This window comes from Bombina bombina, chromosome 3 (genome assembly GCF_027579735.1).
Source record: "Bombina bombina isolate aBomBom1 chromosome 3, aBomBom1.pri, whole genome shotgun sequence".
NCBI classification, from domain to species: Eukaryota; Metazoa; Chordata; class Amphibia; order Anura; family Bombinatoridae; genus Bombina; species Bombina bombina.
Genome location: NC_069501.1, coordinates 1,143,252,752 through 1,144,236,920, shown reverse-complemented (window position 1 = coordinate 1,144,236,920; position 984,169 = coordinate 1,143,252,752). Strand labels below are relative to the sequence as shown.

At 40.2% G+C, this 984,169-nt stretch overlaps 2 protein-coding genes across 3 annotated transcripts in view; one reads left to right on the top strand and one right to left on the bottom strand.

Annotated features, from left to right (window-relative positions):
* Nucleotides 1-475, bottom strand: part of CENPJ (centromere protein J) — a 66,118-nt gene extending 65,643 nt beyond the window's left edge. The window contains exon 1 of the mRNA XM_053705578.1: nt 59-475. Coding sequence (XP_053561553.1) covers nt 59-475 — 417 coding nt within the window. The remainder of the gene's footprint in view (nt 1-58) is intronic.
* A 12,065-nt stretch (nt 476-12,540) lies between these two features.
* On the top strand, nt 12,541-529,245 carry PARP4 (poly(ADP-ribose) polymerase family member 4). 2 transcript variants are annotated; one of them, XM_053708536.1, is made up of 41 exons: nt 12,541-12,633; nt 40,314-40,446; nt 69,038-69,227; nt 71,705-71,765; nt 93,106-93,178; nt 101,932-102,039; nt 114,808-114,954; nt 122,983-123,120; nt 123,260-123,433; nt 124,525-124,685; nt 134,613-134,750; nt 137,482-137,580; nt 150,096-150,279; nt 152,819-152,978; nt 154,128-154,252; nt 154,812-154,943; nt 163,505-163,591; nt 164,052-164,216; nt 164,612-164,658; nt 175,986-176,067; nt 187,409-187,546; nt 189,879-190,059; nt 213,449-213,522; nt 213,638-213,825; nt 218,230-218,329; nt 232,698-232,868; nt 258,903-258,983; nt 268,431-268,511; nt 333,504-333,599; nt 353,053-353,169; nt 384,436-384,649; nt 409,383-409,465; nt 477,071-477,187; nt 480,337-480,447; nt 480,537-480,638; nt 481,700-481,810; nt 481,900-482,000; nt 485,338-485,448; nt 485,538-485,639; nt 529,017-529,128; nt 529,218-529,245. In XM_053708536.1, exons 2-37 carry the CDS (start codon nt 40,318-40,320, stop codon nt 481,951-481,953), a joined length of 4,419 nt encoding a protein of 1,472 aa, XP_053564511.1. In that variant the 5' UTR covers nt 12,541-12,633; nt 40,314-40,317; the 3' UTR covers nt 481,954-482,000; nt 485,338-485,448; nt 485,538-485,639; nt 529,017-529,128; nt 529,218-529,245. The 2 variants fall into 2 exon arrangements, with proteins under 2 accessions (XP_053564511.1, XP_053564510.1); XM_053708535.1 differs by having other exon boundaries at nt 12,595-12,665.
* Nucleotides 529,246-984,169: the final 454,924 nt, after the last annotated feature.

The following is a 984,169-nucleotide window of genomic DNA, read 5'->3' as shown; positions in this document are numbered from 1 at the left end:
TTGCAAAAGCATTACATAGAAAGTGACAAAATTCTATTATAATCAACTGTATAATTACCTGCTCAAGCTTCTTAAAAAGCGGATCATTAGAGTCTTCTCTTTCAAGATCATCTTCTCTAAAACATGGGCTAATTCTGTTTTGGTCCCATTCAACAACAGGGTTTTTAGAAGTTAACATTGATCCATTCAAAGCTACACTCACAGAAGTCAACTGATCACTATTATTAGAGGCAGCAGATGAGTCTCTATAGGTTACATCTACCTCTTCAAAGGAGTCTTCACTGACATAACTATTTGCAACATTTTCAAAAGAACGAACATGGTGTAGGGTATTGGTAGATCTCAACATGCAAATGTCTCTTTCTGAATCCAAACTAGAAAAAACAGGATTTAAAATCACTCCGGCACGAGCAGAACTTGACATATACTGTGCCATGAAATTGGGCTCGCAATTCAATTCTGATGATGAACGCATCTCTGGCATATTCTGATAATTATATATGGCTTCAAAAATAAACACGGACTGATGTCATAATTCTTTTCAAATCTGATGCTGAAATCTGAAAATAGAATACAAAGGACAGTTAGCAAATGTATTATCCAATAAAACGAAGCTTTCACTTAAAAGCTCTGAAAGATGCTAGAATTGTGTTCTCAATAAATTATCAAAACAAAAATATGTATTTTCAAATTATGTGAGTCATGAAAAAATATTGTTGGCTCCTCAATATTCTTAAAATCTCCTAAATTTGATATATATATTAACCCCTTCATTAGGCAATGTAGGCACCTGTCAAATAATGCCTTCCAGGCAGAGAACGCTTTACATATCTTAATAATTTTTTTTTTAGTTATGCATATTAACACAACTTTGTAATATACTTTCATTATTTATGTTACCTCCTTTTCATGTAATTTAGTTCTGCAACGTGTGGCTTTTCTAATTCTCAGAACTGAACAAGCAAACTGCAGTTCTCAAGGCTAACCATGCAACATATCTTCCCCAATTGTCTTTAACTGGTAAGAGCAAAACAATGAATTATGCCAACATTATGACCTGAGCTAGTCTTGTCAGCTGCAGTCTCAAGTCCAGATTGGCTCCATCAAATGAGATAAGTGGTGGGTGGGGTTTGGCTATTGAGAAACAAATGCAGCTAACAAGAGGTTAATTTGTTTTAACCCTTTCAGGTCAGATGAAACCATACTAGTTGCGATCATAAATAAAAGTGAAACAAGGAAGCCACATGATTGCAGTGACAAAACTGCACTAATTGGCCACTAGTAGACTGCATGCACTGCTAGGCTCATCGCCCAGTCAGATCCACTAACGTTTTTACAAGGAGGGGAGCTGGACTCTGCAAAAGCTAGGACGTTCCATGCCATTAAAGCCCAGCATTTTTAGGACGGCACAGTATTTTCCTAATGGTGTCTAGGGGTTACAAATGTTTTAGACTCGGCTAATATGTTATTCTATAGCAACACAACATAAATTTATTGTAATAAACAGTACAAAAGTACAAAGCTCACTTTATTGAGAGTATAAATAATAAGAAATGGTTTTGTCAAAAATGTAAGGAGTGAGTTTTTGAGCTGGCTACAGTGGGCAAAAATGTTAGTGGTTACATCACCCGGCACAAGTATATGGAAAAATTAAAGACCAGCTAAAAAACTTGTACATATGAAAACTTGCTGTATAAATCTAGACCCACTGGTAAAGAATACTGTGTTCCTCCTTCACAGCTCTTTTTTTTTATATATATATTTGATTTATCGTCCACAAGTATGGATAACAGCACAAACAACAAAGGCCAATAACATTTCTACATTTCTAATTCATCATGCAGACTATTTAAGTAATGTATACAGTACAAGTTAATATGTCTTATCTCACAAACATATTTTTTTTATAAATTAACCCTGACCAATGTAAGTGATTCAATAAAAGCCTTTTTTAAAAAAAAAAAAAACATTACCGTCCACACTAATGGATTAATTGTATAGTGGAAAAAGAAAAGAAAGAACCCTCCAATATGATCTTAAATAATTCTGTATGTCTATGTCTCTCTATATAGAGAAATCCAGTCAGAAGGAAAAAAACTAATAAAACTTAGTCTGCAAAAGAATCCAAACTCAAAAATGGAGACAGAATCTGTTTTTGAATAGTAAGTAGGTAGGCCTTGATTACTGGTAGCCAGCCATTTAGGAAGTTTTTTGGGTTTTTTTTCTGAAACGGTCTGTAGTTGAAAAGATTCAAAAATGATCTGTGATTGAATCTCTCCAAGTACAGAAGAAAAAGTAGGTGCCGAATGGCCTTTGCAGTTCTTTAACATCAAGTGTCTAACTATAAGGATAATGGTGTTGACAATATTATAATATAGACTTGAGCTCTCATGTTGAATATATAGGAAAAAAATAATTTCTAAAGTAAATCTAATTGAGAACTTATTGTCACGCCGCACCGTTGCTAGGGGCGTGGCGTCTTCCCCATGCTCGTTGCCTAGGGCTGTGTCGGCTCAGGATGCGTGCGCACGCTCCTGATGCCGGCCGGTCTCTTGGCGCCACTCCAGCAGGTACTTTAGCGGGCAGCAAGCGATCTGTCACTGCCCAAGTATAGGTGCTACTTCGTGTGCTCCTGGGAGTGACAGATCGTCTGCTGGACTGATACTTAGTTGCTGAATCCTTGCCTGTCTTACTATGCTACTTGGTTAACCTCTAAACTGCAGGACTGATACTTTGTTGCTGAAACCTTGCCTGTCTTACTACTCTACCTGGTTAACCCCTAATCTGCTGGACTGATCCTTGTTACTGAACCCTGCCTGTCTCACTACGCTACTTGGTTAACCCCTAACTTGCTGGACTGACTTCTTGTTGCTGATCCCTGCCTGTCTCATTACGCTACCTGGTTAACCCTCATTGCTGGACTGACTTCTTGTTGCTGATCCCTGACTGTCTCATTACGCTACTTGGTTAACCCCTAACTTGCTGGACTGACTTCTTGTTGCTGATCCCTGCCTGTCTCATTACGCTACCTGGTTAACCCTCATTGCTGGACTGTCTTCTTGTTTCTGAACCCTGCCTGTCTCACTACGTTACCTAGTTACCCCCTTAATTGCTGGCCTGATTTTCTGTTGCTGTATCCTGTCTGCCTTATTTGCCTTGTGCTGTCCAGCCTGTGGTGAGTGCCGCTCTCCTCATTTGCCTTATACTCTCTGTTCTGGGATATTCCCTATCTTTCCGGCTCGACGCCGGGATAACAAGACGACTGGCCGAGTTCGGTCTGATAGAGTATCCCACGAGCCTTACACTTATATAAATTGGAGACCCAATATTCTACTTTTTGCCAAAGTTGGGATATCTTAGGGCAATACCATATCATATGGCACAAATCTGCTAGTGGCAATCTACATCGTGGACATTCTGGGGTTGTGGCTGGAAACATCTTATACAATCTGTAGGGAGAGATGTAATAATTATTAATCATTTTTAAGTGGGACTCCTTCCAAGATGTAGAAATTAGACAACGATTAAGGGCTGAGAAGCTCCTAATTTTATCCGCATCTGGATCTGAAAAAATAAATATCCCTCTATTAATTATTTTTCAGAGAAAAAGGGCACTCTGTTTAGCGAACATGATGTCGTATATTAAGGAGCTAGAAGCATGGCCCAGAATAAATTTTGAGCAACATATCTCAATCTAGGTGTAAATTGCGGGTTCCCTTTAATAGGAAGAAAATCAGAAAAATGTTAATTATCTCTAGAAGATCACAGCATTTCTGCCAAGCAGAGACTATATTTTTAATTGAAATAAGGCTGTAATAATTGGCCGGTAATGATTTGGGGGAACAATGTAAAATTGCCTTTAAAGAAAACGGAGCACAGTAGTAACTTTCAAGGTCAAAAGAAGAAAAAGTGCTGGACTCTATAATCCAATCTATTGCTACCTTAATCATAGCTGCCCAATTATATAGTTTAATATTAGGTAAAGATAGTCCTGCCATTTCTTTTTTTTAACATCAGTCTATCAGGGAGATTCGCAGCTTCTTGCCACCCCCAATAAATCTAGACAACCATGAGTATAATTTATTTAAGTCTTTATTAGGGATAAATACTGGGAGATTTTGCATAGGGTAGAGAAGTCGTGGAAAGAGAATTGTTTTTATTAAATTGACCTGGGCCGTCAAGGATAATGGAAAGGAAACCCAAAGTTCTAGATCAGATTTTATTTTGTCCAATAGCGGATGAAAATTCAAGCTGTACCAATTTTTAGGATTTGTATGGAATAACATACCTAGATATTTCATAGTATCCACTGTTCTAAAAGGATATTCTTGCAAGCTAGCTACTGATTTTTTTGATCCAGACAAGCTCACTTTTCTGACAGTTGATCCTATATCCTGAAAAAAGGCTGAACTCTTCAAGACATCTAAGGATCAAGGGGATAGACTGCCTGGTATCATTAAGAAACAGCAGCAGATCATCCACATACAGTAAAATCTTAAGTGTCTGAGTGCTCATCACAATACCTTGCATCTTATCCCTTAGTTTACTGGCTAGCAGCTCAAGTGCAATATTAAATAAGAGGGATGACAAAGGACAACATGGTCCCGTTCCTCTTTTCAAAATCAATTTAGGGGATAGGAAGTTATTGATCAAAAGAAAAAAAGAGACACTGGATAGCTATAAAGTTTCTGAATAAACTGTACAAATTGGTTCTTAAATCCAAATTTATTTAGAGCATTAAAAAGATAATCCCAAGAGATAGAATTGAACGCCTTTTCGGCATCTAATGTGAGAAGTGCTAAACTTCACAGCAACTATATGTGTGTAATGTAGCCAGTCTATATTATGATGGTATGACAGTTCATCTATAAAATCATATTTATTCCACTAAGTTATTTCCATGGTCATGAAACAATGTTTTACTCTAAAACCAGTGTGTGTGACTGTCAAGTTCTGGGTACAACAGTATACTACTTGAATAATTATACACCAATATATTGTAATGTTAAGAGATTGTCATAGCCATAGACATTAGACTGACAAATCTTCATTTTGGTCATCACTGCAGTACCTTATGACCTCTGCTTTTGGGTTCCATTTAATTGAGAATTTTCATTGACTTGTAACATTCAGTACTAATTCCACTTAATATCTCAAGATACTAATCTACTCACTATTAATACCTCAACTATTCCAGGTATTTCCTCAATGAGCTCCAACCCAACTAAATGAACTCATCATGGCTCTGTTAGACTCATCTCCCTTACACACAGCTCCTCATCAGCTACATCTGTCAGCCCCATTTTGGATACCCTTTAGCCTCAGAATAAAATTAACAATTTTGACCCTAACATGCAAACTGCACTATAAAACTGCTGCCATCTATCTCTCATCCCTTTGCTACAAATATTCTCCAGCTCCAGCTATTCTGTGGAACTCTTGATTTTCAGCTGGTGTGCATGTGCAGCGGGGCTCACATGATCAAAACAGGACACTATAAAATGATATTGCGCTTAACTTGTCTCTCCTAAGGAAAACTATTTAAAACTTAAATAGGCTATTGAAACAGATCTAAAATATTCAATATAAAATATAAACTAAAGAATGCGATTACATCAATACAATATTCTACATAAAAACCTTAGTTGGAAGATGTGTACTAGCTTGAAAAGATCCCTATTTGACCTTTGAAAGATAGTGCTTATATGCAAGAGGATAATAGCATTGTTCTGTTACAAAATATTAGCAATTGAAATCACTCAAACTTCAATAATTCATATAAAAACACCAAAAATTAATAATTCATATAAAAATATCAAAATAATTTGTATAAAAATATCAAAAGCTGAAAAACATGTAAAACCAAAAACAAAGGCAGAATAAAAACCAATAATTAAATTGATAGTTCATAGTCCATGTAAACAAGAGGTTTGTATGTCACCTTATAATTGGAGTGTGAGATGTCTCCAAAAGGTATACTTATGTTCAAAAGTTCACCATTCCAATTGATCCTATAATAGGAATAATCGCCTCCGGTGCCGCTCCTGTCAGGTCAGGTAATCCTTGCTTTGACTCTGAGTATAGAACGCTGATAAGAGAAGAAAAGATAGAAGCGCACGCAGAGAGAGTACGATTCAAGTAAAATTTATTTACAACAGGTCACACGCAACACACTATGTTGCACTTACTAGCTCCAAGATAAAAACAGGCACTTTTCAAGTAAGGATGATACAGATAGTCTGTGGCAGATGTTCATTCAAAGATACGAAAACTCAATCCCAGCATATGGCCTCAAACAAGACAAACTTTTTCAAAATTGCTTATACCTCTTGAAAAAGCCCGGCCGGAGTTCGGGGGAAACGCGTTGAGGAGCGTAAGGTGAACTGTGTACTTCTCCGTGAGCACGGCTAAACAGTGTCTTCAGTAGGCAGTCCGGACGCCGAGTGGACACTGAGGCCATATGCTGGGATCGAGTTTTCGTATCTTTGAATGAACATCTGCCACGGACTATCTGTATCCTCCTTACTTGAAAAGTGCCTGTTTTTATCTTGGAGTTAGTAAGTGCAACATAGTGTGTTGCGTGTGACCTGTTGTAAATAAACTTCACGAATCTTACTCTCTCTGTGTTCGCTTCTATCTTTTCTTCTCTTATCAGGGACTCACATGATCATACATGATGTCACCAGCCCAAGCTCACTGACTGTAAAACTAGTATGTGCATACTTAGGTAAGTTTGTTAGCGTCATTAAAAGGGACATTCCAGCCCAAATTAAAAATGCACATCAATGCATTTCATTTTTAAATAAAAGCATTTTTGCAATATACTTTAATTATCAAAAATGCTTATTGTAAAAGCTATCATCGTTTTCAGAGTGAGCTTTTTCTGTGCACGTGCAAGAAAAGCATTTGTAGATATACTTCACACACCAGCATTTTGAACAGTATATCTGTGACTTGCATCACGCAAACTGACAAAATTGCCAACACAATACAAGGCACCACCAGCTCTCTGAGCAGACACACTATTTAAAAGGCTGGTGCATGAAGTATATTTACATATGCTTCCTGTGTACATGCACAGTAACAGATCTCACTAAAACAGTGATAACTTTAACTAGAGACATTTTTTATAATGTACACTCATTTCACTTTTGGCTAGAATGACCCTTTAATAATGATGATGATGATGACTAAGGGGCAGAACCATCTAGCACAGGGATGCCCAATGGGTAGATCAGGACCTACCAGTAGATCGCTGCCGATATGATCAAAATGATGTGGTCAAGTTACGCAATCTCAATACTGGGGCGTGAGTAGAGTATAGTTGCTAGGGATACCGCTTTATCTACCGCAGTGTGTGAAGAGGCAGGTCATTAAACAGTCTGATGGTCGGGCACGAAAAGTGCTACAGGATATCGATTTCAACCAATCAATGTAGATGATTTTTTAACAACAACACAATTAGCCTATCAAAAGCATGGTTTAGTGAGTACTCTCCTAATAGATATGGCGGTATAGTATAGTTAGGAGGGTAAGCGTCAATAGATAGAAAAAGTAAAGGCGGAGGCTGCTGTGCTATGCTAAAGGAACAAGTCAGATTGATGTCTGGCAAATGAACGTGTTGACCTGGTAAGAGATGGTCTGCATGATGCGCTATTAAAATGTATTTGTGTAAGCCTTACTAGGTCATATCAGGCCAAGCCTGCGGCGCAAAGTAAAGGGGTTCAGTGGCAGTAATTTGAATGCAGCGTTTTGTAACATGGTACAAGGGGTTGCTCCTGTTAACCCGAATTAAAGTCAGTGCTACTTTTGTCGTCAGGATTAATCTGTTTCATTATGGTTTTGCACATCCATGTGTTGCTAAATCATGCAAACTTAAAGGGATATGAAACACATTTTATTTATTTTTCATGATTCAGATATAGAACATGCAATTTTAAACAACTTTCTAATTTACTCCTATTATCATTTTTAGTGGGTAGATCTCGTTGAGCTGGTCATTTGAAAAGTAGATCCCAACACAAAAAAGTGTGGGCACCCTTGATCTAGCACATTATATTTTGTGTTGTGTTTATAATTACTTTACTCTGTAATCATGCATCTGTCAGACATGCAAAATATATTGGCACTTTATAAAACAGTACATCAGTACATACCATTTGCAACACTAACACAACTAGCTGAAGATACATCTAAAATAAAATGTATCAATTGTTTTACATTGATTACATGATTAATCATAATACCCCAGCACATAGCTTTTATATTACTGCTGCAACTAGGAACACAAATAGCTGAATTACAGTAATTGCCAAATATATAGGCACAGGAGCAGCAAAGCACTACTGGGAGATAGCTGGTGATTGGTGGCTACAAACATATGCCTTTTACCATTGGCACAGCAGATGTAGTCAGCTAGGTCCCAAAAGTGCATTGCTGATGTGTTTAATACATTTATAGTGGTTAACACACAATTACATGCAAACACATAACAACCTTTTCTTTTTTTGCACTTTACATCCAAATATGTAGTTTCATTGTATTACACATGCTAAATAATACTGACAGCACTGTATATAGTGCATATGATTGTATTATATGATAATGCCTGATGGTGCAAATAATAAAAACAAACGTGTTCTCTATAGATGTAACTATCTTTATATAGAAAAAAAAATTACACCTATGCAGTAAAAATATATATGTATTACCTGTTCGCTTGGTTCACTTCCGACGCATGAATGACTAAAAAATATCACATATTAAATGCCCTGCTACTCTGCCGACAGCCAAGCCCTTTACAAACAAACCGCTTTACAAAACTCGCACGAAAAGTATCATGGGAAATGTAGTCCCATGATAATACACGTCCATTGACTACTTTAGCGAGAACAATAGAAGTGACTACAAATTTCAGAATCCTCCCAAGGGTAAGTACGTTTGAGAACGCAAAGGAGGTTGGGAGATTATTTGGTTCCTGAGAGGAGAGACAGTGTAGAAGTCAGCAGGCGGGAGCTCAGTTTATAGTGGCGCTCTGGGGACTTGTGGCAGTTACTGCACCCAGAATAAATATTCACACCCTACGAATAACGATACATCTAATCTGCATTATATATGTGGGTTGCATTGACTGAACTTTTGTGGACCGTGTTTACCAATATGTTGGAAGCGAGTACGTTTTAAAATGTATTTTGTTACAGCTCTGGAGACTAGAATAGTTGTGTACAGTTATATCTTTTTTTGCAGTTTCTTACATGATTAACGCTTGGACCAGTGATGAAAAATTACATGCTAACTAATTAGATCATGTAAAATTTGTTAGAATATCAATTTAACCCCTTCACTACCAGGACTTTCAGAGAACTTGCACAAAATACAATTTTTGCTATCACTCAATTTAAACAGAAATAGAGCCTTGTTTTTTTTGTCTATGTACCTGTCAACAGTGTGTGTATATATATATATATATATATATATATATATATATATATATATATATATATATTTAAGTAGACAACCCAAGGTATTAATCTAGGGCCATTTTGGTATATTTCATGCCACAATTTCACCACCAAATGTGATCACATAAAAAAAAAATTTTTTCACAAACTTTGAGTTTCTCACTGAAATTATTTACATACTGCTGTGCAGCCATGGCACAAATGGTTGTAAAAGCTTCTCTGGGATCCCCTTTGTTCAGAAATAGCAGACATGCATGGCTTTGCCTTTGTTTTTAAGTAATTAGAAGGCTGCTAACGGGTAGCCTGTAAGGTTAATTTTAGTTTTATTCTAGAGATTATCCTTCCCACCTGCTGACCCCTCTAAAACAGCTCTCTTCCCTCCATGGGTCACCCCCATCTTTGGTACTGGCAGATAGTCTGCCAATATAAAAATGTAGGCACAATATATATATATATATATATATATATATATATATATATATTAGCAGTGTAGTATCCCCCCTTACCCACCAACCTTCCTGATCCCTCCCAAACTGCTCTCTAACCCTCCCCATCTATGTCCGCCTAGATGGTAGCACTATATCCTGCTATGTAGAGCTCCAGATTCCTTATCTCAATTCATTTTGACAATTTTTCACAGCTAGATAGCGCTAGTTCATGTGTGTCATAGAGCAGGGGTCGCCAACCTTTCAGACTTCAGGGACCACTAAACTTACAATTTTGAATCTCGTGGACCACTAACATGATTTTTTTTTTTAAAAGGTACAAACCTCTATAATGTGTGTAAATGTATATACTGTGTGTGTGTATGTATGTGTGTATATATATATACTGTACATAACTAGTATAACCATAGTTAAGTTTACATTTTATATATATATATATTTACACATTTTTAAGAATTATTTTTTGGAATTAACTGAATGACAGAAATGATAAAATACTTCTGAATGACAGATGTAAGGTGAGTGCCAACAATAAAAGTGGGAAAAAAAGAATTGTTTAATAGCACCACAAGACTTCAAAGTTACCTCCCCAGTTAGGAATTGTTCAAAACTACTTATGATCATGGACAGACATTGGAGTCATAAATTAAGTTCATATCAGAAAGCTCTTAATATGGATGTGAGCCGACCACGACTGATGTTACTGGCAATCACTATAATACTGGTGGGATATGGCTGATCTGCTGGATGGCAATTAATGGAATTCAGGTGGAAGGGATTTGTGTGCTGGAAAATTATTAGAATGAAAATTAATATTTAATAAAAAATTTAAAAAAAATGCAGGGGAGGAAGACTAACAGTGATGGAAGTCCATCTGAAGGAATAAGGAAAACTACTACAAAGAGACAGGTAAAGGGAAGAAAATAAATTTAATATAAGAGATTTTTTATTTTCTTTTTTTATAAACTATAATTCCACTATTTCAAGCCAGGACTATATCAACCTCTCTGAACAGCGCGCCGGGCAGGAGGAGTTAAATATACAATCTAGCTACGCAAGTTGTGCAGTACTACGCAACGTGCGTAATGAGATTGTAATTTAACTCCTCCGGTTTTCACTGATGTCCAGCCAGGCACTGTAGGGAGTTGTGGTGCGACGAGGGTGACACCATCAGAGAAGATTAATTCCTGCTTGATGGTGTCAGTGACCACCAACATCTTCTCGTGGACCACCAGTGGTCCACAGACCACTGGTTGGCGACCGCTGTCATAGAGATAACATTGTGCTCACTCCCATGGAGTTACCTAGGAGTCAGCACTTATTGGCAAAATATGTCTGTCAAAAGAACTGAAATAAGGGGGCAGTCTGCAGAGACTTAGATACAAGGTAATCACAGAAGTAAAATGTATATTAATATAACCGTGTTGGTTATGCAAAACTGGGGGATGGCTAATAAAGGGAGTATCTATCTTTTTAAACAATAACAATTCTGGAGTAGACTGTTCCTTTAAATTCACTTCTAGTTTTAAATGTACTTTGTTCTCTTGGTATCCATTATTGAAAAAGAATATGTACATATCCTATACCAGTGGGAGTTAGTTGGTGGTTAGTGCCTGCATACATTTGTTTCTTGTGATTGGCTGACTAGATGTGATCATTTAGATCCCAGTAGTGTATTGCTGCTCCTGAAACAAGAGAATGAAGCAAAATGTAATATTAGAAGTAAATTGGAAAGTTGTTTTAAAATGTATTTTTTATTTTATTCAAATTGCACATAAAAATATAAACATACTAAAACTGTTCTAACTTATAAATAAACCATTGTGTATCCTATATGAGGCAAGTCACTAACCCTCATCAGAAAGTACAGAAAATAGACCACTTTTGTGTCTTAAAGGGACAGTCTACTCCAGAATTGTTATTGTTTAAGAAGACAGATACTCCCTTTATTACCCATTCCACATATTTGCATAATCAACACATATTAATATACGTTTTACCTCTGTAATTACAGATCTAAGCCTCTGCAGACTGCCCTCTTATTTCAGTTCTTTTGACAGACTTGTATTTAGCCAATCAGTGCTGACTCCTAGGTTATCACGGGAGTGAGAACAATTTCTCTATATGGCACACATGAACTAGCACTGTCTAGCTGTGAAAAACGGTCAGAATGTCCTTATATAAGAGGCGGCCTTAAAGGTCTTAGAAATTAGCATATGAGCCTACCTAGATTTAGTTTCAACAAAGAATACCAAGAGAACAAAGCACATTTGATGTTTAAAGTATATTGGATTTTTTTTTATTGCATTATCTTTCTCAATCATGCAAGTTTAATTTTGACTTTGCTATCCCTTTAATGGTACATCTATAATAGATCCAGGAGTGAGAGTGTTAAACTATCTTGTACTTGGTGCTATTACATAAGGAATACAATATGGGTAGTTTGTGTTCTACAAAACTAAGGAACAATAAATGAGACATACTGGTTAGTTTTCTTTGTGTTCTACAAAACTAAGGAACAATAAATGAGACATACAAATTTTATGATCTCTGTCTCCTCCCCTTCAGGAAGTACAGGGAAGAGTATAAGATTCAGCCAATGATACACAGTCTCATATCCATCGACCAATAGCCATATAACATTGCTTGCATTTCCTACAGAAATCTGAGGTCTGACTGTAATCAGACAATCTGTTGTGAGCAACAAGATTCAGGGCAGTCGGAAGGTGAGGAACATAAATTCAAGTGCTTTATGTCTGTATGTCTAACACTTTTATAATATGCTGTTCCATTTACACACAGCAAATAGCCCAAGTTAGACTAAATTATATGTACATGATCTGTTGTGTTAAACCAATAGCAATGTGCACCAGTCAGTTTAGTGACTCAGCCATGCAAATACCTTTCAGAGTTTATACTGTGCGTATGGAATTCCCTTCCCCTCCGACTGTTTAAGGTGGAACATTTGTGCTAATTATTTGTTCAACTTTAAGAGGCATACATGCTAGATATAATGATGTATTCAAAGCAGAGATTATCCATAGGATAAACAGATACATTTTTAGTTTTAGATGATAAAATGTTGTAACCTTACATTTAAAAGTCTGTTTATATTCTTTTATCTCCACTGCTAGAGACAGTTATAAACATAGCAATAAAGTAACAATCTCAGTGTTTTCTGTCTCTTTAAAAAAAAATAAAAAACACACACAAAAACACTGTTTTGACTTGGTTAACTGTCGCTATACTGGTATATTATTCTCAAATGTTATTTTACCTTATTAAATTTGTGGAGATATTTTGAAGGTATAAAAATGTTTTATTGATGTAAAAAAAATAATAATATATATATATATATATACACACATCAATTATTTGAGTAGTTATAGAACTGAAGAAACTTGAAGAGTTATATACATATTTGTTTTGACGTTTGTAAAGTATCCAGCTCTGGGTTCATTTTTAGTTCAGTTTGCACAGCAGCCTATGCTTTGTAGAGACACTCCCAGTTCTCTGTAATCATCCTTAAAGGGACAGTAAAATTATTAGTCGTTCATGATTTAAATAGAGCATAGAATTGTAAAAAAATTGTCCAGTGTGCTTCTATTTTTAAATTTGCTTTGTACTCTCAATATCCTTTGTTGAAGAGTAAACCTAAGTAGGCTCTCTAGAAGCAATATACTACTAGGAGCTAGCTGAACACATCTAGTGAGCCAGTGTCAATGTGCAGCCATCAGTCAGCAGCTAACTCCCAAAAGTGCATTGCTGCTACTAAGACTACTTAGATATACTTTTCAACATTGCATAACAAGAGAACAAAGCCAATTTTATAATTAGATTAAAAGTTGTTTAAAATTTTGGCTTTACTGTTAATTTGCTTAGCTTTTCATAGTAAAACACACAAACAATAAATAAATGAACAGAGATATATCTAAGTATTTCCTTTGTGCATGAGGGAAGGTTTGTAAAGGGATATACTTTACATGTAACTACTGAATAGACAACCTATTGCACGTAAGCCTTAGGCATGAAATGTACTCCACTAGGGTTGGACTTTCAACACAAATAGGCCCAGGCATTTAAAAGGAAAATACACTCATTAGCCGTACAGCCCCTCTGCCAGTCACAAGTTGCATCATTGACCCTGCTGCTTCTCTATCAGCCACATGCCTACATCAAAACTTCATTCTGACCCCTGGCCATGTAACATCTCTGTTAGCCATATACCCATATCATCAGAGCCCTGGCCATGTAACACCTCTGTTAGTCATATATACCCACATCAGAGCCATGGTCATGTGACTCCTCTGTTAGACACATACCCACATGAGAGCCCTGGTCATGTGACTCCTCTGTTAGACACATACCCACATGAGAGCCCTGGTCATGTAACACCTCTGTTAGACACATACCCACATGAGAGCCCTGGTCATGTAACTCCTCTGTTAGACACATACCCACATGAGAGCCCTGGTCATGTGACTCCTCTGTTAGACACATACCCACATCATCAGAGCCCTGGTCATGTAACACCTCTGTTAGACACATACCCACATGAGAGCCCTGGTCATGTGACTCCTCTGTTAGACACATACCCACATCATCAGAGCCCTGGTCATGTAACACCTCTTTTAGACACATACCCACATGAGAGCCCTGGTCATGTGACTCCTCTGTTAGACACATACCCACATCATCAGAGCCCTGGTCATGTAACACCTCTGTTAGACACATACCCACATGAGAGTCCTGGTCATGTGACTCCTCTGTTAGACACATACCCACATCATCAGAGCCCTGGTCATGTAACACCTCTGTTAGACACATACCCACATCATCAGAGCCCTGGTCATGTAACTCCTCTGTTAGACACATACCCACATCATCAGAGCCCTGGTCATGTGACTCCTCTGTTAGACACATACCCACATCATCAGAGCCCTGGTCATGTAACTCCTCTGTTAGACACATACCCACATCATCAGAGCCCTGGTCATGTAACTCCTCTGTTAGACACATACCCACATCATCAGAGCCCTGGTCATGTGACTCCTCTGTTAGACACATACCCACATGAGAGCCCTGGTCATGTGACTCCTCTGTTAGACACATACCCACATGAGAGCCCTGGTCATGTGACTCCTCTGTTAGACACATACCCACATCAGAGCCCTGGTCATGTGACTCCTCTGTTAGACACATACCCACATGAGAGCCCTGGTCATGTGACTCCTCTGTTAGACACATACCCACATGAGAGCCCTGGTCATGTGACTCCTCTGTTAGACACATACCCACATGAGAGCCCTGGTCATGTGACTCCTCTGTTAGACACATACCCACATGAGAGCCCTGGTCATGTGACTCCTCTGTTAGACACATACCCACATGAGAGCCCTGGTCATGTGACTCCTCTGTTAGACACATACCCACATCATCAGAGCCCTGGTCATGTAACTCCTCTGTTAGACACATACCCACATCATCAGAGCCCTGGTCATGTGACTCCTCTGTTAGACACATACCCACATGAGAGCCCTGGTCATGTGACTCCTCTGTTAGACACATACCCACATGAGAGCTCTGGTCATGTGACTCCTCTGTTAGATACATACCCACATGAGAGCCCTGATCATGTAACATCTCTGTTAGACACATACCCACATGAGAGCCCTGATCATGTAACATCTCTGTTAGACACATACCCACATGAGAGCCCTGATCATGTGACTCCTCTGTTAGACACATACCCACATGAGAGCCCTGGTCATGTAACTCCTCTGTTAGACACATACCCACATGAGAGCCCTGGTCATGTGACTCCTCTGTTAGACACATACCCACATCATCAGAGCCCTGGTCATGTAACACCTCTGTTAGACACATACCCACATGAGAGCCCTGGTCATGTGACTCCTCTGTTAGACACATACCCACATCATCAGAGCCCTGGTCATGTAACACCTCTGTTAGACACATACCCACATGAGAGTCCTGGTCATGTGACTCCTCTGTTAGACACATACCCACATCATCAGAGCCCTGGTCATGTAACACCTCTGTTAGACACATACCCACATCATCAGAGCCCTGGTCATGTAACTCCTCTGTTAGACACATACCCACATCATCAGAGCCCTGGTCATGTAACACCTCTGTTAGACACATACCCACATGAGAGCCCTGGTCATGTGACTCCTCTGTTAGACACATACCCACATCATCAGAGCCCTGGTCATGTAACACCTCTTTTAGACACATACCCACATGAGAGCCCTGGTCATGTGACTCCTCTGTTAGACACATACCCACATCATCAGAGCCCTGGTCATGTAACACCTCTGTTAGACACATACCCACATGAGAGTCCTGGTCATGTGACTCCTCTGTTAGACACATACCCACATCATCAGAGCCCTGGTCATGTAACACCTCTGTTAGACACATACCCACATCATCAGAGCCCTGGTCATGTAACTCCTCTGTTAGACACATACCCACATCATCAGAGCCCTGGTCATGTGACTCCTCTGTTAGACACATACCCACATCATCAGAGCCCTGGTCATGTAACTCCTCTGTTAGACACATACCCACATCATCAGAGCCCTGGTCATGTGACTCCTCTGTTAGACACATACCCACATCATCAGAGCCCTGGTCATGTGACTCCTCTGTTAGACACATACCCACATCATCAGAGCCCTGGTCATGTGACTCCTCTGTTAGACACATACCCACATGAGAGCCCTGGTCATGTGACTCCTCTGTTAGACACATACCCACATGAGAGCCCTGGTCATGTGACTCCTCTGTTAGACACATACCCACATGAGAGCCCTGGTCATGTGACTCCTCTGTTAGACACATACCCACATGAGAGCCCTAGTCATGTGACTCCTCTGTTAGACACATACCCACATGAGAGCCCTGGTCATGTGACTCCTCTGTTAGACACATACCCACATGAGAGCCCTGGTCATGTGACTCCTCTGTTAGACACATACCCACATGAGAGCCCTGGTCATGTGACTCCTCTGTTAGACACATACCCACATGAGAGCCCTGGTCATGTGACTCCTCTGTTAGACACATACCCACATGAGAGCCCTGGTCATGTGACTCCTCTGTTAGACACATACCCACATGAGAGCCCTGGTCATGTAACATCTCTGTTAGACACATACCCACATCATCAGAGCCCTGGTCATGTAACTCCTCTGTTAGACACATACCCACATCATCAGAGCCCTGGTCATGTGACTCCTCTGTTAGACACATACCCACATGAGAGCCCTGGTCATGTGACTCCTCTGTTAGACACATACCCACATGAGAGCTCTGGTCATGTGACTCCTCTGTTAGATACATACCCACATGAGAGCCCTGATCATGTAACATCTCTGTTAGACACATACCCACATGAGAGCCCTGATCATGTAACATCTCTGTTAGACACATACCCACATGAGAGCCCTAGTCATGTGACTCCTCTGTTAGACACATACCCACATGAGAGCCCTGGTCATGTAACATCTCTGTTAGACACATACCCACATGAGAGCCCTGGTCATGTAACATCTCTGTTAGACACATACCCACATGAGAGCCCTGGTCATGTAACATCCCTGTTAGACACATACCCACATGAGAGCCCTGGTCATGTGACTCCTCTGTTAGACACATACCCACATGAGAGCCCTGGTCATGTGACTCCTCTGTTAGACACATACCCACATGAGAGCCCTGGTCATGTGACTCCTCTGTTAGACACATACCCACATGAGAGCCCTGGTCATGTGACTCCTCTGTTAGACACATACCCACATGAGAGCCCTGGTCATGTGACTCCTCTGTTAGACACATACCCACATGAGAGCCCTGGTCATGTGACTCCTCTGTTAGACACATACCCACATGAGAGTCCTGGTCATGTAACATCTCTGTTAGACACATACCCACATGAGAGCCCTGGTCATGTAACATATCTGTTAGACACATACCCACATGAGAGCTCTGATCATGTAACATCCCTGTTAGACACATACCCACATGAGAGCCCTGGTCATGTAACTCCTCTGTTAGACACATACCCACATGAGAGCCCTGATCATGTAACATCTCTGTTAGACACATACCCACATGAGAGCCCTGGTCATGTGACTCCTCTGTTAGACACATACCCACATGAGAGCCCTGGTCATGTAACATCCCTGTTAGACACATATCCACATGAGAGCCCTGGTCATGTGACTCCTCTGTTAGACACATACCCACATGAGAGCCCTGGTCATGTGACTCCTCTGTTAGACACATACCCACATAAGAGCCCTGGTCATGTGACTCCTCTGTTAGACACATACCCACATGAGAGCCCTGGTCATGTAACATCCCTGTTAGACACATACCCACATGAGAGCCCTGGTCATGTGACTCCTCTGTTAGACACATACCCACATGAGAGCCCTGATCATGTGACTCCTCTGTTAGATACATACCCACATGAGAGCCCTTGTCATGTAACATCTCTGTTAGACACATACCCACATGAGAGCCCTGGTCATGTGACTCCTCTGTTAGACACATACCCACATCATGAGACATGAGAGCCCTGGTCATGTCACACTTCTGTTAGCCACATATCCACATCAGAGCCCTGATCATATAACACCTCTGTTAGCCACATACCCTCATGAGAGCCCTGGTCATGTCACACCTCTGTTTGCCACATACCCACAGGAGAGCCCTCTCCCAGCCACATGTTCACATCAGAGCCCTGGCTCTGCAGCACCTCTGTCCACATCATACTACAGATCAGACCTCTGGCCCTGTAATACCTCTATCAGTAACATGCTCATATCAGTTCTTCGATTATAGCGCTGGCACTGCAGTCACATACCCACATCAGACCAGTGGCTCTATAGCCCATTAAGGGGACAGTCTATGTAGTGCACAATGAAACATATTAGTCCTCTGTTTTGTTTTGTTTTTCTTTCTTTTATTTGTCCATGTGGAGCCTATCTCCAGCCATATTAAGGGCTTCAGTGCAATTTGCTTGATAGCCAATCAAGGGCTCTGTGCCATAGTATATTTAAAGGAATAATGTACTCAGACGCACAGCTGTATTGTATTCAAGGTGGCTGCAGGGACAACCTTTCAAATGTGCTGGACTCTCTCATTCTGGACTGGGAGGTTGATTTATCCTGTTGTCTCTTGTTTACATAGCTTTTCTGTGACTAATATTGCAGTATTTACATTTTTACTATAGGTTGTGATTTCAGCAGGCAAAAGTAGTGTCTTCAAATGAAAAATAAAGGCAAAGTAGCTATTTGTAAAGAATTTAATACAGCATGTAAATAAATCACTGGTAAAGCATTAGTGGGCAGTAAAATGTCACTAACATTTGAAGAAGACCCACAAAATAACTTTTCAATGTTTGGGAAATGGGATTGGAGCTGGTTAAGTGTATTAAAGTAGACAAAATGTGCTTAATGGGGATGACGTACTATTCTTCATTGTGCTGCAGGAAGCAATTAGGGAAACTTGGGTTTGACAACCCCCACAACTAGTATTGCCGACTGACCGAAAAATAATGTATGACCAGTGGGAAACCTGGGTGTGGTGGTAGATGGGGCTATTGTTAGTCCTCAGATCAAACCCCAGTAGCCATCTATAAGGCACAGGTCTTACCAGACCTCAAATTTTTGTAAATGTTTTGTTATAGGGATATGAAACCAAAAATGTTTCTTTTGTGATTCAGATGGCATTTAGAGTTATAGATGCAGGTAGCGGGTGGTGATAAAGGGGATTATACACTAAAACCCTGCAGCCCATTCTGTTAGCCATTGTCACCATTACCTCTCCTGATCAGACTGCGCAGGTGAGGCTGTGACTGAGATGAGACAAAAAGGTTAAAGGAGTATCATGAAACCCAAACTTTTACTTTTGTGATTCAGCCTGAGCATAAAATTTAAAACAAAATGTTTCTAATTAACTTCTATTATCTAATTTGCTTTGTTCCCATGATATTTGTTCTGGAAAAGATATCTAGGCAGGTGTCTGGAGCACTAAATAGCCGGAAATAATGCTACCATCTAGTGGTCTTGCAAATAGATAATATTAATGTAAAACTGCTACCATATAGTGCTCCAGACCTGGGCAGGCTAAGCTTACCTACCTGCTTTACTACAAAAGATACCAAGAGAACAAAGAAAAATTGCTAATAGAAATAAATTACAAAGTTGTTTAAAATCGGATCCTCTATCTGAATCACGAAAGAAACATTTTTGGTTTCATATCCCCATAACAAAAAAACATTTACAAAAATCCCCTTTATCACCACCCGCTATCTGCATTTATAACTCTAAATCCTGCCACCACTTTAAGATCATTGGAAATCCTAAAGAACTAACAGGTTAAAAATCCCAAAACACAATTTAGTTTAAGAAAACATAGTATTATTATTACCAGTCTCTTCAAGTGACTTTAATTTAAATGTTAGATAAAAGCCAAAACTATAAGAAATATTTATTATGAACAAAGAATTAGTCAAAGTGTATTGAGAAGATTACAGAAAAATATAAAAAGGAACATTTTGCAATTACAGTTTATTTTTTATAAGAAAATGGATTTAAATAGAAAACCTATACACTCTACTCACAATCCAGCAAATGTAGAAGTTTTCCCACTCAAGGAGAATTAAGGTTTGGATCCTGGGTCTCTCGCCCACATTCAGATAAAATGCTCTCCAGCAAATTACAATTTTCTCCAACATTGGTGTGTCCGGTCCACGGCGTCATCCTTACTTGTGGGAATATCTCTTCCCCCAACAGGAAATGGCAAAGAGTCCCAGCAAAGCTGGCCATATAGTCCCTCCTAGGCTCCGCCCACCCCAGTCATTCTCTTTGCCGTTGCACAGGCAACATCTCCACGGAGATGATTAAGAGTATGTGGTGTTTAAATGTAGTTTTTTGATTCTACTATCAAGAGTTTGTTATTTTCAAATAGTGCTGGTATGTACTATTTACTCTGAAACAGAAAAGGATGAAGATTTCTGTTTGTGAGAGGAAGATGATTTTAGCAGACAGTAACTAAAATCGATTGCTGTTTCCACATAGGACTGTTGAGATGAAGTAACTTCAGTTGGGGGAAACAGTTAGCAGACTTTTCTGCTTAAGGTATGACTAGCCATATTTCTAACAAGACTGTGTAATGCTGGAAGGCTGTCATTTCCCCTCATGGGGACCGGTAAGCCATTTTCTTAGTTTCAAACAGAATAAAGGGCTTAATATGGGCTATAAAACTGGTAGACACTTTTATGGGCTAAATCGATTGCTTTATTTGGACATTTTATACATGTTTATGCTGATAATTCACACTTATAAACTTGGAACGTTTTTTAACGTCAGGCACTATGTTAGACACCTTTTCCAGTCAGGGAGGGCCTTCCCAGTTGTAGGCTGAGCCTCATTTTCGCGCCATTACTGCGCAGTTGTTTTTGAGAGCAAGACATGCAGATGCATGTGTGAGGACTTGAAAGTAGTTGGAAAAGTTTCTAGAAGGCGTCATTTGGTATCGTATTCCCCTCTGGGCTTGGTTAGGTCACAGCAAAGGCTGTAGCTGGGACTGTATAGGGGTTAAATTTGTAAACGGCTCCGGTTCCGTTATTTTAAGGGTTAAAGCTCTGAAAATTGGTATGCAATACTTTTAATGCTTTAAGACACTGTGGTGAAATTTTGGTAAATTTTGAACAATTCCTTCATACTTTTTCACATATTCAGTAATAAAGTGTGCTCTGTTTAAAATTTAAAGAGACAGTAACGGTTTTGTTTTAAAACGGTTTTTGTGCTTTATTGACAAGTTTAAGCCTGTTTAACATGTCTGTACCTTCGGATAAGCTATGTTCTATATGTATGAAAGCCAATGTGTCTCCCCATTCAAAATTGTGTGATAATTGTGCCATAGCGTCCAAACAAAGTAAGGACAATACGTAGTTCCCAAAAAAGAGGGAACCTTCAGACCAATTCTGGATTTAAAGATCCTAAACAAATTTCTCAGGGTACCATCGTTCAAAATGGAAACCATTCGAACGATTCTACCCACTATCCAGGAAGGTCAATTTATGACTACCGTGGATCTAAAGGATGCGTACCTACATATTCCTATCCACAAAGAACATCATCAGTTCCTAAGGTTCGCCTTTCTGGACAAACATTACCAGTTTGTGGCCCTCCCATTCGGGTTAGCCACTGCTCCAAGGATTTTCACAAAGGTACTCGGGTCCCTTCTAGCGGTTCTAAGACCGAGGGGCATTGCAGTAGTACCATACTTGGACGACATTCTAATACAAGCGTCGTCCCTTTCAAAAGCAAAGGCTCATACAGACTCGTTCTGGCCTTTCTCAGATCTCACGGATGGAAGGTGAACATAGAAAAAAGTTCTCTGTCTCCGTCAACAAGAGTTCCCTTCTTGGGAACAATAATAGATTCCTTAGAAATGAGGATTTTTCTGACAGATGTCAGAAAGTCAAAACTTCTAAGCACTTGTCAAGTTCTTCACTCTGTTCCTCGTCCTTCCATAGCGCAGTGCATGGAAGTAGTAGGGTTGATGGTTGCAGCAATGGACATAGTTCCTTTTGCACAAATTCATCTAAGACCATTACAACTGTGCATGCTCAAACAGTGGAATGGGGACTATACAGACTTGTCTCCAGTGATTCAAGTAGATCAGAAGACCAGAGATTCACTCCGTTGGTGGCTGACCCTGGACCATCTATCCCAGGGAATGAGCTTCCGCAGACCAGAGTGGGTCATTGTCACGACCGACGCCAGTCTAGTGGGCTGGGGCGCGGTCTGGGAATCCCTGAAAGCTCAGGGACTATGGTCTCGGGAAGAGTCTCTTCTCCCGATAAACATTCTGGAACTAAGAGCGATATTCAATGCTCTCAGGGCTTGGCCTCAGCTTGCAAAGGCCAGATTCATAAGATTCCAATCAGACAACATGACGACTGTTGCATATATCAATCATCAGGGGAGAACAAGGAGTTCCCTAGCGATGAAAGAAGTGACCAAAATAATACAATGGGCGGAGGATCACTCCTGCCATCTATCTGCGATCCACATCCCAGGTGTGGAAAACTGGGAAGCGGATTATCTGAGTCGTCAGACATTCCATCCGGGGGAGTGGGAACTCCACCCGGAGATCTTTGCCCAGTTGACTCAATTATGGGGCATTCCAGACATGGATCTGATGGCGTCTCGTCAGAACTTCAAGGTTCCTTGCTACGGGTCCAGATCCAGGGATCCCAAGACGACTCTAGTGGATGCACTAGTAGCACCTTGGACCTTCAACCTAACTTATGTGTTTCCACCGTTTCCTCTCATTCCCAGGCTGGTAGCCAGGATCAAACAGGAGAGGGCCTCGGTGATCTTGATAGCTCCTGCGTGGCCACGCAGGACTTGGTATGCAGACCTGGTGAATATGTCATCGGTTCCACCATGGAAGCTACTTTTGAGACAGGACCTTCTTGTTCAGGGTCCATTCGAACATCCAAATCTGGTCTCCCTCCAGCTGACGGCTTGGAGATTGAACGCTTGATTCTATCAAAGCGTGGGTTTTCAGATTCTGTGATAGATACTCTGGTTCAGGCCAGAAAACCGGTATCTAGAAAGATTTACCATAAAAAATGGAAAAGATATATCTGTTGGTGTGAATCCAAGGGATTCCCATGGAATAAGATAAAAATTCCTAAGATTCTTTCCTTTCTGCAAGAAGGTTTGGATAAAGGATTATCTGCGAGTTCTCTAAAGGGACAGATTTCTGCTTTATCTGTCTTACTACACAAACGACTGGCAGCTGTGCCAGATGTTCAAGCATTTGTTCAGGCTCTGGTTAGGATCAAGCCTGTTTACAGACCTTTGACTCCTCCCTGGAGTCTAAATCTAGTTCTTTCAGTTCTTCAAGGGGTTCCGTTTGAACCTCTACATTCCATAGATATTAAGTTATTATCTTGGAAAGTTTTGTTTTTGGTTGCTATTTCTTCTGCTAGAAGAGTTTCAGAGTTATCTGCTCTGCAGTGTACTCCGCCCTATCTGGTGTTCCATTCAGATAAGGTTGTTTTGCGTACTAAGCCTGGTTTTCTTCCAAAGGTTGTTTCCAACAAGAATATTAACCAGGAGATAGTTGTACCTTCTTTGTGTCAGAAACCAGTTTCAAAGAAGGAACGTTTGCTACTCAATTTAGATGTAGTCCGTGCTCTAAAATTCTACTTAGAAGCTACAAAAGAGTTCAGACAAACATCTTCTCTGTTTGTCGTCTATTCTGGTAAAAGGAGAGGTCAAAAAGCAACTTCTACCTCTCTTTCCTTTTGGCTTAAAAGCATCATCCGATTGGCTTATGAGACTGCCGGACGGCAGCCTCCTGAAAGAATCACAGCTCACTCCACTAGGGCTGTGGCTTCCACATGGGCCTTCAAGAACGAGGCTTCTGTTGATCAGATATGTAAGGCAGCGACTTGGTCTTCACTGCACACTTTTGCCAAATTTTACAAATTTGATACTTTTGCTTCTTCGGAGGCTATTTTTGGGAGAAAGGTTTTGCAAGCCGTGGTGCCTTCCGTTTAGGTAACCTGATTTGCTCCCTCCCTTCATCCGTGTCCTAAAGCTTTGGTATTGGTTCCCACAAGTAAGGATGACGCCGTGGACCGGACACACCAATGTTGGAGAAAACAGAATTTATGCTTACCTGATAAATTACTTTCTCCAACTGTGTGTCCGGTCCACGGCCCGCCCTGGTTTTTTAATCAGGTCTGATGAATTATTTTCTCTAACTACAGTCACCACGTTACCATATGGTTTCTCCTATATTTTTCCTCCTGTCCGTCGGTCGAATGACTGGGGTGGGCGGAGCCTAGGAGGGACTATATGGCCAGCTTTGCTGGGACTCTTTGCCATTTCCTGTTGGGGAAGAGATATTCCCACAAGTAAGGATGACGCCGTGGACCGGACACACCGTTGGAGAAAGTAATTTATCAGGTAAGCATAAATTCTGTTATTTGTGTAATTTTTCCCACTATATACATAAAAAAGCAGCTCAGGTTCCTAAACCAGTCTCTCTGAATTAGAGAGGATGGGAGTAAGAGAATCCACCACCAGTTTTTATGACCCTTACATTCTAAAGGGTCAGTAAACACCAAAGATGTTATTGTTTAAAAAGAGAGATAATCCCTTTATTTACCATTCCCCAGTTTTGCATAACTAACACGGTTATATTAATATACTTTTTACGTCTGTGATTACATTGTATCTAAGATTCTACAGACTGTCCGCTTATTTCAATTCTTTTGACAGACTTGTATTTCAGGCAATTAGTGTTGACTCTTAAATAACATCACAATGTTATCTATATGGCACACATGAACTAACGCCATCTAGCTGTGAAAACCTGAAATGCATTCAGATAAGAGGCGGCCGTCAAGGGCTTAGAAATTAGCATATGAGACTACCTAGATTTAGATTTCAACTAAGAATACCAAGAGAACAAAGCAAATTTGATAATACCCTATCTGAATCATGAAAGTTTAATTTGAACTTAAAGTGAAGGTCCATTTTGATGAATTAGTGCCCGGTTTTTAATAAACCTATTAAAAACAAGGGCACTTTAATTCATCAAAATTGACATTTCACTGTTTTCTTTAAAAACGTACCTTTTATTCTTGGCAACCGCTCCAGCGCTTCCTCCACCTGTCGCAAGCCGTCTTCGCGGGTACAAAATGACGAATCCAGCTTCCTCCAATCACAGCGGTGCATCAGGCCAAGATTCCCCCGGGGGGTAAGCTGTGATTGGAGGAAGTCAGATTCATCATTTCTGACATCTACAGAGGCTTCCGACGACCGAGGGAATGGCATTCAGGATTAAAAGGTAAGTTTTTAAAGAAAACAGTGAAATGACAATTTTGATGAATTAAAGTGCCCTTGTCCAAATTAAACTTTTATGATTGAGATAGGGTATTATCAAATTTGCTTTGTTCTCTTGGTCTTCTTTAATTCATCAAAATTGACATTTCACTGTTTTCTTCAAAAACTTACCTTTTAATCCTGAACGCCACTCCAGCGATTCCCCCGGCCGTCGGAAGCCTCTGCAGATGTCAGAAATGACGAATCTGACTTCCTCCAATCACAGCTTCCTCCCCAGGGGAATCTTTGCTGATGCACACTGTGATGCACACTGATTGGAGGAAGCCGGATTCGTCATTTTGGACCCGCGAAGATGGCTTGCGAAAGCCGGAGGAAGCGCTGGAGCGGTTGCCAGGATTAAAAGGTACGTTTTTAAAGAAAGCGGTGAAATGTCAATTTTGATTAATTAAAGTGCCCTTGTTTTTAATAGGTTTATTAAAAACCGGGCACTAATTCATCAAAATGGACCTTCACTTTAATACTGTCCCTTAAATTAAATAAAGTCTTGAATTTATTCCATTAGCATAATTTTTGCACAGGCACAATTTACCTGCAAGGTAGTCCAATAAAGTCTTTGAGTCGCACAGAACATTTTAATATCAAACACTATGTATTTTCCATTCTTCATTGGTCCAAGACATTAGTACTTATAAAAGTATATTTCTTTACAAGGCTAGTTATCCTGCTAATAACCTCAGAACTTTGCATTAGTTACACACTGTTGTTAATTGACTATGTCAAGTCTTATTGATCTTAAAGTGAATGTAAATTTTGATGATATAGTGCCCGGTTTTTAAATATTCGATTAAAAACAGGGGCACTTTAGGGGCGCGGAGCTTAAGCCTGAACCGATCGGACGCACATTGCCTGAGCTCCGGGACTAACTTATATTTTAAAGCTTAAAGTATTAGTAAACCTAAAAATAATGTTATATAATTCTGCACATAGTGCAGAATTATATAACATTATTTTACTGCTATAGTTATAAAACCCTTTTTTCCCTTTTAATATTTAAAAAACATGCCGCTTTTACAGACCCGCTCTCTGCTCTCTGCTGAGCGGGTCTGTTTTTTTTAGTCAGCGCATCGGGCCAGCTGTATAGTCACAACCCGGCCCGACCGCGCCATAAGACTAAGTGCAGCTCGCTCCTGCTCTGTCTGACAGCAGGAGCGAGCTTCACTTAATGCTATGGCGCGGTCGGGCCGGGCTGTGACTATACAGCTGGCCCGATGCGCTGACTAAAAAAACAGACCTGCTCAACAGAGAGCAGAGAGCGGGTCTGTAAAAGCGGCATGTTTTTTAAATATTAAAAGGGAAAAAAGGGTTTTATAACTATAGCAGTAAAATAATATTATATAATTCTGCACTATGTGCAGAATTATATAACATTATTTTTTAGGTTTACTGTCCCTTTAATACAGCTATCATACACCTTGCAATGTGACCCCTCTACCGACCATTACCCCAATGAAGACAGTGAGGGTGTGGCATTGAATTGCTTGAGAACCATCCAACACACTCACACAAACCTTATGCAGCAATCTATTACATTACGAAACTGGTAACGATCCGCTTTCTCTATATAACACAGTTACACCATAAATCCCACTGGTCAACAAATTTTAGAGAAATGGCCATACTAGCTTTTAAGATGGAGGCAGTGATGCAGCTTTGGGAGAAGACTATCTGTAAAATTCTGGAGGAGCATGTCTCCCAATTATTATTATTTTATTATTTTAATTTATTATTTTTATTTTGTGTAATTTAGTGGGGGGGTTTTGTGGTAATTTAGGTATTTGTATTTAATTTAGTTCATTGTATTTAATTTAGGTAATTTATTTAATTATAGTGTAAGGTTAGGTGTTAGTGTAAGACAGGTTAGGTTTTATTTTACAGGTAAATTTGTATTTATTTTAGCTAGGTAGTTAGTAAATAGTTAATAACTATTTAGTAACTATTCTACCTAGTTAAAATAAATACAAACTTGCCTGTAAAATTAAAAAAAACCTAAGCTAGCTACAATATAACTATTAGTTATATTGTAGCTAGCTTAGGGTTTATTTTACAGGTAAGTATTTAGTTTTAAATAGGAATTATTTAGTTATAAATAGTAGGTTTTCTTTAGATTTATTTAAGTTATATTTAAGCTAGTGGGTGTTAGGGTTAGACTTAGGTTTAGGGGTTAATAACTTTAGTATAGTGGCGGCGACGTTGGGGGTGGCAGATTACGGGTTAATAAATGTAGGTAGGTGGCGGCAGATTAGGGGTTAATAATATTTAACTAATGTTTGCGATGCGGGAGTACGGCGGTTTAGGGGTTAATATGTTTATTATAGTGGCAGTGATGCCCAGAGTGCCAGATTAGGGGTTAATAATTTTATTTTAGTGTTTGCGATGCGGGAGGGACTCGGTTTAGGGGTTAATAGGTAGTTTATGGGTGTTAGTGTACTTTTTAGCACTTTAGTTATGAGTTTTATGCTACAGATTTGTAGTGTAAAACTCATAACTACTGACTTTAGAATGCGTTATGAATCTTGACGGTATAGGCTGTACCGCTCACTTTTTGGCCTCCCAGGAAAAGCTTGTAATATCGGCGCTATGGAAGTCCCATTGAAAAAAGACTTTACGCATTTTGCGTAAGTTGATTTGTGATATGGCCAAAAAAGTGTGCGGTTCCCTTAAACCTGCAATAATAGCAGCGGTAGTGAAAAAGCAGCGTTATAACCTGATAACGCTGCTTTTTCACCATAACGCAAAACTCGTAATCTAGCCGTGTGTTTGCTCTTCAATCCACCTGACTCTCCCATATACTGAGGATATGAGATGTATTTTATACTTCACTTGCTGAAAATTAACGGCTAGATTTGGAGTTTTGTCGGTAACGACCCGAAAAACTAACGCCGGCTTTTTTCTGGCCGCACCATAAAAATAACTCTGGTATTGAGAGTCCACATAAAGGCTGCGTTAGGCTCCAAAAAAGGAGCGTAGAGCATTTTTAACGCAGCTTCAACTCTCAATACCAGAGTTGCTTACGCAAGCGGCCAGCCTCAAAAACGTGCTTGTGCACGATTCTCCCATAGGAAACAATGGGGCTGTTTGAGCTGAAAAAAAGCCGCGTTCAGCTCTTAACGCAGCCCCATTGTTTGCTATGGGGAAACACTTCCTACGTCTGCACCTAACACTCTAATATGTACCCCGAGTCTAAATACCCCTAACCTTACACTTATTAACCCCTAATCTGCCGCCCCGCTATCGCTGACACCTGCATTTTATTTTTAACCCCTAATCTGCCGACCGCAAAGCGCCGCCACCTACGTTATCCTTATGTACCCCTAATCTGCTGCCCCTAACACCGCCGACCCCTATATTATATTTATTAACCCCTAATCTGCCCCCCTCAACGTCGCCTCCACCTGCCTACACTTATTAACCCCTAATCTGCCGAGCGGATCTCACCGCTACTTTAATAAAGTTATTAACCCCTAATCCGCCTCACTAACCCTATAATAAATAGTATTAACCCCTAATCTGCCCTCCCTAACATCGCCGACACCTAACTTCAATTATTAACCCCTAATCTGCCGACCGGAGCTCACCGCTATTCTAATAAATGGATTAACCCCTAAAGCTAAGTCTAACCCTAACACTAACACCCCCCTAAATTAAATATAATTTACATCTAACGAAATTAATTAACTCTTATTAAATAAATTATTCCTATTTAAAGATAAATACTTACCTGTAAAATAAATCCTAATATAGCTACAATATAAATTATAATTATATTGTAGCTATTTTAGGATTTATATTTATTTTACAGGTAACTTTGTATTTATTTTAACCAGGTACAATAGCTATTAAATAGTTAAGAACTATTTAATAGCTAAAATAGTTAAAATAATTACAAAATTACCTGTAAAATAAATACTAACCTAAGTTACAATTAAACCTAACACTATACTATCAATAAATTAATTAAATAAACTACCTACAATTACCTACAATTAACCTAACACTACACTATCAATAAATTAATTAAATACAATTCCTACAAATAAATACAATTAAATAAACTAGCTAAAGTACAAAAAATAAAAAAGAACTAAGTTACAAAAAATAAAAAAATATTTACAAACATAAGAAAAATATTACAACAATTTTAAACTAATTACACCTACTCTAAGCCCCCTAATAAAACACCAAAGCCCCCCAAAATAAAAAATGCCCTACCCTATTCTAAATTAATAAAGTTAAAAGCTCTTTTACCTTACCAGCCCTGAACAGGGCCCTTTGCGGGGCATGCCCCAAGAAGTTCAGCTCTTTTGCTTGTAAAAAAAAAACATACAATACCCCCCCCCAACATTACAACCCACCACCCACATACCCCTAATCTAACCCAAACCCCCCTTAAATAAACCTAACACTAAGCCCCTGAAGATCATCCTACCTTGTCTTCACCTCACCAGGTATCACCGATCCGTCCTGGCTCCAAAATCTTCATCCAACCCAAGCGGGGGTTGGCGATCCATCATCCGGTGGCTGAAGAGGTCCAGAAGAGGCTCCAAAGTCTTCATCCTATCCGGGAAGAAGAGGCGATCCGGACCGGCAACCATCTTGATCCAAGCGGCATCTTCTATCTTCATCCGATGACGACCGGCTCCATCCTGAAGACCTCCACCGCGGACCCATCTTCTTCCGGCGACGTTCAACTCAAGAATGACGGTTCCTTTAAGGGACGTCATCCAAGATGGCGTCCCTCGAATTCCGATTGGCTGATAGGATTCTATCAGCCAATCGGAATTAAGGTAGGAATATTCTGATTGGCTGATGGAATCAGCCAATCAGAATCAAGTTCAATCCGATTGGCTGATCCAATCAGCCAATCAGATTGAGCTTGCATTCTATTGGCTGATCGGAACAGCCAATAGAATGCGAGCTCAATCTGATTGGCTGATTGGATCAGCCAATCGGATTGAACTTGATTCTGATTGGCTGATTCCATCAGCCAATCAGAATATTCCTACCTTAATTCCGATTGGCTGATAGAATCCTATCAGCCAATCGGAATTCGAGGGACGCCATCTTGGATGACGTCCCTTAAAGGAACCGTCATTCTTGAGTTGGAGGTCTTCAGGATGGAGCCGGTCGTCATCGGATGAAGATAGAAGATGCCGCTTGGATCAAGATGGTTGCCGGTCCGGATCGCCTCTTCTTCCCGGATAGGATGAAGACTTTGGAGCCTCTTCTGGACCTCTTCAGCCACCGGATGATGGATCGCCAACCCCCGCTTGGGTTGGATGAAGATTTTGGAGCCAGGACGGATCGGTGATACCTGGTGAGGTGAAGACAAGGTAGGATGATCTTCAGGGGCTTAGTGTTAGGTTTATTTAAGGGGGTTGTGGGTTAGATTAGGGGTATGTGGGTGGTGGGTTGTAATGTTGGGGGGGGTATTGTATGTTTTTTTTTTTACAGGCAAAAGAGCTGAACTTCTTGGGGCATGCCCCGCAAAGGGCCCTGTTCAGGACTGGTAAGGTAAAAGAGCTTTTAACTTTATTAATTTAGAATAGGGTAGGGCATTTTTTATTTTGGGGGCTTTGTTGTTTTATTAGGGGGCTTAGAGTAGGTGTAATTAGTTTAAAATTGTTGTAATATTTTTCTTATGTTTGTAAATATTTTTTTATTTTTTGTAACTTAGTTCTTTTTTATTTTTTGTACTTTAGCTAGTTTATTTAATTGTATTTATTTGTAGGAATTGTATTTAATTAATTTATTGATAGTGTAGTGTTAGGTTAATTGTAGGTAATTGTAGGTAGTTTATTTAATTAATTTATTGATAGTATAGTGTTAGGTTTAATTGTAACTTAGGTTAGTATTTATTTTACAGGTAATTTTGTAATTATTTTAACTATTTTAGCTATTAAATAGTTCTTAACTATTTAATAGCTATTGTACCTGGTTAAAATAAATACAAAGTTACCTGTAAAATAAATATAAATCCTAAAATAGCTACAATATAATTATAATTTATATTGTAGCTATATTAGGATTTATTTTACAGGTAAGTATTTATCTTTAAATAGGAATAATTTATTTAATAAGAGTTAATTAATTTCGTTAGATGTAAATTATATTTAATTTAGGGGGGTGTTAGTGTTAGGGTTAGACTTAGCTTTAGGGGTTAATCCATTTATTAGAGTAGCGGTGAGCTCTGGTCGGCAGATTAGGGGTTAATAATTGAAGTTAGGTGTCGGCGATGTTAGGGAGGGCAGATTAGGGGTTAATACTATTTATTATAGGGTTAGTGAGGCGGATTAGGGGTTAATAACTTTATTATAGTAGCGGTGCGGTCCGCTCGGCAGATTAGGGGTTAATAAGTGTAGGCACGTGGAGGCGACGTTGAGGGGGGCAGATTAGGGGTTAATAAATATAATATAGGGGTCGGCGGTGTTAGGGGCAGCAGATTAGGGGTACATAAGGATAACGTAGGTGGCGGCGCTTTGCGGTCGGCAGATTAGGGGTTAATAAGTGTAGGCAGATGGAGGCGACGTTGAGGGGGGCAGATTATGGGTTAATAAATATAATACAGGGGTCGGCGGTGTTAGGGGGAGCAGATTAGGGGTACATAAGGATAACGTAGGTGGCGGTCGGCAGATTAGGGGTTAAAAAAATTTATTCGAGTGTTGGCGATGTGGGGTGACCTCGGTTTAGGGGTACATATGTAGTTTATGGGTGTTAGTGTACTTTAGAGTACAGTAGTTAAGAGCTTTAGAAACCGGCGTTAGCCCAGAAAGCTCTTAACTACTGACTTTTTTCCTGCGGCTGGAGTTTTGTCGTTAGATGTCTAACGCTCACTTCAGAAACGACTAAATACCGGAGTTAGAAAGATCCCATTGAAAAGATAGGATACGCAATTGACGTAAGGGGATCTGCGGTATGGAAAAGTCGCGGCTGAAAAGTGAGCGTTAGACCCTATTTCTCCTGTTAAGTGTGATCAGTCCACGGGTCATCATTACTTCTGGGATATTAACTCCTCCCCAACAGGAAGTGCAAGAGGATCACCCAGCAGAGCTGCTATATAGCTCCTCCCCTCTACGTCACACCCAGTCATTCTCTTGCACCCAACTAATAGATAGGATGTGTGAGAGGACTGTGGTGATTATACTTAGTTTTTATAACTTCAATCAAAAGTTTGTTATTTTAAAACAGCACCGGAGTGTGTTGTTCCTTCTCAGGGAGAATTTGAAGAAGAATCTACCTGAGTTTCTATATGATTTTAGCCGGAGTAGTTAAGATCATGTTGCTGTTCTCGGCCATCTGAGGGGTGAGGTATACTTCAGATCAGGGGACAGCGGGCAGGGTCACCTGCAAAGAGGTATGTAGCAGCTTATTATTTTCTGAGAATGGAATTGATTAGAAAATACTGCAAATACCTTTATAAAGTAAGTTCAGCCTTAAATGCAGTAGTAGCAACTGGTATCAGGCTGTCATGTATGTATATTTTCACTTCAGTATTCTGGGGAATGGCACTTCACTGGAATGATACTGTATGAATAAACCTTAGCCTATATTGCAGTGAGAACGGCTAGCAGTAGGTTTCTGTGACAATTTATTATCAGGTTAAACGTTTTGCTGGCATGTTAAATCGTTTAATTTTCTGAGGTACTGGGTGAAAAATTGTGTTGGGCACTAATTATCCACTTGGCGGGCATTTTATTCAATTTTTGACAGTTTACTGATCTCCCTCACTGTTGTGTGTGAGGGGGAGGGGCTTAATTTGGCGCTTTTGCTACGCATCAGGAATTCAGTCACAAGTCTGTTTTTCTTCCCTGCATGATCCGGTTCGTCTCTACAGAGCTTAAGGGTCGTCAAAAGTTATTTTGAGGGAGGTAATCACTCACAGCAGACCTGTGAGATAGTGCTTGACTGTGATAAAAAACGTTATATCCTGTACTTTTTTTCTGTCATTTAAGGGTTAGTTATCCATTGCTAATGGGGACAATCCTTTGCTAAATATATATTTTTTCCGGTTAAAATTTGATTTTATTGTTTCTCAACTGTCATAACTTCTGTGCTTCTTAAAGGCACAGTACGTTTTTTTCATACTATTGAAATTTAAATTGAAAAGTATTTCCAAGCTGCTGGTTTAATTGCTAGTGTGTTTAACATGTCTGATTCAGAGGAATATCTCTGTGCTATATGTGCTAAAGCCAAAGTGGAGCCCAATAGAAATTTATGTACTAATTGCATTGATGCTACTTTAAATAAAAGTCAATCTGTACAAATTGAACATCATTCACCAAACAACGAGGGGAAAGTTATGCTGACTAACTTGCCTCACGTGTCAGTACCTGAATCTCCCGCTCGGGAGGTGCGTGATTTGGTAACGCCGAGTACTTCAGGGCGGCCATTACAAATCACATTGCAGGACATGGCTAATGTTATGACTGAAGTTTTGTCTAAATTACCCGAACTTAGAGGGAAGCGTGACCACTCTGGGGTGAGAACAGAGTGCGCTGATAATACTAGGGCCATGTCAGATACTGGGTCACAGTATGCGGAACATGAGGACGGAGAGCTTCAATCTGCAGGTGACGGTTCTGATCCCAATAGAGTGGATTCAGACATTTCTAATTTTAAGTTTAAGCTTGAGAACCTCCGCGTTCTACTAGGGGAGGTATTAGCAGCTCTGAATGATTGTAACACCGTTGCAATTCCAGAGAAGTTATGTAGGCTGGATAGATACTATGCGGTACCGGCGAGTACTGACGTATTTCCTATACCTAAGAGGCTTACAGAGATAATTACTAAGGAGTGGGATAGGCCCGGTGTACCCTTTTCCCCCCCTCCTGTATTTAGAAAAATGTTCCCAATAGACGCCACCACGTGGGACTTATGGCAGACGATCCCTAAGGTGGAGGGAGCGGTTTCTACTCTGGCTAAGCGTACCACTATCCCGGTGGAGGATAGCTGTGCCTTTTCAGATCCAATGGATAAAAAATTAGAGGGTTACCTTAAGAAAATGTTTGTTCAACAAGGTTTTATACTACAACCCCTTGCATGTATTGCGTCTGTCACGGCCGCGGCCGCTTTTTGGTCCGAGTCCCTGGAAGAGACTCTTGACTCAATTACTATCGAAGAAATTTCAAACAGGCTTAAAACCATTAAGCTAGCTAATTCATTTGTTTCAGATGCCGTAGTACATTTAACTAAACTTACGGCTAAGAATTCCGGTTTCGCCATTCAGGCACGCAGAGCACTGTGGCTAAAATCGTGGTCAGCTGACGTTACTTCTAAATCTAAGTTACTTAACATACCTTTCAAAGGGCAGACCTTATTCGGGCCCGGTTTGAAAGAAATTATCGCTGACATTACAGGAGGTAAAGGCCATGCCCTGCCTCAAGACAGAGCCAAGCCTAGGGCTAGACAGTCTAATTTTCGTTCCTTTCGTAATTTCAAAGCAGGAGCAGCATCAACTTCCTCTGCTCCAAAACAGGAAGGAGCTGTTGCTCGTTACAGACAAGGCTGGAGACCTAACCAGTCCTGGAACAAGGGCAAGCAGGCCAGAAAACCTGCTGCTGCCCCTAAGACGGCATGAATTGAGGGCCCCCGATCCGGGAACGGATCTAGTGGGGGGGCAGACTTTCTCTCTTCGCCCAGGCTTGGGCAAGAGATGTCCAGGATCCCTGGGCACTAGAGATCATATCTCAGGGATACCTTCTGGATTTCAAAACCTCTCCCCCAAAAGGGAGATTCCATCTGTCAAGGTTGTCAACAAACCAAATAAAGAAGGAGGCGTTTCTACGCTGCGTACAAGATCTGTTACTAATGGGAGTGATCCATCCGGTTCCGCGGTCGGAACACGGACAGGGATTTTACTCAAATCTGTTTGTGGTTCCCAAGAAAGAAGGAACCTTCAGACCAATCTTGGATTTAAAGATCCTAAACAAATTCCTAAGAGTTCCATCGTTCAAAATGGAAACTATTCGGACAATTCTACCCATGATCCAAAGGGGTCAGTACATGACCACAGTGGATTTAAAGGATGCTTACCTTCACATTCCGATTCACAGAGATCATTACCAGTATCTAAGGTTTGCCTTCCTAGACAGGCACTACCAGTTTGTAGCTCTTCCATTCGGGTTGGCTACGGCTCCAAGAATCTTCACAAAGGTTCTGGGGGCTCTTCTGGCGGTGCTAAGACCGCAAGGAATTTCGGTAGCTCCATACCTAGACGACATTCTGATACAAGCTTCAAGCTTTCAAACTGCCAAGTCTCATACAGAGTTAGTACTGGCATTTCTAAGATCGCATGGGTGGAAGATAAACGAAAAGAAGAGTTCTCTCTTTCCACTCACAAGAGTTCCCTTCTTGGGGACTCTTATAGATTCTGTAGAAATGAAGATCTACCTGACAGAAGACAGGTTAACAAAACTTCAAAACGCTTGCCGTGTCCTTCATTCCATTCAACACCCGTCAGTGGCTCAATGCATGGAGGTGATCGGCTTAATGGTAGCGGCAATGGACATAGTACCCTTTGCACGCTTACACCTCAGACCGCTGCAATTGTGCATGCTAAGTCAGTGGAATGGGGATTACTCAGATTTGTCCCCTACTCTGAATCTGGATCAAGAGACCAGAAATTCTCTTCTGTGGTGGCTTTCTCGGCCACATCTGTCCAGGGGGATGCCATTCAGCAGGCCAGAATGGACGATTGTAACAACAGACGACAGCCTGCTAGGTTGGGGCGCTGTCTGGAATTCCCTGAAGGCTCAGGGATCATGGACTCAGGAGGAGAATAAACATTCTGGAATTGAGAGCAGTTCTCAATGCCCTTCTGGCTTGGCCCCAATTAACAACTCGGGGGTTCATCAGATTTCAGTCGGACAACATCACGACTGTAGCTTACATCAACCATCAAGGAGGGACAAGAAGCTCCCTAGCGATGATGGAAGTATCAAAGATAATTCGCTGGGCAGAGTCTCACTCTTGCCACCTATCAGCAATCCACATTCCGGGAGTGGAGAACTGGGAGGCGGATTTCTTAAGTCGTCAGACTTTTCATCCGGGGGAGTGGGAACTTCATCCGGAGGTCTTTGCCCAAATACTTCGACGTTGGGGCAAACCAGAAATAGATCTCATGGCGTCTCGACAGAACGCCAAGCTTCCTCGTTACGGGTCCAGATCCAGGGATCCGGGAGCGACCCTGGTAGATGCTTTGACAGCACCTTGGACCTTCGGGAGAGCTTATGTGTTTCCACCCTTCCCGATGCTTCCTCGATTGATTGCCAGGATCAAACAGGAGAGAGCATCGGTGATTCTAATAGCGCCTGCGTGGCCACGCAGGACCTGGTATGCAGATCTAGTGGACATGTCATCCTGTCCACCTTGGTCTCTGCCTCTGAGACAGGACCTTCTGATTCAGGGTCCCTTCAAACATCAAAATCTAATTTCTCTGAAGCTGACTGCCTGGAAATTGAACGCTTGATTTTATCAAAACGTGGATTTTCTGAGTCAGTAATTGATACCTTAATACAGGCTAGGAAGCCTGTTACCAGAAAGATTTACCATAAAATATGGCGTAAATACCTATATTGGTGCGAATCCAAAGGTTACTCTTGGAGTAAGGTTGGGATTCCTAGGATATTGTCTTTTCTACAAGAAGGTTTAGAAAAGGGTTTATCCGCTAGTTCCTTAAAGGGACAGATCTCAGCTCTGTCCATTCTGTTGCACAAACGTCTGTCAGAAGTTCCAGACGTTCAGGCTTTTTGTCAGGCTTTGGCCAGGATTAAGCCTGTGTTTAAAACTGTTGCTCCGCCATGGAGTTTAAACCTTGTTCTTAACGTTTTACAGGGCGTTCCGTTTGAACCCCTTCATTCCATTGATATAAAGTTGTTATCTTGGAAAGTTCTATTTTTAATGGCTATTTCCTCGGCTCGAAGAGTCTCTGAGTTATCAGCCTTACATTGTGATTCTCCTTATTTGATTTTTCACTCGGATAAGGTAGTTCTGCGTACTAAACCTGGGTTCTTACCTAAGGTAGTCACTAACAGGAATATCAATCAAGAGATTGTTGTTCCATCCTTGTGTCCAAATCCTTCTTCAAAGAAGGAACGACTTCTGCACAATCTGGATGTAGTTCGTGCCCTAAAATTTTATTTACAGGCAACTAAAGATTTTCAACAAACGTCTTCCCTGTTTGTCGTTTACTCTGGTCAGAGGAGAGGTCAAAAAGCTTCTGCTACCTCTCTCTCTTTTTGGCTTCGTAGCATAATACGTTTAGCTTATGAGACTGCTGGACAGCAGCCTCCTGAAAGAATTACAGCTCATTCCACTAGAGCTGTGGCTTCCACTTGGGCCTTTAAGAATGAGGCCTCTGTTGAACAGATTTGCAAGGCTGCAACTTGGTCTTCGCTTCATACTTTTTCCAAATTTTACAAATTTGACACTTTTGCTTCTTCGGAGGCTATTTTTTGGGAGAAAGGTTCTTCAGGCAGTGGTTCCTTCTGTATAAAGATCCTGCCTGTCCCTCCCGTCATCCGTGTACTTTTGCTTTGGTATTGGTATCCCAGAAGTAATGATGACCCGTGGACTGATCACACTTAACAGGAGAAAACATAATTTATGCTTACCTGATAAATTCCTTTCTCCTGTAGTGTGATCAGTCCACGGCCCGCCCTGTTTTTTATGGCAGGTCTAAATTTTTAAATTATACTCCAGTCACCACTGCACCCTTTAGCTTCTCCTTTCTCGTTGGTTCTTGGTCGAATGACTGGGTGTGACGTAGAGGGGAGGAGCTATATAGCAGCTCTGCTGGGTGATCCTCTTGCACTTCCTGTTGGGGAGGAGTTAATATCCCAGAAGTAATGATGACCCGTGGACTGATCACACTACAGGAGAAAGGAATTTATCAGGTAAGCATAAATTATGTTTTTGAGTGACTCCAAATACCGGCGGTAGCCTAAAACCAGCGTTAGGAGCCTCTAACGCTGGTTTTCACGGCTAACGCCAAACTCCAAATCTAGCCGATAGTAAATGAATGCTTCTTTCATTCAATTTAGACTCAGGCATGAAATTATTCTTTTTTTTGTATAATTTTCTCCCAGCGTGTTTATCTTGGCTGAACTCATAAAGCCAAATGCTATTTGCTACTTAAATAGTATATTATGGATACATTTTAACCCTAGGAATAGCCTCTCAATATGTCAATATACAGAGAACTGTCAACAGTTTATCAGTGTGGTACTATCAAAAGGGCAGTCCAGTTATAAAATAATGGTACATTTTCTTCTGGATAAAAGATTTTCTTGGATTTATCAATGAGGTGTTCTACGGTAAGGATTCACCAAAGAGATGTGAAACCCAAAAACTCTATTATTGAGACAGAGCATACAATTTAAAAAAAAGCTTCCAATTTACTTCTGTTATCAAATGTGCTTCTTTCCCATGATATTCTTTGTTGGAGAGATACCTAGGTAGGTGTCTGGAGCACTACATACATACATAATATAGTGCTGTCATCTAGTGATTTTGCAAATTGATAATATTCTAGCACAACTGTTGCTATATAGTGCCTAAAGGGCAGTCAACACCAGATTTTTTTGTTATTTTAAAATATAGATAATCCCTTAATTACCCACTCCCCAGTTTTGCATAACCAACACAGTTATAATAATACAAGTTTTACCTCTGTGATTACCTTGTATCTAAGCCTCGGCAAACTGCCCCCTTATTTCAGTTCTTTTGACAGTCTTGCATTTTAGCCAATCAGTGCTCACTTGTATGAGCTCAAGGATATCTATATGAAACACATGAACTAACTCCCTCTAGTGGTGAAAAACTTTCAAAATGCATTCAGATTAGAGGTGGCCTTTAAGATCTCTGAAATTAGCATATGAACCTCCTAGGTTTAGCTTTCAACTAAGAATACCAAGAGAACAAAGCAAAATTGGTGATAAAAGTAAATGGGAAAGTTATTTAAAATGACATGCCCTATTTGAATCATGATAGGGTTTTTTGGACTTGACTGTTCCTTTAAGACACGTGCACGCTCCTGAGCTTACATCCCTGCTTTTCAATAAAATATACCAAGAGAACAAAGAGAATTTGTTAAAAGAATAAAAATAGAAAGTTGTTAACAATTGCATGCTCTATTTGAATAATGAAAGAAAATGAGGGGGTTTATGTCCCTATAAGCTTTGTTGCCTATTCTTTTATTCTAATCAATGCAATTTTCCCCCATTAGGGGATGTGTCTTTCCATACTTGACAGAATAATAGGTTTTCATCTATTCAAACAGTATTTGCTTCAAGTTTTTCTTTTAAACACCACCAAATTTGATGTTAAATATTGAAACATTGATAGTGAGTGTAATTGTATGTAAGTTTCTAAAGTCACTAGAAAATTTGGAGGGTTGTGTGTGTCAAATTAACTTTGTGTATCTCATCTTTTAACAGTAAAATGACTAAAGCCATCTTTGAAGACTGTGTGTTCTTCTTCAAAGTGAACTTACCTTTCAAAGAGAAGAGGCGCTTAAAATCTGTCATAACCGCAAATGGTGGATCTATTTCTTTTGTACTGAATCATAAGGTATTTATGTTGTTACTTTCCAGTTATTCATAAAGTCCATTGTATTAAAAAAAAAAGCTACCATTGTTAATAAGGGTATGAGATTTTATAACTTTGTTTTTTTTAGTCTGAAGGATATTTTTGAGTAGAAACACGTACATTACAACGTCCCTTTAACTGAGTATGAAGTTAAATCAAATACAAAGAGGTGTTGTCACAAATATAACTTTCTTCACCTCATATTGAATGAATTACAACTGTGCCTATGTGTCCTGATCTAATGATTATACAGTTTAGCTCCATCGGCAATCAGAAATCATTATTTCTTTCTTAAGATATGCTGAGTCCACAATGTCATCAATTACTAGTGGGAATATCACTCCTGGCCAGGAGGAGGAGGCAAAGAGCACCACAGCAAAGCTGTTAAGAGTCACTCCCCTATCCACAATCCCCAGTCATTCTCTTTGCCTCTGTTAAATGGAGTAGGTGAAGTTTTGGTGTCTGAAGAAAATTAGATTTATTTTTGGGTATAGCTAATAGTCCACATCAATCTCTTCAGTAGAGTAGTGGTGGCTTTAAAGCAATTAGGAACTTGTGAGGTGGGCCTTGCTGCATTTTCCTAACATTTTGCTGCCCTAGTATAGAAAGCCAGAGTAGGTTTACTCTGTTCTTTCTACAGGTCTCTGCGAGAAGTGGCGTCCTTTCACACCGTGTACGCTGAAGCCCTTTTGTCTTCTAGGTTGGGAGATGGGCACTTAAGTGAAGAATGAGCTGCAAATTTGTTGGGGCACTTTAATCCTTTGGTAAGGATTTTATTTAGGCAGTGGCAGGCACTTCTTATATGTGTAGGAGACATTCGAGTTTAATTCTTTATCAGATTGTATAGAGGCTGTAGCTTTATTTTAATTTAAGAGTTTTCACTTGATGTTTAACTATCTTGGGGGCAAGATCGTTATTTATCAAGTGCTTACATGTAACACTATGTGAAAGCTACATTTTCTCTGCTGCTTTTTTTATCGAGTGTTTAGTACTCATAGCTAAGTCACTGTTTAGCCTCTTAAGATGGTATTTTTATATTGGAGCGTCTACCTAATTGTTTGTTTTGGCTGCTGTGAGAATGAAGTGTGCGGTTTGCTAATTGAGCACTTCATTTCGCTGCCGATCACATGACCGTTCTTCCCTGACTTGAGAACGGAGCGGCTGATGGTGCCATTTTCTTTCTGATCCGGCTCTCGGTGTTACGTGTATCGTAACAGATTGTTGTTTACTCTGCTAAGCATTCTTTTATGTCTGAATGAAATGCAAGTCACTGCTGGTAAATCATTGTTTGCAGTAAGGAAATATTAAATCTTGTATAATTATATAATAAGTGGGGGCACTTTTATTATGAGCTGCACAGATATTATATACTGATTTTGTCTTGAGGCACTAATTGTTCTCTGTGTTCCTCAGGTTTTTAAACACAAACTTTTTAGTTTTTGAGCCTCATGTCTCTTAAGATGATACTGTTCAGGCATTGCCACAGTTTTTCTCCTGATATGTCCCAAGCCTCAATGGCTACACATATATTGCCCTGCAGTTCCTCTCAGTCTCCTGGAGGAGATGTTATTTGCCAGCAGAATTTGCTGCACAGATATCTTCAGCGGTATCTGGAGCACTATCTGCTTTTTCCTATACTGGAATACAAGGAAAATTAAAATTCAGATAGTAAGGTTTATGTTCCCTCGACTGCTACGCAAGTTGCTCTTCTTCATAAGTCTGATGAGGAGGATATGTCGGTAGCCTCTGAGGGTGAAATCTCAGATTCGGACAGTATAATTTCTTTATCTGATGCTGAATTAGTGTCCTTCAGATTTAAGCTTGAACACCTTTGTGTATTGTTAAAGGAGGTTTTGGCTACTTTGGACGACTCCGACCCGCCTGTCGTTGTCAACCCTAAGAAATCAAGTAAACTTAAAAAATACTTTGATTTCCCTCCTCTGTGGAAGTGTTTACTGTTCCAGACCGTGCAACAGAGATTATTGCGCAGGAATTGGAGAAGCCAGGGATACCGTTTTTCCCGTCTCCTGTTTTTAAAAGGATGTTTCCTGTCGCTGACCCCATTTAAGATTCATGGCGCACATGCCTAATGTAAAAGGGGCCATATCTACTCTGGCTAAGAGAACTACTATTTCTGAAGAGCAGAGGTTTTCAAAGTCTTCCACTTTGCCCCCCCCCCCCTCTTTGGTGAAAACTTTGTAGCTGAGCCCCCCTCACGTGCAAGCAAACATGCGCAAGCACACACAAAAATGCACAAGCACACAAACAAGCACAAACACACATGCGCAAGCATACACACACAGGATCTTGTCTAAGCATATGAATGTGAATTATTTATAACTGCCTATGAGTCAGTCTTCAGTACTGTGCTTGCTGTAACTAGGATTCCCCTCAGCTGGTACATGGATGCATGTGCTGGCTGTTCCCATTGTAGACTATATCTATAATATTCGTATACCAGCTGAGGGCAATCCTAGTTACAGCAAGTACAGTGCTCACTTGGCCGTCTGTACTTACTTGCGTCTGTACTTACGCAAATGATGCTCAGAAGGTACTCAGGAGATGCTCAGTCTCCCTGTCACGTTGCTGTTCGCTGGGGAGTTTAACAATGCACATGAATAAAAAAACACTTTTGCTCCTGTTCCTGCGCCTCCCCTTAATAGCTCTGGCGCCCCACAGTTTGGGAACCGGTGCTATAGAGGATAGCTGCTTTTTTAAGGATCCAATTGACAATAGGCTGCTTTTGGAAAAGTTGGAAGCTTATTTGAAGAAGATGTATGTTCATCAAGGTCTTCAATGGCGATCTGCAGTTTGTATTGCCACGGTGTCTGGTGCGGCATCTAATTGGTACGATGCCTTGTCAGATTCTCTTCAAGTAGAGATTCCTTTGGAGGAGATCCAAGACAGAATTAAGGCTCTCAAGCTAGCCAACTCCTTTAATTTTGATGCTACTATGCAATTTATTAAATTGGGAGACATGATATCTGGATTCGCTGTCCTAGCTCGCAGGACGTTGTGGCTGAAATCATGGTTAGCGGAAGTCCAAGCTTCTAGTGCTTCCTTACAAGGGTAAGACCTTGTTTGGACCTGGTCTGGCAGAAATAATCTCGGACATTACTGGTGGGAAAGGGTCTTTTCTACCACAAGACGAGAAGAATAGTCCTAAAGGACATCAAAGTAATTTTCGTTCCTTTCGTGACTTCAAAGGAAAACCTTCCTTTCCCTCTTCCAAGCAGGAACAGTCCAAGTCTTCTTGGATGCCCTATCAGTCTTGGAACAAGGGGAAGCAATCAAAGAAACCCGCAGCTGAGTCTAAATCAGCATGACGGGTTTGCCCCCGGTCGGGGACCAGATCAAGTGGGGGGCAGACTTTCTCTGTTTTATCAAGCATGGGCATGAGATGTCGCAGATCCTTGGGCTGTGAACATAGTGTCTCAGGGTTACAAAATACCTTTCAAAACTTTTCCTCCCAGGGGCAGGTTTCTCATCTCAAGATTATCTGCAAATCAGATAAAAAGAGAGGCATTACTGAATTGCGTTCGGGACTTTTCTTCCCTGGGGGTGATAGTTCCAGTCCTGTAAGAGAACAGGGCCTGGGATTCTATTCAAATCTGTTTGTGGTTCCCCAAAAAAGAGGGAACTTTTCGTCTTGTTCTAGATCTAAAGTGTCTAAACAAATTTCCCAGGGTACCGTCCTTCAAATGGAAACAATTCTGTACATTCTCCCCTTGGTTCATGAGGGTCAGTTCATGACGACCATAGACCGGAAGGATGCGTATCTTCATGTTTCCATCCACAGGGATCATCACAAGTTCCTGAAATTCTCCTTTCTAGACTCTTTCAGTTTGTGGCTCTTCCTTTTGGCCTTGCACAGCTCCCAGAATTTTCTCAAGTGTTCTGGGGGCTCTATTAGCAGTGGTCAGGGCTTGGGGAATCCCAGTGGCGCCATACCTGGATGATATATTGGTTCAGGCGCCATTTTTTTAACAAGCAAACTCTCATACAGAGACCTTGTTGTCTTTTCTACGTTCCACGGATGGAAAGTGAATCTGGAAAAGATTTCCCTTGTTCCAGCTACAAGGGTGGTTTTCTTAGGGACAATAATAGATTGCCTATCTTGCCTCTTTCTGCAGTCTACTGTTCGGCCATCAGTGGCTCAGTGTTTGGAGGTAATTGGTGTGATGGTTGCTTCCATGGACATCATTCCCTTTGCTGGAGTCCATTTGAGAGCTCTGCAGTTATGCAGGCTCCGCAATGGAACGTGAATTATTCAGATCTGTCTCAGAGCATAGATCTAGATCAGTTGACAAGAGACTCTCGTGGTGGCTCTCTCAGGAGCATCTGTCTTATGGCACATGCTTCCGGAGACCTTCCTGGCTCATTGTAACCATGGACACCAGCCTGTTGGGTTGGGGAGCAGTCTGGGACTCATTATAGGCGCAGGGACTATGGACTCCGGAGGAGTCGGCTCTCCCCATAAACATCTTGGAGTTGAGATCGATTTACAATGCTCTGATAGCTTGGCCTGAGTTGTCCTTTGCCTGGTTTATCAAATTCCAGGTGTGGACAACTGGGAAGCGGACTTCCTAAGCAGACAGGCATTTCATCCCGGGTAGTGGGCACTCCATCCGGGGGTGTTCTCCAGGTCAACCCTTAAATGGGGGATGCCAGAGTTGGATCTGATGGCATCTTGGCAGAACACCAAACTTCCAAGGTACGGTTCAAGGTCAAGAGATCCTCAGACCGCCCTGATAGATGTTCTAGCCGTCCCTTGGGATTTCAGTCTAGCACATCTGTTTCCTCTGTTTGCTCTCCTTCCTCACGTCATTGCTCGTACCAAACAGGAGAGATCATTGGTGGTTCTAATAGCTCTTGCTTGACCTCGCAGAATCTAGTATGCAGACCCAGTAAAGATGTCATCTCTTCCACCTTGGAGGCTGGTTCTGAGGAAGGACCTTCTAACTCAGGGTTCATTCTTTCATCCAAATCTCGTTTCTCTGAAGCTGACTGCTTGGAGATTGAACGCATAGTTCTGTCTGAGCGTGGTTTTTCTGAGTTGGTCATTGAGACCATGATTCAGACTCACAAGCCTGTTATTAGAACGATTTACCATAAGGTAAGGCGTAAATACCTTTAATGGTGTGAATCCAAGGGCTACTCTTGGAGTAGGGTTAGGATTCCTAGGATTTTGTCTTTTCTCCAGGATGGTCTGGAGAAGGGATTGTCAGTCAATTCTCTGAAGGGTCAGATTTCTGCATTGTCTATTTTGTTGTATAAGTGTCTAGCGGATGTGCCATATGTTCAATCCTTTTTTCAGGCTCTGGTCAGAATCAGGCCTGTGTTTAGGTCTGTTGCTCCTCCTTGGAGCCTTAACCTTGTTCTTAAAGTTTTACAGCAGGCTCCGTTTGAGCCAATGCTTTCCATAGATATTGAGTTGTTGTCTTGGAAGGTTTTGTTTCTTATTGCTATTTCTTTTTTTTTTTTTCATTTCTTTATTATACATTGCCATCATAAAATACAATACGCAAGAATCAAGACGTTCATCGTAACATAGGACTTAATACACAGAATTGGTACCTTCTCTGAATGATCCTGTTTAAAGAATAATCATCCAATTGCTTTAACACCAAGAAAAACACAGAAATAAAAACTGCAAGTTTAAATGTATTTCCGTCCTGGAGAAACAATAAACGATTAATTTAAATGAAATTAAGTGGCAATGTATTTTTTTCCTTATAAGTCTAATAATAAATAATAAATAAAATAATTAAAAAAAAAAAAAAAAAAGAGAAAATGAGGAAAGGAAGGAGGGACCTCCGGGCCCGCGAGGATCTACCTTATGAGTTGTAGCACCTACTTTTGTAATTTTATGGTATATCTCTAAAATTTCTTATCCAAGAGCCGGGAAAACTTGTAACAGGACTAGTTCTGCGAAGCTGATAGAGGAGACAAATGGAGACAGAATCTGCTGCTGCAGTTGTAATGGGTAAGTCTTGATAATAGGTGCCCAATCCACTAAAAATATCTTAATTCTTTCTCTGAAGCCTGGGATAAATGAAAAGACTCATATATAATTTGGGATTGTATCCCTTTAAGAATTAACCCTAGGCTGGGAGCACATTTAGCGATCCAGGATTTGAAAATATTATATCTGACAATAAGTATGATAGTGTTTAAGATCGAGTTTTCGAGTCTGTCCTGGGATTAAGTACCAAACAGACTATATCTTCCAGGGAAAACAAGTAAACCCCATTATAGAGTCTATTGAACCAATATTGAATTATTTGTGATTTGTTTTATTTTGGGGCAGTGCCATATCATATGCACGAGATCTGCTTTACCATAAAAGCAACGCGGACAATCAGCTCCTTTAAGAGGATAGAATTTAGCTAACCTAAGAGGAGATAAATAGAATTTCTCCAACATTGGTGTGTCCGGTCCACGGCATCATCCTTACTTGTGGGATATTCTCTTCCCCAACAGGAAATGGCAAAGAGTCCCAGCAAAGCTGGTCACATGATCCCTCCTAGGCTCTGCCCACCCCAGTCATTCTCTTTGCCGTTGCACAGGCAACCTCTCCACGGAGATGGTTAAGAGTTTTTTGGTGTTTAAATGTAGTTTTTATTCTTCTATCAAGTGTTTGTTATTTTAAAATAGTGCTGGTATGTACTATTTACTCTGAAACAGAAAAGGATGAAGATTTCTGTTTGTAAGAGGAAGATGATTTTAGCAGACAGTAACTAAAATCGGTTGCTGTTTCCACATAGGACTGTTGAGATGAAGTAACTTCAGTTGGGGGAAACAGTTAGCAGACTTTTCTGCTTAAGGTATGACTAGCCATATTTCTAACAAGACTGTGTAATGCTGGAAGGCTGTCATTTCCCCTCATGGGGACCGGTAAGCCATTTTCTTAGTCTCAAACAGAATAAAGGGCTTATTATGGGCTAAAAAACTGGTAGACATTTTTATGGGCTAAATCGATTGCTTTATTTGTGCATATTATTCAGATTTAGGCTAATAATTGGCATTTATAATCTTGGGGAACGTTTATAAAACGGCAGGCACTGTATTGGACACCTTTTTCAGTCAGGGGGCCTTTCTAGTCATAGACTGAGCCTCATTTTCGCGCCATTAATGCGCAGTTGTTTTTTGAGAGCAGGGAATGCAGATGCATGTGTGAGGATCTAAGAATCTCTGAAAAAGCTTTTAGAAGGCGTCATTTGGTATCGTATTCCCCTCAGGGTTTGGTTGGGTCTTAGCAAAGACTATATCTGGGACTGTATAGGGGTTAAATTGAAAAACGGCTCCGGTTCCATTATTTTAAGGGTTAAAGCTCTGAAATTTGGTGTGCAATACTTTTAAGGCTTTAAGACACTGTGGTAATTTTTGAACAATTCCTTCATACTTTTTCACATATTCAGTAATAAAGTGTTTTCTGTTTGAAATTTAAAGTGACAGTAACGGTTTTATTTTAAAACGTTTTTTTGGGCTTTGTTGACAAGTTTAAGCCTGTTTAACATGTCTGTACCTTCAGATAAGCTATGTTCTATATGTATGAAAGCCAATGTGTCTCCCCATTTAAATTTATGTGATAATTGTGCCATAGCGTCCAAACAAAGTAAGGACAGTACTGCCACAAATAATGATATTGCCCAAGATGATTCCTCAAATGAGGGGAGTAAACATGATAGTACATCATCTCCTACTGTGTCTACACCAGTTTTGCCCATGCAGGAGGCCCCTAGTACATCTAGTGCGCCAATACTTATTACCATGCAACAATTAACGGCTGTAATGTATAACTCCATAGCAAATCTTTTATCCAAAATGCCTACTTATCAGAGAAAGAGCGATTGCTCTGTTTTAAACATTGAAGAGCAAGAGGACGCTGATGATAATTGTTCTGTCATACCCTCACACCAATCTGAAGGGGCCATGAGGGAGGTTTTGTCTGAGGGAGAAATTTCAGATTCAGGAAAAATTTCTCATCAAGCTGAACCTGATCTTGTGACATTTAAATTTAAATTAGAACATCTCCGCGTACTGCTTAAGGAGGTGTTATCTACTCTGGATGATTGTGACAATTTGGTCATTCCAGAGAAATTATGCAAGATGGACAGGTTCCTAGAGGTTCCGGTGCCCCCCGACGCTTTTCCTATACCCAAGCGGGTGGCGGACATAGTAAATAAAGTGTGGGAAAAGCCCGGCATACCTTTTGTTACTCCCCCTATATTTAAGAAATTATTTCCTATGGTCGACCCCAGAAAGGACTTATGGCAGACAGTCCCCAAGGTCGAGGGGGCAGTTTCTACTCTAAACAAACGCACTACTATTCCTATCGAAGATAGTTGTGCTTTCAAAGATCCTATGGATAAAAAATTGGAAGGTTTGCTTAAAAAGATTTTTGTACAGCAAGGCTACCTTCTACAACCAATTTCATGCATTGTTCCTGTCACTACGGCAGCGTGGTTCTGGTTCGAGGAACTAGAAAAGTCGCTCAGTAGAGAAACTCCATATGAGGAGGTTATGGACAGAGTTCACGCACTTAAATTGGCTAACTCTTTTATTTTAGATGCCGCTTTGCAATTAGCAAAATTAGCGGCGAAAAATTCAGGGTTTGCTATCGTGGCGCGCAGAGCGCTTTGGCTAAAGTCTTGGTCAGCGGATGTGTCATCCAAGACAAAATTGCTTAACATTCCTTTCAAAGGTAAAACTTTATTTGGACCTGATTTGAAAGAGATTATTTCAGACATCACTGGGGGAAAGGGCCACGCCCTTCCACAGGATAGGTCTTTTAAGGCTAAAAATAAACCTAATTTTCGTCCCTTTCGCAGAAATGGACCAGCCTCTAATTCTGCATCCTCTAAGCAAGAGGGTAATGCCTCACAACCCAAACCAGCCTGGAAACCAATGCAAGGCTGGAACAAGGGTAAGCAGGCCAAGAAGCCTGCCACTGCTAACAAAACAGCATGAAGGAGTAGCCCCCGATCCGGGACCGGATCTGGTGGGGGGCAGACTTTCTCTCTTTGCTCAGGCTTGGGCAAGAGATGTTCAGGATCCTTGGGCGCTAGAAATAGTTTCTCAAGGTTATCTCCTGGAATTCAAGGAACTACCCCCAAGGGGAAGGTTCCACAAGTCTCACTTATCCTCAAACCAAATAAAGAGACAGGCATTCTTACATTGTGTAGAAGACCTGTTAAAGATGGGAGTGATACACCCAGTTCCAATAAAGGAACAAGGAATGGGATTTTATTCCAATCTGTTCGTAGTTCCCAAAAAAGAGGGAACGTTCAGACCAATTTTGGATTTGAAGATCCTAAACAAATTTCTCAGGGTACCATCGTTCAAAATGGAAACCATTCGAACGATTCTACCCACCATCCAGGAAAGTCAATTTATGACTACCGTGGATCTAAAGGATGCGTACCTACATATCCCTATCCACAAGGAACATCATCAGTTCCTAAGGTTCGCTTTTCTGGACAAACATTACCAGTTTGTGGCTCTTCCATTCGGATTAGCCACTGCTCCAAGGATTTTCACAAAGGTGCTAGGGTCCCTTCTAGCGGTTCTAAGACCAAGGGGCATTGCAGTAGTACCTTACTTGGACGACATTCTAATACAAGCGTCGTCCCTGTCAAAGGCAAAGGCTCATACGGACATTGTTCTAGCCTTTCTCACATCTCACGGATGGAAGGTGAACAAAGAAAAGAGTTCTCTGTCCCCGTCAACAAGAGTTCCCTTCTTGGGAACAATAATAGATTCCTTAGAAATGAGGATTTTTCTGACAGAGGTCAGAAAATCAAAACTTCTAAGCTCTTGTCAAGTGCTTCATTCTGTTCCTCGTCCTTCCATAGCGCAGTGCATGGAACAGGGTCGGCTCCAGAACGAATGAAATGGGGGGGCATTTTTTTTTCATGAGGGGGCACGCATTTAAAAAGCATGTATGAGAGTCAAAATAAGAGCAGACCTACTGTGGCAGTCCAGGGGTTACATTTATCAGATCTCTGGCTGTGCAGGAGTTAGATTTGTTTATATTTCTGGAAGTGCAGCGGTTACATGTGTCATATCTCAAGGAGTATAGGGGTTACATTTATAAGATGTCTGGCAGTGCCGCAGCAGTTACATTTACCAGATTTATGGCAGTGCAGGGGTTACATTTGTCATATCTCAGGAATGTCTCCCACATATGACACAGCCAGTGGACACATACACACGGTATATATGTATATACACACACACACATATATATATATATATATATATATATATATATATATACATACACACAAACAATATATATATATATATATATATATATATATACACAGTGTGTGTATTGTGTGTATGTATGTATGTGTGTGTGTGTGTATATATATATAATAAAACAACCTTGGGGACAAATAGGAAATGTTTTGAAACATGTAAATAATTAACATAAGGCTATTTCACTCATTGTCTCACAGCTACATTTGAAGTGTGTGTATTTGAGCACCTATAATCTGACACACATTTTACACTGATCACTGCAGATAAAGCAGGCACAATGCACACTTGTTTTGTGTGACCTGCAGTGGGGAAACCAAGGAATTCCCAATTTGCTTCTTTATCTGTGGCTGCCAGGATATAAAGCATAATAGGGAAGGGATACTACTCCCAGACACACATTGGTTATACGGCTGTGTTTTCACAAACTTACTTCTGCCTTCCCTCTCACTGACTGTTAGCTTCTCCCAGCACTTCCTGCAGAGGTCTGATGATGTCATCATCTCACTTCAGCTCTGTAGTAAGTGGGCTAGCAGGAGGAGGGGCATTGCAAGCCCTAGGTTAACTGTGAGAGCACCAGCAGGGAAATGCAACTTTATTTGTTATCTGGTTGTAAATAGAGGAGAGTAAAGAGATTAGCTGGGCCCTCCAGTGAAGGATCTGGGACCCTGGACGTTCCGTCACTTTTAAAATGTAAAAAAAAAAATTTTTTTTTTTTTAAATCACTTCTTTTGCCCTGGGGGGCATTGCCCCCCAAAGCCCCCCCTTAGAGCCGACCCTGGCATGGAAGTAATAGGATTGATGGTTGCAACAATGGACATAGTTCCCTTTGCACGAATTCATCTAAGACCATTACAACTGTGCATGCTCAAACAGTGGAATGGGGATTATACAGACTTGTCTCCAATGATTCAAGTAGATCAAAAGACCAGAGATTCACTCCGTTGGTGGCTGACCCTGGACCATCTGTCTCAGGGAATGAGCTTCCGCAGGCCAGAGTGGGTCATTGTCACGACCGACGCCAGTTTAGTGGGCTGGGGTGCGGTCTGGGAATCCCTGAAAGCTCAGGGTCTATGGTCTTGGGAGGAGTCTCTTCTCCCGATAAACATTCTGGAACTGAGAGCGATATTCAATGCTCTCAGAGCTTGGCCTCAACTAGCAAAGGCCAAATTCATAAGGTTCCAATCAGACAACATGACGACTGTTGCTTATATCAATCATCAAGGGGGAACAAAGAGTTCCCTGGCGATGAAAGAAGTGACCAAAATAATTCAATGGGCGGAGGATCACTCCTGCCACTTGTCTGCGATCCACATCCCAGGAGTGGAAAATTGGGAAGCGGATTTTCTGAGTCGTCAGACATTTCATCCGGGGGAATGGGAACTCCATCCGGAAATCTTTGCCCAAATAACTCAATTATGGGGCATTCCAGACATGGATCTGATGGCGTCTCATCAGAACTTCAAGGTTCCTTGCTACGGGTCCAGATCCAGGGATCCCAAGGCGACTCTAGTAGATGCACTAGTAGCACCTTGGACTTTTAACCTAGCTTACGTATTCCCACCGTTTCCTCTCATTCCCAGGCTGATAGCCAGGATCAATCAGGAGAGGGCCTCGGTGATCTTGATAGCTCCTGCGTGGCCACGCAGGACTTGGTATGCAGACCTGGTGAATATGTCATCGGCTCCACCATGGAAGCTACCTTTGAGACAGGACCTTCTTGTTCAAGGTCCATTCGAACACCCAAATCTGGTCTCCCTCCAACTGACGGCTTGGAGATTGAACGCTTGATTCTATCAAAGCGTGGGTTTTCAGATTCGGTGATAGATACTCTGGTTCAGGCCAGAAAACCTGTAACTAGAAAAATTTTCCATAAAATATGGAAAAAATATATCTGTTGGTGTGAATCCAAAGGATTCCCATGGAATAAGATAAAAATTCCTAAGATTCTCTCCTTTCTTCAAGAAGGTTTGGAGAAAGGATTATCTGCAAGTTCTCTAAAGGGACAGATCTCTGCTTTATCGGTCTTACTACACAAAAGACTGGCAGCTGTGCCAGATGTTCAAGCTTTTGTTCAGGCTCTGGTTAGGATCAAGCCTGTTTACAGACCTTTGACTCCTCCCTGGAGTCTAAATCTAGTTCTTTCAGTTCTTCAAGGGGTTCCGTTTGAACCCTTACATTCCATAGATATTAAGTTACTATCTTGGAAAGTTTTGTTTTTGGTTGCAATTTCTTCTGCTAGAAGAGTTTCAGAGTTATCTGCTCTGCAGTGTTCTCCTCCTTATCTGGTGTTCCATGCAGATAAGGTGGTTTTGCGTACTAAGCCTGGTTTTCTTCCTAAAGTTGTTTCTAACAAAAATATTAACCAGGAGATAGTTGTACCTTCTTTGTGTCCGAATCCAGTTTCAAAGAAGGAACGTTTGTTACACAATTTGGACGTTGTCCGTGCTCTAAAGTTCTATTTAGAGGCTACTAAAGATTTCAGACAAACATCTTCCTTGTTTGTTGTTTATTCTGGTAAAAGGAGAGGTCTAAAAGCGACTTCTACCTCTCTTTCCTTTTGGCTTAAAAGCATTATCCGATTGGCTTATGAGACTGCCGGACGGCAGCCTCCTGAAAGAATCACAGCTCACTCCACTAGGGCTGTGGCTTCCACATGGGCCTTCAAGAACGAGGCTTCTGTTGACCAGATATGTAAGGCAGCGACTTGGTCTTCACTGCACACTTTTGCCAAATTTTACAAATTTGATACTTTTGCTTCTTCGGAGGCTATTTTTGGGAGAAAGGTTTTGCAAGCTGTGGTGCCTTCCGTTTAGGTGACCTGATTTGCTCCCTCCCTTCATCCGTGTCCTAAAGCTTTGGTATTGGTTCCCACAAGTAAGGATGACGCCGTGGACCGGACACACCAATGTTGGAGAAAACAGAATTTATGCTTACCTGATAAATTACTTTCTCCAACGGTGTGTCCGGTCCACGGCCCGCCCTGGTTTTTTAATCAGGTCTGATGAATTATTTTCTCTAACTACAGTCACCACGGTACCATATGGTTTCTCCTATATATATTTCCTCCTGTCCGTCGGTCGAATGACTGGGGTGGGCGGAGCCTAGGAGGGATCATGTGACCAGCTTTGCTGGGACTCTTTGCCATTTCCTGTTGGGGAAGAGAATATCCCACAAGTAAGGATGACTCCGTGGACCGGACACACCGTTGGAGAAAGTAATTTATCAGGTAAGCATAAATTCTGTTTTATTCATTAATTTGAGATGAGATTCTTTTCAGCTTACCGAAATAGGGTAACTGGCTACCATCTCAAGACTATGGGAAATCTTCTCCTGATCAATTGTAGGGATATAAGGGCCCCAAGAATTAACTAATTTTTCCCCCGCCAGTATGCCCTGTTTAGTGAGCATGATATCATAAATAAGGGAGATTGATGTGTCTCCAGCTATGAATTTTTGGAAACAGATCTTGACCTTGGACCATTCAGACCTAGTTGAGGAGTACCAGCTTTGAGAGCTAACATAGTGACGGATTTGAAAGTATGCAAAACGATTCCCCATATTCAGAGAAAATTTTGGAGGAATCACTTCCCAAGGTATAATCTGGCATTGATCATTCAATAAAAAATCAGATATAGACTGCGCTTCTCTGACTCCACAAGAAATATTACAATATATGTATTTCAATTTCTACAAACAATAAACAATAAAATCATAAGTTATACAATTTGAGCCTAACAGACATAAAACTCTAAATAAATGAATGAATAGTAATAATCCCAGCAAAGATATTACACAATAACTATATAAAAGGAAATGTGTTTCAATATATATAGAGAATACTTCCCAGATAAAGTTAACGCTGAGAAAAGTGGGAGGGTGCTGCTCTGTTGAGGGGTGCAATGAACTGTGCTCCTGCTCCCAAGAAAAAAGCTGTAAATACAAAAAGAACACAGAGCGCAACCCACTCTGAACGTAAAACTGTTTGATAGAAGTTTAACAAGTGTAAAACAACATATACAAGCAAAGACGTACATAAAACATAAATAGTGCAGGCATTAAAAAATCACCACTCGGCAAAGACACCACTTGGCATAGACAGTCATCCGTCTCTTTCCAGCACACAGTGTTCCTCCACCGGCTATACCGCTTGTGAAATCCGCTGTGGTCCTTAGGAAACACTATCAGGGAGCCCAGGACGTAACCGGAACTAGTCACGGCAAGAGGAGCGTCACAGATTCCTATTGATTGGTTGTTACACGCTACTCCAATGTAGCTCGATCATTCACAGAACTCAGAACTCTACGCGTTTCATCAGGTTACGACGATTGGACCAATCTCCTCCCATTTTACTTCCTGTGGAGCTGTAGCTGGACACGGCCAGAGCACTGAGAGATATCAGGTATTTATGTAATTGGAGTGAATAAGGGAACCTTCTTCCTGAGCACAGACATTGGAGCCTGTTATCAGCATGAACTCATATGTGTTAGAATACTTATAGTTTTTCAATAAGGGCACGTGATGGACTTCATTGATTAGGTTCGCCCACGGACAATGAACATCAACCTATCAGATCTTTCCATATCGGGGGTGTGCCTTACCCCGCCATGTTTAAAAGGAGGCTTCCATTAGGATAAAAATATTCTCTTGATAAAGTCGGGTCGTAACCCGATGAAACGCGTAGAGTTCTGAGTTCTGTGAATGATCGAGCTACATTGGAGTAGCGTGTAACAACCAATCAATAGGAATCTGTGACGCTCCTCTTGCCGTGACTAGTTCCGGTTACGTCCTGGGCTCCCTGATAGTGTTTCCTAAGGACCACAGCGGATTTCACAAGCGGTATAGCCGGTGGAGGAACACTGTGTGCTGGAAAGAGACGGATGACTGTCTATGCCAAGTGGTGTCTTTGCCAAGTGGTGATTTTTTAATGCCTGCACTATTTATGTTTTATGTACGTCTTTCCTTGTATATGTTGTTTTACACTTGTTAAACTTCTATTAAACAGTTTTACGTTCAGAGTGGGTTGCGCTCTGTGTTCTTTTTGTATTTACAACTATTGATCATTCAATAACTGATGAATATCCTTGAGGCCTTTATCCTGCCATTCTTGGAATACTTTTTGGTCTATTCCTGGAGTAAAAGCGGGTTACCCCTGATAGATAGGAAGTCCGAGAATAAAGGATCAATTTCTAATATATGACAAAACTTTTGCCATACACAGATCGGGTTTCTGAAAGACTGTAAGATTGAAACTTTCAGAGGAAGTTTATGTATTGGGCAGTGTAGAAGAGCCTTCAATGACCATGGATCAGTCAACTGGGATTCGAAGTCGAGAGAAGCCACCCTATTAGTTTGAGCTAGCCAATCCATAGCTATCTTAACCAGTTTAGCAAAATTGTAAAATCTAATATTAGGAAGGGCTAAGCCAGCATTTGAGATTTTTTGTGACAGTCTTTCCAGTGATATACGCGTTTTTTTTTATTTCCAGATAAATTTAGAGAAACAGGAGTTCAATTTGCGTAGATCTTTATTTAGTATGATTAGTGGCAGATTTTGCATAGGATAAAGAATCCGTGGAAAAATTATGGTTTTAATCAAATTAATAGACGCTGTGATTGATAAAGGAAAAGCAAGCCATAAATCAAGATCTTCTTTGAATTTTTTAAAAAGAGCACTAAAATTTGCTGAATACCAATGTTTGGGATTTTTATGGATCTCCAGCCCCAAATATTTTATGGAGGTAACTGTACGAAACATTAAATTGTTTTGTTCATTATTATGTTTACCTAGCCACATAAATTCGCTTTTATCCAAATTAGACTTATATCCCGCAAAGGAACTAAATTCCTCCAGGGTACTTATGACCTTAGGGATTGTCTCACTGGTATTTTGTAAACATATTAAGATATCATCCGCGTAGAGTAATACTTTTAAGTTTTGGTCTAATGCTGGAATCCCAGGCAAGATTTCTCTCAGCTTGGTTGCAAGCGGCTCAAGGGCGATATTAAACAAAAGAGGTGAGAGGGGACATCCCTGTCTTGTCCCCCTCTCTAAAATTATCTTAGGAGAAAACATACGATTAACAAGCAGAAATGACACTGGGTCCCGGTGAATTTTCCGGACAAAGTGCACATAATTATTTGCAAAGCCAAATTTCGCTAGAGTCATAAACAGGTGCGACCATGCGATGCTATCAAAAGCCTTGACTGCATCCAGAGTGAGAACCGCTATATCCTTTAAGTCACTTTTCTCTCTAAACTGGTCACTGTTCCAAATATAGTCTACCAGGGTGGTCAATCTCCGAATGTTCTTGGTAGAATTTCGTGCTTTCATAAATCCAACCTGGTCGGGATGGATAAGTTTGTCCAAACAACCTGCAAGTCTACGGGCGATGATCGATGTTAGAATTTTATAATTCACATTGAGCACTGAAATTGGCCTACATGAAGCTGGATCTTCTGGGTTCTTCCCTTTTTTCAGTATTAATGAAATATTTGCTGCTGCAAAAAAACTTGAAATTGGATTATCAGAGACATAGTAACTATTATACAATTTCTCTAAAACTGGGGTTATTTCTTCCGCTAGACATTTATAAAATTCCGCTGGAAACCCATCTGGGCCAGCGGATTTATTCAGTTTGGCTAAGTCAATGGCCTTAAAAATTTCTTCAATAGTAATCGGAGCATTAAGAAGTTCTAACTCCTCCTTCTGTATTTTAGGTAAGATGATCTTATCCCAAAAGTTTTCTTGATTAGTGGAGTTACATTCCCCCCAAGAGTATAATTGCTTATAATATTTAAAAAAGACTCCACATATCTCCTCCGGATTAGTGTATCTTATATCTCCCTCCTTGATACTAGGAATAAAATTCTTCTTTTTCCTTACTTTGACCAATCTAGCCAGATTTTTAGCTGAGCTACCATGAAAGCTCCTAAAGTATAAATTAATTTTGGTCTCTTCCTCTAGATGTTTTTGAGCCAAGAATATATCCCTCTCCTTCCTATGTTCTATATACTTGTTCCAGTTACTGTTTGGGCGGTCTCTACAAAAATTCTTATAGACGTTTTTGACCTGATTAGTTAATTGTAAGTCTCGGGCCCGTTGTTTCTTGTTCCTAACATCTAAGTATGTCATAATTTCACCTCGAAGGACAGCTTTTGATGCCTCCCAGAAAGTTTCAATCTTATAAAGGTAAGATATATTGCGCGTACAGTAATCCTTCCAAGTCTGTTTCACCCAGTGTACAAACCTGGGGTTGTTATAGAGATGACGTGGGTAAAAAAATGCCCTAGGAATTTTGAATTTAGAACTGTCATGACACTTTAGTGTCAGAGATATGGTCGAATGGTCCGAGATCAAGATCTCTCCAATTCCTGCCTCTGTTTTACAAATCGATAGTGATTAAGAGATTAGAAATAAGTCTAATCGAGCAAATGTCCTCTGTGATTTAGATTCACACGTGAAACACAATGAATCGGGATTATGGCACCGCCATATATCAATAACATGTAGTTTCTGGCAGAATCTAGAGAAATATTTTGAGCTTCTCCTAATCTCTGGAAGATTTTTCTGTGAAAATCTGTCTACTTCAGGGCACAGAGTCAAATTAAAGTCTCCATTATAAGATTCTCTTTTATATGAGGAAAAAGTTTAACTTTAATATTCTCCCAGAACTCACTGGAAAATTTATTTGGACCGTAAATATTACAAAGAATAAATTTAGTATTGTTGATAATGATTTGTAACACAATAAACCTAGCAGCAGAATCTGTCTCCACCCGTAAGATCTTATAGTCAAGAGATTTACTAATCAATATTGCTATGCCACATTTTCTTCCGTTAGAAGAAGAAGCAATTACCTCCCCTACCCATTTTGTCTTAAGCTTTGCAGCTTCCTGTTCTGTAAGATGAGTCTTTTGTATAAAAGCAATGTCTGGTTTCTGTTTAGCCAATAACTTAATAATCAATTTACGTTTCATAGGAGAGACAATCCCTCCTACATTCCAAGATAAAAGTTTAATATCCACTAACGGCTCTTAAAAACAATTAAAAAATAATTCCCTTTGCGGGTCCGGAGGGGGAAGGAGAGAGGGGGTAAGGGATGGAAAGAGCAAAAAAAAATAAAGAAGGGGGAGGGGAAGGGGCGGGGAAGGGATGGGAAGAAATAAAAAAAAATAAAAAAAGGGGGGGGGGGGAAACTCAGTAAGAAGAAAAAATGCAAAATTCTACCCTAAAAATAAACCCAAGAAAAAACATAAGACTTTGAATCCTATTATACCCTCCATTTAATCCTTGCATTAACTTAAAGGAAAAAAAGAAACTGAAGAAGCTAGACATCCAGTTATTTGTCATTTAATAATTTTTTTATCTCCCCCACCTCTTGATAGGTTTTTCTGTCACCGTTATGTTCAACAATTATACTGGCAGGATAAACCATCCAAGCATTAAAGCCTTTACTAATAAGTTGCGAGCAGAACGGTGCCATTAATTTCCTTTTCAAGGAGGTTTCTGCAGAATAATCCTGAAACAACAAAATTCTGTTATTCCCAAACACAAGTGGGTCACTTCTTTTTTTAAATAATCTCAAAAATTCGATCTTATCTTGGAAATTCAAGACTCTAAAAATACACATCCTATTTTGGCGAGAACCTTCACTCTGGATTTTTTTGGAACCAGCTCTGTGAGCTCTCTCTATAGCAATTGGGAGCTTCTGCTGGGAAAAACCTAAAGCCTGTGGTAATATACATGATGTAAATTGAAGTAAATCCTCAAATTCCCCGGTCTCAGGGAGGCCAATAATTTGTATATTATTGCGTCTGGATCGATCCTCCAGATCGTCCAGACGCAATTGTAGGTTAGCAATTTTAGATTTCTGTTTGGTTATAATATCACCTTGTACATTAACTTGGTCTTCTACCTCAGAAACTCTAGTCTCCACCTCTAACATTCTATTGGAGAATTGTTTGACTTCTGTAGAGAGATTAGATATTACTGTAGAGATTGAGCCTAGCTCGGTGTTAATAATCTCAAATTGTGGCGTAAATAAATCTGTTAGATGGGTAATTAGCATCTGAGCATCACATATATTAGGCAATGCCTCATTAGAACCATTTAAACTAGACTCCCCCGGCCTAGTTTTTTTTATCTTTACCTTTAACAGGCATTCTGGGCGAAGAAGCTTTAGCTTGTGTAATGAATCTGTCCATAAAAGTAGAAAAAAGTGATAAGGTGTGTATGAAAGGAGAAAGATAGGAGGGAGGAGCGGTGGGCCAACAAAATCCTACCCTCCTCTTGGTCTCCTTCCCTCCAACTCTCCCTTTGGTGCTAAGCTTAAATTATTGTGTATTGTCCTAGGTCTCCTATATTCAAAGAAAAAAATAAAAAAAGAAAATACAAAAAAAAGGAAAAAAATATGTGAATTGTGAAAAAAAAATATCAACCTACTGTAATGTGTTAACGTTCTAGTAATCCTCTCTCTTTCATCCAGAGAGCAGTGTGAATGTGGGTGTGAAAGTTATACTAACTCCTATAAAAAAAAAAAAAAAAAGGGGTGAAATGTGAAGACAGGTATATCAACCTGAAAAAGTGAATTGGCACTCTAGTGTCCTTCTTATAAACTCCCTTTCCTTAAAGGAGCACAACAAATGTAATGCACCTGATTAGTGTGTGAGAATAAAGACCAGAACACCTGCTAGGCAGGGTATATCCTATCAGCTCTAATGAGGAAAGCAAAATTGCATTCTATTACCCCTTTAAAAAATATAAAGACTCAGGTTAACAGCAGAATTATGACCACTGTTTTGGCGGATTCCTTTGTCGGATTCTAATATTGGTCATATATCCAAAACCACATGAACACAGAGCAACAAGGGAAACACCAGCAAGTTTCAGCTTTGATTATATATACAATATGTATAAATTTCTCCCAATTAATTTATATTGTGCAATTATTTGGTGTTATAATATATCAAGTGTCAAGAATCAAATAAATGTACGCTCTGTTTACTTGGTTAACAAGGCAGTTTACAAATCTGCTAGCCTCACCTCTAACCACTATAAATCAAGAGACAGAATGTCACAATGTCTTATTTCTCCTCTTTCTTTCTCCTTTTTCCTTCCCTTTTATTTTTCCTTATCCCTCTCCCGGGCAGTCAGTCAGTTCCTGAGCAAGAGGGAGCTTCTCCCCGCACTTAACGATATTCAGACAGTAGGTAAACAAAACATCGGACCCAGGCTCAATCCACAACTCAGCAGTAATGTGGCAAAAATTATACCACTAGCGTGGAAACAGGGAAAACAAGTCAGTACCTGTAAGCTTGTTGGGGCAGGAAATCACATCTACACCTGCCGCTAGGCGCTCATCCCCCTGCGATTTCCCACAGAGACTGGGATGCAACCCCCGGCTAAGAATCCTGTAGCCACTCAATTCGGGCATTGGGTTCCTCCGTTCAGAGCTTAGTTAAATCTCGGAGTCTAAACCTCCCTTTTTTTTTTTTTTTTCCCAGTGGGTACCGCCACACAGGTAACCAACAGAGTTTAGGAATAACATAGACTTGCTGGCCGATCTCAGATGATACCGCTGTGTTATCCGGGATTCAGCTGTATCGTTCAGCTGTACGTCCGACGCTGCACTAACAATCAGCTGATCGAAAGCCGGGTTGTAAGCCCTCTGTATCTTCCCAAGGTAGGTCCCGTACCTGAAAGTACCTGAGCCCTGAAGCCGCGGTTCCAGCCCAGCACAAAGACCACTTCTTGGCAGCTAGACAACTGTGCGATGGGTATACCAGCCTCTCTCAGTCAATGGGTAAGTGCTTTCGAGCCGCTTCCCTCCTTACAGCAGCTTGCGGGGTAATACCCCGGGGAAAGTTAAAAACGATCAGCAATGAATTGCCAGCCAATTCGGCTAAGGAAGACTCCAGTACTCGGGCGGGTCGTAGCCTCTCAGAGCGCCACACATCAGCCCGGCGATTTCTCCAGGGCAAGTGGCTTGGAGTGGGGAGCGTTGGATCAGCGTCCTCTCACAGCGCAGGTATGCAGGTGTACTGCATAGCACCTCCCCCAACGGAAGTCTCCACATCAGGCCTTGTTTATTGCTATTTCTTCTGCTCGGAGAGTTTCAGAACTCTCTGCTTTGCAGTGTGATTCGCCTTATCTTATCTTTCATGCTGATAAGGCGGGTTTTTCCTACTAAGTTGGGTTTTCTTCCTAAAGTGGTTTTGAATAGAAATATTAATAAGGAAATTGTTGTTCCTTCTCTATGTCCTAACCCTTCTTCCTATAAGTATTATTATTAGCATTAGTCTTCTGCCCTGTTTGTTTGTTTCGCTGAAAGCGTAAAGGTCAGAAAGCTACTGCTACTTCTCTTTCTCTCTGGTTGAGAAGTATGATCCGTTTTGCTTATGAGACTACTGGTCAGCAGCCTCCTGAGAGAATACCAGCTCATTCCACTAGAGCTGTCTTATCTTCTTGGGCCTTCGAAAATTAAGCTTCTGTGGAACAGATATGCAAGGTTACAACTTGGTTCTTTTTGCATTCTTTTTCCAAATTGTCTTGTTATCCATCCCTAGTCATCTGTGTTCTCTAGCTTGGGTATTGGTTCCCACTAGTAATTGATGACGCCATGGACTCACCATATCTTAGGAAAGAAAAGAAAATGTATGCTTACCTCAGAAATGTATTTATATCCGGATATGGTGAGTCCACAACCCCTCCCTTAAATTTAAGACAGTTATTTTTGACTAAACCTCAGGCACCTTTGTGTTATTCCTTTTTTCCATTATCCTTCGGTCGAATGACTTAACAGCTTTGCTGTGGTGTCTCCTCCTGCTGGCCAGGAGTGATATTCTCACTAGTAATTGATGGCGTCGTGGACTCACCATATCCGGAAAGAAATAAATTTATCAGGTAAGCATAAATTTTCTTTTTAAAATAAATTACTAAGATTAGAAAAAGAAATCTATCTCCTATTCATAGATTCATGAATAGATTCAAAGCAAATTTGTTAAGATCTGGGATGAATATGTGCGTCTCACATTTATTATAATTTCCAGTAGTTTAATACTAGTAAGGAGTAACAGCAGATAAATCAGACATTAGGCTTTTGCCTACATTTTAAAGGGACATTCTAATGCAGTGATAACAAGCTGTAAATCATTAGAGCATGTCATGTTTTGCATTACTGAATCTATACTTTATGTTTAACCCTCACAAATGGGTTAAACTCATAGGTAAAATCCCACTTGGGAGTCACAGGAACTGCAGCTTCCAAGCAGTGTACCCCTGTTGATTGAAAGTTACATGCAACTGTCCCTCCTGATGGACTCACCAACACTGTTTTATTTGGAGCTCCAATCCTTGTGACTCTTGAGTAGGACTTGATTTATTTTCCAGCCCTTTGTTTAATCACTTGGGAGCTTTTAAATAGTTAATATTTATGTTAAGGAACAGCGGTACTTGAGAAAAAAAAAATCATAACTTAATGAGACCGTGCTCAGGTTTGTTTGTTTTTTAAAGGGATATGATATCCAAAACAATTCTTTGTGATTCAAATGGAGCATACTATTAAAAAAAAAAAAAATCCAATTTACTTCTATTAGCAAATTTTCTTCATTTTCATGATATCCTGTGTTTAAGAGATACCTAGGTAGGCATCTGGAGCTCTACATGGAAGGAAATAGCGCTGCTATCTAGTGCTTTTGCAAATGAATAACATTAATATAGTGTTCCAGAAATGGGCCGGCTCCTAAGACGTCTCTGCTTTTCAACAAAAGATACCAATAGAATAAAGAAAAATTGATAATAGAAGTAAATTAGAACTTTTTTAAAATTGCATGCATCTATCTTAATCATGAAAGAAAAAGTTTGGATTGTATACCCCTTTAAGGTTTTCCAAAAAAAAAAAAAAATCAATATAATGTATATAAAGCCTATATTGGCATTTCTTTCATGTAATTGGCAATAGTCCATGAGCTAGTGACGTATGGGATATACAATCCTACCAGGAGGGGCAAAGTTTCCCAAACCTCAAAATGCCTACAAATACACCCCTCACCACACCCACAATTCAGTTTTACAAACTTTGCCTCCTATGGAGGTGGTGAAGTTTCTACGTTGATATGCGCTTCTCAGCATTTTTGAAGTCGGTTTTCTCTCAGAGTACAGTGAATGTCAGAGGGATGTGAAGGGAGTATCACCTATTGAATGCAATGGTTTTTCTCACGGGGATCTATTTCATAGGTTCTCTGTTATCGGTCGTAAAGATTCATCTCCTACCTCCCTTTTCAGATCGACGATATACTCTTATATTCCATTACCTCTACTGATAACTGTTTCAGTACTGGTTTGGCTATCTGCTTTATGTGGATGGGTGTCTTCAGGTAAGTATATTTTCATTACTTAAGACACTCTCAGCTATGGTTTGGCACTTTATGTATTTATATCAAGTTTTAAATATATGTATTGTACTTATATTTGCCATGATTCAGGTTTCAGTATATTTCCTTTTGCAGACTGTCAGTTTCATATCTGGGAAATGCATTTTTTTAGAAATGTATTTCTTACCTGGGGTGTAGTCTTTTTTTCAATTGACTGTAATTTTTCTAAATCGCGGGCAGAATTAGGCTCGTGAGGGCGCAAAATGCTTAAGTTTATTGCGTCATTTTTGGCGCAAGTTTTTTGGCTCAAAGTTACGTTCGTTGATGCCGGGTCCTTTCACAAGGTTGTGTCATCTATGATGCAAGTGTGTCGTTTCCGGACTTTTTGGCGCCCAAAAATATTTTTCTGTTTGTTGTGCGTCATACTTGGCGCCAAATATTTTCATTATTTTAGACCCCATTCCTATTTGCCTCTTGCCTTTTTCTATATCAGAGGGCTATTCCTGAAACTGCCATATAAGGAAATTGATAATTTTGCTTCATATGTTGTTTTTTTCTCTTACATTTGCAAGATGTCTCAATCTGTTCCTGTCTCAGAATTCTCTGCTGGATCCCTGCTGCCTGATAACAGTTCTACCAAAGCTAAGTGCATTTGTTGTAAACATGTGGAGATTATACCTCCAGCTGTGGTTTGTAATAGGTGTCATGATAAACTTTTACATGCAGATAATGTATCCATCAGTAGTAGTTCATTACCTGTTTCTGTTCCCTCAACATCTAATGCACACGATATACCTGTAAATTTAAAATAATTTATTTCTGATTCTATTCAGAAGGCTTTGTCTGCCATTCCGCCTTCTAATAAATGTAAAAGGTCTTTTAAAACTGCTCATAAGGTTGATGAAATTTCAATTGACCAGCAACATACTGAATTATCCTTCTCTGATGAGGATCTATCTGATTCAGAAGATCCTGCCTCAGATATTGACACTGATAAAGCCTCTTATTTATTTATTTATTTAAATTGGAGTATATCCGTTCTTTGTTAAAAGAAGTGTTGATTACATTGGATATGGAGGAAACTAGTCCTCTTGATATTAAAACTAGTAAACGTTTAAATTCTGTTTATAAACCTCCTCTTTTGTTCCTTCTTCAAGGTTTAAAAAATTGTATCCTTTGCCAGAAGTTAGATTGGAGTTTTTCCCAAAGTTGATGGGGCTATCTTTACTCTTGCTAAACGTACTACTATTCCTACGGAAGACAGTACTTCTTTTAAAGATCCTTTAGATAGGAAACTTGAATCTTATCTAAGGAAAGCTTATTTATATTCAGGTCATCTTCTTAGGCCTGCAATTTCTTTGGCTGATGTTGCAGCTGCTTCAACTTCTTAGTTGGATATTGTAGCGCAACAAGTATCGGATCATGATTTGTCTAGCATTGTTAAGTTGATTCAACATGCTAATAATTTCATTTGTGATGCCATTTTTGATATTATCAAAATTGATGTTAAATCTATGTCTTTAGCTATTTTAGCTAGAAGAGCTTTGTGGCAGATTAAAAATTTTCAAAGATGTTTGGATCAATTCGGTCCAAAATCATTGGATTCAGATTATTGTCTCTCAGGGGTAAGGAATAGGATTCAGAGTAAGACCGCCTGTGAGAAGATTTTTTCTCTCACGCATTCCGGTAAACCCAGTAAAGGCTCAGGCTTTTCTGAAGTGTGTTTCAGACCTGGAGTTATCAGGGGTAATCATGCCAGTTCCGTTTCAGGAACAGGGTCTGGGGTTTTATTCAAATTTATTAATTGTCCCAAAGACCAGTTTTATATCTAATGATTTTTAATCGATATGTAAGACTACCAACTTTCAAAATCATGACTATAAGGACTATACTGCCTTTTGTTCAGCAAGGGCATTATATGTCCACAATAGACTTACAGGATGCATATCTTCATATTCCGATTCATCCAGATCATTATCAGTTCCTGAGATTCTCTTTTCTAGACAAGCATTACCAATTTGTTGCTCTTCCTTTTGGCCTAGCGACATCTCCAAGAATCTTTTCAAAGGTTCTAGGTGCCCTACTCTCTGTAATCAGAGAGCGGGGTATTGCGGTGTTTCCTTATTTGGACGATATCTTGGTACTCGCTCAGTCTTTACGTTCTGCAGAATCTCACACAAATCAACTAGTGTTGTTTCTTCGAAGACATGGTTGGAGGATCAATTTACCGAAAAGTTCTTTGAATCCTCAGACAAGGGTAACCTTCTTAGGTTTCCAGATAGATTCAGTGTCCATGACTTTGTCTCTAACAGACAAGAGACATTTGAAATTGGTTGCAGCCTGTCTGAACCTTCAGTCTCAGTCATTCCCTGCAGTAGCTATGTGCATGGAAGTTTTAGGTCTCATGACTGCAGCATCAGACGCGATCCCCTTTGCTCGTTTTTATATGAGACCTCTCCAGCTTTGTATGCTGAACCAATGGTGCAGGGATTATACAAGGATATCACAATTGATATCCTTAAATCCCAATGTTCGACTTTCTCTGACTTGGTGGTTAGATCACCATCGTATAATTTTAGGGGCCTCTTTCGTCCGTCCAACCTGGACTGTGATCACAACAGATGCAAGTCTTTCAGGTTGGGGAGCTGTTTGGGGATCTCTGACAGCACAATGAGTTTGGAAATCTCAAGAGGCGAGATTACCAATCAATATTTTGGAACTCCGTGCAATTCTCAGGGCTCTTCAATTTTGGCTTCTGTTGAAGAGAGAACCGTTCATTTGTTTTCAGACAGACATTGTCACAACTGTGGCATATGTCAATCATCAGGGTGGGACTCACAGTCCTCAAGCTATGAAGGAAGTATCTCGGATACTTGTTTGGGCAGAATCCAGCTCCTGTCTAATTTCTGCGGTTCATATCCCAGGTATAGACAATTGGGAAGCGGGTTACCTCAGTCGTCAGACTTTACATCCGGGAGAATAGTCCCTCTACCCAGATGTGTTTTCTCAAATTGTTCAGATGTGGGGGCTTCCAGAAATAGATCTGATGGCATCTCATCTAAACAAAAAACTTCCCAGGTACCTGTCCAGGTCCAGGGATCCTCAGGCGGAAGCAGTAGATGCATTGACACTTCCTTGATGTTATCAACCTGCTTATATTTTCCTGCCTCTAGTTCTTTTTCCAAGAGTGATCTCCATGATCATCATGGAGTAATCGTTTGTGCTGCTGGTAGCTCCAGCATGGCCTCACAGGTTTTGGTATGCGGATCTTGTCCGGATATCCAGTTGCCAACCTTGGCCACTTCCACTAAGGCCAGACCTTCTATCTCAAGGTCCATTTTTCCATCAGAATCTCAAATCATTCAATTTGAAGGTATGGAGATTTAACGCTTAGTGCTTAGTCATAGAGGTTTCTCCGAGTCTGTGATTAATACTATGTTGCAGGTTTGTAAATCTGTTTCTAGAAATATTTATTATCGAGTTTGGAAGACTTACATTTTTACATTTCATGGTGTTCTTCTCATAAATTCTCTTGACATTCTTTTAGGATTCCTAGAATTTTACAGTTTCTTCAGGATGGTTTGGATAAAGGTTTGTCTGCAAGTTCCTTGAAAGGACAAATCTCTGCTCTTTCTGTTTTATTTTACAGAAAGATTGCTAAACTTCCTGATATTCATTGTTTTGTGCAGGCTTTGGTTCGTATCAAGCCTGTCATTAAATCAATCTCTCCTCCCTGGAGTCTTAAGTTAGTTTTGAAGGCTTTGCACTCTCCTCCGTTTGAGCCTATGCATTCTTTGGACATTAAACTACTTTGTTGGAAAGTGTTGTTTCTTTTGGCCATCTCTTCTGCTAGAAGAGTTTCTGAATTATCCGCTCTCTCTTGTGAATCTCCTTTTCTGATTTTTCATCAGGATAAGGCGGTTTTGCGGACTTCATTTAAATTCTTACCTAAGGTTGTGAATTCTAATAACATTAATAGAGAAATTGTCGTCCCTTCCTTGTGTCCAAATCCTAAGAATTCTTTGGAGAGATCGTTACATTCTTTGGATGTGGTAAGAGCTTTGAAATATTATGTTGAAGCTACTAAAGATTTCAGGAAGACTTCTAGTCTATTTGTTATATTTTCTGGTTCTAGGAAAGGTCAGAAGGCTTCTGCTGTTTCCTTGGCTTTGTGGTTAAAGTTTTTGATTCATCAAGCTTATTTAGAGTCGGTCAAGCCCCGTCTCAGAGAAGTACAGCTCATTCTACTAGATCAGTCTCTACTTTGTGGGCTTTTAAGAATGAAGCTTCGGTTGATCGGATTTGCAAAGCAGCAACTTGGTCTTCTTTGCATACATTTACTAAATTCTACAGTTTTGATGTATTTGCTTCTTCAGAAGGAGTTTTTGGTAGAAAAGTTCTTCAGGCAGCTGTTTCAGTTTGATTCTTCTGCTTTTGATTTAAGTCTTTTCCTTCCATTTATGAGAATAAACAAATTTTTTGGGTTGTGGATTAATTTTTTCAGCGGAAAATGGCTTTTTTTATTTGTATCTCTCCCTCTCTAGTGACTCTTGCGTGGAGTTCCACATCTTGGGTATTGCTATCCCATTCATTTCTTTCATATTGGCAAGAGTCCATGAGGCCCACCCTTTTTATGGTGGTTATGATTTTTTTGTATAAAGCACAATTATTTACAAATTCCTTTGTTGATGCTTTTTACTCCTTTCTTTTTCACCCCACTACTTGGCTATTCATTAAACTGAATTGTGGGTGTGATGAGGGGTGTATTTGTAGGCATTTTGAGGTTTGGGAAACTTTGCCCCTCCTGGTAGGATTGTATATCCCATACGTCACTAGCTCATGGACTCTTGCCAATATGAAAGAAATTAATTTATCAGGTAAGTTCTTACATAAATTATGTTTTTTAATCAATGCGATTATGTGTTTTATTTTAGTGCACTCATTGTATTGTGAATACTTCCAATGATCTAAGCTCTTCACATTTGAAAAAGATAGATAAGTATCAGATTGATGTTGTGAAAATTGATTCAATATGGAAATCTATACAAAATCAGGAAACACTCCCTCCAGCAGATGTCAGTATTGTTACTACACCAGTAAAGACATCAAAGGAGCAACTACAAGGTAGGGGCATATTTCTGCTTTTGTGTGATTTTTTTCCTTTTGCTTCATCAGTTTGGGATTTGTAAAGATCAAAGGGACAGTAAAGTCAAAATTAAACCGTCATGATTTATTTCTATTATCAATTTTGCTTTGCTCTCATGGTGTCTTTTGTTGAAAAGGAAATAAGAGCTCAGGAGCGTGCACGTGTCTATAACTGTCTATGGCAGCAGTGTTTCCAACATTGTTTATCGCCATATTATGCATACTAGAGTTGCAAGCACTGTTGCTAGATGACTAAAGACACGTGCATGCTTCTGAGCTCACCCTGATTACTCTTTAACAAAGAACACCAAGAGAACTATGCAAAATTGATAATAGAAGTAAATTGGAAAATTGTTGAAAATCACATGGTCTATCCAATCAATGTAAGTTTAATTTTGACTTTACTGTCCCTTTTAAGTGAAAACTAAACTTTCATGATTCATATAGAACATGCGGTTTTAAGAGACTTTACATTTTACTTCTATTATCAAATTGTGCAGTTATTTTATATGCACACTTTATGAGGTACCTGCTTCACGATTTTACAGTGTATTCGTATACGGCTGATGGCTGTCACATGATACAGGGGCTGGCAAATTGAAGTCAATTCAGAATTTTGGCTGAAAAAAAAAATCTACTGCTCGTTATAAAAGTAACCTATAGCAAAATAGTCCATCTCTATTTGTGATGCTAAGGCTGATTATCCAGAGATTTTCTGTGGCTATAGAAGATTAGGATGCCCTTACTATGTGTCCGTAAGTCAGTAATTTCTTAGTATATAGAGCTGCCACTCTTATATTCTATTAACTCCCATACTATACAGCCATGACATTATTCGGGCGATGGCCAATATCTTTGTAAAAAACAAATTTATGTTTGAACATTTTATTTATCACTAGAGCTGTTTACTACTCGACTCACTACACTTTGATGCATGCTGGGTTCTTTTACATTCTCATTTCCAGTAACACTATAGCTGTTATATGTTCAAAGGTTCTATTATGTTTGTCAAATGTGAATTATGTTGTAAATATGTTTTTCATGAGACTCAAGAGATCTATCTTATACGAATACTACAATTTATTTAACTCCACATGGCCCCTTTCCTATGCGCCCTTAGTCTAGGAGGATCATGAGAGACCATTACTTCCTATGTGGGTTAAGTATTCTGATTAACTTTTTTATTTACAGGGGTTCTATAGAGTGTTCCTAAAGTTCACGCTAAAAGTATTGTGGCTGAGCCTGTACATATTTGTTCAAAACCTCATTTGAATCTGTGCTGTGTCAGAGAGAGCTTATATTTCAAATATATATTGAAGAGGCGTATATTTTAACTGTTTGTACCTATTTTTACATTTTTTTCACATCCCATATTTTATATCTCATCACAAGTTTTATTACAGTTAATGAGGGCTCCACAGTGCCCTATGTTTACATTACTGTCTTTTTCTAGTTCGCGCCCCTAGTGTTCCCGTTCGAGAACTTATTATATATTATAAAATAAAACAAAAACGAGGTTCACCAATTGGGACCCAAGAGTGGTCTCCTATTGTCTGTGGCTGCCTTCTGTAGCTTTACATCTTCTATAGTATTGCAAGGTCCAAAAGTGGCCTCATATATCATTAAGAAGGCAAATAGTCTGACTGGCAAACATTATGTCTACAACTATTTCTGAACAATTTCATATAAACATGATATGTCTATCGTGTTTAGCTTATATTGGTTGTATGTATGGAAACAATTTCTTTGTATAATACTTTAATGACATGAATTGATTATATGCCTTGAATTGAACTGCAATAACAAAAAAACAACAACAAAAAATATATATATACTTTAAAATAAAGATGCAGTTTTCATGGTAATAGGGTTCATGGTAATACTGGTAACTCTCATTTTGAAAGGCAAGCACAATATAATGCCCCAGTAAATGCTTTATACACACATATAGTAAACTAAGTACTGTATTGCAAAACACCTATATACAAAATAAATGTTTTAAAAGTGTTTAAATCTGTTACTTTTTTTTAATTTGCAAAACTTATTTAAAACACTGGTAAATATGTTTGTTAATTACCTTGTGGCCAGTTAGGGCTAGTTGTGAGTCTGTCCACTGCTCTGAGCAATCAAATAGCTGGTTCACAATTAAATATATCCCATCTTGGCCACTATGTTTTCAAAGAAGAGATATTTTTTTGTATGTATTTTTTTCTATAATTAGGTGATACAACCTATATATTAATAGACATATAATTGTAGTTGGACTTTGTTTTTACATCACAAAAGTCAACTTAAAAAGCTCTCTAGATAGAAAAAAAGATACAAAATATATTTGTAATTTATTTCAGTCTCTTGTATGCCCTGATTTTCAGCCCCCCCCCCCTGTAATTTGAGTACTAGTTATATGTATATATTGGAACATAGATAACAATAATTTTTTGTATTTTTTTTATCAGGTTTTCTGAAAAATCTTCCTTTAAGTGAAAGTGTGAAGGACAAAGAAGATATTCCTGAAAGGTAGTAACATTTCTGATTGCTTTGTGAGGGATATAATAGAAGAAAGGTGTTGCTTGTTTTACCATGAGTGCTGTTTGCATATGCACTTATCCATTAAAACAGTACAGACATATCCCAGACTAATAAATGTCAGCTTGGTACTTTATTTCTGCAATGAGATATTCATTGCCTGTTTGTTTATTTAAAGACAGGTCTGGCTTGGTGACCAGGCATTATTTGAGAGACGTGGCACATAGGGAATATATATGGGGGTCCATCAGCTAGATGGCATGTTTTTATGTGAAATTTCAATCTATTGAACATTACTCTTTGAAATGACTGACTATAGTTGGTTTTAGATTGGGGAATTCATGTCATTCTTGAGGTTGCCCTGCTTAAAGGGACATAATACTCATATGTCAAATCACTTGAAAGTGATACAGCATAACTGTAAAAATCTGACAAAAATATATAACTTGAGCATCTCTATGTAAAAATGGAAGACATTTTACCTCAAAAGTTCTTCAGCTCACCATAGTAATTGCTGTGTAAACAGTTATACTTTAGCTGCTGTCCAGCTGCAAGTTGGAAAAAAAACAATAGCCAATCAGCATCAGCAGTGCTGAGGTAATGTTTTGCCTTTGCTGTGATCTCATGAGATTTCACTGAAGTCTCATGAGATTTCATAGAACTTAATTAAACTGAATGGGAAAATAACATGACTGTGCCTGCACATGATAGATGCACACTCCCTAGCTTGTCCTGGGACAAACATCCTGACTGGCTGCACAAAGTCTCTTTACAATGGGGTGTGAATACTTAGGAAATTTAAGGTAAAATATATTTTTACATAGCGATGCTCAGGTGATATTTTCTAGTCAGCTTTTTACAGCTATGCTGCATCAATTTCAAGTGCTTCAACATTTGTTTGTCATGTCCTTTTAAAAGCAAACTAAATGTTCACATAACTCTAGAGCAGTAGGTTAGCTTATGAACAATACTGTAATTTATATTAAGACCTCTGTCTCAGGTCAGATATTAATGAGCTTGTACACTTATCAAACAATCACTGTGTAACGTGTTGAAGGGTAAGCATTTTGGGATCCAAATGATGCACACCTGCCTCTCTTGGGAAAGTGGAAAAACTTCAGTTAAAGAAAATTAATTAAAATAAATAATAAATGTGCTTTATAATAATTGTAAGATGCCTAATTAAATATTTTGCAGGGGGTTATTCTTTTTTTTTTTCTTTCTTTTATTTATCATTTTCAAATGAAAACAACAAAAGCGTTACAGTACAATGTATAGTATCCATAGGCAATGACAAAAACACCGTATCCCCACCTATACTGAAATAGGGCTGGGCGATATAGGAAAAAATGAATATCGCGATTGGGCATGAAATATTGCGATTTTAATCGCAATTTTTTTTAAATAACTGTTAAACATACATTTCTTTCCTAAGACATGAAGAGTCCACAAACAGATTTGAATAGAATCCTAGACCCTGTTCCCTTACTGGAACTGGAACAATTGACTGGGTCAGTGGAGTTTCTGCTGCGCCATTCTCTATGGTGTCTGGTATTTTCGGACTCTAGAGTTCCTCCCCCACGTGGTGGAGAGTTGGAGGGCTTAGCGCCTTCTTACCGCCGAGTGAGCGGCTCGGGATTGTCCTTTGGACTTGGTCCTCAGCAGCTAGTAGTTTGAAGGGTAGTTTGGCTGCCTTGCAGCGGTTAGGTTGCAGAGTGTAACCAGCTGCAGCTATTGCACATTGACTGTGTTCTGTCTAGCTGTTTTTCTGAGACTTTTTGGTCTTCCTTTGTGATCTCCATGTTAGGTCTCCTTTTAGGGGCTTGGGAGATGTTTGTTCCCTGTTAGGGACACTAGGCTTGGTCTCCTTGAGTTTGCTTGGGGTTCCTCCCGGAACTGGGGTTGGTTTGCACCCCTTTCTTCCTGTGATCATCCGCTTGTACGGTGGTGATGTAGAGACTAGCCTTTGCTCGAGTGGTTTTGACCTCAAGGTATCCCCTTGCCTTATTGTCCTGAGGCTGAGTCTAGAAGCTCTAGCGTCATTGTATGACTTTTTCTGCCTTGGCTCCTTTGGAGAGTGGGACTTCGTCAAGGGGTGGTCTCTTCCTTAGGTCGGGACTTGCAAGTTTTTCTCGTTATCCAGATTGATCTGGATAGTGCATTAGTATCCCCTGTGGTCTGGGTTGTTATTCAGACGGGGTGTTAAGTTTGTGAGTATCGTATGTCTAAACAATTGGGGGTTCGGACCTGTTCTCCCTGGGCCTTCCGGTTGCTGAGTTTCATTCAGCATTTTCCCTTGTGGATCCCGTTGTGGGTTGTTACTGGACCTCTAGGCTCCAGGGTTGGTTCGGGCAACCCCAGTTCCTGGAAACTTGGGCTATGTTCTTTTACTCGGATTACATAAACTGGTTTTGGTTGGCCAGGTTTTCTCAGTGTCGTGGCTTATGGGCTTGTGTTGCACCTTAGGCAGTTTCCCTTGGTCAGCTTGCTGTAGTATCCAGCTCTGCAGGTGAATGGACTTGCTGCGTCACTGCTGCTACTATTGTACGTTGGTTGCATGTTAGCAGGCTAGTTTTTTAGGGGAATCCCTTTCAACAGGGCTTCTGAGTTGGGGATTGATATCTCCTTTAACCTGTGACTTTGTGGCTTGTGGAAGGTGCTGCCTTTTCCCCTTCTAGGGTGATAGTTTAGTCTCCTTTTTATGGAGATGCAGTTCCTTTTCTTCAGGCTTCTCCTTGTTCAGGTGGTGGGAGCTGGGAGTTTCCCTAGCTGAAAGGGATATTCTCTCTGGGTTTGTCAGGGTTCTAGGAATCAGACTGAGACGAGAAGTGCAAAAATAATCACACCTTTATTAATAGCAAAAAATAATAAAAAGTCCACAAGTCAAATAACAAGCCAGGAGTCAAAACCAGAGCTGGTAGTCAGACGAGCCGAGTCACTAGCCAAAGCGAATAGTCAGACGAGCCGGAATCGGGAACAAGGAAAACAGCAGAGTCAGGAACAAGCCAGGGATCAGGAACCAGGAAGGACGTCAGGCAGCCAGGTAATACACAGGAACTCTCACAAACAGGTCTGAGACAACGCAAAGGCAAAGCATACTGAACAGAGGCCCTTTAAATAATAAGTGATGACATCACAATTCTGAGACTGCATCCTGTCTCACACGGATGATGCACACCAGTCTGGCCTTAAAAGGAAGTGCAGGAAATGAGCATCATCCCCCACAATGCACCATAGTCAGGAAGAGAGGTGAGTAAAATGGCTGCCAGCAGCACATGGCAAACACAACAGGGAAAAAACCCTGACAGTACCATCCACTCAACGAACCCTCCCCCGCGGGAGGACAAAAGGCTTATTGGGGAAACGGGCATGGAAGGCACAGAGGAGGGAACCCAAGAACACTCCTCCGGACTGTAGCCCCTCCAGTGAACCAAATACTGTACACGGCCCCTGGACATACGAGAGTCAATAATGCTGCTGACCTCATACTCCTCATGGTTATCAACAAAGATAGGACGGGGACGAGGCAACACAGTGGTAAACCGATTACAAACCAATGATTTCAAGAGGGAGACATGAAAAACATTGGAGATGCGCATAGCAGGAGGAAGGTCAAGAGCGTAGGCCACAGGATTAACCCGTCGGAGTATCCGAAAAGGACCAACATAACGGGGAGCCACTTTATTGGAAGGCACACAAAGGTTCAAGTTGCGGGAGGACAGCCAAACTCTCTCACCATCCTGGTAGGAAAGTGTGGGCAGATGCCTACGATTAGCCTGGAACTTTTGGCACTGCATAGAACGATGAAGGCAATCCTGAATCTGCACTCATGTGGAACGGAGTTGCCGGAGATGCTCCTCCAAAGCTGGAATACCCTGAGACATGAATGAATCAGGCAACAAGGATGGTTGAAACCCATAATTCGCCATGAACGGGGATAACTTGGAGGAAGCATTGATAGCACTATTACGAGCAAACTCTGCCCAAGGTAACAGTTCAGACCAATTATTGCAATAATCTGAGACATAGCAACGGAGAAACTGTTCCAGAGCTTGATTAGACCGTTCTGCAGCCCCATTGGATTAAGGGTGATATGCCAAGGAGAAGGAAAGCTGGATCCCCATTTGAGCACAAAAGGAACGCCAAAATCTGGAGACAAACTGGCTACCCCGGTCCGACACTATCTCCTTGGGTAAGGTAACCCATGTAAATGGAAGACCTCCCGGGCAAAAATTGAAGCAAGCTCCTGAGTGGTAGGCAGCTTCATCAAGGGAATGCAATGTGACATTTTAGAAAAACGGTCAACCACCATAAGGATAACAGTATTGCCATTGGAAATAGGGAGCTCGACAATGAAGTCCATGGAAAGATGTGCCCAAGGACGCTCACCATTAGCAATAGGTTGAAGAAGACCCACAGGAAGACGTCGAGGAGTCTTATTCTGTGCACAAACTGAGCAGGAGGCAACATACACAGCAACATCAGAACAAAGACCTGACCACCAGAATTGTCGAGTGACAGACCAAATCATTGCCTGGGTGACCTGCGGCTTTAGGATAATGGTAAGTGTGCAAAAGTTTAGCTTGAAGATTCTCAGGAACAAAACACTTATCACTAGGTTTCTCAGGAGGTGCATTGGTTTGTGCAGCCAGGATCTCCTCCCCCAAGGGAGAAGTCAAATTAGTACATATGGTAGCAAAAATATGGTCAGGAGGTATAACAGGAGTAGGTACAGACTCCTCCTTGGACAGAGGCAAAAATTGTCGAGAGAGGGCATCAGCCCTAACATTCTTACTACCAGGCAGGTAGGAGACCACATACTTAAACCGAGACAAAAATAGCGCCCATCTGGCCTGTCGGGGCGACAAACGTTTTGCTTCAGATAGATAAGTTAAATTCTTGTGGTCTGGAAGAATGAGCACCGGCAAGCTAGTACCCTCAAGAAGATGCCTCCATTCCTTGAGTGCCAAAATTATGGCCAGTAATTCCCTGTCGCCAATTTCATAATTGCACTCCGCTTGAGACAATTTCTTAGAAAAAAAAACACACGGATGCAAGGAACCGTCAGGCGTAGGACGTTGAGACAAGAGGGCACCTACTCCAGTCTCAGACGCATCGACCTCAAGAACAAAAGGCAGGACAGGGTTAGGATGCGCCAGAACTGGAGCGGCAGCAAAGGCAATCTTAAGACTATCAAAGGCCTTAATGGCAGTAGGTGACCAATGGAGTGGATCATTCTCTTTACGGGTCATGTCTTTGATAGGTTTAACCAAGGAAGAAAAGTTTTTAATAAACTTTCTATAGTAATTGGCGAACCCCAAAAAACGCTGAATAGACCGAAGACCAACTGGGCGAGGCCACTGCAGAACTGCAGATAACTTGTCAGGATCCATGGAGAACCCTGCAACGGAGATAACATAACCTAGGAAGGTTACTTGAGTCTGATGGAACTCACATTTCTCGAGTTTACAAAATAGGCTGTTCTCACGTAGTCTCTGAAGAACCCGTGTAACATCAGAACAATGAGCCTCAAGTGTGGGTGAGTGTATGAGGATGTCGTACACCACAACACACTGCTGCAACATATCTCGTAGGACATCATTAATAAATTCCTGAAAAACAGCAGGAGCATTGCATAGGCCAAAGGGCATTACAAGATGCCCACTCCTGGTGTTAAATGCGGTTTTCCATTTGTGACCCTCTTTAATCCTAACGAGATTGTACGCTCCTCTCAAATCAAGTTTAGTAAAGACCGTAGCTCCCTTGAGGCGGTCAAAGAGTTCCGTAATGAGCGGAATAGGGTAAGCATTCTTAATGGTAAGATGATTAAGACCCCTATAATCGATACATGGTCTTAACTCGCCACCCTTTTTCTTCGAAAAGAAGAAGCCAGCCCCTGCAGGAGAGCAGGATTTGCGGATGATCCCCCCCGCGACAGAGCATCGGCAACATACTCCTCCATAGCACAATTCTCTGCAACAGACAGAGGGTACACCCGGCCCGAGGAGGAATGGCTCCGGGTTGCAGGTCTATGGCACAATCGTAAGACCGGTGAAGAGGCAATATACTGGCACGCACCTTGTCAAACACGTCTAGGAACTCTCGGTACTCCTCTGGCAATTGAGATACAGAAGAAGTGCACAAGACTTTAACTGGTTTCCAAAGACAAGTGGAAATACATTGCGGGGACCACGACAACATTTCGGACCTGCGCCAGTCGAGACTGGGATTGTGCTTTTGGAGCCAGGGATAACCCAGAAGAACTGGAAAATGCGGAGAGTTTATCACCTGGAACTGGAGGGTTTCAAAATGGAGAGCCCCAACAGCCATGGACAACGGAGCAGTTTCGTGAGTAACGAGTGCGGGTTGAAGGAGCCAATAGCAAGCGGAACGGACCGAGGCAAAACAGGAATGGAGTGCTTGGATACAAAAGCACTGTCAATTAAATAGCCTGCATCACCGGAGTCAACAAGAGCCTGAGTGACTATGGAGGAGTCTACCCAGGAAAGGACAACCGTGACCAAAGGTTTCTCCTTAAGCGGTTCCGGGGACGAGGATAAACCACCCAAGGTTTGCCCCCGACAGGACCTTAGGTGTGAGCGTTTCCCGGCCGTGTAGGACAAGACTTCAAAAGGTGGCCCTGTAACCCACAATATAGGCAGAGCCCCTCCCTCCTCCTAAAGGCCCTTTCCGCCACAGAGAGACGCGTGAATCCCAACTGCATCGGCTCAGCACTACCTGGTGACTCGGGACCAGGAGGCATGGGAGGAGAGGGAGGCATGGGTGGGAACGAACACGTAGGAGACAACGGAACAGGAGGCTTCCGCAAGTGCTCCTTGAAAGAGGGCCTCTCTCTGAGTCTGTCAATTAGGATCAAAAAAGACACCAATGCCTCGAGATCCTCTGGTAAATCTCTGGCAGCAACTTCATCTTCAATCGCATCAGAGAGCCCATGAAAGAAGGCGGCAACAAGGGCTTCATTGTTCCAACCTACCTCTGCGGCAAGCGTACGGAACTCAATAGCATGCTGAGCAACAGATCTTGTACCTTGCTGAATGGACATGAGTCATTTAGCAGCAGAGGAGGAGCGAGCCAGAACATCAAATACCCTTCGAAAGGAGGCCACAAATTCAGGGTAATTGGAAATCACAGGTTTATTAGTCTCCCACAAGGGATTAGCCCAGGCAAGAGCTGTGTCAGAGTAACGAGATGAGAAATCCCACCTTAGCTCTGTCAGAGGGAAACGCCTGAGGTAACATCTCAAAATAAATGCCCACCTGGTTCAAAAACCCTCTGCACTGAATAGGATCGCCTCCATATCGCTGAGGTAGAGGTGCAGAACCGGACATGCTCCTGGTAGGCATAGGTGCAGCAGTGGAAACAGGAGCAGCCATAACTTGCGGGACACTTTGGTCTAAATGTGCAGTGCGAGTCAGCAGGGTTTGCAGGGCTAGTGCAAATTGATCCAAGCGGTGATCCTGTACATCCATCCTGGAAATGATGGCAGGTAAAGGTGGATAATTAGCAGCCTTTGCGTAATGTCAGGGTGCCAGGAATCGGACTGAGAGGAGAAGTGCAAAAATAATCACACCTTTATTAATAGCAAAAAATAATAAAAAGTCCACAAGTCAAATTGCAAGCCAGGAGTCAAAACCAGAGCTGGTAGTCAGACGAGCCGAGTTAGGAGCCAAAGCAAATATTCAGACGAGCCGGAATCGGGAAAAAGGAAAACGGCAGAGTCAGGAACAAGCCAGGGATCAGGAACCAGGAAGGACGTTAGGCAGCCAGGTAATACACAGGAACTCTCACAAACAGGTCTGAGACAACGCAAAGGCAAAGCATACTGAAAAGAGGCCCTTTAAATAATAAGTGATGACATCACAATTCTGAGACTGCATCCTGTCTCATACGGATGATGCACACCAGTCTGGCCATAAAAGGAAGTGCAAGAAATGAGCAGCATCCCCCACAATGCATTATAGTCAGGAAGAGAGGTGAGTAAAATGGCTGCCAGCAGCACATGGCAAACACAACACGGAAAATACCCTGACAGGGTTTTACGTTCCATTTGGAGTCTTGCTGGCTCCGTGTCAAAACTAATTTGGACCTTTTTGCTAGATCCTTTGGGTCTACGGTCCTGTTGTCTGTTCTAAGGAGTCGGGTTGCACCCGTGCTCTGTTGGATTGGCTGTGGCCATTCTCTGCTCGTTTTTTAGCTGGTTTTGGGGTTCTTTTGTTCCCCTGTTTCAGACCTGCGTTGCTGGGAGTGAGTTCTGAGAGTCGTTGTCATCTCCAGGATCTAGGTGGGCATAGTAGCTAGCTAGCTTATAAGCAGGGGGTCTAGGATTGCTCCACCTCGGGTTCTGGGTGTCACTTCTCTGTCTTGGGGGACCTCGTGGAGGTTATGATTCCCCCTTTTTTAGAAGACCTGTGGGATAGGTCTGGCGGCTTAGATTGCCTAGAGTGTGCCCTTTGTCTGGGAGTTGTCTTTTGCAATCTTCTTTTTTGCTGGCCGCTTTTGCTCTCGGCAAGTATTCTCTGTGTCATCCTAAGGATGGCGGCGTGTGCTTGACTCAGGGTTTTTCGTCTGGGTCTGTTACACATTTTTTTGTAGCGGAATACTTCAGTCTTCCAATTTTGGACTATGTGAGGACTCCGTCTTCTGTTGTGTTTTGGTGCTTTTGCACAACGTTTTTGAGAAAGTTTTCTCTGTTTCTATGCCTAGTCCTATACCTGCATTTTTTCCTGGTCTAGGCGTAGTCTCCCCTTGTCTGTCGGGACCCATTTGAGCCCTTGTGAGCTGGGCTCGCTTTAGGGGGTTTTCCTTTATGGATTGTGACCTTTCGGTTTTTTCCTTTGGTTCTCCTGATCCTATCCCTTTGGGAGTTTCGGCTGGTGTTCCCTTCTTTAGTGAGGGACTGACTGTTGGGACTGTCCGATTTTTTGGGACTGTCCGATTTTGCTGTCTCTAGCTAGGCTCTGGACTACCTGCGGATCAGTATCCTCAGGGCTTTTTCCTTTTAAAGTTCTTTCGGCTTCGGACAAAGCTGGGGTTTTTGTGGGCAGTGGTTTCAGGCTTGGGGCCCTCAGAATGGGCCGCCTATTATACCCTCCCGTCTTGGCATTCAGTGTCCTCTATAGCTTGGGTATTGTTCTCCCAAAAGTAATGAGGACTCTTTCTATTTAAGAAGAAAAACATGGGAGTGGGAGTGGGTTCTACAAAAAGCTTTTAGTGACTTTGTTTGGCATAGATAACCTCCTAAAATAAATAGAACAATTATGCAAACCCCCAAACTCCAAGAGGGCTTAGGGATACACAATATAGCCAAATACCCCCAAGCCATATTTTTTCAAAAGATTGTCGATTGGTTCACACATTATGAACATAAACGGTGGGTACAATTTGAACACCTAATCTCAAACATACCACATTTAGGTAAACTATGTTGGAATCTGGAGACATTAACCATTAATTTTCCGCTGATAGCAGAAACATATAAGATATGGGAAGCCATTGTAGACACACACTCCTATATATGCTCGAGACCCTCACCTTTAACATCATTAATAGATAATGGACAATTTACATTAGGGCTACATACTTTAAGTGATACTCCAGATACCTTCTATAGAGACATCCCAATACATTTTCTATTATCTAACGAAAAACTACTAACTCAACCAGAATTAATCGATAAGGGATACCAATGTTTTCGCAACTGGTTCACATACTCTTGTGTGCATCACTTTATTACACAACATAAACATTCAATAAATATGGTTAGACCACTAACTAACTTTGAAAATCTCTGTTTACGACCCCCTTCACTAACACATATCCTTTCAACAATCTACAATATATTGACATTCAACCCACCGGGATATATACCCCCCTTTCTAGAAAAATGGGAACATGAACTAGGTAGAATACTACCACAAACTAGCATATCAACTTTCCACAATGTCACAAAAACCTCAATCTCTCTCTCAATACAAGAACTTAATTTCAAAATATTACACAGATGGTATCGCACTCCAACCAAACTACAACACCTATACCATAACAGATCTAAATGTTGCTGGAGATGCGGATATGGATATGGCAATATGGCCCATATGTGGTGGTGGTGTAATACTAAATACTATCCAGAATTTCTGGAGAACTATCATAGGAGAAATAGAAAACACATTAGAAATTTAATTCCCTCTAGACCCTTTAATTTTGGTTTTTAAATAAGCCTCCTAAAATAAAAAACAAACATTACCTCAAATTATTTTACATAATGACCAACAGCGCCAAATACCTCTTAGCTCAAAACTGGAAAAGCAAGAAAGCCCCATCCATAACCATATGGATAGAGTTTCTAGAAATAGAAGAATACTACTATATCAAAAACGCTAAAATGGACGTGTTTGCAGAAATGATGAATCTTTGGGAACAATACTTTAAGAAATAAATACTCACACATAAATAGTTGCAATAGATCCGTTTAATGACAGTAAATAAATGTAAAGTCATTTAAATCAGTCACATAGTATCTAAATATATACATGAAACACATAGGATTAGCTAGGTTTGCTCTATAAAATTGGATGAGTCGTGAACCAACTTTTATACTTACAACAATACATATAAGTCAGTACTAAGCAGTAATTTCATTCTTTTCTTTCTTCTTTTTTTCTTAAAGGGACACTGAACCCAAAACTTTTTTTTCGTGATTCAGATAGAGCATGCAATTTTAAGCAACTTTCTAATTTACTCCTATTATCAATGTTTCTTCGTTCTCTTGCTATTTTTCTCTTCGTTCTCTGTATATAAAAAAGAAGGCATCTAAGCTTTTTTCTTGGTTCAGACTCTGGACAGCAGTTTTTGATTAGTGGATGAATTTATCCACCAATCAGCAAGGACAACCTAGGTTGTTCACCAAAAATGGGCCGGCATCTCAACTTGCATTCTTGCATTTCAAATAAAGATACCAAGAGAATAAAGAACATTTGATAATAGAAGTAAATTAGAAAGTTGCTTAAAATGTCATGCTCTATCTGAATCACAAAATAAAAAAATTGTGTTCAGTGTCCCTTTAACTCTCCATAAAAGACCATAGAAAAGTAAACGTAATCTTGTAAGAAGACTTTCTTTCTTAATTTTCTTTGACTGTATGTTTTATATTGTAAAACATTACTGATTGTTTTATTCTGTTCAAGGGAAGCTGCGCCTTCCACACTGTAAATTTAAACTAAATAAAATCGGTTGAAAAAAAAAAAAGTAAATTGGAAAGTTGTTTAAAATTATATGCCCTATTTAAATCATGAATGTTTATTTTGGACTTGACTGTCACTTTAAGCTTTTGTTTTCTAGGCAAATATAAGATAAGGAAGTACATGTGTGTGTACACAAAGTGATAACATAATGAGATATGATATTACCTGCAAGTCCAAACCATTTCAATAGAATGAGGTTTAAAAGCACAAAACCAGCTACTTCATACACTCAAATAAACCTGAAAATGCAATTTCTCCTACATTTTATATTCTGCAGCTGGTATAATAAGTCATTGAAAATACATTAAAGGGATATTCCGGTCAAAATTTAAATGCACATAGATTAATTGAATCTCTGATTAAAAAGATATTTACAATACACACGTATTTGCAAACATGCTTCTAGTAAAAGTTATCACTGTTTTAGTGTTAACATTTTTCTCTGCACGTGCATGTGAAGCATTGCCAGATATTTTCAGTGCACCAGCATTTTTTAATACGGCAGCTGCTCAGAGCACCAGTGGGGCTTATGTCATATCAGAAATAAACAAACTGAGTCGTTACCAGATGGTACAAGCACCATAGGCTCTCTGAGCAAGTGCTGTGATTAAAATGCTGGTGCACGGTGCATACGTAAATACACCTTTGAAACAGCTTTTATTAGAAGCATTTCTCTTCTAAGGTATATCCAGTCCACGGATTCATCCATTACTTGTGGGATATTCTCCTTCCCAACAGGAAGCTGCAAGAGGATCACCCACAACAGAGCTGTCTATATAGCTCCTCCCCTAACTGCCACCCCCAGTCATTCTCTTGCAGCTCTCGACAAGGGAAGTAGCTAGAGAGATGTGGTGAATTAATGTAGTTTATCTTCAATCAAAAGTTTATTATTTTCAAATGGCACCGGAGTTGTACTATTTTGGCTTCAGGCAGAAAGGTGAAGAAGAGTCTGCCTGCAGTTTTTTGATGATCTTAGCAGGTTGTAACTAAGATCCACTGCTGTTCTCACACATAACTGAAGAGATGGGTAACTTCAGTTAGGGGAATAGCGTGCAGGGTTTCCTGCTCTGAGGTATGTGCAGTTTTACATTTTTCTAGAGAGATAAGCTAGAAAATGCTGACAGTACCTGATTTATTTAAGGTAAGCCTGATTACAGTGATTTAATAACGACTGGTATCATGCTTGCTGTAAAGGGTAATATTTTTGTTATTTACTCTCATTACTTAATAGATATAACGTTTGCTTGATGTATATAAACGTTTACTACATATGGTCATAAAACTTTATTCTGGGGCCCAGTTTTTCCACATGGCTGACTAGATTTTGCCTAGGGATAGTTTTTTAAGGCCCTCTCACTGTGAGTACATGTTGGGAGGGGCCTATTTTCGCGCCTTAATTGCGCAGTAGTTTTTGCAGCTTGAGACATCCAGCTTCCCTGAAGGAGTCCCCTGACATATAGGACCCCTCTACAGGGTTTTTGTGCCTTCCAAAGTCGTTGTATGGGCAGGTAGGAGCCACAGTAGAGCTGTGGCAGTTGGTTGTGACTGTTTAAAAACGGATATATCGTTTTTTTTATCCGGTTTTGAAACTAAGGGGTTAATCATCCATTTGCAAGTGGGTGCAATGCTATTTCAGTATATTATACACACTGTAAAAATTTCGTAGATTTAACTGCTTTTTTCACTGTTTTGCAGTTTATGTGATTGTTTTTTTCTCTTAAAGGCACAGTACCGTTTTTATTTTTTGCTTGTTCACAGTTATTAAAGTGTTTTCCAAGCTTGCTGGTCTCATTACTAGTCTGTTTAAACATGTCTGACATAGAGGAAACTCATTGTTCATTATGTTTAGAAGCCATTGTGGAACCCCCTCTTAGAATGTGTACCAAATGCACTGATTTTACTATAGATTACAAAGACCATATTCTGGCTTTAAAAAAATTATCACCAGAAGAAATTGACAAGGAGGAAGTTATGCCGTCTAACTCTCCCCACGTGTCAGAGCCTATAACTCCCGCTCAGGGGACGCCAAGTACATCTAGCGCGCCCATTGCATATACCTTACAAGATATGGCGGCAGTTATGAATCATACCCTTACAGAGGTATTATCTAAACTGCCAGGATTGCAAGGAAAGCGAGACAGCTCTGGGACTAGAATAAATACAGAGCTCTCTGACGCTTTAGTGGCTATGTCTGATACACCCTCACAATGTACTGAAGCTGAAGCAGGGGAGCTTCAATCTGTGGGTGATTTTTCTGATTCAGGGAAGTTACTTCAACCTGATTCTGATATGTCTACATTTAAATTTTAGCTTGAACACCTCCGCATATTGCTCAAGGAGGTCTTAGCAACTCTGGACGACTGTGACACTATTGTAGTCCCAGAGAAATTATGTAGATTGGATAAATACTATGCAGTACCTACTTACACTGATGTTTTTCCAATCCCTAAGAGGTTTTCTGAAATTATTACTAAGGAATGGGATAGACCAGGTGTACCGTTCTCTCCCCCTCCTGTTTTTAAAAAGATGTTTCCTATAGACGCCGCTACACGGGACTTGTGGCAGACGGTCCCTAAGGTGGAGGGAGCAGTTTCTACTCTAGCTAAGCGTACCACTATCCCTGTTGAGGACAGTTGTGCTTTTCTAGATCCAATGGATAAGAAATTAGAGGGTTACCTTAAGAAAATTTTTATTCAACAAGGTTTTATTCTCCAGCCTCTTGCATGCATTGCCCCAGTCACTGCTGCTGCGGCTTTCTGGTTTGAGTCTCTAGAAGAGGCTCTACAGGTTGAAACCCCGTTGGAAGATATTATTGACAAGCTTAAGGCCCTTAAGCTAGCCAATTAATTTGTTTCTGACGCCGTTGTTCATTTAACCAAGCTAACGGCTAAAAATTCAGGTTTTGCTATTCAGGCGCGTAGGGCGATATGGCTTAAATCCTGGTCAGCTGACGTGACTTCAAAGTCTAAACTTCTCAACATTCCCTTCAAAGGACAGACCCTTTTCGGGCCTGGACTGAAGGAGATCATTTCTGACATCACTGGAGGAAAAGGTCACGCCCTTCCTCAAGACAGGTCCAACAAATTAAGGACCAAACAGCCTAGTTTTCGGCCCTTTCGAAACTTCAAGAGTGGCGCAGCTTCAACTTCCTCTAACACAAAACAAGAGGGAACTTTTGCCCAGTCTAAGCCGGTCTGGAGACCTAACCAGGCTTGGAACAAGGGGAAACAGGCCAAAAAGCCTGCTGCTGCCTCTAAGACAGCATGAAGGAGCAGCCCCCGATCCGGAAACGGATCTAGTAGGGGGCAGACTCTCTCTCTTCGCCCAGGCTTGGGCAAGAGATATCCAGGATCCCTGGGCATTGGAAATTGTGTCCAAGGGTTATCTTCTGGAATTCAAAACCTCTCCCCCAAAAGGGAGATTTCATCTCTCTCACATTTATCTGCAAACCAGATAAAGAGAGAGGCATTCTTACATTGTGTTCAAGACCTCCTAGTTATGGGAGTGATCCACCCAGTTCCACAGGAGGAACAGGGGCAGGGCTTCTATTCAAATCTGTTTGTAGTTCCCAAGAAAGAGGGAACATTCAGACCAATCTTAGATCTCAAGATCTTAAACAAATTTCTCAGAGTCCCATCCTTCAAGATGGAGACTATTCGAACCATCCTTCCTATGATCCAGGAGGGTCAATATATGACTACCGTAGACTTAAAGGATGCTTATCTTCACATCCCGATACACAAAGATCATCATCGTTTTCTCAGGTTTGCCTTTCCAGACAAGCACTACCAGTTTGTGGCTCTTCCCTTCAGGTTGGCCACGGCACCAAGAATCTTTACAAAGGTTCTAGGGTCCCTCCTAGTGGTCCTAAGGCCGGGGGGTATAGCAGTAGCCCCTTACTTAGACGACATTCTGATACAGGCATCGACTTTTCAAATCGCCAGGTCCCATACGGACATTGTTCTGGCATTTCTGAGGTCCCATGGGTGGAAGGTGAACGAAGAAAAGAATTCTCTATCACCTCTAACAAAAGTTTCATTCCTAGGGACTCTGATAGATTAGGTAGAAATGAAGATTTACCTAACGAAGGCCAGATTGTCAAAACTTCTAGACTCTTGCCGTGTTCTTTATTCCACTTCTCGTCCTTCAGTGACTCAGTGTATGGAAGTAATCGGTTTAATGGTAGCGGCAATGGACATAGTACCATTTGCCCGCCTACATCTCAGAACGCTGCAACTTTGCATGCTCAGTAAGTGGAATGGGGATTACACAGATTTGTCCCCTCTACTAAATCTGGATCAAGAAACCAGGGATTCTCTTCTCTGGTGGCTATGTCAGGTCCATCTGTCCAAGGGGATGAGCTTCCGCAGGCCAGATTGGACTATAGTAACGACAGATGCCAGCCTTCTGGGCTGGGGTGCAGTCTGGAACTACCTGAAGGCTCAGCGCTCGTGGACTCAGGAGGAGGCACTCCTTCCGATAAACATTCTGGAACTAGGAGTGATATTCAATGCTCTTCAGGCTTGGCCTCAGCTAGCTGTGGTCAGGTTCATCAGATTTCAGTCGGACAACATCACGACTGTAGCCTATATCAACCATCAGGGGGGAACAAGGTGCCCCCTGGCGATGTTGGAGGTTTCAAAGATAATTCTATCGGCAGAGGTTCACTCTTGCCATCTCTCAGCTATCCATATCCCAGGAGTAGAGAACTGGGAGGTGGATTTTCTAAGTCGGCAGACTTTTCATCCGGGGGAGTGGGAGCTCCATCCAGAGGTATTTGCCCAACTGATTTAACTATGGGGCAAACCAGAACTGGATCTCATGGCGTCTCGTCAGAACGCCAAACTTCCTTGTTACGGGTCCAGGTCAAGGGATCCCCAGGCAGCGCTGATAGATGCTCTAGCAGTGCCCTGGTCCTTCAGCCTGGCTTTTGTGTTTCCACCATTTCCTCTGCTCCCTCGTCTGATTGCCAAGATCAAGCAGGAGAGAGCTTTGGTGATTTTCATAGCTCCTGCGTGGCCACGCAGGACTTGGTATGCAGATCTGTTGGACATGTCATCCTTTCCACCATGGACTCTGCCGCTGAGGCAGGACTTTCTTCTTCAAGGTCCCTTCAAGCATCCAAATCTAATTTCTCTGCGTCTGACTGCTTGGAGATTGAACGCTTGATTTTATCAAAGCGTGGTTTTTCCGAGTCGGTCACTGATACCTTAGTTCAGGCTCAAAAGCCAGGAAAATCTGTCATAAGATATGGTGTAAATATCTTCATTGGTGTTAATCCAAGGGTTACTCATGGAGTAAGGTTAGGATTCCTAGGATATTATCCTTTCTCCAAGAAAGATTGGAGAAGGGATTGTCAGCTAGTTCCTTAAAGGGACAGATTTCTGCTCTGTCTATTCTTTTGCACAAGCGTCTGGCGGATGTTCCAGACGTTCAGGCGTTTTGTCAGGCTTTAGTTAGAATCAAGCCTGTGTTTAAACCTGTCGCTCCGCCATGGAGTTTAAATTTAGTTCTTAAAGTTCTTCAAGGGGTTCCATTTGAACCTTTGCATTCCATAGATATTAAACTTTTATCTTGGAAAGTTCTGTTTTTAGTAGCTATCTCCTCAGCACGAAGAGTTTCGGAGTTATCTGCTTTACAGTGTGATTCCCCTTATCTGATTTTCCATGCAGATAAGGTAGTTTTACGTACCAAACCTGGTTTTCTTCCTAAGGTGGTATCTAATAAGAATATCAATCAGGAGATTGTTGTTCCTTCACTATGTCCTAATCCTTCTTCAAAGAAGGAACGTCTATTACACAATCTTGATGTGGTTCGTGCTTTAAAGTTTTATTTACAAGCTACGATGGATTTTCGTCAAACATCTGCTTTGTTTGTTGTCTACTCTGGACAGAGGAGAGGTCAAAAGGCTTCGGCAACTTCTCTTTCTTTTTGGCTAAGAAGTATAATCCGCTTGGTTTATGAGACTGCTGGCCAGCAGCCTCCTGAAAGAATTACAGCTCATTCTACTAGAGCGGTAGCTTCCACTTGGGCTTTTAAACATGAGGCCTCTGTTGAACAGATTTGTAAGGCGGCGACTTGGTCTTCGCTTCATACCTTTTCTAAATTCTACAAATTCGATACTTTTGCTTCCTCTGGGCTATTTTTGGGAGAAAGGTCTTACAGGCAGTGGTGCCCTCTGTTTAAGCGCCTGCCTTGTCCCTCCCTTCATCCGTGTCCTATTGCTTTGGTATTGGTATCCCACAAGTAATAGATGAATCCGTGGACTGGATACACCTTACAAGAGAAAACAAAATTTATGCTTACCTGATAAATTTATTTCTCTTGTGGTGTATCCAGTCCACGGCCCGCCCTGTCATTTTAAGGCAGGTGTTATTTATTTTTGAACTACAGTCACCACTGCACCCTATAGTTTCTCCTTTCTCTTGCTTGTCTTCGGTCGAATGACTGGGGGTGGCAGTTAGGGGAGGAGCTATATAGACAGCTCTGCTGTGGGTGATCCACTTGCAGCTTCCTGTTGGGAAGGAGAATATCCCACAAGTAATGGATGAATCCGTGGACTGGATACACCACAAGAGAAATAAATTTATCAGGTAAGCATAAATTTTGTTTTTTTGCTAATACATTACAAAAATGCTTTTATTCAAAAGTTAAAAGCATCCATGTGGATTCCAATTTTGGCTGGAATGTCCCTTTTAAGGGAAAAACTATTTTACTGTGTACTGTCCCTTTAACATGTAGGTAAGTATAATCAATATCTAGTTTGGATTAGAGAGTAACTTGACTAGGTTAGAACTTGGGGTAGATGTTCATAAGGTTCAGTATATTATTACATTTTGTTTTTACCATGTGTTGCTTGCCCCTAACTAAGCCTAGCTGTATTTCATCCTTGCCTCTACATTATTGCTAGGGGCCCACTTAGTAGGCCTTATACTGCATCATTCCTCAGCCTCAACTTCTGTTACACAAAACTACTCATCAGCTAACTAATCCTGAGACGCATATCATTACCTAGTCAAGATACTACTAGCTATATCCTTCCCCAAGGATGGGCATGAGTCTTGCTGGTGACTGACAAGGCCATTTCCTTTACAAAATGTAATTCTATCCTTTCCAAACGGATTTTTTACTTACTTCAAGCCACATAAACTCATTTAAAGAGACATTAAACACTAAATGCTAGATAAATTGATGCATTGAAAGAAAAGATTAGTCTGAGAATAACATGTAGATGTATTTTTGTTTAAAGTTTCATTAGCTGTTTAAATAGACGAAATAAGTGTGTAAATCTTTAGTGTCTATAAGATAATGTGAGCTGCCATGTTGTAACTTAGGTTACCTTCTCTGCTGTGGCCAATTAGGAACAATTATAAATAGGTCACTAGAGTGTGCAGTCAATGGGTGTGTGGAATATAACAATTTTCTGCACATACATTTCTAACAGAAACTGAAAAGATGACAATTACAGAATGGAATTGAAGGAAAAGGGGACAAAATAATGAAAGTTTACTGCAGACTTTTATATATATATATATATATATATATATATATATATATATATATATATATATATATATATATATATATATATATATATATATATATATATGATTTATCATTTTATATTGCCATCTCAAAGTGTGTAATGCCCCTTTAAATCTCCCCTACAGTTATAAAATATTCTTCCCCTTAGAATAATAGATCTGCAGGTAACCAATCATGCATGTTAGGCCCTAGAACAAACATATACTTTAAGATTAATCTATAATATTCCTAGTAAAAGTGCTGCAAAATCTGAGATACATTGTTCTGTGTGGAGTGCTTGGGGGAAGATTTAGATACAAAAAACATGAAATAGACACACGTTGGACCTGTTTAAACCATCTGTCTTTTATGCTATTTTTGTGACAGCAGCAGTTCATATCCTAAAATGACTACATGAATGCATTGTCATTTAAATCTGTTTATTGCAGCCTTGTAACTATGTTATAGCAACTGAATGTTTCTGAGATCAATGTATTAACTGCAAATGAAATAATTAAAACACTCTATGCCCCAGATTACAAGTGGAACACTAATTAACGCTCTCGCTTGAGCATTAACTTCTTGAAGTTCGGCTTTTTTGCGCTCATCTGGTTGCACTGGTATTAAGAGTTGAAAGTAAACTTTTTCGCTCATGCGCTAACCCGACGAGAGCAAGAAGCTGAACTTAGTATATTGCATGTGCGTTCACATATTCCCCCATAGAAGTCAATGGAGCAAAAAAAGTTAAAAAAAAACCACCCTGCACTAACCCGACATGAAAATATTAATATTTATTAATTTATACTGTGTATTTTCTGTAAATATTTCACATTTCAATGTTCTGCACATAGCAGAATATGTTCTATGTATTTCTTAAATAGATATTCATATATATATTTTTTTAGATCAAAACGCTCCGGCACTCTTCGTTTGAATATTCACAATATTTTATTGTCATGTGACATTTATATATCTATATATAATTGTATATATATATATATATATATATATATAAGTCCAGCAAAAAAGGCACTCACTGTTCACATAAAATTTTACTTTTAATAAGTATGCAAAAATTTAAAAAGACATACCGTTTCGGTGTTTACATAACATCTTTGTCAAATGTCAGCCATACAAAGCATCCTAATCCCAAAAACTCACAATTTTATGTGAACAGTGAGTGCCTTTTTTGCTGGACTTTTTGTATACATTTTAAAGTGCACCCTGGCTGCTGGAAAAGTTGTTTGATATATATAATCATGAAACAGAATAAGAAAAGATAAACAAGAAGGAAATCTTGCTGCAAAAAGACAGGGAATTCACTCTTTTCAAAAATAAAAGCTCTTCAAATGGAAATTTAACAACAAATTTTTATTGTAAATCAGTGACATCTCGCCCCGTGAGCACACCACAAGTCTCTCAACATGTGAAAATTTAAAAAAAAGTAAGTGCACAGAATGTGTAAGCAGGTAAGAACATATATTTAAAATAAATATACATAAATCTAGATACAAAATTCTACATACAGAAAACTGACCGGTCAGGGTGAGCACAGGCACAAACTTATTTCAAACAAGTGGATAGCAGAGTTTTCTAACCAACTACACCCAACTGCTCACAGAACCCCCAGAAAAGACACCTAGGAGGTATAGCCTGGGCAGATATAAAATGGGATCTAAATCTAATATATATATATATATATATATATATATATATATATATATATATATATATATATGTGTATATATATATAGATATATATTGTACCAGATATATATAGAAAAAAATATTTATGAAAAAATAGAACATATTCTGCTATGTGCAGAACATTGTAATGTAAATTATTTAGAGTAAATGCACGGTATAACACTTAATGAATATTGCATAAATATGCTTTAATATGTTTTCATCTGCTTAACTGCAAAAGGCTCCAATCCACTTATATATATATATATATATATATATATATATATATATATATATATGTCTATATGTGCGTACATATATATTTATGTATATAAATATGTATATGTTCATATGTGTCTGTAAATACATATATACACATATAAATACATATGTAGACATATATATATATATATATATATATATACATACGATCATACATATACATTTTAGACATGTATATGTATGTATCTCTATGTTAAAGCCCTTTGGCTGCCTTTTTTTTTCAAAGACATGAAATCTCATTTTTAAATATATATATATACATATTTTAAGATAGTGATATTATGAATGTAACTGTAGTTTGTATTGTATTTTTGATATGTTTTGTGCAACTTTTTTGTTTCCCGAAACATTTAAACAGAGCTCTTAAGGATGCGGTAATCATTCTATCGTAAATTGCGATTGCAGTCAAGCGATCGCATTTACTTTCAACACTTAATACAAGCGGTAAACCCGACAAGCGCAAACACCCACAATAAACCGCTTTTCACTTGAGCGGAAACATTAACCACTCCACTTGTTATCTTGCCCTATATGTTCTTGTGAAAACTATACCAACACATTTTTTTATCTTATTATAGGACTGTCAGCGATGATGAGGTGTCCAATTTTGCAGAAGATGCTGAAGTTGCAAAATACTGTTTCCTTCAAAAAGTTAGTCTAGATTTCATTTTATTTAATACGTTTATTTGCAGTAATCATGTTTCTTTAGTTTAGTTCTTTTTCTAATCTCCTGATCATTACTGTACACATGAATTAGGGCCTAAAGTACCTGCATAATAGGTAAGTAGATATTATTTTTTTTTCTTATTTACAATTTCTCTTCAAACTATTTAAATTTTTCTTGCTACAAAACATAAATATGTCAAAAAGTTTCTATTTGGCAACAAAAATCATATAATTGTTCAATGAAGTACATCAAGCTAACAATCACCCATAGTAAAACAAAAAATAAGCTAAAGGTAACACACCAGAGACAAACCTCAAGCAGGGCCGCCACTAGAAATTTTGGGGCCCCTGACTTAACCATTGATCAGACCCCCCCCCCCCTTTTGATATGTGCAATTTTCTCTTGTAAGGTGTATCCAGTTCACGGATCATCCATTACTTGTGGGATATTCTCCTTCCCAACAGGAAGCTGCAAGAGGATCACCCACAGCAGAGCTGTCTATATAGCTCCTCCTCTAACTGCCACTACCAGTCATTCTCTTGCAGCTCTCGACAAGAAAGGAAGTAGCTAGAGAGATGTGGGGTTTTTATTTAGTTTATCTTCAATCAAAAGTTTGTTATTTTCAAATGGTACCGGAGTTGTACTATTTTAGCCTCAGGCAGAAAGTAGAAGAAGAGTCTGCCTGTGGTTTTTGATGATCTTAGCAGGTTGTAACTAAGATCCATTGCTGTTCTCACACATAACTGAAGAGAGGTGTAACTTCAGCTGGGGGAATGGCGTGCAGGGTCTCCTGCTATGAGGTATGTGCAGTTTACATTTTTCTAGAGAAATGAATATGCTAGAAAATGCTGTTAATACCGGATTTATTTAAGGTAAGCCTGATTACAGTGATTTAATAACGACTAGTATCATGCTTGCTGTAAAAGGTAATATTTTTATTACTTTCTCACATTACTGAAAAATAAAACGTTTGCTGGAAGTGTTTAAACGTTTTTTTTTTATACATATTGGTGATAAAACTTTATTGGGGCCCAGTTTTTTCCACATGGCTGGCTAGATTTTGCCTAGGGATAGTTTTGTTAGGCCCTCTCACTGTGAATACAGGTTGGGAGGGGCCTATTTTCGCACCTAAATGCACATTAGCTTTTGCAACTTGAGACATCCAGTTTCCCTGAAGGAGTCCCCTGAACACTTAGGACCTCTCTAAAGGGTTTTTGTGCCTTTCAAAGTCGTTATATGGGCAGGTAGGGCCACAGCAGAGCTGTGGCAGTTTGTTGTGACTGTTGAAAAACGTTTATATCGTTTTTTTGATCCGGTTTTGAAACTAAGGGGTTAATCATCCATTTGCAAGTGGGTGCACTGCTCTGTTAGTCTATTATACACACTGTAAAAATTTTGTAAGATTTTCTGCTTTTTATCACTGTTTTTCAATTTCTGACAAAATTTGTTTCTCTTAAAGGCACAGTACCGTTTTTATTTTTTGCTTGTTTACATTTATCGAAGTGTTTTCCAAGCTTGCTGGTCTCATTGCTAGTCTGTTTAAACATGTCTGACATAGAGGAAACTCCTTGTTCATTATGTTTAGAAGCCATTGTGGAACCCCCTCTTAGAATGTGTACCAAATGTACTGATTTTACTTTAAGTTATAAAGATCATATTCTGTCTTTAAAAGATTTATCACCAGAGGAAACTGACAAGGGGGAAGTTATGCCGACTAACTCGCCCCACGTGTCAGAACCTTTGACTCCCGCTCAAGGGACTCCCACTCAAGAGGCGCCAAGTACATCTAGCGCGCCCATGGCGTTTACTTTACAAGACATGGCGGCAGTTATGGATCATACCCTTACAGCGGTATTGTCCAAACTACCAGGGTTACAAGGAAAGCGAGACAGCTCTGGGGCTAGAAAAAATACAGAGCACTCTGACGCTTTAGTAGCTATGTCTGATATCCCCTCACAATATGCAGAAGCTGAGGCAGGAGAGCTTCTTTCTGTGGGTGATTTTTCTGACTCAGGGAAGATGCTTCAACCTGATTCTGATATGTCAACAGTTAAATTTAAGCTTGAACACCTCCGCGTGTTGCTCAGGGAGGTTTTAGCTACTCTGGATGACTCTGACACCATTATAGTGCCAGAGAAATTGTGTAGATTGGATAAATACTATGCAGTGCCTGTTTACACTGATGTTTTTCCAATACCTAAAAGGTTTTCAGAAATTATTACTAAGGAATGGGATAGACCAGGTGTACCGTTCTCTCCCCCTCCTATTTTTAAGAAAATGTTTCCAATAGATGCCGCTACACGGGACTTATGGAAAACGGTCCCTAAGGTGGAGGGAGCAGTTTCTACCCTAGCTAAGCGTACAACTATCCCCGTCGAGGACAGTTGTGCTTTCCTAGATCCAATGGATAAAAAGTTAGAGGGTTACCTTAAGAAAATGTTTATTCAACAAGGTTTTATTCTCCAGCCTCTTGCATGCATTGCCCCAGTCACTGCTGTTGCAGCCTTCTGGTTTGAGTCTCTGGCGGCTAAGAACTCAGGTTTTGCTATTCAGGCGCGTAGGGCGCTATGGCTTAAATCCTGGTCAGCTGACGTTACTTCAAAGTCTAAGCTTCTCAATATTCCCTTCAAGGGGCAGACCCTATTCGGGCCTGGACTGAAGGAGATCATTTCTGATATTACTGGAGGAAAAGGTCATGCCCTTCCTCAGGATAGGTCTAACAAATTAAGGACCAAACAAACTAATTTTCGTGCCTTTCGAAACTTTAAGACGAGCGCGGTATCATCTTCCTCTAATACAAAACAAGAGGGAAATTTTGCCCAGTCCAAGCCGGTCTGGAGACCTAACCAGGCTTGGAACAAAGGTAAACAGGCCAAGAAGCCTGCTGCTGCCTCTAAAACAGCATGAAAGATTGGCCCCCGATCCGGTAACGGATCTAGTAGGGGGCAGACTTTCTCTCTTCGCCCAGGCTTGGGCAAGAGACGTCCAAGATCCCTGGGCGTTGGAAATTGTGTCCCAGGGATATCTTCTGGACTTCAAAGCTTCTTCCCCAAAACGAAGATTTCACCTTTCACAATTATCTGCAGACCAGATAAAGAGAGAGGCATTCTTACATTGTGTTCAAGACCTCCTAGTTATGGGAGTGATCCACCCAGTTCCAAAGGAGGAACAGGGGAAAGGATTCTATTCAAATCTCTTTGTGGTTCCCAAGAAAGAGGGAACCTTCAGACCAATCTTAGATCTCAAGATCCTAAACAAATTTCTCAGGGTCCCATCTTTCAAGATGGAGACTATTCGAACCATCCTACCTATGATCCAGGAGGGTCAAAACATGACTACCGTGGACTTAAAGGATGCTTATCTTCACATTCCGATACACAAAGATCATCATCGGTTTCTCAGGTTCGCCTTCCTAGACAGGCATTACCAGTTTGTGGCTCTTCCCTTTGGGTTAGCTACGGCACCAAGAATCTTTACGAAGGTTCTGGGGTCACTTCTGGCGGTCTTAAGGCCGCGGGGCATAGCAGTAGCCCCCTACTTAGACGACATTCTGATACAGGCGTCGAATTTCCAAATTGCCAAGTCCCATACGGACATTGTTCTGGCATTCCTGAGGTCTCATGGGTGGAAAGTGAACAAAAAGAAGAGTTCTCTATCCCCTCTCACAAGAGTTTCCTTCCTGGGAACTCTGATAGAGTCTGTAGAAATGAGGATTTACCTGACAGAGGCCAGGTTGTCAAAACTTCTAAATTCCTGCCGTGTTCTTTATTCTACTTCTTGCCCTTCGGTGGCTCAGTGTATGGAAGTAATCGGCTTAATGGTAGCGGCAATGGACATAGTGCCGTTTGCCCGCCTACATCTCAGACCGCTGCAACTCTGCATGCTCAGTCAGTGGAATGGGGATTACACAGATTTGTCCCCTCTACTAAATCTGGATCAAGAGACCAGGGATTCTCTTCTCTGGTGGCTATCTCGAGTCCATCTGTCCAAAGGTATGACCTTCCGCAGGCCAGATTGGACAATAGTAACAACAGATGCCAGCCTTCTGGGCTGGGCGGCAGTCTGGAACTCTCTGAAGGCTCAGGGGTCATGGACTCAAGAGGAGGCTCTTCTTCCGATAAACATTCTGGAACTAAGAGCGATATTCAATGCTCTTCAGGCTTGGCCTCAGCTAGCGGCAGTGAGGTTCATCAGATTTCAGTCGGACAACATCACGACTGTAGCTTATATCAACCATCAAGGGGGAACAAGGAGTTCCCTAGCGATGTTGGAGGTTTCAAAGATAATTCGTTGGGCAGAGATTCACTCTTGCCACCTATCAGCTATCCATATCCCAGGAGTAGAGAACTGGGAGGCGGATTTTCTAAGTCGACAGACTTTTCATCTGGGGGAGTGGGAGCTCCATCCGGAGGTGTTTGCACAGTTGATTCAACGTTGGGGCAAACCATAACAGGATCTCATGGCATCTCGCCAGAACGCCAAGCTTCCTTGTTACGGATCCAGGTCCAGGGATCCCAAGGCAGCGCTGATAGATGCTCTAGCGGCGCCTTGGTCCTTCAACCTGGCTTATGTGTTTCCACAGTTTCCTCTGCTCCCTCGTCTGATTGCCAAAATCAAGCAGGAGAGAGCATCAGTAATTTTGATAGCACCTGCGTGGCCACGCAGGACTTGGTATAAAGATCTGGTGGACATGTCATCCATTCCACCATGGACTCTGCCTCTGAGGCAGGACCTTCTACTTCAGGGTCCTTTCAACCATCCAAATCTAATTTCTCTGCGGCTGACTGCTTGGAGATTGAACGCTTGATTTTATCAAAGCATGGTTTCTCCGAGTCGGTCATTGATACCTTAATACAGGCGCGAAAGCCTGTCACCAGGAAAATCTATCATAAGATATGGTGTAAATATCTTCCTTGGTGTGAATCCAAGGGTTACTCATGGAGTAAGGTCAGGATTCCTAGGATATTATCTTTTCTCCAAGATGGATTGGAGAAGGGTTTGTCAGCAAGTTCCTTAAAGGGACAGATTTCTGCTCTATTCTTTTGCACAAATGTCTGGATGAGGTTCCAGACGTGCAGGCGTTTTGTCAGGCTTTAGTCAGAATTAAGCCTGTGTTTAAACCTGTTGCTCCACCTTGGAGTTTAAATTTAGTTCTTAAGGTTCTTCAAGAGGTTCCGTTTGATCCTTTGCATTCCATAGATATTAAGCTCTTATCTTGGAAAGTTTTGTTTTTAGTAGCTATCTCCTCGGCTCGAAGAGTTTCGGAGTTATCTGTTTTACAATGTGATTCTCCTTATCTCATTTTTCATTCCGATAAGGTAGTGTTACGTACCAAACCTGGTTTTCTACCTAAGGTGGTATCTAATAAAAATATCAATCAGGAGATTGTTGTACCGTCACTGTGTCCTAATCCTTCTTCAAAGAAGGAACGTCTTTTACACAATCTTGACGTGGTTTGTGCTTTAAAGTTTTATTTACAAGCTACTAAAGATTTTCGTCAAACATCTGCATTGTTTGTTGTCTACTCTGGACAGAGGAGAGGCCAAAAGGCTTCGGCAACTTCTCTTTCTTTTTGGCTAAGGAGTATAATACGCTTAGCTTATGAGACTGCTGGCCAGCAGCCTCCTGAAAGGATTACAGCTCATTCTACTAGAGCGGTAGCTTCCACATGGGCTTTTAAGAATGAGGCTTTTGTTGAACAGATTTGTAAGACAGCGACTTGGTCTTCGCTTCATACTTTTTCAAAATTCTATACATTTTATACTTTTGCTTCTTCGGAGGCTATTTTTGGGAGAAAGGTTTTGCAGGCAGTGGTGCCTTCCGTTTAAGCACTTGCCTTGTCCCTCCCTTCATCCGTGTCTTATAGCTTTACTATTGGTATCCCACAAGTAATGGATGATCCGTGGACTGGATACACCTTACAAGAGAAAACAAAATTTATGCTTACCTGATAAATTTATTTCTCTTGTGGTGTATCCAGTTCACGGCCCGCCCTGACGTTTTAAGGCAGGTGTGTTTTATTTTTAAACTACAGTCACCACTGCACCCTATGGTTTCTCCTTTCTCTTGCTTGTCTTCGGTCGAATGACTGGTAGTGGCAGTTAGAGTAGGAGCTATATAGACAGCTCTGCTGTGGGTGATCCTCTTGCAGCTTCCTGTTGGGAAGGAGAATATCCCACAAGTAATGGAGGATCCGTGGACTGGATACACCACAAGAGAAATAAATTTATCAGGTAAGCATAAATTTTGTTTTTGACCAAGTGACTAAAACATATACGTACTTTTTTCTTAAGTGTAGTCAAACTTGGAAATGTTGTAAAGGTAGTAACACACAAACACACAAATACACATAAGGATTCACATATAGACAGTCTAGCAGACACGAAAAGAAACACACACTCAGACACAGACACCCAAACAGACACTAAGCCCTTGTTTACATTGACCTGACAAGTAATGAGGTAGACTACAGTTTTGTCAAAAAGGAGATTTACAAAACAAAATATGGAGTTCTGATTATCTTTTTGTCAAGGAAAATGCCAACTAAATGATGACAACAGCATGCAGTGACTGAAAGGAAGGGTCCTGAACTGCCTAAACAATAATTTAAAGGTTAAATGGTGGATTGGTGACTTCCAGAAAGGTCTCATTAGTATCAAGGTCTGTAGAAAGATGTGAATAATTAGTAGCAAGGTCAAAACGTCCTAAAAAGGAACAGACAATGAACACGCATACACACACAAACTCAAACTTGCACATACACCCAAGGAAACACCGACAAAGACAGCCTCAGAAAACACACAAAGATATGCACACACACACAGAGACACCCACAGAAAACACACAAAGACATACATACACATACACCCTCACTGAGATATCCACAGAAAACACACAAAGACATACACACACTCTCACAGACACCCACAGAAAATGCACATACCTACACACACCCTTACAGAGACACCCACAGAAAACACACAGACATATGCACACACCCTCACAGAGACATCCACAGAAAACATACAGACATACACACCCACCCTCACAGAGGCATCCAGAGAAAATACACAAAGGCATACATACACACACCCTCACAGAGACACCCATAGAAAAAGCACAAAGACATATGCACACACCCTCACAGACATCCACAGAAAATGCACAAAGACATACACACCCACCCTCACAGATGCATACACACTCATAGAGACACACACAAAGACATAAACACAGACACCCACAGAAACACTCACAGGAGGTAACATTTCTGCACATTACATCCCCTAAATCAACAGTGTGTGAGATGCATGATAAAAAAAATTGCAGAAATTAAGAGATCACTTTTTAAAGAATCATATTTGTAAATATGCAAACAAAAATACTTCTGTGAATTCAAAATTGTACATTAATGATCTGGGTAGATGGCTAGATGAAGAAAAGTACTTTTGAAAGGTTGACATATGTTTGGTTTATTTTCCCCATTTTCCCCAACCAAGAGCACCACTTCAAATATGGTGTACAAATGTTCCCACCTGTCAGCTGTACTTATGGATTTTAAAAATGCTGTACTCTATATGGTCTTGGTGGAACCATAAGCTGTGGTACTCAATCTCATACCATTAGATATGGTTAAATGCAGGATTTAGGCTTGTTTGTATGTATTTCAAAATTAAGTCAGCTGTAGTGTAAACTGAACAGTGCTAAGTTAAACTTTCTCTTTTTAAACACTGGGCAATCTTAGTCTGAGAGTATAACATTTTATGCAGATGTAAAAATCTTAGATAAAATGCCTCCTTGCATCTGGAAAGTCCTTGCATATAGGGGCAGTAAACTGGAATGTAATTAAAATATATATATATATTAATTAAAAAAACTTATATCTGCCAAAAGGGCACCTACCATTTGTGTGTTGATGAGGAAACATTTCTGCATGACTTTAAATATAGAATGTCTACAGCATTGTAAAAATAATCATAAATACACTGCTGCATATTGCTAAAAAAATGTGTTTTATGGACCCCTGGCCCCACCATATATCTACTACCACACTGAAATTACAATCCGAAATTGCACAAAGAAATTAAAAAAACATTTACTAAGTAAGTCCTACCTCCTCTGCAAATGAAAGTGATCTGCCGTCTGATTTAGGCACACACTATACAAACTTAAGTGCCAAGTCTGTCTCACACTGTGCATAGGGGTTTAGTGCACACTCAGAAATCCTCTCAAATGCTAATGCTTTACTCCTTGTAATAACATTTCCCATGCTCAATAACACTCTGCTGTAGTACCCTCTGGTTGCTGCCAAAATTATTACAATTATTATTATTTTTAAATAATAGTTGTTCTTGCCTCATGGGCCCCTGACAGGAGTCACCCCTGTCACCCCCTGATGGCGGTCCTAATCTCTAAAATACACTATGTATTCCCAATGTAGATGCCTCCATGCTGGCATTTGATTAATTACATTACAGCCTTGATTCTTAGCTTTAAGGATATTTAATCTTATATTTCTTGCCTGTGTTGCTATGTGATAATGTGTCACCTAAAATACTGTAAAGCTACACACCCTCAGCTATATACTCCGGGTCAAGCTTTTATATATATATATATATATATATATATATATATATATATATATATATATATATATATATATATATACATATATATATATATATATATATATATATATATATATATATATAAATATTTTTTTTTCTTTCATTTTTAGGTTCAGGGTAAAGACTTTGCTATAGTGGAATTACTCTGCTCTTCTCAAGTATGCCATCCTTATTCATTCAGAATTTCTACAAGATTTAGTCATCCTACTAAATCACAGGTAATTATTATTTAAATTTTTAGTATTAAATAACTTTCGTCTTTCTCCATTTTGAGGTTTTAAGTATCACTGTTTTATGTTCTAAATGGATTGTTCAACTTTATATGTAACTTTTATATTATTCCCATCCTGATATAATTTCTTTACGTGTAAATGGTATGGAAGAGTGTATTAAAATAGAGACTCCTCTCTTTTTGGAGTCTAGGACTGAATGATATTGCGTAGGGAAATCTTTTGCCCAGTACTTGAGCATAGTGTACTTGAGAAAGTGAGTTTCTTGAAGGAAAATAATAGTATCCCTCAACCTTCTATAATTTGTCATAGCCATCCGTCTTTTTATGTCAGTGTTGAGACCCAACCAGAATAATCTTAGGTAGTGTCATTATCAAGGGAGTGTCTATGCTTCCTCATCTGCTTATGCTTTGGAATGTGACTCTAGGACTGCCAGGACAATATGCGGCAAAAGGGTTGTTTCCTATCTTTGGTTTGGTTATCTGTGGTATTTCTACTCCTCTGCTCCAGGATCCCTTGGTTTGCTATAAAGGTGGTATACCCCTGGCATAAGAAAAGCTCAAATTTTGTTGGTGGGTATATAGTCTCTGTACAGTGTTTCATATATATGCATGATAAAATTATAAACAATAAAATAAACAATAACAAATTGTACTGAAATAACCTTTCAAAAAACATGTATCAACACAAACACAGTATATCTTATACCTGCAGTCATAACAGATATTAGAACATATTGCATCAATTAGTAAGTAATGGACCTTAAATAGTCCTTTAGACCTAGTACCTGAATAACCCCTCTTTCGTCCTTCGGGTTATCAAATTTGGGTAAGTCACAGATTCCTCATTAGAGAGTGAGAAAACACTCTCTTAAGAATTGCTTGTCTCTTCTCTGGGTGCTTCAAGTTTTAGTTTTTCTTCTTGGTGATTTTTTTCCATTTTAGCCTTTGAGGCCCTGCACGAAGCCGGGATGGATCAAGCGGGTTTGCCGATACCTCTCCTGTCAAGATATCAGGTGGCTCCAGATCTTGAAATTTACAGATGTCAGGGATCTCCTCTTTTGTCTTGATAGTAGCTGGTCTTCCGTACCTCACATCATGCAGCGCAAATGGAAAACCCCATCTGTATTGGATATGATTCTTTCTTAAAAGGAGAGTGAGTGGTCTTAGTGTATTCCGTCTTTGCAGGGTCTTAATGCAGCGGTCTTGGAAAAACTGAATGATGTTCCCTTGGAACTTAAATGTGGGATTTTGTCTGGCTGCTAGCAGGATCTTTTCCCTGTTAGGAAACCGTAGCAATTTAATGATCATATCTCTTGGGGGTTGATCTGGTTTAGGCTTGGTTCTAAGAGCTCTATGAGCTCTCTCTATTTGATACTCAGATTCATTTGATTCTCCTAAAATAGCATGGAACAATTGTTGGAGATAACTGGGGAGGTCTTCAGTGACTACTGTCTCAGGGATTCCTTTGAGTCTGATGTTAGATCTTCTACTCCTATTTTCCATGTCCTGCAGCTTCTCCTCCAACTCCATTATTCTTTGCTGTTGAGTTGTTAGGGATTGTGATATCATAGTAACCTCTTCGCCCATTTCATCTGTAGCAGTTTCTAAGGAGTCAACACGGTTCCCCAACTCTGAGATCTCATTTTTAATATCAGCAAGGCTAGTGGTGACCGTTAACTGAAAACTGTCCATTTTTTCCCCATAGTTTTTCGAAATTGAATGTTATATCTTGCTCAGATACCAAGGCTTGGAGGTCAGCCCTGGTCACAGGAGTCAAATCTTCGGAGCCTGCCTCATTTTCAGAATCAATGTCCTCCTCCGCCTCAGTGGTGATGGGACCATGAGATTTGGTCATTCTGGATGTTTTGAAGAATATATCCATGGACATGGGCTTCATCCCTCGGTCATTCTTGGCGTTTTTTTTTTCCTGGTGTACATAATTAATGTCAAAGGTGGAGGCCAGTATTTTTATTGTAGTTGGGTTGATTTATCTCCTGTGCAGAGATATGGAATTGATCTCCGCCTTCTTTTAGTCCCAGTAAGGAGAAAAAGGGCCATCAGTTCCCCTGACCTCTGTTAGCTGATTAGATTTGCACAACCATGTATCTCCTATTCTATCTCTATTCAGCTCTCACTCTCTGTTTATCTGAGTTCTTCACCCATTTTAATTATAATGCCTCCTTTCAGTTATTGGAAGATGTGACAGCAGCATAGTTAGGTAGCTTCCTGAAAATTATGGCTTTTTTGTATCTTTAGTAGCTAGGTCATTGCATTTCTGTCAGACTGCTCAGGTAAATGTCTCTAGGTATTCATTGCAATCCTCATCTCAATATCTCTCCCCTATCTGGCTATACAGTCATATACACTTCAGGTATGGGGCTCACTTGCTGTGTTTTTGGACTGTCCCTTCTCCCCAGGGCAATTGTCCTCACTGGACGAAGACTGAGAAGGGTAGCGAGATATGACCTACTGACATACAATTCAGCAGGAAATGGTGGGGATAGTGAACAGTCTATCAGCCTTTCGTCTGTATGAGCTGATTATTGCAGACAATTCTGTTTGTTTCTTTATCGTATTCCCTTGGAAGTGTGGGGGGGTTCGTACATGTACAGACTGCCTGCGGGCCTGTCCCCACTAACAGCTATTCTACAGTTCTCTTTCCCTCTTGGGGTTCGCTAGTGTGTCTACCCCTGTTGGGGCTTAGGATAGTGCTGCGTTATGGTTGGCTTTTATATACAACTAGTCCTAAAGCCCGTTCACACGGACCATTTTTTGCAGTACAGCGGTCCCACCTCTTGCGCTCTCTCCCTCCCCTTCTCTTTTGCTCTCTCTCCACCCTCTCTTTTGAGCTCTCTCTCTTCCCCCTCTCTTTTGCATTCTCTTTCCCCCCTCTCTCTTTTGAGCTCTCTCCCCCTCTCTTTTGAGCTCTCTCTCTCCCCCCTCACTTTTGAGCTCTCTCCCCCCTTCTTTTGCGCTCTCTCTCCCCCTCTCTTTTGCGCTCTCTCTCTCCCCCTCTCTTTTGTGCTCTCTCTCTCCCCCTCTCTTTTGCGCTCTCTCTCTCTCTCCCCTCTCTTTTGCGCTCTCTCCCCCTCTCTTTTGCGCTCTCTCCCCCTCTCTTTTGCGCTCTCTCTCTCCCCCTCTCTTTTGCGCTCTCTCTCTCTCCCCCTCTCTTTTGCGCTCTCTCCCCACCTCTCTCTCTCCCCTCTCTTTTGCGCTCTCTCTCCCCTCTCTTTTGTGCTCTCTTTCCCCTTTCTTTTGCGCTCTCTCTCCCACCCTTTCTTTTGTGCTCTCTCTCCCCCTCTCTTTTGCGCTCTTCCCCCTCTCTTTTGCGCTTTCTCCCTCTCTCTTTTGCTGTCTCTCTCCCCCTCTCTCTTTTGCTGTCTCTATCCCCCCCTCTCTTTTGCTGTCTCTCTCCCCCTCTTTCTTTTGCTGTCTCTCTCCCCCTCTCTCTTTTGCTGTCTCTCTCCCCCCTCTCTTTTGCTGTCTCTCTCCCCCCTCTCTATCTCTCGCCCATCTTCCATCTATCGCGGCGACCACGCCCGGTCACGCCCCTTTATGCCCGGTCACGCCCCTTTACGCTTGACCACGCCCCCGGGCATGCCCGACCACGCCCACTTTTGCAGTGGCGGCAGATCTTCAGCTAGGGACTCAAAGGCCAGGTGTGTTTGTCCTCGTGCTGTCTCTACTGCCCATGACAGCTTCGAACAAACACACTTGGCCTTTTATTATATAGGATATTATGGGGGCACAATAGTTGATCAGAATAACTCACACCGTGTTCTTGGTCAGCTGTTGCGCCTGTAGCTTAAACTGGGATCGTGAGCAGTGTCTGTATAAAAACTTTGGGTTACTGCCTTGGCCAGTTAATAAATTTGCTCCTCTGCATGGGAGACCAGAGTACAATATTGTATGTAGGCACACTATTATAGTGGCCGCATGTAAATTATGTATGATTTCACTGTCATGCAACAAGTGTTCCGGTAATTACTGTAGCCCCATATGTATAACCGCCCATGGCCAGGTTTGCTTTAGAGTAATGTGGGTTGCGCACTTACATAGGCTTCGCGGCGGCTTCTACTGAGGGTCACAGAGGTTTTCTTGTAGGGTCTCCGTGAAGGCTTCTTTGCTGCCAGTATGTGATCCGCTTTTTGGGCGTGGTATAAAGGTCACTTTGTCGTTGTACACTTCTCAGGATCTCCGGTAAGTATGCGGCTGCCGTTCTCATCTAGGCCGCAGTCCCTCCTGTGATTTACAAGATCTGCTGCCTACGTAGCTGGAACTGGCCTCTCTGTGATCTTTCCTGCAGTCTTTGGCCACAGGTATGCAGACCCAGGCTCCGGAGCGGAGCCCCGACCCTCCGGAGTGTCTGTTTGAGAGTCACGCTGTAATCAAGTGTAGGCCTGCCACCCAATGTGATCCGGGCAAATAGAGCCGTATGAATCGGTTAGTGATCCGCTTCTGAGCTGTCCAGTTGTGGCTAAGTTGTCCCGGATGGCTATAAGAGTCTTCTCCACTACCTTTTTAATTGATTATTATAAATTCAGGCCCAGGAGCTAAGCAAAAACATGTCTGCTACTAATGGCTGCTAGCTCTGCCCCCTACTTCAACTTTAAAGGGACACTGAACCCAATTTTTTTCTTTCAGGATTCAGACAGAAATTGCAATTTTAAGCAACTTTATAATTTACTCCTATTAACAAATTTTCTTCATTCTCTTGGTATCCTTATTTGAAATGCAAGAATGTAAGTTTAGATGCCGGTCCATTTCTCCAACATTGGTGTGTCCGGTCCACGGCGTCATCCTTACTTGTGGGATATTCTCTTCCCCAACAGGAAATGGCAAAGAGTCCCAGCAAAGCTGGTCACATGATCCCTCCTAGGCTCCGCCCACCCCAGTCATTCTCTTTGCCGTTGCACAGGCAACATCTCCACGGAGATGGTTAAGAGTTTTTTGGTGTTTAAATGTAGTTTTTATTCTTCTATCAAGTGTTTGTTATTTTAAAATAGTGCTGGTATGTACTATTTACTCTGAAACAGAAAAGGATGAAGATTTCTGTTTGTAAGAGGAAGATGATTTTAGCAGACAGTAACTAAAATCGGTTGCTGTTTCCACATAGGACTGTTGAGATGAAGTAACTTCAGTTGGGGGAAACAGTTAGCAGACTTTTTCTGCTTAAGGTATGACTAGCCATATTTCTAACAAGACTGTGTAATGCTGGAAGGCTGTCATTTCCCCTCATGGGGACCGGTAAGCCATTTTCTTAGTCAAAAACAAACAGAATAAAGGGCTTATTATGGGCTAAAAAAACTGGTAGACATTTTTATGGGCTAAATCGATTGCTTTATTTGTGCATATTATTCAGATTTAGGCTAATAATTGGCATTTATAATCTTGGGGAACGTTTATAAAACGGCAGGCACTGTATTGGACACCTTTTTCAGTCAGGGGGCCTTTCTAGTCATAGACTGAGCCTCATTTTCGCGCCATTAATGCGCAGTTGTTTTTTGAGAGCAGGGCATGCAGATGCATGTATGAGGATCTAAGAATCTCTGAAAAAGCTTTTAGAAGGCGTCATTTGGTATCGTATTCCCCTCAGGGCTTGGTTGGGTCTTAGCAAAGACTATATCTGGGACTGTATAGGGGTTAAATTGAAAAACGGCTCCGGTTCCGTTATTTTAAGGGTTAAAGCTCTGAAATTTGGTGTGCAATACTTTTAAGGCTTTAAGACACTGTGGTGAAATTTTGGTAATTTTTGAACAATTCCTTCATACTTTTTCACATATTCAGTAATAAAGTGTTTTCTGTTTGAAATTTAAAGTGACAGTAACGGTTTTATTTTAAAACTTTTTTTGTGCTTTGTTGACAAGTTTAAGCCTGTTTAACATGTCTGTACCTTCAGATAAGCTATGTTCTATATGTATGAAAGCCAATGTGTCTCCCCATTTAAATTTATGTGATAATTGTGCCATAGCGTCCAAACAAAGTAAGGACAGTACTGCCACAAATAATGATATTGCCCAAGATGATTCCTCAAATGAGGGGAGTAAACATGATAGTACATCATCTCCTACTGTGTCTACACCAGTTTTGCCCATACAGGAGGCCCCTAGTACATCTAGTGCGCCAATACTTATTACCATGCAACAATTAACGGCTGTAATGGATAACTCCATAGCAAATCTTTTATCCAAAATGCCTACTTATCAGAGAAAGCGCGATTGCTCTGTTTTAAACACTGAAGAGCAAGAGGACGCTGATGATAATTGTTCTGTCATACCCTCACACCAATCTGAAGGGGCCATGAGGGAGGTTTTGTCTGAGGGAGAAATTTCAGATTCAGGAAAAATTTCTCATCAAGCTGAACCTGATGTTGTGACATTTAAATTTAAATTAGAACATCTCCGCGTACTGCTTAAGGAGGTGTTATCTACTCTGGATGATTGTGACAATTTGGTCATTCCAGAGAAATTATGCAAGATGGACAGGTTCCTAGAGGTTCCGGTGCCCCCCAACGCTTTTCCTATACCCAAGCGGGTGGCGGACATAGTAAATAAAGAGTGGGAAAAGCCCGGCATACCTTTTGTTCCTCCCCCTATATTTAAGAAATTATTTCCTATGGCCGACCCCAGAAAGGACTTATGGCAGACAGTCCCCAAGGTCGAGGGGGCAGTTTCTACTCTAAACAAACGCACTACTATTCCTATCGAAGATAGTTGTGCTTTCAAAGATCCTATGGATAAAAAATTGGAAGGTTTGCTTAAAAAGATTTTTGTACAGCAAGGCTACCTTCTACAACCAATTTCATGCATTGTTCCTGTCACTACGGCAGCGTGGTTCTGGTTCGAGGAACTAGAAAAGTCGCTCAGTAGAGAAACTCCATATGAGGAGGTTATGGACAGAGTTCACGCACTTAAATTGGCTAACTCTTTTATTTTAGATGCCGCTTTGCAATTAGCAAAATTAGCGGCGAAAAATTCAGGATTTGCTATCGTGGCGCGCAGAGCGCTTTGGCTAAAGTCTTGGTCAGCGGATGTGTCATCCAAGACAAAATTGCTTAACATTCCTTTCAAAGGTAAAACTTTATTTGGACCTGATTTGAAAGAGATTATTTCAGACATCACTGGGGGAAAGGGCCACGCCCTTCCACAGGATAGGTCTTTTAAGGCTAAAAATAAACCTAATTTTCGTCCCTTTCGCAGAAATGGACCAGCCTCTAATTCTGCATCCTCTAAGCAAGAGGGTAATGCCTCACAACCCAAACCAGCCTGGAAACCAATGCAAGGCTGGAACAAGGGTAAGCAGGCCAAGAAGCCTGCCACTGCTAACAAAACAGCATGAAGGAGTAGCCCCCGATCCGGGACCGGATCTGGTGGGGGGCAGACTTTCTCTCTTTGCTCAGGCTTGGGCAAGAGATGTTCAGGATCCTTGGGCGCTAGAAATAGTTTCTCAAGGTTATCTCCTGGAATTCAAGGAACTACCCCCAAGGGGAAGGTTCCACAAGTCTCACTTATCCTCAAACCAAATAAAGAGACAGGCATTCTTACATTGTGTAGAAGACCTGTTAAAGATGGGAGTGATACACCCAGTTCCAATAAAGGAACAAGGAATGGGATTTTATTCCAATCTGTTCGTAGTTCCCAAAAAAGAGGGAACGTTCAGACCAATTTTGGATTTGAAGATCCTAAACAAATTTCTCAGGGTACCATCGTTCAAAATGGAAACCATTCGAACGATTCTACCCACCATCCAGGAAAGTCAATTTATGACTACCGTGGATCTAAAGGATGCGTACCTACATATTCCTATCCACAAGGAACATCATCAGTTCCTAAGGTTCGCTTTTCTGGACAAACATTACCAGTTTGTGGCTCTTCCATTCGGATTAGCCACTGCTCCAAGGATTTTCACAAAGGTGCTAGGGTCCCTTCTAGCGGTTCTAAGACCAAGGGGCATTGCAGTAGTACCTTACTTGGACGACATTCTAATACAAGCGTCGTCCCTGTCAAAGGCAAAGGCTCATACGGACATCGTTCTAGCCTTTCTCACATCTCACGGATGGAAGGTGAACAAAGAAAAGAGTTCTCTGTCCCCGTCAACAAGAGTTCCCTTCTTGGGAACAATAATAGATTCCTTAGAAATGAGGATTTTTCTGACAGAGGTCAGAAAATCAAAACTTCTAAGCTCTTGTCAAGTGCTTCATTCTGTTCCTCGTCCTTCTATAGCGCAGTGCATGGAAGTAATAGGTGATGGTTGCAACAATGGACATAGTTCCCTTTGCACGAATTCATCTAAGACCATTACAACTGTGCATGCTCAAACAGTGGAATGGGGATTATACAGACTTGTCTCCAATGATTCAAGTAGATCAAAAGACCAGAGATTCACTCCGTTGGTGGCTGACCCTGGACCATCTGTCTCAGGGAATGAGCTTCCGCAGGCCAGAGTGGGTCATTGTCACGACCGACGCCAGTTTAGTGGGCTGGGGTGCGGTCTGGGAATCCCTGATAGCTCAGGGTCTATGGTCTCAGGAGGAGTCTCTTCTCCCGATAAACATTCTGGAACTGAAAGCGATATTCAATGCTCTCAGAGCTTGGCCTCAACTAGCAAAGGCCAAATTCATAAGGTTCCAATCAGACAACATGACGACTGTTGCTTATATCAATCATCAAGGGGGAACAAAGAGTTCCCTGGCGATGAAAGAAGTGACCAAAATAATTCAATGGGCGGAGGATCACTCCTGCCACTTGTCTGCGATCCACATCCCAGGAGTGGAAAATTGGGAAGCGGATTTTCTGAGTCGTCAGACATTTCATCCGGGGGAGTGGGAACTCCATCCGGAAATCTTTGCCAAAATAACTCAATTATGGGGCATTCCAGACATGGATCTGATGGCGTCTCGTCAGAACTTCAAGGTTCCTTGCTACAGGTCCAGATCCAGGGATCCCAAGGCGACTCTAGTAGATGCATTAGTAGCACCTTGGACTTTCAACCTAGCTTACGTATTCCCACCGTTTCCTCTCATTTTCAGGCTGATAGCCAGGATCAATCAGGAGAGGGCCTCTGTGATCTTGATAGCTCCTATGTGGCCACGCAGGACTTGGTATGAAGACCTGGTGAATATGTCATCGGCTCCACCATGGAAGCTACCTTTGAGACAGGACCTTCTTGTTCAAGGTCCATTCGAACACCCAAATCTGGTCTCCCTCCAACTGACGGCTTGGAGATTGAACTCTTGATTCTATCAAAGCGTGGGTTTTCAGATTCGGTGATAGATACTCTGGTTCAGGCCAGAAAACCTGTAACTAGAAAAATTTACCATAAAATATGGAAAAAATATATCTGTTGGTGTGAATCCAAAGGATTCCCATGGAATAAGATAAAAATTCCTAAGATTCTCTCCTTTCTTCAAGAAGGTTTGGAGAAAGGATTATCTGCAAGTTCTCTAAAGGGACAGATCTCTGCTTTATCGGTCTTACTACACAAAAGACTGGCAGCTGTGCCAGATGTTCAAGCTTTTGTTCAGGCTCTGGTTAGGATCAAGCCTGTTTACAGACCTTTGACTCCTCCCTGGAGTCTAAATCTAGTTCTTTCAGTTCTTCAAGGGGTTCCGTTTGAACCCTTACATTCCATAGATATTAAGTTACTATCTTGGAAAGTTTTGTTTTTGGTTGCAATTTCTTCTGCTAGAAGAGTTTCAGAGTTATCTGCTCTGCAGTGTTCTCCTCCTTATCTGGTGTTCCATGCAGATAAGGTGGTTTTGCGTACTAAGCCTGGTTTTCTTCCTAAAGTTGTTTCTAACAAAAATATTAACCAGGAGATAGTTGTACCTTCTTTGTGTCCGAATCCAGTTTCAAAGAAGGAACGTTTGTTACACAATTTGGACGTTGTCCGTGCTCTAAAGTTCTATTTAGAGGCTACTAAAGATTTCAGACAAACATCTTCCTTGTTTGTTGTTTATTCTGGTAAAAGGAGAGGTCTAAAAGCGACTTCTACCTCTCTTTCCTTTTGGCTTAAAAGCATTATCCGATTGGCTTATGAGACTGCCGGACGGCAGCCTCCTGAAAGAATCACAGCTCACTCCACTAGGGCTGTGGCTTCCACATGGGCCTTCAAGAACGAGGCTTCTGTTGACCAGATATGTAAGGCAGCGACTTGGTCTTCACTGCACACTTTTGCCAAATTTTACAAATTTGATACTTTTGCTTCTTCTGAGGCTATTTTTGGGAGAAAGGTTTTGCAAGCTGTGGTGCCTTCCGTTTAGGTGACCTGATTTGCTCCCTCCCTTCATCCGTGTCCTAAAGCTTTGGTATTGGTTCCCACAAGTAAGGATGACGCCGTGGACCGGACACACCAATGTTGGAGAAAACAGAATTTATGCTTACCTGATAAATTACTTTCTCCAACGGTGTGTCCGGTGTGTGGTTTTTTAATCAGGTCTGATGAATTATTTTCTCTAACTACAGTCACCACGGTACCATATGGTTTCTCCTATATATATTTCCTCCTGTCCGTCGGTCGAATGACTGGGGTGGGCGGAGCCTAGGAGGGATCATGTGACCAGCTTTGCTGGGACTCTTTGCCATTTCCCTTTCGGGGAAGAGAATATCCCACAAGTAAGGATGACGCCGTGGACCGGACACACCGTTGGAGAAAGTAATTTATCAGGTAAGCATAAATTCTGTTTTTTGGTGAACAACCTGGGTTGTTCTTGCTGATTGGTGCATACATTCACCCACCAATAAACAAGTGCTGTACAGGGTCTAAACCAAAAAATAGCTTAGATGTCTTCTTTTTCAAATAAGGATAGCAAGAGAACAAAGAAAAATTGATAATAGGAGTAAATTAGAAACTTGCTTAAAATTGCATGCTCTATCTGAATAACAAAAGAAAAAAATTGGGTTCAGTGTCCCTTTAAGAAATTAAATTATCTCACACATTGAAATTTTCATTGTGTATAATCACCCATTTAGCAAGCACAATTTTTGTCTGAACATTTGGATCTGTTATTGGAAACCATAATCAGACATGAAAACCAGATATTGAATATTCACTTTTGACAGCAGTTCAGACCTGTGAGGTGCAAAAGGCTTGTTTGCTTGCAGCATGACCCACAACAGGATAGGAAAAAGGTTAAATTTATTAAAAGTGTTCATCTATATTTTAAAATGTAACATTACCTGCAAATAATGTCATAAAGAGGCATGGGTCAGAGCTAGGCTGTGATATGGGTATATAGTTGGCATAAAAGATGTGGTGCAGGGTATATCTATATATACACATCTAAACAATCAGAAACATACATTTACACATATACATTCACTATATTTATGAGAGTAATGGTTTCAAGCATTTCTTATCTCTTCATTGTTTACTCAATAGGCTCCATAAAAACCTAGGAATAAGTGAAGCTGTCAGTGTAAAAAAATATTCCTGTGTTCAAACAGGACTCACTTTAACCGATGATTGATAGTGTTATATACACAATTTGTAACAGACACTAATGCCAAATGTATGCAAAGTTCACTTCACAATCACGTTGTGCTAACCAGGGGAGCGTCTGCCTCTCCCAAAATCATCTATATAGATGCACCTGTGAGCTAGTTGTCATAATGAGACCATAAGAAACACGCACAGCATAACCACCTTAGTACTTAACCATTTCTCAGTCCAACCTTCTTAGTTGTAACCATAGGTTAAAATAGGGTAAATGTCCCAGCCAGATACACCATTGACCTCCATTAAAGGGACATAATACTCATATGCTAAATCACTTGAAACTGATGCAGTATAACTGTAAAAAGCTGACAGGAAAATCTCACCTGAGCATCTCTATGTAAAAAAGGAAGATATTTTACCTCACAATCTCCTCAGCTCAGCAGAGTAAGTTCTGTGTAAAAAGTTATACTTCACCTGCTCCCAGCTGCAGGTAAAAAAAAAAAAAATGAAGAAATGAACAGCAGCCAATCAGCATCAACAGTGCTGAGGTCATGAACTCTTTTACTGTGATCTCATGAGATTTGACTTAACTCTCATGAGATTTCATAGTAAGCTGAATAGGGAAATAATATGAGAGTGCACGATGCTCATCCTTTCAGCTGTCCCAGGACAGACATACTAATATGCTGCTTAGAAATCCTTTACAATGGGATGTGGCTACTGAGGAACTTTTGAGGTAAAATATCTTTCTTTTTTACATAGAGATGTTCAGGTGATATTTTCTAGTCAGCTTTTTACAGCTATGCTGCATCACTTTCAAGTGTTTAAACATTTGGGTATTATGGCCCTTTAACACAACATGCATTTCTCCCATGGAGCTTCAGTTTCTTGCAGTGTGTAGTGTAACAGCTACAGACACCCTATAGCCAGACACCCTGAAGCCAGCTCCCATCGTAGTAACTGGACATAGAGTTTAAAAGCCTGATTACCGTTTAACAGCACATTAGATCTTATGTATATTTCATATTATATAATCACAGTGTAGTTTTAAGGGTTTATTTTAATAAAAATAAAAAAGTATACAAAATACTGAAACCAACTGACCATAGATATTTTAGTGTGCACTTTTTTTCAGTTGGCCAAATAAACAGAAAACTTAATATCATTTTGGTTCTCTTGTCTCATTTTTTTCATTTGATTTTAAAAACTTTTGTGCCTCCTCTTCATTGTCTATTTTGGTTAATTGATCAGAGGACTATAAATGCGTTTTCATGCATAGTCTTCAACATAAGATGTCATCATCTTTTTATCTCCATAGGTTGTGAGTGCATATGAACTAAGCACTGCTGAAAAGGCCTGTGAGAAGTATGAAAAGTGCATCAATGACCTAAAAAATAAAGGTTTTATACCAGCAGACAACCTTACTCCACAAGCTGTAGTCTCTGCTTCTCGGACATTGCAAAAGGTAAACAATATGTGTATAGAAAAATGTTGTACGAGTGAAACTTTATGAGCTGACATGGACAGTGTTGTATATAGATGTTCATTGCTACTAGAAGCGAGACTCTGGCGAGCTGATACTTTGAGCTCCCTCTCTCTTGAAGCAGCAAACAGCATTATTTAATCTCTTAAAGGGACAGTCTATTCCAGATGTTTTATTGTTTAAAAAGATAGATAATTCCTTTTATTAACCAATACTGCTTGCATAGCCAACATGGTTATATTAATATCGTTTTTACTTTTGTGATTACCTTGTATCTAATACTCTACAGACTGCCCCCTTATTTCAGTTCTTTTGACAGGCTTGCATTTTAGCCAATCAGTGCCCTCTAATAAGTAACTCCATGGGGGTGAGCACATCTATATGCAGGGGCGGACTGATCAGCCGGAAAATAGGACCTGGACCTAGGGCCCAACATGTAGGGGGGCACAAATGGCATCTTCATGGCTCCTGGTATGCTGCTTAAGCTGGGGCTGACAACTACCCTATCAGTAACTAAGCAGTTAACTTTGGGTTTGGAGATTGAGGGCTCTGTCTCTTTGTCTTGACATTAGGGGTCCTGGCCCTGGAGGTTGGTGTGCCTGGTGGGCGCAGGGCAGGGAGGCTACCATGTTCATTTGCATAAATTTGAATATATTTGGGTCAGGGTGAGACAGTGGGAGCCCTTCCCTAATTTTTGCCCGGGGCCCTAATTGGTCTCAGCCTACCTCTTTCTATATGACACACATGAACTAACACCCTCTAGCTGTGAAAAACTGTAAAATGCCTTCAGATAAGAGGTGGCCTTCAAGGGCTTAGAAATTAGCATATGAGCCTACCTAAGTTTAGCTTTCAACTAAAAATACCTAGACAACAAAGCAAATTTGACGATAAAAGTAAATTGGAATTTTTTTTAAAATTGCATGCCCTATCTGAATCATGAAAGTTTAATTTTGACTAGACTGTACCTTTAATATATTTTGAATAACTTTTTACATTGATACCTAAAAGTTGCTTATAGTCCAGTGTTGAAAAAATTCTATATCCCTCTGAAGATATGTAAACAGAGCGTTGTCACCATTTTCTAGTTTAGCTATGACAACAACTACTAGTTTTACTACTTCTTTATGCTGCTAATACAACAATTAAGACATTGTTAAGATATATGTTTTAAGTGACCAGTTTTTGCTTTAGGTGGTGATTGAAATGTACACATTCTTTATTGCTTGAGTTAAGAGGCTAAATTTTATATTTTTTATATTTCGGGAATACCAAGAAAATACTGAAACTACTAAATATGGGCTACATATTAAGCAACCTTCAAGTGATAATTATTTCAGAACTGTAGCTATTAATTGTAAATCAAAGCCATTAAACTCAAGTTTTTCAATGAGTGTGGCATATCTCAAATATTAATGACAGCTATAATTTCTTTTTTAATCTTAATTACTAATGGGATATTCACCTCCTGGTCAGCAGGAGGAGGCAACCAGCACCACAGCAGAGCTGTTAAATAGCTCCTCCCTTCCCTCCCACTCCAGTCATTCTCTTTGCCTACGTTAGTGATAGGAAGAGGTAAAGTGAGGTGTTAGAAAAGTTTCTTTAATCAAGAGTTTATTATTTTTAAAGTAGTGCCAGAGAGTGCTGCTTTGTTCTAGGGTGTAGCCGTAGTCCATATCAGTCTCTACAGTAGAGCTTTTGGTGGCTTTAGAGCAATGGGAACTTGTGGGACATAATTCTCACTGTGCCTCCCATACATTTATGCTGCCCTAACCCTTATAGCCTAAGTAAGATTATTCAGGCTTTATCTTTCTCCACAGGGCTATGGGAGGGAGAGGACCTCCTAAACCTGCTGAGCTGCCCTGCTGTCAGACAGAATACAAAGGTAAGTGCTGACTTTTTATTCTGGGTCTGTGATGATCTCAGTAGAAGTGGAGCACTTGTTGATCTGGGACTTATCTCCTAAATACTAAAGGAGGGGTTTTTCAGCGACAGCACATTATAAGCAGGCACTGGGGCTGAGGAGAAAATTAAGTGATTCTTATATTTGGGGGACTTGTGTTCACTAGGGCTGAGGGAAGATAAACTCTCAGTGGGAAGTGATATGTTGTTTTCATTTAGAGGCTAAGCTGCTGTCCAGCAAACGGTAGCCCTATCTGCCCCCAGACTTCACTTATAGTCAGTTTGCTCCTGGTGGCTTATTTGTTTTTAACTTTCATAATGGCGACCGGGAGTTTAGTATTGTAACGCCCACGATGGGTGGAGCTACGGGTGGCGCCAATTTCGGCTGCGCACTTCTTCTCCACTTCCGAGTTTAGGCAATGGAAGGAGGAGTTTTCTGTTTACAATGTACTTAGCGTTTTTCCCGCTTCAGAGGCCGGACAACGTATACAATAACGTTCCGGGCCTCTTATACCTAGGAGTCTATTGACATCGTTTTTGTAAGGGTTTCGTTTTTACAAAATAAAGTTTTTTTTTTATAAAGAAGCAGTAACGTTCAGATAGGTACCTCAGCAGGATTTGCTGAGGTGTTGACAGGTTGGGTAGTAACTGTGTGATAAGGTTCTTTCCTGCAGCACCTAAAAATAAAAAATGGTGTTTTAATATTTAAAGGAACAGTAACGTTTTTCAAATAGATACCTCAGCAGGGTATGCTGAGGTGTTGACAGGTTGGGCAGTAACTGCGTGCTAAGTTACCTTCCTGCTGCACATGAAAATAAAATATTGTGTTTTAAAATTTAAAGAAACAGTAACATTTTTATGTGATAATTTTTTTCTTCTGAAAATTTAAGCTGCTTACTTCTGTTTATCTCATCCTGTAGACAGGATGGACCAAGAGGTTCCCTTGTCTTGAGCTTGATTCAAGATTGTAGACCATATAATAGTACCTTCAATCCTTTATGTTTTCTCATCTGTTGTGAGAAAATTATTTTATAAAGATAGACTTCTCCTTCTAAGGCTCATGCTGTTTAGGAGCCTATTGTCAAGGGTCAAGCTATGCCAACAATTTCTCCAGTAGAGTACCACAACATTTATAGCCCACATGCAGTGCCCTGCGGTTCCTTTCACTCTCCATTTGGAGGTACTTTGCATTTCAAACATTGTCTGTCTGTTTTTCCCACTCTGTAGGGAAAAGTGCAAGAGGATATTTTTTCAATCAGTTACGTGTGATTGTTTAGTAGTAGCTATTTTTTCCATGTAACCTGACAGAGGAAGTTACTTTGGTAGTTTCTGAGGGAATTCTTGGACTCGGATGGGGTAGTTTCCCTATCTGATTCTTAGGTTTTTTTTCTTTTAGTTGTAGCTTAATTACTTCTATTGATTACTTAAAGAGGTTTTTGACTACCATGGGCGACTCCGTCTCTACCGGCGTAGTCTATCCTAGAGAGTCCTGTTACTTATACTAATATTGTGACGCGCCCTTCATGGTGGATGTATTTCCTATACCAGATAGGGCTATAAGGATATTTGCCCAGGCATCCAAGAATCTGGTTATTACCTTTTTCTCCTTTCCTAGATTAAATAGGATGTATTATATAGCAGACTCTATAACAGAGTCATTGCAGTAGGGAGATCCTGTTCCCATAGTGGATAGTAGTCATTTTGGAACTGATGCAGGAATAGAACCCTATGACGGAGTTTGAGGGTTTAAATGGATAACCTGCGGTTGGTAGGGCTACTGTCTCCAGTGCGGCGGAGTACTGGTTTGATGTGTTGTCTGTTTCTTTTGGATAAAGGCCTTTAAGTGAGTAATCTCCTTTACTATAGAGGAGTGATGGGCACTAGGATTCAGGCTTTACCATACTGACCCGCAGAGAATTATGGTTAAGATCTTGGTCTGCAGTTGTTCTGTTAATATACAGAATAAGAAATAAGCGAGAGGACGTCAGAGATAATTTCAGTTCTTCCGAGTTTTCTGGGGAAATACTTTCCCTCCTTCTCCCAAGCAGGAGGAGTCTAAGCCTGCTGGTACCCCCTGCCAGGCTTAGAATAGGGGTAAACAGCCCACGATTCCTGCTGTTAAATCAAGGACAGGAGCAGGTTTTTCCTTCTTCGATCAAGCTTGGGGTTTGTGATTTCAGATCACTTGGGAATTTTGTGTCCCTGAAATACAAATTAGAGTTCAATACTTTTTCCCAGGTGCAGGTTTCTGTTTTCAAGATTGTAGACAGACCAGACAGGAGGAGAGGCGTTCTTACACTACATAGGAGACCTCTACGAGCTGGGAGTGATAATTCCTCTTCCAATCAGAACCAGGGTCTGGATTCGGTCCAGGAGGGTCAGTTTATTGACAATGGTGGAATTTGCTGGAATCATTTCAGTTTTCTTAAAATCCACCCCCAGGTGATGGTACTTTGTGTTGTACCATGTATGGCTGTCCTTGGAAGTAAGGAAGCTTGTGTTCAACTACAAACTTTTTCTTTAAAGGATTCTGGGATTGCTGTTGGCGATGCTTCGGCCACGGGGCATTGCAGTGGCATCTTAATTGGACGACATCACTAGTCCAGGTGCCATTCTTCCAACAAGCAAGTTTCCACACGGACATGGTATTATCCTTCCTGAGATCTCAGGGATAAAAGGTACATTTAGGAAAGAGTTCCTTGGTCCCAAGTGCAAGGATTTCTTTCTTGGGAATAATATAGATCCCATCAATGAAGATATTTCTGACAGTAGTCGGGAAATCAAAGATTTTCTAAACTCGTCTAGTCCTTCAGTCCACTCCTCGGCCGTCAGTGGTCCAGTGCATGAAGGTAAATGGGCTGATGGCGGCGGTAATAGACATCATCCAGTTTGCTTGGTTCCACCTCAGACCTCTGTAGTCAAACATGCTCAGTCAGTGGGACGGAGATTATTCTGACTTGTCTTCTCGAATAACTCTGGAGTAGGAGACAAGGGATTTTCTTCAATGGTGGTGGTCTCTGGCTCATCTATCCCAGGGAACCTGCTTTTGCAGACCGTCTTGGGTGATTGTGACAACAGTCGCCAGTCTTCTCGGCTCAGGGTGTTTGGACTCAGAGTCAGAGTCGGTTCTTCCTAAAACATCCTGGAACTGCAAACGATCTTCAATGCTCTTCTGGCCTGGCTCCAGTTAGCCTCGGTCCAGTTTGTTAGGTTCCAGTCTGACAACATACCATCAGTGGCTTACGTCACTCATCAAGGAGAAATGAGGAGTTCCTTAGCGATGACAGAGGTTTCCAATATAGTTCAGTGGGCGGAGGCCGATTCTTGCTACCTGTCGGCAATCCACACCCTAGGGGGCCTGATTCTCAAGTGGAGTCAGCCGGAATTAGATTTCCTGGCAGAGTGCCAAGTTCCCGAGATACGGGGCAGGGTTCAGGGATCCCTGGGCGGAACTGACAGATGCTCTGGCAGTTCCTTGGTTTTTCTGTATAGCATTCCTGTTCCCTCCGTTTGCGCTTCTTCCTCAGGTCATTACTTGAATCAAGCAAGAGAGGGCATCACTGATCCAGCCAGAATTTGGTGTGCAGATCTGGTGGACATGTCTTCTCTGCCACCTTGGAGACTTCCGTTGAGGAAGAAGGACCTGCTACTTCAAGGGTCCTTACTTCTCCTAAATTTAGTTTTTCTCAAGCTGTCTGTTTGGAGATTGAACGCTTAATTCTATCCAAGCGAGGTTTTTCTGACTCGGTCATAGAGACCATGATTCAGGCTCGTAAGCCTGTAACTAGAAAGATTTACCATAGAATATGGCATAGATATCTTTATTGGTATGACTCCAAGGGCTAATCATGGAGTAGAGTTAGGATTCATATATTTTTGTCTTTTCTCCAAAATTGGAGAAAGGTTTATCGATAAGTTCCCTAAAGGGTCAAATCTCGGCTTTGTCTATTTTATTTCAAAAGCGTCTGGCGGATGTTCCAGATGTACAATCATTTGTCAGGCCTTGGTCAATATCAGGCCTGTGTACAGATCGGTTGCTCCTCCATGGAGTTTGAATTTAGTTCTTAAGGTTGTTCAAGGGGCTCCATTTGAACCTATGCATTCTATAGATATTGAGTTGTTATCTTGGAAAGATTTATTTCTTGTTGCTATTTCCTCTGCTTGTAGAGTGTCAGAGTTCTCAGCATTACAGTATGAGTCTCTTTACCTTATTTTCCATTTAGATAAGGTAGTTTTATGTACTACATTAGGATTTTTTCCTACGGTTACTTCTGATCAGAACATTAATCAGGAGATTGTTGTTCTTTCCTTGTGTCCTAATCCTTCTTCTCAGAAGGAACGACTCTGTCCAATCTGGACGTGGTCCGTGCTTTAAAGTCTTCTCCTGCAGACGACTGAGAATTTTCGTTACTTTTTTTTCTTTGTGGTTTTCTCAGGAAAAAACGTAAGGGACAGAAGGCTACGGCTACTTCTATTCATTTTGACTGAAGAGTATATGCAGTGAGGTAGCTCCGTTGGTGCTATACCCTGACTACAAAAGTCTGTCCAATAGTCCCGGCTGGGCCGACTCAGCCCTTCATCCTTCCAAGGTCGATAAGATGAGTACCATTACATACGTTTTGCATATGACAATGCTGGACCGCAGTCTCCAGAAAGAGTTACGGCTCATTCCACGAGGGCTGTTGCTTCCTCATGGCATTAACGAATGAAGCTTCTGTGGAACAGTTTTGCAAGGCTGCAACTTGGTCCTCTCTTCACACTTTTTTCGAAGTTCTTTAAATTTGATACTTTTATTTCGGCTGAAGCCGCTTTTGGGAGAAAGGTTCTTCAAGCAGTGGTGCCTTCCGCTTAGGTTACCTGTCTTGTCCCTCCCGTATCATCTATGTACTCTAGCTTGGGTATTGGATCCCATTAGTAATTAAGATGATCCGTGGACTCATCGTGTCTTAAAAAAGAAAAGAAAGTTTATGCTTACCTGATAAATTTATTTCTTTTTTGACACGATGAGTCCACGGCCTGCCCTATTCTTGTGAGACAGGCTGTGGGTTATTGTAAACTTCAGACACCTCTGCACCTTGGCTTTTCCTTTCTCTTCCTAACTTCGGTCGAATGACTGGAGTGGGAGGAAAGGGAGGAGCTATTTAACAGCTCTGCTGTGGTGCTCTTTGCCTCCTCCTGCTGACCAGGAAGTGAATATCCCATTAGTAATTAAGATGATCCGTGGACTCATCATGTCAAAAAAGAAATACATTTATCAGGTAAGCATAAATTTTCTTTTTCTAGGCACTGCTATGACATAAAAGTGACAGTATTCTATGTCTGCTTTAAGTAAACACTCTATGCAGTTTAAACCTAACAAATGCTCATCCTACCCCTCTGAGCATAAAAAAACACCAACACCATTGTGCCAAACACAATGCTGCAAATAACACGAACTCCCCATCACACTAAACCTGTAATCCTACAGGCCCGATTAGCCCATCACAATTAATCCTAACCACAACCTCTTTTTGCCAAAGTTACTTGTCGTGGCTGACCCTATCCCTCCCAGCTACAATAATACCTATCTTTGGTGTCCTCCTACAACATCTCTGTAATTGGTGCTCCAATCAATCCCTTTTCCAGTTAACTGTGATTTCCACCCACCTCGATACCTTTAAATGGCTAACCAGATCCCACCCCCTCTCCACCCCACTGCAGCCTTCCCTTAAATCTAACCTCTGAGTCATCTGCCTCAATTGAAAACAACATCTCTTTATGACCCTTGTGGGTAATCCTCCCACATTTATTTTAACGCACAAATAACTCTCATCACAAACACTCCAGTACCTAACCCACCTATATGACATTTAAAAAAGGTTGTTTACTGCACAGCCAAATTAAATAGTAACAGGGTTGGCTATTGAGATATACAGTGACATCAAGAATTCCTATTATTGGAGAAGAATTTAAGTAAACATTGAGGTGTGTAAAAAGTTTATAAAGAAAAGAAAATCCTGGAAACTGATGTTTTGATGGAAATTTATTATCATTTATTAATCTAATCATAAATATGTCTATCATTCTTTGTGACACTCCTCCATGAGTTTTTCTTGTCTGTTATCTATCTAGGTCCTCCTTGAGGAAGCAATTCATGCTACTAAACTGTCTCCAGAAGTCAGACAATTTGTCGAATCTATGTGGGTAGATGCTCTTGGTCATCTTGACAATGTGCTTCGGTGTCCAGTAAACAACATCAGCCTGAACGATGTAAGCCAAGTCCCATTAGACTCTTGAAGGAAAAAGTATAAATTAAATAAATAAGAATACAAATTACCATTATATGACATTTTACTTTTTGGAGCATTTTTGTTAATATAACCTGTTCTCTCCCCTTTTTAATGTACAGGTGAGTAAGGCTGAAGGTATTTTGCTTCGAGTAGGAAATGCGCTGCACAAAGCAGAAAACCCTGATGATATAAGAAAAATGATGACTGAGTTTTATCGTCTTATTCCTCATAAGGAACATGTACTGAACAACATTGATAAGAAGATGCTGTCAAAAAAACAAGATCTATGCCAAGTAAACATTATTTTTTTTAATCATTTGAATTTTAATCAAGTGACCAGTTTGCATGTTAATTAATTGTTTGTTATTGTTGTAAATAATTTTATATAGGTTAAAAAAAGAACAAAAACAGTGTTAATATAATCAGTATTTTGTCATTGTTAATGCACAAATAGTCAAATATAAAAAGATGTACAAAAACTGCTATACAAAGCACTCAACTCAAGAAAAAGGTCAATAAATAGTAAAAAAAAAGGATTAAATAAACCAGTTTATAGGGACAGTACATTTAGTTTCATGTCCTCAAAATAAAACACAGCTTTATGTAGTCCAACTAATGATAATGTGTTTGCACTTTTAAAAGCATAGCTTATTTCCAAATAATATTCACAACTTTGTTTGCCACAGTAATAGCTCTGTACATGCCCCTTCTCTTTTAATAGTTCTCCTATAGCAATGCGCAAAATATGCATATTAATTACACAGTGTGCAGTCTCGCCCACATGCGCAATGATAATTGTTCACTAGCGCATAACTGACAAACCTACAAGCTCATTTATCTATGGGTATTAAAAAAGCAACGCTTACCTACTCCTCATATTTCAAAGCTGCAGCTTCTCAGTTGTGTTCTTGGCTAGGATGGTGCTCCCACTGCTGCTACTAGTCCTGCAACCACTGTGCGACTTACTTCAGAGTGCCATATTGAGCATGATAGATTACTGGTAACATAACCCATAAGGAAGAGTGCCGTGCGCATTCACAAGCAAAGCACCTAGGTAGCCCCGTGTAGGACTAATATAATGAATAAAAGGAACATTCTGATCCTATTGTTGTGCTTCAGATCAATACAAGACTATAGCTTATCTTATTTATTATTCTAATTTTTACTGCTTGTACTGTCATGTAGTAAAACATGAGTTTTCCCCCTCCCAAATACTAGTCTGATAAGGGCTGCAGAGTGTCTGATCCCTTAAAGTACAAAGACATTGCAGAGTACTCATAACTGCTGTCTAAGTGAACAAATAAGATAAAAATGTTGGATTTCTTCAAGATTTTAAGTTGAGGGAATTGTGTCATAATTAGCAATGTTGTTTATGTCCATTTAGCTCATCAGAGACATGGTAAACATTAGTGAAACAAACCTACACCAACACAATCCCAGCTGTTTGGCCAAATACCAAGCGCTGAGATGCAGAATAGAGCATGTTGACCAGAGTTCTGATGAGTTTCTTCAGGTGAAAAAGCAGATTCTAGAGAGTAATCACAGGTAAGTACTTTTTTTCCCAGTTATAAAATTGTTTTGATCCTATATCCGTCACCATATACATAAGTTTAACTTTGAAATTGAACATATATTCCACTTAAAATTAAAATGCATAAGTGTGTTTTTACAATACATGTGTATTTGCAAAAATGTTTCTTGTAAAAGCTTTAACTGCCTTATTAGTAGATTTTAAAGTGTACAGGGAATACGGAGTATATGTCCATAAAACCCATGCACCGGCATTCAGGCACAGTGCCTGTTCAAAGAACTGGAAGTGATATGATTTTACCTTTTTTTTTTTTTTTTTTTTAACTTTTAATTTATGCAGTGTTTATTTCTTTCTCAAGATGACTGTGGTCTCTACAAGAAGGCATATCTAGTTTGATGTCATAAATATTCTAGAGTAGCATGAGCTGGTTTACTATTCAGTGAAAGCTAGGGAGACAAAAAGTCAGTTCTTCCCCATGCTCAGAAGAGGCAGAATGCAAGTTAAGCTCTCAGCATGTCTGCTCAGTAATTTATCTTTAGTATCTGTTTCTTTTCATGTTTACTTTGATGTTTTTTTTTACTAAAGGAACATTGTTTTATATCCTTTTAATAGATTAGGTTCAGGGGTCTGTAAAGCGCCACATAATACATTTGTAGGGTAATAGGCAAAGCAAAGGATGAGAAAACACATTTCCACAATTTTTTTTATTGATGAAATTAAAAATATGTGACGAACAAATCGAGTCTTTCAAAAACCTGCTTTGGTTGCAGCCTCATTTTCATTTTTTCATTTTTTGTGAAGAAATTCTGCTGTGATAAGATTCTGTTTAAATCTAATATTTGTATTGCTGTTTTCTTTGAATTCCGAATATTTTTTTGACAGCAGCTTAAAGCAACTAGAGCGCCACATATGGTCTAAGCAGCGACTACTCAGCTCTACTGGTGTAGAATGAAATAAGACATAGATAATACGTAAAAAAAAAGAGCATTGCTGAGTTCCAATTAAACCTGATTTGTCAACACAAATTCGAATTTCATATAATTTTTATACGTTACAAAATAATATTCTTTTGATTATTTTTTTTCATGCATTTAAAAATATAAAAATATTCTTAGCTTTGGGGCTGTACAAAATACTCCGTTTTTATTATTTGAGTATTTATTTAAAAACTGTGAAGAAAATAATTTATTAAACTAGGAATTAAAATTGCCAAAAAAGATATGAAATCCTGTACCTATTAATTATTGTGTTTTTAGAGAAATAGTAGATTTCCTTTCACTTTATATATCACTAATTTTCTTGTAAATGATGACATCTGTCAATCTGCACTTCATTGCATTTAGGTTGGGGTTTGTAGATGTATTGTAAATGTACATTAAACATCTCCTGCCTTTGTGTAAAATTGTGCTTGTCCCATTTTCCCTAGGGAAGCCAAGAAGCAAATTCTGTAACCTGCCCATGGTACAAATCAAACAGATGGTTAGACAATTAGCGGTATTTTGAAAGCCTAGGTTAGTGTTTGCCAATGCCAGGCCCTAGAGCCCACTAAGAGGCCTAATCTTTAGCAGAACCTTGGGTGAAAGCAGGTTAATAACCATGGTTACTGACCTAATTACAGATTTTGGAAGTGGAGGGCCCTCTAGGGGGAATTGGACAAGAACAATTTGTACACAAAACTAACAGGTGTTTAATGTCCCTTAAACCAACACAGGGGTCAGTCAATTGGAAAAAAAAACTGTGCAAATTGTTGCCTATTTGTTTTTGTAGAGTTTTCACATTTTAGGTTATAAAAATTGTTTAAAAAGATAACGCCTTTACTGCACATTCCCCAGCTTTGCACAACCAACATTGTTATATAAATATACTTTATGACATTTAAACCTCTAAATGTCTGCCTGTTTCTAAGCCACCACAGACAGCCTTTTATCACATGCTTTTTATTAGCTTTTCACAACAGGATACTGCTAATTCATGTGCGCCATAGATAACATTGTTCTCTCTCTCATGAAACTGTTCATGACACTGCACTTATTGGCTAAAATGCAAGTGAATAGATAATAAATAAAGTCATGTGATCAGGGGGGCAGCCTGCAGAGGCTTAGATACAAGGTAATCACAGAGGTAAATTTTTTATTAATATAACCGTGTTGGTTATGCACAACTGGGGAATGGGTAATAAAGGGATTATCTATCTTTTGAAACAATATAATTTTTGGATTTGGCTGTCCCTTTAAGGCTGCCCAATGCACAACCCCCTTTGACCCACCAGTGTTTTTGTGTGTCCCTCAGCGTAACTGAGCAGAAAACAGACATCTGTATTTTTTATATAAAAAGCAGTTTCACGCTTATCTTTAGGTAATTAAGCATGTGTATTTGTACCAAATTTTGTAAATTTGTGTATCATACTGTTAAATTTAATTATTTCATAGCAACTAACATCCTAAGTAATGTGCAACTAAAATATTATTATAATCTCATTTTTATTCTGCATAATGTGAGTATAATATAGCATAACTCCCAGGCCAATCCCACCATTAGTGATGTCAGTTAAAGTCTGGTTATAGTCTTTTAGTCCTTCGGCTTTACTTTGCATTAACTTTACAGATAATTAGCATTTAGAGACAGCAGGAATGTAATCCACACAAAAACACCCTTTAAACAGGCATTATGACCAGTTTTTGGAATGGTTTCCCCCCCTATAGTTTTGACCTCTGGAATACCTATTTGAGCATCTTTTCCGCTGCTTATCTTGGCAGATTACAGGGCTTTTTAATGTTAACGTTTTTACAAATACGTGGTTCACATATTAAAAATACTAAATTCCTGGTTTAATAAGAAGTAGCTCAAATTGCATGTTTATTTATGGAAATGAATAAATTATAACATTTATTATGTTATTTTTAGCCGATAATAATTGAAAACAATTATTAAGTACTCTTCATTAATGTAGCTATCAAGTATTACTTTCACATTGCTTTTGCAAAAATGTCCTTTGAGAAGTCTGAGAAACACCACCATGATGAATAGATTAATTATTATAAACGGCTTTGTTTGGATTTCAGAATAGTTTGGATTTTGGAATATTTGCATCATTTAGGCTAAATGTACATTTTACAATACAGCTTATACATGCAAACTAGAGGTAGTTTCTCCAACATTGGTGTGTCCGGTCCACGGTGTCATCCATTACTTGTGGGATATTCTCCTCCCCCACAGGGAAAGGCAAGGAGAGCACACAGCAAGAGCTGTCCATATAGTCCCTCCCAGGCTCCGCCCCCCCAGTCATTCTCCTTGCCGCTCTGAACAAGTAGCATCTCCTCGGGGATGGTGAGGAGTTTGTGGTGTTTAGTTGTAGTTTTTTATTCTTCTATCAAGAGTTTGTTATTTTAAAATAGTGCTGGTATGTACTATTTACTCTGAAACAGAAAGAGATGAAGATTTCTGTTTGTGAGAGGATTATGATTTTAGCAGCAGTTACTAAAATCGTTTGCTGTTTCCACATAGGACTGTTGAGATGAGATAACTTCAGTTGGGGGAAACAGTTAGCAGGCTCTTCTGCTCAAGGTATGACTAGCCATATTTCTAACAAGACTGTGTAATGCTGGAAGGCTGTCATTTTCCCCTCATGGGGATTGGTAAGCCATTTTCTTAGTCTCAAACAGAATAAAGGGCTTATTATGGGCTATAAACTGGTAGACACTTTTAGGGGCTAAATCGATTGCTTTATTTAAGTATTATATGCAGTTTGAAGTTGTATTTCACACTTTTATAACATTGGGGAACGTTTTTAGCACCAGGCACTTGTTAAGACACCTTCCCAGTCAGGAAGGGCCTTTCTCTGTAGTAGGCAGAGCCTCATTTTCGCGCCATTACTGTGCAGTTAATTTTGAGTTCAGTACATGCAGCTGCATGTGTGAGGGTCTGAAATCCACTAAAAACGTTCCTAGAAGGCTTCATTTGGTATCTTATACCCCCCTGGGATTGGTGAGGTTGCAGCAAAGGCTGTGGCTGGGACTGTAAGGGGGTTAAAATTAAAAACGGCTCCGGTTTCCATATTTTAAGGGTTAACAGCTTGAAAATTGGGGTGCAATACTTTGAATGTATTAAGACACTGTGGTGAAAATTTGGTAAAGATTGGATAATTCCTTCATAGTTTTTCACATATTCAGTAATAAAGTGTGCCCTGTTTAACATTTAAAGAGACAGTAACGGTTTTGTTTTAAAACGGTTTTTGTGCTTTATTAACCAGTTTATTAACCTGTTTAACATGTCTGTACCTTCAGATAGATCATGTTCTGTATGTATGGTAGCCAATGTGGTTCCCCCTTCAAATATAGTGTGATAATTTTGCCATTGCGTCCAAACAAAGTAAGGACAGAACTGTCACAAATTGTAAAGTTGCCCAGGATGATTCCTCAGATGAAGGAAGTAGACATAGTAATACATCATCTCCTTCTGTGTCTATACCAGTTATGCCCGCGCAGGCGACCCCTTGTGCTTTCAGAGATCCTATGGATAAAAAATTGGAGGGTTTGCTTAGCAAGGTTACCTCCTTCAACCTATTTCGTGCATTATTCCTGTCACTACAGCGGCGTGGTTCTGGTTTGAGGAACTGGAAAAATCGCTCAGTAGGGAGACTCCGTATGAGGAAGTCATGGACAGAATTTACGCACTTAACTTAGCTAATTCCTTTATTTTAGACGCCGCTTTGCAGTTAGCGAGGTTAGCGGCAAAAAATTCAGGGTTTACAATTGTGGCGCGCAGAGCGCTCTGGCTAAAGTCTTGGTCGGCGGATGTATCTTCCAAGACAAAATTGCTTAATACCCCTTTCAAAGGTAAGACCCCTTTTGGGCCAGAATTGAAAGAGATTATTTCAGTCATCACTGGGGGAAAGGGCCATGCCCTCCCACAAGATAAACCTTTCAAGGCTAAGAATAAGTCCAATTTTCGTTCCTGTCGCAATTTCAGGAACGGACTGGCTTCCAACTCGGCAGCCTCTAGACAAGAGGGTAACGCTTCCCAGACTAAACCAGCTTGGAAATCAATGCAAGGCTGGAACAAGGATAAACAGGCCAAGAAACCTGCTGCTGCTACCAAGACAGCATGAAGAGGTAGCCCCCGATCCGGAACTGGATCTAGTAGGGGGCAGACTCTCTCTCTTTGCTCAGGCTTGGGCAAGAGATGTTCAGGATCTCTGGGCACTAGAAATAGTCTCTCAGGGTTATCTTCTAGAATTCAAGGAACTACCCCCAAGGGGAAGGTTCCACATGTCTCACTTATCTTCAAACCAAGTAAAGAGACAGGCATTCTTACATTGTGTAGAAGACCTGTTAAAGATGGGAGTGATACTCCCAGTTCCAACTGTGGAACAAGGTCAGGGGTTTTACTCAAATCTGTTTGTAGTTCCCAAAAAAAGAGGGAACTTTCAGACCAATTCTGGATTTAAAAATTCTAAACAAATTTCTCAGAGTGCCATCGTTCAAAATGGAAACTATTCGAACGATTTTACCTACAATCCAGGAGGGTCAATTTATGACTACTGTGGATCTAAAGGATGCGTATCTTCATATTCCTATCCACAAAGATCATCATCAGTTCCTAAGGTTCGCCTTTCTGGACAAACATTACCAGTTTGTGGCTCTCCCATTCGGACTAGCCACTGCTCCAAGGATTTTCACAAAGGTGCTCTGGTCCCTTCTAGCGGTTCTAAGACCCAGGGGCATTGCAGTGGCACCTTACTTGGACGACATCCTAATTCAAGCGTCGTCTCTTTCAAAGACAAAGGCTCACACAGACATTGTTCTAGCCTTTCTCAGATCTCACGGGTGGTAGGTGAACATAGAAAAAAAGTTCCCCGTCTCCGTCAACAAGGGTCCCTTTCTTGGGAACAATAATAGATTCTTTAGAAATGAAGATTTTCCTGGCAGATGTCAGAGAGTCAAAGCTTCTAAACGCTTGTCAAGTTCTTCACTCTGTTCTACGGCCTTCCATAGCTCAGTGTATGGAAGTAGTAGGGTTGATGGTTGCAGCAATGGACATAGTTCCATTTGCGCAAATTCATCTAAGACCATTACAACTGTGCATGCTCAAACAGTGGAATGGGGACTATACAGACTTGTCTCCAGTGATTCAAGTAGATCAGAAGACCAGAGACTCACTCCGTTGGTGGCTGACTCAGGATCACCTGTCCCAGGGAATGAGCTTCCGCAGACCAGAGTGGGTCATTGTCATGACCGACGCCAGTCTATTAGGCTGGGGCGCGGTCTGGGATTCCCTGAAAGCTCAGGGTCTATGGTCTCGGGAAGAGTCTCTTCTCCCGATAAACATCCTGGAACTGAGAGCGATATTCAATGCTCTCCGGGCTTGGCCTCAACTAGCAAAGGCCTGATTCATAAGATTCCAATCAGACAACATGACGACTGTTGCTTACTTCAACCATCAGGGGGGAACAAGGAGTTCCCTGGCGATGAGAGAGGTGACCAAGATCATCAAATGGGCGGAGGATCACTCCTACCACCTGTCTGCGATCCACATCCCAGGAGTGGAAAACTGGGAGGCGGATTATCTGAGTCGTCAGACCTTTCATCCGGGGGAGTGGGAACTCCACTCGGAGGTGTTTGCCCAGTTGACCCAATTATGGGGCATTCCAGACATGGATCTGATGGCGTCTCGTCAGAACTTCAAGGTTCCTTGCTACGGGTCCAGATCCAGGGATCCCAAGGCGACTCTAGTGGATGCATTAGTGGCGCCTTGGACTTTCAACCTAGCTTATGCGTTTCCACCGTTCCTTCTCATTCCCAGGCTGGTAGCCAGGATCAAACAGGAGAAGGCCTCAGTGATTTTGATAGCTCCTGCGTGGCCACGCAGGACTTGGTATGCAGACCTGGTGAATATGTCATCGGCTCCACCATGGAAGCTACCTTTGAGACAGGATCTTCTAGTACAAGGTCCATTCGAACATCCAAATCTAGTTTCTCTCCAGCTGACTGCTTGGAAATTGAACGCTTGATTTTGTCTAAGCGTGGGTTTTCGGATTCTGTGATAGATACTCTGGTACAAGCCAGAAAACCTGTGACTAGAAAGATTACCATAAAATATGGAAAAGATATATCTGTTGGTGTGAATCCAAGGGATTCTCATGGAGTAAGATTAAAATTCCTAGGATCCTTTCCTTTCTCCAAGAAGGTTTGGATAAGGGATTATCAGCGAGTTCTCTAAAAGGACAGATTTCTGCTTTATCTGTCTTGTTACACAAACGACTGGCAGCTGTGCCAGATGTTCAAGCTTTTGTTCAGGCTTTGGTCAGGATCAAGCCTGTTTACAGACGCTTGACTCCTCCCTGGAGTCTAAATTTGGTTCTTTCAGTTCTTCAAGGGGTTCCGTTTGAACCCTTACATTCCATAGATATCAAGTTGTTATCTTGGAAAGTTCTGTTTTTGGTTGCTATTCTTCTGCTAGAAGAGTTTCTGAATTATCTGCTCTGCATTGTAATCCGCCCTATCTGGTGTTCCATTCAGATAAGGTTGTTTTGCGTACTAAACCTGGTTTCCTTCCAAAGGTTGTTTCCAACAAGAATATTAACCAGGAAATAGTTGTGCCTTCTTTGTGTCCGAATCCAGTTTCAAAGAAGGAACGCTTGTTACACAATTTAGATGTAGTCCGTGCTTTAAAGTTCTATTTAGAAGCAACAAAGGATTTCAGACAAACGTCTTCTCTGTTTGTAGTTTATTCTGGCAAGAGGAGAGGTCAAAAAAGCTACTGCTACCTCTCTTTCCTTTTGGCTGAAAAGCATCATACGATTGGCTTACGAGACTGCCGGACGGCAGCCTCCTGAACGAATCACAGCTCACTCTACTAGGGCTGTGGCTTCCACATGGGCCTTCAAGAACGAGGCTTCTGTTGATCAGATATGTAAGGCAGCGACCTGGTCTTCTCTGCACACTTTGTCCAAATTCTACAAATTTGATACTTTTGCTTCTTCGGAGGCTATTTTTGGGAGAAAGGTTTTGCAAGCCGTGGTGCCTTCTGTTTAGGTAACCTGATTTGCTCCCTCCCTTCATCCGTGTCCTAAAGCTTTGGTATTAGTTCCCACAAGTAATGGATGACACCGTGGACCGGACACACCAATGTTGGAGAAAACAGAATTTATGCTTACCTGATAAATTACTTTCTCCAACGGTGTGTCCGGTCCACGGCCCGCCCTGGTTTTTTAATCAGGTTTGAAGAATTTCTTTCTCTATACACTACAGTCACCACGGCACACTATAGTTTCTCCTTTTTTTCTCCTAACCGTCGGTCGAATGACTGGGGGGGCGGAGCCTGGGAGGGACTATATGGACAGCTCTTGCTGTGTGCTCTCCTTGCCTTTCCCTGTGGGGGAGGAGAATATCCCACAAGTAATGGATGACACCGTGGACCGGACACACCATTGGAGAAAGTAATTTATCAGGTAAGCATAAATTCTGTTTTTATATCATTTTTAATGTACTACTACCATCAGAAAGATAGTATAGTACTGTAACCAGAAAGGTAATAGTATTGTTTTAAATAACTATAGACTAGCTTTTGCATTTTAGAAAACACAAAAAAAAAACAAAGATGCAGGCAGAGAAGATTTTGGGGCATATTTATTAAAGGGAAATTATACTCATATGCTAAATCACTTGAAACTGATGCAGTATAACTATAAAAAGCTGACAGGAAAATCTCACCTGAGCATCTCATGTAAAAAAAAGAAGATATTTTACCTCACAATTTCCTCAGCTCAGCAGAGTAAGTTCTGTGTAAAAAGTTATACTTCAGTTACTCCCAGCTGCAGGTAAAAATAAAAAAATAAAATGAAGAAATGAACAGCAGCCAATCAGCATCAGCAGTGCTGAGGTCATGAACTCTTTTACTGTGATCTCATGAGATTTGACTTAACTCTCATGAGATTTCATAGTAAGCTTCCGTTACCTGATTGGTGAAATAATATGAGAGTTCACGAGGCTTATCCTTTCAGCTGTCCCAGGACAGAGACACTAAAATGCTGCTTAGAAATCCTTTACAATGGGAGGTGGCTACTGAGGAACTTTTGAGGTAAAATATCTTTCTTTTTTACATAGAGATGTTCAGGTGATATTTTCTAGTCAGCTTTTTACAGTTATGCTGCAGCACTTTAAAGTGTTTAAACATTTGGGTATTATGGCCCTTTTAGCTCCGTATGGAGCTTGCTTCCCCGTGTTTCCAGCGAGCCTGGAAACAAAAGTTATGAAGCATCGGTCTAAAGACCGCTGCTCCATAACCTGTCCATCTGCTCTGAGGCGTCGGACAGAAATCAACCCTATCGAATGTGCAGCAGACATGATCCGCAATATCGGATCATGTCCGCTCACACCATAATAAATAGGCCCCTGTGACTTACTGGTGGGGAAAACTGTAAATAAAAAAAAAATCTGGATATTGACATTCGAGATTTGGGGATTTGTACCTGAATTATATGTTATTACACATTATACTATATTATATTTTGAGAATGTCCCATAGAAGCAAACTGCTAGCAATAAGACATGATAGTATAAACATTTTGAAGCAGAGGCTTGTGGGAATTGAAGTCCCAATGTGGAGTGCATGTAGCAGTGTTCTGTAGTACATATTTCTATACAGACTATGCACAAATTGCAACACACCAATCCCTTCATCTCCATATCAGGTGGATGGTATGGTGTTATACCATTATTTCCAATTAAGTTTGAATTTGTGAGAAATGTTTACGTGATATGTTGTTTATTTTGTTCCTTATGTTTGTATATGTGTGATATATTTGTATATTTAAGATTTCTCCCCTGTATATTAAAACTTACATTTGAAAGACAGAAAGATTGATTTCTTGCATCATATATAATAATTTAAAACCAGATCCAAAACATTGTGCTTTTTTCTTTCCTTTCTTTTTTGTACAGTGATAATTCTTTTGATATTCTAAACATTTATCGCATTGGAAGACTAAGTGAAGCTACGGATTTTCACAGCAAGCTTGGGAACATCAAGCCTTTGCTTCATGCATCTTCAGCACGGAATTTTGTTGGAATCCTCTCTCGGTAAAAACGTCTACATTTGTTTGTTTTGTACTGAATGGAAAAGGTTAGAAAAAAAAATATGAAAAAAGTTGCATTATCTGTTATGTTTAGCAACAATTTGAAGATTTTTTTTCTTTTTAAATTAAAAGTTAAAATGATGAATTAACTGAGACTTATTGCAGCTATTGCTTATAGTTTATATAGGATAAAATGTCAAGAAATACCTTTTCAACTAAATAATAAAAAAGAAAAGCGAAATAATTATGGTGTCTAATTATACCGAATTATATAACATAGTTGTCAACATTTGGAAAACAAATTTCAGGGACACTTTTATGGTTTGCATAGCTCCACCCACTCAGACCCCCAAAACAAGCGAATAAATATTAATATTGTAATTCATTCATACTGATTGCTTAAAGTGATAGGAAAGTAACAGTTAAACTGATTCAGATAAAGCATGCCATTTTTAAATTCACTTCTATTATCAGATTTACTTTGTTTTCTGGGCTACTTTGTTGAAAAGAATATGCAATGCACTACTGGGAGTTAGCTGTTGATTGGTGGCTACACACATTTATCGTTTGTCTTTGGCTTCCCATATGTGTTCAGGTATCTTGCAGTAGTGTATTCCTGCTCTGGAACTGCCTTTAATTGTGTGTGGGGTTTAACCCTTGCAGTGTTTTTGCACTGTTCTTAGTCCTTTAAGCACATAATTGTTATAGGAAGAATTCATTTACAACAAGTAAAGGTTACATTATTAACCCTTCAGCATCTGTATAGCAGGACACCACAAAGCACCCTATTAGATGTTACACAGTGATATCACCTCAATATATTTAGAGGGACAATCAAGTCAAAATGTATTTTTCATGATTCAGATGGAGCATGCAATTTTAAACAACTTTCCAATTTACTTCCATTATCAATTTATGCACACTCCTACTGAGCATGTAGAAGAGTTCACAGTGTATACATATATATGCGTCTGTAATTGGCTGATAGCTGTCACATGAATCTACTAATAATTTGAAATTTAGAGTTTGTGCTATGGCATTGTCTTTTTATTGTGTATTTCTGGATTACATAATTCTACTGTGTTTATTGGTCCTTTATATTTCTGGATTACGGAATACACATTTCATGTGTTTATTGGTCCTTTAACAGGATAACTACTGTGTTAGGGCTGCTGGAATGCAGAACAATATATGTTGATATGTTGAGGATTTGTATTTAAAGGGACACTAAATCCAACATTTTTCTTTCATAATTTAGGTAGAGAATACAAAAACATTCCTATTTACTTCTTTTATCTAATTTGCTTCATTTTTTAAATATCCTTTGTTGAAGAAATAGCAATGCACATGGTTGAGCCCATCACACGAGGCATCTATGTGCAGCCACCAATCAGCAGCTACTGAGCCTATCTAGATATGATTTTCAGCAAAGAATATCAAGAGAATGAAGCAAATTAGATAATAGAAGTAAAGTAGAAAGTTGTTTAAAATAACATGCTCTTTTAAATCATAAAAGAAAATTTTTTAGTTTCATGTCCCTTTAATGTTGTACTTTTGCTAAAACACTATTAAAAATTTCACAAGTAGGTTTTTTTTGTATGTTCTCTGAATTCCACGATCAGCTTGATGTCTTAAAGGGACATTATACACTCATTTTTTCTTTGCATAAATGTTTTGTAGATGATCTATTTATAAAGCCCATAAAGTTTTTTTTTTTAAATAAATGTATAGTTTTGTTTATTTTTAAATAACATTGCTCTGATTTTCAGACTCCTAACCAAGCCCCAAAGTTTTATGTGAATACTGTCAGCTACCTTCTCCAGCTTGCTCTTGTTTGTGTAAAGGGTCTTTGCATATGCAAAAGAAGGGGGAGGGGGGAGTGTCTTATTTGCCACTTGCAGTGGGCTTTCCAGCTACCTTTTCAACAGAGCCAAACTGACAGCTTCTAAGTACGTTTTTAAACAGTTTTATACTGGATTTTTATATCAGTATCTGTGCATCGTATTCTTTATAGTAGTGTCTATTACATGCAGTTATATGAAAATGAGTGTATACTGTCCCTTTAAGCCCCAGTATATAGATAGGGGCTATTAAACCTGTTCCTAATTGTGCAACACTATTGAGATGCCTTCCTTCTTCATCCCTTGTCTTCTACCCTCCCTGGTATTATATATCACATCTCATGACTTCCCCTTACCTGATACCTGTCTACACACTGCTTAATTTTAATAAAACAGATAAAGAAGACTAAAGAAAAATACCACAGATTAGTAATAGAGTAAAATCAAAACCCACAACAACCTCTGTGGTGGGAGTACTGCACTGCGCACAATATTATTAAAATGAATACAGACAAAATGAACAATGGACAGACTTAAGGCAGGAATAGGAAGCCAGAAAGGGAGGCTGTCCTGGGAAAAACAGGACAGGTGGCAACTATGTTATCACTTGGCTAACTAGCATGTGTACAGATAATTAAATTGTGTAGACAAGGGAACAAATGGCGACGCATACAAATTAAATGTACACAGTGTACTAATGCTTGTATATAAATGTGTTCATCTTCCACAAGAACCCTAGTGCACTGCATATCCTGAGTAGGGCATAGGCAGTGACCCAGTCAGGAGTGACACTCACCTAGTAAACAATCGCTGGCGGTTTCCTGTAGCGCACATATTGACAGTATCTGTAGACGTTTTATTATTCTCTTCTATTTTCCTTTTTTTTCTGATTAGTGGATTATTGTTACCAAAAGTAATTGTGGAAGACCATGGCCTGCAGAGGACTGATATTGGAAACCTTGGAAGTGGCATTTATTTTAGTGATTCAATAAGGTATGTAAATAGATTATGTACAGTTGTATGAATTATTACAAAAATGCACTCTCTGACTTTAGAACATTTAATTTTTTTGTCATATTTAGGTGAAAACTATAGAAGTTAACCCAATGTATCATTGCACCACTTAGCCTCTACAAAGATTAAAAAAAAATTATTATTAAGACTAACATTCAGTCATACAATGAAATTTGAAAAAAAAACAAAACAATAATCAAACTGAATCCCACCACCTGCTGCTTGGATGCTTACATAGAATTTTTTTGCAAAAGGGCCCAATTTTATTTCCAAAATGCATAAAATGAAAAATTGCAACACTCTTCACAGGAAATTAAAGATGTAACAGCATTTAATAATATCATTATAGCACCAGCTGAAAAAGGATGTGTAGTTATGAATACTGAGAAGTATAGCAGACAACTTAAGGACTAGATTAAACACATGAAACTGTCACAACTGATTAGAAAACAATGCTCAAACACATATTTAAAGTTAACCAAAATATATTAATGAACATCTCCTAACCCCAATACTTGCCTCTTTATCCTTTTTACACATTGCTGAAAATATTTATCTGAATGTTATAGAAATATATAATGAAGCCCCTTTTATTTATATATATATATATATATATATATATATATATATATATATATATATATATATATATATATATATATATATATATATGGGTGCTCTCTATGGTATGTATGTAGAAACTTTGTGAAAGAAGAGGCACTCACAGGTCTTAATAATTTCAAATATTCAGAGCTTTATTGTTATAAAACATCCGTCTTAGGGTTACATCAGTCAATGTTTCGGTCCTTGCAGGGACCTTTGTCAAAACTGTATCTAATTAAAGGAATAAGGAAAATATCATTTTTATTACCCCTAATTTTTGGTAACACACCTACAGGGTTGCTGTCCAATTTTGTAGGATATATGTATGTAAATATTTATTCACAATCTGAAGCAATTTTTCTCAGAACATTAATATGTCAAACAATAAAAAATTGTCAAATCAGCACTTTGGCTTTAAACATAAAGGTTTCTATTTTTAAGGGCGTATCATATTGAATCCATAGGTATATAACTGATACGCTTTATATTAAAATCCGTGTTTCATGTGCATACATAAAATAAAATAATATATGTCATTGCACCCCACTATGCAGATATACTGTTGTTTAAGGCATAAGATATATTCAAAGAGAGCTGATACTCTAAGAAAAGCAAATTTAAGCCCACAATACCCATCCTGCTATAAAAACATTCATCAAAATATGCACTCAAGAGGTTGAAAAAACGAATAAAAGGTACAAAAATAGGAGACAGAGCCTTAATACTGCCCATAGAAGAGCGTTAAAAGATCTCTCTGAGGATCAATCAATAGTCATACGCCCTGCCGATAAGGCAGGAGCTATTGTCATTTTACTCTGACTATTACAGAAAAGAACTTATGGGACAACTTCAAGACACAGAAGTATACAATCAATTACAGTTCAATCCCACCAGTAACTTTAAGTAACTGGTTGATGGCGTCATCACAGTGGCGGTGAACAGCAGATTAATAGATTAAAAATTAAGTGAATTCCTTACAACATAACATCCAAAATGCCCCATTAGCTATAGAGTACCGAAAATTCACAAGTCAACAGATAACCCTTCTGGAAGGCTGATATTGTCAGCCAGGGGTTCACTCTTCCAACCAGTGGACAGTTTGTAGATCATTTCCTACAACAGACGGTCAAGAAGACCAGATCATTTCTACTGGACTCCAAATCTCTGATCAAAGACATGAGTACTATTCAGAACATCAATCCTGAAAGCTTCTTTGTCACACTTGATGTAAGTAGCCTGTACACCATTATTCCTCACAATATTTGCATCATGCAACCAAAGAGTTCTAATCCAAGATACCACGTATTGTGGACCACCAATTGAATTCCTCCTGGATCTTATACACTTATATCTTATGCATAATTATTTCAAGTATGAAAATAAATATTACCTTCAACAAGTAGGAACAGCTATGGGTTCAAACATGGCACCAGCATATGCCAACCTATTCATGGCCTGGTTTAAAAACCAATTTGTATATTCAAGGAACATGGAGGACATCATCATATATCGATATAGATTACGTCTTTCTAATCTGAAATGGGCAAGAAGAAGAACTACCTGAATGGTTCAATAGAATAGACAATGCATTGTCAAATTCAAAATGGAGTACAACAAACAAAGAATACACTTTTTGTATATTGAAATTTACAAGGATATAACGAATCTAGAACTAAAAATTGGCGCTGTTTGGTACTCGAAACCAACGGACAGGAACTCTCTATTGACATCGAATAGTTTTACCCCGGCAGCCCTCAAGAAAGGAATTGTAAGAATTCAAATGTTGAGAGTAATTTGCAACAATAGTGATAAACTCAACAAGGAGAAACAACTTATTGAAATGAAAATGAAATTCATTCAGAGAGGCTATAAAGAAATAGAAGTATACATAGAGGGTCGTCTAAACATGATGATTGCATTCAACCCTACCAGCAGATTCACAAGAAAGATAATAGAAGATAATTGGTTCATAATAAACCAGGATCCCACTCTTCCATTTTTCAATAAACCACCACCAATAATGGTATATAATAGAACCAGCAACCTTCGAGATATGTTAGTCAAAACATAATTTGAACCTGATACAAGACATAACAGATGGCTACCAACACCCAAAAAGGGATGCTACAGCTGTGGCAACTGCCTGACATGTAACTCCTTCATAACTGGCCCTAAATTCCATCATCCACATAGTGGCAGAACAATTCAGATATAACATAGGATGATATGTACCACAGAATATGTAGTATACTTGATCATCTGCCCATGTGGCCTGTTCTATGTGGGGAAGACGAGTAAGTCTTTCCGAGTGCGCTTCAATGGTTAGCCAGGCGCTATCAGGAAGGCCATCAAGGACAAAGAGAGTAATCAACCTGTGGCATGCCATTTTATGCAAAATGGTTACACAGTGGCGATGCTGAGAACCGTTCTTATAGACTGGGTCCTTCCACTAAAGAGAGGAGGTGATAGAAATCTTGAGCTACTCAAAAGAGAAGGCCATTGGATCAACCGTTTGAACACATTGGTACCGAAAGGACTAAACACAAGCATTGATTATGCACTATTCTACTGACCATATAATGGACCTTTCATATGTTATATAGATGTAATTTGTAAATACAACCTGTAAATATATATAATTGACCAATATGCCTCTTCCTATACATCTAGCAAGTTTAGGGTCGTTTAAAAATGATACGTATCACCTGAATATCCTCAGAAGGTTAGATAGACCTACAAAATTGAATTGTTTGAAAGAGTTTAATTGTGGATTACACCATATTCACTGTATTGCTCTGTAAAAGTATTGTGTAGATCTCTTGTTTCATGTATACTGTTTAAATCCGTTATTATTGAATCGTCATTCTTTACTAATATGCCCCAATACTTATGTGTGTTTTCCCCCCCTGTTTGTTTATATACTAATACAATGTATGGATATGCTTGCCCATCGGAAACCCCGGCTATATTTAATACTCTGCATATTTCTTACTCGTTTTAGTTTTTTTGCAAATATGTCTTGAAAAGGCTTTACTTGACACCTATCTGCATAAAATATTAACCTGTCGTGTATTTAGACCGTTAGCACACTTATTCAAGTATCCCTTGTTTATATATATATATATTAGGCTCTTAATTGGTCCGTCATTTTCACTATTATTATTATTTTTTTAGTCTGTTGATTCGCAGCAAAGTTGTGCATCTAAGACACAACACCCCAGCATTGCATAATTGATTAGCATCATATGGATAATAACATATCTGTTTCTTTCCCTGCAACTAATGTTGCGGCGTGAAACGTCTCCATGACAACGACTCTACATGTACCACTTGGTTCATGTGCTTGTCGTACTGCTGATGATGTCATGTCTATCAGCGTTCAATCTCACATCGCTATTTAAGAGTGGCTCAAACAAACCCCTGCTCACCCTTTGAACATAAAGCCCTTTACACGAACGGTATACAAGTGTATCAGTTCTCTTTGAATATATCTTAAGCCTTAAACAACAGTATATCTGCATAGTCGGGGGCCCAATGACGAATATTATTTTAATTTATGTATACACATAAAACACAGATTTTAGTATAAAGCAATATGATATGCCCTTAAAAATAGAAACCTTTATGTTTAAAGCCCAAGTGCTGATTTGACAATGCTTGATTGTTTGACGTATTAATGTTCTGAGAAAAACTGCTTCAGATTGTGAATAAATATTTACATACATATATCCTACAAAATTGGACAACAACCCTGTAGGTGTGTTACCAAAAATTAGGGGTAATAAAAATTATATTTTCCTTATTCCTTTAATTAGATACAGTTTTGACAAAGGTCCCTGCGAGGTACGAAACATTGACTGATGTAACCCTAAGACGGATGTTTTATAACAATAAAGCTCTGAATATTTGAAGTTATTAAGACCTGTGAGTGCCTCAAAGGAATGTTGGCTGTGCGAGGCAGCCAAAAGAATGTTGGCTGCGCATGCAGCCAAAAGAATCCACCTGGATGCAGCAATGCCATTTTTGGAATCCACCTGGATGCAGCGTAGGCAAACAAAGCCTTAAAAAAAACACACAAAAAAAAAACACACAACCGCCCGCACGAAACAACGAAAAAACATGTAACCGGCCGCAAGAAATAAAAAAAAAACTAACCGCCTGCACAAAGTATAACAAAAAAAGTAACCTCCCGCACAAAGTATTAACAAACACTGAAACCGCCAACATCGCAAAATAATAAAGTAATTAATCCAAAATCCGCAAATAACATAAATAAAAATGAACCCCTAAACCGCCAACCCCCCACATTGCAATAAATCTAATTAACCTATTAACCCCTAAACCGCCAAACCCCCACATCGCAATAAACCTAATTAACCTATTAACTCCTAAACCGCCAACGCCCCACAACACAAATAACTTATTTAATTACTAAGCCCCCTAACCTAACACCCCTTAAATTAATCCCAATACTAAGTTACACTTAAATAAAAACCTAACACTAAATTATAAAAAAATAAACAAAATTATCAAAAATAAAAAAAAATTAAACCTAATCCCTATGAAAATAAAAAAGCCCCCCCAAAATAAAAACACCCCCTAATCTAAACTAAACTACCAATAGCCCTTAAAAGGGCATTTTGTAGGGCATTGCCCTAAGTTAAACAGCTCTTTTACATTTAAAAAATACTAAGTCCCCCCTAACAGTAAAATCCTCCCACCCACCAAACCCCCCAAAATAAAAAAACACTAACATTAAAAAAAATTAAACTACTCATTGCCCCTAAAGGGGCATTTGTATGGGCATTGCCCTTAAAAGGGCAATCAGCTCTTTTACGGACCATTAAATCCCTAATCTTAAAAAAAAAAAAATCCTAAAACTAAGCCCCAAATAGGTACTCACCGTTCCTGAAGTCCGGCGGAGAAGGTCTTCTTCCAGGCAGCTCCATCTTCTTTCTTCATCCGGAGTGAAGGCGGCGCAGAGCAGAGGTGCAGAGCTGGCTTCCCCAATGCACAGATCCTCAGCGGCAGGTCTCAGCTGCAGCTGTCCTCAGCTGCATGGAGGCTCCTCTTCATGGGATTGTCCGTCACACACTGAAGATTGAATGCAAGGTACCCCATATTTATTGGAGTACCTTGCAGTCCTATATGCTGAAATTTTGAAATCAGCCAATAGGATGAAAACTACTGAAATCTTTTTGGCTGATTGGAACAGCCAATAGGATTTCAGTAGCTCTAATCCTATTGGCTGATTTGAACAGCCAATAGGAATGCAAGTTACCCCAAATTGAATGCGGTACCTTGCATTCAATTTTCAGTGTATGTCGGAGATCAGATGAAGAGGAGCCTCCACGACACTGAGGATTGCCGCCGCTGAAGACCACCGCTCCGGATCTGCGCATCGGGGAAGACCGCTCTGCACCTCCGCTCCGCGTGAAGATAGAAGATGGTGGAGCTGCTTGGAAGAAGACCTTCACCGCCGGACTTCAGGAACGGTGAGTACCTATTTGGGGCTTAGTCTTAGGATTTATTTTTTATTTTTAAGGGATTTATTGGGCTGTAAAAGAGATGATTTTACTCTTTTAAGGGCAGTAAAAGAACTAAATGGGCAATTCCCATACCAATGCCCCTTTGGGGGCAATGGATAGCTTAGGTTTTTTATTTATTTTTTATGACACGATGAGTCCACTGATCATCTTAATTACTAATGGGATATTCACCTCCTGGTCAGCAGGAGGCTGCAAAGAGCACCACATCAAAGCTGTTAAATAGCTCCTCCCTTCCCTCCCACTCCAGTCATTCTCTTTGCCTATGTTAGTGATAGGAAGTGGTAATGTGAGGTGTTAGATTAGATTCTTCAATCAAGAGTTTATTATTTTTAAAGTAGTACAAGATTGTGCTGCTTTGTCCTGGGGTGTGGCCATAGTCCATATCAGTCTCTTCAGTAGAGCATTGGTGGCTTTAGAGTAATGGGAACTTGTGGGACATAATTCTGACTGCGCCTCCCATATTTAATACTGCCCTAATTCCTATAGTCTGAGGGATATGACTCAGTCTTTGATTTCTCTGCAGGTCGATGTGAGGAAGAGGACCTCTCAAACCTGTGAACTGCCTTGCTGTCAGGCAGTAAGATGAGGTAAATGCTACTTTTATTTTTCTGGGAGCAGGACAACTCAGAAGAAAGTGAGCACATTTGAATTACCTTGCACATATTATAAAGAGCTCAAGACAGATGGGGCACTTAATTAATTATTATAAACTCTCTTAGGCTGGAGAGGACTGTAGACAGATTTATTCACAGGCACTGGGGCTGGTTATAGCGCTTTAATAATGGATAATGGATAATAATGGGAGAAGGTTTTACTTTGGGCTACACCCACGATAGGTGGATCTGTCTATTCTGCGCGCCACTTCTATGCGCCTCAGTCTGGGGGACATATTGAATAGGATTAGTCTATGCCTGTCTAGGAGCGCATGTTCCGCACTTGACATGCGTTCCTAGGACCATGACAAATTTTCTTCTGGCAGTATACCGGATCGTCTGCTGCGTAGAGGGAAGTTATTCATCTCTTGGCCAGTGAGGTAGGCGCCTCAGCAGTGTCGCTGAGGTGTTGAGGTGTAACTGTCATTTCATTTTGGTGTTTATTGCTAGTTTACACAGAACGCAGTAAAATAGTTTGAATTTAAAGAAACAGTAACGTTTTTTGAGATTCAATTTTTTTATTAATTTTTATGGTTTTTATTTGAAAATGTACCCGTTACGGTTTGAATTTAAAGAAACAGTAACATTTTTTGAGATTACATTTTTTTATTAATTTTTAAGGTTTTTATTTTAAAATTTACCAAGTGTGAACCAGTATGGATCAATGGACTTTGCAAAATGTTCCTTGCTTTTTGTGTTTTAATGCCGTTGTGGAACCACCAATACCTTTCTGTCCCTCAGGTATTGAAAGGACTTCAAGTTCTAATTAAAAAAAAAAAAAAAATTCTGAGCCAACTTCTTCTAAAGTGGATGTTGTCCAGGAATCTAATGATGAAGTACAATATATGCCGCAACTTTCTCATTAAGCGCTTCAAGTTTTACCGCCCTCACAAGCAGTGCCTTGCACCTCCTCTGTAGTTCCCGCTGGAGTTACCTTAAGGGACATCGCATCTCTCATGTCTTCTACAATTTCTGATGCACTATCTGCTTTCCCTATGTTGCAGGGAAAGTGTAAGAGGAAGATAAGACATTCAGTAAGCGAGGTTTCTGATGCAATCGTTGCAGTTCGGAGACCTCCTCTAAGAAGCCTGAGGAGGGAGGATACTGTGGTAGCATCTGAAGGGGAAATTTCAGACTCTAAAAGTGTAATTCCTCTCGCTGATACTGAGGTTGTATCTTTTAGATTTAAGCTAGAGCACCTCTGTCTATTACTTTAGGAGGTTTTAGCTACTTTAGACAACAGTGACTCCACGGTGGTGGTAAAATATCCAGTAAGCTGAACAAATATTTCGAGCTTCCTTCCTCAACAGACGTGTTTCCGGTCCCTGACCGAGCTTCTGAGATCATTGCTAAGGAATGGGAGAGACAAGTATTCCTTTTTCTCCATCTCCTATTTTTAAAAAGATGTTTCCCATAGCCGACACTATCAAGGAGGCTTGGCAAACAGTGCCCAAGGTGGAAGGGGCTATTTCCACTCTAGCTAAGAGAACTACTATTCCCATAGAGGATAGTTGTGCCTTCAAAGATCCTATGGACAAGAAGTTAGAGGGGCTACTCAAAAAGATGTATGTACACCAGGGTCTGCAATGGCAGCCAGCTATGTGCATTGCTCCTGTCACTAGTGCAGCGGCATATTGGTTCGACGCACTGTCTGATGCTATCAGAACTGAGACCTCTTTGGATGAGATCCAGGATAGGATAAAAGCTCTTAAATTAGCTAATTCCTTTATTACAGACGCTTCCCTTCAAGTAAATTGGAGTTCAAAAGTTTTCCTCCCAGAGCCAGGTTTCTGCTTTCAAGATTATCTGCAGACCAGACAAAAAGAGAGGCGTTCTTACACTGTGTAGAAGACCTCTCAGGCCTGGGAGTGATTGTTCCCGTTCCAATTCAGGAACAGGGTCAGGGGTTTTACTCCAATCTATTCGTGGTTCCAAAAAAGAGGGAACCTTCAGACCCATTTTAGACCTCAAGAGTCTAAACAAATTTCTCAGAGTACCGCCCTTCAAGATGGAAACTATTTGTTCCATTCTTCCTTTGATACAAGAGGGTCAATTTATGACAACAGTGGACTTAAAGGATGCGTACTTGCATGTTCCCATTCACAAGAATCATCACAAGTTCCTAAGGTTCGCCTTTCTGGACAAGCACTTTCAGTTTGTGGCTCTTCCTTTTGGTCTTGCCACTGCTCCCAGAATTTTCACAAAAGTTCTGGGATCACTGTTAGCAGTGCTTTGTTCACGGGGCATTGCAGTGGCGCCCTATCTGGATGACATACTAGTCCAGGCACCATCCTTCCATCAAACAGAATCTCACACGAACATGGTGCTATCTTTCCTACGTTCTCACAGGTGGAAGGTAAATTTACAATGGTGTTCTCTTATCCCAAGTACAAGGGTAACTTTCTTGGGAACCATAATAGATTCTCTATTAATGAAGATCTTTCTGACAGAAGTCAGGAAATCAAAGATTATCGATACTTGCCAAGTCCTTCAGTCCACTCCTCGTCCATCAGTGGCTCAGTGCATGGAAGTAGTCGGGCTAATGGTGGCGGCAATGGACATCATCCCATTTGCTCGGTTCCACCTCAGACCCTCTGCAGTTAAGCATGCTCAGGCAGTGGAACGGAGATTATACGGATTTGTCTCCTTGAATACTACTGGAGCTGGAGACAAGGGATTCTCTTCAATGCTCTTCTGGTCTGGCACCAGTTAGCCTCGGTCCGGTTTATCAGGTTCCAGTCGGACAAAATAACTTCAGTGGCTTACATCAATCATCAGGGAGGAACGAGGAGTTCCTTAGCGATGACCGAGGTAACCAAAATAATCCAGTGGGCAGAAGCCCACTCTTGCTGTCTGTCGGCGATCCATATCCCAGGGGTGGACAAATGGGAGACGGATTTCTTGAACTGGCAGACCTTTCATCCGGGGGAGTGGGAACTCCATCCGGAAGTGTTCGCCAACCTGATTCTCAAGTGGAGTCAGCCGGAATTGGAGACAGAATGCCAAGCTCCCGAGATACGGGTCAAGGTCCAGGGACCCCCAGGCGGAGCTGATAGATGCTCTGGCGGCTTCTTGGACCTTCAGTCTAGCATACCTATTTCCTCCATTTGCTCTTCTTCCTCTGGTAATTGCTTGAATCAAACAAGAGAGGGCATCGGTGATCCTCATAGCACCGGCCTGGCCTCACAGGATTTGGTATGCAGATCTGGTGGAGATGGCATCTCTGCCACCTTGGAGACTTCCATTGAGGAAGGACCTTATAATTCATGGTCCCTTTTCTTCACCCAAATCTAGTTTTTCTGAAGCTGACTCCTTGGAGATTAAACGCTTAATTTTATCCAAGAGGGGGTTTTCTGACTCGATCATAGAGACCATGATTCAGGCTCGTAAACCTGTAATTAGAAAAATTTACCATAAGATTTGGTGTAAATATCTCTATTGGTGCGAATCTAAGGGCTACTCAGGGAGTAGAGTTAGGAATCCTAGAATTTTGTCTTTTCTCCAAGAGGGTTTGGAGAAGGGATCATCGACAAGTTCCCTAAAAGGTCAAATCTCGGCCTTATCTTCTGGCGGATATCCCAGATGTACAATCATTTTGTCAGACCTTAGTCAGGATCAGGCCTGTATTCAAACCAGTTTCTCCTCCAGGGAGTCTTAATTTAGTTCTCAAAGTTCTTCAAGGGGCTCCGTTTGAGTCCATGCATTCTTTAGATATAAAGGTGTTATCTTGAAAAGTTTTATTTCTTGTTGCTATTTCTTCCGCTCGGAGAGTGTCAGAGCTCTCGGCATTGCAGTATGAGTCTCCTTATCTTATTTTCCATTCAGATAAGGTAGTTTTACGTACTAAATTAGGATTCCTTCCTAAGGTTGTTTCTAATTGGAACATTAATCAGGAGATTGTTGTTCTTTCCTTGTGTCCTAATCCTTCTTCTCAGAAGGAACGACTTCTGCACAATTTGGACGTGGTCTGTGCTTTAAAGTTTTACCTTCAGGCGACTAAGGACTTTCGTCAGTCGTCTTCCTTGTTTGTGATTTTCTCAGGAAGACATAAGGGACAGAAAGTTACGGCAACTTCTTTCTTTTTGGCTGAAGAGTATCATATGTTTTGCATATGAGACTGCTGGACAGCAGCCTCCTGAGAGAGCTACGGCTCATTCTACGAGAGCTGTTGCTTCCTCAGGGGCATTCAAACATGAAGCTTCTGTGGAACAGATTTGCAAGGCTGCAACTTGGTCCTCTCTTCACACTTTTTCAAAATTCTACAAATTTGACACTTTTACCTCGTCTGAGGCCGCTTTTGGGAGAAAGGTTCTTCAAGCAGTGGTGCCTTCCGTTTAGGTTCCCTGTCTTGTCCCTCCTGTATCATCTGTGTACTCTAGCTTGGGTATTGAATCTCATTAGTAATTAAGATGATCCATGGACTCATCGTGTCATAAAAAAGAAAAGAAAATGTATGCTTACCTGATAAATTTATTTATTTTTTGACACAATGAGTCCACAGCCCACCCTGTTCTTGTAAGACAGGTTGTTGGTTATTATAAGCTTCAGACACCTCTGCACCTTGGTTTTTCCTTTCTTTCCTTAACTTCGGTCGAATGACTGGAGTGGGAGGGAAGGGAGGAGCTATTTAACAGCTTTGCTGTGGTGCTCTTTGCCGCCTCCTGCTGACCAGGAGGTGAATATCCCATTAGTAATTAAGACGATCCGTGGACTCATCGTGTCAAAAAAGAAATACATTTATCAGGTAAACATACATTTTCTTTTTGGGGGGTTGGTTGGGTGGGTGGGGGTTACTGTTAGGGGGTAATTGTTTGTTTGTTTTTTAAGTAAAATAGCTATTTAACTTAGGGCAATGCCCTCCAAAAGGCCCTTTTAAAGGTTGGTAGTTTATTATTAGATTAGGGGGTGTTTTTATTATTGGGGGGATATTTTTTTTTTTAGGGATATTAGTTTTAGGTTTAAATTTTTTATTTTGGATAGCTTTATTTTTTTCTGTAATTTAACTTGTTTTATTTTTAGTAACTTTAGCTTGGGGGTTTGTATTTTTTTTAAACATAGACTGCCCTCTGGGCAGGCTTATCGCCTAGTGTGTGTATGTATATATATATATATATTTTGTGCAAGTATTTCAAATGTCACAGATACACTAATAGCTTGCACTGTCACATTTTAGAGTAACAATATATGTGTGTGTGTTTTATATGAGAAATGAATATATAGGTCTAGATTACAAGTTGAGTGATATTTTGCGCAATATTTCTATCATAAATTGCTTTTGAGTGAAATTCATACATAATATTCTGTGCGCTCATATTACAAGTTTAAAGTAAAAAAAAATTCAGGTGCTAGATATCAAGCACTCCCAAAACAGCACACCAAAGGTTCATACATGCCAAGCTGATATTTACATTAACTCTAACAAGAAGTTGGTATTTAAAGTAAAAAAATGTTTATTGATGACAACGTTTAGAGTCAAACATGAACAAAAAAAATCACTTCATATAAAGACCCTTCACACCTCAAATTATATGCATGCAGCTAGACAGTGACTACACAGCTTTACCCAGAATTTGATACAAATAAACAAATGTTTATCACCTGTAATTCTAGACTACAAAAGAGCTATTTTATATAAATATATGTGTGTGTGTGTGTGTAATCTATATATCTTGATTTTCTTTTCTTACAGCACAAGTGTTAAGTATACAGAGCCCAGTGAAAACAACGGTGCACGACTCTTAGCTGTCTGTGATGTAGCTCTTGGAACTTCAAAAAAATTATACAAAAGAGACTTTTCTATAACTGAAGCACCCAATGGATATCATAGTGTGCATGGTGTTCGGCAAGTGGTAGGAGACATTTCAGACTTTAAGGTTAGTTATATGTTGCCAAGCTTTATACTCCACAGTGGGAAAAAACTCCATTACTAATAGACATTTTTGAAATGTATTTTATTACAGCTCACTGAGGTTTCACAAATCTTTACATATTTATTTTAGCAGTTGTACAATTGTAAAGGAAAATATTTTGAGTGATCATTTACGTACATCAAATTTTAAATATGATTTGGCTTTAAAGCAGTGGTTTCAAGTATAAACTGCAGAGCCATAAGCGGCCTTCAAGATAGTTTCATCTGGCCCTCCCTTGTTTGTCAGCTAAATCATTAATTGGTGCTCATAATTTTTTTTTAGGGTTCTAAGAGGTGTAACTAGTTGATGTTCTATTCAGGCGCTCACTAGATAACTATAAAGACATTCATGCATTGTCCAGTGTAGACTCCCACGAGAGAACACTTCGTCAGTGGCCCCCAGTTTCATTAACGGGACACTGAACCCAAATTTTTTCTTTCATGGTTCAGATAGAGCATGCAATTTTAAGAAACTTTCTATTTTACTCTTATTATCAATTTTTCTTCATTCTCTTGCTATCTTTATTTGAAAAAGCAGAAATGTAAGCTTACGAGCCGGCCCATATTTAGCTATCAATCAGCAATCACTATCTAGGGTGCTGAACCAAAAATGTTCCAGCTCGTAAGCTTACATTCCTGCTTTTTCAAATAAAGATACAAAGATAACATGGAGTTAGTAGGAATAGGAGTAAATTAGAAAGTTGCTTAAAATTGCATGTTTTATCTGAATCATTAACCCCTTGAGTGCTAACGACGGCTCTGAGCCATCGCAGAGTTTCCCACTCTGGTGCTAACGACGGCTCAGAGCCGTCGCTAGCACTCTCCTACCTTGGCGATCGGGCCTGCATAGTGACAGGCATCGCCGGGGCTTCACGTTATGCGCGATAGTCACGCGCAATGACGTGATGATGTCACAGCACAACTTTATTTATACTTAACAATGTTAAGTATAGGAGTAGGGGGCATGCTGCTTAGAAGCCTGTATCTCAGGCATCTAAGCAGCTACAGACCCCCAAGACCCACCGTTGGAAAGGCAATCGCCTAACCTTTCCAACAGTGTAAGTCTTGGGGATCTTAATATTTTTTTTAAAAAGTTAAAAAAAAATGTTTTACAAAAATGAAAAAAAACTTAAAAATGCTTAGCACCCAGGTGGGAAAGTGCTTAGTACTCAAAGGATTAAAGAAAAAATGTGGGTTCAGTATCCCTTTAAGCTTGATAGCCCTGCTTTAAAGGTTACCTTTCATTAAGTTGTTGCTGATATTTTCTTGTGTTGAATTATTTGTATACCAGTTAGCATTCCCTGTTACATTTGGTGATTACTGCAGGTTTGGATGAAGTTCAAGGTTATGCTTGGGCTAAATGGCTTCTTCTCCATAGAGAATGTTTTAGACCCAAGGTTCTCCTTTTCAATTTATTTAAGTAATAAGAGACACTTAAAAATATAATCCAGTTTTGCTTTAGCAGTCTTTATTCACTGCAACAGAAACAGCTGTGCCCAAGGGTTTCTGTAGATTGCTGACATAAAAGCTCAGATAGGAAAGCTTACTTGAGATTATTTTAAAAACTTAAAGTATATGTATCAATGATGCTTTCCATTTATAAGAAACCGTTCTGGAAGTAGTTTGGTAATGGTACTGTATTGTTGCTAATCTAATTTCAAGAACTACTGAGGTTAGGACCTAAGAGATATGTGTGTTCCAACCTGGTAGCAAGTCCCCAGTCAAAAATACCAAAGATACTGGTAATCAATAAACAATAGTCGGTAAGTCTTAAAGGCTGATACAGCCAGCAGGGCGGAGTAAGTTAGTGGAAGTAGGTTTGCAGGTACTCAGCAGTAAAGGCCAGTAGGTAACATGGGATTTAGAGACCAGCAGTCCAGTGGTCACACAACACTATTCAGCAGGAACATGTATATAATGGTGTCACCAGGTTTCCAAGTTGTAGTGGCCAGCAGTAATAGTAATAGAAACATAGATTTTGATGTCAGATAACCTTGTTGATAAAGACAGACTCAACTGTCCTTTAGAACACTGGTAATAGTAATCAGCAGGATACAGTCAGCAATGGCCAATGGAAACACTAGTAGTAGTGGTCAACAAGAAAATGAGCAGCAGTGGTCAATAAGAACTAAGGCACATGTAGCCAGTAGGATACACAGACAATAGAGTCCATCAGAAATACAGACAATAGTGGGTAACAGGATACATCATCCAAAGTGAGAAGCCAGCAGACATACAAACAGAAATGGTCAAAAGGAATAGAGGCATAAGGGACAAACAAGAACACAAGCAGCACTGGACAATGGGTTGCGTAGGCAATGGGGAAAGAGGGGATGAAAGGCTAACTGCATGAAAAAGAAAAAAAAAGTAAATGTGAGTGAAGGGATGTATGTAAATGTTTTTATCTTTTGTAGTATTTCCAGTCATCTAAATACATGATTAACTTTTTAAATGGCCAAATACTCTGATCTCCAGACTAATTCCATGTTGTGAATTTTTCACAGGATGATGAATTTGTAGTATACAATAAAAATCAAGTTAAATTGAAATATGTCGTCCAGTTTTGTACCAATGAGGATCAAGTGAACTTTGAACCTCAAGGTTATGCTATTGAGGATGAGCAAATAGAGGAGGATGTTGGAAAAGACTTACTGCAAGCAGATGGTGAGAAAGTTACTTTTGATTTAATTTATTAACTACCTACGGTAGGTATAGAGAGAGTTTATAAACCAAGTTGAGAATGAGATAAATTATTCTGCTTCAGCCAGTTGTGAGTAATTGCCAAGCTTATGCTCAACTTCATTTATTTTGGAGGGGGGTAAATGTAAAATATAGAATTCAATACTGAATCTGAAATCTTTTCTGGCATTTTGGGATTGAGTTAGCTCAGGCACTGGCAAACAAGTCTGATGATGGCTTGGTATCGTGATATGATTATAGTAAGAACGGAATACAATGACAAACAGTCAAAGACCCAATATAACATAAAACATATACAATGACAGATATTAAATTCCTTTATTGATCGGGAAGAGACAAACAAAAAGTCATTTACAATCCCATATATGTGTCATAGTTAATAATGGCGGAAAGACGTTTTAGTTATAGTATTTTCCTGACACACAATGAGTATCCAAATGGAAAACAAAAGGTTCCCTGAATGGATAATCTTTATTTAATCTTCCTTATATGTGTTTAGTTTATGTCTATAGCATATAAGTATAAAATTGGATAGTAACAAAAACCCTGTGTGTGAGATGTAAAGGCTGTCAAGAAACGTATTCACCAGATGCAATGGGTAAAAAGCACATGTACAAAGCACCCTTTGACTTAAAAACTGCATCCACTCTTCTAGGTACACTTGTGCAAAGTCAGAGATTTTGTAGCCATATAGTCAGGTACAAAGTTAAAATTATACCAAATAGGTGCTAAATATGTATATTGAAACAAAATCATTAACTGAAATAGAAAGATCTGTGTAGCAGGAATACAACTGAGTGAGGAACAGACAAATTCTGATAACAAGGTGAGATTGCTGAAGACCGTTTAATGTAAAACGTTGTACACCATGGCAAGCACAGAAAGACAAGACACAATGTACTGTGAGGACCGTAGATGCAGTGGTTGGTCAAGGAAACTTTACAAAAAAAATTCACACTGAAACTTTTGCACAGTAGTACATAATATAATACATAATATACACATATTATGTAGTCATTGTTTTATAAACACATGCATTCAGTCTTTCTGAAAAACTCCATAGCATATTACATATAAGGAAGTAATTCAATAAAAAAAATGTTTCCATAACAGAGCCTATGTCAGAAAATCTTCCCCCAGAAAAAATAATAAAGGGGGGTCTTCAAGGTGTCCACGGCAAACAGATTCCCTTGGAGGGGATTCATGTGAAAGCGCGAGTAATGGATTTTATATCTCAGGTATGGTTTTCAAAATGGCATGATATTTAAAGGGACAGTCTACACCAGAATTGTTATTGTTTTAAAAGATAGATAATTCCTTTATTACCCATTCCTCAGTTTTGCATCAACACAGTTATATTAATATACTTTTAACCTCTGTGATTATCTTGTATCTAAGCCTCTGCAAACTGCCCCTTTATTTCAGTTCTTTTGACATACTTGCAGTTTAGCCAATCAGTGCCTGCTCCCAGATAACTTCACGTGCATGAGCACAGTGTTATCTATATGAAAAACGTGAACTAACACCCTCTAGTGGTGAAAAACTGTTAAAATGCATTCCGAAAAGAGGTGGCCTTCAAGGTCTAAGAAATTAGCATATGAACCTCCTAGGTTAAGCTTTCAACTAAGAATACCAAGAGAACAAAGCAAAATTGGTGATAAAAGTATTCGAAAATTGTTTAAAATGACATGCCCTATCTGAATCATGAAAGTTTATTTTGGACTAGACTGTCCCTTTAAGTCACTTTTATTTTGCATATATGGTAATAATCTGTAATATTTTCATCTCCTTTTTTAGGTTGTGGTTTTTCAAACCTATAAAAATAATAGCATATTCCCTATTGAGGCCAAATATGTTTTTCCTTTGGATAGCACAGCAGCTGTATGTGGCTTTGAAGCATTTATCAATGGAAAACACATTGTAGGAGAGGTAAGACCATGCATTTTTATTTATTTTTTAAAGTTAAAAGGACATTAAACACTAAGGGCTAGATTACAAATGGAGCGCTAAATTATCACGTGCTAGCATACGGGCAAATTTTTCCGTTTGCTAGCGCGCGATAATTAGCAATTAGCGCACTGAAAATTAACCAAAGATCCAGTCTCTGGTTAATTTTCTAAAAGTGCCCCAAATGCCCTCAAAATAGAGGGCATTATAGTTTGTTTTTTTAAATTTTTATTGAGGTTTATAGTAAACAGGTAAAATCAATACAGCAATCATTTTAGAGTTGTCATACAATAAAATGTAGGAATATCTCAACATTGTTCTGAAGACGAGTGAGAGTAACATAGTTGTCACCAAATACACCATGCTGCTCTAAAAAGAAAATACACAAATAGTACAAAACAAAAAGTTATGTTAAAAAGAATGAATGTCTCGAGGTGTAATAGTCTGTACGAAAAGGGAAATAAGCACATCATATATCATCTCAGTTTTTGATTATTTATACCTCAACTATGGGTCAAGAAACTAACTAATATACTAGAGAATAGAGGTTTTTATCAATATTATATACTGTATTTACTATCATATAAAGATTTAATCAGATGTATCAACTATGGGTCAAGTGACTAACTGGTGAACAAGAAATAGCAAAGGTTCTTGTAATAACTCTGTATTATATTATAAGCAAAGTAATGGAGATAGCTAACAGTATCCCTCTATACCCTTGCTAAAAATTACAAGAAGAATATAGTAACGTGTGTTATCATCATGGTGTCACATAACTATCAACATGACTCTTTGAAAATAGTGAAATAAGCAATAAAAGAAGACGTTGAGGTTAACAAGCAACAGATAATGAACATTTGATACAAAAATATATCCAGGCAGCCTGTATTAGGGTATCTGAAAGATCTGGGACTCCTGGTACATGAGCTAGGACTAACCAAAATGAATAAGATCGCTCTCCACTTAAATGCTATAGATTACCTCTGGAGTTTGATATTTGCATAGGAGTTATATAGGAGAATGTGAAGTAAATTATAGGATTTTCAATAGCGGGAGATGTTGTGCATTTCCTTGGGAGTATGCAGTGATACAGTTTCTATAGTGACAACTAACTACAAATTTTTACACCACAGTTGTTATGATAAATATAATCAGCAGAGAGAGAATAGTTATGGTTGGTATAAAGAGAACTCACTGTATGGGGCTAGACATTACCCTCTACAAAGATCTAGATGGGTCTTCTTGCATTAGAGACCGCTATTGATTTGGGACAGTGAATGAAACGTCCGTCTTAAACGGATATTATAACCCCTTAGAAGTAGTTCTAGTTCTAGTTAAGCAATAAGAATTCAAATTGTAATATATGTTGAAGATAAGATATAACTGAAGGAAAGAGTATAGCTCTTAAAGGGACAGTCTACAATATAATTTGTATTGTTTTAAAAGATAGATAATCCCTTTATTACGACTTCCCCAGTTTTGCATAACCAACCAATGGTTACATTAATATACTTTTTACCTCTATGATTACCTTGTATCTAAGCATCTTCTGACAGCCCCCTGATCACATGACTTATTATTTATTAACTATTGACTTGCATTTTAGTAAACTAGTGCTGTGTTGTGCTGACTCTTAAATAACTCCACGGGCTTGAACACAATGTTATCTATATGCTTTTTTTATTGTTTTATAATGAAAGTTGCAACAGTGCTATCTACTATACAGTAAGAACTAGCACTATGATCAAAGATCAAACTATAAAGCTATCCCAGAATATATACCATACATAAAAAGGTAATAATAACAAAATAGCTAACAATTGTTTGTGGCTATCACAAAAAAAGAGATCAGTAGTAATACAGAACCTATAAGAAAAGCAGGATTTGCTTAAAACTTCAAACCATGTGTCACCATGACAAAAGGATCCTGCTTTTCGCAACCATAATGAATCCTCATACATATACACTTCTAAGAAAAGAGCTTTGTAACAACAAGCTCATCGATAGCATGTAAATGTTTAGCTTTCATCCGGATAGGAAGTTTCACACCAAATCCTCAAAAACAAAAATGTTCCAATGGAAAAGTCACATAGGTAACCCAGCAGTCACCTACAGCAATAGGAAGCCACCTAACTGCCAGAGTCACTAAAAATGTACTAGCCCACTCCGATCCTCCTTTCCGTGTGTAGCATCCATGAGAGCTGAAACTCCCCAACTGCTGTCTCATATCCCACATTCCTCTGCCACGGTGGTACGTCTTCTGTAAAAGCAATGGAAGTATACATACTCTGATGGCATATTGACAGGGTCCCTGGAGCAACATTACTGAGCACATGAGAGTCGCCGCTCTCCCATGCGCACCTTCTGCCCTCTTGCCTGCCATATCTGATAACTTAATAGACCGTAACTAACACTTCTGCGAGGACAGGACAGGTAAGTCAGCCAGGGACACTTTCTCCTTTGGCTCTCTCCACAAATCTTTGACTGGTGCAGCCATAAGCGGTAATTTTAAATGCAGCAAGGTAGGTGGTAGAGTTATACACGTGGGACATTTGTCAGATGTAGCTGCAGTCTTTTCCACTTGCACCATGTTCTGCACTCCGGTTCTCTTCAGAATATTTCCCGGTGGAATTGAAACAATGAGTTTGTCCATCCTCCCACAAAACTCTTCTTCAAAGTTCTCTATGAGAGCCTGGAGTGTAAGGTAGATGCCCTCCATATCCAAATCAGTATTGCAATAGGTTGCTTTTTGTGGAAATATCTGAGTGAAATGTGCAGTGCACCCTCAGCGTTGCGACACATCAGAGACCCGGAGGAGCTCTGCTAGGGGGTTGGTGTAAAAAGGCCGCAGCCTTAAAGTAGCTCCAGGCTATTAGTGCTGTTATTCTGCATCAAACAAACTTAATATGTCCTAATTTAATCTTTGATAGTTTCAAGATCATATGCATATATATTAAATATGTTTAAATATATATAATATATATATTTATGTATAAACATTTGCTGCCGTTGCTGCGCTACTTACCCACTTCGCTGCGTGAAGTTCTGATGCTGTTTCTCGTGAGCTTTTGTAAGCGCAATGCGAATGCAAGCTCACTTTTGCATTGCTGTTAACTTGTAATACCAGCGCACATTATCGTGCACTGGTATTACACAGTGGAGCGCAAATATAGCTTTCATGAAAGTGATATTTAGTGCTCCACTTGTAATCTGGCCCTAAATAATTTTATGTTAGGTTATCTTTGTGGTTATTAATGTTAATGGATTTTTAATTTAATACTAACTAAATATAATTCTTTGGTAAAACCAATAAACTATTACAACTAAGTTAAGTGAAATAAACACTATAAAGGGTCTCTATTCTTTCCAAATAATTTATGAGGAACCTATATATATATATGTTGTAATAAGAGGTATATTAACAGCTATATATACACATATATTTTACAACAAAACAGTCTGAATAATAATACAGGGCAATTCTACCTATCACAGACCCAATTTGTGCAACACTGCTAACTAAATAAAATAATCACTGTCACCTAGATTATGAGGTTTGCGGTAACAGGGGTGCGGTGTAACGCACAGTTTTCCCTCACCGCTCACCTAAAGTAATGCTGGTATTGCGGGTCTTTTTAAACCCGGCGTTAGCCGCAAAAAGGTGAGCGTAGAGCAGAATTTAGCTCCACATCTCACCTCAATACCAGCGCTGCTTACGGTAGCGGTAAGCTGGCTAAACGTGCTCGTGCACGATTTCCCCATAGGAATTAATGGGGCTGATTCGGCTGAAAAAAACCTAACACCTGCAAAAAAGCAGCGTTCAGCTTTTAACGCAGCCCCATTGATTCCTATGGGAAAATACTTTTTATGTCTACACCTAACACCCTAACATGAACCCCGAGTCTAAACACCCCTAATCTTACACTTATTAACACCTAATCTGCTCCCCCCGACATCGCCGCCACCTGCATTTTATTATTAACCCCTAATCTGCCGCTCCGGACACCGCGGCCACCTACATTATACTTATTAACCCCTAACGTCGCCGCCACTATAATAAAGTTATTAACCCCTAAATCTAAGCCTAACCCTAACACCCCCCTAACTTAAATAAAATTTAAATACATCTAAATAAAATGACTACAATTAAATAAATTATTCCTATTTAAAACTAAATACTTACCTATAAAATAAACCCTAAAATAGCTACAATATAACTAATAGTTACATTGTAGCCATCTTAGGATTTATTTTTATTTTACAGGCAAGTTTGTATTTATTTTAACTAGGTACAATAGTTATTAAATAGTTATTAACTATTTAATAACTTCCTAGTTAAAATAATTACAAATGGGGGCGGTGCTAGCCGCCAAAGAGACAAGACGCATGATGTGATAGCTCACGATTTTATTACTGAATGTGGGGGAAGTTGTACTTTATTCCCTGTCGCAGAGCCTGCTGTTCAGATCGGAGGAAGTGTTGGATGTGCTTCACTGTTTGCGGTTAGAATTGCCTATTAAGGCCTAGCTGGAAGTTGCGGCAAACATGGAGGAATACCATTCTGGCCCACTTTAAATATTATGACAACAAGCTAATGAGCCGACTAGACAGGCTTATCCAACTCAGCGGCCCTCTGGGTCTGAGGCGGGGTGCCGTTAGCCTTACCGAAGAAGAGACTCTCATCACCAAGAGTGAACCTGCTGCCCCGGGGACTTCCGCCAGTCATTTCCTTACGGGAACCGCCGCACACCTAGAAGCTCCCCTAGCTCACAGCAGTGGCGATCATCTACCATATACTTCTGATCGGGGAGATGTGATCGTCCCTCCGGGGCAGAGGGAGATTCCTGCCTGTCAGCAAAAAGCAGCAGCCGTGGGAGGCATTGCAGATGAGGCTCCCAAAAAACTGAGCGATGGGCCCGTGAGTATGTGTGGTCAGAAACTCGCAACTTCAAGGCATTTTGTTCTGACAGGAGGTCCCTTGTCCCCCACTGTCCTGATGCTGTACCGATCATCTGTCCTTCTACACTAATCTGCATGCAGGTTCCCCAAGATCCCTGGAGCTACGGTGGGGCTATGTATCAGCAGAACTGTGCTTGCAGGAAAACTGGCGTGGGCTTAGCCTACTTGTCATCTTTGGGGCTTCACACAGATACTCTAGCGAAATAATATACCCTTGCATAACGCATACAGTGACTCTTTATTCTCTTTTCTCCTACTTTATGATGGCAATGTTGCCTGAGACTAATTTAGGGAGATCATTTGTGTAATTCAAGGACGAGAGAGCTATGTTCATATAGCATACACCTTAGTGACATTCTAAGCTGCCAATATGTCCTTTGAGTGGGGTCTCTGCTGCTTGGTCTCCATGTGTATCTGACTAATTAACTAAACTAGTTAATCCTGTTATGCGAACAGACAACCACTAAACCTAGCACCCTTAGAGCCCTTATTATGTATATTTTTGTAACTTTATTCCTACTTATAGCTTGTAAAAAATCTGCTCCCTTCATATAATGGCAGCCCTCTACTGATAATGTATGTTGTTGGGTAAGAGAGTGGGTGCATCAAAATATAACTTAGGCAACATGGTTTGTTCAAAGAACGGGACTCCATCACCAGCCTTGGACCTGCCCCCCCCACCCCCCCCCCTCTCCCCCATCCCCCCCCTCCCTCTCCAAATTTACCTGTAAAATAAACACTAACCTAAGTTACAATTACACCTAACACTACACTATAATTAAATTAATTACCTAAACTAACTACAATTAATTACAATTAAATTAAATAAACTAAAGTACGAAAAAACCCCCCACTAAATTACAGAAAATAATAAAATAATTACAATTTTTTTAAACTAATTACACCTAATCTAATCCCCCTAATAAAATAAAAAAGCCCCCCAAAATAATAAAAATCCCTACCCTATACTAAATTACAAATAGCCCTTAAAAGGGCCTTTTGTGGGGCATTGCCCCAAAGTAATCAGCTCTATTACCTGTAAAAAAAAAGACAATACCCCCCCAACATTACAACCCACCACCCACACACCCAACCCTACTCTAAAACCCACCCAATCCCCCCTTAATAAAACCTAACACTACCCCCTTGAAGATCATCCTAGCTTGAGACGTCTTCACCCAACCGGGCAGAAGTGGTCCTCCAGAGGGTCCGAAGTCTTCATCCTATCCGGGCAGAAGAGGTCCTCCAGACGGGCAGAAGACTTCATCCAGGCGGCATCTTCTATCTTCATCCATCTGGAGCGGAGCGGGTCCATCTTCAAGCCATCCGACGCAGAGCATCCTCTTCCTTCGATGACTAACACTAAATGACGGTACCTTTAAGTGACGTCATCCAAGATGGCGTCCCTTCAATTCCGATTGGCTGATAGAATTCTATCAGCCAATCGGAATTAAGGTAGAAATCAGCCAATAGAATGCGAGCTCAATCCTATTGGCTGATTGGATCAGCCAATAGGATTGAAGTTCAATCCTATTGGCTGATTGGATCAGCCAATAGGATTTTTTCTACCTTAATTCCGATTGGCTGATAGAATTCTATCAGCCAATCGGAATTGAAGGGATGCCATCTTGGATGACGTCACTTAAAGGTACCGTCATTTAGTGTTAGTCATCGAAAGGAAGAGGATGCTCCGCGTTGGATGGCTTGAAGATGGACCCGCTCCGCTCCGGATGGATGAAGATAGAAGATGCCGCCTGGATGAAATCTGTCCGTCTGGAGGACCACTTCTGCCCGGATAGGATGAAGACTTCGGACCCTCTGGAGGACCACTTCTGTCCGGTTAGGTGAATACATCTCAAGGTAGGGTGATCTTCAAGGGGGTAGTGTTAGGTTTTATTAAGGGGGGATTGGGTGGGTTTTAGAGTAGGGTTGGGTGTGTGGGTGGTGGGTTGTAATGTTGGGGGGGTATTGTTTTTTTTTACAGGTAATAGAGCTGATTTCTTTGGGGCAATGCCCCGCAAAAGGCCCTTTTAAAGGCTATTTTTAATTTAGTGTAGGGTAGGGATTTTTATTATTTTGGGGGCTTTTTTGTTTTATTAGGGGGATTAGATTAGGTGTAATTTGTTTAATTTTTTTTAAAATTATTTTATTATTTTCTGTAATTTAGTGTTTGTTTTTTTCGTACTTTAGTTTATTTAATTTAATTGTAGTTAGTTTAGGTAATTAATTTAATTATAGTGTAGTGTTAGGTGTAATTGTAACTTAGGTTAGTGTTTATTTTACATGTAGGTTTGTAATTATTTTAACTAGGAAGTTATTAAATAGTTAATAACTATTTAATAACTATTGTACCTAGTTAAAATAAATACAAACTTGCCTGTAAAATAAAAATAAATCCTAAGATGGCTACAATGTAACTATTAGTTATATTGTAGCTATTTTAGGGTTTATTTTATAGGTAAGTATTTAGTTTTAAATAGGAATAATTTATTTAATTGTAGTAATTTAATTTCGATTTATTTAAATTATATTTAAGTTAGGGGGGTGTTAGGGTTAGGGTTAGACTTAGATTTAGGGCTTAATAACTTTATTATAGTGGCGGCGACGTTGGGGGCGACAGATTAGGGGTTAATAAGTGTAGGTAGGTGTCGGCGATGTTAGGGACGGCAGATTAGGGGTTAATAAAATTTAACTGTTTGGAGGCGGGAGTGCGGCGGTTTAGGGGTTAATATATTTATTGAAGTGGCGGCGATATCCGGTCGGCAGATTAGGGGTTAAAAAATGTATTTAAGTGTTTGCGATGTGGGGGGCTCGGTTTAGGGGTTAATAGGTAGTTTATGGGTGTTAGTGTACTTTTTAGCACTTTAGTTAAGAGTCTTATGTTACGGCGTTAGCCCATAAAACTCTTAACTACTGACTTTTAAATGCGGTATTAGTCTTGACAGGAGAGGCTGTACCACTCACTTTTTCCAAGACTCGTAATACTGGCGTTTGGCAAATCCCATTAAAAAGATAGGATACGCAATTGACGTAAGTGGATTTGCGGTATGCTCGAGTCGCGGAAAAAAAGTGAGCAGTACACCTGTACCTGCCAGACTCGTAATACCAGCGGGCGTTAAAAAGCAGCGTTGGGAGCTCTCAACGCTGCTTTTTAAGGCTAACGCAAAACTCGTAATCTAGGCGATAGAATTTTATCCCTGGAGATAAGGTAGAATTTTGTCTTTGTTCGAAATCATCCATCTTCAACAGGAGGGGGGAAAGAGAAGATTAATAGAGAGACTAGTTTGGTTTCCCAATTTTATGCTCAATTCAAAGGGTTTGGTCCATCTTTCTATAGTCATAAGTGTGTCGCCATGTTGAAATCTAACTTCCACTGCATCCCAGTGCTAATATGTTTGCAGTTGCACATTTGCAGCATCTCTCCTTCAGATATCTATAGTGAAATGTAGGTTCCAAAATGGTGGCACCCATAATTAGAAGGATGTGCATGAAATCTATTTAGTGTTTAATGTCCCTTTTAACAATACTTGGTTTTTGTGTCACCTTGAGTGTCGCTTATGTTAGAAACTATTTTTTTGCAGGTGAAAGAAAAAGAGCAAGCACATGAGGAGTACAGAACCGCTATTAGTGAAGGCCACGGTGCTTATCTCATGGATCAAGATGCACCTGTAAGTTTGTTTCTATTAAAAGACATTGCTAGCAACACACCAAGTTGAAGTTGTCCTATAATGTGTATAATGTAAAGGATGTTATTCCTATTCATTTTACAAGGCAAATGACAGGAAAAACAATCAAAAATAATAAATTTACCTATTTTTTTGTTTTCTTAAACATTTTATTGGAGACTTCATTTTGAGTTGTAGATAGGGTTGCCACCTCAGCCATGTTTTCCTGGACACTTATGAGTTACACATGCTGCAGGGTGTGCTGGGAGGAATATGTATTGCGTTTCTGGACAGCACTATTCATATTCCTCCCTGCACACCCTGCAGCATGTGTAACTTATAAGTGTTCTGTATTTTAAGGGACAGGTGGCAACCCTAGTTGTAGCACTGTGGGATGTGTCTGGCTTGCTTTAAATTAAATATAATAGTAATATGAAACATATTAATGTCATCTGTCTTTTAGGATGTCTTCACTGTGAGTGTTGGAAACCTGCCTGCAAATGCCACTGTAATCATTAAAATTACCTACATCACAGAGTTGGAGTTCAATATAAATTCTGTCAAATTCTTCATCCCTGGAACTCTAGCATCTTGGCAACAAGATAAAGCCCTTAAAGAAAACACACAAGTATGTAAACCTAAGCAACTGCAATGTTTTTATCAGACTAAACTCTGTAACTTCATTTTCTGCTTAGTATATTATGTATATAAATATATTATGATCAAGGTTAGTATTTTTACATAGTAATTGTCTTTCCCTAATGAACAGAATTACAGCTTTAATATTTGGGAGCTTTAAGTTCAAGTTACCCACAACTGGTAAAAGAAACCTGATACTTTTACCTCGTTTTTTAAGCTACTTCAACTGGACTGGTCGTTACACTTTGAGCTAGTAACGCGCTATTTGGCGTCACAGTAGAACAGCAAAATCGCACTATGACGTGTGTTTGTGTTAAATATATGTCTCCAAAATGAGTAACTTCTTGTTTGATCTAAAACATTTCTTCATTTTGTTTCTTACAGGATTCTGTAGCAAAAGTATTTGTTGAAGAGGGGGCTACTTCAAAAGGGTAAATGTATTTACTTAAAGAGACACAGAACACAAAAGCAATGTAGTAAAAAAATAAACAACTAATAATCAAGTAGGTCTCTGTTATACGGTCAAGGAAGAATAAGTTCCTACTTTATTTTTTATGATTTCTGCAAAAATATTTTTGTTGTTCTGCTTAAAAAGTACATTTAGCTTAGTGAGCATAAAATGTTTGCAGTGTGATACTATTTAAAGGGTTAGAAAGGTTAAAATTTAAAAGTGCATGGGTGAAGCTGATATTAGTTAGAACATGCACAATACATCATGCAGAACAAGCGTTGGGTAAATTTCAAGCATCAATAGTTGGAGCAAATTATCATCAAGCGTCACTCCTTCCTAGTCCCCTTCACGCTATGGCAACCTTTACAATTATAATCAAAACTTACAGTTCACAGTTTGACCCAAAACCATAGCTCACTGATAAAAAACAATCTCCCTTTATCATGGTGTTAATACTGTGAATATTTCACTCCACATGGAGCAAGGCGTACAAACATCACGCAGTACAGTTATAGCACAGCAGTGCCAAGAGCATCTCAGGCTGGCCCAGCTCCAGCAAAACAGCTTATGCTTGTTCACCCCCCCCAGGTAACAATCACATGGGGCTTCTTCCAGGCTATTGAGATCTAAGTGCTATTACATTGTCTTATTATCATGCATTTGTTGGTTATGTTAATCTACTGTATTAACTGGTCCTTTAATTGTAACTACCCTGACAGTGCATACTGAATCATTAAACTTTTAAACTAAATAAGTCAGTCATATATAGTATAACCTGTCACCCTGATGTTATATTAAAAGAATCAATGCAGTAGCTGAATCAGTACCCCAAAAGATTCATAAAGGGAGAGTGCAACACTCATGTCAGAGGTGCATTACATACCCTTAAGAAAAATATCACATACACTTATTTTTAGTAATAATTATAATACATTAACGCAATATGATATTTTAAGGGGACTAACTCGCCTTAAAATTCCTAAAGTCAAATATAAGGAATGTTTTACTGCCGGGCTGCCCATGTACTTTGAGAGAGAATTTAATCACCCAAAAAACACGCAAACTCCAATTTTTCATCCACCAGGAAATAACGTAACCAAGCTATATATTCAGGTATATTCCTTCTTAAGGAGATATTTGTCCTGGTCTTCCCCTTTTACATTAATTATACCTTTATCTATACCTATAAACTTAAGGGATTCGGTACATGCACTATGACAGGCATGAACGTGCCTGGCAACACTAATTCTGGGGACTTCAGCCCCAATATCCTTGTTGTGTTCTCTAATCCGGTCCTTTTAATATTCTAGTTGTTTTGCCAACATAGGATTTGGGGCATGAACAGGACTGCAAGTAAACTACCCCTATCGATTAACAAGTATTACCATTTCTGATAGTATATTAATTTTCTGATACTGTTGAAAACCTCTTTGCTCTTTTCATAAATTTACAGTAAACACATTTTCTACATGGGAAAACTCCCTTGAATCTTATACCTACCTAGCCAATTCTTACTGTTGCCGGTTAAAACATAATTACTGTGGACCAACATATCCCATAGGTTAGGGGCCATCGTGCAACCATCTGAGGGCAGGGAACTACCACTTGTTCAACATTCTCATAAGCTAGCAAAAAATGCCAGGTCTTTCACAAGACATATTTCTTACGGCATCTCACTGACAATAAAACCTAGTAATGAGTCTAGGTTTATTTTCCACACTTTTTTCAATGTAAAGAGTTGGTTAGATACTAATTTCTTCGAATAACTTCTTGACAGAAACCTATTTTTTCATATCAAGTTGTTCATCAAATTTTCTTTTTGAGCAACAGTTCTTCCATAATCAGAGGAATTGACCAGTGGGAATACCTCTAATCAAATATTTTAGATTACTACTTGAAGCAGCTAGGAGACTATTAGTACCTGTGATCTTTCTATAAATTTACTGTAACCATTTTGTTACCTTCCTACTTAATCTTGATCAGCAGGAAAGAGATTATAATGGCATCAAAATCCATGAAAGAAAAATATTATAATCTGTAGCATTTAATTTGGCAACACATTCTTGCAAATTTTTAACAGGTTCATCTCATAGAACCAAAATATCATCCACATACCTGAGCCACAACTGGACATATTCCTGAAGTTCTCAGGTAGCTAAATGGAGACAGACATAAGTGGGGGCACAAGTGCCCCCCATCCCTGTCCCTCTAATTTGCTTGTATAACTTCCCATGAAAACAAAAACATTATTCTCAAATACAAACTTGAAAAGATCTACAACAAAATCTGTACGCTGTTGATAAGGACTACCGCTACTCTCAAGAAATCGAGGCTTTTATGTCATGGGGAAAGGAGGAATACAAGCCTTCAACGTCGATAGAGACCAAAATGGTCTGTTCCATCACACATATTCCATCTAACTTTCTTAATAGGTAAGTATCCAGAACAAAAAGTATTGTTCCTTTTGGCTATCTCTTCTGCTAGAAGAGTTTCTGAATTGTCTGCTCTCTCTTGTGATTCTCCTTTTCTGATTTTCCATCAGGATAAATCTGTTTTGCGGACTTCGTTTAAATTTCTTCCTAAAGTTGTGAATTCTAACAACATTAGTAGGGAAATTGTTGTTCCTTGTTTCCGAATCCTAAGAATTTGCTTGGAAAATCGTTACACTCTTTGGATGTGGTAAGGGCTTTGAAATACTATGTTGAGGCTTCTAAGGATTTCAGGAAGACTTCTAGTCTATTTGTTGTCTTTTCTGGTTCTAGGAAAGGTCAGAAAGCCTCTGCTATTTCTTTGGCATCTTGGTTAAAGCTTTTGATTCACAAGGCTTATTTGAAGGCGGGACAGTCTCCGCCTCAGAGAATTACAGCTCATTCTACTTGATCAGTTGCCACTTCTTGGGCTTTTAAGAATGAAGCTTCAGTTGATCAGATTTGCAAAGCAGCAACTTGGTCTTCTTTGCATACATTTACTAAATTTTACCATTTCGATGTATTTGCTTCCTCTGAAGCAGTCTTCCACATCTTGGTTATTTTATCCCATACGTCACTAGCTCATGGACTCTTGCCATTTACATGAAAGAAAACATAATTTATGTAAGAACTTACCTGATAAATTCATTTCTTTTATAATGGCAAGAGTCCATGAGGCCCACCCTGTTTTTGGTGGTTATATTTTTTTTTTGTATAAAAGCATTATATTATTTTCAAGTTCCTCTATTTTGTATGCTTTTTTACTCTTTTTTTAAACCTCACTACTTGGCTATATGTTAAACTGAAGTATATGTGTGGTGGAAGGTGTATTTATAGGCATTTTGAGGTTTGGGAAACTTTGCCCCCTCCTGGTAGGACTGTATATCCCATACGTCACTAGCTCATGGACTCTTGCCATTATGAAATAAATTAATTTATCAGGTAAGTTCTTACATAAATTATGTTTTTCTAGGGCACATTGACTCCTTTGTAAGATGGTATTCCTTTATTGGGATATCTATATTTCAACAGTTTATCCGTTTCCTCTAACGGCTCTGGCCGTATGTGAGATAGTGTTGTGGCGTTTCTGCAGAGTCAATCTGCTCTCAAGAAGGGATTAGATTAATTTTATTTCATTTTGGCAATAAAACACATTCTTAAGCACTGTATTACAGTTTAGGATAATCTTCCCGCCACAAAAGGGCCATATCGTTATACTTGATATTACAAGCAATGGCGGTTTATCTGAAGTATTTTCCTCATTGACGCCATTTTGCACAGCCTCATTTGAGCTGTTTTATGTAACGCTAGAAGTAGGCGTCTCGCATAGACTGTGAGAGAACTACGCTTGCAGTTAGAAGCGCTATTTGTTTTTATTTTTGCCCTAATGTACCATGATTGTTTAGCTGCCGGTGTCTGCATTGCACACCATTAGCTAGTTTTCTCTCAGCGGCTAGTCAAAATGACAGTACAGGAATGGCAGGACTGCAAGTGCAAAGGGTATGTCCCTTTGACGAATACTCTCTAACTAGCCCATAACGGTAAGCACTTCAGTTGCACTCCCGCCACGGGTAGTGCTTTGGGCAGCCTTTCTAATATTGCATACCCCCTAACTGTCCCGATTTTCCCGTGTTGCTAGCCATCTGTCCTGCATTGCTCCATGCATTAAAAAAAAAAATTCTATTGGGCCCATACTCAGAAGCAGCTGGCTTTTCTCTCCTAGGGTTATATACCTTTTAGATTCCCTGTGGAAAAGGAATAGTGTGTGGGTTAAGCAGGAGTAAGAAGGTTGTATACCCTCTGACCTCAGGTAATGGTGACCTCTAACCCCTGGTAGTGATAACGTCTCAACCCCTGGTGATAATACTAGAATGCCTTCAGCTTTATACGATGAGCAGTGCTAACACCAGGGTAACGAACAGTGGCAGCCTCAGACTGCCAGCTAATGTGCTTGCCAACCCCAAGACCCCATACAATGAATTACAGATACCCATATATGATGTAGTGTGTGTGTGTGTCTCTGTATCTATAAGTGTGTGTGTATCTGCATGTATAAGTGTATGCTATGTAGTGTGTGTGGGAATCTGCATGTATAAGTGTAAGCTATGTAGTGTGTGTGTGTGTGTATCTGTATGTATAAGTGCGTGTTTGTATCTGCATGTATAAGTGTATGCTATGTAGTGTGTGTGTCTGCATGTATACATGTAAGCTATGTAGTGTGTGTGTGTGTGTGTGTGTGTATCTGTATGTATAAGTGTGTATCTGCATGTATAAGTGTATGCTATGTAGTGTGTGTATATCTGCTTGTATAAATGTATACTATGTAGTGTGTGTTATCTGCTTGTATAAGTGTATACTATGTAGTGTGTGGGTATCTGCATGTGTAAGTGTATACTATGTAGTGTGTGTGTGTATCTGCACGTATAAGTGTAAGATATGTAGTGTGTGTGTATCTGCATGTATAAGTGTATGCTATGTAGTGTGTGTGTCTGTGTATCTGCACGTATAAGTGTATGCTATGTAGTGTGTGTATCTGCATGTGTAAGTGTATACTATGTAGTGTGTGTGTATCTGCACGTATAAGTGTAAGCTATGTAGTGTGTGTGTGTGTATCTGCATGTGTAAGTGTATGCTATGTAGTGTGTGTATCTGCATGTGTAAGTGTATGCTATGTAGTGTGTGTGTGTGTGTATCTGCATGTGTAAGTGTAGGCTATGTAGTGTGTGTGTGTGTATCTGCATGTATAAGTGTAGGCTATGTAGTGTGTGTGTGTGTATCTGCATGTATAAGTGTAGGCTATGTAGTGTGTGTGTGTGTATCTGCATGTATAAGTGTAGGCTATGTAGTGTGTGTGTGTGTGTGTGTATCTGCATGTATAAGTGTAGGCTATGTAGTGTGTGTGTGTGTGTGTATCTGCATGTATAAGTGTAAGCTATGTAGTGTGTGTGTGTATCTGCCTGTATAAGTGTATGCTATGTAGTGTGTGTGTATCTGCCTGTATAAGTGTATGCTATGTAGTGTGTGTGTATCTGCCTGTATAAGTGTATGCTATGTAGTGTGTGTGTATCTGCATGTGTAAGTATATGCTATGTAGTGTGTTACTGTGCATTTTTGCTGACTTTAAAGGCCAGAATCTAGAATATTAATGAGGAATGCAGAGAGCAGTTTTTAAAGAATCTATTATTAAATGTCCAATTAAGATAAAACTATTTAGCACTGTCTTTGAAAAGGCTAATTAAATACAGAGCTCACATAGCTATACCAGTGGTTTGAGCTTGTGTTTGATTTGCTGCCTTAAAGTTTTAGAAGATATGACTTTATTTAGAATTGTATCTATATTATTTTGGTCTTATGATTTTTTTTTTAAGCCCCATCCCTGCTCCTGCCCACCTGCTCCTAAATGCTGGGAGGTATTTTAGTTTTGTTATGTGCAGGACTAAGGGCTCGATTTATCTCTCACAAGAACTTGCTTGCTGTAATTTAACAAGCAGCGGTCACCAGACCGCCGCTTCCCTAACCTCTTCGCCACCTCTAAGGTGGTGAAATTCAATCTCTGCAGTCTAGTCCGACCAAGGAGATTGACAGCTCCTGCCCGCGTGTGATTGGCTGTGCACAGGCAGGGGGCGGGATTGCACGCAAGCGCAAAATTGGCTGTGCACGGGCAGGTGGCTGGATTGCACGCGAGCGCAAAATTGCGCTCGTGTGCAATGGTGATTATCTGCAGGTAATTTCGCCCCGCCACATTCGGGCTGAGACGTACAGGGGCGCGTATACGCGCTCCTGTCCGCCTCAGCTTTGATAAATCTAGGCCTAAGTGTTTTTTGTTACTCTCATGTTTTTATCCCTCTCTACAGTTGGGCTTCTTTATCTCTGCTTTAGGGAGCATATTATTGTGTAGGTTCAATTTTTAGCTCTCTTTTTCTCCCATCTTTTTCATTATTTAAATTATCGATTTGTTATTCCTTGGTGTTTGTTGCCATCCTGCGGCATTTTGATGTAATTACATCTTCTTATTTTTCATTAATCTGATCTCTGTGCTGCTTCTCCTGAAGGGACATGCCTCAGTTGCTGATCCTTTTTTAATAAGGATTTGTTGTGTCTGACATCGCGTAACATTCTTATGTTTATGAGTCAGGTTAATTTAGGATATTTTATCTTTCTTTCATATCCCTTATTTATGGGATTATATTCAATTGAATAATTTTCCTTTGCTGTACTCTAAAGTAGATATTGTATTGATATAGTGTTAGTTTCAGGTACTGTTTTCTGGGTGCTGACAGTGTCAGCAGCCTACAACCTCTCCTTCCTGTTGGCGCCTGATCGTGTCTATCTCGGAAACAAGCAGGGTCTGGCATGTTTAATACTGGAATATCTCTAGTTATCCTAGTGATTTTCAGGACACTTAATTGTTTTGCGTAGGGGAGTTTTTACTTTTTCTCTCATAAGAGAAGATTTCCAGCTCTGTCTGGTATAGCTCCTATTTATTCCTATATATTCCTTAAAATACATTGACACCTGTATATATCTTCTAACATCTTTAATAGGTTTATTTTTAAACCTTCCTAATTTGTCTTTGGTTGGGTTCATGCCCAGGTGAAGCACCTGCTTTCTCGTACAGTTTGTTCTGCTGGTGTCTTTTATTTTTTCATTTTTTTATATAAAGGTGATTTCGGCAATCTTAGATTTATATGTATATGTGTGTGTATGTACTGTATGTATTCCAAAAAAATAAATAAAAAAAATATATATATAGGCCCTCTTAAACTACGTCAAGTAGCTATCTTTTCTGGAAAGACTTGCCATTGTGGCATAGTGGATAGCTGTCTTGCTGTTGGGTTTCCATGCTGCATGCCCATATAATTAACTTATGAGTGATTGTCCATGTTCCTTTGTTGGAACATGGTCAAGGATTCTATCAAACCTTTTTTGTGGTTCCTAAGAGAATCGTTCCATTCTACCTTTAGTTCAGGAGGGTCAGTTTTTGACTACCATACACCGGATGAACTCGTAACTTCATGTTCCTATACACAGGGATCATCTCCTTTTCCTGCGGTTTCTTTTTCTAGACAAACGCTTTCTTTCAATTTGTTGCTTTTCCCTTCGTCCTTGCCACGGCTCCTCTGATCTTTTCAAAGGTTCTAGCCCTTTTGGTGGTGGTCAGATCTCAAGGGATTGTAGGGGTGCCATACCTGAACGATATATTAGTTCAGACGCCATATTTCTTTTAGCAAAATCCCTTACAGACTCTCTATCGCTCATCTACGTTTCCACGGGTGGAAAGTAAAACTGGAAAAGAGTTCCCTGGTACCACACACCAGGGTATGCTTTTTGGGAACGGTCATAGACTCTCTGTCCATGAAGAATTTTCTGACTGACGTCAGACAATCCAGACTCCTTGCTTCTTGTCTTTCTTTTCAGTCCTCCGTCCATTCCTCAGTGGCTCAGTGTATGGAAATATTTGGTCTAATGGTTGCTTCCATGGACATTATTCATTTTGCTCGTTTCCATCTGAGACCTCTACAGTTAAGAATGCTCAGACTATGGAATGGAGACCTCTCAGATCTTTCTCAGAGGATAGTTCTAGGCTCTCTAACAAAGAACCTATATCTTGGTGGATCTCCCAGGACCATCTGTCTCAGGGTACATGCTTTCTGATACCATCTTGGGAGATTGTGACCACAGGTGTCAACCTGTCAGGCTGGGGAGCAGTTTGGAGTTCTTAAAAGGCTCAGGGTCTTTGGACTTGAGAAGGGTCTTCTCTCCCAATAAACATTTAGAGTTGAGATCAATCTTCAATGCTCTAACAGCTTGGTCTCAAATAAGTTCGACCCGATTTATCAGATTCCGATTGGACATCTCCTTGGTGGAGTATATTGACCACCAGGGAGTAATTTGGAGTTCCTTAGCCATGAATCAGGTGACTCTCATTCTCCAGAGGGTGGAGTCTCACAAATGTCTTCTCACCGTCATCCACATCCCAGGGGTGGACTTCTGGGAAGCGAATTTTCTAAACAGACAGACTTTTTATCCAGGGGAGTGGGCTCTCCATCCGGAAGTATTCCAAAGATAACCCCAAGGTGGGGTTTTTTGGAGTTGGATCTGATGGCTTCTCATCTAAATGTCAAGCTTCCAGGGTACGGGTCTAGATCAAGAGATCCTCAAGTGGTTCTAATCTACACTCCAGCGGTTTCTTGGGACTTTGATCTAGCGTACCTGTTTTCTGCTGCTTGCCCTCCTTCCTCAAGTAATAGCTTGTATCAATCAGGAAGGGACATGAGTTATTCTAATAGCTCCTGCAGGATTTGGTTTGCGGATCTGGTTAAGATGTCATATTTTCCCCCTTAGAGGTTTCCTCTGAGAAAGGACCTTCTACAGGGTCCCTTCCTCCTCCCAAATCTAGATTATCTGAAGCTGACTGCTTGGAGATTGCACGCCTAGTTTTGGCTAGGCGTAGTTTTTTATGTGAAGGTCATTGATACCATGCTTCAGGCTCGTAAACCTGTTACTCATAAGATTTAACATAAGGTGTGGTATAAATACCTTTCTTAGTGCGAATCAAAGGACTTCTCTTGGATTTAGGTGCCAGATTTCCATTCAATAGTATGAGGAGGGAGTGGGATGGGGGAAATCAATGTTGGGCAAGGGATCTGGGAGGGGGAGGAGGATATTGGGAGGAGGCAGCTACACTTCAGAAACTTGAGAATTTGTACAAAAAATAAATAAAAACAATTTTATTTCAGCAAACTGTGCACTGGGAGACAGCTGCCAGTACCCAAGATGGCGGCAACTAGGTAGAGGGAGGAGGGTTAGAGAGCTGTTTGGGGTGGAGGGTCAGGGAGGTTGGGGGCTAAGGGGGGATCCAACACTGCAGCATAGCTATATTAAAAAAAAAGCATATTATTTTAGTACTGGTAGACTTTCTGCCAGTACTAAAGATGGTGGTGACAATTGTGAGGTGGGGAGGAAAGAGAGCTGTTTGAGGGGGGTCAGGGAGGGATCAGGGTGTGGGATATGTCAGGTGGGAGGCTGATCTCTACACTAAAGCTAAAATTAACCCTACAAGCTACCTAATAAAACCCCTTCACTGCTGGGCATAATACAAGTGTGGTGCGCAGCGGCATTTAGCTGCCTTCTAATTACCATAAAGCAGTGCCAAAGCCATATATGTCTGCTATTTCTGAACAAAGGATTCCAGAGAAGCTTTTTGTGTCATAGTTGCACAAGCTGTTTGTAAATAATTTCTGTGAGAAACCTAAAGTTTGTGAAAAAGTGAACAATTATTTTTTATTTGATCGCATTTGGTGGTGAAATGGTGGCATGAAATATACCAAAATGGGCCAAGATCAATACTTTTGGTTGTCTACTACACTACACTAAAGCTAAAATTAACCCTACAAGCTCCCTAATTAACTTCTTCACTGGTGGGCATAATACACGTGTGGTGTGCAGCAGCATTTAGCGGCCTTCTAATTACCATAAAGCAACGCCAAAGCCATATATGTCTGCTATTTCTGAACAAAGAGGATCCCAGAGAAGCATTTACAACCATTTGTGCCATAATTGCACAAGCTGTTTGTAAATAATTTCAGTGAGAAACCTAAAGTTTGTGAAAAAGTGAACAATTTTTTTTATTTGATTGCATTTGGTGGGGAAATGTGGGCATGAAATATACCAAAATGGGTCTAGATCAATACTTTGGGTTGTCTACTAAGAAAAAATATTACATATGAAGGGTTATTCAGGGATTCCTAACAGATCAGTGTTCCAATGTAACAATTGCTAATTTTGAAAAACAATTGTTTGGAAATAGCAAAGTGCTACTTGTACTTATTGCCCTATAACTTGCAAAAAAAGCAATGAACATGTAAATATTGGGTATTTCGAAACTCAGGACAAAATTTAGAAACTATTTAGCATGGGTGTTTTTGCTGGTTGTAGATGTGTAACAGATTTTGGGGGTCAAAGTTAGAAAAAATTTGTTTTTTTTTTCAATTTCTTCATCATATTTTATAAAAAAATTTTATAGTAAATTATAAGACATGATGAAAATAATCATATCTTTAGAAAGTCCATTTAATGGCGGGAAAATGATATATAATATGTGTGGGTACAGTAAATGAGTAAGAGGAAAATTACAGCTAAACACAAACACCGCAGATATGTAAAAATAGCCCTGGGTCCTGATTCAGATATGGAATGCAATTTTAAACAATTTTCCAATTCACTTTTATCATCATATTTGCTTTGTTCTCTTGGTATTCTTTGTTACAAGCTAAATCTAGGTAGGCTCATATGCTACTTTCTAAAAAAAAAAAAAAAGCTGCCCCTTATTTCAATACATTTGGCAGTTTTTTATATCTAAAGGGCATAAGTTTATGTGTGCCATACAGATAACATTGTGACCACGCCCATAGATTTACAAGTGAGAGGGCACTGATTGGCTAAATGCAAGTCTGTCAAAAGAACTGAAATAAGGGGGCAGTCTGCAAAGGCTTGGATACAAGGTAATCACAGAGGTAAAACGTGTATTAATATAAACTTGTTGGTTATGCAAAACAGTGGAATGGGTAATAAAAGGATTATCTATCTTTTTAAACAATAACAATTCTGAAGTAGACTGTCCCTTTAAGTTCCTGCTTTTCAACATAGGATATCAAGAAAACAAAGAAAACGTGATAATAGAATTAAATTGGAAAGTTGTTTTAAATTGTAAGCTCTGATTCATGCATTTTTATTTATGTTTTCCCTTTAAATAAGTCTTGGAGAGAACACTGACTTGATTACTCTATTTCTGTTTTCTTTGTGCTGATTTTTTTCCCCCCTGTATTCTATATTTCAGCTCTTTCTGTCTGGATATGTCCATTGAAATGCCCTATGAAATTGAATCTATCAGAAGTCACACACATGATATTAAAATAAAGGCAAGTAACTGGTTATTCAAGTTCAGAATTTGTTATATAAGAACAATTCAGTATATAGAGCACAGTTTAATGGATTATAGTACTCATTATTGAGTGCACTTATATTTAAATAGAATTGGTTTGTTAATACACAGGTACTGTATAAGAAAACATTCTAATAAAAAAACTATCACTATTTTAGTGAAAGTTTTTTACACTGTATTGGTGAGCAAAGCATATTTAGATACTCTGTGTGCACATTTTTTTTTTTTAAATCTCTTTTTATTAAAAGAATAACATGATTCAAATTCACATTTAGAATTACAATCAAAACAATCTATTATATGTGATGCGCAGGTCACTTAACATGTGTCTAGAGAAATACTGAAAAAAACAAAATTTATGCTTTCCTGATACATTTCTTTCTTTCCGGATATGGTGAGTCCACAGCGTCCTCAATTACTGTTGGCAATATCACTCCTGGCCAGCAGGAGGAGGCAAAGAGCACCACAGCAAAGCTGTTAAGTATCACTCCCCTTCCCACAAACCCTAGTCATTCGACCGAAGGAAAATGGAGAAAAGGAGTAACACAAGGTGTAGATTTGCCTGAGGGTTAGACAAAAAAACTGTCTTAAAATAAAGGGCGGGGCCGTGGACTCACCATATCCGGAAAGAAAGAAATGTATCAGGTAAGTATACATTTTGTTTTCTTTCCTAAGAGTCCACGGCATCCAATTACTGTTGGGAACCAATACCCAAGCTAAAGGACACGGAGGACTAGGGAGGGACAAGACAGGTATACCTAAATGGAAGGCACCACTGCTTGAAGAACTTTTCTCCCAAAAGAAGCCTCAGCCGAAGCAAAAGTATCAAATTTATAAAATTTGGAAGAAGTATACAGAGAGGACCAAGTTGCAGCCTTGCAAATCTGTTCCACAGAAGCTTCATTTTTGAAAGCCCAAGAAGAAGAGACAGCCCTAGTGGAATGAGCTGTGATTCTCTCAGGAGGCTGCTGTCCAGCAGTCTGATACGCCAAACAAATTATACTTCTCAACCAAAGAGAAAGAGAAGTAGCAGTAGCTTTCTGACCTTTACGTTTCACAGAAAAAACAAACAATGAAGAAGACTGGCAAAAATCTTTAGTCGGCTGCAAATAGAATTTAAGAGTACGCACAACATCCAGGTTGTGCAACAAACGTTCCTTATCAGAAGAAGGATTAGTACAGAGAGAAGGAACAACAATTTTCTGATTAATATTTCTATCCGAAACAGCCTTAGGAAGGAAACCAAACTTAGTACAAAGAACTGCCTTATCTGCATGAAAAAAAGAGATAAGGCGAATCGCACTGCAAAGCTGAGAGTTCCGAGACTCTCCGAGCAGAAGAAATAGCAGTAAGAAACAAAACCTTCCAAGATAACAACTTAATATCTATGGAATGTAGTGGCTCGAATGGAGCCTGATAAAAAACTTTAAGAACAAGGTTAAGGTTCCAAGGTGAAGCAATAGACTTAAACACAGGCCTGATTCTGACCAAGGCCTGACAAGAAGATTGCACATCTGGCACGTCCGCCAGACGCTTGTGCAGCAAAATAGATGAAGCAGAAATCTGACTCTTCAGAATACTGACAAACCCTTCTCCAGACCTTCCTGGAGAAAGGACAAAATCCTTGGAATCCTGACCCTACTTCAAGAGTAGCCCTTGGATTCACACCAATAAAGATATTTACTCCATATCTTATGGTAAATCTTTCTAGTAACAGGCTTACAAGCCTGAATCATGGTCTCAATGACCAAATCAGAAAATCCATGCTTAGACAGAACTAAGTGTTCAATCTCCAAGCAGTCAGCTTCAGAGAAATGAGATTTGGGTGATGGAAGGGACCCTGAAGTTCTAGGTCCTTCCTTAGAGAAAGTTTTCAAGGAGGAAGAGACAACATTTCCACTAAGTCTGCATACCAGATCCTGCGAGGCCACGCAGGAGCTATTAAAATCACTAATGCTCTCTCCTGCTTGATACGAGCAATGACTCGTGGAAGGAGAGCAAACGGAGGAAACAGGTATGCCAACCTGAAGTTTCAAGGAACTGCTAGAGCATCTATCAGGCAGGCCTGAGGATCCCTTGACCTTCAACCGTACCTTTTGAAGCTTGGCGTTCTGTCGACGCTATCAGATCCTACTCCAGTATCCCCCATTTGATGGTTAACCTGGAAAACAACTCTGGATGGATTTAACACTCCCTGGGATGAAAAGTCTGTCTGCTCAGGAAATCCACATCCCAGTTGTCCACTCCTGGACTGTGGATGGCAGACAGCAATTGTGAGCTTCCGCCCACTGAATGATCCGAGCCACCTCCTTCATGGCTAAGGAACTCTGAGTCCCTCCCTGGTGGTTGATGTAAGCCACTGAGGTTATGTTGTCTGACTGGAACCTGATAAACCGGGCTAAGGCCAGCTGAGGCCAAGCCATCAAGGCATTGAAAATTGATCTCAACTCCAATATGTTTATGTGGAGAGCAGATTCCTCCTGAGACCAAAGTCCCTGTTCAACGAGTACAGACTGCTACCCAACCAATCAGGCTGGTGTCCGTGGTTACAATCACTCAGGAAGGTATACGAAAACATGTCCCCTGAGACAAATGTTTCTGATACAGCCACCAAGGGAGAGAATCTCTTTTCGACTGATCTAGCACTATCTTCTGAGACAGATCCACATAATTCCTGTTCCATTGACTGAGCATGCATAACTGCAGAGCTCTCAAATGGATCCAAGAAAAGGGGACAATGTCAATGGAAGCAATCATCAGACCAATTATCTCCCTTACATTGGGCCACTGATGGTCAAACAGCAGACTGTAGAGAGAGGCAAGTGGAAAGAATCTTGTTTCTTCTGACTTCCGTCAGAAATATTTTCATTAATAGGGAATCGATAATGGTCCCTAAGAAAACCACCCTTGTAGCCGGAACAAGGGAACTCTTTTCCAAATTTACCTTCCATCCGTGGGAACGAAGAAAAGACAAAAAGATCTCTGTCTGAGATTTTGCTAGTTGAAAAGATGGCGCCTGCACCAGAGAATCATCCAGATAGGGCACCACAGCAATTCCCAGAGACTGAATCACTGCTAAAAGAGCCCCCAGAACCTTTGAGAAAATTCTGGGAGCTGTGGCAAGACTAAATGGAAGAGACACAAACTGAAAATGATTGTTCAGAAAGGCAAATCTCAGAAATGTGTGATGATCCCTGTGGATGGGAACATGAAGGTACACATCCTTCTGGTCTATGGTCATCATGAACTGACCCTCTTGCACAAAAGGAAGAATAGAACTGATAGTCTCCATCTTGAAGGAGGGTACTCTGAGAAATTTGTTTAGACACTTTAGATGAAGAATCGGTTGGAAAGTTCCCTCTTTTTTTGGGAACCACAAACAGATTGGAGTAGAACCCCAGATCCTGCTCCTGAACTGGAACAATCACTCCTAGGTAGGAAAGGTCCTGTACACATTTCAAGAACTCTTCTCTTTTTATTTGGTCTGCAGTAATCTTGAGAGGTGGAACCTGCCCCTGGGAGGAGAGGTCTTGAATTCTAACTTGTAACCCTGGGATACTATGTCCACGTCCCAAGGATCTGGGACATCTTGTATCCAGGCTTGAGAGAACTGAGAGAGTCTGCCCCCCACTTGATCCGATCTCGGATCGGGAGCCACCCCTTAATGCTGATTTAGACTCAGCTGCGGGCTTCTTAGATTGCTCTTGTTCCAAGACTGACTGGGTTTCCAAGAAGGTTTGGACTGATCCCGCTTGCAAGAGGTGGGGGAAGATTTGCCTCTGAAGTTACAAAAGGAACGAAAATTCTCTGACATCCCTTCGGTCTATTTTTCTTATCTTGTGGCAGAAAAACCATTTACTACCCATGATATCGGAAATAACTTCAGCCAAACCGGGTCCAAACAAGGTCTTCCCCTTGTATGGAATCGCTGAAATTTTAGACTTGGATGAAACATCCGCTGACCAAGATTTCAGCTATAATGCTCTACTCGCCAATACAGCAAAACCAGATATTTTGGCTCCTAACTTAATGACCTGCAAAGAGGCATCAGTAATAAAGGAATTGGCTAATTTAAGAGCCTTAATCCTATCCTGGATCTCCTCCAAAGGAGTCTCTGCTTGAAGAGACTCAATAAGAGTATCAATTAGCTGCAGCACTTGTCACAGTAGCAATACACACCGCAGGCTGCCATTGGAGACCTTGATGAATATACATCTTTTTCAAGTAAGCCTCAAGCTTCTTGTCCATTGGGTCCTTGAAAGAGCAACTATCTCTGAAGGAATAGTAGTTCTCTTAGCCAGAGTAGAAATTGCCCCTTCCACCTTGGGTACCATCTGCCACGACTCCTTAATGGAGTCAGCCAACGGAAACATCTGTTTAAAAACTGGGGAAGAGGAAAAGGGAATCCCCGGCTTCTCCCATTCCCGAGTAACAATTTCCATAGCACGGTCCGGCACAGGAAACACCTCCACAGAGAAGGAAACATCAAAGTATCCAGTGGTGGCTGGTGAATTTTGAAGATGGTGGGGTGCTTGGCCCCGCCCCTGACCCCACCCCTTGAAATAAATCCCGCCCCTCAAATGGCTCCATATATTTGAACCGGTATACACCAGGGAACCAGGGAATTAACTAGGTTTCCATAATATTCATATTCCTGATAAGAATTTGTCATACATATTTCCAGTGAATTTTATTTTACATTTGATCTATATCTATATGACCAGAAGTGCTTAACCACTAAGCAGTGAGAGAGTTGCAATGCATTCATTGCAAACACCTATGCTTCCAGGACAGATCTGAATGCAGCAGGAATTACAGTAAATACCCATAAATATGAATGACATTTTTTCATATTGCAAAATACATTTCTTGACCATGTTGCACATTTTTAAACACACAGTGACATCACCTATTTCTTTCTCCTTGTTATTTTGATAAGCACATGTCATGTGCTAAGTGTGTAACTGAGTTCGGATGTATGTAAGAATTAAAACTTAGCGCCATCATTGTCTGCTGCACACCGGGGTGTTTGTATTCTTTGTAGTCTTTAATACAAACACTCCTGTGTGCAGCAGACGATGATGGCGCTAAGTTTTAATTCTTACACACATCCGATCTCAGTTATACACTTGCCAGCCCCCGGACACGAAGGAACGTAGGGGGAGGGGGCTTTTGACCCATGGGAGGAGTAGTCCCATATTTGCTGGAGTGGGGTGGGTTACAGAAGGCCATATAAGGAAGTGGTGAGACGGCCATCTTCAGAAAATGATTTCAAGGCAGCAAGAAGTTTTTCCCTCCCTCCCATTGTTTAACATTTTTTTTTTTTTAATATCATTATATGGAGATATTATTTCATCTATACTGTACTATGGGAGTGCAAATATTTCAATCTCTGTCATAACAAAGAGAGTCACATCGCTGTTGGCGGCACCATCCCTTCTGTTATATAGAATATAGGGACCTAATAGGGTACTTTTATATCCTATGAACCCAGCTGTAAATGATTTCTGAACTGTTGGTAACCGCCTTTTAGCTCAGAGGATTTTGTAAGTATTTTCACAGTTAGACAGCGCTAGTTCATGTGGTCATATAAATAACATTGTGATCACTCCCGTGGAGTTATTTGGGAGTCTGCACTGATTGGTAAACTGCATGTCTGGCAAGGCACTATGATCAGGGTGCAGACTGCAGAGGCTTGGATATAAGGTAATCAGAGGTAACATTTTAATATAACTGTGTTGGTTCTGCAAACATGGGGAACAAGTAAGGGATTATCTAGTTTTTGGAATGCTGAAAATTTCGGTGTAGTCTGTCCCTTTAAGTCTTTTTCATGTTTGTTGCCTATGGGGGACTTAATCATGTGTATATGATGTCATATACATATATTTCTAGAATTTTAGTATCTAATATGTACATTGGATATGTGGGCCATGCAATCATGTCTGGTTGGAAAATTATCCTTCTCGAAGGTTTTCCAATTTTCTTCATCTGAAGGATTTATGTCATATGGAGGATATTCTTTTATCTATACTGAGTATGGGTGTGCAATTGTTACTATCTCTTTCATAACAATGGGAGTCACAGCGCTGTTGGTAGCACCATCCCTTATGTTGTGGAGTATTTAGTGACCCTAATAGGGTTAATACGGGGAGTCACAGTGCTGTCGGCAGCACCATCCCTTATGTTGTGTAGTATTTAGTGACCCTGATAGGGTACGGTTATATCATATGAGCCCAGCGGTCTGTAGATCGCCTTCCTCAGAGCATACTGCAGCGGTGAAACTTTGGGAGGGCCATCTACCCCTTTTGATATCTATAAATGTTACCTTGTATACGGTCTAGCTTTATAGCGCTGCAATACTCTGTTGGTGCTTTGCATATTCCTGGTGATGTTGATAATATTAAATTGGATATATAGATATGGGTATATATAGATATGTATGTGTGTGTGATTATTTTTATCCCCCTCTTTTGGGGGGGTCCTCATATCTGGCATTGCAACTGTATGATTTTGCTGTTTTTGAGATCGCTAATTTGATTGTTGTATTCTCTCTGGTGGGGAGATTTCCGGGTCTGTGTCCGATCCTATTGGGGGTATTTTCCATACTTTTTGTCTCGAAGGGACAATTTACTCAATGTGTTACAAGTGTTTCCATTACCCTTATATCGGCGGATGTAAAGGGGTATTTTCCCTGTGGTATCCCCACCCATCCTTAAAGTTTTTGGCATCAAGGACAAGCTGTGTTAACATAGCTTGTAGTTGACATTGCTCTTACAGTGGGATATGGAAGAGATAAGGTTATAAAATGTTAATTTCACATTGTTCTTTACTAGTGTTGGTTATTTGTTTATGGGCAGTTATAAGATAAAGAAGCATGTATATGTACACAATGGGATACAGTAATGGGTTCTGATTATACCTACAAGCTCAACCCGTTTTGTTAGGTTGTGCCTTTAATACATGGAATCAGCTGGTTCATGTACATAAATAAGCCCTAAAGGAGCGAATTTATTACTTTTATTCTGTACGTTTTATTTTGTTTGCCTGGCCGGCCAATACCCTTGCCTGTTTATGCATCGGGGATAATTTGCTAGAATGGCTGAGGATTGTGGGGGTACCTAGCATTTCTAAGTCGGAAGACTTGCCGTCAGTGATTATTTTCTTAATGTTACTATTGTGTCTGTGGTAATGGAGTGCAGAGCATTGGGATTAAAGGTGGTCTTGCAGAAGGAAATAAGGACCTCCAGGGAGTCTGCTAGAGTCACGCTCAGGACTTTGCAATTTTGCAGGGAAAACTAAATTTTCCTGCAGCATTATCTATGGCGGGAGAATTTGCAGTTTTAGCATTGGTAGCGGCCGAGGTGAAGCAGCCCCATCATTTTGTTATTCTTTAAGGGTGCCAAACAGTGACCTTGTTTGGGTGTTTTATATTTATTTTAGTGGGTCTGCCATGATTCATGTGCCAAGATTTCTTGGTAGGTATGGGGACTGACCGGCTGGTGCGGTTGCTTAGTGTGCGCCTCACTGACCAGCAAAAACGGGAGGAGGTGGAATGGGTAATGCCTTAGTTTCTTGAGCTATTACAGTGCTGGTGGCCGTGTTTGTGTGGGCAGATTTATTTGGAAACGGGTTGGGGTTGTCCACGCTGACAACATGGAGGGGTGTCAGTAGTTGGCATATTATCTGCCCCCTCCCACCCCTAATCCCATGGTCATGGAATTGTTGAGGGCAATTGGGTTGCATTGCATGTTTCCATGAGTTGGTGGGAGCGATGCACATTTCTGCAATTCATAATTCACTGGCCAATGCCTTAAGTGTTTTTTCAATGACATTACTCCTGAGATTTCGCGCCATGGGCAAACAGTGGGGAGAGCATTCCCGGTGTGGAGGGGGTATCTTGGTACGGATGACCAGCCCACTTGGTGAGGTCTTCCATAGCGCGGACACAGGGTCTGCCTGTGCAAAAGTTGAGTGGAATGGGAAGGATTGATTTCAGTTAGGGGCATTAGAGATGGCGCAATGCATGTGTTGTGATTTTGCTTAAGAGTTGTGGAGGATGGTACTCCTGTGGGTGGTCTTTCGTAATATATGGCCCCATGTGGGGCTGGGTTATAGGGAGGTGATTTTCACGGTATCAAAAATGTCCATTTGCCTGGAGGATTTGGGCAGCCTCTGAAGCTGCTGTAGGGGGTTTGATGGCTTTATTAAAGGTGCAGGTAGGTTGAGGTTCTTCAAGTCATCTGTGTTGGGGGTGTCTGAAATTTGGGTGTTCAATTTGACAAGGATATTGGATGGTTTGGAGTACGGGGCCCCCAGATTGGCTTGCATGTTGCAGCTAGTGGTGTATTATGCTGAACTGTTCCGATCTTGGGGGTACTAGTGGTCCGGGGCGAGGTAATGTTTGGGTTTTCTTGCCCCAGAGGAGCCTGTTGAATAAGATTAAGGAGGTTTGGAGAGGTTTTGTGGGCTTGCCAGGGTTTAACGGTAGTATGGTCTGCCGTGGTTATGAGTTTGGTTGGGCCATGGTTACGAGATTGGTTGGAGGGTGGCATGGCTCCATTGTGAAATTAACAGGGGGAAGTAGGTGAACAAGCTGGTTGCAGTCTTATGCGTGGAATACAATGTGTGGTGGGGCATCAGTGATTGGAGGATGCGAGTAATGGTGAATTTTATTTGCAGGTTGGTGTACACCTTAATGTTTTAGGTTTAAGGTGGTTTCTCTTGGGGCTCCAAGAGATTTTGGTATCTATGGCGTGAGGGGTGGCGGGCTGGTCTGCCTGGCAGTCAGTCCAGTCTTTGGCGGGTGCTAGTTCCCTCACTTCTGCAATTGGACTATGGCCATAAGTGAATGGGTTAATCTCCCCACGGGGTGGGAGAGCAGGTTAAGTAGCTTCTTGGACATGGGGTTCCTTGGAGCTTGGTGGTTTTTAAAGAATTAACGGACTTATTTAAGTCCAGGTGAATTTATACACGGCCTGGTCAACAAGAAAAGGGAGCTTAATGAATTAAGTTTGGGAGCTAGCATCTTCAGAGTTAATGGATTTTATATGGTTCAAAGATTTATTGATTTGGTGTTTTAAATTTGGTATTTAATAAACAGGCTGTGGCCAGTATTTTACCAAGCAACACGTGTCTGTGTATTCTTTAATTGTTGGATGAGTTAAGGTAATTTAAGTTTATTAAAAGGGGACGGCAATCGACGACTCGGGGGGTCATAGCACATATGCAGTAGATTCTCTCTCCCACAGGGAGCTCTGCTTACAACCAGCGCTGGAAACACTCCATATAAAGATCCCTCGTCACTGGCAATGAGCTCAGTCAGTCCTAACTTACTTGTCCCTGACCGCTGCCATGCTGGTGCTGCAATGCTGTGCATTATCTAACTAAGTACATTGGAGTAGGAGGAGCTGACCCGTTGCAGAGACAGGGAGGGGTCTGGGCATATTCCGGTAATGGACAGTTTAATTATAGGCTGCCTAATTAATTTAACTGTCTGTTACCAGAATATGCCCAGACTTCTCCTTGTCTCTGCAACGGGTCAGCTCCAACTCCAATGTACTTAGATAATGCACAGCATTTTATCACCAGCATGGCAGGGGACAAGTAAGTTAGTACTGATGGATGATCTCATCGGCAGTGGGGAGGGATTTTTATATGGAGAGTGTTTCCAGTGACCGCTACGTGGAACAAAATGCCTGACTCATTTAATTCAATGGATGGACAAATAGGGATCCCCAGCACTAAATGAGGAGTCTTGCACTTATCTTACCGCTCTGCCCGGTGCTTTCCTCGCCCACGTGGAGGTGTCAAGGTTACTTAAGTGTGAAGTGATAGCAAAAATCGGAAGTCCCTTACAATCGCGCGTGCTTCTTAATTGCCTTTTATAGATGGGTGACGTCCTCTGTGTAAATCCGCCCCCCATACAGTATCATCCAATGGGTGTTTGAGACTCCTTTTTTAAAAAAATTGGACGTCTATGCTTAAATGTCCGTCATAGAAATAAAAGGGCTGGCATAATTTACATATCAAGGGGAGACTCTGCACATGTGTAAAGGGACTCTAAAACGGGGCAGATTCCAAAAATGCCCAACCTTTAAATATCAATGCTTTTAGCCTCTTATTTTTTTTTTATTATATTAAAATGGCAAGATATTTTTTACCACCCACCACAAAAAAATTTTATTAAACAACTATGCCACCAACTTTGCATATGCCACCAACTTTGCAATGTAATTTATATATATATATATATATATATATATATATATATATATATATATATAAACTTTTTTTTATTTTTTTTTAATAAACTTTTTATTCTATTTTTCCCTCCCAAAAAATTGTGGGGGGGGGGGCACTGCCCCACGTGCCCTAATGGAGGAGCCTCCACTGATCACAATGTATACTTGCCAGCATAAAATGTGAATACATTTATATATTTAGATATGAGTAAATCAATACAACATTTTTGCATAGGAAACTAGCACATCCTGGCACGTTCCCCGCTTGCTTTTCGCCAGTAAAACTCCATGTACATAGTTACAAATGCACAAGAGGATTCTGGGTAAGATATGCAAATTAGATATGCAAAGCCATTTTTCTTGCCATTCCCTCAGAAATTACTACAATTTGGCATTCCTATAGATATGATGATCACAATGTATACTTGCCAGCATAAAATGTCAATAAATTCATATATTTAGATATGAGTAAATCAATACAACATTTTTACATAGGAAACTAGCACATAGATATGAGTATAAATATTATCTTAGTGAATCCTTATTTGTAAGTGAATATCCAATTTCCCCAGATTTCCATTTGGCCATTTTGGTTTTTGTCTTGCATGTTTAAATTGTTTTGCAAAATGGCAGCACGTTTTTATGCAATTTATAGGTTCTTCGCCATATATAAAATTATCCTAGTTCAAATGTTTCTTACCTGTTTTTTTTTCCATACTCTTCAAAATACAAATTAAGACTTTAAGATATTTAAATATTACATTTAAAAGATTGAGAGATCAAATTAACTTCAGTTTGGACTATAATTCAAATTACATTCTATTCACAAAACTCTCTCCCAACCTGGGGTAATGCTTTCTCTTTGGTTCATTATAGCTGGGCAGCCATTTAAGTTTTAGCATGTCAGCTCCACTGGAAATCAAGCAAATTCGCAATGTCCATTAATATTTATTATTAATTAATCCTATTATTAGTTGTTCTGCTTGTTCTAAATGAATTAATCTCTTATTTCTAATTCAGTAAAGAATATCTGTTAGTTGAATTCAGTTATAATAGCCAATATTTTTTTGTGTGTAGAAAACGGATTGCAAAGCCGTGATACAAACTGAGAATGAAAGTTCTTTAGATGACAGTGGTTTTCATCTGGCGATTTATATGAAAGACATGTACCTTCCAAGAATGTGGGTTGAAAAGCACCCTGATCACGACAGTGAGGTAATGCACTGCCATAAAACATTTATTCATTTATTTTTTGCATTTTTACAGTTTGTTATGAAGTTGAAATATATTATTTAGAGTGTAAAATAAAAACAAATGGATTTATAGCACTATTGACTTCACCATCCAGTTCATGCTAAAGATCTGATTGTCTCTGGAGAGAGATTACACAATTTGTTTTGTGCCTGTATTATTATATTGCAATGTAAGTGCCTCTGCTTCACATCTAGAATAATGCATAGTAAGATAAACTTCTCTCAAGGTAGAATCTGCTTTCTATAACTATTTCAGGGATGTTGCATTTCTTACCAAAGCTTCTTAGAATATCTTGACATACCAGAGAACTTCAGAAAATCAAGCCCTCAGTGTGAAGAGATTTTTTTTTGTTTGGTAGAATATTTTTTGAAACAAATTCACACAAAACCCACTAATCATTTTTGAAAAGAATGTCATATTGTAGAGTTTCCACTAGTTTTAGAACAAACTTATGAGGATCATCATCATTATCAACTGCCAATCCTTTTAATCAACTCCATTGCTGTAAATACTGTGCTGCCTACTATAGGCCATTATTTTACCCACTTAAAAAGAGTGACTTTTTAATGTAAACATTTCTCCCTTTTTAATGTGTTGTCCTTTTAACAATGCCTGAATCTAGTTCAAGGCAATGCAGTTTATGGATTAGATAGGACAGTCTGGGATGCTTTCTTATATAAGCTGCATCTACTGTTCCACGCTAGTGTCTAACCGAAGTTCACTGGTTTTCAAACCTCTCCTCAAGCCTCCCTAACAGGCCAGATTTTCTGGATTACCTTGGGAGAGAGCAGGTAAAATAACCTGGTTTACTAATCAGATGATTATTTCACCTGTGCTCTAGTTCAGATATCCTAAAAATCTGGCCTGTTAGGGAGGTCTGAGGACGGTTTGAAAACCAGTGCCTTAGTTAAAGTAAAAAATGTATTCAGGCAACCATCTGATAAGTTTTTACTATTTTTTAAAGCAGCTGCAGGAAAACCCTTTGAAATCAGTTGGACTTTCTCTCTAACTCACCACTGGTAGATTGATTTCTGCTTTTCTATTGCCAATACTATTGACTTTTTCAGTATAGGTGGTGATTTCAACAGGCAAAAGCAGCTTTTTAAATGATAATGGTACTGAATCATTTTGAAAACAAGTTATACTCTCACTGATAACTCATTAGTTTGGATTTGATATATGTTTCTGTTAAAAAACAAAAACAAAAAAAGCCTGGTACCCTCTCCTTGTTCATTAAGAAAGCTCACATAATTGTAGTTGTGGTTAGGGTTAAATATGATTGTGGGTCTTGCTCGTCCATTATAACCAAAAACTGTGGGGTAATAACTGAGGTAAGAGTAAATTATGATTGTATGGTCTGCGTCAGTTATTGTAAATAATGATTGGGGAGTTGTAGCAAACAGAGTTAATTTTATTGGGGATGTTTTATCAGCTCAGTTAGGGTTAAATAGTGTTGGAGGGCTCTGGAAAGCATGGTAAGGATATTTTGCTGTGATGAAGTTTGCGGTTAGGTTTCTTGCATTGGCAGGGTCAGGTGAGCAGCTCTTTGGATTAAAGTGTGTGGAGGAGCTGTAATGGTGACGTTAAGGGCTGAAATGTAGTGGGGTTCATGTAATATGGGTACTGGTATTACTGCTACTGTAGACAGAATCTCTGTAATGGCTTATCATGGCAGCAGCCTTTAAGAACTATTATTAGTTACCAAACACAGTGCTGTTTCACTAAATAATAGTCGGTTGAGTATAATTCTAAAGAATTCCCACACATGCTTTTATTGCCCTTTCGTGATGGATGGCATTGTATGGGCTCGATGTGACAATGGATGACTGAATAAAATTTAAGTTTTATATACAGCTCCTCGGACTCAAATTATATATTTTTGAGTATGATTCTGTCATGAAAATTGAGCCACTAGGAGAAATGTGCTCCTTCTGCTAGATTTTCTTCCATACTGGCTCCATTATAGTAACTTGGTCAGAAATCTTTTGAAACATTACATTTTCTGTTCTGTTACAGTATCCTCGAGTCGCTGAGAATGAAGATGCACCTAGATTGAGACTGATCTCTACAAATTATGTGTCACCCCACTGAGCAGCTTTATTTGTTTTGTACAGCTAGGCCATGGTTTAGTAAATCTTCTTTTGGTCTTAATATAGGTATTAAACTGTATGTCTCACATGGAACTCTCACAATTACTATCTAGGAGAGTATCTCTTTGTTTTATTGTAAAATACTGTATATTTGGTTTACTTTAGTCAGTCATTGACTTGATCATATCACTGTTACTTTATAGGCATGCATGCTGGTATTTCAGCCTCAGTTTCAAAGCACAGAAGAATCTGGAGAGGTAACAATCTGCCTGGATTGCTCAAATTCTATGGCCTCTTCATTCCAAGATGCTAAACTTCTTGCATTACATGCTGTCAATGCTCTGTTTTTGACCCACAAGATAAACCTCATTGTATTTGGTACAAGTAAGTATATATTTAGAGTTTCTTATGTGCATATGATAATACTAAAACCGTGAAGAACCAGCTTCTATTTTAGGTGTAATAGGGTAACACATTGTCAGAGCTCCCTGGTGTCCTGTATTTTCCAGGATGGTGCTGCATTGAGAGCTCTGCCCTGCTGTTCTCCCTGCCACCCTCTCTTCCATATAATTTTTACATTTTCAGAAAGTCAAACTGCGGGCCATTCAGCCATGAACCTGCTCCGACTCAATTGCACTCAATTGCCCAGCATCACACACTAGGACTGCACCCAGGTTGCACTAACTCTGCACCCATATTCCTGTTTTCTGATACTTGCAGGGAAATCTTGGGATTTTGCTAGTAGGCTTGTGCATTTTGATCCTCCGGTAGGATCCAATTGCAGAAGTGCTATTCAGCTCTTTTCAGAGCCGGATTGATTCCTGGTGCAAAATCACCATGTTAAGATCTGAATCTGCACAGATCTTAATGTTGGGGATCTTGCACAGAATGAATCCAGCTCCTAAAAGAGCAGGATATCTCTAACTTCTGCATTGGGATCCCAATGAAGGATCTAAATGCACAAGCTATTGGGTGGTATGTGTGCTAGTGTAACTGGATCTAAGGATGCAATGCACTGATCCAGCAACACATTGTTGTGCAGGTGGTACATTTTGTAATACTATTTTTAAGAATGTGTTACTGTCTCAGTTGTTAACTTGGCAAATAGTGTCTGTCCCACACACTTGTATTATATTTTATTGTATTATATGGACGCTACTGTGGATTATAGAAAATCTATCTGTGTACAGTGTACCCCAGTCATCCACCCCTGATAAAGGGAATAGATCTACAGATTTTAGCTTATTTAATTTGGGGGCAGTATGAGATTCTGTTTTATTGTTTTGTTGTAAATCTCAGTTTTAAACAGAATGTCCCATTAAATACTACTTTATAAAAAAATACATAAAAATGAATCTTTCAGAAAAGAAAGTTAGTCATTTTGCTAACAAAATTTGCATGGTTTTGCTTTTACAAAGCAATTCAGAGCTACACCTCTTGAACTCCCATGCAAGTGTGACTACCTGATCTTCTTAATTGTGGCCACTGAGATGTAAATGAGCTCTGACTAAATATCATGTAACCCAGAGCATACCTTAAAAGAACATGAAACCCAAAATTATTCTTTCATGATTTAGACAGGGCATGCAATTTTAATCAACTTTCCAAATTACTATTTTTTTTTTTTTTTAATATTCATCTTTATTTATTTTGTAAAAATATAACAATAAAAGACAATAAAAGATATAGAAAAGAAACCATTTTTACATTTCACCATTCAATATAACATACAGGTAGCAACAAGTGACATGATACGTAGGGAAAAGCATCCCCCCCAAATGTCCCGTTTGTTTCCTTATTCCTTCACATATGTGCTATGGGTACTGAGAGTTCTAATTGAAAAGGAAAAGATTGAACAGACTAATCATGCCCTCAGGATGTTTTAATTATTGGGCATCCGGGAGTGGGACTCCCCCCACGAACTGCTCATAGTTGAAATTGCAATTGGCTACCCGCCCGCAATGGGCCTTACTTACACGAGGTAGAAATGGTAAGAAAAGAAAGAAAGATAGATTAGATTAAGTCACCAACTGTACCCACCACTGACTGTTTTGATTACAAGTTAGGTATTTGTGCAGAGGGCAAGAGAGAATTTAATGTGTACATATCCCTTTATCTAAATCAAAAGTTATGTACCTGCATATATATTAGATTCCCAGAGGAAGACCATGTCTTGGAATAGTGAAAGTTGGCCTAATTTAAGGTAGTAAAACCTCTCGAGCAGGAGATTTTTATTGACTAAATCTTTCCATTCTGAAATCGAGGGTATGCGAGTGGATTTCCACAATTTTGGGATCAGCTGATTGGCTGAGTTGAGCAGAATCTGAAACAAATGTTTTCTTATTTTGCAGGAAATGGGGGGGGGATGGCTCAGCATTATTATATCTGGGGATGGTGAGATATCTGTATTCAAGGTTTTATTAATGTTCTTAAAGACCCCGGACCAAAATGTTTTAATATTTCTACATTCCCACCATATGTGTGAGATGTGTCCTTCATGTCCGCAGCCCCTCCAGCACATCCCTGAGGATTTCTTGAAGATATATTTAATTCTAGCTGGGGTTAGGTACCACCTCATCATTATTTTAATGTTGGTCTCTTTTGCTTGCGCCGAGTGGCCTGAGTGAGTTAAGTTCGCAAATCTGCGAGCCCAAACTTTCAAGGATGTGTTAGTATTATGCTCTTTATCCCATCTTTTGGTGTATGTAGGAGGGTGAGGGAATGTATTTGATAGTACGATTTTATAAAGTTTGGAGATCGTCCTTTTTGTGGGGTCTCTGGTTATGCATAATTGCTCAAAGGGTGTAAGAGGGCGAGTCAGATCTTTTTTGTATTTATGGGAGATTATGTAATGCCTCATCTGATGTATGCGAAACCAGGAAGATAGAAAAGGATGTTCCAATAAACTAAGTTGGTTTTTATCTTTTATTTTACTAGAATTTTCTAGCAATGAATGTATTGGAAGCGATTGCGGAAGATCAGGGACATGTAGGTATTCTGGTAACATTCCTGGGTTAAATTCTGGATTATTTAATAAGGTGGTAAGTGGTGAATATCTGGAGGAGATTTTATTAGGAGGATTGCTAATTAGTCTCCAGTCTGACCAGGTTTCGTTAGTGATTGAAGAAGAAGAGATTGTGTACTTATTAAAGCATGCAGGGTTCCAGCATATATCTTGTAATTTGTGTGGGGATGCTAGAGCATTTTCAATGTGAATCCATCGCCTAGAGTTTGGGCCATCAAATCTACACCAATCCGAAATTCTCTGTAGAGAGATCGCTAGTTTATAGGAAAGGAGATGGGGAACTCCCAGTCCTCCTTCCAGGGGGGATTTAAAGAGAGTGTTTTTATTAATTCGCGGTGGCCTACGTCTCCAAATGTAGTCGTTAATAATTTTTTGCATAGTAGCGAGGTCTTTCTGTATACCCGAGATCGGGACCGTCTGCAAGATGTAGAGAGCTTTGGGGAGAAGGGTCATTTTTACCGCCTGGATCCTACCTAGCCAGGATATATTTTTGGGGAGCCATTTGGACGTGAGAGTCTGGAATTCTGTTACTAATTTTCCGTAATTGTGTTTTCTTAGATCTGTTTTATCTGGGGATATATGTATGCCTAGGTATTTTAGATATTTTTTCTGTTGTTTCAGGGGACATGTCCTAGTTAATATATCTAAAGAGTAAGGGGAAAGGTTAATGGGTAGATATTCCGATTTGGACAGGTTTACCATAAAATTGGATATGGTGCCGAATTGCGTGAGTTCTGAAATAGCCACTTGTGTGGACGTAAGGGGTTCTGTTAATGTCAGGAGTAAGTCATCTGCGAAGATGGCGAGTTTGTGAGTCTGGTTATCTATGGTTATCCCATTAATTTGGTTGTTGAGTCTAATTTTAATAGCTAGTGGCTCTAGGGACATAATGAAGAGAAGCGGGGATAATGGGCAACCTTGCCTAGACCCGTTCCGAATCTCAAATGGATCAGAGAGTGTACCATTGATTTTTATACATGCTGTAGGGTTGGTATATAGGGCTAAGATTTTGTGGATAAAGGAGTTTGGTATATGAAAATGTTGTAAGGTTGCCTGCAAGTATGTCCAATCTAAACGGTCAAAAGCCTTTTCGGCATCTGTGGACAGAAAGATGGATGGGATTTTGTTTTGTGTTATATATTCGAGTAAATTGAGTACCTTGACCGTATTGTCCTTGGCTTCCCTGTGTGGCACAAAGCCGACCTGGTCCTGGTGGATGATTTTTGGGAGAATTTGATTGAGTCGTGTGGCTAGGATCTTAGCATAAATTTTTAGGTCGACATTAAGCAACGAAATCGGTCTGAAGTTTGCTGGGGTATTTGGGGGTTTACCGGGCTTGGCTAAGACAGATATATTTGCCTGTAGCATGTTGTCTGGGAATTGTAGTATTTCTGGGATGGAATTAAAAAGGGACGTTAAATGTGGTATTAGGAGCTTTGCAAAGGTTTTATAGTATAGGCCCGTGAAGCCGTCGGGTCCTGGGGCTTTGTTTTGCTTTAGTTGTTTTATTGCATCTTGTATCTCAGATGCTTGGATAGGTGAATCTAGATGTTCGCGTTGTTCTGAGGTTAAATGTGGTATTGGAATTTGGTCTAAATATTGATTACATAGTTGGAAATGGGCTTGGGGGTCTCTCGCGGGAAAGAGATTGTAAAGTTTATGGTAAAATTCTTTAAATTCTTTTGCTATGTTTTTGGTATCTTCTATGTGCTTATCCTGAGTGGATTTAATGGAGTGAATATATGTTTTCTGCTGTTGGTTCTTTAGCGCCCTGGCCAAAATTTTCCCCGGTTTATTACCCTCCCTGTAAAAATTTTGTTGAATACGAAGTTGCTGTTTTTGGGCTTTAGTTTGGAGGATGGCGTTTAGTTTCTCTCTAGCTGTTTTAATGCGTTCAAGGATAGCGTTGTCTGTGGGGTTGATTTTATGTGCATAGTCCAAATCAGCTAACTCTGTGGTGATAGTTTCTACCTCTTCCCTACTTTTCCTATTGATTTGTGCTCTGGCTTTGATGAATTCCCCTCTCATGGTGCACTTGTGTGCTTCCCAAACAGTAGCTGTGTTAACATCCGATGTGTTATTTAAAGAGAAATATGATTTTATATGTTTTGTAAATTGCTTTATCAGACTTGGGTTTAGGAGCATAGAGTCATCTAGTCTCCATTGGAAAGACCGGAATGGAGCTGAGGGCCAATTAATAACACAGGTAGCTAATGAGTGGTCTGACCATGCTGTATGTTTTATGCCTGAGTGTTTGGTGTGAGAGAGGATTAGATGGTCTACAAAAATGTAGTCCAGTCTGGAGTAACTGCGGTTAGGATGCGAGAAAAAGGTATAATCTCTTTTTTGAGGGTTAAAGAATCTCCAGGTGTCGTGTAAGCCCAGTAATTTCAAATTTCCCCATATATTGATAAGGTTTGGAGTTTTGACTCTATTGTTTGGGTTTGAACAGTCCATCGATGGGTCTAGTGGAAAATTAATGTCTCCTGCTAGTATTAGGGAGCCTGTAACTTCTCCAACTAATAGATCTGTTATCGTAGCTATAAATTTATCCTGGTGCGAGTTGGGGGCATAGATATTCATTAGAGTTACTGGTTTACCATAAAGGAGGCCCTTTAAACACAAGTACCTTCCCTCTTTGTCTGAAATTAATTGTGTTTTGGTAAAGGGGATGGATCTATGAATTAGAATACTAACTCCGTTAATTTTTTTATTTGGGTGGGTACTATGATAATGTACTGGATAATTAGAGGAAAAATATTTAGGGTAGTTTTTAGCCTTAAAATGGGTTTCCTGGAGGAATAGGATGTGACCCCCTTGTTTATGGAAGTCCAACATAGCCATTCTCCTTTTATTGGGACAGTTTAAGCCCTTAGCATTTTGTGTAAAAAGAATAAGTTCCTGCTGTTTATGACTATTCATGTGTGGGAAGTGTATAGAAGCTCAATTTGGTTGGTGATTTGGGATATATTTTGCGTTTGATGTGTAGGCACAGTTGGTGTACAGAGAAGAAGAAGAGAAGGGAGAGGAGAAAGAGGGAAAAAAAAAGAGAGAAAAAAGAGGAAGAAAAAACATATTGACAACTTACAATACTAAACAAATACTCAATGAGTAACATTTTCTCTACAAGGAGATAATCTCCCGACCGTGAGAGAGCAACAAAACTCTATTAGACATCATTCCTTGGCAAAGATTGATTTTTTTTTTTTTTTTTTTTTTTTTTTTCCCCTTGCAAGGACAATTAGCAACAAACTAAGAACTCTCAACATTCAACCATTGACATGCCTAGTCTTGGAATAGTGTTGTGGATAAACTCAACATTCTCTAGCAAGTCGAGTAATACAGGAAGGCATGCAAAACAACTGTATAATATCAAATAACATTAGATAACATTAGACATCATTAGATAACCTTAGGTGAAAATAAATACCACATGAAGGGCCTTCGAGGCAGAAGGAAAGCCCTAGGTCCAGTGAGGAGTCTGAAGAAAAAGGCAGCACCAGTTAAAGGGTGCCCTTTAAAGATGAGGAAGTTCATGACCAAAAAGGTCAATTGGGGATTCATGAAATGAGTTCCATTATCAATCTTTTTCCATCATTACAGGAGATGTAGGCATGGCGGACTTCCGTGCTTTCTTTTGGATCGCCTGTTGCCAAATCCCTCTTTGAGGAAGTGGTGTTGGGGATTTCCTCCGCTTAGATTGATCTTCTTGATGAGCAGCTAAATCCTCTGTTGGAGGGGGAGGAACATCCAAGTCCTTGCATATGAGCGCAATGTCTTTAACTGATGTGCAGGTTAGCCGCCTGCCTTTCCATATAATAGCCAGGTGAAACGGAAATCCCCAGCGGTATGGGATATTCTTATCCCTCAACAGTTCTGTGAGTGGTTTAAGTTCCTTTCTTTTGAGGAGAGTACGTTGGGAAAGATCTGCATACATTTGTAACTCTGAGTTCTCATATCTTATGGGTTGCATCTCTCTGGCTAGTTTCATGAGGTTTTCTTTCACTTGAAAGTTGGTTATGCGGACGATAACGTCTCTTGGTGGTTGGCCCACTTGCGGTTTAGGGCGCAGGGCCCTGTGTGCTCTATCTATGTCCACTTTTATTGGTATTTCTTCTTTCTTTAGGAAGCCAAAAAAATCCTGTAAGTACTGTTCCAGGTCTGATGGTGAAATAGCTTCTGGGATCCCTCGAAGTCGGATATTATGGCGTCTGCTTCTATTTTCAGCGTCATCTAATTTATCCTCTAACTCCATGATAGTAGCACCTTGATGCTGTATGGTGTTGTTTAAATCAGTTAACGCTTCTGAGTGTAAATCTTGTGTATTTTCGAGAGTTTCAACCCTGTATCCAATCTCTGAAATATCTTTTTTGAGGTCTGATATTTCGTCCTTGATGCACTGTTTAACCTGAGTTATTAATGTAGAGAAATCTTTTTTAGAAGGGATAGAGTTAAACAGTGCTTTAGGAATTGTGATAGATTCAGATGTCTGATCACTGTCTGAGTCTGAGGAGCTGTGATATGATGCTTGATCTGGTGGGTTTGCATCTGTGGGGCTAGGAGCCTTAGCTTCCAAGGTCTTGAAGAAGTTGTTGACAGTGTGAGCTGGTGTCTTCAGCTGTTTAATGTTTTTACTTGGTTTGCTGCCTTTTTTTGGAGACATTATTAGGTGTGAATATACTGCCCACAGTTGGTCAGATAGTGTGGTAAACGTAGTTCATACAGATTGATTTACTCCCAAAGAAGTGTGTGTAAGAAATAGAACCTCAGTCCAAACAGACAGCCCCCCAGGGTTAGCTAGGGTCTTGTATATTTATCGACTTTTCTTTAAGCTCTAGAAAAGGTGTTGGAAGGCAAAAAGTTCATTGTGCTCTTTATCCTTGCTGTTAGTTATTACATTAAAGTTAGAAGTTAAATGGAGATATCATCCTCAAGCAAGTAAAGCCATAAACATAATTTTTGAGTTCAGTTTACACTGTATTATTAATGGTGCTTTGTATCTCTGTAGGTGAGGTTTAAGCTATCCAAAGGTATTGCTATCAAGCGGTGTATATAACCATAAGGTTGACTTATACATTTATTTCTGCACAATATATGTTTCCTGTGTCACAGATCTCACCCTTTAGATGGTTTCAGGCCTTGTCGGTGCGTCTGTTCAGGTGCGCTTAATCGATGCGCGCACTTCACTGCAACACAGGCTGTGGCCTGCACCGGGAGGTTTATGGTCGCTCCGGATCCGTAGTGATAGATGTTCGTCTGGTGACGAACAGGTTGAGGGGTAAGTCTGGTTGTGAGGTGAAGTCGGGTAAGCACTTCAGGCTGATGCGGTTCTTCTCTGTGTATCTCACAGCTTCTCCATGTTACCGCTGTGATGGCGCAGCTCTATATGTCTTGGTGTGCAGCAAACTAATGAAGAGGTCTCAAAAGACCCACGGGTGATCCGTTATCTTGTTCCATAGGTCACTATCTCACATATTAGCTTGCGGGTAGCCAAAGTAAACTGAATGGCACTAGCCTTTAACGCTCTCTCACGGATAGGGCTCAGGAGCTCAGATGAAAGCAGCCATCTCCTAGGCTGGCTAGCTCCGCCCCCTCCCAAATTACTATTTTTATCTGATTTTCTTCATTCTCTAGTCATACTTAAAATAGGCTCAGGAGCAGCAATGCATTACTGGTAGCTAGCTGCTGATTGGTGGTTGCACATATATAACCTTTGTCATTGGCTTATTCAGTTTGCTCAGCTAGGTCCCATTAGTGCATTGGTGCTCATTTAACAATGAATACCAAGAGAACAAATTAAATTTGATAATAGACGTAAATTGGAAAGTTTAACATTGTATGCTCTATCTGAATCATGAAAGAATTTTTTTTGTCTTTCATGTCTTTTTAAGAATACTCTCCATACCTTAAAGGGACATTAAACCCACATTTTTTCTTTCATGATTTAGATAGAGCATGCAATTTTAAATAACTTTCTAATTTACTTCTATTATCTAATTTGCTTCATTCTCTTGATATTATTTGCTGAATAGCATATCTAGATAGGCTCAGTAGCTGCTGATTGGTGCCAGCACATAGATGCCTCATGTGATTGGCTCACCCATGTGCTTTGCTATTTCTTTATAAAGGATATCTAAAAAATAAAGCATATTAGATAATAGAAATAAATTGGAAAGTTGTTTAAAATTGAATTCTCTATCTGAATCACAAAAGAAAATGTTTGGGTTTAGTGTCCCTTTAAATGGATACTAAACCCAAATTTGTTCTTTCGTGATTCAGATAGAGCATGCAATTTTAAGAAACTTTCTAATTTACTCCTACTATCAGTTTTTCTTCAATCTCTTGCTATCTTTATTTAAAAAGCAGGAGTTTAAAGCTTAGGTAGGTTCAGCACCCTGGATAGCCTTTGATTATTGGTGGCTACATTTAGCAAACCAATAAGCAACCATAACCCAGGTTCTAAACCAAAAATGGGCCGGCTCTTAAGCTTTAAATTCCTGCTATTTAAATAAAGATAGCAAGAGAATGAAGAAAAATGTATAATAGGAGTAAATTAGAAAGTTGCTTAAAATTGCCTGCTCTATCTGAATCATTAAAAAAAATGTGCGTTTAGTGTCCCTTTAAGTATTCACTCCTCTAGGTGGAGGAGTGGAAAAAAATCAAATTTTTCTGAATTAAATTAACAGGACAAGCGGTAGACAATTATGAATGGGCATTGTTTTATTTAGTATTTCCCTTTAAGAAATGTGGCAGATAAAATGAAAATTACAAAAGTGATACAAAACAAAATTTATGTTTACATGATAATTTTCTTTCTTTCTTTTTTTTCTGGATATGGAGAGTCCACAACGTCTTTCAATTACTAGTGGGAATATCACTCCTGGCCACCAAAGCTCTTAAGTGTCACTCCCCTACCCATAATCCTCAGCCATTCGACTGAAGGGAAATGGAAAAAGAATAACACAAAGGTGTAGAGGTGCCTGAGGTTTAGTAAAAAAATAACGTTCTTAATAAAGGGTGGGGTCGTGAACTCTCCATATCCGGAAAAAAAGAAATTTATCAGGTAAGCATAAATTTTGTTTTCTTTCCTAAGATATGGAGAGTCTTACTAGTGGGAACCAATACCAAAGCTAGAGGACACAGAATGAACAGGGAGGGAGAACAAGACAGGCAGACCTAAACAGAAGGCACCACTGCTTGAATAACCTTTCTCCCAAAAGAGGTCTCAGCCGAGGCAAAAGTATCAAATTTGGAAAAAGTATGCAGAGAGGACCAAGTTGCAGCCTTGCAAATGTGTTCCACAGAAGCTTAATTTTTGAAAGCCCAAGAAGAGGAGAGAAATTTTTCAAGTAACAGGCTTGCAAGCCTGGATCATGGTCTTAATGACCGACTCAGAAAATCCATGTTTAGACAGAACTAAGCGTTCAATCTCCAAGCAGTCAGCTTCAGAGAAACGAGATTTGGATGGAGGAATGGACCTTGAGTTAGAAGGTACTTCCTCAGCGGCAACCTCCAAGGCGGCTAAGATGACATCTTCACTAGGTCTGCATACCAGATCCTGCAAGGCCATGCAGGAGTTATTAGAATTACCAATGCTCTCTCTTGTTTGATACAAGCAATAACTCGTGGAAGGAGCGCAAACAGAGGAAACAGGTATGCTAGACCGAAATCCCAAGGAACCGCCAGAGCATCTATCAGATGTTCTGCATTGACACCATCAGATCCAACGCCGGGAACCCCCCCCCCCCATTTGAGGGTTAACCTGGAGAACAACTCCGGATGGAGAGCCCACTCCCCGGGATGAAATGTCTGTCTGCTCAGAAAATCCGCTTCCCAGTTGTCCACTCCATGTGGATGGCAGATAGACAACAATTTTGAGCTTCCACCCACTGAATAATCTGTGCCACCTCCTTCATGGCTAAGGAACCCCGAGTTCATCCCTGGTGGTTGATGTACGCCACTGAGGTGGTGATGTCCGACTGAAACCTGATAAACCGGGCTAAAGACAATTGAGGCCAAGCCATCAGAGCATTGTAAATCACTCTCAATTCCAAGATGTTTATTGGGAGGGCAGACTCATCCTGAGTCCATAGTCCCTGTGCCGTTAAACAAGTCAGACTGCTCCCTCGCCTAGCAGGCTGGCGTACATGGTCACAATCACCCAGGAAGGTCTCCGGAAGCATGTGCCCTGAGACAGATGCTTTTGAGCAAGCCACCAAGGGAGAGAGTCTCTTGTCAACTGGTCTAGAGCTATCCTCTGAGACAGCTCTGAATGGTCTCCATTCCATTGCCTGAGCATGCATAACTGCAGAGCTCTCAAATGGAATTGAGCAAAGGGAATGATGTCCATAGAAGCGACCATCAGACCAATTACCTCCATACATTGAGCTACTGACGGCCGAACAGTAGACTGAAGAGAGAGGCAAGAGGAAAGAATATTGTATTTTCTGACCTCTGTCAGAAAAAAAAATTCAAAAATAGGGAATCTATTATGGTTCCTAAGAAAATCACCCTTGTAGCTGGAACAAGGGAGCTCTTCATCAGATTCACTTTCCATCTGTGGGAATGTAGAAAAGACAACAAGAGCTCTGTATGACAATTTTCTTGATAAAAAGATGGCGCCTGAACCAATATGTCATCCAGGTAGGGTGCCACTGCAATTCCCAGAGACCTGATCACTGCCAAGAGAGCCCCCAGAACATTTGAGAAAATTCTGGGAGCTGTGTCAAGGCCAAACAGAAGAGCCACTAACTGAAAGTGTTTGTCTAGAAAGGTGAATCTCAGGAACTTGTGATGATCCCTGTGGATGGGAACATGAAGATACGCATCCTTCAGGTTTTTGGTATTCATGAACTGACCATCTTGGACCAAAGGAAGAATGGAATGAATGGCTTCCTTTTTGAATTATAGTACCCTGAGAAACTTGTTGAGACAATCTAGTTCTAAAATGTGTCAAAAGGTTCCCTCTTTTTTGGGAACCACGAACAGATTTGAATAAAATCCTAGACCCTATTCCCTTACTGGAATTGGAACAATCCCTCCCAGGGAGGAAAGGTCCTGAACGCAGTTCAAGAATGCCTCTTTTTTTACCTGGTCTGCAGATAATCTTGAGAGGAATTATCTGCCCCTGGGAGGGAGAGTTTTGAATTCTATTTTGTAACCCTGAGATACTATGTCCACAGCCCAAGGATCTGGGACATCTCGTATCCACGCTTGACAAAACAGAGAAAGTCTGCCCCCCAATTGATCCGATCCCGGATCGGGGGTGGACCCTTCATGCTGACTTAGACTAAGCTGATGGTTTCTTTGATTGCTTCCCCTTATTCCAAAATTGATTGGGCTTCCAAGAAGACTTGGACTATTACTGTTTAGAAGAGGGAGAGGAAGACTTTTGACCTTTTGAAGTTACGAAAGGAATGAAAATTACGACGTCCTTTAAGTCTGTTATTCTTGCCTTGCGGTAGAAAAGACCCTTTCTCTTGTAAGGTGTATCCAGTCCACGGATCATCCATTACTTGTGGGATATTCTCCTTCCCAACAGGAAGCTGCAAGAGGATCACCCACAGCAGAGCTGTCTATATAGCTCCTCCCCTAACTGCCACTACCAGTCATTCTCTTGCAGCTCTCGACACGATAGGAAGTAGATAGAGAGATGTGGTGAATTTATGTAGTTTATCTTCAATCAAAAGTTTATTATTTTCAAATGGTACCGGAGTTGTACTGTTTTAGCCTCAGGCAGAAAGTTGAAGAAGAGTCTGCCTGTGGTTTTTGATGATCTTAGCAGGTTGTAACTAAGATCCATTGCTGTTCTCACACATAACTGAAGAGATGAGGTAACTTCAGCTGGGGGAATGGCGTGCAGGGTCTCCTGCTATGATGTATGTGCAGTTTAAATTTTTCTAGAGAAATGAATATGCTAGAAAATGCTGTTAATACCAGATTTATTTAAGGTAAGCCTGATTACAGTGATTTAATAATGACTAGTATCATGCTTGCTGTAAAAGGTAATATTCTTATTACTTTCTCACATTACTGAAAATAAGATAACGTTTGCTGGAAGTGTTTAAACGTTTTTTTTCTACATATTGGTGATAAAACTTTATTGGGGCCCAGTTTTTTCCATATGGCTGGCTAGATTTTGCCTAGGGATAGTTTTTTATGGCCCTCTCACTGTGAGTACAGGTTGGGAGGGGCCTAATTTCAGGCCTAAATTGTGCAGTAGTTTTTGCAGCTTGAGACTTCCAGCTTCCCTGAAGGAGTCCCCTGAACACTCAGGACCTCTACAAAGGGTTTGTGTGCCTTCAAAAGTCATTGTATGGGCAGGTAGGGCCACAGCTGAGCTGTGGCAGTTTGTTGTGACTGTTAAAAAACGTTTATATCGTTTTTTTGATCCGTTTATGAAACTAAGGGATTAATCATCCATTTGCAAGTGGGTGCAATGCTCTGTTAGTCTATTATACACACTGTAAAAATTTTGTAAGATTTACTGCTTTTTATCACTGTTTTTCAATTTCTTTCCAAGCTTGCTGGTCTCATTGCAAGTCTGTTTAAACATGTCTGACATAGAGTAAACTCCTTGTTCATTATGTTTAGAAGCCATTGTGGAACCCCCTCTTAGAATGTGTACCAAATGTACTGATTTTACTTTAAGTTATAAAGATCATATTCTGTCTTTAAAAGATTTATCACCAGAGGAAATTGACAAGGGGGAAGTTATGCCGACTAACTCGCCCCACGTGTCAGAACCTTTGACTCCCGCTCAAGTGGCGCCAAGTACATCTAGTGCGCCCATGGCGTTTACTTTACAAGACATGGCGGCAGTTATGGATCATACCCTTACAGCGGTATTGTCCAAACTTCCAGGGTTACAAGGAAAGCGAGACAGCTCTGGGACTAGAAAAAATACAGAGCTCTCTGACGCTTTAGTAGCAATGTCTGATATCCCCTCACAATATGCAGAAGCTGAGGCAGGAGAGCTTCTTTCTGTGGGTGATTTTTCTGACTCGGGGAAGATGCTTCAACCTGATTCTGATATGTCTACATTTAAATTTAAGCTTGAACACCTCCGCGTGTTGCTCAGGGAGGTTTTAGCTACTCTGGATGACTGTGACATTTATAAGCTCAAACAATGCCTAAACTTTCAGCTTGTCTAACTACCTGTGCAGCTGTGCTTAACTCTGACATACAGCTTTATATAATATTATGTACTGTGAACCTGCAACAAACCTAGTTTGCATCTAAGTGTCAATCTTTTACCAGTTTACTCTGAAACCTGAACATTCCACATTGCTATATTTTTCTCTCATTGAATCCTGCAGCTACTTCTATTAACTAACTATAAGTCACAGTGAAGTCAGAATATATTGTATACAAATGTTGCACTCTCCATTTATTCTACAATAACTTCTAGCAACTATGAATCACAGAATATCATCTATCCACGTCCAGGATACTCTTCCCCGGGTAAGGGGTCGGTGTCTTCAAATCCCTACCACTGCCCCGAGGGTCTGTGTCCTGAGCGCATGTACACCGGATCATGACAGAAGGAGATCATTTCTGATATTACTGGAGGAAAAGGTCATGCCCTTCCTCAGGATAGGTCTAATAAATTAAGGACCAAACAAACTAATTTTCGTGCCTTTCGAAACTTTAAGACGAGCGCGGCATCAACTCCCTCTAATGCAAAACAAGAGGGAAATTTTGCCCAGTCCAAGCCGGTCTGGAGACCTAACCAGGCCTGGAACAAAGGTTAGCAGGCCAAGAAGCCTGCTGCTGCTGCCTCTAAGACAGCATGAAAGATCAGCCCCCGATCCGGTAACGGATCTAGTAGGGGGCAGACTTTCTCTCTTCACCCAGGCTTGGGCAAGAGATGTCCAGGATCCCTGGGCGTTGGAAATTGTGTCCCAGGGATATCTTCTGGACTTCAAAGCTTCTTCCCCAAAAGGAAGATTTCACCTCTCACAATAATCTGCAGACCAGATAAAGAGAGAGGCATTCTTACATTGTGTTCAAGACCTCCTAGTTATGGGAGTGATCCACCCAGTTCCAAAGGAGGAACAGGGGCAAGGCTTCTATTCAAATCTCTTTGTGGTTCCCAAGAAAGAGGGAACCTTCAGACCAATCTTAGATCTCAAGATCCTAAACAAATTTCTCAGGGTCCCATCTTTCAAGATGGAGACTATTCGAACCATCCTACCTATGATCCAGGAGGGTCAATACATGACTACCGTGGACTTAAAGGATGCTTATCTTCACATTCCGATACACAAAGATCATCATCGGTTTCTCAGGTTCGCCTTCCTAGACAGGCATTACCAGTTTGTGGCTCTTCCCTTTGGGTTAGCTATGGCACCAAGAATCTTTACGAAGGTTCTGGGGTCACTTCTGGTGGTCCTAAGGCCGCGGGGCATATTAGTAGCCCCTTACTTAGACGACATTCTGATACAGGCGTCGAATTTCCAAATTGCCAAGTCCCATACGGACATTGTTCTGGAATTCCTGAGGTCTCATGGGTGGAAAGTGAACGAAAAGAAGAGTTCTCTATCCCCTCTCACAAGAGTTTCCTTCCTGGGAACTCTGATAGATTCTGTAGAAATGAGGATTTACCTGACAGAGGACAGGTTGTCAAAACTTCTAAATTCCTGTGTTCTTTATTATGCTTCTCGCCCTTCGGTGGCTCAGTGTATGGAAGTAATCGGCTTAATGGTAGCGGCAATGGACATAGTTCCGTTTGCCCGCCTACATCTCAGACCGCTGCAACTCTGCATGCTCAGTCAGTGGAATGGGGATTACACAGATTTGTCCCCTCTACTAAATCTGGATCAAGAGACCAGGGATTCTCTTCTCTGGTGGCTATCTCGGGTCCATCTGTCCAAAGGTATGTCCTTCTGCAGGCCAGATTGGAAAATAGTAACAACAGATGCCAGCCTTCTGGGCTGGGGTGCAGTCTGGAACTCTCTGAAGGCTCAGGGGTCGTGGACTCAGGAGGAGGCACTCCTTCCAATAAACATTCTGGAACTAAGAGCGATATTCAATGCTCTTCAGGCTTGGCCTCAGCTAGCGGCAGTGAGGTTCATCAGATTTCAGTCGGACAACATCACGATTGTAGCTTACATCAACCATCAAGGGGGAACAAGGAGTTCCCTAGCGATGTTGGAGGTTTCAAAGATAATTCAATGGGCAGAGATTCACTCTTGCCATCTATCAGCTATCCATATCCCAGGAGTAGAGAACTGGGAGGCAGATTTTCTAAGTCATCAGACTTTTCATCCGGGGGAGTGGGAGCTCCATCTGGAGGTGTTTGCACAGTTGATTCAACGTTGGGGCAAACCAGAACTGGATCTCATGGCGTCTCGCCAGAATGCCAAGCTTCCTTGTTACGGATCCAGGTCCAGGGATCCCAAGGCAGCGCTGATAGATGCTCTAGCAGCGCCTTGGTCCTTCAACCTGGCTTATGTGTTTCCACCGTTTCCTCAGCTCCCTCGTCTGATTGCCAAGATCAAACAGGAGAGAGCATCGGTAATTTTGATAGCACCTGCGTGGCCACGCAGGACTTGGTATGCAGATCTGGTGGACATGTCATCCTTTCCACCATGGACTCTGCCTCTGAGGCAGGACCTTCTACTTCAGGGTCCTTTCAACCATCCAAATCAAATTTCTCTGCGGCTGACTGCTTGGAGATTGAACGCTTGATTTTATCAAAGCGTGGTTTCTCCGAGTCGGTCATTGATACCTTAATACAGGCGAAAAAGCCTGTCACCAGGAAAATCTATCATAAGATATGGTGTAAATATCTTCATTGGTGTGAATCCAAGGGTTACTTATAGAGTAAGGTCAGGATTCCTAGGATATTATCTTTTCTCCAAGAAGGATTGGAGAAGGGTTTGTCAGCTAGTTCCTTAAAAGGACAGATTTCTGCTCTGTCTATTCTTTTGCACACACGTCTGGCTGAGGTTCCAGACGTGCAGGTGTTTTGTCAGGCTTTAGTCAGAATCAAGCCTGTGTTTAAACCTGTTGCTCCGCCTTGGAGTTTAAATTTAGTTCTTAAGGTTCTTCAAGGGGTTCCGTTTGAACCTTTGCATTCCGTAGATATTAAGCTCTTATCCTGGAAGGTTCTGTTTTTAGTAGCTATCTCCTTGGCTCAAAGAGTTTCGGAGTTATCTGCTTTACAATCGGCTATATTTAGAGTTTTGTCGGTAACGACCCGCGTAGCTAACGCTGGCTTTTTTTCCCTCGCACCTTTTAAATACCGCTGGTATTTAGAGTTCACAGAAGGGCTGCGTTAGGCTCCAAAAAGGGAGCGTGTAGCATATTTACCGCCATTGCAACTCTCAATACCAGCGGTGCTTACGGACGCGGCCAGCTTCAAAAACGTGCTTGTGCACGATTCCCCCATAGGAAACAATGGGGCAGTTTGAGCTGAAAAAAAAACCTAACACCTGCAAAAAAGCAGCGTTCAGCTCTTAACGCAGCCCCATTGTTTCCTATGGGGAAACACTTCCTAAGTCTGCACCTAATACCCTAACATGTACCCCAAGTCTAAACACCCCTAACCTTACACTTATTAACCCCTAATCTGCCGCCCCCGCTATCGCTGACCCCTGCATATTTTTTAACCCCTAATCTGCCGCTCCATACACCGCCGCAAGCTACATTATCCCTATGTACCCCTAATCTGCTGCCACTAACACCGCCGACCCCTATATTATATTTATTAACCCTAATCTGCCCCCCACAACGTCGCCGCCAGCTACCTACAAAAATCTGCCGACCGGACCTCACCGCTACTATAATAAATGTATTAACCCCTAATCTGTCTCACTAACCCTATAATAAATAGTATTAACCCCTAATCTGCCCTCCCTAACATCGCTGACACCTAACTTCAAGTATTAACCCCTAATCTGCCGACCGGACCTCACCGCTACTCTAATAAATGTATTAACCCCTAATGCTTAGTCTAACCCTAACACTAACACCCCCCTAAATTAAATTTAATTTAAATCTAGCGAAATAAATTAACTCTTATTAAATAACTTATTCCTATTTAATGCTAAATACTTACCTGTAAAATAAACCCTAATATAGCTACAATATAAATTAAAATTATTATTATTGTAGCTATTTTAGGATTAATATTTATTTTACAGGCAACATTGAATTTATTTTAACCAGGTACAATAGTTATTAAATAGTTAATAACTATTTAATAGTTAACTAGTTAAAATAATTACAAAATTACCTGTAAAATAAATCCTAACCTAAGTTACAATTAAACCTAACACTACACTATCAATAAATTAATGAAATAAAATACCTACAATTATCTACAATTAAATCTAACACTACACTATCAGCCAATCAAATTTTCCCTACCTTAATTCCAATTGGCTGATAGAATCCTGGATGACGTCATTTAAAGGAACCTTCATTCGGACTTAGGACGTCGGAAGAAGAGGATGGATCCGCGCCGGAGGTCTTCAAGATGGAGCCCCTCGTCATTGGATGAAGATAGAAGATGCCGCTTGGATGAAGATGGTTGCCGGTCCGGATCTCCTCTTCTGCCCGGATAGGATGAAGACTTTGGAGCCTCTTCTGGACTTATGCTTGCCGCTTGATAGAAGACTTCAGCCGGATGATGGATCTCCAGCCCCCGCTTGGGCTTGGATGAAGACTTCGGAGCCTGGACCGATCGGTGATACCTGGCATGGTGAAGACAAGGTAGGAAGATCTTCAGGGGCTTAGTGTTAGGTTTATTTAAGGGGGGTTTGGGTTAGATTAGGGGTATGTGGGTGGTGGGTTGTAATGTTGAGGAGGGTATTGTATGTTTTTTTTTACAGGCAAAAGAGCTGCATTCTTTGAGGCATGCCCCGCAAAAGGCCCTTTTAAGGGCTGGTAAGGTAAAAGAGCTTTTCTATTTTAATTTTAGAATAGGGTAGGGCATTTTTTTTATTTTGGGGGGCTTTGTTATTTTATTAGGGGGCTTAGAGTAGATGTAATTAGCTTAAAATTGTTGTAATATTTTTATTATGTTTGAAATTAATTTTTTTATTTTTTGTAACTTAACTTTTTTTATTTTTTGTACTTTAGTTAGTTTATTTATTTGTAGATATTGTATTTAATTAATTTATTGATAGTGTAGTGTTAGATTTAATTGTAGATAATTGTAGGTATTTTATTTAATTAATTTATTGATAGTGTAGTGTTAGGTTTAATTGTAACTTAGGTTAGGATTTATTTTACAGGTAATTTTGTAATTATTTTAACTAGGTAGCTATTAAATAGTTATTAACTATTTAATAGCTATTGTACCTGGTTAAAATAATTACAAAGTTGCCTGTAAAATAAATATAAATCCTAAAATAGCTACAATATAATTATAATTTATATTGTAGCTATATTAGGGTTTATTTTACAGGTAAGTATTTAGCTTTAAATAGGAATAATTTATTTAATAAGAGTTAATTTATTTCGTTAGATAAAAATTATATTTAACTTAGGGGGGTGTTAGTGTTAGGGTTAGACTTAGCTTTAGGGGTTAATACATTTATTATAGTAGCGGTGAGGTCCGGTCGGCAGATTAGGGGTTAATACTTGAAGTTAGGTGTCGGCGATGTTAGGGAGGGCAGATTAGGGGTTAATACTATTTATTATAGGGTTATTGAGGCGGGAGTGAGGCGGATTAGGGGTTAATAACTTTATTATAGTAGCGGTGAGGTCCGGTCGGCAGATTAGGGGTTAATAATTGTAGGTAAGGTAGCAGCGACGTTGGTGGCGGCAGATTAGGGGTTAATAAATATAATATAGGGGTCGGCGGTGTTAGGGGCAGCAGATTAGGGGTACATAGGGATAACGTAGGTTGCGGCGGTGTGCGGTCGGCAGATTAAGGGTTAAAAAAATGTAATAGAGTGGCGGCGATGTGGGGGGACCTCGGTTTAGGGGTACATAGGTAGTTTATGGGTGTTAGTGTACTTTAGAGCACAGTAGTTAAGAGCTTTATGAACCGGCGTTAGCCCAGAAAGCTCTTAACTCCTGACTTTTTTCTGCGGCTGGAGTTTTGTCGTTAGAGTTCTAACGCTCACTTCAGCCAAGACTCTAAATACCGGCGTTAGAAAGATCCCATTGAAAAGATAGGATACGCAATTGACGTAAGGGGATCTGCGGTATGGAAAAGTCGCGGCTGGAAAGTGAGCGTTAGACCCTTTCCTGACTGACTCTAAATACCAGCGGTAGCCCAAAACCAGCGTTAGGAGCCTCTAACGCTGGTTTTGACGGCTAACGCCAAACTCTAAATCTAGCTGAATGTGATATCTCATTTTTCATGCAGATAAGGTAGTGTTACGTACCAAACCTGTTTTTTTTACCTAAGGTGGTATCTAATAAAAATATCAATCAGGAGATTGTTGTACCGTCACTGTGTCCTAATCCTTCTTCAAAGAAGGAACGTCTTTTACACAATCTTGACGTGGTTCGTGCTTTAAAGTTTTATTTACAAGCTACTAAAGATTTTCGTCAAACATCTGCATTGTTTGTTGTCTACTCTGGACAGAGGAGAGGCCAAAAGGCTTCGGCAACCTCTCTTTCTTCTGGCTAAGGAGTATAATACGCTTAGCTTATGAGACTGCTGGCCAGCAGCCTCCTGAAAGGATTACAGCTCATTCTACTAGAGCGGTAGCTTCCACATGGGTTTTTAAAATTTGATACTTTTGCTTCTTCGGAGGCTATTTTTGGGAGAAAGGTCTTGCAGGCAGTGGTGCCTTCCGTTTAAGCGCCTGCCTTGTCCCTCCCTTCATCCGTGTCCTATAGCTTTGGTATTGGTATCCCACAAGTAATGGATGATCCGTGGACTGGATACACCTTACAAGAGAAAACATAATTTATGCTTACCTGATAAATTTATTTCTCTTGTGGTGTATCCAGTCCACGGCCCGCCCTGTCATTTTAAGGCAGGTGTGTTTTATTTTTAAACTACAGTCACCACTGCACCCTATAGTTTCTCCTTTCTCTTGCTTGTCTTCGGTCGAATGACTGGTAGTGGCAGTTAGGGGAGGAGTTATATAGACAGCTCTGCTGTGGATGATCCTCTTGCAGCTTCCTGTTGGGAAGGAGAATATCCCACAAGGAATGGATGATCCGTGGACTGGATACACCACAAGAGAAATAAATTTATCAGGTAAGCATAAATTATGTTTTTCCACCCATAATATCAGAAATTATTTCTGCCAGACCAGGTCCAAACAAGGTCTTACTCTTGTAAGGAGGCGCCAAATCCTTGTATTTGGAGGTAACATCAGCTGACCAAGATTTTAGCCATAAAGCCCTGCGGGCTAAGACAGTGAAGCCAGACATTCTTGGCTCCCAGTCTAATAACATGCATGTTAGTATCAGAAATAAAGGAATTGGCTAGTTTGAGAGCCCTAATCCTATCTTGGATCTCCTCCAACGGAGTCTCTACTAAAATTGATTCAGACAAGGCGTTGCACCAATAAGATGCTGCACTTGCTACTGTGGCAATACAAACTGCAAGTTGCCATTGAAGACCTTGATGAACATACATCTTTTTCAAATAAGCCTCCAGCTTTTTATCCATGGGATCCTTAAAGGAGCAGCTATCCTCTATAGGGATCGTAGTTCTTTTAGCCATAGTAGAAATAGCCCCCTTCTACTTTAGGCACCGTGTTCCATGAATCTTTAATGGAGTCAGCAACAGTAAACATCTTTTTAAAGATGGGAGACGGGGGGGAAGGTATCCCTGGCTTCTCCCATTCCTGTGAAATAATCTCTGTCACACTGTCTGGAACAGGAAACAGTTCCACAGAGGAAGGAACATCATAACATGTATTAAGTTTAGTAGACTTCTTAGGGTTGACAACAACAGAAGTATCAGAGTCGTCTAAAGTAGCCAATACCACCTTTAACAGTACACAAAGGTTTCCAAGCTTAAATCTGTAGTTTACTTCTTCAGTATCAGATGAAGGAATAATACTGTCCGAATCTGAGATTTCACCCTCAGAGGCTACCAATGTATCCTCCTCATCAGATTTACCAGGGAGGGCAACCTGCGTAGCAGTAGGTGGAACAGAAACCTTACTATCTGAATGTCTAATTTTCCTCTTGCGTTTTCCCAGCATAGGAAAAGCAGATAATGCTGCAGATACCGCAGAAGATACCTGTGCATCAAAATCTGCAGGCAAATAAACTCCTCCAGGAGGCTGAGATGAACTGCAGGGCACTGTATGTGACCCAATAGAGGCTTAGGACGTTTGAGGAGAAAGCTGTGGCATTGCCTGAACAACATCATCCTGAGAGACATTTGGCTTAGATGGCAACAATTTATCTTTAAATTGAAGTATTCTAGCTAAGCATGCAGCACAGAATTGCATAGGCAAAACAATTTGTGCCTCAAGGCATACAAGCATTTGTCAAAAGACACAGAGTCTTGGTCCATGTCTATAATACTAAATAAAAAATTCCCCTAAATTGTAGAAATTTTTTAAATACACTGTCACTTTAAGAATTTTTAATACCACAGCCGCTTAACGTTATGCAAAAATTCTTTAAAATAATAAACCAATCAGGCCCCCTACACCTCAGACATGCTGAGGTGCCTTACCATAACACTTATACATAATTTGGCTGCCAGAAGTCTCTAAAACGATCATATAGTAGATCGACACTGAAGAGACTGAAATTCAATGATGCTGCTCCGCTCCGTGAATATCTGACAGCAGAGAGAAGTCACATGAACGGCAGAGAGAGGAAACTATGCAGCAAGTAAAAGGCGCGCGTTTCCCTCTGCCTACAACACTGGAGCTTAATTTGCACAAACGCTCAAGCAGTCTGTCAGCCTGTTCTAGCTAAGCAAGCAAAGAGAACCAACTGCCAAATTTTAAGTTTATACATAGATCCCTTTATAAAACAAACTTTATAAAGCCACACACATACTAATAAAGTGTTTCAACAAAATTTGCCCAAAGAGAAAAAAACGTCCCAATAAAGGGAAGATTAATCCCTAGTCTCAACATACATAATGTGCCTGCCCACTGCCAAAGAAAATCCTGTATAAAGGATTTTAAAAATGTCCCCATCTACTGCATATGACATATTCTTTTGAAGTGCAAGTCTCCAAGTCCTAGAAGACAAAAGCACTTACCTGCAGTCTAGCTGTCCGGTAGGGAGACAGCTCACAAGGCGTGAAAGGACACATTGAGACCTGTAGAAAAAGAAAGAACAGAGTAACCAACTCTAGCTTTCTGTACCATGGTCAGCAATGTGTTAGGAAACAAAACAAGGACTACCTCACAATTTCCTAACTGCTTAAAAGCCACCACTACTCTACTGAAGAGATTGACGTGGACTCAGCTAAACCCAAATCCTTGCTTGCCGGGAAAAGTACCCGAAAAAGGAATTCATTTCTTTAGACACCAAACTTCACCTCCTCCATTGACAGTGGCAAAGAGAATGACTGGGGATTATGGGTAGGGAAGTGACACTTAACAGCTTTGCTGTGGTGCTCTTTGCCTCCTCCTGCTGGCCAGGAGTGATATTCCCACTAGTAATTGAATGACGTTGTGGACTTTCCATATCTTAGGAAAGAAAATATTGTATTTTTAAATGTTCCTATAATTCCACAGGTCATATTGATATTCCTTTTTTTTATATATTTAGCAAACATATTAACTTATTAATATGTTGTCTTTATTATTATGTAAATTTAAAACTAATGCATTTATTTTTTATTTCTCACAGGGTATAAAGAATTTGACCTGTATCCAAAATTACAAAATAATACTACTCTGGAGAAGCTGAAGAAGTTTATCAGAGTAAGAACATTGTATTTCTGACTTGCATCAATTTTGACAGCACTGATAATTTTCTCTTTACAGCTCTGCTACTGTACATATTTAAGAAGGTGCCTTTTTATTGTTTATCTCTTAGTCAGCCAAACCAAACATGGGAAATACAGAGTTGTGGAAACCACTGCATTCCTTGAGCCTACTTGCCCCTTCAACTGGAGTGCAAAAAATCCTCCTAATATCTGATGGACACATCCAAAATGAGAGCCCTGTCTTTCAGGTTTTAAAAAGAAATGTGGGGAAAGTCCAACTATTTACCTGCGGTGTTGGGTAAGTAATAGCAATCTTGTGTTTACATTGAATTGTTTAATTGATTTAAAGGGACATGAAACTCAAATTTTTACTTTTATGAGTCAAATAAAACAAACAATTTTAAACAAATTTCTATTATCAAATTTGCTTTATGCTCCTGATATCCTTTGTTGAAGGAGCTGCAATGCAAAACTGTTTGCTAGCTGAACACTTTGGGGCCTATTTATCAAGATCCGTGTTTCTGGCGAGCCTTAAGGCTTGCCAGAAACACCAGTTATGAAGCAGCGGACTAAAGAAGGTTATGAAGCACTAAATTGGAAGGTTGTTTAAAATTGCATGCTCTATCTGAATAATAAAAGTTTAATTCTTGCTTTACATTCCATTTAAATAACTTTATATCACTGAATTATTAGGGCACATTTTAGTAAGCCTAGTATCCTTGACAACCAGTATATTAAACAGTTGATATGCAGTTTTCTAAGTAAGGGAGCTTCAAATCTAAATGCAACACTGATTGCTTTGTAAAAATGCAGCTACATTTATAAGTGACAGATTAATGTATATCATAATAATGGTGTTGGCAACTTTTTTTTAACAAGAATGTTCTATGGTAACATACCGGTTTAATAGACGTCATATAGAAAATTGTGTAATTCATAGATTTACTACCCACCCTCCTCATAAATATCTACTGCTTTTATTGGCTGCCCTTCCAATATATTTTTACATCTTCTGGGGTCAAATTCAAACTCCAAGTCTTACTGACACTCCCCCAATATATGAAGAATCAATGAGTGTGGCACTATGCTAGTAATTTGGGGCCAAAGAAACCGGTACAGTGACCGGGTGCTACTCCTCTAAAGGAAATGCTAATTAGAGAGGACGTCACATGGAATGACAATTAAGAGTTTATGAGTGCACAATCAGCTCCCTTAGGGTACAGGGGATATTAAAACTTAATCTTTAATTGAAATAGTTAAAAATGGTAGATACCTCGGTTCTAAGAACCTACACACAAATTAACACTAAAAAACACACTGAAAAACCTGTACTTGTAAGCTCCAAAAAAGAGAGATAGCTTACAGCAATACCCCCCGGTGTTCCTGGCCGATAACTGGTTAAGTCGGCATCATTTCAGGGTATGCAGACAAGTTTAACAAAAACGAAAAAAGGAAAAGCAAATGAATTGCTACGCGTTTCGGCCCATATGCGGGCCTTTGTCAAGCATATCTGGTCAAAGAATTTTGAAAAATAGCTATAGCCGAAGCCTGAAATTTAAAAACGGAGGCGACCAATCAGCAATCAGCACCTAGCATCCGTTCCCGCCCTCTTCCCCATTGATCCGGTCACGTACTAACTGAAAGAAGTCTGAGAGCTATCAATCTCCTATTGGCTGGCTATAATTTCCATTCTTAACTGTGTCATGTGACTGTTATTGGCCAATCCCAGTGTCTCCTACACGGACATTTTATCCTTATTCCGAAAGTGTGAAAATGTGTGTGTTATATGGCTACCTGATTGAGGACTAAAACAATATCTATGAAGTCTGATCACTTGACTAAGTTTGACCAATCACGTCAGTGCCTACTCCTCTATTGTAAATGTATAGGCAGAATACGATAGTGTGTATGTAACAAGGCTACCTGATTGAGGACTAAGAAAATATAGAAAAGTCCGGTCATGTGAATGTTGTTAGCCAATCACGTCAGAGCCTGCTCCCCCACTGTAACCTTATGGGCAAATGTATAAAGATATTTATATACCAAGTTAAGCTGTTTAAATGATTTATTTAATATTAAGGACACATCTTAAATGTTTTTCAACAAACTGGATTTACAAATTAGTTACAAGCACAGGTTTTTCAGTGTGTTTTTTGGTGTTAATTTGTGTGTAGGTTCTTAGAACCAAGGTATCTACCATTGTTAACTATTTAAATTAAAGATTAAGTTTTCATATCCCCTGTACCCTAAGGGAGCTGATTGTGCACTCATAAACTCTTATTTGTCATTCCATATGGTGTGACGTCCCCCAATATATCCCATAACATATCTGTAATTATTCTAACAGTTCTCTAATATTTGAGAGAAACAAAAAAAATATATATAGATTGAACATACCTTGATTTTTTACAATCTTTTAGTTAAAGGGATATGGAAGTTGAAATGATTCAGACAGAGCATGCAATTAAAAAAAAATCCAATTAACTCCTGCTATCAAATTTACTTTGTTCTTATGGTATCATTAGTTGAAGATCATACTGAGAAGATTAGGAGCGTGCACTTTTTTTTTCTTTTTATTGAGGCTTGAGACAAATGTATAATCACATAAACTCAAGGGTATTCCAAACATGTTAATACACTTCAAGTATACATAAATAGCATTCTTCCAGATGAAACAAAAGTATAAAACAATTTCTGATAGTCATCCCTGTAAAGTCCAATAAACAAATCTAGAACAGCATGGTTAGAGTATCAATCATGCCTCTATTTCACTATATCATAAAACATGGTAACAAAACCAAAATACCAGTAGTTCAGCAGGCAAGTGATAACCAATAATTTCTCAAAGATACATTTGAGCTACTACATCCATCAAATATTTCTTAGCACTATACATCAGAGGAAAAAACAGTATATAAATAAAAAAATTTAGCAATATGTTGCCTGCCTAATCATGAAAAAAGTATTACAGACAAACCTCAGTTTTGTAATAATATTTGAGCAAAGTGATCACCTACTTTACTAAATATAATCTGTAAAACATATTCCCTCAGTAAAAGAAAAACAAACAAAAAACTTGCCTATTTTGGACCAGTGTCACACATAAACACCTCAGAGGGAACTAGTGGGGAGTGAAGATAAATATGGAAAAAAATTGAATAAAAGGCCACCTTTGGGCCCAAAAACTATAATAACACATCATTACTAAAACTTTAAAAATGCTTGTGATATAATTTGTTACTGCAACTCTCTGCAATAGAAGTGGCATAGTCTAAGTTCTAGGTGGAATAATGAGCAAAATGTTTATTTTATGATTGGTATTGTTACAACTATCCATAAGACTCTAGGTGGGTAGGACTGTATAAAATTAAGTAATTCATTAACTGGGGAGAATATGAAAGTGACACGTATTAGAATAAAGCCCCAGATTAGCTAGCTTATATCTACAACAAAGTAGGTAACTCCAACTTAAATAAAATGGCTATGCATAAAAATGATACTCAGGGGATAGGCATAGCAGTGCTAGGAAATAAATCAAAATAACTTATAGTGACATAAAGCTTCAGATTTTGCTATACTAGCCAGTTGCCATGGTAATGTGATTCTTAAAGGAAGGTTACTGGAATTAGGACTGTAAAACAGAGGTGTGATATGAACAATTCACTCTGGTAAATACAGTACATCTAAAGTAAAATGATGATAGAAGATGCAGAGTCTATTCGAAGGGAGAAAACACAGAAATGCATCTCATCAAGCACAAAAACACAGCCTATGTGACAGATAAAAACGGACAGGTAGATAAGGTAGTACTGATTTCTTATAACCTAGAGGTGCTAAGTAATGTATTTCAAATTGAATTAAGAGCACCTGTAGGGGGGTAACATCACACTAAGGAGACTCACGGTAAGGTGAGTTACAAAGTATGCAACAACACAAAGAAGTGCTATTACCCTTCAGTTATATGTGGATAAATTCAAAATCAATACAAACATTCATAATACAAGAACACTAATTAAATAAACGTTCATGCCTTATCTTTATTGGCTCACTATTCAATCATACAAGTTTAAAAACACTAAAACTCTCCTGAGTACAGAATAATGTCTAGGTGGAGGATAAGATGCCATCCTAGGTAAGTAGAGAGCCTAATATAAGGCTATATAGCAGACATTTATCATGTAATTTTTGATGTATTAAGATAGGTAGAAAGCAGCTTATAATAGTAGTGTGCACAAGAGAGTAGCAGATAATAGATGAATTAATCTCTGGGATACAATGTAAAGGGATTGGAGCAAACCGCTACTATTCCCCAATCAGCAATTTAAAGTTCCTGCTTAAATGACTTGCGCATTCATTCTCATTCAATATATCTTAAGTTCTTTCTACCTAAGCCCCTTCTATAGCGGAGGCTAAATTTACATCTATCTTGCTAATGAGTCAATGTTGTCATGAAATGCCAACGTACCACATTACCATTCACACAATATTAGCATAAGTATAAACAGAGGGTTTAGCAGTTAAAAAACGAGAGTAAAACTGTCAGCAGCCAGACCCCTAAAGGGTGCTGAGAGCTTGTCTTTCGTTTTTTGTATCTTCGAAAAATTATCTAAATAATGCATTAGAAAGGGACTGTTCTGTCATTGATATTTGTTGTGCATTACATTATTCTGTGCCTTTAAAGATATACTGCATGTATTTTCAGTGGTAAAGCAAATCGACACATGCTGCGGAGTCTGTCTCAATATGGTGCTGGAGCATTTGAATTTTTTGAAGCCAAATCTAAAAGCAGTTGGTCTCAAAAGGTAAGCTAACCAAAGTGTGGTTACGTATATTTAGGTCGTAAATAGTAAAGGGGCATAGTACTATTTTTTTTCTTTGTATAAAAGAGAGCATTTAAAGGGATGTGAAAGTCAAAATGAAACTCTCTTGGTTCCAATAGCATGAAATTTTAAGAAACTTTTCAGTCTACTTCTATTATAAAATTAGTTTCTTGTCAAGGATATCTAGATAGGCTTAGGAGCAGCAATGCTATGCTGGGAGGTAGCTGTTGATTGGTTGTTATACACATATTCCTATCGTGAGTTCACTAAGGACCCACTAAAGACCTTATCAAAGATTCTTCTGCTTAGAGATACATTGTAGTACAGACTTCACAGTGGCTGAACTCACTGAATGCTCAAATAAAAAGGGCGGAACTCTCCAGCACTGCAAAATCTCTCTCATTTCTGTATTTGAAGGAGATACAAGCCCAGATGATATTAGATGTTTTATTACATGTACACTTTTTGCATTGTATTTGATTTCATTTACACTTCAAATTGGGTCCTTTCAGTATTATTACATTCAACCTCTGCGCTTTATATTTTATATTTTAATGCATTTAGATTTAGATCCAGCAGTCATTTTACAAATTCTAATTATGTTTTGAAAGTTTCTGTGCTACTTAAATCAATTAGGATCATACTTTGTATATTTCAGTGTATCTTTTACAAATCACATTGCTCTTTGTATTTCTTTCCTATAGCATAGAGAGAACACGAAACATTCTAATTACTTGTGGGATATTCATTCCTGGCGAGCAGGAGGCAGCACCCAAGCAAAGCTGTTAAGTATCACTTCCCTTACCCATAACTCCTAGTCATTTTCTTTGTTTTGATCATGGGAGGATGGCAAAGATGGTGTTTGAATATTTTAATCCTTTTAATGAGTTATTTTCCCTGCAAACAAGGATTGGGGCTATGCTGTGTCCATGTCAATCTCTTTAGTAAGAGTAATGGTGGCTATTAGCAGTTAGAAGACGGGAAGGTAGTCTTTGCTTAAACTTCCAACATTATTGCTACCCCTATTATAGAAAGCCATAGTTGGTTACTCTGTTCTTTCTTTTCTATAGGTCCCTGGTAGATATGTTGAAGCTGCCACACCTCAGAAAATAGCTCCTGCCTGACAGAGCAGGATCCACAGGTAAGTGCTTTCCCTTCTAGGTTTGAAGATACCAGCACTATAGGAGTTAAATCCTTGTGGAAAGTATTTAAATCTGTTTAAGAGGCACTGCTTTTATGTGAAAAGAGGCATAATTTTTTATTGGGGGCTCAGAGATGGGAGAGTGTATGAAGTGTTTGACAGGTGTTTGTTTTACTTCTTACTTTTGGTAATCCCTTTTCAGCTCAGCTTATTGGCCCAATCACTTTTGCTGTGTTGCTGTTGTTTTTTGCGCCGTTTTTGTTTGGCGCAATAAAAAAAAAAGTTCACGCTCCTCGCCACTTCTGGTTTTCGGCTTCTCTGTTTAGATCGGAGTTTGCCGCAGCGAGTGTGGAGGCTGCATTTTCTTCTTTCTACAGTGGCAAGTGGATTTGGGCTGTTCCGGTAACAAAGTGGTGTTTTTTGCTACCGGGTGTGTCCGGGTTTTCTGTGCTAGTGGGATAGCAACTTCTGGAGGGGTAAGTCCTCTGCAGTGCTGAGGGTTTTAAGTGCTTATTTATGTTTTATTGCTTCATAAAATTCAACTTAATTTGGCATTTAATTTTTATTGATAATTGTGGACCCAATTATGGACACTAATGCTGAAGTTGATTAATTTGAAAAATGCTTATTGTGTTTTGAGGCTAAGATAATTCCTGCTGTACAGTTTTGCTCTCCATGTTTAAATAAAACTTTAAAGTCTCTCTGAGCCTCCTGACTCTCAGGAAAGTGTTATCCTAGCTACGCCTTAGCTTTCCCCTCAAGCTTCACATGCAGTGCCCTCAACCTCCTTGGGGTGTTTTTTTACCTGGGGATTTCGCTGCACAGATTACTTATGCTGTTTCTGCAGCTTATCAGCTTTTCCAAAGGTTTCTGGTACACAAAAGAGGAAATCTAAACATATTGATGTTAGTTAGGCTGACTCCACTAAAGCTGCATTAGTCAGTTTGTCTCAATTATCTGATGAGGATGATTTGTCAGTGACTTCTGAGGGGGAATTGTCAGATTCTGATTCTGTAGTGATAAATTCTGCAGATTCAGAGGAGATTAATTTCAGATTTAAGTTAGAACACCTTCAAGTTCTTTTGAAGAATGTTCTTGCTACTTTGGAAGAATCTGAATCTGTTGCGGAGAATCCAAAGAGGTCTAGTAATCTTAAAAAGGTATATGATGTACCCTCATCTGTGGAAGTATTTCCAGTTCCAGACTGTATGGCAGATATTATAACTCAGGAATGGGATAAAACAGGGATTCCTTTTTCCCCGTGCCCTGTTTTTAAAAAGATGTTTCCTGTTGCTGACTCTATTCGTGACTCATGGCGCACAGTGCCCAAGGTAGAGGGAGCTATCTCTACTCTGGCTAGAGAACTACTATTCCTTTGAAGATAGTTGTTCTTTCAAGGATCCCAGGGATAAGAAGCTTGAGGCTTTTTGAAGAAGATATACATTCATCAGGGATTACAGTGGCAACCTGTTGCTAGTATTGCTACAGTTGCGGGGGCAGAATCTTATTGGTGCAAAGATTTATCTAATCTTATCCTAGAAGAAACTAGTATAGAGGAGATCCAAGACAGGATCGAGGTTCTCAAACTAGCCAATACCTTTATGTGTGATGCCTACATGGAAGTTCTTAGGTTGGGTGCTAAGATTTTTGGTTTTACTGTTTTAGCTCACAAAGCTCTCTGGTTAAAATCTTGCTCTGCAGATGTTACATCCAAATCCAAGCTTTTATCTTGGCCTTATAAGGGTAAAACCTTGTTTGGACCAGGTCTGGCAGAAATTATTTCTGACATTACAGGTGGAAAGGGTTCTTTCCTACCTCAGGATAAAAAATATACACCTACGGGTCGCCAGAATTCAAATTTTAGTTCCTTTCGTAACTTTAAGGGACAGAAGTCTTCTTCTTCCAAGTCAGATCAATGCAAGTCTTCTTGGAGGCCTGGTTTGCCTTGGAATAGGGGGAAGCAAGCTAAGAAGCCTTTCATTGATTCTAAATCAACATGAAGGGCCCGTCCCCGATCCTTTTGTTAATCAAATGGGGGGCAGATTTTTTTTTTCAGCAGGCTTGGATACACGATGTTCCAGATCCTTAGGCCATAGATATAGTATCCCACTGTCTCAGAATAGGATTAAAATCTTGTCTTCCCAGGGGCAGGTTCCGCCTTTCAAGGTTATCTGCAAATCAGATAAAGAGAGAGGCCTTCTTAAACTGCGTAAAGGATCTATCATCCCTGGAAATTATTCAGTTCCACTAGAGGAACAGGGTCTAGGATTCTATTCAAATCTATTTGTAGTTCCCAAGGAGAAGGGCATTTTGTGCCCCATTCTGGACTTAAAGTGTATCAATCAATTCCTCAGGGTTCCGTCCTTCAAGATGGAGACCATCCATTCTATTCTTCATTTGGTCCAAAAGGATCAGTTCATGACGACAATAGATCTGAAGGACACGTATCTTCATGTTCCTATTCACAGGGATCATTACCAGTATCTAAGGTTTGCCTTCCTGGACAAACATTTCCAGTTTGTTGTCCTTCCTTTTGGCCTTGCCACAGCTCCCAGAATTTTTACAAAGGTTTTACAAAGGCCATCTTTTCATCAAGCAAGATCTCATACCGAGATGTTGTTGTTGTCTATTCTATGTTCCCACGGGTGGAAAGTGAATATGGGAAAGAGTTCCTTTGTTGCAGATACAAGGGTTTGCTTCTTGGAAACAATCATAGATTCCCTGTCCATGAAGATTTTTTGACGGACGTCAGAAAATCCAAACTTCATGTTTCTTGCCTGTCTCTCCAGCCTGCTATTCGTCCATCTGTGGCTCAATACATGGAGGTGATTGCACTGATAGTTGCCTCAATGGACATTATTCCTTTTGCTCGGTTCCATCTGAGTCCTCTACAGTTATGCATGCTCAGTCAATGGAACGGGGACCACTCAGATCTCTCACAGAAGATAAATTTGTGTTCCCCAACAAGAGTCTCACTCATGGTGGGTTTCACAGGATCATCTGTCTCGGGGCACATGCTTCCTGAGGCATTCCTGGGTTATTGTGACCACGGACGACAGCCTGTTAGGCTGGGGAGCAGTTTGGGTTTTCTTAAAGACACAGAGTCTGTAGACTCCAGTGGAGTCGTCTTTTCCAATAAACATCTTGGAGTTGAGAGCACTTTTCTATGCTTTAATAGCTTGGCCTCAAATACTTACAAGGGGTGGACAACTGGGAGGCAGATTTTCTAAGTAGGCAGACTTATCATTCCGGAGAGTAGGCTCTCCACCCAGATGTTTTCACAATGATAACTCTCTGGTGGGGGGTTCCGGAGTTGGATCTGATGGCGTCTCGTCAAAGTTTCTTGAAACTTCAACCTAGCATACCTGTTTTCTCCGTTTGCGTTGCTTCCACAAGTAATTGCTCACATCAAACAGGAGAGAGCTTCTGGGATTCTAATAGCTCCCGCATGGCCTCGCAGGATCTGATTTGTGGATCTGGTGACTATGTCATCTTTTCCACAGTGGAGGTTACCTTTTAGGAAGGACCTTCTACTTCAGGGTCCCTTTCTTCATCCAAATCTGGTTTCTCTGAAGCTAACTGCTTGGAGATTGAACGTCTACGTTTGGCTAGACATGACTTCTCTGAGAAAGTCATAGATACTATGCTTCAGGCTCGTAAACCGTTTACTCGCAGAATTTACCATAGGATATGTTGTAAATACTTTCATTGTGTGATTCAAAAGGTTTTTCTTGGAACAAAGTAAGAGTTCCTTGAATTTTGGCTTTTTTCTTCAGGAGGGCCTGGAGATGGGTTTGCCAGTCTGTACTTTGAAGGGTCAGATTTCTACTCTGTCTATTCTTCTGTATAAACGTCTGGTAGTACATTTCTATCTTGAAGGTTTTGTTTCTTCTTGCTATTTCTTCTGCTCTCAGAGTTTCCGATCTTTCAGCTCTGCAGTGTGATTCCCCTTATCTAATTTTTCATGCTGGTAAGGCGGTCCTTCGTACTAGCTAGGGTTTCTCCCTAAGGTAGTGTCGGATCGCAATATTAATCAGAAAATTGTTGTTTCTTCTTCCCAGGAGGAACGTCTTTTGCATAACTTGGATGTTGTGCGTGCTCTTAAATTTTACCTTCAAGCAACTAAAGATTTTCGGCAGACTTCTGCCCTGTTTTTGTTTTCTCTGGTAAGCATAGGGGTCAGAAGGACACTTCTACCTCTCTTTCTTTATGGTTGAGAAGTGTTATCCGGTTAGCTTATGAGACAGCTGGACAGCAGCCTCCTGAGAGAATTACGGCTCATTCCATTAGAGCTGTTTCATCTTCATGGGCTTTCAAAAATAAAGCTTCTGTGGAACAAATCTGTAAGGCGGCCACTTGGTCCTCTTTTCATACTTTTTCCAAATTTGATACTTTTAGAAGAAAGGTTCTTCAAATAGTGGTGCCTTCAGTTTAGGTCCGCCTTGTCTTGTTTTCCCTCCCTATTCATTCTGTGTCCTCTAGCTTGGGTATTGGTTCCCACTAGTAATTAGAATGTTTTGTGGACTCTCTATGCCATAGGAAAGAAAACAAAATTTATGCTTACCTGATAAATTTCTTTCCGGGCATAGAGAGTCCACGACCCACCCTTGTTTAAATTCAGACGACAGTTTTTTTGTACAAACCTCAGGCATCTCTATATGCTTATGTTACTTATTTTTCTGTTCCCTTTGGCCGAATAACTGGGGGTTATGGGTAAGGGAAGTGATAGTTAACAACTTTGTTGGGGTGCTCTTTGCCCCCTCCTGCTGGCCAGGAGTGAATATTCAACTAGTAATTAGAATGTTTTGTGGACTCTCTATGCCCGGAAATAAATACATTTGTCAGGTAAGCATACATTTTGTTTTTCTCTATTGTAAAATAAAACCAAGCTTTAGAAAGTGGGAGGGACTTGGAGAGTTCCCTGGGCTGAACATGGGAGTTCCCAGTGTATGTCCAAAGCGCTCTCACTAGTTTTGCAAAATGCTGTAAGCATTTTAAACTTTTTAGACTGGTCTCATTGATTTTTCTTGCCAGCTGTATGCAGGCAAAAACAAATTATATTGTAGTGAAAACATTTCAGTTTAATATGTAATTGATTTGTGCAAACTTTATATCAGTCTCAGATGTTCTCCAGTTACCTTCTCTCTCCCTTGTGAAATTCTGTATCCCAGAGAGCTTCATTACTTTCTATCGGCTAGATTACAAGTCTTGCGTTAGCCTTAAAAAGCAGTGTTGAGAGGTCCCAACGCTGCTTTTTAACGCCCGCTGGTATTACGAGTCTGGCAGGTACAGGTGTACCACTCAATTTTCTTCCGCGACTCAAGCTTACCGCAAATCCACTTACATCAATTACGTATCCTATCTTTTCAATGGGACTTGCATAACGCCGTTATTACGAGTCTTGGAAGAAGTGAGCGGTAGACCCTCTCCTGTCCAGACTCCTACCGCATTTAAAGTCAGTAGTTAAGAGTTTTATGGGCTAACGCTGTTACATAAAACTCTTAACTAAAGTGCTACAAAGTACACTAACACCCATAAAACTACCTATTAACCCCTAAACCGAGCCCCCCCCCCACATCGCAAACACTTTTATAACATTTTTAACCCCTAATCTGCCGACCGGACATTGCAGCCACTTTAATAAATATATTAACCCCTAAACCGCCGCACTCCCACCTCGAAAACACTAATTTAGTTTTATTAACCCCTAATCTGCCGTCCCTAACATCGCCGCCACCTATCTACATTTATTAACCCCTAATCTGCCACCCCAACGTCGCCACTACTATATTAAAGGTATTAACCCCTAAACCTAAGTCTAAACCTAACCCTAACCCCCCCTAACTTAAATATAATTTAAAATAATCTAAATAAAATTACTACAATTAAATAAATTAATCCTATTTAAAACTAAATACTTACCTATAAAATAAACCCTAAGATAGCTACAATATAACTTATAGTTACATTGTAGCTAGCTTAGGGTTTATTATTATTTTACAGGCAACTTTGTATTTATTTTAACTAGGTACAATAGTTATTAAATAGTTATTAACTATTTAATAACTACCTAGTTAAAATAAATACAAATTTACCTGTAAAATAAATCCTAACTTAAGTTACAATTACACATAACACTACACTATCATTAAATAAATTACCTAAACTACCTACAATTAATTACAATTAAATTAAACTACGTACTAAAAACAAGAAAAAAAAACAAGAAAAACAAACACTAAATTACAGAAAATAAAAAATAATTAAAATTTTTTAAAACTAATTACACCTACTCTAATCCCCCTAAAAAAATAAAAAAGCCCCCCAAAATAATAAAATACCCTACCCTATACTAAATTACAAATTGCCCTTAAAAGGGCGTTTTGCGGGGCATTGCCCCAAAGTAATCAGCTCTTTTACCTGAAAAAAAAGACAATACTCCCTCCAACATTACAACCCACACACCCAACCCTTCTCTAAAACCCACCCAATCCCCCCTTAAAAAAACCTAACACTACCCCCTTGAAGATCACCCAACCTTGAGCTGTCTTCACCCAGCCGGGCACAAGTGGACCTCCAGAGGGGCAGAAGTCTTCATCTGATCCGGCCAGAAGAGGTCCTCCAAGCAGCAGAAGTCTTCATCCAGACGGCATCTTCTATCTTCATCCATGCGGAGCGGGCCCATCTTCAATCCAGCCGACGCGGAGCCATCCTCTTTAAACGAAGTCCAAGCGTAGAATGAAGGTTCCTTTAAATGACGTCATCCAAGATGGCATCCCTTGAATTCCGATTGGCTGATAGGATTCTATCAGCCAATCGGAATTAAGGTAGGAAAAATCCTATTGGCTGATCCAATCAGCCAATAGGATTGAAGTTCAATCCTATTGGCTGATCCAATCAGCCCATAGGATTGAACTTGCATTCTATTGGCTGTTCCAATCAGCCAATAGAATGCGAGCTCAATCCTATTGGCTGATTGCATCAGCCAATAGGATTTTTCCTACCTTAATTACGATTGGCTGATAGAATCCTATCAGCCAATCGGAATTCAAGGGACGCCATATTGGATGACGTCATTTAAAGGAACCTTCATTCTTCGATTGGACTTCGTTTGAAGAGGATGGCTCTGAGCCGGCTGGATTGAAGATGGACCCGCTTCGCTCCGGATGGATTAAGATAGAAGATGCCGTCTGGATAAAGACTTCTGCCGCTTGGAGAACCTCTTCTGGCTGGATCGGATGAAGACTTCTGCCCCTCTGGAGGTCTACTTGTGCCCGGCTGGGTGAAGACGGCTCAAGGTAGGGTGATCTTCAAGGGGGTAGTGTTAGGTTTTTTTAAGGGGGGATTGGGTGGGTTTTAGAGTAGGGTTGGGTGTCTGGGTGGTGGGTTGTAATGTTGGGGGGTATTGTCTTTTTTTTCAGGTAAAAGAGCTGATTACTTTGGGGCAATACCCCGCAAAAGGCCCTTTTAAGGGCTATTTGTAATTTAGTATAGGGTAGGATATTTTATTATTGGGGGGGGGGCTTTTTTATTTTATTAGGGGGATTAGAGTAGGTGTAATTAGTTTTAAAAAAATGTAATTTTTTTTTTTTATTTTCTGTAATTTAGTGTTTGTTGTTTTTCGTACTTTAGTTTATTTAATTTAATTGTAATTAATTGTAGGTAGTTTAGGTAATTTATTTAATGATTGTGTAGTGTTAGGTGTAATTGTAATTTAGGTTAGGATTTATTTTACAGGTATATTTGTATTTATTTTAACTAGGTAGTTATTAAATAGTTAATAACTATTTAATAACTATTGTACCTAGTTAAAATAAATACAAACTTGCCTGTAAAATAAATATAAACCCTAATGGCTAGATTTAGAGTTTTTTCGGTAACGACCCGCGTAGCTAACGCTGGCTTTTTTCTGGCCGCACCTTTTAAATAACTCTGGTATTGAGAGTTCACAGAATGGCTGCGTTAGGCTCCAAAAAGGGAGCGTACAGGCATATTTAACGCCACTGCAACTCTCGATACCAGAGTTGCTTACGGACGCGGCCAGCCTCAAAAACGTGCTCGTGCACGATTCCCCCATAGAAAACAATGGGGCTGTTTGAGCTGAAAAAAAACCTAACACCTGCAAAAAAGCCGCGTTCAGCTCCTAACGCAGCCCCATTGTTGTCTATGGGGAAACACTTCCTACGTCTGCACCTAACACCCTAACATGTACCCCGAGTCTAAACACCCCTAACCTTACACTTATTAACCCCTATTCTGCCGCCCCCGCTATCGCTGACCCCTGCATATTATTTTTAACCCCTAATCTGCCGCTCCGTAAACCGCCGCTACTTACATTATCCCTATGTACCCCTAATCTGCTGCCCCTAACACCGCCGACCCCTATATTATATTTATTAACCCCTAATCTGCCCCCCACAACGTCGCCTCCACCTGCCTACACTTATTAACCCCTAATCTGCCGAGCGGACCGCACCGCTATTATAATAAAGTTATTAACCCCTAATCCGCCTCACTAACCCTATAATAAATAGTATTAACCCCTAATCTGCCCTCCCTAACATCGCCGACACCTAACTTCAAACATTAACCCCTAATCTGCCGACTGGAGCTCACCGCTATTCTAATAAATGTATTAACCCCTAAAGCTAAGTCTAACACTAACACCCCCCTAAGTTAAATATAATTTAAATCTAACGAAATTAATTAACTCTTATTAAATAAATGATTCCTATTTAAAGCTAAATACTTACCTGTAAAATAAATCCTAATATAGCTACAATATAAATTATATTTATATTATAGCTATTTTAGGATTTATATTTATTTTACAGGTAACTTTGTATTTATTTTAACCAGGTACAATAGCTAAAATAGTTAAAATAATTACAAAATTACCTGTAAAATAAATCCTAACCTAAGTTACAATTAAACCTAACACTACACTATCAATAAATTAATTAAATAAAATACCTACAATTACCTACAATTAAACCTAACACTACACTATCAATAAATTAATTAAATACAATATCTACAAATAAATACAATGAAATAAACTAACTAAAGTACAAAAAATAAAAAAGAACTAAGTTACAAAAAATAAAAAAATATTTACAAACATCAGAAAAATATTATAACAATTTTAAACTAATTACACCTACTCTAAGCCCCCTAATAAAATAACAAAGACCCCCAAAATAAAAAAATGCCCTACCCTATTCTAAATTACTAAAGTTCAAAGCTCTTTTACCTTACCAGCCCTGAACAGGGCCCTTTGCGGGGCATGCCCCAAAGAATTCAGCTCTTTTACCTGTAAAAAAAACACATACAATACCCCCCCCCCCAACATTACAACCCACCACCCACATACCCCTAATCTAACCCAAACCCCCCTTAAATAAACCTAACACTAAGCCCCTGAAGATCTTCCTACCTTATCTTCACCATACCAGGTTCACCGATCGATCCAGAAGCGATCCAGAAGCGCTCCTCCGATGTCCTGATCCAAGCCCAAGCCGGGGGCTGAAGATGTCCATGATACGGCTGAAGTCATCATCCAAGCGGGAGCTGAAGAGGTCCATGATCCGGCTGAAGTCATCATCCAAGCGGGAGCTGAAGAGGTCCATGATCCGGCTGAAGTCTTCTATCAACGGCATCTTCAATCTTCTTTCTTCCGGATCCATCTTGGATGACGTCCCTTAAAGGAGCCTTCATTCGTCGGTAGTCCGTCAGGCCAGCAGGATGTTCCGCGTCGGAGGTCTGCAAGATGGATCCGGAAGAAAGAAGATTGAAGATGCCGTTGATAGAAGACTTCAGCCGGATCATGGACCTCTTCAGCTCCCGCTTGGATGATGATTTCAGCTGGATCATGGACCTCTTCAGCTCCCGCTTGGCTGATGACTTCAGCTGGATCATGGACATCTTCAGCCCCCCGCTTGGGCTTGGATCAGGACATCGGAGGAGCTCTTCTGGATCGATCGGTGAACCTGGTATGGTGAAGATAAGGTAGGAAGATCTTCAGGGGCTTAGTGTTAGGTTTATTTAAGGGGGGTTTGGGTTAGATTTGGGGTATGTGGGTGGTGGGTTGTAATGTTGGGGGGGGGGTATTGTATGTGTTTTTTTTACAGGCAAAAGAGCTGAATTCTTTGGGGCATGCCCCGCAAAGGGCCCTGTTCAGGGCTGGTAAGGTAAAAGAGCTTTGAACTTTAGTAATTTAGAGTAGGGTAGGGCATTTTTTTAATTTGGGGGTCTTTGTTATTTTATTAGGGGGCTTAGAGTGGGTGTAATTAGTTTAAAATTGTTGTAATATTTTTCTGATGTTTGTAAATATTTTTTTATTTTTTGTAACTTAGTTCTTTTTTATTTTTTGTACTTTAGTTAGTTTATTTCATTGTATTTATTTGTAGATATTGTATTTAATTAATTTATTGATAGTGTAGTGTTAGGTTTAATTGTAGGTAATTGTAGGTATTTTATTTAATTAATTTATTGATAGTGTAGTGTTAGGTTTAATTGTAACTTAGGTTAGGATTTATTTTACATGTAATTTTGTAATTATTTTAACTATTTTAGCTATTGTACGTGGTTAAAATAAATACAAAGTTACCTGTAAAATAAATATAAATCCTAAAATAGCTATAATATAAATATAATTTATATTGTAGCTATATTAGGATTTATTTTACAGGTAAGTATTTAGCTTTAAATAGGAATAATTTATTTAATAAGAGTTAATTTATTTCGTTAGATTTAAATTATATTTAACTTAGGGGGGTGTTAGTGTTAGGGTTAGACTTAGCTTTAGGGGTTAATAAATTTATTAGAATAGCGGTGAGCTCCAGTCAGCAGATTAGGGGTTAATGTTTGAAGTTAGGTGTCGGCGATGTTAGGGAGGGCAGATTAGGAGTAATACTATTTATTATAGGGTTAGTGAGGCGGATTAGGGGTTAATAACTTTATTATAATAGCGGTGCGGTCCGCTCGGCAGATTAGGGGTTAATAAGTGTAGGCAGGTGGAGGCGACGTTGTGGGGGGCAGATTTGGGGTTAATAAATATAATATAGGGGTCGGCGGTGTTAGGGGCAGCAGATTAGGGGTACATAAGGATAACGTAAGTAGCGGCGCTTTGCGGTCGGCAGATTAGGGGTTAATTATTGTAGGTAGCTAGCGGCGACGTTGTGGGGGGCAGGTTAGGGGTTAATAAATATAATACAGGGGTCGGCGGTGTTAGGGGCAGCAGATTAGGGGTACATAAGGATAACGTAGGTGGCGGTCGGTAGATTAGGGGTTAAAAAAATTTAATTGAGTGGCGGCGATGTGGGGGGACCTCGGTTTAGGGGTACATAGGTAGTTTATGGGTGTTAGTGTACTTTAGAGCACAGTAGTTAAGAGCTTTATAAACCGGCGTTAGCCCAGAAAGCTCTTAACTACTGACTTTTTTCTGCGGCTGGAGTTTTGTCGTTAGAATTCTAACGCTCACTTCAGCCACGACTCTAAATACCGGAGTTAGAAAGATCCCATTGAAAAGATAGGATACGCAATTGACGTAAGGGGATCTGCGGTATGGAAAAGTCGCGGCTGAAAAGTGAGCGTTAGACCCTTTCCTGACTGACTCCAAATACCGGCTGTAGCCTAAAACCAGCGTTAGGAGCCTCTAACGCTGGTTTTCACGGCTACCGCCAAACTCTAAATCTAGGCCTAAGCTTGCTACAATGTAACTATTAGTTATAGTGTAGCTAGCTTAGGGTTTATTTTATAGGTAAGTATTTACTTTTAAATAGGATTAATTTATTTAATTGTAGTAATTTTATTTAGATTATTTTAAATTATATTTAAGTTAGGGGGGTTAGGGTTAGGGTTAGACTTAGGTTCAGGGGTTAATACCTTTAATATAGTAGCAGCGACGTTGGGGGGGCAGATTAGGGGTTAATAAATGTAGTTAGGTTGCGATGACGTTGGGGAGGGCAGATTAGGGGTTAATAAATATAATGTAGGGTTCGGCGATGTTGGGGGCAGCAGATTAGGGGTTCATAGGGATAATGTAGGTGGCGGCGGTGTCCAGAGCGGCAAAGTAGGGGTTAATAATTATAATGTAGGTGGTGACGATGTAGGGGACGGCAGATTAGGGGTTAATAAGTGTAAGATTAGGTGTGTTTAGACTCGGGGTTCATGTTAGGATGTTAGGTGTAGACATAAAATTCCTTTCCCCATAGGAATCAATGGGGCTGCGTTAGAAGCTGAACGCTGCTTTTTTGCAGGTGTTAGTTTTTTTTCAGCCGGCTCAGCCCCATTGTTTCCTATGGGGAAATCATGCACGAGCACGTTTAGCCAGCTTACCACTACCGTAAGCAACGCTGGTATTGAGGTGAGATGTGGAGCTAAATTTTGCTCTACGCTCACCTATTTGCGGCTAACGCCGGGTTGAAAAAAACCCGTAACACCAGCGTTGTCTTAAGGTAGCGTTAAAAAAAAGGCTTGTTAGCAACTCAACACCCTGTTACTGCAAAACTCGTAATCTAGGCGTATGGAAGGTAACTTTCATCTCTCTGGGACTTCCATGTTCTGCTCTTTTTTTTTATAGAATTCAGTGAGTCCAGCCCCTGTGAAGTGTGCAATATAGTTTTCTACATACTAGAGAAGCTTTGTTTATAGAAAGTAATGAAGCTCTCTGGGAAACTAACGCTGTCTCAATTTTATTTTAAATAGACAAAAATACAAAGTGCAATGTATTTGGAAAAGATACACTTAATTATACAAAGTGTGATCCTAATTTGTATAAGTTGCACAGAAACATTGAAAGCATAACCAGAATCTGTAAAATCACAATCCAAAATTCACTGATGCATAAAAAATAAAATACAAAATAGAAAGTGCACACTTGCTTTGTTCTGTCACTCTCATCTACACACACTTGCCAGTTATTCTCTTTCCTAAACTTTAATTTCCTCATTCATCCATTTACTCCTCTTTCAACAGGCTGCCATTATTAATAGACTACAAAAAATTGTACTTAAAGTCATAGATCCATGTTGATTGTCTTCTTTGTTAGTTTCAGTTGGCCAAAATTTTTACTCAGCAATAAACACTTGTGTTTTGTTGTTTGTGACAAATTCTTAGGTATTTACATTCTAGAATTTTAACATAAAATGTCTAAGAAGTGGGTATTCATTTAATTTGAGTCTAATATAACTTTGTTTACTTCTTCAGCTCTACTCACAGATAAAAAGAATGGAATCTCCCGCATGCCATGCAGTTTCTGTGAAATGGAAGCGCTTTAATGTGAATGCTCCTGAGCCAGTACAAGCCCCCACAAATATCCAGGCTTTGTTCTGTGGTGAAAGACTTCTTGTTTATGGCTTTGTTTCTGATTGCACTCAGGTACAGTATTTGTGCTTATTATGTCCAGATTGGTTTAAAAAAATGTTTGTATTATTTGTTTTGCCTGTTTTCTCTGTAATTTAACTCATAAAATGTGTTTCTTTCCTAAGACATGGAGAGTCCACAACGTCATTCCAATTACTAGTGGGCATATCACTCCTGGCCAGCAGGAGGAGGCAAAGAGCACCACAGCAAAGCTGTTAAGTGTCACTCCCCTACCCATAATCCCTATTCATGTTCTTTGCCTCTGTTAATGGAGGAGGTGAAGTTTAGTGTCTGAAGAAATGATTCTTTTTTGGGTACTTTTCCCTGCAAGCAATGATTTGGGTTTAGCTGAGTCCACGTCAATCTCTTCATTAGAGTAGTGGTGGCTTTTAAGCAGTTAGGAAGTGTAAGGTGGTCATTACCTTGTTTCTTAATAGTTTGCTGTCCTAGTTATAGAAAGCCAGAGTTGGTTACTCTGTTCTTTTTTTTTTTTTTTTCTGCAGGTCTCTGTAAGGAGTATGTGTCCTTTCACGCCTTGTGAGCTGTCCTCCTGCCGGACAGCTAGATTGCAGGTAAGTGCTTTTGTCTTCTAGGTATTGGGGACTTGCACTTAAGAGGATTTCTCTGCATTATACATATATTATACATGGGACATGTTAAAATCCTTAGTGGAGGATTATATTTGGCAGTGTGCAGGCGCATTAAACTGTATATGAGGACTTAGGGGCTATTCCTTCTTTATGGTGATCGAGGAGTTAACCTTATTTCTGGGGCTCATTTTATTTCATTAGACTCTGTGTGGGTCTTATTGTTTTTATTTCACTTGTGGAATGAATACGATGGGATTACTTTAAGTGGCTGGAAAATTATTGTGTCAGTTTAATTTTTTGTCTAACGGCAGCAGCGCGCGCTTTTACTTGATGCACACTTTCTTATTCAGCCAGTCACGTGACTCCTCCCTTCCGCTCTCAAAAAACTACGGAGCGTCATTGGCTGAGTCTGTTAATCTGTAACATTGGCTAGTCTATTTCTGTCTACATTGTTGGTACTCCAGAGGGGCAGGTATGGCACCTCAGTCTGCTGAGGTGTGGAGGTCCTGATTCCGGGTACGTTTTAAGCGCAAATCGCTCTGAGTAATTTAAAGTGATAGTAGCAATTTCAAAATTTTTAATTTTCTTTTGTCATTCCCATTTCTCTGGGAATTCCCTAAGTTATAGACATGGAGCAGGAGTCTGTTCCTATGGACAAATGTTTATTGTGTCTTGAGGCCTAAATTGTTTTACCTATGCATTTTGATCCTCTTGTTTAGAAAGGACTTTGAAATGTAAAGACAAACTTTTTGTTTCTGAGCCTAATGTCTCTCAGGATGATGCTGTTCAGGCAATGCCACAGCTTTCTCCTCCAGGCAATGCCACAGCTTTCTCCTCTCATGTCCCAAGCCTCAATGCTGTCACATACAGTGTCCTACACTTCCTCTTAGCTCTCTGGAGGAGTTTATTTGCCTGCAGATTTTGCTGCTCAGGTATCCTCTGCGGCGTTATCTGTTTTTCCACTGTTGGGGAAATGCAAGAGGAAAACTAAACATTTTTCACATAGTAAGGTGTCTGTCCCTTCTGCTGCTGTGCAGGTTGCCCTCCCTCATAACTCTGAGGAGGAGGTTACCTCGGTAGCTTATGAGGGTGAAATCTCAGATTCTGACAGTATAAATCCTTTGTCTGATGCTGAAGAAGTATACTTTAGGTTTAAGCTTGAACACCTTCGTGTACTGTTAAAGGAGGTATTGGCTACTTTAGACGACTGACTTCTCCGTCATGATCAACCCTAGAAAATCTAGTAAGCTTAATAAATACTATGACGTTCCTTCCTTTGTGGAATTGTTTCCTGTTCCAGACCATGTGACAGAGATTATTTCACAGGAATGGGAGAAGCCAGGAATACCTGTCTCCCATCTTTAAAAATATGTTTTCTGTTGCTGTCTCCATTAAAGATTCATGGCGCACAGTGCCTAAAGTAGAAGGGGCTATTTAAGAGATATTTAAGGGGCTTATATAAGAGAATTACGATCCCTATAGAGGATAGCTGCTCCTTTAAGGATCCCATGAATAAGAAGCTGGAGGCTTATTTGAAAAAGATATATGTTCATCAGGGTCTTCAATGGCAACCTGCTGTGTGTATTGCCACAGTAGCAAGTGCTGCATCTTATTGGTGCAATGCCTTGTCTGAATCAATTTTAGTAGAGACTGTGTTGGAGGAGATCCAAGATAGGATTAAGGCTCTCAAACTAGCCAATTCCTTTATTTCTGATGCTAACATGCAAGTTATTAGACTGGGAGCCAAGGTGTCTGGTTTCACTATCTTAGCCCGTAGGGCTTTGTGGCTAAAATCTTGGTCAGCTGATGTTACGTTCAAGTTTCTGGCGCTCCCTTACAAGGGTAAGACCTTGTTTGGACCTGGTCCAGCAGAAATCATTTCTGATATTACGGGTGGGAAAGGGTCTTTTCTACCTCAAGACAAGAAAAACAGATCTAAAGGAAGTAATTTTTGTTCCTTTCGTTACTTCAAAGGGAAGTCTTCCTCCTCCTCTCCCAAGCAGGAGCAGTCAAAGTCATCTTGAAAACCCAATCAGTCTTGGAACAAGGGGAAGTAATCAAAGAAGTCCTCAGCTGAGTCTAAGTCAGCATGAAGGGTCTGCCACGGTCCGGAATCGGATCAAGTGGGGGGCAGACTTTCCCTGTTTTGTCAAGCCTGGATATGGGATGGCCCATATCCTTGGGCTGTGGACATAGGGTTACAAAATATAATTCAAATATTACCCTTCCAAGGGCAGATTCCACCTCTCAAGGTTATCTGCAGACCAAGCAAAAGGAGAGGCATTCTTGAACTGCGTTCAGGACCTTTTCTCACTGGGCGTGATTGTTCCAGTTCAACTAAGGGAACAGGGTCTAGGATTTTATTCAAATCTGTTTCTGGTTCCCAAAAAAGAGGGGACTTTTCGACCCATTCGTTCCATTCTTCCTTTGGTTCAAGAGGGGTCAGTTCATGACGACCATAGACCTGAAGGATGCGTATCTTCATGTTTCCATTCACAGGGATCATCAAAAATTCCTGAGATTCGTTTTTATAGAAAAGCACTTTCAGTTTGTGGCTCTTCTGTTTGGCCTTGCCACAGCTCCCAGAATTTTCTCAATGGTTCTGGGGGCTCTCTTGGCAGTAGTCAGGTCTTCGGGAATTGCAGTGGTGCCTTACCTGGATGACATACTGGTTCAGACACCATCTTTTCAACAAGCAAACTCTCATACAGAGATCTTGTTGTCTTTGCTACGTTCCCATGGATGGAAAGTTAATCTGGAGAAGAGTTCCCTTGTTTCAGCTACAAGGGTGGGTTTCTTAGGGACCATTATAGATTCCCTATCTATGAAAATCTTTTTGACAGAGGTCAGAAAATCCAAAATTCTATCTTAATCTACTGTTCGGCCATCAGTGGCTCAATGTATGGAGGTAATTGGTCTGATGGTCGCTTCCATGGACATCATTCCCTTTGCTCGATTCCATTTAAGAGCTCTGCAATTATGCATGCTCAGACAGTGGAACGGAGACCATTCAAATTTATCTAAGAGGATAGATCTAGACCAGTCAACAAGAGACTCTCTCCCGTGGTGGTTTTCTCAGGAGCATCTGTCTCAGGGCACATGCTTCCGGAGACCTACCTGGGTGATCATGACCATGAACGCCAGCCTACTAGGCTGGGGGGCAGTCTGGGACTCCTTAAAGGCGCAGGGACTAAGGACTTGGGAGGAGTCTGCTCTCCCCGTGAACATCTTGAAGTTGAGAGCGATTTACAATGCTCTGATGGCTTGGCCTCAATTGTCCTTAGCCCGGTTTATCAGGTTCCAATCGGACAACATCACCTCAGTGGCTTACATCAACCACCAGGGAGTAACTCTGAGTTCCTTAGCCATGAAGGAGGTGGCACAGATTATTGAGTGGGCGGCAGCTCATAATTGTTGTCTTTCTGCTATCCACATTCCAGAAGTGGACAACTGGGAAGCGGATTTCCTGAGCAGACAGACATTTCATTCCGGGGAGTGGGCCCTCCATCCGGAGGTGTTCTCCATGTTAACCCTCAAGTGAGGGGTGCTGGAGTTGGATCTGATGGCGTCTCGGCAGAACGCCAAGCTTCCAAGGTACAGTTCAAGGTCAAGAGATCCACAGACCGCTCTGATAGATGCTCTGGCAGTTCCTTGAGTTTTCAGTCTAGCATATCTGTTTCCTCCATTTGTGCTCCTTCCACATGTCATTGCTCATATCAAAAAGGAGAGAGCGTTGATAATTCTAATAGGTCCTGCATTGCCTCGCAGGATCTGGTATACCTAGTAAAGATGTCTTCTCTGTCACCTTGGAGACTTCCTCTGGGGTAGGACCCTCTATCTCAGGGTACTTTTCTCCATCCAAATCTCGTTTCTCTGAAGCTGACTGCATGGATATTGAACGCTTAGTTCTGGCTTTTCTGAGTTGGTCATTGAGACCATGTTGCAGGCTCGCAAGCCTGTTACTCGTAAAATTTACTATAAGGTATGGCCTAAATACCTTTATTGGTGTGAATCAAAGGGCTACTCTTGGAGGAGCGTTAGGATTCCTAGAATTTTGTCCTTTCTCCAGGAAGGTCTGGAGAAAGGGTTGTCAGTCAGTTCTCTGAAAGGTCAGATTTCTGCATTATCTATTCTTTTACATAAGCGTCTGGCGGATGTGCCAGATGTTCAATCTTTTTGTCAGGCCCTGGTCAGAATCAGGCCTGTGTTTAAAGCTGTTGCTCCTCCTTGGAGCCTTAACCTTGCCCTGAAAGTTTTGCAGCAGGCTCCGTTTGAGCCAATGCATTCCAAAGATATTAAGTTGTTATCGTGGAAGGTTTTGTTTCTTATTTCTATCTCTTCTGCTTTTCCTGTTTCTCAGAAGAGCGTAAGGGTCAGAAGGCTACTGCTACTTCTCTTATTCTCTGGTAGAGAAGTATTATTTATTTTGCTTATGAGACTGCTGGTCAACAGCCTCCTGAGAGAATTACAACTCATTCCACTAGGGCTATCTCCTCTTCTTGGGCTTTCAAAAATGAAGCTTCTATGGAACAGATTTGCAAGGCTGCAACTTGGTTCTCTCTGCATACTTTTTCCAAATTTTACAAGTTTGATACTTTTGCCTCGACTGAGGCCTCTTTTGGGAGAAAGGTTCTTCAAGTGGTGGTGCCCTCTGTTTAGGTCTGTCCGGAAAGAAAGACATTTATCAGGTAAGCATAAATTTTGTTTCTTTCTAATGACACGGTGAGTCCACGGATCATCATAATTACTATTGGTATTATATCACTCCTGACCAGCAGGAGGAGGCAAAGAGCACCACAACAAAGCTGTTAAATACCACTCCCTTACCCACAAACCCCAGTCATTCTCTTTGCTTGTATCAGTGCAAGGAAGGGGTAAAGTTAGGTGTCTGATTCTTCTATCAAGAGTTTGTTATTTTTTAAGCAGAACAGGTTTGTTATGTTTTTTCTGGCGTTTAGCTGTAGTCCACTTCAGTCTCTTCAGTAGAGCAGTGGTGGCTTTTAAGCTTTTGGGAACTGGGGGGGGGGGGTATAATCCCTTCTGTGCCTCCCAGGTTGTGAGCTGCCCTTTTGGTAAAAGACTATTGCCTAGATTACGAGTCCTGCGTTAGCTTTAAAAAGCAGCGTTGAGAGGACCCAACGCTGCTTTTTACCTAACGCTGGTATTACGAGTCTGACACGTACAGGCTCACCACTCACTTTTCTTCCGCGACTCGAGGCTACCGCAAATCCCCTTACGTCAATTGTGTATCCTATCTTTTTAATGGGATTTGCCTAACGCTGGTATTTTGAGTCTTGGAGAAAGTGAGCGGTAGAGCCTCTACCTCCAAGACTCCAGCCGCATTTAAAAGTCAGTAGTTAAGAGTTTTATGGGCTAACGCCGGAACATAAAGCTCTTAACTACAGTGCTACAAAGTACACTAACACCCATAAACTACCTTTGAACCCCTAAACCGAGCCCCCCGCCCACATCGCAAACTCTATAATAAAATTATTTAACCCCTAATCTGCCGACCGGACACCGCCGCCACCTACATTATAGCTATGAACCCCTAATCTGCTGGCCCTAACATTGCTGACACCTATATTAAATGTATTAACCCCTAATCTGCCCCCTCACATCGCCGCCACCTACCTACACTTATTAACCCCTAATTTCTTTCATGTAATTAGCAAGAGTCCATGAGCTAGTGACGTATGGGATATACATTCCTACCAGGAGGGGCAAAGTTTCCCAAACCTCAAAATGCCTATAAATACACCCCTCACCACACCCACAAATCAGTTTTACAAACTTTGCCTCCTGTGGAGGTGGTGAAGTAAGTTTGTGCTAGATTCTACGTTGATATGCGCTCCGCAGCAGGTTGGAGCCCGGTTTTCCTCTCAGCGTGCAGTGAATGTCAGAGGGATGTGAAGAGAGTATTGCCTATTTGAATTCAATGATCTCCTTCTACGGGGTCTATTTCATAGGTTCTCTGTTATCGGTCGTAGAGATTCATCTCTTACCTCCCTTTTCAGATCGACGATATACTCTTATATATACCATTACCTCTACTGATTCTCGTTTCAGTACTGGTTTGGCTTTCTACTACATGTAGAAGAGTGTCCTGGGGTAAGTAAGTCTTATTTTTGTGACACTCTAAGCTATGGTTGGGCACTTTTATATAAAGTTCTAAATATTTGTGTTTAAACATTTATTTGCCTTGATTCAGGATGTTCAATATTCCTTATTTCAGACAGTCAGTTTCATTATTTGGGATAATGCATTTGATTAATCAATTTTTTTCTTACCTTAAAATTTGACTTTTTTCCCTGTGGGCTGTTGGGCTCGCGGGGGCTGAAAATGCTTCATTTTATTGCGTCATTCTTGGCGCAGACTTTTTTGGCGCAAAAAATTCTTTGTTATTTCCGGCGTCGTTCTTGTCACCGGAAGTTGCGTCATTTTTGACGTTTTTGCGCCAAAAATGTCGGCGTTACCGGATGTGGCGTCATTTTTTGCGCTAAAAGCATTTAGGCGCCAAATAATGTGGGCGTCTTTTTGGCGCTAAAAAATATGGGCGTCATTATTGTCTCCACATTATTTAAGTCTCATTGTTTATTTGCTTCTGGTTGCTAGAAGCTTGTTCACTGGCATTTTTTTCCCATTCCTGAAACTGTCATTTAAGGAATTTGATCAATTTTGCTTTATATGTTGTTTTTTCTATTACATATTGCAAGATGTCTCAGATTGACCCTGAATCAGAAGATACTTCTGGAAAATCGCTGCCTGATGTTGGATCTACCAAAGTTAAGTGTATTTGCTGTAAACTTGTGGTATCTGTTCCTCCAGCTGTTGTTTGTAATGAATGTCATGACAAACTTGTTAATGCAGATAATATTTCCTTTAGTAATGTTACATTACCTGTTGCTGTTCCATCAGCATCTAATACTCAGAGTGTTCCTGTTAACATAAGAGATTTTGTTTCTAAATCCATTAAGAAGGCTATGTCTGTTATTCATCCTTCTAGTAAGCGTAAAAGGTCTTTTAAAACTTCTCATTTTTCAGATGAATTTTTAAATGAACATCATCATTCTGATTCTGATAATGTTTCCTCTGGTTCCGAGGATTCAGTTTCAGAGGTTGATGCTGATAAATCTTCATATTTATTCAAAATGGAATTTATTCGTTCTTTACTTAAAGAAGTCTTAATTGCATTAGAGATAGAGGAATCTGGTCCTCTTGATACTAAATCTAAACGTTTAAATAAGGTTTTTAAATCTCCTGTAGTTATTCCAGAAGTTTTTCCTGTCCCTGATGCTATTTCTGAAGTAATTTCCAGGGAATGGAATAATTTGGGTAATTCATTTACTCCTTCTAAACGTTTTAAGCAATTATATCCTGTGCCATCTGACAGATTAGAGTTTTGGGACAAAATCCCTAAGGTTGATGGGGCTATCTCTACTCTTGCTAAACGTACTACTATTCCTACGGCAGATAGTACTTCCTTTAAGGATCCTTTAGATAGGAAAATTGAATCCTCTCTAAGAAAAGCTTACTTATGTTCAGGTAATCTTCTTAGACCTGCTATATCTTTAGCGGATGTTGCTGCAGCTTCAACTTTTTGGTTGGAAGCTTTAGCGCAACAAGTAACAGATCATAATTCTCATAGCATTGTTAATCTTCTTCAACATGCTAATAATTTTATTTGTGATGCCATCTTTGATATCATTAGGGTTGATGTCAGGTATATGTCTCTAGCTATTTTAGCTAGAAGAGCTTTATGGCTTAAAACTTGGAATGCTGATATGTCTTCTAAGTCAACTTTGCTTTCCCTTTCTTTCCAGGGTAATAAATTATTTGGTTCACAGTTGGATTCTATTATTTCAACTGTTACTGGGGGGAAAGGAACTTTTTTACCACAGGATAAAAAATCTAAAGGTAAATTTAGGTCTACTAATCGTTTTCGTTCCTTTCGTCACAATAAGGAACAAAAGCCTGATCCTTCCCCTACAGGAGCAGTATCAGTTTGGAAACCATCTCCAGTCTGGAATAAATCCAAGCCTTTTAGAAAGCCAAAGCCAGCTCCCAAGTCAACATGAAGGTGCGGCCCTCATTCCAGCTCAGCTGGTAGGGGGCAGTTTACGGTTTTTCAAAGAAATTTGGATCAATTCGATTCACAATCTTTGGATTCAGAACATTGTTTCACATGGGTACAGAATAGGCTTCAAGATAAGGCCTCCTGCAAGAAGATTTTTTCTTTCCTGTGTCCCAGTAAATCCAGTGAAGGCTCAAGCATTTCTGAAATGTGTTTCAGATCTAGAGTTGGCTGGAGTAATTATGCCAGTTCCAGTTCTGGAACAGGGGCTGGGGTTTTACTCAAATCTTTTCATTGTACCAAAGAAGGAGAATTCCTGCAGACCAGTTCTGGATTTTAAAATATTGAATCATTATGTAAGGATACCAACATTCAAAATGGTAACTATAAGGACTATTCTGCCTTTTGTTCAGCAAGGGCATTATATGTCCACAATAGATTTACAGGATGCATATCTGCATATTCCGATTCATCCAGATCACTATCAGTTTCTGAGATTCTCTTTCCTAGACAAGCATTACCAGTTTGTGGCTCTGCCGTTTGGCCTAGCAACAGCTCCAAGGATTTTTACAAAGGTTCTCGGTGCCCTTCTCTCTGTAATCAGAGAACAGGGTATTGTGGTATTTCCTTATTTGGACGATATCTTGGTACTTGCTCAGTCTTCACATTTAGCAGAATCTCATACGAATCGACTTGTATTGTTTCTTCGAGAACATGGTTGGAGGATCAATTTACCAAAAAGTTCATTGATTCCTCAGACAAGGGTAACCTTTTTAGGTTTCCAGATAGATTCAGTGTCCATGACTCTGTCTCTGACAGACAAGAGACGTCTAAAATTGGTTTCTGCTTGTCGAAACCTTGAGTCTCAATCATTCCCTTCGGTAGCCTTATGCATGGAAATTCTAGGTCTTATGACTGCTGCATCGGACGCTCGTTTTCACATGCAACCTCTTCAGCTCTGTATGCTGAACCAGTGGTGCAGGGATTATACAAAGATATCTCAATTAATATCTTTAAAACCGATTGTACGACACTCTCTGACGTGGTGGACAGATCACCATCGTTTAGTTCAGGGGGCTTCTTTTGTTCTTCCGACCTGGACTGTGATTTCAACAGATGCAATCTGACAGGTTGGGGAGCTGTTTGGGGGTCTCTGACAGCACAAGGGGTTTGGGAATCTCAGGAGGTGAGATTACCAATCATCATTTTGGAACTCCGTGCAATTTTCAGAGCTCTTCAGTCATGGCCTCTTCTAAAGAGAGAGTCGTTCATTTGTTTTCAGACGGACAATGTCACAACCGTGGCATATGTCAATCATCAAGGAGGGACTCACAGTCCTCTGGCTATGAAAGAAGTATCTCGAATACTGGTATGGGCGGAATCCAGCTCCTGTCTAATTTCTGCGGTTCATATCCCAGGTATAGACAATTGGGAAGCGGATTATCTCAGTCGCCAAACGTTACATCCGGGCGAATGGTCTCTTCACCCAGAGGTATTTCTTCAGATTGTTCAAATGTGGGGACTTCCAGAAATAGATCTGATGGCTTCTCATCTAAACAAGAAGCTTCCCAGGTATCTGTCCAGATCCAGGGATCCTCAAGCGGAGGCAGTGGATGCGTTGTCACTTCCTTGGAAGTATCATCCACATCCAGATTCTAAAGGAGTGCTCGTTTGTTCTGCTGGTGGCTCCAGCATGGCCTCACAGGTTTTGGTATGCGGATCTTGTCCGGATGGCCACTTGCCAACCGTGGACTCTTCCGTTAAGACCAGACCTTCTTTCGCAAGGTCCTTTTTTCCATCAGGATCTCAAATCCTTAAATTTGAAGGTATGGAGATTGAACGCTTGATTCTCAGTCATAGAGGTTTCTCTGACTCTGTGTTTAATACTATGTTACAGGCTCGTAAATCTGTATCTAGGAAGATATATTATCGAGTCTGGAAGATTTACATTTCTTGGTGTTTTTCTCATTTTTCTTGGCATTCTTTTAGAATTCCTAGAATTTTACAGTTTCTTCAGGATGGTTTGGATAAAGGTTTGTCTGCAAGTTCCTTGTAAGGACAAATCTCTGCTCTTTCTGTTCTTTTTCACAGAAAGATTGCTAGTCTTCCTGATATTCATTGTTTTGTACAAGCTTTGGTTCGTATAAAACCTGTTATTAAGTCAATTTCTCCTCCTTGGAGTTTGAATTTGGTTCTGGGGGCTCTTCAAGCTCCTCCGTTTGAACCTATGCATTCGCTGGATATTAAATTACTTTCTTGGAAAGTTTTGTTTCTTTTGGCCATCTCTTCTGCTAGAAGAGTTTCTAAATTATCTGCTCTTTCTTGTGAGTCTCCTTTTCTGATTTTTCATCAGGATAAGGCGGTGTTGCGAACTTCTTTTAAATTTTTACCTAAGGTTGTGAATTCTAACAACATTAGTAGAGAAATTGTGGTTCCTTCATTGTGTCCTAATCCTAAGAATTCTAAGGAAAAGTCGTTGCATTCTTTGGATGTAGTTAGAGCTTTGAAATATTATATTGAAGCTACTAAGGATTTCCGAAAGACCTCTAGTCTATTTGTTATCTTTTCCGGTTCTAGGAAAGGTCAGAAGGCTTCTGCCATTTCTTTGGCATCTTGGTTAAAATCTTTGATTCATCATGCTTATGTCGAGTCGGGTAAAACTCCGCCTCAGAGGATTACAGCTCATTCTACTAGGTCAGTTTCTACTTCCTGGGCGTTTAGGAATGAAGCTTCGGTTGATCAGATTTGCAAAGCAGCCACTTGGTCTTCTTTGCATACTTTTACTAAATTCTACCATTTTGATGTGTTTTCTTCTTCTGAAGCAGTTTTTGGTAGAAAAGTACTTCAGGCAGCTGTTTCAGTTTGATTCTTCTGCTTATAATTTCAGTTTTTTTCATTATAAGATATAAACTTTGTTTTGGGTGTGGATTTTTTTCAGCGGAATTGGTTGTCTTATTTTATCCTTCCCTCTCTAGTGACTCTTGCGTGGAAGATCCACATCTTGGGTAGTCATTATCCCATACGTCACTAGCTCATGGACTCTTGCTAATTACATGAAAGAAAACATAATTTATGTAAGAACTTACCTGATAAATTCATTTATTTCATATTAGCAAGAGTCTATGAGGCCCACCCTTTTTTGTGGTGGTTATGATTTTTTTGTATAAAGCACAATTATTCCAATTCCTTATTTTTTATGCTTTCGCACTTTTTTCTTATCACCCCACTTCTTGGCTATACGATAAAATGATTTGTGGGTGTGGTGAGGGGTGTATTTATAGGCATTTTGAGGTTTGGGAAACTTTGCCCCTCCTGGTAGGAATGTATATCCCATACGTCACTAGCTCATGGACTCTTGCTAATATCAACGAAATGAATTTATCAGGTAAGTTCTTACATAAATTATGTTTTTCCGACCGGACATCGCTGCTACTATAATAAATGTATTAACCCCTAAACCGCCGCACTCCCGCCTCGCACACACTATAATAAATTTTATTAACCCCTAATCTGCCCTCCCTAACATCGCCGCAACCTACCTACAATTATTAACCCCTAATCTCCCGCACCCAACGTCGCCGCTACTATAATAAAGTTATTAACCCCTAAACCTAAGTCTAACCCTAAACCCCCCTAAGTTAAATATAATTTAAATTAAACGAAATAAATTTACTATTATTATATAAATTATTCCTATTTAAAACTAAATACTTACCTATAAAATAAACCATAAGATAGCTACAATATAACTAATAGTTACATTGTAGCTATTTTATGATTTATTTTTATTTTACAGGCAACTTTGTATTTATTTTAACTAGGTACAATACCTATTAAATAGTTAATAACTATTTAATAGCTACCTAGTTAAAATAATTACAAAATTACCTGTAAAATAAATCCTAACCTAAGTTACAAATACACCTAACACTACACTATCAATAAATTAATTAAATAAATTAAATACAATTTTCTAAAATAAAATACAATTAAATAAACTAAACTATATTACAAAAAAAAAAACACTAAATTACAAAAAAAAATATTACAAGAATTTTAATCTAATTACACCTAATCTAAGCCCCCTAATAAAATTATAAAAGCCCCCCAAAAAAATAAAATTCCCTACTCTATACTAAATTACAAAAGTAATCAGCTCTATTACCAGCCCTTAAAAGGGCTTTTTGTGGGGCATTGCCCCAAAGTAATCAGCTCTTTTACCTGTAAAATAAGAGAAATACAATACCCCCCCAACATTACAAACCACCACGCACACACCCCTACTCTAAAACCCACCCGATCCCCCCTTAAATAAACCAAACACTACCCCCTTGAAGATCTCCCTACCTTGAGCCGTGTTCACCCAGCCGGGCACAGATAGGGCAGAAGAGGACATCCGGACCGGCAGAAGTCTTCATCCTATCCGGGCAGAAGAGGACATCCAGACCGGCAGACATCTTCATCCAGGCGGCATCTTCTATCTTCATCCTTCTGGAGCGGAGCGGAGACATCTTCTATCCAGCCGACGCAGAGCCATCCTCTTCAATCGAAGTCCTAATGAAGAATGAAGGTTCCTTTAAATGACGTCATCCAAGATGGCGTCCCTCAAATCCCGATTGGCTGATAGGATTCTATCAGCCAATCAGAATTAAGGTAGGAAAAATCCTATTGGCTGATGTAATCAGCCAATCGGATTGAAGTTCAATCCGATTGGCTCATTTGATCAGCCAGTAGAATGCGAGGTCCATTCTATTGGCTGATCCAATGAGCCAATCGGATTGAACTTCAATCCGATTGGCTGATTACATCAGCCAATCGGATTTTTCCTACCTTAGTTCCGATTGGCTGATAGAATCCTATCAGCCAATCGGAATTCGAGGGACCCCATCTTGGATGACGTCATTTAAAGGAACCTTCATTCTTCGTTAGGACTTTGAGGATGGCTCTGCATCGGCTGGATAGAAGATGGCTCCGCTCCGGAAGGATGAAGATAGAAGATGCCGCCTGGATGAAGATGTCTGCCGGTCTGAATGTCCTCTTCTGCCCGGACAGGATGAAGACTTCTGCCGGTCCGGATGTCCTCTTCTGCCCTATCGGTGCCCGGCTAGGTAAACACGGCTCAAGGTTAATACATTTATTATAGTAGCGGCGATGTCCGGTCGGCAGATTAGGGGTTAATAAGTGTAGGTAGGTGGCGGCGACGTTGGGGGGGCAGATTAGGGGTTAATAAATTTAATATCATGTTGGCGATGTTGGGGTCAGAAGATTAGGGGTTCATAGGGATAATGTAGGTGGCGGCGGTGTCCGGAGAGGCAGATTAGGGGTTAATAGTATAATGCAGGTTTCGGCAATAGCGGGGACGGCATATTAGGGGTTAATAAGTGTAAGATTAGGGGTGTTTAGACTCGGGGTTCATGTTAGGGTGTTAGGTGTAGACTTAGAAAGTGTTTCCCCATAGGAAACAATGGGTCTGCATTAGAAGCTGGGCTTTTTTGCAGGTGTTAGGTTTTTTTTCACCCAGCTCAGCCCGTTTTTCCAGCTTACTGCTACCGTAACCAACGCTGGTATTGAGGGTTGAAGTGGAGCTAAATTTGCTCACAGATCACTTTTTTGAGGCTAACGCAGCCATTCAGAAAACTCGTAATACCAGCGTTGGCTTAAGGGAGCGCTGGAAAATAAAGGCTCGTTAGCACCGCAGGTCTTTACCGACAAAACTCGTAATCTAGGCATATGTAAGTTTACTTAGTCTTTTTCTTTCTGTATCCACAGGTCCATGTTAGGAAGGAAGCCTTTCAAACCTAGTGAGCTGCCTTGCTGCCGGGCAGATTATTATGGAGGTAAGTGCTGTTTTTTTATTTTTCTGAGTGTGTTCAGAAAAGGTTGGCACTTATGGGATTAATTTTTGGGATCGTGAACCTGTTTGTGCAGATTTTTATATGGTGGCAGTTTTTTTATGGGGCACTGAGAGAGGTATTATTATTAAATTATGACTCTGTTTGGAAGTGTTTTTACACTCCTTATATGGCTCATTCCTCTTTTTTTATTTTTATTGTGAGGCTGTGCTTGTACTTGTCAGCTGTAGACTGCTGGAAGTTTATTTTGGCGTCTTTATTTCTCCCAGCGACTGTTTGTTAGTAATGTCGTCCGGGAGGTGTTTGCATATGCCTACGATGGGCGGAGCTTCTGCGGCGCGAGTTTTTCACGCGTTTTTAGAAGGAAGTGTGTGTTATGTTTAACGGTTTTTCCTGTCGGCTCCTGTACTGGTGCATATGCGGGCAGTCTGGAGAGCAGGTGGTAGCAGTGGGAGAGTCCGGATCATCTCTGCTACGTTAGTTATTACTCTGATCCATGGGAGGTCAGGTAAGCACCTCAGCAAGGTTTGTTAAGGTGCTGCAGGGTCAATTTTTATATTCTTTTGTATATTTTTCTGTGTGATATGTTTAAGGTTTTTTTCTTAAAGGGACAGTAACGTTAAAATATATATATATATATTTTTTTTTTGCTGCTGCAGTTTTCTGAATTTTTTAATTTTCTTTTTTGTGTTAAAATGGATCAAGAGGACCTGCAAGATATTACTGGCACTTTATGCCTTGATGCTAATGTGGAGCCAGCTATCCCTTTCTGTTCCTCATGTATAGAGAGATCATTACAGTATAGGGATAGACTTTTTGATTCAGAGCCTTTATTTTCTAGGGAGAATGTTGTTCAGGAGTCTCTTGCCCAAGCTATTCCGCAGCTTTCTCCCCAATCATCCCAATCTCAATGCTCTTCTCATGCAGTGCCCTGTGTCTTGTCTCAGGTTTGTTTTTCATTGTAGGATATGGCTTCTCACATATCCTCTGCTGTATCTGCTTTTCCTGTTTTGCAGGGGAAGCGCAAAAAGGAAGTTTAGGGGTTCTGACTCGAATGTTTCTTCTCCTAGCTCTGAGGAAGGAGATACTTCAGTAGCGTCTGAGGGTGAAATTTCAGACTTTGGTAGTGTAACTCATGCTGATTATGAGGTGTTTTTTTTTCAGATTTAAGCTGGAGCACCTCCGTTTGTTACTCAGGGAGGTTTTGGCTACCTTGAATTGATTCCACGGTCATAGTTACTCCCAAGAAAGCTAGTAAGCTTAATAAGTTTTTTGAGGTTCCTTCAGTGGCGGAAGTTTTTCTTGTTCCAGATCGTGTATCAGAGATCAGAGAATGGGAGAAGCCTGGATTTCCTTTTTCCCCTTCTCCAGTTTTTAGGAAGATGTTTCCTATTGCGGACTCTATTAAGGAATCTTGGCAGATGGTTCCTTAGGTAGAGGGAGCAATTTCCACTTTGGCTAAGAGGACCACTATTCCTATTGAGGATAGTTGTTATTTCAAAGATCCCATGGATAAGAAGCTGGAGGCTTTGCTTAAAAGGATGTATGTTCACCAGGGGTTCCAATGGCAGCCTGCTGTGTGTATTGCTACGATTACCAGAGCGGCTGCATATTGGTTTGATGCGTTGTCTGATTCTATTTCACAGTTGGGAGCAAAGATTTCTGGCTTTGCTGTTCTGGCGCGCAGGGCCTTATGGTTAAAGTCCTGGTCTGTGGATGTGTCATCTAAATCTAAGCTTTTGTCTATTCCCTACAATGGCAAGACCTTGTTTGGGCCTGGTTTGGCGGAGATTATTTCTGATATTACGGGAGGGAAGGGGCATTCTCTCCCTCAGGATAAGAGAAATAAACAGAAGGGTTGTCAAAGTAATTTCGTTCCTTTCGTTCCTTCTCTGGTAAGTCTTCCTCTTCCTCCTCCAAGCAGGATCAGTCCAAGCCCTCTTGGAAGTCCAATCAGTCCTGGAGCAAGAGGAAGCAACTTAAGAAGCCTGCTGCTGACTCAAAGTCAGCATGAAGGGTCTGCCCCCGATCCGAGAATGGATCGCGTGGGGGGCAGGCTGTCTTTTTTCACTTAAGCCTGGGTTTGAGATGTTCGAGATCCCTGGGTGGTAGATATTGTGTTCCAGGGATACAAGCTGGAGTTCAAAAATGTTCCTCCCAGGGGCAGGTTTCATCTGTCAAGGTTATCTGTAAACCAGATAAAAAGAGAGGCATTCTTAAGTTGTGTTCAGGATCTTTCCGACATGGGAGTGATTGTTCCTGTTCCAGTCCAGGAGCAGGGACTAGGTTTCTATTCCAATCTGTTTATCGTTCCCAAAAAGGAGGGGACTTTCAGACCCATTCTGGACCTCTCTCTTTCAAGATGGAAACTATTCGGTCAATTCTTCCTCTGGTTCAAGAGGGTCAATTCATGACTACAGTAGATCTAAAGGATGCGTATCTGCATATCCCCATCCACAAGGATCATATCAAGTTTCTGAGATTTGCCTTCCTAGACAAGCATTTTCAGTTTTTGGCTCTTTCTTTTGGTATTGCAACAGCTCCCAGGGTGTTCTCAAAGGTCCTAGGTGCTTTACTGGCAGTTCTCAGATTGCAGGGGGTTGCGGTAGCTCCTTATCTGGACGACAATCTAGTTTAGGCGCCATCTTTTCAACTAGCAAACTCCCACACACAGTTGTTGTTGTCTTTTCTGCGCTCCCCCGGTTGGAAGGTGAATTTAGGAAAAAGTTCCTTGATTCCGGCTACAAGAGTGGTTTTCTTGGGAACCATTATAGATTCTCTGGAAATTAAGATTTTTTTGACAGAAGCAAGGAAATCAAAAATGTTCAATTCTTGCCTTGCTCTACAGTCCTCTCCTCGGCCGTCTGTGGCCCAGTGTATGGAGGTTATTGGTCTGACCTGATGGTTTCAGTTATGGACATTATTCCATTTGCTCGGTTCCATTTCAGACCTCTGCAGTTATGCATGCTGAGACAGGCTGCAATAGATTCTCTTCTGTGGTGGTTGTCTCAGGATCTTCTCTCCCAGTGAACCTGTTTTCGCAGGCCTTCCTGGGTAATTGTGACCATGGATGCCAGTCTGTTGGGGTGGGGAGCTGTCTGGGGTTTGCTGAAGGCTCAAGGTCTGTGGACCTATAACTGTCTTAGAGCTGAGGGCAATCTTCAATGCTCTTCTGGCCTGGCCTCAGTTGGCTTCAACCCAGTTTATCAGATTTCAGTCGGACAATATAATGTCTGTGGCTTACATCATTCATCGGGGGGAACTCGGAGTTCCTTGGCAATGAATGAGGTAGCCAGGATTATTCAGTGGGTGGAGACTCACAATTGCTGTCTGTCGGCGATCCACATTCCAGGGGTGGACTATTGGGAAGCAGTTTTTCTGAGCAGACAGACTTTCTATCCGGAGGAGTGGGAACTTCAACCGGAAGTGTTTTCCAGTTTGATTCTCAAATGGGGTCAACCGGAATTGGATCTTATGGCATCTCGTCACAATACCAAGCTTCCAAATTATGGTTCAAGGTCAAGGGTCCTCAGGCTGTACTGATAGATGCGCTAGAAGTTACTTGGAAGTTCAGTCTTGCATACGTTTTTCCTCCGTTTGCCCTTCTTCCTCGGGTCATTGCTCGGATCAGACAAGAGAGGGCATCAGTGATTCTCATTGCGGTATGCAGATCTGGTGGAGATGTCATCCTCCCCTCCTTGGAGTCTTCCGTTAAGGAAGGACCTTCTTCTTCAGGGGCCCTTCCTTCATCCAAATCTCGTTTCTCTGAAGCTGACTGCTTGGAGATTGAACGTTTGATTCTATCTAAGCGTGGATTCTCTGAGTCGGTTATTGAGACTATGATTCAGGCGCGTAAGCCTGTGACTAGAAAGATTTATTATATGATATGGCGTAAATATCTGTATTAGTGTGAATCCAGAGGCTACTCTTGGAGTAGAGTCAAGATTCCTAGGATTTTGTCTTTTGTCCAGGAGGGTCTGGAGAAGGGTTTATCTGCTAGTACCCTGAAGGGTCAAATTTCTGCTTTATCTATTTTGTTGCACAAGCGTCTGGCAGGTGTGCGAGATGTTCAGTCTTTTTGTCATGCTTTGGTTAGAATCCGGCCTATGTTTAAGTTCCTGACTCCTCCTTGGAGTCTTAATTTAGTTCTTATAGTTCTTCAACAGGTTGTTAACCAGGAAGGTTTTATTTTTGGTTGCTATCTCTTCGGCACAAAGAGTTTCAGAGCTTTCTGCGCTGCAGTGTGAGTCTTCTTTCCTTATTTTTCATTCTGATAAGGTAGTACTTAGTACTGCCCTGGGTTTTCTTCCCAAGGTTGTTTCTGATAAGAATATTAATCAAGAAATTGTAGTTCCTTCTTTGTGTCCTAATCCTTCTTCCCATAAGGAACGTTTGTTGCACAATCTGGATGTAGTTTGTGCATTGAAATATTATTTGCATGCGACTAAGGATTTTCGCCAGTCTTCTTCTTTATTTGTTGTTTTTTCTGGGAAGCGTAAAGGTCAGAAAGCTACGGCTACTTCTCTTTCTTGTTGGTTGAGTGTTATTCGCTTGGCATATGAGACTGGTCAGCAGCCTCCTGAGAAAATAACGGCTCATTCCACGAGGGCTGTTTCTTCTACTTGGGCTTTCAAAAATGGAGCTTCTGTCGATCAGATTTGCAAGGCTGCCATTTGGTCCTCTTTACACACTTTTTCTAAATTTTACAAATTTGCTACTTTTGCTTCAGCTGAGGATGTTTTTGGGAGAAAGGTTCTTCAAGCAGTGGTGCCTTCTGTTTAGGTTAACTGTCTTGTCCCTCCCTTATCATCTGTGTCCTCTAGCTTGGGTATTGATTCCCAATAGTAATTATGATGATCCGTGGACTCACTGTGTCATTAGAAAGAAAATGAAATTTATACTTGCCTGATACATTTGTTTCTTTTTTGACACGGTGAGTCCACGGCCCGCCCTGTTTTTTCAGACAGTTTATTTTTATATAAACCTCAGGCACCTCTGCACCTTATATTAATTCCTTTCTCCTTTCCCTTTGGTCGAATGACTGGGGTTTGTGGGTAAGGGAGTGGTATTTAACAGCTTTGCTGTAGTGCTCTTTGCCTCCTCCTGCTGGTCAGGAGTGATATTCCCAATAGTAATTATGATGATCCGTGGACTCACTGTATCAAGAAAGAAACAAATTTATCAGGTAAGCATAAATTTAATTTTTCCCTACTTTCTCCATAGAAGCTAGTATGTATCCTACAGGACCCAGAATCCGTAACATAACATTCTACTCAGTGCTTGCTTAAAGGGACATGAAACCCAAACTGTTTCTCTCAAGATTCAGATACAGCATACAATTTAAAACAACTTTCAATTGTACTTCTATGATCAATTTTGTTTTATTTTCTTGGTACCCTTTATTGAAGGAGCAGCAATGCACTACTGGGAGCTAGCTTAACACATCTGTAAGCCAATGAAAACAGTCATATAGATCCAAGCTCCTGAACCTACCTAGGTATAATTTTTTTTTTTTTATTTATAATTTTTATTGAGGTAATAAGTTGGCATACAAACACAAAATTGCAACAGTATACAGTAGAAATCTAGATTGGCTTATAACAGGGTACAATGCGTGGATTCTAGGTTGATAAACAGTACATATGGTCTCAATCACGCTAAGCAAGACATAAGACATATCCACCTACCGCATGAATGAAAGACAGGTAATACTGTAATTTATGGAAATGCCAATAAAAGTATAGAACCTTCATATTTATCTAAGCGGTCGCTCTTGGGCCGCATACGAAACAATATTAAACAGCTATAGCGGAAGGTTACCCCACAGGTAAGAGGCCACTTTTGGACCCCATCATGAAAACCTCAGATTTTAGTGTAATTGCACTATAGATTTGGTATAAAACACGCTTAAAAAAGTAAATTTTACCATATAGTAATTTAACAGGGTGGTTTAGCATTTAGAAAGCTGTAAGTAAGACTCTGCTTTGCGGGTGGCCAGAATATACCATTTAAATGCAGTGTAGAATATGAGACATCATAATACTTGGAGAGTACAACTATATATGCACATATTGCAAGGGGTTGGAAATACTGAGCAAATACTTATTAACAGATAACAATTTAACGAGTTAACATAGTGCTAGGGAAAGGATCATGGAGAGGCTTCTGCTACACTGGTCGCCCAGCCATACTATTTAAATGCTGTGCAGAACACGCACCCACACTGACTTGGAGGATGTAACTATGTATGTGGCTTAGGAAATAGAAGAGAGCTTAATAATAACCAAGTAAAATAAAACTGTTCTACGTGATACGTCTCTGGGGCCTAGTCAAATATGAGTACCATATGTATAGTAAGACGGGAAGACCTCATGAAAACATATTACAGAGAAAGAATTCTACCTTCTGTTAAGATATAGAAATTTTACACTATCATACTAGCCTTAACCTCTGCAACAGACTATTAAAAATTGAAAGACTGAGAAAATGGGTATCCCGCGGCCTCGGCCGCTGGCCGCAAGACACCACTTGTAAAATGTTATACTAAGTCTCTGGAGATATAAGTAAGGCGCAAGGGCTGCACTTCCCTCAAAGGCATGTATGCAGAGGTAACTGGGCATGGTCATTATTGGCAGTTAAGGAGTGGGTGGGTGGGAGAGCATTTAGGGAGAGGGTATGCCTAAGCATGTATTGTCCAGCAATAAATTATTCACACACAATCAGTCAACGCAGGGGACCTGCAACATTTCAACAAATGATCTCAAAATAAGTAAATAAATAGTATAGACACACCCTGACAGAGTGGGGCTGCACCAGGAATCTGCATATAATATGGTGCTGTATTACTAAGCTTAAGATCCCTATATAAACAGTAAAGGATAATACAAGATTACAAAGCATAAAGTCAAATAGTAAATAAGTCAATAACAGGGTAGAGGGACCTTCAAGTGTCAAACCAACATGGTATATAGAAACAACCCATAAAATTATGCAGCTTATGAGAAACAATATTTTGTGTAAAACAGTAATCATAGGACCCCCTATCTAATTGAATGAGATACTGTGTAGGATAGCTTAGAACAGGGATTGTGTAACAGGCTAAGTCCTTATGCTAAATGTGAACGCTATGTGGAAGTCCATAAGCACATAAGCAAAAGTACAGCTGTAGAGAAAAGCAAACTCAAATATGAACCCCAAATAACCATACAAAACATCTTAAAGTCTAAAGAACTTCTATGGGAGCAGGAACAGCATAACCATCTCAGATCCATTATGCCGAGCATAACTCATACTCAGCCCACTCCTGCACGGATATCTGAAAAGCAGCCCAGGCCACCAGTCATTGGTAGAGACACCGAAGGGTTCAGCCGCACAGATAGAAGGGCAAAAAAATACTGTCTCGGTTCTCGAGCGGCCTCCCAATATAGCCGCGACAGTTCAGGGCAGCAAGGGACTACCTTCATTGGAAAGGTATGCGAGGGGCAAAAGCTTTGCATTGGTATGTATTGTTGGTCCCGTAGTAGATCTTTGTCAGGGGCTCTCCCGCTCACATATAGCCTAATGATCGGAATCGGCAGAGGGGATAAGCAGGTCTCAATCGCGCATTTAATGCTGACCTGTCGGGAGTCAACGGTGCTTGCGGTGATCTCCTCAGTGATCGCGTCTGTAATCACTGCCTCTCCAGTCCCCTTCGCTGCAGTGGCTTGCGTCTTTGCTTCTGTATAAATGACCTGGGGTGTTGTGAAGCGCTGGCCTTCGCCAGAGCAGGCTCAACTTGTTCAAATTGCTGGGGCGGATTATGGGCTTTAGGTGTGTACGCCATATACAGCTTTTCAGCAAGGGCCTCATGATGTTCTGCCAAAAGATTGCGTAATGCCTCTAAAAAGTAAGCGGCGTTCGCCATAGCACCTCTCTTTGTAGATCTTTAGGCCAATCCCGCAGATAAGAATAGTGGGTATAGTAGTATGCTGAAGAGTCTATTTTCTGTCTTGTAATTATATTCGTGTTGCAGTGAGTGAGGAGATAACACTGCGTCTTAACGACAGGCCCACCAAGGGTACCCGCCGGGGGGTCTTAGGGATGGTAATATTCCTTGTAGATTGGAAGCCTGGATATAGTTAGAAAGTGTTGTAGCCACGAGGTCTTTAAGATGGCCACCGCTCATATAGATTGAAGATGCAGCTCCGGTCCTAGGTCAGAAAGGTGGCACCCTTTATTGAATGCAGCTTCATCAGCGATTAGACCAAAGTCCAGGGTATACTTGAGCAGCTTTGCAGAGCTCATCTCATCAATAAGTAGCCATTAAAGACGATTATAGTGTAACCAAAGTCAGTGCAGACAAATGGTGCGGCCATTCTCGGGCACTCCAGACTCCGCCCCCCCTAGGTATAATTTTTAACAAAGGATACTAAGAAAAGGAAGCAAATGATATAATACAAGTAAATTGGAAAATTGTTTAGATTTGTATGCTCTATCTGAATTATGAAAGAAAAATGTTGGGTTTCATGTCCCTTTGATCAGTGTAGTAGCCAATGTATGTCTTTTCCTAATTAATCATATCAAGTGAGATAATATAAATATAATCATAAAGCTTTTCAAATGGAAAGTCACTGAGCTGCTAAACAACGCAAAAACCAACTGGACTACACATATAGAGCTCACTGTTTTGTCACAGTCTTAGTGTATTTATTAAAACCTAATGCTAGATACAATGCAACTAAAATTGTACTGACACAACTTAAACTAAAGCAATGAACCTTTACCATGCTGATCTTTACCTCACCACAATTAACCCTGACCGTTACTACATAACTAACCACAAACCCCCTTACTGCAAACACACCCAATCCTCCTTGGTTCCAGATCCACTCTCTGTATGCAACACTGATTTAAAGAATTAATCTTGTCTTTAAGGGACATGAAACCCCCCCAAAAAAAATATGATTTAACTAGAACACACAATTTTAAACAATTTTCCAGTTTACTTCTATTATCAAATTTGCTTCATTCTCTTAGTATCATTTGTTTAAGGAGCAGCAATGCACTACTGGTTTCTAACTGAACACATGGGTGAGCCAATGACAATCGGTATATAAATTCAGCCACCAATCAGCAGCTAGAACCTAGGTTCTTTGCTGCTTCTGAGCTTTCTTAGATAAACCTTTCAGCAAAGGATAACAAGAGAAGTAAGCAAATTAAATAGAAGTCAATTGGAAAGTTGTTTAAAATTGTATGCTCTGTCTAAATCGTGAATATCTAATTATGACTTTACTGTCCCTTTAAGGATCCATAACGTTTTTAACATTTTTTTAAATACAGAAACAAACATCTGTTTTTTTATATATCATGCATGATACAGATTGCAATTTATGAATGTTGTATATGTTTTCTGACAATTTAGAATACATTTATTATTCTATTCATTTTTATATAACAAGTACGGATAGTTCTATGGTGGTAAGATTTTAAGCACTTTTTGAAAGAGCGCACACATTTAAACTGTTTTGTGTAACATATTCAACACTTATTCCTCCAGATGAAGTCTGAAATTAAAAACAAAAAAACTTTAGATAAAAAGAACGTTACAGTAAAATCCCTATAATGTCTTCAGACTCTTCTACCCACAGCAACAAGGTCTGTCTTTTTTAAATCCCATGATCCATTCTGAATATGTTAAGGGTTCTTCCTCTATTTATAAATGTAACAATCCTGATTGGTTAATAACTGTAGCCAGTCATGATTCTAATACTACATACAAACACAAACTGAAAAGTTCGTAGTAGATGCGCTCCCAGTAGGGGAATATTCAAATCCAATATTATATATAACTACATGTACAATCCGTCCCAAAGCAAAGTGGGGGGTCATCTGGCAGCCTAGTTTCCAAATGGGCCGTGGAGTCACATCCACAGATGAAATCTAAACAAGAAAAGAGGAAAAGGCGCCCATATGGTGTAGTATTGTGGTAAACTTCGTAAAAGTCAGTAATTAAAATATTACTCACAAGTCTCCTAGCACTACCAAAGTGCTCTTTGCGCAATCTGGACCTTACAGCCGTCCAGTAAGCTCGCTCCTCGATATGCTTGTATATCCTCCGTGTGAATCCTCCTGTGTTGTGGGATTTCACAAGAGGTGCTTGTTTTCTAATCTCAATGTGGTGTTAAAAGAGTGATCATATAGGTGCACCCAAGAACCTAAAACCCGTACAACAAGATTATAGGAACAAGGGATATATGCAACCAGATTCCCATATAACAAACCACAAAAACACGTTTCTCAGTGTTACACTGTTTCCTCAGGTGAATAGATATACAATGTTACATATCGAGCTTTAAAGACCGCTGGCGTCCTCAAATCGTTATTGCGCATGCGCATGTCAAATGACACAACTCCTCTGACTCTGATCCACAATAGGTCCAAAGCATTAGGGGGTGGATTACACATTCTACTAACCGACTGAGGAAGACACGGTGTACATATTTCATTAAGAACCAATACTCATTGAACATTCATGCATCATTTAAAAATCTTACATTAAATATCTTGAAAATAACATTTATGTTATAACAATGTCCTCTAAATACATGACAGATCAGCGATATGACCTTCTTAAAAACTAAAAATTAAAACAATAATCTTTTATCAACAAACCATTTACTAATATGCAATAATAACAACTATTATTGCATATTGGGAAATGTTTTTTTGATAAAAGATTATTGTTTTAATTTTTAGTTTTTAAGAAGGTCATATCGCTGATCTGTCATGTATTTAGAGGACATTGTTATAACATAAATGTTATTTTCAAGATATTTAATGTAAGATTTTTAAATGATGCATACATTTTCAATGAGTATAGGTTCTTAATGAAATATGTACACCGTGTCCTCCTCAGTCGGTTAGTAGGATGTGTAATCAATCCCCTAATGCTTTGGACCTATTATGGATCAGAGTCGGAGGACGTGTGTCATTTGACACGCGCATGTGCAATAACGATTTGAGGACGCCAGCGGTCTTTAAAGCTCGATATGTAACATTGTATATCTATTCACCTGAGGAAACAGTGTAACGCTGAGAAACGCGTTTTTGTGGTTTGTTATATGGGAATCTGGTTGCATATATCCCTTGTTCCTATAATCTTGTTGTACGGGTTTTAGGTTCTTGGGTGCACCTATATGATCACTCTTTTAACACCACATTGAGATTAGTAAACAAGCACCTCTTGTGAAATCCCACAACACAGGAGGATTCACGCGGAGGATATACAAGCATATCGAGGCGCAAGCTTACTGGACGGCTGTAAGGTCCAGATTGTGCATATAGCACTTTGGTAGTGCTAGGAGACTTGTAAGTAATATTTTGATTACTGACTTTTTACCAAGTTTACCACAATACTACACCATATGGGAGCCTTTTCCTCTTTCCTTGTTTAGTCATTATTCTAAGTGGGTAGATTAACTGTAAAAATTGAGCTTGACTGTTCTTGTAATGATTATTAAGAAATCCTGTGTGAGAAATATTTTTTTTATTTCAGGCAACTCTGAAAGCTTTAATTAACGATCAAGAGTTGGAGACAATGGTATCTACAACAAAATTACAGAAGACAACAGGAACTGTAAGTTTTGAATTGAAAAAAGCAATTATTGTTATTATTTTTAAGGAAGCTTTTGTTTTCCATAAAAGCAATTGTATAAGATAAACAGAATAAAAAATATAACAATGCTTCAGCAAAATATGACATTATAAATTAATCAAGTAGATCCACACTTGATTTACAAATCAAGTAATATAAAGTTGTTTTATTCTACAATGCTAGAAAAAAATTATTAATGTAGCAGACATCCCAACCTGCAAAAACTCATTTCAGGGAGGTGGCTTCACCCGCTACTGCGCCGCCACCCCCCCCTCCCAATTATATATTGGAGACCTTGAAACCCTTAATAAGATAGAGACGTATCATTAAAGTAGCTTCCCACTAAAGTCACATTTAAAAAAGTAGCTTTATTGCACACCCACATACAACAAACCTTTTTTTCCAGTGATCATACGCTTGTTGAATGCTTAAATATTTTAGAATACGAAGTTTAATAACGTGCAGTAAATTAGGTAGTATTTGTGTTTAATTTTATTAAAATCAGTGGGGGATTTTTGGTTACTGATGCACGCTTTGAAGGTTCTATAACGTCCCAGCAACTAAAGGCATTCCTTAAAAAAATACTTTTCCAGATTTGGGCCATATTGGATCATGGTACTTGGAATTTCATGGAGATTGCATTCCATTTGCTGGCATCAGGGAACCGCTATTACAATCAGGGAGACTCCCTGAACTTCAGGGAGAGTTGTGATGTCTGATGTAGTTATTTCTTTGGCATCTATACATTTTAATAGAGCACCTGCTACCTTTTTTTAATTTATTTTTTTATTGAACAAGCTTTATAGATTCATGAATTATCCAATGTATAATACATAGTAAAGAAGATAAAAGGGTGGGGGAGACGAGTGGAGGAAGAGAAGAAAGAGTCAAATGGGAGCAGATAGGTAGAGTGGGAGGGAGAGATGGGAAAAGAGGAGAGAATAAGTAACAGAGTATTGGTGGAGAGGAGTAAGTGACAATTCGGTCAAGGGGATTTTTTTCGCCAATGATTACACTAAGATTTAGTCTCTACAGAACTTAAACTTATAAGCTGCTTTTATATTGTGTAACAGCTACAGTGATCCAAGCTCAGACTTGCCTACTAAAATGTTGTGCAAAGGGGGAGAGAGAGGGCTTCAAATAAGCTAACTTATTATTGTACGTTTTTAAAAACTAACTATGCATATATTTAAAAAATATAGACTATGTAAGGGACTGGAAGGGATATGTTTAAGTTTTTTTAATATTTTATTTTACTTATGTTGACAGACTGCCCTTAGTGTCCTACAGTAAAATACAGTATGTCTGTATATTTGAACTATATAGTCAGAAAGGTCCTGCCTTAGTAAAAGTAAAATATCAGCTTTTATTTCTTCATAGGGTCCAGTTAAAGGGACATGAAACCCTTTTTTTTCATGATTCAGATACAGAATACAATTTTAAACAACTTTCCAAATTACTTCAATTATTTAATTTGTTTCCTTTTCTTGTTATCCTTTGCTTAAAGGTTTATCAAGGACGGCTCAGGAGCAGCAAAGAAACTAGGTTCTAGCTGCTGATTGGTTGATGCATATATATATAGGGCTTGTCATTGGCTCTCCCATGTGTTCAGTCAGCAACCAGTAGTGCATTGCTGCTCATTCAACAAAGCATAGCAAGAGAACAAAGAAAATGTCATAATAGGATTAAATTAGAAAATTGCTTAAAATTGCATGCTCCATCTGAATCATGAAAGAAAAAATTTATGTTTCATATCCCTTTAAATGAACAGACAATAAAGGCTATTATTTTACTCCTAAGGCAAAATTCTCCCACTCTATTCTCTCTCTCGCCTAGGCGCACATGTGCGCCAAAGAAAGCCCAAAAAAGCCCTTTTACGGTCGTATTTTTAAAAATAAGTCTTACTGGTCGCCGAAATTCAGATTTATCATTATTTTGCGCGTTAGGAGAACCGAAAATTCTCCTACAAATACAACCACGAAAGTTCTCCATAACCACTGTGGAGAACATTGAATTTACTCCACTTTTTTCGCGAGAGAAGATGGAATATTTCTTAATTTTGGCAGCTATTTCTTTGGCAAGGGGCCGTGAAAATCGTCTTAATGATGGAAATATGCCTTTTTTTTTTAATAAATATATGATTTGAAAATAACATTTTGGTGTCCTATTCATTTCTAATTGTAAAGTAAGACAAGGTTATCAGAATAAAGCTAACAATATTAGATCAAGTAGAGATGTAATACATGTACAGACTTCTTAACATATTTTTGGTCACCACTGTCATTTTTGCATATCTATAGGAGTCATAAGTACTGCAGGGGGTGTGGAAGAAGATAAAGCTATTATTGTTTGGTACAGCTATTTTTATTATCATTTTAGCATGTGTAAACAAATATAAAGCTTTCTTACACATGAGTCAAACTTAAAAAAATGCAATTATTGGTTAAATTACATGCATTAGGTTACAAGTTTTTTCATAATTAAAAAAAATATATATATTTTCTTTTACAAGATATGACGAGTCCATGGATTTCATCCTTACTTATGGGATTACGCCTCCTGGTCAGCAGGAGGAGGCAAAGAGCACCACAGCAGAGCTGTATATATAGCTCCTCCCTTCCCTCCCACCCCAGTCATTCTCTTTGCCTGTGTTAGTGATAGGAAGAGGTGTTAGTTTAGATTCTTCAATCAAGAGTTTATTATTTTTTCTGTAGTGCCTAAGTGTACTACTTTGTTAGGGTGTAGCCTAGACCAGATCAGTCTCTTCAGTTAACAAAAGAGAAGCATCTGGTGGCTCCAAAGCAATGGGAACTGGAGGGATTCTATTCTCACTGTGCCTCCCATGATGTGTGCTGCCCTTCAGATAATGGTCTTAGCATGTGGTAACTAAGACCCTGTATGTCTCCACAGCTCTACAGGAGGGAACTGCAGGAACTCTTGGTTGTGGAACTATAAGCTGTCGCCCAGCTTCCAGGTACGTGCAGCTGTTTGATTCTGGGAAAGATTCTTTAACTCAGAATGTGGGCTATATTTGGTATTTACTGTTTGTCAAACTGGAGTTTGGAGTTTGCCGTTTGTTTGGTACAAAGTCGCATAGTGGGGCTAAGAAACTAGTACAGGCTCCTGTTACTGCACTCATTAGTGGCTGTTTATCATGACGCTGGGGGTTACTTGGAGTTACAAGACTCAGATTAATATGTATCTTTATTGCTGGGGTCAATGTGTTTTTATATTGCCTTTTTGCACTTCCGATCAAGTGATTATTATTGTGAGTGTATTTTTCAGATGCGCGGCCATACTTTATGTGCGGCGGGCTTTTCCTCTGATTGCCGCCCACGAGGGGCGGGGCTTAGTTTGCGCGCTTCAGACCGGATGTGTCTAGAAGCCGCACACTTGTCTTTGACGGAGTTCGACTGAGGACGTTAACTCCAGGCGCTTGTTAGGACTGCATTGGTTGTACTTTAAAGCAGGCGGTCAGAAGCGTCAGGGAGTTTTTCATTTTCTGTGTCAGTGTCGTGGGGGCAGGTAGGCGCTGCAGTGGTGCTGTTACAAGGTGCACTGGTGGCTAGAGTTATTCTTCAATTTTTTCACACGGTACTGCTTTTGTTGTTAAAGGGACAGTCTACCGTAGAATTGTTATTGTTTTAAAAGATAGATAATCCCTTTATTACCCATTCCCCAGTTTTGCATAACCAACACAGTTATATTAATATACTTTTTACCTCTGTGATTACCTTGTATCTAAGAACCTTCTTCCAGCCCCCTGATCACATGACTGTGACTGTTTATTATCTATTGTCTTAAATTTAGCATTGTTTTGTGCTAGATCTTAAATAACTCCCTGTGCCTGAACACAGTGTTATCTATATGGCCCACGTGTACTTTCTGTCTCTTTGTGTTGAAAAGAGATTTAAAAAGCATGTGATAAGAGGCAGCCCTCAAAGGCTTAGAAATTAGCATATAAGCCTACCTATGATTAGTTTAAACTAGGAATACCAAGAGAAAAAAGAAAATTTGATGATAAAAGTAAATTGGAAAGTTGATTAAAATTACAAGTCCTATCTGAATAATGAAAGTTTAATTTATACTAGACTGTCCCTTTAAGTATACATAGGATTCACTGCATTGGTTTACTTCAATCAGGGTTATACATATTCAAAATTAAAGGAGACCAAGCTGTACTTTTGTTTTGAAGAGTATACTTATAGTACCATAATCGCTCTAAATAAGATTATGGATCTTCAAAGTGTAACATGTTCATTATGTTTAAATGCAAATGTGGAGCCCCCTGTTACTTTTTGTCCTTCTTGTACGGAAAGGACTTTACAGTTCAGAGATCACATTTTCTTTCATAAGAGTTTGTCTATAGCGGATGCTGCTCAGGATTCTGCTGAAGAGGTTCAGAATATGCCGCAGCTTTCTCCCCAAGCGTCACAGCCATTACCACTCACTCAGGCGACACCTTGTTCTTCAACGGCGTCTGCTTCTTTCACTCTGCAGGATATGGCTGCAGTTATGTCATCCACTCTTACAGAAGACAGTTTTACAGGGCAAACGCAGCAGGACAGACTCATGTAGTCCCTGCGACTTCTGATGCTTTGATGGCTATCTCCGATATACCTTCCCAGGGCTCTGATTTGGGGGGTAGGGAGGCCCTGTCTGAGAGGGAACTGTCTGACTCAGGAAGTGCATTACCCCCGACAGAGTCGGACGTCATGTCCTTCAGATTTAAACTTGAACACCTCCGCCTTTTGCTGCGAGAGGTTTTATTGACTCTGGACGACTGTGACTATTGTGGTCCCACCAGAGAAATTAAGTAAAATGGACAAATACTTAGAGGTCCCTTCTTATTCAGATGTTTTTCCGGTTCCCAAGAGAGTTTCGGAAATTGTTACACGGGAATGGGAAAGACCGGGTATTCCGTTCTCCCCTTCCCCTATTTTTATGAAGATGTACCCTATAGCTGACACCGTTCAGGACTCTTGGCAAACGATCCCTAAGGTGGAGGGAGCTATCTCTACCCTGGCTAAGCGTACGACTATCCCTATTGAGGACAGTTGTGCTTTCACACAGACCCTATGGATAAAAAATTGGAGGGTCTTCTAAAAAAGCTATATGTTCATCAAGGATTTCTATTACAACCAACGGCCTGCATTGTAACAGTCACAACTGCGGCTGCCTTTTGTTTTGACGCCCTAGAAGAGTATCTGAAGACTGAGACTCCTTTAGAGGAAATAATGTATAGAATTAAGGTAAGGCTAATTACTAATTAAGCTGGCTAATTCTTTTATTACGGATGCCGCCTTTCAGATCGCCAAATTGGCGGCTAAGAATTCAGGATTTTCCATTTTAGCGCGCAGAGCCTTATGGTTAAAATCTTGGTCTGCGTATGTGTCCTCTAAATCAAAACTTTTGGCTATTCCTTTTAAGGGAAAGACCCTATTCGGGCCTGATTTGAAAGAAATCATTTCTGATATTACGGGAGGTAAGGGTCATCTCCTCCCTCAAGACAAAACATCTAAGCAAAGGGGACGACAGAGTAATTTTCATTCCTTTCGTAATTTCAAAGGAGTCCCCCCTTCCTCATTCCCCTTCTTCCATTGATCCAGGAGGGTCAATATATGACTACCGTGGACTTAAAGGATGCATATCTTCATATTCCTATCCACAGAGATCATCACCAGTTCCTGAGGTTTGCCTTTCTGGACAAACATTTTCAGTTTGTGGCCCTTCCTTTCGGGTTGGCCACGGCACCCAGGATCTTCACGAAAGTTCTAGGTTCTCTGCTGGCGATTCTCAGGCCGCGGGGCATTGCAGTGGTGCCTTATCTGGACGATATTCTGATCCAGGCGTCGTCTTATCAGCTGACAAAGTCTCATACCGACATTGTTCTATCCTTTCTAAGGACTCACGGGTGGAAGGTGAATCTAGAAAAGAGTTCATTAATTCCACAGACAAGGGTTCCTTTCCTGGGAACTCTAATAGACTCTGTATCCATGAAAATCTTTTTGACGGAAGTCAGAAAGTTAAAGGTTCTGAATACATGCTGAACCCTTCAGTCCAATCCTTGGCCATCAGTGGCTCAGTGCATGGAGGTAATTGGATTGATGGTGGCGGCTATGGACATCATTCCGTTTGCTCGTTTTCATCTCAGACCTCTACAACTGAGCATGCTCAGGCAGTGGAATGGAGATTATGAAAATTTGTCTCCTCAGATAGATCTGGATCAGGAGACAAGAGACTCTCTTCTTTGGTGGTTGTCGCCGGATCATCTGTCCCAATTGACGTGCTTCCACAGACCCTCATGGGTGATAGTGACAACGGACGCCAGTCTACTAGGTTGGGGTGCAGTCTGGAATTCCCTGAAGGCTCAGGGTGTGTGGACTCGGTCGGAGTCTCTACTTCCAATCAATATTCTGGAATTGAGAGCAATATTCAATGCGCTTCAGGCTTTGCCTCAGTTGGCTTCGGCCAAATTCATCCGGTTTCAGTCGGACAACATCACGACTGTGGCTTACATCAATCATTAGGGAGGAACAAGGAGTTCCTTAGCGATGACAGAAGTATCCAAAATAATTTGGTGGGTGGAGGCTCACTCTTGTTATCTGTCAGTAATCTACATCCCTGGAGTGGACAACTGGGAAGCAGATTTTTTGAGCAGACAGACGTTTCATCCGAGGAATGGGAACTCCATCCGGAGATCTTTGCCACCCTGATTCTCAGATGGGGCAGACCGGAGCTGGATCTTATGGCATCTCGTCAGAATGCCAAGCTCCCGAGATACGGATCCAGGTCCAGGGATCCTCAGGCCGAACTGATAGGTGCCTTAGCAGTGCCTTGGTCATTCAACCTAGCTTATGTGTTTCCACCGTTTGCTCTCCTTCCCCGGGTGATTGCTCGGATCAAACAGGAGAGGGCTTCGGCGATTCTCATCGCTCCTGAGTGGCCTCGCAGGACTTGGTATGCCGATCTGCCACCGTGGAAGCTTCCATTGAGGCAGGACCTTCTCATTTAGGGACCCTTCCATCATCCAAATCTAATTTCTCTGCAGCTGACTGCTTGGAGATTGAGCGCTTGATTTTATCTAAGTGAGGGTTCTCTGATTCGATCATTGATACCTTGTTTCAGGCACGTAAGCCTGTTACTAGAAAGATTTACCATAAGATATAGTGTAAATATCTTTATTAGTGCGAATCCAAGGGCTACTCATGGAGTAGGGTTAGGATTCCCAGGATTTTATCTTTTCTCCAAGAAGGATTGGAGAAAGGGTTGTCAGCAAGTTCCTTAAAGGGACAGATTTCTGCTTTGTCTATTTTGCTACACAAACGTCTGGCAGATGTTCCAGATGTTCAATCTTTTTGTCAGGCTCTGACTAGAATCAGGCCTGTGTTTAGACCAAATGCTCCTCCTTGGAGTTTGAATTTAGTTCTTAATGTTCTTTAAGGGGTTCCATTTGAACCTTTGCATTCCATAGATATTAAGTTGTTATCTTAGAAAGTTTTATTTTTGGTTGCTATTTCTTCTGCTCGCAGAGTTTTCTAAGCTTTCAGCTTTACAATGTGATTATCTTGTTTTCCATTCTGATAAGGTGGTGTTACGTACCAAACCTGGTTTCCTTCCCAAGGTTGTTTCTAATAAGAATATTAATCAGGAAATTGTTGTTCATTCCTTGTGTCCTAATCCTTCTTCTAAGAAGGAGCTTCTGTTACATAACTTGGACGTGGTCCGTGCCCTGATGTTTTACTTGCAGGCGACTAAGGATTTCCGTCAATCATCTTCATTATTTGTTGTTTTTTCTGGAAAACGTAGGGGCCAGAAAGCTACGGCTACCTCTCTTTCTTTTTGGACAGCAGCCTCCTGAAAGAATTACGGCTCATTCTACTAGGGCTGTGGCTTCCTCATGGGCATTTAAAAATGATGCTTCTGTTGAACAGATTTGCAAGGCTGCAACTTGGTCGTCTCTTCATACTCTTTCCAAATTTTACAAATTTGATACTTTTGCCTCGTCTGAGGCTGTTTTTGGGAGAAAGGTTCTTCAAGCAGTGGTGCCTTCCGTTTAGGTTCCTGTCTTGTCCCTCCCTTTCATCTGTGTCCTATAGCTTTGGTATTGTATCCCATAAGTAAGGATGAAATCCGTGGACTCGTCATATCTTGTAAAAGAAAAGGAAATTTATGCTTACCTAATAAATTTATTTATTTTACGATATGACGAGTCCACGGCCCACCCTGTCATTTTCTAAGACAGGTCTTTACTTTTGTTAAACTTCAGTCACCTCTGCACCTTGGCTTTTCCTTTCTCTTCCTAACTTCGGTCGAATGACTGGAGTGGGAGGGAAGGGAGGAGCTATATATACAGCTCTGCTGTGGTGCTCTTTGCCTCCTCCTGCTGACCAGGAGGCGTAATCCCATAAGTAAGGATGAAATCCGTGGACTCGTCATATCGTAAAAGAAATACATTTATCAGGTAAGCATACATTTCCTTTTTTTATTAAATTGTTATTATGCTAGTTTTGTATTGAAATACACTTTTATGGGTGGTTTAAACACTAGACTTCCATAAGTTTGACAGGTTCTATACAAAAACCTAGTCTATTTTGGAGTATTTTTAATGATAAATAAGGCGCATATATAATACTAATGGAGAGATTTATCCTTAATCCACCGCAGCTTGGCGTGAAAATACTACAGTTTTTATGATAAATATGGGTGCACATGTGCGCCTCTCCAAAGGTGAGCTGCGGAGAACTAATAGAATTGAAAATTGTATTTCCAGAATGAATGATAAATGGAGCCCTATGTGTAATAGGTAGGAATGCCTATATATTCTATTGATATAGACCTGTGTCTACAAGCAATACATATAATAGTGCAGGGTGACTACCATGCAATGGTGAGGATAAAACAAAGCTTGAGAAACTTTTTGCAATACTCTGCATCTATAAATATGCAAAATCACATGTCTAGCTCTTACAAATTGTGTAAGGGAATTTAGGAATACCTGAGATATGCAAAAGGATGTCCATTCTAGTAATCAGTTTAGGACATAGCAGTTAACTCCCATTGTGCCTTCCTGAATAGCTTTTAGTATTTTCTGTCCAAAAAGTTAAGAGACAAAGTTTTTTACGTTGAGACCTGGATTGTTGATTACAGACAACTAGGTCGGCTGAACTTTATTAGTGGTCTATGTTAGGTTTAATTATACTGGGTATTCGGTTAACATTAAATACTCTTGGGTGGGGATGGTTAGGGTACTTAAGTATGAAGGGTTGAGGAAGGGTTTGATTGCGATGGGGGTGGTTGTGGTTTGGATTAAAGTGGTGGTGGTTCACAGTAAGATTTTCTTTAGTTGGCGAGTATAACACTTTTACATTTGATATCATTATAAAGGAGGAAATACAGAAGAACCTGATCATTTTTTTTCTTTTACAGATGCTCCATAAACTCACTGCTAGAGCTATAATCAAGGATTATGAAGATGGAATCCTACATGAGAAAGAAAATGAGCATGAGGTTTGTATAATGTGGTAACTGATAATAAACATTATGTACCTGTTGTATGGCATGTGAAGAAGACATAGTTCTCTGTTCAAATATAATAGGGACACTGGCTAAAATTCACTAAACCTTAATAAAACTTGACAAGTTCTATTTTTAAGCAAGTATCTTGTGAAATGCTTCTTTCCTCTTTGCATAAAGCTGGCTGTTGCGGTGTTCTATTAAGATATCCTAAGCACAAATTAATTTGTTCAACAAAGATAGAATAAAATATATTAGCTAATTTTTTGCTTTATGTTTGCTTAAATTTTAGCCGAGTGGTGTGACAATTAAATAGGTCCTGAGGAGAACACGGTGCCTTTTTTTTGTCTCAGTGGTTATATTACGTAATGATTAGTCTAATGTTAATTCCATTGAATTCACCTGTTTCGTCTCAAATAATATATTTACTTTGTTGACGGGAATAACTAAATTAGCCACACCAACCATTTGAAATGAAGATATTTTCATAAGCCTCATACAAAAAGAACTTCATGACTAGTATCATCATCTTAAAATCAAATGCCAGTTGGATGTGAGAATTACATCAAGATTCAAAGACACGTCAGATAAAGCCATTTTGTTGCTTATTTAAAAAGAAATGCAACAAATCAACATGAGCTGCACTTTATATTTCCGGACATGTATTTTTTGTTGTTGTTGAAATTGCTTTTATTATCATATGATATAACATACATTTTTGTAGTGTACATTTTTCTCTCTGTACAGAATGTTTCAAACAGTAGAATCAAAGTGCTTCCATCATACTGCAGTTCTGAACTTATCAAAGCACTGAAAACATGGTATATATTGACAAATACAGATATAAATGGCATTTCTCTTGTAAGGTGTATCCAGTCCACGGATCATCCATTACTTGTGGGATATTCTCATTCCCAACAGGAAGTTGCAAGAGGACACCCACAGCAGAGCTGTCTATATAGCTCCTCCCCTCACTGCCATATCCAGTCATTCTCTTGCAACTCTCAACAAGCATGGAGGTAGTAAGAGATAAGTGGTGAAATGTAGCTGTTATTTTGCTTCAACCAAGAGTTTATTATTTTTAAATAGTACCGGAGTTGTGCTATTTTGTTCCAGGCAGGAAAAAAGAAGAATCTGCCTGGGATTTCTATGATCTTAGCAGGTTGTAACTAAGATCCATTGCTGTTCTCACACATGTCTGAAGAGAGAGATAACTTCAGCGGGGGAATGGCGTGCAGGTTATCCTGCTATGAGGTATGTGCAGTTAATATTTTTCTAGAAGATGTGAAGGCTAGAAAATGCTGCTGATACCAAATTTGTGTAAGGTAAGCCTGAATACAGTGATTTAATAGCGACTGGTATCATGCTTACTTTCTGAGGTAATACTCTTTTATATTTACAATATAAAACGTTTGCTGGCATGTTTAAACGTTTTTATATATACTTTGGTGATAAAACTTTATTGGGGCCTAGTTTTTTTTCCACATGGCTGGCTTAAATTTGCCTAGAAACAGTTTCCTGAGGCTTTCCACTGTGTTACTATGAGTGGGAGGGGCCTAGTTTAGTGCTTTTTTGTGCATTAACTATTACAGACTGAGACATCCAGGAGTTCCCTGAATGCTACAGGACATCTCTAAAGGGCTCTTAGGCTTCCAAAATCGTTTGTTGGGGAAGGAAGGCTCACAGCAAGGCTGTGGCAGTTTGGTGTGACTGTTAAAAAACGTCTATATCGTTTTTTTTATCCGTTTTTTGAACTAAGGGGTTAATCATCCATTTGCAACTGGGTGCAATGCTCTGTTAGCTTATTATACACACTGTAAAAATTTCGTTTGATTTACTGCCTTTTTTCACTGTTTTTCAAATTCTGACAAAATTTGTTTCTCTTAAAGGCACAGTACCGGTTTTTATATTTGCTTGTTAACTTGATTTAAAGTGTTTTCCAAGCTTGCTAGTCTCATTGCTAGTCTGTATAAACATGTCTGACATAGAGGAAACTCCTTGTTCATTATGTTTAAACGCCATGGTGGAACCCCATATGAGAATGTGTACCAAATGTACTGATTTCACTTTAAGCAATAAAGATCATATTCTGTCTTTAAAAGATTTATCACCAGAGGAATCTGACGAGGGGGAAGTTATGCCGACTAACTCTCCCCACGTGTCAGATCCTTTGACTCCCGCTCAAGGGACTCACGCTCAAATGGCGCCAAGTACATCCAGGGCGCCCATAGCGTTTACTTTACAAGACATGGCAGCAGTCATGGATAATACACTGTCAGCGGTATTAGCCAGACTACCTGTATTTAGAGGAAAGCGAGATAGCTCTGGAGTTAGACGAAATACAGAGCATACTGACGCTTTAAGAACTATGTCTGATACTGCCTCACAATATGCAGAAGCTGAAGAAGGAGAGCTTCTTTCTGTGGGTGATATTTCTGACTCAGGGAAGATGATGCAACCTGATTCTGATATTTCTACATTTAAATTTAAGCTTGAACACCTCCGCGTGTTACTCAGGGAGGTTTTAGCTGCTCTGAATGACTGTGATACAATTGCAGTGCCAGAGAAATTGTGTAGACTGGATAAATACTATGCAGTGCCGGTGTGCACTGATGTTTTTCCGATACCTAAAAGGTTTACATAAATTATTACTAAGGAATGGGATAGACCAGGTGTGCCGTTCTCTCCCCCTCCTGTTTTTAGAAAAATGTTTCCAATAGACGCCACCACACGGGACTTATGGCAGACAGTTCCTAAGGTGGAGGGAGCAGTTTCTACTCTAGCAAAGCGTACTGCTATCCCTGTCGAGGACAGTTGTGCTTTCTTAGATCCAATGGATAAAAAGTTAGAGGGTTACCTTAAGAAAATGTTTATTCAACAAGGTTTTATCCTACAGCCCCTTGCATGCATTGCGCCTGTCACTGATGCTGCGGCGTTCTGGTTTGAGTCTCAGGAAGAGACTTTACAGGTAGCGACTCCATTGGATGAAATACTTGACAAGCTTAGAGCACTTAAGCTAGCCAATTCTTTTGTTTCTGATGCCATTGTTCATTTGACTAAACTAACGGCTAAGAATTCTGGTTTTGCTATCCAGGCGTGCAGAGCGCTATGGCTTAAATCATGGCAGCTGACGTTACTTCAAAATCGAAGCTGCTTAACATTCCCTTCAAGGGGCAGACCCTATTCGGGCCTGGTTTGAAGGAGATTATTGCTGATATCACTGGAGGAAAAGGTCATGCCTTTCCTCAGGATAGGTCCAAATCAAGGGCCAAACAGTCTAATTTTCGTGCCTTTCGAAACTTCAAGGCAAGTGCGGCATCAACTTCTTCTAATGCAAAACAAGAGGGAACTTTTGCTCAGTCCAAGACGGTCTGGAGACCTAACCAGACCTGGAACAAGGGTAAGCAGGCCAAAAAGCCTCCTGCTGCCTCTAAGACAGCATGAAGGAACGGCCCCCTATCCGGTAACCGATCTAGTAGGGGGCAGACTTTCACTCTTTGCCCAGGCGTGGGCAAGAGATGTCCAGGATCCCTGGGCGTTGGAAATTATATCCCAGGGATATCTTCTGGACTTCAAGGCTTCCCCCCCAAAAAGGGAGATTTCACCTTTCACAATTATCTGCAAACCAGATAAAGAGAGAGGCATTCTTACACTGTGTACAAGACCTTCTAGTTATGGGAGTGATCCATCCAGTCCCAAAGGAGGAACAGGGACAGGAATTTTACTCAAATCTGTTTGTGGTTCCCAAAAAAGAGGGAACCTTCAGACCAATTTTGGATCTAAAGATCTTAAACAAATTCCTCAGAGTTCCATCATTCAAGATGGAGACTATTCGTACCATCCTACCTATGATCCAGGAGGGTCAATACATGACTACAGTGGATTTAAAGGATGCTTATCTGCACATTCCAATACACAAAGATCATCATCGGTTTCTCAGGTTTGCCTTCCTAGACAGGCACTACCAGTTTGTAGCTCTTCCCTTTGGGTTAGCTACAGCCCCAAGATTTTTTACGAAGGTTCTGGGGTCGCTTCTGGCGGTCCTAAGGCCACGGGGCATAGCAGTGGCCCCTTATTTAGACGACATCCTGATTCAGGCGTCAAACTTCCAAATTGCCAAGTCTCATACGGACATAGTGTTGGCATTTCTGAGGTCGCATGGGTGGAAGGTGAACGAGAAAAAGAGTTTTCTATCCCCCCTCACAAGAGTTTCCTTCCTAGGGACTCTGATAGATTCTGTAGAAATGAAAATTTACCTGACGGAGTCCAGGTTATCAAAACTTCTAAATTCCTGCCGTGTTCTTTATTCCATTCCTCGCCCTTCGGTGGCTCAGTGCATGGAAGTAATCGACTTAATGGTAGCGGCAATGGACATAGTACCGTTTGCACGCCTACATCTCAGACCGCTGCAACTATGCATGCTCAGTCAGTGGAATGGGGATTACACAGATTTGTCCCCTTTACTGAATCTGGACCAAGAGACCAGGGATTCTCTTCTCTGGTGGCTATCTCGGGTCCATCTGTCCAAAGGTATGACCTTTCACAGGCCAGATTGGACAATTGTAACGACAGATGCCAGCCTTCTAGGTTGGGGTGCAGTCTGGAACTCCCTGAAGGCTCAGGGATCGTGGACTCAGGAGGAGTCACTCCTTCCAATAAACATTCTGGAACTAAGAGCGATATTCAATGCTCTTCAGGCTTGGCCTCATCTAGCGACAATGAGGTTCATCAGATTTCAGTCGGACAACATCACGACTGTGGCTTACATCAACCATCAAGGGGGAACAAGGAGTTCACTAGCGATGTTAGAAGTCTCAAAGATAATTCGCTGGGCAGAGATTCACTCTTCAAAGGAAAAGCAGGCAGGTGACAGCAGATGCAATATTCTTTTAAGGAGGTAAAAAAGGCAACGTTTCGGGATTAGTCTCCCTTATTCATGCCATACCTGATACAAACTAACAAGTGACTTATATACATGTGTACCACTAGGTGGCGCTCAAGTGTATTTAACTCTTTCTTATCAAACACTTAACTTACTCATAAGCTTACATTTATACATTTCCTATTCTGTATACATTGCAGTGTATCCATGATTAGTAAAATTACTAATTTCTTATCAAACTTTCACAACAGTTATAATTTACATCTTATCAATAATAATCATAGAAATACTGTGAGGTCCCAGTCTCTATTTATGAGTAAGTTAAGTGTTTGATAAGAAAGAGTTAAATACACTTGAGCGCCACCTAGTGGTACACATGTATATAAGTCACTTGTTAGTTTGTATCAGGTATGGCATGAATAAGGGAGACTAATCCCGAAACGTTGCCTTTTTTACCTCCTTAATAAAAGAATATTGCATCTGCTGTCACCTGCCTGCTTTTCCTTTGATTTATGTACTGGGGACTTAGGCAGTGGTCCCTGGGTGACGTGCAGCACCTAAGCCTGTTGTGCTGAAAAGCTATACCTAAATTTATAGTGTTCCTGCCTGTTTTCGTGCACCTGGCTTTCAAAATGGAGGAGAAACAAGATACCTGTATTACATTTTCTTACTCTGAACTAGAAGCAGCGAGAATAACAACATTAACAAAAGGGTCAAGAGACTTTCTGAAGGTAGCCCCATCTGAACATACAACTCAGGAGTATGAAAAGTTGTCAAAAAAGAACCTGGCTTTTAACCTGCATGCAAACACCCTGGCGGAATATCACCGGGTTAAGCGAATCCCAAGGGGCCTGAGAATGGGAGCAAGACCTACCCTGATGAAGGAGAACCAAGATTACTGTAACCGCTTTGAACACATACTGAATAAATGTTCAATGGATATCATTGTGCTTACCGTAGAGTGCTTGAATAAAGAAATTGAAGAGCAGAATGTCAAACTGGCTGAAATGGAAAATAGCCTAAGAAAAAACTTACCAACAGCTGAGTTGGAGAAAATACTGCAAGATACCAATATGAAGATCGCTGAGCTGAAAAAGGTAATAGAGGAGAGGAAACGCACAAAATTTGCCCGAGATGAATCGGATTACTCCACTGGTAAAGTGTATAGATGGCGCTATGACCCAGAGGGCGCCCAACGGAGATACACGCCGCGCACCAGAAGACGTCAGAGCCATGGGCCGACGCTAAGCGGCAGCAGCACAGAATCACAGGATTCATCGCCAGGGGAGTCAGACCCAGACAGAGACGAGGTGGGCGCAAACATCGGCGGCAGCTCAAAGGAAACAAAGAAGGATACCAAAAAGAAGACAGCACGACCATTACGTCCAAGACGAGGACACTAAATGGGAACCACCATGATGATAAACAAGAAGAAGTCCGGTCACCAGGGGTAAGCAATGATGTTGAGACTGTCATACCAACATACACCCCACCAGAGACATACAAGAATAACGTCATTAACATTTCTAAACATGAACTCTCTATACCTGAACTGGAATTGCTAAACAAGGGTCTCTCTTTCTGCCCAGTAAAAAATTGTAATTTTTTTCAGTTGCAAAAAGACCTGCATAGATTTATAAGAACTCTAAAGTTAAAAACTTTGAATTGGGCAGAAAATGTGAATTTAAATAATGAGAATCCAACGATCCATTTAAAACAGCTTGGGTTAAGAAAGAAAAGTAAATTTAACCCCATTGTAAATAATCACAGCATAGGGACTTTTTCAACTTTAGTTCAGAGGGATATTTTAAAATTACAAACGAAAGTGGAGAAATACAGAAAAAATGGAAACACCTTTAAACAGATGGGTAATAACATGACTGTAGACCATCATCTAGCCCTAAAGAATCTACAGGGACACCCTGAAATTATTTTAAAAAGAGCGGACAAGGGAGGAGCTACAGTGGTGTTAGATAAAAAGGCCTACATTGATGAAATTAAAAATCAATTGAATAATAAGGCAATATATAAGAAACTTAATCATAACCCTGTATTTAAATTACAAAAAGAAATTAAAATGATAATTTTAAAGGCTGAAAACAAAGGGATAATAGGTAAAGATGTTGTTTCTTTTCTGCAGGTAGATAATCCATATACACCTGTAATGTATGTTCTACCCAAAATACATAAGGACATTAAAAACCCTCCAGGGCGTCCTATTGTTGCAAGTACCAATTCAGTCTTTACAAATATTTCAATATTTTTGGATAAGATCTTACGGCCCTATGTTGAACGCTCCAGTTCCTTCATTAAAGATACTAATGATTTTTTATGCAAATTGGACTCCTTAGATCTCCCTAGTAGTAAATTTATTATGTTTAGTTTAGATGTAGAGAGTCTCTACACTAATATAAAACATTCAAGTGGCATTGACGCTGTAGAAAATACATTAAGAAATGACATTCAATACACCTCTGCACAAATAGATTTTTTTATCCAGCTTCTGACAATTATACTATGTGGGAATTACTTTCTCTTTCAGGATGACTATTTCCTCCAACTCCAAGGTACCGCCATGGGTTCCAACGTCGCCCCAAATTATGCAAATATTTTTATGAACCTCTTTGAGGAAAAATTTGTTTTTTGTAACGAATTATTTGTTCAGTATGGCGCCACCTGGTGGCGGTATATTGACGATATTTTCGGCATTTGGTGGGGCGACGTTGGAACCCTTGAAAGGTTTGTGAATGATTTAAATTCATCAACAAGATATATAAAATTGAAATTGACTTGGAGTGAGGAGGTGGTTGATTTCCTGGACGTGAGAGTAATGAAATTTGGCAATCAGTTTAAAACTGATTTATTTAAGAAAAAAACTGACCGAAATAGTCTTTTGCGCTTTGAAAGTGCTCATCCGCCTTCTCTCCTAAAGTCTCTACCCCACAGTCAAATGTTGCGAGTGCGCAAAATTGTCTCAGATGAGAAAACATTAAATAAGAGATTGACTGAGATGGGTGAGAGATTTCTGGAAAGGGGTTATCCCAATAGTCTAATAACGAAAGAAATTGAGACTGTAAAATTGATTCCAAGAATAGATTTATTGCACCCTAAGGATAGAGCAAAGAAGGAAAACAATCAGAAAGATAGACTTATCCTTGTAACAGAATATAATGCACAGAGTAATGAAATACAGCGCATCATTAGGAAACACTGGAATATTTTATCTGATTGTAACCCATCTATTATAGAATTTCAGAGCCCTCCTATGTCTGCTTTTAAAAGAAGTAGTAATATCCAAAATAAATTGGTCAAAGCTGACATTGGTCCTAGCACTAAAAACAAAAATAAACCTAGGTATATTACTACAAAAAATACAGGTTGTTATCCCTGTCTAGGGTGTTCCTGTTGTAGCAACATGAGTAAAGGGTCAGTTTTTTATCACCCTCACACTGGCAAAAAGTATAACATAAAAGGTTATTTTACATGCTTGACCACTTTCATAATATATATGATTAAATGTCCATGTGGGGGGGTTTATATAGGGGAGTCCACCAGATCCGCTAAGGAAAGAATAATTGAACATAAGAGCAATATTAGAACTGGCAATGTGAAAGCTCCTCTAGCTGCCCATTTTATAAAAGCAAACCACTCTATAAGTCAATTGAAATTTCAAATAATTGACAAAGTTGATATTCCACGTAGAGGGGGGGATAGAGAAATTCTATTAAAGCAAAAAGAAGCATATTGGATATATGAATTAGGGAGTCTGGAGCCTAAAGGTTTAAATAGAGACTGGGACCTCACAGTATTTCTATGATTATTATTGATAAGATGTAAATTATAACTGTTGTGAAAGTTTGATAAGAAATTAGTAATTTTACTAATCATGGATACACTGCAATGTATACAGAATAGGAAATGTATAAATGTAAGCTTATGAGTAAGTTAAGTGTTTGATAAGAAAGAGTTAAATACACTTGAGCGCCACCTAGTGGTACACATGTATATAAGTCACTTGTTAGTTTGTATCAGGTATGGCATGAATAAGGGAGACTAATCCCGAAACGTTGCCTTTTTTACCTCCTTAATAAAAGAATATTGCATCTGCTGTCACCTGCCTGCTTTTCCTTTGATTTATGTACTGGGGACTTAGGCAGTGGTCCCTGGGTGACGTGCAGCACCTAAGCCTGTTGTGCTGAAAAGCTATACCTAAATTTACAGAGATTCACTCTTGCCACCTATCAGCTATCCATATCCCATTATCAAAGCGTGGTTTCTCCGAGTCAGTCATTGATACCTTAATTCAGGCACGGAAGCCTGTCACCAGGAAAATCTATCATAAAATATGGCGTAAATATCTTTATTGGTGTGAATCTAAGGGCTACTCATGGAGTAAGGTCAGGATTCCCAGGATATTATCTTTTCTCCAAGAAGGATTGTAGAAAGGATTGTCAGCTAGTTCCTTAAAGGGACAGATTTCTGCGCTATCTATTCTTTTGCACAAGCGTCTGGCGGATGTCCCAGACGTTCAGGCATTTTGTCAGGCTTTAGTTAGAATCAAGCCTGTGTTTAAACCTGTTGCTCCACCTTGGAGCTTAAATTTGGTTCTTAAAGTTCTTCAGGGGGTTCCGTTTGAACCTCTTCATTCCATAGATATCAAACTTTTATCTTGGAAAGTTCTTTTTTTGGTAGCTATTTCCTCGGCTTGTAGAGTTTCCGAGTTATCTGCCTTACAATGTGATTCTCCTTATCTGATCTTCCATGCAGATAAGGTAGTTCTGCATACCAAACCTGGGTTTTTACCTAAGGTGGTATCTAATAAGAATATCAATCAAGAGATTGTTGTTCTGTCTTTGTGTCCTAATCCTTCTTCAAAGAAGGAGCGCCTATTACACAATCTGGACGTGGTTCGTGCTTTAAAGTTTTACTTACAAGCTACTAAAGATTTTCGTCAAACATCTGCTTTGTTTGTTGTCTACTCTGGACAGAGGAGAGGTCAAAAGGCTTCGGCAACCTCTCTTTCTTTTTGGCTAAGAAGTATAATCCGCTTAGCCTATGAGACTGCTGGCCAGCAGCCTCCAGAAAGGATTACAGCTCATTCTACTAGAGCTGTGGCTTCCACATGGGCCTTTAAAAATGAGGCTTCTGTTGAACAGATTTGCAAGGCGGCGACTTGGTCTTCGCTTCATACTTTTTCAAAATTCTACAAATTTGATACTTTTGCTTCTTCGGAGGCTATTTTTGGGAGAAAGGTTTTACAGGCAGTGGTACCTTCCGTTTAAGTACCTGCCTTGTCCCTCCCTTCATCCGTGTACTTTAGCTTTGGTATTGGTATCCCACAAGTAATGGATGATCCATGGACTGGATACACCTTACAAGAGAAAACATAATTTATGCTTACCTGATAAATGTATTTCTCTTGTGGTGTATCCAGTCCACGGCCCGCCCTGTCATTTTAAGGCAGGTATTTTTTAATTTTAAACTACAGTCACCACTGCACCCTATGGTTTCTCCTTTCTCTGCTTGTTTTCAGTCGAATGACTGGATATGGCAGTGAGGGGAGGAGCTATATAGACAGCTCTGCTGTGGGTGTCCTCTTGCAACTTCCTGTTGGGAATGAGAATATCCCACAAGTAATGGAGGGTCCGTGGACTGAATACACCACAAGAGAAATAAATTTATCATGTAAGCATAAATTATGTTTTCTCTCACTATTCATTCATGACGAGCTATAATGTAATCAAACTTTACCAGGTATGTTACCTGTTAGTGTAATTTCTATCTCTCCTTTACCTAGGTGTGTCTGCATCTAGCTTCAGCGTCCATAATCCAGGGCTCCCATATGGTTAGGAATTGGTCTTTAGTCACTAGTAGGTCAGCTGCTTAGCTGGACATCTTATAGAAATAATCTATTTTCCGTTCTATGAGGAAGAATCCTGGGGGTTCTGTATTCCTGTACTTGGCAAGGCACATTCTGGTTGCTGTGCATATTAAAGCTGTCAGCTTATTTTGGTTAGAGGTATGTCCTATGACTGGAAAGTGCAATAGTGCATGCTCTGGAAGTAGCTTTATGTCTTTGTCAAAAATTTTGCCTAAAAGATTAGCTTTGTCTTTCCGAAAGGGCTGTATTTTACTACAGTGCCACCATGTACGTTTCCTCCTCCTCGCAACCTCTGAAGCATAGATTATTGTCTTTTCTTCCCGTCTTGGCTAATCTGATGGCATGTAGATACCATCTAAATGCAGACTTTATATAATTTTCCTGTAATGAGGAGCTAATAGTGAACGAAGTCCCTCTTCTTAATGCTTTGACCCATATCTGGGTTGGCCATTCTTTGTCTAATTCGTTCTCCCATTTATGCATAAATGCTATGGTGTTAGTGTTGGTGTTAGAATCTGACTTATTAAATATGGGATATAGCTTGGCTATTGATCTCTTTGGTCTTTGCTTTGACAGGCAAAGAGTTTTGAAAGATGTAACACTATGTGTAGGTGCTGTTCCTAGCACATCTGCTACTCTGGATCTCATCATCTCAATTGGAAATAGTGAAACCAGGTGTTTCTTTCGGGTGAGTCTAATTCATTATATTGTTGTATCGTGAGAAGCTTACCATTAACAAGAGTATCCGCTATTCTATATAAACTTCTGTTTTCCATTTATTTTGTACTATTTTATCTAAAGAAGAATGTAGATCTATCAATGGGGCAGCTAATGAGTTAATGTTTAGTAGCGGAAAACTTTTAGTGGTCCTATCCCACATGAACAAGGTGTGTGCAATAGCTATATAGCTTTTCCCCTTCTGAGGTCAATTTGTCTTGGCTGTCCACGTTAGTTTGGCTATGTCATCTGTTCCCATTATGTCAGCTTCTAGTTGTAGCCATTGGATGTCACCCGATCTATTATGCCACAGAGAAGTTTGTGCCATTCTTGCAGCATTATAGTATGAGACTAGGTCTGGTAGGCCCAGCCCTCCTCCGGATCTATGTCTAGTTAAGATTTGTTTGTTGATTCTTGCTCTTTTGTAATTCCAAATGAAGGACTGAATGTCTCTTTGTAGGTTACTAAGGTCTGTGAGCGGTACTGAGATAGACAGCAATCTAAAAAGATAGAGTAGTCTAGGCTGGGTCATCATTTTAGTCGCCACTATTCGTCCCATAAGTGAGATTTTATATTTGGTCCATTTGGTCATAAGTTGTCTAATATATGTCATTAAGGGTTTGTAATTTTGTTGGTATAAATTATGTACTGCTGTAATGTTTATTCCTAGGTACTTGATGTACTTGTTTGCCCATTTAAAAGAGAAATTAATTTTGAGTATTTTTTTGGTAGTGTTTGGTATGTTAATGCCTATCACCTCACACTTATCATTTATTTTATAGCCTGATAAGGAGCTAAATTGCTGTAAAATGGAGTATGACGGGGGCAGTGACAGTAAAGGTTTCGTCAAGGTCAATATTATGTCGTCCACAAATAGGGCCATCTTGTATTGATTGCTTTTTATCGATATGCCCGTGATATCTATACAATCTCTTATTTTGATCGCAAGGTGTTCAATACAAAGACCAAAAAGCAATGGCGACAGTGGGCACCTCTTTCTGGTTCCATTGCAAATTGCAATAGTCCTTGATTGATATCCCGCCAATCTTATATATGCAGCAGGGGTGGAGTAAAGAGACGAAATCGCTTTATGGAACTCATCTCTTATTCTCACCTTTTCTAATAAGGCATGCATATAATTCCAGTTCACTCTATCAAATGCCTTCTCTGCATCCAGTGACAGGAGCAGAGAAGGCACTTTGTTGACCGAAGAGTAATTTATTAAGTCTATGACTTTACGGACATTATCCGAGGCTTCCCTTGCTTTAATAAATCCAACTTGATCAGTGTGGATTAGGTGGGTCAATGGTCCGTTCAGTCTATTAGCTAAAATCTTTGTGAATAGTTTGATGTTGTGATTTATTAAGGAGATGGGTCTATAGTTCTTGCAGTATTGTTTATTTTTCCCTGGTTTGGGGATCACCAAGATTTTAGCTAGAAGCATTTCACTAGGTATCTCACTACCCTTCATTATGGCATTAAATATTGAAACTAGCTGTGGTGCTAAGATGCTTTTGAGTGTTTTGTAAAATATGCCTGTGTATCCATCTGGGCCTGGTGCTTTATTGATTTTTAAACCTTTAATGACTTAATAATACTTCTGAAAGGGTTATGGGTGAGTTTAAAGTTTTTCTGTCTTCGTCGGTAAGGGAGGGCAGTGCGCTGTCATCTAGGAATTTATCTAGAACTTCTCCTGTGGCCAGTTCCTTAGATTGTGTGGGCAGCTTATATAAAGTGTGATAGAAATCCGCAAAGATGTTGGATATCTCAATGGGGTCATTTGTCATTGTACATGTGGGGGTTTGTATTTGGGGGGACTGCAGTGGCTCAGGTTACTTCCTTCAGTTTATTAGCTAGCAGTCTATCTGGTTTGTTGGAGTGTATGAAGTAGTGTGTATCTAGAAGTTTAATGGACCTTGTGGCTTCATCTGCAAGTATTTCATCTAATTCTTTGTTTTTTGTTTTAATAGTTGGGATGTTTACTTTCGTGTATTAGCTGTCTCGCTCATGTTTAGTTATTTAATTTCTGCCCTTAGTTTTTCTAATCTCGCCTTATGAATTCTGTTGTGTTTAGCAGATTTGCTTATGTTTCCCTCTTACATACACTTTAAGAGCACCCCAAAGATGCAGCAGGTTATCCGTAGTTCCCTCATTTATTGCTATGAATTGCGCAATATCACTTTTGGAGTTTTTGCAGGACTACTGGGTCACCCAGTAACCTAGGGCTAAGCACCCAAGATCGGGTTCTCTCATGTTTTATAATACCGTTAAGTTGAGCCTCTACTATAGCGTGATCTGACCATGGGCATGGGTGAATGTGTGCTTGAGTTTGTAATGGTATTAGCGTTTGACTGAAGAAAATGTAGTCAATCCTTGAATGAGATTTGTGTACTGCTGAATAGTATGTGTAGTCTCTAGATTTCTTTCATGTAATTGGCAATAGTCCATGAGCCAGTGACGTATGGAATATACAATCCTACCATGAGGGGCAAAGTTTCCCAAACCTCAAAATGCCTATAAATACACCCCTCACCACACCCACAATTCAGTTTTACAAACTTTCGGCTAGATTTGGAGTTTGGCGGTAGATGGGCTGTTAACGCTCCGCGGGCTTTTTTCTGGCCGCACCATAAAATTAACTCTGGTATCGAGAGTTCAAAAAAATGCTGCGTTAGGCTCCAAAAAAGGAGCGTAGAGCATTTTTACCGCAAATGCAACTCTCGATACCAGAGTTGCTTACGGACGCGGCCAGCCTCAAAAACGTGCTCGTGCACGATTCTCCCATAGGAAACAATGGGGCTGTTTGAGCTGAAAAAAAACCTAACACCTGCAAAAAAGCAGCGTTCAGCTCCTAACGCTTCCCCATTGTTTCCTATGGGGAAACACTTCCTACGTCTGCACCTAACACTCTAACATGTACCCCGAGTCTAAACACCCCTACCCTTACACTTATTAACCCCTAATCTGCCGCCCCCGCTATCGCTGACCCCTGCATTATATTATTAACCCCTAATCTTCCGCTCCGTAAACCGCCGCAACTTACATTATCCCTATGTACCCCTAATCTGCTGCCCCTAACACCGCCGACCCCTATATTATATTTATTAACCCCTAACCTGCCCCCCACAACGTCGCCGCCAGCTACTTACAATAATTAACCCCTAATCTGCCGAGCGGACCTGAGCGCTACTATAATAAAGTTATTAACCCCTAATCCGCCTCACTAACCCTATCATAAATAGTATTAACCCCTAATCTGCCCTCCCTAACATCGCCGACACCTAACTTCAATTATTAACCCCTAATCTGACGACCGGAGCTCATCGCTACTATAATAAATGGATTAACCCCTAAAGCTAAGTCTAACCCTAACACTAACACCCCCCTAACTTAAATATAATTTAAATCTAACGAAATTAATTAACTCTTATTAAATAAATTATTCCTATTTAAAGCTAAATACTTACCTGTAAAATACATCCTAATATAGCTACAATATAAATTATAATTATATTGTAGCTATTTTAGGATTAATATTTATTTTACAAGCAACTTGGTAATTATTTTAACCAGGTACAATAGCTATTAAATAGTTAAGAACTATTTAATAGTTACCTAGTTAAAATAATAACAAAATTACCTGTAAAATAAATCCTAACCTAAGTTATAATTAAACCTAACACTACCCTATCAATAAATTAATTAAATAAAATACCTACAATTACCTACAATTAACCTAACACTACACTATCAATAAATAAATTAAATACAATTTCTACAAATAACTACAATTACATAAACTAACTAAAGTACAAAAAATAAAAAAGAACTAAGTTACAAAAAATAAAAAAATATTTACAAACATAAGAAAAATATTACAACAATTTTAAACTAATTACACCTACTCTAAGCCCCCTAATAAAATAACAAAGACCCCCAAAATAAAAAAATGCCCTACCCTATTCTAAATTAATAGAGTTAAAAGCTCTTTCTTTCATGTAATTAACAAGAGTCCATGAGCTAGTGACGTATGGGATATACATTCCTACCAGGAGGGGCAAAGTTTCCCAAACCTTAAAATGCCTATAAAAACACCCCTCACCACACCCACAAATCAGTTTTACAAACTTTGCCTCCAAGGGAGGTGGTGAAGTAAGTTTGTGCTAGATTCTACGTTGATATGCGCTCCGCAGCAAGTTGGAGCCCGGTTTTCCTCTCAGCGTGCAGTGAATGTCAGAGGGATGTGAAGAGAGTATTGCCTATTGGATGCAGTGATCTCCTTCTACGGGGTCTATTTCATAAGGTTCTCTGTTATCGGTCGTAGAGATTCATCTCTTACCTCCCTTTTCAGATCGACGATATACTCTTATATTTACCATTACCTCTACTGATTCTCGTTTCAGTACTGGTTTGGCTTTCTACAAACATGTAGATGAGTGTCCTGGGGTAAGTAAGTCTTATTTTCTGTGACACTCTAAGCTATGGTTGGGCACTTTATTTATAAAGTTCTAAATATATGTATTCAAACATTTATTTGCCTTGACTCAGAATGTTCAACTTTCCTTATTTTCAGACAGTCAGTTTCATATTTGGGATTATGCATTGAATTATCATATTTTTCTTACCTCAAAAATTTTGACTTTTTTCCCTGTGGGCTGTTAGGCTCGCGGGGGCTGAAAATGCTTCATTTTATTGCGTCATTCTTGGCGCGGACTTTTTTGGCGCAAAAAATTCTTTTCCGTTTCCGGCGTCATACGTGTCGCCGGAAGTTGCGTCATTTTTTGACGTTATTTTGCGCCAAAGATGTCGGCGTTCCGGATGTGGCGTCATTTTTGGCGCCAAAAGCATTTAGGCGCCAAATAATGTGGGCGTCTTATTTGGCGCTAAAAAATATGGGCGTCGCTTTTGTCTCCACATTATTTCAGTCTCATTTTTTATTTGCTTCTGGTTGCTAGAAGCTTGATATTTGGCATTTTTTCCCATTCCTGAAACTGTCTTATAAGGAATTTGATCTATTTTGCTTTATATGTTGTTTTTTCTCTTACATATTGCAAGATGTCTCACGTTGCATCTGAGCCAGAAGATACTACAGGAAAACCACTGCCTGCTGGATCTACCAAAGCTAAGTGTATCTGCTGTAAACTTTTGGTAGCTATTCCTCCAGCTGTTGTTTGTAATAATTGTCATGACAAACTTGTTAAAGCAGATAATATTTCCTTTAGTGATGTACCATTGCCTGTTGCAGTTCCCTCAACATCTAAGGTGCAGAATGTTCCTGATAACATAAGAGATTTTGTTTCTGAATCCATAAAGAAGGCTTTGTCTGTTATTTCTCCTTCTAGTAAACGTAAAAAGTCTTTTAAATCTTCTCTCTCTACAGATTAATTTTTAAATGAACACCATCATTCTGATTCTTTGGACTCTTCTGGTTCAGAGGATTCTATCTCAGAGATTGATGCTGATAAATCTTCATATTTATTTAAGATGGAATTTATTCGCTCTTTACTTAAAGAAGTACTAATTGCTTTAGAAATAGAGGATTCTAGTCCTCTTGATACTAATTCTATACGTTTGGATAAGGTTTTTAAAGCTCCTGCGGTTATTCCAGAAGTCTTTCCTGTTCCTAATGCTATTTCTGCAGTAATTTCCAAGGAATGGGATAAATTGGGTAATTCATTTACTCCTTCTAAACGTTTTAAGCAATTATATCCTGTTCCGCCTGACAGGTTAGAATTTTGGGACAAAATCCCTAAAGTTGATGGGGCTATTTCTACCCTTGCTAAACGTACTACCATTCCTACGTCAGATGGTACCTCGTTTAAGGATCCTTTAGATAGAAAAATTGAATCTTTTCTAAGAAAAGCTTATCTATGTTCAGGTAATCTTCTTAGACCTGCTATATCATTGGCTGATGTTGCTGCAGCTTCAACTTTTTGGTTGGAAACTCTAGCGCAACAAGTAACAAATCGTGATTCTCATGATATTATTATTCTTCTCCAGCATGCTAATAATTTTATCTGTGATGCCATTTTTGATATTATTAGAGTTGATGTTAGGTTTATGTCTCTGGCTATCTTAGCCAGAAGAGCTTTATGGCTTAAGACCTGGAATGCTGATATGGCTTCTAAATCAACTCTACTTTCCATTTCTTTCCAGGGAAACAAATTATTTGGTTCTCAGTTGGATTCTATTATTTCAACTGTTACTGGTGGGAAAGGAACTTTTTTACCACAGGATAAAAAATCTAAAGGTAAAAACAGGGCTAACAATCATTTTCGTTCCTTTCGTTTCAACAAAGAACAAAAGCCTGATCCTTCGTCCTCAGGAGCAGTTTCAGTTTGGAAACCATCTCCAGTCTGGAATAAATCCAAGCCTGCTAGAAAGGCAAAGCCTGCTTCTAAGTTCACATGAAGGTACGGCCCTCATTCCAGTTCAGCTGGTAGGGGGCAGGTTACGTTTTTTCAAAGAAATTTGGATCAATTCTGTTCACAATCTTTGGATTCAGAACATTGTTTCAGAAGGGTACAGAATTGGTTTCAAGATGAGACCTCCTGCAAAGAGATTTTTTCTTTCCCGTGTCCCAGTAAATCCAGTGAAAGCTCAAGCATTTCTGAATTGTGTTTCAGATCTAGAGTTGGCTGGAGTAATTATGCCAGTTCCAGTTCTGGAACAGGGGATGGGGTTTTATTCAAATCTCTTCATTGTACCAAAGAAGGAGAATTCCTTCAGACCAGTTCTGGATCTAAAATTATTGAATCGTTATGTAAGGATACCAACGTTCAAGATGGTAACTGTAAGGACTATATTGCCTTTTGTTCAGCAAGGGAATTATATGTCCACAATAGATTTACAGGATGCATATCTGCATATTCCGATTCATCCAGATCATTATCAGTTCCTGAGATTCTCTTTTTTAGACAAGCATTACCAATTTGTGGCTCTACCGTTTGGCCTTGCTACAGCTCCAAGAATTTTCACAAAGATTCTCGGTGCCCTTCTGTCTGTAATCAGAGAACAGGGTATTGTGGTATTTCCTTATTTGGACGATATCTTGGTACTTGCTCAGTCTTTACATTTAGCAGAGTCTCATACGAATCGACTTGTGTTGTTTCTTCAAGATCATGGTTGGAGGATCAATTTACCAAAAAGTTCTTTGATTCCTCAAACAAGGGTAACCTTTCTGGGTTTCCAGATAGATTCAGTGTCCATGACTCTGTCTTTAACAGACAAGAGACGTCTAAAATTGATTACAGCTTGTCGAAACCTTCAGTCTCAATCATTCCCTTCGGTAGCCTTATGCATGGAAATTCTAGGTCTTATGACTGCTGCATCGGACGCGATCCCCTTTGCTCGTTTTCACATGCGACCTCTTCAGCTCTGTATGCTGAACCAATGGTGCAGGGATTACACGAAGATATCTCAATTAATATCTTTAAACCCGATTGTTCGACACTCTCTAACGTGGTGGACAGATCACCATCGTTTAGTTCAGGGGGCTTCTTTTGTTCTTCCGACCTGGACTGTAATTTCAACAGATGCAAGTCTCACAGGTTGGGGAGCTGTGTGGGGATCTCTGACGGCACAAGGAGTTTGGGAATCTCAGGAGGTGAGATTACCGATCAATATCTTGGAACTCCGTGCAATTTTCAGAGCTCTTCAGTTTTGGCCTCTTCTGAAGAGAGAATCGTTCATTTGTTTTCAGACAGACAATGTCACAACTGTGGCATACATCAATCATCAAGGAGGGACTCACAGTCCTCTGGCTATGAAAGAAGTATCTCGAATTTTGGTTTGGGCGGAATCCAGCTCCTGTCTAATCTCTGCGGTTCATATCCCAGGTGTAGACAATTGGGAAGCGGATTATCTCAGTCGCCAAACGTTGCATCCGGGCGAATGGTCTCTTCACCCAGAGGTATTTCTTCAGATTGTTCAAATGTGGGGGCTCCCAGAGATAGATCTGATGGCCTCTCATCTAAACAAGAAACTTCCCAGGTATCTGTCCAGATCCCGGGATCCTCAGGCGGAGGCAGTGGATGCATTATCACTTCCTTGGAAGTATCATCCTGCCTATATCTTTCCGCCTCTAGTTCTTCTTCCAAGAGTAATCTCCAAGATTCTGAGGGAATGCTCGTTTGTTCTGCTAATAGCTCCGGCATGGCCTCACAGGTTTTGGTATGCGGATCTTGTCCGGATGGCATCTTGCCAACCATGGACTCTTCCGTTAAGACCAGACCTTCTGTCGCAAGGTCCTTTTTTCCATCCGGATCTGAAATCCTTAAATTTAAAGGTATGGAGATTGAACGCTTGATTCTTGGTCAAAGAGGTTTCTCTGACTCCGTGATTAATACTATGTTACAGGCTCGTAAATCTGTATCTCGAGAGATATATTATAGAGTCTGGAAGACTTATATTTCTTGGTGTCTTTCTCATCATTTTTCTTGGCATTCTTTTAGAATACCGAGAATTTTACAGTTTCTTCAGGATGGTTTAGATAAGGGTTTGTCCGCAAGTTCTTTGAAAGGACAAATCTCCGCTCTTTCTGTTCTTTTTCACAGAAAGCTTGCTATTCTTCCTGATATTCATTGTTTTGTACAAGCTTTGGTTCGTATAAAACCTGTCATTAAGTCAATTTCTCCTCCTTGGAGTTTGAATTTGGTTCTGGGAGCTCTTCAAGCTCCTCCGTTTGAACCTATGCATTCATTGGACATTAAATTACTTTCTTGGAAAGTTTTGTTCCTTTTGGCCATCTCTTCTGCTAGAAGAGTTTCTGAATTATCTGCTCTTTCTTGTGAGTCTCCTTTTCTGATTTTTCATCAGGATAAGGCGGTGTTGCGAACTTCTTTTGAATTTTTACCTAAAGTTGTGAATTCCAACAACATTAGTAGAGAAATTGTGGTTCCTTCATTATGTCCTAATCCTAAGAATTCTAAGGAGAAATCGTTGCATTCTTTGGATGTTGTTAGAGCTTTGAAATATTATGTTGAAGCTACGAAATCTTTCCGTAAGACTTCTAGTCTATTTGTTATCTTTTCCGGTTCTAGGAAAGGCCAGAAAGCTTCTGCCATTTCTTTGGCATCTTGGTTGAAATCTTTAATTCATCTTGCCTATGTTGAGTCGGGTAAAATTCCGCCTCAGAGAATTACAGCTCATTCTACTAGGTCAGTATCTACTTCCTGGGCGTTTAGGAATGAAGCTTCAGTTGACCAGATCTGCAAAGCAGCAACTTGGTCCTCTTTGCATACTTTTACTAAATTCTACCATTTTGATGTCTTTTCTTCTTCTGAAGCAGTTTTTGGTAGAAAAGTTCTTCAGGCAGCGGTTTCAGTTTGAATCTTCTGCTTATGTTTTTTGTTAAACTTTATTTTTGGGTGTGGATTATTTTCAGCAGGAATTGGCTGTCTTTATTTTATCCCTCCCTCTCTAGTGACTCTTGTGTGGAAAGATCCACATCTTGGGTAGTCATTATCCCATACGTCACTAGCTCATGGACTCTTGTTAATTACATGAAAGAAAACATAATTTATGTAAGAACTTACCTGATAAATTCATTTCTTTCATATTAACAAGAGTCCATGAGGCCCACCCTTTTTTGTGGTGGTTATGATTTTTTTTTTTGTATAAAGCACAATTATTCCAATTCCTTATTTTATATGCTTCGCACTTTTTTTCTTATCACCCCACTTCTTGGCTATTCGTTAAACTGATTTGTGGGTGTGGTGAGGGGTGTATTTATAGGCATTTTAAGGTTTGGGAAACTTTGCCCCTCCTGGTAGGAATGTATATCCCATACGTCACTAGCTCATGGACTCTTGTTAATATGAAAGAAATGAATTTATCAGGTAAGTTCTTACATAAATTATGTTTTTACCTTACCAGCCCTGAACAGGGCCCTTTGCGGGGCATGCCCCAAGAAAATCAGCTCTTTTGCCTGTAAAAAAAAACATACAATACCCCCCCCCAACATTACAACCCACCACCCACATACCCCTAATCTAACCCAAACCCCCCTTAAATAAACCTAACACTAAGCCCCTGAAGATCTTCCTACCTTGTCTTCACCATCCAGGTATCACCGATCCGTCCTGGCATCCGGTGCTGAAGAGGTCCAGAAGAGGCTCCAAAGTCTTCCTCCTATCCGGCAAGAAGAGGACATCCGGACCGGCAAACATCTTCTCCAAGCGGCATCTTCGATCTTCTTCCATCCGGTGCGGAGCGGGTCCATCTTGAAGCAGCCGACGCGGATCCATCCTCTTCTTCTGGCGTCTCCCGACGAATGACGGTTCCTTTAAGGGACGTCATCCAAGATGGCGTCCCTCGAATTCCGATTGGCTGATAGGATTCTATCAGCCAATCGGAATTAAGGTACGAATATTCTGATTGGCTGATGGAATCAGCCAATCAGAATCAAGTTCAATCCTATTGGCTGATCCAATCAGCCAATCAGATTGAGCTCGCATTCTATTGGCTGATCGGAACAGCCAATAGAATGCGAGCTCAATCTGATTGGCTGATTGGATCAGCCAATAGGATTGAACTTGATTCTGATTGGCTGATTCCATCAGCCAATCAGAATATTCCTACCTTAATTCCGATTGGCTGATAGAATCCTATCAGCCAATCGGGAAATTCGAGGGACGCCATCTTGGATGACGTCCCTTAAAGGAACCGTCATTCGTCGGGAGACGCCAGAAGAAGAGGATGGATCCGCGTCGGCTGCTTCAAGATGGACCCGCTCCGCACCGGATGGAAGAAGATCGAAGATGCCGCTTGGAGAAGATGTTTGCCGGTCCGGATGTCCTCTTCTTGCCGGATAGGAGGAAGACTTTGGAGCCTCTTCTGGACCTCTTCAGCACCGGATGCCAGGACGGATCGGTGATACCTGGATGGTGAAGACAAGGTAGGAAGATCTTCAGGGGCTTAGTGTTAGGTTTATTTAAGGGGGGTTTGGGTTAGATTAGGGGTATGTGGGTGGTGGGTTGTAATGTTGGGGGGGGGTATTGTATGGTTTTTTTTACAGGCAAAAGAGCTGATTTTCTTGGGGCATGCCCCGCAAAAGGCCCTGTTCAGGGCTGGTAAGGTAAAAGAGCTTTTACATTTATTAATTTAGAATAGGGTAGGGAATTTTTTATTTTGGGGGTCTTTGTTATTTTATTAGGGGGCTTAGAGTAGGTGTAATTAGTTTAAAATTGTTGTAATATTTTTCTTATGTTTGTAAATATTTTTTTATTTTCTGTAACTTAGTTCTTTTTTATTTTTTGTACTTTAGTTAGTTTATGTAATTGTAGTTATTTGTAGAAATTGTATTTAATTTATTTATTGATAGTGTAGTGTTAGGTTTTATTGTAGGTAATTGTAGGTATTTTATTTAATTAATTTATTGATAGGGTAGTGTTAGGTTTAATTATATCTTAGGTTAGGACTTATTTTACAGGTAATTTTGTTATTATTTTAACTAGGTAACTATTAAATAGTTCTTAACTATTTAATAGCTATTGTACCTGGTTAAAATAATTACAAAGTTGCCTGTAAAATAAATATTAATCCTAAAATAGCTACAATGTAATTATAATTTATATTGTAGCTATATTAGGATGTATTTTACAGGTAAGTATTTAGCTTTAAATAGGAATAATTTATTTAATAAGAGTTAATTAATTTCGTTAGATGTAAATTATATTTAAGTTAGGGGGGTGTTAGTGTTAGGGTTAGACTTAGCTTTAGGGGTTAATCCATTTATTATAGTAGCGGTGAGCTCCGGTCATCAGATTAGGGGTTAATAATTGAAGTTAGGTGTCGGCGATGTTAGGGAGGGCAGATTAGGGGTTAATACTATTTATGATAGGGTTAGTGAGGCGGATTAGGGGTTAATAACTTTATTATAGTAGCGCTCAGGTCCGCTCGGCAGATTAGGGGTTAATAAGTGTAGGCAGGTGTCGGCGACGTTGAGGGGGGCAGGTTAGGGGTTAATAAATATAATATAGGGGTCGGCGGTGTTAGGGGCAGCAGATTAGGGGTACATAAATATAACGTAGGTGGCAGCGCTTTGCGGTCGGCAGATTAGGGGTTAATTATTGTAAGTAGCTGGCGGCGATGTTGTGGGGGGCAGGTTAGGGGTTAATAAATATAATACAGGGGTCGGCGGTGTTAGGGGCAGCAGATTAGGGGTACATAAGTATAACGTAGGTGGCGGTCGGCAGATTAGGGGTTAAAAAAATGTAATCGAGTGGCGGCGATGTGGGGGGACCTCGGTTTAGGGGTACATAGGTAGTTTATGGGTGTTAGTGTACTTTAGGGTACAGTAGTTAAGAGCTTTATGAACCGGCGTTAGCCCAGAAAGCTCTTAACTCCTGCTTTTTTCCGGCGGCTGGAGTTTTGTCGTTAGAGCTCTAACGCTCACTTCAGAAACGACTCTAAATACCGGCGTTAGAAAGATCCCATTGAAAAGATAGGATACGCAATTGACGTAAGGGGATCTGCGGTATGGAAAAGTCGCGGCTGAAAAGTGAGCGTTAGACCCTTTAATCACTGACTCCAAATACCGGCGGTAGCCTAAAACCAGCGTTAGGAGCCTCTAACGCTGGTTTTCACGGCTAACGCCAAACTCCAAATCTAGGCCTTTGCCTCCTGTGGAGGTGGTGAAGTAAGTTTGTGCTTGATTTTTATGATTTCTTCTGTGATAAGCGCTTCTAAGCATTCTGAAACCCAATTCCTCTCAGAGTACAGTGTTTGTCAGAGGGATGTGAGGAGAGTATCTCCTATTTGATTTTATGGTTTCCCTCGCAGGAAATCTTTTCAAGGGTTTTCTGTTATCGGTCGTAGGGATTCATCTCCTACCTCGCTTTTCAGATCGACAATGATCGACAATTGTATACCATTACCTCTGCTGATAGCTTTCAGTACTGGTTTGGCTATCTGCTATATGTGGATGGGTGTCTTTCGGTAAGTATGTATCATTATTTTAGACACTCTCAGCTATGGTTTGGCGCTTTATGTATAAAGTTTTAAATATATGTATTTTACTTAAATTTGCCATGAGTCAGGTCTATGTGTATTTCCCTTTGCAGTCTGGCAGTTTCGTTATGGGAATCATGAATTAGGAAGTTTGTCTTACCTGAGGTATAGTCTTTTTTTTTTCAATTTGACTTGTTTTTTCTTTGAAAAACTTGCAGACAAATTAGGCTCGCAAGAGCGCAAAAAGTGCTGTTATTTATCGCGTCATTCTTGGTGCGAGAATTTTTTTTTAAGCTAATGTGTGTCTGTAATGATGCAAGTTTGTCATTTCCTGCATCTTAGTTGACGCTAGGTTGTTTGGTGCAAAACTGTGTTTGTTATGACGCGAGTTGCGTCATTTCCAGGTATTTGTGGCTAAAGAGTTCTCAACTTCCTTTTGCGTCGTGTGTCATACTTGGCGCCCAAAAAATTAGTTTTATTTTACCTCACTTCCTATATGCTCCTTGCCTTCTTTATGCTCAGAGGGCTATGTTATTTGCTTTTTTTTTGCCAATTTTAGCATTTGCATTTTTTCCCATTCCTGAAACTGCTATATGTGGAAATAAGATATTTCTGTTTAAATGTTATTTTTTCTTTTTTTACATTTTACAAGATGTCTCAATCTGATCCAGTCTCAGAAACTTTTGTAGGAACCATGCTGCCTGAACACAGTTCTACCAAAGCTAAGTGTATCTGTTGTAAGCTAGTGGAGATTATATCTCCAGCTGTAGTTTGTAACAGTTGTCATGATAAGCTTTTGCATGCAGAAAAGGTTTCTATTAGTGCTAGTACAGTATCAGTTGTTCCTTCAACATGTAAAGTACATGATATCCCTGTTGACATGAAAAATTATATTGCTGATGCAATACAGAAGGCTATGGCTGCTATACCGCCTTCAAATAAACGTAAAAGGTCTTTTAAAACTTCTCATAATACTGATGAAATTTGTAATGACCGGCAACATACTGATATATCCTCCTCTGATGAGGATCTCTCTGAATCAGATGATCCTACTTCAGACATTGACACTGATAAATCATCTTATCTTTTTAAGATTGAGTATATTCATTCTTTGTTAAAAGAAGTGTTGATAACTTTGGATATTGAGGAGTCTGGTCCTCTTGATAATAAATCCAGTAAATGTTTAAATTCTGTCTATAAACTTCCTGTGACTACTCCTGAGGTTTTTCCTGTTCCTGATGCTATTTCTGATGTGATTGCTAAGGAATGGTCTAAGCCTGGTACTGCTTTTGTTCCTTCTCCAAGGTTTAAAAAGTTGTATCCTTTGTCAGTGGCTAAATTAGAGTTTTGGGAAAAAGTCCCTAAGGTTGATGGGGCTATTTCTACTCTTGCTAAACGTACTACTATTCCTATGGAAGATAGTACTTCTTTGTAGGATCCTTTAGATAGGAAGATTGAATCTTAGCTAAGGAAAGCTTATTTGCATTCTGGCTATATTCTCAGACCTGCCATTTCTATGGCTGATGTTGTGGCTGCATCAACGTTTTGGTTGGATAACTTAGCACAACAGGAAAAAGACTCTGATTTGTATAGCATTGTTCATTTGCGTCAACAGGCTAATCATTTTATCTGTGATGCTATTTTTGATATTATCAAGATTAATGTTAAATCTATGTCTTTGACTATTTTAGCTATAAGAGCTTTATGGCTCAAATCATGGAATGCTGACATGGTATCTAAATCTAGATTACTATCTCTATCATTCCAGGTTAATAATTTGTTTGGTTCCCAGTTGTATTCTATTATTTCCACTATTACTAGGGGGAAGGGAGTTTTTTTTGTCTCAAGATAAAAAGCCTAAGGGCAAATCTAAAGCTTCTAATCGGTTTTGTTCCTTTCATCAGAATAGAGAACAGAAAACTACTCCTTCCCCTAAAGACTCTGGCTCCAATTGGAAGCCATCCTTGAGTTGGAATAAATCCAAGCCTTATAAGAAACCAAAGCCAGCCCCAAGACTGCATGAAGGTATGGCGCTTGATCCAGTTCTGCTAGTGGGGGGCAGATTGAAATTATTTCAAGACGTTTGGGCAGGTTCCATTCAGAATCATTGGATTCAGAATATTGTCTCTCAGGGGTATCAAATAGGTTTCAGAATAAGACCTCCTGTGAGAAGATTTTTTTCTCTATCACGTTCCAACAAATCCTGGGAAAGCTCAGGCTTTTCGGAAGTGTGTTTCAGATCTAGAGCTTTCAGGAGTAATTGTACCAGTTCCAATTCTGGAACAGGGTCTGGGTTTTTATTCAAATCTATTCATTGTCCCGAAGAAGGAAAATTCTTTCAGACCAGTTCTGGCTCTGAAGTTTTTTAATCAATTTGTAAAGGTCCCAACTTTCAAGATGGTGACTATAAGGACTAGTCTGCCTTTTGTTCAGCAAGGTCATTACATGTCCTCAATAGACTTACAGGATGCGTATCTTCACATTCCAATTCATCCAGACCACTACCGGTTTCTGAGATTCTCTTTTCTAGACAAGCATTACCAATTTGTTGCTCTTCCATTTGCAACAGCCTAGCAACAGCTCCAAGAATCTTTTCGAAGGTTCTCGGTGCCCTTCTATCTGTAATCAGAGAGCAGGGTATTGCAGTGTTTCCTTATTTGGACGATATCTTGGTACTGGTTCAATTTTTTCATTTAGCAGAATATCACATGAATCAACTTGTGTTGTTTCTTCAAAAACATGGTTGGAGGATCAATTCACCAAAGAGTTCCTTGATTCCTCAGACAAGGGTCACCTTTTTAGGTTTCCAGATAGATTCAGTGTCCATGACTCTGTCTTTAACCGACAAGAGACAAATGAAATTGGTTTCTGCCTGTCGAAACCTTCAGTCTCGATCATTCCTTTCAGTGGCTATGTGCATGGAAGTTTTAGGTCTCATGACTGCCGCATCGGACGCGATCCTCTTTGCTCGTTTTCATATGAGAACTCTGCAGCTTTGCATGCTGAATCAATGGTATAGGGATTATACTTGGATATCACAGTTGATATACTTAAATCCCAACATTTAACTCTCTCTGTCCTGGTGGTTGAACCATCATTGGATTCTTCAAGGGGCCTCTTTTGTTCATCCTTTCTGGACTGTGATTTCAACAGATGCAAGTCTCACAGGTTGGGGAGCTGTCTGGGGGTCTCTGACAGCACAAGGAGTTTGAAATCCTCAAGAGGCAAGGTTACCAATCAATATTTTAGAACTCTGTGCTATTTTCAGGGCTCTTCAGGCTTAGCCTCTATTAAAGAGAGAATCATTCATTTGTTTTCAGCTATGAAAGAAGTATCTCGGATACTTTCTTGGGCGGAATCCAACTCCTGTCTAATTTCTGTGATACATATCCCAGGTGTAGACAATTGGGAAGCGGATTATCTCAGTTATTACAGCTCATTCTACTAGATCAGTCGCCACTTCTTGGGCTTTTAGGAATGAAGCTTCAGTTGATCAGATTTTCAAAGCAGCAACTTGGTCTTCTTTGCATACATTTACTAAATTTTACCATTTTGATGTATTTGCTTTGTCTGAAGCAGTCTTTGGTAGAAAGGTTCTTCAGGCAGCTGTCTCCGTTTGATTCTTTTGCTTATGATTTAAGTTTTTTTCTTGAAATTTATGTTAAATTTATGAGAGAGACTTATTTTTTTGTGGATTTAATTTTTTCAGCTGTTTCTATTTTATCCCTCCCTTTCTAGTGACTCTTCTGTGGTCTCCCACATCTTGGGTATTTCTATCCCATACGTCACTAGCTCATGGACTCTTGTCAATTACATGATAGAAAACATAATTTTTGTAAGAACTTATCTGATGAATTCATTTCTTTCATATTGGCAAGAGTCCATGAGGCCCACCCTTTTTATGGTGGTTGTGGTTTTTGTATAAAAAGCACAATTTTATTTCCAGTTCCTCTTTTTGTATGCTTTTTGCTCCTTATTTTTTCACCCCACTACTTGGCTATTCATTAAACTGAATTGTGGGTGTGGTGAGGGGTGTATTTATAGGCATTTTGAGGTTTGGGACACTTTGCCCCCCCTGGTAGGATTGTATATCCCATACGTCACTAGCTCATGGACTCTTGCCAATATGAAAAAAATTAATTTATCAGGTTAGTGCTTACATAAATTATGTTTTTTTATTCATGTTCCTCCAAGCGTCTCGTCTAAAAGTTTGTGGTTGCGTTCTGGTCTCTGGCACATAAGTGCAGTTATTTTAGATCTGTCAAGTTGATTATTAAGGGTCAAATTGAAGTCTCCTCCTATTATCATTCAGTATTTTTTCCATAGTGTAAGCTTTTTACTAATTTTGGGGATGAAGGATGACTGATTCTTGTTAGGGGCATAGATATTACAAATGATAATGGGGGTATTGTGTATATAACCCTTAACTATGAGATACCTTCCCTCTTTGTCCGTAATTATTTCCTCCTCCTTGAAATTAAGAGATGCATGGAGTAATATGGAGATTCCTCTATGATTTTTGGTGCTCACAGTATGGTGTTGTTGTGGGAATGATCTGTCCCAGTATCTGGGTGTACTAGCCCTAGTAAAGTGTGTTTCCTGTAATAGCCCAATATGTGTGTTGAGGGATTTATACTCAGTGATTGCTTTTTTGCGCTTAATATTGGAGTGTATGCCTCTCACATTATGTGATATTATTTTAATGGGTGCCATGAATAATAAGTGGAATTACGCTCATCTGTACTATATTTACGATAGCTGTTAAGTCTGGAATTTGCAGGTGGGTAACCTGAAATGGAAAATGTATCTTTCTATGAATCTGTACCTGGAGTATCAATGTATTCTGTCTTTAACCTAAAGGTAGTTACGAGAGTCATGTTAGGTGTGGCGCTTGATCCAGTTCTGCTAGTGGGGGGCAGATTGAAATTATTTCAAGAAGTTTGGGCAGGTTCCATTCAGAATCATTGGATTCAGAATATTGTCTCTCAGGGGTATCAAATAGGTTTCAGAATAAGACCTCCTGTGAGAAGATTTTTTTCTCTATCACGTTCCAACAAATCCTGGGAAAGCTCAGGCTTTTCGGAAGTGTGTTTCAGATCTAGAGCTTTCAGGAGTAATTGTACCAGTTCCAATTCTGGAACAGGGTCTGGGTTTTTATTCAAATCTATTCATTGTCCCGAAGAAGGAAAATTCTTTCAGACCAGTTCTGGATCTGAAGTTTTTGAATCAATTTGTAAAGGTCCCAACTTTCAAGATGGTGACTATAAGGACTATTCTGCCTTTTGTTCAGCAAGGTCATTACATGTCCTCAATAGACTTACAGGATGCGTATCTTCACATTCCAATTCATCCAGACCACTACCGGTTTCTGAGATTCTCTTTTCTAGACAAGCATTACCAATTTGTTGCTCTTCCATTTGGCCTAGCAACAGCTCCAAGAATCTTTTCGAAGGTTCTCGGTGCCCTTCTATCTGTAATCAGAGAGCAGGGTATTGCAGTGTTTCCTTATTTGGACGATATCTTGGTACTGGCTCAATTTTTTCATTTAGCAGAATATCACATGAATCAACTTGTGTTGTTTCTTCAAAAACATGGTTGGAGGATCAATTCACCAAAGAGTTCCTTGATTCCTCAGACAAGGGTCACCTTTTTAGGTTTCCAGATAGATTCAGTGTCCATGACTCTGTCTTTAACCGACAAGAGACAAATGAAATTGGTTTCTGCCTGTCGAAACCTTCAGTCTCGATCATTCCTTTCAGTGGCTATGTGCATGGAAGTTTTAGGTCTCATGACTGCAGCATCGGACGCGATCCTCTTTGCTCGTTTTCATATGAGAACTCTGCAGCTTTGCATGCTGAATCAATGGTATAGGGATTATACTTGGATATCACAGTTGATATACTTAAATCCCAACATTCAACTCTCTCTGTCCTGGTGGTTGAACCATCATTGGATTCTTCAAGGGGCCTCTTTTGTTCATCCTTTCTGGACTGTGATTTCAACAGATGCAAGTCTCACAGGTTGGGGAGCTGTCTGGGGGTCTCTGACAGCACAAGGAGTTTGAAATCCTCAAGAGGCAAGGTTACCAATCAATATTTTAGAACTCTGTGCTATTTTCAGGGCTCTTCAGGCTTAGCCTCTATTAAAGAGAGAATCATTCATTTGTTTTCAGCTATGAAAGAAGTATCTCAGATACTTTCTTGGGCAGAATCCAACTCCTGTCTAATTTCTGCGATACATATCCCAGGTGTAGACAATTGGGAAGCGGATTATCTCAGTTGTCAGTCTTTACATCCAGGGGAGTGGTCTCTCCATATAGATGTATTTTGTTAAATTGTACAGATGCTTACATTTTTCCGCCTCTAGTTCTTCTTCCAAGGGTGATCTCCAAGATCATATTGGAACAATCGCATGTGTTTCTGATAGCACCAGCATGGCCTCACAGGTTTTGGTATGAGGATCTTGTCTGGATGTCCAGTTGCCAACCTTGGCCACTTCCTTTAAGGAATCTCAAATCGATAAATTTGAAGATATGGAAATTGAACGCTTAGTACTTAGTCATAGAGGTTTCTCGGACTCGATGATTAATACTATGCTACAGGCTCGTAAGTCTGTTTCAAGGAAGATTTATTATCGGGTTTGGAAAATCTATATTTCATGGTGTTCTTCTCATAAATTCTCTTGGCATTCTTTTAGGTTTCCTAGAATTTTACAGTTTCTTCAGAATGGTTTGGATAAAGGTTTGTCTGCAAGTACCTTGAAGGGACAAATCTCTGCTCTTTCTGTTTTATTTCATAGAAAGATTGCTAAACTTCCTGATATTTACTGTTTTGTTCAGGCTTTGGTTTGTATCAAGCCTGTTGTTAAATCAATCTCTCCTCCCTGGAGTCTAAATTTGTTTTTGTTTTTATAATCAAGGATTTTTATTGAGGTAATTTAAAAAAAATAACATACAGTTTGCATTGTCACATTTAAGGGATGTAGAACATAAAATGTCCCATATAACCATGTTAAGTATCACATACATTAGTGCCAAACACATGTACCTATACAAGAAAACTGCCAACAACATATAGAAATCTTATGTAGTATGGTAAAACACATTACATGTACTTGTGTTAACTATGTCAAACTTAAAATGCAACAATAATATGCATACGCCCCGAACACAGCGCAAGGTGCCTTCTTCAGAAGTTTGACAAATGCAGTATTAGAAGTTGCTAAAGGCTCATTGATCGTGTGTGGTGATCTCAATTGCACACTAGACCCTGCATTGGATAATTCCACAGGGACGTCCTCCACCGCACATGCAATCATAAACAAACTCAAGTTATGTTTAAGAGAACTCGCCTTACACGATGTCTGGAGGGTATTACACGATAGAGAGAGGGATTATACATTCTTTTCCCACCCCCACGCTAGACACTCCAGGATTGACTATATTTTTGCTGACGTCTCTAGTATAGCGCTCACGATTAGCTGTCAAATACTCCCGGCATCATGGACGGACCATTCTATGGTAAGCTGCCTTATGAGATGGGACACTAGGGAGAACACTAGTTATCTATGGAAGCTGGATGACAGCCTGCTAGACGATCCTATATATACGATTAGAATAGAGACTGCATTAGAAAACTTTTTTCAAATAAATTCAGGAGTGGGGGTGGATGTTAGATATTGCTGGGAAGCGCATAAGGCGGTTTTAAGGGGAGAATTGATGAGCGTGAGGGCCCATCAATTAAAACAACAGAGAGTATATTACGAATCGGTCCTAAATAAGTTGGAGGACCTGGATAGAGAGCTTAAAAAACACCCTGAAGACACACAGACAATAGCCTTACTATCGGAGTATAAAAGCAAACTCAATGACATAATAGATAAAGATTGCAAAAAGATGGCTCTCAAACTCAAACAACAACACTTTGAGGGTAATAATAAGTGCAGCAGACTATTTGCTAGGAAACTAAAAAGAAAGATAAATAAAACACATATCTTGAGAATTAAAGACTCCAATGGGAGGGAGCAGGTGTCGTCCAAAAATATAGCAGAGGCATTCCGTACATATTACAAGAACCTTTATAACTTGCAGGAACCCCCATCAGAGCATATAGATAGGTTTTTGGATGACCTGAATTTCCCTGAACTAAAAGAGGAGGATAGGGCTTACCTGGAGGAACCTTTCACGCTTAATGAAATTAAAAAAATAATTAAGGATCTCCCAAATGAGAAAGCACCAGGGCCGGATGGCTACACAACATATTACTATAAAAAATATATAGATATACTCACACCACATTTATTGGATCTATTCCAGACGCTATCAGAACAAAAACCATTCCTAAAAGAATCCTTGGCAGCCCACATAGTGGTGCTCCCTAAGCCGGGTAAAACAAGTGATAGAGTTGACAACTTTCGGCCTATATCATTACTTAATAATGATATTAAGATTTACGCCAGATTGCTGGCTAACAGATTGAACTCCATTATACCACGCATAATAGCTAGAGATCAGGTGGGGTTTGTAGTCAATAGAGAAGCTAGGGATAACACTGTGAGAGCGGTGGACTTAATAGACTATGCAGTGTCGAGAGATATACCACTAGTGCTGATCTCCACGGACGCGGAGAAAGCTTTCGACCGCGTCCGGTGGAGATTTCTGCAGGCGACGCTTAACAAATTTGGATTGGGGAATCCATTTATATCAAAGATAATGTCATTATACAGGTTTCCCTCGGCACAGGTGCGGGTCAATGGCATATTGTCTCAACCCTTCTTGATACAAAACGGCACAAGACAGGGATGCCCCCTGTCACCTCTGCTCTTTGCGTGTGTAGTAGAGGCTCTAGCTATATCGATAAGAAAGGATAAAGATATAGAGGGAATCAAAATCAGAGAAAACAATTATAAAATCATGCTGTATGCGGACGACATCCTGTTCACTCCCACAAATCCACTCACATCGGTACCCCTGATATTAGAACACCTGAGGGAATTCCAACTGGCAGCAAATTTCCTAATTAATAAATCAAAATCGGAGATACTTAATATCTCCCTCCCACTTACACAACTCTCTCGGCTGAAACTGATTTGCCCTTTTAAGTGGCAAGAAAAATCACTGCGGTACCTGGGAATCCACCTGACAAATAACACAAAAGACCTGTTTCAGGTAAACTATATCCCATTACAAAGGAAAATTATAGCCGACCTCTCCTCGTGGAGGTCTCTTCATACATCATGGATAGGGAGAATAAATATTTTTAAAATGAATGTCCTACCGCGCTTACTGTATGTAATGCAAGCCCTACCCGTGCCCCTGCCGAGCTATTTTCTTCCGTCATTACAGGCAAAGATTTTAGAATTTATCTGGAACAAAAAACATGCCAGAATTAATAAAAATATTATGTGCACACCCCTCCACAGTGGAGGTCTGGGAGCCCCTGACATACTGAAATACAATCTAGCCATACACCTACAAAGGATCCTTGATTGGTCACATAACTTCCACAATAAAATATGGGTTCAAATGGAACATGAGATAATGGGTTTTAAACACCTGGGAACGCAGTGCTGGACCCCCCAGGGAGGTTTAATTAAGGATAATAGCATAAATCTACTGTGCGGAGAAACTTTTAGAATCTGGGATAGAGTACTACAAAAATTTCCGCACATATCATCCAGGTACTCACCACTGACGCCACTACTTAAAAATAGAGAGTTCCTACCGGGGCTGAACTTATCCTCTTACAACACGGACACAACACATAGAACTCTACAAGTATTCCAAATGGGAAATGAGATCAAACTACACACGAGGGAAGAACTGATAGCAAAAGGTCTCTTGGTTTTCAATAATTGGCTATTCCATCACCAATGCACTTCATACATTTTTAAGCATATCGATAGGAGAAACTTAATAAGGCCATTGACACAATTTGAAACGCTATGCGCCGCGTCAGAACCTACACAACACTCCCTATCGTTATTATATAAAATATTACAAATACAACCACCAGGTCATGTTCCTTACTATGTGGAAAGATGGGGAGAGGAGTTAGGCATAGATATTGACCACAGGGAAGCAAAAAACATTTTTTACAGGGTCTCAAAAGCCTCTGTATCAGCTAATATAATAGAGCTAAACCTTAAAATCTTACACAGATGGTACTTGACACCAGTTAGGATACATAAACTATTCAACAAGCAAAACGATGTATGCTGGCGCTGCGGATTAGAAAGGGGAACTATGACGCATATATGGTGGACGTGCACTGCCATAGCACCAATGTGGGCAAGCATAGCTACAGAAGCCTCTAAGGTGGTGGGCAGGGCACTACCGCTGGACCCCAAACTGTGGCTTTTTCTGCACACACCCAGAAAGGTATCAACAGCGCAGAAGAAGATGCTTCAAATATTAAGCAATGGTATGAAAGTATTGTTAGCTCATAGTTGGAAGACGCAAAACGTGCCTAGTATAGCTCAGTGGGTACACAAATGTAATGAACTATTGAAACTAGAAGAATACCATTATATGAAAGTTAAGTGCAAAGACTTATATGCACAATTGCTAACATTATGGGAAACATACGTGTCACAGAGATTCGAACCACAAGGGTTAGATACACGTGAGTAAGTCTCTTTTGGATGATATAGGCCAGGTCATGGAGGGGACAAATGTTGTTTTGTAATAAAAAGGATATCTGTGTGTGATTTTTGGGGAAAGAAAAAAAAAATTGAGAAATGAGTTTCAGCTCTTGTATAGAGATTTATGTTTATTGTTTATGTTTATTGTATAATTATATGAAAATTGTTTCCTGCACTAGGAACCTGAAGGACTATTTTCACTAACTCTTTGTGTTTGAAAGTACTATTAACCCTTCAGTTGTTACTGTATTATTTTTCTTTATTTGCTGGAAACATAATAAAGATATTATAAAAAAAAATGCAACAATAATAATTTGATACCTCTTTTTCATATGTAAAGTAACTCAAGCTAAGTACCTCTGAGACATGAAATGCTGTCTATTAGAATGATATTTTAAAATTACACCTGCATGCTTTAATATACTCTTATCACTGAGAGGTGATACATTTTTATACCCTAGTATATGTGGGTGCATAGTAGTGGATTAATACCAAATTGGGTGGATAGTAATTACCCCCCAGGCACTTCACGTTAAGCCGGGGGGGGAGATGGTTTAAATTTAGAGACAGGGTGGAACAATTATCCACTTTTCACTGATATGACACAATATATGCTTATATAGGTCTTGTTACCATACCTATGCTATGCCTAAATACCCGCAGAACCTTTTTATATCTATTGCTTCATTCAATCTGTACCCCACACACTAAGGTGACAGCTCTAAGATTGATTTTTCTCTATCTGGTCGTTTAGCCGTCAATAGTGTGAATCATTTTTACAATAGCTGGGGCTCAGATGAAGTGGGTACTCTATTTAGTATGCAGTAACTGTATATTACCCTATGATAAAAGATAAAGTAATCTGCAAATTATCTCGGGTAATCTCCCATCTCCCCCGCCGGCTGAGGCAGACAGGAGGTACAGCGAGTCCATACCTGAGAGGAACCCCCAAATATTCAATATATATACCCCCAGGAGCCAATTCATATCAAGAAATCACCATCTATTAACAGGAAAGTGAAGATTAAACCAAGCAGCCAAGAAATAACAAAGCTTCAGTATTAATTTGACAACCTATTGTGTAAAGTCTTCATATTATCTAGTGGCTTTGTGGATAATAGCCTATACACAAACTTAAGCGGCAAATGGCTGAGCTTTTATATCAATGATTAAAGGGGTTAAACACTGTGACCATAAACATATCTATGTATATCAGAATGTGATAGAACTCCAGATTGTCACAGACATAACATAAAAACATGACATCCAGCATTGGAGCAGCGGAAAAAGTTGTCTAGCTGTATTCTCTATGTGCTATTATAAATGAAGGCAAACCTATATTGATATTAAAGCCTAACATATCTAGGCGGGCTCCAAGAAGGGAAGATCATAATAGTTAAACATAGTAAGAACAAACATAACATAATATAAAGTAAAACTCATGGGTCACTACAACGTTATGGTATATAGATGGAGGAACATGATATGACCTGTACAGAAAAGAATAGTATTGAAACAGTTTACGCTACAGACCACTTTAAACTCATTAAAACAATGAGGACCCTATTGATTTATGTCATTACATGACCTGATGTAAAATTAGCAACATTCCATACTGTGTATCTGAAGTCAAAACCTTCAGAAAGCTGATTACTGCGAGTGTCTCTAATAACTTTAATTAGGCAGAAACCTATGTAAAGCGTACTTTTCCTCTGTGAAACAATGACAAAATACAGAGTATGATATATAAAAAAAAGCTTAACAAATGTCCCTGTTACCATCTATTTGTAGTTAAAGTATCGTAGTAGCTATATTGCCAAAGGGAATTAGTCACAAAGATTTCGCCACCTTAGTGACATCCATAGCGATATTTACAGTTTACAGTGCCTTGCAGATAATAATGCAAATTAAAGGTTATAGTTATTACAGCCCATTTAGCCAATTCCCCGTCTATGTGGTGTCACCGACATCGGATCGATGTTTGCAAGTGGCCCCCTCGGGAAACAAACACTACCCAGCAGCTTTCTCTGTGCAATTGCAGCAGCAGGTCCCAGCTCGGTACACATACAATACGGCATGGATACTAATGGCCGTGACAGCCCTTCCTTCTGAGACAGCCGGTCCGGAGTTTCTGCAGTACTCACGGTGAGCGTAATGTAATCAGCTGGCAGCATGTAATATTGGTCTCGTGAAGGGTAGGCTTGATCTTTATTATCGACACTACTTAATGGCAATTGACAGCGTATTTTCAGGGAATCTGCCGGTGCGAGATCTTTCCATGTGTCCCCCTGCACACTTCTGATCTCTCCTCGCATTGCGGAACTTAGCGTGTCTGCTTGATCTGTAAAGCAGGTTGTAATTTGCTGATCCAGGCCTTGTAATAAGGCAACAAGTAGCTCCACAGACTCCTCCATTTTGAGAGTAGTTTCAAGCTTAGAACTGTAGATGAGCAACAGCGGAGGTAGGCCCAAGTATCCCGCCACTCACAATGTGTCAGTTCTCACCATAACAGAGGCATCAAATACGGAGCTAGGACCCTAAGTTGGCTCAAGCAGAGTGTCTTTCTTTTATAAGTCGGCTGACAGATATCCACATAGGAATTCAGCTCATTCTGGGTCTTCAAATAGCAACTTTAATTAGGCAAGGCCTAGGAGCTCAGGGAATACACGTCCGATCACCTAGGCTGTTGGCTCCGCCCCCCTTAATTTGGTTTTGAAGGCTTTGCAGGCTCCTCCTTTTGAGCCTATGCATTCTTTGGATATTAAACTACTTTCTTGGAAAGTGTTGTTCCTTTTGGCTATCTCTTCAGCTAGAAGAGTTTCTGAATTGTCTGCTCTCTCTTGTGAGTCTCCTTTTCTGATTTTCCATCAGGATAAGGCTGTTTTGCGGACGTCGTTTAAATTTCTTCCTAAGGTTGTGAATTCTAACAACATTAGTAGAGAAATTGTTGTTCCTTCCTTGTATCCTAATCCCAAGAATACTCTTGAAAGATCTTTACATTATTTGGATATTGTAAGAGCTTTGAAATATTATGTTGAAGCTACTAAAGGTTTCAGGAAGACTTCTAGTCTATTTTGTTGTTTTTTTTTCTGGTCCTAGATAAGGTCAGAAAGCCTCTGACATTTCTTTGGCATCTTGGTTAAAGCTTTTGATTCACAAGGCTTATTTGGAGGCAGGACAGTCTCCGCCTCAGAATTACAGCTCATTCTACTAGATCAGTCGCCACTTCTTGGGCTTTTAGGAATGAAGCTTCAGTTGATCAGATTTTCAAAGCAGCAACTTGGTCTTCTTTGCATACATTTACTAAATTTTACCATTTTGATGTATTTGCTTTGTCTGAAGCAGTCTTTGGTAGAAAGGTTCTTCAGGCAGCTGTCTCCGTTTGATTCTTTTGCTTATGATTTAAGTTTTTTTCTTGAAATTTATGTTAAATTTATGAGAGAGACTTATTTTTTTGTGGATTTAATTTTTTCAGCTGTTTCTATTTTATCCCTCCCTTTCTAGTGACTCTTCTGTGGTCTCCCACATCTTGGGTATTTCTATCCCATACGTCACTAGCTTATGGACTCTTGTCAATTACATGATAGAAAACATAATTTATGTAAGAACTTATCTGATAAATTCATTTCTTTCATATTGGCAAGAGTCCATGAGGCCCACCCTTTTTATGGTGGTTATGGTTTTTGTATAAAAAGCACAATTTTATTTCCAGTTCCTCTTTTTGTATGCTTTTTGCTCCTTATTTTTTCACCCCACTACTTGGCTATTCATTAAACTGAATTGTGGGTGTGGTGAGGGGTGTATTTATAGGCATTTTGAGGTTTGGGACACTTTGCCCCCCCCTGGTAGGATTGTATATCCCATACGTCACTAGCTCATGGACTCTTGCCAATATGAAAAAAATTAATTTATCAGGTTAGTTCTTACATAAATTATGTTTTTTTATTCATGTTCCTCCAAGCGTCTCGCCTAAAAGTTTGTGGTTGCGTTCTGGTCTCTGGCACATAAGTGCAGTTATTTTAGATCTGTCAAGTTGATTATTAAGGGTCAAATTGAAGTCTCCTCCTATTATCATTCAGTATTTTTTCCATAGGGTAAGCTTTTTACTAATTTTGGGGATGAAGGATGACTGATTCTTGTTAGGGGCATAGATATTACAAATGATAATGGGGGTATTGTGTATATAACCCTTAACTATGAGATACCTTCCCTCTTTGTCCGTAATTATTTCCTCCTCCTTGAAATTAAGAGACGCATGGAGTAATATGGAGATTCCTCTATGATTTTTGGTGCTCACAGTATGGTGTTGTAGTGGGAATGATCTGTCCCAGTATCTGCGTGTACTAGCCCTAGTAAAGTGTGTTTCCTGTAATAGCCCAATATGTGTTTTGAGGGATTTATACTCAGTGATTGCTTTTTTGCGCTTAATATTGGAGTGTATGCCTCTCACATTATGTGATATTATTTTAATGGGTGCCATGAATAATAAGTGGAATTACGCTCATCTGTACTATATTTACGATAGCTGTTAAGTCTGGAATTTGCAGGTGGGTAACCTGAAATGGGAAATGTATCTTTCTATGAATCTGTACCTGGAGTATCAATGTATTCTGTCTTTAACCTAAAGGTAGTTACGAGAGTCATGTTACACAGTGAGAAAATTTATATTCTAACAAGAAATGTTATGTAAAAAATATTTTTTGACAAAATAAACATAAGTAACAGTTTTTCAACAATAACAATTAAACCACGGCAAAACAAGACAACCTCTTTCAAGAGGAAACCAAATCTTGTTACTAAGTAATGCAACAGAATATGACTATGAAATAGAATAGGCTTTGTTAGAAGGTTTATGGATGATAAGTTTTAGAGTGGCAGGGGAGAGGGAGGGCTGGATAGATAGGGAGAGGAAAGGATAGAAGTTCTTCCACCTATGTGGGAGAATGGGTGCAATAATGGACCAATTTCAAAACATTAGCAAGTTTGTAAGGGCATAAGACTTTAAAGAGAACTAGAACAGCAATCAACTTTAACCTGAGGGTGATACATGAACAGAGTGATCAGCCCTCAATCTGAGCATTGCTCATATTTAGTAATGAAATGATAAGTCATTGAATGAATGAATACTTAAGTCAAGTAGGTGGGGTCTCTTCTTCTTGTGCTTGCGCAGTCCACTCCGGTGTTTTAGGATCTCTGGAGTCTTTCTTTGACTTTTTCTGTCTGTTCACAGAAGTGTCCATTCTCGTTGAAATTTTTTCCTTTGCGGTTTGGGGAGGAGTGACAGTTCTTGCTGGTCCGGAGATAAGTGAAGTTTCTTTAGTATCCTTTGTCCTTTCTCAATCGTCGTACAGAAGTAGGTGGCATTCTGATAGTTAAATACCAATTGAAAAGGGAAGTTAAATATAGATGGAATCTGGGAGTTGTTGAGAACCATGAGGATGGGTTTTAATTCTCTGCGTCTGTGCCGGAGTGTGAACGGAGCGAGTTCCGTAAAGACTTGTATGTGATGTCCTTCGAATGTCAATGTAGAGGAGAGTCTTGCTGCTTTAATTAGTTGTTCTTTAATATGGTAGTAGTGAAGTTTCACTATGACATCCCTAGCCAGAGAGGGCTGTGGCGGTCTTGAAAGGGCCCTGTGTGCTCTGTCCATCAGGAACATCGTACTATCCACATCTGGAAGGAGTTGATGGAATAGCTTCAGCAGTGTTTCAGGGAGGTTGGTGTAGCTTACCGCTAAATTTCGTATGCGAATATTGGATCGCCTGGACCGATTTTCAAGGTCCTCGACCTGATCCTCTAATCTCTGTATTTGGATTTCTTGGTCTCGTATAATATTGTGTATGTTAGGTATTTTCTTCTACCACATCATCCATCTTCTCTTCCAGCTCAGTGGTGTGTCCACCAATGTCAATTATGTCTTGTTTTAGGTCTTTTAAGGCTGTTTTAAGCTCTTCTTGAAATAAAGCCTTTATGTGAACAAGTAGCTCCTTATTTGGCGTAGTTAGTTGTGGAACCTCCGACTGATCTTTTAAAGCCTGAGGTGAATTATGGACCGTAGGAGTTAATGAGGTCTCAATTCTTTTCTGTCTTGATTGGGACCGTGATAGGCAGACTTTAACTGTTTGCGACTTGTTCTTCATTATAAAGTGAGTGAAGAGTTGCTGAAGTGGAACCCTTCTAATGCTGCTTTATGTCATATGGTTTGCTCACTTGCTCGTGCTATGGTTTCCTCTCTTGATATGCAATCCAGTTGCCATGGCCCATCTGCTCAGCAGATCACATCTTAGTACATTCTGTCAAAATGCGCTGGAGATCTCTGGCAGCTTTAGCTGTGCTTGGTTCCTCTTATTTCTTGGGATACAGTTAACTGCTACGAGTTATATGTCCCTTTAGATTTCTCCCCCAAACTTCAGCTCAGTATCACTTTGTGCTTAGCTGATAGGGTTGGTGTAGCCACTTCTACTATAAAGGGGCAGATTTTGGGGGGCTTTACTTCCCTGTGCCAAGTGTCGCTTTACTCGGTATAGATGCCCGTTGATGTGACTGTGTGTGCTTGCTGTATACAGGCTTGTGAATAAAAGATGGCGGTTTCCCGCTTCTTGTACTGATCTATCTTTGGGGTCTGAGATTCGGTCGGAAATCCACCCAAATCACTGTGCTTTTAGGTGGTTTGCTCCGGGGTAAAAGTGTTCCCTAGTTATAGCTATGTCCTTTTTACTGTGAACCTCGATCCAGATCCCAGGCCCAAACCTCAGTCGAAACCTCCTTACAGGTCGGTTTGGGCTCCTGTCGTGATACACAGTGGGCTAGGTCGGTCTGCTATTAGGTAGTCTGTCTGAGCCTCTTACTGATTTGTTTTTTACCTCTCCGGTGCGAGTGTCAAATTTTTTTTTTGTCGTCCAGCATAGGCCTCAGCTGTGGGTTTTCCTACCTTTGCTCCCGAGCTGCTCAGGTGGTAGTCAGCGACAAACTTTCTTCCGTTATTTATTAGCGTTTTTTGTTGTCTAAAGCGTTTTGCCCCCTTTTCTTGAGCTTTTTGGCTACGTTAAATAAGTTTGTTAATCTCTTTTTAGCGGAGCTTCACTAACATGCGACTGCTCTATAGCACAGTCGGCTCCGCCCCCTCCGAACATGTATTTTACGCCACATTAAAATCAGAACTATGTGTGAAAAGTTGACTGTTCATGATAATACTACAGCTATATATGATTAATGGGTGCTTTAATGAAGGATTAGTGCCATATAACAAATGCAGATCCCTTTTCTGTGTGTGCTCCTGTCTTTCCTCTCTTAGCTCAATTGCTATAGAAACCCGGATGTATATTTACTGTAAGGTAGAGTGCAATGCTATAGGTGGTTTGTTTGCACTTTTGGAATTAATTTTACAAAATGTTTTGGTGCAATTTTATAAGGGTAAGGGACTATAAGGGGGCTAGTTATCAAAGCGTCTAATATGCAGCATGCGCGACGTCAAGTACGCTCGCCATAGTTCGACATACATCGCCGTCGCGGACCGTAATTACGTTCGCCATAGTTATCAAAAAACACGTCCAAAATATGCGCGTCAAGTACGGTGCGAAGAGAAGCGGACTCTTGTGATCGAAGTCTGAGCGATTCGAGCTTTTCCCAACTTTATTTATATATCCTGTAAATTCAATGAACAGAGCATCTACTTTTTCAGCAGATGATATATATAGATATATATATAGATATATATATATAGATATATATAGATATCTAAATATATATATTTATTTTTATTTGTATATTTATCGATATCTATATCCATATCTATGTACATATATATATATATTTTTGCCAATTTTATTTTTATTGTGCTATAGAATAGTAAATATAGCAAGTAGCTAGCTGACCGTTGAGCCTACTATGTATTTCTGTTTGTATTTTTATTCATTGCGATAAGTAAGGTCCAACACTGCACATACTAATTGTTAAAGAGAGGCATACTTGGAGCCTAATTCCTTCAAATAAAAATTTTCATTTCGTATGCTATAACGAATGCATTACATGGCCCGTCCCTAGTGTTTAACGTAATTTCTAATTAACTTCTTTCTTTTGCAGCATCATATAGATAGATAGATATCTATCTGTATTTTTATATATATATATATATATATATATATATATATATATATATATATATATATATATATATATATATATATGCAGGGTATAGGAAACGACTAATAACTACAACAGTGGGAGCTAGCTTACCATCGAGCCTTTTTTTTTTTATTTCTATAGTAATTAATTGCGACAAGTTCGGTCCCACACTGTGCTCAAAATAGAGAGACACACTTGTAGCCAAATTCATTAAAGGCATTTTTTTCTTTTTATATATTGGATCGAATGCATTTTTTATGTCGACCTCCCCCCCCCCCCCACATTGTGTACATCTAATTTTATAATAGACTTCTGTTTCCTTTGCAACATCATATCTAGATATATAGAGAGCAATACAGAGCGAGAGCAAGAGAGAGAGAGAGATGTCTATCTATCTATTTTTATATATATATTAATATATCTGTATCTATCACTTTATATTTCTCTGTATGTATGTACATATGTTTCTATGTCATTTTAAAATATAATGTTAATGTATGTATGTATGTATATATATATATATGTACATACATACAAAGAGAGAGAGATATGAAGTTATAGATATTAATAGATACTTAAAAAACAAATTCTATATATTTATATTTTTTAATTCATATATACTTTAAATTAATAAATGGAACACCAATATCATAGAATAATTTTTCAAGCGACAATAACAACCTTGAACTCTTCTCAAAGGAAAACCAAGCACATTTATGTACGTTCCAAATTATCATTTAAAATTCCATTTATAATTATTTAAAAAATTAATATTAAACTTTTTAAATAGTGCTTTTGTTACCTTTATTTTAAAAAGAAGGAATCTAGGCTGAGAATCAAGAGAAATTCAATTGAACCACCCTTTAAAATTGAATTTTGAATTGTTGTTTAATCTGCAAGGTCAACTCATGAATGATTGCCAATGGATAATTGAATTGTACTGCCAGTACAGTCAGTTTACCGTTGTCTTTTATGTCTCTAGGTAGGAGGATGAGAGTATAAATTTACTAAGCCTTAAAAAGTGCTGTATTTGATTCAATTTCTAGTGCTTGCCTTATCCTCCCCATTTTCCCCACCATTTATACAATTTATTTCCAAAATATATTTTACCCGTGTTATTGAAGTTTTTGTAATTGTTCAATAAGGGTCTAGCTCCATACTCAAAACTTAATATCTGAAGCATGAACATTAATTTTTCATATTTACTTTCACTTGACTCCTCAGATAACCTATTCTATGTGAAATAGCAATGGAGATGCCATAGTCAATCATATAACAATTCAAATTTTACAAATATCTTGTGGACCTGATACGACAGTGTGGATCAGGTCCGCAAGACCTTGCTGAATATCCTTTCTCTATTCAGCATTGCAACAGCAGGTCTTGTGAGCTCCTGCTGCAACGCCGCACCCTGCAGACTTGAGGATAATTGACGACCAGAAGGTATTGTCAATCAACACGATGGTACTGTATAATTTGTAATTGTTGCGATTACTGTCCGCCTCATAAGATCTGGTGGACAGTGTTATCAATCATCAGTCTTTATACTGCTGCTCCCTATTTTACTATTTCTTGTAATTCTTAATAATTGCCAGAAACACGTCCCCTTATGTGCTTTCATTTATATATATTTGCAGCAATATATTTTTATATACTGCAGCTATATATTTTTATAAATTGTTGCATATTTATACTTATTTACCTTTTTTTTTTCCATGTCACTATCAATTAATATTTAAATCAATACAGTGAGACAGTAATAACTGGAATAAACTAATTTTTTAATGTTTTTTTTTTTAAATTTTTGATCAAAATAAACAAAACCAAAAAAAAATCAAAGATCATGTAGCGCCTGCTGCATCTGACGAACTGCCCTAGCAACTGCACGTAGGGCCTCTGCAAGTTCATCAAACACCGGCTGCAGAAATGGTCCCGTTTGTGTCCCCTGATCTCGATCTAGAAAAATAACCAAATAATGTATGTTAGAGAAATAATTTTTCAATATTGAATTTTGAAAACAGTATATTATTTTCACTTACATTCCACTATAGGCACCTCCTCTTCTTCCTCCCTTGGCAATGCTTCGTCAACCAATAACTCCCCCTCCTCTTCCTCAAAAGGCGGCATCTCCTCCTCCTCCTCCCCCCCCCTAGCCACCTCCACTGCTGGTGGAATTGTCCCCAGTACTTGGTCGTCTGTAAGAGATGAAACATAGTAATGAATAAGTATTAGTCAGATCAATGTCCAATACCAAATTGTACGATTCTTTCATTAACAAAAATGTTCAAAGTCTCCAAACATTTTCAATTTTTTAAATAATTTTATAAATACATAAAATAATTTAAAAAGATAAATTTTCCCTTTCATCTTTTATAAAGAGATTATAAATGTTTTAAATCATGATAGTTTAATTCATTATTCTCTTTCTAAGAAAAGCATATCTAGATATTCTCCGTAGTTGAAGATTTGTTAATGATCAGAGATGTCTTGATTAAAATCAAAATCCATATGCAATGTGATAACTTCCTCAAATGATAGATATAGAATTAAGTAAATGGATTTAAACTATATTGTCAATGTTTAAAATTATTCAAATGTTTTTAGTAAAATTGCAAAGAATATTTTGGTTTTTATTGTCCTTTCAACATGCTGGCTTTAATAACATTTAAAATCTTACAAATTGTAAAGTTAGATTTTTCAAACATAGTATGATAATTTAAAATTTACCTTGGATATCAGGGACTTCAGCTCTCCCTGAATCCACATGAGGTGCTGTTATATACCTCATCGGCAACGGTGGTGAGGAGTGGTTGCTCCTGGGCGTTGCCATAGATACTGGCCGCATATATCGTGGCACTAGATCACGCCTGCGATCTGTGAAAATATAAATGTTTATGTACACATTAGATACAGGTTAGATATTATTGTTATGTATCTTCAGCATCCATGTATGTAAATTCCCCCCCCCCCAAAAAAAAAATGCGAGATAACTAGCAATATCTTGCTCTCTCTTGTCTCTCCCTGTCTCTCTTGTCTTCCACTCTCTCGTCTTTATCTCTCTCATCTGTCTCTCTTTCTCTCTCTCATCTTATCTCTCTCTCTCTCTCTCTCTGTCTCTTTCTGTCTCTCTCTCTGTCTGTCTCTCTAGATCTAGATATATAGTTCTATATACATATCAATATCTAAATATATATATAGATATATATATATAGAGATATATAGATATATAGATATAGAGATATAGAGATATAGAGATATAGAGATATATAGATATATAGATATATAGATATATAGATATATATAGATATATAGATATATAGATATATAGATATATATATAGATATATAGACAAATAAAAAATTATATTCTATATATGTTTAAACTTGAATGTATATGATGGAGCATGAACATTTTTTTTTACATTCTATATTATATATATGGATAATATAGGTAAGGTTGAACTACAAAATAGTATTGCATTGACTCTTAACATTTTTTTTTTGGCAATGAATTTTTGAATTACAGTAAATTAAATACATAGAAAGAAAAAAATGTCAGGATAAAAATTAAATTACATTCTTAAAAAAATGTAATGTAATTCCTGTAACACAGTAAAATAAAAAAATAAAAATATTAATCAATGAAGAATCAATGTAATTGATGATTGCTTGCGTCATTTAAGTATCCCTCATATAAACTTCTGATATACGTACATATACGGACCAGTGCTCTTAACGCTTCATAGCGTTCACGCTCCCGTCGCCGAAGGTCAGAAAACCTTCGCAGGCAGCTGCGACGTGTCCTGGTGATACCGGACACCCTCCTCATCCTCCGCATCATCTCATAGATGATGCGGTCTCTGTCCTCGTGTATCATCCCCCGTACACCGCCTATGCGACGGGGAAAGTACCTATTCATCCCGTACACCAATATCAATAATTCACCCTGGGTGAATGGTACAGACATTGCAATATCAATCCAAAAAAAATTTATGATTTTTTTTATCAAAGTGCGACATATATATATCAATAATAGAGAAATATCATTGGTTGTTGTAAGTGTACATAAAAATATCAATATTTGGTTGGCGGATTATATGTAGCACGTGTTCCTGACTAATAAACATGCAATTGACCTTTTCAAATGATATCATACATGCACCACTAATTACTCTCATGGCAATCACAAACTATAAATGTCAAATACGAGATTTACATAGGATTGTCTTGAATCATAATATTCCTGTTTACTGTCATTTTTGTAATCAAAACTAATTGTGGTATATTGCTGTCGCATTAAAAAATTAAAATATTTTTATTTAAAAATGTCAAGATTCACTAAGGCCTAAATGTTGTTTACAATGAATATCTTTCTCAATAAACATCCAAAAAAATACAACGATGGCGTAATTTAAATAAGTGCAAATTGTAATCCGTCATGATAGTCTGTAGGATGTCATACATGTCTACTAGTATAAATATTTTGATGTATAGAGGATGAACATTCATTCCAAACACAAACGTTAACAATTAGGCCTGAGTGACTATTGACAATATCAACTACAAAAATATCTCATATATTAGTGCGACGGCGATATACAAAATAAAGACTAATTTGATTGGTTCTTGGCTGTAAATACATGATATTCGGTTGGCTAATTGCATGTCTCACGTGTTCATTACTACCGGTTCTAAAAAATATAACAAATATTCGGTACGCTATTTAAATGTTTCACGGGTTCATAACTACTTATAACAAAAACATGCGACAGTATTAAAGCTTAACATAAAAAAATCATGAGTATTAAAGCAAGGCATATACAATTATTTTACTTACGGTTTATTCAAATATCGATTTGTGAGATTGCCTGTATTCATGCGTGTACAAAGTATAAGCAAATATTTAAAGAGATCCCTCTCCTGTCGGATAATAGACAAAAAGTAAAATAAGCTGACCCCTTTTATAGACAAATATGACACACTGTAGACACGTATGACACACTATAGACAAGTATGACACACTGTAGACAAGTATGACGGATTTATCGTCATCAAATAATTAATACTGCGACATCAATCTAATTTAAAACTTTATCGACGATAGATTTGCAGAGACATCAAAAGATTCTTATTATTCGATCATTAAAGTAAACGGGCGTCATAAATGACGAAATTATATTGATATTATTCAATTTGTTATAATTACAATAAGAAATGTCAATTGTTAACTGCTAATTGAAATTTTGGAATCTAAGTCTATAAAAGGAAATCTAAAATGGAGTCAAATCACCTATGCTTTACAAGAGCTGTAGGTGCAAGAGTTACTATTTATTGAGATAGATTATTTATTTATTCATTTATTCTCTTGCTGCTATTTTTATCTTGTGATGTCTGCGCCTGGTAAAACAAAGTCAGGGCGCAGCGTGCAATTTAATTTTGAGCAAAACCGGATTTTAGTGACCCTTGTTTTAGAACATTATGATTTTATTATTGGTTCTAAAGCCCATAAGACCTCGCTCTCCAAAAAATCTGCAATTTGGAGAGCAATCGCCAACAGTGTGTCCGCCGAAGGGAATTATCCCAAAACGGTGGACAACTGTAAGAAGCGATTTTCGGACATCAAAAGACGATTAAAGGCCAAGCTGGCCAGGGAGTTACAGTCTGCACGTCGGACCGGTGGTGGCGAGCCATATGTGGCTGAACTTAGAGACTATGAAGTTCAGCTGCGGGAGAAGCTGGGAGCAAACATGACGCTCGGTCTGGATTTAGTGGGGCATGATACTGACGAGTTAGCAGGTAAGATGATATTTATAGAAATATTCCTGTGGCACATTTTATTTAATGTTCCATCAAAGCTTTTTTAGAGGGACATAACACCAACATTGTTTATTTTATGAATTTGAAATAGAATATAATGTAAAACATCATTTTAAGTTACTTATATTATCTATTATTTGGAATATTTGTTAAAATTATTTGATGAAAAGCATATCTATATATGCTCAATAGCTGCTGATTGGATGCTGCACATAGAAGCATCATGTGATTGGAACACCATTGTGCATTGCTTTTACTTCAAATAAGGAAATTTTAGAAATTGAGAAAAAGAAAATATTAAAGTCAATAGGAATGTGTTTCACATTTATATTATCAATATGAATCATGAAATAAAGAATTGCAGTTTAATGCCCCTTTTAAGATCATTATGTGCAATATTATTCTTAATTTATTTATTTTTTGTTGTTGTTGAAGCATCTACCAGTGCAGCAGCTGCTGTCCCTGCTGATGACACAGATAGTGAAGATGCTGCTGATGGTGATGAAACACTACTATTGCCCGTCAGTATCCACACTGAATCCAGCCACAGCTTCTCCTCGGCCGCCACGCTCCCGGACATTATGTGCAGCACCCCTGATGTAGCAAGCATTGGCCGATCTACAGGTATGTTTACTATTATTAGCTTGATATCATTTTATTTTTAAAGTGGTATGATTGTTCAATTTTCTAAATATGTATATTCATTTTTATTTATCTAGTTGATGTCCGAAGGGCTTTAGGACCACCTCCAAGATCTACGATCTCCTCCTCAGGTAAAAAATATAAAATTAAATAAATTTTTTTTATAAATATTATCTTTCTTTGCAAATCCTGAATGTAAGCTTAAAAGACAGGCCATTGGGGATTTATAACCTGGGTAACGCTTATTGATTGTTGTCTATATGTAAACATCCAATCAAAAAATGGTCTACCTTTTATTGAAATTTTATGTGCCTGCTTGTAATATATTTTTTTTTTAGATTTTCAAGGAAAGACAAAAAGAAAAATAATCATTATAGATAATAGGATTAAATAATAATCTTGCTTAATATGTCATGATCTATCTGAATCATGTAAGTTTAGTTCATACTAGACTATCACTGTAATGATATTTACATATATTTTAATTTACAATTCTCTGCAAATTAAAATGAATGTAAGGTTTGTATAATCACCTGTGTATCGCATGACCATTCTTTGAGGCCTATTTAACAAATGTCTGTCGGACATTATCCAACTGTGCCGATCAGGTCTGACAGACATAGCCGAATGTGAAGAGCAATACATTCTCAGAACTCAGAGCATGTGGACAGGGTTATGGAGCTGTGGTCTTTAGACTGTTGCTTCATAAGTGTTGTTTTCCAAGAGTCTGAATACTCCCAATAAAAACTTTAAAAGCCCTTAAAGCTACTTACGGAGCTTGATAAATGGACCTCTATATCTCTCTCTCTCTTATGTATTAAACAACAAATGGAGTTGTAGCTACAAAGTTTATTGCGAGCATGCAGGATTTAAAGAAAATGCAGTTATAAACAAACGTAGAAAGAATGCTGCTCCATACCCTTGACGCTATTCACCACAATTGAGTCTGATCTTGTTTATTGACCAACACATGCTGACGGCCCATTGTCCGTTACTCTGAAGGGGCCATTCTCTACATTCAGTGAGTTATTGTGGACATGATCTGCACTGTTGGATCATGTCCAACAGAACAAAGAAAAAGACTCCTAGAATATATTCTCTGTGCATCATCATTGTCAATACGCAAACTTATCACACCATTAGTGGTGCTTGTAATCATGTCATTGATTAATCAACAATCTAATCAGATTTTGATATTGTTGAATTTCTACAATTGATGTGTTAACAATGATGTTGTACGGTGAATAATTTATTATAAATTTGAATATGAAATATTTTTGATAATAAGCCCCTTTACAAGTAGAAATGAATATACACATTCTTATTTATTTTCGACATTTAAGATAACATACAATATACAAATCAGTAATGTTAAAATTCTGTGTCTTACAAATTTGATTGTGTTATGATTTATTTAATATATCTGTTTAATATCATATGCATTTAATACTTCCAAATACATTAGTTTAACTAACAATATATTTTAAATTTTTTTTTTTTTAGATGCCGAGCGTGCATTACTGACTTCGGAGGAGATCGACTGTTGTCTTCGTGAGCTGAGAGATTTCACACAGGAGTCGTCCCTGGGAGAGACCCTATTTCCAGAATCACAGGATCAGGGAATTTCCCAGGGAACATCAGAAATAGATTCTCTCAGCCGTTCTGCCCCTCCTGACCCCGAACAACCAGCTGCTTTGGACCCTGGTGACCCTCATGCCCCTGTTGGTCATGCCCCATCAGCTCATGGCCGTGCTGATCCTGGCCACCGACTGCCTCGCATCTCTGATGAGGAGGCAGTCGGGGAAATGTTAGATCTGGCCAGGCAGTACCGGGCAGAACACCGTGAGTTGCGTGGGGCATTAAGCTTATCTATTGAGCAACAGGGGCAGGTATTAAATCGGGTCATTCAAGTAGATAGGGAAAGATTAGATATAGAAAGGGAAAGGTGTAGAATAGATACAGCAAGATTAGATCTTGAAAGAGAAAGGTGTAGAGTAGATACAGCTAGATTAGATTTAGAGAGGGAAAGATTTGAATACAAGCGACGTAGGGACAGTTGTAGAATAGAGTTAGAGAGGGATAGATTAAATTATGAAATGCAGAGGGATAGCGATAGATTAAATTTTGATAGGGAAAGATTAGCTTTTGATAGGGCCAGAGCAGCTGAAGAACAGCTAGAACGGCAGCGTCGGGAGAGGGTGGACGAAGACAACAGGGTTTTAAATCGTCAGCTGATTTTAAACTTTGGGAGAAGGGGAACAAGGGAGAGATCACCCCCCCTCTCTCCCTCACCCAAAAGAAAAAAAGATTAGGGTGTTTTAATGTGCTCATTTTATTAGGGTCTTTTATATAATTTTTATTAGGTATGTGTTTATTTTTAATTTTTTTACATTTTAAAAATATGAATAAAATATTTTTTAAAATGTATTGATGTTTTTTTAAACATTTAAAAATATGAATTAAATATTTTTAATGTTTTAAATAAATGTCTTTATGTTTTTCTTATTTTTAATTTAAAAATATGTATTGAATATTTTTAAAATATTTTAAAATGTCGATGTGTTTACTATTTTTAATTTTTAAATATGTAATGAATATTTTAAAATTACATAAATGTCGATGTTTTTATGAATTTTATTTTAAAAATATGATTCAAATATTTTTACAATAATTATTTTTTTTTTTTTTTAATTAAAACATATGATTCCAATATTTGTTTTCAAAATTATTTTTTAATAAAAATATATATCAACATTATTAATAAATGTGTTTGTTATTACTTGATTCACACGTTACAAATGACTGATGTTCTAATCGAATGCAGAAGTAAAATATTAACTACTCTTATTATTAAATGTTAAATGTAATAAACATATTATTTTTTATTTTATATAAGATTTGGAATATTGAGCTTTTGGATAAAAAACTCTATTATAATAAATTGTACTTGAATCAATATTTCTAGTATAAATATTCATTGTATAAATGTGATATTCACATTTGTTCAAATTTTTTATAATTGTCTTAATATCTTTATTTTAAAATTAAAGTCCCTACCCTTCGACAGAACTTTTTTATTGGTTGATGAATGTATACACTAATCAAGAAGAACAACCAAGGTAGTTCAACAAAATGGTTTTGCATCGAAAGTTACACAAATTATATTTATTTTAAAATATATTAATATTGTTTTAAATTTTAAAATATTAATAATTAATATTTTGAATAAAATTGTATGCTCTATATGAATAACACATAAAAAAATTTAGTTCAGTGTCTCTTTATTAGTTATAACATTATAATAAATATATTTATATATAGGAAAATCTTGATAAAGAGAGATATTGAAAGAGAGAGTGTTTGTGTGAGAGAGAGAGAGAGAAAGAGGGGGGATTGTGTGTGAGAGAGAGAGAGAGGGGGGGATTGTATCAGAGAAAGAGTGATTGTGTGAGAGAGCGAGAGAAAGAGGGGGGGATTGAGTGAGAAATAGGGGGGATTGTAAGAGAGAAGGGGATTGTGAGAGAGAGAGAGAGAGAGAGAGAAAGGGGGGGGATTGTGTGAGAGAGTGAGAGGCGGGGGATGGTGTGTGAGAGAGAGAGAGGCGGGGGATGGTGTGAGAGAGAGAGAGAGAGAGAGAGAGAGGGATTGTGAGGGAAGTTTGTGTGAGAGAGAGAGAGAGAGAGAGAGAGAGAGAGAGAGAGAGATAGAGGGGGGAGAGAGAGAGGGAGAGATTGATATTGAGAGTGAGAGAAAGAGAGAGATAGAGAAGAAATGTGATATAGATGAAGACAGACAGTACGAAAAACAACTATATACATTTATAAAACTGTAGTGCACTGCTGCTAGGTCCATTAATGTTAATAAAAAAATTTTTGGCTATTTTATATTATTATAATGTGACCGTTAAAATTAATGTACATAACATTGAGCTCATGACCAATAAAGTGATAATTAACCAATTAATTTGTTGTATTTTTTATGCAGATAGAGCATGACATTTTAATCAAGCTTTTAATTTTCTCCTAATCAACGATGTTCTTCATTATCTTGTTTGATTAATTGTAAATGCAACAATGTAATTATTGATTCTGTGACATTTATGGTGATAAACCGGTTTATTCTAAAATACAAGTATGCCTAAAGAAATGAAATAAAAAGGTCATTTTTATAAAAGGAAATGCAGAATATTAACACATAATAATAAATATTTCTTGTTATAGGCTTACAAATAACAAAAGAGTCAAGTGTAGATCTTCAAAAATGTGTTTAATGAGATTTTATTAAACATGTGTCTCATCAACTTTACATTAAACAATAGCAACATTTGCCAAAATAAACCATTTACAATCAATGCATTTACAATGATATACAATTTCATTCATAGAAACGACAATATTTGCTCAAAGGTAATCCAAAATATAGCAGCTTTTGGATTACAAATAATAATGTAAAGAAAAACACAAATAAAAACTGTATGTTGCACAATCAACCTTCTTGCCCAAAAACCCCCTGGATATAGACTGATCGAGCTTGGACACCCAGAGCATTGTGCTCCAGGTCTGGGTCGATGAATTCACCATATTCATTGTCCAAGCTCTCCATATCTATATCCGGGATTTGTAGGGCAATATTGTGCAACATACAGCAAACCAAAAAAATTAAGGAGACTTTGGAGGGGGCGTACTGAAGGACACCACCAGAGATGTCCAAGCAGCGGAAACGGCTCTTCAGCACGCCAAAGGTGCGCTCAATCACAGATCTTGTTGCCTTGTGTGCACGGTTGTAGCGCACCTCTTCCACTCCGTTGGGGTTTTGGACGGGTGTGAACAGCCACGGAAGACACGGATACCCAGAATCACCTTTAAAAAAAAAAAAAAATGACATTAGCAATAGTAATGATTAAAATATTTCATATACATATGGTTAAAGCATTGTTTTTAAACCGATGGGCCGTGGCACACTAGTGTGCCATGTCAGAGATCCTCAGGTGTGCTGTGGCTGACAACAGTGCGGTTGTGTACCTCTTTCAAAACTCTAAATATTGGTAGGTATTTGAGGGGATCATCAGGCATCATTTACAACCATGACATTAACATTCATTCACAGACAATCACTATGATTGCTTGTGAATGAGTGTAAATATGTCATGTATATTTTGTAGGAGGCATGGCATGACAGCACAGTACAGTGTGTGTGTGTGTGTGTGAATATATATATATATATATATATATATAAACATATATATATATAAACACATATATATCAATATAAATAAATAAATATATATATATATATATATATATATATATATATATATATATATATAAACACACATATATATATATATCCTGTATAAGGCTACAATGTATGATTTTGTAACATTTTTCAATGTAATCAAGTGTGCCACGGTCAATAAAAGGTTTCAAATCACTGGGTTAGAGTATGTAATAGATATTTACCTATCAAGATTCCCTCTGGCATTTGGCCCTCCTGGAACCGATGGTAGATGGCAGAATTCCGGAGGATGAAGGAATCGTGATTGCAGCCAGGGAGTCCAGATCGAACACTCATCACCCTCAACCTGGCGTCACAGATGACCTGGATATTCAGCGAGTGATTGGATTTCCTATCCCGGTAGGGCTCTTGTTCATCCCTGGTAGGCTGCACTAGGATGTGAGTGCAGTCAATGGCCCCCAATACCCTTGGCAATCCAGCTCGATGGTAGAACTGGAGCTTGACAGCATGCCACTCCTCCGGTGTGTTTGGGAAGTGGACATGATGGACTAGGCGTCGGTGCAAAGCATCCAGGACAACCTTCAGATGACGTGAGAAGGTTGTCTGGCTCATACCAACGCCTAGACCTGTCACAGCCTGGAATGACCCAGTTGCCAAGAAATAGAGGACCGCAAGAAGCTTTACCATCCCAGGGATTGCCCTCGTTCTTCTAGTGAGTGGCTCGAGAGAGTCCGCGATCTCGACATAGAGCCTCTCAATAGAGGCCCTATCCAGTCGAAATCGACGGATCACCTCTCGGTCACTGAGGGCATGGAGCCCAATCCTTGGGTAGAAAACCCTTGGCACTCGCCGGCGTCTTCCATGTTGTATTGCAGCCATCAACACCCGTCTTGCCCTGCGTCTCCTTAATAAAAGCACAAAATTGACAACATTGAGGATGTCCATCCTCAAACCAAGAACCAAACAATAATAATGAAAAGCAGTGATTGAACAGCCCCTTTTATAATGCCTAGTTTCACAGATGTGAACGTTTTCAGTAATTAACTACATTGGTGCAGCAATCATTACCTAAGACATGGCTTGCACATTTTGTTAAGTATCGCGTCATATAACGCTCAATTAAAGTGACTAATTGATAAACTACGAAATACTAGTGACGTATATGTCTTTTTTAACGCGTCATTTGACGAGCACAATACGATGTTCATAAACGTATCTTATTGAGCCATTCAGGTGTGTTTCACCTGTAAGAAATGCAGGTGTCTGTTTAATTATGAAAATTATTTATTCAAAACACATGAGTATGTTGCTCTAGTTTCAATGTTATTTAATATTTTTCTGTTTGGATGGCAGCATTATGAAGGTGAAAAAGGTCAGTGATTACTGTGTTTTACTATTAAATATTAGAGAATTAAGAATTTTCTATCCTAAGTAACAAAAAGAATGCTGTGTTGAACATTATGTGAAATATTGGGTTATTCTGGATGTGATTCCTAAGAACATTTTCAAATCAAATGTATTTTGAAAGTGCAGTTAAACATTGACATGAAGCTGACATTTATAATTGCATTGTAGCTACAAAAAGGTATCCTAGCAAATGACTGAACTCATTTCAATTAATTTTTAAAGTACAAAGTTACACAGTGACATCAATCCATGAAATTTATAAATGCATTGTATCTCCAAAAAGGGATACTAGCAACTGACTTCAAAACATTATCAAACATTATCCTAATGATTTACCTTAGCCTCAACGATGCTGCCATCCAAACCAAATCAGAATTCATATAATGCCGATGTAAATTTGCATGTGTTTTGGATAATTGATTGATAGTCTAATTTGTATTGTGTGTAATTAAATAATAGGCTCTTTTGTATTGTGTATAATTAATTAATAGCATTATTGATGTGCATTGTTTCGAATATTTTGCTATCCTTTGTGTTCATGTGTTTTTCATTTTCAAAATGGAACAATTGCTGTGCATTGTTTTCATTCTTTGCCTATCCTTTGTGTGCATGTGTTTTTCATTTTCAAAATGGAACAATTGCTGTGCATTGTTTTCATTCTTTGCCTATCCTTTGTGTTCATGTGTTTTTCATTTTCAAAATGGAACATTTGCTGTGCATTGTTTTCATTCTTTGCCTATCCTTTGTGTGCATGTGTTTTTCATTTTCAAAATGGAACAATTGCTGTGCATTGTTTTCATTCTTTGCCTATCCTTTGTGTTCATGTGTTTTTCATTTTCAAAATGGAACATTTGCTGTGCATTGTTTTCATTCTTTGCCTATCCTTTGTGTGCATGTGTTTTTCATTTTCAAAATGGAACAATTGCTGTGCATTGTTTTCATTCTTTGCCTATCCTTTGTGTGCATGTGTTTTTCATGTTCAAAATTATAACATTTGCTGTGCATTGTTTTCATTCTTTGCCTATCCTTTGTGTGCATGTGTTTTTCAGTTCCATAAACTCTAACAAGTGGCAACAAAAAAAATATATTTTCCATTGTTTTATTAGGTGACATGATCGACTCGAGCCCATTGACTACTATAGGATCCGCGACCTCTGAGGCGGCGCATTGAAAATGAGGTACGCTGCGTCGGATACGACGCGAGCGTAAGTGGTCATTTTTTGATAACTATCAGAAAGCTTCTAATTCTGTTGAATAGCAGGGCGAAAGCATTGGAATCCGCAAGTTTTCCAGAGGTTTTCTATTCGAATCGATCTGTGTCGAATTGAGAGCGCCGAATCGTATGTTACGTCACCAAAAATCAACTTCGGACGATTTAGACACTTTGATAACTGAGGCGAAGCCAGTTCGCGACGTGTACGACGCGGATTTTCGGACGATTTCAAGTAGACATTTTGATAACTACCCCCCTAAGTTTGTGTTTCCCATTTATTACCTTCCACATTTTGCACTTTTGTTGGTTCTGATGAAAAGGACTGTTTCCCCTAAAACATTATTACTCTGATCTATTATATTGTCTTTATTAATCTGAAATCCAGTGAATGTGGAATTCTATGTGGAATATATTCTATTTGTTATAGCATTCAGGAAAAAATGGCAATATTCTTTTATTTATACAGTTAACAGAATATCCAATTTAATAGCAATATCACACTTGGAGGCCTACAGTTACAAATACACAAAATATACACACATAACATGCAAAAGTGAATTGCATTCTCAAACCAGAGTGGGTATATACACATAAAACTCACAGCTTTAGGTGCTCACCATGCACTCACAGACATCAGCCGTGACTCAGGCAGTTAACCCCAGACAAGCCTTGGTGCAAAGCCCCAATATTAAATAAAAATCACATAGCAATATAAAATGCAAAACACAAAATGTACACCACTCACTTAAATGCACACAGCTAGAATACAAGCATAAAATAGTTACAGCATTTTGCTGAATGGTGATAGGTCCAATAACTACATTGACCGACAGCCGAACATGCTAGCTTCCAATCATACTCAAAGAGAACAAAAAAGGGTTACGCAACCGTATGCTGTGCTCTCCACAGAAAATGATGTTGCAGATTACAAGTGGAGCACAAATTAACGCTACCACTCAAGTGTTAATTGCGCTAGATGTAAGCTCTTTGTGCTTGTCTGGTAACGCTTTTATTATGAGTTGAAATTAAAATGTTTTTGTTTGCGCGCCTAACTAAAAAGCCTAACTTACAATACCGTGGGCGCGTTCACATATTCCCCCATAAAAGTCAATGGAGAAATAAAAATGGAAAGTAACCCGCACGTACAAGAATATGTTCTGTTTATTCATAAATACTTTTTCTTTCCTTTGGCATGGAGAGTACACAATTTCATTCCAATTACTAGTGGGATATTCAACTCCTGACCAGCAGGAGGAGGCAAAGAGCACCCCAGCAGAGCTGTTAAGTGTCACTTCCCTTGGGGCTATGCTGTGTTCATGTCAATCTCTTTAGTAAGAGTAATGGTGGCTTTTAGCAGTTAGAAGACGGCGAGGTGGTCTTTGCTTAACTTCTAACAACAATGCAACCCTTTATAGAAAACCAGGGTTGGTTACTCTGTTTTTTCTTTTTCTACAGGTCCCTGGCAGAAGTGGAGAAATCTGTCACACCTTAGAAGCTATTACCTGCCTGTCAGCAGGATCCACAGGTAAGTGCTTTCCCTTCTAGGTTAGAAGGTGCCAGCACTCTAAGGGTTAATCTCTCTGTGGATTTTCCTTCTTGGGACTAAATTTATCTCCTTTTTAAGGGATATATATCTACATATACAAAAGGGCATTTTTGGAGGCACTGCATACTGTTTGAGGGATTTATGAGGCTGACAGAAGTTCACATAAAAATGGATTTTTGAAGCTAGTGGGATATATCTTTTCCCCTTTAGTCTGTTTGGTGCCTTGAAAGATTTACATTATTTGGGTCACATTTAAGTATTATATGGAAGGTGGATGATCATTTTCGTGTGCAAACTGAATCCCCATATTTCTAGTGGATTTTCACTTGCACAACCGTTTTCTCCGCACTTCCGCTTATTGGCTTTTCTGTCAGAGCAGAGTTTGTAGCAGTGTGTGTGGAGGTCTTCACTGTTTGCTCATGTTCAGATTGGACTAAATTACGGTGCATGTATTTCTCATTTATCTACTAGTGGGATATATCGCTTAGAGGCTCAAGTTATTCCTCCTGTGCAGTTTTTCTCTTCTTGTTTAAATAAGAAGTTATTTAAGGATGAGATTTCTCTTTCAGAGCCTTCTGTCTCTCAGGATAATGTTGTCCTAGCAATGCCTCAGCTTTCCCCTCAGACTTCCCAAGCTTTAACAGTTTCACATGCAGTGCCCTGCGGTTCCTCTCATCAACTTCCTGGAGGTGTTTATTTACCAGGGGATTTTGCTGCACAGATAACTTCTGCAGTTTCTGCAGCATTATCAGCCTTTCCCGTTGCTGGTAAGAGGAAGAGAAAATCTAAAAATATTTCTATCAGTAAGGATTCTGACTCCGCAAAGGCTGCGTTAGTCAGTCTCTCTGTTATCTGATGCTAATGATGATACCTCAGTGGCTTCTGAGGGTGAGATCTTTGACTCTGACTCTATAGTGGAAAAATCTACAGATTCAGATGAGGTTAATTTTAGATTTAAACTTGAATACCTCCGGTTACTTTTGAAGGAGGTCCATGCTACTTTGGAAGACTCCAACTCATCTGTCACTGAGAACCCAAAAAAGTCTAGTAAAGTAAACAGAATATATGATGTTCCCTCATCTGTGGAAGTTTTTCCAGTTCCAGACCGTATGTCATCAGGGATTACAGTGGCAACCAGTTTCAAATAATGCTACGGTTACGGGGGCAGTATCTTATTGGTGCGATGCCTTGTCTGACCTGATTTCAGATGAGACTACTATAGAGGTGATCCAGGATAGGATCAAGGCTTATAAGCTGGCCAATACGTTTATCTGTTATGCCAACATGCAAGTGCTTAGATTGAGAGCCAAGATTGCTAGCCTTGCTGTTCTAGCTCGCAGGGCTCTGAGGTTAAAATCTTTGCCTGCAGATGTATCTTCCAAGTCCAAACTTCTGTCTTTACCTTATAAGGGCAAGACTTTATTTGGACCTGGTCTGACTGAGATCATTTCCAAAATTACGCGTGGAAAGGGATCTTTCCTACCTCAGGACTAGAAGAATAGACCCAAGGGTCTTCAAAATTCTAATTTGCGTTCCTTTCGTAACTTCAAAGGACAAAAGTCTTCCTCTTCCAAGCCGGAGCATTCCAGGTCCTCATGGAGATCCAGTCAGACTTGGAACAAGGGGAAGCAAGCCAAGAAGCTTTCCGCTGATTCAAATTGGCAAAAAGGGGCCACCCCGATGCAGTTTTGGATCAAGTGGAGGGCAGGCTTTTCCTTTTTCAGCAGGCTTGGATCCGCAATGTCCCAGATCCTTGGGCCGTGGAGGTAGTATCTTATGTATACAGAATAGGATTTAAGTCTTGTCTCCCCAGGGGCAGATTTATCCTGTCAAGGTTATCTACAAACCAGGTAAAGAGAGAGGCCTTCTTAAACTGCATAAAGGACCTATCTTACCTGGGAGTGATTGTTCCAGTTCCTGTAGAGGAACAGGGTCAATGATTCTATTCAAATCTTTTTGTGGTTCCCAAAAAAGAGGGAACTTTTCGTCCCATTCTAGACCTAAAGTGTCTCAACAAATTCCTCAAGGTTCGGTCCTTCAAAATGGAAACTATTCGTTCCATTCTTGGTACAGGAAGGTCAGTTCATGACTACCATAGATTTGAAGGATACGTATCTGCATGTTCTCATTCACAGGGAACATCACCGATTCCTACGTTTGCCTTTCTGGGCAAACATTTCCAGTTTGTTGCTCTTCCCTTTGGTCTTTACAAAGGTCCTAGGGGCCCTTTTGGCGGTGGTCAGATCTCAAGGAATAGCGGTGGTGCCTTATCTGGATGACATCTTGGTTCAAGCACCATCTCATACAGAGATGTTTTTGTCTGTTCTTCGTTCCCATGGGTGGAAAGTGAATCTGGAGAAGAGTTCCCTTGTGCAAGACACCAGGGTGTGTTTCTTAGGAACGATTATAGATTCTCTGTCCACGAAGATTATTCTGACAGAGGTCAGAAAATCCAAACTTCTGGCTTCTTGCCTTTCACTTCAGTCCTCTACCCGTCCATCTGTGGCTCAGTGTATGGAAGTAATTGGTCTGATTGTTGCTTCCATGGACATCATTCCGTTTGCTCAGTTCCATCTGAGACCACTACAGTTATGCAAGCTCAGACAATTGAACGGAGACCACTCAGACCTATCGCAGAGGATAGCTCTGGATCCCCTATCAAGAAACTCTCTATCTTGGTGGATTTCGCAGGACCATCTGTCTCAGGGTACATGCTTCCTGAGACCATCCTGGGTGATTGTGACCACGGATGCCAGCCTTTCTGGCTGGGGAGCAGTTTGGGGTTCTCTAAAGGCTCAGGGTCTTTGGACTCAAGAGGAGTCTTCTCTTCACATAAACATCCTAGAGTTGAGAGCAATTTACAATGCCTTAATAGCCTGGCCTTAACTAGCTTTAGTCCGGTTTATCAGATTTCAATTGGACAATATCACCTGGGTGGCATACATCAATTACCAGGGAGAAACTCAGAGTTCGTTAGCAATGTAGTAGGTGACTCGCATTCTCTAGTGGGCGGAGTCTCATGATTGCCTCCTATCTGCCATCCACATCCCAGGGGTGGACAACTGGGAAGCAGATTTTCTAAGAAGGCAGACCTTTCATCCTGGGGAGTGGGCTCTCCATCCAGAGGTTTTTACAATGATAACTCTCAGGTGAGGGTTTCCAAAGTTGGATTTGATGGCGTCATGTCTTAACGCCAGGCATCCAAAATACGGTTCAAGATCAAGAGATCCACAAGCCGCTCCCATAGACGCTCTGGCGGTGCCTTGGAACTTTAGTCTGGCGTACCTGTTCCCCCCGTTTGCTCTCCTTCCTCGAGTCATTGCTCGTATCAAGCAGGAGAGGGCGTCTGTGATTCTAATAGCTTCTGCTTGGCCTTGCAGGATCTGGTTCGCGGATCTGGTGAAGATGTAATCTCTTCCAGGTTTCCTCTGAGGATGGACCTTCTACTTCAGGGTCCCTTCCTCCACCCAAATCTAGATTCTCTGAAGCTGACTGCTTGGAGATAGAATGTCTAGTCTTAGCTAGGTGTGATTTTTCTGAGAAAATCATTGATTCTATGCTTCAGGCTCGTAAGATTTACCATAAGGCATTGCGTAAATACCTGTATTGTCGCGAATCGAAGGGTTTCTCTTGGAGTCGGGTGAGGGTTCCTCGCATTTTGTCTTTTCTTCAGGAGGGCCTGGAGAAAGGTTTGTCATTCAGTACTCTGAAGGGTCAGATTTATGCACTGTCTATTCTTTTGCACAAACGTCTGGCAGAACTCACTGCCAGATGTTCAAGCTTTTGTTCAGGCCTTGGTCAGAATCAGGCCTGTGTTTTAAACCTGTTGCTCCTCCCTGGAGCCTTAACCTTGTTCTTAAAGTTTTGCAGCAGGCTCCGTTTGAGCCTATGCATTTGGTTGATATTAAGTGGTTATCGTGGAAAGTTTTGTTTCTACTTGCTATTTAGTCTGCTTGCAGAGTTTCCGAGCTTTCAGCTCTGCAGTGTGATTCCCCTTACCTTATTTTTTCCTTCGTACTGAATTGGGATTTCTTCCCAAAGTGGTATCGGATCGCAACATAAATCAAGAAATTGTTGTTCCTTCCTTTTGTCCAAATCCTTCTTCTCAGAAGGAACGTCTATTACACAACCTGGATGTTGTGCGTGCTCTAAAATTTTATCTATATGCAACTAATGAGTTTCGGCAATCTACTGCCCTGTTTGTTGTTTTCGCTGGTAAGTGTAAGGGTCAGAAGACCACTTCTACTGCTCTTTCTCTCTGGTTGAGAAGTGTTTTCCGATTAGCATATGAGACAGCTGGACATCTGCCTCCTGAGAGAATTACAGCTCATTCCACTAGGGCTGTCTCTTCTTCCTGGGTTTTCAAAAATGAAGCATCTGTGGAGCAAATCTGCAAGGCCGCCACTTGGTCCTCTTTGCATACTTTTTCCAAATTCTACAAATTTGATACTTTGGCCTCGTCTGAGGCTTCCTTTGGGAAAAAAGTTCTTCATGCGGTGGTGACTTCTGTTTAAGTCCGCCTGTCTTGTTCTCCCTACCTTTTATTCTGTGTCCTCTAGCTTGGGTATTGGTTCCCACTAGTAATTGGAATAAAATTGTGGACTCTCCATGCCAAAGGAAAGAAAATAAAATTTATGCTTACCTGATAAATTTATTTTTTTCCAGCATAGAGAGTCCATGCCCCGCCCTTATTTACATTTAAGATGGCAGATTTTTGGTATAAACCTCTGGCACCTCTATACTCTTGTGTTATCTTCTTTTTACATTTTCCTTCACCCGAATGACTTGGGATTATGGGTAAGGGAAGTAACACTTAACAGCTCTGCTGGGATGCTCTTTGCCTCCTCCTACTAGTAATTGGAATGAAATCGTAGACTCACCATGCCCAGAAAGAAAGAAATTTATCAGGTAAGCATACATTTTGTTTTTCTACATGTATCTGATGGTATTTGGGTACAATATATATCTATACCTATAATTATATAGAGGTATAGATATATACAGATATACAGTATATAGGAATATCTATTTATAAATACAAAGAACATATTCTACTATGTACAGAACATTGGAATGTGAAAAATTTACAGTAAATACATAGTTAAAACGTTTATTAAAAATGAATATTGCATAATTTTTTTTTCATCTTTTCATCTACTTAAAGGGACATAATACTTAATATGCTAAATCAATTGAAAGCTGACAGGAAATATCACCTGAACATCTCTATGTAAAAAGGAAGATATTTTACCTCACAATTTTCTCAGCTCACCACAGTAAGTGTTCTGTAAGAAGTTTCTTTCAGTTACTGCCCAGCTGCAGGTAAAAAAAAAGGAAAACTGATTTGCTGCTTTAAGTCCTTTATAATAGGGTGTGAATGAAATTTTGAGGTAAAAAAACCCAATTCTTTTTTACATAGATATGTTCAGGTGATTTTTTTCTAGTCAGCTTTTTACAGCTATGCCGCATCACTTTCAAGTGTTTCAACATTTAGGTATCATGTTCCTTTAACTGCAATGGGCTCCAATGCGCACACACACACACATATATATATATATATATATATATATATATATATATATATATATATACTGTATATATATATATATATATATATATATATATATATATATATATATATATATATGTGTGTGTGTCTATATATGTATACATATGTATTTAAGTGTTTATAAGTGTATATATATATGTCTTTAAGTACATATATACACATATAAATACATAAATATTTAATAACGTTGCGCTGCACTTGTAATCTGGCCCTATGGCATGATATAGCCAGTTTGGGTGAAGTTTAATACTATTTATAAATGTTACTATACCTTTACAAAGCCCAAATAAATGTATTGCTAATTGTGTAATTTGCCATTCCTTTCTCATTTAATTTATTTTTACTACATTTTTTCCATGTAGATGAAAAAACAACAACTGAAGACTTTAATTATTGAACTCAGCAAGGAGTACTCAATTGTAACCCAATTTACAAGCTTTGTTGCTGTTGAAAAAAGGGTATGTATGTGTGCAGTTGTTTCAGTTTAATATGAAAGATATTTCTAGGGTACTAAGCAGCGAAAGCTGCTCCGGAGCCCTTGCAGGGCAGGTTCGCATGTGTGAGCCTGCTCCCCGCAATCTAAGAAGCAGCAGTCATTAAACCGCTGCTTCTTGCACTCTACACTACCTCTAAGGTGGCGAGGGGAAATCACAGAGAGCTCCTTCACTCTCAATGATTGACAGTCCCTTCACTGCCGTATTCATAGACCTGTCCTGCCACCCACAAACTGCCCTGACACACCCACAGACCACCCAGAAACACCCACAATCCCGCCCACTAACCACCCATGATCCCTCCCGTCCCAACATGGCTCCACCCATAAAATGGTGACAGGCTCCTATCAATTTCATGTGTCCCTCATTTTTAGCCACAAATCTTAAGTCTGCGAAATTGCTGATACAAATACGACTCTGTCCAGTGAGACTACTCTAACAAAACAAAAGTGACATGCAAATATTTACCATTTTACATGATTTTGCATATTGGGTGTATCGCTCGTATTACAAGTTAAAAGTAAATGCCAACGCGTGAGCGAAATCGCGATTTATGCTAGAATAAATACCGCATCCTCAGAGCTCTGGTTAACTGTTTCGCAAAACAAAAAAGTTGCACAAAACACATCAATAATACATTAAAAGTACAGTTACACTCATAATAACATTATCTAAAAAAAATTATTACAAAATAAAATTGAAAAAAAAGTTAAGGGCTCAAAGAAATGAGGTCTCAGGTGTTAGAAAAAAAGGCAGGAAACAAAGAGATTCCAGCCTCCACAGCAAATAAAAAAACCTTTATTTTTCATATATGGGACCCCAAAACAAACATACAACGTTTCAAGCCTGCATTAGGCCCTTAGTCCTTTGGAAAAAAAAGGCAGGCAAAGGGCTTTAAAATAGAGATATATACATGTACATCTCTAAAAATGTATTTATATGTGTGTTTATATATATATATATATATATATATATATATATATATTTCTTCAATGTAATTAGCAAGAGTCCATGAGCTAGTGACGTATGGGATATACATTCCTACCAGGAGGGGCAAAGTTTCCCAAACCTCAAAATGCCTACAAATACACCCCTCACCACACCCACAAATCAGTTTTACAAACTTTGCCTCCTATGGAGGTGGTGAAGTAAGTTTGTGCTAGATTCTACGTTGATATGCGCTCCGCAGCAGGTTGGAGCCCGGTTTTCCTCTCAGCGTGCAGTGAATGTCAGAGGGATGTGAGGAGAGTATTGCCTATTTGAATTCAATGATCTCCTTCTACGGGGTCTATTTCATAGGTTCTCTGTTATCGGTCGTAGAGATTCATCTCTTACCTCCCTTTTCAGATCGACGATATACTCTTATATATATACCATTACCTCTGCTGATTTTCGTTTCAGTACTGGTTTGGCTTTCTACAACATGTAGATGAGTGTCCTGGGGTAAGTAAGTCTTATTTTCTGTGACACTCTAAGCTATGGTTGGTCACTTTTTTATAAAGTTCTAAATATATGTATTCAAACATTTATTTGCCTTGACTCAGGATGTTCAACATTCCTTATTTCAGACAGTCAGTTTCATATTTGGGATAATGCATTTGAATCAATAATTTTTTTCTTACCTTAAAATTTGACTTTTTCCCTGTGGGCTGTTAGGCTCGCGGGGGCTGAAAATGCTTCATTTTATTGCGTCATTCTTGGCGCGGACTTTTTTGGCTCAAAATTTTTTTCTGTTTCCGGCGTCATACGTGTCGCCGGAAGTTGCGTAATTTTTGACGTTCTTTTGCGCCAAAAGTGTCGGCGTTCCGGATGTGGCGTAATTTTTTGGCGCCAAAAGCATTTAGGCGCCAAATAATGTGGGCGTCTTATCTGCCGCTAAAAAAATATGGGCGTCACTTTTGTGTCCACATTATTTAAGTCTCATTATTTATTGCTTCTGGTGGCTAGAAGCTTGTTCACTGGCATTTTTTCCCATTCCTGAAACTGTCATTTAAGGAATTTGATTAATTTTGCTTTATATGTTGTTTTTTTTCTATTACATATTGCAAGATGTCCCACGTTGCAACTGAGTCAGAAGATACTTCTGGAAAATCGCTGCCTGGTGCTGGAGCTACCAAAGCTAAGTGTATCTGCTGTAAACTTTTGGTAGCTATTCCTCCAGCTATTGTTTGTATTGAATGTCATGACAAACTTGTTAATGCAGATAATATTTCCTTTAGTAAAGTTCCATTACCTGTTGCTGTTCCGTCAACATCTAATATTCAGAGTGTTCCTGATAACATAAGAGATTTTGTTTCTAAATCCATTAAGAAGGCTATGTCTGTTATTCCTCCTTCTAGTAAACATAAAAAGTCTATTAAAACTTCTCATTGTTCAGATGAATTTTTAAATGAACATCATCATTCTGATTCTGATAGTGGTTCTTCTGGTTCAGAGGATTCTGTCTCAGAGGTTGATGCTGATAAATCTTCATATTTATTTAAAATGGAATTTATTCGTTCTTTACTTAAAGAAGTCCTAATTGCATTAGAAATTGATGATTCTGGTCCTCTTGATACTAAATCTAAACATTTAGATAAGGTTTTTAAATCTCCTGTAGTTATTCCAGAAGTTTTTCCTGTTCCTGGTGCTATTTCTGAAGTAATTTCCAGGGAATGGAATAATTTGGGTAATTCATTTACTCCTTCTAAACGTTTTAAGCAATTATATCCTGTGCCATCTGACAGATTAGAGTTTTGGGACAAAATCCCTAAGGTTGATGGGGCTGTGTAAGTGTTTGTAGGAACTGTTTAAATATGTCTATTACAACAGTATTCCTATGAGATTAATAAGGGTTTTGTTGTTGGCTAAGTATTCCAGTAAAGGATTTTACAGTAACACCTAGTACTTTTATATATGCCAAGTGGTTATAGTTGAGCAATGAAATATTAGATATATCACACAAACTATACTGTGGCAAGAGTAGCAGATGAATACATAGGATAGACTTATACTGTCAGATAATGATTACTGTGGTAACTTGATAGTAGAAACGATAAATCACAGAGTATGTAATTAAGGTAGGTAAAGTTAATCAGACCTGAGAATAATGTCCCGGAGCAGGTGAGTTCCCCTTGCTTCGTTTAGTAAGTGATACTCTGTATGGAACCGGGAGTGGAATCAAACAGGAGCGTGGCGAGCCGCTTAGAGCTGACAGGCAGGGAGAGAAGCACAGGTCTGCCTCTGATGACGTCACAGCTATCGGCTGCCGCTCTCACACAGGCTGGATAAGGAGAAGTGAAGCTGAACCTGTAACAAATCCGGAAAGTGTAGAATGTACCTACACAGGTTAGTAAGCAACTTTAGGATTCCTAATAAATGAGAAGTTAGGCTGTTTCCAAGAGAACTGAGCTTAATCTCAGTAGCGGTCTGTGTACACAGTGATAAGGTTTAGAACTCAATAAAGCAGCACTGATTCTTAGTAGGTGGTGCCTTAAATAGGCAAAAGGCTTAAAGGGACAGAGAGGTAACGTTTAACCCTTACAGGCTGTCTCTACTCTTGCTAAGCGCACTACTATTCCTACGGCAGATGGTACTTCCTTTAAGGATCCTTTAGATAGGAAAATTGAATCCTTTCTAAGAAAAGCTTATTTGTGTTCAGGTAATCTTCTTAGACCTGCTATATCTTTAGCGGATGTTGCTGCAGCTTCAACTTTTTGGTTGGAAGCTTTAGCGCAACAAGTAACAGATCATAATTCTCATAGCATTATTATTCTGCTTCAACATGCTAATAATTTTATTTGTGATGCCATCTTTGATATCATTAGAGTTGATGTCAGGTATATGTCTCTAGCTATTTTAGCTAGAAGAGCTTTATGGCTTAAAACGTGGAATGCTGATATGTCTTCTAAGTCTACTCTGCTTTCCCTTTCTTTCCAGGGTAATAAATTATTTGGTTCTCAGTTGGATTCTATTATCTCAACTGTTACTGGAGGGAAAGGAACTTTTTTACCACAGGATAAAAAGTCTAAAGGTAAATTCAGGTCTAATAATCGTTTTCGTTCCTTTCGTCACAACAAGGAACAAAAGCCTGATCCTTCATCCTCAGGAGCGGTATCAGTTTGGAAACTGCCTTTTAGAAAATCAAATCCAGCTCCTAAGTCCACATGAAGGTGCGGCCCTCATTCCAGCTCAGCTGGTAGGGGGCAGATTACGTTTTTTCAAAGAAATTTGGATCAATTCCATTCACAATCTTTGGATTCAGAACATTGTTTCAGAAGGGTACAGAATTGGTTTCAAGATAAGACCTCCTGCAAAGAGATTTTTTCTTTCCCGTGTCCCAGTAAATCCAGCGAAGGCTCAAGCATTTCTGAAATGTGTTTCAGATCTAGAGTTGGCTGGAGTAATTATGCCAGTTCCAGTTCTGGAACAGGGGCTGGGGTTTTATTCAAATCTCTTCATTGTACCAAAGAAGGAGAATTCCTTCAGACCAGTTCTGGATCTAAAAATATTGAATCGTTATGTAAGGATACCAACATTCAAAATGGTAACTGTAAGGACTATCCTGCCTTTTGTTCAGCAAGGGCATTATATGTCTACAATAGATTTACAGGATGCATATCTGCATATTCCGATTCATCCAGATCACTATCAATTTCTGAGATTCTCTTTCCTAGACAAGCATTACCAGTTTGTGGCTCTGCCGTTTGGCCTAGCAACAGCTCCAATAATTTTTACAAAGGTTCTCGGTGCCCTTCTGTCTGTAATCAGAGAACAGGGTATTGTGGTATTTCCTTATTTGGACGATATCTTGGTACTTGCTCAGTCTTCACATTTAGCAGAATCTCATACGAATCGACTTGTGTTGTTTCTTCAAGATCATGGTTGGAGGATCAATTTACTAAAAAGTTCATTGATTCCTCAGACAAGGGTAACCTTTTTGGGTTTCCAGATAGATTCAGTGTCCATGACTCTATCTTTGACAGACAAGAGACGTCTAAAATTGATATCAGCTTGTCGAAACCTTCAGTCACAATCATTCCCTTCGGTAGCCTTATGCATGGAAATTCTAGGTCTTATGACTGCTGCATCGGACGCGATCCCCTTTGCTCGTTTTCACATGCGACCTCTTCAGCTCTGTATGCTGAACCAATGGTGCAGGGATTACACAAAGATATCTCAATTAATATCTTTAAAACCGATTGTACGACACTCTCTGACGTGGTGGACAGATCACCATCGTTTAGTTCAGGGGGCTTCTTTTGTTCTTCCGACCTGGACTGTAATTTCAACAGATGCAAGTCTTACAGGTTGGGGAGCTGTGTGGGGGTCTCTGACGGCACAAGGGGTTTGGGAATCTCAGGAGGTGAGATTACCGATCAATATTTTGGAACTCCGTGCAATTTTCAGAGCTCTTCAGTCTTGGCCTCTTCTAAAGAGAGAATCGTTCATTTGTTTTCAGACAGACAATGCCACATCTGTGGCATACATCAATCATCAAGGAGGGATTCACAGTCCTCTAGCTATGAAAGAAGTATCTCAAATTCTGGTTTGGGCGGAATCCAGCTCCTGTCTAGTTTCTGCGGTCCATATCCCAGGCATAGACAATTGGGAAGCGGATTATCTCAGTCGCCAAACGTTGCATCCGGGCGAATGGTCTCTTCACCCAGAGGTATTTCTTCAGATTGTTCAAATGTGGGGACTTCCAGAAATAGATCTGATGGCCTCTCATCTAAACAAGAAACTTCCCAGGTATCTGTCCAGATCCAGGGATCCTCAAGCGGAAGCAGTGGATGCATTGTCACTTCCTTGGACGTATCATCCTGCCTATATCTTTCCGCCTCTAGTTCTTCTTCCAAGAGTGATCTTCAAGATTCTGAAGGAATGCTCGTTTGTTCTGCTGGTAGCTCCAGCATGGCCTCACAGGTTTTGGTATGCGGATCTTGTCCGGATGGCTTCTTGCCAACCGTGGACTCTTCCGTTAAGACCAGACCTTCTGTCGCAAGGTCCTTTTTTCCATCAGGATCTCAAATCCTTAAATTTAAAGGTATGGAGATTGAACGCTTGATTCTTAGTCAAAGAGGTTTCTCTGACTCTGTGATTAATACTATGTTACAGGCTCATAAATCTGTATCTAGGGAGATATATTATAGAGTCTGGAAGACTTATATTTCTTGGTGTCTTTCTCATCATTTTTCCTGGCATTCTTTTAGAATTCCGAGAATTTTACAGTTTCTTCAGGATGGTTTGGATAAAGGTTTGTCTGTAAGTTCCTTGAAAGGACAAATCTCTGCTCTTTCTGTTCTTTTTCACAGAAAGATTGCTAATCTTCCTGATATTCATTGTTTTGTACAAGCTTTGGTTCGTATAAAACCTGTTATTAAGTCAATTTCTCCTCCTTGGAGTTTGAATTTGGTTCTGAGGGCTCTTCAAGCTCCTCCGTTTGAACCTATGCATTCATTGGACATTAAATTACTTTCTTTTAAAGTTTTGTTCCTTTTGGCCATCTCTTCTGCCAGAAGAGTTTCTGAATTATCTGCTCTTTCTTGTGAATCTCCTTTTCTGATTTTTCACCAGGATAAGGCGGTGTTGCGAACTTCTTTTGAATTTTTACCTAAGGTTGTGAATTCCAACAACATTAGTAGAGAAATTGTGGTTCCTTCATTATGTCCTAATCCTAAGAATTCTGAGGAGAAATCATTGCATTCTTTGGATGTAGTTAGAGCTTTGAAATATTATGTTGAAGCTACTAAGACTTTCCGAAAGACTTCTAGTCTATTTGTTATCATTTCCGGTTCCAGGAAAGGTCAGAAGGCCTCTGCCATTTCTTTGGCATCTTGGTTGAAATCTTTAATTCATCATGCTTATGTCGAGTCGGGTAAAACTCTGCCTCAAAGGATTACAGCTCATTCTACTAGGTCAGTTTCTACTTCCTGGGCGTTTAGGAATGAAGCTTCGGTTGATCAGATTTGCAAAGCAGCAACTTGGTCTTCTTTGCATACTTTTACTAAATTCTACCATTTTGATGTGTTTTCTTCTTCTGAAGCTGTTTTTGGTAGAAAAGTACTTCAGGCAGCTGTTTCAGTTTGAATCTTCTGCTTATATTTTCAGTTTTTTTCATTATAAAATTTAAATTATTTTGGGTGTGGATTATTTTTCAGCGGAATTGGCTGTCTTTATTTTATCCCTCCCTCTCTAGTGACTCTTGCGTGGAAAGATCCACATCTTGGGTAGTCATTATCCCATACGTCACTAGCTCATGGACTCTTGCTAATTACATGAAAGAAAACATAATTTATGTAAGAACTTACCTGATAAATTCCTTTCTTTCATATTAGCAAGAGTCCATGAGGCCCACCCTTTTTGTGGTGGTTATGATTTTTTTGTATAAAGCACAATTATTCCAATTCCTTATTTTTTATGCTTTCGCACTTTTTTCTTATCACCCCACTTCTTGGCTATTCGTTAAACTGATTTGTGGGTGTGGTGAGGGGTGTATTTTTAGGCATTTTGAGGTTTGGGAAACTTTGCCCCTCCTGGTAGGAATGTATATCCCATACGTCACTAGCTCATGGACTCTTGCTAATATGAAAGAAAGGAATTTATCAGGTAAGTTCTTACATAAATTATGTTATATATATATATATATATATATATATATATATATATATATATATATATATTTATATGTGTATATATGTAGTTAGATATATACATATATAAATGCATACATAAATATGTTTACATATATAGACTTATAGATATAAGTGCATTGTAGCCCTTTGCAGTTAAGTAGATGAAAACATGTAAAAGCATATTTATGCAATATTTAATACAATGTTATACTGTGTATTTACTGTAAATATTTCACATTCTAATGTTCCTGCATACCAGAATATGTTCTATGTATTTTAAATAGATATTTATATATATATATACACAGTATATACTGTATATACACCTATATATAATCATCTATATACTGTATATATAGGTATAGGTATATATTGTACCAAAATACCACCAGGAATATATAGGAATATCTATTTATAAATACTTAGGACATATTCTGCTATGTGAAGAACATTGAAATGTGAAATATTTATATTTTCATGTCGGGTTAGTGCACTTGAGACTATGCGATCCGGTTAGCACACAAGGTGTTTTTTTTTTTTACTTTTTTTGCTCCATTGACTTCTGTAGGGGTATATGTTAATGTAATTGCGATATTGAAAGTTCGGCTTTTTGCGTGCAGTGGGTTAGTGAGTGAGTGAAAACATTTTACTTTCAACTTGTAATACGAGTGCTTACTTCTAGCAGAGTTAGCGCACGAGCTGGAGCATTAAAGTGACTATAAAGTCATAATCAATACATTTATGATGCAAATAGAGCATGTAATTTTAAAATATAACTTTCAAATTTACGTCTATGTAATTTGCTGCATTCTATTGGTATCCTTTGTTGAAAAACATGCCTAGGTTGGGTAAGGAGCAGCAAAGCACTGCTGGGAGCTGATTGGTTACTGCACATATATGCTTCTTGTCATTGGCTCACCCAATGTGTTCAGCTAGCTCACAGTTGTGCATTGCTGCTCCTTCAACAAAATATACCAAGATAATTAAGTAAATTGGAAAGTTGATTAGAATTGCATGCTCTATCTAAATCATGAAAGAAACAAATTAAGTTTTATGGCCCTTTAACTGGTGATCATCTAGAAAAGATAGGTGAACACCTGGGCAACATAACAAGCATCTATGAATCTAACCCATTAAAGGGACAGTCAAGTCCAAAATAAACGTTCATGATTCAGATAGGGCATATACATTTAAACAACTTTCCAGTTTACTTTTATCACCAATTTTGCTTGGTTCTCTTGGTATTCTTAGTTAAAAACAAAACCTAGGAGGTTCATATGCTAATTTCTTAGACCTTGAAGGTTGCCTCTAATCTGAATGCATTTTAACAGTTTTTCACCACTAGAGGGTGTTAGTTCATGTGTTTCATATATAGTTCCGGCTGGAACTACTTTCTTCACACTATTGTGGCTCACTAAGGACACCGTACTCCAGGAAACACTGAAGCAACAAACGGACATCACACAGCTGAGGGTGGAATTCCAGAGTGTACAGGGGAGAGGAGCTCGGCGGCTTTCTTCCCATCACACACAGAGGGTTCCCAGAGCTGTTTCATGCTGGCGGTATAACCGCTACACTTGATTACAAAAACACTTGGAGCTCCTGAACAAATTAAGGTACTGTTTCTACACGGCTATAACCTGCGCAGGATTGCCGTTTTACACCAATCCTAAAACTTTGAAATTGAATTGAGCATCATTGTTGCAGCTCATTGTTATTTTGCTTAAATAACCAGGATTCGTTTTCTCTCATTAGTACTGCTTTTTTGCTTCCTTAACCCCTTAATGACCACAGCACTTTTCCATTTTCTGTCAGTTTGGGACCAAGGCTATTTTTACATTTTTGCGGTGTTTGTGTTTAGCTGTAATTTTCATCTTACTCATTTACTGTACCCACACATATTATATACCGTTTTTCTCGCCATTAAATGGACTTTCTAAAGATACCATTATTTTCATCATATCTTATAATTTACTATAAAAATTTTTATAAAATATGAGGAAAAAATTGAAAAAAACACACTTTTTCTAACTTTGACCCCCAAAATCTGTTACACATCTACAACCACCAAAAAACACCCATGCTAAATAGTTTCTAAATTTTGTCCTGAGTTTAGAAATACCCAATGTTTACATCTTCTTTGCTTTTTTTGTAAGTTATAGGGCCATAAATACAAGTAGCACTGTGCTATTTCCAAACCATTATTTTTCAAAATTAGCGCTAGTTACATTAGAACACTAATATCTTTCAGGAATCTCTGAATATCCATTGACATGTATATATTTTATTTTAGTAGACATCCCAAAGTATTGATCTAGGCCCATTTTGGTATATTTCATGCCACCATTTCACCGCCAAATGCGATTAAATACAAAAAATCGTTCACTTTTTTACAAATTTTTTCACAAACTTTTGGTTTCTCACTGAAATTATTTACAAACAGCTTGTGCAATTATGGCTTAAATGGTTGTAAATTCTTCTCTGGTATCCCCTTTGTTCAGAAATAGCAGACATATATGGCTTTGGCGTTGCTTTTTAGTAATTAGAAGGCTGCTAAATGCCACTGCGCACTACACGTGTATTATGCCCAGCAGTGAAGGGGTTAATTATGGAGCATGTAGGGAGCTTCTAGGGTTAATTTTAGCTTTAGTGTAGTGTAGTAGACAACCCCAAGTATTGATCTAGGCCCATTTTGGTATATTTCATGCCACCATTTCACCGCCAAATGCGATCAAATTAAAAAAAACGTTAAATTTTTCACAATTTTAGGTTTCTCACTGAAATCATTTACAAACAGCTTGTGCAATTATGGCACAAATGGTTGTAAATGCTTCTCTGGGATCCCCTTTGTTCAGAAATAGCAGACATATATGGCTTTGGCGTTGCTTTTTGGTAATTAGAAGGCCGCCAAATGCCGCTGCATTTCACACGTGTATTATGGCTAGCAGTGAAGGGGTTAATTATGTAGCTTGTAGGGAGCTTGCAGGGTTAATTTTAGCTTTAGTGTAGAGCTCAGCCTCCCACCTGAAACATGAGACCCCCTGATCCCTCCCAAACAGCTCTCTTCCCTCCCCCACCCCCCAATTGTCCCCGCCATCTTAAGTACTGGCAGAAACTCTGCCAGTACTAAAATAAAAGCTATATTTGGGCTTTTTTTGTGTGTTTTGTTAGCATATTTACATATGCTGCTGTGTAGGATCCCCCCTTAGCCCCCAGCCTTACTGATCCCCCACCAAAGAGCTCTCTAACCCTCCCCCTCTGCCTTAATGGGCGCCATCTTGGGTACTGGCAGCTGTCTGCCAGTACCCAGTTTAGTGAAAAAATGTGCCTTTTTTAAAAAAAAAAAACCTTTTCTGCAGTGTAGCTTCCCCCCACCCCTTCCACATCTCTTAGCTGTTTATTTACAGCTTTCAAAAAGTTATTTTGTTGTACTTTTTAAACTTTATTTTTCTGTAGTGTAGCGGTTCCCTCCCGCTCCCGCCCCGTGCACGCACCCGCCGGCCGCCCCCCGTGCACGCGCGCGCTCCCGTGCGCGCTCCCGCCCCTCCCGCCCCCGATCCCGCCCCCCTCCACTCCACTGGGCACATCGATGGCCGCCCACCCGCCTCCCAGACTTGCTCCCACCCACCAACGATACCGGCCACCGATGTCCGGTGCAGAGAGGGCCACAGAGTGGCTCTCTCTGCATCGGATGGCCAAGGGGGGTTATTGCAGGATGCCTCCATATCGAGGCATCACTGCAATAACCGGAAAGCAGCTGGAAGCGAGCAGGATCGCTTCCAGCTGCTTTCCAGACCAAGGACGTACGCCACACGTCCTCAGTCATTAACTGTATTTTTTTTGAGGACGTGTGGCGTACGTCCTTGGTCCTTAAGGGGTTAACCCTGTCTGCAGCATAGGTAGATAGGTCACTTACAGAGAATTACTCATTTTATATAAACAAGTTGTTATGCATTTATTTATGTACATTTAGTATTGCCTTTTTATATTTATCTCATTGTATGAATTATTTTGCTTACAACTCTTTTAATACATTTAGTAAAGTCTAATTAAATTATATTTTAACATTCATTTCAATTGGCTGTTGTTGTTTTTTCTTGATCATTTACCTATCATTTGTTAAAAGATTTTTTTCTTGATCATTTACCTATCATTTGTTAAAAGATTTTTTTTCAATATGTATTAGGACATAATCAACTCATATATTTTTTTGACCTGCCCTTTAAGGCGCCCACAGTACTTGTTTTTTCACTTCAATATTCCTTTTGCTAGTTTGTAGGGAATTAGTATCCATCTGTGGTGCTGGTCCTTGCTGTTGGATTTATAGCGCAAGAAGTTTAATCTCTTTTCCAATATAAGCGTACAACTATACCTATTGAGGACAGTTGTCCTTTCAAAGATCATATGGATAAAAAATTAGAGGGTCTTCTGAAGAAAATATTTGTTCATCAAGGTTTTCTTCTCCAACCTTTAGCGTGCATTGTTCCTGTAACTACTGCAGCGTCTTTTTGGTTCGAGGTTCTGGAAGAGGCTCTTCGGGTTGAGACCCCATTAGATGATATTCTGGATAGAATTAGGGTTCTCAAGCTAGCTAATTCTTTCATTACAGATGCCGCTTTTCAATTGGCTAAATTAGCGGCGAAGAATTCAGGTCTGATGTGATGCTGATGTGTCATCAAAAGCTAAGCTTATAGCCATCCCTTTTAAGGGTAAGACCCTATTCGGGCCTGAACTGAAAGAGATCATTTCAGACATCACTGGAGGGAAAGGCCATGCCCTTCCTCAGGATAGGACGAATAAGATGTGGACCAAACAAAATAATTTTCGTTCCTTTCGAAACTTCAAAGGTGGTCCCTCTACCTCTTCCCCTGCCGCAAAGCAAGAGGGGAATTTTGCTCAATCCAAGTTAGTCTGGAGACCTAACCAGACTTGGAACAAGGGTAAACAGGCCAAGAAGCCTGCTGCTGCCACCAAGATAGCATGAAGGGGTAGCCTCTGATCCGGGACCAGATCTAGTAGGGGGCAGACTTTCTCTCTTCTCTCAGGCTTGGGCAAGAGACGTTTAGGACTCCTGGGCTTTAGAAATAGTAACCCAGGGGTATCTTCTAGATTTCAAAGATTCTTCCCCAAGGGGGAGATTCCATCTTTCTCAATTGTCTGCAAACCAGACAAAAAGAGAGGCGTTCTTACGCTGTGTAGAAAACCTATATACCATGGGAGTGATCTGCCCAGTTTCGAAAACGGAACAGGGGCAAAGGTTCTACTCCAATCTGTTTGTAGTTCCCAAAAAAGAGGGAACCTTCAGACCAATTTTGGATCTCAAGATCCTAAACAAATTCCTCAGAGTCCCATCCTTCAAGATGGAGACCATTCTGACTATTTTGCCAATGATCCAGGAGGGTCAATATATGACCACCGTGGACTTAAAGGATGCGTATCTGCACATTCCTATCCACAAAGATCATCACCAGTTCCTCAGGTTCTCCCTTTATGGACAAGCATTACCAGTTTGTGGCTCTTCCCTTCGGGTTGGCAACAGCTCCCAGAATTTTCACAAAGGTGTTAGGGTCCATTCTGGTGGTTCTAAGACCGCGGGGCATAGCTGTGGCGCCTTATCTGGACGATATCTAAATCCAGGCGTCAACTTTCCAGCTAGCCAAATCTCACACGGACATCGTGTTGGCTTTTCTAAGATCTCACGGGTGGAAGGTGAACGTAAAAAAGAGTTCACTTATCCCTCTCACAAGAGTTCCTTTCCTGGGAACTCTGATAGATTCGATGGACATGAAAATATTTCTGATGGAGGTCAGGAAATCAAAAATTGTATCCATCTGCCGAGCTCTTCATTCCACTCCCCAACCGTCAGTGTATGGAGGTAATCGACTTAATGGTAGCGGCAATGGACATAGTTCCGTTTGCTCGCTTGCATCTCAGACCACTGCAACTTTGCATGCTCAAACAGTGGAATGCGGATTATGCAGATTTATCTCCTCAGATAAATCTGGACCAAGAGACCAGAGACTCTCTTCTTTGGTGGTTGTCACAGGATCATCTGTCCAAGGGAATATGTTTTCGCAGGCCAGCGTGGGTCATAGTGATGACAGACGCCAGCCTATTGGGCTGGGGTGCAGTCTGGAATTCCCTGAAAGCACAGGGATTGTGGACTCAGGAGGAGGCTCTCCTCCCGATAAATATTCTAGAACTGAGAGCGATATTCAACGAGCTTAAAGGGACAGTTTACTCAAAAAATGTCTCCCCTTTAATTTGTTCCCAATGATCCACTTTACCTGCTGGAGTGTATTAAATTGTTTACAAGTAGCTCCTTTACCCTTATATTGGCATTTGAAATTGTTAATTTAGCATGTGGTATCCCCACCTATTCTGAAAGTTTGTGGCCGCGCGTACCAGCTATAGATAAGCTTTGTAAACACAGCCAGCAGAAGAAATTACACTCCCAGTGTGATAAAGCAGAGATAAGGTAATAAAATGTTGAATTTCCATTGTTCTCTCAAAGTACTGGTGATTGTTTTAAGGACAGATATAAGATAAAGAAGCAGGTATATTTGCACAATGTGATACAGTGATGAGATCGGATTATACCTACAAGCTCAACCTATTTTATTAGGTTGTGGCTTCAAAACACAAAATCAGAGCTTTAATATACACAAATAAACCTCAAAAAGCTAATTTTCATACATTTTTTACTCTGCAGTTGGTATAAAAAGCAATTGTAAACACATTAAGGGAAAAACTATTTTACAGTATACTGTCCCTTTAAGGCGTGGCCTCAGTTGGCGTCGGCCAGATTCATAAGATTCCAGTCAGACAATATCACAACTGTAGCATATATTAATCATCAGGGGGGAACAAAGAGTTCTCTAGCGATGATAGAGGTTACCAAAATAATTTGATGGGCAGAGACTCACTCTTGCCATCTATCAGCAATCTATATCCCAGGGGTGGAGAACTGGGAAGCGGATTTTCTAAGTCGGCAGACTTTTCATCCGGGGGAGTGGGAACTCCATCCAGAGGTGTTTGCACAATTGATTCAGCAATGGGGCACACCAGAATTGGATCTGATGGCGTCTCGTCAGAATGCCAAACTTCCTCGTTACGGGTCCAGGTCAAGGGATCCTCAGGCAGTACTGATAGATGCTCTAGCAGTACCCTTGTTGTTCAACCTGGCTTATGTGTTTCCACCATTTCCTCTCCTTCCTCGTTTGATTGCCAGAATAAAACAGGAGAGAGCTTCAGTGATTTTGATAGCACGTGCTTGGCCACGCAGGACTTGGTATGCAGACCTGGTGGACATGTCATCTCTTCCACCATGGACTCTGCCACTGAGACAGGACCTTCTGATTCAAGGTCCGTTCCAGCATCCAAATCTAGTTTCTCTGCGACTGACTGCTTGGAGATTGAACGCTTGATCTTATCCAAGCGGGGGTTCTCTGAGTCGGTCATAGATACCTTGATTCAGACTCGAAAGCCTGTCACCAGGAAAATTTATCATAAGATATGGCGTAAATATCTTTATTGCTGCAAATCCAATAAATGGAGTAAGATCATGGAGTAACATCAGGATTCCTAGGATTCTGTCCTTTCTCCAAGGACAGATATCTGCTTTATCAATTCTACTGCACAAACGTCTGGCAGATGTTCCAGACGTTCAGTCGTTCTGTCAGGCTTTAGTTAGAATCAAGCCTGTGTTTAAACCTGTTGCTCCGCCATGGAGTTTGAATTTGGTACTTAAGGTTCTTCAAGGGGTTCCGTTTGAACCTATGCATTCCATAGATATTAAGCTTCTATCTTGGAAAGTTCTGTTTTTAGTTGCTATCTCTTCGGCTCAAAGAGTTTTCTGAACTATCTGCATTGCAATGCGACTCACCTTATCTTGTTCTCCATGCTGTTAAGGTGGTTCTGCGTACCAAACCTGGATTCCTTCCTAAGGTTGTTACTAATAAGAATATTAATCAGGAAATTGTTGTTCCTTCTCTGTGTCCTAATCCTTGCTCTATGAAGGAGCGTCTATTGCACAACTTGGACGTGGTTCGTGCTTTAAAGTTTTACTTGCAAGCAACCAAAGATTTCCATCACACATCTTCTTTGTTTGTTGTCTATTCTGGAAAACGTAGAGGTCAAAAAGCTACGGCTACCTCTTTCTTTTTGGCTAAAAAGCATCATCCGTTTGGCATACGAGACTGCTGGACAGCAGCCTCCTGAAAGAATTACAGCTCACTCTACCAGAACGGTGGCTTCCACATGGGCTTTTAAAAATGATGCTTCTGTTGAACAGATTTGTAAGGCTGCGACTTGGTCTTCGCTTCATACCTTTTCCAAATTTTACAAATTTGATACCTTTGCTTCTTCGGAGGCTATTTTTGGGATAAAAGTTCTTCAAGCAGTGGTGCCTTCTGTTTAACCATCTGTCTTGTCCCTCCCGTTCATCCGTGTCCTGTAGCTTTGGTATTGTATCGCACAAGTAAAGGATGAATCCGTGGACTCGTCTTACCTTTATAGAAGAAAAGTAAATTCATGCTTACCTGATAAATTGATTTCTTCTATGGTAAGACTAGTCCACGGCCCGCCCTGTCATTTTAAGACAGATTATATTTTTTTGATTTAAACTTCAGTCACCTCTGCACCTTGTAGTTTCTCCTTTTTCTTCCTGTACCTTCGGTCGAATGACTGGGGGGTGGAGCTAATGGAGGAGCTATATAGACAGCTCTGCTGTGATGCTCTTTGCCACTTCCTGTTAGGAAGGATAATATCCCACAAGTAAAGGATGAATCCGTGGACTCGTCTTACCATAGAAGAAATCAATTTATCAGGTAAGCATAAATTTACTTTTTATTACCCTGAGGTGGGCTATTGACTCTGTAGGAATATGTGCCCTACGGGATAGATGCTGTCCTGGATCAGTACCTTTCTAAGCCAACTAACTTGACTGTCCGCCCTAATAGGAGGTGTACTTAGGTGCCTAGCTGTCTCACTGTCCTATTTTATCCCTCCCTAATCTGAAGTACCTGTTTCAGTAATACCTGAATTTAGATTGTCTAGCCGTCTCGGCCGCAGACAGCCTGACAATGACCAAACATATAAGGGGCTTAAAATGTACATACTGATGCTAGCAGAGCCATGTTCTATATTATCCCTCTATAACATTCAACTATCCTATGGCCAAATAAACAATTTTGTGTTATATATACCAATAAGGTTTAGGCACCGTGGCTAGGGTGACTCTTGAAAGGCCCAGCAGTGTAAAACATTTGGATACACACAATAATGTCATAGAAATAAGGTGCAGGTAAAACATTTGTATAAGCTGCCTCTGACTATGTTATTTAATCAGTTTTAAATTAAAACAAGTTAAACCTAGCTATACATACATATCAAAAGTGCTAAAGAGGCAAATGCTCAAATGCAGAATGAGAGAGATCTGCCCCACTTAGTAAAAACACAATAAGGAGCGCAGGTGAAATTACATCCCATCATCCCCTATACTGGTAATTTCAATCTTAGGAGCCCCCTAAAGAGCTAGCTGGGTATATGAGCTGCAAATATCAGTTTTAAACTTTGTGAGCAGAATAACAATATTGTCCGGCAAACCCTCATGAATTAAGGTGTAAGCAGTGACTGCAATGTTCGCATCTTAAGCTGGCTAGGGATCTTCAAAATCTAACAAATTATGTTGTCATGCAAAAGTCCCATGGAATACACATAAACAGCTTGCTTACGGGCAGAATATAGAATTGGACTGCTTAACCTACTCCTGCTCTCTGAAAGTTTTGTGAATTAGAAGCACTTCTCCTGCATTGGGGGTTTCCAGATGCTGAAAGTTCTGTTCGCACAGATGCCTCATCTAGCGGATCCATTTTCAGAAGATTTCTGGCTGGCTGCGCTTCTAGGCCAACAATGGGGGACACTGGGTCCCTGATGTACAGATCTCTCACCCTTTCGCCCTTCCACAAAGGGGGTAAGATTATATTCCGTCCAATATTTTTGGTAGTTAAGCATCGCCAACCCACCTGCAGTCTGCGCTCCTCACAGATGCACCGCTGCTGGTCCGTGAGCGGCTCCATCAGTGTTAATTCGGTTACATATTTGATTGGGTAATTCCGGGCCTCAGCCTTCTGCACTTGGTCCTGAAGAGGTCCCCGGTGTCACGCTAGCCAACAATCCATTTCCGATGCCGACCGTGCTCAGTGTCCCAGATCTCTGTAGGGGCTCTGGGGGTATCGGTAACTGTAGGACCTTACACAGCTCTTGTTCTAACTCCTCAAAATGTCTCCGGATGTGAGACTGCATCTCCATTTCCCACAGATCAATAGCGGCCATTACTGTTTCCATAGCAGACCTTCATCGCTTTTTAGATGGTTGTGCTCAGAATGTAAAATTATATATTAGAAGCTGCTTCTGCTCCAATTCTTACGATTGCGACTTCCCTCAGTTCCACAGCTCAAAACGGCTGTTATACCCGGGTAAACTGGGGGGGGGGGGGTTAGGCAAAGGCCTCAGACCCATATACGTTGCCACTGCAGACCTGCCGTTCCGGTACCTTAGCACACGAGTATTAGGCTTCTTGTCAGATCACTTTGCTCAGAAAAAATATATTATTCCAGATCAAACATAAATTGAATGTGGATTGAGTAAATATACAGTAATAAGCAGCGGATTCATCAGTGAGTCCTCAGAGCACTAAAGTAAGTCGACCATCTTGGTCGCTGCCCGGAAGCCTCCCTATAAATTACTTTTATCAATATTCTGTAAATTTAGTTTGTAAAACATGATTAAGGGGACAGTCTACTCCAGAATTTGTATTGTTTAAAAAGATAGATAATCCCTTTATTACCCATTTCCCAGTTTTGCATAACCAACATGGTTCTATTAAAGGGACAGTCTAGGCCAAAATAAACTTTCATGATTCAGAAAGGGCATGTAATTTTAAACAATTTTCCAATTTACTTTTATCACCCATTTTGCTTTGTTCTCTTGGTATTCTTAGTTGAAAGCTAAACCTAGGGGGTTCATATGCTAATTTCTTAGACCTTGAAGGCCACCACTTTTCATAATGCAGTTTTTCACCACTAGAGGGTGTTAGTTCATGTGTTTCATATAGATAACACTGTGCTCATGCACGTGAAGTTATCTGAGAGCAGGCACTGATTGGCTAAACTGCAAGTCTGTCAAAAGAACTGAAATAAAGGGGCAGTTTGCAGAGGCTTAGATACAAGATATTCACAGAGGTAAAAAGTATATTATTATAACTGCGTTGGTTATGCAAAACTAGGGAATGGGTAATAAAGGGATTATCTATCTTTTAAAACAATAAAAATTCTGGTGTTGACTGTCCCTTTAATATACTTGTTACCTTTGTGATTACCTTGTATCTAAGCCTCTGCAGACTGCCCCCCTATTTCAGTTTTTTTGACAGACTTGCATTTTAGCCAATCAGTGCTGACTTCTAGGTAACTCCACAGGAGTGAGCACAATGTTATATATAAATGGCACACATGAATTAGTTCTTTCTAGTTTTTTTAAAAAAACTGTCAAAATGCACTGAGATAAGAAGCGGCCTTCAAGGGATTAGAAATTAGCATATGAGTTTTTCTAGGTTTAGCTTTTTAACAAAGAATTCCAAGAGAACAAAGCAAATTTGATGATAAATGATCTGAATCATGAAAGTTTCATTTTGACTAGACCAATATGAGGCCATTTTTCTCTAGGTGCTTATTTAAATTTGCTGTTTGATATAAAATCTTACCACAAAGCACAAATGTAAAACAAATATCTTCCTTTATATTCAGGATTCCCAGGAAAGCTTGCACAGCCAAGAAGTAAATGTTGCAGAAATTATCTCTGCAGAAAATATTGACTTTTTGCCATACATGGAATGGGAGACCAGCAGTGATGATCTTGTATTTGTAAGTAAATGTTTTATATTATATCAGCTGGCATAAAAATTATGTTATTTGATATCAATAACCTGCAAAATATATATACAACATGTTTATTGTGTAAGTTAGGAAAATTCACCCTTTTTCTTTTTGGAATGTTGGAATTAACTGGACATTGAACTGACAACGCCCCAAATAAAATGCACTAGAATTAGTATTTCTGCGTTTGTACATTAAAATGATGGATTCCTAAGGCAACCATTGAGTAATGAATGTATTGCTAAAGGGGACAGGGAGGGTATGGGGCATAAGGATGGAATGAATCTAGAGGATTAAAAAGGATTACACTAGAAGTTATTCAGGGTCAATAACCTCCGCTCAAGTAAAATTAATAGCGCTCTCATTCTTGTGGTCATATTACAAGTAGAAAGTTGTAATAGGTATTGCTCGAGTAAAAGCCACAAGCACGCTAACACCTGGAGGTCTGATAGCGAGGCTGCACTAAATCCCTTTCCCCATATACTTCTTTTAAATTCTTGAATTGACTTTTTGCCATAAACTGACATCAATTTATATATATATTTTTTTTTTGTTCTCTACCTGCTGTAGCTGCTAATATGCTGTTGCAAACCTGTCTTGCTTGGCCACCTGTATTGATTTTTACAACCGTATTTAGGTGGCCAAGCAACGTAGTTGCTGGACAATCTATTGTTATTTTTAGATGTATTTATATTTTAATCATTATTCCTCTAGTTTTTCATTACCCATAAAACTTTAACTACGTATAGTACGAAAATCTTCAAAAGGTTATTTTCTCTAAAACCACTGAGTGGAATGACATGCAATTTTGCATGTGCTCCTGACAAGGTCATCTACCACAGTTGTTCACACTTGAAAAAAACAAAACAAATGTATCTGCGACTCCTATCTTATCCTCTAAGCACACTCAGAAGGTATACCGTGATACTCTCACACACGGTTGTATACAGTAGCAGAGATAAACATAATTTATGTAAGAACTTACCTGACAAATTCATTTCTTTCATGGTGGCGAGAGTCCATGTTTTGTTACATATTGGATATACATTCCTACCAGGAGGAGGCAAAGTTTCCCAAACCTCAAAAGCCTATAAATACCCCACCCACCTCACTCATATCTCAGTTTTAACGTATAGACAAGAAGTGAGATGTAAAAAAGGAGTAAGAAAAAGCTATAAAAAAGGAACAGGAAAAAACAACCCATAAAGGAGAAATAGATTTAATTACAGGTTTTATTTTAGACAAAGCCTGAACAGAACAATGAATGTCTGGAGGATGACCAATCTTTAGGTGAAACAAAACAGAAAGAGCAGAAATCTGTCCTTTCAAAGTACTGGCAGATAAGTCCTTATCTAAACCATCTTGAAGAAACTGAAGAATTCTAGGAATTTTAAATGTATGCCAAGAAAAATTATGAGTGGAACGCCAAAAAATATAAGATTTCCAAACCTTGAATTGTAAGTATCTTAAAATAACGGCTTCTAAAAAAATAGCAGAATAGCCATATGTTCTACCAATCCTCTATATGCGCAATAAGAATATCCTATAAGCGGAGAAATTACTGTCCCTGGGCTGCAAGATAAAAATATAAAGCAATAACCTTTTCTTTTAAAAAAGTGCCCAAAAATAGCTATGTGTCATAAATAAAATATATATTTTATCTTCTGTATCTTGCACCTAGTATAAGTAACATTTTGATATACACAGTTTCTATTATGTACTTAATCCTGGATGAGTAACAAAGAAACTTTTGTTTAGTATATATGCAGTGTGCTACTATTTCACCTTCCAGCAGAGGCGCTAGTACCTTCTCCTATAAATTAGGATGTAATGATGACAGCTGAATACCGCCCTGACGAAGCCCGGTCTGAAGTACAGACGAGCAGGTGAAACGCGCATCAAACCCCTGTCTTTATAATGCAGGATTACACTCCTGAAGTTCTTTCTCTTGTATTCCATGTCATACTTATATAAGGATCTGCACCACGTTGTCTTTAACGTATACTGAGGCTATTGTGCCGGTTAATTATTTACACAGTCATATTGCGACTGCGTCCCCCCCGTAATTTTCTTGATTATAAATAAAATATAGTTACCGTAACACTGGCAGACGCTCGTCCACTGAACGTAGACAAGCCAAACTAGTGCTGAAACCTATCAGCAGAGGTATAGAAATGAGTTTGTAGAACTGTAAACGGAGACAAGAGATGAATCTATGCGACCGATTTACAGGAGGCCCATTAATAAAGGTTTTCACAGAGGTAAGAACATGTTAACCATAGGCAAAAACTCCCTTACTTACAAGCATAGTACTCTGAGGGAAAACAAAATGCACTGAAGCACCTGTCATTGAAGCACATCATAACCACCTCAAAAGGAGGCAAATTTTAAACTGAGATATGAGTGAGGTATTTATAGGTTCTTGAGGTTTGAGAAACTTTGCCTCCTCCTGGTAGGAATGTATATCCCATATGTAACAATTCGTGGACTCTCGCCACCTATATGAAAGGGGTTGTGTTGAGTGGCACTCTGGTGGGAGCTAGAGAATGTTAATTGGCAATAATCAGATAGTAAAAAATCAGATGTATAGAAAAGAATATTTAATTCATTTGAAATACGTAAAACCAAAGAAGTGTATATGATTGTGTTGTTGTGAAATTAACATTGAATTACTGGCCGGTCAGCTACTAGACTCTTTTACCACTTGGATTATAATTACTTATACTGCGATTCAGCAGAGAAGGCTTTCTGACTGTCCTAAAGGAATTATATAAATTGTATAAAGCTTTTGTCCACCACTCTGCCTATTAGCAAAATTGTATTTTATTCATTTATATTAACCTTATTCAAAGTCAAGCAAAGTGTTTAAGCGCTATAAGCGGCTGATATTAGATTTAAATCAGTCCTCTTTTTTTTATTTCCATCCTAGTGAGCTGCCTATGTATGGAACGGTAATATAGAATTACTAAGATAGAATATACCAACCTCAACACTTTTTCATTTTAACGGTTTTGAGTCACAGATGTCACGGTTTTGAGTCACAGATGTCACAGAGTTATGCTATAATTTCACTTATTATTTGTTCAATTACATTTTAAACTGCAGCTCGTTTTTATGTGTACTGTGTATGTATTTTCTTGTATCAAATTTGTTTTATAGTTGTGGCCATAACATTTTTTACACATATTCTGACAATTATTTTATTTGTCATATACACTTCTTTGATTTTAAAAATTAAATATTCTTTTCTATACATCAGATTTTTTTTTACTATCTGATTATTGCCAATTAACATCCTCTAGCTCCCACACAACACAACCCCTTTCTCCAACATAGGTGTGTCCGGTCCACGGCGTCATCCTTACTTGTGGGATATTCTCTTCCCCAACAGGAAATGGCAAAGAGCCCAGCAAAGCTGGTCACATGATCCCTCCTAGGCTCCGCCTACCCTAGTCATTCTCTTTGCCGTTGTACAGGCAACATCTCCACGGAGATGGCTTAGAGTTTTTTAGTGTTTAACTGTAGTTTTTATTATTCAATCAAGAGTTTGTTATTTTAAAATAGTGCTGGTATGTACTATTTACTCAGAAACAGAAAAGAGATGAAGATTTCTGTTTGTATGAGGAAAATGATTTTAGCAACCGTCACTAAAATCCATGGCTGTTCCACACAGGACTGTTGAGAGCAATTAACTTCAGTTGGGGGAACAGTGAGCAGTCTCTTGCTGCTTGAGGTATGACACATTCTAACAAGACGATGTAATGCTGGAAGCTGTCATTTTCCCTATGGGATCCGGTAAGCCATGTTTATAAAGATCGTAAATAAGGGCTTCACAAGGGCTTATTAAGACTGTAGACTTTTTCTGGGCTAAATCGATTCATTATTAACACATATTTAGCCTTGAGGAATCATTTTATCTGGGTATTTTGATATAATAATATCGGCAGGCACTGTTTTAGACTCCTTATTATTTAGGGGCTTTCCCAAATCATAGGCAGAGCCTCATTTTCGCGCCGGTGTTGCGCACTTGTTTTTGAGAGGCATGACATGCAGTCGCATGTGAGAGGAGCTCTGATACTTAGAAAAGACTTTCTGAAGGCGTCATTTGGTATCGTATTCCCCTTTGGGCTTGGTTGGGTCTCAGCAAAGCAGATACCAGGGACTGTAAAGGGGTTAAAGTTAAAAACGGCTCCGGTTCCGTTATTTTAAGGGTTAAAGCTTCCAAATTTGGTGTGCAATACTTTTAAGGCTTTAAGACACTGTGGTGAAAATTTGGTGAATTTTGAACAATTCCTTCATGTTTTTTCGCAATTGCAGTAATAAAGTGTGTTCAGTTTAAAATTTAAAGTGACAGTAACGGTTTTATTTTAAAACGTTTTTTGTACTTTGTTATCAAGTTAATGCCTGTTTAACATGTCTGAACTACCAGATAGACTGTGTTCTGAATGTGGGGAAGCCAGAATTCCTATTCATTTAAATAAATGTGATTTATGTGACAATGACAATGATGCCCAAGATGATTCCTCAAGTGAGGGGAGTAAGCATGGTACTGCATCATTCCCTCCTTCGTCTACACGAGTCTTGCCCACTCAGGAGGCCCCTAGTACATCTAGCGCGCCAATACTCCTTACTATGCAACAATTAACGGCTGTAATGGATAATTCTGTCAAAAACATTTTAGCCAAAATGAACACTTACCAGCGTAAGCGTGACTGCTCTGTTTTAGATACTGAAGAGCATGACGACGCTGATAATAATGGTTCTGAAGGGCCCCTAACCCAGTCTGATGGGGCCAGGGAGGTTTTGTCTGAGGGAGAAATTACTGATTCAGGGAACATTTCTCAACAAGTTGAACCTGATGTGATTACGTTTAAATTTAAGTTGGAACATCTCCGCATTCTGCTCAAGGAGGTATTATCCACTCTGGATGATTGTGACAAGTTGGTCATCCCAGAGAAACTATGTAAAATGGACAAGTTCCTAGAGGTCCCGGGACTCCCAGAAGCTTTTCCTATACCCAAGCGGGTGGCGGACATTGTTAATAAAGAATGGGAAAGGCCCGGTATTCCTTTCGTCCCTCCCCCCATATTTAAAAAATTGTTTCCTATGGTCGACCCCAGAAAGGACTTATGGCAGACAGTCCCCAAGGTCGAGGGAGCGGTTTCCACTTTAAACAAACGCACCACTATACCCATAGAGGATAGTTGTGCTTTCAAAGATCCTATGGATAAAAAATTAGATGGTTTACTTAAAAAGATGTTTGTTCAGCAGGGTTACCTTCTACAACCTATTTCATGCATTGTCCCTGTAGCTACAGCCGCATGTTTCTGGTTCGATGAGCTGATAAAGGCGGTCGATAGTGATTCTCCCCCTTATGAGGAGATTATGGACAGAATCAATGCTCTCAAATTGGCTAATTCTTTCACCCTAGACGCCACTTTGCAATTGGCTAGGTTAGCGGCTAAGAATTCAGGGTTTGCTATTGTGGCGCGCAGAGCGCTTTGGTTGAAATCTTGGTCAGCTGATGCGTCTTCCAAGAACAAGCTACTTAACATTCCTTTCAAGGGGAAAACGCTGTTTGGCCCTGACTTGAAAGAGATTATCTCTGATATCACTGGGGGTAAGGGCCACGCCCTTCCTCAGGATCGGCCTTTCAAGGCAAAAAATAAACCTAATTTTCGTCCCTTTCGTAGAAACGGACCAGCCCAAAGTGCTACGTCCTCTAAGCAAGAGGGTAATACTTCTCAAGCCAAGCCAGCTTGGAGACCAATGCAAGGCTGGAACAAGGGAAAGCAGGCCAAGAAACCTGCCACTGCTACCAAGACAGCATGAAATGTTGGCCCCCGATCCGGGACCGGATCTGGTGGGGGGCAGACTCTCTCTCTTCGCTCAGGCTTGGGCAAGAGATGTTCTGGATCCTTGGGCGCTAGAAATAGTCTCCCAAGGTTATCTTCTGGAATTCAAGGGGCTTCCCCCAAGGGGGAGGTTCCACAGGTCTCAGTTGTCTTCAGACCACATAAAAAGACAGGCATTCTTACATTGTGTAGAAGACCTGTTAAAAATGGGAGTGATTCATCCTGTTCCATTAAGAGAACAAGGGATGGGGTTTTACTCCAATCTGTTCATAGTTCCCAAAAAAGAGGGAACGTTCAGACCAATCTTAGATCTCAAGATCTTAAACAAGTTTCTCAAGGTTCCATCGTTCAAGATGGAAACCATTCGAACTATTCTTCCTTCCATCCAGGAAGGTCAATTCATGACCACGGTGGATTTAAAGGATGCGTATCTACATATTCCTATCCACAAGGAACATCATCGGTTCCTAAGGTTCGCATTCCTGGACAAGCATTACCAGTTCGTGGCGCTTCCTTTCGGATTAGCCACTGCTCCAAGGATTTTCACAAAGGTACTAGGGTCCCTTCTAGCTGTGCTAAGACCAAGGGGCATTGCTGTAGTACCTTACTTGGACGACATTCTGATTCAAGCGTCGTCCCTTCCTCAAGCAAAGGCTCACACGGACATTGTCCTGGCCTTTCTCAGATCTCACGGATGGAAAGTGAACGTGGAAAAGAGTTCTCTATCTCCGTCAACAAGGGTTCCCTTCTTGGGAACAATAATAGACTCCTTAGAAATGAGGATTTTTCTGACAGAGGCTAGAAAAACGAAACTTCTAGACTCTTGTCGGATACTTCATTCCGTTCCTCTTCCTTCCATAGCGCAGTGCATGGAAGTGATCGGTTTGATGGTAGCGGCAATGGACATAGTTCCTTTTGCGCGCATTCATCTAAGACCATTACAACTGTGCATGCTCAGTCAGTGGAATGGGGACTATACAGACTTGTCTCCGAAGATACAAGTAAATCAGAGGACCAGAGACTCACTCCGTTGGTGGCTGTCCCTGGACAACCTGTCACAAGGGATGACATTCCGCAGACCGGAGTGGGTCATCGTCACGACCGACGCCAGTCTGATGGGCTGGGGCGCGGTCTGGGGATCCCTGAAAGCTCAGGGTCTTTGGTCTCGGGAAGAATCTCTTCTACCGATAAATATTCTGGAACTGAGAGCGATATTCAATGCTCTCAAGGCTTGGCCTCAGCTAGCGAGGGCCAAGTTCATACGGTTTCAATCAGACAACATGACAACTGTTGCGTACATCAACCATCAGGGGGGAACAAGGAGTTCCCTAGCGATGGAAGAAGTGACCAAAATCATTCTATGGGCGGAGTCTCACTCCTGCCACCTGTCTGCTATCCACATCCCAGGAGTGGAAAATTGGGAAGCGGATTTTCTGAGTCGTCAGACATTGCATCCGGGGGAGTGGGAACTCCATCCGGAAATCTTTGCCCAAGTCACTCAGCTGTGGGGCATTCCAGACATGGATCTGATGGCCTCTCGTCAGAACTTCAAAGTTCCTTGCTACGGGTCCAGATCCAGGGATCCCAAGGCGGCTCTAGTGGATGCACTAGTAGCACCTTGGACCTTCAAACTAGCTTATGTGTTCCCGCCGTTTCCTCTCATCCCCAGGCTGGTAGCCAGGATCAATCAGGAGAGGGCGTCGGTGATCTTGATAGCTCCTGCGTGGCCACGCAGGACTTGGTATGCAGATCTGGTGAATATGTCATCGGCTCCACCTTGGAAGCTACCTTTGAGACGAGACCTTCTTGTTCAGGGTCCGTTCGAACATCCGAACCTGGTTTCACTCCAGCTGACTGCTTGGAGATTGAACGCTTGATCTTATCGAAGCGAGGGTTCTCAGATTCTGTTATCGATACTCTTGTTCAGGCCAGAAAGCCTGTAACTAGAAAGATTTACCACAAAATTTGGAAAAAATATATCTGTTGGTGTGAATCTAAAGGATTCCCTTGGGACAAGGTTAAGATTCCTAAGATTCTATCCTTCCTTCAAGAAGGATTGGAAAAAGGATTATCTGCTAGTTCCCTGAAGGGACAGATTTCTGCCTTGTCTGTGTTACTTCACAAAAAGCTGGCAGCTGTGCCAGATGTTCAAGCCTTTGTTCAGGCTCTGGTTAGAATTAAGCCTGTTTACAAACCTTTGACTCCTCCTTGGAGTCTCAACTTAGTTCTTTCAGTTCTTCAGGGGGTTCCGTTTGAACCCTTACATTCCGTTGATATTAAGTTATTATCTTGGAAAGTTTTGTTTTTAGTTGCGATTTCTTCTGCTAGAAGAGTTTCAGAATTATCTGCTCTGCAGTGTTCTCCTCCTTATCTGGTGTTCCATGCAGATAAGGTGGTTTTACGTACTAAACCTGGTTTTCTTCCAAAAGTTGTTTCTAACAAAAACATTAACCAGGAGATTATCGTACCTTCTCTGTGTCCGAAACCAGTGTCAAAGAAGGAACGTTTGTTGCACAATCTGGATGTTGTTCGCGCTCTAAAATTCTATTTAGATGCTACAAAGGATTTTAGACAAACATCTTCCTTGTTTGTTGTTTATTCCGGTAAAAGGAGAGGTCAAAAAGCAACTTCTACCTCTCTCTCTTTTTGGATTAAAAGCATCATCAGATTGGCTTACGAGACTGCCGGACGGCAGCCTCCCGAAAGAATCACGGCTCATTCCACTAGGGCTGTGGCTTCCACATGGGCCTTCAAGAACGAGGCTTCTGTTGATCAGATATGTAGGGCAGCGACTTGGTCTTCACTGCACACTTTTACCAAATTTTACAAGTTTGATACTTTTGCTTCTTCTGAGGCTATTTTTGGGAGAAAGGTTTTGCAAGCCGTGGTGCCTTCCATTTAGGTGACCTGATTTGCTCCCTCCCTTCATCCGTGTCCTAAAGCTTTGGTATTGGTTCCCACAAGTAAGGATGACGCCGTGGACCGGACACACCTATGTTGGAGAAAACAGAATTTATGTTTACCTGATAAATTACTTTCTCCAACGGTGTGTCCGGTCCACGGCCCGCCCTGGTTTTTTTAATCAGGTCTGATAATTTATTTTCTTTAACTACAGTCACCACGGTACCATATGGTTTCTCCTATGCAAATATTCCTCCTTAACGTCGGTCGAATGACTGGGGTAGGCGGAGCCTAGGAGGGATCATGTGACCAGCTTTGCTGGGCTCTTTGCCATTTCCTGTTGGGGAAGAGAATATCCCACAAGTAAGGATGACGCCGTGGACCGGACACACCGTTGGAGAAAGTAATTTATCAGGTAAACATAAATTCTGTTTTTTCCTTACAGTTGTTCACACTGCTCTGTGTAATACAAAAGCTATATGTCACATGGTCTGGCAGCCATCTTAGTTTATGTCAAAATTTTGAGAATTTGTTTTCTGTGCAACCGCTTATGTTAGAGCTGAGAAATTTGTTGTATAACCTTATGTTGTGACCTATATTCACAGTTGTTCATGAGGAGTTAATTGGTGAAAGCCATATTGGATTATATGAAAATCACAATTATTTTTTTTCCACCTTTGCCCATTTTGTTTCAGTAGTCATAAAAGCTAAACGTCTTATTGAAATCTCTTAAAATCAGGAATGCTGGTATACACTGATATTGTGCTACTTCTCATTGCATGCTCTATATGAATCATGAAAGAAAAAAATTGTGTTTCATATCCCTTTAAACAGAAAACAAAAACAGCTTAATTAAAATGCTTCAAATTTGCTACATTAATTCACAACTGTAGTGTGCTCTGTTGTGTGTAATATAAAGGGTATATGTCACATGGCCTGGCAGCCATATTTGTTTAATAGACGGTTTGACAATATTCAAAGTGATTATTCTCCCCAACTGCTTTGGTATAGATGTTGAACTTACTGAGTACGTTTCTGCTATCATCTATATTCACATTTGTTCAAGAGAAGGGGATAAGCTTCATGGTGCGGAAGCCATATTAGAATTTGTGTAAATCTTTGAATATTTTTTATTATTATTCTGTTAAATTCTTCAATTTTCATTATGCCGTAATATTAGGTCAATGTTCTTTTTTTGCATTGTACCTTGCTGTAGCTGCTTGTATGCCATTGCAAAGCCGTCACATTTTGCCACCTGTATTGGTGCTAGCAGCTATCCTATATAATAAATGGCCAAGTATGTTTGTCAGATGCAGTCATGCGCAGTAGAGACTGCACGTGACAAACATACCTGGCCATTTGGATCCTGACACTCAGCAGCGGAGTGTCAGGGGGCGTGGCCGGGTTGCGGCGATGGGCGTGACCGGGTTGCGGCGAGGGGCGTGGCCGGCGGATGTCACTGCGATGGGCGTGGCCGGGCGGAGTGCCGCGATGGGGGCGTGGCCGGGTGGGTATCACCGCGATGGGCGTGGCCGGGCGGGTGTCTCCGTGAGGGGGCGTGGTCGGGTGGGGTGCCGCGATGGGAGCGTGGCAAGAGAAGGAGCAAGAGAGGGGGCTAGAAGGCCCAAAGAAGGGGGGAGAGAGCCAAATAGAGGGGGGAGAGAACAAAAGAAGGGGCAGAGAGAGCCAAATAGAGGGGAGAGAGAACAAAAGAGGGGGCAGAGAGAGCCAAATAGAGAGGGGAGAGAACAAAAGAGGGGCAGAGAGAGCCAAAGAGTGGAGAGAGAGAGCCAAAGAGGGGGGGAGAGAGCAAAAGAGGGGGGAGATAACAAAAGAGGGGGGAGAGAGAGCCAAACAGGGGGCAGAGAGAGCCAATGAGGGGGCAGAGAGAGCCAAAGAGGGGGGAGAGAGAGCCAAAGAGGGGGGAGAGAACAAAAGACGGGGCAGAGAGAGCAAAAGAAAGGGGGGAGAGAGCCAAAGAGGGGGGGGGGAGAGAACAAAAGAGGGGGCAGAAAGAGCCAAAGAGGGGGGGAGAGAGAGCCAAATAGAGGGGGGAGAGAACAAAAGAGGGGGCAGAGAGATGGGCGTGGCCGGGCGGGTGTCTCCGTGAGGGGGCGTGGTCGGGTGGGGTGCCGCGATGGGAGCGTGGCAAGAGAGGGAGCAAGAGAGGGGGCTAGAAGGCCCAAAGAAGGGGGGAGAGAGCCAAATAGAGGGGGGAGAGAACAAAAGAAGGGGCAGAGAGAGCCAAATAGAGGGGAGAGAGAACAAAAGAGGGGGCAGAGACAGCCAAAGAGGGGGGGGAGAGAACAAAAGAGGGGGCAGAGAGAGCCAAATAGAGAGGGGAGAGAACAAAAGAGGGGCAGAGAGAGCCAAAGAGTGGAGAGAGAGAGCCAAAGAGGGGGGGGGGGAGAGCAAAAGAGGGGGGAGATAACAAAAGAGGGGGGAGAGAGAGCCAATGAGGGGGCAGAGAGAGCCAAAGAGGGGGGAGAGAGAGCCAAAGAGGGGGGAGAGAACAAAAGAGGGGGCAGAGAGAGCAAAAGAAAGGGGGGAGAGAGCCAAAGAGGGGGGGGGGGAGAGAACAAAAGAGGGGGCAGAGAGAGCCAAAGAGGGGGGGAGAGAGAGCCAAAGAGGGGGGAGAGAACAAAAGAGGGGGCAGAGAGAGCAAAAGAAAGGGGGGAAGAGAGCCAAAGGGGGGGGGGGGAGAACAAAAGAGGGGGCAGAGAGAGCCAAAGAGGGGGGGAGAGAGAGCCAAAGAAGGGGGGAGAAGGGCCAAAGAAGGGGGGAGAGAGCCAAATATATGGGGGAGAGAGCCAAATATATGGGGGAGAGAGCCAAATATATGGGGGAGAGAGCCAAATAGAGCGGGGAGAGAACAAAAGAGGGGCGAGAGAGAGCCAAAGAGGGGGGAGAGAGAGACAAATAGAGGGGGGAGAGCCAAAGATGGGGGGGAGGAGAGAGAGCCAATGAGGGAGCAGAGAGAGCCAATGAGGGGGGAGAGAGAGCCAAAGAGGGGGGAGAGAGAGCCAAAGAGGGGGGAGAGAGAGCCAAAGAGGGGGGAGAGAACAAAAGAGGGGACAGAGAGAGCAAAAGAAAGGGGTGAGAGAGCCAAAGAGGGGGGGGGGGAGAGCCAAAGAGGGGGGAGATAGAGCCAAAGAGGGGGGAGAGAACAAAAAAGGGGTCAGAGAGAGCAAAAGAAAGGGGGGGAGAGCCAAAGAGGGGAGAGAGAGAGCAAAAGAGGGGGGAGAGAACAAAAGAGGGGGCAGAGAGAGCCAAAGAGGGGGGAGAGAGAGCCAAAGAGGGGAGAGAGAGCCAAAGAGGGGAGAGAGAGCCAAAGAGGGGGGAGAGAGCCAAAGAGGGGGCAGAGAGAACCAAAGAGGGGGCAGAGAGAGCCAAAGAGGGGGCAGAGAGAGCCAAAGAGGGGGGGAGAGAGAGCCAAAGAGGGGGGAGAGAGAGCAAAAGAAAGGGGGGAGAGAGCCAAAGAGGGGAGAGAGAGAGCAAAAGAGGGGGGAGAGAACAAAAGAGGGGGCAGAGAGAGCAAAAGAAAGGGGGGAGAGAGCCAAAAAGGGGAGAGAGAGAGCAAAAGAGGGGGCAGAGAGAACAAAAGAGGGGGGAGAGAGAGCCAAAGAGGGGGGAGAGAGAGCCAAAGAGGGGGGAGAGAGAGCCAAAGAGGGGGCAGAGAGAGCCAAAGAGGGTTCAGAGAGAGCCAAAGAGGGGGGAGAGAGAGCCAAAGAGGGGGGAGAGAGAGCCAAAGAGGGGGGAGAGAACAAAAGAGGGGGCAGAGAGAGCCAAAGAGGGGAGAGAGAGAGCAAAAGAGGGTAGAGTGCAAAGGAGAGGGGGGAGAGAAAGCAAAAGAGAGGGGGAGAGAGAGCAATAGAGAGGGGGTGAGAGCAAGGGGTGGGACCGCTGTACTGCAAAAAATGGGCCGTGTACACGGGCTTTAGTACTAGTATTTAATAAATTGATTATTTCTGCAATCCTGATAACTAATATATATGGTAAAAAGCTTCATGGGTCTGTTATCACAAAGCTTAATTTAAACAGTTATTCCAAGTATTCAAGGATTCCATGTTTTTTTCTAAATTCAATCAATTGTCATTGTAAACAGCATTGGCTTTTTCCCCGACTTTGCCTTCATGGGGTTTAGATATGATTTCATGAGAGTGTTAGAGATAGACAGAATTATATATTTTCTTCACTCTCCTCCTTGCATTGCACACTTTTTTTAAATGATGCTCAATTCCCTCTGATTAATTTTAGGGTCAAATCTCCTTTTCTTTCATGTAATTGGCAAGAGTCCATGAGCTAGTGACGTATAGGATATACAATCCTACCAGAAGGGGCAAAGTTTTGCAAACCTCAAAATGTCTATAAATACACCCCTCACCACACCCACAATTCAGTTTTACAAACTTTGCCTCCTATGGAGGTGGTGAAGTAAGTTTGTGCTTGATTTTCTATGTTGATATGCGCTTCTCTGCATTTTGAAGCCCGATTCCTCTCAGAGTACAGTGAATGTCAGAGGGATGTGAACAGAGTATCATCTATTGAATTCTATGGTTTCCCTTGCTGGAAATCTTTTTCATAGGTTCTCTGTTATTGGTCGTAGAGATTCATCTCCTACCTCCCTTTTTCAGATTGACGATATACTCTCATATTCCATTACCTCTACTGATAACCGTTTCAGTACTGGTTTGGCTATCTGCTATATGTGGATGGGTGTCTTTTGGTAAGTATGTTTTTCATTACTTGACACTCTTAGCTATGGTTTGGCACTTTATGTATTAATATAAAGTTCTAAATATATGTATTGTACTTATATTTGCCATGAGTCAGGTTTATGTATATTTCCTTTTGCAGACTATCAGTTTCATATTTGGGAAAAAACATATTTAGGAAAATATTTTTCTTACCTAGGGTATAGTCTTTTTTCAAATTGACTGCTTTTTCATTAAATTTTCGCGGGCGAAATTAGGCTCGCAAGGTCGCAAAATGCTGATGTTTATTGCGTCATTTTCAGCGTCTTAGTTGACGCAGAGTTTCCTTGCACAAGGTTGCGTCTGCAAAGACGCGAGTGTGTCATTTCCAGATGTTGTTAGCGCCAAAAAATGTCATTTTGCGTTGTACGTCATACTTGGCGCCAAATAATTTCATTATTTAAAACCCCATTCCTATATGCCTCTTGCCTTTTTATATGTCAGAGGGCTATGCTGTTTGCATTTTTTTCCCATTCCTGAAACTGCCATATAAGGAAATTTATCATTTTGCTTTCTATGTTGTTTTTTGTCTTACATTTGCAAGATGTCTCAATCTGATCCTGTCTCAGAAACCACTGTTGGAACCCTGCTGCCTGATAACAGTTCTACCAAAGCTAAGTGTATCTGTTGTAAATTTGTTGAGATTATATCTCCAGCTGTGGTATGTAATAGTTGTCATGATAAGCTTTTACATGCAGAGAATGTATCCATCATTAATAGTACAATGCCTGTTGTTCCTTCAACATCTAATGTACATGATATCCCTGTGAATATAAAAGATTTTATTGCTGATGCGATTCAGAAGGCTTTGTCTGCTATCCCGCCTTCTAATAAACGTAAAAGGTCTTTTAAAACTTCTCATAAAGTTGATGAAATTTAAAATGACCGACAACATACTGAATTATCCTCCTCTGATGAGGGTCTATATGATTCAGAAGATCCTTCCTCAGATATTGATAAATCTACTTATTTATTTAAAATGGAGTATATTCTTTCCTTGTTAAAAGAGGTGTTGATTACATTGGATATTAAGGAAACTAGTCCTCTTGATACTAAAACTAGTAAACGTTTAAATTCTGTTTATAAACCTCATGTGGTTACTCCAATTGGTTTTTCCAGTTCCTGATGCTAGTTCTGATATGATTTCTAAGGAATGGAATAGGCCTGGTACTTATTTTATTCCTTCTTCAAGGTTTAAAAAATTGTATCCTCAAGGGTACCGAATAGGATTCAGAGTAAGACCTCCTGTGAGAAGATTTTTTCTCTCACGCATCCCAGCAAATCCAGTAAAGGCTCAGGCTTTTCTGAAGTGTATTTCAGAACTGGAGTTTTCTGGGGTAATCATACCAGTTCCGTTTCAGGAACAGGGTCTGGGGTTTTATTCAAATCTATTAATTGTCCCAAAGAAAGAAATTTCATTCAGGCCAGTTCTGGATCTGAAAATTTTGAATAGTTATGCAAGACTGCCAAAATGGTAACTATAATGACTATTCTGCCTTTTGTTCAGCAAGGGCATTATATGTCCACAATAGACTTACAGGATGCATATCTTCATATTCCAATTCATACAGACCACTATCAGTTTCTGAGATTCTCTTTTCTAGACAAGCATTACCAATTTGTCGCTCTTCGATTTGGCCTAGCGACAGCTCCAAGAATCTTTTCAAAGGTTCTCGGTGCCCTGCTCTCTGTAATCAGAGAACGGGGTATTGCGGTGTTTCCTTATTTGGACAATATCTTAGTACTAGCTCAGTCTTTACATTCTGCAGAATTTCACACATATCAACTAGTGCTGTTTCTTCAAAGACATGGTTGGAGGATCAATTTAACAAAAAGTTATTTGATTCCTCAGACAAGGGTCATCTTTTTAGGTTTCCAGATAGATTCAGTGTCCATGACTCTGTCTCTAACAGACAAGAGATGATTAAAATTGGTTTCTGCTTGTCGGAACCTTCAGTCTCAATCATTCCCTTCAGTAGCTATGTGCATGGAAGCTTTAGGTCTCATGATTGCAGCATCGGATGCGATCCTCTTTGCTCGTTTTCATATGAGACCGCTCCAGCTTTGTATGCTGAATCAATGGTGCAGTGATTATACAAAGATATTACAATTAATATCCTTAAATCCTAATGTTTGACTCTCTCTGACTTGGTGGTTAGATCACCATTCTATAGTTCAAGGGGCCTCTTTTGTTCATCTAAACTGGACTATGATCACAACAGATGCAAGTCTTTCAGGTTGGGGAGCTGTTTAGGGATCTCTGACAGCACAAGGGGTATGGAAATCTCAAGAGGCAAGGTTACCAATCAATATTTTAGAACTCCATGCTATTTTCAGGGCTCTTCAGGTTTGGCCTCTGTTGAAGAGAGAACCGTTCATTTGTTTTCAGACAGACAATATCACAACGGTGGCATATGTCAATCATCATGGTGGGACTCACAGTCCCCAGCTATGAAAGAAGTATATTGGATACTTGTTTGGGCTGAATCCAGCTCCTGGCTAATTTCTGCGGTTCATATCCCAGGTATAGACAATTGGGAAGCGGTTTATCTCAGCCATCAGACTTTACATGCGGGGAGTAGTCGCTCCATCCAGATATGTTTTCTCAGTTTGTTCAGATGTGGGGTTTTCCAGAAATAGATCAGATAGCTTTCCATCTGATCAAGAAACTACCCAGGTACCTGTCCAGGTCCAGTGATCCTCAGACGGAAGCGGTGGATGCGTTAGCAGTTCCTTGGTGTTACCAACCTGCTTATATCTTCCCGCCTCTAATTCTTCTTCCACAAGTGATTTCCAAGATCATCATGGAACAATTGTTTGTGTTGCTGGTAGCTCCAGCATGATCTCACAGGTTTTGGTATGCGGATCTTGTTCGGATGTCCAGTTGCCAACCTTGGCCACTTCCATTAAGGCCAGACCTTCTGTCTCAAGGTCCGTTTTTCCATCAGGATCTCAAATCATTAAATTTGAAGGTATGGAAATTGAACGCCTAGTGCTTAGTCATAGAGGTTTCTCTGACTCAGTGATTAATACTATGTTACAGGCTTGTAAATCTGTTTCTTGGAAGATTTATTATTGAGTTTGGAAGACTTATATTTCATGGTATTCTTTTCATAAATTCTCCTGGCATTCTTTTAGAATTCCTAGAATTTTACAGTTTCTTCAGAATGGTTTGGATAAGGGTTTGACTGCAAATTCCTTGAAGGGACAAATCTCTGCTCTTTCTTTCACAGAAATATTTCTAAGCTTCCTGATATTCACTGTTTTGTACAGGCTTTGGTTCATATCAAACCTGTCATGAAATCAATCTCTCCTCCTTGGAGTCTTAATTTGGTTTTAAAGGCTTTACAGGCTCCTCCATTTGAGCCTATGCATTCTTTGGACATTAAACTTACTTTCGTGGAAATTGTTGTTCCTTTTGGCCATCTCTTCTGCTAGAAGAGTTTCTGAATTATCTGCTCTTTCTTGTGAATCTCCTTTTCTGATTTTCCATCAGGATAAGGCAGTTTTGCGGACTTCATTTAAATTTCTTCCTCAGGTTGTAAATTCTAACAACATTAATTGAGAAATTGTTGTCCCTTCCTTGTGTCCTTATCCTAAGAATTCTTTGGAGAGATCATTACATTCTTTGGATGTGGTAAGAGCTTTGAAATATTATGTTGAAGCTACTAAATATTTCAGGAAGACTTCTAGTCTATTTGTTATCTTTTCTGGTCCTAGGAAAGGTCAGAAGGCTTCTGCCATTTCCTTGGTTAAAACTTTTGATTCATCAGGGTTATTTAGAGTCGGGTCAGGCCCCGTCTCAGAGAATTACAGCTCACTCTACTAGATCAGTCTCCACTTCGTGGGCTTTTAAGAATGAAGCTTCAGTTGATCAGATTTGCAAAGCAGCAACTTGGTCTTCTTTGCATACATTTACAAAATTCTACCATTTTGATGTATTTGCTTCTTCGGAAGCAGTTTTTGGTAGAAAAGTTTTTCAGGCAGCTGCTTCTGTTTGATTCCTCTGCTTATGTTTGAGTTTTTTCTTTTCATTATGAGAATAAACTTATATTTTGGGTTGTGGATTTATTTTTTTCAGCGGAAAATGGCTGTTATTATTTTATCCCTCCCTCTCTAGTGACTTTTCTGTGGAGTTCCACATCTTGGGTATTACTATCCCATACGTCACTAGCTCATGGACTCTTGCCAATTACATGAAAGAAAACATAATTTATGTAAGAACTTACCTGATAAATTCATTTCTTTCATATTGGCAAGAGTCTATGAGGCCCACCCTTTTTATGGTGGTTATGATTTTTTGTTTAAAGCACAATTATTTCCAAATTCCCCATATTCAACAGCACCCATTTGCAGTCAGCAGAAGTTAAGCCAGCAGCCACATAGAAGAAAGAGGAGCTGATTATCTGTGATTACAAATCATCCTTCATTTTGGTTAGTCTGTTGTAGAAGATATGCACAACTTTTCTCAACAAATATAATGGAGCGTTTTTCTGTACAGCAACATTGTGGAGGCCATATAGGAAATCCTGCCACCATATTGTAAAGGCAACTTTTCCAAAATTGTAACCCCTATTTCTTCTACAAGATATGACGAGGGATTTATCCTCCTGCTAACAGGAAGTGGCAAAGAGCACCACAGCAGAGCTGTATATATAGCTCCTCCCTTCCCTCCACCTCCAGTCATTCTCTTTGCATGTGTTAGTAATATGAAGAGGCAAAGTGAGGTGTTAGTTTTAGATTCTTCAATCAAGAAGTTTTTTATTTTAAAATGGTACCGGTGAGTACTATTTTCCTTAGGGAGAAATGGATTAAGGAATGAAGAAATTTTTCTGCCCTGAGGTTGATGATCTTAGCAGACGTTACTAAGATCCATTCTGGTTCCCACAGAGCTTCTGAAGGTAGTGCAAGAGAAATCTTCAGTGTGGAGAACGGTGTCATGCTACAAGCAGCATTGAGGTATGTTCAGTCTTTTATTTCTGAGGAGACTTGTTATATCAGAACTGGCTGACATTTTTCCCTGTAAGGGAAGGGGTAAGCAGTATATATGACTGAGGGTGTTACTGAAATTCCTGTTTGATATATATATTGCTACTATGTTTTTTGTATAGCTATATTGGGGCTTGACACTGGGAGAGGCAGCTTGACACTTATATGTTTAATATTGAAGGGGTCAGTAGGGCTGCAGTGATATGTATTACTGAGGTGATGGTAGGTGGCGCAAATCAATGCTGATTCCCTGTAGTGAAGTGTTACTATCTCAATGTTTATTGTTAGTTACGTGAGTTCCGTGGTGAATTCTATTTGCTTTGTTTAAATTATTATAGTGTCGATTTCTATTAATATTATAGATTTCTATTAATAATATACTCCTTATATAAATATAAATAAAATGCCTTTGGTTGGTAAATAAAAACAATTTATTTTCACAATATGTTAAAATGTATACACTTTATGTACTATTGACACCGGTGTCTAAAATTACTATAAAAGATACTAAAAATTGGACAAGCATAAAATAAAATACATTTTCAAGTTAAAATGATATAATTTCAAATTTGAAATGATACTTATATGTTGAGTGTTAGTGTTACACTTTACTAATTTCCAAAGTGAGGCCTAATTTCAAGGGTATGTTACAATATTATTGACATTCATATACTTTAGCAGTAAACTGTTATTAGTCTCGGTTTTTTTGACGATATGACCTTACAGTATTGGCCGGGTATATGTGATAGTACACTATATTCTAGTAGTGCTGGTTGTGCTGTTTTAACAGTGCTCTAAAGTACCTTGAAGTGTATCCGTCTGTTGTTAATGTATCCGTTGGGGAATATTGCGGTTAAATATATGCCGCTGCTTGATTCCCTTCAGTGTGTCTGTTTAATGGCACGTTATAAGTATACTGCGGTTAAATAAATGCCGCCGATTGAAATGACTGTGTTCGCTGGATGAGTGGTGATGTTAGATCTCTCATGCGGTTAAATATATGCCGCTGCGGTGACTTTGTTGCAGTATAAGCTTTACCTGCAATAAAAAAGTGTGGATGTTGTTATTCCCACTGACGTGAATGTTTCCTGCGGTTTTTCGTGACCGCTTGAAGTGTTGTCGGTCAGTGACCGATCTGGTTCTTCAAGGATGATGGTTCCTGATATTTTGTCCGTCGAGTGTGAGATCTTTATCACTTCAGTTGTTGAGACTTCTGCTTCCGTTTACCGTCGGTCAGTGACCGATCTGGCTGTGTGTTTGGATGTTAGGTGGAAGCGTTCTTCTTGTGTCCTGTAGTCCTGTAAATCTGTGTGAGAGTGCTCGGGTATCAACGCGTTTCGGCTTCAAAGCCTTTCTCAAGATACCAGATGGGTGGATTGGCCTGCTATTTATACCTGTTTCGGTTAACTGTTAAACTGCCAGTATGGTGTCGTTCCAGTTTTCACTTTTGGTTAGTTCGTGAATTTGTGGATGTTAGCATTCAACAAGACTTAATTCTGGTTAAATTATCTTTCTTACGTACTTTCTGATATTCTAGTTTTACATATTTATGCTTTATCGATTGTAAATAATCATTTCTTATTTTGCATATTATTGCAACATGGCTATAAGAAGTATGTATTAATCATATAGCTAAATTTGATTTTGGGTATTTTTCATACATTTATATTTCTAATTTGTCGTATGTGAATGTTCATTTATTTTTGTTTTTTGTTGTGCATATTTTGGAGTGTGTTGTTATGTTACCCTGATATTGCGCTAATTCGCATTTGGGCGTTAAAACCATAATTAGCTCAGATCTGATTATAGGTGAAATCAATATGCAATTTATAATACCGATATTGCTTGGAAATTGATCGGGGTTTACTTTATTTTCTACTATAGGTTTTATATATCCTGTGTTTGTGGTTTTGAAGTTGCCACACATATAAATTTGAATTTCCAAGATTGTTACTTTTTTTACTTCGTTGACAGACTTTAACATGTGTAAATCTTCTAAAAAACGTACTCTAAATTTGGGTTGGTACAACATTAACTCCTGATATAGAGTATAACGGTGAACTGCTACTTCTTTGACTTAACGTCTTGGTTATTAAGGAGTGGCTTACAAGTTATTACGTGTGTCTAATAGATTATAATATTGATTTTAAGTGATATCAATGTAGTTGTTAGTGTGATGAAAGTCTATATACAATTTGGTTTGGAGTATACTACAGGATGGCGTTTAGGTCCATTTCACTGTTTAGACCTTTTGGGTATAGAGTTCCCATTTCAAATATTAGTCTGGCTTCTTGGTGTAGAAGTTTTTTCCCTAGATTGCCTCCTCTGCTGTCAGGTTTAATCTTTCTAATGCCCCAAAATAGCATTTCATTTGGATTTCCTTTATGACATGTTTTAAAGTGTGCGTATAGTTTTGTGTTGTCTCTTTCTTTTTCAATACTTAGGATTACTATTGTGAGTACAGGGGACCACATGGCTTTTTTTTTTCAAACCGCTTCCCATGCGGTTAGGCAGACTGTTGATGCGACGTCCATGATGGGCGGGGCCTATTTTGCGCGATCAGACGCGCAGTTTTCTCTCACTAAGAAGGCAGCAGGCATTAGCTCCGGTGGGGCCTAAAGTTGTTTTCCAGTCACCGCATCATTGTCGAGTCCATTTGAGTACCCTGAGGGCAGATAGGCGAGTTGCAGGGGCAGTTTTCATTGTTTAAGTCTATTTTTTTAATTAAAATGTATCTTTAAAGGGTGATTTAACTCTTGCTTATGGGGTGCAATAATTTTTGGCAAAATTGAACTGTCTTTTATAATCGTTTTGTGATAAAAATCGGGAAGTGTGTTACCTCAGACAGATTCGGATGTCATGTCCTTTAAATTTAAGCTAGATCACCTCCGCCTGTTACTGCGGGAGGTCTTAGCGACTCTGGATGACTGTGACCCTATTATGGTACCGCAAACAAAAGTTCCACACTAAAATAGAGCTTTATGTACTGTCGACTTACCGCGTCCGGTCCTAGGGAGGGGTTTTCTCCTGTGGTTGGTCTGCGGTCTGTATCCTGATCAGCGGGCGTCCGCGATCCGTATCCGTATGCCGGCTTTCTTCTCTTTAGCCCCAGATTGAGCTCCTTAGTTCCGTCGACAACCACCAACTTGAACCCCCGCCCTCTTCAGACGCGTGCGGCTCCTCCTATTGGCCAGCGGCCTGTGACATCATCACCCGGTGAGCGTGCCATCCAATCCACGGGAGGGGGAGGGGAGGAGGCGTAATACCTCAACTGTGCTCTCCGTAGGGATCCAATGGTTCAAGGTAAATAAAGAAAGACAGGAGCACCAGTGGATGTGTGGATCAGCGTTTTATTCGCCATAAACGCTGCATTAAAAGCACTCAAAGGAACAGCAACATATGACAAATTGTGAAGTGCTTCGAAAAAATGAAATGTACTCCGTAATTGCTGACAGCAGCTGATTGCTCAATGGGAAGTAAAGGTGATTGAACAGCTGACGCGTTTCGGCAGTGTTGCCGTAGTCTTAGCTGGATAAAACTTAAAAAACAAGCGCCCTTTTTCAAGGGCTAACCTTCCTCCCATTGGGCAATCTGTTGAGCCAATCAGGACTATCAGTAATTAACAGCTGCAAGTGCTATTTAAACCTCCCTGTTACTCCTTGTTCCAGGATCTTATTAATACTTTATACAATACAATACAAAACAAATATTGTTTAAACTGAACAAAACAAATTATGCCTAATTCCCTATATATATAAATGGAAACCAAAAATGCACATATATCTTGAACTCCAAAACGGTAAAAATACTAATGAAAAAGCATAAATACATGGGAATAAGCTCCTGTCTCATGTTTAGCGTAAACCATATGTTGTATGTGTACACCTGCTAAATCAGGATTACTCTTTTTCCCTTTTCTACGTAAATGAGTTAAATGGACTCTAACTATACTTTAATCTATTTTATTTTATTCCTGTGTGGTAATAGGAATATACTATCTAATGCTTCACTAAAAGATCCATTGTATATACCCCTTAAGGTTTGTAATTTAAGAGCTATTGTGAATACGTGCAGGTTCCATAATTGATGTGTCCTCATATGCCTTACGAGAAAAATGCTTATAAAGTGTGAGTTTCCTTACCAGTTTGTTTACATCAAGAAGTGTGTTAAATAAATTAAAACTGGCGGTAGGAACAAAGCCTAATCCTAACTCCAACACCCTGGTTTCATGTGTATTCAGCTCATATGAGGACAAATTCACTATGCTCATTGTAGCCATGTTGTCTACTTTTTCTTCCGGGTGTATCTGCCTTTGTGAGAATCTCCTGTATCTTGCCCCCCCACGTCTTTTTTTGCTGGGGGGGCAATCGAAAAAACCTGGTTGGCTTGTGCCCTCTCTGTGTTGGTAACTGTGTATGCCGTATCATCATTAGTGGTACCTGTTTTGTGCAAATTGTATTTTGAATAGGCATATGGTTTGGCATTTTTTAGAATGGGGGCCACTAGTGTGGTTACTTCCCTCTGCCCACTCGGTTGTGGAATGTGTCCCTGAGCTGCGGGGATGGTATTACTACTGAGGGGATAAGGGGTGTAATTACTATCCGTGTCTTCCCCTCCAGATCCTGAACTTTCTCCCTGCGAATCAGTGTCAGTCTCTGTAAAGTGAATTCTGCGGTGTCCTCTTCCACCTCTGCCTCTATTTCTATGCCTGCTACCTCTCCTAGACCCACTACCTCCTCTGGTATTGAATTCTTTTCTCCTTGTGAATCGTTCTTTCCGATTCCAAATATATACTAGATCATTATTGAAATCTGTCTGATCCCTTACAAATTTAGTATGTTTTCTCTCTAGTAATATTTGTTTAGCTTCTGCTATAGTGTCATGGAGGATTTGGTCTAGGGTTGGGTAATCTGAATCCCCACTACGATTATTCAGCTCGTTCTGAATTACTGATATCTTATCTGCTATGACCTTTAGCTGTGTGGTTTTGTACTGTATCAATAGCAGCATAAGTTTAGTTGAACATTCAGATAGGGTTGCATTCCACATTGTTATAAATTCCCTATCTTCTGTCAGAAACGTTGGGAACTTGCTTATGCGCAATCCCCTGGGAATAAGGCCAAGTTCATTATACTTATTTAAAGTTATAATGTCCCATTTAAGTCTATTTTCTTTGATTAATAGTTGCTCCACATCTTCAAAAAGAGCTGTTAGCGATAACTTGGTGGGATCAGTGGAAAATATGGCTTCAATTTCCCTAGTATGTTCATCTCTTTCTGTAACAGTCATAAGAGAGTAAAAAGTACGTGTTTGCAGCTGTAAGCTGCTGTCAGTGTTAGACATCTTATCACTCCCTTGGCTCACCCCTCTCGTGTGATGTAGAAAGCTCTGCAAATAGTGAGGTAATGGAGTGGAACCCCACACTCCTGTAACGATATAGCAAACAAAAGTTCCACACTAAAATAGAGCTTTATGTACTGTCGACTTACCGCGTCCGGTCCTAGGGAGGGGTTTTCTCCTGTGGTTGGTCTGCGGTCTGTATCCTGATCAGCGGGCGTCCGCGATCCGTATCCGTATGCCGGCTTTCTTCTCTTTAGCCCCAGATTGAGCTCCTTAGTTCCGTCGACAACAACCAACTTGAACCCCCGCCCTCTTCAGACGCGTGCGGCTCCTCCTATTGGCCAGCGGCCTGTGACATCATCACCCGGTGAGCGTGCCATCCAATCCACGGGAGGGGGAGGGGAGGAGGCGTAATACCTCAACTGTGCTCTCCGTAGGGATCCAATGGTTCAAGGTAAATAAAGAAAGACAGGAGCACCAGTGGATGTGTGGATCAGCGTTTTATATTCCTATTACCACACAGGAATAAAATAAAATAGATTAAAGTATAGTTAGAGTGCATTTAACTCATTTACGTAGAAAAGGGAAAAAGAGTAATCCTGATTTAGCAGGTGTACACATACAACATATGGTTTACGCTAAACATGAGACAGGAGCTTATTCCCATGTATTTATGCTTTTTCATTAGTATTTTTACCGTTTTGGAGTTCAAGATATATGTGCATTTTTGGTTTCCATTTATATATATAGGGAATTAGGCATAATTTGTTTTGTTCAGTTTAAACAATATTTGTTTTGTATTGTATTGTATAAAGTATTAATAAGATCCTGGAACAAGGAGTAACAGGGAGGTTTAAATAGCACTTGCAGCTGTTAATTACTGATAGTCCCGATTGGCTCAACAGATTGCCCAATGGGAGGAAGGTTAGCCCTTGAAAAAGGGCGCTTGTTTTTTAAGTTTTATCCAGCTAAGACTACGGCAACACTGCCGAAACGCGTCAGCTGTTCAATCACCTTTACTTCCCATTGAGCAATCAGCTGCTGTCAGCAATTACGGAGTACATTTCATTTTTTCGAAGCACTTCACAATTTGTCATATGTTGCTGTTCCTTTGAGTGCTTTTAATGCAGCGTTTATGGCGAATAAAACGCTGATCCACACATCCACTGGTGCTCCTGTCTTTCTTTATTTACCTTGAACCTATTATGGTACCACCAGAGAAATTGTGTAAAATGGATAAATATCTAAAAGTTTCCGCTTACACTGATGTTTTTCCGGTTCCTAAGAGGATCTCGGAGATTATTAAGAAGGAGTGGGACAGACCGGGTATACCGTTCTCTCCCCCTCCTAATTTTAAGAAAATGTATCCCATATCATACACCATTCGGGACTCTTGGCAGACCGTCCCTAAGGTGGAGGGAGCTATATCTACCCTGGCTAAGCGTACAACTATTCCTATCGAGGACAGCTGTGCTTTCAAAGACCCTATGGATAAAAAGTTAGAGGGTCTTCTAAAGAAGTTATTTATTCATCAGGGTTTCCTTTTACAACCAACAGCCTGCATTGTTCCAGTTACTACTGCAGCGGCTTTCTGGTTTGATGCCTTAGAAGAGTCTCTTCAAATTGAGACTCCCTTAGAGGATATTTTAGATAGAATTAATGCTCTCAAGCTGGCTAATTCTTTTATCACAGATGCCGCCTTTCAAATTGCTAAGTTGACGGCTAAAAGTGCAGGATTTCCATTTTAGCGCATAGAGCGTTATGGTTAAAATCATGGTCTGCTGATGTGTCATCTAAGTCAAAGCTCTTGGCTATTCCTTTCAAGGGTAAGACCCTATTCGGGCCTGAGTTGAAGGAAGTAATCTCTAACATTACTGGAGGTAAAGGTCATTCTCTACCTCAGGATAAGTCCGTTAAGATCAGGGGTAAACAAAATAATTTTCGTTCCTTTCGGAACTTTAAAGGAGTACCCTCTTCTTCTTCTTCCTCCACAAAGCAGAAAGGGAATTTTGCTCAGACCAAGTCCGTCTGGAGACCCAACCAGGCTTGGAACAAGGGTAAACAACCCAAGAAACCCACTGCTGCTACCAAGACAGCATGAAGGGGCGGCCCCCGATCCGGGTCTGGATCTAGTTGGGGGCAGACTTTCTCTCTTTGCCCAGGCTTGGGCAAGAGATGTTCAGGACCCCTGGGCACTGGAAATTGTGACCCACGGGTATCAACTGGAATTCAAAGAATTTCTCCCAAGGGGAAGATTTCTTCTTTCAAGATTGTCTGTAGACCAGATAAAAAGAGAGGCGTTCTTACGTTGTGTAAAAGACCTCTCTACTATGGGAGTAATTTGTCCCGTTCCAAGACTGGAACAGGGGCAGGGGTTTTACTCAAATCTCTTTGTGGTTCCCAAAAAAGAGGGAACTTTCAGACCCATTTTAGATCTCAAGAGTCTAAAAAAGTTTCTCAGAGTCCCATCATTCAAGATGGAGACTATCCGAACAATTTTACCAATGATCCAGGAGGGTCAATATATGACTACCGTGGACTTGAAGGATGCATACCTTCATATTTTATTCACAAGGATCATCATCAATTCCTAAGGTTTGCCTTCCTGGACAAACATTTTCAGTTTGTGGCTCTTCCCTTCAGGTTGGCCACAGCACCCAGGATCTTCACAAAGGTTCTAGGGTCCCTTCTGGCGGTTCTCAGGCCGTGGGGAATAGCAGTGGCGCCTTATCTGGACGATATCTTGATTCAGGCGTCGACTTATCATCTAACAAAGTCTCACTCAGACACATTGTTGTCCTTTCTGAGAACTCACGGTTGGAAGGTGAATCTAGAAAAGAGTTCACTAATTCCTCAGACAAGGGTTCTCTTCTTGGGAACTCTGATAGATTCTATAGCAATGAAGATTTTTCTGACGGAGGTCAGAAAGTCAAAGATTCTAAATACATGTCGAGCCCTTCAGTCCAATCCTCGGCCATCAGTGGCTGAGTGTATGGAGGTAATTGGATTGATGGTGGCAGTAATGGGCATCATTCCATTTGCTCGGTTTCATCTCAGTCCACTGCAACTGTGCATGCTTGGACAGTGGAATGGGGACTATACAAATTTATCTCCTCTGATAAATCTGGATAAAGAGACCAGAAACTCTCTTCTTTGGTGGTTGTCGCGGGATCATCTGTCCCAGGGGACGTGTTTCCGCAGACCCTCGTGGGTGATAGTGACAACGGACGCCAGTCTACTAGGCTGGGGTGCAGTCTGGAATTCCCTGAAAGCGCAGGGTGTATGGACTCAGTTGGAGTCTCTACTTCCAATCAATATTCTGGAATTGAGAGCAATATTCAATGCGCTTCAGGCATGGCCTCAGTTGGCTTCGGCCAAATTCATCAGATTCCAGTCGGACAACATCACGACTGTGGCTTACATCAATCATCAGGGAGGAACGAGGAGTTCCTTAGCGATGACAGAAGTATCCAAGATAATTCAATGGGCAGAGACCCACTCTTGTTATGTGTCAGCAATCTACATCCCAGGAGTGGACAACTGGGAAGCGGATTATTTAAGCCGACAGGCTCTTCATCCGGGGGAGTGGGAACTCCATCCGGAGGTATTTGCCGCACTGATTCTTCGATGGGGCAAACCGGAATTTATCTGATGGCGTCTCGACAGAATGCCAAGCTCCCGAGATACGGCTCCAGGTCGAGAGATCCTCAGGCCGAACTAATAGATGCCTTAGCAGTGCCTTGGTCGTTCAACCTGGCTTATGTGTTTCCCCATTTCCTCTCCTTCCCCGGGTGATTGCTCAGACCAAACAGGAGAGAGCTTCAGTAATTCTAATCGCGCCTGCGTGGCCACGCAGGACTTGGTATGCAGATCTAGTGGAAATGTCCTCTCTGCCTCCGTGGAAACTCCCAGTGAGACAGGACCTTCTCATTCAAGGTCCTTTATAACATCCAAAGCTAATTTCTCTGCATCTGACTGCTTGGAGATTGAACGCTTGATTTTATCTAAGCGGGGATTCTCTGATGCGGTCATTGATACGTTGATTGAGGCACGTAAGCCTGTCACTAGGAAGATCTATCATAAGATATGGAGTAAATATCTTTTTTGGTGTGAATTCAAAGTCTACTCATGGAGCAAGGTTAGGATTCCAAGGATTCTGTCTTTTCTCCAAGAAGGATTGGAGAAAGGGTTATCAGCGAGTTCCTTAAAGGGACAAATTTTTGCTTTGTCAATTTTGCTTCACAAACATTTGGCAGATGTTCCAGACGTTCAATCTTTTTGTCAGGCTCTAACCAGAATTAAGCCTGTGTTTAAACCAATTGCTCCACCCTGGAGTTTGAATTTAGTTCTTAGTGTTCTTCAAGGGGTTCCGTTTGAACCCATGCATTCCATAGATATTAAGTTATTATCTTGGAAAGTTTTGTTTTTTGTTGCTATTTCTTCTGCTCGAAGAGTTTCTGAGCTTTCAGCATTACAATGTGATTCGCCTTATCTTATCTTCCATTCTGATAAGGTGGTTTTACGTACCAAACCTGGGTTCCTCCCTAAGGTTGTTTCAAATAAGAATATTAATCAGGAAATTGTTGTTCCTTCTTTATGTCCTAATCCTTCTTCTAAGAAGGAGCGTCTGTTGCATAACTTGGACGTGGTCCGTGCCTTGAAGTTTTACTTGCAGGAGACTAAGGATTTCTGTCAATCATCTTCATTATTCATTGTCTTTTCTGGAAAGCGTAGGGGTCAGAAAGCTACAGCTACCTCTCTTTCTTTTTGGCTGAAGAGTATCATACGCCTGGCATATGAGACTCCTGGACAGCAGCCTCCTGAAAGAATTACGGCTTATTCTACTAGGGCTGTGTCTTCCTCATGGGCATTTAAAAATGATGCTTCTGTTGAACAGATTTGCAAGGCTGCGACTTGGTCGTCTCTTCACACTTTTTCCAAATTTTCCAAATTTAATACTTTTGCTTCTTCTGAGGCTAGTTTTGGGAGAAAGGTTCTTCAAGCAGTGGTGCCTTCCGTTTAGGTTCCTGTCTTGTTCCCTCCCTTTCATCCGTGTCTTGTAGCTTTGGTATTGTATCCCACAAGTAAGGATGAAATCCGTGGACTCGTCATATCTTGTAGAAGAAAATTAAATTTATGCTTACCTGATAAATTAATTTCTTCTACGATATGACGAGTCCACGGCCCACCCTGTTATTTTTAAGACAGATTTAGATTATATATATTTTTTGTAAACTTCAGTCACCTCTGCACCTTTGGCTTTTCCTTTCTAGTCCTAACTTCGGTCGAATGACTGGAGGTGGAGGGAAGGGAGGAGCTATATATACAGCTCTGCTGTGGTGCTCTTTGCGCTTCCTGTTAGCAGGAGGATAAATCCCACAAGTAAGGATGAAATCCGTGGACTCGTCATATCGTAGAAGAAATTAATTTATCAGGTAAGCATAAATTTACTTTTTGCAGAGAAACATACAGAGGGGCTAGACATGATACAGGGGGAGTGATGCTACTACTGATTATGAGTTATGAGACCTCTGAGACCCCTGTAGTTATGCCCCTGGTTTCTTGCTTGACTATACATGTACTAACTTAGACAGAAAGGTGAGGGGTATATAGTGATGTTCTTCACCTTTAGAATGTAGTCTTTGTTGGTATGAACCCCATTTTCTTAGCAGGAAGGAAAATGGCTAAACCACAGAGTTATAAAATGTAGTATTTTCAAATGTTATATAACCTTAGAGTATGTAAATATACAATAATTGTTATGTACAAACCCTGAGTAATAATAAAAAGGCAAGTTCTGAATAGCCCAAAGTTCATTCAGGGATATGTTCTAGACATGATAGGTAACTGTACATGGTTAATTAAAGGGACATAATACTCATATGCTGTCACTTGAAAGTGATGCAGCATAACTGTAAAAAGCTGACATGAAAATATTACCTGAACATCTCTATGTAAAAAGGGAAGATATTTTATCTCACAATTTCTTCAGCTCACCAGAGTAATTGCTGTGTAAACAGTTATACTTCAGCTGCTGTCTAGCTACAAGTTGAAGAAAAAAAATCAATAGCCAATCAGCATCAGCTTCGCTGAGGTCATGCAATGCCTTGCTGTGTTCTCATGAGATTTCACTAAAATCTTGTTAGATTTTATTGTAAACTTCCTTAAACTGAATTGTAAAATAGCATGACTGTGCCTGCACATGCCAGATGAACGCTCTATTGCTAGTTCTATTGCTAGCACCCTGATTACAGTGGGGTGTGAATACTTTTGAGGACATTTTTAGGTAAATATCTTCCTTTTTTTACATAGAGGTGTTCAAGTGATATTCTAGTCAGCTTTTTACAGCTATACTGCATCACTTTCCAGTGTTTAAACATTTGGGTATTATGCCCCTTTAAACCAAAGTGCAAACAAGGTATCCAGAGGACAATGCAGGAAAAAAACAAAGTCCAGACAGAGATCCGTATTCTCCCCAGAAACTTTTGCCAGCCTGGTGGCACTCTGAAGTATGGGAGCAGTGTAATATTGTAACATTTTCTATTATCTAAAACACAAATAATTGCATAATTTAACTTTAATTTAGTTAATGATAATGTGTGTAATAAACTTTGAAAAAATTTAGTATTGGCTCATTTTACCTGAATACTGACTTCATTTTTTGCTTGGTGGTGCACCCATTAAAAAGGTCCAGGGAGAACACTGGAAATATGACAAATTAGGTAATCAGAGTCCAGACAACATCCAAAGAGGTAAATGCAATTTTAGTTTGAGTAATTTTCAATGAATACTAAACTTCCAGGCTAGGTACAGAAAGTTAAAGAGAAAGAGAGTCCAATATCAGTTACAGATATAGGCCAAATAATTAAATTCAGGGTTTTCCCCTCAAATAGCTGGCAAACAATATGTCTTCTCAGAGGTGATCCCCTTGCGAGGGGACAAGAGACAAGGGGACTGAAGAACTTGACCAGTTTATTTAAAAAAACTTCCGCTCTTATTGGCTGCAATCTAGCAGGCCTTCCACAGACGTTGGAGATATTTCCACCTGCTCAAGAGTTCAGAGGTTACCATAAATGTGCTTTTAATGCATCTAAGCCAGTGTCTCAGTTTTCTTATAAAGGAAAATAACACAAATTTTTACTCAGGAACTAATATTGGTGAAAATATAATCTAGCCCAATGTCTGATTGCTGAATGTCAAAGTCTGACTCTGTGGGATATAATTATGCTACACAGTTCAGCAGAACACTGTTGTAATGTATGCTTCAAAAAGCTATAATAATATTTTATGTGGCTTATTCAATGCTATCTTGTATTTGAAATTAATGGAACAGTGTACACAGTTTTTGAGAAGCCTGCAAGGCATCTATATATCCGCGACCAGAAAAATAAAATAATTGTATCACTTTTTCCAAGGATTGTCTCTCAAAATCTGTAGGAGACAGATGGACTGGACTTGAAGAACTTGAAGAACCTGAAAAACCTGAAGATCTTGAAGGACTTGAAGATCTTGAAGGACTTGAAGATCTTGAAGATCTTGAAGGACTTGCAGGACTTGAAGGACTTGCAGGACTTGAACGACTTGCAAGACTTGAAGAATGTGAAGCAACAGAAGATAGATCTTTCACAGGTAGAGTATTTGAGTATGTGAATTGATTATATTATGGAGGATATAGCTTTTTTTATTTGAATAGTGTTGAGAAGTCAAAATAAAAAGTGAATCCCTTTATGATTTATATATATATCAGCTAAAACTAGGTATGATAATTTACTATGTAATTCTGCAGAACATATTAATAAAAACATGACAGTAGAGCAGAAACATACAATATGAAAAAATAACATGTTGCTTTATTCTGTGTAACACTGGTGCATATTCAATTTGGCTGCAAATGAACAGCAAATGCAAAACATTTTTTTTTAAATCTTATTGGCTACTAAGTTTTGCACCCTATTAGGGAATGTAGAAACTTCCTAGATGATTTATGCTACGCCTCTTTACACATTTTTTTTTAATATTCACACAGTTTCAAAATTAAGTTCATTCCGTGTACAGTTTCTTTGTACTACAAGGTTTTTACCACCTTGTGTTTACATGGCATAAGGATATTACACACTAACAGCTAGATTACAAGTTGAGCGTTATGACTCAAATAGCAGCGTTATGGGCCATAATGTTTCATTTTCCCTAACGCAGCCATTATGAGTCTTGTCGGTATAGGTGTACCGCAAGCCTTTTAGCCTGTAACGCAACGTCAGTACCGCACTCTTTAAAAATTACGTTATTTCATGGGATTCGCCTAGCGCTGGTATTACAAGTTTTGTGTTCTGGCTAAAAAAACGGTGTTACAGCCTAAAACGACAAGATCCGTAACGCCATCTAAAGTCAGTAGTTATGAGTGTTACGCTACAAATCTGTAACATAAAACTCATAACTAAACTGCTACAAAGTACACTAAACACCCATAAACTACCTATAAACCCCTAAACCGAGGCCCTCCCGCATCGCAAACACTATACTAAACTTATTAACCCCTAATCTGCCTCTCCCGACATTGCCGCCACTAAACAAATGTATTAACCCTTATGCCGCCGCTCCCTGACATCGTCACTACTATAATAAATTTATTAACCCCTAAACTGCCGCCCTCCCGCATCGCAAACACTATTTAAATATAATGAACCCCTAATCTGTCGTCCGCCCACATCGCCCCAACTATATTAAATTTATTAAGCCCTACACCGCCGCCACTATAATAAACCTATTAACCCCTAAACCGCAAGCCCCCCACAATAAAACATACTAAATTAAACTAGTAACCCCTAAACCTAACAATTTCCCTAATTTAAATTAAATTAAAACTTATCTGTCAAATTAAAAAAAACTAAGTTTAAACTAACAATTAAACTAATATAATTATTAAACTAAAATTAAACTAACTACCAATTAAATTAAACTAAATTACACATTAAATCCTAACACTACTCTAAAAATTACAAATGATCTAAATACAAAAAATAAAAAAGACTAAATTACAAAAAATAACAAACACTAAAGTACGAAAAATAACAAGTATCAAAAATAATTACACCTAATCTAATAGCCCTATCAAAATAAAAAAGCCCACCTAAAATAAAAAAAAACCCTAGCCTACAATAAACTACCAATAGCCCTTAAAAGGGCCTTTTGTAGGGCATTGCCCTAAGTTAAACAGCTCTTTTACCTGTAAAAAAAAAAATACAACAGTAAAACCCACCACCTAACCAACCCCCAAAATAAAAAACCTAACTGACAAAAACCTAAGCTACCCATTGCCCTGAAAAGGGTATTTAGGTATTTTACATGCCCAAATCCTAATCGAAAATAAAAACCCACCCAAAAAACCCTTAAAAAAAACCTATCACTAACCCCTGAAGATCCACTTACAGTTATTGAAGTCCCGCTTGAACGATCTTCATCCAGGCGGCGAGAAGTCTTCATCCAGACGGCCTCTTCAATCTTCATCCTGGCGGCAAAGTCCTCATCCAAGCGACAAGAAGTCTTCATCCAGCGGCCTCTTCAATCTTCATCCAGGCGGCATCTTCTATCTTGATCCCAGCGGCGCAGAGTGGGTCCATCCTGAAGACATCCGGCGCGGAGCATCCTCTTCATACGGTAGCCGCCGTACACTGAAACTTCAATGCAAGGTATGCGATCCAAGATGGCGTCCCTTGCATTCCTATTGGTTGAAAAATTTTAATCATATTTGCTGATTTTAGTGATAGGTGGGTTTTTTTAAGGGTTTTTTGGGTAAGTTTTTATTTTAGATTAGGGTTTGGGCATGTAAAAGAGCTAAATGCCCTCATCCAAATGCCATTTTCAGGGCAATGGGTAGCTTAGGTTTTTTTAGATCGTTTTTTTATTTTGTGGGTTTGGGGGGGGGGGTTGTAATGTTAGTGGGTGTTTGTAAAATTATTTTCATAAAGAGAGCTGATGTCTTTAGGGCAATGCCCTACAAAAGGCCCTTTTAAGGGCCATTGGTAGTTTATTCTAGATTAGGTTTTTTATTTATTATTTTTGATAATTTGTTATTTTGTGTAATGTATTTTTTTAGGGGATGTTTGTTTTTTGTAGCAAAAGAGCTGTTTAACTTAGGACAATGCCCTACAAAAGGCCCTTGGGGAATGGGTAATAAAGGGATTATTTATATTTTTAAACAATAATATTTTTGGAGTTGTCTGTACCGTCAAACTTTCATGATTCAGATAGAGCATATAATTTTATGGGCCCTTGGTAGTGTATTCTAGATTAGGTTTTTTTCATTTTGGGGTGTTTTTTTTTTAAGGGTATTAGCATAGGAATAATTGTTATTTTTTTGGATAATTTCATGTGAGTTTTTTTGTAATGGTAGGTTTTTTCTTTTTTGTAATGGTAGGTTTTTTTCTTTTTTGTAATTTTAGGTTTTAGTGTAAGGTAGCTTAGGTTTTATTTCACAGGTAATTTTGTATTTATTTTAACTAGGTAGTTATTAAATAGTTCATAACTATTTACTAACTAGTCTACCTAGTTAAAATAAATACAAACTTACCTATGAAATAAAAATAAAACCTAAGCTAGCTACAATATAACTATTAGTTATATTGTAGCTAGCTTAGGTTTTAATTTACAGGTAAGTATACATTTAGTTTTAAATAGGTATTATTTAGATAATAATTGTAAATTTAATTTAGATCTATTTTAATTATGTTAAAGTTAGGGGGTGTTAGGGTTACGTTAGGCTTAGGGTTGGGTTTAGGGGTAGGTGTAGGGGTTAATAGTTTAATTTAGGTTGTTGCGATGTGGGGGCTGGCGGTTTAGGGGTTAATAGGTTTATTTAGTGGTAGTGATGTGGGAGGCCAGAGGTTTTAGGGGTTAATAACTTTATTTAGTTGCGGCGATGTCGGGGAGCGGTGGAATAGGGGCTAATAACTTTAATATAGTGGCGGCGATGTTGGGGTGCGGCGGAATAGGGATTAATAACTTTAGTATTGTGGCGGCGATATCGGGAGCGGCAGATTGGGGTTAATACCTTTATTTAGGTGGCAGCGATATCAGAAGCAGCAGATTAGGGTTAATAACATTATGTAGGTGTCGGTAATGTCGGGGGCAGCAGATTAGGGGTGTTTAGACTCGGGGTTTATGTTAGAGTGTTAGGTTTAAACGTTAGTTTCTTTTTCCCCATAGACATCAATGGGGCTGCGTTACTGAGCTTTTCTTTCTGAGATCGCAGGTCTTAGACTTTTTTCTGACCCGCTCTCCCCATTGATGTCTATGGGGAAAGTGTGCACAAGCACGTCAAAACATCGCTTGTTTTTGGTGCGGTATGGAGCTTAAAAGCACCATATCGCCCGCACAAGCCAGGTTTTTTAAAACTTGTAATGGCAGCATTATAGGGGATTAAATAACACCACTTTTGTTGCGTTCATTAATTTCCCTATAGAGCTCAAAACTCGTAATCTAGGCGTAATTTAGGTACTTTAGCAAGTTTTGAGGCACTGAGTACTGAGTAAACACATTGACCAAATTGTGAGCTGCTGTTGGATTAACCCTTTTCTAACCACCAATCAGCAAGTGCTACCTAGGGTGCTGAACCAAAAATGGGACAGCTCCTAAACTTACATTCCTTCATTTTCAAATAGAGATAGCAATAGAACAAAGAAAAAATGATAATTTGGAGTAAATTAGAAAGTTTCTTAAAATTGCATGCTCTATCTGAATCATGAAAGAAAAAATGTGGGTTTCATATCCCTTTAAGGGGAGTTCACCAATATGCTTTATGTTAAGAAGAGACAAAAAGAACAAATATAGAGCGCTATAGATAATCACAATCACCAGGAAAAAAAAACAAGATATCAAATACAGGAAAAACAAGGAAAAAATTCCTCAGAGTCCCCAGGGAAAAAGATCTTGTGATATAAATGTTAAAATTATAATAATAATGTCACAGCACTTGTTGGTTGCAGGTGATCAAAAAGGTAAATGTTAAATAAGTTCCTTGAACATTGTAGATTTTTCATATCCTGCTTAACAGGGGCGCTGTTGTAGTTGGACCGGATATTCTCAGCGAGGAATCCGAAATGGAACAGACATCTAAAAAAGCAGAAAACAAAGCGCATCCATGATTCACAGTATACTTTAAGCAACGTTGACACGCATATTCAATAAAAACACACTAGAAATACACATAAAAGCAGCTTATATGTTTTGCTGCCTTGGCAGTCTGATTGATACAGGACACTCCGTTCCCAATCTTTCTCCCTCTGAGCCGCCTTCAATTGGTGGGGAAGTTGTTATGAACGGTCCGTGTCTTTGGATCTCAGAAATAGTGACAGTACATGAGATCTGTACGAAATAAGTATACCGATCTTTATTCCAGGTATACCAACAAAACTTGAACATGCTACTCAGTGGACCCGCCCCTACTCATTTCGTCAGCATTCTAGCCGACTTTCTTAAGGGGTCAATGACTTCTGGTAGCGTATTGTATAAACAGCTGAGATTAAAAAGACAGATAAGGCCAGCCCTCATACATTATGTCATTCTTCTATGAACATATGATAGCTTAATTTAAAAGAATACAAAATGCTTAATTTAAAATGTAATTATCTCAAAATAACTAAAGAATCTTGATCGATTGGAAAAACCAACACGTACAACCTAAAAATCTTCCAGTTTTAAAAGAGTAAAAAAATGTAACATACAGTTAAAGTTCTATCTTGTATCAGGAAACTTTTTAGACATTGTGTAACAAATTAGGACCTGAGATATATGCAAAAATTGCATTATTGATACTTTATTAGGCTGATATGCCCACGTTACTGTTTATATGACTCAATTAAACAAAATATATGTACACACATGAAAAATGGATTAAAAATTTCAACATCTAATTTTTCTTAAAGACAGTATATAATCCTTATGGATCATATTTTTAAGTGATATTTTGGATGTTTTAAGCAATTTGTTAAAGTGTTTATAATATTTAATTTACATGTACATATATCCTACTTAAATCCTTTAGTCTCTATATATTTTTATTTAATCTCTTATTTCCTCAAGCGAAGAAAAAATGCAGCTAAATCTATGTCAATGTTTAATCCCTGCCAGATCAAACTCCCCAGTAAGTAGATTCACTTAGTTTCACACTGTCTGAGACTAGTTACTCTTGTATGTTCATCTCTACAAGGGGATATCTGTTCTAAAAATTTTATTTTTAAATTGGAGATTTTTTTGTTATGCTTAAATCTAAAATGCTTAGATACATTATGGTTTTAAAAACCGTTGGTAATATTCTCTCTGTGTTCGTACAACCTCCTCTTTATCATTTGCTTAGTGCGTCCTATGTAAATTTTTCCACAAATACATTGTAAGTGGTACACAACATATGTGGCACCTCTAAAGTTAATGGTGTAACTTTTTGTATGATTCCAATTATATACTTCATCTGTTTTGTTAATTTTACTACACATACAGCAATAATAATCATAATAAAATTGTTCATATTAACTTGGGCCCCACCAGAGAAGGTGAAATAGACACTAGAAGTCCAAAATATAAACAAAATGATGGATCTAAGGGTGGGGCAAATAATAATATTTTAAAAAATTATGAGAGATCTGATCACTAACATACCTCTGTCTATATAACTCCCAATAGAAGAGGATATTAGGTCCATAGAACCAATAGATTCAAACCATTGAACCACAATAATTCAAATCATTGTGAAAGATGGCAAGAGGGCCAAGCCTAAGAATATACATTCTAGCAAATCCGATAATACGGTTAGAAGAAATACTCCAGCCTCTCCTCCTCCTTTTTTATGGGAAGGAAACAGAGACAGGGAAAACCCGCAGAGGAATCATATAGTAAAAACGTAAGAGACACTGGGGACGATAGAGAGGGATGGGAACAACAGGTGGACCAAAAGAAGGGAACCAAAAGAGGATGTAGAGGAGGCAGAATGGCACAGGGAAAGAAAAACAGCCAAAAAATATTAGATATAGCTTAGATATATATTCTGTAACCCTAACTAATAGTGAAATCAAATTACTGGGAAAGGGATTAAAGTTTAAATGTATTTAGACCTTCAGAAATATATTAGGAAGCTGATCTTAAAAAGGTACTTTCTAAAAGATCCGAAAAAACAATATGATCAGAAACGGCATGATTCTTTTGATATTAAGACAGTATCCACTCTGAAAGTGCTTGAATAGGAGCAAACAAATCAGTCCAGCACTCAATGGTCCCTCAACGCCACTGTGGAGGACCACTCAAGCCTCCAATCCCCACAAGGAAATCCAAAGCAAGTGGCAGCAAAAATTTTTATTTAAATATAAAGTACAGAAATTAACAGCAGCGACGTTGCTGTATTACTACCTTAATCATGCTATCAAACACACTGAATTAAAGCTATTTATACTTCTACACCACGCTCAAGAGTACATAAATTATTAACTCTTCATATAACATCCTTAAAGGTAATGTTTTAAAGGAAAATGTACACATAATGTGTATTCACATATTAAAATAAAAAAATAGAAAACCTTACAACTACTATATCAGACCTGAAAGCAACACACTCAAAAAAATCAAAAGTACAAAATACAATTATTATTTCATTATTCATATCTATATCCTATGTACAAATATTTCAGCATATCTTTTTCAAAGTAATGTGTATTTAGAAATCAGGTATAATATATCGATAGATAATTTAGATAGATAATTTATCATTTGATTCCTACTAATACATCATATGCCATACAGAAAAACCGAAAGATCCCAATCTCTATTATGCCCATTTTAGCATATGTTGAAATTTCAAATTCATATTCATTTATAAAGGATACTAGTTATTTTTTTTAAGGAAAATTAATACATTGGGAATTGATACTGATAAATACCTCTTGTTTAGTTTAGATATAGAGAGTCTCTCTACATTTCAATCACACACAAAAGTGGAATGGGGGCAGTCAAAGCAATATTGAGTACTAATCTAGTTTATTTGAAGGCACATACAGATTTACAATTGTTAGAGCTTACCCTGTACTGCAATTATTTTTTATTTGAAGATGATTATTATTTGCAAATACAAGGGACAGCCATGGGGTCCAACGTCGCCCCCAATTCCGCCAATATTTTCATGAATATTTTCGAGGAAAAATGTGACGTTGGCTCCCTGATGGCTTTTGTAAAAAGACTTGAATTGTGCTACAAGGCATATACAATTCAAATTGTCTTGGAGTGAGGATAATATAGCTTTCATTGACACTAAAGTGATGAAAAATGGTCGGTCTTTAAAAGTAGATTTATTCAGGAAGGATACTGACCATATTAGCCTTCTTTGCTTTGACAGTGCTCATCCACCTTCCCTACTTAAAGCTCTACCCCGTAGTCAATTCTTAAGGGCTCGTAGGATTCTTACAGATGACAATTTACTTAATGTGAGATTTAAAGAAATGGGCAACAGATTCTTAAAGAGTGGGTATCCACCCGCCGTTATTGATAAAGACATTAAATACGCATTATCCATTCCTAGAGAGACTTTAAGTCCTAAAAAGGAAAATAAAAAGGATGATCAACGTATAGTTTTTGTTTCTGAAATTAATGCACAACCTGTCCAGATTCAACGTATTAAGAAACATTGGGCTGTCCTATCCAATTGTAACCCAGAAATTAAAGAATTCCAGAAATGCCCTATGCCCGCATATAAGCATGGCCTGAATATCAAACAACAGCTTATTAAAGCAGATGTCGGCTCTAGTAAAAAAAAAAAAAAAAACAGGGATTCATTACTTGTAAAAATGAGGGATGCTACCCAGGCTTAAAATGCTCATGTTGCAATAATATGATTAAAGGCCCCGTTTTCTATCACCCCACCACAGGAAAAAAGTTTGAAATCAGAGGTTATCACACATGTCATACACATTTTGTGGTATACATTATTAAGTGTTCCTGTGGGCGGCACTATATAGGGGTAACAACTAGAAATATCAGGGATAGAATTATTGAGCACAAAAGCAACATTAGAACGGGTAATATTAAAGCCCCTGTAGCTCACCATTTTATTAAAATGGGACACTCAATTAACCAACTGAGGTTTCAAGTAATAGAAAGTGTTCCCATGCCCCGTAGAGGAGGTAACAGAGAGCTTTTGCGAAAACAGCGAGAATCCTTTTGGATTTTTAAATTAGGAGCCATGGAGCCAAATGGGCTAAATAGAGATTGGGATCTTTAGTTTTTTCTGTCATCTCTAATGGCATAAGATGTATTAGTAGGACTTAAGTGAAAAATTATCTATCTAAATTATCTATCTATATATTATACCTGATTTCTAAATACACATTACTTTGAAAAAGATATGTTGAAATATTTGTATATAGATATGAATAATGAAATAATAATTGTATTTTGTACTTTTGATTTTTTTTTTGAGTCTGTTGCTTTCAGGCTTGATATAGTAGTTGTAAGGTTTTCTATTTTTTTATTTTAACATGTGAAATTAGTATGTAAATTTTCCTTTAAAACATTACCTTTAAGGATGTTGTAAGAAGAGTTAATAATTGATGTACTTTTGAGCACCACCTAGTGGTGTACAAGTATAAATAGTTGTAATTCAGTGTGTTTGATAGCATGATTAAGGTAGTAATACCAAAACGTCACTGCTGTTAATTTCTGTGCTTTATATTTAAATACATCTTTTTGCTGCCACTTGCTTTGGATTTCCTAGTGCTTAAAAAGGAACATTCTCTGGAGTATTCAAACCCGGCAAATTATGTAGACTGGTCTGAACTTCTTAATTTATCAACTCATGAGGAGGATAGGGGTACTTTACACAGTCATTTTAAAGGTAAATCATCTTTTTATCCGACCCATACACAGGGCGTATCTATCTATCTATCTATCTATCTATCTATCTATCTATCTATCTATATATATATATATATATATATATATATATATATATATATATATATATATATATATACATATACACAGAGAGAAGCACACTCACAGGAATGAACAACTGGCTCAATACTATTGTTAGCCTGTTCTATGGCGATTTACCACCTGGGTGCAGCTTCTTTTAGCCCAGTAATACTTTTCACAGAGAAGAGCTTTCCTGTAGTATATCAGTCTGATCCCGCCTATTACGGTCAGTCCAGTGCCGAAATACCAGGCAATTCCTCTCTGAACAAGGAACACAGCAACCCCAGATGATCGTTTCGGCCTTCAAACGTTTGCTTCTCTGTGTGTGTGTGTGTGTGTGTGTGTATATATATATATATATATATATATATATATATATATATATATATATATATATATATATAAGATTTTAACACCTTATTCGACAAAAACTTGAAGAATGGTAAGGTGAATAAATTAAATGGCATCCTATCAGACCATGAAAGAAAAGCAATCAAAAAACTTAGCAGCAAATTTTTGGAATTAAAAAAGGATCCTATTACAGAATATAAAAAATCCCTTAGGGCAATATTAATCCCAGCCAAAGAAATGAATATTATTAATAAGGATGATGAGTTCAATTTTATCTTATAATTAGTCCTAAAACACCAGTTTTCTACCATATTCCCAAGATACACAAGGAACACACTAATCCACCAGGGAGACCAATTGTATCGGGACTAGCAGTAACTTTTCAGCATACATCAACTGGTACCTGCAGCCCAAGGTTAAGTCTATAAATTCCTTCTTAAAAGACACTATGGATACTATAAATATTGTAAATTTGAGGACCTCTAATGGGATGCAGAATACCTTTGGATGACATGAGATGTCTCTGCCCTTTACACCAATATTCCACATGATAAAGGAGTACAGGCTTTCAAGGAAAAATGCAGGAACTGGGATATCCCAGCAATACAATGAGAAGTTCCTAGTGGAGGGCATATATTATGTACTTAATCACAGCTATTTTGAATTTTAACGTACAATTTTATAAACAAATTAAAGGTGGCTCCCTCATATGCCAACATCTATATGGGGCAGTTTGAAGAGCATATGATTTGGAACAATAATCAGTTTTGAGATAAATTGTATAAATATTAAAGGTACATAGACGATATCATCATTGTATGGAAGGGGACAATCAAAGAGGAAAGGGACTTTATATATTGTATCAATACTAATGATTTTAATCTCAGTTTTACTGGAAATATTAATGCAAAAGAAATTTACTTCTTAGATTTAACTTTGTCCATTGATGAGAATAATAAGGTTATGACAAAAAATTCAGAAAACCAACTGATAGAAATGGTTTGAGAAAGTCGACTTGCATGCTGATGAAACGCGTAGGGGCGGGTCCACTGAGTAGCATGTTTAAGTTTTTTGTTGGTATACCTGGAATAAGGATCAGTATACTTATTTCAAACAGATCTTATGTACTGGCACTATTTCTAAAATCCAAGGACACAGACTGTTCATAACAACTTTCCCACCAGCTGCAGGCAGCTCAGAGGGAGAAAGATTGAGAACAGAGCATCCTGTATCAATCAGACTGCCAAGGCAGTTACACAGATAAGCTGCTTTTATGTGTATTTTTAGTGTGTTTTTATTGAATTTGCATGTCAACTTTGATTAAAGTATACTGTGAATCGTAGATGCGCTTTGTTTTCTGCTGTTTTACATGTCTGCCATTTTGGATCCCTCACTGAGAATCGGGGCCGTCCTTGGGGTGTGGCGGCGAGGTGGCCGCCTTGGGCCCCGTGCTTAGGAGGGCCCCGCCACGCCGCCGGTGCAATTAAAAAAAAAAAAGCACTTTTTGGCGGCATTGTTTTTTTAAAAATTGGCACCGCGCAGTCACTTTCAGGACTCAGGAGCGGAGCGGTAATCCGTGGGATTCCGGTGGGAGGAGCGTAGGATGAGCACAGCAGAGTCGAGAGAGTGGGATCGGAGCTGAGTGTGGGACTGTCTGACTGAGGAGGAGTAGAGGGCCAGGGCTGGCTGGCTGTGAATTGATCATGATCATCATCCCATCATGAATCATGGTAAGCAGCTCAGCTGCAGAGCTCCATGGGGGCAGCATTTTATTGCAGGGGGCTGGGGGCAATTGAAGGGGCTGGGGCATCATTGTATTGCTGGGGGCAATTGAAGGGGTCTGGGGAATCATTTTATTGCAGCGGATTAATGTTATTGCTGGGGGGCTGGGGGCATCATATTTTTGTTGGGGGCATCATTTTATTGCAGGGGAGATGGGGCATCATTTTATTGATGGGTCATCATTTTTGTGCTGGCGGCATCATTTTTTTGCAGGGCCCATATTTTTATTGCAGGGGGCATCATTTTATTACAGAGGTACTGGGCATCATTTTATTTCAGGGGGCTTCATTTTATTGCTAGGGGCATCATTTATTGCAGTGGGGCTGGGGCATCATTTTATTGCAGGGGGGTTGGGGTCTTCATTTTTTTGCTGGGGGCATCATTTATTGCAGGGGGACTGGGGGCATCATATTTTTGTTGGCATCATATTATTGCAGGGGCATCATTTTATTGCAGGGGAACTGGGGCATGGGCATAATTGTATTGCTAGGGGCATCATTTATTGCAGTGGGGCTGGGGCATCATTTTATTGCAGGGGGGTTGGGGTCTTCATTTTTTTGCTGGGGGCATCATTTATTGCAGGGGGACTGGGGGCATCATATTTTTGTTGGCATCATATTATTGCAGGGGCATCATTTTATTGCAGGGGAACTGGGGCATGGGCATAATTGTATTGCTGGGGGGCATCATTTTTTGTAGGGGGGCTGGGGGCATAATTTTATTGCTGCAGGGGGGCTTCATTTTATTGCTGGGGGCATATTGCAGTGGGGCTGGGGGCATCATTTATTGCAGTGTGGCTGGGGCATCATTTTATTGCAGGGGAGCTGGGGCATCATTTTATTACAGGGGAACTGGGCATCATTTATCGCAGTGTGGCTGGTGGCATCATTTATCGCAGTGTGGCTGGGGGCATCATTTTATTGCTGGGGGCATCATTGCAGTGGGGCTGGGGGAATCATTTATTGCAGGGGGGCTGGGGCATAATTTTTGTGATGGGGGCATAATTTTTGTGATGGGGGCATAATTTTTGTGATGGGGGCTGCAGGGGGACTGGGCTTCATTTTATTGCTGGGGGCTTCATTTTATTGCAGGGGGCTGGGGGCAATTGAAGGGGTCTGGGGCATCATTTTATTGCAGGGGGGTTCATTTTATTGCTGGGGGCATTATATTTTTGTTGGGGGCATCATTTTATTGCAGGGGGACTGGGCATCATTTTATTGCATAGGGGCTTCATTTTATTGCTGGGGGCATCATTTATCGCAGTGCGGCTGGGGGTATCATTTTTTGCAGACTGTGGGGCTGTGGCATCATTTTATTGCAGTGGGGCTGGGGGCTTTATTTTATTGCTGGGGGCTTCATTTTATTGCTGGGGGCATCATTTATTTTATTGTGTGGGCTGTGTGTGTGGTGTGTGGGCTGTGTGTGTGTACACCTGTGTATGTGTCTGAGTGTGTGGATGTATGTGTATATAAGTATCTCTGTGTGGTACAGTGCATTGCCCCATTTTTTGTTCTGGGTAGAGGCCCCGTGCTGTCAATCTGCCTAGGGACCTGCATTTGCTAGGGCCGGCCCTGGCGTCTCTGTAATGTTCTTGTTATCATAAGAAAACACATAAAAATAAGGCCCAGACCCAGTTCAACTCAACTGTTCCTAATTGTCAGCATAATTCTTCATTATATACATAAACAGTTGTTCCAATAGTATAAATGGTATATTGCAATATATACAATGTTATAGTGCTCCACAGTGCTCCACATTGGTGGATTTATGTTTTTTTATATATATAAAATGTTGTGCATTACCTTAAATAATTTTTCTTCTATTTTTTTTTTTTTCATTTTAAAAGCTGGGGGGCAGAGATTGGGCGGGGTTGGGGGCGTGGAGAAAGGTGGCCCCATTTTGTCATCCTGCCTTGGGCCCCGCAATGGCTAGGGCCGGCCCTGCTGAGAATATACGGTCCAAATACAGCAGTGCCACTGTAAAGCAGGATACGAAAAATCTACACTGTCCAAGGAACTTATTTATCATTTACCCTTTTTTTGATCTGCAACTAACAAGTACTGTGACATTATTATTATCAATTTAACATTTGAATCACACGATCTTTTGAATTTTTTCCTTGTTTTTCCTGTATTTGATATTTTGGTATTTTTTTTCTGGTGATTGTGATTATAGCGCTTTATATTTGTTCTTTTTGTTTATCCTTAACATAAAGCATATTGGTGAACTCACCTTAAAGGGATATGAAACCCACATTTTTGTCTTTCATGATTCAGATAGAGCATGCAATTTTAAGCAACTTTCTAATTTACCCTTATTATCAATTTTTCTTCGTTCTCTTGGTATCTTTATTTGAAAAAACAGGAATGTAAGCTTAGAAGCTGTCTCAATTTTGGTTCAGCACCCTAGGTAGCACTTGCTGATTGGTGGTTAGAAAAGGGTTAAACACACAGTAGAAGTGCTGCTCAGGACCTGTGGAGTACTACTGGTCCCAAGCGGAGACCACCGCTGATCTTATCAGCAGTGGTAGTTGCACATTTCAGTTGTGCGACTAGCACTGCTGACTGAATCAGCAGCGGGTTCCGCTTGGGACCAGTAGTGCTCCACAGGTCCTGAGCAGCACTTCTACTGTGTGTTTAAGTCCTTTGCAGGGGTTAAACACACAATAGTGTAGGGTCAATAGTCTTAAAATGACATGCTCTAAAAATTAGAGCATGTCATTTTTCGATTATTATGGTTCTTTAAATAGTGACTAGATCATTTACATTGATTGTGGTTTGTTAGGGTAATTACATTATGAAGTTTTGTGTATACTGTGGGCCCGATGATCTAAACCTCACCAGATGAGACGTGTTTTTTTCATGATATCTCCTATTGAAAGTAATAGAGCCTATATTTTCGTATGCATGTGTTTTTCTATTAGGGTTTTAGGTATTTTGAGTGTTTTGAGAAAAGCTCGCCACCTTTTAGTATGAAAGAAAAACACTGTGAGATCTGTAGTGTGAAAATCTGTACAGAATTAGGCTGCTTTTAGAGATACAATTTCATACACGCCCATGTTCAGCTCATTTTACAAAAAACAACAATTGCGCTTTGTATTTTGTACTTCTAAGTACGAATTTCTAAGTGATTTTTGCACATCCAGGGTACTTAAATTATGATTTATGCTGTGCATATTTAATACAATTTATTCCTGTGTAACGTTTTTGATGAAATACAATTTTTGGTGAAAAATTTTGTTCCGATTTTTAATGCACCTTAAAGGGATATGAAACACAAATGTTTTCTTTCATGATTCAGATAGAGCATGCAATTGTCTAAGTTTCTTCTATTATGAATTTTCCTTCATTCTCTTGGTATCTTTTGTTGGGAAACAGGGATGTAAACTTAGGAGCTGCCCATTTCTGGAGCACTATATTTTAGCAATTTTGCAAGAGCACTAGAGGGCAGCACTATTTCCTGCCATGTAGTGCTCCAGATGCCCACCTAGGTATCTCTTCAACAAAGAATATCATGGGAACTAAGCAATTCTGATAATAGAAGTAAATTGGAAACTTTTTTTAAAAAAAATTGCATGTTCTGTCTGAATCACAAGATAATTATATTGGTTTCATATCCCTTTAACAATACAATTTTTTTCCTGGGTATATTTGTGTGAATGGTTCAATTATTCATTTTGTAAGACATTTAAAATACTAATTATTGTGTGCACTTCTGTAATGTATGCATCTCCTCCCCATAAGGAATGCAGTATTCTCCCCTTAGGTAAAAAGGGGCTTTAGATAATTCTACCAGGGAAATAGAAGTACTGGCGAGTAATCTTTAAAGGGATAGTCTAGTCAAAAATAAACTTTCATGATTCAGATAGAGCAGGCAATTTTAAGCAACTTTCTAATTTACTCCTATTGTCAATTTTTCTTCATTCTCTTGGTATCTTTATTTAAAAAGCTGGAAAGTAAGCTAAGGAGCCGGCCCATTTTTGGTTCAGCACCTGGGTAATGCTTGCTGATTGGATGGCTACATTTAGACACCAATCAGCAAGCGCTACCCAGGTGATGAACCAAAAATGGGCCCGGCACATAAGCTTACATTCCAGCTTTTTAAAATAAAGATACCAAGAGAACGTAGAAAAATTGACAATAGGAGTAAATTAGAAAGGTGCTTAAAATTGCCTGCTCTATCTGAATCTTGAAAGTTTAATTTTGACTAGACTATCCCTAATCTCGCCAGCCTAGAGAGCTTTAGATCATCGGCCCTATATGTTAGTGTTAGTAAAGATTTGGATACCTAAATATATGATGTTGAGATATAATGCTGGAAAAGGAATCTTGAGGGATTCTGCTGCAAGCAGACTGAAAATGGCCTTGTTTTTTTTTTAATGTTTTGCATATAGCCGCAGCTGTTAATCCTTTACAAATAATAACCTGTAAAACTAGGGTATATTTAGGAAGTACCTTAATTAATTTAATCAAGGCTGCTACTATTTACTGCCTAGTCATCAAAAGCAACAAGGAAAAACAAACATAAGGCTCCACATAGAGTATGACACAGTATCAGACATTTCCCAAACAACTATACATTTTGTAGTCACCGAATTCAGACAGGTTTCTCTGGCAGCCAATTCTAAAAAGCTCTCTTTGTGATCGTGAGATTATTTAAGAATGCTCGCCAGTCCTTCTATTTCCCTGGGGAAATGTTAATGTTGCAAAATTGTTGCAGCATACAAAATATTTCTTTAAAAAAGCACTGACAGTAAACACCAAAAATGTTATTGTTTAAAAAGATAGATTATTCCTTTTATTAACCATTCCCCAGTTTTGCTTAACCAACACCGTTATATTAATATACTTTTTACCTCTGTAATTAACTTGTATCTAAGCTTCTGCAGACTGCCTCCTTATCTCAGTTCTTTTGACAGACTTGCATTTTAGCCAATCAGTGCTGACTCATTAATAACTCCACTGGAGTGAGCACAATGTTATCTATATGGCACACATGAACTAACGTTCTCAAGGTGTGAGAAACTGTTAAATGCATTCAGATAAGAGGCGGCCTTCAAGGGTTTAGAAATTAGCATATGAGCCTACCTAGGTTTAGCTTTCAACTAAGAATACCAAGAGAACAAAGCAAATTTAATGATAAAAGTAAATTGGAAAGTTGTTTAAAATTGCCTGCCATATCTGAATCATAAAAGTTTAATGCCAGAACTATTATAACATATTAACTCCTTAATGTCCTTTAAACAAAAATGGCATATTTATTTAACCTACATTAAAACACATATCAATTCTAACTTTTCAAGAAGCATTATACATTATGTGCAAACAAATTGGCCAAGTACTTCACAGAAAATTATTTACATAAAAAATATATACAGGGGGATTTATTCCTTTTTTTCACAAGACAATAGATCCCAATCGCTATTAAATCCTAAAAGGTTCAAAGGTCCGTAACTCGTGAATCCAAAATGATTTGCGTTGTTTCAACATTAGCTCCCTATCACCCCCTTTACATGGTTTTCCACCAAAATCAATTATTTGAAACCTTAGCTGATTAACAGCATGTCCTGTTTGTAGAAAATGGTGAGCTACTCGTGCCTTATGATTTTTTTTATCCTAATAGCGCTCATATATTCTCTGATTCTATACTGGATACATCTAGTCATCTCACCTACACAGCTCTGCCAACATGGGCATTTAACAATATAGATTACAAACTGAGGCCTAGATTACAAGTTTTGCGGTAGCTGAAAAAGCAGATGATAACGCTGCTTTTTTTCCTACCGCTGGTATTACGAGTCTTGCAGGTTTAGGGTCACCGCACACTTTTTTGGCCTTACCGCAAAACGACTTACGTAATGTAAATTGATTGTATTAGTTTTATTAAATATTGTTGTATTGCATTATGCATTGCTGAGAACCTTTATTTCATTAGAGATTAATTTGTCGTATTTGTAAAATTTGGCCAGTATATTTTTAACCTAATTTTTTATAAGATTAATGGTTTAAGACAACATTTCACTATCGTATCAACAGATATAGAATTAGTTTGCACTTTCAAGTTCACAATCTTAGATATTTATATCACTAGTTGTGACAAAACCAATCTCGCCACTGTACATTGGAGGGCCTGTTATGGAACATTCTTTGGGCTGGAGGTACATGGGCTTAAGGATACCCAGAGACTGCATGGAAATATGGAATTTTATATGCTGGACACCCCATGTACTTTCATACCTCTGTCTTATGTCTATGTCACCCTGTATCCATAAATACAGGATGGGTACAGGGTGTGAGTGCCCCTTGTGGGAGCAATTGTGACTCTATAAGCAAAGTGGGCATAAAAGACTTTATAGCTAATAAGAACTGTTCCTATATTCTGTAATAAGATGTATTCTATGTATGTTTAAGATCTGATTGTGTCTCAGGAGTCTGTCTGGGTAAACTGATTGTGTCATTGTGTGATTATGTTAACTAGACTGCCCAACATCAGATTGTCTGAGTAAACGTTCTTCCCTAGTTAATTAACTTAATATGTTAATCTGTTTTACCTGTGAATAGACAATTGTTTGATGCATTGTTCATATGTTTGCCTTACTGTTAACCCAATGCCCTTTGTAACCTGAAGCCAGGGTGTATAAATCTGTGTGCTGCCTTCAAATAAAGCATATATTCTGTTTAAACCTGAAACTGGCTGGGTTGTGAATTGCTGATTGTCTATGCAGGACATTGTTCATCTGGGGTTAACCCTTGGTACACAGTTGGTACAGTAACATTGGTGGCAGCGACGGAATGAACCTTATCGCCCAGAAGAGCAACTACACAAGCCAGTAACCTCAGGAAGAGGGGGATTATTACAATACTGACTAAGATGGAAAAGAGAAAAGTAAATTTTGCATCTTTTAAAAACTTCCTGGAAACAGAAGGAGAGATTGATGGGTACCTTGCGGATTTTGAGAGGCAATGTGCACTACACAAGGTACCCGCAGAGGACTGGGTCACGATATTATCTGGAAAATTATCCGGCCGGGCCAGAGAGGCTTTTCGGGCCATTCCAGATGAGGAAGTCAGGGATTATAATACTGTAAAAGAGGCTCTGCTCTCCAGGTATGCGGTTACACCGGAGGCATACCGGAGACGGTTCAGAGACACTGTTAAATTAGCTGGAGATTCCTACCTTGAGTGGGCATGTAAGGTGCACCGCACAGCAGCTCACTGGATAGCGGGGTGCCAAGCCATATCTGGGGAAGAGGTGCTGCAGCTATTCCTGTTGGAACATTGCTTCGACAAATTACCCGCAGGAGTTCGAGAGTGGGTTCGGGACCGTAAACCCTCCACCCTGCAGGAAGCGGCTCGCTTGGCAGATGAGTATACGGATGCCCGCAAACTGGACATTGCTACCACTAAGCCCCCTGCTAGAGTGGAGTACAGACCCCCAGTCACCCCAGCAGCTGCCAGTTACCAAACCCCGGCGCACCGCTATACCACACGGCCTCCGGCCACGAACTACCCTCAGAGAGCCCTGTTCAATTCGCGGGGCTACTCACAACCTATTCGGTGCTTTAGATGTAAGCAACTAGGGCACAAAAGACCAGAGTGTCCCCTAAACGCAGCGAACCAAGCGCAGTCCTGGAGAAGACCCGCCGGCGGAATCCCACGTAATCCTCAGCCTGCGGCCCGCTACGTAGAGGCGCAAGAATGCTGGAGCATCCTACATGAGGTAGACGTTGTGCAAGCTGCCCACCGGAATAACCGGCAACTGGTTAAAGTGAATGGGAAGAAGGTCAGTGGTCTACGGGATACTGGTGCTACCATGACCTTGCTTCAAAAGAACTTGGTGTCTGAGAAACAGTACACTGGAGACACTGTGGCTGTGAGGGTAGCAGGGGGCGATGTGTTCAGCCTACCTGTTGCCAGGGTACATTTGGATTGGGGAGTGGGCGCTAGACCTGTGAATGTGGGGGTCAAGAAGGACTTACCTGCTGATGTTCTTCTTGGAAATGACTTGGCCCCCCTTGTTTCTGCCTACGCTCCTATGGGTCCCGCTGATGTTAACTCTGTGACTACCCGGGCCCAGATCCGTGCAGCAGAGACTGACCCCCCTGCTGCTAAGCCCCAGGACGCTGAGCTCAGTAAATCTCTATCCGCTATTGATATGTGGAGGTCCCGTTACAATGCGCTGATGAAGGAGAAGAGGAGCGCAGAGGAAAAAGCACGTTTAGAACAGGAATCTCTGCTAGACAAGCTGCACCGACAAACTGCAGAAAACACCAGCTTGAGAGTGGGACATGAAACATTAAAGACAAACTTAGTGACACTGGAGGAGAAGCTGACGCTGGCTCATAGTGAGGTGCAGCAACTCAAGGGCACCCTATGTCAGTATGAAGGGATTGTGGATACCTATAAAGAGCAGGTACAGAAAACTCGTAAAGAAGCTGATGGGATTTTGAAGGACTGTTTGGCCCTGGTCTGGGCACTGAGGAATTTGAACCCTTGTTTGTATGGACAGGAATTCTCTCTCATAACGGGAATACAGATGGATTGTCCCAGCAAACTGACATGCCTACCAGGCGCTCTGGTGGTATATGCCACAGTATATACCCTGGACAGCCGAGCATGACAAACCAGAGGGAGAGGAGTTTGATGGTCCTGTCCCCCAGCAACACGGCTGTTTAGCCAAAGGGGAGACGATTGGTCTCCCCCTCCAGCAGCACAGCTATGTATCCGAAGGGGAGACAGTCGGTCTTCCCCTCCAGCAACCAGGCTCCCACCAGGCTACTTCCATGGTAGTGCTGGCACCCGGGCAGAGTACAGCTGGTCTCTGCCCACCTCGCAACCCACCAATTCAGCGTACCAGTCCCCCACACAGCTGTGGTGAGGCACCTGGACATGGACAAGTTTTCCCCGTACTCAGGTGTAGTAACCATTTATTGTGGGTGGGCTGTACTACTAATTGTGTTTTATGGGTGGGTTGCTGGACTAACCAGGGCACTGACCGGCAGGAGGTCAGATACCCTGTTAGTCTGTTTGGAAAAGGGGAGAGATGTGACAAAACCAATCTCGCCACTGTACATTGGAGGGCCTGTTATGGAACATTCTTTGGGCTGGAGGTACATGGGCTTAAGGATACCCAGAGACTGCATGGAAATATGGAATTTTATATGCTGGACACCCCATGTACTTTCATACCTCTGTCTTATGTCTATGTCACCCTGTATCCATAAATACAGGATGGGTACAGGGTGTGAGTGCCCCTTGTGGGAGCAATTGTGACTCTATAAGCAAAGTGGGCATAAAAGACTTTATAGCTAATAAGAACTGTTCCTATATTCTGTAATAAGATGTATTCTATGTATGTTTAAGATCTGATTGTGTCTCAGGAGTCTGTCTGGGTAAACTGATTGTGTCATTGTGTGATTATGTTAACTAGACTGCCCAACATCAGATTGTCTGAGTAAACGTTCTTCCCTAGTTAATTAACTTAATATGTTAATCTGTTTTACCTGTGAATAGACAATTGTTTGATGCATTGTTCATATGTTTGCCTTACTGTTAACCCAATGCCCTTTGTAACCTGAAGCCAGGGTGTATAAATCTGTGTGCTGCCTTCAAATAAAGCATATATTCTGTTTAAACCTGAAACTGGCTGGGTTGTGAATTGCTGATTGTCTATGCAGGACATTGTTCATCTGGGGTTAACCCTTGGTACACAGTTGGTACAGTAACACTAGTCTTTTGTCTAATTATATTATAAGTAGGAGTTTTGTGGAAGGTATCACAAACACCTAACCAAATATTGCACACCACATTTGAGTATTTTATTATTTTTTTATCAATACTTTTCTTATGCATTTATTATGAATTATTATATATATATATATATATATATATATATATATATATATATATATATGTTAATACACTTACATCACAAAATTTGGGTAATTTAATTAACACTGAACACATAACCTGATCTACTATTGACTAAACCTATAAATTTATATCTATCAATTATATAATACTTTTTAATAACCAGATTGCCTTAGGCGCCCCCTACAAACCCACACATCTATTAACTTCTGCAACTTACTTCCTCTTTCAGTCTGTCACAATGGACTGACTCTCCCAATCACAAAGATGGTCACTCCCTTGATCTGATTTTTAGCTATCGATGCACTATTTTAAACTTCACAAACCTCCCTTTTTCCTCTTTCTGACCATCATCTCCCCACTTGCAACATCACATCCCTCCCTACAACTCTCCTTCTACCCCTCTCACCAAACTTCCCAGAAGCATTATGTCATTAGATCAGCAACAGCTTGCTAGTTCTCTCGAACCTCTCCTCTCTTCCATCTCCTCCTTTTCCTGCCCTGACTAATCTATCCTCCACTATAATTCCACCCTTGCATTGGTCCTTGACAATCTGGCCCCTCTTACCATAGCTCGGAACTCATACACTCATCCTCAGCCCTGGCAAACTCCTCTGACACAGTACCTACGCATATGTTCCTGTACTTCTGAGCGGCACTGAAGAAAATCTTGTAGTTCAGCTGACTTTCTTCACTACAGGTTCATCTTGAATTCCTACTATTCTGCCCTTAAGCTCTCTAAGCAACTTTAATTCTCTACTCTTATCTCTACTCTTTCTTCAAACCCAAAATGTCTGTTGTCCACTTTCAATACTCTTCTCTGCCCACCCCCACCTCCTAATACAACTTCTCTCTTAGCTCAAGATTTTGCCAGCTACTTCAATAACAAAATCGACTCCATCAAAAATGAAATCAGCTCTAAACATACTACCAGTCTCCCACCCCCTCAAAAGCTCACAGTCATCCAAAACCCATAAAATTAGCTCTTTCGCCATTGTTACTGAGGAAGAAGTTTCTGCACTTATACTGTTCTCTCACCTCACTACCTGTCCCCTCGACCCTATCCCCTCACATCTACTCCCCTCCCTCTCTTCTACCCTTACCCCTATACTCACACACATTTTCAACCTCTCCCTCAGGACCGGTATATTTTCCTCATCTCTAAAACATGCACTGGTAACACCTATTCTTAAAAAATCTCTCGATCCAACCTCCCCATCCAATTACCGCCCTATTTACCTACTCCCTCTTGCCTCAAAGCTTCTTGAAAAGATAGTATATGCACGCCTATCCCATTTCCTTACATTAAACTCACTCCTTGACCCACTGCAATCTGGATTTCGCCCCCATCACTCCACAGAGACAACAATTAAGGAGCCTATAGATGACATGTAGATTGAGAAGAAAAGGGGACCAAGGACAGAGCCTTGCGGTACCCTAATAGAAAGTATTAATGGGGCAGCGGAAGCCCCAGAGAAGGCTACACTAAATGCCTCTGCCAGGCTCATCTTCCTTACTTGTCGCTCTTCATCTTCTGCACCTCTCTGCACTGACTTCCTCTTGCCTCCAGAATAAAACACACAGTTCTCACTCTGACATACAAAACCCTCACCTGCACTCCTCCCTCTACATCTCAGACCTCTTCTCCAGATACTCTTCCTCCCATCCCCTTTGCTCTGCTCATGATCTCCCACTCTCCTCCTCTCTTGTTACCTCCTGACATTCCCATTTACAGGACTTCTCCAGACTGGCTCCCATCTTGTGGAACTTTCTGCCTCACGTCACAAGGCTCTCCCCTAGTTTTAAAAAGTTAAAGTGCTCTACTTTTCAGGGATGCATACAGCCTACACTAACCTTTCCTAATCCCAGTTCTTCTCCTCAATTGCTATGCCATTCATCCCCCTTAGCATGTAAGCCTAAGAGCCCAACTGTTTGCAGGTCACCTTCATAAGAACTGACTACAACAATGCAACTATCGGCAGGGCCCTCTACCTATTTAATCCCTATAAATGTTACCTTGTATACCGCCTATGGCGCTGTGGAATCTGTTGGCGCTCTACAAATAAATGATGATGATAATAATAATAATCGGGTGCATCTCCCTTTCACCAGGTTTTCTGTATCCGATGGAGTTGAGAATCACACATGAAACACAAGCAAGAAAAATGCAACTCTGATTCAACAAGATTTAATAATTAAAACAAGTGCAATATATACAAGCACTTACCTTAAAATTAGTGGTCTTGAATGTCCACAGTAGCCATAGAAGGGATCACCACTTCCCCTGGCACTTGTCACAATTGCGGTATGATGTAAACGATTATCCAAACAAGATTGCAACACAATGCCACACCAGAGTATGGCGTTCCTATAACCAGTGGTCAGTTCACATGTGCTAAGGCTACTGGTACAGTGATGGGGACACTCTTCTTAAAATTACCCCTAAGCATTTTGACCGGATCACGGCCGGACTTTGTCAAGAGGGGCATTTTGTTATTTATCTTGTTTAGATAAATATCTACATCATACTGCAAATGTGGCAAGCGCCAGGGGAAGTGGCAATCCCTTCTTTGGCTACTGTGGACTTTGAGATACAGACATTCAAGACTGCTATTTTTAATGTAAGTGCTTGTATATATTGCACTTCTTTCAATTAATAAATCTTGTTGAACCAGAGTTGCGCTCTTCTTGTATGTATTTCATAATTAATTTTGCAACTGTCAATATCTTGTTGATATGTTTTAGTCATGTTTTTACATTTACATTTCATGTAATTATGATGATATGATTTAATCGTTATCAAAAAGGGGTGTCACGTTTGCTGACATTGGAAGCGCAATCTTGTTTTTCTTGTAAAGAACTGTGGCTAATATTTTTATCTTGTATTAGGTGTGTGTTATTAGTCAGTCAGTGGGATTTGAGTATCTATCAAGTGCCTTTGGCTATTAAATTGAATGTGTCCATTTTAGTTGATTACTTGTGGTTAGGTGGATTGTGGTTGTCAAATTTGATGTTGTCCAAGCATCTTATTGGTTAATTTTTCAATGCCCTTTTCTGATATTTTTCAAATACAGATATAATTTTCTAGTTTGGATTGTGATTGTTCCAATGCCGTAAAAGGTGTATAGGGAAGCAAAACAAATAGCCAATAAAAATGATCAACTTGATTGGAATCAACACCATTGTTGCAAACCGTGCCACCAATAGAATGTTAAAGATATCTGCACACTCACAAGCTTATATGAACTTACCTATGTTTACGCTTCTACAAAGGATACCAAAAGAACAGAGTAAATTTGATAATAGAAGTAAATTAGAATTTGTATTTATTTTTTAAATTGCATACTCTGTCTAAAATATGAAAGTTTAATTGTGACTGTACCATCCATTTAATCAAATTATTTGCTTCCTAGGTGAAAGAGGAGGAAGCTTTGAATCTTCATCTTCATCTTCTTCTTTCGATTCTAATAATTTCGATTGTAATTATTTGGATGAGGTATGTATTTTTTAATTATATCCATTTTATAATAAATCAAAACTAAATAAATAAACAAGTAATAATAAAATTGATAAAACATGCCCAACATGCTCATCATATACACAGACCATGTTCACCAGAAAAAAAGGGGAAATATATAAAGTATAGAACCCTAGGCGTCCCTAGGGAAAATGATGCTGTCAGTGTTGCGAAAAAAAGTGGAGAATGATAAACCACAGCATTAAGGATCAAAAATTTTCCATAATTACACAGAAATGTCCCTTAGGATTATATACGGTTTAGGGCTGCAACAACTAATCGGTAAGATTTGTAGCACTCTGGGGATTGTTTAATTAAATAACTTGTGGTAACAGAGATAGTCGTGCAAGGATGTGCAGAGAACAAAGACAAAACTGTCTGAGTAAGCTAAATAACATTAAAAATTAACTTTTATTAAGGCTTAGTTAAAATTGGAAAACACACACTTAAAAACACTCTTAGGAGCCAAGATAATATTACTTGTTAATCGTATATTGGTTGGTGTGGTGGGTAAAAAATTATCTATAAATAGATAACTTATAAGGTATGGGGGCTAGTAACAATTCTATGTATTCAATATATACCGGAAGTGGCAACTCAAAATATGATTGATCAGTATGTTGTTGCTGGTAATTTATTGAATAGTTGTATACTTAGGTTCACTGCAATTAATATTGTGAATTTGCTGTGGAATTAACTCAATACGTTACAGTCCACTTGTGCATATATAATTAAGAGGCTTGAGTAATTATACACTTTTATTCATTGTGCGTAAAGTCAGGGACTTTATATAGGATCCCTTTAAGTTTCTCTTAATTTTCTATACGCATCTGTATATGAGGCTGTGTTCAAGCCTGCACTAAACAAATAAAGGCTTAATGCTTTATATTTAATAATGTCTTTTATATTAGCTATACAAAGTCCGGCGGGTATACACTTTGTTATATAGAGTATCCGTGAAATTGGAGATCACCCCTTATTGTGGTGTTATCACCGTTAGTAGTAAGATATTTCGATATTATTGTATCTTATATAAAAAATTGTTCCAGATAAAGCGATATAATACATATAACCTTCTTAAGGTTCCATTATGTTTATCCCTCTCGGTATGGAAATACCCAATATTTGGGACTAGGACCTTATTGGTTACTGTTATATTGGAGTCAATATGAGATTCTTGTTTTAAAGTATCGCTGTGGGTGTTTATTACAGGGTGATAAACACTGGGTGAATAGCGTTCCTGTTCTTATATAGAGCAGACAGATCTAGTAACTTAGTTCAAAATATGCCTTTAAGTAAATGGCAAATTATCAACTGCTCTGGGTAGTAACAAGAATTACCGCTATTTTATAAGCTGCACGGTACCTGTGTAATGTTATAACACAACAGACATACTTGGTAGAAAATATATATAAGATTTCAATTTAGCATAACAAAATGAGACATTATTAGTGCGGTATTGAGCCCTGTGTAGTTACAATTTACTAGAAGTGGTGTGAGTACTGCTAACTGCTAAATTGAAATCTTATATATATTTTCTACCAAGTATGTCTGTTGTGTTATAACATTACACAGGTACCGTGCAGCTTATAAAATAGCGGTCATTCTTGTTACTACCCAGAGCAGTTGATAATTTGCCATTTACTTAAAGGCATATTTTGAACTAAGTTACTAGATCTGTCTGCTCTATATAAGAACAGGAACGCTATTCACCCAGTGTTTATCACCCTGTAATAAACACCCACAGCGATACTTTAAAACAAGAATCTCATATTGACTCCAATATAACAGTAACCAATAAGGTCCTAGTCCCAAATATTGGGTATTTCCATACCGAGAGGGATAAACATAATGGAACCTTAAGAAGGTTATATGTATTATATCGCTTTATCTGGAACAATTTTTTATATAAGATACAATAATATCGAAATATCTTACTACTAACGGTGATAACACCACAATAAGGGGTGATCTCCAATTTCACGGATACTCTATATAACAAAGTGTATATCCGCCGGACTTTGTATAGCTAATATAAAAGACATTATCCTATACTATAAAAGGCCAAGTGTGTTTGTCCGAAGCTGTCATGCGCAGTAGAGACAGCACGAGGACAAACACACCTGGCCTAAGTCCCTAACTGTTCTGCCGACTGCGCCGAGCAGAAGTGGGCGTGGCCGAGCGTGAAGGGGGCGGGGCCTAACGCGGAGGCCCGTGAAGGGGGCGGAGCCTAGCGTGAAGGCCCGTGAAGGGCCGTGGAGAGAGCTCAAACAGCTCAAGAGAGGGTGGAGAGATGTGGGGAGAGGGGGGGGGGTGATGTGGAGTGAGGGGGAAGATGTGGAGAGAAGGGAGAGATGTGCGGAGATGTGGAGAGATGTGGGGAGAGGGGGGAGATGTGGAGAGAGGGGGGAGGTGTGGAGAGAGGGGAGAGATGTGGGGAGATGTGGAGAGATGTGGAGAAAGGGGGGAGATGTGGAGAGAGGGGGAGATGTGGAGAGAGGGGAGAGATGTGGAGAGATGTGGGGAGATGTGGAGAGATGTGGGGAGAGGGGGGAGATGTGGAGTGAGGGGGGAGATGTGGAGTGAGGGGGGAGATGTGGAGTGAGGGGGGAGATGTGGAGAGAGGGGGGAGATGTGGGGAGATGTGGAGAGAGGGGGGAGATGTGGAGAGAGATAGAGGAGAGAGAGAGAGGAGAGAGAGGGGGAGAGAGAGAGAGGGGGGGGGAGAGAGAGAGAGAGAGAGAGGGGGGGAGAGAGAGATAGAGAGAGAAGAGAGAGATAGAGAGAGAGAGAGAGAGAGAGAGAGGGGGGAGAGGGAGAGAGAGAGAGAGGGGGGGAGAGGGAGAGAGAGACAGAGGGAGAGAGATAGAGAGACAGGGGAGAGAGAAAGAGGGGAGATGTGGACAGAAAAAGAGAGAGGGGGGAGTGAGAGAGAAAGAGGGGAGAGAGAGGGGAGTGAGAGAGAGAGAGACAGAGGGGGGAGAGAGAGGAGGAGAGAGAGAGGAGAGAGAGACAGGGGAGAGAGAGAGAGAGGGGAGAGAGAGAGGGGGGGGAGGGGGAAGAGGGAGGGGAGAGAAATAGAGAGAGGGGGGAGAGAGAGAGGGGGGGGAGAGATAGAGGGGCAAGAGAGAGAGAGAGGAGAGACAGAGGGGGGAGAGAGAGAGGAGAGAGAGGGGGAGAAAGAGGAGAGAGAGAGAGAGAGAGAGAGGGGAGAGAGAGAGAGTGGGGAGGGGGGAGAGAGAGAGTGGGGAGGGGGGAGAGAGAGAGAGAGATAGAGGGAGGAGAGAGAGAGAGAGAGAGAGGTGAGAGAGAGAGGTGAGAGAGAGAGAGAGGGGAGAGAGAGAGAGAGAGAGAGAGGGGGGAGAGAGAGAGGGGGGGAGAGGGAGAGAGAGAGAGGGGGGGGAGAGGGAGAGAGAGACAGAAGGAGAGAGATAGAGAGAGAGGGGATAGAGAAAGAGGGGAGATGTGGACAGAAAAAGAGAGAGGGGGGAGATAGAGAGAGAGAGGGGAGTGAGAGAGACAGAGGGGAGAGAGAGAGAGAGAGAGACAGAGGGGGGAGAGAGAGGAGGAGAGAGAGAGGAGAGAGAGAGAGGGGAGAGAGAGAGAGGGGGGAGGGGGGAGAGAGAGGGGAGAGAGATAGAGAGAGGGGGGAGAGAGAGAGGGGGGGAGAGATAGAGGGGCAAGAGAGAGAGAGGAGAGACAGAGGGGGGAGAGAGAGAGGAGAGAGAGGGGGAGAAAGAGGAGAGAGAGAGAGAGAGATAGAGGGGAGAGAGAGAGAGAGATAGAGGGGAGAGAGAGAGAGAGAGAGAGAGGGGAGAGAGAGAGAGAGAGAGGGGAGAGAGAGAAAGAGAGGAGAGAGAGAGGGGGGAGAGAGAGAGGGGAGCGAGAGAGAGAGAGGGGAGCGAGAGAGAGAGATAGGGGGAGAGAGTGCAAAAGAGAGGGGGGAGAGAGAGAAAGCAAAAGAGAGTGAGAGGGAGAGAACGCCAGTGGTGGGACCACTGTACTGCAAAAAATGGCCCGTGTGAACGGGCTTTAGGACTAGTTAAATATAAAGCATTAAGCCTTTATTTGTTTAGTGCAGGCTTGAACACAGCCTCATATACAGATGCGTATAGAAAATTAAGAGAAACTTAAAGGGATCCTATATAAAGTCCCTGACTTTACGCACAATGAATAAAAGTGTATAATTACTCAAGCCTCTTAATTATATATGCACAAGTGGACTGTAACGTATTGAGTTAATTCCACAGCAAATTCACAATATTAATTGCAGTGAACCTAAGTATACAACTATTCAATAAATTACCAGCAACAACATACTGATCAATCATATTTTGAGTTGCCACTTCCGGTATATATTGAATACATAGAATTGTTACTAGCCCCCATACCTTATAAGTTATCTATTTATAGATAATTTTTTACCCACCACACCAACCAATATACGATTAACAAGTAATATTATCTTGGCTCCTAAGAGTGTTTTTAAGTGTGTGTTTTCCAATTTTAACTAAGCCTTAATAAAAGTTAATTTTTAATGTTATTTAGCTTACTCAGACAGTTTTGTCTTTGTTCTCTGCACATCCTTGCACGACTATCTCTGTTACCACAAGTTATTTAATTAAACAATCCCCAGAGTGCTACAAATGTAGTCTATCTCAGATAGGGTAATATATCCTATCTGTCAGTTTTTTGTTTAAATTCTGCTCCACTACATAGCACCGTTTTCCTTTACCATACTAATGTGCTGTATGCACATAAGTTAATCAAGAATAAAGGGGATAATTTTATTACATTGAAAGTAGTGCCATTGGACCCTATCCTCTTTTGTTTAAGTAATCGGTAAGATTGATCATAAAAATAGTTGTCAAAGAATGTCATTATCAATTAGGTGGTCAGCGATTAGTTGGTTATTGCACAGCACCAGCTGCTTCAATCCGATGAACTCCTGCACATGGTATTGTGCAAACATTTTTATTTATTATTATTTTTTCTATCCTATTAATCGGATAATTATTGTCCGATTAATCGGATAGAAAAAAGATTAAAAAAATAAATAAATTAAAAATTTTTTGCACAATCTTAGTTGCAGTAGATCGTCAGATTAAAGCAGCTGGTGCTGTGCAACTGACCAACTAATCGCTGACCACCTAATTGATAATGAGATTTGTTGACAACTATTTTTATGATCAAAACTTACCGATTAGTTGTTGCAGCCCTAATACGGTTCCAACTTATACGAGTCCCATATATCTGTAATGTCCATGCTTCCTCAGAGTATATTGCAACTCACAATTGTACTGGAAAAGATCCTTTGCTGACAAACGGTCACAAAAGTATAGGCAAAAAGTCCTAGTCTAGCAAGTGGTCACATAAGATTAGTCCTTGCAGTAATATAACAATCCATTATCACTCATACACCCTAATAGGAAAGTCTGTACCACTCTTTATACATTCATATGTGTCTGTCTGTTAATGGATTCTATTAATGCGTTTTGGCACTGTTAGACTCACAGGTGAACATTCTATTGGTATATGCCGTTTTCTCCAACATTGGTGTGTCCGGTCCACGGCGTCATCCTTACTTGTGGGATATTCTCTTCCCCAACAGGAAATGGCAAAGAGTCCCAGCAAAGCTGGTCACATGATCCCTCCTAGGCTCCGCCCACCCCAGTCATTCTCTTTGCCGTTGCACAGGCAACATCTCCACGGAGATGGTTAAGAGTTTTTTGTAGTTTTATTCTTCTATCAAGTGTTTGTTATTTTAAAATAGTGCTGGTATGTACTATTTACTCTGAAACAGAAAAGGATGAAGATTTCTGTTTGTAAGAGGAAGATGATTTTTAGCAGACAGTAACTAAAATCGATTGCTGTTTCCACACAGGACTGTTGAGATGAAGTAACTTCAGTTGGGGGAAACAGTTAGCAGTCTTTTCTGCTTAAGGTATGACTAGCCATATTTCTAACAAGACCATGTAATGCTGGAAGGCTGTCATTTCCCCTCATGGGGACCGGTAAGCCATTTTCTTAGTTAAACATAAAAGAATAAAGGGCTTCAAAAAGGGCTTAAAAACTGGTAGACATTTTTCTGGGCTAAAACAATTGCTTTACTAGGCATATTATGCAGATTCTAACTAATTATTGGTATTATAATCTTGGGGAACGTTTAGAAAAACGGCAGGCACTGTGTTGGACACCTTTTTCAGATGGGGGCCTTTCTAGTTATAGACAGAGCCTCATTCTGGGACTGTATAGGGGTTAAATGTAAAAACGGCTCCGGTTCCGTTAATTTAAGGGTTAAAGCTCTGAAATTTGGTGTGCAATACTTTTAATGCTTTAAGACACTGTGGTGAAATTTTGGTGAATTTTGAACAATTCCTTCATACTTTTTCACATATTCAGTAATAAAGTGTTTTCAGTTTGAAATTTAAAGTGACAGTAACGGTTTTATTTTAAAACGTTTTTTGTGCTTTGTTGACAAGTTTAAGCCTGTTTAACATGTCTGTACCATCAGATAAGCTATGTTCTATATGTATGAAAGCCAATGTGTCTCCCCATTTAAATTTATGTGATAATTGTGCCATAGTGTCCAAACAAAGTAAGGACAGTAATGCAACAGATAATGATATTGCCCAAGATGATTCCTCAAATGAGGGGAGTAAACATGATACTACATCATCCCCTACTGTGTCTACACCAGTTATGCCCACACAGGAGGCCCCTAGTACATCTAGTGCGCCAATACTTATTACCATGCAACAATTAACGGCTGTAATGGATAACTCCATAGCAAATCTTTTATCCAAAATGCCTACTTATCAGAGAAAGCGCGATTGCTCTGTTTTAAACACTGAAGAGCAAGAGGACGCTGATGATAACTGTTCTGACATACCCTCACACCAATCTCAACGGGCCATGAGGGAGGTTTTGTCTGATGGAGAAATTTCAGATTCAGGAAAAATTTCTCATCAAGCTGAACCTGATGTTGTGACATTTAAATTTAAATTAGAACATCTCCGCGCACTGCTTAAGGAGGTGTTATCTACTCTGGATGATTGTGACAATTTGGTCATTCCAGAGAAATTATGTAAGATGGACAAGTTCCTAGAGGTTCCGGTGCCCCCCGACGCTTTTCCTATACCCAAGCGGGTGGCGGACATAGTAAATAAAGAGTGGGAAAGGCCCGGCATACCTTTTGTTCCCCCCCCCCTATATTTAAGAAATTATTTCCTATAGTCGACCCCAGAAAGGACTTATGGCAGACAGTCCCCAAGGTCGAGGGGGCGGTTTCTACTCTAAACAAACGCACTACTATTCCTATCGAAGATAGTTGTGCTTTCAAAGATCCTATGGATAAGAAATTAGAGGGTTTGCTTAAAAAGATTTTTGTACAGCAAGGTTACCTTCTACAACCAATTTCATGCATTGTTCCTGTCACTACGGCAGCGTGTTTCTGGTTCGAGGAACTAGAAAAATCGCTCAGTAAAGAATCTTCGTATGAGGAGGTTATGGACAGAGTTCAAGCACTTAAATTGGCTAACTCTTTTGTTTTAGATGCCGCTTTGCAATTAGCTAGATTAGCGGCGAAAAATTCAGGGTTTGCTGTCGTGGCGCGCAGAGTGCTTTGGCTAAAGTCTTGGTCAGCGGATGTGTCTTCCAAGACAAAATTGCTTAACATTCCTTTCAAAGGTAAAACATTATTTGGACCTGATTTGAAAGAGATTATTTCAGACATCACTGGGGGAAAGGGCCACGCCCTCCCACAGGATAGGTCTTTTAAGGCTAATAATAAGCCTAATTTTTGTCCCTTTCGCAGAAATGGACCAGTCTCTAATTCTGTATCCTCTAAGCAAGAGGGTAATACTTCACAACCCAAACCAGCCTGGAAACCAATGCAAGGCTGGAACAAGGGTAAGCAGGCCAAGAAGCCTACCACTGCTACCAAAACAGCATGAAGGGATAGCCCCAGATCCGGGACCGGATCTAGTGGGGGGCAGACTTTCTCTCTTTGCTCAGGCTTGGGCAAGAGATGTTCAGGATCCTTGGGCGCTAGAAATAGTTTCTCAAGGTTATATCCTGGAATTCAAGGAACTACCCCCAAGGGGAAGGTTCCACAGGTCTCAATTATCTTCAAACCAAATAAAGAGACAGGCATTCTTACATTGTGTAGAAGACATGTTAAAGATGGGAGTGATACATCCAGTTCCAATAAGAGAACAAGGAATGGGATTTTATTCCAATCTGTTCATAGTTCCCAAAAAAGAGGGAACATTCAGACCAATTTTGGATCTAAAGATCCTAAACAAATTTCTCAGGGTACCATCGTTCAAAATGGAAACTATTCGAACGATCCTACCTACTATCCAGGAAAATCAATTTATGACTACCGTGGATTTAAAGGATGCGTACCTACATATTCCTATCCACAAGGAACATCATCAGTTCCTAAGGTTCGCTTTTCTGGACAAGCATTACCAGTTTATTGCACTTCCATTTGGATTAGCCACTGCTCCAAGGATTTTCACAAAGGTACTAGGGTCCCTTCTAGCGGTTCTAAGACCAAGGGGCATTGCAGTAGTACCTTACTTAGACGACATCCTGATTCAAGCGTCGTCCCTGTCAAAAGCAAAGGCTCATACGGACATCGTCCTAGCCTTTCTCAGATCTCACGGATGGAAGGTGAACAAAGAAAAAAGTTCTCTGTCCCCGTCAACAAGAGTTCCCTTCTTGGGAACAATAATAGATTCCTTAGAAATGAGGATTTTTCTGACAGAGGTCAGAAAATCAAAACTTCTAAGCTCTTGTCAAGTACTTCATTCTGTTCCTCGTCCTTCCATAGCGCAGTGCATGGAAGTAATAGGATTGATGATTGCAACAATGGACATAGTTCCTTTTGCACGAATTCATCTAAGACCATTACAACTGTGCATGCTCAGACAGTGGAATAGGGATTATACAGACTTGTCTCCGACGATTCAAGTAGATCAAAAGACCAGAGATTCACTCCGTTGGTGGCTGACCCTGGACAATCTGTCACAGGGAATGAGCTTCCGCAGACCAGAGTGGGTCATTGTCACGACCGACGCCAGCCTAGTGGGCTGGGGCGCGGTCTGGGAATCCCTGAAAGCTCAGGGTCTATGGTCTCGGGAAGAGTCTCTTCTCCCGATAAACATTCTGGAACTGAGAGCGATATTCAATGCTCTCAGAGCTTGGCCTCAACTAGCAAAGGCCAAATTCATAAGGTTTCAGTCAGACAACATGACGACCGTTGCATATATCAATCATCAGGGGGGAACAAGGACTTCCCTGGCGATGAAAGAAGTGACCAAGATAATTCAATGGGCGGAGGATCACTCCTGCCACTTGTCTGCGATCCACATCCCAGGAGTGGAAAATTGGGAAGCGGATTTTCTGAGTCGTCAGACATTCCATCCGGGGGAGTGGGAACTCCATCCGGAAATCTTTGCCCAAATAACTCAATTATGGGGCATTCCAGACATGGATCTGATGGCGTCTCGTCAGAACTTCAAGGTTCCTTGCTACGGGTCCAGATCCAGGGATCCCAAGGCGACCCTAGTATATGCACTAGTAGCACCTTGGACCTTCAACCTAGCTTATGTATTCCCACCGTTTCCTCTCATCCCCAGGCTGGTAGCCAGGATCAATCAGGAGAGGGCCTTGGTGATCTTGATAGCTCCTGCGTGGCCACGCAGGACTTGGTATGCAGACCTGGTGAATATGTCATCGGCTCCACCATGGAAGCTACCTTTGAGACAGGACCTTCTTGTTCAGGGTCCATTCGAACATCCGAATCTGGTTTCCCTCCAACTGACGGCTTGGAGATTGAACGCTTGATTTTATCAAAGCGTGGGTTTTCAGATTCTGTAATAGATACTCTGATTCAGGCTAGAAAGCCTGTAACTAGAAAAATTTACCATAAAATATGGAAAAAATATATCTGTTGGTGTGAATCTAAAGGATTCCCATGGAACAAGATAAAAATTCCTAAGATTCTATCCTTTCTACAAGAAGGTTTGGAGAAAGGATTATCTGCAAGTTCTCTGAAGGGACAGATCTCTGCTTTATCTGTTTTACTTCACAAAAGACTGGCAGCTGTGCCAGATGTTCAAGCATTTGTTCAGGCTCTGGTTAGGATCAAGCCTGTTTACAGACCTTTGACTCCTCCCTGGAGTCTAAATGTAGTTCTTTCAGTTCTTCAAGGGGTTCCGTTTGAGCCCTTACATTCCGTAGATATTAAGTTATTATCTTGGAAAGTTTTGTTTTTGGTTGCAATTTCTTCTGCTAGAAGAGTTTCAGAGTTATCTGCTCTGCAGTGTTCTCCGCCCTATCTGGTGTTCCATGCAGATAAGGTGGTTTTGCGTACTAAGCCTGGTTTTCTTCCGAAAGTTGTTTCCAACAAAAATATTAACCAGGAGATAGTTGTACCTTCTTTGTGTCCGAATCCAGTTTCAAAGAAGGAACGTTTGTTACACAATTTGGACGTAGTCCGTGCTCTAAAATTCTATTTAGAGGCTACTAAAGATTTCAGACAAACATCTTCCTTGTTTGTTGTTTATTCTGGTAAAAGGAGAGGTCAAAAAGCGACTTCTACCTCTCTTTCCTTTTGGCTTAAAAGCATTATCCGATTGGCTTATGAGACTGCCGGACGGCAGCCTCCTGAAAGAATCACAGCTCACTCCACTAGGGCTGTGGCTTCCACATGGGCCTTCAAGAACGAGGCTTCTGTTGACCAGATATGTAAGGCAGCGACTTGGTCTTCACTGCACACTTTTGCCAAATTTTACAAATTTGATAATTTTGCTTCTTCGGAGGCTATTTTTGGGAGAAAGGTTTTGCAAGCCGTGGTGCCTTCCATTTAGGTGACCTGATTTGCTCCCTCCCTTCATCCGTGTCCTAAAGCTTTGGTATTGGTTCCCACAAGTAAGGATGACGCCGTGGACCGGACACACCAATGTTGGAGAAAACAGAATTTATGCTTACCTGATAAATTACTTTCTCCAACGGTGTGTCCGGTTCACGGCCCGCCCTGGTTTTTTAATCAGGTCTGATGAATTATTTTCTCTAACTACAGTCACCACGGTATCATATGGTTTCTCCTATATATATTTCCTCCTGTCCGTCGGTCGAATGACTGGGGTGGGCGGAGCCTAGGAGGGATCATGTGACCAGCTTTGCTGGGACTCTTTGCCATTTCCTGTTGGGGAAGAGAATATCCCACAAGTAAGGATGACGCCGTGGACCGGACACACCGTTGGAGAAAGTAATTTAGCAGGTAAGCATAAATTCTGTTATGTGTATATCTCTGTGCAAAAGGTTATGACCAAAAGGTGTAGCGTTACTGTGTCTGACAACCATCAGGTAATATTTACTCACGATCACCTTGGTACCTCTTTCATCAGTATACCATGTCGACCAAATATTGTATTACAGGCAACCATCTGTACAGTCTTCAGCGTGTACAGACCTTGTAGGGGATGGTGACGGTATCGTGCGGCAAACACATCAGTAACAGAACTCTGTGACCTTGTGACCACATGCCGCATCAATGACACACTCCGATGCTCATTTCGGGACTCCACCCTTTGTCAAGGAGTACATTGAACTGTAGGGATAACCCTCTATAAGTAGTCTAAAGGAATGCCCTGATTGGATCAATCACGCATTTGTGTAAGGGAGACAGAGAGATACGCAGCTGATACTGTCAAATTGTATTCATTCTATTTAAATGTACCTTTCTTAAAGGACCACCTATCAATATCTTTATACACTTTGATGAAATAGTTTATATTTCTATTATTAGCGTTTGCCCAATTGTACATATTATTTATAACATAGATCAAAAATAATTTGTGTAAGGGAGACAGAGAGATACATACAGTAGCTAACACTGTCAAATTGTGTTTATTATTCATCCAATGATCAGTCATATCATTCTATTTAAGCATACCTTTCTTAAAGAACCATCAATCACACTATCTATATACACTCTGATTAAATAGTTTGTGTTCCTATTATTAGCGTTTACCCATATATTGTTTGGAGGATACTTTAAAAATATTTGAACTACTCTTTACAGTATGTTTCATTTTTATTGACTTTCTTATAGCCTCTATGTATATTAGACCCTAGATTAGACATTCATTCTCATCCCAACTAAAGAATAATAGTCATAAAACACATTGGATGACTAAGTTTTAGACAAAATGGCCCCAAGGTATATCTCGATTCAGGCCCCTTGGGAACATGGTGTCCAACATCCTAATCCACTGTGCTTCCTTCTTGAATAGAAGTTTTTGTCTATCTCCTCCGCGTCTAAGTAAGGGAACCCCATCTACAATTTGAAATCTCAATTGACTCTTATTGTGTGATGCCAAAGTAAAATGATGTGGAACTGGTGCATCTTCATCCGATTTACCTATGGCTGATTTATGCTGTTGTATTCTGTCTCTCACAGACTGGGTGGTCTCACTTATATATGCCCACCCACATAGGCATTTAATCACGTATATGACATAACTATAGTTACATGTGTATGTGCCTATAATATTGATTTTCCATCCTGTATGAGGATGGCTAACATATTCTCCTTGTATGAGGGAATTACATTGGGCACAGTTATAGCATGGGAGTGAACCTTTTTTCTGTAGGGGGTTGGACGGGTGTACAGAACCAATATCCGCCCCCACTAATCCAGCCCTAAGGTTCTGATTCCTTTCATATGAAAGAAGAGGGGAGGTCTTTAAAGGTATTTAACAGTTGGTCATCTTTGAGTAGGTGCCAGTGTTTAAAAACTATAGTTCTTAATGTTTTACTATGAAAGCCATAGTGTGTGATAAATGGGACTGAGAACTTCTTATCCTCACTGGGACTTTTCGATAGTAATGTTGATCGATCAATTGATTTCACCTTTTCCAGATTTTCTTTTAAAATATTATTTGTGTATCCTCTAACTCTGAATTTTCAACCATTTCGTCTAATCTTTGTTGCATCTTAATGTGGTCAGATACTATTCTCTTAGCCCTAAGGAGCTGACTGAAAGTTAAACTTTTTATCATAGCAGGGGGATGAAAACTATCAAACTTCAGCAAATTATTACGGTCTGTCTTTTTAGAAAAGATGTCACATATTAGCTTATCATCTTTTATTGATACTGATGTATCTAGAAAACTAACACTGTTCATATTACATTCGATAGTGAACTGTAGATGTTGAGATATCTCATTCAGTCTAGATACAAATAGATTAAGTTTCTCCATACCACCAGTCCAAACAAAGAAAATATCATCTATGTAATGATACCAACATGCTCTTCATTCACACAGACCATGTTCACCAGAAAAAAAGGGGGAAAATATATAAAGTATAGAACCCTAGGCATCTCTATGGAAAAGGATGCTGTCAGTATCACGAAAAAAAGTGGAGAATGATAATCCACAGCATTAAGGATCAAAAAATGTCCATAGGAATTACACAGAAATGTCCCATAGGATTATATACGGTTCCAACTTATACGAGTCCAGTGGCGTCACTAGGGGGGTGCGGGCCGCACCTGGGTGACACCCTCCAGGGGGTGACACCAAAAAAAATTACAATTTTTTTTTTTTTTAAATTTTATTGAAATTCAAAGAAATTCAAAGTTGAGATGCATAGATTTTTTTTATTAGAGGGGCTGGCATTTGTGAACATTAGTGGGACTGGGGAAGTTGTAGACACACAATTTTTTTGCCCCTTGAGCCAGTGCTGCAATTTCAACAAATAGTTTTCCCAGCTGCTTTTGCTTGTTTGTACTTTGCTTATCCCCTGCCCAATTTCTCTATGAATGTTGTGGGCGTGCCGTGGGGCTTGCAAAGTTGCGCTGCTAGCCTAAACCTGCCTGCCTATCTGTGCTCACTGCTCAGTGACATGTGGAGCAGTGGAGTCACTCACTGCTGTGCTGTCTCTCTAAACGGGAACTGGGAAATTGTGAGGGGATGCCTGGCACCTGACCGCATGACTGTTTGACACTGTCTCTAAAGTGAAGGAGCCACGTATGATGCCCACCAGACCTTTACGGTTACGGTACACTAAGTGCACACTGAACAGGTAGGAGGGCGGGTGGGGGTCTGGGGGTGAGCAGAGTGCAGAGGTGATTGGCCATAAGAAGCGGTAGGCACGTGGCCCGGGGCTGTGCACTGACAGACTTGGAACAGAGTCAAAGAGCAGAATTTTCATAGTTTGTGCGCCTAAACCTTTTCTTCAGTAATTTATTTTAGAGTGCTCTGTTTTTCTTTCATTTGATGCTCTGCTGAGCCAGGGAGCAGCTCTAAAGCATGAGCTTTATAATTAATGCAGTGCAGTTTACATATTTTGTATGTGTGTGTCTGAGTTTTTCTGTGTGTGTGTGTGTGTGTGTCAGTGTTTTTGTGTGTGTGTTTTTGTGTGTGTGTCTGAGTGTGTTTCCAAGTGTTTGTGTTTGCATTTGAGTATGTTTTTAAGTGTGTCTGAGTGTTTGTATGTGTGTGTGCCTGTGTTTTTGTGTGTTTCTGCTTTCTAGGGGGGGGGGTGACACCATAACTTACCGCACCGGGTGACACCAACCCTAGTGACGCCACTGTACGAGTCCCATATATCTGTAATGTCCATGTTTCCTCAGGGATATGTCCCTTTAAGAGTATATTGCAACTCACAATTGTACAGGAAAAGATCCTTTGCTGACACACGGTCAAAAAAGTGTAGGCAAAAAGTCCTAGTCTAGCTAGTGGTCACATAAGATTGGTCCTTGCAGTAATATAACAATCCATTATCACCCATACATCCTAATAGGAACGTGTGTACCGCCCTTTATACATTCATATGTGTCTGTCTGTTAATGGATTCTATTAATGCGTTTTGGCACTGTTAGACTCACAGGTGAACATTCTATTGGTATATGCCGTTATGTGTATATCTCTGTGCAAAAGGTTGTGACCAACAGGTGTAGCGTTACTGTGTCTGACAACCATCAGGTAATATTTACTCACGATCACCTTGGTACCTCTTTCGTCAGTATACCATGTCGAACAAATATTGTTTCAAAGGCAACCATCTGTACTGTCTTCAGCGTGTACAAACCATGTAGGGGATTGTGACGGTAGCGTGAGGCAAACACATCAGTAACGGAACTCTGTGACCTCGTAACCACATGCCGCATCAATGACACACTCCGATGCTCGTTTCGGGACTCCACCCTTTGTGAAGGAGTACATTGAACTGTCAGCCTGTGGAAGGTAATCTCACCCCTGTAAAGGAGAGAGGGAATTTTTAGGACCACAACTGCAGGTTTAGGAGTGTTGTGAATGTATCAGTGATTCTGTGTAAGTGAGGGAAGGCAGCAAGGATCAGAATCATTAGATACAGTTCACTTTAATATAAGGATAGGAGTGACAATGGCTGAGACCTCAGAGCATATAGCCCCACTCAGTATTGACAAACTGGTTCCCACATATAAATAACAAGCAATTGCAAGTTAAAGTTTTAGACATACCATATCTTATCATAGGTGGCAGCAGACATAGTGTACAACTTAAGGCAACAAATAGGGTTAATGAGATTTATGCAGCAATTAGGTGTTGAATCTGAACTCTTAAGAATATAGGTTGAATAGAGCATTTACATATGAAGGCAACCTAACTAAGATTCTGAGACATGTCAGGAGTAATTGCTGAATGATCGTAAGTTACTTCGGTATGAGTTTGAAGGAAGCGCTTTTGAGACTTACTAGTAAAAGTAAAGGGTGAGGTCTGTCCGGACAGAGCGAAGTTCCCCTGCAGAGTTTGGGGAAATTGCAGCGTGTGCGATGGCGTGTGACGTCACAGCTTGCCGGTTCCGGTCCTGTGTTTGGTAGAGAGGTGAGCCGCGTCTGTCTCTAAAGTTGCAAGCAGGATAGAGGGTGAGAAGCTGGATTCAACAATCAAGCAATTTGGTATGAGTAGGAGGGAAATTTAAACTGCTTGTTGGGGAGGAGTTATGTAAGTGTGAAAAGACACAGCTATACAAAGGATAAAGCAAAGAACTTAGTCAATTATTACAGGACCCCCCCCCCAAAGATCAACTCCGGGGATCGAGTCCAGGACGATCAGGATAACGTTCATGGAACCTGGCCACCAACCGGGGGGCAGAGAGATTGGAAGCCGGTTCCCAGGAGTCCTCCGAATCAGGGTAGCCCTTGCAATGGACCAGATACTGAAGCTGCCCACGAAAACGTCGGGAGTCCAAGACATCTTGTACCTCATACTCCAGGGTGGTATCCTGTAGATGAGGAAGTAAAGGAATAGAAGGATCATGGTGACGAAGTTGTCTATAAGGCTTGAGGAGAGACACATGAAAGGTAGGATGGGATTTCAGATTTGCTGGTAATGCAAGAGTAACAGCGTTCATATTCACAATTTTTATGATGGGAAATGGTCCAATGAAGTTTGAAGATAATTTCCTGGAAGGAAGGGGTAAATGTAGATTACGTGTTGATAACCAAACGTAGTCACCTACACTATATTTAGGCGAGGAAATCCTTTTTTTATCATAATGGAATTTATAGCGATCCTTGGCGATGCGAATATTTTCAGCAGTTAGTGAAAAAGATTCACTAATAGTGTTGATGAGGTCATTCACAACAGGACAACTGTTGCTGTCCATAGAATCCCATTCAAAAGAAGGATGGAAACCATAATTAATGAAGAATGGTGTGAACTTTGTAGAGGAATGGATGGAATTGTTGAAGGCGAATTCTGCGTATGGTAGTAGTTGTGTCCAGGTATCTTGTTTAGCTGAAATGAAACATCTTAAATATTGTTCTATGCACTGGTTTGTCCTTTCAGTCTGGCCATTAGTTTGGGGATGGAAAGAGGTACTGAGACGTCTAGAAATACCCAATGAGTGACAAAGTTGTTTCCAGAATTGGCTGGTGAATTGAGTTCCCCTATCTGAGGTAATACTATTAGGGAGTCCGTGATACTTGAATATATGATGTATCATTAAGGAAATGGTTTCAGAAGAAGTTGGCAGCTTATGGTAGGGCACGAAATGTGCCATTTTACTAAATAGGTCTACGACTACTAATATGGTGTTATTCCCTTCAGAAATAGGTAGGTCGACTATGTAGTCAATTGCTATGTCCTTCCAAGGACGGTCAGGAGTTGGTAATGGGATCAATTTCCCGTAAGGGGGAGTCCTCCCTTTTTTTGTAGTTTCGCAGATTAAGCAGGTTTTAACGTAATCCTCAACATCAGAGAGGCAGGTAGGCCACCAAAAGAATCTGGAGACTAATTCTTGAGTTTTCTTTATGCCCATGTGTCCAGCAGATGGAGAATCATGTAAAGTTTTTAAGACTGTTGTTCTGAGACTGTTGGGTACATAGATTTGTTGTTGATAATAATACAACCCATCCGAGTGTAAATCCAAGACCTGTAATGGTTTATTGGAGTCAGCCTGTTGTGCTGATTTGAACTGAATGTTTTGTTTTTAACAAAAAAAATACCAGCCCCAGCTGGGGAGGTGGAAGGACGTATAAAGCCTTTCTTCAAATTATCTGCCAAATAAGTTTTTAGATGTTGTAACTCAGGATCAGAGAGGGGAAATATATGGCCGTAAGGTATATCAACACCTGGTAGGAGATCTATAGGGCAGTCATAAACCCTATGAGGGGGTAGATTCTCTGATTCTTTTTTGTCAAAGACATCAGCGAATGTTATGTATTCCTTGGGGATTTGTAAAGGAACATCAAGTAAAATTTGTTCATGATGGAGACACAAATTTTTACAATAAGGAGAATCAAAGATGACATGTGAAGTTGACCATTGTATAGTGGGATCGTGTTGTTTAAACCAACTGATACCAAGTATAATGGGATATAGAGGTGAGGGTATAACATCAAAAGTAAGAAATTCTGTGTGTTGGTCATGTGTGGTGAGCCTTAAAGGTATGGTGTGGTATAAGATGGGTCCTGATGTAATTTCCTTACCATCAATAAAACGAAGTATACTAGGCACCATTTTCTTAACTAGTGGAATTTTATTTACAATAGTGAATTGGTAATCTATATAATTGTGGCTGGCACCAGAGTCAAGGATTGCTTGTGAGTTGAGTCTTTGCTGATCCCACTGTAATAAGATAGGAAGGGAGCAATGATTAGATTGTGGTTGTTTAGCGGATAAACATATACTTGTGGTGTTCATCTTACCCTTCCTACGCTGTAATTGAGAGCAGTCCTTTACAGAGTGATCGATCCCTCCACAGTACATACAGAGATCTAAAGCTTTTCTTCTTAATTTTTCCTGTAGTGTTAATGGACCTCTGATGAAACCGAGTTCCATAGGGATTTCAGAGGCTTTTGTAGTTGTCTTAGGTGGATGTAGAGTAGTAACTGTTTGTTTGGTGGATGTTTCTAAGTGTGACTTTTCTGAGCGTCTCTCTCTGATGCGTCTATCTAATGTGATGCTAGCATCTATTAGGAGTTCTAAAGTCTCTGGGAGGGGTTGTCTAGCTAGCTCATCCTTGAGAGTATCTGAGAGGCCTAGGCGGAATTGATTGCGCAAGGAAAGGTCATTCCACTGTGTATCAGGGGACCATTTCTTAAACTCTGCGATGTAGTCCTCCACAGGCCTTTTATGTTGTCTCAGAGACCTCATTGCTGTCTCAGCAGACAGCTGTTTGTAGGGATCATCATATAGCTGTCCCATTGCTTTAAAAAACTGATCAAATGAGTACAGCAATGGGTCATTGGTTTCAAAAAACAAATTTGCCCATATACGTGGTTCACCACGTAGATAGGAAATTGTGGTGAGAACCTTCACATGATCATTGAAGTATGTTTTGGGTTTTAATTTGAAATATAAGGAACATGAGTTTTTGAATTCCCTAAATTCTGAACGAATACCACTAAATGTTTGTGGAGGATTAGGTTGAGGTTCACTAGAACTAATATGTGTAGTGAGGGTATCAATTTTTTCATTGATGTATTGCTTTAAGGCAGAGTTTTCTAATTGTAGTGTATTTAACCCTGTTGTAAGGTTATCTACAGTTTGAGTTAATTTCTCTACATGAGATAATAAGGCTGCTGGGTCCATGGTAAGGCTTGATTGTTATTGTCAGCCTGTGGAAGGTAATCTCACCCCTGTAAAGGAGAGAGGGAATTTTTAGGACCACAACTGCAGGTTTAGGAGTGTTGTGAATGTATCAGTGATTCTGTGTAAGTGAGGGAAGGCAGCAAGGATCAGAATCATTAGATACAGTTCACTTTAATATAAGGATAGGAGTGACAATGGCTGAGACCTCAGAGCATATAGCCCCACTCAGTATTGACAAACTGGTTCCCACATATAAATAACAAGCAATTGCAAGTTAAAGTTTTAGACATACCATATCTTATCATAGGTGGCAGCAGACATAGTGTACAACTTAAGGCAACAAATAGGGTTAATGAGATTTATGCAGCAATTAGGTGTTGAATCTGAACTCTTAAGAATATAGGTTGAATAGAGCATTTACATATGAAGGCAACCTAACTAAGATTCTGAGACATGTCAGGAGTAATTGCTGAATGATCGTAAGTTACTTCGGTATGAGTTTGAAGGAAGCGCTTTTGAGACTTACTAGTAAAAGTAAAGGGTGAGGTCTGTCCGGACAGAGCGAAGTTCCCCTGCAGAGTTTGGGGAAATTGCAGCGTGTGCGATGGCGTGTGACGTCACAGCTTGCCGGTTCCGGTCCTGTGTTTGGTAGAGAGGTGAGCCGCGTCTGTCTCTAAAGTTGCAAGCAGGATAGAGGGTGAGAAGCTGGATTCAACAATCAAGCAATTTGGTATGAGTAGGAGGGAAATTTAAACTGCTTGTTGGGGAGGAGTTATGTAAGTGTGAAAAGACACAGCTATACAAAGGATAAAGCAAAGAACTTAGTCAATTATTACATGAACTGTAGGGATAACCCTCTATAAGTAGTTTAAAGGAATGCCCTGATTGGATCAATCACGCATTTGTGTAAGGGAAAGGACCACCTATCAATATCTATATACACTCTGATGAAATAGTTTATATTTCTCTTGTAAGATGTATCAAGTCCACGGATTCATCCATACTTATGGGATATTCTCCTTCCCTACAGGAAGTGGCAGAGAGAGCACCCACAGCAGAGCTGTCCATATAGCTCCTTCCTTAGCTCCACCCCCCAGTCATTCTCTCTGCCTGCTTAACTGCTAGGAAGGGCAAAGGGAGTGTGGTGACAAAAATGTTAGTTTTTATTTCTTCTGTTATGTGTGATCAGTCCACGGGTCATCATTACTTCTGGGATATAACTCCTCCCCAACAGGAAATGCAAGAGGATTCACCCAGCAGAGCTGCATATAGCTCCTCCCCTCTACGTCACTCCCAGTCATTCTCTTGCACCCAACGACTAGATAGGATGTGTAAGAGGACTATGGTGATTATTCTTAGTTTTTATGACTTCAATCAAAAGTTTGTTATTTTACAATGACACCGGAGTGTGTTATTGCCTCTCTGGCAGAGTTTGAAGAAGAATCTACCAGAGTTTTACTATGATTTTAGCCGGAGTAGTTAAGATCATATTGCTGTTCTCGGCCATCTGAGGAGAGGTAAAAACTTCAGATCAGGGGACAGCGGGCAGATGAATCTGCATAGAGGTATGTAGCAGTTTTTATTTTCTGACAATGGAATTGATGAGAAAATCCTGCCATACCGATATAATGTCATGTATGTATACTTTGCACTTCAGTATTCTGGGAATGGTTCTTCACTGGAATTACTCTGTAAAAAGTACATAAGAATTTTTTTATATGTATTGATTATGTTAAACGTTTTTGCTGGAATGTAGAATCGTTTACATTTAGTGAGGTACTGAGTGAATAAATGTTTGGGCTATTTTTCCACTTGGCAGTTGCTTATTCTAATTATGACAGTTTCGTTTCTCCCTCACTGCTGTGTGTGAGGGGGAGGGGCCGTTTTTGGCGCTCTTTGCTACGCATCAAAATTTCCAGTCAGTTGCTCATTGTATTTCCTGCATGATCCGGTTCATCTCTACAGAACTCAGGGGTCTTCAAAACTTCTTTTGAGGGAGGTAGATTCTCTCAGCAGAGCTGTGAGAATTATATATTGACTGTGATAAAAAACGTTACTCTGTAATTTAATTAATTTTGCTTTGCTAATGGGAAACCTTTGCTAAAGTTGTGTTGTTTACAAGGATTGATGCTATAACTGTTTTTCAGTTTATTATTTCAACTGTCATTAATCGTTTAGTGTTTTCTTTGAGGCACAGTACGTTTTTATTAAATAAAATTGTAGCCAAGTTGCAAGTTTATTTGCTAGTGTGTTGAACATGTCTGATTCAGAGGAAGATACCTGTGTCATTTGTTCCAATGCCAAGGTGGAGCCCAATAGAAATTTATGTACTAACTGTATTGATGCTACTTTAAATAAAAGCCAATCTGTACAAATTGAACAAATTTCACCTAACAGCGAGGGGAGAGTTATGCCGACTAACTCGCCTCACGTGTCAGTACCTGCATCTCCCGCAGTACATCTGGGCGGCCATTACAGATAACATTACAAGATATGGCTACTGTTATGACTGAAGTTTTGGCTAAATTACCAGAACTAAGAGGCAAGCGTGATCACTCTGGGGTGAGAACAGAGTGCGCTGATAATACTAGGGCCATGTCTGATACTGCGTCACAGCTTGCAGAGCATGAGGACGGAGAGCTTCATTCTGTGGGTGACGGTTCTGATCCAAACAGATTGGATTCAGATATTTCAAATTTTAAATTTAAATTGGAGAACCTCCGTGTATTACTAGGGGAGGTTTTAGCGGCTCTGAATGATTGTAACACAGTTGCAATACCAGAGAAAATGTGTAGGTTGGATAAATATTTTGCGGTACCGGCGAGTACTGATGTTTTTCCTATACCTAAGAGACTTACTGAAATTGTTACTAAGGAGTGGGATAGACCCGGTGTGCCGTTCTCACCCCCTCCAATATTTAGAAAAATGTTTCCAATAGACGCCACCACACGGGACTTATGGCAAACGGTCCCTAAGGTGGAGGGAGCAGTTTCTACCTTAGCTAAGCGTACCACTATCCCGGTTGAGGATAGCTGTGCTTTTTCAGATCCAATGGATAAAAAACTAGAGGGTTACCTTAAGAAAATGTTTGTTCAACAAGGTTTTATATTGCAACCCCTTGCATGCATCGCGCCGGTCACGGCTGCTGCAGCATTCTGGATTGAATCTCTGGAAGAGAACATTAGTTCAGCTACGCTGGACGAGATTACGGACAGGTTTAGAGTCCTTAAACTAGCTAATTCTTTCATTTCGGAAGCCGTAGTACATTTAACCAAACTTACGGCTAAGAATTCAGGATTCGCCATTCAGGCACGCAGAGCACTGTGGCTAAAATCCTGGTCAGCTGATGTTACTTCTAAATCTAAATTGCTTAATATACCTTTCAAGGGACAGACCTTATTCGGGCCCGGGTTGAAGGAGATTATCGCTGACATTACAGGAGGTAAAGGCCATGCCCTGCCTCAGGACAAAGCCAAAGCTAAGACTAGACAGTCTAATTTTCGTTCCTTTCGTAATTTCAAAGCAGGAGCAGCATCAACTTCCTCTGCACCAAAACAGGAAGGAGCTGTTGCTCGTTACAGACAAGGCTGGAGACCTAATCAGTCCTGGAACAAGGGCAAGCAGGCCAGGAAACCTGCTGCTGCCCCTAAGACAGCATGAATCGAGGGCCCCCGATCCGGGACCGGATCTGATGGGGGGCAGACTTTCTCTCTTCGCCCAGGCTTGGGCAAGAGATGTTCAGGATCCCTGGGCGCTAGAGATCATATCTCAGGGATACCTTCTGGACTTCAAATTCTCTCCCCCAAGAGGGAGATTTCATCTGTCAAGGTTGTCAACAAACCAAATAAAGAAAGAGGCGTTTCTACGCTGCGTACAAGATCTTTTATTAATGGGAGTGATCCATCCGGTTCCGCGGTCGGAACAAGGACAAGGGTTTTACTCAAATCTGTTTGTAGTTCCCAAAAAAGAGGGAACTTTCAGGCCAATCTTGGATTTAAAGATCCTAAACAAATTCCTAAGAGTTCCATCGTTCAAAATGGAAACTATTCGGACAATTTTACCCATGATCCAAAAAGGTCAGTACATGACCACAGTGGATTTAAAGGATGCTTACCTTCACATACCGATTCACAAGGATCATTACCGGTATCTAAGGTTTGCCTTTCTAGACAGGCATTACCAATTTGTAGCTCTTCCATTCGGATTGGCTACGGCTCCAAGAATCTTCACAAAGGTTCTGGGTACTCTTCTAGCGGTCCTAAGACCGCGAGGAATTTCGGTAGCTCCATACCTGGACGACATTCTGATACAAGCTCCAAGCTTTCAAACTGCCAAGTCTCATACAGAGTTAGTACTGGCATTTCTAAGGTCGCATGGATGGAAGGTGAACGAAAAGAAGAGTTCTCTCTTTCCACTCACAAGAGTTCCCTTCTTGGGGACTCTGATAGATTCTGTAGAAATGAAGATTTACCTGACAGAAGACAGGTTAACAAAGCTTCAAAATGTATGCCGTGTCCTTCATTCCATTCAACACCCGTCAGTAGCTCAATGCATGGAGGTGATCGGCTTAATGGTAGCGGCAATGGACATAGTACCTTTTGCTCGCCTACATCTCAGACCTCTGCAATTGTGCATGCTAAGACAGTGGAATGGGGATTACTCAGATTTGTCCCCTACTCTGAATCTGGATCAAGAGACCAGAAATTCTCTTCTATGGTGGCTTTATCGGCCACATCTATCCAGGGGGATGCCATTCAGCAGGCCAGACTGGACAATTGTAACAACAGACGCCAGCCTTCTAGGTTGGGGCGCTGTCTGGAATTCTCTGAAGGCTCAGGGTTTATGGAATCAGGAGGAGAGCCTCCTTCCAATAAACATTCTGGAATTGAGAGCAGTTCTCAATGCCCTTCTGGCTTGGCCCCAGTTAACAACTCGGGGGTTCATCAGGTTTCAGTCGGACAACATCACGACTGTAGCTTACATCAACCATCAGGGAGGGACAAGGAGCTCCCTAGCAATGATGGAAGTATCAAAGATAATTCGCTGGGCAGAGTCTCACTCTTGCCACCTGTCAGCAATCCACATCCCGGGAGTGGAGAACTGGGAGGCGGATTTCTTGAGTCGTCAGACTTTTCATCCGGGGGAGTGGGAACTTTATCCGGAGGTCTTTGCCCAAATACTTCGACGTTGGGGCAAACCAGAGATAGATCTCATGGCGTCTCGTCAGAACGCCAAACTTCCTCGCTACGGGTCCAGATCCAGGGATCCGGGAGCGGTTCTGATAGATGCTTTGACAGCACCTTGGACCTTCGGGATGGCTTATGTGTTTCCACCCTTCCCGATGCTTCCTCGATTGATTGCCAGAATCAAACAGGAGAGAGCATCAGTGATTCTAATAGCGCCTGCATGGCCACGCAGGACTTGGTATGCAGATCTAGTGGACATGTCATCCTGTCCACCTTGGTCTCTACCTCTAAAACAGGACCTTCTGATTCAGGGTCCATTCGAACATCAAAATCTAACTTCTCTGAAGCTGACTGCTTGGAAATTGAACGTTTGATTTTATCAAAACGTGGTTTTTCTGAGTCGGTTATTGATACCCTGATACAGGCTAGGAAGCCTGTTACCAGAAGGATTTACCATAAGATATGGCGTAAATACCTATCCTGGTGCGAATCCAAAGGTTACTCTTGGAGTAAGGTTAGGATTCCTAGGATATTGTCCTTTCTACAAGAAGGTTTAGAAAAGGGTTTATCGGCTAGTTCATTAAAGGGACAGATCTCAGCTCTGTCCATTTTGTTGCACAAGCGTCTGTCAGAAATTCCAGACGTCCAGGCTTTTTGTCAAGCTTTAGCTAGGATCAAGCCTGTGTTTAAAACTGTTGCTCCACCATGGAGTTTAAACCTGGTTCTTAACGTTTTAAAAGGAGTTCCGTTTGAACCCCTTCATTCCATTGATATAAAGTTGTTATCTTGGAAAGTTCTATTTTTAACGGCTATTTCTTCGGCTCGGAGAGTCTCTGAGTTATCAGCCCTACATTGTGATTCTCCTTATTTGATTTTTCATTCAGATAAGGTAGTTCTGCGTACAAAACCTGGGTTCTTACCTAAGGTAGTCACTAACAGGAACATCAATCAGGAGATCGTTGTTCCTTCTTTGTGCCCGAATCCTTCTTCAAAGAAGGAACGTCTTCTGCACAATCTGGATGTAGTTCGTGCCCTCAAGTTCTATTTGCAGGCAACTAAGGAATTTCGACAAACGTCTTCCCTGTTTGTCGTGTACTCTGGTCAGAGGAGAGGTCAAAAGGCTTCGGCTACCTCTCTTTCCTTCTGGCTTCGTAGCATAATTCGTTTAGCCTATGAGACTGCTGGACAGCAGCCTCCTGAAAGAATTACAGCTCATTCTACTAGAGCTGTGGCTTCCACTTGGGCCTTTAAGAATGAGGCCTCTGTTGAACAGATTTGCAAGGCTGCAACTTGGTCTTCGCTCCATACTTTTTCAAAATTTTACAAATTTGACACTTTTGCTTCTTCGGAGGCTATTTTTGGGAGAAAGGTTCTTCAGGCAGTGGTTCCTTCTGTATAATGAGCCTGCCTAGCCCTCCCGTCATCCGTGTACTTTTGCTTTGGTATTGGTATCCCAGAAGTAATGATGACCCGTGGACTGATCACACATAACAGAAGAAAACATAATTTATGCTTACCTGATAAATTCCTTTCTTCTGTTGTGTGATCAGTCCACGGCCCGCCCTGTTTTTTAAGGCAGGTAAATATTTTTTAAATTATACTACAGTCACCACTTCACCCTTGGTTTCTCCTTTCTCGTTGGTCCTTGGTCGAATGACTGGGAGTGACGTAGAGGGGAGGAGCTATATGCAGCTCTGCTGGGTGAATCCTCTTGCATTTCCTGTTGGGGAGGAGTTATATCCCAGAAGTAATGATGACCCGTGGACTGATCACACAACAGAAGAAAGGAATTTATCAGGTAAGCATAAATTATGTTTTTCTCAAGCAAAAGTTTGTTATTTTAAATGGTACTGGTGTGTACTATTTACTCTCTGGCAGAAAAGGGATGAAGATTTCTGCAAGGAGGATGATGATCTTAGCACTTTGTAACTAAGATCCACTGCTGTTCTCACAAGGGCTGAAGAGTACAGGAAAACTTCAGTTGGGGGAACAGTTTGCAGGCTAAACTGCATTAAGGTATATTCAGTCTATTTTTTTCTAGACAGACTGTGTTATTTCTAGAAAAGGCTGGCAATATCCCCATGAGAGAAAGGTAAGCTGTATTCAGTAAAAGAGGAATCCAAGCTTGCATAAAGGGCTCATAGTTACTGGTGACACTAATAGGAAAAAACGTTTTGGTTTAATTACAAATAAAACGTTTTTTGAGGGACATTAAGGGGTCTTTGTGGCTTGTTTAAGGGTTATTAACCCACATGGCTAGTTTAAGAAACACTCTGTGGTGTTTTTTAGGCCCCATAACATTGAGTGAGGTGGGAGGGGCCTATTTTCAGTTGCACAGTTTATTCACCTCAGAAGCATCCAGCTACTTCTCCAGAGATTCCTGCTGTATTTGAGGGCTGTAAAGAGGTTTTTTTCCCCACAAATCGTTCCTAAAGGGCAGATAGGCGCCACAGCAGAGCTGTGGCAAGGTGCTGAACGTTATTTTACCGGTTTTGAAGTTTTTTCAATCAGGTTTTTACATTAAGGGGTTAATTGTTTATTTGCATAGTGGTGCAAAGTTACTAAGGCTTTATGATGCTACTGTAAAACTTTTGTTTTGTTTACTGCTTTTTACACTGTTTTGCAGAGTTTGTGCAGCTGTTTTTTCTCTTAAAGGCACAGTACCGTTTTTGTTTAAAGTGTTATTTTCTTTGATTAAAGTGTATTCCAAGCTTGTTTGTTTCATTACTAGCCTGTTTAACATGTCTGACACCAAGGAAAATCCTTGTTCTATGTGTTTAGAAGCCATTGTGGAACCCCCTCTTAGAATGTGTCCCACTTGCACTAATATGTCTATAAATTATAAAGAGCATATTTTAGCACTTAAAAATATTGCAATAGATGATTCTCAGTTAGAAGGAAATGAGGGTTTAGCATCTAGCTCTCCCCAAGTGTCACAACCAGTAACGCCCGCACAAGTGACGCCAAGTACCTCTAATGCGTCAAATTCATTTACTTTACAAGACATGGCCATAGTTATGAAGAAAACCCTCACAGAGATTTTCTCTAAACTGCCTGGTTTACAAGGAAAGCGTGACAGCTCTGGGTTAAGAACAAATGCTGAGCCGTCTGACGCTTTAGTAGCCGTATCCGATATACCCTCACAATGTTCTGAAGTAGGGGTAAGGGATTTGTTATCTGAGGGAGAGATTTCTGATTCAGGAAAGACGCTCCCTCAGACAGATTCTGATATGACGGCCTTTAAATTTAAGCTTGAACACCTCCGCTTATTGCTCAAGGAAGTATTAGCTACTCTAGACGATTGTGACCCTATAGTGGTCTCAGAGAAATTGTGTAAAATGGACAGATACTTAGAGGTTCCTGTTTACACTGATGTTTTTCCAGTCCCTAAGAGGATTGTGACTATTGTTACTAAGGAGTCGGATAGACCAGGTATTCCGTTCGCTCCCCCTCCTGTTTTTAAGAAAATGTTTCCCATATCTGACACCATACAGGACTCGTGGCAGACTGTTCCTAAGGTGGAGGGAGCTATTTCTACTCTTGCTAAGCGTACAACTATACCTGTCGAAGACAGTTGTGCTTTCAAAGATTCTATGGCTAAAAAATTAGAGGGTCTCCTAAAGAAAATTTTTGTTCATCAAGGTTTTCTTCTCCAACCTATTGCATGCATTGTTTCTGTAACTACTGCAGCTGCTTTCTGGTTTGAGGCTCTAGAAGAGGCTCTCCAGGTGGAGACTCCATTAGAGGATATTATGGATAGAATTAAGGCCCTTAAGTTGGCTAATTCTTTCATTACAGATGCCGCTTTCCAAATGGCTAAATTAGCGGCAAAGAATTCAGGTTTTGCCATTTTAGCACGCAGGGCGTTATGGCTTAAGTCCTGATCTGCTGATGTGTCATCAAAATCTAAGTTTTTAAATATCCCTTTCAAAGGAAAGACCCTATTCGGGCCTACACTGAAATAAATTATTTCAGACATCACTGGAGGGAAAGGCCATGCCCTCCCTCAGGATAAAACAAATAAGATGAGGACCAAACAAAATAATTTTCGTTCCTTTCGGAACTTCAAAGTTCCCGCTTCAGCTTCCCCTGCAGCAAAGCAAGAGGAGAATTCTGTCCAATCCAAGTCAGTCTGGAGACCTAACCAGGCTTGGAACAAAGGTAAACAGGCCAAGAAGCCTGCTGCTGCCTCTAAGACAGCACGAAGGGGTAGCCCCTGATCCGGGACCAGATCTAGTAGGGGGCAGACTCTCTCTCTTCGCTCAGGTTTGGGCAAGAGATGTTCACGATTCCTGGGCTTTAGAAATTGTGTCCCAAGGATATCTTGTGGACTTCAAAGACTCCCCCCCCCAATGGGCAGATTTCACATTTCTCAATTGTCTGCAAACCAGACAAAGAGAGAGGCGTTCTTACGCTGTGTAGAAGACCTACATACCATGGGAACAAGGGCTAGGTTTTTACTCCAACCTGTTTGTGGTTCCCAAAAAAGAGGGAACTTTCAGACCGATCTTGGATCTCAAAATTCTAAACAAATTCCTCAGAGTACCATCTTTCAAGATGGAGACTATTCGGACTATTGTTCCTCTGATCCAGGAGGGTCAATATATGACTACCGTGGATTTAAAGGATGCGTATCTACACATCCCTATTCACAGAGATCATCATCAATTCCTCAGATTCGCCTTTCTGGACAGGCATTAGCAGTTTGTGGCCCTTCCTTTCGGGTTGGCCACGGCTCCCAGAATTTTCACAAAGGTGCCTAGGGTCCCTTTTGGCGGTTCTAAGACCACGGGGTATAGCAGTGGCGCCTTATCTAGACGGCATCTTAATTCAGGCGTCGACTTTCCAGCTAGCCAAGTCTCACAGAACGCCAAACTTCCTTGTTACGGGTCCAGGTCCCGGGATCCCCAGGCGGTACTGATAGATGCTCTAGCAGTGCCCTGGTCCTTCAATCTGGCTTATGTATTTCCACCGTTTCCTCTCCTCCCACGTCTGGTTGCCAGAATCAAGCAGGAGAGAGCTTCAGTGATTCTGATAGCGCCTGCGTGGCCACGCAGGACTTGGTATGCAGACCTGGTGGACATGTCATCTGTTCCACCGTGGACTCTGCCAATGAGGCAGGACCTTCTAATCCAAGGTCCATTCAAGCATCCAAATCTAATTTCTCTGCGTCTGACTGCTTGGAGATTGAACGCCTGATTCTATCAAAGCGTGGTTTCTCTGAGTCAGTCATTGATACCCTGATTCAGGCTAGAAAGCCTGTCACCAGGAAAATCTATCATAAGATTTGTCGCAGATATCTTTGTTGGTGTGAATCCAAGGGTTACTCATGGAGTAAGATTAGGATTCCTAGAATTTTGTCCTTTCTCCAAGAAGGATTGGAGAAGGGATTATCAGTTAGTTCCTTAAAAAGGACAAATATCTGCTTTGTCTATTCTTTTACACAAAGGTCTGGCAAATGTCCCAGACGTTCAAGCGTTTAGTCAGGCCTTGGTCAGGATCAAGCCTGTATTTAAACCTGTTGCTCCACCATGGAGCCTAAATTTGGTTCTTAATGTTCTTCAAGTGGTTCCGTTTGAACCTATGCATTCCATAGATATTAAGCTTCTATCTTGGAAAGTTTTGATTTTAGTAGCTATCTCTTCGGCTTGAAGAGTTTCTGAGTTATCTGCTTTACAGTGTGACTCACCTTACCTAGTTTTCCATGCAGATAAGGTGGTTTTGCGTACCAATACTGGGTTTCTTCCTAAGGTTGTTTCTAATAGGAATATCAATTAGGAGATTGTTGTTCCTTCTCTGTGTCCTAATCCTTCATCAAAGAAGGAACGTCTGTTGCACAATCTTGATGTGGTTCGTGCTTTAAGTTCTACTTACAAGAAACTAAAGATTTCCGTCAAACATCTTCATTGTTTGTTGTTTATTCTGGTAAACGGAGAGGTCAAAAGGCTACGGATACCTCTCTTTCCTTTTGGCTGAAAAGCTTCATCCGTTTGGCTTATGAGACTGCTGGCCATCAGCCTCCTGAAAGAATTACTGCTCATTCTACTAGAGCAGTGGCTTCCAAATGGGCTTTTAAAAATGAGGCTTCTGTTGAACAGATTTGTAAGGCGGCGACTTGGTCTTCGCTTCATACTTTTTCCAAATTTTCCAAATTTGATACTTTTGCTTCTTCGGAGGCTATTTTTGGGAGAAAGATTCTACAAGCAGTGGTGCCTTTCATTTAAGGTACCTGTCTTGTCCCTCCCTTCATCCGTGTCCTAAAGCTTTGGTATTGGTATCCCATAAGTATGGATGAATCTGTGGACTCAATACATCTTACAAGAGAAAACAGAATTTATGCTTACCTGATAAATTTCTTTCTCTTGTGATGTATCGAGTCCACGGCCCGCCCTGTCTATTTAAGACAGGTAGTATATTTTTATTTAAAAAACTTCAGTCACCACTGCACCCTATTGTTTCTCCTTTTTCTTCCTAGCCTTCGGTCGAATGACTGGGGGGTGGAGCTAAGGGAGGAGCTATATGGACAGCTCTGCTGTGGGTGCTCTCTCGGCCACTTCCTGTAGGGAAGGAGAATATCCCACAAGTATAGATGAATCTGTGGACTCGATACATCACAAGAGAAAGAAATTTATCAGGTAAGTATAAATTCTGTTTTCTATTATTAGCGTTTACACAATTGTACATATTATTTATAACATAGATCAAAAATCATTTGTGTAAGGGAGACAAAGAGATACGTACAGTAGCTAATACTGTCAAATTGTGTTTATTATTCATCCAATGATCAGTCATATCATTCTATTTAAGCGTACCTTTCTTAAAGAACCATCAATCACTATCTATATACTCTCTGATTAAATAGTTTGTGTGAGATACTTTAAAAATATTTGAACTACTCTTTACAGTATATTTTATTTTTATTCACTTTCACATAGCCTCTATGTATATTAGACCCCAGATTAGACATTCATTCTCATCCCAACTAAATAATAATAGTCATAAAACACATTGGATGACTAAGTTTTAGACAAAATGGCCCCAAGGTATATCACGATTCAGGCCCCTTGGGGACATGGTGTCCAACATCCTAATCCACTGTGCTTCCTTCTTAAATAGAAGTTTTTGTCTATCTCCTCCGCGTCTAAGTAAGGGAAGCCCATCTACAATTTGAAATCTCAATTGACTCTTATTGTGTGATGCCAAAGTAAAATGATGTGAAACTAGTGCATCTTCATCCGATTTACCTATGGCTGATTTATGCTGTCGTATTCTGTCCCTCACAGACTGGGAGGTCTCATTTACATATGCCCACCCACATAGGCATTTAATCACGTATATGACATAACTATAGTCACATGTGTATGTGCCTTTAATATTGATTTTCCATCCTGTATGAGGATGGGTAACATATTCTCCTTGTGTGAGGGAATTACATTGGGCGCAGTTATAGCACAGGAGTGAACCTTTTTTCTGTAGGGGGTTGGACGGATGTACAGAACAAATATATCCGCCCCCACTAATCCATCGCTAAGGTTCTGATTCCTTTCATATGAAAGAAGAGGTGAGGTCTTTAAAGGTATTTAACAGTTGGTCATCTTTGAGTCGGTGCCAGTGTTTAAAAACTATCGGCTAGATTACGAGTTTTGCGTTATGAGGGGTGCGGTACTAACTTGCACGTTATTGTCACCGCTCACTTACCTACAGCAGTGATATCACAGGTTTTCAGAAACCCGGCGTTAAAAGGCAAGAAGTGAGAGTAGAGCAAAATTGTGCTCCATACCGCACTCCAATACCAGCGCTGCTTAAGTCAGCGGTGAGCTGGTTGTACGTGCTTGTGCACGATTTCCCAATAGACATCAATGGGGAGAACCAGCTGAGAAAAAGTCTAACACCTGCAATAAAGCAGCATAAAGCTCAGTAATGCAGCCCCATTGATTCCTATGGGGAAACACATTTTATGTTTACACCTAGCACCTTAACATGAACCCCGAGTCTAAACACCCCTAATCTTACACTTATTAACCCCTAATCTGCCATCACCACTATAATAAACATTTTAACCCCTAAACCACCGCACTCTCGCATTGCAAACACTAGTTAAATATTATTAACCCCTAATCTGCCACCCCCAACGTCGCCGCCACTATACTAGATTTATTAACTCCTAAATCCAAGTCTAACCCTAACACCCCCTAACTTAAATATAATTAAATTAAATCTAAATCAAACCTACTATTAATAACTAAATAATTCCTATTTAAAACTAAATACTTACCTACAAAATAAACCCTAAGCTAGCTACAATATAACTAATAGTTACATTGTAGCTAGCTTAGGTTTTATTTTTATTTTACAGGCAAGTTTGTATTTATTTTAACTAGGTAGAATAGTTACTAAGTAGTTATTAACTATATAATAACTACCTAGCTAAAATAAATACAAATTGACCTGTAAAATAAAACCTAACCTGTCTTACACTAACACCTAACCTAACCCTACAATTAAATAAATTCCCTAAATTAAATACAATTAACTAAATTCAATACAATTAGCTAAATTAAACCCCCCCCCCCACTAAATTACAGAAAATAAAAAACAAATTACAAGATCTTTAACCCCTTAACGACCAAGGACATACGCCACACGTCCTCAAAAAAAATGCAGTTAATGACCGAGGACGTGTGGCGTACGTCCTTGGTCTGGAAAGCAGCTGGAAGCGATCCTGCTCGCTTCCAGTTGCTTTCCGGTTATTGCAGTGATGCCTCAATATCGAGGCATCCTGCAATAACCTTTTTTAGCAATCCGGTGCAGAGAGAGCCACTTTGTGGCCCTCTCTGCACCGGACATCACCGGCTAAATCCGTTGGTGGGTGGGAGCCGGTTCGGGAGGCGGGTGGCAGCCATCGATGGCCCTGATGATGTGGAGGGGGGCGGGATCGTGGGCGGGGGTGATCGGAGGCGCGCGCGTGCACGGGAGGGAGGGGGCGGGTGGGAACCGCTCCACTACAGAAAAATGATGTATTAAAAGTTTTAAAAAGTAGTCAATATTTATATAAAACTACATTAGTCAGGGGGTGGGGGATTGGTCTGTGTGGGGGGGAAGCTACACTACAGAAAAAGAACATAAAAAAAAAAAAAAAAAAACATTTCTCTTGCAAACTGGGTACTGGCAGACAGCTGCCAGTACCCAAGATGGCCCCCAATAAGGCAGAGGGGGAGGGTTAGAGAGCTGTTTTGGGGGGGGATCAGGGAGGTTGGGGGCTAAGGGGGATCCTACAAAGTAGCATATGTAAATATGCTAAAAAAATTATTTTAGTTTTTTTTAAAAAAAATCTTTTATTTTAGTACTGGCAGACTTTCTGCCAGTACTTAAGATGGCGGGAACAATTGTGGTGTGGGGGAGGGAAGGGAGCTGTTTGGGAGGGATCAGGGGGTCTGATGTGTCAGGTGGGAGGCTGATCTCTACACTAAAGCTAAAATTAACCCTGCAAGCTCCCTACAAACTACCTAATTAACCCCTTCACTGCTAGCCATAATACACGTGTGATGCGCAGCAGCACTTAGCGGCCTTCTAATTACCAAAAAGCAACGCCAAAGTCATATATGTCTGCTATTTCTGAACAAAGGGGATCCCAGAGAAGCATTTACAACCATTTGTGCCATAATTACACAAGCTGTTTGTAAATAATTTCAGTGAGAAACCTAAAATTGTGAAAAATTTAGCGTTTTTTTTAATTTGATTGCATTTGGCGGTGAAATGGTGGCATGAAATATACCAAAATGGGCCTAGATCAATACTTGGGGTTGTCTACTACACTACACTGAAGCTAAAATTAACCCTAGAAGCTCCCTACATGCTCCCTAATTAACCCCTTCACTGCTGGGCATAATACACGTGTGGTGCGCAGTCGCATTTAGCAGCCTTCTAATTAGTAAAAAGCAAAGCCAAAGCCATATAAGTCTGCTATTTATGAACAAAGGGGATCCCAGAGAAGCATTTACAACCATTTATGCTATAATTGCATAAGTTGTTTGTAAATAATTTCAGTGAGAAACCTAAAGTTTGTGAAAAGAATTGTGAAAAAGTGAACAATTTTTTTTATTTGATCGCATTTGGAGGTGAAATGGTGGCATGAAATATACCAAAATGGGCCTAGATCAATACTTTGGGATGTCTTCTAAAAAAAAATATATACATGTCATTGGATATTCAGGGATTCCTGAAAGATATCAGTGTCCCAATGTAACTATCGCTAATTTTGAAAAAAAGTGGTTTGGAAATAGCAAAGTGCTACTTGTATTTATGGCCCTATAACTTGCAAAAAAAGCAAAGAACATGTAAACATTGGGTATTTCTAAACTCAGGACAAAATTTTGAAACTATTTAGCATATGTTTTTTTTGGTGGTTGTAGATGTGTAACAGATTTTGGGGGTCAAAGTTAGAAAAAGTGTGTTTTTTTCATTTTTTTTTCCTCATATTTTATAAAAAAATTTATAGTAAATTATAAGATATGATGAAAATAATGGTATATTTTGAAAGTCCATTTAATGGCGAGAAAAACGGTATATAATACATTAAATGAGTAAGGGGAAAATTACTGCTAAACACAAACACAGCAGAAATGTAAAAATAGCCTTGGTCCCAAACGGACAGAAAATGGAAAAGTGCTGTGGTCATTAAGGGGTTAAACTAATTACACCTAATCTAATATCAAAATAAAAAAAGCCCACCCAAAAAAAAAAACCCTAGCCTAAACTACCAATAGCCCTTAAAAGGGCCTTTTGCGGGGCATTGTCCCAAAGAAATCAGCTCTTTTACCTGTCAAAAAAATACAAACAACCACCCCAACAGTAAAACCCACCACCCACACAACCAACCCCCCAAATAAAACCCTAACTAAAAAAAAACTATTCTTCCTATTGCCCTGAAAAGGGCATTTGGATGGGCATTGCCCTTAAAAGGGCATTTAGCTCTATTGCAGCCCAAACCCCTAATCTAAAAATACAACTCACCCAATACACCCTTAAAAAATCCTAACACTAACCCCCGAAGATCCACTTACAGTTTTGAAGAGCCGACATCCATCCTCAACGAAGCCGGGAGAAGTCTTCATCCAAGCGGCAAGATGTCCTCAATGAAGCCGGCAGAAGTGGTCCTCCAGACGGGCAGAAGTCTTCACCCAGATAGCATCTTCTATCTTCATCCTTCCGACGCGGAGCGGCTCCATCTTCAAGACATCCGGCGCGGAGCATCCTCTTCAATTGACGGCTTCTTCTACAATGAAGGTTCCTTTAAATGACATCATCCAAGATGGCGTCCCTTATATTCTGATTGGCTGATAGAATTCTATCAACCAATCAGAATTAAGGTTGAAAAGATCCTATTGGCTGATGCAATCAGCTAATAGGATTGAACTTCAATCCTATTGGCTGATCCAATCAGCCAATAGGATTGAACTTCAATCCTATTGGCTGATCCAATCAGCCAATAGGATTGAACTTCAATCCTATTGGCTGATCCAATCAGCCAATAGGATTGAGCTCGCATTCTATTGGCCGCTTTTTATTTTCTGTAATTTAGTGTTTTGTTTTTTTTGTAATTTAGCTAATTGTATTGAATTTAGTTAATTGTATTTAATTGTAGGGTTAGGTTAGGTGTTAGTGTAAGACAGGTTAGGTTTTATTTTACAAGTCAATTTGTATTTATTTTAGCTAGGTAGTTATTAAATAGTTAATAACTATTTAGTAACTATTCTACCTAGTTAAAATAAATACAAACTTGCCTGTAAAATTTGTAAAATTAAAATAAAACCTAAGCTAGCTACAATGTAACTATTAGTTATATTGTAGCTAGCTTAGGGTTTATTTTACAGTTAAGTATTTAGTTTTAAATAGGAATTATTTCGGTAATGATAGTAATTTTTATTTATATTTATTTTAATTATATTTAAGTTAGGGGGTGTTAGGGTTAGACATAGATTTATGAGTTAATAAATTTAGTATAGTAGCTGTGACGTTGGGGCGGCAGATTAGGGGTTAATAAATGTAGGTAGGTGGCGGTGATGTTAGGGGCGGCAGATTAGGGCTTAATAATATTTAACTAGTGTTTGCGAAGCGGGAGTGCGCCGGTTTAGGGGTTAATATGTTTATTCTAGTGGCGGCGATGTCGGGAGTGGCAGATTAGGGGTTAATAATTTTCTTTTAGTGTTTGCGATGCAGGAGGGCCTCTGTTTAGGGGTTAATAGGTAGTTTATGGGTGTTAGTGTACTTTTTAGCACTTTAGTTATGAGTTTTATGCTACAGCTTTGTAGTGTAAAACTCATAACTACTGACTTTAGAATGCGGTACGAATCTTGATGGGATAGGGTGTACCACTCACTTTTTGGCCTCCCAGGACAAGCATGTAATACCGGCGCTATGGATGTCCCATTGAATTTGCGTAAGTTGATTTGCGGTAAGGCCAAAAAAGTGTGCAAGACTCATAATAGCAGCGGTAGTAAAAAAGTAGCGTTATGAGGCTTAACGCTGCTTTTTTACTAATAACGCAAGACTCGTAATCTAGCTGTATATTTCTTAATTTTTTTTACTATGAAAGCCATAGTGTGTAATAAATGGGACTGAGAACTTCTTATCCCCACTGGGACTTTTCGATAGTAATGTTGATTGATCAATTGATTTCACCTTTTGCAGATTTTCTTTTAAAATATTATTCGTGTATCCTCTAACTCTGAATTTTCAACCATTTTGTCTAATCTTTGTTACATCTTAATGGGGTCAGATACTAGTCTCTTAGCCCTAAGGAGCTTACTGAAAGGTAAACTTTTTATCATAGCATGGGGATGAAAACTATCAAACTTCAGCAAATTATAACGGTCTGTCTTTTTAGAAAATATGTCACATATTAGCTTATCATCTTTTATTGATACGGAATGTATCTAGAAAACTAACACTGTTCATATTACATTCCATAGTGAACTGTAGATGTTGAGATATCTCATTCAGTCTAGATACAAATAGATTAAGTTTCTCCATACCACCAGTCTAAACAAAGAAAATATCATCTATGTAACGATACCAACATAGAACATTGTTCTTAAAAAGTTTGTTAACATAGATGTTTTGTTCTTCAAACCGACCTACAAATAGGTTTGCATACGTTGGTGCAACATTCGAACCCATAGCGGTTCCTTTTGTCTGGATATAGAAAGTGTCCTGATACATGAAATAATTATCATATAGTATGATATTTAAGAGATCCTTAATAAATCTTCTTTCGAAGGGAGTATATTGATCCTCCTTTTTCAATATAATAAAAGACACCCTCTATATCCAGATCATGAGGAATTAACGTATATAGATCCATAGTTACTAAAATACTGTTTGATGGTATATTTAAGTTTGAGATCTTATTTAGGAAGTCAGTGGTATCCTTAAGATAGGAATCCACTCCCCCTAATAATGGTCTTATCAGTTTATCAACAAATATTGCTATAGGTTGGAAGATTGAATCTGTTCCTACTACTATTAGGGGGGCGACTAGGGGGGGTCTAACAGGTTTTAATGAATCATGGGCAACATATATATCACCGGAATAATCGGATGCATATTAATTAAAAATTTAGATTGTTGTAAAGTGATCAAGTCCATCTTTAGAGCCTGAATTTGAGAGCTTGATGGCAAGTGAATAAAGGGTGTGTATGGGTGCTTGATGTTAAAAGGTTGTTTATTCAGTCAATAAGAGGATTGCGATAAAAAACTTTTGTGACAGGATATTAAAACAATTTAAAAACAATGTTGACCAACAGTGAAAGCAATCACGACAATATTATTATTAATCATGGATCCATGATACCTGAGCAAATTCGAGAATAATAGGATGTGAAGAGAAATTGTTTAAAATCTGAACATATGTAGTGGAAATGTCAGTACTGTATACACATTCGTGTGTGAAATTAGCCGTCTGAAAGGAGGAGCGGTAAACGATTCAGAAGTGCAAATAATTACATCAGTGCAAAGAAGAATTCCAAGCAAGCTCGTACAAACAACCTAATGCGTCCCCCACGGATGAGGTGCGATTTACAAACACTTAAAAACAAACAGAAATTCATGTGAAAAAATGTGTTTAAAATGTGTAAATAAATGGGTAAAAATTAAAATGAAAAAATGAAAAATAAAAATACAAAAGATGAAAAAAAGAGTGAAAAAATATAAAAATTGAAAGATGTGAGTCAATGAGAATCTTGAAGTGTCAGTGCAATGATAATCAAACCAAAATTGTATTTTCCAAAGTGTCAGTGAGAAAAACCAACTTGTGTATTTGATAGAAGTTATCCTCAGATGAAGTCCTGAGTGTTTCTTTGAATCTTCTTGTCCAATTCTTTGAAACGTCCCTATAAAAAGTAATTTGATAGTGTAGAGTGTACAAAAAATGAACTCCTACAGAAATAATGCTTACCAGCTAGGTCAACGTGTTTCGGCCCTGGATCAGGCCTTTATCAAAACTGGTTTGTGTGTTGTCACTGGTGCCTATAAATACTATTTGGGCCTGGGTATTGTGATCCAAATGCCTCCTGAACCAGATGTGTGAAACTGGAAGCAGTGGATTTATTTAACACTTGTCTTTTTTTCTAAGTATTCATTTAATTGTGTGTGAAAACCTCAAATATGATGTTTGGAATTGTATATATTTAGTTTATTGTAGTTGTATAAACCTCTAAGTGCACATATATTGATTGCACGATTTATTGTGATTCTACCATATGTTTTGTAGATCACCCAATCAGGAATCAGTTTGTGTTAGTCCCGAATTTCTTCGGATTTGATTCGCTAAAAGCCCATTTATATCTACTCCATTATTGGCTGTGCCTATTGGTTGTCAATATTCACTAGCCAATCGAAGCATTAAAAACTTCTGCCAGCTGCTTGGGTATTTTGTTTATCTCAAGGGCCAGATTTAAAAGTGTCCGATTGAAAAAAGTTAAAGTAAAAAAATAATAATATAAATATTGTGTCGAAAGGGAGCAACAAATTTTATGTGTAGAAGATGAGATGCATACTTTATGCTATAGTAAATATAACTTGATGTTCAATATAATCGGGGATCCGTATATATTGTGTGTTAAATACTTAAATTAAATGCTCTAGAGCTAATAATATAGTCTTTGGGATTTGGAAAAGAGAGACATGTAGAACATACTTCATATAGAACCTACTTCATAATGTAGAAGTTTTACAATCCGCCTGAACAATCCATATTGAATGTTTGAATGATATGTTTTTGGGCTAATGTAGTGTACAGAGGATAAAGTAGGAAAGGTGGACGACTGAATATCGGCCTCAATTGTACGAATGGATATTGCTGCATGAGAATCCCATATAAAAGAATTATATCTGCCAGCGCTCCGCAGACTATTAAATTGTTGCGACAGATGAGGCTGCTGGTAATTTTGAAAGTTGTGATGTTTGTACAAGAGTTTGTAGTGGAGTAGTGCTGGGAAATCTGAAAACAGCCTTTTGGGGGGTATTTTGATGGTGTTGTGTTCTTATGAGGATGGACAAGGAATGTACATAGAGGAGGATTGTGCTCAGTGCAATTTTCTTCTAATGAGCTGGTGGATTATCAAACCTCAGATGGTTTTAAATAAAGGTGGGAGAGAGAGTGTGTGAATCGGCTCATTCATTTATAATTGAACCAAATATGAGACTACTATATGTTGCTAATGATGAATGAAAAATGAGAGAAGCTCTATATTACTAATCATTAGTAATAATCAAGAGGTATTACCCTTATAGCAGTGTGTAGACATAATGAACAGTAAGAGGAGGGTTACCTAGAGATATGACTTATCACATATGGTTGAGTTACTAATCTGTTAAATCTGGACTTGTGCTTTTGTAAAGAGAGCTCAAATTTTGTATCTAATTAGATATATCATATTAAAACCAGATAGGTGTGATATGTCCAATCATTATAAATATGATATTGGACTATTAATGCTCTATTTGCAGGGAAACATATGTAGAAGTTCTTAAAGAAGTCATATTAGTTCCGGTTATCCAGGGAACGTGATTTCACAGTTAATAGGGAAAGGGGGGCTTGGGTTAATCTAGACTAGGTCTCAGAATAAATATTGGTGAGTATTTTCTATTTTCTATATACTGGCAATATATGATTTTAGTCTCTCAAATGGACAATCACAGGGTCCCAGAGTAGTAGTAGGGTTAAACATGTAAAATAGGACTCTTTAGGTTGGTTGTCATTAGAGGATGTACGATACTTGCTCTTATTCAGAAGATGGTACGGAGAAGAGATATAGTTAATCAAATCTGGAATCTAGACTTGTCAAAAGAGACAAATGTATATACAAGTTGACATTGAGTGATTCTCATCTTTATATAGAAAGTTCAATAGGGCTAGAGATGTCATATTTGGTTGTCGTTGTGGTGTCTATATATTTAGAAGGTGAACCAGATCTTCTTTGTTGTTAAGGCCTTTCGGGTGTAGGCAGTCCAACATAAATATTCATTTAGATTCTGCCGTTAAAAGTTTTTTTCTCATGATCTCCACCTCTCCAATTCCTTCTAACCTTTTGCATGCCCATGAATTTCAGATCTTTGGTGTTACCTTGATGTTTAGTTTTGAAATGCTTGTATAGAACTGTATCTATATTTTTTCTATCAGCAATAGATGTTCTCTTATTCTGTCTTTCAGACTTCTTGATGTCTGTCAGATGTACTGCAGTCCACATGTGCATTCTATTAAGTAAATGATTCCTCTGTCTTGGCATTTATTTTTTTTTAATTAAATATTTTATTAAATACCAGTCAAAAAATATACAATTACATTAAATAGTCAACAATACATCTTCATATTTAGCTACAATACCTTTTTAACAATTACATATTACAGCATCTATACATTATAACACTTAATATTCTATTTTACTTCCAAATTAATCAAATATAGATAGGCATACTTAATCCGCAGTATAGTGTCATTATAAAGCATAGATTTAATATCTATATATATATAACACAAGTTTTACTTAGCTTAACAGTATAATCTATCAGAATAAGTCAAAACCTCAAGTACTTTCTCTTTCAGAGCCTAATTCGAACAAATATAGCCCTATAACTTCTAACTTCTCCAGAGACTGAAAATCCAAACAGTTACTCTCTAAGAGGAGCCAAAATTCTGTCTTTTACCTGAGGTTCTAAGCTATCAATAAAATCTCCCCATTTCTTATTAAACTCCGTTATTCTTGCATCCTTGTAATATATAACGTCAAATAATTCTATATTCAGCTGATCTAACATAACCAAGTGGAATTCCTTCATACTAGGACCTCTCTTTAGTAGCCATCTTTTCATTATACATTTTCTTCCTAAGAGTATTATCATAATCAATAGTTTAATTTGTTTCCTGTTTGAATTGCCGATTAAATACTACTAGAATATTCAAAAAATTCAAATCAATCTTATATTTTAAAATCTTAGAGGACCAGAAGCTGATCTTTGCCCAAAATTGTACAATTTTCGGGCAATCCCATAAGAGGTGTTTTAAATTAGGATCAAAAATATTACATTTGACACAGTTCCTTTTACAGTTAAACCACATTGAAGCAGATATAGGTGTTATATAGAACCTATGCAGTATTTTAACCTGAGACTCCCTGAGATATGAGTCACATGTAGTGGTAATAGTAGTTTTCAAACTTTTTTCAACCTCATTTGCTTCCAAAAGTATAGAGGCCTCTCTCTGCCAACCCTCAATAATCTTCTCCCTAATACTACTACTATTTGAGTCTATTAGAGCTTTATATAATTTTGAATAGGAGTATATTCTTTTTTTATAGTCCTCTATCATATTATGTAGTGGATGTGGGTCCCATATGAAATGCGTAAATTTACTTATAATATTTTTTGTATAATGTACTATTTGATTGTAAGCAAAATAATGTGTGTCAGGTAAGCTAAATCTAAATTGAAGTTCTCTAAATGTGCGTATTGATTTATTTAGCGGATCTAGTTAATCTCCTATCAAATATAATCAATTTTTCTCCCAATCCTTAAATATAACCGAGTTCATGCCTGGATTGAAGTCAGGGTTTCCTTTTATAGGTAAAAATATTGAACCCTTAATTGGGAAGTGCAGGATCTTACTAATATTATACCAAGCTATAAGGACATCTTTATACATAATGTTCTTTTTGACTGAGGGTTCGATATCTTTCAGCTCTGTGTGTAATACATATGCCTTATTAATCCCTCTTGATGCTATTTTTTCTAAGGAATTTTCATGGAAGTGTTCAGTTCTCATCAACCAATCTATATCTATTCTTGTCAGAGCTGAGAGATTATCGGCTAGATTTGGAGTTTTGTCGGTAACGACCCGAAAAACTAACACCGGCTTTTTTCTGGCCGCACCATAAAAATAACTCTGGTATTGAGAGACCACATAAAGGCTGCGTTAGGCTCCAAAAAAGGAGCGTAGAGCATATTTAACGCAGCTTCAACTCTCGATACCAGAGTTGCTTACGGACACGGCCAGCCTCAAAAACGTGCTCGTGCACGATTCCCCCATAGGAAACAATGGGGCTGTTTGAGCTGAAAAAAAAACAAACACCTGCAAAAAAGCAGCATTCAGCTCCTAACGCAGCCCCATTGTTTGCTATGCGGAAACACTTCCTACGTCTGCACGTAACACTCTAACATGTACCCCGAGTCTAAACACCCCTAACCTTACACTTATTAACCCCTATTCGGCCGCCCCCGCTATCGCTGACCCCTGCATATTATTATTAACCCCTAATCTGCCGCTCCGTAAACCGCCGCTACTTACATTATCCTTATGTACCCCTAATCTGCTGCCCTAACATCGCTGACCCCTATATTATATTTATTAACCCCTAATCTGCCCCCCACAACGTCGCCTCCACCTGCCTACACTTATTAACCCCTAATCTGCCGACCGGACCTGAGCGCTACTATAATAAAGTTATTAACCCCTAATCCGCCTCACTAACCCTATAATAAATAGTATTAACCCCTAATCTGCCCTCCCTAACATCGCCGACACCTAACTTCAAACATTAACCCCTAATCTGCCGACTGGAGCTCACCGCTAAAATTTTTATTTTATTAGGGGGCTTAGAGTAGGTGTAATTAGTTTAAAATTGTTGTAATATTTTTCTTATGTTTGTAAATATTTTTTTATTTTTTGTAACTTAGTTCTTTTTTATTTTTTGTACTTTAGCTAGTTTATTTAATTGTATTTATTTGTAGCAATTGTATTTAATTAATTTATTGATAGTGTAGTGTTAGGTTAATTGTAGATAATTGTAGGTAGTTTATTTAATTAATTTATTGATAGTCTAGTGTTAGGTTTAATTGTAACTTAGGTTAGGATTTCTTTTACAGGTAAATTTGTAATTATTTTAACTATTTTAGCTATTAAATAGTTCTTAACTATTTAATAGCTATTGTACCTGGTTAAAATAAATACAAAGTTACCTGTAAAATAAATATAAATCCTAAAATAGCTATAATATAATTATAATTTATATTGTAGCTATATTAGGATTTATTTTACAGGTAAGTATTTAGCTTTAAATAGGAATAATTTATTTAATAAGAGTTAATTAATTTCGTTAGATTTAAATTATATTTAATTTAGGGGGTGTTAGTGTTAGGGTTAGACTTAGCTTTAGGGGTTAATACATTTATTAGAATAGCGGTGAGCTCCGGTCGGCAGATTAGGGGTTAATAATTGAAGTTAGGTGTCGGCGATGTTAGGGAGGGCAGATTAGGGGTTAATACTATTTATTATAGGGTTAGTGAGGCGGATTAGGGGTTAATAACTTTATTATAGTAGCGCTCAGGTCCGGTCGGCAGATTAGGGGTTAATAAGTGTAGGCAGGTGGAGGCGACGTTGAGGGGGGCAGATTAGGGGTTAATAAATATAATATAGGGGTCGGCGGTGTTAGGGGCAGCAGATTAGGGGTACATAAGGATAGCGTAGGTGGCGGCGCTTTGCGGTCGGCAGATTAGGGGTTAATAAGTGTAGGTAGGTGGAGGCGACGTTGTGGGGGGCAGGTTAGGGGTTAATAAATATAATATAGGGGTCGGCGGTGTTAGGGGCAGCAGATTAGGGGTACATAAGGATAACGTAGGTGGCGGTCGGCAGATTAGGGGTTAAAAAAAATTATTCGAGTGTCGGCGATGTGGGGGGACCTCGGTTTAGGGGTACATAGGTAGTTTATGGGTGTTAGTGTACTTTAGAGTACAGTAGTTAAGAGCTTTATAAACCGGCGTTAGCCCAGAAAGCTCTTAACTACTGACTTTTTTCCTGCGGCTGGAGTTTTGTCGTTAGATGTCTAACGCTCACTTCAGAAACGACTCTAAATACCAGAGTTAGAAAGATCCCATTGAAAAGATAGGATACGCAATTGACGTAAGGGGATCTGCGGTATGGAAAAGTCGCAGATGAAAAGTGAGCGTTAGACCCTATTTTGAGTGACTCCAAATACCGGCGGTAGCCTAAAACCAGCGTTAGGAGCCTCTAACGCTGGTTTTCACGGCTAACGCCAAACTCCAAATCTAGGTCTATATAAATGAACATCTGGAACTCCCATTCCACCATATGCCATTGGTTGCTTTAATTTATCCAAACTAATGCGTGTTTTTTTCCCCTTCCATATGAACCTATTAAAGATCTTATTTAATCTTTCAATGTCTTTCTTAGGAATTAAAATTGGTAGCATATTCACAGGGTATAGCAATTTGGGTAAAATCATCATTTTGATTATATGTACTTTCCCCATCATAGAAATGGGTAAGGAAATCCATCTCTTAAGAGATTTCTCTATAAATACAAATATTTTCTCATAATTTAAGTTATACACTTTTTCCGGGTTGGGGGATATATTGATCCCTAAATAAGTTATATAATTTAACGCCTCTATAAATGGAAATTCACTTATGTCTCCATCCTCTCTCTTATTCAACCTCAATACTTCCGATTTTGTAGGGTTTATCTTAAAGCCTGAAAATTTACCAAATTCAGTTATAACAGCAAGAATCTTTTTTAAGTGTTGCTCAGGATTTTGAATGAATAACAGCATATCATCTGCATATAGCGAAAGATAGTAACTTTTATCCCTGTAAAAGTGTTCCTTAATTTAATCGCCAAAGGTTCCAAAATCAAATTAAATAATAAAGGAGATAAAGGACACCCTTGACGGGTTCCTTTACCTATATTAAATCTAGGTGATAACTCGCCATTAATAATTACAGATGCATTTGTTTTAGAATAAACATTTTTAATAAAGTTATTAAATAGGCCTTTTATATTGTATTTAGCCAAGCATGATGTTAAATATGGCCATTCGACTCTGTCTTGGCATTTTATTAGGTCTTGGATATTATATTGTTCTTTAGTGTGATATGATTGGAACTTTTTTGCTTTTATCCCACATTTACAGGCTTTACAAGTTGGACATGGGAAGAAACCTTTAATTCGCTTCCCATATACATTGTTAGTCTCTGGTCTTTTTTTGTGTTGTAGACTCGGTGCCAGTCTGTTTTTCAGATTGTCTGTTCTTCTATAGACAAATCTTGGTTATTGGGGAAGTTTATCTCCAATTATATCATACTCTTTTAGCAGAGACCAATGTTGTTTGAAAATTCTTTCGATAATATGTTTGTTGCTACTATATTCAGTGATCATTGGGATATTTAGTATTTCTTCCTTTTCTGGTTTCCTTCGGTCTTTATATTTGATCAGCTCTTTTCTTTCAATCCTTCTTACTTCTTCTGTTCTAAGATCTAGTTCCATGAATCCTTCAAAGTTGACCCTTCGTGGTGACAGCTAAGATTGTGGATGTAGTTGTTGCTGTCAACTTCTTTGAAGTGTGTTGATGTTTCCCATTCGCCATTTCTGGCTTCTATTTTTAAATCCAAAAATATAATTTCTGTTTGACTGCATACAGGTGTAAATTTTAGGTTTACAATGTTTTTGTTCATGACCTCTATGGTGTATTCGAGGTCTTGAGACGTACCTTTCCATATAATCAGTATATCGTCTATATATCTGTGGTATAGGACCAGATCCTTGCTAGCTGGGCATGATTCCAAAAAGATCTTCTCCCATCTACCCATGTACATATTTGCGTAACTAGGCATGAACCTGGTACCCATGTCTGTACCACAGATTTGTTGATAATATTTCCCCTCATTGCAAAAATAGTTGTAGGTTAAGATATACTGTATACTATCTAGTATGAAGTCAGCTTGTTCTTTTGGCATGAGCGGATCGCTATCTAAAAATAAACTAATAGCTTCACAACCTTCCTTGTGTCGTATGCTGGTATATAATGCTGTTACATCACATGTTGCCATTAGGTACCCTTCTTCCCATGGGACTGAATTCAGAATGTTCAAAACTTGTGTGGAGTCTTTTAATAAAGAGGGGAGTTCTCTCACATATTTTTGCAGATGTTTATCGACGTATTCCGAAAGGTTGCTGGTGAGTGATCCTATCCCAGAGATGATTGGCCTTCCAGGAGGATTGTAGAGGGATTTATCAATCTTTTTGGATTGATGTTTCTTATCTCCTTACTCACCACAGTATCAAACGTCTCAATGGCGTTACCTTTTGTAGCAATGGGATAAAAGGTCGACTTGGGTTTGATATTGAAATGTATAAATACATTTTGTCCCATCTCCGTAGTGTAACTCCTGGGTGCCATTGTCTCCAATGGAGATTTCATAAAATACCTTTTCAGGGTTAATTTCCATATGAATTCTTTCATATTTACAAATGATTGGAACTTGTCCAAACTTCTCGCTGGAGTAAAGGAGAGGCCTTATCTAAGTATATCCCTCTCATCCTCCATCAGATTATATGAACTGAGGTTAAAGATTCCATCTGTCTTAGTCTTTTCTTCTACAGTTGAGGATACAATTTTTTCGGTGCTTGTTTACTCTAATGCCTCCCCGCATCCCTCTGTGGGTTTTCTTTTTATGTTTGTTACAGTGATGTTTCTGGCTTCTATATCTTTTTTTCTTGATTTGTAGTCTCTCTTTGTCCTTTACTGCAGGTTGGTTCAATTCTAAAAAAGTTGAGGATGAGGCTGTTTGATCTAGAGTTATATCCACCCTTCTTTGAGCTCCCATCTTTTCTTTATGTTCTTGCTCTTTCCATTTGGACATATTGTCATTTGTTCTATGTCTTCTATACTCGTCTGGTTCTTGATGTCTTCTCTCTCGGCCATCTGGACGTGTATCTTTCCAATATGGTGTATTGTCGGTCTCTCTCACTGAGTATTTCCCATTTTGGTTATGCCCCTGTCGGGGAGTTTGATAGCTGTTTTCTTCATACTCTCTGTATTGATCTCTTTGATACATTCTTCCATAATTTCCACGAGGATAATGTTCTTGGGTGTAATGGTGTCTTTCTCTGTAGCCTATGCCACTGTTGTGGTCGGCATAGTTAGTGGCTCTCTCTCTTATCTCATTCTTTGTGATCATGAGAAAAAACTTTTAACGGCAGAATCTAAATGGATATTTATGTTGGACTGCCTACACCCGAAAGGCCTTAACATCAAAGAAGATCTGGTTCACCTTCTAAATATATAGAAAACACAACGACAACCAAATATGACATCTCTAGCCCTATTGAACTCTCTATATAAAGATGAGAATCACTCAATGTCAACTTGTATATACATTTGTCTCTTTTGACAAGTCTAGATTCCAGATTAGATTAACTATATCTCTTCTCCGTACCATCTTCTGAATATGAGCAAGTATTGTACATCCTCTAATGACAACCAACCTAAAGATTCCCAGTTTACATGTTTAACCCTACTAGTACTCTGGGATCCTGTGATTGTCCATTTAAGAGACTAAAATCATATATATGGAAAATAGAAAATACTCACCAATATTTATTCTGAGACCTAGTCTAGATTAATCCAAGCCCCCCATTCCCTATTAACTGTGAAATCACTTTCCCTGGATAACCGGAACTAATATGACTTCTTTAAGAACTTCTACATATGTTTCCCTGCAAATAGAGCATTAATAGTCCAATATCATATTTATAATGATTGGACATATCACACCTATCTGGTTTTAATATGATATATCTAATTAGATACAAAAATTGAGCTCTCTTTACAAAAGCACACATCCAGATTTAACAGATAAGTAACTCAAGCATATGTGATAAATCATATCTCTTGGTAACCCTCCTCTTACTGTTCATTACGTCTACACACTGCTATAAGGGTAATACCTCTTGATTATTACTAATCATTCTTTTTTTTCATCTCTAGAGCCTGATCAACACAATTGGATATCTTTTTTTGAATTGTATTTGTTGTTTCAAAATCTACGTTCTTATAATTCTCTTTATCTGATAATAAATGTAAGATCTTATATCTGTATTTATCACTATCCATAATTACTAGAGCTCCGGCTTTATCAGCTGGTTTTAAAGTAATCACCTTTTCCTGTTGGACATTTCCAATCAAAGCCCTCTCAGCTACAGTGAGATGTTCTGTGTAATTTTTCAAAATGTATTAGTAGTACAGGTAGCCCTCAGTTTACGCCGTGGTTAGGTTCCAGAAGGAATGGTTGTAAATCGAAACCTAGTTTATAATGTAAGTCAATGGGAAGTGAGGGAGGTTGGTTCCAGTCCCCTCTCAAAATTGTCATAAGTAACACTTAATACATTATTTTTAAAGCTTTGAAATGAAGACTTTAAATGCTAGACAGCATTATAAACCTAATAAAATAATCACACAACACTAAATATAATAATTAAACTAAGTTAAATGAACAAAAACATTTGCTAAACAGCATTATAAACCTAATAAAATAATCACACAACACAGACTTCACTTGCATTTTTCTGCAAACAGTTCTTTCTATGCATTCCAGTCTGGACTGATTTATAGACAGGAAGATCTTGTTCCTTTGAAAGCTGCTCGATAGCTCAGGTGATACAATTGCCCGGATGAAGCCAAAGAATTGGTGAAACGTACGTCGGCTTTGATAACGGCTCAGTCTGACCTGAGCTACAGTGAGGAAGACGCCCTGAGTAGCCTGAGCAGCTTTCTAGCTACTCAGCTGTGTAAAGTTCCGTTGCCGTGAGGATTTCCCTTCAAGCAGCAAGTGAGCAAGTGAGAAAAGTGTAGAGGGAGGAATTATTGCTACGACAACAGTGTGCGCCACGGCTTGTGTGTGCTGGGATCAACCGGCCTTCGGCTGTGTAGCGCTTAAAGTATCTCCTTCCAGGATCACTTAATAACAAACATTCAACAAGCGGTTTGTTGTTTCTTACCTAAGGAACTGCCACAGACGGATTTCAACAACGAGGACAGATCTTTAATGACCGGTTCATGGGAAATTCTGTTATTTAAGAGACAGCAACAACATAGCATAGTTGGCCAACGATAAGTATAAATTTGCTGTATTGCTTCACATGAACATTTAATAATTTACCTTGGTTGCTGTTTTCCGAGAGTATGTTCTCCTCATTTAACATTATTATTTATTTTATTTAATTTTTCTGTTTCAATGTGATTTAGACAGGTAATAGGTTGTTTATACCTCTTACATTTGTTCTTGCCTTATTATTAGTTATGTGAACTGTGCACAGTAGATAGTTTTAAGATATTGTGAACTATCATATACTAAGTAAAACATATTGGACCAAGAGTGCTGGTATGAGATATCTTTATTTCTTTTTTCATTATTAAATCTGCTCGACAGCTCATGTCTGGTTAAACTGATTGATTTCAGCTTGCTTGGCTTTGCTGCAACAGAAGCGGACAGCTCCACCTACTGGCTATTTTAATAAATGCACTGCTTCTCAATGCTTTTCAATAGCAGTCACATGACTGAAAAAAAAGGTTGTTATTCTGAAACGGTGTAAATTGAACCGTTGAGGGCCACCTGTATTAATAAAGAAACTTTAATCTTAGTTATCTAAAAAATATTTTCAGATTACATTGGGTCTCAAAAAAATAGGGTTCTGTTGGTGGAACAAAGGACAAACCCTTTTGTTATTTTTTTTTAAACTGATTTATCAAGACTCTTACCGGAAATATTGACAACCAAATCATTTTCAATGTTTACTTCCTGTTCTGTCGTGTTGTCATGCGGTTTCCTATATTTCCTATGTTTCCTGCCCCCTCGTCTCGGCCTCTTCTTCTTGTACCTCTGGTACCTCTGCCTCTGATGGAAAAAGACTGTGTGGAGTCACTCATATCGCTATCTGAAAATGATTCCCCCAGGAGTTCACCTAAGGGTACAAAATCGGGATTACGCCATGTGTACACTTTGTTGTTTTGGTAATCTGTTAAATCTCTCTGGAATTTCTTATATTTTTTACCTTTCAATAGTTTTTTTAAAATTAGATAGATCTTCCTCTAATTTAGTTTTCATACGGCTAGATTACGAGTTGTGTGGTAGGCTGAAAAAGCAGCGTTAACAGGTCCTAACGCTGCCTTTTCACTACCGCTGGTATTACGAGTCTTGCAGGTTTATGGGCACTGCACACTTTATTGGCCTTACCGCAAACCAACTTACGTAAACTTCGTAAAGTCTTTTTTTTATGGGACTTCCATAGCGCCGGTATTACGAGTCTGTCCTGGGAGGCCAAAAAGTGAGTGGTACAACCTCTACCTCCAAAATCCCTAACGCATTTTAAAGTCAGTAGTTATGAGTTTTACACTACAATGCCGTAGCATAAAACTCATAACTAAAGTGCTAAAAAGTACACTAACACCCATAAACTACCTATTAACCCCTAAACTGAGACCCTCCCGCATCGCAAACACTATAATACAAATTTTAACCCCTAATCTGCCGCTCCGGACATCGCCGCCACTAGAATAAACATATTAACCCCTAAACCGCTGCAATCCTGCCTCGCAAACACTAGTTAATATTATAACCATAAGATAGCTACAATGTAACTATTAGTTATATTGTAGCTAGCTTAGGGTTTATTTTATAGGTAAGTATTTAGTTTTAAATAGGAATAATGTAGTTAATGATAGTAATTTTATTTAGATTTATTTAAATTATATTTAAGTTAGGGGGTGTTAGGGTTAGGTTTAGGTGTTAATAAATTTAATATAGTGGCAGCGACATTGGGGGCGGCAGATTAGGGGTTAATACGTGTAGGTAGGTTGCGGCGACATTGGGGGTGGCAGATTAGATCTCTATAGTTTTATAATTTGTCTCAGATTTTGCAATTCTCATAGAAGTTTCTAATGTTTCAATCTCTAATTGTAAGTTAGGTAGTTCCTTCTGTATATATTCAATAGTCAAAATAATAATATCATATGAACATTTGTTTAATATACCCTCAAATTTATACCCAATATTCCATATTTTCTCTAAACAGGTGAGATGTAAGTGGCTTCTTAGTCCCCTAGGAATTTTTTTTTTTGTCTGTAATATTCTGCTAGGGTTACAGAGTGTATATCATACATTATTCTTTGTTTGTTAATCTGTTCCAAAGACACAGGTTAATTATCAGCTTGTTCTGTATTCAAAAAATCTCTGTCACCCGTACACAAAGTAGCTATTCAAGCAGCATCAAATTCTGAGTAAGCAAAGAGCTAATAATAGAAATATAAACTATTTCATCAGAGTGTATATAGATGGTGATAGGTGGTCCTTTAAGAAAGGTACGTTTAAATAGAATGAATACAATTTTACAGTTTCAGCTGCGTATCTCTCTGTCTCCCTTACACAAATGCGTGATTGATCCAATCAGGGCATTCCTTTAGACTACTTATGGAGGGTTATCCCTACAGTTGAATGTACTCCTTGACAAAATCCCAAAACGCACGTTGAAGTGTGTAATTGATGCGTCACGTGGTCACAGTGTCACAGAGTTCTGTTACTGGAGTGTTTGCTGCATGATACCATCACCATTCCCTACATGGTCTGTACACGCTGAAGACTGTACAGATGGTTGTGATACAATATTTGGTCGACATGGTATACTGACGAAAGAGGTACCGAGGTGATCGTGAGTAAATATTACCTGATGGTTGCCAGACACAGTCACGCTTCACCTGTTGGTCACAACCTTTAGTTCAGAGATAGACACAAAACGGCATATACCAATGGAATGTTCACCTGTGAGTCTAACAGTGCCAAAACGCATTAATAGAATCCATTAACAGGCGGACACAGGGTGATAATGGATCGTTATATAACTGCAAGGACCAGTCTTATGTGACCACTAGCTAGACTAGGACTTTTTGCCTATACTTTTGTGACCGTTTGTCAGCAAAGGATCTTTTCCTGTACAATTGTGAGTTGCAATATACTCTTAAAGGGACATATCACTGAGGAAACACTGACATTACAGATATATGGGACTCGTATATGTTGGAACCGTATATAATCCTACATTTCTGTGTAGTTCCTATGGACGTTTTTTGATCCTTAATACCGTGGTTTATCATTCTCCACTTTTTTCGTGACACTGACAGAATCATTTTCCCTAGGGACGCTTAGGGTTCTATACTTTATTTTTTTCCCCCTTTTTTTCTGGTGAGCATGGTCTGTGTGAATGAAGAGCATGTTGGGCATGTTTAATCAATTTATTGCTTTAAAATATTTTGTGTGCTCATAAGTTTACATACCCTGGCAGAATTTATGATTTCTTGGCCATTTTTCAGAGAATATGGATGAGAACACAAAAACTTTTCTTTCAGTCATGGTTAGTGTTTTGCTGAAGCCATTTATTATCAATCAACTGTGTTTACTCTTTTTAAATCATAATGACAACAGATGACCCTGATAAAAAAGTTTACATACCCTGGTGATTTTGGCCTAATAACATGCACACAAGTTGACACAAAGGGGTTTGAATGGCTATTAAAGGTAACCATCCTCAACTGTGATCTGTTTTCTTGTAATTAGTGTGTGTATATAAAAGGTCAATGAGTTTCTGGACTCCTGACAGACCCTTGCATCTTTCATCCAGTGCTGCACTGACGATTCTGGATTCTGAGTCATGGGGAAAGCAAAATAATTGTCAAAGGATCTGTGGGAAAAGGTAGTTGAACTGTATAAAACAGGAAAGGGATATAAAAAGATATCCAATGAATTGAGAATGCAAATAAGCAGTGTTCAAACTCTAATCAAGAAGTGGAAAATGAGGGTTTTTTGTGTAATCATTCATATTCTCTGAAAAAATGCCAATAAATCATAAATTCTGCAGGGAAAGTAAACTTATGAGCACAACTGTACATGTTGTATTCAGTAAGAGTGCTGAGAAGGTGTTTGGATTATTTATTGTGGTAGTTTAGCAATGCCTCTCGTGCACCTATTTATGCTTATATTTGTTATAATTGGTAGTGCTATTGCTTCTACTATTAAGTAATAATAAAAGCTGCACCAAAGTTCCTAACTTCAAACATGTATTCAGTGTTCTCATAACGCATCCCAGACGTTGTTTATATTGAATGGGGGGGGGGGGGGGGTTACTAACACAAAACAATACAAACAAGGTGTACATTAATTAAAAATACTTTTCTCTTCTAAGGTGTATCCAGTCCACGGGTTCATCCATTACTTGTGGGATATTCTCCTTCCCAACAGGAAGTTGCAAGAGGACACACACAGCAGAGCTGTCTATATAGCTCCTCCCCTAACTGCCACCCCCAGTCATTCTCTTGCAACTCTCGACAAGAAAGGAAGTATCTAGAGATATGTGGTGACTTAGTGTAGTTTTACCTTCAATCAAGAGTTTGTTATTTTTAAACGGTACCGGCCTTGTACTGTTTTTCTCTCAGGCAGAAATTAGAAGAAGAATTCTGCCTGGAGATTTGATGATCTTAGCGGTTTGTAACTAAGGTCCATTACTGTTCTCACACATAACTGATGAATATGGGAAAACTTCAGTTGGGGGAACGGCCTGCAGATTACCTGCTTTGAGGTATGTTCAGTATTTCTTCTGTTAAGTGTGATCAGTCCACGGGTCATCATTACTTCTGGGATATTACTCCTCCCCAACAGGAAGTGCAAGAGGATTCACCCAGCAGAGCTGCATATAGCTCCTCCCCTCTACGTCACTCCCAGTCATTCTCTTGCACCCAACGACTAGATAGGATGTGTGAGAGGACTATGGTGATTATACTTAGTTTTATATCTTCAATCAAAAGTTTGTTATTTTAAAATAGCACCGGAGTGTGTTATTATCTCTCTGGCAGAGTTTGAAGAAGAATCTACCAGAGTTTTTGTTATGATTTTAGCCGGAGTAGTTGAGATCATATTGCTGTTTCTCGGCCATCTGAGGAGAGGTAAACTTCAGATCAGGGGACAGCGGGCAGATGAATCTGCATAGAGGTATGTAGCAGTTTTTATTTTCTGACAATGGAATTGATGAGAAAATCCTGCCATACCGATATAATGTCATGTATGTATACTTTACACTTCAGTATTCTGGGGAATGGTACTTCACTAGAATTACACTGTAAGAAATACATAAAGCTGTTTAATAACTAGAGATTATGTTTAACGTTTTTGCTGGAATGTAAAATCGTTTTCATTTGCTGAGGTACTGAGTGAATAAATGTTTGGGCACTATTTTTCCACTTGGCAGTTGCTTAATCTGTTTTTCTGACAGTTTCTGTTCTCCCTCACTGCTGTGTGTGAGGGGGAGGGGCCGTTTTTTGGCGCTTTTACTATGCATCAAATATTTCAGTCAGCAACTCATTGTATTCCCTGCATGATCCGGTTCATCTCTACAAAGCTCAGGGGTCTTCAAAACTTATTTTGAGGGAGGTAATTTCTCTCAGCAGAGCTGTGAGAATTATAGTTTGACTGAGATAAAAAAACGTTTATTCTGTAATTTGTTTCCTGCTTTCAGAATTTGTTATCTTTGCTAATGGGATTAAACCTTTGCTAAAGTTGTGTTGTTTACAAGGATTGAGGCTATAACTGTTTCAATTTATTAATTTTCAACTGTCATAGATCTTCTGTGCTTCTTAAAGGCACAGTACGTTTTAATATTATTCTAATTGAATTGTATTTCCAAGTTGCAAGTTTATTTGCTAGTGTGTTAAACATGTCTGATTCAGAGGATGATACCTGTGTCATTTGTTGCAATGCCAAAGTGGAGCCCAATAGAAATTTATGTACTAACTGTATTGATGCTACTTTAAATAAAAATCAATCTGTACAAATTGAACAAATTTCACCAAACAACGAGGGGAGAGTTATGCCTCACGTGTCAGTACCTACATCTCCCGCTCAGAGGGAGGTGCGTGATATTGTAGCGCCGAGTACATCTGGGCGGCCATTACAAATCACATTACAGGATATGGCTACTGTTATGACTGAGGTTTTGGCTAAATTACCAGAACTAAGAGGTAAGCGTGATCACTCTGGGGTGAGAACAGAGTGCGCTGATAATATTAGGGCCATGTCAGACACTGCGTCACAGGTGGCAGAACATGAGGACGGAGAACTTCATTCTGTGGGTGACGGTTCTGATCCAAACAGACTGGATTCAGATATTTCAAATTTTAAATTTAAACTGGAAAACCTCCGTGTATTACTAGGGGAGGTGTTAGCGGCTCTGAATGATTGTAACACAGTTGCAATACCAGAGAAAATGTGTAGGTTGGATAAATATTTTGCGGGTACCGACGAGTACTGAGGTTTTTCCTATACCTAAGAGACTTACTGAAATTGTTACTAAGGAGTGGGATAGACCCGGTGTGCCGTTCTCACCCCCTCCGATATTTAGAAAAATGTTTCCAATAGACGCCACCACAAGGGACTTATGGCAAACGGTCCCTAAGGTGGAGGGAGCAGTTTCTACCTTAGCTAAGCGTACCACTATCCCGGTGGAGGATAGCTGTGCTTTTTCAGATCCAATGGATAAAAAGTTAGAGGGTTACCTTAAGAAAATGTTTGTTCAACAAGGTTTTATATTGCAACCCCTTGCATGCATTGCGCCGATCACGGCTGCAGCGGCATTCTGGATTGAGTCTCTGGAAGAGAACATTGGTTCAGCTACTCTGGACGACATTACGGACAGGCTTAGAGTCCTTAAACTAGCTAATTCATTCATTTCGGAGGCCGTAGTACATCTTACTAAACTTACGGCGAAGAATTCAGGATTCGCCATTCAGGCACGCAGGGCGCTGTGGCTAAAATCCTGGTCAGCTGATGTTACTTCTAAGTCTAAATTGCTTAATATACCTTTCAAAGGGCAGACCTTATTCGGGCCCGGGTTGAAAGAGATTATCGCTGACATTACAGGAGGTAAAGGCCATGCCCTGCCTCAGGACAAAGCCAAAGCCAAGACTAGACAGTCTAATTTTCGTTCCTTTCATAATTTCAAAGCAGGAGCAGCATCAACTTCCTCTGCACCAAAACAGGAAGGAGCTGTTGCTCGCTACAGACAAGGCTGGAAACCTAACCAGTCCTGGAACAAGGGCAAGCAGACTAGGAAACCTGCTGCTGCCCCTAAAACAGCATGAATTGAGGGCCCCCGATCCGGGACCGGATCTAGTGGGGGGCAGACTTTCTCTCTTCGCCCAGGCTTGGGCAAGAGATGTTCAGGATCCCTGGGCGCTAGAGATAATATCTCAGGGATACCTTCTGGACTTCAAATACTCTCCTCCAAGAGAGAGATTTCATCTGTCAAGATTGTCAACAATCCAGACAAAGAAAGAGGCGTTTCTACGCTGCGTACAAGAGCTCTTGTTAATGGGAGTAATCCATCCAGTTCCACGATCAGAACAGGGACAGGGGTTTTACTCAAATCTGTTTGTGGTTCCCAAAAAAGAGGGAACTTTCAGACCAATCCTGGACTTAAAGATCCTAAACAAATTCCTAAGAGTTCCATCGTTCAAGATGGAGACTATTCGGACAATTTTACCTATGATCCAAGAAGGTCAGTACATGACCACTGTAGATTTAAAAGATGCTTACCTTCACATACCGATTCACAAAGATCATTATCGGTACCTAAGGTTTGCCTTCCTAGACAGGCATTACCAGTTTGTGGCTCTTCCATTCGGATTGGCTACAGCTCCAAGAATCTTCACAAAGGTTCTGGGTGCTCTTCTGGCGGTACTAAGACCGCGGGGAATCTCGGTAGCTCCATACCTAGACGACATTCTGATACAAGCTTCAAGCTTTCAAACTGCCAAGTCTCATACAGAGTTAGTGCTGGCATTTCTAAGGTCACATGGATGGAAGGTGAACGAAAAGAAAAGTTCACTCGTTCCACTCACAAGAGTTCCCTTCCTGGGGGACTCTTATAGATTCTGTAGAAATGAAGATTTACCTGACAGAGGACAGGCTAACAAGACTTCAAAGTGCTTGCCGCACCCTTCATTCCATTCAACACCCGTCAGTGGCTCAATGCATGGAGGTAATCGGCTTAATGGTAGCGGCAATGGACATAGTACCCTTTGCACGCTTACACCTCAGACCACTGCAACTGTGCATGCTAAGTCAGTGGAATGGGGATTACTCAGACTTATCCCCTTCTCTGAATCTGGATCAAGAGACCAGAAATTCTCTTCTATGGTGGCTTTCTCGGCCACATCTGTCCAGGGGGATGCCATTCAGCAGACCAGACTGGACAATTGTAACAACAGACGCCAGCCTTCTAGGTTGGGGTGCCGTCTGGAATTCTCTGAAGGCTCAGGGACAATGGAGTCAGGAGGAGAGTCTCCTGCCAATAAACATTCTGGAATTGAGAGCAGTTCTCAATGCCCTCCTGGCTTGGCCCCAGTTGACAACTCGGGGGTTCATCAGGTTTCAGTCGGACAACATCACGACTGTAGCTTACATCAACCATCAGGGAGGGACAAGAAGCTCCCTAGCTATGATGGAAGTATCAAAGATAATTCGCTGGGCAGAGTCTCACTCTTGCCACCTGTCAGCAATCCACATCCCGGGAGTGGAGAACTGGGAGACGGATTTCTTAAGTCGTCAGACTTTTCATCCGGGGGAGTGGGAACTTCATCCGGAGGTCTTTGCCCAAATACTTCGACGTTGGGGCAAACCAGAGATAGATCTCATGGCGTCTCGACAGAACGCCAAGCTTCCTCGTTACGGGTCCAGATCCAGGGATCCAGGAGCAGTCCTGATAGATGCTCTGACAGCACCTTGGGACTTCAGGATGGCTTACGTGTTTCCACCCTTCCCGTTGCTTCCTCGATTGATTGCCAGAATCAAACAAGAGAGAGCATCAGTGATTCTAATAGCACCTGCGTGGCCACGCAGGACTTGGTATGCAGACCTGGTGGACATGTCATCCTGTCCACCTTGGTCTCTACCTCTGAAACAGGACCTTCTGATACAGGGTCCCTTCAAACATCAAAATCTAACTTCTCTGAAGCTGACTGCTTGGAAATTGAACGCTTGATTTTATCAAGACGTGGGTTTTCTGAGTCAGTTATTGATACCTTAATACAGGCTAGGAAACCTGTTACCAGAAAGATTTACCATAAGATATGGCGTAAATACCTATATTGGTGTGAATCCAAAGGTTACTCTTGGAGTAAGGTTAGGATTCCTAGGATATTGTCTTTTCTACAAGAAGGTTTAGAAAAGGGTTTATCTGCTAGTTCTTTAAAGGGACAGATCTCAGCTCTGTCCATTCTGTTACACAAACGTCTGTCAGAAGTTCCTGACGTCCAGGCTTTTTGTCAGGCTTTGGCCAGGATTAAGCCTGTGTTTAAAACTGTTGCTCCACCATGGAGTTTAAACCTTGTTCTTAATGTTTTACAGGGCGTTCCGTTTGAACCCCTTCATTCCATTGATATAAAGTTGTTATCTTGGAAAGTTCTATTTTTAATGGCTATTTCCTCGGCTCGAAGGGTCTCTGAATTATCAGCCTTACATTGTGATTCTCCTTATTTGATTTTTCATTCGGATAAGGTAGTCCTGCGTACTAAACCTGGGTTCTTACCTAAGGTAGTTACTAACAGGAATATCAATCAAGGGATTGTTGTTCCTTCTTTATGCCCAAATCCTTCTTCAAAGAAGGAACGTCTACTGCACAACCTGGATGTAGTCCGTGCTCTAAAATTTTACTTACAGGCAACTAAGGAATTTCGACAAACGTCTTCTCTGTTTGTCATTTACTCTGGGCAGAGGAGAGGTCAAAAAGCTTCCGCTACCTCTCTTTCTTTTTGGCTTCGTAGCATAATTCGTTTAGCTTATGAGACTGCTGGACAGCAGCCTCCTGAAAGAATTACAGCTCATTCTACTAGAGCTGTGGCTTCCACTTGGGCCTTCAAGAATGAGGCTTCTGTTGAACAGATTTGCAAGGCTGCAACTTGGTCTTCGCTTCATACTTTTTCCAAATTTTACAAATTTGACACTTTTGCTTCATCGGAGGCTATTTTTGGGAGAAAGGTTCTTCAGGCAGTGGTTCCTTCTGTATAAAGAGCCTGCCTATCCCTCCCGTCATCCGTGTACTTTTGCTTTGGTATTGGTATCCCAGAAGTAATGATGACCCGTGGACTGATCACACTTAACAGAAGAAAACATAATTTATGCTTACCTGATAAATTCCTTTCTTCTGTAGTGTGATCAGTCCACGGCCCGCCCTGTTTTTAAGGCAGGTAAATATTTTTTAATTTATACTCCAGTCACCACTTCACCCTTGGCTTTTCCTTTCTCGTTGGTCCTTGGTCGAATGACTGGGAGTGACGTAGAGGGGAGGAGCTATATGCAGCTCTGCTGGGTGAATCCTCTTGCACTTCCTGTTGGGGAGGAGTAATATCCCAGAAGTAATGATGACCCGTGGACTGATCACACTACAGAAGAAAGGAATTTATCAGGTAAGCATAAATTATGTTTTTTATTTCTAGAGAGAGGAATAAGTTCTAGAAAATGCTGACAGAGCCTTGTGTATTTGAGGTAAGCCTGATGCAGGGATTTAACAGCGACTGGGATCATTCTTACATAACAGGGTAATACTCATGTTAATATTCATATTGCTTAGTGACAAAACGTTTACATGATTTCATAAATAGAACGTTTTTTTCTCTGAGGGAGATAAGTCTTTATTTGGGGCCTAGTTTCCACATGGCTAGTCAGATACTCCTAGGAGTATTTTCTTAAGGCCCCTCTGACATCCAGTACATGGTGGGAGGGGCCTATTTTAGCGCTCTAACTGCGCAGTTTTAATACAGACTGAGACATCCAGCTTCCCTAGAAGAGTCCTCTGGCATATGAGAACCATTTCAAAGGGGTTATTTCTGCACAAAATCATATTTAAGGGCAGGCAGGAGCCTCAGCAGAGCTGTGGCATGGTGCTCAATTGATTTTTAACGTTTTTTAATGTTTTTCAATCCGGTTTGGGGCCTAAGGGGTTAATCATCCATTTGCAAGTAGGTGCAATGCTGCTTTAGTCCCTTATTCACACTGTAAAAATTTCAAAGATTTTACTGTATTTTTTCACTGTTTTGCAGTTTAAGTGCTAGTTTTTTTCTCTTAAAGGCACAGTAACGTTTTTGTTTAATTGCTGTTTCACCTTTATTAAAGTGTTTTCCAAGCTTGCTTGTCTCATTACTAGTTAAACATGTCTGACATAGAGGAAACTCCTTGTTCAATATGTTTGGAAGCCATTGTGGAACCCCCTCTTAGAATGTGTACCAAATGTACTGAAAAAAAACAAAAAACTATAAAGACCATATTATGGCGCTTAAAGATTTATCTCCAGGGGATTCTCTGACTGAAAAGAGGGAGATTATGCCATCTAACTCTCCCCATGTGACAGAACCTATAACTCCCGCTCAAGTGACGCCAAGTACATCTAGCGCGTCTAATTCTTTTACCTTACAGGACATGGCGGCAGTTATGAATGCTACCCTCACAGAGATATTTTCCAAACTGCCAGGGCTACAAGGAAAGCGAGACAGCTCTGGGGCTAGAATTAATACAGAGCTTTCTGACGCTTTATTGCCTGTGTCCGATATACCCTCACAATGCTCAGAAGCTGAGGCAGGTGAGCTTCTATCTGTGGGTGATATTTCAGACTCAGGGAAGGTGTTACTTCAGTCTGATTCTGAGATGACAGCGTTTAAATTTAAGCTTGAACACCTCCGCTTATTGCTTAAGGAGGTTTTAGAGACTCTGGATGACTGTGACCCCATTGTGGTTCCAGAGAAATTGTGTAAAATGGACAAATACTTTGCAGTACCTGTTTACACCAATGTTTTTCCAGTCCCTAAGAGGTTTTCGGAAATTATTACTAAGGAATGGGATAGACCAGGTGTGCCGTTCTCTCCCCCTCCTGCTTTTAAAATGATGTTTCCCATAGATGCCACCATAGGGGACTCGTGGCAGACGGTTCCTAAGGTGGGGGGAGCAGTCTCCACCCTAGCTAAACGTACAACTATCCACGTCGAGGACAGTTGTGCTTTCCTAGATCCTATGGATAAAAAATTGGAGGGTCTCCTTAAGAAAATTTTTATGCATCAAGGTTTTATTCTCCAGCCTCTTGCATGCATTGCCCCAGTTACTGCTGCAGCGGCTTTTTGGTTTGAGTCTCTTGAGGAGGCTCTACAGGTGGAGAACCCGTTAGACGATATTCTAGACAGGATTAAAGCTCTTAAGTTAGCTAACTCCTTTATTTCTGACGCCATTTTTCATTTAGCCAAGCTAACGGCTAAGAATTCAGGTTTTCCCATTTTGGCGCGTAGGGCACTATGGCTTAAGTCCTGGACAGCAGACGTTACTTCAAAGTCTTCTTATCAACCCCTTCAAGGGACAGACCCTATTCGGGCCCGGTCTGAAGGAGATAATTTCTGATATTACTGGAGGAAAAGGTCACGCCCTTCCTCAGGATAGGTCCAATAAGTTAAGGACCAAACAGAATAATTTTCGTTCCTTTTGAAACTTCAAGAGTGGCGCAGCTTCAGTTTCCTCTAATGCAAAACAAGAGGGAAATTTCGCCCAGCCCAAACCAGTCTGGAGACCTAACCAGGCTTGGAACAAGGGGAAGCAGGCCAAGAAACCTGCCTGCAGCATGAAGGAGTAGCCCCCGATCCAGGACCGGATCTAGTGGGGGGCAGTCTCTCTCTCCTTGCCCAGGCTTGGGCAAGAGACGTTCAGGATCCCTGGGCATTAGAGATTGTTTCCCAGGGATATCTTCTGGACTTCAAAGTTCATCTCCAAAGGGGAGATTTCATCTCTCACAATTATCTGTAAACCAGATAAAGAGAGAGGCATTCTTCTATTCAAATCTGTTTATAGTTCCCAAAAAAGAGGGAACTTTCAGACCAATCTTGGATCTCAAGATCCTAAACAAATTTCTCAGGGTCCCATTCTTCAAGATGGAGACTATCCGAACCATCCTCCCTTTGATCCAGGAGGGTCAATATATGACTACCGTGGACTTAAAGGATGCTTATCTCCACATTCCGATTCACAGAGATCATCATCAGTTCCTTCGGGTTAGCCACGGCACCAAGAATCTTTACGAAGGTTCTAGGTTTCAAAGATAATTCTATGGGCAGATGTTCACTCTTGCCATCTCTCAGCTATCCATATCCCAGGAGTAGAGAGCTGGGAGGCGGATTTTCTAAGTCGGCAGACTTTTCATCCGGGGGAGTGGGAGCTCCATCCGGAGGTATTTGCCCAGCTGATTCAACTATGGGGCAAACCAGAAGTGGATCTGATGGCGTCTCGTCAGAACGCCAACCTTCCCTGTTACGGGTCCAGGTCAAGGGATCCCCAGGCAGCGCTGATAGATGCTCTAGCAGTGCCCTGGTCCTTCAGCCTGGCTTATGTGTTCCCACCATTTCCTCTCTTCCCTCGTCTGATTGCCAAGATCAAGCAGGAGAGAGCTTCGGTGATTTTAATAGCACCTGTGTGGCCACACAGGACTTGGTATGCAGATCTGGTGGACATGTCATCCCTTCCACCATGGACTCTGCCGCTGAGGTAGGACCTTCTAATCCAAGGTCCATTCAAACATCCAAATCTAAATTCTCTGCGGCTGACTGCTTGGAGATTGAACGCTTGATTTTATCAAAACGTGGTTTCTCCGAGTCGGTCATTGATACCTTAATTCAGGCTCGAAAGCCTGTCACCAGGAAAATCTATCATAAGATATGGTGTAAATATCTTAATTGGTGTGAATCCAAGGGTTACTCATGGAGTAAAGTCAGGATTCCTAGGATATTATCCTTTCTCCAAGAAGTATTGGAGAAGGGATTGTCAGCTAGTTCCTTAAAGGGACAGATTTCTGCTCTGTCTATTCTTCTGTACAAGCGTCTGGCAGATGTTCCAGATGTTCAGGCGTTTTGTCAGGCTTTAGTTAGAATCAAGCCTGTGTTTAAACCTGTTGCTCCGCCATGGAGTTTAAATTTAGTTCTTAAAGTTCTTCAAGGGGTTCCGTTTGAACCTCTGCATTCCATAGATATCAAGCTTTTATCTTGGAAGTTCTGTTTTTGGTAGCTATCTCTTCGGCTCGAAGAGTTTCAGAGTTATCTGCCTTACAGTGTGATTCCCCTTATCTGATATTCCATACAGATAAGGTAGTGTTGCGTACCAAACCTGGATTTCTTCCTAAGGTGGTATCTAATAAGAATATCAATCAGGAGATTGTAGTTCCGTCACTGTGTCCTAATCCTTCTTCAAAGAAGGAACGTCTATTACACAATCTTGACGTGGTTCGTGGTTTAAAGTTTTATTTTCAAGCTACTAAGGATTTTTGTCAAACATCTGCATTGTTTGTTGTCTACTCTGGACAGAGGAGAGGCCAAAAGGCTTCGGCATCTTCTCTTTCTTTTTGGCTGAGAAGCATAATCCGTTTAGCTTATGAGACTGCTGGCCAGCAGCCTCCTGAAAGAATTACAGCTCATCCCACTAGAGCGGTAGCTTCCACATGGGCTTTTAAAAATGAGGCCTCTGTTGAACAGATTTGTAAGGCGTCGACTTGGTTAATATTTAATTAATATTTAAGTTAGGGGGGTGTTAGGGTTAGACTTAGGTTTAGGGGTTAATAATTTTATTATAGGTTGCGGCGGTATAGGGGGGCAGGATAGGGGTTGATAAATTTATTATAGGTGGCGACGGTGTAGGGGGGGCAAATTAGGGGTTAATACGTTTAATATAGGTGGCGGCGGGGTCCGGGAGCGGCGGTTTAGGGGTTAAACAATTTATTTAGTTGCGGCGGGGTACGGGATCCGCAGGATAGGGGTTAATAAATTTATTATAGGTGGCGGTGGTATGGGGGGGCAGGATAGGGGTTAATAGGTATAATGTAGGTGGTGTCGGTGTCCGGGAGCGGCGGTTTAGGGGTTAATACATTTATTATAGTTGCGGCGGGGTCTATGAGCAGCGGTTTAGGGGTTAATACATTTATTATAGTTGCGGCGGGGTCTAGGAGCGGCGGTTTAGGGGTAAATAACTTTATTTAGTTGCGGGGGGCTCCTGGGGTGCCGGTATAGGGGGTAGAACAGTGTAGTTTAGTGTGGGTGCTTAGTGACAGCTTATCAATAAAGCTGGGAAAAAGCGAAGAGCAGCGAGATCGGATGAGTGATAACTATCACAGTCCGCTGCTCATCGCCCCGTACTTGGTGCGTGGCTTTTTGACAGCTTTTTTGATAACTTTGGCAAACGTATTCAGGTCCGCAGCAGTGATGTGAGGCGAGCTTAGGCGAGCGTATTGGGGCCTTCGATGGCAGGTAAGTAGACAGGTTGATAACTTGAGGCCCTTGCCTCCTCCTGGTGGCTAGGTGACGTAATTCCCAAAAGTAAGGACAGTGGTCTCTACCAAGAAAGAAATTAATTTATCAGGTAAGAATAAATTGTGTTTTTAGCTGTCAGTTTTTGCCAATATACGTTTTGAATCAGCTCTGCGTATAATAGATTCTATAAAGTTATAAACTCTGCTAGAAATGGTGTGTACAACTATCAAGGAGCTCCTTGTCCAACAAAACAAATTTCAGTCTTTTTTTGGAGTGTAGATCATAATTTAAATTTGGAATATCAATGAGGCATGCTGAAACCAGGAATTTACCTTTTTTTCCCCAATTTGACAGAGAACTAAAACTCAGGAGAAATTGTTTTCCCATTAATTTACCTAATTTCTTAAAATACATAGATTGAATAAAAATGTCCTTAACTACTTGGTCACAACAAATTGCTATTCAAGCAAACTTAGATGCTGCATGAGCTGCAAGTCACATTACTAACTTTAAAATACTGAATAGATTTGCGTTAAAGTTTTATAATGTGCAGTGAAAACAACCAGCTCAAATTTGTCCATTCATTAAAAAGTTATAAGTATTTGAAAAACAACATTTAAAATTGCATTTTCATCCAACTACAGTTGAAAAATATTGTACAATATATTTCCATACATATAGACAATGGGCTATATTATAAGTGAGGCACAAACGATTTTATGCAAGCGATATCGTCTTTTCGCAAGCATTTTTAATTGCGCTATTACAAGTGGAGCAACCCGACTAGCGCTGAAAGCTTAACTCTAGCATAGTTTTCGCGCCGCTTCTAATCTAGCTCAACGTTTGCATAGCCTACAGGAATGATATAGGACAAATTCTCTTTAGAACAGGATTTATTTTTCTATATAGTTTTTAATATGATGTTTCTATTGTCTGAAAAATAACAGAATATTTTATTGTCAGAAAATGAGAATGTAAAGGGACAGAGTTACTATGTTCACCTGCATGTCTCCATAATATTGATTCATCATGTTTTTGTCTTCATGATATTGCAAAACTAACTAGCAGAATATGAACTGAGAATAATGCCTATTTCTTATTATTAATAGTATAGTTTTGGAGTAAATATTACGTTTTGATAGGCATTGCATTGGTCTTTTTAGGTGTGTGTTTATTATTGCCTTCTTGTATAGAAGTTAACAATAGGGAATTTTGCTTTTTAGTTTGTGTGTTACATAGTGACCTTGTACAGTAATACATAGTAATAAAGGCTAAAAAAAATACTAAAGTCTATTAACGGGACACTAAACCCAAATTTTTTTCTTTAACCCTTTGAGTGCTAATGACGGCACTGAGCCGTCACAGAGTTTCCCACTCTGGTGCTAATGACGGCTCAGAGCCGTCACTAGCACTCTCCCACCTTGAGGGAGATATGGTGGCTCCAACCCATTCCTACCCAGGCGATAGTGCCTGTAGAGTGACAGGCATCGCCGGGGCTTCCCGTTTTGTGTGGCGACGTCATGCGCAATAAAGTGATGACGACACCGTGCAACTTTATACTTAACAATGTTAAGTATAGGAGCAGGGGGCATGCTGCTTCGAAGCCTGTATCTCAGGCATCTAAGCAGCTACAGACCCCCAAGACCCACCATTGGAAAGGTAATCACCCAACCTTTCCAACAGTGTAAGTCTTAGGGGTCTGAAAAAAATAAAAAAAAACATTAAAAGAATCTTAGCACCCAGGTGGGAAAGGGTTAATGAATCAGACAGAGCATGACATTTTAAGCAACTTTCTTATTTGCTCCTATTATCAATTTTTCTTCGTTCTCTTGCTATCTTTATTTAAAAATGAGGAATGTAAAGCTTAAGAGCCGGCCCATATTTGAATTTCATATCTACATTAAAAAGTAAGTTATAGTGTATCTTGATTACAGCTGATGAATTAAACGCCATCTAAAATATCACTAACATTCCGAATCTGTTTTTTATAAAGGGGAACTTTTACTATCAATTTAAGCAATTTCCAATTATGCCTCCGAGGGAAAAAAAAATCCTTGTTGGCTCAAAAATGTATATCTGATTTCTCCTTGGATTGTTTTCAATACTAACTGTGAAGTACCTGTATATTGATTTATTTTATATTTTTATTTATTTAAAAACAACAACTTCTACTGAACTTACTAAAACAACATCATTTGGCAGATAGGGAATTCAATATCCTAATTATTATTACTGTAAGCAGCCCCTTAACCTGCTGTAAGTGATATCTCTTTTGCTCAAGTTTCAATGTATGACCACTTGTTCTTTGTAAAGTCCTACTGATAGACAGGTCAGATGATAATTGCTCATACTGACCCTATATGTTTGTATAATGCCATCATATTTCCCTTCCGAGACACCTCTTTTCCAGTGTAAATAACCTTTACAGCCCTTTTTTATATCTCAAATCTTTTCATTTCCTTTATCAATTTTGGTACCCTCTACTGTGTTTTTTATTTGTTTTTTAATGAAACCTGCATGGACTCTTCTACCTTTAAGAATCAAAGAACAACACCTTTGTATTTTAATGTAAATATATGTTAACAGCACCCTATTTACGAAGAAGAAGAAACATATGCGCAGGCTTTTATGGCTCCCTCTTCAGTGATGTTCAAAAGACAAAGTAGCACTTCAAGTGTGCCAATTCAACCGACTTCATTAGATGTAAGTAATCTTTATATGTATTTTTGCTGACAGAGTACGTTGTCTGATATAGTTTCTTTTATCACATTAAATTCATTTTACCAACTGAATCTGACCTGCACACAATAGATAGTATGTATAATATTACTCCTTGGATTAACAAGCTATTATGTTTTCAATAATAACTGTGATGTACCCTTATATCCATTTATTTTTTTATTTTAAAAAACAACAAAAAAAGAACATCTACTGAACTTGCTAAAACAACATCATTAGGCAGCTAGGGAATTCAATATGCCTATTATTATTATTATTATTATTATTATTATTATTATTATTACGTTAAAAGGACACTGAACCCAATTTTCTTCTTTTGTGATTCAGACAGAGCATGCAATTTTAAGCAACTTTCTAATTTACTCCTATTATCAATTTTTTCTTCGTTCTCTTGCTATCTTTATTTGAAAAAGAAGGCATCTAAGCTATTTTTTGGTTCAGCACCCTGGAGAGCACTTATTTATTGGTGGGTGAATTTATCCACCAATCAGCAAGAACAACCCAGGGAGGCCCATTTATCAAGCTCCGATTGGAGCTTGAGGGCCCGTGTTTCTGGCGAGTCTTCAGACTCGTCAGAAACAGCAGTTATGAAGCAGCGTTCTAAAGACCGCTGCTCTATAACCCTGTCCGCCTGCTCTGAGCAAGCGGACAGGAATCGCCACAATTCAACCCGATCGAGTACGATCGGGTTGATTGACAACCCCCTGCTGACGGCCGCGAATCTGCAGGGGGCGGCGTTGTGCTCTTGTGAGCTGCTGGTGCAATGCTGAATACGGAGAGCGTATTGCTCTCCGCATTCAGCGAGGTCTTGCGGACCTGATCCGCACTGTCGGATCAGGTCCGCAAGACCTTTGTTAAATAGGCCTCAGGTTGTTCACCAAAAATGGACCGGCATCTAAACGTACATTCTTGCATTTGAAATAAAGATACCAAGAGAATGAATACATTTTGAAAATAGGAGTAAATTAAAAAGTTGCTTAAAATTGCATGCTCTATTTAAATCACAAAAGAAAATATTTGGGTTCAGTGTCCCTTTAAGCAATCCCTTAACCTGCTGTAGGTGATATCTCTGTTGCTCAAGTTTCAATGTATGACCACTTGTTCTTTGTACAGTCCTACTGATAGACGGGTCAGATGATAATAGCTCATACGGTCCCTATATGTTTGTATAATGTCATCATATTTCCCTTCTGAGACACCTCTTTTCCAGTTTAAATAACCTTTACAGCCCTTTTTTATAACTCAAATCTTTTCATTTCCTTTATCAATTTTGTCACCCTCTACTGTGCTTTTTCATATAAATACAGTATATATATATATATATATATATATATATATATATATATATATATATATGCAGTATACATACAGTATATATATATACTGTATGTATATATATATATATATATAAATATATATATATATATATATATATATATATATAAATGATGAAACCATTCTACCTTTGAAGTGAATGTAAAGTTTAATGAGTAAAAGCTCGGTCGGTATCTAAAACTAATCTTAAAAACAGGGGCACTTTCATTCATTAAACTTTCCAATGAAGCTTCTTTTTAAAAATACTTACCTTTCTTTATGGAAAACAGACCTGCAATCCTCTGCCCACAGTTCCTTCTGTAGTTAGCACAGTGATGACGAATCCCCAAAGGGGGCACGCAACAATTGGAGGATGCCGGATTCGTCATCACTGTGCTAACTACAGTAGGGGATGAGGACGGAGGATCGCCGGTCTGTTTTTCATAGAGAAAGGTAAGTATTTTTAAAAAGAAGCTTCATTGTAAAGTTTAATAAAACGTGTCCCTGTTTTGAAGAGTAATTTTAGATACCGGACACTGAGTAGCAATTCAAATGTGCCAATCTTTATAATGTATTTTTGCTGACAGGGACATGTTGTCTTATATATTTTCTTTTATTCATTAAATTTATTATACCAACTGAATCAGCTCTGCACACAATAGATATTATATACAATATAAGCTTGAGCTTGACAATGTAGTCAGAAAACAAATAACACTATTTGAAAAACAAATTATTGAAATTACCTTTTGTATTATATATGTTTTTGTGCTATAAACTGTGTAATATAATATGAATTCCCTACACAGCTAATTTCATAAACTCCATAACCAGCTGTAGAACACTACGCCTGATAGCGCTGCTTTAGTTGTTTATTATTTCTGCACAGGGTATGGCGGCAAACTAGGGGCGGACAGGGGAGCAATATTGCATATTCACCTTGGGTTGTAATGTTCCTTGTTTCAGAGGAGGATTGCCTGGTATTTTGGGCTGGACTGACCTTACTAGGCAGGATCAGACTGAAATACTTCAGGAAAGAACAAGCCACTGAGTTGTTTGTTCCTGGTAGAGCGCTTCTCTAGTTTTTCTTGTCATTACATTGTATTTCTGGTAATGTAAGACAAAATATGGCTGCGTTCTATGGTATACACAATATACAGTATACAGATAGTTACTGCTGATGGTGTCTGGCTTCTGAGTAGATCTTTCTGCACATGTTCTACAGCTGGCTAGGGAGTGTATGTGAAAATAGTGAGTTGTGTGGGGAATAATATTATCATATTAATATGGATCATAGCAGGAAAACAAAACACAGGCAAGTTCACTGACAGTGTTAAAGGGACATAAAACCCACATTTTTATTTTATGATTCAGTTAGAACTCACAATTTTAAACATCTTTCCAATTTACTTCTATACTCAATTGTTCTTTGTATTCGTATTATCATTTGTTGAAAAGCAGGAAGCTAAGTTCAGGAGTGTGCACGTGTCTGCAGCATTATATGGCCGCAATTTTGCTACAATGTTATACATTAGCGAGAGCTAACTAGATGGCAGCACTATTTCATGTCACGTAGCGTTCCAGACATGTGTACGCTACCTATCTAGATATCTCTTCAACAAAGAATTACAAGCAAATTTTATAATAGAAGTAAATTGGAATCTTTTTTTTTTTTATTATTATTATATTCACTATCTGAATCATGAAATAAAAATGTTGGGTTTTATGTCCCTTTAACAACTAAGAATGACGCATTTTGAAGTTTGTTCATCATTTCATTCTAAATATATTTTCAACAGGGTTTTGGTGCTCAAGCAGTGGAAACTACTGAACAGAATTTGCTTGATATGGCACCCTCTTCTTCAGCGCTCTTCGGAAGTCCTTCAAATGTGCCGTTTCAAGGTTTTTCAGTAGGTTCAAGCAATCTTTATATATGTATAGATTTTCACTCCATACTGTGTATTAGCCTAATTGTGTTTTGTAAATATATTTTCATCAGGGTTTTCATTCTCAAGCAGCAGGAATAAACATAGGCATGGCACCCCCTTGTGTAGCACTGAAAAGAAGCCAAATAAGCCCTCCTAAAAGTTCCCTGTTTTCAGTAAGTACAAGCAATCTTTGTATGGATTTTCACTGTATTACTGTGTAGTAGCTTGAAATGTGTTTTGTAAATATTCCTTTCTTAGCTGATGAGAGTCCATAGCTTCATAACATGTGAGATATATTCCAGCCTATCAGGAGGAGGTCAGTAACTCTCACAGAGCTTTAGCCCCTCCCACCTCCTCTCCCTCCACAGTTTGTTATTGGCCTCTGAGGAGAGAGGTTATAGATTTCAGAGGTGCTCTACTATCAAGAGTTTATTGTTTTCCCTTCCTAAGGCAGGGAGAGCCCACAACTTAATTCATTACTGTTGGCAATATCAACACCTGGGCCACCAGAAGGAGGCAAGACAACCTAGCTAAATGCTACAAATATCCATCCACTTCCCCCATACCCCAGTCATTCTTTGGCTTTTGTACACAATATACAGTATACAGCTAGTTACTGCTGATGGTGTCTGGCTTCTAAGTAGATCTGTCTGCACATGTTCTACAGCTGGCTAGGGAGTGTATGAAAATAGTGAGTTGTGTGGGGAATAATATTATCATATTATATGGATCATAGCAGGAAAACAAAACATAGGCAAGTTCACTGACAGTGTTAAAGGGACATAAAACCCACATTTTTATTGTATGATTCAGATAGAACTCACATTTTTAAACAACTTTCCAATTTACTTCTATACTCAAATGTTCTTTGTTTCTTATTATCCTTTGTTGAAAAGCAGGAAGCTAAGTTCAGGAATGTGCACGTGTCTGCAGCATTATCTGGTAGCAGTTTTGCTACAATGTTATACATTAGCGAGAGCTAACTAGATGGCAGCACTATTTCATGTCACGTAGCGCTCCAGACATGTGTACGCTACCTATCTAGATATCTCTTCAACAGAGAATTACAAGCAAATTTTATAATAGAAGTACATTGGAATCTTTTTTTTTTTTATTATTATATTCACTATCTGAATCATGAAATAAAAATGTTGGGTTTTATGTCCCTTTAACAACTAAGAATGACGCATTTTGAAGTTTGTTCATCATTTCATTCTAAATATATTTTCAACAGGGTTTTGGTGCTCAAGCAGTGGAAACTACTGAACAGAATTTGCTTGATATGGCACCCTCTTCTTCAGCGCTCTTCGGAAGTCCTTCAAATGTGCCGTTTCAAGGTTTTTCAGTAGGTTCAAGCAATCTTTATATATGTATAGATTTTCACTCCATACTGTGTATTAGCCTAATTGTGTTTTGTAAATATATTTTCATCAGGGTTTTCATTCTCAAGCAGCAGGAATAAACATAGCATGGCACCCCCTTGTGTAGCACTGAAAAGAAGCCAAATAAGCCCTCCTAAAAGTTCCCTGTTTTCAGTAAGTACAAGCAATCTTTGTATGGATTTTCACTGTATTACTGTGTAGTAGCTTGAAATGTGTTTTGTAAATATTCCTTTCTTAGCTGATGAGAGTCCATAGCTTCATAACATGTGAGATATATTCCAGCCTATCAGGAGGAGGTCAGTAACTCTCGCAGAGCTTTAGCCCCTCCCACCTCCTCTCCCTCCGCAGTTTGTTATTGGCCTCTGAGGAGAGAGGTTATAGATTTCAGAGGTGCTCTACTATCAAGAGTTTATTGTTTTCCCTTCCTAAGGCAGGGAGAGCCCACAACTTCATTCATTACTGTTGGGAATATCAACACCGGGCCACCAGAAGGAGGCAAAGACAACCTAGCTAAATGCTACAAATATCCATCCCACTTCCCCCATACCCCCAGTCATTCTTTGGCTTTTGTACACAATATACAGTATACAGCTAGTTATTGCTGATGGTGTCTGGCTTCTAAGTAGATCTGTCTGCACATGTTCTACAGCTGGCTAGGGAGTGTATGAAAATAGTGAGTTGTGTGGGGAATAATATTATCATATTATATGGATCATAGCAGGAAAACAAAACATAGGCAAGTTCACTGACAGTGTTAAAGGGACATAAAACCCACATTTTTATTTTATGATTCAGATAGAACTCACAAATTTAAACAACTTTCCAATTTACTTCTATACTCAAATGTTCTTTGTTTCTTATTATCCTTTGTTGAAAAGCAGGAAGCTAAGTTCAGAATTGTGCACGTGTCTGCAGCATTATATGGTAGCAGTTTTGCTACAATGTTATACATTAGCGAGAGCACTAGATGGCAGCACTATTTCATGTCACGTAGTGCTCCAGACATGTGTACGCTACCTATCTAGATATCTCTTCAACAAAGAATAACAAGCAATTTTATAATAGAAGGAAATTGGAATCTTTTTTTTCTCTTGTAAGATGTATCAAGTCCACGGATTCATCCTTTACTTGTGGGATATTCTCCTTCCCAACAGGAAGTGGCAAAGAGAGCACACAGCAGAGCTGTCCATATAGCTCCCCCTCTAGCTCCACCCTCCAGTCATTCTCTTTGCCGGCTCTAAGCAATCGGAAGGGTAAAGTGAATGTGGTGTTAGAAATGTAGTTTTTATTTTCTACAAGCAAAAGTTTGTTATTTTAAATGGTGCCGGTGTGTCTATTTACTCTCTAGCAGAAAGGAGATGAAGGGAGGAAGATGATTTTAGCATGTTGTAACTAAAATCCACTGCTGTTCCCACAAAGGACTGAGGAGTACAAGAAAGCTTCAGCTGGGGGGAACGGTTTGCAGGTTAGGCTGCAAAAAAGGCGGATTCTCTAAGTCGTCAGACTTTTCACCCGGGGGAGTGGGAACTCCACCCGGAGGTATTTGCCCAGCTGACTCAGCTATGGGGCACTCCAGAATTGGATCTGATGGCGTCCCGTCAGAACACCAAGCTTCCTCTTTACGGGTCCAGATCCCGGGATCCCCAGGCGGTGCTGATAGATGCTCTAGCATTGGTCCTTCAATCTGGCCTATGTTTTTCCACTGTTTCCTCTCCTCCCTCGTCTGGTTGCCAGAATCAAGCAGGAGAGGGCTTTGGTGATTCTAATAGCGCCTGCATGGCCATGCAGGACCTGGTATGCAGACCTAGTGGACATGTCATCTGTTCCACCATGGACACTACCAATGAGACAGGACCTTCTAATACAAGGTCCTTTCAAGCATCCAAATCTAATTTCTCTGCGTCTGACTGCTTGGAGATTGAACGCCTAATTCTTTCAAAGCGTGGTTTCTCTGAGTCGGTTATTGATACCCTGATTCAGGCTAGAAAGCCTGTCACCAGGAAAATCTACCATAAGATTTGGCGAAAATATCTTTTTTGGTGCGAATCCAAGGGTTACTCATGGAGTAAGATTAGGATTCCCAGGATATTGTCCTTTCTCCAAGAAGGATTGGAGAAAGGATTATCAGCTAGTTCCTTAAAAGGACAGATATCTGCTTTGTCTATTCTTTTACACAAACGTCTGGCAGAGGTACCAGACGTTCAAACGTTTAGTCAGGCTTTTGTCAGAATCAAGCCTGTTTATAGACCTGTGGCTCCGCCATGGAGTCTGAATTTAGTTCTTTCAGTTCTGCAAGGGGTTCCGTTTGAACCTTTACATTCCATAGATATTAAGCTTTTATTTTGGAAAGTTTTGTTTTTGGTAGCTATCTCTTCTGCTCGAAGAGTTTCAGAGTTATCTGCTTTACAGTGTGATTCACCTTACCTGGTTTTCCATGCAGATAAGGTAGTTTTGCGTACCAAACCCGGTTTTCTTTCTAAGGTTGTGTCTAATAAGAATATTAACCAGGAAATTGTTGTTCCTTCTCTGTGTCCTAATCCTTCTTCGAAGAAGGAACGTCTGTTACACAATCTTGTTGTGGTTCATGCTTTAAAGTTCTATTTACAAGCAACTAAGGATTTCAGACAAACAACTTCATTGTTTGTTATCTATTCCGGTAAGAGGAGAGGTCAGAAGGCGACTGCTACCTCTCTTTCCTTTTGGCTGAAAAGCATCATCCGTTTGGCCTATGAGACTGCTGGCCAGCAGCCGCCCGAAACAATTACTGCTCATTCTACCAGAGCAGTGGCTTCCACATGGGCTTTTAAAAATGAGGCTTCTGTTGAACAGATTTGTAAGGCAGCGACTGGGTCTTCGCTGCAAACTTTTTCCAAATTTTCCAAATTCGATACTTTTGCTTCTTCGGAGGCTATTTTTGGGAGAAAGGTTTTACAAGCAGTGGTGCGTTCCGTTTAAGGTACCTGTCTTGTTCCCTCCCTTCATCCGTGTCCTAAAGCTTTGGTATTGGTATCCCACAAGTAAAGGATGAATCCGTGGACGAGAGAAAACAGAATTTATGCTTACCTGATAAATTACTTTCTCTTGTGATGTATCGAGTCCACTGCCCGCCCTGGCTATTAAGTCAGGTATTTTTTTTGTTTAAACTACAGTCACCACTGCACCCTATGGTTTCTCCTTTTTCTTCCTAACCTTCGGTCGAATAACTGGGGGGTGGAGCTAGAGGGGGAGCTATATGGACAGCTCTGCTGTGTGCTCTCTTTGCCACTTCCTGTTGGGAAGGAGAATATCCCACAAGTAAAGGATGAATCCGTGGACTCGATACATCACAAGAGAAAGTAATTTATCAGGTAAGCATAAATTCTGTTTTTTATTATTATCTTCACTATCTGAATCATGAAATAAAAATGTTGGGTTTTATGTCCCTTTAGCAACTAAGAATGACACATTTTGAAGTTTGTTCATCATTTCATTCTAAATATATTTTCAACAGGGTTTTCGTGCTCAAGCACTGGAAACTACTGAACAGAATTTGCTTGATATGGCACCCTCTTCTTCAGCGCTCTTCGGAAGTCCTTCAAATGTGCAGTTTCAAGGTTTTTCAGTAGGTTCAATTAATCTTTATATATGTATAGAATTTTACTCCATACTGTGTATTAGCCTAATTGTGTTTTGTAAATATATTTTCATCAGGGTTTTCATTCTCAAGCAGCAGGAATAAACATAGGCATGGCACCCCCTTTTGTAGCACTGGAAAGAAGCCAAATAAGCCCTCCTAAAGGTTCCCTGTTTTCAGTAAGTACAAGCAATCTTTGTATGGATTTTCACTGTATTACTTTGTAGTAGCTTGAAATGTGTTTTGTAAATATTCCTTTCTTAGCTGATGAGAGTCCATAGCTTCATAACATGTGAGATATATTCCAGCCTATCAGGAGGAGGTCAGTAACTTTCACAGAGCTTTAGCCCCTCCCACCTCCTCTCCCTCCACAGTTTGTTATTGGCCTCTGAAGAGAGAGGTTATAGATTTCAGAGGTGCTCTACTATCAAGAGTTTATTATTTTCCCTTCCCAAGGCAGGGAGAGCCCACAACTTAATTCATTACTGTTAGCAATATCAACACCGAGCCACCAGAAGGAGGCAGAGACAACCCAGCTAAATGCTACAAATATCCATCCCACTTCCCCCATTCCCCCAGTCATTCTTTGCCTTTTGTCACTAGAGGAGGATGGCATAGAAGTGTTAGAAGAAAGAAGATAGTCTTTTAATGGGTATTTTCCCTTCAAGAGAGCACTGGAGCTTGAAGTAGTCTTGTAAATCTCTCAATGAGAGTATTGTCACACTCAAAGAGGCTGTGTATGTTCCACAGCATAGATCCTGGGGGTAAGTCCTTTTTAACTTATTAGTGGACAGTACCTAGTAAGTTTTTCTTTTTCCTTAAGACCCATATCAAGGATACCTCTGGTCACAGTGTGACATGTTAATGCCCTCTATAGGATCTGGGGTTGTTTTATTCTCCTTATGTACAGAGATAGGAAGAACAGGCTGGAGACTAGTGTGCTGCTTAAGCTCTCACTAGATCACATGTGAAGGGTCCGGGTGTGGGCTCTGGGCTTTGTAGAACAGTGGCATTGGAAATTTAGCACTTTCTTTTCTGGGCCCTCTTACTTTCATTTTTAGCGCTGCACAACTCTAATTGTTTTGGTGGGGACGGCACCTTATTGTGTACCATGTGATCAATGCGATTGGCTCCGTAATAGCGTCTTCTTCCTCCTGCTGCATGGCTGACTGTTATCACAACATGGAGTTTCCTTCTCTGATGGTGAGTGTCCCAGTGTTTGGGCGTGGGATAGCGGTGCCTTTGCTATATTTTTTTTCCTTGTGGGAAGGACTCTACGGTTAATCCTATAGAGGGATCTACTCCATCTGTAAACATTTCCAATGCCTGCCTATATTGCGAGGAGACCTTGGTCTATCCTCCTGCACAACTCTGTTCTATTTGCCTAGGGGATATTTTAAAGTCCAGAAAGGGAACGAAAAATGTTAACCCTTATAGCAAATTTAGCCCCTCTGAGCCGTCCACCTTAGTTAGGACTCAGTTACCCAGGAGATACCTACCCTCTCTCCACATACTGGTTCTAACCCTGTGTCACGTGCAGTTCCCTGCGGCACGCCTATACCTTCTACAGGAGGGTTTTTTTTCCAGCGGACTTTACTACGCAGTGACAATCTGCTGTGTCTGCCGCCCTAAGTGCCTTACCTATCTCTGGGAAACGTAATAGAAAGGTCAAACATAGTTCTACAGACCTAGATTTAGCTAACTTTCAGTCTGACTTAGCTAGTATGTCTCATCTCTCTTGAGAGGATTTCACTTCAGTAGCGTTAGAGGGTGAATTGTTGGAATTAGAGATTTCTGAAGCTAAGCCGACTTCTTCTGAGGAACTCTCTTTCAGATTTAAAATTGAACATCTGCGCTTCCTTTTAAAGGAGGTCTTATCTACATTGGAGGTTCCTGAAGTTAAGCTTACAGAGGAACTAAAAATTCCGAAACTGGAGGGGGCGGAGCCGGCAGCTGACATGAGAGCAACTTAACTCCCGAGCTCCGCCGCAAACAGCCCTTCAATCCCACAAATATCCTGGCCATCCACCTCAAAACCGCCTTAATAGGCACTGGTTCCTATCCATCTAAGCCCTAGAGAGGGCAGAGGGGCAAACTTGAAATGCTCCAGACCGCCCAGGCCTCAGCACCTAAACGGCCGTCATAGGCCACATCAAGCACCGGACTCGCCGCCCATCTTTCTCGGGGCCTTACCGCCTGCCCCAGAGCTCTCACAGAGGCATCAGCACGGCAGATCCCCTCCCCACACCCTAATCCGCCCTCCGGAACGATCTCCAATTAGGCCCGCACAGAGGACCGGACCGCAGCCGCAAACTTTAGGCCGGGGATTGGCTACACGGCACTCGTCACGGAAACGGGTAAGCCCAGCACCCCACACAGCCTCTGCTCACACCACAGCAGCAATGCTGAGCAGGCCCTCTACACCCTCCCCATCAGCCCTCATTAACTCTGTCCCATACATACCAGTAGCCTAAATGGGACTTGGGCCTACCATTTAAACCAATGCAGCAACCAGCAAGCCTCATTGTCCACCCTTAACTGTCATCTAATTCTACAAGGACTACACCATACAAACTTAAGTTACCCTCATAGAAGACCCCCCCCCCATTTGGACTGTAAACCCTGAAAGAGCAAACCTGATTCCCTCCTCAAGGGATATAAAACAAAGGGGGATAAAAACCAACACAGAATAACAAGGGAGGGAAAAAACAAGAAAAAGTAAGCAGGAAGAAACTAAAAGAAGGCGGAAAGTACAACAAAATAAAGACACTATCCCTTTTCCAATCTCTAGGAATCAGCTCCTCATATTCCCAACATACCCTGCTTTGTTCCTCCGGCAGCCTTAACCATCTACTGCCAACCATCCTTTATAAGGTGACATCGCACAGTTGCAGGGACACCCCACTTTTTTTTTCTTTTTTTAACACCTAACACCCTACCTGACCCACGCACTACTCAAAATGGCGTCAAAGCGCAATGCGAAACAGGACAATTGATCAAGCTGCAACAGGCAAACCCCTTACTATGTCCTCTTTTTACAATGCCCCTGACCCAATCTCCCATACTTAAACCCTAGGCCTAGGAAAATCCCCCCCTGCACACCCCACCAGAGCTACAAGCACAGCAGCACCCAGTCAACTCTCACCCTACCTTCTAAAAAATTTACCAATCAAAAACAAGATATCGCGGACATAGTCCGATCTGCATTAGAGAGGAACTTGCAGAGAAGAAGCAGGACATTCACACGCTAAGCTTCCAGGTTGAGACCCTAGAAAGTAATCAGGACACCATCAAAGAAGATATACAACTAAATTAGCAACTTGCTTCCCAACAAGAAACTATTCTCTCACTTCAAGAAAAATTAGATGATTTAGAGAACCGCAGCAGGCGCAAAAATATGCGCATCAGGGGGGTGCCCAAATCAATTTTACCTAGAGACTTTCCGGTCTACCTCCAAGACCTATTTCGCCATTTAAAAGACTCATCTTTTCCAGATGATATCCAATGGGTCAGGGCACACAGGACATTGCGACCAAAACCACCCGACTCAGCCCCACCAAGAGACATTGTGATACGCTTTAAAGTCTTTCAAGAAAAAGAAATGCTCTTAAACCAATCTCCTAAAAACCAACCAATACGTTTTAGGGGCAACGTACTACAATTTTTTCAAGATCTGTCAACCCGGACCCTGCAGCGCAGGAAAGAGTTCTCACCCCTCACAACTCTACTCAGAAACAAAAGGATTCCATACAGATGGGGCTTCCCTACAAACGTCTGGACTATTAGCAACAACGCCCGCATAGTCTGCAAATCTCCAGAGGACATTCAATCATTCTGCTCATCACTTGGACTTGACCCTCCCACAGAAGCACCCCCTCAGGGACAGAAGACACCCCAGAACCCCAAGAGACTGAGCAACCCCGCAGAGTCTTGGCACACTGCCATCCACAAAAAAAAAAAAACGTTGAGTACTGCAACTAGAAGTCAAATTCCCTCCAGCCCTACCTCCTCCTGCAGCAAGTCACCCTAAAGGACTACCTGTCTTCCAACCCTCAGAGACGTTGCAAATCACTTTGAACTTTGGGTAATGTTTTCTTTTCTTAGTATGGGCAAGTAGAATTGAATGCTATACCCTCTGTACCCTCCCACCTCCCTCCTCACCTTTTTCCCAGCACTCTTCCCCCACCACCCCCACCCCATTCCCCCTCTCTCTCCCTTCCCTCCCACCACTTACCCTGGCCAGGATGTCTGTCAAATTAAAATAAACAAAAAAAGTACCATTAGGGCTTTTTGCGGTACCACCCCCACACCGCTCTCAGTTATGCCCTATAATAGGATGAGAGACTTTTTCATCTTTTTTTTGTTCTTTTTTGAAGTTCAATTCATGTTTGTTACAACTATCAATGTTATAATGTTAATTTCGATTCATTGTTCATATTGTTATACACTCCATATACCTTTTTTTTCTCCTGCAGGTATACTATTCTCAAAGCAAACTCTACCTTACCACAATAGGCCCACATCTACTACGCTGTCTTATCTTGTCAAAACACTAATCACTACTAAACCAGAACACTAACTCTCCTCACACAAAACGCGAAGGGACTGAATTCTCCACACAAGGCCGATATCTTGTTTTTGCAAGAGACCCACTTCCGACGCAATAGGGAACCCAAGTACTTTGGTAAGACTTATACCACTCATTATCACAGCTCTGATACTTCTAAAAGAGGTGGGGTCAGCATTTTACTTCACAAATCGCTCCCCTTCACTCTGCTACACACAGCGAAAGACTCTGACGGCAGGTTTCTCGCCCTAGTGGGTCTGCTTTTTGGCAGACCGGTCACATTAATAAATATTTATGCCGCAAACACCAATCAAACCCCCCTTTTTCAAATATATACTTAATAAAATAGTCGATATCGCAAAGGGACCCACTTTTTTCTCTGGCGACTTCAATGTACCATTACAACCCATGAAAGATAGCTCCAACCCCAGTGTAACAATTTCTAAAAAAATCACGAACACGCTTTGGGTAGGATTACGGAACCTTAACCTACACGATACCAGGTGCTTCATTCACCCAGACACTAGAGACTATACTTTCTTTTCACATCCCAACAAGACATATAGTCGTTTAGATTATATCTTCTCCAACCAAGCGTCCCTAACCTTAGTCAAAAGATGCGACATCTCCCCCACATCATGGTCCGACCACTCCGCAGTAAAACTTAAAATCTCATGGCCGGATACACCCATGACACCATACATATGGAAATTAGACAATAGCTTGCTAAACGATCCAGCTACAATAACAAAAATTAGCTCCAACATACAGGAATACTTCCACTTAAATACGCCTTCGGTAGCTAATAAATATACGATCTGGGAAGCGCACAAGTGCGTGATTAGGGGGAATTAATTAAACTAAAAGCTCAATACCAGAGATCACAAAGACACTCATAACAAAGACCTCTCAGACACGTTGCCCCGTCTAGATTTAGCCCTATAAATTGTCCCAACAGATTCCACTAATAGCAGCTAGCCTACAAGATGCCAGACAAGCCCTGGATAGCTTCTGCAAATTGAAGTACGAGGCACTCAGGATGAAAAACAACAGCTATGTTCTTCCATGAGAGCAACTAGATCAGGCAAAACTCCTAGCCAGAGACCCTAAAAAAAAGAGACTAAAAGCCTACATAAATGAATTACAACACCCCTCCCTCCCAATACCCTCACCACCACTGCAGACATCTTACAATCTTTCCACGACTATTATTCAACACTTTACAACATTAAACAAAATTCCACAATGAGTGGACCCTACCCCGACACCTACTATCTTACTGGCACAAGCACAGTTACCCAAAATAACACTGAGCAAAATTCGTCCTCATACAACCCCATTTCCCACCGAAATGCTTGCGGCTATCAAATCACTTGACAACGGGAAGACGGCTTTACCGGAAAATATTATCACACTTTTCCTCCCTACTCCTACCCCATCTCACTCAGCCTCTTTAATGAAGTATCGGAAGTCAACCCCCTTCCCTCAATCAATGCTAGAAGCACAAATCGCAGTACTCCCGAAACAGGCAAACCCCCCCACCACACCTGCCAATTTCGTCCAATATCCCTTTTAAACATAAATACTTGCCGCCCGTATCAATAGTATCCTGCCATCTATCGTACACCACTAACCAAGCTGGGTTCACCCCCCTTAGAGAAACTAAAGACAACCACCACCAAAATTCTCCTTTTAATGGAACACGCTACACTAATAAAATACCGTCCGCATTCATCTCAATGGATGCGGAGAAAAGCCTTTGATAGGCTAGATTGGCTTTTTCTACAGGCCGACACTAAAACAATTCGGCTTCGAATAACTGTTCATAGGGAAAATATTCTCCTCTACAACCACCCCCAAGCAAAAATCAAACTAAATGACACACTCTCCCACCCATTTGACATTACAAACGGCACACGGCAGGGATGCCCTCTTTCCCCTATCCTGTTTGTCCTCACCATGGAAGTCCTCGCCTCTTACATCAGGTACAATGAGGCCATACACGGATTCAAAATACCCCAACAAGAATACAAAGTCACTTTGTACGCTGACGATCTCTTTCTTACCATCACACAACACGAATTGTCACTCCCCTCCCTGATGCAAACCCTTCACACCTATGGCTCCTTCTCTAACTTCAAGATCAACATTACCAAATCAGAATTACTGCCGTAGGGGATACACCCGGACCCGACCTAGACGCAATACAGTACTTAGATTCACTTTCGCCTCCAACGCCAATCCATAAAAATATCTAGGTGTCCACATATCCCCCACATTTACAGGTTATACTCGACTTAAATTTTAAAGCCATTTTCAACACAACAAGTGCTTTGCTATCAGATCCTGGAGCAACAAGCCAATCTCTTGGTTGGGCAGGATTAATTCGGTGAAAATGACCCTCCTTCCCAAATTACAATACCTACCCCAAATTCCTAATTCATAACTCCAAAAATCTATCATCTCCTACATATGGCAACATAAGAGACCCCGAATAGCCACCGCCACACTATACCGCCCCAAAGAGCTAAGTGGCCTTGGGATCCCAAACTTAATGCAATATAGACTAGCCTCCTTCTACTCCCGAATCATCCACTGGAGCAGACACTCGACACACAAAGAATGGGTACTCCTTGAGCACTCCTCCACCAACCACCTAAGCAGCAAATGCTGGCTATCACCAACAAACGAAATCTACAATACACTCCCAACTATAACCAAAGAGACTTTTAAGATATGGGATTCGCATATTAAACGCTATAACCACGTATCAACAATACCTTCTCCACAAACTCCCCTCCGCGATAACCCGACTTCCCTGTCAAACTACTCCCACAAGCTTCTCAAACCCTCCATATATCCAGATCCCTTCCTTGCCACACACTACTCATAAATGGGAAACCCAAGACTCAATCCGAAATCGCACCCCACCCTAGAGACTGCACAATTAAACTGGTTCCAACACCGACAACTCTCAGACTTCCTTACTAAACATCCCAAGAGAGTCCAACTCACACGCCCCTTAACCAGCTTTGAAAGCAGCTGCATTAATGAACATTGAGCAGAGGCTTTTCTTTCCTTCACACACCAATTACTCACCCAAACGTATCACTTATCCCTTCCCTCTTGCATACAAAAACGGGAAAAAGAAATCGGCTCCACTCAAACTCATAAAGACTGGTTGAAAATTGTTTCCTATATGACGAAATCTTCATCCTCCATTTATACAATGGAGATGAACGTTAAACTTCTATACAGATGGTATTATACCCCATATCGATTGCATGCCATTCTCCCCGAGCTCTCACCGAACTGTTAGAGGGGCTGCAATGCCATAGGCACCCCAACACACATATGGTGGACATGCCCCATCGCCCAGGCATACTGGGAAACAATCAAAACGGAATTCGAAATTTTCTTATCAACAACTCTCGAACTAAACATCTGGTTTTTCCTTTTTAACAAGTTCACTAAAATAAAATGTAAACTACGACTGGCATTACTAACTATTATGACAAATTCAGCAAAACGGCTGATACCAAAAAATTGGAAAAGCCATAACCTCCCATCAATTTCAGTCTGGAAGGAAGCGACGTCTCAGTCACTCAAACTAGAAAAATACCACTATAACCGTAATAAACAGACAGACGACTATCATTCCATTTGCTTCCTATGGGAAGAATACCTCAACCAAACACAACCCCCACCCACGACATAAGGAACCCAACAGTACCTCTTCTCCATATACCTCCCATTACATTCCGCTGCCTGTAATTGACAAAATACTTTTTACCCCTAACCGACTTATCACCCATCTCTACGGCCTAATAACTCCTTTCTTTCTTACCTGCAGGAACTATGTAATTAGATTATACCTTATATAGCTAAATGCTTATGTAGACACTTTTTTACTAAACTAGAATTAACCAATAGTTGTGCATACCGCTGTTGACCCATAAAGGGTATCTTATTCTTGAAGAAAACTGTTTTTTTCTATTTCTTATTTTTTTTGTTCCTTTGAATTTATAGAATAACAAAAAACTGACGCATATGTAACCATTTCGTATATTTTCATGTCTGTATTGGTTATACGTTTTTCAATAAAAGCATTTGAAAAAAAAAAAATCAGAACTGGCAAGAGTCTATAAAGACAAAAGGCTCCACATCCTTTTCGGTCCCTTCTACTTTTAAGAAATGATTTCCAGTTCCAGATTCTCATCTGGCATTATGGAGTTCCATCCCTAAGGTGGATGGAGCCATTTCTACGCTCGCCAAGCGCACTACTATCCCCCTAGAGGATCAATCCTCTTTCAGGGAACCCATGGATAAGAAATTGGAGAGTTATTTAAGAAAGATGTTTCAACATATGGGATATATTTTTCAACCTGCAGCAGCGGTTGCCACTGTGGCAGGGGCAGCTACCTATTGGTGTGACTCTGTCAGATCTTATTGAGGTGGAATCCCCTCTTGAGGAGATTCAATATAGAATTAAGGCTCTGAGAATAGCCAACTCCTTTATCTGTGATGCAAACATGCAGATGGTCGTTTGAATTGCCAAGGCTTCAGGCTTTGTGGTCCTAGCATGCAGGGCCCTATGGTTGAAGTCTTGGTCAGCGGATATGACCTCTAAATCCAGACTACTTTCTCTACCATTAAAGGAGAAGATTTTATTTGGTCCAGGGTTGGACTCTATCATTTCTACTGTAACTGGGGGGAAAGGTGCTTTCTTTCCCCAGGACAAGAAGAACAGATCTAAGGGACGTTAGTCTTCAAATTTTTGTTCCTTTCGTTCAGGCAAACTGCAAAGAAATTGATCATCCTCCAAGCCTGAGCAGCCCAAGGGCACTTGGAAGCCTACCCAGTCTTGGAACAAATCCAAGCAGACCAAGAAGCCCGCAGATAACAAATCTGCATGAAGGGGCGGCCCCCGATCCAGGATCGGATCGAGTAGGGGGCAGACTGTCTTTTTTTCTCAGACGCCTGGTTTCAGGATGTATAGGATCCTTGCGTGTTAGATGTTGTATCTCAAGGATACAGAATAGAAGAGGACAGCCTTTTTAGATTGTGTCAGGGATCTATCTTCTTTGGGATTAATAGTCCCAGTGCCAGTCTCAGAAAGAGGACTAGGTTTCTATTCAAACCACTTTGTGGTTCCCAAGAAAGAAGGAACTTTTCTTCTGTTAAGTGTGATCAGTCCACGGGTCAATCATTACTTCTGGGATATTACTCCTCCCCAACAGGAAGTGCAAGAGGATTCACCCAGCAGAGCTGCATATAGCTCCTCCCCTCTAGTCACTCCCAGTCATTCTCTTGCCACCCAACGACTAGATAGGATGTGTGATGAGGACTATGGTGATTTTTATTTAGTTTTATTTCATTCACTCAAAAGTTTGTTATTTTTAATAGCACCGGAGTGTGTTATTCCTTCTCTGGTAGAGTTTGAAGAAGAATCTACCAGAGTTTTTTCTATGATTTTAGGCCGGAGTAGTTAAGATCATATTGCTGTTTCTCGGCATCTGAGGAGAGGTAAACTTCAGATCAGGGGACAGCGGGCAGATTAATCTGCAAACGAGGTATGTAGCAGCTTTTATTTTCTGACAATGGAATGATGAGAAATCCTGCCCATACCAATATAATATCATGAATGTATATTTTACATTTGAGTATCTCTGGGGAATGGTACTTCACTGGAATTACACTGTGTACTATAAGACTTTAGCCTATTTGCAAAGCAACAGGCTTTTTAATAACTCTTAATTTATGTTAAACGTTTTTGCTGGAATGTAAATCGTTTTCATTTTCTGAGGTACTGGAGTGAATAAATGTTTGGGCACTATTTTTCCACTTGGCAGTTGCTTGATCCTATTCTGATAGTTTACTGATCTCTCTCACTGTTGTGTGTGAGGGGAGGGGCCTTTTTTTGGCGCTTTTGCTACGCATCAAAAATTTCAGTCAGAAGGCTCATTGTTTTTTCCTGCATGTTCGGTTCATCCTTACAGAACTCAGGGGTCTTCAAAGCTTGTTTGAGGGAAGTAATCTTCACAACAGAGCTGTGAGATTGTAGTTGACTGTGATAAAAAAACGTTTATTCTTTAATTTTTTATGCCATCAGGGATAGTTATTCTTTGCTAATGGGAACAAGCCTTTGCTAAAATTGTGTTTTGTTTTTTACAAAGTTTGATGCTGTACCCCTTTTCCGTTTATTGATTTCAAATGTATATATCTTTCTGTGCTTATTAGGACAGTACGTTTTTCATTGTATTTTACTTGAATAATATTTCCAAGTTGCAAGTTTAGTTGCTAGTGTGTTAAACATGTCTGATTCAGAGGATGAGACCTGTACTATTTGTGCTAACGCCAAAGTGGAGCAATAGAAAATTTATTGTACTAACTGTATTGATGATACTTTAAATAAAAGTCAATCTGTACAAATTGAACAAATTTCACCAAACAACGAGGGGAGAGTTTATGCCGACTAACTCGCCTCACGTGACAGTACCTGCATCTCCCGCTCGGGAGGTGCGCGATATTGTGGCACCCCAGTACTCTGGGTGCGGCCATTACAAAATAACATTACAAGATATGGCTACTGTTATGTGACCCCTGAGGTTTTTGGCTAAATTACCAGAGTAAGAGGCAAGCGTGATCACTCTGGGGTGAGAACAGAGTGCGCTGATAATGCTAGGGCCATGTCAGATACTGGTCACAACTTGCAGAACATGAGGACGGAGAGCTTCATTCTGCGGCTGATGGTTCTGATCCAAACAGATTTGGATTCAGATATTTCAAATTTTAAATTTAAGCTGGAAAACCTCCGTGTATTACTAGGGGAGGTGTTAGCGGCTCTGAATGATTGTAAACACAGTTGCAATACCAGAGAAAATGTGTAGGTTGGATAAATACTTTTGCTGTACAACAAGTACTGACGTTTTTTCCTATACCTAAGAGGCACTAACTGAAATTATTACTAAGGAGTGGGATAGACCCGGTGTGCGTTCTCACCCCCTCCGACTATTTAGAAAGATGTTCTCAATAGGACACCACCACACGGGACTTATGGCAAACGGTCCCTAAGGCTGGAGGGAGCAGTTTCTACTTTAGCTAAGCGTACCACTATCCCGGTGGAGGATAGCTGTGCCTTTTCAGATCCAATGGATAAAAAGTTAGAGGGTTACCTTAAGAAAATGTTTGTTCAACAGGTTTTATATTGCAACCTCTTGCATGCATTGCGCGGTCACGGCTGCAGCGGATTCTGGATTGAGTCTCTGGAAGACAACCTTAGTTCAGCTACTCTGGACGACATTACGGACAGGCTTAGAATCCTTAAAGCTAGCTAATTCATTCATTTTGGAAGCCGTAGTACATTTAACTAAACTTACGGCTAAGAATTCCGGATTCGCCAATTCAGGCGCGCAGAGCACTGTGGCTAAAATCTGGTCAGCTGATGTAACTTCTAAGTCCAAATTACTTAATATACCTTTCAAAGGGCAGACCTTATTTGGGCCCGGTTTGAAAGAAATTATCGCTGACATTACAGGAGGTAAGGGCCACGCCTGCCTCAAGACAGAGCCCAAACCTAAGGCTAGACAGTCTAATTTTCGTTCCTTTCGGAATTTCAAAGCAGGAGCAGCAATCAACTTCCACTGCTCCCAAAACAAGAAGGATCTGTTGCTCGCTACAGACAAAGCTGGAGACCTAACCAGTCTTGGAACAAGGGCAAGCAGGCCAGGAAACCTGCTGCTGCCCCTAAAAACAGCATGAATTGAGGGCCCCCGATCCGGGATCGGATCCTAGTGGGGGGCAGACTTTCTCTCTTCGCCCAGGCTTGGGCAAGAGATGTCCAGGACCCCTGGGCGCTAGAGATAATATCTCAGGGATACCTTCTGGACTTCAAATCTTCTCCTCCAAGAGAGAGATTTCATCTGTCAAGGTTGTCAACAAACCAAACAAGAAAGAGGCGTTTCTACGCTGCGTACAGGAACTTTTGTTAATGGGAGTAATCCATCCAGTTCCACGGTCGGGAACAGAGGACAAGGGTTTTACTCAAATCTGTTTGTGGTTCCCAAAAAAAGAGGGAACTTTCAGACCAATCTGGATTTAAAGATCCTAAACAAATTCCTAAGAGTTCCATCGTTCAAATGGAGACTATCTCGGACAATTTTACCCATGATCCAAAAGGGTCAGTACATGACCACAGTGGATTTAAAGGCATGCTTACCTTCAACATACCGATTCACAAAGATCATTACCGGTATCTAAGGTTTGCCCTTCCTAGACAGGCATTACCAGTTTGTAGCTCTTCCATTCGGATTGGCTACAGCTCCAAGAATCTTCACAAAAGGTTCTGGGTGCTGTTCTGGCGGTACTAAGACCGCGGGGAATCTCGGTAGCTCCGTACCCTAGACGACATTTGATACAAGCTTCAAGCTTTCAAACTGCCAAGTCTCATACAGAGTTAGTATGGCTTTTCTAAGGTCCATGGATGGAAGGTGAACGAAAAGAAAAGTTCACTCGTTCCACTCACAAGAGTTCCCTTCTGGGGACCTCTTATAGTTCTGTAGAAATGAAGATTTACCTGACAGAGGACAGGTTAACAAGACTTCAAAGTGCTTGCCGCACCCTTCATTCCATTCAACACCCCGTCAGTGGCTCTATGCATGGAGGTAATCGGCTTAATGGTAAGCGGCAATGGACATAGTTCCCTTTGCTCGCTTACACCTCAGACCACTGCAACTGTGCATGCTAAGTCAGTGGAATGGGGATTACTCAGATTTGTCCCCTTCTCTGAATCTGGATCAAGAGACCAGAACTTCTCTTCTATGGTGGCTTTCTCGGCCACATCTGTCCAGGGGGATGCCATTCAGCAGACCAGACTGGACAATTGTAACAACAGACGCCAGCCATCTAGGTTGGGGTGCCGTCTGGAATTCTCTGAAGGCTCAGGGACAATGAGTCAGGAGGAGAGTCTCCTGCCAATAAACATTCTGGAATTGAGAGCAGTTCTCAATGCCCTCCTGGCTTGGCCCCAGTTGACAACTCGGGGGTTCATCAGGTTTTCAGTCGACAACATCACGACGGTAGCTTACATCAACCATCAGGGAGGGACAAGAAGCTCTCTAGCAATGATGGAAGTATCAAAGATAATTCGCTGGGCAGAGTCTCCACTCTTGCCACCTGTCAGCAATCCACATTCAGGGAGTGGAGAACTGGGAGGCGGATTTCTTAAGTCGTCAGACTTTTCATCCGGGGGGAGTGGGAGCTTCATCCGGAGGTCTTTGCCCAAATACTTCGACGTTGGGGCAAACCAGAGATAGATCTCATGGCGTCTCGACAGAACGCCAAGCTTCCTCGTTACGGGTCCAGATCCAGGGATCCAGGAGCAGTCCTGGTAGATGCCCTGACAGCACCTTGGGACTTCAGGATGGCTTACGTGTTTCCACCCTTCCCGATGCTTCCTCGATTGATTGCCAGAATCAAACAGGAGAGAGCATCAGTGATTCTAATAGCACCTGCATGGCCACGCAGGACTTGGTATGCAGACCTGGTGGACATGTCATCCTGTCCACCTTGGTCTCTACCCTCTGAAACAGGATCTCCTGATTCAGGGTCCTTTCAAACATCAAAATCTAACTTCTCTGAAGCTGACTGCTTGAATTGAACGCTTGATTTTATCAAGACGTGGGTTTTCTGAGTCAGTTATTGATACCTTAATAAGGCTAGGAAGCCTGTTACCAGAAGGATTTACCATAAGATATGGCGTAAATACCTATATTGGTGTGAATCCAAAGGTTACTCTTGGAGTAAGGTTTAGGATTCCTAGGATATTGTCTTTTTCTACAAGAAGGTTAGAAAAGGGTTTATCTGCTAGTTCATTAAAGGGACAGATCTCAGCTCTGTCCATTCTGTTACACAAACGTCTGTCCGAAGTTCCAGACGTTCAGGCTATTTGTCAGGCTTTGGCCAGGATTAAGTCCTGTGTTTAAAACTGTTGCTCCGCCATGGAGCTTAAACCTTGTTCTTAACGTTTTACAGGGCGTTCCGTTTGAACCCCTTCATTCCATTGATATAAAGTTGTTATCTTGGAAAGTTCTATTTTTAATGGCTATTTCCTCGGCTCGAAGAGTCTCTGAGTTATCAGCCTTACATTGTGATTCTCCTTATTTGATTTTTCATTCGGATAAGGTAGTTCTGCGTACTAAACCTGGGTTCTTACCTAAGGTAGTCACTAACAGGGAATATCAATCAAGAGATTGTTGTTCCTTCCTTGTGTCCAAATCCTTCTTCGAATGAAGGACGTCTACTGCACAATATGGAGTAGTTGTGCCCTAAAATTTTACTTACAGGCAACTAAGGAATTTCGACAAACGTCTTCTCTGTTTGTCGTTTTACTCTGGTCAGAGGAGAGGTCAAAAGGCTTCTGCTACCTCTCTTTCCTTTTGGCTTCGTAGCATAATCGTTTAGCTTATGAGACTGCTGGACAGCAGCCTCCTGAAAGAATTACAGCTCATTCTACTAGAGCTGTGGCTTCCCACTTGGGCCTTCAAGAATGAGGCCTCTGTTGAACAGATTTGCAAGGCTGCAACTTGGTCTTCGCTTCATACTTTTTCCAAATTTGACAAATTTGACACTTTTGCTTCATCTGAGGCTATTTTTGGGAGAAAGGTTCTTCAGGCAGTGGTTCCTTCAGTATAAAAGAGCCTGCCTATCCCTCCCGTCATCGTGTACTTTTGCTTTGGTATTGGTATCCAGAAGTAATGATGACCCGTGGACTGATCACACTTACAGAAGAAAACATAATTTATGCTTACCTGATAAATTCCTTTCTTCTGTAGTGTGATCAGTCCACGGCCCCGCCCTGTTTTTTTAAGGCAGGTAAATATTTTTTTTTTAAATTATACTCCAGTCACCACTACACCCTTGGCTTCTCCTTTCTCGTTGGTCCCTTGGTCGAATGACTGGGAGTGACATAGAGGGAGGAGCTATATGCAGCTCTGCTGGGTGAATCCTCTTGCACTCTCTGTTGGGGAGGAGTAATATCCAGAAGTAATGATGACCCGTGGACTGATCACACTACAGAAGAAAGGAATTTATCCAGGTAAGCATAAATTATGTTTTTCGTCCATTTTTAGACTTAAAGTGTCTCAAGAATTTCTCTGAGTCCCGTCCTTCAAATGGAGAATATCAGATTGATCCTCTCTCTAATCCAGGAGGGACAATTCATGACTACAATAGATCTGAAGGACACATACCTTCACGTCCCGATTCATCAGGACCACTCTTCAGTTCCTGAGGTTTGCCTTTCTGGATCAGCATTTCCAGTTCATAGCTCTGTCATTTGGCTTAGTTACTGCTCCCAGGATATTTACAAAGGTTCTGGGCACTCTTCTAGCTTTAGCCAGATCTCAAGGTATTGCGGCAGCTCCTTACCTGGACGATATCTTGGTACAGGCTCCATCTTTTCCTTTGGCGGAAGAACATTTGGAAGTTCTTCTGAATCTTCTTCAGTCACATGGATGGAAGATAAATCTAGAGAAGAGTTCTCTGGTTCCCAGTACCATGGTGTTTTTTTTTAGGGTACTGTCATAGACTTAGTCCTCATGAAAAGAGACGTTCTAAGCTGATGGTGAGTTGTCTCTCCTTCCAGGCCACTTTAAGACCTTCGGTAGCCCAATGCATGGAGGTAATTGGGCTCATGGTGTCCTGTATGGACAGTATTCCTTTTGCTCGTTCGACCCAGTTTATCAGATTCCAATCAGACAATATCACCTCAGTCGCTTTATATCAAACCATCAGGGAGGACATGAGAAGCTCCTTAGCGATGAAGGAGGTGTCCCAAATCTTACAATGGGCTCACAACTGTCTTCTGTCAGCTATTCACATTCCGGGGGTGGACAACTGGGAAGCAGACTTACTCAGTCAACAATCCTTTCATTTGGGAGAATGGTCTCTCCATCCAGATGGGAGATGCTGGAGATCGATCTAATGGACTCTCGTCTCAATATTAAATTACCCAGGTACGGGTCGAGATTGAGGGATCCCCAAGCATAGCTTGTGGACGCGTTGGCGATTCCATGGAGGTTCAGTCTCATTTACCTCTTTCCTCTCTTGGCTCTGCTCCCACGGGAAGTGGCTCATATCAAACAGGAGCTCGCCCCAGTGATTCTAATAGCTCCATCCTGGCCCAGAAGAACATGGTTTGCAGATCTGGTGCTAATGTCTTGGTCTCCAGCTTGGAGGTTACCTTATAAGATGGACCTTCTGATACAGGGTTCCTTTCCTACACCAAAATCTAGATTTCTCTGAGGCTGACTGCATGGAGATTGAACGTTTAGTTCTGTTCAACGAGAGGTTTCTCTGATAATGTTATTGACACATTGATTCAAGCTCGTAAGCCAGTTACTCGATGCATCTACCATAAAAGTATGGAGAATTATCTTCACTGGTGTGAGGAACGCAGTTTTCCTTGGCACAAAGTGAGGGTCACTTGAATTGTATTCTTTCTTCAAGATGGTTTGGAGAAGGGACTATCTGACAGCTCTCTGAAGAGCCACATCTCGGCTCTGTTGGTCTTATTGCACAAGAGATTGGCTAATCCCCCAGACGTTCAGTCCTTTAAGGCTCTGACTAGAATCAGATCTGTATTTAAGCTGGTTGCTCCACCTTGGAGCCTCAACCTTGTTCTTTGTGTTCTGCAGCAGGCCCCATTTTGAGCCTATGAATTCAGTTGATATTAAGTTGATATCCTGGAAAGTTTTGTTTTCTTTTACAAGATACAATGAGTCCACGGATTTCCTCCTTACTTGTGGGATATCGGCCTCCTGGTCAGCAGGAGGAGGCAAAGAGCACCACAGCAGAGCTGTATATATAGCTCCTCCCTTCCGTCCCACTCCAGTCATTTTCTTTGCCTGTGTTAGTGATAGGAAGAGGTAAAGTGAGGTGTTAGTTATAGATTCTTCAATCAAGAGTTTGTTATTTTTTTAAAAGTGGTGCTCAGTGTATACTTTGTTCTGGGGTGGTAGCCTAGACCAGATCAGTCTCTTCAGTACAAAGAGAAGCATTTGGTGGCTTTAAAGCAATGGGAACTTGTGGGACATTATTCTCACTGCGCCCTCCCATACCTGTTTTGCTGCCCTACCTGCAAACGTCTGAGAGAGAGAGACTCAGTACTTTTTGTTATCTCCACAGGCCAATGTGAGGAGAATTTGAGAGCTTCGTAAGCCGGGTGGACTGCCTTACTGCGGGCAGGGTTTTCAGGTAAGTGCTGAATTTTTTTTTTCTGGAGTTGGTACAACAGAAATATTTGGCAACTACTATATATATATATATTTTTTTTTTAAATAGTTTTTATTGAGGTAGCAATGGCATACAAAAACAGACTCTTACATTTGTCATGGCAACATGCCTATCAACATACATCTCTTATTCATATACTTAATACAGAAGGCATGTCCTAGAAACCGTAGGCAGTATTAGGTCCCTAAACAGTAGGAAAATATAACAAGCCATGAGTGGCACCTCTTTTTATATAAAACATTTTAATTTGGACAACAGAAAATAAGTTAGTAAGTGGTAGTTGAACGTCCTTATTTTCATTTTAGAGGTTCTAAGTAGGAAAAGGAGGCCTTTATGTGTCCATTGCAATCACATTAGACATAAAACTGATAGACGAGAAAACTAGGGATCCCCCTAAGTATATAGAAATTAAGGGAAGGAGAAGCCCATTTAAGAATTGGTGGCCACTTACAGACCCATATGCAGTAAATATCAGTTAGAGGGTCCTTTCTGGGGGATACCATAATAGAGGTGTTATGATACATTTAACACATGGAATGAAATATCTTGTTTTAGGAAGGGATTGTAGTAGGGGTATCTGAGACTCGAGCATATCAGGACCTTATGATTAAGCTGTATTTGGAAGTGCTACAACAACATCCAATTAATCATAACGTATACATTCAGCTGACAGACATGAAATAAAAAATTCTTGTCCAAAAGCAGCACGCTATTAAAGATTGCTGTAACTACATGCAATTGATTATTAGATCAATTCGGGACCGAATATATGTTAGTCAAAGTATAGCAATATTACAAAGCTCTTAATGTCGTGACAGACCTAGGACTCTCAACTTATCTAGATATTTTAGCTTGAGCATCATAACTTATGTGGTATACATAAAACAGGGGCATTTGCACACACAAAAAAAATCTCACAAAGGATTATACCCACTGTTAACAAGCTCTGTTTTGTCACTTATCAGGTCTGATAATCATTAATACAGCTGGTTCTATTTATGAAGCATGGATAGGCTGTCTTAACATTATAATATATGATGTGGAGTAGAAGGGAAAGAGCGGAAGTGACTATCCCATGGGCAACGGCTATGAGTCTAAGTTAGCCATCTCTCACACAAAAGTATTGCACGCAACTCCTTTTAGTAAATAATCTAGAGCCTAAGACTCTTGCCTCATGTGCACTACAAGTGGCCCATAATTTACTGAATTGACTGAAACACTTCACATTCGGGCTCTTAAGGCAAAAATAATGTTCAGAGGAATATATATGACGCTGACATATATCTGTAGCTTGTATCATTAAACTGTTCTAGGTATATAGCGCCAAGCTATTCAATGAAACTGCAATTAAATTTAAACCTTATCTTGGTTTAGGCACATATTTTTAGATACTAACATGTAAAGGAACATATACAAGGCTTGTTTCAACAATATGTGCATAGCAATTAAAGCCAGTAGCGTGGGACAGATGACCTAAAATCCTGTAGTCCAGGTGAACTGCAAGTCTCTTTTAAATGGCATATCAGGCCAGAGGCCATCATTAGCATATGCAGGGAAAAAACGAGGATGTCACAGGAATGCAGTCACTACCTGGAGGCAAGGCAAAGTTCCCAGATTTATCCGATTCCAGCCCGGACATCAATGCTCACACATGCACGGGCATCCGAAAAAAATAAAAGACTCCGATCTGTGGGCAGTTCAGTCCAGCAGGGGCAACAAGAAACCATGAAGCCTAGATTGTCCCCAAGTCTTGCGTCTAGAGGTCTATCACATTGGGGTAAAAGAACAGAACTCCCGGGCTCTGAGGGAGTAGAGCTGTTGAAAAAGCAAGGAGAGCTCTCCGCCCAATGGTTCTTACCGGTAAGCTGGTGGCCCTTCCCCCAAGCTGAGCCGCTGCTATCCTTGGAAAATCCTGCTCCGGAAGGCCCCATCCCCCACCCGGGGAGGCCGGCCGCATCTCCCCAGGTAGTTAACAGGCAGCTAACGGGACAGGCAATGTCAGTGGGACTGCCATCTTTCCCAACCTGAACAAGCAGCTCGAGATCATGATCCTCTGTGGCCCTAGTAGAGGAGTCAGCAGTGGGTGAACCTCTCACTAGTTCCCCAGTTTCCGTCTCAGCCGGGCAGTCCTTAAGCTCAATCCATGGGATGTAGGAAGACGCACATCTTTTAGTAGTGTTTCACTATGTGGAACTGTAGCATTTCTTGAAAAGTAGTGTGGGCTGCTGTAAAAGGATTCGGTCAATTCTCCGACATATTTGTTCTTCCCGCTCCCTCCATTAGAACCTTGGACAGCAAGGTATAATGCTCCATGATGAGTTAGTGAGAGTGGATGTAAGATTATCCACTATTTACCCGGTTCCCCGGGGAGGGTACTGACGGGCCCTATCCCTTGAACAGGGCCACCAAGGTCCCCCAGCGGTTCGTTCTGGATAACTCTGTAACACACAGAGAGTGGTCTCATCTAATCCAGTGAAATATCCCCTGCTTGTTAGGGAACAAATTCACGTTGGATGGCTGAGAGTTTAGTAATTACACGGTGGAATGTAAAGTCTTCGGTTAGAGCTACCAGTTTTTGCGGCCATCTTCAGCCCTGGCCCAGACACGCCCCCCCTGGCACTATATATTTATATATTTATGGATAACTGTATCCCTGAGAGAGAGGGTAAGTTATTGGTCAGTGGCTGCTAGGACGTGAGAGTGGATTTAGGTTATTTTTGAAAAACCTTCTGCCATGCTCTCTGCTCCCTTCGGCTTGTATTAACAGATGGCGGCCGACAGGGCTTATGAATGTACATGTTCGGTCAAGTCCCGGTCCCCTACCCGACTGACAATAAACTATAGTTAATAGCCATAGGGGATTTTTGTTGTTCAGCATGTTACGGTGACTCCTGCATGCTGTGTGTCCCAGCTCCCAACAGCGACAATTTCTACAATTAATGGTGACGGGGAGGTTTATTCCTCTTAAGTATGGAGGAGTTAGGTTGCTTGGGTCCCTGTTCACCATGGCTTCGATCCTGAGAGTCGCAGCCGGTGGCAAGGGTTCTTTTTATTAAGTATGACTGAACAAAGCTAAATGCATGAATCCTTAATGTCTCTACTAATGGTAGCTGCGACAGGGAGACTGTGTTAATGTTTTTAACGGCTTTATGTAACTGAATTTAGCAGCCGTTACAGTGATGTCTGCATGGTACTTGGTACTTGTTTCTGTTCCCATCGGCTTTCCGATATTAAATAGCAGCCGACAGCTACAGCTTACAATGCTTAGATTAAACAGCCGCCCAGGGAGGTTTTTATTAGTTCAACATGTATCTATGTTGACGATTGTATTATCCCTGCTCATATCGGCTCTACATGACTTATCTGGCAGCCGATGAGGAGGGTTATTCTCTTCCATGTGAAGGGTTTGATATGCTTGGTGCAGGTTTTCGTTCCCTATGTCTTATTCCAGACGGCAGGGAGATTTACGTTGTTTATGACAGTCTTAAGGTTCCCAGCGGCTTGTTTTACTTTGCAGCCTGCTGGGAGGCTTTGTTTGTTAATTACATTAACATTGTGTATTCTACTTTAAGCCCGGGAAATTGGGCGAGTTATGCCCATGATGGGCGGGGCTTCGTTTCGTGCCTTGTTTGCGCGCCTTTGATCCCGGAGGAGGTCTTCTTGGCTTGTTCAGCGGAGAGACTTTTGATTAAGAACTGCTGAAAACATCACTAAACTTACTTAAACATATAACAGATGTTTACAGAGCTTTTATAGGCTGGAGGTTTTAAAACGGGGCTGTCTTTTTTGATGCATTAGTTAAAGTGGCAGCAGGGCAACTTCACAAACACAAAAGCACCTAAGAGTGTTTTTATAAACCGGATCCTATTATTTAATGGGTGTTTAATCCGGTAGAGTGCACATATCATTTAAAGATACAGTTCACATAATTTTGATTATATCCTGGCAGTCACAGTAATTCATCTGACCTAATAAGAGTGAATAGGGTTGTGACTTGAACGTTATGGTTTTATACTGATGTGCATGAATTTTAAGTTCCCCATGTATTAAGAGAGATGGGTTTTTTTTATAGTTAGTATTGCCTCAGAAGCTACCAGTAGTGTTCTGTCAATGCTTAATAATTTCAATTGTCCTAGAACCTTAGCATCTATTTACAGGTGCCTTGCTCTTCCTCCACAGGCCCCCTTTGAGTTTTTGAGAGTGTTGTTAGTTTCTCTCTTGCTGCAGGGACAGCGCTAGAGGTTCTATAATGTTCAGTGAAGCAAGATTTCTTTCACAGTAGCTGCTCTTGGGTGGAGAGAGCAGGATAGCTAGCACAGCATACTAAGAACATTATGGCTGAGCTCTGTAGCAACCCATGGGTTGCAGGTTTGTTTCCCAGCAGGTTCCACTTAGTCTTTCATCCTTCCAAGGTTGATGGACTAGGCTGCGCCTTGAGTCCCTTACGGAGGATTAGCCGTGCGTTTCCAGTAACCAATACATTTGCACTCATACATACTTTGCTATAGCTCTGTGATCTCCTATACCCTTAGAGGATAGTTGGGACACGGGTGGAATATATGAATTAGCTGAAAGGGCGACTCCTCCTCTTTCTCGACGTAGAAGGAAGCTATCTAATCCACTCAGGAGTCCCTACCTCTCTTGGATCAGGGATAAACAATCCTAGGAGCTTGATGCTGTTTCCAAGTCCAGCATGGAGGTTTTGCTCCGACCCAGGACCGGATCAGTGGAGAGGCGTTCTTCCCTTGCTTAAGACGACCTTTCTTCCTCTCCGGGAGTCATTAGTTCTGTTCTTATACTGGAACAGGGGCTGGGGTCTTCTCTCATTCGTTTTGACATTCCTTGAGGGATAAGAACCCTCGGACCTTTGTTTAAGTCGCAGGAGTCTATGCATGTTTTTTGGTGTTCCATCGTTCCAGATGGATACTATTGGCGCTATCCTTCCATTGATTCAGGAGGGTCACTTTATGACAATGGTGGATCTAAGGATGCATATCTGCATGTGTCTATCCACAGAGTCATCACAAGTTCTGAAGACTTACCTTCTGAACTATCTTTTTCAGTTTGTGGCTCTTCCTTTTGGGCTACCACGGCTCCTAGAATTTTCACAAGGATTCTAGGGTCTCTGCTGGCGGGTACTAAGACCGCGGGGCATTGAGGTGGCGCCTTATCTGGACAATTTTCTTTCCAGGCATCTCTTCACCTAACCAGGTTCCGTTCAGTCCTTGTCCTTTCTTCCTGAGAACTCATGGGTGGACGATAATTCTGAAGAAGAGTTTGTTTATTCCACAGATAGGGTCTCTGATCTAATCTGTGTCTATGGAAATTTTTCTGACAGGGGTCAGAAAGTCCTATGATTCTGAATACTTGTTGGAGTTCTTCAGCTTGCACCTCGTCTTCCGGGGCCCCAGTTCCTGGTGGTACTCGGATTGATGGTAGCAACAACGGACATCATGCCGTTTGCTCTTTTTCATTTCAGGCCTCTGCAACTGACCATGCTCAGTTGGTGGTATGGAGACTATACGAATTTGTCTCCTCAAAGAAATCTAGGCTAGAGTATAAGGGACTCTCTTCTATGGTAGTTGTCGCTGGATCATCTATTCCAGGGGGACATGTTTCGCAGACCCTCTTGGGTAATAGTGACAATGGATGCCAGCCCTGATAGGATGGGGAGCAGTCTGGAACTCCCTGAGGGAGCAGGGTATATGGACTCGAAGGGGGGTCTCTACTTCCCTTCAATATCCTAGAGTTGAGAGAACTGTTCATTGTGCTTCAGGCTTGGCCTCAGTTGGCTTCGGCCACATTCATCAGATTTCAGTTGGCCAACATTACGACTGTAGCCCCTTAACATCAATATCAGGGAGGAACAAGGAGTTCCTTAGCAATGTCAGAAGTAGCGAATATAATCAGTGGGCGGAGGCTCACTCTTGTTATCTGTCAGCAATCCACATCCCAGGAGTGGAAATTTGGGAGGCGGATTTCTCTGAGCAGACAGATTTTCATCGGGGGATATGGGTACTCCATCCAGAGGTATTTGCCAACCTGATTCTCAGATGGGGCGGGCCGGAGTTGGATCTTATGGCATCTCGTCAGAATGCCAAGCTTCCGGGATACGGGTCCAGGTCAGGATCCCCCCAGGCCGAGCTGATAGATGTCCTTGGCAGTGCCCTTGGTTGCTTCAGCCTAGCTTATGCGTTCCCTCGATTTGCTCTCCTTCCCCGGGTGAGTGTTCGAGTCAAACAGGACAGGGCTTCGGGGATCCTCTTCGTTCCTGCGTGGCCTCGCAGGTCTTGGTATGCCGATCTGGTGGTCATGTCATTTCAACCCACCATGGAAGCTTTTATTGAGGAAAAGACCGTCTCATTTAGGGACCCTTTCATTATCCAAATCTAATTTCTCTGCAGCTATCTGCTTGGAGATTGAATGCTTGATTTTATCTAAGCGAGGGTTCTCTGATTCGGTCATTGATACCTTGATTCAGGCACGTATGCCTGTTACTCGGAAAGATTTACTATACGATATGGCGTACATCTCTTTATTGGTGCGAATCCAAAGGCTACTCATGGAGTAAGGGTTTAGGATTCCCAGATTTTGTCTTTTGTCCAAGATAGTTTGGAGTAAGGGTTGTCAGCAAGTTCCTTAAAGGGACAGATTTCTACTTTGTCTATTCTGCTACACAAACGTCTGGCAGATGTTTCAGATGTTCAATCTTTTTGTCAGGTTTTGACTAGCATCAGGCCTGTGTTTAGACAAATTGCTCCTTCCTTGGAGTTTGAAAAATTTAGTTCTTAATGTTCTTCATGGGGTTCCGTTTGAACCTATGCATTCCATAGATATTAAGTTGTTATCTTGGAAAGTTTTTATTTTTGGTTGTTATTTGTTCTGCTCGCAGAGTTTCTGAGCTTTCGACTTTACAATGTGATTCTCCTTATCTTATTTTTCCATTCTGATAAGGTGGTGTTACGTATCAGACCTGGTTTTCTTCCTAAGGTTGTTTCTATTAAACTTTTATCAGGAAGTCGTTCATTCCTTGTGTCCTAATCCCTTCCTTCTATGAAGGAGCGGCTGTTCCACAATTGGGAGTTGTCGTGCTTTAAAGTTTTTCTTACAGGCCACTAAGGATTTTCTTCAATCTTCTTCCCCTATTTATTGTGTTTTCTGGGAAGTGTAGGGGGCAGAAAGCTACGGCTACTTCTCTTTTATTTTGGCTGAAGAGTACCATCGGTTTGCGTATGAGACTGCTGGACAGCAGCCTCCTGAACGAATTACGGCTCATACCACTAGGGCTGTGGCTTCCTCATGGGCATTCAAAGATGCTGCTTCTGTTGAACAGATTGCAAAACTGCAACTTGGCCGTCTCTTCACACTTTTTCCAAATTTTACCAAACTTTTGCCTTGTCTGAGGCTGTTTTTGGGAGGAAAGTTCCTCTCCAGCAGTGGTGCCTTCCGTTTAGGTCCCCTGTCTTGTCCCTCCCGTTTCATCCGTGTACTATAGCTTTGGTATTGTATCCCACAAGTAAGGATGAAATCCGTGGACTCATCGTATCTTGTAAAAGAAAAAGAAAGTATTCTTACCTGATAAATTTGTTTCTTTTACGATACGATGAGTCCACGGCCCCACCCTGTTTTTATGAGACAGGTCTTTATTTTTTGTTAAACTTCAGTCACCTCTGCACTTGGCTTTTCCTTTCTCTTCAACTTCGGTCGAATGACTGAGTGGGAGGGAAGGGAGGAGCTATATATAACGCTCTGCTGTGGTGCTCTTGCTCTCCTGCCTGACCAGGAGGTGATATCCCACAAGTAAGGATGAAATCCGTGGACTCATCGTTATCGTAAAAGAAACAATTTATCAGTTAAGAAATAAATTTCCTTTTTGTTGGCTATTGCCTCTGCTCGCAGTGTCTCTGAGATTTCTGCATTACATGTGTGACCCCCCTTACCTTGTGTTCATCGCGGATAAGGCTGTTTTACCGTACTAAGTTAGGTTTTCTACCCAAGGTGGTCTCAATCGCAACCTCAATCAAGAGATTGTTGTCCTTCTTTTTGTCCTAAACCTTCCTTCCCTAAGGAACGTTTACTACACAATCTGGAACATGGTTCGTGCTTTAAAATTTTACCTTCAAGCTACGAAGGACTTCAGGCAATCATCATCCTTTTTTTTGTTTTCTATGCTGGGAAGTGCAAGGGTCAGAAGGCCACTGCGACTCTCATTGTCCTTATGGTTGAGGAGTATTATATGTTTAGCTTATGAGACAGCAGGGCAACAGCCTCCTGAGAGGATTACGGCTCATTCCACTAGAGCTGTTTGCTTCTTCCTGGGCCTTTTAAGAACAAATCCTCTATGGATTAGATTTGTAAGGCGGCTACCTGGGTTCTACTTACTTACTTTTCTAAATTCTACAAATTCATTGTTTTCACTTCCTGCTGAAGCAGCTTTGGGAGAAAGGTGTTACAGGCTGTGGTGCCCTCAGATTAGGCAAACAATCCAATGCCCAGGTACACACAAACACCATGCGAAACAAAGTCAATGGTACTAGTAGTACTAATGTCCCCAACTTCAAACTGTATGTGTAAGAAAAATTCAAGGTGGAAACAATCTATATTCCACAAATACCCCTCTGCAGCCAAAAATTTTACTGTACCACTTGCGGTTTCCCATACCATCAACCGGATCCCTCAAGACCTTCTCAGTGGGGAAACATCCAGGGCTTGTATCCTCTCCAGCCTTCTGATGCGTTAAGCGCCACTACTTCCACCCAAAGTAGTGCGTCTGACTGGATCCGCTCACGTGGTCAGCACGTCATCAGTATCGCTGTCAGCTTTCATCCAATGAAGCTCTGGGATTTCCTGAGGTGCCGATGTGTACCTCAGGCAAGAAAGCATCCAAATCAAAAGAGACGACTCGAAGAAGCAGTAAGTAAAACATAACTTTTAATCGCAGGTTATTATAATCCATCAGCAGATCATGGACAGGTCACGGACCAACGATATGCACACAGCATACACGTTTCGGCTTGGTTCCGTATTCACAAACTGCAAAATTACACAAACAATAAGGAGGAATTGAGGGCCCTGTTCCCCATGGGGAACTTACAAATCTAGATGGGGTAGGAGGTTGAGAAACAGGAGGGTGGGACTGCAAAGGTGATAATGATGTTAGTTGGGGAGTTAGAAGAGGGCAACTATTAGGCAGTAGAATTTATTTGTTACTGATTTGGTGATAGGCCTTCCTGAACAAAAAAGGTCTTTATGGAGCGTTTAAAGGAGAGAGCTTTATTTTCAGATTCAATAATATACCTCAAACAATGTTTGCTCATATGTTCTTGCACTGACAGTCATTCAAGGCTAATGGAAAAAACTTTAGGTTGTATGTACAAATCATCTATATAATAGTAATGCTGATGGTATTGTACTTTAACATAGTCAATATTCAAATTCAGATAACTACTTTGGGGCATGCATATATGTACCAAATCTGCAATGTAATAATTATGCAGACACATTTGTATTGTTTTGTATTACCAGTACAAATGTTTTCCACCTAAGCATATTTTTTTTTCTTTTCTCTATAATTTTCCTGTAATACAACAGATATACTGTTATGATAGAACAGGATACTTTTATACACAAAAATGTACCAATACATGTACTTTTCTCAGGATATGCTTTGTGGTCCAGTCACTACTGACCTCATTAATAAGTACTTTGACTAATCTTATTATTGTGAGTAGTTAATTTAATTTATCTCAGATACTAAATTGTATGTTCAGCCTACATACACACATGGATCTATGAAAATATTTTAGTACTTGCATCATACAATTAGTATCTGAGATAATAAAATTAACTTGGTCCTGTCAAAAACAGACTCTATAATACTCCTAATAATAATATTAGATCAATTGGGAAGCAGACTTCTTTCTTTAATCTGTTCAGTCAAGAGAATGGGTTCTTCATCAAGACAAATTCATCAATTTATTCTAAAACTAGTCCTAAGCCCGTTCACACGGGCCATTTTTTGCAGTATAGCAGTCCCACCCCCTTGCGCTTCTCTCCCTCCCCCTCTCTTTTGCTCTCTCTTCCCCCCCTCCTCTTTTGCTCTCTCTCTCCCCCTCTCTTTTGCTCTCTCTCGCCCCCTCTCTTTTGAGCTCTCTCTCTCCCCCCTCATTTTTGCGCTCTCTCTCTCTCCCCTCTTTTTTGTGCTCTCTCTCTCCCCCTCTTTTTTGCGCGCTCTCTCTCTCCCCCTCTCTTTTGCACTCTCCTCTATCCCCCCATCTCTTTTGCCCTCTCTCTCTCCCCCATCTCTTTTGCGCTTCCTCTCTCCCTCCTCTCTTTTTGCGCTCTCTCTCTCCCCTCTCTTTTGCGATCTCTCTCTCCCCCCATCTCTTTTGCACTCTCTCTCTCCCCATCTCTTTCTCCAACATTGGGGTTGTGTCCGGTCCACGGGCGTCATCCTTACTTGTGGGATATTCTCTTCCCCAACAGGAAATGGCCAAGAGTCCCAGCAAAGCTGGTCACATGATCCCTCCTAGGCTCCGCCCCACCCCAGTCATTCTCTTTGCCGTTGCACAGGCAACATCTCCACCGGAGATGGTTAGAGTTTTTTGGTGTTTAAATGTAGTTTTTATTCTTCTATCAAGTGTTTGTTATTTTAAAATAGTGCTGGTATGTACTATTTACTCTGAAACAGAAAAGGATGAAGATTTCTGTTTGTAAGAGAAGATGATTTTAGCAGACAGTAACTAAAATCGATTGCTGTTTCCACATAGGACTGTTGAGATGAAGTAACTCTCAGTTGGGGGAAACAGTTAGCAGACTTTATCTGCTTAAGGTATGACTAGCCATATTTCTAACAAGACTGTGTAATGCTGGAAGGCTGTCAATTTCCCCCTCTTGGGGACCGGTTAAGCCATTTTCTTAGTCAAACAAACAGATATAAGGGCTTAATATGGGCTAAAAAACTGGTAGGACATTTTTTATGGGCTAAATCGATTGCTTTATTTGGGCATATTATTCAGATTTAGGCTAACAATTGGCCATTTTATAATCTTGGGGAACGCTCTATAAAAACGGCAGGCACTGTGTAGGACCACCTTTTTCAGTCAGGGGGCCTATCTAGTTATAGACTGAGCCTCATTTTCGCGCCATTAATGCGCAGTTGATTTTTTTTTGAGGACAGGGCATGCAGATGCATGTAGTGAGAGGTCTAAAAATCTCTGAAAAAGCTTCTAGAAGGCGTCATTTGGTATCGTATTCCCCTCAGGGCTTGGTTGGGTCTTAGCAAAGACTATAGCTGTGACTGTATAGGGGTTAATTTAAAAACGGCTCCGGTTCCGTTATTTTAAGGGTTAAAGCTCTGAAATTTGGTGTGCAATACTTTTAAGGCTTTAAGACACTGTGGTGAAATTTGGTAATTTTTGAACGATTCCTTCATACTTTTTCACATATTCAGTAATAAAGTGTTTTCTGTTTGAAATTTAAAGTGACAGTAACGGTTTTATTTTAAAACGTTTTTTGTGCTTTGTTGACAAGTTTTAAGCCTGTTTAACATGTCTGTACCTTCAGATAAGCTATGTTTCTATGTATGAAAGCCAATGTGTCTCCCCATTTAAATTTATGTGATAATTGTGCCATAGCGTCCAACAAAGTAAGGACAGTACTGCCACAGATAATGATATTGCCCAAGATGATTCCTCAAATGAGGGGAGTAAACATGATACTACAATCATCTCCTACTGAGTCTACACCAGTTTTGCCATGCAGGAGGCCCCTAGTACATCTAGTGCACCAATACTTATTACCATTGCAACAATTAACGGCTGTAATGGATAAACTCCATAAGCAAATCTTTTATCCAACAATGCCCTACTTATCAGTGAAACGCGCGATTGCTCTGTTTTAAACACTGAAGAGCAAGGAGGGCGCTGATGATAATTGTTCTGTCATACCCTCACACCAATCTGAAGGGGCCATGAGGGAGGTTTTGTCTGATGGAGAAATTTTAGATTCAGGAAAAATTTCTCATCAAGCTGAACCTGATGTTGTGGACATTTAATTTAAATTAGAACATCTCCGCCACTGCTTAAGGAGGTGTATCTACTCTGGATGATTGTGACAATTTTGGTCATATCAGAGAATTTATGCAAGATGGACAGGATCCTAGAGGTTCCGTGCCCCCGACGCTTTTCCTATACCCAAGCGGGTGGCCAGACATAGTAAATAAGGAGTGGGAAAAGCCCGGCATACCTTTTGTTCCCCCCCTATATTTTAAGAAATTATTTCCTATGGTCGACCCCAGAAAGGACTTATGGCAGACAGTCCCCAAGGTCGAGGGGGGCAGTTTCTACTCTAAACAAACGCACTACTATTCCCTATCGAAGATAGTTGTGCTTTCAAAGATCCTATGGATAAAAAATTGGAAGGTTTGCTTAAAAAGATTTTTGTACAGCAAGGCTACCTTCTACAACCAATTTCATGCCTTGTTCCTGTCACTACGGCAGCGTGGTTCTGGTTCGAGGAACTAGAAAAGTCGCTCAGTAGAGAAACTCCATATGAGGAGGTTATGGACAGAGTTCACGCACTTAAATGGCCTAACTCTTTTATTTTAGATGCCGCTTTGCAATTAGCCAGATTAGGCGGCGAAAATTCAGGGTTTGCTATCGTGGCGCGCAGAGCGCTTTGGCTAAAGTCTTGGTCAGCGGATGTGTCATCCAAGACAAATTGCTAACATCCCTTTCAAAGGTATAACTTTATTTGGACAGAATTGAAAGAGATTATTTCAGACATCACTGGTGGAAAGGGCCACGCCCTACCACAGGATAGGTCTTTTAAGGCTAAAAATAAGCCTAATTTCATCCCTTTGCAGAAACGGACAGCCTCTAATTCTGCATCCTCTAAGCAAGAGGGTAATGCCTCACAACCCAAACCAGCCTGGAAACCCAATGCAAGGCTGGAAACAAGGGTAAGCAGGCCAAGAAGCCTGCCACTGCTAACAAACAGCATGAAGGAGTAGCCCCCGATCCGGGACCGGATCTGGTGGGGGGGCAGACTCTCCTCTCTTTGCTCAGGCTTGGGCAAGAGATGTTCAGGATCCTTGGGCGCTAGAAATAGTTTCTCAAGGTTATCTCCTGGAATTCAAGGAACTACCCCCAAGGGGAAGGTTCCACAAGTCTCACTTATCCTCAAACCAAATAAAGAGACAGGCATTCTTACATTGTGTAAGAGACCTGTTAAAGATGGGAGTGATACACCCAGTTCCCAATAAAGGAACAAGGAATGGGGATTTTATTCCAATCTGTTCGTAGTTCCCCAAAAAAGAGGGAACGTTCAGACCAATTTTGGATTTGAAGATCCTAAACAAATTTCTCAGGGTACAATCGTTCAAAAATGGAGAAATATTCGAACGATTCTACCCACATCCAGGAAAGTCAATTTATGACTACCGTGGATCTAAAGGATGCCGTACCTACATATTCCTATCCACAAACCGAAACATCATCAGTTCCCTAAGGTTCGCTTTTCTGGACAAACATTACCAGTTTGTGGCCCTCCCCTTCGGATTAGCCACTGCTCCAAGGATTTTCACAAAGGTGCTAGGGTCCCTTTCTAGCGGTTCTAAGACCAAGGGGCATTGCAGTAGTACCTTACTTGGACGACATTCTAATACAAGCGTCGTCCCTGTCAAAAGCAAAGGCTTCTACGGACATCGTTCTAGCCTTTCTCAGATCTCACGGATGGAAGGTGAACAAAGAAAAAGTTCTCTGTCCCCGTCAACAAGGGTTCCCTCTTGGGAACAATAATAGATTCCTTAGAAATGAGGATTTTTCTGACAGAGGTCAGGAAAATCAAACTTCTAAGCTCTTGTCAAGTGCTTCATTCTGTTCCTCGTCCTTCACATTAGCGCCAGCTGCATGGATCAGTAGTAGGATTGATGGTTGCAACAATGGACATAGTTCCTTTTGCACGAATTCATCTAAGACCATTACAACTGTTGCATGCTCAAACAGTGGAATGGGATTATACAGACTTGTCTCCAATGATTCAAGTAGATCAAAAAGACCAGAGATTCACTCCGTTGGTGGCTGACCCTGGACCATCTGTCCCAGGGAATGAGCTTCCGCAGGCCAGAGTGGGTCATTGTCACGACCGACGCCAGTCTAGTGGGCTGGGGCGCGGTCTGGGAATCCCTGAAAGCTCAGGGTCTATGGTCTCGGGAAGAGTCTCTTCTCCCGATAAAACATTCTGGAACTGAGAGCGATATTCAATGCTCTCAGAGCTTGGCCTCAACTAGCAAAGGCCCAAATTCATAAGGTTCCAATCAGACAACATGACGACCGTTGCTTATATCAATCATCAGGGGGGAACAAAGAGTTCCCTGGCGATGCGAAAGAAGTGACCAAAATAATTCAATGGGGCAGAGGATCACTCCTGCCACTTGTCTGCGATCCACATCCCAGGAGTGGAAAATTGGGAAAGCGGATTTTCTGAGTCGTCAGGACCATTCCATCCGGGGGAGTGGGAACTCCATTGTCAGGGATTTATCTCTTTTCACGCTGTACCTTTAAGAAAGTGAACTCACTAGCCCTATTTAAGGCTCCTCCCAACAGAACTCATTGCTTGGTAATTTGTTGCTCAGTGACAAGCTGCTCCTGAAGACACCTAGCCGTTTATACAACTTTGTATTCCAACTTATTGCTTTCTAAACTCACCCTGAGTTTCTGCCCACTTGAATCAACCTGAAAATACTCTTTTGTGCCTGAAGATTTTCACCGTTTATTCAGTCAGAGATTTGTCAGTCTCTCTCCTGTATTGAAGCTACTTCCTGCAGCGTGTGACGTCACGCCCGACATTCTCCCGCCGCGGTTCTCTGTCAGGATCACTATGATACCGCTGGGACTTGTTGCTGTCTGGTAACAGTATTACTTTGCTCAATTGCCATCTCCTGTAATTCCGGTCTGTATATATTACTACTTTGCTCATTTGCCATCTCCTGTAATACCGGTCTGTATATATTGCATTGTATGAACTGTGTGTATTGCTGCAACTTCATTACACTTATGCTTGCTATATATGTTAACTGTGAAACTCTCACTTGCTGGAGATTCATATTCACTTCAGATATCAAACATGCACTAAACTTATACTGCAACTTACCAACTTGCATATAAATAACTGTGACAAAGATTCATACTGCTACCATCTCTCATTAACGGACTGCCTAAGCATACTTCAATCTTTATTATAAATAACCTCCATTCTGCTTGAAAAGAACTGTTTGCTAAAGCCTGCTGCATAAACTATTTTCACTGCTTGTGTGTTTGAATCAAGGCACCTGCTCTAATTAACTCTTTCACTACTGTTGAAATTACATTCCTATAAGACTTACTCTCTTTTCTGCTGCAAGCAGTTATTTGTTGCGTGAAGGTTCCGTTTTCACTCAGCTACCCTGCTGTAGTGACCCTCAGATCAATGAGCATATCAGGGTTCCCTTAAGTTAAATCTGTGGGAATCCGAGGTAAGGTGTGAGACTGAGTGGTCCTGCATAAAGCAGTAAGCTGTAGTAGTAGTGTTCTCTAAAACAACTAAACATATCTTTACATATTACCAAGCCTTAAAAAAAGGAATACTACTAACAGCTAAAATCATGGATGTAAGTGACCTGTCCAGGAGAGTTGGTTCTTTGGCTCAGAGTATGGATCACATGATTCAAGGCTTAAGGGATATACAACTAGAGAATCAAAATATAATTTTTTTTATTAATGATCATCTTGCTAACAAAACTCCTAATGTTGAGTCAACCCCAGAACCAATTGTTAGTCCACCTGAAAAGTTCTCTGGGGACAGATCTATGTTCAGGGATTTCAGGAATTCCTGCACTCTGCTTTTTACTTTGAAACCTAAGTCATACCCAACTGACAGGATTAGAGTTCTAACTGTAATTTCATTTCTCAGAGGTGAGGCCAGGTCTTGGGCCAATGCTTTTTATGAAAAAAATGATCCTATCCTAAATTCCCTAGAAGATTTTTTTTTCTGCTATGTCTCTCTTATATGAAGATCACAATAGAAAAAATACTGCTGAAACTGCCATTAGGTCTTTAAGGCAGGGCAAAAGAATGGTAGAAGATTACATTACTGAATTCAAAAGATGGGCTCCTGACACCCTGTGGAATATTCCTGCTCTACGCAATCAGTTCCGTCTGGGGCTCAATGATGCAGTTAAGGATGAGTTGGCAAGGGGTGTGATTCCAGAGGACTTGGATGCCTTGATGACTCTCTCTATTGGCATAGATTGTCGACTTAGGGAAAGGAAGTCAGAAAGATCTTATTCGGAGAATACCACCAGAAGAACCCCCAATTATTATCACTCAACTCCTTCCACAGCAATCACTAGACCCATAGAAGAACCCATGGATGTTGCAGTTATTAGGGGACCCTTGAGACCTGAAGAGAAAGCTAGGCGCAAGCTACTAAACTTATGTCTATACTGTGCTGAAAAGAACCATGCAGTTAGGGACTGTCCCTCTCTGATTCGACAAAAGAAGGGTAAGACTTCATTCAATGACCATACAGTTAATTTGGTTGACAGCATAAAATCTCATCTATCTATTTATGTCTCCTTACAGTGGTCCCATCAGAAGATAAACGTTCAGGCCATAATTGACTCTGGGGCTTCTGGGAATTTTGCTGATAACACTTTTGTTGTTAATAATCACATTCCACTAATAAAAAAGAGTGTTGCACTAGCTATTCGTCTGGTTGACGGTTCATTCTTTAGCTCTGGTCCCATAACTCACCACACTATCCCACTCAAAGTGGTTACCCCTTCAGGACACACAGAGCTTATTTCTTTTGATGTTCTTCCATCTTCTGTTTATCCACTAATCCTTGGATTGAATTGGTTAATAAAGCATAATCCCACTATATCGTGGTCTACAGCATCAGTAGTTTTTGATTCAAATTACTGTAAACAATCCTGTTTGGGGGTACACACACTTTGTCATATCACTGAACATAAGTTACCAGAATGCTATAGTGAATTTGCTGATGTTTTTGATAAAAAGGAGGCTGAGTCCTTACCTCCACACAGAGACTATGACTGTCCTATTGATCTTATACCTGGAAGCTCCATACCATATGGTCATATATATCCGTTGTCACAGCCAGAGTTAAATAATTTAAAAGAATATTTAGATGACAACTTGAAAAAAGGCTTTATTAGACCTTCCACCTCCTCTGCAGCTGCAGCAATGTTCTTTGTAAAAAACAAGGATGGCAGTCTTAGACCAATCATCGATTACAGGCAGTTGAACAAATGCACAAAAAAGAACAGATACCCCCTGCCCCTCATACCTGAACTTATTGAACGTTTACAAGGTGCCACAGTTTTTACTAAACTTGACCTCAGAGGTGCTTACAATTTGATTAGGATGAGGGCAGGGGATGAATGGTTAACTGCATTCCGTACTAGATACGGTTTGTATGAATACACTGTAATGCCCTTCGGGTTGTGCAATGCCCCAGCGACATTTCAATGTTTTATAAATGATGTCTTTCATGATTTGTTAGATGTCTGTATTGTCGTATACTTGGATGACATCTTGGTTTATTCAAATTCTCTACAGGCTCACATTGTACATGTCAAACAAGTATTAACACGTTTAAGGGCACACCATCTCTATGCAAAGCTTGAAAAGTGTATTTTTAATACAAACACCATATCATTCCTTGGTTATGCATCTCACCAGCTGGAATTTCAATGGAGTCAAGCAAAGTGGAAGCTATCACTAACTGGCCTATTCGACGTAATAAAAAAGATGTTCAAAGGTTCCTTGGCTTTGCAAACTGTTTCACAGACAAGTTCATTAAGATTTTTCTCTTGTTGTCAGACCTCCTCACCTACCGCTAACACGTAAGCAAGTTAAGTTTGTTTGGAATCAAGATGCATGCTCATTCCTTTAATATTCTAAAAACTAAATTTGTCTCAGCCCCTATTTTACAATTTCCAGATCCCCACATGTCAATTTACCTCTGGAAGTTGATGCTTCTGAGTTTTGCTCTGGGGGCTGTTTTATCTCAAAGACGTTCTGAAAAAGAACCTTTGCATCCTGTCTCCTATATTCTAGAACTATGAGTTCAGCAGAGATTAATTAGGAATTGGTGATAAGGAACTTCTTGAAATCAAATCAGCTTTGGAGTTTTGGCGACACCTCCTAGAGGGTAGCAACATATTCAATAACCATCTATACTGATCACCGTAATTTAGAATATTTAAAATCAAAACAAGACCCTTACTGCTCACCAGGTTCGATGGAGTTTGTTCTTTTCTCGTTTTGATTACATTATAACTTATAGCCAGGATCCCAAAATATGAAAGCCGATGCTCTTTCTAGAAAAGACCCTCGTCCTACTGATGTGGTTTCTCCTTCATCTATCATACCTCCGGATAGAATTATTTGTCTAACAACTGATTTTAAAAACCATTTTACAAGAACATTTAAAGGATGATTCATCTTTGGATCATTTGGATGTACTAAAACATTCGGACAACTTATACTACCATGGCACTCTGTTATATATACCTCCTTCTCTCAGGAATGAGGGTACTTACCTCTGCCCACGACTCCTTGTTGGCTGGTCATCCTGGAGTTCATAGAAACTGCTCATTTGATAAAAAGGAATTACTGGTGGCCTAAGATGCATGATACTAGTAACAACCGTATATTGAATCATGTATGGTATGTACAACTAAGAAAACATCCAGCATAAGAGTCCCTATGGTTACCTTCTCTCTTTACCAGTACCAGACAGGACCCTTGGGGCAGCGATTGCTATGGATTTTATCGTTGATCTACCTTCATCAGCCTAATTATAACACCATATTAGTAGTAGTGGACTTATTCTCCCTAAAAATGGCACATTTCCTACACATAGAGGATTGCCTACATCTTCACGAAACTGCTTCACTTTTTTTAAATCACATTGTAAAATCCATGGTCTACCTGAGACAATTACCACAGATAGAGGTACGCAATTCACTTCAAGGTTTTGGAATCAACTGTGCTCTTCTCTTAACATTACCAAACGTTTGAGTACCGCTTATCATCACACAAACGAAATGGTCAAAACAGAAAGGACAAATCAAACATTAGAGCAGTACCTTCGTTGCTACTGCACTCAACAACACGATAACTGGCATTCTCTACTTGCTACTGCAGAATTTGCCCATAATAATGCGTAAATTCATCAACTAAAATGACACCATTTTACATCAATACGGATTTCATCCCTCATATTACCCAAATCGGATCAACAATTCCGACATGCCTATAGTTAATGATCTTGTTAACACCATTGCCACCAATTTCACAACATTGAAACAAGTTTTACTAGAAGCTCAGGCTGTTCAGAAACACCATTATGATCTACGTAGATCCACAGCCCCCAGATTATAAGATTGGCGACAAAGTCTGGTTAAGCACTAAACATTTACGGTTACAAGTTCCATCCTAAAAAACTCGCTTCTCTATATTTAGGGCCTTATCCAATACAAAAGGTCATCAATGTTAATGCTGTAACACTTAAGCTACCAGACTCTCTAAAGATACATCCCACATTCCATGTTTCTCCTTTTGAAACCGTACAGTACAATCAGAGACACGAACTCAGAATGCACCGGGTCGATCCTTCAGTTATTGATGGCATGGAGTATGAGATTGAGTCTATCTAGACTCTCGTTACCATCATAATCAACTTCAATATCTTGTCAGTTGGAAAGGGTTTGGTCCGGAGGAGGACTCCTTGGGAGCCTTCCACTAATGTCTCTGCACCACGTTTTGTCTCTTGTTCCATCGTAGAAATCCTGATCGTCCTGGTCCTTGATCCGCGGAGCCGGCTCCTTGGGAGGGGAGTCCTGTCAGGATTTATCTCTTTTCACGTCTGTACCTTTAAGAAAGTGAGAACTCACTAGCCCTATTTAAGGCTCCTCCCAACAGAACTCATTGCTTGGTAATTTGTTGCTCAGTGACAAGCTGCTCCTCGAAGACACCTAGCCGTTTATACCACCTTTGTATTCCAACTTATTGCTTTCTAAACTCACCCTGAGTTTCTGCCCACTTGAATCAACCTGCAAATACTCTTTTGTGCCTGAAGATTTTCACCGTTTATTCAGTCAGAGATTTGTCCAGTCTCTCTCCTGTTATTGAAGCTACTTCCTGCAGCGTGTGACGTCACGCCCGACATTCTCCCGCCGCGGTTCTCTGTCAGGATCACTATGATACCGCTGGGACTTGTTGCTGTCTGGTAACAGTATTACTTTGCTCAATTGCCATCTCCTGTAATTCCGGTCTGTATATATTACTACTTTGCTCATTTGCCATCTCCTGTAATACCGGTCTGTATATATTGCATTGTATGAACTGTGTGTATTGCTGCAACTTCATTACAATTATGCTTGCTATATATGTTAACTGTGAAACTCTCACTTGCTGGAGATTCATATTCACTTCAGATATCAAACATGCACTAAACTTATACTGCAACTTACCAACTTGCATATAAATAACTGTGACAAAGATTCATACTGCTACAATCTCTCATTAACGGACTGCCTAAGCATACTTCAATCTTTATTATAAATAACCTCCATTCTGCTTGAAAAGAACTGTTTGCTAAAGCCTGCTGCATAAACTATTTTCACTGCTTGTGTGTTTGAATCAAGGCACCTGCTCTAATTAACTCTTTCACTACTGTTGAAATTACATTCCTATAAGACTTACTCCTCTTTTCTGCTGCAAAGCAGTTATTTGTTGCGTGAAGGTTCAGTTTTCACTCAGCTACCCTGCTGTAGTGACCCTCAGATCAATGAGCATATCAGGTTCCCTTAAGTTAAATCTGTGGGAAATCCGAGGTAAGGTGTGAGACTGAGTGGTCCTGCATAAAGCAGTAAGCTGTAGTAGTAGTGTTCTCTAAAACAACTAAACATATCTTTACATCCATCCGGAAATCTTTGCCAAAATAACTCAATTATTGGGCATTAACAGACATGGAATCTCGATGGGCTCTCGTCAGATACTTCAAGGTTTTTCCTTGGCTACGGGTCCAGATCCAGGGGATTCCCAAGGCGACTCTAGTAACGATGCCACTAGTAGCAACCTTGGACCTTCAACACCTAGCTTAGGTATTCCCACAGTTTCCTCTCATTCCCAGGATGGTAGCCAGGGATCAGTCAGGAGAGGGCCTTGTGATTTTGATAGCTCCTGCGTGGCCACGCAGGACTTGGTATGCAGACCTGGTGAATATGTCATCGGCTCCACCATGGAAGCTACCTTTGAGACAGGACCTTCTTGTTCAGGGTCCATTCGAACATCCAAATCTGGTCTCCCTCCAACTGACGGCTTGGAGATTGAACGCTTGATTCTATCAAAGCGTGGGTTTTCAGATTCTGTTATAGATACTCTGGTTCAGGCCAGAAAACCTGTGACTAGAAAAATTTACCATAAAATATGGAAAAAATATATCTGTTGGTGTGAATCCAAAGGATTCCCATGGAATAAGATAAAAATTCCTAAGATTCTCTCCTTTCTACAAGAAGGTTTGGAGAAAGGATTATCTGCAAGTTCTCTAAAGGGACAGATCTCTGCTTTATCTGTCTTACTACACAAAAGACTGGCAGCTGTGCCAGATGTTCAAGCTTTTGTTCAGGCTCTGGTTAGGATGAAGCCTGTTTACAGACCTTTGACTCCTCCCTGGAGTCTAAATCTAGTTCTTTCAGTTCTTCAAGGGGTTCCGTTTGAACCTTTACATTCCATAGATATTAAGTTACTATCTTGGAAAGTTTTGTTTTTAGTTGCAATTTCTTCTGCTAGAAGAGTTTCAGAGTTATCTGCTCTGCAGTGTTCTCCGCCCTATCTGGTTTTCCATGCAGATAAGGTGGTTTTGCGTACTAAGCCTGGTTTTCTTCCTAAAGTTGTTTCTAACAAAAATATTAACCAGGAGATAGTTGTACCTTCTTTGTGTCCGAATCCAGTTTCAAAGAAAGAATGTTTGTTACACAATTTGGACATTGTCCGTGCTCTAAATTTCTATTTAGAGGCTACTAAAGATTTCAGACAAACATCTTCCTTGTTTGTTGTTTATTCTGGTAAAAGGAGAGGTCAAAAAGCGACTTCTACCTCTCTTTCCTTTTGGCTTAAAAGTATTATCCGATTGGCTTATGAGACTGCCGGACGGCAACCTCCTGAAAGAATCACAGCTCACTCCACTAGGGCTGTGGCTTCCACATGGGCCTTCAAGAACGAGGCTTCTGTTGACCAGATATGTGAGGCAGCGACTTGGTCTTCACTGCACACTTTTGCCAAATTTTACAAATTTGATACTTTTGCTTCTTCGGAGGCTATTTTTGGGAGAAAGGTTTTGCAAGCTGTGGTGCCTTCCGTTTAGGTGACCTGATTTGCTCCCTCCCTTTATCCGTGTCCTAAAGCTTTGGTATTGGTTCCCACAAGTAAGGATGACGCCGTGGACCGGACACACCAATGTTGGAGAAAACAGAATTTATGCTTACCTGATAAATTACTTTCTCCAACGGTGTGTCCGGTCCACGGCCCGCCCTGGTTTTTTAATCAGGTCTGATGAATTATTTTCTCTAACTACAGTCACCACGGTACCATATGGTTTCTCCTATATATATTTCCTCCTGTCCGTCGGTCGAATGACTGGGGTGGGCGGAGCCTAGGAGGGATCATGTGACCAGCTTTGCTGGGACTCTTTGCCATTTCCTGTTGGGGAAGAGAATATCCCACAAGTAAGGATGACGCCGTGGACCGGGACACACCGTTGGAGAAAGTAATTTATCAGGTAAGCATAAATTCTGTTTTTGCGCTCTCTCTCCCCTCTCTCTCTCCACTCTTTTGTGCTCTCTTCCCCCCTCTCTTTTGCGCTTTCTCTCCCCCCCTTTCTTTTGTGCTCTCTCTCCCCCCCCTCTCTTTTGAGCTCTCTCTCCCCCCTCTCTTTTGCGCTCTCTCTCCACCCCTCTCTTTTGTGCTCTCTCTCCACCCCTCTCTTTTGCGCTCTCTCACCCTCTCTTTTGCGCTCTCCCCCCCCCTCTCTTTTGTGCTCTCTCCCTCTCTTTTGTGCTCTCTCTCTCCCCCCTCTCTTTTGCACTCTCTCTCTCCCCCTCTCTTTTAAGCTCTCTCTCCCCCCCCTCTCTTTTGCGCTCTCTCTTCCCCCTCTCTTTTGTGCTCTCTCTCCCCCCCTCTCTTTTGCACTCTCTCTCCCCCCTCTCTTTTGTGATCTCTCCCCCCTCTCTTTTGTGATCTCTCTCTCCCCCCTCTCTCTCTCTCTCCCCCCTTTCTCTCTCTCTCTCCCTCTCCTCTCTCCCCCCCCTCTCTCTCTCCCCCCCTCTCTCTCTCCCTCCCTCTTCTCTCTCTCCCTCCCTCTCTCCCCTCTCTATCTCTCTCCCCTCTATCACGCGACCGCACCTGGCCACGCCCCCTTCATGCTCGACCACGCCCCTTTACGGCCATTCACATCCGGCCATGCCCACTTCTGCCGCAGATCAGCTAGGGACTCAAAGGCCAGGTGTGTTTGTCCTCGTGCTGTCTCTACTGCGCATGACAGCTTCAGACAAACACACTTGGCCTTTTATTATATAGGATTGGGTTTTACCATGTATAGATCTAATTGTGTACAAGCTGAATCAGAGCTTCAAACATATTGTGCCAGATATAGAGACTCCAAAGCTCTATGATAGATGCCTTAGTTTGACACTGAATATTTAATTTAACGTTCCTGTTTTTCCAATTTGCTCTTCTTTCAAGAGCCATTGCAAGAATTAAACAGGATTCAGCTTCAGAAATTTTCATAACTTTGGCGCAGGCCTGCAGAACTTGGTATGTGGACCTAATTCAGATGTCTTTTTTTCTTCCTACATGGACCCTATCCCTAAGGAAGGATCTTCTGTTTCAAGGAACTGTGTTTCACCCAGATCTCAGTTTGTTGAATTTGACAGCGTGAAGGTTAAACCTTAGACCTCAAGATCAGTGGTTGCTCTAACTGTGATATCTATACTTTGCTTCATGTAAGTAAGCCAGTTAAGCAGAGCATTTTTCATAACATATGGGAAGCTTACTTTCTTTGGTGTCCTTCTTGTGTTTTTGTTCTTGGAAATCCTTTATGATTCCCAGAATACTTCAGTTCCTTCAGGATTGACTAGATAAGGGCTTATGGGCTAGCTCTCTAAAGGGTTAGATATCGAATTATCTGTTTTGTTTCACAAAAAAGTTGGCTAAGTTGCCAGATGTTCAAACTTTTGCTCAAGCCATGGTGAGTATTTGTCCTGTTGATAGACCAATTTTTCCTCCTTGGAACTTGAACTTTGTTTTCTCTGTTCTGCAAGGTTCACCTTTTGAACCTATGCATATTTTAGATTTTAAAATGTTGTCCTGGAAGGAAGGTTCTTTTATTTATGTGGACCAAATATGATTTTCTTCCAAAGGTTGTATCTTCAGAAATTATTAATCAGGAAATAGTTGTCCATTCTAATCCAAAAGGAAAGATTACTTCACAGCCTAGATGTTCTATATTTAGGCTTCTAAAGACATTAGACAAACTTCCAGTTTTTTTTTTTTTTTTTTCCACTACTCTGGTCCTATGAAGGGTCAGAAAGCTCTAATGTGGCCCTGACATCCAGGCTCAAGCAGATGTGTGTAAGGCTTACTCTCTTGTAGTAAATCCACCACAGAAGAGTGTAACTGCTCACTCCACAAGATAAGTATCTACTTCCTGGGCTTTCAATGATGATATCTCCTTGGAACAGATTTGTAAGGGCGGCAACTTGGTCTCCCCTTCACACTTTTTCCAATATTTGTCATTTAACATTTATGCTTCTTCTGGTACGGTTTTTGGCAGGAAAGTCATTCAGGCCGCAGTGTCCAGCAAATAGGAACTGCCTACTTTTTGTCCCACCCGTTAACATGGACTCTCAGCTTGGGTATTGTATCCCACATGTTATGAAACTATGGACTCTCATCAGTTAAGAAGGAAAACAGAATTTATACTTACTGATACATTTATTTCCTTCAGGCTGATGAGAGTCCATAGCCCCACCCTATTTTTGTATATGGTTGACAGTTCTCCTTTGTACCTCATAACCCTGCTTTCTATCTTTCCTACCTTTTTTCTGTCTCTCTCCTCTGCTTGGCTATACATAAACTGGAGAGGAAGTGGGAGGGGCTAAATCTCTGTGAGGGTTATTGACCTCCTCATGATAGGCTGGAATATATCCCACATGTTATGAAGCTATGGAGTCTCAACAGCCTGAAGGAAATTTATCAGTGAGTTTAAATTCTGTTATTTTCCATAGTGTTTTCTTTAAAAGCAGCAGAAATAATTGAACAGTATTTTGTGGCTTGGGAGCCCTCAGCACAATTAGGCAGCCAAAGTAGCCCTCCAAAAGTGTCCCAAATTTCAGTAGGTGCAGGTATTTTTTATATATGTATTTTAAATGATGTGGAACATCAACATCCTGTCTGATACGTTTTCTTTGCTCTCATTAAAGTCAATACACCAACTAAATCAGCATATAATAGCTATAACACAAAAAACAAAAACAAAACACAGGTAAGTTCACTAACAGTGTTAACAACTAAGAATGACATTTTGAAGTTTGTTCATCATTTCAATTTAAATATATTTTCAACAGGGCTTTGGTGCTCAAGCAGTGGAAAACAACTAAACAAAAATTGGGAGATAAGACACCCTCCTCTTCAGCGCTCTTTGGACGTCCTTTAAATGTGCCTTTGCAAGATCTTTCAGTAGGTTCAAGTAATCCTTATATATGTATAGCTTTTCACTCCATACTGTGTATTAGCCTAATTGTGTTTTGTAAATATATTTTCATCAGGGTTTTGGTTCTCAAGCAGCAGGAATAAACGTAGGCATGGCATCCCCTTGTTTTGCACAGAAAATAAGCCATATTAGCCCTCCTAAAGGTTCCCTGTTTTCAGTAAGTACAAGCAATCTTTGTATGGATTTTCATTGCATACTGTGTAGTAGCTTGAAATGTGTAAATATATTTCTCTTGTAAGGTGTATCCAGTCCACGGATCATCCATTACTTGTGGGATATTCTCCTTCCCAACAGGAAGTTGCAAGAGGATCACCCACAGCAGAGCTGCTATATAGCTCCTCCCCTAACTGCCATACCCAGTCATTCTCTTGCAACTCTCAACAAGCATGGAGGTAGTAAGAGAGAAGTGGTGTAACGTAGTGTTTTTTTTACTTCAATCAAAAGTTTGTTATTTTAAATGGTACCGGAGTTGTACTATTTTGTCCCTGGCAGAAAATAGAAGAAGAATCTGTCTGTGATTTCTATGATCTTAGCAGGTTGTAACTAAGATCCATTGCTGTTCTCACACATGACTGAAGAGAGAGGTAACTTCAGCGGGGGAATGGCGTGCAGGTTATCCTGCTATGAGGTATGCGCAGTTAAATTTTTTTCTAGAAGATGTGAATGCTAGAAAATGCTGCTGATACCAGATTTATGTAAGGTAAGCTTGAATACAGTGATTTAATAGCGACTGGTATCATGCTTACTTTCTGAGGTAATACTCTTATAGATTTGCAATATAAAACGTTTGCTGGCATGTTTAAACGTTTTTATATATACTTTGGTGATAAAACTTTATTGGGGCCTAGTTTTTTTCCACATGGCTGGCTTAAATTTGCCTAGAAACAGTTTCCTGAGGCTTTCCACTGTGTTACTATGAGTGGGAGGGGCCTAATTTAGCGCTTTTTTGCGCAGTAACTTTTACAGACTGAGACATCCAGCTTCCTCCAGGAGTCCCCTGAATGCTATAGGACCTCTCTCAAGGGCTCTTAGGCTTTCCAAAATCGTTTGTTGGGGAAGGTAGGCCCACAGCAAGGCTGTGGCAGTTTGGTGTGCTGTTAAAAAACGTCTATATCGTTTTTTGAACTAAGGGGTTAATCATCCATTTGCAAGTGGGTGCAATGCTCTGTTAGCTTATTATACACACTGTAAAAATTTCGTTTGATTTACTGCTTTTTTTCACTGTTTTTCAAATTCTGACAAAAATTGTTTCTCTTAAAGGCACAGTACCATTTTTATTTTTTGCTAGTTAACTTGATTTAAAGTGTTTTCCAAGCTTGCTGGTCTCATTGCTAGTCTGTTTAAACATGTCTGACATAGAGGAAACTCCTTGTTCATTATGTTTAGAAGCCATGGTGGAACCCCATCTTAGAATGTGTACCAAATGTACTGATTTCACTTTAAAAATAAAGATCATATTTATCACCAGAGGAATCGGACGAGGGGGAAGTTATGCCGACTAACTCGCCCCACGTGTCAGACCCTTTGACTCCCGCTCAAGGGACTCACGCTCTAATGGCGCCAAGTACATCTAGTGCGCCCATAGCGTTTACTTTACAAGACATGGCGGCGGTCATGGATAATACACTGTCAGCGGTATTATCCAGACTACCTGGGTTTAGAGGAAAGCGAGACAGCTCTGGAGTTAAAAGAAATACAGAGCATACTGATGCTTTAAGAGCTATGTCTGATACTCCCTCACAATATACAGAAGCTGAGGAAGGAGAGCTTCTTTCTGTGGGTGATGTTTCTGACTCAGGGAAAAAGATTCAACCTGACTCTGATATGTCTACATTTAAATTTAAGCTTGAACACCTCCGCGTGTTGCTCAGGGAGGTTTTAGCTGCTCTGAATGACTGTGATACAGTTGCAGTGCCAGAAAAATTGTGTAGATTGGACAAATACTATGCAGTGCCGGTGTGCACTGATGTTTTTCCAATACCTAAAAGGTTTACAGAAATTATTACTAAGGAATGGGATAGACCAGGTGTGCCATTCTCTCCCCCTCCTATTTTTAAGAAAATGTTTCCAATAGATGCCACCACACGGGACTTACGGCAGACAGTCCCCTAAGGTGGAGGGAGCAGTTTCTACCCTAGCTAAGCGTACTACTATCCCTGTCGAGGACAGTTGTGCTTTCTCAGATCCAATGGATAAAAAGTTAGAGGGTTACCTTAAGAAAATGTTTATTCAACAAGGTTTTATTCTACAGCCCCTTGCATGCATTGCCCCAGTCACTGCTGCTGCGGCTTTCTGGTTTGAGTCTCTGGAAGAGGCTTTACAGGTAGAGACCCCATTGGATGACATACTTGACAAGCTTAGAGCACTTAAGCTAGCCAATTCTTTTGTTTCTGATGCCATTGTTCATTTGACTAAACTAACGGCTAAAAATTCTGGTTTTGCTATTCAAGCGCGCAGGGCGCTATGGCTTAAATCATGGTCAGCTGACATTACTTCAAAGTCTAAGCTGCTTAACATTCCCTTCAAGGGGCAAACCCTATTCGGGCCTGGTTTGAAGGAGATCATTTCTGATATCACTGGAGGAAAAGGTCATGCCCTTCCTCTGGATAGGTCCAAATCAAGGGCCAAACAGTCTAATTTTCGTGCCTTTTGAAACTTCAAGGCGAGTGCGGCATCAACTTCCTCTAATGCAAAACAAGAGGGAACTTTTGCCCAGTTCAAGTCGGTCTGAAGACCTAACCAGACCTGGAACAAAGGGAAGCAGGCCAAAAAGCCTGCTGCTGCCCCTAAGACAGCATGAAGTATCAGCCCCCTCCCCGGTAACGGATCTAGTAGGGGCAGACTTTCGCTCTTCGCCCAGGCTTGGGCAAGAGATGTCCAGGATCCCTGGGCGTTGGAAATTGTATCCCAGGGATATCTTCTGGACTTCAAAGCTTCTCCTCCAAAAGGGAGATTTCACCTTTCACAATTATCTACAAACCAGATAAAGAGAGAGGCATTTTTACACTGTGTTCAAGACCTCCTAGTTATGGGAGTGATCCACCCAGTTCCAAAGGAGGAACAGGGACAAGGATTCTATTCAAATCTGTTTGTGGTTCCCAAAAAAGAGGGAACCTTCAGACCAATCTTAGATCTCAAGATCTTAAACAAATTTCTCAGGGTCCCATCATTCAAGATGGAGACTATTCGTACCATCCTGCCTATGATCCAGGAGGGCCAATACATGACTACAGTGGATTTAAAGGATGCATATCTTCACATTCCGATACACAAAGATCATCATCGGTTTCTCAGGTTTGCCTTCCTAGACAGGCATTACCAGTTTGTAGCTCTTCCATTTGGGTTAGCTACAGCCCCAAGAATCTTTACGAAGGTTCTGGGGTCACTTCTGGCGGTCCTAAGGCCGTGGGGCATAGCAGTGGCCCCTTATTTAGACGACATTCTGATACAGGCGTCAAATTTCAAAATTGCCAAGTCTCATAAGGACATAGTTCTGGCGTTTCTGAGGTCGCATGGGTGGAAGGTGAACGAAGAAAAGAGTTCTCTATCCCCTCTCACAAGAGTATCCTTTCTGGGAACTCTAATAGATTCTGTAGAAATGAGGATTTACCTGACAGAGACCAGGTTATCAAAACTTCTAAATTCCTGCCATGTTCTTTATTCCACTCCTCGCCCTTCGGTGGCTCAGTGTATGGAAGTAATCAGCTTAATGGTAGCGGCAATGGACATAGTGCCGTTCGCCCGCCTACATCTCAGACCGCTGCAACTCTGCATGCTCAGTCAGTGGAATGGGGATTACACAGATTTGTCCCCTCTACTAAATCTGGATCAAGAGACCAGGGATTCTCTTCTCTGGTGGCTATCTCGGGTCCATCTGTCCAAAGGTATGACCTTTCGCAGGCCAGATTGGACAATTGTAACGACCGATGCCAGCCTTCTAGGCTGGGGGGCAGTCTGGAACTCCCTGAAGGCTCAGGGATCGTGGACTCAGGAGGAGACACTCCTTCCGATAAACATTCTGGAACTAAGAGCGATATTCAATGCTCTTCAGGCTTGGCCTCAGCTAGCGACAATGACATTCATAAAATTTCAGTCGGACAACATCATGACTGTGGCTTACATCAACCATCAAGGGTGAACAAGGAGTTCCCTAGCGATGCTAGAAGTCTCAAAGATAATTCGCTGGGCAGAGATTCACTCTTGCCACCTATCAGCTATCCATATCCCAGGTGTAGAGAACTGGGAGGCGGATTTTCTAAGTCGACAGACTTTTCATCCGGGGGAGTGGGAACTCCATCCGGAGGTGTTTGCACAATTGATTCATCGATGGGGCAAACCAGAACTGGATCTCATGGCGTCTCGCCAGAACGCCAAACTTCCTTGTTACAGATCCAGGTCCAGGGACCCCAAGGCAACGCTGATAGATGCTCTAGCAGCGCCTTGGTCCTTCAACCTGGCTTATGTGTTTCCACCGTTTCCTCTGCTCCCTTGTCTGATTGCCAAAATCAAGCAGGAGAGAGCATCGGTGATCTTGATAGCGCCTGCGTGGCCACGCAGGACTTGGTATGCAGATCTGGTGGACATGTCATCCTTTCCACCATGGACTCTGCCGCTGAGACAGGACCTTCTACTTCAAGGTCCTTTCAACCATCCAAATCTAATTTCTCTGAGGCTGACTGCCTGGAGATTGAACGCTTGATTTTATCAAAGCGTGGTTTCTCCGAGTCAGTCATTGACACCTTAATTCAGGCTCGAAAGCCTATCACCAGGAAAATCAATCATAAGATATGGCGTAAATATCTTTATTGGTGTGAATCCAAGGGCTACTCATGGAGTAAGGTCAGGATTCCCAGGATATTATCTTTTCTCCAAGAAGGATTGGAGAAAGGATTGTCAGCTAGTTCCTTAAAAGGACAGATTTCTGCTCTGTCTATTCTTTTGCACAAGCGTCTGGCGGATGTTCCAGACGTTCAGGCATTTTGTCAGGCTTTATTTAGAATCAAGCCTGTGTTTAAACCTGTTGCTCCACCTTGGAGCTTAAATTTGGTTCTTAAAGTTCTTCAGGGGTTTCCATTTGAACCTCTTCATTCCATAGATATCAAACTTTTATCTTGGAAAGTTCTTTTTTTTGGTAGCTATTTCCTCGGCTCGTGGAGTTTCCGAGTTATCTGCCTTACAATGTGATTCTCCTTATCTGATCTTCCATGCAGATAAGGTAGTTCTGCGTACCAAACCTGTGTTTTTACCTAAGGTGGTATCTAATAAGAATATCAATCAGGAGATTGTTGTTCCATCATTGTGTCCTAATCCTTCTTCAAAGAAGGAACGTCTATTACACAATCTTGACGTGGTTCGTTCTTTAAAGTTTTATTTACAAGCTACTAAAGATTTTCGTCAAACATCTGCTTTGTTTGTTGTCTACTCTGGACAGAGGAGAGGCCAAAAGGCTTCGGCAACTTCTCTTTCTTTTTGGCTAAGGAGTATAATACGCTTAGCTTATGAGACTGCTGGCCAGCAGCCTCCTGAAAGGATTACAGCTCATTCTACTAGAGCTGTGGCTTCCACATGGGCCTTTAAAAATGAGGCTTCTGTTGAACAGATTTGCAAGGCGGCGACTTGGTCTTCGCTTCATACCTTTTCAAAATTCTATAAATTTGATACTTTTGCTTCTTCGGAGGCTATTTTTGGGAGAAAGGTTTTACAGGCAGTGGTACCTTCCATTTAAGTACCTGCCTTGTCCCTCCCTTCATCCGTGTACTTTAGCTTTGGTATTGGTATCCCACAAGTAATGGATGATCCGTGGACTGGATACACCTTACAAGAGAAAACATAATTTATGCTTACCTGATAAATGTATTTCTCTTGTAGTGTATCCAGTCCACGGCCCTGCCCTGTCATTTTAAGGCAGGTATTTTTTAATTTTAAACTACAGTCAGCACTGCACCCTATGGTTTCTCCTTTCTCTGCTTGTCTTCGGTCGAATGACTGGATATGGCAGTTAGGGGAGGAGCTAAATAGCAGCTCTGCTGTGGATGATCCTCTTGCAACTTCCTATTGGGAAGGAGAATATCCCACAAGTAATGGATGATCCGTGGACTGGATACACCACAAGAGAAATAAATTTATCAGGTAAGCATAAATTATGTTTTTCCATAGTGTTTTCATTCTAAAGCAGCAGAAATAATTGAACAGTATTGTGTGGCTTGGTAGCCCTCCAAAAGTGTCCCAAATTTCAGTAGGTGCAGGTATTTTTTATATATGTATTTTAACTGATGTGGAACATCCTGTCTGATATGTTTTCTTTGCTCTTACTAAAGCCAATATACCAACTAAATCAGCTCTGCATATAAAAGCTATATATATTTACTAGGCGATAAGTCTGCCCAGAGCTCAGTCTATTTAAAAAAAAACTACAAACCCCAAAGCTAAAATTTCAAAAAATGTAAAATTACAGAAAAAAATAAACAAAGCTATCCAAAATAAAAAAATTAAACCTAAACTTATACCTCTATAAAAATAAAAAATCCTCCCCGAAATATAAAACACCCCCTAATCTAATGCTAAACTACCAATAGCCCTTAAAAGGGCCTTTGTAGGGCATTGCCCTATGTTAAACAGCTCTTTTACCTAAACAAATTACCAATTGCCCCCTAACAGTAAAACCCCCCACCCACCAAACTCCCCAAAATAAAAAACACTAAAAAAAATAAATAAACTACCCATTGTCCCTAAAGTGGCATTTGTATGGGCATTGCCCTTAAAAGGGCAATCAGCTCTTTTCCAGCCCAAAAAACCCTAATCTTAAAAAAAAAAAAAAAAAATCCTAAAGCTAAGCCCCAAATAGGTACTCACCGTTTCTGAAGTCCGGCGGAGAAGGTCTTCTTCCAGACGGCTCCATCATCTTCTATCTTCATCCAGAACTAAGGCGGCTCGGAGCAGAGGTGCGGAGCTGTCTTCCCTGATGCGTGGATCCTCGGTGGCAGCGGTGTTCCTCGGCGGCATGGAGGCTCCTCTTCATCCGAAGTCTGTCGTACAGTACACTGAAGATTGAAGGCAAGGTACCGCAATCAATTTGGGGTACCTTGCATTCCTATTGGCTGAAATTTTGAAATCAGCCAATAGGATTAGAGCTACTGAAATCCTATTGGCTGTTCAAATCAGCCAATAAGATTTCAGAAGCTTTCATCCTATTGGCTGATTTCAACATTTCAGCTAATAGGAATGCAAGGTACCACAATAAATATGGGGTACCTTGCATTCTATCTTCATTGTGCGACAGATGATCGCATGAAGAGAAGCCTCCACGCCGCTGAGGACCCTCGCCGCCAAGGACCGCCTCTGAGGATCCACGCATTGGGGAAGCCAGCTCCGCACCGCCTTCACTCCAGATGAAGATAGAAGATGACAGAGGCCCGCCTGGAAGAAGACCTTCTCCACCGGACTTCAGGAACGGTGAGTAACTATTTGGGGCTTAGTGTTGTTTTTTTTTTTAGGTTTTTTTTATTTATAAGATTGGGGATTTAATGGGCTGGAAAAGAGCTGATTGCCCTTTTAAGGGCAGTAAAAGAGCTGAATGCCCTTTTAAGGGCAATGCCCATAAAAATGCCCCTTTAGGGGCAATGGATAGTTTAGTTTTTTTTAGTGTTAGTTTGGTGGGTTTTTACAGTTAGGGGGGATTTAGTCATTTTTAAATGTAAAAGAGCTGTTTAACTTAGGGCAATGCCCTACTAAAAGCCCTTTTAAGGGCTATTGGTAGTTTAGTTTAGGGGTGTTTTTATTTTGGGGGGCTTTTTTATTTTCATAGGGATTAGGTTTAAAATAAAAAAAAATTTATAATTTTGTTTATTTTTTCTGTAATTTTAGAGTTTATTTTTTGTAATTTTAGATTTTTTTTTGCAATTTAATGTTAGGTTTTATTTAAGTGTAACCTAGTATTGGGGTTAATTTAAGGGGTGTTAGGTTAGGGGGCTTAGTAATTAAATTAGTTATTTGTGTTGTGGTGGGTTGGCGGTTTAGGAGTTAATAGGACAATTAGGTTTATTGCGATGAGGGGGGTTTGTTGATTTAGGGATTAATAGGTTAATTAGGTTTATTGTAATGTGGGAGTTTGTCGGTTTAGGGATTAATAGGTTAATTAGGTTTATTGTGATGTGGGGGGTTTTCGGTTTAGGGGTTAATAGGTTAATTATGTTTATTGCGATGTAGGGGTTAATAGGTTAATTAGGTTTATTGCGATGTGGGGGGTTGGCGGTTAATGCGTTAATATTTTAATTGTTATTTGCGGATAAGGGGTTAATTACTTTATTATTTTGCGATGTGGGGGTTTGCGGTTTTGGTGTTTGTTAACCCCTTAAGGACAAGACCATTTTTCAATTGTCTTACCCTTAAGGACCAGGGCTATTTTTGCATTTCTGCTGTGTTTGTGTTTAGCTGTAATTTTCCTCTTACTCATTTACTGTACCCACACATATTATATACCGTTTTTTCTCCCCATTAAATGGACTTTCTAAAGATACCATTATTTTAATCATCCTATATAATAAAAGGCCAAGTGTGTTTGTCCGAAGCTGTCATGCGCAGTAGAGACTGCGCGCAAGGACAAACACACCTGGCCTTAGAGTCCCTACCTGAAAAGCCAGTGTGGGCGAAAGTTGGTGTGGCGGGGGGCATGGCCGGGTGTGGCGGGGGGCATGGCCGGGTGTGACGGGGCGTGGTCGGGCGCACAAGAGGGATAGAGGGGGAGAGAGAGAGCATGCAAAATAGAGGGGGAGAGATATAGAAAGAGAGGGGGAGAGAACAAAATAGATGGGAAAGAGCAAGAGAGGGGGGGGGGAGAGAGCAAAATAGAGGGGAAAGAGCAAAAGAGATGGGAATGAGCAAAATAGAGGGAAGAGAGAGAGAGAGCAAAAGAGAGGGATGGAGAGAAAGAGGGAGGAGAGAGAGCAAAAGAGAGGTGGGAGAGAGTGCAAAAGAGAGGGGGGGAGAGAGTGCAAAAGAGAGGGGGGAGAGAGAGCGCAAAAGAGAGGGGGAGACAGAGCAAAAGAGACGGATGGGAGAGAGAGAGCACAAAAGAGAGGGGGAATAGAGAGAGCGCAAAAGAGGGGGGAGAGAGAGCGCAAAAGAGAGTGGGGAGAGATCACAAAAGAGAGTGGGGAGAGATCACAAAAGAGAGGGGGAGGGAGAGAGCGCAAAAGAGAGGGGGGGAGAGAGAGAGTGCAAAAGTGAGTGGGAGAGAGCACAAAAGAGAGAGGGAGAGAGAGAGTGCAAAAGAGAGGGGGAGAGAGAGCACAAAAGAGAGGGGGGGAGAGAGAGCGCAAAAGAGAGGGGGAGAGAGCACAAAAGAGAGAGGGGAGAGAGAGAGCGCAAAAGAGAGGGGGAGAAAGAGCAAAAGAGAGGGATGGGAGAGAGACAGAGCAAAAGAGAGGGATGGGAGAGAGAGAGAGCACAAAAGAGAGGGGGAATAGAGAGAGCGCAAAAGAGGGGGGAGAGAGAGCGCAAAAGAGAGTGGGGAGAGATCACAAAAGAAAGTGGGGAGAGATCACAAAAGAGAGGGGGGAGGGAGAGAGCGCAAAAGAGAGGGGGGAGAGAGAGAGCGCAAAAGTGAGTGGGAGAGAGCACAAAAGAGAGAGGGAGAGAGAGAGTGCAAAAGAGAGGGGGAGAGAGAGCACAAAAGAGAGGGGGGAGAGAGAGCGCAAAAGAGAGGGGGAGAGAGCACAAAAGAGAGAGGGGAGAGAGCGCAAAAGAGAGGGGGGAGAGACCACAAAAGAGAGGGGGAGAGAGCGCAAAAGAGAGGGGGGAGAGAGAGCAAAAGAGAGGGGGAGAGAGAGAGCGCAACAGAGAGGGGGAGAGAGTGCAAACGAGAGGGGAGAGTGAGCGCAAAAGAGAGGGGGAAGAGAGAGCAAAAGAGAGGGGGTAGAGAGCAAATGAGAGGGGGGAGAAAGCAAAAGAGAGGGGGAGAGAGGGAGCAAAAAGAGAGGGAAAGAGCAAAAGAGAGGGGAGAGAGAGCCAAAGAAAAGGGGGTAGAGAGAGCAAAAGAGAGGTGGAGCGAGAGTGAGGGGGAGAGCTCACAAAAGAGGGGGGAGCGAGAGCAAAAGAGAGGGGGGGAGAGAGAGCAAGGGGTGGAACCGCTGTACTGCAAAAAATGGCCCGTGTGAACGGGCTTTAGGACTAGTATCTTATAATTTACTTTAAAAAAATGATAAAATATGATGAAAAAATTGAAAAAACACACTTTCTTTCATGTAATTGGCAAGAGTCCATGAGCTAGTGACATATGGGATATACAATGCTACCAGGAGGGGAAAAGTTTCCGAAACCTCAAAATGCCTATAAATACACCCCTCGCCACACCCACAATTCAGTTTTACAAACTTTGCCTCCTATGGAGGTGGTGAAGTAAGTTTGTGCTAAGATTTCTACGTTTATATGCGCTTCTCAGCATTGTTGAAGCCCAATTCCTCTCATAGTACAGCGAATGTCAGAGGGACGTGAAGGGAGTATCACCTATTGAATACGATGATTTCCCTAATGGGGGTCTTTTTTATGGGTTCTCTGTTATCGGTCGTAGAGATTCATCTCCTACCTCCCTTTTTAGATCGACAATATACTCTCAAATTTACCATTACCTCTACTAAAGAACTGTTTTAGTACTGGTTTGGCTATCTGCTATATGTGGATGGGTGTCTTTTTGGTAAGTATGTTTTTATTACTTAAGACACTCTCAGCTATGGTTTGGCACTTTATGCAAATTATATATAGTTCTAAATATATGTATTGTACTTATATTTGCCATGAGTCAGGTTCATGTATTTCCTTCTGCAGACTGTCAGTTTCATATTTCGGAATATAAATACTTTAAGAAATTTGTTTCTTACCTGGGGTTTAGTCTTTTTTAAATTTTGACTACTTTTGCATTTGCGGGTATTAGGCCCGCGGGTGCGTCAAATGTTAGACTTTATTGCGTCATTTTTGGCGCAGGAAATTACGTTTTTTGACGCAACTTCGTCATTTCAGGCGTCATACGTGACGTCGAGACCTTTCACACGCAACGTCATTAGTGACACAAGTGTGTAATTTCCGGTCATTTTTTTCGCCAAAAAAGTTTACGTTACGTTGTGCGTCATACTTGGCGCCAATTTTTTTTTCATTATTTCAATACCCCATTCATGTTTGCCTCCTGCTTTCTACTCTATCAAGAGGCCTATGCTTTTGCATTTTTTCCCATTCCTGAAACTGTCATTAAGGAAATAGATAATTTTGCTTTATATGTTGTTTTTTCTTTTACATTGAGCAAGATGTCCCAATCCGATCCTGTCTCTGAAGTTTCTGCTGGAACATTGCTGCCTGACATCGGTTCTACCAAAGCTAAGTGCATTTGTTGCAAAATTGTAGAAATTATTCCACCAAATGTCATTTGTAATAGTTGTCATGATAAACTTTTACATGCAGATAGTGTTTCTATCAGTAATAGTACATTGCCAGTTGCAGTTCCTTCAACTTCTAATGTGCATGATATACCTGTAAATTTTAAAGAATTTGTTTCTGAATCTATTATGAAGGCTTTGTCTGCATTTCCACCTTCTAATAAACGTAAAAGGTCTTTTAAAACTTCTCATTTAGCTGATGAAATTTCAAATGACCAACAACATAATAATTCATCCTCTTCTGCTGAGGATCTATCTGAAACAGAAGATCCTTCCTCAGATATTGACACTGACAAATCTACTTATTTATTTAAAATAGAGTATATGCGTTCTTTATTAAAAGAAGTGTTAATTACTTTGGATATTGAGGTAACCAGTCCTATTGACGTTCAGTCTAATAAACGTTTAAATGCTGTTTTTAAACCTCCTGTGGTTTCCCCAGGTGTTTTTCCCATTCCTGAGGCTATTGCTGATATGATTTCTAGGGAATGGAATAAGCCAGGTACTTCCTTTGTTCCTTCTTCAAGGTTTAAAAGATTGTATCCTTTACCAGCAAAATCTATAGAGTTTTGGGAAAAGATCCCCAAAGTTGATGGGGCTATTTCTACTCTTGCTAAACGTACCACTATTCCTATGGAAGATAGCACTTCCTTTAAGGATCCTTTAGATAGGATGCTTGAATCTTATCTAAGGAAGGCCTATTTCTCTTGTTAAGTGTGTTCAGTCCACGGGTCATCCATTACTTATGGGATATTCTCCTTCCCAACAGGAAGTTGCAAGAGGATCACCCACAGCAGAGCTGCTATATAGCTCCTCCCCTAACTGTCATATCCAGTCATTCTCTTGCAAGCCTCAACCAAGATGGAGGTCGTAAGAGGAGTGTGGTGTTTTATACTTAGTTCTTTCTTCAATCAAAAGTTTGTTATTTTTAAATGGTGCCGGAGTGTACTGTTTATCTCAGGCAGTATTTAGAAGAAGAATCTGCCTGCGTTTTCTATGATCTTAGCAGAAGTAACTAAGATCCATGGCTGTTCTCACATATTCTGAGGAGTGAGGTAACTTCAGAGAGGGAATGGCGTGCAGGTTTTCCTGCAATAAGGTATGTGCAGTTAATATTTTTCTAGGGATGGAATTTGCTAGAAAATGCTGCTGATACCGAACTAATGTAAGTAAAGCCTTAAATGCAGTTATAGCGACTGGTATCAGGCTTATTAATAGAGATACATACTCTTATAAAAATGTAATATAAAACGTTTTGCTGGCATGTTTATTCGTTTTTATATGTATTTGGTGATAAAACTTATTGGGGCCTAGTTTTTTTCCACATGGCTGGCTTGAATTTTGCCTAGTAACAGTTTCCTTATGCTTTCCACTGTTGTAATATGAGTGGGAGGGGCCTTTTTTAGTGCTTTTCTGTGCAGATAAAAATACTGACAGAGACATTCAGCTTCCCTCTGCATGATCCAGGACATCTCTGGAGGGCTCAAAAGGCTTCAAAGTCGTTTTTGAGGGAGGTAAAAAGCCACAGTAGAGCTGTGGCAGTTGTTGTGACTGTTTGAAAAAACAAACAAACAAAAAAAAAAAAACGTTTTTGTCTTTTATTATTCAGTTTTGGGTATTAAGGGGTTAATTATCCATTTGCAAGTGGGTACAATGCTCTGCTAACTTGTTACATACACTGTAAAAATTTTGTTAGTGTAACTGCCTTTTTTCACTGTTATTTCAAATTTTGACAAAATTTGTGTTTCTTAAAGGTGCAGTAACGTTTTTTATATTGCTTGTAAACTTGTTTAAAGTGTTTTCCAAGCTTGCTAGTCTCATTGCTAGTCTGTTTAAACATGTCTGACACAGAGGAAACTACTTGTTCATTATGTTTGAAAGCCATGGTGGAGCCCCATAGGAGAATGTGTACTAAATGTATTGATTTCACCTTAAACAGTAAAGATCAGTCTTTAACTATAAAAGATATATCACCAGAAGATTCTGACGAGGGGGAAGTTATGCCGACTAACTCTCCCCATGTGTCAGACCCTTCGCCTCCCGCTCAGGGGATGCACGCTAATATGGCGCCAATTACATCAGGGACGCCCATAGCGATTACCTTGCAGGACATGGCTGCAATCATGAATAATACCCTGTCAGAGGTATTATCCAGGTTGCCTGAATTAAGAGGCAAGCGCGATTGCTCTGGGGTTAGGAGAAATACAGAGCGCGCAGATGCTGTAAGTGCCATGTCTGATACTGCGTCACAATATGCAGATCATGAGGACGGAGAGCTTCAGTCTGTGGGTGACATCTCTGATTCGGGGAAACCTGATTCAGAGATTTCTAATTTTAAATTTAAGCTTGAGAACCTCCGTGTGTTGCTTGGGGAGGTATTAGCTGCTCTGAATGACTGTAACACAGTTGCAGTATCAGAGAAATTGTGTAGGCTGGATAAATACTATGCGGTACCGGTGTGTACTGATGTTTTTCCTATACCTAAAAGGCTTACAGAAATTATTAGCAAGGAGTGGGATAGACCGGGGGTGCCTTTTTCCCCACCTCCTATATTTAGAAAAATGTTTCCAATAGACGCCACTACACGGGACTTATGGCAGACGGTCCCTAAGGTGGAGGGAGCAGTTTCTACTTTAGCAAAGCGTACTACTGTCCCGGTTGAGGACAGTTGTGCTTTTTCAGATCCAATGGATAAAAAATTGGAGGGTTACCTTAAGAAAATGTTTATTCAACAAGGTTTTATTTTACAGCCCCTTGCATGCATTGCGCCTGTCACGGCCGCGGCGGCATTCTGGTTTGAGGCCCTGGAAGAGGCCATCCATACAGCTCCATTGACTGAAATTATTGACAAGCTTAGAACACTTAAGCTAGCTAACTCATTTGTTTCTGATGCCATTGTTCATTTGACTAAACTAACGGCTAAGAATTCCGGATTCGCCATCCAAGCGCGTAGGGCGCTATGGCTTAAATCCTGGTCAGCTGACGTGACTTCAAAGTCTAAATTACTCAACATTCCTTTCAAGGGGCAGACCTTATTCAGGCCTGGTTTGAAGGAAATTATTGCTGACATTACTGGAGGTAAGGGTCACACCCTTCCTCAGGACAGGGCCAAAGCAAAGGCCAAACAGTCTAATTTTCGTGCCTTTCGAAATTTCAAGGCAGGTGCAGCATCAACCTCCTCCGCTTCAAAACAAGAGGGAACTTTTGCTCAATCTAAGCAGGGCTGGAAACCTAACCAGTCCTGGAACAAAGGCAAGCAGGCCAGAAAGCCTGCTGCTGCCTCTAAGACAGCATGAAGGAACGGCCCCCTATCCGGCGACGGATCTAGTAGGGGGCAGACTTTCTCTCTTCGCCCAGGCGTGGGCAAGAGATGTTCAAGATCCCTGGGCGTTGGAGATCATATCTCAGGGATATCTTCTGGACTTCAAAGCTTCCCCTCCACAAGGGAGATTTCATCTTTCAAGGCTATCTGCAAATCAGATAAAGAAAGAGGCATTCCTACGCTGTGTGCAAGACCTCCTAGTTATGGGAACGGACGGAACAAGGACAGGGTTTTTATTCAAATCTGTTTGTGGTTCCCAAAAAAGAGGGAACCTTCAGACCAATTTTGGATCTAAAGATCTTAAACAAATTCCTCAGAGTTCCATCTTTCAAAATGGAAACTATTCGGACCATCCTACCCATGATCCAAGAAGGTCAGTACATGACCACAGTGGACTTAAAGGATGCCTACCTTCACATACCGATTCACAAAGATCATCATCGGTTTCTAAAGTTTGCCTTTCTAGACAGGCATTACCAATTTGTAGCTCTTCCCTTCGGTTGGCTACAGCCCCGAGAATCTTTACAAAGGTTCTGGGCTCACTTCTGGCGGTTCTAAGACCACGAGGCATAGCGGTGGCTCCGTATCTAGACGACATCCTGATACAGGCGTCAAGCTTTCAAGTTGCCAAGTCTCATACAGAGATAGTTCTGGCATTTCTGAGGTCGCACGGGTGGAAAGTGAACGAGGAAAAGAGTTCTTTATCCCCACTCACAAGAGTCTCCTTCTTAGGGACTCTTATAGATTCTGTAGAAATGAAAATTTATCAAAACTTCTAAATGCTTGCCGTGTTCTTCACTCCATTCCGCGCCCTTCGGTAGCTCAGTGTATGGAGGTAATCGGCTTAATGGTAGCGGCAATGGACATAGTGCCATTTGCGCGCCTTCATCTCAGACTCAGATTCATCGTTGAGGCAAACCAGAGTTGGATCTTATGGGGTCTCGCCAGAACGCCAAGCTTCCTTGTTACGGATCCAGGTCCAGGGACCCAGAAGCGACGCTGATAGATGCACTAGCAGCGCCTTGGTTCTTCAACCTGGCTTATCTGTTTCCACCATTTCCTCTGCTCCCTCGACTGATTGCCAAAATCAAACAGGAGAGAGCATCGGTGATTCTGATAGCACCTGCGTGGCCACGCAGGACTTGGTATGCAGACCTAGTGGACATGTCATCCTTTCCACCATGGACTCTGCCTCTAAGACAGGACCTTCTGATACAAGGTCCTTTCAATCATCCAAATCTAATTTCTCTGAGACTGACTGCATGGAGATTGAACGCTTGATTCTATCAAAGCGTGGCTTCTCTGAGTCAGTCATTGATACTTTAATACAGGCACTTTTCTTCATTCTCTTGGTATCTTTATTTGAAATGCAAGAATGTAAATTTAGATGCCGGCCCATTTTTGGTGAACAACCTGGGTTGTCCTTGCTGATTGGTGGATAAATTCATCCACCAATAAAAAAATTGCTGTCCAGAGTACTGAAACCAAAAAAAAGCTTAGATGCCTTCTTTTTCAAATAATGATAGCAAGAGAACGAAGAAAATTTGATAAAAGGAGTAAATTAGAAAGTTGCTTAAAATTGCATGCTCAATCTGAATCACGAAAGAAATTTTTTTGGTACAGTGTCCCTTTAATGTTAGATCCATGTCTTTAGCCAGTATTAGCTAGAAGAGCTTTGTGGCTTAAATCTTGGAATGCTGATATGACATCTAAGTCTAGATTACTATCGCTTTCTTACAGGGTAATAATTTATTTGGTTCTCAGTTGGATTCTATTATTTCAACTGTTACTGGAGGGAAATGAGTTTTTCTGCCTCAGGATAAAAAACCTAAGGGCAAATCTAAGGCTTCTAACCGTTTTCGTTCCTTTCGTCAGAATAAGGAACAAAAACTCAATCCTCCTCCCAAGGAATCTGCTTCCAGTTGGAAGCCTTCCTCAAATTTTAATAAATCCAAGCCATTTAGGAAACCAAAGTCTGCCCCTAAGTCCGCATGAAGGTGTGGCCCTCATTCCAGCTCAGCTGGTAGGGGGCAGATTAAGGTTTTTCAAGGATTTTTGGATAAAATCTGTCCAAAATCATTGGATTCAGAGCATTGTCTCTCAAGGGTATCAAATAGGATTCAAAGTAAGACCCCCTGTGAGAAGATTTTTTCTCTCACACATTCCTGTAAATCCAGTAAAAGCTCAGGCTTTTCTGAAGTGTGTTTCAGACCTGGAGTCTTCAGGGGTAATCATGCCAGTTCCTCCTCAGGAACAAGGTTTGGGGTTTTATTCAAACCTATTCATTGTACCAAAGAAAGAAAATTTGTTCAGACCAGTTCTGGATCTGAAAATTTTGAATCGTTATGTAAGAGTACCAACTTTCAAGATGGTGACTATAAGGACTATTCTGCCTTTTGTTCAGCAAGGACATTATATGTCCACAATAGACTTGCAGGATGCATACCTTCATATTCCTATTCATCCAGAACATTATCAGTTCCTGAGATTCTCTTTTCTAGACAAGCATTACCAATTTGTTGCTCTTCCATTTGGCCTAGCAACAGCTCCAAGAATCTTTTCAATTGTTCTGGGTGCCCTACTATCTCTAATCAGAGAACAGGGTATTGCAGTGTTTCCTTATTTGGACGATATCTTGGTACTAGCTCAGTCTTTACATACTGCAGAATCTCACACGAATCAACTAATGTTGTTTCTTCGGAAACATGGTTGGAGGATCAATTTACCAAAACATTTCTTGATTCCTCAGACAAGGGTTAAATTTTTTAGGTTTCCAGATAGATTCAGTGTCCATGACTCTGTCTCTAACAGACAGGAGACATTTAAAATTGGTTGCAGCCTGCCGGCGCCTTCAGTCTCAGTCATTCCCTTCAGTGGCTATGTGCATGGAAGTTTTAGGTCTCATTACTGCCGCATCGGACGCAGTCCCCTTTGCTCGTTTTCACATGAGACCTCTACCGCTTTGTATGCTGAATCAATGGTGCAGGGATTATACAAAGATATCACAATTAATATCCTTGAATCCCAATGTACGACACTCTCTGACATGGTGGCTAGATCACCATCGTTTGGTTCAAGGGGCTTCTTTTGTTCGCCCAACCTGGACTGTGATCACAACAGATGCGAGTCTTTCAGGTTGGGGAGCCATTTGGGGGTCTCTGACAGCACAAGGGGTTTGGAAATCTCAAGAGGCGAGATTACCAATAAATATTTTAGAACTCCGTGCAATTCTCAGCAACTCCGTGCTCTTCAGTTCTGGCCTCTGCTAAAGAGAGAACCGTTCATTTGTTTTCAGACAGACAATATCACAACTGTGGCTTATATCAATCATCAGGGTGGGACTCACAGTCCCCAAGCTATGAAAGAAGTATCTCGAATACTTGCTTGGGCGGAATACAGCTCCTGTCTAATCTCTGCGGTGCATATTCCAGGTGTAGACAATTGGGAAGCGGATTATCTCAGCCGCCAGACTTTACATCCAGGGGAGTGGTCTCTCCATCCAGATGTGTTTTCTCAGATTGTTCAGATGTGGGGGCTTCCAGAGATAGATCTCATGGCCTCTCATCTAAACAAGAAACTTCCCAGATACTTGTCCAGGTCCAGGGATGTTCAGGCGGAAGCAGTGGATGCGCTGACACTTCCTTGGTGTTATCAACCTGCTTACATCTTCCCGCCTCTAGTTCTTCTTCCAAGAGTGATTTCCAAAATCATCATGGAACAGTCTTTTGTGTTGCTGGTGGCTCCAGCATGGCCACACAGGTTTTGGTATGCGGATCGGGTTCGGATGTCCAGTTGCCCGCCTTGGCCACTTCCGTTACAGCCGGACCTACTATCTCAAGGTCCGTTTTTCCATCAGGATCTCAAATCATTAAATTTGAAGGTATGGAAATTGAACGCTTAGTTCTAAGTCATAGAGGTTTCTCTGATTCAGTGATTAATACTATGTTACAAGCTCGTAAATCTGTCTCTTGGAAGATTTATTATAGAGTTTGGAAGGCTTACATTTCATGGTGTTCTTCTCATAAATTCTCCTGGCATTCTTTTAGAATTCCTAGAATTTTGCAGTTTCTTCAGGATGGTCTGGATAAGGGTTTGTCTGCAAGTTCCTTGAAAGGACAAATCTCCGCTCTTTTTGTTTTATTTCACAGAAAAAATGCTATACTTCCTGATATACACTGTTTTGTACAGGCTTTAGTTCGTATTAAGCCTGTCATTAAGTCTATTTCTCCTCCTTGGAGTCTTAATTTGGTTCTGAGGGCTTTACAGGCTCCTCCTTTTGAACCTATGCATTCTTTGGACATTAAACTACTTTCCTGGAAAGTGTTGTTCCTTTTGGCTATCTCTTCTGCTACAAGAGTTTCTGATCTATCTGCTCTTTCTTGTGAGTCTCCTTTTCTGATTTTCCATCAGGATAAGGCAGTTTTGCGGACTTCTTTTCAATTTTTACCTAAGGTTGTGAATTATAACAACATTAGTAGAGAAATTGTTGTCCCTTCTTTATGTCCTAATCCTAAGAATTCTTTGGAGAGATCCTTACATTCTTTGGTTGTGGTAAGAGCTTTGAAATATTATGTGGAAGCTACTAAAAATTTTAGGAAGACTTCTAGTCTATTTGTTTTATTTCTTCTACAAGATATGACGAGTCCACAGATTTCATCTTTACTTGTGGGATTTATCCTCCTGCTAACAGGAAGTGGCAAAGAGCACCCCAGCATAGCTGTATATATAGCCCCTCCCTTCCCTCCACCCCCAGTCATTCTCTTTGCCTGTGTTAGTAATAGGAAGAGGAAGTGAGGTGTTAGTTTTAGATTCTTCAATCAAGAAGTTTTTTATTTTAAAATGGTACCGGTGAGTACTATTTTCCTCAGGGAGAAATGGATTAAGGAATGAAGAAATTTTTCTGCCCTGAGGTTGATGATCTTAGCAGATGTTACTAAGATCCATTCTGGTTCCCACAGAGCTTCTGAAGGTAGTGCAAGAGAAATCTTCAGTGTGGAGAACGGTGTCATGCTACAGGTATGAGCCTTTTATTTCTGAGGAGACTTGTTATATCAGAACTGGCTGACAATTTTCCCTGTAAGGGAAGGGGTAAGCAGTAGACCTATATGACTGAGGGTGTTACTGAATTTTTTGTTTTTTATGTATATTGATACTAAGGTTTTGCATATTTATATTTGGGCTTGACACTGGGAGAGGCAGCTTGACACTTATATAGTTAATATTGAAGGGGTCAGTAGGGCTGCAGTTATATGTATTATGATTGTGAGTGCAGGGGACCATATGGCTTATTTCAAACCGCTTTCCATGCGGTTAGGCAGACTGTTGATGCAACGTCCATGATGGGCGGGGCCTATTTCGCATGCTCAGATGCTCAGTTTTCTCTCACTAAGAAGGCAGCAGGCATTAGCTCTGGTGGGGCCTAAGGTTGTTTTCCAGTCACCGGATCATTGTCGAGTCAATTTTGTGTACCCTGAGGTGCAGGGGCTGTTTTCATTGTTAAAGTCTATTTTTCTTCTATAAGGTACGACCAGTCCACGGATTCATCCTTTATTTGTGGGATATTATCCTCCTGCTAACAGGAAGTGGCAAAGAGCACCACATCAGAGCTGTCTATATAGCTCCTCCCTTAGCTCCACCCCCAGTCATTCTCTTTGCCTACTCTAAGTACTAGGAAGGGTAAAGTGAAAGAGGTGATAAAATATTAGTTTTTTAATTTCTTCAAGCAAGAGTTTGTTGTTTTAAATGGTACCCGGTGTGTACTATTTACTCTCAGGCAGCAGATGGATGAAGACTTCTGCCTGGAGGATGATGATCTTAGCATTTGTAACTAAGATCCAGTGCTGTTCCCACAGAGGCTGAGGAGTACAGGAAACTTCAGTGTGAGGAACGTTTTCATGCTATACAGCAGTGAGGTATGTTCAGTCATTTTTTCTGGAGAGACTGTGGTATTTCAGAAAGGCTGACAGTATCCCCATGAGGGTAAGGGTAAGCAGTAATCCTAAGAGCTAATAAGAAGGGCATTACTAAGCTTGCATAAGGGGCTAATTAAAAAAATGTTTGACACTGAGTTGTAAATGTTTGTGGGCAAATGTTTTATGAACTGGGAGTGCTGTTAACGTTTTGTGAGCAATAAAGTTTTGGGCAACTTTATTGAGGGTACACTTGGCTTATTTGTTGGGTCTCAGAACGTACATGGCTTGTTTAAAACCGCTCTGGTGCGGTTCTTTGAGTCTGTAGAGACATCGAGTGAGATGGGCGGGGCCTATTTTCGCGCCTCAGATGCGCAGTTATTTCTTTCATGTAATTAGCAAGAGTCCATGAGCTAGTGACGTATGGGATATACATTCCTACCAGGAGGGGCAAAGTTTCCCAAACCTTAAAATGCCTATAAATACACCCCTCACCACACCCACAATTCAGTTATACAAACTTTGCCTCCCGTGGAGGTGGTGAAGTAAGTTTGTGCTAGATTCTACGTTGATATGCGCTTCGCAGCAGGCTGGAGCCCGGTTTTCTTCTCAGAGTGCAGTGAATGTCAGAGGGATGTGAAGAGAGTATTGCCTATTTGAATTCAATGGTCTCCTTCTACGGGATCTATTTCATAGGTTCTCTGTTATCGGTCGTAGAGATTCATCTCTTACCTCCCTTTTCAGATCGACGATATACTCTTATATACCATTACCTCTACTGATTCTCGTTTCAGTACTGGTTTGGCTATCTACTATATGTAGATGAGTGTCCTGGGGTAAGTAAGTCTTATTTTTTGTGACACTCTAAGCTATGGTTGGGCACTTTATATGTAAAGTTCTAAATATATGTTTTAAACTTATATTTGCCATGATTCAGGATAATCAGTATTCCTTCTTTCAGACTGTCAGTTTCATTATTTTGGGAAAATACATATGAATAAATATTTTTTCTTACCTTAAAAAATTTTTTAATTTGACTTTTTTCCTTGCGGGCTGTTAGGCTCGCGGGGGCAGAAAATGCTTCAATTTATTGCGTCATTCTTGGCGCGAACTTTTTTGGCGCAAAACTTTGTCATTTCCGGCGCCGGAAGTTTACACGTGGTTGCGTCATTTTTGACGCATGTGTGTTACAGACGTTTTTTGCACACAAAAAAAAAAAGTGGGCGGGGCGTCATACTTGGCGCCAAAAAATGTGGGCGTCATACTTGGCGCCACTTTTTTTCACATTTTTTTAAGTCTCACTTTTTTGTTGCTTCTGGTTGCTAGAGGCTTGTTTGTTTTGCATTTTTTCCCATTCCTGAAACTGTCATTTAAGGAATTTGATAATTTTTGCTTTATATGTTGTTTTTTTCTATTACATATTGCAAGATTTTCCATAAACTATTCCTGGATCAGAACATACTGAGGGATTCCTGTTGACTAAGATAAGTCCTACCAAAGCTAAGTTCATTTATTTTAAATGTTATGAATGTTTATCTTTAGCTATGGTTTGTAATAAGTTATCATGATAAACTTTTACATGCAGAATCCATTAGTATTTATGCTTTATGTATTGCTATTCTTTTTACATCTTATGTACAAGATATACTTAGAAAATTTATAAGAATATTTTTCTGATTCTATGTTAAAGGCTTTGTCTGACTTTGCGCCTTCTATTAAAATTTTTAGGTCTTTTTCAAACTTCTTTTTGATGAAGTTTCAAATGACCAACAACATATTGAATTATCCTTCTCTGATGATGTTTTTTCTCTTTCAGAATTTTCTTCATCAGATATTGACACTGACAAATCTACTTTTTTATTTTTTATTAGAGTACATTTGTTTTTTGTTGAAAAGGTGTTGATTATTTTGGATATTAAGGTAACTAGTTCTTTTTCAAAACTAGCTAACATTTTATTTCTGCTTATTTTATCTTCTTTTTTTTTTTCCACTTCTTCATACTAGGGAATGGAATAGGCTGAGAATTTTCTTCAAAGGTTTTAAATTATATTCTTTGCCGGCAGTTAATTTCAATTTTGAGGGTTCTCCAATTTAATGGGGCTATCTCTACTCCTGCTTAATTATGCTATTGTTTCTATAGCAAAATAGTATTTATTTTCCTTTTAGATGGTTGTATCTTATTTAAGGAAAATTATTTATTTTCAGGTACTTTTCTTGGACCTGTGATTTATTTGGAAGATGTTGCTTTTGCTTCATTTTTCTGTTTACTTTAAGATCAAGTATCAGATTATGTTTTATTTAGCATTGTTAAGGGATAAAGTCTACTGCTCATTTGAGGTTCAGACTGGGTGCTGTTGCATTTGTCCTGTTGTCTTGCATTTGTTTATGCAAGTCCGGTGTGTTGACTGGTCCTTTAACTGGATTAACATGCTAATAATTTTATTTGAATCTTCATTTTATTGAATATTTTCACTTTTTGATTTGGGTAGTGGATTTATTTTTCAGCGGAATTGGCTGTCTTTATTTTTATTCCTCCCTCTCTAGTGACTCTTGCGTGGAAGTTCCACATCTTGGGTATCTACTATCCCATACGTCACTAGCTCATGGACTCTTGCTAATTACATGAAAGAAAACATAATTTATGTAAGAACTTACCTGATAAATTCATTTCTTTCATATTAGCAAGAGTCCATGAGGCCCACCCTTTTTGTGGTGGTTATGATTTTTTGTATAAAGCACAATTATTCCAATTCCTTATTTTTTTGATGCTTTCGCTCCTTTCTTGTCACCCACTTCTTGGCTATTCATTAAACTGAATTGTGGGTGTGGTGAGGGGTGTATTTATAGGCATTTTAAGGTTTGGGAAACTTTGCCCCTCCTGGTAGGAATGTATATCCCATACGTCACTAGCTCATGGACTCTTGCTAATATGAAAGAAATGAATTTATCAGGTAAGTTCCTTCATAAATTATGTTTTTTCACTCAGCAAGCAGCAAGCTCTAACTCCTGAGGGTCCTGGTGAATGTTTTGGGCCAAATCGAAGCTTTAACCCCATATTTACTATCCCTGAGGGCAGGTAGGGCCACAGCAGTCAATCTTAACTATTGTAGTTCCAGAGAAATTGTGTAAAATGGACAGATTTCTAGAGGTTCCTGCCTACACTGATGTTTTTCTGGTCCCTAAGAGGATTTCGGACATTGTTACTAAGGAGTGGGATAGACCAGGTATTCCGTTCGCTCCCCCTCCTACTTTTAAGAAAATGTTTCCCATATCAGACACCATACGGGACTCGTGGCAGACGGTCCCTAAGGTGGAGGGAGCTATTTCTACCCTGGCTAAGCGTACAACTATACCTATTGAGGACAGTTGTGCTTTCAAAGATCCTATGGATAAAAAATTAGAGGATCTCCTGAAGAAAATATTTGTTCATCAAGGTTTTCTTCTCCAACCTATTGCGTGCATTGTTCCTGTAACTACTGCAGCGTCCTTTTGGTTCGAGGCTCTGGAGGAGGCTCTTCAGGTTGAGACCCCATTAGATGATATTCTGGATAGAATTAGGGCTCTCAAGCTAGCTAATTGTTTCATTACAGATGCCGCTTTTCAACTGGCTAAATTAGCGGCGAAGAATTCAGGTTTTGCCATTTTAGAGCGTAGAGCGTTATGGCTTAAGTCCTGGTCTGCTGATGTGTCATCAAAGGCTAAGCTTTTAGCCATCCCTTTCAAGGGTAAGACCCTATTCGGGCCTGAACTGAAAGAGATCATTTCAGACATCACTGGAGGGAAAGGCCATGCCCTTCCTCAGGATAAGACAAATAAGATGAGGACCAAACAAAATAATTTTCGTTCCTTTCAAAACTTCAAAGGTGGTCCCTCTACCTCTTCCCCTGCCGCAAAGCAAGAGGGGAATTTTGCTCAATCCAAGTCAGTCTGGAGACCTAACCAGACTTGGAACAAGGGTAAACAGGCCAAGAAGCCCGCTGCTGCCACCAAGACAGCATGAAGGGCTAGCCCCTGATCCGGGACCGGATCTAGTAGGGGGCAGACTTTCTCTCTTTGCTCAGGCTTGGGCAAGAGACGTTCAGGACTCCTGGGCTTTAGAAATCGTAACCCAGGGGTATCTTCTAGATTTCAAGGATTCTCCCCAAGGGAGAGGTTCCATCTTTCTCAATTGTCTGGAAACCAGACAAAAAGAGAGGCGTTCTTACGCTGTGTAGAAGACCTATATACCATGGGAGTGATCTGCCCAGTTCCGAAAACAGAACAGGGGCAGGGGTTCTACTCCAATCTGTTTGTGGTTCCCAAAAAAGAGGGAACCTTCGGACCAATTTTGGATCTCAAGATCCTAAAAAAATTCCTCAGAGTCCCATCCTTCAAGATGGAGACCATTCGGACTATTTTGCCGATGATCCAGGAGGGTCAATATATGACCACCGTGGACTTAAAGGATGCGTATCTACACATCCCTATCCACAAAGATCATCACCAGTTCCTCATGTTCACCTTTCTGGACAAGCATTACCAGTTTGTGGCTCTTCCCTTCGGGTTGGCCACAGCTCCCAGAATTTTCACAAAGGTGCTAGGGTCCCTTCTTGCGGTTCTAAGGCCGCGGGGCATAGCTGTGGCGCCTTATTTGGACGATATCTTAATCCAGGCGTCGACTTACCAACTAGCCAAGTCTCACACGGACATCGTGTTGGCTTTTCTAAGATCTCACGGGTGGAAGGTGAAAGTAAAAAAGAGTTCACTTATCCCTCTCACAAGAGTTCCATTCCTGGGAACTCTGATAGATTCGGTGGACATGAAAATTTTTCTGGCGGAGGTCAGGAAATCAAAACTTTTATCCATCTGCTGAGCTCTGCATTCCATTCCTCGGCCATCAGTGGCTCAGTGTATGGAGGTAATCGGCTTAATGGTAGCAGCAATGGACATAGTTCCGTTTGCTCGCTTGCATCTCAGACCACTGCAACTATGCATGCTCAAACAGTGGAATGGGGATTATGCAGATTTATCTCCTCAGATAAATCTGGACCAAGAGACCAGAGACTCTCTTCTTTGGTGGTTGTCACAGGATCATCTGTCCAAGGGAATGTGTTTCCGCAGGCCAGCGTGGGTCAAAGTGACGACGGACGCCAGCCTATTGGGCTGGAGTGCAGTCTGGAATTCCCTGAAAGCACAGGGTTTGTGGACTCAGGAGGAGGCTCTCCTCCCAATAAATATTCTAGAACTGAGAGCGATATTCAACGTGCTTCAGGCGTGGCCTCAGCTGGCATCGGCCAGATTCATAAGATTCCAGTCGGACAATATCACGACTGTAGCATATATCAATCATCAGGGGGGAACAAAGAGTTCTCTAGCGATGATAGAGGTTACCAAAATAATTCGATGGGCAGAGACTGACTGTTGCCATCTATCAGCAATCTATATCCCAGGAGTGGAGAACTGGGAAGCAGATTTTCTAAGTCGTCAGACTTTTCATCCGGGGTAGTGGGAACTCCATCCGGAGGTGTTTGCACAATTGATTCAGCAATGGGGCACACCAGAATTGGATCTGATGGCGTCTCGTTACGGGTCCAGGTCAAGGGATCCTCAGGCAGTACTGATAGGTGCTCTAGCAGTACCCTGGTCGTTCAACCTGGTTTATGTGTTTCCACCATTTCCTCTCCTTCCTCGTTTGATTGCCAGAATCAAACAGGAGAGAGCTTCGGTGATTTTGATAGCACCTGCGTGGCCACGCAGGACTTGGTATGCAGACCTGGTGGACATGTCATCTCTTCCACCATGGACTCTGCCACTGAGACAGGACCTTCTGATTCAAGGTCCATTCCAGCATCCAAATCTAGTTTCTCTGCTGCTGACTGCTTGGAGATTGAACGCTTGATCTTATCCAAGTGGGGTTTCTCTGAGTCGGTCATAGATACCGTGACTCAGGCTTGAAAGCCTGTCACCTGGAAAATGTATCATAAGATATGGGGTAAATATCTTTATTGGTGCGAATCCAAAGGCTACTCATGGAGTAAGATCAGGATTCCTAGGATTTTGTCCTTTCTCCAAGAAGGATTGGAGAAGGGGCTATCAGCTAGTTCCTTAAAGGGATAGATATCTGCTTTATCAATTCTACTGCACAAGCGTCTGGCAGATGTTCCAGACGTTCAGTCGTTCTTTCAGGCTTTAGTTAGAATCAAGCCTGTGTTTAAACCTGTTACTCCGCCATGGAGTTTGAATTTGGTTCTTAAAGTTCTTCAAGGGGTTCCGTTTGAACCTTTGCATTCCATAGATATTAAGCTTATATCTTGGAAAGTTCTGTTTTTAGTTGCTATCTCTTCGTCTCGAAGAGTTTCTGAACTATCTGCTTTGCAATGCGACTCGCCTTATCTTGTTTTCCATGCTGATAAGGTGGTTTTGCGTACCAAACCTGGATTCCTTCCTAAGGTTGTTACTAATAGGAATATCAATCAGGAAATTGTTGTTCCTTCTCTGTGTCCTAATCATTCCTCTAAGAAGGAGTGTCTGTTGCACAACTTGGACGTGGTTTGTGCTTTGAAGTTTTACTTACAAGCGACCACAGATTTCCATCAAACATCTTCCTTGTTTGTTGTCTATTCTGGAAAACGTAGAGGTCAAAAAGCTACGGCTACCTCTCTTTCTTTTTGGCTGAAAAGCATCATCCATTTGGCATACGAGACTGCTGAACAGCAGCCTCCTGAAAGGATTATAGCTCACTCTACTAGAGCGATGTCTTCCAAATGGGCTTTTAAAAATGATGCTTCTGTTGAACAGATTTGTAAGGCTGCGACTTGGTCTTCGCTTCATACCTTTTCCAAATTTTCCAAATTTGATACTTTTGCTACTTCAGAGGCTATTTTTGGCAGAAAAGTTCTTCAAGCAGTGGTGCCTTCTGTTTAACCATCTGTCTTGTCCCTCCCGTTCATCCCTGTCCTGTAGCTTTGGTATTGTATCCCACAAGTAAAGGATGAATCCGTGGACTTGTCGTAACTTATAGAAGAAAAGTAAATTTATGCTTTCCTGATAAATTAATTTCTTCTATGGTACGACGAGTCCATGGCCTGCCCTGTCATTTTAAGACAGATTATATTTTTTTATTTTAAACTTCAGTCACCTCTGCATCTTGTAATTTCTCCTTTTTCTTCCTGTATTTTCGGTCGAATGACTGGGGGGTGGAGCTAAGGGAGGAGCTATATAGACAGCTCTGCTGTGGTGCTCTTTGCCACTTCCTGTTAGCAGGAGGAAAATATCCCACAAGTAAAGGATGAATCCGTGGATTTGTACCATAGAAGAAATTAATTTATCAGGTAAGCATAAATTCACTTTTTTAATTAAAATGTCTCTTTAAGGGGTGATTTAACCTTTGCTTATGGGGTGCAATAATTTTTGGCAAAATTTAACTGTTTTATATAATCGTTTAGTGATAAAAACAGTTTTTAAGGCAGTTCAGAAAAATTGTTGCGCTTTTATCTCTTAAAGGCGCAGTACGTTTTTTTCAAAAAGTTTTTTGAATCAGTAAATAAGGTGATTTACGACTATTCTGGCTATTGCTAGTCTGTTTAACAGGTCTGAACTTGAGGAAACTCCATCTTCTATGTGTTTAGAAGCCATTGTGGAACCCCCTCTTACTTTGTGTACCTCTTGTACTGAAAGGGCCTTACAATGTAAAAAGCATATTTTATGTAAAGAAAGTGTGCCTAAGGATGATTCTCAGTCTGAAGAGAATCAGGATATGCCGTCTAATTCTCCCCAAGTGTCACAACCTTTAACGCCCACCCAAGCGACGCCGAGTTCCTCAAATGCGTCTAATTCTTTTACTCTGAAGGATATGGCTGCAGTTATGTCAACTAGACTTACAGAAGTATTATCTAAGTTACCAGTGTTACAGGGTAAACACAGTAGGACAGGTATTAATGTGATTAATGAATCCTCTGATACTTTGTTGGCTATTTCCGATGTGCCCTCACAGGGATCTGAGTTGGGGTCAGGGAAATTTTGTCTGAGGGAGAACTTTCGGAACCGGGAAGTGTGTTACCTCAGACAGATTCGGACGTTATGTCCTTTAAATTTAAGCTAGAACACCTCCGCCTGTTCGGGAGGTTTTAGCGACTCTGGATGACTGTGACCCTATTATGGTATCACCAGAGAAATTCTGTAAAATGGATAAATATCTAGAAGTACCCACTTACACTGATGTTTTTCCGGTTACTAAGAGAATCTCAGAGATTATTAAGAAGTAGTCGGACAGACCGGGTATACCGTTCTCTCCCCCTCCTAATTTTAAGAAAATGTATCCCTTATCAGACACCATTCGGGACTCTTGGCAGTCTGTCCCTAAGGTGGAGGGAGCTGTATCTACCCTGGCTAAGCGTACAACTATTCCTATTGAGGACAGCTGTGCTTTCAAAGGCCCTATGGATAAAAAGTTAGAGGGTCTTCTAAAGAAGTTATTTATTCATCAGGGTTTCCTTTTACAACTGACAGCCTGCATTGTTCCAGTTACTACTGCAGCAGCTTTCTGGTTTGATGCCTTAGAAGCGTCTCTTAAAATTGAGACCCCCTTAGAGAATATTCTAGATAGAATTAAGGCTCTCAAGCTGGCTAATTCTTTTATCACAGATGTCGCCTTTCAAATTGCTAAGTTGGCGGCTAAAAATGCAGGATTTGCCATTTTAGCGCGTAGAGCGTTATGGTTAAAATCGTGGTCTGCAGATGTGTCAACCAGGTTTGGAACAAGGGTAAACAACCCAAGAAGCCCGCTGCTGCTACCAAGACAGCATGAAGGGGCGGCCCCCGATCCGGGTCCGGATCTAGTAGGGGGCAGACTTTCTCTCTTTGCCCAGGCTTGGGCAAGAGATGTTCAGGATCCCTGGGCACTGGAAATTGTGACTCACGGGTATCAACTCGAATTCATAGAATTTCTCCCAAGGGGGAGATTTCTTCTTTCATGATTGTCTGTAGACCAGATAAAAAGAGAGGCGTTCTTTCGTTGTGTAAAAGACCTCTCTACTATGGGAGTAATTCATCCCGTTCCAAGACTGGAACAGGGGCAGGGGTTTTACTCAAATCTTTTCGTGGTTCCCAAAAAAGAGGGAACTTTCAGACCCATTTTATATCTCAAGAGTCTAAACAAGTTTCTCAGAGTCCTATCGTTCAAGATGGAGACTATCCGAACAATTTTACCAATGATCCAGGAGGGTCAATATATGACTACCGTGGACTTGAAGGATGCATACCTTCATATTCCTATTCACAAGGATCATCATCAGTACCTAAGGTTTGCCTTCCTGGACAAACATTTTCAGTTTGTGGCTCTTCCCTTCTGGTTGGCCACAGCACCCAGGATCTTCACAAAGGTTCTAGGGTCCCTTCTGGCGGTTCTCAGGCCGCGGGGCATAGCAGTGGCACCTTATCTGGACGATATCTTGATTCAGGCACGGACTTATCATCTAACAAAGTCTTATACAGACACAGTGTTGTCCTTTCTGAGAACTCACGGTTGGAAGGTGAATCTAGAAAAGAGTTCACTAATTCCACAGACAAAGGTTCCCTTCTTGGGAACACTGATAGATTCTATAGCAATGAAGATTTTTCTGACGGAGGTCCGAAAGTCAAAAATTTGAAATACTTGTCGAGCCCTTCAGTCCAATCCTCGGCCGTCAGTGGCTCAGTGTATGAAGGTAATTGGATGGTGGCGGCAATAGACATCATTCCGTTTGCTCGGTTTCATCTCAGACCACTGCAACTGTGCATTCTCGGACAGTGGAATGGGGAGTATACAAATTTATCACCTCCGATAAATCGGGATCAAGAGACCAGAAACTCTCTTCTTTGGTGGTTGTCGCCGGATCATCTGTCCCAGGGGACGTGTTTCCGCAGACCCTTGTGGGTGATAGTGACAACGGACGCCAGTCTACTAGGCTGGGGTGCAGTCTGGAATTCCCTGAAGGCTCAGGGTGTATGGACTCAGTTGGAGTCTCTACTTCCGATCAATATTCTGGAATTGAGAGCAATATTTAATGCTCTTCAGGCGTGGCCTCAGTTGGCTTTGGCCAAATTCATTAGATTCCAGTCGGACAACATCACGACTGTGGCTTACATCAATCATCAGGGAGGAACAAGGAGTTCCTTAGCAATGACAGAAGTATCCAAGATAATTCAATGGGCGGAGACCCACTCTTGTTATCTGTCAGCAATCTACATCCCAGGAGTGGACAACTGGGAAGCAGACTATTTAAGCCGACAGGCTTTTCATCCGGGGGAGTGGGAACTCCATCCGGAGGTATTTGCCTCGCTGATTCTCCGATGGGGCAAACCGGAATTGGATCTGATGGCGTCTTGGCAGAATGCCAAGCTCCAAATATACGGATCCAGGTCGAGAGATCCTCAGGCCGAACTAATAGATGCCTTGGCAGTGCCTTGGTCGTTCAACCTGGCTTATGTGTTTCCACCGTTTCCTCTCCTTCCCCAGGTGATTGCTCGGATCAAACAGGAGAGAGCTTCAGTAATTCTAATTGCGCCTGCGTGGCCACGCAGGACTTGGTATGCAGATCTAGTGGACATGTCCTCTCTGCCTCTGGAAACTCCCAGTGAGACAGGACCTTCTCATTCAAGTTCCTTTCCAACATCCAAATCTAATTCTCTGCAGCTGACTGCTTGGAGATTGAACGCTTGATTTTATCTAAGCGGGGATTCTCTGATGCGGTCATTGATACGTTGATTCAGGCACGTAAGCCTGTCACTAGAAAGATCTATCATAAGATATGGCGTAAATACAGGTATGAGCAGTGGAAAAAAGGAGCACAAGCAGCGGTACGTTGCACTAAAGAATATTTATTGACAAGTAAAAGTGCCTCGGCGCCTAGAGTGAAAAACAAAAACACGTTTGTCAAAACAACAAATAGAACGTGAGAGGGGATAAACACCCCGGGGTAAATACTGATGAAAAATCAAATCAATTAGGACACGCTACAAACTAACAGGTATACGCGTTTCAGCTTACAGCCTTACTCATTACCTAACTAAAACATTGTGAAGTGAACTTTAAAACTAGTAGCTAGTCCTCCCATTGGTAGTCGGGACACACCCCTCAAAAAATCCTCCAATGGGTATTTGATTACGTAGCTATTAGGACCTTGAACAGCAAAGGAGTATCAATAGATGTCAACACACAATTAAATAGTACGTAAATAGTTCATATCATTATTTACATAGTTGGCTACAATACGTTTAGTTATAATTATAGGGTATACAACATATAAGACATATAGGGACATATCGAATATGGGATGGAAATAGATGGGAATAGAGGGAACTCCGGACCCAGCTGGTACCTTTTACAGTGCAAGGGAACCGCTCCATGTTTGCTGAAATACAGATATAAAATGAAATAAAATAAACTGATTATTATATAAATGACTAAACTGTAGTAAGAGGACCCTATAACAATACAGCTTAACATAAATTGACAGTTAAACAATTATCCATTCAATATGGAGAGATTCCCAGCGTTGCCAAAACATATGTAAATGCACATAAATGCTATTTAATGCATTGGTAAGCATCCCATCCCTTACTAAGAGGGTCTATGAGTTGCATGTATACAAGTACCCTAGCTTACAGTGGGTTATGTAGCCCTGTCTGCGTACTGGAATAAAGCAATCAGTTTCCAAAATAACTAGATTTAGATTTTGAGCCCTTAATCTTAAAAAGTGAATATGGGTGGTGTAGACAAGGTGGACTGGACGGGGGAGAGAGTGAGGCCTCACCAAAAATTGATGAGGTCATACTCTGAGTTAAGGCCTTCTGGAACTCTTGTTCTGAGCTTAAAAATCCAGAATGCCTCCCTCTCCCCCAACCTGCGGGCCCTGTCGACACCTCCCTTGCATGGGGGCCACCCTCTCAATGATGGTCCAGGTAAAGGAGCTAGTGTTTTTCTGGTGTATACCCGCAAAGTGTTGTATTAATGCAGTTGTGAGTACACCTGCCTTTATATCACTCAAATTCTCCTTAATACGGGTTCTGGCCTCTCTGGTCGTAAGGCCTACGTACTGGAGGGAACATTCCCTACCTTGTCTACACCACCCATATTCACTTTTTAAGATTAAGGGCTCAAAATCTAAATCTAGCTATTTTGGAAACTGATTGCTTTATTCCAGTACGCAGACAGGGCTACATAACCCACTGTAAGCTAGGGTACTTGTATACATGCAACTCATAGACCCTCTTAGTAAGGGATGGGATGCTTACCAATGCATTAAATAGCATTTATGTGCATTTACATATGTTTTGGCAACGCTGGGAATCTCTCCATATTGAATGGATAATTGTTTAACTGTCAATTTATGTTAAGCTGTATTGTTATAGGGTCCTCTTACTACAGTTTAGTCATTTATATAATAATCAGTTTATTTTATTTCATTTTATATCTGTATTTCAGCAAACATGGAGCGGTTCCCTTGCACTGTAAAAGGTTCCAGCTGGGTCCGGAGTTCCCTCTATTCCCATCTATTTCCATCCCATATTCGATATGTCCCTATATGTCTTATATGTTGTATACCCTATAATTATAACTAAACGTATTGTAGCCAGCTATGTAAATAATGATATGAACTATTTGCGTACTATTTAATTGTGTGTTGACATCTATTGATACTCCTTTGCTGTTCAAGGTCCTAATAGCTACGTAATCAAATACCCATTGGAGGATTTTTTGAGGGGTGTGTCACGACTACCAATGGGAGGACTAGCTACTAGTTTTAAAGTTCACTTCACAATGTTTTAGTTAGGTAATGAGTAAGGCTGTAAGCTGAAACGCGTATACCTGTTAGTTTGTAGCGTGTCCTAATTGATTTGATTTTTCATCAGTATTTACCCCGGGGTGTTTATCCCCTCTCACGTTCTATTTGTTGTTTTGACAAACGTGTTTTTGTTTTTCACTCTAGTCGCCGAGGCGCTTTTACTTGTCAATAAATATTCTTTAGTGCAACGTACCGCTGCTTGTGCTCCTTTTTTCCTCCTTTTTTCCACTGCTCATTTGTTCTCACTGGCCCTCAGTGCAGCACAGCAGCTAGGCATTGCACTTTAGCCCTGACCGCATCACACACCCATCACCTGGGACGCCGACGGAAGGAGGAGTCATCCACCGCAGCCATTGGAGTTCACTCGGGACACCTCAGGAGCTGGATGTAAGCTGAATAAGATGCTTCTGATTACAGGAAGGAGAGCGGACACATTATCACAAGAGACTGTCGTCTATATTCCAGCAGTGGATAAGGTATGAGTTATGAACTTATGGTCAATACTGCTATATTAGTTATCTAAGTTACTTCACAGACTGACTCTAATATATGTGCATTAACGGTGGAATACAAGCCTCACCGGTCCTAGTTTGGGGTGGGGAAACCCCTAAGGACCCGGACATTTCTATTTGTCAGCATTCACTCAAATATTGAATAATTTTGAATTGGGAGCTAGCTGGTCGACACACTGCTTTCAAATTGGTTGACATATTTAACCGTGGTTACTCTCCGCCAAACTTTTTCCCTGCTTGCTGTAAATACAGGTATACCCCGCTCATACAGTGCGTTAGGGACTGGAGCCCCACCGTAAAGTGAAAAACGCCTTAAAGTGAAACAAGGAGGTTTTAGCTTTCTTTTCACTTGCCAGCGTGTTTAAAAACTTGAAAACATGTTTGAACTAACTTATATTAGGGGTGCAGTAGTGCTACATTTAGTTTAACACTAGCACTGCACAGTATTCAATTAAGATTCAATAAATATTGTACCTGTAAAATAGTGACAATTACTGTAGTAAAATGTGCCAGACTATAGCACTGAGACTCAGATTGCACTGTAATGCTGTAAAGAGAGTGAACTAAGCATAACAAAATAGTGCCAGTCACATTTCTCACAATCTTACAATGATAACAGCACTGTTTCAAAATCCTTGGAGGTTGAACCTCAGCTCCGTGAAGCGCTGTAAAGTGAAGCGCTGTAAAGTGAGGTATACCTGTATCTTTTTTGGTGTGAATCCAAAGGCTACTCATGGAGTAAGGTTAGGATTCCCAGGATTCTGTCTTTTCTCCAAGAAGGATTGGAGAAAGGGTTATCAGTGAGTTCCTTAAAGGGACAAATTTCTGCTTTGTCAATTTTGCTACACAAACGTTTGGCAGATGTTCCAGACGTTCAGTCTTTTTGTCAGGCTCTAACCAGAATTAAGCCTGTGTTTAGACCAATTGCTCCACCCTGGAGTTTGAATTTAGTTCTTAGTGTTCTTCAAGGGGTTCCGTTTGAACCCATGCATTCCATAGATATTAAGTTGTTATCTTGGAAAAAGTTTTGTTTTTGGTTGCTATTTCTTCTGCTCGTAGAGTTTCTGAGCTTTCAGCACTTCAATATGACTCGCCTTATCTTATTTTTCATTCTGATAAGGTGGTTTTACGTACCAAACCTGGGTTCCTTCCTAAGGTTGTTTCAAATAAGAATATTAATCAGGAAATTGTTGTTCCTTCTTTATGTCCTAATCCTTCTTCTAAGAAGGAGCGTCTGTTGCATAACTTGGGCGTGGTCTGTGCCTTGAAGTTTTACTTGCAGGCGACTAAGGATTTCCGTCAATCTTCTTCATTATTCATTGTTTTTTCTGGAAAGTGTAGGGGTCAAAAAGCTACGGCTACCTCTCTTTCTTTTTGGCTGAAGAGTATCATCCGCCTGGCATATGAGACTGCTGGACAGCAGCCTCCTGAAATAATTACGGCTTATTCTACTAGGGCTGTGGCTTCCTCATGGGCATTTAAAAACGATGCTTCTGTTGAACAGATTTGCAAGGCTGTGACTTGGTCGTCTCTTCATACTTTTTCCAAATTTTACAAATTTGATACTTTTGCTTCTTCTGAGGCTGGTTTTGGGAGAAAGGTTCTTCAAGCAGTGGTGCCTTCCGTTTAGGTTCCTGTCTTGTTCCCTCCCTTTCATCCGTGTCCTTTAGCTTTGGTATTGTATCCCACAAGTAAGGATGAAATCCGTGGACTCGTCATATCTTGTAGAAGAAAAGTAAATTTATGCTTACCTGATAAATTAATTTCTTCTACGATATGATGAGTCCACGGCCCACCCTGTTATTTTTTAAGACAGATTTAGATTATATATATTTTTTGTAAACTTCAGTCACCTCTGCACCTTTGGCTTTTCCTTTCTCTTCCTAACTTCGTCGAATGACTGGAGGTGGAGGGAAGGGAGGAGCTATATATACAGCTCTGCTGTGGTGCTCTTTGCCACTTCCTGTTAGCAGGAGGATAAATCCCACAAGTAAGGATGAACTCTGTGGACTCGTCATATTGTAGAAGAAATTAATTGATCAGGTAAGCATACATTTACTTTTTCTGGTCCTAGGAAAGGTCAGAAGGCTTCTGCTATTTCCTTGGCTTCTTGGGTAAAGCTTTTGATTCTTCAAGCTTATTTGGAGTCGGGTCAGACCCCACCTCAGAGAATTACAGCTCATTCTACGAGATCAGTTTCCACTTTGTGGGCTTTTAAGAATGAAGCTTCAGTTGATCAGATTTGCAAAGCGGCAACTTGGTCCTCTTTGCATACATTTACTAAATTCTACCGTTTTGATGTATTTGCTTGTTCAGAAGCAGTTTTTGGTAGAAAAGTTCTTCAGGCAGCTGTTTCAGTTTGATTCTTCTGCTGATGTTTTAAGTTTTTCTTGTCATTAAAGAATAAACTTACAAATTGGATTGTGGATTATTTAATCAGCGGAAAATGTCTGTTGTTTATTTTTATCCCTCCCTCTCTAGTGACTCTTGTGTGGAGTTCCACATCTTGGGTATTGATATCCCATACGTCACTAGCTCATGGACTCTTGCCAATTACATGAAAGAAAACATAATTTATGTAAGAATTTACCTGATAAATTAATTTCTTTCATATTGGCAAGAGTCCATGAGGCCCACCCTTTTTTTATGGTGGTTATGATTTTTTGTATAAAGCACAATTATTTCCAAATTCCTTTGTTGATGCTTTTTACTCCTTTCTTTATCACCCCACTACTTGGCTATTCGTTAAACTGAATTGTGGGTGTGGTGAGGGGTGTATTTATAGCCATTTTGAGGTTTGGGAAACTTTGCCCCTCCTGGTTGGATTGTATATCCCATACGTCACTAGCTCATGGACTCTTGCCAATATGAAAGAAATTAATTTATCAGGTAAATTCTTACATAAATTATGTTTTTTCTAACTTTGACCCCCCCCCCCCCAAAATCTGTTACACATCTACAACCACCTAAAACAGCTTGTGCAATTATGGCACAAATGGTTGTAAATGCTTCTCTGGGATACCCTTTGTTCAGAAATAGCAGACATATATGGCTTTGGCATTGCTTTTTTGGTAATTAGAAAGCTGCTAAATGCCGCTGCGCACCACATTTGTATTATGCCCAGCAGTGAAGGGGTTAATTAGGGAGCTTGTAGGGTTAATTTTAGCTGTTGTGTAGTTTAGTGTAGTAGACAACCCAAAGTATTGATCTAGGCCCATTTTGGTATATTTCATTCCACCATTTCACCGCCAAATGCGATCAAATAAAAAAAAATACTCACTTTTTCGCAAACTTTAGGTTTCACACTGAAATTATTTACAAACAGCTTTGTGCAATTATGGCACAAATGGTTGTAAATGCTTCTCTGGGATACCCTTTGTTCAGAAATAGCAGACATATATGGCTTTGGCATTGCTTTTTGGTAATTAGAAGGCTGCTAAATGCCGCTGCGCACCACATTTGTATTATGCCCAGCAGTGAAGGGGTTAATTAGATAGTTTGTAGGGTTAATTTTATCTTTAGTGTAGAGATCAGCCTCCCACCTGACACATCCTACTCCCTGATCCCTCCCTGACCCCTCTCAAACAGCTTTCTTCCCTCCCCCACCCCACAATTGTCCCGCCATCTTAAGTACTGGCAGAAAGTCTGTCAGTACTGAAATAAAAGGCTTTTTTTTATTAAAAAAATAAATACATATTCTGCTGTGTAGGATCCTCCCTTAGCCCCCAACCTCCCTGATCCCCCCCCCCCAACAGCTCTCTAACCCTCCCCCTCAACCTTATTGTCCGCCATCTTGTTTGCATACAAATTAACCCATAAACGACCCATGTCGTACCGGGTACGTCACACACAAACTGGTCTTTAAAGACCAGCGACGTACCCTGTATGTCGTTAAGGGTTTCAAGCGGCTGGAAGCGATCCTGATCGCTTCCAGCCGCTTTCAAGATATTGCAGTGATGCCTCGATATTGAGGCATCACTGCAATAGCTTTTTTGGCACACTGATGCAGAGAGGGCCACTTTGTGGCCCTCTCTGCATCGGCCAGCGATGGTGCCAATCGTTGGTGGGTGGTAGGCATTCCAGGGAGGCGGGTGGGCAGCCCATTGCTGGGGAACTTCCTTCCGGCCAGCAGAGATGTTGGGTGTGCGCGGGAGCGCGCGTGGGAGGTAAGGGGCGGGTGCGCGCACCCGCAATCTAACAGAGCACATGCTGGGCAGTGGGGACTGTGAGAGAGAGGGTGGTGGGTGGCAGAGGAGGAGGGGGGTTACTTTAAAAAAGCGATTGGGGAGGGGGAGGGGGCAGGGGCAGCTACACTACAGAAAAAGTAAGGGGTTTTTATAAAAAAAATATTATATTTTATTGAAAAGTGGGTAATGGCAGACAGCTGCCAGTACCCAAAATGGTGGGGAATAGTTAGTAGGGTGAGGTTTAGAGAGCTCTTTGGTGGTGATCAGGAAGGTTGGGGGCTAAGGGGGGATCCTACACAACAGCATATGTAAATATGCTATTTAAAAAAAATATATATATATTTTATTTTAATACTGGCAGACTTTCTGCCAGTACTGAAGATGGCGGGGACAATTGTGGGGTGGGGGAGGGAAGAGAGCTGTTTGGGAGGGATCAGGCGGTGGGATGTGTTAGGTATGAGGCTGATCTCTACACTAAAGCTAAAATTAACCCTTCAAGCTCCCTACAAGCTACCTAATTAACCCCGTCACTGCTGGGCATAATACAAGTATGGTGCGCAGCAGCATTTAGCGGCCTTCTATTTACCAAAAAGTAATGCCAAAGCCATATATGTCTGCTATTTCTGAACCAAGGGGATACAAGAGAAGCACAAAAGGGAGAAAAAGCGGCAGGTACAACTCCAGACCGGAATATGCATTTAAAATAAAAAAAATGCTTTATTTATCCATCTTTAAAAGCACATGCAGACATGGCAGGAGGAAGACAAACAGTCTAACATGTTTTGCGCCCTCTATAGGCACTTACTCATACACTGTACAGTCTATGTCTAAACTCTACACCTTTATAGGCAGGAGCAGTAATCAAATTAACTGCTTCATGCCCAAAAAGGGTTAAACTTAGAGTAAAAACAAATTCCATAATAGTACTGAAGTGTCATTGCATATATTTGTATACAGTTATGGACCTAATCAAACTAGTGTTTACAGGAGTAATTGACCAATGACTATTGTATAACAATAATAGTATTAACAATAACAGATGAACACAAATAGAAGAAAATACATGTATGTACACACATAAATGTGCATAAACATACCTATATATACCAACAGCCTGACATTATACTATTGATGTTAGTTGTCTGTAAAGTTTATATCACATTCCCTATTCATACCTAGTGGAAAACGTGTACATAACTTTAGAATCCAATACAATTCTTTTTTCTCCAATATTTTATCCCTATTTCCACCTCTTAAAGGTACAGTGGCAATGTCTATAACCTGTAAAGAAAGATTTCCTTTGTTTGTTAGGTGAAAGCTGCTAAAATGATCTGCCACAGTTGAATCTTTGCTAAAGTTTTTTACATCTCTGACATGTTCATTAAAGTGTGTTCTTACTGTTCGTGTAGTTTTACCTACATATTGAAAAAAACATAGGTTGCATGTAATAAAGTATATTACATATTTAAAGCCACAATTGGTATAAAAATCAATTGGATATTTTTTCTTATTAACTTGACATAAAAAATGATCTTCTTGTAAAATGTTTGGACACGCTAAGCATGTTCTAGGGCCACATTTATATGTACCTTTTTTGCTTAGCCAAGTGGTTACATTGTGCAACTGTTGAGTGTTATTTTTAACCAAACTCGGAGACAGTGTTTGTGCCAAGGTTTTGGATTTTCTTGATACAAATTTACAATTTTTAATGTACGGCTGCAGAGTCTCATCAGCTTGCAATAAATGAAAATGTCTTTTCAAAATTTTAACAATATCATCATATTGCTGACTGAAGGGGGTAGAGAATACTATGGCTTCATTGAAATTAGTATCATATTTCTTTGTCTTTGCGATTCCATTATGATTTTTAACAGTATTTCTCAATTCCTCTAATTTTTGTGATTTATAGCCTCTTGCAATGAGTCTATCCCTAAGTTCAATAGACTGCTGTTCATATATGTTATCTGATTTGGTGTTGCGTCTAATTCTTATAAATTGTGACTTAGGGATGGACTGAACTAAATGTTGAGGATGTTGGGATTGTGCATGCAAGATTGTGTTGCCAGCTGTTGGCTTTCTGTAAGTTCTAGTAGTGATGACATTATTTACAATTTGTAAAGTGAGATCTAAGTAATTAACTTGTTCTTGATTAAATTCTCCAGTAAACTTTAAGTTCATTTAATTTTCATTACAGTAAGATAAAAAATCCAAGAATATTGCGTTATCAAATGGTATTTTGAAGATGAAAAGCAGATCATCAATATAACGCACATATAATGTAATTTTTTCACACCAGGGGTTGTTAGAGGAATACATGTGTAGTTGTTCCCACCATGCTACATAGATATTGGCAAACGATGGGGCAAATTTAGCCCCCATCGCTGTGCCGCATGTTTGAAGAAAGTATTCATTATTAAATAAGAAATAATTGTGTGATAACAAAAATTTGAGTATTTCACAAATATATTCTATCTCAGCTGGTGCATAAAGTGAGTCTCTCTGCATGAAATACTTTATAGCCATAATTCCCAGATTTTGGGGAATAGATGTAGATTTTTTTTTATTTTAGAGGGACAGTCTACACCAGAATTTTTATTGTTTTAAAAGATAGATAATCCCTTTTTTACCCATTCCCCAGTTTTGCATAACCAACACAGTTATATTAATATACTTTTAACCTCTGTGATTATCTTGTATCTAAGCCTCTGCAAACTGCCCCTTTAATTCAGTTCTTTTGACAGACTTGCAGTTTAGCCAATCAGTGCCTGCTCCCAGATAACTTCACGTGCACGAGCACAGTGTTATCTATATGAAATAGATGAACTAACACCCTCTAGTGGTGAAAAACTGTTAAAATGCATTCTGAAAAGAGTTGGCCTTCAAGGTCTAAGAAATTAGCATATGAACCTCCTAGGTTAAGCTTTCAACTAAGAATACCAAAAGAACAAAGCAAAATTGGTGATAAAAGTAAATTGGAAAATTGTTTAAAATTACCTGCTCTATCTGAATCATGAAAGTTTTATTCGGCCTAGACTGTCCCTTTAAATGCATATTCTGGTCTGGAGTTGTACCTGCTGCTTTTCTCCCTTTTGTGCATTTATGGGGTTTGATCCTCCGTTTTGGCTACGATACACCAGGAGTACAGGGGTTAATTCTTTACTTGCTCAAAAGAGCTTCCGGGTCTGTCAGCTGCACACCAAGGTTGCGGTTTCCTTCTCCGATCCAAGAGAAGCATTTACATCCATTTGTGCCATAATTGCACAAGCTGTTTGTAAATAATTTCAGTGAGAAACCCAAAGTTAGTGAAAATTTTTGTGAAAAAGTGAACAATATTTTTTATTTGATCACATTTGGCGGTGAAATGGTGGCATAAAATATACCAATATGGGCCTAGATCAATACTTTGGGATGTCTTCTAAAAAAAATATATAAACATGTTAAGGAATATTCGGGGATTCCTGAAATATATCAGTGTTCCAATGTAACTAGCGCTAATTTTGAAAAAAAGTGGTCTGGAAATAGCAAAGTGCTACTTGTATTTATTGCCCTATAACTTGCAAAAAAAGCAAAGAACATATAAACATTAGGTATTTCTAAACTCAGGACAAAATTTAGAAACTATTTAGCATGGGTGTTTTTTGGTGGTTGTAGATGTGTAACAGATTTTGGTGGTCAAAGTTAGAAAAAGTGTGTTTTTTTCCATTTTTTTCCTCATATTTTATAAATTTTTTTTATAGTAAATTATTATATATGATGAAAATAATGGTATCTTTAGAAAGTCCATTTAATGGCGAGAAAAACGGTATATATTATGTGTGGGTACAGTAAATGAATGAGAGGGAAATTACAGCTAAACACAAACACTGCAGAAATATAAAAATAGCCCTGGTCCTTAATTGAAAGAAATTGAAAAAATGGCCTTGTCCTTAAGGGGTTAAGCAATTTTATTTTATTTTTTATTTATTTATTTTTCTGTAGTGTAGCTTCCCCCCCCATCAATAACCAACCCCCAACCCCTCCCAGATCCCTTACATAAAAAATGTCCACCCTCCTCTCTCCCTCCTACCCTTTACACTGTTCCATAGTGTAGGGCCTCCGTCCCCGTGCATGTGCCCATATCTGTGCGCCCCCCCCCCCCCGCGTGATCCCGCCCAACTCTATCTTCATTTCCCACAGCGATTCCCACCCACCAACGATCGCACCATCGCTGGCTGATGCAGAGAGGGCCACAGAGTGGCCCTCACTGCATTGGTGTATTAAAAAAGGTATTGCAGTGACATACAGGTGGATTCTTTTGGCTGCGCACACCAGCCAACATTCTTTTGGCTGCCTCGCGCAGCCAACATTCCTTTGAGGATGCGTGTGCAACTGGCGACGAACGCGTTACAAACGTGATTATAGTATAGATTAGCTTAAAGGGACACTGAACAGAAATTTTTTCTTTCATGATTCAGATAGAGCATGCAATTTTATGCAACTTTCTAATTTACTCCTATTATCAATTTTTCTTTGTTCTCTTGCTATCTTTATTTAAAAAGCAGGAATATGAGGCATAGGAGCTGACCCATTTTTGGTTGAGAACCTGGGTTATGCTTGCTCATTGGTGGGTAAATGTAAGTCTCCAATAAGCAAGCACTATCTATGGTGCTGAACCTAAAATGGGCTGACTGCTAAGATTTACATTCCTGCTTTTAAAATAAAGATAGCAAGAGAACGAAGAAAAATTGATAATAGGAGTAAATTAGAAACTTGCTTAAAATTTCATGCTCTATCTGAATCATGAAAGAAAAAAATTGGGTACAGTGTCCCTTTAAGTGCTTTAAACTGTTTAATGTAAAAAATACATTGATCTCAGAGCTCAAAAGGACGTAAAACCCCAAATGTTTCTTTGACGATTTAGCTAGAAATAAATGTACTTATTACATTTTTTCATTCTCTTGGTATCCTTTATTGAAGGAGTGGCAATGCACTGTTGGGGGCTAGCTTAACACATGAGTTTAGCCAATAACAAGAGTAATATGTGTGCAGCCACTAATCAGCAGCTAACTCTGCATTGCTACTCCTGAATCTACTTAGATATTATTTTCAACAAAGGATACCAAGAGAACATAGCAAATTCGATAATAGAAGTAAATTGGAAAGTTTTTTTAAAACTGTATCCTCTGTCTAAATCAGATAGTTTAATTGTAATGTAAATAACACACCTTACACACATGCCCAGTATACCCTTAAAGGGACATGAAACCCAAAATGTTTCTTTCATGATTCAGATAGAGCATACAATTTTAAACAACTTTCCAATGTATTTTTATGAAATGAGTTGCAGTGATGCACTACTGGGAGCTAAAGCATTAGGTGAGCCAATATACCAATGAGGTATATATGTGCAGCAACCAATCAGCAGCTTCTGAACCTACCTAGGTATTCTTTTCAACCAAGGATACAAAGAGAATAAAACAAATTAGATAATAGATATAAATTGGAAAGTTATGCAAAATTGCATGTGCTATTTGCATAAAAAAATAATTGGGGATTCAGGTCCTTTTAATGTCCCAGCTCAAAGGTATTCATTAATAATTTGATGATGATTGATTATGAATGATGAATACTGATGAATGATGATATTTTAATATATATAATATAGATATTATAATATATTTAAATTTTAATTTAATAGTCATCACAATGCATAGCTAAGATATAGGCATTCCATGGTCTTAAAGGGACAGTCAAGTCCAAAGAAAACTTTCATGATTTAAATAGGGAATGTAATTTTAAACAACTTTCCAATTTACTTTTATCACCAATTTTACTTTGTTCTTTTCGAATTCTTAGTTGAAAGCTATTTCTAGGAGGTTCATATGCTAATTTCTTAGACCTTGAAGACTGCCTCTAATCTGAATGCATTTTGACCACTAGAGGGCATTAGTTCATGTGTTTCATATAGATAACATTGAGCTTAGGCACTTGAAGTTACCCTGGAGTGAGCACTGATTGGCTAAAAAGCAAGTCTGTCAAAAGAACTGAAATAAGGGGCAGTTTGCAGAGGCTTAGATACAACGTAATCACAGAGGTAAAAAGTGTATTTCTATAATAGTGTTGGTTATGCAAAACTGGGGAATGGGTAATAAAGGGATTATCTTTCTTTTTAAACAACAAAAATTCTGGTGTTGACTTTCCCTTTAATTTATACTACAATGAGGAAACTTTGCAGGAATAGTTGAATGATCTAAACAAAATATTTAAGCAAAATCGAACATATTCACACAAACATGTCTCGCTATTCTTTCATTGGTGAGAGGTGAATAAAAAATAAAATAAAAAAAGTAATTTACTATCGGCTAGATTTCAAGTTTTGCGGTACGACTATACTGCTGAAAAAATTGGCCATTGCGCATGGGAATGGCAGGGAACGCATATTACGAGTCGCGGCGGTATATCTATACCGCAAGCATTTTAGCCTGTAACACAACATTGATTCTGCACTCCAAAAAATTACGTTTCAGTGCAGGATTTTCCATAGCGCCGTATTACAGGTTGTGCTGTCCGGCTAAAATGCTTGCGTTACAGCCTATACCGACACAATCCATTCCACCATCTGAGACCAGTAGTTATGGATTTAGAGAAACAAAAATATTTCACAAAACTCATAACTAAAATGTTACACCTATAAACGACCTATTAACCCCTAAACTGCCGCCCTCCCGCATCGCAAACACTATATTAAACTTATTAACCCCTAATCTGCCGCCCACCCACATCGCGACTATTAAATAAACCAATTAACCTCTAATCCACCGTCCCCGACATTGCCAACACTAAATAAACCTATTAACCCCTAAACCGTGGCCCCCACATCACCAACACTATATAAAGCATTAACCCTAAACCAATAGGAATGCAAGGTATGCCATTTTAACTGGGTACCTTGCATTCAACTTCAGTGTACGGCATTGATCATATGAAGAGGATGCTCTGCGCAGGATGTCATCGCCGTCCAGGATAGCTCCGCGCCGCCGGGATGAAGATAGAAGATGTACCCGAGATGGATGAAGGTGTCGCCGCCTAGATGGAGATGGATGTCTGGACTTCAGGAACTGTGAGTAGATTTTCTGGGGTTAGTGCTAGTTTTTTTTTCTCCTGTTAAGTGTAGTCAGTCCACGGGTCATCCATTACTTATGGGATTATATCTCCTCCCTAACAGGAAGTGCAAGAGGATCACCCAAGCAGAGCTGCCATATAGCTCCTCCCCTCTACGTCATACCCAGTCATTCTCTTGCACCTAACTAATAGATTAGGACGTGTGAGAGGACTGTGGTTGTTATACTTAGTTTTTATTTCTTCAATCAAAAGTTTGTTATTTTAAACAGCACCGGAGTGTGTTGTTCTTCTCAGGCAGCATTAGAAGAAGAATCTACCTGAGTTTGTGTATGATCTTAGCGGTCGTATCTAAGATCCATTTGCTGTTTCTCGGCCATTCTGAGGAGTGAGGTAACTTCAGAACAGGGGACAGCGGGCAGGGTTCACCTGCAGGGAGGTATGTTGCAGTATATTATTTTCTAAGGAATGGAATTGACTGAGAAAATACTGCTGATACCGATGTAATGTAAGTGCAGCCTTAAATGCAGTAGTAGTGACTGGTATCAGGCTGATATGTATGTATGTTTACACTGAGGTATTTCTAGGGAATGGAACTTCACTAAGAGAATACTGTATACATTTAACTTATATTTGAGCCTCCACTGCAGTGAAAGCGACTAGCAGCAGGCTTTTTAATAACATTTCATAATTTTATATTTAAAACGTTTACTGGCATGTTAATCGTTTTTCTCTGAGGTACTTGGTGATAAAACTTTATGGGCATTATTTTTCCACATGGCTGTCGTTTGTTTATGAATAAAATCAGTTACTGAGCTTCCCCACTGTTGTATTATGAGTGGGAGGGGCCTATTTTGGCGCTTTATTGCGCAGTAAAAATTCAGTCACAGTCTTCCTATTTCTTCCTCCATGATCCAGGACGTCTCTACAGAGCCCAGGGGTCTCCAAAACTAGTTTTGAGGGAGGTAATCACTCACAGCAGACCTGTGAGACTGTGCTTGACTGTGATAAAAACGCTTATATTAAATTGTTTATCCGTTTTTTGGGTACTAAGGGGTTAATCATCCATTTGCTGGTGGGTGCAATCCTTTGCTAACTTAATACATTTACTGTGAAAATTTGGTTGCTATAACTAATTTGGGTTCATTGTTATTTCAACTGTGACAGTTTTTGTGTGCTTCTTAAAGGCACAGTAACGTTTTTTATATTGCTTGTAAATTTATTTGAAAAGTATTTTCCAAGCTTGCTAGTCTAATTGCTAGTTTGTTTAAACATGTCTGACACAGAGGAATCTCTTTGTGCAATATGTTTAAAGGCCAGCGTGGAGCCCAATAGAAATTTGTGTACTAATTGCATTGATGCTACTTTAAATAAAAGCCAATCTGTACATGTAAAGAAAATTTCACCAGACAACGAGGGGGAAGTTATGCCGACTAACTCTCTCACGTGTCAGTACCTTCGCCCTCCCGCTCAGGAGGTGCGTGATATTGTGGCGCCAAGTACATCAGGGCGGCCCTTACAAATCACTTTGCAAGACATGGCTAATGTTATGACTGAAGTATTATCTAAATTGCCAGAATTTAGGGGGTAAACGCGACCACTCTGGGGGTGGAGAACAGAGTGCGCTGATAATAATAGAGCCATGTCTGATACTGCGTCACAATTTGCAGAACATGAGGACGGAGAGCTTCATTCTGTGGGTGACGGATCTGATCCAAGTAAACTGGACTCAGACATTTCAAATTTTAAATTTAAGCTTGAGAACCTCCGTGTGTTACTAGGGGAGGTATTAGCGGCTCTGAATGATTGTAACACGGTTGCAATTCCAGAGAAAATATGTAGGCTGGATAAATATTTTGCGATACCGACGTGTATTTTGTTTCCAATAGACGCCACCACACGGGACTTATGGCAGACGGTCCCTAAGGTGGAGGGAGCAGTTTCTACTCTGGCTAAGCGCACCACTATCCCGGTTGAGGATAGCTGTGCTTTCTCCTGTTAAGTGTGGTCAGTCCACGGGTTATCATTACTTCTGGGATATTAACTCCTCCCCAACAGGAAGTGCAAGAGGATTCACCCAGCAGAGCTGCTATATAGCTCCTCCCCTCTAAGTCACCCCCAGTCATTCTCTTGCACCCAACGAATAGATAGGATGTGTGAGAGGACTGTGGTGATTATACTTAGTTTTATACCTTCAATCAAAAGTTTGTTATTTTATAATAGCACCGGAGTGTGTTATTCCTTCTCTGGTAGAATTTGAAGAAGAATCTACCTGAGTTTTTTCTATGATTTTAGCCGGCGTAGTTAAGATCATATTGCTGTTTCTTCTCGGCCATCTGAGGAGAGGTAAACTTCAGATCAGGGGACAGCGGGCAGATTAATCTGCAAGAGGTATGTAGCAGCTTATTATTTTCTGACAATGGAATTGATGAGAAAATTCTGCCATACCGAGATAATGTAAACTCAGCCTTAAATGCAGTAGCAGCAACTGGTATCAGGCTGTCATGATGTATATTTTACACTTCAGTATTCTGGGGAATGGCACTTCACTGGAATTATACTGTAATGCATAAGAACTTTAGCCTATTTTGCAGGGACTAGCAACATGCTTTTAGATAACACTTAATTTATTATGTTAAACGTTTTTTGCTGCATGTAAAATCGTTAATTTTCTGAGGTACTGGGTGAAAAAATGTTTTGGGGCACTATTTTTTCCACTTGCAGTCGTTTTATTTAATTTATGACAGTTTACTGATCTCTCTCACTGTTGTGTGTGAGGGGGAGGGGCCTTTTTTGGCGCTTTTGCTACGCATCAAAAAATTCAGTCAGAAGTTTATTGTCTTCCCTGCATGATCCGGTTCATCTCTACAGAACTCAGGGGTCTTCAATACTTGTTTGAGGGAGGTAATCACTCACAGCAGAGCTGTGAGATTGTAGTTGACTGTGATAAAAAACGTTTATTTCTGTATTTTTTTTCTGCTTATCAGGGTTAGTTATCCTTTGCTAATGGGAGCAATCCTTTGCTAAATGTGTGTGTTTTTTTTTTTTTTACAAAGATTTGATGCTATAACTTTTCAGTTTATCAATTTTCAACTGTCATAACTTTTCTGTGCTTCTTATAGGCACAGTACGTTTTCATATTATAGTAAATTACTTGAAAAGTATTTCCAAGTTGCTAGTTTATTTGCTAGTGTGTTAAACATGTCTGATTCAGAGGAAGATATCTGTGCTATATGTGCTAAAGCCAAAGTGGAGCCCAATAGAAATTTATGTACTAACTGTATTGATGCTACTTTAAATAAAAGTCAATCTGTACAAATTGAACATATTTCACCAAACAACGAGGGGAGAGTTATGCCGACTAACTCGCCTCACGTGTCAGTACCTGCATCTCCCGCTCGGGGAGGTGCGTGATATTGTAGCGCCGAGTACATCTGGGCGGCCATTACAAATCACATTACAGGATATGGCTACTGTTATGACTGAAGTTTTGGCTAAATTACCAGAACTAAGAGGTAAGCGTGATCACTCTGGGTGAGAACAGAGTGCGCTGATAATATTAGGGCCATGTCAGACACTGCGTCACAATTTGCAGAACATGAGGACGGAGAGCTTCATTCTGCGGGTGACGGTTCTGATCCAAACAGACTGGATTCAGATATTTCAAATTTTAAATTTAAACTGGAAAACCTCCGTGTATTACTAGGGGAGGTGTTAGCGGCTCTGAATGATTGTAACACAGTTGCAATACCAGAGAAATTGTGTAGGTTGGATAGATATTTTGCGGTACCGTCGAGTACTGACGTTTTTCCTATACCTAAGAGACTTACTGAAATTGTTACTAAGGAGTGGGATAGACCCGGTGTGCCGTTCTCACCCCCTCCAATATTTAGAAAGATGTTTCCAATAGACGCCACCACACGGGACTTATGGCAAAACGGTCCCTAAGGTGGAGGGAGCAGTTTCTACTTTAGCTAAGCGTACCACTATCCCGGTGGAGGATAGCTGTGCCTTTTCAGATCCAATGGATAAAAAGTTAGAGGGTTACCTTAAGAAAATGTTTGTTCAACAAGGTTTTATATTGCAAACCTCTTGCATGCATTGCGCCTGTCACGGCTGCAGCAGCATTTTGGTTTGAGTCTCTGGAAGAGACACTTGAATCAGCTCCATTAGATGAGATTACACACAAGCTTAAAGCCCTTAAGTTAGCTAACTCATTTATTTCGGATGCCGTAGTACATTTAACTAAACTTACGGCTAAGAATTCCGGATTCGCCATTCAGGCGCGCAGAGCACTGTGGCTAAAATCCTGGTCAGCTGATGTTACTTCTAAATCTAAATTGCTTAATATTCCTTTCAAAGGGCAGACCTTATTCGGGCCCGGGTTGAAAGAAATTATCGCTGACATTACAGGAGGTAAAGGCCATGCCCTGCCTCAAGACAGAGCCAAACCTAAGGCTAGACAGTCTAATTTTCGTTCCTTTCGTAATTTCAAAGCAGGAGCAGCATCAACTTCCTCTGCACCAAAACAGGAAGGAGCTGTTGCTTCGCTACAGACAAGGCTGGAGACCTAACCAGTCCTGGAACAAGGGCAAGCAGGCCAGGAATCCTGCTGCTGCCCCTAAGACAGCATGAATCGAGGGCCCCCGATCCGGGAACGGATCTAGTGGGGGGCAGACTTTCTCTCTTCGCACCAGGCTTGGGCAAGAGATGTCCAGGATCCCTGGGCGTTAGAGATCATATCTCAGGGATACCTTCTGGACTTCAAATCCTCTCCCCCAAGAGGGAGATTTCATCTGTCAAGGTTGTCAACAAACCAAATAAAGAAAGAGGCGTTTCTACGCTGCGTACAAGATCTTTTATTAATGGGAGTGATCCATCCGGTTCCGCGGTCGGAACAAGGACAAGGGTTTTACTCAAATCTGTTTGTGGTTCCCAAAAAAGAGGGAACTTTCAGGCCAATCTTGGATTTAAAGATCCTAAACAAATTCCTAAGAGTTCCATCGTTCAAAAATGGAAACTATTCGGACAATTTTACCCATGATCCAAAAGGGTCAGTACATGACCACAGTGGATTTAAAGGATGCTTACCTTCACATACCGATTCACAAAGATCATTACCGGTATCTAAGGTTTGCCTTTCTAGACAGGCATTACCAGTTTGTAGCTCTTCCATTCGGATTGGCTACGGCTCCAAGAATCTTCACAAAGGTTCTGGGTGCTCTTCTGGCGGTACTAAGACCGCGAGGAATTTCGGTAGCTCCGTACCTAGACGACATTCTGATACAAGCTTCAAGCTTTCAAACTGCCAAGTCTCATACAGAGTTAGTACTGGCATTTCTAAGGTTGCATGGATAGAAGGTGAACGAAAAGAAGAGTTCTCTCTTTCCACTCACAAGAGTTCCCTTCTTGGGGACTCTTATAGATTCTGTAGAAATGAAGATTTACCTGACAGAAGACAGGTTAACAAAGCTTCAAAATGCATGCCGTGTCCTTCATTCCATTCAACACCCGTCAGTAGCTCAATGCATGGAGGTGATCGGCTTAATGGTAGCGGCAATGGACATAGTACCCTTTGCACGCCTACATCTCAGACCTCTGCAATTGTGCATGCTAAGTCAGTGGAATGGGGATTACTCAGACTTGTCCCCTACTCTGAATCTGGATCAAGAGACCAGAAATTCTCTTCTATGGTGGCTTTCTCGGCCACATCTGTCCAGGGGGATGCCATTCAGCAGGCCGGACTGGACAATTGTAACAACAGACGCCAGCCTACTAGGTTGGGGCGCTGTCTGGAATTCTCTGAAGGCTCAGGGACAATGGAATCAGGAGGAGAGTCTCCTACCAATAAACATTCTGGAATTGAGAGCAGTTCTCAATGCCCTTCTGGCTTGGCCCCAGTTAACAACTCGGGGGTTCATCAGGTTTCAGTCGGACAACATCACGACTGTAGCTTACATCAACCATCAGGGGGGACAAGAAGCTCCCTAGCAATGATGGAAGTATCAAAGATAATTCGCTGGGCAGAGTCTCACTCTTGCCACCTGTCAGCAATCCACATCCCGGAAGTGGAGAACTGGGAGGCGGATTTCTTAAGTCGTCAGACTTTTCATCCGGGGGAGTGGGAACTTCATCCGGAGGTCTTTGCCCAAATACTTCGACGTTGGGGGCAAACCAGAGATAGATCTCATGGCGTCTCGACAGAATGCCAAGCTTCCTCGTTACGGGTCCAGATCCAGGGATCCGGGAGCAGTTCTGATAGATGCTTTGACAGCACCTTGGACCTTCGGGATGGCTTATGTGTTTTCCACCCTTCCCGATGCTTCCTCGATTGATTGCCAGAATCAAACAGGAGAGAGCATCAGTGATTCTAATAGCGCCTGCATGGCCACGCAGGACTTGGTATGCAGATCTAGTGGACATGTCATCCTGTCCACCTTGGTCTCTACCTCTGAAACAGGACTTCTGATCCAGGGTCCCTTCAAACATCAAAATCTAATTTCTCTGAAGCTGAGTGCTTGGAAATTGAACGCTTTGATTTTATCAAAACGTGGTTTTTCTGAGTCAGTTATTGATACCTTAATACAGGCTAGGAAGCCTGTTACCAGAAAGATTTACCATAAGATATGGCGCAAATACTTATATTGGTGCGAATCCAAGAGTTACTCATGGAGTAAGGTTAGGATTCCGAGGATATTGTCTTTTCTACAAGAAGGTTTAGAAAAGGGTTTATCCGCTAGTTCCTTAAAGGGACAGATTTCAGCTCTGTCCATTATTTTACACAAACGTTTGTCAGAAGTTCCGGACGTTCAAGCTTTTTGTCAGGCTTTAGCTAGGATCAAGCCTGTGTTTAAAACTGTTGCTCTACCATGGAGTTTGAACTTAGTTCTTAATGTTTTACAGGGTGTTCCGTTTGAACCCCTTCATTCCATTGATATCAAGCTGTTATCTTGGAAAGTTCTATTTTTAATGGCGATTTCCTCGGCTCGAAGAGTCTCTGAGTTATCCGCTTTACATTGTGATTCTCCTTATCTGATTTTTCATTCAGACAAGGTAGTTCTGCGTACTAAACCTGGGTTCCTACCTAAGGTGGTCACTAACAGGAATATCAATCAAGAGATTGTGGTTCCATCTTTGTGTCCTAATCCTTCTTCAAAGAAGGAACGTCTGCTACACAATCTAGATGTAGTCCGTGCCCTGAAATTTTATCTACAGGCAACTAAGGATTTTCGACAAACGTCTTCCCTGTTTGTCGTTTATTCTGGTCAGAGGAGAGGTCAAAAAGCTTCGGCTACCTCTCTCTCTTTTGGCTTCGTAGCATAATTCGGTTAGCCTATGAGACTGCTGGACAGCAGCCTCCTGAAAGAATTACAGCACATTCTACTAGGGCTGTGGCTTCCACTTGGGCCTTTAAGAATGAGGCTTCTGTTGAACAGATTTGCAAGGCTGCAACTTGGTCTTCTCTTCATACTTTTTCCAAATTTTCCAAATTTGATACTTTTGCTTCTTCGGAGGCTGTTTTTGGGAGAAAGGTTCTTCAGGCAGTGGTTTCCTTCCGTATAAAGAGCCTGCCTGTCCCTCCCGTCATCTGTGCACTTTAGCTTTGGTATTGGTATCCCAGAAGTAATGATGACCCGTGGACTGACCCCACTTAACAGAGAAAACAAAATTTATGCTTACCTGATAAATTCCTATCTCCTGTAGTGTGGTCAGTCCACGGCCCGCCCTGTTTTTTATGGCAGGTAAAAAAATTTTGAATTATACTCCAGTCACCACTACACCCTTTGGCTTCTCCTTTCTCGTTGGTCCTTGGTCGAATGACTGGAGGTGACGTAGAGGGGAGGAGCTATATAGCAGCTCTGCTGGGTGAATCCTCTTGCACTTCCTGTTGGGGAGGAGTTAATATCCCAGAAGTAATGATGACCCGTGGACTGACCACACTACAGGAGAAAGGAATTTATCAGGTAAGCATAAATTTTGTTTTTTCAGATCCAATGGAAAAAAGTTAGAGGGTTACCTTAAGAAAATGTTTGTTCAACAAGGTTTTATATTACAACCCCTTGCATGCATTGCGCCTGTCACGGCTGCGGCGGCATTCTGGTCAGCTCCATTGGATGAGATTATAGACAAGCTTAGAGTCCTTAAGCTAGCTAATTCATTTATTTCTGATGCCGTAGTACACTTAACTAAGCTTACGGCTAAGAACTCCGGATTCGCCATTCAAGCGCGCAGAGCGCTGTGGCTTATATCCTGGTCAGCCGATGTGACTTCTAAATCTAAATTGCTTAACATACCTTTCAAAGGGCAAACATTATTCGGGCCCGGTTTGAAAGAAATTATCGCTGACATTACTGGAGGTAAGGGCCATGCCCTGCCACAAGACAGAGCCAAACCAAGGGCTAAACAGTCTAATTTTCGTGCCTTTCGTAACTTCAAGGCAGGAGCAGCATCAACTTCCTCCGCTCCAAAACAGGAAGGAACTGTTGCTCGCTACAGACAGGGCTGGAAGCCTAACCAGTCCTGGAACAAGGGCAAGCAGGCCAGAAAGCCTGCTGCCGCCCCTAAGACAGCATGAAGTGAGGGCCCCCGATCCGCAAACGGATCTAGTGGGGGGCAGACTTTCTCTCTTCGCCCAGGCTTGGGCAAGAGATGTCCAGGATCCCTGGGCGTTAGAGATCATATCGCAGGGATATCTTCTGGACTTCAAAGCTTCTCCTCCAAAAGGGAGATTTCATCTTTCAAGGTTGTCAGCAAACCAGATAAAGAAAAAGGCGCTGTGTACAAGACCTTTTAATAATGGGAGTGATCCACCCAGTTCCGCGGTCGGAACAAGGACAAGGGTTTTACTCAAATCTGTTTGTGGTTCCCAAAAAAGAGGGAACCTTCAGACCAATCTTGGACTTAAAGATCCTAAACAAATTCCTAAGAGTTCCATCGTTCAAAATGGAAACTATTCGGACCAATCTTACCTATGATCCAAAAGGGTCAGTACATGACCACAGTGGATTTAAAGGATGCCTACCTTCACATACCGATTCACAAAGATCATTATCGGTACCTAAGGTTTGCCTTCCTAAACAGGCATTACCAGTGGGGCACTGCAGAAATAGAGTTGCAGAGTTACTCTCTTTGGCCCTCTCTGCATCAGACAGCGGTGAGACCAATCATTGGTGGGTGGGAGCGTAAGGAGGGAGGCGGGTGGGCGGCCCATCACTGGAGGAGGCGGGAGTGGGTGGGACCACTCGGCCATGCTACAGGGAAAAAAAATTATAATAAAGTTGCTTCATTGAGGGGAGAGGAGGGGCGAGGAGGGGGATCATACGTGGGATACTGGGATCATTTGAGAAAAAGGGACCTGGGAGGGGGGTTTTGGGTATTGAGGGGGGGGCAGCTACACTACAGAAAAATGGATATTATATATATATATATATATATATATTGCATGAATAAGGACCATGTAGGTCCGAAACGTCGCTTTTTTATGGTTGTTGTACCTCAATAAAAGAATTTTTCACCTCTAAGAAGCAAGACTGTGCTGTGGTGCTGTTACACTTTGCATATATGGACTGTATCTTTTGGAGTGTGGCTGATACTCCACAGTGATGGGCACACAGGCTGGAAGCCAGTATTGAAATTTATGGTGCTGGGCTCTAACTATCTACTATATATATATATATATATATATATATATATATATTTAGTTTAATTTTTTTTTTTTAAATTGCCTATTTTGCAGCAAACTGGGTACTGGCAGACAGCTGGCAGTACCTAAGATGGCCGCAAATAGGTAGAGGTGGGAGGGTTAGAGAGCTGTTTGGGGGATCAGAGAGGTTGGGAGGTAAGGGGGGATACTACCCTGCAGAAAGTATATAATAAAAAAAAAACTTTTATTTTTATACTGGCAGAAAGTCTGCCAGTACTTAAGATGGGGGTGACCGTTGGGGGGTGGGGGAGGGAAGAGAGCTGTTTGAGAGGGGTCAGGGAGGGATCAGGGGGTGGGATGTGTCAGGTGGGAGGCTGATCTCTACACTAAAGCTAAAATTAACCCCTTCACTGTTGGGCATAATACAAGTGTGGTGCGCAGCGGCATTTAGCGGCCTTCTAATTACCTAAAAGCAATGCCAAAGCCATATAAGTCTGCTACTTCTGAACAAAGGGGATCCCAGAGAAGCATTTACAACCATTTGAGTCATGATAGCACAAGCTGTTTGTAAATAATTTTTTTAATTTGATCGCATTTGGCGATGAAATGGTGGCATGAAATATACCAAAATAGGCCTAGATCAGGGGGTCTACTACAAATATATATATAGTTTTGATGTATAGTTCTGTTTAAATGTAGTGATGGTAAAAATGCTCTGGTCTTTTGGGGAAGTTTTTGTCTGAAGTGCCCGGTCCTTAAGGGGTTAAGGGATGTTGGTAGGTTATTGTAGGCTAGGGGGTGTTTTTATTTTGAGGGGGCTTTTTTATTTTTATTGGGCTATTAGATTAGGAGTAATTGTTTTTATTTTTGATAATTTCGTTTTTAATTTTTTGTCATTTAGTGTTTATTATTTTTTGTAATGTTAGTTTTTTTAATTTTTTTCGTAGTATTAGGTTTTTTAATTTTTTTAATTTAGGTTTTTAATTGGTAGTTTTGTTTTATTTTATTAGAATAGTTATGTTAGGTTAATTTATATTAATGTTAGTTTTTTATTTCACAGGTATGTTTTTATTTATTTTAAGATAGTTATATTGTAATTTTTAATTTAAAGTTAGGGGGTTTTAGGTTTAGGGGTTGTATGTATATATTGGGTACTTGTAAAGCGTGGCTAATCACCCGTAAGGATCTCAAGGCGCTGCTCATTTTATCGACCTCGGAAGGATGAAAGGCTGAGTGTACCTCGCCGGGGATCAAACCTGCTACAGAGCTCAGCCACAGTGCATTAGCATGCTAAGCTATCTGTCTGACTCGTAATAGTTAATAGTTTAATTTAGTGTTTTGCGATGTGGGGGGGTCCGGCGGTTTAGGGGTTAATAGGTTTTTAGTTGCAACGTGGTGGGTCGGTGGATTAGGGGTTAAGTTTTTTTCTAACACTCTCTCCCCATTGATGTCTATGGGGGAAAGTGTGCTTGAGTACTTAACTCAGCCCTTGGCTTTTGTGTGGTATGGAGCTTAACGCACCATACCGCACGGCACAAGGAGGCTTTTCAGTAACTCATAATGGCAGCGCTATGGAGAGTGCAATAACGCAAATTCTTTGGCATTATTTTCGCACCCTGTTTAGCGTAAAACTCGTAATCTAGGTGAATGTAGTTTAGTTTGCTTATAGATTATTTGATGTATAGCAAATATAATCTAGATTAGATGTAGAAAACGCATGTTATATTGTAAACATCTTTTGAAAATATGCCCCGTCCATGGCGCTGACATTCGCAATCATTAGCAAAGTTTTCAGAGTTTTCTAAGATAGTGAGGCCTATACTTTGCTATAGAAGCCACATCGCCTATGATCTGTATGGCGAGAGAAAAGCAAATTTTTTAGAACATTTCTCCTGGCATAAACATTGCAAGACTGGCTTGAAATAAATTAACATTTCTCATTAGATGCAGCAATCCTTTGATCATCAGGCCTCGCCCTCTAGTCTGAATGTCAAATCATTAGAAGATTTTTTTTTCTGATAAATTTCAAAGTTAGCTACTTTTTCTCTACCTCCTGTATCATGTGATAACCAACAGCTAGTCATAAAATCCATTTAATACTATGGGCCAGATTACAAGTGGAGCGCTAATAAACACTCCCGCTCGAGCGTTAATTGCACTAGAAGTAAGCTTTTTTTCGTGTGTCTGGTTGCGCTCGTATTATGAGTTGAAAGGAAACTGTTTTCACTCTTGCGCTAACCCAACAAGCGCAAAAAGCCAAACATATAATATTTTCTGCGCGTTCACATATTCCCCTATAGAAGTCAATGAAGAAAAAAAAGTGGATGACAAACACCCCACTCTTGTGCAAACCCGATTGCATATTCTCATGTGCGCTAACCTGACATGAAAATATGAATATTTCACATTCCAATGTTCTTCACATAGCAGAATATGTTCTATTTATTTATTCATAAATAAATATTTCTCCTGTTAAGTGTGGTCAGTCCACGGGTCATCATTACTTCTGGGATATTAACTCCTCCCCAACAGGAAGTGCAAGAGGATTCACCCAGCAGAGCTGCTATATAGCTCCTCCCCTCTACATCACCTCCAGTCATTCTCTTGCACCCAACGAATAGATAGGATGTGTGAGAGGACTGTGGTGATTATACTTAGTTTTATACCTTCAATCAAAAGTTTGTTATTTTATAATAGCACCGGAGTGTGTTATTCCTTCTCTGGTAGAATTTGAAGAAGAATCTACCTGAGTTTTTTCTATGATTTTAGCCGGAGTAGTTAAGATCATATTGCTGTTTCTCGGCCATCTGAGGAGAGGTAAACTTCAGATCAGGGGACAGCGGGCAGATTAATCTGCAAGAGGTATGTAGCAGCTTATTATTTTCTGACAATGGAATTGATGAGAAAATTCTGCCATACCGATATAATGTAAACTCAGCCTTAAATGCAGTAGCAGCAACTGGTATCAGGCTGTCATGTATGTATATTTTACACTTCAGTATTCTGGGGAATGGCACTTCACTGGATTTATACTGTATGCATACGACTTTAGCCTATTTTGCAGGGACTAGCAACAGGCTTTTTAATAACACTTAATTTATTTATGTTAAACGTTTTTTGCTGGCATGTAAAATCGTTTAATTTTCTGAGGTACTGGGTGAAAAAATGTTTTGGGCACTATTTTTTCCACTTGGCAGTCGTTTTTATTTAATTTATGACAGTTTACTGATCTCTCTCTGTTGTGTATGAGGGGGAGGGGCCTTTTTTGGCGCTTTTGCTACGCATCAAAAAATTCAGTCAGAAGTTTATTGTCTTCCCTGCATGATCCGGTTCATCTCTACAGAACTCAGGGGTCTTCAAAACTTGTTTTGAGGGAGGTAATCACTCACAGCAGAGCTGTGAGATTGTAGTTGACTGTGATAAAAAACGTTTATTTCTGTATTTTTTTTCTGCTATCAGGGTTAGTTATCCTTTGCTAATGGGAGCAATCCTTTGCTAAAAGTGTGTTTTTTACAAAGATTTGATGCTATAACTTTTCAGTTTATCAATTTTCAACTGTCATAACTTTTTCTGTGCTTCTTATAGGCACAGTACGTTTTCATATTATAGTAAATTACTTGAAAAGTATTTCCAAGTTGCTAGTTTGTTTGCTAGTGTGTTAAACATGTCTGATTCAGAGGAAGATATCTGTGCTATATGTGCTAAAGCCAAAGTGGAGCCCAATAGAAATTTATGTACTAACTGTATTGATGCTACTTTAAATAAAAGTCAATCTGTACAAATTGAACATATTTCACCAAACAACGAGGGGAGAGTTATGCCGACTAACTCGCCTCACGTGTCAGTACCTGCATCTCCCGCTCGGGAGGTGCGTGATATTGTAGCGCCGAGTACATCTGGGCGGCCATTACAAATCACATTACAGGATATGGCTACTGTTATGACTGAAGTTTTGGCTAAATTACCAGAACTAAGAGGTAAGCGTGATCACTCTGGGGTGAGAACAGAGTGCGCTGATAATATTAGGGCCATGTCAGACACTGCGTCACAATTTGCAGAACATGAGGACGGAGAGCTTCATTCTGCGGGTGACGGTTCTGATCCAAACAGACTGGATTCAGATATTTCAAATTTTAAATTTAAGCTGGAGAACCTCCGTGTATTACTAGGGGAGGTGTTAGCGGCTCTGAATGATTGTAACACAGTTGCAATACCAGAGAAATTGTGTAGGTTGGATAAATATTTTGCGGTACCGTCGAGTACTGACATTTTTCCTATACCTAAGAGACTTACTGAAATTGTTACTAAGGAGTGGGATAGACCCGGTGTGCCGTTCTCACCCCCTCCAATATTTAGAAAGATGTTTCCAATAGACGCCACCACACGGGACTTATGGCAAACGGTCCCTAAGGTGGAGGGAGCAGTTTCTACTTTAGCTAAGCGTACCACTATCCCGGTGGAGGATAGCTGTGCCTTTTCAGATCCAATGGATAAAAAGTTAGAGGGTTACCTTAAGAAAATGTTTGTTCAACAAGGTTTTATATTGCAACCTCTTGCATGCATTGCGCCTGTCACGGCTGCAGCAGCATTTTGGTTTGAGTCTCTGGAAGAGACACTTGAATCAGCTCCATTAGATGAGATTACACACAAGCTTAAAGCCCTTAAGTTAGCTAACTCATTTATTTCGGATGCCGTAGTACATTTAACTAAACTTACGGCTAAGAATTCCGGATTCGCCATTCAGGCGCGCAGAGCACTGTGGCTAAAATCCTGGTCAGCTGATGTTACTTCTAAATCTAAATTGCTTAATATTCCTTTCAAAGGGCAGACCTTATTCGGGCCCGGGTTGAAAGAAATTATCGCTGACATTACAGGAGGTAAAGGCCATGCCCTGCCTCAAGACAGAGCCAAACCTAAGGCTAGACAGTCTAATTTTCGTTCCTTTCGTAATTTCAAAGCAGGAGCAGCATCAACTTCCTCTGCACCAAAACAGGAAGGAGCTGTTGCTCGCTACAGACAAGGCTGGAGACCTAACCAGTCCTGGAACAAGGGCAAGCAGGCCAGGAAACCTGCTGCTGCCCCTAAGACAGCATGAATCGAGGGCCCCCGATCCGGGAACGGATCTAGTGGGGGGGCAGACTTTCTCTCTTCGCCCAGGCTTGGGCAAGAGATGTCCAGGATCCCTGGGCGTTAGAGATCATATCTCAGGGATACCTTCTGGACTTCAAATCCTCTCCCCCAAGAGGGAGATTTCATCTGTCAAGGTTGTCAACAAACCAAATAAAGAAAGAGGCGTTTCTACGCTGCGTACAAGATCTTTTATTAATGGGAGTGATCCATCCGGTTCCGCGGTCGGAACAAGGACAAGGGTTTTACTCAAATCTGTTTGTGGTTCCCAAAAAAGAGGGAACTTTCAGGCCAATCTTGGATTTAAAGATCCTAAACAAATTCCTAAGAGTTCCATCGTTCAAAATGGAAACTATTCGGACAATTTTACCCATGATCCAAAAGGGTCAGTACATGACCACAGTGGATTTAAAGGATGCTTACCTTCACATACCGATTCACAAAGATCATTACCGGTATCTAAGGTTTGCCTTTCTAGACAGGCATTACCAGTTTGTAGCTCTTCCATTCGGATTGGCTACGGCTCCAAGAATCTTCACAAAGGTTCTGGGTACTCTTCTGGCGGTACTAAGACCACGAGGAATTTCGGTAGCTCCGTACCTAGACGACATTCTGATACAAGCTTCAAGCTTTCAAACTGCCAAGTCTCATACAGAGTTAGTACTGGCATTTCTAAGGTCGCATGGATGGAAGGTGAACGAAAAGAAGAGTTCTCTCTTTCCACTCACAAGAGTTCCCTTCTTGGGGACTCTTATAGATTCTGTAGAAATGAAAATTTACCTGACAGAAGACAGGTTAACAAAGCTTCAAAATGCATGCCGTGTCCTTCATTCCATTCAACACCCGTCAGTAGCTCAATGCATGGAGGTGATCGGCTTAATGATAGCGGCAATGGACATAGTACCCTTTGCACGCCTACATCTCAGACCGCTGCAATTGTGCATGCTAAGTCAGTGGAATGGGGATTTCTCAGACTTGTCCCCTACTCTGAATCTGGATCAAGAGACCAGAAATTCTCTTCTATGGTGGCTTTCTCGGCCACATCTGTCCAGGGGGATGCCATTCAGCAGGCCAGACTGGACAATTGTAACAACAGACGCCAGCCTACTAGGTTGGGGCGCTGTCTGGAATTCTCTGAAGGCTCAGGGACAATGGAATCAGGAGGAGAGTCTCCTACCAATAAACATTCTGGAATTGAGAGCAGTTCTCAATGCCCTTCTGGCTTGGCCCCAGTTAACAACTCAGGGGTTCATCAGGTTTCAGTCGGACAACATCACGACTGTAGCTTACATCAAGAAGCTCCCTAGCAATGATGGAAGTATCAAAGATAATTCGCTGGGCAGAGTCTCACTCTTGCCACCTGTCAGCAATCCACATCCCGGGAGTGGAGAACTGGGAGGCGGATTTCTTAAGTCGTCAGACTTTTCATCCGGGGGAGTGGGAACTTCATCCGGAGGTCTTTGCCCAAATACTTCGACGTTGGGGCAAACCAGAGATAGATCTCATGGCATCTCGACAGAATGCCAAGCTTCCTTGTTACGGGTCCAGATCCAGGGATCCGGGAGCGGTTCTGATAGATGCTTTGACAGCACCTTGGACCTTCGGGATGGCTTATGTGTTTCCACCCTTCCCGATGCTTCCTCGATTGATTGCCAGAATCAAACAGGAGAGAGCATCAGTGATTCTAATAGCACCTGCATGGCCACGCAGGACTTGGTATGCAGATCTAGTGGACATGTCATCCTGTCCACCTTGGTCTCTACCTCTGAAACAGGACCTTCTGATCCAGGGTCCCTTCAAACATCAAAATCTAATTTCTCTGAAGCTGACTGCTTGGAAATTGAACGCTTGATTTTATCAAAACGTGGTTTTTCTGAGTCAGTTATTGATACCTTAATACAGGCTAGGAAGCCTGTTACCAGAAAGATTTACCATAAGATATGGCGCAAATACTTATATTGGTGCGAATCCAAGAGTTACTCATGGAGTAAGGTTAGGATTCCGAGGATAGTGTCTTTTCTACAAGAAGGTTTAGAAAAGGGTTTATCCGCTAGTTCCTTAAAGGGACAGATTTCAGCTCTGTCCATTATTTTACACAAACGTCTGTCAGAAGTTCCGGACGTTCAAGCTTTTTGTCAGGCTTTAGCTAGGATCAAGCCTGTGTTTAAAACTGTTGCTCCACCATGGAGTTTGAACTTAGCTCTTAATGTTTTACAGGGTGTTCCGTTTGAACCCCTTCATTCCATTGATATCAAGCTGTTATCTTGGAAAGTTCTATTTTTAATGGCGATTTCCTCGGCTGAAGAGTCTCTGAGTTATCCGCTTTACATTGTGATTCTCCTTATCTGATTTTTCATTCAGACAAGGTAGTTCTGCGTACTAAACCTGGGTTCCTACCTAAGGTGGTCACTAACAGGAATATCAATCAAGAGATTGTGGTTCCATCTTTGTGTCCTAATCCTTCTTCGAAGAAGGAACGTCTGCTACACAATCTAGATGTAGTCCGTGCCCTGAAATTTTATCTACAGGCAACTAAGGATTTTCGACAAACGTCTTCCCTGTTTGTCGTTTATTCTGGTCAGAGGAGAGGTCAAAAAGCTTCGGCTACCTCTCTCTCTTTTTGGCTTCGTAGCATAATTCGGTTAGCCTATGAGACTGCTGGACAGCAGCCTCCTGAAAGAATTACAGCACATTCTACTAGAGCTGTGGCTTCCACTTGGGCCTTTAAGAATGAGGCTTCTGTTGAACAGATTTGCAAGGCTGCAACTTGGTCTTCTCTTCATACTTTTTCCAAATTTTACAAATTTGACACTTTTGCTTCTTCGGAGGCTGTTTTTGGGAGAAAGGTTCTTCAGGCAGTGGTTCCTTCCGTATAAAGAGCCTGCCTGTCCCTCCCGTCATCTGTGTACTTTAGCTTTGGTATTGGTATCCCAGAAGTAATGATGACCCGTGGACTGACCACACTTAACAGGAGAAAACAAAATTTATGCTTACCTGATAAATTCCTTTCTCCTGTAGTGTGGTCAGTCCACGGCCTGCCCTTTTTTTTATGGCAGGTAAAAAATGTTTGAATTATACTCCAGTCACCACTACACCCTTTGGCTTCTCCTTTCTCGTTGGTCCTTGGTCGAATGACTGGAGGTGACGTAGAGGGGAGGAGCTATATAGCAGCTCTGCTGGGTGAATCCTCTTGCACTTCCTGTTGGGGAGGAGTTAATATCCCAGAAGTAATGATGACCCGTGGACTGACCACACTACAGGAGAAAGGAATTTATCAGGTAAGCATAAATTTTGTTTTTTACATATATGTGATTTTTTTTGGTACAATACATATCTATAATAGGTATAGATATTTATGGATATATATATAGGAATATCTATTTAGAAATACATAGAACATATGTGCAGAACATTGGAATGTGAAAAATGTACAGTGAATACACAGTATAACACTTTAATTAAATTTGAATATTGCATACATATGATTTGTCATGTTTTCATCTACTTAACTGCAAAGGGCTCCAATGCACCTATATACATGTCTATATATTATTATTATACTTTATTTGGAAAGCGACAACATATTCTGCAGCGCTGTCCATGGGTACAATTCATTTAAATAAAACAATGATATAAAACTTGTAAGAGATAAGACAACATTTTACTAACACATATAGGAGGAATGAAGGGCCGTATTCCCATGGGAATTTACAATCTAGAAGGGTAGGAGGTTGAGAAACAGGAGGTGAGGACTGCAAGAATGAGAAAGATGCTACTGCAGAGTTAGATGAGGGAAATTTTAGGTAAGTGAAATTAATTTATTACTGAGTTGGGTGGTAGGCTTCCCTGAACAGAAAAGTCTTCAGGGAGCATTTAAAAGAAGAAAGATTAGGGGAAAGCCTGACAGCACGAGGGAGAGTGTTCCAGGGGGTAGGTGCTGCACGACTGAAGTCCTGCCGTCTAGCATGGGAAAAGGTGATAGTCGAAGATGCAAGGAGCAGGTCATTATTGGATGTTAGTTGGCGGGCTGGAGTATACTTATTGATTAGAGAGGATAGGTCGTGGGAAGTGGCGTTGGTGAGAGCTTTGTATCTAAGGGTGAGAATTTTGAATTTAATTCTGCTGTGAATGGGGAGCCAATGAAGGGACTCGCAGAGAGGTGCAGCAGATACAGAGCGACGGGAAAGGTGGATTAGTCTGGCAAAGGCATTTAGGATGGATTGAAGGGGGGAGAAACAGGAGAGAGGAAGGCCAGTAAGTAGGTTATTGCAGTTGTCAAGTCGAGAAGTAACAAGGAAGTGGATTATTTGCTTTGTGGTGTTAGCGCTCAGAAAAAGGCGAATCTGGAAATATTGCGTAGATTGTTGCGGCAGGATGTAGAAAGCAATTGGATATGGGGGATGAAGGATAGATTTGAGTCAAGTGTAACTCCGGGACAGCGGACTTGGGGAGATGGTAATGCCGTCGACATGGATAGAAAAGTCAGAATATATATATAATATAGAGAAAATAACTCATTGATGAATGATCGATGAACTCTCTTTCTCTTACATGGTGTATCCAGTCCACTGATTCATCCTTACTTGTGGGATATTCTCAATCCCTACAGGAAGTGGCAAAGAGAGCACACAGCAGAGCTGTCCATATAGCTCCCCTCAGGCTCCGCCCCCCCAGTCATTTTCTTTGCTGCTCTAACAAGTAGCATCTCCACGGGAGGGTAAAGAGTATGTGGTGTTAGATTTGTAGTTTTTATTTCTTCAATCAAGAGTTTGTTATTTTAAATAGTGCCGGTTTGTACTATTTACTCTGAGGCAGAAAGTGATGAAGATTTCTGCTGAGAGGAAAAAGATTTTAGCATGTTGTAACTAAAATCCATTGCTGTTCCCACACAGGACTGTTGAGTACCGAAGAACTTCAGTTGGGGGGAACAGTTTTTTCTAACAAGACTTGGTAATGCTAGAAGACTGACAGAAATCCCCATGTGGGAAGGTAAGCCATATTCTGAGACTCAGTATAGAAGGATGGCTTAGTTAAAAGGGCTTAAATCACAGGTGGACACTGTTATGGGGAAAATCGATTATTTTTTAATATAATCTGATGTTTGCACAAGTGTTTATCATGTTTGGAACACTTTCTAGGGGTTTTATACGCCTGGCATAATTTTAGACACCTAAATTGACTTAGGAAGGCCCCACAACTCCGGAGTGAAGAGGGAGGGGGCCTAATTTTCGCTCCTCAGTTGCGCAGTTGTTTTGCAAGTCAGCTTCATGCAGCTTCACATGTAGAGTCCAGAGATTGCAGGAGGACTACAGGGAGGCTTATTTTCGTTCCAAAACTAATCCCCAAGGAAGGTAGGGCCACAGCAGAGACTGTGGCATCGTGCTGTAGTGTGTTAAACCGGTGGCAGCTTCAATTTGCTCCGGTTTGGGCAATAAGGGGTTAATTGGCTTGAAACTTGGTGTGCAATCTTTTCAAAGCATTAGGATGATATGGTGTAAATTTCATAAAGATCGGATGTTTTTGTGAGATTTGGTAAAAAAGTGTGTGATTTTTATTATTTAAAGGCACAGTAACGTTTTTTCAAAAAGTATATTTTTCTGTATTTGAGTGCTATCTAAGTCTGTCTAACATGTCTGAGCCTACAGATAGACCTTGTTCTATGTGTTTGAAAGCCATGGTGGTACCCCCATTGCATTTGTGTTTAAAGTGTGCTAAGGTATCTAAACATTTTAATGACCATGCAGTGACACTTAAAAATGTATCCCAAGATGATTCTTTGACGGAAGGTAATGAGGATAGTCCTCCTTCCTCTCCCCATGTGTCTACACCAGTTACACCCGCCCAAGCGTTGCCTAGTACCTCTAGCGCATTGTGCCCTATTACATTACAACAATTAGCAGCAGTCATGGATAATTCCCTTGCGGCATTTCTATCCAAACTGCCAGTTTTTCCAAAAAAGCGTGATAGCTCAGTTTTAAGAACAGAGGACGAGCAATCAGAAGCTTTTGATGATTTATCTGTCGTACCCTCACAACACTCGGAAGTGGCAGTGAGGGATGGTTGTCCGAGGGAGAAATTTCTGACACAGGAAAAGTTTCTCAGCGGGCAGAGTCAGATTCCTTAGCGTTTAAATTTAAGCTGGAACACCTCCGCGTCCTGCTTAAGGAGGTTTTAGCTACGCTAGATGATTGTGTAAAATGGACAGGTTTTTAGAGGTCCCTGTATACACTGATGCATTTCCGATCCCAAGGAGGGTGGCGGATATTGTGACTAAGGAGTGGGAGAGACCAGGTGTACCTTTTGTCCCCCCCCTATCTTTAAGAAAATGTTCCCCATAAATGACCCCAGGCGGGACGCGTGGCAGAAGGTCCCTAAGGTAGATGGAGCAGTTTCAACACTTGCTAAGCGTACAACTATACCAATAGAAGACAGTTGTGCTTTTAAAGACCCTATGGATAAAAAATTGGAAGGTTTGCTGAAGAAAATGTTTGTTCAGCAAGGTTTCCTTCTCCAGCCAATTGCCTGCATTATTCCTGTAACTACTGCAGCAGCTTTTTGGTTTGAGGCGCTGGAGGAGTCGCTCCAGAGGGAGACTTCATATGACGAAGTCATGGATAGAATTCACGCTCTAAAGCTGGCTAATTCTTTTATCACTGATGCCGCTTTCCAATTAGCTAAGTTAGCGGCGAAAAATTCAGGTTTTGCCATTATGGCGCGAAGAACGCTTTGGCTCAAATCATGGTCGGCTGACGTTTCATCCAAAACAAAGTTACTAAACATTCCTTTCAAGGGAAAGACCCTTTTTGGTCCCGAGTTGAAAGAAATTATCGCGGATATCACTGGGGGGAAGGGTCATGCCCTCCCGCATGATAGACCATTTAAGGCCAAAAACAAGGCTAATTTTCGCTCCTTTCGCAACTTCAGGAGCGGACCTGCTTCAACCTCTGCTGCCGCTAAGCAAGAGGGTAACGCTTCCCAGCCTAAAGCAACCTGGAAAGCCTTGCAGGGCTGGAATAAGGGTAAACAGGCTAAGAAGCCTGCGCCTGCTGCCAAGACAGCATGAAGGGGTAGCCCCCGATCCGGGACCGGATCTAGTAGGGGGCAGACTTTCTCTCTTTGCTCAGGCTTGGGCAAGAGATGTTCCAGATCCCTGGGCATTAGAAATTGTTGCTCAGGGGTATCTTCTAGAATTCAAGGACTCTCCCCCAAGGGGAAGGTTCCACATTTCTCGTTTGTCTTCAGACCAGACAAAGAAACAGGCGTTCTTACGCTGTGTAGAAGATCTTCTAAAGATGGGAGTGATACACCCAGTTCCAATTGCAGAACAAGGACTGGGCTTTTACTCAAACCTGTTTGTAGTTCCCAAAAAGGAAGGAACTTTCAGGCCAATCCTGGATCTAAAAATTCTAAACAAATTCCTCAGAGTTCCATCTTTCAAAATGGAAACCATTCGGACAATCTTGCCGATGATCCAGGAAGGTCAATATATGACTACCGTGGATCTAAAGGATGCGTACCTACATATTCCTATCCACAAAGATCATCATCAGTTCCTAAGGTTCGTCTTTCTGGACACGCATTACCAGTTCGTGGCCCTTCCTTTCGGGTTAGCCACCACTCCCAGAATTTTCACAAAGGTGCTAGGGTCCCTTCTAGCGGTACTGAGACCGCGGAGCATTGCAGTAGCACCTTACCTAGACGACATCTTAATACAGGCGTCGTCTTTTCCCAGAGCCAAGGCTCATACGGACATTGTTCTGGCTTTTCTAAGGTCTCACGGGTGGAAGGTGAATGTAGAAAAAAGTTCTCTGTCCCCGCTCACAAGGGTTCCCTTCCTGGGAACACTAATAGACTCGGTAGACATGAAAATCTTTCTGACAGAGGTCAGGAAGTCAAAACTTTTAAATACTTGCCGAGTTCTTCATTCCATTTCTCGGCCTTCTGTGGCTCAGTGCATGGAGGTAATTGGTTTAATGGTTGCTGCAATGGACGTGGTCCCTTTTGCCCAAATTCATCTCAGACCACTGCAACTGTGCATGCTCAAACAGTGGAATGGGGATTATGCAGATTTGTCTCCTCAAATACAAATGGACCAGAAAACCAGAGACTCTCTTCTCTGGTGGTTGTCTCAGGACCACCTGTCTCAGGGAATGAGTTTCCGCAGACCGGAGTGGATTATTGTCACGACCGATGCCAGTCTGTTAGGCTGGGGTGCGGTCTGGGACTCCCTGAATGCTCAGGTCTATGGTCTCGGGAAGAATCTCTTCTCCCGATAAACATTTTGGAACTGAGAACGATATTCAATACGCTCCAGGCGTGGCCTCAACTAGCGGAGGCCAAATTCATCAGATTTCAGTCGGACAACATCACAACTGTAGCGTACATCAATCATCAGGGAGGAACAAAGAGTTCCCTAGCGATGAAGGAAGTAACCAAGATCATCAAATGGGCGGAGGATCACTCCTGCCATCTATCTGCAATTCACATCCCAGGAGTAGACAGCAGCCTCCTGAACGAATTACAGCTCATTCCACTAGGGCTGTGGCTTCCACATGGGCTTTCAAGAATGAGGCTTCTGTTGAACAGATTTGTAAGGCAGCGACTTGGTCTTCACTGCATACATTTGCCAAATTTTACAAATTCGATACTTTTGCTTCTTCGGAGGCTATTTTTGGGAGAAAGGTTTTGCAAGCAGTGGTGCCTTCCGTTTAGGTTACCTGACTTGTTCCCTCCCTTCATCCGTGTCCTAAAGCTTTGGTATTGGTATCCCACAAGTAAGGATGAATCCGTGGACTGGATACACCATGTAAGAGAAAACAGAATTTATGCTTACCTGATAAATTACTTTCTCTTACGGTGTATCCAGTCCATGGCCCGCCCTGGCAATTAAGTCAGGTTCAAATTTAATTTTGTAAAACTACAGTCACCACTGCACCCTATGGTTTCTCCTTTTTCTCCTAACCGTCGGTCAAATGACTGGGGGGGCGGAGCCTGAGGGGAGCTATATGGACAGCTCTGCTGTGTGCTCTCTTTGCCACTTCCTGTAGGGATTGAGAATATCCCACAAGTAAGGATGAATCCGTGGACTGGATACACCGTAAGAGAAAGTAATTTATCAGGTAAGCATAAATTCTGTTTTTTCTATTGACAATTAACATCCAAAAAGTATGCGTGTCATATGACACTCCTGAAATCCAGCCCTTTGAAAGCTCTTAAAGGGATAGTAAACCCCAAAATGTTCTTTTATGATTCAGATAGAACATACAATTTTAAAAAACTTTCCAATTTAATTCTATTATCAAATTTTCTGCATTCTCTTGTTATCCATTGCTGAAGGGAGAGCATTGCACTACTGGCAGGTAGCTGGACACATCTAGTTAGCCAATCACAAGAGACGAATGTGTGCAGGCACCAATTAGCAGCAGCTCCCACTAGTGTATGATATGTGCGTATTCATTTTTTGACAAGGGATACTAAGAGAACAAAGCACATTTGAAAATATAAGTGAATTTAAAAGTGTCTTAAAATGACCTGCTCTATCTGAATCATGCACGTTTAATTATGACTTTCCTATCCATTTAAGAAGCCTATGTAGAAAAATGGGACAGCTCTCTATTTCACAGCCCAGCCAAAAGAGGAAATGGTGGGGGAACAGAAGAAACCAAGTAGGATTGTAAATCTTGTATTACAAAATATATGCACAGTGAGTTGTTTTCTCTATATTTTGTGCGTAGTGGAGGATTTTAAACTCACCTTTTACCTCCCCTTAATTTTAAATGTTGTTGTTATATATATGTACAAGCAAAACCGCATACTTTTTTTTTTTAATAAGTGAATATATATTTTGTAATTCAAGATTTATAATCCTACTTGGTTTCTTCTGTTCCCCCACCATTTCCTCTTTTGGCTGGGCTATTCTATTTTCAAATGTGCTTCGTTCTCTTAGTATCCCTTGTTAAAAAATGAATACGCACATATCATACACTAGTGGGAGCTGCTGCTAATTGGTGCCTGCACACATTTGTCTCTTGTGATTGGCTAAATAGATATATTCAGCTTCCTGCCAGTAGTGGAATGCTGTCCCTTCAGCAATGGATAACAAGAGAATGAAGAAAATTTGATAATAGAATTAAATTGGAAAGTTGTTTAAAATTGTATGTTGTATCTGAATCATAAAATAACATTTTGGGGTTTACTATCCCTTTAAGAGCTTTCAAAGGGCTGAACTTCAGGAGTGTCATATGACACACATACTTTTTGGATGTTAATTGTAATTGTCAATAAAAAAAGAGAGTTCATCCCGGCATAAAATTGTTATAGAAGCATTACTATAGGCACAGATTTAACTCTTTTCATGGATAGATTTTAAAAAAAATACACATATAATTTTTTAATGGCAAAGATGACATATATGGCATTTGATAAGCTAAAGTTTAACATCACTTTACAGCCCTTTGCCTGCAACTCCTGAGACTTCCTATCTTTGAGCCTTTATAACTTTTGTATGCAATATGTTTAAAAAAAATAAAAAATTAATAGATGGTGGTTTTATTATTAGTGTAACTGTACTTTGTAATGTATCTTTGCTGTGTTTTGTGCAACATTTTTGTTTTGCGAATCAGTTAACCAGAGCTCTGAAGTCACGGTAATCATTCTAGCGTAAATCATGATTGCGCTCAAACGGTCACGTTTACTTTGAACTCATAATACCAACAGTAAGCTCGATGAGCACACACAACCCTGATGAACCCCTTATCGCTGGCGCACAGCGCAATTTGTGCTCCATTCGTAATCTGGCCCAATATATTTACTGTAAACTCTTGAACATACTCATTAGATTGTGCACATTTTGATAATGGAAGTAGATTGGAAAAGTTTTTTTTTTTTTTAATTCCATGCTCTATCTGAATTATGAAAGTTTTTATTTCTTTCATCACATGGTGAGAGTCCACAAGATATCACGTGTGAATATTCCCCTGCTGACCACTAGGAGGAGGCAAAAGACACCCCACAAAAACAGAGCTTTTAAATCCCTACCACTTGCCTTGATCTTCAGTCATTTTCTTTTGCCTCCTTGATGAGGAGTGATGTGAAAGAGAGATCAAGATCTACTCTTCGTTTGAAAGGGGATCCTCTGACTGATCTGAGGCCCAAACCCTCCTTGCAGTAACCTGTCATTCAGAAGAGCAGGCAAGGAGTTAGCAGCCAGAAAGTGAAAGGTCTTTTCTCAGTGAGAAATGTTGCTAATTTTTTTCATGATGGTGAGAGTCCATGAACCCCGCCCATTCTTTCTGTTCAGTTGACGGCAGTACTTGTTTTGCACTTTTATGCCCTGCTTTATCTTTCCTTCTTTTCTTTTTTCCTCATATGCTATATGTATGACTGAGGCTCATGGGAAGTGGGAGGGATTTAAAGTTCTGGTGTGTTGGGGTGCCTTTTGCCTCCTCCTAGTGGTCTGCAGATGAATAATCACACACATGATGGTTTGTGGACTCCCACTATCATGAAATAAATTAATTTATCAGGTAAACATAAATTTAGTTTTTGACCCTAGTGTCCCTTTAACATATAATTCTTGATCCAAATATAGCTAAACAAATAAATAATATTTGTCATGCCTTTTTAATATAGATAATATGTGCAAAGAGTATACAATTCATGTAAATCTACGTCGTTTTGGAGAGAATAGTATGTGTATATTACGTATTACATTACTGTATGTGCCTTTTTGGGTGTGTTTAATTATTGTTTCCTTGTGTAGAAGGTAATGAATAAAAATATCTTTTTTTTTTTTATATATAATTTATTTATGAAACTAGTGTTAACACTGTTTGATCCACTCCCTAATGCTTTGATTCTGTAACTCTTATTATTTTGATATGCGGCAGAATGAACCATTTTGAAAATTGCTTTTTTTTTTTGTAAAGATATTTTTCAAAAGTGCTGATAATGAGATGGAAGGGAAAGTATCTGGAGACGAGGTCTGAGATATAAGGAGAGCAGTGTTATTGAGGGAATATAATGTCAGAGTTTTGAACAAATTTGACATTGCTGGGGTAACTGCAATTTCTTTACTTTGATGTATAAATCTGTCTGATTTAGTTTCAGAAGATACTTCTATTGAAGATTTTGAATCCTCTCAAGTCAGCAAATTCCTTAGTTGCCATTGTCATTTTAGTCATTATTCATATTTATGCTAAGATATTACTTTTACTGTCCTATCTGGAGAGTTGTGTGGCTCTATTCATGGTTAGCAGACATGGTTTATATAGTAGATAAAGTCTTTATTTCTCCTTGGTTACTTGCCATTATTTCTACTGTGTCTGGAGGATGTAGAACTCTAATGAAAAATACTGATTCTAATAGCCAGTTTTGTTCCTTTGAACTTAAATTCTCCTACTTTTACAAACTCTAGGTTTTTCCAGAGCTGACTGTACGTTTAGTGTTATTTGGAATATGGCCAAACAATCTAGAAGCCTTCTTCCTCTTACAAATAACTTGAACCACCAAGCCAGATTCTATTCTAGTATACGGTAGGTGATTTCTTTCTCAAAGGGTCTAGCTGGATTCTAATCATAATTGCCTATGGTTACAGTGTGGGTTTCAGGACAGTAATTCTTTTGATGAAGGTTATTCTGGCTTCTTTTCTGAAAGATCCTGTTCAGACAGGAGTCCTTTTTTTCTTTTAGCCCTTGAACTTAGTAGGTGTTAGTTCCAGATCCAGATTTTTTGGAATAAGATCAAAATTATTCCAATTTGTTATTTTAAGATGGATTCTACTTTGTCCATTTTACCCTAGTTCATCATGGTTAATTTATATTCCTATCCCCAAGGACCACCACCAGTTCCTAAAGTTTGTCTTTCTAGACTATTGCTTTCTGTTGGTGGCTCCTCTTTGGAATTTCCAAAGTGCCCAGGCTTTTTTGTATACGTTCTGGGAACTAGTTTTCCTATTATAAGATTTTTTTCCTTTAGCTGTATTCTAACAACAGTTTACTGTTGTTTTTTGCAGGTATAGTAGGATAAATAATCTTTCAGAAAAGTCTTTCTCTTCAATTATTAGTGTCTTTGTAGACGGTACCATTGCGACTTTTTTACTCTGTTACAGGTCAAAGCAGATACAAGTTCAATCAGAGTGTTCATTCTTGCATTATTTGCTCAATATATGGAAGTTTCAGGTGAATGGTTTTACCATCATATATTGTTTTCCTTTTGCATGTCCTATATCATACTTTTGTTATTGGCTTGCTAATTCCATAGTGCTGAGATTGCATTATATATTTTTTTTCCTTTAGACTCCATTGATAAACAGTGTCTGTCCTATTGGTTTATGTACCATTGTTGAACGGAAAAGGCAGCACTCCAATGATCCGTAGTTAAAACAAAAATTCTTTATTAAAGGGCCATAATACCCAAATGTTTAAACACTTGAAAGTGATGCAGCATAGCTGTAAAAAACTGACTAGAAAATATCTCCTGAACATCTCTATGTAAAAAAGAAAGATATTTTACCTCAAAAGTTCCTCAGCATTTTATTGTGTCTGTCCTGGGACAGCTGAAAGGATGAGCTTCGTGAACTCTCATATTATTTCACCAATCAGGTAAAGGAAGCTTACTATGAAATCTCATGAGAGTTAAGTCAAATCTCATGAGATCACAGTAAGAGTTCATGACCTCAGCACTGCTGATGCTGATTGGCTGCTGTTCATTTCTTCATTTTTTTTTATTTTTACCTGCAGCTGGGAGCAGGTGAAGTATAACTTTTTACATAGAACTTACTCTGCTGAGCTGAGGAGATTGTGAAGTAAAATATCTTCCTTTTTTATATAGAGATGCTCAGGTGATATTTTCCTGTCAGCTTTTTACAGTTATACTGCATCAATTTCAAGTGATTTAGCATATGAGTGTTATGTCCCTTTAATCCAAGAGTAAAAGCAATCTCTCACACAGTGATTTCATGGTAGGAGGAGGTGGGGTCCTGACATAATCATCATGGGAAAAGAAAACACATAATATTCATAGAATTTCATAAAACCAAAGTTACCATAGAAATTCTAATGAGCTTAAAATTTTTAATTTTATGTGTTTTTTTCCCCATGAAAAACCATATATGTTTGTATAACAGTTATTTTATTATGTGGAAAAATCTGAAGTAAGTGATGTTTCAAATTATATGATGCTCGTAACTTTGTGTGAAGTGTACTTATATACATATATGATATATCTTTTTTTTATAAATTGGTACACGAGAAAGTATTACAGTCACTATTTTTCAAACTCTTATTGAGGCTGACTTACTGTGTTTGATACAATATATGTATTGGTTTGATAATTGTTTTGTATCTTTCAACTTGGTTTTAATTATTGTTTTACATATATGTGTTCAATTCACTTGCAGTGCACATCTAATGTTCCCTAGGAAACGATTGTTTAAGTGAGCTGATTGGCTTCAGCTAGCTTTAAAAGGTGTGCTATGCAAGTGCTGGGCTATCCTATGATTAAGTGCCGCACGGCACGAAACATGTCAGGACCCGCCTCCTCCTACCATGAAATCACTGTGTGTGAGATTGCTTTTACTCTTGGATTAATAAAGAATTTTTGTTTTAACTACGGATCATTGGAGTGCTGTCTTTTCCGTTCACTTGTGATACCTTGAGCCTGCTCGGCTCTGTCCAGGCTTGCACCCTTCAATCAGTGCATTTTCAGTACACGCCGTCATTGAGGGCGGTGATTTTTTGTCCGCTTTGAGGATCCTTGCTAACAGTGGCTACGTGTCTCACGCCCCTTTTGCTGGAGCGGCGTCACTATCTTTAACTTCCAGTTTATGTACCATTCCAGTCTTCTGGGAGGGTGTTCGCTATTTCTCCCTCGAGGGCTATAATTTCTTCTGTTGCCAGTCTATCGAGTTAGAGTACAGTGTGGTAGTTGAGGAGAGCGCAGGTAGTTGGTTTCTTCAGGAGGCAGGGTTACCAATATATATCTCTTTGCAATTGTCTTGGTTCTCAGACATGGCCTTTTCTCAAATTAGGCAAGTTTCTGTTTTTTTCAAGTCAGACAATGTCACTGTTGTTGACATATTTTGATCTTCGACGGGGGACCTCTAGTTTGTTTACCAGTGAAGGAAGTTACTCTTTCTGCTTTTCACATCCTAGAAGTGAACTTTTGTGAGACAGATTACTTCAGTTTACAATCTCTTCCTCTGGGGGAAGGGTTTCTCCTTCAGGGGTTTTCTATCAGTTGGGGAATCTATGACGCATTTCACATTTAGACCTTATGGTCTCTTGTTTGATCCTTTTTTTCCAGATGCTTTGCTAGAGCAAGGTATACTTTATTCACATTTTATAAAGGCCCCTGTAGCTATTTGGTATTTCAACTAGCTTCCTTTTCTTCCTTCATCTGTATTACTACTCAAATTCATACTTAGAATCGAGTTTGATCGCTAATCAGTAATTCTGTTTCAGCTTCATCATGCTGAACTGGTTATGCAAATCTAAAATAGTCTTCCTATTTGGTCTTTACCACTGACTCAATATTGTTTATTTCCTATTCTCTCAGGCCATAGATCGAACTCTTGAACTAGGTTTTATTTTTTTGGTCAAGATAGTCTAGAGCTTTATTCAGGCAATGCAACCTGTAACAAGTTAGCTTTTTTTGCCAGTTTTGATTTTTTTTCTCCTTGTTGGTGTGATAAACATGTTTTTTGCCAGTATTTTTTCATAAACGGGGAGAGTCCACAGATGCATTCATTACTTTTGGGAAATACAGAACCTGGCCACCAGGAGGAGGCAAAAACACCCCAGTCAAAGGCTTAAATACCTCCCCCACTTCCCTCATCCCCCAGTCATTCTTTGCCTTTTGTCACAGGAGGTTGGTAGAGAAGTGATAGAAGTTTCAGTAGTCTCTTATGGAGGGTAGTACTCTTCGGAATGGGACTGGAGTTTTAAGTATTCCTGTCAGCCTTTCAGTGAGAGCATGGATGAAAGTTAGAGTCTGGGGATGCAGGGAGAGTCTTTCTGCGAAACCATCTCGACTCATATTAACAGCTCCATAAGCAATCGGCGTTGACGAGTTTTGCTGCCTGCTTTCTTCACTCAAGTCCATGTCAGAGTGACGCTACTATCTGTCACACTTGAAGGGCCGTGTTCCAGTTCCACTGCGTAGATTCCGTTAAGATCGTTTCATTTTATTTTCCTTATGGAAATGTAATGTATGAAGAAGAAGTCAGGGTCCCAGTGGGACTCCTTTTATCTTATGGAATCAAGTATTAATATCTCCTGAGGGGGTTATTGAACAGGGGGGACCTTAATCATGTTTATTATGTGATTCGTCTGCTAATGTGTAGTGATACTTGGGCTTGTGGCTTTTTCGGAACATAGGCCTTTATTGAAGGTTGCGCGGTCTTTGCGGACTGGCACACTTTTTCTTGGACTGCGCGGTGCACCTCGTGACCAGGCGTGATCACACTCCTGTCCTCCATTTCTGTATTCCTGACTGTGTGGGAACGGAGAGATTCTGTTTCACTAGAGTCTGGGTCATAGGAGGTGGTGAGTGCCTCAGCCATTGGGGGTGTAAAAGGGTGCCGTTTTTTTGTTTTGTCCATATTTATAGTTTCTAAGTTATGGAGGATTCTGATTTTTTGGAGACGGATGTCTCTGATTCAGATTTTTCTTCTTGCGAAGAATATGTAAGGGCCCGGGTGATCCATGCCCATGAGTTATGTTCCGAATGCCACTTTTTAGTGCTCTGCTCTCCGGAATCTGGGATCTTAGAGTCTGCTGAGCCATCCATCCCTGGGGATTCCATTTCCCGCGAGGTGCGTGCCCCAGAACCTTCCTTTGCTACACAGGCAGGTGTCCAGAATGCCGTTTATCCTTCTCCGGAATGTGGCTTGTTTCCTCCAGAGGTTACGGCATGGTTCCGCATGGCCATATCGATGGCGTTGGCGCGTTTACACCTTATCCGTGTTCTGGTAACCAGGGCTCATCAGGCATGGGATCGTCTGGTTCAGCTCAGCCTTCTGGGGAAGTGGTTTCCACTGAAGCTTCAGGGGTTCAATCCTCGGGCCAGGGTCATTTGTTGCCCTGGCAGAGGTAAGTCTTGCCTTTCGTTATAGACTGGCGCGCCTTCGTGTTCTGTTTAGGCATGTTTTGGCAATGCTAGAAGATCCCAGGCCTCAAGGGTTGATGGATCCTCTGTCTTCCGTTCCAGATGGCAAGCAGGGTTAAACAACGGGGGATGAATCAATCTTCTTGTCGTATATTTCTTTTTAGTATCTTCTTCCAGTTCTGAGCTTTGGAGGAATTGGATCTCTGTCCGGCTGTTCTGGATCTCCTGTCCGTTCTTCTGGGCGTTAACCTGCGGTGTTGCCCTCTTTTATTTGGATCCGGTTAGGATGTAATTATTTTTGAAAGCTCATGTTGTTACAAGTTTTTCCGTTGGAAATATTCTTCTCTGGAATTTGATACTAGGAATTTTTTTTGGTTGTATTAATGCTTCTGCGGAAATTATATCAAGAGTTCAGACGTGTTATGTCTGCTGTTTGTATATTAAAATGGTCTATCCCTTGCGAGTTGCGACTTTCAGTGGCCTTGGACAGTACTTGGATGCCCGTTATGCTTGGCTGGTCCGGTTGGGGTACCGAGTGGCTCACTATGGTTTTTAATTTTCATTTCTTGTTCCTGTACAAGTTATAGTTTTCCTAGATGCCAGGCTGATCCTCTTTATATTCTGGGGGCATCAGAGGGGATTGTGCTCAGTCCTCCTTGTCCTATCCATGTTTAGTGGGGGTTCCGAGATTAGGATCCTTCTATGAGGTACTCTGTAGGCTCCTGTTGTTCTCAGGTGCTAGAGTTTTTTCTCCTTCTCAGAGTGGGTTAGGGGTTCGGGTTTCCATGGAAATCCGTGGTGCCGGTGGCGTTTACTCATCTCCTCTTTTGAGGTTTCCTTTGAGGTCTCCGTTTTTCCTTGATGACGGCATCTCTTCCTTTGGGTCAAGATGGTGTGGGCTTGTTGTCCCTTTTCCTTGTGGCTGGACTTCTGGTCATCGGTTTCAGGAAGTTTGGGACCTTTGGGTTTTCTGCTTCTTCCGGGATCTCTTTTGCTCCCAGATTTTGGAGTTTTGCAGATTATGTTGTTTCCTTTTTTACCTGGGTGAGCCCCTGCCTAGGCGTGTTGAGTTTCCTCCACCAGGGGTTAGGATGCTTGTTCATCGTATGTTCCTTGAGCTGTAGGAGCTTACGGGAAGTTGATCCTGGTTGGATCTTGGAGGTTTTGGTTATCTGCTCAATCTAGTTTTGAGCTTTGCTCTTTTGTCTGTTTTGCCCTAGTCTTTGGACTTAGTGGGTGCTGTTCCTAGAGCCATTGGAGGCCTACCAAGGTCGCACTCTCTATCTGGGATACAAAAGAATTCAGTGTCCAGGGTACCTTGGACATGATGCCACACGATGGCTTAGAGGTGAACTTTGCTGCTTGAAAGCTGAAGGTCAAGAGTCAGATCCAGCTGTGGCTAGGTCCTCTGCATTATGTATGTCCTACAGTTTAACTTGCTGGGGTTGCATCGCCTGTTGTGCAAGGTCTGTTCCGCTTGAGGTAACCAGGAGGTTCCTCATGGGATATTATTTTGTTCCTTGTCTTTGACTGGACATTTGGTTCTTTATCCAGATCCCTTTGGACTAGTTCGGGACGGCCCAGTTTCCCGGTGTGGGGACATTTTCTGTTCCTATAGGAGGTTTTTCTCTCTCTTCTCAGAGAGTTGGATATTCTGCTGGGCCGGCAATGAGGGCCGGGTGGTTCCTTCTTCGGTTTTTGACACTTTGGGTCCTTATTCAGCTTTAACTCCATATCTGTGTGGGGTGAGCTGTTTTGTTTTGTTTTGTTTTAAGTTTACCCTTCCTGAGGTGGACTTGGCATTCCACAGTAGTCGCCTGGTGCTGGAGGTTCTTTCTCCCTCTGTTTAGTGGGGTTGTCCCTTTTGCAGTGCGGGCAGGTTGCCAGGTGTAGATGTGCCATTGTTGTAGAGGTTCTCCTTTGGGAGTGTCTTTGTCTTGGAAAAGGAATTGCATCCGGAATTGCATCCGGGTTCTGGATCCCTCCCCTTCCCTTCCGGAGAGTTTTGGTTGGGGAATTTTCATTCCTTTGTCTTTCGGACATTGCAAGTCTATTTGTGCTGGGTCTGTTGCCCGGAGTGAGGGTTGGGGATCTGTCTGATCTGTTGATTTTTGACCGCGTTTCAGAGTTGGATTTTGTGAGACTCCCTTGGGTGGGAGTTTTTGTGGTGGATCCTTCCTCAGCAGGTAGTTTTTTCTCTACGGGTTCTGGGTTCTATTCTCCCTTTTCCTGCTTTTCTTGGGAAAGTGTTGATTGCAAGATTGTCTTCTATAGACAGTCCTGTGCAACTTCTAGTTTGATTAGCTAAGGTTGGGGACTTGTGTTCGCTTAAAACCTTTGCTGCAGGAAGTCTGGGGCTGCTACGAAGCGCCTTCAGTTTTTTCTGATGCTTTGTTTTTGTGGCTCCCAGGGACAGTTTGTCTTTCGGTTGCTCTGTTCAGGTTGCGAGTTAGCTCTCTGCGTAGGGGAGGGGTTCCTTCTTCTCCCTATAATTTCAGGGCTTTTCTTTGGTCCCTTGGACTCCATTCAGATGGGGATCTGGGATTTTTCTCCCTTTGCTCTGCTAGTTCGTTTTTTTTTTCCTTGTTGCCCTAGTTCCTTGGTGTTCCTGGGGGTCCTTGTGGACTTCCTTATCTGAGTCCTTTCTTTCTTCCCTTCAGGGAGACTGAGGATGTTTCCCCTCCTTCTGGTCGGGAGTGAGTTTATTGTGGGCTGAAAGCCTGCAGGATTTTGTCTCCTCAAAAGTAATGAATGCAGTTGTGGACTCTCCCCGTTTATGAAGAAAAACTTAAATTATGCTTACTTGATCATTTTCAGACAGGGAGAGTCCACAGCTCCCCACCCGCGTTTTTTGTGTGGGGCAGCCGTAAATTTTTGTTTTTGATCTTCTGGCACCTTTTTTTCACCCTAATATTTCTCCTACTGTTCTTTGTTCCCTGAGGGAAGTGGGGGAGGTATTTAAGCCTTTGGCTGGGGTGTCTTTGCCTCCTCCTGGTGGCCAGGTTCTGTATTTCCCAAAAGTAATGAATGCAGCCGTGGACTTTCCCCCGTCTGAAGAAAAGAAAATTATCAGGTAAACATAATTTAAGTTTTCTCAGAATTTTCGGAATTTCTTCAATTCTTTCAACATTTAGTCAAGGACTTATCTACAGGTTTCTTATACGATCTCTGATATTCAGATCTTGTTTAGATCTTAGTTATGTGGTAGGTGGTCCAAAGGAGGCCGCTATTGGGGGATTGTTGTACTGTTTTTTTATTAACCTCTTGTATAGGGGGATATTCTATGTTATTTACCAGAAACTTTGAGGTTTGTTTGTTCTTAATGTTCAAGAAAGACAATACTTAAAGGGACATGAAACCTAATTTTTTTCTTTCATGATTAAGACAGAGCATACAATTTTAAACAACTTTCCAATTTACTTATATTACGTAATTTGCTTTGTTCTCTTGTTATCCTTTGCTGAAAGGTTTATCTAGGAAAGCTCAGGAGCAGAAAAGAACCTAGGTACTAGCTGCTGATTGGTGGCTGCATATATATGCAAACAAATCTGATCTGCCGCAGCTTGAAGCAGTGCTCCAAGACCAGTTCACAGAGGTAGAAAAGTGGATCTCGAAAAACAAACTCTTCCTAAACACTGACAAAACTGTCACAATGATCTTTGGAACGGGACCTAAATTACAAAAATTACAAAATTCCCATCTTCGCATCAAAACAAAATTCAATTGCACGCTGACCGCAGTCCACTCTTTTAAATACTTAGGTATGTTGGTAGACCCCAATCTATCTTTTGGACTCCACATAGAAAAACTTTCCTCTAAACTTTATCCAAAACTAGGTGCCCTGTACAGAAACAAATCCTGCCTCAGCCCTACAGTAAAGGAAAAGATTGTACAGCAAATGCTGATGCCTATCTTGGATTATGGGGACGTAGTATATGCACCTGCTCCGCAAACTCACCTTAATAAACTTAATACATTGTATAACTCGTTCTGCCGCTCTGTGCTACAATGTAACTACAGGACCCACCATTGTGACATGCTAAAAGAACTAAACTGGCTGTCGCTGGAATCCAGAAGCACCCTCCATCTTTCCTGCCTTGTGTTTAAGAGCCTTTCTGGGAAGCTCCCACCCTACCTGAGCAGAATGCTCTCCCCTGCTATTGCCACCTCCTATAACCTCCGATCCAGTACCAGCACATTATTTAGCTTGCCTCAATACAAAAAGAAAGCAGCTCGATCCTCCTTTTCCTACAGAGCGCCACAATTATGGAACGACCTCCCTCACACTTTAAAAACTTCCCCAAGCCTAAAATCCTTTAAGAGATCCCTCTCTACATATCTCAAAACAGAATGTGCCTGTCATGGTTGATTAAATATTTCGTACCTGCTCTATGTTAAATGTTTGCATATATTGTGTATTATTATTGTTTTTGTATTTTATTGTACCCTATTGTATCAATGCAATGTTTTGTGGTCCCAGGACATACTTGAAAACGAGAGAAATCTCAATGTATCCTTCCGGGTAAAATATTTTATAAATAAATAAATAAATAAATAAATATACCGATTGTCATTGGCTCACCCATGTGTTTAGTTAGAAACCAGTAGTGCATTGCTGCTCCTCCAACAAATTAAAGCCAAGAGAATTAAGCAAATTTGATAATAGAAGTAAACTGGAAAGTTGTTTAAAATTGTATGTTCTACCTAAATCATGAAAGAAAATGTTTGGGTCTCATGTCCCTTTAATATATTTGTGCTCAATATTTTTAATGTATCTTCCCACATGTACAATTTTGAGTTATGATTTGCCTGTATGTCTGTGTGCATAACCTCAATTAAAAAAACTCATAAAGGGAAATACTATTTACCTTGCATAGTTCTAGATCTGTAATCCTGTGCTCTGTTATGTTTATTGTTTAGTATTTAAAGGAGCAAAGACTGACACATTGTGAAGATTATTTTCTTCATTCTAAATTTATTTTAAACAGGGTTTCGGTGCTGTAGCAGAGAAACAAGCTGAACGGTGTATGTTCGGTGCAACACTTTCCAATTCAGCATTTAGCACCCAAAGTAGCCCAGTCAGGTTTCCAGCACATGTAAGTAATCTGTTTATATGCATCAACTGATGTGGTACAGTGTTGTCTAGTATCTTTCATCTTTCTTTCACCTAAAAGCCAGTTTACCAGTTGAATCAAAGCTGCCTATTATAGGTTTATAAATCACTTAGGTTAATTGCTTTAAAGGGACAGTCTACACTAGAATTTTTATTATTTGAAAAGATAGATAATCCCTTTATTACCCATTCACCAGTTTTGCATAACCAACACTGTTATATTAATATATGTTTTACCTCTATGATTACCTTGTATCTAAGCCTCTGCAGACTGCCCCCTTATGTCAGTGCTTTTGACAGACATGCAGTTTAGCCAATCAGTGCAGACTCCTAAATAACTACACGGGAGTGAGCACAATATTATCTATATGACACACATGAACTAGTACTGTCTAACTGTGAAAAACTTTCAAAAGGCTCTGTTTTCAACGGTTTAGAAATCAGTTTGAACCTACCTAGGTTTAGCTTTTCAAAAATATCACCAAGGGAACAAAGCAAATTTGATGATAAAAGTAAATTGGAAAGTTGTTTCAAATTGCACGCCCTATCTGAATCATGAAAGTTTAATTTTGACTAGACTGTCCCTTTAAATAAGTAAACAGAACAGCCTTTTGTGAGTGTAGAACCCCTTGTTTAATACTATTCAGCAGGAAAAGTAGCCCTACACAAGTGCAAGGTTGTGGAAAGTATAAGTAATATTTTTGTACAGTGTATACATATATATATATATATATATATATATATATATATATATATATATATAATTTCATGTGTGTGTATTTTAAGTGACATGATACATATTGTCTGGTATATTTTCTATTTGCTATTAAATGAAAGTCAAAATTAAACTTTCATGATTAAGATACAGCACAGTTTTGTAAACAATTTCCAGTTCACTTCCATTATCAAAGTGTGCACAATCTTTTTATATGCACAGTTTCTGAGGGACCAGCTCCTACTAAGCATGTACAAAAATTCACAGTATATATATTCTAAAAAAGGAGGCGGACTTGCGGCTTGCTGACGAGTGGCGTTGTGTCTCCCATAGGAAATAATAAGCATCATGACTTCTGGGAAAATCCTTAGATAAGAGTTGAAATAATGGCACTACTTACTAAGAATATAATGCAGGGTCTATTACCATTCCATATAAGGTCAATGGCCCTGGAATCACTTAATAATATGTGGTATGGTGCTATGTATCAAAATTGCTAATTTACAAAATTGTTAGTTAAAGGAACTAAACAAAAGAAGATACTATATAAGCACTCAAAAAGACCACTAAATCATTTGGAGTAGAATAAGAATCACACACATTAAAATATAAATCTTTATTAGAACTTATTAAGGTTCTTTATTAGAACTTAATAAAGGTTCCACTGTTAGTTATTTCACTACTTTACCTATGTGTTTAACATTGGTGATATTTTAATAGTGGAACCTTTATTAGTAATTGATTACATTCTTTTGCTGGACAGTGCTATCACACTATTTATTCTAACCTGTTCGCCTTAACAGTACAGGCTAAGTAGTTTACTAGTCCTGCCAATTTGATACCTATATACCTAAGGGCTTTTGTCAAGGATATTCAGTTCTTTAACTGGAATAATTTGCCAGCATTTTAGTTTTAATGCACCCAGTTTTTAATAATTTCTAATAAAGATTTATATTTTAATGTGTGTGATTCTTATTCTACTCTAAATGATTTAGGGGTCTTTTTGAGTGCTTATATAGTATCTTCTTTTGTTCCTTTAACTAGCAATTTTGTAAATTCTGGGAAAATCCGTCAACATTGCCACTTGTCAGCACTTTCAGCGCACTGGGGGGCGTATTTGAAGTGTTCCTACTCATCACAGACAGTGCGCTCACTGAAATCAAACACAGTTTCTGTGTAGGAACACTTTAAATAATGCGTGACTGAAAAGGTGGCAAGACAAACATGGCTGACTCCCTACTTGTAACCTGTACTTCAGAGATTGGAATATTTTGCACTGCTGGCTATGTTTCCAAATCAAGATGCAGATTACTCCCCTGGAATGCCCGGTTAACTCACTAATACTGCCTACACCTATGTCATGTCTTCCCTATACTCCCCCTGGAACGCCCAGCTAACTCCCACAGAACGCCTACACCTACGTCATGTCTGCAATCTCCCTGACTAATAAAGTATACAAAACAAAACTCCCTATTATAAATAAAGGGGCGTTGACACTACATTTATATACTATGTTAAAATGATATGCATTGTCATGTATTATACATATTATTGTAACACGAAACACATAAAACCAGAACAGCCTCTTATGGGCGACGCCAGACATTGCTCTATAACCCTTTTGAATGTCCTTTGATAGCAAATATGTAGTTGAGCACCCTACTATTATTATAATCAATGGACTGGACTAATGGTATAAATACTGTAGCGGTGTTATGTAATCCAGTGGCATGATGCCACGAATGCTAAGACTCTAGGTAACTTTATGGTTGGGATTGGTTGTTCGGTATGTCCTGTTTGTGTGATTGGTTTACTTGCTTAGTTTGTGTGCTTGGAGTTAGCGACATGTGAAGGAAGGTTCATTAGGGGCAGAGCGATATGACACTGTAATGTTAGCCTGTCTGTTTCAGGTTTAGAACTTATTTGTCTAATTCTTTTGCACCTGCACTTATACTTCCCCTCTCTTATCTTCCCGCCTGAGCGAAAGAGGAGTTGTGAACAGTTTTATCCTATCTTGCCTTTTATGCAATCTGTTTGTCCCACATTTATTGGAACACTATTCTGAGTGCGCCAGAATTCAGGGGACACACACGCTATTACCATCAGAACTTAAAATCAATAGATACTTACCAACACTTGATCATATTCTTTGGAAAGTGTCAAAAGGCTAACAATGCACAAAAATTTTCTTTTACAGCAGCCTTTAATCAAAGTCGTCAGTTTTCGCTATTGGTAATTCTTCTGAATACTATCTTGCATTATCTACATAGTTGAGAACCCTACTTTCATAACCTAGGATGGGTAATTTGCCCCCCTCTGTAAAATTTTAGTTGGCTTAAACTCAGTTACTATATATAAGTATACTCCTACAAAACACCCTATCTCCTTATGTTTCTACCACTGTGTACCAACCCTTGTTTCAAGGAGCAAATAAGTGGAACATATCATACTCTGGCCTTGCTGATTCTGCTCTACCTACATTTTATTGTGGGCTTGTGCCTGAATGAGACTATCAACTGAGTCTAATTGTCTCCTTTACTATGGTCAGGATAACTTAATTTTGGACAGGTTTGTCACTTAGAATGTCAATGTGTAGCCTAGTTACATGGAGAATTACTCTGCACCCTATTGTGAAGTCCTATACTCTAAGAGACTCTGATATTAACATAGTCCTGGAAACGGCTTGGTGGACTGTTACTAGTGCTAGAATTCTAATTTGCTTAGGGGATGGGACCGGTTGCTAGCTATGTCTTGTTTGAGTGATTGATTGGTTTGTTTGTTTGGTTTGTGTGTTAGCAGTTGTTGTTTAGTTAATAATAAACAAAAAAACAAAACAAAAAACCCAGTGTTGTGGTACAAGTACTTAGGTATCAAAACATTTATTAATTCATCTGAAAATACTCAAAATCGTATTGTGTAACTTCATAACATACTGTAATGTAATTCTTGTCTCATGAAACACCCTGTGAGGTGTGGGATGTTTCGTTTTGTAACACTGTACCCTTCATTGGTTATAAATAAAATGTTAAAAAAAAAAAAAACCTAAACCGCCACAACCCCCCAACACAAGCTACACAACTTAACTACCTAACAGCTAACCCCCAGACCTCTAAACTAACACCCACTAAGTTACAAAAATAACAAACACTAAAATTACTGAAAATAAAAAACAAAAAAACCTACCAAAAATAAAAAACTCAGTTATGCCTGTACTAAAGGGCTTTTTGTAGGGCACTGCCCTAAAGCACTGGTTTTCAAACCTGACCTCAGGCCTCCCCAACAGTCCAAGTTTTCTGGATTACCTTCTATGAGAACAGGTAAAACAAACATGTTTATTAATCAGCTGATTATTTCACCTGCGCTCTAGTTCAGATAACCTCAAAATGTGGCCTCATAGAGAGGGCTGAGGAAAGGTTTGAAAACCAGTGCCCTAAAGGGATTTAGCTCTTTTGTCTATTAAAGAAAACCCTATTGGTAAAACAACCATATCCTTAAAAAAAAAAAAAAAAAAACCCTATCCTGAAAAAAGATTACCCTGGAAAGGGCACTTGGTTGTGCATTGCCCTTAGAAGGGCATTTAGTAGGGCAGTGTCCTAAAGTGAACATACAGTAGCTCCAATAAAAAAGTCCTATCCTAAAAAAAAAATTGCATTGAAAAAGGCATTTGATTGTGCATTGTCCTTAGAAGGGCATTTGGTAGGGCAGTGCCCTAAAACGAACATAGCTCTTTTGCCAAATAAAAAAAGCCCTATAAATTAAAAAAAAAATAAGTTAAAAAAAAGTATACTAAAAAAAAGATTGCCCTTAAAAGGGCATTTGGTTGGGCATTGTCCTTAGGAGTGCATATGGTAAAGCAGTGTCCTAAAGTCTAACAGCTCTTGCTGAATAAAAAAACCATATTCTATAAAAATCATGTAAATCAATGTAAAAAAAAACTAACCTAAAAATAATCCCTATCCTAAAGAAAAAGATTTCCCATCCCAAAAAAATCCTAACTCTAAACGCCAAAGTTTCTGCTCACCCAACTTGACTCCGGCTCCTACGTGATCAGTTTAGCAATGTTGATGAGGTTAGGCCGGGACACCTAGTGAAACAAGAAGAGCAGACCCTTCCCTGCATATATAAAGACAGATACCATAAATAGGAGCCAGCAGTATTCTGTAAACGCTTGTATACATCTGACACTGTGGGGCTTGGTTAGGAGTCTGAAAATCATCACAATGTTATTAAAAAATAAGCAAAACTATACATTGTTACAAAAACACTACCAGATGGGCTATATAAATGGATCATCTACAAAAAATGTATGCAAAGAAAAATCTAGTGTACAATGTCCCTTTAAACACAGGTTGGGTATCTTTGCCTCCTCCTCTCACCACCATGCTCAGGTTTTTCTCACGGGAAATGTTAATGTTGCTCTACTTGTCTCTTTAAAGAACTAAAAATACAGTAGAATTGAATAACTGACAAATACACAAAGCAACTTACTTTAGTAATAAAATTAATTTAGGACAATGCTCTACTAAATGCCATGGTCAGGGCAATTTTGAGTTTAGTGTTTTTTTAAGATAGGCCTTTTAGTTGGAGGATGGGGGGGTTACTTTGGTTTAAGAGTAGGTATTTTTATGCCAAGTAAAAGAGTCGTTTTCAGGGCAATATTTTTTAGTGTTAGTATAGGATTTTTTATTTTGGGGCGGTCTTTTTTTAAAGACACTTTAGTAGTGTAGGGCTAGTTTGCATTGGGGGTTTAGGGGTTAGTAGGTTAGGGGTAGTTTTTGGTGGGGGGGATATGCCGGTATAGGGGTTAATAGGTTAGGTAGTTTATTGCGGTGGGCTATTGGCGGTATAGGGGTTAATAGGTTAGGTAGTTTAAATGTGGTGGGCTATTGGCAGTATAGGGGTTAGTTAGTGTAGGGTTAGTTTATGGTATTGGTTTATGTTGGTTTAGTGGTACATAGGTATATTTATTAGGCTTGGTGCTATATATTTAAAAGGGATACTTTACATTGCCAATGTTGGTACCAATGCTGCTTGGAATATTTCTTCAGCATCGCCACCCATTGCAATGTATATTAAAACACCTCACGGCGATGCTGCCTTTAAACAGCAATGTCAACACTTACGAATATTTTGCCGGTGTCACGGATACCAGACAGCCAAGGCTACCCCCAACCCCCCTACAACCTCACCCCTGTTGTTATCTAGTCTAGGTGTGAAGTGTCTTTCTGTTATTGTGTGAGTCATCCATTGTCCTTTTGTAAGTGAGGATGTGATTAGAATCTTGTTTAACTAACCATTGTCTGATGTTTGTCTCATTGTATAATATTTGTGTAGTAACTACCCCCATTTGTTGGAAATGTATAAAAGCTGTGTTTTCTGTGCAATAAAGCAGTTCTTATTTCACCTGAATGCTAGTCTGTCTAGTTATTTGGGTGAACTCCAGCTAAAATCACTTTCCTGGGCTACATAGCAACCTGTTCCAGGCAAAGGAAGGACCCTCTGGCAGAGCTACCCAGTCGGGGTAGCTGGAGTCTGCCAGAGGGTGGGACACTGAGTACTGGTGCTGTCGGGATTTCAGGGGTGGCTACAGGCTGTGGTCACTAGCCAGCTACATAGCTGCAGTCGGCAGGGAGGAAGCAGGGATCTGCTTCTTCCACACGATTCCTGCTGACAGAGAAGGGCTACAGTAGCTGTTAACTATGGAAGCCGAGTACCTAAGGAGAGTACAGGAGGCACTGACCCAGCTGGATGGTCCTGGTTCTGAACTGGACCAGCTGAGCTGCAGGAGCTCCACCGGCAACTATGGAGGGAGAGGCTTCAATAAGAAAAGGATTGTGATGGAAAGGTCCTCCCCACAGATGATGAGAGGTACTGGGTCCAGTGGGACTTGCGAGTGCTTTTCCTGGGAGAGCAGCCCATGGAGGAATGGCTATCGGAACTAGATCGACTGGTTTAGGCAGAGATGTGGGTGGAGGACGGCTATCGGGACCACCGATGGCTCGCTATGCAAGTACGGCCATGGCTGGAGGATTGCTCCCCCACAGAGGGCTTTGGCTTCGGCGGCCCTGGGTTACTATTGGAAAAGTTGACAGAAGACCCAGAATTTGGGAGCGGTGCAAAACTGAGAGTAACGAACATTGGCCTCTTCCGAGAGCAGCTGTTGGACCTACCGGGAGTACCCTGGCTGGTATCCGATATGGTATCGCTTATTGTCCAAGAATGGGAACTGGAAAAGGCATACAAGAGGCTGCTAGACCGAGTTCTGCAGCATGCCACGGAGTCTGCATGGAGCTGTGGTGCAGCACTCTGGGAATCATGGAAGTTGGCCTCAGATGAGTGGCAACAGAGCATAAGAGACGACAAACTGCTAGATACAGATCAGCAGCCTGGCCCGAGCTTATAGACTTGAACAAGGGAGCCACCCCAGCAGAAGCGCTAGCAACAGGGCAGAGAGCTGCCGGCCTCTGCCCAGCACCTGTAAAAGCTCCAGGAAACCAGGGAGAGGAGGAAGTCGTCCTCCCTCCCCTTACAGAGAACCCCTTGCAGGTAGAGATGGATGTCTGTCTCTCTCCCCAGCGGCAGAGCCATCCCCTGGGAGTGGAGGTAGTCGTCCTCCCTCCCCTTACAGAGAACCCCTTGCAGGGAGAGATGGATGTCGATAACTCTCCCCAGCAGCAGAACCCCTTCCTGGGAGAGGAGACAGTTGGTCTCTCTCCCCAGCGGCAGAGAAAGGAGCAGGGAGAGGAGACAGTCAGTCTCTCTCCCCAGCGGCAGAGCCATCTCCTGGGGGTGGAGGTAGTCGTCCTCCCTCCCTTTACAGAGAACCCCTTGCAGGGAGAGATGGAGGTCGATAACTCTCCCCAGCAGCAGAATCCCTTCCTGGGAGAGGAGACAGTCAGTCTCTTTCCTCAGTGGCAAAGCCATCCCCTGGGAGTGGAGGTAGTTGTCCTCCCTCCCCGTAAGCAGAACCCCTTCCTGGGAGAGGAGACAGTCAGTCTCTTTCCCCAGCGGCAGAGCCAGGAGCAGGGAGAGGAGACAGTCGGTCTCTCTCCCCAGCGGCAGAGCCATCCCCTGGGAGCGGAGGTAGTCGTCCTCCCTCCCAGTAAGCAGAACCCCTTCCTGGGAGAGGAGACAGTCGGTCTCTCTCCCCAGCGGCAGAGCCAGGAGCAGGGAGAGGAGACAGTTGGTCTCTCTCTCCAGTGGCAGAGCCATACCCTGGGAGTGGAGGTATTCGTCCTCCCTCCCCTTACAGAGAAGCCCTTACAGGGAGAGACGGGTATCAATATCTCTCCCCAGCGGCCAAATACCTTTCTGGGAGAGGAGACAGTTGGTCTCTCTCCCCAGCGGCAGCATAGTTTCCCATGGAGCGGAGGTAGCAGACCTCCCTCCCCAGCTTTAGCTCTCCTTCTCGGGAGAAGAGACAGACGGACTCTCCCCTCAGTAGCTTGGCAGGGTCTCTACCCTTTTCTTTTCCCGGAGTATGTCTCACTGAGGGCAGGCGTTGCATTGGACAAGGAGGATAAAAGTGTATACAGTTGGTGCAACATGTTTGGGCACCCGAGCTTTACCTGCCCCACCAAGGAGCAACCTCCCCCTCCGGTCTGGGGTTGGAATACAGCTGGGAAACCAGCACTAGCTTTGTTTGTGGGTGGGTCAGCTGGTACTAAACAGAGTGTCACAGAGAGAGGCAGTGTGGCCATGGAACTTAAGGACACTGGAACTTGTGGGACAGCAATTGTTTGGGAGCTGGCCTTAGCACACTTGTTTGGGATTTTGCCTTATGTGACTATCCCTGCGCCCAGCAGGAACCCCCCAGGATGCCCCAAGCTCTGGAGAGATGGGATAACTTCTTCCAGCAACCAAGAAGTGGAGGGCCACCGTCGGACGCCCCAGGCCGACCCGTTAGGGTCTAGCCAGGTCTGCCAAACTGGAGGGGGGGAGATGTCAAGGCTACCCCCCCACCCCCCTACAACCTCACCCCTGTTGTTATCTAGTCTAGGTGTGAAGTGTCTTTATGTTATTGTGTGAGTCATCCATTGTCCTTTTGTAAGTCAGGATGTGATTAGAATCTTGTTTAACTAACCATTGTCTGATGTTTGTCTCATTGTATAATATTTGTTTCTATTTGTGTAGTAACTACCCCCATTTGTTGGAAATGTATAAAAGCTGTGTTTTCTGTGCAATAAAGCAGTTCTTATTTCACCTGAATACTAGTCTGTCTAGTTATTTGGGTGAGCTCCAGCTAAAATCACTTTCCTGGGCTAGATAGCAGCCTGTTCCAGGCAAAGGAAGAACCCTCTGACAGAGCTACCTAGTCGGGGTAGCTGGAGTCTGCCACAGGGTGGGACACTGAGTACTGGTGCTGTTGGGCATCAGGGTTGGCTACAGGCTGTGGTCACTAGCCAGCTACATAGCTGCAGTCGGCAGGGAGGAAGCAGGACCCGTTTGGCGGAGCTACCCAGTCGGGGTATCCGGGGTACCCGTCACAGCCGGCATTCTCGACATCTCGTCAGATCCCTTTTAATATATTGTCATCTTCTAGCACTTTGAATCATCAGGGCCTGTATCTCTGCAATAAATAAAATTAAGTTTAATTCATGATGTTTTAGTGAATGTATGAGTAAAAGTATCTTTATTTTGCTAATCTTTACATTAGAACAACCTCCTCTGGCCGACCATAGCAACACTTTTTTTTTTCTCATGAGGTGATGTTTCAATCTCATATCCAATAGAGCCATGCTAGCCATAGGGATTAGCAGTGTCGTTCAACTCCCAAGCTGTACTTTACCAATGTGTTTAACACCTTTGCCAGGGTTAAACACATAGATTTGCAGGGTTAACAGTAATACAATTACATGCTCTAACATTGACAGCATTTTATTTGTCACTATAATGTCAATTTGAATGTGATTTGAACCTATAGATTTTAACATAGCAATGAGATATTCTATGTCCTGAGCTACGTAAAATATTCCTAAAGTCCTTGAAGAGTTTTGCATTTCATAATGACATCACACGATTAGGCACATAAGGCCCCGTTCATGTGGGCAAGCTTCTCAACTTGAGAACCTGTCGTACTTGCTTTGCATTGCTAAACATCCACTGCCCATATGTATCATAAAACACTCACTTGAGTGTGTAATGCTGCTCCCTTCTCGTGCGATCACGTGTTTGGGGTGATTTCTATAGGCAAGTTTAGAGATGATGGAGATGGTAAGAAGCAGTGGCTATCTGACTGCTGCTTCTTACAAGTCTTCTCTGCACGGGATCCCTGGCTGCATTCTATGCTTAATACATGGAACCCATAGTTTGTCACATAAACAGGTTAAATGTGTTTACAGGCAAACATTCACCTAGATTTAGAGTTTTGCGGCCAAAGGGGTGCGTTAGCTACACGTGTTTTTTTCCCCCCGCACCTTTTAAATAACGCTGGTATTTAGAGTTGTCTGAATGGCTGCGTTAGGCCCCAAAAAGGGAGCGTAGAGCATAATTTTCCGCCACTTCAACTCTCAATACCAGAGTTGCTTACGGTAGCGGCCAGCTTGAAAAACGTGCTTGTGCACGATTCCCCCATAGGAAACAATGGGGCAGTTTGAGCTGAAAAAAAAACCTAACACCTGCAAAAAAGCAGGGTTCAGCAACTAACGCAGCCCAATTGTTTCCTATGGGGAAACACTTCCTAAGTCTGCACCTAACACCCTAACATGAACCCCCGAGTCTAAACACCCCTAACCTTACACTTATTAACCCCTAATCTGCTGCCCCCGCTATCGCTGACCCCTGCATTATATTATTAACCCCTAATCTGCCGCTCCGGACATCGCCACAACCTACATTATCCCTATGAACCCCTAATCTGCTGCCCCTAACACCGCCGACCCCTATATTATATTTATTAACCCCTAATCTGCCCCCCAACGTCGCTGCTACCTTACCTACACTTATTAACCCCTAATCTGCCGACCGGATCTCGCCACCACTATAATAAATCTATTAATTCCTAAACTGCAGCACTCCCGTCTCGCAACCCCTATAATAAATTTTATCAACCCCTAATCTGCCCTCCCTAACATCTTTGACACCTAACTTCAAGTATTAACCCCTAATCTGCCGACCGGACCTCGCCGCTACTCTAATAAATGTATTAACCCCTAAAGCTAAGTCTAACCCTAACACTAACACCCCCCTAAATTAAATATAATTTAAATCTAACGAAATAAATTAAATCTTATTAAATAAATTAATCCTATTTAAAGCTAAATACTTACCTGTAAAATAAATCCTAATATAGCTACAATATAACAAATAATTATATTGTAGCTATGTTAACATTTATATTTATTTTACAGGCAACTTTGTATTTATTTTAAATAGGTACAATAGCTATTAAATAGTTATTTACTATTTAATAGCTACCTAGTAAAAATAATTACAAAATTACCTGTAAAATAAATCCTAACCTAAGTTACAATTAAATCTAACACTACACTATCAATAAATTAATTAACTAAACTACCTAAAATTACCTACAATTAAATCAACTAAACTAAATTGGAAAAATAAAAAAACACTAAATTACAAAAAATAAAAAAAGATTACAAGAATTTTAAGCTAATTACACCTACTCTAAGCCCCCTAAAAAAATAACAAAGCCCCCCAAAATAAAAAAATGCCCTACCCTATTCTAAAATAAAAAGTTAACAGCTCTATTACCTTACCAGCCATTAAAAGGGCTTTTTGCGGGGCATGCCTCAAAGAAATTAGCTCTTTTGCCTGTAAAAAACCCCACAATACCACCCCCCAACATTACAACCCACCACCCACATACCCCTACTCTAACCTAAACCCCCCTTAAATAAACCTAACACTACCCCCTGAAGATCTCCCTACCTTGAGTCGTCTTCAGTCAGCCGAGCAGCGATGGACCAAAAGAAGACATCCGGAGCGGCAGAAGTCTTCATCCTATCCGGGCAGAAGAGGACATCCGGACCGGCAAACATCTTCATCCAAGCAGCATCTTCTATCTTCATCCATCCGACGAGGAGCGGCTCCATCTTCAAGACCTCCGGCGCGGAACATACTCTTCTCCCGACGACTAGACGACGAATGAAGGTTCCTTTAAGTGACGTCATCCAAGATGGCATCCCTCAAATTCCGATTGGCTGATAGGATTCTATCAGCCAATCGGAATTAAGGTAGGAAAAATCTGATTGGCTGATTGAATCAGCCAATCTGATTCAAGTTCAATCGGATTGGCTGATCCTATCAGCCAATCAGATTGAGCTCGCATTCTATTGGCTGTTCCGATCAGCCAATAGAATGCGAGTTCGCATTCTATTGGCTGATTGAATCAGCCAATCTGATTCAAGTTCAATCGGATTGGCTGATCCAATCAGCCAATCAGATTGAGCTCGCATTCTATTGGCTGTTCCGATCAGCCAATAGAATGCGAGCTCAATCTGATTGGCTGATTGGATCAGCCAATCCGATCAGCCAATAGAATGCGAGCTCAATCGGATTGGCTGATTGGATCAGCCAATCCGATTGAACTTGGATCTGATTGGCCGATTCAATCCGCCAATCAGATTTTACCTACCTTAATTCCGATTGGCTGATCAGCCAATCGGATTTCGAGGGACGCCATCTTGGATGGCGTCACTTAAAGGAACCTTCATTCGTCGTCTAGTCGTCGGGAGAAGAGGATGTTCCACGCCGGAGGTCTTGAAGATGGAGCCGCTCCTCTTCGGATGGATGAAGATAGAAGATGCTGCTTGGATGAAGATGTTTGCCGGTCCGGATGTCCTCTTCTGCCCGGATAGGATGAAGACTTCTGCCGCTCCGGATGTCTTCTTTTGGTCCATCGCTGCTCGGCTGACTGAAGACGACTCAAGGTAGGGAGATCTTCAGGGGGTAGTGTTAGGTTTATTTAAGGGGGGTTTAGGTTAGAGTAGGGGTATGTGGGTGGTGGGTTGTAATGTTGGGAGGTGGTATTGTGTTTTTTTACAGGCAAAAGAGCTGATTTCTTTAGGGCATGCCCGCAAAAAGCCCTTTTAAGGGCTGGTAAGGTAATAGAGCTGTTAACTTTTTATTTTAGAATAGGGTAGGGCATTTTATTTATTTTGGGGGGCTTTGTTATTTTTTTAGGGGGCTTTAGAGTAGGTGTAATTAGCTTAAAATTCTTGTAATCTTTTTTTATTTTTTGTAATTTAGTGGGTTTTTTTGTTGTAATTTAGTTTAGTTGATTTAATTGTAGGTAATTGTAGGTAGTTTAGTTAATTAATTTATTGATAGTGTAGTGTTAGGTTTAATTGTAACTTAGGTTAGGATTTATTTTACAGGTAATTTTGTAATTATTTTAACTAGGTAGCTATTAAATAGTAAATAACTATTTAATAGCTATTGTACCTAGTTAAAATAAATACAAAGTTGCCTTTAAAATAAATATAAATGCTAAAATAGCTACAATATAATTATTCGTTATATTGTAGCTATATTAGGATTTATTTTACAGGTAAGTATTTAGCTTTAAATAGGATTAATTTATTTAATAAGAAATAATTTATTTAGTTAGATTTAAATTATATTTAATTTAGGGGGGGGGGTGTTAGGGTTAGGGTTAGACTTAGCTTTAGGGGTTAATACATTTATTATAGTAGCGGCAAGGTCCGGTCGGCAGATTAGTGGTTAATACTTGAAGTTAGGTGGCGGCGACGTTGGGGGGGCAGATTAGGGGTTAATAAATATTATTTAGGTGTCGGCGATGTTAGGGGCAGCAGATTAGGGGTACATAGGGTTAATGTAGGTTGCGGCGGTGTGCGGTCGGCAGATTAGGGGTTAAAAATATTTATTAGAGTGGCGGCGACGTGGGGGGACCTCGGTTTAGGGGTACATAGGTAGTTTATGGGTGTTAGTGTACTTTAGAGCACAGTAGTTAAGAGCTTTATGAACCGGCGTTAGCCCAGAAAGCTCTTAACTCCTGACTTTTTTCTGTGGCTGGAGTTTTGTCGTTAGAGTTCTAACGCTCACTTCAGCCAAGACTCTAAATACCGGTGTTAGGAAGATCCCATTGAAAAGATAGGATACGCAATTGGCGTAAGGGGATCTGCGGTATGGAAAAGTCGCGGCTGGAAAGTGAGCGTTAGACCCTTTCCTGACTGACTCTAAATACCAGCGGGCAGCCAAAACCAGCGTTAGGAGCCCTTAACGCTGCTTTTGACGGCTACCACAGAACTATAAATCTAGGTGTCTATTTGGAAATGATCCTCACTTAGCATGTTTGTCTGCTCAGAAGCTCAGAATCTCTTTTAAGCTGAGCTCTGATTTATTACAATTTAAACTAATAAAATTTAACACTATCTTGTATAGCTCTAGGTTTTTAATTGTTTGCTCTGTTATGATTGTTATTTTTAGGAATAAAGAGTGACACATTCTGAAGATTGTTTTTGTTTTTTCAATCTAAATATATTTTCAACAGGCTACCAATTCTAGCAGCCAAAGTATCCCATTCCATTTTCCAGTACATGTAAGTAATCCTTTTAAATGCATCAACTGACATGGTATAATGTTGTCTGGTATATTTATTGGTTAATTGTAACATAACTTTGGGCTGAAACATTTAAAGATTTGAAAATGTCTTATTTTACCAACTGTATTATACAGATGTCTGCACATTCACACGTAAGTTTTTTTTCTTCACTAGATATTAGGTAGTAGAATTCTGTGCAGCTTATCTATCCCATATTGTACTGAATATCAATGATTGTACTAATGGATGCCAGAGTTAATCTGTTCCTTTCATCAGTCCACTGTGCATTAACTAAGGAAAATACTCTTTCCACATTGGAACTATGCCCTGGTAGAGAAAAATAATACCCTGAAACACAATTATTAAAGGTCTACCCACTTTTTGTGTGCCAATACACTATCAGAATTTATTTTTTTATTAGTTAAATAAGAATAAGAATTTATTTTTACCACCTAATTAAATAAATTACTTTCATTTAGTTCACGTCATTTACTATTTCCTTTCATCAAGTTAAAAGTAGATTATTTATCATTCCATGAAAATGACTTCTGCAGAACTCAATCAAAATGTTTTAGCTCAGAGAGAGACTCATTCCATTTTGTTAAGTAAATTATAGTGGTCTCATAAAATGACATGCATTCATTTAGAAACTTTACAAACTGTGTTTTTGGTACATCTAATAGCAAATCCTTTACCATATTGCTAATAAAGCCTGCTTTTTGACTCTAAAAGTGTCTAGCACATCTGATAAAACCATCCTAACCTCATTCACTGAGATTTCTTTCATCTCAATTCTGAGTATAGCTTTTTGAAACAGACTCATGTTTGCCCTGAGGAACCAGAAATAGGCCTCCCTACGTTTATCAAAGAAGAAAGATTGCAAGAGAACTGGATATCTATCTAAAGACAGGAAGTAGGATCTCAAAGATTGAAGGATATGTAGGAACCTTTCAATTGCAGGAAACATAAATAACTAGAAATGTGCGATTCGTTTCGGATCGATTCGGAAATTCGGCCGAATTCGTTAAATTCGGAGATTCAGATCGATTAGAATTTCCAAATTGAAATAGTGCCGAATCTACCAAATAAATCCGAATTAGTTTGGATTTATTCGGTAGATTCGGATGGCTATGGATTACACTAGTATTGTACATTATATTAGGTTACATAACTCTGCTATGGGTTACACCTAATATACAGTACATAATACTAGTCTAATACACAGCACATCCGAATTTCCGAACCGAATCCAGCCGAATTTATTTGAATCCGAATAAATCCTAAACGAATCCGAACTGAATTGATTCAAATTTTTCCGAATTCGAATCGATCCGAACCGAAATTCGAAAAAATCTGAATCGAACTGAACCAAATTTTTTCGCCATACACATGTCTATAAATAACTATCTTGTTTTTACAGATCTTGATAGGTTACATTAAAAAAATCACAATGTTCTTGGAGTGATGCAACACGAACAGTGTATATGGAAAAGTAATTATGCACTTTAACTATAATAGTTTAAACATGAACTGAAAGGCTGTCAGCACCAACCTACAATTGATATTTCTAATTTACATTTTAATTAGCAAACAGTGTTGTTTTCACCTTTTCTTGCCAAGCTTCAAAAATTGGTATTTGTATTTTCCTCCCAAACAAACTAACTTTCCCATCAATTTTTTTTCTGCTGAAGAACACTATGAATATATTCAGAAACTGTGTCTGAATTTTCATTCTTACGCTTGTCTAGTTCTAACAGTTTTAAAGGAATACTATCTTCTTTGTCAAAATATGGAACATTTACTGGAAATATTTTGCGATATTTGTGGTTACTGGCACCTGTACTAGGGTTGCCATCTCTGCCATGGTTTCCTGGACACTTATGAGTTACGCAAGCTGCAGGGTAAGCAGGGCGGAGCATGGTTTGTGTCTCTGGACATCACATGAATAGTGCTGATGAATAGCACAATACATGTTCCTCCCTGCTTACCCCGCAGCATGTGTAACTCATAAGTGTCCAGGAAAGCAAGGCATAGGTGGCAACCCTAATCTGTACTCACACCAACAGAGTTAAATTTTGCAAGGTTTTCCTTTAAATCTGACTGAAGGAAAGGTGAAATAGCATTAATCACTATTGCCTTAAATTTAGCCTTTGTACTTTAACCTTAAACCTACAATAAGGAAATATATTTATGAGGATACAGGTGATAATGTAGAGACTCTGTGGGTTAAAATAAGGAGTGGGTGGAAAATTCAAAAAAATATTTCTAGGAACATGTTGCAAGCCCCCCAAAATTAGTGACATGGAGGAAACTCAGCTACTAATACAAATTGGAAAGGCTGCTAATAACAGTGCTGTAATTATGGGAGATTTTAAGTACCCCAACATAAACTAGGCCAATGAAACTAGTGATTCAGCTAAGGGAAATATATTTTTAAATGTTTTCAGAGATAACTTCATGTCACAATTAATTGAGGGGCCAACTAGGAATGAAGCTATATTGGATTTAGTGCTATCAAACAATACAGATATAATATCAAACATACAAGTCAAAGAACATTTGGGTAACAGTGATCATAACATGGTCACTTTTGAAATCACTTTCCATAAGCAGTGTCTTAAAGGTTTAACTAAGGCCTAGATTTAGAGTTTGGCGGTAGCCGTGAAAACCAGCGTTAGAGGCTCCTAACGCTGGTTTTAGGCTACCGCCGGTATTTGGAGTCAGTCAGGAAAGGGTCTAACGCTCACTTTTCAGCCGCGACTTTTCCATACCGCAGATCCCCTTACGTAAATTGCGTATCCTATCTTTTCAATGGGATCTTTCTAACTCCGGTATTTAGAGTCGTGTCTGAAGTGAGCGTTAGAATTCTAACGACAAAACTCCAACCGCAGAAAAAAGTCAGTAGTTTAGAGCTTTCTGGGCTAACGCCGGTTCATAAAGCTCTTAACTACTGTGCTCTAAAGTACACTAACACCCATAAACTACCTATGTACCCCTAAACCGAGGTCCCCCCACATCGCCGCCACTCGATTAAATTTTTTTAATCCCTAATCTGCCGACCGCCACCTACGTTATACTTATGTACCCCTAATCTGCTGCCCCTAACACCGCTGACCCCTATATTATATTTATTAACCCTAGCCTGCCCCCCACAACATTGCCGCCAGCTACCTACAATAATTAACCCCTAATCTGCCGACCGCAAAGCGCCGCTACTTACGTTATCCTTATGTACCCCTAATCTGCTGCCCCTAACATCGCCGACCCCTATATTATATTTATTAACCCCTAACCTGCCCCCCTCAACGTCGCCTCCACCTGCCTACACTTATTAACCCCTAATCTGCCGAGCGGATCTCACCGCTACTATAATAAAGTTATTAACCCCTAATCCGCCTCACTCCCACTTCAATAACCCTATAATAAATAGTATTAACCCCTAATCTGCCCTCCCTAACATCGCCGACACCTAACTTCAAGTATTAACCCCTAATGTGCCGATCGGAGCTCACCGCTACTCTAATACATTTTTTAACCCCTAAAGCTAAGTCTAACCCTAACACTAACACCCCCCTAAGTTAAATATAATTTTATTCTAACGAAATAAATTAACTCTTATTAAATAAATTATTCCTATTTAAAGCTAAATACTTACCTGTAAAATAAACCCTAATATAGCTACAACATAAATTATAATTATATTATAGCTATTTTAGGATTTATATTTATTTTACAGGTAACTTTGTATTTATTTTAACCAGGTACAATAGCTATTAAATAGTTAAGAACTATTTAATAGCTAAAATAGTTAAAATAATTACAAAATTACCTGTAAAATAAATCCTAACCTAAGTTACAATTAAACCTAACACTACACTATCAATAAATTATTAAAATAAACTACCTACAATTATCTACAATTAAACCTAATGCTACACTATCAATACATTAATTAAATACAATACCTACAATTATCTACAATTAAACCTAACACTACACTATCAATAAATTATTTAAATAAAATATCTACAAATAACTACAATGAAATAAACTAACTAAAGTACAAAAAATAAAAAAGAACTAAGTTACAAAAAATAAAAAAATATTTACAAACATTAGAAAAATATTACAACAATTTTAAACTAATTACACCTACTCTAAGCCCCCTAATAAAATAACAAAGCCCCCCAAAATAAAAAATGCCCTACCCTATTCTAAATTAAAAAAGTTCAAAGCTCTTTTACCTTATCAGCCCTGAACAGGGCCCTTTGCGGGGCATGCCCCAAGAAATTCAGCTCTTTTGCCTGTAAAAAAAAAAACATACAATCCCCCCCCAACATTACAACCCACCACCCACATACCCCTAATCTAACCCAAACCCCCCTTAAATAAACCTAACACTAAGCCCCTGAAGATCTTCCTACCTTATCTTCACCCTGCCAGGTTCACTGATCCGTCCTCGGAAGTCTTGATCCAAGCCTCGGAAGTGTTGATCCAAGCCCAAGCGGGGGGCTGAAGAGTGAAGTCCATCCTCGGGCTGAAGTCTGGATCCAAGCGGCGACTGAAGAAATCCATCATCGGGCTGAAGTCGGAAGTCCATCATCGGGATGAAGTCTTCTATCAAGCCGCATCTTCAATCTTCTTTCTTCTGGAGCGGAGCGGAACCATCTTCTTCCAAGCCGACGCGGAACATCCTCTTCAAACGACGACTAGACGACGAATGACGGTTCCTTTAAATGACGTCATCCAAGATGGCGTCCCTCAAATTCCGATTGGCTAATAGGATTCTATCAGCCAATCGGAATTAAGGTAAGAATATTCTGATTGGCTGATGGAATCAGCCAATCAGAATCAAGTTCAATACGATTGGCTGATCCAATCAGCCAATCAGATTGAGCTCGCATTCTATTGGCTGATCGGAACAGCCAATAGAATGCGAGCTCAATCTGATTGGCTCAGCCAATCGGATTGAACTTGATTCTGATTGGCTGATTCCATCAGCCAATCAGAATATTCCTACCTTAATTCCGATTGGCTGATAGAATCCTATCAGCCAATCGGAATTCGAGGGACGCCATCTTGGATGACGTCATTTAAAGGAACCGTCATTCGTCGTCTAGTCGTCGGTTGAAGAGGATGTTCCGCGTCGGCTTGGAAGAAGATGGTTCCGCTCCGCTCCAGAAGAAAGAAGATTGAAGATGCGGCTTGATAGAAGACTTCATCCCAATGATGGACTTCCGACTTCAGCCCGATGATGGATTTCTTCAGTCGCTGCTTGGATCCAGACTTCAGCCCGAGAATGGACGTCACTCTTCAGCCCCCCGCTTGGGCTTGGATCAACACTTCCGAGGCTTGGATCAAGACTTCCGAGGACGGATCGGTGAACCTGGCAGGGTGAAGATAAGGTAGGAAGATCTTCAGGGGCTTAGTGTTAGGTTTATTTAAGGGGGGTTTGGGTTAGATTAGGGGTATGTGGGTGGTGGGTTGTAATGTTGGGGGGGGGTATTGTATGTTTTTTTTTTACAGGCAAAAGAGCTGAATTCTTTGGGGCATGCCCCGCAAAGGGCCCTGTTCAGGGCTGGTAAGGTAAAAGAGCTTTGAACTTTTTTAATTTAGAATAGGGTAGGGCATTTTTTTATTTTGGGGGGCTTTGTTATTTTATTAGGGGGCTTAGAGTAGGTGTAATTAGTTTAAAATTGTTGTAATATTTTTCTAATGTTTGTAAATATTTTTTTATTTTTTGTAACTTAGTTCTTTTTTATTTTTTGTACTTTAGTTAGTTTATTTCATTGTGTTTATTTGTAGATATTGTATTTAAATAATTTATTGATAGTGTAGTGTTAGGTTTAATTGTAGATAATTGTTGGTATTTTATTTAATTAATTTATTGATAGTGTAGTGTTAGGTTTAATTGTAACTTAGGTTAGGATTTATTTTACAGGTAATTTTGTAATTATTTTAACTATTTTAGCTATTAAATAGTTCTTAACTATTTAATAGCTATTGTACCTGGTTAAAATAAATTCAAAGTTACCTGTAAAATAAATATAAATCCTAAAATAGCTATAATATAATTATAATTTATATTGTAGCTATATTAGGATTTATTTTACAGGTAAGTATTTAGCTTTAAATAGGAATAATTTATTTAATAAGAGTTAATTTATTTCGTTAGATTTAAATTATATTTAACTTAGGGGGGTGTTAGTGTTAGGGTTAGACTTAGCTTTAGGGGTTAATACATTTATTAGAATAGCGGTGAGCTCCAGTCGGCAGATTAGGGGTTAATGTTTGAAGTTAGGTGTCGGCGATGTTAGGGAGGGCAGATTAGGGGTTAATACTATTTATTACAGGGTTATTGAGGCGGGAGTGAGGCGGATTAGGGGTTAATAACTTTATTATAATAGCGGTGCGGTCCGGTTGGCAGATTAGGGGTTAATAAGTGTAGGCAGGTGGAGGCGACGTTGTGGGGGGCAGATTAGGGGTTAATAAATATAATATAGGGGTCGGCGGTGTTAGGGGCAGCAGATTAGGGGTACATAGGGATAATGTAAGTAGCGGCAGTTTACGGAGCGGCAGATAAGGGGTTAAAAAAATATGCAGGGGTCAGCGATAGCGGGGGGCGGCAGATTTGGGGTTAATAAGTGTAAGGTTAGGGGTGTTTAGACTCGGGGTACATGTTAGAGTGTTAGGTGCAGACGTAGGAAGTGTTTCCCCATAGCAAACAATGGGGCTGCGTTAGGAGCTGAACGCGGCTTTTTTTGCAGGTGTTAGGTTTTTTTTCAGCTCAAACAGCCCCATTGTTTTCTATGGGGGAATCGTGCACGAGCACGTTTTTGAAGCTGGCCGCGTCCGTAAGCAACTCTGGTATCGAGAGTTGAAGTTGCGTTAAATATGCTCTACGCTCCTTTTTTGGAGCCTAACGCAGCCATTCTGTGAACTCTCAATACCAGAGTTATTTAAAAGGTGCGGCCAGAAAAAAGCCAGCGTTAGCTACGCGGGTCGTTACCGACAAAACTCTAAATCTAGCCGTAAGACTTTTAATTTTAAGAAAGCAAAAGTCATTGATTTCAGGAAAACATTAAATAACTTACGCCTAGATTATGAGTTTTGCGCTATAGAGGGTGCAAAACGAACACAACAAAAGTTGCGTTATTTCACCCTCAATAGCGCTGCCATTACAAGTTTCTGAAAAGCCACCTTGTGCGTGTGATATGGTGGTGATAAGCTCCATACCGCACAAAATCCGAAGGCTGAGAATACGTGCTTGTGCACGCTTTCACCGTAGACATCAATGGGGAGAGAGTGTTAGAAAAAAAAACTAACACCTGAAGCGTGGAATGGCGATCGCCGCAACGCAACCCTGTTGATGTCTATGGGGAAAAAAAGTTACGCTTAAACCTAACACTCTGACATAAACCCCAAGTCTAAACACCCCTAATCTGCTGCCCCCGACATCGCCAACACCTAAATAAAGTTATTAACCCCTAATCTGCCGCTCCCGAAATCGATGCCACTAATAAAAGTTATTAATCCCTATTCCGCCGCTCCCCGACATTGCTGCCACTATAATAGTTATTAACCCCTATTCCCCCGCACCCCAACATCGCTGACACTATAATAAAGCTATTAACCCCTATTCTGACGCTCCCCGACATCACCGCCACTAAATAAAGTTATTAACCCCTAAACCTCTGGCCTTCCACATCACTGCCACTAAATAAACCTATTAACCCCTAAACCGCCAGCCCCCCACATTGCAAAAAACTAAATTAAACTACTAACCCCTAAACCTAACAACCCCCTAACTTTAAATTAAAATTACAATATCCCTATCTTAAAATAAATAAAAACTTACCTGTGAAATTAAAAACTAAGTTTAAACTAACAATTAACCTAACATAACTTTTATACTAAAATTAAAATAACTACTAATTAAATAAACTAAATTACACATTAAAGAAACCTAACACTACTAAAAAAAATTAAGTCTAAAATGACAAAAAATAAAAAATACTAAATTACAAAAAATTACAAAAAATAACAAACACTAGATTACGAAAAATAACAAACAAAATGATCCAAAATAAAAACAATTACACTTAATCTAATAGCCCTATAAAAATAAAAAAGCCCCCCAAAATAAAAAAAAATCCTAGCCTACAATAAACTACCAATAGGCCTTAAAAGAGCCTCTTGTAGGGCATTGCCCTAAAGAAATCAGCTCTTTTACCTGTAAAAAAATACAAAGACCCCCCAACAGTAAAAACCCACCTCCCAACCAAACCCCCAAAATAAAAAACTTAACTCTAACAAAAACCTAAGCTACCCATTGTCCTGAAAAGGGCATTTGTATGGGTATTGCCCTTAATAGGGCATTCAGCTCTTTTCCATTGCCCTGAAAAGGGCATTTAGCTCTTTTAAAAAAGCTCAAACTCTAATCTAAAAAAAAAAAAAACACCCAAAAAAAATTAAAAAACAAACAAACCCCCGATGATCCACTTACAGTTTCTGATGTCGGACATCCAGGCGGCGAGGTCTTCATCCATCCAGGCGGCGTCTTCTGTCTTCATCCAGACGGCATCTTCTATTTTCATACTGGCGGGGGAGAACAGGTCCATCCTTGAAGACATCCGGCGAGCGTCCTCTTCATACGGTCACCACCGTACACTGAATCTTCAATGCAAGGGAGCGTTTTCAAAATGGCCCCTTGCATTCCTATTGACTGATTTGATTTTTGAAATTCAAATCAGCCAATAGGATGTGAGCTACTGAAATTCTTTTGGCTGATTTGAATAGACTCTGAGAGTCAGTAACTATTTGCAAAAGATGGTGGCTACAGATAATGTGGAGGCTTACCTGATGGCTTTTGAAAAGACAGCCGAAAGAGAAGGATGGCCTGCGTCTGAATGAGCAAGCCTCCTTGCACCATTTCTGAGTGGAGAACCTCAGAAGGCATATTATGATTTGGAGCCTGAGCAGGCCAGTGACTATAAAAAGCTAAAAACAGAAATCTTGGCTCACCTGGGAGTAATGACAGCAGTGAGGGCCCAGCGATTTCACTCCTGGACTTACAGTCAAGACAAAGCTGTGCGGTCACAGATGTTTGACTTGATACATCTTGCCAGGAAATGGCTACAGCCAGAGGTCAACTCAGCTGGTCACATAGTGGAACAGCTCGTGATTGACCGGTTCCTGCGAGGATTGTCTGTTTCTTTGCAGCGGTTGGTTAGCCAGAGTGAACCTAAAACTGCTGACATTCTAGTTGCCTGGTGGAACGCTATTTTACTGCCGGAGAGTTTTTACAAATCCCCAACCCGGAAAGACCTAGGACCCCGAAGATCCAGAGTGGGTAAGATTGTTGCGGGGAAAAGGGGGTGTCGGGAGGAGCAGATGGGTTTTTACAACCCAAGGGACATTACAGCAAGGGGGCAAGAGTTTTTTTTGTGAGGCAAGAAGAGCCCACAATAGCCTCAAAGATGTTGTCTAATGCTAATATTAAATGTTTTCAATGTAAAGAGTATTGACATTTTGAAAAGGATTACCGGAGAATGATGTTGCTATAGAATGTAATATTGGTAATATGAGAGACAATTATTGATTGTACTCTCGTTCAGTATATGTAATTACCAAAAATGATTGTTTAAACGGCCACCCTTGGTGCACTGTAAGGGTGGAGGGAAATTAAATTAAAGCTTTGCTGGACTCTGGTAGCATGGTTATGCTCATAGACAGGGGTCTTTTGAGAAATACTCCTATTGATAATTACCAGAACCTAGATATTGCTTCTGTCCATGGGGACATACACAAGTATCCAACTGCTAAACTACTTATTGAAACACAAAATGGCCCTATAAATCATAGAGTTGGTTTAGTGGATAAATTAGTCCATGAAATGATAATAGGCAGAAATTTTCCCCATTTTTTTAATCTATGGGATGCTGCTGAGGAAAATTCACCAGATTCAGTAGAGGCGCTGTTTGTGACTTTCCCTTTTCTGATTTATTGGGGGATGACTTAGACAAATAACTCCTGCTAGAGGGAAACACTCAACCCCTATGGAAACCCTAGTTGGAGGTAACACTGAACAGGATAATGCAGGTCAATCTAATATATCTGAACCTGATGTAGAAATAACTGACCTAGAGGTTAGCCCAAGTAACTTTAGGGCTGAACAATGGGAGGATTCAACTTTAGCTGTGGCTAGAAACTATATTTCCATAATAAATGGTACAACCATTAATACTGATAAAGCCCTCACCTATCCATACTTTGAAGTGGAAAATGATTTATTGTACAGAGTTGGGAAAAAGGAGTCTGTCAAACAGCTGTTAGTACCCCAGGCATATCGACACACTCTATTCAACCTGTCACATAGCCACATACTTGGGGGACACTTGGGGATTGAAAAAAACAGAGAGAGAATTCTTAGCAGGTTTTATTGGCCAGGTGTAATGGCATCTTTCACAAATTATTGTTCTTCTTGTCCTGAATGCCAATTAACTGCCCCTCTTACAGCATACCGTAGCCCCTTGGTGCCCTTACCCATAATTGAGGTCCCATTTGAGCAAATTGGTATGGATTTTGTGGGTCCTCTTGTAAAGTCTGCAAGGGGAAACCAGTATATATTGGTAATAGTAGACTATGCTACACGTTACCCTGAGGCAATACCCATGCATACTACTTTAGTAAAAGTAATTGCTAAAGAGTTAATGTTAATGTTCAGCTGTGTTGGGATTCCCAAAGAAATATTAACAGACCAAGGCACTCCATTTATATAGAGAATTACAAAGGAGTTGTATAATCTCCTTCATATAAAGCATCTGAAAACATCAGTATATCACCCACAAACTGATGGTCTGGTAGAACGATTTAATAAAACACTAAAGGCTATGCTCAAAAAAGTAATTGATAAAGATGGGAAAACTGGGACTTCCTTTTGCCTTATTTAATATTTTCTATCCGAGAGGTCACTCAAGCTTCTATTGTGTTTTCACCCTTTGAACTTTTGTATGGAAGACACCCCAGAGGGTTGCTAGACATAGCTAAGGAGACTTGGGAACAGGAGTCAACCCCTCACAGAAGTGTGATAGAACATATAACTCAGATGCAGGATCGGATGACAGCCATTATGCCCATAGTTAGAGAACACATGAAAAATGCACAACAGCACAAGCAGAACAGCTATAATAGAAATGCCAGGGTTTGTGTGTTTAACCCAGGAGACAGAGTACTAGTCCTGGTTCCCACTGTAGAGAACAAATTTTTGGCAACATGGCATGGGCCGTATGAAGTCATTGACAGAGTGGGGGAAGTAAATTACAAAGTAAGTCAGCCTGGGAAGCGAAAGGAGGTACAGATTTACCATGTTAATTTAGTTAAACCGTGGAAAGAAAGAGAAACACTTTTGGCTATAAAAACAGCAGAGTTCCCTACAATGGAGAAGAATGAACCTGTAGGCAATATCTCAGAAACCCTGACTATCCACCAGAAGAGGGAGGTAAAAGACTTCATCAGATTAAATAAAGATGTTTTCTCCTCAGTCCCAGGAAGAACTATGATAATAGAGCATGACATTGTCACTAAACGAGGAAAAAGGATAAATCTAAAGCCATATAGAATACCCGGAGGGAAGCAATCAAATCGAAAGTAAAGAAAATGCTGGACCTTGGGGTAATCGAAGAAGCCCAAAGTGACTGGAGTAACCCAATTGTGCTTGTACTAAAGCCGGATGGCACAATCAGGTTTTGTAATGATTACCGGAAGCTGAATGCAATATCCAAGTTTGATGCATACCCCATGCCAAGGGTTGAAAGAGACTTGGGAGAGACAGGTACCTTACCACATTGGATTTGACCAAGGGTTATTGTAAAGTTCCGCTTACAGGACGGGCAATGGAAAAGACTGCCTTCTCTACTCCAGATGGGCTCTTCCAATACAAGGTGTTACCTTTTGGCTTACATGGTGCTCCATCAACATTTCAAAGAATGATGGACCGGATCTTAAGGCCACATGCTCATTATGCCGCATCTTACTTAGATGACGTGGTTATACATCGCGAAGATTGGGAGTCTCACTTGGCAAAAGTGCAAGCTGTCCTTAATTCCATAAGAAATGCCGGTCTGACAGTAAATCCTAGTAAATGTACCATTGGCTTGGAGGAGGCCAAAGTATCGTGGCTATTCCATTGGAAGAGGAATAGTGAAGCCACAACTTGCTAAAGTTGAAGCCATAAAGAATTGGCCACGACCTATGATGAAGAAACAGGTCAGAACATTTCTTGGGCTTGTTGGCTACTACAGAAGGTTTATCTCCAACTTTGCTACTATAGTGGGTCCTTTAACTGACCTCACTAAAGCAAAAGCTCCAGTAATAGTGAAATGGTCCTCTGAAGCTGAACAGGCATTTCAAAATCTCAGGGAACCCATCTGTAGACAACCAGTGTTAGTCACCCATGATTTTTCAAAGGAGTTTGTTTTACAGACGGATGCCTCTGATGTAGGACTTGGAGCAGTGCTTTGCCAGGAAAGTCAAAGTGAAGAGCACCCAATACTACACCTGAGCCGGAAACATCAACCTAGAGAAAATAACTATTCGATTGTTGAAAAGGAGTGTCTAGAAATTAATTGAAACTCTCAAATATTATTTGTTGGGCAGAAAATTTAGACTAGTTACTGATCATGCACCTCTCAAATGGATGAGTCAAAATAAGGATAATAATAGTAGAGTTACATGCTGGTTCCTTAGTTTGCAACCCTATCGCTTCTCAGTAGAACACAGGGCAGGAAGTAAACAGGGTAATGCTGATGGCCTTTCACGTATGCATACGAGCTGGGGGGGAGGATGTGTAACAGAACCCAAGGCATAGTAATGGAAGGTGTCTATATTCCCTCAAAAGTGCTGCCATGTGGGGTATGGTCTGACAACCCCAGGAAGAATTGTTATGTTTGTTTACCACATAGAGAAAATTTGATTTATTTCTGGGTCCCTGGGGTGGAGCATTTGGAGAGTAGGGCGGGCCAGTGCTCCACCCCACAGTTTGCAGGTAACACATCATGTCAAAAAGTCCAGTCCAGGAATTCTGTCTGACTCAGCTAGCTACTCACCTGCATGTCATAATTGACAGCAGGTGCTAATAAAATCCCCAGTCAGGGGTTGAGAGGTAGATTTGCCAGCAGTAAAGGGAAACTGCAAACATTCTCCTGAGAGACTGAGAATAATTATCTCTAAAGGACAAAAAATGTTTGAAAGGTCTGTGCATTATTAATTTTGTGAAAAGCTACTTAGTGCAGACAGTTGTACTTGTTAGTAAGTGCTCAGTGGAGCAAGCCTCTTTTGTTTTGCTTATGTTTATTTTGCCTGTTTTTGCCAGACCTGATAATAAACAGACTGTATTTTATAAAGCTACAACCTTGTGTGGTGTTTCCAGCTTTGAGGACTGTGTGTTTCCAAGATCCCAGGTCACAATATATATATATATATATATATATATATATATATATATATACACATACATACATACATATAGATGCATAATTAAACATTTTATATTACAATCTCGGTTTGTTTACTGTCTCTTATACTGCTTTACAATGTGTAAACTAATTAATAGAAAAAAAATGATCAATACCATAGTATCTACAAGCAAGTTTTGGGGTATAGCCGTATTCCACGTCATTCCTTGCAGTCGGTAGTGGTGGCTTTAAAGCAGCTAGGAACTTGTAAAGAGGTACTTACTGAGTTTTCCTAACAATTGCTGCCCTAGTTTAGAAAGCCAGAGTTGGCTACTCTGTTCTTTCTTTTTCAAAGGTCTCTGTGAGGAACTGTGTCCGCTCATACCTTGTAACTGTCTACATGTCGGACAGTGGAGCAGGTAAATGCTTTTTCTTCCAGTTGGGGAGACCATGCACTTAACAAATTAAAAGACACTGCTTTTCTCCAACATAGGTGTGTCCGGTCCACGGCGTCATCCTTACTTGTGGGATATTCTCTTCCCCAACAGGAAATGGCAAAGAGCCCAGCAAAGCTGGTCACATGATCCCTCCTAGGCTCCGCCTTCCCCAGTCATTCTCTTTGCCGTTGTACAGGCAACATCTCCACGGAGATGGCTTAGAGTTTTTTGGTGTTTAAATGTAGTTTTTATTCTTCAATCAAGAGTTTGTTATTTTAAAATAGTGCTGGTATGTACTATTTACTCTGAAACAGAAAAGAGATGAAGATTTCTGTTTGTAAGAGGAAAATGATTTTAGCAACCGTTGCTAAAATCGATGGCTGTTTCCACACAGGACTGTTGAGAGGAATTAACTTCAGTTGGGGGAAACAGTGAGCAGACTTTTGCTGCTTGAGGTATGACACATTTCTAACAAGACTAGGTAATGCTGGAAGCTGTCATTTTCCCTATGGGATCCGGTAAGCCATTTTTATTACATAAGAATAAAGGGCTTCACAAGGGCTTTTAAGACTGGTAGACATTTTCTGGGCTAAAACGATTGATATATAAGCATTTTTCATACTTCATAGCTTTGAGGAGTTATTTTATTCTTGGGAATTATGTGAAATAACCGGCAGGCACTGTATTGGACACCTTTTTCTCTTGGGACTTTCCCTAATCATAGGCAGAGCCTCATTTTCGCGCCTCTATTGCGCAGTTGTTTTTGGGAAGCAAGACATGCAGATGCATGTGTGAGGAGCTCAGATACATAGAAAAAGCTTTCTGAAGGCGTCATTTGGTATCGTATTCCCCTTTGGGCTTGGTTGGGTCTCAGCAAAGCAGATACCAGGGACTGTATAGGGGTTAAATATAAAAACGGCTCCGGTTCCGTTATTTTAAGAGTTAAAGCTTTCAAATTTGGTGTGCAATACTTTTAAGGCTTTAAGACACTTTTTCACATTTGCAGTAATAAAGTGTGTTCAGTTTAAAATTTAAAGTGACAGTAACGGTTTTATTTTAAAACGTTTTTTGTACTTTGTTATCAAGTTTATGCCTGTTTAACATGTCTGAACTATCAGATAGACTGTGTTCTGTATGTGGGGAAGCCAAGGTTCCTTCTCATTTAAATAGATGTTATTTATGTGACACAAAATTTAGAGAAAATGATGCCCAAGATGATTCCTCAAGTGAGGGGAGTAAGCATGGTACTGCATCATCCCCTCCTTCGTCTACGCCAGTCTTGCCCACACAGGAGGCCCCTAGTACATCTAGTGCGCCAATACTCCTTACTATGCAACAATTAACGGCTGTAATGGATAATTCTATCAAAAACATTTTAGCCAAAATGCCCACTTATCAGCGAAAGCGCGACTGCTCTGTTTTAGAAAATACTGAAGAGCATGAGGACGCTGATGATATTGGTTCTGAAGTGCCCCTACACCAGTCTGAGGGGGCCAGGGAGGTTTTGTCTGAGGGAGAAATTTCAGATTCAGGGAAAATTTCTCAACAAGCTGAACCTGATGTGATTACATTCAAATTTAAATTGGAACATCTCCGCGCTCTGCTTAAGGAGGTGTTATCTACTCTGGATGATTGTGAGAATTTGGTCATTCCAGAGAAATTATGTAAGATGGACAAGTTCCTAGAGGTCCCGGGGCCCCCCGAAGCTTTTCCTATACCCAAGCGGGTGGCGGACATTGTAAACAAAGAATGGGAAAGGCCCGGCATACCTTTCGTCCCTCCCCCTATATTTAAGAAATTGTTTCCTATGGTCGACCCCAGAAAGGACTTATGGCAGACAGTCCCCAAGGTCGAGGGGGCGGTTTCTACTCTAAACAAACGCACCACTATCCCCATAGAAGATAGTTGTGCTTTCAAAGATCCTATGGATAAAAAATTAGAGGGTTTGCTTAAAAAGATGTTTGTTCAGCAAGGTTACCTTCTACAACCAATTTCATGCATTGTTCCTGTCACTACAGCAGCGTGTTTCTGGTTCGATGAACTAGAAAAGGCGCTCAATAAAGATTCTTCTTATGAGGAGATTTTGGACAGAATTCATGCTCTCAAATTGGCTAACTCTTTTACTTTAGACGCCACTTTGCAATTGGCTAGATTAGCGGCGAAAAATTCTGGGTTTGCTATTGTGGCGCGCAGAGCGCTTTGGCTAAAATCTTGGTCAGCGGATGCGTCTTCCAAGAACAAATTGCTTAACATTCCTTTCAAGGGGAAAACGCTGTTTGGCCCTGACTTGAAAGAGATTATTTCTGATATCACTGGGGGCAAGGGCCACGCCCTTCCTCAGGATAGGTCTTTCAAGGCTAAGAATAAACCAAATTTTCGTCCCTTTCGCAGAAACGGACCAGCCCCAAGTGCTACATCCTTTAAGCAAGAGGGTAATACTTCTCAAGCCAAGCCAGCCTGGAGGCCAATGCAAGGCTGGAACAAAGGTAAGCAGGCCAAGAAACCTGCCACTGCTACCAAGACAGCATGAGATGTTGGCCCCCGATCCAGGACCGGATCTGGTGGGGGGCAGACTCTCTCTCTTCGCTCAGGCTTGGGCAAGAGATGTTCTGGATCCTTGGGCGCTGGAAATAGTCTCCCAAGGTTATCTTCTGGAATTCAAGGGGCTTCCCCCAAGGGGGAGGTTCCACAGGTCTCAATTGTCTTCAGACCACATAAAAAGACAGGCATTCTTACATTGTGTAGAAGACCTGTTAAAAATGGGAGTGATTCATCCTGTTCCATTAGGAGAACAAGGGATGGGGTTCTACTCCAATCTGTTCATAGTTCCCAAAAAAGAGGGAACATTCAGACCAATCTTAGATCTCACGATCCTAAACAAGTTTCTCAAGGTTCCATCGTTCAAAATGGAAACCATTCGAACAATTCTTCCTTCCATCCAGGAAGGTCAATTCATGACCACGGTGGATTTAAAGGATGCGTATCTACATATTCCTATCCACAAGGAACATCATCGGTTCCTAAGGTTCGCCTTTCTGGACAAGCATTACCAGTTTGTGGCACTTCCATTCGGATTAGCCACTGCTCCAAGAATTTTCACAAAGGTACTGGGGTCCCTTCTAGCGGTGCTACGACCAAGGGGCATTGCAGTAGTACCTTACTTGGACGACATTCTGATTCAAGCGTTGTCCCTTCCACAAGCAAAGGCTCATACGGACATTGTCCTGGCCTTTCTCAGATCTCACGGGTGGAAAGTGAACGTAGAAAAAAGTTCTCTATCTCCGTCAACAAGAGTTCCCTTCTTGGGAACAATAATAGACTCCTTAGAAATGAGGATTTTTCTGACAGAGGCCAGAAAATCAAAACTTCTAAACTCTTGTCAAGTACTTCATTCTGTTCCTCTTCCTTCCATAGCGCAGTGCATGGAAGTAATAGGTTTGATGGTCGCGGCAATGGACATAGTTCCTTTTGCGCGGATTCATCTGAGACCATTACAACTGTGCATGCTCAGTCAGTGGAATGGGGATTATACAGACTTGTCTCCGACGATACAAGTAGATCAGAGGACCAGAGATTCACTCCGTTGGTGGCTGTCCCTGGACAACCTGTCACAGGGGATGAGCTTCCGCAGACCAGAGTGGGTCATTGTCACGACCGACGCCAGTCTGGTGGGCTGGGGCGCGGTCTGGGGACTCCTGAAAGCTCAGGGTCTTTGGTCTCGGGAAGAATCTCTTCTCCCGATAAATATTCTGGAACTGAGAGCGATATTCAATGCTCTCAAGGCTTGGCCTCAGCTAGCAAAGGCCAAATTCATACGGTTTCAATCGGACAACATGATGACTGTTGCGTATATCAACCATCAAGGGGGAACAAGGAGTTCCCTGGCGATGGAAGAAGTGACCAAAATCATTCAATGGGCGGAGACTCACTCCTGCCACTTGTCTGCAATCCACATCCCAGGAGTGGAAAATTGGGAAGCGGATTTTCTGAGTCGTCAGACTTTTCATCCGGGGGAGTGGGAACTCCATCCGGAAATCTTTGCCCAAATTACTCAGTTGTGGGGCATTCCAGACATGGATCTGATGGCCTCTCGTCAGAACTTCAAGGTTCCTTGCTACGGGTCCAGATCCAGGGATCCCAAGGCGACTCTAGTAGATGCACTAGTAGCACCTTGGACCTTCAACCTAGCTTATGTATTCCCACCGTTTCCTCTCATCCCCAGGCTGGTAGCCAGGATCAATCAGGAGAGGGCATCGGTGATCTTGATAGCTCCTGCGTGGCCACGCAGGACTTGGTATGCAGACCTGGTGAATATGTCATCGGCTCCACCATGGAAGCTACCTTTGAGACGGGACCTTCTTGTTCAAGGTCCGTTCGAACATCCGAATCTGGTCTCACTCCAACTGACTGCTTGGAGATTGAACGCTTGATTTTATCAAAGCGAGGGTTCTCAGATTCTGTCATTGATACTCTTGTTCAGGCCAGAAAGCCTGTAACTAGAAAAATCTACCATAAAATATGGAAAAAATATATCTGTTGGTGTGAATCTAAAGGATTCCCTTGGGACAAGATAAAAATTCCTAAGATTCTATCCTTTCTTCAAGAAGGTTTGGAGAAAGGATTATCTGCAAGTTCTTTGAAGGGACAGATTTCTGCTTTGTCTGTGTTACTTCACAAAAAGCTGGCGGCTGTGCCAGATGTTCAAGCTTTTGTTCAGGCTCTGGTTAGAATCAAGCCTTTACAAACCTTTGACTCCTCCTTGGAGTCTCAATTTAGTTCTTTCAGTTCTTCAGGGGGTTCCGTTTGAACCCTTACATTCCGTTGATATTAAGTTATTATCTTGGAAAGTTTTGTTTTTAGTTGCAATTTCTTCTGCTAGAAGAGTTTCAGAGTTATCTGCTCTGCAGTGTTCTCCTCCTTATCTGGTGTTCCATGCAGATAAGGTGGTTTTGCGTACTAAACCTGGTTTTCTTCCGAAAGTTGTTTCTAACAAAAACATTAACCAGGAGATAGTCGTGCCTTCTTTGTGTCCGAATCCAGTTTCAAAGAAGGAACGTTTGTTGCACAATTTGGATGTAGTTCGTGCTCTAAAATTCTATTTAGATGCTACAAAGGATTTTAGACAAACATCTTCCTTGTTTGTTGTTTATTCTGGTAAAAGGAGAGGTCAAAAAGCAACTTCTACCTCTCTCTCTTTTTGGCTTAAAAGCATCATCAGCTTGGCTTACGAGACTGCCGGACGGCAGCCTCCTGAAAGAATCACAGCTCATTCCACTAGGGCCGTGGCTTCCACATGGGCCTTCAAGAACGAGGCTTCTGTTGATCAGATATGTAAGGCAGCGACTTGGTCTTCACTGCACACTTTTACTAAATTTTACAAATTTGATACTTTTGCTTCTTCTGAGGCTATTTTTGGGAGAAAGGTTTTGCAAGCCGTGGTGCCTTCCATCTAGGTGACCTGATTTGCTCCCTCCCGTCATCCGTGTCCTAAAGCTTTGGTATTGGTTCCCACAAGTAAGGATGACGCCGTGGACCGGACACACCTATGTTGGAGAAAACAGAATTTATGTTTACCTGATAAATTACTTTCTCCAACGGTGTGTCCGGTCCACGGCCCGCCCTGGTTTTTTAATCAGGTCTGATGGTTTATTTTCTTTAACTACAGTCACCACGGTATCATATGATTTCTCCTATGCAAATATTCCTCCTTTACGTCGGTCGAATGACTGGGGAAGGTGGAGCCTAGGAGGGATCATGTGACCAGCTTTGCTGGGCTCTTTGCCATTTCCTGTTGGGGAAGAGAATATCCCACAAGTAAGGATGACGCCGTGGACCGGACACACCGTTGGAGAAAGTAATTTATCAGGTAAACATAAATTCTGTTTTTTATTGGGACATAGATAATTATGTTGTATGGGTTACACTGGCGCATGAAGCAGGCACTGTAGCATGTGTGAGACTAACATTTAAACTCTTTTAAAAAGAAAGGGTAAAATGTTTTTATTAGGCTTTACTTTCTGACACATATTTACTTGATAAAACAATACAAGTTTAAACTGAAAGTAAGGCTGAATTTTCTATTTCAGCAGCTTATTCATTTCCCCTTTGCTTTAAAATAAAATGATGCAACATTTTAAACTGTCAGGCTTGAAAAAACGTTTTTTTTCTGGTACTCAGTGTAACCAGGAAGCTGTTTTTAGTGCCTCTCTGTGTCGCAGCATTAATTTGAGCTTGGTAGTTGTCACATGACCGGCTTTACTTCATAATGTTTCTGAGGAAAAAAATGTTTTTCTCCATTTCTGGGTGATCTAGTCTTAATTGGTAGCAGTAAGCCACCTCAGTAATTGAGGTGTAGGGTTCCCTGAGGAGTATTTTAGAAGTTTATTTGATGTTTATTAAGTGTTTTTTCTTAACTTTTCTCACATAATTTTAGCTGGGGATCAATCCTAATTTGGGATGAAATTTAAAGTGAATTTTTTCCTTGACTTATTTTAATTGAATATTAAAATCTTTTAAACTGATCTTTACAAGTTTATTTACTGTTTCACAACATGTCTGATATGGAGCAAGAGCCTGCTCTCATGAATTCATGCTTATTATGTTTAGATGCACAAATTGCAGCTCCTATGCAATTTTGTCCTTCATGTGTCAAGAAAACCTTGCAAAATAAAGGTAACATGTTTGAGCCTAATGTCTCTCAGGATGATGCTGTTAAAATAATACCTCCGCTTTCTCCTGCTACGTCCCAAGCCTCAATGGTGTCACATGCAGTGCCCTGTGGTTTCTCTATAACTCCTAGTAGAGTTTATTTCAAAGCAGAAATTGCTGCCCAGGTATCTTCAGCGGTATCTGTGGCATTCCCAGATTACAGGCAAAACACAAGAGGAAATCTAGAAATTCAGAAAGTAAGGTGCCTGTCCTCAGTTCTGCTTCCAAAGTTGCCCTTTCTCATAAGTTTGATGAGGAAGATACATTGGGACTTTCTGAGGGTGAAATCTCAGATTCGGACAGTATAATTCCTTCTTCTGAGACTGAGGTGGTATCCTTGAGATTTAAGCTTGAACACTGTTGTGTATTGTTAAAGGAGGTTTTCGATACTTTAGATGACTCTGATATCCCTGTCATTGTCACTCCTAAGAAATCTAGTAAACTTAATAGTTTCTTTGATGAATCTTCCACTTCGAAGGTTTTTCTGTCCGGACCATGCTAGGGAGATTATCTCACAGGAATGAGAGAAACCAGGGGTGTCTTTTTCCCCGTCTCCCATTTTTAAGAAATTGTTTCCTGTTGAGGACTCCATTAAAGACCCTTGGTATACTGTATCCAAAGTTGAAGGGGCCATTTCCATTTTGGCTAAGAGAACCACTATTCCTATTGAGGATAACTGCTCTTTTAAGGATCCAATGGACAAGAAGCTGGAGGCTTATTTGAAAAAGATTTATGTTCATCAAGGTCTCCAATGGCAACCTGCAGTGTGTATTGCCACTGTGACTAGTGCGGCATCTTATTGGTTCAACGCCTTGTCTGATTGTCTTCAAGTAGAGACTTCCTTGGATGAAATTCAAGATAGGATTAAAGCCCAATTCCTTTATTGCAGATGCCATTTTACAGGTTGTTAGACTAGGAGCTAAAACTTCTAGTTTTGCTGTCCTATCCCGCAGGGTGTTATGGTTGAAATCCTGGTCTGCGGACGCTTCCTCTAAAGTCAAGCTTCTGGCGATTTCTTACAAGGGCAAAACCTTGTTTGGACCCGGTTTGGCAGAAATTATCTCTCTAAACCTCACCTTAATATTGTATTCATGAACTTCACACATTCCTAAAGACTCCCTCTCCCCTTGCACTTCAGCCCGAAAACAGTCTAATTATTGCAAATCTGCATCTCATCTCATGTCACTCTCCCTCTTGCTCATACTGGCTGCTGGTGACATCTCCCCTAATCCTGGTCCCCCACAACATCCTAGCCTTGCACATCCATGTGTGCCTTTCAATAGACTTCAAAAACAAAACTCTGGTAACCTTAATCTCATTCCTCTTGCATCTAAATCCACCACCCCCTTCACTTGTGCACTCTGGATCTCTCCCTCTGTTTTCAACAAGCTCACTTCTATCCATGATCTCTTTATCTCCCACTCTCTTAACCTTCTGGCTCTTACAAAAACCTGACTCTCTGCTTAAGACACAGCATGTACTGCTGCACTGTCACATGGGGGTCTCCATTTCAGCCACACTCCTAGGTCTGGCAATAGACAAGGAGGTGGTGTTGGTATTTTACTTTCCTCTCGTTGCACCTTTCAACAAATATAGCCCTTCTCTTCCCTCACATTTTCTTCATTTGAAACACACATGATTCGTTTATTTTCTCCCCTCTCTATACGTGTTGCAGTCATATACCGCCCCCCTGGCTCCCTAACTCAATTTTTAGATCACTTTGCTGCCTGGCTTCCTTATTTCCTTTCCTCAGACACCCCTGCCCTCTTTCTTGGCGACTTTGACAATCCCACTGCCTCCTCTGCAAAACAACTTCTGCAACTCACTTCCTCTTTCGGCCTGTCAAAATGGACTGACTCTCCCACTCACAAAAATGGTTACTCCCTTGATCTGATTTTCAGCTAACGATGCACTATCTCAAATTTCACAAATTCCCCTTTTCCTCTCTCTGACCATCATCTGCTAACTTGCCACAACTTCCCTCTCTACAACCCCCCTTCCTCTACCCCTCACACCAAACTTCACAGAAACATTGTCATTAGATCAGCAACTGCTTGCTAACTCTCTTGAACCTCTCCTCTCTTCCATCACCTCCTTTTCCTGCCCTGACCAATCTATCTGCCACTATAACTCCACCCTCCTACCATAGCTCAGAAAACACACTCTCATCCTCAGCCCTGGAATACTCCTCTGACATGGTACCTACGCAGATGTTCCCATACTGCTGAGCGACACTGGAGGAAATCTCGGAGTTCAGCTGACTTTCTTGACTACAAGTTCATCCTGAACTCCTACTATTCTGCCCTTAATCTTTATAAACAACAATACTTCTCTAATCTCATCTCTACTCTTACCTCAAGGCTCTGTCCTCGGTCCCCTTCTCTTTTCAATCTACATGTCATCATTAGGTTCCTTAATAAAGTCCCACGGTTTCAATATCATTTGTATGCCAATGACACCAAATCTACTTTTCTGCACCAGACCCACCTCCTTCCTTACTAACCCGTGTCACTAACTGACTTTCTCAGATCTCATCTTGGATGTCCTCTCACTACCTTAAGCTAAATCTCTCCAAAACTGAGCTCCTTATTTTTCCCCTTCTTCCAAAATCTCCACCCCCTCAATTTTCTTTAGCTGTTGATAATTCCATCATTACCCCTACCCTGCATGCCTGATGTCTTGGGGTCACAATTGACTGAGACCTTTCCTTCACTCCTCACATTCAGTCCTTGGCTAAAGCCTGCCGTTTCCACCTTTAAAAACATCTCTAAAATTAGACATTTCCTTACACAAGACACAACTAAGATTTTAATCCACACACTCATCCTTTCCCGTCTCGACTACTGCTACTCCGTCCTCTGGTCTAGCTAGCTGCCGCCTAGCTCCTTTACAATCCATAATGAATGCCTCTGCCAGGCTAATCTTCCTTACACGTCGCTCTTCATCTGCTGCACCTCTCTGCCAATCCCTTCACTGGCTTCCTCTTGCCTCCAGGATTAAACACAAAATCCTCACTCTGACATACAAAGCCCTCAGCTGCACTGCTCCCCCCTACATTTCAGACCTTGTCTCCCTGAGCGTATAGTCTCAGAGTATAGCGAATGTCAGAGCGATGTGAAGGGAGTATCACCTATTGAATGCAATAGTTTTCCTCACGGGAGATCTATTTCATAGGTTCTCTGTTATCGGTCGTAGAGATTCATCTCCTACCTCTCTTTTCAGATCGACAATATACTCTCATATTCCATTACCTCTACTGATAACCGTTTCAGTACTGGTTTGGCTATCTGCTATATGTGGATGGGTGTCTTTTGATAAGTATGTTTTCATTACTTAAGACAATCTCAGCTATGGTTTGGCACTTTATGTATTTTATAAAGTTCTAAATATATGTATTGTGCTTATATTTGCCATGATTCAGGTTTTCAGTATATTGCCTTTTGCAGACTGTCAGTTTCATATCCAGGAAATGCTTTTTTAGGAAAAATGTATTTCTTACCTGGGGTATAGTCTCTTTTTCAAATTGACTGTCTTTTAAATTTGCGGGCAGAATTAGGCTCGCGAGGGCGCAAAATGCCAAAGTATATTGCGTCATTCTTGGCGCAAGATTTTTCTCTTACATTGGTGTATCCGGTCCACGGCATCATCCTTACTTGTGGGATATTCTCAATCCCTACAGGAAGTGGCAAAGAGAGCACACAGCAGAGCTGTCCATATAGCTCCCCTCAGGCTCCACCCCCCAGTCATTCTCTTTGCCGCTCTAACAAGTAGCATCTCCACGGGAGGGTAAAGAGTTTGTGGTGTTAGATTTGTATAAAATGATGGCTTAAATTAAGGGCTTAATTTCTGGTTGACACTTTTTTGGGCTTAATCGATTGCTTGTTAGCATGATTTTAGAATGGATATGGTGTTTTTGAGACTTATAAAACGCTTATGGTTTTTTTTTTATTTCGCCTGGCACTTGATTAGACACCTAATCTACCTCAAAGGCCCCATCACTCTGGAATGAAGAGGGAGGGGGCCTCATTTTCGCGCCTCAGTTGCGCAGTTGTTTTTACTAGACAGTTCATGCAGCTTCACGTGTGGAGTCCAGAGACCTCAGAGGGAACTTCAGAGAGGCTTATTTCTTCTTCAAATAATCCCTAAGGAAGGTAAAAGCCACAGTAGAGGCTGTGGCATCGTGCTATAGTGTTTATAACCGGTTAACTGCTGTTTTTAGCTCCGGTTTGGGCATTAAGGGATTAATTGATCTGAAAATTTGTGTGCAATCTTTTCAAAGCATTAGGATAATGTGGTGAAAATTTCATTAAGATCGGATGTTTATTTGATGGTTATTTGATGTTTTGGTAATAAAGTGTGCACTTTTATTAATTAAAGACACAGTAACGTTTTTTCAAAAAGTATTTTTTCTTGCATTATAGTGCTGTCTAAGTCTGTCAAACATGTCTGAGCCTTCAGATAGCCCTTGTTCTATATATTTAAAAGCCATGGCGGAACCCCCATTGAATTTATGTTTGAAGTGTGCTATAGCGTCCAAGCAGTTTAAGGACCATACAGTGACACTTAAAAATGTAGCCCAAGATGTTTCTTTAGCTGAAGGTAGTGAGGATAGTACTCTATCCTCTCCTTCTGTGTCGACACCAGTTATGCCCACGGAAGTGATGCCCAGTACCTCTAGCGCATCGATCCCTATTACTTTGCAACAGTTAGCAGCAGTAATGGATAATTCTCTCGCAGCATTTGTATCCAAACTGCCAGCATTTCCAAGGAAGCACGATAGCTCAGTTTTAAATACAGAAAATGAGCAATCAGACGCAGCGGATAATTTATCTGTTGTGCCCTCACAACAATCTGACTTGGCGGTGAGGGAGGGCCTGTCTGAGGGAGAAATTTTTGACACAGGAAAAGTTTCTCAACAGGCAGAGCCAGATACCATAGCATTTAAATTTAAGCTAGAACACCTCCGCGCCCTGCTTAAGGAGGTCCTGGCTACACTTGATGATTGTGACCCCTTGGTGGTTCCAGAAAAATTGTGTAAAATGGACAAATTGTTAGAGGTCCCAGTACACACTGACGCGTTTCCGATACCTAAGAGGGTGGCGGATATCGTGACTAGGGAGTGGGAGAGGCCAGGTGTACCCTTTGTTCCCCCCCTATATTTAAGAAAATGTTCCCCATTGTTGACCCCAGAAGGGACGCGTGGCAGACGATCCCTAAGGTAGAGGGGGCAGTTTCAACACTAGCTAAGCGCACGACTATACCAATAGAAGACAGTTGCGCTTTCAAAGATCCTATGGATAAAAAATTAGAGGGTTTACTTAAGAAAATATTTGTTCAACAAGGTTTTCTTCTTCAACCAATTTCTTGCATTATTCCTGTAACCACTACAGAGGCTTTTTGGTTTGAGGAACTAGAAAACTCGCTCCAGAAGGAGACTTCTTATGATGAGGTCATGGACAGAATTCACGCCCTGAAGTTGGCTAATTCTTTCATTACAGATGCCGCTTTTCAGTTAGCTAAATTAGCGGCGAAAAATTCTGGTTTTGCAATCGTGGCGCGCAGAGCGCTTTGGCTAAAATCTTGGTCAGCAGAAAGACCCTATTCGGGCCAGAGTTGAAAGAGATTATTTCAGATATCACTGGTGGAACGGGCCATGCCCTTCAACAAGATAGACCTTTCAAAGCTAAAAACAAGTCTAATTTTCGTTCCTTTCGCAATTTCAGGAACGGACCTGCTTCTACCTCTACAGCCACTAAGCAAGAGGGTAACGCTTCCCAGTCCAAACCAGCATGGAAACCCCTGCAAGGCTGGAACAAGGGTAAACAGGCCAAGAAGCCTGCTGCTGCTACCAAGACAGCATGAAAGGGTAGCCCCCGATCCGGGACAGGATCTAGTAGGGGGCAGACTTTCTCTCTTTGCTCAGGCCTGGGCAAGAGATGTTCCAGATCCCTGGGCGTTAGAAATTGTCACTCAGGGGTACCTTCTGGAATTCAAGAACCTTCCTCCAAGGGGAAGGTTCCACATTTCTCGCTTGTCTTTAGACCAGACAAAGAGACAGGCATTCTTACGTTGCGTAGAAGACCTTCTAAAAATGGGAGTGATACACCAAGTTCCAACAGCAGAACAAGGACTGGGTTTTTACTCAAACCTGTTTGTAGTTCCCAAAAAGGAAGGAACTTTCAGGCCAATCCTGGACTTAAAAATCCTAAACAAATTCCTCAGAGTTCCATCATTCAAAATGGAAACCATTCGGACAATCTTACCAATGATCCAGGAGGGTCAATATATGACTACCGTGGATTTAAAGGATGCGTACCTGCATATTCCTATCCACAAAGATCACCATCAGTTCCTGAGGTTCGCCTTTCTGGACAAGCATTACCAGTTTGTGGCTCTTCCCTTCGGGTTGGCCACTGCTCCCAGAATTTTCACAAAGGTGCTAGGGTCCCTTCTAGCAGTACTAAGACCAAGGGGCATTGCAGTAGCACCTTACCTAGACGACATCCTAATACAAGCGTCGTCCTTTCACAGAGCAAAGGCTCATACGGACATTGTTCTGGCCTTTCTAAGGTCTCACGGGTGGAAGGTGAACGTAGAAAAAAGTTCTCTGTCCCCGTTCACAAGGGTTCCCTTCCTGGAAACAATAATAGACTCGGTAGAAATGAAAATCTTTCTGACGGAGGTCAGGAAGTCAAAACTTTCGAACACTTGTCGAGTTCTTCATGCCATTCCTCAGCCTTCTGTGGCTCAGTGCATGGAGGTAATAGGTCTAATGGTTGCGGCAATGGACGTGGTTCCTTTTGCTCAAATTCATCTAAGACCACTGCAACTGTGCATGCTCAAACAGTGGAATGGGGATTATGCAGATTTGTCTCCCCATATACAAATGGACCAGAAAACCAGAGACTCACTCCTCTGGTGGTTGTCTCAGGATCACCTGTCTCAGGGAATGAGTTTCCGCAGACCAGAGTGGATCATTGTCACGACCGACGCCAGCCTCTTAGGCTGGGGTGCGGTCTGGGACTCCCTGAAAGCTCAGGGTCTATGGTCTCGGGAAGAATCTCTTCTCCCGATAAACATTTTGGAATTGAGAGCGATATTCAATGCGCTCCAGGCCTGGCCTCAGCTAGCGGAGGCCAAATTCATCAGATTTCAGTCGGACAACATAACGACTGTAGCGTACATCAATCATCAGGGAGGAACAAAGAGTTCCCTGGCGATGAGGGAGGTGTCCAAGATCATCAAATGGGCAGAGGATCACTCCTGCCATCTATCCGCAATTCACATCCCAGGAGTGGACAACTGGGAGGCGGATTATCTTAGTCGTCAGACTTTCCATCCGGGGGAGTGGGAACTCCACCCGGAGGTTTTTGCCCAGTTAACCCAACTATGGGGCTTCCCAGATCTGGATCTCATGGCATCACGCCAGAACTCCAAGGTTCCACGTTACGGGTCCAGGGATCCCAAGGCGACATTGGTAGATGCCTTAGTGGCGCCTTGGTCGTTCAATCTAGCTTATGTATTTCCACCGTTTCCTCTTCTCCCTCGGCTAGTAGCCAGAATCAAGCAGGAGAAGGCTTCGGTAATCCTGATAGCTCCTGCGTGGCCACGCAGGACTTGGTATGCAGACCTGGTGGATATGTCATCGGCTCCACCATGGAAGCTACCTTTGAGACAGGACCTTCTAATCCAAGGTCCATTCAAGCATCCAAACCTAGTTTCTCTGCAACTGACTGCTTGGAGATTGAACGCTTAATTCTAGCTAAGCGTGGGTTCTCTGAATCAGTTATAGATACTCTAATCCAGGCTAGAAAGCCTGTTACCAGGAAAATTTACCATAAGATATGGCGGAAATATCTTGGTTGGTGCGAATCCAAGGGTTACTCATGGAGTAAGATTAGGATTCCAAGGTTACTATCCTTTCTCCAAGAAGGATTGGAGAAAGGGTTGGCAGCTAGTTCTCTAAAGGGACAGATATCTGCTTTGTCTGTTCTGTTGCATAAGCGTCTGGCAGCCGTGCCAGATGTTCAGGTGTTTGTACAGGCCTTAGTCAGAATCAAGCCTGTCTACAGACCTGTGGCTCCTCCATGGAGTCTAAATTTAGTTCTTTCAGTTCTTCAAGGGGTTCCGTTTGAACCTCTACATTCCATAGATATTAAGTTGCTATCTTGGAAAGTTTTGTTTTTGGTAGCTATTTCTTCTGCTTGAAGAGTTTCTGAATTATCTGCTTTGCAGTGTGATTCACCCTATCTGGTGTTCCATACAGATAAGGTCGTTTTACGTACCAAACCTGGTTTTCTTCCAAAAGTGGTTTCCAATAAGAATATTAACCAGGAAATAGTTGTTCCTTCTCTATGTCCTAATCCAGTTTCTAACAAGGAACATCTGTTACACAACCTCGATGTAGTTCGTGCTTTAAAGTTTTATCTAAAAGCAACTAAAGACTTCAGACAAACATCATCCTTGTTTGTCGTCTATTCGGGCAAGAGGAGAGGTCAAAAAGCAACTGCTACCTCTCTATCTTTCTGGCTGAAAAGCATCATCCGGTTGGCTTATGAGACTGCCGGAAGGCAGCTTCCCGAACGTATTACAGCTCATTCTACTTGAGCTGTGGCTTCCACATGGGCTTTCAAGAATGAGGCTTCTGTTGAACAGATCTGTAAGGCAGCGACATGGTCTTCACTGCATACATTTGCCAAATTTTACAAATTCGATACTTTTGCTTCTTCGGAGGCTATTTTTGGGAGAAAGGTTTTACAAGCAGTGGTGCCTTCCGTTTAGGTTACCTGACTTGTTCCCTCCCTTCATCCGTGTCCTAAGCTTTGGTATTGGTTCCCACAAGTAAGGATGAAGCCGTGGACCGGATACACCAATGTAAGAGAAAACAGAATTTATGCTTACCTGATAAATTTCTTTCTCTTACGGTGTATCCGGTCCACGGCCCACCCTGGCAATTTAGTCAGGTTTAAATTTATTTTTGTAAACTACAGTCACCACTGCACCCTATGGTTCTCCTTTTTGTCCTAACTGTCGGTCGAATGACTGGGGGGGCGGAGCCTGAGGGGAGCTATATGGACAGCTCTGCTGTGTGCTCTCTTTGCCACTTCCTGTAGGGATTGAGAATATTCCACAAGTAAGGATGAATCCGTGGACCGGATACACCGTAAGAGAAAGAAATTTATCAGGTAAGCATAAATTCTGTTTTTTTGGCGCGAAAGTTACGTTCGTTGACGCAAATTTGTCATATCCGGCGTCTTAGTCGACGCCAAGTCCTTCACAAGGTTGTGTCTTCTGTGACGCGAGTGTGTCATTTCCGGACGTTTTTGGCGCCAAAAAATATTTTTCTGTTTGCGTTGTGCATCATACTTGGCGCCAAATATTTTCATTACTTAAGACCCCATTCCTATATGCCTCTTGCCTTTTTTCTCTATCAGAGGTCTATGCTGTTTGCATTTTTTCCCATTCCTGAAACTGTCATATAAGGAAATTGATAATTTTGCTTTATATGTTGTTTTTTTCTCTTACATTTGCAAGATGTCTCAATCTGATCCTGGCTCAGAAATCACTGTTGGAACCCTGCTGCCTGATTACAGTTCTACCAAAGCTAAGTGCATTTGTTGTAAACTTGTTAAGGTTATATCTCCAACTGTGGTTTGTAATAGTTGTCATGATAAACTTTTACATGCAGAGAATGTATCCATTAGTAGTAGTTCATTACCTGTTGCTGTTCCCTCAACATCTAATGCACAAGATTTACCTGTAAATTTAAAGAATGTATTTCTGATTCTATTTAGAAGGCTTTGTCTGCTATCCCACCTTCTAATAAATGTAAAAGGTCTTTTAAAACTTCTCATAAGGTTTATGAAATTTCAAATGACCGGCAACATGCTGAATTATCCTTCTCTGATGAGGATCTATCTGGTTCAGAAGATCCTGCCTCAGATATTTACACTGATAAATCTTCTTATTTATTTAAAATGGAGTATATTTGTTCTTTGTTTAAAGAAGTGTTGATTACATTGGATATGGAGGAAACTAGTCCTCTTGATATTAAAACTAGTAAATTCTGTTTATAAACCTCCTGTGGTTATTCCAGAGGTTTTTCCAGTTCCTGATGCTATTTCTGATATGATTTCTAAGGAATGGAATAGGCCTGGTACTTCTTTTATTCCTTCTTCAAGGTTTAAAAAATTGTATCCTTTGCCAGCAGTTACTTTAGAGTTTTGGGAAAAGATCCCCAAAGGGGCTATCTCTACTCTGGCTAAACGTACTACTATTCCTACGGAAGATCCACAGAAGAAGGCAGCACCTTGCAGTATAAAAAATATCTTTATTTCCACATGCTGGAATAAAACAGTAACGTTTCGGGAGGAACACCCTTAATCATACAAAGCTAAAACACACTGTTCAAACCTTATAAAGACCTACCTGTGCACAGGTGTTCAATTAACATTTCTCAACACTTCCACCTAGTGGTTACTCACTTAATTGCATCTATATTAGAACTTAATGTTCTCATTTCACCTTGGTACTTCTAGGATGGAAGTACAGTTAGGTCATTACCTAGAAGTCAGTTCCTAAGGGTACAACGCATTGTATCAGAGGAAGATAGATTGCAGAAGAGATTACACAATATGGCAAAGAAGTTTGAGAGTAGGGGTTATCCTGCAGCGTTGGTTCAGAATGAATTAGTTAAGGTACAATCTAAAAAAGATCAAACACCAAAAAAGAAAGATAAACGTATGGTAATGGTTATGGATCATAATAACCATGGTAGTGAAATTATGAGTGTACTAAAAAAATGACGCTAGTGTTTGTTGCAGACATTTTTGGCGCCAAACAATTTGTCAATGTGGGCGTCATACTTGGCGCCAGTTTTTTTTACATTATTTAAGTCTTTGCTTCTTTCTGCTTCTGGTTTCCAGAGGTTTATTCTGTTTGCATTTTTTCCCATTCCTGAAACTGTCATTTAAGGAATTTGATAATTTTGCTTTATATGTTGTTTTTTCTATTACATATTGCAAGATGTCTCAATCTGACCCTGTATCAGAATGTACTTCTGGAATGCTGCTGCCTGATGTCGGTTCTACCAAAGCTAAGTGCATTTGTTGTAAACTTGTGGTAACTGTTCCTCCGGCTGTAGTTTGTGTTAGTTGTCATGATAAACTTTCAAAAGCAGACAATATTTCCATTAGTAGTAGTCCATTACCTGTTTTTGTTCCTTCAACATCTAATGTTCAGGATATTCCTGTTAATGTAAGAGAATTTGTTTCTAATTCTATTCAGAAAGCCCTGTCTGTTATACCTCCTTCTAATAAACGTAAAAGGTCTTTTAAAACTTCTCATAAATTAGATGAATTTTTAAATGACCACCAGCATTCTGATTTATCTATCTCTGATGAGGATCTATCTGGTTCAGAAGATTCTGCCTCAGATATTGACACTGACAAATCTTCATATGTATTTAAGATGGAGTTTATTCGTTCTTTACTTAAAGAGGTGTTGATTGCATTAGATATGGAGGAGTCTAGTCCTCTTGATATTAAAACCAGTAAACGTTTAAATTCGGTTTTTAAACCTCATGTAGTTATTCCAGAGGTTTTTCCAGTTCCTGATGCTATTTCAGATGTAATTTCTAGGGAATGGAATAGTTTGGGTACTTCATTTACTCCTTCTTTAAGGTTTAAGAGACTGTACCCTTTGCCGACTGATAGATTGGAGTTTTGGGAAAAAATCCCCAAAGTTGATGGGGCTATCTCTACTCTTGCTAAACGTACTACTATTCCTACGCCAGATAGTACTTCTTTTAAAGATCCTTTAGATAGGAAGCTTGAATCTTTTCTAAGGAAGGCTTATTTATGTTCAGGTCATCTTCTCAGGCCTGCTATTTCTTTGGCTGATGTTGCTGCGGCTTCAACTTTTTGGTTGGAAGCTTTAGTGCAACAAGTACCAGATCATAATGTGTATAGCATTGTTAAGCTTCTTCAACATGCTAATAATTTCATTTGTGATGCCATTTTTTATATCATTAGAATTGATGTCAGGTATATGTCTTTAGCTATTTTAGGTGGAAGAGCTTTATGGCTTAAATCTTGGAATGCAGATATGACTTCTAAGTCAACGTTGCTATCTCTTTCTTTCCAAGGTAATAAATTATTTGGTTCTCAGTTGGATTCTATAATTTCAACTGTCACTGGGGGGAAGGGACCTTTTTTTGCCTCAGGATAAAAAATCTAAGGGTAAATTTAGGACTGCTAACCATTTTCGTTCCTTTTGTCAGAATAAGGAACAGAAGCCTGACCCTTCCCCTAAAGTAACGGCTTCCAATTGGAAGCCTTCTCCAGTCTGGAATAAATCCAAGCCTTTTAGAAAATCAAAACCAGCCCCCAAGTCTGCATGAAGGTACGGCCCTCATTCCAGCACAGCTGGTAGGGGGCAGGCTACGACTTTTCAAAGATATTTGGATCAATTCGGTCCAAAATCATTGGATTCTCAAGGGTACAGAATAGGTTTCAAGACAAGACCGCCTGTGAGAAGGTTCTTTCTCTCACGCATTCCAGTGAACCCAGTAAAGGCTCAGGCTTTCCTGAAATGTGTTTCAGACCGGTAATTGTGACAGTTCCATATCGAGAACGGGGTCTGGGGTTTTATTCAAATCTGTTCATTGTACCAAAGAAAGAGAATTCTTTCAGACCAGTTCTGGATCTAAAAATTTTGAATCGTTATGTAAGAATACCAACATTCAAGATGGTGACTATAAGGACTATTCTGCCTTTTGTTCTGCAAGGGCATTATATGTCCACAATAGACTTACAGGATGCTTATCTTCATATTCCAATTCATCCAGATCACTATCAGTTCCTGAGATTCTCTTTTCTAGACAAGCATTACCAATTTGTTGCTCTTCCTTTTGGCCTAGCAACAGCTCCAAGGATCTTCTCAAAGGTTCTCGGTGCCCTTCTCTCTGTAATCAGAGAGCAGGGTATTGCAGTGTTTCCTTATTTGGACGATATCTTGGTACTTGCTCAGTCTTTACATTCTGCAGAATCTCACACAAATCAACTTGTGTTGTTTCTTCAAGAACATGGTTGGAGGGTCAATTTACCAAAAAGTTCCTTGATTCCTCACACAAGGGTAACCTTTTTAGGATTCCAAATAGATTCAGTATCCATGACTTTGTCTCTAACAGACAAAAGACGTCTGAAATTGGTTTCAGCTTGTCGGAACCTTCAGTCTCAATCATTCCCTTCAGTAGCTATGTGCATGGAAGTTTTAGGTCTCATGACTGCAGCATCGGACGCGATCCCCTTTGCTCGTTTTCACATGAGACCTCTTCAGCTTTGTATGCTGAACCTTTGGTGCAGGTATTATACAAAGATATCACAATTGATATCCTTAAATCCCAATACTCGACTATCTCTGACTTGGTGGTTAAATCACCACCGTTTAGTTCAAGGGACCTCTTTTCTTCGTCCAACCTGGACTGTGATTTCAACAGATGCGAGTCTTTCAGTTTGGGGAGCTGTCTGGGGATCTCTGACAGCGCAGGGGGTTTGGAAATCTCAAGAGGCGAGATTACCAATCAATATTTTGGAACTCCGTGCGATTTTGAGAGCTCTTCAGTTCTGGCCTCTTCTGAAGAGAGAATAGTTTATTTGTTTTCAGACAGACAATGTCACAACCGTGGCGTAAGTCAATCATCAAGGTGGGACTCACAGTCCTCAAGCTATGGAAGAAGTATCTCGGATACTTGCATGGGCGGAATCCAGCTCCTGTCTAATCTCTGCGATTCATATCCCAGGTATAGACAATTGGGAAGCGGATTATCTCAGTCGCCAGACTTTACATCCGGGAGAATGGTCTCTTCACCCAGATGTGTTTCTTCAGATTGTTCAGATATGGGGGCTTCCAGAAATAGATCTGATGGCTTCTCATCTAAACAGGAAACTTCCCAGGTATCTGTCCAGATCCAGGGATCCTCAGGCGGAAGCAGTGGATGCGTTGTCACTTCCTTGGAATTATCAACCTGCTTATATCTTTCCGCCTCTAGTTCTTCTTCCAAGAGTGATTTCCAAAATCATAATGGAACATTCGTTTGTACTGCTGGTGGCTCCAGCATGGCCACACAGGTTTTGGTATGCGGATCTTGTTCGGATGTCCAGTTGCCAACCTTGGCCACTTCCGTTAAGGTCAGACCTTCTATCTCAAGGTCTGTTTTTCCATCAGGATCTGAAATCATTAAACTTGAAGGTATGGAGATTGAACGCTTAGTGCTTAGTCATAGAGGTTTCTCTGACTCAGTGATCAATACTATGTTGCAGGCTCGTAAATCTGTGTCTAGAAAGATTTATTACCAAGTTTGGAAGACTTACATTTCATGGTGTTCCTCTCATAAGTTCTCTTGGCATTCTTTTAGAATTCCTAGAATTTTACAGTTTCTTCAGGATGGTTTGGATAAGGGTTTATCTGCAAGTTCCTTGAAAGGACAAATATCTGCTCTTTCTGTTCTGTTTCACAGAAAAATTGCTAATCTTCCTGACATTCGTTGTTTTGTACAGGCTTTGGTTCGTATCAAGCCTGTCATTAAGTCAATCTCTCCTCCTTTAAGTCTTAATTTGGTTTTGAGAGCTTTACATGCTCCTCTGTTTGAGCCTATGCATTCTTTGGATATTAAGTTACTTTCTTGGAAAGTATTGTTTCTTTTGGCTATCTCTTCTGCTAGAAGAGTTTCTGAATTATCTGCTCTTTCTTGTGAGTCTCCTTTTCTGATTTTTCATCAGGATAAGGCAGTTTTGCAGACTTCATTTAAATTTTTACCTAAGGTTGTGAATTCCAACAACATTAGTAGAGAAATTGTTGTCCCTTCGTTGTGTCCTAATCCTAAGAATTCTTTGGAAATATCTTTGCATTCTCAAGAGCTTTGAAATATTATGTTGAAGCTACTAAAGATTTCAGAAAGACTTCTAGTCTATTTGTTATCTTTTCTGGTCCTAGGAAAGGTCAGAAAGCTTCTGCTATTTCTTTGGCTTCCTGGTTAAAGCTTTTGATTCATCATGCTTATGTGGAGTTGGGTAAATCCCCGTCTCAGAGGATTACAGCTCATTCTACTAGGTCAGTTTCAGCTTCCTGGGCTTTTAAGAATGAAGCTTCTGTTGATCAGATTTGCAAAGCAGCAACTTGGTCTTTGCATACTTTTACTAAATTCTACCATTTTGATGTTTTTTCTTCTTCAGAAGCAGTTTTTGGTAGAAAGGTTCTTCAGGCAGCTGTTTCAGTTTGATTCTTCTGCATATAATTTTAGTTTTTTTCTTTATAAGATTAAAACTTTTTGATTTGGGTTGTGGATTCTTTTTTCAGCGGAATTGGCTGTCTTTATTTTTATCCCTCCCTCTCTAGTGACTCTTGCGTGGAGTTCCACATCTTGGGTATTTGCTATCCCATACGTCACTAGCTCATGAACTTTTGCCAATTACATGAAAGAAAACATAATTTATTTAAGAACTTACCTGATAAATGTATTTCTTTCATATTGGCAAGAGTCCATGAGGCCCACCCTTTTGTGGTGGTTATGATTTTTTTGTATAAAGCACAATTATTCAAATTCCTTGTTGATGCTTTCGCTCCTTTCTTATCACCCCACTTCTTGGCTATTCGTTAAACTGAATTGTGGGTGTGGTGGGGGGTGTATTTATAGTCATTTTGAGGTTTGGGAAACTTTGCCCCTCCTGGTAAGAATGTATATCCCATACGTCACTAGCTCATGGACTCTTGCCAATATGAAAGAAATTAATTTATCAGGTAAGTTCTTACATAAATTATGTTTTTATATCATCAAAATTGATGTTAAATTTATGTCTTTAGCTATTTTAGCTAGAAGAGTTTTGTGGCTTAAAGGGACAGTCTACCATAGAATTGTTATTGTTTTAAAAGATAGATAATCCCTTTATTACCCATTCCCCAGTTTTGCATAACCAACACAGTTATATCAATATACTTTTTACCTCTGTGATTACCTTGTATTTAGGAACCTTCTTCCAGCCCCCTGATCACATGACTGTGACTGTTTATTATCTTTTGTCTTAAATTTAGCATTGTATTGTGCTAAATCTTAAATAACTTTCTGTGCCTGAACACAGTGTTATCTATATGGCCCACGTGTACTTTCTCTCTCTTTGTGTTGAAAAGAGATTTAAAAAGCATGTAATAAGAGGCAGCCCTCAAAGGCTTAGAAATTAGCATATGAGTCTGCCTAGGTTTAGTTTAAACTAAGAATACTAAGAGAAAAAAGCAAATTTGATGATAAAAGTAAATTGGAAAGTTGATTAAAATTAAAAGTCCTTTCTGAATAATGAAAGTTTAATTTATACTAGACTGTCCCTTTAAATATTGGAATGCTGACATGACTTCTAAGTCCAGGTTGCTATCTCTTTCTTTCCAAGATAAATCTAAAAGCTTCTAACCATTTTCGTTCCTTTCGACAAAATAAGGAACAGAAACCTAATCCTTCCTTGAAGGAATCTGTTTCCAATTGGAAGCCTTCCTCAAAATGGAATAAATCCAAGCCATTTAAGAGATCAAAGCCAGCCCCCAAGTCCGCATGAAGGTGCGGCCCTCATTCCAGCTCAGCTGGTAGGGGGCAGATTATGATTTTTCAAAGATGTTTGGACCAATTCGGTCAAAAATCAATGGATTCAGAGTATTGTCTCTCAAGGGTACAGAATAGGATTCAGGATGCATATCTTCATATTCCATTCATCCATATCACTATCAGTTCCTGACATTCTCTTTTCTAGACAAGCATTACCAATTTGTCGCTCTTCCTTTTGGCCTAGCGAAGGCTCCAAGAATCTTTTTAAAAGTTCTAGGTGCCCTACTCTCTGTAATCAGAGAGCGGGGTATTGCAGTGTTTCCTTATTTGGACGATATCTTGGTACTTGCTTAATCTTTACGTTCTGCAGAATCTCACACGAATCAACTATAGTGTTGTTTCTTCAAAAACATGGTTGGAGGATCAATTTACCAAAACGTTCTTTGATTCCTCAGACAAGGGTAACCTTTTTAGGTTTCTAGATAGATTCAGTGTCCATGACTTTGTCTCTAAAAGACAATAGACGTTTGAAATTGGTTGCAGCCTGTCGGAACCTTCAGTCTGAGTCATTCACTTCAGTAGCTATGTGCTTGGAAGTTTTAGGTCTCATGACTTGTGATGAAGCAGCTTACTCTGTAAAAGAGTGTAATTGTTTTAACACATGAACCACAGCTACTGAGACTCTCATACAAAATTAGTACTAGGAAACTGTTTCAAAAGTGAACATAGAAAATAATGGTGTGTAGCAAGTAGTAAGAGTTAGCTTTAAAAATATAACTTGATTTAGAAAGTAACTCAAACCAAAAATGAACAAGCAGTTAAGAACTGGGTGAAACGTTATGTTGAACTATGGCTGCCACCTGTGAGCTTGTCACTGAAAACATGCAGCAGTTCAACCAGGACGTCTGTAGCCAGAAAGTAAGGTGTTAACACAGTTTCACAACAATAAAGAAAAACTAGTGGCAGATAATAAAGTATACTAGCCCAAATATGAAGCTGCAGGAAAAACAAACAGTCTGTATATACAAAGGCGGTACCTGTGAGTAGTTTTGGATTTGGTTTGCAAACCGGAAGCAAGAGAGCAGCCTGTGTGTCTGACACGGAGCTGTGAACAGCTGTGGCGAGGTAGCGATGGCGTGTGACATCACCGCAAGTAGATCCGGTTGGAAGGAGCAGCTGAGCAGTGTGCTGGAGGCCATGGCAGAAGTGAACACAGGACAGGCAGCAAAGGAAGGAAGTCAGGAGCCAATAGCGGTAAAGGAGTTCACCAGGCAATATCAGGCAGTTTAGTGAGGGAGGTGAAGGTACTTATAACAGCAGCTAATTAAGAACTCTTAAAGGCACAGTACCAAAAGGCAAAGAAACCTGACAGGACAACCCCCCCCCCCCCAAGGAGCAGCTCCGCGGCTCATGGATGAGGCCGGTCCGGATTCCTCTGATGGAACCTAGAAATCAACCTAGGAGCAGAGATATTGCAATATGGTTCCCAGGAATCATGATCACTAGAGTAACCTTTCCATTTAATTGAATACTGTAGGACTTCTCTAAAGCGTCGGGAGTCTAGTACAGACTCCACCTCATACTCAATGTTAGAGTCTATGGATACTTGTGGGAGAACAGTATGAGAGGGATCACCTCTAACAACTCGATACGGTTTGAGAAGTGATACGTGGAATGTAGGGTGGATTTTTAACGTATCAGGTAGAGTCAAACTAACAACGTTAACATTGATTACCTTCTCAACAGGAAACGGTCCAATGTATAGAGGTGACAGTTGACAGTGGACAAGCGAATATTCTTTGAAGAAAGCCAAACGAGGTCCCCAACTGCATAAGAGGGAGGAGGAGTTCGACGTCTATCGTCTTCTTCTGAATTTCTTTAGCATCTTCACTGGCTCTCTGTACAATCGAAAAATTGGAAGCAATGGTATTGGTCAGATCCGATATGAGTGGTGATGTATAATCTGGATTAGGTAGCAGTTGGAAATTGGGATGGAAACCATAATTGATGAAGAACGGGGTTTGTTGAGTGGTTGAGTGTTTAGTGTTGTTAAACACGAATTCTGCGTATGGTAGGTGTTTAGACCAAGTATATTGCTTAGAATGACAGTAGGAGCGTAGAAACTGTTCTACCCACTGGTTGCTCCTCTCCGTCTGGCCATTCGTTTGCGGATGGTAAGAAGATGATAGCCTTTTATCAATGGAGAAGTGTTTACAAAATGCAGCCCATAGAGCACTTGTGAATTGAGATCCACGGTCCGTTAGAATTTTCTTTGGCAAACCATGTAATTTGAAGACATGAGAGAGAAGAAGTTGTATTGTTTCCACAGCAGTGGGGAGTTTGTGAAATGGTATTAAGTGGATCATTTTACTGAAGAGGTCTACTACAACCAGAATTGTAGTGTTTGAACAAGAGCTTGGGAGATCAACTATATAGTCTAGAGCAATTTCTTCCCATGGCTTGGATGGTGTAGGAATAGGCAGCAACAACCCATAAGGTGCAATCTTTGATCTTTTAGAAATAGTACATATTTGACAACTGTTGACATAGGCAGCTATTTCAGATGACATGTTAGGCCACCAGTAGGAACGTCGAATCAGATCCACAGTCTTGGTAATACCACAGTGACCAGCTAAAAGGGAGTCATGTGCTGAATGTAATAGAATGGGTCTAACATTTTGAGGTACATAAATTTTATCCTTATAACAGAACAGTTGATCATGGTTTTTGTGTAGGAGGTATGTGGGTTTATTTTGATCTTTATTTTGTTCTTCTCTGAGAAATGGTAAAGATTCATTTAGAAACAAAAGGAATTTGTTTTCTGGAATTAGGCTTTGATTTGATGGGGTTTCAATTCCTTTTAGTGGTAATCTGGAGAGGGCATCAGCCTTACCGTTTTTCACAGCAGGTCTATAGGTGATCAGGAAGTCAAACCTTGAAAGGAAAAGGTTCCAGCTAACATGGCGGCCACTAAGACTTTTTGTAGATTTCAGGTATTGCAGGTTTCTGTGATCGGTATATACAATAGTAGGGAATGTAGCACCTTCTAAAAGATGTCGCCAATGTTCAAATGCAACCTTAATTGCTAGGAGTTCCTTATCTCCTACAGGATAATGAGTTTCTGGAATGGTTAGACTGCGTGAGTAGTAAGCCACTGGATGTAGTGGTTTCTGTAGGTCATCCCTTTGTGACAAAATGGCACCTACTGCGAAATCCGATGCATCTACTTCTAAGATAAATTGCTTATCAGTATCCGGAAAGCGTAGAATGGGAGCTGTGGTAAAATTCTTTTTTAGTGTATCGAATGCCAGTTGAGCTTGAGGTGTCCATCGGTACTTTACATCTTTTTTTGTCAAGTAAGTAAGAGGTTTAGCCAAAGCCAAAAAATTTCGAATAAATTTTCTATAAAAATTGGTAAAGCCCAGGAAGCTTTGTACCTGTTTCTTAGTGGTAGGAACTTTCCAATTTAGTATAGTCTGGATCTTGTCGTCATCCATACTAATACCCTTATCTGTTATTTGGTAGCCTAAGAAAGTAATGTTGGTTGAGTGAAAGATACACTTCTCAGCTTTAACATATAAGGAATTACTCCTAAGTCTGGATAGAACCTGTTTTACATGATTTATGTGTTGAGAGAGATTTTCAGAAAATATAAGAATGTTGTCTAGACAAATAACAACGAAAGTATCCAGAATATCCTTAAATATATAATTTATGAGAAATTGGAAGGTGGCATGGGCGTTGCAGAGACCGAATGGCATGACGGTGTATTCGTAAAGGCCATAGCGGGTATGGAACGCCGTCAGCCATTCGTCTCCTCTCATACGTATCAAGTTATACGCCCCCCCCTGAGATCCAGTTTGGTAAATATTTTGGACCCCACCAACCTCTCAATCAACTCTGGGATGAGGGGTAGACAATAGCAGTTTTTTATAGTGATTTTATTAAGTTGTCGGTAGTCGACAATGGGTCTTAAACTTCCGTCTTTGTTCCTAACAAAGAACATACCAGCTGCAGCTGGTGAGGTAGACGGACGAATAAAACCCTTCCTTAGATTATCCTCAAGGTAGGTTTTCAGGTGTTCTAATTCAGGTTTTGAGAGAGGAAAAATATGCCCGCAAGGTATGACTGCACCTGGGAGAATGTCAATTGGGCAGTCATACTTGCGATGTGGAGGCAGGTTTTCACACTCAGTCTTACTGAAAACATCAGAGTAGTGTAAGTATTCTGTAGGTATATTTGATGATATAACAGTAGAAGTGGGTTGAAGAAGTAAATGTGGGTAACAAGAAGTTTTGCAGTGTTCAGAATTGAACTTAACAGAGAGAGTGGACCATGAGATAGAAGGATCATGTATCTGTAACGACTGTAAACCTAGAATAACAGGGAAAGCAGGTGAAGAAATGACATCAAATGTGATGTACTCCGTGTGATGGTCAATAGAACTGACAAGTAAAGGAATAGTTTCAAAGAGTACAGGTCCAGAAGATAGTACCTTGCCATCAATACCCCTCAAAGGAACAGGAGTCAGTTTTTTGACTAATGGTATCTTGTTTTTATTTGTGAAACAAACATCTATATAAGAAGTGGAGGCACCAGAATCAATTATCCCTTGGGCGGTCACGCGATGCTGTTCCCACTGAAAAACAAGAGGAAGTTTACAATAATGTGTGGTGTTAAAGTCAGAATTCACAGAATAATAGGGGGAACCAATCTTACCCTTATTCTGTCGTAGTAGGTTGGGGCAATCTTTAACAGCATGCTCATCAGAAGAACAATACATACAAAGGTTTAGAGTGCGGCGTCTAAGTTTCTCTTGGTTACTTAAAGGTCCCTTGAGAAAGGCAATCTCCATAGGTTCAGTAGTAGTTTTCGTCGGGGTTGGTGAAGGAGTAGAATGGGTAAATCTTTTGTATGTATGATCATGTGCTGTTTCTCCTGTTAAGTGTAGTCAGTCCACGGGTCATCCATTACTTATGGGATTATATCTCCTCCCTAACAGGAAGTGCAAGAGGATCACCCAAGCAGAGCTGCTATATAGCTCCTCCCCTCTACGTCATACCCAGTCATTCTCTTGCACCTAACTAATAGATAGGACGTGTGAGAGGACTGTGGTTATTAAAATTAGTATTTATTTCTTCAATCAAAAATTTGTTATTTTAAACAGCACCGGAGTGTGTTGTTTTTTCTCAGGCAGCATTAGAAGAAGAATCTACCTGAGTTTGTGTATGATCTTAGCGGTCGTAACTAAGATCCATTTGCTGTTCTCGGCCATTCTGAGGAGTGAGGTAACTTCAGAACAGGGGACAGCGGGCAGGGTTCACCTGCAAGGAGGTATGTTGCAGTATATTATTTTCTAAGGAATGGAATTGACTGAGAAAATACTGCTAATACCGATATAATGTAAGTGCAGCCTTAAATGCAGTAGTAGCGACTGGTATCAGGCTGATATGTATGTATATTTATACTGAGGTATTTCTGGGGAATGGAATTTCACTAAGAAAATACTGTATACATTTAATTTGTATTGAGCCCCCACTGCAGTGAAAGCGACTAGCAGCAGGCTTATTAATATCATTTCATAATTTTATTTTAAAACGTTTACTGGCAGGTTAATCGTTTTTCTCTGAGGTACTTGGTGATAAAACTTTTTGGGCATTACTTTTCCACATGGCTGTCGTTTATTATGAATAAATTCAGTTTACTAAGCTTCCCCACTGTTGTAATATGAGTGGGAGGGGCCTATTTTGGCGCTTTATTGCGCAGTAAAAATTCTGTCACAGTCTTCCTATTTCTTCCTCCATGATCCAGGACGTCTCTACAGAGCCCAGGGGTCTCCAAAACTAGTTTTGAGGGAGGTAATCACTCACAGCAGACCTGTGAGACTGTGCTTTTGACTGTGATAAAACGTTTATATTAATCTGTTATCCGTTTTTTGGGTACTAAGGGGTTAATCATCTATTTGCTGGTGGGTGCAATCCTTTGCTAACTTAATGCATTTACTGTGAAAATTTGGTTGCTATAACTAATTTGGTTCATTGTTATTTCAACTGTGACAGTTTTCTTTGTGCTTCTTAAAGGCACAGTAACGTTTTTTATATTGCTTGTAAATTTATTTGGAAAGTATTTTCCAAGCTTGCTAGTTTCATTGCTAGTTTGTTTAAACATGTCTGACACAGAGGAATCTCTTTGTGCAATATGTTTAAAGGCCAATGTGGAGCCCAATAGAAATTTGTGTACTAATTGCATTGATGCTACTTTAAATAAAAGCCAATCTGTACATGTAAAGAAAATTTCACCAGGCAACGAGGGGGAAGTTATGCCGACTAACTCCCCTCACGTGTCAGTACCTTCGTCTCCCGCTCAGGAGGTGCGTGATATTGTGGCGCCAAGTACATCAGGGCGGCCCATACAAATCACTTTGCAAGACATGGCTAATGTTATGACTGAAGTATTATCTAAATTGCCAGAATTTAGGGGTAAACGCGACCACTCTGGGGTAAGAACAGAGTGCGCTGATAATAATAGAGCCATGTCTGATACTGCGTCACAATTTGCAGAACATGAGGACGGAGAGCTTCATTCTGTGGGTGACGGATCTGATCCAAGTAAACTGGACTCAGACATTTCAAATTTTAAATTTAAGCTTGAGAACCTCCGTGTATTGCTAGGGGAGGTATTAGCGGCTCTGAATGATTGTAACACGGTTGCAATTCCAGAGAAAATATGTAGGCTGGATAAATATTTTGCGGTACCGATGTGTACTGACGTTTTTCCTATACCTAAAAGGCTTACAGAAATTGTTAACAAGGAGTGGGATAGACCCGGTGTGCCTTTTTCTCCCCCTCCTATATTTAGAAAAATGTTTCCAATAGACCCCACCTCACGGGACTTATGGCAGACGGTCCCTAAGGTGGAGGGAGCAGTTTCTACTTTGGCTAAGCGCACCACTATCCCGGTGGAGGATAGCTGTGCTTTTTCAGATCCAATGGATAAAAAGTTAGAGGGTTACCTTAAGAAAATGTTTGTTCAACAAGGTTTTATATTACAACCCCTTGCATGCATTGCGCCTGTCACGACTGCGGCGGCATTCTGGTTTGAGTCTCTGGAAGAGACCATTAGCTCAGCTACATTGGATGAGATTACAGACAAGCTTAGAGTCCTTAAGCTAGCTAATTCATTTATTTCCGATGCCGTAGTACACTTAACTAAACTTACGGCTAAGAATTCTGGATTCGCCATTCAAGCGCGCAGAGCGCTGTGGCTTAAATCCTGGTCAGCTGATGTTACTTCTAAATCTAAATTGCTTAACATTCCTTTCAAAGGGCAGACATTATTCGGGCCCGGTTTGAAGGAAATTATCGCTGACATTACTGGAGGTAAGGGCCATGCCCTGCCTCAAGACAGAGCCAAACCAAGGGCTAGACAGTCTAATTTTCGTGCCTTTCGTAACTTCAAGGCAGGAGCAGCATCAACTTCCTCCGCTCCAAAACAGGAAGGAACTGTTGCTCGCTACAGACAGGGCTGGAAACCTAACCAGTCCTGGAACAAGGGCAAGCAGGCCAGAAAGCATGACGTGAGGGCCCCCGATCCGGAAACGGATCTAGTGGGGGGCAGACTTTCTCTCTTCGCCCAGGCCTGGGCAAGAGATGTCCAAGATCCCTGGGCGTTAGAGATCATATCTCAGGGATATCTTCTGGACTTCAAAGCTTCTCCCCCAAAAGGGAGATTTCATCTTTCAAGGTTGTCAGCAAACCAGATAAAGAAAGAGGCGTTTCTACGCTGTGTACAAGACCTTTTACTAATGGGAGTGATCCACCCAGTTCCGCGGTCGGAACACGGACAAGGGTTTTACTCAAATCTGTTTGTGGTTCCCAAAAAAGAGGGAACCTTCAGACCAATCTTGGACTTAAAAATCAAATTCCTAAGAGTTCCATCGTTCAAAATGGAAACTATTCGGACAATCTTACCTATGATCCAAAAGGGTCAGTACATGACCACAGTGGATTTAAAGGATGCCTACCTTCACATACCGATTCACAAAGATCATTATCGGTACCTGAGGTTTGCCTTCCTAAACAGGCATTACCAGTTTGTAGCTCTTCCCTTCGGGTTAGCCACGGCTCCAAGAATCTTTACAAAGGTTCTGGGCTCTCTTCTGGCGGTACTAAGACCGCGAGGAATTTCGGTAGCTCCATACCTAGACGACATTCTGATACAAGCGTCAAGTTTCCAGACTGCCAAGTCTCACACAGAGTTGGTTCTGGCATTTCTAAGGTCGCATGGGTGGAAGGTGAACGTAGAAAAGAGTTCTCTTTTGCCACTCACAAGAGTTCCCTTCTTGGGGACTCTTATAGATTCTGTAGAAATGAAAATTTACCTGACAGAAGACAGGTTAACAAAACTTCTAAATGCTTGCCGTGTCCTTCATTCCATTCAACACCCGTCAGTGGCTCAATGCATGGAGGTAATCGGCTTAATGGTAGCGACAATGGACATAGTACCTTTTGCTCGCCTACATCTCAGACCACTACAATTGTGCATGCTAAGTCAGTGGAATGGGGATTACTCAGATTTGTCCCCTATGCTGAATCTGGATCAAGAGACCAGAGATTCTCTTCTATGGTGGCTTTCTCGGCCACATCTGTCCAGGGGGATGCCCTTCAGCAGGCCAGATTGGACGATTGTAACAACAGACGCCAGCCTCCTAGGTTGGGGCGCTGTCTGGAATTCCCTGAAGGCTCAGGGATCATGGACTCAGGAGGAGAGACTCCTTCCAATAAACATTCTGGAATTAAGAGCAGTTCTCAATGCTCTCCTGGCTTGGCCTCAGTTAGCAACTCTGAGGTTCATCAGGTTTCAGTCGGACAACATCACGACTGTGGCTTACATCAACCATCAGGGAGGGACAAGGAGTTCCCTAGTGATGATGGAAGTCTCAAAGATAATTCGCTGGGCAGAGTCTCACTCTTGCCACCTGTCAGCGATCCATATCCCAGGCGTGGAGAACTGGGAGGCGGATTTCCTAAGTCGCCAGACTTTTCACCCGGGGGAGTGGGAACTTCACCCGGAGGTATTTGCCCAACTGCTTCGGCGTTGGGGCAAACCAGATCTGGATCTCATGGCGTCTCGCAAGAACGCCAAGCTTCCTTGTTACGGATCCAGGTCCAGGGACCCGGGAGCGGTTCTGATAGATGCTCTGACAGCACCTTGGGTCTTCAACATGGCTTATGTGTTTCCACCATTCTCTATACTTCCTCGACTGATTGCCAGGATCAAACAGGAGAGAGCATCGGTGATTCTAATAGCGCCTGCGTGGCCACGCAGGACCTGGTATGCAGATCTAGTGGACATGTCGTCCGGTCCACCATGGTCTCTGCCTCTGAGACAGGATCTTCTGGTTCAGGGTCCGTTCAAACATCCAAATCTAATTTCTCTGAAGCTGACTGCATGGAAATTGAACGCTTGATTCTATCAAAGCGTGGATTCTCAGAGTCAGTGATTGATACCTTAATACAGGCTAGGAAACCTGTTACCAGGAAAATTTACCATAAAATATGGCGTAAATACTTGCATTGGTGCGAATCCAAGAGTTACTCATGGAGTAAGGTTAGGATTCCTAGGATATTGTGTGTTCTACAAGAAGGTTTAGAAAAGGGTTTATCGGCTAGTTCGTTAAAGGGACAGATCTCAGCTCTGTCCATCCTTTTACACAAGCGTCTGTCAGAAGTTCCAGACGTTCAGGCTTTTTGTCAGGCTTTGGCCAGGATTAAACCTGTGTTTAAAACTGTTGCTCCGCCATGGAGCTTAAACTTAGTTCTTAACGTTTTACAGGGTGTTCCGTTTGAACCCCTTCATTCCATTGATATCAAGCTGTTATCTTGGAAAGTTCTGTTCTTAATGGCTATTTCCTCGGCTCGAAGAGTCTCTGAGTTATCGGCTTTACATTGTGATTCTCCTTATCTGATTTTTCATTCAGACAAGGTAGTTTTGCCTACTAAACCTGGGTTCTTACCTAAGGTAGTCACTAACAGAAATATCAATCAAGAGATTGTTGTTCCTTCACTGTGCCCTAACCCTTCCTCAAAAAAGGAACGACTTCTGCACAATCTGGACGTCGTCCATGCCCTGAAATTTTATTTGCAGGCAACTAAAGATTTTCGACAAACTTCTTCCCTGTTTGTCGTTTATTCTGGACAAAGGAGAGGTCAAAAGGCTTCGGCTACCTCTCTCTCCTTCTGGCTTCGTAGCATAATATGTTTAGCCTATGAGACTGCTGGACAGCAGCCTCCTGAAAGAATTACAGCTCATTCTACCAGAGCTGTGGCTTCCACTTGGGCCTTTAAAAATGAGGCCTCTGTTGAACAGATTTGCAAGGCTGCAACTTGGTCTTCACTTCACACCTTTTCAAAATTTTACAAATTTGACACTTTTGCTTCTTCGGAGGCTATTTTTGGGAGAAAGGTTCTTCAGGCAGTGGTTCCTTCCGTGTAAAGGTCCTGCCTGTCCCTCCCGTCATCCGTGTACTTTTAGCTTTGGTATTGGTATCCCATAAGTAATGGATGACCCGTGGACTGACTACACTTAACAGGAGAAAACATAATTTATGCTTACCTGATTAATTCCTTTCTCCTGTAGTGTAGTCAGTCCACGGCCCGCCCTGTTTTACGGCAGGTCTAAATTTTAAATTAAACTCCAGTCACCACTGCACCCTATAGTTTCTCCTTTCTCGTTTGGTTTCGGTCGAATGACTGGGTATGACGTAGAGGGGAGGAGCTATATAGCAGCTCTGCTTGGGTGATCCTCTTGCACTTCCTGTTAGGGAGGAGATATAATCCCATAAGTAATGGATGACCCGTGGACTGACTACACTACAGGAGAAAGGAATTTATCAGGTAAGCATAAATTATGTTTTTTTCATGCTGTCTTTCGCGAAGTCTTCTGTCAATACATATGCTGAGATCAATAAGCTGTTCCAAGGTAGGGGGTAACTCAGTGCGAGACAATTCATCTTTTATGGCTTCGGAAAGGCCAAGCCTGAATTGATTTCTCAAAGAGAGGTTATTCCACTGAGTGTCCTTGGCCCACCTCTTGAACTCAGCAATGTACTCCTCAACATCTCTCCTTCTCTGCTTTAGTGCACGCATAGCATTCTCTGCGGTTATTTGTTTGTAAGGATCGTCATACAGCTGAGCTAAAGCAGAGAAAAAGGATTCTAGAGAATTTAAAATATCATCATTATTTTCCAGGAAGCTATTGGCCCAGGCTCTAGGCTCTGCTCTCAAATATGATATAGTAGTCATAACCTTGACCCTGTCATTAGGATAAGAATAGGGCCTTAAAGTAAACAATAACAAGCAGGAATTTTTGAAATCCCTGAATGATTTTCTATCCCCAGAAAAGTATTCAGGTACACTAACTTGAGGTTCTTGTATACGAGGCTTTAAATCAACAAAGTCTTTTATATACACTTTTAAGATGTCATTTTCTGCTTTAAGGGAAGTCAGACCTTCTGTTAAGAGATCCACTTTTTGATTCAAAGTTTGTATTTGAGTAGCCATCTCAGTTGGGTCCATTTTATTGTTGGGCCTGGTATTATGTGATGAAGCAGCTTACTCTGTAAAAGAGTGTTATTGTTTTAACACATGAACCACAGCTACTGAGACTCTCATACAAAATTAGTACTATGAAACTGTTTCAAAAGTGAACATAGAAAATAATGGTGTGTAGCAAGTAGTAAGAGTTAGCTTTAAAAATATAACTTGATTTAGAAAGTAACTCAAACCAAAAATGAACAAGCAGTTAATAACTGGGTGAAACGTTATGTTGAACTATGGCTGCCACCTACTCTCTGTAATCAGAGAGCGGGGTATTGCAGTGTTTCCTTATTTGGACGATATCTTGGTACTTGCTTAATCTTTACGTTCTGCAGAATCTCACACGAATCAACTATAGTGTTGTTTCTTCAAAAACATGGTTGGAGGATCAATTTACCAAAACGTTCTTTGATTCCTCAGACAAGGGTAACCTTTTTAGGTTTCCAGATAGATTCAGTGTCCATGACTTTGTCTCTAAAAGACAATAGACGTTTGAAATTGGTTGCAGCCTGTCGGAACCTTCAGTCTGAGTCATTCACTTCAGTAGCTATGTGCTTGGAAGTTTTAGGTCTCATGACTTGTGATGAAGCAGCTTACTCTGTAAAAGAGTGTAATTGTTTTAACACATGAACCACAGCTACTGAGACTCTCATACAAAATTAGTACTAGGAAACTGTTTCAAAAGTGAACATAGAAAATAATGGTGTGTAGCAAGTAGTAAGAGTTAGCTTTAAAAATATAACTTGATTTAGAAAGTAACTCAAACCAAAAATGAACAAGCAGTTAAGAACTGGGTGAAACGTTATGTTGAACTATGGCTGCCACCTGTGAGCTTGTCACTGAAAACATGCAGCAGTTCAACCAGGACGTCTGTAGCCAGAAAGTAAGGTGTTAACACAGTTTCACAACAATAAAGAAAAACTAGTGGCAGATAATAAAGTATACTAGCCCAAATATGAAGCTGCAGGAAAAACAAACAGTCTGTATATACAAAGGCGGTACCTGTGAGTAGTTTTGGATTTGGTTTGCAAACCGGAAGCAAGAGAGCAGCCTGTGTGTCTGACATGGAGCTGTGAACAGCTGTGGCGAGGTAGCGATGGCGTGTGACGTCACCGCAAGTAGATCCGGTTGGAAGGAGCAGCTGAGCAGTGTGCTGGAGGCCGTGGCAGAAGTGAACACAGGACAGGCAGCAAAGGAAGGAAGTCAGGAGCCAATAGCGGTAAAGGAGTTCACCAGGCAATATCAGGCAGTTTAGTGAGGGAGGTGAAGGTACTTATAACAGCAGCTAATTAAGAACTCTTAAAGGCACAGTACCAAAAGGCAAAGAAACCTGACATGACTGCAGCATCGGACGCGATTCCCTTTGCTCGTTTTCATATGAGACCTCTCCAGCTTTGTATGCTGAACCAATGGTGCAGGGATTATACAAGGATATCACAATTAATATCCTTAAATCCCAATGTTCAACTATCTCTGACTTGGTGGTTAGATCACCATCATATTGTTCTAGGGGCCTCTTTCATTTGTCCAACCTGGACTGTGATCAGAACAGATGCAAGTCTTTCAGGTTGGGGAGCTGTTTGGGGATCTCTGACAGCACAAATGTTTTGGAAATCTCAAGAGGCAAGATTACCAATAAATATTTTGGAACTCCATGTGATTCTCAGGGATCTTCAGTTTTGGCCTCAGTTGAAGAGAGAACCGTTCATTTGTTTTCAGACAGACAATATCACAACTGTGGCATATTTCAATCATCAGGGTGGGACTCACAGTTCTCAAGCTATGAAAGAAGTATCTCGGATACTTGTTTGGACGGAATCCAGCTCCTTTCTAATTTCTGCTGTTCATATCCCAGGTATAGACAATTGGGAAGCGGATTATCTCAGTTGTCAGATTTTACATCCAGGAAAGTGGTCTCTCTACCCAGATGTGTTTTCTCAAGTTGTTCAGATGTGGGTTCTTCCAGAAATAGATCTGATGGCATCTCATCTAAACAAGAAAGGTCCAGGGATCCTTAGCCGAAAGCAGTGGATGCGTTGACATTTCCTTGGTGTTATCAACCTGCTTATATTTTCCCGCCTCTAGTTCTTCTTCCAAGAGTGATCTCCAAAATCATCATGGAACAATTGTTTGTGCTGCTGGTGGCTCCAGCATGGACTCACAGGTTTTGGTATGTGGATCTTTTTCGGATGTCCAGTTGCCAACTTTAGCCGCTTCTATTAAGGCCGGACCTTCTATCTCAAGGTCCGTTTTTCCATCAGGATCTCAAATCATTAAATTTGTAGGTATTGAAATTGAACGCTTAGTTCTTAGTCATAGAGGTTTTTCTCCGTGATTAATACTATGTTGCAGGCTCGTAAATCTGTTTCTAGAAAGATTTATTATCGAATTCAGAAGACTTACATTTCATGGTGTTTCTCTCATAAATTCTCTTGGCATTCTTTTAGCATTCCTAGAATTTTGCAGTTTCTTCAGGATGGTTTGGATAATGGTTTGTCTGCAAGTTCCTTGAAAGGACAAATCTCTGCTCTTTTTGTCTTATTTCAGGATTGCTAAACTTCCTGATATTCATTGTTTTGTGCAGGCTTTGGTTCGTATCAAGCCTGTCATTAAATCAATCTCTCCTCCTTGGAGTCTTAATTTGGTTTTGAAGGCTTTACAGGCTCCTCCATTTGAGCCTATGCATTCTTTGGACATTAAAATACTTTCTTGGAAAGTGTTGTTTCTTTTGGTCATCTCTTCTGCTAGAAGAGTTTCTGAATTATCTGCTCTCTTGTTAATCTCCTTTTCTGATTTTTCATCAGGATAAGGCAGTTTTGCGGACTTCATTTAAATTCTTACCTAAGGTTGTGAATTCTAACAACATTAATAGAGAAATTGTTGTCCCTTACTTGTGTCCTAATCCTAAGAATTCTTTGGAGAGATCTTTATATTCTTTGGATGTGGTGAGAGCTCTGAAATATTATGTTGAAGCTACTATAGATTTCAGGAAGACTTCTAGTCTATTTGTTATCTTTTCTGGTTCCAGGAAAGGTCTGAAGGCTTCTGCCATTTCCTTGGCTTCGTGGTTAAAGCTTTTGATTCATCAAGCTTATTTGAAGTCGGGTCAAGCCCCGCCTCCGAGAATTACAGCTCATTCTACTAGATCAGTCTCCACTTACTGGGCTTTTAAGAATGACGCTTCAGTTGATCAGATTTGCAAAGCTGCAACTTGGTCTTCTTTGCATACATTTACTAAATTCTACCATTTTGATGTATTTGCTTCTTCGGAAGCAGTTTTTGGTGGAAAAGTTCTTCAGGCAGCTGTTTCAGTTTGATTCTTCTGATTCTGATTTAAGTTTTTTCCTTTCATTTATGAGAATAAATTTATATTTTGGGTTGTGTATTCATTTTTTTCAGCGGAAAATGGCTGTTTTTATTTTTATCCCTCCCTCTCTAGTGACTCTTGTGTGGAGTTCCACATCTTGGGTATTGCTATCCCATACGTCACTAGCTTATGGACTCTTGCCACTTACATGAAAGAAAACATAATTTATGTAAGAACTTACCTGATAAATTAATTTCTTTCATATTGGCAAGAGTCCATGAGGCCTACCCTTTTTATGGTGGTTATGATTTTTTTGTATACAGCACAATTATTTCCAAATTCCTATGTTGATGCTTTTTACTCCTTTCTTTATCACCCCACTACTTGGCTATTTGTTAAATTGAATTGTGGGTGTGGTGAGGGGTGTATTTATAGGCATTTTGAGGTTTGGGAAACTTTGCCCCTCCTGATAGGATTGTATATCCCATACGTCACTAGCTCATGGACTCTTGCCAATATGAAAGAAATGAATTTATCAGGTAAGTTCTTACATAAATGATGTTTTATGCCAGTCCTCTGCCCTCTTTGTCTGTTTCTCTAGGTAACGTAAAGGTCAAAAAGCTACTCCGACTAATCTTTCTTTTAGGTTATGAAGTATAATTCGTTTGGCTTATGAGACTACTGGGCAGCAGCCTCCTGAGAGAATTATGACTCATTCCACAAGAGCTGTTTTTTCCTCTTCTTGGAACAAATTCTGTGGAACAAATTTGCAAGGCTGCAACTTGGTCTTCTCTACATACTTTTTTCAAAATTTTACAAATTTGATACTTTTGCCTCAGCTGAGGCTTCTTTTGGGAGAAAGGTTCTTCAAGCGGAGGGGCCTTCTGTTAAGGACTGCCTGTTTTGTCCCTCCCTATTTATCTGTGTCCTCTAGCTTGGGTATTGGTTCCTAACAGTAAATACTTAAGCCGTGGCCTTACCATCTCTTATGAAAGAAAAACAAAATGTATGCTTACCTGATAAATTTATTTATTTCCAGATATGGTGAGTCCATGGCCCCACCCTTTATTTTAAGACAGTTGTTCTTTTGACTATAACCGCAGGCACCTCTATACCTTGTGTTACTCCTTTTTCTGTACTTTGAAATGTATTTTTGATGTGTTTTGTGACACACTTTATTTTCGGAAAACAGTTTACCAGAACCCTTAGATATCCATACCACGGATTGATGCGTAAAAGGCGATTGCTTTTAAAAAATGGATTGTGAAATCACCATTGCGCATCACTTGTAATCTTACCTTAAGTGTTTTGAGTGTAATTTAAACCTATACATTTTAACATAGCAATTAGATATTCTATATCCTGAGCTACATAAAATCTTCATAAGTCATTCATGAGTTTTGCATTTTATAATGATATCACACAGACAATGAGGCATATAGTCTGTCAAACAAACAGGTTAAATGTGTTTGCAAGCGAACTCTTTGTGCAAATGATCCTCACTCAGCATGTTTGACTTTAAACCATGCACTAAAAAGAACTGTGAATCTCATTTAAGGTGAGCTCTCATATTAATATTAAAAGTAATAAAGTTAAGTACTAATTACCTTACATAGTTCTAGATCTTTAATCACTTTAATTTGTTATTTTAAAAGAGCAAAAAGCGACACATTCTGAAGATTGTTTTTTCTTTCTTTCTAAATATATTTTCAGCTTAGTCGTGGTGCTGTAGCAGAGAAAAAAGCTGAACAACCTTTATCAGATGCATTTTCCTCTTTAGGACTATATCTCAGGCAAAGTAGCCCAGTCGAGTTTCCAGAACTTGTAAGTAATCTTTTTAAATGACATGGTACAGTGTTGACACACATATAGTGGAAATTGGTGGGTGGGTTGAGGGGGTAATGTTAGGTAGGAGTAAAAAAGATGTAAAAAAAAATCTTTTGCATCATTGAATATTACTATTCTGCAGAAGAGGCTTATGCAAATCTCACTACTGATTCGGAGAATGACACTTTTGCTGTATCTGATAGTTACACTCTAACAGCATCTGATGTAGTCCCCCTAATTGAGGTTTCTAGTAATGGTGCTCCCAGCCTACCACCATCTAAAAGTAGGCGTTAAGAATATCAAATAATCTGACGAAAATTGAGTAACCTTAACCACCCCTGAAATATACCTATTTACTGCAACTCCTGGAATCACATAACCATCATTTCAGTTTGTGAACAAATAATTAGTTAACCCCTTAGTGACCAGACCATTTTTCAATTTTCTTACCATTAAGGACCAGGGCTGTTTTTACATTTCTGCGGTGTTTGTGTTTAGCTGTAATTTTCCTCTTACTCATTTACTGTACTCACACATATTATATACTGTTTTTTTCGCCATTAAATGGACTTTCTAAAGATACCAATATTTTCATCATATCATATAATTTACTATAAAAAAATATGATGAAAAAATTGAAAAAACACACTAAGTTATAGGGTAATAAGTACAAGTAGCACGTTGCTATTTCCAAACCATTTATTTTCAAAATTAGCAAAAGTTACATTGTAACACTGATATCTGTCAGGAATCCCTGAATAACCCTTAACATGTATATATATGTTTTTTTAGTAGACAACCCAAAGTATTTATCTACGCCCATTTTGGTATTTTCTTGCCACCATTTAACCGCCAAATGCGATCCAATAAAAACATAGTTCACTTTTTCACAAACTTTAGGTTTCTCACTTAAATTATTTACAAACAGCTAGTGCAATGATGGCACACATGGTTGTAAATGCTTCTCAGGGATCCCCTTTGTTCCGAAAAAGCAGACATATATGGCTTTGGCGTTGATTTTTGGTAATTAGAAGGCCGCTAAATGCAGCTGCACACCACACTTGTATTATGCCCAGCAGTGAAGGGGTTAATTTGGTAGCTTGTAGGGTTAAATTTAGCTGTAGTGTATAGATTTACCCTCCCACCTGACACATCACACCCCCTGATCCCTCCCTAATCTCTCTCAAACAGCTCTCTTCCCTCCCCGACCACATAATGGTCACCCCCATCTTAAGTACTGGCAGAAAGTCTGCCAGTACCAAAAATAAAAGGCTTTTTTTATATGTATAGTTTCTTCTGTGTAGGATCATCCCTTACCTCCCAACCTCCCTGATCCCTCCCAAACAGCTCTCTAACCCTCCCCCTCTACCTATTTGTGGCCATCTTAGGTACTGGCAGCTGTCTGCCATTGCCCAGTTTGAAATTGGGCTTCATTTTTGTAATTTTTTTTAATAAAACAATGTTTTCCATAGTGTAGGTGCCCCCCATCAATACCTTACCCCCCTCCCATATCCCTTTCCCAAATCTTATTCCCCTCTCCCTCCTTCCCACTCACTAAAATTTTACCGTAGAGGTCCTGCCTGCTCCCGGACCTCTGACGGACCTCTCAAGCCTCCTCCGGCTCCCTCCAGTGATGGGCTGCCCACCTGCAACCCTCCTATCTCTCCCACGCCACCAACAATTGGCACAGAGTGGCTGTCTCTGCATCAATTGCTTACCAGAAGGTATTGCATGATGCCTCAATATTGAGGCATTACTGCAATACCCTGAAAGAATCTGGAAGCAATCACGATCACTTCCAGCGCTTGAAACCCCTGAGGACGTACCAGGCACGTCCTTGGTCGTTAACAACCGTTTTTTTTGTGTCTGGTACGTCCTTGGTCATTAAGGGGTTAAACCTACTCAAACACATGTATAAGCCAGCCAGTATTTGTTGGCTTATCCAAACCCTCACCACATTAAAAAAACACCTTGCACACCATCAAAATTTGAGCTTGTGATCTTCCCGCATATGTTGCAGGTTCATACTGTTTTGGGGTGGAGCATATGGTTTAAAGGGAAATTTAAATACTAAATATATTTCATGCAGTGCTTTCTAATTATGGGTTCCATCATTTTGGAACCTAGGTTTCACTGCAGGTATCTGAAGGAGATATGCTGCACATAAGCAAACACATCATCACTGCAATACAGTGAAAGCTTAAAATATGACTGGAGGAGGCAGGGAAAAATGTAAATACTATTTTTATAACATGTATTTAGTGTGCATGTATGTATGCATGATTGTGAGTGTGCGCGCATATATATATATATATATATATTTATATAAATAAATAAATATATATATATATATATATATATATATATATATATATATATATATATATATATATATATACAGGGAGTGCAGAATTATTAGGCAAGTTGTATTTTTGAGGATTAATTTTATTATTGAACAACAACCATGTTCTCAATGAACCCAAAAAACTCATTAATATCAAAGCTGAATAGTTTTGGAAGTAGTTTTTAGTTTGTTTTTAGTTATAGCTATTTTAGGGGGATATCTGTGTGTGCAGGTGACTATTACTGTGCATAATTATTAGGCAACTTAACAAAAAACAAATATATACCCATTTCAATTATTTATTTTTACCAGTGAAACCAATATAACATCTCAACATTCACAAATATACATTTCTGACATTCAAAAACAAAACAAAAACAAATCAGTGACCAATATAGCCACCTTTCTTTGCAAGGACACTCAAAAGCCTGCCATCCATGGATTCTGTCAGTGTTTTGATCTGTTCACCATCAACATTGTGTGCAGCAGCAACCACAGCCTCCCAGACACTGTTCAGAGAGGTGTACTGTTTTCCCTCCTTGTAAATCTCACATTTGATGATGGACCACAGGTTCTCAATGGGGTTCAGATCAGGTGAACAAGGAGGCCATGTCATTAGATTTTCTTCTTTTATACCCTTTCTTGCCAGCCACGCTGTGGAGTACTTGGACGCGTGTGATGGAGCATTGTCCTGCATGAAAATCATGTTTTTCTTGAAGGATGCAGACTTCTTCCTGTGCCACTGCTTGAAGGAGGTGTCTTCCAGAAACTGGCAGTAGGACTGGGAGTTGAGCTTGACTCCATCCTCAACCCGAAAAGGCCCCACAAGCTCATCTTTGATGATACCAGCCCAAACCAGTACTCCACCTCCACCTTGCTGGCGTCTGAGTCGGACTGGAGCTCTCTGCCCTTTACCAATCCAGCCACGGGCCCATACATCTGGCCCATCAAGACTCACTCTCATTTCATCAGTCCATAAAACCTTAGAAAAATCAGTCTTGAGATATTTCTTGGCCCAGTCTTGACGTTTCAGCTTGTGTGTCTTGTTCAGTGGTGGTCGTCTTTCAGCCTTTCTTACCTTGGCCATGTCTCTGAGTATTGCACACCTTGTGCTTTTGGGCACTCCAGTGATGTTGCAGCTCTGAAATATGGCCAAACTGGTGGCAAGTGGCATCTTTGCGGCTGCACGCTTGACTTTTCTCAGTTCATGGGCAGTTATTTTGCGCCTTGGTTTTTCCACGCGCTTCTTGCGACCCTGTTGACTATTTTGAATGAAACGCTTGATTGTTTGATGATCACGCTTCAGAAGCTTTGCAATTTTAAGAGTGCTGCATCCCTCTGCAAGATATCTCACTATTTTTGACTTTTCTGAGCCTGTCAAGTCCTTCTTTTGACCCATTTTGCCAAAGGAAAGGAAGTTGCCTAATAATTATGCACACCTGATATAGGGTGTTGATGTCATTAGACCACACCCCTTCTCATTACAGAGATGCACATCACCTAATATGCTTAATTGGTAGTAGACTTTCGAGCCTATACAGCTTGGAGTAAGACAACATGCATAAAGAGGATGATGTGGTCAAAATACTCATTTGCCTAATAATTCTGCACTCCCTGTATATATATATATATATATATATATATATATATATATATATATATATATATATAGCCAAACTCCACTGACTACTTGTCTTATTTGGAGAAACCAATGCTCCATGACTAGCCACGGTCATTTTGTGTGCAAAACATGCTTTGTTTTGCAATTTTTATCTCATTATTAATGCTGAAACCAGTCATGGACAGATATGTAGCAGGGAAAGGATCGGAAAGCTTAACCATTTGCACTTTGAGTTTTTAGAACTCGAAAATCCAAAATATTCAGACATAAATTATTATTTCCTTCTATTCGCAGTGAGAGTCCACGAGAATCATTCATAACCTATGGGACCTACTCTTCCTGGCCACCAGGAGGAGGCAAAGACACACGAAACAAGGCTATAAATTCCCCTCCCACTTCCCCTACCCCAGTAGTTCTTTGCCTCGTATAATTGAGGTAGGCAGAGAGAGGTGCTCTGTACCGGAATAAAGAAGTTTATCCTGGATTAGCTCAGGAGAGCCGGGGATCATATATCTATATAATTCTCAATAGAGTATTGGTATATATAATACTGGTAGATAGTGGGTTTCTCATGCCTCTTTCCAGTCTAAATATAAATCCCCTGTCTAATAATGCGGTGTGTTTCACACTAACTTTCAGACTCATGATAGGTAAGTTGTCCCCTCTTTCATGGCATTTTGTCTAATGAAGAGGTGGTATAGGTCTTGTCACTACACCTAGGTTGTGTTCCAATAGTGCTTCCCTAACTCCTCTGACAGTTGACAGCTTATCGGTGGTAAACCGGAGTACCAGGTAGGGTGAGATGTGCTATGACAAGTTGGTATACAAGCATTTGTCCTTCTATGGACCCTTAGAGTCATAACTAGTGATATGTATAAGGGCAGTGCTTGTTGCTGGTCCCCTGGTCTTCATGTTGTTTCCTATGCGGTCTAATGGGTTACTTTGGACCGCAAGACTTAGCTTGATACAGGCTGTATCGGTGAGCAGAGAAGTTGTCCTCTGCTGTAGGCAGCGTTTATCACGCCATTTCCGCTCCAGGGGCTCAATCACATATGCGACGTTGCCCATTTTTAGACGGATGGATCGATCACATATACAGCGCCAAATAGATATGTTGCGCATATATTTTACCCGTCTGCCGCTGTTTTTTTACTCTCATGAACTAACATAGAACCGGCATTGCAAGTTGGTATCATGTAATTCAGCGCAAGGACTTACGCTGCAAAAATGGAGAAATTTTACTCCATATTCACCTCGCCGCACATAGGCAGGCGCAACAAGCCTTGCGCTGAGTATATGAGCACTGTAACTCCCTGGAAGTTTTAACAAACACCTGTGAATATATACCTCTCAACCGCAATCCCCCCACCGCGATAACTAATAAATGTCCGCCAACCCCCACATCACAAAGTATCTAATAAAGTTATTAACCCCTAATCCGCCACTCAGCCACAACGCAAAGTATCTAATTACACTATTAACCCCTAAACCGCCAACCCCCATAACGCAATCTACCTAATTAACCTATTAACCTCTAAACCGCCAACCCCCCACAACACAAAATATCAATCTTATCACTAAGCCCCCTAACCTAACACCCCCTAAATTAACCGCAATCAACTACAATTACATAAAATAAAAAGACTACCTTTAAAAATTAATAAAAATTACCAAAAATAAAAAATCCTATCTTTACTTAAAAAAACAAAGATTAAATAAAAAAACTATTACAAAAAATAAAAAAATCTAAGATTACAGAAAAAAAATAAACCTAATCTAATATCTCTATAGAAACAAAAAAGCCACCCCAAAATAAAAAAACCTAATCTAACACTAAACTACCAATAGCCCTTAACTGGCCTTTTGTAGAACATTGCCTTAAATTTATCAGCTCTTTTACATTAAAAAATACAAATTAACCCCCAACTGTAAAAACCCCCACCCACCCAAAATAAAAAGACAACTCTAAAAATCCTAAAATACCCATTGCCCTTAAAATGGCAATCAGTTCTTTAAGGCCCATTAAAAAAAAAGCCCTAATCTAAAAAAAAAAAAAAAGCCCTAATCTATGGTTGTAAATCAAAACCGTTGGAAATTGAAACCCAGTTTATAATGTAAGTCAATGGGAAGTGAGGGAGTTAGGTTCCAGGCCCCTCTCAAAATTGTCATAAGTAACACCTAATACATTATTTTTAAAGCTTTGAAATGAAGACTTTAAATGTGAAACAGCATTATAAACCTAATAAAATAGATTGTATCATCATCAAACTCAGTTTAATAAACAAAAACATTTGCTAAACCGCACCTAATAAAATTATCACACAAACACAGACTGTATCATCATCAATCTAAGTTTAATAAACAAAAACAAAATAATCACACAACAGACTGTATCATCATCAAACTAAGTTTAATGAACAAAAACAAAATAATCACACAACAGACTGTATCATCATCATCAAACTAAGTTTAATGAAGAAAAACGTTTTTTACTTGCCTTTTTCTGCAGCTAAGGGAAGTGGCTGCTAGATCTTGTTCCTTTAAAAACGGCTCCATTGCTCAGGTCTGGTTATACACTGATTAATTTCAGCCTTCCTGTGTTTAATCACACAACAGACTATATTATCATCAAACTAAGTTTAATGAACAAAAACGTTTTTTACTTGCCTTTTTTCTGCAAACAGTTCTCTGCATTGAGTCTACAGCTAAGGGAAGTGGCTGCTGGATCTTGTTCCTTTGAAAGCTGATCCATTGATCACGTCTGGCTTGCTATTCTTTGCATGTGTTTGCTGCAACACAAGCGGACAGCTCCACCTACTGGCTATTTTAATATATGCATGTGCTAATGCTTTCAATAGCAGTCAATGCTAAAAAAAAAGGGCGTTGGGGGGGCGGAGCCTGCAGCCTAACATGGAAGCCGTGTTTCTGTGAGCTCCTTGTGCTCAGTTGCAACAAACTGCTTTTTACATGGGATAACAACTATCAGATGAGATACCAAATGTGAGATATGCCTGCCTAAACTACTCGACTAACATCGCTGAAGAGAGAGACAGGGGAAAGCTACCCGGCGCACACTTAAATAGGAGCCTTTGTTTTAACTGCGCCACAACTCACGGAGCTAGCGGTCACCCACGTGGCTGACTATATCGCTAACTTGCCGTTACTCTCAGGCTGACATAAGGGAGCACTTTCGAACACTGCGGTAAGGTTCGGACACTACCTTTTCCCACTCTCCCTGTACAAATAGCCAGCACGTTCACACATTAGCGCTCCAGCCGACCGCCATTGCGGCCCACTTGACTAACCAGTCAGGAACTTTATATGCTTACCCGGGGGCTTTTCTTTGCACTACAGAAGCACACAATAAACTGTGGTCAGCAGTAGGACATCCAGCTCGCCAAGCCTCCCTAGCCCCATAGTCAGTCAGCGCACCTACCTCCCTGACTACAGCTAGGCCCTTGAGGCATAACGTCACAGCCTATAACAGGGAGCGGCAAGTGCAAGATAACAGGACACTACACTTACTTGATATAGTCTGTATAACTGCCGCTCCTGTATATACTGCCTTACACCATCATGTCGACTAGGAAGGGCCATAAACCACAAAAAGGGCCCAAAAACTCCAAAAGTTCCCAAGGCCCCAACCTGGCTATGAAGGAATATTTTAAACCACTAGACTCACTGTCACATGACCACATAAATGCACAGCAAGAAAATGGTAGCGATTCAGAAGACTCAGACTCAACCTCAATACAGCATACCCCACCCAGGCCCCTTACCAAGGCTGACTTAAGCACGCTACCTACTAAAGATGACTTTGCAGCGCTGATGACTCACGTTAGCCAGCTTATTAAAGAAGGTCTGAAGGAGGTTAGAAAAGACCTAAATGAACTGGGCAACAGGGTAGAATACTTAGAAGAGGGAACGGAATATATAAACAACCAGCATGAGGAAATGTCACGGCAACTTCATCAGCAAAGTGTTATCATAGACGACCTACAACATCACGTTGAAGATCTCGATAACAGGGGCAGAAGGCAGAATATACGTATCCGCGGCATCCCAGAAAGTGTACTGAATCAGCAACTTGGGGACTATCTGCAAAATTTATTTAAACACCTTGCTAACCCATTAGAGATCCCAAACATGCCGCTTGACAGAGCCCACAGAGCCCTACGACCTCCCCCAAGGCCTTCAGACCCACCCAGGGATGTGATCCTGAAATTCCAGAATTATAAGGATAAAGAAACTATATATGACGCTGCCAGGAAAACTCAAACTGTTCTATTTGAAGGATCAAAACTTCAGATATTCGCAGACTTGAGCCCCATTACACTGGCTAAAAGAAAGGAGGCCAGATACCTTACTCAGCACCTTCAAAATCTGGGCATCCAATATAGATGGGGCTTCCCCTTCTGTCTCAAAGTCATTAGAGGCCCCCAAACTTATATCTATAGAACTCCAGAAGATCTAGAGACTTTTTGTAAGGGGCTCAATATCTCTCTACCTGTCCTTCCTAAGTTGAATGATCACCCTCACCCTGCATTAGAGCTGAAGGATATACACCCCAAACCACAACGGCAGAATTGGTCGACAGTAAACAGGAAAAGAAACAGAACCACCTGTAACTCTCCACAACCTGCTGATACTGCTTCTGCACCACTTACTTGATCAAGTTCTCCTGAGGGCTTTGGTTCGCCCTTTCCTTCCTCTCATTTGGTGTAGTATGAAGCTTATTTGTTGTTCTCTTCGCTTAGTTGGCTTCACTAAGCGTACATTGTAATGACTTAGTGACTTTTTGATCACATGACAACCACAACCGCTCTACACGCAGACTTTTGTTTTGGTTTTTTTTATTGTCTCCAAGTTGCTCCCCTCCCCAGTTATATAAAATGCATGTGCTATATCCCATGATGTATGGGCTTGGTTTCTGCACTAATTATCCCAGCATGTGTGCCCAAGAATATGGTCAAGAGAATCTGCTTGACGCCCCGCTCTCTCTCCTTCCTAAATTTAAACAGGCTACCTTACAGTAGCATCCTCAGGCAATAATCCCTGACAGCTTTATTCAGCCCGAGTTTATTGTTGCATCGAGCGTAGCTCTAAATATAGAGTTTTCTTTTTCCCCCTCTCATCATTGTTTGTTTGATACCCTCATATAGTGTGATGTCAACACTTAGTTTTTCTTTTAATTTGAACCCCTCTACTTTTAATAGTTTTATTTACAGTTCTTTTGTTTTATGTCATCCAACAATGCTCTACATGCTAAAAATGTTGTTTTATGCATATTTCTTACTGTATGAACTAATGTTTATGCTTGTGCTCTCTCTCCAGCAAGCCGGATTTCACTCACTCTTCTCTACTCCCTCTTCTCTCAAGTTGTATCCTGTTATTGTTGCTCTACTGCTGGGTCTCAAGGTTACAAGTAAGTGCTCCTCTGTGGGTGACCATACACTCCATACATGTAATATAACTCATACACAGCGCAGAGCGACATATCATCGTACCATATTCACTTTACTTCTCATTCGTCATGAGCTCCCCTAATGTTAAATTCCTTTCACTAAATGTGAAAGGTCTTAACTCCCCGACCAAGCGGTCTGTCGCTCTAAATTGGTTTCATAGGCAAGAGGCCGACATTGTCTATATGCAGGAGACTCACTTTGCCCTGGCAGCGGCCCCGACATGCTCCTCTCGCACCTACCCAACGGGATACTTTGCCCATAACACAACTAAAACAAACGGAGTGGGTATATTGGTTCACAGAAGACTTCCCTTCTCTCTCACATCCAAACATCAAGATGAAACAGGTAGAATCCTAGTCTTAATAGGCACCCTGTATAACCAGCCAGTCACTCTAGTGAACTTATATGCACCTAACAAACACCAGGCGAAATTCTTTAGGAAGGCTTTAGATATTCTCACACCCATAGCTACTGGTCTCGTGCTGCTGGCAGGTGACTTTAATGTCGCTCTGTCACCGGCGCTGGACTGTTCACTGGGGCGCAGCTGCATACCTACCTCCACACTGCATTCTATTCAGAGTAAAATACAGAACCTGACGTTAGTGGACATATGGAGACTTCATCACCCCCAGACAAAAACCTATACCTTCTATTCACATCCCCAGAGATCCTCATCTAGGATCGACTATATTTTTATTGATCAGAATCACCTACACTTGACAAGACACTCGTACATTACCCCCGTGTCATGGACAGACCACTCCGCTGTCTCCACAGAGATCTCCTGGCCTTCAGCCCCCGTGTCCCAATACTGTTGGAGACTAGACGAATCACTGCTTAAGAATGTACAACTGTCCGAGGAGATCACCCGATCCTTAGCGGATTATTTTGCCCTAAATGACAATGGCACGACGAAATCTCAAATAGTGTGGGACGCGCACAAGGCAGTTATCAGAGGGGATTTCCTTAAATATAAAGCAAACCTAGTTAAACTAAGGAGAAAAGAATTCGACTCACTGACAACAAATTTAAATAGCGCTGCGACAGAATTTGCAATTGCACCACACAACAAACTTCTAGAGGATAAACTGACGAAAGCCAGAAGAGACCTTAACGCATACCTCAATAGGGAAGCCCTGAAACATGCCTTTTTCTTGCGCAAGCTTTACTTTACGGAGGGGAATAGGATAGGCACATTATTGGCCAAAGCGCTTCGTCAAAGGACGCTTAACTCCTTTATACACAAAATATCTTCGCAAGACTCAGTGGACATTCAAGATAGCAAGGGAATAGCTAGAGTGTTTCATACATTTTTCAAGTCCTTATACCAACTCCCCCCCTTAAATGACAGCCAAACTCGAGCGGAATGTGAGGATTATGTTCGCTGTGCAGGTCTTCAGACCTTGTCCCAGTCGGAGTCAGAACAACTTGATGCACCCATCGAAGTGGCCGAGATTCTCTCAGCTATTGAATCCCTACCTAACCACAAAACCCCTGGCCCAGACGGACTGTCCAATTCCTATTATAAATCTTTTAAGCACATTCTAGCCCCGCACTTAGCCACTTTATTCAAATCAATAGATAATCATGAACCTTTCTCCAGAGATATGCTGTCAGCACATATTACCCTGATCCACAAGCAAGATAAACCCCCCAACCTTCCGGGTAGTTACCGCCCCATCTCCTTAATTAACACGGACGCAAAAATTTATGCCAAAATTATCGCTACCAGAATCAATAAACTGCTACCACGACTTATACACACTGACCAGACAGGCTTTATTCCGCGTCGGGAGGCCAGGGACAATACTATCCGAACATTGCACTTAATAGACTACGTGTCTACCTCCAAAATTGATTCAGTCCTGGTCTCTACCGACGCGGAAAAAGCATTCGACAGACTGAACTGGACATATCTTAAATCGACTCTGACGGAATTCGGCTTTGGAGACACGACCATAAATAGAATCTTTAGTTTATATGACAGTCCTTCAGCTAGGATCAAAGTTAATAACACTCTCTCAGATCCCTTTCAAATATACAATGGAACCCGCCAGGGGTGCCCGCTTTCTCCTTTGCTGTTTGCAATAGCAATGGAACCATTAGCCGCACACATTAGGAATAATATTAACATTAAAGGGATTACAATAGGTCCTTTCGAATACAAAATCAGTCTATATGCCGACGACATCTTGTTAACTCTGTCCGACCCCCGTAATTCGATTACTCACCTCCTAGCAGAGTTCCGTCGGTTTGGTAACCTATCACACTTTCACATAAATGATCAAAAATCTAATATCCTCAATATAAACATGAAGCCTAAACAATTTGCGGCCATTTCCGAGATATGCCCATACCATTTATGTACCGATCAGATAAAATATCTAGGTATTGCCCTCACCCCTAAAATAAGCTCTCTCTTTCAGGCTAATTATATCCCGCTCCTTAAACGGATCCAATCTAGTAGCCAAAATTGGCAATCCAAGCCGTTTTCCTGGTGGGGCAGAATGCAGGTGGTTAAGATGTCCATCTTGCCTCTCATTCTATATACTTTCCAGACAGTTCCTATTGACCTCCCTCAGACTTACCTAGACCAGCTGCAGTCGACCCTTAATAAATTCATATGGGGAAGCAAAAGACCTAGAGTAGCGAGGCACACTTTATATCGACCAAAGATCAAAGGAGGACTGGCGGTCCCATGTATCACCCAGTATTACCAAGCGGGTACACTACAACGTGTGCTCGACTGGCATGTAGGACACATAGATAAAGCATGGATATTACTAGATGCACACATTCTCCAATCTCCTCAAATAGGCCCTCTCTGTTGGCTGCCCCATACTTATAGACCGCTAGTGACAAAAACTTCGCCCCTATATAAACATATTTTCTGCACATGGGACAATATCCTGGACCACGTTCCTGGAATCTCCTCCCCTTTTTCCCCCATGTTCCCAATTTTCCAAAACACGGAATGGCTACAAAGCATCCATACCGCGAGCACATACACTAGATTTTCTGACTTAGGCCTCTCTTCTCCACTTTGTGAATTCCTTCACTTGGGCGCATTGAAATCTGCTCCTGAATTGTCAGATGTACTACAGGGCACCTTTGGACAATGGCTTAAATATTCCCAATTACAGCACCTTTTAGCAACCTCCCCCCATAAACTCTCTCTCCTTCGCCCCCTTACGCACTTTGAATCTATTTGCAGACATGGAGGAGCCCTAAAGGGTTCCCTAGCCTTGTCTAAGAGAATCCTTGACGCGTGCCTATATAAACGGTTGCCTAAAACCACTCAGACTTGGTCGGCTGAGCTGGAACTGGAATTCTCAGAGGAACAGTGGGAAAAAATGTATCAGCGCACTCACAGCTCATCCACCTCCACCCAAATCTTGGAAATGAATTACAAAATCATAACCAGGTGGTACTTAACACCGTTGAGGCTCTCCCGCATTTATCCTGGTTCCCCTTCTGGATGTTGGAGGAGCTGCGGAGGCGTTGGTCACATGACCCATATATGGTGGTCCTGCCCTAAGCTGCGGGCCTTTTGGCAGGCTCTACGACGATTTGTAGCCCCATTATTTGATACACCATTTGTAATTACACCCGCCATGGTACTATTCAATGACACACCCAAACAGTCCTGTAAACTCCGCGCGCATCTCCTCCAGATTTGTTTGAATGGAGCGAAATCCCTTATAGCTAGGGCTTGGAAAACAGAAATAGTTCCCACAATAGAGACCTGGAAGGCGCGAACACAAGAGTTAATCCACCTAGAGGAGTACTATTATTTTAAAAATAACAGGATGGCACACTACCACCTTGTCAAGTTTTATTGGGAAACCATAAACCCACTGAGACCCCAGCACTAGCGCCTGTAACCTCTCCTCTCACTTCTCCCTTTTCTGTCTCCTTCCTAACACTGTCTCCGCCTTCCCCTCCATCTTTGTACTCGTCTTAACGCACTTGCTGTCAATTGCCCTTCTAGCTTCCACCCGGCTGATAATTAATTAATTGATTTACTACAATCCTAAAAATTGTTGTGATGACTCATACCGTCTCGTCCCTTCTTCATAATGTTCTTAATTTTACTTGACTATTTGTAATTTTATTTATTTTCCCCCCTCCCTTCCCCTTTTTCTCTTATTCCTACCTGTTGTTGTTGTAAACTTGAAAATTGTTCAATAAAAAACAATATTTAAAAAAAAAAAAAAAAGGGCGTTATTCTGAAACGGCGCAAATTGAACCGTCGTAAACCAAGGTCCACCTGTATATATATATATATATATATATATTATATATATATATATATATATTATATATATATATATATATATATATATATATATATATATATATATATATATATATATATATATATATATATATATATATATATATATAGGCACATGGATATAAATTTGAAGAATTAATTTTTTTTTTTTTTCAAATTTTGTTTTTTGCAATTATATCTCAAACTGAACCTGCCTCTGATGTTACCAAAGGATTTGAGCTGCCTGAACACGTATCTACCAAAGCTAAGTGTGTTTGTTGTAAAAAAAACTTATCTATATTATTCAGCTCAATTATGTGGCTCTTGTTTTGACAATTTGTTAAATGCTGATAATATATATATGAGTACAAATACACCCACTGTTATTCCATCTCAGTCTAATGTACATATAATTTCTGCAGAAATAGATTTTATTGCTGCAGCTATAGAGAAGGCAATGACTGCTATTGCGCCTTCAAATAAACGTAAAAGGGTTTTACAACATTTTCCTAAACCTAGTGAATTAAGTTCTGACCATCAAAATACTGATGTATCCTCTACTGATGGGTTTCCTCTGATTCAGAGGACGTCTCGTTAGAGACAGGTATAGACAAGTCATCTTTTTTATTTAAGATTTCTTCTTCTGGTAGGGGGCAGACTAAAGCTATTTCAAAGAGTTTGGACAGACTCTGTCCAAAATCAGTTGATTTAGAATATCATTTCTCAGGGGTATCGAATAAGACCTCCTTTGGGAAGATTATTTTTTAGCCATGTACCAAAAACCCCAGTAAAGTGTAAAGCCTTTCTGAAATGTGTGAGATCTAGAACTTTCAGGGGTAATTGTCCCAGTTCCACAGCAGGAACAAGGATTGGGTTTTTATTCAAATCTATTCATTGTACCAAAGAAGGAAAATTCTTTCAGACCAATTTTGGATCTGAAAACTTTAAAGTGTTTTGTAAGAGTCCCCAACTTTTAAGTTGGTGACTATAAGGACTATTCTACGTTTTGTTCAGCAAGGTCACTTCATGTCCACAATAGACTTACAGGACGCTTACCTTCACATTCCGATTCATCCAGGTCACTATCGATTTCTTATATTTTCTTTTCTTAACAAGCATTACCAATTTCTTGCTCTTCCGTTTGGCCTTGCAGCAGCACCAAGAATAGTCTCAAAAGTTCTAGGTGACCTTCTATCTGTAATCAGAGCAGGGTATTGCAGTGTTTCCTTATTTGGACGATATCTTGGTACTAGCTCAATCTCACATGAAACAACTTCTGTTTTTTCTTCAAAGACATGGTTGAAGGATCAATTTACCAAAGAGTTTCTTGATTCCTCAAACAAAGGTCTCCTTTTTAGGTTTCCAGATAGATTCAGTGTCCATGATTCTATCACTAACAAAAAAGAGACATTTGAGATTGGTTTCAGCTTGTTTCTATCTTCAGTCTCTATCATTCCCTTCAGTGGCTATGTGCATGGAAGTTTTAGGTCTCATTATTGCAGCATCGGATGCGATCCCTTTTGCTGGTTTTCATATGAGACCTCTACAGCTTTGCATGTTGCACCAATGGTGCAGGGATTATACTCGGATATCACAACTGATATACTTAAATTACAACACTCAACTCTCTCTGACTTGGTGGTTAAACTATCATCTTATTGTTCAGTGGGCCTCTTTTGTTCATCCTACCTGGACTGTGATCACAACAGATGCAAGTCTCACAGGTTGGGGAGCTGTTTGGGGGTCTCTAACAGCACAAGGAATTTTAAATCCTCAAGAGGTCAGGTTACCAATCAATATCTTAGATCTCCATGCTATTTTCAGAGCTCTTCAGGCTTGGCCTCTATTAAAGAGAGAACCATATATTTGGTTTCAAACAGACAATGTTACAACAGTGGCATATGTCAATCATCAAGGAGGGACTCGCAGTCCCCTAGCAATGAAAAAAGTATCTCTTATACTTTCTTGGGCGGAATCCAACTCTTGTCTAATCACTGAGATTCATATACCAGGTGTAGACAATTGGGAAACAGATTATCTCAGCCGTCAGACTCTACATCCGGGGGAGTGGTCTCTCCATCCAGATGTATTCTATCAGATTGTGCAGATGTGGGGTCTTTCAGACAAAGATCTGATGGCCTCTCGTCTGAAGAAGAAACTTCCCAGATACCTCTCCAGGTCCAGTGATCCTCAGGTGGAAATGATGGATGCTCTAGCAGTTCCTAGGTTTTACCAACCTGCTTACATTTTTCCGCCTCTGGTTATTCTTCCAAGAGTAATCTCAAATATCATAATGGAACAATCTTATGTGTTTCTGATAGCACCAGCATGGCCTCAGGTTCTGGTATGGGGGTCTTGTCCGAATGTCCAGTTGCCAACCTTGGTCACTTCCTCTAAGACCAGACCCTCTGTCTCAAGGCCGTTTTTTCCATCGGTATCTCAAATCTCTAAATTTGAAGGCATGGAAATTAAACGCTTAGTTCTTAGTCATAGAGGTTTCTGTGATTAACACTATGATACAGGCTTGTAAGCCTGTTTCAAGGAAAATATATCACAAGGTTTGGAAAACCTATATTTTATGTTTTTTCACTCATGGTTATTCGTGGCATTCTTTTAGAATTCCTAGGATACTTCAGTTTCTTCAGGATGGTTTAGATAAAGGTTTGTCTGCCAATACTTCAGGATGGTTTGGATAAAGGTTTGTCTGCCAATATTTCACAGAACGATTGCTAATCTTCCTGATGTTCACTATTTCGTACAGGCTTTGACTCATATCAAACCGGTTATTAAATCTCTCTCTCTTTCTTGGAGTCTAAATTTGGTATTAAAGACTTTGCAGGCTCCTCCTTTTGAGCATATGCATTCTTTGGACATTAAACTACTTTCTTGGAAAGTGTTATTCCTCTTGGCTATCTCTTCTGCTAGAAGAGTTTCTGAATTGTCTGCTCTCTCTTGCGAGTCTCCTTATCTGATTTTCCATTAAGATAAAGCTGTTTTGCGGACTTCGTTTACATTTTTGCCTAACGTTGTGAATTCTAACAACATTAATAGGGAAATTATTGTTCCTTCCTTGTGTCCTGATCCTAAGAATACTCTTGAAAGATCTTTACATTCGTTGGATGTGGTGAGAGCTTTGAAAGATTATGTTGATGCTACTAAAGATTTCAGAAAGACTTCTGATTCACAAAGCTTATTTGGAGGCGGGGCAGTCTCCACCTCAGAGAATAACCGCTTATTCTACAAGATCAGTTGCCACATCTTGGGCTTTTAAGAATGAAGCTTCAGTTGATCATATCTGCAAAACAGCCACTTGGTCTTCTTTGCATTACCTTTACTAAATTTTTACCATTTTGATGATTTTGCTTCTTCAGAAGCAGCTTTTGGTAGAAAGGTTCTTCAGACAGCTGTCTCAGTTTGATTCTAGTGCCTATGATTTAAGTTTTTTGAATTTTTAAGAAAACTTACTTATTTTTTGGATTTAATTTCTCAGTGTAAATAGCTGTTTTTATTTTATCCCTCCCTCTATAGTTACTTGTGGACTTCCACATCTTGGGTATTATATCCCATCAGTAACTAGCTCATGGACTCTCGCCACCTATATGAAAGAAAACTATTTATATTAGAACTTACCTGATAAATTAATTTCTTTCATGGTGGCGAGAGTCCACGAGACGCACCCATTTTTGGGGGGTTCTGATTTTCTCTTGTTAAGTGTATCCAGTCCACGGATCATCCATTACTTATGGGATATTCTCCTTCCCAACAGGAAGTTGCAAGAGTTCACCCACAGCAGAGCTGCTATATAGCTCCTCCCCTAACTGCCATATCCAGTCATTCTCTTGCAACTCTCAACATAGATGGAGGTCGTAAGAGGAGTGTGGTGTTTTATACTTAGTTTGTTATTTTTAAATGGTACCGGAGTGTACTGTTTATCTCGGGCAGTATTTAGAAGAAGAATCTGCCTGCATTTTCTATGATCTTAGCAGAAGTAACTAAGATCCATTGCTGTTCTCACATATTCTGAGGAGTGAGGTAACTTCAGAGAGGGAATGGCGTGCAGGTTTTCCTGCAATAAGGTATGTGCAGTTAATATTTTTCTAGGGATGGAATTTGCTAGAAAATACTGCTGATACCGGAGTAATGTAATTAAAGCCTTAAATGCAGTGAAAGCGACTGGTATCAGGCTTATTAATAGAGATACATACTCTTATAAAAGTGTAATTTAAAACGTTTGCTGGCATGTTTAATCGTTTTTTATATATGTTTGGTGATAAAACTTTTTATCTTGGAAAGTTCCTTTTTGGTAGATATTTCCTCGGCTTGTAGAGTCTCCGAGTTATCTGCTTTACAATGTGATTCTCCTTATCTGGTCCTCCGTACGGATAAGGTAGTCCTGCGTATCAAAACTGGGTTTTTTTACCTAAGGTGGTATCCAACAAGAATATCACTGAAGAGAGTGTTGTTCCATTCTTGTATCCTAATCCTTCTTCAAAGATGGAACGTCTATTACACAATTTGTACGTGGTTCGTGCTTTAAAGTTTTACTTACAAGCTACTTCAGATTTTCATCAAACATTTACTTTGTTTGTTGTCTACTCTGGACAGAGGAGAAGTCAAAAGACTTCAGCAACCTCTCTTTTCTTTTTGGTTAAAAACATAATTCGTTTAGCTTATGAGACTGCTGGACAGCAGCCTCCTGAAGGGATTACAGCTCATTCTACTAGAGCTGTGGCTTTCACTTGGGCCTTTTTAAAATGAGGCTTCTGTTGAACAGATTTACAAGACGGCGTCTTGGTCTGCGCTTCATACTTTGCTTCTTCGGAGACTATTTTTTGGGAGAAAGGATTTTTTTCAGGCAGTGGTACCTTCCGTTTAAGTACCTGCCTTGTCCCTCCCTTCATCCGTGTACTTTAGCTTTGGTATTGGTATCCCATAAGTAATGGATGATCCGTGGACTGGATACACTTAACAAGAGAAAACATAATTTATGCTTACCTGATAAATTTATTTCTCTTGTAGTGTATCCAGTCCACAGCCCGCCCTGTCATTTTAAGGAAGCTAATTTTTTCATTTGAACTACAGTCACCACTGCACCCTATGGTTTTTCCTTTCTCTGCATGTTTTCGGTCGAATGACTGGATATGGCAGTTAGGGGAGGAGCTATATAGCAGCTCTGCTGTGGGTGAACTCTTGCAACCTCCTGTTGGGAAGGAGAATATCCCATAAGTAATGGATGATCCGTGGACTGGATACACTACAAGAGAAATAAATTTATCAGGTAAGCATAAATTATGAAGTATGAGTGATATGGGAGGTGTATTTATAGGCATTTGAGGTTTGGTAGGTATGTATATCCCATCAGTAACTAGCTCATGGACTCTCGCCACCATTAAATAAATTAATTTATCAGGTAAATAAATTTTGGGTTTTTTTAGATTTTTTTTTTAATGGGCACTAAAGAGCTGATTGCCCTTTTAAGGGCAATGCCCATACAAATGCCCCTTTAGGGGCAATGGGTATCTTAGGATTTTTTAGAGTTAGGTTTTTTTTGGGTGGGTGGGGTGTTTTACTGTTAGGGGTTAATTTGTATTTTTTTATGTAAACAAGTAGTTAAACTTAGGGCAATGCCCTACGAAAGGCCCTTTTAAGAGCTATTGGTAGTTTAGTGTTAGCTTAGTGGGTGTTTTTATTTTGGGTGGCTTTTTTGATTTTATAGGGGTATTAGATTAGGTTTAACTTTTTTTTATTTTGTATAATTTTATTTTTTCTGTAATCTTAGATTTTTTTATTTTTTTGTAATATTAGATTTTTTTATTTTCATATGAGCTTATACATTTTAACAAAACAATGAGATATTCTATATCATGAGCTACATAAAATCTTCATAAGTCCTTAAGGAGTTTTGCTGTGAATCTCATTTAAGGTGAGATCTGATGTTAATATTAAAATTAATAATGTTAAGTACTAATACGCTTACATAGTTCTAGATCTTTAATCATTTTACTCTGTTATGGTTACTTTAAAGGAGCAAAGAGTGACACATTCTAAAGATTGTTTTTTTTTTTATTTCATTCTAAATATATTTTCAGCCTGATTTTTGTGCTGTAGTAGAGAAAACAACTAAATTGCCTTTATCAGATGCAGCACCTTCCTCTTCAGGACTATTTGGCAGCCAAAGCAGCCCAGCCACGTTTCCAGCACATGTAAGTAATCTTTTCTTTTTAAATGCATCAACTGACATGGTACAGTGTTGTCTGGTATATTTATGCTTTCTCTCACTTTAAGCCAGTGTAACAGGTGAATGAAAGCTGCATATTATAGATTTAAACATCATTTAGGTTAAATGCTGTAAATTAGCAAACTGAGCAGCCTTTTTTAAGTTTGGGAACCTGTTTTCTAATGCTATTCAGCAGGAAATCTTGTGTTTGTGTGTATATATATATATATAGTCATGGCCAAAAATAATGGCACCCCTGCATTTCTGTCAGATAATGCACCACTTCGCCAAGAAAATTGTTGCAAATACAAATGTTTAGGCATTCTCATGTTTATTTATTTTGTTTGTATTGGTATGACACAAAGAAGTGGATAAAAAAAAAAGCCAAGTCTGACACATACAAAACTCCAAAAATGGACTGGACAAAAATATTGGCACCCTCAATTTAATATTTGGTAGCACACCCCTTGGAAAAAATAATTGAAACCATTCGCTTTCTTTAACCATCAGTGAGTTTCTTACACCTCTCTACTGGACTTTTGGACCACTCTTCTTTCGCCAACTGCTCCAGGTCTCTCAGATTGGAAGGGTTCCTTTTCCCAACTGCTGTTTTTGGCAACTTTGTATTTATTTTAACCAGGTACAATAGCTATTAAATAGTTAATAACTATTTAATAGCTACCTAGTTAAAATAAATACAAAATTACCTGTAAAATAAATCCTAACCTAAGTTACAATTAAACCTAACACTACACTATCAATAAATTAATTAAATAAACTACCTACAATTATCTACAATTAGATCAACTAAATTACAAAAAAAACAAAACACTAAATTACAAAAAAAACAAAACACTAAATTACAAAAAATAAAAAAAGATTACAAGAATTTTAAACTAATTACACTTACTCTATGTTTTTTTAAAATGCAAAAGAGCTGTTTACTTTGGGGCATGTCCCACAAAAGGCCCTTTTAAGGGCTGGTAAGGTAAAAGAGCTGTTAACTTTTTATTTTAGAATAGGGTAGGGCATTTTTTTATTTTGGGGGGCTTTGTTATTTTTTTAGGGGGCTTAGAGTAGGTATAATTAGTTTAAAATTCTTGTAATCTTTTTTTGTAATTTAGTGGGGGTTTTTTTGTAATTTAGTGTTTGTTTTTTGTAATTTAGTTTAGTTTGTAGAAAATTGTAGGTAGTTTATTAAATTAATTTATTGATAGTGTAGTGTTAGGTTTAATTGTAACTTAGGTTAGGATTTATTTTACAGGTAATTTTGTATTTATTTTAACTAGGTAGCTATAAAATAGTTACTAACTATTTAATAGCTATTGTACCTGGTTAAAATAAATACAAAGTTGCCTGTAAAATAAATATAAATCCTAAAATAGCTACAATATAATTATTATTTATATTGTAGCTATATTAGGGTTTATTTTACAGGTAAGTATTTAGCTTTAAATAGGATTAATTTATTTAATAAGATTTATTTTATTTCGTTCAATTTAAATTATATTTAACTTAAGGGGGTGTTAGGGTTAGGGTTAGACTTAGCTTTAGGGGTTAATACATTTATTATAGTAGCGGCGAGGTCCGGTCGGCAGATTAGGGGTTAATACTTGAAGTTAGGTATCGGCGATGTTAGGGAGGGCAGATTAGGGGTTAATACTATTTATTATAGGGTTTTTGAGGCGGGAGTGAGGCGGTTTAGGGGTTAATACATTTATTATAGTGGCGGCGAGGTCCGGTCGGCAGATTAGGGGTTAATAAGTGTAGGTCGGTAGCGGCGACGTTGGGGGGGGCAGATTAGGGGTTAATAAATATTATGTAGGTGTCGGCGATGTTAGGGGCAGCAGATTAGGGGTACATAGGGATAATGTAGGTGGCGGTGGTGTGCGGTCGGCAGATTAGGGGTTAAAAAATGTAATTATAGTGGCGGCGATGTGGGGGGACCTCGGTTTAGGAATACATAGGTAGTTTATGGGTGTTAGTGTACTTTAGAGCACAGTAGTTAAGAGCTTTATGAACCGGCGTTAGCCCATAAAGCTCTTAACTCCTGACTTTTTTCTGCGGCTGGAGTTTTGTCGTTAGAGTTCTACCGCTCACTTCAGCCAAGACTCTAAATACCGGCGTTAGGAAGATCCCATTGAAAAGATAGGATACGCAATTGGCGTAAGTGGATCTGTGGTATGGAAAAGTCGTGGCTGGAAAGTGAGCGTTAGACCCTTTCCTGACTGACTCTAAATACCAGCGGGCGGCCAAAACCAGCGTTAGGACCCCTTAACGCTGGTTTGGACGGCTAACGCAGAACTCTAAATCTAGGCGATAGAGCAATTAGTTACCTCAATGTCAGATATGTTGAACAGATTAGCAATAACCACAATAGTCGAAAATCACCTTATTTATTGATTTAAAGCACTTTTTGAAAAATGTGTACTGCGCCTTTAAGAAATAAAAAGCGCACAATTTTTCTCAGATTGACAAAAAACGTTAATAAAAGCTACACAATTAAATATTTATATTCAATTGGCCCAAAAATTATTGCACCCTGTAAGGAAAATGGAAATTTACCTTCTAAGAGACATTTTTAAGCAAAAATATATGTTTGACTGAAAAAATGACCCCTGCACCTGTGGCGCCTACCTGCCCCCAGGGTACTGCAAAAAGACTCTACAACGATCCGGTGAACAGAACAGAAGTTTAGGCCCCACCGGAGCAAATGCCTGCTGCCTTCTCAGTCAGAGTCAACTGAGCGCGCAAAATAGGCCCCGCCCATCATGGACGTCATTCTAATAGTTTGAATAACCGCATGGGAAGCGGTCTGAAAACAAGCCATGTGGTCCCTTTGAAAATAAATAACCTTGCAGCCCTTGTTAATAAACTATAATTCTCCAGCTGCCTCTCCCAGTGTCAAGCCCCATATATAGTATATATATATATATATATATATAGTATAAAGTTATATGTTAGGCAATATGAATAAAACATAGGTCTCTCAGTAACACCCTCATTGTACAGGTCTACTGCTTACCCCTTCCCTTGCAGGGAAAATAAAATGTCAGCCCGCTCTGATATACCAAGTCTCCTCAGAATAAAAGACTGAACATACCTGAATGCTGCTTGTAGCATGACACCGTTCTCCACACTGAAGATTTCTCTTGCACTACCTTCAGAAGTTCTGTGGGAACCAAATGGACCTTAGTTACATCTGCTAAGATCATCAACCTAAGGGCAGAAATCTTCTCATATCTCCCTGAGGAAAATAGTACTCACCGGTACCATTTAAAATAAAAAACTTCTTGATTGAAGAATCTAAAACTAACACCTTGCTTTACCTCTTCCTATTACTAACACAGGCAAAGAGAATGACTGGGGGTGGAGGGAAGGGAGGAGCTATATATACAGCTCTGCTGTGGTGCTCTTTGCCACTTCCTGTTAGCAGGAGGTTATTATCCCACAAGTAAGGATGAAATCCGTGGACTCGTCATATCTTTGTAAAAGAAATCACTCGAAAGAGTATTTTTAAAAATTAAAAAATACTATTTATTAAAAACAAATTAAAATACATGTACAAAGGAGTGAACTAGGGGCATACAGTCAAGCAAGCCCCCTGTAAATGCAACACGTTTCTCGGCTCATACGCCGTTTCCTCGGGCAACTGTGAGTACCCATTTGGCTTTTTTCTGTGGCTTTGTGCTTATTTGATGATACTACACATGAGGCGCCGCCTTTGTTTTGTCTTTTATATAGTATCTCCGGACCATTGTTGGTGAGGAGGAGGCTGCCATCGTTTGGAAGAAAGATACACTTCTTAATCTGAATTGAACTTTCCATTAACATGCCAAATTGCTGGCAATTCTAATTGTATTTATATTCTCATATATCATTGAGGTTATTACTAGCTATTTATTAGCGCTCACCCTTTTGTTGTGTAGAAGGTTTTTTTTGCAGTAATCAGGATTATGATATTCACAATAAAAAATGTGTGTGCGTGTTTTGGGGAAAAAAAATAATTTCTCACACTTACATTTTATCCATATTAAATTACAGTTCATATATAAATAGTTGATGTCCCATAAAAGCTGTATTTCTTTCATGTAATTGGCAAGAGTCCATGAGCTAGTGACGTATGGGATATACATTCCTACCAGGAGGGGCAAAGTTTCCCAAACCTCAAAATGCCTACAAATACACCCCTCACCACACCCACAATTCAGTTTTACAAACTTTGCCTCCCATGGAGGTGGTGAAGTTAGTTTGTGCTAGATTTCTACGTTGATATGTGCTTCGCAGCAGGCTGAAGCCCGGTTTTCCTCTCAGAATGCAGTGAATGTCAGAGGGATGTGAAGAGGGTATTGCCTATTTGAATACCATGGTCTTCCTCTAGGGGATCTATTTCATAGGTTCTCTGTTATCGGTCGTAGAGATTTCTTCTCCTACCTCCCTTTTCAGATTGATGATATACTCTTATATACCATTACCTCTACTGATTCTCGTTTCAGTACTGGTTTGGCTATCTACTATATGTAGATGAGTGTCTTAGGGTAAGTAAGTCTTATTTCTATTCATGACACTCTAAGCTATGGTTGGGCACTTTATATGTAAAGTTCTAAATATATGTGTTAAACTTATATTTGCCATGATTCAGGATAATCAGTATTCCTTTTTTCAGACTGTCAGTTTCATTTTTTTGGGAAAATGAATATGAATTATATTTTTTCTTACCTTAAAATTTTAAATTTTCAATTGACTTTTTTTCTAAATTGCGGGCTGTTAGAAAATGCTTCAATTTATTGCATCATTCTTGGCGCGAGATTTTTTTGGCACAAAAATTTCGTAATTTCCGGCGTCATAGTTGACGCCGGAAGTCTTCACGTGAATGCGTAATTTTTTACGTATGTGTGTTGCGGACGATTTTGGCGCCAAAAAATATGGGCGTCATTCTTGGCGCCAAAAAATGTGGGCGTTATACTTGGCGCCAGTTTTTTTCACATTATTTCAGTCTCACTTTTCAGTTGCTTCTGGTTTCTAGAGGCTTGTTTTGTTTTGCATTCTTTCCCATTCCTGAAACTGCCATTTAAGGAATTTGATAATTTTGCTTTATATGTTGTTTATTCTATTACATATTGCAAGATGTCACTACCTGACCCTGGATCAGAATCTACTTCTGGAAAGATGCTGCCTGATGTCGGTTCTACCAAAGCTAAGTGCATTTGTTGTAAACTTTTGGTAACTGTTCCTCCGGCTGTAATTTGTGTTAGTTGTCATGATAAACTATCAAACGCAGATAATATCTCCATTAGTAATAATCCATTACCTGTTGTTGTTCCTTCAACATCTAATGTTCAGGATGTTCCTGTTAATGTAAAATAATTTGTTTCTAATTCTATTCGGAAGGCTCTGTCTGTTATTCCTCCTTCTAGTAAACGTAAAAGGTCTTTTAAAACGTCTCATATTTCAGATGAATTTTTAAATGACCGCCATCATTCTGACTTATCTATTTCTGATGAGGATCTATCTGGTTCAGAAGATTCTGCCTCAGATATTGACACTGATAAATCTTCATATTTGTTTAAGATGGAGTTTATTCGTTCATTACGTAAAGAAGTGTTGATTGCATTAGATATGGAGGAGTCTATTAAAACTAATAAGCGTTTAAATTCAGTTTTTAAACCTCATGTAGTTATTCCAGACGTTTTTCCAGTTCCTGATGCTATTTCAGAAGTAATTTCTAGGGAATGGAATAGTCTGGGCACTTCATTTACTCCTTCTCCAAGGTTTAAAAAATTGTACCCTTTGCCATCTGATAGATTAGAGTTTGGGGAAAAAATCCCCAAAGTTGATGGGGCTATCTCTACTCTTGCTAAACGTACTACTATTCCTACGGCAGATAGTACTTCTTTTAAGGATCCTTTAGATAGGAAGCTTGAATCCTTTCTAAGGACGGCTTATTTATGTTCAGGTAATCTTCTTAGACCTGCTATTTCTTTGGCTGATGTTACTGCAGCTTCCACCTTCTGGTTGGAGGCTTTAGTGCAACAAGTGTCAGACCATAATGCTTATAGCATTGTTAAACTTCTTCAACATGCTAATAACTTTGTTTGTGATGCCATTTTCGATATCATTAGAATTGATGTCAGGTATATGTCTTTAGCTATTTTAGCTAGAAGAGCTTTATGGCTTAAGTCTTGGAATGCAGATATGACTTCTAAGTCAACGTTGCTTTCTCTTTCTTTCCAAGGTAACAAATTATTTGGTTCTCAGTTAGATAAAAAAAATTTCAACTGTTACTGGGGGGAAGGGAGCCTTTTTGCCTCAGGACAAAAAAATCTAAAGGTAAATATAGGGCTGCTAATCGTTTTCGTTCCTTTCGTCAGAATAAGGAACAAAAGCCTGACCCTTCCCCTAAACGAACACTTTCCGTTTGGAAACCTTCTCCAGTCTGGAATAAATCCAAGTCTTTTAGAAAGTCAAAACCAGCTCCCAAATCCGCATGAAGGTGCGGCCCTCATTCCAGCTCAGCTGGTAGGGGGCAGGTTACGATTTTTCAAAGATATTTGGATCAATTCGATTCAAAGTCTTTGGATTCAGAACATTGTTTCACAAGGGTAAAGAATAGGTTACTTTCAAGGTAATACCGCCTGTGAGAAGATTTTTTTCTCTCACGCATTCCAGTAAACCCAGTAAAGGCTCAGGCGTTTCTGAAATGTGTTTCAGACCTAGAGTCGGCTGGGGTAATTGTGCCAGTTCCAGTTCTGGAACGTGGTCTGGGGTTTTACTCAAACCTGCTCATTGTACCAAAGAAGGAGAATTCCTTCAGACCAGTTCTGGATCTAAAAATATTGAATCGTTATGTAAGGATACCAACATTCAAAATGGTGACTATAAGGACTATTCTGCCTTTTGTTCAGCAAGGGCATTATATGTCTACAATAGACTTACAGGATGCATATCTTCATATTCCTATCCATCCAGATCACTATCAGTTTCTGAGATTCTCTTTTCTAGACAAGCATTACCAGTTTGTTGCTCTTCCGTTTGGCCTAGCAACAGCTCCAAGGATCTTTTCAAAGGCTCTCGGTGCCCTTCTCTCTGTAATCAGAGAACAGGGTATTGCGGTATTTCCTTATTTGGACGATATCTTGGTAGTTGCTCAGTATTTACATTCTGCAGAATCTCATATGAATCAACTTGTGTTGTTTCTTCAAAGACATGGTTGGAGGATCAATTTACCAAAGAGTTCCTTGATTCCTCAGACAAGGGTAACCTTTTTGGGTATCCAAATAGATTCAGTGTCCATGACTTTGTCTCTAACAGAAAAGAGACGTCTGAAATTAGTTTCAGCTTGTCGAAACCTTCAGTCTCAATCATTCCCTTCGATAGCTTTGTGCATGGAAATTCTAGGTCTCATGACTGCTGCATCGGACGTGATCCCTTTTGCTCATTTTCACATGAGACCTCTCCAGCTTTGTATGTTGAACCAATGGTGCAGGGATTATACAAAGATATCACAATTAATATCCTTAAATCCCAATGTTCGATCTTCTCTGACTTGGTGGTTGGATCACCATCGTTTAATTCAAGGGGCCTCTTTTGTTCGTCCAACCTGGACTGTGATCTCAACAGATGCGAGTCTTTCAGGTTGGGGAGCTGTATGGGGATCTCTGACAGCGCAAGGGGTTTGGAAATCTCAGGAGGCGAGATTACCAATCAACATTTTGGAACTCCGTGCGATTTTCAGAGCTCTTCAGTTCTGGCCTCTTCTGAAGAGAGAATCGTTTATTTGTTTTCAGACAGACAATGTCACAACCGTGGCATATGTTAATCATCAAGGGGGGACTCACAGTCCTCAGGCTATGAAAGAAGTATATCGGATACTTGCAGGGGCGGAATCCAGCTCCTGTCTAATTTCTGCGGTTCATATCCCAAGTATAGACAATTAGGAAGCGGATTATCTCAGTCGCCAGATGTTACATTCCAGGCGAATGGTCTCTTCACCCAGGTATTTATTCAGATTGTTCAGATCTAGGGACTTCCAGAAATAGATCTGATGGCCTCTCATCTAAACAAGAAACTTCCCAGGTATCTGTCCAGATCCAGGGATCCTCAGGCGGAAGCGGTGGATGCGTTGTCACTTCCTTGGAATTATCAACCTGCTTATATCTTTCAGCCTCTAGTTCTTCTTCCAAAAGTGATTTCCAAAATCCTAATGGAGCGTTCATTTGTACTGCTGGTGGCTCCAGCATGGCCACACAGGTTTTGGTATGCGGATCTCGTTCGGATGGCCAGTTGCCAACCTTGGACACTTCCGTTAAGGCCAGACCTTCTATCTCAAGGCCCATTTTTCCATCAGGATCTCAAATCATTAAATTTGAAGGTATGAAGATTGAACGCTTAATACTTAGGGCTAGATTTATTAAAGCTGAGGCGTACAGGGGCGCGTATACGCGCCCCTGTACGCCTCAGCTCGCCTGTGGCGGGGCAAAAATACCCGCAGGTATTCGCCATTGCACACGAGCGCAATTTTACGCTCGCGTGCAATCCCGCCCCCTGCCTGCGCACAGCCAATCACGCGCAGGCAGGAGCTGTCAATCTCCTCGGTCTGACTAGACCGAGGAGATTGTATATAGCCACATTAGAGGTGGCGAAGAGGCTAAGGAAGCAGCGGTCTGGTGACCGCTGCTTGATAAATGGCGACGAGCAAGTTCTTGAGAGAACTTGCTGCCGTAGGGGCTTAATAAATCTAGCCCTTAGTCATAGAGGTTTCTCTAATTCAGTGATTAATACTATGTTACAGGCTCGTAAATCTGTGTCTAGAAAGACCTATTACCGAGTTTGGAAGACTTACATTTCTTGGTGTTCTTCACATAAATTCTCTTGGCATTCTTTTAGAATTCCTAGAATTTTACAGTTTCTTCAGGATGGTTTGGAAAAAGGTTTGTCTGCAAGTTCCTTGAAAGGACAAATCTCTGCTCTTTCTGTACTTTTTCACAGAAAGATTGCTAATCATCCCGATATTCATTGTTTTGTACAGGCTTTGGTTCGTATTAAGCCTGTCATTAAGTCAATTTCTCCTCCTTGGAGTCTTAATTTGGTTCTGAGGGCTTTACAGGCTCCTCCGTTTGAACCTATGCATTCTCTGGATATTAAATTACTTTCTTGGAAAGTTTTATTCCTTTTGGCCATCTCTTCTGCTAGAAGAGTTTCTGAGTTATCTGCTCTTTCTTGTGAATCTCCTTTTCTGATTTTTAATCAGAATAAGGCGGTGTTGCAGACTTCATTTAATTTTTTACCTAAAGTTGTGAATTCTAACAACATTAGTAGAGAAATTGTTGTCCCTTCTTTGTGTCCTAATCCTAAGAATTCTCTGGAGAGATCTTTACATTCTTTGGATGTAGTTAGAGCTTTGAAATATTATGTTGAAGCTACTAAAGATTTCAGGAAGACTTCTAGTCTATTTGTCATCTTTTCTGGTTCTAGGAAAGGTCAGAAGGCTTCTGCCATTTCTTTGGCTTCTTGATTAAAGTCTTTGATTCATCATGCTTATGTGGAGTCGGGTAAATCCCAGCCTCAAAGGATTACGGCTCATTCTACTAGGTCAGTTTCTACTTCCTGGACTTTTAAGAATGAAGCTTCTGTTGATCAGATTTGCAAAGCAGCAACTTGGTCTTCTTTGCATACTTTTACTAAATTCTACCATTTTGATGTTTTTTCTTCTTCTGAAGCAGTTTTTGGTAGAAAAGTACTTCAGGCAGCTGTTTCAGTTTGATTCTTCTGCTTATAATTTCAGTTTTTTTCATTTAAGATTAAAACTTTTTTATTTGGGTTATGGATTATTTTTTCAGCGGAATTGGCTGTCTTTATTTAATCCCTCCCTCTCTAGTGACTCTTGCGTGGAAGTTCCACATCTTGGGTATGTGCTATCCCATACGTCACTAGCTCATGGACTCTTGCCAATTACATGAAAGAAAGCATAATTTATGTAAGAACTTACCTGATAAATTAATTTCTTTCATATTGGCAAGAGTCCATGAGGCCCACCCTTTTTGTGGCGGTTATGATTTTTTTTGTATAAAGCACAATTATTCCAATTCCTTGTTTGATGCTTTCGCTCCTTTCTTATCACCCCACTTCTTGGCTATTCGTTAAACTGAATTGTGGGTGTGGTGAGGGGTGTTTTTGTAGGCATTTTGAGGTTTGGGAAACTTTGCCCCTCCTGGTAGGAATGTATATCCCATACGTCACTAGCTCATGGACTCTTGCCAATATGAAAGAAATGAATTTATCAGGTAAGTTCTTACATAAATTATGTTTTGTTCTCTAAAAAAAAAATCTAATAAGTGTAGGTGCACTTAATGTGAAAGAGGTAAATTATGGTTTAACAAAGATTTATCTTAAATCCTAGGTTTTGTTTTGTTGGACAATTGCCTGTTTATTTGTTGTCCACAGCAGAAATCCAGCAAATCAGTCCATTGTGTTGCACTCCAGCACTTTCCTTTACCACAATAACACACCACAATCGTTACTGACTTAAAAGGACATTAAACCGAAAATTTTTCTTTCATTATTCAGATAGAGAATAACATTTTTAAAAAGTTTTCAATTTACTTCTATTATCAAAAATGTTTCATTATCATGTTATTCTTTGTTAAAAAGATACCTAGGTAGGTAGCGTGCACATGCCTGAAGCACTACAGGACAGGAAATAGTGCTGACATATAGTGCTACTGCTAATGTATAGCATTGTCACAAAACCGATGCTATATAGTGCTGCAGACACGTGCACACTCTTGAGCTTACATTTCTGCTTTTCAAGAAGGATAATAAGAAAACGAAGAAAATATGATAATAGAAGTAAATTAGAAAGTTGTTTAAAATGTTATGTTCTATCTAAAACATGAAAGAAAAAAAATTGTGTTTTACGTCCCTTTAACAAGACCTGTATAGCCTCAGCACACTCCACACTCATTAACTCAGTGAGAATAAACCCATTAAAATCCGGACTGGATCCTGTATATTCAATCACCTTGATAATGGGGTGGAGAATTGGCCCATCTTTCTCTTTTGAATACTCCACCCCAGGGAACCCATAATACAACTAGACAAGTTAGTTTAACAGAGTCTTTCCCTGGGGCTGCCTGTATTACCCCTCATATCAGGGTAGTGAATATGTCCTAAATACACCCTATTCACAACTCTGCCTAGCACTTTTTCACATATCCTTCCCCCTGCTCAGACCTGGGGTGAGTGACCATGGGCATAAATAAATTAAGTCAGGACAGGCTATCAGCATTTCCATGCTTATCACCAGCCCTATGTTCAACAGCAGAATTCTAGGATTGCATGCTAAGAAACCACCTGGTCATCCTAGCATTCTTATCTTTATTTTGTCTCATCCACATTAAGGGGACATGATAAGTGATCAACTTGAATTTATGGCCCAAGAGATAATACAATAGAGACTCCAATTTCTCTTTTGAGTAGACAATTTCCTACTTAGAACACATGTTCTTTACCATGAATTTCCTGAGATAATACCGCTCCCAAACCAATTTTAGAAGCATTTGTCTGTACAACAAATACTTTTGAAAATTTTACTACTACAGCTTGTGTAAACAAAGCCTTCTTCAATTTCAAAAAGGCTTGTTCTCACTCTGAAGGCCACTCTGCCATCGATAGAGCTTTCGCCTTTAAGGCCAGCAATTGTAGCGAAGTCTGGGATTCACCTCCTATAGTACCCAATAAACCCCAAAAAGGTCCTTACTTGCTTCTTAATGAGGGGACGAGGCCAGTTTTGTATGGCTTCCACTTTTACTGTTTGAGGCTTTACCAAACCCCTACCAATTAAATAATCTATGATTTTGCCTCTTCTATACCTATTATACACCTAGAAGGATTAGCTGTTAGCCCAGCTAAGGGGATAGAATTTGAAACTGCTTGCACTTTGGGAAGATGTGAATGCCAATCTGCACAGTGAATGAATACATCATCTAAATATGCTGCAGCATAACGACTGTGGGATTTCAGAATTCTGTAAATTAATCTCTGTTTAGTAACAGGTGCCCCATATAGCCCAAATGGTAACACTTTATCTTGAAACAAACCCTCTGATGTAGAAAAAGGTGTCTTTTCCTTTGCTGGGTCAAGTCAGAGGTACCTGCGAATAGCCTTTAGTGAAGTCTAAAGTTATCAAATAGCTAGCTGTACCAGATCTCTCTCTGAGTTCCTCAACCCTGAGCATTGGATAAGCATCACATTTTGACACACTGTTTAATTTACAGTAGTCATTACTAAATCTTAATGGTACAAAAACAATAGGACTATTTCACTCACTTTGTGACTCCTCAATAATATTAAGTTCCAACATTTCCTTAATTTCAGCACTAATAGCTTCATTCCTTACTTAAGGGATTTTTTAAGGTTGATTCTTACACCCGGTTTATCATGTTTAAGTATATTGGTTCTACCTGGCACCACAGAAAGCACATCCTTATTCCTTCTAATAAAATTCCTAACTTCCTGTTTCTGATGGGGAGACAGCGTTTCTACAATATTCTAAGCAAGTATAGACAGCTCTTTTCCTAAAAAAGAGCAGAAACTGTCAGTTATCTGTGGCGCTAACAAAAGCTTAAAACCAACTAATATATGTCTCATGAAGGGTGTGATTATATAATATACTCTCTAGTACCAAGCACTTGCAGGGTTAAATAGTTTAATCATAAAAAATACATAAAGAAATGTCAGCACAATTAGAGAACACAAATCAATGCGGTTAAAAAATTGATACAATACATAAACACATTCACAAATTCATATGTCAATTCATACGATACATAAACAACTTAGGTTAAAAACATGAAATTACAAAATGTTTGGTTTAAAAACATCTGACTGGACTTAAGTGCTCATTGGTATTGCGAACTAAGGAAATGTGTAGCAAACACTTGTGCTCCGTAGAACAATTCGCCAAAATACCCAAATCAAATGGAAGTATTGAACAGCGAAGGGATTCACCGGAGGGTGTTTGTAGTCGTTCCTCTATCCAGATATATAAGAGACGGTGAGCTTGCCTCGCTCAGGTGCTTGTCTCCTTAGGATCACCGCAATCGGTGGTTTCAACTGTTCCGTCTGTGATTCAAACAGTAACTACGGATCACTGGAAAGGTCAAACTTAAGAGCAACGCGTTTCAGCTTTCAGCAGCCTTTCTCAAGCTGGTGTAACAGTAGTGTACATTTAAAAAAAACAACACTTTTTGACTGTGAAATAATAGCAGACTGCTAGTAACCAAGATGGCCGCCAATAAGGCAGATGGGGAGGGTTAGAGAGTTGTTTTGGGGGGGGGATCAGGGAGGTTGGGGGCTAAGGGGGGATGCTACACCACAGCATATGTAAATAAGCTTTAAAACATTTTTTAAAAATTTAAAAACCTTTTATTTTAGTAATGGCAGACTTTCTGCCAGTACTTAAGATGGCGGGACAATTGTGGGGTGGGGGAGGGAAGGGAGCTGTTTGGGAGGGATCAGGGGGTCTGATGTGTCAGGTGGGAGGCTGATCTCTACACTAAAGCTAAAATTAACCCTGCAAGCTCCCTACAAACTACCTAATTAACCCCTTCACTGCTAGCCATAATACACGTGTGATGCGCAGCAGCAATTAGTGGCCTTCTAATTACCAGAAAGCAATGCCAAAGTCATATATGTCTGCTATTTCTGAACAAAGGGGATCCCAGAGAAGCATTTACAACCATTTGTGCCTTAATTGCACAAGCTGTTTGTAAATAATTTCAGTGAGAAACCTAAAATTGCGAAAAAATTTAAGTTTTTTTTAAATTTGATCGCATTTGGCGGTGAAATGGTGTCATGAAATATACCAAAATGGGCCTAGATCAATACTTTGGGTTGTCTACTACACTACACTTAAGCTAAAATTAACTCTACAAGCTCCATACATGCTCCCTAATTAACCCCTTCACTGCTGGGCATAAAACACGTGTGGTGCGCAGTGGCATTTAGCAGCCTTCTAATTACCAAAAAGCAACGCCAAAGCCATATAAGTCTGCTATTTCTGAACAAAGGGGATCCCAGAGAAGCATTTACAACCATTTATGCCATAATTGCATAAGTTGTTTGTAAATAATTTCTGTGAGAAACCTAAAGTTTGTGAAAAAGTGAACAATTTTTTTTTATTTGATCGCATTTGGCGGTGAAATGGTGTCATTAAATATACCAAAATGGGCCTAGATCAATACTTTGGGTTGTCTACTACACTACACGTAAGCTAAAATTAACTCTACAAGCTGCCTACATGCTCCCTAATTAACCCCTTCACTGCTGGGCATAAAACACGTGTGGTGCGCAGTGGCATTTAGCAGCCTTCTAATTACCAAAAAGCAACGTCAAAGCCATATAAGTCTGCTATAATGGCATGTTTGGCACACAGTGTTGGGGCAAGGGTCCATCTGACCACTGATACCTGGTCTGCAAAGCATGGTCAGGGCAGGTATATCACCTACACTGCTCACTGTGAAGCGGGCGTAACCCTTACACGACCTGATCGAAACAACATCATAACTGATGTTTTAAAGCACGTTATTCCAAATAATTTAGGAATGTTCGGTGATTTATGCCCTTTATGGATTAAAACCAGACTCTGCATCAACTATGTAATTTTCCATGGGAGTTTTGCCATGGATCCCCTTCCGGCATGCCACAGTCCAGGTGTTAGTCCCCTTGAAACAACTTTTCCAACTTTTAAAATTCGCCTGCCTATTGAAGTCTATGGCGGTTTGCCCGGTTCGCGGGTTCGCGAATAGTTGTGGAAGTTCGCGTTCGCCGTTCGCTAACCCAAATTTTTATGTTCGCGACATCACTAGGAATAAGCTATTCTGTGAGGAAGCAACCTAATTCTAATTCTTGATTCAGTCCCTTAGGTGTTAGGGTCTTCATTTCGAAGATCCACTTACTCTCCAATTTTAAAAGGCTATTATGTATGTCAGTGCCACTCCAATTTTTTTTAACTTTTGCTATACCTGTATACCTTAAACATTTCTCATTGGCATTATTACAACTGAAAAAATGTTTAGGTATAGGGAGATCCTTATTTCTCTCCTGATCATAGTTTTCGATAGATAAGATATGCTCCCTAATTCTGTCTCTTAGGGGGTCTTTCTGATTCACCTATGTATTGTAGGCCACACCTACATTCTAGGAGGTATACCACATTCTTATCACAGCATCTTATTTGTTGTTTTATTCTATACTTTTTGCCTGTTACGTTAGATTTTATCTCTTTCTTTTTTTTCTGCATGTTTACATGCTTTACATGTAAGGCATGGGAAGAAACCATTGATTGCCTTACCCATAAGGTCTTGATCTCTATTTGTTTTCTTTTTTATTTCATTTGGTGCCAAAATTGATTTAAGATTTTGGGAGCTTTTATATATTATACTTGGGTATTTTGGTAATAGGTCTCCTATTCTATCATCGCTTTTAAGTATTGCCCAATGCTTCCTAATAATTTTCTCAATTATATGGCTATTTTGACTATATTTTGTGATGAAGGGGATAAATAATTCATTATCATCTTTATTTTTACTTTTTATAGGTCTCTTTGTCATCAGATCTTTTCTATCCCGAGCCCTTACATCCTCTTTAATAGCTGCAATTTTTGTTTCTTCATACCCTCTTGCTTCAAATTTTTCTTTCAAAATATCTGCTTGAATATCATAATACATATTGTTGTTACAGTTTTTTATAATCCGTAATAGTTGCCCCTTTGGTTTATTTTCCTTCCACTTTTTGTGGTGACAACTCGTTTGATGGATATAATTATTAGCATCAACTATTTTAAAATGCGTTTTTGTGTTGATGACATTATCTGTTATATAAATCTCCAAATCTAAGAAATTGTTTCTTTCTTTGTTTAGTTCACTAGTAAATTTTAAATTTATTTCATTGGTGTTCATTTCAGACAGAAAACTCTCAAAATAATTTTTTGTTCCTTTCCAAACTAGTATAATATCGTCGATATATCGCTTGTAGAGGACCAGATTTGCCGCAAGTATGCTATTTTCGAGAAAATCTCTACCCCATAACCCCATAAAGAGATTAGCAGAACTTGGGGCAAATCTGGTCCCCATCGCAGTACCACATTTTTGCAGATAAAATTGGTTGTTATAAGAAAAATAATTGTGAGATAGTATAAAATTTATACATTCTAAGATAAAGGATTTCTGTAAGGGTTTTAAAGTGTCATCTTTATCTAAAAAGAATTGAGATGCTTTTAACCCATCCTTATGGGAGATACAGGTATACAGTGAAGCAACATTGCATGTTGCAAACCAGAAATTTTCCTCCCAAACAATGTTTTCTAATAATTTTAAAATTTCCGTGGAATCTTTTAAAAAAGAGGCAATTCCCTCACGTATTTCTGCAAGAAGATGTCAATATACTCAGAGACATTAGAAGTTATTGAATTAATCCCTGATATTATTGTTCTCCCTTGTGGGGAGACTAGGGATTTATGAATCTTCGGTAAACAGTATAGTAGAGGAATTTGGGGATTTTTTAGAAATAGATACTCTTTCTCTTTTTTATTTAATATTCCTTCTTCACTAGCCTTATCTAGAAGGTTTCCTAATTGTGTATTAAAATGTACTGTAGGATTATTTGGAAGTGTTTAAGTCCCCTAGGATGTTCTCACACATTTTCTTCTAGCTCTCTAATGAATTTTAATTGTTTTTTGCTACGATTATTATGTACTTTTTCAATTTTGTCATCTTTTATATTTTCTATATCTCCAGTAATCAGTTTTTCAAATGTCTCTATAGCATATCCTTTGTCATATCTTGGATAAAAGCTAGATTTCTTTTTTAAATTTGAATGGATATAACCATGTGTGTCTGCTAGACTTTATTGTGCTTTCTTTTCAATCTCAGTTTTGGCAAACCATCTTTTTACAAATACATTTTTTTCAGCCATACTGCAGCTGCAGTATAGGAAAAGAGCTGTCTATACTTGCTTAGACTATTGTAGATTTGGGTATAGGAGAAATCCCAATTATTCTGTTGGTTTTACCAATTATATCTGCTAGCGCAGTTTAATTCCCTGTTCTTCCTGCTATATTGTTTTTTCTCCTTTTTGAACTGCAGCTGCAGTATGGCTGAAAAAAAATTATTTTATTACCGCAAAGATCTATATAAAGCTATGAACACCCTTTTTTCAAGAGAAGTAATTGTGACAAAAGAGAATTTAGAATCTGTTTTTGATTTAATTAAAAAATTAGAAAGCAAACTTTTCTGAATACATATTTCTAGATAAATATTTGGAGGTTAAGAGAGTCCCAAGAGGGTTAAGAATCAAAAAGGAGTGTGCATTTAATATTGAAGACCCTGAGTTTAAAGTAAAATGGAGCAATATCTTAGAAGAAGCATCATTTAATTTAATGAAGTTAATTAAAGAATATAGAAACCAAATTTTAAAAACATTAGAAGCAGAAATCAGAGATTTGGAAGAAAAACTACAAGAATTCAATGAGTTGGAGGAGTATAAAAAGAAAGAAAAGGAAATTAAAAAAACTAATGGAATCCACTAAGGAGGAATTGTTAAAGTGAAAATAGCAAAATTTAATAGGGATAAAGAGGATTATCTAACACATTTGGAAAATCCAGAAGACAATAAGTATATTTCACGTAGATGGAGGAGTGTAAGAAAAGAAAATAATAAGGAGGTTCCAGTTACTTATCAACAGAGAACTGATTACAATATTCAGCATAATAATGTAAGATTTTCTAACAATTATAGAAACTATACCCATGATCAAAGAGAATATAGAGATACAAGATCAAACACCTCCTATTACAGGCCGACTAGGGGATTTGTCCCTTATCATTAACGGAGATACTCTCATAATAACAAGGGTACTCCCTCAAATTATCACAATAGATATCATTGCAGTAGAATGGAAGGATTGAAAAATAATACAACACCTAACAATGATTGGAGAAATCATAATAATTATCATACAAACCAGCATCAAAATAGAAATAGGAATATAGGAATAGTATTAGAAAACAGATATGAACCATTAAGATATATGAAAGAGCTTAGATGTGATTCTCCTAGGCCAAGCACCTCTATTCAAATGGTAAATGATAATCTAAATAGAAACGATAAGAGTAACAAAAATCAGCATTTTTTAGTGATAGGCCAAAGGCAAACACAAGAAAGCCTATTACCACAAAGAAACTTATGAAAAAGAGCCTATTACCACAATGAAACTTATGAAAAAGACGGGCATCAGGAAAGAGAGGAGGAGCAAAACGGACACAAAAAAATAAGAAAATTGGGATTAAATAAACATAACAGGATTTTTAATCTAAGTAAATTCCAATTAGACAAAACTCATGAAGATATTTTAATTAAAGGCTTGACATTTGCCCCCACTAGTAAATTAAATAAATTTGGTACGTATATAGATGCCCATAAATTTATTAAAAGACTGACGGTAAAAAGAAGGTTTGCCAAAACTGAGATTGAAAAGAAAGCACAATCAAGTCTAGCCGACACACATGGTTATATCCATTCAAATTTAAAAAAGAAATCTAGCTTTTATCCAAGATATGACAAAGGATATGCTATAGAGACATTTGAAAAACTGATTACTGGAGATATAGAAAATATAAAAGATGACAAAATTGAAAAGTACATAATAAGAACATAATAATCTTAGCAAAAAACAATTAAAAGTCATTAGAGAGCTAGAAGAAAATGGAAATATAGTGTTGAAGCTAGCTGATAAGGGTGGGGGAATAGTTGTTCTGAACTCTGAAGATTACAACAAAATGTGTGAGAACATCATCCTAGGGGACTTAAACACTTATTGTAAGATCCCAAATAATCCTACAGTACATTTTAATACACAATTAGGAAACCTTCTAGATAAGGCTAGTGAAGAAGGAATATTAAATAAAAAAGAGAGAGAGTATCTATTTCTAAAAAATCCCAAAATTCCTCTACTATACTGTCTACCGAAGATTCATAAATCCCTGGTCTCCCTACAAGGGAGACCAATAATATCAGGGATTAATTCAATAACTTCTAATGTCTCTGAGTATATTGACATCTTCTTGCAGAAATACGTTAGGGAATTGTCCTCTTTTTTAAAAGATTCCACAGAAATTTTAAAATTATTAGAAAACATTGTTTGGGAGGAAAATTTCTGGTTTGCAACATGCGATGTTGCTTCATTGTATACCTGTATCTCCCATAAGGATGGGTTAAAAGCATTTCAATTCTTTTTAGATAAAGATGACACTTTAAAACCGTTACAGAAATCCTTTATCTTAGAATGTATACATTTTATACTATCCCACAATTATTTTTCTTATAACAACCAATTTTATCTGCAAAAATGTGGTACTGCGATGGGGACCAGATTTGTCCCAAGTTATGCAAATCTCTTTATGGGGTTATGGGAGAGAAATTTTCTCGAAAATGGCATACTTGCGACAAATCTGGTCCTCTACAAGCGCTATATCGACGATATTATACTAGTTTGGAAAGGAACAAAAAATGATTTTGAGAATTTTCTGTCTGAAATGAACACCAATTAAATAAATTTAAAATTTACTAGTGAACTAAACAAAGAAAGAATCAATTTAATAGATTTGGAGATTTATATAACAGATAATGTCATCAACACGAAAAATGCATTTTAAAACAGTTGATGCTAATAATTATATCCATCAAACGACTTGTCACCACAAAAAGTGGAAGGAAAATATACCAAAGGGCCACTATTACGGATTAGAAAAAACTGTAGCAACGATATGGATTACAATATTCAAGCAGATATTTTGAAAGAAAAATTTGTAGCAAGAGGGTATGAAAAAACAAAAATTGCAGCTATTAAAGAGGATGTAAGGGCTTGGGATAGAAAAGATCTCATGACAAAGAGATATATAAAAAGTAAAAAAATTATGATAATGAATTATTTATCCCCTTCATCACAAAATATAGTCAAAATAGTTTTATAATTGAGAAAATTATTAGGAAGCATTGGGCAATACTTAAAAGTGATGATAGAATAGGAGACCTATTACCAAAATACCCAAGTATAGTATATAAAAGCTCCCAAAATCTGAAATCAATTTTGGCACCAACTGAAATAAAAAAGAAAACAAATAGAGATCAAGACTTTATGGGTAAAGCAATCAATGTTTTCTTCACGTGCCTTACATTTAAAGCATGTAAACATGCAGAAAAAAGAAATAGATAAAATATAACGTAACAGGCAAAAAGCATAAAATAAAACAACAAATAAGATGCTGTTATAAGAATGTGGTATACCTCCTAGAATGTAGGTGTGGCCTACAATACATAGGTGAATCAGAAAGACCCCTAAGAGACAGAATTAGGGAGCATATCTTATCTATCGAAAACTATGATCAGGAGAGAAATAAGGATCTCCCTATACCTAAACATTTTTTCAATTGTAATAATGCCAATGAGAAATGTTTAAGGTATACAGGTATAGCAAAAGTTCAAAAAAAATGGAGAGGCACTGACATACATAATAGCCTTTTAAAATTGGAGAGTAAGTGGATCTTCGAAATGAAAACCCTAACACCTAAGGGACTGAATCAAGAATTAGAATTAGGTTGCTTCCTCATAGAATAGCTTATTCCCCTTGGTAATTTAATTTAATTGGTTCTAACATAAATTCATCCCAACAAATAATAGAATAAATTAAAATGTTTTATGAGTTAAAATACAAAAAAAAAATGTTTTGGGTACAAATTTTATACAACTGTTCAGCCTTAAGGAACTAATTTTTATAAGATGTGATTAATATTTATTTGAGTCTCTAACTGTATGTAGATTGTGAGCTTATGTCCGTAGCTAAATATATATGGGTTAATAATAATAGTATTAATATTTTTAATTTAAATATTAATATTTTTATTTTAATTATGCTAACCATCATTTTAACATAATTTAAATATATGTATCTTTAAAAATTAACATCTTAAATTATGACACTAAATATCATTTGTCAGAAGTAAACCACGCTGGCCAGTATTTCCTAATTATATTGATAACACTTATATATGCATCTGGCCCTTTAAAGTATGTTTATTTTACCCCTATCTTAAGCACTAATGGACAATGGCAAGATAGAGCTTGAGAAAGGCTGCTGAAAGTCGAAACGCGTTGCCCCTAAGTTTGACCTTTTCAGTGATCCGTAGTTACTGTTTGAATCACAGACGGAACAGTTGAAACCGCCGATTGCGGTGATCCTAAGGAGACAAGCACCAGAGCCAGGCAAGCTCACCGTCTCTTATATATCTGGATAGAGGAACGACTCCAAACACCCTCCGGTGAATCCCTTTGCTGTTCAATTTTTCCTGGAGACTGTTTTCATTTGATTTGGGTATTTTGGCGAATTGTTCTAAGGAGCACAAGTGTTTGCTACACATTTCCTTATTTCACAATACCCATGAGCACTTAAGTCCTGTCAGATGTTTTTAAACCAAATATTTTGTAATTTCATGTTTTTAACCTAAATTGTTTATGTATCGTATGAATTGGCATATGAATTTGTAAATGTGTTTATGTTTTGTATCAATTTTTTAACCGCATTGATTTGTGTTCTCTAATTATGCTGACATTTTTTATGTATTTTTTATGATTAAACTATTTAACCCTGCAAGTGCTTGGTACTAGAGAGTATATTATATAATCACACCCTTCATAAGCCATATATTAGTTGGGTTTTAAGCTTTTGTTAGTGCCACAGATAACTGAAGGTTTCTGCTCCTTTTTAGGAAAAGAGCTGTCTATACTTGCTTAGACTATTGTAGATTTGGGAATAGGAGAAATCCCAATTAATCTGTTGGTTTGACCAATTATATCTGCTAGCGCAGTTTAATTCCCTGTTCTTCCTGTTTCTACAATATTCACCTAAGAATCTTTAACCAGATTACCAGTAACTGCTGTAGTGTTTAAAATCTCTCTGCCCTTCAAAGGCTTTAGCAGGTTAATATGATATATCTGCTCTGGTTCTTCAAAGGCTTCAGCAGGTTAATATGATATATCTGCTCTGGTTTCCTTCTGTTCAATAATCTCATATGGGCCATGGCATGAAGCAAGGAACTTTTTTATCTACTGTAGAAACAAGAACCAACACACTGTCTCCTGGGTGATGTGACGGATACCCCGGCTACCCCGACAGGATAGCTCCGCCAAACGGGTCCTGCTTCCTCCCTGCCGACTGCAGCTATGTAGCTGGCAAGTGACCACAGCCTGTAGCCACCCCTGATGTCCCACCCTGTGGCAGACTCCAGCTACCCCGACTGGGTAGCTCTGCCAGAGGGTCCTTCCTTTGCCTGGAACAGGCTGCTATGTAGCCCAGGAAAGTGATTCTAGCAGGAGCCCACCTAAATGACTAGACAGACTAGCATTCAGGTGAAATAACTTGATTTTATTGAAAACACACACATCTTTTATACACACAACTCATCTTGATAAGACGCTGAACAATGCCCCAATTTTCCCACCATTCCTTCCCCTCCAGACAGGCTGGCACCTCCATAGAAGCCACAGTCCCAGGACACAGGGGTGGCGGTTTCGGGGTGATCCCGGTGGAGCGGCGGCACTGGAGCGGGTGTCATTTTAAAGCTCTCGGTCCCCAGATGCCACAGTCCAAAAATCAGCATGATTCGTTTCTGGGGACCGGAATTAGTCCATTGAAGTTATGGGGATAGGGGTGTCCAAAACCCCTGCTTCCCAAAGGAGCTGCCCTCCGGTAATTCCCCCACCTCTTGTCCTCCCTCGGGGCTACTAATCCCCAAAAGAGCGGAGCTCTGGGGCACATGGTTGCTGGAGCAACCAGGGGTAAATTTAGCGGGTGTCCTGTGGCCGACCGGGAGTTCCAGGAGCCTGGCCAGCCTGAGAGGAGTTAGGCGGGTGTCCGTTGTGAGGCGCCCGACTGGGAGTTCCAGGAGCCCGGCAAGCCTAGGAGGGTTTTCCTGGTCACACACCAGCTCTTCACAAAACAAGCAAACAAAAGCTTCCAGAGATTGTGGTTGCTCTGAGGAGCCCAAAACCACTGAGAAACAACAGGGGTGAGGTTGTAGGAGGGTTGGGGGGTAGCCTTAGCTGTTTGGTATCTGTGACAGGTACCAAAGTCTAGCATTCCTGTTATAGCTAGTCTTCTGGGCCTCCTAGGCTTTATGCATATGTTCATTTGGTATGGGCAAGACAGCAGCCATTTTATGCTGTTTAAAATTCTAAATAATCCACAGTGGGAAATATATATATATATATATATATATATATATATATATATATATATATATATATATATATATATATATATATATATATATTCACATGTGCTAACCTGAGCGTGTTAGACATAAATTGCGAAACATGAATCCCAATACACATGTCTTACATTCCTATGTTCTTCACATATAAAAAAATGTCAGTTTTATTAATAAATACTGTATATATTTCTATTTATATCTGATAATGTTAATGTAAAATAGATATCTATTCCTATATATCCATAGGAATACATATACACATATACAGTCGTATGCAAAAGTTTAGGCACCCCTGACAATTTCCACGATTTTCATTTATAAATAATTGAGTGTTTAGAAATAATAAGAAATAAATAATTGGGTGTTTGAATCTGCAATTTAATTTTGATCTGTCAAATAACTGAAGGACACAGTAATATTTCAGTAGTGAAATGAGGTTTATTGAATTAACAGAAAATGTGCAATATGCATTAAACTGAAATTAGACAGGTGCATAAATTTGGGCACCCTTGTCATTTTGTTGATTTGAATACCTGTAACTACCTAGCACTGATAAATTGGAACACACAATTGGTTTGGTGAGCCCATTAAGCCTTGAACTTCATAGACAGGTGCATCCAATAATGAGAAAAGGTATTTAAGGTGGCCAAATGCAAGTTGTTGTTCTCTTTGACTCTCCTCTGAAGAGTGGCAACATGGGAGCCTCAAAACAACCCTCAAATGACTTGAAAACAAAGATTGTTAAACATTATGGTTTAGGGGAAGGCTACAAAAAGCTATCGCAGAGATTTAAGCTATCAGTGTCCACTATGAGGAACATAGTGAGGAAATGGAAGACCAGAGGTACAGTTCTTGTTAAGGCCAGAAGTAAAATATCGGAGAGGCAAAAGCAAAGGATGGTGAGAATGGTCAAAAACAGCCCACAGACCACCTCCAAAGACCTACAACATCATCTTGCTGCAGATGGTGTCACTGTGCATTGTTCAACAATTCAGCGTATTGGAGAGCGATGCGGAAGAAGCCTTTTCTGCACACACGCCACAAACAGAATCACTTAAGGTATGCAAACGCACATTTGGACAAGCCAGCTTCATTTTGGAAGAAGGTGCTGTGGACTGATTAAACAAAGATTGAGTTATTTAGTGATAACAAGGGGCATTATGCATGGCGGCAAAAGAACACAGTGTTCCAAGACAAACACTTGCTAGCCACAGTAAAATTTGATGGATGTTCCATCATGCTGTGGGGCTCTGTGGCCAGTGCCGGTACTGGGAATGTTGTTAAAGTTGAGGGTTGCATGTATTCCACTCAATATCGGCAGATACTTGAGAATAATTTTGAGGAATCAGTCACAAAGTTGAAGTTATGCCGGAGTTGGATATTTCAACAAGACGACTCAAAACACTGCTCAAAATCTACTCTGGCATTTATGCAGGGTAACAAGTACAATGTTCTGGAATGGCCATCCCGGTCCCCTGACCTGAATATCATTGAAAATCTGTGGGGTGATTTGAAGCGGGCTGTCCATGATCCGCAACCATAAAACCTAACTGAACTGGAAATGTTTTGCAAGGTGGAATGGTCCAAAATACCTTCATCTAGAATCCAGACACTCATTACAGGCTATAGGAAGCGTCTAGAGGTTGTTATTTCTGCTAAAGGAGGCTCTACTAAATATTGATGCAATATTTCTGTTGGGGTGCCCAAATTTATGCACCTGTCTAATTTTCATTTTGATGCATAGTGCACATTTTCTGTTAATCCAATAAACATCATTTCACTACTGAAATATTACTGTGTCCTTAAGTTATTTGATAGATCAAAATGAAATTGCTGATCCAAACATCCAATTATTTAAATGAAAATCATGAAAATTGTCAGGGGTGCCTAAACTTTTGCATACAACTGTGTGTGTGTGTGTATATATATATATATATGCGAACACAAGTATGTATTTACAATAAATATAACATATTCCTGTAAGTGAAGAACATTGGAATGTTAAATATGTACAGTAAATATACAGTAAAACACATAAATATATATGTACACACATATATACAAATATATATGCATACATACACATATTTAGACATGTCTATGTATGTATATAGTCACATCAAATCAGTGTTAGTAAGAAAAGACTTGAAGACATTGTTTCTTAAGTGTCCGAGTGAACGTTCCGTTGTCTTCCCAGAAAAGAAATAGGCTGAGAGATTAGGACATCAGCAATGGGACTACAGTACTCAGATTATTAAATAAATGCAGAAAAGTGTTCACCTCCGGTGGTACAAAGAGAGCAAAACAGTCCACAATAGAGGCACTCTGCAATTCCGAAGATTGTAACAACATACCTTTATTGATTCCTGGTTAGAAAGTGACAATCACATGGAAAAGACATATACCAAATAGCGTGGGTTCAAACAGTGAGTGACATCATTTGATGTGTTTCACGCCGGATTTGTGCTTTTTAAAAAATAGGTGGCTGTTGTTACTACTCATTACTATATACTACAATTCAAGGAGTAGCTACCACCCCTAATTAGTGACGTGCATATCACTTGATACAAGTGATAATAGTGATATTTCTACACAATTTGTTTCAATGTCATAAAAAACTTCGCAACATTGAACAATTAGAACATTAGAAATAAATGTTACAGAATCTCATATATATATATATATATATATATATATATATATATATATATATAAATATTTGTTACTATGAGGTGTGTGGAGTGTATCATGTGTTTCTTCCTTTTCCACTAACTTCCATCTCACACTGGCCCAGATTACAAATTGTGCGGTATGGCTTAACAGCAAAAAAAATGGCCTTTGAGTGGGGAATGGTCAGCTACTTGGTATTACAAGTTGCGCGGTATAGCTGTACCACAAACGTTATGGCCTATACCGCACAATCCATTCTGCATTCAAAGACCTGTAGCTATGGAATTTGCAAAACAAAAAGGTTTCACAAAACCCATAAAAAATATGTTACAGAGTACACTACCATAAACTACACTATAACCCCTAATCCGCCATCCCCCAGCATCGCAAGTAATTAATAAACCTATTAACCCCTAATCCGCCATCCCCCTGTATCTCTAGCACCTAATTAACCTATTAACACCTCTAAACCGCTGTCCCCCTACATCGCGACAACCTAAATTAAACTATTAACCTAACACCCCTTAACTTTAAATTAAAGTTAGAATATAACTACTTTAAAATAAATACAAACTTATCTGTGAAAAAAATAAGCTTAAACTATAAATAAACTTAAAATTACTATTCAATTTTTTTTTATTTCCAAAAATAAAAAACCTAAAATATCAAAAAGTAAAAAAACCTAACATTACAAAAATTAAAAAAAAACCTAACATTACGAAAAATACAATACTCTAAAATTACACAAAATAAAAAAGCTAACATTACAGAAAATAAAAAACAAAATTATCCAAAATAAAAAAATCCCTAATCTACCCATTGCCCCGAAAAGGGCATTTGTATGGGCATTTCCCTTAAAAGGGCAACCAGCTCATTAAAAAAAACCTAATCTATAAAAAAAAAGCCACCCAAAAAAAAAAAAATACATATCACTAACACCAAAATAGGTACTCATCATTCCTGAAGAGCGGCGCTCCATCTTCCTCCCGGCGGACGAAGGTCTTCTTCCAGGTCGGGTCCATCTTCATCCAGCGCGGAACCATTTTCAATCTTCATCCCATCGGCATGGTCATCCATCCAACACGGAGGTCCTCTTCATGTGATCATGCGCCGCACACTGAAGCTTAAATGCAAGGTACCCCTTTTATATAGGGCTATCCTTGCATTCCTATTGGCTGAAATTTTCAAATCAGCCAATAGGATAAGAGCTGCTTACATCCTATTGGCTGATCTGATCAAAGTCAACTCAGCCAATAGGATGTAATCTCAATGATTTAAGGAAATTGTTAAATAACATAAATTAGGACAAAGTATTCTCTAATAAAATATACAGAGGATAAATGGATAACATTTAAAACTGTGTTAAATAAATGTACATATCAACACATAGCAGATGGTTCTAACAGTAAAATAAATAAATCCAAGCCAATGTGGCTAAATAAAAATGTGTTAAGAGAAATTAGGAAAAAACTTAGGGCATTTAAATTTTATATATATATATATATATATATATATATATATATATATATATATATATATATATATATATATATATATATATATATATATATATATATATATAAGAAAATAGTACAGACTCAACATTCCAAATATATAATGAATGTAAAAAAGCAATCAAATTAGCCAAACTTGAAAATTAAAGATCAATTACAAAGAATAAGTCAAACTATATAGTACATAAATGGCCAAAAAATCTAAGAAGGACAATATATGTACATTAAAATGTGTGAAGGGTAGCATGGTTAACAGTGACAGGGAGAAGGCTGTGGTACTAAACCAGTTTTTTTTCTTAAGTATACACAAGACATACAAGCCCATACCATTAACTTGTTTATCACTAGAGGATATCGGGGGGGGGGGGGGGACAGGATAATAAGGTAAATAAAACCCCAGGCTCAGATGGAATACACCCAAGGGTTTTACCTGAACTTAGCACTGTTATAGCCTAACCTCTACTTTTAATTTTTCAACACTCATTATTATAAGGCATAGTACCCCAGGATTGTCGTAAAGCTGATTTGGTGCCTCTTTTTAAAAAGGGAAGCAGGGCTGATCCAGGAAGCTATGATATATTGATGAGTATATTTATGTAAACAAAATTATTAGGTTTTATGAGAAATGGATCATGTCAAAGTAATCTAATTAGAATCTATGAGGAAGTGTCTAGAGGTTGTTATTTCTGCTAAAGGAGGCTCTACTAAATATTGATGCAATATTTCTGTTGGGGTGCCCAAATTTATGCACCTGTCTAATTTTCATTTTGATGCATAGTGCACATTTTCTGTTAATCCAATAAACATCATTTCACTACTGAAATATTACTGTGTCCTTAAGTTATTTGATAGATCAAAATGAAATTGCTGATCCAAACATCCAATTATTTAAATGAAAATCATGAAAATTGTCAGGGGTGCCTAAACTTTTGCATACAACTGTGTGTGTGTGTGTATATATATATATATATGCGAACACAAGTATGTATTTACAATAAATATAACATATTCCTGTAAGTGAAGAACATTGGAATGTTAAATATGTACAGTAAATATACAGTAAAACACATAAATATATATGTACACACATATATACAAATATATATGCATACATACACATATTTAGACATGTCTATGTATGTATATAGTCACATCAAATCAGTGTTAGTAAGAAAAGGCTTGAAGACATTGTTTCTTAAGTGTCCGAGTGAACGTTCCGTTGTCTTCCCAGAAAAGAAATAGGCTGAGAGATTAGGACATCAGCAATGGGACTACAGTACTCAGATTATTAAATAAATGCAGAAAAGTGTTCACCTCCGGTGGTACAAAGAGAGCAAAACAGTCCACAATAGAGGCACTCTGCAATTCCGAAGATTGTAACAACATACCTTTATTGATTCCTGGTTAGAAAGTGACAATCACATGGAAAAGACATATACCAAATAGCGTGGGTTCAAACAGTGAGTGACATCATTTGATGTGTTTCACGCCGGATTTGTGCTTTTTAAAAAATAGGTGGCTGTTGTTACTACTCATTACTATATACTACAATTCAAGGAGTAGCTACCACCCCTAATTAGTGACGTGCATATCACTTGATACAAGTGATAATAGTGATATTTCTACACAATTTGTTTCAATGTCATAAAAAACTTCGCAACATTGAACAATTAGAACATTAGAAATAAATGTTACAGAATCTCATATATATATATATATATATATATATATATATATATTTGTTACTATGAGGTGTGTGGAGTGTATCATGTGTTTCTTCCTTTTCCACTAACTTCCATCTCACACTGGCCCAGATTACAAATTGTGCGGTATGGCTTAACAGCAAAAAAAATGGCCTTTGAGTGTGGAATGGTCAGCTACTTGGTATTACAAGTTGCGCGGTATAGCTGTACCACAAACGTTATGGCCTATACCGCACAATCCATTCTGCATTCAAAGACCTGTAGCTATGGAATTTGCAAAACAAAAAGGTTTCACAAAACCCATAAAAAATATGTTACAGAGTACACTACCATAAACTACACTATAACCCCTAATCCGCCATCCCCCAGCATCGCAAGTAATTAATAAACCTATTAACCCCTAATCCGCCATCCCCCTGTATCTCTAGCACCTAATTAACCTATTAACACCTCTAAACCGCTGTCCCCCTACATCGCGACAACCTAAATTAAACTATTAACCTAACACCCCTTAACTTTAAATTAAAGTTAGAATATAACTACTTTAAAATAAATACAAACTTATCTGTGAAAAAAATAAGCTTAAACTATAAATAAACTTAAAATTACTATTCAATTTTTTTTTATTTCCAAAAATAAAAAACCTAAAATATCAAAAAGTAAAAAAACCTAACATTACAAAAATTAAAAAAAAACCTAACATTACGAAAAATACAATACTCTAAAATTACACAAAATAAAAAAGCTAACATTACAGAAAATAAAAAACAAAATTATCCAAAATAAAAAAATCCCTAATCTACCCATTGCCCCGAAAAGGGCATTTGTATGGGCATTTCCCTTAAAAGGGCAACCAGCTCATTAAAAAAAACCTAATCTATAAAAAAAAAGCCACCCAAAAAAAAAAAAATACATATCACTAACACCAAAATAGGTACTCATCATTCCTGAAGAGCGGCGCTCCATCTTCCTCCCGGCGGACGAAGGTCTTCTTCCAGGTCGGGTCCATCTTCATCCAGCGCGGAACCATTTTCAATCTTCATCCCATCGGCATGGTCATCCATCCAACACGGAGGTCCTCTTCATGTGATCATGCGCCGCACACTGAAGCTTAAATGCAAGGTACCCCTTTTATATAGGGCTATCCTTGCATTCCTATTGGCTGAAATTTTCAAATCAGCCAATAGGATAAGAGCTGCTTACATCCTATTGGCTGATCTGATCAAAGTCAACTCAGCCAATAGGATGTAATCTCAATGATTTAAGGAAATTGTTAAATAACATAAATTAGGACAAAGTATTCTATAATAAAATATACAGAGGATAAATGGATAACATTTAAAACTGTGTTAAATAAATGTACATATCAACACATAGCAGATGGTTCTAACAGTAAAATAAATAAATCCAAGCCAATGTGGCTAAATAAAAATGTGTTAAGAGAAATTAGGAAAAAACTTAGGGCATTTAAATTTTATATATATATATATATATATATATATATATATATATATATATATATATATATAAGAAAATAGTACAGACTCAACATTCCAAATATATAATGAATGTAAAAAAGCAATCAAATTAGCCAAACTTGAAAATTAAAGATCAATTACAAAGAATAAGTCAAACTATATAGTACATAAATGGCCAAAAAATCTAAGAAGGACAATATATGTACATTAAAATGTGTGAAGGGTAGCATGGTTAACAGTGACAGGGAGAAGGCTGTGGTACTAAACCAGTTTTTTTTCTTAAGTATACACAAGACATACAAGCCCATACCATTAACTTGTTTATCACTAGAGGATATCGGGGGGGGGGGGGGGGACAGGATAATAAGGTAAATAAAACCCCAGGCTCAGATGGAATACACCCAAGGGTTTTACCTGAACTTAGCACTGTTATAGCCTAACCTCTACTTTTAATTTTTCAACACTCATTATTATAAGGCATAGTACCCCAGGATTGTCGTAAAGCTGATTTGGTGCCTCTTTTTAAAAAGGGAAGCAGGGCTGATCCAGGAAGCTATGATATATTGATGAGTATATTTATGTAAACAAAATTATTAGGTTTTATGAGAAATGGATCATGTCAAAGTAATCTAATTAGAATCTATGAGGAAGTGTCTAGAGGTTGTTATTTCTGCTAAAGGAGGCTCTACTAAATATTGATGCAATATTTCTGTTGGGGTGCCCAAATTTATGCACCTGTCTAATTTTCATTTTGATGCATAGTGCACATTTTCTGTTAATCCAATAAACATCATTTCACTACTGAAATATTACTGTGTCCTTAAGTTATTTGATAGATCAAAATGAAATTGCTGATCCAAACATCCAATTATTTAAATGAAAATCATGAAAATTGTCAGGGGTGCCTAAACTTTTGCATACAACTGTGTGTGTGTGTGTATATATATATATATATGCGAACACAAGTATGTATTTACAATAAATATAACATATTCCTGTAAGTGAAGAACATTGGAATGTTAAATATGTACAGTAAATATACAGTAAAACACATAAATATATATGTACACACATATATACAAATATATATGCATACATACACATATTTAGACATGTCTATGTATGTATATAGTCACATCAAATCAGTGTTAGTAAGAAAAGGCTTGAAGACATTGTTTCTTAAGTGTCCGAGTGAACGTTCCGTTGTCTTCCCAGAAAAGAAATAGGCTGAGAGATTAGGACATCAGCAATGGGACTACAGTACTCAGATTATTAAATAAATGCAGAAAAGTGTTCACCTCCGGTGGTACAAAGAGAGCAAAACAGTCCACAATAGAGGCACTCTGCAATTCCGAAGATTGTAACAACATACCTTTATTGATTCCTGGTTAGAAAGTGACAATCACATGGAAAAGACATATACCAAATAGCGTGGGTTCAAACAGTGAGTGACATCATTTGATGTGTTTCACGCCGGATTTGTGCTTTTTAAAAAATAGGTGGCTGTTGTTACTACTCATTACTATATACTACAATTCAAGGAGTAGCTACCACCCCTAATTAGTGACGTGCATATCACTTGATACAAGTGATAATAGTGATATTTCTACACAATTTGTTTCAATGTCATAAAAAACTTCGCAACATTGAACAATTAGAACATTAGAAATAAATGTTACAGAATCTCATATATATATATATATATATATATATATATATATATTTGTTACTATGAGGTGTGTGGAGTGTATCATGTGTTTCTTCCTTTTCCACTAACTTCCATCTCACACTGGCCCAGATTACAAATTGTGCGGTATGGCTTAACAGCAAAAAAAAATGGCCTTTGAGTGGGGAATGGTCAGCTACTTGGTATTACAAGTTGCGCGGTATAGCTGTACCACAAACGTTATGGCCTATACCGCACAATCCATTCTGCATTCAAAGACCTGTAGCTATGGAATTTGCAAAACAAAAAGGTTTCACAAAACCCATAAAAAATATGTTACAGAGTACACTACCATAAACTACACTATAACCCCTAATCCGCCATCCCCCAGCATCGCAAGTAATTAATAAACCTATTAACCCCTAATCCGCCATCCCCCTGTATCTCTAGCACCTAATTAACCTATTAACACCTCTAAACCGCTGTCCCCCTACATCGCGACAACCTAAATTAAACTATTAACCTAACACCCCTTAACTTTAAATTAAAGTTAGAATATAACTACTTTAAAATAAATACAAACTTATCTGTGAAAAAAATAAGCTTAAACTATAAATAAACTTAAAATTACTATTCAATTTTTTTTTATTTCCAAAAATAAAAAACCTAAAATATCAAAAAGTAAAAAAACCTAACATTACAAAAATTAAAAAAAAAACTAACATTACGAAAAATGCAATACTCTAAAATTACACAAAATAAAAAAGCTAACATTACAGAAAATAAAAAACAAAATTATCCAAAATAAAAAAATCCCTAATCTACCCATTGCCCCGAAAAGGGCATTTGTATGGGCATTTCCCTTAAAAGGGCAACCAGCTCATTAAAAAAAACCTAATCTATAAAAAAAAAGCCACCCAAAAAAAAAAAAATACATATCACTAACACCAAAATAGGTACTCATCATTCCTGAAGAGCGGCGCTCCATCTTCCTCCCGGCGGACGAAGGTCTTCTTCCAGGTCGGGTCCATCTTCATCCAGCGCGGAACCATTTTCAATCTTCATCCCATCGGCATGGTCATCCATCCAACACGGAGGTCCTCTTCATGTGATCATGCGCCGCACACTGAAGCTTAAATGCAAGGTACCCCTTTTATATAGGGCTATCCTTGCATTCCTATTGGCTGAAATTTTCAAATCAGCCAATAGGATAAGAGCTGCTTACATCCTATTGGCTGATCTGATCAAAGTCAACTCAGCCAATAGGATGTAATCTCAATGATTTAAGGAAATTGTTAAATAACATAAATTAGGACAAAGTATTCTATAATAAAATATACAGAGGATAAATGGATAACATTTAAAACTGTGTTAAATAAATGTACATATCAACACATAGCAGATGGTTCTAACAGTAAAATAAATAAATCCAAGCCAATGTGGCTAAATAAAAATGTGTTAAGAGAAATTAGGAAAAAACTTAGGGCATTTAAATTTTATATATATATATATATATATATATATATATATATATATATATATATATATATATATATATATATATATATATATATATAAGAAAATAGTACAGACTCAACATTCCAAATATATAATGAATGTAAAAAAGCAATCAAATTAGCCAAACTTGAAAATTAAAGATCAATTACAAAGAATAAGTCAAACTATATAGTACATAAATGGCCAAAAAATCTAAGAAGGACAATATATGTACATTAAAATGTGTGAAGGGTAGCATGGTTAACAGTGACAGGGAGAAGGCTGTGGTACTAAACCAGTTTTTTTTCTTAAGTATACACAAGACATACAAGCCCATACCATTAACTTGTTTATCACTAGAGGATATCGGGGGGGGGGGGGGACAGGATAATAAGGTAAATAAAACCCCAGGCTCAGATGGAATACACCCAAGGGTTTTACCTGAACTTAGCACTGTTATAGCCTAACCTCTACTTTTAATTTTTCAACACTCATTATTATAAGGCATAGTACCCCAGGATTGTCGTAAAGCTGATTTGGTGCCTCTTTTTAAAAAGGGAAGCAGGGCTGATCCAGGAAGCTATGATATATTGATGAGTATATTTATGTAAACAAAATTATTAGGTTTTATGAGAAATGGATCATGTCAAAGTAATCTAATTAGAATCTATGAGGAAGTAAGTAAAAATATAGATAAAGGGGAATCAGTTGATGTGATATACTTGGATTTTGCAAAGGCGTTTGATACAGTGCCACATGAGAGATTAATATACAAAATTAAGGGACTGGGCAGGGGCAAAACTACAGGGGGTGCAGAGTACGCAACTGTGACTGGGCCCCTAAAGGGTGGGGGCCCAGCTTAAAACATTTTTTTTTAAAATGTCTTCAAAAAAAACGTTGACCTGCCACTGCCTGCACTGATATCATGGGAGTGTGATGTGATGCTTCACTGGTGTCTCTGACTACAGGGGTTAGTGTTTCTGTTTTACCCATTGGTGTTTATGTGTGTGTATGTATGTATGTATGTGACTGTGTGTGTATTTATGCATGTATGTGTGTATGTATGTGACTGTGTGTGTATTTATGCATGTATGTGTGTATGTATGTGACTGTGTGTGTATTTATGCATGTATGTGTGAGTGTAAGTTTGTGGAACCAGCAAATTACAGACCTTGTTAATACAGAATGGGGGGGGGGGGTAAACAGTGTCACTTTACAGTACCACTATATACAGTACGGGGGGGCTGGACCTTGTCACAGACTACTTTGGTCACTTTATAAAGTACTGGGGCGGGTAGGGTCAGGCCAGCCATCTTACCGGCAGATTACAGACTGTGTCACTAACTCACTATATACAGTACTAGTGGGTTAAACAGTGTCACTATATACAGTAATACTGTAACAAACAAAGGTAGATAGACCCAGCAAACAGGGATGAGGCCAGTTGGCCAGGTGCACGTAGGATTAGCTAGCGACCACTAGCTCGATATATGTAGTACAAAGAGGCAGTTCCACAGCACCTTAAATAAAATGTCCTTTATTCAACAATCTTGGACAGCATAACATGCGACGTTTCGGGAACGTTATCCCTTAATCATGCATACCTCACTATACACCTGTGCCTCTATTTAAAAGCATATCCAACCAATCACTGGTTACCTTTGAAACCTCTTCTCACCTAGCAATGCGTATACTTTACAGCACCCTCTAGTGGACAATGAGAATTTCTGTTAAATAGTATACATATATATAATTGGTGTGATAGCGTGATAGGCCGCATCCCTGTTTGCTGGGTCTATCTACCTTTGTTTGTTACAGCTTTACTCGACCACTGACCCTGGCAAACCTGTGGATTATTTCTACATCCTCAATATGGAGAAGCAACATAAGACAGACGGCACTAAAGTGTTTATGTGCACTGAAACGGAGGCTGCTCGCATTACCACTTTGACCAGAGGCTCCAAGGAATTCTTAAAAACCATACCGGTACAAGATCATGAAAAGAGGTATGAGACTTTAAGGAGCAAAAATACAGCTTGGGACTTACACATTACCATCCTCTCTGAATACCATAGAGTGAAGAGAATACCCCGGGGCTTGAGAATGAGCACCCGGCCCACTTTGTTACGTGAGAATGAAGAGTATTGTGGAAAATTTGAGGCAATACTTAATAAGTGTTCATATGATCTTATCACACTTACAGTTAAATACTTGTTAAAAGACATTGAGCAACAAGAAACAGAGATCGAAACATGTAAAGTGGAACTTACTAAACTGTTGTCACCAGAAGTGCTTGATGATTATATCAAGAAAACGGATGAAAAAATTGCACAACTCAAAAATGATATCCAGGAGCGGAAAAGGCTCAAGTTTATCCGGGACGAGGATGACTATGTTCGAGGAAATGTTTACAAATGGAAAGCCGGGTATATGAATTCGAATAGGGGATTCCCCAATACGTCACAGGGACGTCAACATCGCTCTACCAATCGGCAGAATAGACGGAGAGAAGGAGGTGGAGTCATCACGGACCAGTCCTCTGGATCGTCTTCACCGTCATCGGCTTTTTTATCCAGCGACGAAGCAAACATCGTGGTGGACGGAAACACAGACGCCGAAAACAACAAGCGGATGAAAACAAGGAGCCAAGGAAATCGGAAGAGGGGATCACGGAAACAGTGATCAACATCTCTAAAGAGACTTTGGGTACTAGTGAGTATAATCTGCTAGAAAAAGGACTCTCTTTTTGTCCATACAAAGCACTGGACTTATTTCATTTAAATAAAGATCTGTATAGATTTTTTTGGGGTATAAAGTTACGTTTATTTTTTGATGGCAATGGTAACAGTATTAAGATTAGTAAGCCTAAAAATATTGAAACAACTGGTATTGGTATTCGAGAGAATAATAATCAACTTAATGGTACTGACAAGTTTAACTTCAAGAAATTGGGTTTGCATAAAAAAAGTATGTTTACTCCCGCTATACAAAACAGCAGCTTGGATACTTTTAGTAAATTGGTAATGGCAAATATAAATACTATGTATTCCAAAATGCTGCATAATAAAATGAACAACAAATCAGTAAAATTATTTAACCTGTCAAAGGATGAATTTAAGGCTATTGAAACTTTAAAAAAACGCAATATAGTGATCAAGAGAGCGGACAAGGGCGGCGCAACAGTAGTCCTAGAAAAAGATTACTATATACAGGAAATTAATAATCAATTGAATGATTCCACCACATACCAAATCCTAGATAGTAATCCCATTTTTAAGATCCAAAAGGAGATAATGAGAATACTCAATAGAGCTATGAGTAGGGGTATAATTGACAAAAAAATGTGTGATTTTCTATATAATGAACATCCTAAGACGCCGGTGTTCTATACTGTGCCCAAAGTACATAAAAATTTAAAGGAACCACCAGGGCGCCCTATTGTGTCCAATGTAGAATCTGTATTTACAAATATAGCAAAATTCCTAGATAGGATACTACAACCATATGTAGAGAAAATGACATCTTACATTAAGGACACTGGGGATTTTATAAATAAATTGTCATCATTGCAATTTGAGAACACTAAATATATACTATATAGTCTTGATGTCAAAAGTTTATACACCTCTATAAAGCATGAGAGTGGAATAGGGGTCATCTATCATGTTTTGTCTAATAGCAATGATTACAATGGGGCTCAAATAGATTTCTTAGAAGAATTATTGAGGATTGTACTATTTTACAATTACTTTTTATTCAGGGACACATGGTACATTCAAAAGAAGGGAACAGCCATGGGGTCGAACGTTGCCCCATCATATGCCAACCTATACATGAATTATTTTGAAGAGAAATATGTTTATAATAATAGACTGTTTTTACAGTATGGAGCCACTTGGTGGCGCTTCATTGACGATGTGTTTGGCATATGGTGGGGCAGCGAAGACTCCTTAAGGCAGTTAGTTAAGCAGCTTAATTTGGAAGTAAATGGCCTTGAATTTACACTTGAAGCTAGTGAGGAGAAAATGACTTTTTTGGACACTGTCATATATAAGGATGGTTTGGAGCTCAAAGTAGATCTCCATCGTAAAAAGACAGACCGCAATACGTTGCTTAGGTATGACAGTTTACATAATCAGAAGTTGAAAGAATCACTTCCTAGAAGCCAACTAATGAGAGTAAACAAAATTGTCAGTGACAGTCACCTTAGAGATAAAAGACTAGAAGAAATGGGTGAGAAATTCCTAGAAAGGGGGTACCCTGAGATGTTGGTGGTAAATGAAACCTTTAAAATTAAACAAGAACCAAGGAGGAAAGATGTTAAAACTGAGAAAAAGGATACAAATAGACTAGTTTTTGTTTCACAATACAATGATCATAGTACAAAGATATCTAACATCATAAGAAAACATTGGCATATAATTCAAACTTGTAATAAACACATTGATATATTTAAGGAATATCCTATCATGGCACATCGAAGGGTCAAGAATTTGAGTGACATCTTGGTACACTCAGACATGGGTACTAAATATAGTAGTAAAACTAGATACATCACTGAAAAGAACAGTGAAGAAGGTGTTTCCCATGTCTGAATTGTGCCAGTTGCCATTCAATAATTAAAGGTAAAGAGTTTGTACATCCGCGGAGCGGGCATAAATTTAAAGGGACAGTTTACTCAAACATTTTCTCCCCTTTAATTTGTTCCCAATTATCCACTTTACCTGCTGGAGTGTATTAAATTGTTTACAAGTAGCTCCTTTACCCTTATATTGGCATTTGAAATTGTTAATTTAGCATGTGGTATCCCCACCTATTCTGAAAGTTTGTGGCCGCGCGTACCAGCTATAGATAAGCTTTGTAAACACAGCCAGCAGAAGAAATTACACTCACAGTGTGATAAAGCAGAGATAAGGTAATAAAATGTTGATTTTCCATTGTTCTGTCAAAGTATTGGTGATTGTTTTAAGGACAGATATAAGATAAAGAAGCAGGTATATGTACACAATGTGATACAGTAATGAGATCTGATTATACCTACAAGTTCAACCTATTTTATTAGGCTGTGCCTTCAAAACACAAAACCAGAGCTTTAATATACAGAAATAAAACTTAAAAAGCTAATTTTCATACATTTTTTACTCTGCAGTTGGTAAAAAAAGCAATTGTAAACACATTAAGGAAAAAACTTTTTTACAGTATACTGTCCCTTTAAGTTAAAATCTCATTACACTTGTAATTCTACTTTTGTAATATACATGATAAAATGTCCTTGCTCTAAGATTTATATAGGGGAAACGACCCGCAGGATGAGAGAAAGACTAAATCAACATAAGTCTAACATTAGAACTGGTGACCTTCAAGCCCCTGTAGCTAGCCATTTTTGGAAAATGGACATCAAATTAATCAGATAAGATGGCAGATAATAGACCATGTAGATATGCCTAGAGGAGGAGGTGATAGGGAACGTATCCTTAAGCAAAAGGAAGCATATTGGATCCATAAGTTGGAATCCATGTATCCAAATGGTTTGAATAGAGAGTTGGACCTATCTGTCTTCCTATAGATATTTTGTACTTTGTAACAAGTATAGATGTAATATCAACTGAAGGTTGATATATTTAGAAATAATATCTATTTAATATTAGTCTATAATACAATGAACTAATACAGTTTTTCCTTCTGTACATTAATTAAAGGTAGCAGCTACATAGTTTCTATGCATATTTATTCATTTTTGTATTAATTATTTTTTGTAATATTAACTCTTATAGTTCTTATGTAACTTTGTATATATTATGTATTGATTTTATTGTTTGAGAAATTTTGTACAAATAGTGTGTTTACATGGACACAAAAACGCTATCACACCTATTATATATATATGTATACTATTTAAACAGAAATTCTTACTGTCCACTAGAGGGTGCTGTAAAGTATACGCATTGCTAGATGAGAAGAGGTTTCACAGGTAACCAGTGATTGGTTGGATATGCCTTTAAATAGAGGCACAGGTGTATAGTGAGGTATGCATGATTAAAGGATAACGTTCCCGAAACGTCGCATGTTATGCTGTCCAAGATTGTTGAATAAAGGACATTTTATTTAAAGTGCTGTGGAACTGCCTCTTTGTACTATATACAGTAATAGGGGGTCAGACCATCTCACAGACTGTGGGTACAGGGTACCTCCTTTTGCAGACATGTAATCTGATTCACATTTTTTTCTGTGTTAAATGTTATATATATATATTTATATGTATCACATTCACCCTTTTTTTGGGGGGGGGGACCCTTCTTTGATTCTTGCATCTGGGCCTTGTGGTTTCTAGTTACGCCTCTGGGACTGGGAATAGCTGAAAATGTTAGCTCATGGATAAATAACTGGATAAAAGACAGGGAGCAACGAGTAGTAGTAAACAGATCTGTGATAGTGTGCCACTGCATGGTTTATTTTAGAAGGACAGGACAGAGTTTTAAGTGAATCAAAATTCCTTTTATTTGTAATTTTCCACAAAACAGTACTCTTTCATTCAGAGACATAAGTAATGCAATAAATAAAGAGAATATTTAGTAACTATTAACATAAAATAACAAGTATAATACTTAACAGTGTCAGACAGTTAAAGAAAAGTATTCTTACCAGGTAGCTTATAGCTCTTAGCCACATGTCCTGCAGATTCAGTATCTCTCCCCTGTCTGTGGTTAAGGCTGCTGGCTTAAAAGGACACTGAACCTAAAAAAATTTCTTTCGTGATTCAGATAGAGCATGCAATTTTAAGCAACTTTCTAATTTACTCCTATTATCAAATTTTCTTCATTCTCTTGGTATCTTTATTTGAAAAGCAAGAATGTAAGTTAAGATGCCGGCCCATTTTTGGTGAACAACCTGGGTTGTTCTTGCTGATTTATGGATAAATTCACCCACCAATAAACAAGTGCTGACCAGGGTCTGAACCAAAAATTGACTGGCTCCTAAGCTTAGATGCCTTCTTTTTCAAATAAGGATAGCAAGAGAACAGGAGTAAATTAGAAAGTTGCTTAAAATTGCATGCTCTGAGGAGTGGTTTCCGGAGGAGGAGCTAACTGCACACACCTGTGTGTGATTACCTTCCAGTCCTGCAGCTGCTGGTGGAGTTTCTCGTGCCAAACCCAGGGACCTGGGTAGCTTCTTGGATAGCCTGTATCAACGCTCCTGGAACCAGACAGTGGACAGACATCCCACTGTGCTGACATTATTAGTCAGCTTGCAAAAAGCCTATACCTTGGGCTTCCTCTTTTTATATATATTAGAACTTGTGATATAACTTCAAAGAGGAACAGAGTGCCTCCCTCCCCCACCGGTGCTGCGTGGGAGGTTGAGGCTATCTTTATACACTCTCTCTGCTATACTGATAAACTGCCTTGAACCTGGCCCTAATTACCTGCAGGATAACAGCAGATTCTCTCCATACCCTTTCCTCCCCCACCGGTGCTGCGTGGGAGGATAAGGCTATTTACATATATCAACACTGCTGCACTAACAAAGGACCTGATGTTTTTTTCCTGACTCCTGCCCTGAGTACCCACAGCAGCGCGGCGGACCCCCCACATACCTTCCTCTCCCCCACCGAAGTTGCGAGGGAGACAGAAATCATCCGTGAGACTGAGCTGAAGTGTGGTGGCGGAGCCGCATCTTCAAGCAGGGAGCGATAAGTACTCGAAGCGGCTCTGCTCGGTGCCGGACTGAAAGCTTGCTGGAGAATCCCCCCTCCCCCACCGGTGCTGCGTGGGAGGTCGGGGCTGTGTGTAGCTAGCCTGGCAGTTGCCGCTGAGATCTCCCTGTGCAGCGCCTCTGCATATCTCTGCTCTGGTTCCTCGAGACGCTGTGGGTAAGCGCTAAGTTAGGAGGTGCTCAATCTGGGAGCATGTTTTTCTCTCTTCACCTTTTTTTTGGGGATACCAACCAGAGCTGCATGTCCTGGGGAACACTGTATGGATCCTGGTAAAAATGCTATGGAAGATGGCTGTATAATTAACCCCTCTAATAGGTATCAGCAATTTTGGCATTTTCTCATATTGAAGGCTCTTTCTGCCCACCTACCTGGCTATTAGTTGAACGCTGATGCATAGAATGACCCAGGTAAGGTGACGAGCTGCATACATACAAGAACTGGCTGAACTTTATTAACTATATAAAGGAACTTTTTTTTTTTTTTTTTTTTTTTTTTCATTGGCTCCTTATATGATTCTTTTTTCTGCATATGATTTGTTTGGCACATTTAATTTTATTTAACTATATTACTTGTCGCTACAATTTTTGTCATATCAATGTATTGAGCAAATCTAGGCAAAAATGTTAATGCTTAAGAATGTGTAAAATGTGCATAGTATGTAAAAAGACATTGTACTTTCTCCTCTAAAAAGTGAAACATTCTCAGGGGAGAGAGAAGGGAGAGGAGAAGGGGAGGAAAAAAAAAAATCAAAGGTTATTGAGTGTGAATAAGGAATTAATAATTCAATACCAGAGAAATTTACTATAACCTTTTTCAGGATATATTACCCATTATTACTGCTTGGAGGGAAGGGCTATATAGAGATAAAAGATCCTCAGTTATATTATCTAATAACTCTTTCCTAAGAATAAATCTCCTACGTTCCCTGAAAATAAAATACTATCCCTTACTATTGGACAGGGAGAAAGTTTATATAGAAATATAAAGATCATTAGTTAAAACTACCTTATAAATTTTCTTTAAAGAAGAGATATTTTAACTTCTCTGAAAATAAAATACAAATGAAACTGACTGAACCAGGATATAACTAGGTCACTGTGAATATGTTTGCTTACCTATAAAATATACTGTATATAATTGCTGGAATAATATTTTCTTGGATATAAATCTAATTAAGAAATTGCTGTTGCTGCTTTCAGAGATACCATTTCCTTTATTGTGTCTTTTGAAGATTAGCAACAGTAAGACAATTAACAAATTGGCATAAAATTGCCTAACATTAATAACGTCCCTGATCTCTGCATCCCTGGCTGGATCTAAATAACACGATTTAATTCACAGTTTATTATTTCTTCTGTTATGTGCGATCAGTCCACGGGTCATCATTACTTCTGGGATATAACTCCTCCCCAACAGGAAATGCAAGAGGATTCACCCAGCAGAGCTGATATAGCTCCTCCCCTCTACGTCAGTCCCAGTCATTCTCTTGCACCCAACGACTAGATAGGATGTGTGAGAGGACTATGGTGATTATACTTAGTTTTTATGACTTCAATCAAAAGTTTGTTATTTTACAATAGCACCGGAGCGTGTTATTACTTCTCTGGCAGAGTTTGAAGAAGAATCTACCAGAGTTTTCTACTATGATTTTAACCGGAGTAGTTAAGATCATATTGCTGTTCTCGGCCATCTGAGGGAGGTAAAGACTTCAGATCAGGGGACAGCGGGCAGATGAATCTGCATTGAGGTATGTAGCAGTTTTTTATTTTCTGAATGGAATTGATGAAAAAATCCTGCTATACCATTATAATGACATGTATGTATACACTTCAGTATTCTGGGAATGGTTTTTCACCGGAACTACTCTGTTAAAGGTTACTAATCCTTTTAATAAATATTGTCATGTTAAACGTTTTTGCTGGAATGTAGAATCGTTTACATTGCTGAGGTACTGAGTAAATAAATGTTTGGGCATTATTTTCCACTTGGCAATTGTCTGCTTTAAATTGTGACAGTTTCGTTTCTCCTCACTGTTGTGTGTGAGAGGGAGGGGCCGTTTTTGGCGCTCTTTTGCTACGCATCAAAAAAAAAAAAAATTCCAGTCAGCTACTATTATATTTCCTGCATGATCCGGTTCACTGACAGATCTCAGGGGTCTTCAAACTTCTTTGAAGGGAGGTACATTCTCTCAGCAGAGCTGTGAGAATTTTTATTGACTGTGAATAAAAACGTTACTCTGTAATTTTTTATGTCAAATTTAGTTATTTACTAATGGGAACAAACCTTTGCTAAAAGTTGTGTTATTTTAAACTTGATGCTTTAACTGTTTTTTCAGTTCATTATCTCAACTGTCATTTAATCGTTTAAGTACCTCTTTGAGGCACAGTACGTTTTTGCTAAAAAAGATTATAACCAGGTTGCAAGTTATTGCTAGTGTGTTAAACATGTCTGACTCAGAGGAAAATATCTGTGTCATTTGTTCCTATGCCAAGGTAGAGCCCAATAGAAATTTATGTACTAACTGTATTGATGCTACTTTAAATAAAAGTCAATCTGTACAATGTGAACAAATTTCACCAAACTGCGAGGGGAGAGTTATGCCGACTAACTCGCCTCACGCGGCAGTACCTGCATCTCCCGCCCGGGAGGTGCGTGATATTATGGCGCCTAATACATCTGGGCGGCCATTACAGATAACATTACATGATATGGCTACTGTTATGACTGAAGTTTTGTCTAAATTACCAGAACTAAGAGGCAAGCGTGATCACTCTGGGGTGAGAACAGAGTGCGCTGACAATACTAGGGCCATGTCTGATACTGCGTCACAGCTTGCAGAGCATGAGGACGGAGAGCTTCATTCTGTGGGTGACGGTTCTGATCCAAACAGATTGGATTCAGATATTTCAAATTTTAAATTTAAATTGGAGAACCTCCGTGCATTACTAGGGGAGGTCTTAGCAGCTCTCAATGATTGTAACACCATTGCAATACCAGAGAAACTGTGTAGGTTGGATAAATACTTTGCGGTACCGGCGAGTACTGACGTTTTTCCTATACCTAAGAGATTAACTGAAATTGTTACTAAGGAGTGGGATAGACCCGGTGTGCCGTTCTCACCCCCTCCAATATTTAGAAAGATGTTTCCAATAGACGCCACTACTCGGGACTTATGGCAAACGGTCCCTAAGGTGGAGGGAGCAGTTTCTACTTTAGCTAAGCGTACCACTATCCCGGTGGAGGATAGCTGTGCTTTTTCAGATCCAATGGATAAAAAATTAGAGGGTTACCTTAAGAAAATGTTTGTTCAACAAGGTTTTATATTACAACCCCTTGCATGTATCGCGCCGATTACGGCTGCGGCAGCATTTTGGATTGAGTCTCTGGAAGAGAACCTTAGTTCATCTACGCTAGACGATATTATGGACAGGCTTAGAGTCCTTAAACTAGCCAATTCATTCATTTCGGAGGCCGTAGTACATTTAACCAAACTTACGGCTAAGAACTCTGGATTCGCCATACAGGCACGTAGAGCACTGTGGCTAAAATCCTGGTCAGCTGATGTTACTTCTAAGTCCAAATTACTTAATATACCTTTCAAGGGGCAGTCTTTATTTGGGCCCGGGTTGAAAGAAATTATCGCTGACATTACAGGAGGTAAGGGCCACGCCCTACCTCAAGACAAAGCCAAAGCTAAGGCTAGACAGTCTAATTTTCGTCCCTTTCGGAATTTCAAAACTGGAGCAGCGTCAACCTCCACTGCACCAAAACAGGAAGGAGCTGTTGCTCGTTACAGGCAAGGCTGGAAACCTAACCAGTCCTGGAATAAGGGCAAACAGGCCAGGAAACCTGCTGCTGCCCCAAAAACAGCATGAACCGAGAGCCCCCGATCCGGGACCGGATCTAGTGGGGGGCAGACTTTCTCTCTTCGCTCAAGCCTGGGCAAGAGATGTTCAGGATCCCTGGGCGCTGGAGATCATATCTCAGGGATACCTTCTAGACTTCAAATTATCTCCCCCAAAAGGGAGATTTCATCTGTCAAGGTTGTCAATAAACCAGATAAAGAAAGAAGCGTTTCTACGCTGTGTACAAGATCTGTTATTAATGGGAGTGATCCATCCAGTTCCGCGGTCGGAACAAGGACAAGGGTTCTACTCAAACCTGTTTGTGGTTCCCAAAAAAGAGGGAACTTTCAGGCCAATCTTAGATTTAAAGATTCTAAACAAATTCCTAAGAGTTCCATCGTTCAAAATGGAAACTATTCGGACAATCTTACCTATGATCCAAAAGGGTCAGTACATGACCACAGTGGATTTAAAAGATGCTTACCTTCACATACCGATTCACAAAGATCATCAACGGTATCTACGGTTTGCCTTCCTAGACAGGCACTACCAGTTTGTAGCTCTTCCATTCGGATTGGCTACGGCCCCAAGAATCTTCACAAAGGTTCTGGGTGCCCTTCTGGCGGTACTAAGACCGCGAGGGATTTCGGTAGCTCCGTACCTAGACGACATTCTAATACAAGCTTCAAGCTTTCAAACTGCCAAGTCTCATACAGAGTTAGTTCTGGCATTTCTAAGGTCGCATGGATGGAAAGTGAACGAAAAGAAAAGTTCTCTTTTTCCTCTCACAAGAGTTCCATTCTTGGGGACTCTTATAGATTCTGTAGAAATGAAGATTTACCTGACAGAAGACAGGTTAACAAGGCTTCAGGATGCATGCCGTGTCCTTCATTCCATTCAACACCCGTCAGTGGCTCAATGCATGGAGGTGATCGGCTTAATGGTAGCGGCAATGGACATAGTACCTTTTGCACGCCTACACCTCAGACCGCTGCAATTGTGCATGCTAAGTCAGTGGAATGGGGATTACTCAGATTTGTCCCCTACCCTGAATCTGAATCAAGAGACCAGAAATTCTCTTCTATGGTGGCTTTATCGACCACACCTGTCCAGGGGGATGCCATTCAGCAGGCCAGACTGGACAATCGTAACAACAGACGCCAGCCTGCTAGGTTGGGGCGCTGTCTGGAATTCTCTGAAGACTCAGGGATTATGGAATCAGGAGGAGAGTCTCCTTCCAATAAACATTCTGGAATTGAGGGCAGTTCTCAATGCCCTTCTAGCTTGGCCCCAATTAACAACTCAGGGGTTCATCAGGTTTCAGTCGGACAATATCACGACTGTAGCTTACATCAACCATCAGGGAGGGACAAGAAGCTCCCTAGCAATGATGGAAGTATCAAAGATAATTCGCTGGGCAGAGTCTCACTCTTGCCATCTGTCAGCAATCCACATCCCGGGAGTGGAGAACTGGGAGGCGGATTTCTTGAGTCGCCAGACTTTTCATCCGGGAGAGTGGGAACTTCATCCGAAAATTTTTGCCCAAATACTTCGACGTTGGGGCAAACCAGAGATAGATCTCATGGCGTCTCGCCAGAACGCCAAACTTCCTCACTACGGGTCCAGATCCAGGGATCCGGGAGCGGTTCTGATAGATGCTTTGACAGCACCTTGGAACTTCGGGATGGCTTATGTGTTTCCACCCTTCCCGCTGCTTCCTCGATTGATTGCGAAAATCAAACAAGAGAGAGCATCTGTGATTCTAATAGCGCCTGCATGGCCACGCAGGACTTGGTATGCAGATCTAGTGGACATGTCATCCTGTCCACCTTGGTCTCTACCTCTAAGACAGGACCTTCTGATACAGGGTCCATTCAAACATCAAAATCTAACTTCTCTGAAACTGACTGCTTGGAAATTGAACGCTTGATTTTATCAAAGCGTGGTTTTTCTGAGTCGGTTATTGATACCCTGATTCAGGCTAGGAAGCCTGTTACCAGAAAGATTTACCATAAAATATGGCGCAAATACCTATACTGGTGCGAATCCAAACGTTACTCCTGGAGTAAGGTTAGGATCCCTAGGATATTGTCTTTTCTACAAGAAGGTTTAGAAAAGGGTTTATCGGCTAGTTCATTAAAGGGACAGATTTCAGCTCTGTCCATCTTGTTACACAGGCGTCTGTCAGAAAATCCAGACGTCCAGGCTTTTTGTCAAGCTTTAGCTAGGATCAAGCCTGTGTTTAAAGCCGTTGCTCCGCCATGGAGTTTAAACTTAGTTCTTAACGTTTTACAAGGTGTTCCATTTGAACCCCTTCATTCCATTGATATAAAATTTTTATCTTGGAAAGTTCTGTTTTTAATGGCTATTTCCTCGGCTCGAAGAGTCTCTGAGTTATCAGCATTACATTGTGATTCTCCTTATCTGATTTTTCACACAGATAAGGTAGTTCTGCGTACTAAACCTGGGTTCTTACCTAAGGTAGTTACTAACAGGAATATCAATCAAGAGATTGTTGTTCCATCCTTGTGTCCAAATCCTTCTTCAAAGAAGGAACGTCTTCTACACAATCTGGATGTAGTTCGTGCCCTCAAGTTCTACTTGCAGGCAACTAAAAATTTTCGCCAAACTTCTTCCCTGTTTGTCGTTTATTCTGGACAGAGGAGAGGTCAAAAAGCTTCTGCTACCTCTCTCTCTTTTTGGCTTCGTAGCATAATACGTTTAGCCTATGAGACTGCTGGACAGCAGCCTCCTGAAAGAATTACAGCTCATTCCACTAGAGCTGTGGCTTCCACTTGGGCCTTTAAGAATGAGGCCTCTGTTGAACAGATTTGCAAGGCTGCAACTTGGTCTTCGCTTCATACTTTTTCCAAATTTTACAAATTTGACACTTTTGCTTCTTCGGAGGCTATTTTTGGGAGAAAGGTTCTTCAGGCAGTGGTTCCTTCTGTATAATGAGCCTGCCTATCCCTCCCGTCATCCGTGTACTTTTGCTTTGGTATTGGTATCCCAGAAGTAATGATGACCCGTGGACTGATCGCACATAACAGAAGAAAACATAATTTATGCTTACCTGATAAATTCCTTTCTTCTGTTGTGCGATCAGTCCACGGCCCGCCCTGTTTTTTAAGGCAGGTAAATATCTTTTAAATTATACTCCAGTCACCACTTCACCCTTGGTTACTCCTTTCTCGTTGATTCTTGGTCGAATGACTGGGACTGACGTAGAGGGGAGGAGCTATATCAGCTCTGCTGGGTGAATCCTCTTGCATTTCCTGTTGGGGAGGAGTTATATCCCAGAAGTAATGATGACCCGTGGACTGATCGCACAACAGAAGAAAGGAATTTATCAGGTAAGCATAAATTATGTTTTTTCCTTTCTTCCCTTTTTTTTTTTTTTTCTCTCTCTCCCCTTTTCTTTTCCCTCACTTGGTCACAATAGTGCACATCCCTATCCTCACTTGTCTATTTGAGAACGCTTCACCTTCTCAAACTTAACTCTAAAATTAAGTTCACTCCCTGTATTGATCTTCACTTAGATAAATTGCCTCACTTCAATTTTTTTTAATTCTCTTTTCTTTTCTGGCACATGGATAAATTCCTTCACACCTCACCCCGGAATATTTCTCCAGCCATGGCAGCAAGACAGAGAGACAGAAAATTGAAGGGTAATCAGGAGCCTCCCACAGAAGCGCAACCAACTATGTTAAATGTACCAGTTGTACAAGAAGTAACCAATATTCACAGCTTAGTCGCTAGTATATCTGATGCGCTCTCTCCTAAATTTGAGGCTCTTAGAGCTGAAATCAAACAAGATTTTCTTTCTCTGACACAAGAGGTTCGTCAATTCTCCAATAGGCTGCAGGAAGCCGAACAAAGAGTTTCGGACCTGGAAGATCTAACAATAACGCATAGTTCTAATCTAGAAGGTATAAATAATAACGTACAGAAAATTCAAAACAGATTAGAAGATCTAGAAAATCGTTCTAGAAGAAATAATATAAGAATTATAGGCCTTCCGGAAGAACAACAATATGACAATCTTGTTAATTTTATATCAGAAACCTTGCCTACAATTTTAAAGATGCCATCTACCCTATATCCCATCCCAGTGGAGAGAGCGCACAGACTTGGTCTACCTCGCTCAGGCAATAAAGATAGAACTAGGCCTAGGCCTGTTATCGCTAGAATATTAAATTTTCAAGACAAACTTACCTTATTCCAGCATTATCGCAAACAACAGCCTGTTAAGGCTGGAGACGCTACAATCCTTATGTTTCAAGATTTCTCCGCTGACACTGCAGCAAGGAGAAGGGAGCTTGCTCCTATTTGTTCCAAATTGATACAAAAAGGGTACCAGGCAACCATAATGTACCCCTACAAATTAAAGGTTAAAGTTGGGGAAGTCACACACTTCTTTGAAGAAGCTCAACTGGCTGAGAGCTTCTATAACACACTGGGTTCCTAAGCTTAATAACAGCAATATTGAATATCTGATTATTAGACTGAGTGTAAGCTATAGGTTTTTGCTTATGGGAAAGACCGTGTCTCTTCTAGACGTGAGTCCTAGGACCCAACCCCCACCTGTGCGGAGAAAATTTAGGTGTCTAATTTTAAATTATTATTATTATTTTTATTTTTTTTTTATTTATTTATTTTATTTATTTATTTATTTTTTCTCTTTCTCTCTTCTCTTTCTCCCTTCTTAATGTATAAATGAATATGCTGAATAAAAATTGTAAAATAGTATCTTGGAATGTAGGTGGTATATCTACCCCTATAAAGAGAAAAGCAATCCTTAATCACCTGCGAAAGATCCAGACTGACATAGGTTTTATTCAAGAAACCCATTTATCAGCTGAAGAATCTTTAAAACTTAAATCAACATGGGTAAAAGAAATCTATTTTGCACCTAGTGTTAAGAGGAAAAGGGGGGTAGCAATTCTAATAGGAAAGAAAATTGATACCGAAGTCACACATTTTGAGGCTGACATCGGGGGGAGATATGTACTACTGAAAATAAAGATTGCCCAGAAGATGTATACATTATGTAATACATACGGCCCTAATGTATTTGATCCAAAATTTTGGAACACTTTGCAGACCAAATTATTATCCTTCACGGAAGGCTCTTTAATTATGGGAGGAGATTACAATATGGCACCACAATGCCCGATCGATAGGCTAAGACATAATGTCAAACAGTTAAAACAAAAAAAAGATAATCTAGAGGGTAAGATGTTTAAAAAAATAATGCAGAACTTAGCACTGCGGGATATCTGGAGACAGCAAAATCCTTCTACTCAAAATTTTACCTGTCTTTCCAAGGCGCATAAGACGCTCTCCAGAATCGACATTTTTCTAATTGATGAACGTATGGTGATGAGAGGGGTAAAAACAGATATAGGACCAATATTTCTTTCAGATCATGCACCGATTGTACTTGAGTTTCAGCTTTCACATTTGTATTCTGCTGCAACACGTTTCTTTTTTCCCTACTATCTGACGACTGAGGTAAAATTCAAGAACTGGCTTATAAATAGATATAAGGAATTTGTACATTTTAATAAAGACTATTTAAACCGCCCTGAAGTATTTTGGGACACTGCAAAAGCAGTAATGAGAGGCGAAATAATTTCATATAGCTCAGCCCTGCATAAGAAAATTCGATCTAGAGAAAGAGAATCATGCCAATGTTTAACTAACACTTATAATCATTATCTGCTTGACAAAACCCCCTTAAATTGGGCAAAATACGTTAAAGCAAAAAATGAAAGGGATACTTTTGTTTTACTGCAAGAAACTCAAAAGGAATTAAAAATGCAGGCTAAGCTATATAAATATGGTAATAAATCAGGTAAGATGCTGGCCAAATTAATAAAAAATGAGAAAAAACAACCAATCATAGACAAATTGTATAATAAAGGTCTTCAGCTTTCTAAAGCCGAAGACATACTAGCTGCATTTAATGAATATTACCAGGAATTATATTCATTTAAAACAAGTGATACGCATACATCTGATGACTTTTGGAGAGATATCACGTATCCTACTGTCACATCAGAAATGGCTGATAGCCTCAATGTCCCTATTTCCATAGAAGAAATAGAGAAAGTAATATCCAAGCTTGCCTCAAATAAAGCAGCAGGTCCAGATGGCTTGCCTAGTGAATTCTATAAGATCCTGATTGGTGAAGCCACCCCACATCTTTGCACGCTCTTTAACAGCTTCTTTATTAGTGGTAAAATGATCCCCTCTTCATTTACCAATTCTTACACAACTTTGATATTAAAAGGCGGAAAAAACCCTGAATACAAGGAATCCTACAGACCAATTGCACTGTTAAATTCAGATTACAAAATTCTTACTGCAATTCTAGCATCTAGACTTCAAAGACCCCTCTCAGAAATTATACATACTGATCAAGCAGGTTTTCTAAATAACCGCAACTCAGCCTCAAAAATTAGGGAAGCCCTATTGGTGACAGAATATTTTGAGGTACTATCTAATTTAACTAGCGGGGGGGAGGACATACCTGACCTTGCTATTATTTCCTTAGATGCTGAAAAAGCCTTTGATTCAATATTTTACGAACATATCAAAACATCGTTAAGACAATTTGGCATCAGAGGTAATTTTCTTGAATTTATCGAAAATCTATATAAACACCCATCTACAAGATTGATAGTGAATAACAACATTTCCCCCTCTATCTTGTTAGGTAGAGGAACAAGGCAGGGCTGTCCTCTTTCCCCGCTCTTATTTAATATTTCCATTGAACCTCTGGCAATTAAAATACGCCATCATTTGGATGGTATAAAAATTCGTAACTGCGAAATAAAAATCGGTCTGTATGCTGATGATCTGCTGCTTTATTTGGCTAACACCAAACTGAACTTACCAAAACTTTTTCAGATCTTGGAACAATTTGGTACATTCTCTGGATACAAAGTAAATATGACAAAATCAGAGATAGTGTGGCTCAGGAAAAATAAAACTTCAATATTAGAAACTCCTTTTCGCCAAGTAAAAGATTCTTTTAAATATCTAGGGATTCATATTCCGACAAGGTCCGTAGATCTCTATACATTGAATATACCCCCAGTAGTAAAAATGATCAAAGAAAAGCTTTTGTTATGGCAAAATCTCCCAATATCACTTTCTGGAAGGATTGCCCTTTTTAAAATGGCTCTTCTTCCAAAACTTTTATATATACTTCAAAATACACCAATAATTCTATTAGGTAAGGATATACGTTCAATCAATACTTCACTTATACAGTTCTTATGGCAGAATAAGAGGTCAAAGATATCTCTTATGAAACTTTCAATACCAAGAAAGGATGGTGGTCTTGCCTTACCAGATATAAGGCTATATAACCTCTCCTTTCTGGCTCGTGTCGTAACAGACTGGATCTCATCTAATAACTATGTCTTGAATAATTATCTCGAGACCAGTGTCTGCTACCCATATTCTCTATCTGCATTAATACACTTAGTACCTAAAGAAATCCCCTCAGAAATTAAACGATTTAAAACAATTCTTAACCCACTTAAAGCTTGGCACAAGATAGTAACCTTTCTTTCAATTAATAATAGTGCTACCTGTCTTTTGCCTATAATAGGTAACCCTATTTTTCAATCAGGATTGCATTCCGAAGTCTTTAGGAAATGGCATAATCGGGGGTTAACCAAGGTATACCAAATAATTGATAAAGAGAGAAAATATATCAAAACATTCCAGGAATTAAAAAGAGATTTTGATTTGCCCAATAAAGACTTCTTTGCGTATTTGCAATTAAGGCATTTTGCACAGGACCTAGTTAAGAAAGCTGGTTGGGAATGGGGACTAGGTAAACTCGATGATTGGCTTGCTCTAACAAGAAATGGTCATATGTCAATTGCACCATGTTATCACCTTCTGGGTACAAATAAAGGAGAACCGGTACTGGCAAAGATTGCCCTCTACTGGAATACAGCAATCCCTCAGAGTAATATTGAGTCTAAAACTATTCAATTGTCAATTAAAAAAATTGCACAAGTAACGCTCTCTGCAACTTGGAGGGAGGCACATGTTAAGCTCCTTCATGGGGCATATTTTACCCCCGAGAGAGGTTTCAAATGTGTGAATGTAGGGTTTAATAAATGTCCTAAATGTTCGTATCAGGCAGCTGATTTAATACATATGTTTTGGTATTGTCCAAAGATTAAAAATCTCTGGGCTAGGCTCGAATACTGGCTAAAAAAGGTGCTTAAGATAGGCTATGTCTCTGACAATATATCAGATAATACTCTGCCTTAAGGAAGAGCCTGGTAAGCAAACTGATGAAAAAATAATAATCTCCGCTATTCTTGCTACCAGGTATTTAATCTGTAAGAAGTGGAAAAGTCATGCAATGCCAAGCATTACTGAAATTAAAAACTGCATGAAAAAACAATGCATTTTAGACCAGAGAAACGCGGATATAAATAATGAACAAGACATTAAAAGGTTCTTTGATAAATGGGCTGCCTTCTTAAAAATCTTTCCGGCTGCAGAAATAGATTATATAATCTTCCCCTTTAGAAATACAGAAATTGTTCTATTAGGGAACTGGTAAAGCTTCAGGAGGAAGAAAGTGATGGTAATTTTTTTTTTGTTTGTTTTTGTTTTTTTTTTGTTTTTTTGTTTTTTTTTTTTGTTATGTTTTCTCTTCGCATGGGGGGGGAACAAGGGGGGGGGTTATACTGAAAATCAAAAACTCCAAGCATTGTAGGAAAATAAAATGTTTGTGTTCATTAATGTGATGATTAGCCTAAATTTAACTACATGTATAAATGAACATAGTACTATGTTGTCAAATTTATTGTATCTTTTGATTATGCCATGTTTTCAAAATGGTTGATATTGTTTTTGGACAGTGACTTGGATTATAAATAAAACAATTAAAAAAAAAAATTGCATGCTCTATCTGAATCATGAAAGAAAAAATAAAAATAAATAATCTTTAACACTTTCAGAGTCATTCAGCCAAAATGGTTTGTAAACTCTTTTACAGATCAAACTCATATTGGACAAAGGTAATCAGTGGAGTCCCCCAGGGATAAGCACTGAGCCCTGTTCTTTTAATATTTTTATTAAAGTGATGGTAAATCCTAGCATTTTTGTAACTCTTGGATTTACCAGTGCAACAAATAAAGTCTGGAAGTATAAAATACTTCATGCTTTATTTGCCTGTAGCGTATGCCGCGGCGAACGCCTCAGGTCACCCGCAACAGAACGTTATTTTTTCAATGAGGTGATGTTTCTACCTTTTAGCCAATAGGCGTGCGACCCAGCTGGCATTATGCGGGATAGATAGCATGCTATTGGCTAAGAGCACCTCACTGAACATTTGACTTTAGTTGCCCTTTAAGCTTGTGCATATGATCCTCACTTAACATGTTTGTCTTTAAACCATGCACCATAAAGAGCTGTGAATCTCTTTTAAGCTGAGCTCTGATATATTATTATTAAAAGTAAAAAGTCAAATACTGTAATATTTTTACTCTGTTATGCTTATGTTATTTTAAGGAACAAAGAATGACACATTCTGAAGATTCTTTTTCAATCTAAAAATATTTTCAACAGGGTTTTGGTGCTGTAGCAGAGAAACAAACTGAAATGCCTTTATCAGCAATATATGACAGCCAAAGTAGGCCATTGCAGGTTCCAAAATATGTAAGTAATTATTTAAATGCATTTCAACTGACATGGAACAATGTTTGTCTGGTATATTTCTTCTTTCTCTCGCCTTAAAGAGACATGAAATCTAAAATTGTTCTTTCATTAATCTGACAGAGCATATCATTTTAAACAACTTTCTAATTTACTTCTATTATCAAATTTTTTAGTTCTTTTGTTATCTTTTGTTGAAAAAAGCTCAGGAGCTTGCACGTGTATAGAGTACTATATAGCAGAAGTGTTTTGCAAGAATGTTATCCATTTGCAAGAGTTCTAGATCGCAGCACTAGTTCCTGTCATGTACTGTTCCAGACATCTACCAAAGTATGGTCCATCTTAATCACAAAATACATTTTTGGTGTTTCATATCCCTTTAAAGCCAGTCTACCGGTTATATCAAAGCTGCATTTTATAGATATAAAAAAAAGTTTAGCTCAACTGCTTTAAATTAGTAAAATGTTCAGTGGGGCAAAAACTACATTACTGCAAGTGTTTAATTTGTCATTCATACTTGAAGAAGAAATGGTTTCACCTCCCTGATTTTCTCCCCCTTATGTTACTTGGATGCCCAACTAGAATAAAATAACTGCACCACCTTATCCAGGATCTAACCATTTAAAATAAAGGTTCATATTTGTGTATGATTGAGAACTTAAATTATTCAAATCAATTACAAATTTGAACACAAGCTAATGCTACATGAACTTCCCAATGCTAAAATCATTGTCAAAATAGCTCTATGTTATCCATATCCGATCACCAGCATATGTTTTAAAGGGATCAAATAATTTTCTCGTCAAGAGACGTTTTAATATGTTGGTGTCACGCTCTGGGGAATACCCACTGGAGGCCGAGACAGGAGTACCCACTCTAAGGTCGAGACAGGAGTGCCCACTCAAAAGCTGAGACTGGAACAGGAATCAGATTCTTGGCAGATGTCCTCTGCAGGGCTTGGGTACTGAAGCAGGATAACGGTGGTTGACAGATGCCCTCTGCAGGACTTGGGTACTGGAGCAGGATACCAGTGCATGCCAAACACCCTCTGCAGGGCTTGGCTACAGGATTAAGACACTGTTGCTTAGCAGATGCCCTATGCAGGGGTAGGGTACTAGAGCAGGATACCGGTGCTTGACAGACACCCTCTGCATGGTTTGGGTACAAGAGTAGGAAGGACACCAGTGCTTGGCAGATGCAGACTGCATGGCTTGGGTACAGGAGTAGGACATCAGTGCTTGGCAGACTCCCTCTTCAGGGCTAGAGTAGTGGAGCAAGATACCAGTGCTCTACAGATGCCCTCTGCAGGGATTAGATACTGGAGCAGGATACAAGGGCTTGGAAAATTCCCTCTGCAGAGCTTGGGTACAGGCGTAGGACATTGGTGCTTGGCAGACGCCATCTGCAGGGTACAGGAACAAAATCCAGAGAAGCAGTATGATGCCACAGGAAAAACTGGAAGCAGAGACAGGCTGGTACTGAGCGAATAGCCAGGAGGGAAGCCGAGGGTCAGATACCTGAGAGCAGTCAGAAACGTCTCCAAATCCAGGGAGATCCTATAGAATAGTCGGGGTACAAGGCCAAGTTTAGTAAACAGAAAAGCTGTCCAATCTTACATCAAATCCAAGGGACATCCAAAAGGGTAGTCAGACAGCAAGCCGGATTCAGGAACCAAACAGGAAATTCCGGCAAGGTCAGAGGCACTAACAACAGGAACAAGATATGTTAATGTTTTTATTATTATCAAGAAGGTGGATACAGTATATAAACAGAAAGAACAGCTTGCTTAGTAATAATCAGGAGGTGCAACTCCCCTAATGTATAAGAAAGAAAACAAGAACAAATATATACCATGGTTTGGAGACGTAGCTCCACATTTATGCATATATTCTGGTGGCACAGCTCCCGCAAGCGTCTCATGAGTCAAAAGTAGCGTCTCCATTCTTAGTTTTTATGACAGAGAAAACAACAACAACAAAAAAATGGGGAAGAGGGGGGAAAAAAGCCATCCCCCAGAACACTAGAAAAAAAGATAAGACCTTCTCCACTCCCTCTCTCCCCTCACCTGAGTGTCAGCCCATTTGTTCAATTACACAATTCCCTCTAAGCTGTTCTTCTTGGATAAATTGTGTATTCTCAAACGGTTTAACTATCATTTGTTGTACTAATAAATTTAGGGACTTTATATATGTTTCCCATTTCTCAAAGAATCTAATAACATGTTTTTCTATTTGTACATTTACATCACATTGTTCTAAAATCATTTGTTGGTGTAAACTTCTTAATAGTACTTGAAAGCTTGGGGTGTTCTTTGAGATACAATCTTTAAAGATTAGGTTTCTTCCTATCAAGATGACAGTATTTAGGAACTTAGTTAAATTACCAAATATATCCCCTTTTAAAAGGAATAGAATATCTATAGCTGATAGGGTTATTTTCTTTTGCATGATGTACCGAGTCCACGGATTCATCCTTACTTGTGGGATATTATCCTTCCTAACAGGAAGTGGCAAAGAGAGCGCCACAGCAGAGCTGTCTATATAGCTCCCCCGTTAACTCCACCCCCAGTCATTCTCTTTGCCGGCTCTAAGCAGAAAGGGTAAAGTGAAAGAGGTGTTAAGCTGTTAGTTTAATTTTAACTACAATCAAGAGTTTGTTATTTTTAAATGGTACCGGTGTTGTACTATTTACTCTCAGGCAGGACATAGATTAAGATTTCTGCCTGGAGGATTATGATCTTAGCATTTGTAACTAAGGTCCACTGCTGTTCCCACAGTAGCTGAGGAGTACAGGAAAACTTCAGTGTGAGGAACGGTTTCTTGCTATGCAGCAATGAGGTATGTTCAGTCATATTTTCTGCAGAGACTGTGTTAACTCAGAAAGGCTGACAGTATCCCCATTAGGGGAAGGGAAAGCAGTAATCCTAGTATGAAAGAGGCTTTCCTAGCTTGCATGAAGGGCTAAGTTTTTTGGGCACTTAGTTTGTTTATTAGATAGTGACAAACGTTTGTGTGTTCTGGAAGTAACGTTTTTTATGTTTATGGGAACGTTTGCTTGAGGGGTCATTTGGCTTATTTAGGGTTGTTATAACCCACATGGTTTTCAAACATACGCCTAGATTTAGAGTTCTGTGTTAGCCGTCAAAAGCAGCGTTAAGGGCTCCTAACGCTGCTTTTTACCGCCCGCTGGTATTTAGAGTCAGTCAGGAAAGGGTCTAACGCTCACTTCCAAGCCGCGACTTTTCCATACCGCAGATCCCCTTACGCCAATTGCGTATCCTATCTTTTCAATGGGATCTTCCTAACTCTGATATTTAGAGTCTTGGCTGAAGTAAGCGGTAGACCATCTACTGACAAGACTCCATCCGCAGAAAAAAGTCAGTAGTTAAGAGCTTTCTGGGATAACGCCGGTTTATAAAGCTCTTACCTACTGTGCTCTAAAGTACTCTAACACCCATAAACTACCTATGTACCCCTAAACCGAGGTCCTCCCACATCGCCGCCACTCTAATAAATATTTTTAACCCCTAATCTGCCGACCGCACATCGCCGCCACCTACATTATCCCTATGTACCCCTAATCTGCTGCCCCTAACATCGCCGACACCTACATAATATTTATTAACCCCTAATCTGCCCCCCACAAGGTTGCCGCCACCTACCTACACTTATTAACCCCTAATCTACCGACCGGACCTCGCTGCTACTCTAATAAATGTATTAACCCCTAAAGCTAAATCTAACCCTAACCCTAACGCCCCCTAAATTAAATATAATTTTAATCTAACGAAATAAATTAAATATTATTAACTAAAGTCTTCCTATTTAAAACTAAATACTTACTTGTAAAATAAACCCTAATATAGCTACAATATAACGAATAATTATATTGTAGCTATTTTAGGATTTATATTTATTTTACAGGCAACTTTGTATTTATTTTAACTAGGTGCAATAGCTATTAAATAGATATTTACTATTTAATAGCTACCTAGTTAAAATAATTACAAAATTACCTGTAAAATAAATCCTAACCTAAGTTACAATTAAACCTAACACTACACTATCAATAAATAAATTAAATCAATTAACTACAAGTACCTACAATTAAATAAACTAAACTAAATTACAAAAAAAAAACCACTAAATTACAAAAAATAAAAAAAGATTACAAGAATTTTAAGCTAATTACACCTACTCTAAGCCCCCTAATAAAATAACAAAGCCCCCCAAAATAAAAAAATTCCCTACCCTAATCTAAATTAAAAAAGTTAACAGCTCTATTACCTTACCAGCCCTTAAAAGGGATTTTTGCGGGGCATGCCCCAAAGAAATCAGCTCTTTTGCCTGTAAAAAAACCACAATACCACCCCCCAACATTACAACCCACCACCCACATACCCCTACTCTAACCCAATCCCCCCTTAAATAAACCTAACACTACCCTCCTGAAGATCTCCCTACCTTGAGTCGTCTTCACCCAACCGGGCCGAACTCTGCAGACTTAGAAAGTGTTTCCCCATAGGAAACAATGCGGCTGCGTTAGGAGCTTAACGCTGCTTTTTTGCAGGTGTTAGGTTTTTTTACAGCCCAAACTGCCCCATTGTTTCCTATGGGGGAATCGTGCACGAGCACGTTTTTCCAGCTAGCCGCTACCGTAAGCAACGCTGGTATTGAGAGTTGAAGTGGCGGAGCAGTCCTTCAGAGAACTCTAAATACCAGCGTTGTTTAGAAGCAGCGCTAGAAAAAAAACACGCGTAACTAACGCACCCCTTTGGCCGCAAAACTCTAAATCTAGGCGATAGTTTGATAGATTTGTGTAGGCCCCAGCAACATCGAGTGAGGTGGGCGGGGCCTATTTTCGCGCCTCAGTTGCCCACTTAGTAATTCAGACAAGCAGCAGGCAACTTCTCCTGAGGTCCTGATAGTCTTCTGAGGGCCTATTCGAAGCTTTAACCCCAGATTATTGTTCCTAAGAGCAGGTAGGGCCACAGCAGAGCTATGGCAAGGTGCTAATAGGGGTTTTAACCGTTTTTTAGACAAATTTCAATCCGGTTTTGTCATTTGTGGGGTTATTGTTTATTTACTTGTGGTGCAATCCTTCTAAGGCTTAGTGGGTACACTGTAAAAATTTAGGAAAATTTGAAGCAATTTTACCCTGTTTGTGTATGCCTTTTTTTCTCTTAAAGGCACAGTACCGTTTTTGCAAATTGTGTTTTTTTCATTAAATAAAGTGTTTTCCAAGCTTGCCTGACACTGAGGAAACTCATTGTTCAATTTGTTTAGAAGCCATTGTGGAACCCCCTCTTAGAATGTGTCCCACTTGTACTGATATGTCTATAAATTGCAAACAGCATATTTTGACTTATAAAAATTTGGCATTAGATGATTCTCAGACAGAAGGAAGTCAGGTTTTGTCATCTAGTTCTCCCCAAGTCTCACAACCGGTAACGCCCGCACAAGCGACGCCAAGTACTTCTAGTGCGTCTAATTCTTTCACCTTGCAAGATATGGCTTCAGTTATGAATACTACCCTCACAGAGGTTTTATCTAAACTGCCTGGGTTGCAAGGGAAGCGCAGTAGCTCTGGGTTAAGAACAAATGCTAAGCCTTCTGACGCTTTAGTAGCCGTATCCGATATTCTCTCACAATTTTCTGAGGTAGGGATGAGGGATTTGCTGTCTGAGGGAGAGATTTCTGATTCAGGAAAGAAGTTCCCCCAGACAGATTCAGATATGACGGCATTTAAATTTAAGCTAGAGCACCTCCGCTTATTGCTCAGGGAGGTTTTTGCTACTCTGGATGATTGTGACCCTATTGTAGTTCCAGAGAAATTGTGTAAAATGGACAAATATTTAGAGGTTCCTGTTTACATTGATGTTTTCTCTTACTTGTGGGATATTCTCATTCCCTACAGGAAGTGGCAAAGAGAGCACACAGCAGAGCTGTCCATATAGCTCCCCCTCAGGCTCCGCCCCCCAGTCATTCTCTTTGCCGCTCTAACATCAGGAGCGGACCTGCTTCAACCTCTGCTACCGCAAAGCAAGAGGGTAAGGCTTCACAGCCCAAAGCAACCTGGAAACCCTTGCAGGGCTGGAACAAGGGTAAACAGGCCAAGAAGCCTGCGGCTGCTACCAAGACAGCATGAAGGGGTAGCCCCCGATCCGGGACCGGATCAAGTGGGGGGCAGACTTTCTCTCTTTGCTCAGGCTTGGGCAAGAGATGTTCCAGATCCTTGGGCATTAGAAATTGTTGCTCAGGGGTATCTCCTAAAATTCAAGGACTCTCCTCCAAGGGGAAGGTTCCACATTTCTCGTTTGTCTTCAGACCAGAAACAGGCGTTCTTACGCTGTGTAGAAGATCTACTAAAGATGGGAGTGATACACCCAGTTCCAATTACAGAACAAGGACTGGGTTTTTACTCAAACCTGTTTGTAAGTTCCCAAAAAAGAAGGAACTTTCAGGCCAATCCTGGATCTAAAAATTCTAAACAAATTCCTCAGAGTTCCATCATTCAAAATGGAAACCATTCGGAGAATTTTGCCGATGATCCAGGAAGGTCAATATATGACTACCGTGGATCTAAAGGATGCGTACCTACATATTCCTATCCACAGAGATCACCATCAGTTCCTAAGGTTCGCTTTTCTGGACAAGCATTATCAGTTCGTGGCCCTTCCTTTTGGGTTGGCCACTGCTCCCAGAATTTTTACAAAGGTGCTAGGGCCCCTCCTAGCGGTACTAAGACCGCGGGGCATTGCAGTAGCACCTTACCTAGACGACATCTTAATACAGGCGTCGTCTTTTCACAGAGCCAAGGCTCATACGGACATTGTTCTGGCCTTTCTAAGGTCTCACGGGTGGAAGGTGAACGTCGAAAAAAGTTCTCTGTCCCCGCTCACAAGGGTTCCCTTCCTGGGAACACTAGTAGACTCGGTAGAAATGAAAATATTTCTGACGGAGGTCAGGAAGTTGAAGCTTTTAACTACTTGCCAAGTTCTTCATTCCATTCCTCGGCCTTCTGTAGCTCAATGCATGGAGGTAATCGGATTAATGGTCGCGGCAATGGACGTGGTCCCTTTTGCCCGAATTCATCTAAGACCACTGCAACTGTGCATGCTCAAACAGTGGAATGGGGATTATGCAGATTTGTCTCCTCAAATACAACTGGACCAGAAAACAAGAGATTCTCTTCTCTGGTGGTTGTCTCAGGATCACCTGTCTCAGGGAATGTGCTTCCGCAGACCGGAGTGGATCATTGTCACGACCGATGCCAGTCTGTTAGGCTGCGGTGCGGTCTGGGACTCCCTGAAAGCTCAGGTCCTATGGTCTCGGGAAGAATCTCTTCTCCCGATAAACATTTTGGAACTGAGAGCGATATTCAACACGCTCCAGGCATGGCCACATCTAGCGGAGGCCAAATTAATAAGATTTCAGTCGGACAACATCACGACTGTAGCGTACATCAATCATCAGGGAGGAACAAAGAGTTCCCTAGCGATGAAGGAAGTAACCAAGATCATCAAATGGGCGGAGGATCACTCCTGCCATCTCTCAGCAATTCACATCCCAGGAGTAGACAACGTCAGACTTTTCACCCGGGGGAGTGGGAACTCCACCCGGAGATTTTTGCTCAGCTATGGGGCATTCCGGAATTGGATCTGATGGCGTCCCATCAGAACACCAAACTTCCTCTTTACGGATCGAAGTCCAGGGACCCCAAGGCGGCATTGATAGATCCTCTAGTAGCGCCTTGGTCCTTCAGTCTAGCTTATGTCTTTCCACCGTTTCCTCTTCTCCCTCGGCTGGTAGCCAGAATCAAACAGGAGAAGGCTTTGGTAATTTTGATAGCGCCTGCGTGGCCACGCAGGACTTGGTATGCAGACCTAGTGGACATGTCATCTGTTCCACCATGGAAGCTGCCATTGAGGCAGGATCTTTTAATCCAGGGTCCATTCAAGCATCCAAATCTAGTTTCTCTGCAACTGACTGCTTGGAGATTGAACGCTTAATTCTAGCTAAGCGTGGGTTCTCTAAATCAGTTATTGATACTCTGATCCAGGCCAGAAATCCTGTCACCAGGAAAATTTACCATAAGATATGGCGGAAATATCTTTGTTGGTGTGAATCCAAGGGTTACTCGTGGAGTAAAGTTAAGATTCCCAGGATTTTGTCTTTTCTCCAAGAAGGATTGGAGAAAGGTCTGTCAGCCAGTTCCTTAAAGGGACAGATATCTGCTCTGTCTATCCTGTTACACAAGCGGCTGTCAGCAGTACCAGATGTTCAGGCGTTTGCACAGGCTTTAGTTAGAATCAAGCCTGTCTATAAACCTGTGGCTCCTCCATGGAGTCTTAATTTAGTTCTTTCAGTTCTTCAAGGGGTTCCGTTTGAACCTTTACATTCCATAGATATTAAGTTATTATCTTGGAAGGTTTTGTTTTTGGTAGCTATCTCTTCTGCTCGGAGAGTTTCAGAATTGCCTGCTTTGCAGTGTAATTCACCCTATCTGGTGTTTCATGCAGATAAGGTTGTTTTGCGTACTAAACCTGGTTTTCTTCTGAAAGTTGTTTCTAATAAGAATATTAACCAGGAAATCATTGTTCCTTCTCTGTGTCCTAATCCAGTTTCTAAGAAGGAACGACTTTTGCACAATCTTGATGAAGTTCGTGCTTTGAAATTCTATTTACAAGCAACTAAAGATTTCAGACAAACATCATCCTTGTTTGTTGTCTATTCTGGTAAGAGGAGATGTCAGAAAGCGACTGCTACCTCTTTCCTTTTGGCTGAAAAGCATCATCCGATTGGATTATGAGACTGCTGGACAGCAGCCTCCTGAACGAATTACAGCTCATTCCACCAGAGCTGTGGCTTCCACATGGGCCTTCAAGAATGAGGCTTCTGTTGAACAGATTTGTAAGGCAGCGACTTGGTCTTCACTGCATACTTTTGCCAAATTTTACAAATTCGATACTTTTGCTTCTTCGGAGGCTATTTTTGGGAGAAAGGTTTTGCAAGCAGTGGTGCCTTCCGTTTAGGTTACCTAACTTGTTCCCTCCCTTCATCCGTGTCCTAAAGCTTTGGTATTGGTATCCCACAAGTAAGGATGAATCCGTGGACTGGATACACCAAGTAAGAGAAAAAAGAATTTATGCTTACCTGATAAATTTCTTTCTCTTACGGTGTATCCAGTCCACGGCCCGCCCTGGCAATTAAGTCAGGTTCAAATTTATCTTTGTAAAACTACAGTCACCACTGCACCCTATAGTTTCTCCTTTTTCTCCTAACCGTTGGTCGAATGACTGGGGGGGCGGAGCCTGAGGGGGAGCTATATGGACAGCTCTGCTGTGTGCTCTCTTTGCCACTTCCTGTAGGGAATGAGAATATCCCACAAGTAAGGATAAATCCATGGACTGGATACACCGTAAGAGAAAGTAATTTATCAGGTAAGCATAAATTCTGTTTTTCCGGTCCCTAAGAGGATTTCGGACATTGTTACTAAGGAGTGGGATAGACCAGGTATTTCGTTCGCTCTCCCTCCTGTTTTTAAGAAAATGTTCCCTATTTCTGACACCATAAAGGACTCATGGCAGACGGTCCCTAAGGTGTAGGGAGCTATTTCTACTCTGGCTAAGCGTACAACTATACCTATTGAAGACAGTTGTGCTTTCATTGATCCTATGGATAAAAAATTAGAGGGTCTCCTAAAGAAAATTTTTGTTCATCAAGGTTTTCTTCTTCAACCTATAGCATGCATTTTTCCTGTAACCACTGCAGCTGCCTTTTGATTTGAGGCTCTAGAAGAGGCTCTTCAGATGGAGACCCCACTAGATGATATTTTGGACAGAATTAAGGCTCTTAAATTGGCTAATTCTTTTATTACAGACGCCGCTTTTCATCTTGCTAAGTTAGTGGCAAAGAATTCAGGTTTTGCCATTTTAGCGTGTAGAGCATTATGGCTTAAGTCCTGGTCAGCTGATGTGTCATCTAAATCTAAGCTTTTGTCCATCCCTTTCAAAGGTAAAACCTTATTCGGGCCTGCACTGAAAGAGATCATTTCAGACATTACTGGAGGGAAGGGTCATACCCTCCCTCAGGATAAGTCAAGACAAGGACCAAACAAAATAATTTTCGTTCCTTTCGAAACTTCAAGAGTGGTCCCACTTCCTCTTCCTCTGCTGCAAAGCAAGAGGGGAACTTTGCTCAATCCAAGCCAACCTGGAGACCTAATCAGGCTTGGAACAAGGGTAAACAGGCCAAAAAGCCTGCTGCTGCCACTAAGTCAGCATGAAGGGGTAGCCCCCGATCCGGGACCAGATCTAGTATGGGGCAGACTCTCTCTCTTTGCTTAGGCCTGGGTAAGAGACATTCAGGATTCCTGGGCAGTAGAAATTGTAACCCAGGGATACCTTCTAGATTTCAAGGACTCCCCTCCAAGGGGGAGGTTCCATCTTTCTCAATTGTCTGTAAACCCGACAAAAAGAGAGGCGTTATTACGCTGTGTAGAAGACCTTTTTACCATAGGAGTGATCTGCCCAGTTCCAAAAGCAGAACAAGGGCAGGGGTTCTACTCCAATCTGTTTATTGTTCCCAAAAAGGAGGGAACATTCAGACCAATTCTGGATCTCAAGATCCTAAACCAGTTCCTAAGAGTCCCATCCTTCAAGATGGAGACCATTCGGACTATCTTACCATTGATCCAGGAGGCTCAATATATGACCACCGTGGATTTAAAGGATGCGTATCTACACATTCCTATCCACAAAGATCATCTCCAGTTCCTCAGGTTTGCCTTTCTGGACAAGCATTATCAGTTTGTGGCTCTTCCTTTCAGGTTGGCCACGGCGCCACGTATCTTCACAAAGGGGCTAGGGTCCCTTCTGGCGGTTCTAAGGCCACGGGGCATAGCAGTGACGCCTTATCTAGACGACATTCTGATTCAAGCATCGACCTTCCAACTAGCCAAGTCTCACACGGACTTAGTGTTGGCCTTTCTAAGATCTCACGGGTGGACGGTGAACGTAAAAAAGAGTTCTCTTTCCCCCCTCACAAGAGTTTCATTTCTAGGGACTCTGATAGACTCAGTGGACATGAAAATATTTCTGACGGAGGTCAGGAAATCAAAGATTTTGTCCACCTGCCGAGCTCTTCACTCCTTTCCTCGGCCGTCAGTGGCTCAGTGTATGGAGGTAATCGGTCTAATGGTAGTGGCAATAGACATAGTTCCGTTTGCTCGCTTGCATCTCAGACCACTGCAACTATGCATGCTCAATCAGTGGAATGGGGATTATGTGGATTTATCTCCTCAGATAAATCTGGATGAAGAGACCAGAGACTCTCTTCTTTGGTGGTTGTCACAGGATCATCTGTCCCAGGGAATGTGTTTCCGCAGGCCAGAATGGGTTATAGTGACGACAGACGCCAGTCTTCTGGGCTGGGGTGCAGTCTGGAATTCCCTAAAGGCTCAGGGTTTGTGGACTCGGGAGGAGGCTCTCCTACCGATAAATATTCTGGAATTAAGAGCGATATTCAATGCTCTCCAGGCATGGCCTCAGCTGGCTTCGGCCAGATTCATCAGGTTTCAGTCGGACAACATCACGACTGTGGCTTATATCAATCATCAGGGCGGAACAAGGAGTTCCTTAGCGATGATAGAGGTCTCAAGGATAATCCAATGGGCAGAGGCTCACTCTTGCCATCTGTCAGCGATCTATATCCCAGGTGTAGAGAACTTGGAGGCAGACTTTCTAAGTCGTCAGACTTTTCATCCGGGGGAGTGGGAACTCCATCCGGAGGTGTTTGCTCAACTGGTTCGGCTATGGGGCACACCAGAATTGGATCTGATGGCGTCTCATCAGAACGCCAAACTTCCTCGTTACAGCTCCAGGTCAAGGGATCCTCAGGCTGTACTGATAGATGCTCTAGCAGTATCCTAGTCGTTCAACCTGGCTTATGTGTTTCCACCTTTCCCTCTCCTTTCACGTCTGATTGCCAGAATCAAACAGGGGAGAGCATCTGTGATTTTGATAGCGCCTGCGTGGCCACGCAGGACTTGGTATGCAGACCTGGTGGACATCTCATCTCTTCCACCATGGTCTCTGCCGCTGAGACAGGACCTTCTGATTCAAGGTCCATTCAAGCATCCAAATCTAATTTCTCTGCAACTGTCTGCTTGGAGATTGAACGCTTGATTGTATCAAAGCGGGGTTTCTCTGAGTCAGTCATAAATACCTTGATTCAGGCTTGAAAGCCTGTTACCAGGAAAATCTATCATAAGATATGACGTAAATATCTTTTTTGCCGCAAATCCAAAGGTTTCTCCTGGAGTAAAATCAGGATTCCTAGGATTTTGTCTTTTCTCCAAGAGGGATTGGAGAAAGGATTGTCAGCTAGTTCTCTAAAAGGACAGATATCTGCTCTGTCTATTTTGTTGCACAAGCCTCTGGCAGATGTTCCAGACGTTCGGGCTTTTTGTCAGGCTTTAGCTAGAATTAAGCCTTTGTTTAAATCTGTTGCTCCGCCATGGAGTCTAAATTTAGTTCTTAGAGTTCTTCAGGGGGTTCCGTTTGAACCCATGCATTCCATAGATATTAAGCTTTTATCTTGGAAAGTTTTGTTCCTAGTTGCTATCTCTTCAGCTCGAAGAGTTTCTGAACTATCTGCATTACAATGTGACTCGCCTTATCTTGTGTTCCATGCTGATAAGGTGGTTTTTACGTACCAAGCCTGGGTTCCTACCTAAGGTTGTTACTAACAGGAATATCAATCAGGAAATTGTTGTTCCTTCTCTGTGTCGTAATCCTTCTTGTAAGAAGGAACGTCTGTTGCACAACTTGGATGTGGTTCGTGCTTTGAAATTTTATTTGCAGGCAACCACAGATTTTCGTCAAACATCTTCTTTGTTTGTTGTCTATTCTGGAAAGCATAGGGGTCAAAAGGCTACGGCGACTTCTCTTTCCTTTTGGCTGAAAAGCATCCTCCGTTTGGCTTATGAGACTGCTGGACAGCAGCCTCCTGAAAGGATTACAGCTCATTCTACTAGAGCGGTAGCTTCCGCATGGGCTTTTAAAAATGATGCTTCTGTTGAACAGATTTGTAAGGCTGCGACTTGGTCTTCTCTTCATACCTTTTACAAATTTTACAAATTTGATACTTTTGCTTCCTAGGAGGCTATTTTGGGGAGAAAGGTTTTGCAAGCAGTGGTGCCTTCCGTTTAGGTTTCTGTCTTGTCCCTCCCTTTATCTGTGTCCTAAAGCTTTGGTATTGGTATCCCACAAGTAAGGATGAATCCATGGACTCGGTACTTAATGCAAAAGAAAACAAAATTTATGCTTACCTGATAAATTTCTTTCTTTTGCGATGTACCGAGTCTACGGCCCGCCCTGTCTATTCAAGACAGATGGTATTTTTGATTAAAAACTTCAGTCACCTCTGCACCTTATAGGTTTTTTTTTTTCTTCCTTGGCCTTCGGTCGAATGACTGGGGGGTGGAGTTAAGGGGGGAGCTATATAGACAGCTCTGCTGTGGTGCTCTCTTTGCCACTTCCTGTTAGGAAGGATAATATCCCACAAGTAAGGATGAATCCGTGGACTCGGTACATTGTAAAAGAAAGAAATTTATCAGGTAAGCATAAATTTTGTTTTTATTGCACTTTTTTTTTTAACCAGTATGCAATCTTTGACCAATAACTATTGACTTTGGGGCAAGAGAAAACACAATGAACCAAGTCTGCACCACTAAATCTACATTTTTTACAAAAGTTATCCTTAGAGTTTTTTTCATTTAGACATTACATATGGTGTCAGGTATGTATGATATAATATTTTATATTGAGATTCTCTCCAGCTTGACATTAATGTTGCTTTTCTCGTTCTTTTCATGCTATATCAAAATTATTCTTTTGTGGTATTACTTTCTGGTAGTATTTCAACCATTTGTTTATAGATTCATATATAAAATGTTTTTTTATGGTCATTAACTATTTTGTATAAGGTTGAGCCCGAGGTATTACCGAGGGAAAATAAATTAATGCTAGGTTTTATAATATCCCATTTATTAAAATCAATGAATAGAATAGATTGTTACAGTAATGTCTGAGCTGAAAATATAAAAAGAGCTGTTTATTTGTACAGCTGTATTTATTTTTCAGGTAGTCAAAGTCCTGTTTAATATTTCTTTCTGTATTTATTAGTTGATATAGGTGGGTTAATTCCTTTGATTGCCATTGGTCACAAATATTACGGCTAATCAGTACTTCTGGATTGCCCTTGATAGGTAGATATTTTGAAAAGTGAAAATCTATTTGAAGTGTTCTACATATTTTTTGTAATATAATAATCAAATTCGAAATATTTTCAAATTTTTTAATTTTACAGGGTAGTTTTTAAGTTCTATATTTATCAATGCATTTCATTTATAAGGTTTAACCATATTTTTCTCTAAGTCTAAACTGATAAAATTATTATTTTCTGTTAACCACGCCAAAATCATTTTTGCCAGGATTGTCCAGTTATATATTTCTATATCTGGTTAGAGGTAGATTTTCGGTTAAGTATAATATTTTAGGTAGTGTTATCATTTTTACCATATTTATTTTCCCTGAAAGGGAAATTGGTAAATGTATCCATCTCTTGATCTCCTCAAGAATCTTAAAAAATAGCGGGTCATAATTTCATTTATACCATTCTCGTGGTGCATGGGAGAGCTCGATTCCAAGTCATTTACAGTTTTAAAAATTTGAGTATTTATAGAGTTTTTTAGTTGAATTAACCACATCATTTCAGATTTTCCTTTATTTATTCTATACCATGAGAAAGCACCAAATGAATCTAAAATGTCTATTATTTTGGGTATCTGGGATGAGGAATTTTTAATAAAAAGTAACATATCGCCTGCATATGCTGCCACCTTTGATTTAGTATCACCAATTTGTATTCCATTTATATTTTCACTCATTTTTATCATCAATGGTTCCAAGGCAAGATTGAAGAGTATTGCTGAGAGTGGGCAGCCCTGTCTTGTCCCTCTTTGTAGTGAAATGTATTCAGATTGTTGATTATTTATGAGGAGTTCTGATTTAGGCAAGGAATATATTGCTTTTATACATTTTACCACATTACCTGAAAACCCAAATTTGTTTAATGATGTAAATAAGTGATCCCATTCAACTGAGTCGAATGCTTTTTCAGCATCTAATGACAAAATAAGTATATCTAAGTTCTGTTTAGTTAAATGTTCTTTGTTAGCCCAAACATAAGAGATTACATTAATCACCCTACGTATATTAAAAAATGCTGACCTACCATTAATAAATCCAGATTGGTCTGGATGTACGAGTAGTGGGATGACTTTTTGTAGTCTATGTGCTATAATTCCCATAAATATTTTAAAGTCTGTGTTTAACAGTGAGATAGGTCTATATGAGGTTAAATCCTGTTCATCTTTTCCCTGGTTTTAGGATTAGAGAAATTATTGAATCTGAAAATCTATTTGGGTGGTGTTTAAGATTAGTTGAAAACAGGAACAATATGAACCACAATGTCAAGGCATTGAGTGGTCTGTGAAGCAGCCTTTTATAGGAGAGCTAATTGCAGAACTACCTGTAGCTGGCAAGCAGGTGGAGCCAGAGAGCTATCCAATGCAGGTAACCGGGCTCCAGAAACGTCTACAGAATACAAAGCCCTCTGGTGATGCAGGAACAGAGAAACAGGGCTGCAAACTAGGAATCTCAGGTTCAAATCCGGGCATGGCCGTGACAGTGGGAGGTGGTACTTCTCTAACAATGGCAGAATGTTAAAGCAGTATCACCATCTATGAGAAGGTGTAATGTAAATGATTCCTTTATACAGTACTGAATGCCAATACAATGTATGTGTGTCAACCAAAACTTAACCTCTTCTGTTACAATACATTAGTGAAACTAGGACATAAATAATGAACTTATTTGAGCTGGGGGATTATGGGTATATAATACATTTGTATACAGTGTGTAATATGTATTATTATACTGTAATAGTACATTATGGACTAGATTACAAGTGGAGCTCAATATTATGCTTACGCAATATTTGCACTCCACTCAATAATACCAGAGCACGTAAATGTGCGATGGTATTACAAGTTCGGCACAATGCGAACACAAATTTGACCCTTTACGGGTGCACGTTAAGATATCGCTCCACTTGTAATCTGACTCTATGGCCCATATTTATCAAGCTCAGTACGGAGCTTGAAGGGCCATGTTTCTGGCGAGTCTTCAGACTCGCCAGAAACACAAGTTATGAAGCAGCGGTCTAAAGACCGCTGCTCCATAACCCTGTCCGCCTGCTCTGAGCAGGCGGACAGGAATTGCCGGAAATCAACCCGATCGGCCGCGAGTCAACAGGGGGCGGCATTGCACCAGCAGCTCTTGTGAGCTGCTGGTGCAATGTTAAATGCGTAGAGCGTATTGCTCTCCGCATTTAGCGAGGTCTTGCAGACCTGATCCGCACTGTCTGATTAGGTCCGCAAGACCTTTGATAACATAATTTATGCTTACCTAATAAATTTATTTCTCTTGTGGTGTATCCAGTCCATGGATCATCCATTACTTGTGGGATATTCTCCTTCCCAACAGGAATTTGCAAGAGGATCACCCACAGCAGAGCTGCTATATATCTCCTCCCCTAACTGCCATATCCAGTCATTCGATCGAAGACAAGCAGAGAAAGGAGAAACCATAGGGTGCAATGGTGACTGTAGTTTAAAATTAAAAAATACCTGCCTTAAAATGACAAGGCGGGCCGTGGACTGGATACACCACAAGAGAAATAAATTGATCAGGTAAACATAAATTATGTTTTCTCTTGTAAGGTGTATACAGTCCACGGATCATCCATTACTTGTGGGATACCAATACCAAAGCTAAAGTACACGGATGAAGGGAGGGACAAGGCAGGTACTTAAATGGAAGGTACCACTGCCTGTAAAACCTTTCTCCCAAAAATAGCCTCCGAAGAAGCAAAAGTATCAAATTTGTAGAATTTTGAAAAAGTATGAAGCGAAGACCAAGTCGCCGCCTTGCAAATCTGTTCAACAGAAGCCTCATTTTTAAAGGCCCATGTGGAAGCCACAGCTCTAGTAGAATGAGCTGTAATCCTTTCTGGAGGCTGCTGGCCAGCAGTCTCATAGGCTAAGCGGATTATGCTTCTTAGCCAAAAAGAAAGAGAGGTTGCCGAAGCCTTTTGACCTCTCCTCTGTCCAGAGTAGACAACAAACAAAGCAGATGTTTGACGAAAATCTTTAGTAGCTTGTAAGTAAAACTTTAAAACACGAACCACGTCAGATTATGTAATAGACGTTCCTTCTTTGAAGAAGGATTAGGACAGAAAGACGGAACAACAATCTCTTGATTGATATTCTTATTAGATACCACCTTAGGTAAAAACCCAGGTTTGGTACGCAGAACTACCTTATCTGCATGGAAGATCAGATAAGGAGAATCGCATTGTAAGGCAGATAACTCGGAAACTCTACGAGCCGAGGAAATAGCTACCAAAAAAAGAACTTTCCAAGATAAATTTTGATATCTATGGAATGAAGAGGTTCAAACGGAACTCCTTGAAGAACCTTAAGAACCAGATTTAAGCTCCATGGCGGAGCAACAGGTTTAAACACAGGCTTGATTCTAACTAAAGCCTGACAAAATGCCTGAACGTCTGGCACATCCGCCAGACGCTTGTGCAAAAGAATAGACAGAGCAGAAATCTGTCCCTTTAAGGAACTAGCTGACAATCCTTTTTCCAATCCTTCTTGGAGAAAGGATAATATCCTGGGAATCCTGACCTTACTCCATGAGTAACCCTTGGATTCACACCAATAAAGATAATTACGCCATATCTTATGGTAAATTTTCCTGGTGACAGGCTTTCGTGCCTGTATTAAGGTATCAATGACTGACTCGGAGAAGCCACGCTTTGATAACATCAAGCGTTCAATCTCCAGGCAGTCAGCCTCAGAGAAATTAGATTTGGATGGTTGAAAGGACCTTGAAGTAGAAGGTCCTGTCTCAGCGGCAGAGTCCATGGTGGAAAGGATGACATGTCCACCAGATCTGCATACCAAGTCCTGCGTGGCCACGCAGGCGCTATCAAGATCACTGATGCTCTCTCCTGCTTGGTTTTGGCAATCAGACGAGGGAGCAGAGGAAACAGTGGAAACACATAAGCCAGGCTGAAGGACCAAGGCGCTGCTAGAGCATCTATCAGCGTTGCCTTGGGGTCCCTAGACCTGGATCCGTAACAAGGAAGCTTGGCGTTCTGGCAAGACGCCATGAGATCCAGTTCTGGTTTGCCCCAACGATGAATCAATTGTGCAAACACCTCCGGATGGAGTTCCCACTCCCCCGGACGAAAAGTCTGTCGACTTAGAAAATCCGCCTCCCAGTTCTCTTCACCTGGGATATGGATAGCTGATAGGTGGCAAGAGTGAAACTCCGCCCAGCGAATTATCTTTGAGACTTCTAACATCGCTAGGGAACTCCTTGTTCCCCCTTGATGGTTGATGTAAGCCACAGTCGTGATGTTGTCCGACTGAAATCTGATGAACCTCATTGTCGCTAGCTGAGGCCAAGCCTGAAGAGCATTGAATATCGCTCTTAGTTCCAGAATGTTTATTGGAAGGAGGGTCTCCTCCTGAGTCCACGATCCCTGAGCCTTAGGGAGTTCCAGACTGCCCCCCAGCCTAGAAGGCTGGCATCTGTCGTTACTTTTGTCCAATCTGGCCTGCGAAAGGTCATACCTTTGGACAGATGGACCCGAGATAGCCACCAGAGAAGAGAATCCCTGGTCTCTTGATCCAGATTTAGTAGAGGGGACAAATCTGTGTAATCCCCATTCCACTGACTGAGCATGCAGAGTTGCAGCGGTCTGAGATGTAGGTGTGCAAATGGCACTATGTCCATTGCCGCTACCATTAAGTGAATTACTTCCATGCACTGAGCCACTGAAGGGCGAGGAATGGAATAATACGGCAGGAATTTAGAAGTTTTGATAACCTGTACTCTGTCAGGTAAATTTTCATTTCTACAGAATCTATCAGAGTCCCTAGGAAGGAAACTCTTGTGAGGGGGGATAGAGAACTCTTTTCCTCGTTCACCTTCCACCCATGCGACCTCAGAAATGCCAACACTATGTCCGTATTAGACTTGGCAATTTGGAAGTTTGACGCCTGAATCAGGATGTCGTCTAAATAGGGGCCACTGCTATGCCCCGCGGCCTTAGGACCGCCAGAAGCAACCCCAGAACCTTCGTAAAAATTATTGGGGCTGTAGCTAACCCAAAGGGAAGAGCTACAAACTGGTAATGCCTGTCTAGGAAGGCAAACCTGAGAAACCGATGATGATCTTTGTGTATCGGAATGTGAAGATAATCATCCTTTAGATCCACTGTAGTCATGTATTGACCCTCCTGGATCATAGGTAGGATGGTACGAATAGTCTCCATCTTGAATGATGGAACTCTTAGGAATTTGTTTAAAATCTTTAGATCCAAAATTGGTCTGAAGGTTCCCTCTTTTTTGGGAACCACAAACAGATTTCAGTAAAATCCCTGTCCCTGTTCCTCCTTTGGAACTGGATGGATCACTCCCATAACTAGGAGGTCTTGTACACAGTGTAAGAATGCCTCTCTCTTTATCTGGTTTGCAGATAATTGTGAAAGGTGAAATTTCCCTTTTGTGGGGGAAGCCTTGAAATCCAGAAGATATCCCTGGGATATAATTTCCAACGCCCAGGGATCCTGGACATCTCTTGCCCACACCTGGGCGAAGAGCGAAAGTCTGCCCCCTACTAGATCCGTTACCGGATAGGGGGCTGATCCTTCATGCTGTCTTAGAGGCAGCAGCAGGCTTTTTGGCCTGCTTACCTTTGTTCCAGGTCTGGTTAGGTCTCCAGACCGTCTTGGACTGAGCAAAAGTTCCCTCTTGTTTTACATTAGAGGAAGTTGATGCCGCACTTGCCTTGAAGTTTCAAAAGGTACGAAAATTAGACTGTTTGGCCCTTGATTTGGACCTATCCTGAGGAAGGGCATGACCTTTTCCTCCAGTGATATCAGCAATAATCTCCTTCAAACCAGGCCTGAATAGGGTCTGCCCCTTGAAGGGAATGTTAAGCAGCTTAGACTTTGAAGTAACGTCAGCTGACCATGATTTAAGCCATAGCGCCCTGCGCGCCTGAATAGCAAAACCAGAATTCTTAGCCGTTAGTTTAGTCAAATGAACAATGGCATCAGAAACAAAAGAATTGGCTAGCTTAAGTGCTCTAAGCTTGTCAAGTATGTCATCCAATGGAGTCGCTACCTGTAAAGAGACTCAAACCAGAACGCTGCAGCAGCAGTGACAGGAGCAATGCATGCAAGGGGCTGTAGGATAAAACCTTGTTGAATAAACATTTTCTTAAGGTAACCCTCTAACTTTTTATCCATTGGATCTAAGAAAGCACAACTGTCCTCGACAAGGATAGTAGTACGCTTTGCTAGGGTAGAAACTGCTCCCTCCACCTTAGGAACTGTCTGCCATAAGTCCCGTGTGGTGGCGTCTATTGGAAACATTTTTCTAAAAACAGGAGGGGGAGAGAACGGTACACCTGGTCTATCCCATTCCTTAGTAATAATTTCTGTAAACCTTTTAGGTATTGGAGAAACATCAGTACACACCGGCACTGCATAGTATTTTAGTATTTATCCAGTCTACACAATTTCTCTGGCACTGCAATTGTATCACAGTCATTCAGAGCAGCTAAAACCTCCCTGAGTAACACGCGGAGGTGTTCAAGCTTCAATTTAAATGTAGAAATATCAGAATCAGGTTGCATCATCTTCGCTGAGTCAGAAACATCACCCACAGAAAGAAGCTCTCCTTCAGCTTCTGCATATTGTGAGGCAGTATCAGATATAGCTCTTAAAGCGTCAGTATGCTCTGTATTTCGTCTAACTCCAGAGCTATCTCGCTTTCCTCTAAATTCAGGTAGTCTGGCTAATACCGCTGACAGTGTATTATCCATGACTGCCGCCATGTCTTGTAAAGTAAACGCTATGAGTGCCCTAGATGTACTTGGCGCCATTTGAGCGTGAGTCCCTTGAGCGGGAGTCAAAGGATCTGACACGTGGGGAGAGTAAGTCGGCATAACTTCCCCCTCGTCAGATTCCTCTGGTGATAAATTTTTTAAAGACATAATATGATCTTTATTGCTTAAAGTGAAATCGGTACATTTGGTACACATTCTAAGAGGGGGACAGTGAAAAAAGGCAGTAAATCAAACAAAATTTTTACAGTGTGTATAATAAGCTAACCGAGCATTGCACCCACTTGCAAATGGATGATTAACCCCTTAGTTAAAAAAATGGATCAATAAAACGATATAGACGTTTTTTAATAGTCACAGCAAACTGCCACAGCCTTGCTATGGGCCTACCTTCCCAACAAACGATTTTGGAAAGCCTAAGAGCCCTTTAGAGATGTCCTATAGCATTCAGGGGACTCCTGGAGGAAGCTGGATGTCTCAGTCTGTAAAAGTTACTGCGCAAAAAAGCGCTAAATTAGGCCCCTCCCACTCATAGTAACACAGTGGAAAGCCTCAGGAAACTGTTTCTAGGCAAATTTAAGCCAGCCATGTGGAAAAAACTAGGCCCCAATAAAGTTTTATCACCAAAGTATATATAAAAATGTTTAAACATGCCAGCAAACGTTTTATATAGTAAATATAAAAGAGTATTACCTCAGAAAGTAAGCATGATACCAGTCGCTATTAAATCAGTGTATTCAGGCTTACCTTACATAAATTTGGTATCAGCAGCATTTTCCTAGCATTCACATCTTCTAGAAAATAATTTTAACTGCACATACCTCATAACAGGATAACCTGCACGCCATTCCCCCGCTGAAGTTACCTCTCTCTTCAGTCATGTGTGAGAACAGCAATGGATCTTAGTTACAACCTGCTAAGATCATAGAAATCACATGCAGATTCTTCTATTTTACTGCCTGGGACAAAATAGTACAACTCCGGTACCATTTAAAAATAACAAACTTTTGATTGAAGCAAGATAACAGCTACATTTCACCACTTTCCTCTTACTACCTCCATGCTTGTTGAGAGTTGCAAGAGAATGACTGGATATGGCAGTTAGGGGAGGAGCTATATAGCAGCTCTGCTGTGGGTGATCCTCTTGCAACTTCCTGTTGGGAAGGAGAATATCCCACAAGTAATGGATGATCCGTGGACTGGATACACCTTACAAGAGAAAAATAGGTTCCTATTTATTTAAAGTAAGTTTGTTATTTAAATAAACATGTTTTTAACTTTTGGTGTGTTAGTTTCTTTTTAAGAAGAATATTTAATATACAGGATATTAATATCCCATAGAAGATAGTTGTCACGGTTTTGTCATTTTACCAAACTGGTTTTATTTTCTTCAGCTTTGCACTATGAAAAAAGTTTTTTTGTATTTTTTTGCATTTTTATAGCTGCTATAGGAGTTTACACTATTCTGTAGCTGTTTTAGTGCTAATATTGTGACCGCACTGTACCAGACTTGCTCTAAAAGTATACCGTTCCGTACAGTTTAAATTTACTTTGATACTTTTCTTTTACAATTGCACTATAGCAAATGTGTTCTGTTTAAAAACATGTTTAGTACAGTACAATTAGAATAGAAAAGTATCACAGTAACTTTGCACAGTACTGAAAGCATTTATTTCTAATATTGCAGCCACACTGTAATAAACATTTTATCAATATGGAACACATCTGTTACAGTGCAGTTGTGATATTAGAACTAAACACATATAGTATAATGTAAACTTATAGCTTCAACAAAAGGGGCCCAAAGGCACTACTGAGGATGAGAAAGGGAATATCGTATTGAGAATTACAACTTGAGAGGGGAATGAATTAGATTCCCTCGCAATAAGTAACTAATGATATAGTGATATGGTGCTATGTACATTAACTGAACTAGAAAAACATATTGGAGGTATGACCTCCAAAAAAAGTACATATAGGTAGCACTCAAATTCCCATTATTAATGGTATCGACAGAGATGTGAGTGGCGGATACACTAGGTTATTTAAAATATAACTTTTATTGGGACTTTTAAAATAATGGAAAGACAAAACAATTAAAATTACAGAAACTTGGATCCATTTATTTAGGGACAGGGATAAAAATATCACTGGAGGTGAGGTTGGCTAAATAAAGATATACTCATATATAGGATTGGTAGCTCTGGTTTGTCCAATTGTTGATAAAAAGATCTATAATAGTGCTAATACAGGTATAGTCCACTAATTTAAGTTGTGAATAGTTATACACACTGTTTTATTTCCACAAGTTGAAAGTGCTTATGGTATATTGTGATATACCATATACTTATTAAAATTCAGTAACTCGATACCGAACAATAAGGGTAGCATATCGAGTTACTGAATTTTAATAAGTATATGGTATATCACAATATACCATAAGCACTTTCAACTTGTGGAAATAAAACAGTGTGTATAACTATTCACAACTTAAATTAGTGGACTATACCTGTATTAGCACTATTATAGATCTTTTTATCAACAATTGGACAAACCAGAGCTACCAATCCTATATATGAGTATATCTTTATTTAGCCAACCTCACCTCCAGTGATATTTTTATCCCTGTCCCTAAATAAATGGATCCAAGTTTCTGTAATTTTAATTGATTTGTCTTTCCATTATTTTAAAAGTCCCAATAAAAGTTATATTTTAAATAACCTAGTGTATCCGCCACTCACATCTCTGTCGATACCATTAATAAAGGGAATTTGAGTGCTACCTATATGTACTTTTTTTTGGAGGTCATACCTCCAATATGTTTTTCTAGTTCAGTTAATGTACATAGCACAATATCACTATATCATTAGTTACTTATTGCGAGGGAATCTAATTCATTCCCCTCTCAAGTTGTAATTCTCAATACGATATTCCCTTTCTCATCCTCAGTAGTGCCTTTGGGCCCCTTTTGTTGAAGCTATAAGTTTACATTATACTATATGTGTTTAGTTCTAATATCACAACTGCACTGTAACAGATGTGTTCCATATTGATAAAATGTTTATTACAGTGTGGCTGCAATATTAGAAATAAATGCTTTCAGTACTGTGCAAAGTTACTGTGATACTTTTCTATTCTAATTGTACTGTACTAAACATGTTTTTAAACAGAACACATTTGCTATAGTGCTACCTATATGTACTTTTTTTGGAGGTCATACCTCCAATATGTTTTTCTAATAATGTAAACTTATGTTCAGCTATAAAAATACCATATTAAGAAAGCTATCAATTAAAACCCCCCCACACATTTGTACATTGTGCAAGGCTGAAATAAATGCACTTCTGTAAAGCAAAACAGCCACAGCTAGTGTCTTTTTATGGGATATTAATATCCCACTCATTTAGTATTCTTCCTAAAAAGATCATGCTGAAAGTTAAAAACACATTTATTTAAAAAACAAACTTACCTTAAATACATAATATACTATTTTTTTATTTTTTTATTTATTTATTTATTTTTTTAATATTTTTTATTGCGGTTTAGTTAAAGACATACAAAGATCATAATAACACATTCTTATGTCATATGAGATGAGGCTACAATTGTACAGGAGTAATAAAATAAACATGCAAGAGACGTATAGCCAACAATTTACATAGTTTACAAACATTAAACAGGTAAGATGCTAATCTTTCAGGAACCTTCTATATGACACAATAGATTACTCTTGGGCCAACAAAAGTAACAGGAAATAATGAAGCAAAAGAAGGAAATTGTGACCAAGGAGACCACTTTTGGATCTCAATGATAAACCTCTATTTTTTTAATTTAATAGCAATTTTGTTCCTGGGGTCCTGGAGATTCTTACAACATAGGGCATGAGGGGTATTAACTAGAAATACTAATGAATCCACAGGACTACTCATGAGTTATATAAATTACTAAAGTAGATAAGGGAAAAAAAAAAAAGTACTGTAATCCAAACCCCTGTAATAATATTAAGAAGGAACCATATTAAGTCAGATAGATCCATTAGTCTGATCGAAATAGGTGGGTTCCGTATTATGATGCACTTTGGAATAGCAAGGGGTATCAAGGGGGTGGAGGGAGGTGCGGTATAGACAAGAGGAACCGCTTTTTTAATTCTCCTAAAGCTAGGAGACATATTATAGAGTAATATAGTAGCAGGGGGGGGGAGGTGGTAAAATAGATACTATGAGTAGAATATATGCCAAATTTGGACGTATATTATAATATAATGGGGGAGGAGGTGGCTATTAAAGCATAGTAGAAAGCTTACAGGCTAATTATATATTGGGTTGATGCTATACTTGTTACAGGGGAGCCTCAAGCTCTATGCTCGCAGGGATGGCAATGTCAGAAAGTCTCACGAAGCTAAGAAAGGTGGGATAAGCCGCTGTATCTTAACTAAGAACGAACTAGTTGCAATAGAACAGAGCATTGTATCTATGTGAGAGGCTAATTGGGTAGAGATGAAGGCAATACTCCACTAATTGAGACCCAAGAGTCTAATATGGTACATAGAGCAAGGCCGATGTTTATCTAGAACTAAATATGAGGATGAGAAATTGTACAGTTAAATACTATCGCAGGTCCAGCCTGCGATGGAAAACAGGGCATCCTGGGGTATTGGAAATCCACCTATGAGTTAGACATTAGTAAGCCATGTAATTACTGCACTCCCATATATACCCGCAAATGAGGTTAATATTGAGATCACAAACATCTGTCAATTTTATACACCAGTTGTAAATAGAATACTGGAAACATGTGCACAGCTTTAGTATGAGGCAGAGGATAAAAACAGAACTTATGTACAACAATTTGCATTATGGTGCAACACTATGCTATGAAGCTATATTTATGTAGCAAGTAGGCATCGCGCCGCCCCGGCCGCTGGCAGCAAGATGCGAAGTAGGCAAGCTCGATTGAATCTCCATGCATATGCATAAAGTGTGAGAATGTTGAGATTCTAATTACCTAGGGAGGTGACTAAGGTAGAAAAGTCTTCTCATCCTTATCTGACACTAATGTTTATAAATATTGTTTGCATCCCCTGAGAGAACTTAGCTGGTAAATATTATACCAGAGCATAATATAGCTATATAATGCAGTAGCGGCTCAAATATGTAAACAAACTGCTAAGTATTATGTTTATGTCTAGATGTGATAGCTACAAAGATCTCTAAACATGCAGGAAGTCCAGAAACATAGCATTGCTTGGTGTATGTAAATATTGTTTGCGTGCCACAATAGATCTTAGCTGGTAAATATTATAACATTATATAATATATTATAAGTATTACCAAAATTAAGGGAGGGCACTTCTCTTCGCAGGTCTTCTCTCCTACTCAGCCAAACAGCAAGTGAGCAATGGCTCACGTGACCATGCCCCTATGCCTAGAGTGAGGTCATTAGCCCCTCCTCTCATAGGCATTCCTCTGGGGCTCCATTGACCACACATCTAGGCAATATTAATATAAATAAAGACACTGACACAGCAAGTGGGGGGAAAAGGCCGCAGCCCGCATTTATTATTTAAATTCATTGCGATAAAACTTTATTAAACAACATTAACATTAAAAGGTGCTTGCCAAATAAAATCACGTGCCTTCCACTGGCGCTCGGCCAGGCACGCCCACATCCTTAACCTCTCCCCATACCTGAGGAGGTACCCAGAATAATTATATATAACTTAGTGGCTAGCACCCCGCCACTGCTCGAAAGCCTTTCGAGCACCAACCCACAGGGCTAAGGCCTTTTTTACCCCTTCGCTCATGTTGAAATTAAAAAGATGCAAACCGATTTTGTTAAGATGTACACCATCTTTCAAAAAGAAACAGCTTCCAGACTCTCCTTCAAACTCCACATGCTTGATGCCAAAACCACCCAATTTTGCTACAAAGCTTGTGATAGTCCGATTAATCTTTTTTCGAGAAAATTTTTGGACATATCGACCCAACCCAAGAGGTTAAACAAAAAGGATAATGCCGCCATGTTCTTCTGTACCATAGATTTAGACATATCCTTCTCTCTCCATCCTTGTCACCTTTAAAAACAGATAATTTATTTAACCATTGAACCCACACAGGTAAGTACGCTTTCCAAGTACTAGGAGCTAAGGCTCCCCTCACTGATCTCAACAATCTAGGAAGTTCAGATACCACATCTCCTCCGGGCAAGGAGAACCGATTTCTTCCGCATCTGGCACTGCCTCCCGGAATCTCCGCCACTGAAAACGAGAGAGCATCAGCCCCCACATTCTCTTTTCCAGGAACATGAATAGCTCTAAAATAGACATTGTGCTTCATACATTCAAAAATGAACATCCTGAGCAACCCAATCACTGGCTTCGAACTGGATGATAGGCGGTTTATCGCAAAAACAACCCCCATATTATCAGAATGAAAAACCACCTTTCTGTTCTCAAATTCGGAACCCCAAATTTTTAAAGCTACCACTAGCGGAAATAATTCCAGAAATACAAGGTTTTTTGTTAAACCTGCATACGCCCAATACTCAGGCCACGCACCAGCGCACCATTTGTTCCCAAATAGGGCTCCAAAACCATGAGCCCCCGAAGCGTCAGTGAATAAATGAAGTTCACTACATAACATCTCTAGAGCTTGAATTAATGATTTACCATTAAACTCCTTTAAGAAAGCTTTCCAAACTTTCAAATCTTTCTTTACCTGAGCCGATAAACAAATCCGAAAGTGGGGAATTTTAACTCCCACTGTGGATAAGGATAACCTTCTGCAAAATATTCTTCCAACCGGAATGATTTTACATGCAAAATTCAGTTTACCTACTAGCGACTGAATTTCCTTCAAAGAAAGCTTCTTTCTTGAAAGGGCCAAGTTAATTGAGGATACAAGATCACTAACTTTTTCAAAAGGAAGTCTACATTCCATGGAAACTGCATCAATACAGATGCCCAGAAAATTAATCACAGGAGAAGGACCTTCAGTTTTTTCACTAGCAACAGGGATCCCAAAATCCTGAGCTATCAGCATAAAAGAATCCATCAGAATTTGGCATGACTGAAGCCCTTCAGGGCCCACAAACAGAAAATCATCCAAATAATGAGTAACTGATGACAAACCAGAAATCTGCTTTACCACCCATTCTAAGAAACAACTACATTTTTCAAAGTAAGAACAGGAAATAGAACAGCCCATTGGTAAGCATAAGTCCACGAAATAACACCCGTCAACAAAACATCCTAATAAATGATGACACGAGGGGTGAACAGGTAACAGCCTAAATGCCAATTCGATGTCCACCTTCGCCAACAAGGCGTTAGGACCAGCATCCCGAACCAAATCTAAAGCCTTATCAAAAGACGCGTATCTGACTGCAGATAACTCCGGATCAATACCATCATTGACCGAAAAACCTTTCGGGAAGGACAAATGATGAATCAATCTAAATTGATTTGGAACATTCTTGGGAATAACTCCCAAAGGGGAAACTCATAAGTTTTTAAACGGAGGGGCCTCAAAAGGGCCCACCATCCTACCCAACGAAATTTCTTTCTGAATCTTTGCCATCACCACTTCAGGAAAATCCAATGCAGACTTCAAATTCCCAGCAAAAACAGATTCAATCCCCTCTGAAAAGGGGATATAAAAACCTACAGAAAAACCCTTCAATAAAGTGCTTGCATCCAATTGCTTAGATTTTTTCCTACCGTACAATTCTAACCACGGCGCCATCTTTTCGACTTTCACTGGTGTCCTGGCTTTGAATAGCACTGTCTCCTTTTGTGAAAGATTTACCTTTCTTGAAGCACTTTGCACTTGAGTGGATTCCTCCACAAAAGGAACATTCATGCTTTTATTTACAAGCTGTCCCAAATTTACAGGCTCCTTCGTTAAATTGGAAGCAAAGCCCTTTTCTGAGGGCCACTGCTGATGATGTTGAAGAGGAAGCATTGCTTCCTCCTCCCGAACCCCAAAAGGACTGGGACCTTAATGGAGTCATAAGCTCCAACCATATGCCCATATCCCTATCATCCCATCTCATCTCTGGCCGAACCGCCAAATGTTGACGGAACTGCTCATCATACTTCCACCAAGCAAGACCACCATATGTACGACAAGCACTAGCAATTTCGTTGAGATAACAAAAAAGGGGAGAACAAAGCTCAGGGCTTTTTTCCCCAATTACACTTGCCAAAATACAAAAAGCAGTTGACCAATTAGATAATGTTTTTGGCAATTTCCTAAATTTTCTTTTGCGCTCCTCCTCCTCTTTTTTACAGACTCACTTCTCGAATCATATTTAATATCAAACACCTGATCCATCAGGAGCAGGGAGAAATTTTCAATTAACTCGCTCCTCCAAATCTTTTCTTTTACCTCTAAAGTTAAATGAATACCCAGAGGCCCAACAGAACATAAACAAGGGCGTCTAAAAGCTTGATCAGATACTTTAGATTGCCCAACCATACTTGCACTGCTTAAAACTACAGAACCAGCCTGCTCCGGGGGACCACCCCCAGAGGGCACAATTTGGGGAACCCAAACACCTACCGGGCCTGAAGTGCCAACGGCACTCGCCGGTCCACTATTTTCCAACTGGGAAACTAACTCTTTCAAACCTTTTAACATCAACTCACACCTTGCATCAGAGGCATTCACATCATGAGCCACACCTGTACTTGTACTCTCACCTGCAGTATTTGACATTTCAGGATTCTCCCTTGCAATGACCGTATCCCTCCTTGTTTCCTGACGTGCTGATTCACTGCCTTTTCTCTGTTTCTCTCTTTCATTTTGTCTCCTTTTTACCGGAGTCCTAGACCTTCTGGGTCTTCCTCTCTCCCTTGACTGCTTATCCAGGGATCCCCAAAAAGAAGCATCACCTGGTTCTTTATTTTTTCTGAACGTAATAGGCGAACGGGATCTCTCCCGCGACACTGGACTCCTGGAACTTTCTTCCTGTCTTTTTCTTTCACCTTGGACTACCTGAGGCTGAGAGGATGCGTATTCCCTGTTAGCTAACCCTCTATCATAATGACTAACACCCCTATCACTAGAGCCCCTGCTAAGAAAAAACATTTCTAACCATAGGATTATCCCCTGAAATGCTACTTAACCTGTTACCTTTAGAATTACCACTGTCTGGAACTAGTGCCCTGATTAATTGTGATAAAAATTCTAAACTTTTTACCTGTTTACCTGCTGGTCCAGGCAACGCCGCTTGCTCCTCCTCTTCCCCGAAGTCACTATACTGTTCATCAATCCATAATGAATCTGCCTCCTCCTGCATTCTAGAAGGAAGCGTATCACTGCTCCGGCCGGCTGGCATAAATCTAGGATGCACAGAATCTGAGGAAAAAGAAACGTTAACCTGCCTAGAGGCAGCCTCCCTATCCAGAAAATCATTTACTCTATCACTACATTTATTTTCCCTCAAAAACCCTTCTCTGCTACTCTCACCTACACTGACACTTTCCCAATTTTTAAAACTCTCTGGCCTAGCATCCCTCTCAACATTTTTACCTCCTGAACCTGCATAGCAGTGCTTCCTTTTTTCCACTGCTTTCCTTCCTGTTGGAGCAGAAGCTATAACAGCTACCGGCTTATTAGCCGTAATGTTCCCTGCTTTAGTATGACTTACAAAATCTACTTTTGATATCATATGCTCAATGGCCGTTACAAATGTATCCTGATTTTCCATCCTAAAATGGCCCCCGTGAAAATCGTCATGCGCCATACTTGGCTCCCTGGCCGTAAGCAACTCCTGTCCCCTGTTCTCAAAATTTCTTTTACCCGAGTATGCCCATAAATATTTGTCCCCCTGAAGGTACTCCATACCCCCTCTTGTAGCTCCTAAAGGCCTAGAGGCCGTAAATAACTCTGCATGGCTTGCATTACTTGGGCCTGGTAAGGCCTTTAACCCTAAAGGCCTAGCGGCCGTGCACAATTCCTGAGGCGATGAATTAATTAGGCCTGGTGATGCCATCATCTCCTTTCTTGGCGCCAAATTTCTTACGTGAAAGGCCTCACTCGACTCTTCTTCACCTGCCACCATCTCCGCTTCTTCTGACTCCACTTCGTCACTACGTACGAACACAGCTCCTGAAAAAGAAGAATTACCATGAAGAAACCGCATCTCGTCCGTTCTGCTGCTGATCCCTGCTCCTGTCCGACTTCCTGCAGCTCCTCCTTTCTTCGCCGACGCCATCCGCTGACCCGCTCCTCCTGCTGACGACCTCACCGGCTTTCTCCTACGGCTCCCGGATTATTGTCTCTTCCCGGGCGATGGACTCAACCTCTCTGGCAGACGGGATCTTCGCGCAGGCCTGGATGCTTCACCGCCCGCCGTGACAACTCCTCCGGTTCCGGTCTCTTCTTCCACCGCCAGACGCTTCCGGATCCATTCTTCACCCTTCGAAGACAGCAACTCCTGGACAGTCAACAGAATCTTCTGAAAATCCGCCATGGTAAGTATCGCTTCTCTTCGCAGGTCTTCTCTCCTGCTCAGCCAAACAGCAAGTGAGCAACGGCTCAAGTGACCACGCCCCTATGCCTAGAGAGAGGTCATTAGCCCCTCCTCTCATAGGCATTCCTCCGGGGCTCCATTTAGCCCTGTAATGCTTTTCACAGAATAGAACTTTCCTGTAGTATATCAGTCTGATCCCGCCTATTACGGTCAGTCCAGTGCCATAATACCAAGCAATTCCTAATTCCTTCTCTCTGTGTGTATTATGTTTCCCTAAGTGAAAAAGGGGCAACTAGACACAGACTCCTTACTCAGTGTGCTTAGGCCAAAATGATAAACTGGAGTTGCTGTGTTCCTTCTCAGAGGAGAATTGCTGGTATTTTGGTGCTAGACTGACGTTTATAGGTGGGGTCAGACTGATAAACTACAGGAAAGTTCTACTCTGTGAAAGGTATTACTGGGCTAAAAGAAGCTGTACCCATGTGGTAAATCGCCATAGACCAAGCTATTGAGCTGGTTGTTCCTTCCTGAGAGTGCGCATCTCTCTGTATGTAGTTTTTATATATATATATATATAAAATCTATATATTTGTTTGTATTTTTAATCTTTATTAATAGACATGGCATACACAGCAAACATATAGGTGTTTCATGGACTTTCCATGGAAGTAACCTGTATTTTAATGGGGAACCATTACCAGGAGTTTCTAATGTTATAAACAATATCCTCCATCTTAGCTTACCTGTCTCCTTTCAGTGGCAAGATTTGCGATTGTAAGAAATCTACTGCAGTCGCAGTGAAACATAGTTTACATATCTGTTATTTGAACTGATACTAAACAGAAACCATTTTTATTTTTTACTGAACACACATTTTATGTTGTGTAAACATGATTTGAAAGCATGCCCCTTCCACATTAAGATCCACATTCACTAGAGGCGTAGGCAGATTATTGAACAGGCAGCAATTGCTATTGTTTCCTATGGAAGGCACATTGCCCCCCGTTCGGACAATGAAGGTCAGTGCATTTTTTACACCATTTCACCTGGCTGACATTTGGCGAGACTGTTGAGACAGATTTCAGTGTGTCTCTGACAATTCTTTCGACATTGGGGCCAATTTTAAAAAAATTGCCAGTCTAGACTTTTTTAATATAATTTCTTGAAGGCTGCCCCTATGCGTGGCTAACTGTCAAATAATGAGAACTCTCTGTTATGTAAAAGTTCGCAATAGAGAATGAAGTACACAGGGAGAACCCAGCGTATATTTCAACTTTAAAATTACTCCTAATAAAAAATACATTTTCTCTTTGCATAGGTAATTAGTGTTTTTAGTATTTTGATAAAAGCTTGCCACCTTTTAATTTGCAAGAAAAAAAAACAGTGAGATTTATAGGGCCAAAATGTTTAGAGAATCACGCTGGGATTTTAAAGACGGTTTCATATACCATGGAACGCCTATTTTACAATAAAAAAACAATTATGCCTTGTATTTTATATTTATAAGTACGAATTTCTATGTATTTTTTGCACATCCACTGAACTTAAATTACAATTTATACTGTGCATATTTAATACGATTTATTCCTGTGTAATTTAAATAAAACTGCTTTTGATAAAGTACGATTTTTGGTGAAAATAAAAATTTCCTGAGTATTTTTGTGTGAATGGTTCAAATATTTGTTTTATATGATTTTTACATTTCCATTTTCATTTCTCCAACATTGGTGTGTCCGGTCCACGGCGTCATCCTTACTTGTGGGATATTCTCTTCCCCAACAGGAAATGGCAAAGAGTCCCAGCAAAGCTGGTCACATGATCCCTCCTAGGCTCCGCCCACCCCAGTCATTCTCTTTGCCGTTGTACAGGCAACATCTCCACGGAGATGGTTAAGAGTTTTTTGGTGTTTAAATGTAGTTTTTATTCTTCTATCAAGTGTTTGTTATTTTAAAATAGTGCTGGTATGTACTATTTACTCTGAAACAGAAAAGGATGAAGATTTCTGTTTGTAAGAGGAAGATGATTTTAGCAGACAGTAACTAAAATCGATTGCTGTTTCCACATAGGACTGTTGAGATGAAGTAACTTCAGTTGGGGGAAACAGTTAGCAGACTTTTCTGCTTAAGGTATGACTAGCCATATTTCTAACAAGACTGTGTAATGCTGGAAGGCTGTCATTTCCCCTCATGGGGACCGGTAAGCCATTTTCTTAGTCAAAAACAAACAGAATAAAGGGCTTATTATGGGCTAAAAAACTGGTAGACATTTTTATGGGCTAAATCGATTGCTTTATTTGTGCATATTATTCAAATTTAGGCTAACAATTGACATTTATAATCTTGGGGAACGTTTATAAAACGGCAGGCACTGTATTGGACACCTTTTTCAGTCAGGGGGCCTTTCTAGTCATAGACTGAGCCTCATTTTCGCGCCATTAATGAGCAGTTGTTTTTTGAGAGCAGGGCATGCAGATGCATGTGTGAGGATCTAAGAATCTCTGAAAAAGCTTTTAGAAGGTGTCATTTGGTATTGTATTCCCCTCAGGGCTTGGTTGGGTCTTAGCAAAGACTGTATCTGGGACTGTATAGGGGTTAAATTGAAAAACGGCTCCGGTTCCGTTATTTTAAGGGTTAAAAAAATTGGTGTGCAATACTTTTAAGGCTTTAAGACACTGTGGTGAAAATTTGGTGATTTTTGAACAATTCCTTCATACTTTTTCACATATTCAGTAATAAAGTGTTTTCTGTTTGAAATTTAAAGTGACAGTAACGGTTTTATTTTAAAACGTTTTTTGTGCATTATTGACAAGTTTAAGCCTGTTTAACATGTCTGTACCTTCAGATAAGCTATGTTCTATATGTATGAAAGCAAATGTGTCTCCCCATTTAAATTTATGTGATAATTGTGCCATAGCGTCCAAACAAAGTAAGGACAGTACTGCCACAAATAATGATATTGCCCAAGATGATTCCTCAAATGAGGGGAGTAAACATGATACTACATCATCTCCTACTGTGTCTACACCAGTTTTGCCCATGCAGGAGGCCCCTAGTACATCTAGTGCGCCAATACTTATTACCATGCAACAATTAACGGCTGTAATGGATAACTCCATAGCAAATCTTTTATCCAAAATGCCTACTTATCAGAGAAAGCGCGATTGCTCTGTTTTAAACACTGAAGAGCAAGAGGACGCTGATGATAATTGTTCTGTCATACCCTCGCACCAATCTGAAGGGGCCATGAGGGAGGTTTTGTCTGAGGGAGAAATTTCAGATTCAGGAAAAATTTCTCATCAAGCTGAACCTGATGTTGTGACATTTAAATTTAAATTAGAACATCTCCGCTCACTGCTTAAGGAGGTGTTATCTACTCTGGATGATTGTGACAATTTGGTCATTCCAGAGAAATTATGCAAGATGGACAGGTTCCTAGAGGTTCTGGTGCCCCCCGACGCTTTTCCTATACCCAAGCGGGTGGCGGACATAGTAAATAAAGAGTGGGAAAAGCCCGGCATACCTTTTGTTCCTCCCCCTATATTTAAGAAATTATTTCCTATGGTCGACCCCAGAAAGGACTTATGGCAGACAGTCCCCAAGGTCGAGGGGGCAGTTTCTACTCTAAACAAATGCACTACTATTCCTATCGAAGATAGTTGTACTTTCAAAGATCCTATGGATAAAAAATTGGAAGGTTTGCTTAAAAAGATTTTTGTACAGCAAGGCTACCTTCTACAACCAATTTCATGCATTGTTCCTGTCACTACGGCAGCGTGGTTCTGGTTCGAGGAACTAGAAAAGTCGCTCAGTAGAGAAACTCCATATGAGGAGGTTATGGACAGAGTTCACGCACTTAAATTGGCTAACTCTTTTATTTTAGATGCCGCTTTGCAATTAGCAAAATTAGCGGCGAAAAATTCAGGGTTTGCTATTGTGGCGCGCAGAGCGCTTTGGCTAAAGTCTTGGTCAGCGGATGTGTCATCCAAGACAAAATTACTTAACATTCCTTTCAAAGGTAAAACTTTATTTGGACCTGATTTGAAAGAGATTATTTCAGACATCACTGGGGGAAAGGGCCACGCCCTTCCACAGGATAGGTCTTTTAAGGCTAAAAATAAGCCTAATTTTCGTCCCTTTCGCAGAAATGGACCAGCCTCTAATTCTGCATCCTCTAAGCAAGAGGGTAATGCCTCACAACCCAAACCAGCCTGGAAACCAATGCAAGGCTGGAACAAGGGTAAGCAGGCCAAGAAGCCTGCCACGGCTAACAAGACAGCATGAAGGAGTAGCCCCCGATCCGGGACCGGATCTGGTGGGGGGCAGACTCTCTCTCTTTGCTCAGGCTTGGGCAAGAGATGTTCAGGATCCTTGGGCGCTAGAAATAGTTTCTCAAGGTTATCTCCTGGAATTCAAGGAACTACCCCCAAGGGGAAGGTTCCACAAGTCTCACTTATCCTCAAACCAAATAAAGAGACAGGCATTCTTACATTGTGTAGAAGACCTGTTAAAGATGGGAGTGATACACCCAGTTCCAATAAAGGAACAAGGAATGGGATTTTATTCCAATCTGTTCGTAGTTCCCAAAAAAGAGGGAATGTTCAGACCAATTTTGGATTTGAAGATCCTAAACAAATTTCTCAGGGTACCATCGTTCAAAATGGAAACTATTCGAACGATTCTACCCACCATCCAGGAAAGTCAATTTATGACTACCGTGGATCTAAAGGATGCGTACCTACATATCCCTATCCACAAGGAACATCATCAGTACCTAAGGTTCGCTTTTCTGGACAAACATTACCAGTTTGTGGCTCTTCCATTCGGATTAGCCACTGCTCCAAGGATTTTCACAAAGGTGCTAGGGTCCCTTCTAGCGGTTCTAAGACCAAGGGGCATTGCAGTAGTACCTTACTTGGACGACATTCTAATACAAGCCTCGTCCCTGTCAAAGGCAAAGGCTCATACGGACATCGTTTTAGCCTTTCTCACATCTCACGGATGGAAGGTGAACAAAGAAAAGAGTTCTCTGTCCCCGTCAACAAGAGTTCCCTTCTTGGGAACAATAATAGATTCCTTAGAAATGAGGATTTTTCTGACAGAGGTCAGAAAATCAAAACTTCTAAGCTCTTGTCAAGTGCTTCATTCTGTTCCTCGTCCTTCCATAGCGCAGTGCATGGAAGTAATAGGATTGATGGTTGCAACAATGGACATAATTCCTTTTGCACGAATTCATCTAAGACCATTACAACTGTGCATGCTCAAACAGTGGAATGGGGATTATACAGACTTGTCTCCAATGATTCAAGTAGATCAAAAGACCAGAGATTCACTCCGTTGGTGGCTGACCCTGGACCATCTGTCCCAGAGTGGGTCATTGTCACGACCGACGCCAGTCTAGTGGGCTGCGGTGCGGTCTGGGAATCCCTGAAAGCTCAGGGTCTATGGTCTCGGGAAGAGTTCAGACCAATTTTGGATTTGAAGATCCTAAACAAATTTCTCAGGGTACCATCGTTCAAAATGGAAACTATTCGAACGATTCTACCCACCATCCAGGAAAGTCAATTTATGACTACCGTGGATCTAAAGGATGCGTACCTACATATCCCTATCCACAAGGAACATCATCAGTTCCTAAGGTTCGCTTTTCTGGACAAACATTACCAGTTTGTGGCTCTTCCATTCGGATTAGCCACTGCTCCAAGGATTTTCACAAAGGTGCTAGGGTCCCTTCTAGCGGTTCTAAGACCAAGGGGCATTGCAGTAGTACCTTACTTGGACGACATTCTAATACAAGCGTCGTCCCTGTCAAAGGCAAAGGCTCATACGGACATCGTTTTAGCCTTTCTCACATCTCACGGATGGAAGGTGAACAAAGAAAAGAGTTCTCTGTCCCTGTCAACAAGAGTTCCCTTCTTGGGAACAATAATAGATTCCTTAGAAATGAGGATTTTTCTGACAGAGGTCAGAAAATCAAAACTTCTAAGCTCTTGTCAAGTGCTTCATTCTGTTCCTCGTCCTTCCATAGCGCAGTGCATGGAAGTAATAGGATTGATGGTTGCAACAATGGACATAGTTCCTTTTGCACGAATTCATCTAAGACCATTACAACTGTGCATGCTCAAACAGTGGAATGGGGATTATACAGACTTGTCTCCAATGATTCAAGTAGATCAAAAGACCAGAGATTCACTCCGTTGGTGGCTGACCCTGGACCATCTGTCCCAGAGTGGGTCATTGTCACGACCGACGCCAGTCTAGTGGGCTGGGGTGCGGTCTGGGAATCCCTGAAAGCTCAGGGTCTATGGTCTCGGGAAGAGTCTCTTCTCCCGATAAACATTCTGGAACTGAGAGCGATATTCAATGCTCTCAGAGCTTGGCCTCAACTAGCAAAGGCCAAATTCATAAGGTTCCAATCAGACAACATGACGACTGTTGCGTATATCAATCATCAAGGGGGAACAAAGAGTTCCTTGGCGATGAAAGAAGTGACCAAAATAATTCAATGGGCGGAGGATCACTCCTGCCACTTGTCTGCGATCCACATCCCAGGAGTGGAAAATTGGGAAGCGGATTTTCTGAGTCGTCAGACTTTTCATCCGGGGGAGTGGGAACTCCATCTGGAAATCTTTGCCCAAATAACTCAATTATGGGGCATTCCAGACATGGATCTGATGGCGTCTCGTCAGAACTTCAAGGTTCCTTGCTACGGGTCCAGATCCAGGGATCCCAAGGCGACTCTAGTAGATGCACTAGTAGCTCCTTGGACTTTCAACCTAGCTTACGTATTCCCACCGTTTCCTCTCATTCCCAGGCTGGTAGCCAGGTTCAATCAGGAGAGGGCCTCGGTGATCTTGATAGCTCCTGCGTGGCCACGCAGGACTTGGTATGCAGACCTGGTGAATATGTCATCGGCTCCACCATGGAAGCTACCTTTGAGACAGGACCTTCTTGTTCAAGGTCCATTCGAACACCCAAATCTGGTATCCCTCCAACTGACGGCTTGGAGATTGAACGCTTGATTCTATCAAAGCGTGGGTTTTCAGATTCGGTGATAGATACTCTGGTTCAGGCCAGAAAACCTGTAACTAGAAAAATTTACCATAAAATATGGAAAAAATATATCTGTTGGTGTGAATCCAAAGGATTCCCATGGAATAAGATAAAAATTTCTAAGATTCTCTCCTTTCTTCAAGAAGGTTTGGAGAAAGGATTATCTGCAAGTTCTCTAAAGGGACAGATCTCTGCTTTATCTGTCTTACTACACAAAAGACTGGCAGCTGTGCCAGATGTTCAAGCATTTGTTCAGGCTCTGGTTAGGATCAAGCCTGTTTACAGACCTTTGATTCCTCCCTGGAGTCTAAATTTAGTTCTTTCAGTTCTTCAAGGGGTTCCGTTTGAACCCTTACATTCCATAGATATTAAGTTACTATCTTGGAAAGTTTTGTTTTTGGTTGCAATTTCTTCTGCTAGAAGAGTTTCAGAATTATCTGCTCTGCAATGTTCTCCTCCTTATCTGGTGTTCCATGCAGATAAGGTGGTTTTGCGTACTAAGCCTGGTTTTCTTCCTAAAGTTGTTTCTAACAAAAATATTAACCAGGAGATAGTTGTACCTTCTTTGTGTCCGAATCCAGTTTCAAAGAAGGAACGTTTGTTACACAATTTGGACGTTGTCCGTGCTCTAAAGTTCTATTTAGAGGCTACCAAAGATTTCAGACAAACATCTTCCTTGTTTGTTGTTTATTCTGGTAAAAGGAGAGGTCAAAAGGCGACTTCTACCTCTCTTTCCTTTTGGGTTACAAGCATCATCCGATTGGCTTATGAGACTGCCGGACGGCAGCCTCCTGAAAGAATCACAGCTCACTCCACTAGGGCTGTGGCTTCCACATGGGCCTTCAAGAACGAGGCTTCTGTTGACCAGATATGTAAGGCAGCGACTTGGTCTTCACTGCACACTTTGCCAAATTTTAAAAATTTGATACTTTTGCTTCTTCGGAGGCTATTTTTGGGAGAAAGGTTTTGCAAGCTGTGGTTCCTTCCGTTTAGGTGACCTGATTTGCTCCCTCCCTTCATCCGTGTCCTAAAGCTTTGGTATTGGTTCCCACAAGTAAGGATGACGCCGTGGACCGGACACACCAATGTTGGAGAAAACAGAATTTATGCTTACCTGATAAATTACTTTCTCCAACGGTGTGTCCGGTCCACGGCCCGCCCTGGTTTTTTAATCAGGTCTGATGAATTATTTTCTCTAACTACAGTCACCACGGTATCATATTGTTTCTCCTATATATATTTCCTCCTGTCCGTCGGTCGAATGACTGGGGTGGGCGGAGCCTAGGAGGGATCATGTGACCAGCTTTGCTGGGACTCTTTGCCATTTCCTGTTGGGGAAGAGAATATCCCACAAGTAAGGATGACGCCGTGGACCGGACACACCGTTGGAGAAAGTAATTTATCAGGTAAGCATAAATTCTGTTTTTGCAATTTTGTATTGTATGCATCTCCTCAAAAATGCACTATACTTCCCTTAGCAAGACTCCCTATTTTTCAGGGTAAGAGGTAGCTTTAGAAAAATTTAACCTGGGAAATAGAAGTACTGGTGAGGATTCTTAAATAATCTCACCATGCCAAGAGAGCTTAATAGAATCAGACCCTATGTGAGATTTAGCAATTTCTATATGAGCTGTAATATATTTAGGGGAAAAACTGTATACCATAGTATAGGAGCACAATGCTGTATATCCCGCATTATCTAGTCACTTGTTAATTTTAGTTTTTACATTTTCTTCTTAAAACGGGGAGAGTCCACAGCTGCATTCATTACTTTTAGGAAATACAGAACCTGGCCACCAGGAGGAGGCAAAGACACCCCAGCCAAAGGCTTAAATATTTCCCCCACTTCCCTCATCCCCTAGTCATTCTTTGCCTTTCGTCACAGGAGGTTGACAGAGAAGTGTCAGAAGATTACGGAGTAGTCTCTTATGGAGGGTAGTACTCTTTGAGATGGGACAGGAGTTTTAGGTAGTCCTATCAGCCTCTCAGTGAGAGCATGGATGAAAGTTAGAGTCCGGAGATGCAGGGAGAGTCTTTCTGTGAAACCATCCCGACTCATGTTAATAGCTCCATAAGCAATCAGTGTTGATGAGTTTCGCTGCCTGTTTTCTTCACTCAAGTCCATGTCCGAAGCAACGCTACTATCTATCAAATTTGAAGGACCGTGTTACTGTTCCACGGCACAGATTCTGGTAAGATCGTTTCTTTTTCTTTTTGTTGTAGGAATGTAATGTATGTAAATGATAGAAGAACCCTGTCAGTTTGACTCCTTTATTTTTAAGGAATCAAGGGTTAATATCTCCTGAGGGGGATTATTGAGCAGTGGGGAACTTTAATCATGTTTATTATGTGATTCTGTCTGCTTATGTGTGGAAATGTTGGGGTTCATGGCTATTACGGACCGTAACAATTTTTTTGAGCTACGCAGATCTTATGGACTGGCGCACTTTTATTTGGCCTACATGTCGCACCTCATGACCGTGCGTGGTCATGTTTTCATTCTCCATTTCTGTATTCGTGTCCGGGTGTCGGTGGAGAGGATCTGTTTCTCTACTTGTCTGGTTCATAGGAGGTGGTGAGTGCCCCAGCCATTGAGGATGTAAGGTGCCAGTTGCTTTTGTCCATAATTTAATAAGTCAAGCTATGGAGGATTCTGATTGTTCGGAGAAGGATTTCTCTGAATCAAATTCTGTTACTTGCGTAGATTGTGGGGAGGCCAGGGTAATCCAGCCCAATCAATTATGTTCTGTATGCTGTAATAGAGTGCTCTCTTCTCCCTCTGGGGTGAGGCTAGAGTCCGCTGGACTATCCGCCTCTGAGGAATCTGTGTCCCATGAGGTGCGTTCCATAGAATATTCTGTTCCTACACAGGCATTTCTCACGAATACCATTACCCCTTCTCCGGAAGGAGGTTTATTTCCAACCGAGGTTATTGCACGGTTCAGCATGGCCATATCTTCAGCGCTGGCGCACTTACATCTTCCTAATTGCAAGCAAAGAGTTCATCCATGTTCCCTTAACCTGGGAGTGTCAGGTGCGAGTTTGATTATATTGGATCTTTTCTCTGGGGAAGCAGTGTTTCTTTTGAGGCTTCAGGGGTACAGCATTCAGGGTCGGGGCCTTCAGATGCCCCGCCGGAGGTGGATTTTGCATTTAGATTCAGACTGGCACGACTGCGTGTACTGCTGCGGCATGTGTTGGTGGCTTTGGAGGATTCCAGTTCAGATTCGTCAACGGATCCTCAGGCTTCTGAATCAGATGACGAACAGCGTTAGACGATGGAGGGATGAGATCCTACTCCTGGTCATCTCTTGTTTTGTGTGTCTATTCCCAGTTCTAAGCTCCTGAGGATTAGGATATCTGACAGGCTGGTCCTGTTAGTGTTTCCATTCCTCTTTGGCGTTCACCTGCGGGTGCATCCTACTTTCTTTGGATCCGGTTAGGATGTGTTTTATTTCTTTATTTTAGAACTTATGGCTGTTGTAGATTTTCCTTTTTAGAGAAATTCCTTTTTCTCTTGGATTTTGATGCTAGAGATTTTATGGTCGTGATAGATCTTACTTCCGGCGGAAGTCCAAAGGCCCTGCTTTCTGAGTTTTTTCTCTTGTTCCTTTCCAGGAATGTCCTGGTGCAAGTTTGCTAGCTACTCGGTTGGCTAGTTACTATGGTTTGACGTTTAGTCTGACTGCCTATTCGATGGAAGCCTGCGGCATTCGTATGTGGCGTAAACGGATGTTACTATTCCGTTCCTGTTCTGCTCCCGGGGTTTTTTCTGACCTACGGGTGTTCAGTATCTCTGTGATAGTTAGCAGTCTAAGGTAAAGTAGTCTTGTTCTACCTTTTGTCTTTCTGTCCTTCTGGGACTTTGGTTTCGGTTCCGGTTAAGGCTTTATATTGGTTCCTTTTGGATCCATGTAGGAGGTGATCTGGAATTTTTCCTTTCTTTGCTCTCCTCCGTCAGTAGAGTATTTTCTATGGGACTTTGTCCTCTTGCAACCTGGTAGCCGCTCTTTTTTGAGTTATGCTAGGGGCTTCTCTCTCTGTCCTTGAATCTTTGGGGATTGTTTCTGGAGGTTCTTTCGGACCTTCTTATCTGATTATTCCCTTCTTTCAGTTAGAGAGAATGTGGTGTGGGAGTTTGTTTGATGTTTCCCTTGCCATTATTCATGGAGAGGTTTTTATTTGTGTGCTTCTAGAGAGTGGGACTTTTGTCTCCTCAGAGGCTTTTGTGCTCAGTGGAGTCCAGAATTTAGAGTGATCCCTAACTGGGATCCTTGTGGTGCTAATTGATGGGCAGTTACCTTGTCCTCTTTCCATATTTTTGTTCTTCCTGCTTCTGTTGAATTAGTTTTTTATCGGGAATCTGGGTTGTGTCAGGGTGTGGTGCCATGAGATTGGGCCGCATTTTTGTTCCCGTCCGTTTGCATTCAGTGTCCTCTATAAGCTTGGGTATTGATTTCCCAAAAGTAATGAATGCAACTGTGGACTCTCCCAGTTTTAAGAAGAAAAACTTAAATTATGCTTACCTGATAATTTTATTTTCTTCTGTACGGGAAGAGTCCACAGCTCCCCATCCGTTTTTTTCTGTGGGTGGCCTTAAATTATTTTTTATTCATTCTTCTGGCTCCTTTTTTCACCCTGATATTTCTCCTACTGTTCCTTGTTCCCTTGGCAGAATGACTGAGGGAAGTAGGGGAGGTATTTAAGCCTTCGGCTGGGGTGTCTTTTATTTACTAAAAAAAAAAAAAAAAAAATGAGGAAAAAATGGAAAAAAACACACTTTTTCTAACTTTGACCCCCAAAATCTGTTACACATCTACAATCACCAAAAAACACCCATGCTAAATAGCTTATAAATTTTGTCCTGAGTTTAGAAATACCCAATGTTTACATGTTCTTTGCTTTTTTTGCAATTTATGGGGCAATAAATACAAGTAGCACTTTGCTATTTCCAAACCACTTTTTTTCAAAATTAGCGCTAGTTACTTTGGAACCCTGATATCTGTCAGGAATACCTGAATATCCCTTGACATGTATATATTTTGTTTTAGAAGACATCCCAAAGTATTGATCTAGGCCCATTTTGGTATATTTCATGCCACCATTTCACCGCCAAATGCGATTAAAAAAAAAAGTTAACTTTTTCACAAATTTTGTCACAAACTTTAGGTTTCCCACTGATATTATTTACAAACAGCTTCTGCAATTATGGCACAAATGGTTGTAAATGCTTCTCTGGGATCCCCTTTTTCAGAAATAACAGACTTACATGGCTTTGTGGTTGCTTTTTGGTAATTAGAAGGCCGCTAAATGCCGCTGCGCACCACACATGTTTTATGCCCAGGAGTGAAGGGGTTAATTAGGGAGCTTGTAGGGAGCTTGTAGGGTTAATTTTAGCTGTAGTGTAGTAGACAACCCCAAGTATTGATCTAGGCCCATTTTGGTATATTTTATGCCACCATTTCACCGCCAAATGCGAGCAAATAAAAAAAAAAAACTTTACATTTTTCACAATTTTAGGTTTCTCACTGAAATTATTTACAAAAAGCTTGTGCTATTATGGCAGAAATTGTTGTAAAAGCTTCTCTGGGATCCCCTTTGTTCAGAAATAGCAGATTTATATGGCTTTGGCGTTGCTTTTTGGTAATTAGAAGGCCGCTAAATGCTGCTGCGCACCACACGTGAATTATGCCCAGCAGTGAAGGGGTTAAATTAGGTAGCTTGTAGGGACCTTGCAGGGTTAATTTTAGAGATCAGCCTCCCACCTGACACATCCCACCCCCTGATCCCTCCCAAACAGCTCTCTTCCCTCCCCCACCCCACAATTGTTACTGCCATCTTAAGTACTGGCAGAAAGTCTGCCAGTACTAAATAAAAGTTTTTTTTTTTTTAAATAAAAATTATAAAATATTTTAGTTGTGATGGACCCCTGCCTTAGCACCAACCTCCCTGATCCCCCCCCTCCAGCTCTCTAACCCTCTCCCCTACCTAATTACCGCCATCTTGGGTACTGGCAGCTGTCTGCCAGTACCCAGTTTGGCCCCACAAACCAAACTATTTTAATTTTATTTATAACTTTTATTTGTATGTTTAATTATTTCTGTAGTGTAGCAGCCCCCCCACAATACCCCCTCCCCCTCCCAGATCCTTTTAAATGTAAAAAAAAAAAAAAAACTTTTTTCCCCTTCCTTTTTCATTGGTGTCAGTGTGGCTAATGCGCGCATGTGCACGTGCACGCGCGCACACGCTCCCTCCTCCCACCGGACATAGGCACCATCGGCACCATCACTACCGGTGCAGAGAGGGCCACAGAGTGGCTCTCTCTGCATCGGAGTCTTGTAAAGGGGTATTGCAGGATGCCTCCATATCGAGGCATCACTGCAATAACCTCAGAGCTGCTGGAAGTGATTGTGATCACTTCCAGCACTCTGTTAGACAACTGACGTACCAGGTACGTCCATTGTCATTAACTGCTTGTTAATGCATGACGTACCTGGTACGTCAGTTGTCATTAAGGGGTTAATATCGGGAGGATGTGCGAAGATGGTGTCTGAAGATATTTATTCCTTTAATAGGGTACTTTTCCCTGCAAGTAAGGATTGGGGCTATGCTGTGTCCATGTAATTCTCTTAAAGGGACAGTCTACTCCAGAATTTTTATTGTTTAAAAAGATAGATAATCTCTTTATTATCCCAGTTTTTCATAACCAACACTGTTATATTAATACACATATTACCTCTTTGATTACTTTGTATCTATGCCAATGCAGACTGCCCCCTTACCTCAGTGCTTTTGACAGATATGCAGTTTAGCCAATCAGTGCAGACTCCTAAATAACTCCACGAGGGTGAGCACAATGTTATCTATATGACACACATGAACTAGTTATATGCAAGGTAGAGGTGAGCGCCAATAGAAGGCTGAGGGTAGGGTGGGGAACGCTAAAATAGGCTAAAATTAGCTGATAGAATGTAAAATTAAAAATTACAAATTTATTTATTCCATACAATAATTATAATAATAAAAAAGAACAATATACACTGATAGTTGTTCATGGATCCATGTTACAAATGGTAGCAAATTACAGTGTTAGGTAAAATACAATACAATATAATAATAAAAACAATTGTAAATACTGATAAATTCAGTGGCTGATGATATAGCCTTTTATGCTGAGTATCTGTTAAATGATTAACACCTTGGTTGAGTCCAGTAAGTGTAAGATGCTCCTGGTAGATAGTGTAGGGTTAATTGTAATCCAATATTGTGCAGGAGAAAAAAGTAGCAAGATTTGGGTGTGATCAGTGTCCAATACAACAATTTAGAAAAAAGTGGTAGAAAAAATGTGTGTTCACTCTATGTGATGAAAAAATGATGATAAAAAATGATGAAATCCCTCCAAAAAAATGTTATAAAAAATCTTATAAAAAAATGAAAAAAGGTGAAAAAGGATAAAATAGGATAAAAAAATAGTGTCAATTTCGAAATCCGAAGTGATGTTGGTGATGTCAGTGCAAATCAATCAATCAGTGGTTCAGTATTGATGCAATGTTTTGAAAAAATAAGATTATGCAAAAAGAAAAAATCCTGAAAAAAAGAAAACAAACAATACTCTAATATATGCAATCTGTACAATAGATATATCAGTATTATGCTTACTCAGATCTGTCGACGCATTTCGGCCATATACCTCTGGCCTTTATCAACAGTCTTGATAAAGGCCAGAGGTATATGGCCGAAACGCGTCGACAGATCTGAGTAAGCATAATACTGATATATCTATTGTACAGATTGCATATATTAGAATATTGTTTGTTTTCTTTTTTTCAGGATTTTTTCTTTTTGCATAATCTTATTTTTTCAAAACATTGCATCAATACTGAACCACTGATTGATTGATTTGCACTGACATCACCAACATCACTTCGGATTTCGAAATTGACACTATATTTTTTTATCCTATTTTATCCTTTTTCACCTTTTTTCATTTTTTTTATAACATTTTTTATAACATTTTTTTGGAGGGGTTTCATCATTTTTTATCATCATTTTTTCATCACATAGAGTGAACACACATTTTTTCTACCACTTTTTTCTAAATTGTTGTATTGGACACTGATCACACCCAAATCTTGCTACTTTTTTCTCCTGCACAATATTGGATTACAATTAACCCTACACTATCTACCAGGAGCATCTTACACTTACTGGACTCAACCAAGGTGTTAATCATTTAACAGATACTCAGCATAAAAGGCTATATCATCAGCCACTGAATTTATCAGTATTTACAATTGTTTTTATTATTATATTGTATTGTATTTTACCTAACACTGTAATTTGCTACCATTTGTAACATGGATCCATGAACAACTATCAGTGTATATTGTTCTTTTTTATTATTATAATTATTGTATGGAATAAATAAATTTGTAATTTTTAATTTTACATTCTATCAGCTAATTTTAGCCTATTTTAGCGTTCCCCACCCTACCCTCAGCCTTCTATTGGCGCTCGCCTCTACCTTGCATATATCTTTTACACATTGGGCACGCTAGGGTACCCATCGAGGAGAGCTAGAGGCATCCCCCACCCCCCTTCCCCACCTGTTCTTTGCGCAGGATATACACCACCTTTATTCACACATGAACTAGTACTGTCTAACTGTGAAAAACTTTCAAAATGCTCTGAGCTAAGAGGCGGTTTTCAACGGTTTTAGAAATCAGTTTGAGCCTACCTAGGTTTAGCTTTTCAAAAATACCACCGAGGGAACAAAGGAAATTTGATGATAAAAGTAAATTGGAAAGTTGTTTAAAATTGCATGCCCTATCTGAATACTGAAACTTTAATTTTGACTAGACTGTCCCTTTAAGTAAGAGTAATGTTGGCTTTTAGCAGTTAAAAGACGGCGATGTAGTCCTTGCTTCATTTCTTACATCAATGCTACCCCTTGTATAGAAAACCAGGGTTGGTTACTCTGGTTTTCTTTTTTCTACAGGTCCCTGTCAGAGGTTGGTGAATCTGTCACACCTATGAAGCTGTTCCTGCACTACAGCCAGATCCACAGGTGAGTGCTACCCTTCTTCTAGGTTTGAAGGCCTTAGCACTTTTGGGGTTAAATCCTCTGTGGATATTATATTGAGACATTTATATCTCTTATATACCAGGGCACTGAAACTGCTGAGGAGTAAGGTAGTTAAGGAGTTCATTTTATAATCCATTTTTTAATATGAGGCGGCTCTATGAGGGGACAACACTTTATTATGTAGGTGTCCTTCATTAATACCCTATGTAACATGTGGGTTTCTAGTGTGTGGTTTTAGGGCTAAACCGCCCAACGGACATTTTCTATTTCTTTCACTTTGGGCCTGTAGCGTAACTCGCACACTTTTCTGATGGCACACTTATTTTCTGACTCATGCGGCCACATGACCGCTCTTCACTCTTTCAATTTGACTTTACTTCCGCTCGGAGAGTGGAGAATTTGTTATCATAGCGTTTTCTGTATAGGGAGCAGTCAAGTCTTCTACAACAGTTCTAACTGTTTTGTTTCTTCTAACATTAGCGAGTCCCAGTTCGTCATTGACTTGTCAGTGGAAATCTCTCTGGTCACCGGTGTGGTAAGACCTCAGCAGAGGCTGAGGTAATAGAGGGGCTGTTGATTTAGTGATTTTATTTTATCAGTATTTTTAATATAAAATATTTGTTAAATTAATTTTTTTGTTAAAGGTACAGAACATCGTTTTTGGTTTTAAGGTTTTGGGTTTATTTTTATTTGATATTGGGAACCAATTCTTAGTAATGGACCCTGATACCAATCTATCTAATGTCTTTTGACAAATGCTTGTACTTCTTGGAGGCACAAATCATTCCTCCTGTACAGTTTTGTTCCACATACTTAAACAAAACATTTGCATAAATAAAAAGAGAGGCACATGTTGAGCAAAAAGAGGCTGCTTCTTGGGTGGTAACTAGCCATAGAACAAGCTATTATGCTATTGTTCGTTTCCAGGTTGAGCGCTTCTCTCTTTTTATTTAAACAAAACATTGTCTAAGTATAAAGTTGCCCTTTCTGAGCCATATGTCTCTCAGGATAATGTTGTCCGTACCATGCCTCAGCTTTCTCCTCAAACGTCCCAAGCTTTAGCAATTTCACATGCAGTGCCCTGCGGTTCCTCTCAACAAGTTCCTGGGGGTGCTTATTTATACCAGGAGATTTTGCTGTGCAAATAACTTCTGCAGTTTCTGCAGCCCTATATGCCCTTTCTATTTCGGGTAAGAGAAAGAGGAAATCTAAGAACATATCTCATCCTAAGGATTCTTACTCTGCTAAGATGGCGTTAGTCAGCCTATCTCAATTATATGAGGATGATCATTCCTCAGTGACTTCGGAGGGGGAGATATCGAACTCTGAGACTGTTGCTGCTAGTAGAGCAGATCCAGAGGAGTTTAATTTTAGATTTAAGCTGGAGCACCTCCGTTTACTATTGAAAGAGGTCCTAGCTACATTGGAGGACTCCAAAACTATTGTTGCTGAGTCTAATAAACTTAACAGAGTTTTTGATGTTATACCTTCTGTAGAGGTATTTTCTGGTTCCAGACATATGTCAGACATTATAACTCAGGAATGAGAGAAGCCGGGGATCCCTTTTTCCCCGTCCCCTGTTTTTAAAAAGATGTTTCCTGTTGCTGACTCTGTGTGTACTCCTTGAGGATAGTTCCTCTTTCAAAGATCCTATGGATAAGAAACTAGAAGCTCACTTAATAAAGATGTATATTCATCAGGGTTTACAATGGCAACCTGTTGCAAGTATTTGTACGTTTGCGGGTGCAGCCTCTTATTGGTGCGACTCCTTATCCGACCTAATTTCAGAGGACACTACTATAGAGGAGATCCAGGATAGGATCAAGGCTCTAAAGCTGTCTTTTATATGCGATACCAGCATGCAAGTTGTCAGGCTGGGAGCCAAAATTGTCTAACTTTGCAGTTTTAGCTCGCAGTGCTCTATGGCTAAAATCTTGGTCTGCGGACGTAACATCCAAGCCCAAACTTTTGTCTTTAACTTTCAAGGGCAAGACTTTATTTAGTCCTGGTCTGGCCAAGATCATTCTGAAGTTACTGGTGGAAAGGGATCTTTCCTACCTCAAGACAAGAAAGCTAGACCTAAGGGTCGCCAGAATTCTTATTTTTGTTCCTTTCGTAACTTCAAAAGGCAAAAGCCTTCCTCCTCTTCTTCCAAGCTGGAGCAACCTAGGACTTCATGGTTGTCCAGTCAATCTTGGAATAAGGGTAAACAATCCAAGAAAACTTCCTCTGAGTCTAAGTCAGCATGAAGGGGCCGTCCCTGATCCAGTCTTGGATCATGTAGGGGGCAGGCTTTTCTTCTTTCTGCAGAATTGGATCCGCGATATCCCAGATCCTTGGGCTGTGGAAGTAGTGTCCCAGGGATACAGGATAGGGTTCCAGTCTTGTCCACCCAGGGGCAGATTTATCCTGTCAAGGTTATCTGCAAACCAGGTAAAAAGAGAGGCCTTCTTAAACTGCGTAAAGGACCTATCTTCTCTGGGAGTGATTGTCCCAGTTCCTGTAGCAGAACAGGGTCAAGGATTCTATTCAAATATTTTTGTGGTTCCCAAAAAGGAGGGAACTTTCTGTCCCATATTTGACCTCAAGTGTCTCAACAAATTTCTCAAGGTTCCATCATTCAAGATGGAGACTATACGCTTCATTCTACCCTTGATTCAGGAGGGTCAGTTTATATCTACCATAGACCTGAAGGACGTGTATCTTCATGTCCCTATTCAGAGGGAACATCACCAATTCCTGCGGTTTGCCTTTTTAGACAAACACTTCCAATTTGTTGCTCTTCCCTTTGGCCTTGCCACGGCTCCTCAGATCTTTACAAAGGTTCTAGGGGCCCTTTTGGCGGTGGTCAGATCTCAAGGGATAGCGTTGGCGCCATACCTGGACGATATCTTGGTTCAGGCGCCATCTTTTCATTTAGAAAAATCATACAGACGCTCTGTTGTCTATTCTTTGTCCCCACAGATGGAAAGTAAATCTGGAAAAGAGTTCCCTAGTGCCAGACACCAGGGTATGCTTTTTGGGAACGATTATAAACTCTGTCCATGAAGATTTTTCTGATTGAGGTCAGAAAATATAAAATTCTTGCTTCTTATCGTTCACTTCAGTCCTCTATCTGTCCATCAGTGTATAGAGGTTATTGGTCTAATGGTTGCTTCCATGGACCTTAATCATTTTGCTCGTTTCCATCTGAGACCTCTACAGTTATGCATGCTCAGACAATGGAATGGAGGCCACTTGGATCTCTCGCAGAGGAGAGTTCTAGATCCCCTAACAAGAGACTCTCTATCTTGGTGGATTTTCACAGGACCATCTGTCTTAGGGTACATGCTTCCTGAGACCACTGACCACAGATGCCAGCCTGTCAGGCTGGGGAGCAGTTAAGGGTTCTTTAAAGACTCAGGGTCTTTGGACTCAAGAGGAGTCTTCTCTCCCCATAAACATCTGAGAGTTGAGAGCAATCTTCAATGCTCTAACAGCCTGGCCTCAACTAAATTTGGTCCAGTTTATCAGATTCCAATCAGACAACATCACCTCGGTGGCATACTCAAGTTCCTTAGCTATGAAGGAGGTGATTTGCATTCTCCAGTGGGTGGAGTCTCACAATTGTCTCCTTTCTGCCATCCACATCCCAGGGGTGGACAACTGGGAAGCGTATTTTCTGAGCAGGCAGACCTTTCATCCCGGGGAGTGCGCTCTATATCCGGAAGTATTCACAATGATAACCCTCAAGTGGGGGGTTCTGGAGTTGGATCTGATGGTGTCTCATCTAAATGCCAAGCTTCCAAGGTACGGGTTAAGATCAAGAGATCCACAAGCAGTTCTGATCGACGCTCTGGCGGTTCCGTGGAACTTTGGTCTTGCATACCTGTACCATCCGTTTGCCCTCCTTCCTCGAGTCATTACTCGTATCAAACAGGATAGGGTGTCAGTGATTCTAATAGCTCCTGTCTGGCCTCACAGGATTTGGTTTGTGGATCTGGTGAAGATGTCATCTCTTCCCTTTGAGGTTTCCTCTCAGGAAGGACCTTCTACTTCAGGGTCCTTTTCTCCACACAAATCTAGATTCTCTGAAGCTAACTGCTTGAAGATTGAACGCCTTGTCTTGGCTAGGCATGGTTTTTCTGAGAAGGTCATTGATACCATGCTTCAGGCTTGAAAACCCGTTACTTGCAAGATTTACCTTAAAGTACAGCGTAAATACCTTTATTGGAGCAAATCGCAGGGTTTCTCTTGGAGTCGGGTGAGGGTTCCTCGCATTCTGGTTTTTTTTCAGGATGACCTGGAGAAAGGTTTGTCAGTCAGTACTCTGATGGGTCAGATTTCTACACTGTCTATGTTTTTTCAACAAACACCTGGCAGATCTGACAGATGTTCAATCTTTTGTTAAGGCCTTGGTCAGAATCAAGCCTGTGTTTAAACCTGTTGCTCCTCCTTGTAGTCTTAACCTTGTTCTTAAAGTTTTGCAGCAGGCTCCATTTAAGCCTATGCATTCGGTTGATATTAAGTTGTTATTTTGGAAAGTTGCTATTTCTTCTGCTCGCAGAGTTTCAGAGCTTTTGGCTCTGCAGTGTGATTCCCCTTACCTTATTTTTTATACGGATAAGGTGGTCCTTCATACTAGTTTGGGATTTCTTCCCAAAGTAGTATCGGATCGCAACATCAATCAGGAAATTGTTGTTCCTTCCTTTTGTCCTAATCCGTTGCATAACCTGGATGTTGTGCGTGCTCTAAAATTTTATCTACAAGCAACTAAAGATTTTTGGCAATCTACTGCCCTGTTCGTTGTTTTATCTGGTAAGTGTAAGGGTCAGAAGGCCACTTCTCCTACTCGTTCTCTCTGGTTAAGAAGTGTTATCCGGTTCGCTTACGAGACAGCTGGACAACAGCCTCCTGAGAGAGTTACGGCTCATTCCTCTAGTGCTGTCTCTCCTGGGCCTTCAAAAATGAAGCTTCTGTTGAACAAATTTGCAAAGCAGCCACTTGGTCTTCATTGCATACCTTTTTCAAATTTTCCAAATTTTATACTTTTGCCTCAGCCGAGGCTTCCTTTTGGAGAAAAGTTATTTAAGCGGTTGTGCCTTCTGTTTAGGTCAGCCTGTCTTGTTCGCCCTCCTTTCCTTTCTGTGTCCTCTAGCTTGGGTTTTGGTTCCCACTAGTAATTGGAATGGATTTGTGGACTCTCCATGCCATTGTAAACAAAACAAAATTTATGCTTACCTCATAAATTTCTGCGACCCGCCCTTAATTTGAGTTAAGACCGCTTTTTTTCTATACCCTTGTGTCTTCTTCTCTTTCCATTTTCCTTCGGCGAATGATTGGGGATTATGGGAAGTAGAAGTGATACTTAACAGCTCTGCTGGGGTGTTCTTTGCCTCCTCCTGGTTGAATTCCTCCTTGTAATTGGAATGGATTTGTGGACTCTCAATGCCAGGAAAGAAAGAAATTTATCATGTAAGCATAAATGTTGTTTTTATAAGTAGACTGGTCCATCAGAGATATAGGTAAAATGTCTTAACAAACAAGCTATTGATATAAATAAAATTCTACAGAGATTCGTTTGTGCTTAAACCAAACATAAGAAAATTGACTTGAATGTTCAAATTAATTCTTCTAATTTTCAAATGGTTACATTCTATTGACATTGAATCAAAGTTCTAAGCACTTTCAAATGTAAATGAGTCATATAAGCGAAGTAGAGTGATTTTTACAGATTAGTCGGCTGGGTCTGTTCTAGCCAGGCCCCAAATCTATGCATCACCCACATCTAAAAATATGTGAATGCCACGTCAAATCTTACTAGTTAACAAAATAAGTGTCAAGCCAAGCTAACATTCATAATGCTTTAATATAAGAAAAAATCAGACTGTGATTGCATGCATATAGATCATTTTCTTGTGTTTTCTCCTAAACATTGTTATAATGAAACTTTAATGCTTATTGTCTCTAGAACTGATCAGTCCTTTTTGTCATGAAATAAACTAAGAATAGTTTACCTAAAATAATTAATCCCCAGCCAAATGTCACTTAATGTTGGTGTAGCAGTTAGTGCTGTGCAGCTGGTTAAAATGTCTTTTATCTCCTTCAACCAAAATTGTTTATCCACTTTAGAATATTATTTCTTTCCATAAGACAGGGAGAGTCCACAATTTCACTCCTTACTGTTGGGAAATACAACACCTGGCCACCAGGAGGAGACAAAGACACCCCAGCCAAAGGCTTTAATATCCCACCACTTTCCCTATCCTTCCAGTTATTCTTTGCCTTTCGTCACTAGAGGATGGCAAAGAAGTGTCAGAAGATTTTGGATAGTCCTATAATGGTTATGTTCCCTTCAAGAGAGAATTGGAATTTTAAGTAATCATGTCAACCTCTCAGTGAAAGTATTGATAAAAGTTAGAGTCTGGAGATGCAGGGAAAGTTTTTCTGTGAATCCATCCAGACTGTCAACTAACAACTGCTGAACAATAAGTGTTGACGAGTTTAACTGCTTGCTGTTACACACTCAGGTACCTGTCAGAGCGTCGCTGCAAGACTGTCACACTTGAGAGGCTGTATCTGTTCTACAAGAGTGGATCCTGGAGGGTAAGACCGCTTTATTATATATAGCAGGGATTCTAATATAGGGTCACAGTATGGCTCCTTCATACCTCAATAGGATAAATGGTTAATATTTCCTTCAGGGGCATATTTATCAAGCTCCGTATGGAGTTTGATGCGGGAAACAGAAGTTATGAAGCAGCGGTCTAAAGACCCCTGCTCCATAACCTGTCTGCCTGCTTTGAGGCGGTGGACGGAAATCCACCCGATCGAATACGGTCGGGTTGATTGACACCCCCTAGTGGCCGATTGCCCGTGAATCTGCAGGGGGCGGCATTGCACAAGCAGTTCACCAGAACTGCTGGTGCAATGATAAAGGCCGAGAGCTGATGCTGTCAGCATTTATCGATGTGCAGCGGACATGATCCGCAATATCGGATCATGTCTGCTCACACAATAAATAGGCCCCTTAGTCTTAGCCAAGAAAGGTTTTTCTGAGAGTGTCATCGACACTTTGATTCAAGCTCATAAGTCAGTGACTTGACGCATCTACCATAAGGTGTGGCGGACTTACTTGCACTGGTGTGAGGAGCGTGTTTTTTCTTGGCATAAGGTTTAAAATTGCCAGAATTTTATAATTTCACCAGGAGGGACTGGAGACGGGTCTATCTGCTAGTTCCCTGAAGGGACAGATATCGGCCCTATCAGTGTTGCTGAACAAGAGATTAGCTGAGCTTCTGGATGGAATAACGGCTGAAGCAGCTTTTGGGAGAAAGGTTTTGCAGGCTGTGGTGCCCTCAGATTAGGGTCCGCCTCTTTCTTGTTCCGTCCCGTTAATCCTTCAGTGTCCTCTGGAGCCTTGGTATTGTATTCCCAACAGTAAGGAATGAAGTCATGGACTCTCCGTGCCTTATGGAAAGAAAACAAAATGTATGCTTACCAGATAAATTCCTTTCTTTCCTGGCAGGGAGAGTCCACGACCCCGCCTGTATGATATTTTGATTTGGGCGGCTCCCCGTTTTATTCAGGCACTTTTATACCCTGATGTTTCTCCTACTTTTCCTTGTTCCCTTGGTTGAATGACTGGGAGGATAGGGGAAGTGGGAGGGATATTTAAGCGTTTGTCTGGGGTGTCTTTGCCTCCTCCTGGTGGCCAACAGTAAGGAATGAAGTTGTGGACTCTCCCTGCCAGGAAAGAAAGGAATTTATCTGGTAAGCATAAATTTAGTTTTTTCTCAATATAATATGGTTGTAGCACCATATCAGTATTGGTTGATGTCCACTGGGACCTCCATCTCTACATATAAACATCCCTTCCCTACTTGATTTAGTTCACATTCTGCATTTTTGGAGTAAGGTATGCTGACTGTTTGTTGTATTTTACAGAGGAAGAAAGAAGGTCCTGTCATGTTGTCACACTTTGATTGTAGACCACCTCCAGCTTTTCTGGGTTCCAGTTTTAAAGAACTGACCGTGCCACCTCCACCCCCGCCCCCAGGAAGGGCCACAACCATGGTAAGTGTTGCAGAAGTAGATTTTCTGGAATTTTATATCACAAAAATTAAAGAATTAGTAACAATAATGAGCAATAAATTAATAAGTGTAAGTTGGTATTTTTACATAAAGACTCCTTTACATTTATGTCAGTGGCTATTTTTCCTTAAAGGGACATTAACCCTTTAACTTTGGATGACGACATGTGGTCATCCACTCAATGCTTTAGCTGCAGATGGCAACCACATATCGTTATCTGGGGGGGGCATTTCAGACCTGATCACAGCCCCCCTCTGCCGTTACAGGCCAGTATAAGATGACCAAGGTTTCAGCATCAGCTATCCGGTGATGTTGGTGCGTGATATCCTCCACCTGGAGACCGGGAAGTGGTTGAAAGCGCTTAAAGGGACACTGAACCCAAATTTTTTCTTTCATGATTCAGATAGAGCATGCAATTTTAAGCCACTTTCTAATTTATTCCTATTATCATTTTTTCTTTGTTCTCTTGCTATCTTTATTTTAAAAAGAAGACATCTAAGCTTTTTTTTTATTCAGAACTCTGGACAGCACCTTTTTATTGGAGGGTGAGTTTATCCACCAATCGGCAAGAACAACCCAGGTTGATCACCAAAAATGGGCCAGTATCTAAACGTACTTTTTTGCATTTCAAATAAAGATACCAAGAGAATGAAGACAATTTGATAATAGGAGTAAATTAGAAAGTCCCTTTAAGGGAGCTGGATGGGGGTAATCCACAAAACCCACTATTACCTGTTGGGTGTAGAAGCACCCTTGCCCGTATGTGTTAAGAAAAACAGTGCATAACGTAAAGAAATAGTGCTATTTTCACTGCTAAATTTGTCATAAATCAGTATTATAATATATAGTTTATACTCCTCATATATAAAGGCAGTTCTACAATAACCATAGCATGGGCATATTATTGCAATTTTAAAGTAAATTAAACAGCTAGTAGGTTCAGAGTGTCTCAGATATGAAAATCAACATTCTGAAATAGAACTATAACATATCGAACAGTTAAATATGCTGAATAGGAGCATAACAACCATAAATCTAGACACTACAATGTGCATGTGGATATTGCCAGGTAAATACTGTTTTAAACTTCAGATAGTAATACTGCGTGCATAAAAAAAGAAACATGCTAATGGAAGATACATCTCTCTCCTAGCACTTAAAATAATCTATAAAATGCAAATTGTGCTGAGGATCATCAATGTAGGGTAATTCTTGCATTTGCATAAAGACAAAACTCACAAACCAGTAAAAAAAGTTTAAGAATACTGTCCTTGTATATAATGCAGTTAGTATGCACCATGAAATGTCATGCTATACTAAAATATATATATATATATATATCAATAATTTTTTATTTAGGTATTTCAATGTCAAACAACATGTCACATTATACATCTGTATCAGACATATTTTAAGATATTACTTACAAGGTAAATCAATTACATAAATATGTTGATAAACATAAAAAATTGCAATCCAAGTAAACAAGACAATTCACTATACATCCTATGTATACCTTATCTTTTTAGGGATAAATAACTATATGACCTCTATACGTGTAAACAATTTAAATCCTAATAGAGTGTTACCAATTTCCAAGGTCACCATTTTGTGACCGTTCCATTAGTTAATACATTCAAGAGGTCTTGGCAACAAAAAAGCCTGTATGTCTCAGGAAGCAAAGGTAATGGTGTATTTTGAGCAATGAGGAGAAAATAAAGAAGTGAATTGGTGGGTTACAGATATGAGTTAATTAGTCTGCGCTAATCTCCAACCATGGTGACCTGATTTCTTTTTAATGACACGATGAGTCCACGGATCATCTTAACTACTATTGGGAATACCACTCCTGCCCTGCAGGAGGCGGCACAGAGCACCACAGCAAAGCTGTTAAATATCACCACCCTTCCCTGCCAACCCAGTCATTCTCTTTGCCTACGTTAGTGCTAGGAAGTGGTAAAGTTAGGTGTTAGTTAAGATTCTTCAATCAAGAGTTTATTATTTTTAAAAGTGGTGAAAGATTGTGCTGCTTTGTCCTAGGGTGTAGCCGTAGTCCATATCAGTCTCTTCAGTAGAGCAGTGGTGGCTTTAGAGCAATGGGAACTGGTGGGACATAATTCTCACTGCGCCTCTCATAGATTGAATGCTGCCCTGATTATGAAAGCCTGAGGGGAAATAGTCCTTTTTTGTTTCCACAGGCCAATGTGAGGGAGAGGACCTCTCATGCCGGTGAGCTGCCTTACTGCCGGGCAGATTTCTAAGGTAAGTTTTATTTTCTGGGGTATGTACACAGAAAAATTGTCACTTTAATATATACATGGACGCAAGATGAAATTATCCCTAGGAGTGAGGATAAGTCATAGGGCAGTTACTGGGGACGTAGAGAAGTGGCTCTTATATGGGTGATTTTGACATGATAGCAACTCCCAATGGCTTTATTTACTTCAGCAGCCGACCGGGAGGCTTAGTCTTGTTGCGCAACTAGCCTTGTTATGTATGTTTGGTGCAATTTCCTACTCCCAACGGCTTTATTTTGCATTACTAGCCGACCGGGAGGTTTGACTGTTAAATTCGCCATGATGGGTGTTAATTCTCCTGACAGCTCTATTTCTGCAAAGTTTTAACCGCCCGGGAGATTTATCCACGATGGCATTGTATTGCGCGTCTTTTTACATAGCCCTAATCCAGATGAAATGGAGAGCGATGGTGGGTCTCCTCTGCTGTCATGCTTGTCACGCAGCAGAGAGGCTTCATATTCCGTATTAAAAAAGCTTCATTCAAGGAGTCCGGATTCCTTCTATTTCTTAGTCTCCCTATCCGGTGGCAGGCAGACACCTCAGCAAGACTTAGCTGAGGTCTGGGGATTGTTTCAATTATATGTTAAAGACTTATTTTTTGTAAAAAATAAAGCAGTTTATTTTAGCACTTAAAGACACATTAAAACACAATTTTTAGTTGACCAAATTGTGAATACAGTTGGTCCAAGAGGCCCCACAACATATTAATTAACATATCAATGTTAATGGAATAAATGTAAAGCAGAATTAGGATGTTACTTTTAACATTTAAAGACACACGCCTAGATTTAGAGTTCTGCGTTAGCCGTCAAAAGCAGCGTTAAGGGGTCCTAACGCTGCTTTTTACCACCCGCTGGTATTTAGAGTCCGCCAGGAAAGGGTCTAACGCTCACTTCCCTACTGCGATTCCAGGCTACCGCAGATCCCCTTACGCCAATTGCGTATCCTATCTTTTCAATGGGATCTGCCTAACGCTGGTATTTGGAGTCTTGGGAGAAGTGAGCGGTAGACCCTCTACCGACAAGACTCCTAACGGCAAAAAAGTCAGTAGTTAAGAGCTTTATGGGCTAACGCGTGAATATAAAGCTCTTAACTACTGTGCTCTAAAGTACACTAACATCCATAAACTACCTATGTACCCCTAAACCGAGGCCACCCCACATCTCCACCACTCTAATAAAAAAATGTAACCCCTAATCTGCCGCTCCGGACACTGCCGCCACCTTCATTATCCCTATGAACCCCTAATCTGCTGCCCCTAACATCGCCGACCCCTATATTATATTTATTAACCACTAATCTGCCCCCCCACCCACGTCGCCGCTACCTAACTACACTAATTAACCCCTAATCTGCCGACCGGACCTCGCCGCCACTATAATAAATGTATTAACCCCTAAACCGCCGCACTCCCGCCTTGCAAACACTAAAATAAATAGTATTAACCCCTAATCTGCCCTCCCTAACATCGCTGCCACCTAACTACACTTATTAACCCCTAATCTCCCGCCCGCACCGTTGCCGCTAATATCATAAAGTTATTAAGCCCTAAACCTAACCCTAACACCTCCCTAACATAAATATAATTTATATTAAACAAAATAATATTCCTAAAATTAACTAACTTATTCCTATTTAAAACTAAATACTTACCTATAAAATAAACCCTAATATATCTACAATATAATTAATAATTACATTGTAGCTATTTTAGGATTTATATTTATTTTACACGCAACTTTGTATTTATTTTAACTAGGTACAATAGCTATTAAATAGTTAAGAACTATTTAATAGCTACCTAGTTAAAATAAATACAAAATTACCTGTAAAATAAATCCTGACCTAAGTTACAATTAAACCTAACACTACACTATCATTAAATTAATTAAACAAATTAACTACAATTACCTAAAATAAAATACAATAAAATAAACTATTCTATAATACAAAAAAAAACACTAAATTACAAAAAATAAAAAAGAATTACAAGCAGTTTAAACTAATTACACCTAATCTAAGCCCCCTAATAAAATAAAAAAGCCCCCCAAAATAAAAAAAAATCCCTACCCTATTCTAAAATACAAAAGTAATCAGCTCTTTTACCAGCCCTTAAAAGTCCTTTTTGCGGGGCCTTGCCCCAAAGTAATCAGCTCTTTTGCATGAAAATAAAAATACAATACCCCCCCCTTCCATCCGGGCAATGTCTTCTTCCAAGCGGCATCTTCTTTCTTCCGGATCCATCTTCATCCCGCCAACGGCAATCTACTGCCCTGCTCGTTGTTTTATCTGGTAAGTGTAAGGGTCAGAAGGCCACTTCTCCTACGCTTTCTCTCTGGTTAAGAAGTGTTATCCGGTTGGCTTACGAGACAGCTGGACAACAGCCTCCTGAGAGAGTTACGGCTCATTCCTCTAGTGCTGTCTCTCCTGGACCTTCAAAAATGAAGCTTCTGTTGAACAAATTTGCAAAGCAGCCACTTGGTCTTAATTGCATACCTTTTTCAAATTTTCCAAATTTTATACTTTTGCCTCAGCCGAGGCTTCCTTTGGGAGAAAAGTTATTTAAGCGGTTGTGCCTTCTGTTTAGGTCAGCCTGTCTTGTTCGCCCTCCTTTCCTTTCTGTGTCCTCTAGTTTGGGTTTTGGTTCCCACTAGTAATTGGAATGGATTTGTGGACTCTCCATGCCATTGTTAAGAAAACAAAATTTATGCTTACCTCATAAATTTCCTGGCATGGAGAGTCTGCGACCCGCTCTTAATTTGAGTTAAGACCACTTTTTTTGTATAAACCTCAGGCACCACTATACCCTTGTGTCATCTTCTCTTTCCATTTTCCTTCGGCGAATGATTGAGGATTATGGGAAGTAGAAGTGATACTTAACAGCTCTGCTGGGGTGTTCTTTGCCTCCTCCTGGTTGAATTCCTCCTTGTAATTGGAATGCATTTGTGGACTCTCAATGCCAGGAAAGAAAGAAATTTATCAGGTAAGCATAAATGTTGTTTTTATAAGTAGACTGGTCCATCAGAGATATAGGTAAAATGTCTTAACAAACAAGCTATTGATATAAATAAAATTCTACAGAGATTCGTTTGTGCTTAAACCAAACATAAGAAAATTGACTTGAATGTTCAAATTAATTCTTCTAATTCTCAAATGGTTACATTCTATTGACATTGAATCAAAGTTCTAAGCACTTTCAAATGTAAATGAGTCATATAAGCGAAGTAGAGTGATTTTTACAGATTAGTCGGCTGGGTCTGTTCTAGCCAGGCCCCAAATCTATGCATCACCCACATCTAAAAGTATGTGAATGCCACGTCAAATCTTACTAGTTAACAAAATAAGTGTCAAGCCAACCTAACATTCATAATGCTTTAATATAAGAAAAAATCAGACTGTGATTGGGTGCATATAGATCATTTTCTTGTGTTTTCTCCTAAACATTGATATAATGAAACTTTAATGCTTATTATCTCTGGAACTGATCAGTCCTTTTTCTCTTGCAAGGTGTATCCAGTCCACGGATTCATCCTTTACTTGTGGGATAGTCTCATTCCCTATAGGAAGTGGCAAAGAGAGCACACAGCAGAGCTGTCCATATAGCTCCCCCTCTAGCTCCACCCCCCAGTCATTCTCTTTGCCGGCTCTAAGCACTAGGGTCTCTCTACGGGAGGGTAAAGTGAATGTGGTGGTAGATTTGTAGTTTTATATCTTCAATCAAGAGTTTGTTATTTTTAAATGGTACCGGTTTGTACTATTTACTCTTTAGCAGAAAAGTGATGAAGAATTCTGCTGAGAGGAAAATGATTTTAGCATGTTGTAACTAAAATCCACTGCTGTTCCCACACAGGACTGAGGAGTACCAGAAAACTTCAGTTGGGGGGAACAGTTTGCAGGCTTGACTGCAATGAGGTATGTTCAGTCATTTATTTCTAGACAAGACTGAGATAATGCTAGAAGACTGACAAGATCCCCATGTGGGGAGGGTAAGCTATGTTCTGAGACTTAGTATAGAATTGAATGCTTACATGACAGGGCTAAATAGGCTGGTTAACACTAATGCAGGGCAATCGATTATTTATTTAAGAAATACTCGTTGGAGACACCTTTTTAAGCCCTTTGGAGTGTTTTACTGGGGTTATTATCCACATGGCATAAATTTAGTCACTTATAAGTGATTTTTGTAGGCCTCACAACTTAAGAGTGGAGTGGGAGGGGCCTAATTTCACGCCTCAGATGCGCACTTAGAATTGAAAGACTGTTTCATGCTGCTTCACATGGAGGGTCCAGCTGCTGATTGAGGGCCTAGAAGAAGCTTTATTCCCCCAAAACTGATCCCTAAGGGCAGGTAGGGCCACAGCAGTAAGCTGTGGCAAGGTGCTGTAGTTTTTTAACCGGTTGTTGGCTTTAGGCTGCTCCGGTTTGGGCATTAAGGGGTTAATCGTTCTGAAACTTGCTGTGCAATCATATTAAAGCCTTAGGTACATACTGTGAAAAGGATTGGTGCATTTTTCACTGTTTTGTAAAATTTTGTGCTCTTTTTATTTCTTAAAGGCACAGTAACGTTTTTTCAAATTGTGTTTTTTATTTGATTAAAGTGTTTTCCAAGCCTGCTTGTGTATGCTACTAGTCTGTTAAACATGTCTGACACTAAGGAAAATCCTTGTTCAATGTGTTTAGAAGCCATGGTGGAACCCCCTCTCAGAATGTGTCCCAATTGCACTAATATGTCTATACACTTTAAAGATCATATTGTTGCACTTAAAAGTGTGGCCCTAGATGATTCTCAGACTGAAGGTAATGAGGATAGTCCGCCTACCTCTCCCCATGTGTCACAACCAGTTACGCCCGCTCAAGCGATGCCTAGTACCTCTAGTGCGTCTGCCCCTATTACATTACAACAACTAGCGACAGTCATGGATAATTCCCTTGCGGCCTTTCTATCCAAACTGCCAGTTTTTCCTGCAAAGCGCGATAGCTCTGTTTTAAGAACAGATTATGAGCAGTCTGAAGCTTTGGTAGCCTTATCTGATGTACCGTCACAACACTCCGAAGTGGGGGTGAGGGATTTGATGTCTGAGGGAGAAATTTCCGACTCAGGAAAGGTTTCTCATCAGGCAGAGTCAGATTCATTAGCGTTTAAATTTAAACTGGAACACCTCCGCGTATTGCTCAGGGAGGTATTAGCCACTCTGGATGATTGTGATCCTATGGTGGTCCCAGAGAAATTGTGTAAAATGGACAAGTGGTCCCTGTATACACTGATGCGTTTCCGATCCCAAAAAGGGTTGCGGATATTTTTACTAGGGAGTGGGATAGACCAGGTGTCCCTTTTGTTCCCCCCCCCCCTATTTTTAAGAAAATGTTCCCCATAACTGACCCCAGGCGGGACTTGTGGCAGACGGTCCCTAAGGTAGAGGGGGCTGTTTCTTCACTTGCTAAGCGCACAACCATACCAATTGAAGACAGTTGTGCTTTTAAAGATCCTATGGATAAAAATTAGAAGGTTTACTTAAGAAAATTTTTGTTCAACAAGGTTTCCTTATCCAACCTATTGCCTGCATTATTCCTGTAACTACTGCAGCGGCTTTCTGGTTTGAGGCGCTGGAGGAGTCGCTCCAGACGGAGACCTCATATGACAAAATTATGGATAGAATTAAGGCTCTAAAGCTAGCTAATTCTTTTATCACAGACGCCGCCTTGCAATTAGCTAAGTTGGCAGCAAAAAATTCAGGTTTCGCCATTATGGCGCGCAGAGCGCTTTGGCTCAAGTCATGGTCGGCCGATGTGTCGTCAAAATCCAAATTATTAAATATCCCTTTCAAGGGAAAGACCCTTTTCGGGCCAGAATTGAAAGAGATTATTTCAGAAATCACCGGGGGAAAGGGCCATGCTCTCCCTCAGGACAAGCCCTTTAAGGCTAGAAACAAAGCTAATTTTCGTTCCTTTCGTAACTTCAGGAGCGGTCCGGCTTCAGCCTCTACAGCTGCAAAGCAAGAGGGTAACGCTTCACAGCCCAAGGCAACCTGGAAGCCTTACCAGGGCTGGAACAAGGGTAAACATGCCAAAAAGCTTGCAGCCCCTGATCCGGGACCAGATCTAGTAGGGGGCAGACTCTCTCTCTTCGCTCAGGCTTGGGCAAGAGATGTTCACGATCCCTGGGCATTAGAGATTGTTTCCCAGGGATATCTTTTAGAATTCAAGGACTCCCCTCCAAGGGGAAGGTTCCACATTTCTCGTCTGTCTACAGACCAGACAAAGAAAGAGGCGTTCTTACGCTGTGTAGAAGATCTACATACGATGAGAGTGATATACCCAGTTCCAATTGCAGAACAAGGTCTGGGTTTTTACTCAAACCTGTTTGTGGTTCCCAAAAAAGAAGGAACTTTCAGACCAATCCTGGATCTAAAAATTCTAAACAGATTCCTCAGAGTCCCATCATTCAAGATGGAGACCATTCGGACAATCTTACCTATGATCCAGGAAGGTCAATATATGACTACCATGATTCTAAAGGATGCGTACCTGCATATCCCTATCCACAAAGATCATCATCAGTTCCTCAGGTTCGTTTTCCTAGACAAGCATTACCAGTTCGTGGCTCTTCCATTTGGTTTAGCCACTGCTCCCAGAATTTTCACAAAGGTGCTAGGGTCCCTTCTGGCGGTTCTAAGACCGTGGGGCATAGCAGTGGCGCCTTATTTGGACGACATCTTAATTCAGGCGCTGTCCTTTCACAGAGCCATGGCTCACACAGAGATTGTATTGGACTTTCTGAGGTCTCACGGGTTGAAGGTGAACGTCAAAAAGAGTTCTCTGTCCCCACTCACAAGGGTTCCCTTCCTAGGAACACTAATAGATTCAGTAGAAATGAAAATATTTCTGACGGAGGTCAGAAAGTTGAAACTTTTAACTACTTGCCGAGTTCTTCATTCCATTCCTCGGCCATCTGTAGCTCAGTGCATGGAGGCAATCGGATTAATGGTAGAGGCAATGGACATAGTCCCTTTTGCTCGGATACACCTCAGACCACTGCAACTATGCATGCTCAAACAGTGGAATGGGGATTATGCAGATTTGTCTCCTCAAATTCAGTTGGACCAGGAGACCAGAGATTCTCTTTTCTGGTGGTTGTCTCAGGACCACCTGTCTCAGGGAATATGTTTCCGCAGGCCAGAGTGGGTCATTGTAACGACCGACGCCAGTCTGTTAGGCTGGGGTGCGGTCTGGGACTCCCTGAAAGCTCAGGGCTTATGGTCTCGGGAAGAAACGCTTCTCCCGATAAACATTCTGGAACTGAGGGCGATATTCAACGCTCTTCAGGCAGGGCCTCAACTAGCTGCGGCCAAATTCATCAGATTTCAGTCGGACAACATCACGACTGTAGCTTACGTCAATCATCAGGGGGGAACAAAAAGTTCCCTAGCGATGACGGAAGTAAAGAAAATAAGCAGGTGGGCGGAGGATCACTCCTGCCATCTCTCAGCAATTCACATCCCAGGAGTAGACAACTGGGAGGCAGATTTTCTAAGTCATCAGACTTTTCACCCGGGGGAGTGGGAACTCCACCCGGAGGTATTTGCCCAGCTGATTCAGCTATGGAGCACTCCAGAGTTGGATCTGATGGCATCCCTTCAGAACACCAAACTTCCTCTCTACGGGTCCAGGTCCCGGGACCCCAAGGTGGTATTGATAGATGCTCTAGCATCGCCTTGGTCCTTCAATCTGGCTTATGTTTTTCCACAGTTTCCCCTTCTCCCTCGTCTGGTCACCAGAATCAAGCAGGAGAAGGCTTCGGTGATTCTGATAGCGCCTGCGTGGTCACGCAGGACTTGGTATGCAGACCTAGTGGACATGTCATCTGTCCCACCATGGACACTGCCAATGAGGCAGGGTCTTCTAATACAGGGTCCGTTCAAGCATCCAAATCTAGTTTCTCTACGTCTGACTGCTTGGAGATTGAACGCTTAATTCTATCAAAGCGTGGGTTCTCTGAGTCAGTTATAGATACTCTGATTCAGGCTAGAAAGCCTGTCACCAGGAAAATCTACCATAAGATATGGCAGAAATATCTTTGTTGGTGTGAATCCAAGGGTTACTCATGGAGTAAGATTAGGATTCCCAGGATATTGTCTTTTCTCCAAGAAGGATTGGAGAAAGGATTGTCAGCTAGTTCCTTAAAAGGACAAATATTTGCTCTGTCTATCCTTTTACACAAGCGTCTGGCAGAGGTACCAGACGTTCAAGCGTTTGCTCAGGCTTTAGTCAGAATCAAGCCTGTCTATAAACCTGTGGCTCCGCCATGGAGTCTGAATCTAGTTCTTTCAGTTCTTCAAGGGGTTCCGTTTGAACCTTTACATTCCATAGATATTAAGTTGTTATCTTGGAAAGTTTTGTTTTTAGTAGCTATCTCTTCTGCTCGAAGAGTTTCAGAATTATCTGCCTTACAGTGTGATTCACCTTACCTGGTGTTCCACGCAGATAAGGTAGTTTTGCGTACCAAGCCTGGTTTTCTTCCTAAAGTTGTTTCTAACAAGAATATTAACCAGGAAATAGTTGTTCCTTCTCTGTGTCCTAATCCTTCTTCGAAGAAGGAACGTCTGTTACACAATCTTGATGTAGTTTGTGCTTTAAAGTTCTATTTACAAGCAACTAAGGATTTCAGACAAACATCTTCCTTGTTTGTTATCTGTTCTGGTAAGAGGAGAGGTCAGAAAGCGACTGCTACCTCTCTTTCCTTTTGGCTGAAAAGCATCATCCGTTTGGCCTATGAGACTGCTGGCCAGCAGCCTCCTGAAAGAATTACTGCTCATTCTACCAGAGCAGTGGCTTCCACATGGGCTTTCAAAAATGAGGCTTCTGTTGAACAGATTTGTAAGGCAGCGACTTGGTCTTTACTGCATACTTTTGCCAAATTTTACAAATTCAATACTTTTGCTTCTTCGGAGGCTATTTTTGGGAGAAAGGTTTTGCAAGCAGTGGTGCCTTCTGTTTAAGCTACCTGTCTTGTTCCCTCCCTTCATCCGTGTCCTAAAGCTTTGGTATTGGTATCCCACAAGTAAAGGATGAATCCGTGGACTGGATACACCTTGCAAGTGAAAACAGAATTTATGCTTACCTGATAAATTACTTTCTCTTGCGGTGTATCCAGTCCATGGCCTGCCCTGGCATTTAAGTCAGGTAAAAAATGTTTTTGTTTAAACTACAGTCACCACTGCACCCTATGGTCAGGTAAGCATAAATTCTGTTTTTTCATGAAATAAACTAAGAATAGTTTACCTAAAATAATTAATCCCCAGCCAAATATCACTTAATGTTAGTGTAGCAGTTAATGCTGTGCAGCTGGTTAAAATGTCTTTTATCTCCTTCAACCAAAATTGTTTATCCACTTAAAAGCCACCTAAGCAATATTAGAAACTATAGAGGCATTCTTTGTGGGCAAAACTAAAAACATACCTGCTATAAAACCCTGGATTGAATTGCATTCAAACAAAACTGTAGGGTAAAATAGTTTAAAATGGAATAGAATGTTTTAGAATATTATTTCTTTCAATAAGACAGGGAGAGTCCACAACGTCACTCCTTACTGTTGGGAAATACAACACCTGGCCACCAGGAGGAGGCAAAGACACCCCAGCCAAAGGCTTTAATATCCCACCCACTTCCCCTATCCTTCCAGTTATTCTTTGCCTTTCGTCACTAGAGGATGGCAGAGAAGTGTCAGAAGATTTTGGATAGTCCTATAATGGGTATGTTTCCTTCAAGAGAGAATTGGAATTTTAAGTAATCATGTCAACCTCTCAGTGAGAGTATTGATGAAAGTTAGAGTCTGGAGATGCAGGGAAAGTTTTTCTGTGAATCCATCCAGACTGTCGACTAACAACTGCTGAACAATCAGTGTTGACGAGTTTAACTGCTTGCTGTTACACACTCAGGTACCTGTCAGAGCGTCGCTGCAAGACTGTCACACTTGAGAGGCTGTATCTGTTCTACAAGAGTGGATCCTGGAGGGTAAGACCGCTTTATTATATATAGCAGGGATTCTAATATAGGGTCACAGTATGGCTCCTTCATACCTCAATATGATAAAGGGTTAATATTTCCTTCAGGGGCATATTTATCAAGCTCCATATGGAGCTTGATGCGGGAAACAGAAGTTATGAAGCAGCGGTCTAAAGACCCCTGCTCCATAACCTGTCTGCCTGCTTTGAGGCGCTGGACAGAAATCAACCCGATCGAATACGGTCAGGTTGATTGACACCCCCTAGTGGCCGATTGCCCGTGAATCTGCAGGGGGCGGCATTGCACCAGCAGTTCACCAGAACTGCTGGTGCAATGATAAATGCCGAGAGCTGATGCTGTCAGCATTTATCGATGTGCAGCAGACATGATCCGCAATATCGGATCATGTCCGCTCACACAATAAATAGGCCCCTTAGTCTTAGCCAAGAGAGGTTTTTCTGAGAGTGTCATCGACAGTTTGATTCAGGCTCATAAGCCAGTGACTCGACGCATCTACCATAAGGTGTGGCGGACTTACTTGCACTGGTGTGAGGAGCGTGTTTTTTCTTGGCATAAGGTTTAAAGTTGCCAGAATTTTATAATTTCACCAGGAGGGACTGGAGACGGGTCTATCTGCTAGTTCCCTGAAGGGACAGATATCTGCCCTATCAGTGTTGCTGAACAAGAGATTAGCTGAGCTTCTGGATGGAATAACGGCTGAAGCAGCTTTTGGGAGAAAGGTTTTGCAGGCTGTGGTGCCCTCAGATTAGGGTCCGCCTCTTTCTTGTTCCGTCCCGTTATTCCTTCAGTGTCCTCTGGAGCCTGGGTATTGTTTTCCCAGCAGTAAGGAATGAAGTCATGGACTCTCCGTGCCTTATGGAAAGAAAACAAAATGTATGCTTACCAGATAAATTCCTTTCTTTCCTGGCAGGGAGAGTCCACGACCCCGCCTGTATGATATTTTGATTTGGGCGGCTCCCCGTTTTATTCTGGCACTTTGATACCCTGATGTTTCTCCTACTTTTCCTTGTTCCCTCGGTTGAATGACTGGGAGGATAGGGGAAGTGGGAGGGATATTTAAGCGTTTGTCTGGGGTGTCTTTGCCTCCTCCTGGTGGCCAACAGTAAGGAATGAAGTTGTGGACTCTCCCTGCCAGGAAAGAAAGGAATTTATCTGGTAAGCATAAATTTAGTTTTTTCTCAATATTATATGGTTGTAGCACCATATCAGTATTGGTTGATGTCCACTGGGACCTCCATCTCTACATATAAACATCCCTTCCCTACTTGATTTAGTTCACATTCTGCATTTTTGGAGTAAGGTATGCTGACTGTTTGTTGTATTTTACAGAGGAAGAAAGAAGGTCCTGTCATGTTGTCACACTTTGATTGTAGACCACCTCCAGCTTTTCTGGGTTCCAGTTTTAAAGAACTGACCGTGCCACCTCCACCCCCGCCCCCAGGAAGGGCCACAACCATGGTAAGTGTTGCAGAAGTAGATTTCTGGAATTTTATATCACAAAAATTAAAGAATTAGTAACAATAATGAGCAATAAATTAATAAGTGTAAGTTGGTATTTTTACATAAAGACTCCTTTACATTTACCCTTTAACCGTGGATGACGACATGTGGTCATCCACTCAATGCTTTAGCTGCAGATGGCAACCTTGTATCGTTATCTGGGGGGGGGGGGGCATTTCAGACCTGATCACAACTCCCCTCTGCAGTTACAGGCCAGTATAAGATGACCAAGGTTTCAGCATCAGCTATCCGGTGATGTTGGTGGGTGATATCATCCACCTGGAGACCGGGAAGTGGTTGGAAGAGCTTAAGGGAGCGGGATGTGGGTAATCCACAAGACCCACTATTACCTGTTGGGTGTAGAAGCACCCTTGCCCTGTATGTGTTAAGAAAAGCAGTGCATAACGTAAAGAAATAGTGCTATTTTCACTGCTAAATTTGTCATAAATCAGTATTATAATATCAAATTTAGACTCCTCATATATAAAGGCAGTTCTACAATAACCATAGCATGGGCATATTATTGCAATTTTAAAGTAAATTAAACAGCTAGTAGGTTCACAGTGTTTCAGATATGAAAATCAACATTCTGAAATAGAACTATAACATATCGAACAGTTAAATATGCTGTATAGGAGCATAACAACCATAAATCTAGACACTACAATGTGCATGCGGATATTGCCAGGTAAATACTGTTTTAAACCTCAGATAGTAATACTGCGTGCATAAAAAAAGAAACATGCTAATGGAAGCTACATCTCTCTCCTAGCACTTAAAATAATCTATAAAATGCAAATTGTGCTGAGGATCATCAATGTAGGGTAATTCTTACAGTTACATAAAGAGCAAACTCACAAACCAGTAAAAAAAAGTTTAAGACCTAAGACCGTCCTCATATATAATGCAGTTAGTATGCTCCATGAAATGTCATGCTATACTTAAAAAAAAAAAAATTCATATCAATAATTTTTTATTAAGGTATTTCAATGTCAAACAACATGTCACATTATACATCTGTATCAGACATATTTTAAGATATTACTAACAAGGTAAATAAATTACATAAATATGTTGATATACATAAAAATTTGCAATCCAAGTAAACAATACAATTCACTATACATCGTATGTATACCTTATCTTTTTAGGGATAAATAACTATATGACCTCTATACGTGTAAACAATTTAAATCCTAATAGAGTGATACCAATTTCCAAGGTCACCATTTCGTGACCGTCCCATTAGTTAATACATTCAAGAGGTCTTGGCAACAAAAAAGCCTGTATGTCAAAGGTAATGGTGTATTTTGAGCAATGAGGAGAAAAAAAAAAGAAGTGAATTGGTGGGTTAAAGATATGAGTTAATTAGTCTGCGCTAATCTCCAACCATGGTGACCTGATTTCTTTTTAATGACACGATGAGTCCACGGATCATCTTAATTACTATTGGGAATACCACTCCTGCCCTGCAGGAGGCGGCACAGAGCACCACAGCAAAGCTGTTAAATATCACCACCCTTCCCTGCCAACCCAGTCATTCTCTTTACCTACGTTAGTGCTAGGAAGTGGTAAAGTTAGGTGTTAGTTAAGATTCTTCAATCAAGAGTTTATTATTTTTAAAAGTGGTGCAAGATTGTGCTGCTTTGTCCTAGGGTGTAGGAGTAGTCCATATCAGTCTCTTCAGTAGAGCAGTGGTGGCTTTAGAGCAATGGGAACTGGTGGGACATAATTCTCACTGTGCCTCTCATAGATTGAATGCTGCCCTGATTATGAAAGCCTGAGGGGAAATACTCAGTCCTTTTTTGTTTCCACAGGCCAATGTGAGGGAGAGGACCTCTCAAGCCGGTGAGCTGCCTTACTGCTGGGCAGATTTCTAAGGTAAGTGCTAAGTTTTATTTTCTGGGGTATGTACACAGAAAAATTGTCACTTTAATATATACATGGACACAAGATGAAATTATCCCTAGGAGTGAGGATAAGTCATAGGGCAGTTACTGGGGACGTGGAGAAGTGGCTCTTATATGGGTGATTTTGACATGATAGCAACTCCCAATGGCTTTATTTACTTCAGCAGTCGACCGGGAGGCTTAGCCTTGTTGCGCAACTAGCCTTGTTATGTATGTTTTGTGCAATTTCCTACTCCCAACGGCTTTATTTTGCATTACTAGCCGACCAGGAGGTTTGACTGTTAAATTCGCCATGATTCGCCATGATGGGTGTTAATTCTCCCAACGGCTCTATAGTTTTAACCGCCCGGGAGGTTTACCTTGATACGCCCACGATGGCATTGTATTGCGCGCCTTTTTACATAGCCCTAATCCCGATGAAACAGAGAGCGATGTTGGGTCTCCTCTGCTGCGTCTTGTTACGCAGCAGAGAGGCTTCATATTCCGTATTAAAAAGCTTCATTCAAGGAGTCCGTATGCCTTCTATTTGTTAGTCTCCCTATCCGGTGGCAGGCAATCACCTCAGCAAGACTTCGCTGAGGTCTGGGAATTGTTTCAATTATATGTTAAAGACTTATTTTTTGTAAAAAATAAAGCAGTTTATTTTAACACTTAAAGAAACATTAACACACAATTTTTAGTTGACCAAATTGTGAATACAGTTGGTCCAAGAGGCCCCACAACATATTAATTAACATACCAATGTTAATGGAATAAATGTAAAGCAGAATTAGGACGTTACTTTTAACGACACAGTAACTCTAGTTAGGATATTCAATTTTTATTTGATAAAAAATGTGAATAAAGAGGTTACATATACTTTATGCTTTGATACTAAGGTGGCACGACCAACACTTTTCTGTTCCTCACGTATATGAGAGGATTTTACAGTTCAGAGATAAACCTCTTTTTCAGAGCCAACATTGTCTCGGATGCTGTTCACGATGCATTCTGACAATGTTCAATATATTCTGCAGCCTTCTCCTCAAGTGTCCCAAACATGTAGCATCCATTCAACCAGTGCCCTGCACTTCCTCCACGACTCCTCCTAGAGTTACCTTGCAAGACATCGCTTCCCTCGTGTACTAGGTGGTCTTGGGTGCATTGTCGGCTTTTCCCATGCTGCAGGGAGAGCGTAAGAGGAAAACTAAACATTCAGTGAGTGAGGTTTCTGTCACAGTTGTTGCTATCTCACAGGTCCCCTCCCAGAAGCCGGAGGAAGAGGATACTTCGGTAGCATCTGAGGATAAAATCACAGATTTTGACGGTATAATTAATTCCTCCTGCTGATACTGAAGTAGTATCTTTCAGGTTTAAGCTAGATCACCTCCGTCTATTATTTAAGGAGGTTTTAACTACTCTGGAATGACATCACAATCGTTGTTATCTTTATGTTGTACCAGATCGAGCTTCTGAGAGCATTGCTAAGGAGTGAGAGAGAACGGGTATCCCTTTTTTCTCCATTTCCTCTCAGATGGAACGGCTTCTGCACAATTTGGACGTGGTCCGGCCTTAAAGTTTTACCTGCAGGCGACTAAGGATTTATGTCAGTCTTCTGTTTTCTTTGTGGTTTTCTCAGGAAGACTTAAGGGGCAGAAAGCTACTGCTACTTCTCTTTCTTTTTTGCTGAAGAGTATCATACGTTTTGCATATGAGACTGCTGGTCAGCAGCCTCCAAATAGAGTTACAGTTCATTCCACAAGGGCTGTTGCTTCCTCATGGGCATTCAAGGATTAAGCTTCTGTGGAACAGATTTGCAAGGCTGTAACTTGGTCCTCTCTTCACTTTTTTTCAAAATTCTATAAATTTGACACTTTTGTCTCGGCTGAGGCCGCTTTTGGGAGAAAGGTTCTTCAAGCAGTGGTGTCTTCCATTTAGGTTTCCTGTCTTGTCCCTCCCGTATCATCTGTGTACTCTAGCTTGGGTATTGATTCCCAATAGTAATTAAGATGATCCGTGGACTCATTGTGTCATTAAAAAGAAAATTTATGCTTACCTGATAAATGTATTTCTTTTTTGACACGATGAGTCCACGGCCCGCCCTGTTTTTTTTTGTAAGACAGGTTGTTGGTTATTATAAACTTCAGATACCTCTACACCTTGTTACTTCCTTTCTCTCCTTTACTTCGGTCGAATGACTAGGTTGGGAGGGAAGGGAGGCTCTTTGCCGCCTCCTGCAGGGCAGGAGTGGTATTCCCAATAGTAATTAAGATGATCCATGGACTCATCGTGTCAAAAAAGAAATACATTTATCAGGTAAGCATACATTTTCTTTTCCTGATACAGGCTAAACTTATCTTTAATTTGAAAAGCATATTCTTCCATCCTTTTAATGTAGTTCAGGTAGTTTAGAACCATTTGAAATGTAGGGGGTGAGCTCTGTTTCCATTCCCTGGCTATCATGAGTTTGGCTGTAGTCAAAAAGTAAACTAAGGACATTTTTCTGGCCAGGGACATTTTGGGAAAAAAAAAGAGTAGACACAACTCGGATCTAAAATGTATGTTAGAATTCATACTACCTAGGAGATTAAAACAATCTTCTTAAAAATCTTATGAAGGCATGTGGGAACCAAATGCCATCTCACTGCCAACTTGTAATGCAATTCCCAAAGTGTAGCATAGTGCAAAGTTTTTCTGGCAAATGTAAGCTCTCTATTCCAAACCTTGGGGTCCACTGCCAGGCTAAGGTCTCTCTCCCAAGCTGTCATGGGGTTCGAAGTACCTTCCGAGAGTCTGTCCATCAAAAGATAATAATTAAAGGACATGACTGTGCCCTGTCTTACGATACCTCCCATTTTGTCAACTCCCCCCGGGCTCTCTCCTAAGAATCCCCAGCTTCTCAGTATACTTCAAAATGTAAAGGCTTCAAACTGAAATTACTGTGGGACAGAGAAGATGTCAATGAACTAGTTTATATCCAACCACTTCCCATTTACATGTAAGTCTCTAATCTGTGTGGGGCCTAAGGTATCCAAAAATAAATTGTGTGTCTCTTGCATGCAGCCTACTATCCCTTTAATTGACTGTATTGGTGAGGGATGTGGAGATATGTTTTTGAAAGGTTTAACCTTATCCCAAAACTGCAAGATATCCAGAAGAATGTGGTGATCAATTCCCAACTTCTTCCTGTAGTATGGTGGGATCCAGATTTAAATAGGAACGTTTAATGTGATCTGGTAACAAGGCCTTTTCCGCATCTTGCCATTTGGCAAAACCAAGGAAGTGACTCCAACCCAAGACATGAGCCAGTCTCGATGCATCATAGTATAAAATAATATTCGGTAGTGCTAGCCCTCCCTGCCTGACTGAGTTTTGTAGGAAATGTCTAGAAGTACGCGGCTTCCTACCTCTCCAAATATATGTGGATATGATACCCTGTATTTTGTTTAATATACTATGTGTAACCTGTAGAAGAATGCAGCAAAATAATAATAAGATCTTTGGTAAGAACGACATTTTAATTGCAGCTATCCTACCTGTCCAGAAAATCTCTGAGAACTCCCAGTACTCTAATAGCTCTAATTAGTCCTGGTAACTTCTCAGTGAAGTTGCTAGCAACCACCTGAGGTAAATTAGGTCCCAAAAGGACCTCTAAGTGTTTAACATGGGTATTTGTCCAATTGAAACTGTAGACTTCTTGTAAAGAGGCTAAACATTTTTTATCTATGTTAATATATAGTGCTTCAGTCTTAGAAACATTTAGCTTGTAGAAACTAAGATCCCTGAAAGAAGACCGCAAATTCATTAACGACTGTACTGACTGCAAAGGAGAAGTAAGTGGGAGTGTGATGTCATCCGCGAACAACGCTATTTTATAATGTGAGTCTCCCAACTTTATCCCCTTGATATCTGTATCCTGTCTTATTGCTTGAGCTAGGGATTCCACTGCCAGGGCAAAGAGCAGAGGGGACAAGGGGCAACCCTGTCTTGTTCCATTCGAAACATTAAAGCTATCGGAAATTAAACCTACACCCCTCACCCTGGCAGACGGAGACGTGTACAGGGCCTGAATTGCTGTGACAAATTGAAGAGGGAACCCAAACTTCCCCAAAGTCTCCCAGAGGTAATCCCATCTCACCCTGTCGAACACCTTCTCTGCGTCGAGGGACAGGGCGAGAAGGGGAACCCCCCGTCACTTGGCTTCTGTTCATTTTTGGAGAATCCTCCTGGTATTATCGGGGCCCTCCCTCCTTGGGATAAACCCCACCTGATCAGTATGTATCTAGGATGGCACAATTTTTGCAAGTCGATTATCCCATATTTTAGCGTAGATTTTGGTATCTATATTGATAAGGGAAATCGGCCTATAGCTGCTACAACTCTCTGGATCTTTATCCAGTTTTAAGAGAGTAATTATAGAGGCCTCTAGGAACTCCAGAGACAGCCTCCTTATTGTACTGGCATCATTAAAGAATTTAAGAAGGATATGAACCACACTATCAGCAAAACATTTATAAAATTTGTCAGTGTAGCCATCTGGCCCTGGGGCTTTCCCTGCTTTTAAATGTTTGATAACTACTCTAATCTCCTCAGGGGTGATAGGTTCCTGTAAGTACTTCCTGTGTTCTATTGAGATCGACGGCAGCTTAAAGGGACACTAAACCCAATTTTTTTCTTTTGTGATTCAGATAGAGCATGCAGTTTTAAGCAGCTATCTAATTTACTCCTATTATCATTTTTTCTTCATTCTCTTGCTATCTTTATTTGAAAAAGAAGGCATCTAAGCTTTTTTTTTGGTTTAGAACTCTGGACAGTACTTTTTTATTGGTGGATGTATTTATCAACCAATCAGCAAGAACAACCCAGGTTGTTCACCAAAAATGGTCCTGCATCTAAACGTACATTCTTGCATTTCAAATAAAGATACAAAGAGAATGAAGAACATTTGATAATAGGAGTAAATTAGAAAGTTGCTTAAAATGTTATGCTCTATCTGAATCACGAAATAAAAAACAAATTGGTTTCAGTGTCCCTTTAAGCGTACTTAAGAACTGTTTAATATGTTGTGTAGTGGAATTGGATGGCATATTTCCTTTGCTTAGCTTATATAGGGATTGATAGTATGTGTGAAATGCTTTGCCGATTCCCTTTGGTGTTGTTGCATTCCCTCTCTAATAGATATGATCCTATGCTGGGCAGCTCTATTTCGCAATTTATTGGCCAGTAATGTTGTTGCTTTGTTATTACCATAGTAGAATGTTTGCCTAAATTTTTCTAGAGTTGCCTGTACTCTTTTTGTAGTTCTGCCTGGCGTATTTGGGATTTGATTATTTGTAATTGGTAATTTGTAGAATGCGAGGGTCATACAGTCAACTGTTGTAATAAATTTACAAGTGAGTTCTGCCAATTAACCTCCTTCTCTCTTTTTTGCTACTGCTGCTTGTTTGATAAAATAACCACTCATGTATGCCTAGAGAGTAGCCCAGACAATTGGGGTGGAAGTGTGACCATTATCGTTAAAGTGAATGAACTCTTTAATAGCTTTATTAATTTTATCTTTTTAAGATGGCGTACCTAATAGATTATCAGCTAGCCTCCAGGAGAATTTTGTGTCTGGGGATAAGTAACCAACGGTTAACTGTACTGCCTGGTGATCAGACCAACATTTTGGCAATATCTTTGCCTTCGTGATTTGGTCTAATTGTCTGGAGGATGTAAAAAAAAGTGTCAATCCTCGAAAAGGATTTATATGGGTTGGAGTAAAAAGTGAAATCTTTCTCCGTTGAGTTCACCGCCCTCCACTCATCATACATTTGGTATTGGGACATAATTCTCTGAAAGGCCCGAGAGAGTGATTTGGCAGATCTGTCGACCGGCGAGGGTCTGGTTGTGAGTTTGTCGAGGTCAGGGTCCCATATTAAATTGAAATCTCCCCCTAATATTAGTTCCCCACGCCTGACCATGGACACTAACTTCAGAAGCCTCCTAAGAAACCTGGCCTGACCCGTGTTAGGGGCATACACATTTACCAGGGTCAAGAGCACACTGTTAATTTTACAAACTAATATAATATATCTAGCCTGAGGGTCACGTATAGTAAGTATATGTTTAACAGCCAAGAAATCACTCAGTAATATGGCTACACCTCTGGACTCTGAGGAGTAGGACGCTTCAATGAGATGGGAATAGTTCCTAAATGAAAATCTTTCTCTATCAGAAATTACCCAGTGGGTTTCCTGCAAAAAGGCCACATAAGTTTTATGTTTCCTTAAGTTTTTAAGTAAGAGGCTTCTTTTAGTCAGAGAGTTAAGGCCTTGAGTGTTATTTGATAAAAACCTGAGATCAGGCATATCTGCTAGGAAGGAGGAGGTAGGTCCAGGAGAAGGGAGAGAGAGAGAGAGAGAGAGAGAGAGAGAGAGAGAGAGAAAAGAAACAAAAATACACCTTTTTGGTAACCACAAGATATGTAATTGGTTTAGTAACATGTTTATAGTGGGCCAAAGCCGCTAGGTAGATATACCCAAATATAAATCTGGGAAAGGCCAAGTTCACTTCTAGCTAATGTTTCAATTTCCTTTTGACTTCAAGAGTGAACTCCTATATAGTGGAGGGGGGAGGGTGTATATTAGAGCAAATGTCACAAATTGTTAACTAATGTATCCAAACATTTCTCTGTTATCTTTTCAATCTGTGCAAAATTATGTGGGGAAGTGAAGGGGGGTGTTGGGGGAACATCATAAAATGGCATCTATTAACTGATGAAACAAAGTATCCAAAGAAAGATAAAGCTAAGAAGCAATCACCAGCCCGATGTTCAGTGGCAGAGGGGAGGGGGGAGGAGGGAAGGGAAGGGAGGGAGTCTAGCAGCTGTTTTTTTTAACTCGCTGTTATTCAGAGAGATCTCTGCAATATCCAAGGAAATATTTATCTGTGTGTTCAGAGATCTCTGAATAACAGTGAGTTAAAAAAACGGCTGCTGGACTCCCTCCTCCCCCCTCCCCTTCCCCCCTCCCCTCCGCCACTGAACATTGGGCTGGTGATTGCTTCTTTCAGTTATAAACAGTGAGTGAAACGAAGACTGTGGAGATCTGTTTAGGGTACATACCATGTTGAAAACATGTTTTATAAAATAAGAAGCACTGTATTACACATATAAAATTAAACTTTGTCAATGTTCATTCACTGTAATGCATTGCAGTGTATGAGGACAATTTGGCTGCCTTCAATAAGTTGCATCAGTGAGAGAAGAAGCTGCTGTGCACACGTGTCATGTGACTGCAGTGCCTGTGTGGAACGCACGTTACAAGATGGCACCATAGATAGGAAAATACAAGCTGTGGATGAGCATAGAAAATATGAAGAGTCTTCTTGAAGAGCTTGTAGTAAGATGAATATACAGCATTGAGAACAGTGTATTAGTTTATTTTGATTCCTCAGAAACAGTTTAGAAAATTTGAAGCAGGTGTTTAGTGTCCCTTTAATGGATTCCAGTCTCCCTAATTATGCTCAGCTGCAGCAGAAAACTTAGGCCCTGCATTTGTTCTGTAGGCAAAATTTGAATCTCTAGAGTCCTCATTAGAGCATTCTCTGTTGTCTGACCCTTTAGCACTGAAGTGATCTGCTACAGTCCTTTTAGGACCCTCCTGGTTTTTCTGTTTTTTTTTGTTGTTTTTTTTTGTTCGAATGTACCATGATTTAAAAGGAGACACTTTAATTTTAGCAGATTTGTTCTGTGTAAGTGTATATGTTGTATAGGAATGACACTCAATGTTCACCAGGACTTAGTGGTAGTAAGTACACCTAGTTTCATCCTTAACTGTGAGTGGGATGTTCCCCCTTCTTGACCCCTTAGTCTGCCTTTATTCTTCTGTCTACAATGCCATCTTGATGAGGGTTGAAATGCAGACTGACTTGCAGGCTTTACATTCAAATGTGGTCAGGGAGAAAGTTGTTTATGTGAGATTAGTGTCTAGAGTCAACAGCACTTCCCCCCCGGATTAAGTTGGATAAAAGAATGGGGATATGACCTGCCAACACCAGGCAGCAGGAAATGGAGGGGAGAAGCGATGCCAGACTTCTTTATATTTCTATGACACTTTTACCTTCTTGAAGGAAAGAGAGCTGTGCAACAAACCATGCGGGCAGTCTGTGTAATAGATTAGAGTGCTTAATAGATGTGGTACATCACACAAGTGAGGAGACAGTCAGCACACAAACACTCAGTGACCCGTCCCTGCAATACTTGTTACTAATCCTCTGACGTGTATATGATATGAGATAAACTGTGTATATGGCAGGGTGCAACCTAGTACTTCTAGTAATTGTAGTGATATAGGGAGTTGGTACAGTCTCCGCCGCACCAGACACCTCCTGAGCTTAATGGAGGGTATTTGCAGTCTCTGAATTAGTGCTTTCCAGTGTCGACAAAATGGCGACTCTTCGCGCCAAAAATTTATGCAGGGAGGTTAGGACTTTTGCTCCATCACTATTGGAGCCGCTTTGAACACTCTCAACTCTACTAACCTGCAGATCACTGATTAGCCTGTGACCCAACTGATCCCTCTGTTCGGGCACTGCCTCTGCAGTACCAGGCTCCAGTGCTTGTTGGGGTTATAAGGCAATGGAGATGGATGGGTGTCGGGCGTGTGGGTTCCACGCAGACTCAAGGCAAGTTGTCTCAGCTGCGGTAAGGTGACAGGATGATAGCAGCGCCCCTGCAAGCTGGCAACTGAGACCGTAATATGCTATCCTCCACTGCGTAGTATAATCTCCTTGTGAGAGGGCCACTTCTCCACTTCGGCCATTCTCAGCCTTCTTGCAGCTTCTGTATAGCTAAATTGTTAGAAGCATTTACCTAGGCGCTATTTGCTGCTGCCCAAGACACTTTATCTCACCCTTATCGGAGCTTGTGTGGGTATAATAATTTATAAATAAAGTTAGTGGGCTCTGGAGCTCTTACTACAGACGCCCATTCACTTCCCCACTTGGCTCCGCCCCTAGACTAACATTTTTAATATTCAAAGTCTATTTAGCATCATAACAGGTGTTCATAGGGCTCCATGTACTAAGCCGTCAATTCATCCGTCATTGTAGACGCGGATAAACTCGCCGTTACTCGCCGCGGGCGAAATGGTGTCCGCTGTCGCTATGTACTAATATTCCCCCAATAAATAGACAAGTCTAGCCCGCCGCGAGCAGTTGCGGATTGTTGATAAATTTGACGCCTCGCTCGCCGCGACTAAGCTGATGGTACTTAACTTTCAGTTGAATTGTCTGGCCAATTATTAACACGTGACATGCAAGGTGTCACGAACATCATAGTAGTCGCGGGATATTTTGCTCCTATAAAAGTTCAACTTATCTAAACAACTTTATTATTGTTCAAAATTTTTTGAAGAGTGATAACAGAGCGTTATTTTTGTAATATTTATTTACAATTTGGATATGGCTTCATCTGGATCTGATAATATATAAATATTAATATAAAAATAATTATAAAGATTGACAACTAACAATACAAATTTAAATAGATTACTCTTTAATTACAGTCGACAAATTGGGCGCAATTTATGTACATGGAAATGAGAGACAAATTAGACGCCAGTTATGCTGTAAGTACAATGCTGATATTACTGCCTTTTATATATGTCTAGACTTGCGTCTAGATTGACTTTCCTATTGTTTTGTACCTTGCCCGCCACCTAAAAGGTGGCGAGGCAAAAATAGCGAGGTGGGAGCGGAAATTGTAGCGAGCGGACAAATAGATTTTTTAGTACATTCGTTTTTTGGCGAGTTGGTGGTCAAATGTGTCTAATTACAGTGAAAAATGGAGCGGTAGCGAGGTTTGGCGGATAAGTACGCTCGCAATTTTAAAGATGCGAGTTTTAACATAATTGACGGCTTTGTACATATCAGTTTGCGAGTTTTGACGCGAGATTTGTTGCGGGTAGCTCGCTGACTGCTTAGTACATGGAGCCCATAGACAGCATTGCATATGCTATGCCAATTGAATCATGGCTGGTTTATTTGTCTACAAAATCACACAATTCCAGTTTCTCCTACATAGGTGTGTCCGGTCCACGGCTTCATCCTTACTTGTGGGAATATTCTCTTCCCTAACAGGAAATGGCAAAGAGGCACACAGCAAAAGCTGTCCATATAGCCCCTCCTCTGGCCCCGCCCCCCAGTCATTCTCTTTGCCGCTCTGAACAAGTAGCATCTCCACAGGGATGGTAAAGAGTTTGTGGTGTTTAGTTGTAGTTTTTATTTCTTCTATCAAGAGTTTGTTATTTTAAAATAGTGCCGGTTTGTACTATTTACTCTACAACAGAAAGTGATGAAGATTTCTGTTAAAGAGGAATATGATTTTAGCACAAGTAACTAGAATCCATTGCTGTTACCACGCAGGACTGTTGAGACCAGAGAACTTCAGTTGGTGGTAACAGTTTGCAGACTCATCTGCTCCAGGTATGATCAATCTCTTTTCTAACAACACATGGTAATGCTAGAAGACTGTCAGTTTTTCCCTCAGGGGACCGGTAAGCCATTTTCTTAGACTGAGTAACAGATTATAGGCTTATTTTTTGGGCTTTGTACTGGTAGACACTGTTGTGGGCCAAATCGATTGACTTATATCACATTTTTATGGCATTTCAAATGTTTTGTGAACATAAATACACTTTTGGGAAGGTTTTAATTATTCCTGGCATTGGTTTAGACGCCTAATCTAGTCAGGAAGGACCCTTCACTCTAGTATGCAGAGGGAGGAGGCCTCATTTTCGCGCCTCAGTTGCGCAGTTAATTTCAAAGGCAGTGCATGCAGCTTCATTTGAGAGGGTCCTGTGGATAAGAAACAGACTCCGGAAGGCTTATTTCTGTGGTGAATAACCCCTAAGGAAGGTAAAAGCTGCAGCAAAGGCTGTAGCAGGGACTGTAGTGTGTAAAACCAGTTAAATTGAACAATTAGCTCCGGTTTGCTTATTTAAGGGTCTAGAGACTTCTTATTTGGTGTGCAATACTTTCAAAGCATTAAGACACTGGGGTATAAATTTTATAAAGATCGGATATTGCCTTCATAGTTTTTTGAGCATTCAGAAATCAAATGTGTCATTTTACTATTTAAAGAAACAGTAACGGTTTTGTTTAAAATCGTTTTTATTGCATTAATAGCCTGCCTAAATCTGCCTAACATGTCTGTGCCATCAGATAGCTTATGTTCTGTGTGTATAGAGGCCAAGGTGGTCCCTCCTTTAAGTGTATGTGATAATTGTGCCATGGCGTCCAAACAAAGTAAGGACAATACTGTCACATTTAATAAAATTGCCCAAGATGATTCTTCTAATGAAGGTAGTGGGGATAGTTCTACATCCTCTCCTTCTGTGTCTACACCAGTTTTGCCCGCGCAGGCGATACCTAGTACATCTAGCGCGCCAATGCTTGTTACTATGCAGCAATTAACAGCAGTAGTGGATAATTCTATAGCAAATCTTTTATCCAAACTGCCAGCATTTCAGAGAAAGCGTGATTGTTCAGTTTTAAATACAGAAAAGGATGAACAAGTAGATGCTGACGATACCTTATCTGTTTTACCCTCACATCAATCGGAATTGGCAGTGAGGGAGGGGCTGTCTGAGGGAGAAATTTCTGACTCAGGAAAAATTTCTCAACAGGCAGAACCTGATATAGTAGCATTTAAATTTAAGCTAGAACATCTCTGCGCCCTGCTTAAGGAGGTACTAGCTACTCTGGATGATTGTGATTCTTTTGTAATCCCAGAGAAGTTGTGCAAATTGGACAAATTCTTAGAGGTCCCAGTGCACGCTGATGCTTTTCCGATACCCAAGAGGGTAGCGGACATAGTGAATAAGGAGTGGGAGAAGCCGGGTATACCGTTTGTCCCACCTCCTATATTTAAGAAAATGTTCCCCATTGTAGACCCCAGAAGGGACGCATGGCAGACGGTCCCTAAGGTAGAGGGGGCAGTTTCAACGTTAGCAAAGCGCACAACTATTCCTATAGAGGACAGTTGCGCTTTCAAAGATCCTATGGATAAAAAATTGGAAGGATTGCTTAAAAAGATTTTTGTTCAGCAAGGTCTCCTTCTTCAACCAATTGCGTGCATTATTACTGTCACCTCAGCGGCGTCTTTTTGGTTCGAGGAATTAGAAAGCTCGCTCCAGAAGGAGACTTCATATGATGAAGTCATGGACAGAATTCACGCACTTAAGTTAGCTAATTCCTTTATATTGGATGCCGCTTTTCAAATAACGAAATTAGCGGCGAAAAACTCAGGTTTTGCTATAGTGGCGCGCAGGGCGCTTTGGCTAAAATCCTGGTCGGCAGATGTGTCGTCCAAGACTAAATTACTTAATATTCCTTTCAAAGGTAAGACCCTTTTTGGGCCGGAATTGAAGGAGATTATTTCAGACATCACTGGGGGAAAGGGCCATGCCCTCCCACAAGATAGGCCTTTCAAGGCTAAGAACAAGTCTAATTTTCGTTCCTTTCACAATTTCAGGAACGGACCGGCTTCTAACTCTGCAGCCTCTAGACAAGAGGGCAATGCTGCCCAGCCCAAACCTGCATGGAAACCTGTGCAAGGCTGGAACAAGGGTAAACAGGCCAAGAAGCCTGCTGCTGCTACCAAGACAGCATGAAGGGGTAGCCCCCGATCCGGGACCGGATCTAGTAGGGGGCAGATTATCTCTCTTTGCTCAGGCTTGGGCAAGAGATGTTCCGGATCCCTGGGCACTAGAAATAGTCTCCCAGGGATATCTTCTAGAGTTCAAGGAACTTCCTCCAAGGGGAAGGTTCCACATGTCTCGCTTATCTTCAGACCAGATAAAGAAACAGGCATTCTTACATTGCGTAGGAGACCTATTAAAGATGGGAGTGATAAACCCAGTTCCAACAGCGGAACAAGGTCTAGATTTTTACTCGAACCTATTTGTAGTTCCCAAAAAAGAGGGAACTTTCAGGCCAATTCTGGATTTAAAAATTCTAAACAAATTCCTCAGAGTTCCATCATTCAAAATGGAAACCATTCGGACAATATTACCAACAATCCAGGAGGGTCAATATATGACTACCGTGTACTTAAAGGATGCGTACCTGCATATTCCGATCCACAAAGATCACCATCAGTTCCTAAGGTTCGCCTTTCTGGACAAACATTACCAGTTCGTGGCTCTTCCATTCGGTTTAGCCACTGCTCCCAGAATTTTCACAAAGGTACTAGGGTCCCTTCTAGCGGTTCTAAGGCCGAGGAGAGTTTCTGTAGCACCTTACCTAGACGACATCCTAATCCAAGCGTCGTCCCTTTCCAAAGCAAAGGCTCATACAGACATTGTTTTAGCCTTTCTCAGGTCTCACGGGTGGAAGGTGAACATAGAAAAGAGTTCCCTGTCCCCGTCCACAAGGGTTCCTTTTCTAGGAACAATAATAGATTCTGTAGAAATGAAGATTTTTCTGACAGAGGTCAGAAAGTTAAAGCTTCTAAACGCTTGTCAAGTTCTTCAATCTATTCCTCAGCCTTCCATAGCTCAGTGCATGGAAGTAATAGGATTAATGTTTGCAGCAATGGACGTGGTTCCTTTTGCTCAAATTCATCTAAGACCATTACAACTGTGCATGCTCAAACAATGGAATGGGGATTATGCAGACTTGTCTCCCCAGATTCAAGTAGACCAGTTAACCAGAGAATCACTCCGCTGGTGGTTGACTCAAGATCACCTGTCTCAGGGAATGAGCTTCCGCAGGCCAGAGTGGGTCATTGTCACGACCGACGCCAGTCTCTTAGGCTGGGGCGCGGTATGGGACTCCCTGACAGCTCAGGGTCTATGGTCTCGGGAAGAGTCTGTTCTCCCGATAAACATTTTGGAATTGAGAGCGATATTCAATGCGCTCCTGGCTTGGCCTCAACTAGCGAAGGCCAGGTTCATAAGATTTCAGTCGGACAACATGACGACTGTAGCGTACATCAATCATCAGGGGGGAACAAAGAGTTCCTTAGCGATGAGAGAGGTCTCCAAGATCATCAAATGGGCGGAGGATCACTCCTGCCATCTATCTGCAATTCCCAGGAGTAGACAACTGGGAACTTCACCCGGAGGTCTTTGCCCAGTTAACCCAACTATGGGGCATTCCGGATATGGATCTTATGGCGTCTCGTCAGAACTTCAAGGTTCCTCGCTTCGGGTCCAGATCCAGAGATCCCAAGGCGGCACTAGTGGATGCATTAGTGGCGCCCTGGTCGTTCAATCTGACTTATGTGTTTCCACCGTTTCCTCTCCTTCCCAGGCTTGTAGCCAGGATCAAACAGGAGAAGGCCTCTGTGATTCTAATAGCTCCTGCATGGCCACGCAGGACTTGGTATGCAGACCTGGTGAATATGTCATCGGTTCCACCATGGAAGCTACCTTTGAGGCAGGATCTTCTAGTACAAGGTCCATTCAGACACCCAAATCTAGTCTCTCTGCAACTGACTGCTTGGAAATTGAACGCTTGATTCTATCTAAGCGTGGGTTTTCAGATTCGGTTATAGATACTCTGGTTCAAGCCAGAAAACCGGTGACTAGGAAAATTTACCATAAGATATGGCAAAAATATATCCGTTGGTGCGATTCCAAAGGATTTTCTTGGAGTAAAATCAAAATTCCGAGAATACTTTCCTTTCTCCAAGAGGGTTTGGATAAAGGTTTGTCAGCTAGCTCTTTAAAAGGACAGATATCTGCTCTGTCTGTTTTGTTGCACGAACGACTGGCAGCCGTGCCAGATGTACAGGTGTTTGTACAGGCGTTAGTTAGAATCAAGCCTGTCTACAGACCCATGACTCCTCCATGGAGTCTAAACTTAGTTCTTTCAGTTCTTCAAGGGGTTCCGTTTGAACCTTTACATTCCATAGATATGAAGTTACTATCTTGGAAAGTTCTGTTTTTGGTTGCTATTTCTTCTGCTAGAAGAGTTTCTGAATTGTCTTTGCAGTGTACTTCTCGCTATCTGGTGTTCCATTCAGATAAGGTAGTTTTACGTACCAAGCCTGGTTTTCTTCCAAAAGTGGTTTCCAACAGGAATATTAACCAGGAAATAGTTGTTCCTTCCCTGTGTCCGAATCCAGCTTCAAAGAAGGAACGTTTGTTACACAACCTAGATGTGGTCCGTGCTTTAAAATTCTACTTAGAAGCAACTAAGGATTTTAGACAGACTTCATCCTTGTTTGTCGTTTATTCTGGTAAGAGGAGAGGGCAGAAAGCTACTGCTACCTCTCTTTCCTTTTGGCTGAAAAGCATCATCCGATTGGCTTATGAGACTGCCGGACGGTAGCCTCCTGAACGAATTACAGCTCACTCTACTAGGGCTGTGGCTTCCACTTGGGCCTTCAAGAACGAGGCTTCTGTTGATCAGATCTATAAGGCAGCGACTTGGTCTTCACTGCACACTTTTACAAAATTTTACAAATTCGATACTTTTGCTTCTTCGGAGGCTGTTTTTGGGAGAAAGGTTTTGCAAGCCGTGGTGCCTTCCGTTTAGTTTGCCTGACTTGTTCCCTCCCTTCATCCGTGTCCTAAAGCTTTGGTATTGGTTCCCACAAGTAAGGATGAAGCCGTGGACCGGACACACCTATGTAGGAGAAAACAGAATTTATATCTTACCTGATAAATTCCTTTCTCCTACGGTGTGTCCGGTCCACGGCCCGCCCTGGCTTTTTTGTCAGGCTTACAAATTTTTATCTCTATACACTACAGTCACCACGGCACCCTATAGTTTCTCCTTTTTCTCCTAACCGTCGGTCGAATGACTGGGGGGCGGGGCCAGAGGAGGGGCTATATGGACAGCTTTTGCTGTGTGCCTCTTTGCCATTTCCTGTTAGGGAAGAGAATATTCCCACAAGTAAGGATGAAGCCGTGGACCGGACACACCGTAGGAGAAAGGAATTTATCAGGTAAGATATAAATTCTGTTTTTAAAGTGCCATAAAACATTTTGAGATCTGTGCATATCCTAAAAGGGCTAATTAAGTAAAAATAGTTTGCATAAAAACATTGTTTAGCAATTGCTGGCAAGTATTTTAAAATAATTTTCAAAAATCGGCAAAATGAGTTACAAAACCATGCTGTCTGGAGCAGTCTGCTTCACCCACCCTTATCAGTGTTTAGACACAGGCATTGTATTTCAACTGAGTTCACAGCTTCTACTCATGCTCCAGCAGATAATCCCTATGCACTTTTGCATTCTACCAAAACAACTATTGATATAGATACAGCCATAGAAGGAAATGTGTGGGGGGAGTTAGAGCTTTACAATTTAGAAACTAAAAAGAAAGGGTTAATGACGAGGCACTGCAGTATAAATTTGCAGGTAAAGTAATTAAAGTACATATTATTATATTTTGTCCCTATCCCAACTTGTTTTATGTCCCATTAATGCTCCTGGATTTCTGTGGCAGTCCCTCTTACCTCCAGGATAAGAATGGGAAAAGGTTGCTTGCATGTAAGCAACTATCTTGAGGTGCCAATTTTCCAAACTGGTAGGTAACATTTACAAACCAGGATCCATTATAGGGAGAAGTGATCAATCTTTTCATCTTTGCCCCCCAAAACAACTTCTCTGTTAATATCTTTACTGCGATATCAGCTGCAGAGTCAAAGACGTTCCAGGGAACTCCTCAGGTCCATCAGCTCCAGTAAAACACTCCAGCTTGATAGAAACTGTCTCAGTGTCTACATTAGACCTGAATTATAACTGTACTTGGCTGCCTCCAGTAGGACATGGCTTGAGCTCCCAGCTATTCTATAGTAGTATTGGTGAGTCGAGTGGCACAGCTGTCATCAATGCCCCAGGCATCAGAGCCTAAATTCTGCGCACCAGTATCATCAGCAGGAGGTGCAGTTGAGAATGAACCAAATGTTGTTCTCAAACCTTCTGTGAAGTCAACTTGGTACTGACATAACAGAGTACTTATTTCCTCTAGCAGGTTGTTGGTAAATTACAATGTCTGTATAGTTAAAGTATGTGCCGGACATGCAAGCGCAGCGCACTCTAGGCACTGAACTACAGCAGTAGTCCGAGGGCATACAGCCGAGGGTGGTTTGAAATTAGGGCTTAAACTCAAAAATAGCTCTGAATCATTGAAGCAAGCAGCAAACCCAAACAAAATAGTGCCACATCGAAAGGTAATTCCAAGATTCAGTATCTAAACATGTTTTTAACTTTTGGTGTGTTTATTTCTTTTTAGGAACGGGATATTAATATCCCATAAAAGACAGTAGCTTTGGCTTTTTTGTTTTACAATAGTGTGTGATTTTTATCATTGCACCTATGTAAAAAGTATTTTTAGGAATTGACGGCTTAACATTGTTATTCATTTAGCTGCTAGAAGTTTGTACTGTATTGTACGTGTCTAGTTATAATATCATGACCACACTGTACCAAATGTGTTCTATATTAATAACTTGTAGTATAATAAGGTTGCGATATTAGAACTTAACTTGTACAGTACAGTATGAAGTTATAGTTGCTAAAAAATACAATGTAAAAAAAGCTGTTTACCTTAAAAACGTGCAATTTAAAAAAAAAAATTACTTTTGTAAAACAAAAAAGCTGCAGCTTCTTTCTTCTATGGTATATTAATATCTCATACACAAAATCTTCCACAAAAAAAAAGAACATGCCAAAAGTTGAAATAACATTTTTGTACACTATTGAAACTATTGTAACTGAGACATAGAGGCCTATCTATCAAGCTCCGAATGGAGCTTGAAGGTCCATGTTTCTGGCGAGTCTTCAGACTCGCTAGAAACATAAGTTATGGAGCAGCATTCTAAAGACCGCTGCTTCGTAACCCTGTCCGCCTGCTCTGAGCAGGCGGACAGGAATCGTTGCAATTCAACCCGATCGAGTACGATCGGGTTAATTGACACCTCCCTGCTGGTGGCCCATTGGCTGCGAGTCTGCAGGGGGCGGAGTTGCACCAGCAGCTCTTTTGACCTGCATGCAATCAATGCTTATGCACAATTGTGCAAAAAGTGGAAAGAAAGTTAGGGAAGAGATGTACTTGTCCAACCTTAAATGTCACCCCTGACCAGTTCTGTGTCTTTGTGCAAGATGAGGTTATGCTGCTGGGAGCCTCTGACTTCCCCCATTGAGACACAGGGCAGGAGTAGTCTGGCTCTGATATCATCACTTATGGAATGCATCTGTTACAGCCACATGTAGATGCTATTGCCTCATGTTCGGTTCCTTCTGTCTCTAGTCAAATTCAAACTATAGTATTTGTCTAGTCATTTAACAGTCTTTCTGGTTTGATTTATCCCATATCAAAAGATATACAGTTCATCAAAGATGTCTGGCTCTTGTCTAAAGAGTCAATGACAAAGATCCCGATGATCTAAAGCTTTCTGCTCTGGTGAGATTATCTAAGGAGCCCCATCAGTACTGCAACATCCCTCAAACAATTTTAGAAAGGCAAATTTTATGTAGGGTTCTGAATGTGAAGTAGAGACAAATACAATACAATATATTGTTAAAAAAGCCCCCAAAAATGTTTTAAGATTTCTCTCCTTGCTGGCAAGTTTTTGACAATCAAGCCCAATGTGTGACTGTCCACCAAAAATCTACGGCTGTCAATTTAAGAAGTTGACCACTTAAGTCATAAGCCATTTTCACATCATTGCTTAAGTCAATCAAATTACTTTTGAAGTTTTAAATTACTTTTAAACTTCAACTTCCTGAATCCTTCATCCAATTTTTAATTTTCTCTCTTTTCCATTTTGTCTTTTACAAATTTTGCATCCAATCTTTCTCATCCTCAACCTTTATCTATGTGGATGGTGTACATGGATTGAAGTTGGGTTATATGGGTTTTGAGCCAAAGGAGAATTATTGGGAGCCCTATTCCAATATTGACTCACCTGATTGTTCTGGGCCTGTCCAGACATAATGTTGGGGTGGGATTCCTGTCTGAGTTCTGTTCATCCTGTGTCTTAATTATGTGGAAATCTGCTGCACTTTGTTGGCCCATGCCCCTATGTACTCTGACTGACAAGCTCTTTCTCCTATTCTGACCTATTCACTAAATGTTGAACACATATCTGTGATGCCTGGCCTTATTTATTGCCTATATATTGATTAAAAGCCTTTGGTACATGCAACAACCTATAGTTATCCTGATCCTAAGTTTTGTCTGCTGTTTCTCTTTGTACTGCTCATGTACTATTGGTATTAGTATTCTTGATATTACATATTTCAGAACATTCTGTATGGTGCATTTAGAATGTTTCAACCAAATCAAGTTATCAAAATTCTACAAGACAAAGGCATCATTAGGCTTAGGCCAAAGGGTTATGCTAAAGGGTTACAGTTAACCCTTTGGATGCTAGAGAAGGCTGCTAGTGCCTCCTACTGAGGGAAATATTTTAGTTGTAAACTTATTTACAATCTGTTTATCATGTCATTTTAACCTTTAAGAGACTTTCAATTTTCTTCCATTATCAAATTGCCTAGTTTTTTATATGAACATTTTCTGAGGCACCAACTCCTACTGAGCATATGCACAACTTCACTAGGTATACGTATACTACTCTGTTATTGGCTGACGGCTGTCACATGATAGGGGCCAGCAAATGGGGTACATTAAATCTACTGCTTATTTGAAATTCAGAGTAAGTGCTATTGCATTGTCTTTTTAATATGAACTTCTTAATTATGCAATTCTACTGTATATAATTGTGTTATAGTTTCGAATGCCTGCTCAAAGAAGGGTGACCAGAATGGTTCCATCTGTGTCTTGGGAGTCCCTGTCTGCTCTACAATCCAAGGTAATATACTGTACATGTTTTACTTTTAACATATGTAATTAGCAGATGTGTTTATTACTAAAATACATACAGTATATAGAAAGATTTTATTTATTTTTCTCTGCCTTTTTGTTTCCTTCTCTTTTCTCTGTCTTATTGTATCATTTTCTTCCCAATTTCTCTTCCTTAAAGGGATACTAAACCCACATTTTTTCTTTAATGATTCAGAAAGAGCATGCAATTTTAAGCAACTTTGTAATTTAAAGCTTTAAATTCCTACTTTTTAAATAAAGATTGCAAGAGAACGAAGAAAATTTGATATTGGGAGTAAATTAGAAAGTTGCTTAAAATTGCATGCCCTATCTGAATCATGAAAGAAAAAAATTGGGTTTAGTATCCCTTTAAGTTCCCTAATTCTCTTTTTCTAGAAAAAAAAATCTTGCTACAACATTGTCACTGGAAATGGTGAGATTCAAACTAATTGTACATCTCCATCCAAATCAATTTAGCTGGTTCTATCTCACAACCATCAACTTCCTGAAACATAGAACCACTTCCGCTGTCAAGGATCCCGTCATCACTAGGGTTGCCAACTTTTTTTTAAAAAGACTTAAGAATCAACCAGATCTTACATAGGAAATCGACAAACAATACAAGTAGAAGACCTATTACACAGAGTGCCCTGGTGCAAATTTCTTTTTTTGGGCCCCCAAAGATAACTCAGTAGCAATAGTAATAATATACATGCTGATCTATAAAATGATTTTGAGGACAGATTGATGATAGTAGATAAGATGGATTTGCCTCTGAACAATACAATAGTAACAATTTATTACAATATTTTAATCAGAAAATTAATATATTTTGAAACATAATTTGCCACATTTAGGAGTTCCACAATTTAACCAGCAAATTAAAAGGACACAGTAGCCAAATTGGGTGCAACTTACACATGTTCACTACAGTAAACGTCGGCATTTTCTAGTTTAATACATACTCTGTTTTAACCTATTTTGTCAGTTTCACTTTGAAAAAATGTGACACAGAAACAGATTTCCCACTTCTATGAGTTGAACAATTTAACCAGCAAATTAAAAGGACATAGTAAGTAGCCAATAAAACTGAGTCACTAAAAATTGGGTCATCAGCATTTTCTTCTGTTCAATACATATTTCTCTGTTTTAACCCATTTGTGCCAGTTTTACAGTGAAAAATGTTACACATAAACAGATTTATTTTTTAAACTTTAAAGCTGGTAAGTTTGCAAAGTTATACACCCTATACAAATCCTACTTCATTTACACTAAAGAAGCTCCAATTGAGCTTGAATTAAATTACATTAAAAAGGTTAACCATTTCCACAAGCAATCATATCCCTAAATACTGTTTATAGTCAGAAATGTATTTAACCCATTTTTAAATGTATCTAAGGCATTGGCATTTACTGCCGCCTTCGGCAATAAATTCCATAATTTGATTGCTCTTACACTGAAAAAATGTTTAAGTTCCTCCAGCCTTAAAGTGTGACCTGTTTTAACAAACAATTTCCTTGGTATAAATAGAGCTTCTACCATCTCTGTATATGGGCCTTGTATATATTTATATAAAGTAATCATATCTCCTCTCAAGCACCTTTTTCTAGAGAAAACAGAGCCAGTTTGGCTAACCTCTCCTCGTTGTTTGAATTCTCCATTCCCCTTATTAACTTTGTGGCCCTTCTCTGAACTTTTTTTTACTCTGCAATGTCTTTTTTTGAGAGTGGTCTCCACAACTGCACTCCGTGTTCAATGTGGGGTCTTACCTGAAATTTCTATAGTGATAGACTGATCCTTTCCTCCCTTGCATCAATGCCTCTTTTATTACATGCTAGTATCTTCTTAGTCTTAGAAGCCACTGCACTGTACTGTGCAGCCATTTTAGCTTGTTATCTATCCCTACTTACAAATCCCTTCCTCCTCTGTTTTGCTAAGTCTAGTACCATTTAAATAATAGGCAGCCTGCTTATTTTTACTTCCAAAATGTAGAACCTTACATTTTCCATATACCAGCCCATTCTTCCAATTTTTGTAAATCTCCATTTCATCCTGCACTGACCTAATAACCTTACACAACTTTGTATCATCTGAAAGAATAGAGATGTTACCATTTCATTTTTGTTTTAAGTAAGTCATATTAATATTAAAAAGCACAGGACCAGTAATGATCCCTGGGGGACTCCACTCATTCATTACCTTTGTCCAATCTGAGTATGATACATTTACAACTACTCATTGCTCCCTGTCTTTTATCCAGTTATTTATCCATGAGTTAACAATTTCAGCTATTCCCAGTCCCTTATTTGTGTACAATAATCTCTAATGTTGCACTCTATCAAAAGCCTTTGCAAAATCCAAGTATATTGTATCCACTGACTCCCCTTTATCTATATTTTTACGTACTTCCTCATGGAATCTAATTAGATTAGTTTGATCTATTTCTCATAAAACCATGCAGATTTGGGCTGATAATCTTGTTTACACAAATATACTCATGAATATAATCCCTTCAACTATCTTCCCCACTACAATCAGGTGGTGATGCTGATTTTAAGTTGAAATAATTTTTATTAGGTTTTGAAAAGAAAGAAAAGTGCAAAAGGCAACATTTTGCAGTACATAACAGTAATCTTAGGTCGACTTATTATACATTCTCAATATATATATATATTGGTACATATTGTTACCTTTTCTAGAGTTTGTACATAATACTCATATTCGTATATTAAAATCTATACAGGTATCGCTTTTCTTATCTAAACTGATTGTATCATATGCTGTAACCTGTCTTAAACAAAATAAAAAAATTAATAATGTATGAGTGTCTCAATGAGTAAACCTTTCTGATTTGATAATATACAAAATGTTCCTCTATAGTAGTGGAGAAAAATAAGTTATCAAATTAGTAAGAATAGAAAAAATGAAAAAGAAAGAAAAAAAATAATAACTAAAAATAAAATAAGTAAAGAAATAAGTGAATGAATTAAATAAGATAGATGCCATTCTCTCTCTCCTTTCCATTTTATGGTTCCTTCTCCATCAAGACTCTCCCATCAGGTCACCAGATTCATAAACATTAATAACACTGATGTAAATTTCTGAAAGTGATTGTTTAACGTTGTGTTTCATACATTATCCAGTAGAACCAAGTTTTTTGAAAATGTGTGTGAGTATCCTGCATAAAAGCTGCCTGTTCATACATGTGATAAAATGATTTGATCTTATTTATGATTTCTTCCCACATAAGGGGTCCTTCCTTCCAATGACGTGCGATACTAATCCTGGTAGCAGTGCAAACTATCCTAATGAAATGGTTTATATATTTATTATATGCAATGCGTTCATGCAGTAATGCTTGTTGATACGACAAATGTATTTGTTCATCTAGGATGGTGTTGAGAAAATTAGATAGGTCTTCCCATACTTCTCTTGAGTGGGGGCAATCCCACCACATGTGTTTATATGTGCCTATAGCTCCACAACCTCTGTAACAAAGGTGATAATTGGGGTTATGTACCATCTAGATATTGTTTTGTAACAATTTTCAATCATATCTGCACTCAAGAGGCCCTTGCATGCATTATATAAAAGTTTATACCACTCCTCCTTATCTATGTCTGTGTCTAAATCAGGTTCCCATTTAGTATACAGTGTAAAGTTAGACTTATTTGCTTTTTGTATAATTAAAGGGCCAGTAAACCTAGAAAATAATGTTATATAATTCTGCACATAGTGCAGAATTATATAACATTATATTAGAGCTAGCTTTATATAACATAATATTGCCGGTGAATTTTTATAAAAAAAAGAGGGGTTTTCAGACCCGCCCTCTGTGCTCTACAGAGGGCAGGTCTGAAAAACCCCCTTTTTATTTTTTATAAAAATTCACCGGCAATATTATTTTATATAAAGTTAGCTCTAATATAATGTTATATAATTCTGCAACTAACGATTATTTTCATAATCGATTAATCTGCCAATTATTTTTTCGATTAATCGACTAATCGGATAAAAATAAATAAATCATTTTTTCCTATATCTAAAATAAAATCCACATACTGAGTGTTATAAATATAAACTTCAGACTAAAACTTTACAACTTTACATTAACAATTTTATAATTAAGCAAAAAAACTGTTTGAAAAGAGAGAGAACTAGTAAGAGGTAGACTGTCACTGTTTATAACATTCTGTTATTCACTCTTTCAGAAACTTTGCATTGAAATGCAAACATGTCAACATGTCCACAAGCTCCTTGCTGAGGCTGGCATACTTTTTTTGCAAGCTATTTTTTGCCTGCAGCAGAGGAGAGGCGCTCAGATGGTGTTGAGGTGCCTGAGATGCATAAGTAGGGTTTTGTCGATTTCACCAAGGTGGGCTATTTATCTTTGTTAGCTCTCCACCAATGCAAAGGGCCTCTTAAAGTAAGCCTGGACTTCATTCTGAAATAAAAATATCTTGAATATCTATATGCAATGGTAAACAACCAGCTATAATGTTGGGGGGGGGGATATATACTCTTAAAATATAGTTACATTTGAATTCGTTGAATTTGGTACATATTCCAATTAATTAAAATATATATTAAAAAAAAGGGCTAAAAAATGGAGCTTAAGGCCACTGCTCCATAACTGGTCCGCTGCCTCTGAGGCTGCGGTCTGCAATCTTCCCGATCCTATTCGATCGGGCTGATTGACAAACCCTGCTAGCAGCCGAATGGGCGCAAATCTGCAGGGGGCCGCATTGCACAAGCAGTTCTGGTGAACTGCTTGTGCAATGTTAAATACCGACAGCGTATGCTTTCGGCATTTAGCGTTGTCTGTCGGACATGAAATGCTACAGCGTATCATGTCGGACAGACATTTATAAATTGGCACCAATATATCAGTAACAGGACACAGCCTTACACATTTATATAAAGAGTATATATAATCAGCAATAGCAAGCAATCCGCAAAACATTGTGCAAACAGGTAATAGTGGCATTAATTCATATAACAAATGCCATCAATCTAGCGCTAGGTGTAAAAACAAGCTTGGCACTATATCATGCAAAGCATAGTCCTAAATCACCTGATTTTATATAAACAATCCAAATTATGACTCCTATTTTATTTCTGGGTTGCAGATAAGACAGAGTAGTTGTAAACTTAAAAAGAATATTATACTGTCCTGAAAAGGTGAAAAGTAAACGTCTGTAGATGTCCTTTTAGGCTAAGGGCATAATCATTAAACACAATACCATGTGCAGAAGCTCATTGGAGTAAAGCAGCTGGTGCTGTGCACAGACCAACTAATTGGCAACCAACTAATCGATTATGAGATTCGTTGACAACTATTTTCATAATCGATTATTATCGATTATGTCGATTAGTTGTTGCAGCTCTAGTTGAGATATTGCTTTTTTAGGTCTGGTTTGTTCAAATTTAGAAGGGGGCCCTAGTGGTAAGTTTGTCAAATATTTACATAATGTGGATGATAATTGTAAGTATTGGTACCAGTGTAATTGAAAAGGTCTGAATTTTTGTTGATTTGATATATATGAAATTATTTTCTCCAACATTGGTGTGTCCGGTCCACGGCGTCATCCTTACTTGTGGGATATTCTCTTCCCCAACAGGAAATGGCAAAGAGTCCCAGCAAAGCTGGTCACATGATCCCTCCTAGGCTCCGCCCACCCTAGTCATTCTCTTTGCCGTTGCACAGGCAACATCTCCACGGAGATGGTTAAGAGTTTTTTGGTGTTTAAATGTAGTTTTTATTCTTCTATCAAGTGTTTGTTATTTTAAAATAGTGCTGGTATGTACTATTTACTCTGAAACAGAAAAAGGATGAAGATTTCTGTTTGTAAGAGGAAGATGATTTTAGCAGACAGTTACTAAAATCGATTGCTGTTTCCACACAGGACTGTTGAGATGAAGTAACTTCAGTTGGGGGAAACAGTTAGCAGACCTTTCTGCTTAAGGTATGACTAGCCATATTTCTAACAAGACCATGTAATGCTGGAAGGCTGTCATTTCCCCTCATGGGGACCGGTAAGCCATTTTCTTAGTTAAACATAAAAGAATAAAGGGCTTCAAAAAGGGCTTAAAAAACTGGTAGACATTTTTCTGGGCTAAAACGATTGCTTTACTAGGCATATTATGCAGATTCTAACTAATAATGGTTATTATAATCTTGGGGATTGTTTAGAAAAACGGCAGGCACTGTGTTGGACACCTTTTTCAGATGGGGGCCTTTTCTAGTTATAGACAGAGCCTCATTTTCGCGCCACTAATGCGCAGTTGTTTTTGGAGAGCAAGGCATGCAGATGCATGTGTGAGGAGCTAAGAATCACTGAAAAAGCTTATAGAAGGCATCATTTGGTATCGTATTCCCCTCTGGGCTTGGTTGGGTCTCAGCAAAGCATATAGCTGGGACTGTATAGGGGTTAAATGTAAAAACGGCTCCGGTTCCGTTATTTTAAGGGTTAAAGCTCTGAAATTTGGTGTGCAATACTTTTAATGCTTTAAGACACTGTGGTGAAATTTTGGTGAATTTTGAACAATTCCTTCATACTTTTTCACATATTCAGTAATAAAGTGTTTTCAGTTTGAAATTTAAAGTGACAGTAACGGTTTTATTTTAAAACGTTTTTTGTGCTTTGTTGACAAGTTTAAGCCTGTTTAACATGTCTGTACCACCAAATAAGCTATGTTCTATATGTATGAAAGCCAATGTGTCTCCCCATTTAAATTTATGTGATAATTGTGCCATAGTGTCCAAACAAAGTAAGGACAGTAATGCCACAGATAACGATATTGCCCAAGATGATTCCTCAAATGAGGGGAGTAAACATGATACTACATCATCCCCTACTGTGTCTACACCAGTTATGCCCACACAGGAGGCCCCTAGTACATCTAGTGCGCCAATACTTATTACCATGCAACAATTAACGGCTGTAATGGATAACTCTATAGCAAATCTTTTATCCAAAATGCCTACTTATCAGAGAAAGCGCGATTGCTCTGTTTTAAACACTGAAGAGCAAGAGGACGCTGATGATAATTGTTCTGTCATACCCTCACACCAATCTGAAGGGGCCATGAGGGAGGTTTTGTCTGAGGGAGAAATTTCAGATTCAGGAAAGATTTCTCATCAAGCTGAACCTGATGTTGTGACATTTAAATTTAAATTAGAACATCTCCGCGCACTGCTTAAGGAGGTATTATCTACTCTGGATGATTGTGACAATTTGGTCATTCCAGAGAAGTTATGTAAGATGGACAAGTTCCTAGAGGTTCCGGTGCCCCCCGACGCTTTTCCTATACCCAAGCGGGTGGCGGACATAGTAAATAAAGAGTGGGAAAGGCCCGGCATACCTTTTGTCCCCCCCCCCCTATATTTAAGAAATTATTTCCTATAGTCGACCCCAGAAAGGACTTATGGCAGACAGTCCCCAAGGTCGAGGGGGCGGTTTCTACTCTAAACAAACGCACTACTATTCCTATCGAAGATAGTTGTGCTTTCAAAGATCCTATGGATAAAAAATTAGAGGGTTTGCTTAAAAAGATTTTTGTTCAGCAAGGTTACCTTCTACAACCAATTTCATGCATTGTTCCTGTCACTACGGCAGCGTGTTTCTGGTTCGAGGAACTAGAAAAGTCGCTCAATAAAGAATCTTCGTATGAGGAGGTTATGGACAGAGTTCAAGCACTTAAATTGGCTAACTCTTTTATTTTAGATGCCGCTTTGCAATTAGCTAGATTAGCGGCGAAAAATTCAGGGTTTGCTATCGTGGCGCGCAGAGCGCTTTGGCTAAAGTCTTGGTCAGCGGATGTGTCTTCCAAGACAAAATTGCTTAACATTCCTTTCAAGGGTAAAACATTATTTGGACCTGATTTGAAAGAGATTATTTCAGACATCACTGGGGGAAAGGGCCACGCCCTCCCACAGGATAGGTCTTTTAAGGCTAAAAATAAGCCTAATTTTCGTCCCTTTCGCAGAAACGGACCAGCCTCTAATTCTACATCCTCTAAGCAAGAGGGTAATACTTCACAACCCAAACCAGCCTGGAAACCAATGCAAGGCTGGAACAAGGGTAAGCAGGCCAAGAAGGCTACCACTGCTACCAAAACAGCATGAAGGGATAGCCCCCGATCCGGGACCGGATCTGGTGGGGGGCAGACTTTCTCTCTTTGCTCAGGCTTGGGCAAGAGATGTTCAGGATCCTTGGGCGCTAGAAATAGTTTCTCAAGGTTATCTCCTGGAATTCAAGGAACTACCCCCAAGGGGAAGGTTCCACAGGTCTCAATTATCTTCAAACCAAATAAAAAGACAGGCATTCTTACATTGTGTAGAAGACCTGTTAAAGATGGGAGTGATTCATCCAGTTCCAATAAGAGAACAAGGGATGGGTTTTTATTCCAACCTGTTCATAGTTCCCAAAAAAGAGGGAACATTCAGACCAATTTTGGATCTCAAGATCCTAAACAAATTTCTCAGGGTACCATCGTTCAAAATGGAAACTATTCGAACGATCCTACCTACTATCCAGGAAAATCAATTTATGACTACCGTGGATTTAAAGGATGCGTACCTACATATTCCTATCCACAAGGAACATCATCAGTTCCTAAGGTTCGCTTTTCTGGACAAGCATTACCAGTTTGTGGCACTTCCATTCGGATTAGCCACTGCTCCAAGGATTTTCACAAAGGTACTAGGGTCCCTTCTAGCGGTTCTAAGGGGCATTGCAGTAGTACCTTACTTGGACGACATCCTGATTCAAGCGTCGTCTCTGTCAAAAGCAAAGGCTCATACGGACATCGTCCTAGCCTTTCTCAGATCTCACGGATGGAAGGTGAACAAAGAAAAAAGTTCTCTGTCCCCGTCAACAAGAGTTCCCTTCTTGGGAACAATAATAGATTCCTTAGAAATGAGGATTTTTCTGAGGTCAGAAAATCAAAAATTCTAAGCTCTTGTCAAGTACTTCATTCTGTTCTTCGTCCTTCCATAGCGCAGTGCATGGAAGTAATAGGATTGATGGTTGCAACAATGGACATAGTTCCTTTTGCACGAATTCATCTAAGACCATTACAACTGTGCATGCTCAGACAGTGGAATGGGGATTATACAGACTTGTCTCCGACGATTCAAGTAGATCAAAAGACCAGAGATTCACTCCGTTGGTGGCTGACCCTGGACAATCTGTCACAGGGAATGAGCTTCCGCAGACCAGAGTGGGTCATTGTCACGACCGATGCCAGCCTGGTGGGCTGGGGCGCGGTCTGGGAACCCCTGAAAGCTCAGGGTCTATGGTCTCGGGAAGAATCTCTTCTCCCGATAAACATTCTGGAACTGAGAGCGATATTCAATGCTCTCAAAGCTTGGCCTCAACTAGCAAAGGCCAAATTCATAAGGTTTCAATCAGACAACATGACGACTGTTGCATATATCAATCATCAGGGGGGAACAAGGAGTTCCCTGGCAATGGAAGAAGTGACCAAAATAATTCAATGGGCGGAGGATCACTCCTGCCACTTGTCTGCGATCCACATCCCAGGAGTGGAAAATTAGGAAGCAGATTTTCTGAGTCGTCAGACATTCCATCCGGGGGAGTGGGAACTCCATCCGGAAATCTTTGCCCAAATAACTCAATTATGGGGCATTCCAGACATGGATCTGATGGCGTCTCGTCAGAACTTCAAGGTTCCTTGCTACGGGTCCAGATCCAGGGATCCCAAGGCGACTCTAGTAGATGCACTAGTAGCACCTTGGACCTTCAACCTAGCTTATGTATTCCCACCGTTTCCTCTCATTCCCAGGCTGGTAGCCAAGATCAATCAGGAGAGGGCTTCGGTGATCTTGATAGCTCCTGCGTGGCCACGCAGGACTTGGTATGCAGACCTGGTGAATATGTCATCGGCTCCACCATGGAAGCTACCTTTGAGACAGGACCTTCTTGTTCAAGGTCCATTCGAACATCCGAATCTGGTTTCCCTCCAGCTGACGGCTTGGAGATTGAACGCTTGATTTTATCAAAGCGTGGGTTTTCAGATTCTGTAATAGATACTCTGATTCAGGCTAGAAAGCCTGTAACTAGAAAAATTTACCATAAAATATGGAAAAAATATATCTGTTGGTGTGAATCCAAAGGATTGCCATGGAACAAGATAAAGATTCCTAAGATTCTATCCTTTCTACAAGAAGGTTTGGAGAAAGGATTATCTGCAAGTTCTCTAAAGGGACAGATTTCTGCTTTATCTGTCTTACTACACAAACGACTGGCAGCTATGCCAGATGTTCAAGCATTTGTTCAGGCTCTGGTTAGGATCAAGCCTGTTTACAGACCTTTGACTCCTCCCTGGAGTTTAAATCTAGTTCTTTCAGTTCTTCAAGGGGTTCCGTTTGAACCCTTACATTCCGTAGATATTAAGTTACTATCTTGGAAAGTTTTGTTTTTGGTTGCAATCTCTTCTGCTAGAAGAGTGTCAGAGTTATCTGCTCTGCAGTGTTCTCCTCCTTATCTGGTGTTCCATGCAGATAAGGTGGTTTTGCGTACTAAACCTGGTTTTCTTCCTAAAGTTGTTTCTAACAAAAATATTAACCAGGAGATAGTTGTACCTTCTTTGTGTCCGAATCCAGTTTCAAAGAAGGAGCGTTTGTTACACAATTTGGACGTTGTCCGTGCTCTAAAATTCTATTTAGAGGCTACTAAAGATTTCAGACAAACATCATCCTTGTTTGTTGTTTATTCTGGTAAAAGGAGAGGTCAAAAAGCGACTTCTACCTCTCTTTCCTTTTGGCTTAAAAACATTATCCGTTTGGCTTATGAGACTGCCGGACGGCAGCCTCCTGAACGAATCACAGCTCACTCCACTAGGGCTGTGGCTTCCACATGGGCCTTCAAGAACGAGGCTTCTGTTGACCAGATATGTAAGGCAGCGACTTGGTCTTCACTGCACACTTTTGCCAAATTTTACAAATTTGATACTTTTGCTTCTTCGGAGGCTATTTTTGGGAGAAAGGTTTTGCAAGCTGTGGTGCCTTCCGTTTAGGTGACCTGATTTGCTCCCTCCCTTCATCCGTGTCCTAAAGCTTTGGTATTGGTTCCCACAAGTAAGGATGACGCCGTGGACCGGACACACCAATGTTGGAGAAAACAGAATTTATGCTTACCTGATAAATTACTTTCTCCAACGGTGTGTCCGGTCCACGGCCCGCCCTGGTTTTTTTAATCAGGTCTGATGAATTATTTTCTCTAACTACAGTCACCACGGTATCATATGATTTCTCCTATATATATTTCCTCCTGTCCGTCAGTCGAATGACTGGGGTGGGCGGAGCCTAGGAGGGATCATGTGACCAGCTTTGCTGGGACTCTTTGCCATTTCCTGTTGGGGAAGAGAATATCCCACAAGTAAGGATGACGCCGTGGACCGGACACACCATTGGAGAAAGTAATTTATCAGGTAAGCATAAATTCTGTTTTTTCCCTCTTTCAGTACATCTGCTATTCTATAGAGACCCTTTGTTCTCCCATTTGGTTATTACTGAAGAGGGGATAGATGTCAGTACACATTTTAGTGGAGTGCGGGAAGAATGAACCGGCAGTAGTGACAGTGTTGTGGTTAGTTTTGTCCATTGTGTTATCATGAAAGCTGTGATTTGGTGTTATAAAGAATTTTTAGTTCCTTGATTTTGTGTACCCCAAATCATTGCCTCAGGTGAGGGAAACCCATTTATATCGGTCTCTAATTTAACCCATCTGATCTCCTCCTCACAACAATTTACTAGTAAGGTCTGGGCTAGTCTAGCAGCCTTATAATAATCCTTCAAATTAGGTACACCCAAGCCCCACAACTGTCTATGTTTAGAAAGTATGTTGTGAGCTATTCTGGCTTTTTAATGGTTTCTTAAGAATTTGTTTATTAAAGTTTGAGTCTCTTCTATATCTTAAAGTGGGATCCTGATTGGGAGAGTACGGAATAAATAGAGGATCTTGGGTAGAGTTGTCATTTTGATTGCCGAAATATGCCATACCAAGAAAAAATAAATTTTCCCTATTTTAATAAGTCCTGCTTAATAGCTTTGAACAATGGAGTATAATTGGTTTTGAATAGTTTCAAAGAGTGCTTCGTAAGTTTTATGCCTAGATAGGTCAAGTATTTCTTGACCCATTTGAAATCAAAATTGAGCTCTAGGAGTTTTTTTTTATGGTTTGGTAGTTTAGGTGCCATTGCTTCGCACTTGTCTATGTTTACTTTATACCCTGATATGGCAGAGAAGTGTGTAAGTATTGAATATAGGTTAGGTATTGAGATGAGGCGTTTAGTTAGGGAGAGCAAGATGTTATCTGCAAATAGGGCTATTTTATATTCTTCGTCTCTAATCCGTATTCCTGTAATATCAGGGGAATTTCTAATCCTAAGGGCTAGGGGTTCTATGCAAATGGCAAATAAAAGTGGTGAGAGTAGGCATCCCTGTGTGGTATCGTTCAAGATAGGGAAACTGTTGGATTGGTGACCCATTGCTCTGACCCAAGCTGTAGGATTTGAGTATATTTTAGCCATTGCTGTCAAGAAATTGCCTGTAAAGCCCATACCCCTCAGTACTGCTCCCATGTATTCCCAGTCTACCCTATCGAACGCCTTCTCTGCGTCCAAAGAGAGCAACAGAGAAGGCACTCCTACCGAGTCAACATAGTCAATCAGAGATACCATATGCCTAATGTTGTCAGGTGCTTCCCTATTCTTGACAAACCCCACTTGGTACGGATGAATCAGTTTAGGTAGTATATGTTTTAACCGATTTGCTAAGATCTTAGTGAATATTTCTAAATCTTGATTAATCCAAAGATATTGGGCGATTTTTGCACAACGGTCCTTTCTTTGCCTGGTTTGGGAATTACCACTATTTTAGCATAGAGAAGCTCTGGGGGTAAGTCGTGTCCTTGGAAGATATGGCTGCAAAACTAAATGTGGGGCTAGAGTTGTTTAAAAACGTTTATAATATTCACCTGAAAGTCCATCAGGCCCTGCAGCTTTTCCTTGTTTCAAATCTTTAATAACTGATAAGACCTCTGATATGGTGACATCAGCGTTAAGTATATCTAAATCTTCTTTTGTCACCTTTGGTAAAATAACATCTTTTAGAAATTGGTCGAGAAGTAGGGCCATCTGGGCTGTTTTCTCTACTTTTTTCCCATCATATAATGTGCTATAGAAATTGGAAAATACCTCCACTATCTCCAAGGGATTGAAGTGAGATCTCCGCTAGACTTACGAATTGCTGGGATTGAGATGTCTTTAATTTTATCTCTAAGCTTAGATGCTAAAAATCTATCTGGTTTATTTGTGAATATCATGTATCTGGTTTTCAGTCTCTGGGTAGCACTCAAGGATGCTGTAAGATAAGATCTAGAGATTGGCGTTTAGACGTTAAATTTTTGAGAACTAAAGGAGACCCAGTATCTTTATGCTGTTTCTCTAGTGATTGTATTTCATGTTGCAAATGGAGAAACGTGGTCTTCTAGTATTTGTTTAATGGGATTTCATTTTAAGCAAAATTCCCCTCATAAAGAGTTTATGTGCTGCCCAGGGAATGATTGGATTAGTCGTTGAGTCTATATTAATTTGCCAAAACTCCAACAGTTGTTGATAAATAGTATTTTTGTGAAGGGGATCTTTTAATAGCCAAAGGTCCAGTTTTTCTGATTATTCGGCTGGAGAAGGCCTCTAAGGTCTACTGATATGATGGAATGGTCTGACCAAACACACGTATGTATGTGTAATAAGTATAATTTTGGATTACAATTTCTTGTTGAATTCAGACTTAATATCTAAACCAGTTTTTTGGGACAGTGAAACTAACTGGAAATTACATTTGACAGGACTCCAGGGCATAAGCATAAGCCTCCTTTGATGTTTGACAATGCTGTTTATGACCCTTTTATAAGAACATGGGCTATATACGTCCTTTGAAGTTCCAGGAATGATATGAAGTTATGGTACTGACCCTCCCAAGGACTTCATAAGCCTTTAGCTCTGTAATGACTCTGTGATGACTCTGTTATAAGGACATACTTGGGAGTTCTGTTCAGAGATACTACCTGTTGTTTTCCAGTTTAGTACATATTTGCAAGGAGATATAAACTGGTTTAATCCTTTGAACCTCTGTTCAGAGAGATATTGGGGCCCATTTATCAAGCTCCGAACGGAGCTTGTGGGCCCCTGTTTCTGGCGAGTCTTCAGACTCGCCAGAAACAGCAGTTATGAAGCAGCGGTCTAAAGACTGCTGCTCCATAACCTGTCCGCCTGCTCTGAGCAGGCGAACAGACATCGCCGCAATTCAACCCGATCGAGTTCGATCGGGTTGATTGACAGCTCCCTGCTGGCGGCCCATTGGCCGCGAGTCTGCAGGGGGCGGCGTTGCACCAGCAGCTCTTGTGAGCTGCTGGTGCAATGCTGAATACGGAGAGCGTATTGCTCTCCGTATTCAGCGAGGTCTGGCGGACCTGATCCGCACTGTCGGATCAGGTCCGCCAGACTTTGTTAAATATCCCCCATTATCTCCAGTCAGTTTCACCTGTCCCAAGAAACTGGTTTAGATATTAAGTCTGAATTCAACAAGAAATTGTAATCCAAAATTATACTTATTACAGTATGGAGGAGGAGATCAGATTGGGGACCATAATTTGGCTTAAGAATATATAGTCTAATTTAAAATATTGTTTATGAGCTGCAGAGTAAAAGGTATGGCCTGTTGTATTACCATATAATGTTTTCCATGAGTCAAGGACGTTATGTCCTGTAAATGTAGCTAGTACTGATTTAATTTTGTTATTATTTCTGATTTGGGAGCGAGTAAGGTAAGTGTCGGGGGGGGGGCACAATGTAGTTGGAGGGAAACATTGAAGTCACCTGCAATAAATAATCAAGTGTGATTCCAGGACGTACGTATATGGGATACATGGGAGAAGAACTGTTCTTGTTTGTCGTTGGGGGCATAAACGTTACAAAAAGTCACTTCTGTGCCTTGTATTCGTCCTGGGTCAATTATCTTGTCCTCTAATGTAAAGTTTAAGGAGGAGTGGAATAAGATTGCTACCCCACTTTTCTTGGTATTTGTAGTGGCATGGAAATGTATAGGGTATTGGCGAGACCAACCATTAGGGATATGGCTTCTTTCAATCTGTGTTTCTAGCAAAAAAAATCACCTTTGCTTCTGTTTGTATTGATTCAGGGCTTTCCTGTGTTTTATATCTGAGTTAAAGCCTCTCACATTGTGAGAGAGCATTGTTATATTAGACGTATGCATTGCTTTAATTTAGTGGGGTGTGTAGTATGTTCTCAGTATCAATTGATATTGTAGAGTGTAAATTAAAGGTATTCCACTTACCCCCGGTGATGATCACTGGGAGCCCTACCTTAAAAAACTGATAAAAAAAAACCACCATGATGTTAGAGAGTGCAGGATAACAAGAGTTATAAGTTCTTATGAATCTTATAATAGGCGTTTGGATTGTCCTTTCACTGTAAGTTATATCTCTTAGTGGATATTCTCTTTCTTCTGTTCTGGTATATCCTCTAGATGGCAATGTTCACTAGGTTATAGTGTATATAATCTGGAGTGTTAAGCCAAACCACGTGGAGGTTTCAAAAAACAGAAAGCAGATTCACTGCAAAAAACTTTTCACATATTTTAGACCATGGTTATATGACCAGAAAGATTATATTCAAGCCCAGCATTGTTTAGAAAACCTGTTGATATTGGGGGATCATATGTCAGTAAAATATGTTGCAGTTTTTATCATCATTGGTATAACTTCTCATTCGTACCATAAGTGAAAAAGGCCATGTGGTCTTTGCATTCATTCAGTTTGAGGAAGTAATAGCTTCAGTTAGAAAGGCTGAGCTTGAGAGAAATTTTGTCTCCATTATAAGTTGTTCAGTGCACTAGTAAAAGGTGCCACTTAATTTTAATCCCCTTTCTATCTGATCGCATAAGTCCCATTAAATGTGATGGGGTAGAATAGAGGTGAGGAGACCGGATTCTATTAGCTGTTATGGCTCAGTACTCACTGCCCGACAACATGATGTGCCTCACTCTGTCTATATGCCGCTTGTAGCAACGTATATTGCTTCGTAGGTTTACGGTGCTTCCTTCAGTCGGAAGAGCTGAGAGAGACACAAAACATTATCACCGCCTGAGTTGCGGCCTAGCGGTGATGTCGTCGCTGGTCTTATTTGGAGGTTGCTGTTGCCAGAGGTGTTATAAGGGTTCCCTTAGCTCCATTTATATTGGGCTTGATGTGATAACCCAGCGGGTGTCTGTTACCACTCTTAGAGTAGATTGGGTCACTTTTGAGGAGATGGTGTGCTCCAAGGCCTCCCTGATCACGGAGCTCTAGTTCAGTGCGACCATCTTGGAGCGTTGTTTGGCTCCGCCCCCCGTGATGCTGATTTTAAAATTCTGTCAGTGTCAGGGAAGTGTCGCCTCCCACAGAGAAGTATAGTAAAATGCTTCTTGGCGATTACTGCCTTCAAAAAATTGTTTTGGGCCCTTCGTAAAATTTAAATCTGATCGCAAGACAAATCCCTTTTTTTAAATATCGCTATTATCAAGCTTTTAACATTGTGGCCATAAAGAGAAAAACAATAAGATAATTAATTTTCTATAAAAAGAAAGCAGCTGCAACTGAAACAATTTAAAAACATGGTTGTTGAGCACCATATCTAGATATGGAGTCATGATTTCTGTAATCTTGTGTTCCCTACAGATCTCAGTGGTACACAATTTCACTATATATGACTATGAAAAGCCCATGCATTATTTTCAAAGTGATATTTTTACAAGTTTTACACCTGACAATTATTGGCAACTATGTAAAAGCCATATTCAGATGCCTAGGAACATAAAATAATTAAAATGTATCTTGAGCTATCCTAGCTTGTCTGAAATAACATCAGGGATGTGTATTGGGATAACTGGTGTCTATCAGGCAAACTGACTGGTTTAGGGCACGGCAACAGATTTTGCCAGATCATTGATAAATGGCTGCAAATCAATCGGCTTCGTAGGGACATGCAGATAAGTATCGATCCGGGAAACTTGCACACCTACTTTCACAAGGTTAAAAGAGCAAACATTAAGTGGCGATATTCCTGAAACTAGTACCATCAAAAATTTATTAGGACAATACAACCCTACTAAAGAAAATGGATTGTGAATAAATCTGGTTTAAAGGGACACTCAAGTCAAAATAAACTTTTATGATTCAGAAAGAACATGCAGTTTTAAGACACTTTCCAATTTACTTCCATTATCAAATTTTGCCCAATCTTGTTATATACACAATTTCTGGGGAACAATATCCTACTGAGCATGTGCACAAACTCACAAGGTATATGTATACTACTCTGTGATTGGCTGATGTCTGTCACATGGTACAGGGGCTGGAAAATGGAAGAAAAATACATGTGTCAGAAAAATAAATCTACTGCCTATTTAAAATTCAGAGTAAGTATTAAATCATTGTCTTTTTATAATGTATTTGTTAATTATGTAATTCTACTATATTGAGTGGTCCTTTAACTGGTTAATTTATTGCTTATCAGGAAGGATACTGGATGATAACACCTGCACTTGGAGCGTTGCTAGACTTTGATGCCACATACTTAACTGACGTGCTTCTAATTAAAAAAGGCATTTGTTCCCTTGGTAAGTTTTTATTTCATTATGTTTTATTTTTATATTATAAAAATGTCACTATATTAAATATATATAAATATTATATGATTGTAATAGGTGTCTAAATAGTGGCTTAATATTGCATCATATTATGCTTAAATTACCATAGTTTTATTACACTTATATAGTGACGGTAAACACCTTGTAATTACAACATTGTTCTGCAGTCATCCGGTAATTTCACATATTAGCAGTCTAGAGTTTTTTAGAACAAATAAACACCTTGTTTGCTGTATTTGTTTTTTAGTGGCCAAACTCCACCTACCATTTTCCTTATTTGGAGGAGCCAATCGGCACTTAAGTCTAGAGCTTGCCGCTGACCTCAATTGTCTGACCTCAGCAGAAAAGATAAGATAAACTGCAAATTAGTAAGAGATATATGGCAAAATTAGGCTTGTAAAGCCTATCATGTGCTCTTTCAGTTTTCAGGACTGGAAAATCCATAATTTTTCAGTCTTAAATTACAGGAAAAGGGAGTAAAATAAACTATGAAAATATATTTACTAATAAAGCATTTTATATTTCAGTCTCAAAGCACTTGCAGTCCCTTTATGAAATGATGTTCTTCTCTAATAAGATTGTTTAGGGTAAATGAGTTAGACTTCTGGTAATATAACAAAACTGATATACACTGACAACCACTTCCTAGATATGAGTAGAGGCTAAATAATCGAACAGTCATTCCATAAAAAAATATTATATTAATATTATTTTGCACTGTTAGTTACATAAAAAAATTAAGCAGCTATTAAGATGAAGAGCTAAAAAAATGGTAACAATATTCAAATGCAAAGCCCTAGCACCAACATAATCATAGTTCTAATATCTGCCAAACTATAAACTGAGCTAAAATCTGACAGCTTTCTCCCAGCTTTTATCAACACACTGACAGAATATAAAAAACACTCAAACTTCTCTATAAATATGGGAAAGTCTATGATCATGCCTATACCAGTTAATCAGGATGAAAACCATTTTATTAAAACACAAGCAACCTTTGCTACAGCAAACTATATTACATATTTAGGACAAACTATCAAACCTACCATATCAGAAACAATAGAACTAAACTACAAAAAATTAAAGCAAAAGATAGAAATAGAGCTAAATGCCTGGCACAGATCAAGCCACTTATCGTGGCTAGGGAGGGTTAATGCAGTTAAAATGTCAACTCTACCTAAAATACTGTATCTCTTACTAAAGTTAATACTTATACCATCACAATCGTATTTAACAAACCTACAGAGTCTCATCAATAACTTTATCTGGTCTTATTCGAAAACAAGAATCCCTACTCATACCCTTCTATCTTTTTAGGGAGCAGGGAGGTTTGGGAATACCGAATATAGTGAATTACTACAAGGCCACCCACTTAGCCGCATCATTACATGCAAATAAAATCACAAAACCAAAATGATGGGTAACATTGTTAGATACCATATTACGAAACATGTGCTGGATCCCAAATAAAAAATCCACTATCTCCGCTAACATAATAGAAACTAACTATAAACTACTATCCAGGTGGTACTTAACACCCTCACGCCTATACAGAATTTACCCATCAATATCTCCAAAATTTTGGAGACTCTGCGTCGAATCATCGACTCTGTCACATATATGGTGGCAGTGCCCAATAATTAGACCCTTCTGGGAACAAGTAGAACAATATATCTCTAAAAAATTTAACCAAAACATAACTGTAGACTCCCAGATGATACTATTAAATAATCTACCTCACCTTAGATGCCAGTATAATACCTCATTACTTCAAATAATGTTAAATAAGCGATTAATACCACGATTTTGGAATAAGCCACAAATACATACACAGTGGCTAAATTAAATTAAACGTGCTCTCTTTAGAAGAAATGTACCACAGTTATTATGCCAAGTCAGACCATTTCCTCAACATTCTTTTCTTATGGAGCCAAGACTAAATGCTCCACAAAACAGAATGTAGAAGGTAGAATGAGCAATAATAGATCAGACATTTATTAAAGAGTTTCATGAGTAACCCCTTCTTTTCCTCCCTTTTTCCTTGATTTGTTGGATATTATTTGTCAAATTGTAATTTAAAGGAATACAAAACTGATACGTCTAACAGGCTGATGATGCCATTTATATTGTGTTTAACAATGTTGTGAAAATCGTTTATGCAACCTTATGTTAATTTTCATGTATTCAGAATTTAACATTCATACATCAATAAAAAGTATTGAATTTAAAAAAACAAAACTGACAGCTTTGTAAATATATCATAGTTACAAAAGTTAAAGGGACATGAAACCAAACATGTTTCTTTCATGATTTAGGTAGAACATACAATTTAAGACAACTTTCCTGTTTACTTCTATTATCAAATTTGCTTAATTCTCTTTGTATCATTTGTTGAAGGAGCAGCAATGGACTACTGGTTTCTAACTGAACACATGGGTGAACCAATGACAATCGGTATATATATATGCAGCCACCAATCAGCAGCTAGAACCTAGGTTCTTTGCTGCTTCTGAGCTTTTCTAGATAAACATTTCAGCAATGGATAACAAGAGAAGAAAGCTAATTAAATAAGTTGTTTAAAATTGTATGTATAAATCATGAATGTCTAATTATAACTTTACTGTCCCTTTAAGGTCTATATGAATAAGTGCACTTAGTTACAGGATTTCCCCCATTAGCTATATGCCATTTGTTCAAAAGAAAGGAACAAATCCACTTCCCTGAACCAGCATGAAAAAGGAAGGCACCTATATACTTTTCTATTGTCTAGGTATTAAATGCTTTGCACAGTTAAAGGGGCAGTCTGCTCCAAAAATGTTATTGTTTAAAAAGATAAATAATCCCTTTATTAGCCATTCCCCAGTTTTGCATAACCAACACTGTTATATAAATACACTTTTTACCTCTGTGATTGCCTTGTATCTAAGCCTCTGCAGACTGCCCCCTTATCTCAGTTCTTTTGTCAGACTTATAAATAAAAGTAAATGGGAACGTTGTTTAAAATTACATTACCTATCTGAATCATGAAAGTTTAATTTTGACTAGGCTGTCCTTTTAAGTATCACCTGGAGTTCACTACAGTGAAAACAGGAGATTTGTGTGAGATTTTGAAACATAAGACTAAAAAATATATATTCAAGGACAAATCCCAGGACCTTTTCCATGCACCCTAAGATTTTAATTGAGAGAGTTCCAGTATTGTCTGCCACATTGATTTGTTAACCTGTGGGTATATTTATGAAGGTGGGCGGGTGTAAGATACCAGTGTGCCAATAGTTTATATAGGAGAGTGCATAATTTATTTCCTAAGATATGGTGAGTCCACGGCTTGAGTAATTACTGTTGGGAATATCACTCCTGGCCAGCAGGAGGAGGCAAAGAGCACCACAGTTAAACTGTTAAGTAATACTCCCTTACCCACAACCCCCAGTCATTCTCTTTGCCTTCGGTGCATGGAGGAGGTGAAGTTTAGGTGTCTGAAGAAAAATTTTGATTTTATCTACAAGCAAGTTTTGGGGTATAGCCGTATTCCACATCATTCCTTGCAGTCGGGTAGTGATGGCTTTAAAGCAGTTAGGAACTTGTAAAGAGGTACTTACTGAGTTTTCCTAATAATTGCTGCCCTAGTTTGGAAAGCCAGAGTTGGCTACTCTGTTCTTTCTTTTTCAAAGGTCTCTGTGAAGAACTGTGTCTTCTCATACCTTGTAACTGTCTACATACCGGACAGCGGAGCAGGTAAGTGCTTTTTCTTCCAGTTGGGGAGACCATGCACTTAACAAATTAAAAGACACTGTTTTTTTATTGGGACATAGATAATCCTGTTGTATGGGTTACACTGGGGCATGAAGCAGGCACTGTAGCATGTGTGAGACTAACATTTAAACTCTTTTAAAAAGAAAGGGTAAAATGTTTTAATTAGGCTTTATTTTCTGACACATATTTACTTGATAAAACAATACAAGTTTAAACTGAAAGTAAGGCTGAATTTTCTATTTCAACAGATTATTCATTTCCCCTTTGCTTTAAAATAAACCAATGCAACATTTTAAACTGTCCGGTTTGAAATAATGGTTATTTCTGGTACTCAGTGTACCAGGAAGCTATTTTTAGTGCCTCTCTGTGTCGCAGCAGTAATTTGAGCTTGGCAGTTGCGGTCACATGACCGGCTTTACTTCATAACGTTTCTGAGAAAAAAGTAGTTTTTCTCCATTTCTGGGTGATCCGGTCTTAATTGGTAGTGGTAAGGCACCTCAGTAATTGAGGTGTGAGGGTACCTGAGGGGTATTTTATAAGTTTTTTTGATATTTATTTTAAAAAAAATTCTTAACTTTTTTTAGCTGTGGATCGATCCTAATTTGGGATAAAATTTAAATTGAATTTTTTTCCTTGGCTTAATTTAATTGAATATTAAAATCTTTGAAACTATCTGTACAAGTTTATTTACTGTTTCACAACTTGTCTGATATGGAGCAAGAGCCTGCTCTCATGAATTCATGCTTATTATGTTTAGATGCACAAATTGCAGCTCCTATGCAATTTTGTTCTTTATGTGTCAAGAAAACCTTGCAAAATAAAGGTAAAATTTTTGAGCCTGATGTCTCTCAGGATGATGCTGTTAAAACAATACCTCAGCTTTCTCCTGCTACATCCCAAGCCTCAATGGCGTCACATGCAGTGCCCTGCGTTTCCTCTATAACTCCTAGTGAAGTTTATTTAAAAGCAGAAATTGCAGCCCAGGTATCTTCAGCGGTATCTGCGGCATTAGCAGACATTCCCAGATTACAGAGAAAATCTAGAAATTCAGAAAGTAAAGTGCCTGTCCTCAGTTCTGCTTACCAAGTTGCCCTTTCTCATAAGTCTGATGAGGAAAATACATCGGAACTTTCTGAGGGTAAAATCTCAGATTCGGACAGTATTATTCCTTCTTCTGAGACTGAGGTGGTATCCTTCAGATTTAAGATTGAACACCTTTGTGTATTGTTAAAGGAGGTTTTAGCTACTTTAGATGACTGCGATGTCCCTGTCGTTGTCACTCCTAAGAAATCTAGTAAACTTAATTGTTTCTATGATGAACCTTCCACTTTGGAGGTTTTTCCTGCGTTGGACCGTGCTAGGGAGATTATCTCACAGAAATGGGAGAAACCATGGGTGTCTTTTTTCCCATCTCCCATTTTTAAGAAAATGTTTCCTGTCTAAGGCTCCATTAAAGACCCTTGGTATTCTGTACCCAAAGTTGAAGGGGCCATTTCCACTCTGGCTAAGAGAACCACTATTCCTATAGAGGATAGCTGCTCTTTTAAGGATCTGATGGACAAGAAGCTGGAGGCTTATTTGAAAAATATTTATGTTCATCAAGGTCTCAAATGGCAACTTGCGGTGTGTATTGCCACTATGACTAGTGCGGCATCTTATTGGTTCAACGCCTTGTCTGATTCTCTTCAAGTAGAGACTTCCTTGGATGAAATTCAAGATAGGATTAAAGCTCTTAAATTGGCCAATTCCTTTATTGCAGATGCCATTTTACAGGTTGTTAGACTAGGAGCAAAAAAATAATAGTTTCTCTGTCCTAGCCCGCAGTGCATTATGGTTGAAATCCTGGACTGTGGACATTTCCTCTAAAGTCAAGATTCTGGCAATTCCTTACAAGGGTATAACCTTGTTTGGACCCGGTTTGGCAGAAATTATCCCTGATATTACGGGTGGAAAAGGGTCTTTTTTACCTCAAGATAAGAAGAATAGGCTTAAAGGACGTCAGAGTAATTTTCGTTCCTTTCGTAATTTCAGAGGAAAGCCTTCCCCTTCTTCTTCCAAGCAGGAACAATCCAAGTCTTCTTGAAAACCCAATTAGTCCTGGACAAGGGGAAACAATCAAAGAAACTGCAGCCGATTCCAAATCAGCATGAAGGGTTTGCCCCCGACCCGGGATCGGTTCAGGTGGGAGGCAGACTTTCTCAGTTCTCTCAAGCCAGGACATGAGATGTCCCAGATCCCTGGACTGTGGACATAGTATCCCAGGGTTAGAAATTGGAATTCAAGACTTTTCCTCCCAGAGGCAGATTCCTTCTCTCAAGATTATCTGCAGACCAGATAAAGAGAGAGGCATTCTTGAAATGTATACAACATAATTCCTCCCTGGGAGTGATAGTTCCAGTTCCAGTGCAGGAACAGGGTCTCAGGTTCTACTCCAACCTATTTGTGGTTCCCAAAAAAGAGGGAACTTTCCGTCCCATTCTAGACTTGAAGTGTCTAAACAAGTTTCTCAAAGTTCCATCCTCCAAGATGGAGACTATACGCTCCATTCTTCCTTTAGTACAAGAGGGTCAGTTCATGACAACCATAGACCTAAAGGATGCATATTTTCATGTTCCTATTCACAGGGACCATCACAGATTCCTGAGATTTGCCTTTCTGGACAAACATTTCCAGTTTGAGGACCTTCCATTTGGTCTAGCCACAGCTCCCAGAATTTTTTCAAAGGTTCTGGGGGCTCTTTTGGCAGTGATCCTTTATCGTGGAATTGCTGTGGCATCCTACCTGGACGACATATTGGTTCAGGCGCCATCTTTTCAACTAGCAAAATCTCACACAGAGATATTGTTGTCTTTTCTTCGTTCCCACAGATAGAATGTGAATCTGGAAAAAAGCTCCCTTTCCCCTGCTACAAGAGTAGTGTTCTTAGGGACCATAATAGATTCTCTATTGAGAAAAATAATTTCCTCTTGCCTCTCTTTCTTCACCTTCAGGCTTCTGCTCATCCTTCAGTGGCTCAATGTATGGAGGTAATCGGTCTGATGGTGGCTTCCATGGACATCATTCCTTTTGCTCGATTCCATTTGAGAGCTCTCCAGTAGTGCATGCTCAGACAATGGAATGGCGACCATGCGGATCTATCTCAGAGAATAGAGTTAGATCAGTCGTCAAGGGATTCTCTCCCTTAATGGATTCCTCAGGAACATCTGTCTTAGGGCACATGCTTTTGGAGACCTTCCTGGGTGATCGTGACCACGGATGCCAGCCTGCTGGGCTGGGGAGCAGTCTGGAACTCGTTAAAAGCTCAGGGCCTTTGGACTCGGGAGGAGTCTGCTCTTCCCATCAACATCTTGGAGTTGAGGGCAATTAAAAATGCTCTATTGGCTTGGCCTCGGTTGTTCTCAGCCCAGTTTATCAGGTTCCAGTCATACAACATAACCTCTGTGGCTTACATCAATCACCAGGGAGGAAATCGGAGTTCCTTAGCCATGAAGGAGGTTACTCAGATTCTTCAGTGGGCAGATACCCACAATTGCTGTCTATCTGCCATCCACATTCCAGGAGTAGACAACTGGGAAGCGGATTTTCTGAGCAGACAGACTTTTCATCCCGGGGAGTGGGAACTCCATCTGGAAGTGTTTTCCAGCTTAGTCCTCAAATGGGGGGTGCCGGAGTTAGATCTGATGGCATCCCGCCAGAACGCCAAGCTTCCAAGGTATGGTTCAAGGTCAAGAGATCCGCAGACCGTTCTGATAGATGCTCTGGCAGTTCCCTTGGTTTTCAGGTTGGCATACTTTTTTCCTCCGTTTGCTCTCCTTGCATGAGTCATTGCTCGTATCAAACAGGAAAGGGCGTTGGTGATTCTAATAGCCCCTGCCTGGCCTTGCAGGATCTGGTTTGCAGACCTAGTGGAGATGTCATCTCTCCCACCTTGGAGACTACCTCTGAGGAAGGACCTCCTGATTCAGGGTCCCTTCCTTCATCCAAATCTCGTTCTCTGAAGCTGACTGCTTTGGAGATTGAACACTTAATTCTGTCTAAGCGTGGTTTATCTGAGTTGGTCATTGAGACCATGATTCAGGCTCGCAAGCCTGTTACTAGAAAGATTTACCATAATATATGGCATAAATATCTTTATTGGTGTGAATCCAAGGACTACTCTTGGAGTAGACTTAGAATTCCTAGAATTTTATCTTTTCTTCAGGAAGGCCTGGAGAAGGGATTGTCAGTCAGTACCCTGAAGGGTCAGATTTCTGCTTTATCAGTTTTACTACATAAACGTTTGGCGGATGTGCCAGATGTGCAATCTTTTTGTCAGGCCTTGGTCAAAATCAGGCCTGTCTTTAAGTCTGTTGCTCCTCCTTGGAGCCTTAACCTTGTTCTTAAAGTTTTACAGCTTGCTCCGTTTGAGCCGTTGCATTCCATAGATATTAAGTTGTTATCTTGGAAGGTTTTGTTTCTTGTTGCTATCTCTTCTGCTTGAAGAGTCTCGGAACTCTCAGCTCTGCAGTGTGATTCCCCTTATCTTATTATTCATGCTGATAAGGCGGTTCTTTGTACTAAGTTAGGTTTCCTTCCTAAGGTTGTTTCTAATAGAAATATCAATCAGGAAATTGTTGTACCCTCTCTCTGTCCTAATCATTCTTCTTCCAAAGAACGTTTGTTACACAATTTGGATGTGCTCTTAAATTCTACTTACAGGCGACTAAGGATTTTTCAGCAGTCCTCTGCCCTCTTTGTCTGTTTCTCTAGGAAACATAAAGGTCAGAAAGCTACTTCTTCTACTCTTTCTTTTTGGTTACGAAGTATAAATCATTTAGCTTATGAGACTGCTGGACAGCAGCCTCCTGAGAGAATTACGGCTCATTCCACAAGAGCTGTTTCCTCTTCTTGGGCTTTCAAAAATGAAGCTTCTGTGGAAAAAATTTGCAAGGCTGCAACTTGGTCATCTCTACATCCTTTTTTGACAATTTTACAAATTTGATACTTTTGCCTCGGCTGAGGCTTCTTTTGGGAGAAAGGTTCTTCAAGCGGTGATGCCTTCTGTTTAGGACTGCCTGTCTTGTCTCTCCCTATTTGTCCGTGTCCTCTAGCTTGGGTATTGGTTCCCAACAGTAATTACTCAAGCCGTGGACTAACCATATCTTAGGAAAGAAAAACAAAATGTATGCTTACCTGATAAATGTATTTCTTTCCGGATATAGTGAGTTCACGACCCCACCCTTTATTTTAAGACAGTTGTTCTTTTGACTATAACCTCAGGCACCTCTACACCTTGTATTACTCCTTTTTCTCCATTTCCCTTCGGTCGAATGACTGGGGGTTGTGGGTAAGGGAGTGGTACCTAACAGTTTAACAGTGGTGCTCTTTGCCGCATCCTGCTGGCCAGGAGTAATATTCTCAACAGTAATTACTCAAGCCGTGAAAGAAATTTATCAGGTAAGCATAAATTTAGTTTTCCTCTATTTGTATTTTCTAGGGATATACCTGATTTCTTCTCCCATTGTAAATTGTAGGGCGTTCTGATTCTGGACTTACAATAATTTACCATATATGCCAAAGATAAATGCACATTGTTTTGTCTTTTGTATAACAAAGTTGTACAATAGGAGACGGAGTGAGGGGTCTAGTTAAATTCTGCAAATTTGAAAAGGGTGGACCTATTAACTGAGATTTTAAAGTGCTCGTCTGGAATAAAATTGGTACAGTAATCTGTCTACCATCAACAAAGGGCATGTTCTTATAAGTTGAATATATATAAAATTGACTGTTGGGTAAAGGGGTAAGTGGTGTTTTGTATCCATTTTATAGAAAAGTCAGTAAAAAACACTCTTCTGGTTCCTGGATGGTGGCTTTATTATTAGTTGAGGAGATATCTGCAAGCACAGCTGGTCTTCCAGTTCTGCTTTAGTAAGGGGGCCCAACAATTCTAGTTGTGGCCCTGTCTGAATCATATATCTAAAAGCACAATTCTCACTAACAGGTTGGTTTTTTCGTACAGAAGTATTTTTGCTACAGTTCCCTTTTTTGTCATTTTTCTTAGGATCTAAAGGAAAAGAAGAAGTTCTAAAACTCATTGCTACACTCTTGGTGCTACAAATATTAAGCACCTTTCATTTACTGGATTTAATCATATTCAAGTCTTTGCTGAAACTGAATGAATCGTCCTGCAAAAGGTAACTTGGCCTGAGAAATAGGCATCTTTGCATTGACATTGATATATCTTTGAAAAAAGTATCATTGATTTCCTGTTTATTAAATAATAATCATTTTAATTTTTTTTTATTTGTCATTTTGTTTGCAAAAGGCACACACTTTTTAATAGTAGCCAGGTGGTTAAAGCAAATCTGACCAAATGAATCCTTCTTTTAAATATATAAAAAAGTAGTATTATAATTTCCCTCAAACTTTCAGTCTGACACTGCACTGTCCTCAAGAAGGTAACATAGGGGTATCTACTACCAGTGGCGTCACTAGGGGGGTGCGGGCCGCACCTGGGTGACACCCTCCAGGGGGTGACACCCAGAAATTTTTTTTTATTTTTTTTTTACATTTTATTGAAATTCAAAAAAATACAATGTTGAGATGCATAGCTTATTTTATTAGAGACTGGCATTTGTGAACATTAGTGGGACTGGGGAAGTTGTAGACACTTCATTTTTTTGCCCCTTGAGCCAGTGCTGCAATTTCAACAAATAGTTTTCCCGGCTGCTTTTGCTTGTTTGTACTTTGCTCCTCCCCTGCCCAATTTCACTATGAATGTTGTGGGCGTGCCGTGGGGCTTGCAAAGTTGTGCTGCTACCCTAAACCTACTTGCCTATCTGTGCTCACTGCTCAGTGACATGCAGCCCAGTGCTGTGCACTGACAGACTTGAAACATAGTCAGAGAGCAGAATTTTCATAGTTTGCGCGCCTAAACCTTTTCTTCAGTGATTTATTTTACAGTGCTCTGTTTATCTTTCATTTGATGCTCTGCTGAGCCAGGGAGCAGCTCTAGGCATGAGCTTCATAATTAATGCAGTGCAGTTTACATATTTTGTATGTGTGTGTCTGAGTTTTTGTGTGTCTCAGTGTTTTTGTGTGTGTGTCTGAGTGTGTTTCCGAGTGTTTGTGTGTGCATCTGAGTATGCTTTTAAGTGTGTCTGAGTGTTTGTATGTGTGTTTGCCTGTGTTTTTGTGTGTGTCTGCTTTCTGGGGGGGGGGGGGTGTGACACCATGACTTACCGCACCGGGTGACACCAACCCTAGTGACGCCACTGTCTACTACAGAAAACCACATTAATGTCTGAGGATTTTGGTGCATAAATCATTTGATAAGTATTGTGATCCACCATTTAGACTTTCTTGTCCAGAACTAAAGTACTATCCTAAACTCTTCCCTGGATAAGCAAGCCGCATTAGTTAGATCTATTGTTTTTTTCTTTTTACAGTGTACAAACTCATTCTGCTGTAGCCTCTGGAAAAAAACACATTCACTCACTAATTTCCTCCATTAAAAATTATATATAACCTGTTTCAGATCTTTTTTTGTAGCGTGTTGGCAAAAATTAGCCCTAGGGTGACAAATTAGCTTGTTTTTTAATAGCTATTTTCTCTAATATACTTGTATGATATGTCTGGTGAAGGCATGAAAAATACTAGTGCCTACTATTTCCAGTTGACAATACACCTTATTTTGAGTAGCACATTATTTTAGCCTCCTCACTCATACTACTGTATCACGGTGCTCCTAGTTATATTGTTGATCACACATTTTAACTAGGGTTGCCATATTGCCGCTTTATGGGGGGCACATATGAAAAAGACATATGTCAGGGTTCTTATAATGGAACATTATTCAAACATTTCTTTAAACAGCCCCTGATGTGTGTTTTTCATAAGTGTCCTACCTTAAAGAGGCAATATGGCAACCCTAATTTTAACAAGCCTTCTACACTGTTGATGATTATAGCAAGGCTCTGTACTGGATATCTTTCCAATAGGACTATTTGTGTCTGTTTCTCTTCATCCTCCTTGTAGAAGTGTCTAAACAGTAACCTCACATTATTTTGATTTTACTATCATATCTACATTTATACTTATATATTTGTGTGTGTAGAAGGAGGAGCTGGTTCACAGAGGGCTGAAAGAAATTCACTGAGATGTTTCACGGTCTCCCAAGTATCCCGTTGAGATAAGGGGTTAAATGTATCAAATGTCGGACAGACATGATCCGCTGTAGCGGATCATGTTTGCCCGACATCGCCGACATGTCGGCATTTAACAGTGCACAAGTATTTCTGGTGAAATGCTTGTGCAAAGCTGCCCCTGCACATTTGCGCCCAATTGTCCAGTAGCAGGGGGTGTCAATCATCCCGATTGTATCCGATCGGGATTATTGCAGTGCGCCATCTCAGAGGTGGCGGATAATTTAAGGAGCAGCAGTCTTATGACTGCTGCTTCTTAACTTATGTTTCTGGCGAGCCAGAAGGCTCGCGCGGAAACAGCAGCATACGCTGCTTCATAAATATATCCCTTGGTGTCTTCAAATGCTTTGCTCAGTAAAGGCATATTCTTAAAATCTGGCCTGTCTCCAGCTTTCAAGGATAAATGTTGGACTTGTCCCATACATCAGCAGAGCAGGATGCAAGGTCACTCTACTGCTACCCGGTTCGCACTTCCCTTAATCTCCGCCCTCCCACACATTGCTTGGAGGAATTTACTAAAGAAGATTTGGTAGAGGGTGATTTTAGTAAATTCCTCCAAGCACAGTGTAGGAAGGCAGAGATTAAGGGAAGTGCGAGTTGCGAGCAGTAGAGTGACCTCACATCCTGCTCTGCTGATGTATGGAACAAGTTCAACATTTATCCTTGAAAGCTGGAGACCGGCCAGATTTTAAGAACATCCCTTTACTGAGCAAAGCATTTGAAGACACCTTAGGGTCTATTTATATATGTGCGAGCGGACATGATCCGCTATAGCGAACCATGTCCGCCGCACATCGATAAATCCCAACAGCATACGCTGTCGGCATTTATCATTGCACCAGCAGTTCTTGTGAACTGCTGGTGCAATACTGCCCCCTGCAGATTCACGGCCAATCGGCCGCTAGCAAGGGGTTTTAATCAGCCCGATCGTACATGATCAGGCGGATTGCTATACGCCGCCTCAGATGCGCGTATGAGTTTAAGAGCAGCAGTCTTAAGACCGCTGCTTCTTAACTCCTGTTTCTGGCGAGCCTGAAGGCTTGTGCGGAAACAAGGGGAACAGGGGCCATTCGGCCCTTGTTAAAAAGACCCCCTTATCTCAACTGGATACTTTGGGAGACCATGCAACGTCTCAACGAATTTCTTTGAGCCCCCTGTGAACCAGCACCTCCTTCCACACACACATTTCTACAAACAGCTTTGGCAGAGACTGTTGGACGGCAGCGGTTCTACTTTTCAGGATTGTATTAATATGTGAATACCATAGCTCAGAAGTAACACTGTGTGATTAAGTATTAAACACTTTATTCTAACATATTAATGCTATATTTCACAGCCCATACTACCAGAATATTGAGAAAGCGATTAAGTGGGCGAGAAAAGCCGACCAACAACACACAGGCATCTGCATTCGCCTTGATTTAGGGAAGGACTGGGATTCTGCAACTCGCAAGATATTAAGAATCTAACCAATCAAAGTTTCGTCAGCACTTAATAACAATCTAATATTCATATTAAGTTACTAAAAATGTTTTGATTTCAGCTCATTTCATAGATTGTGTTTTTTTCCTGATTGCTTAAATGTTGCACTGATTTGCTTTTATCATCTAATAGTATATTTTTCTTAATAATTAAATCCTAGCATATAAAGTATTACTTGTGAATGGAACATATAATGTATTCAAAACTAATATAGATGTCATTTTATTACAGCATATGGTTTTTATGAGCAAAATATGGAAATACGATGAAAGATAACTACAAAAACAAAGTATAACTACCTAAAATTAAAAATAAACAGTCTTTATTGTGGTTTGCAAGTTCATTTGACACCATTAATGTGCTTTTTAATTAATAAAAAACCTTATGACACTCCAGTCAATTTTTTTAACTAAAATGGGGTTATTGTTGTTAAATATTTGAGCTAAAATGCCTGTATGTTGTTTCTCACTATCTATCAAATGATTCAAAATTCAAATAAAATCTATATGCAGTATAAGCATACTCTTAAAGGTGATTTTTACTTTACCTATATATTTTCTATCTTAAAGGGACAGTCTACACCAAAATTGTTATTGTTTAAAAAAATAGATAATCCCTTTATTACCCATTCCCCAGTTTTGCATAACTAACAAAGTTATATTAGTATATGTTTTACCTCTGTGATTACCTTGTATCTAAGCCCCTGCTGACTGCCCCTTATCTCAGTGCTTGTGACTGACATGCAGTTTAGCCAATCAGTGCAGACTCCTAAATAACTCCACAGGAGTGAGCACAATGCTATCTACATGACACACATGCTCTGAGCTAAGAGGAGCTTTTCAACGGTTTAGAAATCAGTTTGAGCCTAGCTAGGTTTAGCTTTTCAAAAATACCACCAAGGGAACAAAGCACATTTGATGATAAAAGTAAATTGGAAAGTTGTTCCCCTATCTGAATCATGAAAGTTTAATTTTGACTAGACTGTCCCTTTAATTGTTTTCTTTATTGAATCTAAAAGACAACATTTTAAGATGTATCAGTTTTTTGATTGATTTTCTGCTAATGCTGCTAGCTGTGCCCTTTGTATGTTTTTAATTTGTGTTCTGAATAAAGTGGAACTATTAAACAATATTGATATCTTCACTCAACGTTTCAGTTTGCGCACAAAAATGCACTTCCTTATAGTTTCAAAAACTATTAAAAAACTATTAAAAAATATTAGCCTTACCCTCTTTTTATACAAAAATAATTTAGCATGCTCAAGCAATGCTTTCTATGTGTATGACCAAGAATTTTGTTCAGATTTAAGATTGTTTTATTTTTTGTTAACATTGTCAAACTCTATAGTCCATTAAAGCAGAGATAGCCAACTGACGGTCCATGGGTCACATATGTCCTCTGCTTTACTTTTTGTGGCCCCTGGGAAATAGCAGAACTAAGATTGTGTGTCAGTTTTTGTTGACCCAAAAATAAGTGTAACTAAAAATGTGTGTTTTGGCAATTTCTTGTGGGTGGGTAAACGAGGTGAAAACAGGAAAAATAAAACTCTGGACTGTAGAATAGCAGCTCAGGGCATTTTAAAGAAAAGATTGTATTACTGTGCTTAATAGCCATAACTTTATATGTGGCCCTTAAGGTTTGACCATTACTGCATTAAAGGATACATTTTAATTTGAACCTGGGACTCCTGGTTCCCAGACTGTTTTTCTTTTCCTGTGCCACCAGAGGTATCTGTTTATGTTTGCAGCTTTTTGGAGACCTGTTACCTGCAGTGGATTACTCTCTGGCTCCACCTGCTTGCCAGCTGCAGGTAGTTTTCTAATCAGCTCTGCTATAAAGGGCTGCTTCACTAATCATTTGGTGCCTTGACATTGTGATTGATTTCCTTTGTTTTTGCCTCTGTTTTGTTGTTGGATCCCTGGAATCTGAACTCGGCTTGCTGATTGACCATTCTTCTGGATTCCCCTTTTTGCTTTATGAAAGATTGGACTGCTTTCCTGGCTACTGACCCTTGGCTTGTATTCTGACTATTCTTTTGTATCCTGTATGCTTACTTGGCTACTGTGTCTATCACCATGCTGTGAGAACTGTAAGCTTAACTAGCTGCTGAGTCTAAGCAACTATACTGTGACATCTGTTTATCCTGAAGCCAAGTACCTCTGCTGTGAGTACCTGTATACTTCCTTGGCTGTTGGTACTAAACTCCACTGCTGTAAGAACTGTATGTTTATCTGCTTGCTGAGTCTAAGCAACTCTACTGTGACATTTGTCTTCCTGAAACTAAGTTGCCTTACCGAGATACTGGCGTATGCTCGGCCTGTTCCTGAACCCAAGTTGCCTTACCGAGATACTGGCATATGCTCGGCCCCTTCCTGAAACCAAGTTGCCTTACCGAGATACTGGCGTATGCTTGGCCTGTTCCTGAACCCATGTTGCCTTACCGAGATACTGGCGTATGCTTGGCCTGTTCCTGAAACCAAGTTGCCTTACCGAGATACTGGCGCATGCTCGGCCCCTTCCTGAAACCAAGTTGCCTTACCGAGATACTGGCGTATGCTCGGCCCCTTCCTGAAACCAAGTTGCCTTACCGAGATACTGGGGTATGCTCGGCCCCTTCCTGAAACCAAGTTGCCTTACCGAGATACTGGCGTATGCTCGGCCCCTTCCTGAAACCAAGTTGCCTTACCGAGATACAGGCGTATGCTCGGCCCCTTCCTGAAACCAAGTTGCCTTACCGAGATACAGGCGTATGCTCGGCCCGTTCCTGAAACCAAGTTGCCTTACCGAGATACTGGCGTATGCTCGGCCCCTTCCTGAAACCAAGTTGCCTTACCGAGATACTGGCGTATGCTCGGCCCCTTCCTGAAACCAAGTTGCCTTACCGAGATACAGGCGTATGCTCGGCCTGTTCCTGAACCCAAGTTGCCTTACCGAGATACTGGCATATGCTCGGCCCCTTCCTGAAACCAAGTTGCCTTACCGAGATACTGGCGTATGCTTGGCCTGTTCCTGAACCCATGTTGCCTTACCGAGATACTGGCGTATGCTTGGCCTGTTCCTGAAACCAAGTTGCCTTACCGAGATACTGGCGCATGCTCGGCCCCTTCCTGAAACCAAGTTGCCTTACCGAGATACTGGCGTATGCTCGGCCCCTTCCTGAAACCAAGTTGCCTTACCGAGATACTGGGGTATGCTCGGCCCGTTCCTGAAACCAAGTTGCCTTACCGAGATACAGGCGTATGCTCGGCCCGTTCCTGAAACCAAGTTGCCTTACCGAGATACTGGCGTATGCTCGGCCCCTTCCTGAAACCAAGTTGCCTTACCGAGATACTGGCGTATGCTCGGCCCCTTCCTGAAACCAAGTTGCCTTACCGAGATACAGGCGTATGCTCGGCCCCTTCCTGAAACCAAGTTGCCTTACCGAGATACAGGCGTATGCTCGGCCCCTTCCTGAAACCAAGTTGCCTTACCGAGATACTGGCGTATGCTCGGCCCCTTCCTGAAACCAAGTTGCCTTACCGAGATACTGGCGTATGCTCGGCCCCTTCCTGAAACCAAGTTGCCTTACCGAGATACAGGCGTATGCTCGGCCCGTTCCTGAAACCAAGTTGCCTTACCGAGATACTGGCATATGATACCAAGTACCCTGGCTCTAATACCCGTGTATGCCCACTTTGATCCTAATATCAAGTACTCGTAAGGGTCGTCTGTGTCTGTTGAAGGACTTCTGCTTGAACTGTTCTTTTACAAAGACTTTCATTTGTTTATTATCAGTTTGGAATATAACCTCGATGTGCTTTACCTCTTGTTTTCCTTGCATTACTTTAGTAAAGTTACTTTAAGAAAAGCCCTTCTTTGTTCTGTGTTTCCATTCTGGTATACTGAGTCCTACTCACCTCTTCACTTCCTCTCAGCTTAACTCAGCCATCATCTTGCACATGCTCCAAACCCCTGAACCTACTCAGCCGAGCATGACAGAATGTCAAGGCCAAACATTGGAGTTTGCAGAGGTGGTACCAGTTTTGAAAGCCCTACTAGAACAAGTGGCAAACATGGCACAGCTAAGTGACCTTCCTGATAAGATTCAACGTATAACACAGTCCTATGCCACAGACATTCAGACTTTATTTGACACTCAGACATTTTTTCTAAATGTTTTTTGCCAATTAACTCCAGAGAAATCTTACACAGTTCTGACTTCCTCTGTACCTCCCAGAGCTGCCTCAGTAACATGTAAAGGAAAGTCATCCAAAACTACTGCAGAGGGTAACATCAAAGCTGCTACAGCACCTCTTTCGCCTACGGAGATTACAAGAAGGAGAACTCAAGGGCTCTGTTTTTATTGTGGGGGCTCTAGCCATGTCATCTTCTACTGTCCAGTGAGACCTCCTAAGAGATCTACCCAAGACTCCTCAGCTACTAGTTCTGCTTCATCTTCTGTGGTAACAGTTGGGAAGAGTACCTCAAACCCAACAACAAAGATGGCAGAGGACCGGTTACATAATATCCTGGTGCAACATCTCCCAGATGAAACTGGTACTTCTCACATAAAATCTGACTTTGCTTTTTCTCTGGAAGTTTCTGTTCCCTCTTTTCAAAAGGGTTCCATTTCATCCAGTCACCAGCAGGAGACTGGTTCATCTGTTTCCTTAACTTTCCAAAACCCTGTGACTCGGGTATCACCAGTTCTAGCTGGAACCTTACGACCCACAGTATCTTCTGGCACGGAGGAAGATAATTCAGATGTTTTTCTACAATTTATGAATATTTAGACTCGGAAGAGTCAGAGCCCCAAACTGCAGTCCAGGGAAGGAACACGGGTCTTCTGTATAAATGCTCCAGAATAAAATCTAAAGGAACCACTGTTGCAACTCTTTGCCAGGACTTTCTTCAGAAAGGCCAGAGGACCGACATTATACCTCCTGAATGTATCCTTGCCTCTGATGGGACTGTGGTCCGTAAAGTGGACCTTCTAAGATACGAAGAAGCTAAGGCTGCTCAGAGAGGGTCCTTAGGAGGGGGGAACTGTCACGGCCGTGCCTGGATTTGAACCTGGGACTCCTGGTTCCCAGTCTGTTTTTCTTTTCCTGTGCCACTAGAGGTATCTGTTTATGTTTGCAGCTTTTTGGAGACCTGTTACCTGCAGTGGATTACTCTCTGGCTCCACCTGCTTGCCAGCTGCAGGTAGTTTTCTAATCAGCTCTGCTATAAAGGGCTGCTTCACTAATCATTTGGTGCCTTGACATTGTGATTGATTTCCTTTGTTTTTGCCTCTGTTTTGTTGTTGGATCCCTGCAATCTGAACTCGGCTTGCTGATTGACCATTCTTCTGGATTCCCCTTTTTGCTTTATGAAAGATTGGACTGCTTTCCTGGCTACTGACCCTTGGCTTGTATTCTGACTATTCTTTTGTATCCTGTATGCTTACTTGGCTACTGTGTCTATCACCATGCTGTGAGAACTGTAAGCTTAACTGGCTGCTGAGTCTAAGCAACTATACTGTGACATCTGTTTATCCTGAAGCCAAGAACCTTTGCTGTGAGTACCTGTATACTTCCTTGGCTGTTGGTACTAAACTCCACTGCTGTAAGAACTGTATGTTAATCTGCTTGCTGAGTCTAAGCAACTATACTGTGACATCTGTTTATCCAGAAGCCAAGTACTTCTGCGGTGAGTACCTGTATACTTCCTTGGCTGTTGGTACTAAACTCCACTGCTGTAAGAACTGTATGTTAATCTGCTTGCTGAGTCTAAGCAACTCTACTGTGACATTTGTCTTCCTGAACCCAAGTTGCCTTACCGAGATACTGGCGTATGCTCGGTCTGTTCCTGAATCCAAGTTGCCTTACCGAGATACTGGCGTATGCTCGGCCTGTTCCTGAACCCAAGTTGCCTTACCGAGATACTGGCGTATGCTCGGCCCCTTCCTGAAACCAAGTTGCCTTACCAAGATACTGGCGTATACTCGGCTCCTTCCTGAACCCAAGTTGCCTTACCGAGATACTGGCGTATACTCGGCTCCTTCCTGAACCCAAGTTGCCTTACCGAGATACTGGCGTATGCTCGGCCTGTTCCTGAACCCAAGTTGCCTTACCGAGATACTGGCGTATGCTCGGCCCCTTCCTGAAACCAAGTTGCCTTACCAAGATACTGGCGTATACTCGGCTCCTTCCTGAAACCAAGTTGCCTTACCGAGATACTGGCGTATACTCGGCTCCTTCCTGAAACCAAGTTGCCTTACCGAGATACTGGCGTATGCTCGGTCTGTTCCTGAACCCAAGTTGCCTTACCGAGATACTGGCGTATGCTCGGCCTGTTCCTGAACCCAAGTTGCCTTACCGAGATACTGGCGTATGCTCGGCCCCTTCCTGAAACCAAGTTGCCTTACCAAGATACTGGCGTATACTCGGCTCCTTCCTGAAACCAAGTTGCCTTACCGAGATACTGGCGTATACTCGTCTCCTTCCTGAACCCAAGTTGCCTTACCGAGATACTGGCGTATGCTCGGCCTGTTCCTGAACCCAAGTTGCCTTACCGAGATACTGGCGTATGCTCGGCCCCTTCCTGAAACCAAGTTGCCTTACCGAGATACTGGCGTATACTCGGCTCCTTCCTGAACCCAAGTTGCCTTACCGAGATACTGGCGTATACTCGGCTCCTTCCTGAACCCAAGTTGCCTTACCGAGATACTGGCGTATGCTCGGCCCCTTCCTGAACCCAAGTTGCTATACCGAGATACTAGCGTATGCTCGGCCCCTTCCTGAACCCAAGTTGCCTTACCGAGATACTGGCGTATGCTCGGCCCCTTCCTGAAACCAAGTTGCCTTACCGAGATACTGGCGTATGCTCGGCCCCTTCCTGAAACCAAGTTGCCTTACCGAGATACTGGCATATGATACCAAGTACCCTGGCTCTAATACCCGTGTATGCCCACTTTGATCCTAATATCAAGTACTCGTAAGGGTCGTCTGTCTGTTGAAGGACTTCTGCTTGAACTGTTCTTTTACAAAGACTTTCATTTGTTTATTATCAGTTTGGAATATAACCTCGATGTGCTTTACCTCTTGTTTTCCTTGCATTACTTTAGTAAAGTTACTTTAAGAAAAGCCCTTCTTTGTTCTGTGTTTCCTTTCTGGTATACTGAGTCCTACTCACCTCTTCACTTCCTCTCAGCTTAACTCAGCCATCACCTTGCACATGCTCCAAACCCCTGAACCTACTCAGCCGAGCATGACACAACTATTCATAAAAAAAATGTATTGATAATTTTCTTGATAATCATCAACCATATTAAGTGAATATTAGCTATGTTTGAGCAAAACAAACTCTGACCAGCTCTAAGCAATAGTTCTAATAATCATCCATCACATTTTAACTATTTACAGAAACGAATTTCAATATTATTTTTGCTCTTTGAAAACGCAATCCATTAAAATAGGCTGAACTTGTAGAGTGATCAGACCTCCTTACCTTATCATTTTCTACACAGAAATATTTCCATATCTCTCTCTGTATACCAAAGCCCAATATTTAATGAGAATAAATGAACATTTTAGTACATAACACTCCCAACCCCCACCCCAGGAGTGTATTTTCTTCTGCTGGCTCTTGTTTAAAACACTTTTCTATAGCCAATACTTAAGTATTTACATTTTTAGTAGTGAATTCAACAGGCAAAATCAGCTGTTTCAAGTGACAAAATAAAAGTAAAAAATGTAATACACGGCAGTAAGTACAATGGATTATTGGGAACACATTAAAGAGAACATTTTACAAAACAATGTCCCTTTAATGAGGATTTAAAAAAAACTTGTACATGGAAGCGGAGCATAACTGTTTCCTAGAAACAAAGCATGAACTGGCGATACAATATCACAATGAAAAACAATCAAACACAAGGATCAATGTACACACATTGGTGTAAATTTTCACAAATTGTTCACAAGCATAATAATATGCCAGGAATATGGAGAGGCACAAGAAGAAAGAAATTATAGAAAAAGGGAAAGGACAAAGGAGAGGGAGAATGAGGTTACCCAGGCCAGGATGGGATTAGCCTGAGAAAAGCAGATTAATGAAGAGGCGTTAATGGTCGTGGTGGTATCACTATATAGATTACTTTTGAGTTGCTCCCAATAAAATTTCACATTATAAGAAATTAGTGTTTCTCTATTGTAGTAGCTGTATTCCTCCAAGGAGAGCAGATCAGTCATCCTATCTACCCAGTGTTGCAGGGATAGGACATGTTGAGAATTACAGTTTGTGTAGATGAGGGATTTGGCACTTTTCAGTGCATGTTGTACCGTGGCTGGACTGTTATCCGACGGACATTTGTCTGACTGACATTTGTGTGACAGATAATATTCCGACAAATGGCCGTCATATAACAGTCTGGCCAGGAGAGCGATAGATAAGGATAGATCAGTGATGTGCAGTGAGGTCAGAGGCTGGTGAGGCACTAGATATGATACGCCGGAGAAACACATGTACAGAGGGCCGCAAGTACCCCCAACAGGGCAGGTTTCAAGATAGCTGAACCAGTGCACAGGTGACATAATCAGGTGATGGGTGAGAACAAGTTAGTAACCACTGAGTTACCGATCAGCTGATTACTTCACCTGTGCACTGATTCAGCTATAATGAAAACCTGGCCTGTTTGGGGGTACTTGAGGACCATTGTTGAGAAACACTGCACTAAAGCACCAGCTCATCGGAAATGTATTGATTACCTGGAGAATAAAACACACATACTCTGCTCACTGACACCCACACACACTCTGCTCACATACCCACTCACACAATTCTGTGGCACAGTGCCAGTTACTAAGCAATTAGAATGATACACAATCTCTTCTATACTCACTACTGTATTGTAAAAATAGAAATAATTTACCATACAAGTTTTACACAAAGGACAAGTTATCAATAATGCCAACACAGCTGCTGCAATATGGTGCTCAAGAAACGCACGTGCACATCCCACTTATGTATGCTCTTCAACAAAGGACACCAAAGGATACCAAAAGAATGAAGTACATAATAATAAAAGTAAAATAGAAAGTTTTTTTTTTTTGTGCAATTTCTATCTGAATGATGGAAATGTAATTATGACTTTCATGTTCCTTTCAAAAACTAATTTGATTTGCTGACATGGGGCCAGTAACAGTTGATGCTAATTCTCAAAATATAAAGAACTAGAAAAGTCTATTAAAATAGCATGCTCTACCTCAATCATGAAGGTTTAATTTTAAATGTCTCCCTTTGACTATGTGTTTAACCAGTTACTTTACAGTGGCATTATTTCTAAAAACATTTAACTGCAATAATTACATATATTTTTTTAAATGACTAATTATCTCCTTTTATTAATATAAACTTGTATAAAAGCAGCACATATTAAAAACACAATGCAACAGCTTTCAATTGATTTGTGAATTACAAGTTAAAGGGACAGTACACTGTAAAATTGTTTTTCCATAAATGTATTTTAAATTACTTGTTATACCAACTGCAGAGTATAAAATATTTGAGAAATTGCATTTTCGGGTTTATTTGTGTATCTGAAGTAGCTGGTTTTGTGCTTTGAAACCACAGCCTATTACAATGGATTGAGCTTCAGGTAATATCAGATCTCATTATGTTATCACTTTCATGTACACAGACTTGCTTCCTTATCTTATATTTGTCTGGAACACCAAAGCTCAATACATAGAGAGAACAATGGAAAATTATCATTTTATTACTTAACTATCATGCCCCCCACTGAGGGTGTAATCTCTTCTGCTGGCTGTGTTTACTTAGGCTTGTCAATAGCGTATACGCCAGTATCAAAACTTTCAGTATAGGTTGGGAAACCACAAGCTAAATCAGCTATTTCAAATGCTGAAATAGGAGTAAAGGAGCCACTTGCAACCAATTTAATACACTCTAGCAGGTAAAAAGGATCATTGGGAATAATTTAAAGGGGAGAACGTTTTTGGGTGAACTGTCCCTTTAACAGCAGTCTTTAAATAAATGGAGACACAGAGAAAAATAAAAATAGATACTGCATCCTCTGACTGAACAGACATAACATATATGGAGTTTGTACCTAATTAAATCAAATAACCATGAAAAAGGGAGGCTTAGCCATATTCAATGTCAAAAACTTTAATTTAAATAATGTGGACACTGCACACTTAACTTCAAACTCTGGGTTTTAAATTATGGGTTTAAATTTGAATTGACCATTTGACTTCCTGTCAGTATTGGGTTATGCTCACTTACTGTCCCCCCCCCCCCCCCTGATAATGAGCTGTATCTGAACACAATTTGTGAATCACAAGAGATGTAGAATACTACTTTACTCTTCTGCTTGGGTTATGCTCACTTACTGTCCCCCCCCCTGATAATGAGCTGTATCTGAGCACAATTTGTGAACCACAAGAGATGTAGAATACTACTTTACTCTTCTGCTTGGTGTCATCTGTTCTTATGTTACCTCAGCTTCCAGTTGTGTCACATGACCCTGTTCACTGCATCCTCCTTCTGAATAATCTATATATCCTTCACTTGCTAGGAGGCATCAAGAGGGGTGCCTCCTATTGGTCCCAATTTTAGCTGCTAATATATTGACAGAACACAGGTGGCGCTGCAGCACAGCTTTTCCTTTGACCCATGTGCTGCAATGGAGAGAAGCGTTCCTGTACCTGCCTCTCCATAACATTACATGGGGGGAAAATATATGTATATTTTTATTTTGTTTTAATTAAAATTTAATTAAGCTTTGGCCACATATGGCAGGGTAGGCACTGCCTCCCCTGCCTCCTATGAGTGCACGTCCCTGGGATAGATACAGATAGTTAAAAGCACGTTGCTGGGAGATGGGAACCATGGCTAGGTTCCCAGAGGCGGTTGCGGCGCCCGAGGCTCTGATTAGAACAGAGCACTCTAGAGCGTATCTGCCCTCGGCCGACGTCGGAACACAGTCTCTCGGACATATGTCTGACAGACAAATGTGCTTCGGCATTCTGTCTGTCGGCATTTTGTACAAGTGTGCGTCTTATTTTGTAGGGATATTGTATACCTAGGTTAAGTAATGCTATAGTAGGTGCTAATGTAAACTGGTTTCCAAGATAGATTTGAAAATAAGTTTAATAGTGTAAAACCCCACCAGACATGTTGCAAATTCCCAGCTGCCTCTCAAGCCCTCCAGTAAGTTCCAGCGGCCTTTGGGTATAGTCTCCTGAGGTTAGCAGGGGTCAGAGGAGGACCTCCTTGTATTGTTAAAAAAATGTTTACCATTCCTTGACCCAATTCTTTGTGCCACAATCTTTCCAGGCATAAAAGTTCGAATGGGGTCAAGGAACTCCAGAAGACATTGTGGTCTTGCAGAGGTACGTAAAAATGTTTGTTATTGAGCGTATTTAGACCATTGTGTAAAACATCCACCTGCTATCCCCTCCAAAGCAAGACAGGGCTGAAGCTGCCCTTAGTGTAACTATTGACAAATGAGTATGGGATCCTTATATTTCCCACTCTTCTACATTCAGAATCAAGTATTGGGGGCAAGGGGGACTTAGGGGTAGAAATGCCAGGTGTATTTTTTAATGTCCAGTCCCAGATCTGAAAATTATAGCGACAGAGGCCATAGTCATTTGATTTTATTTTAATAAAATGTTTTTGATCTGGCTGCCTAACCCTTTTAAAACAGTGTTTTTTTCTATTTTGACATTTTAGCCAGCACTGCAAATGTAAAGCCATGTTCCACTGCCCATTAGAGTTTATACAGGTGCACTCCCAATAGTAATCCAAGCCAGGGGACCATCTGCGTATGCAAAGGAAACTCCCTGTTATGTATTTCTAAGACTGCAAGCACAGTTTGTCTTGTTCCTTGTCAGTGGCCAAGTGCCTGAATTCTATACAAGGTATAGAGGTCGATTTATGAAGCAGTGGATGCTGCTTCCGACCCACTCCGCTTCAGTTCCGCCTGAAGCGGAAGTTAAGAAGCAGTGGTCCAAAGACCACTGCTCCTTAACTCGTCCGCCACCTCTGAGGTGGCGGATAGCAATCAACCCGATCAGATACAATCGGGTTAATTGACACCCCCTGCTAGCGGCCGATTGGCCCGGAATCTGCAGGGGGAGGTATTGCACAAGCAGTTCTAGTGAACTGCTTGTGCAATGATAAATGCCAACAGCGTATGCTGTTGGCATTTATCAATGTGCGGCGGACATGATACGCTACATTGTATCATGTCCATCATCACAATAATAAATTGACCCCCATAGAGTGGGAGGGATCTCCCTATACATGTAAGAAACACAGTAAGAGGATAATGGATCGCAACTGCAGATTTGAAGGATCTGGTATATGCCTTTAAATATGTTTCTCTTTTTAAGTGTATCCAGTCCACGGATCATCCATGACTTGTGGGATATTCTCCTTCCCAACAGGAAGTTGCAAGAGGATCACCCACAGCAGAGCTGCTATATAGCTGCTCCCCTAACTGCCATATCCAGTCATTCTCTTGCAACCCTCAACATAGATGGAGGTCGTGAGAGGACTGTGGTGTTTTATACTTAGTTTATTTCTTCAATCAAAAGTTTGTTATTTTTAAATGGTACCGGAGTGTACTGTTTATCTCAGGCAGTATTTAGAAGAAGAATCTGCCTGCGTTTCCTATGATCTTAGCAGAAGTAACTAAGATCCTTTGCTGTTCTCACACATTCTGAGGAGTGAGGTACTTCAGAGGGGGAATGGCGTGCAGGTTTTCCTGCAATAAGGTATGTGCAGTTAATATTTTTCTAGGGATGGAATTTGCTAGAAAATGCTGCTGATACCGAAGTAATGTAAGTAAAGCCTTAAATGCAGTGATAGCGACTGGTATCAGGCTTATTAATAGAGATACATACTCTTATAAAAATGTATTTTAAAACGTTTGCTGGCATGTTTAATCGTTTTTTTACATATGTTTGGTGATAAAACTTATTGGGGCCTAGTTTTTTCCACATGGCTGGCTTGAATTTTGCCTAGAAACAGTTCCCTGAGGCTTCCCACTGTTGTAATATGAGTGGGAGGGGCCTATTTTAGCGCTTTTTTGCACAGCAAAAATTACAGACACAGACATCCTGCTTCTTCCTGCATGATCCAGGACTTCTCTGGAGGGCTCAAAAGGCTTCAAAAGTCGTATTGAGGGAGGTAAAAAGCCACAGTAGAGCTGTGGCAGTTGTTGTGACTGTTTAAAAAACGTTTTTTGTCATTGTTATTCCGTTTTTGGTATTAAGGGGTTAATCATACATTTGCAAGTGGGTGCAATGCTCTGCTAACTTATTACATACACTGTAAAAATTTTGTTAGTGTAGCTGCATTTTTTCACTGTTATTTCAAATTTGGACAAAATTTGTGTTTCTTAAAGGAGCAGTAGCGTTTTTTATATTGCTTGTAAACTTGTTTTAACGTGTTTTCCAAGCTTGCTAGTCTCATTGCTAGTCTGTTTAAACATGTCTGACACAGATGAATCTACTTGTTCATTATGTTTGAAAGCCATGGTGGAGCCCCATAGGAGAATGTGTACTAAATGTTTTGATTTCACTTTAAATAATAAAGATCAGTCTTTATCTATAAAAGAATTATCACCAGAGGGTTCTGTCGAGGGGGAAGTTATGCCGACTAACTCTCCCCACGTGTCAGACCCTTCGCCTCCCGCTCAGGGGACGCACGCTAGTATGGCGCCAATTACATCAGGGTCACCCATAGAGATTACCTTGCAGGACATGGCTGCAATCATGAATAATACCCTGTCAGAGGTATTATCTAGATTGCCTGAATTAAGAGGCAAGCATGATAGCTCTGGGGTTAGGAGAGATACAGAGCGCGCAGATGCTGTAAGAGCCATGTCTGATACTGCGTCACAGTATGCAGAACATGAGGACGGAGAGCTTCATTCTGTGGGTGACATCTCTGACTCGGGGAAACCTGATTCAGAGATTTCTAATTTTAAATTTAAGCTTGAGAACCTCTGTGTATTGCTTGGGGAGGTATTAGCTGCTCTGAATGACTGTAACACAGTTACAATTCCAGAGAAATTGTGTAGGCTGGATAGATACTATGCGGTGCCGGTGTGTACTGATGTTTTTCCTATACCTAAAAGGCTTACAGAAATTATTAGCAAGGAGTGGGATAGACCAGGTGTGCCCTTTTCCCCACCTCCTATATTTAGAAAAATGTTTCCAATAGACGCCACTACACGGGACTTATGGCAGATGGTCCCTAAGGTGGAGGGAGCAGTTTCTACTTTAGCAAAGGGTACCACTATCCCGGTTGAGGACAGTTGTGCTTTTTCAGATCCAATGGATAAAAAATTGGAGGGTTACCTTAAGAAAATGTTTATTCAACAAGGTTTTATTTTACAGCCCCTTGCATACATTGCACCTGTCACTGCTGCGGCGGCATTCTGGTTTGAGGCCCTGGAAGAGGCCATCCATACAGCTCCATTGAATTAAATTATTGACAAGCTTAGAACGCTTAAGCTAGCTAACTCATTTGTTTCTGATGCCATTGTTCATTTGACTAAACTAACGGCTAAGAATTCCGGATTCGCCATCCAGGCGCGTAGGGCGCTATGGCTTAAATCCTGGTCAGCTGACGTGACTTCAAAGTCTAAATTACTCAACATTCCTTTCAAGGGGCAGACCTTATTCGGGCCTGGCTTGAAGGAAATTATTGCTGACATTACTGGAGGCAAGGGTCATACCCTTCCTCAGGACAGGGCCAAATCAAAGGCCAAACAGTCTAATTTTCATGCCTTTCGAAATTTCAAGGCAGGAGCAGCATCAACTTCCTCCGCTTCAAAACAAGAGGGAACTGTTGCTCATTCCAGACAGGCCTGGAAACCTAACCAGTCCTGGAACAAGGGCAAGCAGGCCAGAAAGCCTGCTGCTGCCCCCAAGACAGCATGAAGAAACGGCCCCCTATCCGGAAACGGATCTAGTGGGGTGCAGACTTTCTCTCTTCGCCCAGGCATGGGCAAGAGATGTTCAGGATCCCTGGGCGTTGGAGATCATATCTCAAGGATATCTTCTGGACTTCAAAGCTTCTCCTCCACAAGGGAGATTTCATCTTTCAAGGTTATCAGCAAACCAGATAAAGAAAGAGGCATTCCTAAGCTGTGTGCAAAACCTCCTAGTAATGGGAGTGATCCATCCAGTTCCGCGGACGGAACAAGGACAGGGGTTTTATTCAAATCTGTTTGTGGTTCCCAAGAAAGAGGGAACCTTCAGACCAATCTTGGATCTAAAGATCTTAAACAAATTCCTCAGAGTTCCATCATTCAAAATGGAAACTATTCGGACCATCCTACCCATGATCCAAGAGGGTCAGTACATGACCACAGTGGACTTAAAGGATGCCTACCTTCACATACCGATTCACAAAGATCATCATCGGTTCCTAAGGTTTGCCTTTCTAGACAGGCATTACTAATTTGTAGCTCTTCCCTTCGGGTTGGCCACAGCCCCGACAATTTTTACAAAGGTTCTGGGCTCACTTCTGGCGGTTCTAAGACCGCAAGGCATAGCGGTGGCTCCTTATCTAGACGACATCCTGATACAGGCGTCAAGCTTTCAAATTGCCAAGTCTCATACAGAGATAGTTCTGGCATTTCTGAGGTCGCATGGGTGGAAAGTGAACGTGGAAAAGAGTTCTCTATCCCCACTCACAAGAGTCTCCTTCCTAGGGACTCTTATAGATTCTGTAGAGATGGAAATTTACCTGACGGAGTCCAGGTTATCAAAACTTCTAAATGCTTGCCGTGTCCTTCATTCCATTCCACGCCCGTCAGTGGCTCAGTGCATGGAAGTAATCGGCTTAATGGTAGCGGCAATGGACATAGTGCCATTTGCGCGCCTGCATCTCAGACCACTGCAATTATGCATGCTAATTCAGTGGAACGGGGATTACTCAGATTTGTCCCCTCTACTAAATCTGGATCAAGAGACCAGAGATTCTCTTCTCTGGTGGCTATCTCGGGTCCATCTGTCCAAGGGTATGTCCTTTCGCAGGCCAGATTGGACGATTGTAACAACAGATGCCAGCCTTCTAGGTTGGGGTGCAGTCTGGAACTCCCTGAAGGCTCAGGGATCGTGGACTCAGGAGGAGAAACTCCTCCCAATAAATATTCTGGAGTTAAGAGCAATATTCAATGCTCTTCTGGCTTGGCCTCAGTTAGCAACACTGAGGTTCATCAGATTTCAGTCGGACAACATCACGACTGTGGCTTACATCAACCATCAAGGGGGAACCAGGAGTTCCCTAGCGATGTTAGAAGTCTCAAAGATAATTCGCTGGGCAGAGTCTCACTCTTGCCACCTGTCAGCGATCCATATCCCAGGCATAGAGAACTGGGAGGCGGATTTTCTAAGTTGTCAGACTTTTCATCCGGGGGAGTGGGAACTCCATCCAGAGGTGTTTGCTCAATTGATTCATCGTTGGGGCAAACCAGAGTTGGATCTCATGGCGTCTCCCCAGAACGCCAAGCTTCCTTGTTACGGATCCAGGTCCAGGGACCCAGAAGCGACGCTGATAGATGCTCTAGCTTATGTGTTTCCACCGTTTCCTCTGCTCCCTCGACTTATTGCCAAGATCAAACAGGAGAGAGCATCGGTGATTCTGATAGCGCCTGCGTGGCCACGCAGGACCTGGTATGCAGACCTAGTGGACATGTCATCCTTTCCACCATGGACTCTACCTCTGAGACAAGACCTTCTAATACAAGGTCCTTTCAATCATCCAAATCTAATTTCTCTGAGACTGACTGCATGGAGATTGAACGCTTGATTCTATCAAAGCGTGGCTTCTCAGAGTCAGTCATTGATACCTTAATACAGGCACGAAAGCCTGTTACCAGGAAAATCTACCACAAGATATGGCGTAAATATCTTTATTGGTGTGAATCCAAGAATTACTCATGGAGTAAGGTTAGGATTCCTAGGATATTGTCCTTTCTCCAAGAGGGTTTGGACAAAGGATTATCAGCTAGTTCCTTAAAGGGACAGATTTCTGCTCTGTCTATTCTTTTGCACAAGCGTCTGGCAGAGGTTCCAGACGTTCAGGCATTTTGTCAGGCTTTGGTTAGAATTAAGCCTGTGTTTAAACCTGTTGCTCCCCCGTGGAGCTTAAACTTGGTTCTTAAAGTTCTTCAAGGAGTTCCGTTTGAACCCCTTCATTCCATTGATATTAAGCTTTTATCCTGGAAAGTTCTTTTTTTGATGGCTATTTCCTCGGCTCGGAGAGTCTCTGAGTTATCTGCCTTACAATGTGATTCTCCTTATCTGATTTTTCATGCAGATAAGGTAGTTCTGAGGACCAAACCTGGGTTTTTACCTAAAGTGGTTTCTAACAAGAATATCAATCAAGAGATTGTTGTTCCATCATTGTGTCCTAATCCTTCTTCAAAGAAGGAACGTCTTTTTCATAATCTGGACGTAGTCCGTGCCTTGAAGTTTTACTTACAAGCTACTAAAGATTTTCGTCAAACATCTACTCTGTTTGTCGTTTACTCTGGACAGAGGAGAGGTCAAAAAGCTTCAGCAACCTCTCTTTCCTTTTGGCTTCAGAGCATAATACGCCTAGCCTATGAGACTGCTGGACAGCAGCCCCCTGAAAGGATTACAGTTCATTCTACTAGAGCTGTGGCTTCCACCTGGGCCTTTAAAAATGAGGACTCTGTTGAACAGATTTGCAAGGCCGCGACTTGGTCTTCGCTTCACACTTTTTCCAAATTTTACAAATTTGATACTTTTGCTTCTTCGGAGGCTGTTTTTGGGAGAGAGGTTCTTCAGGCAGTGGTTCCTTCCGCTTAATCCCTGCCTTGTCCCTCCCTTCATCCGTGTACTTTAGCTTTGGTATTGGTATCCCATCATGGATGATCCGTGGACTGGATACACTTAACAAGAGAAAACATAATTTATGCTTACCTGATAAATTTATTTCTCTTGTAGTGTATCCAGTCCATGGCTCGCCCTGTCATTTTAAGGCAGGTCTAAATTTTAATTAAACTACAGTCACCACTGCACCCTATGGTTTCTCCTTTCTCTGTTTGTTTTGGTCGAATGACTGGATATGGCAGTTAGGGGAGGAGCTATATAGCAGCTCTGCTGTGGGTGATCCTCTTGCAACTTCCTGTTGGGAAGGAGAATATCCCACAAGTCATGGATGATCCGTGGACTGGATACACTACAAGAGAAACAAATTTATCAGGTAAGCATAAATTATATTTTTTGTATAACTTCCACAAAGCTTTACTACTATGGTCTTCAGTAGTTTTTATATGGTGGAAGTGAAAATTGTTACAATGTTATAGTTAGATATTCCAATCCAAGAATGGAAAAAGGAATACAATAGTAACGGTAAGTAAAGCTTCAGTAGCTTAAGTTGGTTAATGTAACAGGTAATAAGAAACTGTTTCAAGTGTTCAACGCTGTTTGTAGCTGAGCTGAGAGCTATGTCACTGCATTGGTAAATCTGGGCTACGAATCAGAAGTTGGAGGTGGAACCTCTGTCCGTAATGGAATTAAAGTACAAAGATATAAATTCACGGCTTTATGTGAAATTGGATATACAAACAGCATGATAAGTTCCGGATCTGGTCCAAACTCTTGACTTCAGGTTGCTGAGGAGTGTGAAGCCGTTGTTAGAAACAGCGAATTTAAGCTGACAGGAAGTGCTGTGTCTCCTCTCTAAATCAGAAGTGCTGCCGTTTGTGTTTCGTTTCACTACCGAAAAGGAATCATACAAACACCTGGGAGTTGTGTGAAAAAAATCCTCAGGGTTGTTAGTAGTTGCAAGCTTGTGTGGAAATAGTGAGTCTCACAAAGAGTATTTTATCCGTAGGTAAGAGCTCAGGATTCTGTGTCTAGTATGCTGGATAGCTAACAAAATACTAAGCACCTGTAGAGAGGTGCTGTAAGGATTTAAAGGCATGAAGGGAGGGACTAAGGAAGAATCATATGATCGTGACATGCGATCCTGACAATACATCACTGCACTACAAAATAGAAGGGGAAAGGGAAGAAGAATTACACCTAATCTAATAGCCCTATCAAGATAAAAAAGCCCACCCAAAATAAAAAAAAACCTATCCTACAATAAACTACCAATAGCCGCAACAGTAAAACTCACTACCCAACCACCCCCCCCCCCAAATAAAAACCTAACTCTAAAAAAAACCTAAGCTACCCATTGCCCTGAAAAGGGCATTTGTATGGGCATTGCCCTTAAAAGGGCATTTAGCTTTTTTACGAAAGCCTAAACCCTAAACTAAAAAAAAAAAACACCCAAAAAAACCCTAAGATCCACTTACAGTTTTTGAAGTCCTGCTTGAACGATCTTCATCCAGGCGGCAATATCGGATCATGTCCACTCGCACCATCATAAATAGGCCCCTTTGGGTGCATTATCCCAAAATATCCGTCCTTTTACCCACAAAAATCATTCACCTAGATTATGAGCTGTGCGTTCGTGTTTTAACACTGAAAAAATGTCCATTTCAGCGTTAAAACAGCACCGCAGCCATTACAAGTCTTGACGGTATAGCTGCACCGCAAGCCTTTTAGCCTGTAACGCAACTTCAGTCCTGCACACGTAAAAATTATGTTTTCTCATGGGACTTCCATAGCGCAGCCATTACGAGTTTTGCGGGGAGGCTAAAAAGCTTGCGTTGCAGACTATACCGACAAGATCTGTACGGCCATCTGAGAGCAGTAGTTATGAGTTTTACGCTAGAAATCTGTTACATAAAACTCATAACTAAACTGCTGCAAAGTCCCATCTAGATTGTAAGTTCCCACGGGAATAGGGCCCTCAATTCCCCCTGTATTTGTCTGTAAAAATGTTGTCTTTTATCGTATTGTTTCTCCATTGTACTGTTATCCTTGTACCCATGGGCAGCGCTGCGGAATCTGTCGGCGCTTTATAAATAAAGAATAATAATAAAATACAAAGTACACTAAACACCCATATATACCAATTAACCCCTAAACTGAGGCCCTCCCGCATCACAAATACTATATTAAAGTTATTAACCCCTAATCTGTCATTCCCGACATCGCCGCCACTAATATAATTTATTAACCCCTATTCCACCGCTTCCCGACATCGTCACCACTATAATAAAGTTATTAACTTTTTAAAAAAAATACAAAGAACCCCCAACAGTAAACCCCACCACCCAAACACCCCCCCAAAATAAAAAACCTAACTCTAAAAAAAAACTAAGCTACCCATTGCCCTGAAAAGGGCATTTGTATGGGCTTTTCCCTTAAAAAGGCATTGAAGATCGTTCATTTGGGACTTCAAAAACTGTAAGTGGATCTTCGGGGGTTAGTGATAGTTTTTTTTTTTTTAAGTTTTTTTTTTTGGGGTGTTTTTTTTTAGTTTAGGGTTTGGGCTTTTGTAAAAGAGCTAAATGCCCTTTTCAGGGCAAAGCAAAAGAGCTAAATGCCGTTTTAAGGGCAATGCCCATACAAATGCCCTTTTCAGGGCAATGGTTAGATTAGGTTTTTTTAGATAGTTTTTTTTTTTATTTTGTGGGTTTGGGTGTGGGGGTTTGTAATGTTAGTGGGTCTTTGTATTTTTTTTTTCAGGTAAAAGATCTGTTTAACTCAGGCAATGTGCTACAAAAGGCCCTTTTAAGGGCTATTGGTAGTTTATTCTAGATTAGGTTTTTTATTTTAGGGTGGGTTTTTTTTAAAATGGGTATTAGAATAGGAATATTTTTTATTATTTTTGATAATTTGTTTGCTATTTTGTGTCATGTTTATTTTTCCTTTTGGGGTGGGTTTTTATTTTTAGATAAGGGCTTGGGCATTTCACAAAAGAGCTGAATGCCCTTTTAAGGGCAGGAAAAAGAGCTAAATGCCCTTTTATGGGCAATGCCCATACAAATGCCCTTTTCAGGGCAATGGGTAGATTAGATTTCACTTTATTTTTATTTTGTGGATTTGGGGGTGGGGGTTTGTATACTGTTAGGGGGTGTTTGTTTTGTTTTGTAGCAAAAGAGCTGTTAACTTTAGGGCAATGCCCTACAAAAGGCCCTTTTAAGGGCCCTTTATAGTTAATTCTAGATTAGGGTATTTTATTTTTTTAAAGGGTATTAGAATAGGAATATTTTTTATTATTTTGTATAATTTTGTTTGTTATTTTTTGTAATGGAAGGTTGTTGTTGTTTGTAATTTTAGTGTTTTTTTATTGTTAGGTTTTAGTGTAAGGCAGGTTAGGTTTTATTTCACAGGTAAGTTTGTATTTATTTTAACTAGGTAGTTATTAAATAGTTAATAACTATTTACTAACTAGTCTACCTAGTTAAAATAAATACAAACTTACCTGTGAAATAAAAATAAAACCTAAGCTAGCTACAATATAACTATTAGTTATATTGTAGCTAGCTTAGGTTTTATTTCACAGGTTACTATGTATTTCGTTTTAAATAGGTATTATTTAGTTAATAATTGTAAGTTTAATTTAGTGCTATTTTAATTATGTTAAAGTTAGGGGGTGTTAGGGTTAGGTTTATGTTAGGGTTAGGGTAAGGTTTATGGGTTAGTATAGTTTAATATAGGTTGTTGCAATGTGGGGGCTGGCGGTTTAGGGGTTAATATATTTATTTAGTGTTAGTAATGTGGGAGGCCAGAAGTTTAGGGGTTAATAACTTTATTTAGTTGCGGCGATGTCGGGGGCAGCAGAATTGGTTCTAATAGATTTGTTATAGTGTGGGAGATGTTGTGGTGCAGGGGAATAGGGGTTAATAACTTTAGTATAGTGGCGGTGATGTTGGGGGCGGCAGATTAGGGGTTAATAGTTTTTTTTAGGTTGCAGCGATATTGGGAGTGGCAGATTAGGGGTTAATAACTATGTAGATGGCGGCAATGTTGGAGCGGCAGATTAGGGGTGTTTAGACTCAAGGTTTATGATAGAGTGTTAGGTTTAAACATAATTTTATTTTTCCCCATAGACATCAATGGGGCTGCGTTACGGAGCTTTTCATTCCACGATCGCAGGTGTTAGGCTTTTTTTTAGCCAGCTCTCCCCATTGATGTCTATGGGGGAAGCATGCACGAGCACGTCAAAACAGCGCTGGGATTGTGTGTAGTATGGAGTTCAACGCAGCCATATTGCACGCACAAGGCGGCTGTTTGAAAACTTGTAATGGCTGCGCTATTGGGGGTTAAATAACGCAACTTTTGTTGCGTTTGTTAATTTCCCTATAGCGCGAATAACTTGTAATCTAGGTGTAAGTTATAAAAAGTTATAAGTTTGAAAATCACTGTATTGTGTACTGATTTCAATAACGTTTTTGAAACTTAAAAAACAAACAAAAATAAGCTGGTGAACAAGGTCATTATAGTGGATCTACCAAATAATCATCTCATAATCGGTATTGACCTTCTTAAACAGTTAAATACCATCATTTATTGCATATACAATATAGGGCCAGATTACAGTGGAGGACAAATGTTTGGGCCTGAGCTATAAGGGTTTTACCACGGGTGATTTTGCTTGTCGGGCTTACCGCTGGTATTATGAGTTGAAAATAAACACTATCGCTTGAGCAAAATTGCGATTTAAGCTAGAATGATAACCGCAACTTCAGAGCTCTGGTTAACTGTTTTGCAAAACATAAAAGTTTCACAAAACACATCAAAAATACATTAAAAAGTATAGTTTCACTCATAATAACACTATCAAAAAAGTTATTACGGCTCAAGGATATGAGATCTAAGGCGTTAGAAAAAAAGGCAGGCAAAGGGCTTTAACATAGACATACCTACATATACATGTCTAAAGATGTATATGTATGTATATATATATATATATATATATATATATATATATATATATATATATATATATATATATATATATATATACAGGGAGTGCAGAATTATTAGGCAAGTTGTATTTTTGAGGATTAATTTTATTATTGAACAACAACCATGTTCTCAATGAACCCAAAAAACTCATTAATATCAAAGCTGAATAGTTTTGGAAGTAGTTTTTAGTTTGTTTTTAGTTTTAGCTATTTTAGGGGGATATCTGTGTGTGCAGGTGACTATTACTGTGCATAATTATTAGGCAACTTAACAAAAAACAAATATATACCCATTTCAATTATTTATTTTTACCAGTGAAACCAATATAACATCTCAACATTCACAAATATACATTTCTGACATTCAAAAACAAAACAAAAACAAATCAGTGACCAATATAGCCACCTTTCTTTGCAAGGACACTCAAAAGCCTGCCATCCATGGATTCTGTCAGTGTTTTGATCTGTTCACCATCAACATTGCGTGCAGCAGCAACCACAGCCTCCCAGACACTGTTCAGAGAGGTGTACTGTTTTCCCTCCTTGTAAATCTCACATTTGATGATGGACCACAGGTTCTCAATGGGGTTCAGATCAGGTGAACAAGGAGGCCATGTCATTAGATTTTCTTCTTTTATACCCTTTCTTGCCAGCCACGCTGTGGAGTACTTGGACACGTGTGATGGAGCATTGTCCTGCATGAAAATCATGTTTTTCTTGAAGGATGCAGACTTCTTCCTGTACCACTGCTTGAAGAAGTTGTCTTCCAGAAACTGGCAGTAGGACTGGGAGTTGAGGTTGACTCCATCCTCAACCCGAAAAGGCCCCACAAGCTCATCTTTGATGAAACCAGCCCAAACCAGTACTCCACCTCCACCTTGCTGGCGTCTGAGTCGGACTGGAGCTCTCTGCCCTTTACCAATCCAGCCACGGGCCCATCCATCTGGCCCATCAAGACTCACTCTCATTTCATCAGTCCATAAAACCTTAGAAAAATCAGTCTTGAAATATTTCTTGGCCCAGTCTTGACGTTTCAGCTTGTGTGTCTTGTTCAGTGGTGGTCGTCTTTCAGCCTTTCTTACCTTGGCCATGTCTCTGAGTATTGCACACCTTGTGCTTTTGGGCACTCCAGTGATGTTGCAGCTCTGAAATATGGCCAAACTGGTGGCAAGTGGCATCTTGGCAGCTGCACGCTTGACTTTTCTCAGTTCATGGGCAGTTATTTTGCGCCTTGGTTTTTCCACACGCTTCTTGCGACCCTGTTGACTATTTTGAATGAAACGCTTGATTGTTCGATGATCACGCTTCAGAAGCTTTGCAATTTTAAGAGTGCTGCATCCCTCTGCAAGATATCTCACTATATTTGACTTTTCTGAGCCTGTCAAGTCCTTATTTTGACCCATTTTGCCAAAGGAAAGGAAGTTGCCTAATAATTATGCACACCTAATATAGGGTGTTGATGTCATTAGACCACACCCCTTCTCATTACAGAGATGCACATCACCTAATATGCTTAATTGGTAGTAGGCTTTCGAGCCTATACAGCTTGGAGTAAGACAACATGCATAAAGAGGATGATGTGGTCAAAATACTCATTTGCCTAATAATTCTGCACTCCCTGTATATATATATATATATATATATATATATATATATATATATATATGTGTGTGTCTATATGTATTTACAGACATATATACACATATAAACACATAAATACATATGTACACATATATAGACATATATAGAAGTGATACATAAAAAGAGAGAAGCGCTCAACCTGGGAACGAACAATAGCATAATAGCTTGTTCTATGGCTAGTTACCACCCAAGAAGCAGCCTCTTTTTGCTCAACATGTGCCTTTCACAGAGAATAACTTTCCTGAAGCATATCAGTCTGATCCTGACTTCACAGTACAGTTCAGCCCCGAAGTGAATTAGAGCTGGCAGGCAAGTGGAGCGAGACTGCCAGCCAGTGGAGGCAGTAGGATTCAATCATCCTCACAAAGTCCCAGAGTCCTCAAGTGGCTCAAGGGAATAAGCAAAATTTCCAGAGACTCAGGATTGACTCCAGGTCAGTTTGATCAATTCACTGTGGATGTAACATTTATGGGAAAGTCAAAATTAAACTTGCATGATTCTGATAGAGCATGTAATTTTAAGACTATTTTAAGTTCACTTCCATCTTCAAATGTGCTTCTTTCTATTGGTATACCTTGTTAAAAAAAATACTCTACACTAGTGGGAGTTAGCAGCTGATTGGTACCTGCACACATCTGTCTCTTGTGATTGGTTAACTAGATGTATTCATCTAGCTGCCAGTAGTGCTGTTCCTTCAGCAAAGGACCTAAATGGGGGTCATTGAGTGGCTAAGGACCTGAATATTCAAAACCTTGACACTCAGGAGAGATATTCTAAGAAGTCTTGTCAGTACAAAGAGGCTGTTAAAATTTGTGTTTCTAATTTTTTTTTTTTATCTTAATAAATGTTTATGTGTCTTTATGTGAAACAGAGACTCCTACATTACAATACAAGAGAAGATTTTGTGTGATTTCTCTCCATGCTGGCGAGATTTTGAATATAGGACCCTAAGGCCCTCATGATCTAAAGTGCTGCAAAATATTCCAAGGGATCCGCTGCTATGTTGAGCGAGCCGGTTGAAATATTCCATGCTCCAGACATAGCTGCTAACATGCGTCATCGATGAGAGGCCTTTACTAAACCTGCCATGTGTCGATGATGCTGGCTATAATTAACATTCAGCATTGCCGGCCATATTGGCCATGTATAGTAAATGATCCCTTGGAATACAACTGCCGTGCCTTACCACTAATCTTAATATGTCTAAACCAAAGTACCACACAATCGCAAATTAACACTAAGCTAATAAAATATTTAAACCGCCACATACCCACGACAAGTACCTATTCTGTTAACCCCTATACTACCACATACCTACCACAAGTATCTATCCTATTAACCCCTATACCGCCACATACTCACTGCAAGTGCCCATCTAAACTATTAACCCCTATACCACCACTAGCCCACCGCAAGTACACTACACTATTAGCCCCTAAACCTCCACTAGCCCACCGCAAGTACCCTACACTACACTAATAAATATTTAAACCCCTATACTGACACATACCCACCACAAGTACCCATCTAAACTATTAACCCCTATACTGCCTCTAGCCCATCGCAAGTACACAACACTATTAATCCCTAAACTGTCACTAGCCCACCGCAAGTACCCTACACTATTAACCCCTAAACCACCAATAGCCCACCATAAGTACCCTACACTATTAACCCCTAAACTGTCACAACCCCCAACGCAAACTAACCCTACTCTACCAAACACCTAACCCCCCTCTAAACTAAACGCCCTAAATTACATGAAAATAAAAAAAAATAAGTTGCAAAAAATAAAAAAGACAGTATCCAAAATAATAAATCCGCTATTATACCTAACACTAATCTAAATGCCCCATAAAAATATTTTACAATAGTCATTAAAAGGGCCTTTTGTAGGCAATTGCCCTAAAGTCAATACAGCTCTTTGTAATAAACAAATTACAAGACCCCCAAAATACAAGTAACCCCCAAAATTAAATTCTAATAAAAAAACTATCCTACAAAATAAAATTTAAAATAAAAAAGCCTATTCTTTAAAATAAAAAAACACCCCAAAAAAGCCGTAACTAAACCCAAAGTTTTTACTCACCATGCGAAAATCAAGCTCCTCTTGATCCGATGTGTCCAGGTGCTGGGGGCCAATCTTTGCGGAGGCAGACTTTGACAGCCTCTTCTGAAGCTTCTGCTCTACATCTTCTTCAACACCGGGGCCCTCTTTATCCATCTTCGCGGCAGCAGATGTGGACTTTGGCTGCCTCTTCTGCCACTTCTGCTCAGCATCTTCTTTCTTCAAGTATTCAGCTCTCTTTCTAGAGCTCTCGTGTTCATGCGGTCGCTGCCGCACACTGAATTTTAGGATGTGTGGAACCCCTTTATATAGGGGTACCACTTCATCCCTATTTGCTGATTTTTAAGTATTTTATTTTAAATTCTATTTATCCAAGAGAAAATAATTTATACATGACCATGCATTTTATTTTAAAGATTGTAGATTTAATGTAGTCTGGCCTTGCATTAATATTCAATATTTAAAATGATATGTATTGTCATGTATAGTGATGTATAGAGATGTGCTGGCCTAGCCAGGCTCCTGGAACTGAACACCGGACAGGAATACTGCCCCGGTCCAGCAGGGTACAGGGGATCAAGTCGCCCTTTTTAGAATGTTGTTGGCAATTTGATGAGGCACCTGGGGATACCACTTGTTTGGGAGTGCTACCTTCTGGGAGGAATGGGGGATACTTTAATTCCTCAGTTCCAGGAACCTTGCTAGGCCAGCAAGGTTTTGCCGGCTTTCCGTCAGTCGGCAGACAACGTTTAGCGCATCTCCTTGACACATCATTTAAACTTTGTTTATCATTTTAGCAACATAGCTCCTATAGTTATAATGGGGAGGTTTACTATTTAGTATAGTTTATTACAGTCAGGTATTTTTCAAACAGTAGGCTGCATGTGGGAATTAAATGGGCTTTTCCAGGGGAGTGTAGGCTAGACATTACGTAAGTGTAGGTGGTATTAGGGACTTAGCTGGTGTGTAGATTAGGCGTGACGTAGGTGTAGGCAGTCAGGGGGAGTTATCTTGGTGGTGCAGGGGGAGTATAGGTTAGCTCTGACGTAGGTGTAGGCGGGAAGTAGTGAGGTGAGGTGGGGCAGGGGGAGTGTAGGTTAGATGTGACTTACGTATAGGTGTTAAGGGGGAGCTAGCAAGGCATTTTATTAAAATCAGCAAAGTGCATGTTGCGAGGAGGGTAGCGGCCATGTTTGTCTCGCCAGCTTTCAGCCTGAGGTTGTTAGTGTGGGTATAGTACAACCTAGGTTTTTAGGAGTGTACCTACACACAAACTATTTTTAATTTCAGTGAGCGCACTATCTGCGTCCCATGTAGGCCTACTTTAAATAGGTCCCCCCCCCCCCCCCCGCTGCAGCAAAATGTCGATGAGTGGCGATGTCGGCAGTGATGTCACGCTCCCATTGACTTCCATGGGAGAGATTGCTGCTCGCCGGCACTGCTTGGTCACGCCACTTTTAGAAAATCTCAACAGCCGATGGACTCCGAGGTCGACGAGGCCAGAAAGGCAGTTTCTCGTTGGTCTGTCGATGTTTTGAACATCGGACCTAAGTGAGACAAATTATGAAATCTAGCAAGGTCATACGTTGGTGAGAGTAATATAACAATGCCCAGTAAAACAATGAACCACATTCTACATCCAGTGATATTGAAAGGATCAAATTGCAAAACACAATAATACAGTAGCAGATTAAATTAAATAAACTGTGAAGTTCAAGCAAGTACTTATAACCTGCATAATATTTCATATCCTAAGGTAAGAGGAAATAAAAATGAGGGAAATTAACAAAATTATACAACTCACAATCTGTCCATTAAGCTTCTGCTTCTAAGGACATAAGCAGAAGAGAACACACCTCTAGGCCGAGAAGTTGGTTTCCAGACTATGGTTGGTAAGTTATCCTGACAACTTAAGTGTGGAGTAAGAGAAACAAGGTTGTGAGTGCCAAGAGGAATCTAGGTGAATAATTCACTATAAAAGTAGTCTAAAAGCAGCGGTATGTAAGAACCACAGGGCTCACGTGTGAAGCAGGTAGAGAAGTCCACATGGATAACTTTTCACGGCACTCTGTGATCTTGCAGTCCAGCAATGGCCTTCTCTTAGAATTTTTCTTTGCATCTTCACTCCAAAAACAGCACTGCGGCTTGGAAGAAGGTCTGGCCTGGGAAGTTGGAGATGTCTAAACCAAGGCTATATTCCCTGGCAATGGAATGTCCAGTGCTAGACAGAAAGCACCAATCTTGAACAGGTACTTACACTCTACCTTTTATTCTTGAGCACTCAGAGGTGACCAGGGAATCCCAATCTGTACGGAATTTTTAGTGACCTCAGATGCGAGGTGATGGTTATAAACTCTTTTCATTTTCTTTCCTAAGATATGGAGTTTCCACAACGTCATTCAATTACTAGTGGGACCAGCAGGAGGAGGAAAAGAGCACCACAGCAAAGCTGTTAAGTGTCACTCCCCTACCCATAATCCCCAGTCATTCTCTTTGCCTCTGTCAATGGAGCAGGTGAAGTTTGGTGTCTGAAGAAATGAATTCCTTTTTCGGGTACTTTTCCCTACAAGCAAGGATTTGGGTTTAGCTGAGTCCATGTCAATCTCTTTCAGTAGAGTAGTGGTGGCTTTTAAGCAGTTAGGAAGTTGTGAGGTAGTGCTTTGTTTCCTAACACATTGTTGTCCATGGTACAGAAAGCCAGAGTTGGTTACTCTGTTCTTTTTCTACAGGTCTCTGTAAGGAGTATGTGTTCTTTCATGCCTTGTAAAATGTGTCTTCCTGCTGGACAGCTAGACTGCCAGTAAGTGCTTTTGTCTTCTAGGTCTTGGAGACTTGCACTTCAGAAGAATATGTCATATGCTGTAGATGGGGACATTTTTAAAATCCTTTATACAGGATTTTCTTTGGCAGTGGGCAGGCACATTGTGTATGTTGAGACTAGGGCCCCTACTTATCAAACCGTCAATCGCAAATACGCTGGAATTCTGCAGCGTATTTGTGGCAAGCCTGATTCCCCTCAGTTATCAAAGCCTACAGTCCGGCAAAAGTTGAATTTTGTGACGTAACATACGACCCGCCGGTCTCAGTCCGACACAGATCGATGCTTACGTCACTACAGATATTCTGAATGCAAGTTCGGCACTATCTGACTACTTTTGCTAATTAACAAAAATCTACCAGGTACGCTCGCCACTATACATGCCCAGCGTACCTGGTTTTCAATCCGCTGCCCTGGAGGCGGCAGATGCCATAGGGATCAATGGGAGTCTGAAAGCAGCGAAAGCTTATGTTTGCTGCTGCCCGATATCCCATTGATTCTTATGGTAGAATAAAGTTATGTTTACACCTAACACCCTAACATTTACCCCAAGTCTAAACACCCCTAATTTGCCACCCCCTACACCACCGCCACCTACATTATACTTATTAACCCCTAATCTGCTGCCCCCTACACCGCTGCCACCTACATTATATTATTAACCCCTAAACCGCCGCTCCCGGAGCCCACCGCCACCTACATTATACTTATTAACCCCTAATCTGCCGTCCCCAACGCCGCCGCCACTATATTAAATTTATTAACCCCTAAACCTAAGTCTAACCCTAACCCTAACACCCCCTAACTTAAATATAATTTAAATAAATCTAAATAAAAATTACTATAATTAACTAAATTATTCCTATTTAAAACTAAATACTTACCTATAAAATAAACCCTAAGACAGCTACAATATAACTAATAGTTACATTGTATCTAGCTTAGGGTTTATTTTTATTTTACAGGCAAGTTTGTATTTATTTTACCTGGGTAGACTAGTTAGTAAATAGTTATTAACTATTTAATAACTACCTAGTTAAAATAAATACAAAAGTACCTGTAAAATAAAACCTAACCTAAGTTACAATAACACCTAACCTAACCCTACAATTAAATACAATTAAATACATTACATACAATTAACTAAATTATATACAATTATATACAATTATCTAAAGTACAAACAAAACAAACACTAAATTACAGAAAATAATAAATTGCAGAAATTTAAACTAATTACACCTAATCTAATAGCCCTATCAAAATAAAAAAAGACCCCCCAAAATAAAAAAAAAAACCTAGACTAAACTAAGCTAAACTACCAATAGCCCTTAAAAGGGCCTTTTGCGGGGCATTGCCCCAAAGTAATCAGCTCTTTTACCTGGAAAAAAAAATACAAACACCCCCCCAACAGTAAAACCCACCACCCACACAACCAACCCCTTATGATTGGAACAGCCAATAGGATTGAGCTCGCATTCTATTGGCTGTTCCAATCAGCCAATAGGATTTTTTATACCTTAATTCGTTTTGGCTGATAGAATTCTATCAGCCAATCGGAATCTAAGGGACGCCATCTTGGATGACGTCACTTAAAGGAACCTCTTCGGCCGACGGGTAGTCGTCGGCCGAAGAGGATGCTCCGCGTCGGATGTCTTGAAGATGGACCCGCTCCACGCCGAATGGATGAATATAGAAGATGCCGTCTGGATGAAGACTTCTGCCCGTCTGGAGGACCTCGTCTGCCCGGCTTGGATGAAGACTTCTCTCGGCTTCCTTGAGGACTTCGGCCCGGCTTGGATGAAGACGTCTCCCGGTAAGTCGATCTTCAGGGGGTTAGTGTTATGTTTTTTTAAGGGTGTATTGGGTGGGTTCTATTTTTAGGTTAGGGACTTTGGGCAGCAAAAGAGCTAACTGCCTTTTAAAGGGCAATGCCCATCCAAATGCCCTTTTCAGGGCAATGGGGAGCTTAGGTTTTTTTAGTTAGTATTTTTTTGGGGGGGTTGGTTGTGTGGGTGGTGGGTTTTACTGTTACTGTTGGGGGGGGGGGTGTTCGTAATTTTTTTTCCAGGTAAAAGAGCTGATTACTTTGGGGCAATGCCCCACAAAAGGCCCTTTTAAGGGCTATTGGTAGTTTAGTTTAGGCTAGGGTTTTTTTTATTTTGGGGGGTCTTTATTTTGATAGGGCTATTAGATTAGGTGTAATTAGTTTAAATTTCTGTAATTTGTTTATTATTTTCTGTAATTTAGTGGGGGGTTTTTGGTACTTTAGATAATTGTATATAATTTAGTTAATTGTATGTAATTTATTTAATTGTATTTAATTGTAGGGTTAGGTTAGGTGTAATTGTAACTTAGGTTAGATTATATTTTACAGGTACTTTTGTATTTATTTTAGCTAGGTAGTTTATTAAATAGTTAATAACTATTTAGCAACTATTCTACCTAGTTAAAATAAATACAAACTTGCCTGTAAAATAAAAATAAAACCTTAGATAGATACAATGTAACTATTAGTTATATTGTAGCTATCTTAGGGTTTATTTTATAGGTAAGTATATAGTTTTAAATAGGAATAATTTAGTTATTGATAGTAATTTTTATTTAGATTTATTTAAGTTAGGGGGGTTAGGGTTAGACTTAGGTTTAGGGGTTAATAAATTTAATATAGTGGCGGCGACGTTGGGGACGGCAGATTAGGGGTTAATATGTGTGATGTAGGTGGCGGCGGTGTATGGGGGGCAGATTAGGGGTTAACAACATAATGTAGGTGGCGGCGGTGTAGGGGGCGGCAGATTAGGGGTTAATAAGTATAATGTAGGTGGCGGTGGGCTCCGGGAGCAGCGGTTTAGGGGTTAAACACTTTAGTTGCGGCGGAGTCCGTGAGTGGCGGTTTAGGGGTAAAACCGTATAGTATAGTGTGGGTGTTTAGGGACAGTATACCAATAAAGCTGGGAAAAAGCAGAAGAGCAGCGAGATCGATAACTGTTAGTTAACAACAGTCCGCTGCTCATCGCCCCCTCCTTGGTGCACGGCTTTTTGACAGCTTTTTTGGTAACTTTGGAGAGCGCATTCAGGTCCGCAGCAGCGATGTTAGGCGATCTTAGGCGAGGGTATTGGTGCCGTCGAATGCAAGTAAGTTGACGGCTTGATAAGTAGATGCCTAGGGGTTAATCTTCCCTTTATTGGGACGTTTTTCCTCTTTGGGCTAATTTTGTTGAAATATTTTATTAGTATGTGTGTGGCTTATGTTTTATACAGGGATTTATGTATAAACTTACAATTTGGCAGTTGGTTTTCTTTGCTTGCTTTGCTAGAGCAGGCTAACTGACAGACTGCTTGAGCATTTGTGTAAATTAAGCTCCGGTGTTGTAGGCAGAGGGAAACGCGTGCCTTTTACTTGCTGCATAGTTTCCTCTCTCTGCTGGTCATGTGACTTCTCTCTGCTGTCGGATATTCACGGAGCTGAGCGACATCATTGAATTTTAGTCTCTTCAGTGTTGATCTACTATATGATTGTTTTAGCGACTTCTGGCAGCCAAATTGTGTATAAGTGTTATGGTAAGGCACCTCAGCGTGTCTGAGGTGTAGGGGGCCTGATTGGTTTATTATTCTAAACATTTTTTGCATAACGTTAAGCGGCTGTGGTATTAAAAGTTCTTAAAGTGACAGTGTATTTAAAAAAATTCTACAATTTGGGGAATTTTTTTTATTTAGTATTACGGACATGGACCAAGACTCTTGACAAATGCTTGTATGCCTTGAGGCACAAAATGTTTTGCCTATGCAATTCTGTGCTGCATGCTTAGCTAGAACACTTCAATTTAAAGATACATTGTTGCCCTCTGAGCCCAATGTCTCTCAGGATGATGCTGTTCAGGCAATGCCAAAGCTTTCTCCTCAAACGTCCCAAGCCTCTATGGCGTCACATACAGTGCCCTGCAGTTCCTCTCAGCCTCCTGGAGGAGTTTATTTGCCTGCAGATTTTGCTGCACGCGTATCTTCTGCGGTATCTGCAGCATTATCTGCTTTTTCTATGCTGGGAAAACGCAAGAGGAAAATTATACATTCATATAGTAAAGTTTCTGTTCCACCTACTGCAACGCAGGTTTGCCGCCCTCATAAGTCTGATGAGGAGGATACGTCGGTAGCCTCTAAGGGTGAAATCTCAGATTTGAACAGTATTATTCCTTCATCTGATACTGAAGAAGTAAACTTAAGATTTAAGCTTGAATACCTTCGTGTACTGTTAAAGGAGGTATTGGCTACTTTGGATGACTCTGATACTTCTGTCATTGTCAACCCTAAGAAGTCTATTAAACTTAATAAATACTATGATGTTCCTTCCTCTGGGGAAGTTTTTCCTGTCCCAGACAATGTGACGGAGATTATTTCACAGGAATAAGAGAAGCCAGGGATTCCTTTCTCCCTGTCTCCAGTATATAAAAAGATGTTTCTTCTTGCTGACTCCATTAAAGATTCTTGGCGCACGGTACCTAAAGTAGAAGGGGCTATTTCTACTCTGGCTAAGAGAACTACAATTCCTTTAGAGGATAGCTGCTCCTTTAAGGATCCCATGGACAAGAAGCTGGAAGCTTATTTGAAGAAGATGTATGTTCAGCAAGGTCTTCAATGGCAACCTGCAGTTTGTATTGCCACAGTAGCAAGTACGGCATCTTATTGGTGCAACACCTTGTCTGAATCAATTTTACACACATACAAGATAGGATTAAGGCTCTCAAACTATCTAATTCCTTTATTTCTAATGCTAACATGCAAGTTATTAGACTGGGAGCCAATATGTCTGGATTCACTGTCCTAGCCCGCAGGGCATTGTGGCTAAAATCTTGGCCAGCTGATGTTACCTCTAAGTCCAAGCTTCTGGCGCTTCCTTACAAGGGTAAGACCTTGTTCGGACCTGATCTGGCAGAAAAAAAATTTGATATTAAAAAGGGTCTTTTCTACTGCAAGACAAGAAGAACAGACTCAAAGGACGTCAAAGTAATTTTTGTTCCTTGGAAGCCCAATCAGTCTTGAAATAAGGGGAAGCAATCAAATAAACCCTCAGCTGAGTCTAAGTCAGCATGAAGGGTCGGCCCCCGGTCCGGGATCGGATTAAGTGGGGGACAGACTTTCCCTGTTTTGTCAAGCATGGAGTCTAGATGCCCCAGATCCTTGGGCTGTGGACATAGTATCTCAGGGTTACAAAATAGATTTCAAGACATTTCCTTCCCATGGGCAGATTCCAACTCTCAAAATTATCTGCAAACCAGGTAAAAAGAGAGGCATTCTTGAACTGCGTTCAGGACCTTTCCTCCCTGGGAGTGATTGTTCCATTTCCAGTAAGGGAACAGGGTCTAAGATTCTATTCAAATCTGTTCGTGGTTCCCAAAAAAGAGGGAACTTTTTGGCCCATTTTAGACCTAAAGTGCCTCAAATGTTTCTCAGGGTACCGTCCTTCAAAATGGAAACCATTGGTTCCATTCTTCATTTGGTCCAAGAGGGTCAGTTCATGACAACCATAGACCTGAAGGACACGTATCTTCATGTTCCCATCCACAGGGATCATCACAAATTCCTGAGATTCGCCTTTCTTTGGCCTTGCCACAGCTCCCAGAAATTCCTCAAAGGTTCTAGGGGCTCTATGGCAGTGATCAGGTCTCAGGGAATAGCAGTGGCGCCATACCTGGACGACATATTGGTTCAGGCGCCATATTTTCAACAAGCAAACTCTTATACAGAGATCTTGTTGTTCCCATGGTTGGAAAGTGAATCTGTAAAATAGTTCCCTTGTTCTAGCTACAAGGGTGGTTTTGTTAGGGACCATAATAGATTTCCTATCTATGAAAAGAGGTCAGAAAATCCAAAATTCTCTCTTCTTGCCTCTCTCTACAGTCTACTGTTTGGCCATCAGTGGCTCAATGTATGGAGGTAATTGGTCTGATGGTCACTTCCATGGACATCATTCCCTTTGCTCGATTCCATTTGAGAGCTCTGCAATTGTATATGCTCAGATAATGGAACTGAGACCATTTGGATCTGTCTGAGAGGATAGATCTAGACCAGTCGACAAGAGACTCTCTCCCGTGGTGGCTTTCTCAGGACCATCTGTCTCAGGGCACATGCTTCTAGAGACCTTCCTGGGTGATTGTGACCACGGACACCAGCCTGCTAGGCTGGGGAGCAGTCTAGGACTCGTTAAAGGGGCAGGGACTATGGATTCGGGAGGAGTCTGCTCTCCTCATAAACATCTTGGAGTTGAGAGCGATTTACAATGCTCTGATGGCTTTGCCTCAATTGTCCTTAACCCGGTTTATCAGGTTTCAGTTGGACAACATCACCTCAGTGGCTTACATCAAATACCAGGGAGGAACTCTGAGTTCCTTAGCCATGAAGGAGGTGGCACGGATTATTCAGTGGGCGGAAGGTCACAATTGTTGTCTATCTGCCATCCACATTCCTGGAGTGGACAAGTGGGAAGTGGATTTCCCGAGCAGACAGACATTTCATCCCAGGGAGTGGGCTCTCCATCCGGAGGTGTTCTCAAGGTTAACCCTCAAATGGGGGGTGCCGGAGTTGGATCTGATGGCGTCTCGGCAGAACGCCAAGCTTCCAAGATACGGTTCAAGGTCAAGAAATCCTCAGGCCGCTCTGATAGATGCTCTGGTGGTTCCTTGGGATTTCGGTCAAGCATACCTGTTTCCTCTGTTTGCACTCCTTCCACAAGTTATTGCTCGTATCAAATAGGAGAGAGCATCGGTAATTCTAATAGCTCCTGCATGGCCTCGCAGGATCTGGTATGCAGACCTAGTGAAGATGTCATTTCAGCCACCTTGAAAGTTGCCTCTGAGGAAGGACCTTCTAACTCAGGGCCCATTCCTCCATCCAAATCTCATCTCTCTGAAGCTGACTGCTTGGAGATTGAACGCTTAGTTCTGTCTAAGCGTGGATTTTCTAAAACCGGTCATTGAAACCATGATCCAGGCTCGCAAGCCTGTTACTCAAAATATTTACCATAAGGTATGGCGTAAATACCTTTATTGGTGTGAATCTAAGGGCTATTCCTGGAGTAGGGTCAGGATTCCTAGAATTTTGTCTTTTTTCCAGGAAGGTCTGGAGAAAGGGTTAGAGGTCAGAAGGTGGCGCTATAGAGTTTCAAAGGTGTTATGAAGTGTTACAATGTATCACTAAAATGGCAATAAATCGTTATGCCTATATACTGGTTTAAAATGTAATTTATTTGCAATAAAACTAATACATGTCATAAAATATGTAAACAATCAAAAAAATCTATCAATTCATAAATCTATCGACACCGGTGTCAGGAACAATTCATTAATAAAAAATCTTTAAATATATAGAAATGAAAATAAAAGACCTTTGGTCATATTGGTATTAAATTGTGCAATTGATATATCATACAACAGTGTCACAATATCACAACAGTTATATACACAAAACTTTTTTGTGCAGTGTAAAACAATGATGTACAAAAAAGATCACTGGTGAGTCACTTGCAGATTCGTTATCCAGGAAAAAAACAATAGTCTTAAACCTTGAGTTAACTCGCTGATTTGTTATTATGTGAACATAGCCAAATGCTTGATTACAAAAAATGATGTTCTCAAAATGTTCTTATAGGCTTTTCTTGTTATTACTTATATTCACAGTCTTTCTGATAATCAGATATTGCCTTGTTAATTTAGGCTGTGATACGAAAAAGCAATGTTATCCGTGATACAGCTCACCTTTGAGTGTCAGGTGCGGACGGAGGACACAGACAAGTCCCTCCTTTACCCTTTGGCTGTGGATGTCTTCAGTAGTTTTTAGCAAGCTCCACAATGACTAAACCCTCGGGACCAAACAAAAAACATATGAAAAAGATGAAGATTGTATATCTAAAAAAAAAAGAGATAGGAAACAATTTAACCAGGTTTAAAGAACTAGTAATCAATAACAAATGGAAAAAATATGATAGAGACCATGAGGATTACGGTCTAACAGAGAAAGAAAAAAATGGTGAGGATAATATTAGAGAAGAGAACCCAATTCCAACAACTAGTAATACAGTGACTACAAACAGAAAACCCATAAACTACATATTTGGGAGAGATAAGAAAAACAGTAGAAACGAATATAATGAGACTTATCCAAAACATAGTACTGATAGACAGAACATAACAAACTAACTATAGAAAGGATAGACAAGAGACATATAATTCAGATCAGAATAGATCTATTACAATTGGAGAAATAATGGTAACATAAGATCAGATAGGAGAGAAGAGTATCGAACTTAACACAAACCGTATAATCAGCATGAGTCCTTTGGAACTTATAATAATAGGAGATATGATAGACAATATAACAGAAATTCTAATAGAAATTACAATAGAATTTTTTTTTTTTTTTTTTTTTTATTGAGGTAGCATTAAACATTGATGCAGTTACATTGTGTGGACACGTTACATCACATCTTATTTATAGACAATATTACATATTATGACCGTTAATGATGACATGACCAAAAGTGGATACTTTAACCTCCTTTTTTTTTTTTTTTGAATACAGTAAGAAAAAGAAAAGAAATATAGAAAGAAAAGGTTTATGGCTATTCGCTAAAGCGCAGAACCTAATTTAAGTAGCTCGTTCACATTTACATCCAAGATATGTATCCCATGTCGTACTTCATTTATTGTACTTGCTATATATGTACTCTTCCCAAATAAAAAGCATCTCATGAAAGAAGTCTTGTTTCATTATTTTCATATAATGGTACTCCTCAAGCTGTAGAGTTTTATGTATAGTGTCCACCCATAGAGCTATAGAGGGGATTTGTTCTTGCTTCCAATGTTGTGCAATTAGTACTTTGGCACTATTAGAGATGATTTGAAATAAAGCTAGGCGTGTTGCAGGTAATTGTTTGGGAGGTTTATTTAAAAGCCACAGTAGAGGGTCTAATGGGATGTTTGATCCTAGTATCTTTTCTGTATGGGTTACTACATCTCTCCAAAAGGGGGTGATTTTGCTGCAACTCCACCAAATATGTCCCATGTTCCCGACCTCTTTTTTGCATCGCCAGCATAAGTTAGATCTTTGTGGGTATAAGGTCTTTAAGCGTGCAGGGGTGTAATACCAGCGGTGCAAAATCTTAAAATTGATTTCTAATATTTTGGCCGATGTAGAAGCTTTCATAGTTCTTTTAAATATTTTACATGAATCTCTAGGGGGTATATTGATTTTAAGTTCCTTTTCCCAACGTTTCATATAGTGATATTCTGTGCCTATCGGGACCTGTTGCAGTATGTTGTAAATTATAGATAGGGTGTGTCTAGTAGGGGATTTTGAAATGCATAGTTTTTCAAAGTTTGTTGGGGAACGTGTCAAATTATTTTTTCCTTTATGACATTGGAGAAATGAGTGAGCTTGCAAGTAGAAGTACCAATTACGAAAAACATGTAGGTTATTTTCTATGAGCTTCGATCTAGATTGCAATGACCCAGCCTCAGTGAGAATATAAAAAGGTAAATTACTTAGCCTATCTAAAGGGTTTAGTTTATTCATTTCTAGACCTGGAAGGAATTCTGGGTTCCCTAGAAGTGGTGTTAGGGGTGAAGGTTTGGAGGAAAGTAATGGGTACACAGTCATCAGTCTATCCCACATTTTAAAAGTTTCTACAATTATATAGTTGTCCATTAACTTTGTCCTTCTTTCAGATTGCTCTGTCCAACACAAAGAGCCTAAATGATGATGGCAGCCTATTTGGTGTTCTATCTTAACCCATATTTTGTTTTTATAATTAGTGTGCCAATCTACTATTCTTTGAAGGAATATCGCCTGTCTATACTTTACCAAGTCTGGAACACCCAATCCCCCCGATATTTTGGGAAGGCACATTAATGTTTTATTAATTCGGGGATGCTTTCTATCCCAAATATAATCATTAATGATTTTTTGTAGGGAAGGTATATAGGATGGAGGGAGGGGTATTGGAACAGTTTGAAAAAGATACAATAGTCTAGGTAAAATGTTCATGGTTATAGTCCCCATTCTCCCCAACCAGTTAAGACGCTTAGATCTCCACGAGCTTAGATCAGCTATTATATTTTTCTTGAGGGTATCATAATTAAAAGTAATTAAGTTTGAGTGATGTCGTGTCAACATTATCCCCAAATATTTAATAGCATTGGTTTGCCATTTAAATGGACAGATTTTTAGTGTTTGGGGAAGTTCTGTCTGACTTAAATTAAGGTTCATAATTTCTGACTTTGAAAAATTAATTAGAAAGTTAGATATATGTCTAAAATCATCAAACTCTCTCATTAATTCTGGGATTGACATGCTAGGGTTAGAGAGTGTGAGGAGAATGTCGTCCGCGAAAAGAGATAGTTTATATACGTCTGTTTGGAGAGAAATTCCTCTAATAGCATTATTTTCCCGGATTTTTATGGCTAAAATTTCGATAGCACATGCAAACAATAGGGGCAACAGGGGGCACCCCTGTCTTGTTCCATTTTTAATATAGAAAGAATCGGAGAGAGTACCGTTTACTAGGATATGGGCGCTTGGATTATTATACAGAGCAAATATCTTTCCTAAGATACCTTCTCCAAAACCAAAACGCTCTAGAGAGTGATATAAAAACGTCCAATCTACGCGATCGAACGCTTTTTCTGCATCTGTGGAGATCAAAACCGATTGAGTGTTGGTATTTAAAGCGTGTTGTATTAGGAGCAAGGTGCGGATCTTGTTGTCTTTTGCTTCTCTATTCATAATAAAGCCTACTTGGTCCCCATGTATAAGATGAGGTAAAAGCGGGCATATTCTATTAGCCAAGATTTTAGCAAATATTTTCGAATCTGTATTTAAAAGGGAGATTGGTCTGTAGTTCATAACCTGATCAGGAGGTTTCCCTGGTTTGGGAAGTAAAACTATTGTGGCCTCCAATGATTGTTTTAAAAAGGGGTTATTTTTATCTATTCCGTTATAAAGGTTACATAAGTGGGGAGTCAATAGGGAGTGATATTTTTTATAATAGAGATTAGTAAAGCCGTCCGGGCCAGGAGCTTTACCGTTAAGTAAGTGATTTATAACATTGGTAATTTCCTCAGTTTGGATTGGTCGATCTAAGTGTTCTTGTTGTTCTTTTGATAATGAAGTGATCCCAATGCCATCCAAATATTTTACTATTTTATGTTTGAGAGATTTATCATGTGTAGATGCTATGGGGTCAGATTCATTAAGATTATACAGTCCTTCAAAGTAGTCCCGAAACGCTTTTGCTATAGCTGTTGTACCTAAACAAGGGGAACCTTTTGTGTTTTTAATGGACATGACAAAAGTCTTGTTAATTCGTCTACGTAATTTTCTCGCCAAAAACCTACCACTCTTATTATCGCTATCGAAATAAATTTGTTTAAGTTGAAGGGCTTTACGTTTATAGATATGCAACAATTGTGCATTCATATCTTGTCTTTTAGATTGTAACTCACCAAGAATGAGATTATCCTCAGGATTTTGTTTATGTCGGGATTCCAGAATAGTTATTTGATTTAATGTTTCTTCTAATCTAGCTCTTTTTTGTTTATTCAGCATGCTTTGGAGGCTAATACATTCACCCCGTATTACACTTTTGTGAGCTTCCCAGGATATTCTATTGTCTATGAGTGGGGAGATATTGATTTCAAAGTATTCCTTTATAGATTTCCCCAGCTTCTCAGTTATCAGAGAATCATCTAGTAGTGATGGATCAAATTTCCAATTGAAGTGTTTATTTGGAATGTCGGGCCATTTTAAGTCACAGCTCACGTAAGAGTGGTCTGACCACGTGCAGGGTAGAATTTTACTCTGTCTGACAAATGAAAAACTAGTGACATCCATAAGTATGTAGTCTATCCTGGAGAACAGTTTATGTGGGGCTGAGTAGAAAGTGTAATCTTTTATTAAAGGGTTGAGAGTCCTCCACACGTCATGTACCGCTATGTCTCGTAAGCATTGTTTAATTGTATTTATCCTTTTTAAGGGGATAGAGGTTGACTGAGTGGAGCAGTCTATGGATGGGTCAAGTGGTACGTTGAAGTCACCTCCAATTATTAAAGAGCCTTTCATAATATCGAGGAGAGTATTAGATATGTTTTTGAAATAACGGTGCTGGTTAAAGTTTGGGGCATATATACATGCCAATGTCACAATCTTTCCATATAATGTGCCTATCACTGCTAAAAATCTACCTTCTTTGTCTTTGTGGGTTGCAATCTCCTGAAAGGGGACATTGTGTTTTATCAGTATCCCTACTCCATTGGTTTTAGATAGGTTGGACGAGTAAAAACTTTGACCGAACTTAAATTTAAATGTTTGAGGTTCCCTACCCCTTTTGAAATGAGTTTCTTGTAACATCACAATGTCACTTTTTGTCTGTTTAAAGTCGTGAAGGGCAGAATTTCTCTTCAGAGGGGAATTAAGGCCTTTACAGTTAATAGATATTACCTTAATCTGGTTACTTTGTTTGTTTGTCATGTTGAGATATGGGTAAGTGGAAATGTGTTATTTTGTAGGCAAAGAGTAGTGTGTCGTGGATGAGTGTGATCATTTATGCAGGCAATTGCGCTCTCCCGAACAGCCATTATCAGAAGAAGAGAGAAAAGAAAGTAAAACGTAAACAGAGAAGAGAGGAAAATGAGCATAGGTAAATGGAGTGGGAAAGGGGTGTTGTACCGGAGACTTCCATTTAAGAGATAATTGAGGATTGAGGATATATTTCAAGTAAATATTATTATAAGCCTCCGAACTATTAGATACCTTAGAGATGGGAAAAACAATTACATTTAAACAACATTTCACTCAACAAAGGGTCAACCTAGCTTTTGCTTTTCAAACAGTCAAAGTATATAACTTCTCTAACAGTAAATAACTTTCACAAGATATAGACAATGCAGCACAGCCGAGATAGGCTAGAAGAAACTAGGCTGTCCTCACATGAGTTATTTAAGTGGTAACAGAATTGTCTCTAGTCTTTTCCATAGCTTCCTATAACCACTTGTGTTTTGATTGTCTAGACCGTCACCATAGACAACATAAAGTATAATTGAAATAAACCTGCAAAAAAGATATTTAACAATCCTAAAAAATAAATAACAAACACAGAACACAAATAATGTAGCACAGCAAAAAAAAAACTTAAAGGATACTTGCTGCCCTTTCGGGGAGCTATTAAGTGATTTCTATTACATCTCCAGACTCTCCAGAGTTTCAGGTGACGGTTTCAGAGTTCAAATCTGGTTGGGTTATCTTCTGTTTGAAGTTTCTCTTCCGACGATGAACTGTAGCCCACTCTGGGCGCCTTTCTTTCCAACGAGAAGATCCACCCTGTGACTCCATTGAGTTGTTTTGTGAATAGGGAATGTCAGATTGAGACCTTTAGAAAAAGAGTCCAAGTCGTTCAGACCTCTATATATCCACGTTTTGCCATCCAGGAACACAATTAGACCAAATGGGTATCCCCAACGATATCTTATGTTGTTTTTCTGCAGCACAGATGTGATAAATTTAGAGTCTTTTCTTTTCTGTAATGTGAGGGGGCTCAAATCCAAATATGCTTGTAGTTCATGGTCCTGAAATTTGTAGTTGGGATTGTCCCTGAAATGCTGCCAGATAGTATCTTTATCTTTGAAATTAAGGAATTTCATAATGACGTCACGAGGTGGTGCTTGACTTGGGGGTTTCGCTAGTGGAATTATTATTGCAGGTTCTGGTGATCCTGAGGGAGAGTGGAACAGAAGTTGCAGATAGTCTTCTAAATCATCTGATTCTATCGTTTCAGGGATCCCTCTAATTCTCAAATTATTCCTGCGGCCTCTATTGTCCAGGTCTTCAATTTTGTCATTCAAATCCTGTATCAGGGAAGATTGTTGTTCTTGGTGTTCAGTTATATCTTTGATATCTTTCATTGTTTCATCTTGCATAGTTTCTAGAGCTTCGACTCTATAACCTATGTCTGTTATATCCTTTCGAAGTTCAGAGATCTCCGTTTTGATCAGGTCTTTCAAAGAGTCTATATCTGTTTTAGATGGGAGTTCGCACATTTTAGATTTGTGATAACTGGTCTTGCTGTACTTCCGCTATAGGGTTTGCTGGTGCTGTTATTTTGTCAGGTTGTTTTGTATTTGAGGGCTCCTGCCCCGGGCTCTCCCTTTCTTGGGATTGGAAAAAAGTTGAGACTGATACAGGAGTAGTATTATGAGGTTTAAGGGACTTTTCAGGCTTTGTTTGTCTTCTTGATGTCATTTTTGTGTTTATAAGAGATTAAAACAATTAGAAATTGTAATTCCCTTTTTGAGGCGCTAGATGGGGCTCTTGCTATGATAATGAAGCTTTACAAGCAGATGCTAGGCTGCGCAGTAGAAGTAACAATATTATGTGTTCAGAACATTATGCTGTTTTTATTTTGTCTCCTTTTTATTATTGCATTAAAGTTCCCCTCAGGTTTTTCAGATGTGACAGTGTCATTTATTTCAGAGTAAAAATGTGCAAGGTGATGTTTACATTATCTTCTGTAATTTTACTCCACTTTTTAATTAGCTACATTAAGCAGATCTATAACAACTGTGAGAATGTTAAAAGATAGTTGTCTCCACAATACAGTTGCTTAATTTAAGCATTCACTTCATGTTTTGGTCAATGTAGGTCAGTGTAGAGGATTGGTGTGTTAAAGCTTTATTGTAGCATATTATCCCCTAAGCACTAGGAATATCATGTGCAGCTGCGCAGTGCTCGATGTGGGCTACAATTGTATTTAATATAGGCTTGCCCTATTCTGACTATATGTCTGGGGTCAGATCATATATATTTAAAGGCATAGGTATGAGGTGCATTTAACTTTTATTTGACTGCACCTGATGCTGGGTTTAGATGCGGCGTTCCGGCTGCCTCATGGTGCGGGCTATTAAAGATGGCGGCGGCAGATCAGTTTGTGCAGCTTGCGCACCGGACTCCTCCTGAAATAAAGCGATCAGAGACCTTATAGATCGCTTGATGGTAGCCGCTGCAGTCCTTGAGCTTTCCCCCACCGGCTGTAGGCTTTTATAGAATCCTCTGCTACTACTTATGCTGATTTTGGAGCTCCGGTCTCACGGAGCTAACTCACAGAGCGGCCATGTCCCGGCGTGGCCAAACTCCGCCCCCCGATTCTACAATAGAAATTTTAATTATGAAAAACAAAATTGGAGAGGTCATAATTTTGATGAAACAAATAACTTTACACATAGAAGATTTAATAACAATTCCTGGATAACGAATCTGCAAGTGACTCACCAGTGATCTTTTTTGTACATCATTGTTTTACACTGCACGAAAAAGTTTTGTGTATATAACTGTTGTGATATTGTGACATTGTTGTATGATATATCAATTGCACAATTTAATACCAATATGACCAAAGGTCTTTTATTTTCATTTTTATATATTTAAATATTTTTTTATTAATGAATTGTTCCTGACACCGGTGTCGATAGATTTATGAATTGATAGATTTTTTTTATTGTTTACATATTTTATGACATGTATTAGTTTTATTGCAAATAAATTACATTTTAAACCACTATATAGGCATAACGATTTATTAACATTTTAGTTGCTTATGAGATACATTGTAACACTTCATAACACCTTTGAAACTCTATTTTTCACAGTTAACACTATTATTTGAGCAGTATAGTGTTCTTTTTTTGGTGTAGCAGCTTAATCATTAGGTTGTTTGACTATTCTATCTTTTGTTTTATTCTGGAGAAAGAGTTGTGAGTCAGTTCTCTGAAAGGTCAGATTTCTGCATTATCTATTTTGTTACACAAGTGTCTGTCGGATGTGTCAGATGTTCAATCTTTTTGTCAGGCCCTGGTCAGAATCAGGCCTGTGTTTAAACATGTTGCTCCTCCTTGGAGCCTTAAAGGGCCACTGTAAGTAAATATTTTCTATGCCTGTTACTAACTAACTACCCCAAATACTCTTTTTATCAATAGCATTTCATTAACATATCTCTACCATATAGCAGAAATCTTGTCTGCAAATGTAATTGTTTTCCAAACCCACTCCGCGGGTATCCTTTGCTCTGTACCAATCCGTTTACAATACCTAGGTTTCAAAATGGCGCTTTAAACACAAAGTTATTGGTTTAAGTATTTTGAACACACAGTGCTGAAAATAGTGGGCAGGATAACGTGACATCATCGGCGAATAAAAGATATAACTTTTAGAACGTTATGAAACTTCGTTTTGGAGAAAATATAGGTCAGTAGGTTTTAATTAATGTTTATTAACTTTAATATGTTAGTTGTTTAGCTTAAAAATTATAACAGAAAGTAATCCTTTAATCTTGTTCTTAAAGTTTTGCAGCAGGCTCCGTTTGAGCCAATTCATTCCATAGATATTAAGTTGCTATCTTGAAAGGTTTTGTTTCTTATTGCTATCTCTTCTGCTCAGAGAGTTTCGGAACTCTCGCCTTTGCAGTGTGATTCACCTTACCTTATCTTTCATGAGGCTAATGCGGTTCTTCGTACTAAATTGGGGTTTCTTCCTAAAGTGGTTTCGGATATAAATATTAATAAGGAAATTGTTGTCCTTTCTCTCTGTCCCAATCCTTCTTCTCATAAAGAACGTCTGTTGCACAACTTGGATGTTATGCATGCTCTAAAATTCTACCTACAGGCGACAAAGGATTTTCGCAGGTCTTCTGACCTGTTTGTTTGTTTCTCAGGAAAGCGTAAGGGTCAAAAGGCTACTGCTACTTCTCTTTCCCTCTGGTTGAGAAGTATAATTCGTTTTGCTTATGAGACTGCTGGACAGCAGCCTCCTGAGAGAATTACAGCTCATTCCACTGTCTCCTCTCCTTGGGCTTTCAAAAATGAAGCTTCTGTGGAACAGATTTGCAAGGCTGCAACTTGGTCCTCTCTGCATACTTTTTCCAAATTTTCCAAATTTGATACTTTTGCCTCGACTGAGGCCTCTTTTGGGAGAAAGGTTCTTCAAGTGGTGGTGCCTTCTGTTTAGGTCTGCCTGTCTTGTTCTCCCTCCCTGTTCATTCTGTGTACTCTAGCTTGGGTATTGGTTCCCACTAGTAATTGAATGACGTTGTGGACTCTCCATATCTTATGAAAGAAAACAAAATGTATGCTTACCTGATAAATGTCTTTCTTTCCTCATATGGAGAGTCCACAAGCCCACCCTTTATTAAGACAGTTATTTTTTACTAAACCTCAGGCACCTCTACACCTTTGTGTTATTCCTTTTTTATTTCCCTTCAGTCGAATGACTGGGGATTACGGGTAGGGGAGTGACACTTAACAGCTTTGCTGTAGTGCTCTTTGCCTCCTCCTGCTGGCCAGGAGTGATATTCCCACTAGTAATTGAATGACGTCATGGACTCTCCATATCTGGAAAGAAAGAAATTTATCAGGTAAGCATAAATTTTGTTTTAATTGAGGTTATGCAACAGAGAAAACATATAATAGACGTCCCATGTCGTACATGACAAAATATCAGTTAAACAAGATATCAGTTGAACATGATACAATGATTTAAGCAATAAGCAAGATGATTGAGAAAAAGAAAAAAAAATATGGAATACTGAAACCTCCATTTTACATTTTAAAAGCTTTCTTAAATGACTAATTAGCTGGTCACTTATGGACCTTATGATGTAGGTAAAACTGGTGAAGCATGATAGTCATATTTGTGTCCCTAATGGGTCTAAGGACACTAACGCCTAGATTACGAGTCTTGCGTTAGCCTTAAAAAGCAGCATTGAGAGGTCCCAACGCTGCTTTTTAACGCCCGCTGATATTACAGGGAGTGCAGAATTATTAGGCAAATGAGTATTTTGACCACATCATCCTCTTTATGCATGTTGTCTTACTCCAAGCTGTATAGGCTCGAAAGCCTACTACCAATTAAGCATATTAGGTGATGTGCATCTCTGTAATGAGAAGGGGTGTGGTCTAATGACATCAACACCCTATATCAGGTGTGCATAATTATTAGGCAACTTCCTTTCCTTTGGCAAAATGGGTCAAAAGAAGGACTTGACAGGCTCAGAAAAGTCAAAAATAGTGAGATATCTTGCAGAGGGATGCAGCACTCTTAAAATTGCAAAGCTTCTGAAGCGTGATCATCGAACAATCAAGCATTTCATTCAAAATAGTGAACAGGGTCGCAAGAAGCGTGTGGAAAAACCAAGGCGCAAAATAACTGCCCATGAACTGAGAAAAGTCAAGCGTGCAGCTGCCAAGATGCCACTTGCCACCAGTTTGGCCATATTTCAGAGCTGCAACATCACTGGAGTGCCCAAAAGCACAAGGTGTGCAATACTCAGAGACATGGCCAAGGTAAGAAAGGCTGAAAGACGACCACCACTGAACAAGACACACAAGCTGAAACGTCAAGACTGGGCCAAGAAATATCTCAAGACTGATTTTTCTAAGGTTTTATGGACTGATGAAATGAGAGTGAGTCTTGATGGGCCAGATGGATAAGCCCGTGGCTGGAGTGGTAAAGGGCAGAGAGCTCCAGTCCGACTCAGACGCCAGCAAGGTGGAGGTGGAGTACTGGTTTGGGCTGGTATCATCAAAGATGAGCTTGTGGGGCCTTTTCGGGTTGAGGATGGAGTCAAGCTCAACTCCCAGTCCTACTGCTAGTTTCTGGAAGACACCTTCTTCAAGCAGTGGTACAGGAAGAAGTCTGCATCCTTCAAGAAAAACATGATTTTCATGCAGGACAATGCTCCATCACACGCGTCCAAGTACTCCACAACGTGGCTGGCAAGAAAGGGTATAAAAGAAGAAAATCTAATGACATGGCCTCCTTGTTCACCTGATCTGAACCCCATTGAGAACCTGTGGTCCATCATCAAATGTGAGATTTACAAGGAGGGAAAACAGTACACCTCTCTGAACAGTGTCTGGGAGGCTGTGGTTGCTGCTGCACGCAATGTTGATGGTGAACAGATCAAAACACTGACAGAATCCATGGATGGCAGGCTTTTGAGTGTCCTTGCAAAGAAAGGTGGCTATATTGGTCACTGATTTGTTTTTGTTTTGTTTTTGAAAGTCAGAAATGTATATTTGTGAATGTTGAGATGTTATATTGGTTTCACTGGTAAAAATAAATAATTGAAATCGGTATATATTTGTTTTTTGTTAAGTTGCCTAATAATTATGCACAGTAATAGTCACCTGCACACACAGATATCCCCCTAAAATAGCTATAACTAAAAACAAACTAAAAAATACTTCCAAAACTATTCAGCTTTGATATGAATGAGTTTTTTGGGTTCATTGAGAACATGGTTGTTGTTCAATAATAAAATTAATCCTCAAAAATACAACTTGCCTAATAATTCTGCACTCCCTGTATGAGTCTGGCAGGTACAGGTGTACCGCTCACTTTTCTTCCACGACTCGAGCATACCGCAAATCCCCATACGTCAATTGCATATCCTATCTTTTTAATGTGATTTGCCTAACGCTGGCATTGCGAGTCTTGGAGAAAGTGAGCGGTACACCCTCTCCTGTCAAGACTCCTACCGCATTTAAAAGTCAGTAGTTAAGAGTTTTATGGGCTAACGCCGTAACATAAAACTCTTAACTAAAGTTCTAAACGTACACTAACACCCATAAACAACCTATTAACCCCTAAACCGAGGCCCCCCCCACATCGCAAACACTTAAATAAAGTTTTTAACCCCTAATCTGCTGACCGGACATCGCCGCCACTTAAATAAATATATTAACGCCTAAACCGCCGCATTCCCGCCTCGCAAATACTAGTTTAATTTTATTAACCCCTAATCTGCCGTCCCTAACATCGCCGAAACCTACCTACATTTATTAACCCCTAATCTGCCGCCCCAATGTCGCCGCAACTATATTAAAGGTATTAACCCCTAAACCTAAGTCTAACCCTAACACCCCCTAACTTAAATATAATTTAAATAAATATAAATAAAATTACTACAATTAATTTAATTATTCCTATTTAAAACTAAATACTTACCTATAAAATAATAGTTACATTGTAGCTATCTCAGGGTTTATTTTTATTTTACAGGCAACTTTGTATTTATTTTAACTAGGTACAATAGTTATTAAATAGTTATTAACTATTTAATAACTACCTAGCTAAAATAAGTACAAATTTACCTGTAAAATAAACCCTAACCTAAGTTACAATTACACCTAACACTACACTATAATTAAATTAATTCCCTAAACTAACTACAATTAATTACAATTAAATTAAATAAACTAAAGTACGAAAAACAACAAACACTAAATTACAGAAAATAAAAAAATAATTACAAGAATTTTAAACTAATTACACCTACTCTAATCCCCCTAATAAAATAAAAAATACCCCCAAAATAATAAAATTCCCTACCCTATACTAAATTACAAATAGCCCTTAAAAGGGCCTTTTGAGGGGCATTGCCCCAAAGTAATCGGCTCTTTTACATGTAAAAAAAAAGACAATACCCCCCCAACATTAAAACCCACCACCCACACAACCAACCCTACTCTAAAACCCACCCAATCCCCCCCTTAATAAAACCTAACACTAACCCCTTGAAGATCACCCTACCTTGAGACGTCTTCACCCAGCCGGGCACAAGTGGTCCTTCAGAAGGGCCGAAGTCTTCATCCGATCCAGGCAGTAGAAGACATCCAGATGGCCAGAAGTCTTCATCCAGACGGCATCTTCTATCTTCATCCATCCGGAGCGGGTCCATCTTCAATCCAGCCGACGCGGAGCATCCTCTTCAAACGAAGTCCAACTGAAGAATGAAGGTTCCTTTAAAATCATCCAAGATGGTGTCCCTTCAATTCCGATTGGCTAATAGAATTCTATCAGCCAATCGGAATTAAGGTAGGAAAAATCCTAATGGCTGATGCAATCAGCCAATAGAATTGAGCTTGCATTCTATTAGCTAATTGGAACAGCCAATAGAATGCAAGCTCAATCCTATTGGCTGATTGGATCAGCCAATAGGATTGAACTTCAATTCTATTGGCTGATTGCATCAGCCAATAGGATTTTTCCTACCTTAATTCCGTTTGGCTGATAGAATCCTATCAGCCAATCGGAATTGAAGGGACGCCATCTTGGGTGAAGTCATTTAAAGGAACCTTCATTCTTCAGTTGCACTTCCTTTGAAGAGGATGCTCCGCGTCGGCTGGATTGAAGATGGACCTGCTCCACTCCGGATGGATGAAGATAGAAGATGCCACCTGGATGAAGACTTCTGGCCGTCTGGATGTCCTCTTCTGCCCGGATAGGATGAAGACTTCGGCCCCTCTGGAGGACCACTTGTGCCCGGCTGGGTGAAGACGTCTCAAGGTAGGGTGATCTTCAAGGGGTTAGTGTTAGGTTTTATTAAGGGGGGATTGGGTGGGTTTTAGAGTAGGGTTGGGTGTGTGGGTGGTGGGTTTTAATGTTGGGGGGGTATTGTATTTTTTTTTACAGGTTAAAGAGCTGATTACTTTGGGGCAATGCCCCGCAAAAGGCCCTTTTAAGGGCTATTTGTAATTTTAGTATAGGGTAGGGAATTTTATTATTTTTGGGGTATTTTTTTATTTTATTAGGGGGATTAGAGTAGGTGTAATTAGTTTAAAAAAATTGTAATTATCTTTTTATTTTCTGTAATTTAGTGTTTGTTGTTTTTCGTACTTTAGTTTATTTAATTTAATTGTAGTTAGTTTAGGGAATTAATTTAATTATAGTGTAGTGTTAGATGTAATTGTAACTTAGGTTAGGGTTTATTTTACAGGTAAATTTGTACTTATTTTAGCTAGGTAGTTATTAAATAGTTAATAACTATTTAATACCTATTCTACCTAGTTAAAATAAATACAAACTTGCCTGTAAAATAAAAATAAATCCTGAGATAGCTACAATGTAACTATTAGTTATATTGTAGCTAGCTTAGGGTTTATTTTATAGGTAAGTATTTAGTTTTAAATAGGATTAATTTATTTAATTGTAGTAATTTTATTAGGATTATTTTAAATTATATGTAAATTAGGGGGGGTGTTAGGGTTAGGATTAGATTTAGGTTTAGGGGTTAATATATTTATTATAGTGGCGGCGACGTTGGGGGGGCGGCAGATTAGGGGTTAATAATTGTAGTTAGGTTGCTGCGACGTTGGGGGCGGCAGATTAGGGGTTTATAAATATAATGTAGGTGTCGGCGATGTTGGGGCAGCAGATTAGGGGTTCATTAGTATAATGTAGGTGGCGGCGGTGTCCGGAGCGGCAGATTAGGGGTTAATAATATAATGTAGGTGTCGGCAATGTCGGGGGCAGCAGATTAGGGGTTATTAAGTGTAAGATTAGGGGTGTTTAGACTCAGGGTTCATGTCAGGGTGTTAGGTGTAGACGTAAAATGTATTTTCCCATAGGAAACAATGGGGCTGCTTTTTTGCAGGTGTTAGTTTTTTTTTCAGACAACTCAGCCCCATTGTTTCCTATGGGGAAATCGTGCACAAGCACGTTTAGCTAGCTCACCGGTGACTTAAGCAACGCTGGTATTGAGGTGAGATGTGGAGCTAAATTTTGCTCTCCGCTCACTTTTTAGAGGCTAACGCTGGGTTGAAAAAAACCTGTAATACCAGGGCTGTCTTAAGTGAGCGGTGAGAAAAAAAGGCTCGTTAGCACCGCAAGCCTTACCAACAAAAACTCGTAATCTAGCAGTTAGTAAATAAAAACATATTGTAATCATAACAGTAAAATAAAAACTTGTATTTTTATCAGCAGGTAAGCACCGCTTGTAGTAGTTTACTATAAATGAGATTAGTATATAAGATACTAGCAACTGAAGCAGGCCCTAGCCATTGCGGGGCCCAAGGCAGGATGACAAAATGGGCCCCCTTTTCTCCCCGCCCCGTCTCTGCCTCCAACCCCACTCAGTCTCTACCTCCACAGTTTTTAAAATGGAAAAAAAAAATGGGAGAAAAATAATTTAAGGTAATGCACAACATTTATAAAAACAAAATAAAACATACAAATCCACTAATGTGGAGCACTATATCGTATATATTGCAATAAACCATTTGTACCATTGGAACAACTGTTTATGTATATAATGAAGAATTATTCTGACAATAAAGGACAGTTGAGTTGAACTGGGCCTTATTTTTATGTGTTTTCTTATGATAACAAGAACTTTACAGAGACACCAGGGCCGGCCCTAGAAAGTGCAGGTCCTTAAGCAGAAAGACAGCGCAGTGGCCTCTACCTAGAACAAAAAATATGGGGCAATGCACTGCACCACACAGCCCACACACACACAGACAACACACACAGACAGCACACATACACAAACACAGCCCACACACACACACCCCCCCACACACACATACACAGCCCACACACAGATAGCCCCCCCCCACACACACACACAGCCCACACACATATAAAGCCCACACACAAACAGACAACAGACAGACAGCACACATACACACAGCCCACACACACAAACAGCCCACACACATACACAGCCCACACACAGATAGCCCCCCCACACACACACACACACAGCCCACACACATACAAAGCCTACACAAACACAGGCAGCACACATTTTTAAGTAATAAGAAACAGAAGGAGAGAAGAGAAAGGCCCACACACACACAGACAACACACACAGACAGCACACATACACAAACACAGCCCACACACACACACACCCCACACACACACATACACAGCCCACACACAGATAGCCCCCCACACACACACAGCCCACACACAAACAGACAACAGACAGACAGCACACATACACACAGCCCACACACACACACAGCCCACACACATATACACAGCCCACACACAGATAGCCCCCCACACACACACAGCCCACACACATACACAGCCCACACACACAAACAGCCCACACACACATACACAGCCCACACACAGATAGCCCCCCCACACACACACACACAGCCCACACACATACAAAGCCCACACACATACAGACAACAGATAGACAGCACACATACACACAGCCCACACACACATACACAGCCCACACACAGATAGCCCCCCCCCACACACACACAGCCCACACACATACAAAGCCCACACACATACAGACAACAGATAGACAGCACACATACACACAGCCCACACACACAAACAGCCCACACACAGCCCCCCACACACACACACACACAGCCCACACACATACAAAGCCTACACAAACACAGGCAGCACACATTTTTCAGTAATAAGAAACAGAAGGAGAAGAGAAAAGAAAGAGAGGAAAGATTGAGGGGGCAGATATGAGCAAGGGAGATAGATAAGGGGCAGTAAAGGGAAAAAGTGTGGATAGAGGAGTGATGGGGAAGAAAAGAAGTGGGAGCAAAAGAGAAGGTGAGAGAGGAGCAAGAACAGAGTCGAGAGATAATGGAAGGATAGAGGGGAGATAGAGATGGGAGCATAATAGACAAGGTGAGAGGGGAGAAAGGAAGCAGAGTAAAGAGGAAGATTGAGAGAAGGGGTAGACAGAGAGAGAAGAGAAGATGAGAAAGGAAAGAGAGGGACAGAGAAGAGAGTAAAGAGAGAGTAAGAAAAAGGACTGGAAAGCACATTTAATTCAGTATAAAGTTACTATCCTAGCCTATCAGTCCATCACATCTAGGAGCAAAATGGTTAATAAAAAGGCTGTGAGCTGCAGGGAGAAGGGTTGAGACTTCTTGCCCTGGTAAACAAACATAACTCCCTGGGGTTGTCAGACCATACCCCGCACTGCAGCACTTTTGAGGGAATATAGACACCTTCTGTTACTATGCCTTGGGTTCTGTATATACACAGTATGTTTATATGTGTGTACATATGTATTTATATGTGTATTAAAAAAAACATAATTTATATAAGAACTTACCTGATAAATGAATTTCTTTCATATTGGCAAGAGTCCATGAGCCAGTGACGTATGGGATATACAATCCTACCAGGAGGGACAAAGTTTCCCAAACCTCAAAATGCCTATAAATACACCCCTCACCACACCCACAGTTGAGTTTAATGAATAGCCAAGTAGTGGGGTGATAAAGAAATGAGTAAAAAGCATAAAAAAAAGGAATTTGGAAATAATTGTGCTTTATACAAAAAATCATAACGACCATAAAAAGGGTGGGTCTCATGGACTCTTGCCAATATGAAAGAAATGAATTTATCAGGTAAGGTCGTACATAAATTATGTTTTCTTTCATGTAATTGGCAAGAGTCCATGAGCTAGTGACGTATGGGATAGTAATACCCAAGATGTGGAACTCCGCAGAAGAGTCACTAGAGAGGGAGGGATAAAAATAACAGCAATTTTCCGCTGAAAAAAAATTAATCCACAACCCAAAATATAAGTTTATCCTCATAAATGAAAAGAAAAAACTTAAACATAAGCAGAGGAATCAAACCGGAATAGCTGCCTGAAGAACTTTTCTACCAAAAACTGCTTCCGAGGAAGCAAATACATCAAAACGGTAGAATTTAGTAAATGTATGCAAAGATGACCAAGTTGCTGCTTTGCAAATTGATCAACTGAAGCTTCATTCTTAAAAGCCCATGAAGTGGAGACTGATCTAGTAGAATTAGTTCTAATTCTCTGAGGCGGGGCCTGAACTGACTCCAAATAAGCATGATGAATCAAAAGCTTTAACCAAGAAGCCAAGGAAATGGCAAAAGCCTTCTGACCTTTCCTAGAACCAGAAAAAACAACAAATAGACTAGAAGTCTTCCTGAAATCTTTAGTAGCTTCAACATAAAGCTCTTACAACATCCAAAGAATGTAAGGATCTCTCCAAAGAATTCTTAGGATTAGGACACAAAGAAGGAACAACAATGTCTCTATTAATTTTGTTAGAATTCACAACCTTAGGTAGAAATTTAAATGATGTCCACAAAACTGCCTTATCCTGATGGAAAATCAGAAAAGGAGATTCACAAGAAAGAGCAGATAATTTCGGAAACTCTTCTAGCAGAAGAGATTGTCAAAAAGAACAACACTTTCCAAGAAAGTAGTTTAATGTCCAAAGAATGCATAGGCTCAAAAGGAGGAGCCTGTAAAGCCTTCAATACCAAATTAAGACTCCAAGGAGGAGAGATTGATTTAATGACAGGCTTGATACGGACCAAAGCCTGTACAAAACAGTGAATATCAGGAAGCTTAGCAATCTTTCTGTGAAATAAAACAGAAAGAGCAGAGAGTTGTCCCTTCAAGGAACTTGCAGACAAACCTTTATCCAAACCATCCTGAAGAAACTGTAAAATTCTAGGAATTCTAAAAGAATGCAAGGAGAATTTTTGAGAAGAACACCATGAAATATAAGACTTCCAAACTCGATAATAAATCTTCCTAGAAACAGATTTACGAGCCTGTAACATAGTATTAATCACTGAGTCAGAGAAACCTCTATGACTAAGCACTAGGCATTCAATTTCCAATGATTTGAGATCCTGATGGAAAAAAACCAACCTTGAGACAGAAGGTCTGGTCTTAAAGGAAGTGGCCAAGGTTGGCAACTGGACATCCGAACAAGATCTGCATACCAAAACCTGTGAGGCCATGCTGGAGCTACCAGCAACACAAACAATTGTTCCATGATGATCTTGGAAATCACTCTTGGAAGAAGAACTAGAGGCTGGAAGATATAAGCCTGAGGATCCCTGGACCTGGACAGGTACCTGGGAAGTTTCTTGTTTAGATGGGAAGCCATCAGATCTATTTCTGAAAGACCCCACATCTGAACAATCTGAAAAAACACATCTGGATGGAGCGACCACTCCCCCGGACGTAAAGTCTGACGGCTGAGATAATCCGCTTCTCACTTGTCTACACCTGGGATATGAACCGCAGAAATTAGACAGGAGCTGGATTCCGCCCAAGAAAGTATCCAAGATACTTCTTTCATAGCTTGGGGACTGTGAGTCCCACCCTGATGATTGACATATGCCACAGTTGTGATATTGTCTGTCTGAAAACAAATGAACGGTTCTCTCTTCAACAGAGGCCAAACCTGAAGAGCCCTGAAAATAGCACGGAGTTCTAAAATATTGATTGGTAACCTTGCCTCTTGAGATTTCCAAACCCCTTGTGCTGTCAGAGATCCCCAGACAGCTCCCCAACCTGAAAGACTTGCATCTGTTGTGATCACAGTCCAGGTTGGACAAACAAAAGAGGCCCCTTGAACTATACAATGGTGATCTAACCACCAAATCAGAGAGAGTCGAACATTGGGATTTAAGGATATTAATTGTGATATCTTTGTATAATCCTTGCACCATTGATTCAGCATACAAAGCTGGAGAGGTCTCATATGAAAACAAGCAAAGGAGATCGCATCCGATGCTGCAGTCATGAGACCTAAAACTTCCATGCACATAGCTACTGAAGGGAATGATTGAGACTGAAGGTTCCGACAAGCTGAAACCAATTTTAATTGTCTCTTGTCTGTTAGAGACAGAGTCATGGACACTGAATCTATCTGGAAACCTAAAAAGGTGACCCATGTCTGAGGAATCAAGGAACTTTTTGGTAAATTGATCCTGCAACCATGTCTTTGAAGAAACAACACTAGTTGATTCATGTGAGATTCTGCAGAATGTAAAGAGCTAGTACCAAGATATCATCCAAATAAGGAAGCACCGCAATACCCCATTGTCTGATTACAGAGAATAGGGCACCGAGAACCTTTGTAAAGATTATTGGAGCTGTCGCTAGGCCAAATGGAAGAGCGACAAATTGGTAATGCTTGTCTAGAAAAGAGAATCTCAGAAACTGATTGTGGTCTGGATGAATCGGAAAATGAAGATATGCATCCTGTAAGTCTATCATTGACATATAATGACCTTGCTGAATTAAAGGCAGAATAGTCCTTATAGTCACCATTTTGAAAGTTGGCACTCTTACAAAATGATTCAAAGTTTTCAGATCCAGAACTGGCCTGAATGATTTTTCTTTCTTTGGGACAAATGAATAGATTTGAATAAAACCCCAGACCCTGTTCCTGAAACGGAACTGTTATGATTATCCCTGAAAGCTCCAGGTCTGTGTCAGGGCTTCTCCCTGTTGTGTTTGCCATGTGCTGCTGGCAGCCATTTTACTCACCTCTCTTCCTGACTTGGTGCATTGTGGGGGATGCTGCTCACTTCCTGCACTTCCTTTTATGGCCAGACTGTTGTGCATCATCCATGTGAGACAGGATGCAGTCTCAGAATTGTGATATCATCATTTTATTATTTAAAGGGCCTCTGTTCAGTATGCTTTGCCTTTGGGTTGTCTGAGACCTGTTTGTGAGAGTTCCTGTGTATTACCTGGCTGCCTGACGTCCTTCCTGGTTCCTGATCCCTGGCTTCTTCTTGACTCTGCTGTTCTCCTTGTTCCTGATTCCGGCTCGTCTGACTATTCGCTTTGGCTCCTGACTCGACTCGTCTGACTACCAGCTCTGGTTTTTTCTCCTGACTTGTTATTTGACTTGTGGACATTTTATATTTTTTTGCTATTAATAAAGGTGTGATTATTTTTGCACTTCTCCTCTCAGTCTGATTCCTGGCACCCTGACATTATGCAAAGGCCATGAATCCTGATGCTGCTAATTATCCACCTTTACCTGCCATCATTTCCAGGATGGATGTACAGGATCACCGCTTGAATCAATTTGCACTAGCCCTGCAAACCCTGCTGACTCGCACTGCACATTTAGACCAAAGTGTCCCGCATGTTATGGCTGCTCCTGTTTCCGCTGCTGCACCTTTGCCTACCAGGAGCATGTCCGGTTCTGCGCCTCTACCTCAGCGATATGGAGGCGATCCTATTCAGTGCAGAGGGTTTTTTGAACCAGGTGGGCATTTACTTTGAGATGTTACCTCAGGCGTTTCCCTCTGACAGAGCTAAGGTGGGATTTCTCATCTCGTTACTCTCTGACACAGCTCTTGCCTGGGCTAATCCCTTGTGGGAGACTAATAAACCTGTGATTTCAAATTACCCTGAATTTGTGGCCTCCTTTCGAAGGGTATTTGATGTTCCGGCTCGCTCCTCCTCTGCTGCTAAACGACTCATGTCCATTCAGCAAGGTACAAGATCTGTTGCTCAGTATGCTATTGAGTTCTGTATGCTTGCCACAGAGGTAGGTTGGAACAATGAAGCCCTTGTTGCCGCCTTCTTTCATGGGCTCTCTGATGCGATTAAAGACTAAGTTACTGCCAGAGATTTACCAGAGGATCTCGAGGCATTGGTGTCTTTTTTGATCCTAATTGACATCAGACTCAGAGAGAGGCTCTCTTTCAAGGAGCGCTTGCGGAAGCCTCCTGTTCCGTTGTCTCCTACGTGTTCGTTCCCACCCATGCCTCCCTCTCCTCCTGTGCCTCCTGGTCCCGAGTCACCAGGTACTGCTGAGCCGATGCAGTTGGGATTCACGCATCTCTCCACGGTGGAGAGGGCCTTTAGGAGTAGGGAGGGACTCTGCCTCTATTGTGGGTTACAGGGCCACCTTTTGAAGTCTTGTCCTACACGGCCGGGAAACGCTCACACCTAAGGTCCTGTCGGGGGCAGACCTTGGGTGGTTTATCCTTGTCCCCGGAACCGCTTACGGAGAAACCTTTGGTCACGGTTGTCCTTTCCTGGGTGGACTCCTCCATAGTCACTCAGGCTCTTGTTGACTCCGGTGCTGCTGGCTATTTCATTGACAGTGCTTTTGTATAAAAGCACTCCATTCCTGTTTTGCCTCGGTCCGTTCCGCTTGCTATTGAGGCCATTGATGGCAGGCCCCTTCAGCCCGCACTTGTTACTCACGAAACTGCTCCATTGTCCATGGCTGTTTTGCAGTTGTTCTGGGTTATCCCTGGCTCCAAAAGCACAATCCCAGTCTCGACTGGCGCAGGTCCGAAATTTTGTTGTGGTCCCCGCAATGTATTTCCACTTGTCTTTGGAAACCAGTTAAAGTCTTGTGCACTTCTTCGGTATCTCAATTGTCAGAGGAGTACCGAGAGTTCCGAGACGTGTTTGACAAGGTGCGTGCTGGTACGTTGCCTCCTCACTGGTCTTACGATTGTGCCATAGACCTGCAACCCGGAGCCATTCCTCCTTGGGGCCGGGTGTACCCTCTGTCTGTTGCAGAGAATTGTGCTATGGAGGAGTATGTTGCTGATGCTCTGTCGCGGGGGATCATCCACAAATCCTGCTCTCCTGCAGGGGCTAGCTTCTTCTTTGTGAAGAAAAAGGGTGGCGAGTTAAGACCATGTATCGATTATAGGGATCTTAATCGTCTTACCATTAAGAATGCTTACCCTATTCCGCTCATTACGGAACTCTTTGACCGCCTCAAGGGAGCTACGGTCTTTACTAAACTTGATTTGAGAGGAGCATACAATCTCGTTAGGATTAAGGAGGGTCACGAATGGAGAACAGCATTTAACACCAGGAGCGGGCATTATGAGTATCTTGTAATGCCCTTTGGACTATGTAATGCTCCTGCTGTTTTTCAGGAATTTATTAATGATGTCCTACGAGATATGTTGCAACAGTGTGTTGTGGTGTACTTAGACGACATCCTCATACACTCACCCACACTTGAGGCTCATCGTTCTGATGTTACACGGATTCTTCAGAGACTATGTGAGAACGGCCTGTTTTGTAAACTTGAGAAATGTGAGTTCCATCAGACTCAAGTAACCTTCCTAGGTTATGTTATCTCCGTTGCAGGGTTCTCCATGGATCCTGACAAGTTATCTGTAGTTCTGCAGTGGCCTCGCCCAGTTGGTCTTCGGTCTATTCAACGTTTTTTGGGGTTCGCCAAATACTATAGAAAGTTTATTAAAAACTTTTCTTCCTTGGTCAAACCTATCACAGACATGACCCGTAAAGAGAATGATCCACTCCATTGGTCACCTACTGCCATTGAGGCCTTTGATAGTCTTAATACTGCCTTTGCTGCCGCTCCAGTTCTGGCTCATCCTCACCCTGTCCTGCCTTTCGTTCTTGAGGTCGATGCGTCTGAGACTGGAGTAGGTGCCCTCTTGTCTCAATGTCCTATGCCTGATGGTTCCTTGCATCCGTGGGGTTTTTTCTCTAAGAAATTGTCTCCAGCGGAGGGCAATTATGAAATTGGCGACAGGGAATCACTGGCTATAATTTTGGCACTCATGGAATGGAGGCATCTTCTCAAGGGTACTAGCGTGCCAGTGCTCATTTTAATGATCACAAGAATTTAACTTATCTATCTGAAGCAAAACGTTTGTCGCCCCGACAGGCCAGATGGGCGCTATTTTTGTCTCAATTTAATTATGTGGTCTCCTACCTGCCTGGTAGTAAGAATGTTAGGGCTGATGCCCTCTCTCGACAATTTTCACCTCTGTCCAAGGAGGAGTCTGTACCTACTCCTGTTATACCTCCTGACCATATTTTGGCTACCATACATACTAATTTGACTTCTCCCTTGGGGGAGGAGATCCTGGCTGCACAAACCAATGCACCGCCTGAGAAACCTAGTGGTAAGTGTTTTGTTCCTGAGAATCTTCGAACTAAACTTTTTACACACTTACCACTATCCTAAAGCCGAAGTTCACCCAGGCAGAACCAAATGATTTGGTCTGTCACTCGACAATTCTGGTGGCCAGGTCTTTGTTCTGATGTTGCTGCGTATGTTGCCTCCTGCTCAGTTTGTGCACAGAATAAGACTCCTCGACGTCTTCCTGTGGGTCTTATTCAACCTATTGCTAATGGTGAGCGTCCTTGGACACATCTTTCTATGGACTTCATTGTCGAGCTCCCTGTTTCCAATGGCAATACTGTTATCCTTATGGTGGTTGACCGTTTTTCTAAAATGTCACATTGCATTCCCTTGATGAAGCTGCCTACCGCTCAGGAGCTTGCTTCAATTTTTGCCCGGGAGGTCTTCCGTTTACATGGGTTACCCAAGGAGATAGTGTCGGACCGGGGTAGCCAGTTTGTCTCCAGATTTTGGCGTTCCTTTTGTGCTCAAATGGGGATCCAGCTTTCCTTCTCCTCAGCATATCACGCTCAATCCAATGGGGCTGCGGAACGGTCTAATCAAGCTCTGGAACAGTTCCTCCGTTGCTATGTCTCAGATCACCACAATAATTGGTCTAAGCTGTTACCTTGGGCAGAGTTTGCTCATAATAGTGCTATTAATGCTTCCTCCAAGTTATCCCCGTTCATGGCGAATTATGGCTTTCAACCATCCTTGTTGCCCGATTCATTCATGTCTCAGGGTATTCCGGCTTTGGAGGAGCATCTCCAGCAACTCTGTTCCATGTGGGTGCAGATTCAGGATTGCCTTCATCGTTCTATGCAGCGCCAAAAGTTCCAGGCTGATCGTAGGCGTCTGCCAGCACCTTCCTACCAGGTTGGTGAGAGAGTTTTGGCTGTCCTCCCACAACTTGAACCCTTCGTGTGCCTTCCAATAAATTGCTCCCCATTATGTATGTCCTTTTCGAATACTCTGACGGGTTAATCCTGTGGCCTACGCTCTTGACCTTGCCTCCTGCTATGCGCATCTCCAATGTTTTTCAGTCTCCCTTTTGAAACCATTGTTTGTAATCGGTTTAACCACTATGCTGCCTCGTCCCCGTCCTATCTTTGTTGACAACCATGAGGAGTATGAGGTCAGCAGCATTATTGACTTTCGTATGTCCAGGGGCCGTGTACAGTATTTGGTTCACTGGAGGGGCTACGGTCCAGAGGAGCATTCTTGGGTTCCCTCCTCTGATGTTCATGCTCCCGCCCTCCTCCGTGCCTTCCATAACCATTTCCCCAATAAGCCTTTTGTCCTCCCGCGGGAGAGGGGTCGTTGAGGGGAGGGTACTGTCAGGGTTTTTCCCTGTTGTGTTTGCCATGTGCTGCTGGCAGCCATTTTACTCACCTCTCTTCCTGACTTGGTGCATTGTGGGGGATGCTGCTCACTTCCTGCACTTCCTTTTATGGCCAGACTGTTGTGCATCATCCATGTGAGAAGGATGCAGTCTCAGAATTGTGATGTCATCATTTATTATTTAAAAGGCCTCTGTTCAGTATGCTTTGCCTTTGCGTTGTCTGAGACCTGTTTGTGAGAGTTCCTGTGTATTTCCTGGCTGCCTGACGTCCTTTCTGGTTCCTGATCCCTGGCTTGTTCCTGACTCTGCTGTTCTCCTTGTTCCTGATTCCGGCTCGTCTGACTATTCGCTTTGGCTCCTGACTCGCTCGTCTGACTACCAGCCTCTGGTTTCTACTCCTGGCTTGTTATTTGACTTGTGGACTGTTTATATTTTTTGCTTTTAATAAAGGTGTGATTATTTTTGCACTTCTCATCTCAGTCTGATTCCTGGCACCCTGACAGTCTGAAACACACTTCCGATAAGCCTGAGCCTTTACTGGATTTGCTGGGATGCGTGAGAGAAAACATCTTATCACAGGAGGTCAGTACCCTTGAGAGACAATACTCTGAATCCATTGATTTTGGACGGAATCTGCACAAATACTTTGGAAGAATCTTAATCTGCCCCCTACCAGCTGAGCTGGAATGAGGGCCGCACCATCATGCAGACTTGGGGGCTGCTTTGGTTTCTTCAATGGCTTGATTATTCCAACTTGAAGAAGGTTTCCAATTAGAACCAGAGTCTTGGGGGAAGGATTGGGTTTCTCTTCCTTATTTTGTCGAAAAGGAACGAAAACGGTTAGAAGCTTTAGATTTACCCTTAGGTCTTTTATCGCTGAGGCAAAAAAAAAACTCCCTTCCCCCTAGTGACAGTTGGAAGATAATTGAATCCAACTGAGAACCAAATAAATTATTACCTTTGGAAAGAAAGAGATAGTAATCTAGATTAGAGACCATGTCAGCATTCCAATATTTGAGGGCCACATAGCTCTTCTAGCTAAAATAGGCGTAAAGACATAGATTTGAACATCACATTTTGATGATATCAAAAATGGCATCGACAGAGAGAAAGGAAAATGTAGTGCTTACCTGATAAATTTATTTCTTTTTTGACTACAATGAGTCCACGTATCATCTTAATTACTAATGGGATAGTTCACCTGGTCAGCCTGGAGGAGGCAAAGAGGCACCACAGCAGAGCTTTAAATAGCTCCTCACATCCACTCCACTCCAGTCATTGCAACCAAAGTTAGGAAGGAGAAAGGAAAGGTCAAGGTGCAGAGGTGTCTGAAGTTTACATAACCCACAACCTGCCTACAAAAACAGGGCGTGGGCGTGGACTCATTGTGTCAAAAAAGAAATAAATTTATCAGATAAGCATAATTTTTTTTCTTTTTTAAGACACAATGAGTCCACGGATCATCTTAATTACTATTGGGATTCAATACCCAAGCAGAGTACACAGATGATACGGGAGGGACAAGACAGGGAACTTATACGGAAGGCACCACTGCTTGAAGAACCTTTCCTCCCAAAAAAACGGCCTCAGCCGAAGCAAAAGAGACAAATTTATAGAACTTTGAAAAAGTCTGAAGAGAGGGACCAAGTTGCAGCTTGCAAATCTGATCCACAGAAGCTTCATTTTTGAACGCTCATGAAGAAGCAACAGCCCTAATGGAATGAGCCGTAACTCTCTTGGAGGCTGTTGTCCAGCAGCTTCATATGCAAAACATATGATACTCTTCAGCCAAAAAGAAAGAAGTAACTGTAGCTTTCTGACCCTTGCGTTTGCCTGAGAAAACCACAAACATAGAAGAAGACTGATGACAGTCCTTAGTCGCCTGCAAGAAAAACTAAAGCACAGATCATGTCCAAAATGAGCAGAGAGTCTTTCCTTCTGAGAAGAAGGATGAGTACACAAGGGAAGGAACAACAATCTCCTGAACAATGTTCCGATCAGAAGAACCTTAGGGAAGAAAGTCATAATTTAGTATGTAAAAACTACCTTATCTGAATGGAAATAAGATAAGGAAACTCAAACTGAAATGTCGAGAGCTCTGAACACTCTCCGAGGCAAAAGAAATAGCAACAAAAAAATAAAACTTTCCAAGATAACGACTTAATATCTAAGGAAAGCATAGGTTCAAACGGAGCCCCTTGAAGAACTCCTGAGACCTAAATTCAGACTCCATGGAGGAGTAACTGGTATGAACACAGGCCTGATCCTGCCCAAGGCCTGACAAAATGATTGTACATCTGGGAAATAGACAAAGACAAATTTGACCCTTTAGGGAACTTGAAGATAAACCGTTCTCCAAACCCTTTTGCAGAAAAGACAAAATTCTAGGAATCCTAACTCTACTCCATGAGTAGCCCATGATTCACACCAATAGAGATATTCATGATAATTTTCTAGTGACAGGCTTACGAGCCTGAAACATGGTCTCATTGACCGAGTCAGAAAAACCCAGCTTGGATAATATTAAGCGTTCAATCTCCAAGCATACAGCTTCAAAGAAACCAGATCTGAGAGAAGGAGGGGGCCCTTGATTAGAAGGCCCTTCCTCAACGGAAGTCTCCAAGGTGGGCAGAGATGACATGTCCACCAGATTTGCATACCAAAATCCTGTGAGGCTAAGCCGTGCTATGAGGGATCACCGATGCCCTCTCCTGCTTGATTCGAGCAAATGACCCGAGGAAAGAAAATCCAACTGAGAAAAAAAAAACCTGGAGAACACTTCCAGATGGAGTTCCCATTCCCCCGGATGAAAAAGTCTGCCTGCTCAGAAAATCCGTCTCCCAGTTGTCACCCCTGGGATGTGAATTGCCGACAGGTAGCAAGAATGGGCCACCGCTCACTGAAATTATTTTTGACACCCTCTGTCATCGCCAAGGAACTCCTCGTTCCTTCCCGCACGATTGATGTAAGTCACTGACGTTATTTTTGTTCGACTGGAACCTGAGAAACTGGGACCGAGGCTAACTGAGGCCAGGCCAGAAGAACATTGTAGGGTCGTTCTCAAGCTCCAGAATATTTATAGGAAGAACAGACTCTGGCTGAGTCCCATACCCCCAGAGCCCTCAGGGAGCCCCAGACGGCTCCCCACCCTAGAAGGCTGGCATCTGTTGTCACAATCACCCAAGATGGCCTGCGAAAGATGATCCAGAGACAACACCATTGAAAGAGAATCCCTTGTCTCCTGCTCCAGTAGTATTCGAGGGAGACAAATCTGTATAATCTCTGATCCATTGCCGGAGCATGCTTAAATTCAGAGATCTGAGATGAAACCGAGCAAACAAGATGATGTCTATTTCCGCCACCATCAGCCCGTATGTACCTCCATGCACTGAGGCCACTGAAGGCCGAGGAGTGGACTGAATGACTAGACAAGTATCAATACTCTGATGTCCTGAAATTCATTGATATGGAATCTATTATGGTTCCTCAGAAAGTTACCCTTGTGAATGGGACTGAAGAACTCTTTTTCCAAATGTACCTTCCACCCCTTGAAATCGCGGGGAAGGATAACACCTTGTCCTATGTGACATCTTGCTTGCTGTAAGGATGGCGCCTGGGACAGGATGTCGTCCAGATAGAGTGCCACTGCAATGCCCCGTAACTGAAGCACTGCCAACAGTGATCCCAGAGCCCTTGTGAAAACTCTAAGAGCTGTGGCAAGCCTGAAAGGAAGAGCCACGAACTGGAAGCATTTGTCCAGAAAGGCAAACCTTAGATCTTGAGACGATTCCTGAGAATGGTCCTTTAAATCCACTGCTGTCATAAATTGACCCTCCTGGATCAAGTGAAGAATGGAATGAATAGTTTCCATCTTGAAGGACGGTACACTAAGATATTTGGTTAGACTCTTGAGATCTAAAAGTGGTCTAAAGGTTCCCTCTTCTTTGGGAACCACAAACCGATTGGGACAAAAAAAACACGACGCTGTACCCGTAGTGGAACTGGAACAATCACTCCCAGGTTTGAGAGGTCTCCTACACAGTGTAAGAATGCCTCTCCTTTTATCTGATTGTGCAGATAATCTTGAAAACTGAAACCTGCCTCTGGGAGGAAAACTCTTTGAACTCTGATTTGTGTCCCCTGGGACACTATTTTCTATTGCTCATGGATCCTGAACATCTCGAATCCAAGGTCCTGAGCGAAGATGGAAAGTTTTGCCCTTTACAATATCCAGTCCCGGATCGGGGGCATGTCCTTCACGCTGTTTTGAAATTCAACAGCAGGCTATTTGTTGTTTTTTTGTTTTTTGTTGTTTTTTGTGTTCTTTGAAATTCTTTAAATTCCAAAAGAAATTATCTTCATCAAGCCAGATCCCAACAAGTTCTTCCCCCTTGTAAGGAATCGCTAAAAGCTTAGACTTAGAGCATACATCCCTAGAACAAGGTTCTAACCATAAGACTCTGTGAGCTGGAACAGAGAACCCTGAAACCTATGCTCCCATTTTGATAACTTGAAGGGAAGATTTTGAAATAAAGGAATTAGCCAACTCAAAAGCTTTTATCCTATCCTGGATCTTTATCCAGGGAAGTTTGTGACTTAGTAGCATCAGACCATGCATCAGACCAATATGCCGTTGCACTAGTGACGGTAGCAAAGTACACAGCTGGCTGCCATTGTAAGCCCTGGTGTACATCCCTTTTCTAATTCCTTGTCCATAGGACCTTTGAACCCAACTATCCTCTAAGGGTATCGTAGTTCTCTTAGCTAAGCTGGAAACTACTCCTTCCACGCCTAGTGAATGTTTGCCCAGCCTCCTTAGCTAAGCAGGCTATGGAAAAAATCTTTTTAAATATAGGGAATGCTGTCTCTTCAACCATAACCTTATTTGAAGAATCTATTCCTAACACCTCACTTTACCTATTCCTATCACTAACGTAGGCAAGAGAATGACTGGGACTGGGAGCGATGGGATGAGCTATTTAACAGCTCTGCTGTGGTGCTCTTTGCCTATTCCTGCTGACCAGGAGGTGAATATCCCATTAGTAATTAAGATGATCCGATGTATGCTAGACAAATTAGGATCTGTTCCTGTTGTGCCTAAACTTTCCAACCATAGAAGATGATTTTGCCTGCAACATCAGGCCATAGAAGAATGGCAGGCATGAGAAGTATAGCTTTCCTTTTGATAAGATTCAAGTTCCTATCTAAAGGGTCCTTAAAGGAAGTACTATTTTCATTAGGAATAGTAGTACATTTGGCAAGAGAGAAGAATAGCCCCATCAACTCTGGGGATCTTTTCCCAAAACTCCAAACTAACTGCTGGCAAAGGATACAATTTTGTTAAACCTTGAAGAAGGGGATAAAGAAAGTACCAGGGCCTATTCCATTCCTTAGAAATCATATCAGATATAGCATCAGGAACTGGAAAAACCTCTGGAGTAACCACAGGAGGTTAATAAACAGAGTTTAAACGTTTACTAGTTTTAATATCAAGAGTACTAGTTTCCTCAATATCCAACGTATTCAACACCTCTTTAACAAGGAACGAAGTATACTCCATTTTAAATAAATAAGTAGATTTGTTAGGTGTCAATATCTGAAGTAGGATCTTCTGAATCAGATAGATCCTCATCAGAGGAGAATAATTCAGTATGTTGTCGGGTCATTTGAAATTTCATCAACTTTATGAGAAGTTTTAAAAGTATTTTACGTTTATTAGAAGGGCGGAATAGCAAGACAAGCTTTTGATTCGCTAATGAGCAATAAAATCTTTTATATTCACAGGGATATCATGTACATTAGATGTTTGAAGGAGCAACAGGCATTGTACTATTATCTGATGGATACATTCTCGGACATGTAAAAGCTTATCATGGACAACTATTACATAGCACAGCTGGAGATATAATCTCCACAAATTTACAACAGATACACTTAGCTTTGGTAGAACTGTTATCAGGCAGGCAAGGTTCCAACAGTGGTTTCTGAGACAGGATCAGATTGAGACATCTTGCAAATGTAAGAGAAAAAAACAACATATAAAGCAAAATTATCAATTTCCTTATATGGCAGTTTCAGGAATGGGGAAAAAAATGGCAAACAGGCATAGCCCTCTGACAAAGAAAAAGGCAAGAGGCACATAGGAATGGGGTTTTAAATAATAGAATTATTGTCGCCAAGTATGACACACAACGCAAAATGTTTTTGGCGCTAACAACATCCGGAAATGACACACTCGCGTCATTGCAGACGCAACTTGTGCAAGGAACTCGGCGTTAACTAAGACACTGGAAATTACGAACTTGCGTCACCGGACGTAACTTCGCGCCAAAAAATAACTAAATATTGTAAATTAGTAAGTGCCTATATGCACTACTGTATGGAGCAGAAAGTAACGAGGGGCAGAATAGGGGTTAAAATCACTTGTTACTGGCAGCTAAAGAGGTAAAATCATTCATTTGTATTTGTATATTTCTTTTAAATAAGAGATGCATGATCCTATAAGTATGCGTCTATACTAAATAAAGATAAACTATCTCCATTTTAACTGAAACCAGGGCAGGTGGTTTAGAGAAATAATTTTTTAAAGGGAGAGTAAAGTCAAAATTAAACTTTAAAGGACATGAAACCCCAAAAAACATCTCTCATGATTTAGGTAGAGCATTACAATATTAAACAACTTTCCAGTTTACTTCTTTTATCAAATTTCCTTTATTCTCTGGAACACATGGGTAAGCCACTGACAATTGGTATATATATACAGTCCACCAATCAGCAGCTAGAAACCTAGGTTCTTTGCTGCTCCTGAGCTTTACCTAGACTTTTCAGCAAATGATAACAAGAGAAGGAAGCAAATTAAATAATACAAGTAAATTGGAAAGTTGTTTAAAAATGTTATGCTCTGTCTAAATCATACATTTCTAATTATGACTTTACTGTCCCTTTAATGCTATTCAGATTTGAAACATACAATTTTAAACACCATTCATTACAATTTACTTCTATTATCTAAGTTGCTTAATTCACTTCCAATCATTTGCATCATCAGCATACATTGGTAGGTTCAGGAACAGCAATGGACTACTGGGAATTAGCTGAAGATTTGTGGATGCACATATTTGCCTCTTGGTTATTGGCTCACCCTACATGTTCATCTATCTCTCAGTAGAACATTGCTGCTCCCCTTCTATAACATCTCATGTAGAGATAGACAGTACTATAGAGAGGTCTAACGCCCGCTAAAACCTAATGTATAATGATTTAACACAATGTAGAGGATCCCTATGCCTCACACACAGCCCCTCCCCAGTACCTTATATACAGATATATAATATTATAGAGTGGTTCCCTCAGGTCACACATACACACACAGCCCCTCCCCAGAACCTTATTTACAGATATATAATATTATAAAAAGGTTCCCTCTCAGAGGCTCTGTGTCACACACACACAGCCCCTCCCCAGTACCTTATATACAGATATATAATATTATAAAAGGTTCCCTCTTGTTTCACACACACACAGCCCCTCCCCAGTACCTTATATACAGAATCCAGATATATATATTATAGAGAGATTCCCTCTGTCTCACACACACATACAGGCCCCTCCCTAGTACCTTATATACAGATATATAATATTATATAGAGGTTCCCTCGTGTCACACACACAGCCCCTCCCTAGTACCTTGTATACAGATATATAATATTATAGAGAGGTTCCCTCTGTCTCACACACACACAGCCCCTCCCCAGTACCTTATATACAGAGTATATAATATTATAGAGAGGTTCCCTCTGTCTTTCCCAGACACAGTCCCGTCCCCAGTAACATTATATACAGATAATTTCGAAAATGGCAGGTTGGTGAAATTCACCAGCATGCAGCGAATGCAAGCGGACCATTACACAAGAAAAACCTCAATGCCCACATATAAGGATTAAAAAAAAAAAAAAAAAACGTACGCAATAAGTATTTAAAAAAAAACTAACCCCCCCGTAATAAGTATTAAAAAAAAGTCTGCAATAAGTATTTAAAAAAAAAAAACTAACCGCCGCAATAAGTATTTAAAAAAAAACAACCTACCGCCCCGCACGAAGTATTATGAAAAACAAAAAAACTAACAAAATTATTAACCCCCTAAATACACAAAACCCAACATCGCAAAACTACCTAATACATCGATTACCCCCCGTAATCCACAACCCCCCACAATGCATTAAACCTAATTTACCTATTAACTCGTAAACCGCCAACCCCCACACAACACAAAAAAATAATTTAATGACTAAGCCCCCCTAACCCTAACACCACCTAAAATTAACCCCTTAATTACATTTAAAAAAATACTTACATTACAATTAAAATAAAAAATCCTATTGTGTTTCTAAACTGGTGTTTGCACTCCTAGGCATACTGCCTTTGGTTTTTCATCATCAGACAAAATTAAAGGCTAGCCAAAATTCAGTTGTTAATGAGCAATACACAATTACATATTGGTAATTACAGCTATTTGCAAAATTTGCGGAAAGAGGATATGATTACTATGATTTTTGTTAACAATTAAGAGATAAAAGATAACTCATTTCTATCGCAGTGGTTTAAAAAATAATAAAAAGAAGCCAACTCAATGCCAAAACTCCTAACCTGTAATACTTTCAACAAGGATGATATTGCTAGCACACTGCCTGGTCAGACTTACCGCTCCTTCCTTCCACACGACAGTGACAGAGAGATCATACTTTCAGGCCAGTCCTCCACTGTAAACACAGTCACATGAGTGTGCAAAAGACACCGCCACCCCAGTGCCCCCAGAGTTTTTATAAAAAAAATAATAAAAAACAAAATATAATTTTGTAGCATTAATTGGCACCAGTGCGGGGCCCTTTAAACGCGGGGACCTAGCTGCCGCCTTGCTCCCCCTTTTCCTTAGGCCCGGTCCTGAACTGAAGTAGTTATGAACTGAGTAATTCTATAACGGCCTCTCTTGCGACCCAAAGATATAGGAAATGTTCATGCTTAGATAGTATATAAAAGAGCTTATTTTTGAAAAGGTTAGATGTAACTATACAGTATTGACATAGAATTATTATAAAATGAACATGATATAGCTACACAAGAACGTAACAATGAGCAGAAAACAGTCGCATTACCCAACAAGAAATGCCTTCTTCCATTTATATTAGGTGTTAATACCTAGTTAAATATTGCTCTACTCATTTGGGACTGTGCATCTAGTATCTAGACAATAGGAAAAGCTCATACAAAGCTTCATGATGTTCTAGTATTTAACATAATACTGTAATATGTATATTTTGGGGCGTTTTGGAAATCTATATCCTGGAACCTATGATGTTATAAAAGGTGAAGCTGACAGTATAAACCTCTCTCGAGTGGATATTATTATTTGAGATAGTAACACATAAGGATATACTGCGTTCCATTATTAGCACTATTTTCTATCAGGTACCTACATTTGAGGTCTTGTACTACTCATAAAAAGATTGAGCACATACAGTGAAAATCAAATAAGCTTGGAGGATAATTGTCAATAATAGTGTCACAGTTTATCAACTTTGGTACTATTTAGCTATAAGTGCTGAATAAAAGGAAGTTCTATCTAAGGGGGGGGGTTAATATCTGCTGATTGCATTCCTGCAGACCTAGGCAAGACGCCTTACTAATGTTATAGAAACACATATAGCCCATAGCTTGTGTGAAGTTAGTCAGTCAGGAGTGACTGATGTACAATATTATCACATATTTACGGTAATGCATATTAATCTCTACTGTAGGGATGACATCAATGGCATATGTAATAGGATTAAATTAAACTTCAGACTAGTTGCCATCAAGGGCGCCAAGCCGGATTTACCGCACGAATATTGGCTAAGAGGTGAAAACGTAAAAACGTCTGTGAGCTGCTGTAGCAGCTAAGAACAGCGATCGATTGAAAAAAATAAAGGAACTTTCTACATGAAGGAAAGTCACACCTTTTATTTTTTCAATAGTCAATACTTTCACTTTAAAACCTCAGTTTTGAATCTTGATTCATTCCACCAAGTAGAATATGAGAGGGGGCAGTCAAGGCATGGGAATGTTACTGGCCAGCTGCAGTGCTGTTTAAAATAGAAGACACTTGTGTACTTATTGCAAAAGAAACATAACTATGCAAAATGAACCCAGCGGTGGCTGGTGAATTTTTTAAGATGGTGGTGCACAAGACCCCGCCCCTTTGAGAAAACCCAACCCATTTGAACCAAAATAGCCTCTGGTGTAAAATGAAGAAGATGAATGAATAGTTGATTTGTAAGTACTTTGGCAGTTGATATAAAATATATAACTTTTAGGTAAGTAGTTGTAATGTGCGATTATAGCACTCCAGTCTCCAGATATTCCTCCAACCATCCACCAATATATATCTGAAAAAGGGGGGCCTGCTAAATAAGTCTTAAAAGGGACAGTCTACACCAGAATTTTTTTTTATTTTTTTTTAATAAATATTTTTTTGAGGTTATAAATCAAATAAACCAAAAGCAAGGTTACAAAATAAAACATAGACATAAGCATATGTCAACATATCAGCATCACTGTATAAAAAAAATCAATTATTTCCAAGAGTGTTACAAAATGGTATAGTAGTTTTGGATCGCTCACAGCGTGATGGTAAATAAAATCCACATTATTCTTCTTGTACAGTAAAACATAGTGATAAAATAAAACACTCTTGGATTTAAATAGTATACAGGACTATTAAAGAAAAACATTAACCTATACAATCAGCTCAAACCTCTTTTATAATTATATTATATTTATATTGGACTATATCCCATAGTACTAAACGGGCCACTCTTGGGCCTTAGGTATTAGAAACATGGGTAATTGGGACAAAGTATTATCAAAAATAAGGAAGTAAAAAGGTAAATATGAATTTAAATAGACAAAAGCGAATTATGATAATTTAGGACTAGCAGTAGAAACCATTAATATACCTCTAGTACATTTTATTACAACTATTGTTTAAGAAACTGAAGGTAAATGTAGTACATATTCTGAGGTTCATAGATTATGCTATAAATAGCTAGGTGAGGATCTCAACCTTAACATCTTCATAGTAATCTATAGTTGAACCTTCTAGATTTGAATGGTGTATATTTATATAGCTATGTATATGAATTATGTGTCTTCTAATCATAATGGGAAATCAGAATGTCGTTGGTTGCCTCTGTAACTCTATATCTATTTATTATAATAATGTAAGGGCATACGTCTTGGGATATATTTTCCCTAGCTTATTAAGTAAACTAAATGGGGGGAGACATAGCTAATGTCTGAAACTGGAGTTTCTTGGGATGATAGGGGGCATTTAGGTGGGGCCAAATCCTGGTTTATGGAAATCTGGTCTTCTAAAAGATCTTGAAATATTAATATATATCACTGACGGAGCTTTACCAGCTGTGTTGTCTCTTTTATTGTTACACCAGAATTTTAATTATTTAAAAAGATAGATAATCCCTTTATTACCCATTCCTCGGTTTTGCATAACCAACACAGTTATATTAATATATGTTTTACTTCTGTGATTACCTTGTGTCTTAGCCTCTGCAGACTGCCCCCTTATCTAAGTGCATTTGACAAACATGCAGTGTAGCCAATCAGTGCAGACTCTCTAAATTACTCCACGGGAGTAGTGAGCACAATGTTATCTATATAGCACACATGAACTAGTACTGTCTAATTGTGAAAAACTTTCAAATACTCTGAGCTAAGAGGTGGTTTTCAACGGTTTAGAAATCAGTTTGGAGCCTACCTAGGATTAGCCTTTCAAAAATACCACCAAGGGAACAAAGCAAATTTGATGATAAAAGTAAATTGGAAGTGGTTTAAAATTGCATGTCCTATCTGAATCATGAAAGGTTTAATTTTGACTAGAATGTCCCTTTATTTTGACTTTTAAACTTGCTTTTTAAAATTAACTATACTAACTAAACAAGCTCCTCTCAGCAGAGATCCCAATCCCAGGCAGGCTCCCACCATCCACCATTGTATGTATCTGCAAATGGCTGCCTGCAGCAGTTAACTCGTGTCTTTTTTAAAATAACTTTTTTTTTAACTGAGAAGCAGTAAAACAACAAGCTCCTTTCAGCAGATATTCAAACCCACAGCGCCATCCAACAATGAGTAAAATTAGTCTGCTCTCCGCAATCCTCACTGCTCACTCTGCTAACAAAATGAGTAAAATAAATACTTTTTACTAGCAGTTACTGTTTGTCTTTTTTACAATAACTTTTTTTTTTTTTAACTGAGAAGCAGTTAAACAACAACAAGCTCGGGGGTGGAGCAGGCCAAGGACCAGCATGGCCGCATTTTGCATAACGCTCCGTGAAGCTGACTCCTGGTGCAACAGCTTTCATCTACCCAGGGTGCTAAACTCTTACTCTAGAAGTATGATCTGCCACCGCTGACTTCTCTGTCACCTCCGATCAGCACCATAAGATACCTATGGTGAACCGGGCAGCATATCTGCGCTGGCTGCGCAAACACTTTCTTCTGAGGCCTAGCCGTTTCAGCCCATCGCCTCACACAACATCTGGCAGCAACTCTGGAACGGACAAGAGGTAGCGAATTCCGCTACCCTCCAGAGAATCACAATTAGGCTGAAGAAAAGTAGGATCCCCTCACAGCAAACCAAAGGAACTTGGGGTACAGACATCGCCTCTTGCGGCCTACATGGTGGTAAGAAACGATCCTGCCATTTAGACAGCATAAACCCATCGCTACCCGAACCCACATTAAAGGGACTCCACAGAGAGGACTTTGAAAATGCCTACAGCATCAATAAACAGATATAATGCCCTGTTAACATAGCCATAAACCGGGCCTAATAAATAACATAACGTCACTCTGCAGGGAACTATACCAATATAATATGACTGGCTTGATATACACCTACAAAAGGCCTATATCACATCCTCTTTTTACAATATATAGTCTGTCTTGAAGAATTACCACTCTTTGTAAGCCTATACATCATGCAGGCAGAAAGCCTAAATTATGGTGGGGGTCTTTTTTAGCATATACAGCACACCAACCAAAAGCCTAGCACGCTAAAACTTCAGGCTTTGGGAAGTTATGTATAAACAGACCTAGTTCTGACAGGAAAATACAGCACCTGAGAATAAAACCTTTTGATACTAACATGGCATAAGACTCATAACAATAGGCACTTTTATTCATTGATAACTGCAGCACGTGCGGGACTTCTTGGACCCTGGTTCATACTTAGTTCCCCTGAGCAAGACAATAAATTACTGCCATGGCTACTAAATTGCCAACTAAAGGCAGATAAACACCTAAAGGCGGCACTTGCCACAAGTGCCAAAAATGAACACTTATTTCAAATTCTGTGGGACATTTCCTACCACTCCCTTACCAGTCTCTCCCATTCGGCGAAGAAAGAGAAGAACTAGGCACGACACAACAAGATGAGGACTACCCTTTAACTAGAGCCGATTTAAAAACTCTACTCTCCAAGGAAGGATTTTTCGGCCTTTATGATACAGGTCAGTCAACTGATCAAAGACGGGTTGGCTGATTGTTAAGAAAGACATCACAGATCTAGGCAACAGAGTTGTACAATTCGAAGAGCATGCTGAAGAACTCTGAATCTACAAATCTAACAGCCTTGCATTTACAACAACAAACTGCTGAAATAATCAAAACTACAAACCCAGATAGAAGATCTGGATAACAGAGGTCACCGTCAAAATTTGAGAGACAGGGGAATTCCTGAGACTATCATACCTGCCAGCCACTCACAATATATACAAAATGTGTACCTGTTTCCCTGCTGGATAATGAACTTAAAAGACCATAACCTGGACAGGGGCCCAGAGAGATCTGCGTCCTAAACCTCAGACCTCAGCACCACCCAGAGATGTTATACTGCAGGTGTCACTATTTCCAAGACAAAGAAAATATACTGGCGGCAGCTAGGAAAAAAATCACCAGTTCAATTTTGACTATTTTACTAACAAGTTAATATTGATTCCTAACATTTAATGGTTTGGAATTTCCTCATGGAGATAGTTTATACTAAGAACCTAACTAGAACGTTTTCCTAATATTCGCAGAGACTGATACTTACCATTCCCTGGCGGGACTGTCAACACAGCCCAGGAGCTGTAGGGCAATTAGGGAGCTGCTGCAGACCCCCTCCCCCTTAGTTAATTGAATGACCCCTATCGGGTCTAGTCTTGTATTAATGTTTAATTTAGTCAATGTTCTGTTTATGTTGTTTATTGTTTATTGTTATTTATTGTTTGTTTGTCATTATAGCTAACTCAGCTGATCAGATTTTTACTTCAGGATGTACTACCCTAACCACATCTACCTTTCCCCTCTTGTCTTGTGGATCCTGGGGTGGGGACCAAATCTCTCACATCCAATCATTACACCAGGGTAAGATACTACACATTCTCACCTCCATACATATATACAATGCATAGGCCTATACGCATAATTTCACAAAGGGACTCAACTCCCCAACCAAAAGATCCATTGCTCTGCGATGGTTTACAAAACAAAAATGTTCAGTAGTTTTCATACAGGAAACACATTTCCCTAGATCTGCAGAACCAAAGTTCTCTTCGAGAGACTTCCCAACCGGAAGCAATGAATACGGTTATACTAAATGCAATAAGTTACCCTTTTTTTAAACGCTAGATTTCTCTGGGAAGATTCAAATCCACCCCTCCCTGACAACCCCCCCAATACTAACACAACAGCCCACCCATGAACATCAACATCACACCATTGGAGATGAGGAACCCTCCCGTTCTCGGGATGTGAGACATCCCTATCCCTTATCTTCATTCTTAATTGTGCATTCTATTTATGTCCAGTTGATTGTTTTATTGATACCTTACAGATGAAAAACCTGGAAAACTTTTGTTGACTATGGTACATCCATTTCTAGATGATTTTGCTGGACCACTGGTGGATTATCAGTATGTAGTATGAGCCAGATAACTGAGCAATTTATTTGTTAGTAGTTTATGTTCATAGTTTTTTGTTATGAATATTGATCTAACCAAGCAAAAGCTTTGTAACCACTTTATTTAAGCGACTATTCTATGCCTATTATACATTGCAAAATGGAGCAAAAAAAAAACAAATTAAAAAACAAACCAACTAACTCCTTTCAGTAGATATTCAAGGCCCCACAGCACCATCCACCAATGAGTAAAATTAGTCTGCTCTGGTCTCTGCAATCCTTACTCTGACTCTGTTAACAAAATCAAATGAGTAAATAAATACTAGTTTGTTTTTTACTCTATTAAAAATTATAATTAACAGAATTGCAGCCATAGCCGTCAACAGTCAACTATTAGTCTGCACTACTCAGTACTCCCTCTGACTGCAGTAGCAATATCTCTCAGTCTTATTCTCCACTATTTGTCTCTCTGTCAGAGTCTGCATACAAATGAGTTCCCTCTCAGCTCAAACGTCTAGCCCGCACTGAGTGTTTCGTGCTGATGAGGGGGAGGAGCCTAGTCAAACCGTCGGCACGTGACCGGAGTCGATGACGTCTGCATCTCCCAGTCTCACTCGCACAGGCTGAACTGTGCATTAGGGATCTATAGGAGGCTGTTTTGAATAAAGTGTTATGCCAGGCATTTAGACTCTACCGCATGTGCGGTTTTAAAAAAAAAAAAAAAAAAAAAAAAAAGCATTTTTTTTCATAACACAGTCTGGCTTCTTTTTTGGAAAGGTAATTAAATATAATTTCTTTCATGTAATTGCAAGAATCCATGAGCTAGTGACAGGTATGGGATATACAACTCCTACCAGGAGGGGCAAAGTTTCCCAAACCTCAAAATACCTATAAATACCACCCCTCACCACACCCCACAATTCAGTTTTACAAACTTTGCTCCTATGGAGGGTGGTGAAGTAAGTTTGTGCCAAGATTTCTATGTTGATATGCGCTTCTCAGCATTTTAAAGCCTGATTCCTCTCAGAGTATAGTGAATGTCAGGGGATGTGAAGGGAGTATCACCTATTGAATGCAATGTTTTTCCTTGCGGGAAATCTATTTCATAGGTTCTCTGTTATCGGTCGTAGAGATTCATCTCCTACCTTCCTTTCAGATCGACAATATACTCTCCTATTCCATTACCTCTACTGATAACGGTTCTTAGTACTGGTTTGGCTATCTGCTATATTGGATGGGTGTCTTTCGGTAAGTATGTTTTTCATTACTTAAGACACTCTCAGCTATGGTCTAGCACTTTATATTTAGGATATATTTAGGAAAATATTTTTTCTTACCTGGGTGTTGGTCTTTTTTCAAATTGACTGCTTTTTCATGAAAATTTTTGCGGACAAAAATTAGGCTCCCGAGGCGCAAAAAACGCTGATGCAAAAAAAATTTTTTGGGTGTGAAGGTACGTTCGGTGTCGCAAGTTCGTAATTTCCCGCGTCTTAGTTGACGCCGAGTTCTTTACACAAGGTTGCTTCTGCTTTGACACGAGTTTGTCATTTCCGGATGTTAGCACCAAAAAAATTTCATTTTGCGTTGTGCGTCATACTTGCCGCCAAATAATTTTATTGTTTAAAATCCCATCCTATGTGCCTCTCTGCTTTTTTCTATGTCAGAGGGCTATGCTGTTTGCATTTTTTTTTTTCTTATTCCTGAAACTGCCATATAAGGCAATGATAATTTTTGCTTTATATGCTGTTTTTTTTCTCTTACATTTACAAGATGTCTCAATCTGACCCTGTCTCAGAACTACTGTTGGAACCCTGCTGCCTGATAACAGTTCTTCCAAAGCTTAAGTGCATCTGTTGTAAATTTGTGGAGATTATATCTCCAGCTGTGGTATGTAATAGTTTGTCATGATAAGCATTTACATGCAGAGAATGTATCCATCAGTAATAGTACAATGCCTGTTGATCCTTCAACATCTAATGTACATGATATCCCTGTGAATATAAAAGATTTTGTTGCTGGTGCGATTCAGAAGGCTTTGCCTGCTATTCCGCCTTCTAATAAATGTAAAAGTTTTTTTAAAACTTCTCATAAAGTTGATGAAATTTTAAATGACTGACAACATACTGAATATCCTCCTCTGATGAGGATCTATCTGTATTCAGAAGATCCTACCTCAGATATTGACACCAACAAATCTACTTATTTATTTAAATGGAGTATATTCAGTCCTTGATTACATTGGATATTGAGGAAACTAGTCCTCTTGATATTAAAACTAGTAAACGTTTAAACTATGTTTATAAGCCTCCTGTGGTTACTCCAGAGGTTTTTCCAATTCCTGATGCTATTTCTTATATGATTTTCTAAGGAATAGAATAGACCTGGTACTTCTTTTATCCCTTCTTTTAAGGTTCTAAAAATGGTATCCGTTGCCAGCAGTTAGATTGGAGTTTTGAAAAAGATACCCAGAGTTGATGGGGCTATTTCTTCTCTTGCCAAAGTACTACTATCCTATGGAAGATAGTACTTCCTTTAAGGACCTTTAGATAGGACACTTGAATCTTATCTAAGGAAAGCTTATTTATATTATGGCTATCTTCTAAGGCCTGCCATTTCTTTGGCTGATGTTGCAGCTGCATCAACTTTTTTGGTTGGAAAGTTTAGCGCAACAGGAAACGGATCCTGAGTTGTCTAGCATTGTTCACTTGCTTCATACATGCTAATCATTTTATCTGTGATGTCATTTTTGATATCATCAAAATTGCCTGTTAAATCTATGTCTTTAGCTATGTTAGCTAGAAGAGCTTTGTGGCTTAAATCGTGGAATGCTGATATTGTATCTAAATCTAGATTACTATCTCTTTCTTTCCCAAGGTAAAAATTTATTTGGTTCTCAGTTGAGTGATTCAAATATTTCAACTGTCACTGGGGGGAAGGGTTTATTTTTGCCTCAGGATAAATACCTAAGGGTAAATCTAAAAACTTCTAACCGTTTTCGTTCCTTTCGAACAAAATAAGGAACAGAAACCCAATCCTTCCCCCAAAGAATCTGGTTCTAATTGGAAACCTTCTTCAAGTTGGAATAAATCCAAGCCCATTTAAAAAACCAAAGCCCAGCCCCCAAGTCTGCATGAAGGTGTGGCCCTTATTCCAGCTCAGCTGGTAGGGGGCAGATTAAGATTCTTCCAAAAGGTATTTGGACAGATGGGGCTATTTCTTCTCTTGCCAAACGTACTACTTTTCCTATGGAAGTTAGTACTTCCTTTAAGGACCCTTTAGATAGGGACACTGAATCTTATCCTAAGGAAAAGCTTATTATATTCTGGCTATCTTCTAAGGCATGCCATTTCTTTGGCTGATGTTGCAGCTGCATCAACTTTTTGGTTGGAAAGTTTAGCGCAACAGTAAACGGATCCTGATTTGTCTAGCATTGTTTCACTTGCTTCAACATGCTAATCATTTTATCTGTGATGCCATTTTTGATATCATCAAAATTGCTGTTAAATCTATGTCTTTAGCTATTTTAGCTAGAAGAGCTTTGTGGCTTAAATCTTGGAATGCTGATATTGTATCTAAATCTAGTTTACTATCTCTTTCTTTCCAAGGTAAAAAATTATTTGGTTCTCAGTTGGATTCAATTATTTCAACGTGTCACTGGGGGGAAGGGTTTTTTTTTTGCCTCAGGATAAAAAGGGGTAAATCTAAAGCTTCTAACCGTTTTTGTTCCTTTTGACAAAATAAGGAAAAGAAACCCAATCCTTCCCCCAAAGAATCTGGTTCTAATTGCAAACCTTCTTCAGGTTCGAATAAATCCAAGTCAATTATAAAACCAGCCCCCCCAGCGCCACCACCCGCCCCCCCCCCCCCCAAGTCTGCATGAAGGTGTGGCCCTCATTCCAGCTAAGCTGGTAGGGGGCAGAGTTAAGATTAGCTTCCAAAGTATTTGGACAGATTCTGTCCAAATTCAATGTTTAGAGTATTGTCTCTCAGTGGTACAGATAGGATTCAGAGTAAGACCTCCTGTCGAGATGATTTTTTCTCTCACGCATCCCAGCAAATCCAATAAGGCTCAGGCTTTTCTGAAGTGTATTTTCAGACCTGGAACTTTCAGGGGTAATCATACCAGTTCCGTTTCAGGAACAGGGTCTGGGGTTTTATTCAAATCTAGTCATTGTCCCAAAGAAAGAAAATTAATTCAGGCCAGTTCTGGATCTAAAAATTTTGAATCATTTTGTAAGAGTGCCAACACTTTCAAATGGTAACTATAAGGACTATTCTTACTTTTGTTCAGCAAGGTCATTAATATGTCCACGATAGACCCTACATGGATGCATATCTCTCATATTCCGATTCATTCGGACCACTATCGGTTTTTTGATGATTCTCTTTTCTAGACAAGCATTACCATTTTGTCGCTCTCCATTTAGCCTAGCGACTGCCTCATGAATCTTTTCAAAGGTTCTCAGTGCCCTACTCTCTGTAATCAGAGAACGGGGGGTATTGCGGTGTTTCCTTATTTGGACAATATCTTGGTACTAGCTCAGTCTTTACATTCTGCAGATCTCACCACAAATCAACTAGTGTTGTTTCTTCAAAAACATGGTTGGAGGATCAATTACAAACGTTCCTTGATTCCTCAGACAAGGGTCACCTTTATAGGTTTTCCAGATAGATTCAGTGTCCATGACTCTGACTGTAACAGACAAGAGGCGATTAAAATTGGTTTCAGCTTGTCGGAACCTTCAGTCTCAATCATTCCCTTCAGTAGCTATGTGCATGGGAGTTTTAGGATCTCATGACTGCAGAATTGGACGCAATCCCCTTTGCTCGTTTTCATATGAACCTCTCCAGCTTTGTATGCTGAACCAATGGTGCAGGGATTATACAAAGATAATCACAATTAATATCCTTAAATCCCAATGTTCGACTTTCTCTGACTTGGTGGTTGGATCACCATCCTATAGTTCAAGGGGCCGCTTTTTGTTTGTCCAACCTGGACTGTGATGACACAGATGCAAGTCTTTCAGGTTGGGGGGCTGTCTGGGGTTTTCTGACAGCACAAGGGGTTTGGAAATCTCAACAGGGCGAGGTTACCAATCAATATGTTAGAACTCTATGTTATTTTCAGGGCTCCTCAGGTTTGGCCTCTGTTGAAGAGAGAATCATTCATTTGTTTTCAGACAGACAATATCACCAACTGTGACATATGTCAATCATCAGGGTGGGACTCACAGTCCCCCAAGCTATGAAAGAAGTATCTTGGATACTTGTTTGGGCGGATTCCAGCTCCTGTCTTAATTTCTGCGGTTCATATCCCAGGTGTAGACATTTGGGAAGCGAGTTATCTCTGCCAAAAGAACAAGCAATATACAGAGGTGCAAGATGGAAAAAACACACATATATTCTGTACAAATGAACTAAGAACTGATACTCTCCTTTAGATCAGGACCCGCAGCCTTCTTGCAGTCTCTCCCTTGTGACTGTGTATAGGTAGATAGTGGATGGTAGATGGTGCTGGTCTATTGAATGATTTTCTCTAATAAGTGAAGAGGAAAACAGGCTTGAAGCATATATGGAAGCCAATTAATATGGGGTGCAGTATACTCACCTCCATAAGATGAATCTGTAGAGCTGAAAGGAAACGTAACATCAGATGGCAAGAATCCACAGGTTCCTGATGTCAGATTACTGAATTTTCAGGGTTATCCAAAATTGGACCTATAAATGAATAGAAACCCAAATGAGCAAAGTATCCAGTATAAAAATTGAAAAAAATGTAGTAACTCCATAAATAAGGAGATTCCAGCTCGGCACAGCAAAACAAGATCTTGACAATCTTTCAACAAAGGATAAAAAGATTTTTTTGCTCAACGCGTTTCAACGTATTACATGTCTTTATCAAGAACATACATTGAAACAAATAAACAGGTAGGTAAAACCAAATATTGAGTTGTAGTTTGCTAGTGGCTACGGGCTGGGTTTATATACATAGGTGAACAATTGTTCCAATCTTCCTGTTGAACACAGGGAAATTGGCTCACAAAATCTTCATAAAGTGTTTAATGTAATATATATGCATTCAATAGTAAACTATTCCCTAAAGTAAAAAATAAAGAAAAATGTATAAGAAAAAATCGTAAAAACTATCAAACTTTAAAAGTTAAAGGCTTAGTTTAGTATTGATACGTCTTTTAACCAATCAAAACACTTCTTGAATATCTAAACCAATAAGCAGACAGTCTGTATACAGTCCTCAATCGAGTAGTCCGTTATATGGCAGTTCCTTTTCAGGTCGGTCTGTGGTCATGTGCTTTTCTTATCCAACAGAAGACAGCTATGATCCAGGAATGAAAACGTGAATCTGAGAGAGTCAAAGTTCTTTATAATAGTGGAGGGAGTGTCCCGAATGACATCAGACATACATCACCAACACCAATAAAACAAGATAAACAGTTCTGAAACAGAGAGCAGGATTAAAGTGACCAGTATTTGCTCTCCAAAGTAAATCTGAAACATTTGTGATACGATATATTCAAGCTATAACAAAGGGGTTTATAAACTTAGTTCAAATTATCACAATATCGTTACATCTCCATGTGAAGATATTCTACGTCTGAAGTGCGATTGTTGTAGACCATATAAAGTTAGATGCTTGATTTGGGAAAACCAGATATGCATTGACAGTGGCGCTAACTATAAAAGTTTAAAAATAATTATGACTCTTCTATTTCCCAGAGCAAGAGTTCCCTAATTAAAGGGGGCAATACATGAAACATTAAATAGTGCATGTTATCGGGAATTAAAGTGATTATATCAGCCTAAAACAAATAAGATAACCGTTATATAACTTCTATAGCAGGAGGAAAGATATACATTTGTGTACATTTATATATATCATGGTGAGAGCCCACAAATCCAGTGGCATGATTAAAAAATAAATATTTCTTTGAAAAAACAATCTATAAGACTTCAATTATTACCTCTAACATAAGAAAATTAGTAATTAATATGTGCAACTTTTAAATGGTGAAAATTGAATTTGTGCTTATTTACTGTAAAAAACCCCATTGCTAATGTATTATTATTAATAATAAAATGAAATAAAAAATGTGTGCGTAATATCTTGAGTGTTGTTTAATCTAATATAAGGAGGATATAAAATATAGAATGTGCATTTAAAATAAATTCATAATATATATGAGTAATATGTGTGAAGGTGCTCATGAAATTTCTACATATGTTTTACCTAATAGTCTATTAGTTTTTCATTAATTTGAATAATGTGTAAATATATTAGAATGTTTGTATTAAATTAATAATATATATTAAATGAAGGCTGCTACCCTAATATCCTTATTTAAACCCAACTGGTGGATTCACACTATGAGAACCTACAACCAAAGTTCCCCTTCTTCAATATTTGGTTTTACCCTACCCTGTTGTATTTGTTTTAATTTATGCTTTTGATAAAGACGTGTAATACGGTTGAAAACGCGTTACCACAAATTACATTTCGAAAGGGCCATAACTTTAAACAGAAATATAGCACCATCATTAATTAAAGGGATGACCCCAAAAATTCTTTATCCATCGCAAATTTACAAGGCTTTTACACCTGCGTTCGGTGTAAGGGTTTGTAATTACACGAATAAGGGTACACAATTCATTCACTTCATCTACTACAGGAAAAACATTTATTATTTAACACATTCATAACATGTAAAACTACCAATGTCTTTTATCTTCTACAGTGCAATTGCAAGATTCAATATATAGGCCAAACCAACCAAGGAGTTTCTAAAAACAAGTATACTAGAACATCTCAACAAAATAGAAGAAAGCATGAAGACCATGGTGTACCCCTAAATTGTTAATTCCTGTCAAGATTTCAATAAAAATCATTTCCTCTGGTTGGGGTTAAGAAGAGTGTCCAACCCACTGGAGGAGGGATGCTTGAAAAAGAATTAGACACGAAAGGGAAACTTTGGTGGATTCACACTATGAGAACCTACAACCAGTGGGGTTTTAAATAAGGATATTAGGGTAGCAGCCTTCATTTAATATACGATTATCAATTTAATTATAACATTTCTAATATATTACACATTATTCAAATTAATGAACACACTAATAGACTATTAGGTAAAACATATTGTAGAAATTTCATGAGCACTTCACACATATTACTCATATATATTATGAATTTATTTAAATGCACCATTCTATATTTTATATCCTCCTATATATTAGGATTAAACAACACTCAAGATATTACGCACACATTTTTTTATTCATTTTATTAATAATAATAATACATTAGCATAGGGGTTTTTACAGTAAATAAGCACAATTCAATTTCACCATTAAAAGTATGCACATATTAATTACTATTTTCTTATGTTAGAGGTAATAATTGAAGTCTATAGATTGTTTTTTCAAAGAAATATTTATTTTTTAATCATGCCACTGGATTTGTGGGCTCTCACCATGATGTATATAAATGTACACAAATGTATATCTTTCCTTACTGCTATAAGAAGTTATATACGGTTATCTTATTGTTTAGGCAGAAATAATCACTTTAATCCCGATAACATGCACTATTTATGTTTCATGTATTGCCCCCTTTAATTAGGGAACTCTTGCTCTGGGAAACAGAAGAGTCATAATTATTTTTAATACTATTATAGTTAGCGCCACTCGTCAATGCATATCGGGTTTTCCCAAATCAAGCATCTAAGTTTATATGGTCCTACAACAATCGCAATTCAACGTTAGAATATTTCACATGAGATGTAACGATATTTTGGTGATAATTTGAACTAAGTTTATAAACCCCTTTTTATAGCATGAATATATCGTACTCAAAATGTTTCAGATTTACTTTGGAGAGCAATACTGGGTCACTTTTTTCCTGCTTCTGTTTCAGAACTGTTTATCTTGTTTTATTGGTTGCGATGTATGTCTGAGGTCATTCGGGACACTCCCCTCCACTATTATAAAGAACTTTGACTCTCTCAGATTCACGTTTTCATTCCTGGATCATAGCTGTCTTCTGATTGGATAAGAAAAGCACATGACCACAGACCGGACCTGAAAAGGAACTGCCATATAACGGACTACTCGATTGAGGACTGTATATTACTGTCTGCTTATTGGTTAACAATATTCAAGAAGTGTTTTGATTGGTTAAAAGACGTATCAATACTAAACTAAGTCTTTAACTTTTAAATTTGATAGTTTTTTATGATTTTTTCTTAATACATTTTTCTTTATTTTTTACTTTAGGAATAGTTTACTATTGATGCATATATATTACATTAAACACTTTATGAAGATTTTGTGAGTCCAATTTCCTGTGTTCAACAGGAAATTGGAACAATTGTTCACCTGTATATAAACCAGCCCTGTAGCCACAGCAAACACACTCAATATTTGGTTTTACCTACCTGTTTTATTTGTTTTAATGTATGCTCTTGATAAAGACGTGTAATACGTTGAAACGCGTTGAGCAAATAAAATCTTTTTATCCTTTGTTGAAAGATTGTCAAGATCTTGTTTTGCTGTGCCGAGCTGGAATCTCCTTATTTTATGGAGTAAGTTACTACATTTTTTTCAATTTTATACTGGATACTTTGCTCATTTGGGTTTTCTATTTATTTATAGTCCAATTTTGGATAACCCTGAAAATTCAGTATCTGACATCAGGAACCTGTGGATTCTTGCCATCTGATGTTACGTTTCCTTTCAGCTGTACAGATTCATCTTATGGAGTGAGTATAATGCACCCATATTAATTGGTCCATATATGCTTCAAGCCTGTTTTCTCTTCACTTATTAGAGAAAATCATTCAATAGACCAGCGCCATTTACCATCACTATCGAGTTATCTCTGACGTCAGACTTTACATCCGGGAGAGTGGTCGCTCCATCCAGATGTGTTTTTCTCAGATTGTTCAGATGTGGGGTCTTCCAGAAATAGATCTGATGGCTTCCCATCTAAACAGGAAACTTCCCAGATACCTGTCCAGGTCCAGGGTTCCTCAGGCGGAGGCGCGTGGATGCGTTAGCAGTTCCTTGGTGTTACCAACTCGCTTATATCTTCCTGCCTCTGGTTCTTCTTCCCAAGAGTGATTTCCCAAGATCATCATGGAACAATTGTTTGTGTTGCAGGTAGCTCCAGCATGGCCTCACAGGTTTTGGTATGCGGCTCTTGTTCGGATGTCCAGTTGCAACACTGGCCACTTCCTGTAAGATCAGACCTTCTGTCTCAAGGTCTGTTTTTCCATAGGATCTCAAATCATTAAATTTGAAGTTATGAAAATTGAACGCCTAGTGCTTAGTCATAGAGGTTTCTCCTGACTTAGTGATTAATACTATGTTACAGGCTTGTAAATCTGTTTCTAGGAAGATTTATTATCGAGTTTGGAAAACATATATTTCATGGTGTTCTTCTCATAAATTTTCCTGGCATTCTTTTAGAATTCCCTAGAATTTTACAGTGTCTTCGGGATGGTGTTTGGATAAAGGTTTGTCTGCAAGTTCTTGAAAGGACAAATCTCCTGCTCTTTGTGTTTTATTACCACGGAAAAATGCTAAGCTTCCTGTCATTCACTGTTTTGTACAGGCTTTGGTCTGTATTAAGCCTGTCATTAAATCAATCTCTCCTCCTTGGAGTATTAATTTGGTTTTGAAGGTTTTACAGGCTCCTCCTTTTGAGGCCTATGCATTCTTTGGATATTAAACTACTTTCTTGGAAAGTGTTGTTCCTTTTGGCAATTTCTTCTGCTAGATGAGTTTCCAATTGTCTGATCTTTCTTGTGAATCTCCTTTTCTGATTTTCCATCAGGATAAGGCAGTTTTGCAGACTTCATTTAAATTTCTACCTAAGGTTGTGAATTCTAACAACATTAATAGAGAAATTGTTGTTCCTTCTTTGTGTCCTAATCCTAAGAATTATTTGGAGAGATCCTTAAATTCTTTGGATGTTGTAAGAGCTTTGAAATATTATGTTGAATCTACTAAAGATTTCAGGAAGACTTCTAGTCTATTTGTTGTATTTTCAGGTTCTAGGAAAGGTCAAAAGGCTTCTACCATTCCCTTGGCTTCTTGGTTAAAGCTTTTGATTCATCAGGCTTATTTGGAGTTGGGTCAGGCCCCGCCTCAGAGGAGCTACAGCTCATTCTACTAGATCAGTCTCTGTGGGCTTTTAAGAAATGAAGCTTCAGTTGATCAGATATGCAAAGCAGCTACTTGGTCTTCTTTTTTATACATTTACTAAATTCTACCGTTTTGATGTATTTGCTTCCTCGGTTTCAGTTTGATTCCTCTGCTTATGTTTAAGTTTTTTTCTTTTCAATTATGAGAATAAATTTATATTTTGGGTTGTGGATTATTTTTTTCAGCGGAAAATGGCTATTATTTTTATCTCCACATCTTGGGTATTACTATCCCATACGTCACTAGCTCATGGACTCTTGTCAATTACATGAAAGAAAACATAATTTATGTAAGAACTTACCTGATAAATTAATTTCTTTCATATTGGCAAGAGTCCATGAGACCCACCCTTTTTATGGTGGTTATGATTTTTTTGTATAAAGCACAATTATTTCCAATTTCCTTTTTTTTATGCTTTTTACTCCTTTCTTTATCACCCCACTACTTGGCTATTAGTTAAACTGAATTGTGGGTGTGGTGAGGGGTGTAATTTATAGGCGTTTTTGAGGTTTGGGAAACTTTACCCCTCCTGGTTAGGATTGTATATTCCCATACGTCACTAGCTCATGGACATCTTGCCAATATGAAAGAAATTAATTTATCAGGTAAGTCTCATACATAAATTATGTTTTTTCCCATAGGGGGGCTATTGGAAAAATTATATTTTATTCAGACATTTTTTTTTCTTTCCTTTTGTCTCTGGAGGTTCACGTGCGCCTGTTGCACCTATGTAGGAGCCTTCCACTGAGTGAACAATCTTGAAAGAGTGTATTAAAGTATAATATCTGTTGGTTATAGAAATTGGTGTCTGCAGTGTACTAATTGGACATTTACAGCCCCTCAGCAGACTCCTGTGCTGGATCATAAAGTAGCCCCACCCCTCCTCCCTCTTAATCGGCACTTGGAAGAGAAGAGGATGTGCACAGCATGGCTGCTCTGTGTGCTGTTCCCTGGGGGACACATGTCAGTGAGGGATAGAGGTAAGAAGAACAGTTAGATTATTAGTGAGCAGGAACAGCTTTCCCTCCTCTCCTCATCAGCTCTGCTTTTCTGAGGTCTATTTATCACAGCGTCAACTGAAAAAAATGCTTGAATCCCGTGTGCCGTATTTGTCGCGAGATTGATCCACCGTAGTTATCAAGAGCTTCAAGATCGGCAAATGTTGAAATTTGTGACGTAAAATACGATCCCGTAATTCAATCCGACATAGATCGATGCTTGCGTCATTACAGATGTTTCAATTCAGATTTGACTCTATATGACCCTTTTCCCAATTTATCAAACATTTAACAGGTACGCTTCACGTCTATTCCGACGCAGCGTACCTAGTTTTCAATCTGCAACCCCTTGAGGTCGCAGATGCCATAGAAGTCAATGGGAGTCTGAAAACAAAGGAGAGCTTATGTTCGATGCTGCAAGAGAATGTATATAACATATTAAAAGTAAACTAGAAACTCTATTAAAATTGTATACCCTTTTTTAAATCAAACAATATTATTGCTCCACAATTGGTGCACTAGTAGAATATTGGGATAAAAATGAAAAATACATTACTACTTATGGATTATACTACAAATTTGTCTCTCATTACAAAGCAAGGAAAATATTATTTCTACAAATTTGTTGAAAAGTTTTGCCCCAAACTTGTCGCACTAATAGACATAGAGATAAAAATGAAAATAAATACACAACATAATATAGCTAACTTGCTTAACTTGACCGCAACACTTTTCGCACCAAATTATGACGCAAACTCCTAAACAACCCACACACTAGTGAATTTTTCAACCACTTTTGATTGGAATATGCATAATCACATGATTTATGACATTAGCCAATCTGATTCAAATATACATTTTTAAACTATCACTAACGAATCAAATTGCTCGATACTTGTGTCATTGATCACTCATCAGAACTTGTAAGTGCCATTTGTTACATTGTTTATTATACTTTGAAAGTATGTATATGTGAAATTAGTATTAAAGATAAACATTGATGCTGACATTAGGACACAGTGTAATATTTTAGACAATGATTTTAAAATTCAAATTGATGTTTGATTCAATAGAATCTTAAGCTGAAGGCTCAAAGGGAAAGCCCACCTAACAATAAACTGTCATGATTCAGATACAGCAGAAATTAAAATCACCTCTTTACTGTCATGCTATTTTCAGTGTATTTCTTCCTTCTCTTGAATTTATTTTCCAGTAAGAAATGTCATCTTATATGCCAGCCCATTTTATAAAACCTGTGAAGAGGTGGTTTTTAAAACTATATTGCAATCAGGAGGGGTTACACAGGTACAGAAAGAAAACTGGCCCAGCTCTTAAAATATCCATTGATTGCAAATAAATACAAATGATACTCTGATAACATGTTATATTTGCAATTATTCCTGCTCAGAAAAATAATAAATTTACACTATATACATATAGTGGTATAAATAAACAGAGAGATATGAAAGACAACATTGTTTAGAACAAAAAAAGTAATTTAGGGACATATAAATATGTTTGCAAAAAATTTCTGACACGACACACACACACACATACATATATATATATATATATATATATATATATATATATACACAAGTATGTGCAAAATATATATGTACAAATTCTAGCATTAATAATCATTTAAAAAAAAAAAAAAAGCATATCATGTCTTCTAGAAATACAAATACACATGAATTTATGTGAAAGTACCATATAACACATTTTTTGGATAACAAATAATTATAAAAATAACTTTCTATGAGATATTGTTTGTTGAGGTATAAATGTAGCTATTTCTTGGATATTAAAGGGACAGTCTACCATAGAATTCTTATTGTTTTAAAAGATAGATAATCCCTTTATTACCCATTCCCCAGTGTTGCATAACCAACACAGTTATATTAATATACTTTTTACCTCTGTGATTACCTTGTATCTAGGAACCTTCTTCCAGCCCCCTGATCACATGACTGTGACTGTTTATTATCTATTGTCTTAAATTTAGCATTGTTTTGTGCTAAATCTTAAATAACCCCCTGTGCCTGAACACAGTGTTATCTATATGGCCCACGTGTACTTTCTGTCTCTTTGTGTTGAAAAGAGATTAAAAAAGCATGTGATAAGAGGCAGCCCTCAAAGGCTTAGAAATTAGCATATGAGCCTACCTATGTTTAGTTTAAACTAAGAATACCAAGAGAAAAAAGCTAATTTGATGATAAAAGTAAATAGGAAAGTTTATTAAAATTAAAAGTACTATCTGAATAATGAAAGTTGAATTTATACTAGATTGTCTCTTTAACAGTGGAAAAATAAAAGATTAGCTTTAGAGAAATGTGCTTGTTCATGGACAGTAATGAAATGCTATAAATAAAGTTGGGAAAAACCTGAATAACCGTGACATCGATGACTGTTAACAACAGTCCGATGCTCTCCGCACCGTACTTGACGTGCATGTTTTTGACGGCTTTTTTGATAAATAAGGGTATCATATTCAGATATGCTTCAGCGATGTCTGGCGATAAATAGACCCCCTAGAGTTGCACTATAACTTCTCCCCACTGCCTCTCATATTCTTTTCATGGTAAGGACTTAACATGTCTTTCTGGACACATCAAACCAGCTTTGCTCAATAAAGAGTAGGAAATATAAGAGCTGAAAATAACTAAGTTAAATATTTGTCTTTCAATTAAGTTGTAGCTAACTAAGATTCATTTTAAAACTTCTGTTTGTTTAAGAAACAGATTCCGCAGCGCTGTCCATAGGTAACAAAGATAAAAGGACAGTACAATATGAGACACCAGAAAAAATTTAACAAACAAATACAGGGGGAATTGGGAGCCCTGTTCCTGTGGCAATTTACAATCTAAATTGATGTACTCACAAGTATTTAATACCATGATTTCTAGTGTTCCATAGCGCTGTTCTGTGCTTTTTGTTTATTGTTGCAAATACTCAATTAATGAAAAAATTTATAAAAAATGTTGGGATGTACATAAAGGAACGACAAGGGTGAATGACAAAATGGAATGCCCATAGACTACAATGGGATGTAAAATTAAAAGTGTTGAAGCAACAAAACTATGAGACATATCAACTAGGTATTTACCAGATATGTTCCCCAGGTACAGTAGTATATTCTGAAAGTGAGATTAAGTCAGATTATAGCTGTTTTCTATGGAATGACAAGGGTGAATGACAAAATGGAATGCCCATAGACTATAATGGGATGTAAAATTAAAAGTGTTGAAGCAACAAAACTATGAGACATATCAACTAGGTATTTACCAGATATGTTCCCCAGGTACAGTAGTATATTCTGAAAGTGAAATTAAGTCAGATTATAGCTGCTTTCTATGGAATGACAAGGGTGAATGACAAAATGGAATGTCCATATACTATAATGGGATTAAATTTAAAAGTGCTATAGCAAAAAAAATATGAGACATATCAACTAGATATTTACCAGATATAATCCCCAGGTACAGTAGCATATTCTGAAAGTGAGATTACGTCAGATTATATCTATTTTCTTTGGAATGACAAGAGTGAATGACAAAATGGAAGGCCCAATGACTGCAATGGGATTATATGCAACACGTATATATAAACTGCGCTTCCCAGTTATCACATAAAGTATTTCACAAAGGATATAGAACCAACATAATAAAATACCATAGAAAATAAGTGGTATATAGTTGTACGTACAATATATAATACAGAGAATATAGGGTAAAACTCCAAAGTGACCTGTATACTTATAACCAGATCAGAAAAGTATATATCACCCCTGTTGGTATGTAAGTTCCTGCATATGATGGAAGCAGAGGAAAAAGTATTTTCCAATATATGTCCCTGGAAAGAGGTGTGAACAATTCCAAGCCGTGGCCTCAGAAAATGCTGCCAATGGATGCTGCTCTAATTATACTGAGAGGACTGTGATTCTCCTCCCAAATGGAACTTGAAAGACAAAAACAGAGAGCGCAAATCACTCTAAGAGTATAAGTATTTAATAACATTGCATAAGGGAACAAGACAGGGCTGCCCTCTCTCACCATTATTATTTGATATAGCTATCAAACCTTTGGCGGTGAAGAGTCGAGAGTTCTTGGAAGGTATAAGAATAAAACAATATAAAGTCACGCTTTCACTTTATGCAGATGATATCTTGTTCTATATAAGAAATTCAACTAAAAATATTCCAATTCTAATTGATATTCTATCGGAATTCAGTAAATTTGCAGGATATAGAATAAATCTTGCTAAGTCAGAGATTCTCTGGGTCATAAAGAATAGGAATAGTTACATAGAGAACCCCTTCAAATTAACTGATAAATCTATTAAATATTTGGGAATAAATCTTTCAGGAAATCCAGAGGAATGGTATGATATTAATTTCACTCCTATCTGGGGAAAATGTCTTTCGGAAATCCAGAAATGGAGTAAACTTCCTCTGTCACTCTCAGCAAAAATAGCATTAATCAAAATGCGAATACTTCCAAAAATACTTTTTTTTATACAGAACATCCCCTCATTTCTGCGTAAGGCGGACATTAAAAATTTTAATTCTGGCTGTTCCTCTTTTCTCTGGGCTCCAAAGAAACCTCGTATTTCAATGTCAAGGTTAATGCACCCAAAAGATTTGGGCGGATTTGCTTTTCCAAATCTTGCAAACTATAACCTGGCATGTCTTGTTCGAATTGCTCTGGACTGGCTTACTGGTGCAAATTTTATTGCTAGCTCTGATATAGAAGAGGGTATTATGTCGCCCTATGCTCTCAAGGCATTGTTACATATCTCTCACCCTATAAAGGTTCGGGATTTCTCATTAAAATATACAATATACAATGTTATCCTAGCGTGGCACAAAATCTGTAAATTATTAGAAGTAGAAAATACATTTTCTCGTTATTTACCTATTAGGGGAAATCCTGATTTTAAGAGTGGTTGTGAATCATCAGTTTTCAGGAAATGGTCTGCTAATAATTTGACTCTTGTGAGCCAGGTAGTAGATTTGGTTTCAAATCATATAAAAACATTTGAATCTCTAACAAGAGATTTTCATCTAGACAAAAGATCTTTTTTTGCTTATTTACAAATTAGACACTTCTACTACAGTCAGAAACTCTCGGAAGAGGATCCTTGGACTTTGGGCCCATTAGATCCTATTATTAGTAGATTCTCACGGGGTAATCACTCTATATCATATATCTATAGATTGTTAATACTAAAGGAGGCAGAGACGAAGGTAAACAACCTCTTTCTTATCTGGAAATCAGATTTTCCTGAAATAGACAGTGATTACTTCCAAGAGAGCTTTAATAGGGTAAGAAAGTTCTCAAGTAGTATGGCAATAAGAGAATCCCATCAAAAACTCCTTAATAGGGCCTATCTGACTCCCAGTAGAATGGCTAAATGGAAGGGGGACATGGCTTGTTATAGATGCAGCTTCCCGTTTGCTGATATATTTCATATATTTTATGCCTGTCCTAAAATGATTAAACTGTGGAAACAAGTGGAATACTGGTTGAATAGATTTTTGCCAGACAGATTATCACTAAAGCCTTTAGTCATCTTCTTTCTGGTTTCGGACAAAACTCATAATAAGTCTCTGATTAACACTCTAATCCTACTAGTTAGACAGATGGTTTTAAAAGCCTGGAAGGAGAAAAATGTCCCCAGTATAGTGTCAGTCATAAATAACGTACAATATCAATTGTTGTTAGAACAATATGATCCTTTAATATTTGAGGAAAATAAATTAAGGAAATATTTTGCAAAATGGGACAAGGTAATTCTGAGTAGACCTAGAGAGGTCCAAGCGGAGGGGAGAGAGTCAGGACAGATCCCTTTTTTTTTTATTTTTTATTCGATAGTATGTGTGTAAGAAAATCAAGAAAATAGAGGTTTTTGATATTTTTTAAGAATTTAAGATTATGCCTTATGTAAAGATGCTATGTCGTACTGTTTTTTGAAGTATAATGCATAACCTGTTTTTGATTTTGAACTCCTCAATAAAGAAAAAATTATGATAAAAAAAAAAAAAAAAGAGTATAAGTATTTAATACAAAATGTGAAGCGCAAGTAAAAAATATACGTACAGGAATTAAAAACAACAAAGCATACAGTGCATATCACCACAGAAACTCTGTTGCAGGCCAGATGAGTGTTGACTTGTGCCACTTGGTCCTTCCTACGGTCTAAGCACAACCGGAACGCCGTGAAGACTTGGAGGTGCGGGGCTACTCAAAGTTGTAATAGCCTGTGTCTGGAGCTCATGTGAGTACGATATAGCTTCTTTAATGAGATTCATGGGATCTGACCCAACTTTGTCAAGAGGTGATGTATCAACAAACCGCTTACTTCCTTTAAAATTCAGCGGGCTGTCAAAGGTCAGGGACATTGCAGCGTCTGATTGGCTGACTACGTGTCACTTAATAAAGCAAGCATATAAGAACAGTGCTGAGCACAAAATTACAATAGGGCCACTCCTAGTCCACCTCCCTCAAAATGGATAAATTAAAGGCAAAAATATGTAAAAAATGGAGGGCGCTATATAGCTAAAAGTAAAAAAACACATTTATTCAAAGACATCTATTAAAATAATAATAATAATATATATATATATATATATATATATATATATATATATATATATATATATATATATATATATATATATAATATATATATATATATATTCAGACACAATGGCTACAATACACTGTCTAATAAAAAGCTGCTAAATATACAATAAAAAAAGGAAATTGCTTGTATTTAGAAATGTAGTGTCTTTGGAGATATAACTAAGGGACGTCTCCCCTGAATCTCAACACATCCTAATTAGGATTAACACTCTAATCCTACTAGTTAGACAGATGGTTTTAAAAGCCTGGAAGGAGAAAAATGTCCCCAGTATAGTGTCAGTCATAAATAACGTACAATATCAATTGTTGTTAGAACAATATGATCCTTTAATATTTGAGGAAAATAAATTAAGGAAATATTTTGCAAAATGGGACAAGGTAATTCTGAGTAGACCTAGAGAGGTCCAAGCGGAGGGGAGAGAGTCAGGACAGATCCCTTTTTTTTTTTTTTCCTTTTTATTTTTTGTTTTATTCGATAGTATGTGTGTAAGAAAATCAAGAAAATAGAGGTTTTTGATATTTTTTAAGAATTTAAGATTATGCCTTATGTAAAGATGCTGTGTCGTACTATTTTTTGAAGTATAATGCATAACCTGTTTTTGATTTTGAACTCCTCAATAAAGAAAAAATTATGATAAAAAAAAAAAAGAGTATAAGTATTTAATACAAATTGTGAAGTGCAAGTAAAAAATATACGTACAGGAATTAAAAACAACAAAGCATACAGTGCATATCACCACAGAAACTCTGTTGCAGGCCAGATGAGTGTTGACTTGTGCCACTTGGTCCTTCCTACGGTCTAAGCACAACCGGAAAGCCGTGAAGACTTGGAGGTGCGGGGCTACTCAAAGTTGTAATAGCCTGTGTCTGGAGATCATGTGAGTACGATATAGCTTCTTTAATGAGATTCATGGGATCTGACCCAACTTTGTCAAGAGGTGATGTATCAACAAACCGCTTACTTCCTTTAAAATTCAGCGGGCTGTCAAAGGTCAGGGACGTTGCAGCGTCTGATTGGCTGACTACGTGTCACTTAATAAAGCAAGCATATAAGAACAGTGCTGAGCACAAAATTACAATAGGGCCACTCCTAGTCCACCTCCCTCAAAATGGATAAATTAAAGGCAAAAATATGTAAAAAATGGAGGGCGCTATATAGCTAAAAGTAAAAAAACACATTTATTCAAAGACATCTATTAAAAAAAAAATAATTATATATATATATATATATATATATAATATATATATATATATATATATATATATATATATATATATATTCAGACACAATGGCTACAATACACTGTCTAATAAAAAGCTGCTAAATATACAATAAAAAAAGGAAATTGCTTGTATTTAGAAATGTAGTGTCTTTGGAGATATAACTAAGGGACGTCTCCCCTGAATCTCAACACATCCTAATTAGGGTATATATTCTTTTTTTTTTTTTTTTTCTGTTTATTAAAAAGAGATTAAGAACAGATACAGGTCCTCAAAAGAAATAAAAAAAAGAGGAAAAGCAGGTTACAAGATACAAATCATTTGTTACAGAAGCATGGTATCATTTGTTAAACAGTCTTAAGTTTCAGGTATTCATCAACATGTACAAAAAGCACCTCTTGAGGTGAGTGAGCTATCAGCTGCGTTCTGTTTGTTCTCTCTCTTTTTATTCATTTTATTTTTAAAACATCAACATATCTAACTATAACAACACCCCCACCCCGCCCCGCCCCTAAATGCTTTGGATGTCTCTAGGGTCCGGTGGACTTCTCCCAATTTTAAGTGGAGAGAAAAAAAAGAAAAAGGGGAAGATTATCCTCGTCTCTCACTCCCCCCACCACCCCCTCTCTCCGCTAGTCGATGCTGCATTTATCTTTCCTAAGAATCTGTGAAATTAGAATCTCGCCTCCTCTCTCATCTGTCACAGGTGCCTCGACTGTCATATAATGCTGTCCATTCTCCTCTTAGGGAGGCAGAGAGAGAATTTCTGTCTGTGAAAATGGTCGCGATATTTGTCTCTGTATTGCGGGAGTTTGTAATTAAGTTTACGCTTAAATTGACTTATAGTAGGTGGTTTCCTGCTGATCCACATGCATAAGATACAATTTCCTAGCTATTAGCATCACCAATGTCACTATAGTATGGTATTTGTGGGGGAGGTCGCCCCATCTAAAGAGACATACCTGGTCTAGATTTAGTGTGACCGAGATGCTATTGCGCGGTTTCAGCCAGTATTGGATTCTAGCCCCAAAACTGTCTCACCAAAGGGCATTGGTAGAAATAGTGTGGCACACTTGGAGCCGCAGCTCCACATTTACCAGCATCTGTTAGGCAGATGTGGGTTCCATTTAGAGATTCTGTTGGGAGTAATGTAATCAAAATGAATTCATGCTCACCTGTGCTTCATGGAGAGGGATACTTAGAGTGCTTTTTAGTTAACTCCAGGCTTTTTTTGGATGTCTGCACTGGTGATATCTTCCACACCTCGCCTCTCCCATTTATCCAAAGCACAATTTCTGACAATCAGCTCATTGACTTGTGCATCAAGGCCTTATATGTATTGGAGATTGCAAAGTTTCCCACTCTGAAGGATGTCTGCGCTACAGCAAAACACCGAGACGTCCCCAAAACTGTTGGATCCTTGTTGGGAATGCCATATCTCGTACGAAGATCAGTGAACGTCCTAACTGTATGTGACAGAGGATTCTAATAAGTCCCCTATTGTCCCTCATTCCCCTCTCTCTCCATTTGTCTAAAAGGTAGAGTATCAATACCTGCCAGGAAATCTAGATTGCCTACAATTGGCAAAAGTTTAGCGGAGGGGGGGCGTGGCACCAAATACCTATGAGCCATACGCCAGGCCAGTAGTGGGCCTTTGTAAAGGATGGAGGACTTAATTGAGAGGGGATCTCGGTTGTCTTCAAGTACGGCAGATAGGAGAGATCCATGGGTCTCATTGCTGCATTCTCCAGTTCAGGCGTCGCAGAAGTGGGAGATTGCCCAATTGCCAGTCCAGGACCAGCCTTATCAAGGCCGCCCAATTGTAATTTTAAAATTTGGGAGACTCAAGCCCCCACCAGTTGTACGGTTGTTGCAGAAATTTCACTCCTTGCCTTGCCTCCTTGCCATACAAATTTTTTGATTGCCATATTCAGAGATCTTAGATCTCTTCTGTTCAATAGAAAGGGCAACATCAGCATTGGATAAAGTAATTTCGGGAGCGGTAACCATTTTTAACAAGGCTAACTCGCTCCATGATGGACAGGGGCAGGGAGTTCCATTGTTGGAGTTGTCTGAATATTTTAGCGCATTGATTCGAGAGATTAGAGTCATACATGCTTTGAGGATTTCTATGCAAATGAATACTCAATATGTGAGTTTATTCCCCACTTCTGTGAAGGGATAAATCCTCTGACTGGTGGTATGCTTATTCAACCACAGTATCTCCCGATTTCCCTGCATTGACCTTGTAGGCCGGAAAAGGCTCCAAAGTCCTGAATCATGTTGAGGATGTTCAGGATATGCCCTACAGAGGATCTCCACAAATAACATCATATCATCGGCATATAGGGCCAGATGTTGAGGCTTACCGTAACCACAATGCCCGTAAAGGTTTGTCTTAGTTTATTGGCCGTGGTTCCAGTGCCAGATCGAAAAAGCAGAGGGGACAGGGGACAACCCTGTCTCGTGCCCCTCTGCAGAGCAAAGTCAGGAGAGAACATGCCATTGGCAAGTACCCCTGGCCACTGGTCTGGAATATATGTTTTGTATGGGTTTGTGCAAACACACCCGGTGATATTGAAATGCATTAGGGCATTATCCAGATGGTCCCACTCCACTCTATCGAAGGCCTTCTCTGCATCCAAGGATAGCAGGAGGCCTCCGACATATTATCTCTATGCCATCCCTCACCCCTCCTCCAGCAGAAGTCAATGACCTGGAGGACCCCGACGCAGGTTGACCGCCGATGAACGCCCATAAACAAAACCAGTCTGGTCCGGGGTGGAGCAGAGATGGTAAAAGGATCTTCAAACGTCCCACCAAGACTGCCATGAAGATCTTGTAGTCGGCATTCAGCAGCGAAATGGGTCGGTAAGATTCTGGTAGTGAGTGGTGTTTCCCTGCCTTAGGAAAAAGCATAATATGGGCCATTGAGAAGGCTGAGGATGGTACAAGCCCATCCTGAAAATAGCCATTATACAATTTCATTAATGTTTTGGATATATTAGGTTGCAGTATACGGTAGAATTCTGCAGGTAGGCCATCCGGGCCTGGCGTCTTGCCCAGTGCCATGTTCACTATGGCTTTATCCTGAGATAGGGGAGTTTAGTTGATCTACCTGTTCTTGGCTAAGCCGAGGCAAGTTCAAAGAGGGACCAAAAAGATTTGCTGACATCTGGTCGGGCATAGCCGGTTTGCTTTGCATACAGCGCAGTGTAATAGTCTGCGAACCCCTGGACAATGTCTATGGGGGTATTATGAATCTTCCCTCCATATTTCAGAGAGACAATGTCCCTTTTTGCTGTCCGGGACTTGACCAAGGAGGCCAGTAGTTTCCCTGACCGGTTCCAAATCTATAAAATTTAGAAGCTGTTTTTATTAAACCCGCCGCTGCCTGCTGGGACACGAATGCGTCCAATTTTTCTTTAGCAACAATATATGTATCATCAGTTCCCTAGATTTAGCGTTACAATATTTCCCTATAGGCTACCACCAAGCTTTTTTCCAGAGACACATATCGAAGCTGCGTTTTACCGACGGGATCAGCCAGATACGAAATTATGTTGCCCACTAGGACCACCTTAGCCGTTTCCCAGAGCAGTTGGGAGATTCTCAGCATGGGCCAGATTGTCGGTGTAAAATGTCAGTCCACGCCTGGGTCAGGAATTGTTTGAAAGGCGTTGAAAGTGCTTAAATAGCTAGGGAATCTCAGAGTGTTTCTATTAGTGGGCTGGTCTATGCGGGCGGAGCAGTGAGTTCCACAGGCGCATGATCAAGACAAATAGATGTTGTGGATCTTAACTTGCTGGACCAGTGAGATAATCGGGTCAGATATCATAAAGATGTCTATCCTAGACAGGGGATGCCTTGGCCTTAGAAATACAAGAATAGTCTTTGCCTCTGGATGACGTAGCCGCCATATATCACATACCCCAAGTTCCCTTTCCAGGGTTTGCTGAAGATCTTTTTCTCAAATCGCCCCTTATATTTAGGCCGTACGTGTTCTGTGGGGAGTCCTGGTGCCAGCAACCTTTCACATACTGGGTCGGGTGCCAAGTTAAAGTCTCCCCTAATATGAGCTTAGTGTCTAGATACTGAGTAAGAACTCTTGGTGAGTTGTGTCCAAAAATGTGCACTTTCTGATTGGGGCGTATAGTAGATTACACAGGGTGTATAGTTGTGAGCCCAGCTTGACCTGTACTATGAAGGGTAACGACCCTCTGAGGTCTTTATGTGTTTTTAACAATGTCTATGTCCAGTTTTTTACCAAAAAGAATAATCAAACCTCTACTAGAGCTTGTGTGTGAGAGATAAACCACTTTACCCACCCAATCTGCTTTCAACTTTTCCATCTAAACGTCGGTCAGAGTGTGTCTCCTGCAAAAGAGCAACATCAGTATGCAGTCTACGTAGGTGTGTGAGTATGGCCTTTCTTTTAACTGGTTGAGTGGATTCCTCCAACATTCCAGGTAATAAATTTGGCTGTCATTTATTAAATTTTAACCGTCCGTTGTCAGTGAGCAGGGTGCCCACCGGGGCAACTCCTTTGTAATGGGAGGGTCGGAAGGGAGGAGGAGGACGAGAAGAAAAAAAAAAAAAAACCCAATCCACCCCAGACCAATATTAGGCCAGCCAGGGAGAGGGTTCCCCTGCATGCATCCAACCATTAGAGAGTCAACTCTATTCATTTTTTGTAAAACTGAAAAACAAAGCGTAAGATGTTGATGCTGTGCATCAATTATCCAATGGTTTTTAGCAAAAGCATTTGACCTCACATATTTCCACTGGTCTTCAGGGGGGAAGGTTCTGGGAAATAACTTTTTCCCTAAAAGGAGCATATCTGCTGCGATATAATAAAAAAGATAAAAAAGAAAATATAGCTATTTGAGACTTTAGTCCACTTTTCCCCAGATTGAAAAATAGCGTTATGAGCAGGTGTTAAGTAGAACAGGTACACAGAAATTAATACTACCAATATATTTAATATTAAACACACATCAGCGAAGTGGTCCAGGTCGCCTCATACTCCACCCAGGAAAAACACCTGAGGCTACTTGTGTATGACTATATGAGTCCACAATGCTACACCTTGTAGAGTGGTATATGCGACGACCCGGGGCTTGACTTGAGCAATAATAATAATAAAAATAACATTCCGCTTTGCAAATTTAGCAGGAGGGGTAGAATCGAGATTAAAATTAAACAGTTGCTTACAAGTCTTTGCTATCATTACCATCAAGCAGTTTAACATTGTATAATAACCAGAGCCTAGTAGCTAGCATGTAGGTAAGCTAGGTTTCATTTTAATACTCATCATTAACATCATTTTGAATCATGGCAACAAGCCCAAACCCCATAAATGTACAAACAACCAAGTTCCCTCCCCCTGTTGTTTACTGATTGCAGAATATTGCCATGACTGCCGCACCAGGTTATTGTCAGGGGGTGAGGCCGCTCATATTGAACAATCTCAGTACATAACTGAGTGGCAGTCAGCGCAATACACCAGGCAGTGCTTATTAGATAAAAGGCATTAATGGCACAACCCATCATCATTTTAAAACTTTGCTTTTAACTCTAACTAATTATAGCAGCTTTCAGTCTGGGTCAATCTGCATTGGTACTCTACGGAGGTTGCCAACCCGGGCCTTGTGCCTCCCCCAGAAAGGCTTGCACCTCCGAAGGAGAATCAAAGAATTTGGAGGCCATTATCTGTTAAAAGTTTTAACTTTGCCGGATATAGCAAGTACGCCTTTCGACACTCTTTGTTCAGGGCGGAGCATATCGCAGAGAACTCTCTCCTTTTCTTCATCAACTCCGCAGAGTAGTCCTGAAAAAGTAGGAGCTTGCTGTTTTTCAAACATCAGGGAGGGAAGTCTACGGTATGCCCTAAGTACCTGTATTTTCACTTGGAAATGTAAGAATTTAATCATTACTTGCCTAGGAGGTTGACCCTCCCTGAGATTCTGTCTATCCGGGCCCACCCTATGTGCTCTTTCAACACTACCTCTCATAGTACCTGACGCTAATACCTAATAAAGAAGACAAGTCATGTTCAACAAAATGTATGATTTCAGATGGCTTAATAGATTCAGGGAGACCCACAAGGCGGACATTATTCCACCGGAGATCTATTTTCTAGATCTTCTAGGCGTTGATATAGAATTTGATTCTAATGTGTTAGGTCTTCCACCTTTCTTGTATGTGTAACATTAAAATCCTCCAACTCTGAAACCCTTTCCTCTACCTCATTAAAGCGGGCTGGTATGTGCTTCACCTCACCTGCTAAGGTGTCTACACCCCTTTGAATATTATCCATTTTGGGCATGAAAAGTGAGGTAAGTTGTTGTACTATGGCATGGGATTCAGTGTTTTCAGGTGTGGCATCAATATTTTTTGGCGTGTGAGTAGATGCACTCTCTGCAGCATTTTTCTGCCTTTTTTCCACCTTTCTTACCCTTACCAGACATTTTAGAGGGTTCTAGGAATTTATCCATATAAAGAAAGAAAAAAGTGTTTGTTATATTCATGTGTCAGTTATAGCGTATTGCGCAGGGTTAGGGTGACGTGTTATCTGAGCTAGCTTTCCCTAGCCAGTGGGAGAGTTCCAGAGGTCAGGCACGCTGAGGAGAGACACTAGTAATATCTTAGTAGTCACAAAAAATACCAGCGCTTTACATATTTCACAATTGTGCTGCTATGAGGTACCAACCTAAACTTTGTCCACCAGTAGTGGTATAATGTTTATGCTACAATGGTACAAGTGACACCTAGGTTTTGAATATCATACACTCCTGCCGTTTTCCCCGCCCACCTATTACAGTGTATTACCCTGTTCACAGTTATGTTCCATTTAGCACATACACATAAATCAAAGAAAAAAGTTTTCTATGGCCTGTTACCTTAATTATGACTCGTATACCTTATAACTACCAGATGGATTTCGCTGGCGGGGGGGGGGGAAGCAAAAGAAAGGCAATATAGACAAAATGAGTATATCTACACAATAGGTGACTTGTACAATTATTAGAGCCCTTTACTGCCCAGGTCCACAGTGTCAAGATGCTTTTTTCCCCCGGAGCCCTTTATGTCTTTAAACAGGCTCTGCTCAGTCAGGAGGGGTCTAACAGAGGGCTTTTGGCAGAGGCAAACAGCTCTTCAATCCATTCCTCTGACTCGCAGGATGACTTAACAATGTAGAAAGTATCAAGTATAGAGTACAAAGTACAAAGTCAGGCAGCGGTCTGTGTGGAAAAGAGTTCAGTTTCCCTTCAGTGATTCTAAGCTGCCTGAGTGTGTATTTTATTGTTTATTTCAAGTAGACCTTATCTTACCGGCTACTTTGAGTCCTGGGTGAATCCTAGGCAAAGAAATCTGTGGCTGTGTCCTGCCTTTATTCTGTGTCGCAATGGCCCGTCTGCTTTTTTGCAGCTATGTCATCTACCATCCGAAATGGCGATGGTAGGGTCACAGCCTCACTCCTTGCCGTGTTTTGTTCCAATCTGCTGCTACTTTACTGGCCTCCGGTACTGCGGCTGTGCATGTTAGGTTGAGGAGGGGGAGAAGCCATAACTGCCAGTTTGATGACCAAGAGATTTGATCTACTGCCACAGTGAGTTGCACTGTTGACACGTGGCAACTGAACCTTTGCGCCCTTCCTTTCCCGCACCGCAACCGTCGGGCTTCCCTTCCAAGGAGGATCACACTGCTGTTTCATACAGTTGGGGCCATTGCCTATGAACAAAGCAGCTTTGCGGTCAACACTCCTAAGTCCCCACACACTCCGGGGAACTTCAGGTAATGCAGCCTCTTACATGTGGTCCGGCACACCACACTTGCCGTCTCCTTCAATCTGATCCTCCTAAGCACTGCACCCCGTAGCTCAATCAGTGATTGCGGTGCACCGTGTGCGAGTATTTCACCCGCTGGTATGCTTCAGTTTGTCCCCATGACAGCTCCCAACAGTAGGATCAGGGAGGAAAATGGCCAAGATGGCCGCCGGGCTGTTCGTTAGAGTTGTATACTCCACATCTCTTATGCCATTACTGGGGCTTCTGTGTGATAATAGGTGGAACTTATCTTCTCAGATGATGCCCAGACACGATCCTGTCAAGGGCTGATGAGCACGGGCTTCAAATAGCAGGTGAATTGTTCACTATTTCTAGGGTATATATTCTTAAAAAAACATTCCTTATTATAAACGAAACAAGCTCAAATCAAACAAAACCTAATACCACCTTAATTAAAAGCATGTGATACGTATCAAAAAATAGAAAAAATAAACCGGCTAGATTACGAGTTTTTGTCGGTAAGGCTTGCGGGGGCTAACAAGCCTTTTGTTCCCACCGCTCCCTTAAAGGGACAGTCTAGTCCAAAATAAACTTTCATGATTCAGATTGGGCATGTAATTTTAAACAATTTTCCAATTTACTTTTATCACCAAATTTTTCTTTGTTCTCTTGGTATTCTTAGTTGAAAGCTTACCCTAGGAGGTTTCATATGCTAATTTCTTAGACCTTGAAGGCCGCCTCTTAAGAATGCATTTTAACAGGTTTTTCACCACTAGAGGGTGTTAGTTCATGTTTTTCATATAGATAACACTGTGCTCATGCACGTGAAGTTACCTGGGAGCCATCACTGATTGGCTAAACTGCAAGTCTGTCAAAAGAACTGAAATAAAGGGGCAGTTTGCAGAGGCTTAGATACAAGATAATCACAGAGGTAAAAAATATATAAATATAACTGTGTTGGTTATGCAAAACTGGGGAATGGTTAAAAAAGGGATTATCTTTCTTTTAACACCCTTAATGACAGAGGACGTACCAGGTACGTCATTGAAAAAACTTCCCTTAATGACAGTTGACGTACCTGGTACGTCCTCTGTTGTCTTAAGTGCTGGAAGCGATCATGATCGCTTCCAGCTGCTTACAAGGGATTGTAGTGACAATCCCCCATTTTACATTCCAATTCAGAAAGGGCCACTCTGTGGCCCCATCTGCATCGGCTATGTATTTATTCAAATGTGTTGGCGGATGGGAGCTGCATTAACTTAGCCTCACATCTAGATGTTACTATTTAACCGATCTCTCCTTCTCACAACATGCTGCCGGTCCGGCGGTTGCGGCGGGGGGGGGGCGGGGGGGCGGGTGCGCGTGCATGCGCACGCCAAATTTACAGCCCATTGAAAAAAACAACCGATCGATCTAGATGCAGTGGCATCTCGGTTGTTTAATAAGGGATCTGGGAGGGGGAGGGTTGAAGATTATTTAGGGGGGCCAGCTACACTACAGAAAAATATTTTATATTTAAAAAGTTAAAAAAAAACTATTTTGGGGGGCAAATTGGGTACTGGCAGACAGCTGCCAGTACCCAAGATGGCGGCAAATAGACAGAGGGGGAGGGTTAGAAAGATGTATGGGGGGATCAGGGAGGTTGTGGGGTAAGGGGGGATCTATCACTGCAGACTTTATGCAAAAAAATTAAAAAAAATTTAAAAAAATATTTTTATTTCAGTACTGGCAGACTTTCTGCCAGTACTTAAGATGGCGGTGACAATTGTGAGGTGGGGAGGGAAGAGAGCTGTTTGAGGGGGGTCAGGGGGGGATCAGGGGGCTGATCTCTACACTAAAGCTAAAAATTAACCCCACCAAGCTACCTAATTAACCCTTAACTGCTGGGCATATTACAAGTGTGGTGCGCAGCAGTATTTAACGGCCTTATTATTACCAAAAAGCAACACCAAAGCCATATATGTCTGCTATTTCTGAACAAAGGGGATCCCAGAGAAGCATTTACAACCATTTGTGCCATAATTGCACAAGCTGT

Excerpts from the sequence above, each read along its gene's own strand:
- PARP4 (XM_053708536.1), top strand. The coding sequence starts at position 40,318 with ATGACTAAAGCCATCTTTGAAGACTGTGTGTTCTTCTTCAAAGTGAAC. Across the intron at positions 154,944-163,504 it reads GAAAACACATTGTAGGAGAG|GTGAAAGAAAAAGAGCAAGC; the intron begins GTAAGACCATGC and ends ATTTTTTTGCAG. Across the intron at positions 218,330-232,697 it reads AAAGCAGTTGGTCTCAAAAG|CTCTACTCACAGATAAAAAG; the intron begins GTAAGCTAACCA and ends TTACTTCTTCAG.